Genomic DNA, 1,086,003 nt, shown 5'->3' with positions numbered 1-1,086,003 from the left:
GAGTTTGAGACAATGAAAACATCACTGATCAGCAGAGTTTTGGAACATAAAAAAAGAGATGCACAGTATGGAAGAGCAAATCCTGACTTTAAAAGTAGATAAGGAAAATTCTAAGAAACAGATTCACTCTAGTAAGTGAATTAAAAGAGTCTAAGGAGCAGTCAGTGACCATGGAAGAAAGATTCCAAAAGGAACTGAATGCCCAGGTGAAGTTGTTAATCTTGTATAAAATAGATGAAGAATTATTTTGTGCAGGAGCAACAAGAAGTAGAAAACTTGAGGCCTCAATTCAGAAAGTCAGAAGAAGAGTTCTCTGCTACTTCTACAGCATACCAAATTGAAAGTCAAAGTTCTCACAAAGGAGCATGAAGAGTCTAAGAAACAATTAGCAGGAGCAAAATTACAGAACGTGAGCGTGAAGGATAGCACAGAGAAATTAGCCTCTGCTAAGGAAAAACTGATCAGTGTAGAGAACCAACTTTTACATATGAAAGATGGGTTTGCTAATGAAAACCAAGACCTGATGAGAGCACTGGAGTGTCGCTCACACAAAGTAGAACACTCAAAAGAGGACTTGAAATGCCTGAATGACAAACTTGTAGAAATCAACTCAACAAAGAGAGATCTTCAATTGGAACTTGATGAAATTCAACTATCAGAAGTCTCTATTAAGTATGGTGAGAAATGCCTTGGGCAGGAGAACAAATTGCTGATGAATCAGAACAGTTGGCTGAATGCAGAATTAACAGCCAGAACTGAGGAAATGGTGGAACTTCGATCATGTCTAAAGAACATGACAAAGGAGTTGGAAGAGCAAATCCTGACTTTAAAAGCAGATAAGGAAAATTCTAAGAAACAGATTGAGGATCTAACGAGTTAATTGAAAGAGTCTAAGGAGCAGTCAGTGACCATGGAATAAAGATTCCGAAAGGAACTGAATGCCCAGGTGAAGTTGTTAAGTTTGTATAAGGGTTCCATGGATAAATCTGAAATAAAGACAACTGAACTCACCAGAGTTGCTGCTGAGCTGAATGAAAAGCTTCATAAGCTTGAAAAAAAAATTGTAAAATAAGAGTGTAAACAAATACTTGGGTGAAATTGTGAAACAAGTGAAAATAAAAACTCCATGCTTGAAAGAAAACTTCCAAAAAGAAAAAATGGTGGACTCCACAGAAAAAAGAGAACCCAAGTCCACTCTATTAATGAACGAAGTAAACATTCGCTTCAGAAAGAATGGGACAAACCCAGGGTGCTCGAACAAAGCAAACAGTTTGTCGATGAAGAAAAGTTCAACTCCGTGGAGCACAAAAAGCAAATCAGATGGATCAAGTGCCAGAAACACAGAATACTATGAGATCAACTCCAAGCCAACAAAATTTGCCTAAAGCAACTGAGTCTAGCACCCCTCCTAATGTGACCTTAACAAGATCTGGAAGAATTGCCGAGCCTTCAAACCACCTGAATTTATGAAGTCAGAGACTTGAGGTGGGGGAGAAGGAGTAGCATCTAAAGAAAGATTGTACTGTAATTATGTTGGATAAAGACTTGGGGAGGGAGGCGTAGTATAAGGGTGTTTGGTATGGCAAGGGTTAATGTGGGACTGGAGAACAGTACCACCCCCTGTGCAATGTAAAGATTTACATAGTAAGAGATCGGCACACAGAGCAGACAAGTTAGGACATGGAGCAGACATGATCTAGAGACTTGTGTAGAAGTAAGCATGGGGTTAGTTCCTAGTCTGGGCTATATTTTGTACATGTATGTATATAGGTATGTGTTGCCAATAAACATTTACTGTTCAACCTTACAAGCCTCTGAACCTCTTTGTGAGACCTGCTGAACAACCCCTATAACAACAACTTTATGAGTCAGTGGTGACAGTGCTATTAAATGAGTCACAGCTGACACTCAGGGATCAGGATTTAGAATGCTGAAAATAGGGTGGAAAGTAGTTCCATAAATAATTTTAAAATGGTGTTGGACAGGTACTTGAGGATGACAAGTGAATGGGAGTGGGGGAGAGATCGGTGAACTTGCACAAAAGTTGAAATGTTTCACCAGCAGTAGTTTGCAAAGCAATAGTTTTTTCATTTCAAAAACAGAAATACCTGTAAAAACTCAGCAGGTCTGGCAGCATCGGCGGAGAAGAACAAAGTTGACGTGTCGAGTCCTCCCAGACCTGCTGAGTTTTTCCAGGTATTTCTGTTTTTGTTTTGGATTTCCAGCATCCGCAGTTTTTTGTTTTTATCTCAGTTTTTTCATTTTGTTCACCTTGCTTTTTATTTCTCAGCCATAGTTATCAGCACCATTCCTGCTGTATAAGATTCAAAATTTAGCAGTTTAGATTCAGAGTGACTTGTGGGGAACTATTCTGAGCCATTTGTACAACAACTCTCGAGTAGTCTTTCCAAAAATGACTCTCTTGGCTAAGTATGAAACCAGACATATCCACTACTCTAGATCTTGTGCATGGCTTTTTAAAAAAAAAAAATATTGCAGGATGTGCAGGAGTAAGGTTAGGTTTAAAAAGACTAAGGAGCCTTAGTAGATTCAATAGGTCCAACCTAATGCAGGGTAATTAGAATTTTGAACTGTATAACAAGGACTGTTCAATATAATGATGTCTGGCCATACCAAAATTTGAATATTTTGCCTAATTCTGATCACTGAACTGTAAGAGAGCTGTTCAAGGACTGGAGGCATTGAAGAGATGAATGGTGAGGTTGGTTCCAAGTGTCAGGGGTCTGAGCTATTTGGGAAGGCAAGGGGGGACTTTTTATTAACTTGAAAAATTAGCATCTAAGAACTAATCTTATGGAAGTATGTAAGACCGTAAATGGTATGATAAAGATTAACCTGAAATATTCATTTAAGTTAAATTATGAAAGCAGGACAAAAGGTTACAGATTCAAACCAAGTAAAAGGTATTTTAACACTGATATCACCAAGTTCTTCAGACAGGGAATGTTATTAATACTTGGAATAAACTTCTTGTTGGAATAGTAGAGGTGAAAACCTAGGAATTACAGAAGAAGCAGGAGGTCTCCTGGCTCAGTATATAGCACCTATGTCTCCAGGGCAGAAGCTCTGGGTTCAAATCCTACTCCGGGACTTGTTGCTGTAAAAGGAACATTCATGGCGTGGTTCAATATGTTGATCATCAGCATGATAATCCTTTCAACACTTCCCCCACTATTCCCCAAAAGAATAACCTGTGTGAAGGCACCAAAGAATTAGCTGCAACATTGAGGAGATTGTAGACCGCTTCTGTGTGGCTGACCCATTATGGCCTTCATCATCCATGATGTGCTTGTATAAGTTTGTTCAAAATGTGGGTTTTGCCCCATTTAAGGGTTGGATTTTATCTCCCCCCACCCCCCCCCCCACCCCCCCCACCCCAACGCCGCCACTGATGGTTTTGAAGTTAAATACAGCGGGTGGCCCACCCACCACATACCTGCCTGCCCCTGTCCCCAGTGCAATGTGACCAGCAGTGGGTATCGTGTCAGGCAGACTGCCTGCCAGTGGGCCAACTGTGGACTTAAGTAGACAATCAATGTGACCTAAGGGCCTCCTCCAGCCGCCACTGGAATTTAACTGACAGTGGGTGATGCCCCCCAAGTGGCCGATTCGGTAGGTTTCTCCATGCAGGCTGGTTGGTGGGGTGGGGTGGGCTGGTGGTCAGGTTTCTATCCCCCATGACCTGTCAAACCCCAGCCCCAAGCTCTCCCCACCACCAACCCCTCTCCGTTTGGCACCTGGTCAGACCCCAAAAAACTGACCTAGATCCTGATCTAATGCCACACATCTTTGCCCTGAAATCTGGGTGAGCTCCCTCACTGAATTTTAGCTGTGGGTGGGGAAGGGGTTTGGCAATCTGGCTCCTCATATAGGTCAGCCCTGTGAGTTTATCACTTGTCGAAGGATCACTCTGCCTACCCACTAGATGGAGCTGTCATACCATTAATTCCAAATGACTCAACATTATAAAATCGTTGAAAATATTGTGTGCAGTGTTTCATCTGTCAGTTTCTAATGCTAAATAAATACTTAACTTGTTATTCTTGAAAAACAAATGAAACACATCAATGTAAAATGGGTATCTTCAAGAGTTAATTGGCCAATGGCTGGACAGCTTTGTCATCTGACTCTATTGCCATGTTCATTTATATTTCAAACTGAGCTAACTTAACATGTGGAGCAGATCCATAACCATCACACCAGGCACAGCAGGGTGTTATCATCTTTACTTTGCCTCAGCCACCACCATCAGACAGATCCAGCATAAATTCATATCAAATTTCGTGGGGGTTGCCAGTTTATTTGCACACGCAGAACATTCTAAATGCATAAACCACTTCTCAATGCAGTGAATCATTTTGGGATCTAAAGGCTTTGCCACAGTTTCCGGAATTTAGGTTTTAATTTGTCTGGAGACATGGCAATAGCAACATAGCATGCTGTGAACAAGGTAACAATTCACAGGGGCAGGAGTAGGCTATTCCAAATGGCCTACTCCTGCTCCTATTTCTTATATTCTAACATCCCAGCCAATGTCTGAAAGCCAGACAGTATTTTTCAATGAACGGCAGTAATCATATTTAAATTGATTTGCCTGACAGTGATTAATTGTGGTTCTGGGATCCATTAGAGCCATGAATGACCAATCTCCAGAAATAGAAATGTTTAGATCTACCTCCCCTTGGGAAGATCATGCTGATGTAGGTGAGGGTGTATCCGAAAGAATTTTCAAATGTTGATATGAATGGATCTCACATGGTACTGCTTATCAATAAAAGCTTTTTCTAAATGCAGTTCATAATGTTTTCTTTGTCACTGAAGATAGAGAAATAAACCTGTCCCTCTCATGTACCTCTTATAGGGGGAAATGGTAGTGTAGTGGTAATGCTACTGGACTAGTAATCCAGAGGTCCAGGCTAATATTCTAGGGGCATGGGTTCAATATGCTTTGTTTTGATATTTTAATTTGATAAAAAGTTACCTTCACCATCCTTATAACAGCTTTGTAGATTTTTGTGTGTGAGTACTCAGGCCATTTCCATTAGGGGGTGCATGATTTAAAAATAGTAAATTCTGGCACATTTATCATCAATCGGAAAAAAAATAGTTTGATATGTGCTCCCTCACTTCCAAATGTGGCATTGTTCCTTTGACTCTGAAGAGGCAGCATAAATTGCATTCTGGAGGTTGTGATGTAGTACACCAATAGATTCCAAAAGTGGCACTGTGCCATTTGAGAGTTGTGGGCTCCGATGAGGTTTCTCGCTTCTGCTATTAGAGTGACAGTGATGGAAAGTCTTCTCAACTTAATCTCTGGGTTGCTTTGAGAGGAGCTGGTCTCCCACAAAAAATGTTGCTAAAGACATTTCAAACACACAAAATAGGGAGAGTACAGGCCCAAAATATTCCAGTAAAGACGAAGAGTGGGACCAACAAATCCAGGGCGAATACCGAGGGCTCAAAACAGCGGAAGCCCTAGAGGAGTATAGAATGTGTAGAGGGGATCTTAAAAAGGAAATTAGGAGAGCAAAAAGGGGGCATTGAAAAACATTGGCAGGTAAAATAAAGGAAAATCCAAAGTTATTTTACAAGTACATTAAGAGCAAGAGGATAACTAGAGAAAGAGTAGGGCCCATTAAACACCATAGTGGTAATTTGTGTGTGGAGCCTGAAGACTTAGGTAGGGTTCTAAATGAATACTTTGTGTCGGTGTTCACAAGAGAGGGACAAGGTGGGTATGGAAATCAGGCAGAAGGACTGTGACATAATTAAAGGAATTAGCACAGAAAGGGAGAAGGTTCTTAGCGGTTTGGCAGGCTTAAAAGTAGGTAAATCTCCAGGACCGGATTAAATGTATCCCAGGCTGTTAAGTGAGGCAAGGGAGGAGATAGCAGGGGTGCTGGCAATAATTTTCAATACCTCTCTGGCCACAGGAGAGGTGTCAGAAAACTGGAGGACAGCCACTGTGGTACCGTTATTCAAGAAGGGAGGAAGGGATAAACCAGGGAACAACTGGCCAGTCAGTGGTGGGGAAACTAATGGAAGCAATTCTGAGGGACAGAAATAATCTACACTTGGAGAGGATTAATCAAGGTCAGTCAGCATGGTTTTGTTAAGGGGAGGTCATGTCTGACCAATTTGATTGAATTTTTCAAAGAAGTGACCAGGTGTGTAGATGAGAGCAATGCATTTGACGTAGTCTACTTGGACTTCAGCAAGGCTTTTGATAAGGTTCCACATGGGAGATTGATAACGAAGTTAAGAGCCCATGGGATCCAAGGCAATTTGGCAAATTGGATCCAGAATTGGCTGAGTGGCAGGAAGCAGAGGGTGATGGTCGAGGGGTGATTTTGTAACTGGATGCCTGTGCCCAGTGGGGTTCCACAGGGATCGGTGTTGGGTCCCTTGCTGTTTGTGGTATATATAAATGATTTAGACTTGAATTTAGGAGGGTTGATCAGTAAGTTTGCAAATGACATGAAAATTGGTGGGGTGGTAAATATTGAGGAGGATAGCCTTAGATTACAGGAGGATATAGATGGGCTGGTCAGATGGGCTGATCAGTGGCAAATGGAACTTAATCTGGATAAGTGTGAGGTGATGCACTTGGGCAGGACAAACAAGGCACAAGAAATACACGATGAATGGTGGGACCCTGGGAACTACCGAGGATCAGAGGGACCTTTGTGTAATGTCCACCGGTTGCTTAAGGTAGTGGGACAGGTGGATAAGGTGGTTAAGAAGGCATCCGGGATATTTGCCTTTATTAACCAAGGCATAAAATATAAGAGCAGGGAAGAACTGGAACTGTATAAAACACTGGTTAGGCCACAGCTAGAGTATTGCATGCAGTTCTGAAATCCGCATCATATGAAGGATGTGATTACACTAGAGAGAGTGCAGAGGAGATTTACCAGGATGTTGCCTGGGCTAGAGAGTTTGAGTTATGAGGAGAGATTGGATAGACTGGGGTTACTTTCCGTGGAGCAGAGGAAATTGAGAGGGGATATGATTGAGGTGTATAAAATGATGAGGGGCATAGATAGGGTAGACAGGAAGGAACTTTTCCCCTTGGTGGAGGGATCAATAACCAGGGGCATAGATTTAAGGTAAGGGGCAGGAGGTTTAGAGGGGATGTGAGGAAGAATTTTTTCACCCAGAGGATGGTGGGAATCTGGAACTCACTGCCCGAAAGGGTTGTAGAAGCAGAAACCCTCAAAACATTTAAGAAGTATTTGGATGTGCACTTGCAATGCCATGACATACAAGGCTATGGGTCTAGTGCTGGAAAATGGGATTAGAATAGTTAGGTACTTGTTTGACCAGTGCAGACTCGATGGGCCGAAGGGCCATTTTCTGTGCTGTAGACTTCTATGACTCTATGACAAAACTCAACTCTGTTGGTAAGCTTAATTGTATTTTCTGAATTATCTTTTTACTTGCATTTTTATTAATTAGAAACCTTATTTTAGCACCAATTCCTTAGACAAGTGAGGAAGAAGATGGTGGCAAAAATATTTCTCAAAAAATATTCAGTGCAATTTAATTGGTTCAAATTATGGTTCTTACAATTGGTAGCTATTTGCCAACTGCCAGATTTGTTTGGTAGTTTTTAAAATACTTGACTGATAGTTTTCTGTCCCACAAGCTTTTTACTTATTCTACTTTCAAGACCTGTTCACTTGTGATTTGCGATGTTCTTTGTAAACAATATTGTGATAAACAGGCACAAGTTTGACATTTTCCATTGTGGCAATAGGAGTACAATTTTGAGATGTGATGAACTTGCTCAGCTTAAATTTCACCTCTTGCTGGATGATTGCAAACAAATTTTAGTAAGCTTCTGCATGTCTGCTAAAAGGTCCAGATTTTTCTGGAAAAATAGCAACATGTATGTGGACTGCTTAGAAGACCCTGCGAGTCCCATTCACCCAATAGCCCTCTGCTCACAGAACCGAGATTGGCGCCTTGATTAAGCAACGTGTACCACAAATTTAAAATTCTGATCCTTGTTTCCAAACCGCCCCCCCCACCGCCCCCCCCGCCATCTCTGTAATCTCCTTCAGCCCCACCACCCTCCCGGACATCTGCCCCTCTTAAAATTCTGGCCTCTTGCGCATCCCCAATTTTAATCATTCCGCTATTGAGGGTCATGACTTTAGCTGTCCGGACCCTAACCCTCTGCAATCTCCTTCCTTTACCTCTCCACCTCACTTTCCTTCTTTAAGACGCCCCTGATAGCCCTGCCTCTTTGACCAAGCTTATGTTCGCCGGACTTAATATCTCCTTATGTGGCTTCAGTGTTATATTTTGTTTAGTAACACCCCCTGTGAAACCCCTTGGTGCGTTACAGAAATACACGTTATTGAATTAATCGCAAACGGACTTCAACATCAAGTCCATTATAGCTAAAAAAAATGTAAGATTAATAAACATTACAGCCACTGTAAAAGAAACTTTTTTTTAAAAGAAAAGTTTGACGATCTCCAATGTGACTTTAAACCAGGCTGTAAAGACCCGTTTGCTCGTAAAGCCATGACTGAAACGGAATTTTGCTCCTTTTAATCCGTGAATTTAGGGGACGGTTGGTTAACCTTTTTCTCCCCCCCACCCCCCCCAAAATAAAACCCCTTAGGGACGGGTTTGTCGGACGCATAAAGCAGCTCAAAAAATGTCACTGTTTTTAGTTCTGAGCTTTTGAGCTGAACTTGAAACCCACCGAATGATGATGTGACACACACACACACACACACACACACACATATCACTGCTGACCCGGCCATCCCTGCACAACCCAGGCAAGAACATTGTTCCAGAGGCTGGCTGTGCCTCCTTTTTTAAAATGACTGGGCTTTGTCCTGAAATTCTGTCAGGGTCCCTGCCCCCTGTGGGGGGTGGGTGGGTGGGTGGTGGTGGTAGGTGGAAAGGGGGAAGGGGGGGGGGTGGGGTTTGTGGAAAGGGTTAACAATTTTTTTATATAGACAGACCACCGATTGGTCCTCTGAGCGGAAAACTGTGATTGGTTCTCATCCAGCAGCACAAGGGGGAGCTGATTGGTTCCGGCGGCTGCCTGAGATGCAATTGGGTCGCTCCCTCCAGAGTCTGAAGCAGAAAATTTCATTCAAGTATTTTTTTCTCTCTCTCTCTCTCTCTCTCTCTCTCTCACCCACCCACCCCCATCCACCCACACCTTCCCCACCACCACCACCCCCCCCCCACCACCACCACCCCGCCCTCCCATCCAACCCCAACCCCCGCAAACAACCAACTCTGTATCTCTCTTCGCTGGTGGCTGGGAGTCGAGTTTGTTGACAACTTTTGCTGATCACTTAGGCAAACTCTGGGATCTGTTGACTCGCTTTTGGCACCTTCATCCAATCGTCCTTGGGGGTGGGAGGGTGGGGGTGGTGGCTGGGTTGGGTGGGGGGTGGGTGGGAACAAAAAAGTTAGAAAACAAACATAAAAGTTAAGGAGAAGGAAGGGGCTGGGGGCTGGGGGGCTGGGGGGGGGTGTGGGGGGGTGAGGGGGGTTGGTGTTGGGGGGGGGGGGGAGAGAGGAGGGAAAGAAATTTCGCTCCAAAAAAAAAGTCACAGTCCTATAAGCAGCATGATCTTTATACCTGTGATAATCCTAATTGTTACAGGTAATAAATTCAGCCCAGTTTTAACATGTCAGTTCCCCACGGACTGGAGACCCATGAGTGAAGGTTGCAGGGCTGAGCTGGCTGAGATAATAGTTTATGCCAGAGTACTAGCTATCCACCAGGACATGTACAGTGTGTATAACTACCTGCCGTGGCAATACGAGACCAGCTTGTTCTACTCGGCGGAGATCGAGATGCTGTGTGACCAGGCATGGGGTAGCATGCTGGAAGTACCCGGCGGATCTCGTCTGAACCTCACTGGCCTCGGCTATTTCTCCTGTCAGTCCCACACGGTCATGGAGAACAACAGCTACTTTTTCTTCCTCAGGTAAAGAAAAAAAAATAAATAAGCAAACATAAAAAAAAAAACACACACCAAACAAACAGGAACAGCAATGTAACTGGCCTGAAATTGACTTTTTTTTTAAAAAAAAAAGATGAAAAAAAAATTTCCAACTAAAACGGTGCAACTAAGGAGATTCTTCGACCTTGTGCCAGTTTGATTGGTGGATGTTTTTTTTAAAGTCGAGTGTGTTAATTATATCAAGTTGTGATAGTTCGATGTGACCTGCAATCCCTATTTTGAAAGCTTAAACTGGCGCATGTGTAGATGCATTGTCTTAATCTTATTTACAAAGTTTGCTTATCCTGTGGTTTTCAGTTCTGGTGAGGGGTGCATCTATCGCCCAAGCGTTAGCTTGCTTATCTTTTCTCTTAACAGATGCTAACTGACCAGTTGTTGTGCCAGAATTTACTGTTTTTATTTCTGACTTCCCTCTTTTACAGAGAACGAAGTTAAGATCACTGCATGCAAATGTCAGCATCATCGGCTTAAAACATTCTAAAGTGGTTACCACCCCTGCCTCCCATAGATGCCCTGTTAAACAGATCACCCAGTTTCCTTCTGGGGAGGCATTTCATAGAATGGCACAGCACAGGAGGCCATTCAGCCCATCATACTCACGCTGGCTTTTTGACAGAACTCCCCCTATTCTTTCCCCGTAGCCCTGTGATGTTTTTTTCCCTACAAATAATGAGCCCATTCTCTTTGGAACCTACTTCCACAACCCTTTCAGACAATGCATTCCAGATCACAGCAACTTGCAGCTTATTTTTTTTTCACTCATGTCGTCTCCAGTTCTTTTGCCAATCACCTTAAATCTGTGCCCTCTGGTTACTGACCTTTCTGCCACTGTAAACCGTTTCTCCCTATTTACTCTATTGAAACCATCCACAACTTTGAATAGTTATTCCATCTCCTCTTAATATTCTCTGCTATAGGGAGAGCTCTATTCTCCAATCTCTCCACTACTGAAGTCCCTTATCCCCGATCCCACTCTAGTAAATCTCTTCTGCTCTCTCTCTAAAGTCTTGATGTCCTTCCTAAAGGCTGATGCCCAGAATTGGACACAATACTCCAGCTGGGGCTTAACTAGTGTTTCATAAATGTTGAAAATAATTTCCTTGCTTTTGGATTCTCTTCAAAAAGCTAAGATCCCATATCTTTTTTTAACAGGCTTCTCAACTTGTTCAGCTGCATTATATAGATTTGTGTACATACACCCCTTGTTCTCTGTGTTCTTGCAACCCCTTTTAAAATTGTACCCTTTAGTTTATATGTCTTATTCTTATCCTTACTACAGAACTATATCACATCTCTCTTCTGTGTTCAATGTTATCTGCCAATGTCTGCCCATTTTATTAGTTTGTCTAAGTCCTCTTGAAGTGTGTTATTATCCTACTCATTGTTTACTACATTTCCAAGTATCATGCCACCTGCAAACTTTGAAATTCTGCCCTATATTCTGAAGGGCATTAAACTATATCCAAAAGAGCAAGTATCTTAACACCAACCCCTGGGGAACACCAGTGTGTACTTCCCTGTGGTCTGAAAAACAGCCTTTCACCACCCCTCTCTGCAATCTGTCCCTCAGCTGGTTTTGTATCCATTGTTTTTTTGTAAACATTAGATTCTTAATTTACTCCACAAAACAGTTTTCCTGAATGAAACTTTGTTAAGTTTACCAATTGTAACCACTATTTTAAATAACAGTTATTTAACTAAATTTATTTTTTTCAAATGTTGAAACCTGAATAAATTAACTGGGCCCATATGTTAGGAACTTCTAAACTTTACCTGTCTAGTTCACTCTTTGAAGTTTGAGTAAAACATTGAGTTTTTGGTCAATTTTTACTTTTTTTAATATATATATTTGCAATCAAATAGGTGGCATTTGCCTTTTATACTTATAGTGGCCTGCCTTACATTTTCTCTCAGAATTTATAATTCCTGATTGTCTCATGATTGAGGCATTTGGGGATTGTCAAGGTCTTGTACCATGCTATGTACCATGTCTAAATGGAATGGTTACACTTTGTTCTGTAGAACCTGCTGATGTTGTTATGATTAAAAATCAGCACCAAACATTGCCTAACTTATCATGGCTCCCATCCTGAATTCAAGATGCCAGATAATATAGCAGATGGCGAACAATGAGTTATAAAGCATTCATTCAATCAAAAGGTTTGGGTGACAACCTAATCTGTCCAAAGCATTACCAAAATATTTTATGTATGTTTGTGGATCTGCAGGATCAAATTACATCCTTAAGCTCATTCACTGCCAGCCATTTGTTATTCTTTGTTTAATAGCCTCCTTTTATGTATTATACATAATTGTTCCCCTTATTTCCTAATTGCTTCTTATTCCCTGGTTGCCTTGAGAGCATTAACTGGGCATATGTGAAGGGAGCCGCATATAGTTGAGACCTGGTGAAGATGCTGGGCTCTCTCTCCTGAAGGACATTAATGAAGCACACAGGTTTTTGTGAAATCCAGCATGTTTCAAAGTCACTTTTTGATGTTAAGCCACAAATGACCAGATTTATAGAATTCAGCTTTTCATGGTGGATTTGAACTCATGACCTCTGTCCAGTGCAATAATAACGAGGCTAAAATCTTTAATTTTCATTCCGTCATGAGTAGTAGATACAGTAGTTATTACAAATGAAAGATAATATAATAATAATAATATAGTACCAGGGTCCAAATACTTATGGTAGCATATAAATTATACTTCTGTAAAACCAGCAGAGTGTATTAAGCTATAATTTTGTGGAACAATCTATGTCATTAAAAACCTTGAGTAAGACACGCACTTCCTGTTCACAAACTTCCCATTAACAGAATCTTTCACTGGCTTTTCTGTCATTATTTAGGTTTATGAATTGCTACATCAATATTATGGCAGACCTTGTGGTACAGTGGGTAATGTCCCTGCCTTTGAGCCAGAAGCTCTAGGTTTGAGGACCATCCCAGGATTTGGTGGCCAAGGAAGGAGTGTTCATAATGCAGCCAAATAGGTTGAGTATCAACCTGCAAATCCTTCCAACACACGCCAATGGCAGGGGTTAAGAGTGGGAGAGACAACTGATCATCCATTTGATGGAAAGAAAGCTGGAATTCACTATTCATAGCTCCAGACTACAACATACATTTAAAAGTGCATTTGTAACACACCACCACCACGTCAATGTTCCCCATTCAGTCTGTCAGTGATGAAATGTTGCATTGTTTTTGTAATCACTATGTGGCAATGTGGATCGAATTTCTGAAGTCTCTCTTCCAAACCAATTGCCAACCTACACAGGACATAAAAGCTTACTTACACTCATTAATAGTCAGTAGGCAATGCCGTGCATCACCGTTTTTTCAACAGTTCTGCTACTTTGAAAATTTAAAAAATAAAAAAATAAAAAAATGTATTTTAAATTAGTTCAATTTCATAAAAGAACGAAGGGCAACAAATTTCTCATTGTTTTTTTACCGTGGAGATTGGCATCCTGGAAGCAGTACTGGCTCAGCTTCGGAAATGGGATTTAATTTCGCTCTTCCTTTGTGGGGGAGAATTAAAGGGACTTTCTATGTTTCCCTTGATTCCACCTCTCTGAAGTACCCAGGTGCCATTTTCTATGTCAATGGTGCTATATAAATGCAAGTTTTTGTCCTTAGACGATAATCTTGCATGAAGACAGTGTCTATTTTATCTTCAGATTTATATTTTAAAATATCCTTTGTTGCATTACTATTTCTTCACAGGGTAAAGCATTTATTGCTAGTAGAATATTATGTGATATTAATGTCGATCTCAAGCTATTGTAATATTACTGTTGAAGAAATGCTATTTTGTTTTTTTGCAGGATGGATGACAATTATAACATAATTCCCCATGGAGTTAATTTTCAGGATGCTATTTTTCCAGACACAACTGAGAACATGAAGATGTTTTCCAGTCTCTTCCAGTTCTCTAATTGCACTCAAGGGCAACATCTCCAAACTTACACCACTGACTGGGAAATCCAAGAGGATCACAGGGTAAGGCTGCCATCTGCTGGTCATCTCCATCGAGCATTTAGGCACTATGGATTTTGGTAGTAAAATAAAGTTTTGAAATCATTATTATTGGTTGGAAGCCAAATAATCATATGGTCTTATTTTAGAATTCTCAGCGCTAAATCTAATGAGTACTTATGTATTTTAGTGGAAATACAACCATCTTGATTAAATGTCAAAGGATTTTTAGCAGTTCAAAACAGGATATAATTTATGAGTACAAAAATAAATTGGTTCAGTACGACATTCTTTTCTCTTTCCCAGTCCTGGTTATTTCATTAAGCTGAAGGTAATTTGATTCCATTTAAGAGACAAGTATCTTGTTTACCAAAATTGTGCCTTCTTAAAGAGTCACAGGAACTTCCATCAGTAAGAGTGCTTTTTAATTGCAATAAAGTATAGTAGCTTTTTAATAGATCTCCTGTGACCATTCTCAACTATGAATTAGCAACTGTGTTCCATTCCTTTTGTAAATTGCCTTGGGATGTTTTGAACGTCAAAGATGCTAGACAACTGAATTTTGTTATTGCTTTATTGTGGATGCTCCAAGCTGCATAGCTAGCCTCTGTCCCATTCCCAGCCGAGTCAGGGATCCTTCCTGTCAACCAACAGTTTTTATTTCTCCCTGTTTTCCCACACCACTCCCACTGCCTTCCTAATCTCTCTTTTCCTTCTCCCTTAACTTCCCTCCCACCCCTTCTCTCTGCACCCCTCACACCCCCCACACCGCCACTTCAATAGGAAATCCCTCTTCTATCCGTTCTCCCCGAGAAGGTAACCCTCCTCCCTTTTTCTCACTCTGCTCAAAAGGACGCCACACTCACTCTAAGCTTCACCCAAGCAGGATTATGTCTGTTCCTGTTTTTCTCTCCACCAATACCCAACATCTGGCTGTCTGTCTCTTTCTATCACACCCTTTTCGAGATTGTGAGTCTTTCTGCTTCCCACTTGCACTGCCCCTACCCCCCATTTCCCACCCCCTCCACAAATGGATCTGTCCCTGATTCTTTTCCTCATCCTCCTGAAAATCTTTACCCTATCTTCATTTTTCTTTTCTCTTTGTTTTCTGGGCAGCAGCACAGCTGAACATATATAAAATTGGGATTTTTTTCATTGGATATGGACGTCTCTGCACATACTTATCATTCTGTCTTGCCATTTCCTTCAATTCTTTGCCCCTCTCAGTCCTGCTTTGCTTCTTTTCTATTTAATTTCTTTTCACATTTTCCCCTTTTCTTATTCTTTTGTTTTACCTCCCTATTTCCTGTTTCTTTTTGCAATGCTGCCTGTTCCCTTCCTGTAGCATGGGATGGTTGAGAGAGAGAAGAGCTGGGGAGTGAAATGAAACCACAAAGCAACAGGCAGGAAGGAGCGTTACACTTCTGGGAATTATAGTTCTGGACAGGAGACAGGTCAGTGGACAAAGAAACTGTAACAGAAGAGGATGACTGCTTTGTATCTGTCTAGGAATTAGTCACTTGATAGTACAGAAGTTGAGTATTGCTGAAAAAAGAGACATGCCGTTGAAGCTTTTTGTCTTGCACTCATCAGGATAGATGCAAGAATGCCAAATTTCAAAGGGAGCAACAACTTATACTGCATGAGAAAAGGGTGCTGATTGGTTTGCAAGTTGACTCTGATTGGTCAGGGAATTAACATGGAGAATGTGCCAAGGAACTATTGTCCCCAATGCTTTCGTTTAACTCAAAAAAGGTGCAAATCATGGACATGTTCCTTTTTCCAGCAGAGGACAGGTCCCTGGATTGAATATATGTAGTTTAGAGCAAGTATAAGTGAGCCTAAGTGTTATTCTAGTTCAGAAATTTTAGTAATAAGACATTAATAGGTAAATTCAAGAAGGAAAGAACTTTTATGATCTAAGAAGGGAAATTGCAGGTGGTGATGTTCCCATGCATCTGGTGCCCTTATCCTTCTAGGTGGTAGATGTTGTAGGTTCAGGAGGTGTTCTTGAAGAAGTTTTGGCGAGTTGCTTTAGTGCTTCGTGCAGTTCCAATCACACTCAAGAAGCTTGACACCATCCAGGGCAAAGCAACCCACTTGATTGGCACCCCATTCATAAACATTCACTCCCTTCACCACCGATGCACAGTGGCAGCAGTGTGTACCACACAAGATGCACTGCTAGAATTCACCAAGGCTCCTTAGACAGCACCTTCCAAACCCACAGCCGCTACCATCTAGAAGGACAAGGGCAGCAGATAGATGGAAACACCATCACCTGGAAATTCGCCTGCAAGACACTCACCATCCTGACTTGGAAATATATCGCCGTTCCTTCACTGTCGCTGGGTCAAAATCCTGGAGCTCCCTCCCTAACAGCACTGTGGGTGTACCTACACCTCATGGACTGCAGCGGCTCAAGAACGCAGCTCACCACCACCTTCTCAAGGGCAATTAGGGATGGGCAATAAATGCTGGCCTGGCCAGTGATGCCCACATCCCATGAATGAATAAATGAAAACTACAAACAGTGACCAAAAAAAAAACTGATTAAGACTTTGACAATGAATTAGGAACCTGATTATCACAAATCTGTCATAGTCATCTGATTTCATTGCTTCAAGTGATTTCATAAACAATTCTATTACAGGCACACTCTCTCAAATTAGCTGTCTACATACCAAAGTTTTCTGAAGACCAGAGATTTTTAGAATGTGCCCATGCATCACTTCCTTTTATTATTTTACTGAATTAAAGTAACTTATCTGGACAATTTGCCTACCGGACTTGTTATCCCCTTTGCCACTTGTACTCCGGTCTATTCCTGAGCGACCCTTGATCCCCACCTGACCAGGATTGGCCCAAACCGCCGTTTGTCCCAAGCTCCTGACCCGAAATCTGGCAAAACACAAGATCCGGCATGGTCTGGATCACAAGGCTGCCGGCTTGGAGGGCGTGTACCTGTAATAAAGAAAGCCCTTATGCATGCTTGTTATGAGGCCAGGCTGTACGCTTAAATTATTTATTCTAGAAGCAAAGTTTTACCTCAAATGAAGCGCCTGTCATTCAAAATCACTTTACATTGGTATCCGATCGTTAACACTGCAGAGCGTAAAACACTTTAAATTTGCAGCTATACAGTTATATAATCAGTGCTGTAACTAATTAATTCCTTGATGGGATGTGGACATCGCTGACATGGCCAGCATTTGTTGCCCATCTCTAATTGCCCTTGAACCAAGCAGCTTCCTAGACCATTTCAGAGGGCAGTTAAGAGTCAGCCACACTGCTGTGGGGTCTGGAATCACATGCAGGCCAGACTGGGAAACGATAGACCCAATGGGTTTTTACAACACTCGATGATAGTTTCATGGTCACCATTACTGAGACTAGCTTTCAATTCCAGATTTATTAATTGAATTTAAATTCCGCCAGCTGCCTTGGTGGGTTTTGAACACGTGTCCCCAACGCATTAGCCTGAGCCTTTGGATCACGAGCCCAAAGCCGTCACCATGACGCCAACATTGCCCCCCCCCCCCCAACACAAATTTTTTTTTTGTTTCTGAAAACATTTTGGTGCTCCAGCCTGAATTTACAAGGAGGAAATTTTAGATTGTAAATTGTTTTAGTTGCCCTTGGTCTGCCTCACAATACAGAGCCACAAGCACTCCGTCCCAATGATATGTGATTTACCTTCCCCTCCCCCAACGCAGGCTAACTTCATTTCCAATGCAGACTGCCCAATTTGACTTTTACTGCTTCATACAAATATTACATCAGTCTTTATGTAGATAACTTCAAATATTAAATCACAGCAGCTGAATTAGATAAAATGAGAGCAACTATATATGAAAAAACCATGTTGAAGGATACGATGTGTGGACCTAGAAACACTTGAACTTTCACACGGCTTCTAGAGCCCAGACCATTTCCGAAATGACAGCATCTTTAAGCCAACATCCACAGAACTGATAAGACACAGAGTACCCGAGAGCAGCTTATTCCTGCCCAGCTTTACATTTCTGCAAATGATACCATGACACTAAAGCACTGCAAGATGTCAACACCAGATGATCAGGATGTTTAGAGACCAAATATTTTTGTTTGCAGCGGGAAAATGGGAATGTGGATGGCCTTTAAACTGCTTTATTAACGGTCCCTGTAACTAATCCAGTTAGATCAAAGCAGGACAAACATTGCTAAAGGGATTAACAGATATGCACTAGTCTTTGTAAGGAAAAAGGCTTTGAACACTAGGGGGTCGTAAGTTTATGACCCTTGAACAAATAGGATATAGGTGTGTCCTTATAAAACCTCCTTATATCTCCTGAATGAACTGGCAGCAATTTAGGATTGTGAAATCCTGAATGAACAATCTTATTGAGGTTTCATAAAAGTCTTATACAGAACTTTCTATATGTATTAATATACTGCTTTAGTGTTTCATTTTGTGTGGTGCCAAGTATTTTTGAACCAATGGCAAAGTATTACAGATATAAAATGAGAATAAGTGTGACAAACAATGCTGTTGCATCCCCCTGTGACATGTTGGGCTGGATTTTGGCTACTGAAGCTGGTAGCTGAACTCGCCAGACTTTCTTCAGTAAAATGTACCCCGAGTTGCAAGATTTTGACTCCAAAGACCAGCTGGCCCTAGAAGCATAGCCTAGGTGGTCACGGGGTTGGGGTGGGAGTGCCAAGGTGGACTGGTTAGAAGGCCTGCCGAAGTTCTCTGGAGCTTTGTTCCAGTTGTTTTAATTGTTAGTTCCTCTAGCCCTTACCCTCACACCCTCACTCTGCCCACCCATACCCCATGACCACACATACCTTCCATGCCAACTCAATGCTAACTCATGCCCCCTTACTGACTCCTATGGCCCCTCATAATGGCCCCTCATATCCTCAATACCAACTCCATAGCCAATCACCCAATATCCACCATAGGCAGATCTCAGGAGCCATGTGGAGATGAAATGAAATAACTTCTTAAATTCTAATACAGCTCTCACTATATAGTCTTGAGAATGAAATAACTCCCATTCATGAAAGCATCAAAGCTTTTAAATCTCTTCAAGTGCTTTGTCTCTTATAAAAAAACAAACTTCTGTTCGTACTCCTCATCCTTTAATAACCTCTTTAAGCTATCAATCAAATTGTGAATTCAGAACACCCTGCTGCAATAATTGTAACTTTTGAAACTCTGCCAGATATCCATGGTGAATAGTCCTTGGGGAAATTCTAACAATAAATTCTATTGCAACTGTTTGAACACAAACTAAACCAGCTGGCCTGTTAAGCAAAGCAGTTCAGCAGAAGGTTTTCTTAACAATCACTGACAGCTGCAGCCAGTATTTTTAAAGGTTAAAGAGAGGGGGATTTTAAAAACTTCAGATCATGACAGTTAAGCAGACCTTATCACCCTTCAAGAGTGTTTATGTCTTCTCCATAAATTTGTGACATCTACATAATAGGTTAAGGCCCTTGCAACAGCCAAAATGTGGTCTGTTTGAACTCAGCACTAAGTTCAAATGGCCCTGATAAGTTTGGACTTCTTCCTGTGTGATTCACTCCATACCCACTATCCCTGTTATGACACAGCAATTGGTAAAGGCTAAGTTATTTAAATTCCCAAAGGGAAACTTTAAATAACTGTCATAGCCTATATTTTCAGTTGGTATGTTTGAGGTGCAGCTCTGAATTCAGAAATGAAACCACCAATCCTCCAGAGGTTTTTTTATATCAATTAAATTAAACATTTATTAATTTAACAACAAATTTAAACACATACACGCGTCTACAAATTACTACCATAATAACTTTTAAACAAATCCCCAAATTAATCACTCCCAGATAGTCTTCACCAGGGCAACGACAACCCATAGACTTTAAACAGACACCAGGCAAATCACATTTTATCTCATGAATTCAAAATTAGGTTCCTTTCAATTTGGCTCCTTCGCACAGTTGTAGACTTATAGGCGGCATCCCACTGACTCACACACAAAACTCTTTCCTGTATATACCTAGCCTTCCCTTTGAATGTAAATTCTCATTGTATCACCAGGCCCTTTGAATTTCACCTCTTCTAACAGTAAAACCCCTTTCATAGTACCAATTTCATTAGTAATATAAACATATTGCTTGGTGTCTCCTAGCTAGGTGCAAGATTTTGCCCCCAGTCTTTGAATGGTTTATTCCACAAAATGCAAATGTCCTCTTTACCCTAACTTCCTTACTGTTTAACATCTCAAAACGAGTACACATCAAAGCATCCAGACTAGCTGGCTTTAATCCAATTAAGACACATACACTCACACCCACAGACACAGACCCTACTACGAGTCCAATTGAAAATAATTTCCAATAACATTGTATACATGAATATCTTCATGACAATCCTCTACCAGAAAAAATGGGATCTGTCAGAAATGGGGAGGAGGGGTGGGGGGGGGGGGGTACCTCAGCATCTGGGTCCCACCCACCATTTTTGAAGTTCTGCAGAGCCTTCCTGAATGCACAAAAATCCAACCCCTTATATCATTTGTAGCACCATACCTCAGAATGATTGAACTTTGGTTCAGCACCTCACCACTTTTGACAAATCTTGGTTGCCTCAGACAAAACAACAAAAGACCCTCCGTGCACACGCGGTCACCCATTAGCCGGGTTGTCAAAGCTGCATCCCAAAATTGCAGCATCAAAAATAAAAGACTATTTTACTAGCCGTTGGGGAGGCATCGTGTAGAGCATTTGATTTTATTGTTTCGCTTAAGCATTTTTCCCCAGCGCCGAGAACCAATATCGGTAATTCAGCAAGCCAGAGGGCAGCAAGACTCATCAAAAAGTCATTTCAAAGCAAGCACAAAAATATTTTTATAGCATAAAAGAATTTGAAAAATTCTTTTGAACACTGAGGTAGTATATTCAATTTTTCGTTGTTTATTGAATCTTCCAGTAATCGACAGTGGAACATTTTCTCATTTAAGCTTGCAGTAATGACATTGCAGTAATGACATTGCAGTTGATAACTTTGTCAAGTGGAAGTGAATAAACTCTGCATTAATCAGTTGGATGATCCACAGTCAAACAGTCTTTTTCTTCTCATGCCTTTTTTTTTGTAACGAGTAAACAAAATTGTTTAAAAGAAATTAGAAAGACATGCAATATATTTTCATCCCCCTATGGTTCTTCTCCTGAGTTGCTTACAGTAGAATCCTAGAAAATAGTCTTAAATTCCTGAAGGTTTCAGGGAAATCCTGGAGCGTTAACCTAAATGCATGATGTATACTCAGCTCGGTGCTAAACCAGTTAAGTGCTTAATGCTTTAGCATACATGGCCTGTGCAAAAAGTGATCACATGGTCCTCAGCTTCATAGTTCACTGAACTCCAGGCCCAGGTGTCCTGCATTAGGGGTTGTCGAGATTGAAAACCTAGCTTTACAGCTGTTTGGGGAGGTGGTAGCGTAACAGTAATGTCACTGGACTAGTAATCCAGAGACTCAGGATAATGCTCTGTGCACAAGTCCCACCATGACAGCTGGTGGAATTTAAATCCAGTTAATAAATCTGGAATTGGAAGCTACCTCAGTAATGGTGACCGTGATGCCTATCATTGATTATGGTAAAAAGCAACCTGGTTCACTAATGCCCTTTAGAGAAGGAAATCAGCCATCTTTACCCAGTCTGATCTACATAATACTCCAGGCCCACCGCAATGTGGTTGACTCTGAAATGGTCTAGCAAGCCACTCAGGTGTATCGAACTGCTACGAAGTCTAAAAAGAATAAAACCGGATGGACCACCCGACATCAACCCAGGCACCGGAAACCACATCGGCATTCCCAGCCCTGTCAACCCCTGCACACTCCTCCTTACTAACATCTGGGAGATTGTCCCTAAATTGAGAGAGCTGTCCACAGGGTCAGCCTGACATAGTCATACTCAAGGAATCATACTTTACAGTGTCACAGACATCACCATCACCATCTCTGGATACGTTCTGCCCCTCTGGGGCAGACCACAGTGGTATGCAGTCAGAAGACAATTGCCCTGGGAGTCCTCAACATTGGCTCTGGACCCCATGAAGCCTCATGGCATCAGGTCAAACATGGGCAAGGAAACCTCTTTCTGGTTACCGCCTACTGTGCCCCCTAAGCTGATGAATCAGTATTCCACCAAGTTCAACAGCTCTGAGGGCGACAAGGGCACAGAATGTACTCTGGGTGGGAGATTTCAATGTCCATCACCAAGAGTGGCTCGGCAGCACCACAATTGACTGAGCTGGCCAAGACCTAATAGACATAGCTGCTAGACCAGATCTGCAGCAGGTGGTGAAGGAACCAACAAGAGGGAAAAACCTACCTGACCTCATCGTCACCAATCTACCTGTCACAGATGCATCTGTCCATGACAGTATCAGTAGGAGTGACCACTGTACAGTCATTGTGGAGATGAAGTCCTGTCTTCACATTGAGGATACCCTCCATTGTGCTGTGTGGCATGGACATTGTGCTAAATGGGATGGATTTTGAACAGATCTAGCAACTCAAAACTGGGCATCCATGAGGTGCTGTGGGCCACCAGCAGCTGCAGAATTGTATACAACCAAAAGCTGTAACCTCATGACCCAGCATATTGCCCGCTTTACCATTACCATCAAGCTGGGGGATCAACCCTGGTTCAATGAAGAGTGCAGGAGGGCAGGTCAGGTGCAGCACCAGACGTACCTAAAAAGATGTCAACTTGGTGAAGCTAAAACACAGTACTACTTGTGTGCCAAGCAGCAAGCAATAGGCAGAGCTAAGTGATCCCACAACCAACGGATCAGATCTAAGGCCTGTACTCCTACCCCATCCAGTCATGAATGATGCTGGACAATTAAACAACTAACTGGAGGAGGAGGCCCCACAAATATCCCCACCCTCAATAATGGGGGAGTCCGGCATATTAGTGCAAAAGATAAGGCTGAAGCATTTGCAACAACCATCAGCCAGAAGTGCTGAGTTGATGATCCATCTCGGCCTCCTCCTGAGGTCCACGGCATCACAAACTCCAATCTTCAGCCAATTTGGTTTGCTGCACATGATATCAAGGAACAGCTGAAGGCACTGGATACAGCAAAGGCAATGGGCCCTGACAATATTGTGCCCCAGAACTAGCTGTGCCCCTAGACAAACTGTTACATTCAACTACAACACTGGCATCCACCTAGCAATGTGGAAAATTGCCCAGATATGTCCTGTCCACAAAAAGCAGGACAAATCCAACTTGGCCAATCACCACCCCATCAGTCTACTTTCGATCATCAGCAAAGTGATGGAAAGTGTCATTGACAGTGCTATCAAGCGGCACTTACTCAGCAATAACCTGCTCACTGATGTTCAATTTGGGTTCCGTCAGGGCCACTCAGCTCCTGACCTCATTACATTGATCCAAACATAGTCAAGAGCTGAACTCCAGAGGTGTGTTGAGAGTGATTATGCTTGACATCAAGACAGTATTTGACTGAGTGTGGAATCAAGGAGCCCTAGCAAAACTTAAGCCAATGGGAATCAGGAGGAAAACTCTCCACTGGTTGGAGTCAGACCTAGCACAAAGTAAGATGGTTGTGGTTGTTGGAGGTCAATCATCTCAGTCCTGGGACATTGCTGCAGGTGTGCCTCAGGGTAGTATCCTAGGCCCAACTATCTTCAGCTGCTTCATCAATGACCTTCCCTCCATCATAAGGTCAGAAATGGGGATATTCACGGGTGATTGCACAATGTTCAGCACCATTCGCAACTCCTCAGATACTGAAACAGTCCATGTCCATATGGAGCAAAACCGGGACAATATTCAAATTTTTGCTGATAAGTGACAAGTAACATTTATGCCACACAAGTACCAGGCAATGACCATCTCCAACAAGACAGAATCTAACTATCTTCCCTTTACATTCAATGGCATTACCATTGCTGAATCCTGCACTATCAACATCCTGGGGGTTACTATTGACCTGAAACTGAACAGGACCAACCATATAAATACTGTGGCTACAAAAGCAGGTCAGAGGCTGGGGATTCTGTGGTGAGTAACTCATCTCCTGATTCCCCTAATCTGCCCACCATCTACAAGGCACAAGTCAGGAGTGTGATGGAATACTCTCCACTTACCTGGAGGAACACAGCTCCAATAACACTCTAGAAGCTGGACATCATCCAGGACAAAGCAGCCTGCTTGATTAGTAACCCATCCAATACCTTCAACGTTCACTCCCTCCACCACCAACGCACAGTGGCAGCAGTATGTACCATCTACAAGGTGCATTGCAGCAACTCACCAAGGCTCCTTCAACCTTCCAAACCCACAACCTCTACCACCCAGAAGGACACAGGCAACAGATGTTAGGGAACACCATCACCTGCTCCCCTCCAAGCTACTCACCATCCTAACTTGGAAAAATATCGCTGTTCCTTCACTGTCGCTGGGTCAAAATGCTGGAACTCCCATCCTAACAACACTGTGGGTGTACCTACACCACATGGACTACAGCGGTTCAAGAAAGCAGCTCACCACCACCTTCTCAAGGGCAGTTAGGAATGGGCAATAAATGCTGGCCTCGCCTGTGACGCCCACATCCCATGAACAAATATATTTTAAAAAGTGCGCCTTGGAAACACTAGTAATCCTCAGAACCAGTGTTATGCATAATGTTCATTAAGTCTTAAAAATATGGTGGGAACAAAATTGGTCTTAGTAGTTTTTTATATTCTTTCATGGGATGTGAGCATCGCTGACTAGCTCAGCATTATTGCCCATCCCGAATTACCCTTGAGGTGGTGGTGAGCTGCAGTCCATGTGGTGTCAGATTTTTAAAACAAAGTTGAGTTGTATATCAAATGTTGAAGCCCATTAGCTTCGCTGAGTGGAACACATGAAAAAAAAAGTTTTTAAGCTTCTGCTGATTAAGACTAAATGTGGATGAAGTCATGTGAGGATAGCACACAAATCCTAGGTGCACCCACCGTGCTGTCAGGGAGAGAGTTCCAGGATTTTGACCCAGCAGCAGCAGCGAATGTACGGCGATATATTTCCAAATCAGGGTATGTGGCGTGGAGGGATGTTTTGGGTGCTTTGAGTCACCTCAGAGTCCCAAAATGGTATCCTTGGCCCTCATGCACAATTCAGATGCAAAGTGCGTTGGTCACCGTGTTGGACAAAGGGGTGATTGCGTGTGGAATTAACATCCGCTGGAAGTATGCAGAGCAGGCAGATCATGATGTCAATCAATATGCTAATACTTAAAAAGCATGGGCTAAGACATGTCTATTCATTTGTGTGTCCTGGTAATGAATCCAACTATGGATTTGTGATGAAAGTCTCCTTCTAAATGTTAAATTTGCCCTCATTCAGAAAAGCTGCTATGATCATTGCCGAAGGAAAAATATGTGATCCTGATGTGAGAGAACCTGAAGGAAAATCGAAAAATAAAAGTAGTGGGCGGATAAATTTTAAAATTTTTTAGAGGATTTGTGTGCTATCCTCACATGACTTCATCCACATTTAGTCTTAATCAGCAGAAGCTTAAAAACTGTTTTTTCTCATGTGTTCCACTCAGCAAAGCTAATGGGCTTCAACATTTGATATACAACTCAACTTTGTTTTAACAATCTGACTATAATGCAAAATGAGTACAGTTTTCCTCCTGCCGTATAGACTGAAACCTATATTTAAATAAACTGGAATATTAAACCACAGTGAAGTCGCACACATTCATAATATTCACTGGTTGCACTCTTATGTCAAAAATCAGTGAGACATTTGTTCACCAGAAGTTTTTTTTAATCCTCTATTACTGTTGTATGCTCAATTGGCAGGAAAAACTGTAGCTGAACAATGGGCTACCTTTAAAGAAGAAATCCTTCAGGCACAGTCAAGGTATATTCCCTCAAAAAGGGAAAGGTAGGGCAAACAAATCCAGAGCTCCATAGATGAAAAAGGAGATACAATTTATCTTAATTTCTAACATTTCCAATTTTGCAGATGAGACAAAATTAGGCGGGAGTGTGAATGGTGAGGAGGATGTTAAGAGGCTTCAAGGCAATTTAGACAAGTTGAGTGAGTGGGCAATACATGACAGATGCAGTATAACATGGATAAGTGTGAAGTTATCCACTTTGGTAGGAAAAACAGAATGGCAAAGTATTATTAAAATGGTAATAGATTGGAAAATTTGATGTACAAAGGGACACTGTTGAAGGGTCATGAGGACTCTAAACGTCAACTCTTTTCTTCTCCGCCGATGCTGCCGGACCTGCTGAGTTTTTCCAGGTAGTTCTGTTTTTGTTTTGGATTTCTAGCATCCGCAGTTTTTTGTTTTTATCACTGAAGTAAGCATGCAGGTGCAGCAAGCTGTTGGGAAAGCAAATGGTATGTTGGCCCTCATTGCAAGAGGATTTGAGTACAGGAGCAAAGCTGTCTTTCTGTAGCTGTACAGGGCCTTGATGAGACCATACTTGGAGTATTTTCCATGTATCTATAAAGAAGAAAAAGTGTGCTTATGATAGATGTCGGGTAGAAAATACAACTGAGAATCAAGCTGAATACAAAGGTTCAAAGGAAAGGTGAAAAAGCAAATAAGGGAAGCGAAGAGGGATTATGGGAAAAGACTGGCAGCCAATATAAATGGGAATCCCAAAGTTTTCTATCGGCACACAAAATAGTAAGAGGGTGGTAAAAGGAGGAATAGGGCCGATTAGGAACTAAAAAGGAGATTTACACATGGAGGCAGAGAACATAGTTGAGGTGTTAAATGAACACTTTGCATCTGTCTTTACCAAAGAAGCAGATGTTACCCAAGCCATGGTGACAGAAGAGGAAACTCTGTCACTAGAAGGACTCAAAATTGATAAGGAGGAAGTGTTGGATAAACTGTTGGTATTTAAAGTTGACAAGGCATCGGGACTGGATGAGATGCATCCAAGGATATTGAAGGAAGTGAGAGTGGAAGTTGCAGGGGCACTGGCCATAATCTTTCAGCCTTTCCTAGACTCAGGGAAGGTGCCAGAGGACTGGAGAATTGCAAACATTACGCCTTTTTTCAAAAAAAGGATGTAAAGATAAGCCCAGTAATTATAGACCTGTCAGTTTAACTTCAGTGGCTTCTAGAAACAATTATTCGGATAGAATTAATAGTCACATGGAAAAATGTGGGTTGACTAGGAAGAGCCAGCATGATTTTTTAAGGGAAAATCATGCTTAATTAACTTGCTGGAGTTTTTTGAAGAGGTAACAGAGAGGCTTGATGAGGATAATGCTGTTGATGTGGTGTACATAGACTTCGAAAAGGCATTTGATACAGTGCTGCACAACAGATGTGAGAGAAGTTAGAGCTCATGGAATAACAGCGGCAACGTGGATACAAAATTGGCGAAGTAATAGGAAATAGCGAGTAATGGTTAATGGATATTTTTTGGGCTGGAGGAAGGTCTGTAGTGGAGTTCCCCAGGGTAAGAGTTGGGACCCTTGCTTTTCCTGATATATATTAATGACTAGATCTCAGTGTGCAAGGGATAATTTCAAAGTTTGCAGATGATATAAAACTTGGAAGCATTGTAAACTGTGAAGAAGCCAGCGTAGAACTTCAAAAGGACATAAAGGAGCTGGTGGAGTAAGCAGATAGGGGGCAGATGAAGTTTAATGCAGAGCAGTGTGAGGTGATACATTTTGTAGGAAGAACATGGAGAGACATTATAAAATAAGGGGTACAGGGTGTGCAGGAGCAAAGGGACCTGAGTGTATATGTGCACAGATCATTGAAGGTGGCAGGATAGGCGGAGAGAGCATTATAAAAGTGTTAAGTATCCTGGGCTTTATTAATAGGGGCATAGAATACAAGAGCAAGGGGGTTATGCTGAGTTTATATAAGACACAAGTTAGACCTCAGCTGGAGCACAGTGTACAGTTCTGGGCACCAGCCACACTTTAGGAAGGATGCGAACACATTGGACAGAATGCAGTTTACGAGAATGGTTCCAGGGATGGGAAACTTCAGTTATGAAGATACGTTGGAGAGGCTGGGACTATTCTCCTTGAAGAGGAGAAGGCTAAGAGGAGATTTGATAGAGGTGTGCAAAATCAAATCCTATTTCCCCTTGGGATGGGCAATAAATGCTGGCCTCGCCAATGAAGCCCACATCCTGTGAATGAATTTAAAAAAAGTTTCCTGTCTTTATATATGGATTTTCCATCATTTTAGCTTTGTTATTCATATCCCCTTACCTTCGTATTCTTGGGAACTTTTTATAATAGGTTATTATTAATAGAATATAATTCTTTAATAGCCTTGAGTAATTTTTGGCTCTACAGGTATCATTTACATTTAAGTGGCTGCATCCCCTTAAAATTGAAGGGCTGCATGCTTATGTGATTTAGCCCAAGGAAGGAACCAGTAATGGGTTTATTTAACTGGTATCCGTATGCTGAGCTGTTGATATCCAGCAGGCTCCCATTGTTCTGACATGTACTATGTGATTTCAGCAGCTTTTTGAACCCAGAGCCCAAAATTTGCTCCATGGGATGCAGAGGAAATATTCTTTCCATGTGTGGAACTGTGGGACCACCATCACTGCATATTCTTTCAAGCCTCACTAAATAACCAGGAGGTGTGATTAGAAAATGGGAGTCAAGGGTAAGGAGGGGAGAACAAGACAAGTTAAAACAATTCACTTAATTCAATGCTGAAAGCACTTTCAAGTTAGATTGTCCAAGTTAAATATCAACTTCTGTTTGTTTTAGCATACATAAATAGTAGTGACATATTGAGAAAACGTGTGCTTATTTTATTTGGACTTTGATCAAAACAGGCTTAATTAAACCCCACAGTATAATACTATGTGCCTTGACAGAACTTTTACTTTCTCTGAACCCAGTAAATTGATAAAGATTTTACAGAAAAAAATGACATCAAAATGGTTATAGCGCAACACCATCACAATTACAGCTTAGCCACGAAATGGAACTGGTAACAGGCATCAGCCAGCAGAAGCTGTTCATGCAATGTGACAGGGCAGAAATTAATGGTGAGATATTAAACGCTGTATGTTTTTGCAGCTGTTCTTTTCCTCATTGAAAATTCTAGTGCAGCTCTAATGTGGACCAAATGAAGCCACAGCCAAAATATTTTGGGTGAAAATGGAACCCTGAGCACTACTAGTAAAGTCACTAGGGAGCGTAATTAAATAGGTTTTAAAAATTGTACAAACAAATTATAATTCAGTTTTTTTTCTGGAAGGCTTGCGTTTTAAAACTTTCTAAAATGATTGTATCAGTCTTCTTGAATATATTCTTCAATGTTACAAGTCTGATTGACTCAATGTCAGGGAACCTCTTAAACTTAGTTAAGCAATTCCTCGCGGTCCAGGCTTGAGTGCGTTGTCCAAATGCAAGTTTATTATTCACACACAAAAAATAGGGTAATTATTACGATTATGCAATAAACTCACAGGGCAGAATTTTCCATTTGGCGTGCGGGTGCCGGAACATTAAATAATGTCGGGCGTGCGTCCTGACATCATCGCGAAGCTGTGTGATATTTTATTCGGCGGGCGCGCGCTGTAGTCGGCTGCATACCCGCCGATAATTGATGGGCCTATTAAGGCCATTAACAAAGCAATTAACCTGAATTTTACGCTGCCTGTACAAGCTTGTGGTTGGCGAGCAGGCGAAAAGGCCCAAGAAACCTTTACGTTTTTTAGGAAACCTCATCCCCGAGCGGGATGAGGTTTCCTAAAGCTTTTTACAAATTAAACAAAGACTTTTTTTTGGAAAATAAAAACATGTCCCATCTCATGTGACACAGTCACATGAGGGGACATGTTTCATTAAGTTTTTATTGTATTTATTTATTTTTTTTAAAAAGCGCTTCAATCTCCCTGAGACACAGAGCTGCCGCTCACGATCCATGCAGGGTGGGCCTTAATTGTCCCCCCACCACCCCCACCCGTGTCAAATCGTGGTGCCGAGGTGATCGACTCCATGACCGCTCCCACTGAGCCCGCCCGACGAATGGAAAATACTGACCGTACAACCAGGTTTGCTGCAGACCCAAGCAGATCAGCTTTGACTTCAATGGGTGGTATCCTTTCCACTGTACTGACAGCTTTTCTCAGCAGGTCCCTCACTGTTCTAGGGAAACCCTTAATCTTCCTTCCCACTAATGATCTCCTTTGATGCCAAGCCATGTCACCTGGTGCTTCCTCTGTACAAACCTCCAGACCAGGATAGAATGGCTGTTTCTACGATGCAAAGGGACAGGAGACTTCCTGGCTACTAATCCATTAGGTTTCTGGGTCTGGACTAATGACCTGGAGACGTGAGTTCAAATCCCATCATGGCAGCTGGAGGAATTTAAATTCCGTTAATTAAGAAAATTTGGGATTAAAAAAAATCTAGTTTCATTAATGGTGACCATGAAACTACCAGATTGTCGTAAGGATCTATCTGGTTCACTAATGACCTTTAACTGACGCTCTTACGCGGTCTGGCCTATATATGTCAGACCCTCAGCAATGTGGTTGCCTCTTAACTGCGGCCTAGTTAGTTGTCAGGAAGGCAGCTCACCGCCATCTTGTCAAGGACAGTTAGGGATGAACAATAAATGGTAGCCTTACCAGTGATGCCCACACCCTGTGAATATGAATAAAAAACAACGATCCTAATCTGGCCATAAATCCAAAATCCCAATTAAAACTCAAAATACAATATCTGAATTCAGTTTTCTTCATTTGCCGCATGTTTGCTGATATTTGTTCACATGCTACCAAGTTTATACAATAAAAATAATTGCTTTTTAAACAACCCAAGGCCGGAATCTTCCAGCCCTCCCCCTATGGGGGGCAGAGGGGCCAGCAAGCCGTTGAAACCTCCGTTCACACTGGTGGGACCATAAGGTTCCGCCGGTGTGAGGGACTGGAAAATTCCGGCCCAAGTGTCTGAATATGGATTCAAACACAATTAAATGATTTGGAGCACCGAGGATAGAGGTGATTTATTTTCATGCTTCTAGTTCATCTATAGAATCCTGATCCAAGCATAACATTTCCTGGCTAAGTAGTCCATGTTTTCTATCAGAATTCAACAATGCACTAATACTGGAAAAGCCCAGTAATATGAACTGTTGACATCCTGAATTTGGTCATCGTAGAACCTGTGTCAATATAATTGAAAATTCATGCATAAACAAAGGCTGCAGCTTGCATGATGAACAAGCTTTTTATTGTATTTGATGAGAAGAATGACCTTATTATACAGGAACCCATATCCAAAGCACTTCCAATTTTATCCTAAAATAAACAAATGCAATAGTTTGCCAAAAGTACAAAAGAGTTACTTCTCTTTTTTCATTTCCCTTTGTATATTTGAGCTTTCAGCCAGGCTTGAAAGCCAAAAGTGGCTGATAGTATTTCTAGGATCTTGGGTTCTAGGATATTGGATTTTTTTTCTTGCAAAATAACATTGCCTTCTGGTTAGTATCCTTTAAAAGACCTTTCTGATTGGATAGAAATTAAATGCCCAGTTCTATGTGGAATTCCCATCCACTTTACTAGGCCAGGTCTCTGTTAGCTTAGGTTGTCCCTATCATGTATTGGTTATGGTTCTTTGCTGAAACTGTTGTCATTTCTAATTTGCTTGCGTCAAACTTTGCCAACATCGTCCAATTTGTTTATTTTCTTCCACCTGTGGTCATTTCTCCCAAATAGTTCATCTTTTCTCCTGGTGTGTTTCATCCATCATTCTTCCCTCCTTGTTTATCTGGGCTTATCCAACTCCCCATGTATCCCAGTCAGATCCCTTTGTAGTGTGGTTCTCTGGGCTCCTGTTTGATCTGATAATCCTCCAGATACTGCTAGAAATACTCAGCCTCCCAAAATCACTATATGGCTGAAGGCAGCAGGAAGTGTGTGATGGCATGACAACCACCACTCAACTGGAACAGCCAATCTCCCAATCCTTTCATGTTGCAAAACCATTTCACGTAGAAGGAATTCCGTGAACGTCTCCTGACACTCTGTAATCCATCCAATTTATCTGATGGATCAAATAGCACAGCACTGGGCAGCATGAAGACATGCATGCACTGTTGCACTAGCAGCCTTTCTTATCTGATCTCAGAGCCTCACTGATATCATGCAGGCCAGAAATCCTCACCGTTAAGTCTATATGGTTGGACTCAGTGCTTCATCTGCATGTGGCTAGAAATGATGGCTCTCAGTGATGACAGCCCTTCACAATGCTGTCAACAGCACCTCTAACAGAGGAGGTTTGGAAAAGCCCTTCTTGTGGTATATTGGAGTATGTTAGACTTAGTCCCTTTAAAGGTTAATTGTACCAACCTGTGATGTCATGGAAGAAGTGACATATACTTATGTGATCTGGGACTTGAGGAGAGTAAGCCTGGTCAGAAGCTAGTAAAGGAGTGTCCTTACAACTGTAAATATGTTACAATAAAGTTAGAGTGCTCTGCAGCCAGCAGTCTTTGAGAAGTTATTGAAACTACTCCAATCCAACAACAACAATATACTTCTGAGGTGGTTCTGTGCTTCCCCAGCAGCAGGTGAAGGAGCCACGTTTACCTTGCGCTGTTGTCTTTGATGTCAGAGGTGTCATTTCCAGCAGCAATGTAATATATAAGGTGCCACCAGAGAATGGTATAGGGGCTTTACAATTGAATGGTAAGTTCCTCGTCATCACTCTGATTAACGAGATGACCAGTCAGTGTTACTAGTATCTAATTGCTGTAGCCAAGGTGCTGAATGTCTGAGCCCAGCTTGCCTGCTGTTCAGAGACTTGGGGAGGGATTTGGCCCTTTTGGATGGGGACCCTAATGCTGGGGTCAAATGGGGGTCACAGCTCCGCACTGTGTGGGAAACAGTCTTCTGGCAGTGATGTTTCCCGAATTGACCAATGAGTGGACAGAGGACAGCTAAGGGTGGAGGGTGGTCTCTCAAAGCTGGAGGGTCAGTAGGGGATCCTCCAGCACTGAAGGACCAGCAGTCTGTGGTTCAGGCAAGCAAGGGAGAGGGAGCCTCCACTTTGAGGTGCCCAGCTCTCCAACTTTATTAAACTTTTCAGTTTTAAAGTGTCTTCAGCAGCTGGGAACCCCACTGCAGGGCGGCCTGCAGCTGCAGCTCCGGTCAGCCAGAGGAGGAAGGCCGCAAATCCTGCCTGGAGCACAGGTTTCTGAGTCTGCCACCAGGAAGCTGTCTCCATGGGCAGCTAGTTCCCTCTGCCTCAGGGAGCCTTGGGGGCCAACTGGAAAATTGCAGTCGGCTGTGGCAATAGGCCTTAAGGATAGTAAGCGGAAACTATTCAGTTTGTTCATTGTCATCATTGTACCATAACCTGAAGCACTTGACCTGTTTCCTGATCCTCGAAATCGAAGTAAGATTATCATAGGTCTTAACCTTTACCTTCAGAAGGTGTTAGTGGTCTGATCCAGGCATCATTTACACAATGTAAAATCGAAATACTGTTGTACCCCTAAAATTGCATGAGATACAAGGGCTTGCACTTTTCCAACAACTGAATGAGTCCATCTCTTCTTAGCATGTCTACAGGCTGAGGAGAGAAATACTAATCATTGATGTCATCCTCACACATTCACTGTAGCTCGTCTGCAACTGTTCTGTGGTGTCCGTCTCCAACTACACCCTCTTTCTGTTGCCCTCCACTTTGCTCTCTAGAAGAGATCTCTGTAACTTTTCAGCTCTGATCAAAAGGTAGAAATAGTGACATTGGCTGGAATTTTCCAGTCCCTCACACTGACAGGATCAGCAAAGACAAGCCCAGGAACATCAGGAAGGGATGTCCACTGCACTCCTCAGTTTGGAAGGCACGATGGAGGAGTCCGTCTGCCTTCAGGCTGAGGTGATGGCACCAGCATGCCAACGCACTGAGGTCAAGACTGGTGGGATGGTGGCCGCCATGGAGACCTTGGTCCAGGACATCAGTTCCTGCACTGCTGCGTGGGCTGAACTCCATCGCTGCAGCCATAGTTGACCTCCAACACCTTTGTACACAAGAGGGGTGTGGGGCAGCTCGATCTCACTCCAGTATCCCCTTCTCAAAGAGTCAGCCAGTGTTGGGCTCCCATAGATGGAGGACCAGTAGCTCGACACCTTGGCAGTATCCACCCAGATGACTCCAGGTGTGTCCGGCCCATCCGAATTCCCTTCTCCCATGACACCAGCAGCTCCAGCTCCAGTTCCACAGGCCGAGGTGGGTGTCACTGCCACATATCAGGACCCCGAAAGCAGACGGGTCCTCCAGAGGACGCCCACCAGTGTAGCAGTCAGCAGGCTGCCTCCATCTCCACTGTGGATGTCAGGGGAGCACCAAAAAATAGCACAGGAAGGTTAAGAAGATGTAACTCTTTCTGAGTCAAAACAATTAAACTAAATTAACAAAATTGGGATAAATCAGGCACAGCCCCTAATTCAGGTCAGCTGTAAAACCAAGAACAAAGTTTAACGGAAACTTACAACTTTAAACCAAAATGTGATAAAAGGGGTAGATAAAGCACCCCAGTACCCGCGGTGCCCACCGAGCATGGAAGGCCTCGAGTGTGCCGGCAGACACCGCGTGCTCCCTCTCCAGGGAGTTAAGAAGATGTAACTCTTGTTGAGTTAAAACAATTAAACTAAATTAACAAAATTAGGATAAATCAGGCACAGCCCCTAATTCAGGTCAGCTATAAAACCAAGAACAAAGTTTAAAGGAAACTTGCAACTTTAAACCAAAATTAAGAAGGTGTAACTCTTTCGAGTTAAAACCAATAAAACCAAATTAACAAAATTGGGATAAATCAGGCACAGCCCCTAATTCAGGTCAGCTGTAAAACCAAGAACAAAGTATAAAGGAAACTTACAAACTTTAAACCAAAATTAAGAAGATGTAGTTGCACAATCTGGGCACGGGTGTTAATCACTTGTACATAATGTTCACAATCATAAATATACTCCCAAGAATATCTTCCTGCCTATAGCTTCTTGTTCTGATGAGCAGCGTACGTGTCACTCAGATGTGAAACCTTGGTTCCTGCACAAGATGAAGGAAGGTGTCTCATCCCCGTGCTTTGTGCAGCCTTCAGACCAAAGTGATGGTTCGGCCTCACACTCACGAGACACATTAGTGATCCCTGCAACTCGATGGTGCTTGTCATTGCTGCCCGAATGTAGTGGGCAGGAGTTCCATCATTTTCTCTGTGTGCTCTCAGCACTTTTAAGGAGGGGCTGGCCTCCATCTCTTCAGATTCTGCGACCAGTGATGCTGTGCTCCTGAAGGGGTCAGGTGCTGAAGGCTGACCAAAGATCAAATGCATCCAAAGTTTCATGGCTGCATCTCCATGATATGACCCTGATCACAAAGCGCAAGCGAGCTGCCCTCAGTCAGACAGGAGTTAGACATTTTCAAAGGCTATGTGAAGATTTATGTCGCCATCATCCTCTTGTAATCGAGCGACTGTTAGGGCCTCCCCTGTGTCTCCATGACAGGATTCTTATCACAGAGGGTATGTGTGCTGCCATCAGCCAGACCGGAGTCAAATGTTCACAGATGCAATGTGAGGATCTACGGTGTCACCTCACTGCATGTCGTTATCATCCTCCATAAATCTAGCAGCTATGATGAGGGCCTCCCGAGTGTGCTGGCCTTGTCTAGCCAAGTGCAATGGTCTCATTGCCTTCATCGTCACCTTCAAGGACCTCCTCACCCTCATCCCCGTCAACATTTTCTTCATCGGAGAAGAAGCTCAGCTCCACCATCTCCTCAGCCAGCCCCTCTCCCCTTTGCAGCACCAGGTTATAAAGGGCGCAGCAGGTGACAACGATGCATGACGTCCTCTGTCAATTATATTGCAGGGCTCCACCAGACCGGTCCAGCCAATGGTCTGCTCCCTCAAGTTGCAAGTTGCAGCCTGAGCCTCGATATACGTTTGCTCTGCTGCAGTCTGAGGCTGCCTCACAGGTGTCATCAGCCACGGCCTCTGCCCCTTGTCCCCGAGGAGCCAGCCCTGCAGCCTCTGTGGTCCCTAGAAGATGTCAGGGATCTGAGACCTGACAAGGATTTAAGAGTCGTGGACACTCCCTGGGAATCATGCGCATACCTGTAGGATGTGTTTGTGGTGGTTGCACACCAGCTGAACATTCAGTGAATGGAATCCCTTGCGGTTGACATGGTTGACCGCTTGTTGCCACGGAGATCTGAGCGCCACATGAGTGCAGTTGATGACACCCTGCACCTGTGGGAAACCTGAGGCCTGGGCAGATCCCAGCGCTCTTGCATCCTTGCATACCTGGTCCCGCGCAAAATGTACAAAATTGTGTGTCTTTGTGAAGATGGCATCAGTGACCTCATGGTGCATTTGTGGTTGGAGGCTTACAATATCCCAAGCAGGTCACCTGTGGAGCCCTAAAAAGGAGCCACTGGTGTAAAAATTGGGCACTGCGGTCACTCTCACAGCCACTGGCAGTGAATGCCCTCCATGTTCCTGTGGCGCCAAATCCTGCAGCAGGTGGCAGATGTGACTGACCAGTTTCCTAGACATGCACAGTCTTCAGCGGCACTGGTTCCTGGTCATCTGCAGGAATGATAGGCGGCATCTATAGACCCTGGGTCTAGCGAGGTGCTGACCAACGATGGCTCATTGTGACTCTACAGTGGTGTATGTGGGAGCCCCAGCCGCTCCTTCCTGAGGGTGCTGCTCCTGCCTCTGCCCAGCCAGGCACCTCCATCGCTCTCTTCTCCTTTGTCTCCGCTCTCTGTACACCATGAGGTACACACCAGGCTTCGTGCTTCTGATGTACTCCTCCTGCAGCATGAAAGAGGGAGATGCATGGGGTAGCTTGGGTGCACTGAGAACCTCTCTTGGTTAAGTCTGAGGGCCCCTTAACCCATCTCGGAAAGCACTGGCCACCACTTGGATGACTAGAGTTTAGTGCGCTGCATGACTGCCCGAAACCCCACCCCCGTCTGCCCCACTCCTGCTTTGCCCATTGGACTGCAGGCTGTGCTCTCAGCTCAGGCACAGGCATGCTCCTAACCCGCGCTGCAAGGCTGCACTGTTAGCTTGAACCAAAAAGGACACTGGTCCAAACTTGAATCATGACATTGCAAGGAGCTGTGAGCACCTCCACTAGTGACTGCTCCATGGCCAGATTTAGCAAGGAGATTGAATAATGTGCCCACTCGTCTAACTGTTCTGCAGTCCGCTAAAACACTCAGTAGTTTGCGGTCTGCACCTGAGGGGTGAAAAGTTCAAGAGCATTTGGTGGCACTTTCACGTCTCTGTGTTGCTTGAGTGGGCAGATAAGCTAGAGGCCCAACTCCAAACATGTCAATGTGGCTGTGTCTGAACTGTCTCAGCTGCAGTGGGATGGTCACTTTATACAAGGTTTCCCTAATGCATAACATTGGCTAGGGGTGTGGCAAGTTCTGGAGCACAAGTCTTCAGCACTATTGCCGGAATATCGTCAGGGGCCATAGCCTTTGCTATATCCAGTGACTTTAGCTGTTTCTTAATATCACATGGAGTGAATCAAATTGGCTAAAGGCTGGCATCCGTGATGCTGGTGATCTCTGGAGGAGGCCGAGATGGATCATCCACTTGGCACTTCTAGCTGAAGATTGTTGCAAGTGCTTCAGCCTTATCTTTTGCATTGACATACTGGGCTCCCCCATTATTGAGGATATCTGTGGAGCCCCCTCCTCCAATTAGTTGTTTAATTGTCCATCACCATTCGCGACTGGATGTGGCAGGATTACAGAGTTTAGATCTGATCCATTAATTATGAGATCGCTTAGCTCTGTCTATCACTTGCTGCTTCTGCTGTTGGCCTGCAAGTAGTCCTATGTTGTAGCTTCACCAGGTTGACACCTCATTTGTAGGTATGCCTGGTGCTGCTCCAGGCATGTCCTCCTGCACTTTTCATTGAATCAGAGTTGATCCCCCAGCTTGATGGTAATGGTAGAGTGGGGAATATGCAGGGCCTTGAGGTTACAAATTGTGATTGAGTACAATTCTGCTGCTGCTGATGGCCCACAGTGCCTCATGGATGTCCAGTCTTGAGTTGCTAGATCTGTTCAAAATCTATCCCATTTAGCACGGTGGTAGTGCCACACAACATGATGGAGGGTGTTCTCAATGTGAAGACAGGACTTCGTCTCCACAAGGACTGTGTGGTGGTCACTCCTATCGATACTGTCATGGACAAATGCATCTGTGGCAGGCAGGTTGGTGAGGATGAGATTAATTATGTTTTTCCCACTTGTTGATTCCCTCACCACCTTCCGCAGACCCAGTCTAGCAGCTATGTCCTTTAGGACTTGGTAAGCTTGGTCTTTGGTAAGTTTGAAGTCCCCTACCCAGAGTTCTTTCTACACCCTTGCCACCCTTAGTGCTTACTCCAGCTGATCTACAACATGCAGAAGTACTAATTCATCAGGTGAAGGAGGGTGCGATACATGGTAATCAGCAGGAGGTTTCCTTGCCCATGTTTGACCTGATGCCATGAGACTTCATGGGGTCCGAAATCAATGTTTCGGACTCCCAGGGCAACCACAGCTGCTGGGTCTGTCCTGTCAGTGGGATATGATGGTGGAGTCTGGGACATTATCTGTAAAGTATGCTTCCCTGAGTGTGACTATGTTAGACTGTTGCTTGACCAGTCTGTGAGACAGCGCTCCGAATTTTTGCACAAGCCCCAGATGTCAGTAAGGAGGACTTTCCAGGGCTGAGTTTGTCATTGTTGCTCCTGGTCCCTAGGCCGAGGATGGGTGCTCTGTCCGGTTTCATTCCTTATTTACTTTCTAGCACTTAGATACAACTGAGCGGCTAGGTCATTTCAGAGAGTTTTTAAGAGTCAACCACATTGCTGTGGGTCTGGAGTCACATGTAGGCCAGACCAGGTAAGGATGGCAGATTTCTCTCCCTAAAGGACATTAGTGAACCAGATGGTTTTTTTAAAGAACGACAATTGACATTCGTTTCATGGTCATCATTTGATTTTTAATGCCAGATTTTTATTGACTGAATTCAAATTCCACCATCTGCCTTAGTAGGATTTGAACACTGGTCCCCAGAGCATTACCCTGGGTCTGTGGAGTCTAGTCCAGTGACAACACAAATACGCCACCACCTCCCTGTGTAGGGTAGGAAATCTGTCCTTTAAGGAAGGAAATCTGCCACCCTTACCCGGTCTGGCCTACATGTGACTCCAGTACCACAGCAAAGTGGTTGACTCTTAAATGCCCTCTGAAATGGCCGAGCAATTGTATGCACATGTACTTTAACTGGTTTCTATATTTTCTGGTAAATTAGTAAGACAAAAAGCAGAGTGTGTGTGTTTTTTGATTATTGTGAGTGCTTTACTTCTAATGATTACTGAATGGTGATAGATGTTTATGAAGTAAATATGCATGTGAAGTACATTTACCTGTATTGCCTGTGTGTATGGAAGGTGTTTTCTACCAAAATTAGTGCCCCTGGCTAAAACAGTTTCACCACAGCTATACCTGTGTCCAGTCAGCCATTTCTGATGGACAGCACTGCACCAGTGGGTGGGTGGAATTGGTAGTGGAAATAGAATGGAGATGTCACTCTCAAAAGACAAGAGAGGGGTATGCATTTCTTTAGTACAGGAGACCATTATAGTTATTTCCTGCAATGTTGAAGAGATTTTAATGTAAATTATTGAAGTCTAGTAGATGTGTGAGTGTACATGATGGGAAATGAATGATTTTTTTCATCAATGGTGTTAGACTTGATAGGCGTCCTCTCTTGTGATTCTCAACTCACCTTCTGATAATGATTCATTAACCTGGCCCCAAAGCAAGACTTAGGCAAACAGATTAACCAACACCATTATCTAGATGTAAACATGCTGCTGCAATAATTACCTTTATTTTAACCACCATTCTCTCAGCAATGACCCAGGATGTTGCGAATATTTTAATTGGCTTCCTGAAAAGTTCGAATTGGCTTCCCCTTACCAAACACACACTAGGAGAGTTTGACATCATCTTCCTATATCAGTAAACCATTGATCATATATTCCAAATGTGTTACTTATCATAACTGAGAGAAAACAAGAAAAAAGTGATAGTATTGAAGGATGAAGCACAAATATTCGAAAAAGACAAATTGATCATATCAGATCAGGTTACTATTTTCCAAGACGTACAGCACTACCCAGTTTTATTGTGTCACCAGATTTTAAAGTTTCTTAGCTAGCTTGGTATTTTGTCTTATTGTTGGTTGACAATGTTATAGCTAAGTTTTGTTCAAATCTTGGAATCATGTTAAAGACAGAAGAAAAGAAATGAAATGCGGGTGAAGAAAACATTTGCCCATCAAATATTTTCTTTCTCAAGACCACGTGCGTTATAACCAGTCATGCATTTAACCAGCTTACGGAATCTCACAGAACCACAGAATCATTACAGCGCAGAAGGAGGCCATTCGGCCCATCGAGTCCGCACTGGCTCTCTGAGAGAGCATTTTACCTAGTCCCACTCCCCTGCCTTATCCCCGTAACCTTGTACATTCTCTCTTTTCAGGTAACAATCCAATTCCTTTTTGAACACCTCGATCGAACCTGCCTCTACCACCCTTTCAGAAAGTTTGTTCCGGACTCCAAACACCCTCTGGGTGAAAAAATTCTTCCTCACATCTCTTCTACTCCTTTTGCCCATTTTTTTGAATCTGTGCTCTCTGGTTCTCGATGGACTCTGGAAAAGGAACAGTTTCTCACTATTTACCCTGTCCATACCCCTCAGGATCTTGAATACCTCTGTCAGGTTTTCTCTCAGTCTTCTTTTCTCCAAGGAAAACAGTCCTAACCTCTTCGATCTATCCTTATAGCTGCAGTTGTTTATTCCTACAAGCATTATTCAATTTTCTGATAAAAGCTCTTTATTAATTACCTGATCCTCAAAGATAATCAGGCAGAACTCCAAAATATGATCTCATCTGCATATCTCCAGTATTCAAACCTGGCCTGCTGCCGAACAAGGACAACATTTCCCTCTGCAATCTCTACCCAGGAACATAGCACCATTGTGTTCTGTAGACCAACATTCCCAAGCTGTGGTATGCATATATTTGGGGTATGCAAGACATATTTTGGGGATAGGGGAAGTTTTGTGGGAGAAATTGTCTGTGGTGGGTCCTCTTATGTGCCCCCTCCGCTTCCGGCCTTTCTCGTGGGCTCCCTTGTTCATTTTCTGTAATTTCACTGTAACTTGTTGAGATTTGTGTTACATCAGGACTCTTACTCACTAGCATTGATGGCACTGTGGGCAATTAAATAAAAGAGTATTTGGGGATTGCTGACAGCACTTGATCAGGTTTTATTGTTTTGGTAAATGGAGCTACCGTCTGCTTTGTTAAGATAATTTAAAAATAAAAGAAAGACTTGCAATTAACAATATTACCAAGGTCACACCTGACCAGACATTATAGAAGGGCGATGGAAGCAGGTCACAAACCTACTGGAATAATTCTTGAGCAAGTATGTTCAGCTTTTAAAAATAAATTTCTGCTTGTCGTGGCCCAGGGTTTTCTTCCCCCTTTCTGCTGTTCTTTCCCCTAGCTGCAGGGTGTGAATTTTGGGCAAGATTTCATGGGTGGCAGGGTTTGCCATGCCGCTGCCAAGGAAGTCATCGTGAAACCTGCCCCTGCTTCAGTGAGCTGTCTCACAGCCATTTAACACTCCGAAGAGAAGGTCCTGCCTCCAAGAGCCACCGGCTCGTTTGATTGGCCAGCAGCTCTCTGTGGTCCCAGCAGCGCCACTGGGAGCAGTGGTCACTGCTGGGACTGCATCGAATCCCCGATGAAGAAGAGCCAGGAGACGTCTGACAGATAAGTCTGGGGTGGGGGATGGAATTTCACCGGGGCGAGGCGAGGAATCCCCGGTGGTAGGGAACAAGGAAGGTGGGAAAGGGTGCACAGGCTGTGGTGGGGGGGGGAGGGGGTAGCCAGCAGAGACAGACCTTGGGGGGAGGGGCTTCCGATCGGAAAAGAGGGCCAATGGAGAAGGCATGCCCCTTTTACCTGTCCGAGGTCTAAGAAGGATTACTTGCCGGGCTTGCCACCTCTTCCCATTGGCCAGGCGATTGCAGCCAGGCGGGCAATGGCCCTTGAGGGGCTCAACTGGTGTGAGAGTGAACGGGTGGCCTGAAGTCTTGCCCACTGCCCGTTAAGTTGTGACTAGTTTGGTGGTAGGTGGGTGGGTGATGGGAAAGGCACCCATGGAATTTTATGGGTCCCTCTGCCTGCAAACTCACCCACATGGACCATAAAATTCTACCCTCTGACCTTGTCTTTTGGGAGGAATATAAATTATCTTATGTTTTGAAAATTTATTGAGAACATCTTGAGTCATTTTCACCAACTGCCCAGGTTGATGGATCCAGTCTCTTTGCAAAGTTGTTGATTTCTGTTAAATATGCATTGATTCCAACTTTAATCTGAAACACGTAACTTGGCTACGAGTTCGGCATTAAGATGTGAAATGTTTAATCTAAAACTTTGAGGAAACAAATACTCAAAGCAACCGTGCAAACAATCCTACTTTTCGATGTGTTTGATGTTCCGGTGTACTTGGAAGAAGAGACTTATTGTCCTTTGCAGGAACAATGGTGTAAGATTGAATGAAGCCCAGTGCTGAGAATTGTTTACTAAAGCTGGCATGGGTTAAGTTTGCTTCTGGGGAGAAAGAGGATCCACCACATTCTTGTACTTTGTGGTATCTAAAAATGTTTCTGGGAGATGTCATATAGGAAGGGATGATCAAAATTAGGGTGGATTTAGGTTGAACCTGATGGTTCTGTCATTGTAGATTTAAGTGAAACTGGAAGGGATGGTTCATTCTGTACCCAGTGACAAGCAAACAGTTGGGTCTACTACCCTTTCGCAATTTCTTCTACAGTATCCAGGCTGCAAATTTGCCAGTGAAAGAATGAAAAAACCTCCTGGACCTCTCAACTAACCTCAGACTCATGATTCAGTTCTAACAAAACCCGTTGGCTGAGTTTTGGGTCTAAGTGCGAGCTGGGTTCCCCGAATTGTTAGACAGGGCTGTCAAGGCTTTGATACTGTTTGCTGCAGTTAACCTGTGTAAAAGTGGATTTTCATCACTCACTGGAATGATATCAACATATTGCCAGGGCCTTTGTGTAGAAAACAACTTGCAACTCAAACTATCACTTATCACTCCTGTATTTTGCATCTATCCTCGAACAAACAACCCCATTTGTCACAATAATGGCAAGTAGAACATTTAAGTCATTGTTTAGGTTGTATATGTGTGTTATAATTTGTACATGGTACATAACGGCATTAAAGGGGTTAAAATATTAAACTTCTGTGTTGTGGAGAGTACATGGGCAGCTTGTAGATCAGGAAGGGGGTATATTAGGAATAAAGTTTGGGAACCTCTACTGTGGACCATTTGTTCCAAAAGCTATAAAATTGCCAGTAAGTATTTATAGGTTTGTGGTAAAGTCAGTATTTTGAAATTCCAAATAACACTAAAGGTACACCCATGTCATAACAATGGGATAATTTATTGTAGGAAAATATTAGAGTACTTTCTGTGGTGAAACAGCAGTTAGTGGTTGCTCTTGAGGAAAGTGGGGAAATTCTGAATTTTGGGAATAGTACAAGCCTGCCCAGAAATAGAAACATTGTGGGATCTGACGTTCTGTTCCATTGGGGATAGAGGTTATCGGTTTCCAATGGTTCTTGCCAAGGTTTAAAAAAAAAAGCAGGTTGGTGAAATGCCATTGAAGTGCATGAACTGGCAGGGGAGAGCACATGAATCCAAGTGAAAGGATGATATTGAATAAAAAATCCAGTGAGTGGCTGAGTCATAGAAGCCAAGAACAGGTTTGATGCCAGTTTGTACTGAGTTTGCTAGTCTCAGTCAGAACAACAGTGGGGCACTGCAGGGTTTGTGGGTTAGTGATCCCTGCTGGAAATATATAGCTGAGGACTAGTCTTGTGCTCGGCTGTGATTTCCCTGTGTTTGAATAGTCTCTGTGATATTCACTATCAACAATGGCACTTGATGGTTTACTGGAGATGCCTGTGAGCCAGGGAAATGTATCCCATCAAGGAGTTTACATGTTCACGAGGGAAAAGAAGTAAATCTGATTAGAAGAAGGATGGTGCTTTATTCTTTATTTTTAAGAGCTTGTTACTTACAAATCCAGTACAGAGCTGGCAGTAAAGCTGTTTTAGATTGCAGAATAAAATTATTTCTTCCTTTCATAAATTTTTACTGTTTTTAATATGATTAGACAGTAAGATTGATGTGTTTCAGTGCCTAAGTTTGTGGTGAAGGACATCAAGTGACCTATTAACTAATAAAACTGGGAACTTGTTGCTGTTAAAAGGACAGATAATGTAATTAGCACTTCATAAAAGCAGTTGTGTGTGCATCACTTTCTCTCAGGCTTGCTTTTGGAAGACAGAAAGTTCATTGGAAATAGGGTTATCCAACATTCTCAATGCCAGTGAAATAGACTATACATTTCCTCAATAACTATGGTCTCAAGTTTGCCTGATCCTCAGTGTATTGTGAGAGTGATGTCCAAATTTGGTAGCAACATAAATAGCATGGAAGATGTAGTGGGAAGAGGTCACAAAGTACCAGGGGACTATTGATAGCTAAAAGCAAAATACAGTGGATGCTGGAAATCTGAAACAAAAACAAAAACAAAAATAGCTGGAAAAACTCAGCATCTGTGGAGAGGAGGACAGAGTTAACGTTTCGAGTCCGTATGACTCTTCATCAGAACTGAAGAGAAATAGAAATGAGGTGAAATATAAGCTGTTTAAGGGGGGTGGGACAGGTGGAGCTAGATACAGGGCCAGTGATAGGTGGAGGCAAAGGAGAGATTGCCAAAGATGTCATAGACAAGAGGACAAAGAGGTGTTGACGGTGGTGATATTAGCTAAAGGATGTGCTAATGGTGACATTAAGGGTAGAAAGCAGGATGAGCAACTGACAGATGGCCCGAGTGGGGGTGGGGTGCGGGGAAGGGATCGAAATAGGTTAAAAGGTGGAGATAAAACAACGGACTCGAAACATTAACTCTGTCTTCCTCTCCACAGATGCTATCAGATCTGCTGAGTTTTTCCAGCTATTTTTGTGACTATTGATAGCTGCTGGGAATTGGAGGAGGAGGGTATGAAACAATGACTGGATAGGTGTTAAAGGAGCAGAGATAGGGTCATATGTATTTGGCTTGGATCAAATTACCAGTTACTCATCAGAATCATAGAATAGTACAGCACAGAAGCAGGCCATCCAGCCCATCGAGTTTACTTTTAAAGAACAATCTAGTTAGTTCCACACCTCTGCTCTTTCCCCACATCTCTGGAATTTCTACTCCGTCAAGTATTTGTTCAATTCCCCTTTTGAAGGTTCCTATTAAATCTGTATCCACCAGCCTATCAGGCAGTGTATTCCAAACCCTAATGCTTGATGTGTAAAAATATTTTTTCCATGTTGCCACTGGTTCCTTTGTCAACCACTTTAAATCTGTGCCCTGTGGCAGTATTTTTGGTATTTACCTGAAGCAAGATCTTAATTTGGAGAAGGCGTTCACCTGTGACAAGGATTACTTTTCTTCATACTGGCAACTTTCCACCAATTGCCTTCTAAACACTCGTGAAAATAATGGAAAATCATTTTGTTTATCTTCTACCAATTTTTGCTTTTTAACAATTATCAATTTAAATTCTTTACCATAGAAATCCTGGTTCACACCCTTCCCTCAATAACTCAAAAATATGTTTTCTTCATTTGATGCCTCTTGCTTGATTTTGAACATAAATTATAAATTATGAATGTTCCTAACTTTATTTCTATCTTGACACCTCCACTGTTTCTAATTTGTCACATTGACTGTCTGACATCCAAGAGTGGTTGAGCTGAAATTTCCTTCAACTAAATGTTACGAAGACCAAAGCCAATGACTTTGTCCCCACCACAAACTGTTCTCTAGTAACTGACTCCATGTGGTAACTGTCTGAGGCTGGGTCAGACTATTCTCAAAGTTGATGTCACATTTGACCCTGAGATAAGCTTTGGACCTCATATCCGCTCCATCACAAAGAGCACCTTATTGCATCTCTGTAACAACACCCACCTCTGCTCCTGCCTCAGTTCATATGCTGCTGAAACCCTTTATCTGTACCTTTGTTACCTCTAGTCTTGATTATTCTAATGCTCCCCCGACTGGCCTTCCATCTTCCACCCTCAAACCTGAGCTTATCCAAAACTCTGCTGCCCTTATCTTAACACACCAAGCCCATTCACTCATCATGCCTTTGCTTGCTGACCCCATTGGTTAATGTCAGAAAGTGATTACAGCACAGAAGGAGGCCATTTGACCCATTGAGTCCATGTTGGCTCACTGTAGAGAAATCCAATCAGCCCTGTTACCCCAACTCTACCTCCCTAACCCTAAGTTTGCTTTTCTCAAGTGCCCATCCAATTTCCTTTTGAAATCGATCATCATCCACCACCTTCGTAGACAATGAGTTCCAGGAAATTACCCTCTTTGCATAAAAAGTTCTTCCTCACAACCTCCTGGATCTCTTACCCATAACTTGATGATCTGATAACACTTCAGTTTTAAAATTCTCTTCCTTGTTTTCAAATCCCACCATGGCTTTGCCCCTCGCTATCTCTCTCCTCTGCTCCAGCCTGAAAAACCTTTGCCATCCTCTGCATTCCTTGAATTCTGACCTCCTGCGCATGTCCCACTCTTGATGACTGTGCCTTCAGCCGAGGCCCTAAACGTTCAAACTCCCTCCCTGAACCTCTCCTCCTCTCTACCTCTCTTTCCTCCTTTCAGATGCTCCTTAAAACCTATCTCTTTAAACGAGCCTTTGGTCAACTACACTAATATGGCCGATGCCACATTTTTTTCAAATGTTTGATAATGATCCTATGAAGCGCCTAGGGACCTTTTGCTATGTTAAAGGGGCTATATAAATGCAAGTTTTTGAACATTTTCTTTAGTTGTTGGCACCTATTTGTGTATTTGAGATTTTCCCTTTCCTCTGATTCTTGTTTAAAAATGAAATAAATTACACATCCCTGCAATGCCATATATATATTTTTTTTTTATTCATTCATGGGATGTGGGTGTCGCTGGCTAGGCCAGCATTTATTACCCATCCCTAATTGCCCTTGTTCAGAGGGCATTTAAGAGTCAACCACATTGCTGTGGGTCTGGAGTTACATGTAGGCTAGACCAGGTAAGGACATTAGATTTCTTTCCCTAAAGGACATTGGTGAACCAGATGGGTTTTTATGACATTCGGCAATGGTTTCAATGCCATGATTATACTTTTAATTCCTGATTTTCCCAAGCGATGCTACACTGTGCATTCCTGTGAAAGCTGGGCTCAGAAGACCTCGGTAAAATGCGCTGCAGCCTCAAGTCAGGGTAATTTCCCGGTGCAGGAGGCGGTAGCATATTGGTAATGTCACTGGACTAGTAATCCAGAGGCTCCAGATAATGCCCTGAGGGCCCAGGTTCAAAACCCACCAAAGCAGCTGGTGGAATTTAAATTCAATTAATAAATTTGGAATTAAAAGCTAATCTCAGTGATGGTGACCATAGAACGATTGTTGGAAAAACCCATCTCATTCATTAATGCCCTTTAGGGAAGGAAATCTGCCATCCTTACCTGGTCTGGCCTACATGTGACTCCAGACCTTAAGTGGCCGAGTAAGCCACACAGTTGTATGGCACCGCTACAGAAAATTCGATAAGGAATGAAACCGGACAAACCACCCGCGTCAAACCTAGGCACCGGAAAAGACAAGGGCAAACTCATCCCTGTCAACCCTGCAAAGTCCTCCTTACTAACATCTGGGTGCTTGTCCAAAATTGGGAGAGCTGTCCCACAGGCTGGTCAAGCAACAGCCTGACATAGTCATACTTGCGGAATCATACCTTACAGACAATGTCCCAGACACCACCAGCTCTGGGGGTACATCCTGGTCCCACTGATGGGACAGGCCCACCAGAGGCAGTGGCACAGCGGGAGGGAGTTGCCCTGGGAGTCCTCAATATTGACTCTGGGTCCCATGGCCGGGATTTTCTGTGCACACCGGACCGGGGCGTGTTCAGTGGTGTGAACGGGCAACATGGCTGATCGGTTTCACAACAGGGTGAAACCAGCTCGCGATCGTCCGCTCAGCCCGTCAATGGCGGGCTGCCTCCTCCACCATCGGACATTGGGAACCTCATTGTAATACTTCAGCCTGCCCGCCAGAATTGTCCACCCCCGCTGGATCGTCCGCCCACGACATGGCTCTGCTGCGAATCAGTGCATGGAAGTTGGAAAGTCACCATTGATGCTCACAATGGATGATGGTCGAGGGGGTTGGAGAGGAAGGGGTAGCATCGGCTGGGAGATGTGAGGTGGGGGGCGTGAGGTTGGGAGTGGGGGGGAATGAAGGTGTCCACGGGGAGGTTGTGAGGGGGAGAGGGAGAATGGGGGAGGAGGGGATAATGACGGACAAGACAGCAACTGGGGAGGTAGGGGTAATGGAAGCTGCAAGGGAAGGAGTGCAGAGAGGGGAGGGTGTCCAGAGGGAGGAAGGGTTGTGGAGAAGGGAGGGTGTCCAAGGGGAGGAAGGGGTATGAAGGGGGGAGGAGGTCTGGGGCGATAAAGGGGTATGTAGAGGGGAGGGAGTAAGGGTGGAGAAAGAAGTGAGAGTGAAGGAAGGAGTCAGGAAGGGGGTAGGAGTAAGGCTGGAGGAAGAAGTGAGGCTGGAGGAAAAGGTAAGGGCGGAGGGAGGAGTCAAGAAGGAGCAGGGATTAAGTAAAGGTAGGGTTCAGAGGGGAGTGGGAGGATTAATGGAGGGAAGGGGTTGTGTGGGGTGGAGGGGTGGGGGGAAGAGGTTCGGGGGGGGTGAAGAGGTGTGGAGGGGGTGATGTGCAGGTGAATGTGCGTGGGAGGGGTTGGATAGGTCCATCTCTGCCTCCTGGGGAGCAAGCTGAGGGTGGGCGTGATATGGAGGAAGGGTGAGAATGACCGAGGGCAGAGTGAGGCAGTAGGGTGGGAGGGCGAGGGTTCAATGGTAGCGATAGAAGGGACGGTGAGGGTAGTTGGTGAGGACCCAGAGGCAGACATGGACCCTGGAGGTGGGAAGGAGGAGGTCAGGGAGGTGAATGTGGATGGGGGTGGGATTTTGGGAAGGAAGGGCCAGGCCATCCCTGAAGGAAAAGAGTTGAGTCTGATAGGTAACTGAGGGGAGGTGGAATGTGATGCCAGGAGACGGGGGTGGATCACTTGTGATGGGGGAAAGGAAACGGGTGACTGGGGGAGGGTAAAAGACAGGTGAGCGAAAGTAAAACTGAATTAACACCATGCCGTCTAAATCAAAAGTGAAAGGAGAGTTGTGGCGGGCCAGATCAAGTGCTGCATGGGAGTGTGATCAGCGGGTGGGTGGAGATGGAGGTCAGCTGAGATGGACAATCGATAGCGAACTCCAGGCGGCAGCATTGAAAATGCTCAGGACAGTGAGGTGAGTGTGAAATGTGAAGGATCCACATGCGTGTGAGAGTGCTTGCACAAGGCTCCAAAAGGCCCTGGCACACATACTTAACCCTCTAGAATCACTCGTGGGCCGGCTGCTCCCTCTGTGGTGACGAGTCTTCCAGGCTGCTTATTCCCACCTCTTCACTGGAGGAGCTGTCCTCTTGGCTGGAGATGAGGATGTGGATGGAGCTGAGGGACTGGCTGGCTGAGGGTGTCGGTCACTTGGCAGAGCTCCCTGTGAACCAAAATAGAGATAATTAGTGCATGGCAGCAGAGTCAAAAGCAGGAGAGAGAGACACTCGGTTGCGTTGAGGGAGAGATGAAGGGGTGTAGGATTCTCAGGTGGGTTTTTGCCGCTGACCTCACCGTCACCACAGGCAGGGTCCACATCCTCACCAGTCAGCATGATAGCATGCTCTGCAAAGTGAGTGAGGGGCTGAATGTGGGCCACTCCAGCCCTGGTCTGGGACCTCTCCCTGCTGATCTGTGCATGCTTCTCGTGTATGGGAAGAGATGGAGCGAGTGTGAGCAGGACACATGGCACTGCGTGGAATGTTTGTGTGGTGAGCGGTGCCGTGGACAGGATGAGGAAGCGAGCTCGAGAGGACATGAGCCTGATGGAGATGTGAGGGTGTGTGTGTGAGGGTTAGTGGTGTTGCCCCTTGGGGTGTGAGATCCCTGTGGATGTGTGATGGGTTTGTGAGTGTGTGAGAAATGAGAGTGTTGAGAAGAGTGAGTTAACCTGGCGGAATGGATGAGACCGTTCATCCTGTGGTGGCATTGAGTGGCGGTCCTCTTTTGCAGTGCTGTCACCACCTGCCATATTGGATTGGTGATGCCACCGATCGTCCTGGGCCAGAGCGGGGGTAAAGGACAGGCCTCTATGGCTTCCAAATGGCATTCCAGTGACGTGTCGCTAAACCTGGGGGCTGCAGTCTTTTTTTACCTTTCATGGACACCTTCCTCTCAGCAGTCATGGGCTGGAATCATTGAGATGTGTGCTTGGGGCTGGACTTTAAATATGGCGCTTGGTGTGATGAAGTGGCGAGGTAATGACGGGCGGGCGAATGAGAGCCTGCCCTCACAGAAATGGCACGTTTCCTGGGAATGCATTACTAATGTGACTGACTTGGGACGATATGGTGTGAAAACCCGCTATTGCGGCCCTCGGGTAAAACTTCATTTTACCTGCCAGCTTTTGCACTTAGTGCAAATCTGGGATGATCCTCCCCATGTGTCTCATGGCACCAGGTCAAACATGGGCAGGAAAGCATCCTGCTGATTACCACGTACCCATTAAGCTGATGAATCAGTGCTCCTCCATGTTGAACACCACTTGGAGGAAGCACTGAGGGTGACAAGGGCACAGAATGTACTCTGGGTGGGGGACTTCAATGTCCATCACCAAGAGTTGCTCAGTAGCACCATTTCTGACCAAGATGGCAGGGTCCAAAAAGACATAGCTGCTAGACTGGTTCTGTGGCAGGTGGTGACGAAACCAATAAGAGGGAAAAACTTACTTGACCATGTCCTTACCAATCTACCTGTTGCAGATGCATCTGATCAACTTTGGTTCAATGAAGAGTGCAGGAGGGCAATCCAGGAGCAGCACTAGGCATACCTAAAAATGAGGTGTCAACCTGGTGAAGCTACAACACAGGACTACTTGCATACCAACTAGCATAAGCAGCAAGTGATAGACAGAGCTAAGCAATTCCACAACCAACTGATCATACCTAAGCTCTGCAGTGTTGCCATATCCAGTCATGAATGGTGATGGATAATTAAACAGACCACTGTTTAATTTGTGGAGGAGGAGTCTCTACAAATATCCCCATCCTCAATGATGGGGAGCTCAGAACATCAGTGCAAAAGATGAGGCTGAAGCATTTGCAACAATCTTCAGCCAGAAGTGCCTAGTGGATGATCCATCTCGGCCTCCTTCGGAGGTCCCCAGCGTCTCAGATGCTAGTCTTCAGATAATTTGATTCACTCCACATGATATCAAGACACAGCTCAATGCATTGGATACTGCAAAGGCCATGGGCCCTGACAATATGCAGGCAATAATATCGAAGACTTGTGCTCCAGAATTTGTCCCACCCCTAGCCAAGCTGTTCCAGTAAATCTACAACACTGGCATCTACCCAGCTATGTGGAAAATTGCCCAGGTACGCCCTGTCCACAAGAAGCAGGACAAATCCAACCTGGCCAATTACTGCCCTATCAGTCTAGTCTCAATCATCAGTAAATTGATGGAAAGTATCATTGACAATGCTATCAAGAGGCATTTACACAGCAATAACCTGCTCACTGATGCTCAGTTTAGGTTTCGCCAGGACCACTGAGCTCATGACCTCATTACAGCCTTGATCCAAACATGGACAAAAGAGCTGAACACAAGTGGTGCGGTGAGAGTGACTGCCCTTGACATCAAGGCAGTATTTGACTGAGTGTGGCATCAAGGAGCCCTAACAAAACTGGAGTCAATGGGAATCAGGGGGAAAACTCTTGCCTGTTTGAATTCATATCTAACGCAAAGGAAAATGATTGTGGTTGTTGGAGGTCAGTCATCTCAGCTCCAGCACATCGCTGCAGGAGTTCCTCAGGGTGGTGTCCTCGGCCCAACCATCTTCAGCTGCTTCATCAATGACCTTCCATTCATCATAAGATCAGAAGTGGGGATATTCGCTGATGATTGCACAATGTTCAGCACCATTCATGACTCCTCAGATACTGCAGCAGTCTGTTTCCATATGCAGCAAGACCTGGACAATATCCAGGCTTGGGCTGATAAGTGGCAAGTAAACTTTGCACCACACAAGTGCCAGGCAATGACCATCTCCAACAAGAGAGAACCCAACCATCTCCCTTTGACATTCAATGGCTTTACCATCTTTGAATCCCCCACTATCAACATCCTGGGGATCTACAAGGCTCAAATCAGGAGTATGATGGAATAATCCCCATGTGCCTGGATGAGTGCAGCTTCACCAACACTCAAGAAGCTTTACACCATCCAGGACAAAGCAGCCTGCTTGATTGGCACCCTATCCACCACCTTTTAACATTCATTCCCTTCACCACTGAGGTATCAACAGTGTGTATCATCTACAAGATGCCTTGATAGCCTTCATGTGTCATTTTAAAATTCTTTCATGGGATGTGGTCATCACTGATAAGACCAGCATTTGGTGCCCACCTTTAATTGCCCTTGAACTGAGTGGCTGTGGGTCTGGGGTCAGAGACCCAGCTAGGTGTAGCGAGCAATTAGGAAGGCAAATGGTATGTTGGCTTTTATTGCAAGAGGATTTGAGTACAGGAGTAAAGATGTCTTGCTTCAATTGTATAGAACCTTGGCGAGATCACACCTGGAGTATTGTGTACAGTTTTGGTCTCCTTGTCTAAGAGAAGATATACTTGCCATAGAGGGAATGCATTGGAGTTTCACCAGACTAATTCCTGGGATGGCGGGACTGTCCTCTGAGAAGAGATTGAGGGGACTGGGCCAGTATTCTCCATAGTTTAGAAGAATGAGAGGTGATCTTTTTGAAACTCACTAAATTCTTACAGGGCTTCACAGAGTAGATGAAGAAAGGATGTTTCCCTGGCTGGGGGTGGGGAGGTGTCTAGAACCAGGGGACACAGTCTCAGAATAAGAGGTAGGCCATTTAGGACTGACATGAGGAGGAATTTCTTCACTCAGAGGATATTGAATTTCTGGCATCCTCTAGCTCAGAGGATTGTGGACTAAGTTTGTTCAAGACACAGATTGATAAATTTCTAGATGCCAATGACATCAAGGGATATGGTGATAGTGTGTTAAGAATGGCATTGAGGAAGGTGATCAGCCATTTCTAGTTAAATAGAGGAGCAGGCTTGAGGAGCTGATTGGCCTATTCCTGCACCGATGTTCCTGTGATAAAGCCTAACAGCTGCAAAGTGAAAGAAAGCTAGGAGGTGGGGGTTAGTTGTCTTTTTTGATTATACCAATGTGAACCACTTTGGTTTGCATCTCTACATTAAATGCGCTATATAAATGTAAGCTTTTGTTGCTATTATCCAAGCCAGTGTTTTTCAACCAGGGTTCCCCAAAACCCAAGGGTTCAATGAAGGGTTCCACTCAATTTTCAGGTCAGTTGAAAATTGTACCAAATGTTTCAATTTTCAAGATATATTATTCTGACGTTTAATGAAAAAAAATCATAGTTTTTGGATTTTGATCCATTCATTCAATCGCGTTTTACCTTGTTTTCATTTTTGTTCATTAATGTATATGTTAGGAGAGAAGGAGGGAGAGAGGATTGGGGTTCCACAGAATTTCACAATATATATAAGGTTCATTAACCAAAAAATGGTTGAAAACCACTGATCTCAGCAATGTAAGGTGACAATAAAAGCAGATAGCATGTCAGACTGTGTTACCAAATCTGAGATCCTCAGAGGCCAAGCTGAAGCTGCAGAGTGCATTTGGTGAGGTTGTGCAAGATCAGTAGTTCTCAAACATGTTTGCTTGAAGTTTTCCATTTCAAATAACTAGTAATCACTGACACCCCCCCCCCCGCCTCCACCCATCTAAATTATAATACTTAATACTCATCATCTGAAAGTTCTGCAGTTCTAAAAAGTGTTTGAATTATGCTTTTCTACCTCCTTGAGGAAGATCGACGCCGGGTGGTTTGTTTCATTACGATTACTCACAAGACTCTAGTGTCTCCCGGTTGGTCATGTCGCTAGCCTGGCACAGTCTCCAGGACTGAAGAAAAGCCCATAGCTTGACAAGCCTCCATAACATTTTGAATGAACAATTAAATATTTCCAAGCAGTACATTAAGCTCAAAAGTACCAAGCATGAAGAGTTCCTAACCAACGGCTTCAACTGTAAACACTCCAACGTGCTTCCTTTGCTAACTTTTTTTTTCCGAAAACAATTAAAGACCGGAACAATCTTCCACGAACCTTAATCTCCATGGCCAATAAGGATTCATTTAAGGAAAATCTGTTGAACTTTTAAAGTTAATATGACTGCTGACTCTACTCATTGTGCACCTCCTGTGAAAAGTCCCTGGTGGAAGAATACGGAGGGAAACCTTTACCAGTACCAAGTACCAAGAAAGTGGGGATTTACTTACAGATGTAGCAACCTTGGCGCCGGTCTCAGAGTTAGTCCATGTGCTCTCCCCTTCCTGGTGAGACAGCCAGCCCATTCTGCACTGCATATGTGACAGTTGCACTCTGCTCCCACCTCCAGCTGCCTGGAAAGGCTGACGCCATGCACCCTTCCACATTTGGCAATCTCTTCTTTGCCTCCACCTATCACTGGCCCTCTATCCAACTCTACCTGTCCCACCCCCCTCAACCAGCTTATATTTTTCACTACGTTTCTATATTTCCTTAGTTCTGTTGAAGAGTCATACGGACTCGAAACGTTAACTGTGTTCCTCTCCGCAGATGCTGTCAGACCTGCTGAGTTTTTCCAACTATTTTTGTTTTTGTTTTACCCTTCCATCTTATTGATTTTGCGGACCCCTGGTAAACTTTTAGTAGCCCCAGAAGCCTGAGAACCCCAGTTTGAGAACTACTGGCTTAGAGTCTGTGTATATTTCTGTTCATGACCCCACAAGGGAAGCATTTAGGCACTAAGACAGTCCAGAGGAGAGCTTATCATAGAACTATAGAATAGTTCCGGCACAGCAGGAGGCTATTTGCTCTCCCGTGTCCATCCTCGCCTGCTCTGTGCAAAAGCAACTCACTTAGTCCCATTCTCCCACCTTTATCCCCATTGCCCCGCAATTTTTTCTCTTCAGATCATTATCCCCTCCAAGCCACTCGCCAGCCTGACTTGGAAATATATCGCCGTTCCTTCACTGTCGCTGGGTCAAAATCCTAGAACTCCATCTCTAACAGCACTGTGGGTGTACCTACACCACAGGGACTGCAGCGGTTCAAGAAGGCAGCTCACCACCACCTTCTCAAAGGGCAATTAGGGATGGGCAATTACTGTTGGCCAAGCCAGCAATGCCCACATCCTGTAAATGAATAAAAAAAACATTTAAAATTATAATTATCGATTGAATCTGCCTCCATCACATTCTCAAGCAGTGCATTCCAGATCCTAACCACTTATTATACTGGAGTAATACTGCACAGATGTTACCCATTTAAAATATCCAGGAGGCATTGTTTAAATAACTTCCAAATATTTAGTTCATCAATAATAATCAACCTGATGTTTTATTACTTTAATCCCCCAGAACACATAGTTGTAAATGACAATTAAAATCTGGATGAATTTAAAAAACTCAGCTGAGAAGCAGCACTCAAGAGCTGACAGCACTTAACAGCACTCTGGGTGTACCTACACCACATGGACTGCAGCGGTTCAAGAAGGCAGCTTACCACCACCTTCTCAAGGGGCAGTTGGGGATGGGCAATAAATGCTGGCCTAGCCAGTGACACCCACATCCCATGAATGAATAAAAAAGATATCCAAGCGAAGAGCTATGAGGCACAGTTTGATTAGTTAGGGCGTTTCAACCTCTGAAAGAGATATCTCAGAAGGCAGCTTCTGGAGATGTAAATAACAGGATAGAGAAAGCAAATCTGAAACAATGCTTACAGAGACATCACAACAGCAGGCCAAGTGGCACTGGTTCAGCGTTGTAATGTGCAAATTTAGGACAGATGTCAGGAAGTATTTCTTTGTCCAGGGGGTTATCGACAGCTGGAACTGGTTGCAAGGAAATATGGTGGAAGCAAGGCCCCGGACATATTTAAGAAACAACTTTTTGTGGGAAGGTGGTAAACTGCAAGGATGAAGTCAAATGAACTGAGTGTGTTTTTTCTCATTGCAACCATTGAGTGGAAGTAAATGATTTGAGTGAAAAAAGATTTGAACTGACTTGCGGTTTAAAGGAGATACGGGATAAGCTGTTCTTTCTGATCTTAATTCAGTAAATAAAAAGGGCATTTTCATAAAAGTTCTGCTAATTTCAGGAATCCATTCAATTTTCTAAATATTTTGCTAAGTCATGTTAAATCAAGAAGTCTGTCTCTGAGGGTATGACAATTGCAAAGTAAATCTGCAAAGGGACGTACTTAACTCTTTGATTAACTTTGGAGTTGAAATGCTGTGATAAACATTTTCAATGTGAATAATGTGGCTGATGAGGCCTCACAACGAGTGCGAATTTTATGAAAAGGAAATACCTCCCTATAAGGGAAAGCCTTTGGCACTAAAATGCATTAGGATGAGGAATTCTTCAAGCCTTGAAAACATTCGCTGGAAATATTCAGCGAAAACCTGGTGAAGGACTCTTCTCAGGGGCTCAGCGTCAAACATTCCTGATTTGCAGTGAAATTTGTCTTTTGTAAAATTTCTGATGTGAGACAGCATTGTCTTCAGCTGCCTGGACCTTGAGCTCTGGAATTTCCTTCCTTAACTGCTCCACCTCTCTACCTCGCTTTCCTCCCTTAAGATGCTCATTAAAAAGATACTCCTTGTCCAAGCTTTTTGTCAAGCGACCTAATATCTCCTGATGTGGCTCAGTATCAAATTTTTATCTGATGATCACTCCTGTGAAGCACCTGGGATGTTTTATGACGTTAAGGATGTTATTTGAGAGCTAAAATTGACAAGCTTGAAGAAAGAGAGGTGTCGACTGTTATGTATCAGCCTGTAGGTTACAGTATGACTCAGTATGAGACTGAAGTTTACCAAATTACATAGCCACTAGTGCAATGGCAAAGAATCAGCTGCTCCAGGTGATGGTTTAACTGTAAACTGAAATTAGAAACTAAACAATTGAAAATGGGAAACTACTTTTTCTCTAAACTGCTTGGTGATGATAAGAAAAACACTGCATTCCAAAAACTGAAAGAATTGCATTTTTGCCTAATGTCACTCCTGAATAGATGTTCAATCTGTCCGTGAATTTGAGCAGGCCCTTGGAACAGAAAAAAAATCACTTTAAACATTGTGTCCTTTGTTTTTTAGTTTAGAATACCATTGGAGGCATTTTTCAATTGCCAATTGTTGCCATCAGAAGAAAATCCAGTTTTAATCTTCCATCAATAATTCTTTCAGTAGAGCATTTCTTTTATTCATTCATGGGATGTGGGCATCGCTGGCTAGGCCAGCGTTTATTTCCCTTCACTAGTTGCTCTTGAGAAAGTGGTGGTGAGCTGCCTTCTTGAATCGCTGCTGTTCATGTTGTGTAGGTACACACACAGTGCTGTTAGAGAGGGAGTTCCAGGATTTTGGCTCAGTAATGGTGAAGGAATGGCTGATATATTTCCAAGTCAGGATGATGTGTTGCTTGGAGGGGAACTTCCAGGTGGTGGCGTTCCCATGTGTCTGCTGCCCTTGTCTTTCTAGATGATAGAGGTCAGGGGGTTTGGAAGGTGCTGTCTTAGGAGACTTAATGGGTTTCTGCCGTGCATCTTGTAGATGGTACACACTGCTGCTACTGTGTGTTGGTGGTGGAATGAGTAAATGTTTATGGATAGGGTGCCAATCAAGTGGGCTGCTTTGTTCTGGATGGTGTTGAGCTTCTTGAGTGTTGTTGGAGCTGCACTCACCCAGGCAAGTGGGGAGTATTCTATCACACTTCTGACTTGTGCCAATGTAGATGGTGGACAGGCTTTGGGGAGTCAGCAAGTAAGTTACTCACTGCAGGATTCCTAGCCTCTGACCTGCTCTTGTAGCCACAGTATTTATATGGCTGGTCCAGTTCAGTTTCTGGTCAATGGTAACCCGCCGGATGTTGATAGGGGGATTCAGCAACGGTAATGCCATTGAACGTCAAGAGAGAATGTCAGTGTCACAGTACGTACAGTATTTGTGAAGGTTTAAATGTTTTATCCAGTGTTTTTAAGTCCTGAGGCTTTTGAATAATTAGTTCTGAAGTTTTTCATTAAGAAGATTCTTGGAGCTATAGAATTGTCTATACTTGGGATGGATGCCTCCTTGAAGGATACAATGAAACAAATTATTTGTTTTTCGATAAGATTGGCAGAATGTAGTTAATATCCCATTGTCTAATTTATTTAAGGATGCAATAAAATAAATCAGTGCTTCCTTAAAGGTTCTAGTGTTAATGGAGTATTCTGGCCACCATTAGCCATGGTCAGTTTCCACAGTGATTTATCTTTGTCTTTTGAGCAGTGTGGTACATGTTCACACATGTGTTAATTGCACAGCTTCCTTACTCTTTGATGTCTCAAACTGTTTTAACCCAGCCACAAAGCTTGCTTCACAAGTTGAGAAAGAACGTATCCAGTGTCACCTTTTTATGATTTTAGCCTGGAAATAATAGAAACGCTTTTGATGTTCTACTGATTCAACAAAGCTGTTTTTCTTTGCAATAATGAATGTCGATAGAAGTAATGAATTGTTATTTCCTGATGCAACGTACATATTGAACTATTTTAGCTCACTAGTACTTAACATTTTAATTTTTCTTAAACTACATTCCATTTGCAGTTGTAGGGTCACACGATAAAAACAGATGAGGAAGGCCAATCAGTTCATTTAAATTCATCCATCCAAATGACCCCACAATGCCCCCATTGCAGAATCCATCTGTTTTTCTTAAATTCCAGGGTTTTGTCTCTGTTTCTTCATTCCATCACTCTTTCTTTGAAAAACTTCCTGACAATTGTCCTAACTTTGTCTTTTACAAGTTTGTATCCACTCCCACTTATCGTCTGCTAGCGATTTGGTTTAAAGTAATTTTACAGATATCCCTTTTGTCTACCATTTACTATTTCCATACCTCTCAGTCACTTCCTGTCAAGGCTGAAAAGCTCAAGTTTCTCCTGCCTAAGCTCATATCTCAGGATGGCAGACACTAGTTTTGTAGTTCTTCTCTTCTGAACTGGTTCCCAGTGTTTGAATATCCACATTGTGTTTTGTTAGCCATAATTGGACACTGTGTCAAGGCGTGGGCTGACTGGTGCAGTACACAGTTTGAACTTTGAAGGTGGCAGGGTATATTGAGAGAGCAGTTAGCAAAGCATATATATGGAGGTATTAAGTACAAAAGCTGTGAAGTTCACTGAACCTTTATAAAGCTCTGGTTAGGCCACAACTATAGTATTTATCCAGTTCTGGTCATCACGCTTTAGGAAAGATGCAGGGGTCCTTGAGAGCTTGAGGAGGAGATTTACCAGGATGAATCCAGGAATGAGGGATTTCAGCCATAAGGTTAGATTGGAGAAGCTGAGGTTGTTCTCCTTTCAGAAAAATCAAAACCCTGGAGCTCCCTCCCTAACAACACTGTGGGTGTACACACCACAGGGACTGCATCAGTTCAAGAAGGCAGCTCTCCACCCTCAAGGGCAATTAGGGATGGGCAATAAATGCTGGCCTTGCCAATGACATCCACATTCCATGGATGAATAAAGAAAGAATAAACTCGAGGTTCTTTAAAATAAGGTCACTTCAAGGAAACATAATTTCTCAAGTTTGTGATCACCTCATAAACGTAAATAAAAATTGAATCAAATCAGGTCACAAAAAATATTTGTCCACTTTACAGATGGTAGGGAAAGGCAACAAATATTGGTCTAGCCAGTGAGGCTGTCATCTATGAAAGGAAAAGCAAAAGAGATTGAGGGGAGATTTGACGGAGGTGTACAAGATTATGGCTGGGATATCCTTGCCCTGTCACGGTGGCACCCGTCATGGGAGATTCGTTGGGACTGGACAATCCTGGCAGTGGGTGGGCCCGGGAATGTCCCGCCCTACGATAGGTCTAGGTAAGGCAGACCGGGTAGAACTGTTCCCATTGGCTGATGGTACAAGGACTCAGAGACACCAATTTAAGGTTCCGGGCAAAAGATACGGTGGGGTTTTGGGGGAAGGGCACAGGGTGGGGAATAACATTGTGTGTTAACGTTTGGAACTTGCTGCCTATGAGGGTGGGGGAAGCAGAGATGATCAATGATATCAAAACTAAATTGGTCGAGCACTTGAGGAAAATAAACTTGCAAGGCTATGGGGATAGCATGGAGGTGCAGGACTGACTGGATTGCTATACAGAGAACCAGCATGGACTCAATGGGCCAAAGGGCCTCATTTTATGCCTCTATGAATTTTGCGATTGTTGGGTGGGCCCGGGAGTGGACGGGAAACCATCCCTCGTCCGCGATCGGCCTCTGACCGCAATTTCAAGCTGGCTGGCCACTTGACGGTCAGCCAATGTGAAACATGCCCGGAGGAAGGTTCAGCATTGCCGTTGGGGGTGGGAAGGGGGCAGGTGCAGATGTCACTGCGGGTGCTGGTGAATGCTTCCACTCAGGGAGCTGCAGACCTCCAAATAATATAAGAAAGCACAAAAATACGGCAAAAGATGTCCATGCAGCACAATCAAGCATCTGAAAGCAGACCTCATTAAATAAAACGGCCCCCAGATATTTCTTTTTATTTTAAATCCTAACGGAGATTTCATCCCGCCCTTGGATGAGGTTTCATCAAAAAGGTAAAGCTGACCTGGCCAATTGGCCTGTCCGTCAACTGTAAGGTTGGACAGGCCACACAAACTCACTTACGATTGGGCCGTTAATGAGCTTAATTGACCGCTTAATTATCGCCAGGTGCCCTTCCGACTTTTGTACATACCCACTGAGCGAAGTATAGTGCGAGCGCCAATGATGTTGGGGCACTCGCCTGACATCATCTCGCATAATTCCACATTCGGGTCGGGTTCTCACCTGCCCGTGGGATGTAAAATTCTGGCCTATGACTTGCACTCTTTTGTTTTGGTTCTATAGTTCAGCATTTCTACCGATTGGATTGATTGCTGCTCTGCAATGTTTAGACATGTTGGATGTAATTTTGAATTTGGACAAAAGTGACTTGCGCCATCCACTCCGCCCACTTCACCCCCGGTTAACCTCCCCTCTTCACTTCTGTTTCCATTGACTTGAAAAGAGTCCAAGTGTCTGCATTCTCCGTCTTCACGGGAAACGAAGGTCCAGATTTTCGTCCCGGTGTTGGATGCACAGGGTTGGGACATATCCCGGCCCGCTGAGTCTGACCTTTAAAAAGGTCCGTCCACAGGTTTGTGTGTGAGGGGATTGGGGGGGGGGGGGTGGTGGGTGGGTGGCGGCGGGGGCAGAGGGGGTGTTGGAGAGGTGGGGTGGGGTGCGGTTGGGCACTGAAAAAATAGTCGGGGTGGGTGACCCCAGAATGAATGCATTGGCTGTTTGTTGCGGAAGTGGCCTGGACACCCTGGTACTGTGTTTAAATAGAAGATAATAATAAAACAAAAAACATCTCTCTCAACGTCACCCCTCACCCCCATCATCTCTCACACACTCCCTGTGCCCCATCCAAGCCAAACTATGCCCCAATCATGCCCCCAACCACCCTCAATGCCCCCATACTCCCATGCCAGCTTGGTGCCAATTCATGACACCCATGCCCCCACCCATTGCCCTTTGCCCTTACCCCCTCCATGCCACTCACTTTAGTATGTTTGGACAGTCCCTTGATAGCTGTGACACTTTTTAGATGGCTTTGATAGCTTTAACGCTCCTGGACAGTTTTGACAGCTTTGATACTTCCTGGATATCTTTGACAGGTTTGACAGCAAGACAAAAACAAAAACAGAATTACCTGGAAAAACTCAGCAGGTCTGGCAGCATCGGCGGAGAAGAAAAGAGTTGACGTTTCGAGTCCTCATGACAGAACAAGTTCTGTCGAAGGGTAATGAGGACTCGAAACGTCAACTCTTTTCTTCTCCGCCGATGCTGCCAGACCTGCTGAGTTTTTCCAGGTAATTCTGTTTTTGTTTTTGTTTTGGATTTCCAGCATCCACAGTTTTTTTGTTTTTGACAGCAAGACAGCTCCTTGGCAGTTCCTTGACAGCTGGACAGTTCCTTAAAAGCTAGACAGTTTTTGGACAACTGGACAATTCCTTGATAGCTAGTCAGCTCTTTTCAACAGTTCCTTGACAGCTGGACAACTCCTAGACAGATTGACAATTCCTTAACATTTCCTTATCAGCTAGATGGTTCCTTGACAGCTGGACAGTTTTAACAGTTTTTTGACAGTTCCTTGACAGCAGGACAGCTCTTTGACAGTTTGACAGTTCCAATGGCTTGCGTAAAAAGTGCATAATCATGTTCACTTTTAACAATCCCAAAAGAGTGCCTTCACTCTCCCAAAGGTGTCCTGGGACCCTATCCAAAGGGATACCTTACCACTCCAAAGAGGTGTCCTGGCTATCCAAACACATCCACGCAGTTCAGACCTCTTCTTACCTGCTCTAATCTGCACACTCTGGATTCCACACTCCTGTTCTTCCAAAATGGAGGCAGTTGATGATTTAAATGGCCAGCTTCCTCTGTCAATCGCACATGTGCGAAGCCAGACCTGACTCCAGTCCCGCACCCGTAAAGATGGGAAATGCCAGGTTCAGGGGCGGGACTTGGAAATTTTGGCCATTTCTGGGATTTTTGCCACAACGGAAAGGGGCCTAAGATACATTAATTAGAACTCAACTCTAATGTAATAGATAAAAAAAAATTGCAGTTTAAAATAAGATTATGAATTAATGAGATGAAAAGCAGGTCTTAGAATGCAGAGGGAATAAGTGAAATTTCTGAGTTCCCTGCAGAGTTTCCTCTTTTTTTCACAACTTTTAACTATATCATTGTGAAGCATCAGGCTACGTGAAAGCAAAATACTGCGGATACCGGAAATCTGAAATAAAAACAGAAAATACTGGGAAAACTCAGCAGGTCTGGCAGCATCTGTGGAGAGAGAAACAGAGTTAACATTTCATGTCAGTGACCTTTCATCAGAAGCTCTGTCAGAAGAGTCTCCTGCTGAGTATTTCCAGAATTTTCTGCTTTTTTTCAAGCGTCACTAGGCTTTTTATCAGTAAATGTTAAGAGTCCAGAATTAACGAACTGTGTGTAGCCACTGGGTAGTTTTCACTCATTCCCCAAACAAATAAAGGAAGAGGTACATTTTTCAAGTATAAGGACATCAGTCTTCTTTAGTGCGTGTCTGAGAGGGAGGTCTTTATTGAACCGATCTTAAGATGCCTGCCCCCAGAGGCAGCATGCCTTGTGGCAGTCATGTGACTATGGCAAGCCAGTTAGTCAGTACAGCATTGCATTTCCAAACCTCAAACAGTACTAATCTGAGACTGAGCATTGGAGCACAATCATTTGATACCCTGGAGCAGGAGGCCCTTAGAATTGATTGCCCGAATTCTTTCAAACCAAGTTATGCTGAATGAGAAAATGCTGATCATTCTTCCTTGGGAAGGAAATACAGGCTGTCCCCAGATTTTTGACACAATTGGTTCCTGAAAACTGCATCTTAAGTTGAAGCATCCTAACATGGAACTGATTTTCCCAAAAGGACAATGTTGTAAATGGGACATTGGTTCCTGAACCAAGGCCCGATACCCTATTTTCTTCAAAGTATCCCAGAATTTTGCACTCGATCAATTATAGACGAGCAATATAGCAACATTAATGTATTTATGTTGTAAATAGCAATCATATTGACATTAAAAAAAATCACATAATAAGCCAAAAATACAAAGAGAAATATAGTACAGTCGTGTACTAATGGTGTGGAGCAGCAACTGAGCATCTTGAGTCAGGGAGATAGGTAGCATAATATGTCGATGCGCATGTTTGAACTTGTTCGCTGGAGTGGTGTCGTAAAGTCTAAACCGACGTGGGAAAGTCAAAACAGGGTGTCTATTTATAAACATCGTAAGCGCCGCTCATCGTAACTCAAGTGTCATAAAGCCCAGGACAGCCTGTACAAAGACGTAGTCCAGAATAGATAGGACCTGACACCTATCACCCACTCGGTAAAGGTGGGAGGTCGGGGGAGGGGCATTTTTTAAGAGCTCTGGGTGTAGCTCCATATCTGCCCTCCTGGAGAGATGAATGTCTAGTGCACTGAAGACAATAACTTATTTTAAGAACTAAGTTAAAAATTGGTTTTGAAGAAAAGGATGTTAAGCTTGTATTCACATATATCTTTAGTGGTTTCCACATCATGATGGGATTAAAAGTTGGGAGCCCAAATATCCACAGGCTATTGGTCCTGACGTTAAGTGTTTAGACCTGTCCATTAGAAAGGCCTGTTGTTCACACCAGTTTAAGTAATGCGCCCTCAATGGGGCACCCACTCCACTGTGTGAACATTATGCCGGCAGCCTGGCGGAGTTGGGGATGCATGTAGGGGCACAAGGTCAGAGAAGTGATGCTGATCAGCTGCCTAAAGAATACAACCATGATCTGCCCATTAATCCCATAGGACTGGACCTTCTTTATTTGGCTTTGGTCTATCACCTTGTCAAAGTCTCTAAGAGAACCAAGGTATACAATATTAACAGGACTACCGTCATCGACCAACCTAGTAACTTGCTGAAAATTTCAACCAATTGGGTGAGACTGTACCTTTTTCCGAGCAGTGATGTTGAGTTTCTCTAATAACCTTTTATCTGTCAAAGTGATCATCTGGTGTATCCAGTAACTCACCTACAGCCAAAGTTAAACTCATGGGGAAGAATTTTCCCGTCGGCGAGCAGGGAGCGGGGCCTGCTCGCCGACGTGTAAAGTGATGCACGGTGACGTTGGGCGGGCGTTCTGACATCACTACGCGCCATTTAGGTTGTCAGTTCGGCGGGCGTGCAGCTGATGTGGCTGAGTGCCCGCTGAACTGTCAAAGGCCTATTAAGGCCATTAACAAAGTAAGTTGTTAAGAAAGCTACCCGTCCAACCTCAAGGTTGAGGGCAGGTGAAGAGCCCAGGCGGCCTTCGCGTTTTTCATGAAACCTCGTCCATGGGCAGGATGAGGTCTCATGAAGGGTTTATTATTTAAATAACATTTTTTAAAAAGTTAATGAACATGTCCCAGCTCGTGTGACAGCTTCACATGAGGGGACTTGTCCTTAAATTTTTTTTTCACCTTTATTAAAAATTCCAGAAATGAAACTGATCTCCCTGAGGTACCTCCATGCCTCAGGGAGATTTCTGCGCTCTTTTGTGCGCATGCGGTGTGCGCCATGCTGGGCAGGCCTTAATTGGTGTCACGTGCCCGATCGGGGGTGCCAATCGGGTTTGTCCTGCCCCCGCACAACCCCCTCGACGCTGAGGGGGGGGGGGGATAATTTTTCTCATGGTCCTGTAACTTTCTGGTTCTAACTTATTTCCCTTTTTAAATATCGGCACCACGGGGATCTCTCTGTCGCATAGGACATTGTTCCCAATTACATTCATTACTTTTCAAAGGCAACTCAGTGCTAATGTCAGTCAGTAAACTTTCAGTCCAAGATACCTTGTGTAGATGAAGCTACTGGAAGATTTAGGGTCATGTGGTCATGAGAGGAAAATACAGCATATGAAAGAAGTCAAACCGGGTGAAAAATTCTGCTCCTTTAAGTAGGAATTACAATTACATGGAGCAGTGTTTTTACTCCCGTATGTTAACCCACAGCTTCAATGTAACTGGCTACTCTAATGTGTGTTTTACATGAATCGTTTCCAATTATTCCAAAAGTTTCTGCTGGCGCTGCTTAAGTGAACTGCCACCCATTAAGCAATTGCTTGTTGAAGTATCATTTATTTCAGTTTTGTAACATCTAAACATCGTTATAGCTAAAGCTGAATTGCTGATCAGAATTACTGCTGTTCGCCAAATACAATCTTTGAATGTTGATTCTCTCAGGTGCTGAATAAAGTGACATTAACTCTGAGCCTTTGATACTAAGTACATGACGCTGAACCCAAAGGTTTAACTTCTGGAGAATCTGAATTTTTCTGCGGAAACAGTAATCAAGGGAAATGAACCAGAGTGTTTTACAGAAACCACACCGGATTTTCATAATCTTTTTAGGGAAATTAAAGGGGCACAGCCTTTGTGAAAAATATTTGTATAACGTTCTTTAGTCTGTCTGCAAACATGTGACACATGTACAATGATTGAGTTGTAAGGAATGGGTTAATCAGAGTAGCAACAGAATTCTACTGCTTATGTGAAGTGGCATTGCAGTAATGTTAATTTTTAACCTTTGTTAAGTTGGGCAGAATGCTTCTTATGTAACAGTTTTAAAATAACAAATTGATATTACAATTGTAAAGCTGCACAGCAATTGTAAGATGCTCACCACTGAACTGAGACAGGCCATTACAGCACCCATGCTTTTGATGTGCTTGTGTGAATGAATCACCTGATAGACAATGTGTCTTAATTGTATATGCTAATTGAAGATGATCTAATGCATAGTAAGCGTCATGCTAAACTTGAGATAGCTGTGTTCACTGTGAATTGCAAGGTGCCAAGTTGGTCCTGCAGAAGAGAACAACATCTGTGTAAAAGATTAACTTTTTATCAAAAGTTTATGTAGTGTGACAGCAATAAGGGATGCAGAATCAAACCTTATGGTCATACAGCCAATTAAATGTAACGGAAAAGAAACAATGTGATATGTTAACAAAAATAAGTAGTCATGATGATTTGCTCATTGGAAAAGGAACTTGTTAGTGAGGAGTTCAGTTTGTTGATTCAGGTTTGATCAACCTGAATCTTGAGCCCAAAACTATATTGTGTTTGATTTCTTAACCATCATCCTCCAGTGTGATTGTAAGCATTATATAATTGAATGTATGTTTAAGTGCTATTACCAGTACTAAGTGCCTAATAAATCAATACACACTTGACCGTAACATATCAAGACCCTTACTGAAGACACTGATTTGAGGTGATTGACAAAAGAAACAATGACAACATGAGGAAAAATATTTTTACACAGTGAGTGTTTAGGATCTGGAATGCATTACCTGAGAATGTGGAGGCAAGTTCAATTGTGGCTCTCAAAAGAGAATTGGATCATTATCTGAAGAAGAAAACTTTGCAGGTGTACTGGGAAAGGTGGGGGGAGTGGCTCGAGGTGAATTGCTTTTGCAGTGTCAGTTTAGCAGAGGCAATGGCATTGTGGTATTGTCACTGAACTAGTAATCTAGAGACCTAGGATAAAGCTCTGGGGACCTGGATTCGAATCTTGTCACGGAATTAAAAGTCTAATGATGACTGTGGAACCATTGTCGATTGTTGTAAAAACCCATATGGTTCACTAATAGGGAAGGAAATCTGCTGTCCTTACCTGGTCTGGCCCCCATGTGACTCCAGACCCACAGCAATGTGGTTGACACTTAAATGCCCTCTGAACAAGGGCAATTAGGGATGAGCAATAAATGCTGGCCTAGCCAGTGATGTCCACGTCCAATGAATTTAATTTTTTTTAAAAAAAGCACTGACATGTCAGGCTGAATGGCCTCCTCCTGTACTGTAACCATTCCATGGTTAAGATAAGTAGGTAGAACATGTAATTATAGATAATACATCCTCTAACAGTGTCACCCTGTTACATTTGCTTCCTCTAACACTTCTTTGTCATGCTATTTCCATCAAGCACATCTGTCACACTTAAGCACTTATTGCACGTTTCTCTGATTGGGTCCACCTATTTCTACCTCAACCTACATGAAAGCGCTATCGGTTGGGCATAATCACATGACTGGAACTGGAAAATACCAGCATCGCTCTCATAATACTCCGAATTAAAGTGCAATCTATTTTATTCAATGACTACAGGTCAGTCATTCTAATACCTTCTATGTTACACAGCATTTGTCAAACACTCCCCTGACTCGCTAGGAGCAACATTTTCTACATTTATTGTTATAAGAATGCCATGGTATTGAATTACATTCCATCTTTTTACTGTGTTGCATGACCTGACATTTCACAAACCATTTAACTTTTAGTAAAATGAAAAACTGCTCTGCTTATTATTTTTGCAGAAATCCTGAAATACTTGGTTCTTTTGTGTTGTAAATTACTGCAGTTTGGTTAAAAAAAAAAGGAACCTATTTTCCTTTTGGACATTAAAAACAAAACCACGTGTTGTGTCCTGCACTAGTTTTTTCATGTGAAGAATAATGTAAAAATTACTGAAAAGGTCAATGGAGCAACACTTGTTCACAACCCTTCATGTGGAACCTGTAAACAGCGGGTAACATTATTTCAACATGTATTATGTTCCTGTGGTATTCTGTGAGCCTTTGTAAGCTTTAGTTTGTTCCAAAGCTAAAATGACTTTGGTTTATTTATGTAGCAACGTTCACTGTAAAGGTATCTTGATATCTCTCTCAATCTCATGCCGTTCGTATGCCTGAGACCAGACTCCTGATGCAACTGTTCTACATGGAACTCAGTCCTAGGAGGACAGCAGGAACACTTTAGGGATGCCTTCAAAGTTTCCTTGAGGAAACCTTCCTGCTATACATTTGCACATTGGTTTGCCAGGGATTGCTTATATATATATATATATATATCTATATATATATATAATAAATATATATATATATATATATATAAATATATATACATATATATATCCAGGTACCATTTTTGAGAGAGACGTGTGTCTTCAGAGGTGTTGTCTTTCAAATGAGGAGTTCAAATGAGGCCCCAATCTGCTCAATAATTGAAGCTAAAGTGGCTCAGTTTGTACTTCCAAATTTTAAAAAATATTCAAGCTGTCCATTCGACCATTCTTAATATTGGCCAACTGTCAACATGACAAGCATGAATTATAAAGTTGGCACAAAAAATACTGAACATACACAGTATTTCTTCTGAATTTAATTGATTGTGAATAAGTTGTGGGTCTATCCAGACAGCAACATTTATTTGATTCTCAGTAGCTGTCTGGCATTAGACTGTGTAAATACACAAGATACAATATGTAGCAGTGAATTTTCAGTTAAGTAAGAACCCAGTGATACATTAAATCCTGATCCAAATTGGCCTCTGGGCCCATCTTATGAAATGAATGATACCTTTCATCCTACATCAAATGATACTTAAAAGACACCAAAAAAACCTCTACATCAAAAACACTGCTGGAAACATCTATCTGTAAATTAATTTTCATAAGTAATGGATACCGAGGAGAGATTATAAGGCAGCAATCTTATCAAGCAGTTAATGCGCAATATCTGAAAGGTGAAAAGGCTAAGGTTAAAAAATCTTCCATATTGTGTGTTATTTTAAAATTATAATAATCTGTGGAGCTCTTGCACTAACTTTAACCTTTTCTTTACCAATTGTATTCTATTTTAAATCTAGTTTTCAACATCTTCTGGTATCCTAACACGCTGTGGATTTTTTTTCATTCAAATGTTGGCCCAGCATCTATTGTCAATTACTAATTGCCCTTGAGAAGGTGCCAGTGAGCTGCCTTCTTGAACCGCTGCAGTCCATGTGATGTAGGTACATCCACTGTGCTGTTAGGGAGGGAGTTCCAGGATTTTGACCCAGTGACAGTCATTCCAAGTTAGGAGGAAGCAGATGGGAAAGTGGAGCTGAGGCAGATGATCAGTAGGGTAAAGGGTTAATATCAGAAGCATACTTGATGCTGGTGTAATAATGTTGTCAGATCACATGACTCAGAAGTAAGAGAAGCCTGGAAGGAGGAGAAGCTCCAACCTCATGTAGAGGTCCAAATGTGTAAAGACTGGTTGCAAATAAAGATCAATGGTTTTAAGAAGCTACAGACTCGAGCTGTGTCCTTTCGGAGAATAGATAATCCCCCAAACCCCTGCATAGATCCCTATCACACAATGAAACAATAGTGGAGCAGATTTTCAATGGCTGAATAGTCTCCTCCTGCTGCTATTTCTTATGTTCCTATGTGTATGAATTGGAGGGAAACTTGCAGGTGGATTCCTTGGTTGGAATCTTGCTGAGATGTCAGGGACTTTGCCTGCCAACTAGAGAGCCTGTGAGCAACCTACGCTGCCTATTTTCCAGAAGGCCTGCCGAACCACAAACCAATCAGGCCCCTGGAATCAAGACCCTGTGGACAGAAGTCTTGCCTACAGAGAGCCACCAGCCAATCAGAGGCCTGCAGCTCTTGTGCTCAGCAGCACCACAGGGGAGGCTGTGGCTGCTACCAGAAGGACAGGAACTGGAGTCCCAGGATCGTGGAGTGACCCAGGCCACAGGTGAGTAATGTGTGGTGGGTGGGGTGTTTGCAGGGTGGGGGTCGCGGGAAGCGGGATGCAGGGGCTTTAGCAGCAAGGGCAGGCTCTCATTGGGCCTCCCCCTTCCTGATGTCAAGTCCCTCGATCGGGCACTGCGTGCCTTTGATCGAGGGATCCCCACAGGTGACAAGCAGGCCGCATGGTTTTACCTGTTGTGCATGCCGCATGGTGACAGGCCTGTCTGCAGCTGGGTTAATACCAGCGGGGGCAAGATGAGGCCCTTAAGGCCATTAAGGGCCTCAATTTTTGGCAGGGCAGGAAGGTTGACCATGGGCCCTCCTAGCCAGAACTTAATTCGAGTGGAGGTGGGAAGGTGGCAAGTTTCCGGCATGGAAATTATATGTCCTTCCCACCTCCAAGCTCACCACCAGTGAGAGCAGAAGATTGTGCCCCTTGTGTCAGTTACCCTTGTCCTTTTAGATGGTAGCGGTCGTGGGTTTGGACGATGCTGTTGAAGGAGCCTTGGTGAGTTGCTGCTGTCCATCTTGTAGGTGGTACACACTGCTGCTACTGTGCGTCGGTGGTGGAGGGAGTGAATGTTTAAGGTGTTGGATGGGGTGCTGATCATGTGGTACTGCGATGGTGGCGAGATTCTTGAGTGTTATTGGAGCTGCACTCATACAAACAAGTGGAGCGTATTCCACCACACTCCTGACTTGTGCAGTGTAGATGGTGACTAGGCTATGGGGAGTCAGGAGTTGAGTTAGTCGCTGCAGAATTTCCTACTTCCCAATCTTTGACCTCTTCTGATGGCCACAGTATTTGTGTAGTTGCTACAGTTAAGTTTCTGATCAATTAACCCCCAGGATGTTGATGGTGCAGGATTCATGTTGTTATGCAATGACATCTACATTGGAGAATTATGATTAATATCATCAGTGGAAGCATTTTGAGTGATAATCAACAGTTGTTTACAGAAAGATAATATCATTAGAAGGCAGTAACTCAGTCTTGTTTTTCAGATGATGTTCTTATATCTTGCATGGTTTACGCTGTGATATGAGCTCTTGTATTGAATTACTCCTTCATAATTTATTTAAAGCTGTTTGCCATCTGTAAAGCAGATATATATTTTTGTAACTTGATTTGATTAAATTTTTATATGCGTTTATGAGATGATTAAAAACTTGAGGAATGATGATTATGTGAAGTGATCATATTTTAAAGAAAAACGTAACCCAGAGTTTTTTTTTCATTCATTCATGGAATGTTGATATCACTGGCTGGGCCAGCATTTATTGTCTTTCTAATTGCCCTTGAGAAGGTGGTGGTGAGCCACCTTCTTGAACCGCTGCAGTCCGTGTGATGTAGGTACACCCACAGTGCTGTTAGGGAGGGAGTTTCAGGATTTTGACCCAGCGACAGTGAAGGAACGGCGGTATATTTCCAAGTCAGGAGGGTGAGTGGCTTGGAGGGGAACTTGCAGGTGGTGGTGTTCCCATGTGTCTGCTGCCCTTGTCCTTCTAGGTAGCAGATGTCGTGCATTTGGAAGATGCTGTTGAAGGAGAATTAGCAGGTTACAAAGTGAGGGAATATGTGAGATCCATTGGAATCTGAAAGAAGAAAAGACTGGTCAAAAGTGTGAAAAACTCCTGAGGATGTATTACCACCGGAAATGTTAACTTTTTCTCTCATTACTCATTACAGCCGCGCCAACTGGAAACTTCCAGCATTTTTAGTTTTCTTTCAGAGTACCAGGTTAACAGTTTAAAAAAAAAATCTCTGTGCTCACTTTATGTACAATGACCCAGTGAGAATATTACTTCAGCAAACAGCCTTAGAAATGGTTAGAAATGTCTCTCGATGAATGCCTTTTATCTCTCCGATTTCAGCTACCTTTTGCGACATGATGGTAGACCTGGTTAGGGTTGGAGTAGGCCAGACCTCCCAATGGCCAAGTTACACCGTGGGCTGGATTTTACCAGCCTTTTAGGGATGGGCTGGCAAAATGGCGCTGGAAACTTAAGTGGATGACATGCCTGTTGTCGTGCAGCCACTGTGCCATCTTGACAGCAGCAGGGAGGGTGGTGGACAGCCCGACCACTCGGAGCCCAAACGAGCCACTTAAGTAGCCAATTAAGGGCCTCTTCCCCCCTGCACCAGCAGTTTAACAGTGCTAGAGGGGGCCCACCTGGGTACACTCTGGCAGCCTCTTGGCAGGCTCTGGGGGTGGGAGTGGGCCTTCTTTTTAGGAGCTCCGTAGGTCACCGAGGGGGACCCCACCCCGCCCTGTGGCGGCAATGACGTTGCTACCCTCAGCGACCCCACCTCCCTCCCTAGCTGGGATCTGCCTGACTGCCTCCAGCACCCCCACATCCCACTTACCTAGGCTGTGAGGGTGCAGGGCAGTGCTGGAGGGCAGGCGGCTGTCTTTAAATAGGGTTGGCAGCACTGGCGGTGGGCAGTTAATTTACAGCTGCTGGCTAGATGCGGCCTGAGTCCATCTGACCACCAAAGTGGGTTGGAGTTCCCGCTTTTGGCCCTGATGATGGGACCCCTGCTGCTGCGACCAAATCCAGCCCCATCTTCTTCAGTTATCAAGTCGCGATGGTTCTTGTATGCAGACAGTAAAGGAATCTTTAACATCTACACTCCAAAAAGATGCTGAAACAGCTGCTCTAAAAAAAAGGTCATTAAAAACGGTTTTGAAGTTTATAAGTAATTTGTTTCATCGATCTGCAGAATAACTCCGTTGGAAGGTGATAGTGATCACGAGGCAATCTGTTGCCTGCCAAGCTGAGGGTTCTGATTTCTAGTCTGCAACTCTCAGTAGGTTTGTAAACTGAGTAGAAATTTCCAGAGAGGAGCCAAAGGGTGTGGGGGGAGAAGCAGAGAAATTTAAGGTAATTGGCAAAAGAAGCAATGGAGACACGAGGATAAGCATTTCACGCAGCGAGTGGTTAAGATCTGGAAGGCGCTGCTGGGAATGCAGTGGAGGCAGGTTCAATTGAGGTGTTCAAGAGGGAATTGGATTATTATCAGAAAAGGAAGAATATACAGGGTTTTGGGAGAAGGCAGAGAAATGACACTAGGTGCATTGCTCATTCAAAGAGCTGGTGCAGACACGATGGGCCGAATGGCCTCCTTTTGTGCTGTAACGATTCCGCGATTCTGTGGAATGTTGAATGCAGAAAATAAAAATGCAGAAAAAGCCAGGAAGGTTGGTGTAGATGAGATTTGGGAACTGAAAAAAGGGCAGTTACTGTGCTTTCTTGGCTGTGAAGATCATAAGCAAGTTCCAGTCTCCAGTAATGTTATATTGCCACCTTGACAAACACAGTGGGGTTAATTTTTATCGTAAAAACAAAAAACTGCGGATGCTGGAGATCCAAAACAAAAACAGAATTACCTGGAAAAACTCAGCAGATCTGGCAGCATCGGCGGAGAAGAAAAGAGTTGACGTTTCGAGTCCTCATGACCCTTCAACAGAACTGAGTAAAATTAGGAGAGGGGTGAAATATAAGCTGGTTTAAGGTGGGGAGGCGGGGGGGGGGGGGGGGGTAGTTGGGGGTAGAGAAGTGGGGGGGGTGGTGAGGTGGTGGTTGTAGGGACAAGCAAGCAGTGATAGGAGCAGATAATCAAAAGATGTCACAGACAAAAGAACAAAGAGGTGTTGAAGGTGGTGATATTATCTAAACGAATGTGCTAATTAAGAATGGATGGCAGGACACACAAGGTACAGCTCTAGTGTGGGTGGGGTGGAATAAAACTAACAGGGCATAAAAGGTATAGATTTAAAAATAATGGAAATAGGTGAGAAAAGAAAAATCTATATAAATTATTGGAAAAGGCAAAAGGGAGGGGGAAGAAATGGAAAGGGGGTGGGGATGGAGGAGGGAGTTCAAGATCTAAAGTTGTTGAATTCAATATTCAGTCCGGAAGGCTGTAAGGTGTCTAGTCAGAAGATGAGGTGCTGTTCCTCCAGTTTGCATTGAGCTTCACTGGAACAATGCAGCAGGCCAAGGACAGACATGTGGGCAAGAGAGCAGGCTGGAGTGTTAAAATGGCAAGGGACAGGGAGGTTTGGGTCCTTCTTGCGGACAGACCGCAGGTATTCTGCAAAGCGGTCGCCCATTTTGCGTTTGGTCTCTCCAATGTAGAGGAGACCGCATTGAAGCAGCATTTCACTTGCATTTCCCCCAACTTAGACTACTGCATTCATTACTCCCACAGTAATTAGTAGAAGGATGAGAGGGTAATTGAGAAGTAATTTTTTTCACCCAGAGGATGGCGGAAGTCTGGAACTCAGCCTGAAAAGGTGGTAGAGGCAGAAACCCTATTGTACTTAAAAAAAAACGCTTGGACATGTACTTGAACCGCCATAACTTAAAGGCTATGGACCAAGAGCTGGCCAATAGTTTTAGGTTGGATATTCTTTTTTTGGCCAACATAGACCCAATTGGCTGAATGGCCTCCTTCTGTGCCATAAATATTTATCTGGGTGGAATTTTCTCGTTAGCGTTGGGCGTGTTTGGTAGTGGGAGCGGACAATATGGCGAGGGCCAAGAATCAGTTTCACAACGTCGTGAAGCCAGTTTGCAATCATCTGCTCTGCCTGTCAAGGCGGGCTGTGTTTCCCCCCCGACTTGGAGGTCGGGATCTTCATTGTAATACATCTGCCAATCATTATAAGCCCAGCTCACCAGGATCATCCCCCCCCACGCTGGATCATCTAGCACGTCAACATGTTTCACAACTGTATGTAAGTGATGTGCACCTGGAGGGCTGCACTTCACCCAGGACTTCAAGGTTTGTTTGCCCACCTTGTCTCGGGCACTTGTAGTCATCAGCGCCAGGCTTCACAGACTTTTAGGGGGACACTTGGGCAGCTCTCTACCTACCAGACCACCTGTAAGGCGGGGGCGGCTTTTCAATGGCTGCAGAGCTAGGGCTTGCTTGGGGAAGGGGGACAAGTGGCCTCAGGTAAGGGAAGAGGCTGCAGGATGAGAACTGTACTGGGGAAGGGGGGTATCCTAGGGTGCATGTGGGGACACATGTTTATCTGTGCAAGTGACCTCCAGCTGGTGAGGGCTGAGGAGACAGTCTCCAGAGGAGATGAGGCCAGATGGAGATGTGAGGGTGTGTGTGTGAGAGAGCGAGTGGTGATGTCCCTTGAGCTGGCAGTGAGTGAGATGCCAGTGAATGTGTGATGGGCTTGAGTATGAGAGTTTAGAGTGATGAGATGGTTGTCTTACCCAGGCAGCACGGATGAGATCATTCATCCTCTTTCTGCACTGGATGACCAACCTCTTCTGTGCAGCATTGGCACTGATCAGTACAGCTATCGCCAATCAAGCAGGAGTGGTGAGATTGTTGGACATCCTGCGGCCAGAATGGGGGTAGAGGACATCATGGCGGGCCTCCATGGCTTCCAAAAGATGCTTTAGGGACGCGTCACGGAATTGGGGACTGCAGTCTTCTTGCCTTTAAGGGCCATGTTGTCTGTGCAGCAGTCCTGGGCTGGAAGCACTGAGAGGTTTGGCACCCGGCATGAGGAAGCAGCAAGGCGGGCAAATGAGGGTCCGCCCGCCATCGAAACGGCATGTTTCCCAGGAATGCATGATTAATGAGGTCGGATGGGGATGATATGGTGTAAAGAGCCACCATTGCAGCCAACGGGTATAACATCCTTTTTCCCTTCTGCAACTGCACTTCGTGCAAATCTGGGACAATTCCTTATGTCTCTATTTGCAACATGGCTTTCCAGGATATGATTCTTAAATCAAAGAACTATTCGTTAAAGTACACTGTGGTGTTCGGTAGTTGGACACTTGGTTGTCACTCCAGGTTAATATATTTTCAATTTCTTACTTAAGGATAATATATACCATTACTAGACTGGTCCGATGGACAAGTGACTTGCTCCTTGTGCCTCTGTGCATGACGCTTTTTGAGTTTTGCATTTGCCCTGCTCTAGCCCTCCCTATGACTTGACTGACAGCAAGTTGTGATTGGGGGGTGTGTCCAATCACACTGAATGTGTTTGAAATCAGGATGACAAGCCTGCACCTGCTGTGGTGAAGAAGATCAGAAGTTAAAACTTTTCAAAAATGGCATTTTGATGAAGACTACAGCAGATTGACTGTGTAAGTCCATTGTTACTGGTTGAATCTAAGCAGATCCTGAGGCTTTAAAGTTGGCCAGTTCTCTTCCCTTCCGCAGTAACAGTACGTGGCTCTGCTAAATATATCTTGCTGTTTGCAGTTTGTTACTGATCTTGTCTCACATTAGCAAATGGGGTAGAACAAGTCCAAACTCACTGCACTGAAGGCAGAGTCTGCAAGTTGCCAGTCATCTGGCACCACATTGCTCCCATCAAGAACAGGTCCTTATAATAATTATGAATGAGACATAAGTCTTGTGCGCATGAAACTGGTCATAAATCTGTACTCATGTCCCACAGAGATTTAGAGACGTGAAGCTCTGCCAAACATTTTGATAGATTATTTAACCCTTATATGAGTTCGGAAAAAATAGTCTAACACATTCTCAATGGAAGAAATGGAACTTCCTGAAATTCCTAGGAATTAAGTTAATCCGAACAAAGACAAGACAGTTAGTCTTCAGAGCTGGAAATGATAGTTTGATTTATTTTCAACAAAGCGTCTTTTATTACAAAGCTGCAAGCAAAGCACAGAAACACACAGGGCTAAAAATGGATGTGCACTTGTTTCTGAGCATGGGGTTTATGACTTTCAATCAGCCTGCGTCCAGTCCTGTTGAGGCAGGCCAAACACAAGCATTGTGCTACCTCCTCATTCTCCTGATAGTAATTTGCAGCGAAGCTTGACCATAATGCTGGCTGACTCCGTGGTCAACAGGGGTCCTAGCAGTATGTGGGGCCAGCATGTGCTCCAGCCAGCTTCTAGCTCTTAAAGGCAGTCGGTCCCTCATAAAGGAGAGATGCACTGACAGAAAGGAAGCTGCTGGTGGTAATGCAATTGTCTGCAATTGGAAAGAAAATGGAGCAGCAGGGCAGAGACAGGACACCCACTTTCACAGACATGGCCTTAGTCCTGGAGCTACACAGGACCCATGTTTTTGCAGGAGACCAGGAAGCCATCAAGCATTGCCCTTCTGAAAGGAGTGGGAGCAGGTGGCAAAGGAGGTCAGTGCAAGGAGTATGGTCCCAAGAAGCTGGGAAGAGTGCCACTGGAAGGCAAGGCCATGTGCAGTCTCCTCCAATGAAAATCAGCAGCCTTCCATCAACCATGTTTCTGCCACTGACGTAATACTGTGTAGGAACATTAGACCAGGCAAAGACACCTACAAGGCAGGTGCTAAGGGAATACACTAGGGTGAATAAATCATTTGTTTGTACAAGTGAATGTGTTTTGATAAATATGTTATGGTAAATGTTGTGTTTTATGCTCCAGAGATATGCAGAGATGAGACACTCCAGGTTTTGTGTGTGCAGGAGTTTTATACAATGCTTTAAAGTGTCTGCTCTCATGCTTAGAGCAGCATGACTCAATTTAGTTTCTTTTTCTAAGTCAACACACCCAGGCTTAACCAATCACATACATTAAGCAACAGGCACATAATCAAATACTGAACAAGTGAACAATTAGACACTACAGTAAAGTTATTGTTGGTGGCTTTTATTGCCGGATCATAGCCATGGGGATAATTGAGTCTCTCAGAAACTCTAGGTTCAAGACTCACTCCAGGGTTTTTTGGCTATAGAAGGGGTGTTCATGACATGGTTCAGTAGGTTGATAATCAACCTGCTAATCGTGCCAACACTTCCCCACTATCCCCCAAAGGGGAGAAAAATGTGTGTAAAGATGTGAAGCAAACAGAGTCATTACAATCTAAATTGATCCAAAAAAGAATAGTGTGGATTATTTAATCTTTAAAGGATACTTTAAAAATTAAAATGTCTCTGTGAGTAATTTTAACTTTTAACACAGAAGAGAACCTTGTGATAGTCAGTCGGCCGCCTATTTCACAAATTGCCCCATCTTGTTTCAGAGTTATTTAACAGAAAGGAGACCGAGTGAGTTGTAAAGCAGACTGCCCATTTGGTAGCATCCGTATTGGCTTAATAATGGTAGTTAAAATTAGCCTCTCCATTTTAAGAAAATATAGGACTGGGGTCTTGAACCATTTAAGAGAAGCATATTGACGTTCTGGGATGAATACAAACTCCTGAAGAATGCAAATAAAGAAGTGGGCAAGATTAAATTCTATTCCATCCACAGACCAGACCCAATTTGGTCTATCATTGATCCTATTTAATCCATTTAATCTCCTAGGGACATATTCTCCAACATTTCTCCTTGCCTCATTGAAAGTTAAATGAAGCAAAGCTCCAGAATAGTATATTCAATTTTCCATTGCACACTGTTGCTGAGAAAAGAGACATTTTTGTCGATGCGTATTGTCCTGATGAGTGCAAGATGAGAAGCTTTGACAAAAAAAATGTCTCTTTTTCAGCAATACTCAAGTTCTGCACTTCCAAAAGATGCTACATGTGCTGGATCAGAAATCTTCCCACACACAATTCCTTGGCCCTGTTGGCAACTCAAGAACCCAAAGCATTTGATTATATCTCTGTGGAGGAAGAGGCGATGGTGTGTGACTCAGTGGAGTGTTATCATTTAACTGTGAGGCACTGAAGAGTGACAGCACACGTAGCATCACAAAGGTCGCTTAATGACTTTGAGAAAGCTTATGCAGCCAAGTGGAGTGTTGTAATAACACGAATGTAAGACGTATTAGCAACTGGGAGATTGAACAGAAAGCTATAGCATCGGTAGAACAGTTAAGTGAAAAGGAAAGAGGAATGAGAACTTCTTCTTGTGAAACTGATTAAATTTTCTAATGTGCTGGCTACCTGTGTTACCATGTGTAACTCGTGAAACTTACATTAAGAAAATGACTCAAGCACTGGTGCATCTTGAGGACACCTGAAGTTATTTCAACTCTGCAAAGGATGCGAGTATGGCCATATTTGTCAGGACTACTACTTGGCGGTTGTTGGGGCTGGTTGGGGTGGGGGGAGGAGGTGGCTAGGAGCTCCAGGAACAACACTTTGGGAGGCTGAGAAGGGAGGGGAAGAAACAGAACAGAGAAGTCAGTAGCACCACATTGTGGGGGGGGGAGGGGTTGGTGGTGGGTGGAGTGAGGTGGAGAGAAAATAATGAGAAGCCAGGAGCAGTATTTGGTGTGGGCAAAGCAGACATGCAACTGGAACAGTTTGACCATGACAGACGCGATTTATGAACACAGGAAGTGGAGACCATTCAGCCCCTCCAGCCTGTTACCCCATCCAATGAGATCATGGCTGATCTGTGACCTAACTCCATATACCCACCTTTTCCCCATATCCTTTAATACCTTTGGTTAACAGAAATCTATCGATTTTAGAGTTAAAATTAATATAATGATCTAGCATTAACTACTGTTTGACAAAGAGATTCCACCCGTCTTTGCAGAAGTGTTTCCTGACTTCTGAATTTTTTAGACTATGCCCTTAGCCTTGAACTCCCCAGGATCTCAGGCAAATTTAGCCTCACTCATGATTTCGCAAGAGGGCTTCTCACTGCTTTTCAGCTATTTGCCTGGGGAGTCAGATTGGGACCCGGTTGATAAATCTATGGGCAGGATTTTGCCCTTGGTGGGGGTGCTTGGTGGGGGCGGTTGGGAAGCTGAACGCCGCCCGCGATCGGCTCCTCTCTGCGATTTCATGTGGGTGGGCCAGTTAAGGCAGCCCTGCGTGGATCGTGAGCGGCAGCGTTGAGCTCCAACGGTGCGGGTGATGGTGGGGGGTGGTGGGGGGGGGGGGGGGTGGATTGGGGGAGGGAGAGCTGGGCCTGGCACACAGTTGGCGCATGTGCGAGTAAGAGCGCTTCAAACACCCTGATGCACGCAGCTGCCTCAGGGAGACTGAAGCGCCTTTTAAAAAATTAATAAAGACAGTAAAAATTGAATAAAACATGTCCCCTCCTGTGGCTCTGTCATGAGATGACATCGGGATGCACGCCTGATGTCATCCCGTGTCATTTTACACTCGGACATGTTGGGCACACGCCCGCACACTGAGTGTAATATTCTGCCCCTACGTCTGCTGATTGGCAATTTGGTTACAGGGAGAGCAGCTCGGCAAGAACCTGAAACTGCCCACTGGCTTTTTTTAATAGAAATAAAATTCTTGCATTTATGTAGCACCTTTCACAACCACTGGACATCCTAAAGCACTCTGATCAATTCTGTGCACCTCTTCTACTTTAAAAATAACTCCTTAAAACACTGTTCCTCTGCCGTGCTTTTCATTTCCAACCTACTCTTTATCTTTAAACTTTCTTCTCCTGCTTAACACCCGCTGTTTTGCATTTGTCAGACCGAATTATAAGAGATAAAAGGAGGTAAATAATTTCCATTATTTTTAAATGTATTTAAATTGTTTTATCTCTACCTTTTAGCCTATTTCAATCCCTTCCCCCCATCCCACCCCCACTAGAGCTATCTGTACCTTGCTCGTCCTGCTTTCTACCCTTAATTAGCACATTCCTTAGATAATATCACCACCTTCAACACCTCTTTGTCCTTTTGTCTGTAACATCTTTTGGCTATCTCCACCTATCACTGGCCCTCTATCCAGCTCTACCTGTCCCCTACCCCCCACCCCCCTTAAACCAGCTTATATTTCACCTCTTTTCTATTTTTTCTTAGTTCTGTTGAAGAGTCATGCGGACTCGAAACGTTAACTGTGTTCCTCTCCGCAGATGCTGCCAGACCTGCTGAGTTTTTCCAGGTATTTTCATTTTTGTTTTGAATTACAGGAGGTGCTAGATTCCCTGCCTGCTCCCCCTACTTAGAAAGCCGGTGGGGGAGGTCGCTGAGGGGAACATCGGCTACCTTGCAGCCATTTAATGGTTAACTGGCCACCATCGGACTTGACACAGGATTTCTATCTCTCAGGGACAGGAAGTTCCACTTCAGAGAGCTGCCGGCCAATCAGAGACTGGCAACTCTCCGGCACTCCGAGACATATCAGTTCTTGGGTCAGTGTTTAGGGTCTTGCCAGATTCCAAGCTGGTAGGACGGGTCAATTGTGGGCAGTGTTCCAGGATTTGAGAGGTCATGGGCAGAGGGCAATCTGGGGAGGGTTGGTTACATCTCGGGGGAGGGGGGCGTTGCTGCTGATGTGCCAAGGGGGCTCTTTAATGAAGGAAACCCCCCCCCCGCCCCCTTCCTCTCCAAACACCATCTTGCGCAGGGAAGCCTGCCAGGCTGAGTGCTTAGTTTGGACCCCCTCCCACCACCGGTTAAATTGCGGCATTAATTGTCCACTGAAGGGTATCAATTGGCCCAGTGGAAGTGGGGGTGGGCACAGCCGATGTCACCCCACTGCTGGTATAATTGCAGAGGGGGCAGGGGTGAGCAGGTAAATGAGCCCCCTGTCTTCAAACCCGTCTTCAATGTAAAGCATTTTGATGTATGCCCTTACCTAAGGAGTACCCTAGGATTAAAAGAACAGTGTAATTGCACAGTTCATGAAGTATCTAATATTTTACTTGACCAATTGTTATATTAAATTATTTCAAGATATTGCAATTGAAAATAAAGATTAAAACCGAACACTGAAACTAATAATTGAAATCATTACATTATCTGGGTGGGGAGCATTTATATTGCGATACACAATCGCTGGGCGGTCCTTATCTGTCAATTATTATTCATATGCTTGTATGAACTTAACTGCCACCATTATATTTAAAATAAATTTGGAGGCGGTGATAGTTACTCCACTGTAGATAAATGCATTTGAATGTATTAAACTCAATTGATTTATGGGTGAAAAAATAGAAACCCATGATTTTTGCTCCGATACCAATGGTTAAGAGTTTGCCTCATGATTTATGAGTTGGTGGCGTGGGCATTACTGTGGCCGGGGTTGGGGGGGTGGGGGGGGTGGTGCGGTGGAGGTGGTGGGAGTTGGTACTGCCCCCTAACTATCCTAAAAAATAAATCTATTGCTTTCAGCACTTGTGTTCAGTTTCAGGCTTTCAAGTATTTAAAGTGAAGCTTAAGCACGCAGCTTAATTTGCATGCTCATGTCTCCCTCCACTTTCAGTGGTACTCATTTTCATATGTCATCGGCCTTTATAGAGAGCTATTTTTGAGTTTCCAATTTTTTCAGGGCTCGTTCAGTTTTTTTTTTAAGCCGTTCCTAGTTCCATAGGTTGACATGAATGATGCTGCCAGGAGTATTGCTGAGAAAAGAGACATGTTGAAGCTTTTCGTCTTGCACTCATCAGGACGCTTTGCAAGAATACCGATATAAGGGGAAAACAACAATTTATACTGTACGTAAAGAGAGTGCTGGTTGGTTAGCAAGTGGATTCTGATTGGTAGGGGCATTGCCATGGTGAATGCACCAGTGATGGTGACTGGTAGTTAACTGTCAACCATTGTTTAAAATTTTAAACCAGGCAGCTTGACCCTGACTGGTGAAGGCATTGCTTTATCAATTGCAAACACTTATTTGCTTTCAATCATAGAAACCAACTGACATCATTGGTGTTAAACCCTCAAGCAATATTAGATATTGCGAGGCAAGTAGCAGAACATCCTTTGAAAAAAACGGTTGGTACTGCCTCAATTAATTCCTTCAAAGACCACAAGTTGGTGATTTGTTTGGGAGCTACAATGAGGATACAGAGAGAAATTATTAAATTCTCTGTGGGACCCAGAAACAGAGATGGGAATGTTAGGCAGAGGCGGTAAGAGCAGCAGACATTGGAAATGTGGGGTTGGATAAATATTCAGCATTTTTGACTCATAACCTTTACTGACCACTTCTGTTGCAGGACTGTTCCTCAGGAAATTAAATGGTAAGGATAGAGGTGATGATGGGGATGTGTGGAAATGCTCAGTTTAAGGAGCCAGTTTCCTTTTCTGCTCTTTGCTTTCCTCTGTACCAACAACTATTTATGGTTAAGTAATGAAAAATCACATGACAAAATACTTTGGTACAATATTTACAAACATTTTACACATTGTCTATTTTATGATTAGCTTATGGTTTGCAACTCGAAGCGAAATTTGAACAGTACCATATTTGAATTAATGGACTGCAGCTGTTCAAGGAGGCCGTTCACCACCACCTTCTCAAGGGCATTTAGGGATGGGCAATAAATGTGGCCTAGCCTGTGATGCCCACATCAATGAATGAATAATAGCAATATTTAGTCATTTGATTTAAAATTAAATTAGAAACAGCTCACTCGCCCCTTCTTGAGTCTGCAAACCATTAGAAATGTACCTCATGCAATCGAATGTAAGGAAACTGCTTTTGATTGTTCTCTTTAAACTCCCTCTGCAAGGCATCCATTCAACTCGAACTGTGCCATTGGCTCCCTCTCTTTTCAGATGTTTTTCCATCTCTTCTGCATGTTTCCTGTTCTCTCTTGTTCGCCTAGCTGGGATGCCAATGCACCAGGAGGGAGTCTGGGTCAGAAAACAGGCCACAAATCACCCACTGTCATTGCTCTTTTAATTACCCGATGAACTCACAAAGGTGCTCAGTATTTTTGGCTGGGTCAAATCAGACGCTGTGTGTGAATGATACTTTAGGTCAAAAGCAAATTATGATTATTTTAATAATCCCATCATTTTGTTTGTAAATGTTACTTTACACTGAGCAACGCTCTGGAGAGGCGGCAAAATTGACAGTATCTTATGGAATGGGATTGGCTGATTGAAAGTGGACGAGGGGTTAAAGAATTCTATGGGCACAATTTTGCCCTCGTTGGGCGGGCTCGGCAGAGGGGGTGAGCGGGAGCGATCGGGAAGCCGATTGCCACCTACGATCGGTCCGCGACAGCACTTTCACACTGGTCGGCCAATTAAGGACGCGATCTGCAGCATTGCCTGTGTGGGGGAGAGGAGGGCGAGTGCATAAGTTAGCGCATGTGCGCGGGTGCGCGCAGGTAAAGTTCCCTGAGGCACGGAGCTGCCTCAGGGCGATGAAGATTTTCGAAAATAAAAAAGAAAGATTTTTAAAATGTTAATATCATGTCCCCTCATGTGATTCTGAGGAACGTGGTTAGAAATTAGTTTGAGAAATTTAAAAAAATTTTTTAGTGACTGATCGAAACCTCATCCCGCCCGTGGAGGAGGTTTCACAAAAAAATCCAAAGGCCGCTTGGCCTTTTCGCTTGCCCCGTCAACTGTAAGGTTGGACGGGCAGCAAATAAGTTGTGTTTAACAAGATCTTTAATGGCCTTAATAGGTCTGTTAATGGTCGGCGGGCGCGTGCCAACTCCCGCACGCTCCCACTGACTGAAATATCGCAATGATCTCCTGATATTATTGCTCATCATTTTACACTCATTCAGGTCGGGTGTGTGCCCACCCAATGAGTGCAATATTCCGCCCCATACTGAAAAAACAAATGGAGACATTTGCCACTTCCCGAATGGCTCTTAGTGAGTGGACGTAGTGAGTAGCTGAGTCATACGTGAAATTCCAGGTCTAATTCCCTGTCTGTGGTGGGTTAAATGATCTCACAGGCTGGTGGTAGGGACATGACATTTGACCAATGAGTTAAGAAAGCCAAAATCAGTAGCTCCTGACCCCTAAGTAGTAACCCTCAGTAGAGGCACATGTATGTGGGCATCAGGTGAGGACAGGATATGAATTAGCTGTCATACCCCACTGCATGGTTGAAAAATCCAAAGATATCTATCACTAAGGTTCACACTGAATAATGGCCAGTTGTGGTGAGGTGGTGAGGTGCAAATGGTGATGATGAAACTAGAGAATTGAAATTGCTATTGGTGATGTTATTATTCGAACAGTTAACAAACTTGTGTCAGACTTCCCCTTGATGTTTAACAGTTGTTAACACATTTGAGATACATGGGTTGACGTCACTCCTAAAGTAGCAGTAGAGTTTGATACGAGTGTACCAAGAAGCCATACAATGGCATTCCCAACAGTGATCTCGGTTTTTATACCTCAGCATGGAGTCAATCTCTACAAGCAAGAAGAGGACAAGAGGTGAAAAATTTGAATTGAAAAGGGGAAAGGAACATAGGAACAGGAGGAGGCCATTCAGCCCATCAAGCCTGTTCCACCATTCAATGAGATCATAGCCAATGTGCGAATAACTTTATTTACAATCATTTGCCCAATATCCCTAAATACCTTTGGTTAACAAAAATCTATTGACCTCAGATTCAAAATTAACAATTCAATGTGCATCAACTGCCGTGAACAATAACAATCACATTCGCGGGTGACGTTTCTCAGCCTCATGAAATGGAGAATTTTATGTCTACTTTATACACTGAAAACGTTGACTATTTGTTGAAGCAGAGTTCCATCGGCACTATTTGGTTTCCTACATGCCAAATGAGGTAACCGACCAAAAAGAAAAGACACTAAACTTCTGCTCCTTTTACAGCTCATGTGTTCCACAGTGCAGAAGGCACTTTTTGAAGAGGAAGATAGAGTGAAGAAGTTGATCAACAGGGTGGCCATGCTGGAGAGTCGCAACAAGCAACTGAAGGACAAGGTTAAGAGAGTGAAACGCACCCTGCGGCAGGTGAAGAAGAACAGCCGTCGCGTGGAGCAACTAAACAAAAAACTACTGGAGAAGACATCAAACCCACTTTACACCAAACCAGACTCCAATGTGGCAATTCTGAAAGTGTAACAAACAAGCAGTTGTACCAGGGCACAGAATTTGTTCATGTTACTTTTGCTTGTCTTGTAATTTACCCAATGAGCTATCACAGGAGGTGCTGGGCACTTCAGTTAGCTCAATCACTGTACACATGTCAGTGATGTTCATCGAAGGCCACTAGGCCCCCCAAGCCACTTCTGAATAGTTCTATAATCTCAACACTTTGTTTAAGGAGAGGAATGGAAAATTGGAAAATGTTATTGCGCACGTACAGTATTAATCATTATTTTACTTAGGTCAATATGTGCTAAGTCTCTCTTGCTTTAGCTGCAGTGTTTTCTTTTGAGAATTATCTATGACTATTCTTGTAATTAAGAAGTAATGACACCATAACTAACAGCATAATTGCTGGTATGTAAAGTACAGACAATATCCATTCGTTTAGTGCTTTTCAAAATGGAAACATGTAGTTGTTTTGTGTGGGCAACAATATGGCAATTATAATGCAGAAAGCCTGGTGTTTGTGCACCTATCCTCCAATCCACTATAAACCTCTATGACACATTTACATCGAATATGATTTTTGAAAGCAAACTTATAATTGTAAAGTTACCTTGTATATTACATTACTGAGTCTAGACAATTTCAAAACCATGGTCTGTATCTTTTTCTTAACTATTTGTAGGATGTTTTCTATATATTTCAATAAAAATATATACTTTGCTAATTACTTTGCTTCCATTGGTGGATTATATAAGCTTTTGCTTTCTCATTTCAAGCCAGCAACCCAGCATGTGCAAAGCCTGAAAGGAACAAGCACCGGAAATCTGACAGATTGCAGATAAGATTGGTGAAATATTCTCTTTACACCTTTGTGATTGTAGTTATTTCATTTGTATTTGTGAACTCCAACCTGCTTGATTATTGACAAAGTATTCCAAACATTGCGGGGATTATTTCATCTCTCCTTTGACAGTACAAGTATTGCCAGCTTAACATTGTGCCACTGTATCATGTTTTTGGTTGGAACAAGAGTATTGAAAGTGCAAAGTCTTATACAAATTGCCAGAGAACAAAATGATTAAACTGTTGAAACTATTTGCTTTGACAGCTGCTCAACTTTGATGTTTGGCTGTGTGGTCTAATTGCTTGCCTGGTGTTCTACAACCCATGCTCAAAATTCCTTTACAAACTTCAAAGGGTTCATGTTGTGATAACTTCCCAGTAACAGTTCTCTACAAGCGGAAGGCAAATTGAGGTTGAATTGAGGTTGAAAGATCTGCAGAGGTAATATACCTTTCCTCCACCTTTTCATTTCCAATTTTCCACCTTGTAAAGTGGTGCCTTTGTTGTATTTATTTTAATCAACGAACACTTCTTTCACCATTCAAAAACAAAATGAAGCCTCAGAGACTTGCAATAACATTGCTTCCTCCTTTCAGTGTTATTGATTTCTGTTATTTCTCAAGTCGCCACTATGAAAGCATAACGTATAATGAGAAAGTTGCCTATCGACTCATACAAATTACCTATCAGCTGATACAATGCTAATCTGACCTTAGAGCATTGCGCTGCCCTAATCTACTGTGGTTCTCATGGGGCACAATTTTTCGCTCGGTGTGCGGGTGCGCACCTGACACACTTGACCGTGAAATAGCGCGTGATGATGTCGGGCGAGCGTCCCAACGTCATTGTACACTTGCGCAATACTTCGGTCGCCGGCACGCTCGAGAGTCGGCAGCGCGACCGCCGACGATTAAGAGGCCAGTTAAGGCCATTAACGTTGCAATTACCGGGGATTTTCCGTTGCCCGTCCAACGTTACGGTAGGCGGGCGGGCGAATCGGTCGGGGGCGGCCTTTGCCTTTTTGAGGAAACATCGTCCAAGGGCGGGATGAGGTTTCTGAGATTAATTTTTAAAAAAAAGATAAAAATGTTCGGACAGAAGTTTCAGCATCCATGTGTTTGGGTGACGCATTCTGATGCGTGGACGTTTTTTTGCAGCATTTTAAAATCTTTACTTTGGATTCTTCAGCTCCCTGGAGGCAGCTCTCTGCCTTCATGGAGCTTTCTTTGAACCCTCCCCCATGGCCGTGCTGACTTCAGGGCTCCCCTCCTCCCGCTCCCACCCTGGCAGTGCTGAGCATTTCAGCGCACACTTCATGCTGGCTGGCAGTTACTCGGCCCACCAGTGTGAAATTACAGTTGGGGACCGATTGCGGGTGGCCCATTTCCCGGCCCCGCCAACTGTACCAATACACCCAACTCAAAATCCTGCCCGTGGTTTCTTTCTAGTCTTTGGTCAGTCTAGCTTTATTTAATCCATCCAATATTATTTCCATTATTTCATGCAATTGATTGGATGTTGTGATCACTTGAACCATTGGAAATACTGTTTTCTGATTCACTCTTATTGCATGATGGAACTTTATTAATGCCTGTTGTGCTTTTGAATTGTCCCACAAATGGTTAGAACATAAGAAACAGGAACAAGAGAAGACCATTTGGCCCCCTAAAGCCTGCTCCACCATTTAATCAGAACATGGCCAATTCACAACCTCATCTCCACTTTCCCCATCCCCCATTTTCTCAATACCCCTTGATTCTCTTCATGCCCTGAGTAAGGGAATTTCTCCCCATCTTAGTCCTAAAATGGCTGAATCTGTATCCTGAGACTGTGACCCTGTGTTCTAGACCAAGGGAAACTGTCTACCTGCACCTTATCTGTCAAACCCTCTCAGAATTTAATACATTTCAATGAGATCACTTCTCATTCTACTAAACTCCTGAGAATATAGGCCCATTCCACTTTAAAGGTGATGGAGTATAATGCTGTGACCAAAACCCTTTGTTGATCTTGTTTACACCTTTTTTGTAACAGGGAATATTGTCATTCTATATGAGTTCCAGCCATGAGAGGTCAGCAAGACAACATTAGACAGAGAGCAACTTTACAAGGTGCAGCCTTACATATGAGTCAGTATACACCATTTTAGTAAGAATGCTGACTAAAAGGGAACATTTGTTCCGGCATCGATTCAATCCCTAATCACCTCACTGGAGGGAGTCCATAAACATGAGCTCATCCAAAACTCTGCTGCCCGCATCCTAACTTGCACCAAGTGCCAATCTATGCTGTGCTTGCTGACTCCCTGTATGGTAACATCTCAATTTTAAAATTCTTCTCCTTATTTTCAAACCCCTCCATGACCTTGCACCTGCCTAGGCTCTAATCTCTGAAATTCCCTCCCTAAGCCTCTCTACCTCCCTACCACACTCTCCATCTTTAAGATACCCCTTAAAACCAACTCTTTGTCTAAACTTTTGGCGTTCTTTTCTAATGTCTCCTTAATATCAAATTTTAGAAGCATTATCAAACAAAATTTTACTATATAAAGGTACCAAATAAATGGTGTTTTAGCCACAATTCATGAGCAATTAACAAAAAAATTAGCTTTTAATTAATTCAATTTTCTTACAAGCAAAAATAGAACCTGCTAAACTTTTGAGCAGAGCTTGTCTAACTCTTGTTGTGGATGTAGCATGTAACCAGTCCTGTGCACTTCAGAATTTGCGTTAGTTTTATATTCTTTCATCACTGAGAGAAAGCCTTATGTTAGACACTCATTAATCATATTAATCCTTTGGGGAGTGTGATGAAAAACGTGGTGAAGTGAAATTATTTTACTTGGTAAGGTTAAAAATAATACACAGATAGGACAAACATTTCCATCAGCTAAGGTGGTGATACTTAGAGATGGTTGTTGAAAAATGCAAGGACATCAGAAAATTAATCCGTATTAAGGTAAATAAACATTTCATTTTTGAGCTCTCCCCACAGTTCATCAATGCTGTTTATGATGTAGCAGCAAGTCTACACTTCAGAAAGATCACAGGTTAAATCCTTAGCTTTGTGTTGAGTTAGCTGATCTCGCTTAGGGCAGCAGTGGAGCCCCTGTGTCTTCGACTAGGGGGGATAAAAATGGGTCAAAATTCGAACTCCTGATTGGGAGGTAGTGATACAAGCAGCAAAGTATGCAAATGAGGACACTGCGCTCCACTCTAATGGCGAATAACGAAGAGGTCTGTTGATATTTAGGGTCTACGATCGCTGATGAGACATGGTCACTTTGTTAACTTAAAATAAGATCACTAGGATTCATGAGAACATACCCAAGCCTGAGTTAGATGGACTGCATGAGGAGAAAGTTGGAAATAATTGAAAATATTATTTTCCATATCAAACTTAATGCTGAGTAAAAATAGTTTCCACTCATGTTTATGGAAATGTGACCGATACTTCAGCAAGAACACACTCAACTTAAAAGAAGCCAGCATTTTAAAGCAAAGGAAAAGGTGCTGCAAAAAAGGCTGTTAGTGATGGATCATTTTCAGAAATTGGCTAAACTCTGCCTCCCAGCATTCCACCGGATATTGAAAGCCTGACATGAACACAGTGAGTGACTTTTTCAATATACTAGACAAGAGCCAGCTAACAAAGCCATCAGACCACACAATGGGTTTGTGTTTACAAACTGTAGAACTGTAAATAATACCTACCGATTTGGAGTCGCTACATTTGAATGTGCCTAGGGGGAGGTGGTGGCATAGTGGTATTGTCTCTGGACTATTACTCCAGATACCCAGAGTAATGCTCTGGGGACCTGGGTTCAAGTCCCACTCATAGCAGATGGTGAATCAATTGTCATAAAAATCCATCTGGTTCACTAATGTCCTTTAGGGAAGGAAACCTGGCCTACATGTGACTTCAGACTCACAGCAATGTGGTTGACTCTTAAAATGGCACAGCAAGCCACAAAGGTCTCAAGGGCAATTGAGAATTGGGTCCAATTAGGGATGGGCCCAGCCACCAATGCCCACATCCCATGAAAAAATATTTTAAAAAAATTCCTTGCAAATGCTAATCCCAGAGATGTTTTCGATTAGAGTGAAACAAGTTGATTTGTTAACCAGGATCTTCCCTTTCAACACCACCTTCACATGTTAATCAGCTATTCATGAACTAGAGAACATTTTTTATTCATTTACAGGACGTGAGTATTGCTAGTTAGGCCAGCATTTATTGCCTATCCCTAATTGCCCGTGAGAAGGTGGTGGTGAGCTCCCTTCTTTAACCGTTGCAGTGCATGTGGTGTAGGTACACCCACAGTGCTGTAAGGGAGGAAGTTCCAGGATTTTGAGTCAGCGACAGTGAAGGAACAGTAATATATTTCCAAGTCAGGATGGTGAGTGGTTTGGAGGGGAACTTCCAGGTGGTGGTGTTCCCTTGTATCTCCTGCCCTTGTCCTTCACGATGGTAGTGGTCATGGGTTTGGAAGATGCTGCTTAAGGAGCCTTGGTGAGTTTCTGCAGTGCATCTTGTAGTTGGTACACACTACTGCCACTGTACGTCGGTGGTGTAGGGAGTGAACGTTTGTGCATGGGGTGCCAATCAAGTGGGCTGCTTTGTCGTGGGTGGTGTTGAGCGCTGTTTGAGCTGCACTCATCCAGGCAAGTGGAGAGTATACCATTGCACTCCTGACTTGTGCCTTGTAAATGGTGAACAGGCTTTAAGGAGACAGGAGGTGAATTACTTGCCACAGGATTCCTAGCCTCTGACCTGCTCTTGTAGCCACAGTATTTATATGGCTAGTCCAGTTCTATTTCTGGTCAATAGTAACCCCCAGGATGTTGATAGTGGGGGATTCAGTGATGGTTATGCCATTGAATGTCAAGGGGCGATGGTTAGATTCTCACTTGTTTGAGATGGTCATTGCCTGGCACTTGTGTGGCACCAATGTTACTTGTCAGCCCAAGCCTGGATATTGTCCAGGTCTTGCTGCATTTGGACATGGACTGCTTCAGTATCTGAGGACTCACAAATGGTGCTGAACATTGTGCAATCATCAGCGAACATCCCCATCTCTGATGGAAGGAAGGTCATTGATGAAGCAGCTGAAGATGGTTGGGCCTAGGACACTACCCTGAGGAACTCCCGCAATGATGACCTGGAACTGAGATGATTGACCTCCAACAGCAACAACCATCTTCCAGCAGAGTGCTTTCCCCCTGATTCCCATTGACTTCAGTTTTACTAAGGCTCCTTGATGCCACACTTGGTCGAATGCTGCCTTGATGTCAAGGGCAGTCACTCTCAACTCACCTCTGGAGTTCAGCTCTTTTGTCCATGTTTGAACCGAGGTTGTAATGATTAAAGCAAAACTGACCTGATAACCTGATACAAAAACAGAATTACCTGGGAAAACTCAGCAGGTCTGGCAGCATCGCCGGAGAAGAAAAGAGTTGACGTTTCGAGTCCTCATGACCCTTCGACAGAACTGTCAGTTCTGTCGAAGGGTCATGAGGACTCGAAACGTCAACTCTTTTCTTCTCCGCCGATGCTGCCAGACCTGCTGAGTTTTTCCAGGTAATTCCGTTTTTGTTTTGGATTTCCAGCACCCGCAGTTTTTTGTTTTGATCTCTGATAACCTGATGACCCATCAAAACCGCCTACCTGTGTCAATGGACTATTCATGAAATTGTTGCAATATGTAAGAAGAGACAGATTTCGGGAGGGGCTTTTTGAAACAAGCTTTGTTATGGCTGTGGTTTTTGGGTTCTTAAGAAACGCGTGTGTGAGTAATAAGAGCAATAGTGTTAGTAATAGTGTCAGTAATAAGAGCAATAGCATTAGTAATAGTGTCAGTAATTAGAGCAATAGTGTTAGTAATAGTGTCAGTAATAAGAGCAATAGTGTTAGCCGAAGCAAACAAGAGAAAACACTGCACAGCATGGAGCTCTCGGAAAATAAGTATAAGGGAATTGGATGGACTAAAACATGATGACAAAGCTAACCGAACAGCAAGGACCGAAGCAGCAACGTTTCAGCAGCAGCAGTCTAAAGATTAATCGTATGGGTGCAGCTCAGAAGTCACGGGGACAGTGTTTGTGATACTGATTCAACAAAAGGGGAGTAGGGCATTGACGTTTGTAAGTTTACTGATGTTACAATAAGCTACCAAAAAGAAGAGTTGTGAGCCTTGACCATCTTCACCACTCGGACGGGTTCAGGCTGAACCTTAGAGAGAGGGGTTTCAGAGGGGAGGTGTAGATTCATCTGCCTATAGAAAGTGCAGCTCCTGCTCTCTCACTCGTTATTCCCCAATCTATCATCTAGTTCTCCTTAATTGGTGGAGAAGGATCATCCCAGCCTGCCCATGTTTCATGGATATTATCAACGACATTTCTCGGTTGAGTCAGTTTGGGAAGGGGAAAGAACGGGGCGGGATTTTCCACACTCGGCCGCCTCCAGGATCTTCCGGTCCCGCCGCAAGTCAATGGATTTCTGGTGGGGACACCGCCTCACCCACAGTGGGTCCCACCCCGCGAAGGTCTTCGAAAATTCCGGCCCTGGTCTCACTCTGGTTTTACAACAGACCTGGAGCTAGTTATGACTAATGAACTTCCCTCGAAGAGAATTCTGACTGTGAATTTATCATATCATTTAACCAAGCATATTGTTTATAGGGGCTGTTCTATTTGTCCACATGGAAGAGAGTATGAGATATACTGCAGTCAATAACAAAGCAAAGTGATAAATGCAATTAGGAATAATAATAATTACCCACTGCTTTACTAAAGAACGACAACACCAACAAACTTATTTTTATATAGCGCCTTTAACATATTAAAATGCCCCAAGACATTTCACAGGAGCATTATAAAACAAAGTGACTCCAAGCCATGTGAGGCGATATTAGGACAGATGATCAAACGCTTGGTCATAGAGGCAGCTTTTAAGGATTGTCTTAGAGGAAAGCAAGCTAGAGAGGCATGGCAGTTTAAGGAAGGAATTCCAGAGTTTAGGGCCTAGGCAACTTTAAGGTGTGACCACCAATGGTGTGGTGATTAAAATTGGGGATGCACAAGAGGTTGTGAGGCTGGAGGCAATTACAGAGATAGGGAGGGGCAAAGCCATTGTCATGAAAAGAAGATTACTGCCAAGAATTACTTACGGGAATATTGAACTTTTTAAGGAACACCTGTGTTTTTTAAAGGAAGTACAAGCAAAGACACTGAGCAAAAGATGGCTGATAATGAACAGTGACCACATTCTGGAAAACACTTATGTGGATTATAATTGACTAACTAGTCCTGAAAGGACATGGAATGTCACACCAGAAAGGTGCCATGGCCTTTTTCAAGCAGAGACACTTGAAAGAGAGATAGGAAACATGCTTTGATCTCCTATGGTTGCGGAGACAAATGACTGAGCTGCACACCTCTGCAGTCATCCAAAAATCCATCCCCTATTGATTTATATCTCAGAATGTGTAAAATGGTCTGAGATGAAAGAAAACCAGACTCTGGGCACAAGACATAACTATTCCCCCCTCCAGGAATACACAAGAAAAAATGGGTTAAAAAGCTGGCTGCAAACCAGTGTTCATGAGTGACAGAAACAAGAAGAACCAGTCACCCCTATAGAAGCAGACAGTGTTTTCTCTCCTTCTCTCTTTTGCTGGAGGCAAGGTTTTAGTAGAAACCACAAGCAAAAAGGAAATAAAAAAGCCCCATTCAATTATCCTTCAGCGAGAACCAGGATCCCTTGCCCTGGGACAAGCCAGCAATGTCTCCACCAGACTGCAGACCTGCCAAAGTCAGCTGTACCAAAATCACTCAACTGAATGGCCACAGCGTGCCACCATCTATGCCCCATGGTCAAGCCGAGGACTGATTTGTATATTTTTAAACTTTTATTTGGACTCCTAACTTCTCACGTTTGATCTGTTTGTGTATGTCTGTGTTGCACCTTTTTTTATTACTTTTCCTTGAGTTTTAGTAACTCATAAGACGGAAGAAAGTCTGATTAAATTGGCTCCTTCTAAAAAGTAAATACATTGGACTGGGAAAAGGTATAAAAAGTGAAAGTATTTTTAAATTAACCTTGATGTGACCAACCGAAGGGGTTGAATGAAGAAGAGGAGCCAGCTCATTCCTCCTCACCTGGGATCATAACAAAATTGGGGTCCCGTTCGGGAATTTAACAAATTAGGGGCCTTGTCCAGGGACCGGTTGTAATGCCATGGAGTGATTTGAAAATAAGGATGCGAGTTTTAAAGTCAAGATGTGCTTGACTGGGAGCCAATGTAGGTCAGTGAGCACAGGCCTGTTAGGGGAAGGGCCTTGGAGCAAGTTGATTCAGGCAACAGGGTTTTGTTGGTTCACGACAACACTTCAGGAAGCTTTGATTTCTTCAGTTCATGCAGGTAGGAGTCATAAATGGGAACCAGATGGCATCAGTTATTTTCCTATTCAGCTCACTAACTAAGTCAGACAGCAAGTCTGATGGTAAAGCACACATGGTCCCTTCATAGTGCACTCTGCAGAATTGAGTTACCCATAGAACTAACCACAAGTGCACAAACAAAACATGTTTCAGCTATTGAACAAAACCGGTGACCCTTTTAAACTTAAGAGTGAATAAATGTCTCTGAACAGGAAACAAGGAATAGAACATGTTCCTATACTCTTGGTGATGATAAAACCACAAAATTGTATCAGGTCAGATTTGCAGTCTGGCATCGAGACACGATTGTTGATTCCGCTAGGCCCTGACTCAGGGTTCACCTTGTAACCTGAGTTTCAGTGTGAAGTGAACCTAGTTTTTTTTCCCTATATTCTTTCATGGGATGTGGACGTTGCTGTCAAGGCCAGCATTTGTGGCCCACCCCTAATTGCCCTTGAACTGACCTTCCTAGGTCATTTCAGAGGACATTTAAGAGTCAACCACAGTGCTGTGGGTCTGGAGTCATATGTGGGCCAGGCCAGATAAGGGTGGCCAATTTCCTTCTCTAAGGGTCATTAGTGAACCAGATGGGTTTTTTATGACAATCGATGATAGTTTCATAACCCCAGCACTGGGGTTAACTTTCAATTCCTGATTTATTAATGGAATTTAAATTCCACCAGCTGCCATAGTGGGATTTAAACCCATGTCCCTAGAACATTAAAAAGCTGTTTATGTATTTTGAATGGAATGAAGACATTAGCTAGTATTACATATTTTTTTCTCTTCCTTCTGCCAATTCTCTGTTCTTCATTTTCCTTTTCTGAAGGCATTGGCTCTTTGCTGGATGTCTTCCAATAGCTTGTTCAAGTGCTCTTTCTTTATCAGTGAGTCAGATGAGTGCCAGAAGGCTATTCATTTGCATGAGGTATCACTGTTGAGCCTTAACTTGACCTCACCGAAAGCACACAGATAGGACCAGGAGCCTTGGTTAATTTGCTCCCTGCTAACTCGAGGACACTGTAAAGCACCCCACCATTGCCTCAGCACAAATCAGGGAGTGGGGAGACTAGTGTCCTAGTCTGGATGGTCAGCTACGCATTGTCCTAACTAGCTAAACCAGCTCAGAGGCATTCATATATCTTACTGCATTTCCAACAGCTTCACATTCCAATTCTGTTTCTCTGGCCTAGCCCATAATACCCGCACAGGACCAAACAAACATCTGCCTATACTGTATTGCTGTATGAGGATTTGCATTCCCTGTGGTGACATGTGGACAAATGCAAAACAGAATAAGAAATGAAAAATATCAGTCACACTAGACGGCAGCTATTGGGGCATAGTTTCGAAGACCATGGAGACTTGAATGGATAGGTTCCTAACATCTTAATCGAAAAATGAAGTGCAGCAGTGGCCCTACAATGACTGTTGGTGAGAATGATCTGACTGTACCCATCGCACCAATAGAATCTGCAGTGAGCTGTCTGATTGGTTTTCCTGGAATCAAATCAATAAACACTTTAGCATCACCCACTTTGCCCAATCTCACCTTTGCTCACAACTTTTCACAAACATCACCACAGAAAGTCCACTTGTTGAAGAAGCACATTTATAATAAAATATTAAAGGAAATCAAACTTTTGCTTTATGGACCCCTTGAGGTCGAAGATAAGAATACATTTCCTGTTCCCTCCGACTTGGGTTGGCACTTTGTTTATTTGTGGAGCCCTGGTATAAAAATCGTACATCACAGAACAAACTTTTGATCCACAAAATAATATTTGGGGGAAGAACAGTACAAAGAGAACACATGGCTGCCAGCTGTGGAAAATGATTTTTCTGCCACACGTGAACCTAACTCCTAATTAGGGACCTTGAGATTGATTGATGCATAAAGGTTATGCATATATGATGATATCAATAACAGGTAAGCCTTGATATTAGTGCCTGAGGCACCAGTTTTAAAATTTCTGCAGGAAAGTAAACAAACAGACACACTGCCATATAAGGCAAAAAAATTAGGTCATAATTTAGAGTTAGCATATAAGATTATTTTACAACTCCCAAGCTGCTGATTGCTTCTGATCTCCTTGCTGTCATATTCTGCTCCTGCAGCCATCTCACTTTCTGTTCCCAGTCTCTCTGTTTCTCTCTGTTCCCAGTCTTCCTGTCTCTGTTCCCAGTACCATCTCTCTCTCTCTCTCTCTGTGTTCCTAGTCTCCCTGTCTTTCTCTGTTCCCATCTCTCTGTCTCTTTCTGTTCCCTGTCTCTGTCTCTCTCTCTGTTTCTAGTCTCCCAGTCTTCCTGTCTCTCTCCATTCCCCATCTCCCTGTCTCTCACTGTTCCCTGTTTCCTTCTGCCCTCTTACACTCTGTTCCTAGTCTTCTGCTTTCCAGTTTTTCTGGTGTGAAGTGGTAACCCTTCAAGCAATCAGCATCCATTAAAATCAAAACTTCACACTGTCTATTGAGTTGCCACATAAGCTACTGTGAAAGGGAAGTGTGATTATAATGTGGGCTAAATGTTTCAAGCCCTGAACTGCTTTGCACTAAAATGGTTAGAAATTCAAGACTAGGAGCAGAGAGAGGAGGGACGCAGGAGGTTGGGATCTGACGTTGAGTGGGTAAAGGGGCACTACAAGAGGAAAGGTGAAGAATCAGGTCATGAGCCAACTTTGAGTTTCAATGAGAACTTCTGCAGGATTGTTACTGTTTGATTGCTGGTTTTAGCTGCAAAATGATCTTATAGTCAAGTATATTTGGTACAAACAGCAGGATATGTGTAAATGTTCAGTCCAGTATCCAGTATGGGTGCCCTGTATGAGTCCTTGATCCTTCTGATTCAAGTTTTAAAAAGGTTCCTACGTTAAAAACAAAGAAAGAACAGAAATGAAGCTCATGCACACATTCTCCGTGAGTTCTCAGACTACAGGAAAATATCAATGCGCTTCAAGGTGGATAGAAAAGTGGCAAATGGAATTTGATCCAGAGAAGTATGGAGTCAGTAATGGAGACCAAGCTGCGGGTGATATTACAAGGGGTGAACAAAACTTTGGTCAAAGAGGTAGGTTTTGAGGAGGGTCTTCAAACAGGAGAGATGGTGGAACAAATGGAGGAGATTAGGGAGGGTATTATAGAGCATGGGGCTGAAGGTGTGTGCAGGCCAATTTTCCTTATAATTGGCTGTAACAATGAAAGCTTTGCATGAATGTATTTAAATTTGATCACTGCCCCTTTGAGTATTTTTAACCTAGACAGTTTCTCAGACAAGTCCATATAATATCACTTTGGCCTGTAGTAGCAGTTTGGAGCATAATGCCAGCCCTGCTCTGGCGCAATCTCGCTTACCTGACATCACTCCACTTTTCCTGTACCCCTTTTTCGAGCGATACTAAAACAGGATTCCTAATTTGAAGCCCCTTTTCCATATATGGCAGTGTCACAACTTTTGGCGCAGGCAGCTAAATGGACCAGAAGGTGCCACATCAAAGGTTATCATGGAAAATAAAAGCTCGTGGTGTAGCGGGGCCAGCTGTGTGTGTGTGGGGGGGGGGGGGCGGGTAAGATATTGGCATGGATAGAAGATTGGCTGGCTAACAGGAAGCAGAGAGTAGGCATAAATGGGTCTTTTTCTGGTTGGCAGGATATGATGAATGGTGTGCCATAGAGATGAGCGCTGGGGCCTCAACCTTTTACAATTTATATAAATGACTTGGATGAAGGGACCGAAGGAATGGTAGCTAAATTTGCTGATGATAAAGATAGGTAGGAAAGTAACTTGTGAAGAGGACATAAGGAGGATACAAAGTGACATAGATAGGTTAAGTGAGTGGGCAAAGATCTGACAAATGGGAGTAGAATGTGAGCAAATGTGAAATTCATTTTGGCGGGAAGGATAAAAAAGAAATGATTATCTAAACGGTGAGAGATTGAGGAGCTCTGAGATGCAGAGGGATCTGGGTATCCTAGAGCTTGAATCGCAAAAGGCTAGTATGCAGGTACAGCAAGTAATTCGGAAAGCTAATAGAATGTTATTGTTTATTGTGAAGGGAATTGAATACAAAAGGAGGGAGGTTATGCTTCAGTTGTGCAGAGCACTGGTCAGACCACATCTGAAGTACTGTGTACAATATTAGTCTCCTTATCTAAGGAACAATGTAAATTCATTAGAAGCAGTTCAGAGAAGGTTTGCTAGACTAATACCAGGAATGGGTGGGTTGTCTTATGAAGAAAGATTTAGGCTTGTATCTGCTGGGGTTTAGGAGAGCAATAGATTTGATTGAAACCTTTAAGATCTTGAGGGGCCTTGATAGGGTGGATATGAAGAGGATGTTTCCTCTTGTGGGAGAATCTAGAACTAGGGGTCACTGTTTAAAAATAAGGGGTCACTCATTTAAGACAGAGATAGGGAGAATTTTTTTCTCAGAGCGTCATTCGTCTTTGGAACTCTCTTCCTCAAAAGGCAGTGGAAGTAGAGTCTTTGAATATTTTTAAGGCAGAGCTGGATAGATTATTGATTAACAAGGGGATGAAAGGTTATCAGGAGTAGGCAGGAATGTGGGTTTGAGGCTACATTCGGATCAGCCATGATCTTATTGAATGGCAGAGCAGGTTCAAGGGGAGGAGTCACTCCCTCATGCTCCTAATTTGTATGTTAGTACGTAACTGGGAGAGAAAGCAAATAGGCATTGACACATGATTCTTCAAAACCATCACAGTGACATCTCCTGGACCTTTGAGACTTCATTTGTGGTGGGGGCAGATTCAATCATCGCTTTCAAAATGGAATTGGTAAACACCTGAAGGGAAAAGGTTTGCAGGGATATGGGGAAAGGGCAGGGGAGAGGGACGAGCTAAGTTGCTCTTGCAAAGAGCTGACACAGATATGATGGGCCAAACAGCTTCTTCCTGTACCTAACCATTCAATCATTCTATGACTTATCTTTGGCAGCACTGAATCTAATGCTGGAACTGTCTGGATTGCATTAAGCAATCAACAGCAACACTATCCAATACCAGAACAAGTTCCAACTGCAGACTGTCTCTCAGTGTACTAAAAATAACCAGGATTAGCTCACTCTTATTTCATCGAGGTGTGTCCTCTGTGGCAGTAAAGCTATTGCCTCAATATGTGGAACTGTTACTTTGAAGAGCCACATAAACATTATTGGTAAACCAGCAATAAATCAACCTTTAATGTGCAATTTGGTAAACAAAACCGCATTTAAAACTTCTGCTGCAGCCACAATGGATTGAATTGCCTCTTTCCACACCGTAATTTTTCTACGGGCAGAATCTTGCCCTTGCCAGGTGGGCTGGGTGAGGAGGGTGGGGAGGGGGGGGTGCGAGGCTGGAAGGTGATTTCATGCTGGAGGGGCCAATTAAGGCCCGCCCAGCGTGAAACACGAGCGGAAGTGCTCAGCGCTGCTTGTGCGGGCGGGGGCTGAAGAGGACAAGTGGGACGAGCGAGACCTTCACGCATTCATGTGAGTGAGCGCGTCACAATCTGAGCCCAGAGCTGCCTCAGGGAGATGAAGCATCTTTTAAAAATAGAGAAATAAATAATGCAATAGGACATGTCCCCTCGTGTGACTCTGTCACATGGGCAGGGACATGTTATTAATTCAATTTTAAATTTTTGATTTTATTTTTATTTGCGTCAGGAAACCTCATCCCGCCCCTAGATGAGGTTTTTCTAAAAAGTGCAAAGGCTGCTTGGCCTTTTCGTCTGCCCCACCAACCGCAAGGTTGGACAGTCAGTGAAAAATTTAATTTATTAAACTTGTCAATTGCCTTAACAGGCCTTTTAATTGTCGGCGGGCACACACGAATCATTGGGCGACAGCGCGTTGATGTCAGGACGCTTGCCCGAAGACAACGCATGTCATTTTACACTCGAGCGGGTTGGGCTCTCTGATTCTGAAATGGACAATCAGTTTAACAATACAGTGAATACAGTGTTTTCAGGGACAAGTGATTGGTTTGGTATTTGGATCCATCTTATAGAAACACAACGCAGTCAGACTAGGTTGAAGTTGAGAAGGAGAAAAGAATACATCAATATAAGGCTCTTCACGTTGTTGAACTGTCACAAAGTGCCCTGTGCAGTGAATTATTTCAGGAGCACACTGACGGTTAAAGAGGGCAGCTATTCCAAAAGCAACATTCCACAAACAGCAACAAAGTCGATTGACCTGCTCGTGTGTTTTTCGTCATTTTACTGATTGAGGAATGATGGCTTGGTCAGCAGGAGGTAGCTTTGCTCCTTTTATGAGTCGTACAGGACGATCCAGGTAAACAGGCAGGCATCTCATCTGAAGGGTTTTTGATTGACTCGGAAGTCAAGGGTCATGGGGGACAGAGAGGAAAGTGGAGTGCAGACAACCATCAGATCAGCCATAGTCTCAGAGAATGGTGAAACAGGCTCCAGGGCCAAACGGCCTACTCTTGCTCCTATTTCTTATGTTATTTAGGATTAACAATAACGGTGACAGAGTGCTAGTTGCTCAGGGATTTCTGATCAGTTTATCTCACTGATGTTGAAGAGGTAGTGATGGGAGAATGTGAGGTTCTGAGATGCAGCTATTAAGTGCCATAAAGATTATTTCAAAATCACTCGGAATCAGCTCTGCTGCTCGGGACATGTTGTTTGTACGCCTGACACCTGATTCGCGAAACAACTGCTCTACTTGGAACTCAGTTGCAGTGGGAGTCTCCCGGGTAGATTGCGGAAACGCTTTGAGGATGTCCTCAAAGCACCCCTGAAGAGTTCAAACATCCCTGTCAACACATGGGTAGTTCCTGTTCTGTGGCTGAACAAAATGGAGAAGGCTCATTCAAGAAGGCACCAAACACACGGAGATACCTCGTCGGGAGCACACAGAGGTGAAGTCAAGGTGTGGGAGAGGGCGCACAAACCTCTTAACGACTCGCCTTCCTGACCCCCCTCCCCCCTGGCCCCAAGCACCATCTGCCCGCATATGGCAGAGTCTGCAGATCATGCATTGGACTTAGCAGCCATCTCATAACCCATCGATCTGGAGTGGAAACAAGTCATCCTCGATCCCGAGGGACTGCCTAAGGAGAAGACTTCAGGAACCAAAATTTTCTCACATTTTACTCCTTGCTTAGGCTTCATAGAAAAATAAAAAAATGTGAAAAGTAAAGTAAGATTGGCTCGATCTTATTCCTCCTTTAATGCAATAATAAGGCATTAGTGTATTTCACGACACTAGCTCATTTTGTCATGGTGCAGGTAAGTTGTCTTCTTGCCCTTTCTCATATACTTCAGACAGAGGAAGGAGGAGTTCAAGTCTACATGCATGACCGGAATGCCATTATTAATTCAATTGTACTTGTGTTATTGTGATTTGCTTGTCATGATCATCACAGTGTAAAATGTTCCACTCCTTAGTAAATCTTGAACATTCTTTGATCCGATGATTCAGTCATCCAGTACTGCCAGGATTTATTTCAGTTCATCACAACTTCCTTTATCACAGGAATGAAAGGTTCTGACACTTGATGCTAGGGAATAACAAGCTTTTGTTCCACCCCCACCCCTTATCCACTTCAATACACCAGTGTTAAAGTGTGAAGTAAATACAAAATAATTGTTACACAACAATGTGAAGTGCTGCTTCCTGCTGCTAAATAGAATGGACTAAATAGCATCACAAGGCACTGTAAGGTTTAGCACAATCCCTCTGTAGGATATAAAATTTCTACATGATTGAGCACAGTTGATGTTTGTACAATAAATTGTTGTCCAAAGATTTACCCGAGGATAAGGCCATTATTGAAATTGTTTGGGAAAGTTAAATGGGGGTGGGAACGTGCCTCTTGCTCTTCACTGATGGAGTGGTATGAAGATTTCCATGCCTCACACTGCCCCAATGTCTTGGCTGACAAATGGCAGCAGACAGTTTGGTGGTGTTATACTTGAGGAGGTTGAACAAGTCCCTTACTTTTGCCTGAAGAGGGGAAAGAATTCCTTATCTTCTTCGTCACCATTTGGCACTTGATAACACATGTACACTTAACCCTTGGCTCTGATTTGTAGATCTGTGGTGTAAATCATAAATCAAAGAGAATCAGAGTTTAAACAGAATAGATTTTGTCACTCTTGAATTATCAGGTGGCTATGGATGCGAGAGTTGGACTCTGAAGAAAGAGATGAGAGGAAGATAACAGATTTCGGAATGTGGGTACAGCGGAGGATGCTCAGAATCAGGATGGACAGAAAGACAAATGAGTGGATTAGATCAAGAGAAGGATTTCAGGAATCAAAAAGGTTGTTAAGCACAGAGAGAGAAAGGTTATCAAATATGGACATGCGAAACAAAGATCAGACAGCCCTGTCCTGGCAACAACTGATGGAGAAACTGAGGGTAAAAACAGGAAGAAGAAGAATCAGGAGGCTGGGTAACACTGAGGGAGGATTGAAGAAAACCAGGGAAGAAGCGAGATAACGCCAACAGCCCCACAAAGGCTATGGTGACAATGAACAAATTATCAGAGTTGCTTCAACTGTTAAGTGACAATTATGTACAGTACCAAAGTGGTTATGTTCCTGGGCTAGTAATCCAGAGGCCAGTGCACAGCTCCCAGATTTCTCATTCTGCCGTACTCTCAACATCAGTGAATCCATGTGGGGAAACATTGAGTGAAGCCTAAGTGTTTCCTTGGGTGGTGGGTTGGTGGGGGGCTGTGGGGAGAGGAGAGCAGGAAAAGTAAGACAGAGTACAAAAGACACTCTCAAACCTCATGGTTACACATTGAATCTCCCTGACTCAGATCCAACGGTGTAATTCCTGTAAGGTAGGAAGATTCCAAAGGGGAGTTGTTGTGAAGGTAACGTAATGGAAAATGCAAATGCATTAAAGCTGTTATTTTACCACATTAGTGTTGCACCTACTGATTATCTGGTATCAGGACATAGGCAACATTTAAACTTCATTCTAATTCAGTAATGGAAATAGAACAACACTGCAGCTTGAATTGAGCACGGAGTCTGCCATAAGAACAATGATTGAAGGACCTCTCCATAAGACCATAAGACATAGGAGCAGAAATTAGGCCATTCGGCCCATCGAGTCTGCTCCGCCATTCAATCATGGCTGATAAGTTTCTCAACCCCATTCTCCCGCCTTCTCCCCGTAACCTTTGATCCCCTTACCAATCAAGAACCTATCTATCTCGGTCTTAAATACACTCAATGACCTGGCCTCCACAGCCTTCTGTGGCAATGAATTCCATACATTCACCACTCTCTGGCTAAAGAAGTTTCTCCTCATCTCTGTTCTAAAAGGTCTTCCCTTTACTCTGAGGCTGTGCCTTCAGGTCCTAGTCTCTCCTACTAATGGAAACATCTTCCCCAAGTCCACTCTATCCAGACCTTTCAGTATTCTGTAAGTTTCAATCAGATACCCCCTCATCCTTCTAAACTCCATTGAGTATAGACCCAGAGTCCTCAAACGTTCCTCATATGTTAAGCCTTTCATTCCTGGGATCATTCTCGTGAACCTCCTCTGGACCCTCTCCAGGGCCAGCACATCCTTCCTGAGGTACAGGGCCCAAAATTGCTCACAATATTCTAAATGTGGTCTGACCAGAGCCTTATAAAACCTCAGCAGCACATCCCTGCTTTTATATTCTAGTCCTCAAAAATAAATGCCAACATTGCATTTGCCTTCCTAACTACCGACTCAACCTGCAAGTTAACCTTAAGAGAATCCTGGACTAGGACTTCCAAGTCCCTTTGCACTCCAGATTTCTGAATTCTCTCCCCATTTAGAAAATAGTCTATGCCTCTATTCTTCCTACCAAAGTGCATGACCTCACACGTCCCCACATTGTTTTCCATCTGCTACTTCTTTGCCCATTCTCCTAACCTGTCCAAATCCTTCTGCAGCCTCCCTGCCTCCTCAATACTACCTGTCCCTCCACCTATCTTTGCAGCATCTGCAAACTTAGCCAGGATGCCCTCAGTTCCTTCATCTAGATCATTAATGTATAAAGTGAAACGTTGTGGTCCCAACACTGACCCCTGCGGAACTCCACTAGTCACCGGCCACCATCCTGAGAAGGACCCCCTTATCCCCACTCTCTGCCTCCTGCCAGACAGCCAATCTTCTATCCATGCTAGTACCTTGCCTCTAACACCATGGGCTCTTATCTTACTGAGCAGCCTCCTGTGCGGCACCTTGTCAAAGGCCTTCTGGAAGTCCAAGTAGATAACATCCATTGGCTCTCCTTTGTCTAACCTACTTGTTACCTCCTCAAAGAATTCTAACAGATTTGTCAGGCATGACCTCCCCTTGATGAAACCATGCTGACTTTGCCCTATTTTACCATGCACTTCCAAGTATTCTGAAATCTCATCCTTAATAATGGACTCTAAAATCTTACCAACGACCGAGGTCAGGCTAATCAACCTGTAATTTCCCGTCTTTTGCCTCACTCCCTTCTTAAACAGGGGGGTTACAATAGCGATTTTCCAGTCCTCTGGGACCCTCCCTGACTCCATTGATTCCTGAAAGATCACCACTAACGCCTCTACTATCTCTTCAGCTATCTCCTTCAGAACACTGAGGTGTAATCCATCTGGTCCAGGTGATTTATCCACCTTCAGACCTTTCAGTTTTCCTAGCACCTTCTCCTTGGTAATGGCCACCATACTCACCTCTGAGCCCCGACTCTCTTGAACTTTGGGGATGTCACTCGTGTCTTCCACTGTGAAGACTGATGCAAAGTACCCATTCAGTTCCTCCGCTATTTCTTTGTTCCCCATTACTACTTCTCCAGTGTCATTTTCCAACAGCCCAATGTCCACTTTTGCCTCTCTCTTACTCTTTATATATCTAAAAACACTCTTGCAATTTTCTTTTATATTACTGGCTAGTTTACCCTCATATTTAATCTTCCCACTCCTTATTTCTTTTTTAGTTGTCCTCTGTTGGTCTTTGTAGGCTTCCCAATCCCCTGGTTTCTCACTGCTCTTCGCCACATTGTATGCTTTCTCTTTAGCTTTTATGCTGTCCCTGACGTCCCTTGTCAGCCATGGTTGCCTCGTCTTCCCTTCTTCTTCCTGGGGATGAATTTTTGCTGAGTCTCCCAAATTACTCCCAGAAACTCCTGCCATTACTGTTCCACTGTCTTTCCTGCTAGGCTCATCTCCCAGTCAATTCTGGCCAACTCCTCCCTCATGCCTCTCAGCATTAATGTGCTCTGTGTGCAGCATTACATCTGTTTTTCCTACTTACACTTCCTCTAGAGCCACCTTCTGCTTCGTGTTTCATTATCATCTCCTTTTGCCTTGCAACATCACCCTTTTGACATTTAGGAAGGTATTTAATGGAGGTTACAGGGTTATGTCCACTGGCTGGAGGACTGCAGAGAGTCCCGCATCGCCTCTCTTAAAGAAGTTCTGCTATATTAAATGCCGCTCTGGTACTTAACTGGACAGTGGCAGGTCCTTTCCGGGATCAAGGACCCCAGGGACGGAAAGCCTACCTGCCTCTGATTGGCTGGCAGCTCTACTGAACGTCAGCTCCACCGGAGAACTGGTGGCTGCTGCTGGTATGACACCCACCTGAGGCCTAGTATTATTGCTGGATCCCAGAGCACAGGTGGGCGATGGTGGTTGGGAGTTGGCGGGGGATGGAGAAGGGGAGGTCAGCCGCAAGGGCAGGGGTTGGCTTTCAGCAAACCTCCCGCTTCCCAATGCTGGGTCCCTAGCTCAGGCACTGAGTGCCTTTGAATGGGGGATGGCCTCCACCCCCAGGACCCTGCAAGCAAACTGCTCTACGCCGCATTGTATGCTTTCTCTTTAGCTCTCCACCAGTTCTCCAGTGGAGCTGACGTTCAGTAGAGCTGCCAGCCAATCAGAGGCAGGTAGGCCTTCCGTCCCTGGGGTCCTTGATCCCGGAAAGGACCTGCCACTGTCCAGTTAAGTACCAGAGCGGCATTTAATATAGCAGAACTTCTTTAAGAGAGTTTGCTTGTTGTGCTCTCCGCATGGCGAGACCAGGCCCACTGCTGGGTTGACACCGGTGGTGGTGAGGTGAGGCCCTTACGTGGGCATTTATTGCTTCAGTGGGGCAGATGCAGAGTGGAGGCCCCGCCCACGACCACCTAACCTGATTAAACGCCCCCCCCGCCCCCCCGCCATCAAACTTGTCATGAGGGAGGCATCAAACTTCTGCCTTTAGTTTCTCCTCCCTTCCCGCTATCACAGACCATCCTTTTCTTCTTTCCTCCCGTTCCTGTACCCCGGCTCCTGTTCTTACTTAAAAATCCCGTCGCATCTCCGACAATTTCCAATTCTGATAATTGACCTGAAAAGTTAATTCTGTTTTTTTCTTCCCCCACAGGTGCTGAGTATTTCCAGCATTTTCTGTTTTTGTTTCAGATTTCCTGTGTCCGCAGCATTCTGCTTTAGCATTACTTTAGGATTAAGCGCCAGCAAAGCAAAGATCAAATCATACAGCTTCAGGATTTATAACACATTAAATTGTTAGACCACAGGATATCATATCAGGCCAAAAAAGACATTAATGCAAAATTGCTAACATTTATTATGGCCTGAGTCAGCAAAATCATTAGATCTTTCTGTGAGAAAGGTACTCAAACATTTGTTCAGAGATTTGTAACAGTACACACTGACAGTTTAAAATGTTTTTGTGATTACTATCTGTTTGGTCAAATTCCAGGGCTTGTTTAGTGAGCACATAGGGCAGGATTTTGAGTTGGGCACGCGGGTGTGGTTGGTGGGCCTGGGAGCACCCGAGAAACAGGCTGCCACCCGTGTTCGGACCCGGGCCGCGATTTCACCAATGAACGGCCATAATGAAAGGCTCAGCGCGGCCGGGGTGTGGGGGGGTGGGGGGAGGAGGGTGAGAGCCGAAGTCAGCACAGGCTCGGACGAGCGCTCACAGGTAGCTCCCTGAAGGCGGAGAGCTGCCTCAGGGGGAGCTGAAGAATTCAAAAGCCGTAAATAAAGATTTAGAAATGCCGAAAAGAAATGTCCGCACCATCAGGATCAGTCGCCTGAACATCTGGCTGATGTAAATTCTGTCCAAACATTTTTATCTTTGTTCGAAATTAATATCAGAAATCTCATCCCGCCCTTGGATGAGGTTTCCTCACAAAAAGCAAAGGCCCCCGCCTCCCCCCCCCCGGCTGATTCACCCGCCCGCCAACCATAACGTTGGACGGGCAACGGAAAATCATCACTGATCCCTCCGTTAATGGCCTTGATAGGCCTCTCAATTGTCAGCGGGCGCACCGCCAACTCTCGCACGCGAGACCGGAATATTGCGCAAGTGCGTGATGATGCTCGCCCACCATCATCACGCGCTATATCACGCTCAAGTGGGTCGTGCACGTGCCTGCATCCCAAGTGAGAAATTCTGCCCATATTGGACGTGATTCACTGGAGATGTATGGGAACGCAAGGAAAACAGGGTTGCAAAGTACAATGAAGAACTATCGTACTGTGGATGCGGGAAACCGGAAATAATCTCTCCTGCCTTCCACCAAAACTATCACAGGCATTCCCGTTTGTTCTTTTCTCCTGTTTCCCTCTTTCCCTGCCTCTGTACTTGCTTCGGAGCTGTTTACATCTCTAACTTGTCCCAGTTCTGATGAAAGGTCATCGCCCTGAAACGTTAACTCTCTTCCTCTCTTCACAGATGCCGCCAGACCCACTGAGCATTTCCGGCATTATCTGTTTTCCTTGCAAGATGCTATACTTGCACTGGCATTGTGGGAAACAGAGCATTCTAAAATGTCTAAGAGATATTTCAATGTAAAAATCGATGTTAAGTTTCAGGGCTGCTGGATGAATCTTTTAGTGGCAAAAAATGTTGCCAAGCCTTTAGAACAGAAAAAGCAGCAGTCTGTTAGACAACAGGGTTAAAAAAAACCAATGGAAGATCAACGCTGGAGGAGCCACCATGTTTGGAAGCTACAGAGACTCTGGGGTAATGAAAGGTGAATCAATATCTATTTTCAGCGGTTAAGATTGAAATGTTTTTGGCACCTTTTTGGACTTTTATACCCATGATGTAGAATCACTTCCATTTGAAACAACTCTATAGTAGTCTTGGATGCTGCTGAATGGAGTCCATCCTATTTACCCACAACCGGCAGATATCCAAGTAATTAATGCCAGCTAACAATAGCATTCATGCTATACTATGTATGCTTAAAGGTTATACTGGTCTGGATGTTGCAAGTTAATAATTGCGAGGCTAACAGCATTTATTGTTATAATGCTGAGTAAGTCAGACAGTGATTTCCAATGTCCACACACAGTCATGGAAATAAACATGGAAATCCAGAAGTTGCTTTCAGAGATGCCCTGCTCTTCCACAGGGTACATGGTTACAGCCTTCATCAATAGACATGGCACTGAAACCAATGCAATTGTGTGAAATCAGGGTACTTGCCAACTAGTTCCCCACTAAAAAGGACAGAAAAATGTTACAACAGTGCATTCAGCAGTAAGTGATTTTTTTTAGCAGGATGTAAGTGGTAATTGCTGTCAAAAAAGCTCACAGGACTTGATCATTTAATTTACAAGTGTGGAGTCTCATTTCCCTTTTATTTTCCTGTCTCTTTTATTTCCTTCTGGCAATCTTTATCTCCCAATCTGTATTTCCCAATCTTTATTTCGCTTTCAGTGCATACATGCTTTAATTCTAAATTGTATTTCCTGCGTTATAGGATAGAATTGCCCAGTCCTGTTGATGGTAGGACAATATGGCGAGAAGGTCAAAATCAGTTTCACGCCATTGTGAAATGAATTTGTGGTCGTCCTCTCCGCCCGCCAATGGTGGGTGGCGTCTTCCACTGTTGCTCATCGAAACCTAATTTCAATACTTAAGCATCTCATTATAAGTCCTGTCCGCCAGAATCATGCACCAACGTCAAATTTATTGCCCGTGCTGGCGTGACTTCAGAACAGCATGTTTCACTACTGCCTTCAAAAGGAGTGCACCTGGCAACCTGAACTTCAAGGGGAAACGGAGGTAGGTGCACACAACCATGCGCAGCGCTCACCATCATCGCCCATAGGACATCAAGGAAGAGGAATGCGCATTCAGAAGGGGGCACTGGCAAGTTGCTTTCCCCCAGCAGGCTTTCAGTGTGGTGCTGGGTCAAGGGCTCCAGTGCATGTCAGACCGGGATGCGGGGGTGGAGGAAAAGGCAGCACAGACTGAAGGAAGTACACAAGCACGTGCCGGGGTGGGGGGTGGTTGGGGGACGGTTGGGGGTGAGGGAAATGGCCATACTTTTGGTTAAAAGCAAGCATTCTTCCACAGCTGAGACTGTTCGGCTACAGTTCCATTAATATGCTTGGAGTTGGGCCTCTGAAGCTTTTCTGCCTACTCAAGCAACGCAAAAGGACGAAAGTTCCACCAAATTCTCCAAAACTTTTCACCCCTCGGGCACAAACTACAAATTAATGCGCCTTTTAGGAGGCAGCAGAACAATTGGCCAACTGGACAAGTTGTCCCATCCCCTTGCCAAAGGTAGCCAGGGTGCAGTCATTGGTGGAGGTGCTCACAGCCCCTTGCAATGTCTTTATTAAGGTTTGGACCAGTATCCCTCATGGTTCAAGCTAACAATGCAGCCTCGCAGTGTGGGTTAAGAGAATGCCTGTGCCTGAGCTGAGAGCACAGCCTGCAGTCCAGTGGCCAAAGCTGCTGCCAATCGGTCAGGTGGAGCAGAGTGGAGGTGGGTGGGGTTTTGGACAACCATGAAGCACATTACTCACTGGCCATCCAAGTGGGGGCCAGCACTCTCCTGCATGCGTGAAGGGGCCTTCAGACTTAAGACACATGTGCTAATCCACACATCTCTCTCTTTGATCCTGCAGGAGAAGATCATGAGGATCATGGAGCCTGGTGATTTAATGGTGTGCCTCATGGCTTACAGGGAGCAGAGAAGAAGAAGAAAGCAGTGGAGGCTCCTGGCTCAGCAATGGGAAGAGCACCTCCCTCAAGATGAAGGGGCGGCAGGACCTGCTACCCACGCAGCTGAAGATCGACAGCGAGCCGTCGCTTGTAGGCGCTTCGGTAGACCCAGAGTCAATCCTGCAGAGGACAGAGAACCAGTGTCGCCAAAGACTGCGCATGTCTAGGGAACTGGTCAGTCACATATGCCACCTGCCGTAGGATTTGATGCGACAGGGACATGGAGGGCATCCACTGCCGGTAGCCATGAAAGTGACCTTAGCGCTCAATTTTTTACAACAGTGGCTCCTTCCAGGGCTCCACTGATGACCTGTGCAGGATCTCACAAGCCTCCACACACAACTGTATCCAGCAGGTCACAGACGTCATCTTCATGAAGACACAGGACTTAGTGCATTTCTGCTGGGACCAGGAGAGCCAGGTGTATTGACACGGCAGATGATATGTGCCAGGAGGATCAAAGCCACGAGGGAAACTTGATCACGTAGTCACAATGGTTTTGCAAGTTGCATTTATTTCAAGATGCCTTGAATTCCGTAGTAATAAGTCCACCATGACTTTAGAGATTTTTTTTTGGAAAACTAAATTAAACATTTAATAACAAAGGAAAAGATTTCAAGCACATACATAGGTCTACAAATTACTGCTATAATAACTCCTAAAACTTCCAAAACATCTGGCTTCCAGTTACATCTCCATTAAAGCAACAGTAAAAATAAATAGATTTAAACCAATCCAGGCAAGTTAACACAATACCCTGGACGGCAGAATTCAAAATATCTTTTCCCAGCTTCGGTTTCTGTAGACAGCAGTTTAATGCACAAATACTGGAGGCTTTTCACACTTGTGTTAGATGTTACAATGCCTTCCCTGACACATAGCCCCTTCTCCTTTATATATGTTTCTCCCTTTTAATGTAAATTCTATTGTTCCCATATGTCTTTGGAACTTTACCTTTCTCATTATATAAATCTTTTCATGGTGCTAATATTGTCAGTGACCTTTGGGAAAAATAAACACACTGCTTGGCCTAGCTTCTCTGGCAAGGTATAAACATCCTATCATCTCTTTGAAATTCAAACTACCCTGATTTACCTATAAATGCAAATTCTCCTCACCTCACATTCTAAGATTTCAGCCATGTTTACGTATTTAGTATTTCAAACCTGGCTTCTTTTGATGAGTCAAAGCCTCCAGACCAGCTCTCAGGTTTCCCCCATCGACTGCACTCATGTGGCACTTAGGTGTCCACTGCAACAAGTAGTCAACTACATCAACCACAAGGGCTTCCACTCGCTGAATGTTCAGCTGGTGTGCGACTACCACAAATCCTGCAGGTGTGCGCGTGATTCACAGGAATCGTCCACGACTCCTACATCTTTAGCAGTCTCAGATCCCTGATGCCTTCTAGGGTCCAAAGAGGCTGCAAGGTTGGCTCCTCGGGGACAAGGGTTACCCACAGGTCAGGTGGCTGGTGACACCCGTGTGGAGGCCTCAGACTGCAGCCGAGCGAAGGTATAATGAGGCTCATGCTGCAACTCGCACCTTGGTGGAGCAAACCATTGGGATCCTGAAAATGAGGTTCCGGTGCTTAGACTGGCCTGGTGGAGCCCTGCAATATCGTCCGCAGAGAGTGTCAGGCATTGTTGTTGTCTGCTGCACCCTTTAAAGCTGGCACTGCATCGGGGAGAGGACCCGGCTGAGGAGGAGATGGAAGAGCTGCACGTCCCCTCTGATGAGGAGGACACCGCAGGGGATGATGGTGTTGAAGTCCTCGAAGGCGAGGATGCTGGCAATGAGGCCATCACACTGACCACATGAGGCGGGTGCGCTCGGGATGCCCTCATAGCCGTAAGACTCATGGAGGATGACAAGAAGCAGTGAGGATAGTCCTGACGCCCTCACCTTGCATCTGTGAACATTTGGCTCCTGTGTGAATGATGGCAGCGCACACACACCCTCAGTGCTCAGGCTCATGTCATGGAGACACAGCAGAGGAGGATGATGATGACCTGCACTGAGGACACAGCATAGATATTCACACAGCCTCTGTGAATGTCTGACTCCTGTCTGGCCGAGGGCAACTCGCTTGCGCTCTATTATCAGGGTCACATCATGGAGACTCAGCCATGAAACTTTAAGTGCACCTCATCCTTTTGTCCACCTTCAGCATCTGACCCCCTCAGGAGCCCAGCATCACTGGTCACAGATGCTGACAAGATGGGGGCCAGCTCCACCTCAAAGGTGCTGAGACCTCACAGAGAGAATGAGGGAACTCTGTGACGCCTGCCCACGACATTCTGGCAGCATTGACCAGCACCATTGAGGAGCAGGCATCACTAATGTGTCCAGTGAGTGTGAAGATGGATCATCACTTTGGTCTGGAGATTACACAATGCACAGGGAAGAGGGTTTAAGTGTATTTCCATCCATTGTTTTATCTCTACCTTTTAGCTTATTTCGATCCCTTCGCCCCACCCCACCCCACCCCCACTAGGGCAATCTGTACCTTGCTTGTCTTGCTTTCTACCCTTAATTAGCACATTCCTTTTGATAATATCACTACCTTCAACACCTCTTTGTCCTTTTGTCTGTGACATCTTTTGTTATCTCCACCTATCACTGGCCCTCTATCCAGCTCTACCTGTCTCATCCCCCACTCCCTTAAACCAGCTTATATTTCACCTCTTTTCTATTTTTCTTTAGTTCTGTTGAAGAGTCACGTGGACTCTCTGCAGATGTTGCCAGACCTGCTGAGTTTTTCCAGGTATTTTTGTTTTTGTTTTGGATTTCCAGCATCCACAGTTTTTTGCTTTTATTTTAACACAGGGAAGAGGCCCTGAACTGAGACACCTGCCTTCGTCTTGTGCAGGAACCAAGGTTACACATCTGAGTGACACAAACACTGCTCATCAGAACAAGGAGCCATTGGCAAGGAAATATTCTTAGAAGTTTATTTATAATAGTGAACATTATGTACAAGTGATTAACACCCATGCCCAGGCTGTACAATTACATCTTCTTAACTTTTGGTTTAAAGTTGTAAGTTTCCTTTAAATTTTGTTTTTGGTTTTACAGCTGACCTAAATTAGGGGCTGTGCCTGATTTATCCTTAATTTTGATAATTTAGTTTAATTGTTTTAACTTGAAAAGAGTTACATCTTCTTAACCTTCCTAACACTGCCGCTACGTCTTGGTGTTCCCCGGACACCCACAGCGGAGGTGGAGGCAGCCTGCGGACTGCTACACCCTGTCTGTGGTGATTTCTGTGTGCATCCTCTGGAGGGCCAAGACCTGGAGAGCCCCGGCCTGCTTTGGGTGTCCTGCTGTGGGCCGGCTGCACCCTCCTCGGCCTGTGGCGCTGGAGATGGTGGGGGGGGGGTCACAGGAAGAGGGGACATTCCCAGAGTCCCCTGGGTGGATGGCCCCAGGGCGTTGAGCTGTTGGTCCACCTCTCTCTGGGTGCCCAATGGCCCCAGGCTGACTCCTTGAGGAGGAGGGGAAGCTGCAGTCAGATCGAGTTGTCCCCCACCTCTATGGCATTGACACTGCTGGAGGCCCATTATGGTGTCAGTGATGGCATTCAGCCTACGCAGCAGTGCAGAACTGATATCCTGGACCAAGGTCACCATGGTGGCTGCCATCCTGCCAGTGTTGACCTTGATACGTTGGCATGCCGGCGCTATCACCTCAGACCGAAGGCGGACAGAATCCTCCATTGTCCCTTGCAATCTGAGGAGTGCACCAGACATCCCTTCCTGATGTTCCTGTGGTTGCCTTTACAGCTCCATTGATTGAATACTGGGTACACAGGCTCATCATCTGACTCGGACTCAGCAGATTCCTTGCCTCCAGTCCACCGGGTGCTGGTGACCAATGATGTTTCTGCCTCCGCATGTTGTGGAATAAATTGTGCAGTGCTCACCAGATTGTGAACCCGAGCCCGCTGTGGTGTGTGTCACTGCGCTAGTGGAGGGTGTGAGTGAGCGCCATAATGGGCCTTCAATGACGCTGCCCTCAGGGTCCTCATCCAAGGTGCTCTCAGGGCTGGGGTAGGGGTCACAGTTGCCTGAGGGCGGAGTGTCAGATGTGCCTCGGACAAAAAGTGGAGATTGTTAGTGCTTGGCAGCTGCGTTGAACGCAGAACACCGGACTTGGAGTAGCATTGAGAGGGGGATGATGTGGTGCAGGATCCTCACATGGGTATTCGAAGCTGACCTCATCATCGCCGCAGTAACGGTCAATGTCCTCTCTGGCCAGCTCCAAAGTTCGACTTTAGGATGGAGTGAGGACCTTGATGTCCGGCATTCCACCCCCGGTCTGGGATCTCTCCTGGTGATTGTGTGCGATCTAGTCCTGCATAAAGACAGATGGAGTGAATGTGAGCAAGGCACATGCCAGGCCAAATAAGGAGGATGCCAGGCGTGCATGTGTGCTGAGTGGAGCCATGGATGGGATGGGGAGGCAATCTCCAGAGGAGATGAGGCCAGATGGAGGTGTGAGGGTGTGTGTGTGAGAGAGTGAGTGGTGATGTCCCTTGAGCTGGCAGTGAGTGAGATGCCAGTGAATGTGTGATGGGCTTGTGAGTGTGAGAGTTTAGAGTGATGAGATGGTTGCCTTACCCTGGCAGCACAGATGAGATCATTCATCCATTTTCTGCACTGCATGGCCGACCTCTTGTGTGCAGCTTTGGCGCTGACCACCTCTGCCAACATCTCCCAAGCCGGAGTAGTGAGACTCCTGCAGCCAGAGTGGGGGTAAAGGACTTTGTGATGGGCCTCCATGGCATCCAGAAGGCATCCCGGGGATTGAGTGGGTGGCGGGGGAGAGGGTGGGTGGGGGGGGGGGGTGTTGGGGTGGGGTTTGCTGCAATCTTCCTGGCTTTTGGGGCCCTGTATTCAGTGCAGCAGCCCTGGGCTGTGAGCATTGAGAAGTGTGCGCGGGGCTGCATTTTACATATGGCACCCGGTGTGAGGACGCAGTGAGGTGATGGCGCGGTGGGCCAATCGGAGGCCTGCTGCTAGCGATCCAGTATGTTTCCCGTGATTGCATAATTTATGAGGCAGGAAGGGGACGATACGGCGTGAACAAACGCCATTGTGGTCGGCGGGTAAAACAAATTTTTTTCACGCCTGCTACCGGACTTAGTGTAAATCTGGGACGATTCCGCCTGTGGTTTAGGCGCTGTGCATTGCAGTAAAGATTCTTCAATCTGACTAGTTGAAGGGCCTCGGTGTTGCTTGCTGTGCTCACAGATTTCACAAACCCCCTGTGGAGCGGGATCAGACACCGGATTAGAACAAGGCTCAGTTCAAATTCCCAGAAAATCCTGCAGACAGCTATCACTGAGGTAAACTGTGAGTATTGTTCCTTTCCCACTGACTGCACAATCCAAACCTTTTTTAACCAGCACAAATCTTTCTGAAGGCTGAGGCTCCATTTTAAAACACCTGTGCAAATTTTTTCAAAGTTCCTGTGCCTGGAATTTCATGGTTAAGACTCCACTCAGGTAACCTGCTATGTGCCTACTGTTCCATTAAAGTGATGTTGGATCCAATTTCTAAGGGAAAGCCTAGAGCAGATGTGGCTGAGAGCAGCAGTTCAATATGTGGGATGGCTTTAGTGAGTTTCACATGTTATGATCTATTTAAACTTCATTTTCATTGTTCCGCATTGACTACAAACCTACTTCAGAGAAAATTTCATTCTGCTTCAACTGCTGTGTTCATGGATTAAACCCTGGTACTAAGAAAACCAAGGTCATCAATTCTGCTCTGCATCACAGGAATCATTAAATCCATTTCTTTGGGTCATTATATCAAGCAGCCATAGACTATTTTCTAAATGGGGAGAGAATTCAGAAATCTGGAGTGCAAAGGGACTTGGGAGTCCTAGTCCAGGATTCTCTTAAGGTTAACTTGCAGGTTGAGTCGGTAGTTAGGAAGGCAAATGCAATGTTATCATTTATTTTGAGAGGACTAGAATATAAAAGCAGGGATGTACTGCTGAGGCTTTATAAGGTCTCTGGTCAGACCACATTTAGAATATTGTGAGCAATTTTGGGCCCCGTATCTCAGGAAGGATGTTCTGGCCCTGGAGAAGGTCCAGAGGAGAACGATCCCAGGAATGAAAGGCTTAACATATGAGGAACGTTTGAGGACTCTGGCTCTATACTCGATGGAGTTTAGAAGGATGAGGGGGGATCTGATTGAAACTTACAGAATACTGAAAGGCCTGGATAGAGTGGACGTGGGGAAGATGTTTCCGTTAGTAGGAGAGACTAGGACCCAAGGGCACAGCCTCAGAGTAAAGGGAAGACCTTTTAGAACAGAGATGAGGAGAAACTTCTTTAGCCAGAGAGTGGTGGATCTATGGAATTCATTGCCACAGAAGGCTGTGGAGGTCAGGTCATTGAGTGTATTTAAGACCGAGATAGATAGGTTCTTGATTGGTAAGGGGATCAAAGGTTACGGGGAGAAGGCGGGAGAATGGGGTTGAGAAACTTATCAGCCATGATTGAATGACGGAGCAGACTCGATGGGCTAAATGGCCTAATTTCTGCTCCTATGTCTTATGGTCTTATGGTCTTATGTCCTCTTCTACCACAAGAACATAAGAAATAGGAGCTAGTGTCAGCCATTTTTCCCCTCGAGCCTGCTCTGTTACTCAACAAGGCCATGGCTGACCTTTGACCTCAACTCCACCTTCCCGCACTAACCCTACATCGTTTAGTTCCCTTGGTGTCCAAAAATCTCTCACCTTTTGCCTTAGATGTGCTCAGCAATGGAGGATCCACAGCTTTCTAGGGCAGAGAATGCCAAAGATTCACAACCCTCTGAGCGAACAAACTTCTCCCCACCCCAGTCCTAAATGGGCAACCTGAGTCCTGACCCCGCCTTCTAGACTTCCCAGCCGGGGGGAAACATTTTTTCAGCGATTTCCTGGTCCAGCCTTTCAGGATCTTAGCTGTTTCAATGAGATCACCTCTCATTCTTCTAAACTTCAGGGAGATAGGCCTAGTCTACTCAACCTCTCCTCAGAGGACAATCCCCTCATCCCAGGTACCAGACTCATGAGCATTTGTTCCACTCCTTCTAGGGAAAATATGTCCTTCCCTCAGAATGAGACCTAAACTGCACACAGATCTGCAGGTGTGGCCTTACCTGTGCCTCAAACAGCCAAGTAAAAAAGGGAAAAAAACTCCTGGCAAATTCTGGAAAACTGAATGAAAACCAGAAAATACTGAAAATACACAACAGTTCCATCAATCTCAATAAAGAGAACACATAGATTAATGCTGAAGAAAGAAACTTACTGTTGAAACTTTTTGTCTTGCACTCATCAGGACAGAATTGCAAGAATACCAAATTTTAAAGGGAACAACAATTTATACTGCATGAGAAAAAGGTGCCAATTGGGCGGCAAGTAGACTCTGATTGGGAGAGGCGTCGCCATGAAGAATGCACCAGTGAACAGTTATACCCCAAGCTTTTGTTTAAATTCAAACCACGCAAGTCAACTCTGATTGGTCGAGGTATTGCCATTGGCAATGAACCAAGGAAAAGTTATCCCCAAGCTTTGGTTTAAATTCAAACAAAGCGAGTCTACTCTGTTTGGTTGAGGTGTTACCATGGGGAATGCACTAAACCAATCCTCCAATCTTTTGTCTGGTTGGAAAAGGCACAATTCCTGGACATATTCTTTTTGTTTGCAGAGGACAGGGTCCTATCTATGAATATATGTAGCTTCTAGCATGTGTAAGTGAGCTACGTTGCAAGCCCGACTGAAAATCTTAAATTGATTGTTAGTGTAATCCTTAGCACACTTGGGATTGTTTAGTAATCAGTGTAACAAGCTCCTTTTCCTCAACGTACTAGTTGAGAAATCCTTTTTTTATTCTCTCCTGTGACATGGGCATTGCTGGCTAGACCATCATTTTTACTGCCCATCCCCAATTACCCCTGATATTGGCTAACCACTGTCCACTGCAAGCTGACCTTCACTGGTCAATATACACGTTGGGATCCTTACAGCTTCATGAGCTAGAAAATTGACCTTATTGGCAACCTCATAAATAGGATCTGAGCCATTTGCTCACCGTGCAAGCTTGATGCTGAATAGGGCACACCAAGCTATCCTGCAAGATAAAGGCTACCCTGATCAGATCATTACTCACTGTGTATTGCACAAACTCATGAATGGTCCTAAGGCTGCAACGTTCGGCCCTGAAAAGTGCCCGGCCTACCTCAAATTACCCTTGGATTGAGCAACAGGTGAAGGCAACCGTTTCATGCTGCTACCATGCAGTAGCAACACGAATGGTATTCGCCATCAGCAAGATGCTGCCATTAAATCAAAAACATATTTGGCCTACCACATAAGTGAGTGATGTGGGACGGAATCGTCCCAGATTTGCACTAAGTGCTGTAGCAGGTGGAAAAAGGAATGTTTTACCCGTTGGCTGCAATGGCGGCTTTTCACGCTGTATCGCCCCAATCCCACCTCAGTTATCATGCATTCCTGGGAAACGCACTGTTTCAATGGTGGGTGGGCAGGCACTCATTTGCTCGCCCCGCCCTCATCTCACCACTTCCTCACGCCGGGTGCCATATTTAAACTACAGCCGCATGCCCACCTCTCAGTGCTTCCAGCCCAGGACTGCTGCACAGACGACATGGCCCTGAAAGGCAAGAAGACTGCAGTCCCCCAATTCATAAGTTTGTGCAATACACATTGAGTAATGATCTGATCAGGGTAGCCTTCATCTTGCAGGATAGCTTGGTGTGTCCTATTCAGCATCAAGCTTGCACGGTGAGCAAATGGCTCAGATCCTATTTATGAGGTTGCCAATAAGGTCAATTTTCTAGCGCTTGGAATTGTAAGGATGCTTCCCTGAACGCTGCCTTTCGGTAGGCGATGGCAGTGGTGATCAGAACCAGTGCTGCACAGAGGAGGTTCGCAATCCAATGCAGAACGAGGATGAATGACCTCATCCGTGCAACCAGGGTAAGACAACCATCTCATCACTCTGAACTCACACACTCACAAGCCCATCACACATCCACTGGCATCTCACTCATGCCAGCCCAAGGGACATCACCACTCGCTCTCTCACACACACCCTCACATCTCCATCTGGCTTCAACTCCTCTGGAGACTGCCTCCTCAGCCCTCACCCTCTTGAGGCCAGTTGCACAGATTAACCTGTGTCCCACACACACACCCTGGGATAACCCCCTTCCCAGAACAGCCCTCACCCTGCAGCCATTGAAAAGCCACCTCCGCCTAATGGCTGGTCTGGTAGGTAGAAAGCTGCCCGTGAGCCTCCCAAAAAGTGATGTGGTGCTGCCTGTGAAGCCTGGCGCTGATGACTGTGAGTGCTGCCTGAAGCAAGGTAAGCAAGCAAACCTCAAAGTCCCGAGCGAAATGCAGCTCACCAGGTGTGCAGCTGTGAATCACGCTGACGTGCTCGGATGATCCAGCGTGGGGAGCATGATTGCGGTGATCTGGTCTTATAATGATATGCAGATGTATTACAACGAAGTTCCCAACATCTGACAGTGGGAAACGTGCTCCACTATTGACAGGCAGAACGGACAATTGCAAACTGGTTTCACGATGTTGCGAAACCGATTTTTGACTTTCCCACCATATTGTCTACATGCTCCGCCAACAGGCATGGAAAACTTTGTACCTGGTGTATGAATTTCAGTGCCGATGTGATGCCAGGTACATAGGCCAACATCTGGCAGACTGTATCAAACAGCATACCTCTTCGGTTGTTTGCAACAGGCGTACTGATCATACTCAACCAGCTCTGCTTGCAAAACTCAGATAATGTCTAACATTAGGTGTGATTCCAGGATTAGACAGCACTTACTAAACAATCCCGATTGTGCAAAGAATTGCACTGCGAAGAAATTTAAGATTATCAGCCGGGTTCTTAATGTGGCTCACTTACGTGTGCTAGAAGCTACATATATTCAAACACAGAGCCCTTTCCTTTGCAAACAGAAAGAATATGTCCAGGCATTGCACCTTTTTCAATTATAAACAAAAGCTTGGGGGAGAACTGTTCCCTGCTGCATTTCCCATGGCAATGTTTCAACTAATCAGTCGATTTGACCCAAAAACAAAAAATGCTGGAAAAACTCAGTAGGTCCAGCAGCATCTGTGGGGAGAGAAACAGAGTTAATGTTCCGAGTCTGTATGACCCTTCTTTAGAGCTAAAGAGAAGTAGAAATGTGATGAAATTTATAAATTTTATCTTAGTGTTGATTTGACCAGTTTAAATTCAAACAAATTCTTTGGAGATAACTATTCCCTGGTACATGCTTCATGGCAATCCTCTACCAATCAGAGACCTCTTTCTAACCAATCAGCAGCCTCTTCCCATGCAGTATAAATTGTTGTCCCCTTTGAAATTTGGTATTCTTGCATCTGTCCTGATAAGTGCAAGACGAAAAGCTTTGACGGCATGTCTCTTTTTTCAGCAATGCTCAAGTTCTGTACTGCCAAGCAACTAGCTAGATTAATGTTGCAGGGACTGAACAGAATAAAAAGAGGAGGAGTAAGAGAAGCAGGAAGAAGCAAGAATGTTGACTCCCGCCAGGCAATTAATTTAATGTTAACAAAAATATCTTTGAAACTTCGGAGGAAGTGAAATCCAGTAGAAAACTTACAAAGATTGTCATATTTAAGAAATGAAAAGCCGTTAGAAGAACAAAATGATAAATATAACTTCAGCAATGAAAGACGTGGGAAAGGGTATGGTCACGCACAAAGGTGAGGTAATAAGGGGAAAAGATCTGCAAATGTTGGTCCCAGGTGGATACTGCTTCCACCCCCTCCCAGCATCGGAAATGACCCCTCTCCCCACATATTCTGACGGAACTGCCTTGAATCCCCATTTATCCTCCTGATGACACAGCTGTCTTGTTTCTCTATATTTTCAGAATAGACGACACGCTGTTTGATTCACGTTTTAGGTCATTGCAGAGTGCAGTAGTACTATCCAGTCAGCTTCACTGTAAACAATGTGAGTAATGTTCTGAAAACAGCTTCTGGCATTACAGGGTGGCAGGCTGAAATTTATGTTCAAGAGATTAAGATACAGATTGAGCTATCTCATGCATAAGAAAACTTCCATTGATATAAGAGATAGGAGTCTGACAGTAATCCGTTGAGTTATTGTACCCTTCAAACAATTGCAAGATGGATGTGTCCTACCTACAAATCTAACTTTGTTGTAAACCAGTCTACCTGCCCTATTCACTGACCTGTTTTATACTATCTCTTAGCTGTCAGCGCTCAAATAAAGATGGAAAATTCACATCTTATATTCTTTTGATCAATTTCTATCAGGCATAGTGAGCACATTGCTGCTGATAAGAACATTGAATGTTCTCACCACAGATAAAAACTTTTTTATTCTTTCATGGGATGTGGACATCGTTGCTCTTCCCTAATTCCCTTGAGACGCTGGTGGTGAGATGCCTTCTTGAACCCGCTAATCCACATGATGTAGGTACACCCACAGCACTGTTAGGGAGGAAGTTCCAGGACCTTGACCCAGTGACATTGAAGGAATAGAGATATATTTACCAGTGGGTGTGTGGCTTGAAGGGGAACAGGCAGGTAGTGGTGTTCCCATATGCCTGTTGCCCTTGTCCTACTAAATGGTAGAGGCTGTGGGTTTGGAGGTGCTGTCAAAGGACTCTTGGTGAGTTGCTGCAGTGCACCTTGTAGATGGTACACACACTGCTGCTACTGTGCCTCAGTAGAGTGAATGTTTAAAGTAGTGGTGAGATGTCTATCAATCAGGCTTCTTTGTCCTGGATGGTGCTGCATTTCTTGAGCTGCACTAATCCATGCCAGTGCAGAGAATTCCATCACACTCCTGACTTGTGCCTTATGGATGATAGACCGGTTTGGAGAAGTCAGGAGATGAGTTACTCATGGAAAATTCCCAGCCTCTAATATGCTCTTGTGGCCACAGTATTTATGTGGCTGGTCCGGTTAATTTTCATGTCAATGGTAATGCCAGGATGTTGATAGTGGGGGATTCAATGATGATAATGCCATTGAATGTCAAAGGGAGATGGTTAGATTCTCTTTTGATGGAGATGGTCATTGCCTGGTATTTGTATGACACGAATGTTGCTAATCACTTATCAGCCCATGCAAGCCTAAATATTGTCCAGGTCTTATAGAGTCATGGAGGTCTACAGCACAGGAAACAACCCTTTGGCCCATTGAGTCTGCACCAGTCAAACAAGTACCTAACTATTCTAATCCCATCTTCCAGCACTAGGCCCATAGCCTTGTATGTCAAGGCATTGTAAGTGCATATCCAAATACTTCTTAAATGTTATGAGGGTTTCTGCCTCTACCACCCTTTCAGGCAGCGAGTTCCAGATTCCCACCACCCTCTGGGTGAAAAAATTCTTCCTCACATCCCCTCTAAACCTCCTGCCCCTTACCTTAAATCTATGCCCACTTGATTGATCCCTCCACCAAAGGGAAAAGTTCCTTCCTGTCTGCCCTATCTATGCCCATCATTTTATACACCTCAATCATGTCCCCCCTCAATCTCCTCTAATCCAGGGAAAATAACCTCAGTCTGTCCAATCTCTCCTCATAACTAGAACTCTCCAGCTCAGGTAACATCCTGGTAAATCTTCTCTGCACTCTCTCTAGTGCAATCACATCCTTCCTATGATGCGGATTCCAGAACTGCACACAATACTCTAGCTGTGGCCTAACCAGCATTTTATACAGTTCCAGCATAACCTCCCTGCTCTTATGTGCTATGCCTCGGCTGATAAAGGCAAGTATCCCATACGCCTTCTTAACCACCTTATCTACCTGTCCCACTATCTTAAGGGACCAGTGGACATGCACACCAAGGTCCCTCTGATCCTTGGTACTTCCCAGGGTCCCACCATTTATCGTGTATTCCCATACCATGTTTGTCTTGCCCAAGTGCATCACCTCACACATATCCGGATTAAATTCCATTTGCCACTGATCAGCCCATCTATATCCTCCTGTAATCTAAGGCTATCCTTCTCACTATTTATCATCCCACCAATTTTTGTGTCATCCGCGAACTTACTGATCAACTCTCCTACATTCAAGTCTAAATTGTCTATATATACCATACACAGCAAGGGACCCAACACTGATCCCTGTGGAACCCCACTGGACACAGGCATCCAGTCACAAAAACACCCCTCGACCATCACCCTCTGCTTCCTGCCACTCAGCCAATTCTGGATCCAATTTGCCAAATTGCCTTGGATCCCATGGGTTCTTACCTTCATTATCAGGCTCCCATGCGGGACCTTATAAATAACATTGCTGAAGTCCAAGTAGACTACGTCAAATGCATTGCCCTCATCTACACACCTGGTCACCTCTTCGAAAAATTCAATCAGATTGGTCAGACATGACCTCCCCTTAACAAAACCATGCTGACTGTCCTTGATTAATCCCTGCCTCTTGCTGCATTTGGACATGGAGAGTTGCTGAGGAATCATGAATGGACACAATAAGCTGCCACTTGTGCTGCTTCAATGAAGTCAGTGCTGGTTTATTGCACATTTTGGGGGAATTTCCTCTATATTTGTGCCCAGGGTCCCATTAAATTAAGACATAAGACAAATAGCTGGTGTAAAAGGTGGAGGAAACTTGGGTGCAAGTATGCTATACGCATGAATACCCTATGCCCAAATTTCCTTGCTCCTTTGTGCCTGTCAATGGGTCTTGGTTAATTATAATGGCTCCACCTCCTTAGACTAAAGAACTGTACACACGACTCTCATGAAATTGTACCAGTTCAAAACAAAGTCCAGAATTTTACCTGCAGCAGAAAGCAAAGTCACTGTTCTGGTGTTTCTTGTAATTTTTTGAGTTATTTATTAAAACATGTTCCTACTTGTCATCTGCATTGTATTTTCTGTTCTTTGGATGCCTTTTTATGGCATCACAATAAGTCACATTAAGAACCAAACTTCCATGATTGGATATCTTTGAAAGCGCTGTGCCTAATGTGTATGAATGATAGTTAGATGAATTGAAGCTTTATTTTTTACACTAAAGGAAAAAAAATGAATGGTATGACTTCAGTGCTTTCTTGGGACTTAATTGTTTATGTTGACTTCTGCTGGTCCTTTCACATTCCAGTTTATGGTAATGAGTTTGATTGGAAATTGAGCTTTGAATAAAATAGATTTACAGATGGGTGTAATTTTAGGTATTGATTCTTGATTATACCCTCACAAAAGGTTACACTCCTAGACGTGTTCCATTGAGTTAATCTAAATCTAGGTACTGCCTAACTGTTAAAGTTCATAATTTGAGATAAAATGAGTGAGCATTTTGAAATGCATGGGTTGATTAAGGATAGCCAGCATAGAATGTCAAAAGTTAAACAACTCATGTTAGGCAAATTGAAAAAGTAACCAATTGGATAAATAAAGGACATGTGGTTAAAAAGGAATTTGCAGAATATATTTAATAGGATATTGCTTACATAAGAACACAGTAAATAGGAGCAGGAGTAGGCCAACAGGCCCATTGAGTGCTCCACCATTCAATAAGATCATGACTGATCTGATCTCAGCCTCAAATCCATTTTCCTGTCTGTTCCCCATAACTCTTGACTCCCCAATAGTTCAAAAATCTGCCTATCTCAGCCTTGAATATATTCAATGACTCAGGTTTCACAATTCTTCAGAGTTCCAAAGATTCATGACCCTCTGAGAGAAGAAATTCCTCTTTCTCTCTGTATTAAATGGGAGATGCCTTATTCTGGAACTAGTTCTAGATCCCCCCATGAGGATAAACATCCCCTCCACATCTACCCTGTCAAGCTCCCTCAGAATCTTATGTTTCAGCAAAATTAACCTTCTTTCTTTGAAACTCCAATGAATAAAGGCTTAATCTGCTCAACCTTTTGTCATAAGACAACCACTTCATACCAGAAATCAGCCTCATGAACTTTCTCTGAATTGTCTCCAACGCAAGTATATACTTCCTTAAATAAGGAGACAAAAACTGTAGGCAGTACTCCAAATGTGGTCTCACCAACGTTCTGTACAGTTGTACCAAGACTTTCCTATATTTATACCATCCCCTTTGCAATAAAGTCCAACATTCCATAGCCTCCCTAATAGCTTTCTGTACAAAGGCACCCAGATCCCTCTGTACTGCACCATTCTGTAGTCTATCTCCACTTAAATAGTATTTTGCTTTTCTATTCTTCCTACTTGTAAGAAAAATTCAGTCATATGGCATGAAGAAACACAGCCGCAAATATATACTAAACTGGTTGCTGGACAGGAAACAAAAATTGAGGGTGAGTAGATGTTGCTGAGCCTGGAGAAGGATTGGATGTGGTATACACTGGGGTCGCTCTTGTTCTTTGCATAGATGATTTGAATTTGGGCACTGGGAACACTATCTCAACATTTTGTGATGGCACAAAAGTAGGAGGTTTAACATGCAAACAAGTAAAGGCCTTCAGGATTCCACATTCGGCAAACAACAACCACAGGGTTCTTGGATTGCTGAGGTGGAATCTTTGGTCTTGCAACAAAAATATCAGAGTTATAGCTTACCAAATATTTGTTCTTCCAATCCTGGAGTAAACACGTTGTGTGCAGGATCCTTATGTGGGGAGAGAAATAAATAAGATTGAAGCGATCCAAAGATGTATTACACGATTCTGCACGAATCAGCATGGGAGATACACCAGTGTCACATCCTTCATCCAAGATTCAGAATGGGGATCACTGCAGAAAAGGAGGGAGGAAAATAGACTGACCATTGTCTATAAAGTATGGAATGGTCTGGTAGGAATTGACAGAAGCAAGAACCTGGTGCCCTCCAGCAATGACAAAACACGAGGTAGCTACCCACACAAACTACAAAGACCATTTGTTACCAAGACAGCGTATCAACAATCTTTCTTGCCAATGACAATCCCACAATGGAATAAGCTGCCAAAGGAAATAGTCACAGCCCCATCACTGGAAATCTTCAAGGTCCATCTTTAGATTTTTTCCATTTAAAAGCTTTCATTATCAGGATTACTATCTCAGCAGGCCATGCCTAGTTTAACTAGCGCGACCCGGATAAATACTGGTGCAGCATGAATATTAGTCTGTGATGCCAACACAACTAAAGAAAAAGCAGCAACAGATTAATGGATAGGCAGACAGCTGGCAGATTCAGGTAACATGAATAAGTGTGAGATCATATATTTTGGGACTATATATTTAATGGGAGGACACTGGATAAATAGAGATATAAAGTAGCTTGGATAGAAAATACTCTGAAAGTGCGAGTTAAGCCAGCAAACTCTTAAAAACGCTAATAGAATCTTTCATTTGAAACATAGTGGAATAGAATACTAAAGTAAAGAAATCATGATGAACGTACACAAAATATTTTAGGCCGCATTTAGAGTCCTGTATACAGATTCAGCTGTGGCTCAGTTGGTAATGATCTTGCCTCTGAGTCAGAAGGTTGTGTGTTCAAGTTCCACTCCAAATGCTTGCACATAAAATCTGAGCTGACACTTCAGTGCAGTACTGAGGGAGTTCTGCACTGCTGGAGGGATAAGCTGGTAAAACAAGGGCCCCGTCAGCTCTCTCAGGAAGATGTAAATGATCTTTCTTCAAAGAAGAGCTGGGGAGTTATCCCTGGTTTCCAGTCAATATTTATCGTCCAGTATTTAGTACTTTGCTGTATGTGGGTGCTTGCTGTGTGCAAATTGGCTGCTGTGTTTCCTATCCCACAACAGTGATGACACTTCAAAAGTAATTCATTGGCTGCAAGTTGCTTTAGGATGTCCCATGGTTGCGAAAGGTGCTATACCAATGCAAGTTTTTCTTTTTTTAAGCACTGGTATGCAATGACTCCCTTTCATTCCAAGGTGTACTGAATGGTTGGAATTTGTGTTAACACCAGAGATGGGATTATGTTTTTCTTCAGAATGGACAAATCAGATGATCCTTGTTTGTTTATAATCTTGCTCATCATCGCTACTTTTATAGCAGCTCCGATTAATATCAGAGGGAAAATGGTTTTAATTGCAAATGCCACCAGTCTTAAATATTTCATTTTCAGTCTCATAAGATGCTCCAGCTTGTGCAGTGAGTCTTTTCTGTGTCTTTTTTAATAAATTTCTGTCTACTCCTCACTGAGAATATGTACCGCCTACCAGCTGACTGACTCGAGTTCAATCTGGATTGAAACTGGGGGAGTTATGTGCCTTTCCTGACTGTGTTGGAGTAGGGGGGTGGGAGGAAGAGAATCAGCCGCAAGGGAGAAAGACAGACATTGAAGTACAGCAAAGAAACGAGTTTATGTGTACACTTCAATGCCTGAACAAATTAGGAGCACACCCCATTTATTTCGCAAGTATGTTGCTTCAAGACAGATAAACTGAAAGGATATAAATCTGCATCTGTCAGCAAATCTCAGCGCAGGCTAATATTTCAAGATGGAACCCATCTGGATGTCAGAAATACAGATTTACTCGGTTGCATAATAGGCCAAATGACAAGCCTGACATGAGTGAAAATAACCAGAAAGCAGTAACGTGGCACAGATCATTGGATTTAATTAGATTTAGCAGAAGAGGGGCATCCAGTGCTGCTCAATTACAAACACAAATAGCCCATGTCATATTCGATGGTGTGTGGGGATACAGCCAAGAGCTGAGAAACATAAGAGAAAATCAGGTAGTGATTATAAAATCAGAAAAAAGAGAGATATATGGGGTGACTGGAATAAACGGAAATAAGACAAGGGACTGAGAAAGGGAAAGATTCAAGTTGCATCTGCTTCGAAAGCTTAATATCCATTTATAATTCAGGCTTTCATATCCATGGGATGTCCAATTAATTACTTTTGAAATGCAGGCAAACACCGTCTGTCAGTAGGCCGTGTTTACTTTCAGACTGGCACATACACAGGATCACAATACCAACAGTGTTGAAGTGAAAATGTCCAACTTTAACGCAACCACCAAAACAACAGGACAAAGCATTGAGACAAGATGGCTGCATTAGGGTTGCCAACCCTCCAGGATTGGCCTGCAGTCTCCAGGAGTTGAAGATCAATCTCTGTGTGCAACAGTGAAGCAATATCATAGGGACATTGAAAAAGGATTGTTTCTTTTCATTTTCTTTGAATATTTCTCTTTAACAGATTTACAAATATCAAAAATGGTGGGGGGTGGGGGGGGGGTGGGGGTGTAAATGCTGTTTAGCTGACAGTCAAGCATTATCCAATTGGGTAATGAGTCTTTCTGCTTTCCAATTAGCATAGGAAAGCAGTATGTCACAAGGGTGGATATGTTGGCCGACGATTGGCTGGAGTGTGGGCAAAGTCATAGGATGAAACCTCCAGGAATACAATTAATCATAGCTGGCAAGCCTAGGCTGTGCCCACGAGATAGCCCCGGGCTCCCAGCCTCCAGACAGCAATAACCTATAATGGCGGCCAGTTTGTCTACAGCTCAGTAGATAAATGATCAGGAAACGAGGAGGGTTACTTGCCCTTCTTCCACGGCATCTTTAATGTGCATCTGACAGAGCAGACAGGAGCTTGATTAAATTTCCCATCCAAAAGTCAGACATTCTCACTATGCCATGCTCCAATAACAATGCCCTGAAGTGTTAGTCTGGATCATCTACTTAAATCCTGGAGTGGGGCTTGAATGCACAACCTTTTGACTCAGATTCAGAGGTGGGGTTACCAACCCTCCTGGATTGTCCTGGGGTCTCCAGGAATTATACACCAATCTCCTGGACACTGTTGAGAGCATTGAGGGAGACAAATCATAAGGTAATCAAAACAAGCTGTGTGTTTCTCCTCTGTTTTCACCACATTTATTAGTTACAAAAATATTGAACACAATATTTGGGGGGAGAGGGGAGGTGATAAAAGGCTGTTTGACCAGGTGGAGGGGTTGGAGGTGGGAGGTCAAGTGATGAAACCTCCAGGAATATGACCAATCAGAGTTAGTAACCTACCTCAGACAGTGAGAGTGCTACTTCTGAACCAAACTGACAGTCAAGTTCATCATGAATCTTTGGATTAGTATTTAGCGTGTCTGAGCAAAGATCTTCATTTGCCATTCTTTGTCCTCTTTGTTTCTGTCCATCCTGTGAAGGGGCTTGTCACCTTTCGTTTCAGCCCTAATGATTTTAGAACCTTGTATAAAAAGAACAATAACTCACAACCTACACAACTTCTGTGCTTCTTGACTAAAATTGTAGCAAGTGCAACATTATAAAATGTTGAAATATGAAGATCGTCTTTAGTTCCGCAACTTGTTTGGTTTGGAAGCTCTGAATAATTTGGAATTAGTTGTAATTCCTGACTGACTGACATTCATTCTCAGAAGGTTTTCAGAAGGTAAAATCTTGATTTAAGTTATTAAACTTAAATGCATGCAGCAATTTAAAACATTTTTGTGCATTTTCCTCATCAAGAACATAAAAAGTAAGAATTATTGACTACATTTTTGGATTATTCTATTGTTTGAGACATAGCTCAGATAATCTTATATATTTATAACGCAGACACACGGTGATACCAATATTCCCCCTCTTCTAATCAGCTGACATATTAATGATAAACGCCCTGCATAATTCTCTTTCTAAGTTGAAACATTGGATATTTTATGGAATGTCTGCTCTGGAGAAAAGAACAATAACTCACAACCTATACACCTTCTGTGCTTCTTGACTTGTTCACCTTCTGATAACTCATAACTTACATTTACAAGTTCCAGAAATGCTTTCAGAAAGAAGTGACAGATTGATAGGTCTTTCGTAATTCTGTGGGTGGTGTGGGTGCTCAAGAATGAAATGTTACACTTCATGTTAAACACTTACATATCTCTCAAATGAAGGAGCAGTTAAATTCCGCATTAAGGAAAATGGTGGCATCATTCTGGAATGGGCCAACTTCATCCCAGTCTATCCTCTGTTCTTGACTTATTTTGGGCTCAATTTTAACTCAGTCAAAACTCATTCACTTTCACAGAGTTAAAATCAGAACCAATTAACTCAACCCAAGGTTGGCCCATAATTCAGAAGGATCAGAAAAGCAACATCTCTAGTGTCATAACAGACCAAATGAATAGGAAAACAGGGTTGATACAGAAGGCCTAAGGGGAAATTTAACTGGAAATGGGATTCAAGTGGCTATCAAACCTGTGGAATGGCAGCATGTGGCTGGCTAATTATATTATGATTGACGAGTTGCCTACCGAATTGTATCAGTCTGGTTGACTGCCTGTCCACTTGCTGGCTGAAATTTCTGCCTGGCCTCCTCAGGTCTATTTAAGGGTGAAGGCATCCTTTTAACGTGAGACTTCATTCATATCGGCCAGACTTTTGAATAACGCTGCTGCAAAGAACTGGTTCTTCTACTTGGGTCACAAAGCTTCAAGATTCTGCTGCTTCCCTGGAGATCCTAATATGAACATATGAATAAGGAGCAGGAGTAGGCCCTTTGGCCCCTCAAGCCTGCTCCGCCATTTAATAAGATCATGGCTGATGTGATAGCAACCTCAAATCTGCATCCTGCCTAGCCCCAATAACCGATCACCCCCTTGCTTACCAAGAATCTATCCACCTCTGCCTTAAAAATATTCAAAGACTTTGGTTCCACCAACTTTTCGGGAAGAGTTCCAAAGACCCACGACCCTCTGGCAGAAACATTTTCGCCTCATCTCTATTTTACATGGGCGACCCCTTCCTTTTAAACAGTGGCCCCCAGTTCTAGATTCTCCCACAAGAGGAAACATCCTCTCCACATCCAACCTATCAAGACCCCTCAGGATCTTAAAGGTTTCAATCAATTCACCTCTTACTCTTCTAAACTCCAGGAGATACAAGCCCAGCCCGTCCAACCTTCCCTCATAACACAACCCACCCATTCCAGTTATTAGTCTGGAAGAGGTAAGGGATAGGAGGCGTTCCCAGAAATGGGAAGGAGATTTCAAATTCCTAAATAACGTGGGCCTGGAAAGATGCAGCTGAGCTTGTGTGTTCCAGAATGACCATACACAGGGTCTGCTGCAAGATGTGCCAAGAGCATTTGGTAAGGACACTTTTCTGATATCCTTCTGGATTGATCTGTATCAGTTCTGGTTTCAGACTGCTGTGTTTGATAAGCCATCATAAGTGCTTATTCAGTGGAATGCAGAAAAGAATCAAAAAATTCAAGCTCAGGCACCCTTAGCAAATCCAAATCAAAATAGCGTACAGATCCCTGTGATCAGAGTGCCTGCTGCTGAGTGCCCCCTTAAATCCTGCTTTCAGATCCATTCTGAAACCAATCCCACACTTTTACACAGTGGGATTAGTGCTCGGTAGGACTCCTGCTATTGCCTGTTAAAATTGTACTGGGGACTAAATGATATCATAAGATATTTGGCACATTAGGCACCTGCTTGCAAAAAACGCATGATTAGCATGATGGCGGGTGGGAATCAAGTGGGAATTGGACAAATGTACTCAGAGGCAATTTGAACTGCTAGACACCTGCCTCATTCCTGTTAAAACCTCTCCTCTATTGTCAGAATTACTGAGAATTAAGTACATTGAGGATCTTCTGATGGTTTAACTGGGTTTTCTGAGCCAAACTGATGGTGAAATATTACAGTCGGACATTAACATCCCCAGACGATAGAGAGGTAAAATTAGTCAGGAGTTTACACTGTCAATCTCTATCCATTGCTAGTATGTGCTTGTGTCTGATACTACACACGTGAAAGATAAGCACTAGTTAGCAATTGCAGAATAGCATTCAATGAATCAGAGAATAACAGAAATTTATGACACAGAAGGAGGCCATTTGGCCCAATGTGTCAGTGCTGGCTAGGCCAACATTTATTGTCCACCCCTAATTGCCCTTGAGAAGATGGTGGTGAGCTGCCTTATTGAACTGCTGCAGTCCATGTGGTGTAGCTACACCCACAGCGCTGTTAGGGAGGGAGTTCCGGGATTTTGACCCAGCGAAAGTGAAAGAATGGCCGATATATTTCCAAGTAAGGATGGTGCATGGCTCGGAGGGGATCATGACAAAAAAAAGGTAACATTAAAAGGAAGTGGGAAAAATCCTTCAAAAAATCCTGGTGTTTCCATGCATTTGATGCCCTTGTCTTGTTGGTGGTCACGGGTTTGGAAGGTGCTGTCGAAGGATCCTTGGTGCAGCTGCAGTGCATCTCATAAATTGTACAAACACTGTTGCCATTTTGCGTTGGGGTTTGAGGGAGTGAATATTGAAGGTGGTGGATGGGGTGCCAATCAAGCAGTCTGCTTTGTGCTAGATGGTGTTGAGCTTCTTGAGTGTTGTGGGAGCTGCACTCATCCAAGTAAGTGGAGAGTATTTCATCACACCTCTGACCTGTGTCTTGTAGATGGTGGACAGGCTTTGGGGAAGTCAGAAGGTGAGTTACTTTTTGCAGAATTCCCAGCTTCTGACCTGCTCTTGTAGCCACATTATTTAAATGGCTAGTCCAGTTCAGATTCTGATCAATGATAAACCCCAGGATGTTGATTGTGGGGATTCAATGATGGTAATGTCATTGAACGTCAAGGGGAGATGGTTAGATTCTCTTTTGTTGGAGATGGTCATTATCTGGCATTTGTATGGCGTGACTGTAACTTGTCACGTATCAGTCCAAGATGTTGTCATAGGTCTTGCTGCATGTGGACACGGACTGTTTTAGTGTCTGAGGAAGTGTGAACATTGTGCAATTATCAGTGAACAACCTATTTCCATTATTTTTAAATCTTTTATGCCCTGCTAGCCTTTCCACCCCACCCCCACTAGAGCTGTACCTTGAGTGCTCTACCATCTATTCTTAATTAGCACATTCGTTTAGATAATATCACCACCTTCAACACCTCTGTGTTCTTTTGCTCTTTTGTCTGTGACATCTTTTGATTATCTTCTCTTATCACTGCTTGCTTGTCCCTACAACCACACCACCCCCTACCCCCCCAACTTCTCTCCACCCCCCCACCCCACCTTAAACCAGCTTATATTTCACCTCTCTCCTTATATTCGCTCAGTTCTGTGGAAGGGTCATGAGGACTCGAAACGTCAACTCTTTTCTTCTCCACCGATGCTGCCAGACCTGCTGAGTTTTTCCAGGTAATTCTGTTTTTATTTTGGATTTCCAGCATCCGCAGTTTTTTGTTTTTATCTTTGTGTTTAATTGACTGCCACTCCTCTTCAAGAAATGCCTACCTTGAAGAAGTTTTGATCCTCTCTGCGACATGATTTCCGTATCTCTCTTTTGCCTTGTTCACCTTCCTTGCTTTCCATTTCTCTCCTGGTGTTTGACAAGGTGTTTACTAAAACCCACTTTCACAGCCATATCTCCTTTCTCAGTGGCTGTCTCCGTCTCTGACTTACCCCACGTGGATTTCAACTGAAATTCCACCCCTTATGTTTCGAACCCACCCAGGATTACAGGTATCTCCGGGACATAAAACGTTTCTCGGACTGCTGTTCCCGTCACATGCTGAGATCCACACTCAGTGCCATGCGCCGCCATATGAACACACTCGACCTCTCCCTCCAGCAGCACCGCCGTACCCTTTTTCAAAGCTGCGCGTGCCCCCAGTTTCATTTTATCCTTCGGCTCATCCGACGCCTCAACAAGAAACTTTTTCTCTTTCTCTCAAGTGCTAAGGAACGCAAGCTCCAACAACTCATTGACACCAACACCCATCTAGGACCCTCCACCCCGGCCTGTCCCTCCGTCCCCACCCCATCTTCCAATCCCAGCCCCGGCCGTGTATTCACTATACCCCCTGACCTTCCCCTCTCCGATGCTGAATGATCAGTGCTCAGCAAAGGACTTAGTTTCATACCCTTACACCCTCAATTCAATGAATTTCGGGCTCGGCATGATGCTGGACTCTTCTTGCACCGTCTTTGTCTCCGTGCTCACTTCTTTGGGCAGGAGTCCTCACCGCGTTCAACGGATCCTTTTACCCAATATTCTCCCTCCACCTGGACCCCTCCCTCTGGATTCTTACCTTCTCTTGATCTTTTCATTGAGAACTGTTGGCGTGACATTAGTCATCTCAATTTCTCTGCTCCTCTCACCCATTCTAATCTGTCTCTCTCTGAACTTACTGCACTCCGTTCTCTCAGGTCCAACCCCAACATTGTCATCAAACCCACTGACAAGGGTGGTGCTGTTGTTGTCTGGCGCACTGACCTCTACCTCGCAGAGGCTGAGCATCAACTTGCAGACACTTCCTCCTACCTCTCCCTGGACCATGACCCCACCACTGAACATCAAGCCATTGTTTCCAGGACTGTCACTGACCTCATCTCCTCTGGAGATCTGCCTCCCACAGCTTCCAACCTGATAGTCGCCCAACCTCGGATGGCCTGCTTCTACCTCCTACCCAAAATCCACAAACAGAACTGTCCCAGTAGACCGATCGTGTCAGCCTGTTCCTGCCCCATGGAAGTCATTTCTCGTTATCTTGACTCTCTTCTCTCTCCCCTTGTCCAGTCCCTTCCCACCTACATCCGTGATTCCTCTGACACCTTACGTCACATCAACAATTTTCAGTTCCCTGGCCCCAACCGCTTCCTCTTCACCACGGACATCCAATCCCTCTACACCTCCATCCCCCACCAGGATGGTCTGAGGGCCCTTAGCTTCTACCTCGAACAGAGGCCCGAACAATCCCCATCCACCACTACTCTCCTCCGTCTGGCTGAACTTGTTCTCACGCTGAACAATTTCTCCTTTAACTCCTCTCACTTCCTCCAAATAAAAGGTGTGGCTATGGGTACCCGCATGGGTCCCAGCTATGCCTGTCTCTTTATTGGGTATGTGGAACATTCCTTGTTGCAGTCCTACTCCGGCCCCCTCCCACAACTCTTTCTCCGGAACATTGATGATTACTTCGGTGCTGCTTCATGCTCTCGTCGGGACTTGGAAAAATTTATTAATTTTGCTTCCAATCTCCACCCCTCCATCATTTTCACGTGGTCCATCTCTAATACTTCCCTTCCCTTCCTTGACCTCTCTGTCTCAATCTCTGGTGATAGACTGTCCACTGATATCCATTACAAGCCTACCGACTCCCACAGCTACCTTGACTACAGCTCCTCACACCCCGCTTCCTGTAAGGACTCCATCTCATTCTCTCAGTTACTTCACCTCCGTCGCATCTGTTCCGATGATGCTACCTTCAAAAACAGCTCCTCTGACATGTCCTCCTTCTTCCTTAACCAAGGTTTTCCACCTACTGTCGTTGACAGGGCCCTCAACCATGTCTGGCCCATCTCCCGCGCATCCACCCTCACACCTTCTCCTCCCTCCCAGAGACATGATAGGGTCCCCCTTGTCCTCACTTATCACCCCACCAGCCTCCGCATTCAAAGGATCATCCTCCGCATTTTCACCAACTCCAGCATGATGCCACCACCAAACACATCTTCCCTTCACTCCCCCTATCGGCATTCCGTAGGGATCGTTCCCTCCGGGACAGCCTGATCCACTTCTCCATCACCCCCTACTCCTCAACCTCCACCTATGGCACTTCCCCGTGCCCACGCAAAAGATGCAACACCTGCCCCTTCACTTCTTCTCTCCTCACAGTCCAAGGGCCCAAACACTCCTTTCAAGTGAAGCAGCATTTCACTTGCATTTCCCCCAACTTAGTCTACTGCATTCGTTGCTCCCAATGTGGTCTCCTCTACATTGGAGAGACCAAACGTAAACTGGGCGACCGCTTCGCAGAACACCTGCGGTCTGTCCGCAAGAATGATCCAAACCTCCCTGTCGCTTGCCATTTTAACACTCCACCCTGCTCTCTTGCCCACATGTCTGTCCTTGGCTTGCTGCATTGTTCCAGTGAAGCCCAACGCAAACTGGAGGAACAGCACCTCATCTTCCGACTAGGCACTTTACAGCCTTTTGGACTGAATATTGAATTCAACAACTTTAGATCTTGAACTCCCTCCTCCATCCCCACCCCCTTTCTCTTTCTTCCCCCTTCCTTTTGTTTTTTTCCAATAATTTATATAGATTTTTCTTTTCCCACCTATTTCCATTATTTTTAAATCTTTTATGCCCCCCCATCCCCACTAGAGCTGTACCTTGAGTGCCCTACCATCCATTCTTAATTAGCACATTCGTTTAGATAATATCACCACCTTCTTTTGTCTGACATCTTTTGATTATCTGCTCCTATCACTGCTTGCTTGTCCCTACAACCACACCAACCCCCCCCGCCCCCAACTTCTCTCCACCCCCGCCACCCCACCTTAAACCAGCTTATATTTCACCCCTCTCCTTATATTTGCTCAGTTCTGTGGAAGGATCATGAGGACTCGAAACGTCAACTCTTTTCTTCTCCACCGATGCTGCCAGACCTGCAGAGTTTTTCCAGGTAATTCTGTTTTTGTTTTGGATCCCCACTTCTGATCTTAGGATGGAGGGAAGGGCATTGATAAAGTAGCTGAAGATGGTTGGGTCTAAGACACTACCCTGAGGAACTCCTGCAGCGATCACGGCCTGAGATGATTGACATCCACTAACCACAACCATCTTCCTTTGTGCTAGGTATGACTCCAACCAGCGGAGAGTTTCCCCCTGATTCCCATTGACTCCAGGTTTGCTAGGGCTCCTTGATGTCACCTCTTGAGTTCAGATCTTTTGTCCGTGTTTGGACCAAGGCTGTAACGAAGTCAGGAGCTGAGTGGCCCTGACTATCCAGCCTAATCCCACTTTCCAGTTCTTGGCCTGTAGCCTTGCAAGTTATGACACTCTGAGTGCGTATCCAAGTAAATCATAGTCATCACAATAAAGAATTAAGAGGGAATGTAGAGGAGGAATTCTAATAAAGATAATTATAATGTATAAAAAATAGTATTCAGGAAACAATTCTTTAATCCAAGCCATTTAATGCATTTGCACAGTTTACATTCTTTCAGTAAACAGTTGTGCCCCTAACAGCTGAAATGTTCAACCGTTGTCTATTGTGTTGCCAGGCTTTAACAAGCTGGTCTTACATGATGTCTGGTGTCAAGCTAAAATATTCACTGAGTCAAATTTCTTGCAACCCAAATCTTGATTACAACACTTTAGTAGCTTTCATATCCAAATTCACCATTAATAAGAAACTTGAACCTTAAAATTACTCTCAGCAAATAATAATGGACAAACACTTAATGCATTCAGTATGACATTCCTGCATTTCCTATTGAAAACGCAGGTGTTAATGTATTTATTATATTTGGGCTAATGCCATATTTCTTCAGCCATTCCGATGTTTTGATGTACATAGAGGCTATCGTCATAATCGCTAGACACAGGAATGCCACATAAGCTTATTAAGCATTCATCTGTTGTTATCGCTGACAGTAATTTCATGGTTCAGTTTTTTTCTGCTTCCTTACATTGTGAGTTGGTAATGACATCCAAATCCAAATCCTTGCAGTGTTCAAGTTACCATGAATAAAGGGTTTGGGAATATTACTTTTATTTTGAATGACAGCTCTTTATTAAAATTCTATATTTTGGCAACCCTTTGGTTCGTGAGATCAGAAATCAGAACGTGACAGGAAAAATATATTCTCGTTTCCCTGTCAACAAAAACTATTAAGTTCTCAATGAATGAATGGAGGTAACGATTCAGTTGTGGTAAAGGTTAGCTAAATGCTGCAACCAAGCCTTTCATCTCATTTTGGGAATGGTGTGTGCTGACAGGGGGTCCACAATACATCCCCTAGTTCCGCTTCGAAAACCACCATAAGGAACAGATTATTTGTTATTGTCTGGTTTTAATTGAAAGACTGAGAGGGCAGATATATTTTAGCAAATTAGAATTGCAATTTTATAACCGTGGAGATATTTGTGCGTTTGTGGTCTTGTGATCTTCTATCCATTTGTTATTCTGTTCTCAGCCATGATTTTTGTTCCTCTATTTTCTGCCTTTGTGTCTTCTCACTCTAACTCTAATAGTGAAGTGAAACATAAACCCTACTATTGTCATCTGTGGCTCATTTGGCAGTGTTCTCATCTCTGGATCACAAGGTTCTGGATTCAAACCCCAGCCTGATGTTTGAGGAACAAAGGCTGGCGCCACAGTGCAGTACTGAGGGAGTGCTGCACTGTCGGAGCGTCAGTACTGAGGGAGTGCTGCACTGTCGGAGGGTCAGTACTGAGGGAGTGCTGCACTATTGGAGGGTCAGTACTGAGGGAGTGCTGCACTGTCGGAGGATCAGTACTGAGGGAGTGCTGCACTGTTAGAGGGTCAGTACTGAGGGAGTGCTGCACTGTTGGAGGGTCAGTACTGAGGGAGTGCTGCACTGTCGGAGCGTCAGTACTGAGGGAGTGCTGCACTGTCGGAGGGTCAGTACTGAGGGAGTGCTGCACTATTGGAGGGTCAGTACTGAGGGAGTGCTGCACTGTCGGAGGATCAGTACTGAGGGAGTGCTGCACTGTTAGAGGGTCAGTACTGAGGGAGTGCTGCACTGTTGGAGGGTCAGTACTGAGAGAGTGCTGCACCGTTGGAAGGTCATTACTGAGGGAGTGCTGGACTATCAGAGGGTCAGTACTGAGGGAATGCTGCACTGTTGGAGGGTCAGTACTGAGGGAGTGCTGCACTGTTGGAGGGTCAGTACTGAGAGAGAGCTGCACCGTTGGAAGGTCATTACTGAGGGAGTGCTGGACTATCAGAGGGTCAGTACTGAGGGAATGCTGCACTGTTGGAGGGTCAGTACTGAGGGAATGCTGCACTGCCAGAGGGTCATTACTGAGTGAGTGCTGCACTGTTGGAGGGTCAGTTTTGAGGGAATGCGGCACTGTCAGAGGGCCAGTATTGAGGGAGTGCTGCACTGTTGGAGGTCTTTTGAACAAGATGTTAAAACTATGTCCTGTTTTTTAGGTGGACATAAAAAATTCCATGGCACTATTTTGAAGAAGACCAGGGATGTTCTCCCTGGTGTCCTCCCAAATACTTATCCCTCAATCAACATCACGTAAACAGGAGAACTAGTCATTAGCACTTGCCCTTACTGGGAGCTTGCTGTGCACAAATTGACTGCTGCATCCCAAATTATAACCATGGCCACACTTTAAAAGCTCTGCATTGCTGTAAAGGATTTTGGGATGTCCTGTGCTTGTGAAAGGCGCTATGTAAATGCAATTCTTTCTTTGCTTGCAAACACGCTGACTTTGCAAACTGAATTCCAACTTTAACTAATGCCTCCACTATGATAACATCTTGCTGAAATGTGTTTTTTTAATATGCATTCTATGTCCAGACAGTGTTATTAACGCACTGTCCAAGGCACTATCAAAGCTTAGTTGTATCTGCTTTCTACTGCTTGTTCAAAAGTGTGCACAAGCATTCCCCTGACCCCAGTATTAAGCTGTCTTGACAAATGGTTCAAGACTCAAATGGACCTCAAGCTTCACACTCAGATTGCCTGGATTTGTTAAGTCTTTTGATCTGATACCTAATTGTTTAACTGCAGTCAATTTGGTGAATCTGGATTAAGTCTGATTTAAGGATGCACTTGGTGCTTTGGTGATTTGTTGCAAATTTAAATCAATCTTACCCCTAAATTCATTCCAGAGGTGGCAATTCACAACGTCCTGCCCTTTGATCATTGATTTCAAGTTGTTTGCTTATATGTGGAAGAGACTTAATCAGACAGGATTCATTGATGCAATGTTGTGGACATCATCTCTCCAGGCCCAGATTAGTCTTCCACCCCATGGAGAGGTCAGGAGTAGAATTGGGACAAGGTCTGTGATGTTCAGCACAGGGACAAATTGCATCAACCTATATGTCATGCCAAGGAAGATGCCCTTGGAGTCATGAGACAAACAGGGCAAAGGATACATCTCTGAGCCATATTCCCGTATCAGAACAGTACCCACTCAAAAGGAAAATGAATAAAGAGATGCGAGTCTCAAAAAAGTATTATACCAGCGTCATCGTACTAACACAACATGGAATAGGATTGTATGCAGTATCCCTGATATTGTACCCTACCCCCTCTCCTTCTTTGTTTATCTATCATTACCACTTTCCTTTATGCTGTTTAGATCAGATTTCCGTTTAGAGGAATTTGTGCATTTTCTCTCCTTGCCTCTTTTTATTTTAGTTCAATTCCCCGGTACTGTATTTCCCATTTGTATTGTCAACGACCCACTTTCACCAGGTTATGTTAATATTTTTGCAAACTTGCGTGAAGGGCCGGCAGGTTATAACATTCCAGAAGTGTACCCTCCTCACGCCCGGGATGTTGTAATGTGCCTAGTCCTGTTACAGATGCTGACTGACCTGCTATGGATAGCGATCACTTATTGTTTATGCTTCACATTTCCAACAGTTGCAGCTTTCCTTTTATCTTGCAGCTGCCTCTGATGTATTCACTGCGTTTCCTTAAAATATTTTTTAAAAAAAAGCTCTTTCACCTCTCTAGTTTCTTTTAAAATGGGCTTTCCCCGAAGGACCTTTCCAGCTGTGCCCTCTGATGTTGGAGCTTTGGTGCCAATAAATTCCATTTCTCCCTCAGATGTGATGATCAAGCCACAATTTCTAATTTCAGTTGGGTTATGAATAAACGTATTGTATTGATGTAAATGTGGGAATCATGATCTATAACATGTACAGTATGGCATAGGAAACACATACATTTTAAATTAAAGTTGTGGGTACAGGCTCTACTTTTAAAATTTCCAAGAAATTTATATATAACCATTTTATTTATGTTGTATGATACATTAATAGCATTTGACATTCATGTCTAGTTTACCTACATTACATGTGCTGTATTTAGGGGAGAGCAGAGCTCTGTGTACTTGTACATCTGCTCAGGGTTTCACCTGTTAGTGCAGTGTTTGACCTTGGTGAAGATGAGACTGTCCTGTCAGTGTAATAGCTACCTTCTCAATGAATTCCAGTGCGTAGGTGAAGCATGATAATCTGAAAGCACAGTGCTACCCCTTAGGTTTATCATTCCAACCTTTAGGCATGAACAATGATTTGTATTTTTTAATGGTCAAAGTATAGACTCATGACCACAAAGCCTGATACTGGACCAGTGTAACAGCCAATAGGGAGACTCGATGATAGATGATCAGCCCAGCCTTTTTCCCTTGTGGATGAAATAATAAACAAAGTGAAGTTGGAGCAAATAGGCTGCTTGTTCATTAAGCAGTGCCCTATTAAAGTGATTGCAAAGGTAAAGGAAGCTGCTAGGAGCATAGCAATGCTCTGTGACTTAAACATTCACTACCTCCACCACTGATACACAGTGGTAGCAGTGTGTACCATGTACAAGATGCACTGCAGCAACTCGCCAAGGCTTCTTTGACCGCACCTTCCAAACCCACAACCTCTACCACATGGAAGGACAACAGACACATGGGAATACCAGCTGGAAGTTCCCCTCCAAGTCACACACCATCCTGACTTGGAAATACACCACTGTTTCTTCAATGTTGCTGGATCAAAATCCTGGAACTCCATCCCTAACGGCACTGTGGGTGTATCTACACCACAGGGACTGCAGCAATCAAGAAGGTGGCTCACCACCACCTTCTCAAAGGTAAGGGGGAGGTAGTAGCATAGTGGTAATGTTACTGGACTAGTAATCCCGAGGCCCTGACTAATGCTCTGAGGACAGAGATTCACATTCCAACATGACAGCTGGTGGAATTTGAATTCAATTAATAAAATCTGGAATTGAAAGCTAGACTCAATAATGGTGACCAAGAAACTATCATTGATTACTGTTATCTGGACCCATCTGGTTCACTAATCCCCTCTAGGGAAGGAAATCTGCTGTCCTTACCTGGTCTGGCCTATACGTGACTCCAAACCCACAGCAATGTGGTTGACTCTTAAATGCCCTCTGAAATGACCTAGCAAGCCACTCAGTTCAAGGATGAATAGGGATGGGCAACAAATGCTGGCCTTGCCAGTGATGCCCACATCCTGTGAAAGAATAAAAGAAAATTAGGAATCAGTAATTATTACTGGCCTTGGTGCTCATATCCCTTGAGCCAATAAATAAGTGCATTAAACTCTAACAGTATGCCATCATACCTTTGAGCTTCTTTCAACTTGGACCTTGCCAATATGTTACACAATTCTCCAGGCTTAGGTAAATATCCACCAATATTTTAGTTTGGAGATCTTTAAATACGGTGATAGGCCTCTGTGCAAGCCAAAACAGACAAGTGACCAAAAAAAAGTAGTTAATGTTATTTAAAGTAAATGACATTGAAGTAAACTCATCAACACATGGTAGGAGTTTAATGAATATCCATATTTCAAATTGTTGGCCCATCCAAAATCACAACTGAAGCACAGAATGTGTTTTTTGGTAAACCTTATTTACAATTTATTTATCTTTTGCTCCTTTGACAGTTAAGAGTCAACCACATTGTTGTGGACTGGGAGTCACCTAACTGCCAGGTAAAGGCCCTGAGGGGTCTTCTAGGGGTTCCCAACCGGCATTGATCAATCTCCTAGGAGCCATGAGAAGGTTTCAAGCAATCTGCTAGAATTAACTGGAGGAAGTTTGACATGATAATAGACCAATTCGTAATTGCAGTCAGGGGAGCATCAATCAAGGGAGTGTGAATCAGACCAGGGTCTCTCTGTGTTCACACAAGTTTTGGTTGAAGTATGGAGAGAGAGAGAGAGGAAAAGGCAAGCTGGTTTGTACCTGTACAGGCAGCAGTGTTTGGATACAGCACAGAGAGGGAGATCCTTGAGGGGGAATTAAGATTGCCCAGCAAGCAGCACTGAGAATTGATGCCAGAGAGAGAGAGAGAGAGAGGTCATGACTTAAAACTTCATCTCATTTCCCAGTGATATGATTATATCCACTGTTATAGAGTTGATTTTCCAGACTACTTTTCCTGGTGGAAACATTGAACTTTATTTGCAAGACAACAGCAGCAGCTACATGTGTGCATCTAACTCTGTAACTAAAAAAGAACTCTTCCCGAGAGTATCCCCGCACTGTTAACTCATTGGGTTACACAGATCATGTGATCTTACAGCACAGGATTATTCTTAAAGCTACAGTCCTACGTTTATCAGAACTATAATTACTGCATCCACCAAATCAGTTGGCAAAATTTTCTCCATATTTCCTGCTTCTTTTTCCTTAGCTCCACCAGGGCTTGTGACTTTGCTCTTTCCTTCCCCCCCCCCCCCCCCCACCCACTCCCAACCTCTCCATTTCAATTACTATCTGCTGCACCACTGGGAGTTAGAACTGTGTCCTGCATATATATTTAATAAGAGCACTTAATTAAGGTGCAGAGAACTTGCAAATTGGGAGGATAATTATGTAATTCTTCTCTGGTCAGCCAGAGTGCGGAGAAAAGAGAGAATCTCGTCCCAAGAAGGGGAAGGACTGGAGGATAGCAATCAAGTTGTAAGCCAAACAAAAATGATAATAACTATCTGTTTAATTGTGTAACACGGAGTAGGGCCTTAGACACAAAAACATTGAGAATGTCTGGTCTACACCTTGAGTCTATTCTGCTTCTGCAGGTGTCATGTGTAACACTTGCTCCACACACTGAAGTGGAATACAGCAAGAGCACAAAACTAGGCGGTTGGCAAGACACATCTTACACTCTCACCAGGGGCCGGGACTAGGGAACACATGAAAGTAGCAACATAAAGCATGACTAGGGAAACAAACTAGTTGTGTCTTTTTGGAAAGTAACATACAAACTTATTCTCGGAAAAGACATGTAAATATTGCAGGTGTGGGGTAACAGGGTAGATATGGAGTCAAGGCAGTGGTGTTTAGACTCATGGTATAGTACAGAGATGGCCAAAGGACTGTTATAGCAATGATTTGAAATAAAATTTTTAAGTGCAAATGAGAGAGATAGAAAATAAAATACAATATGTTTTTGAATGAGATTGGCCAGATGGACTATAATGATCTGTTGTGATGTTTTATGTTTCTTTATTCCCATAAGCTGATCTCTATCCTGTATTGCCTAAGGTTAGCCCATAAGAGTAATGTGGTGAAATTTCTCAACAATCCTCACAAACAATTGAACAAAAGACTTCAAGACATCAGCATTTTGCAGGTGACTTTCCTAACAGAAATTGAATCATTTCAAACAGGGGATTGTAAAATTTCCTCAGTAAAATATTTATTTCCAATTAAAATTGTCACTTAGCCATTTACTTAGAATCTATAAACTTGGTGCTGTCCTGGTCTGAATTGTGGTGCCAAGGGACTCCTCACACTCATTTCCCAGAGCTCGACCTCCTGGAGATCAATCTAAAGCTTTTTCATCGTCTGCAAATATACTTAGGGCAGAAATTTGAGTTCGGTCGGCGTGCACGGTGGGTGGGCCCAGAATCAGCCGGGAAATGGGCCATCGCTCATGATTGGCCCCGACCACGATTTCACACTGACGGGCCAATTAAGGCCCACCCAGCGTGAAACATGGCTCCCTACCTACTGGTCAGGAAAGGCCGAGCGGGGCCAGGAGCCTGTCAGCCGCCAGGTCCAATGGTGACCTGGCAGCCGGTTTAAAAATGGCACAGGCAGCCCCTGGAAGGTTGCCACAGAAGCACATCTGTTCTGCGTTAGCAACTCAAGCGATGGAGTCGAGTGCGGCTGGAGACGCCAGTCGGGAGGGCAGATTGGATGGGCACTCAGCCCCCTGCTTCTCAGATGAGTGCCTCGCGGTCCGCCTGGAGGAGATGGCTGCCAGGAGGGACATTCTTGTCCCTGCAGATGGGAAGAGGAGGCCACCGCACCTCACAAAGAGGGCATGGGTGGAGTTGGGCAGTGCTGGTTAGCAGTGGTGTGGCGCACATGGGTGCAGTGCCGGACGCACTTCAATGACCTGCTTCACTCAGGAAGGGGGAGTTGGCATGGATTCGTGTGCAGAAGTGTTAAGGTCTGGCCATCCTCCCATGGAGCTCAGGAGTGTTAGAGTCCGAGTGCCAACTGTCAATGACGCTGGAGCTGGCCAAGGGGGTGAGCCCTGGTTGCTTGGCCTGAGCGCCTTGTGGCTCGAGGGCCACGACTCGGATGTGCCCCGTGAGGTATTCCTCAGCTGAGGTTGGCCAGGCTGCCATGGCGCTGCAGGTAGAGAGTGAGCTAATTAAAGCTCCTCCTTCCTTTCAGGGGAAGACAAGCCATAACCATTCAGAGAGGTCACGTACAGGTGGGGACCGGTCCAATCTGCTGCTGCTGACCAGGTTCAAGAAGGACGCCATTTGGCTGGAGACGGGGCTGCCAGACAAAGGTGAGAGCGCAGCGCATGGAGGTGAGAGTTTCAGGTTGAGCAACCATTCTTGTGTAGTCTCTTCATTGATGGGAGCCTCAAACCTGGAGTCCCCGTTGATCATTGAAAGACGATGGCATCGTGATGCAGATCTCCATGGTCTCACCAGGGTGCCTGGCATGCACAGTAACAGTGTGATGACTTAAACTAATGATATGTCCTTGTTCTTCCTTTTTGATTCGCCAGCGCACACTCGCTCTCTGTACTCTGAAGGGCCACCCCTGGGGCTGGAGGAGCACTGGGCTTCATTTGTACCTGCGTCACACCCGCTCCCTAAACCAGGCACCAGCTCAGCTACCAGCACCTCAGTGGGCATTAGATCGGCGGCTAGAATGTCGGTGCACATTGGTGAGGGCACTTCACACTCGCTTGAGGTGCAGGAGGAGACAGAGAGTTCCTGGGGCGCCGTTAGTCGAAGGACTACTGGAGGCAAGGACGATGAGCTTCTGGAGTCGTCCATTACGCGGCAGGAGCTGGATGTCCAGTGGGATGTGTGGGAGGATCTGGCAGAGATCCATGAGGGTCTGTGTGTCATGGTCTCTGTTGTGGAGGGTCCATGTGGAACATGAGCATTGCTTTGACCCTCATGGATGAGTGCACTGCCTCCTTCATTGAGAGAGTGGTGTCTCTCATGGAGATGCTCCTCTAGGGACAGAATCAGGGGTTTCTGGGGTTGCGCTCGGACCTGCAGCCCTCACACAGGTGATGACCTCAGGTGGTCAGTGTCAGTGTGCGAGATGGATGAGGCACCCAGTATCCCAGCTAGGTGCCCATCCATCAATGGTGAGCAGGGAAGCCCAGGGCGACCTCACATTGGTGCATGAGCTGCTTGTTGTCTCTGTGGGCTCCTCTCAGGGCGCTCTGGGTGATGGTAGCAACTCCTCCACCCCTCCGCCAGTGACCATCGCATCTGATGAGGCTGCAGCGACTGGGGAGATGCCAGCTGTGGCATTGGCCGCTCCCTCCCAGATGGGGCCAGCACAGGCTCCACTGGCCAGAGGACGACCACCAAGATCATCAAGGCTGACAAGACAGCAGAGTCAGCAGCTGTCTCCAATATCGGTGCCAGTAAATGGGGGACACTAGGGACGTAGTACTTGCAAATGTAAGTTAAAGGCACCACGAGCACAAGAGGGACAGTTCATGGGTGATTTTCTGTTAATTTATGTTTGTTTTATATATCTACTGGTGTGGACATCAACACCAGTAATGGTCATGTCATAATGCTTTCAATGTGACAATAACATTAAATTTGCTTTGGTTCTGATGGCCTGAGTATGTTTCACCTTTTCTTTTTCCGGTACAAAGTACGCCAGTCTGTAACGCTGGACGTGAGTGGCTGGATACTTTATTGCACAGGCACTGAGTGGACTTTGGATTCAAATGAAAAGGTCATTTCAGACACCCAGGATGGAGGAGGCTGCTCTGGCATGAGGTGGAAGCAGATCTTTTGTAGCCTGGCTGAAGGAGTGTTGGATCAGGGCATTCTTGCCTCCCTGCAGGTTACCGAGGGCTGTCTCCACGCCCTCAGCATTCTCCTCACTGTGCTCCTCTTCTGACTCACCACTGGATTCACCCTCTGTGGCCTGTGGAGCTGGAAGATCCTCTTCCTGCAGTGGGTCCCCCCTTGCCAGTGCCAGATTGTGGAGAGCACAGCATGCAGCCACTATCAGTGACACCCGCTCTGGGGATATTGTAGTGCATCCCCTGAACAGTCCAGGTGTCAGAAGCACAACTTGAGAACACCTATGGTTCTCTCTCTCTCACTGCCCTTGTGGAGGCATGACTCCTACTATAACGCTGCTTTTCCTCTGGTGGAGAGGCGTCATAAGCCACCTTTTCAAGGGGTAGCCCTTGTCACCCAGCAGCCAGATATCCAGCCGGGCTGGAGCACTGAAAAGCCTCGGCACCTTGGAGGTCTCAGGATGTAAGCATCATGGGAGCTGCCTGGGTATCTTGCACAGACTTGTAGAACCTGCATCCTGTGATCACACACTATCTGCACGTTCATGGAGTGGAAGCCCTTCCTGTTGACGAAGGCACCCGCCTGACCTGCTGGTGCCTTGATGGCCACATGTGTACAGTCTATAGCACCCTGGACGCGGGGGAAGCCAGCAATCACTGCAAAGCCTCTGGCTCACTCAGCCTGACTGGTCTCCTCTGTACTGTAAAAAATTAAGGTCAGTACCCACCTGAACACCGCTTCTGTCACCAGCCACACACAACTGTGGACAGCTGATTGGGAGACTCCACAAAGATCCCCCACTGACCCTGGAAAGAGCTGGAGGTATAGAAATTGAGGGCCGTTGTAACCTTCAGAGCCACTGGCATGAGGCGTCCACCCACACAGTCGGAGCTGACCTCAGGCCCAATCATCGGATAAATGGAGGTCACGGTCTCCCTGGAGAGGCGGAGCCTCCTTCGGCATTGCACCTCAGACATATTGAGGTAGCTGCATCACTGCCTGTAAACACTGGCAGCAGGATAGTGGCGACTTCTGCAGCCCCTTCTGCCTTGAACTTCCTGCTGACCCTGCGCCTCTTGTGCCTGCACCTCTCCTCCCACAGGTCCCTCCCATAGAAGCTGCATAGGGACACCTGCCTCCTCTCCCTTCTGCACCTCTCTTCCTCCCTAGAGGAGGTGCCACCCGCGGAGACCACAATCCCCATTACCAGGATACCTGGAAGGGTCCACATGGTCTGAATCCTCTGGGGGCCTTGGTGAAGCCCCGAATAGAGATGAAGCTGCCAAGTACAAATAAGCAACCAGCAGCAAACTATCTCCAAAACATCTCACTATTGACACTGGCAATGCTGCTGACCCTTTTTACCCCATCCTTGGATGAGGTTTAGCAAATTTTCGGCTGCATGCCTGCCTATTTTGCCCGTGCAACAAGCACAAAATCACACAGGCAACGTAAAATCCAGCTTAGTAGCCTTTTTAACGGCCTTAACTGGCCTCATAATTGATGGTGGGCACGGCTTAGACTCACGCGCACACGCGCCAACCGAAATATAGCTCAAGTACACAGCCACATCGGGATGCTCACCTGAAGTCATCGCGCGCTACGTTATGCTCAAGCGAGTCGGGCGCACACCCACCCGCTCAGTGAAAAACTCTGCCCTTACTGATTATTTTGATGGCGCTCTATAGACTTACCAGTCTTTTCCTTCCAGTGAATGAATTTGGTTTAAGTATAAATGCATTCCAAATTTTAGTCTTTAGCCTGGAATGCACCACAAACTTCTATAAACACATATGTGAAATTTAAGCAATAATAGTATCATAATACTTATGACCATTGTTATTGAGTTGGGTTAATGTCTGTTCGATCTGCTTTGTAAGAGATACCATGTGTAGCTCGTAAAGAACATTACAGCAATCCATAATTTATTGCTACAGTTTTCAAACTAAATACCAATAATGTAGAAACAACCTAAGAATTTAATTGGCTTATTTAGAGAAAAAGACTTGGCTCAAGGATTTTTTTTAAAAAGCTGGACCAATAATCCATGCATCAATATAGTACCAGGGCGGATTATGTTCAACGCATTAGAGAAGGGAACAAATGAGTTTATATTAGTAAGAGGGAATAAATAACATTCTTTAATGCATATTTCTGTATTAATGTGTGACTGGTTAGAAGGATCAGTGGAGATTTATTATTTTGGCACTTGTTAACTAACCAGTGGAAAGTTAGTCAGCAGCCGGTGGAAAGGCATAGATGGATTTAAGGTAGAAATGCTTCTTTGACACTATAAAATGCTTTTGTTTATTATTGAAAAAGTCTAAAGAAGTCATATTTGACTTGAAACTTTAACTCTGTTTCTCTCCCACAGACGCTGCCAGATCTGCTGAGTATTTCCAGCTTTTTCTGTTTTTATTTCAGAGGGTAGTGTGATGACCGAGCAGTTGGTAGAGCTGAGTTATTTTTTAAAAAATCCCAAAGGGAAACTTTAAACAACTGTCATAACCTATAATTTTAAGTGTTACATTTGAGATGCAATTCTAAATTCAGGAATCATACTGCCAATTATTGAGAGGTTTTATATTAAGCTAACTGAAACTTTTTATTACTTTACCCAAGTTAAATATATACGCATGGCTATAAATTACTACGATCATAACTTTCAACAAATTCTCAAGCTAATCTCCATTAAGCCAACAGCAACCCATAGACTTAACCAGACACCAAGCAAAGCATTTTCACCTTACAAATTCAAAATGAGGTTCTTTTCACTTTGGTTCCTGTGGAGACAGTTGGAGACCTACAACTGCTGTTGATCTCACATTGCCTCTGCTCTACACACAAAACTGCTTAAGTTATACCTAGCACAGCCCATTGGGAGTAAATTCTCATTGCATCACCAGCCACTTTGAACTCTACCTTTTAACAATAAAACCCCTTTCATAGTACCAATTTTATTAATGATATAAAAATATTGCTTGGTACCTGCTAACTAAGTAGTTTTTATCCCACTTATTGAAGGCTCTATACAAAAAATGCAAATGCACACTACCTCTCTGTTTACATCTCAAAACTAGTACATATCAAAGCACCCAGACTAGCTGACTTTAATCCAATTAAAACGCACCCGCAGACTAAACCTCTATTTTAAAAGAGAAATATTTTCCAATTAGATTATATACATTAATAGCTTCACGAGATGAGTGTATTTGCTTGTATATCATTTTTGATCGATGTTGAATAGAACCACATATCTAACATCATGGTGCATGAAAGGCTGAATGTTCTCTATGTAATTGTGGAATGAATTTGCCCTTTATGATTAAGGTGCAGTGTGGTGTGTTGGTAGGGGGTTGAAATATTAAACATGAAGTGAGAAACGTAAGAAAAATCATTGAGAGAGAGAGAGAGAGAGAGAGGGAGAGAGATAAACAAAGTGAAAATATAAGCACAAGAGGATGAGTGACCATAGGCAAATAAAACTCAATAATTACAAGAGGAGGATAAGCTAGAATGAAAAGTGGGCAGGTACTCAACACAAAATATATTTGTCTGCTGGACTTCAAGAGCTGATGAATAGCATGGAGGGGGATACTGCAAAGCGTTAAGGAAATATGTTGTCTCTTATTCATTCATGGGATGTGGGTGTCACTGGGTAGGAAGGCCAGCATTTATTGCCCATCTCTAACAGCCCTCGAAAGAGCTGAGTAGCGTAGTTAGGACATTTCAGAGGTTAAGAGTAAACAACATCTCTGTGGGTCTGGAGTCACATAAAGGCCAGACAGGGTAAAGGCGACAGATTTCCTTCCCTGAAGGATATTAATGAACCAGATGGGTTTTTTTAACATAAAGACAAAAAATGCTGGAAATGCTCAGTTGGTCTCGGAGCATGTGTGGAGAAAGAAATGGAACCTAATGTTTCAGGTCTGAGACCTTCCATTGGGGTTCTTATGACAATCTGATGCTAATCTTTTATTCCAGGTTTTATGGAGTTAATTGAATTTAAAGAGTAGAATTGACCCAGGTTTGCACTGAGTGTGGTAGTGGGCAGGTTACCCGCCGGTTGCAATGGTGGGTTTTTGCGCCATGTTGTCCCATTCCCGGGAAACACACCGGATTGCTTTCAGGGTGGCCTCTGATTCGCCTGCCCCACCACCACCTCAGGCCTTCAGTAATCCAGATGCCACACTTAATATTTGTCGCTTCACAGAGCTAGCATGCTAGTGGTTCAGAAGCTGTTGGAAAGTCATGGCTGCTGAAGGGAGAAAACATGCTCCCCCACATTTAGCGGCTCCTCCTTTGGGCGCCTACTAGATGCAGTGGAGGCCCACCATGAAGTTCTCTACCCCAGCTCTGGGCAAAGACCAGCAAGTGAGGTCGCCAATCCAGGATGAGAGGTGGTAGCAGCAGTGGTCAGCACCAACGTCCGGCAAAAGAGGTCAACCAACCAGTGCCAAAGAAGACGAATGATCTCCTACGGTCTTCCAGGGTAAGTCACTCTTCTCATCACTCGCAATTCACACACTCACAAACCTATCACACATCCATAGGGATCTCAGTCACTGCCAGTTCAAGGACATCACCATTCATTCTCTCACACACAACTTCATTGTCCTCATCCCGTCCATGGCACCACTCACCACCCACACATGCCAGGCATCCTTCTTGTCTGACCTGGCAGGTGCCCTTCTCACACTCGTTCCATCTGTATTCATGCAGGACAAGCTGGCACACAACAAAAGGGAGAGGCTGCAGACTGGTGGAGGACTGCCCGACATTAGGATCCTCACAAAGTTTGGAAATAGAGTCATCCAGCTGGCCGGTGATGATGTGGACTGTCCCTCTGCTGATGGTGAGCTCGGCGGTGTTCAACCAAGTGATGATTCAGCAGTGCAATATCCATCAGACAACCATGCTGAGAGTGAGTCCCCCTGTTCCGCAGTCCCTTGCTATGCACCAATTATCTCCCCTTGCTTTCGCAGGCTCATCTGAGAAGCAGCCAAGAGGGTCCATGAGCCAGGTTCATGACCCAAGACCCAAAGACACCTCCGAAAAAGAATCTGATGACACTCTAATTGAAGACCCATCACAGCACTCACCCACACCCTCCACCGGCGCAGAGACAGACACCTCGGTGAGGACCTAGTTCTAGAGTAGTCTTGGGAGTCACAATCTAGTGAACCCATCGCACTGTCTGATCCACAGCTGATGGAGGCAAGGACTTCCCATGTTTCTGGCCTTTGGAGGACTGCTGGAGGCCAGAAACCTGTTGAGTCCAAGTCAGATGAGGAGCCTCTGGACTCGGTCATACCTCAGTTGCTGGAGCTGCAAAGGCAAGCTCAGGAATGTCAGGAAGGGATGTCCGCTGCACTCCTCAGATTGCAAGGCACACTGGAAGAGTCTCACTCCAGTTTCCCCTTCTCCTCAAGGAGTCAGCCAGGGGGCCTTGGGCACCCATAGGGAGGAGGATCAGCAGGTGTGCACCCCAGGGCCATCCACCTAAGGACTCCGGGAGTGCCCGGCCCATCCGAATCCCATCTTCCTGTGACCCCAGGAGCTCTAGCTCCACAGTTTGGGGAAGGTGCAGCTCGGCCACAGCAGGACCCCGAAAGCAGACTGGGGCCCTCCAAGTCTCCGCCCTCCAGAAAATGCCCGACAAGGTCACCACAGGCAGTCAGCAGGCTGCCTCCGCCTCCGCTGTGGATGTCCGGGGAGCACCAAAACATAGCGGCAGTGTTAGGAAAGTTAAGGAGATGTAGTTGCACAGCCTGGGCACGGGTGTTAATCACTTGTACATAATGTTCACTATTGTAAATAAACTCCCAAGAATATCTTCCTGCCTATGGCTCCTTATTATGATGAGCGGTGTTTGTGTCACTCAGATGTGAAACCTTGGTTCCTGCACAAGATAAAGGCAGGTCCTCTTCCCTGTGCTTCGTGTAACCTTCAGACCAAAGTGATGTTCCAGCTTCACACTCCCTGGACACATTAGTGATGCCTGCACCTCGATGGGGCTTGTCATTGCTGCCAGAATGTCGTGGGCAGGCGTCACAGAGTTCCGTCATTCTCTCTGTGTGCTCCCAGCGCCTTTGAGGTGGGGCTGCCCCCATCTCTTCAGCATCTGTGACCGGTGATGGTGTGCTCCTGAAGGGGTCAGGTGCTGAAGATGGACAAAGGATCAGGTGCATTTCAAGTTTCATGGCTGCGTCTCCAGGATATGACCCTGATTGCAGAGCGCAAGTGAGCTGCCCTCAGCCAGACAGGAGTCAGACATTCACAGGGGCAATATGAAGATCTATGGAGTGGCCTCCCTGCATATCGTCAATTATCCTTCTGGAACCTAGAGATTATTAGGGCTGCCCCTTCATCTAGAGGGAGATGCCCCTACCTTCGCCGAACCAGGCACCTTCACCACCTATTCTTCTTCTTCTCTGCTTCCTGTAAGGCATGAGGCACATCGCTAAATCACCAGGCTCCATGATCCTGATGTTCTCCTCCTGCAGGGTAAAAGAGAGAGACACATGGGAGCACTGAGAACCTCTCTTGGTTAATTCTGAAGGCCCTTTCACGCATGCAGGAGAGTGCTGGCCACCACTTGGATGGCCAGTGTGTAGTGTGCTTCATGGCTGTCCGAAACCATCCACCTCTGCCCCACTCCACCTGACCGATTGGCAGCAGCTTTGCCCATTGGGCTGCATGCTGTGGTCACAGCTCAGGCAGACATTCTCCTAACACACACTGCAAGGCTGCTCTGTTAACTTGAACCATGGGGGAGACTGGTCCAAACCTTAATAAAGACATTGCAAGGGGCTCTGAGCACCTTCACTAGCAACTGCACCATGTCCACCTTTCGCAAGGGGATTGGACAACTTGCCCAGTCAGCCAATTGTTCTGCTACCCCCTAAAATGCTCATTAATTTGCAGTCTGTGCCCAAGGGGAGAAAAGTTCTGGAGCATTTGGTTGGGCTTTCATGTTTTGTGTTGCTTGAGTGGGTGGAAAAGCTTCAGAGGCCTGACTCCAGCCATGTCAATGGAGCTGCAGCTGAACTGTCCCAGCTGTGACCATAAGGACATAAGACGTAGGAGCAGAAATAGGCCATTCGTCCCATCGAGTCTGCTCCGCCATTCAATGAGATCATGGCTGATCTGATAATCCTCAACTCCACTTCCCTGCCTTTTCCCATAACCCTTGATTCCCTTACTGATTAAAAATCTGTCTCTCTCAGCCATGAATATACTTAACGACCCAGCCTCTACAGCCCTCTGCGGTAAAGAATTCCACAGATTGACTACCTTCTGAGGGAAGAAATTCCTCATCTCTGTTTTAAAGGGCAGCCCCTTACTCTGAGATTATGCCCTCTGGTCCTAGACTCTCCCACAAGGGGAAACAACCTCTCAGCATCTACCATGTCAACCCCCCAATAATCTTATATGTCTCAATAAGGTCACCTCTCATTCTTCTAAACTCCAACCAGTACAGGCCCAACCTACTCAACCTGTCCTCATAAGAAAATCCCTCCATACCCGGGATCAACCTAGTGAACCTTCTCTGGACTGCCTCCAATGCCAGTACATCTTTCCTTAGATAAGGGGACCAAAACTGTTCACAGTATTCTAGGTGTGGTCTAACTAGTGCCTTATATAGTTTTAGCAAGACTTCCCTATTTTTATGCTCCATTCCCTTTGAAGTAAAGGCCAACATTCTATTTGCCTTCCCTATTACCTGTTGAATTTGTGTGTTAGCTTTTTGGGATTCATGCATGAGGACCTCCAAATCCATCGGTGCTGTAGCTTTCTGCAGTCTTTCTCCATTTAAATAATATTTAGTTAATCTATTCTTCCTGCCAAAGTGCATAACCTCACATTTTCCCACATTATATTCCATCTGCCACGATTTTGCCTACACACTAAACCTGTCTATATCCCTCTGTAGACTCTTAGTATCATCCTTGCCACTGGCCTTCCCATCTATTTTTGTGTCATCCGCAGACTTGGTGATAGTACATTTACTTCCCTCACCTAAGTCATTAATATATATTGTAAATAATTGTGGCCCCAGCACTGATCCCTGTGGCATTCCACTAGTTACAGGCTGCCATCCTGAAAATGCCCCTTTATCCCAACTATCTGTCATCTATTAGTTAGCCAATCCTCTATCCATGCTAACAAACTACCCCCAACACCATGGGCTCTTATCTTATTAGGTTAGTGTGGAAGAATGCTCACTTTTGGGGAGCTCATCCAAGTGCCTGGCTACTTCTCTCATCACCACCCGCGCTTCCCCACCCTCCCCCCATCCCTGGCATATGCTTGTACACTTCTTTCAGTCTGTGCTGCCTTGCCCTCCACCCCAAGCCCTGGCCTAACCCACACTGGAGTCCTCGCCCCAGCACCACACTGAAAGCCAGCCGGGGAAAAAGCGACTTGCCTGCGATGTCCTACGGGCGATGCTCGTGAGCGCTGCGCAAGGTTGTGCGCACTCACTTCTGAGTTCCCCTCGAAGTTCAGGTGAGGTGCAAGCCTTTTTAGAGGCAGCAGTGAAGCTCGCTGTTCTGAGGTAACGCTGACATGGGCGGTAAATTTGACGTGGAGGGATTATTCCGGCGAGCAGGGCTTATAAATCGATGCTAAGGTATTGAAATTAGGTTCCTGACATGGCGAATGGAGCATACAATTGGAAACTGGTTTCACGACGGTGTACAACCAATTTTTGGCCTTCTTGCCATATTGTGACCACCCCCCCCCAACTCCCCCCACCCCCTGGAGTTTAGAAGGATGAGGTGGGGGGATCTGATTGAAACTTACAGAATACTGAAAGGCCTGGATAGAGTGGACGTGGGGGAAGATGTTTCCATTAGTGGGAGAGACTAGGACCCGAGGGCACAGCCTCAGAGTAAAGGGAAGACCTTTTAGAACAGAGATGAGGAGAAACTTCTTTAGCCAGAGAGTGGTGAATCTATGGAATTCATTGCCACAGAAGGCTGCGGAGGCCAGGGCATTGAGTGTATTTAAGACCAAGATAGATAGGTTCTTGATTGGTAACGGGATCAAAGGTTACAGGGAGAAGTCGGGAGAATGGGGTTGAGAAACTTATCAGCCATGATTGAATGGCGGAGCAGACTCGATGGGCCGAATGGCCTAATTTCTGCTCCTATGTCTTATGGTCTTATACATGGCGTGTGGAGCTGTGTGGCAGCAGCCAACATTAGGAAGTACGCAGAACCCACTTTAAGGAATGAACATTGTGCACCCAGACAAAGGTTGGTGGCTGCAAAATTGCCATGCATGCAAGTATAGCCCCAAGGAATATAGTTGAAACAGCCCACGGATTCTTTTAACTTTTTACTTGAATGAAAAAAAAACAGTAAATGGTGCAGAGCGAGCAGCAGAGTGTGGATTGCATTCAATGGGAAAATGGTTTGATTGGCCAGCAGAGCTGTTTCCGTGTTGGACCAGTTCATGATTTCTAAATAGAGTATCAAGTTCAAAAGAAGGACACAGAAAACAGAGCTGAATGATGTAGAGGGAAAGCCGTCCAACTCAAACTTAACTGCACCAATTATAGAACAATGCAACTGTGCAAGACGAAGGTGTCCAACGTATCACTGTAAGAGCAGCCACATAAAGAGATGGAAGTGGTGAAAACTTAGATAGAAAATAAACTCCTAAGCGGGGACCATGTTTATTTCTTCCACGCAGGAATTAGGGCAATTTATTTGATGTTGTACTAACTTAATTCAATTAGAAACTGAAGGGATTGAATTTATTATACAGATCTGGACCCGAGAAGGTTAATTCATCATTGATTGAATTAATTACTAGTCAGAAGCCAATCGTCAATTGATCTTGAAATACTAACTGAGGCGTTTGGCTTTTGTTAAACCAGTATAGAAGGGAAGTTACCAGCCTGAAGGTAAATGACTGACTATGTTAAGACTGAGGTTTTGTAAGAGGGACAGTAGATGAAGCTTCACCTGCATCTAACCTGTGCCATACGCACCCTATAGAAGCTCTTAAAGCTGAGGCATTCAAGAGGAAAACGTTAAATGCCTTAGGTGTGTTGCTCATTTGAAGAGCTGGTGCAGACATGATGGGCCGAATGGCCTCCTTGTGCGCTGTAATAATTCTGTGATTCTGTGATAGCAGATGTGAAAAGTGGCACAGAATTCCCAAAAGGTGACTTTAGTGCCAACCATGTTTTAAAAAATATAACCTGATTCCTTTTTCCAGCAGCCATGTAAATTCATTAGCATCTAATTACAACAAACATGCTCACCACATGTGATCTTCTACTTTATTTATTAGTCAAAGTGATTTTATAGGTGGTACAAATTCCAAATTTTAAAATTGTGCTGGTTCAATAATTCATGCCATTCAGAATGATCCCTGCTCAATTCCTGTCCTGATTCTATCGGTGAATGCAGAACAATTCAGGTTCAAATCAAAACTACGGTACAGCCCTGTTTGGCTTCCTTACCAAGCATCCATTTCTCTCTTTATTGGAGATTTTAAAAAGTATTGCTGTAAAGTTCTTGTCCTCTGGTTGTGTTTGACTCTTTGGGCAGAATTTAGCCCTCGATGATGTGGGTAGCCGATCACTGCCACCGAAACAGGCCCCGCCGCCATTTTGAGTGGGCAGACCAATTAAGGCCCACCCAGCAGGCTGCCCGATGGGAATCGCTATGCGCTCCCTGTGCGGGCTGTGTGGGGGTGGGGGGGGGATTCGCTAAATGCGAGAGACTAAGTGCTGTCTCAGGGAGAGCGCTGACAGTGTTTGAAACTTCAAAAATAGAAAAATAAAAAAAATTATTAACCTGTCCCCCTCATGTGACAATGTCACATGAGATGGGACCTGTTAATAAATATGACAAAAACTTTATTAAACTTTTTTAAAACAGACATGAAACCTCATCCGGCTGGTGGATGAGGTTTCATGTATTATCAGAAGCCCGCCGGAGCTCCTGGCCTTTCCACCAGCCTTAAGGTTGGACGGGCAGGTCCTTTAATTGGGTTAATTACCCTGTCAATGGCCTCAATTGGCCATTGACAGGTCGGTGGGTGGACAACTGATTGCGCTGTCCCCCCGCCTTCCTGAATATTTAAATGGGGTAGATTAGCAGGCCCCGCCCCCAAACTTGCCAACGGAAAAACTCTGCCCTTTATTTGAGACTGGCAACAGTCAAAATATAGCATTTTTTCCCACAGCAACAACTTGGATTCATATAGCGCCTTTAACATCCCACAGGGGCGATATTAAACAAAATTTGACACCTAACCACAAAAGGCGAAATTAGAACAGGTGGCCAAAAGCTTGGTCACAGATGAAGGTTTTAAGGGATGCCTTAAAGGAAGAATGAGAGGTAGGAAGGTGGAGGTTTGGGGAACAGATTCCAGAACTGAGGGCCTTGGCAGCTGCAGGCAGAGCCTGCAATGGTGGAGCAATTAAAATTGGGGACAGGAAGATAGAAACATAGGAGCAGGAGTAGGCCATTCAGCCCCTCAAGCCTACTCTGCCAGTCAACTAGATCATGGTCGATCGTCTACCTCATTATCCCCACTATCCCCATATCCCTTGACGTCATTAGTATCTAGAAATGTATCAATCTCTGTCTTGAACTTGCTCAATGGTTGAGCTTCCACAGGCCTCTGGGGTAGAGGATTCCAGAGATTCACCACCCTCTGAGTGAAGAAATTTCTCCTCAGTCCATCTCAGTCCCAAATGGCTTTCCCCTTATGGATATGCAAGAGGCCAGAATGAGGGGAATGCAGATGCCTTGGAGAGTTGCAGGCTGGAAGGGGGTGGGGTGAGGCCATAGAGAGATTTGAAACTGTGGAAGAGAATTTTAAAATTGAGGTGTCGCTGGAACGGGAATCAAAGTAAATCAGCGAGCACAGGAGCAACTGGGAATTGGTGTCTGTTTGGATAAGGACATACCAAAACTGCGAGAAACACCCAATTGTCTAATTCATTATGTCTTCATAACAACTACAGACAGTAACTTAATAATTGAGCTGGCAGGACATCATCAGTTCAGTAACGATTAATGTTTTATAATGACATTTTGTGTTTAGTAACAATATAAATTTAGTTTCCATCTAATGTTTTATTTCATCCAGTTTGTCCTCAAATTGCGTTTGCCCCTATATGAAGGCGGTTTACAGTGCAGACCCTCCCAAACGTCTGACCTCTCTGTAGGGGTGAGGGGTGAGGTTAAGCAAATAAAACCCCTTTTGATAATAGTTTAAAAACACGAGTGAGGGAATTTAATTGGAATCCTCTTATTACACGTACAACTGCTTGCAAATGTCAGTTGAGCTGGCCGAGTGTTCGCTGCTTTACATCAGTGCAAGACACACAAGCTAGACATATTGATGACTGGGTGACATAAAATGTGTGAGGAGAGAGAGAAAGAGAAATAAGGAAAATTTAGAATTTGAACGAAGGCAACTTGTAATTCCAAGAGCAATGAACCTGAAAAGGAGTGTGTGTGAAAGTAAGAAAACCACATGGACCAAATAGACAGAAAAGCAGTAAATAAATTCCACCCGAGTGTCTTTGTATTTTTTGAGGGAAAGTAATTTAATGTTGTTAAATGTACGCTGCTGTATGCTCTTGGCTTGCTTTCAGCTATTGGTAATTTATTATCTACAAAGCACTAATTAGATTTTCCCTAAATCTTATTGATCAGCACTTTGCATTTCTTCATTAGATGAATATAAATGAGGAAGCCCATTTGTCTAATCTTAGTTCTTCCGTCATTGCTTCATTTAACTGTATTTTTTTGCTTGGGCCCCAGACTTTGCCTCCATTGCCCTACCTGAACATCATGTGAAATGTAAAACAAAAACAGAATTACCTGGAAAAACTCAGCAGGTCTGGCAGCATCGGCGGAGAAGAAAAGAGTTGACGTTTCGAGTCCTCAAGACCCTTCGACAGAACTTGAGTTCGAGTCCAAGAAAGAGTTGAAATATAAGCTGGTTTAAGGTGTGTGGGTGGAGGGGGGAGGGGGGGGGGGTCGCGGAGAGAGAGAGAGAGAGAGAGAAGTGGAGGGGGTTGGTGTGGTTGTAGGGACAAACAAGCAGTGATAGAAGCAGATCATCAAAAGATGTCAACGACAATAGAACAAAAGAACACATAGGTGTTAAAGTTGGTGATATTATCTAAACGAATGTGCTAATTAAGAATGGATGGTAGGGCACTCAAGGTATAGCTCTAGTGGGGGTGGGGAGAGCATAAAAGATTTTAAAATATTTAAAAATAATGGAAATAGGTGGGAAAAGAAAAATCTATATAATTTATTGGGAAAAAAAAGGAAGGGGGAAACAGAAAGGGGGTGGGGATGGGGGAGGGAGCTCAAGACCTAAAGTTGTTGAATTCAATATTCAGTCCGGATGGCTGTAAAGTGCCTAGTTGGAAGATGAGGTGTTGTTCTTCCAGTTTGCTTTGGGCTTCACTGGAACAATGCAGCAAGCAAAGGACAGACATGTGGGCAAGACAGCAGGGTGGAGTGTTAAAATGGCAAGCGACAGGGAGGTTTGGGTCATTCTTGCGGACAGACCGCAGGTGTTCTGCAAAGCGGTCGCCCAGTTTACGTTTGGTCTCTCCAATGTAGAGGAGACCACATTGGGAGCAACGAATGCAGTAGACTAAGTTGGGGTAAATGCAAGTTAAATGCTGCTTCACTTGAAAGGAGTGTTTGGGCCCTTGGACGGTGAGGAGAGAGGAAGTGAAGGAGCAGGTGTTGCATCTTTTGCGTGGGCATGGGGTGGTGCCATAGGAGGGGGTTGAGGAGTAGTAACTGCTTTCCACATGAAGGCATCCTTACAAAAATAGGCATTTCACTTGTCCCATCCCCTTGTGCTGCTGTTTGACTTACCTTGAAGCAGTGCACAGGAATTTATCTAGTCGACAACCCCGGCCCAAAACTTGCTGATCTTCCAGTGCAAAGAGTTGTCCACGACTGAGTATTGCAGACTGGCACATTGCAGGACTGTGTGCTGATCAATGCTGATCATTGGAGCAGTGGCTAAATGTGGAAAGGCCCCCGTCTGAGGTCTTTCAGCCATTGCCAGGAATTCACAAGATACAGACAACGCTGTAAAACACAACTCAACAGAAAGGCCTAGTCACCATCATACACACACAGAGCACTGGCCAGTACTGGACTCCACAAATATCAGGATGATGCCATAATGAGTCGGATGTCACTTTTTAAAATGCCAGCTGCATGAACAGAGCAAGTGTTGCAAGTTCCAATGTCATTCTGCAAAACCTTTATACAAATATTTATTTGTCCATTCCTTCCTCATCAATGCCTTCGTTATCTCTAGACTTGACTATTCCAATGTACTCCTGCTGGCCTCCCACATTCTTAAAATTGAGGTCATCCAAAACTCTGCTGCCCATGTCTTAACTTGCAGCAGGTCCTGTTCCTCCAAAACCCCCTGTGCTCGCTGACCTACATTGGCTTCTGGTCAGTCAACATCTTGATTTAAAATCTCTCATCCATGTTTTCAAATCCTTCTAAATCTTGCCCCTCCCTATCTCTTTAGTCTCCTCCAGTCCCCCAATTCTTTCTGTGCTCCTCTAATTCTGGCTTCTAGTGCATTTCCAGTTATAATTCCTTCATCACTGGTGGCTTTGCTTTCAGTGGCCAGGGCCCCATGGTCTGGAATTCCCTCTCTACACCTCTCTGCCTCTGCGCTTTCCTCCTCTCAGACTCTCCTTAAAACCCACCTCTTTGATCAAGCTCTTGCTCATCTGGCCTAATGCCTCCTTATGTGGTTAGGTGTCATACTTTGATTTATAATGTGCCTGTGAAGCGCCTTGGGATGTTTCATAACGTTAAAGGCACCATATAAATATAAATGGTTGTTTTTGTTGTTACTGCGAGGCAGTCTATACTTTCCACTTCAGTTATGTTTCAGGCAGTTGGGTTTAAATTGCAACGCATTTATCTGCGTGATTTGCAACACACCCTAAGGTCATTTCCACAGATGTGATTAAATGAAATTGCCATAAGGTTTTTGTCAGCCACTGAAGTAGCTGTAGTTCTATTAGAATCAGGTTCCTCTGATGTTGTGCAATTCAGTGTGGCTGGAAGGTTGCAGTAGTTAATTAGCGTCTATACATACTTAACAAGGTGACACAGTTGAAAAATGGAAATCCTTTCTAGTTTGACGCTCCCAGGTCAGGTACTGGATGTATCTAAAGCATGTCAAGCTGCCTCCTGTTCCAAATAAAATGCCTCAACAAAGAAGTAACAACACACATTTTTCATAACCTGATCATTCTCTGAAGTATAACCTCAACTATCGGAAGAAGATTGACGATCTACACTATCCAATAGTGAATATTTTGTATGAGGTTGTATGGAAAAGCATAGGCATAATGAAAAAAATTGTGTTAAATAGTGAATGATTACATCAGGGAAAATCTTTCAACATATGCACATTAGTAATGAGACATATTGATAGAGTAGGACATGCAATGATGATGTTTTGTGGATAAGGTTGCATCTAAATTCTGTTATGAGTGAACATACAGCTTGCTATTGTTACACATCAAGATTCCTATCAAGGTAAGGCAATCTGGCAAATGCAGGGGAAAATGTTGAGATTTGTTGGGGAAATATTGCTACGCTATCTCTGAGGGACTCTTGGAGATGCCTTTCGAACAAATTCCACTAATATCTGAATTCTGTATGATTTGATGTTTGGCCTGAGGTGGGACAAGTAACAAAAGATCTTATGTGCCCCATTACTACTCCATTTGGCCCTGTACCAGGAAACCTCCTGTCCTTTCACCTCTTCACCATCATCACCTTTAGGTGTTGGCCCATCCTTAAACAATGAGACGTGCAAATTCCCCAAATGTTTGTGAGATATCCTTACCTGTGTCCATATTTAATTCGGTATTCATTGGAGACTTGATACTGTCTGAAGTACAAATGTCAAAAGTCACTTGATTTGCAGCAGCCAACTTAAAAACTTAACATGTCCAATTTTTAAAAGTATTGACTGAAAATTAATAATATGCCATTCCTGGACTGGGTATGGCAATATATATCAATATCTTACTCCAAGTTACTATCACAGTCCTTCCTTTTTATTCTTCTTCCTGCCCTCTCCCCTTTCACTTCACTCAAAACTGATTACATTCCTAACTTTTCCAAGTTACAGGTCACAAAGGTTAACTCTATTTCTCTCTCTATAGATACTGCCAGATCTGCTGAGTGTTTCAAGCATTTTCTGCTCTTATTTCAAATTTCCAGTATACACAGTATATTGATTTTGCATTAAGAGTCTTTATAACTGACTTTGGCATAACACCAATCCTGTACCTATTTATTAATTGTCAGCTATGTTAAAGAACTTACAGCAAATCAGAATAAGGTATTGATATATATTGCCATGCCTAGTTCAGGCATGACATATTATGAATTTGCAGTCAATACTTTTAAAAATTGGCCACAAACAAGCTGTTAAGTTGGCGGCTGTAAATCATGTGACTTTGGGCATTTGTGTTTCAGACAGTATCAAGTCTCTGGTGAATACCTAATTAAATATGGATATAGGTGAGGATACCTCACAGCCGTTTATGGAATTCACACATCTCTTTGTTTAAGAATAGGCCAACTCCTAAAGATAATGGAGTTTCCAGACTGCCTGTCTCCTTGTTTTATACTGGACAAAAGGGAAGATTGAAACTCAATGGCCACTATCAACTTCCTTTTGTATCACCATGGCCTCCCCTATCCAAAATAGACTAAGTGGGCCTCAGTAATGTTAACCCAGCAGTCATGTGATCGAAGCTGGTTTCAGGGACTGCACCCTTATTACCCCCCAGGACCCAGCAGATCATCAGAACCATCAGTCATCAGCCAGCCTGAGAACCAGGCTCTGAAACTAACTGCAGGTCATCAAGCAGCCAAAGTAACCAACATGTTCCAGTTTCAAAGTTCACCTGAGAACCAACCTCCTAGACATTCCACTGCTAGAATCCTTGCAACCTTTTGTGAACCCTTAGCTTGAGTAGATCCTCACTTCAACTTTAAATCATCAAATCCTTCAAGAAAGCTGCTGAATTATTTAATTGGAATACGCACGCCTCTTTCCATACCAAACATACTGACTATGACAGTATGAAAGCATTCTGTCCATGGCAATATTGATAAAAATGCTTAACATATGTAAATGAGAGAAAAGCATGAATCATTCTAAAAAATGTACAATGATCAACTATTTCATTGCCTCCATCAATGCCTAACTTTATGTTGCAAACAGCTTGAACAACCTGCTCATTACTTAATCAAGGGGTAGGCTTTCGTATTTACTTAATGTACCAGAAGCTGCAAAGCTAACAAATAGCCAGGAATGTGGGAAAATTACATTAACCAATGCTCTGAAAGTGTTTGTGGTGGACAGCGGTCAGTTAAGGGTCTGTAAATGTAACTAATACAAGTCGAAGGGGCTACACAATGCTTGTAACTATGATTAAACCTTAAAGCTTCGTGGAAAGCTAAAATGTTGTCTATAATCAGAACTGAAAATGGAAGTTTAACCTTCCGTTTGTCTATTTTGTCTGCTTTCCTGGAGCTTATCTTTCTTACTCTGATCTCATGCTCACTTCTTTTGTTTTTCTTTGGTCTGAACTTACATGTTGTTAAATTAATTTCCCCAAAGCCTGATTTTGCCACTTCAGTCCTTAATTTTGTTCAATTTTCTTTCTCTTTTATTTCATGTACTGTGCCTGGTGTTACTAAAAATGTCTTAACCTCCCAAACCCAATCTTTGTACAGCTTTATCTATGAGAAATAAAATAGCTCTAGAGTGCAGGAGAAGAATAAATCACTGTAACATGTCGATCCTGAAATATTAGGACTATGTGAAACCAAGATGATTTAGTACAGTACTAAGGAACAGGAGATCAATTTTACTTGAAATGGCAGGAGAGGTTCTTATAAACACAGTAAGTTGTTTGTCTGGAAGCCTAGAGAGTAGCAGGGCGCCTTGTTCAGAAGCACCACATGAAATCATGCACAGAAAAGGCCCTTTGTAACAGGGATTTTCTGATAAAAATCTAGCTGGAATTCCTGTCAGATATTATATACTTCAGCTTCCATCTAATCTTTTGCCATTAAGGTCAATTACCTTTTTTTTCTGTCCCTGAAGATTTGTGCTGATAAAATCCCCTTGAACTTAAAGAATATTACACCTGCCATCGGACGATTAGTTGCTTGAGAGAGTGCTTTGGCTACAAAGCTTCTGTCATTTCTCAAGGCAACTTACCTCCAATATCAAGTTCAGCAGCACTAACAATTGTTCTCATTACTATATGGTTAATAGCTTAAATCCGAACAGGTGGTAATCACTGTATCATAGACCATCAATACAAAGAATGATGTAGAATATTAGTCATAGAGTCATTACTGTGCAGAAGGAAGCCCATTAAGTCCATGTCAGCTCTCTGTGGGGCCATCCAGTAAATCCTATTTCCCTCCTCTACGCCTGCAAATGTTTTTTCCCTCAAGTGCGTTTCTAATTTCCTTTTGAAAACATTCATCACCACCGCATTCACCACCTCATAATCTTTTCATCTCTCCCACAAAGGCCCTTACATTTAAATATACATCTCTATTGGGTGGGTGGGATGGTCAACTTTTCTACATGAGTAACACTGGTTTGTCAATCTGGCAGAAGATATACTGAACAGAATAGGTCACGGTCCTTATCCTGACTCCATGAATCAAGGAAGACTGAGACAACTTCCTTTAACCCCACAAATCAAGCTGATAGAAAGACTCTGACCATGGCTTCCAAGTCAGTCTGGCATTCTAACACTGTAGGAGAGTGAAATAAGCTTCCATGTAGGATAACGGAGGCATTGAAATTAAAACGCACCCATTGCATGACTGCTCCTGTTTACATGTGCATTCTTTGACTTATAATGTAATGTGTGATCATCGCTCTGGATGAAACCCAATTTGTTTGAGCTACGTTGATTAGGAGATGCAGATGCCAACTGGCCAGGTTTATGTTATTTCAATAATGTAATTCACTATTTTTGTAGATCAGTGCCCGGGTCACCAAGGAAGTTTCTAAAAACTCTCCGTAAGTCCTCTTCCTTGACAAGCAGTCAATTAAATGATTATTTTTATTTAAAAAAATTGCATTTCAAAAGCCACTTACACAATGCCAGGACATCCCTAAATGCTCTACAGCCAATGAAATCTTCTGATGTGCAGTCAGTGTTGCAATGTAGGAAATGGACCTTAAATTTGCATATATCAAAATCCCACAAACAGTCAGTAGGTCATAACTCAGATGATTTGCTTTTTTAATGATGTTGATTGAGGGGCAAATGTTTGAAATGTAATTTGAAATTGTGCAATGGGATATTTTACATCCACATGACACGGCAGATGGGGGACAGGATTTTACAGGCCCCCACTGGCAGGTTTGAAGAGAGGGGCAGTCCGTACAATTCACCAGGTCTCCTCCTCGCTGACTACCCACCCTCCCCCCAATCAGTCAGAAGTTTTATGGAGGATTGGACAGGGCCTACCCACCTGCCCTGGCCCCAGTCGAAGCCCTTTCCTGTGCGGCCCCAATTTGGAGTCCAGTAGGAGGAGGTCAGGGATGGGGCAGGTCGGTCAGCCAACTCAGACCACAGGCGGGAAGTGGGGGGACATTTCCTTTGCTGGCCCACTTTCCTGATCAGGTCCCCCCCACCCCAAAAGACACGCTGCCCAACCCCCAACCCCTCCCCCAAGTGCTACCTCCCCCCTGGCCTTTGCAACATGGCCCCCTCCTTCCCATCTGGTCCTCACTTTGAGGCCCTGATACTTACCTTTGTCCTGGCCTCCTGGCACATAGACTCATGGAACTAGGTGTAGTTCCAGCCGTGGCCACTAGCCCCAGTGGCGCTGGTGGGATTAGGGAATCAGATTGGCTGGCAGCTCTCTGAGGTGGGTCTTCCTCACGAGTGAGAGCCATTAAGTGCTGCGAGGTGGCCGATATCGGCTGAGGTGTGTTCCCCAACGCTTTTCTATGTTGGGTTGGAAACCCCACCATTGAAGAATACCTTGGTTATTGGTGGAATTTTTTAAAGTGAAATCTTACCTCGGTATTTAGAAAAATTACAAACATGAGTCATTTATTAACAAACAGATGTTGCATTTTTCCACTATACAATTGGTAAAATGTTGCTTTTTCCTTTCCTGCTTGTTTGATTAATTTTTGTGGTTCTGGTTAGATATTGCATGAAATGGTCCCAGATTATTGAGATATTGGCTTCTAAAGTGCTCACCATGAAGGATAGGGATATGTGGATAGCACTTTCTTTTGTTTGAAACTGCATAAAGTTGGGAGGACCCAAAATATTGCAGAGAAATTCCTTACAATCTGTACAAAGCACCGAGATGAAGTATATCTGAAATAATATCTTAAATAATCAGATCACAGGCAGGAAGTAATAGACTCACGGAGTTATACAGCACAGAAACAGGCCCTTCAGCCCATCGTGTCCGTGCCGGCCATCAAGCCCCCTATCTACTCTAATCCCATTTTCCAGCACTTGGCCTGTAGCCCTGTATGTTATGGCATTTCAAGTGCTCATCTAAATACTTCTTAAATGTTGTGAGGGCTCCTGTCTCTACCACCCTCCTCAGGCAGTGTGTTCCAGATTCACCCCAGGTGAAAAATCTTTTCCTCAAATCCTCTCTAAACCTTCTGCAACTCACCTTAAATCTAGGCCCACTGGTTATTGACACCTCTGCTAAGGGGAAAAGTTTCTTCCTATCTACCCTATCTCTGCCCCTCATAATTTTATATACTTCTATCAGGTCCCCCATCAGCCTTCTCTGCTCTAAAGAAAACAACCCCAGCCTATCCAGTATCTCTTCAGAGCCGAAATGCTCCAGCCCAGGCAACATTCTGGTGAATCTCCTCTGCACCCTCTCCAGTGCAATCACACCCTTCCTATAGTGTGGCGACCAGAACTGCACACAGTACTCCAGCTAGCGTTTTATACAGCTCCAACAGCTCTTATATTCTATGCCTCGGCTAATACAGGCAAATATATCATATGCCTTCTTAACCACCTTATCTACCTGTGCTGCTGCCTTCAGGGACCTATGGGCATGTACACCAAGGTCCCTCTGATCTTCTGTACTTCCTGGGGTCCTACCATTCATTGTGTATTCTCATGCCGTGTTAGTCCTCCCAAAATGCATCACCTCACATTTCTCAGGATTAAATTCCATTTGCCACTGCTCTGCCCATCTTACCAGCCCATCTATATCCTCCTGTAATCTAAAGCTTTTCTCCTTATTATTTATGACACCACCAATTTTCATGTCATCTGCAAACTTACTGATCATACCTCCTATATTCACATCTAAATTATTAATGTACAGTGCAAACTGCAAGGGCCCCAGCACTGATCCCTGTGGTACATCACTTGTCACGGGCTTCCAATTGCAAAAACAGTGGTCAATCATCACCCTCTGCCTCCTGCTACTAAGCCAATTTTGGATCTAATTTGCCAAATTGCCTTGGATCCCATGGGCTCTTACCTTCTTGACCATTCTCCCTTGTGGGACCTTGTCAAAAGCCTTATTGAAGTCCATGTATACTACATCAACTGCACTACCCTCATCTACACAACTATTCACCGCCTCAGAAAATTCAATCAAATTTGTTAGACATGATCTCCAACTGACAAAGCCATGCTGACTATCGCTGATTAATCCCTGCCTCTCTAAGTGGAGATTAATCCTGTCCCTCAGAAATTTTTCCAATAGTTTCCCTACCAATGACGTTAGACTCCCTGACCTGTAATTATCTGCTTTATCCCTACTACACCTTTTGAATAATGGTACTACATTTGCTGTCCTCCAGTCCTCTGGCACCTCTCCTGTGGCCAGAGAGGATTTGAAAATTAGTGTCAGAGCTCCTGCAATCTTCTGCCTTGCCTCGCACAGCAGCCTGGGATACATCTCATCTGCATCTAGGGATTTATCCACTTTTAAGTCCGCTAAAACCGCTAATACTTCCTCCCTTTCAATGCTAATTTGTTCAAGTATATCACAGTCCCCCTCCCTGATTTCTACACCCACATCGTCCTTCTCCATAGTGAACACAGTTGAAAGGTAATCATTTAAAACCTCACCTACGTCCGCTGGCTCCACGTACAGATTGCCACGTTGGTCCCTAATGGGCCCTACTCTTTCCCTGGTTATCCTCTTGCCCTTAATATATTTATAAAATGTCTTGGGATTTTCCTTTATCTTGCCCGCCAATGCTTTTTCATGCCCCCTCTTCGCTCTCCTAATTATTTTTTAAGTACCTCCTACACTTTTTATACTCGTCTAGGGCTTCCGCTGTTTTCAGCCCTCTCTATCTGCCATGAGCCTCTTTTTTTTCTCCTTATCCAATCCTCTATATCCCCTGACATCCAGGGTTCCCTGGACTTGTTGGACTTGTCACCTTTACGGGAACATGTTGACCCTGAACTCCTTTTTGAATGACTCCCACTGCTCTGATGTAGACTTTCTTACAAGTAGCTGCTCCCAGTCCACTTTGGCCAGGTCCTGTATTATCATATTGAAATCAGCCTTCCCCCAATTCAGGACCTTTATTTCCAGTCCATCTTTGTCCTTTTCCATAACTGCTTTATGAGTTATGGCCACCATCTCCGAAATGCTTCCCACACTTCTACCACTTGCCCGGCTTCACTCCCTAAGATTAGGTCCAGTACTGCCCCTTCTCTTGTAGGACTTTCTATGTGCTGGGTCAAAAACCTCCCCTGGATGCATTATAAGAATTCCGCCCCCTCTAAGCCTTTCATACCAAGACTATCCCAGTTAATATTGGGGAAGTTGAAATCCCCTACTGTTATTACCCTATTATTTTTACACTCCTCTGAGATTTTCCTATATATCTGCTCCTCTATCTCCCCCTGACTGTTTGCCTATAGTACACTCCCAGGAAAGTGATTGCCCTCTTTTTGTTTTTAAGTTTTACCGTTATGGCCTCATTTGAGGAACCTTCTAAGATACCATCCCTCTTTACTGCAGTAATTTACCCCTTGATCAGTAGTGCAATGCTACCTCCTCTTTTATACCACCCCCTTGTCATGCCTGAAGATTCCATACCCTGGAATATTGAGCTGCCAGTCCTGCCCTTCCCTTAACCATGTCTCTATGATAGCAACAATATCATTTTCCCATGTGTTAATCTTAGTTGTCAGACTCTTTGCGTTAAAATAGATACAACCCAGCCTTTCATTATTCCCTTGTGCCTTAACAGGTCTATATTTGCTCTGCCTTCCAGACTGAGTTAGTTTATCTTCTATATTTGGCTGTGCATCACTCTCTACTGTACCTCCACTCTATATACCAGCCCCCTGCCAAATTAATTTAAACTCCTCACAACAGCACTAGCAAACCTCCCTGCAAGGATGTTTGTCCTGTTCCAGTTCAGCAGCAACCCGTCCGACTTGTACAGGTCCCACCTTCACCAGAAATGGACCCAGTGACCCAGGAAACTAAAGCCCTCCCTCCCGCACCATCTCTTCAGCCATACATCCATCCTCTCTATCCTCCTATTCCTATACTCGCTAGCACGTGGCACAGGGAGTAATCCAGAGATTACAACATTTGAGGGCCTGCTTTTCAATCTGCTACCTAGCTCCCTAAATTCTTGTTGCAGGACCTCACCCCTCTTCCTACCTATGTCGTTGGTACCAATGTGAATCAAAACCTCTGACCGTGCACCCTCCCTCTTCAGAATGACCTGTAGCCATTCAGTGACATCCTTGACCCTGGCACCAGGGAGGCAATATACCATCCTGGAGTCACGCAGAAGTGCTTGTCTGCACCCCTCACTATTGAGTCTCCTACCGGTATTGCTCTTGCACCCTTACTCCTCCCCCACCTTGTGCAGCTGAGTCACCCACAGTGCCATGAACTTGGCTCTGGCTGCACCCTCCAGAGGAACCTTCACCCTCATCATTTTCCAACACAGAGAAAAGGTTCTTGAGTGAGATGCACTCGGGGGCTTTCCTGACAATCTCCCTTTTTCTGAGGTCACCCATTCCCCCTCTGACTGCGCTTCCTGAAGCTGCGGAGTGACCACATCCAAAAATGTGTTATCCATGTAACCCTCAGCCTCGCGGATGCTCCGCTGTGTCTCCAGCTGACGCTTAAGCTCTGAAACCTGTTGCTCAAGCTGGTCAAGCTCTTGGCACTTCCTGCAGATGTGGTCATTCAGACTGCCAAGAACGTCTAAGAATTCCCACATACTGCAGGTCGTACAACACAAGGGACTGAGCTCCTTTGCCAAACTTTTTGTTTGTTTTTAATCAAAATGCTATTTACTTAAATTTAAGCCAAATAGGAAACTATTTAGTTTTTCTTAAAAAAAAAGCAAATGCTGAGACTCCTACCTTCTGTAATGTCACTTTAAAATGGGAAAAAAACAACTTACCCACTACCTACCAATCAGCTCTCTCCTTTGTCCTGACATCACTCATTTTGAATTCCTGCACCGCCAAATGTCTGGGGGAGAATCGGCTCCATCACAGGTAAACCCTGCTTCACCCTCTATTACCCTCTATACAGCTGCTCCGCTCCCTCACAGATAAACTCTTCTTCGCCCTCTATCACCCTCTATACAGCTGCTCTGCTCCCTCACAGATAAACTCTTCTTCGCCCTCTATCACCCTCTATACAGCTGCTCTGCTCCCTCACAGGTAAACTCTGCTTCACTCTTTATACAGCCACTTCGCTCCCTCACAGGTAAACTCCCACTCTCCTCTGTGTGCTGCTGACTGCCTGACCCAGGGTCCTCCTCTCACACTGTCCTCTAGGTGCTGCTGACTGCCTGTCACAGGGCCCTCCTCTCACTCTCTCCTCTAGGTGCTGCTGACTGCCTGTCCCAGGGTCCTCCTCTCACACTCCCCTCTAGGTGCTGCTGACTGCCTGACCCAGGGTCCTCCTCTCACATTTCTGTCACTGCCCCACTTTCCTTTATCTTTAAGAGAGTTGGCATTCATTCTCTTGCAAGGGTTTGACAACTTCAAATTATGGATCTGCTGGAACTTTCAGATGGCAATAAGGAGAGGAAAGTGGAAGATGTTTGTGTCAGGAGGGATGTGCTTTACTTACAATGTGGAAAGAAGATGTTCAACAATTTGGCTAAGAAAGTTGGCTGGAGGCGGCAGATCAGGTCAGCATCAGGAGCACCACCTATGAACCTGGACATAATGCCGCATGAGATTTAATGACCTCACAGGGACAGCAAAGGTGATTACACCCACTCTATTTCCCAATTTTTGCATTGCAACTTGTCACAGCACCTCTTCCCCCTCTCTAACATTCTGAGCAGTCACCACTCCTGCATCACTTCCCTCACTACCAATTACAGAGATATAACTGCACCCCTGCACATTGTCACTCCTAACATGCTCACCTGTCACTTGCTGCCTTAACTGTTTTCATTAACAGTGCCTTCTCATCTGCTCTTAATTACACAACCTGCAACTCCTCTCGTGAGCTCCTTTCCGAATTCGCAGTTACTTCTCACTCAATTTACTTTCCATTCTCCTAGCAACTTGCTTCTTCCCTTGTGGACTATATGGGCTGGGGCTGTCAAGGCGCTACTTGTCTCCTGCAGGCCAGCTCATCAGTGGAAGTAATAAGCTGCTGGCCCATTCGAGTAATGGGGGTGCCACAGGACAGGCAGGGTGGGAGCCTATTCTCTTGCCTTCCACTCAACAAATACCAGCTATGGGACCAGAAAACCGGCTGTGCCAGAGTGTAGTCTGAAACCGTGCCCTCACAAACTTGAGCTCCTGGAGCACGCTGGCCGAGATCACCTTAAGGACCCTACCATGATCCAGGCTCTGACCTGCTCTGCTGAAACCAGGGGACAGAATGGCATAGAAGTGATGGGGCGTGTAAACCCTCTTTTGTAAATTGTCATTCTTGGTTGATACCTATTTTTGTATTTGTTCACGGGGTGTGGGAATCACTGGCCAGGTGGGCATTTATTGCCCATCCCTAATTGCCCTTGAGAAGGTGATGGTGAGCCGCCTTCTTGAACCGCTGCAGTCCACGGCCTGAATTTTCCGCTCGCCGGACACGCAAAATCGACAGGCCCGGGGTGGATGGAAATGGGCCCCCAATTAACGGCCAGCCGGTGTGAACCAGGCGCTGAGAAAGGCTCAGCACTGCCAGTGGGGGTGGGAAGAGGCAGGCACCTACGTCCCCGCTGGCGCGTGGGTGTGCGCTTCCATTGAGCTCCCTGAAGGCAGACAGCTGCCCCAGGAAGCTGCAGACCCCTATAGAATAATCAACAAAACAGAAAATGCTGCAAATATGTCCACGTAGCACAATCAAGCGCCTGAAAGCATAACCTCATAAAAAAACAGTCCCCATGGAGATAGCATCCGGCCCTGAGTTGAGGTTTGAGCAAAAAGTGTAAAGGCCTCCTGGTCGAATGGCCTGTCCGCCAATCGTCAATGTGGAATGGGCCACGAAAAATCGCTTTCAGTTGCCTCCTTAATGGGTTTAATCGCCCGCTTAATTTTCAGTGGGCAAGCTTCTGACTGCCACGTGAGATAAGACCATAAGACATAGGAGCAGAAATTAGGCCATTCAGCCCATCGAGTCTGCTCCGCCATTCAATCATGGCTGATAAGTTTCTCAACCCCATTCTCCTGCCTTCTCCACGTAATCTTTGATCCCCTTACCAATCAAGAACCTATCTATCTCGGTCTTAAATACACTCAATGACCTGGCCTCCACAGCCTTCTGTGGCAATGAATTCCATAGATTCACCACTCTCTGGCTAAAGAAGTTTCTCCTCATCTCCATTCTAAAAGGTCTTCCCTTTACTCTGAGGCTGTGCCCTCAGGTCCTAGTCTCTCCTACTAATGGAAACATCTTCCCCAGGTCCACTCTATCCAGGCCTTTCAGAATTCTGATATTGCGGATATTGCCCAATGTCATCTCGTGCTATTTCGTGGCTGGACGAGTCGGGTACACATGCCCGCCCATGGGACATAAAACTCTGGCCCATGTGATGTAGGTACACCCACAGTGCTGTTAGGGAGGGAGTTCCAGGTTGGCTTGATTCATTATCTGAAGCAAATTGGTAGCAGCTTAAAATCGCCATTATTTTTGGCTCTTTTATGGGGGGGCAGACTGAAAAGTGGAATTGAGACCACAACCAGGTCAGCCATGACCTCTTATTGAATGGCAAAGCAGGCTCGAAGGGAAGAATGGCCTACTCTCACTCTGAAGCCCTATGTTCCTATATTTTAGTCTGCACTGTGTTTGTAGAGCAGTTTATGTCATTTTCAGGACATCATGATGCTAAAATGTCAGGATAATTTGAGGATTGGAGGACGGAGGATTAAGAGAATGTCGACTGGGATTTCCAGGGCTGTGAGAGCTGAGGGTTGTGGCTTCAGATATCAGGACAGGCAACTGAAAAATTCAACTGAATTGTGGCGCAATTAATTAATTCCTTGTTTCACTCTGTCTGCAAGTTCTGATGTTGCTGTCCTTCCTCTCAGCTGTACATTCCCTGTCAGATGAAGATTTGTCCTGTCCGTCTGTTTCTTCTGATTGTAATCTCCTCTGCATTGTGGAGGGTGCAGTAGGCCGCAAGTGTGCAAGGGATTCTCTCTGTGCATATTGCAAGGAGTTCAAGATATATCAAAGCATCTAGACCTTTGCTTTAGCCCTAGTGTAAACTCAATTCTGGTTATATCCAAACTGTCCAGTTGTTGTCAGGTTTTGAAGGGGTGTCATGAGCCAGGTTAACAGGGGTGTCCAATGCCTCAAGACAAAAATCATCTGACATTCATTCCTTGGTCAAAAGTAGGGGCATGTTAAACTTCTGGACGCTGCCTGGCATCGGGCACAGACCTGGATGGTTTTCTTAGTGTGATCACATATTAGCTGGTCACTGATAGATTGGTACCCCTTGCAATTAACAACTACCCCTGGCTAATCATGGGTTCCCTGATTGCAACACAAGTGCACTCGATAGCACCCTAGGCTCCAGGGGCAGAATCTTGCCCTTGGCAGACGGGGGCGAGCGAGAAGCTGACCGGTCCGCGATTTCACGCTGGCAAGCCAACTAAGGACCACCCAGCGTGAAACGCAAAGAAGCAGCACTCAGCGAATGAGTGCTTCATAGTCTCCCTGAGGCATGGAGTTGCCTCAGGTAGATGAAGCGTTGTTTAAAAAAGAAAATAAAGAAAATAAAAATGTAATAAAACATGTGCCCTCATGTGACTCTGTCATGGGATGTGGGAGTCACTGGCTAGGTGGGCATTTATTGGATGAGGTTTCCAAAAAAATGCAAAGGCCGCTTGGCCTTTTTGCCTGCAGTGAAACATTTCAGTTAATTGATTATTTAATGGCCTTAATAGGCCTTTTAATTGTTGGTGGGCGCGATTCCGACTCGGGTGCGTGCCCACCAACCGAACTATTGCGTGACTGCACATTGACGTTGGCACATTCGGCCGACATCCACGCACATCTTTTCACGCTCGAGCAGGTCAGGTGTGTGCCGCCAAGCGAAAATCTCTGCCCTGGGGAAACCAGCCATCACTGCCCATCTCAAGAATCTCTCCTGACTGTTTCTGTCAATTGGGAATGAGGTGTAGTCATGCACACTGATAAATGCACTTTTGTCACCTACTTGATGCACTCACAGACCTACTGACTGCGATATGCAAACAATGTTTCCTGGAGCAGCCTGAAAGCATCCTGACATGAAATTTTTGAGACAAAGGTCACCCTCAGAGTCACTAGGTGCAGATCCTAATGCGTGGAGCAGCAAATGTTAAAACTCCCCCCTAACAACTCAGGGTCAACCAATGTGGTCTAATGGATTGCTTGACTCAAACATTAGGCCTTTTGTCTTGCTTGTTTGCTGGAGGCTGCAGGGTTAAAGATCTCCTTTACAGCATAGTGACGTCCAGGGAGTGTAAGCTGTAGGGCATAGGCTCAATGAATTCATTAGAAGATGTCTGTCAGAGGCCTGGTGTGAAGCAACCGAACAGCTGGATCCCTCACAGTGACAGCTTAAAATTACCACTTGGAGGGTTTAGCAGATTGACTGGTGCACTCATTAATCCTGAGTCTCCAATTCTTTTAAAGCTTATTTTTTAAGAGGCTGTTTATGTTTTGCTTCTTTCTCTCATTTATCAATTTCCCAAGGGATCTTGAACTTATTTCAGAAGAACTTTCTGAAACATTGAGGGACCTTGAAGCAAATTACATTGAAGGTACAAAGCAAAAGCATTAAAGTTCATTAGGTCATTCACTCGGGTGGTGGAGTTCTCCCAAGGAGTCTTGATGTCGCATCTGCTTCAGTGAACTTAATCTTATTTTTTTCTAATTCACTGAGTTTTCCAACTTCCTGATCAGGTCACGGTGACTGCAGAGCAATGTCTCTCTCTCTCTCCCTCGAGAAAACAACCCAGATGGATACCACTTACTGGTCAATCATAAAAGGGAACTGTGGATAGTTGTAATAGAAACAGGAAATACTGGAAATGCTCAGCAGGTCACACAGCATCGGTGGAGAGAGAAACAGAGTTAACATTTCAGGCCATTAACTCTGTTTCTCTCTCCTCAGATGCTGTCAGACCTGCTGAGTATTCCCGGCATTCTCCATTTTTGTTTCAGATTTACAGCATCTGCAGTATTTTGTTTTAGAATGACAGTTGTTGCTGTCAGATTGTCCTCGTTTCCCTTTTGGAGGACACAATGTTGTAGTATAACATGGCATGTGTAGGGTTAATGTGGAACTAATTACAGAACTGCCTCCACAATGAAGTAAGAGAGCACATGACCCACATCCAAGGTCAGTCTAGCGTTGGACAGAGCTGTGTGTAAAAGCAAGCATGGAGACAGCTCCTAGTTTGCATCCTTTACTGTATATTTGTAAATAGTTCTAAGAGTCAATAAGGACTTACAGTTAACCTATGTATGACTATGAAGGCTTCTTCAGACCTACTGAACTGTAACAAACACCCTATAACATGGTGGCAGCTTGTGGAAAAGCCCAAAACCTCACAGAAAATGCAGAGAAAAACTAAAATGCTGCAAGACTGAAAGAAAAAATTCAGAAGTCTGACCTCACAAGAAGTTCCAGAAGCAGAGGCACAGAGGGAAAATCAGCAGATAAAAGATCAAAGAAAGGCTTGGAAGCTGAAGGCAGGAATTTAAAATTCCTCACTGCAGCAGGTGATTCCATTGAATGCCTTTTGGAAATCCAGCTTCTAATCCCAGAGCTCAGAGTCAGCAGGCCTAGCAAGGTTGACTCAATATTTTAAAACCCCAGGCTACAGCAAGCCCAGAGAAATCTTTAAATAATTCAGATGTAGGAGCGCAGTTTGAAAAAAACCTGTTGTTAAAACACAATCCCCAAATCGGGACCTGAACACGTGGCATCCAAGCTCACTTTAAAACTGAAAGATTAATTAATTAACTAATGCAGGAGAATTGCAACTACTAGATCAGCTGACAGAAAGTGAAAAACCAGAATTTGACTGTAAAGTAAAACGCTAAGCAAAAGAACTCAGCGGGTAGTTGATCCGGCCAGCCATTGTTGAAAACCATTTTTTCCAAGCTGAACGTGATCACCATTGTAGCAGAGCCTGCCAAAATTGGCAAGTGCGGGATATCCTTTAGTCTCCATGTGAACGGCCACGGCATCTTGAATTTAGAAAACTCTTAGAGCAGGATTTACACTTTAAAAAAGTAACCATGGATCAGAGTTCCACTTATCCAGACTTATCTTAGACTTATCAAAGGGCCAAGCCTGACAGAAAATTGGGTGTCCTGGAGGAGAGAATTTCTAAACTACTGGAGTACATCAGGTCTAAGTATAAAGTCAGAAAAAGTCCAGATTAATACCTTTTTATATTGGTTTGGTGAACTTGTGAATGAAGTAATCCTAAAGCAGTGCATTGATGAATCCTCAGCCAGCTTTGATGAAATATTAAAAACCTTTGATGAATATCTTAATCTTCAAGTTGTAGAGTGCACAGAGCTTAAAAAGAGGATAGAAAACACCCAGTAAAGTTACAAAAGAGAAAAAATAAATTACCCAAGCAAGCCACGCCAGGGCACCAGAGATTGAAGTCCCAAAAATATAGCTTTTTGGAAACCCTGACACATTACCTGAATAGCAATGTGTGGCATGCAGATTGAGCAGCTGACTGTGAATGAAGGAAAGCTATCTGATGAAGTCCAAAATACACAAACCCTGCAAAAGGAAAACGAAATAAGGTTGGAAAATATTCCCCTCAAAGCTGAATTGAATGATTTGAAACACAAAATACAAGCTGAATATATATCTTTGAAAAAGGATGATAAACTAAAGTCTTCAAAAAAACCAAACTGTTTGAGATCTGAGGTGTCATAAAGGTGTCAGGAAGAAATAACAACTCTGAGTTCCATTGTTGGTAAATGGAGTTGGAAGTTGGGAAAACTCAACCAGAACGCTGGCAGCAGGCAGAAAATACACTGAAAGAAGCTGCAGCCTTGAAAGAGCTGGCAGAGAAGGCTCAGAAATATTCTATATTCCAGGAGGAAGTCAAGAGGTACAAGAAAGAGACTACAGAGCTGAAGGTAATGGTTGAGTATTTGGAAGAAAACTTGGGAAAGTATTACATTTCCAAAGATAAAATGAAGAGATGAAAATTAAGAACCCAGAATGGCAAGAGCAAGTAGAACTTCTCACAGAAGAGCAGGAAGAGTCTCAGAAACAATTAACAAATCTGAGCTTGAAGGATAGCACAGAGGAATGATGCTTTGCTAAAGAAAAACAAATCAGCGCAGAGAACCAACTTTCACATGAGAAAGATAAGTTTGCAAAGAAAAACTGAGAACTGATGAGAACATTGGAATGTCACACAGAGGAAGTAGAACATTTGAAAGAGGACTTGAAATGCATAACTGACAAACTTGTTGAAGCAAATTCAATAAAAATAGATTTTTGATTAAAACTTGATGAACTTCAAGCATCAGAATTCTCTAGTGAGCAAAATGACCAGGAACAGGAGATAGAATTGCTGATGCATTAGAACAGTTGCTTGAAAGCAGAATTAACAACCAAAACTGATGAACCTCTTGAACTTCAGTCCAATCTGAACAACATGAAAGCTGAGATACACAGTATGGAAGAACAAATCCAGACATTGAAAGCAGATCAGAGATATTCTACGAAACAGGCTGATGACCTAATGAGTGAATTGGAAGTGTCCACGGGGCTGTCAGTGACCATGGAAGAAAGATTCCCATCAGAACTGAATGCCCAGGTGAAGTTGTCAAACTCATGTGAGAGTTCCACAGGGAACTCTGAAACAAAGACAACTCAACTTACTTGAGTAGCTGCTGAGCTGAATGAAAAGATTCATAAGTTTGAAAAACAACCTGGAAAAAAAGAAAGTACTAAAAAATTTGTGTAAAACTGTGAAACAAATGTGAATGAGTGTTCCATTTTTGAAACGTAAACTCCCACATACGTTGCCATGACCTAGATGACAACTGCGAAGTGAAAGAAGTGACAAGGAGACGAATACTATGTTTGTCTGCCCGCAAGAAACAAGTCAGGGTAGCAACCACCGAATCGGCAACAGCGGGAACTGACCAAATGCAGTTCAACACGAAAGAATGGAAGAAATGGATGGAATCATACCCATCTGCCAGAACGGACTCCAAACCTACAAGAAGAACCAGAGCCTACTGCTCCTCTGACAGCAAATGAGATATGGAAGGTGTCTGAGGTCTCCAGACCACCTAAACCTTTGAATTCAAGGACTTGAAGGAGGCGAGATGGGGCTGCGACAATGTAGTGATGACAGTGTAAAGTATGAGAGTAATAACAATGTAAGACATAAGGTAAATTATAATCATTTAAAATACATTGAATAAAGACTTGGGGGAGGTGCAGTATAAGGGTCTGGCACATATAGGGCTAATGTGAGTCTGACTACAGTACTGCCGACACAGTGATGTAAGAGAGCACATGACCCGCACCCAGGGCCAGTCTAATGCTGGACAGAGCCGTGTGTACCAGCAAGCATGGAAGCAGCTCCCAACTTGTATCCTTTACTTTATATTTGTAAATAGTTCTAAGAGTCAATAAAGGCTGACAATTAACTTACGTATAACCATGAAGACGTCTTCAGACCTACTGAACTGTAACCAACATCCTACAACAAATTTGTCACAACATAGTGGGTGGCGAGCTAAGGGAAACCTAAGACGGGAATAGAAATAAATATCTTAACATAGAACCAAAAGTGTGGAAAAGAACAAAGGGAAAATAAAGAGAGAGAGAAAAGTTAAAATGGATGAAAGCATTGCACAAATAGAATGGAATAAGCTACTAGGTCAGGAGATCAGAGACCAACAGTAGTGTTCTGATAAGTTCTTGTTACCTGTGTCTGGCTATGAAAGGTACAACAGAGCTACCCCACACTATCAGTACAAACATGCTGTAAAAATATGAATCTGACTGACAAAAATCATTGTTAGATGTTGAGCGGGGTCAATATGCACATTATTAATGTGATGACAGATGCACATAGGCAATTTAGTGTATTAACGTTGTCCACGTGTCAAGTTGCAATCCCTGGGGAACCTTGCAGACATTCACAGACGATGAGCTGGCAACGCACACATTAACCATATAAATTTCATTAGTTCATAAGCAGAAAATTACTTAACAACACTTGTAAGGAGCATATCGGAAAAATAATATTCTGAACAGTGTTGTGATGAAGACTGCTTGCTTTTGCTTACTTATTTATGCCCAACTTTTCAAGTGGAAAACAGGTGCCAATTAGACTGATCCTCATCAGTTAATGTAATATCCTGAAGCAGCTGAACATAGACTTGTTACGGACTGTAATCTGTGTATGAAATACAGTCCTGTATTGACAATATTCCGAGATGAGAGCAAAGAACTGCGGATGCTGGAAATCCAAAACAAAAACAGAAATACCTGGAAAAACTCAGCTGGTCTGGCAGCATCGGTGGAGGAGAGCACAATTGACATTTCGAGTCCTCATTACCCTTCAACAGAACTAAGTAAAAATAGGAAAGGGGTGAAATATAAGCTGGTTTAAGGGGTGGGGGGGTGTTGTTGGGACAAGAAAAACCACCTTCAATACCTCTTTGTCCTTTTGTCTGTGACATCTTTTGGTTATCTCCACCTATTACTAGCTTCTTGTCCCAACAACCACCCACCCCCCCCACCCTTAAACCAGCTTATATTTCACCCCTTTCCTATTTTTACTTAGTTCTGTTGAAGGGTCATGAGGACTCGAAACGTCAACTGTGCTCTTCTCCGCCGATGCTGCCAGGCCTGCTGAGTTTTTCCAGGTATTTCTGTTGCTGTTTTTGTTTTGACTTATATTCAGGCTGCATGCTATGTTATCATGCAACCCTGCCTTAATTTTGCCGTTCCATTCTTGCTCTGCTATTCACTAATCCTTGGCAAGAGAGTGGAATGCAAATTGCTTCATGTCTCAACCTGGGTCACTGCTTGTCCATTTGATGTTAGTCCTATTCCTGAAGAGAATAATGGCTTGGCTGCAGAAAGAGGCAATTCACTCTATACGCACACACAGGTACCAATCAATCCAGGGTGCAATGCCAGGTTACAACAAAGAGCTGCACTTCTGTTTTCTGTGAGGGAAGCCCATGTTAATCATAAGTCAATCTAGGGACATTTTGGTAGCGTGCATTGTAAAATATGAATCGGTATTTTGTTGCATCCTGACTCATATATTTGCACCATAAATTTTAATAAAGCTCATTTATCAGCACTGAAACGTTAGATGTCATTTACTTGCCAACTGGCAGATTGCAAAGAGGAACATTGACCACCCACCAGCTTTTTCAGGAGCTACATGCCCATCCTAGATCAGTGGCAATGAGAGACAGGGAGAAAGGGAAGAGGCTATCACAATCCTAGGGAGGTGCAAAACTTTTTTTTAAATTTATTTTTCACATATTTTAAGACATGCATCCAGAAAACCAGAGGGCATGTTTAACCGTGTTGTAACATCAGTGCTTTTTAAGGCCATCTGTGCTCCTTATGTCCAGGCTGCTGATAGTTAAGCATTTCCACAGTAAGACGAGGGTCCAGTGCATTTTCTACACAGTCTGACAGTTTGGATTCAACATGAAACTTAAAACTCCAAGTAAAGCCTGTCATTGCGCCATTCTAAAATTGCTATTCAGTGGTTAGAAAGTAGAAGCGCTAGCACCTAATTCTGAGTAGGTTATTATGGTGAAAATAGAGATCTAACAGTAATACCACGATTGTGTAGGGTACAACTAGATTATAGCACTAAGTTCCGTTATTTTAAACAGAAATGGATCACCTGACTGTTACAACTGGGTTACATAACCAACGAAGATTTACTGAATGAAGGCAAATTATGATGGATGCTGGAAATCTGAAATAAAAACAAAAAATGCTGGAAAACTTAGCAGGTCTGACAGCTCCTAAGAAGTGCCTTATGAACTTGAGATATTTTAACTCTGTTTCTCTCTCCCCCAAACCTGCTGAGTTTTTCCAGCAATTTTTGTTTTTATTAAAGATTTGTTGCATGTCTGAAATTATACTGTCCAGGGCAAGCCAGCGCTAATAAATTGTTCACCTCCAGTTCAGATCACAGAGCTCCCAGTGTTAACCCCTGTGCAGGTACGTGGTAAATGAAATAAAGTAAACCAATTATTTGAATCAATATTTAAGAGAAGCACAAGCTGTGTTCATGAAGAGAAAGCTTTGAAATTTATTGTTCATGTATTGGGAAGCACCATAAATTTGCAAGCCAAGGCAGCAATAACTGATGGCATTGAGAAAGCATTTTAGAGTAAATAAAAACAAAAAGTACTGGAAGAGCTCGGCAGGTCTGACAGCATCTGTAGAGCGAAAGACAGGGGGCAGAATTTTTCCGTCGGCGAGTTGGGGGCAGGGCCTGCTCGCCGACACGGGATAATGTTGGGCAGAATCATCCTGCCCCATTTAAATATTCAGGAAGGTGGGGGGGGACAGCGAGATCAGCTGTCCACTTACCGACCTGTCAATGGCCAATTGAGGCCATTGACAGGATAATTAAGGCAAGTAAAAGTTCTGCCCGTCCAACTTTAAGACTGGCAGGCAGGCCAGGAGCCCCAGTGGGCTTCTGATAATACATGAAACCTCATCCACCAGCGGAATGAGGTTTTGTGGCGGTTTTAAAAAACTCTAATAAATTTTCTGTGATATTTATTAACATGTCCCATCTCGTGTGACATTGTCACATGAGGGGGAACATGTTACTAATTTTTTTTATTTTTCTATTTTTAAAGTTTCGAATGCTGTCAGCGATCTCCCTGAGGCTGCACTTAGCCTCAGGGAGATGCGTGCTCTTTCGAGCACACGCGCAAAAGATCGCACTCTGACAGTTGGGGAATCCCCCCTCCCACACAGGGAGTGCATAGCTCACCCATCAACAGCAAAATTCTGCCCAGAGTTACCGTTTCGAGTCCGTGTGACTCTTCTTCAGAGCTAAAAGTTGCTGAGTACTTCCAGCATTTTCTGTTTTTATTTCAGATTTCCAGCATCTGCAGTATTTTACTTTTATGTAAGCATTTTTGAGCAGCCGGCAATAGATTCTCAGAGCTGCCTTGGATGGAATTCCACAGGAGGAAGAGGTGATATTTGAAGCTTTGCCAGCAGTATTGAAGGCAGACTTTTTCACTGTTGTACAGAACATCTGAGATGCAACTATAACAGCTTCTGTATTGAGGTGATCTTGGAGATCTATCCATTAGAGAGACCGCAGGGGAGATTTATGAGGATGTTTCCAGGGCTGGAAAAATTGCAGCTACGATGAAAGGTTGGATAGAGTGGGGTTGTTCTCCTTGGAACAGAGGAGGCTGAGAGGAAATTTGATGAGACATACAAGATTGTGAGGGTCCTGGATAGAGTGGATGGGAAAGGCCTATTTAACTTAGCAGAGCATTCAGTGACTAGGGGGCATAGATTTAAAGTGATTGGTAGAAGGATTAGAGGGGAAAATCTTTTCACCCAGAGAGTTGGAGGTGTCTGGAACTCACTGCCTGAAAGGGTAGTAGAGGCAGAAACCCTCAGCTCATTTTGAAGGTGTCTGGACATGAAGTGCTGTAGTCTGCAGGGCGATGGACAAAATGCTGGAAAATGGGGTTAGGCTGGTTGGCTCATGTTTTGGCCAGGGCAGCCATGATGGGCCAAGTGGCCTCTTTCTGTGCCATAAACTTCCTATGATTTTGTTTGCATTAAGCTGTGGGAAGTCTTTTGTCCTGCTCTGATCATAATCTTACAATAGCCCACCTTACATCATTCATGCTATTGTACTACGTACCCACTGCCACCAGACAAGTGATAAATAAATCACTGTCGTTAATAAAACAAACCCCTGTTTACAAAAAGATATTGGGCAGGATTTCCTGACCTCACGCGCCATTGGGATAGTCTGGTTCTGCCAAAAGTCACTTTTGGCTGGGCTGCTGAATCTCCTGCAGCGAGTCCCACAGTGACTGGGCCGGAGAATCCCGGCCATTAGCAAACTTACTGGCATAGGCCAGTTGGATCGAGTGTTTCTGTATTGTACAGTCTATTCGATTCTTCAGAATACTTGCGTCCATCATTTGCGTAAATACACATACCCCATGACGCCAACCACTATTTTGCTTTTCTTTTGACGCCAATTACTTTTCATTATCATAAAGTTAGGTTAGGACCAGGTTAGTTCTTAAATTCAAATCAATTTTTGGACTGGATATTGGCAGTGGTTTGCGAATGTGCTGCGTTCCCTGTAATGGTTTAAATGGCGGTGAAGCCAACATGTAGTCATTGGGTCGGAGATACAGAATCAATGCCATGAATGCATGTGGTTGTAATTGGAAGCAGGTTAAAGGGACATTTTTCACCAGAGTCTTTGAAACCTCCAGCTCCACTCCATGGGATTAAGTCTACATTCAAGCACTGGGAGAATAAATGGGACCCTGTTGGGATAAGTGGAGAATATGTTCACATGATGGAAATTAAATACTCTTGACTTATTAAACGACAGAGAAATGACTACAGCTGCACATGATTGATTGATATATAGTGCAGGAGGTATAGATGTATGTGTTTCTGTTGAAAGCAGGTGCAGTGAGATGGTTTCCATGTGTTTGGCTGTCCCTGGAGATGAATTGACTGAGCTTACTAATTGCCAGTTCGAACAATGATTAGCTTAAAATACATACAACTGAAACTATGGAGGTGATTTCTGCTCTCCTCTGCAAATTTCTTACTGAATGCTGCAATACACACAATGCTTGTTACTCTCATCAATGTTTATCTCAAAACCCGTTCATGACAAACCAGAAACCACTGGATTAATGTTGTCTGATTTGCAGTCAGTGATTGATGAGCAGGAAGGCATTGTATCACGCAGCCAGAGTGACTAAAAAGAAATGCATTTTTTTATTTGTTCTTGGGATGTGGGTATCGCTGGCTGGGCCAGCATTTATTGTCCATCCCTAGTTGCCCTTGAGAAGGTGGTGGTGAGCTGCCTTCTTGAACCGCTGCAGTCCGTGTATGGGAAAACCCAAAGTATTTGACTTTTCTGTGATGGTTGTGATTCAACTCAGTGGCTCGCCACACCATTTCAGAGGACTGTCAGGTATCAACCACAAGACTGTGGGTCTGGAGTCATGTGTAAAGCAGCCCATGTCAGGACAGCAGATTTTGTCCCTAAAGTGCATTAGTGAGCCAGATGAGACTTTACAGCAATCCAGCAATTTATTGATCATTATTAAGGAGACTAGCATTTTTATTGCAAATGTATGTATTCATTGAATTGAAATTCCCCCTCTGCCATGGTGGGATTTGAACTCATGTCTCCAGAGAAGTAGTCCAAATGTCTGGATTATTAGTCCAACAAAATCACCACAATGCTACCATCCCTGTTTGACCTCCATTTATATAGTGCCTTTCATAACCTGAGGACATACTGGAGTGCATTACAACTGATGAAGTACTTTTGAAGTACTATTTAATGTAATAGCATTGAAGATCCAATCTTTCCTCATAGCTGCAATTTTCCAGTCCTGGGAACATCCTCGTAAATCTCCCCGTACCCTCTCCAAAGGATAGATCTCCATGATCATCTCAATACAGAATCTGTTATAGTTGCATCTCAGATGTTCTGTACAACAGTGAAAAAGTCTGCCTTCAATACTGCTGGCAAAGCTTCAAATATCACCTCTTCCTTCTGTGGAACTCCATCCAAGGCAGCTCTGAGAGCTTAAAAGATAAAAATAAAAAACTGCGGATGCTGGCAATCCAAACCAAAAACAGAATTACCTGGAAAAACTTAGCAGGTCTGGCAGCATTGGCGGAGAAGATAAAAGTTGATGTTTTGAGTCCTCGTGACCCTACAACAGAACTGAGTAAAATTAGGAGAGGGGTAAAATATAAGCTGGTTTAAGGTGGGGGTGGGGGGGGGTGTGTGGGGGGTGGGGGGAGAGAAGTGGGGGGGCAGTGTGGTTGTAGGGACAAGCAAGCAGTGATAGGAGCAGATAATCAAAAGATGTCACAGACAAAAGAACAAAGAGGTGTTGAAGTTGGTGATATTATCTAAACGAATGTGCTAATTAAGAATGGATGGCAGGACACCAAGGTACAGCTCTAGTGGGGGTGGGGTGGAATAAGACTAAAAGGACATAAAAGGTATAGATTTAAAAATAATGGAAATAGGTGGGAAAAGAAAAATCTATATAAATTATTGGAAAAAACAAAAGGGAGGGGGAAGAAACAGAGATGGGGTGGGGATGGAGGAGGGAGTTCAAGATCTAAAGTTGTTGAATTCAATATTCAGTCCGGAAAGCTGTAAAGTGCCTAGTCAGAAGATGAGGTGCTGTTCCTCCAGTTTGCGTTGAGCTTCACTGGAACAATGCAGCAAGCCAAGGACAGACATGTGGGCAAGACAGCAGGGTGGAGTGTTAAAATGGCAAGCGACAGGGAGGTTTGGGTCATTCTTGAGGACAGACCGCAGGTGTTCTGCAAAGCGGTCGCCCAGTTTGCGTTTGGTCTCTCCAATGTAGAGGAGACCCCATTGGGAGCAACAAATGCAGTAGACTAAGTTGGGGGAAATGCAAGTGAAATGCTGCTTCACTTGAAAGGAGTGTTTGGACCCTTGGATGGTGAGGAGAGAGGAAGTGAAGGGGCAGGTGTTGCATCTTTTGTGTATACATGGGGAGGTGCTGTAGGTGGGGGTTGAGGAGTACGGGGTGAAGGAGGAGTGGACCAGGGTGTCCCGGAGGGAACGATCCCTATGGAATGCCACCAGAGGGGCTGAAGGGAAGATGTGTTTGGGGGGGGGCATCATGCTGGAGTTGGTGAAAATGGTGGAGGATGACCCTTTGAATGCGGAGGCTGGTGGGGTGATAAGTGAGGACAAGGGGGACCCGATCATGTTTCTGGGAGGGAGGAGAAGGCGTGAGGGAGGATGCGCAGGAGATGGGCTGGACACGGTTGAGGGCCCTGTCAACGACCGTGGGTGGAAAACCTCGGTTAAGGAAGAAGGAGGACATGTCAGAGGAACTGTTTTTGAAGGCAGCATCGTCAGAACAAATGCGACGGAGGCGAAGGAACTGAGAGAATGGGATGGAGTCCTTACAGGAAGCGGGGTGTGAGGAGCTGTAGTTGAGGTAGCTGTGGGAGTTGGTAGGCTTGTAATGGATATTGGTGGACAGTCTATCACCAGAAATTGAGACAGAGAGGTCAAGGAAGAGAAGGGAAGTGTCAGAGATGGACCATGTGAAAGTGATGGAGGGGTGGAGATGAGATTTTTCTTTTCCCACCTATTTCCATTATTTTTAAATCTATACTTTTTATGCCCTGTTAGTCTTATTCCACTCCACTCCCCACTAAAGCTGCACCTTGTGAGTCCTGCCATCCATTCTTAATTAGCACATTCGTTTAGATAATATCACCACCTTCAACACATCTTTGTTCTTTTGTCTGTGACATCTTTTGATTATCTGCTCCTATCACTGCTTGCTTGTCCCTACAACCACCCCCCCTCCACTTCTCTCCCCCCACACCCCACCCCCCTCCTTAAACCAGCTTATATTTCACCCCTCTCCTAATTTTACTCAGTTCTGTGGAAGGGTCATGAGGACTCGAAACGTCAACTTTTTATCTTCTCCGCCGATGCTGCCAGACCTGCTGAGTTTTTCCAGGCAATTCTGTTTTGGTTTTAGCTCTGAGAACCTCCTGCTCACTGCTCTAAAATGCTTTCTCAATGCCATTAGTTGTTGAAGCCTGAGCTTGCCCAATGCATGAACAATATATTTCAAAGCTTTTCCTATATGAACACAGCTTGTGCTTCTCTTAAATATTGAGTCAAATATTTGGTTTCACTTTATTTCATTTACCATGTACCTGCACAGGGGTTAACACTGGGAACTGTGTGAGCTAAACTGATGTGAACAAAATTTCCATTGTGATTTGACAATTAGAAAACATGTTGCATTTGATTTTTGACCTTTATATTTGACTTTTTTTTTACAATGTTCTTTCAACAAAAGGTCCTGCAAACTAATTAAAAAATATTTCTGTGCATTATTAGAGGCTTTTAGCTTTGAGTTATATTGATATCCAGTTACAAAATCAAAGATATTTTGTAATATTTACAGGATTGAAGGATGCTTGCTTCTGCTGCTGGAGGAGCTACCCCGCTACAAACACTGATACCTGCCTACCCGATCACAGCAGAGAAATGAATTGTCCCCTGTGGGGGGGCGGGGTTCCTCCAAATTTAAGTGCCCTCTCTTCCTCCTTGCAGCCTCAGCAGTGACCATCTTTCTCTCAGTGGCCCTGCAGAAGCTTCTGAGTTGCCGGCCTCCTGATTGGGCCAGTGACGTGGACAACTAGGCCGAAGTCCTTAATTGGACGGTGGGCCTGATGGAAGTCGATGAAGAGGCTGCCATTGGGAAGATTGCCACTCTGCTGCTAGACCCTGGCCCTGAGGGCTTAGGACCCGCATAGGGTCCCGAAACCCGGACTTAGCCCCTTCCGAGAAAATTCTGGCCATTGAATCAAAAATGCCACTGGATTCACTGAACTTCGTTCACCTCACGTGATCTTCTATATCATCAGCTCTCTACACTCCATTTATTTAATCTCCAGGATTAAAGTTTTTCTTGTGTCCCCTCTGATGCCAAATGATAATATAACAAACTCCAGAAGCCATTTCCACATCTCGTTATTTTGTCCCATCATCGAAAAAGTAAAATTCCAGCCCCCCTGCCCATCCCAGGGTCCCAGTATAGCAGGAACCATCATGTCCTCACAAGTAATTGTTCATTTTTTCAGTCCCAATCCAACTAGTGTTAATTTGAAGCTTAATTCCTAAAGCACATCTCATGGGAACATCGGAACAGGAGAAGGCCATTCAGTCCATCGAGCCTGCTCTGCCATTCAATACGATCATGGCTGATCAAACACTTCAATGCCCTTTACCCACACTATCCCCATAACCCTTTATGTTATTGTTAATCAGAAATCTATCAATCTCTACTTTAAACACTCTCAATGACTGAGCTTCCACGGCCCTCTGGGGTAGAGAATTCCAAAAATTCCCAACCCCCTGAGTAAAGAAATTTCTCCTCATCTCGGTCCTCAGCGGCTTCCCCCTCATTTGGAAATTGTGTCCCCTGGTTCTAGACTCCCCAACAGAGGGAAACATCTTACTGCATCTACCCTGTCTGTTCCTTTAAGTATTTTGTAGGTTTCAATGAGATCACCTTTCATTTTTTGAAACCTTGAGAGATTACAGGCCCAGTTTCCCCGAACTCTCTTCATAAGACAGTCCCACCATCCCCAGAGTAACTCTGGTGAACCTTCACTGCACTCTCTCGATGGCTATAATATCCTTTCTGAGGTAAGGGGACCAAAACTGCACACAGTACTCCAGGTGCGGTCTAACCAAGCTTCTATACAATTGAAGCAAGACTTCACTACTCTTGTACTCAAATCCTCTTGTGATAAAGGCCAACATTCCATTAGTTTTCCTAACAGCTTGCTGCACCTGCATGTTAGCTTTCAGTGACTTATGGACAAGGACACCCAGGACCCTTTGTACATCTACAGTTTCTAATCTCTTACCATTTGGGGAATACTCTGCACATCTGTTCCTTCTACCAAAGTGGATAACCTCATATTTTTCCACATTATGTTCCATCTGCCATGTTCTTGCCCACTCACGTAGCCTGCCCAAGTCCTCCTGTAGCCGCTTTACATCTTCCTCGCAACACACATTCTCGCCTAGCTTTGTATCATCCACAAACTTGGGAATATTACATTTGGTCCTCACATCCAAATCATTGATATAGATTGTGAACAGCTGGGGCCCAAGTACTGATCCAAGTACTACAGTCACAGCCTGCCAACGCAAGAATAGCCTGTTTATTCCTACTCTCTGTTTTCTGCCTGTTAGCCAATCCTTAATCTGTGCCAGTAAATTGCCTCCTATTCCACGTGCTTTTATTTTGCTAATCAACCTCCTGTGGGAGACTTTATCAAAAGCTTTCTGAAAATCCAAGTATACTATGCCCATCGACTCTCCTTTCATCAATTTTGTTAGTAACATTCTCAAAAACTCGAACAAGTTCGTCAAACATGATTTCCCATTTGCAAATCCATGCCAATCAGATCATGATTATCCAAGTATCCATTTATCACATCCTTTATAATAGATTCTAGCATTTTCCCTATTGCTGATGTAAGGCTGACAGGTCTGTAGTTCCCTGTTTTCTCTCTCCTTCCCTTCTTAAATAGTGGGGTGACATTTGCTACTTTCCAATCTTCAGGAACCATTCCAGGATCTATAGAATTTTAGAAAATGGTCACCAATGCATCCACTATCTCTATAGCAACCTTTTTCAACACTCTGAGATGCAGAGAATATCAGGTCCCGGGGACTTAATCAGCTTTCAGCCCCATTCATTTCTCCAATACAACCTTCTTACTTATACTAATTTCCTTCAACTCCTCATTCTCCCTAGTTCCTTGGATCTCTAAATCTGGGAGATTTCCTGCATCTTCCTCAGTGAAAACAGACACAAAGTAATCATTTAGCTTCTCTGCCATTTCTCTATTCCCCATTATAAATTCTCCTGACACCACCTGTAATGGGCCTACATTTGTCTTAACCAAACAATTCCTTTTTACATACCTATAGAAGCTTTTACAGTCCGTTTTTATGTTTTTTAATAGATTGCATAAATGTTCTATTCTCCCTTTCTTTACCAGTTTCTTATCTTCCTTTGCCGTATTCTAAAAACTTTCCAATCCTCAGGTTTACTACTACTTCTGGCAACTTTATAAACCTTTTCTTTTAATCTTATACAAACCTTAACTTCCTTTGTCAGCCATGGTTGATTTTTTGGGGGGTTTTTGCACCTTGAGGGAATGTATAGGTGCTGTAAGCTGTGTAATAGCTCTTTGAAGACTATCCATTGCCTATGTACAGTCATACCTTTTAATGTATTTTCCCAATCTACCTCAGCCAATTTGTCCCTCATGCCTTCATAGTTCCCTTTATTCAACTTTAGCACCCTTGCTTCAGAGTGAACTACCTCTCTTTCAAACATAAAGTAAAATATTGTGGTCACTCATCCCTAAAGGTTACTTTACAGCAAGGTTATTAATTACATAATACTAGATCGAAAATAGCCTGTCCTCTCATCGACGACTCAACATACTGCTCTAGAAAACCATCCCTAACACACTCCATAAACTCGTCTTCCACAGCATTAGTGCTCAGTTGGTTTATCCAGTCTGTATGCAGATTGAAGTCACCCATGATTACTGTAGTACCCATGCTACATTCTTCTCTCATCTCCTGATTAACACCATGCCCCACATTACCATTTCTATTTGTTGGCCGATAAACAACTCTAACCAATGTCTGCTGCCCTTTGCTGTTTCTTAGCTCCACCCAAACAGATTCCACAAATTGTTTTTGCGATCTGAGATCCTCCCTTACTAATGCACTGATCCCATCCCTTATTATCAGTGCAACTCCACCTCCTTTCCCTTCTTGTCTGTCCTTCCCAAACGTCGAATATCCTTGATATTCCCAGTCCCAGTCTTGGTCACCATGCAGCCATGTTTCCGTGATGGCAACTATATCGTACCCGTTTACCTCTATTTGTGCCTTTAAATCATCTACCTTATTGCGAATGCTGTGCGCATTCAGCTAGAGTGCCCTTAATTTTGTCTTTTTGACATCATTCCACATTTGAAGCATACTCGATGCTCTGCTTTGTTACTCCTGCCTTCTAGTCTCACCACTACTTCCTGTTACCAGCTTTACTCCCTTCCAATTTGGGCCACCCCTCAGGTTCCCACCCCCCCTGTCAAGGTAGTTTAAACCCACCCCAACAGCACTAGCAAATCTCCCTACGAGTATATCAGTCCCAGTCCTGTTAAGATGTACCCGTCCAGCTTGTACAGGTCCCAGCTTCCTCAGAACCGGTCCCAATGCCTCAGAAATCTGATACCCTCCTTCCTACATTAGCAGTCCAGCCACGTATTTAATCAATCGATCCTTTGCTCACAAGCATGAAGCGCTGGTAGTAATCCTGAGATTACTACTCTTGAGGTCCTCCTTTTCTATTTCCTTCCTAACTCCCTGAAATCTGCTTTCAGGACCTCATCCCTCTTCCTACTTACGTCATTGGTACCAATGTGGGCCACGACTTCTGGCTGATCCCCCTCCCTCCCGAAGGATGACTTGCAGCCGCATATCAGGCACCTCCAAATATTTGCCTGAAAGGGAAATCACCTACTGGGGAAGAATTTTCGGGTCGGTGAGAGAGGGTCGGGGCCGCTCGCTGACACGTAAAAGGACGCACGGTGACATCGGGCGGGTGTCCTGACATCACCGCGCGTCAGTTAGATTTTCAGGTTGGCGGGCACACAGCCCAGTCAGCTGCGCGCCCGCCAAACTGTCAAAGGCCTATTAAGGCCATTGAGAAAGTAATTTAAGTAGCTAAGGAAGCTGCCCGTCCAACCTTAAGGTTGGTGGGGGATGGGGGAGGGGGTTGCAGGCGAAAAGCTCAGGCGACCTCCACATTTTCCATGAAACCTCATCCACGGGCGGGATGAGGTTTCATGAAGGTTTAATTAATTTCATTAAAAAGTTTGATAAAAATTCATTGAAATGTCCCAGCTCATGTGACACTGTGTGAAAGAGCACAGGCCCCGACTCAGGGAATTCCCCCTCCCCGGCACAGGGAGCGCTCTCCGCTTCTGGGCGTGCGTCACGCTGGGCGGGCCTTAATTGGCCCACCCACGTAAAATGGCAGCGCGGCCCCGATTGGGGGCGCTGATCAGGTTCACGCCCACCCCCACCCCCACCCCGCGATGGTGGTGGTGGGGGGGCTGTTTTCTGCCCTTGATATCTCAGACTGAGAAACTTCGAGAGGGAATTCCAGAGTTTAAGTCCCAGACAGCTGAAGGAAGGCCGCCAGCGGTGGAGTGATTAAAATGAAGATGTGCCAGGGGCCAGAATTAGAGGAGTACTGCGATTTTGTAAGGTTCTATAGAGGTGGAGGAGGCTACAGATCTAATGTTATCTAAAGTGTCAGCTAGGTATTAACAGAGGATTTGTGGAGCAGTGGATAGAGTCACTGTCTCTGAGCTAGAAGCTCCACGTTCATGTCCCACTCCAGGACTTGGCCAAGGAATGTGTGTTTGTAATGCAGCCAATCTAGTTGATTGTAAATTGTTCATATGCACCTATGACAGATAGTAAGAGCAGGGCCATTGTCAGCCATGCTTGATGTGGTGTGGTGCTGCTCAGGAAGAACTACAGAAACAGGCATGAAGCATGTATTTTGTCTGCCTCGTGTGTCAGTAGACGCGGGGAGTTTCTAACTCTAAGTAAATATTAACAGCAGCACAAGATTTCCAATTAAAAACAGAACATGCTGGAAATGCCAACAGGTCAGTCAGTACCTGAAAGAGAAAGTTAAATTGACTTTCTTAGTGACAGTTTTGTCTCTATTGTGTGGTAGGTTAATAGTCTGTAGAATACAATATTTAAATGTTAGTGTAACTATTCTAACAACACTTTTTCTGCACAACAGGATACAAATATTAAAAACTTGTTTGCTTTGAAAAGGGTGGAAAAGAGAAATAGACATTGAACTTGTCTTAATCTGTCAGTTCTACATTCCATAGAGGTATAATAAAATCCATTTAAAAGAGAATAATTAGCCTATGATGGAATGATCAAGCCCAGGCATTGCTACCAATATCAACACAGCAAGAACTTGAAGCTAACCTTTTGCAATGTCGGCAAACTCTTGATTTATTCTGCATCTTTGGCTCTGGATTTGAATTCAGTTGACATACTTTGCTGCCTTATAACTTGAGTTTAAATATTCAATTTATTACATCACCCGGTCCAGTTAGCACATGGAAAAGAATATGGCTGTTCCCCGTTCGACATGCAATCATGCTACTTGTTCTTAGTAAACTCTCGTCGGTTTCTGACTATGGTTTTAATTTAATGGCTAATATTTTGTAATAGTCTTAGAAAAGGCTAGTTATATGAACACGTTCAAAGTTGGTTTCCATCTGGCATTTATACTGTCACCTCTTTATTTTATTGCATAGTTTGTGATTTTGTTTAACTCTGTTTTATTCAGTGATAGATGTAAATTCATTTAAAAATAATGCAAGACTTTCAGCATGTTCCTTCAAATATATAGCACCTTTAACTTTGTGCAACTTCCGAGGAGACAAACGCTGTGCAGGTGTTAGAAGGTGGGCTAGGGGAGATGACTGGCGTGGCCCTGTCGAAAAGATAGGTTTTGAGGTAGTGAGATGGAGAGGTTTACTGAGAGAATTCCAGAGCAGGGCTATGGCAACTGATCATTCCTCCATCAATGACAGAGGCAAAGGGGAAATTAGGGAGGACTCCCAACAAGAGGTGGTAGCAAAGGAGGAGCAGGAGGGTGAGGCTAGTCAAGGTGATGAAAATTTTGATGATGATTTGTTGTTGAGCATTATCTTGTAAAAAATTTAGTCAACCGTTCCACAATTCCCTTTGTTGTCATATTATCTCAAAGGTATCATTTCAGGAAACCTTGTACACACATCCATTATTGTCAGCAAGTACTGATTTCCACTTTTAGTCTTAGGAAGGGGCCCTACACAATCAATCAGGACCCCTCAAATGCTTGGATTGGAATTAAAAGTGCCAGCTTAATCACTGCTTGTGATTTCCCTATCACCTGACATGTGTGACATGTTCTACAAAATTTGACTGCATCTCTATGTAATCCAGGCCAATAAAATGTTTTTGTATTTTCGCCTGCGTCTTTCTAATTCCTAAATGCCTCCCTATTGGAATTTCATGAGCTATTCTCAGTATCTCATTTCTATATCCAGGTGGTATAACAATCTGATGCACTTCCATCCATCTTTCATCTGCTGAAAGTTGATATGATCATCACTTGCTCATTAACACATTACCCTTATATAATATATTCTGGAATACACTCTGCCTCTGTTTCTGAGTAAGCTGTCTGATATAACTGTTTTATTTGTAGATGTTTTGCTGTAACTCCACCAACTGACTTATGCTGAACACTTCCATTCTCTCTTCCTGAACAATCTTATCAAAGACAGTGTCAGCTAATTAAACTTCAACACCTTTTCCCTGCCTTTTAACTTCCTCTTCTTCCTGTTTCAACCTGCGAACTTGCGATCTTGTTACTACACAATCTGGAAACAATCCTGGATGCTCTTTCTGCAATAATCACCAGCTATCTCTGCTGCTTGTCTTAACATTTGAACACTCTGTTCCTCCACATGTGCTCTCATTACTGAAGGAATTGAATCTTTAAATTCTTCCAAAAGAATTACTTCTCTAAGAGATGCATATGTTGTCTCTACCTTTAATGGCCGTGTCCACTGGTCAAAATTACTTTGGTTTACTCTATCAAACTCAATATAAGTTTGACCAGGCTGTTTCCTTGACACTGAAGTCTAAAACTCATGAGCTCTATCCACTAACCTAGACTGTAAAAGTAATGTCCAGTTTTCTTGTGGCCATTTCATCTGTATAGCTATCTTCTCAACTAAAGTAAGAACACCTCTACATCCCTTTCTTTAAACTTTGGAAAAGCTTGCACAAATTTAAACATCTCCTCACTGGGTTTTAGGTTGAAGGTTTTTTCATCATCAGAACCTTCCTCAGCATCTGAGGTCTCTTCTTTTTTTATAAAAGTCCAGCCTTTTAAGTTGGTACTCTCTTTCTCTTTCCTTCTCCCTCTCTTCCATTGCCAACTTTTCCCTCTGGAAGTCAAGTTTTCGCATTTCCATTTCACTTTGAAATACTCACTCCTTTTCCCTTTCTTACTCTGTTGCCTCTAGTTCAGGTTTTTTCATTTCCTTTGCTTGTTCAAATTCAAGCTTCTTCATTTCTAACTGAAGTCTTGCTACCTCCAGCTGTGACTCACTAGTGTCAGGTATCCCTTCCAACTTCAAATGCTGTGCCAGCACTTCAATTCTGTCTGCTTTCTTTGCCCCTACAGGTAACCTCAACTGCAACATATCTGCTAACTCAGTTAACTTCCCCTTAGATATTATTTGTAACCCATTCAGAGTTACATTTTCTACTCCCAGAGAAGTTTTAACTCTGGACAAAGCCATATCTGTAATCTCACCACTTTAAAATTCCTCACATCAACTCCTGAGTTCAAAGTACTTCTTGTACTCATAGCCTTAAAATTTGCCAACTCCAAACCAAATTTCAAATATCCCGCAAAAAGCCCCCAATTTGTTATGCTGTGGCAGGTGATGTGTGCCAGGTGGGCCCAAATCCATGAGGGAAACTTGGCTACACAATCACAACAGTTTTGCAATTTGTATTTATTACAAGACTGAGCATTGAAATCAGAAGTAATGAGCCCACTGAGACCTTTAGAGTTTTACAGTTTAAAATTAAAACATTTATTAACAAAAGAAGTCAAACACATGCGTAAGATTCCAGCAGACTTGTGCAGACATGGCTGGAGGCTTTTCTGAGGTTGTTTCTCAAGCTTCTGCTAGATATCACAGGGCCTCTCTCAACATAGCCCTTCATTCTCCTGTATATACGTTTTGTCTTTTTAATCTGTAAATTCCATTGTCCCATATGTCTTTGAAAATGTATTTTCCCATAAAATAAAACTTTTCATGGTGCTAATATTGTCAGTAACCTTTGGGAAAAATAAGCACACTGCTTGGCCTAGCTTGGCTGGTGTAAACATCCTACTATCTCTTTGAAATTCAAACTGCCCCATTTATCTAAAAATGCAAATTCTCCCCGTACCTTGCATTCTAAGACTTTAGCCATGTTTATGTATTTAGCATTGCAAACCCTCTCTACCTAACTTCCAAATCTTCCAGACCAGCTGTCTCCAATGCAATTAAAACACACACACACACACAAACTATCCAAATCCCACTATTAACCTACTTTTACAATAAATCACATTAATGTTATGAAAATTATTATACCTTCATGACAACGTTAAGGGCACTTTATAAATACTGGTTCTTGTGTATTGCTGAAAAGAGACATGCCGTTGAAGCTTTTCGTCTTGCACTCATCAGAACAGATGCAAGAATGCCAAATTTCTAAGGGAACACAATTTATACTGCATGAGAAAATGGTTGAGGTATTGCCATGGCAAATACACCAGGGAGCTATTGTCCCCCATGCTTTTTGTTTATCCAAAAAAGGTGCAATGTCTGGACATGTTTCTTTTGCCTGCAGAGGACAGGTTCCTGCATGTAAATATATATAGCTTGTAGTAAGCATAAGTGAGCTACACCATAAGCCCGACTGATAATCTTAAATTGGTTGTTAGTGTAATTCTTAGCGCACTCGGGATTGTTCAACAAATGCTGCCCAATTGCTGAATCACATCTAACATTAGATATTATGTTCTGAGTTTTGCAAGCAAGGGTTGGTTGAGTATGGTCGGTACTCTGTCTATTACGAACAGCCAAAGGGATGTCCTTTTTGATACAATTCGTCAGGGGTAGGGACATACGGCCTATGTACCTGGCATCGCACCGGCACTGAAATTTAAAAACCACATTACTCATTTTTGTGAAAGACAGGACATCTTTTTGGCTTGATAGCAACATCCCATTAGTGGAGAATACCACTCGTTTTACCACTGCATAGTAGCAGCGTGAAACGACTTGCACAAATTTTTGAGATACTTTGCCCGTCCAGGGTAATTTGAGGTAGACTGTGCACTCTTCAGGTCTGAAAGTGGTGGCCTTAGGCCCATTTGTGAATATACATGATACACAGTGAGCAATGTTCTGATTGAGGTAACCATTATCCCACAGGATGGATTTGTTACACTCTATTTCAGTGTCAAGCTTGCACATTGAGCAAATGGCGTGTGCTCAATTTACAAGGTTGCCAGTAGGCCAATCTTATAGCGCATGGAACTGTAGTGATCCCAAGGCTTACAGTAGACAGTAGTAGAGAACCATTAGTGGATATATCAACTAGCACATCAAGAAAAGGGAGCTCATTAGGCTGCTCAATCTCGAAGGTGAATTTGAGTGTAGGATGGAGCACATTAAGGTGTGTAAAGAAATTCTTACACACAGCTGCAGACTCAAATAACTCGAGGAATAGAATACAAAGAGATTGGGAGCTATTCTTCAGCTTACAAAGCCCTGGTTAGAACACACCTGGATTAGTGTGAGCAGTTCTAGGCCCCACACCTTAGGAAGGATATATTGACATTGGAAGGAAAGCAGAGTAGTTTACAGGACAATACCTGGACTCCAAGAGTTAAGTTATGAGGAGGGATTAAACAAACTAGGACTGCATTCCGTGGACTTCAGAATGTTAAGGGGTGATTTGTTTAAAATTTTCAGATATTTATGGGGAACAGATAGGATTGATAGAAAGCAACTATTCCTACTAGTTGGGGGAATCTTGAACTAGGGGGCACAGCCTAAAAATTAGAGCCAGACATTTCAGTAGTGAAATTAGGAAACACTTAACACACAAAGGGTGTTACAAATTTGGAACTCTCTTCTGCAATGGCATTTGATGTTAGATCAATTGCTAATTTTAAAACCGAGGTTGATAGGTTTTTGTTAGTCAAAAGTATTAAGGGACGTAGAACAAAGGCTGGTATATGGAGTTAGGTCACAGATCAGCCAGGATCTCATTGAGTGGCAGCTGACATGCTTGACTGGCTAAATGGATGCTTCCTGTTCCTTTCTTCCTTGACCTCTTCCTATTGCTGTGGTAAAGTAGAACTGAGCTGTGTAACACCCTTTGCTATGAAACGGAGCTGGCAATAACAGGTCTCCTTTGTCTGGTCTGTGAATGTTGTGTGTTATCGTTGGGTGTGGTTATTATACTTTGGGAATCAGGTAGGTGCAGAAAGGTGAGAAAGCTCTGCTAATCTCACTATCATTGCTGACAGGTAATCACCTACACAAGTTTCAGGAGATTCCTTCACTCATGGTTATTTTTCTCCGTAGATGGCATCTCACATAGCTGCCTACCTGGCATGCCACAGTCAGTGAGAATTTTGGATTGGCAGAAGAATGGCAGTGAACTCATGTACTCCTTGGCATGCCAACATATGTGGCAGTGGCCAACTGAAGTACACAGTTCAACATAGCTCAGACTTTTTACACTGCTCTATGCAGCCTGTTCTGAAACTCGAATTTACTATAAATGCTTATACAGAGTCACAGAAATGATCACAGTTAATCATAACTTAATAGGAGGCTAGTCTTATTTTACTATTGGTAATCATGTTTGTAACCTAATTGTTTGCTTACAGTAAATATCAAACATTTCTAAATGAAATATCCTAGTCAAAATCTAAGACAGTATCTATCCATCTATGTTTAGCTTTATTAACTTAATTATATTAACTTAAATATAACAGTACAGTTTTGTAATTTAACAAATACTACAAGATATTTAGATGCATTTAACAAGATCTAATAAACTTTAAAGTCAAACTTCTCGAATTCTTTCTTAAATTCTCTGGTATTTTAAACTTTCTTAGTTTCATAAGTTAAGTAGAAGCGTACATGGCAAAAAAACTGCTCAGTGGTAGTGTGGATTCTGTTTGTGTGTGCTGCATGCTAACTGATATCCTGGTTCTACAAAAGCACACATACAACAGAGGCGTCAGCTGCATGTGTTCCTTTGCAGAGCAGTTTCTGTAAGGTCATATTTTATAATTACAGTCCTTAAGTGACATATACAGCTGTCGTTATATGCGGTGTGGGATTTGTGACTATAGGGAGTAAGGCGCTCAGCCGTCAGAAATCACTTGATAAAAATAAACATGGGCTTTGGTATGAAAGCAGCGGGCGCAACACATCATCAAAAGTTAATAAGGAAAGAAAGAACCTCACTTGCATTTATATAGCACCTTTCATGACCAGTGGATTCCCCAAAGCATTTCACAGTCAATTAAGTACTTTTGAGGTGTTGTCATCTTTATAGTGGATAAAAGCAACAGCCAAGTTGTGCACAGCAAGCTCCCACAAACAGCAATTGATAACGGTCAAATAATCTATTTGAACGATATTGGTTGAGGGATAAATATTGGCCAGGAGGCCTGGGAGAACTCCCCTTCAAAATGGTGCCAATGGACGTTTATGTCCATCTGGGAGAGCAGACAGGCTCTCGGTTTAACATCTCATCCAAAAGACAGATCACCTACAATAATTAATACAACAAACAATCACGAGATACTACACCACACAGTTATATCTATGACGATCAAAATTGAATTTATTTGAGGGAAACAATTTATTTCCATTATTCCCAATACATTAGAAATTTAACTTATGTATACATGATTGTCAAAGGCAAAGAACCTGGACAAGTCAGTTGCTATATAGGCCCATTAATCAATCTGTTATACCATTGCCAGAAGTATTAGTGAGGGTGTAAACTTTTGCAATCCATTCATTACATGCACATTACAAGTACATACTGGACAAAATATTGTGGAAAAAAATGTACTGACTGAGAAATTTGCAGTAATATTCGCCACATAGACATTTCCGGGCTTAAGAGTATACTTTGAAGCTTTTAAAACATGCCCACAAACTTGAAAGTCATACAGTTACTAAAGGTGAATGCTTGCAATTAGAATTTCCCTTAGTTAAATTTTTGCATGGTGATGGTTTGGCTATTCGTAAGAACGAGCCATTAAATTGATAAGGAAACCTCCTTTAACCTGCAGCAGATTGTTTCATTGCTCATTCTTATCTTTTTCAAATGCATAGAATTGTACATCCTACAAATTCTTACACAATTTAACAAGATTTTACTGGGAAATTTCTAATGTAAGTTGTTTTAGTTGCTTTTGCCCCCCCACCTTGTGTGTTCATTTGAGCTTCTCATGCCATGGACTGCTATCGCCCAACCAGGATGGCACAGGCCAGCAAATTTGTTGCCAGGCCAGTAATGAAGCAGCTCTATACGTGAGCACTAAGGCATGACCAACAAGTCTTCTTATTGGGAAAACATGGCTTCCACTTGCTGCATTCCCTCTGACAGTCTGAGGTTGGATATTCTTCACACTGTCATTTATCCTCCCACTATCTTTCAGCATGCTCCCGTACCAATGTGCTGCCCCCATTGTTTTACCAACCTGAAAGTTTTGAAAATCCTGCCAGATTATTTGGTGATGGGTTCTGCCCACTCTACTACCAGCTAGTGGTCTTCTTGAAAAAAAAACTCGGGATGCTTCATGTAAACAATTCACAGGCAGCAAGTCAATTGCATGAGAAATATCATTTCTGTAGTTTACAATGTTAACTGTTGTATAGAACTCATCAAACCACCTTCTCAACACTTTGGTCTTGTAACGGGTTTAGAAAAAAGTCATTAGGTTAAGGAAGGGGTAGGTTGCTGATACCCCATCCATTCATGCAATGCAGTGCATCATGCATTTACACACAGGCTTCAATTCACAGTTAAATCTGAATCAGTTCTCAAATTAGATAGCAATTGGGTAATACACTGACAGTGTGCACTGCCTGATTCCAGCCATATCAAATACTATAGGTGGTTGAAATGTAATGGGGAGCCATGTGTCATATCTGTGTTCGAATTCTCTTTTCTATGGAAAAAGCCGGAAGTTGCTTCCTAGGAGATTTTGATAGGACTGTTTACTGGCAACTCCACCGTACTGAGGCTATCCGCAACACAACTAAGAATTAAATGAAAACTTCGGTGGGTGATGATTTACTGTCAGAAATCATCAGGAAAGGTTATTTTAAGGGGAATTGAAAGCGAATTTAACAACAAGGCAGTCACATCACAGTAAATGGTTACTGCGCTAATATGTTAGAACATAAAATTTTTTATGAAGGGTAAGAACCTCAATATGTCTAGATATTTCTCAATCCCACCTACTTAGCTTCTCACCACATCCATCAATTCATTCTCCCTCCAGCAACATGTCAAGTAGTCTCTTGAATCAATTTATATTGTCTGCTTCAATGATCTTCTCTAGTAACTTATTTTGCAAGAACATTACCCTGATGTAAAAACAGTCCCCCCCCCCCGATTTCCCTTTCTACTGCTAACTTCCTATTTTATTAAATTGTACCATCTGGTATTTGAACCTTTCCAGCAAATGATAAGTCAACAATTTGCTTAAAAAGAAGGCCTTTCATGGCCATGAATTTATTACAGACATAAGTTTCCGACATGCATCCATCTAATGTCCCCTCTGTTAATACTGGTAAGTCCATTATGCTGGAAAGATCCCGTTCCTAACCCCATTCGAGGAAACAGCAGCCAATCAGGATTCGGGGCTCAATCTTGTATGACTAACCGCCTTGACTCTTTTGGGGCCTCTTTTCAAGTAGGTTGTAGAATGGCTTCAAAAATGCCATTGATCAGAGTTCTGCATAAATGTTACGATTTAAGATTAAAGGAACAGAGACTCAATAAAACCTGAGGACGGAGAGGAAATTAGCTGAAAAGTAGATAGCAGTGGGTAGTTGTCAAGAGAGAATAGGTCAAGAAGGAGCAAGTAGCAAGTTGGATGTCCCGAGATCAGTGTTGGACCTTCCCTGCTCTTAATTGCTTGATGCAAACCGGTTGAATTCAGAGAGTTACAGAGGATAGCAAACTATAGACAGGTCAGCTGTTTCCGAAGAAGCAACTTGGGAATTATAAACTGAGTTAGACAAAATATGTAGTTTGGCAGAATAATGGCTGTTTGTAATGCAGACAAGTGTGCATACTGCACACAGGAAGAGAAAAAAATGGGCTGATGTTAAGTACTGCTCGAATGATATGAAAATAAGTATGGGGTTGAAAGATGTCGAAGGGTTTTGTTCAATGTTCAAAATACCAAAACACTGGGGAAAAGCAATTAACAAAGTGAATAGAAGGCAGAACTGGCCAAAACAGAATGAGACATCAGAGGAAGTAACATTCAAACTGTGTAGAGATCTGGTCAAACACACTTGAGTGCTGGGTCCGGTCATCAAGAATTGAGGCATTCAATCTCAGGGAAGAGCTATGAGGTTAATCCCCAGTGTCAGAACATTAGGTCATAAGGATCAGAAACTTGGCTTTACATCTTTTAAAGAGAAGCAACTGGGAGCTGAAAACAAGGCAATAAACAGAACATTACCTTAAGCTCAACAGTGAGAGGGGGACAAGGGAACACAAGTTCAACCAATAAGAGGCAAACTTAGGTTTGGTATTGGAGGTTCATCACATAAAAAGTGATAAATAGATGGTATGGACTGTCTTTTTCTCATTATTCACTCACAGGATATTAGCATCGCTGGAAAGGCCAGCATTTATTACCCATCCCTAATTGTCCACAGGAAAGTGGTGGTGAACCACCTTCTTGAATACAACTGAGTGGCTTGTTAGGCCATTTCACAGGGCAAATAAGAGTTAACCATAATGTTGTGCATCTGGAGTCACATCGGGACCAGGCAGGGTAAGGGCAGCCAGCCAATTCCCTCCCTAAAAGACATTAGCTAACCAGTTGTGTTTTTACAACAATACAGGAGTTACATGGCTACCATCACTGACATCAGTTTTTTAAATTCCAGATTTATTTAACTAACTCAATTTAAATTCCCCAGCTACCATGGTGGGATTTGAACTTGGAGAACAAGCCCTGTGACATAACCCTATGCAATATTCCCATACCCTTCTGGATAAAGGAAGCAAAAGTTCTGGAATCATTTATTCACAACATTAGTTGGTACTATGTACTCATGCAGCTTGATGGATGAAATGAGATGGCCTTCCTAGCCTGGATCTTGCAATCTTGCGTTCTCTCTAAGCAGTGACATTGGGCCATTATTGTTGGGATTTGGAAGTGGGCTGGAAGTAATACTGAGTCACCAGCTGAATTTGCCCTCCTGTCTGCCTGCGCGACCTGGGGTAAGGACAAGGCAAAGCAGCAACAAAGCTTCAGCTTTGCCACTGTCCAAAAGCCAAAAAACCCCTCAGCTCTCTCAACTGCCTTGGTGACATCCAGTGCTCATTCCTGCACTGACACATGATCCTAAACACAAAGAAATAGATGTCACACCTTAGTGTGCCCCTGGCAAAATTAAACAGACACCAAAAGAGGTTAAAGTCTGTTCAGTTCACACCAGCTTTACCAGGATCTACCTGGGGTAAATTTACTATGAACCTTCCTGGGGGAAATCTATGACCGGTGCAACAGCAACGTTCTAACCACTGTAAGGACATTCTGAAAAGCCTGATAAATATTGATGTTCTAACATTAAATAGTTAGCCCTTTGGCAATATTAGTGGATGATTTATAGGTTAATGGCTCTAATAAAATTGCAGACAGAGGAATGTCATATAAATGTGTGTACTCTTTATGTTCACCAGGGAAATTTTGAGTCTATATTGTTGAGTACATGCTTTTTAAAATCAAAATTATTAACTGCTTCTCCATGTACCCTTAAGATAAACTGCTTGCAGAAATATGTCGTTTTACGCCTCTGATGTCATCTAATAACCATGTTCAGTGTCAGCCAAAATAAAGCTAAAACAGCTTTTAAAACGTTCCAGACCCACCAGAAGTATAAAAATAAAACTCCATGCCAAAGAATCCTGCCGCATGGTTCAGGGAATGTCCTGGAATTGAAAAGTGTTATTAAAATACTGAAGTAATTTAAACAGATTTAGATTTAACAGGTCTATGCTTTCCTTAGGGGTGCTTTAAACGTATGTATATTTATTTTTTAATGAGGTGTAAAAATTGTTTAGCGAGTTTCTATGACCTTTCTACCTACAAGAAGTCTTTGAGAAAGGCACAACTAAGCCTTGTAGTACCTTACGTTTCAATATATCTATCTATCTAATTACGTTAGGATTCGTCTATCCTGGACAGACTGAGTAGTACTGAATGTTGCTACAAAAACGTCAACCAAAAGCAGAAAAATGTGATTAAAAAGATGTAATTTAACAATGCAATATTAGCAGATAATCTACAAACTCAATTAAAACTGACTTTTTATATATACAGCTAGTGACATTCACTAAAGCCGAAATTAGCAAGGGTGACGTTATATTGTAGCCCTGAATAGTTAAAAGTCCTTGTCCGTTTTAGGACAAAAATGTTTTTAGTATATAACATTTTAAACCCCAATAGGTTAATATCACAGCATTTTTGTTACCGGTTCTCTCAACTTAATGCTGTCTATCACAATGTTGCAGTATAAGGGGCTCTGCACTTTTTGAAAAAGGAAGAAGTACCATGTAAGATAAAGCAATCAACAAGAGCACAATAAATAAGCAATGGATTGTGCAGTCCAGTTAATGTCTCATTCCTTGGAAAATAAACATCCTGGAGAAATGCCACTATTTTGGAGAAACATTTTGCACAATTACTGGCTAAATGATTTCAACTGCTGAGTTTATACAAGGTGAAAGAAAGCATTGCGAGACTCATATGCACAGCACCAGATACTGTTAAATCCATCAGCACATGATTCAATGCAGTTTATGATACATGTATTGTATAAGAGTTACAGTATAAAATATGGCCTTTAAAAATCTTTCCTGGGATCCCTCTAGGCTTCAGTGCACATGGCAGGGTGAAATCACTTGAATTTGGGATGCATCACAGTGATGTTGTTTCCCACTCCTCCTTCTGTTAAAGGGGCTTGTCATTTGCTCCCGGTGTGCACTGTGGTGACTGTGGTGGATCTTGCTCTCCCCTCTGATCCTACCAGTGATATCCCAGAGGGAGAAGACGCTATACTACAGGCGGTAGAAGGAGACACACCTGCAAGAAATCCATCCGGGTGGGAAAGAAAACACTTAGACTAGTTCAGTTACAAACCTCGTGAGAACAGTGATCAACATTTGCACCCTGTTAAAAATTAATATACAAATCAATTCTGATTAACTTTAACAACCTTTAGCTGTTTTGTTTTTAGCCAAACTCTGTCACCTCAGAAACTAAATCACTGATAATTTCTTTTAATGATGCCATTTATAGCAACAAAATGGGAGCAGGAGTAGGCCATTCGGCCCTTCGAGCCTGTTCCACCATTCAGTATGATCATGGCTGTAGGGGGAGTGATGGCATCAGCCAAAATTAAAATGAACCCATTATGAAAATTGATGCAATAATGTAAGCTGCATTCAAATGCATCGCCATAACCCTTGCAGGTGGCATCATGCTTTTAAAAACGTTGTGTGCCCCTCTCCTTCCCTGGCCAATTAAAAATCAAAAAAAACACAAGTTTTATGAAGACAGTGTTCCTTTCACTGGAATGGTGCAGGAAAGTTATTAGGATAGTTTGATAGAAACTTTCTGGCTGTAATACAGAGTGCCGTGCATCAGTGTCAGGTTTTGATTTGGTGAAAGTTGAAAATTTTTGAAAAAAGCAGGATTCTAGTTACCATTTATTTTACCTTCCAAGCCGAAGACAACATGGGATGAAAGACAGAGTTGTGCATGCTCTATGATCAATTGGGAAAACTTCACACAGAGGATGGACCTTGAAAAATTGCACCCTGCAATTCAACATTCTGGGGCACAATAATTCATAATCTGCCACAATATATTGACAGAGCCCTGTCACAGTTTAGCCAGAAAGTAATTAGCAAAGGAACCAGTGAAATAATAAGGACGTGAAGGCTTTGGCGAGGAAACAGAAGAAAGTTACTCGAATAGTTTCAGGGATGAGGGATTACACATTGAGAGGTTGGAAAATCTGCACCTGTTCTCCTTACAGCAGAGAAGGCTAAGAGGAGATTTAATAAGTGTGTTCAAAACCACAAGGGGTTTAGGTGGGGTAAATAGACAGAAATAGTTTCTAATTGATGAAGGGTTCATAACTAGAGGGTATGGGTGTAATGTGGTTGGCAAGAGAACCAGAGGCAACATGAGGAAAGGTTTTTTACACAATGAATGGTACACACTGCCTGATAGGAGGTTCAATAGTGGTCTTCAAATGGGAATTCACTAAGGGGAAAAAATTGCAGAGATATGAGAACAGAGCAGGGAAGAATAGGAGGAGATTTCATACAGGCATTTAGAATCATGAAAGGTTTAGACAGGCTGACTAGCGAGAACTCATTCCCATTGACAGAAGAGTTGAGAACCAGAGGGCAAAGATTTAATATATGGCAAATGAACCAGGCGGCATTAAGTAAAACTTTTTCACACAGCAATTGGTTAGGGACAGAATGCACTGAGTGTGTGCTGGAAGACATGTACAATCGTGGGTTTCAAAAGGAAATTATATAAGCACCTGAAGGGGGAAAAAAAATTGAAGAGTTATGGGAGAATGCAACTAGCTAAATTTGTCTTGCAGAGAGCTGACAGGGGCATGACAGGGCTGAATGATCTCCCTCTGTGTTGTAATCATTTTATAATTCTGTTTTATGATTCAATGGGTGTTGAAGGGACCCAGGATTGTGGCTGAGGCATGTTGCCAAGTCAACACAGAAGGAGTTTTATATGCACACGCAACTTCATCAGTACTACACTAGTCAGTGTAATTACTGACCAGGGCATGCTAGAAGCTATTTTCTGGGCAATTTAAAAAAAATTCCCTATTTCCTTTCCATCAGATGGTTTTCTTACAGTCAGCATTTAGTGGCATCCAAATATCGCTGAGAACATACTACGATAAAGTCCTTAGCTTGACATTATCATGTGAGAATTACAGGATCAAACCCTATGGCACTAACAGGAGCAGAAGGGCTGTAGAGGTTTATAAGGTTAAAAAGTGTCACAAATGTGTAGTTATGATATTATAGATTTTTAAGGACAACTGTTTGAAAAGCATGCTTGCTTAAAAAAAGAGCTTTTAAAAAGCAAATCAAAACCTGACATTGATGCATGGTACTCTGGGAGCAGTTTAAAATTCAGCAAAGGAGGTTGGTTAAGAGGGAAAATAGAGTAGGAGAGTAAACTTGCAAGGAACTTGCAAGTGGACTATAAAAGCTTCTTTGAGTATTTAAAAAGAAAATGATTAGTGAAGGCAAACATAGGTTTCTTGCTGTCTGAAATGGGAGAATTTATAATAGAGAACAGGGAAATGGCAGAGCAATTAAACAACTACTTTATTTCTGTCTTCACAGAGGAAGACACAGAAATTTTGAAATTTCCCAGAAATGCTAGGGAGCCAAGGGTCTAGTGAAAATGAGCAATTGGAGGAAATTAGTATTACTAGAAAAATAGTGCTGGAGAAATTAATGGGACTGAAAGTTATTAAATCTCCAGAGCTTGATAATTTACATCCCAGGGTACTAAAGGAGGTGGCAATAGAAATAGTGGATGTGTTGGTTGTCATCTTCCAAAATTCTGGAGCAGTCTGGCCAGATTGGTGGATGACAAATGTAAATCCACTATTTAAAAAAGGAGGGAGGGAGAAAACAGGGAATTACAGGCAAGTTGGCCTAACATCAGTAATAGGGAAAATGCTAGAGTCGATTATAAAGAATGTGATAACTGACACTTAGAAAATATCAACAGGCTTAGACAAAGCCAACATGGATTTATGAAAGGGAAATCATGTTTGACAAACTTACTGGTGTTTTTTGAGGATATAACTAGCAGAATAGATAAGGGAGAACCAGTGGATGTGATGTATTTGGATTTTCAGAAAGCTTTTAATAAAGTCCCACATAAGAGGTTAGTGTGCAAAATTAAAGCACATGGGATTGGGGGTAATATATTGGCATGGATTGAGAATTTGTTAGCAGACAGGAAACAGAGTAGGAATAAATGGATCTTTTTCAGAATGGTAGGTAGTAACTAGTGGGATACCGCAGGGATCAGTGCTTGGGCCCCAGCTATTCACAATATATGTCAATGATTTGGATGAGGGAACCAAATGTAATATTTCCAAGAATGGCAGAATGTTATTTAAATGGTGATAGATTGGGAAATGTTGATGTACAAAGGGACCTGGGTGTCCTTGTACACCAATCACTGAAAGCAAGCATGCAGGTGCAGCAAGCAGTTAAGAAGGCAAATGGAATGTTGGCCTTCATTGCGAAAGGACTTGAGTACAGGAACAAGGATGTCTTACTGCAGCTGTACGGGGCCTTGGTGAGACCACACCTGAAGTAGTGTGTGCAGTTTAAGTTTCCTTACCCAAAAGAATATACTTGCCATAGAGGGAGTGCAGCAAAGGTTCGTCTGACTGATTCCTGGGATGGCAGGATTATTGTATGAGGAGAGATTGGGCCGACTAGGCCTGTATTCACTGGAGTTTGGAAGAATGAGAGGGGATCTGATTGAAACATATAAACTTTTGACAGGAATGGACAGACTGGATGTAGGGAAGATGTTTCCTCTGGCTGGAGGGTCCAAAACAAGGGGTCGCAGCCTAAGCATAAGGGGTAGGTCATTTAAGACTGAGATGAGGAGAAAATTCTTCACTCAGAGGGTGGTGAACTTGTGGAATTCTCTACCACAGAGGCTGTGGAGACCAAGTCACTGAATATATTTAAGAAGGAAGTGGATAGATTTCTAGACTCTAAAGGCATCAAAGGGTATGGGGAGAGAGCGGGAGTATGGCATTGAGCTAGAGGATCAGCCATAATCATATTGAATTGTGGAGCAGACTTGAAGGGCTGAATGACCTACTCCTGCTCTTATTTTCTATGATATATGGATGCATGATTTGTCATTTTGGGAGCAGACATCTTTGGGTTTCATACAGTAAGAAAAGACTAGAATCTGCCTAAAGGAAGAACCATCTTGCGTTAGTTCCAATGTTGAGGAAGAATGAGTCTGAAGCAAGGTAAAGTCACGGACTCTCCCAGTTCTTCCCAGACACCCAGAGTGATTGATTCCCTAATCCTTCCCCAACTGGGGACAGCTCTGTTTAATTACCAACTTAAAGCATGCATTCTATTGCAGCACAATTTCAACATTAACACCTTGAACATCATGAGAGAGACACCTTGAAACAGAAACTGCTTCTCAACAGGGAGAGACCGAGGAAGGTTTCCATAAGAGCTATTGGACTGCTGTACTAAATCAGGCCACCAAGAGCCATCACCTGCAGTGCTGTAAAAGTAAAAACAGGAGCCTTCACTCACTCCCAGGACCTGTTATGCTTATAGAGTCCATCTGCAAAGACAAACTCCAACTCTTCAGCTACAGAAGCCATCACAGCTGCTAACTGAACATCAGGTTTCGACCCCTTCATTTCGGAAAGATGGAAATTAAGCATCAGGCCTGTATTGATGTCTCACAGGCTGATTTGAAATTTGATCTTTAAGTATCTCTTCTTTATCTGCATTTTAATCTATGTATCTGTATGCTGGTTTATCATTTCTACCTAAATAACTTTCAGCAGCTGATGTTTATCCTGTTTAAGACTAACATGTTTGTCTGCTGGGTTATTTCCCACGCATAAATTAAAAGGGACACACACACACACACACACACACACACACACACACACACACACACACACACACACACACACATTCTTACCTCACAGACCACTTTACAAAAATTCTTTTCACTTGGCTGTGACAAAAGGTTGAAGCCACCAAATATTAGAGGGCTGATTTCCTGACTATCTACCATCAGCAAGGATCCTCGCCTGCCAGATTGCATATTTGGAATTTGGATGTGTGCTGCACGCTGCTCTCTGACCATTTTGTGTACAGCGCGCCCGAATTTCTGATATTTCTGCGTATTCCTGCCCACCTGAGTTTTGGAAAACTGAGACTTGGAAACACAAATTTCACACGAGGAACTGGTCTAGCCGGCGATGCCCTCATCCCGAGAATGAATTGAAAAAAGAAATCCTAATGGAATTCAGCCTAAGCTTTGTAGCATTCGGTATGTCTGGAAAAACTCTCTCCTCTCTCCCCCTTCCTCTCTGATAAATGTAACTCTTTGTTGCAAAGTACTTACAATCTTTACGAGATGGGACATCTGGTAGTGGATTGCTGAGTTTGCGGTTGGTTTGTGCATTCAGATTTGATCCATCCAAACTGCTGCCCAGGTGCAACCTCCTCATGTGTCGTATAACAGCTGTGGCATTAAACGCTTGCTGCAACCGAGAAAAGTTAGTTCCGAAACATGAAGGCAGGAAAACAGTTTAAGTATAATTGCCTGAAACTGTACCTCTTGTTAAGGGGCAGCACACAGAGTAAACGGCAAATGATAGAGACCGAGGAGGGTATGTTCCATTTGGTAATTCATCTTAAAGCAGATGAACAATTGGGAAGATCCACCCGATCTATTGTGCAATAATATTGTTAGAAGGCTCATTGTAAGTGGGTTAATAATTTTGATACACATAGGCCACCACCATAACCATTCATTCCTTCCACCACCCACACATGGTAGCAGCAGTGTGTACCATCTGCAAGATGCACCGCAGCAACTCACTAAGACTCCTTCGACAGTGCCTTCCAAAACCCACGTATTCCTAGCTTCCAAACCTAGCTCTACCAGCTAGAAGGACAAGGGCAGCAGATACATGGGAACACCACCACCTGCAAGTTCCCCTCCAAGCCACTCACCATCCTGACTTGGAAATATATCGCCGTTCCTTCACTGTCGCTGGGTCAAAATCCTGGAAGTCCCTCCCTAACAGCACTGTGGGTGTACCTACACCACATGGACTGCAGCGGTTCAAGAAGGCAGCTCACCACCACCTTCTCCACAGCAATTAGGGATGGGCAATAAAGGCTGGCCCAGCCAGCAAAGCCCACATCCCATGAAAAGAATAAAAATAGCCAATACCAGGTCTGCTGCAGTTAAAAAGAACGGAATTAGCCAAGATTATTCCATTGAGGGAGCAAACCACTGGACCCAGCCCTTCAACAAAGTAATCATTCTCAACCTGAAGCCAGATTTTCAACCTGGAGCCAGAGTTTGTTGCTCTTCAAAAGTGTTGCACATGGCTGCACTGTTTTGGTGCAATTTTGGGGCTGCAAAGTAAAAGTTTGCATGTTTGTTTTTGCTTCCTCATCCAAATTATATATTTCTCCTCTTTCACTGTGCCCAAGCTGTGCCCACACATGAATCTCTGACCAAGCTGAAGGGGACTTGTGAACTGCCCTAAAGTGTTGAGCTGGAAGCCTGAAAGTGAACTGTGTGCCTCACTCGCTGATTTCACTTCTACATCAAGCTCGTTATGAGACTCTGTGCTTGCTGTTGCAAAATAGTCTTGCTCCACTATTGGTGGTCGTGCTGTATCCTATGAAGTGCCTTGAGATGTAGTACTACATTAAAGGTGCTACATAAATGCAAGTTGTTGTTGCTGTGAACCATTTCCATCTTCTGAATAGGCAGAAGGCATATTTGGGCATCCTATACATTCACCAGTAGACACATCACCACTATCAACGCTTCATGGGTAGACCTAGGCTATGGTAACACCAGGCGGCAAACAAGAGAAGATGCATGCTTTAGTCATGAGGTGACACTGACTGTTTTAACCATTATCAAGGTGCTTGCAGGCAAAGAAATGGTGTTGGAGGATCCTGAAGCATGACAGCCACCACTTATTAAAATAAAATGTACATCCTGCACCAAACTGGCCATTCATTTGCTAAATTTTTAACAGGCAGACTAAACTCTGGAAGTTGGGCAGGTATAAAATGGGCCAACGTTCCATGTGTACCCACTGGCTATGATTCATAATTTCTGAACAAAATATTTGCTTCATTACATCCATAGCATTTCTCTGCAGTGTGGAAAAAGGAGCTGCTCACCCTCCATTTGCTTTTTGCAAAGTTCTTCCTGATCTGTGCGCTGACAGATTCGTGAATGTTCTTGTTCAATGCTGTGTCTCCAGCAATCCTGTAAAGAAAAGAGCAACGGATCACTTGTACCAAGTAAAGTTTCTGTGTGTCGTGGGCTTCTGTACTACTCTGGCTAAATTACTTCAGCTATGTGGGTAGATTGGAGAAGTTGGGATTGCTCTCCTTGGAAAAGATGGAGAGGAGATTTGATCGAGGTGTTCAAAATCATGAGGGTGTCTGGTCAGAGTGGATAGAGAGAAACTGTTCTCATTGGTGGAAGGATCGAGAAGGAGAGGGCGCAGGTTTAAGGTAATTGGCAAAAAGAAGCGACGGGCACGTCAAGAGAAACCTTTTCACGCAGCGGGTGGTTAAGATCTGGAATGCGCAGCCTAAGGCTACGGGCCAAGTGCTGGTAAATGGGATTAGGTAGGTAGGTCAGGTGTTTCTCACATGTCGGTGCAGACTCAATGGGCCTCTTCTGCACTGTGTGATTCTGTGATTCTTAGCGTGTGGTGGGAACAGGTTCAGTCAAAGCATTCAAGAAGAAGTTGGACTATTATTCGAAAGGAAGAACATGCAGTGCTACAGGGAGAAGGTGAGGGAATGGCTCTTGAAGCATCGCTGATTCGGAGAGCCGGTGCAGACATGACAGACTGAACGGCCTCCTTGTATGCCATAATAATTCCACGACTCTGCAATAAAGGCAAAGCTGGAAATTACTTTACTCCAGATCTCCTTTCAGGATTGTTTCCTCCCACCCACCTTGTATGCACACTGGAAAGGAAAGTAACTGAATGAATGAGAGAAGCATGAGCTGGTTATCATTGCTTACACTTAAAGCTCAAAATTGTCACTTGTTCTTTGGAAAGTTTTGATGTCTGTTAGCTTCAACAGTGACTGGTCTCCCACAGGATAAATAGTCAAAACAGCTGAAAATGAACCTGCCCTGAATGGGAATAGCAACCACTGTCGTTCGATAAAGGAATAGTCGTCTCATCCAAAGCTCTCCCAGCCTATTTTACAGTCACGTTGTTAGCTTTATGCTATTGGTAGTATTCTAGCTCACAACAGAACATTATCATAATCCAGGCTGAGACTTCAGTACAATAGCAAGGGAGTACACCTATGTCGCAGTGGATCAGCTGCTAAATCAAACGTTTGGTCTACTTGTTCAAGAGGAAATTGAAGATCCCACAGTATTTTAGTGGGGTGTTGGGGGGGGTGGGGGGGAGGTCGCGGAGAGGATGGTAGTATGGTAGTTATGTTACTGAGTTAGTAATACAAATGCCTGGACTAATGATCCAGAGACTTGAATTCAAATCCCACCACGGCAGCTGGAGGAATTTCAATTCAATTAATTAAATAAATCTGGAATTAAAAGCCAGTCTCAGTAATAAAGTCTATGAAACCACCAGATAGTTGTAAAGACACATCTGATTCATTAATGCCCTTCAGGGAAGGAAATCTGCTGTACTTAACTGGCCTGGACACATGTGACTCCAGACCCACAGCAAAGTGGTTGATTCTTAATTGGCCTAGCAAACCATTCAGTTGTATTCAAGAAGGTGGCTCATCACCACCTTCTCAAGGGCAATTGGTGCTAGCCTTGCCAGCGCTGCCCATGTCCTGTGAACACATACATTCGAAGAGGAAACAGGGCGAGCTCACTGGCTCTGGCCAACTTTCATAAACTGGGTTAGTTCACCAAAGTGCAATGTAGTGTTGAGCTTAGACAGCCATTATATGCCAGCCATATTCCAAAAACAGCAACAAAATGAATAAGCAGTTCATCTGTTTTCTGTTATAATGATTGAGACAGGAATGTTGATCACCCTGCCAGTTGGTAACCACCTCAATACTCAGGTGTCAGGCCCAGGTTACAGCACCACACAGAAGGCAACAAAACAGTAAAAATTGTGAAATAAGAGTAACTGGTCCAAACTGTTTTTTTTTTTCCCTTCTGGGCAGCCCTTTCACACTGGCTTGCTGATTAAAATTAAAACACTGAGGACTCCAAGGAGCAAGGAAGCAGATTTTAGATGCTGAGTCACCATTCGTTTTGCAAGTTAAAAGCTATTGTGGACTAGCACGATGCTGAAATGTAACAAGGCTTTTTTTCACAATCATGAAATTAACTCATTTGACTATTTTAAGTGTTTTGTATGATCCAAACTGGAGAAAGAAGCTCCATAAGATAAATGAATGAGGAAACCTTGTTTAGCTGTTAGTTGAAGCCACATTCAAAAGCATCGTATAGTTCCTGCTTGCTCCTTGATTGTATCCAATATTTTACCTCTCCCACTCTACCCAGAGGCTGTTTCCAAGTCACTTAATCTCTCCTGCCTCCAGCCTATCACAGACCTTGCCTTTTGTTCTTTCGTCCTCCCCCGCCTCAGTACTTGATTCAAACCTGTCACATTTCTAACTTTATCCCAGTTCTAACGAAAGGTCATCGAGCTGAAAAAATAACTATTGAGTCTCTCACCACAGAGGCTGACTAAGCTGCTGGGTATTTCCAGCATTTTCTCTTTTTTTATCCTTTCCAAATGTCGATTACACTTTCTGCGTGTGAGAGTGAGTGAGTGTGAGAGGATGTGTGAATGTGAGTGTGAGAGTGAATGTATGTATGAGTGAGTGTGAGAGTGAATGTGTGTGTGAGTGTGAGTGAGTGAGAGTGTGGGTGAGTGTGTGTGTGTGTGTGTGACTGTGAGTGTTTGCAAGTGTGAGAACGAACGAGTGAATGTGAGTGTGTGAGTGAATGTGTGCGTGAGTAAGTGAGTGTGAGTGTGTGAGTGAATGTGTGTGTGTGAGTGAGTGAGAGTGTGGGTGAGTGTGAGTGTGTGTGACTGAGTGTATGAAAGTGAGTATGAACGAGTGAATGTGAGTGTGTGAGTGAGTGTGTGTGAGTTTAAGTGTGAGTGAGTGGGTGTGAGTGAGCTCATGTGTGCATGAGAGAGCATGTAACAAAGTGAGCGCGTGTAAGTTTGTGTGAAAATATGTGTGCGTGCCTAAAAATGTGCATGCAAGTGTATGAGTGTGTGTGTGTGTGCGAGCAAGTTTGAAGAATTGCTGAAAAAAGAGACATGTCAAAGCTTTTCGTCTTGCACTCATCAGGACACTTCACAAGAATACCAATATAAGGGGAAAAACAATTTATACCATATGTGAAGGGAGTGCTGATTGGTTGGTAAGTGGACCCTGATTGGTAGAGGTATTGCAATAGAGAATGCACCAGTCACCAGTGATGGTGACTGACAGTTAACTGCCAAGCATTGTTTGACCAGGAAAAAGTCAGCAAGTTCTTTGCAGACAGGAAGAACATGTACACACATTGCGCCTGTTTCAGCTAAACAAAATAAATGACAAGCATTCGCTCACCCATTCCTCAGGGCAATGTCTTGATCAATCAGGGTCAAGCTGCCTGGCTTAAATTTCAAACAAGACAAAAAGCTTCAACATGTCTCTTTTTTCAGCAATACTCAAGTTCTGTACCACCAAACAAATTTGAAGAAGCGCTTTTTAACTATTGATCCTAGAGTTATAGAATACTTGTTTTAACCTGTATCCCATGTCACACGTTAATTTAAAATAATATTTATTCGTTCTATACTGTTCACTATCTTATAAACCCGAAGGTGAAGTCTTTTCAGGCTTTCCTCATACCCTGACTCCCCACAGCTTTGAGTTTGAGTCTTTCATGAGGGACTTTGCCAACTGTCTTTTCAAAGCCTTGGTGCATTATATCATAGGAATGCCTCCTCCTAGTCCCTCAAAGAAGCTGAGAAAGGAGAAATATAATCTTTCCACTTCAGGGTCAATGCTGCTTACTGTTTACTAGCTTATTATTACACAAATATTCATCAAATTTATTCCTGGAATGGTACAGCACAAAAGGAGGCCATTTGGCCCATCATGCCTATACCAGCTCTTTGAAAGAATTATACAATTAGTCCCACGCCCCTGCTCTTTCTCCATAACCCTTGTAAATATTTCCCCTAGAAATGAAGATGACTTGAATGGGTCTATAATTGCCTATGCCTATACATATATAATGTGCAGTCCCAGTATTTATGATTAAAATCTCTTACAGCTCCATTGAACCCATGTTCATAGTATAATACTATGAAACAATTTTTGCTGTTCTGCCATTTCAGGTTCATAATCTACTCTTCCTGTTCGTGATAATCTGGGATATGTCAAAGAGCAAGCACCAGTATTCGAGAGTTTGCTCACAGGGGAGGTCTCATCACAATGCTAAAGTTTCCAAAAGCCAAGGTTCTAACACATTGAGGAAGTTCAACACCAAGATTTCTGATTTCACCATACCTACCACAGGAACGCACACTGAAAATGTGGTGTCAGAGTAAACAGTTGAATTTCAGGCTGGCAGGTAGTGAGTGCCACAAGGACCAGTACTGCAGCCTCAGCCATTTACAATCTATATAAATGCCTGGTGGCCGTGAAAGGCACTATATAAATGTAAGTCTTTCTTCCTTCTTCCTTAATGACTTAGATGAAGGACTGAGCGTATTATATCCAAGTTTGTCTTGCCAAGTATCCACTTCTGGCTTTGCCAAGCTCTATTGGCTCTCTATGGTTTTAAGGGCCTTGCCTCACTCCACATAAATGATCCCCAGCAACCAAATTACTCTGCAAATAATCCACCAAAACTCCACCGTCTATTTCTTGCACCTCAACCACCTCCAATTCGCTACTGCTCGCTCTCGGCTCACTGCTATTTACTCTGCGAATTCGTTGGCCCTCTGTTTGCTCTTGAAAACCTTCTGAAGCTCACCTCTTTGATTGGCCATACCATTTACTCTCTTCCCTGTTTTCCCTCTTTGTTTAGTGTTCAATGTTCCTCTTGCACTTCTCAACTTTGTGTCTTTTGTGCATGAGCAGCAGTGATGAATAAAGAACCAAACTCCAACATGGTCATGCCTTTTAAAGTTAAACTAACTGGAGCTTGGCAGAAAATAAATCTTAAATATCAGCCAATAAATACAATATCTTAAAGATAACATTTGGATTAGGTCTTCTATTGTTATAATTAATTGTTTTCATATGGTTAAATCTACTCACCCCAAACATATTTCCTTAACACTCTGCTAATGAAAAACTGCAAACTCGGATTCATTCCTTTGGGTAGGATTCAGCTTTGAATGAGTCTACTTAAAAATATTCATCACTGATACTCTTTAAACCTGACTCACACACACACACACACACACACACACACACAATCTGAAACGAAGCCCATTCTCTTCAATGTGAGAACCAGATGAGACGTGTTTTTTTTTGTGTTGCACATTACACATATGTTGGTCAAATACCTGATTTCCCAGAAAATTTCTTCATCAGCCTGTGTGTAAAAAATACTTCCCGGCATCTGTCTTAAACTTGCCCATCACAGCGATAAACAGGTGGCCTCCTGCCCTGTTGCCTTTAATGTATCTGAAAACATTGTTCTGGGTTTGTCACGTCTAGCCCGCTAAGAACTTTAACAGCCTCTATGAAGTCCCCTCCATCAGGGTTCTCTACACAAATACACAGGACCCTATTGGCACACTTTTTGGGAAGATGGGATTCAAGGAGGGAATTGAAGCATATAAAAAAATGATTAAGGCTTAAGCAAATTAATCGAAGTGTCTGCTATCCTGGTACATAGTCAATTAGTTTTCCAGATGCTCTGTTCAAAATAGCCAACTGTATACTGGACTTACTCTTCCACCCATGGGAGTAAAAATCAGTCCCTTCTGACCTTGATCATCCTTGCCGACCAATCCTCACACTATAGTTACAGCCCCCACCAGCTAAAGATAACTTTTCTCCCCCTGTGCAGACCCTAGAGAAATGACTAATACAATTATCAAATTGCTGGTGTGATGATTTAATAGGTAAAAGCACCTGCTGATGTGGGGAGTGAAGCTATGGTAGCTAAATTTGCAGACGACACAAAGATAGGTTGGAAAGTATGTCATGAAGATGCACAAGGAGTTTGCAGATGGATTTAGATAGATTGAGCGAGCGGGCAAAAATCTGGATGATGGAGTATAATGTGGGAAAATGTGAAGTTGTTTACTTTGGCAGGAAGAGTAAAAAAACAGAGTATTACTACAATGGAGAATGACTGCAGAATTCTGAGCTGCAGAGGGATCTAGGTGTTCTCGTGCATGAGTCACAAAAAGTTAGTATGCAGGTACAGCAAGGCTAATGGAATGCTGTCCTTTATCATCAGAGGAATTGAACATAAAAGTAAGGATGTTTTGCTTCAGTTATACATGGGCATTGGTGAGACCACATCTCGAATATTGTGTGCAATTTTGGTCTCCTTATTTAAGGAAGGATGTAAATGCATTGGAGACAGTTCAGAGGAGGTTTACTAGATTGATACCTGGAATGAGTGGGTTGTCTTATGAGGAAAGGTTGGACAGACAGGGCTTGTTTCCGCTGGAGTTTAGAAGAGTGAGGAGTGACTCGACTGAAGTATTTAAGATTCTGAATGGTCTTGACAAGATGGATGTGGAAAGGATATTTCCAGTTGTGGGTGAATCCAGAGCTAGGGGGCACTGTTTTAAAATTAGGGGTCACCCTTATAGGGCAGAGATGAGTAGAAATTTTTTCTCTCAGAGGATTGTGTGACTTTGGAACTCTGTCTCAGAAGGCGATGGAAGCAAGGCCATTGAATATTTTTAAGGTAGAGGTAGATAGATTCTTACGGGCAGATAGGCATTCCAGACCCCAGCTGGCAAACGGCCGGGAGTCTGGACTGAGACAGGGGACTGGCCAAGCCAACAGGAAACTCCGGACCTGCCTGCCTCTGTTCCTGACCCGTCTCACCGTGAAAATCCTGCCCAAGGTTAAGGTCGATGTCCTTTCAGCAGAACTGGGAAAAGTTAGAGATGCAACAGAATTCTAAGGATCTTCTGTTTTCTGCAACTACATGAAGGTGGTTATTGGCCCAGTGCTCAACATAAAATTTCCTATGACAGTCTGTTACACAGCGATGAGCGGAAAGAACTGAAATAAAGTACCAATTAAGTCCTGAGAGGCTGGACAAAAGAAATTCTAGCAGATGCCTGAATGCATTTACTGTAACTTGGAGAAAATTAACAACAGCTGGGATACTAACTGAACCACAAGTGGCTAAATTTTCTCCCTATTCAATTATGTGGTTTCTTAGCCTTAGTAGCTCCAGCTTCTGTAACACTCTCACAGTAGCAGCACCTGAGCATCCCAATCCAAAAGCCAACACAATCCTCCAGTGTCTGATGCCGAGCTAATCACTGGAGTATTTGGTAGCATGAGTGAGGTTAACTATGCAACCAATTTTGCCAACTCGTGCCTCTTCTGATTTCCCAAGTGTTCTATTTGCCTGGAGAGACTGAAATTTTTACTTTCCAAGGCAGAGTATTCAGAGTATCATTAATACTCCAAAGGCCAAGTACTATCAGAGGCCACAGAACTAGCTGCCACCAAATGTAGTTGGCATTGAGTCCATTACATTGAAGCTGTCTGCACACAGCTTGGTGATGTAGGACTTGCTCTCACCCACAGCAAGAACATGAGCATGACCTTTGAGCAACCAAACCTTCTGAATTAAGTATTGTTCTGGTGTTGTGGAACCTGCTCTATATTAATACATAGAGTTAAATGCTCAACCAAGGAGATTGGCTTGCATATAGGATTTAAAAGAAAAATTCAAATAATATATGTTTCAAATACCATTTAACACATTTAATCAAACAGTTTAGAAACTGCTTTTGTGCTTTCAACCCTGTCCAATAAACATTCCTTTCCCCAGCAATGCCCTCAATCTGATAACTTCAGTCAGAGACACATGGGCCAAAGTATATGGAGTAGTCCATATGGAAGTTATATGGGCCACAGACAGACATCAGGAAACCACATCAATTCCTTCACCTGGAGACTCTAAACCCTGGAATGTCTTACAGTTTAGTCTTATACTCGTCTGTGTCAATTATAGAATTCAACCATAATTCTGCAGTTCAGCTGACGGACAATGACCTGCACATTGATGTATCTGCTATGTATATTGGCCTTCCACCCAGCCCTGCATGCTTAAAACCTAAAAAAAGTCAACCCTTCTACCCACATCTTCTCAGTGTTATTTAGTTGCTGCATGGTCAACTCTCAGCAGGTTCAGTGAATGGATTATTACTGCAAGGAATAGAATTCAAAAAATATGTTATAAACAAAGGAAGAAACTCTATGGGGATTTTTTTTCTTCAAAGAGCTCCCACATTTTATAGGAGAACATATGAAGTCTCAGAAAAATTATGGGATAGCGAGGGGGAAATAAATCAACAGCCCTTTTTTTTTGCTCGCTGAATGGCAGTTCCAAGAAGAAATAGTTGAATTTCTACAGCCTCTTTCATGACTACAGAGTGTCCCAAAGCGCTTATCTGCTGATGAAGTACTCTTGGCATGTAGTCATTGTTATATTATAGGAAACATAGCAACCAATGGCAGCAAACTTCCACAACAGCAATGTGATAGTGTCCAGAGAATCTGTTTCTTTTTTTGTAATATTAATTGAGGGATAAATATTGGCCAGGACAATATTTCTCCGCTGCTCTTCTTCAAAATAGTACCAAAGGATTTTTTACACCTGCCTGAAAGGACAAACAGGGTGCCAATTTAACATCTCACTGAAAGAAGACACCTCTGACAGTACAGCACCCCCTCAGTCCTGCACTGGTGCGTCAGCCTTGGTTTTTGCACTCAAGTCCTGGACTCTCACTCTACTGACTCCAAGGCAAGAGTGCTACCAACTGAGCTACAGCTGGTACCTGGGAGATTCCTGTTAAAAGGTGCTATGGGGCCAGGAGAGCATCAGGCTGAGCTATGATGAGGACAATGAGCAGTTGAATGAGGCACTTCAGGATTGAATTGCATGATGATTGACTGAAGGACAGTATGAGTTATGCCACAATGCTATTTTCAAGCATTATGTTACCACATTGCTTTCAATGTGAACCCCAATGGCACCATACTCATATAGATCAATCAGAAGAACCATTTCTAACTCATAACCATAGGCATAAGGTTGGTTTTTGAACCCACTGACTCAAGTATAACAATTTATCTTGCACCCGTTTGACTAGAACAAGATGGTTCATTAAGGGAAACCGGAGAATATTCAAACTATAAGGTTCCCCACATATATCATATTAGATCTTAATTTATACGTTGTGGAGAGGGGTTAAGTTATTGCATAAAATATTAATTTTGTCACATTGCATTAATAGATTGGTTATTTAAAAGGTGATTCCTTGCTGGGGGTTGCAATCAGCTGAAATGCACTCTTATGGCATTTAGCCAGGAAACAGCAGTCAGGAACACATCATTTAAATCCTAGGGTGGTACATCACAACCCACTTTTAGAACAGGAGCAAAGCCTGCTGTCACTTTCAATGACGGACTGTGCTCTTGTCTCAAGTGAGCAAAATTTGCCTTTTAACATGAGATAAAATGATCAGGTCCACTGTAAACATGATGAGTTTGCAAAATCATTAAAACACTGGGCAGGCCTGCTGAAACAGCTGTTGATTAATCAAGTACACTCATAAACCCCTTACTTTAAAGGTTAACTTATGGAGTTCCATTTAAGCACTTTTTTGTGGGGTTGGCTGAAGATCTTGTGAATTATTATGAATGTGTCTACTTCTGTGTTAAGAACATTGACTCAAGAAAGTGGAATGCCACTGAAGAGTCTGTGGAAAATACAAGTTGCACATGGTCATGTTACTCTGCAAAACATGAAAAGCCTTGGGGTTTCACTCCCTTGTTCCAGTACAACAGTACGAACACTAACTACTGACAATGAAGGCAGTGGGAGTGATGAGCTGGCTCATCGTGTGGCACACTGTCTTCAACCTGCATTTAAATCCAGTGCAAATCAATTGGATGACTCTTGTCCTCTCCTGAAGGCAGGAAGAAGCTTATGTGTGAAATTCATTTGGGCTGTGCCAATCCAACCTGTGAGCCTGGGCTCAGGACATAGACCTGCCCAAAACTCAAGGCTGACTCTGGGGCAAAAGGCAATATTCTTCTGGAAGAAAAAATTGAATTCATAAGGTGCCTCTCTAGGCCTGAGAATGTCCCATAGTACTTTACAGCCTATAAAGTACTGTCGCTGTTGTGGAAAGGCAGCAGTCAATTACTGCCAGTTCCACAAACACTAATGTGATAATGATCAGATAATCTGTTTTTGTGATGTTGATTGAGGGATAAATATTGGCCAGGACACCATGGGGAACTCCCCTGCTGTTTCTTCAAAATAATGGCATGGAATCTTTTATGTCCATCTGGGAGAACAGACAGGGATTCAGTTTAACGTTGCACCCAAAAGATGGCACCTCTGACAGGTCAGCACCCCTCAGTACTGCACTGGAGTGTCAGCCTGGATTTTTGTCCTCAAGACTCTGGAGTGCAACTTGAACCCACAACCTTCTGGCCCAGAGGTGAAAGCCACTAAACCACATTCCAATGTTTTTGCTGTAGTTCACTCTGTTACTGTGTGCACTCTTGCACACTCCTGATTACTCCAGTGTTGGTCAATCCGTACATCCGGATAATTTAGCACATTGAAAAAGAATCCAATTTCTCCTTCTTTGGTTAAATTGGGATCCAAGTCTCAGCACCATAATGGTGGTTTGATTGCACAGAGGATTCATTTCAACATCTTTGTACATCTACAGGTCATTCACAATCTTGACCTCATAGTTGACTCTGAAATGAGCTTCTGACCTCATATCTGCAGCATTATTAAGATCACCTATTTCCACCTAAATAGCATTGCTTGATTTCACCCCATCTAAGCTTATGTGCAGAGCACATTGCACATGTGCAGCACAGTGCTTATATGCAGTACAGCATGCATGTGCAGCACAGCGTGCATGTGCAGCATAGTGTGCATGTGCAACACAGTGCTTATATGCAGTACAGCGTGCATGTGCAGCACAGCGCTCATGTGTAGCATAGTGTGCATGTGCAGCACAGTGCTTATATGCAGTACAGCATGCATGTGCAGCACATCGTGCATGTGCAGCAGTGTGCATGTGCAGCACAGTGCTTATATGTAGTACAGCATGCATGTGTAGCACAGCGTGCATGTGCAGCACAGTGCTTATATGCAGTACAGCGTGCATGTGCAGCACAGTGCGTATATACAACACAGTGCTCATGTGCGACACAGTGCTCATGTGCAACACAGTGCTCATGCGCAGCCACCAAACACGATCGGACAGTGGCAAGAAGTTTCCTCCTTCACTGCCCAGAAAAATCCGGGACAACTGGCGTTACAGGAAGTCCACACAGAACATCAAGCCAAATTCCGGGACAGTTCCTGAAAATCCGGGATAGTTGGTCACCCTGCATTCTCCCCTTTTTTTGTACACAACTTTCCATATATAGAATCATCAATTAATTCATGCTAGTTTGCTCCAATTAAGAACAAAACGAGACAGTAAATTTTAAAAGTTTTGAAAATGTTATCACACTGTTACCTTCATCATCATCTGCTCCTTTCAGTAAGATATTCACAAGCTTCTTGCTGGAGTAAGGAACATTATTCCCACCTTATAAACATAATTATTAGACCTATCATCTTTTGTAACTCCATTTTACAAGCTGGGATAATATATTCTAAGAACCAACAGCGTTTGCATCTTGATTCACCTTCTTATTGATGGATTAATACTTTCTGCATTCCATCCCAAGAGGTCTTCACTTCATATTAATAATGGAATTTGACTTCTGTCCTACTTCCTGAGGCTGACTTTGAAAAGTCATGTTACCTTGTGAAGATATTCACACTTTTCCTATTTTTCTTTTATAAACTTTCTGGATGCATTTCAACTCTCAACTGACTGGTTGGTACCTTGGATTGCACAGGCTGGGCCTATGCACATTCAATTTCAGAAGAATGAGAGGTGATCTTTTTGAAACATATAAGATTTTGAGGGGCTGAGGGGACTTGATAGGGTAATTGCTGAGAGGATGTTTCCTCTCATGGGGGAGTCTAGAACTAAGGGACACTGTTTCAAGTAAGGGGTCTCCCATTTAAGATGGAGATGAGGAGGGATTGTTTCTCTCAGATGGTCATTAGTCTTTGGAATTCTCTTCCACAGTGAGCAATGGAGGCTGGGTCATTGAATATATTCAAGGCTGAGTTAGACAGGTTTTTAATCGACTAGGGAATCAACATTATGGAGGGTAGACAGGGAGGTGGAGGTTAAGACTACAATCAGGTCAGCCATGATTTACTTGAATGGTGGGGCAGGATTGAGGGGTCGGATGGCCTACTCCTGGTTTCATTTCTTAAGGTCTTATGATTGTGCCAATAGGAGGCCTACTCTATTCCAATGAGGCCTGGGTCCTGTCACCATGACGTCAGCAAGTTGCTTACCGTGAATGACCATCTCACTGCAGCTTGCAGTCTCCGGGTCTGTGCGATATCAGGCAGCCCAGGGATTGAAGCAACCGACAGAACGGTAGATTGGGATGAGGGAAGACAAGGGTGATACACAGGTGGAGGAACTAATCATGGAAAAGAGGACAGGGCATGGCCCACATTACTCTTGTGGTTCAAATGAGACATTAAACTTAGGCCCCATCTGGTCTCAGGTGATTCCCATGGCACTATTACAAAGAAGAGCAGGGGAGTTCTCCGCTGTATCCTGGCCAATATTTATTCCTCAATCAACATCACTAAACAGATTATCTGGCTATTATCTCATCGCTGTTTATGGGAAATTGCTTCAGTGTCTGATTTACTGCATAGGCCTCAGATCTGTACCGAGTGAAGAGACATCTGCCTGATACAGGCTGATGCCGTGGTTATCCAGGAGAAGACCGCAGTAAATATGGTGGCAGAGCAGGTGCTCCAAGTCAAAACAGACCCCGGTGTTTGTGAAAACCGCAAGTTGATTTGCTGTAGCTCAGCTGGATTGTGTTCCAATCTATCATTTTCAGGCTAGCAGGCTAATGTGAAAAATAGCTCAAGTTTGTATGAAGAACAACGGCATATTCACTCCTCTGACATTCGCAAAAATGTTGGCAGAGTGGTGCTGACTTCTGATGACATTAACCAATGGAAATAAATATACCACATTCCTCTTCTGGTTAGTGTAGTGGAGGAACTGATGCAAGTGGTGGCGTTGTTAACCCATGGATTTTAATAGTTGTGCTGAACAGGCAGGAAGTCTGATTTGATCAGTGGGAAGAGAGCTCAAGGAGGTGTTTGAAGGGAAACAGAGCAGTGGCTGAATGGGGGTTAAGGAGACAGGGTGAGCCCAGCTTCGAGAAAAGGCTAGGAGGACAAAGATTGGGAGCCAATCATGTATTAGGATCAGCTGCTCTAAGTAGGATATAGTGACTGGAATATAGAAATAATTCATTGATGCTTGTGTGTTTTCACATCAGGAGTCCTAATGAAAGGTCATCATTGCCTGAAACATCAACTCTGTTTCTCTCCACAAGTGAGTTCTCTCCTAAGTGAGTATTCTCTCCTAACCTGCTGAGCTTTTCCAGCATTTTTTGGTTTTATTCTTAGACATAATCCAGGATACTAACCCACCCTCACATCTCTACAATTAGCCTTGGCTAGTTGATGACTGATTCCTCTTTGACACCACTAGGGTAACACACTGGTGAACAATATTCCAATCAGCATTGGGCAATACATTTGTTCATTTCACTTTCAATAGCCCTCATCCTAGACCAAAATGGATCACACAGCACTGACCCTGCCAGTCGAACCTCAGTATAACTATCTCATAAAGGTGGGCTTGTCTTACTTCTTATTCCCTATGCTTTCTGCAATAATGTCCATGTTTCTACTCACGTTTAAGATATGCAACTTTCTCCCACACACGTCAATTTTTTATTAGAGTGACAAAGTATCCAGATTGTCATGTAAATCTCAATTCCGTAAAACACGTAAACGCTGTCTGAGATCTGGTTTAATCCAGTTGTGTAGTGAACCAATACCACCATCCTGTGGATGGTCAGTTGGAGGATGTGGTATTTTACTGTCACCCTGATGACATAAGGAAATAAAAATTGCATTTCTATAGCACCATTCAGGATCACAAGCTATCCCAAAGCACTTTACAGTCAGTGAGGTACTCTTGAAGTGTATTCACTGTTGTAATGTAGGAAACGCAGCAGCCAATTTGCACACAGCAAGCTCCCACAGACAGAAGGTGATTCAGGGATAAATATTGGGCAGGACACTGAGGATAACTCCCCTGCTCTTCTTCCCACGTGCCACGGGATCATTCATCTCCATCTGAGAAGACAGATGGAATCTTGGTTTAATGGCTCATGTGATAGTCAGTACCTCCGACAGTGCAGCACTTCCTCAGTACTTTATTGGAGTGTCAGCCTGGATATTTGTGCTCAAATCTCTGGGATGTGACTTGACTGACTCAGAACCTTCAGGTTCAGAGTGCTACTCGCTGAGCCCCGGCTGATTGCCAGTAAATGGGCCTCCCTGTGGTGCATTCCATTTTGCCACCTGCAGCAATATGTGAGATAAGTGCAGAAAATAATGAGTCAAAATAACTGGTTTGAAGAAATAGAATGCTAACTTATGAAGATAATTGAAGAATTAATGTTGTACATCTGCATAAGAAGAGAAAGGAAGGCATCAGGGAAGAATGCGGTGGTCAAGAGGTCAGGGATTGGAGGGTGGGTATTGTGGGGGGGTTGGGGATATAGAGAGGAAGGACATGAGTCCCAAAGTGGTAGACAGAAGGCTTGGCTACTACCACTGGGGCTGCACAATCTGAATAGAGGGGTTAGTATGGCAGATGAGTTGAATGGCAATCAGGCAGCCGCAAATTGTTCAGGTAGGAGGATCAGTAAATGTGAAGCCAAACCTGCAATTGCTGAAGTCTGAGAGAAACAGGCAAGGGAGCAGCCAACCCTCTTGCCTGAAGCTCACAACTGTCGTACAACTGGGCAAAGATAAACTGGACAAGTGCTGTGGAGGGAATGGGGAAGATCCCAAAGGCTCTGAGAAACAGGCAGAACCCTAAAGTCAGGTGTAAAAGACATGAAGACCCTAAAGTCAGGCTCCATAAAGTGCTTAAAATCAGAAAATTGCGCAGAAAGGGAACAACATGCCAGTGAAATCTGAGCAATTCATTGCACAACTGATGATGGGAGCTCTGCCATTACAGTATGACAAGATAATGCATAAGGTTTTCTGTATTTGTAAGGTTTAATGTGTAAGGTTTTCTCTCACAAATGTAGCCAGAGGCTTTTACATTATAATTATTAACACACAAGCACCATTTGAAAATTGTGACACAGAAGCTAAGGGTATAATGTGAACAGAAACTGCTTCCCAAGTGCAAAACCTCTCATACAGTTTAAATATCTGGAGAGATCCTTTAAATTCCAACAGTTACAAGGAACATAATGGCATTTACCAACACTAGTCTGTGCTTTATAGATTGTAATGGTCATGGCTTTTAAGTTATTGCAGCTGATGACATTGACCAGAACAGGAAAGGTCTTCACTCAGTAAACTATCCAGCTGTTTTTGGGACTGCTGGCCCCTTGTTCCGGCAGTGTCATCCTCTGGCACAGTGGTCATTGCACCCTAACAAATAGTTGGGGCATTAAATTCAACCCATCTGGGCACGTTAATGATTCTATGTTTGGGTTCCTTCGACAGGACATCCATTTCTTTCTATAAGCAATTAACCTCACGGGTACTGTGGTTATTTTCTGCCCATCTTACTCAAAGTCATCTTAATCAGAGTAAAAAACTTTTTGAAGACTCTGAAAGTCTCATTGAAAAGAGGGCAAATTGATTGTGGGGGGTTCATAGGAGAAATTCGCTGTGAACCACGCCTGGTGGTGGTGCCTCATCCAACAAGCCGCAGAAACTGACTGCATAAACTCTGGTGCGGTGAAGCAAAAGAAATGGAAGGACTGCTCCAATTAACAGAATCAGAGGGTACTGACTTAAGGTGAATGGCACATGAACCAAAGGGGAGATGAGGAAGAACATTCTTACATCAGAATCCGGAATGCACTGCCCGAGAGTGTGCTGAAGGCAGATTCAATTGTGGCTTTTGAAAGGGAATGAATGACCTCCACAGAAGAAATTTTCAGGGCTACAGGGAAAACACAAGGGAAGTGGTTCTAACTGAGTTGCTCATGCAGAGAGCCAGCACAGACAAAACTGGCCAAATTGTCTCCCACGCTGTAACCATTCTTATGAGGAAAGGTTAGATAGGCTAGGCTCAAATCCACTGGAATTTGGAAGAGTAAGAGGCGGCTTGATTGAAACCTTTAAGATCCTGAGGGGTCTTGACAGGGTGGGTGTGGAGGGGATATTTCCTCTTGTGGGAGAGTCTAGAACTAGGGGTCACTGCTTAAAAATAAGGGGTCGCTCATTTAAGACAGAGATGAGGAGAAATTTTTTCTCTCAGAGGGTTGTGAGTCTTTGGAACTCTCTTCCTCAAAAGGCGGTGAAAGCAGAGTCTTTTAATATTTTTAAGGCAGAGCTAGATAGATTCTTGACTAACAAGGGGGTGAAAGGTTATGTGGGGTTGAGGTTACAATCAGATCAGCCATGATCTTATTGAATGACGAAGCAGACTTGAGGGGCTGAGTGGCCTACTCCTGCTCCTAACTGATATGCTTGTATATTCTATGATTCTATGCGAGAGAGCAGAATCCTAGCTTGAGAACCCTCCATCACCACCGCACCCCCCGCCCCCACAACATCCTCAGGAATATAGGAACATAGGAGCAGGGGTAGGCTATTTGGCCCCTTGAGCCTGCACTGCCACTTAATTAGATCATGACTGATCTTCTACCTCAATGCCTTCCTCCTGCACAGTCCCCCTATCCCTTACTGTCATTGGTATCTAGAAGTCTATCAACCTCAGTTTTGAACATGCTCAATGACTGAAGCTCCACAGCCCTCTGGAATAAGAATTCCTAAGATTCACTACCTTCTTGAGTGAAGAAGTTCCTCTTCATTTCAGCCTAAATGACCTACCCCGTATTCTTGGACTAAGTACCCTGGTTCTAAACTCCTCCAGTCAGGGGAAACATCCTTCCTGCACCTACTCTGTTGAGCCCTGTAAGAGTTTTGTACACTTCTCGTTCTTCTAAACTCAAGAGAATACAGGCTCAGTCTCCTCAATCTTTCCTCATGGGACAATTCCCACCATCCTAGGGATTAGTCTGGTGAAACTTTGTTGCACTCCCTCTACGGCAAGTATATTCCAAAACTGTACGCAATACTCCAGGTGTGTTCTCACCAAGACTCTATACAACTGCAGCAAGACTTCATTATTCCTGTACTCAAATCCCCTTGCAATAAAGGCTAACATTACATTTGCCTTCCTAATTGCTTGTTGCACCTGCATGTTAGCTTTTAGTGACTCGTGAACAAGCAGAGACTGAAGTTCCTTCGAACATCAACACTTCCTAATCTCTCACCATTTAAGAAATAATCTGCACTTCTGTTTTTCCTACCAAAGTGGATAACTTCACATTTTCCACATTATATTCCATCTGCCACGTTCCTGCTCTATCACTTAGCCTGTCTCAATCTCCTTGAAGCCTCTTTGCAGCCGCCTCACAACTCTCATTACCACCAAGTTTTGTGCCATCAGCAAACTTGGAAATACTATATTTGGTCCCACATCCACATCATTGATATAGATTGTGAATAGCCAAGGCCCAAGCACTGATCCTTACGGTCTCCCACTAGTCACAGACTACAACCCTTTATCACTACTCTTTGCTTTCTGTCCGTTAACCAATCCTCAATCCGTGCCAGTGTATCACACCCAATCCCATGAGCTCTAATTATGCTTATTAACCTCCTGTGAGGAACCTTATCGAAAGCCTTAGGAAAATCCAAATACACCACATCCACTGCTTCTCCTTTATCTATTCTGCTAGTAACATCCTCAAAAAACCCCAAAAGGTTTGTCAAACATGATTTCCCTTTCACATATCCATGTTGACTCTGTCCAATTTCACCATTATTTTCTAAATGTCCGATTATCACACGCCCTTAGAATAGATTCCAGCACTTTCCCTACAAGTGATGTCAGGCTAACAGGTCTGTAGTTTCCTGTTTTCTCTCTTCCTCCATTCTTAAATACTGTGGTCACATTTGCTACCTTCCAACCTGCAGATAGCATTCCAGAATGTCAGGGTAACTCCTGTCTGCCCAAAGACCAAGACTCCGGGATTGGTCTGCTCAGTAACCTGAGGCCACACAAAGCAAGAGGCCTGGGAGGCATCGTTCTTGCTTCAGGAGACTGCTGACAATGACTCAAAGTCAGCTACTGCTCCAGTAAAATTCCCTGATAGAGGTTTTTCTCAGTTTGTTTGTCATTGCTTTTCCACCATCCCACAGTTTCTCCTCCACCTTTTCACAGGCTTCTTTGGAAATACTGGATCAACAATGGAAATGATTCTTTCACTGAGGCAGTATTTTGAAAACCGAGCTTATAATTCCCAAACTTGGTTTTGAATAAACTCCTTACTCAATTTTAAATAAAATTCTTCATTGTACTGACTTAAGAATGTATCTCTTTTCAATTATTAATTTTAATGAAAAGTATTTAAATTCTCTGCTTGAAATGTACATTATTTTTGTAATAAAATCAAGAAATTAACGTTTGTAATATTAACACGCAAATGTAAAGCTTTTATAATACCTCCACCCCCTTTTTTAAAGCATGGTTCCAAAGTGATCATTTCAAATGCCTTTGTTCAAAGAGTGATCAGGAATGTCATATGAATAACAATGGTATGCTATTAATGCAAACAGTCATTTCTAGGCCCACAGCCATTAATCACTGAGAAACTGCCTTAAATGGAATTAAAATCTGATACAGTCAAATCCAATAAACTATTTTTCTTTCCAATGCTGGGATGTTCTTACAGCTTGCTTCATAGCACTGCTGGTCTGGTAGCTCAACTGGTAAGAGAGCAGTGCGTTCAAAATTCCAGGGTTGCCTGTCACCGGAATCTGGATGTGTTGTCATTCACCAGAGTAAGGCATTGCATTTCGCAATCAAGCAAAAGAAAAATGAGCCACTCTCTCTGCCTTGTTTCATTTACCAGGTAGACTTTGGGAACCAATGGCGACAAGATGGAAAGGCAGAATTGAAGATGAGGATCGGCCACGGGGCTGAATTTTACCAGCTCTCAGGGGCTGGGAGACGGGTGAGCTTGAAAAAATGGCGGTGGAAGACATCAGGAGGGGATCCTGATGTCTTCCTGCCACCACAGGACATCACCAGCAGCACAAACGTGGGCAGCACTGCCACCTGCCAACTGGAGGTGGGCGGCCAACTGAACTAATTAAGTCGCTAATTATGGGCCACTTCCCATTTCTGTGGCGATTTACTGCTGTCGGGAGGGGCCGCCGCAGCATGAAGAGACGGCTAAGTAAACCTGGTGGCCCCTTCAGAGGGTCCCCCTGGCCGTACCTGTGGCTATGGTGCTGCCGCTGCAGAGTGCAGCCCCCAGACCCCAGGGCCAGTTTTGTCACAACAGTTAGTTCAGGAGCAATCAAGCCTAGCGCTGCAGGGGAGAGGCACTGCAGGAGAACTGACCGGTCAATGGGGCAAATGCAAATGAGAAGCCAAAATGGCAGGGTATGCACCATGGCCAGTCACAAAGGATACCACTGGTGACTTTAACCAGGTGGTCCCAGTTTTTTGGGCAAAACAAAAGTTGGACTGGATGGATTCAAGCAGTGAATGAAGTGAAAAGTGAGAACGATCAGTGACAGGGGTCTGGAGGAGGATGTTTGGGATAAGGTTGTAGTTGGAGAAGCGGGGGCAAGAGTGGGGACTTTGAGGAAGGATTACATGAACAGCCATTGCAGCTTATGATAGATTCATTGAATTCTGTACCAAAAATACTGAATTGTAAAACCATTTCAATTTGCATAAACATTGGACAATTATCATATCGAAAGTCATACCTCATCCACTATGGGTGCATTTCAAAAACATGGCTACACACCTCAAAAGGCCTTCCAAAACCCCTCAATAACTTCACTGAAAATGTATTAGGTACACTGCCCTATTAAACGGTGCTAACAAACCCTCTAGTCACTCTTGGTCCATGTAACCAATGAAACCATGTGAATCCATTTATTGCCCAAAGATTTAAGCACTGTCTACATAAGTCTATAAATTGGAATACTGCTGTTTCATTACTCCCTGGATTCTAAAGTTGGAGAATTAATTAACTGATAGACTAGACTGTGTTGACAAAGTGCAGATAACAATTTAAATGCTTCCAGGCTAGACAGCAGACTGAGAGTCAGACAGCTAAACAGCAGGCTATGGATCACTGTGGACCAGCTTGCCTACAGCTGTCTCTGTAAAATCTTACTCATTTAGTAATCTCATACCCATTGCGTCTGTAAATAATTTGGAATTTCACTGGAATACCATTCATTTAACCCGGGCGTAAGTGAAGAATATAATTAATGCAGCCGTTGCAACTGGTCCATTTTCACATCCGTTGCAAATTCGCAGTAAAACATTGCGAAAATCCTAGATTTTGCAGTGTTAATGTCCTGATTTTAGAACAGAGCGAGAATTCCTCACCAGACTTTCTCTGTTATTCTCAGCAGGTTTCCACATAAACGCCTGATATAAATTTCATATACATTTCTATGGGATGGATAACTGAGGGCAAGTGGCAGACTGGAGACTTACTACAGCTGTCTGGTGCACGTGTAGAGTCAGAACAGTAGTAAGTGTAAACCCCAGGGAAATACACACACAGTTCATTGCAGAATAGATACGAGGAACAGGCTCGTCAACGCCGTGATCATTAACCGTCTAAAAAAGCTAGACTGGTATTTGCTAAGGAATGTGAAAGAAGGGGGTAGAAAGATGATCAAATACTCCATGAACTACAAAGACTTCTGTGCTGCTGCGACCATCAAAATTCCAATTTTTAAAATGCATTAGCCACATTTGAATAATGGTGAAGGCTTTTGCATCATACTTGAACAAAGACCAACATTTATTGCCTATTAGTGTAGATGGAAAGCTGCAGAACTCCATTGGAAATGACGAGTTTGGGTTTCAGGCAGGAAAAGGGATGAGAGAAGCAACTGACAATATAAGATGAATGAGTGAACGCAGTTTAGAGTTTGTACAGGAAGTATCTGTTTGTTTTGTCAATTTTGAAAAAGCATTCTTTTGGGTTGACTGGATTATATTCTTGACAGTGCTGAAAGATATTGGAATAGATTGGAGAGATAGATGACTCGTAAGAAATCTGTACATGGGACAAACATTAATAGTAAGAGGTGAGTCAGAACCATATGTAATTGGAAGAGGAGTTCGATAAAGTGTTGTTTATCACCAGTCCTCTTCAATACCTATGCAGAAGCAATGCTTGAAGAAGCATTTGAAGACTCAGAATCTGGTGTTAAGATTGGGGGGTGAGTGAATGATAACATTAGTTAGATTTGTAGATGACAAAGTACTTGTAATCCTTCCTCAGCGCTCACTGCGAAAACTACTAGATAAACTAGGAACAGCAGGCATGAACTTTGGAATGAAAGTGAACATATACAAAACCAAAGTGATGCATATCTCAAAATCACCAAGAAATATTCATTTACTCATAGAAGGAAAAGAACTAGGACAGGTGCAAGAATTCAAGTATTAAGGAAACATATCTGTGAGTGGGAGATGCAATAAAGAAATAAGAACAAAGACTGCAATAGTGAAGGAGAGATGGTTGCACATTGGAAAGCTGAATAAACAGCTCAAGAAGTGACTTTGTAAAGAAATTGATTTGAAATGTTGTTTTGCATGGATGTGAGACATGGAACTCACGAAAGGAGGAAACCAACTTGCTAAATAGCTTTGAAATGTGGGTTTGGAGGAGAATGGAAGGGATCAGCTGGACAGGGAAAAATAGCAAATGATAAAATGCTGAGGAGAGTGGACGAACAAAGACATTTGCTGAACATAATTAGGAAAAGGCAGAGAGACTGGGCAGGGCACATTTTAATAGGAAGCGGATTTGTAACAGGCATTTTGGAAGAAAGATTTCAAGGAAAAAGAGGATGAAGAAGGGAGAAAATATCAATGTTGGGCGGCTTGAAAATTGGAAGGTGTTATTGCAAAATGAAGACTGACACTGGACAGAGAGACATGGGGAAGACTATGAGCCAAAGACCTGCCTTTGGACAGAGCACTCATGATGATGAGAGCACCTTTAAATATTACTTTGAATGGGTTCAAGAACAGAGTCACAAATTTCACGTTTGTGGACTAGATGTTCTCTTGAGTTCAGCATCACAACAACAACTTATATTTATATAGACCTTTAATGTAATTAAACTTTCCGAGATACTTCACAGGAACATTATAAAACAAAGCGTGCCACCAAAAGCTTGATTGAAGGAGTAGGTTTTCAGGAGGTGTCTTAAAGGAGGAAAGCAAGTTAGAGAGGTGGAGAGTTGTAGGGAAGGAATTCCAGAGCATGGAGTCTAGGCAGCTGAAAGCACAGACACCAATGATGGAGTAATTATAATTGGGAATGCACAAGAGGTCAGAATGAGAGGAGTGCAGATATCTCAGAGGGTTGTGGGGCTGGAGGCGATTACAGGGAGAGGGAGGGGGCGAGGCCACGGAGGGATCTGAAAACAAGGACAAGAATTTTAAAATCAAGACATTGCTTGACTAGGAATCAATGAAGGTCAGCAAGTACAGAGGTTTTAGGGGAGCAGGACTTGCTGAGGTAAGACACATGCAGCACAACTTTGGATGAGCTCAGCTTTATGGAGGATAGAACGTGGGAGACTAACCAGGGGTGCGTTCGAAAAGTCGAGTCTCAAAGTAATGAAGTCATGGATGAGGGTTTCAGCAGCAGGTGAGCTGAGACGAAGTTGAGCAATGTTATGTAGGTGGAAATTGGTGGTCTTAATGATGGTGTGAATATGAGGTTGGAAACTCAGCTCAGGATTAAATACGACATCAAGGCTGTGAACAGATTAGCTTAATCTCAGACTGGTGCCAAGGAGAGAGGTGAAATGGTAGCTGGGGAATGGAGTTTGGAACAGACAACGAAAACAATGGCTTCAGTCTTACCGATATTTAATTGGAGGAAATTTCTGCCTATCCAGTTCTATCTGTCAGATAAGCAGTCTGATAATTTAGCAACAGTGGAGGAGTCAAGAGAAGTGGTGGTGAGGTGGTGAGCTGGGTGTCCTCAGCTTACATTTACGTTCAAAAACTAACACCATGCCTTCAGATTATATCACCAATGGACAGCATGTAGATGAGAAATAGGAAGCAGCTAAGGATGGATCCTTGGGGGACACCAGAGGCAATGGTACAGGAGCAGGAAGAGCAGCCATTGCAAGTGATTCTCTGGCTATGATTAGATAGATAAGAATGGAGTGAGAGCAGTCCCACCCAGCTGGATGACAGTGGAGAGGCGTTGGAGGAGGATGGTTACCCTGAGAAGGACGAAGAGGGATAGTTTACTTCGTCACAGTCACATAGGATGTCGTTTGTGACTTTGATAAGAGCCATTTTGGTGCTGTGGCAGGGGCAGAAGCCTGATTGGAGGGATTCAAATACAAAGTTCCAGGAAACATGGGAACAGATTTGGGAGGTGACAACATGTTTAAGGACTTTGGAGTGGAAAAGGAGGTGGGATATAGGATGGTTGTTTGCAAGAAGGGAGGGGTCAAGGGTTTGTTTTTTTTGAGGAGAGATGGACTACATCTGAAGAGGAGAGAACTGTTTACAATATCTGTTAACGTAGGGGCCAGGAGGAGAAGCTGGGTGACCAGTAGTTCAAAGGCCATAGGATCGAGGGAGTTGGAGGTGGGTCTCATGGACAAAATAATATCAGAGAAGGCAAGAGGGTAGTTTGGAGAGAAACTGGAGAAAGATGTGAGTACCAGTCACCTTGTAGGCGCACCGTGTGTTCCTTATGCTTCAGAATTCAACTTTAACTGACCAGTACCTAGCTCAACAATAGCTTGACCAATGGATAGTAATGCAGGATTCTTAAACTGAAAACTGGCACATATGCACAAATTCTCCTCACCTTATAGAAGGCTCAAGACAGACACAGTTTCAAACTAATCACTGGTTTGTTTCACATAAATTACAATGAACAGATTCAATTTCCTATCCACTTCACTTATGGCAAGGGAACACAGGCACCACTTTGCTATCTCTCTAAGTGCATGGTCACTTTTCTAGATAACCTCTTTCAAGCTAGCTATACAAATGATTTTGAAATGCATGCAATTCTCTGCATGGAGGTCAATCTGTCTCTGTGAGAGGGAAAGTGAGAGAGAGAAAGAGAGAAAGAAAATAGAAATACATTCAATGAAATAGAAATACACTTGTTGAAATCCACAGTAAGATGGTTGGCATCAAGCTAATCTGATAGTGTCACCCAACCTATATTACACAGGAGTTATATACATGTTGCAAATTCCACAGAGGTCTAAAGTATAATTGGTATATACCTGGAGAAGTAGGTGAGAATTTAAACTATTAAATTGAATGTAGTCCTGCTTACCACGGGTGTCTTAATGCTTGCTCACATGTATAACGTTTGTTTGGGTCCTTCTCCATCAAGCGTTTTATAAAATCTTTAGCTGAAAGAAATGATTGATGAGAATGAGTCCTTTGTTCCATACATAAACTTAAAGGGTACAAAATAATCACTTTTCGTAAATGAGGAAAAATAAATATGGATTGAAGTGTCAATAACGAGACCGTAATCACCTTTCCAAGGACATAACGAGAGAAATCAGCCCATTGAGCCTCTTCTATGACACGCAACCATTCACAACTACACCTGATCCAAAATTCCTGAGGGATGGTATTTAAAATGGAAGCTGTTATGGCATATTCGATTACCACCCCCACCAAACTATAGTTAGGCACTTTTGCTACTGACCCTGCAATATTCAAAATTTCCCAAAGCTTGTGAAAGATTATGAGCATTTATGCTTTAAATGTAGTCAGTTTTAGTAACTACTTACCTGAGTGAAAAAGAAAATTGCAGGATGAAAAGAGAGTGAAGAAACTTTTTTAACCCTTTTTGCCAGTTGGTGAATCATAGAATTATAGAATGATATTGCACAGAAGGAGGCTATTCAGTCCATTGTATCTGCGCCAGCTCTCGGGTAGAGTTCTCCAGTTTGTACCACTCCCCTGCTCTGTCCCTATAGCTCAGTAAAATATCTTCCCTTCAAGTCTTTTTCCAATTCTGAAAGTTATCATTGAATCTGCTTCCTTTCAAGCAGAGTATTCCAGATCACAACAACTTGGCATGCTGAGGAGGCCCTCAGAGCAGCCAGATTTTTGGAGGATGATGGCGACATGCAGTGAAGTCACCCCATAGATCCTCACATCGCATCTATGAACTTTTGTCTCCAGTCTGGCTTATGGCCGCGTGAATACCCTCTGTGATAATGCTCCTGTCATGGAAACGCAGTGAAGGCCCTAATAGTTGCAGACGACCTGCAGTGAGGACACTCCATATATCCTCACACAGCTTCTGAGAATGTCTGACTTCTGTCTGGCCAAGGGCAGCTCACTTATGATCTGTGACCAGGATCATATCATAGAGATGCAGCCATGAAACTTTAGAAGTATCTGATCCTTTGTCCACCTTCAGCACCTGAGCCCTTCAGTAGCACAGCGTCACTGGTCACAGATGCTGAAGAGATGGGGGCCAGCCCCTCTTTAAAGGTACTGAGAACACACAGAGAGAATGAGAGAACTCTGTGACACCTGCCCACTACATTCAGGCAGCAATGACCAGCACCACTGAGGTGCAGGCAACAGTAATGTCTCCAGGCAGTGTGATGCTGACCAGTCTGAAGGCTGCACAAATCACAGGGAAGAGGGTCTGGACTGAGACACCTGCCTTTATCTTGTGCAGAAAGGTTTCACATGAGTGACAAGAACACTGTTCATCAGAACAAGGAGGCATAGGCAGAGAGACACTTTATTGACAATAGTGAACATTATCTACATGGGTGATTAACACCCATGTCCAGGCTGTGCAACTAATTCTCCTTAACTTTCCTAACCTTGTCTTGGTGCTCCCCGGACATCCACAGCAGAGTTGGAGGCAGCCTGCTGACTGTGATGCCCTGTCTGTGGTGACCTTGGTGGGCGTCCTCTGGAGCACCAAGACCTGGAGGGCTCCAGCCTGCTTTCAGGGTCCTGAAGTGTGGCAGTGGCACCCTCCATGACCTGTGGAGCTGGAGCTGCTGGAGTCATAAGCACAGGGGATTAGGATGGGCCAGACACTCTTGGAGTCATTTGGATGGGTGGGCCCGGAGTGTGCATCTGCTGATCCTCCTCCCTATGGGTGCCTGGGGGCCACTAGCTGACTCCTTGAGGAGCAGGGCTAGCTGGAGTGAGATTGAGCTGCCCGGCACCCCTCTCATGTATGCCTGTTGGAGGTCAACTATGGCATCAGTGAAGGAGTTTAGCCTGCGCAGCAGTGCAGGAGCAACATCCTGGACCAAGGTCTCCATGGTGGCCGCCATCCTAGCAGTGTTGACCTTGGTGCATTGGCATGCTGGCGCTGTCACCTCAGCCTGAAGACAGATGGACTCCCCCATCGTGCCTTGCAATCTGAGGAGTGCAGTGGACGTTCCTTCCTTATGTTCCTGAGCTTGCCTTCGCAGCTCCAGCAACTGAAGTATGACTGAGTCCAGAGGCTCCTCATCTGACTTGGACTCAGCAAATTTCTGGCCCCCAACAGCTCTCCGAGTGCCGGATACCAGGGAAGTCCCTGCCACCACCTGCAGTGATCAGACAGTGTGATATGCTCACCAGATTGTGATCCCGAGGCTATTCTAAGGCAAGGTTCCACCAAGGTATGCACTAGTGGAGGGTGTGGGTGAGCGCTGTGACAGGACTTCAAGGAGGGTGCCTCCAGATTCCTGTTCAGAGGTGCCTTCAGGGCTTGGTTGGAGGCCCTGGGTCACGGACTCCATTGGCTGTTTCCCAGATGTGCCTGCAGAAGCAAGAGGAGATAATTAGTGCATGGCAGTGGCCTGTGAAACAGGACACATCACGGTTATCTGATGGATGTTGCACAGCTAGACTTATACTTGGCAGAACAGCGCTTATCTCACCATCAGCACAGGACCAGTCCAGATCCTCGCCAGCCAGCTGGATGATTCAGTTTTCAAAGCCCATGAGGACCTTGATTTCGGGTATTCCACCACCGGTCTGTGACCTCTCCCTCCTGTTGTGTGCCAACTTGTCCTGCACGAATAGCAATGGAGAAAGTGTAAGCAGGCACCTGCCAGGTCAGATGCTAATTATGCCTGGGATGTGTGGGTGGTGAATGGTCCCACGGACAGGATGAGGACATTGAAAGTGTGTGTGAGAGAGTGAATGGTGATATCCCTTGAACTGGCAGTGAGTGAGGGCCCTGTGGGTGTGTGATGGGTTTGTGAGTGCGTGAGTTGGGAGTGATAAGAAGAGTGACTCACCCTGGTGGAACGGAGGAGATCATGCATTCTCTTGCGACATTGGGTGGTTGTCCTCTTTTGAAGGGCATTGGCGCTGACCACCGCTGCCACCGCCTCCCAAGCTGGGTTAGTGATATTCCTGCCCATCCTGCGGCCAGAGCGGGGTTAGAGGGCATCCCGATGGGCCTCCACAGCGTCCAACAGGCGCTTGAGGGATGCATCGCTGAACCAGGGGGCTGCTGTCTTCTTCAGTTTCAGGGCCATGTCTTCCATGCAGCAGCGGTGGTCTGGAAGCGCTGAGATATGCGCCCGGGGCTGGACTTTAAATATGGTGCCTGGCGTGATGCAGCGGTGGGGTGATGGTGAATGGCGTGTTTCCCAGGAGGGCTAAAATAATGTGGGAGGTTTGGGATGATACGGCGTGAAAATCTGCCATCATACTCCTTCACCCACAACTATACCTTTTACAAGTTACAAAAGCTATCTTACACTCTAATATCCACCGTTAGTACACAGGCCATGTAAACCTTTGGCACCCTGTGGTCAGACACACCACACTCTGAAACCAAGTGACAGATGCCACCTCAACCAGACGCTATGGATCTCTCCTCAACTCCCCCCAAATGCTTGTCACACTGTGAGCCAACTAATATCACTGAACTCCGTCTTTCACTCGAGGGTTTCCAATCTCTACTATCCAGTCATCGCTTTGGAATCTTCTCCCAAACCGATGCTTTCTATCGGACGCCTTCCACAAGGATTTACCTCCAGGGTTTCAAACTCTCTTTTTGATGTTCCTCTCCCTGGGTCACCACATGTATTCAAGCTGTCTTCCACGTGCCTCTCTCATTAACTCAGCCATCAACAGTACCACTGCTTCGTATGCCCATGGCAAAGAGTTACAGGCCTTCAGTTGTCTCTTTGGACCTTCTTGCCTCTTCTCAACCCTTTATCTCTTTAAGTCTGAAGCTTTAAACTTGGAGCTTAGAGTCTTTCTCTCTGCCCCTCACTCTTAACTTCACTTATCAGAGCCTTTTCCAGGTTCCTGTCCCTCCTTTGACTAGAAGGTACTAAAAGGTAGAGGACTTTCCCCTCTTCTGTTCCCCTGGATTTTTGGGGGTTTTCTTTAGCTTGGGACTGGCTATCTGTCCCCTCTGCTCCAGTCTCTCCTGGCAGCCACTTTCAGCCTGCTGAACTCCAAAAACATCTCAAAACCAAACTGCGGTTTTTTCTCTTCTACGGGTGTCTGTGGGAGGGACCTGCCTCTCTGGATCACTGTTGCTAAGCAACAAGCCCAATTCTTCTACCCTTGTGTTTGCTTAACCTCTTAAGCCGTAAACTCTCATCAGAAATGCAAGCACCTTTTTAAAGTGAAACTAAAACTCCATTTGACCTTTCTTAAAACAGATACAGAAATACAAATCAAACTTAAACTTTAAAGCTAAAATTCATTCCTAACACCTGAAAATACCAATATAACTCACTTAAATCATCTCTATTTCCTAACGCCCCCATAAACCTACTTCACAATAAACCAGAAAAATATTATGGGAATTATTATACTTTTGTCATACTTGGTACCATTCCAGTAAAGTTCTTTTTCTCCCTCTTTATAGCCTTGATATCCTTCCTAAAGTGTGGTGTCCAGAATTGAACACAATACTCCAGTTGGGGCCTGACCAATGTTTTATGAGGGTTTATCATAACTTCCTTGCTTTTGTATTCTGTGCCTCTACTGATAAAGCCAAGGATCCCATTTGCTTATTTAAGTCTTCTCAGCTTCTGCCACCTTTATAGATTTGTGGACATACACCCCACCCCCCCCGGTCTTTCTGTTCCTGCACCCCATCTAAAATTGCACATTTCATTTATATTGTCTTCCCTTATTCTTCCCACCAAAATGTACCATGGTCTGAAAGTGTGATTATTTTTGAGGTGCGCTGGCTGGGAGGTCACACTTTCAGGTTTTGTTTTGTGTACATCCAGACTCTTTTCTCTCTTAGATAATGGAGTGGAGTGTCAGAAGGATTTTGCAGGCAGGCTGACTAACAACCTGCTTTGAGCAGGATGAATGCTCCTTCCTTGGCCAACAAGTGCTGGAGAGGATCCAGAAGTTGAGGATAAGTTGCTGCGGTTGTTCCCATTGCTCGTAGATAACATTGGATCTGCACCATCCGGAATGAACTGAAGAGGTTCCATAGAATTACGAAGACTGCGCCCATAGAACTCGGGTTGGTCGTCCACTGCTGGAGGCTAGGGATCCAGCTACACCCTTGATGGAGACGAGCTCATATTCTTGGTAATGAGGACCATTTTGAAGGACTTTGTGGCTGAGTGGAATGACCTATATGCTGTGCGGGCTGTTGAGATAATTCGTAAGATCTGACAATTCTATCTGCCATTGATTGTGTAATCTATAGTTCATAATTGACTGCAAATTGCCTGTTAAGTAAGTTTAACTTATGCTGTTTCTGGGTTCTAGGATATTGGTCATTAGCTAAGATAGCATTTAGTGCTTGCTTTGTATGACTCTTGTATAGTAAAAATTCTTCCATTTTTAAACCATGGGATCTTGTGACTCATTCTTTTTTGAAGTTACTGGTCTCCACACTAGTTAACATTTGGATCAGCACTGCTCTTTAAATAGTACTTGTGCTCCTAGTGAGCGTTTTACATTCAGAACCTGTTTTCCTCTACTGTGCTGGTTTTAATGGCTTGCATCCATCACCATCATGCTCCAAAAGTAGAAAGGAAGACCAAAAGCTTATCGCATTTCAAGGCACTTTACTTACAGTCAACGTTACCATGGGATTGGCTTTTATTACAATGTTATGTGAGAAAATACAGCAGCAATTTCATGTATAGCAGGTTTCACAAATAGCAATGAGGTGAAAAATAATAATTTTTTGTGATGTTTAGGGCAGAGTATACTCTTAGTATTTCCTACAGCGGACATCCTGTGGACTCACTGAGCTTGCCATTTCGTGCCAAAGTGGGAACAGTTAACTTCAAACTCAATTGAAACTGCACAAATTCATCTTGCGTAAGACGCTTGCAGTCAGAAGAGATTTTTAGCTCACCGATCTTGGCTCAGTTAAGTATGTGACTTTGGACATTAAAGCTGAGGAAGTGAACGTTTGGTAGAGTTTTCTCGGGATGGAAGTGGGGTGGAAGAAAATGATCAGAGAATTGTGACTAAATTACTGTCCTGTGTCACCTGCTGGCTAGCTGAAGAGCGGCATTGATAAAGGTGTGGGAGCAAGTCACTCACTGGGTCTCTTAATCTCAGGAAGTGTACAGATCAATGAATAAAGCAGAATATGGTGGGAAGCTTCCTTACTCTCGAAACACAGTATATTTTCCATTAATGACAACTCAGCTGCTTCCACTTCATCTTCTTCTCTTAAGTATTGGTACTTTTCTCTTTGAAGTGTGCGAGGAACTGCAAAAACTTTCAATTATCATTGGCAAAGCAAAAGAGAATATTATGGAATTTATAAAAACAAAACAGGCCCGTTGCCTGTGAATAAATCTGCCAAACAACTGTTTTGCTTTAATTTCAAGGCTGTATTTATCTTTTTCAAGTATTAACGCATAATTCCACTCCTTGGCAGTCGTAAATTTTGGCAGCAGTTATTAAAGTTTTCTGTATTTTAAAAATAGAAAGATCTCTCAGCAGCTTGGATTTGGAGGCACAGGGCAGAATCTTGCCCCGGGCGTGGGCCGTGATTGGCAGCGCAACGCGATTTTACACGGGCGGGCCAATTAAGACCCGCCCAGCGTGATACGGGATCGGGAGCGCTGCCTGTGCGGGCGGGGGGAGGAGGGCGAGCGGAGCTAGCTCACGGTTCACGCGTGCGGGTGCGAGACCGCTGAACAATCTCCCCGCGGCACGGAGCTGCCTCAGGGAGATGAAGGGTATATTGAACAAATTATTGAGCAGCGGAAAAGTTTAATAAAACACATTCCCTCATGTGACAGAGTCACATGAGCAGGGACATACTTTTAATTAAAAAATAAAAGTTTTACTTTATTTGTATTTTCCTTTGGAAACCTCATCCGGCCCGTGGATGAGGTTTCCAAAGAAATGCAAAGGCCGCTTGGCCTTTTCGCCTGCCCGCCAACCGCTAGGTTGAATGGGCAGTGATAAATTAAACTCAACTGATTACCTAATGGCCTTAATAGGCCTTTTAATTGTCGGAGAGCGCACTGCAGGCTCTGGCGTGCGCCTGCCGACCGAACTATCACATGACTGCGCGTTGAAGTCGGCACGCTCGGCTGATGTCAACTAACGTCATTTCACGCTCAGTCGGGGTAAGCGCGCCCACCGCCCACTGGGCATAATTTTTTGCCCACAAGCTGGGAGTTTGCAGTGGCAAACCCGCAGTAGAAAAACTATCCACCATGACACTGTTTACTGTTTCGTCATGTGTTTGGGGTCTAGATGGGGTTCTGTGGGGTTTGTCTAATCTCCCAAAGTAAGCTGTTTGAGACTGTAGCTTGTTAAAACCATTACTCTTTAATTACAGCAACTATATACATATTGGGACCTCTGTACGAGGTTGCAACTTCTCTTCACTCCGGATCCCTGTTACTCAATCAGGTGGCTGTTACATCATCATTACATCAGCATCATGTGCTTCTGCTGTTAACCCTTTACCATACATCTACCCCCCCCACCCCCCCCCCAAATCTTTATCCCAATTATATGCATCCTCCTACAATCTCCCCACAAGGTCTCAGAGTTCACAGGGTTAGTCTCGAAGGTGCCGTAACCAATCTCCCTGATCTTGTTCTGATCATGTTTGGGGTGGGTACGGAGGTTCAATTTTCCCACAGAAATACAGTGGATCAGGCCAGGGCTCAGGGGATGGGGTGGGGGTGGGTGCAGACGGTGCCAATCACTGGAGCATGGCCATTGGTCCCTAGCATCCTAATCGGCCACTTCCAGGGAGATCTGCCCGACAGGCACACCAGTGCCGGTGCGCCCAACCCACCTCCGCACCTTGGCCAATCCCCCTGCTGTGCGCAGAGCCCACGAGTGGCTCAAATGCAGAGGATGCAGCGCTGTAACCTCCTCGGGCCAACGTTACAATGATGCAGATGGAATGGGTGCATGAAATTTTCACGGTCTCCACCTTGATCAGTAGGGGTGCCAGGCGGTGACAAATCGCGGCACCCAATCTCCCCTCGCCCACTCACTCCCACACTCCAAAGAAAACCACAAAACCCCATTTTTAACCCAATTTGTTGGAGAAGCAAAATTAAAAACATTTGAACAGTCTGAGATTGCTGAAGGGGAGAAAAGTCAGCTTGAATTTCCAAAAAAGTGTAGATTAATTAGATTCCAACGATAGGAAGGAATGAAAAGGAAAGAATTGCTTCAGTGTTTAAAAGTTATTTACAAAGATTTAGCTTGGCACTTCAATTGGAGGTTTTTTTATTACGTTGTGTTATAACAATATTATATTATTATAAAGCTGTAAAATGCTGATGGTTGACACGTTTAAGTAGTATTAACAAAGCGCTGCATAAATTAGGTAAGGAAATGCCCTGAGACTGGGAAACAAACTAACTTAAGCAGGTTCCTGCACAAACCACAGGTGAGGGTAGAAAGATGAGCCACGTTCTTCCCAAAGACTGTTGTTCAATGTTGCAGTTCAGGTAGAATAGTTTCCGACCCGGCCTGGAACAGAGTCCAGCCTGCTCCGCCATTCAATTATCTCCTACGTCTGAGAGAGGAGGAAATCCCAGCCTGAAAGGCAACCCGCTTCCAACCCCCGCTTTCGTCTGAATCCCGCCGATGCCAGCTTGGAGTGTGCACCACCAGAGGTGTACGCAAGGTTGGTGTTGGGTAAACACAACTCCATGGCTTGGCCCAGTCCCTTCCCCCTTCCCTGGTGACCAGGACTTGGGGCCTAGTCTGTCTCTCTCCAGCTCTGCTTCTTAAGCTAAAAAGCAAAAAAATGTTTTATTAGTTAGCTCCGCAGCTTGGCACTTTTTAATGGTCATTTTTATTAATTACTAATTTTTAATAATTATTTATTGCTTTGACATCTATTTTTTTTTTTGCTCAACAAGTTATTTATGCTTCCTTCAGGCCGCATTTTTGAAAATCATATTTAATGTTGTGCCAACTGTTGAACCAGATCTCACGCAGCTGCTGCTGGGTTTCTTGCTGAAGGGGAACGAAAGGCTCACAGGAAGTCTGATTGCTTTTTGGGGGGCTGGAGAAAGGGTTTCATTTTGGTCCAGTAAAAACGGGAAGTGTTGCAAATGCTCAGCACATCTGGCAGCATCTGTGCAGAGAGAAACAGAGGTCAGTGACCCTTCGTCGGAACCAGTGCAGATCGAGGACCTGAAGCATACAAAATAGAATAGGCCATTCGGCCCCTTGAGCCTCCTCTGCCATTCAATAAGATAATGGCTGTTTGTGTTTCAAATTCCACAGATCTCGAATACCTCTATCAAGTCTCCTCTCCAAAGAAAACAGTCCCAACCTCTCCAATCTATCCTCATGGCTAGAGCTCTTCAACCCTAGAATCATTCCTTGGAATCTCCTCTGTATGTAACTCCCATCTCCTCTCTCAATGCCTTCACATCCTTCCTCAAGTATGGTGCCCAGGACTGGATGCAGTATTCCAGGTGAGGCCTAACTAGTGTCTTATACAAGTTCAACATGACTTCCTTACTCTTGTACTCAATGCCCCTATTAATAAAGCCTAAGATACTAAGTGCTTTATCAACTGCTCTCTCAAGACGCCCTGCCATCATCAATGACTTATGTACAAATACACTGAGGTCCCTCTGTTCCTGTACCTCCTTTAGAGTTTCTCCCTTTATTTTATACTGTCTCACCATATTCTTCCTGCCAAAATGAATTACCTCACACTTCTCTGCATTGAACTTCATCTGCCACTTGTCTGCCCAATCCAACATGTCTATGTCCTCTTGAAGCTCAAGACTATCCCCATCACAGTTGACAACATTTCCAATCTTCATATCATCTGCAAATTTTGAAATCATGCCCTGCACACCGCAGTCATTAATATATATCAGGCAGAGCAAGGGATCCAAAACTGATCCCTGGGGACCTTCCTCCAATCTGAAAAACATCCATTAACCACTACTCTTTGTTTTCTGTCACTCAGCCAATTTTTTTATCCAAGTGCCTACTCTCCCTTTCATTCCATGAGTTAGAATTTTGTTCACAAGTCTGTTGTGTGGCTGTGTCAAATGCTTTTTGAAAATCCATATACACCACATCAACGGCATTGTCCTTTTCAATATTCTCTGTTACCTCCTCAAAAAATGTTCATGTGTGGGACTGGAGAAACAGTACCACCCACATGATGATGTAAGAGAGAGGAGAGAGACACATCACTAAGAGTCGAGAAGAGAAAGCTCATGGTTTAGACTGAGTAACACCTGTTGTCTTGTATATCTGTATATGGTCATGTTCATACAATAAAACCAGTTACTGCCCAGACATATCTGTGTCTCACAATCATTCCTTAGCCAGTCACAACCAACATACAATAGGGTAGGGGGTGGAATAATGGGCCCGGAAACAAGAGAAGAACCAGGGCCCATGATTTCCCTCCCTGGTTCGGGGTCAGGTTGGGTTGGATCCTGAGGTTCATGCCAGGGGAGGGTCACCAATCAAGTACTGTTTTTTCATGGATTATGTCGCACATCTTGAGGTTGGAATATCCAGAAAAGTGATGAATATTCCAGCATATTGATGACTATGGGCTTTGTAGATAGTGGAAAGGTGTCAAAAAATGAATCGCTCATCAGAGAGTACCAGCATCTGCTCCCTTATAGCCACAGTGCTGAGTTAGCTGTGACAAGTGGTTGAATGATCATTGGCACTCGATCTCTGGACTTGTGCATGAAGATTTTTTTTCCTTTAAGGTTTGAAGCATTTGTTTCTTTCTACCAGACCACCTGAAAGCCTTGAAATTACAATGTGCAGATTTTTAGCATTAAAACAGTTAACACGTTTATGTGAAACTTCCTTGCTAAAGTATGTAGGCTAACATGCTTCTGTTAAAATAGGAGGAAAAAGAATTTATATGAATGTGCTTAGTGCTAGAAGTGTTTGTGTGCTAATATTCACACAGCGGAGTTTCAAGACGCAGGGTTTTACTGAGTGTGGATGGTGATGCAACTCACACAGCCAGCTAAATCAACACTGCGGCCACAAGAGAGCAGACGCTGGTCCTCTCTGATGAGCGATTCACTTCCTGACAATTTTCCACCATCTACCAGCCCATAGTCAGCAACTTGATGGAATATTCATCGCTTTGCTGGATATTCCAGCCTCAAGAAACTTGACGTCACCCAGGAAAAAGCAGTCTACTTGATTGGTGGCCCTGCCATGAACTTTAGGATGCATCCACCCTGAACCACCTGCACATTGCTTTACTGTCGCTTGCGCTATCCTACGGGATGAACTGCACCAACTCTCCAAGCTTGGCAACATCTCCGAGCTTGAGGGTCTTCAGCACCGAAGAGCACAAGAGCCACAAGGTCATCGTCTGAAAATTGCCCTCCAAACCACACACAGTCCTGACTTGGATATATACTACTATTCCTTCATAGTGCCATTCTTTCACTGTCATTGAGTCAACATCATTGAATTCTCTACCTAACACCTTTCTGGAGGTGCCATTGCCACAATGACAAGTCAAGGAAAAGATCCACCATCATCTTTTCAAGGCAATGTGTGGTAGACAATAAATGCAGCCTTTCCAGCATTGCCCACATTACGAGAGCCAATTTGAAAAAAGATGCCCTGCAACGTACCAGATTCAGAGATGTCATCCCAGTATGGACAGTCAAATTCATATTCTGCCTTTAATATCTGTTCGAACAGTCTGGAGTCATTTTCATCATAGAATGGAGGGTATCCACATAATCTGAAGGGAGAAATATAAACATGTATTAAAACAGTTAATAATAAATGTGTGCGTTTCTTTATCTTTATCAAACTAAATACCTAAATCATGTGAACTATTACAACAACAACAAAAATGGCTGGAAAAACTCAGCAGGTCTGACAGCCTCTACGGAGAGGAATACAGTTAACATTTTGAGTCCATATGACTCTTCATCATTATTTGCTTTACGAAAATAAAATGCAGCGAATCTTTGCAGAGAAAGGTCGTGAAGCTGATTCCTGTTGTTGGGGAGCTGAGTTTATGAGGGAAGAACACTTAAAGGCATCATCAAGAGGAAACCTAACGAGACACACCATCCTGCCTTGGAAATATATCGCCGTTCCTTCACTGTCTCTGGGTCAAAATCCTGGGACTCCCTTCCTAACAGCACTGTGGGTGTACCTACATCACAGGGGCTGCAGCAGTTCAAGAAGGCAACTCACCACCACCTTCTCATGGGCAATTAGGGACGGGCAATAAATGTTGGCCTAGCCACACTCTGTGAAAGAATAAATAAATCAGGGAAAAATACAAGTTGCTAAAGGCAATGGGAGAAGTTAAATCCAAATGACTCTTTCAAGTTAAGCGATGATTGCTGGGCAATAGAACGTCGTTATAAACAGTAAGTTCGGAATTATGTTAAATATTCCTTCCTCTAGATATGGTGAATGGTCTCCCAGATTAGACATTGGGGGTAAAATGTCTGGAATCATCAAGAGGCACCCAGGTACCACAATGGGCAACATAGTTTTCCGTTGAAATTGGTGCCAGTAATTTGTGATTTTTGTAAAACTATACACCTATAAACAGATTTCAATTAAACTCTATTGAAGACAATGGTTACGTCACCTAATTGAGGATGTCTGTTTTCAGGTAGACAGGCTCAGATTCTCCATTCTATTAATAAATTGTCCGTCGCTGCTTCAGACACCATCTGTCTCATAGTAAGGACCTTTGTTTAAATATTTTAATTTACTGCTGGCGGTATTTAGAAATTTAAGACCTGAAGTAAATTTGAAATGCCACTTTACCTGGAACCTTGCCCTGCGAGGAGAGGCTTCCAAATGTTTATCGGCAAATAAAAGAATACAGGGAATTTAAGTACCTGAAGCGTATTTAAGGGGAGGCGGTGGTATAGTGGTATTGTCACTGGACAAGTATCCCAGAGACCCAGGGTAATGCTCTGGAGACCTGGGTTTGAATCCCATCATGGTAGATGGTGAAATTTGAATTCAATAAAAAAAAATCTGGAATTAAAAGTCTAATGATGACCATGTCATTGTTGTAAAAACCCATCTGGTTCACTAATGTCCTTTAGGGAAGGAAATCTGCCAGCCTTACCTGGTCTGGCCTATATGTGACTCTAGACCCACAGCAATGTGGTTGACTCTGAAATGGCCTAGCAAGCCACTCAGTTCTCAAGGGCAATTAGGGATGGGTAATAAATGCTGGCCTAGCTGGTGATGCCCCCATCCCTTGTATGTATTCTCCTTCAACAAAAACAAAAAAAGCTGGAAAAACTCAGCAGGTCTGCGAAAGAGTGCACTCATCTCCCTGAGGCTAAGTACCTCAGGTAGATCGGCGCAGAAATCAAAAACGTTAAATGTAGAAAAATAAAACTTCCCTGACATGTCTCCTCATGTGACACTGTCACACGAGTTGGGACATGCCCATCATTTTTAATTAAACTTTTATTACACTTTTTAAAAACCCTCATGAAACCTCATCCCACCCGTGGATGAGGTTTGATGCTTTTTCTAATTCCCACCGGGGGTCCTGGCCTGTCCGCTGACCTTAAGGTTGGACGGGCAGGTCCTTTAACGAGTTCAGTTACTTTTTAAATGGCCTCAATTGGCCGTTGACAGGTCGGGAGACACACAGCTGATTCGGCCGCACCCCCGCCGACCTGAAAATAGAAATGATGCGGACGTTGGGAGTTCCGCCCGGCATCATCTCATGTCACTTTACGCATCGGCGAGTGGGTCCCGCCTCCCCGCTCGCCAACCTCAATATCCTGCCCCATGTGCTATGGCATTTGAACTCTCCAATAAGATTATGCCACGCAATTAACCACAGACATTCAATGCTCTCTTTTTACATAAATATTATCAACTGAATCAAATAGTCAACCCAAACTCAACTCGACTGCAAACATGAAATATCCCTTTCCATGTTGAATAATCTCAGTTAAAAAAAACCTATGCAGTCTTCATTTCTTCAACAATTCTCTGATTTACTTGAAGTTCTTTTTCCAACTTTGTAGCCTCCCTTTTGGAAGGCGTTGACTTCTGTTAACAATGGACACCAGCATCCTTCACCCCAAGTGAACGCTTCTCTAGTTTCAGCCGGGACAGTGGTCAGTAAGTTGCTTGACCATAGGAATGTAGGAATAGGAGAAGGCCATTTAGTCCTTCTATCCACTTTCTAGCATGGCTCATTGGAAAGTGATGAGGAGCAGAAACCTTGTTGGTCCTTAACGCAGGGCACTGCGAGTCCAATCGTCACCCCCATATTGTTGCTTCATTTGAGATGAGTTGATCAAAGAGCCTGCAGGTTAAATTTGCAACCTATCCTAGTTTCAAAAGCTCATAAGCACACACAAGTAGAAGATTAACCTACTGAGCCATTCAAGCAGTGCAAAAATAATGCATTAAAAAGATTTGAGGGGAGTATGAAGATGCCCATGTTAAAGAGTTTATAAGTAAAGCAGAAAGGACAATGATGTTTTTTCTTGCCTCCTATGCATATAGAGATACCAGGGAAGACAATTTAATGTCATTTCATTGTTCATCAGATCAGTTGAGAGTGAAAAGAATCATTATAATTGGGGCAAATACTTTGCTAAAATTTTCTAGAGATGTCTGAAACTTAAGCTTCAAGTTGAAGGAGATTAAAAGAGAGATTCTCTGGGTGAAAAACAAGATCAGTGGTGCATGCTCACACACGGTTCATCATTAATGTTTTTTTTTGTCTTCCACTTTTGCCTCTAAAGAACTGCACAGTCAAAAAAAGTTGTTTTTAAGAAGACAAATGTCTCATTTCAAATGAGGTTCCAAGAACTAGTATTGCCCAGAGCTGCAAGAGATCAAAGGTAATTGGCCTATATGTAGAATATTATGTTGTGGTTTGAGGCATTAATCCAAGTCTGGAATGTAATAAGATTATTTTTCTCTCGTTAACCTACAATAGTCCATATATAGGAAAAAGAAAAGCAAGACTTTTTCCACCTGGCACTGGAAACAGTGAGTGTATGGCCAACACTTGACTGAGACAATAATTTTACAAATTGTACACATACCAGAAGTATATTTGGATCTAAACCTGCAATTATTGCTCAAGAAAAATATCAAGTAACTAAAGTTAGATAGCTGAGTAATATAATGATATTGATAGAATGGCAAAAACTACGATGTAGAGCTTAGCTAGTTCTAATTTTTAATGTTGATTTACTGCTAATTGTTAGAGGTTTTAGAACACATATATACATATATATTTGGTCTTTAGCCAAAAGTTCTCTCTCAGCCAACAGCACAAGAACAGATTATCTAGTCATGATCACATTGATGTTTGTGGAAGCACAAATTGGCTGCCACATTTTCGACATCACAACAGTAACTACACTTGGCTGTAAAGAACATTGGGACATCCTGAAGACATGAAAGCAGCCATAAAAATGCAAATCTTTCTTTGGGTGAAATTTAATGTCACCCCCATGGCGCGTTTGATGACAAGGGGGGAATTAAATCGGGTTGGAGTGTGCGGAGTGGAGTCTCTTCCGCCATGCTACTTCTGTCCCAATTAAGCCTGGAGTGAGAAGGCTTGTGGACTGAGGCCCTTAAGTGGGAAAATAATACTCTGGCATTAACCCAGCGGCAGGCGGGCCCTGGGGGGGGGGCGGTGGAGGGGGATACTCGCCATGCAGGAAGCCCGAAAAGCAAACCTCCGTGTGTTTGCTCGCAGGCTCCCAGGAGGGGTGGGGCCCCTCATTCAAAGGCGCTCAGTGCCTGATTGAGGGACCCAGCATCAGCTAGGAGGAGACCTACTAAAAGCCTGTGTTTACTGCCCAATCTTCAGTGACCCTCCCTCCTGCCATCACTTACCTGTGGCCTGGGTCCATCGATGATCCTGGGCCTCAGGTAGGTGCATTACCAGCAGCAGCCACCACCTCCCTAGTGACGCCGCTGAGCAATGAAGAGCTGCCTGGCTCTAGTTTAGGGTTGTCAACCCTCCTGGAAAAGCCAGGAGTCTCCTGGAATTGGCATCAATCTCCTGCTGGCCAAAGAAAGCCTTGCATATTCCATTGACATCATTGAGTGAATTTGGTCCACAAGTATCATCAGCCCTCAAACCTGGAAGTAGTGACCCACGGCACTGGCTAGGAAACGTAGGGCAAGACTGTCCACACCCAGCTGCCGCCAGGATCTTCCGGTCCCGCCGCAAGTCAATGGGCTTCTGGCTGGGGCGTCGCCTCAGTCATGGCGGGTCCCACCCATGATAGAGCCGGAAAATCCCGGCCACAGTCTATCTGTGCACGGGGGAGAGTGAGGAACTGAGTAGCGAGCGGACTACAACTCTGAGAGGGCATTGCGGCTGTGGCAGGGGGGGTGTGGGTGTGACTGACTTGTCAAGTGAAACACCAGAAGTTGAGATAAAGGGTGAGAGTAGCTGCTGGATACGGCTGTGACAGAGGGTAGGCAGCACCTCAGTTGAGGTGGAGGTTTCATTGTCACTGATGTTTCCAGTATCTATTCCTCACCTCCCCAAATATTACGCATTGCTGGCTTCCTGTACCATCACTTCTGCTGACGTCTCCCAGAAGGTGCCCAGCCCAAGTTCTCACTTGGCAGCCCACCTCAGTGCTTTTGTTTTTATTAGAGTGATTTACAGCATATTGTAGTTTACTACAAAATCAGTTTATAAAGTCTTGAAATTTGATCCTGCTGTCTTCTAGGCATGTATTCTAGGTATACATGGGCATAGATTGGGGAGGTGGTGGCACAGTGGTATTGCCAGTGACCTGGGGGCCTGGGTTTGAATCCCACCACAGCAGATAGCGGAGTTTGAATTCAATAAATATCTGGAATTAAAATGTCTGATGATGACCATGAAACAATTGTTGTAAAAATCCTTCTTGCTCACTAATGCCCTTCAGGGAAGGAAATCCAGCCTACATGTGACTCCAGATCTGCAGTAATGTAGTTGATTCTTAAAATGTTCTTTGAACAAAGGCAATAAATGCTGGCCCAGCCAGTGATGCCCACATCCAATGAATAAACAAAACTCTCTAAAGCATATTTCAGTGCAGTTGAAGGGTGGTGTTGCTGGGAAGTGTACCACCTTCCTAGTTCATGTAATAAAATGACAATTAGTAATAAAAGCAAAATACTGCAGATGCCGAAAATAAACAGGAAATGCTGGAAAATGCCCAGCAGGTGTGGCAGCATCTGTGGAGAGGGAAACAGAGCTAACGTTTTGAGTTTGTGTGACTCTTCTTCGGAACTGGAGAGAAGTAGAAATGTGATGGGGTTGACAAAGTGGACAGGGGCAGGTGGAGCAAAATCAAAGGTCAGGGATAGTTTAGAAGGGTGGGAGGTGGGGGTGATTAAATGCCAAAAATGTCATGGGACACAGGACAAAGGGATCGGTAATGACAATATTAAAGACATTGGTCCAGGTTAGGTGTTAATAGCAGAATAAATGTCAGCACTGTCTGAAAGCAAAAGCAGAAGACAAGATACAGACTGACAGTTGGGGGAAAAAAATTCAAAATGGAGGACTGAGCCAATCTGCCTGCATGACCCTGGCCTTCTGGTCGCTTGCCATTTCAATTCACCATCTTGATCTCATGGTCACTCTTCTGTGCTTGGCCTGCTACAATGTTCCAGTGAAGCCTAATGCAAGGTGGAGGAACAGCACCTCATCTTCTGATTAGGCACTTTAGAGCCTTCCAGACCCAACATTGAGGTCAACAACTTCAGACCATGAACTCTCTCCTCCATTTTGTTTTTGATAGAAAATGGGAGTCAGTCAGGCCCTGATGCTGGAATCAGGCTGCATTTACTCTCTGAGTGACATTTTCTGAAACTCTGGTTGGCGCCCACATAGGGCGAAATTTAATGTAAGTGATGGAGGTCTTGCCCGCTGGCTGGATAGCTGGTGAGAGTCCCATGTTGTCTTTTTTAGGGAAGGCCCACCCACCGAATTAACTGGGTAGCAGTGGGTCTTCCCCAGGATCAAGGACCCTGGGAGTGGAAACACCACCAACACCAACCCCCCCACCCCCCCCCCCCCCCCCCCCCCCCCCCCCCACACGATCACCACCACCCACAGGAGCTGCAGGCCAGTCAGAGGCTGGCAGCTGTGCATTGCTTGGCAGCGTCACTGGGGAAGCAGCAGCTGTAGCTGGCAATGCACTGACCTGAGGTCCAGGACCCCTAGGGACTCAGGGACAGGTGAGTGACAGCAGCAGGGGAATCGTGGGCAAGGAGGCATGGCAGCAAGGGCAAGGGTTGGCTCTAAGTGGGCCACCCCTTCCCGGTACAGATGTGGAGCCCGGCTTTAATAAAACCATGCGCCCGGAAATGGAATTTTCAGATTTCATCTCTGATCTCAAAAAGGAAAGCTCGGTTTACAGAAAAATACCCCACAATAAAACCCAATGCTCTTGAATGCATCTTCCCTTATATATCCAACCAGCAAAATCATTTTTTCATGAGGTTCTCCATTTGACATCCTCCTTTGGGTAGATTTGAAGTATTCTTTGTATAAACTGTGTACAAAGTTCAATAAATTAAAAATAAAATGCATTAAAGACATTAATGTCAATAAAACCTGAAGGCCAACATTCCATGAACAGTCATCATATGGTGCACATTACATTGTGCAGTGCCATTTTCTACAGAAAATGTACAATATGAAGTAATTTACAATATATCAAGCTTTCAAGAAGAATGAAGGTATTTATTGTAATCCAAAGGCCAGGGAGTACAAGTGTTGCACAATTGCAAACCGATGCCCAGAGTTTCAACTAAATATATCCCATGAATGGGCTAAAAACATTTTAAGGGAATTGTGCTGTTACACAATAATAGGAAAAGATTGCTCCATTTCAGTAGGAAAAACAAGGCAGCATCAGTCATGTATTTGCCAAGCAACTCAGTTAATTAAGGCAAATACCACTGCAACAACTGTCCATTTTCTCCGGTGACGTTTATATCCTTTCAAAAAAAAGGAGCGCATTTTTCAATACTTGCCAATGTTGGCAACAAACTGGCCTTGACTGTCAGGGATGGGAGTACCCTGCTTTCTAATCAAACAAAGTTGTTCATAATTAATAATAAACTAAGGAAAATATACTCAAATGTGACTCGGATGGTTTGAACATAGTGGTTCTTAACTCTATTTTAATGATTACTATTAAAGAAGAATGAATGAAAATCTCAAGTGATAACTTTTGAGAGTATAAATTCCTATTGCTACATTTAGAATAGAATTTCCTAATCAAAACCTCTGATTATACCCATTCTGCCACCACTGGCAGGAGTGTGTCATTACAACATGACAATTTAACATTGACAAGAGGCGGGATTTTCTGGCCCCATCATGGCAGGACCCACCGTGGGAGATTCGGTGGCCCAGCCATTGACCTTCGGCAGTACTGGACGATCCCAGCGGTCAGGAAATCCTGCCCAATCTCTACTATGGACCTGGGCTTGAAGTATAAAATGAATGCAGGAATGAATGAAGCGAATTGATATAGGGAGTGACAAGGTATTGGAGGTGTTGGCAGGCTTAAAAGTGAACAGATCTCCAGGTCCGGATGATTTGTGTCCCAGACTGCTGAGGGAGGCAAGGGAGGAGATCGCAGGGGCTCTGACCCAAATTTTTAATTCCTCTCTGGCCACAGGGGAGGTGCCAGAGGACTGGAGAACAGCTAATGTGGTTCCGCTGTTTAAGAAGGGTTGTAGAGATAAGCCAGGGAACTACAGGCCAGTGAGTCTCACATCAGTGGTAGGGAAACTATTGGAGAAAATTCTGAAGGAGAGAATTTATCTCCAATTGGAGAGGCAAGGTTTGATCAGGGATAGTCAGCATGGCTTTATCAGAGGGAGGTCATGCCTAACAAATTTGATTGAATTTTTTGAGGAGGTGAGCAGGTGTGTAGATGAGGGTAGTGCAGTTGATGTAGTTTATATGGATTTCAGCAAAGCTTTTGACAAGGTCCCACATGGGAGACTTATAAAGAAGGCAAATGCACATGGGATACAGGGTAATTTGAAAAGGTGGATTCAAAATTGGCTTATTTGTAGGAGGCAGAGGGTGATGACAGAAGGATGCTTTAAAGACCGGAAGCCAGTGTCCAGTGGCGTACCACAGGGATCTGTACTCGGTCCCCTATTATTTGTCATTTATATAAATGACATAGATGGCTATGATTATAAGTTTGCAGATGACATAAAGATTGGCCGGGTGGTTAACAGTGAGGTTGAGTTTCTTGGGCTACAGGAAGATATAGATGGGATGGTCAAATGGGCAGAAAAGTGGCAGATGGAATTTAACCCTGAAAAGTGTGAGATGATACACTTTGGAAGGAGTAATTTGACAAGGAAGTATTCAATGAACGGCATGACACTAGGATGTTCCGAGGAACAAAGGGACCTTGGCGTGTGTGTCCATAGATCTCTGTAGGCACGTTAGTGGGGTGGTGAAAAAGGCATATGGGACACTTGCCTTTATCAATCGAGGCATAGATTACAAAAGTAGGGAGGTCATGTTGGAGTTGTATAGAATGTTGGTGAGGCCACAGCTGGAGTACTGTGTGCAGTTCTGGTCACCACATTATAGGAAGGATGTGATTGCACTGGAGGGGGTGCAGACGAGATTCACCAGGATGTTGCCTGGGATGAAACATTTAAGTTATGAAGAGAGGTTGGATAGACTTGGGTTGTTTTCGTTGGAGCAGAGAAGACTGAGGGGCGACCTGATCGAGGTGTACAAGATTATGAGGAGCATGGACAGGGTGGATAGGGAGCAGTTGTTCCCCTTCGATGAAGGGTCAGTCACAAGGGGACATAAGTTCAAGGTGAGGGGCAGGAGGTTTAGGGGGGATGTGAGGAAAATCCTTTTTACCCAGAGGGTGGTGAGGGTCTGGAATGCGCTGCCTGGGAGGGTGGTGGAGGCGGGTTGCCTCACATCCTTTAAAAAGTACCTGGATGAGCACTTGGCACGTCATAACATTCAAGGCTATGGGCCAAGTGCTGGTAAATGGGATTAGGTAGGTAGGTCACGTGTTTCTCACGTGTCAGTGCGGACTCGATGGGCCAAAGGGCCTCTTCTGTGATTCTGTGAAAATGTATGATCTTAAAATGGGTGTTGAATTATACCGAAATGCCTTTGCAAATTTTATCTGCCATTCTCTAGCCCCAGCTTCACCTGAACTCTACACTCGCTGTGACTCCTCATGTGCAGTGTCACAGGGGGTCAGTGAACATATTTAATTATTATTAAGTGAAAAGAACAAAACAATTGTGGAAATAAAACAAAAAATGTTGAAATGTACAGCAGGCTGATCAGCATCTGAGAGAGAAGGGGAGTTTACAAAATGGCATACTGATGGAAGGGTTCCACTTCCTTGCGGCAGTAATCTGCCTCCCAATGTATAACAACTAAGCACTGTTACTGGTCTCACCAAACAGAAATTTGGCCACAGCAGATCAGCTGCTCGTATTCCAGTTGCCCAGAGATCGACCACCAAGTATCCTGAGTGCTTTTTAAAAAAAAAACATTGTCTACTTGCCCTCCTGTTTAATGATTTGTGTATCTTTGTCCTTAACACAGAGTGACTCCTCCCTTCCTATTCCAATTGGGCTGATGCCAATTGTACTTTTTAAAGGATGTGAGGCAACCCACCTCCACCACCCGCCCAGGCAGCGCATTCTAGACCGTCACCACCCTCTGGGTAAAAAGGATTTTCCTCACATCCCCCCTAAACCTCCTGCCTTTTTGCTTATTTAAAAGGTGGACTTTGTTGAACCAAAAGATGGCTGCTACAGGTCACCTGGTTCACAAGTTGGTTACAATTCCTGAAAATTTCCAACAGCAGTTACAGGACCAAAGCTCAATCCTCATCCTTGCGGAATCTCACACCTCTCATTGTGAGGACACAGTATAATCAAGGAAACCAGGGACCGGTGAACGACCATTTGCCCAGCCTGGTCCTACAACAAAGGGAGAGCCATCAAAACTTGTTATGCCTGCAGAGGCACTAATAGCCACCACCAATCTTCTAAGATGAATAATGAATTTTGACTAGAGATGTAGAAACTGCTTGTTAGTCTGCAACTGACTCATTAATGGGAAACATCACGTGACCTAATCTTCTGGCCTTTGGAAAATTTTAATATTACACTTTTAGGCTTGCAACTTAGTCTGCTGTTCAAACTCCAGCCTGCAAACATCAAAGCAGGACTCCAGGCTGACCAAAGCTTGCATCAAGTTAAAAAGGCATGTGGGATCTGCACTTTGTAAATAGAGACATAAAAGCAAAGAAGTTATAAAGAATCTTTACAAAACACTGGCTCGGCCTCAACTGGAGCATTTTCTCCAAGTCTGGGCAACACAGTTTAGAAAGGGTGTGAAGGCTTTAGACAGGATACAGAAAATATTTATGAGAATGGTTCCAGTGGTGAGGGGCTTCAGTTATGTTAACAGGTTTGAGGATCTGGGGTGAGAGAAGAGGAGCTTGAGTGGGGATTTGATAGAGAAGTTCAAAATAATGAGGGATCTAAACAGAGTAGAAAGGGACAAACTGTTCCCATTGGTGGAAGGGTCGAGAACCAGGTGACAACATGTTAAGGTGATTGGCCAAAGAAGTATCAGTGATATGAGGAATTTTTTTTCACGCCATGAGTGTTTGGAATCTGGAATTCACTGCCTGAGAGTGTGGTGGAGGCAGATTCAATTATGGTTTTCAAAAAGGAATTGGATAAACTGCTGAAGGTAAAGAATTGCTGGGCTACAGGAAAAGGGCTAATCTGAGTGGGATTAGCAGAGTTACTCTTGCAGAGAGCTAGCACAGCCCAATGAGCTGAATGGAGGCCATTCAAAAAAAGGAAAACCAGTCTGCAGCAAACAGCTTATATGTTTTGCTATTTCTGCGATTTATTTATTCTTTTGCTCTGGGCAAAGATCCCATTAAAGGCCCATAACCAACAAATCCCTGGAGCACTGACTCACAGAGCACAATAATAGTTTTCAGAACATTATAGAGAACAGCTAAAACTGTGCAACAGGTGAAAATACACATTGTAAAAATACTTCCATCCTCTCCATTCAGTAATACTTGCATACACATTCTCTTTCGAAAGTATTATAAACTATGAGAAGAATAGTGGCATACATCAAAAGGACACAGACAAGCTGGAGGAATGGGTTGATACGTGAGTTATGTTTCTAAGACATGAACGAGATATAAACTGTTTAAATCAAACTTTGCCTTTTTGCTTTTTTGAAAGGTGGACTTTGTTGAACCAAAAGATGGCTGCTACAGGTCACCTGGTTCACAAGTTGGTTACAGTTCCTGGAAGTTTCTTATTTTCTAAAATAAGTATTTCTTTACCCACTTTTGTGCAGATTAATTCACACACAGAGTTGTTTGTGAAGAAGTTATATACTAGAGACCTTTTCGCCTTGAACTTGCGTTGTGCCATATTGCCAAGCTGGAGCAGAGTGGTACCAAAATAGCCGAATTATATTAAAGTTGTCAGGGACTTGATAAGGTATGATCTAGATTGCCTCAATGTCATAGAGTGCAGATTGATGTCTGTAACTTCCTCACAAACAGGATATGCTTCAAACCTTTTCGGACTGCCCCCTCTTCTGATGGGGAATGGTCCACTGTTTGTTGGGAACGTGAATGAAGGATGAAGGAACTTGAAATGCAATGCAAAAAATTCTATTGATATATAGTTTTATTTCTAAAATTAAAGGCAATTAAAACATGTTGGTGGGAGATGTTTTAGAAACATTCTGACATTGAGTGGAGCAGAGCCTAATGTTTGCACTTTCACATAAGTTGGGCTACTGTTTTCGGCTAATGCAAAATATTAAATGCAGTGTGATGAAATCGATAGTTTTTGGGATTTTTTTGCCTATGTGCTTTGGTAAGTTAGCACTTGTGGGAATGATTGGAGATGGTAACAAGGTTGATACATTTTATCCTGCCTAAGAACAGGGGCGGAATCCTGTTGAGAGATATCGCAGGTAACAGGTCAGTTCAAGGGTCAGTGAACAGCAATTTGAGAACTGTTAGTTGGGAGTAGACGGAGAGGGGAATCAGCTCCATGCGGTTGAAGTGTTGCTGAGGGGACTGGGGTTCAGAAGCCCCAGAAGCCTCTGGTAGGTCCATGCTGCTAAGTGTTGGGGTTCAGAGAAACCCACGAGCCGTATTTGCTCAGCTTGGCTGGGGAAATTGGGGCTCAAGGAAGCCCGAGGGCAGTCCTGGTACCAGCGTGGCTGAGAAGCTGGGACAGTGCCTGTATTTAGATGCTAGAGAACGCAGCCTAGCCATCATGGGGGAACGCAGTCTCAGTAGTGTGTCAGCTCAGCTGGAAAAGAAGACCAAGAAAAATGGACCTGGAAGCAGATTTGAGAGAAATTTGCAATAGTGTGCCTTTTGGATTAAGATTGTACCCGTAGAATCCAAGTAGAGTAGAGCCACTGGCAGCTGGGGTTCAGGCTAGCTCTTTCAAGGGGCGGAGCAAAAATTCCTCATGAAGAAGAAAGAACTTTAAATAATTTTTATGACTGCAGTGATGACTGACATCTGGGTAGGTTGATGAGAAATTCATGGTATCTGTCTTGGCTATGTCTACCATTTAATGTGCAGTCTGTGTGTGTTCAACCACTGTTTGCCTGTTAATTCATGTTTACCTCAGTAATTCCGGATGTTTGAGTATAAGATAGATAATATTGACTGTTTGCTTTGTTAACTCGTTTACAGTAAACTTTCTTCTGTTTGTTTAAAACCATGGAATCTTGTGGCTTTATTCTCTTCGCAAGTAACTAGAATTTTAAATTTTGTCTACTTTAACAACTGGATCATGACAAAATTTAGACATCTCATCCAGACAGTATCAAAAATTAGAGGGCTGGTCTGCGATCATAACAGCTTGCATGGCAACTCAACATGAGTACAGATTGACAGCAAAACGTTTTCACAGGGAATTAAGTATTGCCTCCCAAAGAAGAATAATGAAACATCTATTAAGGAATATATATATATTGTGGGGAAAATCTATGTGTGCAAGGGAATTCTTTTCTTGAACAGCAGATGATGGAACTAACAAGCAAAACTAAAGCAAGGGAACAGTTGGGAGACTAGTGATCATAAGGCTGTTAATCATGAGATTACAGTAATAAAATCTATTCACAAAATGAATTTCAAGGGAATAGGTTTGAGTGGATGAAGTGCTGTACAAAAGGAACAAAATCAGAAAATCATTCTAACAGAAGGATGTGGAGGGAAAATGGGACAGCTTTCAGGAGATTTCTTTCTGCATCGCTGAGGTAGACTGTTCCAAAAAAAAAAGGTAATTGTTCAAAAAGGGGGCCAAAGCTAACTTAGCAAAAAAGAGAGGGAATATAACGTCCTAAAATGTGTAGCGAAAGAAGAGGTTTAGGAGAGCTATACAATCAAACAGTGATACCAAAAAACATCTGATGAGTGGCACATAGGGAATACAATAGGAATATATGGATAAAAACATAAATCGCAATCACAACGTGCCCTTTAACTGTTCTAGTTAATCCGCTATAGTTTTGCACATGGGAACTTGAGACCAAGTGTTCATGTGAAGTAGCATTACAGAGTGAGGAATAGGACTTAGATGCAGGAATAGGCCATTCAGCCCTTCGAGCCTACTCTGCCATTCAAGAAGATCAGGGCAATCTGACTGTGGTCTCAACTCTACTTTGCCATCCACCCCCCAGAACCCTTGTCTATCGAAAATCTGTTTAACTTTGTCTTGAAAAAATTCAATAGCTATAAAATGTGATAAACTATATTACAGTGTCTTAGCATGCAAGTTGATACCTGCAATCTGCTCACAAACAGAAGCCTTTCCTGACTGGCCCCTCTTCTATTGGAGCATGGTAGGTAGAATTTAAAACCTATACCTTCTGCCCTTAATTTTGTAATTCTATTATAAATTCTGGTGTAAATGTTTACACTGCAATTCACTCTCCTTCCAATTCAGAGTGCTTCACAGGGGTGTAATCAGCATGAAACTGACACTGAGCCAAAGAAGGTGACATTAGGATATCAGTGACCAAAAGCTTGGTCAAAGAGGTAGGTTTTAAGAGAAAGGGGCAGAGAGACTGTGAGATTTAGGGAGGGTGGAACTATCAGAGCTTAGAGTCTAGATAACTGACGTCACAACTGCCATTGGTCGGGTGAAGGGAATGGTGAATGCGCAAGAGATGAATGCAGAGTCTTTAGAAGGTTGTAGGGTTGGACATGCTTACAGACATAGGGAGGGACAAGGCCATGGAAGGATTTGAATATAAGGATGAGAATTGCAAAGTCAAGATGCGAGTGAATTGGGAGCCAACGTAGGTCAGTGAGCATAGGGACGTTGTGTGAATGATTTGGCATGTAGCTGGCAGAGTCTGGGATGAGCGTAACTTTATAGATAGGAGGCTGGCCAAGAGAGCATTGGAATAGCTGAGTCCAGAGGTAACAAAGCATGGTCGAATGTTTCAGAAGCAGATAAGTTGAGGTAGGAGTGGAAATGGTCAATGTTACAAAGGTGCAAATAGGCAGTCATAGTGGTGGATCGTTGCCACTTAACACCATAATGAGATCTCTATCAGCACACAAACTGTACAGTTCAAGGAAAAGGTCCATCAATATCTAAGAATGGTCTGCAAATGCCACCTGACCATAATGTCCACATTCCAAGAGTAAAACAAATCATTAAACATTATACTGGAGAAATGAAGGCAATGGAATGAGAAGCCAAGGGTGGCAGAAATCTTGATAGAGGCTTGTCACAAGAATGGAGAATGGTGTCAAAGGAAAATGGGATCTGCAGACAATTTTGAATTCAGTAAGAAATATTTAACAGATTACTGGCAAGGATTGTGGAACAGAAACCCATACCATGTTTAAAAAATGGAATGAATTCCTGTTTTCATGCACTAGGGGGAGGTGATGGTGTAGTGGTATTGTCACTGGACTAGTGACCCAGAGACCCAGGGTAATCCTCTGGGGACCTGAGTTTGAATCCCACCTTGGTAGATGATGAAATTTGAATTCAATAAAAATCTGGAATTAAAATGTCTGATGACCATGAAACCATTGTCAATTGTTGTAAAAACCCATCTGGTTCACTAATTCCCTTTCGGGAAGGAAATCTGCCATCCTTACCTAGTCAGGCCTACAAGTGACTCCAGACCCACAGCAATGTGGTTGACCCCTAGATGTGCTCTGAACAAGGGCAAGGGCAATGAATGTGTGTGATGTCCACATTCCATGAACAAATACATTTAAAAAGTCTCATTATCTGTGGTGGATAATCTGGCATAGAAAGCAACTAATACTGCTCTAGTCTCCCTACAACTGTCACTCCTGTGGTTGAGATTGGAAACACAGCACCAGCATCTCATCACTCGGTACTGCCCCCATGGTGGGAGTTGTAACACGCTACTAACCTGTAGTTAGTGAAATGTTCATGTTTAAACAAAAAGATTGCACTCCGCAGCAATAAAAGATATTAACGAACACGAAACAAATTATGCCATAGGTTTCAAGTGACAAAAATACAATTCACAGGGGCTTGCAATAGGTTTTGCCATAGCACTGATGGTGAAACTGTCAGTATTCACCATTATGACTCTGCTGAAACTAACAGCAACCTCTGGATTCCACACATGCAGTTAAATGCAGAAACACAGAAGGTGCTGTCAGTGGTTTTATGCTTCTCGAGAGCAAGCACTGTCGAAGTCCCCACAGAATGCCATCAATTAGAAATCACTGAATTGATGGAAACTTAAACTGTTAGTTTATTAGTCGTGCTTGTTGAATGAGGTCCTGAAAATGTAATTTTATATCTGTTTAATGTCAAATTTCTCCTTCATGATAAAAAATTCCACACATTTTAAAAATATTTCTTTTTAAAATTGATTAGGCTATTTCAGCTTCTAACTTAATCCCATCTCTATGTCTCAATCATTTATTTCACTCTCTGTAACATTTAATTGTTACACTCTCTGTACAATTAAAAGTAAAAAGATTTAGTGGTTTTTACTTCCTGATGTGTAGTCTGTGAGAATACTTCAGTGTAATTGGCTGCTTACCCTAATTAATGACATCATTGCAGCTGGATACCTGGAGAACCCCCTGACTTGGCAGCAGATTCAAACTCAGATCAGGAAAGGGGAAACCCCAAGCCACGGAGATTGCTAGATCGGAGGCTGTTTTCTTTGAGGTCAATGATGAGCGCAGTTGCTTCGTCACTAACTGAGCTAATGAATGAACGCTCACTGCTGACAACCCTGGTAACCCAACTTTATAATGTCATTTTATAGCAGGAAGTGTATTAAAGTTGTTAAAATGCAGATTCCAGTTGTACTCCATATTTTTTATTATGCCCTAGGGCTAAGTTCTTAAATTTGATTGCATAAGAATAAATGGTGGTTATAAACCATCTGCAGTCCATGTTAATTCCACAGGGCGAAAGGATTAATGATGCTTTCCATATTCAACCTGCATTTAGCAAATTGAAACTATGAATATTTTAATCAGTAGACATAAAATTAAAGAGAGTCAGAAATTAGGAGCTGGTCTACTCTCAGTGGTAAATATGATGATTAACTTAGTGCTTCTTCTAAACATACCCTTGGGGACACCAATTGAGTTAATTTTAGTTTGGTGTTTTAGTAAATTTCTTGAGGCCCAAAGGGACTCAATCAACAGCTTGTGGAAGTCCTTATATGTTGCAGCTCCAGATAAGCAGTAGCAAGGAACAAGCACAGTAAAAGCCAGAGCCTCAAGTTTCCCTGCGATGCCAACATCACACTCACCAGTGCTGAAATTTGTACCTAATGAGGGTCCATGCGGCCTGAAAATCCAGTGGCTCCACAGGTTCCTCCACACTCTTGCCGATCCCCATAAAGCTGGGATCAACTCCCTTGGTCAAAGGCCTGATCAAAATCAATTCCTTAAAGAGAATTCAGTTTTTCTCTGCTACTTCACTGGTCCGGATCATGCCAGCTGTGCCCACTTCCATCCACTGGGATCTGGGAGGCTTTAACTCATCTGCCATGCCATCCAGGCAACCAGGAGCTTCCAGTGTGGGGAGACTCATCTCTTGAGTTGGACCTGGTGACATTTGGCCTCTAAGGAGCAGCTGAAACTTCCACCTCTTCTGAGGCAAGTTGGAAACGCCTGGGATTGTTGAAGAGCCAGCACAGCCAGATCACTGCCGTGTGTCGGAGTGTTATGGCAGGAGGATGATGGGATGCCCTTTGAGCTTACCTATTCAATAAGCGCATAGCTGATCTTCCAGCTCAACTTAACCTTTACCCCCTTATCCCCAGATCCCTCAATTCCCTTAGCATCCAAAAATCTATTGGTTAAACATTCACAACCCTCTAGGGCAGAGGATTCCAAAGATTCACAACCCTTTGAGTGAAGAAATTTCTCCTCATCTCAGTCCTAAATGGCTGAACCTTTATACTTGGTTAGGCCCAGGACTCCTCTACAGTGTTCATCAGAAAATCAAGGCAAGGTGCTTGTGATCTATAAACCTTCTCTACACTCATTGCAAATGTGTTAACTACATTTAAATGGGGGTAAATGGGGGATGTGGGAGTCCCCTGTTGGGGGATAATCGGGAGGGGGTGGGGAGTGTTCCGTGGGGGTGCAGTGTCCCATGGAGGAGGGGTGTAGTCAGTGCGGCAGGGGTGGTGAGTCCCATGGAGGTGGATAGTCCTGTGGGGGAGGGTGGGGGAGTCCTGAGGTGGGTGCAGGGAGTTCCCATCGGGAGGGAGTCCCATTGGGGGTTAGTTGGGGGAGTCCCCTGCGGTTTGGTGTTGTTGGGGGGGAGGGGGGTGGTTTGGGGGGGAGGATGGTGGTGGGAGGAGTCTTGTGGGGAAGAATCCCTTTTGGGCGGTAGGAGTCCCACTGAAGGGGGGCAGTCAGAGGGTGGGGTAGCCTTCTGGGGATTCGGATAATAGGAGGAATCCTATAGGGGGCTGGTGTGGATCTGTACAATTGTTACCCAGAAGCTAGAAGCAGTTTCAATTCTTTTAACTTTTGGTCAGAACATCTAATAAAGTTTGCTATTTAAATCACATTTTCAGATGGTTCCCTGTGCAGGACAATTGCCTATTGGAAGTTTGCACTTCCCAGACAATTGCCATGCAATTCTTACCTGGGAACCTCCGGAGGTGGGGAGGGGCTGTGGTCCCCAGCGCATCTTTGGGATACCCCATTCAGTTACACCGCCCTGGAGCTCGGAAGTTACGGCTCAAGATATTGGAGCCTACTTTTCGTGAATGAAACTCCTCCCAGCCAGCCTTGACCACAGAGAGTCCCAGGGCTGGTTCTTATTTTAGTCACCCCCCTATTCAGGACCTCAACATCCCTACCAAGTTCGGGGAGCAAAACTAGCAAAACATTCCAGGTTCTCCCTGGTGTCCTGGCCAATATATATCCTTCAATCAACATAACTAAAACAGATTATCTTGTCATTATCAGGTTGCTGTTTGTGGGAGAACGCTTTGAGCAAACTGATTACCATGTCTCCCACATTACAACTGTGATTACACTTCAAAAGTGCTGCACTTCATCAATGGCACAGTGCTACAGAATGTCCGGAGCTCATAAAGGTAGAAATGTAAGTAGCTCTTTCTTCTATTATTTAGTAGCACAAACCAAAAACTATTTGTCTTCCAAAATAGCCTTGTTGTTTGATTTAGGATTATCTAAGACTCTGATACAAATTGGAAGCAATAATGGTTTTCTGTCAGTAACACTACTTTGGACTAGAAATATTTTGGAGAATTATGGAAATACCAAATAACTAATCCTAGAATCTTAAAATGGTTACAGCACATGTGGCCATTCAGTCAATTGTGTCGGTGCTGGCTCTCTGCACGACCAGCTCACCCAGTTCCTTGTCTTTTCCCTGTAGCCCTGCAAATTTATTCTATTCAGGTAATTACCTAATTCCTTTTGAAAGCCACAATTGAATCTTCCTCCACCACACTCTCAGGTAGTACATTCCAGATCCTAACCACTTGCTGCATAAAAATGTTTTTCCTCATATTGTCTTTGGTTTTTTTTGCCAATCACCTTAAATCAGTGTCCTCTGGTTCTCAATCCTCAACCAATGGGAACAGTTTCTCCCTATCTATTCTGTCCTGACCCCTCATGATTTTGAACGCCTTTGTCAAGTCTCCTCTCAGCTTTCACTTCCCTAAGGAAAACAGACCAACTTTTCCAATCTACCCACACTGAGGACCCTCATCCCTGGAACCATTCTTGTAAAATTTTTCTGCCTCAATTCTTCACATTCATCTGAAAGTGCAATGCCCAGAGTTGGAGACAATACTCCAGTTGAGGCTGAATCAGTGTTTTATAAAGGTTCATCATAACTTGCTTGCTTTTGTACTCCATGCTCCCATTTACAAAGCTCAGGGTCCCGTGTATGCCTTATTAACAACTTCCCAGCCTGGCCAGCCACCTTCAATGATTTATCTGTATATACCCTAGGTCCTTCTTCTCCTGCACCCCATTTAGAATTGAATCCTTTATTTTATACTGTCTCGACTGGATGTTCCTACCAAAATGTATCACTTCACAGTTCTAATGGATCCAATATGCTAAGTTCAGAAATCTTACCAGCAGCTCTTCATAAACTTAATAAACCTGGACTTTAATATCACCTGTCACAGCCTATTTGCAGCACAGAGCACATCAAAAGACGCTGCAGGCAAGTGTGACTGATATCGGCTGTACTGAATTCACATGCAGAACTGTAGGAGAAGCCAAACTCACAGAATATAAGAAATGACTCCAATGGACCAACAGTCAACGGCTTTGCTGTAGGGTTTTTGGGCCAGAACCTCTGGAGCTGGGGGGAAATAAAACAATGAGAATTAATGGTAAGGCAAGGGGCGAGGAAAAGAAGCACAACAGAAGTCAATATTTCCCAATCAACACTCATCGATGACTTAAAGATATCAAATTAGTGCAAAGCATTTCAGAGGCGAATGTCTGCTGTCAGATACATTACAAATAGGCTTTGTCAAAAGCTAAAATGTGCCAGCATTTCACGGCTCGGCACGGTGTGTCTCCCCCCGGTGGATGTTGCGAGCCATTTAAACCTCCATTCAATTTGGCGGGACTGTAATATCTCGCCTGGGTGTGAGGGGCTGTAAAATCCTGGCATTGGTTGTCACTGTGATTTATTCAGAGTGTATGGCTGAGCATCAGAAATCATTTGCTGCTCAATGCAGCAATAATTTAGCATAAAATTGAATATGAACTTCATGTTTTTAATCTAAAAGGTTTCTTAATTCGAAAAGGAAACAGTTTTCAACAGATAATCACATTTCAATTTGAGCGCTAGTGGCAACTTCAGCTTATCTGTTTAAATCTGTTGTTCCCAATGAACTTGAGCAAATTGTTACAACAGAGCAGTTTTGTACCTGCAACATGAGGGTAGTTGAACAACAAAGCAATTGACACAGTTCCATAGAAAGTGGGTGAGTTGACAGTCTGTTAAACAGAGGAAATGGATGTAAACAGCCCTCCTATGGATGAAAGGTTAAATGTTCCCTTATTTTCTATGGTTTCTGCAAATTCATTTGCAAAATGATTGCATCTCACTTGTGATGTAATAATCTCCATGAAATAAGTGTGTCCTTCAAGAATATTGAAATCAATGACAACAGGCAACTCACATTGTGTGACGCTTGTCTGAGGTGGGTAGGTTTTTGGGTATCAAGAGATATGGAACAAAGGCCAGTAAATGGAGATCAACCATGATCTAACTGAATAGTAGAAAAAGTTTGAGGGACAGAATGATCTCCTCCTAGAACAGTCCGTATGTCACATAATTGTGTGCCTGCTTACGTGCGAGTGAGTGAAAGATAGAACAAAATATTGACACCACACGACAATAATTCAGAATTTAGAAAGGCCTGTCGGGTGATCAAAGTCCCAGGAAGCTGCCAAAATGTCCAAATATTTCAAAATTTGAAGATGACCCAAACTTGGAAGTATTGTGAACTGTAAGGAGGACAGTGATAGACTTGAAGAGGAATGAGGGTAGTTGAACAACAAAGCATTAGGGCTGGTGGAATGGAGGGAAAAGTGACAGATGAAATTTAATGCAGAGAAGTGTGAAGTGATGCATTTTGGTAGGAAGGATGAGAAGAGGCAAAATAAAATGAAGAGTGGGATTCTAAAGGGGGTGTAGTAACAGGGAGGCCTGGGAGTAAGTGTGCACAAACTGTGAAGGTGGCAGGGCAGGCTGTGAAAGTAGTTAAAGCTGCATATGGGATCCTGGGGTTTTAAATAGAGCCACAGGCCTAGATTCTCACAACAGTGGAGAGCCTCTCTGTTGTTGAGGAAATGGTGGAAGAGACCAAAACCCGGAAGTCCCATCCCCGAACATGGTAATTACCATTTTTGTGGGGATAGGAAAGAGCCCGGGTTGGAAGCAAACACGTTTCGTGGAGGCAGCTGCGCATACAAAGCAGGAGCTGCCTCCAATCACATCTGCTTTTCATTAGCTAGGAGTGGGAAATACAACGTGTGTAGATTAGGCCTGGTAGGAACAGGCCTAAACTTTGTGGAGTCCTCTGGAGAGGTGGAATATCCTTTTGGAGAGGTAAAGTATCCCTTTGGATATGGTCCTTGGACACCTTTGGGGGTAGTCAGATTCTCTATGGGGGGACATCAGGTGCCCCTTGGGTGAGGCCAGGTGCCCTTTGGGAGAGGTCTGGTACTCCTTGGTAGTGTTAAAAGTAGGCCTGAATGAGTATAAAACATGCATAACCTCACTCAGGCTCATTGGAACTGTCAAACGTGTCAAGATGGGCTGTCAGAAGCCACTGTCAAAAGTATCAAAATGAAATGTCAACCTGTCAAAGGCAATTGTCAAGTTGTCAAGGCTTGCAAAAGTCTCACCTGTATTTTTTTTAAAATGTAAAAAAAATCATTGCTTGCACTCTGTCTGTTGACATAAGCCGGAAGGTTACCATTGATTAGTGCTGCATGACTGATTTCACAACCTTCCATTATCACAGTAGGGTGCCTTACATTTCACAGTCTGACAGCTCTAAATGGTTATAAACTCTTTGAAGTGTAACTATGAATTCCAATCTTTATTTTTATAAGGGATCCAAGCACTTGAATGAAATATAGTTAAAGGAATGTAAATGTAGTGAATGCTTTTTTATGAATGAGATTGATTTTTTAAAATAAAGTCTCCAATAGACACTTAGGACTTTATTTTATTTAATCTCAGCATTAGTCCTGATGTCTGCCCATTGTGGATACTGGGTGAGTTGGCATGGTGGGTGTAAGGGCAAAGGGTGATTGGTGAGGGGGTCATGGGTTGGCATGAATTGGTATCAATTTGTCATAGGGATATAAAGGGCCAAGGTATTGGGTAGACGGTCATAGGCTGGCATGGAGAGCATGAGGGTCCTGATGGGCATAGGTTAGCATACAGCTTATTAAGGACATTGGTGGATGCAGGGGGGGGCATAGGTTGGCATAGAGGGTACAAGGGGCAATGGGGTGGGTGGAGGGGCATAAAGTGGCATGGATGGGGCATGGAGGGAGCGTGTGGGGCGAGGGCTGCGGGGTTTTTTTTTTGTTTTACCGCTTTTTAAAAAAGTCTTGGACCCAGCACCAGAGCACAGAGGGAGGCTTTCCAGATTGTCCACCGCTGCACCAGGAGACTCCACGCTCGCTCCGGGAGCGGAGGAACCAACTCCTAGAGAATTCCAACTTCCAGGGCAACTTTTCCTGGTGGGTTTTGTGGAGCCAGGGATTATTCCGACTGTCGCTCCTGACCTGGGAGTGAAAATTCAGGCCATAGAGTACAAGAGGAAGGAAGTTCTGACGAATCTTTCTAAAATATTGGTTCGACATCAACTGGAGTATTGTGTCCAATTCTGGGCACCAGGCTTTAGGAAGGATGTCGTTCTAATGAACAAGTGTTAAGCAGATACCAGAGTATGTCCACAGTCTGCAGTCTGTCTACGGACCAAGTCCCACACCTCGAGTCCAAGATAGAAGGACCCAATCGCCGAGCAATAAGGTATGGACATTACAGACAGTTCAGTGGAATAACTGAAGTCCATGCAAAACAAAAACGGAAACAGAATTACCTGGAAAAACTCAGCAGGCCTGGCAGCATCGGCGGGGAAGACCTGCTGAGTTTTTCCAGGTAATTCTGTTTCCGTTTTTGTTTTGGACTTCCAGCATCCGCAGTTTTTTTGTTTTTGAAGTCCAGGCAAGTGCTTGGAGGTCAGAACACACTCTCACGTGGCCATTTCACTGTCCCGGGAAGCAATGTGTATTGATGCTAACAAAACTATCCAGCCGCCTCCTGGAAGTGGGTCAGCAATACAGTTGAATGCTCTGCTTGTCAAACAAAACTGCTGTGAAAATCCCAGAACTACGTTTTTCTTCTGTTATAATTGCATCCACTTTTTTTGCTATCAGTGCCAAATGGAGAAATGTACACTCATGGTTGCTGTTGGCTTGATCTTACTCACTTTCCATGTGAGAGATAAGGGTTTCCAATACAAAACATGAACTCAGTGTCAATCCTTCCATTAATTACATTTTTCTCTTGCCCCTTTGACAGTCACCAATTAGTCTTTCAGTTATCCTCCTTGCTAATTATACATGACAGAGGATCTCTCGGCCTCTGTCATTCATAGAGATTTTGTTCCCTACCATGTCAGCTATTCATTCATTAGTCACTAGTTTAAAATTACTGTAGGGCTGGGTTTGTGACTATGTAACATCGACAAACACACACCCTGTGCTTACAATGTTCTCTCTATTTTATTTTGCACAGTTATATGTTGCAGCATCACATTGAAAACATCAATAACATTTTAAAAACTTATTCACTCCAGTTATCAAATTTGGAGGTGCAGTGAAGTCAATGTTAGAGCTATTAGAGCATAGGATGATTCTGAAAGGTAAATGCAAAGTGTTTGTAATGAAGCAGCTTTGAGTGTACTTGGGTTGAAGCTATGCTTGTAGTACATTTCCAGAATATTGAACCTGGTGAAGGTACAACTAACCATAAAATCATCAAAGTTCAAATCTTAACGAGATAAAACAGAATTCCTTTGAAAATGTATGCATGGGACATGGGCATTGTCAGCATTTGTTGCCCATCCCAAATTGTCCTTGAACTCAGTGGCTTGCTAGGCCATTTCAGAGTCAACGATATTTCTGTGGATCTGGAGTCACCTGTAGGTCAGGCTGGGTAAGGATGACAGATTTCCTTCCCTCAAGGACATTAATGAACCAGATGGGTTTTAACAACAATCACCAAGAGTTTCACAGTCACCATTATTGAGACTAGCTTTATAATTGCAGATTTTATTAATCCAATTTAAATCCCACCAACTGCTGTGGTGAGATTTGAACCCATGCCCCCAGAGGATTAGTCTGGGCCTACTAGGTTACTAGTCCATTGACATCACCACAGCACCACCACCTTCCCCAACATTTTAGAGATTTTCATGCAGCTATTAGTCATTGGCATTCATCCATTCTGATGATCAAATTAACAGGTCTGGAAACCATTCTCCAAAGCAACATCAAGCTGAAGTCCAAAACATGCAATTTCCTTGAGGGTCAACTCTACAAGTGAAGCAAGGGATCCATAATATCCAGCTGGAGCTAGAGTTTCCCAACCTTGACATCCCCAGGTGGCTCTGATGCCAGTCCAGAGTGTTGCCTTTTATAGAAATGGATGGAATCATTCCAAAAAGCAAGAAGATCACTCTTTTCAAAAGAACATATCACTCGAGCTGCTGAAACCAGGAGCAAAGATCAAAAATAGCAGGTGTTACGGACAAGATGGGGGTTAATTTAAACAGCCCTGAATTCTCCTCTCACCATGCATCCATCAACAGAAAAGTGTTTGATTTGCTTCCTTCTTTATAAGCGGTGATCTATTACCCAACCCAACAGTTTTGGTGTGACCCAATTTCTATTAATAAACTTGTGATAGGTGAACTCAAACGATTAGTTTATTTGCACGCGATCAAAACAAGGGAGGGCGGTCGTCACTAGCTCCTTGTGCACTCTGACAGTAAAAGAGGGATAGAGAAAAGAAAGATTTACAGGGCAAAGGCCAAAGAGAACAGATTTATTGTTTCAAGTGAGTCCAGAATTCAGAATCAAAGTTCAATGAGGTGTTCCTTCACAGAAGTCGGCAGGTTGAAAGCCGATGCTGTATGTTACACTTTTCCAGTGGAGCTGACTTCACGTGAGAAGATAGGCATGCAGAGATGAATTACTCTTGTAGGTGATGGTGCAGAAGCTCCAGTGGAAACAGTGTAGATGTGACCAGGAATTCAATCTGTGCAGATCCCCTTTTCTGTGCTGCTGCTTGTAAATGTTAAGATGGCAGGCTGAGCTTTGCAGTTCCACAAGACGATATTACTGGTTCCACCAATTAGGGGGTCATGTCATATGATTCCCACTTCTTCACAGTGTCTTTGACAAAGGATATGTATCCCCTGTCTAGGTTCCCTAAATGGTTAAGTGTTTCAACCATTAAGACTTGGAAGGAAGATTGTGGGGTCCTTTGTCCAAGCAGATAGCTAGGCTTTGGTTAGCTAGCTTGGCTTATGAAATGCAGATGGCCTTTGCGTGGTTCTCTTTGAATTTGGTCTCTGCAGCCCATAGGGGGTCACTGGTATCCCTTCAGAGAGAGCGAGGTGTCAGTTTCTTTAAAACTTCCAGAGAGCTCCTTTTGTTTAGAGGTCACGGGCAGACATAGTTTCAGCCATTTCAAAAGGTCTTTGTTCAGTTTTTTAAATTTTAAAAATTAGTCATGAGGATATGTATATATATCTTATAAAAATATTGAGCATGCAGGTTTAATCCCCTGATAAAGGTCTGTATGGGAAGAATGTCCCTGACCAACTATAATAATGATTAGGAAATACCATCTCATTGTTTTTTTAAACGACGGGCGAAAGATCACTTTATACCTCAAATATCCCTAACCTTTCCTACCTGTCTATTGGTATTACTCATTGATATATTGCTGCAGGAGTTCCTCAGAATAGTGTCCTAGGTCCAACCATCTTCAACAGCTTCATCAATGACCTTCCCTCTATCATAACGTCAGATATCCGCTGATGATATTGTGTGTTTGTGAGGGTGTGTGTTTTTGAGGGTGTGTGCTTGTGAGGGTGTGTGCTTGTGAGGGTGTGTGCTTGTGAGGGTGTGTGTTTGTGAGGGTGTGTGTTTGTCGATGTTCATTTCCACTCCACAGATACTGAGGCAGTCCACACCTGCATAAAGTAATACCTGGACAACATTCAGAGTTGCGCTGATGATTGACAAATGGTATACATGCCACACAAGTGCCAGACAATGGCCATCTCCAACAACAGAGAGCCTAACCACCTCCTCTTGACATTCAATAACATTACCATTGCTGAATCCCCCACTATCAACATCCTGGGGGTTATCAATGACCAGAAACTGAATTGGACCAAGCACATAAATGCTGTGTCTGCAAGAGCAGGTCAGAGGCTGGGAATTTTGTGGCGAGTAACTCACCTCCTAACTAACCAAAACCTCTCACCATCTACAAGGCATAAGTCAGGAGTGTGATGAAATACTCCCCACTTGCCTGGATGAGTACAGTTTCAACAACACTCAAGAAGCTCGACACCATCCAGGACAAAGCAGCTCGCTTGATTGGCATCTCATCCATCACCTTAAACACTTACATCCTCCATCACTGATGCACAGTGGCAGCAGTATATACCATCTACAAGATACACTGCAGAAACTCGTTAAGCCTCTTTCGCCAACACCTTCCAAACCTGTGACCTATACCATCCAGGAGGACAAGGGCAGCAGATGCATGGGAATATCACTACCTGCAACTTCCTCTCCAAGTCACACCCCCATCCTGACTTGAAACCGAACTGCTGTTCCCTCATCCTCAAAGTGTTGGGACTCTTTCCCTAACAGCTCTGTGGGTGTACCTACATGACCAGGCCTGCAGCAGTTCAAGAAGGCGGATCAATCTCACCTTCTCAAGGGCAATTGGGAACAGGCAATAAACGCTGGCTTGCTAGTAATGCTCACATCCATGAATGAATAAAGTACAAACATGTATTTAATGAAAGTGATGCATTGTATTGGTTTTGAGTTGCATTTATTCAGGTAATTATACTATTTCTACTGCAACACAAACAATTACCACACAGTACATGATGTTAACAACTTGAGTATTGCTGAGAAAAGAGACATGTTGAAGCCCTCTCTTCTCATGCATAATAAATTGTTGTTTTCCCCTTGTATTGTTATTCTGCAAAGTGTCACAATGAGTGCAAGATGAAAAGCTTTGATGTGTCTCTTTTTTCAGCAAAACTCAAGTCTTGTACTACCAAGAGATTAGATGTTAACAACATTCATGATTGTTAAGGGTAGTGTTGATGCAGTATTCAGGCAGGACCAGTGAGATTGTGCCAAAGCAGAGGCAAAATGAGCAATCTATGTCTACCTTGGCTTCTTTGAGGATTATGTATGTGGCAATACCAGGAATTGAGAAAAATACCTCAAATATTTGAGCCCAAAACACATCTAGTGACATAATGAGATTACCAACTCCATCACTCCAGTCTGCAATCCCATTTAAGTAACTTGTAAGCAATCTCACTTAGAACCATAGAGCCATAGAAAAATTATGGTCAAAAAGAGGCCATTCAGCCCAACATGTCTGCGCCGGCCAAAAAAGTGAAAAGAGAAACTAGCCGCTCATTTTAACCCCACTTTCCAGCACCTGGTCTGTAGCCTTGCAGGTTACAGCGCTTCAGATGCAGGTCCAGGTACCTTTTAAATGAGTTGAGTGTTTCTGCCTCAACCACCAACTTAGTTAGTGAATTCCAGATGCTCACCACCCTCTGGGTGAAGAAACTTTTCCTCATGTCCCCTCTAATCCTTCTACCAATCACCTTAAATCTATGGCCCCAGGTAACTGACCCCTCAGCCAGGGAAACAAGTCTTTCCTGTCTACTCTATCTAGGCCCCTCATAATTTTGGACACCTTAATTAGGTCACCCCTCAGCCTCCTCTGTTCTAAGGAAAACAACCCCAGCCTATCCAATCTTTCCTCATAGCTGCAATTTTCAAGCCCTGGCAACATTCTTGTAAATCTCCTCTGCACTCCCTCCAGAACAATTATGTTTTTCCTGTAACGTGGTGACCAGAACTGCACACAAAATTCCAGCCAACCAGCATTTTATACAGTTCCTTCATTACATCCCTGCTTTTGTATTCAATACCTCACCCAATAAAGGAAAACATTCCAATACGCTTTCTTGACCACCTTGTCCACCTGTCCTGCCACCTTCAAGGACTTTTAGACATACAGTTCAAGGTCTCACTTCCTCAACCCCTCTTAATAACTTTCAGTTTATTGAGTATTCCCTAGCTTTGTTGGCCCTCCCTAAGTGCATTACCTCACACTTCTCCGGATTGAACTTGGATAACTGCATCCTCATAATCAAGCTGTTCGCTAGAATAATATCCAATGATTTGAACATTCAGAATTTATGATGTGTAAAACTGATCTAAGCCAGGCAATCTCAGCTTAAACAGTTATAGCGATAAACAATAACTAAAATGATCAAATACATCATCATTCTTTTGCCATGGAGGGGAACCACATGAGGATGTGTAGAGATTCTGACATTTTGTTCAATTATTCTTCCTTTTAGGTTAAGATAGCTGGAGTTGTATCTACGATATGATAAACTGTGGAAGGGAGGAGCACAGTGGCATATGGAAGCTTTCCTGACACACGCTGTATTACATGCCATTGAAGTTTATTGTTTTAGGACTTCAGATAAGAAAAACTTAGGGGTTCAATGCTTTGAGGGAATCACATTAGGGCCAAGCTCAATAAATCCTGATGCACTTTACTACTGAATTACACAAATCCCATGATATTATCTGAGCCTTGTCCAACTATTCTGATTAAAAAGTTTCAGAACAATTATCCCAATTTGATCTATGGTCAGCTGGATTGAGTCTATTGCCTTCCTTGGGTTGTCATCACTCAGGTCTCAACTACAGGGAGGATTATGATAAACTGAGGTAAACTACTTCCTGCATTTTTACTCTTTACACCATTTGGAGTGTTCACCACAGTAATGAGCCTTAACATAGTAAAAATTAGATCTGACTTAGTACAGTTGCTTTCCATTAACCCGCTGATTATTTGCAGATCTGAAACCTGTTTTTCATCCCCTTGCAACTACCATGAATAAAACTCCTTCAAATAAAATTCTGAATAATGCTTCTCTGTTGAAAGGGTGACAGGATATAAATTGGTCTCAGTTTATATCTTTGTGCTCAAATAATCGTCATGCAAATTTGGTCCACAGTCGTTAAATGTGAAACGAGAAAACGCAAGTGGAGAGTGAGCCTCTCTGCCCTATACACAATTACTGCTTTGTGGTGATTTGATGGGTCTGGTCAAACTATGCACTCAAGGAATGGGTTTGGCCCCCACAACGGCCCCTCATCTGCCCGTCAGGGATACTATTGTCTAGGGAGATGGAGGAAATGTATCCCCTCCCCTGACCACCAGCATCCCGCCCACCAAACCCCACCCCCAACAAGACACCACTGAGCAACTAGTTACATAGCAGCACTGATATAGGGAGTCAAATGCCGACCCTATCAGGCAAGTAATAATGAATGGGGCAAAGAGAATAGAAACAAAGCTGGAAGCTTAAGTGAAAATGGAGGCAAATACTCCTTTTGTTTAAATTACTGGCTAATAAAGACTGAAGAAAATATTAAACAAAAGGAGCACTCCTATTTCCAAAACTTGAAGGTAGAACATTTATAAATGATAATTCCTTCATGATTTTCTCTGCAATTATCTTAACCTCAGAAGTCACAGCATGAGTTTAGGCCGGGTGAGCTTTCCTCTGTGATGCAAATTTAGGGAATTGGTTTAGGTGTTTTCGTGAGATAATTTGAAAACAAATGTTGCCCAGTACTTTTCCAGGAAACCATTTAAACTTCTTTAAACCTTTAAATTCCACTCAATGAACATTCCCTGTCAGGAATTAATTGCAGTTTGGGATTTTTTTTCAAACTCCTCCTGGGTTTTCTCACTCCTGGAAATGTGCACCTTTTCTCCCACATCCGCAGCATCTTCCTCAGTTGAGAGGGAAAGAGTGAGAGGTGGTTATACACAGAGGCGGGTCTGTGCAAATGGATTCTTGAATACAAGTTGCCATGCAGAGAAGGACAAAAGCATTTCATCACATCTCAAAGACAGTCTCAAGCTGCTTTGTGTACAATGAATTACCTTAATACATACAGGCAAACATGGTGGACATTGTGCAGTTAGCAAAGTGAGGAATGTGGGTTGAGAAAGGAACATCAGCTATGGCACTGAGGGAACTCCAATTTTTAACGCCTACTGGAACCAACAAGTGAGAACTTGACTTAACGTGTCACCTGAAGAACATCGCTCTCGCTGGTCAAGCATCCCCTCAGCGTGGTAATGGAGCATCAACCTATATTGTGTGCTCAGGTCTTTTGAGTGAGGCTTAAAACCACAACTCTGATTCAAAGATGGATCATCAATTGAGCTCAACTGACAATGGAATAATATACACTGGCAATGTGATGTCGACATCCTGGAGTTTCTTGATTACCTGGCCAGGGAAAAAAATCAACCTTTTTCAGTTAGAAGTTGGGCAGAATTAACAAAGACAGGAAATTCCAGGTGGTTTATTGGAAGGAGAGGCCACAAGACCAATTCTGATTCTACACCTTCTGTTGGCATTAGACCTACCGAAGCTGCCAGTGACACTTTTAGTCAAGTAATCAGAAGGGGCAATTGAGCTACTGGGGAGAAATTCATCCCTGGCCAGTTTTCCATCCTCCTTCAGTTAACATAGAAAACACAAGTGCAAGTATCTATAAAGTTATGACTTAATTTCTGGTTTCTCATTGAAGAGTCGAATGTTGTACCACAAGGGTTCTGCTCAATTTCTGCGAGAGCTACACATTTTGCTAAAGACTGTTGATTTGTAAAAGTTATCACAGAGAACATACCTTATAGTCTCCCAACCTTGGATGAACCACTTCTATCTCCTACCCAAAATCCACAAACAGGACTGCCCCGGTAGACCAATCATGTCAGCCTGTTCCTGCCCCACGGAATTGATTTCTTGCTATCTTGACTCCATTCTCTCTCCCATTGTCCAGTCTCTTCCCACCTACATCCGCGGTTCCTCTGACACCCTATATCATATCAACAATTTCCAGTTCCCTGGCTCCAACCACCTCATCTTCACCATGGACGTCCAATTCCTCTACACCTCTATCCCCCTCCGGGATGGTCTGATGGCTCTTCGCTTCTTCCTCAAACAGAGTCCCGAACAATCCCCATCCACCACTGCTCTCCTCCGTCTGGCTGAACTTGTTCTCTCACTGAACAATTTCTCCTTAAACTTGTCTCAATTCCTCCAAATAAAAGGTGTGGCTATGGGTACCCGCATGGACTGCAGTTATGCCTGTCTCTCTATGGGGTATGTGGACCATTCCTTGTTCCAGTCCTACTCAGGCCTCTCCCACAACTCTTTCTTCGGTACATCGATGACCGCTTCATGCTCTCGTCTGGACCTGGAAAAATGTATTAATTTTGCTTCCAATTTCCACCCCTCCATCATTTTCACATGGTTCATCTCTGACACTTCTCTTCCCTTCCTTGACCTCTCTTTCTCAATTTCTGGTGATAGACTGTCCACCAATATCCATTACAAGCCTACCAACTCCCACAGCTACCTCGACTACAGCTCCTCACACCCCGCTTCCTGTAAGGACTCCATCCATTCTCTCAGTTCCTTCTCCTCCGTCGCATCTGTTCTGATGATGCTACCTTCAAAAACAGTTCATCTGACATGTCTTCCTTCTTCCTTAACCGAGGTTTTCCACCAATGGTGGTTGACAGGGCCCTCAACCGTGTCCGGCCCATCTCCCGCACATCCGCCCTCACACCTTCCTCTCCCTCCCAAGGCCATGATAGGGTCCCCCTTGTCCTCACTTATCACCCCACCAGCCTCTGCATTCAAAGGATCATCCTCCGCCATTTCTGCCAACTCCAGCATAATGCCACCACCAAACACATCTTCCCTTCACCCCCCCCGGTGGCATTCTGCAAGGATCGTTCCCTCCGGGACACCCTGGTCCACTCCTCCATCACTCCCTACACCTCAATCCCCTCCCACGGCCCTTTCCCATGCAATCACAGAAGGTGCAACACCTGCCCCTTTACTTCACCTCTCCTCACTGTCCAAGGGCCCAAACACTCATTTCAAGTGAAGCAGCACTTCACTTGCACTTCCCTCAATTTAGTCTACTGCATTCGTTGCTCTCAATGCGGTTTCCTCTACATTGGAGAGACCAAACACAGACTGGGTGACCGCTTTGCAGAACACCTTCGGTCTGTCCGCAAGCATGACCCAGACCTCCCTGTTGCTTGCCATTTCAACACTCCACCCTGCTCTCATGCCCACATGTCCGTCCTTGGCCTGCTGCAATGTTCCAGTGAAGCTCAACGCAAACTGGAGGAACAGCACCTCATCTTCCGACTAGGGACTTTACAGCCTTCCGGACTTAACATTGAGTTCAACAACTTCAGATCATGAACAGTCTCCTCCATCCCCACCCCCTTTCCGATCCCCGTTTTTGCAATAATTTATAATTTTTAAAATATATTTCTCTTTTCCCACCTATTTCCATTATTTTTAAATTTATTTCCATCCATTGTTTTATTTCCACCTTTTAGCCTATTTCGATCCCTTCCCCCCACCCCCACTTGCTCTTCCTGCTTTCTACCCTTAATGTCACCATTAGCACATTCTTTAGCTAATATCACCACTGTCAACACCCCTTTGTCCTTTTATCCATGACATCTTTGGCAATCTCTTCTTTGCTTCCACCTATCACAGGCCCTCTATCCAGCTCTACCTGTCCCACCCCCCCCTCAACCAGCTTATATTGCACCTCATTTCTATATTTCCATAGTTCTGTTGAAGAGTCAGACGGACTCGAAACGTTAACTGTGTTCCTCTCCGCAGATCCTGTCAGACCTGCTGAGTTTTTCCAGCTATTTTTGTTTTTGTTTCAGGTTTCCAGCATCTGCAGTATTTTGCTTTTATTTTTGCTTATACCTTAAAGAGTACTTGATATCGAATCATTTTGAGTTGAGTTACAAGGCGTAGACATGAAGCTTAATGAGCTACAGGACTAGGATTGTGAAATGTATTATTATCAACTGAAACCTCATTTTGAATCTTTTCTTTATGTGTGGTTGCTGCCCTAATGTTAATCTCTGCTATGAAAAAACCAATAGGGGATAGGAACTGCTGCAAAACAGACACACTTCTCCAGCTTAACTGGGAAAATCTGAATCGAAAGAAATCTCGTCAACAGTCCAATTTTTATTATAATGGCCCAGTGTTTGTGCTGAGTGATGAAGCAATGGCACTCATTCTCCACCTCAAAGTAAGCCTCGCTGAGAGATTTCAGCTCTATCTCAGAATCACAAAATTGTTGCGACACAGAGAGCGGCCATTCGGTCCATTGTGTCCGCATCTGCTCAAATGCACAAATGTGCATTGTGACCTAGCGCCATTCTCCTGCCTTTTCCCCGTATCCTTGCTCGTCGTTTCTATTCAAATAATCATCTAATGCCCTCTTGAATGCCTCAATTGAACCTGCCTCCACCACACTTCCAGGCAGTGCATTCGGGACTCGAACCACCTGCTGTGTGAAAAGGTTTTTTTTCTCACATCATATTTGCTTCTTTTGCAAATCACTTCAAATCTGCGTCCTCTCATTCTCGATCCTTTTATGAGCGGGAACAGTTTCTTCCTATCTATTCTATCCAGCCCCCCTCATGATTTTCAACACCTCTAAAAAAACTCCTGACAGTCCCAACCTCTCCAATCTATCTTCATAACTGAAGTTCCTCATCCCTGGAACCGTTCTTGTAAATGTCCTCTGCACTCTCTCCAATATGTTCACATCCTTCCTATAATGTGGTGCCCAGGACTGTATATAATACACCAGCTGAGGTCTAACTACTGTCTTACATAAGTTCAGCATAACCTCCTTGCTCTTGTACTCTATGCCCCTATTAATAAAGCCCAGGATACTGTATGCTTTATTAACTGCTCTCTCCACCTGTCCTGCCACCTTTGATGATCTATGCACATATACATCCAGGTCCCTCTGCTCCCTAATTCCCTTAAGAATTGTACCACTTATTTTATATTGTCTCTCCATGTTCTTCCTACCAAAATGCATCACCTTACACTTCTCCACATTGAACTTAATCTGCCACCTATCTGCCCACTCCACCAACTTGTCTATGCCCTTTTGAAGTTCTACACTGTCCTCACAGTTTACAATGCTTCCAAGTTTTGTATCATCTGCAAACTTTGAAATTGTCCCCTGCACACCAAGATCTAGATCATTAATAAAAATCAGGAAAAGCAAGGGTCCCAATACTGACCCCTGGGGAACTCCGCTACAAACCTTCCTCCAGCCTGAAAAATACCCATTGACCATTACTCACTATTTCCTATTACTCAGCCAATTTTGTATCCACATTGCTATTGCCTCTTTTATTCCGTGGGCTATAACTTATCTCACAAGTCTGTTGTGTGGCACTGTATCGAATACCTTTTGAAAGTCCACGTACACCACATTGTTAGGAAATAGAGACAGTTTAAGTAAATTATTTTATATTTGTGGGTGTTAAGGATGATTTTTAGCTTTAAAGTTTAAGTTTGATTTGTATTTCTGTATTTGTGTGTTAAGGTCAAATTGTGTTTGAGTTTCACCTTAAAAGGTGCTTTCATTTCTAATGAGAGTTTTATGACTGTAGGCTAAGTTAAGCAAGCAAGAGTAGAAAAAAACAGTGCTGTTATCTAGCAACAGGAGTCCAGAGAGTAGGTCCCTCCCACAGACACACACAGAAGAGAAACAGCAATTTATTTTGGAAGCTGTTTGAGTTCAGTAGCTGCCAGAGAGAGACTAGAAAAGAGGACAGATAGTCAGTCCCAAACTAAAGAAAGGACCCCAAAATCCAGGGGAGTGGAATAGGAGGAAGTCCCAAGTAGACTTTCTACTCAAAGGAAGGACAGGAACCTGGAAAACATTCTGTTAATGAAGTTAAGAGTGAGGGGCAGAGGGAAAGGCTTCAATTTTCAGATTTAAAGAGAAAAAAGCTGCAGAAAGCAGAGTTAAAGTGAGAACAGCTTGCAAGAGGCAAGAAGGTCCAAAGAGACAACTGAAGGTTTGTAACCCTTTGCAATGGGCATGTGAAGCAGTGGTACTATTGGCAGCTGAGAGAGAGTGTGTGGAAGACAGCTTGAATGTATGTGATGTCCCAGGGGAGAGGAACATCGGAAGGAGAGCTGGAGGTGAACCCTCGCAGAAGGCATCTGAGACAAAGCACTGATTTCAGAGAAGATTCCAAAGCGAGTTCTTAGAGAAAGAAGATTGGAAACCTTCGTGTGAAAGACAGAATTCAGTGAGGCTGGTTGGCTCATGGTGTGACAAGCGTTTGGGGGAAGTTGAGGAGAAATCCATAGCATCTGGTTGAGGTGGCATCTGTCACTTCATTTCAGAGTGTGGTGTGTCTGGCCACAGGGTGTGTACTTACTGTGAACATTAGAGCATAAGATAGCTCTTGTAACTTGTGTTATCCTTACAAATCTGTATATATCTGTAAAGTTATAACTGTCAGTGAAGGAATATGTAATATAGCTCATACTTTCTTGTTGAATCAATGTTTTATTCTTTTTGTTAAAAGTTCATCAGCTGACTCCTGTGACTCTGTTCAGTAGCTACTCTCCATGTATGTAAGCAAAGAAATAAAAAGTTAGGATCTATCAAGTTGCGTTCCACCCTGGGGTTAGGCTTGTTCAGGGTAACCTCAGCTAGGGATCATGACAACATCAACAGCATTACCCTTGTCAACCCTCTCTGTTACCTCTTCAAAAAACTCCAGCAAGTTAATTAAACATGATTTCCCCTTTAGAAATCTGTGCTGTCCTAATCAACCCATGTTTTTCCATGTGACTATTAATTCTATCCTGAATAATTGTTTCTAGAAGCTTCCCCGCTACTTAAGTTAAACTGACTGATCTGTAATTGCTGGGTGTATCCTTACAACCCTTTTTGAACAAGGGCGTAATGTTTGCAAATTCTCCAGCCCTCTGGCACCTCCCCTGAGTCTAGGGAAGACTGAAAGATTATGGCCAGTGCCCCTGCAATTTCCACTCTCACTTAAGCCATTAAGTTGGATGATTCCAGTAGAGATGACTTTGGCAGTTGAGCACTAGGTTTGGACATTCTTGGTTCTGCAGGTTAACTGAAAGAAGTTGTTCTGTTTCCTTTTCGACTGTGGGTTTGCTGATTTGTGGCTTGATCCAGCAATCAGAGAGGGACGTTTTACCTGCAAATGCAGGGATACCTAGTTGGTGTTCTTTAGCTCACTAACACCAGAACAGAATACCAAAACTAGCATACAGAGAACAGGGTTGCAGTTGGTTTTTGACCCATTTTCTTGTGTATTCCTGGAAGGGAAAAGCAAACATGTCCTTCACCCAAAAACTGCTTTCTTTCAACTCAGCTCATGTCCACAGTCTGGGATATAACTCAACAGGAGATGGTTTCTGCTAAGATGGTAACCAGCCTTCATTATCTCTGCAACCACAGGAGATTACAGTTCAGTTTTAGCATTACATCTCCTCCTTTGAAGTGTCTCTGTCTGAAGGAGACTTTGACACCTTTTAGGTGTGACGTCCCATTCTCTCTGGACTAGTTGGTCAAGTGTAATCCACATGGAAATTTTCCAGCAAGTGGTTACTTCACAGTCTCAGCCAGCTTTTACTTGTATGTCCTTTTCTAAAAAATGCATGTCTTACTTAAAAGTTCAGGATGTCCATAAATAATTTGGGGCTATGATCCATGGTCATGACACTTCCTGCAATATTCTTGAATGCACCTCATCTGGTCCCGGAGCCTTGTCAACTTTAAGTACCGAGAATTTATCCAACACTTCCTCCTAATCAATTTTGAACCCTTCTAGTGACAGAGTTTCCTTCTCCATCACCATGGCCAGGGTAGCATCAACTTCCTTGGTAAAGGCAAATGCAAAGTATTCATTTAACACCTCAGCCATACGCCCTGCCTCCATGTGTAGATCCCCTTTTAGGTCCCTAATCGGCCATACTCCTCCTTTTACCACCCTTTTACTATTTACGTACTGATAGCAGACTTTGCGATTACCCTTTGTGTTAGCTGCCAGTATTTTTCCATAATCCTTCTTTGTTTCTCTTATTTGTTTTTTTCACCTCCTTCTGAACCTTCTGTATTCAGTTTGGTTCTCAATTGTTTTTGCTACCTGACACCTGTCATAAGCACATTCTTTCTTCTTTATCTTAATTTCTATGTCCTTTTACATCCAGGGAGCTCTGGATTTGTTTGTCCTACCTTTCCCTTTTGAGGGAATATACCATGACTGTGCCCAAACCATTTCTTTTTTGAAAGTAGCTTATGGCTCAGCTACAGATTTTCCTGCCAACCTTTGGTTCCAGTCTATCAGGCTCAGCTCCGTTCTTGCTCCATTGAAGTCGGCTCTCCCCCAGTTAATTATTCTTACTCTGGATTGCCTATTGTGCTTTTCTACCTTCATCCTAAATCTTACGATACAATGATCACTGTCTCCTAAATGTTCCCCCACTGACACTTGATCTACTTGTCCCAGCACAGCCCCAAGGACCAGGTCCAACAGTGCATCCTTTCTTGTTGGACTGGACACATACTGCTGTAGAAAATTCTCCTGAACATATTATATGAATGCTTGCCCCTCTCTGCCCTTTACACTACCACTGACCCAGTCTACAGTCGAGTAATTCAAGTCCCCCATTATAACTTCTCTATAATGTTCACACCTCTCTGTAATTTCCCTGCAGATTTGTTCCTCTACGTCCTTCCCACTAGTTGGCGGCCTATAGACTACACCAAGCAACATAATTGCACCCTTTTTGTTCCCTAGCTTTAGCCAAACCGATCTGTCCTTGATCCCTCGGGGACATCCTCTTTCTCCAGCTCTGCAATGCTTTCCTTAACTAATACCGGCACCCTTTCTCCTTTTCTTCCTTTGCTGTGTTCTCTGAACATCTTGTAGCCAGGAATATATAACACACAGTCCTGCCTTTCCTTGAGCCAGGTCTCTGTTATTGCCGTGACATTTTAAAAAATTATTCATTCATGAGATGTGGGCTTCGCTGGCTGGGCCAATATTTATTGCCCATCCCTAGTTGCCTTTGAGAAGGTGATGGTGAGCTGCCTTCTCGAACCGCTGCAGTCCATGTGGTGTAGGTACACCCACAGTGCTATTAGGGAGGGAGTTCCAGGATTTTGACCCAGTGACAGTGAAGGAACGGCGATATATTTCCAAGTCAGGAAGGTGAGTGACTTGGAGGGGAACTTCTAGGTGGTGGTGTTCCCATGTGTCTGCTGCCCTTGTCCTTCTAGGTGGTAGTGGTCGTGGGTTTGGAAGGTGCTGTCTAAGGAGCCTTGTTGAATTCTGCAGTGCATCTTATAGGTGGTACACACTGCTGCCAATGTGCATCAGTGGCAGAGGGAGTGAATGTGGATGTGGTGCCAATCAAGCGGGCTGCTTTGTCCTGGATGGTGTCAAGCTTCTTGAGTGTTGTGGGAGCTGCACTCATCCAGGAATGGGGAATATTCCATCACACTTCTGACTTGTGCTTTGTAGATGGTGGGTAGGCTTTGTGGAGTCAGGAGGCGAGTTACTCGGCACACAATTCCTAGCCTCTGACCTGCTCTTGTAGCCACAGTATTTATATGGCTGGTCCAGTTCAATTTCTGGTCAACAGTAACCCCCAGGATATTGATAGTGGGGGATTCAGTGATGGTAATGCCATCGAACATCAAGGGGCGATGGTTAGATTCTCTCTTGTTGGAGATGGTCATTGCCTGGCACTTGTGTGGCGCGAATGTTACTTGCCACTTGTCTGCCCAAGCCTGGATATTATCCAGGTCTTACTGCTTTGGACATGGACTGTTTCAGTATCTGAGGGGTCGCAAATGGTGCTGAACATTGTGCAATCATCAGTGAACATCCTCACTTCTGACCTTATGATGGAAGGAAGGTCATGATGAAGCAGCTGAAGATGGTTAGGCCTAGGACACTACCCTGAAGAACTCTTGCAGTGATATCCTGGAGCTGAGATGATTGACCTCCAACAACCACAACCATCTTTCTTTGTGCTAGCTTTTGCCCCTGATTCCCATTGACTCCAGCTTTTGCTAGGGCTCCTTGATGCCACACTCAGACAAATACAGCTTTGACGTCAGGGGCAGTCACTCTCACCTCACCTCTAGAGTTCAGCTCTTTTGTCCATGTTTGAACCAAGGCTGTATTGAGGTCAGGAGCTGAGTGATCCTGTCGGAACCCAAACTAGATTCCACCAGGGCCATAGTTCCACATGACAATCTGCGCATGCAACTCCCCAATCTTACTTACTGTCCTAAAGCTATTAATGTACATAATGTTATTGAAAATTATTATTTTAAAATAAAGGTTTAATCTGTGAGTGTGTCTATGTGTGTTTTAATTGGATTAAAGCCAGCTAATCTGGGTGCTTTGATGTATAGTAGCCTTGAGATGTAAACATAGAGGTAGAGAACATATGCATTTTGTTGAATAGGGCATTCAAAGTCTGGGGGTGAAATCTTGCACCTAGCTAGGAGAGACCAATTAATGTTTATATTACTAATAGAATTGGAACTATGAAAGGGGCTTTATTGTTAGAAGTGGAATTCAAAGGGCCTGGTGATACAATGAGAATTTACATTCAAAGAGAAGTGCTGGGTATAAGAGAAGGGAGTTTTGTGTGTGGAGGCAGAGGTATGTAATATCAAAGCAGCTGTAAGCCTACAACTGTCTGCAAAGGAACCAAAGTGAAAGGAACCTCATTTTGAATGTGTAAGGTGAAAATGCTTTGCCTGGTGTCTGCTTAAGTTGCCTTAGTGGAGATTAGTTTGGGAATTTGTTAAAAAGTTATGATAGTAGCAACTTGTAGCCATGTGTATATGTTTAACTTGTGTAAATTAACAAATGTCCCATGTAGTTTGATATAAAAACCTCTCGAGAACCGGTGGCCCTATTCCTGAATTTACAGCGGCAACTCAAAACATACCACTTGAAAATATAGGTTATGACAGTTGTTTAAAGTTTCCCTCTGGGATTTTAAATAACAGCCTTTACCAACTGATGTGTCATAACACTTACTATACTCCGTGCATTCACATACATGCACAGTAACCCTAATTTAGACTTCGCGACTTTCTTCCTTGCTCCTACTCCACCTATTAACTTACTATTCTCCATACTAGTGCTATCTGTCTCTCCCAATATTTTGTGCACCTTGGTATTCCTCTCTAATATCCTCTCCTGGTTCACACACCCCTGCCGAGTTAGTTTAAAGGTCTGCCAACAGCACTAGCAAAATGCCCCGCAAGGAACTCAGTCCCAGCTTTGTTTGGGTGCAACCCATATGGCTTCTACAGGTGCCATCTTCCCCCAGAGCCAGCCCCAGTGTCCCAGGAATCTACAGCCCTCCCTCCTGCACCATCTTTCCTGCCACTTATCTCCGTGCACTGCCTCAGCAATGGAATGCAACGTCCTTTCCAGGGGATTCCCACCTTGGATGACATGGGGCGATGACATCCGGCTGTCTAAGCAGCCAATCACATTAACGGATTTTCACAGACATGCAAACAGGAAACAAAAGGCAATGAAATAAAATCACTTTTAATTTGTTTTTACCTCAAGCAAATTAAAGACCGGGACATTCACATAAGATAAAGGTAGAAGCTAAAATATTCAGAAAACAAACTGCATTTTAAAAGCAAATTAAAAATATAGCTTAAAAATCTACTCATTATCTAACAGCAGTCAACAAATATGTTTTTAGGGCCAGTTCTGTCATTTATCAGATTTCATGAATCACATGGCTGTTAAAAATTAATCTTCTCATTGCTCCATTAAGTCCAAAGGACACAGACTAAAGGGATATGGTGGACAATTAGTTTAGTCACAGCACTGCCAGAGCTGGCTGGACTACATAAAGCCCTACTGGGTCCTGCTGTCACCAGCTAAAACTGCTCACTATTCCAGAATCATCCTGGGATGCAAAGGTAACTCCTAGCTTCTTTTCCTTACTTCAAACCGTCTTCTTAAAAGCACTTCTTTGTCTCCTTCACCATCACCTCCAACAATAAATGCGAGGAGCTCACTCTTTGTCACTAAGACCGAGGCAATCGGATCAGTTGCCTTTGTCAGTTCCCTCCCTTCCATTAATCCACTGGGCTAAACTTTCTCTAAGGTTCCTCGCTGCCCGAGCCCTGAACTCATATTTTTCTCTAGTTTTTTTCCCTATCTCCCTTCATGCCCTCTTTGAGCTCACCTTGTCCTTGAGATCTACCTCTGAGCTCCCTCAACCCTATTTCCCCTAAACTGGTGATCAAACAACTTTGCCTTCTGGCCATTAGGTTAGCCAATATTGTAAATGGTTCTCTCTCTTCAGGTTTTGTCCCTCTCTCCTTTAAATCTGCTGTGGCTCCTGCCCTGAAAAAAACCCTTGATGGCTCTGTCCTGACAAACTACTGCTCCATCTCCAACCTCCCTATCGCCAAAGTCCTTGAATGTGCTGTCACCTCCCAAATCCGTTTACATCTTTTCAGGAATTCCATGTTTGAATCCCTCCAATCAGGTTCCTGCACCTGCCACGGGACTGAAACGGCTCTTATCAAACTTACAAGTGACATATGTGACTGCGACAATGGTAAACTTCCCCTCCTTGCTTTTCTTGACCTGTCTGTAGCTTTTGACAAGATTGACCACACCATCCTCCTCCAAGGCCTCTCCACTATCATCCAACTGGGTGGGACTGGTCTCACCTGGTTCGTTCTTATCTATCTAATCCTAACCAGAGAATCACTTGCAATGACTTCTCTTCTCACTCTCTCACCGTTACCTCTGGTGCATCCCAAGGATCTATCCTTGGCTCCCCCACCATTTCTCATGTACATGCTGCCCTTTGGCAACATCACCAAATACACAACATCGTTTTTCACACATACACTGACGACACCCAGTTCCGCCTCAACAGCACCTCTCCCAACTCCCCCTGTCTCTAAGTTGTCAAACACCTTGACTGACATCCAGTACTAGATGACAAGGTATTTCCTCGAACTGAATATTAGGAAGATCCAAAGCCATTTTCTTTGATCCCCACCACAAACTCTGTTCCCTGGTTACCGATTCCAATCCTCTCCCAGGCAATTGCCTGAGGCTAAACTTTGGTGTCGTATTTGACCCGAGATAAGCTTCCAACTGCATACCCACACAGTCAGAAAGACTGGTCAGAATATTCCCGTCGGTAATTTGGGGGCGGGGCCAGCTCGCTGACAGGAAATGACCCGGGGTGACGTTGGCAGGAACCCCCGATGTCATCCCGGTCCCTTTAAATTTTCAGGAAGGTGGGCGGACAGAGAAATCAGCTGTCCACTCGCCGACCTGTCAATGGCCAATTGAGGCCACTGACAGGGTAATTAAGGTAATTAAAGGACCTGCCCGTCCAACCTTAAGGCTGGTGGACAGGCCAGGAGCTCCGGCTGGCTTCTGATAATACATGAAACCTCATCCACTGGCGGGATGAGGTTTCATGTTCCTTTTTAAGAACTTTAATAAATGCGATGTGATATTTATTAACATGTCCCATCTCGTGTGACATTGTCACATGAGGGGGACATGTTAATATTTTTATTTCTCTATTTTGTAACTTTTGTACACTGTCAGTAATCTCCCTGAGACAGCACTTAGTCTCAGGGAGCAGTGCACGAAAGAGCGCACTCTGACAGCGGGGGATTCCCTCCCCCCCCCTTGCACAGGAAGTGCATAGCGTTTCCTGTCGGGAAGGCCGCTGGGTGGGCCTTAATTGGCCCGCCCACTCAAAATGGCGCTGGGCCCTGTTTTGGTGACGGGGGTCGGCTGTCCGCTCACTGCCGAGCCGATGGGGCCCGCCCGCCCACCGAGGGGTCTGTTTCCAACTCTGTAACTCTGCCTGACGTCACCCCGTCTCACTTCAGCTGCTGCTGAAAGTCTCATTCATGCCTTTGACGTTGTTAAACCTAACTATCCCAATGCGCTCCTGCCAGCTTCCCATCTTCCATTTTCTAGAAAACTAAGCTCAACCAAAGCTTTGCTGCCTGTGTCCTAATTTGCACCAAGATCCCATCCATCCATTGGTCCTGTAGTCGCCGACTTACATTGCCTCAGGGTTAAACAATTACTCAATTTTAAAATCTTATAATTGTTTTTAAATCCCTCCATGGCCTTGCTCCGCCTTTTCTTTTTAATCTCCTCCAGCCCTAACACTGTCCAAAATATCTACACTCTACCAATTCTGACCTTTTGGCCGCCCCTGATTTTAAATCACTCCACCATTGGTGGCCGCGCCTTCAGCTGCTGAAGCCCTAAGCTCTGAACGTCCCACCCTGAATCTTTCGGCCTTTCAACCTTTCTTTCCTCATTTAAGATGCTACTTAAAAAGCGACACAAACAACTAATATTTATATAGTGCCTTTCATGTATTAAAACATCACAAGTTGCTTAACAGGAACATTATAAATCAAAATATGACACCGAGACACATCAGGAGATATTAAGTCAGATGACCAAAAGCTTGATCAAAGAGGTAGGTTTTAAGGAGAGTCTTCAAGGAAGAAAGAGTGGTAGAGAGGCAGAGAGATGTATGGAGGGGATTTCAGAGCTTCGGACTTTGACAGCTGAAGCCGTGTCATCAATGGTGGAGTGATTAAAATCGGGATGCTCAAGAGGCCAGAATTATAATACCACAGCTACCTCGAAGGGTTGTGGTACTGGGAGGGATTAGAGAGAAATGATGGGGCAAGGCTATGGAGAGTTTTGAAAACATGGATCAGAATTTTAAAATCAAGATGTTGCTTGACTGGGAATCAATGTAGGTCAACAGGGGTAATAGGGGAATGGTAACTTACTCAGAGTTAAGACATGGGCAGCAGCAGAACTTTGAATGACCTCATGTTTATGGAGGGTAGACTGTGGGAGATCGGCCAGGAGTGTGATGTAATAATTGTTATGATACAGGAGGTGGTATGTGCCAGTCAGACTAAATTCACAAGGGAAACTCGGCCACGCTATTGCAAGAGTTTTGCAATTTGTATTTGTTATGAGAAGATTTATGCACTAGAATCAGAAGTAATGAGTCCACTAACAACTTTAGAGATTTAAAAAATTAAACTAAAACATTTATTAACAAAAGAAAAGAATTTAAACACAACATAAGATTAGTTACTTGATATTATAATAAATCCCAAAATTCCTAATTAATCTGATTCCCAACTACACACCCACTTTAAGGCAACAGTCCAAATAGATTTTAAATTTATAAAAGCAATTCAGCAAGGTTACCACAGCATCCACTCGACAGTGGAATTCTAAAGGCTTTTAATACAACTTTAGTTACTGGATCAGCATTTCTTCAGAATGGCTACGACTTCTTCCAAGTCAGGTTCACGTGGTGCACATTTCCAGATTTTCCATGGTCACACCCCCACATAGCCTTTCTCCCTTCTTTATATATGTTTATCACTTTTTAATGTGTAAAATCCCATTGTTGTACATGTCTTTAGAAATGTATTTTTCCCATAATATTATAATCTTTCATGTTGTCAATATGGCTTTTTCCTTTTGGGAAAAATAAACGTATTGCTTTGCCTCACATATCTTGCCAGTTGTAAACATTACGCCACTCCTTTGAAAATCAAACAACTCTTTCACTTATCAAAAAATGCAAATTTCATTTGCACCGTATCTGTGGAGCCCTCATCCTAGCTTATCCATCTCCATTCCAAAAGTTCGCCTTACTTCTAAATCTTTTGACAATTTCAATCTTGTGGTCTAAGAGTCTCAAGTCTTAATTAAATTAGTCATACAGGCAAAGCCATTCACACTCACATCCATAAGCCTACAACCATATTAAGAAAAATATGATAGTTTCGTGATATAATTGAGTATATAGGTCACAAAGGTAAAAACCGATGGTTTCAACAGCGGATAAGCTGAAATGGGTAAAGTTGGGTGATGTTATGGAAATGAAAATAGCGATGGTGCAACTGTGGTTGGGGGCTCATCTCAGGGTTAAATGTGACACCAACTTTGTGACCAGCCTGGTTTAATCTCAATACTGTTGTCAGGGAGAGGGATGTAGTCGGCAGCTAAGGAATGGATTTGGAGTGGGGACCAAAAATGATGGCTTCAGTCTTCCCAATATTTAATTGGAGGAAATTTCTGCTCATCCAGTACTGGATGGATGTCAGATGAGCAGTCCGATAATCTAGCAGCAGTGGAGGAGGTGAGAGAGGTGGTGGTGAGGTGGAGCTGGGTGTCATCTGCGTACCTGTAAAAGCTAATGTTGCACCTTCCAATGATGTCATTAAGGGGCAGCATGTAAGTGAGGAATAGGAGTGGGGCAAGGATAAATTCTTGAGGGACAGCAGGAGCAGGAACATAAGCCATTGCACTGGCTAAAATTCTAAAAACCTAACTTTTTGACTAAGCTTTTGGTTATTTGCCTTCGTAACCCCTTATGTGGCTCAGTGTCAAATTCTATTTGATAACACTCCAATGAAATTCCTCAGGATTTTTTTACTGCAATAAAGGTACTACATAAGCGCAAGTTGTTGTTATCGTTGTTCTTGCTGCTCTGAAACTGACCAGCACTGGGTGCTCTTAGAGGCCAGTAGTGACCATCTTGCTGATTTTCCAACTCTCGCTGTGGGGAAGTGCCTGATTTCGCATTACCATCTGAGGTGACTCATTGAATGGCTGAACAGGCTTGAGGGGATAAATGGCTCCGATGTTGCTATGAGTCAGTGTAGCACAGGATGAACGTTATGATTTTGGCACATTTTGCGATATGCAAATTTGAAGCATCCACCGTGAGAATGTTCTGAAGGTGGTTGTTATAATGACATAATGGGAGGAGAGCTACAGCAGCACACGAAACCTTCGCTTCATGGTTTCCTGATGTGAAATTAAAGCTGAAGCCTTGTTATTCCAAGTTGTTAAATTGCCCTTTTATCATTAGGAAAACACTGACCAAAACAGTAAATTTCAACAGAGCAGAGGCAGAGTCACTTTGTGGATACCTAAAAACGTGTCTAATCCTTAGAATCAACAGCGATCTAGAGCAAAAACCTCTCAGATTAGAACTTTGCATTAAGATAAAATAATAGTCTACTGATGTGTAAAATGAAATGAAGTGTTTATTATCCCTCTGAAAATGCATTTCTAACGCTTCCAAACAGAACAGTAAAATACCTGCGCTGTACAGAAAGATACTTTCAAAGTGATAGCACAAATATTAACTCAGATTCAGACAATTTTCTCTGGGCAGCAAAATTCTCATGAAGGGCAAATTTATTACAGGGCTATAGGAACAGAGCAGGGATCATTTGAATAGCTCCATCCAAGAGGCAGCATGGGCACAATGGGGTGAATGGCCTCCTCGTGTGTTGTTTCATTCTATAATTCCCATATGTCACATGCATACAAACAAAGAATAAAATAGGAATGCAGTTGATCTTGTGGTGGCTGACATGTTGAATATGGATCTCTCTTGAGCTTTGTGTTGGAACAAGATCAGGCTTGGTTATAAGAAACATTCCAGTAGCTATGTTTTCTCCTTACAGGCTTGTTCATGTATTGAAATTCAATATGAAATCAGATAAAAGCTTTAGCATGCTTAGAGCTTTACCAAACTGCCCATTTCAAGCAAATCACTTACCCACATAGCCTGGGGTACCACATGCTGTAGACATAACATCTCCCGTGCCTTCCATTTTGGACAAGCCAAAATCGCTGATCATAATTTTGGATTCTTCATCAGGGCTGAAGTACAAGAGGTTTTCTGGCTGAGTAAAGATTTGAGAAGAAAAACACACAAGACTATTTTTAATTTTCTTCATTTTGGGGAAAGAGAAACGTTTAACAATTAGAAAATAAAAGTGGTATTATGCATAATTTTCTGTCTGAAGATGAACCAGCTGGTAAGTTGCATAGGGTCTATGGAAGGAATAGGAATGTCTTTTCCTGTTCCAGGATTTATTTGGAACAGGTGAATCCAGTTTCTGGAATGTTCTACAGTGCTGTCAGTTCCACCTAGCTGCCGTCAGGCCAAGCTGAAAGAATCCTACTTTTAAATTAAACAGACTGCAATATTAGAATTTATCGAAAAATGCATTTAGGGAATGAGTTCAATCATTTAAAAACATTGATCACAAAACAGTTAATAACAGCTAATGAAGGGTGCAGTAGCATCATTGTTATGTTGCTGGACTAGCAATCCAGGACCAAAACGCTGGGTTAATGATCTAGTGGAATGAGTTCAAATACGACCATGAGAGCTGAGGAATTTAAATTGAAATAATTAAATCTTGAATAAAAAGCTAATTGGCCATGAAACTAATGTCCTTTTGGGCAGGAAGTCTGCCATCCTCGCCCAGCCTCGCCTGTAGCAGAGTGACGCCAAACCTACAGCAATGTGGTCGACTCTTAACTGCCCTCTGAAGTGGCCGAGCAAGCCCCTCAGTTGTATTCAAGCAGGTAGCTCAGCACCAGCTTCTCATGGACAATCAGTCCTGGGCAGTGACAGCCACATCCCACGAACGACTCTTTAAAAAGCCTAGCTTTAACATTTATCTTCCTTCTGAGTTTGATTGCCAGTGTGGTTTAAATTCTGAGAGCATTAGGGGGCATGGTTGAGTCCATTTACTGAGGCTGGCAGTGTGAACTAGTGAATTAAGCATGCACACTTGAAGTAATATAATGATACTCAATACTAGGCTAATGGTCACATCTACTGATGCCAGCTGTGTTCAGACTATGGAATTTTCCCAAGTCAATTCTCCTCCTGTGATCATAAGCACTCACTGTTATCAGTAAAACAGCCCTAAGAGATGTTCAGCTTTTGGATGGATACTAATGGTGAGACTCTATAGCCACCGCATTTGTGTTACATGAGCAGGAACTAACACCTTAATAGGAAGGTGTTGCTGGCAGAAGGTGCTGCAGGAATTACTGTCTCACTGCTAAAATAATTGGATACTTTCACCTTTGTAACATCAACTATCTCTGCCCCTGTTCAGCCTATCAGCTGCCGAAACCCTCATCCATGCCTTTGTTACCTTCTGAAATGAATATTCCGATGTCCTCCTGGCAAGTCACTCACCTTCCAAAACTTCAGCTCAGTGAAAGCTCTGCTGCTTGTATCCTAGCTCGCACCAATCCCCCATTCATCCATTACCTCTGCACCTGCTGACTTATGTTGGCTCCCGGTTTAGCCACGCCGCAATTTTAAAATGATCATCCTCACTGTCAAATCCCTCCGTGGGCTCCTCGCTCCACTCCATCCCTGAAACCTTCATCATTCCCAATATCCTTCGAAACATTGGCTTTCTTCCAATTCTGGATTCTGCACATCCCCTATTTTAATCGCTACACCACTGGCAGCTTTGCCTTCAGCTGTCTCAGCCCTTGGTTTTGGAACTCTCTCCCTAAACCTCTCCACTTCCCTAGCTTCTCTCCTCCTTTACAACACTCCTTAGAACCTTCCTCTCTCTTACTCTAATATGTCTTTTTGTGGCTTGGTGTCAAATTTTGTTTGCTAACACTGCTGTGAAGTGCTCCTGGACCTTCCACTGTATGAAGGATGTTTTGTAAAAGGGAGTTGTTGTTATACAGATGTAGCTCAGGACTACGGAGTTAACCTATCAGATTCATTTACCATTTTAAGACATATGGGCCTGAGTGAATTCACAAGGATTGGGTGGATTGCTGGAAGCTCATCATGTGAAAGGAGCAACATCCTGAGTTCTGGCAGCTCTCTGACCGCAGTGTGAGATTGCAACATCTAAACAGGAGAATTACATTGATACTGAATCACTGGTACTGCTGGGCTGGCCCACAAAAAATTAGCGGAGACAAAGCAAATTCCTGCTGGGTCAATTTTAAATTTCTTCCATTGTATCAATCATTACAGATTACCTAGGCTCTGGTTAATTTTGAAATTAATCTTAGATGATCTGATCTTTGAGTAATTTTACTTTACAAAGACCTTTTGTAACAGTCATTAGGCTAAAAGATCATATCATCATAGCTGTACAAATATGCTGCATCAAGTTACAACAGGACATTATTCTTGACATACAGGACTAACAAGATACAACAGTGATGCTGATGATTGAAGGTATGTTAGCAACATGATCCAGTGTGGCAGGATTATCACCATATTCAAAAAAATCTTGGCTCAATCTCTTATATTGGAATTGAGTTGAGAAGTGACAGTCTCCATATGCTGGCTGTATCTGATGGAATAACATTTCTTCCACAACTTTATGCATAATTTCTTCCGGAAGTCAGAACAAATCTCACTTCGAACATTTAATGATTAACAAATTTAGAATAAATTTGACAATTTCTTAAGAAAAAAGACTTGCATTTATAATAGCACTTCTAATAATCTGTGGACATTGCAAAGCACTTTACAGCCAATGAAGTATTTTTACAGTGTGGTCATTGTTATAACATAGGGAATGTGGCAGCCAATCTGTACACAGCAAGCTCCCACATTGTGATAATGATAAGATAATCTGTTTTCGTAATATTGATGGAGGAATAATTATTGGCCAGGATACTGGCTCTTCTTCAAGATGCTATGGGATATCTTATATCCACCTGAGAGCCTTGGTTTAATGTCGTTTCTGAAAGGTGGCACCTCTGACAGTACAGCACTCCCTGAGCACGGCACTGGACTGTCGGCCTAGGTTTTTGTGCTCATGTTCTGGAGCACAGCCTTTTGCTCGGAGATGAGGGTGATTCTAGCTGAGCCTTAGCTAATCCTGAGAGTCAAAGGCAAGTTAGCAAGGTGATTCTGACTGATTGCATGTATATGTTAAGTTTTGTGTGTGTTAGCTTTCATGAATCAATATGGATATTTATCAGGTCCCCTTGACCTTTGGAGATGCAGGAAGCTTCTAGAATTGGTGGTGACCCTGCATAAACAAGTTCCACCATTTTCTGGAACATTCTGCTGGTTTCGCAGCAGGGTTACAGTGGAAGCCTGGTTAAGCTCATGAGAAATTTCACAGTTAATGTGTTCATGGAGATGAAAGAAATTAGAAGATGGAAAATACCAAGAGGACTGCTATTTATTGGTTGTAGCTTTTGTACAGGGAAAATCATTAGGAAATATTTAAAAGACATGAACATTAATCCTTCTGTAAAGGTCACTTTAGGTTGTAACCTTCTGCTTATCACGGCTTCTAGCAACGCAAGGCTTTGTTTATCTATTAAACAGGCAAGTCGGAACAGGACATCAAGAACCTACCTTCAAGTCTCGGTGAACAATGCACATTTTATGTAGATACTGCACAGCGTCCAGTACCTGCCGTATCAGAGTGCTGGCATCCTTTTCTGTATAAAACCCTTTCTCCACAATCCTGTCAAACAACTCCCCTCCCGACACCCTGGAAAACAAGCAGAAAAGGAGATGTATGCGAAATACAAAACAAAAGAAAACTTGCTTTTTTATCTAAACATAAACCCTGTTTTTACTGGGATGGGGATTTCGTTTGTTGTGTGACGGGTGCAAATCTTGCTAAAGAGTCTTCAAACCAAACGGCTGGGAAAGCCACGTTAGAATCACCAAATGGTTACAGCACAGAAGGAGGCCATTCGGCCCGAAGAGTGCATGCTGCTCCTCTGCAACAGCAACTCAGCTAGTCCCACTTCACTGCCCTTTTCCTACAGCCTTGAAAATTTCATTTCTTCAGGTACTTAGCTAATTCCCTTTTGAAAATCATGATTGAATCCACCTTCACCATCCTCTCAAGCAGCACAGTCCAGAGCCGAATCACTCACTGCTTAAAAAAAAATGTTCTCATGTCGATTTTGCTTCTTTTGTCAATCTCCCTAAATCTGTGACTTTTGGTTCTCGGCTCCTCCCCCACAGGGAATCGCTTCTATTTACCCTGTCCAGACCCATCATTGATTTTGAACAGCTCTGTTGAATCACCTCTAAACATTCTCTCCTCTGAGGAGAACAGCCCAGCTTCTCCCATCTTTTCACGCAACAGAAATCTCTCATCTCCGGAACATCCCTGCAAAATACTTTCTGCACCCTCTCCAAAGCCTTTGCATCCTTCCTAAAGTGCAGGGTCCAGAATTGGACACAATACTCCAGTTGAGGCTGAGCCAGTGCTTTATAAAGGTTCACCATAACTTCCTTGCTTTTGTACTTAGGTCTCTATTTTGCAACCTGCCCTGCCAACTTCAGTGATTTGTGTAGATATACCCCCAGCTCTCTCTGTTGCCAACGCCTGCTCGTTAAATCAGATTTCTGCTTTCCCGCTACGGTATGCACACCCTCTCCTCACAGGGAATGCCGCTTCAGGCATTGTAGCTCCTCGTGTTTTATAAAGTCAGTAAGCTTCTGGTCACAATGTCCGCACTCTCTGTATTTGTGATTGAAAATCAGCTTGGATATACCCTGCTCAAACATCTCGTTGCTGCGCTAAATTATCCTATCAACCTATGGTGCTCAGAATTAATACAATGCCATTGAACAATCACTTTTATCCCCAATCCTTCCCATTTTTTTAATTCATTCATGGGAAGTGGGCTGGGCCAGCATTTATTACCCATCCCTAGTTCCCCTTGAGAAGGTGGTGGTGAGCTGCCTTCTTGAACCGCTGCAGTCCATGTGGTGTAGGTACACCCACAGTGCTGTTAGGGAGGGAGTTCCAGATGTTCACCCTTCCCAGTTGGTATTATTTTTTAGGGGAGAGCAGAGCCACATAAGAATTGGATTGGGAGGGAGAGTCATTGTTCAGAAGCAACCTATCATAAGATACAGAAATTGAAAAGTAAACTTTTTTTTCGAGAGGTCAGACATTTGGCATCCGAGTTTCATTTTAGAAATGTCCAGAATCACGGCTCAAAAATTGGCCACGTGATAAACTTAATGGTGCTGTATAAGCAGCCTTGAGAGCTTTAAGATGGCTCCGTTCACCTGATCCATCAATCACCCTCAAATATTTATGCTATTGGGACAAGAGAGAAGGAGGGTGCCACAGCTTCATATACTGCCCTAGGCCATGAACAAGAATTCTCTGATTGAAAAGAGGCTGCATTCTACCTCGATGTGGTGCACAGCCACTGGCTCAGCTGGTAGCAATCTTGCCTTTAAGCCACAAAAGTCTGGGCTCAAGTCCCACTCCAGAGCTTGAGCACAAAAATCAAGGCTGACACTCCAGTGCAGGGAGTGAGGGAGTGCTACACTGTCAGCGGCCCTGTCTGTTCTCTCAGGTGGATGTAAAAGATCCCATGACTTTGAAGAAGAGCAGGGGAGTTATCCATCGTGTCCTGGCCAATATTTATCCCTCAATGGGAGTCACAAAAAGAACAGATTATCTGGTTGTTATCACATTGCTTCTTGTGAGAGTTTCCTGTGCACCAATTGGTTGTGGCTTCCTATATTACAACAGTGACTACACTTCAAAAAGTACTTCATTGGCTGCAAAGCACTTTGGGGTGATTGCAAAAATATAAATGCAAGTCTTTTGCAACATCAGAGTAGTAGAAAGAACTTGCATTTATATAGCACCTTTCATGATCTCAGAACAGAGCCAATGAGGTATTTATGAACCGTGTGACTTTTGTACGATGGTACAAGCCAATTTGTGCATAGCATCATCCCACAAACTGCAATGAGATAAATAACCAGACAATATGCTTTATTATGCTGTTTATTGAGCAATTAATGTTGGCCGGGACTGGGAAAATTCTGTTGCTCTACATCCCATATGGTTTTTCATATCCTTGTGAGAAGGCTGACATGGGGCAAGATTTTAACTCAATCAAAACCCGTTCTCTGATACTGAGTCAAAATTAGGCCGTGTGCTCTCCGTTTCACATCTTCTCCAACGATAGCGCCTGTGGCAGTGCCGGACATGCTCAGCACTGTTCTGAAGTAGCAGCGTGGGTCACGTAAACACAAGAAATAGTAGGAGCAGGCCATTTGGCCCGATCAGCCTGCTTTTGTCATTCAATACGATCGTGGCTAATCTGGTTGTGGCCCCTTGTAGCTCAAAACCTGGGGCGAAATTTTACAGCAGGGGGATTTTACACTCTCGCCGAAGCCCATGAGGTTTAGGATGTCTTGCGGTGTTTTACAGCCCCATCCCCGCCGAAACAAGACCTTAAAATTCTGCCCCTGGGGTGGGGATTGAACACGTGGGGCAGTACTTTCCGCCCCGTCGTCGCAGCAGGGGGGTGGGGCCATAAAATGAGGCGGGTCATTCAAAAGTCCCTTGACTTCAGCGGAACCACAAAATCCCACTGGCGTCAAATTCTACCCATGATCTTCTGATCCAGGAGATAGAAGTGCTACCACTCAGCCCAGCCTCAAAAGCATACACTTACGTGTTTATGTCCATGTGGATAAGAAATGATCAGATTTGTTTTTTAACACAGAAAATTCCTGTGTCGATGGTGGCAAATCAGCAGCAACCTGAAGCAATTCACAACAATCTTGTACTGCACGAGGGGATAGTGACCATTGTTGAAGGAAAAATGAACAGAGCTTTCCACCAGAGCTAAAAAAAAAATACATCTAGATCTCATCTGGAAAGCAAGATTATTTTAATTTAAGATTACAGAAATAACCGAGCCCTGGTTCACTTATTCAGGATGTTGCAGTTCCCATTCATCGCAGCTACCACAGAATCTTGAGCGCGAAAGCCTTGGTTTTGCTGTCTAGAGTGTAAAAGTATCTCATTTGTGGCCACTGCAGTTGTGCACTCTGGGGAGAAATAAATCGAGAGAACACAGGGAGAGCCCAAAAACAAAATGCCCAAATTTAGAAAGGGTCTATTTTTAGCTAGATTGTTTCACTGGCTGCTGGTTCGGTGTCTCCAGTCTGGGAATATAAAAATGAAAATAACTTTTCCCTGCCAAAACTGAATTACTAGCCTTTCTTTAATCAGAAAGAAAAGCAGGAAAGGAGAGGAAGATAGTTTACATTTATATCTTCTTTATATAGCAACTTTCACAACGCCAGGACGTCCCAGAGTGCTTTAGAGCCAAGGAGATGTAGCCACATAGCAATAAATAGATCAATAAATTCCACCCAGTTCACTGTTTTATTTATAAAGTCAAGGGGCTAAGGCCAAAAGGTCGATGAACTCAACTTCGCGCACAAGACTCGTGTCGTTAAACAAAAGTATTTTATGCTTAAGACGCAGAAGGAAATAATAATTAGTTGCCTCCAGAAACTGCATCACTAACTGTTTTTCGCTTTTAATTAGGTTGGCCCTTACTCCCCTAAAATTATTGGCTGCACTATTTACCCAAAAACCGAGACAGCTCAACAAGTAATACAAGGTAAAAACAAAAAACTGCGGATGCTGGAAATCCAAAACAACTTCTGTGGAAGGGTCACGAGGACTCGAAACGTCAACTCTTTCCTTCTCCGCCGATGCTGCCAGACCTGCTGAGTTTTTCCAAGTAATACAAGGTAACGGTGAAGGGCGGCAGTAAATCAGGGTGCTCTGACACTTTGGGCAGAATTTTCCCAGCCCCCATGGAGGTGGCTTTGGGGAGGTGGTGGGAGGGCAGGCAGGGGTGGGAGGTGGAGTGCAGTAAGGTGCTGGGGAAATTTCACTAAAAAAGACACAGACCAGCTCCCCAGTGTGTTCCCTGCACCTTGCACCTCGCACTTTGACCTGCAGCTGTGATGCCAACCACCCTGGCAATGTCGGGTACGCAAACAAACTAATCAAGGAGCCACTTAACGATGATGATCGCAGCAGCATTGCAATTCTGCACAGACCGCCCCCCCCCCCCGCCCCCACCAACGTCCTCTCTGCTATATCTGCACCCCCAGGGAGGAGGTAGCTACACAGCCTGGGGTGGAGGCTGAACTACAGCTGATGCAGGTCGAAACATTTCCAGCGGAAAATGGTAAAGCTGCTGTCTTCCAGTCATGGCCTTGCCATTAAGTGAGGATTTCCCGGGGTGGGATGTTCTGCCTGTCGGGCGGGCGGAGCAGGAGCGGGCGCAGCTCCGATCAGCGCCCACGATCGGGTCCGCGTCGCCATTTCCCACGGGCGGGCCAATTATTAAGTGGGAGTGGGCGGGCGGCGGTGGGTCTGCTATGACCACCGGCTCCAATGGCGGCCTGTTTAGAAGTGCTCCTGCAGCCTGACAAAGGCTGTCAATCACGGCCAGGAGAAGGGCTCCCCTCCCCAGGGCGCTGCTGGTGAGCGGGCCAGGCAGGAGGGGAGGGCAGGGGAGGAAGGTGGGGGAACCGTGCCCCTTGTTTCTCAGGCGATTGCCTTGCTGCCCTCCTCGAGGAGGTGGCAGGATGGGGGGAGGTCCTCTTTCCCAGGGGTGGGAGGAGGAGACCCCCCCCCCCATACATGACCAAACGTGCCTGGGAGGAGGTGGCGGAGGTGGTGAGCTCCCACGATGTGGTGCGGCACACCTGGGTCTAGTGTCGCAAGCGTTTCAACGACCTGTCGCACTCAGGAAGGATGAGGACCATGTCGGCACTGGTCACTTAACCCAGCAGGTAGGCTTTCACCCCCTGGTACTCCCACCACCAAGTCTGAGTGTAGGTGCTGCATTGAATCATTGACGCCATGTGTCCTTCGCTGGGTGGGCCAGCAGATATTGCCCATGCCGAGGTCACCCTGAGAGGGTGATGATGAGATGGGTTCTGCCCCTGCAGCATGTGGTACACTGAGACCCACATGACTGTTTTGAGGGTAACCTGGAGGAGCTGCACCTGGGCGCAGAGCTGGAACTCCAGGACACGTCAAAGTCAGAGTGATGAGATGCTGGGAGGGGAGCTTCAAGGTGGCGTTGGCACCAATCGATCTGCTGCCCTCTGCGCTCCATATGCTTGTCCCTTCTCGCTATGGAAGGTTAGACTGTGTGGTGCTTAATGTGATGTAGGCAGCGTTTGGCCAAGGGGGTGGGGGTGGAGGGGGACAGGCCGAGCATCTTTGTGTGAGTGTTCGGCAGCTGTGGGGTGAGGAGACACTGGAGCCCTGTGATGTCCCACTCTGGCTGGGGTGGACTGTCCAAGAAGAGAATCCAGGTACAAGTAGCACTAATCAATGCTCTTCTCTCCTTTTCAAGAGAAGAATATACATAATGCCGCCAAGCGGGTGAGGACTGGCGGAGGGCCGGCCCAGTTGGCCATCGTTACCAGGTTCGAGCAGGAGGCCCTTGATCTGGAGAGGCGTTTTACGCCCAGGTCCACCGGAGTTGGTGAGGCTGGGGTGCCACGGGCAGGTATGTTTGCCCAGCACTGAGGTCACCATTGTTCTCCCAATAGCCATGGCAGTGCTGAATGTTCAGTGATTGAAATTTGCAACATGGCTTGACCATTGTTTATGGAAGGATAAAAGCAGAATGATCCGGGGGACAGGGATGCACATTGACATTGTCTCCACGTTAATTGATCAAATGTCCTTGTTCTTCCTTTCAGCATCAGTGGAGCAGGGCCGGGAGGAGGAGGCACAGGGACCCCCTCTCATACCAGAGGGCCCTGAAGTCTCAGACCCACTAGTGTCTCACCATCTCTGTCAGGCAGGCACCAGCGCAGATACTAATTCAGTGGGAATTAGATCATCGGCTAGTGTCCCGGGGCACAGCGGTGAGGGCACTTTACATTCACTGGAGGAGCTGGCAGAGACAGAGAGTGCCCATAGTGCCAGCGGTCAGAGGACCAGGCACATGCTCAGTCGGTGGCTGATGGTGAACCTCTGGAGTTGTCCATGAGGCAGCAAACACTGCAAGTCTGGCAGGGTGTGTGGGATGATCTGGCGCAGATACATGAGGCTATGCTTGGCTTGGTCTCTGTGGTGGAGGAGTCCTCGCAGACCATCGCCGACGTAATGAGCCTCATGTCCGAGCGCCATGCTTCCTCCATGGAGAGAGTGGTGACTCTCATGGAGAGGATCCTCCAGGAGACCCCTCAGGGCTTCCTGGGGATGCACTCGGACCAGCAAGTACTTCAAATTGGCAATGACCTCAGCTGGTCAATTTCCGAGCTCGGTGCCCATCCATCCACGGTGAGCAGGGTGGTCCGAAGTGACCTCACTTTGACACAGCAGCTGCCTGTCGTCTCTGTGGGCTCCTCTCAGGGGGCAGCAGCTACTCCACCCCTCTGTCAGTGACTGTGGCATCTGATGAGGCTGCAATGACTGGGGAGGTGCCAGCTGTGGAACTGGCAGCTCCCTCCCAGGCGGGCCCAGCACAGGCTCCACAGGCCAGAGGACGACCGCCAAGGTCATCGAGGCCAACAGGACAGCAGAGTCAGCAGCTGTCTCAGATACCCCTCCCAGCGATGGGGCAAGATGTAGCACCCGAAAGCATAAATTTAAGGCACCTTAGGCACATGATGGGTTTCTCACTGATGCTCTTGTGTTGCCCCCGCAATGAGGTCATGATTAGTTGGTGTGGTGTTTAACCTATTAGTCATTTTGTTTCCTTAAGATCATTTTGTTGTATCATTAAATTTAGACATGTGACCATGGCTGAGGGTGCCTCTTTTCCTCTGCAGATAGATGGTTACCCATGATCTTATGAGTGGGTTTTATCACACTGAGCTTTATTGACAAGGCCCTTAGTTAATGTTCCCATCCAGGCAGATTTAACACTCAGGCATCGAGTATGGAGCCTGCAGCACAGGCTTTTGTTGGAGGTCTACCTGTGGTGTTCTAGCCGAAGGATCATTGGATTAAAGCCATCGGGTGCCCCTGCCTCTCTGGAGTATGCCCGGGTCAGTGTCTACCCCCTCAGCATTTCCCTGTGCATTCTCATCCCCGGACTCACTGCTGGACACATTATGCGCAGCCACAGCCACTGTGTCTATATCTTGATCGTCCACTGCGTACCCCCCTTTCCAGCGGAAGATTGTGGAGAGCACAGCATGTAACCACTATCACCGACACACAATCTGGGGGGTACTGGAGTGTGACCCCTGAATGGTCCAGGCATCGGAAGCACATCTTGAGAAGACCGATGGCTCTCTCCACCGCAGCCCTTGTGGTGCTGTGGCTCCTACTGTACCGCTGCTCAGCTTCTGCTCTTGGGTGGCGGAGAGGCATCATGAGCCACCTTCTGAGGGGATAGCCCTTGTCACCCAGCCATCCATCCAGCCGGGCTGGAGCACTGAAGAGCCCCGGCACCTGGGAGTGTCTGAGGATGTAGGTGTTGTGGGAGCTGCCTGGGTACCTTGCACAGACTTGTAGGATCTGCATCCTGTGATCACACACTATCTGCACGTTCATGGAGTGGAAGCCCTTCCTGTTGACGAAGGCACCGGGCTCACCTGCTGGTGCCTTGATGGCCACATGTGTACAGTCTATAGCACCCTGGACACGGGGGAAGCCAGCAATGGCCGTGAAGCCTCTGGCTCACTGTGTCTGACTTGCCTGATCCCAGCGGAAGTGGATGAAGGTCAATGCCCATCTGAACAGAGTGTCTGTGACCTGCTTGACACAAGTGTGGACAGCTGATTGGGAGACTCCACAAAGATCACCCACCGAGCGCTGGAATGAGCCAGAGGCATAGAAGTTGAGGGCAGCTGTGACCTTCAGAGCCATTGGCATGGGGTGTCCATCCACACAGTTAGCGGAGATCTCAGGCCTAATCATCTGACTGTCTCCCTTGAGAGGCGGAGCCTCCTTCGGCACTGCACCTCAGTCATATTGAGGTAGCTGCTTCGCCACCTGTAAACCCTGGCAGCAGGATAGTGGGGTCTTCTGCGGCCCCTTCCGCCTTGGATTACCTCTTGGCCCTGCACCCCTTGTGCCTGAACCTGTACTCCTAAAGGTGGCTCCCCTGGAGGCTGAGTGTGCACTCCTGACCTCCTCCCCCTTCTAGCCTTCCCATCCTCTTCAGAGGAGGTGCCTCCAGTGGAGAGCACAACTCCCATTCCCAGGCTAAGGGAAAGCTTCCTGAAACCTGCAGGCCGAGAAAAAGGATCTTCACTGTCGAGTGCTGACCTGAAGGTTGTGAGTCCTGTCCAAGCAGCTGGGATGAGTTTTGAAGTATTTCTGCTCACAAAGGTAAGTATCAGTAACTTTCCAAATTAAATATCTGACTGATCACATTCGCGACCCCGCTGACCCCTCTTATCCCGCCCGTGGATGAGGTTTATACAAAAGTCTCCTACCCGCCTGCCCGTTGTGCCCGTGCGATGACCTGAAGATCACACGGGCCCCGAAAAATCCCCATCAATTGGTGCCTCCAGGGCCTTAAGTGGCCAGTTAATTAATGGCGGGTGCACATCGGAAATCATCGCGCGCACGTCCACCGAAATATCACGATGGCGCTCGGTGAGGTCAGGACGCTCGCCCAGTGTCACCACGCATCATTTTACATCTCAACGGGAAAATTCTGCCCCTGGGAGATGAATGTCTCCGATCGTCATGGGTTTAACGAGGCCTCGGCCGCTTCCTTGCACCGAAGGTGTCTCCAGTCTCTCCCTGCTGCTCAGGTCTCAGCAGCGTTCCCAATGGTCACACAGTGCGGAGCTGCTGGCCTCTCTTGCAGTGGATCGGATCGTGCTGTTTGCAGCTCCCGCTTCCGGAACCCGTCCATACTCCACCCTTGAATGTTGAACACGAAAGTGACCTTAACAATTAGTCGCCTCCTGTAAAATTCAGTTGGAAGGTGCGCTACCACCCCAAGCAGGTTCACGACTCTGAAATGATCCCGATGTCAAGTTCCCAACGCTCGTGGCAAAACTCAACCCTTTGAATCAGCGCTTTCCACCATATGGTTAACATTAGGAATGGTGGCTCTTTGAAAAAGGACCATCAATTGATGGCTAGAGCCAGGGTCCGTGATTCAGCAAGAGCTTAATGCAAAAAGGAAATGGCACGTTTTCTGTCAGGTAAACCTCATCGGCTCATTGCCTGGCGTAGTACAACCAGAAAACTATTTTCACCTTTCACCTGAATTACTAGTTCTTTCAAAATAGACCACTGAACGCTGGAAAAACAGAGCTGGCCACTCAACCACTGAAGGAGGATGGGGTAGGATAATATTTCAGGTGGACCCACTAGAAATCTTGAACATTTAGACCATAGTTGGAGCACTGTATACAGTTCTGGTTGCCATATTAAACATGAATATAGAGGCACTGGAGAGGGTGCAGAGAAGATTTAGAAGGATGATACCAAACCTGCAACATTGGGAAAGGATGAACAGGCTGGGTCTTCTTTCTCTTGAAAATGGAAGGCTGAGGGGTGAGCTAATAGACATCTTTAAAATGATGAAAGAGTAGACTCAGAGACACTGCTTCCACTTGTGAGGTAGGCCAAAACTAGAGGCCATCTGTGGTAACTATGGTTTTACCTAATGTGTAGTATACGTTTAAGAAGAATGTTATAAGGGAAGATCACATGATCTTGTGTAACCAATAGCGGAATAGTGCGGGCTAACTCAGTAGTTAGTTAGCAGTCATTTGAAAGTCAGTAATCTGCAAGTGAGCAGCAGAAGTACGTAGATAAGAGTTTGGTGCAAAACACACATGTGTAGCTGCTGAGTACCTTGTGTACAAACAGAATGTATTCCACCTAAGAAGCATCTGCAGAACTACGCTCTCAGAAGTATCAACTTGGTCTCCCCGCAACACAGCACCATCCATATAAGATTATCACCAAGAATGCAACTTGCTACCACCAAGGAGTGGTTGAGGCAAATATGATAGCTAAGTGAATGAGGGACAAAGGAATAGAGTGTTATAGATTTCGCTATGGAAGGATGAGAGGACGCATGGGTGGAGCATAAACATCGGCATGGACTGGTTGGGCCAAATGGCCTGATTCTGTGCTGTGTATCCTATGTAATTAATCCCTGTGACGATGTAATTAACACATCTTTCTCTTTAAGATGCTGACTAGCTTACTTTGCATTTCCAGCATTTTCTATTTTATTTCATGTTTCCAGCACTTGTGGTCTTTGTTTAATAGCTCCACTGTTTCTTTTAAAATCAGCTTGTTCATTACTGCCCCAGTACAGTGCATTGGTGCATTGGCCCTAGCACAAAGTACATCAAGACTGATTGTAATTTATCAGAACCCGTAAGACAAAATTGCCAAAAACATTGCCTGGAAACAAAACTTGCAAATCTGTCCCATTTTTTAAGTTAACAAACTGGGGAAGCCAATCCATTAGCCTGCCTCTTGAGTGACTTTCTGGGTACGGTCCAGGTCTTTGAAAATGCCTAAAGGCATCAATAAAGTTGATTTAAGCATGTTATTTAAGTCAAGTGTTAGTCGCAGGATAAAGGGATGGAAATGGAAATTAGTTTGTACCAAGGGAGACTAGAATTGCCTTTCCCACAGAGTAGCAGCTATATGCAATAGTCTCCCACTAAGATTGGTTAATGCCATGTTAATGAGATCCTTCCAGCTGCTCTGATGTCTGACTATTGAAAGGAATTGGAGGGTGTCAAGATAAGAGCCAGAAATAGGAGACCATTTTAACTCTGGTGATTCATAGGAATGTAACAAGCTCATTACTGTGCTTTATTACATTAAATTGATATCCTATATAATGACTAATGCTCTGGAATTCTTTCTTACTTGGCTTTGGAGATTTCTTAATCCTTGATGTTCTATCTGTTAGTGTTTGTCACAGTATCTCAGTGGTATTGTTTCCCCTGGCTGGGAATCTAGAACACGGGATCACAGTCTCAGATCCCTCAGGGGTCGAATGTTTAGGGTTGAAATGAGGAGAAATTTCTTCACTTAAACGCCTGTGAATCTTAGGAATTATTTATCCCAGAGAGCTGTGGATGCTCAGTCATTGAGTATATTCCAGTCAGCTGTTAGATTTTTGCATACAAAAGGAATTAAGGGGCATGGGGCTAGTGCAGGAAGGTGCATTTGAGGTTGAAGATCACCCATGATCTTGTTGAATGGCAGAGATGGCTCGATGGGCTGAATGGCCTACTCATGCTGTTATTTCTGATGTTCATTTATATTTACCCATGAACAAAATTTGTAGTTGCTTTGATACACCCATCCAAAAGACAATCATTTTAATAGGAATAAATTATATTGCTGCCCATTAACACCAGCCTATAGTTATATTCAATCATACAGCCACAACTGAATTTTGATTTGAAAAAAATTCTTCCATCGTAAGATTCTTAAAAAAATGAACGTTATTTTGATAAATTTCAGATCCCGCTTTTGAAAAAATGTCAAGTTGATGTGCAGGGGTTTCAAATGTAGATTGACGTGAAATATGGCGGGCGTAGCACGAACGTTACATCTCAATCTGACAGCTGAGGACAAGTAGGTCAAATAGGGCATGGCATCGACAGGCCATGTCACATTGGTTTGAGTTTGCACCAACCGCAGCCAAGTTCAATATTGCAATTTAACAGTGACAAGATGCTTAGTTGGACTTTCCAAGTCTCTTTAATGAAAAGTGTCCACTTTTTCCTAATGTAAAACATCACTACCAGAAGGAACAAAGCTTCCTGCTTGGTTTGTTGGTGCTGCACCTTGGTGTTCCAATTGGACTGAGACCAGTGTGCAATGCAACAACAATTTGCCAACTGTGCATCGCAAGCAACAAATACCAATAAGCTTGTGCCAAGGTTTATGATTATTGGAAGAATCTTCAGATAATATTACACAATAAACCTGAGGGAGTTAGATAACAGCTAGCTGCATTTGTACCTTAACAAAAACAGAATTACCTGGAAAAACTCAGCTGATCTGGCAGCATCGGCGGAAAAGAAAAGAGTTGACGTTTCGATTCCTCATGACCCTCCAACAGACCCTTCTGTTGAAGTGTCATGAGGGCTCGAAACGTCAACTCTTTTCTTCTCCACCGATGCTGCCAGACCTGCTGAGTTTTTCCAGGTAATTCTGTTTTTGTTTTGGATTTCCAGCATCCGCAGTTTTTTTGTTTTTATTTATGCATTTGTACATTGTTCCTTGCTACGTGGAATTATATAATGTGACAATAAGGGCTTCAAGCTGCTACTCCTTTGAAAAGTCGTACATGGTGTTGTCAAAAGACAACTTTAAACGCTTCAGTGGGTCTCATTAGATAAAGTAATTTTTTTTCCTTCAACAGATTGAGCCAACAATAATCTTTAAAAGTCCTCTTCTCCTGGCCAAGTGCAATTTAATCCTAACGAGTCCTGCTTTGTACACTGGTGACAGGCCAATCCAGCAGGCAGATGGACATTAAAGAAAATAAATTTACTTACTCCCTCTGACTAAATGCAACACCGACTCTCTAATGTCAGAACTTGCCTTTTCACTGGGTTCTACTGCTGACAATCGCTCTTAGGCTTCTCCTTGTCCCTTCTCTACCTCATTGTCAGACGAAGACTCAGGCCGGAATTTCCTGTGCCCACTGGCATTGAGCGTGCTCGGTGGCGTGAGTGGACAATACGGTGAGAAGGCCAAAAATCAGTTTGGGAACCTCATTTTGATACATCAGCATATCATTGTAGGGCTAGCTTGCCGGACTCAACACCCGCCCCCAACCCACTGAATTGTCTGCCCACATCAGCCCGATAACTTGGCAACGTATTTCACAACGGTACATATAAGGTGTGCACTTGGCAGGCTGCAGTTGGCTCAGGACTTCAAGGTTTGTTTGCCTACCTTGCTTCAGTCAGCACTCACAGTCATCAGCACCAGGCTTCACAGACAGCACCACATCACTTTTAGGGGGGCTCATGGACAGGTCTCTACCCACCTGATCAGCCAAATGTGGGTGGCTTTTCAACAGCTGCAGGGCAAGGGCTTGCTCGGGGAAGGGGGAGAAGTGGCCTCAGGAAAGGGAAGGGGCTGCAGGGTGAGCACTGTACTGGGGAAGGTGGGTATCCCAGGGTGTGTGGGGGGGCACATGTTGATCTGTGCAAGTGGCCTCAAGATTGTGAAGGCTGAGGAGGCAGTCTCCAGAGGAGATGAGGCCAGATGGAGATGTGAGGGTGTGTGTGAGCGAGTGAGTGGTGATGTCCCTTGAGCTGGCAGTGAGTGAGATGCCAGTGAATAAGTGATGGGTTTGTGAGTGTGTGAGTTTAGAGTGATGAGATGGTTGCCTCACCCTGGCTGCACGGATGAGATCTTTCATCCTCTGTCTGCATTGGATAGTCAACCTCTTCTGTGCAACACTGGCACTGATCACCACTGCCATCGCCTACCAAGCCGGGGTGGTAATGTTGCTGCCCCTCCTGTGGCCAGAGTGGGAGTGGAGGACATCACAGTGGCCTCCATGGTGTCCAGACGGCGCTCGAGGGCTGCAGTCTTCTTGCCTTTCGGGACGTCTTCTTTGCTGCAGCCCTGGGCTGGAAGCACCGAGTGCGGCTGTACATTAAATGTGGTGCCTGGCGTGTTGAAATGGCGAGGTGTCGGCATGGCTGGCGAATCAGAGCCCGCCCACCATGGAAACAGCATGTATCCCGCTACCACACTTAGTCCAAATCTGGGACGATTCTGCTTTCAGAAGCAACCTGTCTCCATTTTAAACATCAGTTTGACTCAATTGGAAACATTCCTGTCACTGAGTCAGATGGTTGTGCGTTCAATCAAGCCTAGAGATTGCCAACTCTGGTTGGACATATTCCTGGAGGGGTGATCACATGATCTCCTGCTTCCAGCCACCGTGACCCCCCCCCCCCCGCACACAATTGGTCACTAAAGATGTCCAACCTGGTGATGTCCCACCTTCTCTGTGACTCTTCATCATCCGATTGAAGAATTATTTTCTGTTCGCGAGACAGCCTTTATCCTCTTGTCTAACATTTTTATAGCTTAAAAGAAAAAGTGTTCAAACATTTTTTTTTAAAAAAAAGCACAATTTTTTAATGCATTCTATGACTTTTCTCCCAGGATACTCGCAGCAGTGTCCTGGAGATAAATCTTTCATTCCTGGACAATCCTGGAGGGTTGGAAACTGTATTCAAGCTTCACTCTGGAACTTGGACACAAGGTCTAGGCTGACACTTCAGTGCAGCACTGACGGAGTGCTTCACGGTCAAAGGCGCTGCTGTTAATATGAAGTCTTTAGGGTTATTCAGGTGGACAGTGAAGATTCCAGAGTGCCAAAGCACAGTTTCTCAATGTGTGAACATGGTAGATGGCTCCACTCCAGGACTACACGGAGGAAAAAATTGCCCTTTAGCCTTCTCTGAAGCTGTTCATCAGTGTTCTCTGTAAGATCATAGAATTAAAGAAACATACATCAGAGGGGGAAGCCATTTGGCCTGTCATGCCCACGCTAGCTCTTTTAAAAAACAGTCACGCTTAGTTGCACAGCCTCATAGCTTTCCTGATGTCTACACATCATAATCAGGCCTTCATTTCTGTCACAGGCACACAGCTGGAAAATTTGCAGCGATAGAATTTACGTGAAGCTGGTCCTGCTCCTTTGTCGGAACTTCACTAGAAGCCTGCCAGGCTCCCCCTTTTACACGTGTAACGATGGGGACGTTACAGTGGTGGAGCGTGAATGCCTCTGAAGAAATTCCCCACGTGTTCCTATGCAACCAGTTTGAGCAGAATTTCTCATGCTGCTGTTAGCATAAAGGTACCGCAAAAATCACCTTTGTGCTAAAGACACCTTAGAAAACAGACTCCCATTCTGTGCGAGTACCCAAACAGCTTTTCACTTTCATTTACGCTGTTACAAAAATTGCACAATGTAGACTGTCTGCACATATCTAATAACAAGTGCAGCAAAGCAGGGTCATGGAGATTCACAAAACCAAACGTATCTTAATGTCGCAGAAACAAAATGCTGCTGACAAGCCATCAACCTGAAACGTTAACTATTTGTCTCTTCACAGACACTGCTTGACACACTGAATGCTCCTAGTGTTTTCTAATTTTATAACTGAATGTGTGTACACCATAGGTACCTCAAATCTATCAAGAAACCAATTGTGCAATATATTCCACTTTGAGGCAGAAATCTCACTTAAGTCCATAAAGGGTTAAAAGCGTACTTCCCATTATGGCAACGTTCTACATCTCATAAGTCATAATTAACTAAAACTCTTGTGACTTCCACTTCAGACCTTTAGAAGCCCAGACAGATTATAAACATGTTCAGTTAATGAGTGCAGTTTACCTCATAAGCAAATTTTAATGAGTTTTTTTTTAGGGATTATTGCTCGTTTGCTGACCTCTTAATGGCACAATAAACCAGTCAGTCAGGCAGATATGTAAAACTGAACATTGTTGCAATGCAAGTGTGAAGGAATTCTTTTTAGAATGACTAAAGTAAGTGAATTTTGTTGGTGATGTTAGCAACGTATGAAAAGTTTCATTAAAGTCTTGTCTCCCTAGTTCCTAATGTGAGGAGTGACCTTTACAATAGCACCAAATAGCTATAAGTTGGGAAAACCATTTAAGCCCATCTTAATTTGTATAATTCAAAACATTAGCAAAACTTTGCATGAGTTTATAACATGGCCAGAAGATCTGACTGACCCGCTGAGCATTTTATAACCCTGGTTTGACACAGCATGGAGCAAAGTGTTAAGGGTAAGAGGTACATGAGGTCAGTCTTGATGAGTCTGACTGTTATGTGTTACATCAACAATATTATAAAACTGAACCATTTTTATTTGGGAAAAAAACAGCAGCTAAGGAAATGCACTGCATTCTGACACCATGCCAAACCGCCAGAATAACTCAGACAGAACACTCTCTCCTGGGAAACAAACATTTTAATAATTGAAGGATTTGTTGTTTGATAAGCTAACGGATCAAATGTACTGAGACCTTACAAGGGTTATTGCAGCTGCCTGCTGTTTCCCCGTGGGAATATTAGGGCTGCGGATTAAACTTTCACAAGTGCAGAGAGAGCTTTATCTCTTCTCCTTCCCGGTTTAAAAATTTGCAGGAGATCACCTGGCCTCTCATTTATCGGCTGTGTTGCCATTTACAAGGCTTCAGACCTTTATTCCAGTGTACTGTGAAGGTCTTGGCTTGCTTCGTGAGTGGTAAGCACACATTTGGCCATTGGAGATATCTAATGGCACTATCAAATTTCAGGCTGCTTTGGACCACGTATCCACAGAAAAGGATTTGGAAAATTAGAAAAACGAGTTACTTTTAAAATGTTAGTTTGTTTCGCCCAAAGACTTTATATTTGCCCCTTACTGGTAAATACCTCAGACCCAATGAGCTATGAAGCCTCATGCAGGCTATTGTTGCCTCTAGAGTTGACTATTCCAATGCTCTTCTGGCCAGCCTCCCACATCCTACCCTCCACAAACTTGAGGTCATCCAAAACTCTGCTACCCGTATCCTAACTTGCACCAAGTCTCTGAAGAGGGGTTAAAAGGACTTGAAAAGTTAACTCTGCTTCTCTCTCCACAGACGCTGTCAAACCTGCTGAGTTTTTCCAGCACTTTCTGTTTTTATTTCAGATTTCCAGCATCCGCAGTATTTTGCTTTTATATTATTGTGCCAAGTCTCCTTCCCCTATCACCCCAGCTGGCACTGACCCACTCTGGCTCACGGTTAAGCAGCACCTTGATTTTAAAATTCTCATTCTCGTTTTCAAACCCCTTCATAGCCTCACCCCAACATATCTCTGTACCCTCCTGCAAGCTCACAAAATTCTGAGATATCTGCACTCATGTAATTCTGGCCTTTCAATCATTGCTGAGTATAATCATTCCACCATTTGTGGCCTTGCCATCAGATGGAATTCCCTCCCTAAACCTCTCCATTTCTCTACCTCTCTCTAGTCCTTTTAAGACACTTCTTAAAACGTACTTCTTTGGCCAAGTGCTTGACCACCTGCTCTAATGTTGTCTTTTGTGTCTCTGTATCTAAGTTTGATTTTTAATGCTTCCCTGATGTGTCATGCGATGTTTTGTTTAAAAGGCGTCATATAAATGCAAGCTGTTATTGTTGGCATCATCACCTGTCCTGGATGCTCAGCAGGTTATGTCTGAAAGGCCTCTCCTTCCGACAGGGAATTGAAAATAGGGAGACAGGTGGAGGGAAGAGGGTGAGTGATTTTCAGTTTGACTTCAATGGCAAGGTAAATTGATAGGTTTCCGATCTACAACAGTCCATCCATGCCCAAAATGAACACTATCCCCAGCTGTAAAGCTGTGAAGTCTAGTTCTCCACAAGCTCAATGGGAGAGCAATTAGGAATTCCTTTATTTAATTTAAGCAAGATGACCCACAGTTTTGGGGAAGCATGACACGTTCAATATTGTATTATTGAGCGAAGAAAAATTGGACCTGTTTAACTAAATGAGTTGAATGATAACCGTTCCTCTGTACGTTCACCTCTTGGGGAACAAAGCAGATTAAACAATTCATCTCCAGCCTGTTCTGCCAGGTGCTTTCTCAGTGTGCCTTTGACATGAATAAGAGAGGCAACATGAGAGCATGTACAAAAGTCACGAAATATTCTGATCAGATAACAATAGTGCAGGTGGACATTATATTGTGAATCTACTTCAGCACATAAGAAGCATGGGATTAACTTATGGGAGTGGTAAGGTCCATTCCCAGAAAGAAAAACACATCTGCAACCAGATCACATCCTAACCGGAGTAACCGCTATGTACCTGGGGTCACTGGAGCAACCAGAATGGATTTCACCCCGATTTTGTCAGCCAACTTTAGGCTGTATCAGGTTGTGATTTACACAGAGGGGCTTGAACTGAGGGCAGGCTGAAGTCGAGCGTGACCCCTGCCCCTATAGGGCCACACCGGGGACTCTGATGTGTCCCGATACCTCTGATTTAAGTGTGAGTTTTGGACAGCCAAACAGTTATCAGACTCACGTCTATGGGAATGGGAATGGTGTTTAATCTGCAATAGTTCACGGCCTGGAAAAATGCTCATTTCCAAAACGAAAATCCATTTTATGCATGTTCAGTAGTTGCTTCATGAAACCCAAGAGAGCATCCCTAGAAGATATTTGCAACAGGCCACCGTTAGATTCTTGGATGAAGATAACCCATTGGGCCAGTTGAGCACATTTCTCCAGAATATTATTTTGTACCATCTTCTCATTCAAATACGAATTACAATGAATTTATAGTACACAGAAAACAGGCCATCTGGCCCAACTAATCCATGCTGGTGTTCATGCTTCAAACAAGCCTCCTCCTACTGTACTACATCTAATTCTATCAGCATAACGTTCTATTTGTTTCTCCTTCACGTACTTTTCTAGATTCCCCTTAAACACATTTATGTTATTTGCCTCAGCATCTCCATGTGGTCCCTAGTTGCACATACTAACCAGCTGTTCCTTAAATACATAAATTATTCTAGCTTCCAGAAGTAAGACACCCTTTGGGAGAGATAACGAATACTTTGGGGTAGGTCAAGTGCCCTCTGGAGTTCTTAAAAGTAGACATGATGGTGCATTAAAAGGTGCATAAACTCATTGGGACTGTCAAAGTTTCCAAAGAACTGTAAAAACTGTCAAAGAACTGTCAGAATCCATCGGAACTGTCAGAGCTCATTGAAACTATCAAAGCTGTCAATGAATTTAACTCTGCTGGGCCTTAATTTTTTTTTAAATGAAGTTAAAGAAACTGTGCCTGCTATTTCACTCTGTTGATGTAAGCCTGAGGACTATAATTATAGGATTTGTACTACATGACTGAATTTAGAACCTAACATTATCAAAGTGGCGGGCCTGTTAAATGAACAGTTTGATTGACAGCTCCAAGTGGTTATAGAATAGAAATGTTTGTTTCCATAAGAGATTAGTTGAAGGAATTTCAATGTATTGAATGATTTTTTTTAATCCAAGATAATGTTTCTTTCTTAAATAGTGATGTCAGCAATGGACACATAGGGCTGAATGGACACATAGGGCTGAATGAACACATAGGGCTGAAGGGACACAGAGGGCTGCATTTTCTGGCTGATGTGTGGGTGGCGGAGTCCGCACATCAGCGCTTAAAATGTCGTATGATGGTGTCACGCGAGCACCCCGATGTCAGCGCGCGGCATCACGATGTTTAGGTTAGCGGGCACACTATGCAGCACGATGCGCGCCCACAATTAATTAAAGGCCTTGTTAAGGCCCTTAAGTCAGCAATTGATGAGGATTTTGAGGGTAGGTGAATTTTTAACAAACCTCATGCAGTGGCGGGACGAGGTTTGATTTCGGATTTAAAAAAGTTTAATAAAGTTTTTTTGTACTTTATTGACATGTGCCATCTCGTGTGACATGTTCACATGAGGGGGACATGTTCATGATATTTTTATTTTTCCATTTTTCAACTTTCACAACCTTTCAGCGATCTCCCTGAGGCAGCACTTAGCCTCAGGGAGATGCGCGCATGCGCTAAAGAGCGCATTCTGGCAGTTGGGGACATCCCCCCCCACCCCCCCACCGCACATGAAGGGCATAGCGCTTCCCATCTGGCGTCATGTTGGGCGGGCCTTAATTGGCCCGCCCATGTAAAATGGCGGCAGTGATCGGCTGCCCACCCGCCGTTAAGTCGGTCAGGCCCGCCCGCCCGTCAAGGGCAAAATTCAGCCCATAACTTTATTTTAAGTCAGCATGGCTCCTGAGGTTTGCCCCTAGTGGATACCAGGTGAGTTGGCATGGAGGGGGTAAGGGCAAAGGGTGGTGGGTGGCAGGCATGGGTTGGCAAGAGTTGGCATGGGGCTATAAAGGGCATGGGTTGGCATGGGGGTATGAGGGGCCATGGGGGTTGGGATGAGGGGCAAAGGGTGGCATAGGGATTATGAGAACCCATGGAGTGGACAGAGGGGCATAGGGTGGCATGGAGGGTATGAGGGGCCATGGGGGCGGGAGGTGGCGTGAGGTATCATAGGTTGGCGTGGGCGGGTGTAGGGAGTTTGTGAGGTGATGATGATGTTTTTTGTTTTAATCATTTTTAAAATAAATACAACAGTGCCAGAGCATCGAGGCAGGTCTTCCATCCACCCCTCTACACAGCCGGCAGCCTCCACACTCATTCCAGGGGCAAAAGGCCTGACTTCTACCCCAGCAACACCACCCCCCCCCCCCCCCCCCCCCCCCCCCGCCGCACGACCATTCGATTGTGAATTTCCCAGCTGGCTATGCGGGTCCATGTGTAATTAGTTTTTGCCTGAGCCTCAGGACTGTTACAAGCTGATGTTGCCAATGATCACATGATTGGCAGTGGCCACTTTAACAGTCAGGTTTTGTTCAAAGATTTTAAATTATTATCTGAACGTTCGCAATATACTGGAACATGACATTACTGTTGTGATATTTCTGAAAAGCCTACAACTTAAAAATGCGCAGGAACTTATTTACAAAGCTGCTACCAGGAAGTAGTACTCATTTGCATTGATGCAAAGGGCTTTGCATTGACATAAAATATATGGTTTAACATTTAGGGATTGGTAGCCTTACTTGAACCGCTCTCTTATGTTGACTCTTGTTTTATGCAAAACCTTTACATCAACGCGAGTGAAATGTTGGTAAAGCGGTGTGACCTTGACAAAGTTAGACAAGAGTGAGGAAAGCCACTCAACCTGCTAAAATTCATGCATCTAGATAGATGGTGAAATTCCCCCCATTGCAATATCCAATTGATTCTACTCTACCTGGAAATCCATTTCATACTTCTATCATTTTCTGTGTGAATGAGAATTTGCTGTTCCCAGTCCTAAATATATCTGTTATTAGTGTGACCCCTCTCATTCATTTAATTTAATGTAATCCTCTGGATTAACCTTTCCCCTTCCTTTAACTGCCTGGTATGCACCAACTGGATAACTCTTCAGGTGCCTCTTTTCAAAACTGATAAGTCTTTCTTTAATGTTCAGGAATAGAGATTAGTCCTTCATTATATTGCACTTAACTGTCTCTTTCAAGCCTTGCTGATTAGAACTTACTGTTCAAGGTATAATCTGATGAAACACTGCACAGTTGCATCATCACTTCTGGGGAATGATGTTTTACTACAATGGCTACATAATTCAACAATCAATTTCCTTTGCTGGTTGCTACTCTGCATTGTCGGGACATGTTTAGTGCAGGTCTGCTGAATCTTCTGGACTCTTACAGCTTCCTCCTTGGTTATTTCAACACCTTTGGGGTATGTATGTGGCCCATCTTTTCTTCCTTTGCCCAATACTTTACCCTTGTCTCGATTAAATTTCATCTGCCTTTGTTCCGCCTACATATAGGCTTTTCCCTTCTCATTCTGTAATTTATGGTTTGTCTCTTCAGATTCTCGTGCTCCTGCTAGTTTGGTATATCCTCTGCAAATGTTCTCACTTTACATCAACTGCAACACGCACTTCAGTGTGAAGGGGGTTTGAAAAGTTGTTAAGCTTAATTCACCTTAATAATGTTGGTAAAGTGTCCACAATCCTCCAAGCTCTTTGTTAACAAATTAAAGTTTAACTAGCATTTAGACACTTGTGCAGAGCTTTATCTTACCAGGTCAGAGAGCAAATAGTGTTCCAAGACCCTCTAAAAGAGTACTGCTTCCTGTAAACAAACTATACACTCAGCGATTCACAAAAGGTACTCACTGAAAGTTAAAGATCTTGTGTCGGTCTCAAGTAAAAATTCCTTAAAATGGAAACAGTTCAACAACTCAACCTGGTCCAAGTTATAGTTACAGATATTCAATGCACTTTTGTATCGTTATACAATATTACTAGGAATTAACTGAAAACCACTTCTTGACAGTCTCTCAGTGATGAAGTTTCAATCATTAATCCACCAATTGTTGCATCTGAAGAGAATCAGTATTCCCAGGGTCAGTTATTTGTTTTGAGGTGCCAACTCATGTAATGTGGACCTGGAGGAGACTAACCTAATCTATAACATTAGTAATGCTGTTGGGATGTCAGCAGTGGCTTTATTACTGTAATATCAGTGGATATTCTGCGGCATTTCTTTTAGTTTTAAAAAAACTTCTTCTTGGGACGTGGGCATCACTGTCATGTCAGCATTTATTGCCCATCCCTAATTGCCCCTTGAGAAGGAGGTGGTGAGCTGCCTTCTTGAACTGCTGCAGTCCCTGTGGTGTACAAACACCCACAGAGCTGTTAGGGAGGGGAGTTCCTGGATTTTGACCCAGCAAAACTTTTCTGCAGCTATTTGATTGAGCTGAGTAGCTTGCTACACCATTTCAGGGGGCAGCTAAGAGTCAACCACATTATTGTGGGTAGGGAGTCACATGTAGGCCAGACTGGATAAAGGTGGTAGATTTCCTTCCCTAAAGGGCTTAAGTGAACCAGAAGGATTTTTACCAGCATGATCATCATTAATGAGACTAGCATTTTATTCCATATTTATTAATTAATTGAATTAAATTGCCCCAGCTGCCGTGGTAGGATTTGAACTCATGTCTCAGGAGCATGAGTTCAGGCGTCTGGATTACTGTAGTGTACACTGGATGATACCCAGGTTTTAAATTTTTGGCCCCAGAGCAGAAGAAACCTGTACAGAACTGACAATCTTGTTTTTCATTTTGTTTATTCTTGGCTGACTCTGGCAGTGGGCATGAGTCAAGGCAGTGACAGATGGTGCTAATGCTAAAAGATTAGGCTTTGGGAAGCTTGAGATCATTAAGAGTCAGCCACATTGTGTGTGACTGTTTCACGTAGGGAATGGTATTACAGTCATTGAAAAGGCAGATAAGTGCTTTGATGTGAGGGAAAATGCCACGACTCTTTGAAAGGCTGCCTTCATCACTAGTTATCGATGAGATCTTCATGCACTGAAAGTAAGTATTCCTGGCCTGTTATTGAGGCAACATCTTCTCATGGCATTATCCCCTGAAAAACCTGATTGAAAAAGTGGACAGTTGGAATATTTCTTCAGACAGTAATTTTATTTCAGTTGGCTTGGCTTCTCTTCTGGTTTCCTATTCTCTCCTCCTTTATTCACTATCTTAAATTATAATTCCTTGCGAATTTATTTATTTTAACTTTTTTTGAAATTTATTTTGAGTGTAAAATATAAACCTACCATTTTTTGACAGGGATCCACATCTCAATTTTAGTCAATGTCTGGAAGCAAACTAGTTCCAAAGATTAATAATCCACTCAAAATGGCGACATACTCCCACCCCAACCCCCACTCAGTGAAAGAAAAAATCTTTCATTCCAAACAACTGCCCAATTTTTATGTAATGACAAAAACCACCATCAAGTCTCATCAAAAATAATTTGAACAAAATAACTGAGCTTGTGTTGATGACAGTGATGACCAGCTTTTGAGTCATTGAACATCAAGAGATTAAGAAGTGACAGCATTGCAGAGGGATTGATCATTCTACTGCAGCGATTATCTTCCATTCTGAAGGAGACTCGTATTTGACTCAAAATGTTAACTCTTTCTCTCTCCACGGGTGTTGTCAGACCTGTTGAGTATTTCCTGCATGATCCGTTTTTGTAGCTTTATATAAGTGGTGAATGTACAGATCTACATTTAATTTCTACCATCCTAGGTGCCTGTATGCTTACTCTTCACTCTTCTGCATTTCAGTCTGAATATGCACATTACAAACTAGATCTTGTTTTAGACACTGCCTGCAAGCTGTAGAATTATAGATTGATACAGCAGATGGAGGCCATTCAGCCCTTTGTGCTTGTGTTGGCTCTTAGAAAGATCGATGCAATTAGCCCCACTCTTTCACCACCGTCCTGCAACTTTTTTTATTTTTAAGTAGAGATCCAATTCCCTTTAGGAAGTTACAATTGAATCTGCTTTCACCAACCTTTCAGGCAGTGCAGTCAGATCACAACAACTCACTGAGTTAAAACAGCAATTGTCATCCCCCCTGGCTTTTGTGACAATGATTTAAAATTATTTCTGCTTAGAGTTATCGCTGGAAAGTGGTGAGAAACAATACCTTTTAGCAAATGTATTTCCTTAGCAGCTTTCAAAGCATATTTTTGATCAATCAATGTTTGTAGCACATTTCAGTAAAGTTCAGCTTAAAACTTCAGAACATTTCGCCACTTCCTTGAAAACATATAACCTGCTCTGACGAGTTGCTGAGCAAATGCACAACCTGTTGTATGATGCTGTGTGCGCCTGCATGCCATTGTAACATAAAGATTCTCGGCATAACAAGGGTTAATGTAGGACTGGATAATAGCGCTGTCCACGGCATGATGTATAGAGTCACATGGTTATAGACTGAGAGAACAGTCTAGAAAGAACACTCTGGAAGCAGCCTGCATGGAGGTAACAGCATCATGCATGACAGTAACCTGGGATCTGTAAATAGTTAAAGGTTTACAATTAAGGGTTCATGTTTAAATATACAAGTCCAAGATTGAGACATCTTAAGAACCCATATTACAACATGGTTAGCACTGGTGGTTGCTTCTAAGGATCTCACAGCGCTGAAGATAAATTTCTGAAGATGCCAGAACACAAGGCAGAAGACTACTTAAGCAGCAACACCAATGGTAGTGATTCCACTTATCCAGCTCCAGTGCAGACTCCTCAAGGAAACGAAAGTCTTCTTTGAAGAAGAAAAGGGGATGTTGTATGATGCTGTATGTGCCTGCATGCCAGTGTAATGTAAAGGTGCTTGGCAGAGCAAGTGTTAACTTAGGACTGGTGAATAGCACTGCCATGGTATGCTATCTAGAGTCACATGGCAATAGACTGAGAGAACAGTCCAGAAAGAACACTCTGCAACCAGCTACATGGAGATAACAGCAACATGCATGCCTGAAACCTGGGATCGGTATAGTTAAAGGTTAACAATAAAGGGTTCATGTTTAAATATACACATCTCAAGATCTCATCATTGAGGCATCTAAAGAACCCATATTACAACACAACCAGCATGTACTGAGGCATGCAGATCAGAAGATTACCTGTTTCAATTCTCTAACTCGTATCAATTTAGCTGATTTGGGTTTGTTACAATTGGTCTTAACTCTCTAGCTTCTTCATGCTGCTGGTAGGTATTGGGTGAGAGCATCGTTAGGCATAGTCATGATACACTGCATTATTAAACAATTTACCAACAATTACCATCAAGTAACACACCTGAAGGTTTTTCACTTTTGAACAGTTGTTGACCTGTATTCCATCGTCCATTCAGGTAAAAGGATGCTAAGGATGGGACACCACAGAAGAAGAATAAACTATCAAAGGCTTCCCATTGTGTTATTTTGGTAGAACTTTGTTTCCAAAGGTGTTTGAAGCATTTTTAGGGCGCTTAAAAAAGTGAATTTTTGATTTAGGGCAAGTGGAGCTCAATATCCATGCATCTTTCCATCCCATTGCTTCATACTTCACGTCAATCCATAGTGCCTGAAGCAGCCTAGAATTTATCATCGATGGTTCTGTAATTTAGAAAGTTATTAGACTGACTTCCACAAAAACCCAATAGATTTATCAAGGGAGTTAGAAACCTCCTGAGCTCGCACAGCCTATTATTCTTGAGCCATAAAGCATGTCACAGTCCTCAAGGTGATTTAATATCCTTTCAATATTTCAAATAAAAGACTCAGCGGCACAGGTCCTGTGTAACATTCTAAATGCCGGACTGGGAGTATTTGGAGTTTTGGCAGATAGCGAGCGTAAAGGCATCTGTGCAAGTATCCATCCTGAACATTTCCTAGGACAGAGCAGAAAGCTTCACCAGACCTAGGAGTGTTTGATGTAGGCACTTAGCAAAAGTAGAGAAACCTTCCACAGCTCAAGAAGCACAAATATAATCCAAAAAAATGCATATCTCATTTTTTAAAATGAACCTAAACAAGCAACTGCAGCACAAAACATTTCAGGTCAACATATGGCTTTGAATTTTCACTGTTCAGAATGAGTTGACACTGTTACTGATTTCACTCAAGTTAGTCGCATTTTATGGACTGAATTTAACCATGGAGTGATCTACTAATTCCATCTGAAAACTTAAACTACTTTCTACAGCTGCTGAATCTCACCAATGAGTATATATTTAGTTTTTTTTTTATTCATTCATGTAATGTGGGTATCACTGGCAAGGCCAGCATTTATTGCCCATCCCTAAATGCCCTCAAAAAGGTGGTGGTGAGCCGCATTCTTGAACCGGTGCAGTCCACTTGGTTTAGGTACACCCACTGTGCTGTTAGGGATGGAGTTCCAGGGTTTTGACCTAGCAACAGTGAAGGAACGGTGATATATTTCCAAGTCAGGATGGTGTGTGGCTTGGAGGGGAACTTCCAAGTGGTGGTGTTCCCATGTGTCTTTCTAGATGGTAGTGGTCGTGGGTTTGGAAGGTGGTCTCTAAGGAGGCTTGGTGAGTTCCTGCAGTGCATTATGTAGATGGTACACACTGCTGCTACTGTGCAGCGGTGATGGAGGAAGCGAATGTTTGTGGATGGGGTGCCGATCAAGTGGGCTGCTTTGTTCTGGATGGTTGTGGGAGCTGCACTCCTCCAGACAAATGGGGAGTATTCCATTGCACTCCTGATGTGTGCCTTGTAAATGGTACACAGGCTTTGGAAGTCAGGAGTTGAGTTAATCGCCACAGAATTCCCAGCCTTTGACCTGCTCTTGTAGCCACAGCATTTATATGATTAGTCCAGTTCAATTTCTGGACAATGGTAATTCCCAGGATTTTGATAGTTTAGGTTTCAGTGATGGTAATGCCATTGAATGTCAAAGGGCAATGGTTAGATTCTCTCTTGTTGGAGATGGGCATTGTCTGGCACTTGTCTGGCACTAATGCTACTTACTTCTTGTCAGCCCAACTGGGGTGTTGTGCAGATCTTGCTGCATTTGGACATGGACAGCTTCAGTATTTGAGGAGTCGCGAATGTCATAGAGTCATAGAGGTCTACAGCACAGAAAAAGTTCCTTCAGCCCATCGAGTCTATGCCAGTCAAACAAGTACCTAACTATTCTAATCCCATTTTCCAGCACTAAGCCCATAGCCTTGTATGCCATGGAATCACAAGTGCACATCCAAAAATGGTGCTGAACATTGTGCAATCATCAGCGAACATCCCCATTTCTGACCACACAAGGGTAGCAGATAGATGGGAACACCACCACCTGGAAGTTCCCCTCCAAGTCACTCACCGTCCTGACTTGGAAATATATCGCCGTTCCTTCACTGTCTCTGGGTCAAAATCCTGGAACTCCCTCCCTAACAGCACTGTGGGTGTACCCACACCACATGGACTGCAGCGGTTCAAGGAGGCAGCTCACCGCCACCTTCTCAAGGGCAACTAGGGATGGGCAATAAATGCTAGCCCAGCCAGCGAAGCCCACATTCCATTAAGGAATTTTTTAAAAACTATGTAAGGATGGGCTCTGAGTGTGTTTGGATCGAACCCGCAGTGCCTGATAATGCTAAGTGGAATGTGAGGCAGTTTGCTTAAAGACGTATGAATATGTTTATTTTCTTGTTTTGAGTTTATAGACCTGAAGGTCATCTGTGCCAGGAAATGCTAGATTCTTCTGCTTTTTGTATCAAGTGTGAGCATCAAGCACTCCCAAATCAGACACAGCATTGATCCGAATCTCAGGACTATAATGTACCAGTGTACCAGTGGGTTCTCTAACTGTGATAGGTAATTTTAGGGTCAATTATGCTGATCTGTGGTCAGCTTAGTAACTCAAACAAGCCCACTGGTCAGTGGATTGAGTGGCCAAACTCCTTTCACTTAAGACCCATACAGTCAGCTCCAAATCTTGATCTAAAGCTTTAAGAGAACTCAATAATTTTCTTTCATTCCCTACATCATTAATCTTTCCGACAACATTATCTGCTATGCATCAAGGATGTTGGGCACAGATGCAAGAACACGATGACGAGTTCAGTTAGTATGGTCTTCATATCAAGTCATCCTCAAACTGAGGCATTCACTTGGATATCTCATTTCAAGAATACATTTTCTTTCTTTATATTTCAGATCAAGATGAATCGGACATGCATATTTTATGCATCACTGTCAGGATTGTGCGGAGATTGCTCCAATATCACCCTTCAGATGATCATCAACATCTCATTGCTTGAATGGGCTGAGTGATTGGGTCAGATCTTACTGCTGCAGGGTAGCAACCACTTGTCTGCTGTTAATTAGATTCACCCTGACATGTTTAGGTTTTTACGTTTTCTGTGTGGACAGTTCCTGAGCTGAAAGCAGCACAGCAAAGGACAGGGAGCACCCGAGTGAACAGGGCAAGTAACTGTGCATTTCCAAAGCCAATCAGATTGAAGGATGTGAAATTAACAGTGCAAGAATGGAGGAGGAAGTGTAAATTGGAGTTGGCGAATTCAATGTTGATTTTTAAAAGTTCTTTCACAGGATGTGGGCGTCGCTGGCTAGGCCAGTATTTATTGCCCATCCCTAGTTGCCCTTGAGAAGGTGGTGGTGAGCTGCCTTCTTGAACCACTGCGGTCCATGTGGTGTAGGTACCCACAGCGCTGTGAGGGAGGGTTCCCAGATTTTGACCCAGTGACGGTGTAGGAACGGCCGATATATTTCCAGGTCAGAATGGTGAGTGACTTGGAGGGGAACTTGCAGGTGATGATGTTCCCATGCGTCTGCTGCCCTTGTCCTTCTGGGTGGAAGAGGTCGCAGGTTTGGAAGGTGCTGTCGAAGGAGCCTTGTTGAGTTGCTGCAGTGCATCTTGTATTTGTACACACTGCTGGCACTGTGTGTCAGTGGTGGAGGGAGTGAATGTTGAAGGTGATGGATGGAGGGTCAATCAAGTGGGCTGCTTTGTCCTGGATGGTGTCGAACGTCTTGAGTGTTGTTGGAGCTGCATTCATCCAGCCAGTGGAGAGTATTCCATCACAGGCCTGATATACTAAAAAGCCAGTAAAGCAGAAGTACTAATTGACAAAACCCAAACTGGGGAAATGGTTTAAAACGAGGTGAATTCAAAAAATTAACTCAGAATTCAGGCTCACACACAAGTGGAAGGATTATATCAAAAACAGAGATATTGGAATTTTCTGTAAAATTCTCAGTTTATGCAATTACTACGTCATTCTCGATTCACTATTTTATGCAGAACAAACGTTCTAAACCTATTTCCCATCCTATGACGTCAAAGCTCATAGAATTAATACAATTTAGAATTATAGAATGGTTACAGCACAGAAGGCCATTCTGCCCATCGTTTCTGTGCTAGCGATTCACCTAGTGCCACTCCCGTGCCTTTTACCTGTAGCCCTGCAATCTTTTTCTGTTCAGATAATAGTCCAATTCTCTTTTGAAAGGCTCGATTGAACCTGCCGCTACCACACTCTCAGACAGTGCATCCCAGATCCAAACCACTTATGCATAAAAACGATTTTCCTCCTGTCTCCATTGCTTCTTCTGCCAATCACCTTAAACCTGTGTCCTATGTTTCTTGATTCTGTCATCAATAGGAACAGCATCACCCCCATCTACTCAATCCAGACCCCCTCAGGATTATGAACACCCCTATCAAATTTCCTCTCAACCTTCTCTTCTCCAAGGAGAACAGGCCCAGCTCCTCCAACCTATCCACATAACTGAGGTCCGATAGAAAAAAATGAGCCATGGGAAAGCTCAGAAGAAAGGGTGCGCAAATCTGTCGATACATATTAAAAGATCTTTGCTATCACATCATGAGGTGTCGAAAGTGTGTACCAAGGAGAAGGGGAGGCAGTTGATTTCTCCTGACCTGCTAGCTATTTACAGGCATTTCCCCATCTGCAAAATCATCAACAACACGTGACCTCTTCACTGACCTCAGGGCATGTCTGCTTACAGCCAATAGAATTTGTGGCTTTATAGAGGAGGCTAATTAAATTACCGGCAAAATATGAAACGGTCCTTTCAAAGCCCAGCACGTCATCCGACTCGCCAAGCACCCCAGCACAGGAAGTCCACTCGTAACAACAAGAACTTAAGATTTATATAGCACCTTTAATATAATGAAACGTCCCATGGTGTTTCACAGGAACAGAATAAAACAAAGCAAGACACTGAGCTATAGGAGGAGATATTATGTCAGAAGACCAAATGCTTGGTCAAAACATTGAGGAGTGCCTTAAAGACGGACAGTGAGGCAGAGAGACTTAGCGGGGGGAGTTCCAGAGCTCGGAGCCCAGGCAACTAAAGGCGTGGCCGCCAATGGCGAAGCTATGATAATTGGGAATGTGTAAGAGGCCAGGTTTAGAGGAGCGCAGGTGATTTGAAGGACTGGAGATTACAGAGCCAGGGAGGGTGAGAATGTGGAGTAGATAATAAAACTAGCATGAGCAAATTAAAGAGGGTTTGAATAAGGTTTGAAGAAGATTCGGACAGCTGCTCAGGTAGGGTGAGATGAAGTAAAGTGGGGCGAAAATCAGAAACAGAAAATGCTGGAAAAACTCAGCAGGTCTGACAGCATCAATGCAGAGAGAGACCGAGTTGACGTTTCAAAATGTTAACTCTCTTTCTCTCTCCACAGACCTGCTGAGTTTTTCCAGCATTTTCTGTTTTTGTTTCAGATTTCCAGCATCGGCAGTATTTTGCTTTTATTAAAGAGGGAAGAGGTTTGTTGGAGAACAAACACCAGCATTGACCAGTTGGGCCAAATGGCCTACACTGTAAATACTATGAAATAAATGGTCTCTATTCCCACAAAAAAATGGGATATGTCAATTTGGTTTGAGATTCTGGCTATGGAATAGATTAAGCCGGCAAAATTACAGCCTCCACATTTGTGATTGCCATGACTATTGAATAGAAGATTCTTAATGCTCGTAGATCATAGCAACCTTGGTGGAGGGATCAATAACCAGGGGGTATAGATTTAAGGTAAGGGCCAGGAAGTTTAGAGGGGATATGAGGAAGAATTTTTTCATCCAGAGGGTGGTGGGAATCTGGAACTCGCTGCCTGAAAGGGTGGTAGAGGCAGAAACTCTCATAACATTTAAGAAGTATTTGGGTATGCACTTGCAATGCCGTGACATACAAGGCTATGGGCCTAGCGCTGGAAAATGGGATTAGAGTAGTTGGGTATTTGACCGGCGCAGACTCGATGGGCCGAAGGGCCTTTCTCTGCGCTGCAGACCTCTATGACTCTATAACACTGATCGTCATAAGATGATGCTCTAATATTATTTATGGTATTTTGGTTCCAGCATATTCAGGTATTCCTTACGTGAAAAGGTCTCAGGCATTTGGTACCTAGAAACAGTTTAAATTCTGACCAACATTTGCACTGCATTGAAAAATACTGGAAATGTTGATGTAATGTGTTTGATATTATCTAATGACTAAAAGGAACAATTGTGAACCTTGGAAATCTGCCATAAGAACAGAAAATGTAGGAAGTGGTATTATCTAAAATACCAATCCATCTTGCAAGAGATCTGTCATCATCTGAAAGGGAAAGATGGATTCATATTTTAGATAACACGACTCGTCAGAATTAACTGCAAGATTATGTGCAAAGCAACACCCTTTGTCATTCAGACACTCAACTGACTTGTCAGCTTTTATTTCCATTGCACTGACACCCAGTGGATTCTCACACTTTTCTGTGTGAAAGACTCCCCGTGAATACTCCCACAGTACCCCGTCACAGAAATAACACAATCCTACACTAGCTTCTGCAAGTCAGGCAGGCAGAATTTCCTGCCCCCTCACTTACCCCAAGCCCTAGTCAGGAGCAGCCCAATGGAGTTGGAGTGTTCTCGCCCAATATCCAAGCGTTGAATATTGATGGGTCTGCCTCAAGCAGGGCTGAGGCGCTGATGGAAGAACAGGAAATGGAAGCACAGTGGGATGACCCTTCATGCTTGCAGCTGTGTCATGGGGTTTTAAGAACGGGATGAAGATCAGGGGCTGCATTTTACTGGGGTGGGGGACAAGGGTGGGAGCAGGGGGTTAGTTATGAAGATCAGGGGCTGCATTTTAGTCGGGGTGGTGGGGTAAGGGGAGGGGGTTAACAGGAGAAAACAGGCCGCTTGATTAGTGTCCCAACCACCACCTTAAAAATTCACTCCTTCCATTAATGATGCAGATTGCCTGCAGTGTGTACCATCTACAAGATGCACTACAGCTACTCGCCAAGCCTCCTTTGACAGCACTTTCCGAACCAGTGGCTTAGATCTGGAGATACATAGGAACACAGCCACCTGGAAGTTCCCCTTCAAGTCACTCACCATCCTGATTTGGAAATATATCGGCCGTTCCTTCCCTGTCGCTGGGTTAAAATCCTGGAACTCCCTCCCTAACAGCACAGTGGGTGTACCTACAACACATGGACAGCAGCGGCGCAAGGAGGCAGCTCACCACCACCTTTTCCAGGGCATATATGGGCAATAAATGTAGGACTTGCCAACAATGCTTAATCCTATGTACAAATACAAAAACAGCTCCATTCTTATCTATCTTTTCATGTCAATGCAGAAGTGGTTCTGCATGAGCTTCAATACAATAAAGTCATTATGGAGAGATGGTGGTGTAGTGATAATGTCACTGGGCTGGTAATCCAGAGAGCCAGGCTAAGACTCTGGCAAAAAAATAAAAACAAAAAAACTGCGGATGCTGGAAATCCAAAACAAAAACAGAATTACCTGGAAAATCTCAGCAGGTCTGGCAGCATCGGCGGAGAAGAAAAGGGTTGACGTTTCGAGTCCTCGTGACAGAACAAGTTCTGTCGAAGGGTCATGAGGACTCGAAACGTCAACTCTTTTCTTCTCCGCCGATGCTGCCAGACCTGCTGAGTTTTTCCAGGTAATTCTGTTTTTGTGTTTAATACTCTGGCAACATGTGTTCAAATTCCACCTTGCCAGCTGTTGGAATTTGAATTCAATTAATGAATCTGGAATATAAAGCATGACAGCTATTATCAATTGTCGCAAAGACCCATCAGGTTCACTAAAGTCATTTAGGGAAGGAAATCTGCCATCATTCCAGATCCACAGCAATGGGGTTGACTCTTAACTGCCCTCTGAAATGGCCTAGCGAGCCACTCAGCTCAAGGGCAATTAGGGATGGGCAACAAATGCTGGCCCGTCCAGCGACACCCACATCCCATGAAAGAATAAAGAAAAAACGTCATTGGGATCTGAAATTCTACCCCCCCCCCCCCCCCAAAAAGGTGGTGGAAGTTGATTTGGTAAATACTTTGAAAAGGGAATTGCGCAGGTTCATGAGGATGAGGGACTTACAGGATTGGGGACAAAAAGTGAGGGTGTGGGGACAAAGCACGATTGCTCTTTGAAGAGCCAGCAGAGATCTGATAGTGTGAATGGCCTCTTTCTGTGCTGCAAGTTTCTATCATTTTATGAGCAGAGGCAGTATAGCTTTGGAGGGGAGAAAGGAGGAACTGAGGAGAGTAGTGGAAGATAGTAGCAGCTAGTGTGCTAGTTATTTTCACCTGCAAACCTGAACAATGCTCCGAAAATGTTGCAGCCCACAAAGTGTGGTTAGTGGTCATGTACTCTATGCACTCTTCCCATTAAATTGGAGCACTTCTTCAGTCTTTCTTTCAACCCTGTACAGCAGCCCCCTCTACTGAGCAATCATCAGAACTGCTGTACCCAATGTCCTTTCATCAACTTATACAAAGGAAGCCATATAACCCAGGGTGCCAATTTATTTTAAATCAGGGCTATTTTAATTGTAACGCACATTTTAATCATCTGGATTTGGGAGGTCACTTTTACCCCTTGCCAAAGGTCAAGTGCCTGAAAATTGCTTCAGCAGAAACTAAAATCACTAATTGTAACGAAGATGACTTGCAGCTTATGTAACTCCTACTCATGCCCCTTAGAAACATCACTGAGTATGTCAGATACACACTATTACTGCCAATGTACAGTCACTGCTGTCCAGTCTCTACGACTCTGCTTTCTACTTACAGTCTCTTTCCTAACCATAATCTAATCTAGTTGTTTTCAAAGGAGTGAAAATTGACTTTTTTTTTGTTCTTTTCATCCCTCTCTATTAATGGGGCTGGGAAATATATTCCAATTTCTCCCTTTGCAGCCTCAGGTTACTAACTGGCTTCAAAGCCCTGGGTTAGGGAAGGGGCAAGTTTGTGGCCCCGTTCACTATCTAGTGAGCCAGGTGCTTGCACCCTGGACGACAGCTGAGAATAGTACCTAGCTCCCAAACTGCCCAACAGACTGTGGACTCATGCTGTGTGGGCTAACACAGAATCACATACAGCACAGGAGGAGGCCATTCAGACCAGCTATTTGAAAGAGCTGTCCCACCCTATCTGCTCTTTCCCTCATAGCCCTGCAGTTTCTCCCCTTTAAGCACATATCCAATTCCCTTTTGAAAATTATTATTGAATCTGCTACCATCAGCCTTTCAAGCTGCGCATTCCAGATCACAAATCGTTGAGTAAAGAAAAATGACTCCACATCTCCCCCCAGTGCTTGCACAAGTGATCTTAAACCCATGTACTCTGATTGTTAAAAACAAAAAAACTGCGGATGCTGGAAATCCAAAACAAAAACAGAATTACCTGGAAAAACTCAGCAGGTCTGGCAGCATCGGCGGAGAAGAAAAGAGTTGACGTTTCGAGTCCTCATGACCCTTCGACAGAACTTGAGTTCGAGTCCAGGATAGAGCTGAAATATAAGCTGGTTTAAGGTGTGTGTGTGGGGGCGGAGAGATAGAGAGACAGAGAGGTGGAGGGGGTTGTTGTGGTTGTAGGGACAAACAAGCAGTGATAGAAGCAGACATCTTTATATTTCAGCTCTATCCTGGACTCGAACTCAAGTTCTGTCGAAGGGTCATGAGGACTCGAAACGTCAACTCTTTTCTTCTCCGCCGATGCTGCCAGACCTGCTGAGTTTTTCCAGGTAATTCTGTTTTTACTCTGATTGTTGACTATTCCTACTCTATCAGAACCCATCATAATTTTGAACATCTCCAAATCTCCCCTTAGCTTTCTCTGTTTCTCTAATCTCACCATATATATGTCTAACAATGTAATATACATAACATAACTCCAATCATGTAGACTAATGCTGGGAATGCACCCCTTTCAAAGTACAGCAATAACAGAAAGCACAATTCCAAGCACTAATAACACTGAACAACACAATTGATTTAATACATATTTATGTACATTCAGGCCTGTATTTGTCCTTTACATTTCAAAGGGTATTTCTCCAAAGGTTCCTCACATCATCTGTAAAAACTCACTGCGCCCTAATGTTTCATGCTCCAAAGTTGATCATTTGTGGAATAATACTGGGTGCAATTGTGCAGTAAACCTTCCACAACCTTTGGAGTTACCAAGCTGGAATAGGCAATGAGGCTGAGAAACTTTGCAAGGGTAAAGGTGGAGGGGGTCTGAACACTGACTGTACATGGCTAAACAGACCTGTATTTGTACTGCTTCCTGAACCCCTTAAGTTAGGAACATAGGAACAGGACAAGGCCATTTAGCCCCTTGTGTCTATTCTGCCACCATTCAATGAGATCATGGCTGATCTACAACCTAACTCCACTTACCCACCATTGCTCCATATCCTTTAATACCTTTGGTTAATAAAATTCTATCAACCTCAGATTTGGAATGAACCATTGGCTGAGCCTCAGTTGCTGTTTGCAGGCGAGGTTTCCAAACTTTGACCATCCTTGTGCGTGGAGGTGTTTCTGATGAATCATTAGGGGAAATCCTGATTTGGTGTAAAAGTGTAAAATGGGGGCTGGAGAGTCAGCAGCCTGTTAAATATCTCTCGTGTTTGATCTCTGTGATGTCAAATGGAAATAAAAATGGGGGCAGATCAAAGCGGTAATTGCTGGATCACTAGCACCCCCTTCACACAATCACAATCACACACAATCAGTCATGAGTTACCCCACTCAACCTACACATATTCAATCACTGCTTTACGTCTATACTTGCTCTCTCATGTTTAGCTGCTGTTAAAAATAAAAATAGAAAGGGTTTGTCTTTTTGTGTTCAGTTTTGGCACACAAGGCAGGATTGATGAGCCCCACAAGAAATATTAGTTGTTTACTCTCTCGGACACCGATGGAAGCGCCGTGCGTTTCCAGTGTATCTGGTTCTTTGCTTTCTGTGAAGCTTCTTGCATTCATACTACAGCTTGGGGTGAGAGAAGTGGGGGTGGGGCAATACCCTGGCAACTCAACTATCAAGGTATGATTGGCTTCCCGTAAATTATCTGAAAGAATATTATTTTTCCTACAAACGCCAATACAGGACAAACCTGTCAGTACAAAATCGTAAAGTCGACTGTGTGGTTTAAAAACACATCAGAATGTGGAGTTCTCGCTGTTTTGCATGCAGGCATGGAGCTCACTGCGGTTAAGTTGGTTTCCTGCACTAGTTTACTCAGGCTACAGTTAAGCGCTGCCTCAATTCACTTTTTTTCAAAAGCGGTTGTTGGACCAGAAGCTGATTTTACTTAAGAGGCACCAACTCATTGAATAGCTGTCGAGCTAACAGATAATTGCCACAGAGAACCCGATACCTTCAAAGAACTGGAAATGAAAGCAACAACGGGCCAACAAATACAAACCTGCAGCAGCTTGCTGGCTTCGAGAATTGACTGGTGAAGAGGGGGAGGAGGGAAGTTGCAGAACTCAGCCAGAAAAGAAATGAAGTGACACGTGCAAAGAAAGACTTATAAAAATAAAAACTCACTTCAGAAGTTATCCTTCTGAATGGTTCCCTGCTGTTGGTGGACGAGGGCAACAGGATGTTCAGAATATCTCACATAACGTTGCCTTTCCAGCCTTGATCCTACGCCGTCAGGATTCAATTTGAGATTTCCTTAGGGAAATTTACAGCCCTGATTTTCCAATTGGCATTATTTTGGCTGCTTGCTACTGTTTGCCCCTTTTTGTGTTTTTTATTTCTACCCATATGGCCTCATTTGATGAGCTTTCCAAGATATCAGCCCTCCTCACTTCTATAATTGATTCCTCGATCAATATTGCAACCCCCTTCTCCTCTTCTATCTCCCTCTTTGCCTCGTCTGAATACTCTATAACCAAGAATGTTGAGCTGCGAATCCTGCCCTTCTTTTAGCCAAATCTCGGTCATAGCTATGATATCATACTCCCACATGCCTCTATCTGTGCCCTCAGCTCGTCTGTCTTATTCCTCAGGCTCCTTGCATTAAAATATATTCCATTTAGTCTTGCGAAATTCTCTTCTTTCCTATCCAACCTACATTTCCTCTGCCTTTCAGACTCACTTACTCGCGTTTTAACTTCTAATTCCACCTCATCTTCTCTCCCCATTGAACTATTTCTCAGGATCCCATTCCCCCTTTTGGTCCTGTTCCTGTTTGGATGTAACCCGTCCAACTTGTACAGGTCCCACCTTCCCCAGAAACGGTCTCAATGCCCCAGGAATCTAAAGCCCTCCCTCCTGCACCATCTCTCCAGTCATGCATCCATCTGCTCTACCCTTCTGTTCCTATACTCACTACTGCATGGCACTGGGAGTAATCCAGAGATTACTGCTTTTGAAGTCCTGATTTTCAATTTCCTACCTAACTCCCTAAAATTTGCTTACAGGACCGCATTTCTCTCTCTTCCTATGTCATTGGCCCCAACATGGACCACGACCTCTGGCTGTTCACCCTCCCCCTCCAGAATACCCTGCAGCCGTTATTTTACCCTTATTCCTACTTGAGTCTCACTGTTTTAACCTCTCTCTCCCGAAGTCTCGCTGTTTTAACCTCTCTCTCCCGAAGTCTCGCTGTTTTAACCTCTCTCTCCCCATTCCCCAATTATATTCAAAAGCCTTTAAAACTTGCCCATTATTATCCATGTCCAAAAACAACAGTTTAATTTTAAGAGCCACCTTGAAGATCTGCAAAAGAGTCCGACTAGGAATGATGATTAATTGGAGCTGGGGCAGAGTCCAGTTTTCTGGGCCCGTTTCTAGTGCAATGCGTTTAAATTAAACGCTAAAGAGAGCAGAAACTCTATTTGTGCTGCATGTAATCTGTGTCTGAAATTTAGTGATCTTTTGCATTGGTTTGGCTGATTCCAAGCAAATTGCGTCAGAAAAAAACTGCGCAACTGAGCAGAAATTCCATCCCACTGGAACACAAGGTTCATATGGGTAAGGAAAGCAATTCAGCCTGCACAAGCCCATTCCTTCGGTAAGATTCTAGAGACCTGCACTACGAAAAGCCGCTCTTTAAATCATTCTGGCTTTTTTGTCAACAATACTCAGAATTCCTGTCAGCATGTTGATCATTTTGTGTGGAAGATCTTTTAGCCTATTCCGCCCCCTTGACTTACTGTCCAGCTTTTATTTATTGCGCTACTTGGAATTTATCCTCTCCATACTGCTTATGATCTAAAATATCTCTATGAATTTGCCATCCTCCTACCCAATGATCTTCTTTCATAAGAACTTAAGAAATTGGATCAGGAGTAGGCTATTTGGCCCTTCCAGGCTGCAGCCTACTCTGCCATTCATTAAGATCATGACTAATCTTCTACCTCAGCTCCGCCTTCCTGCCCAATCCCCATATCCCTTAATTGTAGAGCCCAACAAAAACAGTCCATCTCAGCCTTGGGTATACTCATCAACTGAGCATCCACAGCCCTCTCTATAAGAATTCCATAGATTCACAACCCTCTGAGTGAAGAAATTTCTCCTCATCTCAGTCCGAAATGGCTGACCTCTTATCCTTTTCACGGTGACCCCCTCATTCTAGGTTCTGCAGGCTTTCGAGACTGAAAAGCCCAGGCTGCTACACTTAATTTTGCCTTTTGAAAGAAGAGCTCAGTCGCACCGTGCTACTCGGAACAGGATGCGATTGTTCCTGTTTCGTCTTGTTGAATTTAATGCGCACATTGCAGCCAAGGTGTGGCTTGACAAGAACAATATACAGCTACTGTCGGACTTGCATTCTGCCCTTCTGGAAGTTCAGCGTTTTGTTTGATTTCTTTTATCGCTACACAAATGTGCTCGATACAAACATGAGATTTCTTTTCACCAAAGAGTGCAGGAAGAATTGTGGCAGCTGCAAGAACAGAAACATGGATTGTGGGTCATAATTGCAAAGTGTGGAACCATTGAGAATTAAAAAAAAGCATGTGAAAACTGAAAAGCATCATTTATATTTCAAAAATAGCGGTAAGTGGAACATTGACTGAAAATAACCTAACAAATAATTGTTTCCTTAGCAACTGCATGCTTCCATATGTCTGGTTAGCAACCACCATTCAGGATTGTGACTCCCTGATGTTTTATCATCTTTAGTGAATGTAACAATTATCTTAAAGGGGGCAAAGATCAAAAAAAAGTAAATGTTGATGTATTTGGTGGTGAAGTAGTACTGAAGAGCAAACCAGGCCCCGCCCCTCACTCTCTTCTCTCTCTCTCTCTCCGGCCCCCACACACACACCTTAAACCAGCTTATATTTCAACTCTTTCTTGGACTCGAACTCAAGTTCTGTTGAAGGGTCATGAGGACTCGAAACGTCAACTCGTTTCTTCTCCGCCGATGCTGCCAGACCTGCTGAGTTTTTCCAGGTAATTCTGTTTTTGTCCAAGATGTGTCAGCCTTTAGTTCACACAATGGGACAGAGCTACCTCCAGCAGCGCATAAGAACATAAAAAATAGGAGCAGGAGTAGGTTATTTGGCCCTGCCTGCTCTGCCTTTCAACAAGATACTGGCTGATCTTCAACCTCAACTCTACCTCTGCACCCCCCTCCACCCCAACCACATCCCCATATCCTTTAATTCCCTTACTACCCAAAAATCTATCCATCGATCTCTGTCTTGAGTACACTCAGCAACTGAGCATCCAAAGTTCTCTAGGGTAGAGAATTCCAAAGATTAACAACCCTCTGAGTGAAGGAATTTTCTCCTCTCAGTCCTAAATAAGCTGATTCCTCATTCTGAGCCTGTGACCTAATGTTTTAGATCCAACAGTCCCAGCCAGGGAAACCATTTTTTCAGGATCAAGCCAGTCAACCCCTTCAGAATTTTACATGTTTCAATGAGAGCATCTCTCGTTCTTCTAAACTCCAGGGAGTATAGGTCTAGTCTACTCAATTTCAAGTCATAGGAGAATTCCCACATCCCAGGAATCAGTCTTGTGAACTTTTGCTTTTTTTGCTATTCATTGGATGTGGGCATCACCCATCCTTGTTCAGGGGGCATTTAAGAATCAACCACATTGCTGTGGGTCTGGAGTTACATGTAGGCCAGACCAGGTAAAGACAGCAGATTTCCTTCCCTAAAGGACATTAGTGAAACAGATGGTTTTTTAACGACAATCAGCAAGGTTTCATGGTCATCATTGGATGATGATCATTAGACTTTTTAATTCTAGATTTTTGTTGAGCTCAGATTTCACCATCTGCCGTGGCAGAATTCAAACCTGGATCCCCAGAGCATGACCCTGGGTCTCTGGGTTATTAGTCCAGTGACAATATCACTAGGCCATCGCCTCCCCTCCAGGGCAAGTATGTCAAGGAGACCAAAACTGCAGGTGGTGTTTCAGGTGTGGCCTCACCAAGACCTTGTATAATTGTAGTAAGAGTTCTTTACTCTTATCCTCCAGTCAGTTTGCAAGAAAAGCTAACGTACCATCTGCCTATGTTAACTACTCTACACTTACAAATGCAAATGGGACATTTAAGGAGGGAGTATTGCATGTATCCTATTCATGTTTACCATTTCTTGCTTTCGACAAATGAAACTAAAATGGCTCCACAGTAACATCATATCTTACTGCAATACAATCAACAACACTTGTATTTATATAATGCCTTTAACACAATAAAATATCCCAAGGCCTTTCACCAAGGCATTATAAAATAAAGTTAGACACTAAGCCACAAGACGATATTAGGGCAGGTGACTAAAAGCTTGGTCAAAAAGATAGGTTTTAATGAGCGTCTTAAAGGAGGAAAGAGAGGTAGGGTGGCAGAGAGGTCTAGGGAAGGGATTCCAGCGCTCGGAGCCTATTGGCAGCTGAAGGCACGGATGCTAACGGTAGAGTAATTAAAATTGGGGATCCTCAAGAGGCAAGCATTAAAGGAGTGCAGATATCTCGGAGGGTTGTAGGCCTGGAGGAGGTTATAGAGGTGGGGAGGGGTGAGGCCATGAGGGAACTTGAAAACAAGGATGAGGATTTCAAAACTGAGATGTTGCTTAACTAGGAGTCAGTGAAGGTCAGCAAGCACAGGGGTTATAGGCAACAGGATTTGTTGCAGGCTACAACATGGGCAACAGAGTTTTGGATGACCTCAAGTTTACACAACACACAAATCACAAGAATTTAAATTAAAAACCTGGACTTCTTTTTCTCAATCCCTTTGCCTTTTCACTTCTTGGGTGTCCTACTGAGACTACACTATTCTCCAAATGTGAGCCCAGTCAGCTGAACAGTTTATCCCTTCCACAGTGTATAACATTGGACAGAAGAAGCCTGTTTCTGCCTCATCCTCCATTTCTCCATCATTACTTGACAGAAACATCTCTTAGCAGATTACCCAAAGATTAGATGCTCTCAAAAAAGGGGAACAATAGAGCAAAACCCAGAATAGGAATATCTTTATAGAAAATAGGTACTTTACATTTTTTGCACTTAGTACAAAGCTAGTTGATTATAGTTAGCACTTGACAGCTCTGTCAAAAGAACATATTGGATTCTTGATTGTTGCAGAAGAGTAATCCTGACTCTCATCAACGTGCAACATTTGTGGAAGACTTTGCAATTTGTATTTTCTTTGTTCATGGGATGTGGGTGTCGCTGGCTGGGCCAGCATTTATTGCCCATCCCTAATTGCCTTTGAGAAGATGGTGATGAGCTGTCTTCTTGAGCTGCTGCAGTCCCTGTGGTGTAGGAACACCCACAGTGCTGTTGGGGAGGGAGTTCCAGGATTTTGACCCAGTGACAGTGAAGTTTATCATTCACGCACCAAGAAATCAATTGAAAAGTACAATTTTCTGTTCACATTTCCATACAGACGGTGTGATGGTAAATACGTGACATTGAAAGTTAATGAGTAGCCGGTTCCGAGCTACATTTTAGCACCTTCTTGACAAGCTGTAAGAAGGTGTGATAACAGTAATTAATTCTACCTGATGATTAATCTGGTACACGACTGAACTCCCACAGACAAATGGAGGTTTAACTTCCACTTGCAGCCTACTCCAGAAACAGATGATTAACAACTTGCATTTCTGAAGGACTCCCCCTTTTAAAGGAACTGTGCTCAAGCATTGTATTAGACAGGAGAAAGATGGGGACTGAGCTGTGGAAGAATAAAGAAGCTAATTTGTTGAGGGGTGTGTTATTTTTTTTCATTTGTTCTTGAAATGTGAGTGCTGCTGGAAGGCCAGCATTCATTGGCTATGAGAAGGTGGTGACAAATGGTCTTAACTCGGCCTGCTGCAGGTCCACCTTGTGTCGGTACCTGCATTGTCTTTTTCTTGAGGAGTGCAGGCAAGCAAGTCCATTTCAGAGGGAAGTTAAGGATCAGCCGCATTGCTGCGGGTCTGGAGTCACATGTAGGCCAAGCTGGGTATAGGTGGCAGATTTCCTTTCCTAAAGGACATTAGAGAACCAGCTCGGCTTTTAAAACGACTGGACATTTTCATGATTGCGATTAACGAGACGAGCGTTTAACTCCAGATTCATTAACCAAATTTCTCCAGCCGCCTTGGTTAGCATTTGAATGCATGTACCTGGAGCATTAGTCTGGGCCTCTAGATTGCCAACCCAGTGACATCACCATTATGCTACCGCCCCCCAACCCCCTGGGTGCCAATAGGAGAGGGAAGGGAAATGATGAGCAAGTTTATGAGAAAGCTTTTTTGAATACATGATGTCCCCCTGAGGAGGGACTGAGTGGAATGGCAATGCTGAGAAACTGATATTATTGCCCGAGAGCCCAGATAATCTTTACACTTGTTGAGATACCTGCGCCCTAGAGAAAGCATTGCTTGATTGACAGGCTCAGGCCTTCTGATCTCTGTGGTCAATTTCACAGTGGGCAGAATTTTTCACTTGGCGTGTGGGCGGGCACCCAACACGCTCGAGTGTAAAATAGTGCATGATGATGTTGGGTGAGCATCCCGATGTCATCGTGCACTGGCACAATATTCCGGTCAGCAGGCGCACGCTAAACTCGGGTTTGGCCTATAGCAGATGGCTGTCACCATAAAGGCTTGTTCAAAACATAACGCCAATGTGTAGCCAGTGCATCTGCCATCTCAAACACACTCAGCTGCCTGGGGAAGCAGATGTGGAGGCGTGGACGACAGATAGCTAGCATTCCTGGGAAGTTTAGATGGGGCTAGCAGCCCAGTTTTGGTTCCGCTGATTTGAATTTGCATCATGACTGGGCCTGAAAATTGGCCCAGAAAGATTCTCCCCCTAATACTCGTACAGTGCGTTGGTGTTTACTAGGGCTGCTCACATCCTAATTTGATGTTGCCTTCTGTCTTTTGATCTCCTTAACCTCCATTAGAGACAGTCCCCACTGGTCAATAATATCACTGTGGAAAGGGATCAAACAGTGGCTGAAATCCAAAGGGATGCTCTCTCCTACGGTTAAAAGGAAAGCTCATTAGCTTCCCACGGAAAAAACAAATGTCCAGAGGTAACAAAAACAGAATTACCTGGAAAAACTCAGCAGGTCTGGCAGCATCGGCGGAGAAGAAAAGAGTCGACGTTTCGAGTCCTCATGACCCTTCAACAGAACTGAGTGAATATTAGGGGAGGGTTGAAATATAAGCAGCTTTAAGGTTGGGGGGGGTGCAGAGAAGTGGGAGGCTGGTGTGGTTGTAGGGGCAAGCAAGCAGTGATAGGAGCAGATAATCAAAAGATGTCACAGACAGAAGAACGAAGAGGTGTTGAAGGTGGTGATATTATCTAAACGAATGTGCTAATTAAGAACGGATGGCAGGACACACAAGGTACAGCTCTAGTGGGGGTGGAGTGGAAAGGCTAACAGGGCATAAAAGATATAGATTTAAAAATAATGGAAATAGGTGGGAAAAGAAAAATCTATATAAATTATTGGAAAAAACAAAAGGAAAGGGGAAGAAACAGAAAGGGGGTGGGGATGGAGGAGAGAGTTCAAGATCTAAAGTTGTTGAATTCAATATTCAGTCCAGAAGGCTGTAAAGTGCCTAGTTGGAAGATGAGGTGCTGTTCCTCCAGTTTGCGTTGGGCTTCACTGGAACGATGCAGCAAGTCAAGGACTTGTGGGCAAGAGAGCAGGGTGGAGTGTTAAAATGGCAAGCGACAGGGAGGTTTGGGTCATTCTTGCGGACAGACCGCAGGTGTTCTGTAAAGCGGTCGCCCAGTTTACGTTTGGTCTCTCCAATGTAGAGGAGACCACATTGGGAGCAACGAATGCAGTAGACTAAGTTGGGGGAAATGCAAATGAAATGCTGCTTCACTTGAAAGGAGTGTTTGGGCCCTTGGACGGTAAGGAGAGAGGAAGTGAAGGGGCAGGTGTTGCATCTTTTGCGTGGGCATGGGGAGGTGCCATAGGAGGGGGTTGAGGAGTAGGGGGTGATGGAGGTGTGGACCAGGGTGTCCCGGAGGAAACGATCCCTACGTAATGACCAGAGGTGACAGACATAAGATAAATTAGACCTTCGAAACATTCACTTCTTCCCGAGCAAGTCAGATGCTGATAAAGCTGAGCCTCATTTTAAAGTATTTAATATTCTCCGATAGAACTAATGTATGAGGGACAGACATTCACACGGTGACCCCTCCCAACAAAGAGCTCACTGGCATGTGGCAGGCCAGGGGAGAGAAGGCAAGATGCTTGGACCTTCCCAGATTTGGAACTGGTGCTTTGGGGGCACTCCGGGGATGGGAAGGGAAATCGCCCCCACTCACAAGACTTCAAATTCTGCTGCGCTCCAAACTCGCCACTTCCAGAGCGGATTTTCACAGCTGAATAAGTAAAATGGAAATCTCAACATTTGCTTTAAAAAAACACATTGCATTTATTTAAATACTCCAAATGCATTGGCAATCAGCTTCTTCTGTAGCACTATAATTCTTTTCTGTTTCAGCTAGACAAGCTGCAATTTCTCTCATCCACCTACTTAAATCAATTTTTCCACTGAACTTTAGGGGATTTCTTTGAGTACTGGGATGTGATATATAATTCATCAATGAAGAATGCTTTCATCCCATCCTGAGCTCAGGAAGTGGAAAGGACTTTGCTGAAGATGTGAGGCTGGTGATTATTTAGCAATTGACCGATAATTATGCCTTCGATTCATGTAATGCTCACTGGTCTGGTCCAAGATTACCAGCAATGCAGGGTAGGTAATGGATTTTCTCCACAATTATGCAACTGAATTATTTCAGGTCTCAATAAACTTGCATGGGATTTAGCTCAACCTTTTCTTAAAAATTTGCACAACAGAAGATAGGATCCAAAAGAATAGGTGGATGTCCCAACATTACATTTCTAATCACCTTTCTCAGACAACCCTGTACAGTGAGATCCATCAAGTTGCCCTTTAGGTTATGTACTTGTACTCATTTACTTATTGGATTCTTCCTCAGTTTGTAACTCCTTTAAAGGTAAGGGGTGGAATCATCCTAGATTTGCGCTAAGTGCGGTAGTGAGTGAATAAAAAGATGTTTTACCCGCCGGCCGCAATGGCAGCTTCTCACGCCGTACCGTCCCAAACCCGCCGCACTAATTACGCATTCCCAGGAACCACACAGTTTCCATGGCGGGCAGGCTCCCACTCGCCCGTCATGCCAACACCTCGCCGCTTCACCGCGCCAGGAACCACGCTTAAAATGCAGCCGTGCGCAAACTTCTCAGCGCTTCCAGCCCAGGACTGCCGCATGGAAGACAAGATAGCCCTGCAAGGCAAAAGGACTGCTCCCCCCCATCCCCTGCTCCCCCCCAACCCCTGCACCCCCAACTCACTACCCCCCCCCCCACCCGCTTCAGTGACGTGTCCCTCGAGTGCCATTTCAACGCTGTGGAGGCCGCCGTGATGTCCTCTACCACTGCACCGGCTGCAGGAGGGGCAGCAACATCACCAATCCAGCATGAGAGGCGGTGATAGCGGCTGTTAGTGCCAACGCCCTGCAAAAGAGGTCAGCCACCCAGCGCCACGAGAGGATGAATGGTCTCATCCATTCCACCAGGTAAGTGAACCACCTCATCACTCTCAACTCACACACTCACAAACCCATCTCACCCACAGGGATCTCACACCTCATGGGACAACACCACTAACTCTCACACACACCCTCACATCTCCATCAGGCTCATTATCCTCTGGCGCTCGTGTCCTCATCCTGTCCACGTCTCCGCTCACCACACAAACATTCCACGCAGTGCCATATGTCCTGCTCACACTCTCTCCACCTGTTTCCATGCAGGAGAAGCTGGCTCACATCAGCAGGGAGAGGTCCCAGATCAGGGGTGGACATTAGGCCCCTCACTCAGTTTCAGGAGTGTGCCATCGCACTGACTGGTGAGGATGTGGATTGCGCCTGTGATGACGGTGAGGTCAGCGGCGAACACCTCTGTGAGGATCCTGCACCCCATCATCCCTCTCTCAACGCAACTGTGAGTGCTCGCTCTCTCCTGCTTTTGACTCTGCTGCCAGGCACTAATTGTCTCCACTCTGGTTCACAGGGAGCTCTGCCAAGCAACCAACACCCTCAGCCAGCCAGTCCCTCAGCTCCATCCAGGTCCTCACCTCCAGCCAAGAGGACACCTCCCCCATTGAAGGGCTGGAAATAAGCAGCCTGGAAGACCCGTCACAGCGCTTACCCACACCCTGCACCAGCGCAGAGACACACACCTCAGTGGGACCTAGATCTAGAGCAGGCTCAGGTTCACAATCTGGTAGTCACCACAAGGACATGTGTCTGTGGCAGCAGGAGGCAGGTTCAGCCGAGCTCCCTGGCACTGGGAGGGCTTCTGGGGAAGAGGCCTCTGTGAGGTCCGAGTTAGGTGACGAGCCTGTGGATTTGGCCTTCCAACTCATCCTGGAGAGACAGCAGAAGGCGGGGGAACATCATGCAGATCTGTTGGAAGCCCTCAGCAGAGTGGCACGCGAGTCGGAGAAGTGCATCTGGCTGCTCTCTGATGAAGTGGTGCCCACGTGTGCGCGTGTGGAGGTCTCCATGGAGAGGAGAACGCCATGGAGACCCTGGTCCAGCAGAACGCAGAGATGTGTGCAGACCTGTACTCCATCACAGGAGTCATGGGTGAGTTCCTGCAGTGGCAACGCGAGAGGGAAACGGGGCACCTCGATGTCCCTCCAGGTGCTCCTTCCACTCAAGCAGTCCCCTTTTGCCTGTGAACCCCTCAGCTCGTCCTTTGTCATCACAGAGGGAGCAGCTGACCAATGAGTGATTCAGGAGGGACAAGTGTGTGTGTGTGTGTGTGGGGCAGGGCCTTTTGGAGTCTCGTGCAAGCACTCTCCCCACGCACACGGATCCTTCCTGCATCACACTCACCTCACTGTCCTGAGCATTTTCAATGCTGCCTGCCGGGGTCCACTATCGATTGTCCATCTGAGCTGACCTGCATCTCCGCCCACCCACTGATCACACTCCCATGCAGCACCTGATCTCGCCCACCACAACTCTCATTTCACTTTCAATTTGGACAGCATGGTCTGCATTCGGTTTTTTGCGCACTCCCCTGTTTTATCCCCTTCCCCCAATCACCCATTTCTTTTCCCCCATCACAGTTGACCCCCCCCCACCGGCAGCACCTAACTCCACTCCGTGACACACCAGCCACAACCCTTTTTTTGGGGGTATGTCCCTTCCTTCCTGAAAATCCCACCCCCATCCACACTCACCTCCCCGACCTCCTCCTTCCCACTCCCAGGGTCCGTGTCTACCTCTGAGTTCCCACCAACCACCCTCGCCATCCCTTCTACCGCTACCATCAAACCCTCCCACCCTACTGCCTCACTTTGCCTTTGGTGATTCCCTTGTACCACGCCCACCCTCAGTTCACTCCCCAGGAGGCACTCATGGACTCATTACAGCCCTTCCTTGCATGTTCACCTGGACATCCCTCCTTTGGACACTTTCCTCCCTCTGGACCCATTCCGGCCTTTGGAACCCCTTCTCCCCCAACTTTGGTCCTCCTCCCCCACCCCCAGACTCCACCCCCACTTAGTCCTTCCTCCTTCTTGACCCCTTCAGACACCCTTATTTCTTCTGGCACCCTTAGTCCTTCCCCTTCCCGACTCCTTCCTCCAACCTTACTTCTTCCTCCAACCTTACATCTTCTTCCACCCTGCCTAGCATTGTTTGAAATTTAAACTAGACAGCTTGATTCTGATTAGTCAAGGCATTGCCCTGAGGAACAAACTAGCCAATGGCTGTCACATATTTAATTTAGCTGAAACAGACGCAATGTGTGTACATGTTCTTTCTGTCTGTAAAGAACTGGGCCCGGTGTACTAATATATGTAGCCTCTGGTACACACAAATGTGCCACAATGCGAGCCTGAATGACAATCTTAAATTGGTTTTCAGTATAATTCTTAGCACGCTGAGGATTATTTAGCAAGTGTTGTGGAGTCACAGAATCACATCTGATGTTGGACATTGTGTTTGAGCTTTGCAAGCACGGGCTGGTTGGGTACGGTCTGTACTTTGCCCTTTGCGAATAATGGAAGGGACATGTTGTTTGATACAATCAACCAGTCTTTGGAACGTACGGCCTACATACCTAGCATCACACGGGCACTGAAATTCATATACCACATTACTCATTTGTGTGATAGGAAGAGCATCTGTCCAGTTAGTGGCAAATGCCACTCATGTTGCTACCTCATAGTAGCAGCATGAATCAGCTAGCTTCACCCGTTACGCAAATTTTTGAGATACCTTGCCCTTCCAGGGTAACCTGAGGTAGACTGGGCACTTTTCAGGGCCAAAATTGATGGCCTTAGGCCTGTTAATGAGTTTGCATGATAAACATCGCAAAATGATCTGATCAGAATAGCCATTATCCTGCAGGATGCCTTTGATGCCCCTATTTCTGCATCAAGCTTGCATGGTGAGCAAACGGCTCAGGCCTTATTTACGATAGGACCAATCTTATGTCATGTGGAACTGTAGGAATCCCAATGCATATATTGACCAGTGAAGGTAGGCTTGCAGTAGTTCATGGTAGAGAATCCCCTGGCAGATTTCTCAACCAGTACGTCAAGAAAGTAGAGTTCAGCAAACTGCTCCATTTCAAACGTGAATTTGAGCACAGGATGAAGTCCATTGAGATATGTAAGGAAATTGTTACATGCTGCTACGGATTTAAATATAGCAAATGAATCGATCACACATTGGAAATATGCAAGGGGTAGGGGGTTTGGTGTCATTCCATCGAAGACGCATTTATCATGGTACCCAACAAAGATGTTAGTGAGAGCTGGGCCTAGAGATCCCATGGCAACACCATCTATTTGGACATACATGGTGTCATTAAAACTGGACTCAACTGCACGAGTTGCCGAGTTCATAAGTTCAATGAATACTGATTCATACAATGATGGTGGGTCTAGATCACCATGGTATAGTGCTGCAGCGCAAATATCTATGGTTTCCTTGAGTGGAACATTGTTAGTCTGACAATGTCAAATGAGCACATGGACACAATATTGCTATCAATACGCAAGGTCTGGTACGGCCTTTGCAAATGTAAAGGAATCCTTCACTGTGTATGTGAAAAACTTGCTAAGAACTGATTGTAGCACTCGCCCAACCATTTGGTGAATTCATGTTGTGCAGAATCATTCATAGGTAAGATGGGGCATGAACGGACATCACTTCTGTCTGTCTTGGGCAGCCCATATATACATGGATGCAGCAAGCCCTGAGGACAAACCTTGTCATATATATCACGCAGCAGTTCACCGCTCTTACACAAGTCCAGCAAGCATTGTTTTTAGCTTCGACAAAATGTCTCTTTTTCAGCTGTACTCAAGACTCTGCATTGTAATGTAGATGTGTTTTTAATGGAGTGGTTCAATATAGGGCTCTGTCCTGCAAAGCAAAGTTAACCATTACATTGACCACCATTGTATAAATGTTGATATGCATTACAGTAAGTGCTCCTTGTCATGTTTGCTACTTGAATTTAAATGTACAAACAACTCTGACGGTGAACAAAAACATCCCTTGCTTTTGAAAGGTTAAAAAAAAAATCCAAGCACCTGCTCCCCTCTATTTATTGACAGGCAATCTGCTTTGAAATGGAGGGGATACCATGTGTTCTTTCAATTTCAGGTTCTTGCAGTTTCAATAATGTTTTGATGACTGTGCCCGTTATGAATGCTTGGCTGGGTTCCAAAAACTATGGAATACTCAGTTCTATTGACACAGCTGTTCGGGGGAAACAATAGCTGTTTTACGAGGCTGTAATGACATCCTTTGCCTTTAATGCAGTTTCAGAGTACATGGTTGTTTGTTTACACAACTTAATGGCCACCTAAAGGATTAACTTTTTTTCAATGAAGAATAGTTTTTTTGCAGTATAAATTACTGACTTTGGAATGAGAGTTTTCTTGCATTGTCACAGGTTTTATTTTTGCACCTGCACTTAAAATAATTCCCACTGAAATTGTACGGTTCCTGAGGACTATACATAGCGGATACTGGGTGAGTGGCTATGGAGGATACATGGGGATTATTGACAATTTGAGGGCATGGAGCATCTGAGGGGCATTGAGGGAGAATGGGGTGGCATGGGGGTGTCTGAGGGGCATGGGAACCTGAGCGGACATGGAGGTGGGATGGAGGATCTGTGGGGCATGGGGGATCTGAGACTGGCACGGAGATCTGAGGGAGCATGGAGTGGGATGGGGGGGTCTGAGGGGTGAGGTTTAAGGTGGTCTTTGAACAGTGTTGAGAGCTGGGCTGCTGTGTCCGAGAACCGAGGCTTCTAACCAGCCTGCCTCTGCACCCGCACTCGATCGCAAACTGCAGTGCGAACCTGCACCCTGTGTAAGAAAACAAAAATCCCAGGCAAAGTCACGCACTCATGGGTCAGGTGTGCAGTGTGGAAGCCGCTGAATTGCGCAAGTTGTCTTTTCTTGGGCCTACATGAAAATCCGGCCCTTGCCCCTAAAGGATTGAGAGTTAGCACTGTTTAAAGAAAGCCATCAGGATGGCAGAGCGTAAAGGATTTGCTGGGGGTAAGAGCATCAAAAATGGAGGGGAGGGAGCAGCTGAGTTATTAACAGCTGCTAAAGTATTAGAATACATGGAAGGCCAAAGGCTGGGCTTTTGAGCGTGAGAAGGTGCAAAGAGCTTGGGGAAATCAAAGTTTCTGATTCTGTGAGGTTTCAAGTGTATGAAGCTTTCAACCACACTGACCTCTTTAAGGGGGGAAACTCAGTTATTGCTGAGGTCATGATGAAAAACCCAAGAAAAAGAGGGAACGCTCAGTTAAATTCCAAGAGTTATAAGCCTATCTCTGATAAAAGTCAGTTGCAAAGCCCTGGCCAAGATGTTGGAGAACATCATTTCAGGGATTAATCAGAAGCGGCAGGTGGATTTATCTGTGTTTATTTTGTTTTATGCTATCAGCCTAAATTGATATGTTCTATGATCTTAGATAGATGTAACCTTGATGTAACACTACAGTTTGCACCGTATCCACTCGAGATTAAAAGCAGGCCATGTGATTTTCAGAACAAACTTTAATTTAATTTCTGGAGGGCAAGTGAGCTATTAACAACAAGTACAGGGTGTTCATCATCGCTCAACTTTCTGAACGCTGGGAGAAGCTGGAACAGAAATCACATCATTCACACACAAGGTTGGATGGTGAGTTCCTTCTTCTCTCTGTGGTCAATGAGGTTTGGTAATGAGGGCTGCTCCTTTCATCTTAAAGGAAGCAGCAAAAAACTCTACTTTCACAGAAAGAGGCCTTCACACCAACACGAATTTACATGACAAATCTTTGCATGTTTCTACCAGCCTTTGGTAGCACTCTCACCTCTGAGTCAAAAGGTTGTGCGTTTAAGTCCCCATCCAGGATTTGAGTACAAAAATCGATGCTGACACTGCATTGCCGTACTGAGGGAGTGCTGCACTGTCAGAAGTGCCGTCTTTCGGATCAGGTATTAAAACCAAGGTCCTATCTGCCCTCTCAGGGGGATGTAAAAGATTGCACTATCTATGTCCAATTCTGGTCACAACACTTTAGGAAGGATGTGAGGGTCCTTGAGAGGGTGCAGATTTACCTGAATGGTTCCAGGGATGGGGCAATGTTAGCTTTAAGGTTAGATTGGAGAAGCGAGGGTTGTTCTCCTTGGAGTAAAGGGGATTAAGTGGAGAATTAGTTGGTGTACAACATTATGACGGGTTTAAAAGACAAGGAAAAACTGTTCCCATTAGCTGATGGTACAAGGACTAGGGGACACAGATTGAAGATCCAGGGCAAGAGATGGAGGTGGAATGTGAAGAAGAGTTTTTCTGATGCGGTGAGTGGTAATAACTTGCACCCCGCCGGCTGTGAGGGTGGTGGACGCAGAGGTGGTGAATGACATCAAAAGAAAATTTGAAGGGAACTTGATGGGCTATTGGGATCGAGTGGGGGATAGGACTAACTGGATTGCTCCATGGAAAGCTGGCATAGACTTGATGGGCTGAACAGCCTTCTGTGCCGTAAATGACTCGGTGACTTTTGAAGACCACCAAGGGAGTTATCCCCATGTCCTGGCCAATATTTAACCCTTAATCAACATAACAAAAACAAGATTATCTGGTCATTTTCACATTGCTGTTTGTGGGAGCTCGCTGTGCTCAAATTGGGTGCTGCACTCCTTACATTCCTACAATGACTACACTTCAAAAGTACTTGATTAGCTGTAAAACACTTTGGAATATCCTTATATATCCTATATAAATGCAAGTCTTTCTTCTTTTTTTATGGTCATGAGTTTTAGCCATTAGCTGCACCTATTTGGATTCTGTTTTACCTGAAAATAACACCAATTTAACGTCATACACAGTTTATTCTCTGGCATACTACAGTTAAAAATAATGCTGTAATACCACAGGTCCTCTCATATAATGTTTTACACCTTCAAGATCTATTTTGCAATCGACACCAGCGCCTTTGAAAAGGATTTTGCTTGTTCACTATTTGTGATGAAATTACTAAGTTGTTCTTTTCAACGCAATTATAATTTTGCTTCAGACAGTGAATAGACAAAATCTTCCTCCCTTCTCTCAAAGTCTTACATAAACCCTCCTACAGACGGTGCCACATACAATGGCAAAACCAGAGCTTTGAGAAGCAGTTATACAGTACAGATTTTACAATATAATAAATGGCAGTGGGCAAATCAAAAGCTGTAATTTAATTGAAAAGATATTCGCAACACAGTCAGAAACCCTCATCTGAATTACTGCCTTGTTCTGCACTCCCAGGTATCTATGAATCAAAACTTTACAGAAATTGGTATTTATCTCCGCTGCAAGAACTTCGGCAAATGGTTCCTAATTGTCGGGGGGAAAAAATTACCAACTAATTAACAGGAAAACAATCTCCAGTTCCGAGGTAGGTTGTTGATAAAGCAAAGGCAGGATATTCAGCTTGGTGTGCGGGCATGCGCCCAACAGGCATGAGTGTGAAACAGAGCACAATGATGTTGGGTGAGCATCCCCATGTCGTCGCGCACTCGTGCGATATTTCAGTTGGCTGGCACGCGCGAGAGTGGGCAGCGCGCCCACCGACAATTAGGAGGGCTATTAGGCCCATTAATCAATTAATTAAATTGAATTTTCCGGCTGTCTGTCCAACCTTACGGTTGTGGGGGGGGTGGTGGTGGGTGAATAGGTCAGGTGGCCTTTGCATTTTTTGCGAAGCCTCATCCACAGGCAGGATGAGGTTTCCAACAGTGACTGGAAAAGCAATAAAGAAATCTTAAATTCATTTTTCACATGTCACTGTTCATGTGACAGGGTCACATGTGGGGGACATGTTTTCTTCATCTTTCGAATCTTTATTTTTCATTTTAAAAATCTTCAGCTCCCTGAGGCGGCTCTGTGCCTTCAGGGCGTTTTCACTGAGCGCTTCCCCCTTGCGCATGCACAAACTTCAGGGCTTGCGCTCCTCCTGCCCCTACCCCAGCAGCGCTGAAGCTCCCAGCGCGCTCTTCACGCTGGCTGGCTGTTAATTGAAACTTGGTGAAACTTCTGAATCATTTTTCACGATCAGCCACATTTCAATTCTACTTGTACATCAGCACATTTTCCCTCTCACATTTCATAACACAAAACCATATTTCCAACATGTACACTGATGCAGAAGGGATTTCTCTCTTCGGTTACCTGCTTCTTGTATTACTATACTACAGCAACAACAGCTCATATTTAAATGGCATCTGTAATGTAATATAACCCATCTCACGATGCTTCACAGGAATGTTATATATGGCACTGAGCCGCATATGGTGAAACTAGGTCAGATAACCAAAACCTTGGTCAAAGAGGTAGGTTTTAAGGAGGTAGAGGGTGGAGATGTCTAGAGAGGGAATTCGAGCTGAGGGTCTAGGCAACGGAAGGCCCAGCCACCAATAGCGGAGCAATTAAAATTTGGGATGCACAAGAGGCCAGAATTAAATGAGAGCAGATATTTCAGAGGGTTGTGGGGCTGGAAGAGATTACAGAGATAAGGCAGGATGAGGCCATGGAGGGATTCGAAAACAAGAATGAGAATTTTAAAACCAAGGCGTTGTGTGACCGAGAGCTGAAGCAGGCCTGTGAGCACAGGAATGATAGGGTAAATGAGGCTTGGTGTGAGTTAGGACGTGATCAGCAGAGGTTTGGATGACCTCAAGTTTCTTTTCATTTTTTGCACAGGACATGGGAGTCGCTGGCTAGGTCAGCATTTATGTCCCATCCCTAATCGCCCTTGAGAAGGTGGTGGTGAGCTGCCTTCTTGAACCGCTGCAGTCCATGTGGTGTAGGTACACCCACAGTGCTGTTAGGGAGGGAGTTCCAGGATTTTGACCCAGTGACAGTGAAGGAACGGCGATATATTTCCAAGTCAGGATGGTGCATGGCTTGGAGGGGAGCTTGCAGGTGGTGGTGTTCCCATGTGTCTGCTGCCCTTGTCCTTCTAGATGATAGTGGTCGTGGGTTTGGAAGGTGCTGCCTAAAGAGCTTTAGTAAGTTTCGGCAGTGCATCTTGTAGTTGGTACACACTGCTACCATTGTTCGTTGGCAGTGGAGTGAATGAATGTTTTGTGGAATGTTTTGTGGTGCCAATCAAATGGGCTGCCTTGTCCTGGTTGTGTGAAACTTCATGAGTGTTGTTGGCTGCACTCATCCAGTCAAGTGGGAAGTGTTCCATCACATTCCTGACTTGTGCCTTGTAGAAGGTGAACAAGCTTTGGGGAGTCAGGAGGTGAGTTACTCATTGCAGATTTCCTCACCTCTGACCTGCTCTTATAGCCACAGTATGTATATGGCTAGTCCAGTTTAGGTCCTGGTCAATGGTTTCCCCCAGGATGTTGATAGTGGGGGATTCAGTGAGGGTAATGCCATTGAATGTCAAGGGGCAATGGCTAGATTCTTTCTTGTTGGAGATGGTTATAGCCTGGCACTTGTATGGTGCGAATGTTGCTTGTCACTTGTCAGCCCAAGCCTGGATATTGTTCAGGTCTTGTTGTATTTAGGCATGGACTGCTTCAGTGTCTGAGGAGTTGCGAATGGTGCTGAACATTGTGCAATGAAAAGCGAACACCCTTATTTCTAACCTTATTATGGAAGGAAGGTCATTGATGAAGATGGTTGGGACATCTTCATCAATGACCTTCAGGACACTACCCTGAGGAACTCCTGCAGTGATGTCCTGGAGCTGAGATGACTGACCTCCAACAACCACAACCATTTTCCTTTGTGCTAGGTATGATACCAACCAGCGGAGAGTTTTCCACCTGATTCTCATTGACTCCAGTTTTGCTAGGGCTCCTTGATGCCACACTCATCAAATGCTGCCTTGATGTCAAGGGCGGTCACTCTCACCTCACCTCGGGAGTTCAGCTCTTTTGTCCATGTTTGAACTAAGGCTGTAATGAGGTCAGGAGCTGAGAGGTCCCGGTGGAACCAAAACTGAGCATCACTCAAAAGGTTATTTCTAAGAAGTGCCACTTGATAGCACTGTTGATGATCTCTTCCATTACTTTACTGATGATCGAGAGTAGACTGCTGGGGTGGTAATTGGCCAGGTTGGTTTTGTCCTGCTTTTTGTGTACAGGACATACCTGGGCAATTTTCCACATAGCCAGGTGGATGCCAGTGTTGTAGCTGTACTGGAACAGCTTGCCTAGGAGCGCGGCAAGTTCTGGAGCACAAATGTTCAGTACTATTGCTGAAATGCTACCAGGGCCCATAGCCTTTGCAGTATCCAGTGCCTTCAGCCATTTCTTGATATCATGTGGAGTGAATCAAATTGGCTGAAGACTGGCATCTGTGATGCTGGGGACCTCAGGAGGAGGTTGAGATGGATCATCCACTCGGCACTTCTGGCTGAAGATTTTAGCAAATGCTTCAGCCTTAACTTTTGCACTGATGTGCTGGGCTCCTCCATCATTGAGGATAGGGATATTTGTGGAGTCTCCTCCTCCAGTGCGTTGTTTAATTTTCCACCACCGTTCATGACTGGATGTTGCAGGACTGCAGAGCTTAGAACTGATCCGATAGTTGTGGAATTGCTTAGCTCTGTCTATCACTTGCTGTGTTGTAGCTTCACCAGGTTGACACCTCATTTTTAGGTATGCCTGGTGCTGCTCCTTCATTGACCCAAGTTTGGTGGTAATGGTAAGGTGGGGGATATACCGGGCAATGAGGTTACAGATTGTGTTCGAGTACAATTCTGCTGCTGCTGATGGCCCATAGTGCCTCATGGTTGCCCAGTCTTGAGTTGCTATATCTGTTCAAAATCTATCCCATTTAGCATGGTGGTAGTGCCACACAACACGATGGGGAATATCCTTAATGTGAAGACAGGACTTTGTCTCCACAAGGACTGTGAGGTGGTTACTTGTACCGATACTGTCATGGATAGATGCATCTGCAGCAGGCAGGTTGGTGAGGATAGGTATGTTTTTCCCTCTTGTTGGTTCCCTCACCACTTGCCACAGACCCAGTCTAGCAGTTATATCCTTTAGGACTCGACCAGCTCAGTCTGTAGTGATGGACATTGAAGTCCCCCACCCAGAGCACCCTTGCTTCCTCCGAGTGGCATTCAACATTCATCAGCTGAGGGAGGGCGGTACGTGGTAATCAGCAGGTGCTTTCCTTGCCTATGTTTGACCTGATGCCATGAGACTTCATGGGGTCTGGAGTCAATGTTGAGGACTCCCAGGGCAACTCTCTCCCAACCATACACCAGTTTGCCACCACCTCTGCTGGGTTTGTCCTGCTGGTGTGACAGGACATACCTGGGGATGGTGATGTTGGTGTCTGGCATTATCTGTAAAGTATGATTCTGTGACCATGTCAGGCTCTTGTTTGGCTAGTGAGGCAGCACTCCCAATTTTGGCACCGGCCCCCACCAGTTTGCCGTTATTATTTCCGGTACCATGTGGTCCATCTGGTTTCATTCCTTTTAGTGGTTTAATATAACTGAGTGGCTTGCTAGGCTATTTCAGAGGGCATTTAAGAGTCAACCACACTGCTGTGTGTTTGGAGTCACATGTAGGCCAGACCAGGTAGGGACAGCAGATTTCCTTCCCTATATTGGTGAACCAGATGGCCTTTTACAACAACAGTTTCATGGTCGTCATTGGACTTTTAATTCCAGATTTTTATCGGATTCAAATGTCACCATCTGCCCTGGTGGGATTCGAACCCAGGTCCCCAGGACATTGAGATCAGAAACCCCTAGATCACTAGTCCAGTGATAATATCACTACGCCATCAGCAATGTTATGGAAGTGGAATTAGGCAGTCTTATGTGGCTATGTGGTGGGAAGCTCATGTTGAGGTCAAGTATGACACGGAGGTTGTGAACAGTCCGGTTTATTCTCAGACAGTTGTCAGGGAGAGGGATGGAGTCGGTAGCTGGGGAACAGAGTTTGGAGCAGGAACTGAAAACAATGGTTTCAGTGTTCCCAGTATTTAATGGGAGGATATTTTTTGTTCATTGAATATTGAATGTCAGGTAAACAACTTAGCAACATCAGAGGAGTCAATAGAGGTTGTGGTTGTGGAAGGTACAGCTGAGTGGATAGGGGATGGAGGAAATGGAGAAACTTGAGAAAGATTTGAGTTCAGGGATAGAGCAGGGGAATCTTTACAGGAAATTCGGCCTGGTAGTCGATGGAGGGACACAACAGAGTCAGCGGATTGCATGGCTTCGATCTTATTAAAAAAGAAATCCATGAGCTTCTTGCACTTATTTGTTGGAGGTGAGGGTGAAGGAGTCAGGGGAGAGGGGTTTAAGAGGACAGTTTTTCATCAGGAATATAATCCAGGGTTATCTTTGCAATTCAGGGCGATGTGGGTTTAGAATTCTAGACATTCCTTTTCAGAGCTGAAAATGACAACATGTTTACCTTTCCACGTTTCCACCTACAACCTGTTCAGCTATCAAAGTCGTGATCCTAGGGACTGGCTGATAAAGAGCTAGAATGTCACTCTCTCACATTTTTTTTAGCTCACTTTGAAGGAAGAGCGAGCAGTTTTAGCAGGCGGGAGCAAGGCCGATTAGTGCTTTATGTGGGTCCAGCCAGATTTGGGGTAAATAGCTCAATCTGTTGTCTACCATGCCCTTTCAAGTGCAAGCCTCCTGTCAAGATGAGAGCCATAACAGGTGGGATATCAAGCGTGAGAGATGGTAATGGTTTTATTGGCAGTTAGCATGTTGATGGTGGAGGTTGAGAAAATCAGTAGCTGCAGAAAAGTTGTGATGAGGGTCAAAGGCTACACAGTTAGGATTTTGAGAGTGCAGTTGTAAGTGAATTAGGGGATAGTTTTTCCAGCGACAGGTAGAGAAGGAGGTGAGGTTGGGGCGTGGAAAGGGGTGCGTAGGTGGAGAGTGATACAAGGAAGTGATCAGAGATGGCCTTGTCTGTTATTGATACAATGGAACTAGCAAGATCCCGTGAGATGGCAAAGTCAGCCACCTCTGCAGCTATGCCAATCGCTCTGCCCCAATATCAATTGCTAACAGCCAAAAAAATTTGCTTTTTCTTCCAGTGTATCTTTTAATAGTCACAGTGGCAACATGGTGAGGTCTCAAGACAACCTGTATCAGCTTGACTGGCATGAAATGTAGGTTTTTTGAAAGCATACATTCAGATCACTCCAGATTCAGTGGATATGTCACGGTTAACTGTTAAAGCTTGATCCCTGTGGATTTAGAATTCTAGACATTCCTTTTCAGAATTGAAAATGACAAGGCGTTAACCTTTCCACATTTCTATCTGCAACCTATTCAAGTATCAAAGCCTTGATCCGAGGGAGCAGCCGATAAAGAGCTAGAGCATCATCCTTTCACTATTTTTTTAGTTCATTTAGGGGATGTAAGCATTTGGTGCCAAGGTCAACGTTTACTGCCCATCCCCTAACTGCTCCTTGAGAAAGTGGTGGTGAGCCACCTTCTTGAACTGCTACAGTCTATCCCCAGTGTAGGTATATCCACAGTGCTGTTACCATGCCCACGGAGTGCGGAGCGATCTGAATGTCTGTTTTGAAAAAAATGTGCATTTCATGCAAATCATTCAGATACAGACTGTCCTAACACTTTATCATGCTGTCACCAGGCAAAATTCTCATGTGTTAAATATGATGGAACAAGGCCCTCCAGGACACTGTTTCAAGCTAAGCCAAGAATTAGGGATAAGGGACATGGACCCATTTAAAATACAGCTACGTTCCTGTGATAGATTGTAGGCTTCTTGTCACTAGGTAACTAAAATGAGTTAAGTGATTTTCCTCACCTGTATTTATCACTTGGTTGTGTGTGTATTATGCAAGGATAAACCCACATTAAGATCTTTCAATTTTCTTAAGAACTAAATCCCAAACTAATCTGATAATAAAACAAATATCAAACATCTTGAAGGCTTTCTGTTGATGGCCGGAAGTTGACAGTGGCAATATTGTGGGAAAACATCAAGTAAGCATTAAAGAATGAATTCAGGTATGTTTTCTTTTGGAAATTTAGTAATATTTTACAAAATATTAAATACACAAGGTTTCCTTTGTAAAATTTCACCACGTTTTGGTCTCTCACACTTGCTTTCACCCCTTCTCAAATATTTAACTGATTATTTCAGTCAGATTTTAGGAACACTTGCTTAAGGATCTCGTTATGCTACAAGTACCAATTTGTCTCAAAAGGCTCAGGAGCGGGAAGGGCATAATTACTTTGTCTATTCCTGTGTTATTCTCTACCCATAGGAACATAGGACTTAGGAGCAGCTGCCGCTATTCAGCCCTTCAATCCTGCTCCACCATTCGATAAGATCACGTCTGACCTGATTTTTGGCTCAATCTTGTGGCACTCAGGAACAACAGCATTGGAATGCAAAATAAATTTCAAAGTTAGCAAAGAATAGGAGCATTTATTGGCTCCATAAGGTTAAACAGTAACATTTTAAACTCATTTTTGTACCAGGTTGCAGATGTGGTGTCACACTTCTTGCTGTAATGTGAATCAAATTACTGACCTCACTTCCAAATACACTCTGGCTATATATGGGCAGAAGGAGGCCATTCAGCCCTTCATACCAGTTCTTTAAAAGAGCTATCCAATTAGTTTCCGGTCCCTGCTATTTCCACATAGTCCTTCAAATGTTTTCTTTTCAAGTATTTATCCAATTCCCTTTTGAAAGTTACAATGAATCCGCTTCCACGACTTCAGGCAATGTAGTGCTAAATCTACTTCATATTGGTTCAAAACCGATGTATTAATGGAGTTGTATAGCATTGTTACAGTGTAGTGCCACTTTAAAACTCGTGCAGATTTCAATACTTGGGTATTCTTGTCCTTTTTCTAGTCCATTTCGAATGATGCAGATGTTTACAAAGCTTCTCCTAAGCAATATCCTTGCATTCTGAAAAGGTGCAATATAGAGAATTTATGAAAAGAAATGTAATGCTATGTAATGTTTGTCCCTACAACCACACCCCCCCCTCCACCCCTCTCTCTCCCTCTCTCTCCGCCCCCCACACACACACCTTAAACCAGCTTATATTTCAACTCTTTCTTGGACTCGAACTCAAGTTCTGTCGAAGGGTCATGAGGACTCGAAACGTCAACTCTTTTCTTCTCCGCTGATGCTGCCAGACCTGCTGAGTTTTTCCAGGTAATTCTGTTTTTGTTTTTGTTTTGGATTTCCAGCATCCGCAGTTTTTTTGTTTTTATCAATGTAATGCCATGATTCAACAGTTTTCCATATTCAAGTAGACTACAAAGCAAACTATTAAACTATCTAGGCAATTATCCTTAGCAGTGTTTATTTAAATTACTTTGAACTTTGCAAATAGGCTTGGCTCATTATCAGAGAATGTCAACTAGGGTTTTTTTTTTAAATGGTTTTAAATTTTTAATTTGTATACATAAGGAGTATACTCGAGATATAATTGTTATCCATCTGTAGTACTGCACAATTTAATCACTTGACGTTTTGCAGTAAGTACATAGTTAGTTGGTCAATGTAGAAATTACACATCCTGGATGGACACATACAGAAAATTATTGTCGGACCACGTCAAGAGTTGGAATTGGGGAGACGATGGCTTGGCGGTATTGTTGCTGGACTACTAATTCAGCGACCAAGGGTGATGCTCTGGGGACGCGAGTTCAAATCCCACCACGGCAGATGGTGGAATTTGAATTCCAATAAAAATCTAGAATTAAAAGTCCAGTGATAACCATGAAATGATTGTTGTAAAAAAAAGACATTTGGTTCACTAATGTCCTTGGAAGGAAATCTGCCATCCTTACCCAGTCTGGACTAACTGTGACTCATGTGGTTGACTCTTAAATGGCCTAGCAAACCGCTCATTAAATATCAAACCACTGCAGAGTCCCAAAAACAGAATGCAACTGGATGGACCACCTGGCATCAACTTAGGCACTGGAAATGGCAACAGCAATCTCAGCCCTGTTGACCCTGCAAAGTCTCTGTTACTAACATCAGGGGATTTGTACCAAAATTGGGAGAGGTGTCTCACAGACTAGTGAAGCAACAGCCTGACAGAGTCATCCTCACAGAATCATACCTTACAGACAATGTCCCAGGTACTGCCATCACCATCTGTGGGTATGTCCTGACACACCCAGCAGAAGTGACAGCACAGTGGTATACAGTCAGGAGGGAGGTGCCCTTGGAGTCCTCAACATCGACTCTGGACCCCATGAAGCCTCAGGCATCAGGTCAAACATGGGCAAGGAAACTTTCTGCTGATTACCGCCTACTGCCCTCTCTCAGTTGATGGATCACTGCTCCTCCATGCTGAACGCCACTTGGAGGAAGCACTGAGGGTAGCAAGGGCGCTGAATGTACTCTAGGTGGGGGGAACTTCAATGTCCATCACCTAAAGTGGCTCAGTAGCACCACTACTGACCGAGCTGGCCGAGTCCTAAAGGACATAGCTCCTAGACTGGGTCTGCTGCAGGTGGTGAGGGAAAAACATACTTGCCCTCATCCTCACCAACCTGCCTGCCGCAGATGCATCTGTCTGTTACAGTATCAGTAGGAGTGACCACTGCACAGTAGTTGCGTAGACGAAGTCCCATCTTCACATTGAGGATACCCTCCAATGTGCTGTGTGGCACTAGGATAGGTTTTGGACAGACCTAGCAACTCAAGATTGGCATCCAAGAGGTGCTGTGGGCCATCATCAGCAGCAGAATTGTACTCGAACACAACTGTAACCTCATGGCCTGGCATATCCCCCACTCTACCATTATCATCAAGACAGGGGATCAACCCTGGGTCAATGAAGAGTGCAGGAGGGCATGCCAGGAGCAGCACCAGGCATACCTAAAAATGAGGTGTCAACCTGGTGAAGCTATAACACAGGACTACTTGTGTGCCAAAAAGCATAAGCAGCAATTGATAAACAGAGCTAAATGATCCCACAACGGATCAGATCTAAGCTCTGCGGTCCTGCCGCATCCAGTCGTGAATGGTGGTGGACAATTAAACAACTCACTGGAGGAGGAGGCTCCACAAATATCCCATCCTCAATGACGGAGGAGCCCAGCACATCAGTGCAAAAGATAAGGACGTTCTGTCCATCATGAGGTCAGAAGTGGGGATGTTTGCTGATGATTGCACGATGTTCAGCACCATTCACGACTCCTCAGATACTAAAGCAGTCCATCTCCAAATGCAGCAATATTCAGGCTTGGGCTGACAAGTGGCAAGTAACATTTGCGCCACACAAGTGTCAGACAATGATCATCTCCGACAAGAGGAAATCTAACATCACCCCTTGACATTCAATCGAATTAGCATCACTGAATCCCCCACTAACAACATCCTGGGGGTTACCATTGACCAGAAACTGAATTGGACTAGCCATATAAATACTTTGGCTACAAGAGCAGGTCAGAGGCTAGGAATCCTGCGACGAGTAACTCACCTTCTGACTTCCCAAAGTCTGTCCACCATCTACAAGGCATAAGTCAGGAGTGTGATGGAATACTCCCCACTGCCTGGATAAATGCAGCTCCCACAACACAGAAGAAGCTGGACACTGTCCAGGACAAAGCAGCCTGCTTGATTGGCACCACATCCACAAATATTCACTCCTTCCATCACCGACGCACAGTAGCAGCAGTGTGTACCATCTACAAGATGCACTGCAGGAATTCACCAAGGCTCCTTAGACAGCACCTTCCAAACTCATGACCAGTACCATCTAGAAGGACAAGGGCAGCAGATAGATGGGAACACCACCACCTGGAAGTTCCTCTCCAAGTCACTCAACATCCTGACTTGGAAATATATCGGCCGTTCCTTCACTGTCGCTGGGTCAAAATCCTGGAACTCCCTCCCTAACAGCACTGTGGGCGTACCTACACCACGTGGGCTGCAGCAGTTCAAGGAGGCAGCTCACCACCACCTTCTCAAGGGCAACTAGGAATGGGCAATAAATGCTGGCCCAGCCAGTGACGCCCACATCCCATGAATGAATTTTAAAAAGTGTCAATTTTGAGGCACAACATGCAATGGTTGGAACTTTACACTCCCCCCACCAACCCCGCAACCCCACGCCGCAGGAATGACCTGGTGGGTGATGGGAAGGGGCCCCCCACTTTATGACACACCCTTAGCCTCCAGGTCACCGTACCCCACCTCTCCAAAGGCCCTGTTTGGCTCCGTTGAACCCGCCCTACTGAGCTGCTTCTCCAGCCTGAAGAGCTCTGAAGAAGAGTCATACGGATTTGAAACGTTAACTTATATTTATGTGCTGCTTTCAACGTAGTAAAACGTCCCAAAGTGCTTAATAGGAGCGTTATCAAATAATAGTTGACACCGAGCAGCATAAGGAGATAGTAGGGCAGGTGATCAAAAGCTTGGTCAAAGAGGTAGCTCTTTAGGAGCATCTTAAAAAGGAAAGCGAGGCAGAGAAGCGGAGAGGTTTATGGAGGGAATTCCAGAGTTTATGGCCATTGCAGCTAAAGGCACAGCTGCCAATGACGGAGCGATTAAAACTGGGAATGCACAAGTGGCCAGAATAGTATGTCATAAATGATTTGCTGTCCTTTTTTACTAACAGGCAGCTTGATGTTCATTCTTGATCATGCACAACTTAAAATGATCAGAAAGCAAAGTATGATTTTCCTCCAGAGATATTGGAGGGCTGTGAGGCTGGAGGAAATTACAAAGATAGAGAGGGGCGAGGCCATAATGTCACTTGCGTTGCCATAGCCTCCAGGGCTATGGGCCAAGTGCTGGAAAATGGGATTAGTGTGGTCAGATCTTTGTTGACCGGCGCAGGCACGATGGGCTGAATGGCCTCCTTCCGTGCTGTAGACGTCAATGAGTTCATGAGTCTATGAGGCCATGGAAAACAAGATCAAGAATTTTAAAATTGAGGCATTGCTTAACCAGGAGCCAACTTAGGTCAGTGAGCAGGTTAGGATATGGGCAGCAGAGCTTTGGTTGACCTCAAGTTTACGGAGAGTAAAATGTCAGAGACCAGCCAGCAGCTCATTGGAATAGTCAAGTCTGGACATAACAGAGACATAAATGAGGGTTTCAGCAGCAGATGAGCTGAGGTGGGATAGAGTGGGACAATGTTACAGAAGTGGAAATAGGTGGGCTTTGTGATGGTGTGAATATGTGTTTGGAGGCTAATCTCGAGGTTAACTAGGCACCAAGGTTGTGAACTGTCTAGTTCAGCCTCACAGTTACCAAGGAGCGGGGTGAAGCTGATGGCCTTGGAACTAAATATGTGGCAGAGATTGAATACAATTGTTTCAACTGTCCCAATATTTCAATCAGCAAAATTTCTTCTTGCCCAGTGCGGAATGTCAGACAGTTTGATGGTTTAGAGAGAGTGGAGGTATCAGGAGAGGTGGCGGTGAGGTAGAGCTGAGTGTCATCAGTATGCATGTGGAAACTATCGCTGTGTTTTTGGATCATGTCACCAAGGGCAGCATGCAGATGAGAAATAGGAGAGGGTCAAGGACAGATCCTGGACAGTCACCAGAGGTAAAGGTGTGCAAGTGGGAAGAGAAGCCATTGCAGGTGACTGTCTGGTTATGACAGGATAGATCAGAATGGAACAAGACAAATGCAGTCCCACCCAGGTGGACTGTTTGGGCTGCCCATCTATTATTATTCTTGACCCTGTGCCAGCTGTTGATCTTTGCGAAAATTAAATAATTGAGTTCCTAATATTGAACTTTCCTCCCATTCACTAAGAACGAGCTGTGATGGAGCCCTGGAGAAATAAGTGTTCATTAACTGTGCAGTGGTCTGAATAAGATGTGCAATTATATAAGTAATGTGAAATAATATTATAGCAGTTATTTCTTAACACAGTTAGAATAAAGAAAATCATTTATATTCTGGGCAAACACATATACTTAAAGCAAAGCTGTCATAATTCTAAAGCATAAATTGTGGTTCCTGGCTCCAATCACCAGGGTTTCTCTCAGCCTTCCAAAGGATTGAACACAATCCCTCCAAAGCTACTGTTAAATTTTACCATCCTTTTTCCTGTACATTTCTTTCATAGAGACATCATATCCTGTTCCTAACAAGAAACAGACTGAGCATGTATTGTATTGGAGGAGCTCATTATTGAGAATGCGACACTGTTGTATGGAGAATGAGAACATGAGAAGCTCATTTATATATGACAGGCCCCACAGGGTTTGGATGAAGAAAATACAGGTTAATATTTTCAGTCAAGACCCTTTATTGGAGCTGAAATTGACAACTGGGACAAGATTTTTATTAAACCATCTAGCTGAATCTTTTAAAAGTTTGGCAGCATTTCTATACTCTTGTCCTTTATACAGTCTAGTCACTGGTCGGAATTTATGTGTTCATTTTTATTGCACATATCAATATGTTCGTATGCAAAAAGGTGTGTGCGTTTTCTTGCCCTCAGAGCAATTGTCCCAATTTGACTAACTCCAGCAGCAAGCTTTTTTAAGTTTTAAAAATAAAGGTTATTTATTATCACATGCTTATACCGAATGTTTAAAACATGACGACTCACTCACTTGATTTGCACACAATCACACTCACAAAGACTAGATACAGATGAAAGTGAAGCAATTCAATTACAATTTAGGATTTAAATTCAGTTATTAATAAATCTGGAATAAAATACTAGCTTCTTTAATAATAATCATGAAACTACCGAATTGTCATAAAAACCCATCTGGTTCACTAATGCCCTTCAGTGAATTGGGAAATCTGACATCCTTACCTGGTCTGGCTAACATGTGGCCCCAGACCCAAAGCTAGTGTGGTTGCTTCTTAACTGTTCTCTGAAATGGCCCAGCCAGCCATTCAGTTCAAGAGCAATCAAGAGCAGTGAACGATGGCCTTACCACTGACACTTGCAACACAAGAATGAATGTTAAACAGCTAATAATCCAGACTATGGCAACTGGTGGAATTTAAACAGAATTAATAAATCTGGAATATAAAGCTAGCCTCAGTAATGGTGACCATGAAACTATCATTAGTTGTTGTAAAAACCCATCTGGTTCACTAATGTCCTCGAGGGAAGGAAATCTGCTGTCCTTACCTGGTCTGGCCTACATGTGACTCCAGACCCACAGCAATGTGGTTGGTTCTTAACCACCCTCTGAAATTGCCTAGCAAGCTCCTCAGTTGAAGAGCAATTAGGGATGGGCAACAAATATTGGTCCTCCCAGCAACATCCACATCCCCTGAAAGAATAAAGAGGAAAAAAAACTCACCTGTGGTCTGGGATTCAGTGATGATCCTAGGCCCTGGGCAGGTGTCCTGTTGGGAGTAGCCACTGTCTCCCTGGCGGTACTGCCATTCAATAGAGCTGCCAGCTCTGATTGCCCAGCACCTCCCGGCTGGCAGGACTTATGCCCTCAGCGTCCTTGATCCCGGGGAAGGCCCGCTGCTGGCCTGTTAAGTGCCCGACTGGACTTAATTCAGCAGGCCTTTCTGGAAAGAGGTGACGCGGGTCTCTCCAGCCGGCAGCTGAGACTCCGGCCACCTGTGTTAAATACTGCCCTGAGAAACTAACGGATTATTCTAAAATCCCAACTGGTTCATTAGTGGTCTTTAGGGAAGAAAGCCTGCTGACCTTTTTCAGTCTGGCATATATGTGACTCCAGACTCACGGCAATGTGGTTGATCCTTAACTGCCCTCTGAAGTGGCCTAGAAAAGCACTCAGTTGCATTCTAGAAGGCGGCTCACCGCCACCTTCCCAAGGACATTTCGGGATGAACAATAAAAGCTGGCCTTGCCGGTAATACCTGTATCCGATGAATACATTTTAAAAAAGGATTGTTTGCCAGGTGCTGCAGGTTTCTGTCAGGATAAATTTCTTTAAAGCCGCCTTCTTATACATCAGATATTGGGCTAATTAACCCCCGGGGAATGACAGGTTTCTGTCAAGAGTGATCTTTGTACAAGCAGATTTCCCTCGTTAAATTGAACTTAAGAAAGATAAGAGATAGGAGCTACGGGTCGGCCATTTGACCCTTTGAACCTGCTCCGCCCTTCGACAAGATCATAGCTGATCTTCTACCTCAATTTCAACCTCCTGCCTTACCCTCGTGGTCCCTAATTCCCTTAGTACCCAAAAACTTGTCTTTAAACAGGAATCAGCTGCTACATTGGATTTACATGTCCATTTTGCCTTAACGTAGGTTTTGCAGCTTTTAACACTAGCAAGCAGCATGTAAACAATAATGTTTTTTTTTAGTCAGTAAATTTTGAACAAGTTACACTATGTCCAACCGTACAGCCAAATGGTGCAGTACATAGTCCGCAATGAAACCTTCCTAGACTTTCCACGAGAGAAATTTTGTATAATTCTAGGCAATTAATTGTACTTTCAGCATTTATGGCTTTGCGAATCTCGTTGAATCTATGCTCTGCAGGTATTTGTGAATTATGTATTCTAGTCATCAGCCATGACTCAATGGTGCAGCCAATAGCCACCTACATAATTTGCCATCTCTGTTGTAAATCCTGAGCAGATGCTAGTTAGGCAGAATGTATGAGTCATGTTTAGAGCTGGGTGGTTTTGTGATACATCTGTAATGATGTTTTCTGCCTTATAAGCCAACCCCATATGCATCAAATAAAATCGTATCCATTAGTATCAGCCGTACCTCAGTTGTTAGCACTCGCGCTTCCATGTCAGAAGGTTGTGGGTTCAGGTCCCACCCCAGAGATTAACACACCAAAGTCTACACACTCCAGTGCAGTGAGGGAGCGCTGTGCTGTCTTTTGGATGAGATGGTAAACGGAGGCCCCATCTGCCCTTTCAAGTGGAAGTAAAAGACTTCATGGCACTATTGCACTACTTCAAAGAATATTTTGAACATAAGAAATGGGTGCAGGAGTAGATCACACGGCCCCTTAATCTGCTCTGCCATTCAGTAAGACCATGGCTTATCTTCTGCCTCAACTCAACTTCCCTGCCCACTCCCCATATCCCTTGCTTCTCTCAGAGATCAACAATCTGTCTGTCACAACGTTGAGTATATTCATAAACAGTCTGCTTAAGAACTCAAAAGATTCTAACCCTCTGAGTGAAGAAATTTCTCAACTTGGTCCTAAATGATTGATGATATATCCTGAACACAGGCGCTCTGGTTAAGAAATTTGCAATGAAACAAAAAGGCCTTGTGGTTGATAGTGATGAAGAAAGCTGTAGGCCGCAGTAAGATATCCATAGACTGGTCAGATCTGGGAAAAGTGTCCAGGAATCGAGAATTTTAACCAAGAGGAACAGTTGGATGGGCTGAGGTTGTTTTCTTTGGAAGAGAGGAGGCTGATGGAGGAGTTAATTGGGGTATATAAAATTATGACGGGGGTACTAGGTGGAGTGAATGAGGATGACACTATTTCAGTTAGCAGAGAGGTCAATAACCAGGGAGCAAGGTTTAAGGTAATTGGGTGAAGGAATAGAGGGGAGTTGAGGAGAATTCTTTTCACTCAGAGGGTAGTGGATGTCTGGAACTCACTGTCTGAAAAGGTGGTAGCCTTTAAAAAATTTTGGACGTGCACTTGAATTGTCGTAACCTACAGAGTTAAGGACCAAGAGCTGGAAAGTGGGGTTAGACTGGATATTTCTGTTTCAGCTGCACTGACACAATGGCCCGAATGGCCTTGTGCTAAATTTCTGTGGGCAGAATTTTGCCCTTGGCAGGGGTGCTGGGCAGGGGTGGTCAGGAACGCACGGCGCTTTCACGCTGATGGGCCAATTAAGGCCCGCCTAGCATGAAACTCAAGCGGCAGCGCTGAGCGCTGTCTGTACGGGGTGGGGGGAGGAGGGCAAGCGGGGTGAGTGGGGAACTTCACGCATGCGCGTGCGAGTGAGCGCTGCATAATCTCCCTGAGGCCCAGAGCTGCCTCAGGGAGAGGAAGAGATATTTTTTTAAAAATTTAAAAGATAAAAATATAATAAAACGTGTCCCCTCGTGTGACTGTCGCATGAGCAGGGACATGTTACTAATTCAATTGTAAAACTTTTATTTTATTTTTGTTTGCTTTTGGAAACCTCATCCGGCCCGTGGATGAGGTTTCCATAGAAATGTAAAGGCCGCTTGGCCTTTTCGCCTGCCCGCCAACCGCTAGGTTGAACAGGCAGTGAAAGATTTAATTTAATTGATCGCATAATGGCCTTAACAGGCCTTTCAATTGTAGCCGGGCATGTTGCCATCTCTACCGTATGCCCGCCAAACAAACTATCGCGCGACTCCGTGTTGATGTTGGCACGCTCGGCCGATGTCAACGTGCGTCATTTCATGCTCGAGCGAAAATTTTTGCCCCGTGATTCCAAGAGCAGGGGGGTTTTCCCCTTTCAATATCTAATCCTCAATCAACATCACTAAAACAGATTATCACAGTTTGTGGGAGACTGCTGTGTGTAAATTGACCACCATATTTTCTACATTACAACAGTGACTACACTTCAAAAATATTTCATGGGGCTATAAAGTGCTTTGGGATGTCCTGAGGCCATGAAAGGCACTATATAAATGCACGTCTTTATTTCTGTTAAGCGAAGGCACTTGACTGTGTTTACCCCAGGAAAATCCAACTATGGCACCCCAGGTCTGGCTGTGTAATTATCGGCTTCTCCGCCGCTTTTGGGAAAGAAACTGCTCATCAACAGTGCGTCCATACTGCTGGACCTATGGCCCTTCACAATCAGTGTATAATAGCTGCCTCAAGCTTGGTACAAACAAGTTGGTGGCAAAAAGAAGTTTATTTTACCGATGACCTTCAAATTTACAAGCAGTGCAATTTAATCACAGTGAGTGATACTTGGCCCTTGTGCTCCTTGCATGTATCATGAAGTACAAAAACGAGACAGGCATTGATTGTTGCTCTGTTTAAGCCAAGTGCTTAGCTCTTTGCCAGTAAATGGTTCATTGTCTTGCTCCCTTTCCTTTCTGCTGTAGGGCCGCTGCCACTGCTAATGAAGTGAATGTGCCACTTCCATGAGGCATTGTCAGTCCAAAATAAACTGGATGGAAGACTTTGGGCTGCGCCTTCTGTTTGGCGAGCGAGGGGGCGGGGCCCACTCACCGACATGTAAAATGACGCAGGGTGACGTGAGGCGTGTGTCCCGACATCACTCCGCATCATTTAGATTTCCAGTTTGGCGGGCACGCGGCCGAATCGACTGAGCGCCCGCCGAACTGTCAAAGGCCCATTAAGGACATTAAAAGAATCATTTGAATGATTAATGGATCTGCCCGTCCAACCTTAAGGCTGGCAAAGATTGGCAAAGAGCCCAGGCAGCCTTCAGGATAAACATGAAGCCTCATCCACGGGCGGGATGACGTTTCGTGAGGGGTTTAAAATTTGTATGAAATGTTTTACTAAAGGAAATTGACATGTCCCAGCTCATGTTCACACGAGGGGACGTCAGGAATATTTTTCTCCGCCTTGGATGAAACTTTGAATCTTGAGCCGATCTCCCTGTGGCAGCACTTTGCCTCAGGGAGATCTGTGCGCATGCGCAAAAGAGTGCCACTCCCGGCTCAGGGAATCTCCCCTCACCACCCCCCCACCCCCACCCCCTGCCCACACAGGAGCGCACAGCACTTCCTGCCGCACGTCACATTGGGTGGGCCTTAATTAGCCCATTTACATAAAATGGCACCGCACCCCCAATGAGGGGGTGGTGGGGGGGGCAGATTGGGAACCCGCCCTCTCACACCCACTCCCGCACATCCCTCCCCAAAGGGAGGAAAATGCTGCCCTTTGGGTTGCAATTCCTCTGTATTTTGCCCTTGTTATCTTGCGTCCATTGTAAGAATGCACCACTTTGGCATGGTCACACCCTGTAACAGCTGATATAAAGCAGCTTGGGTTGTGTGAAAGGTGCTCGTCATTGTTGCAATTAGGACTGTTTCTAATTATTAGGCAGAAATGGTGTTTTACTCCCAAGGTTAATGTAAAATTCAGTGCCTGGGTGGTTCATTGAGTTTATTTCGTTACTATCTGAGCCACAGGGGTCTGGGGTCGGGGGTGGGGGGGGTCTCAGATTGATCTTCAGTCTGTGCAGAGACAACAGATCTTAGTTGGCTCAGTAGTAGGTATATTACAATTCAATTTAGAGTCCCTGCACTAGGGAGATGGACAATCAGACAGTTACTGATTGCTTTCCAGTGACTCTTGTTGCAAGTGTGTCAGTGTCAGATAGGAAGGGAATCAGAATTGGCTGTCACCATCTCTTGTGATTCAGCAGCTTGCTGAAGCTCAGTCAAAGGTCAGATGAACGATGATGACTTGGGAAATGACAAAAAAATGTGCGCAGCAAGTCAAAACCTTCTAGAGAGGAGGTCAGGGAGCAAAATAGGCACGAGAAGCAATGCACAAAATATGGACCTTGTTGGGGCTCAGTTGGTAGCACTCTCACCAGCTGTCAGAAGGTGCGGCCTTCTGGTCCCATTCCAGGACTTGAGCACAGAACTCAAGGCTGAAATTCCAGTGCAGTACATTGCAAATCTTAAGCACATGCTGTGTGAAAAAAAATGTTTTCTTCACATCACAATTGCTTCTTTTGCCAATCACCCCAAAATTGGTGCCCTCTGTTCCCGATCCTTCCACCAACGGGGACAGTTTTTTCCCCCTCCACCCTAACCAGACTCCACATGATTTTAAATACTTCTGTCAAATCTCCGCTCAACCTTCTCTTCTCCAAGGAGAAGAGTCCCAACTTCTCCAATCTTTCAAGTAACTGAAGTTACTGAACTGAATTTAAGCGGAAACAGGTCTATAAAGAAAGGCAATTGATACCAAGCACTGCTGACTGAACTGCTTTTCTAGGGGGAGATTGAGACAGAGTTGGATACCAGTTTTTCAAGGGACGGTCCAAATAATTCAGTCCGAATCAATAGTTTGCTTGACTTGAATTAAAAGCAGGATTTTGTCCAAATAGGAGCATTGCCAGAGCTTTACAGGCCATTCTCAGAGAGTAAAAGAGAATAAGAAACAAGCACTGCTATGTCTAGCTGCACGGCAGGACTCTTCTGTGCATGATACTGTTCTCCTGATGCGAGCCATTAGAAAACTTGCTCACAGTGTTTGGCTTGTTACTTATACAATAATGTGCGTTTATTTAAAAAGCAAACTAATTAAATTATCAGCAGGCAATGACTTTTCAGTAAATAAAATATAGGAATTGCCTGCTCTCAAGTCAGCATTAGTATTCCCACTGCCCCCTGTGGCTGTTGCCAAGGGAGTGGGAAATGTAGAATGTTAAATCATTTAATTCCATTATCGAGGAGGAGCTACTGATTTTACTCAGGAGCTTCTGCTGAGAAGAGGGACACACAAGCAAAGCTTTCTGTCTTGCACTCATCAGGATAGCTCACAATAAATCTCCAACTATAATGGGGAAAACAACACTCTATACTGCATGAGAAGGCAGTGCTGATTGGTTGGCAAATGGGCTCTGATTGGTGGAGGCGTTGCCATGGAGAATGTAGCATGGAACAGTTAACCGCCCAGCTTTGTTCAAATTCCAACCGGGCAGGTCGACTCTAATTGGTCAAGAATTGCCCCAGGGCATGAACGATGGAATTACTGTTCCCTAAGCATTTGTTTAGTTGAAAAAGGGGCAAAGTGTGGACATGTCCCTTCTGTCTGCAAAGGACAGGGCTCTGTGTGTGAATATATGCGGCCCTGTGTGTGAATATATGCGGTTTCTAGCACATGTAAGTGAGCTACACTGCGAGCACAACTGACAATTTTAAATTGGTTTTCAGTGTAACTCATAGCACAATCAGGATTGTTAAGCAGACATTCTCTAATCGTGGAAACACATTTAATATTGGACACTATGTTTAGAGTTTTGTAAGCGCAGGCTGGTTGGGTATGGTTGTGAGAGTCCGCAGGGACGTGGTGTTAGATACAATCTGCCAGTCATAGGGATTTTTTGGACTATATATCTGGCATCACACTGGCACTGAAATTCACATACCACATTGCTCATTTGTGTGATAGGCAGAACAGCTTTATAAGCTCTGAATAAGTGTCATATGGACTCGAAATGTTAACTTTGTTTTTCTCTCTCCACAGATGCTGTCAGACCTGCGAGTTTTTCCAGCATTTTCTGTTTTTGTTTCAGAACATCTTTCTGGCTTGATGGCAGCATCCTGTTAGTGGAGAATGCCACTCGTGTTGCTCGTGAAGCTAGCTTCACCTGTTGCTCAATTTGTGAGAGCCCTTACCCTTCTATGGTAACCTGAGGTAGACTGGGTACTTTTCAGAATTGCACATGGCGGCCTTAGGCCCATTCAGGATATGCATGCGATATATCGCAAGCAATGATCTGATCAGGGTAGCCATTATCCCACAGGATGGGTTTGGTACATACAAACACCTCCACCAATTAGAGTCAACCAATCAGCCCTCTCTTCTCATGGAGTATAAACTGTTGCTCTACCCTTACAGTTGGTCATTTCTTGCGAGCCAACCTGATAGGTGCAAAACAAAAAGTTTCAATAGCATGTCTCTTTTTTCAGCCATACTCAAGTTTTGAACTACTAAATGACTATGAGGATCTTTTATTCAAGTGGGTTTAAAAAAAATTACATTCTTGCTCCAATTTTTCTCCTCTTTTAAATTGTGAAGCATCAACAACTTGCATCAAATGAGTTGACATTAATCTGTGTCTGCATAATTTTTAAAAATTCATTCATGGGATGTGGGCTTTGCTGGCTGGGCCCTCTAGTTGCCCTTGAGAAGATGGTGGTGAGCTGCCTTCTTGAACCGCTGTAGTCCATGTGGTGTAGGTACACCCACAGTGCTGTTAGGAAGGGAGTTCCAGGATTTGGACCCAGCGACAGTGAAGGAAAGGCCGATATATTTCCAAGTCAGGATGGTGAGTGACTTGGAGGGGAACTTCCAGGTGGTGGTGTTCCCATTTATCTGCTGCCCTTAACCTTCAAGGTGGTAGTGGTCGTGTGTTTGGAAGGTACTGTCTAAGGAGCCTTGGTGAATCCCTGCAGTACATCTTGTAGATGGTACACACTGCTGCTACTGTGCGTCGGTGGTGGAGGGAGTGAACGTTTGTGGATGTGGTGCCAATCAAGTGGGCTGCTTTGTCCTGGACGGTGTCCAGCTTCTTCAGCACGTCTTAGCACATCTACTAACCTAGTTAGAATAAAACATTAATGCCTGCATAATGCAGTCGGGAATTTGATACAAGAGGGTTATAGAAAAAAAGGAAAGACTTGTATTTCAAAGGCGTCTTGACAACCTCGGTGCATTCCAAAGCATTTTACATCCTGTTAAGATGAAGAAAAAAACGAGCAGAGAGAACAGGAATAAAAAATAAAAATATAAAATTGGGAATGGATGGGAAAATGGAGTTAAGGTTAATGATCAGCCATAATTGTACTAAACGGTGCAGCAGGTTCGAGAGAGCCAATGGCCTGAGCTGCTCCTATTTCTTGTGTTCTTAACAGCATTGAGAAGCCCATCCAATGACAGCTGTGCAGAGGACTGACAAAGAAACACTAAAGCAAAGAACGGCAAATTGCTACCAACACTGGCTAAGACTTGTTTGTTCTTCCGGCTCTATTGCCAAGGTTTATCCAATATTTCCTGCTTCGTTGAAGGATTCCTGCACGGTCCTTGATATCCAGTGCATAAACCAGACCTAGAAGCACTTAATAAAAATGCTCCCAGTTTTAAATGCCATTTCACCCCACCAGTTTCATACCACTGTCATCTTGATTCAAACATGAACTGTATCCAAAAACTCAATAGATTCATCTGGCAATGAGAAATCTTGGTCTACAGTTATCCCTTCAGCTTCCAGAACATTACCTCTGTCTGTCAAAACTTTAGACAAAAATTTTAAGTAATTCAAGTAATTCAAGTAATTTTAATACGTTGTGCGTGGCGCATGCCTGAAGTTCTGATAATGAAAAATGAAAAATCTGGTCCTTGTTTTTAACCACATATGGACTAGAAATCCCATCAAATTTCATTGGATAAGAATCCCAAAATTTCCTTCGTTACAATGGTGACTACGCTTCAAAAAGTACTTCACTGACTGTAGTGCACTTTGGGGCACCCTGTGGCCATGAAAAGTGGTATAGAAATACCAGTTTTTCCTAATCTAATGTCCAGAAATCACTGGTAGAATCCTAGCTATGCAACCTGAACAGATTGCTTTCTATCCGGAAAGGTCAACATGCAATTGGAGAAACTTCAAAGGAAAGCAACAAGAATGACTCTGTGCCCGAGTTTGTTTCGTTATAAGGGGATCCTTGCAGAATTTAACATGGTTTCATTGCATGAAAGAGGTTGAAAGAGCCATAGATGATGTGGGCGAGGGAAGGCTAAGACATTTTACCTTTGTGGGCTGCCTTTAGATGTGTAACATGAAGGCATGGATAAAATATAAATCAATGTTCCCACTAATTTGCATGACTCAAGTGGTGCATATTAACAGACCTTAGTATTCTGATTTAGGAATTGCCAATAATGAGGCAACAGTGCTGAACAGCATTTTCCAAACCTCCAGGTCCCCCATGATATTCAAACAGGATAAACCAATGAATAAAGCATATAAATGCTAATAGAATGGAGTTGCTTGGACTTTTTCAGCCTCACTGTCAGCACTGTCAGCCGAATGTGACCCATGGATCAATAATGAATATGTGAGCAAATTATTGTTAAAGCATTAGTTGAGAACAGGCCTAAGACTAACAAGTCTCAAATGAGACTAGGAATTAGAAGAAACTTTTTCACCCCAAAGAATGGCAGGTTTGTAAAACTGGCTCCCAACAATAGGAGCTGATATTCTGCTTATTAATTCCTTCAAAAAAAAAAAGTGGATAAATATTTGGTTAGGATCAGGGCTGGAATATAATGATAGGCTGACACGGAAGTGATCCAATATTTTAACAGGCGCAAGAAGAGGTTTGCACAGGGATGAATATTCTGGAGTGTTTGCTTACGGAAACAAGAAAGGCAGGCTTGCATTCAAGTGACACCTTATCCCATCTCTCAGAAATGTCTCACAGCATTTCAGTTAGAATTTTCTTTTTGTGTGAAGCGATGTAGGCAACTGCAGCAGCCATTTTGTTCACAGCAAGATCCCATGGGCGGAGATGAGAAGAATGGCCAGTGAACCTGCTTACGGTGGTATTGCTTGACAGGGGAATGTTGACCGTTACACCGGGTGAACTTCTAGCTACTGCTCAGTTAGTGTAACCTGGGATCCTTAACATTCATCTACTGCCCATTGTTGGAGGTAGGGGTGTAATTATGTACAGGCTGCTCTCAGCATAAGACTTAAGGAATGCTGTGGGATAGATCGTTCGTTGCCCATTAAAAGTTAACTTGATGGGTCTTTGCTCATTCCATGTCATCTTATTTCTTGACCTCAGAAAATCGAGGCAATATTTGCATTATGGTGAAGAAACCGGCTCTAAGCTGTGGCCAAATTAACTCTGAAATCATGGTTCAGATTTGCAAGCTGCAAATAGGATTTGCATCTGTAGCTCCTCTCCATCTGCTAAAAAGATTCCAAAGTTCAAAAATAAACCAAACTATAACCGAAGGTGTGTTTGTCTAGCACACTGGCTCAATGTTGCAAATTATTTACCAGCTGCTAAAACTTTGTTTACAATCTCATAAATATACTATCTGTTGGCTTCCCAGGAAGATACCTGACAAAAATAGTAAACTACTACTAATATCGAGAAAAACTAACAACATTATTTTAAAATACTCCTATAAACAGTCAATAATTTTGCGACATACTAAGACTTGCTTGTTAACCATGGCATTGACTGGATAAATTGAACTCTGTTGATGTGTGTAAGTTGGCTCAAACTCTTAAGGCCAGAGTTTTCCAGTTGTTGGGTGGGCTTGACGGGGGCAAGTGGGTGTGGCCGTGAATTGGACCGCTGCCCGCGATCAGGCCAATTAACGGCCAGCCAGTGTGAATCGCCCACTGCAGTGCTGCCTGTGTAAGGGGGGGGGGGGGGCGGCAGAGGGCGAATGCGGAAGTTTGCACATGCACGTGGGTAGGTGCAGTAAATGCTCCCTGAGGTACGGAGCTGCCACAGGGAGCTGAAGCTTCCTGAACATTAAGAATAAGGAATTTTCAAATGTTCATAGCATGTCCCCCTCATGTGACTCTGGCAAACGAGCAGGGACATGAACACAGAATTTTTTTTTTTTTCAAATCACTGATCGAAACCTCATCCCGCCCGTGGATGAGGTTTTGCAAAAAATCCAAAGGCCGCTTGGCGCCTTTTCGCCCGCCAACTGTAAGGTTGGACGGGCGGCGAAAAATTTCATTTCATTGGGACTTTAATGGCCTTAATGGGCCTGTTAATTGTCGGCGGGCGCGCTGCCGACTCCGAAATATCGCACGAGTGCGCGATAACGTCGGGACGCTCACCCAATGTCGTCCTGCATCATTTTGCGCTCGTTCGCGTCGGGCGCACACCCCACCCAACGAGCGCAATATTCTGTCCCATGGCGGGAAGACAGTCTCAAGCTTAGCGGAGAAGGAACCACTTTACCAGAGACCATGGTGACCGTTGAGGCTGCACCACTCACATAGGCTGTGTGTGGAAAATTTTGTGCGATGATTGAAAAGATCATTGAAGGAAAAGCCAATCAAGTGGTTTTAATATTTGGGACCGCGGAGCTTTTTTTGGGACTGTATTTCCAAATATTCTGGAATTAAACTTTAGGTCGGATGATGTGGCATAACTCTTATCACCTAAATCTGAAAATCCTTGGTTTGCTGTTTGGGAAAAGCTTTAAACCCTTTTTAAATGTAACAGTTTATCACCTCCCTGGAATGGCAAGTAATAGATTTTCACACAAACCTATTAGCCTCTGTTATTCTACAGAACAATTTTGTGATCAATTCTTGTAAGCAGATCAGAATAACTGGGAGCCACAGCTTCCCTCTTGCTTCCTGTTTTCAGCAAGTATAATGTGAGAGAAAACACTCTAAAATTCAACAGCCAGATGGTCTGTAGAGAAAGGAAGAGAAAATCAGAAAAAGGGAGGTATAGATTAGCAAAAGAGAGGGATAAACTGACAAGAGGATTGATATGATGGAGACAGCTTGCTAATTTTGATCGTGCTTGTTTTTTTGGTACAGGAAACATCTCAGGCATGTAGCTTATAACTGAATAACTTACAGCAAGGATCTATCCAATGCCAGAAACTTAGATGAGTTCAGGACTTCAGTACATGACTTCAATGGAAATGAGAGATAGAGAGAGAGAGAGAGAGATGTATAATGTATGGCTAACTTGTTATTGCATTAGATCATCAAAGTTAAAATTACTGCCCACACATTTCTTTTCCAGCTGAACAGAAGACAAAGGTTTGACCTGTGACCCTCGCTAATTTCTTCATTGCCCTGGGATTGGTCAGCTGAGCTGCCAATCAAACCAACCGCTGCCTTTTCTCGGGGTGGTGGGCAGGGGTGGGTTCTCATCAGCCAGCCCTCGCTGAGTCTGCAAGACCGCAGTCATTGCAACACATCACTTATTCATGTTTACTGCAGAGCATGGAATATGTGCACAGTCTCACCTCTGTCTCAAATTGAGACATCAAATAGATTCAATGGCTGGCCTCCTTTTGACAGAATTCATTAATAAACCTAGTTTGTCTCAGCAGTTTCAGCCTTCTCACTCTATCAAGATTGTCTTATTTTTTGCAAAATGCTAAATCTCAAAGAGTTAATCCTTAGAATCCTGAATTGAGTTCATTTTTAAAAGCGTGTTATGGTTTAAATCAATAGCCCCTTCTAGGCAGAATAGTCCAAATCCCACTAGAGAGATAGATCTTTGAAGGTGCGATGGTGCTGTCAGGAAGAGATGATGAGGTACAGATGTAAGTGGACATTCCAGCTGGGGATGGGATTTAATAGCCTTAGAGATGCACTGCAGTTTAAATCTCGGCTCAGAGCTAAAGAGAATGCAGCACCAATTTCAACCTGACCAGGATGATATGGAGGTTGACAGGAGTTGACACCAGTGGCTCAATTTTGTTGACATATGGCAGGTAAGACACTTTGATCATGTGATCACGGTTGCTTACAATTGGGTGAGAGAAAGATGAGGGAGGGATAGGCGAATGGAGGAAAAATAAACCTAGTGAGGGTACTGACGAATATGGCATACATTACGCATAGTCCTTGGGTCTCCTGTAATGTCCCCAAATCATAAGAAGTGGAATTCATTGTGTCCACTTCAGAAGAATGAGTTGAAGTTGCTACCATTCAAATCCAGGTCAGGGTTGCCAACTTTGGATGGGTGTATTCCTGGAGGTTTCATCTCATGACTTCTCCATCCACTACTTGGCCCAGTTAAACAGCCTTCCCCTACCACCATCTACAATATGTTATCTAATTAACAAAGCTGTTTGAAGGACATTTTATTAACAAAGAACATTTTTGTTAATAACCCACAATCTTTCTCTCTGGTTGCTCACAGCAATGTCCAGAAGATTAATCTTCAATTCTTGGAGACTCCAGGGCAATCCTGGAGGGTTGGCAACACTAATACTGGCTCTTCAAGTCTTGTGTGAGGTGATTAACAAGAGCTATCCATCAAATCCAACAAGAATTACCAGAAAGAACACATATCAGGACTTTGCCCATACATAAAGGGAGAGCCTCTAAAGGAGGTGCAGGAACAGAGGGACCTTAGTGTATATGTACATAGGTCATTGAAGATGGCAGGGTGTGTTGAGAGAGCAGCTAATAAATCAGAGAGTACCTTAGTCTTTATTAATAAGGCCATTGATTACAAGAGTAAGGAGATCATGTTGAACTTGCATAAGACACTAGTTAGGCCTCATCTGGAGTGCTGCATCCAGTTCTGGCCACCATACTTGAGGAAGGATGTGAAGGAATTGGAGACAGTACAGAGGAGATTCACAAGAATGATTCCCAGGATGAAGAACTGTAACTAAGAGAATAGATTGAAGAGATTGAGATTGTTTTCCTTGGAGAAAGGAGGGCTGAGAGGAGACTTGGTGAAGGTATTCAAGATCCTGGAGGGTATGGACAGGGTAAATAGTGAGAAACGGTTTCCACTCAAGAGAACATCAAGAATTAGAGGGCACAGATTCAAAATAATTGGCAAAAGGAGTAAATGTGATGTGAGGAAACATTTTTTCACCCAGAGGGTGGTTGGAGTCTGGAACAAACATCCTGAAATTGTGGTGGAGGCAGGTTCGATCGAGGTGTTCAAAAGGGAATTGGATTGTTACCTGAAAAGAGAGAATGTGCAAGGTTACGGGAATAAGGCAGGGGAATGGGACTAGGTGGATAGCTCTTTCAGAGAGCCAGTGCAGACTCGATGGTCCAAATGCACTGTAAAGATACTGTGGTACTGTGTGATATGTCTTGTTATGAATTATATGCTGTATCTCCGGATAGCCAAACAAGGAATTGATGGCTAATTTGGTATATGCATTGTCCGGTGTGTAACTGGAAAAGCCCCAGGTTTAAACCAGGCTTGGAGTGAGTTAGCGGATTTAAGTGTTGGTAGCAGTTGGTGTGCTGTAATTGGCCTCACGTGTCGCTAAGGCTCAGGTGTGGGAAGACCAAACTGGTTCTCACCACTACCCATTATTCCTGCTATAGAAAATAAGCACATATGGGCGATGGGTGAGGACTGACTGATTGGTAAGGGGATCAAAGGTTACGGGGAGAAGTTGGGAGAATGGGGTTGAGAAACTTATCAGCCATGATTGAATGGCGGAGCAGACTCGATGGGCCGAATGCCTAATTTCTGCTCCTATATATTATGGTCTTATGGACTGGAGATCGGCTGCTGTGTCCATGACAAAGCCTGCTGTCAAACATTAGGCATTCACGTGAAGAATGAGCATTTAGGTAAGGACAGTTGTCAACATTGATAGAATTATAGCCCAGCTCATGTCAGTGCCTTCGACAGAAGAGGCTATTACGAATGCTATCAACTCCGTTATAAGGTATGTCCACTTCCTAAAACAACACCATCAGTACCATACAAATGGAATGGAACAAAGTCCACATTTTTTCCAGTGAAAAATAGGATGGACTTACAATTGATTACAGGAGAGCACCTTGTTTTTCCATTTCTCTGTTGCTGGCAAACAGGCATATGAAAAATTATAATAATGATCGTTTTTTAATTCATGCTCATTTTTATAAAGTATATTACACTTGCATTAAGAATACAACAGATTTTCTTTAAAAGAGACATTATTTTGACTGTTTTCTTACTTCTGCACCAATACTGTAATTATTCAGCTGTCAAGTTATGGTTTAGACAGAGATTGCAGAGTAGAGAAGTGGTTCAATCCACCGAAACTATGATTTCGATTTTTTTTAAAACATGGGATGAATTTTTTTTTAATCTTATCCTTTTGTTCTGACCTGCAGTCAGAAATTTATGGATGACAACAACAACAACTCATATTTATATAGCACCTTTGACATAATAAAACGCCCTAGGGCACTTAACAGGGCCTGTTAATCCTAAAAACCAAGTCTGACATTGAGCCACATGAACTATTGGGGCAGATGACCAAATATTTGGTCAAAGAGGTAGGTTTTTAGGATGGGTTTAAATGAGGAAAGTGAGGTAAAGAGGTGGAGCAGTTTAGGGAGGGAGTTCCAGAGCTTAGGGCCTAGACAACTGAAGGCACAGCCACCAATGATGGAGCGATTAAAATAGGGGAAGCTAAACAATACAACTGTGCTCTAGTGAACAGATTACTTGGGAGAAATTCCATGTAATACCATTTTAATATGCAACGATGGGAACAATTGGGCCTGTTTTCATATTCTAATCTTGATGTAATTATATGTAAAACCCATTCCTCTGCTCAGTCATGAGCACTTCTTCCCAGGAGATGTCAGCTCGCTATTAGGAATAGAATCCCTGGCTGATTTTTCACTGCATAACTCAGGGATTATCAGGGCCCTAAAAGTGCCCTGCCTGGGGCCTGTTAATACAACAACAGCAAAATACAAAACGGTCAAAATAATGTCTCTTTTAAAGAAAACCTGTCGTATTCTAAATGCAAGTACAGGTCATTCTGATCTGTCAGGTTCAGTTTCACCAGTAAGTAAGCCAGTGCCAAGATTTTTGGTGTTGACATTTTTTAAAAAAGGAGAAATTGGTATTTCTTATACCACCTTTCACAACCCCAGGCTGTCCCAAAGTACTTTACAGCCAATGAAGTGCGTTTGAAGTGTAGTCAAATTAGGAAATCTGGCAGTCAGTTTGTGCAAAAGCAGAATACTGCGGAAGCTGGAAAGAAAGACAAAAGTGCTGGAAGCTGTCAGCAGGCCTGGCAGCATCTGTGGGGAGAGACAGAGTTAACGTCTCAGGTCGATGACCTTTCATCAGAACTGGAGGAAGGTAGAAATGTTAAGAGTTTTGAAGTCAGTGGAAAGGGGGGTGGGGCAGGGAGAACAAAGAAGAAGGTCTGCTGATAGGGTGGAGGGCACAAAACATCTCATAATGCAACAGCCAAGGAGAATGGTAATGGATATAGTAAAGGAACAAAGTTTGTGTCCAAATGATGTGCGGATGGCTGCATAAAAAAAAAACATTTGAATGCAACATGAAGGGATAAAGAAAGAAACAAAACAAGACCAACCCAGCAACACAAAAAAAACCACAAGGATTTTTTGCCCGACCCCCTCGAGCATAAAATGATGTGTGATGACATCAGGCGAGCGTCCCGACACCATCGTGAACTCGCGCAATATTTCAGTTGGCAGACGCAGGCAGGAATCGGCAGTGCGTCCACCGACAATCAGAAGGCCTATTAAGGCCATTAACAATGTAACTGGTTTAAATTTTTCGCTGACCGTCCAACTTTATGCCTGTCGGGCAGGTGAAAAGGCCGAGCGGCCTCTGCATTTTTTGCGAAATCTCATCCAGGGGGCCGGATGAAGTCTCAATCCGTCATCAGAAAGAAAATTTCATCCTAATTTCCAACATGGCCCTGCACACATGTGACAGAGCCACATGAGGGGACATGTTTTTCAAGATTTCAAAAACCTTTCTTCTTTAATTGTCAAACCTAAACCTATTCATCTCTCCAAGGCAGCTCCATGCCTCAGGGAGCTTTTCCAGTGCGCACCCATGCGCATGCGTGAACTTGCGCTCTTGCACTCCTCCGGCCCCACCCCCCACCCCCCACCACACAGGCTGCACTGGGCTCGCGTAGTCCGGCCCCGATCACGGTCAGCTTCCCAACCGCTCCTGCCTACCCCAGCCGAGCCCGCTCGACAAAGGGAAAAAGCCTGGGCCGTGAAACAAGATGGAGGCAGAGATTATTCTCTGAAGTTGTTAAATTCAACGTTAAGCCCAATAGGCTGTTGAGTGTCGAGTTGAAAGATAAGGTGCTGTTCCTCAAGCTTGCGCTGAGTTTCGTTGTAGCACTGCAGCAGGCCAAGGACAGAGAGGTCAGTGCGGGAGCAAGATGGACAATTAAAATGACAGGCGAGCGGAAGTTCAGGGGTTTGCTTATGGACTGAATGGGGGTGTTCCGCAAAGCGGCCACCCAATCTGGTGCCACCCAGACAATTTGTAACCATGAATTTGTGTTCATGCAGAGCACCAAGGGGACAGAGGAATAAAGTCAGGGTGCAGGTAAACAATTTGGTTGCGAATGTGGAAGGCAACTAGAATTCCCACATTCACTGACCTGTGACTGGTCGAACAGGCCACTGGGTTAGAAGTTTAAGAATGTTTACATCTGAACATATGGAATAGTAATTCAGATTGCCCTATCACTTAGTGAAAGGTAAAAGCAAAGTTTACTGCATGGGCAAAGCTAATTGCTCCTAACACTGTAACTGTCACTAAACTAATAGCAAAATTAGAACATGCTGCCTCTGTAATGTTTAGATGAACATACGTATTTATCCACCCAGATGAAAAGAGTTTTTTTTAATTCATTCATGGGATGTAATTTATTGCCCATCCCTAATTACTCTTGGGAAGATGATGGTGAGCCATCGTCTTGAGTGGTTTGCCAGGCTCTCTCAGTTAAGACTCAACCATGTTGCTATCAGTGTGGAGTCAGATATAGGCCAGACCAGGTTATCGGGGTTGGACGGGAACGTGGAAATTGAAACACAAGAAGACCAGCCATGATCTTATTGAATGGCGGAGCAGGCTCGAAGGGCCAAATGGTCTACTCCTGTTCCTATTTCTTATCTTATGTTCTATCACACACAAGCACAAAATGGTCACTAGGCGGCGATACCCAGACAGGAAATGCATTTTTACAGACCAACAGGGACAATTAATAAAAACCTATGAAAATACAGTCACTATCTAACACGACACATTGCTGTCATTAAATAGAGCACAATGCTATTAAACATCCCAAATATCTTCATGAGATTTACAATCCTTTCATTTCTTCATTAAGCCTTTAAAAACCGTCACTGCCTTCCTTTGATTTTAATATGGGCTGCATGCTATGTTGCGCAACGAGTGATGTTTTATGCATTTATCTTGCTTGCAGAAAAGCCTCACAGCTCACAATGTCTGGAAATGAAGAGCCTTTCATGAACAAAACGCCCAACAAAATGCAATGATGCCAGTACAATATCCTCCATTTGCAGTGCGATCTGCTGTGGGCAAAGCAGCAATTTGTGTCGTGCTGACAGCAGAAGCAATTTACTAATGTTTGTTTACAAAGCAGTCCTGAAATTGTCCTGTTCAGCTTAACACTAAGACTCTACTTACAATTTTTAAAAATCTAGCGGAGCTGTGAGTGGTGCAGTGCATTAGATCACAATGATTTCCTGGGAATTTGATACATAAACCCTGTAAGAACAGGGCAATAATTCATATAATTGCAGCGCCAATACGTTCATAACCTTTCAAAATAAATTGCAAAATAAAATTCACTTAAAGACATTGAAAAGAAATGTCCAAGGCGGAATGTTACAACAGAGGATATAGGAGCAATACATTGACTTAGTGGTAACATTCCTGCTTTGGAGTCACAGGTAGTGGGATAGTGCCAAATTTTGAGGTACAGGAGCTCTGAGAAAATATGGTGGCCGTATCATTTCCAAATTTATGATTATGTTGTTTTCTTATATTTTAATCATTTGCGTCCCCCGATGTGAGTAAAACGATGCTTCTTTAAGTGAAAAATGTTAGCGCGGGTAGGCATTTTATTTTGAATCATCTGGTACTTTGAGTCATTAGTCTTTAGCATAGCCAGAATTTCATTATGCAACAGTTTAATGATTTAATTCAAAGCTATTAAAACATGAATTACCGAAAGTTTTACTTACTTCAGTCTGGGGGATGGTATATAGAGGGGCTAATGCTTTTCTTGATTTATATTGATAACCTAGACCTGGGTGTACAGAGCACAATTTCAAAAATCTGAAGATGACGCATGACTTGGAAGTGTTGTGAACTATGAGGAGGATAATGACAGACTTCAAGAGAATATAGACAGGCTGGTGGAATGGGCAGACACGCGACAGGTGAAACTTAACGTAGAGAAATCTTAAGTGTTACATTTTGGTCAGAAGAACAAGGAGAGATGACATTAAGTAAAGGGTACAATGATAAAGGAAATGCAGGAGCAGAGGGACCTGGGTGTTTATGTGCATAAATTATTGAAGGTGGCAGGGCGGGTTGAGAAAGCACTTAATAAATTATACTGAATCCTGGGTTTTATAAATAGGGGCACAGAGCACAAAAACAAGTTATGAACCTTCATAAGACACTGGTTCAGCTCAACAGGAAGGATGCGCAGGTTTTAGAAAGGGAGCAGAAAAGATTTTGAGAATGGTTCCGGGGATGAGAGACTTCAGTTATGTGGATAGATTGATGAAGCTGGGGCTCTTTTCCTTGGAGAAGGCTGAGAGGAGATTTGTTAGACACGTTCAAAATCTTGAAGGGTCTGGATTGCGTAAATGGGGAGGAACTGTTCCCATTTGGCAGAAGGTCCAGAACCCTAAGGTGATTTGCAAAAGAACCAGAGATGACATGAGGAAATGTTTTTTTTAATCCTTTCACAGGATGGCGGCGTCACTAGCTGGGCCAGCATTTATTGCCCATCCCTAGTTGCCCTTGAGAAGGTGGTGGTGAGCTGCCTTCTTGAACCGCTGCAGTCCATGTGGTGTAGGTACACCCACAGTGCTGTTAGGAAACGAGTTCCAGGATTTTGACCCAGTGACGGTGAAGGAACGGCAATATATTTCCAAGTCAGGATGGTGAGTGGCTTGGAGGGGAACTTCCAGGTGGTGATGTTCCCATGTATCTGTTGCCCTTGTCCTTCTAGATGGTGGTGATCATGGGTTTGTAAGTTGCTGTCTAAGGAGACTTGGTGAATTCCTGCAGTGCATCTTGTAGATGGTACACACTGCTGCTACTGTGCGACGGTAGTGGAGGGAGTGAGTGTTTGTGGATAGGGTGCCGATCAAGTGGGCTGCTTTGTCCTGGATGGTGTCAAGCTTCTTGAGCATTGTGACAGCTGCACTTATCCAGGCAAGTGGAGAGTTTTCCCCCTTGTTCCCACTGACTCCAGTTTTGACAGGTCTGCTTCATGTCACACTTGGTCAAATGCTGCCTTGATGTCAAGGGCAGTCACTCTCACCTCACCTCAGGAGTTCAGCTCTTTTGTTCATGTTTGAACCAAGGCTGTAATGAGGTCAGGAACTGAGTGGCCCTGGCAGAACCCAATCTGGGTGTCAGTGAGCAGGTTATCACTAAGCAAGTGCTACTTGATAGCACTGTTGATGACCCCTTACATTACTTTACTGATGATGGAGAGTAGACTGATGGGGCGGTAATTGACCCGGTAGGATTTGTCCTGCTTTTTGTATACAGGACATACCTGGGCAATTTTCCACATAGCCGGGTAGATGCCAGTGTTGTAGCTGTACTGGAACATCTTGGCTAGGGACATGGCAAGTTCTGGAACACAAGCCTTCAGTACCATTGTCGTAATATTGTCAAGGGCCTTAGCCCTTGCCCTATCCAGTGCCCTGAACCGTTTCTTAATATCACGTGGAGTGAATTGAATTGGCTGAAGACTGACATCTGTGATGCTGGGGACCTCCGGAGGAGGCCGAGATGGATCATCCACTCGGCACTTCTGGCTGAAGCTTGTAGCAAATGCTTCAACCTTATCTTTACACTGATGTACTGGGTTCCCCATCATTGAGGACAGGGATATTTGTGGGTCTCCTGCTGCAGTGAGTTGTTTAATTGTCCACCACCATTCACAGCTAGATGTGGCAGGACTGCAGAACTTAGATCTGATCCGATGGCTGTGGGATCGCTTAGCTCTGTCTATCACTTTCTGCTTATGCTGTTTGGCATGCAAGTAGTCCTGTGTTATTGCTTCACCAGGTTGACACCTCATTTTTAGGTATGCCTGGTGCTGCTCCTGACATGCCCTCCTGCACTCTTCATTGAACCAGGGTTGATCTCCTGGCTTGGTGGTAATGGTAGAGTGGGGGATATGTTGGGCCGTGAGGTTACAGATTGCAGTTGAATACAACTCTGCTGCTGCTGATGGCCCACAGCATCTCATGGATGCCCAGTCTTGAGTTGCTAAATCTGTTTGAAATCTATCCCATTTAGCACGGTGGTAGTGCCACACAACACGATGGAGGGTATTCTCAATGTGAAGATGAGGCTTCGTCTCCACAATGACTGTGCAGTGGTCGCTCCTGCCGATACTGTCATGGACAGATGCATCTGAGGGAGGCAGGTTGGTGAGGATGAGGTCAGGTATGTCTTTTCCTCTTGTTGGTTCCCTCACCACCTGCCGCAGACCCAGTCTAGCAGCTATGTACTTTAGGACTCGGCCAGCTCGGTCTACAGTGGTTCTACTGAGCCACTCTTGGTGATGGATATTGAAGTCCCCCACCCAGAGTACATTCTGTGCCCTTGCCACTCTCAGTGCTTCCTCCAGGTGGTGTTCAACATGGAGGAGCACTGATTCATCAGCTGAGGGAGGGCAGTACGTGGTAATCAACAGGAGGTTTCCTTGCCCATGTTTGACCTGATGCCATGAGACTTCATGGGGTCCAGAGTCGATGTTGAGGACTCCCAGGGCAACTCCCCCCTGACTGTACACCACAGTGCTGTCACCTCTGCTGGGTCTGTCCTGTCAGTGGGACAGGACATACTCAGGGATGGTGATGGTGGTGTCTGGGACATTATCTGTAAGATATGATTCTGTGAGGATGACTATGTCAGGCTGTCGCTTGACTGGTCTGTGAGACAGCTCTCCCAATTTTGGCACTAGCTCCCAGGTGTTGGTAAGGAGGGCTTTGCAGTGTCGACAGGGCTGAGTTTGCCATTGTCATTTCCAATGCCTCGGTCGATGCCAGTTTCATTCCTTTGAGGCATTTTAGCTGTTTGATACAAATGAGCGGCTTGCCAGGCCATTTCAGAGGGCAGTTAAGAGTCAACCACATTGCTGTGGGTTTGGAGTCACATGTAGGCCAGACCAGGTAAGGACGGCAGATTTCCTACCATAAAGCACAACACTGCCAAACGGAGCGTGAGGCCTGTATGACAACTAGAAAATTACAATCGATATTGGGAGAGTGGCCTTAATAGGCCCTTTAATTGGTTTAAATGGCTACCTGCCGCTCGCAGGTTCCAAAATGGCCTTGAGGCAGGAACATGCCGGCGAACCAGCACAGTAGCAGGAAAGTCCCGACCAGACCATACCCAGTCCCGTCCACAACCGAATGAAAATTCAGCCCATTGTCTTTAAACACTGGGTTAACAACAGAGCAGCCAAAGGGGTGAAGGAACGGCAGAAGACGGTCAATAAAATCTGCAGCCTGTCACTTCTCAGTACAGATTATAATGGGGCACCTACAAACTGCTCTAAGTCACAAAACAGACATTTTATTTTAAAAACAAACTTCAGAAAACTAGTGCAGGCGGCTTAAGTTTTTAAGCAAATATTCTATTCCAATATATTAGAAACTAGGTTTGATTCTGTATGACTAAGGCATGGCTCAAAATTGCGCTTCTAAATACTTTGTTATTAAATTTAATTGCTTTGCGTGTCACTGATCTTATTTATTGGACAGAAAACCAGACTGATCTGTGAAACGGAACAGCGATTAAACATGCGTCTATGGGAAGTCATCATTAAATCGCCTAATCACCTTGGCCTGGAGTTCAGCACGAGGAGGAATGGTACTGGTAACTCTGTGATTCACAACAGTGTGCGTGGGTGGGGTTGGGGGGGTGGAGGCAAACTGTAATGTAGATCTTTCGTTCTGCTGCTGACCTCTTCCTTGTCACCTCTACAAAGCCACACTCGTCCGTTCAGAAAAACAGCTCTCACACACTAACCAATTGTTAAAGGCGAAGTTGAGAATTAGAGAGAAAAGTGCTGTTCAAAGAGGATTGTCACACAGATGCAATTATAGGGAGATTTTCCTGGATCTGTATGGGTCAGGGTGCAGAGAATAGCAGAAAATCGACTCAAGTCCAATCACCTGCCTGTAAAGGAATTTTTCTACCATTTAAACTTACAAGTGAAATCAGGCATCTGGGCATTTGGCCTGACCCACCTGATATTTCATCAAATTTGGGGGGGGAGTGGGGGGGGAAGCAAAATGGAATGTAGTTATAGTATGGGACAGTATAGTTAGGGGTATAGTTAATGTTCTCTGCGGCTGGGAGCATGAGTATTATGTTGCCTGCACGGTGCCAGGATTAATGACATCTCCTCGAGGCTGGAGAGGAACTTGGAGTGGGAAGGCAAGGATCCAGCTGACATGATCCACGTGGGTACCAACATTATAGGTAGGACTATGAAAGAGGTTCTGCTGAGGGAGTATGAGCAGCTAGGAACTAATTTAATAATCAGAACCATAAAGGTAATAATCTCTGGATTATTACCTGAGCCAGGAGTATATTGGCATAAGGTAATTGCGATCAGAGGGTTGAATGCATGGATCAAAGATGGGGTGGGAGAAATAGGGCACTGGCACCAATACTGGGGAAAGAGAGAGCTGTATCACTGTGATGGCCTTTCACCTGAGCCAAGCTGGGACCAGTGTACTGGTGAATTGTACAACTAGGGCTGTAGAGAGAGCTTTAAACTAAATAGTGGGGAGGGGTGGGGGGTAGGGCTCAACATAAGGGGAGATTTGGAAAGTTAAAGTGAAAGAACAAGGTAATAGTGCAGGGTAGCAACGTGTATAGTAATAATTAAAGTTTAACAGGAAGGGACAGAGCGTACAAACATAACAGTGCACCAGCAATTAAAATCACAGCAGGGAAAATGGTAAAAAGACAGTCAAAGGCTTTTTACTTGAATGCATGCAGCATTCATAACAAGATGGATGGACTGATAGCATAAATAGAAATAAGTGAGTATGATGAGAGCCATTCCAGAGACAAGGATGCAAAGTGACCAAGGCTATTCAAGAGTATTTGACATTTTGGAAGGACAGGAAGAAAGGAAAAGGAGGTGGGGTAGTTGTGTTAATCAAGAATGTGATCAGAACAGTATTGAGAAATCATCTTGGTTTGCAGAATCAAATGTAGAATCAGTTTGAGTGGAAGTGAGTAATAGCAAAGGGAATAAGTCACTGATGGGAGTAGTTTATAGGTCCCCTGACAGTAGCTGCACTGTAGGACAGAAAAGAAATCAAGAAATAATGGGGCATATAAGAAAGGTATAGCAATAATTGTGGGGGATCTTAATCTTCATATAGATTGGCAAATCAAATTGGCAAAGGTAGCCTGGAGGATGAGACCATAGAGCGTATTCGGGCAAGTTTCTCAGAACAATACAATCTGGAGCGGAACAAGCTACTTTAGACTTGGTAAAGTTCAAATGGACAAGATTAATAAATGACCTCATAGTAAAGGATCGTCTAGGTAAGAGTGATCATAACATGATAGAATTTCACATTCAGTTTGAGGGTGAGAAATTTGGGCCTGAAACTGGTATCTTAAACTTAAATAAAGGCAATTACAAGGGTATGAAGGCAGAGTTGGCTAAAGTGGAATGGAAAAATACATTAAAAGGTAAGACAGTAGAGAATAGTGGGAGACATTTAAGGAGATATTTCACACCTCTCAACAAAGGTGTATTCCATTTAGAATGAAAAACTTTATGATAAGGATGCACCATCTGTAGCTAACTAAGGAAGTTAAGATGGAATCAAATTGAAAAAAAGGCATACAATGCTGCAAAGATTAACAGTAGGCCAGAAGATTGGGAAAATTTTAGAAACCAGCAAAGCATGACTAAAATAAAATAAAGAGGGAGAAATTGGTGTATGAGAGAAAACTAACAAGAAATATAAAAACAGACATTAAAATCTTCTACAAGTATATAAAAAAGAAAAGAGTAGCAATAGTGAGCATTGGTCCCTTAGAGGGTGAGACTGGGGCATTAATAATGGAAAACAAGGAAATGACAGAGATTTTGAATCTGTCTTACAGTAGAAGGCACAAAAAACATCCCAAGAATAGTGAAAAAGCAGGGAGGTAAAGGAAGGGAGGAACTTAAAACAATCACAATCACTAGAGAAAAACTACTGGGGAAACTAATGAAACTAAAGATTGAGAAGTCTCCTGGACCTGATGGACTGCATCCTACGATCTTAAAGGAAGTGGCTGCAGAGATAGTGGATGGATTGGTTGTCATCTTCCAAAATTCCCTAGATTCTAGAGAAGTCCCAGCGAATTAGAAAGCCACAAATGGAATATCTCTATTCAAGAAAGGAAGGAGACAGAAAGCAGGGGAAGAATTTTCCCCCCGTCAGGGAGGAGGTGCAGGAGTGGGTGCGGGCAGGCGCGCCTCTGGTTGACGCCCCCAATTGGGGGTGTGCCGCCATTTTACATGGGCGAGCCAATTAAGGCCCGCCCAGTGTGACATTCGCCAGGAAGCGCTGTGCACTCCCTGAGCGGGGGGTTCCCTTAGCCGAGAGTGCGCTCCTTCATGCATGCACACGAAAGAGCGCACTCATCTCCCTGAGGCTAAGCGCTGCCTCAGGGAGATCAGCATCAAATTTAAAAATTGTAAAGGGGCATAAACAAAATTTCCCTGACATGTCCCCTCATGTGACACTGTCACATGAGTTGGGACATGTCCATCACTTTAAATCAAACATTTATTCAATTTTTAAAAACCCTCATGAAACCTCATCCCGCCCGTGGATGGAGTTTGATGCTTTTTCTGAAGCCCGCCAGGGCTCCCAGCCTGCCCTTCAACTTTAAGGTTGGATGGGCTGGTCCATTAATTATGTTAAGTACTTTTTAAATGGCCTCAATAGGCTGTTGACAGGTCGGCGGGCACACAGCTGATTCGGCTGCTCCCCCGCTGACCTGAAAATTGAAATGAGGCGGGGTGACGTCGGGAGTTCCGCCTGATGTCACCCTACGTCATTTTACGCGTTGGTGAGTGGGCCTCACCTCCCGCTCACTGACCTAAAGATCCTGGCCCAGGAAGCTATAGGCCATTTAGACTAACATCTGTCATTGGGAAAATGCTAGAATCCATTATTAAAGAGATAGTAGCCGGACATTTAGAAAATCATAATACAACCAGGTAGAGCCGACATGTTTTTGAGAAAGGGAAATTGTGTTTGACAAATTTATTAGAGTTCTTTGAGGATGCAACAAGCAGGGTGGATAAAGGGGAGCCAGTAGATGTAGTATATTTGGATTTCCAAAAGGTATTGGATAAAGTGCATCATAAAAGGTTACTGGGAGAGCTCATGGTGTTGGGAGTGATATTTTACCATGGATAAAGGCTAACCAACAGGAAACAGAGAGTGGGCATAAATGAGTCATTTTCAGGTTGGAAAACTGTAACTAGTGGAATGCCACAGGGATCAGTGCCGGGGCCTCAACTATTTACTGACTATATTAGTGCTTGGATGAAGGGGCCCAACTGTGTCATAGTCAAATTTGATCTCATTGAACAGCAGAACATGCTCAATGGGCCAAACGGCCTTCTCCTGTTCCTATTTCTGGTGATCATGCTCGGATACTCCAAAAGGCCTGAGCAAAACCCAGGAAAATCTCCCATCATGGCTTCACAGCTCTCCTGTCACAAGCAGTTTACCAGTTTACTACAGCAGAACCAAATGAACAGATTGCCTGTACTCCAATTGTAAAATAGTAAAAATGCAACTTGAATGTTACTGCTTCATGCATATGTACATATATATATATATATATAATATATATATATACATACGCACACATATATAATACAGATGAAATGTCTTCTAACCAGAACATGCAGAGTTTAACACAGTGAAGAGAGGGATACAGGTGAACAACTAGTACACTCAGTCAAGTATTGTCAAACAGTGAAAGTGGCCCCACATGTCTCATGAGGTTGAAAGGGACGTTGGTGAATATGATCTCAGCTCCATGAATCAATTCACCTTCACTGAAATGAGATTTGCTAAATTTACATAGATTTGCTAAAGCAATATATTTGGAAATATCTGATACAGTAGCAGTCAGTTAGTAGGACACAAGATTGATAACTTTGTCAGTTGGATGTTTTGTGATCAGGCCCCTGTTGCATTAATATGGTCTCACATCAGAGTCTGTATTCAGCGAAATTCCTGAGGCTTCATAAAGTCTTTTCTGGTTCGCTATTGTTATGATCTGTCTGATTCAGTGGGTTGCTAACACTGCATTAAGAAATAAGAAAAGTGCATTCAGGAGGTATTCACAAGCTGCTCCATCTATTTTAGTCGTGTTGTAGTGTCGCTTGCTGCCACTGTATGGATGGCAAGAGCAGAGGTCATTAGGGTCTTGGACTGTGATCCCCATGAGGTACTGGGCAGTTTACTGAGGGGGTTGTTGCAGGTTAGTGAGGGTTCTGTCAAGGATGGCAACTAAATAAACAGGGTGAGGACTGTCCTTCAGTCTCTGTCCAACCAGGGCGTGCATCTCAACTCAATGACATCACAGGTACTCTTTGATCAACTCACCCCCACCCCTGGCTCCCAGTCCTGAACAACATTGCTGCCCCCGCACCACCAACACCCCCCCCCCCCACCCCAACAACACCAGGGGGGAATTGCAACAGGTAAGCTACTGGAGAAAGTCTACTCCATCCCAAGCCTGCCCCGATTCAATGACTCCCCCAACCCACCAGCAGTACACCTTCCCTCCCACCACCCCGTTTGGTTAAAGCCACTACACTGAGGAGTAACAGCTAAGGACCTGTGGCAGGAGGACTGACAGGAGAAACATCCACCAGAAACCACTCTCTTATCGTAGACCCCACTGCTCGTCCACCTGGATTTGATCTCCCACGGCGACGGTGGGCCCTTTTAAAACCATTTCGGACCGGCCAAGGCCTCTGTGCAGCCATCATGGTCGCCAAGACCACCCAGGCTGCAGCAATGATGCAGTCCCAACAATGACTCACGTTGGCGAGGGCTGTCCACTGACCAAACTTGGAGGCGGGCTTAAAGAACTCCATCTAACCACCAACAAGGCTATTGCTTGGCTCTGTAACATGGTAAATAAAATAAATAAGTTATCTAAAAACCCCCCCACCCACTAAACTGACTCACTCACTACTGCTCACCACTTTGGGGAGACCTACTTATTGCATTAGTCTGCATTCACTTTAAGGTGATCTTTGCATACGAGACTCTTGAAGCACAGGAAACACCAACAAGATATAAAAATCTCAATTCATTTGGTTGAAGTGCTGCAGCTGGAACAGCCACACAAAAAAATACAGCTCACGGATGTGTCAGCACTGAACCATAGCAGATTGGGAACACTCCTTGCATTGACTCCAGCTCTAAAAGGATTGGTGCTAGGTTAAAAGAGTATCATCCACTGTAATTACATCAATATCACTGTTACCCTCTAAGAATGTTTCTCACTGCATTTCAATCAGCTGTGAAAATCACTGAGTATTCAAGCTGTGCTTGAGTTTAGGAAAATTCCAGGGTGAGTTGCACAGCGAGAGACAGAATCTCAACAGTAGCAGTGAAGACAGGTCTCCTGCACATTTCTCCATGCCTCTCGGTCTTGTGCTTTCCTCTTCATTGCTTATAGCAGCCTCCCATTTTCCAACATCATCATCATTCTCTTTCTCCCTATTGGTCAACGTCCCTCTAATATTTCTTCACTCACCTCCTGCAGCAAGTTCTCATAATTTAGAATATGGCCAATCCAACCTTGTTGACTTTTCTTGATGATATTCACTACCGATTTTTCCTCCTCCACCTCCCTGAGAACTTCCTCATTGCTCTTGTGTCCTCTCCAACTTACCCATTCTATCCTTCTCCAGAACCTCATGTCACAACTTTCTAGTCTTTGGGTGTCTGCTTTTCATCAGTTCCACGTATCAGCCCCGTAAAAGGGGATATATCTCCATTAAAACGATTTCAATTGCCACTCCCAAACTGAACTGTAGCCCGGTACTTACTGTGTGCACATGTTTTGTGACACAATCCAAATACAAAGTTGTATTTTTTGTTTTGCTGCCTATACGGGGACATGTTGCCTTTGTTGTGCTTGTATTTCAGACTCATTATGAAGGGATTTCTCCGTAAATGTGACCCCCTTATCTAGAGTACCTTGGAGCCTCTAACAGTCACAGCCAAAGCTTTGAATGACGCTCCATATTTAGACCATCTTTATAGGAAAATCCGTCCGCAGTGAAAATCAGCTAGTGAGCACAAAGACAGTAAATGTTAGCACCCATCGGGTGCAATGCAGCATTAATACAAGCTGCAATCTTTGAAAATAAGCCATTTAGAAAACTGGGCACTTTCTTGGATGAGTGGAGCTTCAAAGAAAAACCCTCAAGTAGCTTGGCACCATCCAGGACAAAGCAGCTCGCTTGTTCGGCACCCCATCCATCACCCTAAACATCCACCCACACCCTGTGGCTGCGGCATGTACTATATACACGACAGTAGATATCTCCAACCCGTGGCCTGGGGCCAGATGTAACTCGCAAAGACCCCCAATGTCGCCCCCAGAGGTAGTTTTCAAAATGACGGTCAGTGCAGTGGAAGATTCTGAAATAAACTGCTCCTCCAATCACAGGCCATTCCTCTCCCACATTTGCTGCTGATAGGCTCACAAGTGTATGAGAGAGTAAGTGAGTGTGGGTTAGAGAGAGAGAAAGAGAGAGAGAGAGATGGAGTGAGTGAGTGGGAGACAGAGTGAGAGAGTGGGAGAGAGCGTGAGTGTGGGGGACACTGACTGAGTGAGTGAGAGAGAGAAAGTGAGTGAGTGTGGGAGAGAAAGTGATTGAGTGTGGGACAGAGAGTGGCAGTAATTTGTATGAAAGCATGTTTCTTCCTCTTCCAACATAACTGGAGCACCAAAGAAATGTTGAGGTGAGCTGCTCCTTTGGTACAATGTGAGGTCAGGTCACTTGTGTACAGGTGCATGCAGGAGCCAAGGGGCAGTGGTCCCAGAGGTCTGTGCCATGGCTAGACTGCATTATCAAACCTTATGTGTAGGTAGGTAATTAGCCATAGTCCATGAGGGACCACAGGTATCTATCTCTATTCAGAGAGACAATTGGTTTCCTAACTTGAGGGGCACCACTCTACATTCACAGACAGGTAAGGAGACAGATCCCAAGTGTACCTCAGCCAGAGCAGGAATGGGACCCATGCCATCGTTGCTCTGAACCACACTCTAGGCATCTGAGCTAACCAGCTCCCTATCCTAGATGTCTTTCAAAAGTTAACAGCACCATTTCCCGCCTCAATTGACATTGTCATCCCAGTTCATTTAGGAAATCATCAATGAGGAGGAGCGAGTGGCACTTTGGATCTTTCATTTTAATGGATTTTCAAATTCAGACCAGCCTAGAAAGCGTTTCTGGAAAACCTGCCACCAAGAGTTGTGAAAATAGAAGATAAAGGGGTTTCCAATAAATTCGTTAAGCATTTTGAATGCGAATCTCACACTGTAATTACATCCCAACTATGTTTTTTATTTCACAGTAAAGACAACTGCGATTCTTGAAAACAGGGATATCAATCAATTGTTCATTCCAAAATTCACCCAGACCCATTTCTTGGTAATCTCATTCCCAAAGGTAGGATTGCCAGTCCTCTGGGATTATCCTGGAGTCTCCAGGATTTAAACATTAACCTCCAGGACACTGCTATGAGCAACCCAAGAGAAACATCACAGGGACATTTTAAAAAAAACCACACAAAATATTTTTCATTTTCATTGACCACTCTCAATTATTAATGATAGAAATATTGGAGATGAGATAAATAAACTGTTTGACAGAAAGTCAGTCATCACCTAATCAGTAACTAAGCCTCTTTGCTTTCCAGTTGGTGTCAGAAGGTGGGAACCATGAGGTTGGACATGTCATAGAATGGTTACAGTGCAGAAGGAGGCCATATGAGCTGTTGTGCCAATGCCAGCTGTCTGCAAAAGCAACTCAGTTAGTCCCACTACCACACCCTTTCCCCAAAGACCTGCAATTTTTTTTCTTTTCATGTACTTATCCAATTCCCTTTTGAAAGCCTCGATTGAATCTGCCTCCACCATACTCTCCAGTAGTGCATCCCAGATCCTAACCACTCACTGCATAAGAAAGGTTTTCCTCATGCTGCCTATAGTTCTTTTGCCAATTACCTTGAATCTGTGCCTTCTGATTCTCAACCCTTCCGCCAATGCCAACAGTTTCATTCTATCTTCTCTGTTTAGACTCTTGACAATTTTGGACACCTCTATCAAACCTCCTCTCAACCTTCGCTTCGCTCTAAAAAAAAACAGTTTCTCCAATCTGTCCACATAACTAAAGGCCCTCAGAGGACCAATGGCAGAATTGTGGTGGTGGGACACTTGGGAGTCCAGAGACCAGGTGATGAAACCTCCTGGGAATGTGTCCAACCAGAGTTGATAATGAAACCCAATGGCTTCTAGTATTTCTGATATTTCATTGATATGGTCTCTCCAGTCAATGCTGCAATTTTACTGTAAGTTAATCAATAGATTTGCCAATCTTTGCCCATTTTACCTGCAAAGTGGTTAACTTTTCAATTATTCTCATTGTTTAATTAACTGGGAGATCTAGAATTGCATTTAAAAAGGCAGCTGCTGTGTGCTTCATTGTAAAAACAGGTTTTATCGTTGTGAACTGTCTGCTCTTCCAAACAGTCCAAGCTCCAGAAAACATTTACACTGTCTCATACTCACAGCTGCATCACAAGATACAAATGGTTTGGACTCTCATAGATGTCCTCCAGGGCCACGATGTTTTCGTGCTTTATTCTGGAAACAAGAAGACAGCACTGTAAATGTTCAGGTCCGATTCAGAGAACAAAGAGTTTACATACGAACATACGAACCAGGAGCAGGAGTAGGCCACTTGGCCCTTCAAGCCTGCTCCGCCATTCAATAAGATCATAGCTGATCTGATTATAACCTCCTGCCTACCCCCGATAACATTTCACCCCTTTGTTAATCAAGAATCTATACAGCTCTGCCTTAAAAATATTCAAAGACCCTCTGTTTCTGCTGTCTTTTGAGTTCCAACGACTCACAATCCTCAGAGAGAAAAGAAGTTTTCCTCATCTCTGTCTTAAACGAGCAACCCCTTATTTTTAAATTTTAATTTGAGCCGGCTTCTGATCTACCAGCCTTGGCACCTTTAATCCAGTTATATCTTCTTATTCCATTCATGCTTGTCACAGATATTGGGCAAATAACGCTAACCATTTACCATCATCATAGGAGTCAATTACAAAGGTGGTATGTGTGTGTGTGTATATTTATATATGTGTATTAAGCTCATCAGCTATTTTGGGCACACTTTGTCATGTTGTTTTGCTCTCTTGCTCTGGCACGTCAGTTCATTCCTGATCTGTCCAATAGATGGTCCCTTCCACACAGTGAAATAATTCTCTTCAGGTAGAACTTGAATGGCACTCTTGGACCTATAGTCCCCCCTCTGCTCCCCATGGGACCTTTGCTAATGGCTCATCACCACCAACCCCCACTTCGCAATAAAGTTCTGGAGAACGAGGATGGGAAGACAGATAGCATGATCCAAGATTTCCCCCCTCCTCCTCAGAAAATATACCTTCCGGACTTCATCCACCTTCCGGTGTTTTGGCTTTTTTCTCCCTCCAGTACAAATAAAGGAACATTAGTTGTACCTACAGTTTATGTTAATAGCCTATGTGCGTTGCACTGCCAGTGGAACTACTTGTTGTTACATGTCACAGTTGGACCATGATTGAGTTAACAGCCATTTGGAAGATTTGCAAATCTTCTTGAAATTGCTCTTTAGTTTTTTTTTGCTGCTTTTCCAGGTTGGTATGTATGAAAAGAAACATTTTGAGTACATTCAGTAATGTAAGATGCCAACCATATTACAGTTTTGTTCGCACATTACACAACATTTTATCACTGATTGATTGACACCTGACAGATTCAGAAGATGAAAGACCAGAATCTTTGCCACAGACTTTAGAAATTGAAAGTAACCATCACAGAGAATGAGAGAGACATTTAAGGTGAGGCATTTGAAGCAAAAGATAGTTGCTGATTATAAGCTTCAAGCAAGGAATGCCTGATGACAGGATGATGGAGCATTGTGTTTTATTTAAGTGAATTTTCAATACCGGTAAATTTTAAAAATGCTTTTATACATAATGAAAGAAGAAATATAGTTTGCTTTAAATTTTATCTAATCACACAGCTTAAACAATACTCATAGAATTAATGTTCAAACTTCAAAGGAGCCTCCACTGGGTTATCCTTATCCATCAGCAGTGGCACTTAAACTATCTCCTCAATCTCATTAGTCTGACCTTCGTCCCAAGGAGAACGACATAGAGAAGCGTCGCCGACAGCACTTCAGTGTAGTGAACAGATTGACTTTTGAGGCTAACTAGGTCCACTCCTGTTAAGTAGTGCAATGTAAATTGACAATGTCAGTCTGCAGTTGCTATAATACCAATATGCCCAGTATCATTCACTATCCCTGGGTCCTGGGAACCCTCTTTGTCTTCATCTATCTTTGATTTGCAGAACGGAGGTTCATCTGCTGACAGCTGTGGCTAATATTTTCCTTCCTGTATTGCAATATAAGGGGAGCCTTCAGGTATTCAAAACTCTCTGAAGATGAGATTTTCAGCCAAGCTTCCATCTAGTCTATGATATGAAGGGGAACTGCAATTGGAAAAACTGAAGTCAGCAGTCTGCCAGGCAGCTTGCTTATTACAACCCACTGCCACAGGCAGTAATGCCATTTATCCTCCATACTATCCTTAGGGTGCTGGCACAGGCATGCCTGTGAATGCCCTCTGGTATTTCATCACACTGCATTTGCTCACCAGATTATCTAGGAGGCCGTAGGGAATACCATATTGAAGCATCAAATATAAAAGCAGCATCATTACATGGAATTGTACTCCGAGAGTCTGCTAATATGCACACAGCAGCTTTTGGGACTTTACACTGCTCCAATAGAAGTGTAAGCAATGTTACTTATTCTTTATTGCTATTAGCGAGCATTTCCACCAACAGCTTCCCATCACAATCTGTGAATCATACCAGCTCGAAGTCCAGGTAAAACAGGTGAATTACATCAATATAAACTGTGGGAAACTAAAGTCTAAAAAAAGTTTATATTTTTGCAGATTGAGTAATCTGATTGAACAAGACCCAAAGTACAGGACAGAACCAAAAATACGAATTAGGAGCAGGAGGAGGCCATTCAACCCCTTGAGCCTGCTCCACCATTCAATAAAATCATGACTGATCAGATTGTGGCCTGAACTCCACACTCCTTTCCACTCCCTATACCCTTTGACCCCCTTGTTAATCAAGAATCTATTCAACTTAACCTTAAAAATATTCAATGACCCAGCCTCCACTGCTCTCTGGGGAAGAGAAGTCCACAGACTTACAACCCTGAAGGAACGAAAGCTCTCATCTCAGTCGTAAATGAGAGGCTCCTTATTTTTAAACTGTGTCCCTTAGTTCGTGCCTCTCCCACAAGGGGAAACAAAGAGAAAGGCGTAACTGGACCAAAAGTGGTATTGAAGGGTTTCCAAATCTGTGTTTGAAATTGTGTAGGAGGCAGGGCATAACGGTGCCTGGTCTAAAAGCTGAGTCGAACACAATGCACTGCAATCACTCAGGAAGTCTCAGTGAATACCTATCCAAAGAAATCAAACATAATTTACAAAATGTAAAGGTGTGGGGAGAAAAAAATGACAGTATTAATGGCAGAAGCAAAATAGGAAACAGCACAGGGAGACTGTTCAACATCCCACATCCTGACATGCGACAACCTTTGAAGCATTATGTATTATTAACATTCTCTGTGAACCACAGCTTCGAATAAAAGTTGCTGCCAATGTCTTTTTTGAATAGCGGAGCCAGATGAAAGGATGTCTTTCTATGACTGATCCCCTCAATACAATCAGTCACGATTTCTCACACATTTTCCAAAGTGGCTGGGTGATTGTAGTCAAACCATTCAGTTTAAAAACATTAATTGTGGAAGAAAGGAAAATCCAATGAAAGAAAGATAAATAAATGCAAAAAGGGAGAAGCGATCTGTTGAAACCTGGAAATTAATGTTTAAACACAATGGGGAGCTTGCACCAAAAATGCTTTATATTTCTGGACAAATCGATGTTTCACCCATCAGGGATGACTAGACAACCTGCAACTCTTTTATTCAGAAACGAGAAGGCTGAGGGGTAAACTGGTGAGGTCTATAGGATTATGAGAAGGTTTGATAGGGTAGAAACAGAGAAAATGTTTTCACTTGCTGGTGGGGGGAAGACCCGGGCTAGGGATCCTAAATATAAAATAGGCACTAACAAATCTAACATGCGATTCAGGTACAAAAACAAAAATACCTGGAAAAACTCTGACAGCATCTGCGGAGAGGAACACAGTTAACGTTTCGAGTCCGTATGACTCTTCAACAGAACTGAAGAGTTCTGTTGCCTCACTCTTTTCCTCCACCTTGTCTCTCTCTGTGTCCCCCTTTGTCCCGTTGTTCTCCCAAGGCACCCAGAGAGAACAACGGGACAAAGGGGGACACGGAGAGAGACAAGGTGGAGGAAAAGAGCGAGGCAACAAAATTGCCTCAATCAACAGCACTGCCCCCTGAACCTCCCACTCCTCAGGAGAGCAAATCAATGGAGGAGGAGAAGGCAGCAGTGGAATAGCAGCGGGGGAGTGGCAGATGGTGAAGAGAGCCAAAAGGAAGAAGGGGCTAAGAAGGAACCAAGCCATTTCCCAGACAAGTGGCAAGAGGCGTCTCCCATCCGACACGGATGACAAGGGCAGCAGCTCTTCGGACGAAGATGTGCCAGGGCAGCACCGACAGAAGAAGCGGCAAAACGCTAGGGAGTTGGAGGACGAAACACCCGAGCTCCAGAACATTGGAGACAATGAGGAGACCAGCGCACCCCAACTTGGCCTACAACCCGAAGAAGCCAGTGCACCCCGACCTCAGGAATCTGGGAACAGTGAGGCGCTCAGCACACCCCAGCTCCGGGAAGCCGGGAGCAGCAACGCCCCAGAGGGGGAGAGGATTGGAGAAGCTTCTCCAACAGAGGACATTTCAAACCCCGCTCTCTGCACAGACCCCCAGATGCCACCCGAGCAGAACACCGCCAATGGGGATTTCCTCAGCCCATCCAAAGTGAGGCAATTTGAGCACACTGCGGGTATGAAGGAGCAGACTAAAGGTCTGGGACTCTCAGAGACAACAGGTTTGGTAAGCGACTAACTGCTTTAAAATGGGTTTAAAGATTGTATCCATAAATGTGCGTAGCATTAAATCTACTACCCGATGTGTTGCGACCTTGGACTACCTTGCCAAGGTCAAAGCTGACCTGTTGTTTCTGCAGGAGTGTGCGATACCGCACCTCAGCTCCTACAGGCAATGGTCACCACGGTGGGTCCCATGGGCCATCGATCTGGTCGGGAGGAAACGATTCTCGTTCCTCCGGCCTGGGGATTCTGCTGCGGGGAGGCAACTTCACCGTCTCCCAGGTTAAGGAGGTGGTGGGCGGGCGCCTCCTCGTAGCAGACGTAATGTACAAGAATGCTCCACTCCGGTTAATTAACGTCTACGCCCTGTCACAAGGGGCTGAGCGGCTGGAGGTTTTTCAGCAGCTCCCACTGCTGCTGGTGACCTCCAGGTCAGTCATTCTGGGCGGTGACCTCAACTGCATCATCGATGCGGCTGGACGATCCGACAGGGCCGACAGCAGATTGGACGCTACGTCCAGATCCCTGGTGGAAACAGTAAAGGATGCCAAGCTGTACAACGTCTTCAGCAACCCTACAACACCTGGTCGCGGCCAGACAGGTCCATCCATTCCAGGATAGACTTCCTGTTTGTGTCCCGTGCATTCGCAGTCAGATCCACCGACGTCAAGCCGGTGTTCTTCTCTGACCACTGCCTCCTACTGGCTGACTGCTGCTTAGAGAAGGACCAGAGGGTGGGCAGGGGGGCATGGAAGCTAAACGTGCAACTGCTGACCCCAGAGAACATTGAGGAGCTCAAGAGGGATTACAAAGGTTGGAGAACAGTGAAACCCCTCTTTGAGTCCCTGACACACTGGTGGGAAGTGATCAAGGGAAACATCAAGAAGTTTTTCATTCTCAAAGGCACCCAGAAAGCTAGAACAGAGGGAAATGTCCCGACTCCAGAAAAACATGCAGAATCTGCTTTGGCTGCAGTTGATGGGGGTCAATGTCAAGGAGGAACTTCAAGAGGTGAAGAGCCAGCAAGCCTCGCTCTTTGCCTTGGAGGCCTCCAAGATCATCTTCCGTTCCAGAGTCCGCTCCGTGGAACAGGGTGAGACGTGCTCACGTTTCTTCTTCCAAAAGGTACACAGAGAGAGCTCTGTGATCAGCAGCCTGAAGGAAGAAGACAGCTCAGTAAAGTCATCGCAGTCCAACATTTTGAGGATCAGTAAATCCTTTTATGCCGGATTGTATGATGTGAAGCCCACAGACAGCACGGCCTCCCAGTCCTTCCTGTCCTCTATCACGGAGGTCTTAGATGACAGTACACGGGAGAGCCTGGACAAACCGCTAATTCCTGACGAACTGACTAAGGCCCTTGAGTCCTTTGAGAAGAGTAAAACTCCTGGAATCGATGGCTTACCAGCAGAGTTCTATTCGGCTCTGTGGGACTGGATCAGCCCAGACCTGCTAGAAGTGTACGAGAGTATGCTCCTGGCTGGCAGTATGTCAGAATCCATGAGGAAAGGCATTATCACCCTCATCTACAAGCACAAGGGGGGAAGGGAGGAAATTAGAAATTGGCGACACATTTCACTGTTGAATGTGGACTATAAGATGCTGTCCAAGGTCATCGCCAATCGGGTCAAATCGGCTCTGGAATTGGTGATCCACCCTGACCAGACCTGCACTGTGCCGGGCAGGAAGATCTCTGACAGCCTCGTGCTGCTCAGGGATACGATTGCCTATGTACAGGACAGGGGTGTGGATACCTGCCTCATCAGCCTGGAACAGGAGAAGGCCTTTGACAGAATATCGCACACCTACATGGTGGATGTGCTCTCCAAAATGGGGTTTGGGGATGGAATTCGCAATTGGATCCAACTGCTCTACACTAACATCAGTGGTGCAGTCTCAGTCAATGGGTGGGAATCAGATAGCTTTCCGATTAAATCTGGAGTCAGGTATGGCTGTCCTCTCTCACCTGTTTTTTTTTGTGTCATAGAACCCTTTGCTGAGTCCATCAGGAAGGATCCGGGCATAAAAGGAGTGACGATCCCAGGCAGCGGAGGCTCTCGGGTCAAAGCCCCCCTCTACATGTGATGTCGCCATCTTCTGCTCAGATCCCCTGTCGGTGCACAGACTGATCCACATTTGCGACCAGTTCGAACTGGCCTCGGGAGCCAAGGTAAATCGTGGGAAGAGCGAGGCCATGTTCTTCGGGAACTGGGCTGACCGATCCTTTGTCCCTTTCACTGTCAGGGCTGACGGCCTGAAGGTGCTGGGGATATGGTTCGGAGGGACCAGGGCACGCGTTAGAAACTAGAAGGAGCGAGTGTCTATGGTGAAAAGAAAACTGGGCATGTGGGAGCGAAGCTCCCTCTCCATTGCGGGTAAGAACTTAGTCATCAGGTGTGAGGCACTCTCGCTGTTGCTGTACATGGCGCAGGTCTGGCCCATTCCAGACTCCTGCATGATGGCGATCACCCGCTTTATCTGGAGGTCGAAAATGGATCCTGTCAGCAGGGACGAGATGTACAAGCCTCTAGATAAAGGGGGAAAAAACGTGCCCAACATCGCCCTCATACTGATGGCCACCTTTGTGTGCGGCTGCATCAAGCTGTGCATAGACCCTCAGTATGCAAACACCAAGTGTCACTACATGCTGAGGTTCTACCTGTCCCTGGTGTTGTGAAGGATGGGTCTGGTCACGCTGCCGTGGAACGCTCCAAGTAGTTGGACCGTGCCGTACCACCTGTCCCACATGGAAAAATTTATGTAGAGAAACACCTTTGACCACAAGTCCATCAGGCAGTGGTCAGCACGTAACATCTTAAAGGCCCTGAGGGAAAAGGAGAGGGTGGATCCTGTGGGATGGTTCCCCGAGCAGACTGACAAAGTCAGTTGGCAGAATGCCTCATCGCCAGAACTTTCCAACAAGCACCAAGACGTAGCTTGGCTGGTGGTGAGAAAGGCCCTCCCTGTAAGATCCTTCCAACACGCCAGGCATCTCACCCCCTCAGCACATTGCCCTTGAGGTGGCTGTGATGGGGTCGAGACCATTGTTCACCTCCTTGTAGATTGTGCCTTTGCAAAGAAGGTCTGGAGAGAGATGCAGTGGTTTCTGTTGAGGTTCATCCGAGCAGTTCTATGACACAGGACTCTGTGCTCTCCGGCTGTTCCCAGGGACACACACCGAGACAAACATCAACTGCAGCTGGAGGATCATCAACTCGGTGAAAGACGCTCTTTGGTCTGGCCGAAACTTGTTGGTCTTCCAGCGCAAAGAGTTGTCCCCGACCGAGTATTGCAGACTGGCACATTCCAAAGTCCAGGACTACGTGCTGAGGGACGCACCAAAGCTTGGGGAATTGCAAAGGCGCAATGGGGAAGGGTCGCTGTCTAAGACCTTTCTGCCACAGTGCACTGAGGGACTGGGAACTGTGTAGAGCCCCTCGGGCTGTACAGCTCAAAATGAATGTCTGCCAATGATTGTAATATTCATTGTTTGTACTGATACACCTTGTGATTCATGTTGTAAAAGTTGAACCTGATTGTACTTTTGTAATGGTGATTTTGAAATGGTTTGGAATGTTGTTGAAGATATTTTATGAATAAAGTATATTTTTGCAAAAAAAAACTTTACAATACTCTGTACCATGTGACGTGTCTAAAATGTACTGGAAGCATCTAAGCCAGGATTTTACAACCCCTCCCGCCCGGCGGGATATTAAGGTCCTGCTGAGCTGAATGGAGATTTAAATGGCTCACCGCATCCTCACCGAAGCAGGGGGAGGTGGGTGGGTGGGGGGGGGGGGGGGGGGGGGGGGGGGGGGGGGGGGGGGGTGGTGGAGAGAGAGAGAGATAGAGAAAGAGACACACCACAGCCGTGCAGTAAAATGCTGGCCCTAATGAAGCTGTGCCTATCCTTACCACCCACCACCACCCCATTTCCTTCTCTCTGTCTTTTGTTCTATATAATTCCTATTAGTATTCTGATCGTCTTGGAAGGTGAACTGTTACTCAGCACTTCTGTGCACTGAGGTGTCTGCCTTGTCCTGGCAAATGGCTTCATCTGCAATTTCATGTCAATGGCAATCACAACTATATTCTAATTAAATAATGCAGATACTTATCCAACATAATGATAAAAACAAAAAAACTGCGGATGCTGGAAATCCAAAACAAAAACAGAATTACCTGGAAAAACTCAGCAGGTCTGGCAGCATCCCTCCTATGGCACAACCCCTTGCCCACGCAAAAGATGCAACACCTGCCCCTTCACTTCCTCTCTCCTCACCGTCCAAGGACCCAAACACTCCTTTCAAGTGAAGCAGCATTTCACTTGCATTTCCCCCAACTTAGTCTACTGCATTCGTTGCTCCCAATGTGGTCTCCTCTACATTGGAGAGACCAAACGTAAACTGGGCGACTGCTTTGCAGAACACCTGCGGTCTGTCCGCAAGAATGACCCAAACCTCCCTGTCGCTTGCCATTTTAACACTCCACCCTGCTCTCTTGCCCACATGTCTGTCCTTGGCTTGCTGCATTGTTCCAGTGAAGCCCAACGCAAACTGGAGGAACAACACCTCATCTTCCGACTAGGGACTTTACAGCCTTCCGGACTGAATATTGAATTCAACAACTTTAGGTCGTGAGTCCCCTCCCCCATCCCCACCCCCTTTCTGTTTCCCCCTTCTTTTTTTTCCCAATAAATTATAAAGATTTTCCTTTTCCCACCTATTTCCATTATATAAAATAAAAAAAAAAACCCACTAGAGCTATACCTTGAGTGCCCTACCATCCATTCTTAATTAGCACATTCGTTTAGATAATATCACCAACTTTAACTTTAACACCTATGTGTTCTATTGTACTATTGTTGTTGACATCTTTTGATGATCTGCTTCTATCACTGCTTGTTTGTCGCTACAACCACACCAACCCCCTCCACCTCTCTGTCTCTCTATCTCTCCGCCCCCCACACACACACCTTAAACCAGCTTATATTTCAGCTCTTTCCTGGACTCGAACTCAAGTTCTGTCGAAGGGTCATGAGGACTCGAAACGTCAACTCTTTTCTTCTCCGCCGATGCTGCCAGACCTGCTGAGTTTTTCCAGGTAATTCTGTTTTCGTTTTGTCCAACATAATGCTTCTACTTTCCGACTACTTTAGTTTATCAACCTTTGAACTATGACTCATGTCACGCAGTCTAGTCATTTTGTGATAAATTCTGAAAGCTGCATCATTATACTTCAAAACTAGAGCAGTGAAGCTTGGAATTTGATCTTAATGTTAGGGTTCCAGCTCTTGTAAGAGTCAGTAATCCATGAAAAAGAAATTCAGCAGGTGTTCTTTTCTACTGTTGGACTTGGGCAAGGTTACAATGGTAGCAATCAGTAACCAGCCCGAGGAACACCTAACGATGCCACTGGTCAATTAGACGAGAGCTGTAAATAAAGTGTTCGTCTGCTACAGACAGGCTGCTAGGACAATAGCCCAATCAGCATAACTACAAAGAGGCAACATCCTCTTGGACCCAACTAGATCTGAAAAACCAAATGTAAATCGCTTCAATGCTCAACAACATCTTTCAGTTAAATGGCGCCTGCTTCACAGGTGCATTAGCAAACAAAATTTGACACCGAGCTACTAAGGAGGTATTAAGACTAAAGCTTTCTCAAAGTGATAGGTTTTAAGAAGCAACTTAAAATGAAGAGGGAGACAGAGAGGTGGAGGAGATAGGGAGGGAGTTCTAGAGCTTAGATTTTTAAAATTCTTTCACGGGATGCGGGCGTCGCTGGCTGGGCCAACATTTTGATTGCCCATCTCTGGTTGCCTTTGAGAAGATGGTTTTGAGCTGCTTCTTGAACCGCTGCAGTCCATGTGGTGTAGTACACCCACAGTACTGTTAGGGAGGGTGTTCCAGGATTTTGACCCAGCGACAGTGAAGTAAATATATTTCCAAGTCAGGATGGTGTGTGGCTAGGTGGGGAACTTCCAGGTGGTGGTGTTCCCATGTGTCTGCTGCCCTTATGATTCTAAGTGGTAGATGTGCCCTATTTCAGAATCAATGATACCCTGCAGGACAGTGACTACCCTGATCAGATTGTTTCACGCTGTATATTGCACAAGCTCATGAATGGGCTTAAGGCCATCACTTTTGACCCATAAAAGTGCCCAGTCTACCTCAGATTACCCTGGTAGGGTAAGGTATCTCAAAAATTTGAGCAACAGGGAAGCTAGCCTTTTCAAACTGATACTATGCAGTAACAACACGAGTGGTATTCGCCACTAACAGGATGTGGCCCTCAAGCCAAAAAGGCATTCTGCCTATATCGCAAATGAGTAATGTGGTATATGAATTTCAGTGCCAGTGTGATGCTAGGTATTTAGCCCATACATCCCAAAGACTGGTGGATCATATCAAACAGCAAGTCCCAGCCGCTGTTCACAATGGGCAGGGTACAAACCGTACCCAATCAGCCCGTGCTTGCAAGAATCGAAACAGTGTCCAACATTAGATATGATTCCACGATTGGACAACATTTGCTAAATAATCCTCAGTGTGCTAAAAATTACCCTGACAACCAATTTAAGATTGTCAGTCAGGCTTGCAATGTGGCGCATTTGCACGTACTGGAAGCTACATATATTAATACACAAAGCCCTGTTATTTGCAGACAGAAAGAACCTGTACACAAAATAAGTGATAGCCATTCGCTGGTTCATTCCTCAGGGCAATGTCATGACCAATCAATGTCAAGCTGCCTGGTTTAAATTTCAAACAATGCATAGCAGTTAACCAGTTGCCCATCAATATTCACTGGTGGATTCTCCATGGAAACGCCTCTACTTGCCAACCAATCGGTACTCTCTTCTCATACAGTATAAAGTTGTTGCTTCCCCTGACAGTGGTATTCTTGTGATTGTCCTGATGAGTGCAAAACAAAAAGCTTTGACAAAATGTCTTTTTTCAGCAATAATAAAAGATTATACATGTACAGAGTCCTCATGAAGTGTCCTTAAAACATTACAATGCTCTAAATGTAATAAGAGCAAAGGAAAAGTTGCACAAATTGAAGCTTACATTAAACAAGGTGAGAAGGTCTGCAGTAAATACAATGTATTATGTTAAGTGTTAAGTATTCCAGTACTATTCAGTGCTAACTGTTATGATTCTAAAATGTAATGAGTTCTCATCATGCATAAAGCTTAACTCTTTGCAATACATTAAAAAGGTGATTGCTTTGCTCTGGTACCTAGGCAGCCAATCTGCATAATTGTCCTTGTGTTTTTGTTACCTTTTCAGGTTTCAGCATTGCCCAGAATCTCACCAGTTTCAGTGCTGAACTCCAGCATCTCTTTCATCCCTGTGCAACGCGTGTTACTTGATTTAGGTAATAAAACCTAATAGAGCACCTGTTTGCACTGTCAGGCACATGGAGCATTGCAATGTCATGAACAGGTACAGAAAATAATCAAAACGGCTAATGGAATGTTGGCCTTCATACTTGGAGGACTAGAATACAAGGTGGGTTAGAAGTCATTCTTCAGCCCTGGTTAGACACACCTGGAGTCACTGTGAGTAGTTCTGGGCACCACACCTTGGGAAGGTTATATTAACCTTGGAGGGAGTGCAGCACAGGTTTACCAGGATGATTGCTGGACTCCAAGAGTTAAATTACAACGAAAAATTACACAATCCAAGCTTGTATTCCCTGGAATTTAGAAGATTGAGGAAGATTTGATCAAAATTTTCAAGATATTAAGGGCAACAGATCGGAATAAACTATTTGTGCTAGTTGGGGATTGTAGGGCTAAGGGACATAGTTAAAAAAAGACCTTTCAAGAGTGAAATTAGGAAACACTTCTTTATGCAAAGGGTAGGAGAAGTTTAGAGGTCTCTTTCGCAAATGGCAATTAGTGCTGGATCAATAGTTAATTTTAAACCTGAATTTGGCTGACTTTTTCTTTTCAAAGGTATTAAGGGATGTGAGGCAAAGGTAGACACATGGAGTTAAGTCACAGATCAACTACCTTGAACAGTGGAACAAACTCAAGGGGAAAAATGGCCTCCTCCTGTTCCTATGTTCCATACCAGAATTCCGGAGGTGCACAGCATTCTGTGGTAGGTATGCAAATCCATAAAATCTATGCTTAGTCTCATACATGTTAAAAGATAATTAATTTTCCATGCCTGCCACATCAGACATGTTTGGTGGCGTGAGCAGACAATATAGCACAATTGGTTTCACAAAAGCCGCATTCTCCGCCCACAGACATCAGGAACCTCGTTGTAATACATCAGCATATTATTATTAGGCCTCCCTGCCAGAGTCGTCCACTCCCCCAACAACCCCCCCCCACCCCTCAAAACCCCCTCCCCCCAACACTATCCCCTCCCTAACTGGATTGTCTGCCCACAGCGGCTGGAAAGCAGGCTGACATGTTTCTCAAGAGCACATAAGCGACGTGTGCCTGGCAGGCTGCACTTCACTCGGGACTTCGAGGTTTGTTTGCCTACCTTGCTTCGAGCAGCGCTCGCAGTCATCAGCGCCAGGCTTCACTGACAGCACCACATCACTTTTACGGGGGCTGACGGGCAGCTCTCTACCTACCTGACCAGCCATGTGTGGATGGCTTTTCAACAGCTGCAGGGCTAAGGCTTGCTTGGGGAAAGGGGAGAAGTGGCCTCAGGCAAGGGAAGAGGCTGCAGGGCGAGGGCTGCACTGGGGAAGGAGGGTATCTCAGGGTGTGTGTGGAAGCACATAGTGATCTGTGCAAGTAGCCTCAAGGTGGTGAGGGCTGAGGAGGGCAGTATCCAGAGGAGATGAGGCCAGGTGGAGATGTGAGGGTGTGTGTGTGAGAGAGTGAGTGGTGATGTCCCTTGAGCTGGCAGTGAGTGAGATGCCAGTGAATGTGTGATGGGTTTGTGAGTGTGTGAGTTTAGAGTGATGAGATGGTTGCCTTACCCTGGCAGTCCACAGATGAGATCATTCATCCTCTGTCTGCATTGGATGGCCAACCTCTTCTGTGCAGCATTTGCACTGACCACCACTGCCATCACCTACCAAGTCTGGTTGGTCACGCCGCTGTCCATGGGGGCTGTAGTCTTTTTGCCTTTCATGGGCATCTACACTGCAGTAGTAGTAGGCTGGGAGAATTGAGATGTGTACACGTGGCTGGACTTTAAATATGGCGCCCTGCTTGATGAAGTGGCAAGGTGATGGCGTGGCGGGCGAATGACAGCCCACCCGCCATCGAACCGACGTGTTTCCCGGGAATGCATATGTAATGCAGCGGGTTTGGGGTGATATGGTGTGAAAACCCACCACCGGGTAAAATAATCACACTTAGCGCAAATCTGGGACGATTCTGCCCAATGATTTCTTCTGTAATTTTTTTTCAAATTAAAGCAGTCTCAGGACACTCCATCATTTTAAAAGCCAAAAATAAGCGCCATCAGCAATGTTGCATTTTGGCGTCTGTTACAGGGAATCACACAAATTCACTGACTTTTATTCAGCTGCCAATAGGATACTCTATTCAGACGAAGGGTCAATGATTTATACAATATTTGAACATAAGCCAGAGAGGCTTTCTATTTCCTTTTAAAATAAATATCGCTGCCCATCTATAGAAAACTTTAATCATGTAAAATCTGAATAGCCTGGAAAGAAAATCACCATTACGTAAGTTACTAAAATCTTTGGTGACACTACCATTACTGTAAAATATTAAATTCCCCTACTAACAACCATTTCACAGGGAGATTTACAGGAGATATACATTAAGAAAAACAACAAGGATTGTTTAATTTGACAAATCAATTTGTATACGCTCATAATCAAGAAGGGAGAAATCCCACTGTTGCCAGTGATGTTATGCTGCAGTAACCTGATCCTGCTGCATTAGTCTGTCAACAAATCACAAGTACAACCATAACTCACAAAGCTGTGTGAATCGCTGGGAGAGCGAAGAGGCCAACCTCAAATCTTGTACACTCATTTTGTCTTATTCCCCAAGTACTTATACATCTGTCCTGGCACTGTCGGACTTATGGCTCTTGCTGTTATGGATTCAAGTCCTGCTGAGCAGAAAAATTAAGACCGACACCCCGGTGCAGGACTGAGGGAGTGCTGCACTGCCAAAGGTGCCATCTTTCCAATGAGGTGTTAAGCCGAGGCCCCGTCCTTTTCAGGTGAACGTGAAAGGTCCCATGGCACTGTTTTGATGAAGAGCAGGGGAGTTATCCCCGGTGTCCTGCCAATATTTATCAATCAATCAACTTCAACAAAAAAACAGCTTATCTGGTCATTATTATTACATTGCTGTCTGTGGGAGCTTGCTGTGTGCAAATTGGCTGCTGAGTTTCCTACATTACAACAGTGACAACACTTCAGAAAGTACTTTATTAGCCATCAAACAATGTGATGACCTTTGACCCAGAAACAGTAAAGTATGGAAAATTTGTAATTTCTTTATAATGTCTAGGGAATCTGTAAGAATGTTTGAAAAGGACTTCTTAAGAGTTTGCGTCAGTTACAAAGGGATCAATTGTAATTTTCTTGGATAACAAGAAATACTGGTCTATGTGCCCTGGTGACCCTTGATTGGAAGCAATGCCAACAGCAAGGAAGTTGAGAGAGAAGCCATGTGGCCACATACAAAGGAGAGCTGGAGAGTGAAGGCGTTCTAGCGCACAGATGCAGGCACAAAGAGAAAGAGGAACGCCTGGAATTCTGATGAGGAGAAAAAGCAAATTTCTCTCAGGAAGAGGCTGGTTTCTCTGCTTGGCAGGAAAGGTGGCAGGAGTTCCTGGAGGCAATGTGCAAGCTGGCTAAAACAAAAAAGGTCTAAAGTCTGGAAAGCTGTGTGAATAGCTGGGAGAACGAAAGAGGCGAGTGTTTTCCCAGGTGTGGCCAAACCATGAGTTGGAGTGCTATTGATTGGTCGGTTAAAAGGGAACTCTGGAAAGCTACAGGACTGCTGTGTCCCAAGGGAGAGAGGGTTGGTAGAAGTGCGCCTTGCTGATGACAATGGTACCTGTGAAACTCAAAAGTGAAAGCTGTTGTCAGATAAGACTCCCTACCTACCCTGTGTGAATAAAAAACAGCATATTGTGGAACTGTGTAACCACCATGTGCCACATGTCTGTGGGAAGTGATCCATGTGCTAGTGGTTGTGTAAGATGTATCTTTATTGACTCGATTATTTAAAGGGAAATTTACCTTTTTATTTGAAGCATCCTTTGCCTGTTCATTCACGTTTAATTTGCTTTGTTTCTAATTCGCGTTAAAGTAAAAGTTACAACAAATGAAATCTTATTGGTAATTTCTTCATTTGGGGGTTTTTGGTAAATTTGGTGATTTTGGTTTATGGTTCCCCCATGGGATCATAACAAGCACTTTGAAACTTCTGGTGGTTGGGAAAGACACTATATAAACGCAAGCTTTTTTTATCCAATTCATTCAACAAGAGCATCTCGCCCAGTCTCAGTAAACATTATTGAGCACAGTGACATGGCATAAAACACAGCATATAATTAAGTAAGAAAAATAGTATTGAATCTCTCTTTTAGAGAAGCTGCAAAACTGGCTGGTACATCGGGACTGGAGTAGGCCATTCATCCCCTCGAGCTTGTTACGCCATACAGTGAGAACACAGCATATCTATATCTTAACTCTATCCATCTGTCTTGGCTCCATATCCTTTTATACCCTTGTCTAGTAAGAATCCATCAATGCCAGATTTAAAATCATTAATTGAATTGGCATCGACAGCTGTCTGTGGGAAAGAGTTCTACATTTCTACGACGGACTATTTCCTAACTTCTCTCCTGAATGGCCTGCCTCTGATGTTAAAATGTCCTCTTGCCTAAACTTCCTTATTGTGAAAGCATTTCCCTCTATCTAACCTATCAATTCTTTCTGAAGTTGTAAAAAGCAGATGATGTTTATTTGAGGCTGACCTATAGTTTATTCAAAACAGATTACGTATTGTTCTGCATCTGCTCCTTCCTACAGCACGGACTTCAAGGTGTTTGATGCCAAAATCGGGCCCAGAATATGGGAAAACGTTTCGTTTCCTAAAAGAAGGTACAGCCAAAGAAAGGTTAAAAAGAAATGATTTCAAAAGTTCTTGAGGTAAATTAAAATCAAGTGACAGGAGCGAATAAAGTCAATTGAGGTTAAGTAATTTGAATTAGGCACAGTAAGAGTGCTACAGGAAAGGTGGATGACTGCAGCAACTTGTAAGGCTGTCTATGAAGCAGGTAGCACGTAAAAGGCCAAATGTGCCTTTCGGACTACGACAGGTAGAAATTATGAAGCATCAAGAAATAGCAGAAACTTCAAGTTCATGAGAAACATATCATTAACAAAATCCAGATTCAGTCAAATTGTTTGAGGAATCTATACTATTTATAAAAATGCAGAAATGTTACTGCAGGAGATGACTATTTGGCCCTTATTGCTTAAGCTGAATTTAGATCCTTTTGGGAACTGATGGGCAACATAAAGCATGGATTCTAAAGAAACTCAAATTTACAGCTAAATGTTATGATTTGATGCTTGCCCACCACAGCGCTTTGCACATCTGGAGCATGCATCTTCATTTTGGCCCAGGTCTTTGTGAACCCAAGGAAACCCAAGGGTTTTCCCTTCCACCCTTGACACCCACTTGCGTCACCAGAAGTTCCATGGTGGGAGCGCTAGCCTGTAAACTGTATCCTTAACGTATAGGATATCTGGATCAAGATGATAAAGAAAATACACCTAGAGACCTCACTGCAGTACACTATGAAATAGCCAAATCCCTGGTATTTTGCAGTGATCCAATAAACATGGATCCAATAAATGAAGGCGAGGCCACTTTATTCTGCATCCAACAAAAAGAATGAGACATGAACTAACAGGAAGCTTTTACTGCTTATCGAAAAAGTGCAGAGGCTATAAGGAGCACATTCTGCAGTATAATTACAGGCCATTTGGTGAACATATTCAGTGAATGTGCAGTGTTCAGATGCATCTCAAGAACATTTGATTATAAGTCAGGAAGCGAGACTCACAAAGGAATTTTATTTATAACTGGAGAGAAGATCAAGATGGAACATCATCCAGTTCTTGAAACATTGAGAGGCCCTGAGTGACAAACTAATGGGGAGACGATGGTGTAGTGGTATTGTCGCTGGACGAGTAATCCAGAAACCCAGGAGGTCTCCAGGGACCAGGGTTCGAATCACACCTGATGGAATCCCAAATGATGGAAATTGAATTCAATTTAAAAAAAAATCTGGAATTAAAAGTCTAATGATGACAATAGAACCAATGTCAATTGTTGTAAAAACCCATTTGGTTCACTAATGCCCTTTAGAAAGGATATCTGTCATCCTTACCTGGTCTGGCTTACATGACTCCAGACCCACAGCAATGTGGTTGACTCTTAAATGCCCTCTGAAATAGCCTAGCAAGCCACTCAGTTGTTACAAAGTCACAAAAAAGGAATGAAACCGGACAGACCACCTGGCATCAACCTAGGCACCAGAAACAACAACGGCAATCTCAGCCCTGTCAGCCCTGCAAAGTCCTCCCCACTAACATCTGGGGGCTAGTGCTGAAATTGGGAGAACTGTCTCACAGACTAGTCAAGCAAACACGGAATCATACCTTAAAAGAAAATGTTCCAGACACCACCATCATCATCCCTGGGTATGTCCTGTCCCACTGACAGGACAGAGCCAGCAGAGGTAACAGCACAGTGGTATACAGTCGGGAGGGAGTTGCCCTGGGAGTCCTCAACATAGACTCCGGACCCCATGAAGTCTCATGGCATCAGGTCATCCCTTGGAGGAAGTCTCATGGCATCAGGACATCACTTGGAGGAAGCACTGAAGGTGGCAAAGGTGCAGAATGTACTCTGGGTGGGGACTTCAATGTCCATCACCAAGAGTGGCTCAGTAGCACCACTATTGACCGAGCTGGCTAAATCCTAAATGACATAGCTGCTAGACTGGGTCTGCGGCAGGTGGTGAGGGAACCAACAAGAGGGAAAAACAAACTTGACCTCATCCTCAACAACCTCCTGCCACAGATGCATCTGTCTATGATAGTATTGGTGGTAGTAACCACCACACAGTCATTATAGAGACTAAGTCCCGCCTCCACATTGAGGATACCCTCCATTGTGTTGTGTGGCACTACCACTGTGCTAAATGGGATAGATTTCTAACAGATCTAGCAACTCAAGACTGGGCATCCATGAGGCACTGTGGGCCATCAGCAGCAGCAGAATTGTACTTTAACACAATCTTGGACACAAAGGCCCGGCATATCCCCCACTCTACCATTACCATCAAGACAGGGGGTCAACCCTGGTTCAATGAAGAGTGCAGGAGGGCATGCCAGGAGCAGCACCAGGCATACCTAAAAATGAGGTGTCAACCTGGTGAAGCTATAACACAGGACTTGTTGCATGCCAAACAGCATAAGCAGCAAGTGATAAGCAGTTAAGCGATCCCACAACAACTGGTCAGATCTAAGCCCTGCAGTCCTGCCACATCCAGTCGCGAATGGTGGTGGACAATTAAACAACTCACTGGAGGAGGGGGGCTCCACAAATATCCCCATCCTCAATGATGGAGGAGCCCAGCACAAAAGGTAAGGCTGGGCATTCGTTACAATCTTCAGCCAGAAGTGCCAAGTGGATGATCCATCTCGGCCCCCTCCGGAGGTCCCCAACATCACAGATGCCTCTCTTCAGCCAATTCAATTCACTCCACGTGATATCAAGAAACGGCTGAAGGCACTGGATACTGCAAAGGCTATGGGCCCTGACAACATTCTGGCAATAGTACTGAAGATTTGTGCTCCAGAACTTGCCGTGTCCCTAGCCAAGCAGTTCCAGTACAGTTACAGCACTGGCATCTACTCGGCTATGTGGAAAATTCCCCAGGTATGTCCTGTACACAAAAAGTAGAAAAAATAGACTTTCCCATCAGTCTACTCTCGATCATCAGTAAATAAAGAAGGAGTCATCAACAGTGCTATCGTGCCGCACTTGCTTAGTAATAACCTGCTCACTAACAACCGGTTTAGGTTTTGCTGGGGCCACTCAGCTCCTGACCTCATTACAGCCTTTGTTCAAACATGGACAAAAGAGCTGAACTCCCAAGGTGAGGTGAGAGTGACTGCCCTTGACATCAAGGCCGCATTTGACTGAGTGTGGCATCAAGGATCCTTAGCAAAACTGTAGTCAATGGGAAACAGGGGGAAAAGTCTCCGCTGGTTGGAGTCATACCTAGCACAAAGAAAGGTGGTTGTGGTTGTTGGAGGTCAGTCATCTCAGCTCCAGCACATCACTGCAGGAGTTCCTCAGGGTAGTGTCCTAGGCCCAACCATCTTCAGCTGCTTCATCAATGACCTTCCTTCCATCATTAGGTCAGAAGTGGGGATGCTCGCTGATGATTGCACAATGTTCAGCACCATTCGGGACTCCCCAAATACTGAAGCAGTCCATGTCCAAACGCAGCAAGACCTAAACAATATCCAGGCTTGGGCTGACAAGTGGCAAGTAATATTTGCACCACACAAGTGCCAGGCAATGACCATCTCCAACAAGAGAGAATCCAACCATCTCCCCTTGACGTTCAATGGTATTACCATCACAGAATCCCCCACTATCTGCAACCTGGGGGTTACCATTGACCAGAAAGTGAACTGGACTAGCCTTATAAATACAAGAGCAGGTCAGAGGCTAGGAGTCATGCAATGAGTAACTCACCTCCTGACTCCCCAAAGCCTGAGCACCATCTACAAGGCACAGATCAGGAATGTTTTGGAATACTCTCCACTTGCCTGGACGAGTGCAGCTCCCACAACTCTCAAGAAGCTTGACACCGTCCAGGACAAAGCAGCCCGCTAGATTGGCACCCCACCCACAAACATTCACTCCCTCCACCACCGACGCACAGTAGCAGCAGTGTATACCATCTACAAGATGCAGTGCACGAATTCACCATGGCTCCTTCAAAAGCATCTTCCAAACCCACGGCCACTACCATCTAGAAGGACAAAGACAACAGATAGATGAGAACACCACCACCTGAAAATTCCCCTCCAAATCACTCACCATCTTGACTTGGAAATATATCACCATTCCTTTGCTGTCGCTGGGTCAAAATTCTGGGACTCCCTCCCTAACAGCTCTGTGGGTGTACTTACACCACATGGACTGTAGCGGTTCAAGAAGGCAGCTCAGCACCACCTTCTCAAGGGCAACTAGGGATGGGCAATAAATGCTGGCCCAGCCAGTGAAGCCCACATCCCGTGGATGAATAATTTAAAAAACCTAAGTAGAAAGTTAGCCAGTAATTAGAGAATTACAGGAGATGAATACAAAACTAAACAAGCCTCAAGAAGGACCAGCAGTTTGAAGAATTTCCTCTCTAAATTATTTGTTTAAGCGGAAAAAGAAGCAGAATAACTATCTGGTGAAGAATGGGAGTGAAGCATGAAGAATATCGAAATAGATGAGAAATTACATTATGGTGCATAATGGGCCCTTATGTTCAACTGGGATGGATATGGATTCTGTTCTGAATAGTGTTGGCTACAAACATAGATTGACATCCTGGAGTTTTGCAAGTTATTTTTACGAGTCAGGAAGACATTTCAGAGAGCTTTGCCTTCTTAGAAGTTTAAGCTCTTACCAGGTGCTTCCTTTAATACTCTGAATTGAACAGAATCCATCATGGGGAACATTAAACCAAACAGTCCAAAAGGCACTTTTTTCCATACTGCCTTAATTACTTCAGCAGAGAACTTTTATCCCATCAATCTGGATTCAAACCCAGTTATAGAAATGAAAGTACACTATTCCTGCTGGATATCATCAGCCAATCTCATTTGCTGTACTCCAGCTTTAAGTCCTCCTGAATGAGGAACAATTCTCCAGCTGAGAGTTGATGAGCAGCCTACTTTGCAGGCCTGTCTGTCTCAGTCAGGGTGACTGAATCTGAGCTGCATCCCTGCAATTCCTGTGCTGCATTCAACTATTATAGCTTCCTCATTTCACAGATACAGGAAGCATAGCAACTGAGTTAATTGAATAAATGATAATAACATAAAGTCATTATGACGAGAGACTTCGCTGCAAGATAAAATCTCGTAGGATTAGCAGTAATTCAATGTCATAGCATGAAACTGACTGAATGCCAATTGGCAGAAAGTTGTGCTTGTTGGATTTGGATCTGTGTTGAAACTGGTTACTAGCGATGCTGCACTGGGGACCCGTGTTAGGAACTTTACTATTTTTATTAGAAGAGATTTAGATGTAGGTGCTAAGGGGGTGATAAGCGAGTTTGCGAACAATACCAAGATATGTGCAAGTGTTAGGACTGTTGAGGATGCTCAACAAGCCAACTCCATTGTGCTGGAAGAATTGGCTTGTGTCTGTGAAATAATGGTTAGTTTAGGAAGGTGTGGTGGTATGCAAATGGGGAGATCAAATGCTGAATATAGTTACACCCCACAGGGAATAAAATTAAATCCAATCCTGAATGGAAGTAATCTGAGTTTTACAGTAATTTGATCTCTAACAGACATAACCATAGCAGTTACAGTTGTATAAAAGACACACCATTTTGTCTCTGCATCAGTTAGAATACTGGGTCCAGTTTTTTGTCTTCTCCTGCTATGGAGGATGTTGTGTCTTTGGAAAAGGTTCAGCAGCGAGCTAGAAGGCTGATTCCCAAATTAAAGCACCTCTGCTACCCAGGTAGGCTCAAAGAGCTGGGTCTCAATACTTTAGCAGCGATTAGGCTCAGGGGAGATTTGTTTTAACTACTTTGTGGTCATGTGTGCTAATTATTTCAACTGGATTGGTTAAGGAGAATCAGGGATCATGCTGAGAAATATGTAGAATTAAGTTGGATGTTAGGTAGTCTTTTTCCAGAGAATAGTGGACGTGTAGAACCGATTGCCATCTTGTGTGATTCGCTGGATTCCATCAAGAAAGTTTGGGCCTGTTTCTAGCTAGGTGAAGATCACTCGTAGAAGAGTTGGTATCCTGTAATCTAAACCAAGGACCTTGTGATCTCCTGGACCAGCTATGACTGTATTAAACAGTCAGAGAGGAATCTTAAATCCTAAGTGGGCAGGTTTTTAATTTCCTTTTGCCCCCTTTTGAGATTGTTTGAGATTACAGGACTCCGAGAGGGATGGGACATATCTGGATTGTAATACACTAGGCATTGCAGCAAAACGGACAGGCGCAATGCACCAAGATATGCAAATAGTTGTTTGGTAGTACAGAAGCAAGTATTGTTGAAAAAAGAAACATGTCACAGCTTTTCATCTTGCACTCATCAGGACACTCACAAAACTGGAGTCAATGGGAATCAGGGGGAAATCTCTCCACAGATTGGAGTCATACCTAGTACAAAGGAAGGTGGTTGTGCTTGTTGGAGGTCAGTCATTTCAGTTCCAGGACATCACTGCAGGAGTTCCTCAGGGTAGTGTCCGAGGCCCAACCATCTTCAGCTGCTTCATCAATGACCCTGCTTCCATCATAAGGTCAGAAGTGGGGATGTTTGCTGATGATTGCACAATGTTCAGCACCATTCACGACTCCTCAGATACCGAAGCAGTCCATGTCCAAATGCGGCAAGACCTGGACAATATCCAGGTTTGGGCTGACAAGTGGCAAGTAACATTCGTGCCACACAAGTGCCAGGCAATGACCATCTCCAACAAGAGAAAATCTAAACATCCCTTGAAGTTCAATGGCATTACCATCACTGAACCCCCCACTATCAACATCCTGGGGTTACCATTGATCAGAAACTGAATTGGACTACAAGAGCAGGTCAGAGGGTAGGAACTGTGCAACGAGTAACTCACCTCCTGACTCCCCAAAGCCTGTCCACCATCTACAAGGCACAAGTCAGAAGTGTAATGGAATACTCCCCACTTGCCTGGATAAGTACAGCTCCAACAACACTCAAGACATTTGACACCATCCAGGACAAAGCAACCTGCTTGATTGGCACCACATCCGTAAACATCCATTCCCTCCACCACCGACGCACACTGGCAGCAGTGTGTACCACCTGCAAGATGCACTTCAGGAATTCACCAAGGCTCCTTAGACAGCACCTTCCAAACCCATGACCACTACCATCCAGAAGGACAAGGGCAGGAGATAGATGGGAACACCACCACCTGGAAGTTCCTCTCCAAGTCACTCACCTTCCTGACTTGGAAATATATCGCTGTTCCTTCACTGTCACTGGGTCAAAATCCTGGAACTCCCTCCCTAACAGCACTGTGTGTGTACCTAGACCACATGGACTGCAGCAGTTCAAGAAGGCAGCTCACCACCACCTTCTCAAGGGCAACTAGAGATGGGCAATAAATGCTGACCCAGCCAGCGAAGCCCACGTCCCAGAAATGAATAAATAAAAATACCAATATAAGGGGAAAAGAACATTGGTTTCTCCTTATATTGGTATTCTTGTGAGTATCCTGATGAGTGCAAGATGAAAAGCTTTGACATGTCTCTTTTTTCAGGACCAAGGTACCTTTTCCTGCCCATCATTTTTGTATGTTCATAGGCAAAACAAACTAAAGTGCAATGAATAATAATCACTGATGGGCTGAAATTACCACAAGAAAACTGTAATTTCCAGTGACATTAAAAACCTTTCACCAGCATAAACATATTTGCAATTCAGATGAAACCAATTCAGCTGAAGATACAGTGCACTGTTAAACAGATGCATATTTTGACATACGGGAATAAAGCAGTCTGTCTCTATGGAGAAATGAACATTGATTCCTCTCACAAGAACTGTATGGTAACAAGTGGTACTGAATCATTAAATGTGCATGAACATTGCATTCTCAAAATCCTTGGTGTATTTCTTAATGTTTCCATTGAAAGCTTACATCTTGACAACTCTAATAGCAAAATTCAAGCTTTTTTTTTACCTAATGTATAGTTTGCAGCTTACCGTTAAAAAAGAAATGCCATTTAGAGTCTACAAAATACCGATTTCCACTTTATAATGAATAGGTATTTTATTATGAAAATGTTTACTAAGAAAACTCCATCTATCACCCTGCTGGAAGGTTAAACAACTCCTTCTTATCTGGCTTATTCCCCACGGTGTTAGCATAATACTTCAGTCAGAACATCCACAAAGACAACCCGGGGAAACTCATGAATTTCAGAGGCGATTTATTCTTTTGGCGTGTCTGATGCTTAGGAGACACGAACGTTCACAGATATAAAACTATAACAATGGAACGCAGCTTAACTAACAACAAAAGCCATCCCTGATAGCTTACCCCTAGCGTGCAATGCAGACTTCTTTGGGGCCGTGCTGTTTGAGTAATTCAGTTTGTAAGTTGCCATCTGCATCTTTTGTGCGTTCTGCAACTTACAGCTTTCCAGTGAAGCTGAACACAATGGTGCAGTGTTCCAGACGCCTGAGGAGAAGCTTCATGTTTTCTGAACGCAGTCAGATATAGTGGGGGAAGCTATACTAACAAGCTGATTGCACATGTGGTAAAGGGCATTACAACGTACAGGGAAACCCTTTGCGCCATTAAACTGAACCCTGATGGCTAAGTTGGTCGAATTTACTGGCCGATATGATATTGAGTTATGGGAACCAGCATAGTCCCTGCTTAGGATCATAAAAAGACACAATGGAGGGGGTAGAAAGGTGAAAGCTTTAAAACAAGAGAGGGGGATGAGGAGAAATGTTTTTACTCAGAATGTTGTCGGGATCTAGAACGCTTGACCTGAAAAGGCGGTGGAAGCTGATCCCATTAATAATTTTAAAAGGATAGGTACCCGATGACAAGGAAATTACAGATTTCGGCGATGTGGGACTAAGCACAACTGCTCTTTCAAAGAGCCAGCAGAGCCACGATGGGCTGAATGGCCTCCTTCTGGGCTGTAAGTTAAGTTTCTATGGGCAGAATCTTTGGGTGCCATTTAGATTTTCAGGTCAGCGGGCACGCACCAGAGTAGGCTGGGCACCCGCCGAACTGTCAAAGGCCTTGTAAGGCCATTTAAATTCCAATTGAAATAATTAACTGAGCTGCCCGTCCAACCCTAAGGTTGGCCGGGGGGCTGGGGGGGGTGGTGGGCAGGCGAAGAGCCCAAGCGGCCTTCGCATTTATCATGAAACCTCATCCACGGGCGGGGTGAGGGTTTCACGATGCTTTTAAAACATAAACAGAAATTTTTAATAAGATTCGTAGACATGTCCCAGCTCATGTGACACTGTCACATGAGGGGACCCGTCTTTAATTTTTGTTTTCTTTTCCTTTATTAAAAATCGAAGTAATCTGCCTCAGGGAGATTTCTATGCTCTTTGGCACGCACGTGGGAAAGAGTGGCCAGCCTACTCCCCCCGCCCGCACTGGGAGCGCTCAGCGCGTCCGGGTCCGCGTCACACTGGACGGGCCTTAATTGGCCCTCCCACGTAAAATGGCTGCGCGGGGCGGCAATCGGCTGGGCATCCGCCCACACCCGCTCCCTGCCAAACCCCCACCCCCCTCCCCACCTCCGACAGGGAGAAAACTCTCCCCTATGATTCTAAGCTCTGATTCTAAGCTAATAAATTGGATAACAACGAAGCTAAATAGGGAAATCCAGAGAGCAGGGCTAATGACACCACTTCTAATTAGACAGTTGTGTCCAGCAGAGTGTTTGATTATCTCTCACCCTTAAATATACTGTTCAGTTTTTACAGAATGTCCCGTTGTGGTTCATACTCCATTAAACCAGCCAACAGAATAAACAGCCTTGGGAATCCATGAATTTTCCTTTGAGGTCTGTGTGGAAGCTCTAGTTAGATGATTAAATTGTTTCTTTTGCATTGTAAAAAAATGTGCCAGCTGGGTGGGTAGGTATAAAGGAATTAACCAGTGATCAGTCCCAGGACATCTGCTTTTAATAATATTTTTTAAATGATCTTCTTGAAGGTATTAAAGATTATTAGATAATACCAAATGCTGTGAGGAGGAAGCAAGATCGCGGGAGGGGAAGAATGAAGTTCAGAGCTTGAAATAGAATTAGCAACAGGGATGTATCTCGAGCAGCATTAAATATCGAGAATCTCAAGTTGATGCATGCAACGAATTTAATTACAAAGTGAAGGATACATCATTCAGTAATTCAAGCCAAAATAAACCCCCAGGTAATACTTCATTTCATAGGGAAAGTGACATCAGTATGTGCAGCAATTGTGGAGGTTAATGAAATAGCTGTGCCAATATAGATCCAAGTAGATCCCAGAATACAAGTCCAAGGAAGTGATGTCAAACCATTTATATATGAGCCCACAGGGAATTATGGCCAGCAATTTTCATCTCACCCTTGGTAAAATGCGAAAACGATTACTGTAGGGTAATAAAGATTATCCCAGGTTTAGCTCACTGAGATATGTAGCAAGGATAAAGATATTACTGTGAATCTTTGCTGATTAGAAAACAATGGTGCCGAACCAACAGTGAGGCAAAAATGTACCTTTTGCCTGTTATGATGCCAGACCAGATCCCAAGTTTTTGGTAAGATGTGGTTAGGGACCAATAACATTTTGTTTAAGGTAGATGAAGTTTTGAGATTCAAGGCACTTGCAAAGAGAATAAAGCCACAAGATTCCACGAGTTTTGAACAAACAAAAATAAATGTTACTATACAAGATCAGAAAGATAAAACAACTTACAATATCTATCCTGTATTCTAACATTCAGGGCTAATTTGAGGTACATGTGACTTAACAAGCAAATTGTGGTTGAACGCACCACACTTCATAATAAATGACAGATGCAACCAAGACAGAGTCCATGGATTTCTCAGCAACCCACCCAGATATCAGTAAACACTGTGAATCAACCATTCTCACTGGAACTCTGTCTCTCTCACGAGGGATTCCAGTCTTCACCTTCAAAAGGTCTAACCTGGGAATTCTCTCCAAAGATCTATCCAACTCAGATGGTATCAACAACGGCCCACCTTGCAATCTCATCTCCTGAGATTCCATTCTCCTGGACGCCCAGATCTGCTCTCAAGCATCAACTCAAGCACAACTTCAACTCTTCGGCTGTGCCTCAAGGGGTAGCTTTGCCTCAACGGCCCACAGCACAGAGTCGCCAACCTTCTTGGATCTCCAGGGCTTCTGAGCCCTCTTCGATTGCCAAGGCTTCTCCTTCTCCTCTTCACTTAAAGTTTGCTATCCGCAGCACTTTCTCTAATTACAGCCTCTTTCTCTGCTCCTCTGTTTTCTTAGACCATAAGACATAGGAGCAGAAATTAGGCCAATCGGCCCATCGAGTCTGCTCCGCCATTCAATCATGGCTGATAAATTTCTCAAACCCATTCTCCCGCCTTCTCCCCGTAACCTTTGATCCCCTTACCAATCAAGAACCTATCTATCTTGGTCTTAAATACACTCAATAACCTGGCCTCCACAGCCTTCTGTGGCAATGAATTCCATAGATTCACCACTCTCTGGCTAAAGAAGTTTCTCCTCATCTCTGTTCTAAAAGGTCTTCCCTTTACCCTGAGGCTGTGCCCTCAGAGTAAAGGGAAGACCTTTTAGAACAGAGCTTCTTTTCTTAACTTAACTTGGACTGTCTCTGTTCCCTGTCTGGCGCTTTTCTTCTGAGGTCCCTCTCTCTTTTGGACCTCTCCCTGTCCCCTCACCCTGTCCCCTATCTTCAATGGCGCTCCGCTCCCAGTCACATGACACGGGTTTTTGCACTGTTTTTCCTTACGCACAGGTGCGCTGGGTTGAAAGAACTGTAAGATGAAGCCCACACCCAGTCTGCAGGCACGTATAAGCTCTTGAAGTTCCCGAACTCCACTCTCGATGTTAAGGTAAGCTGACTTTCATAATAACCACAAAATGGGAAATGTGTTTCACTCCAATGTGCTGTTTATTTTGCAACAATCCACAACAGGAGAAATTTTGAGCCCCTGATGACATTCGCTATGTTGCTATTTGCATCCTCTCAATTGAAATGGACAGTAGGTTTGTGAAGCTCTGATTCTCCAAGTGAATGAGGTACATTCACAAACTAATCACATACCCATATTTCAAAATCAAAATAGTTGTTTCTTTGAGATTCCTGATGTCAAGTTGAGTTTTTACGGAGTAAACGTTGACCTGGATTTTCCCCTCGGTGACGAAGGAATGGCCCTCGCTTCCCACAAGTATTTCCCTGGTCTCTGGGGTTGAGTTGCACTAATCCAGCATTCAATTCAGCGCGGTGCTTCCTATGGTGGATCTGTGACATTTGTGAGCAGGTCAAGGAGTAGCAAGACTCTTTCTTTAATCAATCAGATTGAGGAACCCTCACTGAAGCAGGCAGGGCGGAACTTTGCCAATTTGGGCAGATGGACGACATTAGCCGGAAAGATGGGTCAGCGGCAGGCATGGGTGGCCGGGGTGGGACTTCCCCTCCAATTTTACAGGTGGCAGCAAATCGAGAGGGCTGGCAGCTCGAGTACAGCAAGTTGCAGTTATTTCACTGGCTCGTCTCTCGGTGCAGACGATAACAGAGCACCCTGTGGAAGAGCAGGGTATCTCTGACAGCAGCTTCCAGGTTTAACCGCACGGGGTGGATGCCAGAGGCCGCTGTGTGTCTTTTCCTGCCACGATGGCAACTACTGACAGCCTTTCGGCACAGGAGTCCCGATCTGTACAGGGCGCGATTTCCAAGGGGGAAGGAGTTTCCAAGTGGGAAGGGGGAATTCTAGTTGGGGCGTCTGAGGACGGGATTTTCCACCCCTGCCCACCACTGGGGATCGTTCAGTCCCACCCGCGGCTAATGGGCTTTTGGCTGGGGCACGGAATCTCCCACGGTGAGTGCCAACACGACAGGGCAGAAAAATCCTTGCCCGAGTTTCTGGGGTTTTGACAGAACGACTTCTCGGGTTGGGGGTGATTATGGAGGATTCGAGACAGGCAGTCAGGGTCAGGGTTAGGGTTCTTGCTGGTAGACTTTCGAGTTTTGTGACATGAGAGGGGCACTGACTGGTCCTGAGCACCTAAGATCAACCTCAACGCACACTCATTTCAATATCAACTAAAGGCAAGATTTTGTGTTTTGGGTCAGGACCCCATTGTTGGGGGTTGAGTGCAGGTCCCAACTCTGCAGTTTGTTGGGAACAGTCCCTTGACATCGCTTTTGCCTGTTTTGGCCAATGGCCAGAGGGCACGCTCATCGTCCAGTTAAGAATGTTGGGTGGGCTCTCGAAGACAGGGGGGCCAATAGCGGCCCTCCAGGATGGAAGGCACTCCAGCCTGCCATTGCAGGTGAGGGAGAGGGAGGGTGCACCTACCTTGAGACGCTCTCTCAGCTCTTTTAAAGGTTTTCAAGTAAAGAATGATCACAGCTGCCAGGCCACTATTGTGACCACATAGCTGTAGCATGCTGGGCAAGAGGACTATAGCCTCATAGTCCTCTTGGAGCACAAATTCCCTACCCACCCAGCCCCGCCGTAGTCTGCTCCAGGCATCTGCGGTTCTCCCAATGCTGCAGGAGGTCTGCAGGCTGACTGTAAAACTCCAGTCGATCTCTAATCAATGGTCTTAATTGGATGCTTAATGACATTTACAAGCTACTCGCCTCTTGTGGGTGCGTAACTGTTCTGCCCCCCACCCCCAATCCAGCTTCCAGGAAAATGGCTGGAGGGCACAATGGTGCCCGCAAGCCGACATGTAAGCCGATGGCATGAAATTATGAGCCCGCCTGCCCCCATTCCTGCCCCCATAACAGAGTGAAAGTCCTGCCCCACATTTCAAAAGTACTTCATTGGCTCTAAGGTGCTTTGGGACGTTTGGTGGACATGAAAGGTGCTATGTAAATGCAACTCTTCCTTTTTTTAAAAAAAAGAATGATGCAGTGAGTCAACCAATAAAACCCAGAAGCTCCTCACCCACAATGTGGATCAACATTCTATCTCTTGAAGCAGTTGTACCATCAGGTCGGAACTGGGACCAGCAGGAAGGGATGAGTTAGCACATTTGGCAGTGACATATTTTTCATGTATTCCACAGTAAAAACACAGCCAAGATGTCCCAGTGGCCCTGCATCTTATCTCATTTCATCTTGCTCATTTTCAATCTAGTCGGTGCTCTGTACTATAGATGTTGCCCTTGTTCTTAAATTGGTTAGATTTTCATTTCAAAAAGTCAACAAACATAACTGTTCACACCTCCACTGTGTCAAAAGGTAAAAGGAGGCAAACAGGCTGTCAAATTTTTGATGGTAAAATGTGTGCGGACCTGAAGGGATCTGTATTCAATTAATTAGCATGTCAGCTTGGCAAACTTAAACAATTAAACTTGCAACGTATTGCAGCAGATGCCTGTGTAGCTGCAGACACACTGTAAGACTCTCTGTTGAGGCGGCTCTACCCTAACCATTAAAACAAATGGGAAGAGTGTTTCCACTTGTGGCGAAGAGCAAAACTTGACACCATCAATAAGGGAAAGGCACCAAGAAATCAAACAGGGAATGCCAAAACAAACTTCTTTACCCAGGAGAGTGGTGGGAATGTGGAACTTGCAACCAGAATGCGTGGTTGAGGTGAATAGTATAGATGCACTTAAGGGGAGTTTAGATAGTTATATGAAGGAGAAGGGATTAAAGGGATCTGATGATAGAGTTAGATGAGGAAGGATGGGGGGCAGCTTGAGGGGGTCATAAACACCGGCACTGTCTTGTGCCAAATGGCCTGTTTCTGCAGCATTCGTGCTATATCAATCTATGTCAAGGTTTATCTTGTCTGAGCTCATTAAGCTTCAGATTAATTCTTGAAATAGCATAGTGGCAATGTCACCTAATGTAGAAGTCTGGGCTATTGATCTGGAGAAATGAGTTCAAATCCCACCACAGCAAAGGCAATTTAAACACAGTTAATAAATACATTTTGAATAAAAAGCTAGTTTCAGTAATTGTGACCATGTAACTAGCAGATTTTAAGAAAACAAGGGGCAGGTGTGGCCATATGTCCTCTTGAACTTACTCCACCATTCATTAAGACCATGGCTATCTTTGACCTCAACTCCACTTTCCCACCTGGTCCCCATATTGCTCGAGTCCAAAAATCTATCACTCTCTGTCCTAAGTACACTCGATATCTGAGCATCCGCAGCTCTGGGGTAGACAATTCCAAAGATGTACAACCTTCTAAATGAAGAAATGTCTCCTCATCTTAGTCCTATACGGTCAGCTCCTTATTCTGAGACAATGCCCCCTAGTTGTAAACTTTCCAGCCAGCAGGAACAGCCTCTCGGCATCTCCCCTATCAAGCTCCCTCACAATCTTATGTTTCAATGAGATCACATCGCATTTTTCTAAACTCCAGAGAATATTGCCCCAATCTACTGAATTTCTCATCATAGTACCATAGAAAAGTTACAGCACAGAAGGAGACCATTCGGCCCAGGTGTCCTTTCTAATCCCACCTGCCAGCACCCGGCCCATAGCACTGCAGCTTACAGCACTTTAGGTACTTTTTAAAAGAGTTTAGAGTTTCTGCCTCTACCACCAACTTGGGCAGCGAATTCCAGACACCCACTACCCTCTGCGTAAAAAAGTTCTTCCTCATGTCCCCCCTGCACCTTTTGCCACTATTCTTGAATCCATGTCCCCTGGTTCTAAAATTCTCTATCATGGGAAACAATTTTATCCTGTCCACTCTATCTATTCCCCTCATAATTTTGTACACCTCAATCAAGTCACCTCTCAGCCTTCTGTGTTCTAAGGAAAATAACCCCAACCTATCCAATCTCTCTTCGTACCTACACTTTTCTAATCCTGGCAACATTCTTGTAAACTTCCCCTGCACTCTCTCCAGAGCTATTACGTCCTTCCTGTGATGTGGTGACCAGAACTGCACACAATACTCCAGTTGTGGCCTCACCAGTGTTTTATACAATTCCAACATTATATCCTTACTTTTATATTCTATACCTCTGCCAATGAAGGAGAGCATTCCATATGTCTTCTTTACAATCTTGTCTACTTGAACTGCTGCCTTCAGGGACCTGTGTACTTGTACGCCAAGATCTCTCACTTCATCTACCCCTCTTAGTATATTCCCATTTATTGTGTAATCCCTGTAACTGTTTGACCTCCCTAAATGTATGACCTCACACTTCTCTATGTTAAAATCCATCTGCCACTTTACCACCCACTCCACCAACCCATCTATATCGTTTTGGAGATTATGGCTATCCTCTACACTATCCACTACTCGGCCAATCTTTATGTCATCTGCAAATTTCCCAATCATGCCCCCCACATTCACGTCCAAATCATTAATATATAGCACAAACAGCAAGGGTCCCAACACCGAGCCCTGTGGAACACCACTTGAGACAACTTTCCATTCGCAAGGGCATCCATCGACCATTACCCTTTGTTTCCTGTTACAAAGCCAACCTTTTATCCAGTTTGCCACATTACCCTGAATCCCATGGGCTTTTACTTTCCTGACCAATCTGCCATGTGGGACCTTGTCAAATGCCTCGCTAAAATCCATGTACACAACATCCACTGCACTACCCTCATCAACCCTTCTTGTCACTTCCTCAAAGAATTCAATCAAATTTGTGAGGCAAGACCTTCCTTTAACAAATCCATGCTGACCATCCCTAACTAGTCCATGCCTTTCCACATGACAGTTAATCCTATCTCTCAGGATTGATTCTACTAATTCGCTCACCACCGATGTAAGACTAACTGGCCTATAATTGTATGGCATTTCCTTTGATCCCTTTTTAAGCAATGAAACAATAGGACAACCTTCCCTTCCTAGGTTCTGTTGAAGGGTCATGAGGACTCGAAACGTCAACTCTTTTCTTCTCCGCCGATGCTGCCAGACCTGCTGAGTTTTTCCAGGTAATTCTGTTTTTGTTTTCCCTTCCTAGGAGTCAATCCAGTAAATTTAAAGAAATTTAGGAGACGACTAAAAGTACTTCAAAGAAACAAGAGCAAGACAAGAAAGTTTTTGTCTCTGTCTTTATGTGGTAATAATCGCTTAGGACAATCCTGTAAATTGGCATGAGCCAGCTATGTCTCTGGGAGGTATATACAGAAGCAAATCTGTGTGTGGTTCATCCACACGACTGGCCTCAATGCAAATAAGGAGCAATTTTGTATGATAAAGCTCCTAGAAATCCACAGAATCAGCCCTCTGGGACAATTAGTGCTATCTTCCAGCCTTACATGTAGCCTTTGGCGTAGTTAGATTGATCCAATAGCCTGGGCCAGTAATCAATAGAATTCTTCAAGCTGTTATCTTATCAATCCATGACCTGCACAGAGTCCATCCTAAATGATTTGTTGCTGGTTTGTATTCATCTCTGACATATCCAAACAAAAATAGCACATTGTTACTGGGTAATGTTGTAAACACTCTATGTGAATTCATCCATGAAATGGTAGTCATGTTGTTGCATGACTAGTCTAGTTAAAGTACAGCAACAATAGCCTTTACTCTCTTTGGTCCTTTGAATCACAATCCATCGAATCATAGAATGGTTATATCACAGAAAGAGGTAATTCTGTGTCTATGTCGTCTCTCTGTAACAGCTACTCAGCTAGTCCCATTCCCCCTCCACCTTTTCCCCCATTGCCCTGCATATATTTTCTCTTCTCAATCAAAGTTCCTCCCATCTCTGGTTTCTCCCTTGTGAATCTCTCCCTCGACTTCTGGTTTCCCATCTCCCCGCCCCCTGCTCTTCAGCACCTAGCTCTCAGAATTTCTTTCACAACACTTGCTGGCAAAAAAAAAATCATGAGCGAAGATAAAAGGACTCAGCCTCTACAAAGTAAATAAAATAACATTTGCAACCAACTGAACCACAACTGACACTCACACGCGTCGATGAGCCTATATAATAGCTTAATCGTGGTGTCCACCGGTACACATGAGGCCTTTCACAACCAGTGGCTGCCACAGGGGCTGGAGTGCATTTTCCCCCTCCGAAATATTATTTTAATTTCAATAACTTTCCATCAAAAGTTTTGATTTTTTGTTACAGTGCCCTTTACGGGGCTGTAGGTTAATGTGTTTATTGGTTCATCAGTTTATTTGGTGTACTCAAAAGAGTATAACAGCTTAATAAGGCTTTAGTTGGAATATTGGCTGGAATTTTACGCCCCCTGGAGTGGGTTGGTTGGGGGTTTGTAAAATTGGGAGACATGGGTAAGTGACCTTGTGCCTGTCACTTAACCCACCCCACCTGCAATTTTACCAGCAGCAGGGGAGGTGTCAGTGGCCCACTCACCTGCAGGCCATTGAGACACATCAGTGGCCAATTAATGGCCAAATAAGGGCCTCCATCCACTGTCACTAGGATTTTACCTGGAGCTGGTGCCAAGTGTCCAGGTAAAACCTGGCAGACAGTGGCCAGTCAGGGTGAGGGACGCCTTTTTGGGCCCTCTGTGTCCATCGGAATTCCCGCTCAAAAGTGCATCTCCCCCTTCTCAGGTTTCACCTCCCCCTACCCTGCCGATCCCAGCCCCCCACCCACCTGGCCAGGATCAGCCAACCCGGCCCTGGCGAGGACCCTGGACTCCGTAGGCTCCTCTTTGTTGGGGGATGGCTTGCAGTCCCAGGAATGGCCACTGCTGCCAGTGTCGCTGCTGGGGCAGGAGAGCTGCCAGCCGTTTAATTGGCCAGCAGCTCTCAGAGGTGGGGCTTCCTCTCTGATGGGCATTTCGATGGCTGTGGGGTGAGCCGAGCAAGCAAGTCGGGCTCACCCCCTGACATCTGTGTCGGGGGAGGGTGCAGAGACCCCATCCCTGCCCTGGTGCAGAATTCAGCCCATTGCAGTTTAGGGCTCCACACTATATGGTAGATATTCGAGCTTTGGAGAGAGAGTAGAACAATGGTTGCCAACACCCTTGGATTGTCTGGGACTATCACGATTCATCTCTCTGGCACAGAAAGCAGTAGAATCGACCATGTGCACTATCATCACACCACTGCAGGGAATTCTACCCCAATGTTTCAAACTATGTTTCCCTCCCCATGTCATGTGGATCTTCACGCTATCTCTTTCCGGTCCCAAAGGAAGAAACTGATGTCTTCTCCAAATGGCTGACGCATCAGATTCCAAAGCCAAACTTCACAGGCATGGGATGCCAGAAAACCCATGTGCTGTGTGTTAATCATATAAAATAGCACTTGAGTTGGGATTTGTTAAAGGCTGTAACACAATCACATAGCTCTGACAATCACATAAATCACACAAGCTTTGCTCTCCAAGTTTTAACTGTCAGTCAAATCTTTTGTAATGTTTCAGCACAAATATTATTTGAAATTGACGGTTTGAACCTTGCTTAGAAAAGCCACCAGTGTGTACTGACCATCTGCTGATAGGTGCAGCAATAAAAACTGCCCAGAATACCCTGAAGCAGGCATTTCACGAGATATGTTTTCTCTCACTCTTTAGCTGAAATTGCTTTGCTTGCAAATGGCTGGAAATATCGAGCTGACAATGTTGTGGCAAGGGCAACAGGGTATCTGGGAGACTGGTGAACGATGGCACCAACTCTCGAGCTCCTTAACCCACAAGATTTAAAGATGGGGAAAGAAAGAGGAATGTTGGACAAGCTTGGAATAGAGTCAAATCAGGAACAGAAAGAGAAATAGAGAGAGAGAGAGAAATGTGATATGAAGGAAAAGTTGAGAGCGTACAGTCCGCTCTCTGGATCTGAGAGATTAATTGGCAAAGCAGGCACATAAATCTCGTCATTAATTGCCAACTAAATTTGCATAAGTACCCTTTTAAAGTACAAAGGCAGCAACTACATGAAACACATGAGAAGATTGATGGTGAGCCACTGTTTTCGTGATGCAAGCTCAATCATGACATTCAGGAGGGAATTGGGTTATTACCCAAAAAGGAAGTATGTGCGGGGCTACGGGGGAGGGGGGGGTGGGTGGCGGCGGCACTCAGCGATTTGCTCCTTCGGGGAGCCAGCACAGATACAGCGGGCCAAACAGCCTCCTTCTGTGTTGAAAACATTCTGCAATTCTATAACAACGGAAGACACAATAGTCCACAATATGTGGCAATCCACAATCCATGGGGTAGTTTTCCCTCACAATAAGGGGAGGCAGTGGCATAGTGGTATTGTCACTAGACTAGTATTGCAGAGACCCCAGGGTAGTGCTCTGGGGACCTGGGTTCAGATCCCACCACGGCAGATGGTGAAACTTGAATTCAATAAAAATCTGGAATTAAAAGTTTGATGGTAACCAGGAAACCATGGCTGACTGACATAAAAACCCATCTGTTTCACTAATACCCTTCAGATCTAGCCTGCATGTGACTCCAGACCCATGGCAATGTGGTTGACTCTTAAATTCCCTCCAATCAGGGATGGGCAACAAATGCTGGCCTAGCCAGTGATGCCCACATCCCATGAACAAATAAAAAAAAGTAGCTGGATGATTTTATACAGTAATAACACCAAAACTCACCATTATTTGGCAACAAGTTCTGTCCTCAATTAAGGAAAATCAGAAACACAAGTTTGGCCAAACAAACCCTCCTGACTTGGGGGTGGAAATACTGCCAGTGTTTCATAGGACATGAGTCCTCCACTGGCTGCCAAATGAATATATAGTGCAGGCTCAAAACTTTCACCTTTTGGCTCAGGGAGGAATGCAAACTCATTGCACATCTAATTCTATTTTCAATAATCCCAATATCTTTGGCTCGTTTGATAAAATATTCCAAATGGCTCTTTCAGTAAAGAGACTTTTGTATACATTACTGTAACACTGCCCTCAGTAACGCAGAAGAATTTATAGCAACTTGCAACTTTTGTAACATGTACATAAGAAAAGTCTACTTTTGAATCCTCTCCAAAATAAAAACTAGGCAGTTTCCTTTGAAATGAAATATTAAGCAGGTTGGTGGTTTGGGTTTGACTTTATTCAAGGTCAGTGAATGCACATTGGATTTGATCTCAGGTACTGTATGCTGAATAATCTGCTCTTGCTCAATAATATAATTTATGTATCCTATAAAACATTGATTTTGTGTACCATTAATGAACTATGATCATTACGTACTGTGATAATGTAGTGTTAGAGGATCACATATTGCATGGGATATGGATGGTTCAGAGAGGTTATGAACTGTCCTGCATAGGCAGGACACTGTTACATTACATTTGGCAAATAATAGTAGCTCTTAGATCACTGTTGCCTCTCTTGATTGTGGAGAAAATCGTGTATATTCATTATAAGTGGTCCCACTAAATTAGCAACCAGGCCACCTCAGATCAGTCTTAAGTCAAGGACAAATGAAAAGCAATTGTGCTCAGCCAGCAAGGTGCTTTGGAGATATGGCAGATGGCCAGTCATCTTTAGGCTTAATACTAATCTGCCATTTCTAGCACTGAATCAACAGCCTCGCAATCCATGTACAAAACTTTAGCTTCAATTATGGATCATGACAGTAACTGGGAAAGGGCAAAGCACTCTGTATTCAACTATTGATGCTGTTTGCAGGCAATAAACCCGCATTGATCACTGTTGAGCCATTGATTAAAACAACTGGGAAAAGTACTTGATCGCTCTAAGGCCAGACTCTAATATCTTACATAACATGTTATTCAAAGCTGATCAGTGGAAGGCAAGAACATTCAATTACTAGAAACTGGTATTAGAAATATGGGGAGAAAAAGATCAACTTTTCAAGAGATGATACATTTACACAAAATTGCAACTTGGAACATAGTAAAGAGAAATTTTTTCCACTGAATAGTCTGAAGTATTGGTCAAAAAATAAATGTTATCCCTCACCTTTGTCACTTACACATTGATTGGGGCACAACTACTCTGTGTTCAAATATAATAGGCCAAAATGTCACAGCTGAAACCAAAGCAGGTACACAGAGAGGTTACCAGGGCAGGTACACTGAAGGGTTATCAGAGTAGGTACACTGGAGGGGTTGGTTACCAGGGCAGGTACACCGAGGGGTTACCAGGGCAGGTACACCGAGGGGTTACCAGGGCAGGGATATGAGGAGTTACTATGGTAATGTACAGTGAACGGCTCTCAGGCGAGAAGCAGATAACGACCTTCCAATAAAGGAAATGAGTGGCTTTGCTAATATTTCACTCAGCTTTTTTTAACATGCCATTTAAGGCACATAAATCTTGTCATTAAAAATGTACTTACGCAAATTTAGTTAGCAATTAACGTGCAAAGGCAACAACCACATTGAAGCACATGGAGAGGTTGATGGTTTTTGTGAGGCGGGTTGAATCAAGGCATTCGAGGGGGAATTGGATTAATATCTGAAAAGGAAGAATGTGCAGCGTTATGGGGAGAAAGCAGAGAAGGGGTACCAGGTGAATTGCTCCTTCAAAGAGCCAGCACAAACAAGACGGGGATCAAATCAAGAACAGAAAGAGAAGTAACGAGAGAGAAAAAATGATATAAGAGGGAGAGAGAGAGAAAAGAGAAGGAAGAAAAAGTAAAATTTAACTTTAAAAAATTAAATTGCCTGTAGGAACAAGACTCCACAGTTCCCACTGATCACTTTCTGGGCCAGAGAGATTAGGTTTGATATTGATAGTGTAGGCTCAAACCCCTCACCACCTCAGGCAGGAATGCAAGCCCATTGCTTGAATTCTCTTAAATATTTGAAAACCAGTAGCTGCTAAATTCATATCACATTGCAGTTTCTCAAACAGCTGAATCATTTCTTAATTTTAAAATAGTGATCAACAGATTTTTGTTAGCCAAGGGTATTTAGGAATGAGCCAAAGACGAGTACATAGGCATAGGCCATAGATCAGCCACAATCTTACTGAATGGTGGAACTGGCTGAAAGGGCTAAGTTGTCTTCTCTTGTTCCTGTGTTCCTGTAGGCTTCAAAAGAAGTTCCCTGATTCGCTAACAGTTGAGATAATTTATTGACATTTACAACCTAACAACCATTAGCCATCAGATTAACTTAAATATTACCAAACTTTCAATTACTACAAGTGCTAATTGCTGTATGCAAACAGCATGTACTGATAGAAAATAAATGGTATAATACTCAAATAATACCTCAATCATAGACAACTCAACCATTCATCTTAAAAAAATGGCGGCTTGTTATAAAAAAGAGGAGGCAAAACTTAGTTAAAACTTTGTCTAATGGTAACGGGAAGGATATCAAATCAACATTTTGCCTGCATTATCTCGCTGTCTCAACCTATGCATTGCTGCTTTTGCCAATCAGTCTTCTGACAGTAAGACATTTAGTTCAGCAATACACTATAAATTTGTAGAATGAGATAGTTTTCAAGAACTATTTGCAGCTTTTTCCTTGTCTTAACTGCAGCTTTTACTCTTCTATTCCTTCAGACAGTGCAGTGCCAGTGAATCAACTGCTGTAAATTGAACTCATATGGAATGTTTCATAACTCTTTCTCCTATCTGAAGGTATCCTCCAGCTGGAGAAATGCTACCTAAAGTCCACTGCTTGAGGCACCCTAAGCCAACAATATCTCTTTATTAAGCCCACTATTACAGTTGATAAGCTTGCATTTATTGAAAAGAAGCATCACCAGCTGGTTTGTCTGCCCTCCTTTCACTAAAGCGTTCTCTTCAAATTTCTCCAGAAATGCCTCGTGACCTCTTTGACATCTTAAAAGGTCAGCAACCGGCTTTTCTAAATCAAAGGCTGATCACCCTGGTTCACCTTTCTCTTGTAGCCTAGTCCTGAAGAGCACGGCAAAGAACCTCCACTGATTCGTTTTGTTCCATCACTAAGATTGATATCTATGTCAGCAACGTCTTTCCCTCTGGATTAAAGACCGGTCTTGAGATGTGGTGGAACCTATCCTGGGTTTCTTCAAGATATGAGCATCCAAAGTTTTCCAAGTTCTGTGCCACCCTTACTGTCTCTCCAACACCCAAACTACTTTTCCTTCCCATGGGATATTTTCTTCTATCCATACTCTTATGTAAAAAGTATTCCCTCTTCAAATACTAACTATTGCCCTTAGGTTAGCATCTTCTAAAGCTGTGAATGCTGCTGTTAAGTCTTTATCCATCCACGTGAAAGTTGTGGAATAAGCAATGACCACCGTTATAATTTTTGACACATCCGTCTCACTAGTCAACCCTTTATTAAAAATTGGATGCCCCAAATATTGAAGTACTTTTGAAATGTGGTCAGTGTTGTAGTGTAGGAAAAATGGCAGCCAATTTGCACACAAGAACAGAATAACACAAGAAATAGGAGCAGCAGGAGACCACATAGCCCATCAAGCCTGCTCTGCCATTCAATATGATCATGGCTGATCTTGGGCTTCAACTCTGGGGCTTGGGCTTGTGTACAGCAAGGTCCCACAAACATAACTTTGATAATGGCCAGGTAATCTGTTTGAGTGATGCTGATTGAGGGATAAATATTGACCAAGACACTGGAGGTATCTCTGCTGCTCTTCGGAATAGTGCCACAGGATCCTTTACATCCACCTGAGAAGGCAGAGAGGGCCCTTTATTTAATTCATCGTCTGGCAGATAACAGCTTAGACTGTGCAGCATTCCCTCAGTTCTGTCCTAATCTGTCAGCCTAGACATCTGTGCTCAAGTCTCTGGCATGGGACCTATATGCACAACTCTCTGACTCAGTGACAGAGCTGCTACATGTGGAGTCACAGCACATTAAACATCTCTGGAGCTCTACTCCTGGACACAGGTGACTCAACGGTCATTGCTGGCAGTGAGTAAGATGCCAGTGGATGTGTGATGGGCTCTTGAATGTGAAGTAGCTGCCATACCCTGGCAGCACGGCTGAGATCACCTATCCTCTTTCTGCACTGAATGCGGCATTGGCACTGACCACCTCTGCCAGCGCCTCTCAAGCCGGAGTGGTGAGACTGATGGGCTCCTGCATCCCGAGTGGGGGTACAGGACCTCCACGGCATCCAGAAGACGCCCCAGGGATGCATCGCTGAATCGGGGGGCTGCAATCTTCTTGGCTTTTGGGGCCATGTCTTCACTGGTGCCCTCTTGGGCTGCAAGGATTGTGGAGTACGCGAGCGCGTGGTTTTGGCGCCCTGTGGGAGGAAGCGGCGAGGTAATGGTGTGGCGGGCAGATCAGAGGCCATCAGCCAGCCGAACGGCGTGTTTCATGTGGCTGCATAATTAATGAGACAAGAATGGGACAATATGGCGCGAAAAGCCGCCATTGCGGCCGGCCAGTGAAACGTCCTTTTTCCCGCCCACTACCCCACTTTGTGCAAATCTGAGACAAATCTGCCCTTAGGGTTTTAGAGTACCCGCCAATTGTATTAGAGGGCAGGATATTCAGCATTCCCCTCCCTGCCCTTCCACCTGCGACCACATCCCCCCCACCACCATAGTCGATTAAATACCACCATTTCCTTAGTCATCAGGAACTTCAGATGCACCTCCATACAACCAAGGGCCTGCTGTTGTAGGTACTTTTCCTGTCTGTAAGAACTTTGGCAGGATCAGTGGTGGAGGTCTGCAGCAAGTACTATGCCAATGCAACAGCAATGTTCTCCCCCCACAGATCTTTGGGCTATCTCTCCCTCTCAATGGCGACTACTTTTAATACCTGTTATATTTCCACAAGCAGGTATTGCTTGACACCTAACACTGTGGGACACATTTAAACTACTTATGTGAGTCATATCAGCTTTATCCTTTGGAATGCAAAAACCAAAACATATCAATCAGGAGCTGGGAACAAGTCAACAATGCAGCACACTGCAACGGTGAGAAATCAAAATGGTTTCAAGTTCTTCATTAAACTTAATCACATTCCCCATCAATATTCCCAAAGGTCTCCCTGGTCCTGCATATTAGTAAGGTTGTGGAGTGACAAGCTTTTTACTTCATGACATTTGGCGGTGTCCCAGAATGTTATTTCTTGGATTCGGTCAGACTTGGAATTAAACAATTAATCAAGACAGACGTACCAGGCAGTTAAAGGATCTGTTTCCTTGGCAATTCCTCTCCAACTTCATCCCCCCGCCACTTCACTCAGACTGGTTCACTGTACAGAAGTGAAGCTACCAGTGACCCACCATATACATCATTTACCTGAGTGATGCTGATATACCACCAACATTTCAAATTTACTTTGTGAATTCCTCCACAGGAGAAGATGAGAACGTAACTGATTTCGTTCATCAGGAAGGCTATAAACGTGGACCTCCACAGCCAACTCGCTGCAAGCCAGGCAAAACAGGAAGGTACATTTTCTGATATCTGAAACCAGTCATCTTTCTCTCTTAGAAGCTGAGCAACCTTCTGCCGGATTCTATTTTTATTTCAAATTTCCCATATTTGCCTTGTATTTTTTGCTATTCACACATTCTGCTTTCTTGCCTTTATGCCACTATCAGCACCTCCTTTAGCCCTTACCACTATCATTAACACTCCCTTTGTCTTTTTATCCATGACATCTTTGTCAATCTCTCCTTAGCCCCAACCTATCGCTGACCTCCTATCCAGCTTCACCCTCTCCAACCTCTCTTAAACAGTATAAATTCCATTGCATTTCTACTTCTCTTTAGCTCTGAAGAAGGGTCATACAGACTCGAAACTTTAACTCTTGTTTCTCTCTCCACAGCCAGACACACAGATTCCCAGTTTGCTATTTATCCAGCTGACTGTTGGGAAGTCTGGATGGATGGATATTTAGGAGGTGGATTCTTCCCCAGAGAGCACCGGAACATACAAATTAGGAGTAGGAGGAGGCCATTCGGCCCTTCGAGCCTGCTCCGCCATTCAATAAGATCATGGCTGATCTGATTTTAACCTCAACTCCACATTCCTGCCCACCCCCGATAACCTTTCACCCCCTTGTTAATCAAGAATCTATCTAGCTCTGCCTTAAGACTATTCAAAAGCCGGGATTTTACAGCCCCTCCTGCCCGGCAGGATATTACAGTCCCACCGAACCGAATGGTGATGTAAATGGCTTACTGAATCCACCGGGGCAAGACATGCCATGGCAGGACCATAAAATCCTGGCCAAAGACTCTGCTTCCACCACTTTTTGAGGAAGAGAGTTCCAAAGATTCACAAACCTCTGAGGGAAAAAAATTCTCATTTCCGTCTTAAATGAGCGGCCCCTTATTTTTAAACAGTGACTCCTAGTTCTAGATTCTCCCACAAGAGGAAACATCCTTTTTACATCCACCCTGTCAAGATCCCTCAGGATCTTAAAGGTGGAGGCTGGGTCATTGAATTTACTCAAAGCAGAATTAGATAGATTAGCACATTCGTTTAGATAATATCACCAACTTTAACACCTATGTGTTCTTTTGTTCTGTTGTTTGTGACATCTTTTGATGATCTGCTTCTATTACTGCTTGTTTATCCCCAAAACCACACCAACCCCCTCCACTTCTCTCTCTCTCCCCCCGCCAACATCCCCCCCCCAACCCCCCCACACCACACACACACCTTAAACCAGCTTATATTTCACCCCTTTCCTGGACTCACTCAAGTTCTGTCGAAGGGTCATGAGGACTCGAAACGTCAACTCTTTTCTTCTCCGCCGATGCTGCCAGACCTGCTGAGTTTTTCCAGGTAATTCTGTTTTTGTTTATTATTATTATTATTATTATTATTATAGAATTAGATAGATTTTTGACAGACGAGGGAGTCAAGAGTTATGGGGGGGCATGGGGGCAGAAGGCAAAATGGAGTTGAGACCACAACCCAAGAGTCATGATCTTATTGAATGGCAGATCAGGCTCGAGGGGCTTATTGGCCCGACTGCTGCTCCTATGATCCTATGGATTGCACACAGCTTTGGCAACTCCTAACACTTTCAAGGCTCGCTCAAGAAGATTGACTCTGATGCAGCGCTATCGGTGCCTGTGGAATTGTATTCCACCAGCTGACATTGCTTTCTGTGAAGAATTTTGAAAAAGGAAAACTGGGGAGAAAGTCAGACCCTAATAAAATTGCAGAAATTGTTCTAATCATATGGCAAAAAAATAGATGGTAAACACAAGACAGGAAGTGTTAGCTTATCCAAACTCATAAATAGGAAAAACATGACAGAACTGAACGAGACAAGGCCATTCAATCCAATGAGACTATTCTTCTAACACACCAGGTACAATCTGCACTATTATGGATTCTGTCCAGCCGAATCTGTTGAGGCAAACGAACAACTACAGGCAAAACCTCCAAGAGCAGAATCTGTCACTGACACTCCAAGCTAATCAATCAAAAACTCCAGGATATCAGTTCCACATTTACAGCAGACATCAATTATTCAACAGTGATTAGCTATGTTCTGCAGCTAATGCTCATATATGCTCAGTCGGATAGGAATGCCAAGGCTACTTAGAATATTTGATCATTTTTAAGGACTAAAGGAAGATGTGCTCTTGTATAATGCCTTACCATATCTCCCATAAGTGTTCCAAATGACTCCATTTATAATGAGTTGCCGTTAATTGCAGTGTAGTATAAGTAGATCAAGCATCCGTCTAATGCATAAACAATGGCCATTAATCAGGTGCCATCAAACTGAAGGAGGAATGGTGACTGAAACACTCAGAAGACTATCTGCTATTCTTCATATCACAATATCCCCCTGAAGTCACCCAAACAGACCGGACCTCGATTTAATATCTTATCCTAAGTAGTGCACCCAGTGTCAGTCTAATTCATGGGCTCATGTCCTGTAGTGAGGCTTTAACCCAAAATCCTTTTCATTGGAAGTACTACCACATTAGTGAAGCTGATGGAAAGATTATAAGAAGGAGGTGGTTGCACTGGAGGGGGTGCAGAGGAGATTCACCAGGATGTTGCCTGGGATGAAACATTTAAGTTATGAAGAGAGGTTGGATAGACTTGGGTTGTTTTCGTTGGAGCAGAGAAGACTGAGGGGGCGACCTGATCGAGATGTACAGGATTATGAGGGGCATGGACAGGGTGGATAGGGAGCAGCTGTTCCCCTTAGTTGAAGGGTCAGTTACAAGGGGACATAAGTTCAAGGTGAGGGGCAGGAGGTTTAGGGGGGAGGTGGACATTTTGAGCGACCATTTTGTTGTAGTGTTTCTAGTATTGTCTGGGAATGCAGTTTCAAATCTTTAAAATAATCAGAGACTTCTTGTTTGTCAGAGGGTGGTGACGGTCTGGAATGCACTGCCTGGGAGGGTGGTGGAGGCGGGTTGCCTCACATCCTTTAAAAAGTACCTGGATGAGCACTTGGCACATCATAACATTCAAGGCTATGGGCCAAGTGCTGGTAGATGGGATTAGGCAGGTAGGTCAGGTGTTTCTCATGTGTCGGTGCAGACTCGATGGGCCGAAGGGCCTCTTCTACACTGTGTGATTCTGTGATTCGGATTCTGATAAGCTATACTTATCCATGTAAATGTCAACCTTGTTCCTCAACAGATATTATGCAGGTTTCTGATTTGCAGCATCCGCAGTATTGTACTTTGCTTTTGTGTTGAGATATTAGTCAGGCTCCCTTTTAAAGCAGATAATTGCTTTTTGATGGCAGTATACAATTCTTCTAATTTCTAGTCTTGATGAAGGCTTCCTATTCTTGTCCTTATCTTCTCTTACACTGTAATTACAATTTCAATTATATACTCTATGTGTACATTTACATTAGTTGTACCTGCCAACATGTTAAAGACCTCTCTCAATAGATTGCCCTCCAGTGTTACCCATTATTGGGATGAGAAGTATCACTGACAAGGTCAGCATTTTTTTGCCCATCCTGTTTCCTTTGAGAAGCGAATGGTGATCCACCTTATTAAAATGGTCCAGATTTTCGCTATAATAGAGATCCATGTGTCTCTGCTACTCTCCTCGCGCTCTTTTATCCTGTGTCTCCGCTCTCCTTGCGCTCTTTTATCCTGTGTCTCCGCTCTCCTCGTGCTCTTTTATTCTGTGTCTCCGCTCTCCTCACGCTCTTTTATCCTGTGTCTCTGCTCTCCTCACACTCTTTTATCCTGTGTCTCCGCTCTCCTCACGCTCTTTTATCCTGTGTCTCTGCTCTCCTCGCGCTCTTTTATCCTGTGTCTCCGCTCTCCTCACGCTCTTTTATCCTGTGTCTCTGCTCTCCTCGCGCTCTTTTATCCTGTGTCTCCGCTCTCCTCACACTTTTTTATCCTGTGTCTCTGCTCTCCTCACGATCTTTTATCCTGTGTTTGAGATAGTTTTAAGATAGTTTGTCCTAGAACACGGTTCTGAAGATCTTTGCAGAGATTTCCCATTAAGTTTAAAGGAGGCAGCTTTTAATGCCACACACTCGGTCCAATGTTGCCTTGATGTCAAGGACAGTCACTTCTATCTCACCTCTGGAATTCAGCTTTTGTGTTCATGTTTAGGCTGTAATGAGATGTGGAGTCAAATAGTCCTCAAAGGAACCGAACTGTGGTATCAGTGAGCAAGTTATTGGTGAGTATCACATGATAGTATTATTGATGACTCCTCTTTGTTACTGCCCTGCTCTTTGTGCACTGGGAAAAACTGGGCAATTTTCCACCCTGTTGGGTAGATGCCAATGCTGAAGCTGTAGTTGAACAACTTGGTCAAGTATAAAAGCAAAAAAACTGCGGATGCTGGAAATCCAAAACAAAAACAAAAATACCTGGAAAACCTCAGCAGGTCTGACAGCATCTGCGGAGAGGAACCCAGTTAACGTTTCGAGTCCGTATGACTCTTCAACAGAACTGTTCTGCTGAAGAATCATACGGACTCGAAAAGTTAACTGTGTTCCTCTCCGCAGATGCTGTCAGACCTGCTGAGTTTTTCCAGGTATTTTTGTTTTTGTTCTGGTCAAGTATAATCTCCAGTTAAAACAAGTTCAATAATGTGAATCATCACATAGAACTTCAGTTGTAAAATCACCACTGTTGCTTTGAGCTGAACCTTCAGCATTTCATCAATGTCATTTTGATGGCATGATGTTGAACACTGTACCTGATGACCCAAGGTGCCAGCATACTAATGAGTTATATAAGGTTAAAATGACCTCCTTCAACTTTTCATCTTAAGGCATGAAGCCACATGCCAGTACATGGTTAGATGTGCAATTAATAACCTCACACTGCCTGAATGCTATCAGTGAATGTTCAATAATTACATCCAAGTCTTTTGCTTTATGCCAGTAGACACCCATCCATCAGAGAGACCAAATTTCCTGTTACAATCAGCAGTTTATCTACAGCTGTCACTACCACACCAGGCACTCAGCTGCAAAAAAGCAAACAAGTCTCCTGTGGACCATCACTCATATTTCATTAAAGGACTGAGCAGAAATAATAATTTCCAAAACTAGAAAACTGCTATGAGAATATAAAATCTGCTTGCTCTCAGGACAATGATAGCCAGAACTGAAAATAAAGCGGCTATCCTCCTTGCAGCAGAGTCCCTGATGACTGGAGAACAGCCAGAGAACATGGAAATACACTCTGCTCCTTCTGCAGCAACATTGTTTGGTGAGGTTCAGTCTGGCCTTCCTTACACAGGCTCATGGAATTAGGGCTCATAAGAAACGGTGGGACAGAAAGGGGGGGACAGTTGGTTCAGCTGTCCTGAGTTAATTCTATCACAGATCGTACATCAATCTGAGGAAGGCATGTGCCCAGTCAGACCATATGTTTATAAAAGCCTTGGATCAATAGTTTAACTGCAACTGACGACACAAGGAGAACCCCAACAGCCCCCTCACCCCAAGCACAGGGAGGAAATCATGTCACTTAGCAAAGGTAAAACACAAAGCAGAGTGACAGCGCTAGTGAACACCAGCTCTCTACCTCCCTAGAAGGGTTTCATCAACTAGGTATTGAAAATATCAAAAATAATCTCATTTTCAGACCAGCAGTCCAGTGGAAGAGAAGCAATTATCTTTTTTTGCCTTGGGTCTTTATAGAGATGTACCTATTACAAAATGAGCAGCTATGAAGCTTTCGCTATTCTGTTTAACTCGAGATCACACATGTGTGTACATGTATACATGTGTGTGTGCATGTGTGTGTATACGTGTGTACGTATACATGTGTGTGTGTGCATGCGTGTATGTGGGTGTGTATATATACATTTGTGTGTGTGTATATACATGTGTGCATGTGTGTATACGTGTGTCTGTGTATATGTGTGTGCACACGCATGTGTGTATACATGTGTGTGCGTGTGTGCATGTGCCATATGTGTGTATACATGTGTGTGTGTATGTGTGTATGTGTGTATACATGTGTGTATACATATGCATCCGTGTGCACGCGTGTGTGTGTGTGTGTGTGTGTGTATACGCGTGTGGGTGTGTATATGTGAGTGTACATGTGTACGCGTATGTGGGTACGTCTGTGTTTGTGTATATGTCTGCGTGTGTGTGTGTGTGTGTGTACATGTATGTGTGTGTATATACCTGAGCGTGTGCATGTGTGCATATGTACGTATGTATGTGTGTGTTTGTGTGTGTGTGTGTGTGTATACATGTGTGTGTGCATGTGTACGTGTGTGTGGGTCCATGTGTGTTTGTGTATATGTCTGAGTGTGTGTGTGTGTGTGTGTACATGTACGTGTGTGCGTATATACCTGAGTGTGTGCATGTGCGCGTATGCATGTGTGAGTGTGCGTAGATGCATGAGTGCATGTGTACGGGTACATGTGTGTGGGTATGTGTGTGTGTGCGTGTGTATATACATGAGTGTGTGTGCCCGTGTGCATGTATGTGTGTGTATGTGTGTGTGTGTGTGTGTGTGTGTGTGTGCGTACGTATGCATGTGTGTATATATGTGATTGTGTGTGTACGGGTACGTGTGTGTGTACACGTGTGTGCGGGTGTGTGTGTGTGTGTGTATATATATACACGTGAGTGTGTGTGTGTGTATGTGTGTGTGTGTGCGTGTGTGCGCGACTAAGGTCAAGCCTGAAGGAAAAAGATTTTTTTAAATTCTTTCATGGGATGTGAGCATCTCTGGCAAGGCCAGCATTTGTTGCCCATCCCTAATTGCCCTTGAACAGAACTTGCTAGGCCATTTCAGAGGGCAGTTAAGAGCCAACCACATTGCTGTGGATCTGGAGTCACATGTAGGCCAGACCAGGTAATGATGGCAGATTTCCTTCCCTAAAGGATGTTAGTGAACCAGATGGGTTTTTAGGACAATTGATGGTAGTTTCATCATCACTATTACTGAGACTAGCTTTATATTCCAGACTTATTAACTGAATTCAAATTCCAATAGCTGCCATGGTGGGATTTGAGCCCTTGTTCCCAGGGCATTAGCCCAGGTCTCAGAATTCCTAGTCCAGCAAGATGAGCACTACGCCACCACCTCCCCCAGGATATTGGAGAAGGGGGCATTTAGCAGTTATGGGAATAACTGATCCTGACAAGCAATGGCAGAAGGGATATTCTTTACAAAGTCTCCACTAATAATTTTGAGCATTGAGGTCAAAGCAGGAGATGGAACTTTAAGTCATTATCTGTTTCCAATGTTAATTATTTAAAAGTATTTATCTTACATTCTCCAATTGGTATTATTTTACCCTATTTATTTTAAATGGGCTAAAACTAGGTTTAAAAGAATTGATTGAAGAATCTGAGCTAAGTACTTCTAAAGAAGGAACAGAGAGAGACATATAAATACTGTGGCTAAAAAAGCAGGACAAAGGCTATGGATCCTGTGGTGAGTAACTCGCCTCCTGACTCCCCAAAGCCTGTCCACCATCTACAAGGCAAAAGTCAGGACTGTGATGGAATACTCTCCACTTGCCTGGTTGGGTGCAGCTCCCATAGCACTCAAGAAGCTCAACACCATCCAAAACAAAGCAGCCCGCTTGATTGGCGCTATATCCACAAACATTCACTCCCTCCACCACCAACTCACAGTGGCAGCAGTGTGTACCATCTACAAGATGCACTGCAGGAATTCACCAAGACTCCTTAGACAGCACCTTCCAAACCCATAACCACTACCATCTAGAAGGACAAGGGTAGCAAAAGATGGGAACACCACCACCTGGAAGTTCTCCTCCAAGTCACTCACCATCCCAACTTGGAAATATATCACCTTTCCTTCACTGTCACTGGGTCAAAATCCTGGAGCTCCCTCCCTAACAGCACTGTGGGCGTACCTACACCACATGGACTGCAGCGGCTCAAGTAGGCAGCTCACCACCACCTTCTCAAGGGCAATTAGAGATGGGCAATAAATGCTGGCCCAGCCAGCGACACCCACATCACATAAATGAATTTTAAAAAAGACTGCATCACAATCAGGACCACACCCCGGTTGTGTTTTCTTGATACTGCAGCTCATGTTCTTAGAAGGATGGAAAGTCCTAGGAGAATTTTTTTCATTTCAACGTAACCTCTCATCCCCCCATCCCTTCAATCTCTCCAGGAAAAGATAGAATTTACCAAAACGCAATTACCCTTCACTGAAATATTGTTGATTTTGTGGTTTTCAAGAAGCCTCCATTTTGGATCCCCCTTCCTCTTTCATATGCAAATGCATCTTTAGCAGGTTTGGACTACATGCAGTTAAAAAAAATCTTAGCCACTTACTTTTCTCCTGACTTTAGTCAATAAAAATGTTTCATTAGCTTTACACAGCAACAACTATAACCTTCCTCACAATTTCATTTTTAGGCTTTATGTATCTACCTGGTTACTGATGGCTCTTTAGCCTGCAAACCACATGTTGCAGCTTTCTCAGCATTTAAACACCTTAAATTATCAGTCTATAATTTCAAGCATGGCCCTCACTGTATCCATCGCCAGCTTAATTGTGCGTTAATCTCCGGTGACTCATTACAAGAGCATTTAATCTTTTGCTCTCTGAAGGGAACGCACAATTATGCATTAAAGGCATGATGCTATGGTGCACAATTTATATTACGTTAGACAACTCCTTCATTAGCTCAGTTTCTAAGCACACTGCCCAATATGGAATAAAGCCAACACAGACCTGGAAGTATCCAGGTTTACTCACCCATCTGAGCTGGGATGGAACAGCAGTGCTATAATTAGCATCAGAGAGCTCAACCACTCCTTGACTACTCCCAGAAGGTCTGTATGTGTGTGGACTGCATTGCATCATGAGCTAATAATACCACGGGACGTAACCAACGTTGCAGCTCATGTACCTGGAGAGAGTAGAAAGCAGTGTACTTCCAGAACAGTCACTTGAACAAAGTGACCCAACAGAATTAGATCCTCAGGGTATACTTTATTATCTGTAAAGTGCTCTGGGGTGTCTTCAGGTTGTGAAAGGTGCTATATAAATGCAATTCTTTCTTTGGCTTTTTCTGTATCTAAATTTTCCCTTTTTTGCCACCAAGACCATTTTTCACTCACCACTTGTGTGGTGGCACCTTCTCCCTGACCTCCACCAGTTCTGCTCAGAGCTGATTGCCCACAGATTTCTCTTGCTGCTTAGAAGCTCATGCCCTTCATCCAGTGCCTCTCCTCTCAACCTTGAGAAGCTATAACCAAGAGAGAACTATAAGGGCACAAACTGATCAATTCTGTGGCACATCAGCTCGAACGCCAGTGTTGCTTTGGAAGGTTTATGATTGTTCAGCCAGCTTCAAGCCAATGAGTAAACCCTGTCTCGGGTGAGGTCCCCCAGTTTGTTAACTTTCCGAACGAGACCCCAATTTTGTCACACTCCCAGGTGAGGAGGAATGAGTTGGCTCCCCTTCTTTATCCCCACCTTGGTTGGTCGCAACAAGGTTTTTTTAAAAGGGATCTCTCTCTCTCTCTCTCTCTCTCTCACTCCCCACCCCAAACCAATGTATGCCTTATCCCAGTCCAAATGTACTTATGTTTCAGGAGGAGCCAATTTAACCAGGCTTTCTTGAGTCAAAGAAAGAGTAAGTTTATTAGTTACTAAAAACCCAAGAAAAAATTAATAAAAATGTGAAACACATACACACAGATCAGAAATGAGAAGGTGAGTGCAAATAAAAGTAAAAAAAAAATATGAATCAGTCTTTGGCTTTGTCCTCGAGGTTTGGATGGTGATACGTTACTGCCATTAAGTTGGGTGATTCTGGTACAGCTGACTTTGGCAGTTTAGCGGTTGGTATGGAGACACTTGGTTCCGCAGGTTGGCTGAAGAAGCTGCCCTATTTCCTTTCTGATTGTGCCTTTGCTGACTTGTTTTCTGCATCGGAGAGTGGCCTGAGGGGGTTTGCCTGTAACCACAGGGGTGACTAGTTGAGTTGCTATTCCTGTGCTGTCACTCTCACAGCACTCTAGCACACACTGATCATGTCTGCAGCTAAGCTTTTTAACCCTTTTTTTGTGTATTCTTGGGAGGGAAAAAACAAACACGTCTTTTGCCTAGGGTCCATTTTCTTTCAGACCATTTTCACGTTCTGAGATATAAATCAACAGGAAATCGGATTTTGGATTCTGGTGAGATGTGGCAATCAGTCTCCACTGACTCCGCAACCACAGGAGATTAAAGTTCAGTCTTTTGCATATCGTCTCTTCCTTTCAAGTGTCCCTCTCTGAAGTAGGCCTTGGCATCTTTTTAGGTATGACATTCCATGTTCTCTCAGGGCTAGTTGGTCAAATGTAATCCACGTAGGAATTTTCCAGAAACTGGTTACTTTCTCAGCCATCTTTTGCTCAGTCCCTTTGCTTGTATGTATGTTTTTTTAAAAAACAAATGATACTCACTGCAGGAGTTCCTCAGGGTAGTGTCCTCGGCCCAACCATCTTCAGCTGCTTCATCAATGACCTTCCTTCCATCATAAGGTCAGGCGTGGGGATGTTCGCTGATGAATGCACAACTTTCAGCACCATTTGTGACTCCTCAGATACTGAAGCAGTCCAAATTCAGCAAGACCTGGACAATATCCAGGCTTGGGCTGACAAGTGGCAAGTAACATTCGTGCCACACAAGTACCAGGCAATGACCAGCTCCAACAAGAAATAAGCTAACCATCGATACTTGACATTCAATGGCAATACCATCATTGAATCCCCCACTATCAATATCCTGGGGGTTACCACTGATCAGAAACTGAACTGGACTAGCCATATAAATACTGTGGCTACAAGAGCAGGTCAGAGGATAGGAATCCTGCGATGAGTAACTCACCTCCTGACTCCCTAAAGCCTGTCCACCATCTATAAGGCACAAGTCAGGAGTGTGATGGAATACTCCCCACTTACCTGGATGAGTGCAGCTCCCACAACACTCAAGAAGCTTGACACCATCCAGGACAAAACAGCCTGCTTGATTGGCACCACATCCACAAATATTCACTCCCCCCACCACCAATGCACAGTAGCAGCAGTGTATACCATTTACAAGATGCACTGTAGGAATTCACCAATGCTTCTTAGACAGCGCCTTCCAAACCCATGACTACTATCATGTAGAAAGACAAGGGCTGCAAGTAGATGGGAACACCACCAACGGACGTTCCCCTCCAAGCCACTCACTATCCTGACTTGGAAATATATCACTGTTCCTTCACTGTGGCTGGGTCAAAATCCTGGAACTCCCTCCCTAACAGCACAGTGGGTGGACTGCACCGGTTCAAGAAGGCAGCTCACCACCACCTTCTCAAGGGCAACTAGAGGTGGGCAATAAATGCTGACACAGCCAGTGAAGCCCAAGGAATAAAAAGGAACCTTCCAACTCAGACCGGGCAAGATCAGTGCAGTGCAGGGCATTCCCAAGGTCGTGCGTCGAGGGCGGGCTGAGTCGGGGGTAAGGAAGACATGCCCCCTTTTTTTTTTTTTTACAGTGCTTGCTGTCATAAAGCAGGTATGCTTAAAGTTCCAGCTACCTAGAGAAGCCAGGGAGAATGTACATTTGTAAGGTAAGTAGTAGGATTGGGTGTGTATGGGGGGGGGGGGGGGGCTTGGGTAGTCAGTGGTCATGGGGGGGGTGAGGTGGTTGGGTGACCAGTGGTGGGGTGGGGGGTCAGGTGCTAGGGCAGATCAGGTGGTCAGTGGGTAAGGTTGGGTGGTCAGGGTTGGGCGAGGGTCAGGTGGTCAATGGGGGAAGGGCAGGTGGTGGGGGGTGGTGGCCAGCAGGGGTGGGTCAGGTGGTCAGTGGGGGTCAGGTAGTCAGGGGGGTGGTCAGTGGAAGAGGTGGAGAGGGTAGTCTGGGGGAGGGAGGGGAGGAGAGGTTGGGCGAGTCCCTTGGGAGGTTGGAGGGGCGTAGTCGGGAGAGCTGGAGGGTTAGTGGTGGGCATTTGGGGGGTCCTGTGCGGGTCAGGGTATGAGAGATTCCCATAGGTGGTCAGGGGGTAGTCTGGGCATCCCATGGGGGGTTCCTGGGTGTGTGTGTAGTCCCATGGGCGTTTGGGAGTTAGTGGTGGGGGTGGGTGGGGGGTCGTAAACGGAGGGGGGTTCCTGTGGGAGGTTGGGGTGGCGGGGAAGGTGGTGTCAGTGCTATAGTTACCCAGAAGTTAGAAGCGGTTTTAATTCTTCCAAGCTTTTCTGGGTAACTGTTACTGTAACACAGTCGGAACCATCCAAAATTTGCAATTTACATTGTAGTTTTGACTGGCTCCCAGTGCGGGGCAATTGCCCAATTGAAGTCTGAACTTCCCAGGCAATTGCTGTGTAATCCTTACCTGGGGACCTCCAGGGTTGGGGGTTTCCTCACGCGCATCTTTGGGGCACCCCCAGTTACGATGTCCCCGAGCTCGGAAGTCAGAGAGCTTTGTTTATCTCTCTCCATCGATGCTGCCAGACCTGAGTATTTCCAGCACTTTCTGGTTTCAATTTCAGTTTTACAGCATTTTGCCTTTGGGTGATGTAATTATTTAGATGAAGCCACGATTGGAAGCAAGGTTGGATCTCCATGACACTGCATCATTCAAAGAGATTTCCTTTGCTTACCTTGTGTGTATTTGTCACAATTTCCTCCTGTCGCCTGTTTCCAGTGAAATCATTAAATTTCTTTTCAGGTTTCACTGGAAATAGCAAACATAGGAAAAGCTTTGTGTCGTGTTTACAATATCCCTCACCTGTGGAGATCAATGGAATCTTGGCTTGAGGTCAGATTTACAATGGGAAGCGTGTCACTGAGTCAGACGATTACCATCGTAAGAACTGTTGAAACTATCAAAGTGTACTTGGTGGTTTTAAGTGTCAACACAGTCATAAGAACCTAAGAACATAAGAAATAGGAGGAGTAGGCCACTTAGCAATTCAAGCCTGCTCCACCAGTCAATAAGGTCATGGCTGATCTGATTGTGGCCTTAACTCTACTTGCCTGTCTGCCTCCACATAACCCTTGACTCGCTTGTTGATCAAAATCTACCTAACACAGCCTTGAAGATATTCAATGACCCAGCCTCTACTGCTCACTGGGGAAGAAAGTTCCAAACACTAATGACCCTTTGAGAGCAGAAATTCCACCTCATCTCCATCTTAAATGGGAGACCCTTATTTTGAAACTGTGCCCCTCAGTTCTATATTTGCCCCATGAGTTGAAACATCCTCTCAGCATCTACCCTGTCAGGTGTCAAATGGATCCAAGTCAGATGGTGAAGCACAAAACAAGACACAGCTCTTTTCTTTGATAGTAGGTTTATTCACAGGGTGCAGCCTTACAGGCCTCTGCCTCCAAACTACTACCCCAGTGTCGGAACTGACTCTCTTTATATGTAAATCCTTAATCCCAAACCTTAATCAAACAATGTCCATCATCTGTATATCTTTAACAAGATATTAACAAACTATTAACATCAGGGCTCCTCAGAATCTTATATGTTTCAATCAGGTCGCCTCTCATTCTTCTAAACACCAATGAGTGTAGGCCCAACCTGCTCAACCTATCCTCATATGACAAACCTTGGAACTTAGATTCATGTGAGGCATTTACAAATTGTCAGTAAAAAGAAATGTGTAATTTTTAAAAATATAATTTTCTTTAATGCATTGAATGTCTCTGTAAACATTCGTGAATAGTTTGCTAAGGTAGGTGCTAAGGCAATGGCTCCTGTCTTTCCAGTGTTTAATTAAAGGAGTTCATCCAAGGCTGGGTGTCAGACAAGCAAACTAACAGTGTCTCAGAAGAGGTCAAGAAAGGCAGCAGAGACGTTGAGCTGGGAGCCATCAGTGTAGGCTGAAAATATTGTGCTGTGTTTCTTGGATGACAGTAACCGAAGTTAATTACAAAGTCGGGCAATTGATAGAAGGGTTTGAAGTGTTGATCTGGTGACGCTGTATTTCCTGTATGCCCCATTTGTGTCTGGAAATCTTGTAATGGCAGTGAACAAACACACAGGGAAGTTTTCTTTTAACCCTCTCCTTGCTTCAACCAATTTCAATAACCTGGAATTTGTAGTTGTGGTGTGTGAGAAACTCTGGTCTTTCACCGTCGTTACAACTGTGAAACTGATAGCAACTTCTGCCGTCTGCTGATGAGTAGTTAAACATGGAACTCCAGAAGTTGCTGTCAGTGATTGCCGCTTCCTCCACAGGGTGTGCTGTTGGAAGTCCCACAGATGGAAATTATTGGAAATCACTTAATTTGGTGTAAACGTCCATTTTTACACTATAAGAGTAGCTGGAAAACCTTTGACAAAATTGTTGAATGGAGCATAACAGCATTTTTAATGGTATACTAGTTTTAAATTACAACTAAACAACCTCTCTGGCCCTGAAAACACCTAACTTTACATTTGTAGAAAGTCAAATTTCACCATTACGATAAAAAAATTCTGTGGATTTTTAAAATAATAATTTTGCAAAAGTTTGTGATGTTTCAGCTTCTACCTTAATTCCATGTGTGTGTATCAATCATATCTTTCACCCTCTGTAAAATGAGTAATAAGTGAAGGATGGTTAATGCTTCTTGCTTCCTGGTTTGCTATTGGTGAGAATTCTTCAACACAATTGGCCGTTTACTCTGCTTGATGGCATCACAGTTGCTGGACCATGGAGATTCCCTTGGGTGGAAGATAACAACAGGAAAGGGGAAATCCATGCCACAGAGATGGTTAGATCCTTCTGGGCAGTTTTGCTCAAAATCAGCACCGAGTGTAATTGCTTTGCTACTGACCCAAGTCATTATACGGGATAAATAAACAAAAAGTACCAAATAGTATTGCGGTATATTCTTTACCTGCCATGATGTATGCAGCAAGTGAGAATTTCTGTGTTGACATCTTTCAAGTGGTTTTGAATTGGAACAATTTGTGAAATACGCACCAGGAAACAGACATCTTTAATCATCCTCACAGTAAGCAGGGAATTAAAAGACAGGATGGTTCTCTAAAGAATAATTAGAGAGGCACCTAATCACGGAGGACCAGGAAATGACTGAATCCACAAACTAAGTGCTCGTGTTAATTTTCTGCAGACAACTTTGTGGGAGATTTCCTGTCTCCGAATGAGAGAGTTGAGATGTCAAGGGGACCGATAATGAACACAAATGTCTTTTCAAAAAGTTATTCCAATACACAAGAAACTGAAGGTCAGTTAGTTAAATATGATCAAAAGGATCCATGGATTTTACAGGAAGGGAAATCAAATGGAATGGAAATGCTTTGCCAATCTTTCTAAACTGGGAATACATTACAGGATTGGAAATAATATTTTTTTAGCAAAATAGCAGCAGTGTGACTATCAGAATTGATGGGCAAAAGGCTGGACTCCGGTGGCCTAGAAAATGCGAAGAGATGCAACTAAATAGCCAAATAAGAAACTATACCATATTTAATTACCAATATGATCTGCGATTAGAGACAAATCCTCTCAATAATAGTTCACTTCTCTGAGAAGGTAACTACACAACAACAACAATTTATTTTTATATATACACAACTATAATTTAAGTGAGAAACAAATGCAACACATGCTTAGAAACAAAAACACGCTGTAAAAATTCAGCAGGTCAGGCAGCATCTGTGGACAGAAACAGGGTTAATGTTTCAGGTCAAGTGACTCTTCATCAGCTGATGAAAGATCACTTGACCTGAAACGTGAATTCTGTTACTCTCCACAGATGCTGCCTGACCTGCTGAATTTTTACAGCGTTTTTTGTTGTTTTGTTTCAGGTTTCTGACACCCACAGTATTTTGCTTTTGTATCAGTAGCAAAGAACTTATTGGCAACTCTGCCTTTCCCCTGCCAACCATTAGAATCTCACCAGGTTTACCTTTTTTTTTTGACTGGCTCCATCCTTTCATTAATAATTTTCCACATTCACTCATGCACCACCACCACACCCCCCACCCCCCACCCCCCCACCCCACCCCACCCCACCCCACCTACCCCCACCACCCACCCCCATCCCTCCCAAATATGCTTAGGAAAAGCCTTTGCTGTTTTCCTTTAAGTTGGCTGCGAGTTTTTAATCCTTCCTACTCTTTATCTCTCTTTGCATTTTCATTTGCACATTCCAATATTTCTCACAACTCGCTTGTACAACACTAGTCTTAGATTTGATATTTCCATAGCTTTTAGCCTGACTTTCGGACTAGTCTGAATTTTCATCCATGGAGTCTCTTATCATCATCGTGGGTCCTTGATGAGCTTGTCCAAGGTCCAGATTTATAGATATCGCTGGAGGCAAGGCTGTTGGTAACTTTATCCTTTATTAAACGTTACACTAACTACGTACGGTACAAGGCTTAGGATGAGGCATACTCCGTTGTCCTGTGATCTTACATCATCAATTATGTAGACTATCTATTTACAGATTTTACATGAACCCTTTATATGACAGCGTCACGAAACCAGATGCCATCACTTGTTACCCCATTGGAATTTTCCTGTGCTAATCTCAAGCTTGAATACTGCAGCTCTACTGCTTTACTTCACTAACTAACTATTTTCTAATTTATCCAGAGATGGTCCTCCATTCATCCTTTAGCAGTTGCCCTTCTTCTATCAATTTTGGGTTTTTTTTTTAAACCATTTCCTCTACGTTTTAACATTAAAGTTATGATCGTTAAACTCAATTTTTCTCATACCTGCTCTGGTTCATTACCGGTATTGCACTTGTTCTATATGGTTTTTTTTACAAACTGGCTTATCAAAACTATCTTGAATGTGTTCTAGAACTGCCTCCCTATTCAAATCCTCTCAAGTGAGTTTTCTCAGTCTAGACCTGAATAGTTAACATCCCTCAATATTACTGCAGCTAAGATTTCTGCATGCCTGTCCAGGGATTTCTCCCTTCAATTCCTTTCAAATAATTTGGCGGCACCCAGTGAGGTAGCTAGCCCACTTTCATTTTTTCATCACCTGGAGACAGGGCGATCAACTCTTATGGAACAAAAGAAGGGACATTTCGACTTTGGGACTAGAAAGCTGGTGGGGTTGGGGGGGGGGGGGTGGCGGGGAGGTGGTGGTGCTGTTGCTGGTGATTCTAAGACCCGTAGAAGGCGGGGTGGCAGGGTTAAGATAACCAAAGCTTACAACTTATCTTGTGGAGTCACAATGTCTTTGCTGGCCAGACTCACACAGACTTGCAGTCCTGCTCAAACCACTCAACTGAGACTCCCAGGCTCAGTCTCCCACAGGCTGCCCTCGAAATACAGGACAAAAGGTATCTTTTAAAGCAGGAAAAACTGTCAAAGTAAGGAACAATCCCTTAAAATCTGGGACAGTTGGTCATCCTGCCTGCAAGGGTTCTAAATGTAGCTGTTATTGCAAGATGTTTTCCTACTCATGGTGAAGCTACTTCCTGAATAACTATTACAATCTCCTGATCTTTCTGTTTTCCCAATCTCATCCAGAAATATTCACAGTCATTCCCCTAATTGAAGTCAAATTTTAGAGGAAATTGTGACATATTTTTCTACTGGAATTGTGGCTTCCAGCTCTTCAATTTTACTCTTTCTGCTTCAGACTTCAAGTACAAACACGTTTTAACTGTTTTCCATTTTTGCCATTAGTAACACTCATTCCTTCGACATTTTGTGACTTTTGCTACTGAACCTTTTTGCTTCTTTGCCCCCTCTGATTAGGTTTCTTATTCCCCCCCACCTCACCTCTTACTTCTCTATTATTATTCACGCCTCCCCTTTTACTGTTCTTGAAATTTCCTACAAGTAACATTTTGGGAGCCTCAGCAGACACTTTCCTCGACTTTGATCTGCTTTGCCTGGTCCTTTTGGTTACCTTACAAGGATAGATCTTCCCTCACTATCCAATTTTTTTTGCAAAACAACGTGAGGCAGTGCATGCAAGTGTTGAATAGTTCTTTTCCTGTGAACAGCCTGTTTGTTGCACTACATGGCACATTGCAGGTTACTGCAGCCTAATGGAAAAATTGAATGTGACCATAATTAACAATGACGCAAGTCACATCGATGACAGTCTTTTCAATGCATGGGGCTGAATTTTCCCAGGCCCACACTGTGGCAGTTTTGGAGGTGGCGGCGTGAAGAAATTGGGGAAGGTAAATGTCGGGGCAGCTTCCCAACATGTCTTCGCTTCTGAACACTTTTCCCAGAGGTGGACCAGTGGGTTCGGTCGCAAGCTGCCCAGCGAGGGCAACAATCCCATGAAGGATGGTGTTTAGCTGCTTATTGTTAACTTTCCCGGCCGCAAGGGATTTCCCCGGGGCACACAAGCCCCCACTGTGTCAGGGGCCTAAAAACGGAGGTTCGAACAGTGACTCACTCAAGGGTTTAAATTTATTTGTGGTACTAATTCACAAAGCAGGTCAATCTGAAGGCAGCTGGCATGTGTGCCCTTGCAGCCACTTCATGGGGACTGATGTCTCCACTAGTGACTATCCTGCTACAATGACAGCGACTTCCCTTCCACTGAAGGTATCTCCTCGGCACCACTGCTAATAGTTAAGCATTGCCCACAATGCAAAGGCAGCTGGGGGCCCAGTCCACGGGCTGTGATGATTGAACCTCCCAACCCTGGAGCCCGACTGCCATCACCAATCGGGCGGGGCTTCCCAAGGCCGCTTCTTAATTGGCCACCTCCAGTTAAGGTTTCATCTGTCATCCCGCCACCTGCCACATCTGGTTCTGCAACCCACCCAGGACAATTTACCCCATAGTTTCTGTAGATGTAAACAGCAGGGAAAATGTTTAAGGCCTGTTCCATCAACATGATTTGCAAATGCCAGTAAAGTTAAAGTACAATGGAGAAATAAGTTGGTCAGTATGTCGGAGCGCTCCACAGGCTTCTAATCTAGTCAAGATTGTCAAGAAGGAATCTTCCATTTCTTGCAATTATAAAAGTCTCAATTCAGACTGTATCAATGTAAGGGGCTTAAGGTACCAAGATAAGGGAACTGACTTTACTTTTATTTCAAATGGTGCAGGATGCTTTTTAATTTACAACCCAGTGCACAAGGCCTAAAGAAAATTAACTTGGAATGATTTATTGCAATGGTGTGTAGTATGTGGGGCATAGGGCAAAGGCAGCATTGGGATTTCCATGTCAGATTTTTCACCAGCATGAATGTTTGAAGAATCTGCGACACGGTGGAATATAATATACAACACAGATTGCAGCAGGACTTTTTTTTGGCATCAGTCCATTCTAGGAGATGATGGACTGCGTCCAGGGTTACATCACTTCTGGGTTGAACAGCGTCTGCTGTGTCTGTAAAGGCCGATTCATGAGTGGCAGTCCCTTCCACAGCTGGCACAGATGGACAGCGTTGGCCTAAGGTTGACTGATGTTTTTTTTTCTTCCGGCAGACTCTCTTTTCCGCCATCTGGTCATTTCTTTATCCCTCTGCTTTTCCCACACTCTTCCTGACCGCTTGTCGCCAGGAACTCTGGTCAGCAGCGAGGGCTTCCCAAGCATCGACTCTAATCCCGGTCAACTTTAAGTTTCGCTGGTAGACATCCCTGTATCGCAGAATGCGGGTGACTTGTTGGTCATGTGCCATTAGCAAGCTCACCACAGAGCACGTCTTTGGGGATGCAGCCATCATCCATTTGGCTCACACGTCCAAGCCAATGGATTCGCCACTGACTCAAGAGCAAACATGCTGGGGATCCTTGTCTATTGACGCACTTCCATATTCGGCACTCTGTCTTGCCAGGAGGTGCCCAATATTCGTCTGAGGCAGCCAAGGTGGAAACTGTTCGGTCACGTTGGCTTGTGTAAGCTGCCCATGCCTTGTTACTGTAACAGAGGAGAATGAGAACACAAGCCTGGTACACACGGAGCTTTGTGTTTTCGGTTAGTTTGTTGCCGGTCCACACGCAGCCTCTCAACATTTGACGTGACAGCTGTGGCCTTGGCAATAATCCTGGTGCTGATTTTGGCATCAAGGTTGCTGGTAATTGTTGATCTAAGTTATGCCAAGCTGTCGACAACCACCGGAGTGAGGCTGTCAGTGTTGACGGAAGATGGAGTTTCTATGTCCTGGCTCTTAACTTTGGTCTTCCTGACGTTGCTTGTCAGTGTGAACTCCTTGAAACCCCAGGAGAACGATCCACAACACATTGCAAGTGAATTTCAGTATGGGATCCCAACAGGGCCCCGTCAGCAAAGGGCAGCTCACAAATCAGGACATTAAGCCCTTCGGTCTTGTTGGGCATTCTTGCCAAGTTGAACGGCTTGCCATCGGCTCTGACCTGCAGGTAAACATCCTCGTATGAGCCACCAAAAGCATACAATAGCAGCATGGAGAAAAAGATGCCAAAGAGAGCTGGCGCCAGGACTCAGCAGTGCCTTGTTCTCAAGGAAAGAAGAAATGGCACCCAGGAGCCCAGGCGGGCGGGCCTATTTTTCGCAGCAGTTCAAAGAGTCCACCTCTGCTGACAAGGTCGAAGGCCTTGCCGGGGTCTACGAAGACAATGTAGAGCGGTCTGCATCGTTCGTGGAGCTTCTCCTGGAGCTGTCAAAGTGAGAAGATCATGTCAACTGTCGATCTGCTGTCTCTGACGCTGCCCTGAGACCCAGGGGGAGATGTGCGATGCCAGGGTCTGCCATCTGCTCAGAGCAACACGAGCAAAGACCTTCCCCATTATACTTCACTAGGAGACGCTCAGTAATTGTTGTGGTCACTGCAATCCCCTTCCTGTTTGCACAAGGTGACTATTTTGGCATCAGGCATGTCTTGCGGCACAAATCAGTCCTGCCAGCGGAGACAGGCAAAATACGATGGAGGTGCCACAGCACAGCTGGTTTCACAGTTTTTGATGATTTCAGGTGGAATGCCATCGTTTCCTGGGGCTTTACCACTGGCAAGACAGTCAATGGCCTCTAATGACCTCACTGTCCAGCTCCTCCATGTCAGGAAAGTCTGGAATGGCTCTGAGAGTTTCTCAGCAGCACTGCCACTGTGGATTAAGATTGTAAATATCTCGAACGTGTAGGGTGTAGTTCTCTGAATGACTCACTTTTGTAGAGCTGCAGCACATCGAACCATCTCCTAACGAACAGCATTGAAAATTCACCTAGTTCTGTCGAAGGGTCATGAGGACTCGAAACGTAAACTCTTTTCTTCTCCGACGATGCTGCCAGACCTGCTGAGTTTTTCCAGGTAATTCTGTTTTTGTTTTGGATTTCCAGCATCCGCAGTTTTTTGTTTTTCTAGCATTGAAAATTGACGGTTTCTGAGCAAGGTAAATAAAACCTCTAGCCTACAGCATGTATCAATTTGTACAGGCAGCGCTCTGGAAAACTAAATCACTATCATTTGGTTCCATTCTAAGCATGCTGGTTTTTTTTTTTGCAATGTTTTGCTGCAAAAGAGGCATCAGGGGCCAGAATTTCTCCCTCGTCGGGCGGGCTCGGCAGGAGCAGGTGGGGGCATTGGGGCAGCCCATCGCCGCCCGCAGTCCCCCCCCCCCCACCACCCCCACGCCGGGCCGTGATTTTACCTCGTGGAGGCGGGCGCGCCTCCGTCTTCATCGCTTGCCCGCCCAGCAAGACGATCGCGAGGGTGGCGCGATGACGTTGGAACGCACCCCACGCCCTCGCGCGTCACGCTACGCTCGGGGAAGTCAGGCGCGCGCCCGCACGCCAAAAGGTAAAACTCTGGCCTATGGCGCACAGAAACTCGATCCAGCAACTTTTGGCAAGAGTCAGGACACCCATGGTTCCCTCTAACTTTTCTTTGCCGGGCCCGGCCAGTTTATTGTGCCAAGTGGCGGTTCCGAAACTGCCCCAGCTTAGAGGGAATAATAAGCCAACTGGCACAAGCTTGTAAATTGACGGCAAGAATTGGCCCTGCCCGAAATAAATATTACAACCGTGTCGCACACCTATGTCAAAGGAGGACCTTGACTGCACCTTGAGTAAAAATATATTCAGGTTCAAGGTTTCTTTTATAGCCAGAAGCAGTTTGTTCCTTATCAATGTGAGATCTGACAGCCAGCTTCACACATGTTGCATAGAAGATATGCTTTGAAATATAATTATGGCAGTAAACCAGGTGCATTAGAAACCTTGTTGTTCTCTATCTGTTATCTTCCTCCACATTCTGTGGCTGTTAGATTAGGCTGTTCTGGCCAGGAAGCCACTGTAAACAGGCTTTTAAAGGTAATGAATAATTAAAAACGGAAATTGCTGCAAATGTTCAGCAGGTTCTGAGTTCTGGTAAAAGGTCATTGACTGGAAATATTAACTCAGTTTTGCTCTCTCCACAGATGCTGCCTGACCTGCCCAGTGTTTCCAGCGTTTCCGGTTTATATTTCAGATTTGCATCCTCTGCTGTGTTTTGCTCTGGGTTCAATGTTCAGTTCACTTCCACCTCCCTTCCAGGAATGTCCACCTTAAAGAAGTTCTGCCTTTCTCTCTGACATGATTTCTGGTCGTCTCTTTTGCCTTGCTCACCTTCACTGCTTTTCGCTTCCAATCTCACGTTTGATCAGGTACCGACAAGAACTCGCTTTCACAGTCACATCTGCTTCGAGCTCTGATGAAAGGTCATCCAACTGAAACATTGAGCCGGAGTTTCACTACCAAAGTGGGCAGCTCAAGTCAGGCAATTTCCTGACTCAGTAGATCCACCCCAGTGCAAAGTGCCCCTTTAGAGCAAATTTTCACTTTGGGTGAGGCAGGGACAGGGTAGATTTGGGCCCGCCGCTTTGAGATGCAAATTGGAGGCAGTCTCAGAGTCTGCCAAGTGCCAAGGCAGGCTGTTTAAAAAACTTGCCTCAGTTCCTTGAGGCTCCACCCAGTTATTTAGTTAAATATTCTAGCCCTCACCCCTCACACCCCATTACCCCCACCCATGCCACTTCCACGCCCGCATACCAATTTAATGACAACCACCCATCCCCCATGGCCCCTTACAACCCCATGCCAACTTAATACCAACTCATGCCAACCCATCCATCCTCCTTGGCCCTTATACCCTCCATGCCAATTCACCCAGCACCCAGAATGGGCAGACCTCAGGAGCAATGTTGAGATGAAATAAAATAAAGGTTTAAATATCTAGTACAGCCTTCACTATATTAAAAAAAACCACTCCCATTAATGAAAGCCTATTAAAAACTTTTAAATCTCAAATGCTTAATCACTTGTAAAAAACATTAACCCACATCAAAGACAGCTAATCCTTTAATAACCCCTTTGAGCTGTCAACATGAACTATAAACTCCCCTGCTGGGATAATTATTGTTTGTGAAAAGCAACCTTTGGGGCAATGTGAACAAACAGCTATTGTAACTGCTAGAACAGAGATTTTTCAACCTTCACTGACACAAGCAGCCTTTTTTAATTTTTTCAAAGGCTGGGGGTTTAAATGACAGTTCTATAGACTTTATCTGCCGTTCAAGAGCATTTAGGTCAACTCTAAAAATTTGTGACTCCCACACTGGGGGTTAAGGCTCTTGCTGCAGTGGAAACCGGGTCTGTTTGAACTCAGGGTCGAGTTCAAATAGCCCTACTGAGTTTGGTTTCCCTTATGTGTGAATCAAGCCCCAACCTCCTTTCCCCAACAGATGAAAATGGGATCTGTCAGAAATGGAGGCGAAACATCTGTATCCAGGTCCTCGCCCAGCATTCTGCATCTTCCCGACAATGCGAAAACCTGGGCCCTTAACTCTCTTTCTGAAGGGGCTGCCAGACCTGTTGAGTATTTCCAACATTTTCGGTATTTATTTCAGATTCCCGTCATCTACAGTAATGTTAAGGGAGGTTCTGCTTAACTATCTTCTGGAGCTTTACAACATTTCACTTTCTAAGGTTTTTTTTTAAATTGGCGTTTCTCTTGCAATTTTCCTTTTTCTGTTTTGTTTTAAATATGCTGGGAAGGCAGTCAATTTTTATTTTCCCTTGGCTCTAGCTCCCTATATTTTTGTGTTCCAAACCCTGTCAAGTATCCATTGTTTCTTTCGATCCATCATTTTTGTCCCTCGCTTTCCTCAGATGATGTGACCTTTGCCACGCTGCGGAACAAGACTAGAGATTGGCTTCAAGGTCTTTATGCAAGAGCGATATTTGTATCCAACACAAATGCATTTAAGTCCCTGCTGAATACAAATTTGTTCCCCGAGACTTGACTCGTTTATGGTGATGTACACAGTCCTTTAGAATTCACTTCCCTTCCCACACTGCAACATAGAGGGAGAGGCAATCACCGTTGGACTGCCACTCTGCTCCTTTTTATACTTAGCTTGGATTGGAGTTGCACGTTTCTCGCCCAGGCTTCCGACCTGGGCCTGGTTGAGGAATGTGAAGCATGCCACGTTCCGGGCTCCTGGTTCCAGGCTCCTTCCAGTGCAGGGCAAGCAGCATCGGGGGGATGTGAAGCCACGCCCCCTTTGTACAGGGCTACCTGCCGTAAACCAATAAGATTAAAGCTCCCTTCGTTTAAGTGCCGCTTTGGGAAACCAGGGAGAAGATGAGCGCATAAAGTAATTGGAGAGGTGGTTGGCTCTGGTCGGGGGGGGGGATGCAGTCAGAGGTGGTCATAGGGGTCGCTGGGTCAGTTGGGGGTGGGGTGGGGTAGTCAAGAGTTGGGGAGGGTCGGCTGGTCGGTTAAGTAGGGAGGGCGGTTCCAAGGTGGACAGTCGAAGGTGGGGGTGTCGGGGAGTGGGGGGGTTGGTCGAGGGCGGGGGGGGTGGGGTGGGTTGGGGGATCGGGCGTTCGGAGAACCTGGGTGTTTCAGGTGGTTAGGTTGGGGTAGTCAGGGTGTACGAGGGCTTGAGGTGAGCACTGCCCAGGATGGGGGGGGGGGTGTTGGGTGCTCGGGGGTGTAGGAGGGGGGGCTAAGGGGGGTTGGGTGTTCGAGAGATAGACAAGGGATGGGGGTGAGCACTGACTGATACTGGGGTGGGGTGGGGGGAGGTGCTGAACATTGCTGTGGGTTCTGAAGTGCATTGAACATTCCAGCCAATTTTACATGGATGGGCCAATTAAGGCTCGCCCAGCGTGACGTGCACCCAGAAGCGCTCAGCGCTACCTGTGCGGGCAGGGGGAGGAGGGAGAGTCGGGGGGCCTGCGCTCTTTCACACGTGTGCAAAACAGCGCAGAAATCTCCCTGAGCCTCAGGGAGACTAATTTGATTATGAAAACTTGAAAAAAAACAAATCAAAAAAATCATTCAGACATGTCCCCCTGACAGTGTCACATGAGCTGGGACATGTCAATGAATTTTAATAGAAATTTTTATTAAAGTTATAAAACCTTCATCAAATCTCAGCCCACCCGCGGACGAGGTTCCATGAGAAGTGCAAAGGCCGCCTGGGCTCTTTGCCTGCCGCTCACCCCCGAGCCCCCCCCCCTCGCCAACCTTAAGATTTGACGGGCAGCGCTGACAACTACTTCAATTAGGTAATTGATGGCCTTAATAGGCCTTTGACAGTTCGGTGGGCCCAAAGCTGACTCCGGTGCGTGCCTGCCGAACTGAAGATCGGAATGGTGCTCGGTGACATCGGGACGCCATGTTACACGTCAGCATGCGGGGCCTACTCCTGCACGCCGACCAGAAGATTCTGCCCTTAAGAGTTTGACAGGTTTTATACCTGCTATGAATAGCTCCAAATAAATCCGGGTAAAAAACCGGGTAAATATAGGACAAACAGCCCAAGACTGCATGGTTCTGGCCAACCACGGAGCAATTCGGGCTGGGGAAATTGGCAATCAGAAGTCTAAACTTCCCGCATTAATAACCGGGGAATGTGCTTACGTCAGGACTTCCGATGGGTCTCCAGCCTATCTTTCGGAGTACCTCAAGTCTCCAACTCTCCAGAGGCCGGAAAATCTGGGCCAATAAGTACAACACGGTTCTGTTTGAGGATACGAATATGCAGCATATTTGAAAACCAAAGTTAAATGCTTCTGAGTATGATTGAAACAATAGCCAAGGAGAGGCAGGTGCTGCTGACCAGGAAAGAGGCAGAAAACAGGAGATAGTCTGTATACTCCCTTTTTATACATTCATGGGATGTCGGTATCGCTGGCTGGGCCAGCATTTATTGCCCATCCCTAGTTGCTGTTGAGAAGGTGGTGGTGAGCTGCCTACTTGAACCGCTGCAATCCATGTGGTGTAGGTACACCCACAGTGCCGTTAGGGAGTTCCAGGATTTTGACCCAGCAACAGTGAAGGAACGGCGATATACTTCCAAGTCAGGATGGCGTGTGGCTTGGAGGGGAGCTTGCAGGTGGTGGTGTTCCCATGTGTCTGCTGCCCTTGCCCTTCTAGATGGTAGTGGTCGTGGCTTTGGAAGGTGCTGTCTAGGGAGCCTTAGTGAGTTCCTACAGTGCATTTTGTAAATGGTACACACTGTAGCTACTGTCCTTTGGTGGTGGAGGGGCTGAATGTTTGTGGAAGAGGGCCAATCATGCAGGCTGCTTTATCCTGGATTGTGTTGAGCTCATTGAGTGTTGTGGGAGCTGCACTCATCCAGGCAAGTGGAGAGTATTCCATCACACTCCTGCCTTGTGCTTTGTAGATGGTGGATAGACTTTGGGGAGTCAGGGGGTGAGCTACTCTCTGCAGGATTCCAAGCCTCTGACCTTCTCTTGTAACCACAGTATTTATACGTTCAGTTTCTGGTCAATGGTAGCACCCAGGATGTCGATAGTGGCGGATTCAGTGATGGTAATGCCATTGAACATTAAGGGGCGATGGTTGGATTCTCTCTTGCTGGAAATGGTCATTGCCTGACACTTCTGTGGCGCAAATGTTACTTGCCAGTTGTCAGCCCAAGCCTGGATATTGTCCAGGTCTTGTTGCATTTGGACATGAACTGCTTCAGTATCTGAGGAGTCGCAAATGGTGCTGAACATTGTGCAATCATCAGCGAACATCCCCACTTCTGACCTTATGAAGGTCATTGATGAAGCAGCTGAAGATGGTTGGGCCGAGGACACTACCCTGAGGAACTCCTGCAGTGATGTCCTGGAGCTGAGATGGCTGACCTCCAACAACCACAACCATTTTACTTTGTGCTAGGTATGACTCCAACCCAGCGGAGAGTTTTCCCCCTGATTCCCATTGACCTCAGTGTTGCTAGAACTCCTTGATGCCACAATTGGTCAAATGCTGCCTTGATGTCAAGGAAAGTCACTCTCACCTCACCTCTGGGGTTCAGCTCTTTTGTCCATGTTTGAACCAAGGCTGTAATGAGGTCAGGAACTGAGTGACCCCGGCGGAACCCAAACTGAGTGTCAGTGAGCAGGTTATTGCTAAGCAAGTGCCGCTTGATAGCACTGTTGACAACCCCTTCCATCACTTTACTGATGGAGAATAGACTGATAGGGCAGTAATTGGCCAGGTTGGATTTGTTCTGCTTTTTGTGTACAGGACATACCTGGGCAATTTTCCACATAGCTGGGTAGATGCCAGTGTTGTAGCTGTACTGGAACAGCTTGGCCACGGTTGCTGCAAGTTATGGAACACAAGTGTTCAGTGCTATTGCCAGAATATTGTCAGGGCCCATAGCCTTTGCAGTATCCAGTGCCCTCAGTCATTTATTGATATCGCATGGAGTGAATCGAATTGGCTGAAGACTGGCATCTGTGATGCTGGGGACCTCCAGAGGAGGCCAAGATGGATCATCCACTTGGCACTTCTGGCTGATGATTGTAGCAAGTGCGGCAGCCTTATCTTGTGCACTGATGTGCTGGGTTCCCCCATCATTGAGGATGAGGATATTTGTGGAGCCTCCTCCTCCAGTGAGGTGTTTAATTGTCCACCCCATTCACAACTGGATGTGGCAAGTCTGCAGAGCTTAGATCTGATCCGCTGGTTGTGGGATTGCTTAGCTTTGCTGATCATTTGCTGCTTTCACTGTGACACGCAAGTAGTTCTGTGTTATAGCTTCACCAGGTTGACATCTTATTTTTAAGTATACCTGGTGCTGCTCCTGCATGCCCCTCCTGCTCTCCTCATTGAACTAGGATTGATTTCTGCTTTGGTGGTAATGGTAGAGTGGGGGATATACTGGACCATGAGGTTATAGATTGCAGTTGAGTACAATTCTGCTGCTGCTGATGGCCCACAGCTCCTCATGGACACCAAGTCTTGAGTTGTTAGATCTGTTCACAATCTATCCAGTTTAGCACGGTGGTGATGCCACACAACACGACTGAGGAAGGGCGGTACGTGGTAATGAACAGGAGGTTTCCTTGCCCATGTTTGACCTGACACCATGAGGCTTCATGGGGTCCAGAGTCAATGTTGAGGACTCCCAGGGCAACTCCCTCCTGACTGTATACCACTGTGCTGCCACCTCTGCTGTGTCCATCCTGCCAGTGAGACAGGACATACCCAGGGATGGAGATGGTGGAGTCTGGGACAGTATCTTTAAGGTATGATTCTGTGAGGGTGACATTGTCAGGCTGTTGCCTGTCTAGTCTGTGGGACAGCTCTCCCAATTTTGGCACTAGCCCCCAGCGGTTAATAAGGAGGACTTTGCAGGGTCGACAGGGCTGAGTTTGCTGTTGATGTTTCCGTTGTAGGTTGGTGCCGGGTGATCCATCCAGTTTCATTCCTTTTAGAATTTTTAGCAGTTTGATACAACTAAGTGGCTTGCTGGGCCATTTCAGAGGGCATTTAAGAATCAACCACATTGCTGTGGGTCTGGTGTCACATGTAGGCCAGACCAGGTAAGGATGACAGATTTCCTTCTCTAAAGGACAGTCATGAACCAGATTGTCTATTCTCATGCATCTATTAAAACAACAAGAACTTGCATTTATATAGCACTTGTAATGTAAAACTTCCCAAAGCACTTCACAGGAGTGTCATCAAGCAAAATTTGCCAACGAGCCGTGTAAGGAGATATGAAGGCAGATGACCAAAAACTTACTTAAGAACATAAGAAATGGGAGTAAGCCATTCGGCCCCTCAAGCTTGCTCTGTGAGTGAATAAAATCATGGCTGAGCTTTGACCTCAATTTCACCTTATCACATCTTCCACATATTCTTTGTTTTGCTTCATGTTCAAAGATCTATCCACATCCACGTCAAATATAATCAACCACTGAGCATCCACAGCTGTCTGGGATAGAGAATTCCAAAGAAGTGTTTTAAAAGGAGAAAAGTGATGCCAAGAGGTGAAGAGGGAGCTAATCCCAGAATTCAAATAAACAGTTGAAGGCACAGCTGCCAATGGCAGAGCAATTAAAATCGAGTATGTGCGAGAGACTGGAATTAGAGGTGAGTTTGTTGTTAATTATTGAGTAGAAGCCTAGATACACCATTACTGTCGTCCATTGGTCTAACATGCTGCAGTGTACAGGGACCAGGAGAAAGGGAAAATATAAATATCTTAAAAAGCAAGTTTTACTTCCAAGCAAAATAAAGCCCCATTGTATTAGCTTCTTTAAACTAAACTTTTCAAGCTGGTAATCCCCACCTGGCCATGTCTCAAGAATTGGCACAATATTGCGATGCCCTACTGAGTGCCATAGTTGCCAAAAGAAAAATAAACACAAGGCAGTAAATAATGGAAGTCTGAAACCAAACAAAAACATGGAAAATGCTGAAAGTACAAAGCCCTTCAGTATCTCTGAAGAGAAAGGCAGGTTAGCATTACAGCCGTAGATACCACAGGGGAAATTTGAACCCAGCTTGCTGGGTGGGAAACATACTGGATCATGTGGAACACTGATCTTACACATCGCCTAAATGAGGCAAACTTAACCCGAGGCGGCAGCTGGGAAGCTGATGGGATTGATGCAACATTGGTTTCCCACTGCGCCCATTTCTATTCTCCACTGAAGTTAATGAGTAATATGGAGTGGGTGTAAAATCAGTGTTCCACTTAGGTCTACACCCAGTGAATTAGTTCAAAATTGCCTCTTTCATCTAAACTTGACTGCTGACAAGTAATCATCTAGTGAAAGGGTTGCTTATTACTTCTGAAGAGTAGGAGTCAGGCACTTCCACCATATAACAACTGTAGCTAGTGAAATGCCACAGGTGGTGGCATCCCATCCCATAAATGAAAAAAAACTATACATCATATCTATATATACACATACATGATACACTTTATCAACGTTTCAATGCTTCTAATTACTTAGTAATTATGTAATTGTGATTTGATTCAACTTTGTGCTATTTTTACAATCTCAGAATATCATTCCCACGCCTACATCAGGGAATGTAAAACATTTTGCACACCTCCCTGTGCAACAATGAATTCAGTAATTGCGTCTTTCTCACAACCTGGCAAACATGGTTCTTACATTAATTCTCAACTCCTTACCTTCTGAGGACTGCAATTTCATTTTCAATACTGCTTTCCTTGCCTTTTAATGCCTTCTTTGGGATGCATTTAATTGCAAACATTTTCCCAGTGTTTTTTTCTTTCGCCATGACGACTTCAGAAAAGGCGCCACTAAAAAAAGGGAAAGAGAGAGGAGACATTAGGCCCTGTGAGATAAGGGCTGCCTTCAGTACTATGTGTAACAAAATTGGAAACACGCCCTGCCAAATGTCAAACAATCGCAACAATCTGTATGATGGGAGAAAAGGGCGTTGACTTGCCAACCAATCAGCATCCTCTTCATCTGTAGTATAAGTTGTTGTGATCCTTTGAAATTTGGCATTCTTGCCTTTGTCCTGGTGAGCACAAGATGCTAGTGCTTCAGCAACATGTCTCTTTTATCGACAATAACTCTTAAAATATATTTCACTCAGGTGAATGAGCATTCAAGGAATGAAAGGCTTGCATTTATATAGCATCTTTCATAACTACTGGATATTCCAAAGGGCTTTTCAGCCAACTAAGTACTTTTGAGCTGTAGTGTTGTTGGTGATGTAGGAGACATGGCAGCCAATTTTCACACAGCAAGCTCCCACTAATGGCAATGTCATACTGACCAAATAATCTGTTTTTGTGGTGTTGATTGAGGGATAAATATTGGCCAGGACACTGGTGCTCTTCTTTGGAATAGTGCCCTGGGGGTTGTTACATCCACTCAAGGGGTAATTCTGAGCCCTTGGTTTAACATTCATCTGAATGACTACATGTCCAGCAGTGTAGCACTTCCCCAGTACTGCACTAGAGTATCAGCCTAGATTTATGCACTCAAATGGGACTTGAACCCACAATCTTCCAACTGAGAGGAGGGTGTACCACCAAGTGAGTCACAAGTCACTTAAGACTTAAGTACAATACAATGCTAGACGGCAGACAGTCATGCAGGAGGTTTTGGATTTCTTGATAGCTGTTCAGGTGTTGATATGCTCACATTACTTTTGGAAATTGGCTATTTTCCTGGCACAAGAACAAAGAGGTGTTAGCCACATCTTGAAAAAGGGTCAAACTTTCAATGTTTGTCATTGTGAGTGAAATATTAAGCTTTCTAAAATAAATCTTTGAAGGTTCTTTCACCTGAGTTATGTTTCTTGAACAACTGTTAAACTGGCAATGGTGGTCAGTGTTAATAATTTCACTGGAAATAGCGAGCGGAGTTAGTCTTCCTGACCTGTTTAAAATGTTGCTGACACAAAGCAACTTAAGGAAATTATCCTTCTAGGTCAGTTTTGAAGTGAGTTTTGATAGGTAGCCAGGAAATATTTGTTTTCTCACATTTATTCACATGCTGTGGGTATTGTTGGTAAGACCAGCATTTACTGCCCATCCCTAAATGCCTTTTAGCTGAATGGCTTGCTAGGCCATTTCAGAGGGCAGTTAAATGTTAACCATATTGTGGGCTTGGAGTCACACATAGACCAGACCCAGGAAGGTCAGTGAATTTCCTTCCCTAAAGGATAGTGGTAAACCAGGTGGATTTATGACAATCTAGCAGTTTTATGATCACCATTACTGATGCTAGTTTTTTAATCATCAATTTATGCATTAATCAAATTTGAAATCCTCAGCTGTCACTGGAGGGATTTGAAATCACACCCCTTGGCTACAAATCCACTAACCGAACCAGTGTGCTACCATACCCATGGCACCTTGATACACCAAATCGTAATGCATACCATGTAGGGCAAGGGCTCTCACCCAAGATGCCCAGGGCAGTACCATGAATAGGTGAAGTTCTGTCTCAGGAGCAAAGGAAAAACAACGAACAACAGAAAGGCTCTGTAATGTATCCCTGTATCTCCCACCTAACGGATCAAAAATGCTCTGAAGAAGAGTCATACAGACTCAAAACGTTAGCTCTGCTCCTCTCTCCACAGATACTGCCAGATATGCTGAGTTTCTCCAGAATTTTCTGTTTTTGTTTCAGATTTCCAGCATCTGCAGTATTTTGCTTTTATCAAAAATTATATATTGGCAGAACTGTGGGAGTAAACGTTGTCCGCATCATAGCACAAACAGAGAGAAAAACACAAAGACAGCCGTATATAAAAAAGAGGTTTGACAACATGCAACGGCACATATTGTCAGAAGGTGAATAACGCACTGCACTGGTATTACAAAATTAAACTGTGCCCTTGTACTGCAATGCTCTCTGATACTTTCCATAAATCACAGCCTTACTGTCCCCATTCAGTCAACCTGCCAGTTCCATAGCCAGCCGGAACCTGTTGATAAGATTGTCCTTTCCAGACTTCCTCATGCTCTAATAAACTCGGCCCTCCTGTTAAACTTATGGTACTCATTTACACCAACCATATAATACAACATTCTGAAGGGTGCTGCGTTTACCTCCAACTTATCTTGTCCTCCTCCTTCGTATGATTGGAAGCAGAGAACCCACTTATACACATGAAAGTTCAGTAGCACACCATCAGTGTATCAAATGAACAACTAACATCACCAAGCATGGGTTAACTATTAAACAGTATAAATTTCATCACATTCCTGCTTCTACGTAACTCTGAAGGAGGGTCATACGGACTCAAAATGTCAACTCTGTTTCTCTCTCCACAGGTGCTGTCAGACTTACTGAGTTTTTCCAGCATTTACTGTTTTTGTTATGGGCTATCTATAGATTGATTCTGCCAACAGTTTGTGTTTCTTTTGATGTGACCCACAATGGTTTTACACAGGGAATAAAGTGAGATAGAGAGTCACAGTGGTTTGGGGGGGGGGAGGGAATTCCAGAGCTTAAGGCCTAAACAACTGAACGTCATTGGAGTGATTAAACTCTGGGAACTTCTCAGAAGGGCAAAATTAGAGGAGGACAGGCACCTTGGAGAGTCGTGGGGGTTACAGGATGAAAATAGGGGTGGCTGAGGCCATGGAGGGATTTAAAAACAAGGAAGAGAGTTTTAAAATCAAGACATTGGGAGCCAATGTAGGTCAGTGAAAGGTGAACAAGGCTTGCAGCAAGCAAGGACACCAGCAGCAGAGTTTTGGTTGACTTCTGGTTTACGGAGTGTAGAATGTAGGAGCTCAGCCAGGATGAGGTGGAATAGTCAAGTGTAGAGGCAACAAAGAAACAATGACATTGACCCAGATTTTGCAGCCAGTGATGAACGAATGGCTTGGGCTGTTCATTACATTCACATTTACCCACCTACTTCCTCAGGGCTTTTACACTGGAACTTGCAATGATTAGAACCCCAAAACAGTGCAGCACCCTCCTAAGGAGATCTGGGGCCTGTCTGAACAGGGCAAGCAATTGTGTATCTCCTTAACCGATCAGACTGAAGAAATTTTACTGAGCAGCGTAGAGTCTGAACCAGCAAGTTTCAGTTCAAAATTAGTTCAATGCCAAATAATGTACCAAAAGCAAAATAAAGAGAGGGAAAGAAAGATGATATTAAGAGAGAGATAAAAGAGACATAAAGAAAAACTTAAAACACATTGTATTTATATTTTTTACATCTCCCAGAACAACTAAACCTGAAGGAATGAGACTCCACACTTATAAAAATTAATTTTCAGTGCCAGAGAATGTGTTTGGCAGTTATTTTAAAGCTTATCAAATATAAATTATATTTGAATAGACAGTTGATACATTTTATGACAAATTTAGTGGATATCTAACACATATGGACAGTACCTACACCTGTTCCATGAGTTTCAATATTGAGTATCTCAGGGAAATACCAGCATTGTGAAGTTTCTGGAGGAGTAACTTTCTGATTTCCGTGTTTAACTGTGTGTGTATGGTTGCCAGATATTGCTGAACAATTAACTCCTTGATAACAATGAGTGCTGATAGCCTCATTGCCATTCCTGCCACAAAATGTGGACCAATGTCACATGTTGTCATGTTAGAAAACAGATCATATAGCCTTGTGAGAACATATGGCTTTTCACAGAGATGTTGGTCTGTGCAACCTGAGGTTAAAAGCACACATCTTCAAAAATATTTAATCTAGATGTATTAATGTTTGGTCACTAGTGCTGCATTCTACACTGCTCTAATGTTTGTGTGTCAAGAACAGAGGCAATGCCAGATAAATATTTGCAGCAGATCAGTAAATATTCTCTCGCTTCTAATTGACAAGGTGGGCAGGTCTTCTTCCAAGGTCTGGGTGTTTTTATTTCCTCCCTCCCCATTTGCCATTGCCTGAGGATACAGTATGTTTGCCCATTTCCCTGCCAAGTCCAGCCTCTCAAATATGGCAGTCCAGTTCAACTGAATGCGTTCCAGAACAAAATACTTACAAGAGTAGCCATAACCCTTTTATCACACATTAGACGACTTTAAAAATAAAGTCTGCATCACTTAATCACAGAAAGGTCAAGTAATGACATGTTTGGTTCTGATCACTGATAAGAGTTTGATGTCAAGCTTGTAGATTTAATTCTATCGCTTTCATTACAGCCAACAGAAAAAAGACATTTTAAGTTTTGACTTATTCTAGGAGTTAAAACTTAGTTACATAAACTAAAAGATTCAAATACAGACCAGATCGGCTGGTTTAGAAACATTGTTTATAACACCGATACCACAAGTGTTTAACAAATAACATTACTGATCTGGGAAAACTCAGCAGGTCTGGCAGCATCTGCAGAGAAGAACACAGTTAACGTTTCGAGTCCATATGACTCTTCATCAAAACTGTTCTGCTGAAGAGTCATACAAACTCAAAACGTTAACTGTGTCCCTCTCCACAGATGCTGCCAGACCTGCTGAGTTTTTCCAGGTATTTTTATTTTTGTTTTGGATTTCCAGCATCCGCAGTTTTTTCACTTTTAACATTACTGATCTAACGGATATGGAATGCAGCCAACTGGTGCCATATCTTATGTCAGGGTATAATGTCAATGCAAAATGTAAGCTTATTCTGGTATAAGCACATTCTACTCTGGGACTTTAGCACGCAATTTAAGACAGCACTTCAGTGTAGTGCTGAGGGACTGTGGCGTTGTTAGAGGTGTCATTCTTCAGGTAAACCGAGGCCTCAATCCGGTGGCTGTGAAAGAAGGGTCGTGTGGCACTACTGAAAGAGCAGGACGTTCTCCTGGTCTTCTGGTCAATGTTTCTCTCTCAATCAAGATCCCCACACCCAGCTCAAGACAGATTAACTGCTCACTTTATCTCATCACTGGGATCTGGACACAAAGCAACTGCAATATTACAACTGCACGAACACGGAGAGTCATTTGTGTGCGACACTGTGAGCTATCCTGCCACAGATGTGATAAGGTGCTAGAGCTAGGCAAGTCTTTCATTCTCTGACTGGTAGCTGAGAGAATATAATGAAAATATAAAATGCTGCAATAATATACAAAGAATAACCCGTCTAAAAGGGCTGCAGTATTTTCCCCCCTTGTCCTAGAGTAAAACATGGGGCTGGATTTTCAGGGTCCCGAACCAGAGCAAAATGTAGGCGGGGCTGGGAAAGGTGGCAGCCAGGTCACTGATCCAGAAATCCTGTCTCCATTCCTGGTGCCGGCTAATTTCACTGGCAGGGGCAAGGATGGGGGGAGGGGTGGGTTGTGACCCCCAGCTGCCGGCTGTTTACAGTTGTCGGCACCGTTTTAAAGATGGCCACTTCGGATGCCCATGATTTTCACGAAGGTGGTCACAATTGGGAAGGCCTCCCCATTTTTGTCGGATAAGTGAGGCTGTGACCTGCGAGCTGGAGTGTTTCCTGCTTTACAGTTCATCAGGAAATGCTGCAATCTGAGCCGTCTCCGTGTCACCCATAGTCAGAGCTGGCAGGGGGAGTGTTTCTTTCCCGGCGACTTATTCGGCTAACGTTTTTGTTATTCTGACAGTTCCTTGGGAATCTGAAGGGATTGCAATGTATTATTGTAGGGTCAAAAGTGAACACTTAGGAGAGCACATGACAGGGGTGAGGGGGTGGAAGGGGTGTGTGAGGGTGGGTATAGGGGGTCAGGGGGTAAGGGAATTGAGGGTGGATATGAGGGTGGGGTGAAGAGGTGGGGTTGGGGGAGCCATAAAACTGATCTGGATTGATTTATTTATTGTCCTGAGCTGCCAATGTTCTCATCCACGAAGAATTGCCTTGAAACCAGGCTGCAAGACCATTGGCCCACCTCTGTCTCTGGGCCCGTTTCTGCCTCTGGAAGTGGTGGGCCCACCTCCAGCCCATATCCACTTCCCTGTATGAAAATAGGGCAAGCGGGCTCCTCCAGATGGAAACGGGGTCAGAAAAATTCCCATCTACCGACGCCTGTCTCAACCATGAAAATCTGGGCGATGAAGCCTCATTGAGTGATGTTACATTTAACGTCTCAATCCAATCAGAGAGCAGGTAAGTAAGAAGCTGGAGTATTGGGTCCAAATCCAAGCACTGCACTTTTGGAATCCCAATGGATTTGCTGTATGTCTATCATCTTATGTAGGTGCAAGGATGCTGACAACAATGTCACATTAGGTAGGATGTGAAGGCTTTAGCAGGGTTCAGAAAAGATTTACGAGAATAGTTCCAGGGATGAGGGATTTCAGTTAAGTGATAGTTTGGAGAAGCTGAGGTTGAAGGCTGGGAGGAGATTTGATAGTGTTCAAAATCAGGAGGAATCTGGACAGAGTAAGTAAGGAGAAACTGTTCCCATTGGCAGAAGGGTTGAGAACCAAAGGACAGAAGTTTGATTGACAAAGGAACCAATGGCAACATGAGGAAAAACTTTTTTAGGCAGTGAGTGGAAAGGATTTCAAATGCACTGCCTGAGATTGTGATAGAGGGAGAGTCAACCTCGGCTTTCAAAAAGTAATTGGATAAGCACCTGAAGGGGATAGAAAAATGCAAGGCTCCCGGGAAAGGGCATTAGAATAGGACTGACTGAGTTGCTCTTACATTGGCATGATGTACCGTATGGGCTCCTTCTGTGCTATAACCATTCTATGATTCTGTCTGTTGTCACAATGACGTGGCGTGTGTATGTGTGATATTAATCTTTAATTTCATTGGTTAATCAAACATAAGTTAAGCTGCTTTAAAAGGATTTTTAAAAAGCAAGCACAGACACCAGTTTAAGATGGCTGCCACAGGTCATCTGGTATTACAAGTTGATCAGTTTCTGGAAATTTCCAAGGTGAATTACAATTAAGACATGCTAAGACAACCTCCTATGGAATTTCACACTTGCTGGTGTCAATAATTACTTCAATGATTTACTGAAACTGTGCTGGGTCTCACCATTTGCATTTCTATACCTTTCAAGAGGAGACAGAAAGTCTAATGGAACAATGGTTATATGTGTGTCCTTCCTATCTCATCATGACGGAGGATGGCTCATTCAGGAGTTAATGGCTGGGACGTTAAAGAAATTAATCACCAAGACCATAACAATAACCAAGATCTACCCAGACATGAGCTAATCAATTACCTTCTGAAATCATTATGGGTAGACAGGTCATGTGACCAGAATAACTATTTTTGAAATGTCTTTTGGTACAACTCCCAAGCTGCTAAAAACAGGAGTCGGAAAGAAATCTGCCAAGGGAGTAGTGACACCAGCTTTCTCTCCTCTCTCGCTCAAGTTCAAGACCCTATCTCTTTAAAGTTTGAAGTTCATCTCAGAGATAGAGAATTTTTAAACAAAAGGAACATCAGGTACAAAAATCATCGATTTTTGGAAAAGACAGATTACATTTAAAAAAGAGACAGTATCCAAAAATTGTAGTTTACACTGGCTTCAACTCCACTGGAGTTTCAAGACCACGATGGAAAAATGATGCTTCAGCTATGGGCACTAGTGAAGGACTCATAAACAGTGAGCCCTCTATTTTTTGCCTTTTATCATTAAATTTTAATTTGGCCAAAAAGTTACCTCCTACTGTACAAGTTGTTATTTCACATGCTTTTGTGTGTGTGTGTGTGTGTGCATGTGTGTGTGTTGCAAAGCTCAGGATGTGGGTTTACCCTTTTTACTATCTTTAAATCTTTACCTGGGTAAGTTTTTAGCTCAATAAAAACTACACCCTTTGTGTTTAAACTCAAGAAATCCTGTCAGGCTGGTTTGTTTGCAATCGACGTGTAAATGGTTAAGCATGGACACTGAATTAATATCTCATCCTTATCAATTAAAACGCTGTTATGATTAATCAAGGAGAGGGAAAGAAAGGGCAGTCCTGACAACAGTCCTAACACAGTTTGGGTCCACAATCCTCAGTTTAAAGCTCCAAGATAATCTATATATGATGTGAATACTACAACTTTCTTATGACAGGAAAGGTTTATAATGGGATGGCTGGTTTGACCATCCATAGAATGGCCTCCCAAGATGCCAGTGGAGAGATGAGGTGCCTTCCCCCAACAGCTCTTAGTGGGCAGGTTGGTATGTTGTGTTCCATGGACTGGGAATCGTGTTCACAATTGGACTTTGAATTGTCCCTCATCTTCCACCTATGGAACACGTGGTCCCTTTGTATGTGTTAGTTCATTGAGAATTTGTTAACGTCATCATGAAGCACCTGAAATTGACCATCTGGCTTGAAAAGCATGAAAGCGCCAAATACCCGATGTGGCAGTAGGAGTGATGTACACCTTTATTCAGGGCAGTAGGCAAAACTGAGCCCAGTGTAATTGAAGTGTTGAGGAAAATCATTGCATTCATGATATTATTGTTATATACACTTCTAAAATAATTTTACTGGAGGCGCTCAGTTTCACAAAGGCAGCCTGGTTCCTGACAGTTCAGCAATGTGCTCACAGCAAGCGGTGCATTTTTCTGCCAATGTTCTTCGTGTTCCACAGAGAGCATCATGCTGAGTGCAAGCAGTTTCACTGTAGAAAGGTTATGCAGACTGTAAAAAAATACTTGGGACACATCTCCATCTTAACTCGGAGGTTCATTACTTCTATCGTTGTTATTGTAAAGTGTAAAAAGTGATACGAAATCCGAACAGGGTTGAGAGAAGACACATGGTCCGAACTCACTCATCTTTTATAATCCAGTCCCAGCCAGGCTGAGTCAGCCTCTTCTGATCACTGCCCATCCACCGACCAACATCACTAACATAAGTTAACTGGTTATTTAAGAACATGGGAACAGGAAGAGGCCAATTAGCCATTTGAGCCTGTTCCACCTTTCAATAAGACTATGGCTGATCTGCGGCCCACTTTTTCCCCTTAACACCTTTGATAGAGTTTGTTAACCAATCTCAGGTTTAAAAATACCAATTGATCTAGCATCAATTACTACTGGTACAATAGATTATAAAAGCAAAAAAAAGTCTTGCACCTTTCATAACCACAAGAGGTTTGAAAGCCTTACAGTCAATGCAGTACTTTTTGAAGTGTACTGACTGTCGTAATGTAGGAAACACAGCAGCCAATTTGCACACAGCAAACTCCTGTGAAAAGAACATGACAATGACCAGATAATCTGCTTTTGTGATGTTGCTATAGGAATAAATATGGGCCAAAACAGCTACTCTTCTTCAAAATAGCATCATGGGGTCTTTCACATTCCTCTGAGACAGAAGACAGGGCCTCAGTTTAACATCTCATCCGAAAGACAGCAGCTCCAACAGTGCAACACTCCCTCAGCACTGCACTAGGGCATCAGCCTTGATTTTTGAGCTCAAGTACCTTGAGTGGGACTTGAACCCACAACTCTCTAATACAGAGGCAAGAATGCTACCAACTGAGCCATGGCACCTGACCAACACAATTTCCTACGTAATAAAGCAACAGCATTTCAAAAGTAATTCATGACTGTGACATGCATTGGACATTCTGAGGACAGGAAAGGTGCTATACAAATATAAAAAACTTTTCTTAATGTGCTGTGAGAGATTTAGAGTCGATAGATGAAGTGTGACTTACTTTATTATTTATTGGCAATTATACACATGCAGCTTTGATGGATAGCAGTTGACTGTGGACAGTTGACATTGGCATTTCCTAATAACAGGCAAGGGAGTTAGAAAGCAGCAGGACTGAATTTTACATATTGGTTTGGGCTTGCAGAGTTACATCTATCTGATGAAACATTGTGGGGAGTCGGGGGGGAGGGGACGGGGTTTTGACAAGAATTTGGACCTCTGCAGACCTGATTATCGCTGAGCTTTTTCCCATTTCACACAAGAACTGTATAATTAATGTTTTTAATGCTTGAGAGAATGTTTGAAATATGCTTTTGTTTCCAGACAGATCTTTGTATTTAATATTGCCTGGGTATGAGAAGCTGACAGGAGAAATCACCACAGCTGCTCTTCATTTTTCAAAGCTGATTCTGTTTTTGCTGGGGTTTGCAATTTGCTTATTATTGTTTGAGCTGATTTCCTCATCATTCAAAGTTCATTCATGTTATATCTTATTGTAACGTATAATTAAATTATAATCCTTCATGGGACAAAATCATCCTGAAGGGTATTAGTGCAACAAATGATTTTGTGCATTTCTACAAACTTCCTTTGTCTGCTATTTTAAAAAGGACTATTAACCTGCCTAACATAAGATAAAAGACTTTCATGCAAAGGTGTTAAGCCTTTGCAAGCTTTTCTTCCGAGTTAAGTTCACAAGTTCTTGAAACACATGCTTTTCATCGCCAGATTACTGCATCTTAATTGACCTCATCCTCTCCCCTGCTCTTTTCAACATTGTACAAGAGACCCAGCCTGGTGCTATTCCAAATTGTGGGTTGGAAGTTTATACTCTCTCAGACAACGCCACAATTCTAAAATTCTCACCCTTGTTTTCAAATTCCTCAACGCCCCCCACCCCTCACCACTTCCTATCTCTAAAACCTCCTTTACTCCTACAACTCCCTGAGGCCTGTGCACTCTTCTCATTCTGTCCTCTGGACTGCTCCTAACTTTAATCGCTCCACCACTGGTAGTTGTGCCTCCAGCTACCTGGATTTCCTCTTTAAACCTCTCCATCTCTCTCTCCTCTTTTAAGATGCTCCTTCAAACATATCTTCTTGGTCATATTGCTCCTATGTAGTGCATTGGGGCATTTTACAACAACAATAACATATTTAGATAGCACCTTTAACAATAAAATGTCCCAAGGTCTTTTATATAAATATTATAACACAAAATATGACACTGAACCACATAAGGAGATATTAAGTCAGATGACCAAAAACATGGTCACAGAGATAGGTTTTAAGGAGTGTCTTAAAGGAGAAAAAAGAAATGGAGGGGCGGAGAGGTGTAGGGAGGGAATTCCAGAGCTTAGGGCCTAGGCAACTGAAGGCACGTTTGGCAATGCTCAAGAGGCCAGAATTGGACAAACAGGCAAAAATCTCAAAATATCAGTGCCCTTTCCCACCTTTTATGTAATTTCGAAGAACAATTAAATAGTTGTCTGTTTCCAATTTAACATAGATTAAAAATGTGTGTTGCTGCAATATTGCAGTTGTGACATGGCAAACCTGAACCTGAACCTGTCGATCCAAAGTCCAGTAATTTGTCCCCCTCTCGGAGATCTGCTTTTTGCTTTGCTCTTTCACATTTCGGTTTCTCTTCTTTTCTGTAAATTGTTTTACATTATTTCATTTTGTGGTGCCTCTTCCATTGCACATCTTCTCCAGTCCATTACATGGCCTCAGGCAGCCACATCCACTAATGCTGCTCTGCAGCTTCTAAAATATGCTGGCTGGTGGCCTTGGTTAAATGGGATAGACACAGTTGTCCACAGCCGAAAGTGTGAGTCCAGACAGCCATGTTGCCTGCCCAGTGCCAGGGATCAGGACATCCGCTCAGGGCTGGAGAGGAACTTGCAATGGGAGGGGGAAGATCCAGTTGTCATGGCCCACGTAGGTATCAACAACCTGATAAGACTAGGAAAGAGGTTCTGCTGAGGTAGTATGAGCAGCTAGGGGCTAAAAGGTAATAATCTCTGTATTACTAACTGAGCCACGAGCCATTGGTGTAGGGTAAATAAGATTAGAGCATTAAGTGCATGGCTGAAGGATTGGTGTGGGAGAAATAGGTTTCGATTCATGGAGGCACTGGCACCAGTACTAGGGAAAGTGATAGCTGTACCACTGGGATGGTCTTCACCTGAACCGTGCTGGGACCAGTGTTCTGGCGAGACACGTAACTAGGGTGGCAGAGAGGGCTTTAAACTAAATAGTGGGGGGGCAAGGTATTAGATGAGGGGCGATATGGTAAAATTAAAGAGAAGGGAAAAGGCAACAGAGCAGGGTAGCGACATGGGTAGTGATAACCAGAGTGTAAGAGAAAGGGACAGAGCATATACATTTTCAGTGCACCAGTAGATAAAGCCAGAGTTCGCAAAAATGGTAAAAAGACAGAATTAAAGGCTCTGTATCTGAACGCACACAGCATTTATAAAAAATTGGATGCATTGATAGCACATTTGAAATAAATATGTATGATCTGATTGTCATTTCAGAGGTGTGGTTGCAAGGCGAGCAAGGCTGGGACCTAAATATTCAAGGGTATCTGACATTTTGGAAGGACAGCAAGTTAGGAAAAGGTGGAGCATTAGCTTTATTAACTAAGGATGACACTAGTGCAGCAGGTGGACATGACCTTAGTTCAGAAGATCAAAAAGTAGAATCAGTTTGGGTAGAGATAAAAAATAACAAATGCAAGAAGTCACTTGTGGGAATATTTTATAGTTCCCCCACCACCCCCCTCCCAACCCTCCCCCCCACTCCCGGCCCCCAAGAGGAGCTACATTGTTGCACAGAGTAGACAGGAAGAAATATGGAGGCTTGTAAGAAAGGCACTGCAACAATCATGGTTGATTTTAATCCTCATATAGATTGGGTGAATCAGATTGACCAAGGTAGCCTGGAAGATGAGTTCATAGAGTGTATTTGGGACAATTTCTTAGTGCCAATCAGGAACAGGCTACTTTAGGCCTGGTAATGTGCAACAAAACAGGATTAATTAATATCTCATAGCAAGAGGCAACAGGAATCATAGCGTGATAGAATTCCACATTTAGTTTGAGGATGTGAAGTATGATCTTAAGACTAGTGTCTTAAACTTAAACAGAGGCAGTTACAAGAGTACGAGGACAAAGTTGGCTAAAAAGTACTGAGAAAATTGGTTAAAAATGTAGGACAATAGAGAATCAGTGGCAGACATTTAAGGAGATATTTCATAACTCTCAGCAAAGATATATTCTATTGAAAAAGAAAGACTCTGGAGAAGGATGCACCATCTGAGGCTAACTAAGGAAGTTGTGGATAGCATTAAATTGAAAGAAAAAGCATACAATACTGCAAAGATTAGTGGTAGGTAGGCCAGAACATTTGACAGATTTTAAAAGACAGCCAAAAATTACTTAAAAATAACGAGGGAAAAATTAGAGTAGTAAACTAGCCGGAAATATAAAAACAGATAGCAAGTGTTTCTACAAGCATTTAAAAAGGAAAAGAGTAACTAAAGTGAGTGTTCCTTTAGAGGGTGAGACTGGGGAATTAATAACGGGAAACAAGGAAATAGCAGAAAAATGGAACAGAAATTTTGAGTCTGTCTTCACTGTAGAAAAACATCCCAAATATACTTGAAAATTAAGGGTTAAAAGCAGGAGAAGGAACTTAAAACAATCACTAAGGAAAAGATACTGGGAAAATTATTAGAACCAAAGGCTGACAAGTCCCCTGGACCTGATGGCCTGCATCCTAGGGTCTTAAAAGAAGTGGCTGCAGAGATAGTAGATGCATTGGTCTAATCTTCCAAAATTCCCTAGGTTCTATTAAGGTCCCAGCAGATTGGATAACTGCCAATGTAACGCGTCTATTCAAGAAAGGGAGGAGACAGAGAACAAAATGGAAACTATAGGCCAGTTAGTCTAACATCTGTCACAGGGAAAATGCTAGAATCCATGATTGTGGAGATAATAGCAGGATATTTAGAAATTCATAATACAATCAGGCAGAGTCAACATGATTTTGTGAAAGGAAAATTGTGTTTGACCAATTTGTTAACATTCTTTGAGGGAGTAACAAACAATATAAATAAAGGGGAACGTGTGGATGTGATGTACTTGGATTTCCAAAAGGCATTCAGTAAGGTGTCCCATCAAAAGTTACTACAGAAAATAAGAGCACTTGGTTTAGGGATATGCATAGAGGACTGGTTAGCTAACAGGAAACAGAGAGCAGGGGTAAATGGGTCATTTTCAGGTTGACAAGCTGTAACTTAGCAAGAGTGCCACAAAAATCAGTGCTGGGGCCCCAACTATTTACAATCTATATCAATGACTTGGATGAAGGGACCAAATGTATGGTTGCTAAATTTGCTGATGACACAAAGATAGGTAGGAAAGTAAGTTGTCAAGAGGACATAAAGACTCTGCAAAGGGTTTTAGATAGGTTAAGCGAGTGGGCAAGAATTTGGCAAATGGAGTGTAATGTGGGAAAATGTGAACTTGTTCACTTTGGCAGGAAAAACAGAAAATTATTTAAATGGAGAGAGACTGCAGAACTCTACAGTACAGAGCGATCTGGGTATCCTGGTGCATGTATCACACAAAATGAGTGTGCAGGTGCAGCAAGTGATTAGGAAGACAAATGGAATGTTGGTGTTTATTGCGAGGGGAATAGAGTATAAAATTAGGGAAGTGTTGCCGTGGCTGTACAAGGCCTTAGACCACATCTGGAGTACTATGTACAGTTTTGGTCTCCTTACTTAAGAAAGAATATAATTGCTTTAGAGGCAGTTCAGAGAAGGTTCACTCGATTAATTTCTGGGATGAAAGGGTTATCTTATGAGGAAAGGTTAAGAATTTGGACCTGTGCCCATTAGAGTTCAGAAGGGTGAGCGGTGATCTTATGAAACATATAAGGTCCTGAGGGTGGATGCTGAGAGGATGTTTCCCTTTGTGGGGGAGTCTAGAACTAAGGGTCTACCATTTATGACTGAGATGAGATTTTATTTCTCTCAGAGGGTCATTAGCCTGTGGAATTCTCTATCCCAGAGAGCAGTGGAGGCTGGGGCATTTAATTTATTCAAGGCAGAGTTTTTTGATAAACTAGGGGTCAAGAGTTACAGGGGAGCAGACGGCAAAGTGGAGCTGAGGCCACAATCAGATCAGCCATGACCTTACCTATTACTGGAGCAGGCTCGAGGGGCCTACTCTTGCTCCTAATTCTTGTGTTCCCAGATCTTTCTGTGCTGTGTGCAAGGTTGTATTGGGCTGCTTTATATATTAAGTGAGGTATTACCTCATTGAAAATAGCAACCAAAAAAATCATTGCGAGTATTGAGAAAATTCAACAACAACTTGTATTTATATAGAGCCTTAAGTATGGTAAAAGATCCCCAAGGCACTTCACAGGAGCATTATCGAACAAAGTTTGACACTAAGCCACAAAGGTGATATTAGGTCAGGTGACCTAAAGCTTGGTCAAAGAGGCAGGTTCTAAGAAACGTCTTATGGGAAGAAAGACTGGTAGAGAGATTTAGGAAGGGAATCCCTGAGCCAAGGGCCTTGGCAGTTGAAGGCACGGCTGTCAATTGTAGAACGATTAAAATCAGGGATGGTTAAGAGGCCACAAAGTGAGGGGTACAGAGATCTTGGAGGGTTGTAGACCCGTACACCCCCTACAGATAGACACACAAGCACAATCACCTCCGGGTGTCCATAATAGAATGAATCAATGGATTTCCACATTGGTGAGTGAAAAGGTTTTAAATGATTAAAAAGTAAAATGGTGTCATGAAAATATCATAATTTTCATAATATTATTGTGATTTATTGTAAAGGTAGGTTAATAGTGGGGTTTGGATTAGTTTCTCTGTGTGGATGTGTGTGTGTGGGGGGGATTTAATTGAATTGGGGGAAGCTGATCTGGAGCTTTTGAGTTATCAAAAGGAAGCTAGGTTTGAAATGCTAAATATGTAAACATGGCTGAAGGTATGAGGAACATTTGCATTTTTAGATAAATTACACTAGTTTGAATTTCAAAGAGATGGTAAGATGTTACATCTAGCCATAAGAAACTAAGCCAAACCGTGTGTTTATTTTTCCCAAAGGTTACTTGTAACATGAGTACTATGAAAGGTTTATACTATGAGAAAAGTAAAGTTGCAGAGACATATTGAAACAATGCAATTTACATTAAAAAGGGAGAAACATGTCTAAAAGAGATGAGGTTATATGTAAGGGGGAAGGCATTCTAAGATGTAAGTGTGAAACGCTTCCAGCCCCTACGCATCAAGCTGCTGTTTACAGGAACTGAAGCTAAGAAAACTCACTGTGAATATCAATGTCCAGGGTATTGTGTGCTTTGCTTGGGTCTGTCGAAATTAATTTGTTTTTACTGTTGCCTTAACGGAGGTGTGACTGGGAGCCAGATTAATTAGAGGAGTTAGGGTTTATTATCATAGTAATTTTGAAGACCTATGTATGGGCTAGATTTCTAATGTACTGCCTGGGGGTTAATCTGGCAATCCGGATTTGTGGCCCAATTTTCAATCCCATTGATTCAGTTGTTTCAGTAATGAGTGGCCCAATCAACAAACTCTTACATCTGGAGAGTCAGAAATTTCCACCTGTGTTTTGGTGATGGGTTTGCCTAAAAATTCATACATTTACCGGGTCAGCTGCATGCTTACAGCATTTCCTGTTTTTACTTCAGATTTCTAAAGTTTGTAGAACTTATTAAATTTCTAGCTGAATGCTCTCAAAAAGAGAAAGGTCTGCATTTATATAGCACCTTTCACAACCTCAGGACACCTCACAGTGCTGTGCAGCCAATGAAATACTTTTAAAGCGGAGTCACTGTTATAATGTGGGCAACACGGCAGCCAATTTGCATACAGGAAGGTGATGATGGGCAGGTAATCTGTTTTAGTGGTCAAGGGATACCTACTGGCCAGGACAGCAGGAAGAACTCCCCTGCCCTTCTTCAAAACAGTGCCATGAGTTCTTTAATATGCATCCATGAGAGTAGATGGGACCTCATTTAAACATCCCATCCAAAATACAGCATCCGAACAGTGCTGCATTTTCTCAGTGCTACACTGTCAGCCTTGACGCTGGTGCTCAAGTCACTGGAGTTGGACTTGAAACCATGGCCTGCTATCTATAAGATAAGACCATGACCCACTGAACCACAGAGACTTGGGTGGAGGCTAGGGGTAATTGTAGATGCATTTTTTATTCATTCATGGCATATGGGCTTCGCTGGCTGGCCAGCATTTATTGTCCATCCCTAGTTGCTAGTTGAGAAGGTGGTGGTGAACTGCCTTCTTGAACCACTGAAGTCCATGTGCTGTAGGTACATCAACAGTGCTGTTAGGCAGGGATTTCCAGGATTTTGACCCAGTGACAGTGAGGGAACCGGTGATATATTGCTCCAAGTCAGGATGATGAGTGGCTTGGAGGGGAACTTGCAGGTGGTGGTATTCTTATCTATCTGCTGCCCATGTCCTTCTAGGCGGTAGTGGTTGTGGGTTTGGGAGGTGATGTCTAAGGAGCCTTGTGAATTCCTGCAGTGCATCTTGTTGATGGTACACACTGCCACTTCTGTCCATTGGTGGTGGAGGGAGTGAATGTTTGTGGATGTGGTTTCAATCAAGCGGGCTGCTTTGTCCTGGACAGTGTCAAGCTTCTTGAGTGTTGTGGGAGCTGAACTCATCCAGGCAAGTGGGGAGTATTCCATCACACTCCTGATTTGTGCCTTGTAGATGGTGGACAGGCTTTGGGGAGTCAGGAGGTGAGTCAGTCGTCACAGGATTCCTAGCCTCTGACCCGCTATACAAAGTGTGAACAAGCTACTGCAATACTGAGCTCCAGTCAAGCAGCGTAACATCACAGCTTTGTGGCAGTGGCTCCCCCACAGATTAAGTTCCTGATAACATAGGTTTTGATCAGGAAGACACGTTGACTGATTTGACCTCAAGTACGAAAGCTGCTACTCTTTACAGTATAACTTCTGACATTAGTCTTTGCACCACAAAGATGGAGGCCAGTCAGTTTGCCACATGACAGCGAAAAAAGGGGACACCTCACACTTTCTGGGGAAACTGGTGGAGGCTAACAACAACATAACTTCCATTTATAAAACACATTAAATGTAGTGAAATGTCACACAAGACGCATAAGAAAAGCAAAATCAATCAAAACACCAGCCAGAGAAGGATATATCAGGACTGTCAACCAAATGCTTAACCAAAGACGCAGATTTAAGGAGCATCTTAAAGAGAGATGGAGAGACAGAGAGGTTTCTAATATATATTTATAAAATATATATAACATAATCCCAGAGTATGTGCAGTGTGTTGGTTTCTGGAAAATTTTATACATGTATTTCTTACAAAACAGAGGTTACTAGGATTTAATCAAAATTTTAACAACTCTTAAGTGTTACAAACCATGTCCGGAATCTTAATCCACTTTGAAAAAATATTTTAATTAAAGCAAGGCCCACATTAATGCAGATTTTATTTCAATTTAAAATGTTAATTAAATGTTAAACTAAAGGTGTTAAAAATGATCTAAAAGTCCCTCACTAATACCATGTTTTACTCCACCTTGAGCCTGCTTCTTTAGTATTTTAATCATTTCAGTCACCAATTCCTCAGCAGGAGGGTGTTTCAAGCTAGCTCTCAGGCTGCGTACAGCACAAACCTTTCCAAAGAATTATTTATGTTAACTAGTCCACTCGATCACTTACATCCTGCTGAATCTTTAATCCAGCTTCGGCACTTTGCTGATTCCTTCAGCTGCCTCGACCCCAAGCCAGAGCTTCCCAAACTCTTTCCCCCACCGTCACCTCATTTTAATGCTGCAAGCTTAGTGTGACTCCAGAATGAGGGTGGCACACAGGGGCTGGAAGCTGTGAGAGTGAGGTGGTCGGGTGTGGGTGGGGGGGGGGGGAATGGAGTGAGCTCTGAGAGTAGGGAGAGGGTAGTTGGAGAACATGCTGCAATGTTTTCTCCCCCCCTACCGTTTGACAGGCTGGGTTGGAGGCAACAATCGAGCCACAGCTCATTTCCTTAGGTCAGGCCTACTGAACCATGGCAAGAAAATAATCCTCCATGGGGCCTATTGCTGCCTTAAAGGGGAAGGATCTTGTGACCCCAGTTGCTGGCACCGTGACCCCACTGGGGTTGTGACCCACAGTTTGGGAACTCCAGCCCTATGCTCTGAAATTTTCTCCCTAAGCCTCTCTACCACACCAACTCACTTTCCTGCATTAAGATGCTCCTTATCCTCTTCATCAATCTTTTAGTCCTCTACACTAACATCTCCTCCTGTGGCTCGCTGTCAAATTTTGAGAATGTTCCTGTGGACATGGGAACACTGCCTCTATAAAAATCCTGGGAACTCCTACCCTAACAGCACTGGGGTGTACCTACGCCACATGGACTGCAGCGGTTCAAGAAGGTGGCTCACCACCACCTTCTCAAGGGCAATTAGGGAAGGGCAATAAATGCAACACTCACATTCTACAAATAAACAAAAACGTAGACAATTTAGCTTGTTCCACAATTCAGTAAGAAAAAAATAAAATAACTTTACAAAGCTTTATTCTAGAACAAGGGGAAAACAATGCAGCCAATTTTAACAAGGTACTGTTTGTATAGCCACAGAATCAATGCCTGTTAATTCAGGTCCATTCTATAAACTAGATATTGTGGACCTTTCCACAGCTAAAATGGACCTGCTATTTTTATTAGACATTTAATAACACATCCTCATTTGTAATACTGACTTAAGAATATTAATGTTGGCGACTTTATTATCAACTGGTCCAAATTAAGGCGATGGACTTGTTTACATTTGAGTACCAGAACTGCTAGAAATTCCATACGCTGAAATACATTGATAAAGCTGAGACATATTGTTCATGGGCTTTCAATATAGTCACAGTGGCAACGTGATTTCTCCATGTTGTCTCCATGACAATTTCACACAACAGTGTTATTGCAAACACATTACACACTCACTTTACCCTGTTGGAAATGTATGATCGTGTAGCAAGGGAGGGGGGGGGGTGAACAATAACAATAGCATTCTTCTCATAAGAATATCAGGACTACACAAAACAATCGGTGATGCAGAGTTTCACATCTTTTCAAATTACTCCACCAAACCTCCTACTTGCTACAATTTCAGATATGCAATGGTTTGGTCAACCCATCTCCTCCATGTTGAATTATAAAATGGGGGAAAAGACTTTCATTTATATAGCCACATTTCATTTTCACAACCACAGGATGTCTCAAGGTGTTTTAAAGTCCACAAAACACTTTGGAAGTGTCACCGCTGTTGTAAAGTGGGAAACACAGCAAGCTCCCACAAACAGCAATGTGATAGTGACCAGGTGGTCTGTTTTAATGATGTGGGTTGGGGGATAAATATTGGCCAGGACACCAGGGAGAATTCCCCTGCTCTCCTTCAAAATGGTGCTACTGTTGGGGTGGGGGTGCAGACTGGGCCTTTTATCCCAAAGATAGCATGTCTGGCAGTGCAGCACTCCCTCAGTGCTGTACTTGAGTTCCTTTCTGTTCTCACAGGCACGCTACTCACAGCAGTAACAAACAAACATGAGAGAAAACGCTAGACAAAATTTCACTATCTTAGCCCATGTATGTTAAGGCCACTTTTTGCTATACATTAGCAAGGGGAAGGTATTGAACCTGGGAACATTGTGGTGTATTTGGCTCAGTTGACCTACATGCTGTATTTACCACTGAATCATTGGAACCTCAACACAACCTGTTCGCATTATAACTGGTCTTAAATTATACAAACAAATCACTAAGTGCCAAATAATGGTGATTCATTACAATTCTAAAGTCTAGTTTAACCTTTACTTTTTCCTCTTAACCAAGTAAAGCCACACTTTATTGATGCCTATCCAAACAGGTCAGTCTGTAGCACGATTTGTGATAGAAAAATGTTTCCAGGATTTCTGTTAAAATGTTGAAATGATTGAGAGGTGAGGCAGGGTACTCCACAAATTGAGCCATCAAATGGAATGTAAACTTGAATTATTAGTTCCCACATCTTGACCAAGTTTGGCCAAAGCAGCTAGTGGCAATTTAATATTTACCTATAAAAAGGAAGGGGCAAAATCATTAAAAGGGCAGCTCAACTTGTCCTGTTCTCATAGAGTTCATTGTGACCAAATTAGTCAGGAAGTGGTATATGTCATGGAGAGGCAAAAGAAAAAGAAGGGAGCGTTGAAGCACCAAGAACTATTTGAAGAAGGGCAGGAGAGTTCCCTCATCTCCAGGCCAATATTTAACCCTCAACCAACATCAGTAAAACCAATTAAATGGACATTATTTCACTGCTGTTTGTGGGATCTTGCCATGCATAAACTGGCTGCCCATTTCCTACATTACAATAGCAACTACACTGCAAAGGTACTTTAATGGCTGCATGAAAGGTACTATATAAATGCAAGTTGTTTTCCTTCTTTGATGACCCCATAGTGACCCCAATGGTGAAAGTCATACAAAGCAGATCCTCATTATTACCAAATTCCCCAAAGTCTCAAAAGTTTCATTGCTGTGGTGAGGCTACAGGTAGAGCCTCGAATGAAGACACCTGTTGCATGTTTTGCTGACCTTGGGCAGTATGTGGCAGAGAGGCAGTTAAAGGCAAAAAAACAAGGAAACCTACTCTCCTGTTTTAATTGAAGTAGAAAGATAGAAGAACGACCTTTGAGTATCAACGTCCTGAACTGCGCGATAATAAGCTGTTAGCATACACCCATAATTCCCCCAGAAGAAGAGGCGCTGATTGGAAGCTTGGGAACAATCAGTGTTCACTAACTCCAGAGCTTGTTCCCCAAGGACTTCAGCAGAAACTTGGAAACCATTAGCCTGCCTTTCACCTTGGGTAGGGTAAACGACATGGACATTTTAAAATGTCACAAAATGCATAAAAGGACAGAAAGTTGACAAAAATTCCTGACAATACAAAACATCAGAAACATAAGAACTAGAGCGGCAGTAGAATATATTGACTCTTGAGCCTGCTCTGCCATTCAGTAAGACCATGGCTGATCCTCGATCTCTATTCCACTTTTAAGCCTGATCCCCACATCCCTTGATTTCCCTATCAATCTCAGCCTTGAATATATTCAATGACAGAGTGTCCACGGCTATCCAAAGCAAACAATTCCAATGACTCACAATTCTCTGGGCGAAGACATTTCTTCTCATCTCAGTCTGAAATGGCCACCTACTACTCCCAAGACTGACCCCTAATTCCAGACTCTCCAGCCAGGGGAAACAGTCTCTCAGCATCTACCCTGACAATCCCTCTCAGCACTTTACATGCTCCAATGAGATTACCTCTCATTCTTAAAATCTCCAAAGAGTATAGGTCCAATCTACTCAATTTTTCCTCATAGGACAGCCGTCTCATCCCAGGAATCAATCTGGTGAACATTCGCTGCACCCCATCAAAGGCAAATGTATTCTTCCTTAGGTATGAGACCAAAATTGCACACGTTACTTTAGGTGTGCTCTCATCAAAGCCATGTACAACTGCTGCACTCTTGGGCACCAAACCCCCCAACCCCCTTTGTAATGCAGGCCAACATGCACCCACTACACGGCAGTTCAGTGTTATATCACCATGACACAGGAAGCAGCTCTTTCCTCTTCTGTTTGATTAAAACCTTTGTCCAGACATATCGTAAATTAATAAAATCTTATTTTCACTGGAGACCCGTTAACCAGCCCTGAAAAATAATTACATGAAAGCTGTGTTCTAGCCTGAAAAAAAAAATAATCTTGCAGCACAATTTATAAAGGAAAATATAGTTACCTAAACAAAAGGGAATTAATTAAACCATTCGTGGCCAGGTGTGGTACAGATTAAATGAAATATGAGCTTTTTAAATTTATTATCTGTTTTGTTACATAATATCACAGCAGTGTCGAAGATGTACTTCCAAAAGGTTCTATTTTGCAATAATACTAAAGCAAAAATGTTGGGTTTCACACAACAAAGAGACAAAAATAATTACAACACTAGTCACGCTATAGTAAATGCTTGACTGCAGGAGATTGAACTCTGGTGCTGGAAGACATTTGCTTACAATTAGTTGCATGTGACGTATCCATTAGTCAGGTGTACCAAAAAACAGTGTACACCTTGCCTCCAATTTCCTGTTATGCGGTGCCACCATGCCAACTGGATCAACTTGGAAAATTGTCCATTCTGCAGGCAAATTCTTTAGGAATCACGAGGGTTACTAAGCTGATAATGGATCAAATGGCAGGCTCTGGAGTGTATGGGTGAATGATGTGATGGAGTGTGGGCAGACACCCCTTTGGGGCTAATACACCTGTACAGAGTCCGAAAAACATGGGGTGTGCCGGTCACCAAGTAGCAGAGAGGGTGGCATGCAGAGAGAGATAAAGTCACATCTCATCCTTCAAGCATGACACATGAATAGCTTTCATTCAAAACTCCACAGGAGAAACCTGCTCTCCAACACTCTGTTACCCATATTCTGCTATACACTGTTTATCCCCAAGCCAACCCACCAGCCATAACAGAGTGGCAGCACCATCATCAGAGGCACTAAGTCACTCAGTGATTTTTCTGCTTACCTCCAGAGTCAAAGTCAGTGGCAACAATGAATGCCTGCCACTAGTCGCCAGATCCATCATTTTGCGTTTGGCCAGAGCTCCAAGTCTTCGATGTGTTTGTACAGGCCAGTAGGGTGATTTGGTCATTACTGGATACTCTACAAAGGTGGTCCCAGTCAGACTGTTAAGCTCACACATGCGACTCTGTAGTAAATCCCAATTATTAACAACATGCTTGCAAATGTGGGATGGGAAGAAGATCAGAGCACTCCATCTTAAATGACCATAGACTTAGGCTAGATTTCTTGTTAGTATTGATTGATGTTAATGGGCACATGTTAATGATGTGAAGTAGGCTCTATCACACTCGAGGTAGAAATTAGGGATGTTACTGTAGGAATGCATAATGTGTTTGTGTCAAATCCCCCTATCAGCTACATTAAGGGTGACATCAACCTATTTATTTCTTTTGTACAAGCACATTAAGTATCTCTGTGATAATGTCACTGGCAGTAATTTCTACTCTTATGTTCAGTACAAGTTGCCAAATAGTGCTTTACATTTTAGCAATCAGTGTGAAAGCACCTGGAGGGGGTAGTGTCACATCACTCTGGTATCACGCAGGGCTGAAGCTCATGTGAAGCCAAATTTTAAAGAAACTGCAAATGTTAGTAAAAGGCCAACTTTCAAACCCGGTGAGTGGAGCATACACACACAGAATCTGACTTCCCTTGAGAAGAAAGCAACATGTGGCATTAGCTTGAATAGAATGCGGATTCACCAGCTTCACATTTCACTGAGCCGTTCTGCATAAATAAATATTCATGGTTACTGCATTTGCAAAGAAACAGAATGCAGAATCCTTATATGTTGCTTGGTTAAACAACGTACACCCTAAATGGTTGCAGCATCAATCAGAAAGCTCTGTGAAGTAGTGTCAAAGAGTCAGTTCGTAGTACAGAACTCGAGTATTGCTGAAAAAAAGAGACATGTTGAAGCTTTTCGTACTGAAGGCTGCTGCACAATCACGTGTTTCTCGAATTCTTTTTGATTGCACTTTAACCACTTTCCTGCCAGGTTTTTACTGTTTTCAGTTTTTGTCAAAATTTAGGAATCCCTGGTGTCCTGGCTAATATTTATCCTTCAGTGGAACTCTACAAAACATTAGTTAGGCCACAACTTGAGCACTGTGTGCAGTTCTGGTCACCTCATTACAGAAAGGATGTAATTGCATTCGAGAGGGTACAGAGGAGACTTACAAGGATGTTGCCTGGATTGGAAAATTGCAGCTATGAGGAAAGGTTGGATAGGCTGGGATTGTTCTCCTTGGAACAGAGGAGGCTGAGGGGAGATTTGAGTGAGATGTACAGAATTGTGGAGGGCCTGGATAGAGTGGATGGGAAGGGCCTATTCACTTTAGCAGAGAGGTCAGTGACTAGGGGTCATAGATTTAAAGTGATTGGCAGAAATATTAGAGAGGGTGAGGAAAAAATGTGTTCACCCAGAGGGTTCTGAAGGTCTGAAACTCGCTGCCTGCAAGGGGAGTAGAGGCAGAAACCCTCAACTCATTTAAAAGGTGTCTGGATATGTGAAGTAATCTGAAGTGCTGTAGCATGCAGGGCTATGGACCAAATGATGGAAGGTGGGATTAGGCTGGGTGGCTTGTTTTTTGGCCATCGCAGACACAATGGGCCAAATGGCCTCTTTCTGTGCTGTAAACTTTCTATGATTCTATGAAATCAACATCACAAAAGCAAATTATCTGTGCATTATCACGTTGCTATTTATGGGAGTTTGTTGTGCTTTCTATAGTACAAAAGTGACTACTTCAAAAGTAGTGATTACTTCAAAAAATACTACATTGGTTATAAAGTGCTTCGGGAGGTCATGAAAAGTATATAAATGCAATTTTTTGCAACACCACAGCAACAAAACATACTTGCACGAACTTTTTGTCTAGTCTATTGCATAGTTTAAGGGAAGCCAATGACCTGTTGCACTTTAAGTGTGGCTGCTTGTTTTATCAACCAAAATACACTAAATAAGGTGTCAAAAACCTAAATTTTGTGGAGGTGGGGAACAGCTGGTCCTAAATCATCACTACAAATTAAATCTGTGCCTTCAACAATTCTCTCTCTTCAGGTTTTCATGTCTATTGTATTGTTCTGTGCTAAGGAAGTAAAGGTATGTTACAGCAATGCCCCACTGTACTCTCAATGTACAGTGCATGCTTAAGATTTGGCATAAAATAGAGATAAAAACAAAAAAACTGCAGATGCTGGAAATCCAAAACAAAAACAGAATGACCTGGAAAAACTCAGCAGGTCTGGCAGCATCGGCGGAGAAGAAAAGAGTTGACGTTTCGAGTCCTCATGACCTGTGGAAAGGTCATGATGTCTCGAAACGCCAACACTTTTCTTCTCCGCCGATGCTGCCAGACCTGCTGAGTTTTTCCAGGTAATTCTGTTTTTGTTTTGGCATAAAATAGAGTTGTTTAACAATTTGCATTAAGCAGCACAAGTACAACATAGCAAAGTGGGAATCCAGTGTTAAAAATCAGTATCAGATCATTTGAATTAGGCATTAAGAATAAACTGTGTCAACACATGAAATAGGCTTAAAATCAGCTGTTTTAAAACAATCATCCTTTGGGTATTTGTGTCACCCATTTGCTCATTTTCTCCTGTGCAAGGGTGAAAGACTTCAGTTTATGTTTAGCTCAGTGATTTGTTGTAGAAACAGTCTCATTCTCACTCTGACCTGCTCTGAAACCTGGGGCTGAATCTTCGGCTTGGCGAGTGGGGGCAGGGCCTGCTTGCCGAGGCGTGAAATGACGTGGGGTAACGTTGGGCGTGTGTCCTGGTGTCACCGCACGTCACTTAGGTTTTCAGTTCAGCGGGTGCGCAGCCGAGTCGGCTGCCGAACTGTCAGAGGCCCTGTTAAGGACATTAATGAACTAATTAAGCCTATTGAGAAAGCTGCTTGTCCAACCTTAAGGCTGGGGGGGGGGGGAGGGGGGGGGGCAGGCAAAGAGCCCTGGCGGCCTTTGCATTTCTCATGGAACCTCATCCGCGGGCGGGATGAGGTTTCATGAAGGGTTTATAAATTAAATAAATTTTTTTCATTAAAGTTCATTGACAAGTCCCAGCTCATGTGACACTGTCAAATGAAGGGACATGTCTTAAAATTTTTTTTTTCTTCTTTATTAAAAGTTTTGGAACTTAAACTAATCTCCCTGAGGCAGCGCCGTGCCTGAGGGAGATTTCTGCCCTCTTTCACACGCATATGCAAAAGAGCACAGGCCCCAACTCAGGGAAACCCTCTTCCTCCCCCCCCCCCAGCCCACACAGGGAGCGACTCAACACTTCCGGGCGCGCGTCACGCTGGGCGGGCCTTCATTGGTCCCGCCCACGTAAAATGGCAGCACGGACCCTATTGGACCCGTCCCTGCACAACCCCCCGACGACCGGAAAACTCTACCCCTGCACTTCACGACCGCAGGACTTTTTAATGTAGCACTGTGCGCTGAAACAGTAAAACACACCGCACATGGCAAATGTGTAAACTCATTGGTCATTGCGCTGCTTCAAATCACTTTTCCATTCGGTGCAGATCCCCAGCAAAGTGTGAAGAGAACAGAGCAGAGGCCAACTTAAATCAAAGGTTCATGGCCATAGGATGTTGTGCCAGCGCTTAAATAAACAGTGGTTTGGAGTTGTTCAATATACTTTTACCACAGTCGGGTGTGTGCTAGCTGTGGATTTGATTTTTCCTATCAGACCATGTGCATTGCTAAAACGTGCTTACCAAAGCTCACACACCAGAAATATACCAATCCTCAAAGTATGGTTCAAGATAAGTGTTGCAAAAGCCACAATTAGTCTTCCTAGTAACGTGAACTGTAACCTCCATACAACACCGCTTACCTTTCCAGGCTGAGACGAACTGAGCAATAGACTATCACTTTGGAGAAAGGATCTGCAGCTATGTTTTTCAGGCACAACGTAGCCAACCACATTACCTTGGAACACCACTGCTCACCCAGGGAGTTTTCTTGAACAAGTTGAAAATTTTCCTAGAAAATTATTCAGCAGATATCCTGATTCCACAGGGAAATGCATTGCAGGTGTAGCACACTGAGCCATCCAAACCAAAATTATTCCAAGTTCAATCTTGTGCTCAATTAGATGAATTCAGTCAAGATTGTGTTGCTGGCCTCATTGACCCAGAGCTCAGACAGGATAAAATCAGCCAGGGCTCCTATTCCTGCTGGAAAGTGCATTCATCTGATCAACAATAACACAACTTGCATTTATATAGCAACTTTAACATAATAAATCATCCCATAGCGCTTAGCAATAAGCACTATAAAAAAAAATTAACACTGAGCCACATAAGCAGATATCCAGACAAGTGAACAAAAGCTTCATCAAAGAGTTGGGCATCAAGGAGCCTCTGAAAGGAGAAGCGGGAGGTAGAGAGGCAGAGAAGTTTAGGGAAGGAATTCCAAAGCCTCAGGCCAAAGCAGCTCAAAGCAAAACAAAAACAGAATTACCTGGAAAAACTCAGCAGGTCTGGCAGCATCGGCGGAGAAGAAAAGAGTTGACGTTTCGAGTCCTCAAGACCCTGCGACAGAACTTGAGTTCGAGTCCAAGAAAGAGTTGAAATATGCAGGATTTTATCTCTGTTTTTATCAGCTCAAAGCAAGGCTGCCAATGGCGGATTGTTCAAAATCAGGGATGTACATAAGACCAGAATTGGAGGAATGTAGCTATCTCAGAGGGCTGTAAGGCTGGAAAGGATTACAGAATTAATCTGAGACGATTAGATTCTGCAATGATGCCCACCCCTTCCCCCGCCCCACATCAACTCCTAATGTTTAGCAAAGAAAGAGACAAAAGGGGGTGCAGGTATTTAATGGGAATATGTTCAGATCAAACCCTTGCTAAACTGAAAGGGCACTCCAATAGATTTTTGATAGTCCTTCGTTGTTGCAAAAAAAAGTGCTTGATTAATTTATCCACTCAATTGTTTTGAATTGGGAAAACTAAACTGCACAGCACCAGTAACACTGAAAGCAGCAGAATGAAAGATCAGGTAAATCATGGCGTGTGATGCCAAGTTGTAGATTGTCGGACAGAGGGAAAGTCTGAGCGAGGCAAAGGATGCCGCACTTTACAGATCCAGGGAAAGAAACAATTCTGTGATTCCGAGGGAGGTAAATGCAATAAACTTTCAGTTGAACACATTGACAATGCAAAGAAAAGGAAGTGTCTAAAGGACAAAATATTTGAAGTTGGAAGGAACAAAGGAAGGAAGTTCAGAGGAGCAATAGAATTGAAAAAGTTGAGACATAAAGAAAATTGAATTGGGCAACTTTTACAGTAGCTTCCCTCTGAGGACCCACCAGCAGTATGCTAATAAAGAATTAGCTGTCTTGCTTTATTACCAGTACCTAAAGTCCACTGTACAAAATTTCCACTCTTCCACATACCCTCAAGAGGCCATTGCAATCTCCTTAGTCCTGATTTAGTCTAATTGGGAGCCTCTGATACTGAATAATGGACAGACCACTTGGTTCTGCTGTGGTGCAAACTTTCACTCCTGCTCTTCTTCAACAAAACCACTGAATGGTGAGCAGGTGCTAATCTGAGTTGATTCCTTAAGGACATGAGAGAAATCTGAGTAATTTAAAGCAGCTGGCACTTTTAATACTTTTGCCAATGAACTACATATACTATTTCAATGAACACGTCAGTTACACCATCACTGGGCCTTGGTAAAAGAAACAATAAAGATGTCATATTGTATCTTGAAGTTATTTTTTGTCAAAAGGCCTGGGGTGCATGAATTCTCTGAAATGAACATATTACAGTGCAGAGCAATAATCAGTAATTCAAAACTTGGATTTGTTTTGACAATGCACTGTGGATGTTCCTACACCGCATGGACTGCAGCCGTTCAAGAAGGCAGCTCACCACCACCTTCTCAAGGGCAATTAGGGATGGGCAATAAATGCTGGCCTAGCTGTGAATGAACAAAAAGAAAAAAATCCTGCCAGTAGCAACAGACTAGCAGGAGTCTGGTGAAAATGAGATTTCTTACGTTGACAGCAATGGAGTGCCTGCAGATTAACTCTTGCAAACCACATTTGTTCATTGAAGGACAATGAAAGGTGTTTGATCTTTGCCTCTCATTTCAGAGCTTTATTCAGTGCGGATATCTGGGAGGGGCAAGGGGAAGACCTGAAGAGGTAATTATGAGACAATATAAGACTTCAGAAAGATCTCAGTGAGCATACTGAGTCAAATTTTCGGCCCTACATTTAGTGGCAGGATATTGAAGCTTTGAAGAGAGTAGAGCACAGATTTGTTGCATGCTACTTGATATGACCAAGTACAGATACAAGAGATATAGCTAATCAAGATAATTACAAGCCAGTTAGCTTAACATCTGTGGTAAGCATAATTGTAATAGCCTCTAATTCAGGATAGAGTTACCATATATCTAGATAAAGAGAAAATGGTTAGAGGCTCCGTGGATTTCAAAAGGAATGATCACACTTGACAACCCCCATAGAAATCTTTGAGAAAGTGGTTCAGTAGTTGAGGAAAATGCAGTGCAAGTGGTATACATAAACATTAGAAAAATCTTAGGGAAAGCGCCACATAGGAGAAAAAAAGTAAGGGAACAGAAATAGCAAAAGGATAGGAAACTAGGTTAAAAATTGGTTACAAGAGCTAAAACAGAAATGAGGAATAAAGGACAGTTTTTTAGAATGATTGGAAGTGGTGGTGAGATCCCTTTAGGCTTCTGTTCTGGGGTCAGTTCTGTTTTTTTTTATTTGTCCATTGGATGTGGGCATTGCTGGCTAGGCCAGCATTTATTCCCCCTTCCTAATTGCCCTTGTTCAGAAGGCATTTAAGAGTCAAACGCACTGCTATTTATTGCCCATCCCGAATTGCCCTTGAGAAGGTGGTGGTGAGCTGCCTTCTTGAATCGCTGCAGTCCATGTGGTGTAGGTACACCCACAGTGCTGTCAGGGAGGAAGCTCCAGGATTTTGACCCAGCGACAGTGAAGGAACAACGATATAGTTTCAAGTCAGGATGGTGAGTGTCTTGGAAGGGAACTTCCAGGTGGTGGTGTTCCCGTGCATCTGTTGCCCTTGTCCTTCTAGGTGATAGAGGTTGTGGGTTTGGAAGGTGCTGTATAAGGAACCCTGGTGAATTGCTGCAGTGCATTTTGTAGATGGTACACACTGCTGCTACTATGTGTTAGTGGTGGAGGAAATTAATGTTTAAGATGGTGGATAGAGTGCCAATCAAGCGGCTGCTTTGTCCTGAATGGTGTTAAGCTTCTTGAGTGTTGTTGGAGCTGCACTCATCCAGGAAAGTGGAGAGTATTCCATCACACTTCACACTCCTGACTTGTGCCTTGTAGATGGTGGACAGGCTTTGGGGAGTCAGGGGGTAAGTTACTTAGTGCAGAATTCCTAGCCTCTGACCTGCTCTTGTAACCACAATATTTATCAGGGTAGTCCAGTTCAGTTTCTGGCCAATGGTAACCCCCAGGATGTTGATAGTGGGTGAGTCAGTGATGGTAATGCCAAGATTCTCTCTTGTTCACTGGACAGGTCAATGATTTAGATATAGGCCTACAGGGGGTGGTGTCAGGATTTGCAGATGACACCAAAATAGAAGGAATGCCTAGATATTTAGTAGAGCAAAGGGTTGGTGATTGAGGCAGAAACAATGTCAGCATTCAAGAATGTGCTAGCTGTGGTTCAATTGGCATCACACTAGCCTCTGAGTCACGGTTTTCTGGGTTGCCTCTCCAGGCTTGAGCACAAAAATCAAAGCTGACACTCCAGTGCAGTACTGAGGAGTGTTGCACTGTCGGAGGTGCCATCTTTTGGATGAGACATTAAACTGAGGCCCCAACTGCCTGTTTGAGTGAATATAAAAGATCCCATGGCACTATTTCACAGAAGGGCATGGGATTTCTCCATGGTTCCCTGGTCAATACCAATCCCTCAATGGAGATCACAAAAAATAGATAATCTGGTCATTGGGAGTTTGTTGCATGCAAATTGGCTGCTCTGTTTCCTACATAAAAACAATGAGTGCGCTTCAAAAATACTTCATTGTCTATAAAGAGCTTTGAGACATCTGCTGGTCATGAAAAGCGCTATATAAATGCAAGTCTTTCTTACTTAGATTAGAGAATGAAAAGGGGACAAAGGAGTTTGGGAACAGGAGCAGTAAATGTGGTTAGAATCTTTTGCTCTTATGGAGGGCAATTGAAGACATGGGCTTGTTGGGCTGAATGTCCTGTTTGTGTTATGACCTATACGCATTTATGATTGTTACAACCAGGTGAACAAGGGGCTAATAGTTCCCCTCTTCTCTCTATCCTCATTTGACCACAACTGGTTTTTTTTGTTTGGAAAAGGGTATACTTGCCAATTTAGTGAGTAGTTAACTGTTTACATGCTGTGATCATAAAAGAACCAATCGGACAAGTTTCCTTAAGTTTAACAAAGGGAGGGGTTAGCTTTATTATACTTAAACCGATCTAAATAAAATAATGAAATACACACTGACTTTTACACACACGCACACACACACACACACTCACACATACGCACACCAATACAGATTACAGAGTGGGGAAGAATAGGTTAGCCAAATTAAAGTGCATAAGAAGCAAAAAGGCTGTACAGTCTGTAGTTTGGTGACTTGGCTGACTTCAGGCTGAATTCTGTGATCTCAATGTTCCCTATTTAAAGATGCATTGGTTGTTCTTCAAGATCCTCATCATGCCCCTGATGCCAAGGGATATCCACCACCCACCCTTTATGACCCCTCATGCCACCTATGCCAACCAAGGCACTTCATGCCTATTCATCCAATACACACAGTATAGAACCAATGAATGCCATAGTGATGGTAGGGTGTGTAAAGAAGAACTTTTAAAAAAATTATTCATTGATAACTTGCCATTTTCTTTGAAAAAAATCCTTTTTACTACAGGTCAATAAAAGTGTCAATCATCCAGACCCTTTAAAGTATCAATAGCAGAAGCTGCAAGCTCCTGAAACCTATTTGTGTAAATAAACATTGTGAAACTGACAGAAGAGATCAGAGAGCCAAGTTGTCAATCAGGCAATGTTTTTCCTGGGGCACAGGTATTGCAACAGGCTAATGGATTTTTGGACTCTCAGTGAAGCCTCATTAAGTATTCTTGGCTGAGAGCCCAGCCATCCATTAGAGCACCAAACATGGGGGGCAAAACTTGACATGGGGGTGAGGTGCCACAGGGGTGGATGGTGGAATACATGGGCATGGGGAGTGGGCATGGTGGGTGGGAGGGAGTGGATAAGGTGGTATGGATGAGGCATAGAGAGTGTGTGGGGTGAGGGGAGTGACGGCTTCCCTTTTCCATCTACAAGATGCACTGCAGGGATTCACCAAGACTCTTTAGACAGCACCTTCTAAACCCATGACCACTACCGTCCAGAAGGACAAGGGCAGCAAGTAGAAGGGAACACCACCAGCTGGAAGTTACCCTCCAAGTCACTCACCATCCTGACTTGGAAATATATCGTCGTTCCTTCATTGTTGCTGGGTCAAAATCCTGGAACTCCCTTCCTAACAGCTCTGTGGGTGTTACTACACCACATGGGCTCCAGCGGCTCAAGAAGGAAGCTCACCACCACCTCCTCAAGGGCGACTAGAGATGGGCAATAAAGGCTGGCCCAGCCAGTGAAGCCCACATCCCGTGAATGAACTAAAAAAATTATAACTAGAACAAGGTTCCACAGCACTGAGGCAGGTCTTTTAAGCAGCACACCTCTCAGCACCTGGCAATGCTGTGGCTGCCTCCAAAGTCTTTCCCGGGTCAGCTAGCTTGACTCCAGCCTGCACCCACTTCCTGCTTCCACCCAACCCCCAACGCAACCCCCACCCCGCACACAATGAAAATCTGTCTTTTGCGGGCATTTCTCTCGAGGTGGACAAGCCGAGCCAGGAAATTTCCTGACTCCCAGCACCTTCCCTGAGGATGAAAATCCAGCCAACTATCTCCACTCCAATGAATTGAAATGTGGAATGTGTAGTAATGCTAATTGGGATTAGCCGTCTTGGGTTGTGAGTTCAAATCACATTAGTCTGTTTTTAAAAATTCGATTCAGGTTTCCAGCCTATGGATTACAACTCATTATTTGACATAAAGCATATTTTCATGACAATAGTAGATCAATCAACTGAACTACTGCAATCTGTGAGACTTGTGTACAGAATGACCTTACAAACTTGCAACTTATTTCCTTGAACATGGAAATTTGAGATAAACTGTCCATAATTCAACACTGACTGTTACTGATGCAATCACTGCTTGGCCCAATATGCTGGCACTGACTTTGTGCCAAAATAATTAACAAAACCTCTAGAGATGAATAGATATCTGTCTCGGTGCAAGGCAGTGCAAGGAGGTAGCATTGTCTGTCATTAACTTCAGGTGCCCATCGTTCTCAACATGAAGTGGATGTCATACAAAGCACTTCTACCCATCACCATGGCCCCTCATACCCACATCCTCATGTCAATGTATTCCCCAACCCACCCACTATGGCACTTCATCCCCCCGACATGATAAAAATACATATATAAAAGTAAAACTTGTTTAAAAAATAATTGAAGGCATATAAATGCTGCGTGGGTGACTACTCATCATTGACATTATTTATTAGCAAAGCTATAGCCAAAGCGAGGAATTCAGTGGAGAAGAAGGTTCCAGAGGGGTATGAGGAGAGACCAAGATGTGATTTGGTGATAGGGGGAGAGCATGTGCTAGAACGAAAGAGTGAGAGAAAAGAGAAAAGAGAATGAAATGAAGCAAACTTATTTGTAGCAAATGGACACAATACGTGATGCCTAGGTCTGATACGCCAGATATTTTTTTAAAAATTCCTTTAAATTACTGATGGCATTATGCAAAGGGGATTCTCATCACCTCATCAACTTCCCCAATTTTAATCATTCCACTATTGGTGGCTGCACCTTCAGCTGTCTAGGCCCTAAGCTCTGGAAATCCCTCCATAAACCTCTCCACCTCTCTACCTCACTTTCCGCCTTTAAGATGCTTCTTAAAAGTACCTCTTTGACCAACTTTTGGCCATCTGACGTAATATCTCCTTAAGTGGCTCAGTGTCATATTTTGTTATATAATGCTCCTGTGAAGCACCTTTGGGATGTTTTATAACATTAAAAGCACCATATAAATATAGGCTGTTGTTGTTGTAGACAAGAGTCTTTCCCACTTTAAACAAAAGGAGGGCATCAAGATTTCAGTTCAATACCTACTGATGTCTTTAAATGTGTCTTTAGGGGGAGGATGATGCCCTTAGAGGTGGTGATGTAGTGGTATTGTCACTGGACTAGTAATCCAGGGTAACGCCCTGGGGACTTGGGTTCATATCCCGACACAGCAGATGGTGAAATCTGAATTCAATAAAAATCCGGATGACATAAAACCATTGTTGATTTTTGTTAAAAACCCATCTGGTTCACTAATGTCCTTTAGGGAAGGGATCACGTAGGGAACCATCCTTACCTGGTCTGGCCTACATGTGACTCCAGACCCACAGCAATGTGGTTGACTCTTAAATGCCCTCTGAACAAGGGCAGTTAGGGGTGGGCAATAAATGCTGGCCTAGCCAGTGATGCCCACATCCCATGAACAAATTTTTAAAAATATTTTATTGTGTAAATAGTGTTCTCAGATGACATCAGGGGAAATTGGCCCAGCAACACTAGGTAACCAAATTAATGTGAACAAACCATTTTTCCAATGCAGTGAGAATATCCCCCAACTAACATTCTTCAAATGTCTGACTTCAGCAATTTTATGTGATTCACATTACTGACAGGTTTGCTAAAACACTCGATATAGAGTGATTAAAGAAGTATCTTCTTCAATAAAGCATATTTAGTTGACAATCGCTGGGCATCTTGACACAAAATTCTTTACCCAGACCTACTTAAGCTCAATTGTAGATCCTACAGTGGCATGGCTGAGCTAACACAGTACAACCAAGAGAATGAAACTGGAACCTTGCCTAAACTAATCATCATCCATATGAGCCTGTTATGTGCTAGGGACGCAAAATAATACATCCAGGGTTTCCATTCCTGTTTGCTATCCAGTTGGAATCCACATGTACAGACATCAAGCAGGATAGGAATGGGATAGGTTATAAAACTCTCCTGTTCAAAAGGCCCTCACTATTGAGGCTTCAACATAAAGAATGGCAGCTTTGCATAAGCTCATATTCCAGCAGAGCCAGCATCTTCAGGAGGGAAGGCGGTAAAAACTGGATGGGAAGGGAATATCTCAGGGAGGGCACAAGGGAGAACTGGAAGGTGCAGGACTAAAGGATTAGCGAATGAACTTAGTAAATAAGGTGCATTGATGCCATTTTACAGATTCTGCAGTTTAACAATTGGAAGATATTTGTCAAGGCGAATGAGTATAATCCTGGCCCTCGTATAGACACTGAGGTGAGCCATGTTAGACCAGGCTTGCAAGAGAAGCCCATAATTTCCATGGACTTGCCACTTCCTAGCTGTGTAACCTCTCCAGTCCCACAACCCTACTATCTGCATTTCTCCAATCCTAACCAATTTTAATTGCTCCACCATTGTTAGCCATGCCTTCAGCTGCCTAGGCCCTTTAGCTCTCAAAATCCCTCCCTAAACCTCTCTGCCTTTCTATCTTTCCTCCTTTAAGATGCTCCTTAAATCCTACCATTCTGACCAAGCTTTTGGCCACCTGCCTTAATAACTCCAATATGGCTCGGTGTCAGATTTTGCTCGGCAATGCTCCTGTGGCAGCCTCTTGCAATATTTTTCTATGTTCACGGTGCAAGATAGATGCAAGCTGTGGTCGTTGGTTCTGGTAGGAAAGGTGTGAGAAGTTCCTACTCTCAGCAAAATGCAGGCACAGTTTGTGCAGCGCATTCCTATGCTGTGGCTACCAGCTTTTAACTTGTCCACCTTTAATATTGCACACATCCTTTGGCAGTCATGAGTCACCATGGAAGTGACAGCTCACACTGAGTGTGGGTCAAGTTGAGCAAATAGGAAAAAACAGGTGAAAAAAATCACCAGCTAATGTTCACCAGATCAATGAACCATCAAAACTCCATTACAGCTTGACATTCATATTTATCAATTTACATTGTGGCGTTGCTGTCATCCGAGTGAGTGAATCAAAAGATTACTGTGTTTTCTTCAACGAGATGCTGATATGCAGGACAAGTGGCAGAAATAGTGTTCGACAATAAAGTAAGTAAAGCTGCAGTCAACTGAAGGACATTGTACCGTAAGATAGATTCCTGTCTCCTTTCAAACATCAGATGGAAAATGTAATTGAAAAGCTACACCATTGATGTGAGGTCCTTCTGAGCTATTAATCCTATCTTATTGAACATAATGCATTTTTAATATGTCGCATCAGCAACGCGCAACACTTTTCAACATTACGCAGGTTGTCGACTTGATTCTATCTGTCACCAAATATAAAGAAATATTGACTGGCGCTGCCAGCTCAGCAAAGGAACACATGCTGGGATCGACACAGATGTTAATTCCGACTGGAACAACAACTTACATTTATAGAGTGACTTTAATGTAATAAAACACCCCGAGGTACTTCACAGGAGTGTCATAAAGCAAATTGAAACAGTGAGCCACAGAAGGTGATGTTAGGGCTACATTAAAGAGGTGGGTTTTAAGAAGTGTCTTAAAGGAGGTTGGAGAGATAGTGAGTCAGAAAAGTTTAGGGAGGGAATGCCAAAGCTCAGAGCCTAGGCAACTGAAGGCAAGGCCACCAATGGTGGCGCAATTAAAATTGGATTTGAAAACAAGGAAAAGGATTTTAAAATCAAGTGGTTGCTTGATCAGGAGCCAAGGCAGGTCAGTGAGCACAGGAGTTGTGGTTGACGGGGACTTGCTGTGGGTAAAGACATGGTCAGCAAAGTTTTGGATGACTTCAAATTTATGGAGGATAGAATGTGGAAGACCAGCCAAGCATGCAGTGGAATAGTCAAGTCTAGAGGTAACAAAGGCATGAATGAGGGTTTCAGCAGAAGATGAGCCGAGACAGGGGTGAAGTCGGCCGATGTTGCCGGTTTGGAAATAGGCTGTGTTAGTGATGGCGCAGATATGTGGTAGGGAGCTAACCTCGAGGTCAAATCTGACAGCAAGGTTGCAAACAGTCTGGCTTAGTCTCAGACAGACGCCAGGAAGAGGGATGGAGTTGGTATCCAGAATGGAATGTAGTAAACTGACAACCGATTTTATCAGAATTGGAGAAATAGGTTTCCTATCTGAACCATCTCCTATCTTACATCATGTGGCCTCGAAAACCTGATTTCGCCCAGTGGTTCTAATGAAATTCTTTAAATTTGGGTGCGGCTTGGATTGGAAGCACATCCAAAAGCAGTTCATGCTGACAGTAGCTTTTATTCATTTGTTCATGGGGTGGGGGAATCACTGGCTAGGCCAGCAATTATTGCTCACCCCTACTTGCCCTTGAGAGTTGAGAGGCTTGCTAGGCCATTTCAGAGTCAACCATCTTGCTGTGGGTCTGGAGTCACATGTAGGCCTGGCCAGGTAAGGACAGCAGATTTCCTTCCCCAAAGGACATTAGTGAACTAGATGGGTTTTCACAACAATTGACGATGAGTTCATGGTCATCATTAGATTTTATTATTGAATTCAAATTCCGCCATTTACCATGGTGGGATTTGAACCCAGGGCCCCAAGAGCAATACCCTGGGTGTCTGGATTACTAGTCTGGTGATAATACCACTTATGCCACCACCTCCCCCTTATATCAAATTCTGATGGACAATTCTAAAAGGCAGAATAAGATACAATTAGCTGACATATTTGGCTGAATATTTCACCCAATAAGGGAACTGTATTCCACTGTCTGCTGAACAAAATGGCCACTTCCGTAGGGTTTTCACAAAGCTTGCAATAGGAACCTGCATCTGATGAGACACATCACTGAAATACAGAGAAAAGTAAACAGGATTTAGTTTACATTTTCCAGGAAGATACTGGGAAAAGGTGGCATTGAGTAAGAGATCATTTATGTCAGTTATGTAAAATGGAAGGCAACTATTTGTTCACACATACACAGGTACTTGGATAGCTGTTGAATCTTTAGGTAGCATAGCTTCAAGCAGGCTTGAGATCATTTTGTAATGTGCAGCCCAAGATTATTCAGCCTAGAAGGCAGAGGTCACATAAGAACATAAGAACTAGGAGCAGGGGTAAGCCACACTGCTGCTGAGCAGAATTAATGTTCAGGTCAATGGCCTTTCATCAAACTCCAGCCAGGTCTCAAATCCCTTGTGTCTTTTAATGCCCAAAGATCTACCAACCTCTTGAAAATACTCAATAAGTGACTAGCCACAGCCCTTTGTAGTGGAGAATTACAATGATTCACAACTTTCTGAGTGAAGAAATGTCTCCTTTTCTCAGTCCTAAATGGCCACCCTCTTAGCCTAAGACTATGGCACCTAGTTCTAGACTCGCAACCATGGGAAACAGACTCTCAGTATCAATTCTGTCAAGCCCTGTCACGTTTTACTGAGATCACCTCTCAATCTTCAAAACTCCAGGGAGCATAGGACCATTCCACTCAATCGCTCCTCATGGGAAAATCCTGCTGTCCCAGGAATTAATCTAGGCAAATGGAGCTTGCTGACATGTTCGGGCGGGTAGTAGGGGACTGGTTAATTTTGAGCCGTAGGAGCTGCTGAATAACCGGGAAGGCTCGGGCCAGAACGATGAAATGAGTTTGCAGTAGGGGTGATGTACATTTTGAAGATTTCCCAGATTAATGTGCAGCTTCTATGTTACTCACTGAGACAGGCATAAATCCCACAGATGTTTTACGCGTGTTTGTAGTGGGAAGGATTGAATCAGTTGCTTCTCACTGGCAATAAAACGTGGGGCCAAATCTGGCTGGAGAAGGGCAGCTCACAACGCATGCCTTTAGTTAGGCTTTTCCCTCCGTCCCTCAGCTTGAAGTTGTTTTGTGCCCTAACTCACCAGCAGCGCGGACTGGTCATTATGCATTGAGGGCAATAGGACATCTGGGGCCTCAGTGATCAGTAGGACCAACAGTGTCTCCTTAATCAATGAGATTTAAGGATTGAGAGAGAAACAGAGGAACAACAAAGAAGGGAGTATGGAGAAAGACATAAAGACAAGGAAAGAAAATTTGAATCATGAGAAAGAGGAAAAAAGACAGAAAGGAAAAGATGAATTAATTTTAAGTTTGAAGTTTTTAAATCTAACAACAATTTACTACCTGCAGGAATGAGATAGGACAGTTTAAACTTTTCCCTTTTTGGACTAGAGCAATTTATTGGTGTTGCATTAAGGGTTGTCACATTGTTAACAAAGGTACATATGCTGTTAAGTTTCAGCCCTAGATTTCTGCAATTCATGTGCAAACCCAGCAACTTCTTAAAGGGTGAGATAGTGATGACGTGAAGTAAAAAACAGAGCAATGTAAATCGATCTGTACCTGTATCCCTTAATCCTCTGAATTTGTGGCTGATTGTAAATTGATAATCATTAACATGCTGTGATTGTTCCAGCAAGATTTGTTCCATTAACTAAATAAATGAAATCATGGCAATGATGTTCAACAAAGAAGGTCATCAATCTTTCAGTACTTTAACCTTCCTATTCTCGAGTCATCATTACTGCTACATTTCATCAATATCTTTAAGTAATTCTTTATTGCATTCATTCACTGGGAGTTCTTTGCCAGAAAACGTGACAGGAAATCACGTTTTCATAAGAAACACCAGGAGAAGCAAGAAACCAGCCGCAGCATGGATAGGAAAAAGAATTTTGAACACTTTGCCAATGGAGGGATAAAGACATATCCAATGCCCTATGCCCTCCTTAAATCTATCACTTCATTCTTTCCCTTAACCCTAGAATTAATCATTTGAAGTTTCATTTGAAATCAGACATCCTATTCACTCAAAGTCCTGAAGGGGTAAATAGAATATGTGTGCAAGCTAGGTTGCACTGGATGTTCACTGTCAATGCTCTGACTTAAACTTGATATGGGCATGTCATCACATGTGTGGTGATGTTCCAGGTTTCAGTAGAAGTTGGACTCCTCAGTCTGCACAGTCAGGGTGCCTACTGTGTACAGCCAGTAGAGCCTGCATACGTTTACCTCTTAGCTGTTAACCTGTTCATTGTGACTGGAGTGTTCTTGTTAATGCACTTCACTCCGTTTGGCAATGAAGTATCAAACAGGCACTGCAGTGACAGATAGTTCCACAACAATTCCATTCACTAAACATTTACTGAGAAAATCTGAAGGTGAGCAAACATACTGAGAGAGATATTTGTGCGACGGACAATCAATGCCAATAACCATTTGTGTCCACCTGCTTTGCTGGCAATTAGTTAATGTACTGCGAGGCAGGAAGGAGAATTTCACCTCCTTCAAAGTGGGGAGACAGTGACGTAATCATAATGTCGCTGGACTAAAGACTCAGGGTAAGTGCAGCCAGTGGAATTTGAATTCAAGTAATAAATCTGGAATATAAAGCTAGTCTCAGTATTGGTGACCATGACAACCATCTTCGATTGTCATTTAAAAACCCATCTGCTTCACTTTTGTGGAGGAAATCTGCCACCCTTACCCAGTCTGGCCTACATGTGGCTCCAGACCAACAGCAATGTGGCTGACTCTGAACTGCCCTCTGAAATGGCTTAAGAAGCCACTAAGTTCAAGGGCAATTAGGGATGGGCAGCAAGTGCTGGCCTTGCCAGCGACGCCCACATCCCACGAAAGAATAAAGAGAAACAAAAGTGAGATCGATAGATTTTTGTTAACCAAAGGTAATTAAGGAATTTGGGGCAAAGGCAGGGTTATGGAGTTAGGTCACAGATCATTGAATGGTGAAACAGACATGAGGGGCTAAATGGCCTACCTCCTGTTCCTATGTACAAGATATTATGTTGAAATGCTGTATAATTGATTAAAAGCACTGATAACAAGTAAACTTAAATGCATTTTGCTGTTAGAGGTTTCTATGCAACCACTAGACGGAATTATGTAGTGACCATTTTGGGCTACAAGTGGACAAGATGGATGGATTTTATTATCTACCTGAGTAAACTCATTCCATTTCTCAGCAAAAATCCTGAAGCTTATTATGTGCCATGTTTTAAAGTGGACTATGCAGCGCAGAATGCACAGGGCCTTGTAAACCCATTGACCAATTTAAACTCTGCAGTATTCGGTAGTTTGGTCTAAATGAACAAGAAAATTAGCTCATAAAAAGGAAATTCTAGGTTCAAATTTTTGTAATGAATTGTAAGATAGCTCTAAGCTATTTTAACAAAAAGGGAATGACTGAGTTTATTGTAATTTGGAATGGTTATTTTTCTCTGTGTAACATACTAATAAAGAAAAACATTGGCATAATCCCAGTAGCAGAAATAATGATTTGTATTATTTAAGAATGATTTTCCTAATTTACTTTCATGCAGATTATTATAAATGGGAGAAAACAAAATGAAGGGAGAATATTTTAACCGGCACACAAAGCTAAATAAGAATTCCAGCACTAAACTGTCGTTACACACCAAGTTTAGTGAAGAATTTTTCTTTGCACAAAGGCAAGATTTATCCCAACGAATGCGTGGTCCCAACAAAGACAGGAAACTCTGGAGACACTGAGCTGGTCAGGCAGGGTCTTTCGAGAAAGTAGGTCAGCTAACAGCTCAGCAATAGCAACAATTTACATTTATGTGACGCCCCTAACATAATGAGATGTCTGTTTCATAGGAGCCTTATGAAGCAAAATTTGACTCCAGGCCACATAAGGAGATATTAGGATGGGTGACTAAAAGCTTTGCCAAAGAGGTGGGTTTTAAGGAGCACCTTAAAGAAGGAAAGAGAGGGAGCAAGGTGGAGAGGTTTAGGGAGGGGAATTCCAGAGCTTAGGGACTTAGCATGTCTTCCAATGGCAGAGTGAATAAAATCAGGGGTACGAAAGAGGCCAGAATCAGAGGAGTGCAGATGTCTTAGAGAGTTACAGGGCTGGAGGTGATTATGGAACTAGGCAGGGGTGAGGACATGGAGGGATTTGAAAACAAGATTGAGGATTTTCAAACTGAGGGGCTGCTTAACCAAGTGTAAGTCCTTTCTCTTCCAGACAAACCCTAGCCTTCCTTACTAAGCTTGTGTTTACACATTTACCGAGCATCAGAATAAGGAAGGAAACAGGAATCACATTTCCACCAATTTTTCATAGTTAGGGAATCAATTGTGACTTAAAAATCAGCTCACCTCAACAGTCTTCTGTTCAATTTCTGATCAAAAGGCATGCTCCAGACACAGTGCTACCCATTAAAAATATCATCAGCTCACACTGGGCGAAACTGATGCAGTCCTATCTTCAGGCTTTGTAAAGAGGCAGCCTGCTCTCAAACCACGGGAGAAGATGTGTGATCAATTACTGCACAAGGCCAGCACTAACTTTGCAACTAATCTATAGGTGAGGATGAGTGAGTCATCCTGGAGGGCCACAGCATATAGAACCTCTGAGAATATATATTGAAGGAAGTAAGTGGTGGTTGGAATTAAAGCATCCCAAATCATGGCATCAAAACAGCTTGCACTTAAAACAATTGCTGGATATAAAGTGCAGAATCCAAAAACAGTAGAATTGCTCAACAGGCAACCAAAGCCTAGCTTAATCCTAATAATAGACACAGAAAATGCTCAGCAGGTCTGGCAGCATCTGTGGAGAGAGGGGCGGAGTTCCTTCAGATCTGTAACCTTTCATCAATATCTTATTAATCCTAATAACACTGCTGTCCGTTATCAAGTTGCTCACAAAACTTTCTTGATTCTATCTTTGATACCCTCATTCGCATTAAGTCATTCACAGCCTCCCTTCTTCTTAGTAAAAGTCTCACCTTCAGCCCCTCAAGTCTCATGGCTGCGCAATTAATGCCTTACTAGCTCATTGTCCATCACCACATCTGGACTGATCACCTCACGCAATACTGCATCTCCCTCTCTGTACACAAAAGGATTATTCTCAAAGGTAAGGTTAATCCCCGACTCCACCCTCCTCAATGATAAGCCACCTCTTCTGACCCCTTTCCTCACCCTCTTTGTTCTCATCTCTAGCTTGGTTCAAAAAGTTTACAGTTATTTTGTCTCAATGACTGTCCAAACATCTGGCTCACCTGAAAACCCACCTCTTCACCCCATCCCTGACTCCCCTCAAACCCTTTCCTCACTCTATCACTGACCCCCTATTTTACAGTATTTTCTCTCCCATTCATCTGCAGGTTTCTCTCTTTAATAAGAACATAAGAACTAGGAGCAGGAGCAGGCAATTCAGCCCCTCGAGCCTGCCCCGCCATTCAATACGATCATGGCTGACCTCATTTTGGCCTCACCTCCAATTTCCCGCCCTCTCTCCATAACCTTTCAACCTGTTACTAATTAAAAATCTGTCTACCCCTTCCTTAAATTTATTCAGCGTCCCGGCATCCACTGCACTGAGGTAGTGAATTCCATAGATTCACGACCCTTTGAGAAAAGTAATTCCTCCTCATCTCTGATTTAAATCTACCACCCATTAGCCTAAGACTATGGCCTCTCATTCTAGAATGCCCCACAAGGGGAAATATCTGCTCCACGTCTACTTTGTCTATCCCCTTTAGCATCTTATATACCTCAATTAGATCTCCTCTCATCCTTCTAAACTCTAGTGAGTATAGGCCTAAACTGCTCAATCTCTCCTCATAAGACAAGCCCCGCATCTCTGGAATCAATCTAGTGAATCTCCTCTGAACTGCCTCCAATGCAACTACATCCTTCCTCAAGTAAGGGGACCAAAACTGTGCACAGTACTCGAGGTGCGATCTCACCAATGCCTTGTACAGTTACAACAACACTTCCCTATTTTTATACGCTATTCCTTTAGCAATAAATGCCAAAATTCCATTTGCCTTCCTTATTACCTGCTGTGCCTGCAAACTAGATTTCAGCGATTCATGCACGAGGACACCCAGATCCCTCTGCACTGAAGCATTCTGAAGTTTCTCTCCATTTAAATAATAAGTCGCCTTTTTATTCTTCCGACCAAAATGGATAACCTCACACTTATCCACGTTAAACTCCATCTGCCAAATTTTGGCCCATTCACCTAACCTGTCCATATCCATTTGTAAATTTCTTGCAAATTACTTTCCCACCTATTTTGGTGTCATCTGCAAATCTAGCTATAGTACCTTCCATCCCTGAATCCAAGTCATTAATATAGATTGTAAATATTTGGGGCCCAAGGACCGAACCTTGTGGCACCCCACTAGTTACAGCTTGCCATCCAGAAAAAAGACCCATTTATCCCGACTCTCTGCTTTCTGTTGGTTAGCCAATCCTCTATCCAAGCTAACATGTTACGCCTAACTCCATGTGATCTTATCTTGTGTATTAATCTTTTGTGCGGCACTTTATCAAAGGCCTTCTGGAAGTCCAGATATACTACATCTACAGGATCCCCATTATCCACTTTGCTTGTCACATCTTCAAAGCACTCTAGCAAATTAGTCAAATTTCATGAGATTTACTTCTCTCTGATAACCACCTCCCCACTAACTCAAGACCAATGAGCCATTTTGCTCTGGCTTCTTTGTCCTCCTTTCGAACCTGCTGTCAATACGCTTTGTCCTTCTAAACAAGCCACTCATAGCCCCCCACACTCTCAACTATAGTCCCATGCACTAATCTCCCTTTCCTCTCTATCATCTTTGAATGTGTTGTTATTGCATAGCGTCATGCTCACCCTTCCCCTAACTCCCTGCTTGAAATGACGCCGGTTTGATTTCCGTTTTGCTCACTGTGCCAAGTCCACCAGAGTCAATGTCCTCACCGGTCTCCTAAAACTCAAACCCGCCTAGAACTTTGCAGTCTACACACTGTTGAGCACAAAGCCTTGCTCACCCATCATTCCCATTTTCGTTAAGCGCCATTGGCTCGCTGTTCTTATCTAAAAATCCCTCAGACCTCACTTCACGCAACCTTCTTTAGCCTTTTATCAAGCCCCATGTAGTTAGCTCCTCCACCTCCAGCCTCCTGTGGTCCTTCTGAACCCTCCATCACAATTGCTTTATTCACCTAGAAGACCCACAGAGCTACCTCTCCACACTTATAAAAACCTCCTCAAGACCAATCTTTTTAACTGTGCTTTTGTTCAACTCTCCTAAACCTTGTACTGATGCTCTGAATCTGTATTTACTCCATGAAGTGCCCCGGGATATTTTAAACATTAATGACACGACATAAGTGATTGATGTTACTCGTGATATTCAATTCAAAATGAATCCAGATAACATGGAAGGATAATTGTATATGGATAGATTATCAATGTCCAGACAGAATGAGTAAGTAGGAGGCAGCAGACCTAATTCACAGCCAGCATCATTGGAGAAGTTGCCAATTAGCCAGAAAATACAATGCACACAAAAGACAAATGAAATCCTTTTATGATTGAAGGCGCTAGTTTCTATTGATCTGCAAAGTGTGTCCCACTCCTGCTTCAGAATGAAGGGTTAGCAGGCACATTTTCACTGTAATTAAAACCTAACAGGAATATTACAACATTCAACAAAATGACAACTTAATTGCAATACCACAATTTTTAATGATATAAGTGGAATTCATTATATCTGGGTGCGATATGAAATTCTGCTGGTAAAATGCACTTATATTTTTCCACATTTACTTAAAGAAGACAGCACCCTTGCAAAAGCCTTTCACCCAACTCCAACTTCAGGGTTACACTAGAAATGTGACATCTTTCTGGTGGCTTCTAAGTAAATCTGGCAGCAAGTTGATACTGTCACTGGGTCAAAATCTTGGAAATCCCTTCCTAACAGCACTGTGGGCATACCTACACCACATGGACTGCAGCAGTTCAAGGAGGCAGCTCACCACCACCTTCTCAAGGGCAATTAGGAATGGGCAATATATGCTGGCCCAGCCTATGATGCCCACACCCCATGAATGAATAAAACAAAACTTATTAAGATATATATATAAATATTATGGAGCTTAATTACAAGCCCTTCTCATGGTAGGGTGCCTCACCAGCTGGGAGTACTTACCAGTGGACACGCCTTACAGCTTTATGATATGTGCTCTGAGTGAGCGAGGCTCCCCATTGGGATCCATAGCATTACCCTCGTCCGTTCATCAATCCAGCAATAAATAAATGTGATTTTTAAATAAATAAATATGTTTTTCAAATGAATTATTTATTTAATAATGTGTTTTATTAATAATAAATACATTATCCAACAAATTCATTTTTTCAATGCTGTGTAATTTATTATATCTGAGTTTGGTGCGGCGTGTTTCTTGTAAAATGCATTCACATTTTTCTCCAAAAGGGCAGCAGTTTTTGTAAATGCCTTTCATCCCACTTCGTTTTCTGTTGCCGTTGTACTAGAATTGTAACAATTCTGAGGATTCATGGTATTACCCTTATACGTTAATCAATCCTGTAAGAGAACATCCCACAAGTATCCTCACAGCTTCACTGATAGCAGCTTAGGATTTATATTCCTGTGGGTTTTGGGACCCTAAGACCAGGACCAAATGAGGGTCCCGAGCTGCACATGCTGACAGCAAGACCGACTCAGCAATGCTCCGGGGGTGGGTGGGGGGGCCTCCTAATCGGCCACCTCCAGGTTCGCCATCTTATTAGGCTGGGCTCTCAATGCTGTTGGATCTTTCAGAGGGCCGACAGCTCTGCAGCAGCCCCACTGGGAAAGGTGGGCGCTGCAGAGGCAGGTCGGAACAGGGTAGGGGGGGGTCTCAACATGGAAGTCCCCTCAACAGCATAAATTTATATTAATAAATCAGGAGGGAGGGAGGGAGGCAGCAGATCATTCAGAGTGGAAACCCCTCCAGCTGGATCACTCAGGCTGTGAAGGCTGCCTTTCGTGCCCAAAAGCCATCCAGCTCGTACAGCTGCAAAGAGACTGCTCACATTGAACCGGCAGCCTCTGCGCACGGCGTTGGGGGACGGGAGGCACTCTGCCAGGAGCCAAATGCCAGTGAGGTCACAAAATCGTTCCTAACTGGGGCCTTGACGATGGAAATTAGCTGCCCACATCAATGGTGGAGGCAGCCAATCCGGGTTCCTTCCTGCCCCTGGGAAGGTTCCCCAGTAGCGGGAAGGCAATCGGGGGGGGGGCGGAATCCTATCGTGGCTCCCCCTGATTTTCCCAGCCATCCCACTCCACACTCGCCGCCTTGAGGCTGGGAAAATTCAGCTCCTCGACTCCCGCACACTACCGTGCTTCACCTGAAAGGACATTCAATATTTCCCACGGTTGGAAGAGGAAGTTCCGGGGAAGAATTTTTAACCTGTTATGTGTCAGAAATGAGATGAAAACAGAAAACTGTGGCTAAACAGCAACCTCAAGCACAATCAACTGTGTTTTTTTTTATTCATTCATGGGATGTGGGCATCACTGGCTGGGCCAGCATTTATTGCCTATCCCTAATTGTCCTTGAGAAGGTGGTGGTGAGCTGCCTTCTTGAACCGCTGCAGTCCATGTGGTGTAGGTACACCCACAGTGCTGTTAGGGAGAGAGTTCCAGGATTTTGACGCAGTGACAGTGAAGGAACGGCGATATATTTCCAAGTCAGGATGGTGAGTGGTTTGGAGGGGAACTTCCGGGTGGTGGTGTCCCCATGCATCTGCTACCCTTGTCCTTCTAGGTGATAGAGGTCATGGGTTTGGCAGGTGCTGTCTAAAGAGGCTTGGTGAGTTCCTGCTGTGCTTCTTGTAGATGGTACACACTGCTGCTACTGTGCGTCGGTGATGGAGTGGGTGAATGTTTGTGGGTGGGATGCCGATCAAGCAGGCTGCTTTGTCCTAGATGGTGTCAAGCTTCTTGAGTGTTGTTGGGCCTGCACTCATCCAGACAAGTGGAGAATATTCCATCACTCCTGACTTGTGCCTTGGCAAGGGTGGACAGGCTTTGGGGAGTCAGGAGGTGAGTTACTCGGTGCAGGATTCCTAGCCACTGACCAATGTTTATATGGCTAGTCCAGTTCAGTTCATGGTCAATGGTAGACCCCAGGATGGTGACAGCCTACACCCATATGCCTATCCCTTTATGTTCTTCTATTTTCTGAGCGTAAACTGATTTGAAGTGTAGCCTGAGGGGTGAAGGTTTCCCGTGGTGTCTATTTGTTAGTGACTTCATAAACATAGTGGTGAGATTTCCTGGAAAATCTTTTTAATATGTTCCTTTGAAATGTTCTTACAACATTGGCAGGAGTTGTTCCTGCTGTGTTTCTGGTGTCATTGGCATATGGTGGCCAAACAGAATCTTTTCCCCAATTAGATTGGTTGAATTCAGTAAGGAGAAGTGTTTTCACTGGTCAAGTATACATACAGGAAGATTAACTTGCCTACTCCTAGAGTTTCATCGTTTTCAAGCAACAAAATGTAATCTGATTGGGATTGATAAACTGGGCATTTTCTGTTGACCGACACATGTTTTCTTGTCAGCTACTCATAAAACTGACCAATTAGTGACAAAAAGAAATCAGGCCAAAACTGTTTATTCCTCTCAAGACACAGTACCATTTACATAGCATTTCACTAGCTATTCTATAGTGCATGATCTTCTCAATATCTACAGCAGCATTGTATTCGTGATGAACTTTATGTTAAAGCTGATATTATGTAAAAATGTGAAACGTGAAATTCGCCATTTTCAAATAATTTATCTCTTTACACATGACTGACTTTATTTAACATGTGGATCAACCCAGTGCACAGTACACCCATGTCACAAAATTGACTCAGAAAAAATGTGCTGGAAAGCTGAAATAAACACAGAAAATGCTGGAAATACTCAGCAGGTCTGACTGGATGTACGGAGACAGAAACCGAGTTAATGGGCTGAATTTTCCTGACTTTGTTTTTTTTTTTGCTGGTTGCCTGGACTATTTTTAGGTGGTGAATCCGATTGCTGAGCAAGGGCCTTCCAGCTGCTCCTGGCCGCTCCCTGCCAGAGCAAAGCAATTAAGGCAAAAGTGCTGGAATTCTGAAATAAAAACAGAAACACTGTTGATGCTCAGCAGGTCAGGCGGCATCCATGGAGAGAGACACAGTTCTGAATAAAAGATCGTGGACCTGAAACGTTAACTCTGTTTCTCTCTCCACACATGGTGCCCGACCTGCTGAGTATTTCCAACACAAAAACAAAAACAGAATTACCTGGAAAAACTCAGCAGGTCTGGCAGCATCGGCGGAGAAGAAAAGAGTTGACGTTTTGAGTCCTCATGACCCTTCGACAGAACTTGAGTTCGAATCCAAGGAAGAGTTGAAATATAAGCTGGTTTAAGGTGTGTGTGTGGGGGGCGGAGAGAGAGAGAGAGAGTATTTCCAACCTTTTGTTTCTTTTCAAACCAGTTAAGAATCTGCCTCAGGGCTTCCTGGCCAATTAGAGAGGGTTGGTGGGGTAATGTGGCATTTTGACGGAGGAAGGGTTTCTTATTAAGGGGACCATGGCAGCTTTCGGGTAAGCTCGCCAGGACTGAGATTCTTTATAGGCCGCAGCACTCGCCGGAAGGTGAGGAGACCTGGGAAGGCTCCCCCATCCTCCGGGTCTCCCACTCTCACTGGAGTTTCAGGTGAGGGAGTATGAGGGGCTACAGCAAGGTGAGCTGCCCTAAGAGCAGGAGGCAGAGGGCATCTTCCTTCATCGTGCAAGCATGTTTTGAAGTGGCTGAGGAAGCGTGCAGCAATGTCACAGCTGCTCGAACCTGGAGGTAGTGAACCAGGAGGATCCAGGGCCTAAGGAGGGCATGACAGGTGAGTGAACCTGTGAGGCACCAAACCCCACATTCTGACTTGCCTAGCATTCTCCTGCACACCAAGCCTCAGGGCAACACAACGTGCACTCCACGTATTCACTACAGGCATCTCACATCCCCATCTGAACAACCAACACTCACACTCACCTTCAGCCTATTGCTCTCTCACACCCATTCCTCTCAGTCACTGTTTAAAAATGTTGTCCTTCACTCCTCTGAACATGAGCCACTCCTAAGACTCCCACTTCCCTGTTTTCTGTCGCACAGGGGAAGACGTCACACACATTGGTAAGAGTCAGTGAAGCAGGAGGCAGGTTTGGTTGCACCTCCAGAGACAGGCATCTTGTCGGCCATTGGCAATGTGTGCCCACCTGGTCCACTGAGAAGGCTGTCTTGTACCATGAGGATGAGGATGTCAGTAGTGACCTGCCCTGACAGCCCGAACCTCCTGAGGCACTCGTGCTCACAAATGTGGAGACAGCTGGTCCTCTGCCTGTAACCCATCTTGTAGGGGTCTTGCCCTTCAGCTGCTTCGTGGTGTCCATCCCCTCTGCCCTGTGGAGCAGCATCTGGTTATAGCAAAGGCGGCTGGTGCTGCTATTGTTGTTGGTGCTGCAGCTGGAGCATGTAGCAGCAGTAAGCCCCCTGTCCTAGACCCTCAGCAGAGGTGGAGCTGCATAAACTGCCCACTTGCCACTCTGAATGCTGGCAGCAGGGATGGGTGAGTGAAGGGCTGGTCAGGAGAAGTGCCGTCCAGGCAATTGGCACTCATCTGTCACTCAGTGACTGCACTCTCTGACAGCAGGAGTGCTTTGCAAGGAAGCATCACAGCTTGGCCAATTCTGATCAGTAAGGGCTTTTCAATGTAATTGATCAAAACCTTCCCAGCCTGTCAGTTTCACTGACGCGGTCTCTCCCAGTGTGTTCTCACCTTCTCCAACGTGCCTGTTCGGAGACACAGCCTAAGACTAGGCTCCCCACTAGAAAATCCCTCATTAATGGGTTCAATTACCTTCATGTCTGAACCACTAGCCCACTCCTGGCAAAAGCGAGAACATGCCAGCAAGCCAGACTGACATTTTTTGTTCCATTTTTCCCATTTCCCTCCCACCTCCAAATCCATCTCCAAGGGCCCAGGGAAATTTGCCCCAATGTTTATTCAAGGATATGCAACATTCAACTCCACCTCCTTTTCCTTTTTGTCTGTCCTTCCTAGAGGTGGAGCTGCGCTGATAATAAGGGATGGGATTAGTGCATTAGTAAGGGAGGATCTCAGGTGAGAAGAACAATGTGTGGAATCAGTTTGGGTGGAGCTAAGAAACAGCAAAGGGCAGCAGACATTGGTTGCAGTTTATAGGCCACCAAACAGTAATGGTAACGTGGGGCATGGTGTTAATCAGGAGATGAGAGAAGAATGTAGCATGGGCAATACAGTAAACATGGATGACTTCAATCTGCATATAGACTGGATAAACCAAATGAGCACTAATGCTGTGGAAGACGAGTTTCTGGAGTGTGTTAGGCTTGGTTTTCTAGAGCAGTATGCTGAGTATCCGAATAGAGGGCAGGTTATTTTAGATCTAGTATTATGTAATGAAAAAGGGCTAATTAATAACCCTGCTGTAAAAGAACCTTTAGGAATGAATGAACACAATATGCTGGAACTTTATGTTTGAAAGAGAGGTAGTTCATTCTGAAGCAATGATGCTAAAGTTGAATAAAGGGAATTATGAAGGCAGGAGGGACAAATTGGCTGAGGTAGACTGGGAAAATACATTAAAAGGTATGACTGTACATAGGCAATGGATAGTCTTCAAAGAGCTATTACACAGCTTACAGCACCTATACATTACTTCAAGGTGCAAAACCCCCCAAAAAAGTCAATCAACCGTGGCTGACAAAGGAAGTTAAGGTTTATATAAGATTAAAAGAAAAGGTTTATAAAGTTGCCAGAAGTAGTAGTAAACCCGAGGATTGGGAGGTTTTTAGGAACAGCAAAGGAAGATCAACAAACTGGTAAAGGGAGAATAGGATATCAATGCAATCTAGCAAAAAGCATAAAAATGGACTGTAAAAGCTTCAATGGGTGTGTAAAAAGAAAGCGTTTGGCCAAGAGAAATGTGGGTAAGCCAAAGGCAGAGTCAGGAGAATTCATTATGCGGAATAGAGAAATGGTAGAGAAGCTACTTTGTGTCTGTTTTCACTGAGGAACATACAGGAAATCTCCCAGATTTAGAGATCCAGGGGACTAGGGAGAATGAGGAGTTGAAGGAAATTAGTACAAGTAAGAAGATTGTATTGGAGAAATGAATGGGATGAAAGTTGCTAAGTTCCCAGAACCTGATATTTTGCATCTCAGAGTGTTGAAAGAGGTTGCTATAGAGATAGTGGATGCATTGGTGATCATTTTCCAAAATTCTATGGATGCTGGAATGGTTCCTGAAGATTGGAAAGTAGCAAATGTCACCCCACTATTTAAGAAGGGAGAGAGAGAGAAAACAGGGAACTACAGAACTGTTATATCATTAGTAGGGAAAATGCTAGAAGCTAATGTAAAGGATGTGATAAATGGATACTTAGATAATCATAATCTGATTGGACATATTCAGCATGGATTTGCGAATGGGAAATCATGTTTGATGAACTTGTTGGAGTTTTTGAGGATGTTACTAACAAAATTGATGAAAGGAGAGTCGATGGGCATAGTATACTTGGATTTTCAGAAAGCTTTTGATAAAGTCTCCCACAGGAGGTTGATTAGCAAAATAAAAGCACGTGGAATAGGAGGCAATTTACTGGCACAGATTAAGGATTGGCTAATAGGCAGAAAACAGAGTAGGAATAAATGAGTCATTCTCACGTTGACAGGCTGTGACTAGTGCGGTACTGCAAAGTTCAGGGCTTGGGCCCCAGCTGTTCACAATATATATGCGGGACCAAATGTAATATTTCCAAAGCTAGGCGAGAATGTGTGTTGCGAGGAAGATGTAAAGCAGCTACAGGAGGACTTGGGCAAAATTAGTGAGTGGGCAAGAAAATGGCAGATGGAATATAATGTGGAAAAATGTGAGGCTATCCACTTTGGTAGAAGGAACAGATGTGCAAAGTATTTCCTAAATGGTAAGAGATTAGAAACTGTAGATGCACAGAAGGAGCTGGGTGTCTTTGTCCATAAGTCACTGAAAGCTAACATGCAGGTGCAGTGGAAGGCTAATGGAATGTTAGCCTTTATCGCAAGAGGATTTGAGTACAAGGGTAGTGAAGTCTTGCTTCAATTGTATAGAAGCTTGGTTAGACCGCACCTGGAGTACTGTGTGCAGTTTTGGTCCCCTTACTTCAGAAAGGATATTATTGCCATAGAGGGAGTGCAGTGAAGGTTCACCAAACTTACTCCGGGGAAGATGGGACTGTCTTATGAAGAGAGATTGGGGAAACTGGGCATGTGTTCTTTAGATTTTTGAAGAATGAGAGGTGATCTCATTGAAACCTACAAAATACTTAAAGGAACTCACAGGGTAGATGCAGGTAAGATGTCTCCCCTGGCTAGGAGTCTAGAACGAGGGGACACAATCTCAAATAAGGGGGAAGCCACTTAGGGCCGAGATGAGGAGAAATTTCTTTACTCAGGGGATTGTGAATCTTTGGAATTCTCTTCCCCAGAGAGCCATGGAAGCTCAGTCATTGAGAGTGTTTAAGGTATGTTTAACCTATCAAGAGATTGATAGGTTTCTGATTAACAATAATGTAAAGGGTAATGAGGATAGTGTGGGTAAAAGACATTGAAGTGTTCAATCAGCCATGATCATATTGAATGGTAGAGCAGGTTCAACGGGCTGAATGGCCTTCTCCTGGTCCTATTTTCCCATGTTTCAGGTCAATGACCTTCAGACAGAAATTGATTGTTGATTTGTTATGATCTGGACTGGTGGAAATGATGTGGAAACAAATTGAACGAGAACTTTCAGAAGGGCTGATAGGTTGAATGATGGGCTGAGATATCTGCATTCCTCTAATCATGGCCTCTAGAGCATCCCCGATTTCAATCAACCCATCGTTGGAGGTTGTGCCTCCAGCTGCCAAGGCGCTCAGCTCTGGAATTCCCTCCCTAAACCTCTCCCTCTCTCTACTCCTCTCTCCTCCATTAAGACATTCCTTAAAACCTGACTCTTTGACCAAGCATTTGGTTATCCACCCTAATATCTTCTTGCCTGGCTCAGTGTCAAATCTTGTTCCATAATGCTTTTTTGAAGCAGTGTGGGATATTTTTAACGCAGTAATAGTGCTTTATTAGTTCAAAGTGTTGCACAATTCACTGATAATCGGCATGACTATCTTGAATCTTAGTTTCCTTAGGCAGACTTATTCTATTTACAAAGCTGCCTCTAAACGTGGAGCAATACCTCCAGATTTCAAAAGGTTCATGCACATATTTTGCAGCCAGGATGATGTCACTGCTGAATGACTAAGTGGCTTGTACAGGCTCAAATCATTGTATTCCTGTAAGCAAAGACATGATCTAGATGTAGAACTCTTTGATGTTGCACATGAGTGGCTGACTGATATTACAAGGCAAAAAGGAAACACTTCACTCAAAGACACGCTACCATTTCCCAGCTTGAGAGCAAGCAGGTGTGTCAGTCTGCCCTTGCTGCTAGTTTCAGATTTTTTTCTTCAATTCTGTGAACAATTGCCTCTTGAAAAATCACTGGCAGCTAACAAGGGCACAGCCACAATATGCTGTTCTGATCTAAGAGGATCCACGTGACAGCCTTTCTGTGTCTTATCAATTTGCTTTGTGTCTTTGTTCCAAATCCTGAGTTTTATGGTGCATTTCAAGCACTTTTTAAATGGGCCCAATTTCCACTTCAAAAAGAACCGTTTGTCACTGTGATCTCATTTTAATTTTTAATACCTCTGGAAAGTGATATATGATCACCCTTTGTAAGGTCTGTTTCACTGTGTAATATTGAATGATGGCTGCATTGTCAGACTGCACTGCAAGCGAGTTCCTAGGAATCCACAAAAGCTCAAAGGAAAAGCTCAGCAATTTCTGCAGTTGCCAGAGTCAACTTTAACTTTAGAGTAACAACCCCAGCCTGTATGCTCAAATTTTCTCCTTTGTGCCTTTTGTGGCCTCAGGACTTGACAAAGCGCTTTACAGTGCTTGAAAGATAATCACTGTTAAAATGCATGATGGTGGCTTTTCTGACCCATCCCCAGTGACCAATGGAGTTAAATGGGGCTGCGTGACAGTACCAACCCTCTTCAACATGTTTCTCTCCACCAAGCTCTCCCATGCCTGCCATGATGGTGATCCTGGAATCGAAATCAAATATCCAAAATCTATAATTAGGAAGCTGCTCAATCTGAGATGACTCCAGGCACAGACTGAGGTCTTTAAGGGCATACATGGATGAGTAAGGACATGAGGGAACAGCTGAGGTTGAAGAAAGCAGAAAGCAGTGGAGGCTGGCTCACTGAATTTATTCAAGGCAGAGTTAGATAGATTTTTGATAGACAAGGGAATCCAGGGTTAAAGTAGGTAGGTGGGAGGGGCAGACGGGAAAGTGGAGCTGAAACCACTACTAGTTGAGCCATGATCTTATCGAATGCAGAAGCAGGCTTGATGGGCTGAATGGCCTACTGCAGCCCCTAAGTCCTATGTTCCTAGCTTGCACGCAAGGTTCCACAGACAGCAATGTGACAATGGCCAAGACACCAGAAAGAACTCACCCCCCCACTCTTAACTTTACATCCACATGAGAGGGCAGGCACAGACTCAGTTTAACACCTCATCCAAAATATGGCACCTCTGGCAGTGCAGTACTGCTTGTGGAACATCAAACCTAGATCTTACACTCATCTCTCTAGAGTGGAACCTGAACCCATGACCATTGGACTCAGAGGCAAGAGTTCTACCCACTGAGTCATCACTGGTATCAAACACACTGTAGTATAAAGTCTATCTGAGGAGGTGGAAGAGGCTGACTCCATAATTAATTTTACAAGGAAGTCGGACAGGTCCTGAATGATAATGTTGGGAATGTTGTGACAATTAAGTGTTTGCTCTAGTTGCGATTAAGAGTAGCTGATACAAAATAGGGGAAGGTCAGGGCATATATATTAGAACCTGTGTGTGGGGGGCTATGTGGAAGGGAAAAGCAGTTTGCGCCTAAGTCATACCAAGTTTTGTGAATAAACTTCTCTGAAAGGCAGACTGGCTGCAGCTTCTTCCTTTGCCAGGTGGATGCTCATTGACGTAACACTTGAAAATGAGGGACTGACAGAGTTATAGGTGAAAAGCAGGGATATGGGACGAGCCATGGCTGCTCTTTCATAGGCTCCACAGACCAAATGGCCTCCGTCAGTGCTGTAAGGTTCTATGATTTTATGAGAGTCCAGGGTTACTGATGAAAAATTTCTGAGGCCCACAATCCCAAATTTTCCCCCTTCCAAGAAATGTATAGTTTACCAGAGCTGAACAAACAGACTGTGTAGGAGACTCGGAAACAAAGGAACACTTGTGGGTCATAGGTCATAGTTGAGAGAGAAGTGGGCCACAAACGAGAGAAATATTAGTTCCACTGTGTGGAGTACTAATGTACAGTGACTGAACGCCTGAAGAAACATACCTGTTGTCTCATGGGACCCTGACCTGTGACTGACCAAAATGGAGAAGGCTCATTCGGGAAGGCACTGAACACATCGAGGTTCAATGTGTTCAAATGCAAAGTCGAGGGAGCACCTAAACCTCGAAACAACCCATCTACACAACCCTTCAAGCACCACCTGCCCCCGAACTGGCAGAGTCTGCAGATCATGCATTGGACTTATCAGCCATCTCAGACCCCATCTTGGAAACAAGTCATCCTTATCCTGAGGGACTGCCTAAGAGAAGAAGAATCAATGGCTAATACATAAATGGTTTAGCGAGATACATAATGGGCAACATTCCACCAACCCCCCCCCAACACCGTTGGTGGGGAAGTATGTGAGCGGGCGCGCTTCCGATCGGCACCCCCAATCGGGGGCACACCACCATTTTACATGGGTGGGCCTCGCCCCCACTCGCCGACCAGAAGGTGCAGGCCAATGTTTGGAGTAAAATTAGCTGCAGACGAAAGACAATTATTACATTTGATTGGGCAACATGTTCCCCTCTTGTGTAAGTGCTGACTCTCTCTGGGATATGCCAGTATTCTGCTGCACCATACACAAATGGACACCTTACATCAGCATACTATTCTTGCTTGGCACCCACACATACACATTAGACTGGATGGCGACCAGGTTCGGGACACTTTCTCTTTCCCGAGCCCAAAGATACTCTGGAATCCCCTGCCACCAGCAGCAGAGGGTGGAATCATCCCAGATTTGCACCAAGTGCACTAACAGGTGGGGAAACGGATGTTTTACCCGTTGGCCGCAATGGCGGCTTTTCATGCCCTATCACCCGCTTCCCGCCTCATTAATTATACAGCCACAGGAAACACGCCGTCTCGCTGACGGGTGGACTCTGAAATGCCCGCCATGCTGTTACCCCATGCTGTTTCCTCACTCCGAGTGTCATATCTAAACTGCAGCCCCACACACAGTTCTCAATGCTTTGCAGCCCAGCACTGCTCCAGTGAAGACATGGCCCTGAAAGCCAAGAAGAGTTCAGTGACCCATCACTGGAATGGCTTTTTGGAGGCCCACAGAGATGTCCTCCACCCCAGCTCTGGCTGCAGAATGTCCAGCAATCTCACCACTGAGATTGCTTGGTAGGCGATGGCAGTGGTGGTCAGTGCCAATGCTGCACAGAAGAGGTTGGCCATCCAGTGGAGAAAGAGGATGAATGATCTCATCTGTGCGGCCAGGGTATGGCAACCATCTCATCACTCTAAACTCACACACTCACGAGCCCATCACACATTCACTGGCATCTCACTCACTGCCAGCTCAAGGGACATCACCAACTCACTCTCTCACACACACACCCTCACATCTCCATCTGGCCTCATCTCCTCTGGAGACTGCCCTCCTCAGCCCTCACCATCGTGAGGCCGCTTGCACAGACCCTGGGATACCCCCCCTTCCCCAGTACAGCCCTCACCCTGCAGCCTCTGCCCTTGCCTGAGGCCACTTCTACTCCTTCACCAAACAAGCCCTCGACCTGAAGCCTTATGGCTGATCCCGTAGTTAGAGAGATGCCCGTGAGCCCCCCTAAAAGTGATGTGGTGCTGCCTGTGAGGCCTGGCGCTGATAACTGCGAGTGCTGCCTGAAGCAAGGTAGGCAAACACTCCTCAAAGTCCTGAGCGAAGTGCAGCTCGCCAAGTGCATGTCACTTAGGTACAGTTGTGAAACACGTCGGCATGCAATCACGCCAATGTGCCCAGATGATCCGGCGTTGGGGCGATGATTCTGGAGAGCTTGGATTATAATGATGTGCAGATGTATTAGAATGAAGATCCTGACATGCGGCAATGGGAAACCTGGCGCACCATTGCCAGACGGAGCAGGCAATTGCAAACTGGTTTCACGACGTTGTGAAACCAATATTTGGCCTTCCTGCCATATCATTCCCTGACACCTACCATGATGCCATAAGCCAGCGAGCACAGAAAATTCCACCCGTGGGCTCCGACTGACAAGATCTCCCTCGCTGAAATGTCTCAGTATCAATATTATGAAGTGCCTAATACTGAGTCATCCAGGAAACACTTGGATGTGTTTTGACAAATAATTCATGCCTTTGTGGCACCGAAAATAATGCTGTTGTTGAAGTTACCAGGAGCAAAAACAAATAATAGTAACTGACCTTTCAAACACTATGGGTAGAATTGTTCACTGAGCAGCGGGCATGCACCCAACCCGCTCGAGCATGAAACAGCACATGATGACTTCGGGCGAGCATCCCGACATCATCGCGTGGTATTCCGGTCGATGGATGCGCGCTAAACTCAGAAGTGCGCCCACCGACAATTAAGAGGGCAATGAATCCAATTAACGGCGCAATTCACAGGGATTTTCCGTTGCCCGTCCAACGTTATGGCCGGCAGTGGGAGGGTGGGTGAATCGACCAGGCCGGCCTTTGCATTTTTCAGGAAACCTCCATCCACGGGCGGGATGAGGTTCCTGTGATCAATTAAAATAAAAATAAATTTCTGTGGACAGCGTTTTCATCACCTACGTTTTCAGAAGACTGATTATGAAACTTTCCGGTTTCTGTGACCTTTATTCCAGGTTCAGCTCCAGGAGGCAGCTCTCTGCCTTCAGGCAGCTGTGAGCGCTCACCCACACCCACACCCGCGCTGACTCCAGCGCTGGCCCTCCTCCCGCCCCCACCCCCTCCCCACCTCACCACCCTGGCAGCGCTGGGCCTTTTAGCACGCGCGGGCTTCACACTGGCTGTTTGTTAATTGGCCGGCCAGCGTGAATTCGCAGTCAGGGGTCAATCGCAGTCGGGGGTCCATTCCCCAGCCAACCCTGGACCCACCCACCGCGCCCACCCGCCAATCTGAAAATTCTACCTTATGTGTCTAAAAATAGGTAATCCTTTACAAAGCTCATCACGTCACCAGCTAAAGATAGTAAAATAGTCTTTGCAAATTAGAGATTTACTCATTTAAGCTTAATATTATCTGTACTGATATGATTAGATGAGGAAATCCATGTGTCTGTTCAGTGACAGTCAGCACATCCATCAGTTTAATGTGTGCCCGTTTTACTTATGCTCGGGACACCACGGTATCTCACTTCCTTCTCCGTAATTACTTCTATCCTTACTTTTCTCTGATCTCACAAACCCACCAGCTGAGAGAGAGAAAGAGAGAGAGAGGGAGGGAGAGGGAGATCAAGAAATTAAAGCCTTTGCTGGGTCCATTCTGGACGGGGGTTTGGTGAAAGAGCTAGCCTTTCTCATTTCCTTTACAGGCTCCTGGCAGAGAACTCACTGCATAGAGGTGATAGCTATAAACTCGTTGTCCAAGGTGCAGCATATTTGTACTCTGATTCTCTTTAAAATGGGCTACTTAAATCACAGCTGGCAGTGAGTGAGTATGCATCTGTTATTTCTATATGCAAACAGCTACATTAATCAATGCGATACCAGCAAGCAGTCACTCCTGACTGTACACCTGCAAAATTCAAATACACTGCAATCTTTTAAGAAATAAAACTTCTTTTTCTCTGAAGGACTTTTTAGACTGTGGGTAAAATGCACCCAGGCCCTGCAAACAAACAGTTACATTGTTACCTGAATATTGGGTGGTATCAAAGGTTTAACATTTTGGGAAATGACAGGCTACAGTTAATGAAACCCGGCCTCAAATAACCAGTTGGAGTTTTTATTTTTTTTCTTCAGCTCCCTGCCCAAAGGCAAGTCTAGCCCACAGTACCACAACCTCCAACATGGGTATGGCGAGGAGGCAGGTCCCAAATCCACTCCAGCCAGAACAGGGATCGAATCCTGTGCTATTGGCACCACAATAGCCGTCCAACCAACTGAGCCAACTGACCCCCACTAGAAGGCCAACTTGCTAGGTCAATATACGCTTTTGCGGTCTCCTCTACATTGGAGAGACCAAACATAAACTGGGCGACCGCTTTGCAGAACACCTGCGGTCTGTCCGCAAGAAAGACCCAAACTTCCCTGTCGCTTGCCATTTAACACTCCACCCTGCTCTCTTGCCCACATGTCTGTCCTTGGTCTGCTGCATTGTTCCAGTGAAGCTCAACGCAAACTGGAGGAACAGCACCTCATCTTCCGACTAGGCACTTTACAGCCTTCCGGACTGAATATTGAATTCAACAACTTTAGATCTTGAACTCCCTCCTCCATCCCCACCCCTTTTCCGTTTCTTCCCCCTTCCTTTTGTTTTTTTGAATAATTTATATAGATTTTTCTTTTCCCACCTATTTCCATTATTTTTAAATCTTGTATGCCCTGCTAGTCTTTCTACTCCACCCCCACTAGAGCCTTGAGTGTCCTGCCATCCAATCTTAATTAGCACATTCGTTTAGATAATATCACCACCTTCAACACCTCTTTGTTCCTTTGTCTGTGACATGTTTTGATTATCTGCTCCTATCACTGCTTGCTTGTCCCTACAACCACCACCCCCACCCCCACTTCTCCCACACCTCCCCCCCCCCCCCCCCCCCCACCCACCAACCACCACCTTAATCCAGCTTATATTTCACCCCTCTCCTAATATTCACTCAGTTCTGTTGAAGGGTCATGAGGACTCGAAACGTCAACTCTTTTCTTCTCCGCCGATGCTGCCGGACCTGCTGAGTTTTTCCAGGTAATTCTGTTTTTGTTTACGCTTTTACATGCATGTTTGTAGTAATTGGTTTAGTTGTCCCTCCCTCCTGTCAATCAACCGTAGATCCAATCCCTTGAAGATGCCCCATCACACTGTAATGTGACAGAGCTTAAGTCATTCCTAGGGATGATAACTGATTATAGCCACTTCTTACCTAACCTATCCACTGTGCTTGCACTGCTTCACCTGTCGCTGAGGAAGAATCACCGCTGGTCATGGGGTTCATGGCAAGAAAAAGCCTTTGCAGCAGCAAAGAAACTACTTCATTCATCATGCTTGGTGGTACATTATGACCCAGACAAAGAGCTGGTGTTGACGTGCAATGCTTCTCCTTGTAGCATAGGAGCCGTATTGTCACATCAAATGGAGGACAGGTCAGAAAGACCCATCGGCTACGTTTCAGGAAGACTCTCCTGGGCTGAAAAGGGCAACTCCCAGCTGGAGAAAGGAGGACTGTCAGTTGTGTTTGGTGTCAAGTGGTTTCACCAATACCTGCACGGGCGACATTTCGCAATGGTGTCTGACCATAAGCCGCTGACGGGTTTGTTCAGTGAAGACAAAGCGATTCAACCCATAGCTTCAGCAAGAATCCAGCATTGGGCCCTGATGTTAGCAGCTTATGAGTACACCATATAGTCAATGCAGTCATCTTCCATTACCGGGCAGTCATCCCAACACAGCCATTCCACAAGAATTAGTGTTGTTGTTAAATTTCTTGGATTCATCACCCTATATGTGCTAAACAGATCAAGATTTGGACAAGCAGAGACCCAGTACTGTCAAAAGTTAAAGACTTTGCTTTACAAGGCTGGCCAAGTACCCATGTGTCTGATGACCTGCGCCCCTTTTATTCCAGAAGCACTGAACTGAGTTGCCAGGATGGAACCTTGCTGTGGGGTTCCAGAGTCATGGTCCCTTCCCAGGGCAGAGAGTCACCCTTGGCAGAGTTCCACAGCGCACACCCAGGCACGTCAAGGATGATGAAGTTGGCACGTAGTTATGTCTAGTGGCCAGGAATAGATAGTGATATCGAGAGTATGGTTAAACACTGTTCCCTTTGCCAGCAACACAAGTAGCTACCTGCCTCAGCTCCTCTTCACCGATGCGATTGGCCTGGCTGCCCTTGATTCAGACCGCATATTGACTATGTGGGACCTTTTCTGGGCACCATCCTCCTGTTACTCATCAGTGCACATTCGAAGTGGCTTGATGTCTTGATGTCTACAGGGTAAAAATGCCAACTTCAGCCACAACAACTGAGAAGCTGTGTCACTCCTTTCGTACACATGGTTTGCCTGAGATTATCATCTCTGACAATGAAACAGCTTTCTCCAGCGTTGAATTTCAGGGGTTCTCAGACCTGAATGGCATCTGGCTCATAAAGACTGCTCCCTGGCATCCTTCATCAAATGGTCTCGCCGAAAGAGCTGTCCAGACTTTTAAAGCCAGTATGAAGAAGTTGTCTGGAGGTAGTTTGGAGTCTCATCTTTCCAGATTCCTTCTGAGGTACCGCACAATGTCACAGACTACTACGGGTTCCACACCGTCAGAGCTGCCGATGAAGCACCGCTTGTGCATGTACCTGGATTTGGTGTTTCCCAATTTGGAAGGGAAGGTGAGACAGTAACAAACCACTCAGAAACTGAACCATGATCTACACAGCGGTGCTCGTACATTCAAAGCAGGCGACCCTGTGTACATGTGTAACTTTGAAAGTGGGCCATGCTGGACTCCAGCAGCCATCATTTCGGCAGCAGGTTCATTGCCATTTTGAGTTCAAGTTGAGAACAGAGTAGCGCACAAACATCTGGATCACATTCGAGCAGGAGAAACAGCTCAACGAATGCAAGATCAACCCATGATTGATGTTTTGCTGCCAACCTCTTAAGTGTGTGTTCACCCTACAGCTGCTATTCCTAACACACCCAACGAGCTGTTGAATACAGAACCACCCAGTTCCAGTGACGCACCTTTTTGTGCAGCTCAAGAGCCCACTGTTCCTGTTCCGGAACATCCCTCAGAAGAGCTGACATCCCCGCAGAGTACCTCAGAGCCTTAATTTGTCGTCGTAGCCTACAGGTGATTGTCAAGAACACTAAGGGGCAGAATAATCCCTGAGCAATCACTTGCAGTTTGGGCAGCGCACTGTTCTTTGCTTACAAGGGAAGTTAAAGACAAGAGACATTACAAATGTTTTATTAGTTTTCAGACATGTTGTAGTAAACATAAGGAACTTAAAGGGGGAAGAAATGTAGTAATTGGATTAGTTGTCCCTCCCTCCTGTCAATCAACCATAGGTCAACACGATGGGAGGGGCTTCCAGTAGGGAGATGGCACCAAGTGTGTAAGCATTTAACATGTGTCCTCAACAAACATAAAGTTTATCTGCACTAAACCTGCTCCTCCTTCAAGTCCTGACAATGTTGTAGTCCAGAACTATTAATAGTGATGGTAAAGGCTCCAATTTTCTTTCCATCACATGGCTGACCAGTAATTTCTCCTGCTCTTACCGCTTGCCACTGGAGCATGTTAGAAGAATTTACAGGTTGATACTCAACCTGTTTGTCCATGTTATGAATGCACCTTCCTTGGTGATCAAGGCCGGAAGTGGGACTTGAGCCCATCTTCTGGCTCACAGGCAGGGACAGTACCACAAGACCTCCCCAGGGAGCTTTTATTTCTCCAGTGATAAATCTCTGCCACTGCATTGAAACATCATCAGCAAACACGGAGCATTGATACTCCCACAAAAGAGCATTCTTGCCAGTGAGAATACAATTTGACCATAGATGGGAGCAATACATTCGAAGTTTAAAATATCTATGACAAATCTATGAAATCATTGAATCTTCTGAGATCACGCATCTCCCTACTAATGATGTGCAGTTTACTGTTTGAGCCTTTTGGTAGCAAAAACATGAACACAAACATTTGTTTGCAACCTGTTGAATTAGAAAAATCTGCTCTGAATCTCTGCACCAACTTATTAGTTACAAGAGGAGCGAAGTTGTATCCATGTCATTCACCCTGAGACATGCTAAATGTCAAAACTGCCTGCATTAAGCAAGCAACATCATGGGTATAAGTCATTGTTTGAAACGCAAGGAAATCCTGTGAATGCTGGAAAACACAGATTTAGCTGAAAAATTTCACTTCATCACATTTCAATCTGCAGTAAACCTCATTATTGTTTATAGCAGAAAGCAATTATCCCTCGACATTTGATGGAGATTAAAATATGATGATGAAGTATCTCTTTTATACCCTTCATATGAGAGCTTAGTTGTTTGCATTTAAAAAGCTTCTTTGCCACTTACTTTGCATAGTAGAGCAAGGAGGAGACATTGGTGAATATTTTATATTGAAGCTTACGCTGTTGTATGATACAAATTGGTTTCCAATACAATACTAGTGCAAAGATTACATTTTCAAATGTCAAAAGATATACCTTCTTAAGAAGTCTTGTTCCTCCATCCCAACAAAGGGCATACACTGAAGGAAATTTATTAAACTGGGTATAAGCAAGGAATTTCTAATTAATAGAGAGCATTTCAAGGTTTAGAAAGGGATAATATATAATCTGTTCCCTCAGCTGTGCACTGAAAACATAAAAAAAACTCAAGTGTTTGAACTCATTAAAACATAGCAGCGTTACCCTGCATCTCAAGAGGCACAGTATGAGAAAGATGGCCTCACAAAGAAAACTTCAAAACTGAACACATTGCAACAAAGCTGAAGAAAGCATATGAATAATTGTACAGAAGGATAATCGATGCGACAGGATCATTGGGTTTGGAAACTCCACCACTGCACATTAAGAACAGGAGAGTCTGCACATTTTTTTTTATATTTCAATAAGGATTATAATTTTTACTTGTATTAGTTGTTTGGTCATACAGAACTTGAGTACTGCTGGAAAAAAAATGAACGTTGAAGCTTTCCAACTTGCACACCTCAGGACACTTCGCAAGAACACCAATTTAAGGGGAAAACAGCAATTTATACTGCATGTGAAGAGAGTGCTGGTTGGTTGGCGAGTGGACTCTGACTGGTGGAGGCGTTGCTATGGAGGATGCCTGAATATGCCGGAATAAGAATACCTACACTTCTGTTTAATATTCCAAACCCCAGGTACTGACAATTCACTTCATGTCCACGCATCACTTTCTACAATGTTATTTTTCTGATTGGCACTGAATGGGTTTAGCCTAGCTGTCTGAGTTGAGCTACATATTGTTAGGTGATCACTTTTCTGCTTCTTAAGTAGGACATTTTTTTTTATAGCTTTAGTGCCTCACCAATCTTTGCAGAATTGAAACAGCTCCCCTAAATTAATTTGTCAAATAATTCATATCTACTGCATGTCCAATATCAAAGTACAAAGTATTGATAATGCCATGAAAATTAGCAGGTTTTTTTTCTTCATTCACTGGTTGTGGGCTTCGCTGGCTGGGCCGGCATTTATTGCCCATCCCTAGTTGCCCCTTGAGAAGGTGGTGGTGAGCTGCCTTCTTGAGCCGCTGCAGTCCCTGTGGTGTAGGTATACCCACAGTGCAGTTAGGGAGGGAATTTCCAGACTGGAATGAGGCCGGAAAATCCACCTACAGATTCTGAAGCCAATGTTGAGGTCGTTTATACTGGACACCCAGTTAAGAAATCAGGTTCTGCTGACGCTTGCGCTCAGATTTCCAACAGAGGCAAATTTTCACAGGTGGTAAGTGAAATACCCAGGGCAAGGAGGAAAGTCTGGGTGAAAGGGAGTTGTCCTCCAGAGCATTCGAAGTTCCTGGTGACCCACCCAAAGAGGGTCGCTGGAGGTATCCCTGGGCGGAATCTTCCGTTTTCGGTAGCTGTCTCCCGCGCTGACTCTTAAGATCCCACCATATCTCCTGCCTGACATGCACTTGAAAGGACAGTGGTGGGCTTATCTCTCAACTGAAGGGCCTGGAATATGGCGAGCCACCTGCCTAGAGCTGCCGGCCTCTCTTGCGCTTAGCAGCGCCACAGAGAAAGCCATGACTGCTGCCGGAGCAACACCCGTCCCCCCAGAGTCTCAGGATCAGGGGGCAACCCAGGAAAAATGTAGCTGCTGCTGGGGAGAGTCTCGCGGGGTGGGGGTCTTGGGGAGAGGGGGGGCCATGAGAGTCAGCAGCATTGGCAGGGAAGTGGCTGTCAGCGAGCGCCCCCCCCACCCCCTCCAACCCCGTGTCCACGCCCTTGATCATGCACAGGTGAATGTAGATCAAGGGAACCATCCCCTCTCCCTGCATCTGACATACAGTCCGCACCGTTTAACCAGTTGTGCTGGCTGCATGTCAGCAGGCTCACCTGGAGCTGGGAAAATTGCAGCGGAGGTGGGAAGAGGCTCTTAACTGGTCATTAATTAGCCACTTAAGGGTCTGGAGTGGAGGTGGGGCAGTAAGGTCGACCATGGGCCTTCCCGCCCAGAACTTACTACGGGCGGAGGTGGGGAAGGCGTGGGTATCAGTCCCGACACCAACGCACCTGATTTTCAGTCCCTCCCACCTCCTTCTTCACCTCCTGCAGGGGGCAGAAGATTTCGCCCGTCATAAATTGGCTTATTCAGTTATCAATCCAGAGAGGCCAAATCAACGAGCAAGCGATTGTCCCAAAGTGAAAACAGTGATACCATAATGAACTTGTATCGAAGGAAACTACAGGAATGTGAGGTGCCCTGTATCTGGGCAAACTGTTCGTTTGGGCAACAGAATCAAACATTTGCAGCTGAGGAGAAAATGAAAGAGATTAAGATCTAGCTGATTCCCTTAAAGGTTAAATTGACAATTGACAAGAGCAGAATAAAAGGTCACTGTAAGTTTGTTTTAACTCACCTCCTGACTCCCCAAAGCCTTTCTACCATCTGCAAGGAGTGTCAGCAGTGTGATGGAACGTTCTCCACTTTCCTGGATGAGTGCAGCTCCTACAACACCAAAGAGGCTCGGCACCGTCCAGACAAAGCTTCCCACTTGACTGGGACCCCATCCACTATCTTAAACATTCATTCCCTCCACCACCAATGCACAGTAGCAGCAGTATGTACCATTTGCAAGGTGCACTGCAGAAACTCACCAAGACTCCTTAGACAGCGTCTCCCAAACCCATAGCCACTACCATTGAGAAGGACAAGGGCAGCAGACGTAAGGGAACACCCCCACTTGCAAGTTCTCCTCCAAGTCCTGACTTGGAAATACATCACTGTTCCTTCACTGTCGCTTGAGTCAAAATCCTGAAACTCCCTCCCTAACAGCACGGTGGGTGTACCTACACCACAGGGACTGTTGTGGTTCAAGGTGGCAGCTCACCACCACCTTCTCAAGGGGCAATTAGGGATGGGCAATAAATGCTGCTGCAGCCAGCGATATCTGCATCCCGTAAATGCATAAAAACACAAAGCTGGGATAATAGAGATATATTTGGCATGTGGAGGACAGGGAAAATTTTAATTTACAATATCAAGGCTGATGTTGAATTTAAAAAAGCATCTAGGGAATTGCTGAAAAAAGAGACATGTTGAAGCGTCTCATCTTACACTCATCAGGTCACTTCACAAGGTGAAGGGCAGAATCGTCCACTCCCAATTGCAGCAGGTGTCATAGTGACAGGAGGGGAAAATATCAGGAGATCGCAAAAATCGGTTTCACATTGGCGTGAAACCAGTTTGCGATCGTCCGCTCCACCGACCAATGGCGGGCTGCACTTCCCTACATCACCCGTTGAGAGCATAATTTCAATACTTTAGCATCTCATTGTAAGCCCTGATCGTCGGAATCACCCCCCACCCCCCCCACCCAACGCTGGATCATCTGGGCATGTTGGCGTGTTTTACAACTGTACATAAACAATGTGCGCCTGGCAAGCTGCACTTTGCACAGGACATCGAGGTTTGTTTGTCTACCTTGCTTCAGGCAGCACTCATAGTCACCAACGCCGGGCTTCACAGGCAGCACGACAACACTTTTAGGGAGGCTCACGGGCAGGTCTCTACCTACCAGACCAGCCGTAAGGTGGGGATGGCTTTTCAACAGCTGCAGGGCGAGGGCTTGCTTGGGGAAGGGGGCGAAGTGGCCTTAAGCAAGGGAAGAGGCTGCAGGGTGGGGGCTGTACTGGGGAAGGGGGGTAATCCAGGGTGGGTGTGGGGCACATGTTGATCTGTGAAAGTGGCCTCACGATGGTGAGGGCTGAGGAGGGCAGTCTCCAGAGGAGATGAGGCCAGATGGAGGTGTGAGGGTGTGTGTGAGAGAGTGAGTGGTGATGTCCCTTGAGCTGGTAGTGAGTGAGATGCCAGTGAATGTGTGATGGGCTTGTGAGTGTGTGAGTTTAGAGTGATGAGATGGTTGCCTTACCCTGGCAGCACGGATGAGATCATTCATCCTCTTTCTGCACAGGATCACCAACATTTTCTAGGCAGCATTGGCACTGATTACCACTGCCATCACCTACCAAGCCAGGGTGGTGAGATGCTGGACCTCCTTAGGACAGAGCGGGGCTGGAGGACATCACTGCGGGCCTCCAAAAGCCATTCTAGTGATGGGTCACTAAACTCTACTTGACTTTCAGGGCCACGTCTTCACTGGAGCAGTGCTGGGCTGCAAGCATTGAGAACTGTATGCGCGGCGCAACCCGGAGTGAGGAAACAGTGAGGTGGTGGCGAGGCGGGCGATTCAGAGGGCGCCTTCCAGCAAGATGGCATGTTTCCTCTGGCTGCATAATTAATGAGGCAGGAAGCGGACGATATGGCACGAGAACCCGCCATTGCGGCCAGTGGGTAAAAGGTTGCTTTTTACTCCCACTACAGCACTTAGTGCAATTCTGGGACGATTCCATCCACAGTGTCCTGATGAATGCAAGATGAAAGGCTTCAACATGTCCCTTTTTTCAGCGATACTGAAGTTCTGTACTACCAACCAATGCTGCACAGTCCTTGTCCCTGAAGCTGAGTTTGTCACTGTCATTGCTGCCAACCTCTGCATTGTTCCTTTGCTCATATGAGCTGCAGAGTATTGGATCCCCAGCCCATGTATATGATTATTTGCTTTAACAGTCCACAACCCAAGAAAGACTCTCCTTTGTTTACAGAGAGTCAGCTATTCATTCGATTTTCTAGACCAGGCATTAGCAGTTTCAGCAGCTTTTGTTCAACCAGTTACAAAGCTCATTAAAAACTTTAATATTCTCTTCACAGTTTGATGATTATTGTTTGAAGAGGTCTCCTTGCATGGGTGACTGGAATATTGTGTTAACACAAAGCTCTTGAGCTTATTTCCTAAATGAGTTCTTCATCTGACTCTTAATTTTTATGATGAATCACGTACATTATTGGATTGTCTACAATCATTTGCCTTGGGTTTGGCCTATTCCAGTTCATGCCGGACAACAAAGAGAGGGTGAAACAAAAACAGGAAATGCTGGAAAAACTCAGCAGGTCCAGCTGCATCTATGGTGAGAGAAACAGATTTAACGTTCCAAGTCCGGATTCTTTAGCTGAAACATTAATTCTGTTTTGCTCTCCACAGAGGCTGTCAGACCTGCTGAGCTTTTCCCTCATTTTCTGTTTTTGTTTCAGATTTCCAGCATCCGCAGTATTTTGCTTTTATTTTAACGAAAGGCTGGTCATCTGTTGTATCGCCTGCTCAGGAATGGCAATGCATGGTCTTTTTAGTACGCTGTGACTGCATCTATTCTAACACTATTTATATATTCTGCTGCTTATGACTTTACTCACACTATGTTTGACCACCACCCCTGTATTCACTGACCTACATTGGCTCCTGAGCAAGCAACACCTTGATTTTAAAATTCTCATCCTGATCTATGGCCCTCTGTTTCTCAATGTACATCCTCAAGACGCTTGTTGTCAAGCAGTTGTCAGTTTCTCTAAATGCACTGTTTCAACATTCCGTTTCAGAGCTAGTGGTAACCAGGAGATGGTTACTGCCATAAAGAAATCAGAATAGCAATGGCAAAGAATGTATTCTCCAAACATAAAGAATTGCTCAGTATAGAATGAGTAGAAATCTTAAGGAAGGGATTATCCAGACTGTGATTTGGAGTGTCATATTGTATGGGGCTGAAACGTGGATCTGAAGAAAAGCAGACACCCAAAGACTAGAAAGTTGTGAAATGAGGTTCGGGAGAAGGATAGAATGGATAAGTTGGAGAGAACACAAGAGCAATGAAGAAGTTCTCAGGAAGATGGAGGAGGAAAGATTGTTAGTGAATATCATCAAGAAAAGACAACAAGGTTGGATTGGCCATACTCTAAAATATGAGAACTTGCTGCAGGAGGTGAGTGAAGGAATATTAGTGGGGTGTAGACCAATAGGGAGAAAGAGAATGATGATGATGTTAGACAGCTTGAAATTGAAAATGGGAGGCTCTTAGATGCAACTAAAGAGGAAAGTGCAAGACCAGAAGGCATGGAAAAATTAGCTAAGAGTCTGCTCTACTAAGAGACCACAACAATATTGTACCAATATCAGGTTTCACACTTGGAAAAGTTGCTTTTGCTCAACCGAAGAAAATCAGCTGTGTTATCTTCAAGAGAAGGATCAATTTGTCCAGAAAAGGAGCAAATACTACACCATCTGGAGATCCTTATTTCTTAACATGGAGACCAGCAACTGATTGTAGTTCAGACAAGAGTGCAGCATTTGTATTATCACAACTCATTGTAATAAAACAGCATTGCTAAGTCACGGCCAGTCAAAGAATAACCTGGCAGCCTCAACAGTGAGGTACTTTTGGACCCGCCTGCATACTACTGCCACTGTGAAGTATATGCATAGCAGTTTCAACGGTCTAGGGCACAACAGCCTTACTGCTAATTTTCTGAGGCATGGCAGATCTTCAACATTTTTCCTTGTAAGCCAATCCGCCAAGCAAGGTGGCTTGCGGTGAGGTTTCATGAGCTTTCTAGTGACTTTACTGTACATCACTATGTCAAGCCCAAAAGTGGGCAAAGAAATTTCAGTGCTCACTTTCAAAAAAACTTGGGAAGGAAAGAACATGTCTAAGCTGGATGAAAGCAGTGGTTTGTACTAGTGATGTGTTTTGGCAGATTGCCTGCTGCAGATGTTGGAAACAGATTTGAATTCTCAATGCTATTTCATGCCAAATGCTCTGCCCAGTCGTTCAGGATGGAACACAAACTTATGAGTCAGTATTCCTGGCTTACTTATCATCTTGAATATCAAAATCCATAAATTCCACCAAAGCATATTCCATGTACCTTAACTCATTCGATGCACTGAACGTACTAGGCTACGCTGAGTCCATTTGAAGCACCTTTGTATGGTAAGCTTCGAGGTATGGACAATGGTGCAAATCCTCTTAATATTAGCATTGGTTGCATAATGTAAAGTATTCTCAACAAACTAGCCACTGATTTTTTTTTGGTAAATAAAGTGGAGCCAGCCAGTCAGACCTGGGATACTCCATTTCCCTACCCTTCTCATAGATATGTGCGAAAGGTCAGAAAATTTTCTAGGATGGTTCAGAAAGTAAATGTCACAGGGCACCAGCACAATTTTTTGAGCTCAACATTTTATTTTGAAAAGGTGATCTGTTTTTTGATGCTGAAGAAAAAAGAATGACTTGCATTTATGTTGCATCTTACATGATCACAGGATGCCCTAAAGTGCTCTACAGCCGAAGTCTTGTATTGCAAAATGTAATCGCTGTCGTAGGAAATGCTGCAGTCAATTGAACAGCAAGCTCCCACCGACACCAACGTGATAACGATCGCTTTCAGAGAAGGGATTTGGATGGAAAGCAATTCTAACAAGGCTTTGATCAAGAAAATACCCACAAGAGTCTGTGCAGTGAAAGAAATGCTCTTTCTCAGCTTCGCATTGAAATCGTGATCCATTGTAACATCTCTTGTTCCGAAGGATTACTTTCCCAGGACATCAACATTATAGGGTTCTTTCCCTTTCTTAATCTGCCCTTCTTCCTGACATGCATGTTTTTGAAATTCAAACCTAGCACCACTTCATCACTAGCTCTTGATTTATTTTGCCTTCTCTCCTACTCCCTTCTATGGTAGGTGGTATCTGCACTACAGGGATTGGTAAAAGAGCCACTTTTTTTTCAATTCTAAGATCAGACTTCTCAGCTGTTTCTCAATTTTAAGATTATCTATTTCATTATTACCCAGACAAGCTGAACTTGAGAATTTCAATGGCCATTTGCTGACATTAAATAATTCCAACATTTCTTGTTTTAATTAATTCTTACACTGAATTATTACCAACTGCATCCACTATTACAGGTTACCATGGTTCCTGAATGAAACACGTAAGCAATTTTTGCTTTGCTTAGCTCCAACACGTCATTTTTAACAAAAGGTTAAAACATGCTATTGCTGTATTAAAGCAAAAGCTCTTCAAAAAACCTTCTGTAACACATTTTATTTAAAAAGGTAAAAGATCACAAGTATTTTATACTTCTTGCGTTCTAAGATAAGTCTACAATTTTTCATGTGGCCTTTTAACAACCGTTCAAACATGAGAGCTTTTAATTTCAGTCTTCTCCCTTTAACAATACAAATGAAATAGGATTGTGTACCTAACTGAACATAAACAACCTCAGCCGGAGAAACTGCAGATATGTTTAAGCTGACAAACTAGAATTAGCATTGGAATTTTTTTTTTATTCATTCATAGGATGCAGGCATTGCTGGCAAGGCCAGTATTAATCGGCCAATGCTACCTTCACTTGAGAATGTGGTGATGAGCTGCCTTCTGCAGCCCATCAGCTGAATCAAGAGTTAACCACGTTGCTGTAGAACTGGAGTCACATGTAAGCTCCTAACTCACCACTCCGTAAATATCAGGCCAAAGCTTTTTTTCAAATAAAATCATGTTTCTTTAAAAAGTGCCACTTTTAGGGAACCAGGGAGCAAGGCAATGAACCAAAGTGACTGCAGACAGGAAGTGGAGACAGTATTGGCATTAATAGAGCTGTCGCTTTTAATTTAACAGAACAAACTCTATAATTAAATAGTCACTGCTTAGTGGTAAAGACAGAAAGTTTACAAAACCAAAGCTTCAATTAAAGAGCAAAGCTCAAGCAACTCAACTTCTGTTTTTCAAACTGCCATGGCTTGTTTTGTTGCATTAAATGAGTGTTTGTAGACTTGACTCAAGATCAAAGAAGTGTGTGGTCCCAGAGGTCTCTATTTAAAACAAAAACAAAAATACCTGGAAAAACTCAACAGGTCTGACAGCATCTCCGGAGAGGAACACAGTTAACGTTTCGAGTCTGTATGACTCTTCATCAGAACTAAGGAAAAATAGAAAAGAGGTGAAATATAAGCTGGTTTAAGGGGGATGGGACAGGTAGAGCTGGATAGAAGGCCAGTGATAGGTGGAGATAACCAAAAGATGTCATAGACAAAAGGACAAAGAGCTGTTGAAGGTGGTGATATTATCTAAGGAATGTGATAATAGGTGACATTAAGGGCAGAAAGCAGGAAGAGCAAGGTACAGATAGCCCTAGTGGGGGTGGGGTGGGGGGAAGGGATCAAAATAAGCTAAAAGGTAGAGATAAAACAATAGATGGAAATACATTTAAAAATAATGGAAATAGGTGGGAAAAGAAAAATCTATATAAATTATTGGAAAAAAGGGGGATCGGAAAGGGGGTGGGGATGGAGGAGAGAGTTCATGATCTAAACTTGTTGAACTCAATATTCAGTCCGGAAGGCTGTAAAGTGCCTAGTCGGAAGATGAGGTGCTGTTCCTCCAGTTTGTGTTGAGCTTCACTGGAACATTGCAGCAGGCCAAGGACGGACATGTGGGCATGAGAGCAGGGTGGAATGTTAAAATAGCAAGCGACAGGGAGGTTTGGGTCATTCTTGCAGACAGACCAAAAGTGTCTGCATTTGGTCTCTCCAATGTAGAGGAAACAGCATTGGGAGCAACGAATGTAGTAGACTAAACTGAGGGAAGAGCAAATGAAATGCTGTTTCACTTGAAAAGGAGTGTTTGGGCCCTTGGACGGTGAGGAGAGAGGAAGTGAAGGGGCAGGTGTTGCATCTTTTGCGTGGGCATGGGGTGGTGCCATAGGAGGGGGTTGAGGAGTAGGGGGTGATGGAGGAGTGGACCAGGGTGTCACGGAGGGAACGATCCATACGGAATGCCGATGGGGGGGTGAAGGGAAGATGTGTTTGGTGGTGGCATCATGCTGGAGTTGGCGGAAATGGTAGAGGATGATCCTTTGAATGCAGAGGCTGGTGGGGTGATAAGTGAGGACAAGGGGGACCCTATCATGTTTCTGGGAGGGAGGAGAAGGCATGAGGGCGGATGCGCGGGAGATGGGCCGGACACGGTTGAGGGCCCTGTCAACGACCGTGGGTGGAAAACCTCAGTTAAGGAAGAAGGAGCACATGTCAGAGGAACTGTTTTTGAAGGTAGCATCATCAGAACAAATGCAACGGAGGTGAAGGAACTGAGAGAATGGGATGGATCCTTACAGGAAGCGGGGTGTGTGGAGCTGTAGTCGAGGTAGCTGTGGGAGTCGGTAGGCTTGTAATGGATATCGGTGGACAGTCTATCACCAGAAATTGAGACAGAGAGGTCAAGGAAGGGAAGGGAAGTGACAGAGATGGACCATGTGAAAATGATGGAGGGGTGGAGATTGGAAGCAAAATTAATAAATTTTTCCAGGTCCCGACGAGAGCATGAAGCAGCACCGAAGTGAAGCTCAACGCAAACTGGAGGAACAGCACCTCATCTTCCGACTAGGCACTTTACAGCCTTCCGGACTGAATATTGAGTTCAACAATTTTAGATCATGAACTCTCTCCTCCATCCCCACCCCCTTTCCAATAATCCCCCTTTTTTCCAATAATTTATATAGATTTTTCTTTTCCCACCTATTTCCATTATTTTTAAATGTATTTACATTATTGATTTATCTCTGCCTTTTAGCCTATTTCAATCCCTTGCCCCCACCCCATCCCCACTAGGGCTATCTGTACCTTTATTATCACATTCCTTAGATAATATCACCAGCTTCCACACCTCTTTGTCCTTTTGTCTGTGACATCTTTTGGTTATCCCCATCTATCACTGGCCCTCTATCCAGCTCTACTTGTCCCACCCTCCCTTAAACCAGCTTATATTTCACCTCTTTTCTATTTTTCCTTAGTTCTGTTGAAGAGTCATACGGACTCGAAACGTTAACTGTGTTCCTCTCTGCAGATCTGCCAGACCTGCTGAGTTTTTCCAGGCATTTTTGTTTTTGTTTTGGATTTCCGGCATCCGCAGTTTTTTGCTTTTCGCATATTTGAGTGCTGACACATTCACAAATATGTGGCAATACTCTTGCTGGAATGCACTATTGCCACTTCATTACACAGCAAGCTTGCTGGTGTCTCTCAAAGTATACGAAGGAAGAGACTGTAAGCACCACACAGTGACTTTTTTTTTTGCAAATATGAACTGATTGTAAAGTGAAATGGTGACTGCAATTAATCATTCAACTGATTTCCTGTCTAACATTAAGGACAGTGAATCGAATTGAAAAGAGTCGAAGGAGATGAGCCAGGAGTTGCAAAAAGACTCTCAAGTGATCAGATTGAAATAATGAGAGAACAAAGGTGCAAGTTCAGTATTGTTAACTCCATATATTTATGAAAGCAAACAAAAAATCCTAAAGTGTTTTCAATGTACACTGATTGTACCTGCTCCACTTAAATAAATCATTTTACTTCTGCCCAGGATGAATTTTTCCCTGGATTACAAACATCACATTGCCAGATAAACTGAAAATCTATCTGTTGCATGACTTGTGTTAATGTAAGGCAGAATCGCTGCCTCCAAAAGATATCAGGAAATAGCTTCAGCTTTGATTGGAAGCTTACAACACAATAATATCAGTCATATTGTGAAACTGTGTTTTCCAACATAAAAAAACATAATTTCATCGCCTCTCTTCTCTCTCCAACACAGCAACAATCCTCCTTCAGCAATCTACCTAATGACTGTAATTTCAAAGTAATAACAGAATGAAATGCTTTACATTTCAGGCAATCTGCCACTAGAGCTGAAAGCGTACAACATAAAAGGTATCACAAATCCATGGACCACTTGTTCAGGATGTCACCACTTGATGTCAAATCAAGGGGAACTCGACACAACCTAAAAGGGGTACCAGCTGTTCCTCAACTGCATCCAACTGAATTTAAAGCTTCAAGCATGGAAACAAGTGATAAGAGACACTGATGAACATGTGGATATCTGCCCTTTCTAATAATCAAGATAAGCTAAACAAAACAATTACCTTCTCCATTAATGTTACTCTATTTTTCCAATTGGCTTCCACATCAATTGTTCTGTGAAATGTTTTGATTCCTGTCTAATTGTGAAAATATGGAAAAGACTATCGGCTGTGACAGCATATGTGCCTTAAACTGGAGTGAGATACTAAGAAGACATCAATCAAAGAGGGCCCAAAAAGTGACCTTTTTTTTTAAACCTAAAAATAGTAATATTACCTTCTTTGCACAGTGCCGTACAATTCATCTTGCCTTGATCCCAAAAGACACAGAACAGCTTTCTGGGCTGTGAAAGACCAAGGCATATTTTCTTTTATTACTTAGACTTCGAAAAATTCAATCATTTATATCCAAGGAAGGGAAAAGAGTTTGTACCATGTTCATTAACCTTTCTTGTGAGTTTGTCGATATGAACAAAATAATTGCATCCATACAGGACCTATCGTGGTCTCAGGGTGTCACAAGCCACTTTGCCATGTGGTCATTTTGAAGTGCAATCAACGTAATACATGAAATGTGGCAACCAATTTGCACACAGCAAGCTCTCACAAACAGCAATGTGATAATAACCAAGTAATCCGTTTTTACTGATGCTGACTGAGGGACCAATTTTGGCTGGGGTACCAGGGATAACTCCCCTGCAGTCCTTTGATGTACTTGTGTAAACAGAGTCATTTATGTCACTGGAGGCATCCCATTTAGCCCATCAGGCGAAATTTAATGCTTGCAGTGGTGGGCCCCAATCCAAGTTGGTAAGAAGGTGACTACACCTCTGTGGCAACTCCACGCACCCACCACTACCCCCACCCCCCAGCTCAATTTAGTGCCAAGCAGGCACTAAACTGGTCAGAGGCAGTGTTCCCCTGGTCTGCAGATATCCCGCCTCCAGGAGCTGCTGGCCAATCAGAGGCCAGCAGCTCTCCAATACTGGCAGCAGCACTGGAAGCAGTGGCCACTGCTGATTCTGCAGCAGGCCTAGCCTGCAGGTTTGTTGCTGGAGCCTGGAATGAGGGTAGGTAAGACGGGCTCACCAGTGCCAGTTGGGGAAGGCCCAGGAAGGAGGGTGAGGGGGGGGTTAGTATTTGGAGTCGGCAGGGATCTTCACTTGTGGGTGGCCCATGCCTCTGGTGGGTCTCCTTTAGGTATTGGCTACCCAAATAGGAGGGACCTCCCTCACAAGGCCATGGGCATGCCCACCAAGGTTTTGTTGCTGGGGTTGCCCAAATGGTGTTGGCCCCCGGCCACTGCTGGTTGAATACAGCAGTGGAAGGATGAGGCCTTTCTATGTCCAAATGCAGCAAGACCTGGACAGTACCCAGGCTTGAGCTGACAAATGGCAGGGAACATTCACGCCACACAAGTGCCAGGCAATGACCATCTCCAACAAGAGAGAATCTAACCATCGCCCCTTGACACTCAATGGCAATACCTTTGCTGAATCCGCCACTGTCAACATCCTGGGGGTCACCATTGACCCGAAACTGAACTGGGCAAGCCATATAAAAATTGTGGCTACAAGAGCAGGTCAGAGGCTAGGAATCCTGCGGCGAGTAACTCACCTGACTCCCCTAAGCTTGTCCGCTATCTACAAGACACAAGTCAGGAGTGTGATGGAATACTCTCCACTTGCCTGGATGAGTGCAGCTCCAGAAACACTCAAGAAGCTTGACACCATCCAGAACAAAGCAGCCCACTTGATCAGCAACCCATCCACAAACATTCACTCCCCCACCACCAATGAACAGTGGCAGCAGTGTGTACCATCTACAAGATGCGCTGCAGGAATTCACCAAGACTCCGTAGATAGCATCTTCCAAATCCATGTCCACTACCATCTAGGAGGACAAGGACAGCAAACACACGGGAACACCACCACCTGGTAATTCCCCCTCCAAGTCACTCACCATCCTGACTTGGAAATATATCGCCGTTCCTTCAGTCTCGCTGGGTAAAAATCCTGGAACTCCCTCCCTAACAGCACTATGGGTGTACCTACACCACATGGACTGCAGCGATTCAAGAAGGCAGCTCACCACCACCTTCTCAAGGGTAATTAGGATGGGCAATAAATGCTGGCCTAGTCAACAATGCCCACTTCCCAAAACTGAATAATTTTTTTTTAAATAGCCCTTACGTGCCCACTTAAAGGTCTCAATTGGCATCTGTCCTGAAGCCTTTCCACCCTTGACTTAGACAGGAGAATCAGAAAGGCAATAGTGCCTCCACCCTGTACCTTCCTGCTCAATGAAACAGGCCTCTCCACCTCCCATCCTGCCTCCAGGGTGAGAATAAATCTCCACCAGCAGACCATTCTGGCCATCCAAATGCTATGCTGGCCCTCTGCAGAGAAATCCAGTCAAGCCCACTCCTCCACTAGATCCCCATAGACCTGCAAATTATTTTCTTCCAGTACCCATCCAATTTCCTTTTGAAATCATTCATTGTCTCCGCTTCCATGACCATTGTGGGCAGCGAGGTCCAGGTCATTACCACTTGCTGCATAAAAAATTCTTCCTCACGTCCTCCCTGCAACTCTTGCCCAAAACCTTAAATCTGTATCCCCCCGACTCCATCTACCATCAGCCAATAAGAACAGCTTTTCCTTATCTACCTTATCTAAACCTGCCATAATCTTGCACGCCTCTATCAAATCTCCTTTCAATCTCCTTTGCTCCAAGGAGAACAACCCCAGCTTTTTCAATCTAACTCCATCCATGCTGCACCTCACTCCCCACTTCATGATGTTCCATCCACCTAGCGCCCACCTTCCATCTCGATGCCCCATATGGAGCACCCTTCCTGAGCAAGGTCTACCAGCAGACATCTTTTGGATCAAGGAATGGGAAACACAAGAAGTCACCAACAAGTTCCTTACGCAAACCCCATTTGTCCAATGGCAGACTTTTAACTACCACAGCGAGAGTGGTCCTTGCTAAACGGGTTCAGGGCAGGCAATGCCTCTGTGTAGCCAACCTCCACTGCTGGGCCCACAGTACAATAAACAGCCAACTTGCCAACTGGGGGGGGCGGTAGTGACACAGTGTTATGTCACTGGGCTAGTAGTCCAGGCTAATTCTCTGGGGGGCAGGTGTTCAAATCCCACTGCAGCTGGTGGAATTTAAATTCAATTCTTGGTAAGCAAGGGGGTCAAAGGTTATTGAGGTTAGGTGGGATTGTGGGGTTGAGGTCACAATCAGATCAGCCTTGCCTGTAGTGGGCTCTCTATGACTAATGATTATTTAGCTGTTTATTCCTTTGCCCAATCTACAACCACTCTGATTTATAATATTGATGGATGATTAACTCAATAATCAAAACTTGTGGTGAGACTAAAAACAGATAAAAGAGGCCCAACCACTATCCATGTCTGTATGAATCATCACTTTGAATAGGAAGGTTGGGTAGGGGGTACGGTGGATTGGGGGGTGGGGTATGGGGGAAAATGTGATGGGACAAATTCTGTTGGAACATGGGAATATAAGTACAGGAGAAGGTCGGTCAGCCCATTGGGTCTATTCTGCCATTCAGTGAGATTACAGTTGTTCTGCAATCTAACTCCATATACCTACCTTTGTTCCATATCTCTTAATAGCTTTGGTTAGCAAAAGCCTATCAATCTAAGACCGAGAACTAACAACTAACCTGCATCAGTTGCCATTTGTGGTAGCAAAATCCAAACTTCTACCACCCTTTAACGTGTAGAGATGTTTCCTGATTTCACTCCTGAGAACTCTGGCCCCCTGTGGCCCCTGGTCCCAGACTCTCCAATAAGTGGAAATCGTTTCTCTCCACCTACCCTCTCTGTTCCCATTAATACCTTGAAAATTACAATCAACTCACCTCTAAATCTTCTAAATTCCAGGGAGTGCACCCTAGCTGTTGTGATCTCACTCATAGCTTAACCCTTGGAGTTCAGGTATCAGCAATTCTATCTTCAATTTACTGGTTCCTCCATTAATCCCTATTTATGTTTGTAACTGGAGATCGGGTTTGAAATTCATCTTCCTTTTCACGGTGCCTATTCAGTGAGTTTTGAAGGCAAATTAGTGATAGCTTCAAGCTGGAACATTGATCAATTCTGGGAGCTTTCAATCTAAATGCCAGATGAATCCATAAAGGGTTGTTCCCCAATTTACCAGTCAGGTAATGAATGAGTAGGTGTTTTTGTTGGGGTGGGAGGGCGGGGGGGGCGGTGCTGGGGGAGAGAAATGGACGGAATGTTTCCACTTGCAGCTTCTGAAGTCTGTATGAGGAGGGGAGGGGTGGGGGAGGGGGAAGCAAATCTGTCGATTGTGTTAGCAATGGAAACCAGGCAGCTTCACTCAATCCACCAGTGTGGTTCACCTGCTGAGCCTGGATTAAAGCACAAAGGCTCAGTATAAGCACACCTCTTCATCTTTCCTACCTGCTCCGCAACAATTTTAAATTCTTTTTCAGTGCTTAACCTTAATTCCTTGCTAAATATCACCCCTTCAGTTTTCACTTTAAATTTCTTTGTGCAATACTTTGCTTTAATTATGTTTGTAAGCCCCCTTATTCTTGTTGGCCTAACATCAGAAGCCTACATGGAAAACTAAGTACAATCATTTGACATTCATTCTGCATTCCTAAAGTGGTGACACATAAAAGACTGTTACAAATTTCAATACTTTTTAAATTCAGCTTATCTTCTCCAGTTCATTTTGTGAATAAAATCCATTAAAACATTTTTGTCTGTTTCTTGTGTGTTTGGTGATGGTCCAAATTCCATTCATAAGAGCATAAAAAATAGGAGCTGGTGTAGACCATTTGGCCCTTTGACCTTCCCCACCATTCAATGTGATCATGGCTGATCTTCATCTCACTTTTCCACCTTACTCGTATAACCTCTGATTCCCTTGGTGTCCAAAAATCCACCAATCTCTGACATGAATACACTCAATTACTTTGTTTTAATTCATTCATGGGATGTGGGCTTTGTTGGCTGGGCCAGCATTTATTGCCCATCCCTAGTTGCTCTTGAGAAGGTGGTAGTGAGCTGCCTTCTTGAACCGCTGCAGTCCACGTGGTGTAGGTACACCCACAGTGCTGTTAGGGAGGGAGTTCCAGGGTTTGACCCAGTGACAGTGAAGGAACGGCGATATATTTCCAAGTCAGTGACTTGGAGAGGAACTCCATCTGGTTCCTGAAGGATCAGGTGCTTTTAAAGTTTCACAGCTGCGTCTCTGTGACTTGACCTTGATCACAGAGCGCAAGCGAGCTGTCCTCAGCCAGACAGGAGTCAGACATTCACAGAGGCTACGTGAAGATCTATGGAGTGTCCTCACTGTATTTTGTCACCAGCTGCCTGGAATCTAGTGATAATTCAGGCCTCTGCTGTGTCTCCATGACATGAGCACTGAGGGTATGTGCACTGCCATTAGCCACACAGGAGTCAAATGTTCACCAGATGTAAGGTAAGGATGTCAGGACTGTCCTCACTGCATCTCGTCATCATCCTCCATGAATCTTGTAGCTATTAGACCTCCCAAGCGCGCCTGCCTCATCTGGCCTCATCGCCAGCAACCTCGCCTTCGAGGACCTCATCATCGTCAACCCCTTCAACGTCCTCCTCATTCGAGGATACATGCAGTCCATCTATTTCCTCCTCAGCCAGGTCCTCGTTGCCGCGCCAGGTTGCAGAGCACGCAGCAAGATACAAAGATGCGCGACACCCTCTGGTGTGCTCCATCGGAACTGTCGAGGCACCGGAACCTCATTTGCTCCATCAAAGTCCAGGTCGCGGCATGAGCCTCATTAGACCTTCGCTCTGCTGCAGTCTGAGGCTGCCATGCCGACATCATTAGCCACATCCTCTGTGGGTGACCCTTGTTCCCGAGGAGCCAACCCTGCAGCCTCTGTGGACGCTGGAAGATGTCAGGGATCTGAGACCTACTAAGAAAGTAGGAGTCATGGACTCTCCCTGGGAATCGTGCACAGACCTGTGGGATATGTTAGTGGTGGTCGCACACCAGCTTCAGCTAGTGGAAGCCCTTGCAGTTGACATAGTTGACTGCTTGTTGCCATGGAGATCTAAGTGCCATGTGAGCGCAGTCGATGGCACCCTGCAATTATGGAAAACCAGGGATCTGCACAAATCCCAACGCTCTTGCTTCCTGGCTTTCCTGATCTCCGGGCGAACTGCGCAAAGTTCTGTGCCTTTGTGAAGATGGCGTCAGTGACCTCCTGGATACACTTGTGTGTGGAGGCTTGCAAGATCCCACAGAGGTCGTCTGTGGAGTCCTGGAAGGAGCCACTGGGAAAAATTTGAGCACTGCATCACATTCCCAGCCGCTGGCAGTGGATGCCCTCCATGTCTCTGTGGTGCCATATCCTGCAGCAGGTGGCAAATGTGACTGACCAGTTCCCTGCACAGTCTTTGGTGACACTGGTTCTCAATCAACTACAGGAAAACAAGCATCGTCAGTAGACCCTGGGTCTAGCAAGGCTCCTACAAGTGACGGCTCGCTGTGGATCTTCAGCTGTGTACACAGCAGGCCCTGCCACCACTTTATCTTGAGGGGGGTGCCCCTCCCTTTGCTGAGTCAGGCACCTCTGCTGCTTTTTTCTTCTTCTTCTCTGCTCCCTGTAAGCCATGAGGCATTTCACTAAATCACCAGGCTCCATGATCCTGATGTTCTCTTCCTGCAGAATCAAAAAGAGAGACCCGTGGGTATACTGAGAACCTCAGTTAAGTCTGAAGGCTCCTTCACGCATGCAGGAGAGTGCTGGCCCCCACTTGGACGGCCAGTTTGTAGAGCGTTCATTGGGTGTCCAAAACCCCACCCACCTCCGCCCCACTCCACAATGCTGAGGAACTCCAGCAGTGACGTTCTGGAGCTGAGATGACTGACCTCCAACAACCACAACCATCTTCCTTTGTGCTAGGTATGACTCCAACCAGCGGAAAGTTTTCCACCTGATTCCCATTGATGCCAGTTTTGCTCGATTGGCAGCAGCTTTGCCCATTGGACTGCATGCTGTGCTCTCAGCTCAGGCACAGGCATTCTCCTAACACACACTAAAATACTGCGCTGTTCGCTTGAACCATGGGGGAGACTGGTCCAAATCTTAATAAAGACATTGCAAGGGGCTCTGAGCACCTCCACCAGTGACTGTGCCATGGCCGCCTTTCACAAGGGGATTCTACAACTTATCCAGTCGGCCAATTGTTCTGCTGCCCCCTAAAATGCACATTAATTTGCAGTCTGTGCCCAAGGGGTGAAAGGTTCTGGAGCATCTGGTGGTACTTTCATGTTTTGCGTTGCTTGAGTGGGCAGAAAAGCTTCAGAGGCCTGACTCCAGGCATGTCAATGGAGCTGCAGCTGAACTGTCCCAGCTGTTGAAGGATGCTCACTTTTGAGAAGCTTTTCCAAGCGCCTGGCCACTTTCCTCACCACCCCCCCCCACCCCCACACACACACACACACACACACTCCCCCAACCCCCAGGCATGTGCTTGAGTATTTCCTTCAGTCTGTGTTGCCTTGCCTCCCAACCCTACCCACCTCCCCTGGCCTGGCCCACACTGGAGCCCTCGCCCTGGCACCGCACCGAAAGTCAGCCGGGAAAAAGCAGCTTGCCTGCGGACACCCCCCCCCCCCCCCAAACGCCTCTTCCTTGACGTCCGACAGGCGACGCTCGTGAGCACTGCGCAAGGTTGTGCGCACTCACCTCCGAGTTCCCCTCGAAGTTCAGCTCGCCGGGTGCACGCTTTTTAAAGGCAGTCGTTAAGCTCGCCGTTCTGCAGTCGCGGCGATGTGGGCGGTAAATTTGATGTGGTGGGGGGGGGAAGATTCCAGCGAGCAGGGCTTATAATTAGATGCAAATGTATTAAAATGACGTTCCCGACCTGCGGCAGTGGGAAACGCAGCCCACCATTGACAGGTGGAGCGGGCGATCGCAAACTGACTCAATGGCGGCGTAGAACCGATCTTTGCCCTTCTCGCAATATTGTCCCCTCCCCCCACTAATGCCATGACGCTCAACACTAACGGGGCCAGAAATTTCTGGCCATAAACTCTGTCCGTGACACTAGGTTGTACCACACATGTGCAAGGCCAACATTTGGGGACGTTCAGTGGGCCTGAATTTAATTCTGAGTAAGTGAATGGGTTTTGATTTGTTAGAATCTTGTCCAATTATCCACCAATGTCATAGAGTCATAGAGGTCTCCAGCACAGAAAAAGGCCCTTCAGCCCATCAAGCCTGCGCCGGTCAAACAAGTACCTAACTACTCTAATTCCATTTTCCAGCACTAGGCCCATAGCGTTGCATGCCATGGCATCGCAAGTGCACATCCAAATACTTCTTAAATGTTATGAGGGTTTCTGCCTCCACCACCCTTTCAGGCAATGAGTTCCAGATTCCCACCACCCTCTGGGTGAAAAAATTCTTCCTCACATCCCCTCTAAACCTCCTGCCCCTGGTTATTGATCCCTCCACCAAGGGGAAAAGTTCTTTCCTGTCCACCCTATCTATGCCCCTCAATTTTATATACCTCAATCATGTCCCCCCTCAATCTCCTCTGCTCCAGTGAAAATAACCCCTGTCTATCCGATCTCTCCTCATAACTAAAATTCTCCAGCCCAGGCAACATCCTGGTAAATCTCCTCTGCACTCTCTCTAGTGCAATCACATCCTTCCTATGATGCGGATTCCAGAACTGCACGCAGTACTCTGGCTGTGGCCTAACCAGCGTTTTATACAGTTCCAGCATAACCTCCCTGCTCTTATATTCTATGCCTCAGCTAATAAAGGTAAGTATCCCTTACGACTTCTTAACCACCTTGTCTACCTGTCCCGCTACTTTAAGGGACCAGTGGACATGCACATCAAGGTCCCTCTGATCTTCGGTACTTCCCAGGGTCCCACCATTCATCGTGTATTCCTGTTCCCATGGCTTGTGTCCATTATTTTCCTTTGTGTAACATGGAAATGCTTTACTTCCATTGGAACAGTTTGCCAAGGTCTGTGCTGAACATTTTTTTATTGTTAAACTCTTTTTTTGAATTTATATTTAGTTGATGCTCCGATGCTTACTAGATGTGACAGGATTCTTCCTCGATAATTAATGAAACTAGAAGTTACCAGTTAGAAACCCACAGCTTACTTCACAAAATATAAAATCTGCATGATTTCCCCAATTGCTAGTCCTTTGGTTTAAGAATCAATCTCCCTCAAAATGAAGCAATGTGCTGACAACTGGAATGAAAGCTCCATAGAAAATGTTAACCATCCAACATCAAAGCGATGGAAATCCATTCAGATAATGCACAGTTTACATTAAATACACAATCACCAGCAGCTGATTTCAAGTTCATAAGGTAGTTCCAGCATTAATGCAACAGTTACCTTGAGCTTCACAACTTCCCCCCATCACAACCTTTCCCTTTATTTTATCAGTAACGCCAAAGTTAGCAAGCCTCTGGACTACCTTCCCACTTTCTCCTGCAACAGAAAAGTGCCTCACTGTGGCTTCACCATGTGGAAAACAAGGTTAATCACAGCCTTCTAGCCCAGCTTAATCTTCCTCAAGACTTCAAAACTGTGAGGCTCTTTACTTCCAACAGAACGACCTCTCCCACCTGCAACCTACAAGCTTTTAAAACCCACGTTCGTCATTGGCTGAGTCAGAGAAGAAAATCAAGAGAAGCACTCGCATTTCTAAAGCATCTTTCATGTCCACAGGGCATCCCAAAGCACTTTGCAATCAACGAATTACTTTTGAAGTGTAGTCACTGCAGTAACACAGGAAACACAACAGCTAATTCATGCAGAGCAAGATCCCACAAACAGCAATGTGGTAATAATCAGATAATATGTTTCAGTGATGTTGATTGCAGGATAAATATTAGGTGCAAATGTATTAAAATAACATTCCCGACGTGTGGCAGTGGGAAACGCAGCCCGCCATTGAGACCGGGAATAAATCTCCCACTTTTCTTGAAATTGGTGCCATGGGAGCTCCTGGAACAGACAGGGCCTGGCTTTAACATCGCACACGAAAGGCAGCACCTCCGACAGTGCAGCGCCTCCTTCAGTACTGCACTGGAATGTCAGCCCAGGTTTCTGTGCTCAGGTCCTGGAGTGGGACTTGAACCCACAACTTTCTGAGTCAAAGGGAAGAGCGGGTGCTACCAACTGAACACTGCTGACACTAGCTCATCTTCACTTCCATTCTTTTCAATTGCTACTGGGATCCTACACAAGGGGCTGTTCTTTCAGACCAAGATCTCTCAATTACAAATAACACTGGCTTGGAATTACATCTGTCCCCAGTGACCATTATCCTCGATATAATGATGACGTCCATCTGCCTCGGGAGACGATGGACTGCACTTAGGGTTACATCAATTCTGGGTTGAACAGCGTCTGTTGCGTCTGTAGTGGCTGGTTTGTGAGAGGTGGTCCCTTCCACAGCCGGCACAGCTGAATTGTGCTGGCCTGAGGCCAACTTATGATTTCTTCCTTCCGGAGGGCTCTCTTTTCTGCTATCTGGTCATTTACTTCGTCCTCTGCTTTTTCCACGCCCTCAAATGAGGCTGTCTACCTGCATGCCAGAGCTGATGGCAAGCTGTTCAACTTGGTAAGACTGTGCATCAAGACCAAGTACATAACATCTGCTTTGTGAGTTGCCCCTTGCTGATAGCACGGCACTGGCATTCCATAGTGGAGTTCGCTTACAACTACTTGTAGATCGGTTCCTCCCAGGGCCTGCAAGGAGTTTGCACCGGCAATCGGCGTCAGAAAGGCCAAAGATATGAGCCAGGACGTCACTCTGGAAGTCACGACAGCTGCACATACCTTCATCAATCCTGAAATCAGCACCAGGGTTGCCAAGGCCGCAGCTTCATGTCAAAAAGTTGAGAGGCTGCGTGTGGACCGGCAACAAACTAACCGAAAACACAAAGCTCCGTGTGTACCAGGCTTGTGTTCTCATTCTCCTCTGTTACTTCATTGCCACAGAAGGCTGTGGAGGCCAGGTCATTGAGTGTATTTAAGAGCGAGATAGATAGGTTCTTGATTGGTAAGGGGATCAAAGGTTACGGGGAGAAGGCGGGAGAATGGGGTTGAGAGACTTATCAGCCATGATTGAATGGCGGAGCAGACTCGATGGGCCGAATGGCCTAATTTCTGCTTCCTATGTCTTATGGTCTTATGGTTACAGTAACGAGGTTCGGGCAACTTAAGCAAGGCCAAGGGATGTCACTGAACAGCTTCCACTTTGGCTGCCTCAGACGAATATTGGGCACCTGCTGACAAGACAGAGTGCCGATTATGGAAGTGCGTCAATGGGCAGGTATCCCCGGCACGTTTGCTCTCTCGAGTCAGCGGCGAATCCATCGGCTTGGCATGTGAGCCAAATGGATGGCGGCTGCATCCCCAAAGACATGCTCTGTGCTGAGCTTGTGAGCGACACGGAACCAACAGGGGCACCCACAGGGATGTCCGTAAGTTAGACCTCAAGTTGACTGGGATTGGAGTTGATGAGCGGGGAATCCTCACTGCTGGCCATAGTGCCTGGCGACAACCAGTCAAGGAAGGGTGTTGGAAAAGCAGAGGGGGAAAAGAAATTCTCTACATAACACTAAAATCAATGGGATATTTATTAAGAAATCACAATAGGATTGATCAAACATGACAGTTAGACAACAGAATCCAACAAACAAATACATACGCAAAATTCAGACTGCTAACCTAGTATTGGGCCCTGCTGTCACAGAACCAGTGAAACAATTTCTCATTGTCAGTCAGTCGCTCGCAGTGTCTCAATTTACATTTGAGTTAAGGTGTGAAGTTACCATCTACCAGACACAGTTCACATTACAGACGGTGCAAGTTTTATTGAAAAATAAAGGTAGCTCTGCTGAAATGTCAACCAGCTGGAATTCAATTAAACAGACACAAAAACTACAATCTTATCAGGAAAAGGGAAGAGGCATATCATAATCACCTGAAGCCTGAAAATACACAAAATAAATCCACAGAGTGAGAGCACTGCCGACCTTCCAATCACAAAACAGGCACAGGAGTGGCAATCTATTTAAGGCTGAGATAGGCAGACTTTTGGTCTCAGAGGGGATCAAGGGGAGCAAGCCAGGCAGCAGAGTGGAGTGGAGATCAGCCATGATCTTATTGAATGGTGCAACAGGCTCAAGGGGCCGAATGGTCTCCTCCTGCTCCTATTTCTGATGTTCTTAATCGTAATGGTTTCGGCGTGTAAGAATAAAAAGACGACAAAGGTGGGATATCTGAAACTACGAAATGTTGGCAGTAAGCAAGCAGCCATTCAGCACCTAACATTTCAAGTGTAACGATTTTAAATTGCAACCTTTCTGACGATACCTGAAAAGTTCTCTCCAGAGATGCTGACTGACCTGTTGAGTGTTTACAGCATCTTTATTTTTGTATCATATTTCCAGCATCTGGAAGTATTTTGCTTTCTATAATCCTAGGATCAGGTATACCATCGTCCTGAATACTCTTTGACACTGCTTTTGTTCTTGTATAATCCTCTGTTTGCTGTATACTAACACTGTATACTGCAATCACTGCTTTCTCTTTGGTGATGATGCAGTTAGCCTGCAGGTGCACTAAACAATTAGATAGGCAAATGATATGTTATCCTCCACCAAAAAGGAATAGGAGCTTAAGAGTAAGGAAGTCTTGCTGCAATGATATAGGGTTTTAGTGAGACCACGCCCAGGATATCGTATACAATTCTGGTCTCCTTACCAAAGGGCCTTGGCAGGAAGAGGGAGGGGGTAAAATAAAGGTTTACTAGATTGATTCCTGGGCTGAGAGGGCAATGAGCAGAGAGAGATTGGGCCTATATGCCCTGGAGTTTTAAAAAATGTGAGAGGTGATCTCAATGAAACATATAAAATTCTCAGTAGGCTTCACAGGATAGATGCTGAGAGACGCTCTCACTGACTGGAGAGTCTAAAACTAGGGGTTATAGTCTCCGGATAAGGTGTTGGTCTTTTAGAACTGAGATGAGGAGAAATTTCTTCACTCAGGGGGTTGTGGATCTTTGGAATTCTCTACTCCAGAGAGATATGGGCGCTTACTCATTTATACACGACAGATCAATAGATTTTTGGGCACTAAGGGGATCATGGGATAAAGGGATAGGGCAGGTAAGTGGAGATGAGGAAGAAGATCAGCCATGAACTTACTGAATAGTGGAGCAGTCTCGATGAGCCGCATGGTTTACTCCTGCTCCTAATTCATATGTTCTTAAGAGGGGGATTTCTCAGGAGTTTGTCAACATTTCCCCGCATGCCCCTCCTTTGAGCACTATTTCAATGGGGAAAAGAATAGCTCACTACTTCAGTTAAAATAGCAAGCAGACGACATGGATACACATCCAGTAAGCCTCCAGCATATTCACAGAATTAAAGGTCTTAATTTTGTATATAATCAGGTGGATAGATCTCGGTGCTAAGTATCCATAAGCTTTTGCATGTCAAATAATTCCTCCATAAGTAGTATTGAAAGCTTAAAAAGCAGCTGGTGCTTCAACTGCTAACAGGCTAAAGTAATTTAAGCAAGTAGTTGAACAATATGGATGGCAGGCAACAAAAAAAATGACCTCATTTGAGTGTCAGGCTCTCCTCCTGAATCTGCAGTATTCCTACTCAATTTCATTCCTAATTTCACACAGAGATGGCCATGGCTCAATTCGATCCCACCTGCCCCCAAACATAGAGCAAGAAGATTCCCACAGGCAACAAGCACTGGGGAGGTGGTGGCATAGTGGTATTGTCACTGGACTAGTATTCCAGGGACCCAGGTTAATCCCCTGGGGGACCTAGGCTTGAATCCCACCAAGGCAGATGGTGAAACTTGAATCCAATAAAAATCTGGGATTAAAGGCCTGATGATGACCATTGTTGATTTTTTTTTTAAAAACCATCTGGTTCACTAATGTCCTCTAGCGAAGGAAATCTGCTGTCCTTACCTGGTCTGGCCTACATGTGACTCCAGGTCAATAGGGCAATGTAGCTGACTCTTAAATGCCTCCCTGAACGAGGGCAATTGGGGATGGACATTAAATGCTGGCCGAGCCAGTGACACCCACATCCCATGAACGAATAATTAAAAAAAAGACTTGCAGTGAAGAAGTCAGCAAATTGTCAGTCACACTCAGCTACCAAAACCGATCGCAGCTGTTGGCAAATAGTTGAACAACATGGGCAGCAGGCAACAAAATTTAATGTCAGCACAATTGATGGGGGGGGGTTAATTTCCATTGATGATACAATGAGACAGCCACTGTCTTCGAGCAGCACAAAAAGGATTTGTTAACGCAAGCAGTGCACAGCTGGAGGAAATTGCACAGAAGTGTCTCAATGTCACAGGCACAATCTAGAACACATTGTAGTAGATCTTTGCTGCTTCTCGAACATGAAATGAAAAGCAAATGAGTTAAGATCTGGTTTTGAAGCAGTAGTGCTGACAATCAAAACGGAATTAAAATAACAAGATAATTCTTAAAATGTTGTGAGAAGCCTGGGGTAGTCTGTAATAGTGAAACACTGTCACAGTTGGATATCATAGAGTGGAATCATAGGATCGTTAAGCCGCAGAAGGCGGTCATTCGGCCCATCATATCCATACTGGCTCCCCTGAGGAGGCAATTCACATACTGCCACTGTCCCTCCCTCTCCCCACATCCCTGCACAATCCTCCTTTTCAGATATTTAGAAAATAGAGAAAAATTTACAGCACAGAAGGAGGCCATTCTGTCCACTGTGTCTGCGCTAGCCAAAAGACAAGCCCTCCACCACCCACCCAGCCCAATCCCACTTTCCATCACTTGGTCCACAGTCCTGTAGATTACGGCACCTCAGGTGCACATCCAACCACCCTTTAAATGAGTTGAGGGTTTCTGCCTCTACCACCCTTTCAGGCAGTGAGTTCCAGACCCCCACAACCCTCTGAGTGATTATAGTTTTCCTCATCTCCCCTCTAATCCTTCAGCCAATTACTTTAAATCTATGCCCCCTAGTCACTGACCTCTCTGCTAAAGTGAATAGGCCCTTCCCATCCACTCTATCCAGACTCCTCACAATTCTGTACATCTCGATCAAGTCTCCCCTCAGCCTCCTCTGTTCCAAAGAGAACAACCCCAGCCTCTCCAATCTTTCCTCATAGCTGCAATTTTCCAGTCCTAGCAACATCCTCATAAATCTCTTCTGCACCCTCTCTAATGCAATCACACCCTTCTTGTAATGAGGTGACCAGAACTGTATGCAGTGCTCAAGTTGTGGCCTAACTAGTGTTTTATATAGTTCCAGCATAACCTCCCTGCTCTTAGATTCTATACCTCGGCTAATAAAGGAAAGGACTCCTTATACCTTCTTAACCACCCTATCAAACTGTCCTGTTACCTTCAGGAATCCAAGGACATTCACTCCAAGGTCCCTCGCTTCCTCTACACCCCTCAGTATTCTCCCATTTACTGTGTAATCCTTCACCCTGTTGGACATCCCCAAATGCATCACCTCACACTTCTCCGGGTTGAATTCCGTTTGCCACTTTTCTGCCCACCGGACATTATCATTAACGTTAAGGTATAAATGAGATGGCTGTTTTTGTTAGAATGATTTTATAGAGGTATTTAAAATTATGAAGGGAAGAGTTAGAAGTGGATTGCTTCCACGAGTTGAGGGATCTAGAACAAGGGGGCAATTAACGGCCAGTGATTTAGGACAAATACTGTTGTAGCTGAGGGCAACTAAATCAGCAGAGGTCAGTTGAACCTGTGGATCTGCAAATAATTTTACTGTTAATGTTATTTCTACCAGTTCACGGGGAAGCATGTTGTAATGTGAGTGACAAAATACTTCCAACACTTGATGGTTCTGATCTTTAAGGGACTCCCTGAAAGGATAGTTGGAAACAGATTCAATACTACCTTTCAAAAGGGAACTAGATAAATATTTAAGTGGAGAAAATTGCAAGACTATTGGGAGAGAGTAGGGGGCTGGAACTTATTGGATAGCAAGAGGCACAATGGGCTAAATGGTCTCCTTCTGTGCTGCAAGATAAGAACAGGAGAAACTGTTTGCACAGAGGGTTGTGGGGTTGTCAAAGGCACCAAGAGTGTTAGTGGACAAGAATGCATTTGACTTCAATGTCACAATCAAACAGCCCATCAGCAATCAAATCCTGAGCTCACACAAAGGATGGTCATTTAGATGAGATACTGGTCAAAACACAATGGAGCATGGATTAAGAGATAAGTTTTAATTGTGTAAATGAAAGTTGTGTCTACAGGTGGGGAGCACTCATTGGATAATGAGCAAAATACACCGGATGCTGGAAATCTGAAACAAAAACAGAAAATGCTGGAAAAACTCAGCAGGTCTGAGTAGCTCTGAAAAAGGGTCATATGGACTCGAAACGTCAATTCTGTTTCTCTCTTCACGGATGCTGTCAGATCTGCTGAGTTTTTCCAGCATTTTCTGCTTTTGTTGCATTGGATAATGATGTGCACTTATTGGCACTAGTGCTGGGTTGTAGAGTTAGGAGTTAGACATTTATAATGTCTCACTTTGCAAACAAATCTAAAACTGAGCAAAGATTGACTTCTGGTCTCCTCCTTCAACTGGCTGGAAGATGTTTAACAATGAAGAGGGAAAATTGGTGGAAATTACATCACTATTGCAGACCTCAAACTGTGTGTGAATAAATAAAAATGTATCTTTGATTAAAAACTGGGAATACAGAGCATTAAAGTAAGACAATAAGAACATAAGAAATGGGACCAGGAGAAGGCGACATGACTCCACCATTCAATAAGATGATGGCTGAACTCCTACATCAACTTCACTGTCCTGCCCTATCCCTTGATTCTATTAGTGGCCAAAAATCTATTGGTCTTTGCTTTGAATATACTTAATGTTGGAGCATCCACACCTCTTGGAGATAGGGAATTCCAACAATTTACAGCCCTCTGAGTGAAGAAATTTTTCAGTTCCCCTTATCATGAGACTACACCTCCATGGGTAGGTTCCCCACCCGTTTTATACTCCACAGGGTATCGGCCCATTCTATTCAGGCAAACCCTCTCATCCCAGCAATCAATTCATTCTTTGGCGACTCTAGTGGGTAAGTGTACTATTGACTTGGAGGTGAAAGCCTGCAATTCAAACCCAATTGTCTGCATCTGTGAAAAGCATTGGGAATGAGCAGGATCATGGGATTAAGGAAGATGGCTATGATGGTGATGTTCCGAGCTGCAGTCTCTAGGAAATACAAGCAGTCTAACATCTGGACACCTGAACGCCTGGATGAGAGCAGCTCCAACAACACTTGAGAAGCTTGACACCATCCAGGACAAAGCAACCCATTTGATTGGCACCCCATCCACAAACACTTGCTCCCTGCATCACAATACAGAGTGGCAGCAGTGTGTACCATCCACAAGATGCACTGTAGGAACTCACCAAGGCGCCTTAGATAGCACTTTCCAAACCCACATCTATCATCTAAAAGGACAAGGGCAGCAGACAGATGGGAACACCACCACCTGGAAATTCCACTCCAAGCCACACCATCCTGAAACTTGGAACTATAACACCGTTCCTTCACTGTCACTGGGTCAAAATTCTAGAATTCCCTTCCTAACAGCACTGTGGGTGTACCTATACCACAGAGACTGCAGCAATTCAAGAAGGCAGCTCACCACCACCTTCTCAAGGGCAATTAGGGCTGGGCAACAAATGCTGACCCAGCCAGCGACGCCCACAAATGAATTTTTTTAAAAATCACTAAGTCAGTTCAGGCTAATGTAAAATGCAATGCACTGAAATTCTCTCTGAAGATCAATCAATGTATTTGTCCAACTTTATAGAAAGACACGTTCCTCGAAGAAGCCTAAAGTTAAATTGTCCTCATTAAACACAGATGACAAACCTCTAACTTCGGACACACTTAGTGGGAAATTACTGTCAAAGTAAAGGGATTTCCAGAACTATAACGGCTGTCATCACAATAAAGGAAAATGAGAAAATGACACGACTCAACGAAACAAATTTGCAGTTTGACTCTAAAACCTGACAAGGTTTTAAGGAGGAAATAAAATGCTTCTGGCTGAGAACAGCTTCACAACATTAAATGCCACCTGCTCTCACTTCCCCTAAACCCCAAGACATCAGCTGGCATTTATGTTCAGTGTCAGATTGAGCAGCAGTTCTCAAGAGAGCTTTTAAGTACTAACTCTGACAAATTATGGGCCAGTTAAAATGCAGCATCTGCACTAAAGTGATGCAGTTTAAGTGTCACATCAATGCATAAAACACATTATAATTGTGGTTTGTTGCTAGCAATATCTGGATGGACATTTCTATTTGTGTGTGTGTATTTATATGGACAAGCTTCAAGAAATCATTTTTCAAATTTGTTGTAAATGAATAGAAAGGAACATGCTCCTTGCAGACATCAGAGAATTTCAACAAGTGGTGCAAGAGCACTTTGTGTAATCTTATGCCAGTTGAAGTTTAACTTCCTGTGTTCACACTGCTCGCTGAATGTCAAGCAAAATGCAATAAAACCAGTGCAGATTTTATAAACAAAATAATTCTGCATGCACCAGTGTCACTGTTAAAGATCAGCATGCACAAATTTATATAGGCTGAACTTAATGAACTCAATTTAAATGCATAAGCTTCTTCAAGAAGCTTAGGCCTAGATATTTAGTTATTCGTTAACATTAACTCAAAATGCCACTGGCGTTCTGACTCTCTGCAGTTAGTGTGGGGTCTACTCTGTCCGAGGAAAGCAAGGCACAGCCACCAGTATAACTCTGTGCTCGAAGCTCTAAAATAGTCACGATCGTCAAATAGTTATGTGACTCTGTTGGTCGCACACTCACAATTGAATCCGAAGGTTGTGGGGTTAAGCCTCATTCCAGAGGCTGAGCAGAATAAAAAATGATATTCCAGTGCAGAGACAATGCTGCACTGCTGGAGGTGCCATAGTTTAGATGCAATACCAACCCAATGCACTGTTTATCCTCTCAGGTGAATGTTAAGGCTCCCAGGGCACTATATCAAAGAAGAGCAGGGGAGTATCCTGGCCAATATTTGTCTCTCAATCAATATTACAAAAACAGGTTACCTTTTTTTTTCACTTATTCACGGGATGTGGGCTTTGCTGGCTGGGCCAGCATTTATAGCCCATCCTTACTTGCCCTTACGAACATGGTGGTGAGCTGCCTTCTTGAACCGCTGCAGTCCATGTGGTGTAGGTACACCCACAGTGCTGTTAGGGAGGGAATTCTAGGATTTTGACCCAGCGACAGAGAAGGAACGGCGATTTATTTCCAAGTCAGGATGGTGAGTGACTTGGAGGGGAACTTCCAGATGGTGGTGTTCCCATCTATCTGCTGCCCTTGTCTTTCTAGATGGTAGCGGTCATGGATTTGGGAGACACTGTCCAAGGAGCCTTGGTGAATTCCGGAAGTGCATCCTGTAGATGGTACACACTGCTGCTACTATGTGTCAGTGGTGGAGGGAGTGAATGTTTGTGGATGCATTGCCGATCAGGCTGACTGCTTTGTCCTGGACGGTGTCCAGTTTCTTCAGTGTTGTGGGAGCTGCACTCATCCAGGCAAGTGGGGAGTATTCCATCACCCTCCTGACTTGTGACTTGTGACTTGTAGGTGGTGGACAGGCTTTGGAGAGTAAGGATGAGAGTTACTCCTCTCATGATTCTTAGCCTCTGACCTGCTCTTTTTAACCACAGTATTTAAATGGCTAGTGCAGTTCAGTTTCTGGTCAATGGTAACCCCCAGGATGTTGATAGTGGGAGATTCAGTGATGGTAATGTCATTGAAAATCATGGGGTGACGGTTGGATTCTCCCTTGTTGGAGATTGTCTGTGCCTGGCACTTGTGTGGCGTGAATGTTATTTGCCACTTGTCAGCCCAAGCCTGGATATTGTTCAGGTCTTGCTGCATTTGGACATGGACTGCTTCAGTATCTGAGGAGTCGTGAATAATGCTGAACATTGTGCAATCATCAGCGAACATCCCCACTTCTGATCTTATGATGGAGGAAGCTCATTGATGAAGCAGCTGAAGATGGTTGGGCCTAGGACACTACCCTGAGGAACTCCTGCAGTGATGTCCTGGAGCTGAGATGACTGACTTCCAACAGCCACAACGATCTTCCTTTGTGCTAGGTATGACTCCAACCAGCAGAGAGTTTTCCCCTTGATTCCCATTGACTACAGTTTTGCTAGGGCTACTTGATGCCACACTCAGACAAATGTGGCCCTGATGTCAAGGACAGTCACTCTCACTTCACCTCGGGAGTTTAGCTCTTTTGTCCATGTTTGAACCAAGGCTGTAATGAGGTCAGGAGCTGAGTGGCCCTGGTGGAACCAAAATTGGGAGTCAGTGAGCAGGTTACTGCTAAGCAAGTGCCGCTTGATATCACTGTTGATGATCCCTTCCATTACTTTACTGATAATCGAGAGTAGACCAATGGGGCGGCAATTGGCCAGGTCGAATTTGTCCTGCTTTTTGTGTACAGGACATACCAGGGCAATTTTGCACATTGCCGGGTAGATGCCAGTGTTGTAGCTGTTCAGGGACAGCTTGGCTAGGGGCGCAGCAAGTTCTGGAGCAAAGTCTTCAGTACGATTGCCAGAATATTGGCAGGACCCATAGCCTTTGCAGCATCCTGTGCCTTCAGCCATTTCTTGATATCACATGGAGTGAATCGAATTGGCTGAAGGCTGGCATCTGTGATGTTGGGGACCTCCGAAGGAGGCCGAGATGGATCATCCACTCAGCATTTCTAGCTGAAAATTGTTGCAAATGCTTCAGCCTTATCTTTTGCACTGATGTGCTGGGCTCCTCCATCATTGAGGATGGGGATATTTGTGGAGCCTCCTCCTCCAATGAGTTGTCTAATTGTCCATCACCATTCACGACTGGATGTGGCAGGACTGCAGAGCTCAGATCTGATCCATTGATTGTGGGATCGCTTAGCTCTGTCTATCACTTTCTGCTTATGCTGTTTAGCACACAAGTAGTCCTCTGTTATAGCTTCATCAGGTTGACACCTCATTTTTAGGCATGCCTGGTGCTGCTCCTGGCATGTCCTCCTGCACTCTTCATTAAAGCAGGGTTGATCCCCTGGCTTGATGGTAATGGTAGAGTGGGGGATATGCTGGGCCATGAGCTTGCAGATTGTGTTCGAGTACAATTCTGCTGCTGCTGATGGCCCACAGCACCTCATGGGTGCCCAGTCTAGACATTGTGAGTTTGCTGCTCACAATTTGACTGCCATATTTCTTACATTGCAATAGTGGCAATGCTTCAAAACAGAAGTACTTCTTGGCTGTAAAGTGCTTTGGTACAACTGATGGTCATGAAAGGTGCTATATAAATGCCAAGTCTTTCTTCTTTTTAAACCATTACCTGCAGTATATGTTCTCAGCCTTCGGTCTGAAGAAAAAAACAGGCAGTGGTTTAGATTTTTTTGTTATTACCACACTCATCGATTTAAATGCACAATGGGCAACTACGCTTGAGGTACTGAGATATACGGACCAGGTTTTCAGGTTATACCACAACTCTGTGTTCAGTTGGTTGATCACAGTTCAAGCTGTGGCATGGTTATTACAACTGGCCTTCAGAAAGGCCCAGAGAGGTCACATAGATTACTGGCGTTCAAGTAACAGGTTCACACAAGGAAGAATGGAAGCTTTGATAAGGTTCCTAACAGCACTGTAGGTGCACCTACACCAGATGGATGGTAGCCGTTCAAGAGAGCAGCTCAACAGTACCTTCTCAAGGGCAATTAGAGAAGGGCAATAAATGCTGGTCTAGCCAGCGCCTCCCACATTGCGTGAATGAATAAATTAAAAAATACAAAGTCACGGAGTCATTTGTAGCACAGATGGAAGTCCTTTGGCCCATCTAGTCCATGCCAGCTCCTTGCAGAGCAGTCCAGTCCGTCTCATTCCGCCGCTCTGTCCCCGTAGCTCTGAAAGTTTATTTCTTTCAAGTGCCCATCCAATTTTCTTTTGAAATCGTTCATCGTCTCTGCTTCCACCGCCAGCAAGTTCCAGCTCATTACCATTCACCGCATTAAAAAAAATGGTTTTCCTCACACTCCCCCTTGCATCTCTTGCCCAAAATCTTAAATCCACGTCCCCTGGTCCTTGTACCATCAGCAAATGGGAAGAGTTTTTCCTTGTCTATCTTATTTAAACCTGTCATGATCTTGTGCTCCTCAAACAAATTTCTCCTTAATCTCCTTTGCTCCAAGGAAAACAACCCCAGCCTTTCCAACATAACCTTGTAACTAAACCACCACCCCCCCCCACCCAAACACTCCCCCCCCTCCACCCCCCCCCCCATCCCTGGAACCATTCAGGTAACACCCTCCGCACCCTTTCAAGGATCTTCACATCTTTCCTCAATAGTGGTGACCAAAACTGGATGCAATACTCTACTTGGGATCTAACCAGAGCTTTATAAAGGTTCAGCATACGTTCACAGCTTTTGTACCCAATGCCCCTATTCATGAAGCCCAACATCCGATATGCTTTGCTAATCACTCATGATCCTAATATGTCCTGTTACCTTCAAAGATCAATACCTGCACCCCAAGATACCTCTGTTCCTGCACACTTTTGTGCTATTAAGTCTATATTATCTCTCCTTATCCCTTCTGCCAAAATGTATCACCTCATACTCGTCCGTATTAAATTCCATCTGCTGGTAGAAAATGAGCAGACAGAACATCATGTCATGCCATGGATCGAGCATGCTGACCCATCGGCTCGAAACATATCCTGCCCCAAGCTTGCTCAATGATAAAAATTTACCCCACCATACAAACAAAGTAAGTTATGTCCAGGGGGGAAATATAACTCACCAATTGCAGTGGTGCTTTCCCTTGGCTTCTGGTAAATCTCCTTCCCCCAGAGCTGGAGATAACCCATGGTCAGAGGGAAAGCTCTGAGGAAGAAAGGGATAGAAGGATATGCTGACCGGGTTAGATGAAGAAAGGTGAGAGGAAGCTCATGCAGAGTATGAACACCAGCACAGGCCAGTTGGGCTGAATAGCCTGTTTCTGTACTGTAAATCCTACAGAATTCTAAGTAATGGCAAAGTGACATTTTTAAACCTAATGTTCCCATCAGTCTCCATACACTTGGTCATGTCAACAAGGTGAGTTCAAAAAACAAGCAACAGTATTAATTAGAAGCACCAGTAAGGCTGATCAATACTGTCTGGGGCATTTGGTTCCAATCCAGTTGGAACTGTGGGAATACTGTCTGTGGAAAGCACCAGTTCTGGACTGAATGTATATTATAACCTTATACTGATCGCTCTGGAGTTGCTCAGTTGCATTTGGCTTTCGCTTTGTTGTCAGTTTTACCTAACTTTATTCATTTTGCTTAGAGGATGCCAAAGAAAATCAAGGGTAGTGCAAGTTATACATGCAATAGAAGTACAGCTTGCCTCAAAGTCAAATTTTAAAAGTTCCCAAGAGATTTGTTGGAGTGGCTGGGGATTTTTGAAGTTTATTTTTAACCACTTTAAAAAGTGAAAAGAGAGCAACTGATCTGTTACCAATAAAAAAACACGTAAACTGGTATTTGAACACCCATGAGGGGAGCTCTGTGATAAAAACAGGCTATGTTGGAAATACTCAGCAGGTCTGGCAGCATCTGTGGCGACAGAAACAAAGTTAGTCTTTCGAGTTAAATATGACTTTTTCAGAACTGAAGGGAGGTAGAAATGTGGGATGATTTTATGATGTTGAAAGGGGGGAGGGGGAGGAAGGAAAAAAGGGAAAGTCTGGAACAGGGTAGGGGGTGGGAAAGATTGAATGACAAAGATGTCATGGAACAAAAGGCAAAGGGAGTAGTAATGGTTGTAGTAAAGAGGCAAAGCAGTTGTCCAGAGTGTGTGTAAATGCCAGAATAATGATCAGCTCTGTGTACAAGCAAATAAACATGCAAAACAAAGTTACAGGCCAGCACATGGCATAAAACACAGAATCGAAATGGAGGGCAGAGTTCATGGTCCGAACATTGAGCCCAGAAGGGCGTGGGTACCTTTTCCTCTGGTAGTATAAACTGCTGTGATCATTAGAAATTTGGCATTCTTGCATTTGTCCTGATGAGTGCAAGATGAAAAGCTTCAGCAACATCCCCCTTCTCAGCAATATTTTAACCTTATTTATTTTTTACATTTCACAATGATTCATTTTGCTGTGAATTGTTACCTCACTCACGGTGCTAATTTAAAGCCCTGTTTTAGGAAGGTGTTGCTTCTCTTTGCCAAAGGTCTGACAGGCTTGAGAATATTCACATCGTGCCACTGATCTGGTTTTAGGTTTTAACTGCTTGTCCCTTTCCTACATTACTGGGTTCTGGATCTTCGTATTTGTTCCACTTTCTTGCAGTTTTCCCAAGTTAATGGAAACACACAAGTTGCACTCCGCAATGCAAGGCAGTTTTGGATATCAGACTACGCTCTAAGATTACGGCTTTTAATTAGAATGATGATAATCATAAACTGTAATTCAAAACTCAAGCTTCCCAAGGAAACTTTCGAGTGAGACGTCAGACCAAAGCCCCGTCTGCCCTCTCGGGTTGGCGTAAAAGATCCAAACAAATCCGAAGATTAAAAGAATAGCAGGGGTCCTTCTACCTAGTGTCCTGGTCAATATTCCTCCTTCCACCAATCTCCCCAATCCAGATTAAGCGACCATTTAATAAATTCCTGCTTTTGTACAAATTGCCTACTGCTTTTCCCTACATCGCAACTGTGACTAACACTTCAAAACTATTTCATTGAGTGCAAAGCACTTTGTGATGCCCTGAAATCATGAAAGGAGCTATATAAATGCAGAGTTCTTTCTTTCGACAACTGAGATTTGCGTGTGGGCTTTCCACATGTCAGGTTGGTAACAGCTCCCCATTCCCTCCATTTCTTGCAAATTACAGCATCCTTTCCGGCATCTGGATCAAATGATATTCTTTCCAACGTGTGTGTGTGTAGCTGTGGGAAGGTGTGTATGTGTGTTGGTGGGGGGGTGGGAATTGTCTGGACATATTGGCCCAAACCTTCCGAGGAGAGGGAATGGCTGTTGGATTGCCACTCCAGTCCTACTTTTCCGCATCACATCGGAGCCCCACATTTCTGGCTGGGACCTCCAATCCCAGCTTCTTCAGAAACACGCAGCGTACCTGGAATGGAATCCTGCTTCCTCATTGCGCTGGGGTGTCCACACTTCTTTATGGCACCAGCTGCTGTACTCTGGTAAGTGTTCACAAACACACCGACAAGCCTTGGGACATTTAAACAGCTTGGTGAAGGAGTGTTATGAGGGAATGGGTGATTGTGTAGGTCTGTAAGGTCTGTAGTGGTGGCAGGTGGGTTAGGGGTAGTAGAGTTGGATCAGGAGGCGTTGCCAGGTCAGGTTGGTTGGGGGGGGGGGTGCGGTGGAATCAGGTGGTGGGGGCTAGTTAGGTCAGATTGGGTGGTGGGGGGGGGGATTGGGTGGGGGAAGAACAGTGGGGAGAGTTGTGGCATCAAGGGGGGAGTCGAGGGAATCAGTTGTATAGTTACCCAGAAGTTAGACGAGGGACAGAAGCATCCCAGATTTGGACTAGGTGCAGTAGTGAGCATGAAAAGGTTTTACCCACCAGCCACAATAGCGGGTTTTCACGCTGTATCACCCCCTTCCCAGCCTCATTAATAATACACGGGAAACACGGCGATCACTGGCAGGCCAGGCTCGGATTCGCCCACCACACCATGATCTCAGCGCTTCCTCACTCCAGACACCATATGTAAAGGGCACCAGAGCGCAGCCTACTTCATGTCCTCAGGCCAGGACTGCTCCAGATGACAGGTGGCCCCCAAAAAGCCAGGAAGCCCCCAGGTTTAGTGACGCCTCTTCGGGGCACCTGCTGGATGCAGTGGAAGACCACTGTGATGCCCTCTATACCCGCTCTGGCTGCAGGAGGTCCACTAGAGTCAGCAATCCGGCCTGGGAGGCAGTGGCAGTGGCTGTCAGCACCACCGGAGAACAGGGGAGGTCAGCCATCCAGCGCAGGAAGAGGATGAATGGTCTCTTCCGTTCCACCAGGGTAAGTCAACCACCTCATCACTCTCAACTCACACACTCACAAACCCATCACACATCCACAGGGATCTCACCCCTCAAGGGACAACACCACTAACACACCCTCACATCTCCATCAGGCTCATATCCTCTCGAGCTCGCTTCCTCATCCTGTCCACGTCTCCGCTCTCCACACAAACAGTCCACACAGTGCCATGTGTCCTGCTCATACTCTCTCCTTCTGTTTTCATGCTGGAGAAGCTGGCTCATGTCAGCAGGGAAAGGTCCCAGACCAGGGGTGGACATTAGGCCCCTCACTCACCATGAGTAGTGTGCCATTGTGCTGACTGGTGAGGATGTGGACCCTGTCTGGGCGAACACCCACGTGACAATGCTGCATCACATCAACGCAACTGTGAGTGCTCTCTCTCCTGTTTTTGACTCTGCTGCCATGCACTAATTATCTCTACTTTGGTTCACAGGGAGCTCTGCCAAGTGACCAACACCCTCAGACAGCCAGTCCCTCAGCTCCATCCAGGTCCTCACCTCCAGCCAAGAGGACACCTCCTCCATTGAAGAGCTGGAAATAAGCAGCCTGGAAGACCCGTCACAGCGCTTACCCACACCCTGCACCAGCGCAGAGACACACACCTCAGGGGGACCTAGATCTAGAGCAGGCTCGGGTTCACAGTCTGGTGGTCACCACACAGACTTGTGTCTGCAGCAGGAGGAGGCAGATTCAGCCAAGCTCCCTGGCACTGGGAGGACAGCTGGAGAAGAGGCATCTGTGAGGTTTGAGTCAGGTGACGAGCCTGTGGATTTGGCCTTCCAACTCCTCCTGGAGAGTTAGCAGAAGGTGGGAACATCATGGAGAGCTGTTGGAAGCCCTCGACAGAGTGGCACGCAAGTCGGATGGGTGCGTCCGCCTGCTCTCTGATGAAGTGGTGACACAAATACCCGTAAGAAGGTCGCCATGGCGAGGATGGCAGATGTCATGGAGATCCTGGTCCAACAGAACATGGAGATGTGCACAGACCTGCACTCCATTGCGGCAGCCATGGGTGGATTCCTGCAGTGGTGACAATGCAAGAGGAAAATGGGGCAACAACTCGATGTCCCTCCAGATGCTCCTTCCCCTCAAGGAGTCAGACCGGGGCCCTCAGGCACCCAAAGGGGAGAAGCAGCAGCTGGACACCCCTGGATCATCCACTCAGGAATCTCAGAGGCTGTCCGCTCCCTCTGAGTCCCCTTTGCCTGTGACCACTGCCCCCCCACCACCACCACCCCCCCCAACTCCACCCACCCTGATTCTTTTTAAGCACAGAGGAGCAGTTGGCTACAGGAGGACAGCCAAAGTAAGCCAGAGCCCTCAAGGCCTTGGTTCTCCAGAGGATGCACACAGGAGTCATCAGAGGCAACAGGGTTAACCACTGCACAAGCTGTCTCCACCCTTGCTGCGGATGTCAGGGCAGCACCTAGAAGAAGTGGTACGCCTAGAAAATTTAAGAAATTCTGATCACAAGTGGTTACATGGGTGAACACTTTACGATCTGAAAATATATTCACTTTCACTGAATAATGTGTAATGTTGCCTTTCAGCTTCATTGACAGGCTTTGTGAGTCCTCCCCCTGCATCCCACCCACAACTAGCAGTTCAGCTGCACAGAGCCGGACCACGAGTGATTCTGGAGGGAGAAGTGTGTGTGCGGCAGGGTCTTTCAGAGCCTCGTGCAAGCCTCTCACACACACACATGGAGTCTTCCTCCATCACACCCATCTCAATGTCCCAGTGCTTTCACTGCTGCCTGCTGGGGTTCTCTTATAGTTGTCCATCTGTATCTCCTCCCACCCACTGATCGCACTCCCATGCAGAGCGGGAGCCCATCCAACACAAGGCTCCGCTCATATTTAATTTGACAAACATGGTAGTCGTCAAGTTTCTGATCAGTTCTCCCAAACACCTTTCCCCCTCCAAACTCCCTCCTCCTCCAAGATACTTCCCCCCTTCAAACTCTCTCCTCCTCCCAGATACTTCTCCGCCCCAACTCCCTCCTCCCCCTGGACACCTTCTCCACCCCACCCCCACCACCTCGCCTAGACACCTTCCCCCCTCCAAACTCCCTCCTCCTGCCCCGGACACAAACCCCCCTCAACTCCCTCCTCCCCCCGGACACCTTCTCCCCTTGACTCCCTCCTCCCCCCACTCCAGGCACCTTTCCCCCCTCAACTCCCTCCTCCCCCCCAGATACCTTCCCCTCTCTGAACTTCCTCCTCCCCCGGAAAACCTCCCCCACACCGTAATCCCCCCCCCCAACCCCCTCCTCCCCCTGGACACCTTCCCCTCTCTGAACTCCCTCCTTCCCTTTCACCCTCAAAACTCCTTCCTCCCTCCATTCACCTACCCACCCCCCCAAACTCCCTCCTCCCCCCAGGTCACATTCCCCTCTTCAAACTCCCTCCCTTACACCTACATCCTCACTTGCAGCATTTCTCCCTGTTACACTCCCCTCCTCCCCTCCCCATGACATCTTCATCCCCTCCCCCTGCCAACCTCACCATCTCAGTACGCTTTCCTCTCCCACTCACACCTACACCTTCCTCTCCCGCCCACCCCCCCAACCGTTCCACCGATCATCCATAGCAGCTCATGGCCAAAACCGTGATGACCCCGAAGCAGATCCAAGACATCAACGGAGACCTCCCACCTTCCGAAAGCTGCCTCGCGGCGGAGACATGTGCAGGAGGACCCGCCCGACATGTGACACATGTGCTCCTCCAGGGTCCGGCCGCTGTCGGGTTCCAGCATCGTCTTCTTCCCCTCAGATGCCCGCGATCTGAGCGAGGCCCTAAAGCTAAGTCCCGACTCCTGCACGTCACACTTGTCCAGGCGTGTTCTGGGCCGGCGTGTTTCTCTACAGGCCTAACGGTAAATCGGCGTGTGGGTACAATTCCGATCGGGCCTTACTTTGCATCCCACTGGAGGGATGCAAACCGTGTTCACGCCGGCCTCCAGCGGGATTCGGGATCCATCATGGCATTCACCACCGGATGACCCTGCTGTAATTTCACACCAAAGTCAAAACGATTTCTGCCCCTCATGCGAATTCTCCCCCCTCCATCCACCATGACGCCAACTACCAATGGCCGGATAATTCCACCCTAGGACTTTTCTTTCTAACATTTCCTGGGTAACTATCCCAGGACCATTATTATCCAGGTAAGTAAGTTGGAACTGTTCGAAGCCTCTGACTCTAAAGTCCACGCAGGGAAATTTCCGCTGCTCAATATTTCTTCCTGAAAACACTTACAATTTGACAGCCAACACCAGCCAGAGGAAACCCAGGCTGTCTTTGTGCATAGCAGTCAGAATAAATCTGTTCTCTAAGACAAACTGCTTCCCAATGTGAAAATACTTTCACAAGAACGTTGTTTTGGACAATGACAACAGCACAGAAATGAAACCTATTCCACAGGAAATAAAGGAGACGTTTGCAAAACAGGAAGTCGAAAGATCTGTGTAGCTGATTCGATTGATGCAAAACCCTTGTGTAACCAAGTGAAATAAAGACACTGACTCTTCAATAAAGGATCTGGTTCACTGCACATTCAAAGCGTTTAGCTCTTTTATTACAGGGTTTTATCTATCCCTGAAAGTAGCTGGTACCCATTAACCTCGCTCTTATCAGCTGACAGCTACTACACACTCAGCCGAATGGAGCAAAACAGTAGCAAATACAATTTTGATTTCACGGTTGCTATACAATGCAAAAACAAAAGCGTTTTTACAAGAAGGAAACTGAGACCTGCTCAACACAGGAGGCCAGGACAAGCCTGTATTGCACGCACTGAGGGGACCATTAGTATCTAATTATATAGAGCAAATTGTCCTGGCAACGTAGTCACACTGTTTTTTTAATCAAATTAACTGTGAATAAATGCTGAGTGGATGGATTCTGGCCACTATCTATTCTTTATTTAATTTCTACCTGGTCACAAGGACGGGTATACTTGTCTTAGAAGGAGGGCAGTGAAGGGTCACCGGAAATGATTGTTGGGATGAGGGGATTGACCTCCTGAGGAGGGATTAAATAAACTAAGGCCAGGATTTTTACCTCGTCGGGCGGGCACAGAGGGCCGGCCCAGGAGCGGTCACGAGGCTGACCGCCGCCCGCGATCAGGCCCCGGCTGGCCAATCAACGGTTAGCCAGCGTGAACCACGCGCTGCAGGGGTGGGGACAGGAGGAGGGCGAGTGTGGAAGTGCAAGGAAAGCTCCCTGAGGCACGGAACTGCCTCAGGGAGCTGAAGATTTATAAACTGAGAAATAAAAAAGTTAGCAACGTCCCCCACCAACCACCCCCCCCACCCCCCCAAGCCTCCATTTGACTCTGTCACATGAGCAGGGACACATGATGGATGCAATTTTAAATTTTTTAATTTAATTTTTAGTCGCAGTTGCAAACCCCATCCCGCCCGAGGATGAGGTTTCCTAGAAAAATCCAAAGGCCGCTTGGCCCTTCCACCTGCCCCGTCAAGCGTAAGGTTAGGCCGGCAGCGAAAAATTTCAGTCGATTATTACTTTAATGGCCTTAATAATGGGCCTGTTAATTGTCGGCGGGCGCGCTGCCGACTCCCGTGAGCGCCCACCAACCTAAATATCGTGTGAGTCCGCGGTGATCCATGTTCCCAGAAGTTTAGAAGAATGAGAGGTGACTTCATTGAAACATAAAATTCTTCAGGGGCTTGTAGACTAAATGATGTGATAATGTTTTCCCCTGGCTGGGGAATCTAGAGCACGAGGGCAGAGTCTCAGAATAAAAGGCCAGCCGTTTGGGACTGAGATAAGGAGACATTTTCTTCTCTCAGAGCCTCACGAATCTTTAGAATTCTCGAGCCCAGAGGGCTGTGGATGCTCAGTTGTTGTGTAAATTCATCATTGATAGGGTCCTTATGCTGTGAAGTACCAGCCCTAACATTCTGTGGCGAGTTTAATTAACTCGCAAATAATTAGCATCTTGAAATTTGTGGGGCAAACTGCTAATGGTGGGGAGTAGCAAATCGTTCAGCAACTTGGAGCGATTCACAATTGACAAATTATGTCTTTCTCACTGCATTGTGATGGCCCACATGCTTCTGGGAGAAAAAAAATATCTTATGTCGGAGTGATGATCCCTTTTAAGAACTAAGTTTTTTTGGATGATGAATTCTTGTAAAAAGCAACTTGTTCCAGGAATTAATCAGGTGACCAAGTTGCTTTGGAGATAAACAATAGAAAAGCAAAGGGTAAACAACAAGTTTATTGCAGGAACGTCTCTTTCAGTTTAGTTTAGAGCGAGCTGGCTGCAGGGAATATCTCTTTCAGGAGGACTCAACTAAAATTCTGCTGACTTAAAGGGTAAAACCTTTGATAACTGAAGGACTTTTTTAACAGTGAGTGGGACTTCTGGGATAACCCAAGCTAAGGAGGGAGAGAAAGTTCCTATAGACAACACTCCAGAGCTAAAAAAAACATTGGAACCAGCAGAGTTCTGATCTGTAATCTCTCTGCTTAAGATGCTTGCGAAGCCTGTTTTGAACTGGGAGTCTACAACTGTGGGACAGACATTGGAGGAGGTTTGAAGGGAAAACCTTGTTAGAAGTAAGCAGAGGGCCCAAGAAAACTCAGCCCTGATACAAATCTTTGGAACAGTGCTCAGACCAATCTTCCAATTTCTGATAATTATCTGACTGGAGTTTTTCTGTAGATGTAAGTCAAGTGGGTGTGGAAGGAAATTTGAGTTAAGTTCAGTTTAGAGTATAAGTAACTGTGTTCACCGTGCTTTAAAAGTCTTTAATGTAACTGACTATTTAAGATAGAGTGTAATTACTATTATTCATGTTCTTTGATTTTAGGGCAGTAAAATTCTTTGGTTTTAACAGTGAATCTCGCACCTTCATTCTTTTACTAAAAACCTGTGTTTTTGGGTTTTAAAAAAAATGTTATTGGTTTTGTACCGAGATCATATCAGCATCGATAATGGTGCACATCATTTCACTGGCTGTTATTTTCTCAGCAAATTCTGGCTCTGTAAGTGGGAAACACCTAGCTTGAAACATACCATGTGACTGAATTAGTTCAAACCAGACATCGACTCGATGTGTTAAAATGCCAGCTTCGATGCCACAACGACTCTATTCTAAGTCATCTCTAGGTTACATCCTCAAGCTGATCAGGCTTCAGGCCATTGCAAAGAAAACTACGTCAACCTCTTGGAAATAAAAATGTTGCCATTTTTATTTTTAAATGAGGCAGTGGTCAACATTGTTCTGATCTCCCTGGTGTGAGAGGACTGTTGAGCCAGTGCTATAACTCAATGTTGCTGACTCATAATGCTTAATAAAATGTATCTCTGTCTTTTGATTTTAAGTCTTTCATGGGATGTAGGCATCACTGACAAGGCCAGCATTTGTTGCCCATCCCTAATTGCCCTTGAACTGAGTGGCTTGCTCGGCCATTTCAGAGTCAACCACACTACTGGGCCTGGAGTCACATGTCAGCCAGACCAGGTACAGATGACAGATTTCCTTCCTGAAAGGATATGAGTGAACCAGATGAGTTTTTACAACAATTGACAATGGTTTCATGGTCACCATTAGCTTTATGACATTTTAGGACTAGCCTTATATTCCAAAGTTATTAACTGAATTCAAATTCCACCAACTGCCATTTCCCCAAAGCATTAGCCTAGGCCTCTGGATTACTAGTCCAGTGACATTACCACTAGGTCACCATCTCCCCTGTATAGTCTTGCTATTGACAGCAGCCCTCAGCCCAATCACCTTCAGCTGCTTCATCAATGATGCTCCTGCCATCATAATGTCAGAAGTGGGGGAGGTTCATTGATGATGGTACGATGTTCAACACCATTCACGACTCCTCAGATACTGAAGCAGCCCATGTTCAAATGCAGCCCATGTCCAAATACAGCAAGACCTGAACAATATCCAGGCTTGGGCTGGCAAGTGGCAAGTAACATTTCCTGCACACAAGTATCAGGCAATGACCATCTCCAACAAGAAAGAATCTAACCATCACCCCTCAACATTCAATGGCATTATCATCACTGAATCTCCCACTATCAACATCCTCGGGGTTACCATTAACTAGGAACTGAACTGGACTAGCCATATAAATACTGTGGCTACAAGAGCAGGTCAGCGGCTAGGAATCCTGTAACGAGTAACTCACATCCTGGCACCACATCCACAACCACATCCACAAACATTCACTCCCTCCACCACTGACACACAGTAACAGCAGTGTGTACCATCTACAAGATGCACTGTAGGAATTCACCAAGGCTCCTTAGGCAGCACCTTCCAAACACACGACCACTATCACCTAGAAGGACAAGGGCAGCAGATAGATGGGAACACCACCACCTGGAAGTTCCCCTCCAAGTTACTCACCATCCTGACTTGGAAATATATCGCCGTTCCTTCACTGTCACTGGGTCAAAATCCTGGAACTCCCTCCCTAACAGCACTGTGGGTGTACCTACACCACATGGATGCAGTGGTTCGAGTAGACAGCTCACCACCACCTTCTCAAGGGCAACTAGGGATGGGCAATAAGTGCTGGCCTACCCAGCAATGCCCACATCCCCGTAAATGAATTAAAATAAGCAGCAGGCATCGCTTCCCCTGTCTACAAGAACCAAATAACAAGAAACAAGAAATAGAACAAAAAAATTGCATTTACATGTCATCGCCTCAAATGTCCCTCACTTACAACCCCCGTCCATTTTGAAATGTAGTCACTGATGTAGACAAACGCATAGCCAGGGCACCACAAACAATACTGACATCAGTAGCCAGTTTAATGCTTTAGTTAGGTTAGTGGAGAGGAATGTCAGTCAGGTCTCTTTTGGTTTGCATTCTTTAGAAAGGGCCACCTGTATTTCAGGTCAGGGAAAGGAAAGCCAGCCACTGTGTTTAGATCACTAAAACTGGCTTTCTCATCCCAAAAGTAGAACCACAGACCCATATCTCCATAACTACGTGGGGAACTTGAAGGCAGGTTAGTACACTGATATCACTTTCCTGCAACAAAAAATTCACAATATAAGTGTGTGTAAATAGTGCTTGGGGTCCTTAACTTGAATCAGCACAACATGCAAACAGAACCCTGAGTGCATATCTCTCCCAAAGGATGTCAATGAAACAATCTCCACTGAAATATCTGCCCAGAGCATGTGTCCTGGACGCCTATAGAATGTACAGGGTTCTGACTCAGAGGTGCAAATGTTACCCACCAAGTCAAGCTGACATGAATATTAAAGCAGTGCAGATATGGCTTCCTTTAAACTGTGTAACTGTTCCCAGGCAGCAGCAATTGCATGACAGACTTTGAACTCAAAAACAATCATCCATGTGAAATTCAACCAACCCTAAAATTCCTTTTAGACTCGTTTCAATGTCTGACTGTTTGCACAGCTTTCCCCTAAATCTATCAAACAGAAAAGTAGCTTCTGAATAAAAACAAAGCAGAAGATTGTTAAAGGATCTTTATGTTTTGACAGCATTTGATAGCTACAAAGCCCAACATTTGATATGATGGTAGACCCATCAAAACAAAAGTCATGAGATTGTGATATTTCATTAAAATACAAACCTGGGGGAAATGCAGAACTTGAAAGTAACTGAATACATAAAATAGTTTCTTTACAGTCGATTCATCATGTCTGTCATCACTGATTGTGAGAAAGTTTGAGTTGTTAATTGTCTTCATTTACAGGAGTGAAAGTGGAAAGCAGTTAGTTGGGCTTATCACAGTCCATAGCTGCATCTTTGCTCAATCAACTGTGGGGGTTAGCACTTAATCTTCATACAAAACCTATAGCTGTGACTGACTGAGGGAACCTCCCATCAAACCACCTGCCCTTTATAGCACAAGAATGTGTAGGCAGACCATTTTTCTTTAATTTTCATTCTTGGGATGTGACAAGGTCAACATTTATTGCCCATCCCTAATTACCTCAGAGAAGGTGATGGTGAGCCACCTTCTTGAGTCCATCCAGTGGGGGTATACCCACAGTACTGTTAGTGTTAGAGTTCCAGGATTTTGATCCAGTGACAGTGAAGGAATTACGATATATTTTCAAGTCAGAATGGTGAACGGCTTGGAGGGGAACTTCCAGGTGGTGGTGTTCCCATGTGTCTGCAGCTCTTGTCCTTCTAGGTTGGTAGAGGTCACGAGTTTGCAAAATGCTGTCGAAGGAGCCTTGGTGAGTTGCTGCAGTGCATCTTGTAGGTGGTACATACACTGCTGCTACTGTGCGTTGGTGGTGGAGGAACTGAATGTTTAAGGTATTAGGGCTAACCCACTCAACCTGGACAAAATCTGTTCCTATATGAAGGTTCTGCACTGCTTCAATATCATCAATTCCTTCCCTCCCCTTCCCCTTCCCCCATATCCCCAGATTCTTGCAAGGGGTCCTCTCTCAGGTCGTTTCCACAAACTGATTCAGGGCCTTTTGTGAGAAGGTGTCACTGAACGAGTCTAATTCTCTCACAGATTCCAAACCATATCATCCATCGGCAGATTTCACCCAGAGCTGCCAACCATCCCTCTCTGGAATGGGCACTACCAGCAAACAGTTGGCATCAGCTTTGACTGGGGCAGTGTTTTAGTTTCAGAGAGAGACATGACATGCAACATGTACAACTCCAAACTTGCAGCATCAGACTCGATAACAAGTCAAGGAGATATTCACACATCACTTGTCTTTCATGCCAGCTACGGCACCAATGAACTGGCAGTTAGTGTTACATCAGTTACATCCACTTCTCACATATCTTATTAAGAAAGGGAGCTAAGGTTCTCGGATTAAGTACAGGCGATGCACCATCACATATTCTGAGCCTGATGGTTTTTATGCTGCTGAAGACATTTCTTAAAGGTTTATGTTCCTGCAAATTGCTTTCAGATATTTTGTTTGTGGGTTTCCCTGTGGCCAAATTAATTAAATTTGTGGGTTTCCCAATGGCCAAATGAATTAAAGCATCACCCACTGATTTTAACTTCAGTTGTCATGAAGGCAGCTCAGAACCACGTTCTCAAGGGCAATTCTGAATAGGCAATAAATGCTAGTCACACATGTCCTCTGAATGAATATAAAAAGTTGTAGTTTGTCATTAAAATCAATGGGTCATGGGCACCAACCTACACAATATCCTGAAATGGCTCTGTATTATTACTTGTGCATACAAAGCTACAGTTAATTCATTGCACCATGGGCTTAAAGATAAACACCTATCAGTTGTCTCCGAAGTATTTCTTTTACCTTCCAAGTTTCAAGCAATGTACAACTTTTTATATTCATTCACAGGATGTGTGTCACTAGCATTTATTGCCCATCCAGAATTGCCCTTGAGAACGTGGTTGTGAGCTGCCTTCTTGACAACTGAAGTTAAAATCAATGGGCGATGCTTTAATTCATTTGGCCATTGGGAAACCCACAAACAAAATTTCTGAAAGCAATTGGCTCGCTTGGCCATTTCAGAGGGCAGTTAGGAGCCAACCACACTGCTGTGGGTCTGGAGTCACATGCAGGCCAGACCAGGTGAAGGTGGCAGATTTCCTTCCCTAAAGGACATTAATGAACCAGATGGGTTTTTACAACAATTGGTAGTTTCACATTTACCATTACTGAGACTAGATTTTGATTCCAGATTTATTTAATTAACTGAATTTAAATTACTTAGCAGCCATGGTGTGATTTGAATTTATATGCCCAGATCAATCATTCAGCCCTCAAGATTGCTAATTCAGTACCATAACCAAAATGCTACTGCTTCTGGGAATTCAGTGTGGAGAATAGCTAGCTCAAAGGGAGGTCATTTATCTCTGATAAGTTATTGGCTATAAACAACGCGTTATGAGGTCAAGATTTTCTGCCAACGTCTACAATATTTGAAGGGATAATTTTGAGAGGGAATAGAGCTTGTTTTTATGTGACTGTCAGAACTAGTAAAGAGTTGTCATTCTGGACAAGGCTTCCAAAGATTTTGTTTCACAGCTATTCACATAAACACTCTCCACGGGAGGTGATTGGTCTTCTGTCCACATCCTCATCTTCTCAGATGGCAGAAATAATAATTACGATAACTCTTGGAAAAAGAATCCGGGGCTTCTTTAAGGAAAGGGGCCTCCATTTTACAGGAATTGAGGGCTACGTGTGGGAAGTACCCAGGATGTTTTGTTCACTCAATTCAACCTCGTCCATTCTTCCGGCCTTCATAAACTTAAGCTCATCCAAAGCTCTGCTGCCCGAGTTCTAAATCACACCAAGTCCCTCTCACCCATCAGCCCTGTGCTCTCTGACCTACAATGGCTCCTGGTTAAGCAACAGCCCAATCTTAAAATTCTCATCCTTGTTTTCAATCTTTCGATGACCTCACCCCCTCCCTATCTCTGTAATCTCCTCCAGCCCCACCACCTCTGAGATATCTGCACTCCTCTAATTTTGGCCTCTTGAGCGTCCCTGATTTCAACTGCTCCAATATCGGAGATCGTGCCTTCAGCTGCCTAAGTGCAAAGCTCTGGAATTCCCTCCCTACACCTCTCCACCCGATGTACATCCAGAACTCTGTGGGGTAAAGCCAAGCACCCAAGTAAAAGGTCACCAAAGGACAGTATAAAGATCCCAAAATCAAAGAACTCGGACTTTGAAATACTTTGGTATTTTGAAGCCAGGAAACCAACAAATTATGTATTACAATCCTAGCCACTTATCGCCAACCAGTTTATGTTGACATTTCAGTTATTTTGACAAAAAAAAATTCTCTATGTTAATACCAAAACCTAAAAACATCAACACCAACTCTGGCAGACTTAACTCGACAATAGTTTTAAGTCCCTGTCATTATTAAACGTCTCTTGTTATTATTATTAATGTCAACAGGCCCTTATTTTAAATTCATTCATGGGATGCGAGTGTCAGTGGCAAGAGCAGCATTTATTGCCCAATTCTAATTGTCCCAACGCAGGGGTGGGGAACCTTTATCTTATCATGGGCCATTCACACATAGACAAAATCAGCCACGGGCCACACACATAAAAATCATCTCAATCTAGCTTTCTGTGGGAGAATACAGAAACGCTCAACTCAACCACTGTATTAATGCAATGGCTGAAATTGAATATTATGTTGTTAAATGTTATTATAGTAATTTAGCTGACACTTTTATCCAAAGCAAATTCATATATTTCCAAGGCAGGATTTAAAGGGGAACTTGCAGAAGTTGTATTCTCATACCTCCATGCTGCTGAAACAAGGAAGAGGAAAAATACAGAGTGCCACTCTGCGTGTGGTAGTGTCACTTTAAATGTGGGCCATTTGCATTCGGTCATTCCTTAAGAAGAGGCAGGTGCTGGTAGCTTCTCACAACTCCCAGAAATCTGCTGGATCCTGGCTAATTATTTGGGCCTGTGGCTTGTCTTGTCTACCACTGACTCAATGTGTCGGGTTAAGCCTACGTAAACTGTATATCTTTTGTAGGAGTAACAGGTTTGACAAAATTACCTTTTCACATTCCTCATTTTCTTATTTTTTATTCAATAGCCCAAAGTCTGTTCAACATAGAGATTTTAAAACACAAAAACAGACACTTTTCTGCTCAGCTGTAATTTTTAAAAGGAGCTTCCACAACAGCCCAAGGAGCTTCTGGCAGCTGCACCAGCGATATTGCAGTAGATACAAATAATGCCGACACGTTAAGGCAAATAAAGAATAAATACAACCAGCAAATAGACAGTTACGGTGTTTTAAGTTACTAAGTAAAGCACAAGTGGTGTTAACCAATTCTGTAATGTCCACAGCAACTGTCCTTATCAATTAGCATTAGCTGAGTCACTTTAATAAACACTGTAGGGCCACAATGGCATTAGTGTTATGTAAGAATACAAAAATAATTCAGCCTGTGGTTTCATGGCACACACTTTGTTTTAAACAGAGCAGATTAGCTGAGTGGAAGAGGTCTTGTGGTGCAGTGGATGGTGTCCCTGTCTCTATGGCCAAAAACTCTTCAGGACCTGCTGGCCAAGGAAGGTGTGTTCATAATGTGGCCAAACAAGTTGTGTGTTAATCTGCAATACTTTCCAATATGGCAGGCAGTAAGAGAGGGGGAGATTCATGGTCAACCATATGATGGAAAGAAAATCGGAGCCTCTACCATTGCTATCCATAGCTCCAGGCTATGACGTACACATACAAGTGCAACCCAGACTCCCTGAGCGAATGTAACATATCACCCAGATTGTCTGAGTGCAAGGGAAAAAAATATGCTTGTTAAAATAAGCAATTCCCTTCATTAACGAGCTAATAGGCTGCTTATGGTTGAGAAGAGAGCACAGATACTGAATGCATATCTCAAAAGAAAAGACATTAACACACAGCAAGTCTGTCAGAAAAAAGATAGGGCACCATTTCAGTTGAGACTTTTTTCTGTTAGAACTGACCCAGTTCTGATGAACGGTCCCTCTATCTGGGACATTAATCTATCTTTTCAAATGCTGGCAAATCAGTGATGCATTTCCAGTGTTTTCTGGCCTTTGTTGACTGTTTATGGCAGTTGAATCCAGACGGTGTCAACTGAAATTCTGTACCAGCGGCAAAAACAAATCAGCATTAAAATCACAAAGATTTGTAATAAAATATTCAATGGTTGTCAGAGGTAATCCTGAGCAGCAGGTGATTTATGATAGAGATGGCAACAGTTAAAATTTGAACATTTCAAACATTAGATAAGATTGGCAGGCTAAACTCTTTTTAATGCTTTATGGAAAAGCTAGTTTGCTATACTTTAAAAGAAAACAGCTTCATGAAGTGAATATGTGAAGGCTGTTCATTTAATCTATGTTTTATATTATTAACATATGTACACATTATCCTGCCTTTTGAAAATGGAGTTCGAGGCCTTATTTTCATCGATCCTTGCGACCATATAAGATGGTGAATGGGTGCAGCATTTCTTTTTAATTTGCTGGTTTTTGTACAATGCTATTTCATTAGCGGGAATGACAAAAAGAGGAAAATCACATTCATAGTATTGATACAGCAACGTTACTCAAGATGCTAAAGACGCACATCACCGATATATATGACAAAATGATTAGGGGAGCCTTCAAAATTTATGTAAAGTATGATGATGGGATCTGCCCGGAGCATCACAAACAAACATCAAAGTGTGGCAAATGCTGCACATGAAATGGTAAAGTTCTCTTAGCAGAACACAGAGATCCAGAGGTGCAGATAGGGAGGTCTTTGAAAGGTGGAGGTGCTGACAGGTAAGAGCATAGCACGTCAATCAGGACGGTGACTTTTATAGGTGATGGTGTAGTGGTATTGTTGCTGGACTAATGACCCAGAATAATGCTGGGGGCTGGGGCTTGAATCCAATAAAATTTGAATTCAATAAAATTCTGGAATTAAAAGTTTAATGGCGACCATGAAACCATTGTCGATTGTTGTATAAACCCATCACTAATGTGCTTTCGGGTGACTCCAGACCCACAATAACGTGGTTGACAGTTAAATGCCCTCTGAACAAGGGATGGGCAATAAATGCTGGCCTAGCCAGCAATGTCCGCATCCAATTAAAAAAGTACATGGGACGCTGGATATAAAAGAAAGTAAGTGATGTTGAACACTTGTATAAGACATTTATCAAGCTATTGCTAGTTTATTAAATCCCTCCATGTAAGGAAGATGTTAAAGCCATAGAGAGGAGACAGCAAATTCATCACAACAACCTGGCAGTGAGAGGACACTATGGACGGAATTGTCCCAGGTTTGCACTAAGTAGTGAGCAGGCTGCAATGGCAGCTTTTCACGCTGTATCATCCCAATCCCACCTCATTAATATTGCATTCCCGGGAAATACGCCGTTTCACTAGTGGGCAGCCTCCGATTTGCCAAACACCCCATCACCTCGCTGCTTCTTCATACCGGGTGTCAGACTTAAAGTGCAGCCGCGCGTGCACCTTCAAGTGCTTCCAGCCCAGGGCTGCTTCACAGAAGACATGGCCCCGAAAGGCAAGGAGACTACAGCTCCCCGATTCAGTGACGCATCCCTGGGACGCCTTCTGGACATTGTTGGAGCACACAGCGATATCCTCTACCCCCGTTCTGGCCACAGGAGGCCCATCAATGTCACTACTCCGGCTTGGGAGGTGGTGGCAATGGTGGTCAGTGCCAATACTGCACACAAGACGTTGGCCATCCAGTGCAGAAAGAGGATGAATGATCTCTTCTGTGCTGCCAGGGTAAGGCAACCATCTCATCACTCTAAACTCACATACTCACAAGCCCATCACACATTCACTGGCATCTCACTCACTGACAGCTCAAGGGACATCACCATCCATTCTCACACACACACACCCTCACATCTCCATTTGGCCTCATCTCCTCTGGAGACTGCCTCCTCAGCCCTCACCCTCTTGAGGCCACTTGCACAGGTCAACATATCCCCACACGCACCCTGGGATACCCCCCTTCCCCAGTATTGCCCTAGTCCTGCAGCTTTTGACAAGCCACTCCACAGTACAGCTGGTCTGGTAAGTAGAGACCTGCCCGTGAGCCTCCCTAAAAGTGATGTGGGGCTGCCTGTGAAGCCTGGCGCTGATGACTGAGAGTGCTGCCTGAAGCAAGGTGGGCAAACAGACCTCAAAAGTCCCGAGTGAAGTGCAGCTCACCAGGTGCATATTGCTTAGGTTCAGCTGTGAAACATGTTGTCATGCCCAGATGATCCAGTGTGGGTGGGGGGAATGATTCTGGCAGGCAGGGCTTATAATGATAGGCAGATATATCAAAATGAAGTTCCCAACATGCAATGGTGGGAAACACCGCCCACCATTGATGGGCACAGCGGACAATTGTAAACCAGTTTTACGCTGTCGTGAAACCAATTTTTGGCCTTCCCACCATATTGCCCACTTACGCCCGCCATAACATCCGACAGCAATGGGCATGGAAAATTCTGCCCTATGCTGATAAGAATCTTCAAATAAAAAGCACATGGATGGTTTATATTAAATTTTCATTTTAAAATACTGAAATTAAGCGAACGGTATATTTGCTACACATTCAGGCCTACCAAGGACACCCTTACGGGTTTAACGGTGTCAGTCATTTCTGTAAGAAAGTACACAGGGTGGGATTCTATCTGCTTCTGTCCAGCCCTGTCATGCAAAAAATGCAAACTCCACATTAGAACAAGCTGTTTACATGTTTATCCCATACTGAGTGACTCATAAGGTGCTGGATAATTTGGAAGAGATTGTAGTTGCAGATCTGAGACCAAACAGTCATCAGCAAAATTCCCAAGCTTCACCCCTTGACTGTTTGTTTGTTTGTTTGGATTGTGGGCATTGCTGGCAAGCCCAGCATTTATTGGCTATTGGGAAGGTGGTGGTGAGCTGATTTAGCTTCCTAGGCCATTTCAGAGTCAAGCACATTGCTGTGGATCTGAAGTTACGCGTTGGCCAGACCAGGTAAGGATGACAAGTTTCCTTTCCTAAAGGACATTAGGTGAAGTAGTTGGATTTTTATGGCAATCCAATTGCTTCATGGTCACCATCACTGATACTAGCTTTTTATTCCAAATTTATTAAATAATCTCAATTCACTTCACAAACCGCCATGGTGGGATTTGAGCCCAAATCACCAGATTACTGGTCCAAACCTGACTACTAGGTCAATCACATAACCACTACATTATCATAGCAGGTTAGGTGAGCTCAGCTGAAGCAGAAGGCAAAGCCGGCAGGCAGAAGAAAGGAGCATATTAGCCAAGAGATCCACTCAAATTATCAATTGACCTCTGCCTGAAAGTGTGTGTGTTTGGAGGTCAGATGAGAGTAGCATTACATAGAATGTACAGCACAGAAACAGGCCATTTAGTCCACTGCTCCATGCTGGTGTTTATGTTTCACAGAGGCTTCTCACGCTCATTTTCATCTCACCCTATTAGATATCCTCCTCCTCTTTTCTCCCTCTGGTGTTTACCTACCTTCCCCTTAAAGGTATCTATACTTTCTACCTCAACTACTCCCTGTGGTAGTGATTTCCAAATTCTCACTACTCTCCAGATAAATAAGTTTCTCACTAAGTCCGTATGGGGTTTATTAGTGACTATTTTGGAATTCTGGTCTCTCCCATGAGTTGAAATATCTTCTCTACGTCTACCCCATCAAACCTTCTCATTATCTCAAAAGCCTCTGCCAGGTCACTCCCTCAGCCTAGGCCTCAGTCTACCCTTCAGCCTACCCCTCAGTCCGCTCTTGATGCCTTTCATGATCCAACAGCCAGCTGATAATCACAGCCTAGGTTCACATGGAAAATGGGCACTTGGATGTGTTATGATCCCCGTAGAGACAGATAACTTTTAAAAAGAGATATGAATTTCCCAGTAACCTACACAATCACATGACAATGTTTAATATTTTAAGAATTTTACTGCAACAAATCAACTAAAATCAACTTTGACTAAACATTACTTAGTAGGCAACAAATACATTAAATTACAGAAAAGATATTCCTTATTAACCACTTAACAGAACCAAAAATCCCACCCCACATTTAAACATTACACCACACTCTCCAAGGAAACATAGTCTTGTTTAAAGTCCAAAGCTCCTTTCAGCTTTAAAAGCATCTTCTCTCCCTGCCCCATCAGGGGGATTCTTCCAATGTCCTTTTAAACAAAGTGCAAAGTCCCCTTCACCCAATCCTCTGATCATAATCGAATGGGCTTCCAGTATCAAGGCACCCACTGGTGGCTCCTTGGTCTTTAACTCCCCACAATCCTTATTTCCCCAAAAAGGGGTTCTGTCCTCACAAGCACTCCACTTGGAGGTTAACCCAAAAGCAGTCCTTTTCTTCTGCCTGGCATAGAAGCACCTGCTTTTGGTCTTCTCCCCCAAATCTTTCTGTCTGCCTGCCCCTGAGAATTTGAATGCAACAAGGCCGGCTGCTTTCTCCTTTGTGTCGGCGTTAAAGCTTGCCCCTGAGTTTGAATAAGTTTCCATTTGAATTTCTGCCCCCATAACAAGAAGGTCACATGGGTTTGTCTCTGGGCAGCCTCGGGTATGAGGTCACATGGACTTGTCACCAAACTACTCCATTTTACCTTGAATTAAAGGAGACAATTTAAAACATAACCATTTTATAAAGTCCTACATTCCTAACAGTTGAAGTACATTAAGGCTGTTGGTAGCTATGAAAGGAGGTTAAAAAAATACTATATTCACTTTTTAAAAATTTGCACTGCATGTATAATTTATACAGTAATGGGAACTTAATGGGACTTTAACACGCTAATCTAATCTTGGGGCTCAAATAGAGAACACAAGCAACTTAAGCTGCACTGCCTGACTGCCCATGTTGCTGCACATCAACCCATCCAACCGCTGCAGCGCAACAGCTCTCTGGGATCGCCAGTGAATCCAGGAAAACAAGTATCTCCCCATCCATCAGGGCCTCAATTACATTCCTCAACGCTTGAAATCACGCAGGCCCTTTTGGACACACATGCTTAATGTTCAACAATGTGACTTCTACCCTGACGAAGCTCGGGAAGAAGCCAAATGGAGTTCACAAGCAGTCACAAACAATCACCTTGTGAAAGACTGATGCAGAAGAAGCCCCTTGGCCTTGATGTGCCGCAAAACTCATAGGAAACCCTAAACTGCACCCGCACAAAGCATGTCAGATATGGATACTTAATGCGTAAATGGAAAATGGAAAATGGAAAATGGAAAATGGAAATCTCTCCAGTGTGCGAATGTGGTCACCCAGAACTGACCACAGAACATCTAACGACTCAATGTCTGATTCACAAAAGTGAAGTGGGCATGCCAGCAATATACTCCAATACTTCTCATGTAATTGTCGGGTTTAACCACCTGAATGTAAAATTATAGCTGTTGCTCTAACATTTACATCAGCCATAAGAAATAAATATTATTCAGGACAGCGTCTGATTTTTTTTTGATAATCTGCTGAGATATATCCTTTAACAGTGCTAACCTCAGGCACTGCCTGACTGCCCTAACTATCTGTCCTCTTAGCTCCTTCCCGAGACACTGAAGTGCAGGAGACACTGTCGGCAAATTCAGCAGGTCAGGTAATGTAGCAGTACTCAAGAGGGACTAGGTGAACACGCAACAGCGAAATGGTCTGACCGACGCATGGGACAGCAGCGGTTCAAGAAGGTAACTCACCACCACCTTCTCAGGAGCAATTGGGGATGAATAATAAATGCTGGCCCAGCCAGCGATACCCACTTCCCATGAATGAATAAACAAAAAGCATGAGAGACACTTATACTGCTTTTTTGAATTTTGTGGGAGGCAGAGTAGCACTAGTCTTAATGTATTGCAATTGAAGCACAAGATTTTGATCAAGGATATTAATGAAATACCTTCTACCAGCTTTGCAAATTCCAAAATATCTTCAACAGTGGGAGTTTTTAAAAAATAAAGAGTTTTCAGAAGACTTGTACAGGATAAAGAATAATGCACCAGTAGGAACAACTGGATCCACAGCAAATTCAGTACTAAATCACCATTGTCCAAGAACATGTTAACAAGGGAGAACCAGTGAAGTAGGAATCTTAGGCACTAGCAAAAGAGTAAAACAAACAGAAGAAATGGAGAGGAAAGGATTGAGGGTTACAGTGATGCTTAACAACAATGCCCCATTACTGTATCCAGAGGTTAGCAAAGCGAATTAATATGGCCAAAGAGAGGGAATCAGCAGGTAATTATTGAATAATCAAACATGTTTGGACAAGATGGATCTGGTGGGTTCGTTGGCTTCTATTACCTCTGGATTTTCTTTCTCTACTATTGGAATGTTTGGCAGCACTACCAACAGGCAGAGACTATACAACATCAGCAGGCAAAAATACATCTCTGTCTGCCCTCCTCCCAGACTTGGCGTTCAGAAGACATATATAGTAGTTAACTTGTACCAAGATTCCTCCATACGTTTTAACAATTTAAAACAATAAAACATCTACCAGTGCATCCCTCCAATCCCCCACACCACCCCACCAACCCCCACCCACACCCCAACCCCCTGCCCCGCCCCCCCCCCACCCCCCAAAGCCCTGGGAGATGTACCTGTGTAGAAAAACATTTAATCTATTTTTTACAAAGTACAAATGGATTTTAGTTAAATTTCTAATTGCACGGAACCCAAAACAACCCTCAGTAGCTCAAAGCCAAGAATATGGGACCAGCTGTGGGGCAGTAATATACTAATATCGGTTCAGTACAGAAATGCTGCTTTGTAGGACACGATTTAATTACAACTCTAGCCAAGATAATTGGAATTGTTGCCATGTGGAGAACAGATTTAAAAAGGTACATATAAATTAATTATTTTCTCTTTTTTAACTCAATCTATCTACGCTCCTTGTGAAGGTACAGATTCTTTTCAGGAGGAAGGTGTTTTAGTTAGATTTGATTCCCCCTGATTACACCAGTCTTGCTACTCTTCAAGGTGTTTCAGGAAAGAGCTGGACTGACAGCTGCAGCAAAGAGTAACACCATGCAATGCTGTCCTTGCGGGCTGCAGCTTTACCCCTGTCTCAAAGCCTAAGTACTCGTGATGGTGCAGCTACCTTTTCTCAGCTATTACTGATTTCCAAATAAAAGAAGGAAAATTTTGTGTATTTCTCTACATTATGACAGAGTAACAGACTGTGTGCGTGTGCTTTAAACCAGAAACAGATCAACGGTCAAGTAATGGCAATAATGTACTTCAGCTTCATTACTGTCGTTCATGATGCTATTTCAATCATCTGATGTTTTGCAGCCTTGCATTACACAGGAGATGATGCATTATTCTATTTATATTGCCCGTGCATCATTGTGTGACAAATGTAGAGGGTGAAGTTGGTTTTGTACAATCTCCTTCAATTACTGGGGCCTGGATTCAAATGCAGATGACTAATGTGATGACAATCTCCAATCCATATCATCCCTGGAAGCTCTATCTGAAATAGGTTAGGCAGTTGAAACTCTGAGTGAGTATAAACTCAATTTTTGTTTTACTATTCATTCATGGAATGTGGGTGCCACTGGCTGGGCCAGCATTTATTGCCCATCCCTAATTGCCCTTGAGAACTGAGTGGCTTGCTAGGCTATTTCAGAGGGCATTTAAGAGTCAACCATATTGCTGTGGGACTGGAATGTTGGCCAGACCAGGTAAGGAGGACAGATTAGTGAACCAGATGGGTTTTTACAACAATCGACAATGGTTTTTTATTGAAATCAAATTTCACCATCTGCTGTGAACCCAAGTCCCGGAGATCCTGGGTCGCTGGATTACTAGCCCAGTGACAATACCACTACACCACCACTTCCCACTTACTATTCAGAGACCTGGGGCAGGATCTTCCCCCCATCGGGGGCGAAGTTGAAGGGTGGGCACGCACAGGCGCGCTTCCAATTGGCGCAGCGACATTTTACATGGGCGGGCCAATTAAGGCCTGCCCAGCGTGACATCCGCCGGGAAGCGCTATGTGCTCCCTGTGCGGGCAGGGTGGGGGGATTCCCAAAATCGAGAGTGCGCTCTTCCGCGCACGCGCTTGAAAGAGCGCACTCATCTTCCTGAGGCTAAGCGCTGCCTCAGGTAGATCAGCTCTAAATGTAAAAAAGCTAAAAATAGAAAAATAAAATTTCCCTAACACGTCCCCTCATGTGACACTGTCACAAGAGTTTGGACATGTCCATAATTTTTACAAAAACTTCATTAAAATTTTTAAATCCCTACATGAAACCTCATCCCGCCCATGGATGAGGTTTCATGCTTTTTCTAATTCCCACTGGGCCTCCTTAAGGTTGGACGGACAGGTCCATTAATTAGTTTAATGACTCTGCCAATGGTCTCAATTGGCTATTGACAGGTCGGCGGGCGTGCAGCTGATTTTGCTGAGCCCCCGCCTACCGGAAAGTTTAAATGGGGCGGGGTGATGTCGGGAATTCCGCCCAACGTCACCGCGCGTCATTTTACACGTCAGCGAGCGTGGGGTGGGGCCTGCTCGCCGACGGGAAAATCCAGCCCCCGCAGTGTAAATTGAACATGTAGATTGGTGTAGTTGGGGAAAGGTTTGTTCTTTTAAGATTAAGGTGGAGGTTAAGACTCATTGGTGCAGCAAAGTAGGAGTTTAACTCATGTCTATATTATATTATATATCCATAATATATCTGATCTGAAAATGCTTAACATTGGTACTGAGTTTCAAGAAGTGGGACAGTATTTTCCACAGAAATGATAAACCATAATAAATATACCAAATGATCATTGTAACTCACCTGGACATAATGAAAAATAGAAATTAAAACCAACTGAAGGAGACAATTTAGTGGGTACTATATATCTTTCGTTGTTGTTTCAGGCCAGTACTCACTGAGCATGATTAAGAAACCTAGATAATAAATTGCTGCTAGTATTTCATTCTTGAAAATGTGTTTATTTATGAGTGTAGTTATGGCTCCTCAATCGATAAAGTGATGTTGTTTATCTTTAAATTGCTGCATCACCTAAATTAAACCTTGCCCTCAAGTATGCCCCCCCCCGCCACCATCTACTTTCCCAAACTGCTACAAATTAGGGCGCTACTGAATGGCAAATATCGACACAATTTTGGTGCAAAAGGGGTTGTAGCCCACCACTGTAGAAAAGTTTTCACTTTACTCATCAGGTGATCTTTTCTCTTCTCAATCGCAGCATCTTGAAGGGTAAGCTGGTCCCCAACCTCCAAGGAGGGAGAGCAAGAAGAAAAGGAAGTAGCCAGAATAGAGGAAGGGAGGGAGGGCAGAAAGGAAGGAGAGGAGGAAGAGAGGGAGTGAGGAAAGCAGGGAAGGAGGAGAAGTACTATGGAGTTGAAGCTCATGGAATTGGAGGCGAATTATTGACCTGATTAGGAAATTGGCTGAAGCCAGTGTCTATGGATAATGGACAGGTACTCTAACTGGCAGAATGTGACTAGTGGTGTCCCACAAGGATGTGTGTTTGGGCCTCAATGATTCACCTTACTTATTAATGACTTAGTTGATGGGATAGAAAACCACATATCCAAGTCTGTCGATGGCACCAAGATGAGTGGCATTCTGAGCAGTATAGATGGAAGTATAAAATGACAAAGAGCTATCAAGAGATTAAGCAAATGGGGAAAAACTGTGACAAATGGATTTCAAAGAAGGCAAATGTGAGGTAATTGACTTTGGATTTAAAAGGACAGAACAGCGTACTTACTAAATGGTGAAAGGCTAGAAACAGTGGCGACCAAAGAGACTTGGGGTTCCAGGTACACAGATCATTACAATGTCATGGACAGATACAGAAAGTAATCAAAAAGGTTAATGGAATGCTGACTTCTTTATCAAGAGGACTAGAATAAAAGAAGGTAGAAGTCATGCTACAGCTTTACAAAGCCTTGGTAAAAGCACACCTGGAGTACTGTGAGCACTCTGGGCACCACAACTTAGGAAGGATAAACTGACCTTGGAGGGAGTGCAGCATTGATTTACCAGAATGATATCTGGACTCCAAGGGTTAAATTACAAGCAGAGATTCCACAAACTAGGGTTGTGTTCCCTGGAGTTCAGAAGGCGTGATATGACCAAAGTTTCCAAGATATTAAAGGGAAACGGATAAGGTAGATAAAAACAATTTCTGCTGGTTGGGGAGTTGAGGATTGATCGTCTAAAGTTAAAGCCGGCCTTTCAGGAGTGGATTTCGGACTCACTTCCACAAGCAAAGAGTGGTAGCAGTTAGGACTCTCTTCCACAATGGCAACTGATGCCTTATCAACTGTTAATTTTAAAACTCAGAATGATAGATTTTTGTTAACCAAAAGTATTAAGGGATATGGGGCAAAGGTGGTTATATGGAATTAAGTTGCAGATAAGCCATGATCTTACTGAACAGCAACATCAGCTCCTCCTGTCCCTATATTCCTAGGAAGACGCGGATAAGTGGCGAGGTTAAAAAATAAACCACAGTTGCTGTATTGTGATGTGCCACAATAAGGGAATTGTAACAGCTGCAAAAAGTGGTTTGTCAGCAGTTTGGCACAGAGATTCTGTAAGTTTGATAGGTGTTTTCCTCTCCTCAGCTATGAAAATGTGGTGAAACTTTAGGGAATTGAAAGCAATGAGAAAGAACCCTTTCAAAAAGTGTTTGACTATCGTGATAGCAGTGTGGCAGACAAACAGTCTGCTTCTCACAGTAAACCATACTGTCTTGTATTTCATTGAGCTGACTGAAGGCTTGTTACATCTTTGGAACCAGAGAGTCAACTACAGTGTGACTCTTAAATAACGTGCCTAAATACCTTGGGAAATACATTTAAAAATAGACATATTTTTCATAGGAAGGACATATTTCCCTCAGCAGAGAGGTCAAAAGCCTTGGATTAGCGGGGGATGGGGTGGAAATAGATTTTAGAGTAATTGGTAGAAGGATCAGAGGGGAAACGTTTTCACCTAGAGGTTGCTGAGGTTCTGGAATTCATCCCCTGAATGGGTGATAGAGGCAGAAACTCTCATCGCATTTAAAAAATACTCAGATATACCTGCAAGGCTACAGAGCAACAGCTGGAAAGCGGGATTAGGCTGGACTGCTCTTTTCCGGCCAGCACAGACACAATGGGCTGAATGGCCTCCTTCTGTGCTGCAAATTTTCTATGTTTCCAGAAAAGAAATGCAGAAATATCCTAACAAACTCGAGGCAGTGGGGGAAGGAATTCTCCAAGGATTGATAAAATTATAACAGCAAAATACTGTAGATGCTGGAAATCTGAAATAAAAACAGAAAATGTTGGAAAAGCTCAGCAGGTCTAGTGTGGAGAAAGAAACAGAATTAACGTAGCAAGTGCATGTAACTCTTCTACAGAGCTTTGAAGGAGAGTCACATGGACTCAAAACGTGAACTCTGTTCCTCTCTCCACAGATTCTGCGAGAACTGCTGAGCTTTTCCAGCATTTTCTGTTGATGGACGTATAACCCAGTTGCCACCATGACTTAAAATTAAAAGTCAGGTGGAAATTTGGATCTTAGTTACCAACCGGAATCATCCCTTTCATGTCAAACTGACAGAACCAATCTAATCAGGAGTCAGCACATTTGACTCCCTCAAATAAAGCTTTTGCCAAGTATCGAATTTAAACCAGACCAGCATGGATTGAAAAACCACACTGCCTGTGAGGCAGAATTGGAAAACATTTCTCAAACAGCATTACCTATATACTTTCAACCTCCAGACTCACATTTATATTAACCAATGGCTGATAGTTGCAGCTGGGGGTTCAAATATGATAATGTAAACCATCCCATGATACCCGTTATGGAGAAAGAACATCTTATCGAACATGCGTTGTGAAATTTATTAAGAGAAATAGCGTAGTTTCCAGGAATTGAAGATCAATCTCCAGGACGCTGCTGTGCGCAACCCTGGAGAAAAATCATCGGGGCATTAAAAAAGACTTTTGTTTATCATTTTCTTTGAACATTTCTCTCTACCCAGATATAAAAATACTAGAAATGGGGAATAAAAAAGGCTGTTTGACTATCAGTCAAGCATCATCCAATTGGGTAAGGAGTATTTTTGCTTTGCAATTGGCGTAGGAAGGCAGTGCATCACAAGGATGGATATGTTGGCCGACTAATGCCCAAAGCTGGGGGCAAGTCATGTAATGAAACCTCCAGGAATACACTTAGTCACAGTTGGCAGCCCTGCAACAGTGACTGCACTTCAGAAGGATTTCATTGGCTGCAGAGGACTTTGGAACATTGTGTGATCATGAAAAGCGCTACGTAAATGCTTGTTTTTTTTTAATTTCCTTTCTTTCTTCCCAAAATCTTTTTTGCCGACAAGCTGAGAGTGCTCACATTAAGCTGCCAGAAAAATTGTGGCAGCTTCAATGATTAATATTATTTCTGGGGAGAGAATCAATCAAAGGGAACATGATCATCCTTGTCTAAAAGAGATGGGTTAGTCTGACTCTAATTTCTGTTCCTAAAACGAATTGCAATAATTTTTTTTCGCTGATGAGATATGGGATTTGGTGGTAAGGCCAGCATTTATTGCCCTTCCCAAGTATGTAACTGATAGCCAGATGATATGTTAAGAGAGGATCAGATGATTCAATAGTCATAATTTGGAAAGCGCTGTGAAATACAAAGTAAAATCAAAATCATTGTCAGACAATGCGATGCAAGGTAACAAAGGTTTTGATTAAATATGATGTTTTTTTCAAACAGTTATTAAACAAGGAGCAGGAGTAGGCCATTCAGCCCCTCAAGCCTGCTCCGTCATTTAATAAAATCATGGCTGATCTGATAGTAACCTCAAATCTGCATCCCACCTACCCCCAATAACCAATCACCCCCTTGCTTACCAAGAATCTATCTACCTCTGCCTTAAAAATATTCAAAGACTCTGCTTCCACTGCCTTTTCAGGAAGAGAGTTCCAAAGACTCACGACCCTCTGAGAGAAAACATTTCACCTTATCTCCCTTTTAAATGAGTGACCCCTTATTTTTAAACAGTGCCCCTTAATTCTAGATTCTCCCACAAGAGGAAACATCCTGTCCACATCCAGCCTGTCAAGACCACTCAGGATCTTTTACATTTCAATCAAATACCCGCTTACTCTTCTAAACTCCAACAGATACAAGCCTAGTCTGGTCAACCTTCTCTGAACTGCTTCCAATGCATTTACATCCTTCCTTAAATAAGGTGACCAATACTATGCACAGTACGCCAGATGTTCTCTCACGAATGCTCTGAATAACTGTATAACTCTGTATACCTGAAGCATATAGTAAATGAAAAATATCACTACTGAACTGTTAACCTTAAAACACCAATGGAGATTCACAAAAAACAATTAAATACTATTACGTCAAAGCATTTTACAATCAAAGACCAAAAATGAAAGTCTAAAAGGCAAGAATGAAACAAGCAGATAATTGATAGGAACGTAAATCAGTTTCAAACTCAGAGCACATTTCATATATTTCAAAGTTTCACATCAATCTCCAAGCAACATCAGGAGGAGTCGACAGTTGATGGATCCTCCATATCAGCTGCCTCAAAATAAGCTGCACATCAGCTATAGTCTTACCGAAACATTCTCAAGAGCTCTGCTAGTTGCTGCAAAGGGGCTCTGAGCGGTAATGTGCTGGGGGGGTGGGAAAGGAGATCTGGACAAGTCCCATCATTACAATGAAGCTGGCGCCGTGGTGGTAGTGGGGCGGGGGGGGTGCTGCTGGAAGCGCTGAAGACAAAGACAATGTAGCGAATGTCACATGGACAACTGGCTCTAGTGTGTACAAGCAGCTGGTTAAAAAACATGAACCAGAAAAGGCAATGTCCTGTGACAATGAAGCCTGGTAATGCAGAACATTTTTTTTTCCCCAAAGTACCTATGTCCTATTAATATGGTTGCAATGGCCATTTTTGGCCTCTGATAAAAGACACAAAGCACTCTTCTGTGGAAATTGTTGCGGGGAGGGAGCAAGAAGACATAGTAGCCCTGGATCCTGGTCAATATACCCTCTTGCTTATGTTAATCGTGTGGGGCTATCATGTTTTTTAAACCAGCTGCTTGTACACACTAGGGCCTGTTGTCTACGTGGACTTCCCTGCATCGTCTTTGTCTTCATACCTTCCTCACCCACACCAGCTTCATTGTAATGTAAGGAATCTTCCTCCTTAGAGATCATAGCAGCTTAACATTATTCTGATCTGGTGGGCATTTAACTGGAGGAATTATCTGTGAAGATAGAAATACAAGACTTTTGCTTAACTTTTGAACTAAACTGGAAGCTGACATAACAAGAAAAACTTGCCCAAGGTTTTAACATTGAAAGAATTTATCCAAAAGTAAGTAATATGAACAAGAACGTTTACATATGAGTAAAAGAGTTTGCATATATTGTTGCAATGCTCAAGAGCAATGCTAAGTAAGTCTGATAAAGAAAAGCCAAGCTCAACAGAATCACTGGAGTTAGAAGTGGCAGCTGGTCCATTTTGGATTGTAGTTCTTTCGTTGTTTTTTTCTGAGCATTTTTTTTTCTGATTCCATGAAGTCCTCTGTGGCGCAATTGTCCTCTACAAGATGTGTTGGCTTTTGTTCAACCAATGTTTCCAACCACGCCATCTCAATAAAGGGTAGCTTGTATTTGCTCGGTAACATATTGCTAATTTACACACATATGCAAAGTCAACTTATGCTGCTGCTCTGGATAAGCTGTGGACAATATTGGCTGCATTCTGTGCCCTCACTCCCAACTAAATAGGAGCACTAGCATCGTGAGAACGCTGAGGAATGATCTAACATGCCATTCCTGCAGCCTCAAGTCAAGTGCAGGGACTCCATTTAAAATTGTCATGAAGATATATTAATGCCTATAATGTTATTGGAAATTATTTTTAAAATGGAATTGTAGTGGGGTCTGTGTCCATGTGTTTGACTGTGTGTGTCTTAAAGACAGCTGGTCTGGGTGTTTTGTTGTATAATAGTTTTTAGGTGTTAATTAGATAAACGTAAGGAGGTTGGGAGGTAAAGCATAAATTTGCATTTGTTGAATTAAGCATTCATGATGCTTAATTGGGAGTAAAATCTTGCACCTAGCTAGAAGACGCCAAGCAATGTGCTAATTTTTTTTCAGCTTGCTAATAAAATTGGTGGAATGAAAGGATATTATTGTTCGGAGATGTAATATTAAAAGCCCGGTGATACAATGGAAAATTTACATTCAAAGGAAAAGCTAGGTATAAACAGAAAGGTGTTTGTGTGTGTAAGGAAAAGGCATTTAAGATCTAAGCAGCCTGTAAACCTAAAACTGTGTCTGCAAAGGAACCAAACTGCAAGGATCCTCATTTTGAATTTGTAAAGTCAAATATGCTTTGCCTGGTGTCTGTTTAAAGTCTATGGGTTATTGTTGCCTTGGTGAAGTGATTAATTTGGGGATTTGTTTAAAAGTTATGGTAGTAATTTGTAGACATGTGTGTGTTTAATTTGTCGTTAAATTAATAAATGTTTAATTTTGTTTTATATAAAAAAACCTCAAGGCTTGGTGATCTTATTACAGCATCTCAAACATACCAGTTGAAAATATAGGTTATGACAGTTGTTCAAGTCTCCCTCCGGATTTAAACAACTCAGCCTTTACCCACGGCTGTGTCACGACAATGTGAAAATCAGAGTTCTATCATGTAGATTGGACACCAATTATCTTCTTAGGGGTGAACGAGCTGCAACATGTGACATCCACACTTTTCACCAGTGTCAGAGCTGCACAGGTCCTGGAAAGCTATGTCTCGCATTGGTTCTTGGGAGGTCAAGAGGAATGGATGTGTTCCAGCCCGATCAGCCAAAACATTGCAGACTTAGGTCAACCCTCCTGCTCCACCCCAGCCCTTGGGACTCACTTACCTCTCCGCCCTGCAACTACCTGAGATTGTCATCAGTGACCAAGCTGGCCAACATTCCTATAGTCTAAAACCAGCCAGCTGCCTCAGGACAATCATTTGTCGCCTGCAGTTCGTCAGTCAGATACAGCAGAAGCCCTGGCTTCAACATCACAGGGGTGGTGGGGGGTCCTCCTTGCCACTGGTTGGTAGGACAGTTTGCCACCCTATATCACCCCTATATCCTTCTACTTGTCACCTGGGCAAGTAGAGTGTGACAGGGGACAGAAAAACTCAAATTGCATCCAAGGGCCATTCTTCCAATTTCTAGGGTGATAACTTTTGAGCTCTCATTGTTAAATTCTGAATGGACCTATTGGCCTTGAATTTTACAAGGTTTAGGGGCAGAGTGCTGGGGGGGGGCAGCTGGTGATGACTCAAGCAATGTCAGTGATGTGAAGGCCCTGTCAGCCATACCCTATCCTAGAACCTGGCCAGATTGGGTACCTAGCTGGTAAGCGAGAGCGGGAATGTAGCAACAGGAGGCCGCTGCCAGGGACCCATGGGAACAGGGGCATTGTGGGGGAGAAGGACGAACGGTGGTTACCACGGGAATGGTCCCCGGCAGTCTGCTGGGCTGATCTTTGGTGCATGAGTGGAGAGCGCGGGCTGAGCTTTGAGCCAGCGGAGCTGCTTAGAATTAGGTTAACCCGGAAAAGCTGGTAAAGATGACAGGCTGGAGAGATGTTGTGGCGGCAGTCAGGAGGTGCTAGCCCAGAACAGAGGAGACCCAAGGCTTTCTTGTGAAACTGGGTGGAGTACTTGCACACCCCCGACCCAAAAGAAGGCAAAGCTTTAAAACTGACTTGGTCTCTTTAAGAGCCCATGGTGTTAGAGGCAAGGTACTAGCATGGAGAGAAGATTGGCTGTCTGGCAGGAGGCAGAGAGTGGGGATAAGGGGGTCCTTCTCAGGATGGCAGCTGGTGACTAGTGGAGTTCCACAGGGGTCAGTGTTGGGACCACAACTTTTCACTTTATACATTAATGATCTAGATGAAGGAACTGAGGGCATCCTGGCTAAATTTGCAGATGATACAAGGATAGGTAGAAGGACAGGTAGTATTGAAGAGGCGGGCAGGCTGCAGAAGGATTTGGACAGATTAGGAGAATGGGCAAAGAAGTGGCAGATGGAATACAACATGAGGAAGTGTGAGGTCATGCACTTTGGTAGGAAGAATAGAGGCATAGACTATTTTCTAAATGGAGAGAGAATTCAGAAATCTGGAGTGCAAAGGGACTTGGGAGTCCTAGTCCAGGATTCTCTTAAGGTTAACTTGCAGATTGAGTCGGTAGTTAGGAAGGCAAATGCAATGCTGGCATTTATTCCGAGAGGACTAGAATATAAAAGCAGGGACGTGCTGCTGAGGCTTTATAAGGCTCTGGTTAGACCACATTTAGAATATTGTGAGCAATTTTGGGCCCTCAGGAAGGATGTTCTGGCCCTGGAGAGGGTCCAGAGGAGGTTCACAAGAATGATCCCAGGAATGAAAGGCTTAACATATGAGGAACGTTTGAGGACTCTGGGTCTATACTTGATATAGTTTAGATGGATGAGGGGGGATCTGTTTGAAACTTACAGAATACTGAAAGGCCTGGATAGAGTGGACATGAGGAAGATGTTTCCATTAGTAGGAGAGACTAGGACTCGAGGGCACAGCCTCAGAGTAAAGGGAAGACCTTTTAGAACAGAGATGAGGAGAAACTTCTTTAGCCAGAGAGTGGTGAATCTATGGAATTCATTGCCACAGAAGGCAGTGGAGGCCAGGTCATTGAGTGTATTTAAGACCGAGATAGATAGGTTCTTGATTGGTAAGGGATCAAAGGTTACGGGGAGAAGTTGGGAGAATGGGGTTGAGAAACTTATCAGCCATGATTGAATGGCGGAGCAGACTCGATGGGCAGAATGGCCTAATTTCTGTGTCTTATGGTCTTATGGTCTTTTGATTGCTCCTGATGTGTTGCTGCTGATGGGAAGCAAAATGCAAAACCCCCACTATGTTGAATTCAGGATTACATCACAGCACTGACATGCTGGTTCATGACTTTTAAACCTTAATCATTTAGTGGGAGCCTGAAGCAGGGCCTGAATCGCTGGGAAGGCAGCAACCTGGAGGCAGGACTTACAGCTTTAAGATTTTAACTCCTCCCCGTCTGGTGGGAGGAATGGGGGGGGGTGGACGGGGCTTGAAATCGAGACCATTAGTTTTTTATCCTCCAGAAACCTTTAGCAGAGATCGTTGGGTGGTAAACAAGTAGAAAATCTGCCCAAAGCCCCCCAGGAACCCAAATCCTCACCCCTGCCAGTGCTCAATATATTTAATTTTTGCTCTAAAAAGGTAAGTTTCTTTCTGCTTTCTGTGTTGTTAGCCAATTGAAGGGTATTGGGAGCAGATCCTCCCATTGAAACGAATGCAGTCAGCAACATACAATGTCCGCTATCCCCTCTCCCCCATCCAAAGACCAGCTGAAAGCAAAACATTACAAGGCCAAAAACAACTAAAGCAAAGATAAACTATGAGCCGATTGCAAAATAAGAAAATCCAAGGTGGGAAAAGGCCAACGTGTGGATTATTCTACCGTGGACATCTCTCCTCCATTACAAAAAATACCTAGGGCAGAAAAATCAAGATGAGCCATCATTACCAATTAATTCTGAAACTCAAGTTATTCTTTCATGACCACATAGACTGGGAGGGTTAAAAAAAAAAGCAGATTATTGCACGGCTGTGGGTCTGCAGCACTTTCAGAGACTAGGACCACTGGCAGGAAATCACAACAGTTAAGAGTAAAAGGTGAAACACTTGCCTCGCTTTCACACACATTTTTCTGGCAACTATAAATTCATGTATAAATACTAAATAAGCAGACATTCACAGGTGTTCTGCAATGCAAGAACTTAAGAAATAGGAGCAAGAATAGACCATTCGGCCCCTCAAGCCTGCTGTGACATTCAGTAAGATCACAGCTGATCTTCTACTCCACCTTCCTGCACCAATCCCTCCTTTCCTATGGAGTCCAAAACATTACTGATCTTAGCCTGAAACATATGAATGATGGTCCATACCCTCTTGGGTAGAGAATTCCAGGGATTCACAATCCTCGGAGTGAAGAAATCGCTCTTCATCGCAGTCCTAAATGGCTGATCAAGCCCTTATCCCGCAGCTACAGGCAGAATCTTGTGGAGGCAATGGGGGTCTCAGCCACTGGTTGGAGAGCCAGCGAGACCCATGCATTGCCTCTTTTCAGGTAGGCCCACTGCATCTTGTGCCACTCAAGCACTTGACAGGCCAGTGGTGGGCCTTGCCCCAGGATCAAGGGCCCAAGGTGCGGAAGTCCCACTCACCAAGAGCTGCTGGTCTCTTCTGCACTCAGCAGTGCCACCTGGGAGGCGGTGGCTCCTGCCAGTACTACACCCACCGAGGCCTCAGATCGAGGAGGGACTCAGGCACAGGTACATGATGGTGGGAAGGGGGTTGCAGGGAGGGAGGGGTTGAGCAGCAAGGACAGGGAGGTGACTCTCAGCAGGCACCCCACTTCTCGATGCCGGATCCCTCACTCAGGCACTGAGTGTCTTTGAGCGAGAGACCCACCCCCCCCCCCCCCACCCCCACTGCCCCCGGAGCCTGCAAACGCGTCAGCATTTGCTGGTGATGCTACCTGCTTGGTGAGACCCCGCCCACCATCCGGTTAATATCAGTGATGATGGGATGAGGCCCTTACATGGATACTGATTGCCCATATAAGGGCCTCAGTTGGCATTAGGGCAGGAATTCTGTCTACAAGCCTTCGCACCACTTACATAATCGAGGTAGAGGCAGGGAGGGTGGCACCTGCCACCTGTTCTCCCCCCAATTAAATGACCACCCCCACCACCATACACATCACAGGTGAGGGCACAAGATTCCAACCTACGACCCCTAATTCTGGCTGGAGAGCCAGAGGAAACTGTCTCTTAGCATCTACCCAGTGAAACCCTTTCGGAATCTTATACACTTCAATATAAATATACATCACCTGCTCCAAAGCCTACAGTAAGACTTAAAAAAACAGAAAAAACTGCATGTGGTGGGAATTTTAAACAAGGATGGAAAACACTGGAAATACTGGCCAACCAATGACTAAAAGTGAAAAGACAAGTTAACTTCTTAGGTGGGATCCTTTATCGGGATGAAGAATAAAACCTCAAGCCTGGAACATATCTTTCCCTTTTAGATGCTGATTGATGTCTCATGAGTTATCAGCACTTCCCGTTTTTATTTCAAATGTCCATGTTAGCCAGCCAAAGATTCCAACAGGAATCTATTACAAAGAAAATAATATTTTACTTAGCGAATCTGACATAATAGATGTCACATATGGAAAGGTAATACTCATTGCTGTTCCTAGGCAACTCATAGCTAGGGGCCTGATACAGAAGCTTTGAAAGAACATTTCTCCGTCGTGAACAACAAACTCATTTCAGGTGAGAAAACTTTATTTGAAGAATGTTTGGAAAACACTGTAGCATAATCAGAGAGAAACTTGATTATATATTTAGATCCAGTGTTGACATCACTGTGTTCCAAGTGAATGGCCATTATTGAGAACATCAAACATAAAAACTTTACTTGGTAAAATGAAGAATATAAATGATGCATAGAAATTGAATTTCTCTTCAATTTATACCTCGTAACAATGTTTTTTGCAGCCCATGTGCTGACTGATGGAAATGTTATAAAACTATAGATCCTTAATGAAATGGCGAACTCCCTTGCAGATAATATTGGTGATTCGCCACACTCTCAATCCTTTAACACTTCCGCGCTATTCCAGTGATTGTGAGCAGCAGCTTGCCCTACCTCTTTCCCAGTTAGCACCATATCATGTTATTTGTTGTCTTTTGTGTAAAAAGTAGAGACCACACAAAGAGAAATACTGTAGATGTTGGTGTATAAGTTGACCTTTGAAGCCTCAAAAAAACACCTTCAAAAGCAGGGGTAAACTTATACACCAAATAGAAAAGTGAAATGCTGGCTTTGGTGTGAGTGGTTGCCATTTTGAAATGTCATCCGCTTCCAACGCAAAGGCTGGGCGTGTCTTAAACTCTTCACCTTTGCAACACAGCCCGTCTCGCCTGCTCGATCCCTTACACCCAGTTATAAGGTACCGGTAGATAAAACATGCATTTGTGGGGAGAAAAATTGAGGCTGACGACTAATGTCGGTGTAGCATGTCGTGGCTGAAAAGGGGATCAACTTATATGCCGAATATATGCAAAAATATGATTATTGGGGCCAGTAAAATGGGATCGTTTTATACGCAGATCAACTTATAAGCACAATTTATGTGCGTGATTTTATACAAGAGAAAGAGTTTATAAGGCACTGTTAGGCTACAGGTATCAATTTGCAAATATTTACAACAGCACAAAGCCAACTAATCTGAGCTGTGTTACCAAACTCGCATTGTCCTTTGGTCAATGATAAATGAGGTTTGGGTGCCCACATCAGCATATTTATCCAGAACTCCTCTCACAGGAATGGACATATCAGTTACATTTCAATATAAATAATAAGCTAGTAGGAACTTCATAAATTTTGCATTCATACCTCAGTTAGCAAACTGCCAAAGTGGTTTAAGAGGTCCTCTGGAGCTAGTACCTGGCTAAATTAGCACAAAAACAAAATTCTGCAGATACTGGAAATCTGCACTGGAAAGCTCAGCAGATCAGGCAGCATCTGTGGAGGGAGAAACAGGGTTAACATTTCAGGTCAAAGCCCATCATCAGAAGAGTTCCGATGAAAGGTTATCTGCATGAAACATTAACTAGTTTCTTTCTCCACAGATGCTCTCTGACCTGCTGGGTATTTCCAGAATTTTCCGTTTCTATTCCTCTCCAAATTAGATTTGAATAACTTTGACCAGGAACTTTACCACCCAATTTGCATTAAAAACCAAAGCCATTTTACAACAATGCAAACGACATGGTTCAAAAGTCGAGCAATGTCAGGAGACCATTAACCAAGCTCAGTGACTAAGACCAAGCTTATCTGGATTTTCTGTAGGCTGTGTTTCATTCGCATATTTGATCTTTCAACAGCTTCATTTGGTATTAGGACCAAACTTAAACCAGAACTAAATGGGGTTTTCACTTCAAACAATGCAACATTGGTCAGCAAGGAGAAATCCACTGCCTTGTGTTTGCACAGTAACGGGATCGCAGGTCAGTCTTATAGGGCAAGTGAAAGGAAGATTTTGCACTTATTAGGCACTTTTCACATCCTCAGGATGTCCCAACCCACTTTACAGCCAATGTAGTGAAGTGTAGTCACTGTTGTAATGTAGGAAACACCGTATGCCTTGTAACAAAAACCAAAAATTGCTGGCAAAACTCAGCAGGTCTGACAGCATCGGTGGAGAGGAAGACAGAGTTAATGTTTCGAGTCCGTATGACTCTTCATCAGAACGTTGCTGACTTGAAGCCAAATGTGTGTATGCACGCTCGCCTCACATTCTACCCACCTGTGCAGCCACAGTTTCCCCCATTGGTTGGGCATGTCGTATTACACAGGCCCTGTAGCCACCTCCAAATGCCAGGCTGGTGCCACTGGAAGCGCCTGGTGTTGCTGGTTGTGGTTCTCGGGCCACCGGAACTGGGAGGTTGCGGCTCGGGGTGTAGCTGAGCCGCTGGTTCCACAGGCAGGTCTTCAGTGCCGACTCGATACAGGCATCGGGAGATCTAAGATCGGGAGCCTGGTGTGAGAGGGTCTGTGGGGTGGTGGGGGAGGGGTCTGTCTGCCACACCCTCCCTTGGTCTGTGTGAAAGGGAGCAGCAGTGGCTCTAGGTTCAGTGTAGGTGGCCCCGAGGCAAAGGTGGCTGAGTTCCTGGTCACAGCCTCGCAAGTCCAGGTTCCCTGCGCTCAGGATCTGAACTGCTGCTTTTTCAGCCAATCCTTATTGAGGATCCAAACATGATCTAAAGGCTGATTAGTGATTAAACATAGTAATGTAATGAGGATGTAGAAAGACTATCAGAGATTAAGCAGAGTATGTAGTATATTATATATTAAAGGTATGTGGGCTATATCATTAATACAGGAACTGCAACTGCACACGGGCAGAAAGTGAGCCATCTGCAGTTACAGCATCAACAATAAAGCTACACAGGAAACCCAGTCAATTTGCACACAGCAAGCTCCCACAAACAACAACATGATAATGACCAGATTATTTGCCTTCTAGTGATACTGACTGAGGGATAATTATTAGCTAGGACAACCTGTTCTTCTTGGAATTTGTACCATGGGATGTTTTACATCCACCTGAAAGAACAAACACAGTCTCAATTTAACATCTCATTTGCATCACTGGTTAACATCATTTGCTTTAGAGTGACAGCCCAGGTTTTTGTGCTCAAGTCTCTGGAGAGGGACTTGAACCCACAACTCAGAAGCAGAGTACTACCCACTCAGCCACGGCTGGCAGTAAAGAGCTCAGTGCAGCCAGGGAGCAGAGGGGTGTTCAACTCTCAACATTTAGAATAGGTTGGTTAATCCCTTTGTCAAATAGTGGGCATAAGAACTGTTGTAGCTCATTTGCCACCAATATCCATACAACAGGATTTTGACAAATATATACATCAACGTTTTTTTTAAATGTCATTTTTAAAAATCACAACTCCTGCTTTGTTCTCAGCCAAAGAAAGGACAATGCTGAAAATCTGTAATCAGACAAAAGCACCTTTCTCTTAATTTAAATGTTTGTTTGATAAAGATGTAGGGTCTCAACTCTATGCAACCTCCACATTCCCAATTACAATAACACCGTGATTAATGTGGTTTCTTCTGACACAAACCATGTTGCTGCTAAGGTGAAAATGTTTTTCAGAAATATGATTACCTTGTGACCAAGATTAGTCAATAGATGACAAATGGTTCACACCACAAAACAAATAGTTTGGATGCCTTAATTCACTCGGTCCTGCCAATTGGACAAACAAAAATGCTTACATACCAAACAGTTCGCTATTAGGATCTGAGTCTTTTAGGAATACACCGCTGCTTAATCATTTTTTGACAAGGAGAATAAATAATGCAGTAGATTACAACACAACCCTTTCATTTCTAGGACCCAAGCCTCAATCCACATCTTGTCCCGCATCTGGTTGTAATGGTGCTACGTGAAATGGTGGCAGGCAAACTCAATCTATCTTATCATTTTTGCAGAGTTATGCTACAATGAAGTTGTAGGAATGAAAAGATTACACTGGGGCGATAAGAGTGTGTCTCCTCAGAGTCCTGGGTATGCTGGGGAATGTATTGGAGAAACTGAGTATCTGAAGAACTGGAGAAAAGCCCTAGAAGGCAGGGGGGTGAAGACCAATAGATCAAAGATCCAATTTATGGACTAACAGTTTGAACCTAGGGAACAGGATCAGAGTGAAGGTGTAAAGATTATGGATGAGTACTTGGAAAAAATGAGTAGTTTCAAGTACTAAGGTCTGTGGTGGAAGAAGGTAGAAGTATAAAAAAGGAAATTTTGCAATGGATTAGCTCTGGTTGGAGGAATTGAAAGAAGTGCAGTGGAGTGTTAACGTGATATAAAGTATCACTGAAACTGAGAAGAAGAATCAGCATTCTGTAATTGTTGTTTTTGATCTGGTATGTAGTAGTCGTGATCCTGGACTCACAGATAAGGCTGAACATGATACTGTTAGCAAACTCTATCTCTTATTCAACATGCTAACTATTTACAAGGTAGTGTCTACACGATGCTCTACATAGAACTTTCTCTCCATGCTCTGTTATCCTGTCATCTTACGTCACTTTACATATTCAATATCCACGCTTTACGCTACATATAAAACAGTTGTGATACCTGCTTTGTTACATCGTGTGGAGAGTTAGCAACATCAAGAAGAAAGGAACAACGACTGTATATTAATGAGATGTGGATACAGAGATGGATGTGAAAAGCGTCGAGAAAGGACAATATTCGGAACCAGTACATCAGGGGGTCGGTGAAGATTGTGACAGCATTGAAGAAAGTGGCCGGGAAGAGATTGAAATGGTATGGTCATCTATTGCGGAGAGAGAGAGAGAGAGAGAGAGAGGAAATGTGGTGAGGCAAGTGATGGAGATGGGACTGCCAGGAAGAAGGAGAAGAGGAAGGTCTAAGACCAGATGGGAAGATGCGGAGAGATTAAAACACAGCAGGGTTGAAAAAGGATTGAGTGACTGACAGGAGGAGATGGAGAACGGTGATCAACCAGCGTTGTGGCCGTCGACCCCTAGTAACGTGGGAAAAGCCAAAAGAAGGTTAAAATAGAAGAAGAATGGAGAAACTGGAGACAAGTAGTTCGGATCTGAAATGCATTGCCTAAGAGTGTGGTGGAGGCAGATTCAATCATGGCTTTCAAAAGGGGCTGGGATAAACCCCTGAAAGGCAAAAAATTGCAGGGTCAGATGGAGAGGGGGAAGCGGAACGAGCAAAATTGCTCTTGTAGAGAGCCAGCATGAGCTCAATGGGCTGAATGGCCTCTTTCTATGTTGTAAATATTATATGATTCTATTCAAATAGCATAAAAGGAGGTTTTTCTCTGAATTAGTGTCTGACTTAGAAGTACTGGATGCTGACACTGGCATGGAGACTCTTCACCATGATCAGTTCAAAAATACTCAACACAAAGCAAGATTTGAACAAAAACAAATAATGCTGGAAAAACTCAGCAGGTCTGTGCAGAGAAAGACAAAGTTAACATTTCGAGTCCGTATGACTCTTCTTCAGAGCCTTCAGAAACATTAACCCTGTCTTCCTCTCTGTGGAGACTGTCGGACCAGCTGAGTTTTCCCAGCATTTTTTGTTTTTGTTTCAGATTTCCAGCATCTGCAGTATTTTGCTTTTAACAAAGCAAGATTTGCCTGTGTGTATTTATTCAATTTGTTTTGTGCCTTGCACCTTAAATAGAATAATCATCCAACAGGTTAAAAATCTTACATCTCCACAGCTCATGCCAACCTATTTCGTTTTGCAAATTTCAACATTTATAACAGAGCCTATGCAATTTGTCCTGATGTAATTACTCTCCCACTCGTGGTGGCACTGTAGCACCTCTACTGGGGGAGAATGGAATTACAGCATAATAAGTTTATATAGGGAATGCCCATCGTGAATGAGGACAGAGGTAAATGTAATGGAAATGTGAAAACCTGGATAGAATTTAAGACTTTAAAACAGGGGTTACATTTTATCAGGATACCCTCGTTCAATTATACATTGTCAAATCTCCTTTCACTTTGTAAACCAGTTTCCTTGGCCAAACCCTTTTCACCTATAAACCAATCCCCCTTTTCTGCGAAACCATTCCCTTCACCTATAAACCATGTGGATTATCCCTCCCCATTATGGCAGGTGCTAAAACGTATGCTCAAAATTCCATTTCAGACCATAAGACAAATGGAGGGGTGCTTGAAATTGCAAGGGCAGAAAGATCTCTAAAAAGTAATATCCAGAAAAGAAAACGTCGGTATTTCAGCCACTTGATCAGAGCTGAAAAGCTACAGAGGCCTCCTCTAGACGACAAAGTGGAGGGCAGTAGAAAGAGGTGTTAGGACCAGGTCAATTGGAGTAAACTGACTCACACCTCTCCTAGTCCCACTCCTGGACGGGTTATAACAAGAGCTTGAATTTAAAAAGGTGATATTGCCAATTCAATATATAGACTTAGACATGTGTAGGTCAGTGTAAGAAATAAGCCAGCCAGGTTCCTTAAGTTAACAAGTGAAGAGTTAGTGTTATTGCTAAAACTCACTCAAGCAAAAATGCAGAAATTATTAACGAAAGGTTTAAAATATACAAATATGTCCAGCTACCCACTAATACAAAAACACCAGGCACACAACCCCCTCCACACCCCCACCCCCACAAACACATGAAAAAAAGAAGCAAAACCCTGCAGAGTATCTGATCTTAAAACTTGGCCAAGTAAAAATGAAAGTCAGAAAAAAAATATTCACAGCTTGTTTACAGCTTGAGGGTCACTTTCACTAACAGTAGCTGCTGACACTTAGGTTTGTCACTGGAGTAGTCGTTCTGCAGTCATAACTGATTGATTCTCTTTTCTCTTGGAGGGACTGTTGATTCGGAATACCTCCTCTGAGAATGCTCAGTTTGCAGCAATTAGGTCTTCTGGTGGGTTTCCAACATCTCAGATTTGGTGAGACAGTTTTCAGAGAAAGAGAGAGGGGGTAAGGCTGATGTCCCTGCCGCAGTCTCTCTCTGACTGTTAGTTCAAACCAGTGTATTTTACACCCTGGAGCTGGGTCACATGACCTCTCTTTTGAGCCTCAATCTGGGCTTATCTTAGCCACTATCTCTGAGAGCTCCACAGACTCTGTGTGTCCATAAAGCAGCTTGTGCCCATCGCAAATGCAACACAGAAGCTGTTGTAGGCCAGGGTCCTTTGTTTAGCAAAAAGTTTCCTATTCAAAAAGTTCAATACATATATCTGCCCAGCCAACAATATTGTAAAGTAATTTCCTATATATACACATCTTTGTAACAGAGGATGTTACAGAACGGTTGCAAGTGAACTACAGCGCATGTCTGAGGATGGCGTAAGACAGACGAGAGTGACATGCAATGGCAGCAGGTCTCATGGTAGGAGTAGCTACAAGGAGTAGCAGGGCAGATAAATGAGGTTCCACTCTCCCATGTGAAATCCAGGACCAACCAGTTTAAAAATTAGTAACCCTTTTATGTTTCTATTCTTCGAGGCAAGTGAACAAATAAGAATAGATACCATACACACAGTTACACTGAACTTGTTTATCATTTGTGGTTCCTTTTGAAAAATTCTCTCAGCAGAATTCTTAAAAGCATTCCATCATATTCCATGTAAACAATGGTACAAAGCAGCTGCTACTTACAGACGTTAATTATGTCACAGTTTTCAATACGAAGTAAAAACTAAAGACACACAGTTGGACACAATACAGTCAAGTAGAAAATCACATAGAATAGATTCATGGAATTTGAGAGCACAGCAAAGCAAATATACGGGGAGGTAGAATTCTCAGGTCACAGATGGGAAAGAGCTGAGTCATTCTCAATGCACTCGACTGCATAAGTGAGGTTTTAACTCATGTAAAAACCTAATTACACACACACAGTTAAAATTGGGCCCTATATGTGTTTTCAGATTCCAGGAACCCAGAAGGGTCTAAGGTAGCACGGATCAAACTTGTCAACAAAAGAATAACAGCATTACTATAGCTGAGTTTAATATTTATAGAAGAGAGTTAAGCCTAAAACCATGTCCCATGTGAAACCTGATACCATTCTGACCCAGATTCATTCATTCTGCCAAAGAAGTAACTGGATTTTCTGTAGTTAGAAAGATCAATAAGACCACTGTAACAAACAAGAAACAAAGCTGCCACTATCTATCGAACTCTTCCAGTATCTCACCTGGAATTTCACCTCATATGTGCAGGTGTTTAAATTCAGAGTCAGTCAATTTCTGAAGCCAGTTTCAAGGGTACACATTAAGCCAAGGGAAATATCTGGTTTGCCTCTCTAATTTCTTCTGATCAAATAACCTTGTTATAAATAAAAGGCCTTACTCCTGAAGTAAAATTAATTTGCATGTCTCAAATGTGTGATTAATTATAGCTGTTGCCCCAGCATCCTCTGAAATTGGCAGCACCACTGCCCTGCTTAGATACATCACTAATTAAAACAATCTCAGCTCAATAAATAAAAAGATTTGCATTTCTATAGCACCTTTCAAAATCACAGGACATTCCAACATGCTTCACAGTCATTGGAGTGTAGTCACTCTAGTAATGCAGCAGCCAATTTGCACACAGCAAGCTCCCACAAACAGCAACATGGTAATAACCAGAAAATCTAACTGAGGGATAAATATTTGGCAGGACATCAGGCATAACTCTTTTCTCTTCCTTGAGATAGTGTCCTGATATATTTTACATCCACCAGGGCAGGTGAAGCCTCTGCTTAACATTACACCTGAAAGATGGTACCTCCAACACCGCAGCACTCCCTCTGTACTGCACTGGAGTGTCGGCCTAGATTTTTTGTGCTGAAGTCCTGGAGTGGGGCTTAAACTTTTGGACTCAGGGACAAGAGTGCTACCAACTCAGTCACAGCTGATACATGATAAGTAGAAGGAAGCACAAAAATGAGAATTGAGGGGGGTAAGATTAATAATAGCAAAGTAATAGGACCTGCCAGCACCTTCTTCTTGACCATCAGCACCTCAATGAAGCTATTCTCAACTGAAGATGATATCAGTAAATATTTTGAGGTTGAAGCTCTCCAAATAAAGGAGGAAATTAGGGAAATATATCTAGAAACACAGACGTCCTTGAAATCAATATCACGCAAATAGTAGCCTGTGGAAGTGTGATGATGCCTGAGGATTAGAAAGTAACCAACACGACGTCAGTGGTAAAAAGGGTCCTATAAGTAACAGAAGGCGTCCAAGCAGAGGGGATGATAGAAATGGTAAGGAATCAGTATGGATTTATAAGAAGGAAGTCTTGCATAACTAATTTACTGGAGTATTCCAAGGAAACAAGGTTTTACTGAATGTAGAAATTTATTGGATGGATATACCGTTTAGATTTTAGCAAGTATTTAATACTATGCAACAGTGCACTTGGTTGTCAAGGTGGGAAGGCACTGAATAGGAAAGAAGTCTCTGAAATCACACAGTGCAGAAGAGGCCCTTCGGCCCATCAAGTCTGCACCGACAAGTGAGAAACACCTGACCTACCTACCCAATCCCGTTTACCAGCACTTGGCCAATAGCCTTGAATGTTATGACGTGCCAAGTGCTCACCCAGGTACTTTTTAAAGGATGTGAGGCAACCCAGCTCCACCACCCTCCCAGGCAGCGCATTCCAGACCGTCACCACCCTCTGGGTAAAAAAGTTTTTCCTCACATCCCCACTAAACCTCCTGCCCCTCATCTTGAGCTTATGTCCCCTCGTGACTGACTCTTCAACTAAGGGGAACAGCTGCTCCCTATCCACCCTGCCCATGCCCCTCATAATCCTGTACACCTCAATCAGGTCGCCCCCTCAAGTCTTCTCTGCTCCAACGAAAACGACCCAAGTCTATCCAACCTCTCTTCGTAATAGATTAGAGATTGGCAAAACCAAAGAAAGCAAAGGATGTCTGTCAATGCAGTTACGTCTGCATAGCAGGGACCACCAACAGATTCCACAGTGTTCAGTACAAAAACAGAATTACCTGGAAAAACTCAGCAGGTCTGGCAGCATCGGCGGAGAAGAAAAGAGTTGACGTTTCGAGTCCTCATGACCCTTCGACAGAAGGGTCATGAGGACTCGAAACGTCAACTCTTTTCTTCTCCGCCGATGCTGCCAGACCTGCTGAGTTTTTCCAGGTAATTCTGTTTTTGTTTTGGATTTCCAGCATCCGCAGTTTTTTTGTTTTGTTCACAGTGTTCAGTGTTGTATGCAGTTTAATCAGTGATTTGCAGCTGGGGTCAGAAACAAGTTTGCAGACAACACCAAATTAGGGGTGATTTCAAATGGCAGCACAAGTGGCACAGTAAATAGTACCGATGTGGATAGGTTAGAAAGGTGGATTGTAGAGTACCAAACCATACTTAAAGTGGACAAATGCAAGGTAATAAGACTAGTGATGTAGAATGCAGAGTGAGAAGGCTCCAAAGCACAGGACATAACACAGGAGGGGTACGTACACTTACAGCTGGATAGCTTATTGAAACCAGCAGTGCACTATGTGACGACAATAAATGAATCTCTTAATCAGAGTTTAAGATGAAAATGAATCCCCACGAGGTACTGGTATGGCCATGCTTAGAGTGTTTGCTGTTATAATACAACACAGAAGGGAGCATAGACAAGAGAAACCAACTAGCTTATAGCATTTGATCTAAGAGGAATGATGGAAGAGTTTGTGAGTGTTTATTCTGAAGCGAAGGCTCAGGGAGATATTGTTCACATACCGAAGTATCAAAACACCCAGAGAATATCACAATTTAATACCAGTAATACATCGGAGGTTGCCACAAACCATGGAAACAGGGTGGAATTCAGAAGAGGGAAGTTGCGTGAACATCTGATATAAACAATTATGCAGAGGATGGTGAACACATGGAGTGAATCTTTTAGGGAGTGAGTGGAGGAAGATTTATGGGAAATATCTGTATGGATATTCGAGGGAGGGACATTAGCTTTTGGTACTGAATGGTACTTCTTTATTTATGTATGTGCTGCACAACCCAAATGGTAGGAGGCAGTTTAACCTAACCTGCCAAGGATTGGGGATCAAAGGGATCAGATTGGCCAGCCATTTTACATCCTCTCAGTGCCACTCAACTCTCTAAAGTGAGACCTAAACACACAACGTGGTTGACTCTTAACTGCCCTCTGAAATAGCCTAGTAAGCCACTCAGCTAAGGACAATTAGGGATAGGCAATAAATGCTGGCCTTGCCAATGGCACCTACATCCCATGAATGATTTTAAAAAACCCTTCTGATTTAGAGGAAAGAGCACCACTAACACAGCTGAGGGGTAAATGTTTGCCAGGATACTGAATGAGATGAATGCTGTACATCTTCAAACTGTACAATAGAAACTTTATCAACCTGAGCAGGGAGACAAAGCCTCATTTGAGCATCTCATGAAAAAGAAAATGCACCTCCAACAATGCTTCACTCGTCCGACAAGGCAGTGGAGTGTCAGCCTAGATGCTGTACTGAGATCTTGAAGTGCAGATTGACCCCACGTGTTAGTAATGGCGCCACATTGAATTTTAAATTCTAAGGCAGTTTGTTAATTTATGCATTGAAATATGGTTAAAGCTTGTAATGAAATAATCAGGTTTTGTGTGACATTACAATATTCCCTTGGGCAGTCTTCTAAATAAATGACAATCCCTGTTATTTCTCAATATATGTTGCAGGGTCAACTGCTGGCAGCAGTTTAATTAATAAATCATGTCCCCACTTGAATATAGCAGAGACTCATGACATGGAATTGAAAAAGTTAAAAACTGTGGCCTTTGGTAGAGTAGCTGGAAAATTAAATCTTAGCCTCTGACTCCCACTATAACAAGCTTAATGAACAATTTAATTTGCTGCATGATTTTTGTTTAATCTTTAGTAGGCAGCATGGAAATTTGGATGTATGTAGGAGGTGGACAGAACAGTGTCCTTTTGGGGTGTACTATCCATATGCAAAATGCAGAATTTTGCATAAGTGTCTTTGTCTGCATTGACTTCTGGAGAAGTGTTTATGTCAGAACATTTTTCAAAGATAACTTTAAGTAAAAATCCTGCTTCCAGCCACAATGCCTCAATATATAATGATGCTACTTTATAACAACAGTCAAAAAATTGCAATATCTAACAAATAAATATAAATGATCACAAATGCAGTTTGTATTTTCTTGAAGGCAACTCCCTGAATTTATACTTTTTAAAGACTCCATCTCGATATCTTTCATGGACAGGAATGCTTTCAAACAGCAAATTATACTGCTCTTTAGTTTTGACTTCAATCTTGCAAACAACTGAATTCTTTCTTCCAGCAACAATACTTAAACAATTCCCCACTTTTAATTGTTTAAGTCTAACAATAGGGTTTCAGGAAAGATGGAAGTTATTGAGGTTCCTTTCTTGATAGCTGTAAGGCATCCATTATTCACAGACAGAGAATAAGGTACATTGATTTTCACACCTGGGAGACACTAGCTGATAACAGGGGGGAAATGCCCATCAGGACAATCAGTGGCTATAGTGATTTGACAACAGCTTTTTAAAATTATTCTTTTACAGAATGTGGGTTTCACTGGGTAGGCCAGCATTTATTGCTCATCCCCAACTGCCTTTGAGAAGGTGATGGTGAGCTACTTTCTTGAACCGCTGCAATCCATCTGGTGTAGGTGCACCGATAGTGCTGTTAGAGACAGAGTTCCAGGATTTTGACCCAGCAACAGTGAAGGAACGGTGATATATTTCCAAGGCAGGATGGTGAGTGGCTTGGAGGGGAACTTCTAGCTGGTGGTGTTCCCATGTGTCTGCTGCCCTTGTCCTTCTAGATGGTAGTGGTCATAGATTTGGAAGGTGCTGTCTAAGGAGCCTTGGTGAGTTCCTGCAGTGCATCTTGTAGATGGTACACACTGCTGCTGCTGTGCATCAGTGGTGCAGGAAGTGAATGTTTGTGATGTGGTGCCAATCAAACGAGCTGCTTTGTGCTGGATGGTGTCAAGCTTCTTGGGTGTTCTGGGAGCTGAACTCATCCAGGCAAGTGGGGAGTATTCCATCATACTCCTGACTTGTGCCATATAGATGGTGGGCAGGCTTTGGGGAGTCAGGAGGTGAGTTAGTCGCCACAGAATTCCTAGCCTCTGACCTGGTCTTGTAGACACGTTCTTTAATTATTTATATATTTATTTAATTCATGGGATGTGGGCTTCTTTGGCTGGGTCAGCATTTATTGCTTATCCCTAGGTGCCCTTGAGAAGGTGGTGGTAAGCTGCCTTCTTGAACCTCTGCAGCCCATGTGGAGTAGGTACACCCAAGGTGCTGTTAGAGAGGGAGTTCCAGGATTTTGACCAAGAGACAGTGAAGGAACGGCGATATATTTCCAAGTCAGGATGGTGGGTGGCTTGGAGGGGAATTTGCAGGTGGTGATGTTCCCATGTATCTGCTGCCCTTGCCCTTCTAGTTGGTAGTGGTCATGGGTTTGGAAGGTGCTAGCAAAGGAGCCTTGGTGAATTTATATGGCTCGTCCAGTTCTGTTTCTTGTCAATGGTAAACCCAGGATATTGACAGTGGGAGATTCAGTGATGTTAATGCCATTGAATGATACGGGGTGATGGTTAGATTGTCTCTTGTTGGAGATGGTCATTGCCTGGCAATTGTGTGACATGGATGTTACTTGCCACTTGTCAGTCCAAACCAGGATATTGCCCAGGTCTTGCTGCATTTGGACATGGACTGCTTGTGCCAAAATGGAAAACAACATCCCACAAAGACACTTGATATCAACTTCATGTGTGGCACTTGTTGAAGAACCTCTCACAGATTGGTCTCTTCAGCCATCAGCAAAAGAGCACCATATAAAGCTACCCTCATCCCCAAAGGATTTGATTTGCTGCATGCCTAACATTTTACACAGATATTGACGATGAGGTTTTCAGGTTAGATTCCCTGTCTCTGCTGAATCAGCCAGTGGAGCCGGTGGGTGCCTGAGCACTCCAGGTCCTGCAGGTGGGAGGGTTTGGGAAATCAGTTAATGTCTCTACAGGTAACGACTACCCAGTGCTTCCTTGTGAAAAGTGCATGCTTATGAATTTTGGGTGAGCGGAGGACAAGCTGTGGCCAGTGATGCATCTGCAAGAGCCTATGTACACTCTATCCAGCTCAGAAAAGAAAACTGACCACATAGACAATGAGCTGGAAAGTAGCCAGTATCCTGGGAACTGTCTGCTAGCAAGAGGTGGTGCATTTATAGGGTAGAGAAAATCAAAAGAAAAGAAAAAAAATTATATTTAATTTATGCAAATATAATCTCAAGAGACATTCCACTGAGCAATCAGCCTAAACCATCGTCCCAATTATCAAATCAGCTTGTTTGGGCGGAATCACTCTTAAAAACATAATTATGGGTTTTGCCAGAAACAATGTTAAGGGATTAAGCTTGCAAGTTAGCTAGGGAAATATTTGTTTGTTTTTTTAAAAAAAACATAAGATTTTATTTTTTTAAAAAGTGAAAAAAAATGCAGATTTTCTCAGATATTAAAATACAGGGAAGTCTTTTTTTGTGCCTAACTTATCTGGGATTCCCTCAGGAGGAGGAGTGCGACTCAGTTTTCCAAGACCATGTACTCCTTATCCGTCTCTCTCTCTCTCTGTGATGATGACCCTTTGCCCACGGTACCTGGTGAGTGAGCTCCTTGACAGGAGGCAGCCTCTCTGACGCAGAAGTGTTGGGCACTTAGAAACTCGGGTGACATTTTCAAACTCAAAGCCTATGAGGGCAAAACAAGATGAAGTGTGTGGTGTGGTGGTGGTGGTGATGGGGGTGGGGGGGGGGGGGGGTGCTGAACTACAATGTGCTCCACACTTTCATTCTACATTTCGAGATACAATAGCGGCGCCCATCTGAAGTCACCTTGCTCCACATCGCCCATTCTGATGACAACTTCAGAAATTCAGCTGAAGAATGGCACTTCTTTCAAAACCTCCAGACAACTTTGTAACTAAAAGAACTGTTGGCAGGACAATTCAGAAAGAAAATTAAAGCTAAAGCTGCTCGTTTATATTATTTCCTCAAGTCTCGGGTGTCACACTTAAAGAACACAATCGGCTAAGTCATTTATTAAGACGACCCACTTCAGATCACCTTGTTCCTTTCTGGTGGGGGGAACAGACATGAAACATACAACTCAAGTTTGGCGGATACAGTTACTTTTCCTGTGCTTGTTCACTGCGGTCGGCCCGGTACAACAGACGGTGTCGTAACCTTAGAAAAACTGCTACACCTCCTTGTTGCAATCAACATTTAGACACAGCAGCTTCATTTCCAACCGCCCACCCCACCCCGTTAACAGGACTCGCTTCAGGCGGCCAGTTCTGTATTTCCCCCGCCCGCCGTGTGTGTTGGGGGGGGCTGTCAGATCAAGATCATCTTTGCTCATCCTCCTAAACCCACATTTACACCAAGACCAACATCAACCGCGGAACATGCGGTGAGACCCACGAGATAATGTTAAAACAAAAAGGGAATACGATCCCCGCGCAAGTTAAACAAAATTAAACCCAAGTACAACTCGAGCTCGGGGTGGGGTTGCAATTGCTACGTTTTCCTGGGAAGGTCATTCGAATCGCAGTGACCGTAGCGCAATAGGCAAAACTTTCTGTGCCCCCCCCCCCCAAAAAAAAAGAGAATAATCACAATTTCCTGAAGGCGGTGAGGCGCAACTCACAATTGTCAGTGTTTCCCGTTTAACCCAGAGTTACGCGTGAGTTTAACGCTGGAAGCTGGGGATTTAAACACGTTTTCATTCGCTGCATACAGGAGGCGGACAGCGAGGGTTTGGAGGGGGGAGGAGAAGGCCAAAAAAAAAACCACATTTGTCACAAATACTCTCTCCAATGCGTTGCTGTTGGAATGACCGCGATGAAAGTAGCCAGTCTGCTGAGCAGAGCTGCTAATTCTGCAGCTCTCTCTCTCTCTCTCTGTTTCTGCAGCTCTGTGTGTGTGTGTGTGTGTGTTTCTGCAGCTCTGTGTGTGTTTCTGCAGCTGTGTGTGTGTGTGTGTTTCTGCAGCTCTCTCTGTGTGTGTGTGTGTGTGTCTGTGTGCTAATTCTGCAGCTCTGTGTGTGTCTGTGTGTGTGTTTCTGCAGCGTTCTCTCTCTGTCTGTCTCTGTGTGTGTGTGTGTGTGTGTGTGAGTGCGGTACTTACGTGCCCAGGATCTCTTTGAATTCGAAGATCTTCTTAATGTCGTCCGCTTGCTTTTTCCAGGAGAGTCTGCTTTCTTCATTCTCCCGAGCCATTGCAGCCCTCCCCACCGCCGGTCCCTCCCCACGGCCGCCCCCCCCCCCCCCCTCCTCCAAAAAAAAAACTAAAAAAATTGAATCAGAAATAGGAAGTCTTGTTTTTCCACCTCCTTTGATGCTTTTCTCTCTCTCTCTCTCTTTTGCACAGACACACTTCCTGGTGTCCGTAAACCGGGCAGGGATGTCACTGGGAAGCCTCCTGATTGTATTTGTCTCTTTATTTGTTCTTTCTCTCCCAGTCGCCGCCCACCCCCCCCCCCCACCCCCACCCAACCCCCACCTCTACCCACCCACCACCACCACCACCTCCACCACCTCTCTCTTCAACTCGAGAGGGTTTCGAGATTCTGAAGGATGTGCGCCCGCCTCAACACCCGGCTGCAAAACTGGGAGGGGAGGAGGGTGAAACGAGGGTGGAGGTGGTGGTGGTGGTGGTGGAGGAGGAGAGAGGGGAGGGTGAGAATGTGTCTCGGTGCAGCAGCAGCAGCAGCAGCAGCAGCTCCGCGGGTTAACAAAAAAAAAAGCTACATCCCGGAGCGTGGGGAGACTGCGGCAGCCGGAGGGCGGTGGGATGGGGCTGGTCCTGGGGGTTGAGCAGAGGTGAATTCTCCGCTCTGACAGCGCACCCCTGACTGACTGACTGACTGACTGGACGCTAATTCGCATTGCGCCAAAGCATTGGGAATCCACCGACCGCACCAGGTCGCTCCATTGCAACATGGATGTGAGGGCTGGGGAGGTAATAAAAGACCTCTCCCTTCCCCATCCACAACCGCAACTACATTGCGCCGGGTGTCACTGGACCCCACACTCGCTCGCCTGTAACCTGCTCACAGGCTTCCCCTGACTCCCCTGAACGGTGCTGCTTCAGACGGGGACTTAAATCAAAAACTCGTACTCAAGTTCAAATGTATTGCCATTGTTTCTGTTTTATTTTGTCCAGTGACCCGAGGTCAACAAGAACTTTTATTTTTATTTTGAACTTCCCGAAGCGATCCATCTCTGTTCACCACTAACCACCCCCCACACGCCCCTGTTTCCGCCCTTTCGTGATGAATATCTCTCCCCACCAACCCCCCACCCCTCCCATCCCCTTTACTGGGTTCAATGCTTTGAATGACCTGACCTTTGAAAACCACAACATAACAGGCGGAAGAGCCAGACTAAAAATTGCATTCAGCCTAGGCTATGAGGCAAGGTTTATTTGCCTAAGCACACTTGCGCTGGAGAGCGAAACCTGCAGAAGGACATGATCGAGCTCCTTAAAAACAAAGGGAATATTGATTTAAGCAAGCCATTTGACTTGGACAATGATCCCCGCAGCAGCAACTTGTACAGCAACCCCTAACACCACAAAACACCCCCAAGCCTTCACGGGAACTTGGTCAAAGAACTTGGTCCCAAGAAGTAGGTTTTAAGGAGCATCTTAAAGACTGGATTGAAAGGTAGAGGGACGAGAGAGGTTTGGGGAGAGGGTTCCGTAGCTTAAAGGCCTAGGCAGGTTAAATATGGAGCAATTCAAGTTGGGAAATGCTCAAGAGATCAGGATTAGAGGGATGCACATCTCTGAGAGGGCAGAAGGAGATTATAGAGATTGGGAAGAATGAAGCCAATGAGAGATTCGAAAATAATGATGAGAATTTTAAAATGGAGGCGTTGCTTAACCTGGAGTCAGGGTAGGTCAGTGAGCACAGGGGCAATATGTGAATGAATTTGGTGTTGCAGAGTTTTGGATACCTTCAAGTTTACAGAGGGTAGAACATGGGAGACTGGTCAGAGCCATGAGCAGATGACTGCATGTCTCTTACTGGCTTTTGGTCTTAGCCTAATCGTTAACGGGGAGAGCAGAACTGAAGGTTAAATCTTTCGTGTAGAAATATTAAGGCAACGTTTTCTGTTTGTATATCTCCTAGTGATCAATTACCAAGTGGTCTAAGAGCACATTGCTGTCTGGTTTCCATTGCAGGAAACATTGTTAGGAGAGGGAGCATAAAAATAGTAGTTTTGTTCAGATTGAATCACATATTTTACAAAGACAGGACCTTATAACCATACTTCTGAAATGTGTTCATTGTTTTGTTATATGCTTTCGAGCATTCCTAAACATCAGAACTATTTTCAATAGCACTGATTCACTGCTTTTACAGAAAAATGGACAGAGATTTTTGAAATACCGATCCCTAGAACAGTGCATAACATTGGAATCTGATTTTTTTTCAGTTATTGGCCTTGATTATCTAATACAAACATCAGATGATATGAGTAAGGAAACAACATTCAGCCCAGTCAATTCATCCTGCCAAAAGCTGAAAGCTGATTAGACATGAGGCTTCAAAGAAAACTGCCAGCATAACAATGTCTTCTCCATGTGGTTTCACACCACCTACCTAAAGTTAACTCAGGAAACTTCATTGTAGTAGAAGACTAAATGGTGTAGCTGCTGAATGTGTGATATAAATTCATTATATTGAAATTTCCTTAGATTATAATCATGTCTTCTCTTATACTAGCCTAATACAAAGACCTTTGTCACATCTGTTATGCTAATAATCCCCCTTTACCCCCACCCCCTCAATCGAATAGATGTAACCTCCTGGATCCATTTTGCAGTCTCTGAGCATAAAATGGTGCAAAGGATTCCATTCAGAAATAATATGAATTGAGTCCAAAGTTATTTTGTAAGTTGTCACCCTGCCAGTAATGCTCACATCCCTTCAAATAATTACATTTAAAAAAAGACCATTCTCAGGCCATAAGCTTCCGGGTTCAAGCCCCCCTCCAGAGACTTGAGCAGAAAAAATCTAGGCTGACAGTCCAGTGCAGTACAGAGAGAGTGCTGCACAGTCCCATCTTTTGGATGAGGCATTAAATCACAGCCATGTCTGCTCTCTCAGGTGGATGTAAAGGATCCCAAGGAAGTATTTCAAAGAAGAGCAGGAAAGTTACCTGGATGTCCTGAATAATATTTATCGCTCAATCAACATCACAAAAAAAAACTTCATATGTGGTTATTATCTTATTACAGTTTGTGGGAGATGGTGTGGCAATTATTTTTTATTCATTCACGGGATGTGGGCTTCACTGGCTGGGCCAGCATTTATTGCCCATCCCTAGTTGCCCTTGAGAAGGTGGTAGTGAGCTGCCTTCTTAAACAGCTGCAGTCCATGTGGTACAGGTGCACTCACAGTGTTGTTAAAGGAGGAATTTCTAGGATTTTAACCCAGTGACAGTGAAGGAACGGTGATATAGTTCCAGGTCAGGATGGTGAGTGACTTGGAGGGCAACTTCCTGGTGGTGTTCCCATCTATCTGCTGCCCTTGTCCTTCTAGATGGTAGTGGTCATGGGTTTGGACAGTGCTGTCTAAGGAGACTTGGTGAGTTCCTTTGTTTCACCTTGCAGGTGGTACACACTGCTGCTATTGTACGTCGGTGATGGAGAAAGTGAATGTTTGTGGATGTGGTGCCAATCAAATGGGCTGCTTTGTCCTGGACGGTGTCAAGCTTCTTGAGTATTGTGGGAGCTGCACTCATCCAGGCAAGTGGGGAGTATTCCATCACACTCCTGACTTGTGCCTTATTGATGGTGGACAGGGTTTGGAGAGTCAGGAGGTGAGTTACTAGTCGCAGGATTCCTAGCCTCTGACTTGCTCTTGTAGCCACAGTATTTATATGGCTAGTACAGTTCCGTTTCTGGTCAATGGTAACCCCCAGGATGTTGATAGTGGAGGATTCAGTGATGGTAATGCCATTGAACATCAAGGGTGATGGTTAGATTCTCTCTTGTTGGGGATGGTCATTGCCTGACACTTGTGCAGCACAAATGTTACTTGCCACTTGTGAACCCAAGCCTGGATATTGTCCAGGTCTTGCTGCATTTGGACATGGACTGCTTCAGTATCTAAGAAGTCACGAATGATGCTGAACATTGTGCAATCATCAGCGAACATCCCCACGTCTGACCTTATGTTGGAAGGAAGGTCATTGATGAAGCAGCTGAAGATGGTTGGGCCTCGGACACTACCCTGAGGAACTCCTGCAGTGATGTCCTGGAACTGAGATGACTGACCTCCAACAACCACAGCCATCTTCCTTTGTGCTAGGTATGATTCCAATCAGTGGAGAGTTTCCCCCAGATTTCCAGTGACTCCAGTTTTGCTAGGGCTCCTTGATGTCACACTCAGTCAAATGCAGCCTTGATGTCAAGGACAGTCACTCTCACTTCACCTTGGGAGTTCAGCTCTTCTATCCATGTTTGGACCAAACATGGCTTGGTTGCTGCATTTCATACAAGACAACAGTAACTGCACTTCAAAATGACTATATTGGCTGTAAAGCACTTTGCGATGCCTGGTGGTCATGAAAGGCGATATGTGAATGCAAATCTTTATTTTACACTTCTGTACTCTCTGTACCAATAGTTGCAATTGCTACAATCCCTGTAGAAACCGATAACTTTAAAAAAAGTACAAACTTCCAGCGGTTGATAACTGAAAGGATGACATGACACGATTTCACATTTTAAGACTTTTACTGTAACAGACTAAAGGCACTATTGACTAAACATTTTTTGGAGGCAACTTACACTTTAAACTACAGAACAGAACTTTCCCCTTTTACTTTTTACACAACCAAGTACACACTTCACAGGTATATTTTACATTGTCCCTTAAGTAGTCATTCCATTTTCCTGGGCTTTCGCAGTCTGAAGTGATTCTTAGCTCCCAGGGGTTAAAAATTAGCAAGCTGGGGCAGGAAAGCAATGGAAGTAAATGCCATAACTGTATTTTATGGTGAGGGTTTCTCTTGGCAATTCTCCCTCTATCGCAAGCTCAGCGAATCTTCCAGCCTTGTTTCAAATCCTCACAAATGTGGTCTTTTCTATCCAAACATGAGCTCCCACTGGTATTCCTGCACGTTGAGCCATAGAAACTTTCAGCCTCTCACTGCTCCCTCTCTCCCAGATCCTGGCAGACTAACTTTGTCTGTGATATTCAGTGATATTTGAGGAAAGTCTGTAATCCAGTCTGACAATGGCTTCCCCTGCACATTTCCCCTCTCAAAACCCATCTCCATGGCAACGTGAATTACATGGGCCTTGTTTCCAGGTAAAAATGCTGATTAGCTATTTTTACACCACCCCAACTCTCTCAGTCTTGGAAGTAAATTGACAGCTTAAAGCATAACTGTTTACAGCTCAACATTCTCAACGCATTGCTAGTATGTTGGAGACTAGCAGTCTAACCACTGTGAACACAGATGTTGCTGCCTTTGTCTCCAAGTGTGAATGAAGAATGAAGTCTACACCTTCTTCCCAGCAAGGAGCCCTTTTAACCTTTAACAGCCACACCACCCAGGCCTGCTATTCGGCAGACTTCAGAACAGGTCACATGACCCCATTTATTTTACCCTAAATTAGAGACACAGTTTCAAAACATAATAATCTCAAAAATTTTATAATTGTAACAAAATACTTACAAATTATTCAACTAGCTCACAAACATACTTAACATTATTTAACTGAAGGTATAGTATGTACCGAACATGGATCACAATAGATGGGTTACTCACATAAACTGCAAATCATGACATGTAGACAACTTATCCCAAAGCAATGTTCATAGACTCAGAGACATTTACAGCATGGAAGGGAATCATTCGGATCACCGTGTCCAGGCTGGTCAACAAAAATCTGACTATACTAATCCCATTTTCCAGCACTTGGCCCATAGCCCTGGAGGCTATGGCAATGCAAGTGAACATCCAAATACCTTTTAAATGTTATGAGAGTTTCTGACTCAACCACCCTTCCATGCAGTGAGTTCCAGATTCCCACCACCCTCTGGGTGAAAAAAATTCTCAACTCCCCTCTTAGCCTTCTACCTCTTACGTTAAAACTATGCCCCCTGGTTATTGACCCCTCTATTAATGGAAAAAAGTGCCTTCTTATCCACCCTATCTATGCCCCTCATAAGCCTATACACATGTTACTAGGTGTGGCCACACAACAATCTGGAATGTACCTCATAGTGCAAATAACAGGTTACACACAATGAAAAAAAAGACTGGAGGGAATTTTATTCCATAATGAGGCTGCCAAGCTCCCCTATTCTCAGAGGTGACAAATAGCTTTAATTTGGAACTGACAGAATCACTTAAGCCTCTATCCATTTTGCAGAAATAGGCACTATATGACAGCTACTGAAACATGAAAATTGGATGTTTATTCCAAAATTAAAAATTTTTAAAAGGGACAAAAAAAACTGTTATTTTTGATTACAGCAAATCAGTCAAAGCATGTAAAGGAAAAGCTTGTGTTTATATAGCACCGTTCATGACCTCAGGATGTCACAAAAGCACTTTACAACCAATGAAATACTTTTTGGGGTGTAGTCACATGGCAGCCAATTTTGTGCACAGCAAGCTTCCACAAACAGCAATATGATAATGACCAGATCACCTGTTTTAGTGATGTTGGTTCGGGGATGAATGTTGGCCAGGACTAAACCTAATATATATTTTTAATTACATTACAAAGCAACTTTTGAAAATTAGGCAATTCTATTTTTCCTTAAATAGCTTCAGTTGTACGTGCATTATTTTTTGTCATATGTGACTGTGAGGAATAGCCAATCTAGAAATGAAACGTTTTTCTAATTTTTTGAAATCTGTCAACATCTGTCTTTTTTAGGATGGATATAACTTGCTATAGGTGTAGATTAAAGCCGTGTCTACAATGTTCCAATAATTCATCTTAACCAATCTCAAAAGTACCAGCGCTGCATGAGATTGACAACTTAATTTTTTTACCTGTCATCCCTATGGCCTTTCTGAAGAAGGTGGCCAATTATTGCCAAATGATGGCCCATTTTGTGCGGTTGAATCATGCATGTGATAAACAGAGAGTGGTCTTGTAAATTTATTGCTTTTCAAAAATAGGTCAATTTTTCTTCATTAATGGCTGCTTGCTTACCTGTGTGACTGCATAGGGTGATGCAACCTAGCTGTTTAAGAAAAATAAACTCTTAAAAAACAGCTTCTGCTGTGATTTTACTGAAGGGCAGGGAGAGGAAGCTGGCCCCAATGCTATCTCAGCTGGAACAGGAATTGAACCCCATCGATCTAGCCAACTGAGCTAACCAGCCACACAGCCACCCCCCACCCCCAAGTCTTACTTATTTTAGAAAATACAGGCACACAAACCCCCCCGTTTTAGGCATTGCAAAATCTAATCCCTTACTTTTCACCCCTCAAGTATGCATAAAAAGGTCACAGTTTGTTGGAAGAAATGCTGAAAAGCAGTAATATTTCAATTCAGCTCAATTAAAATATTGCTGAATTACAATGATTTGTTTGAAATTTGATTTAGATGCTCATTTATATGATACATGGAAATTTCATTCGCCCTGACTTACTTTTACTGACTTGAAACATTAACTCTGTTTCTTTCTCCATAGGTGCTGCCTGGTCTTCTGAATATTTCCAGAATCTTTTGTTTTTAAATCAATAATACACACTTGGAGCTTACCCTGGTTTGAAACTAAGTTCCTTTAATCATTGTGGTATTGATTTCTTTATGATTACAAGTATAGAAAACGCAATTACTTTGTTCCTACAACCTTTGACATCCATTTCTTCAAAACATATGAGAGATACTGGTACATTTACCATGACATTATTAAAAGCTGCATCTTTTGAGATAACCTTCTTTATTTCTCTGTTAAACAAAATGTACAAGTAATCACAGTTAGTGATTTGCAATGATAGTGCTTTAATGTTGGCTGCATTTGTTGCTCCGAAAGTCAATCAAAGGCAAATATTTCAGCTCCAGAGTCAGGGAAAAGTGGTTAGCCCACTGAGTTAACAGATGTGGAGAGGCAGAGTGTTAAAATTAAGACTAGAGTTACAAAAGAGGATGAGAGAGATTGTTACTGTAAGTTATTGAACAACATTGAGATAAGGGTGGTTCTTTAAGCAAAGAAAAATGTAAAAGCCCAGGAGTGCTGTAATCCTTAGCTTAGAGTCATTGTCACATTGTTGGCATTCTTTCATCTGAGTAAGATGTTGGACATGCAGCAAATCAAATCCATTGAGGTTGGGGTCGTTTCATGTGGTGCACTTCTGCTGATGGCTGAAAAGACCAATCCATGAATGGCAGGTTCTGTCACAAGTGCCACATATGAAGTGGTTATCGGGTGCCATTGTGGCTTGTTGCTATTGGTGTTGCCGCTTGTTGCCAAGCCGTTGTATTCACTGATCGTCATAGTGGTGCGTTTTGCTCATCATTTTGCTTTGTTGTCAAGTTAGTGTCTCCTGATGTGAGAACCAATATGTTTGGGGCCTTCATGTCATACTTGCATGCACCCTTGAAGCAGAGGTTTGGGTGTCATCTGGCTCCAGCTACCTCACCATACAGAAAACCCTTGGGTATACATTTGTCTTCCATGCTGTGAACATGCTAGAGCCAGTGACGTTGTCTCTGCTTGGTGAGTGCCAACATTTGCCTTTCTGATTTGCGAAGACTGTGGCATTCATGGTTTTATTCTTCTGTGATATGTCCAGGATGCTCTGCAAACAGTGAAGGTGAAAGTTGTTGAGTTTCCTTTCTTGATAAGCTGTAAGTCACCCATTTTTCACAGTGATACAGCAAGGTGCTGCGAACACAGACCTCATAAACCCACATCTTGGTCCAAAGTGTCATTTCGATGTTATTCCATGCACGTTTCGTGATTCGGTCAAAGGTGGTAGCAGCTTTCCAAATGCGAGTATCGAGTTCTGCATCAAGAGACTGATCATCCCTGTGGTCACTGTGGACCCAAGAAAGCAGAATTTGCCAACCACTTCCAGCAGGATGTTATTTAGGGTGGCCAAGGGTAGAGATGTGACACCCTGTCCCATGACCAGTTTTCTTGACACTTATATTCAGGGAGAACAAGTTACAGGCAAGGGAGAAATAATCTATGAGCCAGAGTAACTGGCCCTTAGAGTGACTTGGCCAAATATGTTACTATTTATTTTTACTCTTTCATTGCTGACTAGGCCAGCATTTATTACCCATTTCTATTTGCCCCTGAGAGGGTGGTGGTGAGCTGCCTTCTTGAACCGTTGCAGTCCTTGTGGTGTAGGTACACCCACAGTGTTTTTAAGGAGTCCCAGGATTTTGACTCAGCAACGGTGAATGAACAGTGATGTAGTTCCAAGCCAGGATGGTGTGTGACTTAGAGGGAAAATTACAGGTTGTGGTGTTCCCAAGCCTCTGATGCTCTTATCCTTCTAGGTTGGAAGGGTCTTGAGCTTAGAAGATGCTGTCGAAGAAATTTTGGAGAGCTATGGCAGAGCATCTTGTAGATGGTGCACATTGTAGCTATGATGGGCCAGTGGTGGAGGGAGTGAATGTTTGAGATGTTGAATGGGGTGCCAATCAAGTGGGTTACTTTGTCCTGGATGGTGTTGAGCACCTTGACTATTATTGAAGCTGTACTCATTCAGGCAAGTGGGGATTATTCCATCACAACCCTGACCTGTGCCGTGTACCTGCTGGGATAACGTCGGGTAGTCAGGGGGTGGGATACTCACTGCAGAATTCTGACCTACTGTTATAGTCATAGTATTTACGCAGTTGATCCAGTTCAGTTTCTGGTCAATGGTAACCCTCAGGATGTTGATAGTGGGGGATTCAACAAGGGTAACACAAATGAATGTCAAGGGGAGATGATTAGATTCTCTCTTGTTGGAGATGGTCATTGCCTGGCTCTTGTGTGGCATGAATATTACTTATCACTTATCAGCCCAAGCCTGAATGTTGCCCAGCTCTTGCTGCATGTTGGCAAAGACTGCTTCATAATCTGAGGAGTTGTGAATGGTTCTGAATATTATGTAATCACCAGTGAGCATCCAAACTTCTAACCTTATGATGGAGGGAAGGTCATTGATAAAGCAGTTAAAGATGATTGGACATTACCCTGAGGATTTCTTGCAGTGGCATCCTGGGACTAAGATGCTGGGCCTCCAACAACCATAACCTTCTTCCTTTGTGCTGGGTATGACTCTTTCTGCAAGAAATAATCACCAACAAGCAATAATATATTTGTTTTCCGAACTCAGTGTTCAATAATTTATCACTTTCACCATTCAGGTCTCTTTTAATTATTCCTGTCCAGAGGTCCAAAATTAAGTTCAAAATGTTTTACTCATTACAATGACAAGGAAGACTTAAGGAAGCATAAATTACAAATTTCCTCTTTTCCCAAATGAAAGGATAATTTCCCTTATACTGGAGGAAAGATCAAACTCAAATCAAAGATAGGTGATGCAGAGAAATCTGGTTTCCATACAATCCAAATCTAATAATAGAAGTAGAAAAGCCAGAAATGATGCATCTGTAATATGATGCTATTGAACTTCTCAGTCTGCTTAATTGCCTCTTAATTGCATAAATGACAAATATACTATTCATCCAACCACTAAGTGTGCAAAGTGTTTTCTTAATGAAAGAATAATTACCCACAACATCCTTGAGTGGGGAAAATGGATATATATTCAAATTGCATGGAAGTAACTAAGTGTTGTCCCACTAGGACCCCTGCTAGGGCTTCAGCTATTCACTATATTTATTAACAACTTAACTAATACAATAGAAAGCCATTTATCCAAGTTTGCTGATGGTGCAAAGATTGGTGGTATAGTAAGCAGTGTGGACTGGAGATACATTGATTGATTAAGTGAGTGGGTAAAATTGTGGCAGACTGGGATACAAAAGGATTCGGAGCAAAGGTAGATGGATAGAGTTAAGATACAGATCAACCTGGTCTCATTGAAAGGTGGGACAGGTTCAAAGGTCTGATCTACTCCTGTTCCTCTGTTCCCTCTAAAAAAGTAACAAGTCTTCAACGTTCTTAATAAAGTCCATTTTCTTCTGTATTGGGGGTTCTTATGACCTTTCATTTGTGAATACATCATAACATTGTTAGGAAACTCAAAATATACTTATCAGATTTCTGGAGGACAGGGACTACAGTTGGCCTTGGACCTCCTGTGCATGCAATGGTCGGGAGATGGCTGCATGTGCGCAGTTTGTCCATTTCCACATCTTCAGGCCGGGAACCGGCCCTGCGCACACGCAGAGAAGCAAAAAAGAAGAAAAGAGAAAAGGCATGAAACCACAGGTCAGGTGACCTGAACAGCAGTCTCATTAAAGAGAAGGTGCCCCATGGAGCAGGACACAGGGAAGGGGACAGGAAGAAAGTCCCAGGCAGGGACAAAGACAAGGATCAGAAACAAATCCCAGAAGACGGTCCAAGGTAAAGGACCAGGACAGGGATCAGAAATAGATCCTGTTGTACAAAGTTAAGAGAAAGGAGTAGAGCAATTGGTGCCAAGTTAAAGAGAAAGCTATGGGGAACAGACTTGAAGCAAAGTGGACTTGAGAGAAGCCAGAAGATCCAAGGAGGCAACCGAAGGTTGGTGACTCCTTACTGTGGGCATTTGGACCAGTGGTATTCTGTTTGGCATGGCTGAGTATCTGAAAGTGTGCTTGGAAGGTGAAGCTTGAGAGTATGCAGAGATCTAGGTGAAAAGAGCATTGGAAGGTGAGGTTCAAACCCTGGATATGGATCCTTGTTGAAGATGTCCAAGTGGGAGCGATGTTTGGGAGAGATTTCCATGGCGAGTCATTCGAGCATGGAGATTGTAAGCCTTCATGAGAAAGACAGAGTTTCAGTGAGACTGGTTGGATCACGGCGTAACAAGCGCCTTGGGGGGGCGGGGGGGGGCAAGGGGTCAAGGGGCAGTGGCAGGAGCACCGTGGGGTTGATGAGAAATCCATGAACTCTGCTTCGGTGGCACCTGTAACTCATTTGGGGTGCGGTGTGTCCAACTACAGTTATCCTATTAGTTCACATATGTACATACCCTGAATGTTAGAGTATAAGATAGATATTGTAAATTGTGAATTTGTATGTATCTGTAAAGGTACGGGTGGGGTAATAGTGTGATTTGGATAATTTACTGGAGTTTGTATTGAAATTTTTCCAACCATTTTGTCTGGTCTAATATGGTTCATTTCTCTTGTTTAATAAATGCTTTTTTTTTGTTAAAAGTTCATCGGCAGACTCCTGTGAATTTGTTCAGTAACTTTTGTCTATGGTTTCTGAAAAGAAAATAAGTTGGGATCTATCAAGCCAGGTTTCACCCTAGGACCTGACTTGTTCAGTAGTAACATCAGCTGGGATCGTAAAAACATGGTTGCTAGAATCCAAATTTTCAGGTATAATTTAACATGTTACAGACATTAAATATGTATTTCATGTTTTTAAAATGTCTTATTTTGTGCATATTGAAATGGCCAACTATAAGTACAGAAGTATAAGAATATTATTCAGGCTGACAGCATATCACACTCCCCCTCACCCCTCCAATATAGATCAAGGATTGTGCAGTCTAAATTATACTGTGTGAATATTTCATGTGTTCACATTAAATTTCGGCTTGGTAATCATGTTGTCACTGAAGAGAAATCAGGAGAAATTACTCAAGATCTGGTCACAATTTTGAGACCACTGTCAACAGATACTCACTCAATCTACATCTTCCCCTCCCATCGCTATAATAGGCATAATGTGAAAAGAATATCTTCCAGTCAAAGGAAGTTCACAAATGTTGTGGGAAGGAAATTACCATATAACCTACATAGCAATGTCTTGGAAACTCTCTCCTCTTCACCTTAGTAAATAGACACGCCCTGAAAGTAATGTCTAACAGCCTAGTCCAGACATGCACAAAGTGCGAAACAATGCCATCTGAGATGGATATCACTAACTATTGCCCAATATACACAACATGATCACATTACAGAGGCCTGAATTTTTACTTCTGAGTCAGAAAATTCCCGACTCCGCAAATCTGACTCAGGAGAAGGTATCCCAGATGGTCAGGTTTTCACTCTGGGTGTGGGGGTGTTAACAGGAGTCAGGCCTGTTGCCCCTGGAAACAGTACAGAGGTAGCCAAAGAGACTGCCAGGTGCAGAGGCAGGCTAGGCAAGAGGCCCACTTTGCTACTCTGGGACTAGTAAGGAAAATAATAAAACAAAAAACAGCCCTCTAGCCCTTGCCCCTCACATGCCCTCACCTCCCACACACTCCCCATGCCCCATCCATGCTAACTCATATCACCTCATGCCCCCCCACCCACTCCTCATGGCCACTCATATCATCTCATGCCCCCCCCCCACCCACTCCTCATGGCCACTCATACTCCCTAAGCCAACCTATAGGTGATATACCCACCTCCACATTCGTTCATACCTTCCATGCCAACCTACACCTATATAACCACACCCATGAACCCTCAGCCTCCATGCCAACTTATGCCCATATATTCATCCCCAATAGTCCCTCATACCCTCCATGCCAACCTATCCCCCTTTACAGCCCCTATGCCAACTTGGTGTCAGCTTATGCCAACCCATGCCTCCCGCCCATTCCCTTTGCTCTTGCACCCTCCATGCCAACTCACCCAGTATCCACCATTGTCAGACCTCAGGACCAATGCTGACATTAAATTTAATACAGTTCTAATTGTTTATTGATGACTTCACTATTTAAGAAAAACAGCCTCATTGATAAAAACCCATTCACTACATTTAAATTCCTTCAACAGCTTAAACCCTTATAAAAACACTGGTTCACTTTTTATTCATTCATGGTGTCAAGAAAAATCGATTTTGGCCACAAATTACTTACGGGCAAATTGAACTTTTTAAGGAAGATGTGTGTTTTTAAAGAAATACAAGAAAAGACACTGAGCAAAAGATGGCTGATAATGTAAAATGACCACTTTCAGGAAAATTCCTATGTGGATTATACTGATAGACCTGTCCTGAGAGAACATGGAATGTCGCACTATAAAAGTGTCATGGCCTTCTTCAAGCAGAGATACTTAAACAGGAGTTAGGAAAGATGCAAAAGACTGATTACCATAACTCAGCAGTTATCTAAAATCAATCTCCTGTTGATTGGTATGTCAGAATGTGTAAAATGGTCGGAGATCAAAGAAAGCAGACTCTGGGCACAAGACATCATTTCTTCTCTTATAAGAATACACAGAGAAAAATGAGCTAAAAAGCTAGCTGCAGGGCAGTGCTAGTGTGCTGTGTGTGTGATAGCAACAAGAAGATAAACTAGTCACCCCTGCAGTTGCAGGCAAAGTCTCTCTCTCTCTCTATTGTTGGAGGCAAGTCAGCAGAAACCACAATCAAAAAGGAAATAGGGCAGCTTTTTTGGCCAACCTGCAGAACCAAGTGTCTCCTATTATGAAGCTGCCAAAGTCAGCTGTACCGGAATCATCTAACAACGCTGTAACATTTCACCATCTACACCTCATGGACAAGCCAAATACTGATTCACATATCTTTTTAAACTTTTATTTGGACTCTTAACTTCTCAGTTCTGATCTGTGTGTATGTGTATTGCCTTTTGATTATTTTTCTCAGATTTTTAGTAACTAATAAACTTACTCTTTCTTTGACTCAAGAAATCCCTGTTAAATTGGCTACTTCTAAAAAATATACATTCGGACTGGGAAAAGTTATCAACGAGGAAGGGATCCTTTTTAAGTTAACCTTGTTGCAACCAACCAAGGGGAGTTAAATAAAGAAGGGGAGCCAGCTCACCACTCCTTACCTGCATAACAAAATTGGGGTCCTGTTTGGGAAGTTAACAAATTGGGGGACCTCACCTGGGATGTGGGCTTCGCTGGCTGGACCAGCATTTATTGCCCATCCCTAGTTGCCCTTGAGAAGGTGATGGTGAGTTGCCTTCTTGAACCACTGCAGTTCATGTGGTGTAGATACACCACATGTGCTGTTAGGGAGAGGGTTCCAAGATTTTGACCCAGTGATGTTGAAGGAACGGTGGTATATTTCAAAGTCAGGATGGTGAGTGGCTTGGAGGGTAGCTTGCAGGTGGTGGTGTTCCCATGTATCTGCTGCTCTTGTCCTTCTAGATGATAGTGTTTGTGGGTTTAGAAGGTGCTGTCTAAGGAGGCTTGGTGAGTTCCTGCAGTGCATCTTGTAGATGGTACAGACTAATGGTACACACACAGCCTCACATTAAAGATTTTAACACTACTTGGAGCTGTCCCTGCTAAGCACTTCCGTGCCGCTCCTATCTGTCAGTTTTGACTGACACTTGTTTCAACTGGCCAAGCTGCAGTACATCATGCATATTTAACTTCATAACAAACCTAAGAGTTTGAATACAATATTAAATGCTATAGGATTGAACTTTGTTGCAGTGCCTGTAGCTTTGTTATTTCAGTACCCTGGACAGTAACAATGCACTTGGGAAAGCTCCTCCTCTACCAGACATTTTTCTTCCAAATCATTTTGATCTTTTAAACTGACACACGTACAAACTAAAAGTTAAATTGAGGGAAAATAAACTTTCCAAGGGGCCATTTATCCTACAAGTGAAACTGGGAGCAGCTGCCCTTGAAATACCAACTTTAATCATAAACTGGTGAGGAAAAGGAGCAAAGAATCGACACAAAATCTACAACCATGTAAAATAGCCATTGAGGAATTCTCAATAAGAAGCTTCTGATTTCAGCCTATGTTTAGGTGTTACATCAGAAACAATCATTCAGTTCTGTAAAAAAAATTAATAAAAACACATTTATTGTGTGGCCTTACTGTAAACAGGAGCGACATTTGCTTCCTAGCACAAAATTAATAAGTTTGTTCAACTCATTTGATAAAAGTCACTCGGGTGAAGACTGGTCTTGGGTAGGGCAAGTTATTTTGGGCAACTAATTACAGCAGATTCCATATTTACGGCATGATTAAAATGTTAATGTATTGCAATTTTGTTTAAAATCTTGGAGAAGGGGAAAATGCCAGTTTCAGAGTAGAATGGAACGCCAACTAAAACTCCCTAAAAACAGGGTCACGTGACCATTGTCCCTTCCCAACTCCCTCCCCCCAAAGTAGCTTTAGCATTCATTAGTGTGTTGAAAGGATTTTTTAAAGCAAATTCAAACCAAAGTGTTATAGCAGACATGTTATACATCCGATATAAAAACAAAAAACTGTGGATGCTGGAAATCCAAAACAAAAACAGAATTACCTGGAAAAAGTCAGCAGGTCTGGCAGCATCGGCGGAGAAGAGTTGACGTTCCGAGTCCTCATGACCCTTCAACAGAACTGAGTAGAAATAGTAGAAATCCTATTTCTACTTAGTTCTGTCAAAGGGTCATGAGGACTCGAAACGTCAACTCTTCTCCGCCGATGCTGCCAGACCTGCTGACTTTTTCCAGGTAATTCTGTTTATGTTATACATCTGCATGCTTCTGATTGAACATATTCATAAAGTGTTGATTCCAAATTTTCAGCACTCACCCCCTACATTCATTTCACTTTCTGTGGCCTTGTTCAAATGCTTAGTTGACAAGATAGTAAGTGAAGTGCTTTTTTCTCATATTATTCTGTAAATACCTATGTAAATACAAGAGAATGGCATTGGGGTTGCTTTCAGGTTTGTCCTCTTTCTCTTATCCTTCAGTTGATGAGCCAGCCAAGACCTTATGTAAAGAAACATGGGGTGGGGCTGAAACCATGTCCTATTTTGCTTTAGTGCAATAATGTACTGCCTGGACAAGTATCATTAGCTGGAACTTATATGTTTTTTCAAGCACAAGTTATTTGTAATTGATTGGCCAAGACCTAGAATATAAGAGCAGGAAAGCTATGCAAGAGCTGTACTGAAAAAAAAACTAGTTATACTGCAGCTAGGATATTGTATACAATTCTGGTCACTGCATTATAGGAAGGGTGTGATTGTACTGGAAAGGGTACAGAGGAGATTTACAGGGATGTTGCCAGAACTGGAGAATTTTAGTTATTAGGAAATATTGGATAGACTGGGGTTGCTTTAGGTGGAACAGAGGGGACTGAAGGGAGGTTTAATTGAGATGCAAAAATTGTGAGGGGCATATATAGATGGCATAGGAAGGACTTACATTTGTTAGGACAGGTCAATAACCAGGGGACGTAGATTTAAAATAATTAGTAGAAGGGTTAGAAGGGGGTTTGAGGAGTAATTTTTTCACCAAGAAAGTAGTGGGGGTCTGGAATTCACTGCTTGAAAGGATAGTAATGGCAGAAACCCTCAACACATTTAAAAAACCATTTGGATATGCATCTGAGGTGCCATAACCTTCAGGACTATGGACCAGGAGCTGGGAGGTGAAATTAGGCTGGATAACCATTTTTTTACTGACAAGATCGGCTGAACGGCCTCCTCTTGTGTGTAAATCTTTCTTTGCTTCCCACTTTTCATCACGCCAAATAATGGCAATGCAAGCTATTCAGTGCACTCAATATGTAAAAGAGGAGCTGTAGGTAAATGCGGAGTTTTGAAAACATGCACAGCAATATATAGTTTTTAAGATCAGTCCTGTTCTTTAGATGATGAATTAATAAGCCATTAAGAACTTCCACAGACTATATCTGCATATTGCTATTTGAATTATAATATGCCATTTGACATTTTTCTTTTAAAAATTGTAAACATATGTACACTTTGCTTTCCCAGTCTTGTCCAGAAGAAATGTAAATAGTAAATGCAAATTTCTATTCGTAGAAAGGAAACACGATGAGTTCTATGTCTCTTGTTGCAAATAGAAATTAACATCAGGCTGTAAGGTGAAGACTGAAGTTATACTGAAGTCTGAGCTCCCCCAAGTGGATGAAGCTGATGTTGAATTTCATGTGCTCACATATCCAAGCATTGAGTGAAGCACTTCTAAAAGTATCAATATTTAAATTTCCTGTTTTGAGATAAACAGTTCAAAGTGCATAAAGCTATCACAATTTCTAGAATTTCCCAATAAATTAGAGAAAACCAGATATTAGCTAGAGAGGATTATTGTAATTTATGAATACCTTTAAACCAAATATAGATTCAATTTGCACACGTTAGCATCAACTTAGCAGAAAATAACTATTTTTGGTAAAACGTCTTTCACAATATTTGGGGAACATCTGCTATTTGATTTTAAATAGTTGTCAAAATGAGTCCCCATTTCTCCAAGTTACAGATCACAGGAGTCTCAATATTTCAGTCAACATAGATGACAAGAGTAATGTGAGCATTTGACATCAGTCTTTATTGCAAGTTCCAAACCAACATTTTAAACCATCTACTGTATTTGAATGTACTGTATATGATGATGAGGATGCATTTTGAAAAACAGGGCTATGAAGCTTGTTACTTGAGTTTTTAGCTCTGGAATCAGACCCAAAAAAACAAGGAAATACAATCAAGGACAAACAAACCTTGCTCTTGCTAGCTTCATTGATACAATGCGATAACATGGTTCAAATCTGTTGGAGTCATTCTACTTTTTCCCGCACACATCCTGAAAGGGTGCATCATGCATTTCATTCTATAAAATGCATCTAGCAGCAAGATGAAGCAGTGAATAATACCGAGTACAAACAGGAACAATAACGAATTTGAAAACCTGTATGGGGCAGTTTAACTGCAGTCGTCAAACATTTTAAATTCATACATTGTTTATGGAACTTTTTCATTTAAAATTGTGGGGAAAAAGCAGCCCTCAGGTTATAATCACTGTAGAAAAAATAATTGAAATCTATAATGAGGGATTAAATTATGTGTCCCAACCCTACAATGAATACATGTAAATTTCAGAAATTATCTAAGGGGTTGAGCAAGCAGAGGACAAGAAAGAGGACATTTGGCTTCTCAAGCTTCGTCCTTGCCTGTACAATATAATGCACCATGGGCACCAGCTTGCCTCCCAATCTCCTGCCTGAAAACTCTCCACAAATATTTTGAGCCCCCAAAGGAAATTAAGCAAAACTGCAGAATGTTTAATCATCCCTCCCTTATCCAGGAACTGAGACTCTCTGCCACCCATTGAACAGGCTGCAGTTTTTCTTCTCCTTACATTTGACTTCTCTGCTCATTGCGGAACCACAATTGGAAGGGGTTCCATGGCCCTAACTGAATTACCTTTTACTGCAAAGTATTCACTTGTCTATGGCATTTGTGCACAGAAAACAAGATATGCTGGGGATATTGAAAGGCTAAAACAAATGATAAATCAAAAGCAAAACTGATTAGGACACACAACACTGAAAATGGGTCTATAATGTTCAGAAGTCTTTTTGGTCCAGATATTGTCTATGATTATCCTAATAATTAAACATTAAGTGGTCATTTTCGTAGGGTTGAAGTATTCCAAAATAGAAAAGCTGGAGACTGAAGAGGACTGTAAACAATGTACAAAATATTTTGAAATCATACACATCTATAGTTCTTGCTTTTAATATAGACATTAAATAAACTACTTTAAAGTGCAGAACATTTTTGTGTTAATGACTCTTAAGTTGTAAACATTAGCAAAAATTAATGGCATGTTAAATCACCAAAACTATGGTTTAAGGTTAAAAACGTAAGTACTGAAACGCTTCGTCTTCCAGAATTAACCTTTACTAACAAAAGCTTATGAACAAATCATGTATGGATTCCAACCTTTTGAATTTTATTTTTTACTTGGTATGTGATTATGCAGAAGAAAATAGAGTATTATGAAAGCATTGCAGAAAAAAAGACATGCTGTCGAAGCTTTTTGTCTTGCACTCATCAGGTTAGATTTACAAGATTACCAACTCTGAAGGGAAAAACAATTTATACTGCATGAGAAGAGAGTGCTGATTGGTTGGCAAGTGGACTTTGATTGGTAGAGGCATTGTCATGGGGAATGCACCAGGGAATAGTTAACTGCCAAGCTTTTGTTTAAATTTAAACCAGGCAGGTCAACTCTGATTGGCCAAGGCATTACCACGGGGAATGAACCAGTGAATGGCTGTTCTCCAAGCCTTTGTTTAGTTGAAAAAGGTGAAGTGTGTGCACATGCTCTTTCTGTTTACAAAGAGCAGGGTCCTGCGTGTAAATATATGTAGCTTCTAGCACATGCAAGTAAGCCACATTGTGAGCCCCGACTTCTTAAATTGACTGTCAGTGTAATTCTTAACACAATCAGAATTTTTTCCAATCACAGAATCACATCTAATTTTGGACACTATATTTATGTTTTTAAGTGCAGGCTGATTGGGTACGGTCAGTACTTTTCCTATTGCAAACAGCTGAAGGAGCGTGCTGCTTGATGCAATCCACCAGTCATTGGGATGTACAGCCTTCATACCTGGCACCACACCGGCACTGAAATTCGTATACAACAGGACAGAAAATAGCAACCTTAGACCCATTCTTGAGTTTGCGTGATATTCAGCGAGCAATCAGGGTAGCCAGGATAGTTTTGATGCGCCTTATTTCAGCATCAGGTTTACACGCTGGGCAAATGTCTTGGGCTCTATTTATGAGGTTGCCGATAACACCAATCTTACAGCAAGTGGAACTGTAGGAATCACAGCACATATATTGACCAGTGAATGTAGGAGGTTAACAGTAGTAGAGAACCTATTGACAGATTTCTCAATTAGCACAAGGAAAGGGAGTTCATTTGACTTCTCTATCGCAAAGGTGAATTTTGGCATGGGTTTGGAGCCCATTAAGATATGTAAGGAAATTCTTCCATGCAGCTGCAGATTCAAATATAACAGATGTATCACCTACATATCAGAAATATGCAAAGGGTAGGGTGTAAGCAAAGAAAAGTTAGTGAAAAACAAACTGCGGTGTTCCACATGGAAATTGCAGGCCTGCTGCAAATTATATCTTTCTCCTGGTCTATTTAGCAAATGTCAAGTGCACCAATTTATTATGACAAAATAACAGTTACAACTGAATTCATTTCAAGATATAAAAATTTATTTTACAGAAATTTACCATATTCATCGGTACATAGACTTTTTCAATAACACATGGTTATCATTTAGAGCTATTCTACATTTTGTTCAATTTACTTCATGATCTTTACAATAATGTTACATCAGCCTCCTTTGCTACATAAAACTAGGCAACTTTTCAAACTTTCTCAGCCAATATAAAGCTTTGCAAAGGTGAGTATCAAGGGATACCAGATGAACTTCACATCAAGGTCTTTCATTTGCTTTGCATTTTCCCATGAAGACTGTTGCCGTAAAACTGTTATCCCTCATCATCTGAACTTTCTGGTTCTTGACTTCTTGTCTTATGTTGGAGGGAGAAAAATTGTAACTATAAGCAACTATTAAAAGGATTAATTTTTTTTTTTTTACATATTTTATTTTTCTCCCGTGTCTCTTAGGTCTGTCCACAATATTAACTCACTGAGAGGAGCGATAAATATCTGGTTACCGAGTCATAAACAACTTTTGAACTACTACCTGGAGGTTTAACCATAAGGCCTCGGGTAACATTCCAGTTTTTCTCCTCCTTTCTTGCTGGCTGGCTGAGTGTTTGGCCTTAGCTCCCATGGTCCCTATAGACTAAAACTTCTCTGTACAGGGACTATAAGCAAAAGAATCTATCATGGCCTGACAACTGCAGGAATTTCTTTAAGCTGAAAGTCTAGATTACATGCTCACAATCGGCCAATTAGCTTTGATGAAATTTCAGGAACATAGTATGATTTGTAGCACATTCATTGTACTATCAGCAAATGTGACCCAAGAAAATTCATTGTTTTTCTTCTGCATCTGAATGCAAAAACTATCATTTGCTACAGGGAACTGCAACAAACATGTTTCTGTGATGGCAATGTCAGTCCAGAATTCACTGCTTAGATTTGATACTGATGGGGGAAACATGTAGAAAGATGCAGGCCTACCCCTTTTCCCTTTTTCTTTAACTCCTCACCATCTGATTGGAAATAAGACAGTCATACTGGAGCTATGCCACTCCCCTACACAAAATAACACAATTTACCTTGCCTTATAACTTTTTTTTATGATCTAAAGTACAACCTGGGTCTCAGTTATTCGGCAGAACGCCTTCTCCTTTGTCAATATAACTGCTTCTAATGAACAGTTTATTCCAATATCTGTACTCGATCCTCAATCACAAATTTCTAAACAACATGTGAAGGAAAAGAATAATTTCAACTTTCCCATTTACTAGAAACTTACACGTTTAACATTTCACATGATCATCAATATAAATCTCTAGGCAAAGCATGCTGGTACACTAAAATGCCCAATTTGGACACTAAGTTATATTTGATTATAATTCATATCTCCGAGTGCAAAGAAGGTAAAGTAGCTTGTGGATAGGTATAGTTATAACAGATGATACATTAGCACTCACTCATCTAGCTATTATATAGTTCTGTTCATCATGTTTGTTTCTACTTATTATGTACAATGGACTATTCTAGCGTCACAGAAGCACTGGAGTCCATTACTGAAGAATGAACTTGAATATTTTTGTTACTTTAAAGGAAACAGCAACTCAAGTAGCAGACATTGTGTATCTTGCCACTTTCTATTTTAAAAGAATTCACTGCTGGATTTGAGAGAGTTTCATCTGGTTAAATAATTATCAGATGCATCTTGAATGTGATGTTTCTGTTGCTCTTAGGCCTTTTTAAGTTTAGCTGCAGCCCAACGCATGATGTGTGCATTTGACCCTGGCTGCAGATCCTTTTGTTTTTTGTGGAATTCTGAAAACTGGTTTAAAAATTTAAGCTTTTTGCTTCCATATTTCCTGCCCTACTTGGGAAATACTACAATAAGCTGTTATGATCAGAAACTATCAAAAGGAACTGTGCAGATACTAAATGCCTAATGCCCTTATTGCGATAAATTATTGCTATAAATACACTTGGTTGATTGTTCTATTAGTTTTTGATATTTTCCATTACCCAATACACTGAAATGTAGTGGGAATCACTAATGGGGGGGCGGGGGTGGGGAGTTATTGTGAATAAAAAGGGCTTCAAGTGATCAGTTGACTGTAACAAATCCTGAAACAATGAAGGAAGGGCCATAAAAACAAAAAACTGCGGATGCTGGAAATCCAAAACAAAAACAGAATTACCTGGAAAAACTCAGCAGGTCTGGCAGCATCGGCGGAGAAGAAAAGAGTTGACGTTTCGAGTCCTCGAAACGTCAACTCTTTTCTTCTCCGCCGATGCTGCCAGACCTGCTGAGTCTTTTCAAGGAAGGGCCATAGTTTAACCGGACTTCTATCTGGCAGCATTTTGCTTGAAGCAATTATAAAATAAGTACTTAAGTAAACTTTGTCAGACTGGAAATCACTGTAAATTGAACTCACTAAAAACCACAGCAAAAAACCTTGGTTTCTAATTCTTAATAAAGGAAAAATTTACCAAAAAAATCCGAGACTTTAATCATTGCTCATGCACCTCACAAATGAACGAATTTTCTATTCTGTGTCTGTTCTGAACTTCTCACCTACTAATGCTAGATTTTCAGATCAAATGACAGGCTTCATTGTTGTGCAAATTACTGGCAGCTCTTACAAGCTGAAAATTTGGAGACCGCTATGCAAAATAAGGTCTTAAATAGAAATAAATAGAATTCTAAAGGAATGAGACTCAACAACAAACAGGTGGTGATTTTACATTATTACTTTCTTCTCGATTTACTAACTTCCCCAGTTGTCTGTGTTGATGTTCTTTTGGCCATGACAGTGGAATGATTTGCATCAATAATATTGCCTCAGTTCCCCTCAATGCTATTGTGTTTGGTTGGGCACTTCTGGAGGCCAAACCAAATAGTTTAAACATCTCCCTGAAGGTATAATCCAATGTTACACATTGCTGCATCTAGCAGCATTACTGAGATCTGACAACATTTTTGGAAAGTGCTCATGTTCAAAAGATGCTCAGGGCTGAAATGTAAATTCATACCCTTCTGATTATGAATATTTATCTCTTACCCCTAAAGTGACAACAAGCCAGTTTTCTGGTCCATTAATTTCACACAAGAAGGATTTAACTACTGTTAGAAATAAGATCTGATTCTGACCGCAGGAATTTAAGTGGGATCTTGCTGGTTTTTTAACCTATAGTTTTAGTCTTTTAGCTAGAAGAAAAGCATTTAAACAGTTATAAATTTAGCTTACCAATTTAAGAAAATCAATTAGTTTACGTGCATCTTCTCCTCGCGACAAATCCACAAAGTCCTTTGGCAACCGGTAGCTTAAATAGGGACTGGGCTGTACGGTCATTTCACTTGTTATATAGCGGAAAGCTGGAGAATCCTAGAAGTAATAATAAACCACTGAATCAAATCAGGAAGGCCACAGATAAGATGCAGTACACAAAAGGAGCCAAACTAACCCAAGAAATGTTCTCCTCCTTCCCAAAATCTGAACAGAAACAAAAATGGTTCAGCAGCTAAAAGATGTTGAAAGCAAGTGACTGATGGCAGTAATCAGGTTAATGAGCAGAAGTCAATGATACTCGATGGAATGCAAAACTATTTCAGAAGCAACACATATGAATAGAATGCTCCTTGGGTGGGGTAATATTCCAGAGAGGTTCATGGAACAGTGGAGAGGATGAAGAAGAATGATAATTGTTATGTGAGGTTTGACCATCTCTGTTTAAGTTTAAATGAGTCTATCCCTTGAATTTTCCCCCTAATGCGTCAGCCATGGCTCAGTTGGTAGCACTGTCATTTCTGAGTCACATGGCTGAGACTTCACTGCAGGGAGTGAGGGAGTGCTGCACTGTGAGAGATGCCACCTGAAAGAGAGAGAGAGAGGAGGGAGGGAGGGGCGGATGGACACACAGCTGCCACACTTGTCCCCTCACTGGTGACTGTTCTTAATTCAAAAGTTTCATCTTTATGTTTAAACTCCTTAATGGCTTTGACCCTCCCTATCTGTGGAACCTGCTCCAGTGCTACTATCCCTTAAGCTTAACATTCATTTTTCTCACTTTACGCTACTGAAGTGTCTTGGGAATTTTTTATGTTAAACTTTCCAGATAAATGCAAGTTGTTGGAAATGAAAACAAAAGCTAAACAATTGGTCAATATGGAAAGCACAAAGAAAACTACTTGGGCTATGCATAGTTTTACAGGAAAAGCTAAGCAGTGAGCGATTTAAAAATGATCAATATAAAAAACATCTAAGCTTTAGGATTAGTCAACTGAAAAACTGATGGGACAGAAAGAACCCCTCTTTGCCAGTGATTGAGAAAAGACCAATTACTTGTAATCCTAGGCTCAACAAACTGTCAGTAGCTAGATTGATTTTATTTTAATAAATAATTACTTATATTTTGACAATCTTTCTAATTGGAATCTTGATTTTTAAATTTCAGTGTATTCCTTCCGTCAAAGTCTTGTTCATTCCTTTATTGCTTAATATTTCAATTCTCTTTCACAACACTAGTTTCTTCAACTTTTTACATGCTCATTCTTCTCCTCCACTGGTTTATTTTCTACAATCTACTACGTTTCTTAATTCTTGTTGAGTAGTTCCAATTTTTAAAAATCTAGGTATTCATTGATTCTGTGGTCCTGGAACCAATGATATGTACATCCTCTATTGGATAAGCTTAAAAATCATCAGATTGTGGAGCAATAGGAATTCATGTCAAATTGTACATCATTGGATTCAGTGATGCTCTATCTCAAATAGACCTTTGGAAAGGAAATCACATTAGAGAAGGACTGAACATCAAGTTGGTTTGGAAGAATACAAAAACAAAGTATTGTGAATGCGGGAATTCTGAAAATGCTTGAAATACTCAGCAGGTCTGGCGGTATCTGTGGAGAGAGAAACAAAGTTAAAGCCTCAGGGCGATGATCTCTCAATAGAATGTGAAAAAGTTAGAGATGTAACAGATTTTTAGCAATTATACAGAGGCAGGGAGAGGGAGGAAGGCAGGGGAAAAAGAGCAAAAGGCAAGGTTTGTGACTGGGGAAGGGCAGGAGAAATTAAAGTGACAAAAGGGATGACAGTGCAAAGCAAAAGGAGACGGTAATGGGACAAGCAAAGAAGCAAAAAGGTGGATCTCGAGGAGGTGTAAATATGAATAGCAGAATAGGGATAATGTCCGTTTACATCTGCGAGCGAAGTATTCTGAGGTTGGGGCTCAGTAAAGGGTGCTTTACTTTTCACCAAACTATGGTCCACCTACCTTGGAATGCTTAATTGCTAGTACTGGGATGCCCAAAAGGAAATATGTTCCATTTGTAACTGCAAATTTTTTAGCTTTGAGGAGCAGAAATGTGCCACGAAATAAAAACAGGAGAAAAGATCTCAAGAGGAGAGGTTAGCTTCAGCACACCAGTGAAGTTAGGATGTATGGAGCTGTAAGTAAGAGCACAACAGTCTCACAGAAATATGCTAATCGGTTAGCAAATATTCCCCAAGCCGCTCTTAACTCTTACCGGATCTCTAAGGTCTCCTTTACTGATGGTCTGGCCAGATGTAAGCTCCTCCCAGCTGAAAAGCAAGGAGTTGGTCACTTCTCCAAACGGGTTAAAATCTATAAGCCACACTTTGCCCTATGAAAGAGATTGCAGGAGAAATTTTTAAATGTTAATTATAACAAAAATTTGTTATTTGGCTAAAAAAATTGTTTATGAAATAGGTTGAAAAGAAGCCAAAATGAATGGCACAATGGAAATGAATAAACTAACTATCCCTTCGTAGCTGAAACCTTATTCCAGAAAAAGCTGACAGAATAGAAGTTTCTTCCCTCCCCTAACTCTAATAGTCCTTTATGAACTGAGTATGGACACACTTGAAGCAGCTCATGCTGGACAAAAGCCCAAAATATATCACCACACGATTTAGTCAGGCTATTAATAAGATATGGGTAACAGCCAAATTCATGCTGGCACAGTGAGGCAGCAATGTCCAAGCTGCAGCTCTAGAGTCATGTGATCCCAAAAACTTACAATATGGCCCTCAAACTCTCTATTTGCACATATTGTTATAAGTGTGGAGTTTTCTAAGATGGTTATGTTTTAAATTGTCTTCTTTTAATTCAAGGTAAAATGGAGCAAGTGACCTCCTACTAGTTCTGTCCTCGATGAGCCTATGCGGCCTGGTTGCCAAGGCAATTCCTATCAAAATCCAAGAGCCAGCTTTCATGCCTGGACACAAAGAAAAGGAGCAGCTAGATTTACTGACTCAGGGACCCTGGGCAGAGAGGAAGAAGGAGACAGAGAGAGGGAGTCTCAAGGGGAGAGGCTGCCTCAAGGGGAGAGGGTGACAGAAACAGCAGCTGCTGCGAACAGGGGAATAGGTTGTCCTCTCTTTGCTACAGGCAAAATACAGGTGACAGCACGTTCTCAGGTTAAAGAGACAGAACCTGTGGAAACTTAAGGGCACTGGAAGATTCACCCTGGGGTGGCTGGGAGGAGCCATCGCTGGAGAGGCCTTGCTGCTGGAAGTCAGTTCAGGGGTTCTCAGAAGACTGAGGGAAATGACTTTCGATAGACACTGGACGTTATGACTCTGTGAAACAGGGAGAAGTGAGCCTGTTGAAAGCTGGAATTAACTTTTGACTGGATCCTGTAAAGACTACAATTCTGCAGAGAGCACTGTATAATGTAAAAATGCTATGTAGGGTTGTTGGTTGTGTTAGGAAGTTAAGGGGGATGTCTTTTGTGCAGTTTAATGTATTAGTTGCTGAGTATGTAACATTTATTCAATGTTGCTTTTAGTGTATTTTTTTTTTACAGTAAAAGCCTTAAAATGCGAAATCTTGTCATGTGGTCCTTTGAGTTGGTCACTGGGAATTCAAATCTCTTTTTCAGTTATCTGTCTCTATTGTGTGATTATTTATTCTGCTTGAATTTTATAGACCTGAGGCTTTTTTAAATGTTACTAGTACACTGGCATTACATCCTAAAGATTTGTTATTTTTAGCAACTTGAGATACCAATGAGAACATGGTTTTACATTTTACCTGACCCATTCAGTCCACTAACACAGAAACATGAATATTCCTGCAGTACAGGATATCCTCCTCCGGTCAAGATCAAGAACATTTATGAGGGCAGATATAGGAACTTATACTCTCTATCTAACTATAATCGCAATGGACAGTAACATTTCTGTGACATTGCTGAGTTAGGTCTTTAAAGTTGAGAAGCAAGATACAGATGTGTTCTTTATGCTCCTGATGAAGTCAGTTGGAGAATTCATCAGGTCCTTAGTCAATTTCAGCTGCTTTCTTTGTTGTCTGGGAAATAGGAAATGGACATTTCATCAACTGATGCTTTTCAAGGTGCATCTTCTGGTGATTGACTGCAGGTTTGGGAGACTGGCCTCTATGTAAGCTCAAAGGCTCTTGGCAACATAAAGTAATGCCAGTTGGAGATTTTGTAATTATCTTGTGGGTAAATTTATCAATTCCTATAAACCAGAAAGTCCTAGGTTCAATTCTCCACCTGCGCTGAGTTAACTGGCCTCAGGCAAAGCAGGATTTGGGAAATGGCCTATCCCTGTGTTGGGGGAGGATGTGGAACCAGACAGAATCCCTGCTCCGTTTGCAATCCAGTGGTCCCTGTTGGAAAGTTGTCCTCATAATACAACAGCCTGCTGAACCTCACTGTTCCAATTCAGTTCGAGAAAAATAGTGACTTGGATGATGCAAAGAGCTGATACTGCCAGGTAGAAACGTAACCCTGCATTATTCAGGGCAAGGAGCTGAATAGGGATAAAGGAAATTAGCAAAAGAAAAACATGTTGCATATCAAAACCTTAAATAAACACCTTTCCAATTACGTCTCAGCTACACAACTGGTGCCGGGTACATTGCCACTTGGCAGTTTCTGCAATCTTTGTGATTATTGTACTCATTTCTACCAGTCATATGCAGACAACAACAAGATTTTTAAAACAGTTCTGGCTAACATTTCCTGTTATATAGGCAAATCAATTTAAGAGAGAAAATCTGTCTAATGGCAACAGGTAGCAATAGGCGCAAAACTGACCCTGATGAGTCTCGACTGTAGCATCTTCCTCCAATCTTATATTTTTGCATGCTCACTCTCTATCTCTCAAAACTCAACATCTTTCCTCCAGTTTCCTCCATGCCAGAGATACCCGACTACAGAGTAGCCCATCCCCAAGATCACCTTGTTGCCCCACGCTGTCTCTCCAAGATTAAGTCTGCATTCTTCCCTTCACCCAAAGTCTTTTGGCCTTTCTGAGACCATCTCAGTCTCTATGGCTCCCAATGATTCTCTTTCTGTTTCTTTAGCAAGCCTCTATATCTTCAGTGACAAGTTTCAAAGCAATATTGTGGGGAAGGGATGCCTGCAAATAGCTCTTCAGCACTTAACCAGATTTGGTCAAGGGTATACAGGAAAGGGCCAAAATATTATTACAAGGGTATGTTATTTTCAAAAGTAAAAACAATAAAAACATTATATTGTTACCATTTTAGACGAGATTACGTACCTGACTGTCTCTGTATACATCAAACACAACTGTAAACAGAAAATTATAGTCATGGATAAGGTTTCTGAAGCACCCAAAAAAAGCATTTGTGAGAATATAACAAACCTAGATAAAAAAGGTTAAGGTTGCCTTCCAGAGTGGATACGCATCTAAGTCAGATAGTGGTGGATTATTTTACTGTTAGAGAATAAGTCAATGAGCTATGTATCTAAACTTGTCATGTGGCAGTTATGCCTCACCTTCCAGCACCTCAATTTCACAACACCCCAGCTCCTCAGCTTGCATTGCAGAAAAATGCCTATGCTCCAACCAACTCTACCTCTCTGCTTCCCAACCTGCCTTCTGCTTTGCTATTCAACTGGAACTAATAAGAATATTATGTATACATTTAAAAACAGGATTGAATTCAGTCTGTCCTAGTACAATTATCTCCTGACCTTCAAACTTGCTATCCTTGAAAGACTGCACCTGGTCTTGTTTCCCTGAATGTAATGTCATACTAAGTGTATAAAATCGCTATACTTTTTATTCTTTCATGTAGTGTGAGGGTCGCTGGCAAGGCCATTATTTGTTGCCATTCCTAACTCCCCTTGAGAAGGTGGTGGTCAGTCATCTCACCACTCAGTACCTGATTCTGAATTGGGTAAGATCATAATATATCCTCAGAATATCCTATACTCTAGGGCACAGCCTGTGAATTGGAAGGTTGCAAACATAACCCCATGATTCAAGAAAGGAGGGAGAACGGAAATAGGATTAGCTTGATATCAGCAGTAGGGAAAATGCTGGAATTGATGATTGGGAACATGAAAACAGGGCACTTAGAAAATCATAAGATGATCAGGCAGAGTCAACATGGAATTATGAAAGGGAAATTGTGTTTGACAAATCTTAGGAGTTGTTGAGGATGTAACTGGTAAGATGTAATCTTATGTAATCACATCAGGGAGGGGGAGAGTTACCTGGACAGTTTGCTCCAGGAGGCGGTCACGTCCCTCAGATTAGGTCATGAAAATTTGGCCTGTGATCAGGGACAGGAGGGTGTGACTGCAGGTGAGGCAGGTATGGGGACCCAGGAGGTAGCGTTTGAGGAACCTCGACCCCTGTAATTGTCCAACAATTACGAGGTCCTTGCAAGCTGTGTGGACGAGAGTTGGGACTGCAAAGAGGAAGAATGAACTGACTACGGTACCGTGGTACAAGGAGTCATTCAGGTGGGAGGAGGAAATAGGAACCTGGTAGTGGGAGGGGACGGTATAATTAGGGGATTGATACTGTTCTCTGCAACCGTGAGCATGAGCCCCGAAGGCTGTGTTGCCTGCCCAGTGCCAGGGTTAAGGGCATCTCCTCGGGGCTGGAGAGGAACTTGCAGTGGGAGGGGAGGGTTCCAGTTGTCATCAGCCGCATTGGTACCAACGACATTGATAGGACTAGAAAGGAGGTTCTGCTGAAAGAATTTGAACAGTTAGGAGCTAAATTAAAAAGCAGAATCTCCAAGATAATAATCTTGAGATTACTATCAGAGTCACGGGCAAACTGGCATAGGGTAAATAAAGTCAAAGAGTTAAAAAATTGGTGTGAGAGGAATGGGTTTCAGTTCATGGGGACACTTGCACCAGTACTGGGGTAAAAAGGAGCTGTTCCTGTGGGAAGGGCTTCACTTGAACCATGTTGGGACCAGTGACCTGGCGAATCAAATAACCAGGACTGTATTGAGGGCTTTAAACTAAACAGAGGAGGGGGGGGTTTCTGGAGAGGGGATACGTAGGCTTACAAAGCAAAAGGATATGGCAGCATTGCACAGAATCACAGAGTGCAGAAGAGGCCCTTTGGCCCATCGAGTCTGCACTGACACGTGAGAAACACCTGACCTACCTACCTAATCCTATTTACCAGTACTTGGCCCATAGCCTTGAATGTTATAACGTGCCAAGTGCTCATCCAGGTACTTTTTAAAGGATGTGAGGCAACCCTCCATTGCAGGGCAGCTATTTATTTACAAAGAGCGTGACAGGAAGGGACAGAGTGTACAAACATTAAAAAAAAGCAGCAAATAGGGTCAAAGGGGGAAAAAAATGGTAAAAAGGCAAAATTACTAGCTTTTTACTTAAATGCACGTAGTATTCGGAACAAAATAAATGAATTAACGGCACAAATAAAGGTTAGTGATCTCATAGCCATTATGGAGACATGTTTACAAGATCAAAGCTGGAAACTAAATATTCAGAGGTATGTGACTTTTCGAAAGGACAGGCTGGAAGGATAGAGTGGTGGGGTAGCTTTGTTAGTGCGAGATGCGATAAGTACGATAGCAAGAAATGATTTTGGATTGGAAGATGTGGAATCCATATGGGTGGAGGTAAGAAATAGCAAGGTGAATAGGGTAAATAAAGTCAAAGAGTTAAAAAATTGGTGTGAGAGGAATGGGTTTCAGTTCATGGGGACACTAGCACCAGTACTGGGGTAAAAAGGAGCTGTTCCTGTGGGAAGGGCTTCACTTGAACCATGTTGGGACCAGTGACGCTGGTGGGAGTAGCCTATAGGCCCCCTAATAGTAGCTATATTGCAGGACAAAGAATAAATCAGGAGATAATGAGGGCATGTAAAAAAGGCAGCACGTTAATCATTGGTGGTTTTAATTTTTATATAGATTAGGAAAATCAAATTGGTAGAGGTAACCATGAGCAAGAATTCATAGAGTGTATTTGGGACAGTTTCAGAGAACAGTATGTTGTGGATCCAACTAGGGATCAGGCTGTTCTGGATCTGGTAATGTGTAACGTGGCAGGGGTTTAATTAATGATCTCAGAGTAAAAGATCCCCTAGGCAACAGTGACCATAACATGGTAGAATTCAGCATTCAGCTTGAGAGTGAGAAACTTGGGTCGGAAACAACTGTGCTAAACCTAAATGAGGGTAATTACAAAGGAATGAGGGCAGAGTTGGCTGGAAAAGGAGTTTAGCAGAAAAGACAGTGAGGCACAATTGCAGGTGTTTAAGAAACTAGTTCATGACTCACAACAAAGATATATCTCAGTGAGGAAGGAGGATTCTAAGAAGGGGGATAAACCAACCATGAAAGTTAAGCATAGTATCAAGTTGAAAGAACAAACATGCAACGTGGCAAAGATTAGTGGTAAGCCAGAGGATTAGGAAAGTTTTAAAAAACAACAAAAGATGACCAAAAAAAATGAGGGAGAAAGTAAACTTTGAGGGTAAACTAGCAAGTAATATAAAAGCGGACAGCAAGAGCTTCTTCAAATAATTAAAAAGGAAGAGAGAGGCCAAAGTGAACATAGGCCCCTTGGAGAATGAGGCTGGGGAAATAGTAATGAGGAACCAGGAAATGGCAGAGGAGTTGAATAAATACTTTGCATCAGTCTTCACGGTAGGAGACACTAATAGCATTCCAAAAATGCTAAAAAAATTCAAGGGGGAAAAAGGGGGTGGGGGGAGGAAATAAATACAATAACAATCATCAGAGAAAAAGTATTAGGGAAACTAATGGGGCTAAAGACTGATAAGTCCCCTGGGCCTGATGGGTTGCATCCTAAGCTATTAAAGGAAGTAGCCACAGAGATAGTGGAAGCATCTTCCAAGAACCCTTAGGTTCTGGAAAAGTTCCAGAGGATTGGAAAACTGCCAATGTAACACCCTTATTCAATAAGGGAGGGAGGCAAAAACCAGGTAACTATAGGCCAGTTAGTTTAACATCCATCATTGGGAAAATGTTAGAGCCTATTATAAAGGATGTAATAGCAGAGCATTTAGAAATGCATAATATAATCAAGCAGAGTCAGCATGGCTTCATGAAGGGGAAATCATACCTGACAAATTTATTAGAGTTCTTTGAGAAGGTAACAAGCTGGATAGGTAAAGGGTAACCAGCAGATGTAACATATTTGGATTTCCAAAAGGTATTCAATAAGGTACTGGACATAAGGCTACTTACTAAGAGCCCATGGTGTTGGGAATAGTAAATTAGCATGGATAGAGGATTGGCTAACTAATAAAAGACAGTTGGAATAAGGGGGAGCATATTCAGGATGGCAGCCTGTAACTAGTGGAGTGCCACAGAGTTCAGTGCTGGGGCCACAATTATTTGTAATGTATATTAATGATTTGGATGAAGGAAATGAATATACTATTGCCAAGTTTGCAGATCACACAAAAAAGGTGGGAAGGTAAGTGGTGTGAATGACACAAAGAGCCTACAGAGGGATATAGACAGCTTAAGTGAGTGGACAAACACTTGGCAGATGGAATATCATGTGGGAAAATGTGAGGTTACGCACTTTGGCAGGAAGAATAGAGGAGCTGAATACTATTTAAATGGAGAAAGACTGAAGAAAGCTGCAGCACAGAGGGATTTGGCAGTCCTCGTACATGAATCACAAAAAGCTAACATACAAGTTCAGCAGGTAATATGGAAGGCAAATGGAATATTGGTGTTTATTTCAAAGGGAATGGAGTATAAAAATAGGGAAGTCTCGCTAAAACTATACAAGGCACTAGTTAGACCATAACAAAAACAGAATTACCTGGAAAAACTCAGCAGGTCTGGCAGCATCAGCGGAGAAGAAAAGTGTTGACGTTTCGCGTCCTCATGACCCTTCAGCAGAACCTGTTCTGTTGAAGGGTCATGAGGACTCGAAACGTCAACTCTTTTCTTCTACGCCGATGCTGCCAGACCTGCTGAGTTTTTCCAGGTAATTCTATTTTTGTTTTGGATTTCCAGCATCCGCAGTTTTTTGTTTTTATCACTAATTAGACCATACCTAGAATACTGTGAACAGTTTTGGTCCCCTTATCTAAGGAAAGATATACTGGCATTGGAGGCGGTCCAGAGAAGGTTCAATAGGTTGATTCCGAGTATGGAGGGATTTTCTTAAGAGGAGAGGTTGAGTAGGTAGGGCCTGTACTCAGTGGAGTTTAGAAGAATGAGAGGTGACCTTATTGAAACATGTAAGATTCTTAAGGGGCTTGGCAGGGTAGATGCTGAGAGGTTGTTTCCCCTTGTGGGACAGACTAGGACGAGAGGTCATAATCTCAGAGTAAGAGGTCACCCATTTAAGACAGAGGTGAGGAGGAATTTCTTCTCTCAGAGGGCAGTCAATCTGTGGAATTCTTTACCACACAGGGCTGGAGAGACTGGGTCGTTAAGTATATTCAAGGCTGAGATAGACCAATTTTTAATCAGTAAGGGAATCAAGGGTTATGGGGAAAAGGCAGGAAAGTAGAGTTGAGTATTATCAGATCAGCCATGATCTCATTGAATGGTGGAGCAGAATTGATAGGCTGAATGGCCTACTTCTGCTCCTTCGTTTTATGATGGGTAAGGGGGGTGTATTGTATTTGGATATTCAAAAAAAAACATTTAATAAGGTGTCACACGAGGGCATTACACAAAATTAGGATTCATGGGATCTGGGGTAATATATTAGGATGGATGGTTGATTGGTTAACAATAAAAAAGGAATAGGGATAAATGGATCATTTTTAAAATTTTTATTTGTTCATGGGATGTGGGCATCACTGGCTGGGCCAGCATTTATTGCCCATCCCTAATTGCCCTTGAGAAGGTGGTGGTGAGCTACCTTCTTGAACCACTGCAGTCCATGCAGTGTAGGTACACCCAGAGGGCTGTTAGGGAGGAGATATCAGGATTTTGACAGGTGTTTTCAGGTTGGCAGGCTGTAACTAGTGATGTACTGCAAGCATCAGTGCTTGGGCCTCAGCTATTTACAATCTATATCAATGACTTAAATGAGGAGAATAAGTGCAATGTTTTCTAGTTTGCTTATGGTAAAAAGTTAGGTGGAAAAGAAAGCTGTGAGGAGGATATAAGGAGGCTACAAAAGTACTTGGATGGGACAAGTAATTGGGTGAGATGGAGTGAGATTGGGTTGTAGATGGAATATAATGTGCAGAAGTGTGAAGTCATCTACCTTGATAGGAAAAATAGAAAAACAATATTTTTTAAATGGTATATCTAATCTAATAACTGATTTAAATAGTGATAGATGAAGAAACATTGATGCTCAGATGAAGCAGGGTGTACTTGCACACAGGTTAGAGGAACATATCATGCAGGTACAGCAAGGAATTAGGAAAGCAAATGCAATGTGAGCCTTTATTACGAAGAAGTTAGGGCATAGGAGTAAAGAACCTGACTACAATTATATAGGGCCTTGGTGATAATACACCTAGTGTATGTGTACAGTTTTGGTCTCCCTACTCAGGAAAAGATATACCTGCCTTCAAGAAAGCACAATATAGGATTAATAGATTGATTCCTGAGATGAGGGGTTTGTCTAATGAAGGGAGATTGTGTAGACTAAACCCCAATCCTTTGGAATTTGGGCATTCATGCTGATATCATGCTTCTCATTCTCCATTTCTAAACAGTTTTATTCTCTCATTCTGCAATGCTGGATGAGCTGCCAACTCTGCAGCTTTACTGTGAACATTCAGAGCACATTAGCTTGTATACCACCAGGCAATCATTTGACTGCAATAAGATTTCTGTTATTCTACATAGGCAAGCTATTTATTACCATTATATTAAACAAAATCAAATTACAAAGAATAATACTTTTACACTTTCCAATTATTACACTGGAATCAAACAATGTGAAGAACGTATCAGTTAAACATTCAGATCAGATTAAAATTGCAAGATAAACACATCTTCCTTCCTGCACTTCAAAACATACTTTTCCGTTAAACATTCTCAGTTCTACATGTTATAAAGGAGTTGGTAGCTTTTGATAAATTGCTTGAGCTTCGGTTCCATGGGAAGCTTGGTAACCATACATCAGAATTTCAGTGATTACACTGGATTAATAATTGCGAGGAGTCTGTTGCTGACAAAAGTCTTATCTGTACATATCTAGCATGATTATTGCTTCATAGGCAGCATGTTTGAGAAAGAACAAAATCACATTCAAAGCTTAACTTGGTTCTGTAAGAACAAATTGAAATTTTAAAAAATATATATAATGGTAGTGGCAGCAGTTCTAGACTAAGTGATCCCAGAAATGCTGTGGGACATAATGAGGCGTACAGTATATGTAAATAGTCCTTACAAGCTTGATAATTTTTAAAAAGATACTTACAATCCTCATCCAAGAACTTGTACTGTATTTGATTTCTAAAGAAATCTAGAATGGAGCTAAGAATATTGGCTGCTTGGTTACAGACGTGATCATAGTACTGTGTGTGGTCTCTTTGTGCAACCCCTGCCAGAAACAAAAGCCAGAAAATTGAAGTCAGTTTCTTATATATCGGCTATTACTTAAACAGTTGATTTTTTTTAGGACAGTACCTATCAGTTTATTTTCTTTGACAAAGCATCTGAACTCCCCTCCAGGAATTAATTCACACCATTTCCTGAGAACAAGCTAAAGAGAAATCCTGATTTTAGTCATGTCAACTTGATAACATTGGCAAATAAACACGTTGTTATCTAGTCACTTAAGAGTACACATGAGAGCAAGAAGCAAAACAAAGGTTTTTATGATAGAGCATCAAATATTGGATCTTACATGATGTATAAAAATACCTACATTATATTAAACAACTGACAACCAAATTTACTTTGTATCTTCTCAACTAAAAAAAAATCTTATTTTGAACCTGAGCATCTGTACATCAGAAAGCCTAGAGTCCTGATTCCAATTAGTAGGTCGATCAATAATTCCAATATATTTAATTAAACCCAGGGCAGCATAGTTTTGCTGTCCTGAGTAAACTGTTCAATTCACTGTGAATTTTAATAAATCAGTTTTAATTACCATAAAAATCCACTTCATCTGGTGTAAAAGTTGAATTTGTAACTTATACAAATAATTAGCCAATGAAAGCTCAACACATTGTCAGATATAATAACACGACTGCACAACACAAAAATGTTAGACATGGTGGAAAAGAAAAAGCAGCAATTATGCACTAGGGTTTACAGAAAGCAGGACATATTGAGAGAGTAACTAGCAAAGTGTATGGGACTTTGGGATTCATAATTAGAGATTGAGAAGACAAATGCAAGGAAGTTATGCTGGGAAATGCAGGCAGCAACTTCTTAATTTCCGCACTGTGGGTGCCAGAAATTGCTGTCCTATTTATTTATTTTTTTTAGGAAACATGAGCAGCTGATAACCTTGCCATTATTTTTAATCGCAAAATCCGGGCCAAAACTATCATTTTCAAAAGGGCGAGTCATATTAAACAATTATTTAGACAGTGGAATCAATTCAGAAATCTGATATTTAATCGCTATACGAATCATGGTCACCCTTACATTTACCCAAGAGGTCTGAAGCTGCAAACTGACTTACTTGAGGATCTACTTTGGGATCTGGTGAGTCATCGGTACAGTGAAGAAATCTGGGTGAAAAGAATCAAACGTTAAACAGATTTCTGATAAGCTGCATAAACGATCTGGGTAACAAGAAGTTGAAGAAGCAAGTTGCACACGGCTACAGCTGTTATTCTGAGAGGTGGCCATAATGTGAAACTAATTTGTTGAAAATGCCTTTTTACTTGCCTAAACTGCCCCATAAATATAAATGATTGAGAAAAGTAATATGGGCTGAACTTTGTTTACAGTCAGTATAGTTCAAAAATAGCAATGATTTCAGAGGGTTTTCTTTGGCAGAATGTCAGAGTTTTTGTTCTCCAAATCAGCATTGTGGCCCAAAATATCAGTGGAGTCCAAAACATTGAAACAAACAAGAAATTTAAGAGCAGTAACAACTTTCGCAACTAACGAGAAAGGGTTCTAAAAGGATGAACTGTGAGGGCAGAACAACCGTGAACACTGCTGCAACAGGCATTTGTGCTAATTAATCATAAAAAAACATTATTCTCCCCACACTTAATCATAAAAAGAATATATTAAATACTCCAATTAATTTGGAATACTTGCTTACAATGTACAAATTACATGAAGTGGTACTAAGATCCACTTGAAGGGGTGGTGTCCCAGGATTACAGTAACATAGTGGTTATGCTGCTGGACGGGTAACCCAGAAGCCTGGATTAATGGTTCGGAGACATGACATCAAATCTCACCATGGCTGCTTGGGAATTTAAATTCAACCAATTAAATAAGTCTGGAACAAAAAAGCTAGTATCAGTAATGATGCCCCATGAAAGCTGCTGGAACCTAGTGCCCTTTGGGGAGGAAATTTGCTGTCCTTACCTAGTCTGGACTATATCTGACTCCAGACACAAAGCAATGTGATTAGCTCTGAACTGACCTCTTTCAGATGTATTCAAGAGGTGGCTCACCATCAACTTCTCAAGTGTAATTAGGGATGAGCAATAAATACTGACTTTGTCTGTCTACATCCTGTGGGTCCATAAAACAAAAGACTCTGCACTTCCTGATGGTTGTTATAAATATTGCTGCTGGTGACAGAGCCTGCCATGTTTTTTGACTTCTTATGATCATGAGTCAGTGATAAATTGGGCTTGACAGTGATGCTCTTGCATTCAAGTCACTTTTGCAACATACTGCTCAAGATTGCATATTAATAACCTTTGCTTTGGCAAGGTATCAGAATGCAAGAGGTAATGCTTCCAGGAGAGGAGACAAGGGGGAAAAGATTGGCCTGGAAAGAAGGAAATGCGTTTGAATGATACAATCAAACAAAAAAGGAAAACCTCTGAAGGTATAAATATTAACAATTCAAGTACATACGGCTGAGTCAGGTCATGAGTGACAAAATCAGAACTCTTCAAGAGCAGAAAGATGTCACTGAGATTATTGCACTTGAGCGAGCTGTTCATCGCAATCCACTGAGCATCCTAGGGTAGGGAAAAAAACAATAAAAAAACATATATCAATCACTGGGAATGGGCCATATAGTTATTCTGAGGATGACTGGCATTTCCTCTGTAAGATACTGTGTTAAATCAGCGAAGAATCTTGAATGTTTTAAAAAAACAATACATCACATGCAAGAGTGAGAACTTTTATGACAACCATAAATGACCTAACAAAATACCTAGACCTAGACAAACAGGAGTAAACAAACTCATTAACATAACTTCTCACTCACACTGGATACTTGGTATATAAGAGCTGAGAGTCACAGATGTGCATTGGACAGGAGAAATACGTTAAAAATCCGATAGAGAATAAACTTGAGAATATGTAATGTTTAAGAGCTTTGTGCATTCATAATCAATAGCCAGAAAATTTAGCCTCATACATTTAATATAAGATTGAAAAGACTGCCTATTTAAATTCACCAGCTAGGACAAATCTTCTGTAACCTTTTATTGTAAAACAAATCATCAAGCTATTGTGAGCTGGCAGGAAAAGCAGTGAGCAGCTGAGCCACAAAGACTAGGAAAGCCAAGGTTTGATTCCTGGTCGATGCTGAGTTCTCATCTATTATGATGGCATAACTTGGGAACAGGAAGAGGCCATTCAGCCCCTTGAGCTGGTTCGCCTATTCAATGAGATCATGATTGATCTCCATCCGTCTGTCTTGGTTCTATATCCTTTTATACCCTTGTTAGCAAAAATCTATTGATCTCCGATTTAAAATTATTAATTGAGCTAGCATCTTCTGTTTTTTAAGACATTACAATTGGTATCAGTATTCCTACTGGATTAGCCACTCTTCACACAACTGATTGCTACATTGTGTGTTTGGATATGGGTAAAGGTAACATTAGGTTCAGTTCAATACATGATCTCCTCTTGCAGTTCAATAATTTTTCAACACACAACCCTGAAAGAAAGCCATATGGACAAGACAGGGCGAGGGCGGTGACACAATCGTTGCCTATGGACTCATACCTGAACGCACCTGCACAAAAGTGGAAAGAGGAATAAAAACTAGCGCTGAATTAGTTTAAGAAGGATTTTCAATTTCATTCATGCAAGATCAATTCAATTCTTGTTGAACAGACCTGCCACCTAATGGAAGAAATCAAGTATGACAGTTCATTATTTCACAGGCAATGGTATGATGGTTTGTTGTTGGGCTAGTAATCCAGAGACCCAGGAGTAGTGCTCCGGGGACTCGGGTTTGAACCCTGCCACGGCAGATGGTGGAATTTGAAATCAATAAAAATCTGGAATTAGAAGTCTAATGATGACCATGTAACCATTGCTGATTGTTGTAAAAATCCATATGGTTCACTAATTAGGGAAGGAAATCTCATGCCCTGACCTGGTCTGGCCTACATGTGACTCCAGACCCACAGCAATGTAGTTGACTCTTAAATGTCCTCTGAAATGGCCCAGCAAGCCACAAAGGCTATGGGTCCTGACAATATTCCGGCAATAGTATCGAAGACTTGTGCTCCATAACTTGTTGTAACAAACTGCTACAAAGACACAAAAAAAGAATGAAAACGGATGGACCACCCGGCATCAACCTAGGCACCGGAAACAACAACGGCAAGCTCAGTCGATCTTGCAAAGTCCTCCTTATTAACATCTGGGGGCTTGTGCCAAAATTAGGAGAGCTGTCTCACAGACTAGACAGGCAACAGCCTGACATAGCCATTCTCACAGAATAATATCTTACGGATAATGTCCCAGACACCACCATTACCACCCATGGGTATGTCCTGTCCCACCGGCAGGGCAGACCCAGCACGGTGGCATACAGTCGTGAGGGAGTTGCCCTGGGAGTCCTCAACAAGAGCCCCATGAAGTCTCATGGCAACACATAGGCTAGGAAACTTCCTGCTGATTGCCATGTATTGCCCTACCGCAGTTGATGAATCAGTGCTCCTCCATGCTGAATACCACTTGGAGAGAGCACTGAGGTAACAAGGGCACAGAATGTACTCTGGGTGGGGGACTTCACTGTCCATCACCAAGAGTGGCTCAGAAGCACCACTAATAACCAAGCCCTAAATGACATAGCTGCTAGACTGGGTCTGCGGCAGTTGGTGAGGGAGCCAACAAGAGGGAAAAACATACTTGACCTCATCCTCACTAACCTGCCTGCCGCAGATTCACCTGTCCATGACAATATCAGTAGGAGCAACCACCGCACAGTCCTTGTGGAGACAAAGTCCTGCCTTCACATTAAAGCTCTACCACTATGCTAAATGGGATAGATTTCAAACAGACCTAGCAACTCGAGATTGGGCATCCATGAGGCGCTGTGGGTCATCAGCAGCAGCAGAATTGTATTCAAACACAATCTGTAACCTCATGGCCCAACATATCCCCCACTCTACCATTACCATCAAGACAGGGAACCACCTCATTTCAATGAGTGCAGGAAGGCACGCCAAGAGCAGCACCAAGCATACCTAAAAATGAGGTGTCAACCTGGTGAAGCAATAACACAGGACTAGTTGCATGCCAAACAGCATAAGCAGCAAGTGACAGACAGAGCTAAGCGATTCCACAACCAACGGATCAGATCTAAGCTCTGCAGTCCTGCCACATCCAGTCGTGAATGGTGGTGGACAATTAGACAACTGACTGGAGGAGGAGGCTCCACAAATATTCCCATCCTCAATGATGGAGGAGCCCAAAACATCAGTGCAAAAGATAGGGTTGAAGCATGTTACAAGCTTCAGCCAGAAATGCCAAGTGGATGATCATCTTGGCCTCCTCCGGAGGTCCCCAGTATCTCAGATGCTGGCCTTCAGTCAATTCAATTCACTCCACGTGATATCTAGAAATGGCTGAAGGCACTGGAAAATGCAAAGGCTATGGGTCCTGACAATATTCGGGCAATTGTATTGAAGACTTGTGCTCCATAACTTGCCGTACCCATAGCCAAGCTGTTTCGGTACAGCTACATCTATCCAGCTATGTGGAAAATTGCACAGGTATGTCTTGTACACGAAAAGCAGGACAAATCCAAATTACTGCATCATCAGTCTACTCTCGATCATCAGTAAAGTAATGGAAGGGGTCATCAACAGTGCTATCAAACGGCACTTGCTTAGCAATAACCTGCTCACTGATGTCCAGTTTGGGTTCCGCCAGGGCCACTCAGCTCCTAACCTCATTACAGCCTTGGTTCAAACAAGGACAATAGAGCTGAACTCCCAAGGTGAGGTGAGATTGACTGCCCTTGACATTAAGGCTGCATTTGACCAAGTGTGGCATCAAAGAGCCCCAGCATAACTAGAGTCAATGGGAATCAGCAGGAAAACTCTTCACTGGTTGGAGTCATTCCTAGCACAAAGGATGATTGTTATGGTTGTTGGAGGTCACTCATCTGAGCTCCAGGACATCATTGCAGGATTCCACAGGGTAGTGTCTTAGGCTCAGCAATCTTCAGCTGCTTCATCAATGATCATCTTCCATCATAAGGTCAGAAATGGGGATGTTCACTGATGATTCCACAATGCTCAGCACCATTTGCGACTCCCCAGACACTGAAGCAGTCCATGTCCAAATGCAGCAAGACCTGGACGATATCCAGACTTGGGCTGACAAGTGGCAAGTAACATTCACGCCTCACAAGTGCCAGGCAATGACCATCCCCAACAAGAGAATATCTAACCATCACCCCTTGACGTTCAATGGCATTACAATCGCTGAAGCCCCCATTATAAACATCCTGGGGTTACCATTTAACTGAAACTGAACTGGACTAGCCATATAAATACTGTGGCTACAAGAGGGGTCAGAGGCTAGGAATCCTGCAATGAGTAACTCACCTCCTGACTCCCCAAAGCCTGTCCACCATCTACAAGGCACAAGTCAGAAGTGTGATTGAATACTCCCCACTTACCTGGATGAGTGCAGCTCTAACAACACTCAAGAAGCTAGACATCGTTCAGGACAAAGCAGTCCACTTGATTGGCATCCCATCCACAAACATTCACTCCCTCCACCGTGAAGGAACAGTAGCAGCAGTGTGTGCTATCTATAAGATGCGCTGCAGGTATTCAAGGCTCCTTAGACAGCATCTTCCAAACCCACAGCCACTACCATCTATAAGGACAAGGACAGCAGATAGATGGGAACACCATCACCTGGAAGTTGCCTCCAAGTCACTCATCATTCTGAGCTGGAAATATATCGCCGTTCCTTCGCTGTCGCTGGGTCAAAATCCTGGAACTCACTTCCTAACAACACTGTCGGTATATCTACACAACATGGACTGTAGTGGTCCAAGAAGGCAGTTCACCACCACTTTCTCAAGGGCAACTAGGGATGGGTAATAAGTGCTGGCACAGCCAGCGAAGCCCACAGCCCGTGAATTAATTTTTAAAAAATAATTATTTTCCTCTCAAGTTCATTCAATCATTTTTGTCAGTAGGTAAGGAAAGGAAAGTGACATTTCATTAGCCAATGACAACAGTGGGAGGGAAAAGAGACCAAATGCAAAGCTGAAAGATTCTTCGAAGATTTTAAAAAGCACAGAAGATAGAAGGGGAAAGTGGTTTTGGGAGATGGATTAACAGTATGCATTGCCAACTTCTTAAAACTTTTACTTAGTCACAAATTATCCCAAAGTACATCCTGCTTTCATCAAACCCATTGTGAAAATTATCCATGAGCCTCCCTACATTCAGCATCTCCTTACAGGAAGGTGGTTGAAATGCAGACACAGCAGAGGTGAAATCAAACATGTTTTCACTCTTTTCTGCTGTCATGGTGCACCAATGCATTTTTCTATTATTTTCTTCCATATTCTTAATTTTGTTTTAAGTCAGGTTGTTTTCCCTAACAGAAACTATTCAACCTGCCTCCAGACTTGTCCCATTACTGTCCTATATCACACCTTTAAAAAGGAACAAAAAAGATGGCGTAAATTCACTCCTTTTCAATTTGCACTCCTTCCATTCAGTCCATCCCCAGTCAAGATTGAAACTCATCATATTGGTTTCAAACAACAGGCATCCCATTGTTTCGATTATGCACTTTACAGCTTGTCTGGGCTCAACATTGAATTCAATAATTTCAAATCGTAACCTCTGCTCCCAATTGTTTGTTGCTTTGTTTTGGATGTCAGCTACGGTGAAGGTTCTGCTTTACCCATTTAGACCTCCTCAAGACCCATCTTTTGTTTCTTTACTTGTCCTATTACCATCTCCATTTCGCCTTGCACCATCATCCATTTTGTCATTTAATCTCTCCTGCCTTCCACCTAATTACTGCCTCCCTCTCTTTCCCAGCCTCAGTACCTCCTTAAAAACTGTTACATCTCTAACATTTTCCAGCTCTGATGAAATGCCATCGACCTGAACTGTTAACTGTTTCTCCTTCTACAGATGCTGCCAGACCCGAGTATTTCCAATGCTATGTATCACAGCATGACGCGTTGACAAGTTGCATCGCCCACCACCACTGACTACTCTTAGTTCTGATCAGATCCACACAAGTCAGTCAAGGCTAACAAAATCCCTCACTCAGGTTTAATTTCTCAAATTCCCAATGGTTCTGTTGGTTGCTTTAAGTTTTAAATAAGACCTGACCCAACTTCAGAAAGTAAGAAGTCTTACCCTTTTGGCAATGTGATTGTAATATTTTGATAAAGATCAGTGAAGCTATTCAAGCCTTACTTGGTTGCTCCTCTTTGGCAATGACAGAGTATGATAACCAACTATAATTAGTCTGCATCTATAAGAAACTTAAGATTGATTCACAAGCAAATTCGTAAGCCAGTACAGAATTTGCTTTATTATTTGAACAATCCATCACAACATAAATTTATCTTTGAAAGATCTACAATAGGCCAACATTGTTTGATACACTCATACCCAACTTGAACGGCAAACATAGATTCAAACCAGATATAAGTTTGCTTTTCATTTGTCAAAGTTTTCCTTGTGGGTGATTGAAGCTGAATACTATAAAACTAACTGTAACATGCTGGCACCAAACATTTCCAAACAAGTGGTAGTTCTTCCCCAGCTTTCTTACCCTTGGGGAGGTCCAATTAAGCTTTGGAAAAACACTGCCTCCAAGAGTGTTTATAGCTTCCTGTACCTTTGCAGCAAAATCTGGGAATTCTGGAGCCTGCAGTTTAAAGACAAATGCACAAAGATCAAATTCAAGTGTTAAAGAAACAAAAATGCTTATAATTCCAAACCAATGAATTGCTCTAATTCAGCAAAGCTTTCAATTTTAAAATTGTTCATTTTCAAAGTGCAGTATAATAGTTGACTTGATTCTACAAACTGGATTAGTACAATATCCTTAATTTTATATTTAAGTACATGAGAAATCACAAAACCTTTACAGTGCAGAAGTGGGCTGTTCAGCCCATCAAGTCTGCACTGGCTCTCTGAAAGAGCAATCCACCTAGTCCCACTCCCCTGCCTTATCCCCAGGCTTAGTGGTATTGTCGCTGGACGAGTAATCCAGAGACCCAGGGTAATTCTCTGGGGACCTGGGTTCGAATCCCACCACGGCAGATGGTGGAATTTGAATTCAATAAAAAATCTGGAATTAAGAGTCCAATAATGACCATGGAACCATTGTCGATTATTGTAAAAACCCATCTGGTTCACAAAGGTCCTTTAGGGAAGGAAATCTGTCATCCTTACCTGGTCTGACCTACATGTGACTCCACACCCACAGCAATGTGGTTGACTCTTAAATGCCCTCTGAAATGGCCTCCCAAGCCACTCAGTTGTAACAAAGACACAAAAAAGTAATGAAACCGGACAGGCCACCCAGCATTGACTTAGGCACCGGAAATGAAAACGGCAATCTCAGCCCTGTCGACCCTGCAAAGTCCTCCTCACTAACATCTGGGGGCTAGTGCTGAAATTGGGATTGCTGTCTCACAAACTAGTCAAGCAACAGCATGACATAGTCATGGAATTCCTCATGGAATCATACCTCACAGATACTCTCCCAGACTCCACCATCACCATCCCTGGGCATGCCCTGTCCCACAGGCAGGGCAGACACAGCAGAGGTGGCGGCATAGTGGTATACAGTCAGGAGGGAGTTGCCCTGGGAGTCCTCAACATTGACTCCGGACCCCATGGAGTCTAATGGCATCAGGTCAAACATGGGCAAGGAAACCTCATGCTGATTACCACCGACCGCCCTGCCTCAGCTGATGAATCAGTGCTCCTCCACGTTGAACATCACTTGCAGGAAGCACTGAGGCCGGCAAGGGCACAGAATGTACTTTGGGTGGGGGACTTCTGCGGTAGCACTACTACTGACCGAGCTGGCTGAGTCCTAAATGACATAGCTGCTAGACTTGGTCTGCAGCAGGTGGGGAGGGAACCAACAAGAGGGAAAAACATACCTGACCTCATACCCACCAATCTGCCTGCCGCAGATGCATCTGTCCATGACAGTATCGGTAGGAATGACCACCGCACAGTCATTGTGGAGACAAAGTCCCGTCTTTCCATTAAGGATACCCACCATCATGTTGTGTGGCACTACCACCGTGCTAAATGGGATAGATTTCGAACATATTTAGCAACTCAAGACTGAGCATCCATAAGGCACTGTGGGCCATCAGCAGCAGAATTGTACTCGAACACAATCTGTAGCCTCATGACACAGCATATGCCCCGCTCTACCATTACCATCAAGCCAGAGTTCAATGAAGGGTGCAGGAGGGCATGCCAGGAGCAGCACCAGGCATACCTAAAAATGAGGTGTCAGCCTGGTGAAGCTATAACACAGGACTACTTGTGTGCTAAACAGCATAAGCAGCAAGTGATAGACAGAGCTAAGCGATCCCACAACCAACGGATCAGATCTAAGCTGTGCAGTCCTGCCACATCCAGTTGTGAATGGTGATGGAAAATTAAACAAATCACTGGAGGAGAAGGCTCCACAAACATCCCCCATCCTCAATGACGGCGGAGCCCACCGCAGCAGTGCAAAAGATAAGGCTGAAACATTCGAAACAATCCTCAGCCAGAAATGCCGAGAGGGTCATCCACCTCTGCCTTCTCTGGAGGTCCCCAGCATCATAGATGCCAATTCGATTCACTCCACAAGATATCAAGCTGAAGGCACTGGATACTGCAAAGGCTATGGGCCCCGACTATATTCCGGCTCCAGAACTTGCCGTGCCCCTAGCCAAGCTGTCCCAGTACAGCTACAACACTGGCATCTACCTGGCTATGTGGAAAATTGCCCAGGTGTGTACTGTACACAAAAAGCAGGACAAATCCAACCCGGCCAATTACCGCCTCAATCTACTCTCGATCATCAGTGAAGTAATGGAAGGTATCATCAACAGTGTTATCAAGTGGCACTTGCTTAGCAATAACCTGCTCACTGATGCCCAGTTTGGGTTCCACCAGGACCTCTCAGCTCCTGACCTCATTACAGCCTTGGTTCAAACATGGACAAAAGAGCTGAACTCCCGAGGTGAGGTGAGAGTGACTGCCCTTAACATCAAGGCAGCATTTGACCGAGTGTGGCATCAAGGAGCCTTAGCAAAACAAGAGTCAATGGGAATCAGGGGGAAAACTCTCCGCTGGTTGGAGTCATACCTAGCACAAGGAACATGGTTTTGGATGTTGGTGGTCAGTCATCTCAGCTCCAGGACATCACTTCAGGGTAGTGTCCTCGGCTCAACCATCTTCAGCTGCTTCATCAATGACGTTCCTTCCATCATAAGATCAGAAGTGTTCATTGATGATTGCACAATGTTCAGCATCATTCGCGACTCCTCAGGTACTGAAGCAGTCCATGTGCAAATGCAGCAAGACCTGGACAATATCCAGGCTTGGGCTGATATGTGGCAAGTAACATTCGTGCCACACAAGTGTCAGGCAATGACCACCTTCAACAAGAGAGAATCTAACCATCGCCCCTTGATGTTCAATGGCATTACCATTATTGAATCCCCCACTATCAACATCCTGGGGATTACCATTGACCAGAAACTGAACTGGACCAGTCATATAAATACTGTGGCTACAAGAACAGGTCAGAGGCTAGGAATCCTGTGACAAGTAACTCACCTCCTGATTCCCCAAAGCCTGTCCACCATCTACAAAGCACAAGTCAAGAATATGCTGGAATACTCCCCACTTGCCTGGATGAGTGCAGCTCCTACAATACTGAAAAAGCTGGACACCATTCAGGTCAAAGCAGTCTGCTTGATTGGCACTACATCCATAAACATTCCCTCCCTCCACCACTGAGGCACAATAGCAGCAGTGTGTACCATCTACAAGATGCACTGCAGGAATTCACCAAGGCTCCTTAGACAGCACCTTCCAAACCCACAACCACTACCACCTGAAGGACAAGGGCAGCAGATAAATGGGAACACCATCACCTGGAAGTTCCCCTCCAAGTCACTCACCATCCTGACTTGGAAATATATCGCCATTCCTTCACTGTCGCTGGGTCAAAACCTGGAACTTTCTTCCTAACAGCACTATGGGTGTACCTACACCACATGGACTGCAGCAGTTCAAGAAGGCAGCTCATCACCACCTTCTCAAGGGCAACTAGGGATGGGCAATGAATGCTGGCCCAGCCAGCGCAGCCCACAGCCCATGAATGAATAACAAAAAAAAAACTTGCGCATTCTCTCTTTTCAGAAAGCAATCCTTTCCCCTTTTGAATACCCAGGTCGAACATGCCTCCACCAACCTCTCAGGAAGTTCGTTCCAGGCTCCCACTACCCTCTGGGTGAAATTTTTTTCCCCTCACATCACTATTACTCCTTTTGCTAATTATTTTGAATTTGTGCCCTCTAGTTCTCGATGCTCTCTTCTCACTGTTTACCCTGTCCATACCCCTCAAGATCATGAATACCTCTACCAACTCTTCTCTCAGCCTTCTTTTCTCCAAGGAATGCAATGCCAACCCCTCCAACCTATCCTCATAGCTACAGTTCCTTATCACTGGAATCATTCTTGTGAATCTCCTCTGTACTCTCTCCAATGCCTTCACGTCCTATTCCAGATTGGTCTAACTACTGTCTTATACAAGTCTAACATGCCCTCCTTACTCCTGTACTCAATGCCCCTATTAATAAAGCTTAAGATATTATATGCTTTATTAAGGTGCCCTGCCATCTTCAATGACATATATACATGTACACCAAGGTCCTTCTGTTCCTGCACCTCCTTTAGAGTTTCTCCCTTTACTTTATATTGACCCTCCATAGTCTTCCTGTCAAAATGAATCACCTCACACTTCTTTGCATTGAACTTCACCTGCCACTTGTCTGTACAATCCACCAACATGTCTATATCCTTTCGAAGTTCAGGACTATCTTCATCACAGTTGTTTCCAATCTTTGCACCATCTGCAAATTTGGAAATCATGCCCTGAACACCACAGTCTATGTCATTAATATATATCAGGAAGAGCAAGAGTCCCAAAAGACCCCTGGAGAATTCCATAATATGAGTAGGAGTGGGCCACAGAGCCTTTCAAACTGCTCTATCACGTAGTTAATTGAGGTAGAATGTCACCCTTCCTGTCCTTTAGTATCCAAAAATCTAATCCATCTCTCTCTTGAATATGCTCAATATCTGAGTGTCCACAGCTGTCTTTGGTAGAGAATTCCAAAGATCCACAAACCTTTGAGTGAAGAAATTTCTTCTCAAATCATTCCTAAATGGCTGTTCCCTTATTCTGAGACTACGAAAGGCATTTATATTTAATTACGCAAACTTGACAAACTAAAACATAGAAAATTGTTAATGAAAATTATACAATGCAGACCTTGCCATCTCTATGTTAGGGAAAGACCATTACTAAAATTAAGCACAGCAATAAAAACTACAATCCCATTGCCTTTCATCTAATTAACCTTCTATGCTGTATCCTAAAATAAAAACTTATTGATAAACTATAAATGATTTTCAGCAGTAAACTAGTCATGTTAAAATAATATCACAGCTACATGTGTGCAAGTGCATCTCTTACCGTAAGAGTTGTCACGTTCTCATCATCTGACCACTACATAAAAGAAACACAAAAGGTTACCTAGCAAACATTCTCATATCATGAACTATTGTATCAGATCATTAAACATAAATATACAGTGTTAATATGGAAACAAATATTGTTCATTAGGATAGTAGACAACAATTGCCAACACTTACCTGTATATCCTGTTCTTCATCACTGCCATCATCTGCGTGTGAACAACTTGGGGCTTCATTTCTAAAACAATTGAAACAAGCTCTTATGAAAGAAAAATCAGGAACGTGGGTTCAAGGAACATTGGAAATGGTGGAATGAAAGGAACGCTTAACCACTCAGGATAACATGGAACAATTAAAACATAACAACAACATTTTTTGAGTGATTTGGATTTTATTTCATCAAATGGAATTGAGTGGCACATCCTAAACTGTAGTAATTGTATTAGTGGCAAATTACACTATCAATAACACCAGAAAGACAATGGCCCAACAGGAAGATTTGCGCTTCATCTGTGCATTTGACACCCAATGGCTGTAATCACCCAATGGCTGTAAGATAGAGCCACTTAAAGCATAACTTATTTAAAACAAACTTGTGATTCAAAAATAATTGTTGATGCAAAACCTTTAAGCCTGCAAAGTTGTTCCGCTCTTTACTGCCCATTAATGATCAGCAGAATATAGAATGTGAATGCTCTCCATTATCATGTTTGACTAGTATGCTCTGGGCTGCTGTAGTATGGACATTATTTAAACTGTACAAATCCTGCAATTCCCTATAAAAAGTATTTGGAAAAGTGAAATTCTTCCTGTTAATAGTTTTAGTGATAAACTGGCTAGAATTTCTGATTTTGTGCTCAGTGACTTCCTCAGGTTTTAACCAAAAGAGCAAAGTTTTCAGTTTAAGTTGAAATAAAATTGTGCCTATTTTTGTAAGGTTCCACTTTGAATTACTGAAAAAACTTTGTTCAAGTTTTCTATGGATCAAGCCAATTGATCATACTAATTAATTAACAAATAAATTCTGTTTCATCAGAAAAATATATAATCTGGCTATTGCATTTAGATGGATTAGTGATATCAAGTAATTTTTTGAAAATTAGTAAACAAATGCCATATTTTGGAATGTCTTTTCTACTATACTGCAATACCCACTCCACAAAGAAAAGAAAAACTGATACAAATACACAAAGTTTGATACTCACCTTCCAGAAACCACAAGCGTCCCATCATCCAATAAATAGTCAATTACATTTTGCGGCAATGGAAGGATAATACTGTAAAACGAGAAACATATGTAAACAACTTAAAGGTCACATGTCTACATAGATCATTCAATAAAGGAAAAGGTTTTAGATTCTTAAATACTCTTACACTCTCCAAAGCATGTTTAATTTCAAGGACAGTAGCAGAAATAAATTAATTTCATTGCACAGGTCCTGTTTTTCCCTTTGCCTCTATTGCTCTGCCCTGCTATTTTACAAAAAACATTCTTGGAATACTGCTTTGTAATCCAGTTCTACCTTTAGTGAAATGGTTTGAATGCTCCATTAAATCCATATGCCCAACAGCCTGATTAAATCCAAATGGGTGCTTATTTTGCCATGAGCAGTTTAAAATAAATAATATGTTTTAATGCTTTAGTCATAAATAAGCAACATTCCCAACTCTCTGCCAGGAAATTACGGGATGTAGTGAACTCTTTTTCTTGCATTTGTCTAGTTACTTTTGTACACAGAATTTCTGCAAGAGTAATAATCCATGCAGAACACACTATACTGGGTTATAAAACATGTAGCACATTAATAAATTACCAATGAAACATAATATTTAATAAATACTTGTGTAATGCAGCATAAAGGATTTTTAATTAAATAATAATGCGTGTTGTTGTTAAGAAACAGGAAATGTTGCTATCTATATCAGGGAAATAAATGGTTTAGCAATCTGAATCAGCATAGATTTCAGGATCTATCTGAGACATACATAGTGCCTTGGTGAAATGTGCTTTTTCCCCCCAATGAGGGTTTGCTCTGATGTCCTTTTTCTCCTGTAAGTCAGCAGGTGAGCACTTCCAGTTTAAGACTAGTACAGATCAGAATAAGCTGCTATAATCTCCCCCAACATGTTCAGCTTCAACTCCAGAACAGTCCCTATGTGAATGTTCTAGTTCCTGCATCAGGTCTCAGAGAGGTAACTTGTTCCAATTGGTGCCATGAATCCAGCCTGTGAAAAAATGGTTTAAGGCTTCTCAAGTGACCTTCATCCCATCAATCTGAGCTAGATTTAAACCCAGGTTCTACAGGTAAAAGGACTATCCCATTGTCAAATCCAGTGCACTATTCAAATTGTCATGGAAAATTATTAGGTCTGTGCAGAGCCCCAGTATGTTTGGCACACTTGTACACTGTGCAATATAATGGCAGGATGGAATTCTACTGTCACATACAGTAGGCAATACCACAAACAAAGTTTATCTCAACAAGTCTAGGCAAGGGAAAATTGACAAGTTCCCCCTGTCCACTGGCTCATCTTCAAACTGCAGCATCAAGAAAAGCAAGATATTTATTTGAATAAGAGATGGTAGGTTAAATGATGAGAAACAAACCTAAAATAAAAATGAGATAATGTTTTACAAATAAGCCAGTTAGATATTGGAAATCAGAATAGACTGGGGTTGTGGGGTTGGCTACATCAAAAATCATAAGTGACAACATTTTACTAGAATTTTGAAATTATTCCCAGTGATAACACATATGCATGGAACACTCTAACAGAGTGCATGTAGTCAAAACATAGCAACAGGAGAAGGCCATTTAGCCCCTCAAGCCTGTTGCACATTCAACAAGATTGAGGCAGATCTGCAACCCAATTCCTTGCATATGCCTTTGCCCCATTAAAAAGCACTTTCTCTTTAGAAAGCCTTCTCTGGTAATTACCTGAGAACCAATTCACTCTGGTCCAATATCACATATGAAACACACATCTTTTTGTGCAAAACAATACTATACAGTAAAAAAAAACTCATGAGTTGTAACCATGGATGCAAATCCTGAATGGCAAAACTGAAATATATAACTTCAAAAAGGTGAAGCATTACACCATGAAAGATCTATAACAGTGATCTTCACTCGAACTCGGAGATGAGAATCTGAATGTCTGCAAACTACAATTGTTATTATAAACTTATGACATCCACTTCAATGCTTTGAAACATGCTTCCAGTAACCCATTACTTTCTTATCAGGGAATAAAAAGGTATTGTGCGTCAAGAATAGGTTATTCAGCCTAGCATGCCTGCTTTCTTCTAACAGACTACAGGTATTCTGATGGGCTTTCCCTAATACATTTAATCTTTTGGGCAGCGACCCAACTTAAACATCCATTGTTTTCAACTTCCCCAACAATTCCAGTACAGCCAGAAGGTTCACCTGTCTTTTCTCTTCAGATCTGCTGTGTATTTCCAACATTTTCTATTACAGTTTTCAAATTTCTGACAGTGATTGTTTCCTTTTTGTCTAATATTTTTCAATAAATAACCTCACAGTATTACTTTTCTAATTGTGATGCTAATAGGTTATGTAGCCTTCGTATTAAATATTCCACTTACGTTACAAAGGAATGAACGCAGATCTCTCCTATAATCTTAGGGTTGCTGCATTAATCTTTTATAAAAGCTAGGCAAATGTCGAGTCAAATAGGATTGAGTATTATCATAACAAGAGACAATTATGCACCAGTGTTTTCTGTTGTTCAACCTGCTAGCATCATGGAAGTATCATTATTGGGAAAAGCGGCTAGTCAAGGTTACAAGATTTGATATTATCATAAAAGTTTGTACAAATTAATTCTTTGAGGGTTACAGGAAAGAGGAGAGGCTTTGCAGAATCCTTGATGAAGCAATCAAAATGGTTAGGTGTAGTTCATGATAAAATGGACTGTACTTGGTCTGTGGAAGGAAATGAGTAGACAGCTTTGACTTGTCTCCGTTTACTTAAATATTTTAAACACTTTCTGGCTATCACCAAAGCACAATTCCCTTCTCAAGTTCACAAATATGACATGCTATTTTCTTAGAAACAACAAAAATTTTCACATGCCATAAAACACCCCATCGCCCATTCTTTAACCAACAGCAGTTTTCCTGTGTTATTAATAAATTTAATTTCAGCTCCGAATTTTGTACATAATCACAAAGCTGCTGCAGTCAGGTTATTGTTTCTTTACCTCATTCATTCACAGGCCTGCTAACCAGAGTGGTCTCTAGAATAGTAGAATGCTGACAACAGAGCCCATACTGACTCTCTGCGGCAGCAATTTAGCTAGCCCCACTCCCCAGCCCTTTCCCCATAGCCCTGCAAATTAGTTTCCCTTCATGTATTTATCCAATCCCATTTTGAAAGCCATAATTGAATTTACCTACACCACACTCTCAGGCAGTGTATTCCAGATCCTAACAACTCCCTGTGCAAAAAGGTTTTTCATGCTGCCTTTCATTCTTTTGCCAATCATTTCAAATCTGTGTCCCCTGGTTCTCAACCCTTCTGTCAAAGGGAACAGTTTATCTCAAAATACTCTGCCTCGATCCTTCATGATTTTGAACACCTCTATCGAATCTCCTCTCAACCTTCTCTTCTGCAAGGAGAACACCACACAGTTTCTCAAATTCAACCTTGAAAATTATGTCCCTCATCCCTTAGGGCCTAGAAAGCTGAAGGCAGAACTAGCATTGAGGGAGCAAAGGAGTTTTGGAACATTGAAGTACTTTAACTACTTTAACTCTCCCCTGATGCCAACAGATGGTAGTGGAAATAACTACAGTTTATCTTTGAGCACAAATCCTGCTAGATATAAAGGTGCAGTACTTGCCAAAAGTCCACGTTAACTCTGCAACACCAAATGCCCAACTCCACAATTGCCTCAGCTTATATCCTGTTGAAACCCTTAGCCCTCCTTTCTTAACTCTAGACTTGACTACTTCAATACACTTCTAGCCGAGATCCCACATTCTATCCTCTGTAAACTTTAACTCATCCAAACCGCTGCTGCCCTTACCCTAACTTGCACCAATTCCATTCACCTCATCACCCCGTGCTCACAGGCCTACATTGACTCCCAGTTAAGCAACACCTTGATTTTAAAATTCTCAGCTTTGTTTTGAAATCCCTCCAAGGCCACATTCCACCCTATATCTAGCTGGAATCTCTTCCAACTCTGAGATATATGCATTCCTCTATTTCTGATCTCTTGTACACTCCCAGTTTTAATCACTCCATCATTGGTTGCTGTGCCTTCAGCTGCCAAAAAAGAAAAACTTGCATTTATTGAGCACTCTTCACAACTGCTGGATGTGTCAAAGTGCTTTACAGCCAATGAAGCAATTTCTGATGTGTAGTCACTGTTGTAATGCAGGAAACACAACACCAATTTGCACACAGCAAAACTGTCACAAACAGCAACGTGACAGCGACCAGATCATTTGTTTTCTGTGGCGTTGATTGAGGAATAAACATTGGCCAGAACACCCAAGGATAACTCCCCTGCTCTTCAAAATAATGGCTGTAGGAACTCTGAGGAGGGTAACCAACACTTCAGGATAAAATTAAAGGGCACTTTGGCGTGGGGGACCATATCAGCAGGTGAATCTGGGACAGTTGGGGGGGTGGGGAGGAAGTATGCTGGTGAACCTGTGAAAGCAAAGGTTGGGGGGGGGGGGGAAATTAGTCTTGGCAGACCTGTGCAGGCAGCCGGGAGACAAGCAGAATTTAAGGGGCTAAAATACAGTGAAAAACAGTGTCCTGGAAACCGACCCAGGGCAATCGTCTCAATCACAGGGCGATCCTGTGAAATCTGGGACGACGGGTCACCTTGCTGCTGAGAGGGACTTCCGCTTAACATTGCATCTGAAGGCGCCTCTAACAGTGCTGCACTCCCTCAGTGGCGCACTGGAGAAAGCCTTGGCATTTTCGTTCACAAGTCCTGCCCCCCCCCCACCCACCCACCCACCCAGCTCCTGGAATTCCCCATCCTGAATCTCCCCCCCCCCCCCCCCACGGAATTCCCCTTCCTGAATCCCCTCCCTCCCCCCCCCACCCCTTCTCTAAGACGCCCCATCAAAAGAGCTTTCGCTCACTGCGGAGGGAGGGGGGGGGAAGGGTGGTGGTGCCTGGCTGCCTGAAAGGCGCTATATAAATGCCAGCCGCCGAGTGTTGCATCTGCTTGAAGCGCGCAGCGAGGCTGCCTTGCCACCCACCTCCTGATGGTGAGCTTCTTGAAGAGCGGGTACCAGGCCGAAAGCTGACAGCTGAGCACCTGCTCCTTCTTCATCGTCGCCCCTGGCAACCGCACTTCCGCTTCCGCCGGAAAAGCGTGCGCGCCGCCCAAACCGTTCCGCCGCCCCGCGCGTTTCCGCCCGCTCCCAGGGCGAGGTCTCAGCGCCACAGGAAGGTTCCGGGGGTGGGGGTGGGGGTGGGGGGGGGGAAGGGGTTACCGACGCGCACGCACACGCTGGTCTTATAAATTCATCCTTTCTGGATCATTCTCCGCTGCATCCTCTCGGTTGTTGGTACAACAGCGGATTATACTGCCTTTCCCTTCCTCCCCCCCCCCCCCTCCCCCTCCCTCAAACTGTTGAGTCGCTTAATTAATGATAATTCAGGTAATTTTATGGTTGATTTAACGCTCGGTCAGTATTGGTAGAAGAAGCGCCAGTTGTCAGGTATTGCAGCCTGTGTGAAATCTTAACCCTCAACCTTTAAACATCTAATCCTTTAAGTGTTCACGGGCTCTAGTTTCTCTTTCTCCTCGTTTAAATTTTTACGGGAATCTCCTCTTTCCCACCAGTTCCTTTAAGGTTTGGTTGGGTTTTAAGAGCAAGCTTTAGGGGAGAATTGATGTCTTCCTCAACCTGAACAGCTTGAGGCAACTTAAACTTGGTTAAATTTTCTTCACCTCGTCCATTTCATTCTTGCCACTGCAAACGTTAGCTTTTAAAAATGCGTTCAGCTAAAATGACACACGCCCTTAGTTCCTAACAGGAGGAGGATGAGGAGGAGGAAGTCTTATCCTTGAGTGTGTACAATTATGCGATTGCGGCTGGCTTGCCTTTTTGTTAAAATGGCTCTAATGACATTAACTTCTTTTTCACACCCGCACTCCATTTAATCTCTTTAATTTTAAACTTAATTGTTTTAAAGCCTCTCATTTTTGGGGGGGCTTAGTTCTGTTTAACAATACTTGCATTCCTTTTGCTTATTATTAATATATTTTGTTCTGGTGGGGGGTGATAATTGTTTGAGGGAAGAGTGTTGGCCAGGAATGTGGCAGAAGAAGTGACCTGCCCTTTTCCCTGTGAGCCTAGACATTCATCAGGACAGGTAGAGGGGATTTTGATGCTGTGTTTCATTGGCATTGCAAATTTGTGACAGGCTCATTTCTGAACTGAAACCTCATTGTAGGGCCAAAACCTATAATCTTCTGATTAAGAATCAGTTAAGATGGCTCCTCACTACTAGTACAACAGCAATTTGTATTTACGTAACAACACTTTTTTTAATATAATAAAATATCCACGGTGCTTCATGGTGAGGGTGGTGGAGGCAGCATTGTAAAATGAAAAAACAAAAACAGAATTACCTGGAAAAACTCAGCAGGTCTGGCAGCATCGGCGGAGAAGAAAAGAGTTGACGTTTCGAGTCCTCATGACCCTTCAACAGAACTAGGTTCTAGTTCTGTTGAAGGGTCATGAGGACTCGAAACGTCAACTCTTCTCTGCCGATGCTGCCAGACCTGCTGAGTTTTTCCAGGTAATTGTAAAATGAAATATGTATTGGGGCAGATGACCAATATCTTGGTCAATGAGATAGGTCTTAATGAGCATGTTAAAAGAGGAAAGCAGGTTAGACAGATTTAGAGTGGGAATTCCAGAGCTTGGGGCCTAGGCCTTTGAAGGTGTGGCTGCCAATGATGAAGAGGCCAGAATTTGAGAAGCACAGATATTTCAGAGAGTTGTGTCTGGAGATTACTGAGATAGGGAGGTGTGAGGCCACGGAGAGATTTTAAAGTCCAAGGCATTGCTTGACTGGAAGCCAGTGTTGATCAGCGAGCATAAAGGTGATAGTGGAACGGGATTAGGCTTTTTTAATTCTCCCTCAGCTGGTACACTCATGTCAGCCTGTCTACTTCAACCTTCCACATTTAACTACTCATCTAGGACGCCACAATCCATTTCCTCATCCACAGAAAGTCACACTGCGTTCAACCATTGGCTCAGTATACCCTAGCAAATTCAGGTTCAAGATATAAGTCCTTAAAGATTTTTAATTCTCTCATGACATGTACCCTACGGGCTTGTTTCTTGGCAATGTTCTCTAGCCTCTCTTGCATGCACCTTTTACTTTTGGTTCCCTACTCCACCATTGATGGGCTCTCTTTCAGCTACTATGCTCCTGTTCCTTGAGAATTCCCACCCCATATGGCATCACCTTCTTAAAATCTTTGCATTTTAGTATGCCTTTACATTTAGTACAGAAATCAGTATCTGCCGAGTAGGAGAAATAGGGAAAATGGAGGATAAAGTGTGTCCTGTGTGTGTGTGAGAGAGAGAGCGCCATAGAATTGCACAGTGTTTTTGGAGTATGCAAGCAATCTAGCATTGAAAGTTTAAAAACAGAAAGTGCTGGGAAAACTCAGGTTTTGAAGAAGAATCATGTTGAACTCGAAACTTTAACTCTGTTACTTTCTCCACAGATGCTGCCAGACCTGCTAAGTTTTTCCCGCACTTTTTGTTTTTATTTCAGATCTTCAATGTTCACAGTATTTTACTTTTATTTTGGCATTGAAAGATTTCATCACATGTAAATAACTGTTTCATCTTCTTACCTCTCTCCATTTTGTAGCTTGATAAGCCACTATTTTTTTCTTGTTGATTAAAGCTGTTTCATGGTTTTTGGACCATCCTTCTTACAACATTTCTCTTCACCTCAAAGAGTCCAGATATGTGTCAACAGGCTAATCAACTGAGTGAGACATCACAGATAAGGCTAAACCTGCCTTTGCCTGGTGGCCAGAGGTGGAAACTTTCTAGTGGGTCCAGAAGGATAAATTCCTCATTTCCGTTGGGGGATACTTGTAGATTCTCATTGTTGCTTTGGCTGAGATCAGCTAAATCGGCAGAGAGCTTCCTTCTCCTGATAGCTAGCATGACTTCTGCTGAAAGGGTGAGTTTGTGGACATGAATTCAAACCTCCTGACTCTCAAATCCTAAGCTCTCATCTAAAGCCTAGCCTTGGGGAACCATAACCCTACCTTCAGGTAAAAGGAACACCTTGTTGATTTAATCAATTGGTGTGGGGGGTAAACATCGGCACCCATGGGTTGGGCCAAATGGTGGGTTTCTGTAATTTTATGTAAAGAGTCGTCCTATTGTGCTCAGTCTCTTAAGGCAAAAACAAGGCCCAATTTCTCAAAATATTAACAGGAGTGAGAATGTAAAATCATCTGTGAGAAATAAAAAGAAAAGCTATTTCACTTACTGAGGGAATCTTTATGACTTTATCATTAGAAATGTAAAGAAAATGTGGGTTTAGTATGTGCATCATATCTTAATGGTATATTAGGTTTGAGTCTTTTGGTATCAAGTGTGACTATTAACTGCAACAGTGGTGCTTGAGTTTACTTGAACTTACTGCTTCATCTTGGATAAGTTGGGTTTTTTTGGGTTGTGAGGTGATTCGTCCATTAGCAACACAGTTTTCTGTTATTTTTGGAGAAAGTTTGAATTTCTTTATGTCCAGGCCGGTCAGTGCCATGTGAGTTGCGTTGCTGATTGTGTAGATTTATATTAATGCCTTTGATAAGTCCCACAGCTCTGACTATGCAGCTTTCTGAGCTGCAGGAGTTTTAAGAGGAGAGACAGTGGTACAGAAATACCTTTTATTGTTTACTTTCTGTGACAGTTGTGAATTATTTTATGCTGGTGATGTTTTAGCAAATATTTGGCTGTACCAAATCTTACTGCTTTCTGTTTGCTTTGTAGATTGAGAGAATTTTGGGGAGAGAGCAGAGCAACCTGGCCAGAACTCGGTAAAAGGAACAATAGATCACTAGCTCTGAGTCCAAGGGTCCATTTTAATTTGCTATCGTTCTGCAAATAGAAAAGTTAAATATCAACTTCAGGAACCATCAACAAACATGGCAACAAATAATCCTATTAAACAATCAATCATCAAAGAAGAGGTAAGAATGTGTTAAAATTACATTGTACTCTGATCTCATACATGATACTCAATTGTATGGTCATCACACTCTACGACTGATTCTATCTTCAGCTGGCATTCATAGTCATGCATTTCCAGCCTGAACACTCCCCCTCCCGCTACTTAACCGTGCAATACTGAAGCCATTTTTAGCAGTTCATTCACTGTGCAAGGTGAAATCAGCTAGCTACATAGACCAGGGATCAGTCTGGTATCTTCCTGGTCTGTACTCGCAGGATAAAGCCAGTGGAACCAAACTAATTCTGCTCTGTTGAATGTGCTGTTAATTCATTCCCTAGGTAGTGGCAAAAGGCAAATGGGCTCAACTCTTACAGACAACTTACATTGATCCTACTGGCAAAACCAGGTAGGTGGAAAAAACCATTTCCTTGAGCTATTCTGCCACCACTTGATAAAGAATTTCTCATCGTGCAAGATCTGGAACTTGAAGAGAGGGTTAAAATCAAGGTGGCTGGGAAGAAGATGTAGCTAAATTTTGTAGTTGAAATACATGCTGGAAAACCTGCTCATAGTCAAGTAGTTCATAAGATGAGAAGAATAGCTGTGCACTCCTATTGCTGCATTACTCAGAACAATAGGTGATTAACCTGTGAAATCAAAGTGGTGTGACTAATGACGCTTGCTTGGGTCTCAACTATTTACAATCTTCTAGGCTGAAGGGACAAGCTGTATTGTAGCCAAATTTTCCTGATGATACAAAGATAGGTAGGAAAGCAGTTTGTGAGGTGGATGAAGGAGCCAGCAAAGAAGTTACATCAGTGGGCAAAAAAATTGGCAGTTGGAGTATGAGGTGTGGGGAAAATGTGAGGTTGTCCACTTTAGCAGGAAGAACAGAAAAGCAGAATATTATTTAAGTGGAGGGACACTGCAGAATGCTGTGGTACAGAGAGATCTGGGTGTCCTTGCAGATGAATCACAAAAAGTTAGTATCCAAGGACAGCAAGTAATTAGGAAGGCAAGTGGAATGTTGGCCTTTTTGCAAGGTGGGTGGAGTTTAAAAGTAGGGAAGCTCTGTGGGAATTGGTGAGACCACACCTGGAGTGCTGTGCAGAGTTTTTGTCTCCTTATTTAAGGAGGGATATCCTTGCATTGAAACAGCTCAGAGAAGGTTGATTCCTGGGATGAAGAGTTTAGCTTTATGAGGAAAGGCTGAGCAGGTTGGGCCTATATCATTGGAGTTTAGAAGAATGATAGATGATATTGAAACATGCAAGATTCTGAGGGAACCTGACAGCATGTTTCCTCTCGGAAAATCTAAAATTAGGGGGCACAGTTTTAAATTAACGGGTCTCCCGTTTAAGATGGAGATGAGGAATTTCTTCTGAGGCCCATTAATTTCTTGTTATGATCCTGGACCAGACCCCCAGGTTTTTGGTACAATCTGGTCAGAGATCAGTAACTTTTTTTATTTAAAGTAGACAACGTTTTATATCTCGGGTACTTACTAAGGGAATAAAGCCACAGGATTCCACAGTTTTGGAACAAACAAAATAAACTTTACTATACTAAAGTCAGAAAAGTAAAAAGATTAACAATATCTATGTCATACTTAATAACATTCAGGATTAACATGAAGTAAATGTGGATTAACAGGCAAATTGTGTCTAATACCCGCACTACACATTAAATAGCAAACAGAAGCAAAATAGATCCCACAGATTTCTCAGCAACCTACCCAGATGTCGGCATTCACTGTCAGTTACACAATCTTGTTAAAATTCTGCCTCCCATATGAGGGATTGCAAGTTTTCACTCTTCCCCTTTCAAAGATCTAGCCTTGGAATTCCCACCAAACGTCACTGTGACTCAGTCACTCCTTGCCTCCCAGGGTTTCAATCTTGTCTCCAGAGGTGACGTTCTTCTAGATTCCTGAGTCTTCACTCCAGCACCAATTAATAGGCACAATTTCAGATCTTCAGTCAAGTGCCATTCGGAGCAGAACAGCACTTTTCCAAAGGGTTACCTTTGTCTCTACAGCCTGCAGCACGGAGTCAGCAACCTTCCACTACCTTTTCAGCTCTCCAGCTTCTCCTCACTACCTGGAGCCTGCCAACTGCAACACCTTTACTACTTGGAGCCTCTTTCTTTTGCTCCTCTCCCGAGTCTCTCTCTCTCTCTCCCCTCACTCTCTTCCATTTTCCCGATTTGCACGTGGTGCAGAAGCTCCCAGTGCGCATCGGGGCTTGTAGTTCCTGACCCCCCCACTTGGAAATCAGGTAAGTGCCTATTTCTTCACACTTCGGAATTTTCTTCTCCAGAGAGCAGTGGAAGCTGGGTCATTGAATCGATTTAATGCTGAGTTGGACAGATTTTTGATCGACAAAGGAGTTAAGTGGGGGCAGGCAGGAAACTGCAGTCAAAGGTCACAATCAGATCAGCCATCATACTGAATGGTGGGCAGGCTCCATGGACCAGCCTTCTCCTTCTCATGTCTCTTAGACTAAGGTCTAAGTCCCATGGATGTAATTCATAGAAGGATTCTTGAATGTATTCCTTTTTATTTCCTAACTGTAATCTATTCCAATGCTACACCTTTTCTTCAAACAACTGTGTATTCCGCTGTCTCTGGCCTCAAGTATCCCTCTCCTTTTCCCATTATTGGCGGCTGTGCTTTCAACCACTTGGCCTGGAATCCCCTCACTAAAGCCCCTTTGTCTCCACCAGAATCTTCTCCTTCAAAACCCCCTTAAAGCCTACCTCTTACCTCTCCTAATATCTGGCTTAACATTCTTTATTTGTCTGATTTACACCTTGAAGAAGAACCTTGGGACGTTTTTCTAAGTTAAAGACATCAACTGTTATTTTAGGATTTTTATATATATATTTTTTTTAAATTTCGGCATAACAGGGTTTGGGAAACAGTGAAACGAACAACCAGAAAACCTAACAGTAATTCTGATGGTAAGTTATCAAGTAAAATTCTCAACAGTTTATTGCTCATATCTATTTTCCTCCCTGTTGGTATGTTCCCTGCATGAATACTGTTTAGTTATAGCTAGGAATGTTTTGCTCAGTGATCAGTTTGACTTGAAGAGTTAGAGGTAGAAAGGCTTGAAGTGAAGTACAAATTGCTGTCTCATTTCACTTTGTTACGGTGTCAGGTTGCATTTGCACTATACAATTAATTATGATAGCATTGCCTCTAAAGTTGCTACACCCAGAAAAAATCTTATGCGACAAGCATTTCCATGGGAAATTTGACATATATCTAGGCCTGACTATACCTGTATATAACTAGTGTAACACTAGTTACAATATTGGACTGCCATTCCAGCCATCCAATTGTTCAGTTCTGATGTCTGGCTACTTGAATTTAGCTACGGTGCTGTGGGTGAGTTTTATTGGTTCTCAGCCACACCACCCAGTTCAATAACTCGCTGATAAAATCCGATCGAAAATATAAAGGTTACCTGAAACCCTATCTCATTTCGCTCAATCATTTTTTGTCCCCATGGGAAAATTATGGATTACTGTTGGTTGAAGGAGATTGTATGAGATGTATTTGCAACAAAAAAAACTTAACACTAAGTTAAGAATCGAACTTCCTGGCTATATTATTCCAAAAACTATTACCCACTACATCAACACTCCAAGATTAACCATTCAGAAACTTGATTTTCTGAGACTGATTTGATGTTCTATTAAGTACTGAGAAAAGCAACAGCTGCTGTTGTATTTATCCTCATCCCTTTCTGCTCCCATGCTCAGACTGCAATTTTAGAGCTAACAGCAGATGAACACTTGGCTGTTGCCACTTTCCTCTCTTCTGTTTAAGAACAATGTGCTCTTAAAAAAAAAAAAAGTAATTGCCTGCGCAGCCACCAGTCTTTTGTCATGACTGATCTCAGGGAGGTAAAATTCTACATTAAATCAATGCCACACTCCATTATGAAGAGTTGATGTCTGAAACAAATGTTAAAGGTCTATTAGCTTGAGAAAATGGATGCCTGAAGTTAGCTTAAAAGGCACTGGATTGACCACATATTAGTGCATCTGCATTGTTCTTAATACATTAACGTCCAGGTTTGAGTAGATTGGGCCTATACTGTCTCCTGTTTAGAAGAATAGGAGGTGATCTCATTGAGATATGTAACATTCTGTAAGGGTTTGACAGGGGACATGCTGAGATGTTGTTTCTGCTGACAGAAGGGTCTAGCACTAGGGCTCACAGACCAAGAATGAGGGACAGCCATTTTTAAGATTGAGGTGAGGAGAAATATCTTCACTGAGGTTTGTGAATCTTTGGAATTCTGTATCCCAGAGAGCTGTGGATGTTTAATCATTTGACTACGTCTAAGACCGTGATGGATAGATTCTTGGAATCCAGGTGATATGGGGATCAGGATGGAAAGGAGTTGATGTAGAATTTCAGCCAGGACCTGGCTGTATAAAGGTAAAGTACTGTGGATGCTGGAAATCTGAAACACAAACAGAAGATGCTGGAAAAACTCAGCAGGCCTGACAGCATCTGTGGAGGGGAAGACAGAGTTAATGTTTCGAGTCCTGACCTTTATTGTTTGGCAGAGAAGGCTTGAGGGGCCATATGGACTATTGCTTCTATCCTTTAAGTTCTTATCAGTTTGAAAGCTTAAGTTGTGACACTCCATTGTTTTCTCCAATATTTAGGAGTAGCTGTACTGGCTGTGCTGAAAAAAACTCTGCATTATGACTGTTTGATTATGGTGAAACAGTTCAGGCCGCCAATGGGATGCTACTGCCTGGAACTACCAGCAGGTGATGTAATATGTGTTTACTTGAATACATTCAGATAATTTTAATTTAACAACAATGGATGTGAGAAGACTGTGGGGAAAAATGATTCAAAAAGTCACAAATGTCCTCATATCTTTCTGAAATGTCAGATTTTATTGTCCTTCCAGTAATGACCTGAAGGTTTTTTTTTGTTTTTTTTTTGTTCTTGTATTCTACATTTTATTTCCAAGTTTCGTTGACTCCTTTTCTAGCATGGATAATGAGTGAATGCCACATAGTTCCCAAAAGTGTCAGCTGTGGCTCAGTTGGTAGCACTCCCACCTCTAAGTCAGAAGGTGACTCCAGGCTTTGTGCAAAAAAAAAACCCTAGGCTGACAGTCCAATGCAGTACTGAAGGAATGCTGCACTGTTGGAAATGCTGTTTTTCAGATGAGATGTTAAACCTGTTTGCTTTCTCAGGTAGATCTAAAAGACCTATTTTGAAGAAGAACAGGGAGTTGTCCCTGGTGCCCTGGGTCATGACATATTCCTCAATTAACATTGCAAAAAGATTATACTGGCCATTATCACATTGTTGTTTGTTAGCTCTTGCTGTGTGCAAATTGGCTGCCATGTTTCCTACATTACAAAAGTGATTACATTCCAAAAGTACTTCATTGGAAGTGTTCCTCAAGAGCACTGACAATTGTCACCTTGAATGCTAAGAAGGGTTTTTTTTAAAAGTCACGTGAAGGACTTGGAGAGCCTGATTTTCTTTACTCTTTTTGTACTGTTTCAAAAGATTGTGAGAGAGATGGAGCAGTATCACTAAATTCTTCACAAAGGACCAGTTTTGTATTAATTGGCACAAGAGGACTCCGAGTGAAACCATAAAAGCTTTCTTAATTTTAGTTTTAAAAAATCTCATAAGTAAGTCTTTGTAAATGGTACACCACATCAGTATGATGCATTTGATCAAATATATAACATTTCATTGTGAATTAAAAGATTTGGTAATGTTACAGTATCATGATTGCACTGTGTTTAGGTTCACTACTGTTCAGTGGTATAATTGTGTTCATATGCTTTATTCTCAGGTCTCATAGATGATGGTGAAACTGCAGAGGTCGCTGCTTTACGAGAGCTTTTGGAAGAAACTGGATACAGAGGAGAGATCATGGAAACATCGCCAGGTTTGAATTTTTTATTTTTATTCATTCACAGGATGTGGGTGTCATTAGTTAGGCCAGCATTTTTTTGCCCATCCCTAATTGCCCTTGAGAAGGTGGTGGTGAGCTGCCACCTTGAACCGCTGCAGTCCGTGTGGTGTGGGTACACCCACAGTGCTGTTAGGGAGGGAGTTCCAGGATTTTGACTCAGCGACAGCAAAGGAACAGCGATATATTTCCAAGTCAGGATGGTGAGTGACTTGGAGGGGAACTTCCAGGTGGTGGTGTTCCCATGCGTCTGCTGCCCTAGTCCATCTAGGTGGTAGAGGTTGTGGAGAAATTGGGAAAGACTTTTAGATGTACACTGAATTTAATCGTTCCCATTCTTGCCTGTTTTGCATTGTAGCCCTGTTGTACATTTTGAAGCAGAATAAAAAATAGGTGAAAGTTAGCTTTCATCAAACCTTTCCCAACGGCTGTTACATTTTAAGTATATTAGAAAAATAATCTTTCTAAGTATAATAGAGAGGAAGTAAATAAATCCTCTTAAAGGGAATGTGGCAAGTTCCTAAGAAGGTGATGCTTTCCAATTGTTGGTGTGTTTCTCCTTAACTGTGATTAAGTGTAATTATGAGTTCCTAACCAACTCCTGATGCCTGCTTGATTGTCTTAGGGCAGGCTTGTCCAACCCGTGGACCATGGGCCAGATCTATCGGAGATACATATATTTATTGAAGCCCATCTATCGTGGTCCGTGGAGCCTGTTTTCAAAATGCCGCTAAGGCAAGGAAGCTGAGTGGAAGATTCTGCAAGGGGCTGCTCCTCCAGTCACAGGCTGTTTCTCTCCCACGTTTGCTGCTGATTGGCTCACTAGCCTGATTGGAGGAGCAGCAAACACTGATGACAGTGAGTGTGCTCAGGAAAAAGAGAGGGTTTCAGTGGGGATGGGTGGGAACAGAGAGAGAGACGCACACTCTGACCCTCTCACACTCTAATGTTCATCTTTATTAATGACTCTTTTTTAAATGATCAATTTATTGCTTTGACACTGCTTTAACTTTGCTCAGAAAGCTACTGCTTTTCTTCATGTTTAATGTCGTGCCAAACCTTGTCTTTCCAAACTTTGCTCACTGGCCCTTTAGGTGAGAAAAAAATGGAAATGTGTCCCCACTCCCCTCCACCCCCCCCCCCCCCCCCCCCCCCCCCCCCCCAACCACCACCCCAACCACCAGCCCCACAACCACCATGCGAAAAGGTTGGACAAGCCTGTCTTAGAGTCAGAGGAATTTTCCAAATTTATCCTTTAAATTGGCCACTTTTGTTTTCCTCTTTGAGCTTCATGGTTGCACCACATTTAGATAGAACAGGATTAATGAACCTGATTGCCTTTTCTCTCCCTTTTTTTATAAATACATGAGCACTGTTTGTGGGGTGGGTAGGGTTGTGGGGGAAGTGTCTGTCACCTGTTTCTTTGCTTTCCCTGATCCAACGTTGTGTTCCATGAATCCGTCGGGAGAGTGAGAAGTCTCCTGTGTAGCCTGCACAATCCAAAGACAATATGCAGCGTATTCAGATTGTACCTGTAAAAGTATTTTGCACTGTTGTACCAAGTTAGGAAATTCCTCTTGAATTTAAGCAATTTTTAACCTATCTTGAATCCTCTTTTTTAGCTTTGTGTCTGGATCCTGGATTGACCAACTGTACAATGAACTATGTAACTGTTAATATTAATGGAGATGATTCAGAAAACCTCAGACCGAAACAGAGGCTGGGTAAGTAGATAATGTGACAGTTATGTTTTAGTACAGCGACGAATTAGCCTAGGTTAGATGCTCAGCTCTTGATGTGGGACTCGAACTCACAACCATCTGGCTCAGACAAGATGCTGGAAACATAAGCTTGGTTATTGTTGATTGTGCTTTTAAAGCAGCCCAAGTGAAGAAATAAATATCTACAAGAAATGTAACCAATGCACAAACACTAAAACCTCGAGTCTAGGTTATTTGATGTAGAATGTCCGATAATGCTTAAAATGATTTTGTAGCTGTTTAGATTCTGTTGCGCCGGTATTACAGATTTACTAACTGCGTGGTTTGTGTAGTAATGTGAATCTAGTGATTTCCAGATGGATTACATAGAGCTCTTTTCACCTTTCAGATGATGGAGGTATGTTTTCATTCACATTTACATAACCTGGAGGCCTGGCTTGGTTAAGTATGGTTATGGACTATCTCATTCTTAAGTATGGTTATGGACTTATCTCATAAAGTCATAGAATCATAGACAGTTAATGCAAAGGAGGAGGCCATTCGGCCTGTCAAGTCTGTGCCAGCCGGAAAAAGGGCGATCCAGCTTAATTCCATTTTCCAACTCTTGGTCTGTAGCGGTTACAGAACTTCAAGTGCATATCCATGTTTTTAATCTGGGGAGGGTTTCTGCCTCTACCACCCTATATTTTCAGACAGTGAACTATGACACCCACCATCCTCTTGGTGAAAAAAATTCTCAACTTCCCACTATTCCTGCTATCAACTACTTCAAATTTATGTCCCTAGTCATTGATCTCTCTTCCAAGGGAGATGGGTCCTTCCTCCCCTGTTTACCAAGGACCCTCTTAATTTTACGCACCTCGATTAAACCCCCCCTCAGCCACTTCTGTTCCAGAGAAAACTGCCTCACCCTACCCTGTCTTTCAATACAGCTAAAATTCTCCAGTCCTGCTGATGTCCTTTTAGATCACCTCCTACCCTCTCTCTAGCGCAAATAAATGGCATAATGCTTCAATTATGGTTTATGAATAAAATTGTTGCAGTGTGTTATCTTCTGATTGAGACTTTTTATCTTCTCAGAGTTTATTGAGGTTATTTTAATTCCTGTGAATGAACTCCGTAAGAAACTTGATGGTAAGACCAGTTTTCTCTTGTTCCTGAAATGTTTAAATTAGAAGTTTTGGTTTGAAACAAAATGAACACCGTGATCTGGTTGGTTTCTAAAATTTTGTTTTCCATAAGTTATTCCCATAACTTAGTGTAATAGTAAGTGCTGTTTTGAAGGCTGGTAAATGCTATTGTCGTGTGATTTTTGAACACGATCATGCTATTGCAATAAGTGAGAACCATTCAGTGCAACCACCATGTTGCTATTTTCTCCCCCAGTATTTGAAAGAAATAATAAAAACGTGTAATGTCATCACCATACTCTTACGGAGCCCACAGTTCTTGTATTGGAATACTTAGCAAATTTGAATGATTACGTTTAAAGTTGAGGGGATATGGGGAATGGGTGGTGGTGATTCCTTTGTGCGGTGAGTTTGGCTTCAGACCTTTGTGATAATCAGAAGTCTAATGATGCTTCAGATCCCATTGTGAGTATTGAAATCTCAGCAAGGATATATTGATCATAGATAAAAGCAAAGTTCTGGAAAAAAACCTTAGCAGGTCTGGCAGCATCTGCGGAGAGAAACTGAGTTAACGTTTCGAGTCAAATGTCTCTTCAGAACTGATGGGAGGGATACTTCTATTATATTGATCTTGGAGTGGGTACAGCACAAGTTCACTAGATTTATACCAGAAATCAATGGGTTAAATCATGACAACAGATCGCACAAACGAGGATTGTATTCATTGGGTTGAGACGGCAATCTGATTGAAGACCTTAAAGTGATTTGTTAAATAATTTGGTGGGGAAATGTAGAGAAACTATTTCCTTCGGTGGAGGTAATCCAGAACAAGGGGGAATGATCTTAAAATCAGATGCGGGCCATTTAGGAGTGAGAAACACCTTTTTTGACACAAAGGGTAGTGGAAATCAGCATCTCTTTCCCCCAGAATGCTGTGGATGCTGAACCAGTTGAAAAATTCAAGACAGATTTGGTAGATTATTATTAGGTAAGGTTCTCAAGGTGCATGGAACAAAGGCAGGTAGAGGAGTTGGGATGAAGATCAGCTATTACTTAATTGAATAGTGGATAAGGTTCCAAGTACAGAATAGCCTCATGTTCCTATATTCCTATTGTGCTATGATCTATCTTCTGGGAGGGAAAAAGTTATCTTTTAGTGGCTTGTAATAATGGGGCTATGGCAGAAGTTTGGAATTGGGTGGTTTATGGGTCGGGAAGGGTAAAAATGTATCCGAGAGAAAAAAAATGCCTCCTGCATGTGAAAATATGAAGGTTAGCAAATGCCACTTCTCATGCAGACTTATGAATTGGTGTTGGATCCTATGGCTCTTGACTGGTAGAGAACCAGTGCCCCAAAACTAATGCAGCAACATATTAGAATCTTTAGCTATTTAACACAAAAGTCTCTATAGTTGAAATGGTATTTTAATACTGCTTCTTTGGTCATTGTTACTACAATGTTGGGCACATTTATTCTGTAAAAGTGCAAGTAACATTTCTGTCTCAAAAATCTGTAATTTTTAGCTAGTGTGTTGGAGCAAGGATCTTTATTTTAGGCATATAAAAAATAGTGATGGAAAATATGCCGGCTGCGTCTTTCATAGATACTCTCTTGATAAATTTTGAATAGTGAGAACCAGTGTAAATTTTCAAATCTTCTGCTTAGAAGAACAAGGGCAGCAGACACATGGGAACGCTGCCCCCTGCAGCTTCCCTTTTAAGTCACACACCGTCCTGACCTGGAAATATATCATTGTTCCTTCATTATATGAAGTCAAAATCCTGGAACCCTCTCCCTAACAGCACTGTGGGGGTGTACCTGCACCACATGGACTGCAGCGGTTCAAGAAGGCAGCTCACCACCACCTTCTCAAGGGCAATTGGGGATGGGCAATAAATGCCGGACTTGCCAGTGACACCATATTCCAAGACAATTTTTTTTTAAAGTTACCAACTGCAAAAAATGTTTGCTGAAACATACCGACGACAATCAATAAAAATCACAGCATAGGATTTGGTTATAAACAGCCATTCATATTTCATCATTGGCATAAAAACCTTTTTCACAAATGTGCACTGATGTTTATTTTGCAGAAATGCTCCAGAAGGAAAATATTGTCGTGGATGCTCGAGTTTATGTCTTTGCAATGGGTCTGATGTACGCCTCTTCAAAGCCCAACATGTTGCCTGTTTTGAAAGCTTGAAGGTGTAAAGGTCCCCTCATCTGCAATTGATGCTCAACACAAGGAAATATTTAACCCAAATTTTGTATTCTGCCCTTGTAATAAGGAATGATGGACCTTTTTTTTCTAGAATGTAATAACATTGATATAATTATCTAGATTTAAGAAGCCAGGTTTGCTGAACTGTCTTATTCACAAAACAAACATATCCACAATATGCTGCTGACATCACAACATCATTTCAACCTTTCCCCTGAGCACTTGTAAAATCCAGAAGGATAAATGTGCATGGACTTAGTAATTAAATTATATATTTTTTTAAACATACTCAACTTTCAAATTTTTTTGCCTCTGGTGCAGAAAGTTGCTTGTGGGTCTGATGACCAGGGCCAGTGCAGATCAGAGTGAGATGGTCAAGTGATAGTTGAAACTCCTTTTGAAAATTATTGGTAAGACTTTTTTGGTTTGACAGAAATGTGGAATGTGATCTGAACATTGAGAAGACTCTGGAATCCCATGTAATGGAATTTGACTTATGCAGCCGCCTTAAACCAGTGGCCTTAACAAAACTCTGAAATATCAGCGTTAAGAAGAGTTAATTTTGGTCAGCTGTTTATCTGACACAAGAAGAAACTCATTACCATTTTCACCTCCAAATCAAGAGACAGGGTATTCAGAAATCCGCAGGGTTTCCTATTTGCCCAGTCTGGAGTGTACTTTCTATTCAGACTTATTCAAGTTTCCCATTGTTGTACAGTCAAAATCACTGCCATTAAGATATTGGCTTGAGGGTTAGCTGGAGTCAGTTTGTGGGGATCATAGCCTTCCAGGCCCGACTCACCCTACCCCTCCAGGGCTCCATTAATAAGTTAGAATGGAGGTTCAGTGCCCTCAAGTATATTGTACAGCCAGTCTCAAATATTGGATTACTGATTCTGATGCAGAGAGCAGACTTGGTTCAAACTTTAGTTGCCCCATGTATCTCATCTCCGCCTCAAAGGTACCTTCCTTGTCTCCCTAACACCACCTCTCTTCCCCACCCACCAAGAGTAGTCACCAGTTCGTTATCAGGGAACAAGGGAGTATGGGTTTCAGCCCTCACCAGGTGGACGGCTGGTATAAGGACTTTCTCAGGTGGCATGGTGAACATAACTCTCCGTAAAATGTGAGCATTCTGTCAAGATCACCTAACAACTGCACAGATGCACAACATTCCTCCATCAAATGATTCATTACACCATTTTTGACATGAGCTGCTTTAATGTTGTTTTGTTTGCCTATCATTAACTGACTCTCAGTAGGTACGAAATCCTGGATATAATGTCAGGAACAGGACATACTTCCTTCACATTCGTTAGTTGATTTTTGTTGTTCTTAAATGAGAATATTTCATTTGGATTGCTAGTGCTGCTTTTATATACTGATGGGGTCCACAAAACATTGCTTTGCACCATGCAACTAACTTTAACAGGTTAGAAAAGTAATGCATTGAACAAAAAACATGCTGTAGATACTGTTGCAGTGTTTTAGAATAGAACAGACTGCCATAGCATTTGATTTGATAATTAATTCCAGCTTTATTGACTAGTCTTTTTGTTAAAGATATCAATTTTTTACAGATTCAGTGCAGGTTAATGCCATACTTTTACCTTACTTTTACTATTATGTATATATCTGCTGTAAATGTCTGAGGGAATGATTAAAGTTGTTTAGAATGGAGTTATTGCCTAAGGGTGCTCTTTCAGATTTAATGATTTAAGAGCTATGACTAACAGCAGGACACATATAACATAGGAAATAGGAGTACCACTAGTCAATCTAATGGTTTACGTCAACTAGAATGCTCTTCTGTTCCTCAGTGTGTGTGATCTGTAAACTCACTGAAGAATGCTCCACATTAAATGTTCAATTTCTCAAGGTCACATGATTCCTTCAGCCAGTTTTTAGTGCTGTGGTTTCAACAAGATAATAGATTTCATGACTGATGTCAAGGGAGTGTTAGCAATGAGTTTGGTATCTTGGGAAAGAGGGATTTGTCGTCTGTGTTCATCCAAATGTACACATTGGGTTTGGCTTCATGATATACAATGTAACTTTGCAGAAGAATAGACATCTTGAAATCAAAGCATTGCAGCAATATGCATAAAATCTTGAGGCTCTGTAGATCTACAGATATATTTACCCTAAGTGTACCTTTGATCCAAGAGATTTAAATCAACTAATATTCAGAATTGTGGTAGATGCTGATCCTTCCCTACAAAGCAAATTGCTGGTCATAATCTTGGGATTTCTTTTGTCTGAAGCATCTGACAGATTACTTTGCTTTAAATCTGTTTTCCATAAAGGGTGCCAGCCTGGATATGCTGCACCATTTTAAACAAAGGAATGTATTGCTTCCTAACAGAATTTTTGATAGCATTTGTGAGTTCCTAGCTTGTACTTTACCCAGGAAACTTAAGCTTCTATATGTCTCTTAGGATAGAACTACCACTGATATGGGCAGGGGCTTTGGCATTACATTTAACTGCAATTACTTATTTTGGTGAAAGCAGAACAGATTAGTGACATTCCCAGATATAAATCAGGGCCAACTTGAGTCAATTGATACCATTCTTGCTGGACCCAAAAAGTTGTAGGGTCAAGCCAATTTCAGCATAAAATGTAGGATGATACTCTAAAGTACTGAGGAAGTCTTGCACTGTCAGAATGCTCCTCTTGGGATCAAACATTACAAGAAGGGCCTGTTTATCTGTGTGCAAGATGGTTTCCACATTTGTCCAAAAAAATTATGAACCATCTGGAAAAGCTTTGGAGAATCTTGCTACATAAGGGAGTTAGCAACCTCTACTTTCTCTGGCCAACCCCAGTCTACTCTGTCTTGTAAGCATTAAGAGCCAAACAATCTAGAATGGATAATAAACAGTCACCATCAGCTGTTCCTTGAGTCAAGAATGACATCGAATCAGGGTCATGTGTTTCTGCCATGGGTCCTCATGTGACAAAACAGGCCTATTCTCACCCCTTGGATCTTTGGCCACAAAGGGCAGGACATTCCACAAGGTAGTTGGATTCAAAGAATTATAGTACAATAGAACATTTACGCCAGAGAAAGAGACCACTTGGCCATCATGGCTGCACTAGCTGAAAAATGAGCCACCTGGCCTAATCCGAATTTCTAGCATCTTTTTTTAAAAATTCATTTACTGGATGTGGGTGTTGCTGGCTAGGACAGCATTTTTTTTCACCCATCCCTAATTACCCTTGAGAAGATGATGATGACCTGCCTTCCTGAACTGCTGCAGTCCCTGTGTAGGTATACCCATAGTGCTGTTAGGGAGGGAGTTCCAGGATTTTGACCCAGTGATAGTGAAGGAATGGTGACATCCTTCCAAGCCAGGATGGCGAATAGCTTGGAGGGGAACTTACAGGTGGTGGTGTTCCCATATATCTGCTCCATTTGTCCTTCTAGATGGTAGTTGTCATGGGTTTGGAAGGTGTTGCCTAAGGAGCCTTGGTGAATTTCTGCATTGCATCTCGCAGATTGCTGCCACTGTGTGTCGGTGGTGGAGAGAGTGAATGTTTGTGGATGTGGTGCCAATCAAGCAGGGGCTACTTTGTCCTGGATAGGGTTGTTGGAGCTGCACTCATCCAGGCAAGTGGAGAGTGGTCCATCACACTCTTGTGCCTTATAGATGGTGGCCAGGCTTTGAAGAGTCAGGAGGTGAGTTACACAGTACAGGATTCCTAGCCTCTGACTTGCTTTTGTAGCCACAGTATTTATATGGATAGTTCAGTTTCTGGTCAATGGTAAACCCCAGGATTTTAATTGTGGGGGATTCAGCGATGGTAATTCCATTGAATGTCAAGAGGCGATGGTTCAATTCTTTCATTGGAGATGGTCATTGCCTGACACAAATGTTACTTGCCACTTGTCAGCCCAAGCCTGGCTAACGTCCAGGTCTTGCTGCAGTTGGACATGGACTGCTTCAGTATGAGGAGTTGCAAATCGTAAACGTTGCAATCATCAGCGGACATACCCACTTCTGCCCTGATGATGGAAGGAAGGTCATTGATGAAGCAGATGAAGATGGTTAGTCCTAGGACACTACCCTGAGGAACTCCTGCAGTGATGTCCTGGAACTGAGATGATTGACTTCCAACAACCACAACCATCTTCCTTTGTGCTAGGTATGACTCCAACCAGCTGAGAGTTTCCCCCCGATTCCCATTGATTCCAGTTTTGCTCAGGCTCCTTGATCCCTGCAGATTACAGCACTTCAGGTGCATAGCCAGACGCCTTTTAAATGAGCTGAGGGTATCTGCCTCTACCACCCTTTCAGGCAGAGTTCCACATCCCTCTGGGTGATTTCATTTTTTTCCCCTCATCTCCCCTCTAATCTTTTTACCAATCATTTTCAATCTATTGTCCCTAGTCACAGAGTGCTCTGCTAAATAGGCCCTTCTCATCCACTCTATCTGGACCCCTCACAATTTTGTACATCTCAATCAAATCTCCCCTCAGGCCCCTCTGTCCCAAGGAGAGCAACCCCAGCCTATCCAACCTTTCCTCACAGCTACAATTTTCTAGTCCTGGCAAAATCCTCGTAAGTCTCCTCTGTACCCTTTCTAATTTAGAGTGCAGGATTTGCTTCCTTTTCTTTCCTTCTGTCACTGCTCTGCCTCATCGTTGAGGTGTTTGGACTCAAAGCATGATGCAGCTTGATGGACAAGTTATACCATTTTGACTGGTAGCCAGCTTCTTCCAATCATTAATGTGAATGCTGCCATGCTTCAAGAAGAGCTTCAGAGTGTCTTTGAAGCATTTACAATGTCCTCTCCTGGAACACTGGCCATTTGAGATGGCCACTGTTTCTAGGTGACCAAAAGGCAACTCCTCCGCCACCTTAAATAGACAACCCTAATAGCATAACCCACAGCCCAGAAACAAATAGAAAAATATTTGTGTCAAGATTAGGATCTCACCACGTTGGAAGTCTGGGGGTGGGGGACAGGGAAGAGGAAAAAAAGTCAAGCACCATATGGATCAGAAAATCCAAGGTCCAATCCCTGTTGTGTTGAGCCAACTGCTCCAGCCAGCTTCAAGTGGGTGACCGGACAGGGTTCAGAGGGGGATCTAGCTACCTAGCTAGTGACCCTTGGAAAGTGGATGTTAGGGTAAGCTGAAGATTATCCTCCGTGAATGATCTCTTGCTGGCATTCACTGTCCAGGCTCGCATGAAAAATAACCACATTATGACTTGTAATATTAGCACCCACAGTACTGCAGCCCAGCCAAACACAGGAGGAGGAAGCAAATTAGAATACAATAAAATTTGATGATTCTAGCACACCATATGTAGGAATGCTTCATTTTAAGTAACGACCAGAGGTAGTGTAATACAGAAACATATTTATTAAACTTTTTCTAACTCAAAAGGTTGTCTCCAACTTTGCTGAGATGATTTAAAGCACCAACTTACAATATCATAACACTCTCAACATCCCATAGCGCACACTTTTTAACATAAGTTCTGTCTGTTCAGGCACCAACACATTTATTTAATGAATGACTTTTCACTTTACATTAATACATAATAAATAAAATGAACTGTAGTGTATATGTCTTCATACAAACCCACATTCGTAGGGACTACTGCCCGTATGAATGAATTTGGCACAGATTGGTTGCCAGATACAGACAGCTGATTTGGACCTGTAATCTAGGCATAAGATATTAGGCAGTTTCAGAATGCCACTCAAGTGTATGTCTGGATTGTAGTGTAGAATTTTAAAACATATGATGTGCTAGTATAAAAAGTGTCACTTTTACATGTAAAACACATTAAGCTTCAATTATGTCAAATAGCAGTTTGAAATTAATAATTTAATTCACCCAAGTTTTTCCTGTTAATTATACTTAAGTGAAGAGACTTCGAACATAAAATGGAACAGGTATGCTTGTTGAACACATTTGTGAAGCAGGTACTGTGGTGATCATAATGCCTCAAAGCACTACTTCTTGGTACTGATTAAATAGCACTGAAGATTGATAAGGGTTGAAAGAGGCTAGGAGTATGCTGCACACACAGACAGACTTGGTGCCTAATATGAGGCGGCGGCGGCGGTGGGGGGGTGGGGGGGGAGGCGGTGCAGGGAGTGGATAAGCAAAACAAAAAACTCCCTTTACACAGAAATGGTGTACAATGTAAAAAATATTTCCCTTTTCCATAAATAAACCCTTTGGAGTTTGACAACTTAAAAGAATAATGCACCCATGCCTCCAACTTCAGCCTGTTCTTTCACAAAGATTTCGAAGTATTGATAGATGATAGTAACAGCAAGGAGGATCCCAGTTCCAGATCCAATGGCTCCTAGAAAATCTGCCAGGACTGAAAGTGCTCCAATACAAAGTCCACCAAAAGCAGCTGCTGTAGGAATATACCTTGGGGTAAATTAAAACATACTAATTACATTTAACCACAAATAACAGCTATGTTAGGATTTAAATAATTCACTAGTAGACAAGGCATTTTATTAATATTTTAAAAAAGTGACTACACTTCAGAAGTACTTCATTGGCTGTAAAGCACTTTGGGATGTCTGAAGTTATGAAAGGTGCTATATAAATGCAATTTCTTTCTTGATGACACTAGGTCTAAACATTAAGATTTAAGCAAAAGTACACCTTATTGATTTTGTAAAAGTAAAACATTGCAGATGCTGGAAATCTAAAATAAACACAGAAAATGCTGGAGATATTCCATTGTCTGACAGCATTTATGGACAAAAAAAAGTTAACTTTTCAGGTCAATGACCTTTTATCAGAACCTGTTCATTAGTTCTGCTGAAAGGTTACAGGCCTGAAACATTAACTGTTTCTCCACAGATACTGACTTACTGATTTTGTGCAGCTTAGAATAGTTGACTAAAAATAGAACAGTTTCTTTCATTCTCAGGGTTTCAGACTCTAAGCTGAATTATCTACACTAAATATAGAAAATGCACCAGCCAATTAACAAACTCTGGATAGCTTAGTCTAACAGCTAGCATAGCTAAGACTCTAGCAATATTTTTTTGGGCATGTAGCACTGGACTACTTCACAAAGCAAAATACCATTAAGGAAGGTACAAGGGTTGCAGTGTACAGTCACTTGCTGATACAGAAAATGACTATTGCTGCAAAAAGGCATGTTGTCATAGCTTTTCATCTTGCACTTAACGGGACAGAATCGCAAGAATACCAAATCTCAAAAGGAACATCAATTTATACTGCATGAGAAGAGTGTTGCTGGTTAGTTGGAAAGTCAGCTCTGATTGGTCGAGACATTGCCATGGCTAATGCACCAGGGAGCTATTGTCCCCCATCATTTTGTTTATTCAAAAAAAAGGTGCAATGTCTGGACATATTCCTTTTTGCCTGCAGAGGACAGGCCCCTGCATGTGGATATATGTAGCTTCTAGCAAGCATAAGTGAGCTACACTGTGAGCCCAACTAACAATCTTAAATTGTTTGTTAGTGTAATTCTTAGCGCACTCAGGATTGTTCAGTACATGCTGCCCAATTGTGGAATCACATCTAACATTAAACATTACATTCTGAGTTTTGCAAGTACTCCGCCCTTTGCGAACAGTCGCAGGGACGTACAGTTTGTCCAGTCGTTGGAACTTACAGCCTATGTACCTGGCATTGCACCAGCACTGAAATACATCTACCATATTACTGGAGTGGGAGGCAGAGCATCTTTTTGGCTTGACGTCAGCATCCTCGTTGGTGGTAAACACGTGTTGTTACTGCACAGTAGCAGCGTGAAACGGCAAGCTTCACCTGTTGCTTAAATTTTTGAGATACTTTACCCTTCCAGGGTAATTTGAGGTAGACTGGACACTTTTCAGGTCCGATAGTAGCAGCCTTGGATCCATTCGTTTTTGTAATACGTGGTGAGCAATGATCCTGTCCTGATCAGTGCAAGATAAAAGCTTCGACAGCATGTCTTTTTCAGTGATTACAGTGTACTTGTATATAAAATACAAATAGATTCCCGTCCATTTAGTCTTCCTAATAAGAGTATCATTGGGCTTCTTTACCTCCATCCCCTCAGAACCCTACGCAATATTTGTTTTTAAATGAACTGCACACTTCATTGATGCTGGGTGATGGGGTTACATCTGAAACATTGATACTGTGGAATGGTGAAAATGGGTTGCATCTTGTTTGCCACGCCAATGTCAAGCCATCTACCCCCATTCCCATGTTTTCCCCCAACTGAATATTTTCTAAAAACAAAGCACTTCTATTGTTCCAGAATGTTTGATACTTGTTTATTTGTACAAGTACACTAATACACCGCCAAACTGACTGATAGAGACAGCAACGATACTTAACCTGAGAGAGAGCAGATGACGAAGGATGTGCTGTTGCAGCAGCAGGCACAGACCTGTATTTCTTTACTGCTGTTGCCAGAGGTGAGCACACCAGCCCAAAGCCCTCCTGGAATCGTGGTTTAATGCCAGACGACTCTAGCTTTTGTGAGACGCAATTTAAGAATGAGTTGCAACTAACTACAAAAGCTATGTTAGTATTTGATAAATGGATATTAATAGTACTTAAATTAATAGGTGCTGGATGTCCAAATAACATCTCCGAAGACAGGAGAAGACACAGGTATATAACTATTTCTGGTACTTCAGTGTTATTGCAATACTGCATTGTAATCTCTGAGGTTATTAATGAGCTAATAGATTCTGCACACAAAAGTGGGTCCCTGATTACAAATACATGGTTTTCCAAGATATATATAAAAAAGGCTTTTTTGCTCAAGGTGGAGAATAACAAAACTAATGCCAAGGACAACATCAGTCATGATACAGTAGCTCCTGCAGTTCTCCAAGAAAATACACTACCCTGATGACATGTTTAAACTTCAGCTGCTATCATTTAGTCGTAACTTCACAAATTCAGAAGATTTCTATCCTGGTCACAGCATTTTGAACTGCACAATTGTGCAACACAAACCAAAAAAGGTGAAAACTGACCTATTGAGTTCGTGGACCATGGAGGTTTCCCTGTGGCCTCTCATTACCATCTGCTGCTCCTTAAGCTGTTTAGCAACCTGAAAAAAAAAGGATAAGTCCTGTAACAAATATCTCTACGAGGCAGCAATAGCTGTTCCATTTTGTAGTTTAAAGTAAAAGTTGCCTACAAAAATGGTGTTTAGTCATATGTGCTTTTAGTCTGTTTGTTACAGTAAACATCTTAAAACATGACATTTCAATGTGTCATTCTTTCGGTTATTAAGTGGAAGTTTGAATTTCTTTTAAAAGTTATTGTTCCCCACAGGGAACATAACACTCTCCACCCACACACCAGACACATCACATTGACCGGTTGGACACACTAGTTGGTAGATAAAGATTAAAATAGTAGCCGTCAAGAAAGAATTTGATAAATACTTGGGAAAAAATTGCAGGGATATGGGAAAACATCAGGGGGGTAGAACTAACTGGATTGCTCCTTGAAAGAATAATACATTACACTGGCTCCATGATTTATAAACAGGTTTTTTTCTTTCCCACATTCGTAGCAATAGAAGCTTAGACATTGAGATAATGCAGACCAAGCAGATTTGATTTCCTCCAAGTGTTTCCTTTGGTGAAGTTAGGACTTGGGTGTTCTCCGTTACCCTTCCTAATTTCTTACACACCACCCTCCGCCTACAGGCTTGGTGTGCTCGTATCGTTCCCAATCCTGGCTTCAAGATGCCTTTTAGGTGACACGAGCATACCGTCTCTCTCTCTCCTTGTGCAGGAACAAACTGCCTAGTTTCTTCCTGATGGTGTACATCATTGGAGCTGGGGTACGTGAGAGCAAGAGCAACAAAATATAAACAAGCACAAAATACCAAGAATCTTAGATATTTTTGTACTGCCTCAAAGTCTGAAATTTAATACTGTACAACTACACAATACTTTTGCTAAAAATCACTATTACAATGAACTTAACACTAACATTAATCCACTAGATCCTGACAAAGGCTAGTGGAAGCAAAATTGAACATTCCCAAAAGAACGTTTAATATGGGAAGGATCTTGTAGATAATCCTAGTAAAGTCTACAGAATACAAAGAAAAACAATACAATTTTGGTTCCATAAGGAAATTAACAGCTATTTGGAAGCACACAGTCCATTTGGTCTGAACCTTCCAGAATTACATTCCTCATTCTTTCCATTACAGATTTTTCATGTCCATTTGAACAGGGCAGATAGGTTCTCTATCTCATAAAAATGATGGTATTTCAGATAATGCAGCACTCCCTCAATAATGCACCAGAGTATTAGCCTAGATTGTATTCAGGTCCTGCAACAAGTCTATTCCCATAACCTTCTAACCCAGAGTGCTACCAACCAAGGCAAGTGGTAACATAATTCAACGCTACTTACATCCTTAGCAGAGGAACCAGAAACGTCAATCCAAGTCTTGGAGAAGAAAGCACATGATCCAAGCATGAAGATGATGTAAACAGTGACATGAATGGGATCATCAAACACAGCACTGATAGACTCTGGAGGGGAAAGGTAATAGCAGAGTCCACCAACTGGGTATGAGCGAGCTGGCCCACCTCCACTCACATCCTGGAAGTGACAGTCAAATCAGTGAAGTGAAGAGCTTCAAAACTACAAGAACGGGTATGATAAAAGCAAATTCCTTTTAATCTTAAAACACGTCACTTTAAAAAAAAAATCAAGTTTGATTTTGTAAACATGACAGTAATAAAGAGACGAGGGAGGTGTTAACAGAGTTGCTGTGCAAGTGTTGATGTGTATAATAGAGTCTTAAGCAATGCTGAAGATACCTGGAACTGGGGGCAGACATTCACCATTTTAAGGAATTGCAATAAAGCAGGGCGGAGATGGCAGAGAGAGACTGATTATTTAGCGATTGCCAAGGTAAGTAGTTTAGAGAAGCACAACATCAGGTTGGCTACTGCAATTTTGCAACAGACTTTCAGAATCAATGAAAACATTTAAGCAATATAAAAAAAAATCACTAATCACAGTGATTGCAAAACTGTCACCAAAATTCATTTTGTAATAACTTTAATCCATGATGCTTTAATGATGTGTATCGTTAAAGCAGTAGAACACTGACCTCCTGAGGTTGTTAAAGGCACTTATGTGAATGCAAGTTTGCTTTTTCAGTGACCTTACCAGTAACATTAAGCCAGTCTTGTAATGTGGTAAGTCTTGGCCATAGATGTGACTCCAGGATGATATGTTGCCTCCCTGGTGTCAGGTCAAGGATGACACAGAGCGGATGCAGGACATTCTTCTGGGGGGAGGGTGAACAGCCAGAGGTCATGGTCCATGTAACTATCAATGACTTAGGTAGGAAAGGGGATGAGATCCTGAAAGCAGAATTCAGGGAGCTAGGAAGGAGATTGAAAAGCAGGACCTCTAAAGCAGTAATCTCAGGATTACTTCCAGTCCCATGCTAGTGAGCACTGAAATAGAAGATGACAGATTGACATGTGGCTGGGGAACTGGTGTAGGAGGGAAGGCATCAGATTTCTGAGGCATTGGGACCGGTTCTGGGGCAGGTGGGACCTGTACAAGATGAACGGGCTGCATCTTAGCAGGCCTGGACTAACATCCTCACAAGGAGATTCGCTAGTGCTGCTGGGAAGGATTTAAACTAGATTGGCAGGGGGATGGGAACATCAGAGGGAGCTCAGATTCAAGAGGAGCAAAACTGATAAAGTAGAAAAGTTGAAAGCAGAAATAGAAGACATATGAAGCATAGGCAAGCATCAAATAGGATCAGAATGGAGAATAAAGTTCAAAAAGCAGAGTTAAAGGCACTCTACCTGAACGTTCATAGCGTTCGCAAAAAGGTTGATGAGCTGAATGCACAAATTGAGGCAAATGAGTATGTTTAATTGCTGTTACCAAGATGTGGCTACAGTTCAGCATTTAGGAGGGATAGGCAAAAAGGGAAAAAAAATGAGGTGGGATAGCTCTCTTAATAAGGAATGAGATCAGTACCTCGGTAAGGGAGGATCTTGGGTCGGAGGACCAAGCTATAGAATCAGCTTGGGTGAAGTTCAGAAAAAGTAAGGGACAGAAAACATTGGTGGGAGTTGTTTATAGGTCGCCAGACTGTAGTGGTAATATTGGGCATGGTATAAATCAGGAAATTAGAGATGCGTGTAACGTGAGTAATACAGTAATAATGGGCTTCTTCAGTTTACACATGGACTAGGTTAACCAAATCAGCACTAATGGTGCAGAGGATGAATTCCTGGAGAATGAGACGGGTTTCTGGAGCAGGACATTGAGGAGGCAACTAGGGAATGGGTTATTTTGGATCTAGTGTTGTGCAATGAGGATGAATTAATTAATAACCTGGCTGTAAAGGAGCCTTTGGGAAATAGTGACCATAATTTGTTAGAATTTTGCACTAAGTTTGAATGCAATATATTTCATACTGAAACTGGGGTCTTAAATCTGAAGAAAGGAAATTAGGAAGGTGAGGGGTAAGTTGGCTATGGTGGACTGGGAAAATATATGAAGATTTAACGGTAGACAGGAAGTGGCGAGTATTTAAAGAAATACCACACAGTCTACAACAGATATACATTCCTCTAAGGTATAATCACCCAAAGGGAAAGGTAAATTAATCACTGTTAACAAAAAAAGTTAAAGATTGCATTAAATCAAAGGAAGTGGCTCATAAGGATGCCAGAAAAAGTGGTAAGTCTGAGGATTGGGAGCAATTTAGAACCCAATTAGTTAGTTAGGCCACATCTGGAGTAGTGTGTGCAGTTTTGGTTGCCGCACTATAGGAAGGATGTGATTGCACTGGAGAGGCTGCAGAGGAGATTCACCAGGATGTTGTCTGGGCTGGTGCATTTCAGCTATGAAGAGAGATTGGATAAGCTGGTGTTGTTTTCCTTGGAGCAGAGAAGGTTGAGGGGGGAACCTGATTGAGGTGTACAAAATTGAGGGGTATGGATAGGATAAATAGGAAGAAACTTATTGGAGGGATCAATAGCCAGGGAGCATAGATTTAAGGTAAGGAGCAGGAGGTTTAGAGGAGAATTGAGGAAATTATTTTCACCCAGAGCGCGGGGTGTATCTGAAACTTATTACTTGAAAGGGTGGTAGAGGCAGGAACCCTCACAACATTTAAGAAGTAATTAGATGAACATTTAAAACGCCATAGCATACAAGGCTACAGGCCAAGTGCTGGAAAATGGGAAGAGAGTAGATAGGGGCTTGATGACTGGCATGGACATGATGCGTTGAAGGGCCTCTTTTCATACTGTAAACTCTATGACAATGACTAACCCAGCAAAGGAGGACCAAGAAACTGATTAAGAAAGGGACAAGAGAATAAGAATGCAAACTAGCGAGGAACATAAAGGCAGACAGTAAAAGTTTTTTTTTAGGTAAGTGAAAGGGGAAATATCAGCTAGGACAAATGTGGGCCTATTACAGATGGGGACAGGAGAATTTATAATGGAGAACAGAGAAATGGCAGTTACTTTGCATCTGTCTTCACAGAAGATGATTTAAAAAATCTCAAATACCAGACAACCATGGGATTAGCGAAACTGAGGAGCTAAAATAAATTAGTATTAATAAAGAGGTAGTACTTTGTTGATAGATCCCCTGGACCAGATGAGCTTCATCTCAGAGTGTTGGAGGAGGTGGCTTGAGAGATAGTGGATACATTGGTGCTTATCTTTCAAAATTCTATAGACTCTGGGAATGTTCCTGCGGACTGGAAAGTAGCAAATGTAACCCCATTATTTAAGAGAGGGGGAAGAGGGAAAATGGAGAACTATAGACCTGTTAGTCTGACGTCAGTAGTAGGGAAAATGTTAGAATCTGTTATAAAAGATATGATAACTGGACATTTAGAAAAGAATAGTAAAACTGGGAAGAGTCAACATAGATTTATGAAAAGGGAATCATGTTTGACAAACCTGTGGAGTATTTTGAGGATATTACTTGCAGCATAGATAAAGGAGAACAAGTGGATGTGGTGTATTTGGATTTTCAGAAGGCAGGAGGATTAGCAAACAAAATTAGAGCATATGGGATTGGTTGGGGGGGGGGGGTGGGAAATATACTAGTATAGATCAAGACTGTGTTACAGACAGAAAGAAGTGAGTAGGAATAAACGGATCATTCTCAAGATGGGAGGCTGTTACTAGTGGGGTACTGCAAGGATCAGTACTAGGTCCACAGTTGTTCACAATCTATATAAATGATTTGGATGAGGGGACCAATTGTAACATTTCTAAACTTTCTGATGACACCAAACTGAGTGGGAGTGCGAGCTGTGAGGAGGATACAAGAAAGCTTCAAGAGGAATTGGACGGGCTAATTGAACAGGGTAGAACATGGCAGAAAGAATATAATGTGAATAAGTCTGACGTTACTCACTTTGGCAGGGGAAACAGAAAAGGCAGAATATTTCTTAAATGGTGAGATGTTGGGAAGCGCAGGTGTCCAAAGGCACCTGGGTGTCCTTGTCCATGAGTCACTAAAAGCTAACATGCAGGTGCAGCAAGCAATGAGGAAGGCAAATGGTATGTTGGCCTTCATCATGAGGCGATTTGAGTGCATGAGTAAAGATGTCATATAGGGTCTTGGTGAAACCGCACCTGGACTATTGTGCACAGTTTTGCTCTCCTTATTTAAGGAGGGATATACTTCCCATTGAGGGAGTGCAACAGAGATTCACCAGATTAATCCCTGAGATGGCGGGATTATTTTATGAGGAGAGATTGAGGAGATTAGATTATTTTTCCCTAGAATTTTGAAGAACAAGAGGTGACCTAATTGAAGCTTAAAAAATTCTAACAAGACGTGATAGGGTGGATGTAGATGTTTACCCTGGCTGGTGAGTCTAAAGCCAGGGGACATATTCTCAGGATAAGGGGAAGGCCATTTAAGACTGAGATGAGGAAGAATTTCTTCATTCAGAAGGTGATGAATCTCTGGAATTCTCTACCCCAGAAGGTTGTGGAAGCTCAATCATTCAGCATGTTCAAGACAGAAATTGATAGATTTCTGGAGTCTAATGACATCAAGGGATATGGAGATAGTGTGGGAAAATGGCATCGAGGTAGAGGATCAATCATGATCTAACTGAATGGTGGAGGAGGCTTGACAGGCCGAATGACCTACTTCTGTTCCTATGTGAACACTTTTTAAAAGAACAAAGCAGCTGTTTGGTAGGGGGAAGCAAAGAGTTGCTTTGTTTAAGAGCTAATTATTTAAGTATATCCTTTTCAAAATGAATATATTGACGTATTTTTAAAAAAATAACTGTGCTAAAGATGAACTCAGAACTGTAAGACTAATCTTCACAGCAATACTACAACCAAACATACATAACAAATGAGTGCAACTTTATACTTACAGCCCATTGGCCCAGCAGGTTGACTAGGAAGTTCCCACTGAATCGAACAGACAACATCTGGGAGATAACATACAAGTTGGACACAAGAGCAGACTGAAGAATGATGGGGATGTTAGACGTATAGAACAGCTTAATGGGATAGCTGCTGTATTGTCCACGATAACGTGCAGACTTGATGGGCAGATCCACACGAAATCCCTGTCAAAAAAAAAAAAATAGCAGCTATTTATGGATATTTAAGCAAATAATAATGCCCCATCACCCCTCTATCATTTGGGGCACTTACTCCATGTCTATTACAATCCATATGACTTTCTGTGCCATCAAATGAATGTTTACTCACAGTTAAGAACACACTGCTGGGAACATATGGCAAACAATGACACTTGGGGATGAAAACATTTCAAAGACAATAACAAATTAAGAAAACTATACAACACTGAAGTGTAAGATAAAATGTTATGGGTGTTATGCTGAAAGTACATAATATCATTTCATTAAAATATACATTGTGTGCTGCATTTTTGACAATCTGTTCAATCACAAAACAACATTAATAATACCAAGTGTACGTAAACAAAATCATCACTGTGTTAAGAGACAGCAGACATTCTTGCCATTAATGGAATTTAAAATACTGGGAAGAAACTTATTTAATAAACATTAAATACATGCATGGTGAAGAACAGTCCCAATTAGCTAATGATTACAGTGCTTGTACCACAAGACCAACACAGAAACTTCATTCACAAATTATTTGATCCACTGCTCCCTCATCATGTTCATGGGCTAAACTCAAGGGCACAGTACCTCTTAGCATACAAAACATGCTGCCTATCATCAGGTCAGGGTATTTTCAGATAAAGAATCAGATCAGAATGGCTAATTCAGATAGATTTTACCGAGGTACCCACACTCACTGCCTGCCATTCTGCCCACTCTTTTCACCCCCGTTCCCTGATAGTTTGCAATGTCCTTGAATTTCTGAACGCTTTCATTTCAATTCAATATATTTTAGGATGGGAGGTTCAAGATTATAATCCAAATCAAGAGATTTGACAATAAACCACAGAAAGATTTACAAAGGTTATCTAAACTAATCTAAATGGGAATTTTTAAAAAATTAAACCATTATTTATGGTGACAGATGAGCTAGCTAAATGAATAACATTCACAAGAGCATTACACTTTTGATATCACAAATGTGATTTGATGGCAGTTTTGCTTTTTTTTTTAAAAGCAAATGTGTAGCCAGATCTGAATCAGGCAATATGCGGATTTGACTTCTTTTGAACTTCATAATATAGATGAGTAGGATTCAAAAATGACTCTCCTCTTCCAGACATAACCTTACCTGAAAGTAGATAACAACGGCAAACACGAATATAGTGGCAATGAGGTTCATGAGATTAGGCAGATTCTGTCGGTAGAAAGCTTCCCGCAAAGCTCGAACCTTATCTTGTCGAGTCGCCAGCAGGTGGAACAAAGCAATCACTGCACCTTCAAACTCAGTGCCTGGACAGAGCCATAATGATGAATTGAGTCACGTGCTTTATCTTTGCAGTGCTTCAGCTATAAATACATAGATTTCTTTTCTTTAAATGTTATGCTATAACAGGGAGGAAGCAGCAAAATACAAGGCCACAGCTTACCCCTGCCTGTATTGATGGTGGTAGGGCTAAAAGCTTTCCACACGATGGTTTCACAGATATTTGTGGCAATGAAGAGGGAAATACCAGATCCCAGACCATAACCCTTTTGCAACAGCTCATCCAGCAGGAGGACTATCAGCCCAGCAACAAACAGCTGAAAGATATACCAAAAACATGCTCACCAAACATGTCTTGACACCAAGTTAATGGTGTATTTTGATCAGAAGACGCATTTCTCATCTAATTATCCCATTTTCATGGAAAATATCCTTATGTAAATTAACATTTAACAACCACAAATTATTTCATATACAACTTATTCAAATAAATTTTGCAAAATTTAACATGGAGCCAAAACACTTAAAGCAAACAATAGAGAAAAAGATGAACTGGAGCAATCACTTAAAAAAAAATTCATTCATGGGATGTGGGCTTCGCTGGCTGGGCCAGCATTTATTGCCCATCTTCAGCTGCCCTTGAGAAGGTGGTGGTGAGCTGCCTCCTTGAACCGCTGCAGTCCATGTGGTGTAGGTACATACATAGTTAAGGAGGGAGTTCCAGGATTTTGACCCAGCAACAGTGAAGGAACAGCGATATATTTCCAAGTCAGGGTGGTGACTTGGAGCTTCCAGGTGGTGGTGTTCCCATCTATCTGCTGCCCTTGTCCTTCTAGATGGTAGTGGTTGCAGGTTTGGAAGGTGCTGTCTGAGGAGCCTTGGTGAATTCCTGCAACGCATCTTGTAGAAGGTACACACTGCTGCTACTGTGTGTCGGTGGTGGAGGGACTAAACGTTTGTGGATGTGATGCCAATCAAGCAGGGCTGCTTTGTCCTGGATGGTATCAAGCTTCTTGAGTGTTGTGGGAGCTGCACTCATCCAGGCAAGTGGGGAGTATTCCAACACACCCCTGACTTGTGCCTTGTAGATGGTGGACAGGCTTTGGAGAGTCAGGAGGTGAGTTTCTTGTCGCAGGATTTCTAGTCCCTGACCTCCTCTTGTAGCCACAATATTTATATGGCTAGTCCAGTTCAGTTTCTGGTCAATGGCAATTCCTAGGATGTTGATAGTGGGGGATTCAGAGATGGTAATGCCATGGGACATCAAAGGGTGATGGTTAGATTCTGTCTTGTTAGAGATGGTCATTGCCTGGCACTTGTGTGGTGGGAACGTTACTTGCCACTTATCAGCCCAAGCTGGGATATTGTCCAGGTCTTGCTGCATTTGGACATGAGCTGCTTCAGTATCTGAGGAGTCGTAAATGGTGCTGAACATTGTGTTATCATCAGTGAACATCCCCAATTCTGACCTTATGATGGAAAGAAGGTCATTGATGACGCAGCTAAAGATGGTTGGGCCAAGGGCACTACCCAAAGGAACTCCTACAGTGATGTCCTGGAGCAGAGATGACTGACCTCCAACAACTACAACCATCTTCCTTGTGCAAGGCATGAATCCAACCAGTGGTGAGTTTTCCCCCTGGTTCCCATCAACTCCAGTTTTGCTAGGGCTCCTTGATGCCACACTCTGTCAAATGTGGCCTTGATGTCAAGGGCAGTCACTCTCACCTCATCTCGGGACTTCAGCTCTTTTGACCAAGTTTGAACCAAAGCTGTAATGAGGTCAGAGCCGAGTGGTGCTGGCGGAACCCAAACTGGACATCAGTGAGCAGGTTATTGCTAAGCAAGTGCCGCTTGACAGCACTATTGATGACCCCTTCCATCACTTTACTGATGATCGAGAGTGGACTGATGGGGCGGTAATTAGCCAAGTTGGATTTGTCCTTTTTGTGTACAGGACATACCTGGGCAATTTTCCACACAGCCAGGTAGATGCCAGTGTTGTAGCTGCAATGGAACAACTTCGCTATTGGCACAGCAGGTTCAGGAGCACAAGTCTTCTGTACTATTGCCAGAATATTGTTAGGGCCCATAGCCTTTGCACTATCCAGTGCCTTCAGCTGTTTCTTGATATCACGTGGAGTGAATTGAATTGGCTAAAGACTGGCATCTGTGATACTGGGGACAATACTGGTCATCACCAATCTCATTACAACATGATAGAAAGCTCCTGAGTATTCATACAGGTGAAAACAAGATAAAAGTTGTCTTATTAGGACAAACAGTAAAATCTGAAAAAATACATTGTTTTACAAGTCATATGGAGCACTTTGGAGATATTTCTCAGTCCCACCTTGTATTACATTTGAAATATTCAAATGAAATTTATTTTGGTTCCACATTTTCACACACATTCACATCCATGCTTTATCATAATAAATTAGACAAGTCTATGAGTTTTTCCATAAATGTACCACAGTGCTTAGAAACAAAGTAAAAAATCGTATCTTAAAGCACAATTTTGTGAAAATAGATTATTATATCAGATAAAAGCAAAATACTGAGGATGCTGGAAATCTGAAATGAAAACAGAAAATGCTAGAAAAACTCAGTAGGTCTCTGAAGAAGAGTCATATAGACTTGAAACATTAACTCTGTTTCTCTCTCTACAGATGTTGTCAGACCCGAGTTTTTCCAGCATTTTGTGTTTTTATTTCTTATATCAGATGTCAATTTTGTTAGCATTTTGTTCTCTACTAGACAGGCACCAGTTGTAAAACTATATATTTCTCAATACACACTACTTTTGTTTAAAAGGATCCTCCCCTCTGCATGTTTGACAGAAGGCACTGTGAAATTACAAAGAACACGGATTGTTCTTTCACAAGGAAAAAGAAAGCAGCAGGAATAAACAGCTTGTGTTTAATTATACAAAACAATGCATCATAAAGTCAAGAGTGAAAATTCCTGTTGATTAAAATGGCGCTGAGTAATATCACTGGACTAGTATTCCAGAGACCCCAGGGTAGTGCTCTGGGGACCCAGGTTTGAATCCCACCACAACAGATGGTGAAATTTGAATTCAATAAAAATCTGGAATTAAGAGTCTAATGATGACCATGAAACCATTGTCGATTGTTGTAAAAACCCATCTGTTTAACTAATGCCCTTTAGGGAAGGAAATCTGCCGTCCTTACCTGGTCTGGCCTACATGTGACTCCAGACCCACAGCAATTTGGTTGACGCTTAAATGCCCTCTGAACAAGGGCAATTAGGGATGGGCAACAAATACTGGCCCAGCCAGCGAAGTCCACATCCCATGAATGATTAAAAAAATATATATTTTCACTAAATAAACAGGCTGGTGCCTGTCTTAAATAATTTCATGAGAATGCATTTGTTACTGCTTGCTCCAGATGGGAAAGGCAATGCTCTAAATCCAATACAGGCTACATTGATAGTTAGGTAGCTGAAGACTACCTGTTCTACAAGTGCCGCCTGTCAGATATGTAACATTTGTCAACTTTGAATTCCCTCTTCAACTCATTGCAAATTAACATTTAGCAAATTGTGCTGGTCTCAAATGGCCTTGTGTTTTTGTGCCCACGAGGAGGAAAGGTCAGACAACGAAATCTAGAGCTCCATGGATGACGAGAGACAAAGAGAGAGAGAGAGAAAGATAAGCAGAAATGACAGATGTCAGGTTGATAACACAAGTGAGAAACAGACTGAACATAGAATATTCAGAAGGGAAGTGAAAAAGAAAATCAAAGGCAAAGAGAGATTATGACAAGAGTCTGACAGCTAATAAAAAAGGGAATCCAAAAGTTTTCTATAAGCATATAAAGGGTGAAAAAGCAGTCAGAGAAGGGGTGAGGCTGATTAGGGACCAAAAAGGGAGTTGTGCACGGAGGCAGACGGCATAGCCAAGATTATAAATGACTACTTTGCATCTCTTTTCACAAGGAAGAAAGATGCTGCATAAGTCATAATGAAAGAGGAGGTAGTTGAGATGCTGGATGGCTAAGAATTGATAAAGAGGTGGTATCAGAAAGTCTGACTGTAATTAAAGTTGACAAGTATCAGGACTGGATGAGATGTATCTGAAGACGCTGAGGGAAGTAAGGGTAGAAGCTGCAGAGACACTGGCCATAATTTTCCAAACTTCCTTAGATATAGGAGCGGTGCCAGGGTACTGAGAATTGCAAGGGTTACACTCTTGTTCAAAATAGGGTGTAAAAATAAGCCCAGCAACTACAGACCTGTCAGTTTAACCTCGGTGTGGGGAAGCTTTTAGAAACAGTAATCCGAGACAAAATCAAAAGTCACTTGGACAAATGCTGGTTAATTAAGGGAAGCCAGCACAGATTTGTTAAGGGAAAATCAAATTCAACTAACTTGGCATTTTTTTTTTAAATGAGGGAACAGAAGGAAGAATTGATTTTTTAATGCAGTAAGTGGTTAGGTCTGGGATGCAGTGCCTGACTGTGTTGGAAGCAGACACGTTCAGGGCTTTCATATCGGATTGGAAAAGCACCTGAAGTCAAAATATTTGCAGGGCTACAGGGGAAAAGGTGGGAGAGTAGGATTAGGTGAGTGGCTCTTGCAGAAAGCTACACAGATACGATGGGCCAAATGGCCTCCTACTGTGCCATAGCCATTCTGTGTTATGTTTAGAATCAAATGCGTGATTGCAGTGACACATCAAAAGGCTTTGGGTCTAAAGCTGTCCCAATGTTGTCATAAGCTGGTGGCAGTGGAGTAGCAGAAGGGGACAGTATGCATCAGGTTTGTGGTCTCACAGTAGGTGGAATCTCAGTTTCATCAAGCAGCTCACCAAAGCTATCTGTGCCTCCTTCAGTCGGCTGATAACGGCTTCAGGTAAATCAGCCAGGTCAGCAAGTGAAAAAAAGCATAAGGGGTTAGTTGGGATGAGGCATGCAGTTTGTTCCCTCAGACTCGGAGTTCTTAGGTCAACAAACTACATTGTTGATAGGAACCAAAATTTATTAAAGGGTTTTAATTCTTTCATGGGATGTGGGCATTGCCTGAGGACAGCATTTGTTGCCCACCCCTAATTATCCTTGAATTGAGTGGCCTGCTAGGCATTTCACAGGGCTCTTAAGAGTCAACCACATTGCTGTGGGTCTGGAGACCAAGCAAGGCACAGCAGATTTTCTTCCCTAAAGGACATTAGTGAACCAGACGGGTTTTTATATCAAAGATAATCTCAGTAATGGTGACCATGAAACTAGCTTTTATTTATTAATTTAAATTCTGCCAGCTGCCATGGTGGGATTTGAACCCATGTTTCCAGAGCATTAGCTGGACCTCTGGATTACTAGCCCAGTGACACTGCCATCATGCCACCATCTTCCTGTCCACAACAGGTTAGAGCAACAAACACACACATTACACAAGTCTCCCTCCCTCACAAATAAGTAATAAAGATGTTTATGAGGTCACAGTGCTGACTGGCTGTCTTGTCCACTAACAGTGGATACCAAAAACTGGACACACACCACGCTGCATGATTTTCCTGTCAGTGGGCGATGCTCACTACCAGCTGTGCAACCCCATAACAAAAACTGATTGAGGAATTTTATGCGCAGCCTGAAGCACTGACCTGTATAATGATGAGTAGACAAATGCCAGCCCCCATCTCTGCTGGATCTCCATACATGCCAGTCATTACGTATACTATAGCCTGACCAATGGTGATAATCATCCCAAACACTGCAGAGAAAGTACAAATATTCAAAATCAACTCCTCCAAAGCTACTCTCTGATGCCCAATATAAAAGAAAACCATTAACTTTAAGTGGAAAGAGATTGAGGGAAAAAAGGAAAGAAAATCTAGCTTAGTAATCTAAAAGCAACAACAAACTTTATATTGGCACTTTAAATACTTTCAGCAATTTTTCAAAATCAATCATATATGGTAGATTTTGCTTTCAGATTCTTTGAAAACTCAACATATTAAAGTTTCTTTAAATGATGTCCTGAATTTCAACCTCAGGCCAGCCAAAAAACACAAAAAAGTGCTTTACTTAAAATTATTCCAAGAAACTCATAACTCTAAACTCTCGCAAAACAGCTTATATACTACTTTTCATGTAGAAATCAGGTCTAAAGACGTAATGAAAATTAAACACTGAGCCCAAGAAGATATTGGGAGAGATGACTGAAAGCTGGGTCAGAGGTATCATTTAAATAGGGACTTCAGAGGAGGGGAGTGAAGAGGTTTAGGAAATGAAACCCAGAGTTTAGGAGCAAGGCAGCTGACGTATGGCTGCCAAGGGTGGGTGGGATGAAGGGATGCTCAAGAGGGCGAGTAAAGAAAAAGTTGAGGGGTGTGGTAGAGCTAAAAGAGATTACAAAGATAGGGAGGGCGCAAGGTCATTAAGGGATGAAGGTTGATGATTTTAAATTTGATGCATGGTGGCCCAAGAATGGAGGTTGGGAGAGCATTGAAGTACATGATTCTGAAGGTGGCAAAGACATGGATTATGGTTACAACAGCAGGCAGACTGAGGAGGGGTGATGTCGTGCCACATTATGGACATGAAAGCTGAGAGTCTAATGGAGAGGTGATGGATTTGGAAACTCAACTCAGGATCGAATAGGATGCCAAGCCTGAAACCAGTCTGGTTCGGCCTAAGATGGAAATAAGCATCCAATTCTTTAAAGGCAATCAACGCCAGAATTCTGAGACTTACATTTTTGAGCTCCATTGAAGAGCGCTCGATCTTTCGGTGTGTCACCAACCTCGATGATTTTTGCTCCAGCAAGCAGCTGCATAATTAGACCAGAAGTTACAATTGGAGAGATACCCAGTTCCATTAAGGTACCTGTAAACACCATCAGTTCAGTGAGAAATATCAGAAATCACAGTGAAAACCAGTTTTTACATCAACGCAAACCAATTTTGTCGAAGTAATCCATCACAAGAACAAGAATTAGAAAGAGTAGCCATTTGGCCCCTCAAGCTTGCTCTGCCATACAATAAGTTCATGGCTGATCTATTGTGGCCTCAGTTCCACTTTTATGTCTGCCCCCCCCACCCCCCATAACCCTCAACATCCTTGTCAATCCAAAATCTATCAATCTGCACAGTATGATCAATTATTTATAATTAAATCCAGAGATACAAACATCAAATGATTCAATTCCATCTATTCACAACACAGGGCCTCCACTAACTTGGTCCTCCACTTACAAATTCTGATGCAGTTCGCTTAACCAACACAACCAAGAATAGATTAACTAGTCACTTTCTCAACACTGTTATTGGGATCTTTAGTGCTCAGAAGTGTATGTTTAAGAGATGTAATAAGGGACTAGATAAAGCAAGTTCTTTTGTTTAACAAAATTCCCCAAGAAAAGGTGAGTTTAATTTAATTTCATAGCCAATACTTCTCACGACATAAAGGAAGGCACAGAGCATAATTTGCAAACTTTCTCCAAGGTATTCCTTCAACCGGAATTTGAATAGTTTAAATAGCTTGTTACAAGTTGTACATTAAACCCATTTCATTAAAACCTACCTCTGTTTGATGCCAATATAACTCTCATCCAATAGAATGGATCGGCAGAGTCTGATGACATGATGCCGAACAATGGTATCTATAAGCAACAATGAGATGTTAGCATGTTTCAAATATCACTCGTAACTGAAGCAGCTACTTAAATTTCTAAAAAGATTGCACTCACCTGACAGCATACTAAGAAAATGAAGAGTGTGATAGCTGTCCATAATACTTTTTCCCTGAATTGGATCTATGGAATAAAGGATATATTCAAAATAAATAATCTTGAAAAAATCTAATTAAAAACAGGCAGTTCTCCATAAATGCACATTTTGTACTTTCATACAGCATGTACTCAAACTGGGTAGGAAAGTAAGGTCACAGTTGGCAGTGGAGAAAATAATCTGGGAGTTATCAATTGCCTTTCAGGATAATCCTGGGGTAGTCAGCAGATTTGGCAGAAGAGAGCAGGACCCGATAATGCTGATGTTGTCCAGCCAGATCTGGCAACGTATGGCTAAACCAATTGTGTGTATATATGTTCAAGTCTGTGGCCCTTGGGCTTAAGGAAGCAAAGATGGGGATCATGCCATGGGGAATAGCCAGAATGTGTCAGCTTTGGCTCAGTCAGTAGCACTCTGGCCTCTGAGTCATAAGGTTCTGGGTTCAAGTCCTTCCCTAGGGGTGAGCACAAAAATCAAAGCTGACACTCCAGTTCAGTATTGAGGGAATGTTACATTTTTGGAGGTGCTTCAATAGGACTTAATTGCTTGTAAAGCACTTTGAGGCATCCAGTGGTAGTGAAAAAGTCCTATATAAATGCAAGTTTTTCTTTTATTAAAAAGTGGGAGAGTGAGGATTTTACAGACCCCATATAATGCACAATATTATTCAGTTAAATTTGCACCTGTGTGCAACGTTATATCACATTGTCACTCATAACACACCAATGCAGAGGATTTTTTTGTATTTATATTTTTGAACTGGATTTACTTTTTCAGCAATATGTACCACTCCCAATTTAAAAACACTAGACACCTAACCAATTTCTAAAACTGATGTTGTTACTTTCCTAAACTACAGGCTGGCTCAGTATCCTCCCCAAAGCCTTGTACAAGATGAGATGCCTCTTGTGAATCACAAGGCAAAGTGCCAGTTTTTTTTGTAATAAAAATGATTTAATGCTGTCTTGCACATCACACCCTAAAGGCTGCTCCTTACTACCTTAAACCAATTGGCAAATGTTTTTACAACTTATTTTGTGCTCAAACGCACAGTAGAAAGAGACAGATGAGAAAAAAGTGTGTCACACCCATTTGGAAATAGAACATTCCTTGAAAATGATGGTTTGATACTGAGAAATCAACAGCATAAATCAGGTGAAAGCGGATTGGAACACACAGTAAACTGCAACAAATTAGCGTGAGTAAGATGTAAAAATCAAAAGAACATGAATTTGAATTACATTTACCTTTCTTTCTGGTTTCTGGATTTCAGGAAGAACAGCACAAAACGGCTTGATGACTTCTAAAAATTTGACTGCAATGAACAACAATATTAAATTTCAAACAACCTAAAACAAATCTGTATCCCACAGGGCTCCTTTAGCTTCTAAATAATACTGTTTTTAAGACAATTCTGCAACAAAAATGTCACTTCTCCTGCTACTATTTTGTCAATAGATCAAGAGGAAATCTGGGCAGCAGTAGACAAAAAAAAATGCCAGGGACAGTGCCAGCTTTTCGGTTCTTTATCCTTAGAACGTTGCAGAAGGAATTACTTAGAAAATTCCATTGAAAAAAAAATTGGGAGAAAACACTAGGGCTGCATAAAAAAAATGATTCTGTCCCTCTGTGTAACTTGGATTGCGCATTAAGAAAATCTTGCACTGAATCGTGAGGGAGAGCACAGGCTTCAGCTGTGCCACACTCTACCAAGTATCTACATTTACAGAAATGCGTCTATGGACAGGAGCTATTCCTGAACTCAAGAGGTGGCGTTAAACCCTAATCCTCAGATCAACATTGTCCACAGTGAAAAGAATACAATCCCTTAAAGCTGCAGAGTACGTATCTTACATTGCTATTTTAAAAATTAGCACAAAGCACTAATGGTTTTAATGTGTGCAGCAGCCCTTTAGCAAGCCACTCCTCAGGATTGGCCCCTCAATCAAAAGCAAGTGAGTAATGAAGAAAATAGAACTCTGGAAATTCACAACAGGTCAGGCAGCATCTGTGAAGAGAAAAACAGAATTATGCTTTCAGGTCAATGATGACCCAGCATCTGCAGCATTTTCCTTCTCTAAAATTCAATAAGTACCCGATTAAGACTACATGTTCCAATTAATTTCATTTTTTACAGTATTACCCTACAGGTCTGATAAGTTTCTACCTATTGCAATGAATACATAAAGAAGAGACTTTGACTGCATTTTTACAAAATGATCACTTTGATCACAATAAGTAATTCATTGGCAGTAAAACAGTCTGAGACATCCTGAGAATGTTAAAGCCATTCCATAATTTCCTCACATGTGCGAACACATTATCAATAACTAAAACAGAATTAAGTAAAATAAGATTTAGGTAGACTCCTTTATTCAAAATCACGACTAAAAGTTGGCAAAGAAACAGTGTTATTTACACAGTATGGATTCACAATTGCTGGGTGGGTGTTAAGAGGCTAACTCAGGCTTTGTCCAATTAGAACAGATTAAAGTCAGTGTTCTGATGATCAAACTGAAATGTTAACTCTATTTCTCTCTCTGCAAATGCTGCCTGGCTTGCTGAGTATTTCCAGCGTTGATTTTTTAAAATTTCATATCTCCAATACCTGCAGTATTTACTCCCAGATGAGAGTCAGCTTGGAGTGAATGCAACGAGGGCTGACACTATATGAAAGACATAGAATATCCCTGGATAACAACTGTGAGAGAGTAATGGTCAATGAGTGTCTCTCTCCCTCTGTCTCACTGGCCAGGATTATACCCAATCCCCAGGGCCGGTCCTGTAGACACCCCACCTTTGGGTCCAGGTCGGGTTGGGTTCACCCCCCCCCAACCTTGCAGGTCGGTTCATGCCAACACCCCTCCCCCCGTGCTGAGTATATTACACTCACTTCCCCACCCCCCCCACCACTTTACACTCACTCTCTCCCCCACCCCCCCACTTTACACTCACTCTCTCCCCACCCCCCACCTTTACACTCACTCTCCCCACCCCACACCTTTACACTCACTCAACTGCCCCCCACTCCCCACCCCCCCCACTCCGCACGCCCCCCCCAGTTTACAACCCCCCCCACCGCCCCAAGTTTATAGCGCCCCATCCCCCCCACTCCCCACCCCCCCAGTTTACAACCCCCCCACCAACCCCAGTTTACACAACCCCACTCCCCTCCCCCAGTTTACACAAGCCCACTCCCCTCCCCCAGTTTACAACCCCCCCACTCACCCCCAGTTTACACTCACCCCCCTCCCCACGCACCCACCAGTTAACACCCCCTACACCGCCCCTCCCCCCCAGTTTACACCCCCCCAAACCCCACGCCCTCTGACTCCCCCCACCACATCCCCCCTCCCCCCAGTTTACACCCCCCCACATCCCCCCTACCCCCAGTTTACACCCCCCCACCCCCCCTCACTCCCCCCAGTTTACACACCCCCCCACGTTTACAACACCCCCACTCCCCCCCCCAGTTTACACCCCCAACTCCCCCAACAGTTTACAGCCCCCCCACACCCCACGCCCCCCTCTCCCCACGCCCCCCAGTTTACACCCCTCCCACCCCTCACACTCCCCCCCAGTTTACACACCCCCCACGCCTCACACTCCCCTCCCCCCAGTTTACACCCCCCAACCCCTCACACTACCCCCCCAGTTTACACCCCCCCAAGCCCTCACACTCCCCTCCCCCCAGTTTACACCTCCCCCAACCCCCCCACTCTAACCCCACCAGTTTACACACCCCCCCCAAACTCGGCCCCCCCCCCCCCCGAGTTTACACACCCCCCGCCAACTCTCTCCCCCCCCCAACCCCCCCACCAGTTCCACCACATCCCCACCCCCTGGGTTTATACCACCACCACCAACGCCCCCACCCCCCGGGTTTATACCCCCACCACCCTCCCCCCCCAACCCCCGGGTTTATACCACCACCACTACCCCCACCACTCCCCATGACCCCCCAGTTTACAACAACCCCACCAACCCCAGTTTACACAATCCCACTCCCTTCCCCCAGTTTACACAATCCCACTCCCCTCCCCCAGTTTACACCCCCTCCACTCCCCCCCAGTTTACACACCCTCCCCCCCAGTTTACAACTCCCACACTCCCCACGCAGCACCCCCCACTCCCCACGCCAACCCTCCCCATCCCCCAGTTTACATCCGCCCCAGTTTACACCCCCCAACCCAAACACTCTACCCCCAAGTTTACACACCTCCACGCTCCCCCCCCACCCCAGTTTACACCCTCCACCCACTCCCCTCCCCCAGTTTACACCCCCCCAACTCCCCTCCCCCAGTTTACACCCCCCCCACTCCCCTCCCCCAGTTTACACCCCCACCACACCACACCCCTCCTCCCCCCCAGGTTACACCCCCCCCAACTCCCTACGCCCCCCTGACACTCCCCCCCAAGGTTACACCCCCCCAACCCCCCCCACACACACCGAGTTTACACCCCCCACCCACTCTCCCCCCCCCGAGTTTACACACCCCACCCACTCTACCCCCCCCCCCCCCCCGAGTTTAGACCCCCCACCCACTCTCCCCCCCCACCGAGTTTACACCCCCCACCCACTCTCCCCCCCACCGAGTTTACACCCCCCACCCACTCTCCCCCCTCCAGTTTACACCCTCCCCAGTTTACACAGCCCCCACCCACTCTCCCCCCCAGTTTACACAGCACCCCCCCACTCTCCCCGCCCCCCCAGCTTACACCCCCCCACTCCCCCCCAGCTTACACCCCCCCATTCCCCCCCCAGTTTACACCCCCCAACTCCTCCCCCACTCCCCCCTCAGTTTACACCCGTCCACTCCCCACGCTCCCCGACTCCCCCCCACTTTACAACCCCCCACTCCCCCCCAGTTTACACCCCCCCACTCGAAACCCTCCCCATCCCCCAGTTTACATCCACCCCAGTTTACACCCCCCAACCCAAACACTCTACCCAAGTTTACACACCTCCACACTTCCCCCCCACCCCAGTTTACACCACCCACCCACTCCGCCCCACAGTTTACACCACCCACACCCCACCTCGCCCCCCAGTTTATACCCCCCACCCACTCCCCTCCCCCAGTTTACACCCCCCACTCCCCTTCTCCAGTTTACACCCCCCCTACTCCCCTCCCCCAGTTTACACCCCCCCCACTCCCATCCCCCAGTTTACACCCCCCCCACTCCCATCCCCCAGTTTACACCCCCACCACACCACACCCCTCCTCCCCCCCAGATTACACCACCCACTCCCCACGCCCCCCCGACACTCCCCCCCAGGTTACACCCCCCCACTCCCGCCCAGTTACACCCCCCACCCTCCCCATGCTCCCCCACTCCCCCCCCCAGTTTACACCCCCCCCCCACTCTCCCCCCCCCCCCCCCCCGAGTTTACACCCCCCCCACCCACTCTCCCCCACTCCCCCCCCCCCGAGTTTACACCCCCCCCACCCACTCTCCCCCACTCCCCCCCCCCGAGTTTACACCCCCCACCCACTCTCCCTCCCCCCCCCCGAGTTTACACCCCCCACCCACTCTCCCCCCCCCGAGTTTACACCCCCCCACCCACTCTCCCACACTCCCCCCCCCCCGAGTTTACACCCCCCACCCACACTCCCTCCCCCAGTTTACACCCCGTACCCACTCTCCCCCACAGTTTACCAACCACCCCCACTCTCCCCACCTCGCCCACAGTTTACACACCAGCCCCACTCTCCCCCCTCCCCCACAGTTTACACACCACCCCCACTCTCCCCCCTCCCCCACAGTTTACACACCACCCCCACTCTCCCCACCTCGCCCACAGTTTACACACCACCCCCACTCTCCCCACCTCGCCCACAGTTTACACACCACCCCCACTCTCCCCCCCTCCCCCACAGTTTACACACCACCCCCACTCTCCCCCCCTCCCCCACAGTTTACACACCACCCCCACTGTCCCCCCCAGTTTACCCACCACCCCCACTCTCCCCACCTCGCCCACAGTTTACACACCACCCCCACCCTCCCCCCCTCCCCCACAGTTTACCCACCACCCCCACTCTCCCCCCCTCCCCCACAGTTTACCCACCACCCCCACTCTCCCCCCCTCCCCCACAGTTTACACACCCCCCCACTCTCCCCCCTCCCCCACAGTTTACACACCCCCCCACTCTCCCCCCCTCCCCCCAGTTACACCCCCCCCCCACTCTCCCCCTCCCCCCCAGTTTACACACCCCCCCACTCTCCCCCTCCCCCCCAGTTTACACACCCCCCCACTCTCCCCCACCCCACAGTTTACACACCCCCCCACTCTCCCCCCTCCCCCACAGTTTACACACCCCCCCACTCTCCCCCCCCCCACAGTTTCCACACCCCCCCACTCTCCCCCCCCCCACAGTTTACACACCCCCCCACTCTCTCCCCCCCCAGTTTACACACCCCCCACTCTCTCCCCCCCCCCAGTTTACACACCCCCCCACTCTCTCCCCCCCCAGTTTACACACCCCCCCCACTCTCTCTCCCCCCCCCAGTTTACACACCCCCCCCACTCGCCCCCCTCCCCCCCAGTTTACACACCCCCCCACTCTCCCCCCTCCCCCCCAGTTTACACACCCCCCCCACTCTCCCCCCCCCCCCACAGTTTACACACCCCCCACTCTCCCCCCTCCCCCCCAGTTTACACACCCCCCCACTCTCCCCACCTCGCCCACAGTTTACACACCCCCCCACTCTCCCCCCCTGCCCCACAGTTTACACACCCCCCCACTCTCCCCACCTCGCCCACAGTTTACACACCCCTCCACTCTCCCCCCTCCCCCCCAGTTTACACACCCCCCCACTCTCCCCCCTCCCCCACAGTTTACACACCACCCCCAGTCTCCCCCCCTCCCCCACAGTTTACACACCACCCCCACTCTCCCCCCCAAGTTTACACACCCTCCACTCTCCCCCCTCCCCCCCAGTTTACACACCCCCCCACTCTCCCCCACTCCCCCACAGTTTACACCCCCCCCCACTCTCCCCCCTCCCCCCCAGTTTACACACCCCCCACTCTCCCCCCTCCCCCACAGTTTACACACCCCCCCCACTCTCCCCCCCTCCCCCACAGTTTACACACCCCCCCACTCTCCCCCTCCCCCACAGTTTACACACCCCCCCACTCTCTCCCCCCCCCAGTTTACACAACCCACCCTCTCTCCCCCCCCCACAGTTTACACACCCCCCCCACTCTCCCCCTCCCCCACAGTTTACACACCCCCCCCACTCTCTCCCCCCCCCAGTTTACACAACCCACCCACTCTCCCCGCCCCGCACATACCCCCCCCACTCTCCACCCCCATTTACACAAACCCCCTACTCTGCCCCCCCCCCCAACTCTCCCCCGGTTTACACCCCCCCGGGTTTATACATCCACCACCCCCCTCCCCCAACACCCCGGCTTTATACCACCACCACCCCCACCCCCCGGGTTTATACCACCACCACCCCCTTCCCCCAACATCCCGGGTTTATACCACTACCCCCCCCCGACCCCCAACAACCCGAGTTTATACCACCCCCGCACCCCCCCCCAACATCCCGGGTTTATACCACTACCCCCCCCCCCCCGACCCCCAACAACCAGGGTATATACCACCCCCGCCCCCCCCACCCACCCCCCGGGTTTATGCCACCCCCGCCCCCCACCAGCTTTATACCGCCCCCCAACCCACCCGTAGCTTTATACCACACCCACCCACCCACCCCCAGCTTTATACCACCCCCACCCAGCCACCCCCAGCTTTATACCACCCCCGCACCCCCCACCCACCCACCCCCAGCTTTATACCGCCCCCCAACCCACCCGTAGCTTTATACCACCCCCACCCACCCACCCCCAGCTTTATACCACCCCCACCCAGCCACCCCCAGCTTTATACCACCCCCGCACCCCCCACCCACCCACCCCCAGCTTTATACCACCCCCCGCCCCCCCCACCCACCCCCAGCTTTATCCCACGCCCACCCCCCAGCTTTATACCACGCCCGCCCCCCCCACCCCCAGCTTTATACCACCCCCGCCCCCCCACCCACCCCCAGTTTTATACCACCCCCAGCTTTATACCACCCCCGCCCCCCCCACCCACCCACCCCCAGCTTTATACCACCCCCGCCCCCCCCACCCACCCCCAGCTTTATACCACGCCCGCCCCCCCCACCCACCCCCAGCTTTATACCACCCCCGCCCCCCCACCCACCCACTGCTTCATAACGCGCCACACCCACCCCCCCCACCCCCACCCCCAGCTTTATACCACCCCCGCCCCCCCACCCACCCGCTGCTTCATAACGCGCCACGCCCACCCCCCCCACCCCCAGCTTTATACCACCCCCGCCCCCCCACCCACCCGCTGCTTCATAACGCGCCACGCCCACCCCCCCACCCCCAGGTTTATACCGCCCCTCCCCCACCCCACCCACCCCCCCACCCCCAGGTTTATACCACCCCCACCCCCAGGTTTATACCACCCCCACCCCCAGGGTTATACCACCCCCACCCCCACCCCCAGGTTTATACCACAAACACCCCCCCCCCCGGGTTTATACTCACTCCCCATGGCTCCTCTGTTCCTCCAGCTGTTTCCTCCCGGACTCACGTGATCTCCCAATTTGGACAAGTAACAGCCGCCGCCCCTGAAACAAAAGGCGGGAGAGACAGTTAGTGATCAGAGCCCAGCACCCTCCCTAGCCAGTCACTAACCGGCTGCATCCATGTTATTCACATTAAATTCCCCTCCATACCGTCTGTCACCGCCTTCACAGAGCCGCACTGACCCGGCGACTAACGTCAACACGCTCTGTCGTCACTTCCCTTCTGCGCCACTCAATGACGTAACCGCAGCTGGAGGTGCCAGGCATGGTACTGAACAGGGGGCGGGGCTGAGGGCGCGGCTGAGGGCGGATGGAGGGCAGGGGGCGGGGCTGAGGGCAGGGGGCCGGTGCTGAGGGCAGGGGGCGGGGCTGAGGGCAGGGGGCGGGAGCTGAGGGCAGGGGGCGGATGCAGTGATGGCAGAGGGCGAGGCTGAGTGCGGGGGGCGGGTGCTGAGGGTAGGGGGCGGGGCTGAGTTCAGGGAGCGGGTGATTTGAGGGCAAGGGGCGGGGCTGAATGCAGGGGGCGGTGATGTGAGCGCAAGGGGCGGGGCTGAATGCCGGGGCGAGTGAAGTGAGCCTAAGGGGCGGGACTGAATGCAGGGGACGGGTGATTTGAGCGCAAGGGGCACGGCTGAGTGCAGAGAGCGGATGATGTGAGGGCAAGGGGCGGGTAATGTGAGCGCAAGGGGCGGGGCTGAATGCAGGGGGCGGTGATGTGAGCGCAAGGGGCGGGGCTGAATGCAGGGGGCGGTGATGTGAGCGCAAGGGGCGGGGCTGAATGCCGGGGCGGGTGAAGTGAGCGTAAGGGGCGGGGCTGAATGCAGGGGACGGGTGATGTGAGCTCAAGGGGCATGGCTGAGTGCAGAGAGAGGGTGATGTGAGGGCAAGGGGCGGGGCTGAATGCAGGGGGCGGGTCATGTGAGCGCAGGGGGCGGTGTTGTGAGCGCAAGGGGCGGGGCTGAGTGCAGGGGGCGGGTGCTGTGAGGGCAAGGGGCGGGGCTGAATGCAGGGGGCGGTGATGTGAGGGCAAGGGGCGGGGCTGGGTGCAAGGGGCGGGGCTGAGTGCAAGGGGCGGGGTGTATTCACTCGTCCAGGAACCCAGAGGCCGAGGCGACTGCTGGGGGTAACGAGTTCAAATCCCAGCATGGGAACTAAGGCTCGCTTTAAAATCCAGATTTATTAATGCAATTCAAACTCCTATGTAGTTGTTAATCACTAACAAGGACAGTATCAGTAGAAGCCGCGGGATCAAACTTTGTTTACAAACAACAGACCATCAATAGCCTCAGATTCACTCATGGTCGATGCTCCTCCAGAGATGAAAGATTAAACCATCCTCATCGTGGGACTGCAGAGCTTCTAATCAGACCCAGGGCCACGTGTAGTACTTGTTAAAGGTACAACATTATTGGCAATCCAGAGGTTTAAAGATGATGCCACTCATGGCCAGAAATACTTGGCAGGCATCAGTGTCTCAACAACAAGGTGTGAGGCTTATTTAAAACAAAACAATTAAAAGTTTATTGCTGAGCTAGTTTCCCAAGTCTGCTCTAAGAGTACTTAGACACACCGCATCACCAATTGTGGCATGTCTCACGAGTTAATATAACTATTAACAAATTGTCTGGGTTGAGTTTCTGATCTCCCTTGTGCCATTGGTGAGGACGATCGCCAAACACTGGAAAAAAAAAACTTGTTAATTATTCCCAAAATACTTAACCTTCTGTAAACTCTGGTTGCTTCAAGGTTCAATTGCACGGACCAGGACTTGCCCATTAAACTGGCTACGCCTCCCCAGGTCGAAATTGAGAATTTCCACTGGTCATACTGGTTAGAGTAAAGTCTTCAAACCGCATTCATTTTCTAGGGCACATGGGCACCAGCAGACAAGCTTTTATCACATCCAAAAAAAAACCCCTCAATAAATAGTAAATGGTTCAATGGCTTTTTTTTTTGTAAGAAGTACTTTTTGGCAATTTTTAAATCTGGTTACGCACCAGGTGGAGGAGTGCACACTTAACTAAAAATGCTTATTTTTTTGACAATAAACCCATTTTCAGTTGCATTAATAAAACTGCACCAATTTACTGTTCTTAAATTCATTAATGAAAACTTTATGGGGAAAAACATTTACATTCCGATACACAACTGACTGCACTGATTCAGGGATAATTTGTTTGCTTATAAAAAATTTTAGCACCAATTTGAACTGTAATCTAACCAGCACATTTATGGGTGCAATTTCTCCCATTGCATCCAAAGGCAGAAACTCTATCCTGTTTTTTCAATCGACTGCCTGTGCATTTTACAACGGATGCGTCAAATGTGGGAATGCCAGGGGGTCCGATTTACTTTGTAAAGAAAAAATAAGGACAAACACATATGAAGATGTTAGTATTGGAAAATTTAATGACATTCAACATGAGCATCCAACATTTCCAGGATTTCAAGTGTACATCATGGATCTCTACAGAGAAAGATTCCTTTTACTCATTACAACTCATAGCATAAGTATAACACACCCGCAGGGCTACTGGGAAAAGGTAGGGGAGTGGGACTAGTTGAGTAGCTCATAGTGAGCTGGCACAGACAAGATGAACTGAATGGCCTTCTTCTGTGCTGGTACCATTCTATGATTCTAGGACCACCATCGCTTTTCAATCTCCCATAGCAACCTATAGTTCCCTTTAGACCAATGCTTGTCCCCTTCAATGTTTCAGCCATTGCATTCCTTATTATATGGAACCCAGCTTCTTACCCCCTCAATCAGGCTTCAATCATCTCCCAAAATAAACTAGCTTTTTGATTTTGGCTTATTCCTCAAATTCCTTTACTTCGGATTAGCCATTCGCCTCTTCCACTCAAAGCTCTTAGGTCATCCTTTACATTAGGAATGCTACATAAATGCAAATTGTTGTACTGCTGTATAAGCATGTTGGGCAGCAGTCTGGAGGCAGACAAAAGGGTAAATAGCTTATTTCATACCAAGGATAGTATTTGTGCAGACAGAGTGAACTGGGCTGTTACAGACTGTATTCACTTGCAGCAGAATCGGTGATCCCAGAAATCCTTTCATTCATCTTCCTGAAATCTTACAACATGACAAAAGCATTTACATTCACTCAGTTTAAACAGAAGGTGATCTGCACTGAGAAAATGGGGACTGTACATTCCCAGGATATAAATAATGTGCATTCCCTCAGTGATCAGTTTCACCAACTGCTACCACTCCAGATATAATCTACCACCCAAAAAGGAGGCTGGTAGTAAGATACAAGTTAAATAGTTAGAGATGATAGAATAAAGTGAACAAATTGTTAAGAACGACTATTACAATCTTTAACAAAAACAAAAATACAAAAATACCTGGAAAAACTCAGCAGGTCTGGCAGCATCTTTGGAAGGGAGCACAGTTAATGTTAAGTCCACAAGACTCTTCAACAGAACTAAGGAAAAATAGAAAAGGGGTGAAATATAAGCTGGTTTAAGGGGGGGGGGTGGTGGGGTTAGGACAAGAGAGCTGGATAGAGGGTCAGTGATAGGTAGAGATAACCAAAAGATGTCACTGACAAAAGGACAAAGAGGTGTTGAAGGTGGTGATATTATCTAAAGGAATGTGCTAATTAAGGGTAGAAAGCAGGACAAACAAGGTACAGATAGTCCTAGTGGGGGTGGGGTAGGGTGAAGGAATCGAAAAAGGCTAAAAGGTAGAGATAAAACAATGGATGGAAATACATTTAAAAATAATGGAAATAGGTGGGAAAAGAAAAATCTATATAAATTAATGGAAAACACAAAAAGGAGGGGGAAAATCAGAAAGGGGGATGGAGGAGAGGGTTCATGATCTAAAATTGTTGAACTCAATATTCAGTCTGGAAGGCTGTAAAGTGCCTAGTCGGAAGATGAGGTGCTGTTCCTCCAGTTTGCGTTGAGCTTCACTGGAATAATGCAGCAAGCCAAGGACGGACATGTGGGCATGAGAGCAGGGTGGAGTGTTGAAATGGCAAGCGACAGGGAGGTCTGGGTAATGCTTGTGGACAGAACGAAGGTGTTCTGAAAAGCGGTCACCCAGTCTGCGTTTGGTCTCTCCAATGTAGAGGAAACCACATTGGAAGCAGCGAATGCAGTAGACTAAATTGAGGGAAGTACAGGTAAAATGCTGCTTCACTTGAAAGGAGTGTTTGGGCCCTTGGACGGTGAGGAGAGGGGAAATAAAGGGGCAGGTGTTGCATCTTCCGTGGTTGCATGGGAAGGTGTTGTGGGAGAGGGTTGAGGTGTAGGGGGTGATGGAGGAGTGGACCAGGGTGTCATGGAGGGAACGATCCCTAAGGAATGCCGCCAGGGGGGTTGAAGGGAAGATGTGTTTGGTGGTGTCATCATGCTGGAGTTGGCGGAAATGGCGGAGGATGATCCTTTGAATGCGGAGGCTGGTGGGGTGATAAGTGAGGACAAGGGGGACCCTATCATGTTTCTGGGAGGGAGAAGAAGGCGTGAGGGCGGATGCGTGGGAGATGGGCCGGACACGGTTGAGGGCCCTGTCAACGACCGTGGGTGGGAGTGAGAGGAGTTTAAGGAGAAATTGTTCAGTGTGAGAACAAGTTCAGCCAGACGGAGGAGAGTAGTGGTGGATGGGGATTGTTCGGGTTTACAGCCTTTCGGACTGAATATTGAGTTCAAGAATTTTAGATCATGAACCCTCTCCTCCATCCCCCTTTCTGATTTTTCCCCCTCCTTTTTGTTTTTTCCATTAATTTATATAGATTTTTCTTTTCCCACCTATTTTCATTATTTTTAAATGCATTTCCATCCATTGTTTTATCTCTACCTTTTAGACTTTTTCGATTCCTTCACCCTACCCCACCCCCACTAGGGCTATCTGTACCTTAACAAAAACAGAATTACCTGGAAAAACTCAGCAGGTCTGGCAGCATCGACGGAGAAGAAAAGAGTTGACGTTTAGAGTCCTCATGACCCTTCGACAGAACTTGAGTTCTCGAACTCAAGTTCTGTCGAAGGGTCATGAGGACTCGAAACGTCAACTCTTTTCTTCTCCGCCGATGCTGCCAGACCTGCTGAGTTTTTCCAGGTAATTCTGTTTTTGTTTTGGATTTCCAGCATCCGCAGTTTTTTTGTTTTTATCTATCTGTACCTCACTTGTCCTGCTTTCTACTTAATTAGCACATTCCTTTAGATAATATCACCACCTTCAACATCTCTTTGTCCTTTTGTCAGTGACATCTCTTGGTTATCTCCATCTATCCACTGGCCCTCTATCCAGCTCTACTTGCCCCACCCACCCCCCCCCCCCCCCTTAAACCAGCTTATATTTCACCCCTTTTCTATTTTTCCTTAGTTCTGTTGAAGAGTCATGCGGACTCAAAATATTATCTGTGCTCCTTTCCACAGATGCTGCCAGACCTGCTGAGTTTTTCCAGGTACTTTTGTTTTTGTTTTCGATTTCCAGCATCCACAGTTTTTTGCTTTTATCTTATTACAATCTTTACTTTGTTAACCTCACCTCCACACTTTTGTCATCAATAAAAGTAACTAAATCCATGCGGGGGCAAAAGGACATCAAATATAATGAGCTTACTTGTTACTCACAGCATTTCACAATTGGCAACACCAAAAAACAATGTAGTTGTATAAAGTAGCACCCAAACATATCGAATATAAAAATGATTGTGAATTACAACCGCATCACATGTTCTAAACAAGATTTACAGACTTTTTTCCCCCAGTTGTAGACATACATCTCCCTTATTATTAGATTGGTGATAATTAAGGGACAATAAGAGAGAGGTTATTGTTACTGGACTAGTAATCCAGAGGCCTAGACCAATGATTTGGTGATTTCCTGCCACAGTAGCTGCAGAATTTAAACAGAGTTAATTAAATCTTGAATAAAAACTCCTTAGAAACCAGAAATTGTAGAGCAGCTATAGACAGTCTGAAGATAAACAAACTTGCTTTTGGAACTTGAGAATAATGTATATAATATGCCTCAGATATTTGCTTACAAAAGTCCAGTTCATTTTACATTCCTAGCTGTCAAGTAACTCAGGGTTTTAATTCTTATTTTAACTACATTAGGTTGGAATACTTTGCATGATTTGAGCTAAATCAAAGTCCCTTTTTTTAAAAAAAGCAACATTTGTTTGAAAAACAGTTTTGCTCAATGGAAGCCTCACAACTATATTAAAATGTTGCAGGTCCTCTCCAAGAATCAGGCACAGTTGAACACATCTAGGCTTTTCCAAATTTCTTTCAGAAGAAGGTTCTGGTGAGAATGTCTTGGTTTTGCTCCTGATGTAAAGTCCCGATTCCAACAGCAGGTGCTGGAAGAGGTGGTCGGCTAACCAACTTCAACTAGAGACAAATAATTAAAATTGCAAGAGTTACCTTTTTTTGTGAAATTAATTAGGAACAGCAAACGGTAAGATGAACAAATATTTATTGTGAGCAAATGACCAAGTGGACAGGCCTATAAGAATGGTAGCAGGTTTAAGTGGCCAAAATAGCAGCTGCATCTAAACTACATAAAGCAATTGTCATCACTAGCAACAAAATATTTTGGCTTGGTAATTGCGTCACAATTGAAGCCTAACTTTTTCTGTCCTGCCGTGGAATAAAAATGTCAATTATCTATATTTTTGACATCATGGCCATTAATAAAAGTTTCATCGTTGGCTTCCACTTGTTCCCCATCAACATTTTGCTCCCTATATAGACATGGATCAGTTTCCAGGTCTGTACAGAGAACACCTCGTTATATAATTCACTGTCTTCATTATCTCAGATCCATGATTTGACGCGAGCTTTCGGACTGCTTATCTGGCATTAAAATCATGGATTAGCCAGAACTTATCCTAACTTAACATCTACCCTGTACGAAAATGAAATAATGTGGATGCTGGAAATCTGAAATAAAAACAGAAAATGCTCAGCAGCATATGTGGGGGGAGAAACAGGGTTAAATGGATGGATTTTACCGTAGGCATTGGGACCCTGACGTTGGGACCAAATGGGGGTTCTGAGCCTGCACTTGCTGGATGTGCACCCGCTGGCTCAATCTTCCCCAAGTTGCTTCCTAATTAGCCTTTCTGCTCGCAGTCCTACTAAGGGCAATGAGTGAGTTCTCAGTGCTGCAAGTTTCAGCAGCTCCAACATGAAATGGGCACCGCTGGGGGAGGTCAGGAGCTTGCAAACTCCTCCAACTCATGTGCCAACACATATCCATGGCTGCTGTTGCCTCCTTTGAATTCTGCCCTTCCTCTGCACCTCTTTTGTTTGCAGAGGTTTCAGCCATCTTAGTCCCACACAAACTCACTCTTTCCACCTCTTCATCCTGCTACTTCTCACCTCCAGAAACACCTTTAAAACTTATCTCTTACACCTTGCCTTTGGTCACCCAACCCTTTTCTTTTACTGCTCAGCATTAATTTTTGACACTGAAGTTATTAGAGGCATTCAATACATGTAAGTTGTAGGTGAATGAGAACCTCATTCTTCCCATACATCATATCATGGACTATACCTCTACCATTTAATCTTCAGCAAGGACACTCCCAGATTTCCAAGGGTTGACAAGCAACAGTATCCATACTTACACATCTTCACCATCCAACCCACTTTTTCTGTCCTCCAAAAACATCCCTTCCCTGTATCCTTCATAATTTATAACCAAGGTCACTTGAACTTTTGGATCAGCTGTTGTCACACTATACTGCAACATGACTATTCAATGTTAACTAAGGTGACTATTCAAATTTGATTAAGAAACTACTTAGCAGGTCCATTCCTACATTACAATAGTGACTACACCTTGTAAAGTATTTCATTGGCTGAAAAGTGCTTTGTGAAAGACACTTTGTAAATGCAAGTTGGAATGATGCAATTCTGGAAAGGGTCAATGGAAGCGGAATGCAATGATGGTAGGGGTCATAAACAGTGCTATCAAGCGGCACTTGCTTAACAATAACCTGTTCACTGACGCTCAGTTTGGGCTCTGCCAGGGTCACTCAGCTCTTGACCTCATTACAGCCTTAGTTCAAACATGGACAAAAGAGCTGGACTCCAGAGGTGAGATGAGAATGACTGCCCTTGACATCAAGGCCGCATTTGACTGATTGTGGCATCAGGGAGTCTTAGCAAAACTGGGGTCAATGGGAATCAGGGGGAAACCTCTCCACTAGCTGGAGTCAGACCTACCACAAAGGAAAATGGTTGTGGTTGTTGGAAGTCAATTATCTCAGTTCTAGGACATCACTGCAGGAGTTCCTCAGGGTAGTGTCTTAGGCCCAAGAATCTTCAGCTGCTTCATCAATGACCTTCTTTCTATCAAAAGGTCAGAAGCAGAGAGGTTCGCTGATGATTGTACAATGTTCAGCATTGTTCGCAACTCCTCAGATACTGAAGCAGTCCATATCTAAATGCAGCAAGCCCAGGACAATATCCAGGCTTGGGCTGACGATGGCAAATGGCATGCCACACAAGTGCCAGGCAATGACCATCTCCAATAAGAGATAATCTAACCGTTGCCCCTTGACATTCAATGGCATTACCCTCTTTGAATCTCCCACTAACACCATTGACCAGAAACTGAGCTGGATTAGCCATATAAATACTGTGGCCACAAGAGCAGGTCAGAGACTAGGAATCCTGCAGCGAGTGACTCACCTCCTGACTCTCCAAAGCCTGTCCACCATCTAAAAGGCACAAGTCAGGAGTGTGATGGAATACTCCCCACTTGCCTGGATGACTGCAGCTCCCTCAACATTCAAGAAGCTTGACACCACATAGGACAAAGCGCACTGCTTGATTGGCACCCCATCCACAAACATTCACCCCTTCCACCACTGGCGCACAGTGGCAACAGTGTGCACTATCTACATGATGCACTGCAGGAACTCACTGAGGCTCCTTAGAAAGCACCTTCCAAACCCACAACCACTACCATCGAGAAGGACAAGGGCAGCAGACAAATGGGAACATCACCACCTGGAAGGTCCCCTTCAAGCCACTCACCATCCTGCCTCGGAAATATATCGCCGTTCCTTCACTGTCACTGGGTCAAGATCCTGGAACTCCCTTCCTAATAGCATTGTGGGTGTACCTACACCACATGGACCGCAGCGGTTCAAGAAGGCAGCTCACCACCACCTTCTCAAGGGCAACTAGGGATGGGCAATAATTACTGGCCTAACCCCCATGAATGAATAAAAAAAAAGTTTAGTTTCTTTAGAAGTAGCATACCAATTATAAATAACTGGATCCACATCTACATGAATTAAGTTACAATGCTGTCGCTCCAACAAGACTTTAAAACATCACATTTTGATCAAATGGAGTATTAACATTTGAACATTACTTGGATGTATGTTGGCTTACCTTGCATGCTAACTGTTTTTCAAACCTCGGGGATACAAAAAACCATGGGCCCATATTCTGTGGTTCCTCTTGACTCCATAAAAAGTCTGAAAAATGACTATCTAATTTAGTATTTATAACATGTAAAGGCTGCCCTCAAGTCAGTTTCGCTGTTGTGTTTGCTAACATGTTACTGTGTTCTTAAAAGTAATTCATTGTACATTAAATGCTTTAAGATATGATATGGTGCTAAGCAAATACAATTGTTTCTCAGTTCCTCAATACTTTGACCAATGTGGAACTTGGATTAGAAAATTCTTAAATCTGAGCTGCATGAGGAGCTCTCAGCGATGCCATTAATAGCAGCACTAAATTGGTCCTCAACATCACTATCTTAGGGGGAAGTGAAAACAAAAATGAAAAAAAAAATCCAGGGTTCATTCTTCAGACTGTTACCTTGCATTTCTTGCTGCAAAGTGTAAATAGGAGCTGATTCAGTAGTGCTGCCTCCACAGGTTGTGTGCTGGCATTTACTGTCAAGGTTTTGAAATGCAGCCTTAACGTTTTGGGTGAGATCTGAAGGACAGCTAGTGCTGATGGAACAATGCCCTACGTGAAGCAGTGTGGGCGCGAAATCCAGTTTTAAAGTACACGTATATTCAGCACATACTACAACATTAGAATGAAGTTAAAAACTTACGAGGTAGGTTTTCAAAAATACATTTAGCAATGTTTCAGGGAATGTGCATTTATACAACACACAACATCCTTCATAGGAGCATAATTAGACAAAAAATGTTTAATGAATAAATGTTGCTAATACTCAAAATTGCATTCATATATCAGTGCAGTTAATAGGGGTTATGTTCCTAGATGGCAGATGCCTCCTCCACAGGCAAGTAGTTTACCAACTCATTGTCAGGATTACATGTCTTCTGGTCAAATTGACAAGGCAATTAATGTCTGTGTCAATATTTTCAGTTAAAAAAAATTGTACTAATAAGGCAACACCAACCAAAAAAAGGAATTGAGGTCCCACACACAAGGAACATTTTTACCCAAGTTTTCTGAAGGTGTCTGATTGGCACTACATATTCAAGGCTAGCATAACATTTGCTAAGCAAGTCTAAGCAAGTCTGACCTTTTGCATTTTTATATTTATCCATTTGTTGCTGAAGTGCTTCCAGTGGGAAAGGACAGAGCTCTTCTACCCTGATGAGTGCTGTGTTCTGTCCTGCTTCACCTATAGATTCTCTGTGTTTAAGCAGAGTGTAATAGTGTTTTCCAGAACATACTACCACTCGACTCACACTGAAATAAAAAAGGAATTCACAAAAAAAACAATTAAAAGACTGTTGTAGGAATATGGTGCTACTGCACCATAAAAATATACAGTTGTCTGTAAAACAAATTATCAATGTATTAAATAATGAAACTGAAGATGTTTTTAGACAAATAGTAAAACTACTGATCTTCAATAAGTTCAAGATTCTGTAATTGATGTTGGAAACATAAAAAAACTTTCAATTATGACGTCAAATCTTACTTTAACCTGTAAAATTACAGAGAGCTGCTGTTGCACCAAGATTATAGCATTCTGTTCATTAAAGCTCCCCCCCCACAACACTGCTGGAGGGATCATTCGGGTTTGTAAAAATGTGCACGGTAGACATTCCTACTGAACAAATTGAATATACAAGGACCACATGCGCTTTAAGGCAATGAAGAATATATTTCTATGGTTACTGAGTTAGCAGCACAGTTATTCAAATTGTTTAATTTCCAACCCCTTCCCCCCATTTCCAAGGTAATATGTTCTGTGGATGACCCAGGCCTCTGCTGATCCAGTTGTGAGCTACTTACACAAAATAAAAGGTAGACTACACCAGCCTTGCTAATATGCTATCGTCAGATCTTCCCTTTAATCCTGGGAATTTTCTGGATAAATCTAGACATGAGAATTGCAAAGTAGCATGTGTTGGAAAGAGGAAATTAACCTTGGTTGTGATGTACATATTTGATGCAAATATGCTATGCTATACATAGACCACACAAACTGCTAAATACTTATTTGCAAGAGCCAAGAACCAGTCTGAGTTTTAGATTTTTCTCCGTATAAACCAAAAGGCCATATTTTAATATTTTTCCTAATGAAGTCAATAAGCCTGGCTAATTAATGCATTCGCCTGAATTATCACATTGTCCCAAATATTTTAAAAAAGGAAAAACCATGCCTTAACAGAATTCCTTACTGCATTGGAAATTACTTCATAAACAGTGAATTTTCTCCTACAGTGATTCAGCCATTTCATGCATAGCAAGACCCCCAAAGGCAGCAATGACTTAAGTGTTTTTTTCGGTGTTAGTAATGGCAAGAAGGTTGGTCAGGAAACACTGGTTTCCTGCTTGCTGAATAATGCAATAAGTATTACATGTCCACCTGAACAGTCCGAAAACAATTTGTCTTGGCATCACATCTAAAGTAAGGCAATTTGAACAATGCATTTTGTAAAGGAAAAGATCTGTTTAATAATGTGCAAGATTATAGGGATAAGGCAGGGGATTGGGACTAGGTGAAATGCTCTTTCAGAGAGCTAGTGCAGACTCGATGGGCCGAATGGCCTCTTCCTGCACTGTAATGATTCTGTGATTCTGTACAGATGCCGCAGTCTACAGTTACATTTCACAGAGGCAGGGATCTTTCACATCATGAATGGAATATAGGACTATGGACAGGAATCCCAAATCATGGTGCTAACGGATTGGGACTTCATTGTGGCACCAAAACAGAGAGATTCAAAAATATCTGCGCTCAGGCCATTTTTATTATTCACAAATTGAGAATGGTCAAAGCTGACATGCTGGACAACTAGCAAGGTTGGAAAAAGGAGGGTGGAGTTTTAAAATTGTGTAGATTGTGGAAAAATTGGAGTGGGGCAAGGGGTTATGTAGTTTTCATAACCTGGAAAGGATGTTCATGTGAAACAGTGGCAGTGAGACTTGATTTCAAGTGTTTTTAAAGCATAATAGGCTGGAAACAAAAGAAATAGAATAGTGATGTGCCAGCATTGATCCTTATTTATTATGTGGCAATTCAGGTGAATACACACCTCCTTGAAAGTGAAGTACTGTAACAGATATTTATGCTATGCCTTTATATGTAGGTGCAAACATGGATACAAGTTCACATGTATTTGAATTTAAAAATCTATGCAATATCTTTAGCCATTTATATTATTAAATACAAATGGCAAACACAATTAAAAAGTAGAAACATTCTGGACATTGTCCTAATAGTCAATTCATTCACAGGAAAGGTCCCTGATTTACTTCAAGAAAAAGAGCTCTTGTGATCATTTCGGAAAGAGAAATAATTACGTTTTAGGATCCACCGATGAATCCCCGATCACAGGTTTAAAAGTAGTTCCTGGAGCCATCTCATCTAAACTGGAAACTGCAGCCTTCAGAAAGAAAAGATACCATTTCAGGAAATAATTCTATATTACATTCATAATAGATTGGCAACAGGATAAGTCAAGACACATGAAAGAACTATTAAAATTATCATATTAATTCTTGACTAAATATAAAATGTGTTAAGCATTCATATATTTTCATTGCTTCAATACAAGGCAATGGTGCCAAGTATAAATTTATCTGTATGTAGTAAAGTAACCCCATCATTGTCTGGGACATTTTTTTTTCATATTCATAATTGGGTATTTTCACAAGAGGAAACAAAACTACTTCAAGATAACTTTGAAATAACTAACTTTGGAATAACTTTGCATTTATAGTGCCTTTCATGACCACTGGACATCTAAAAATGCTTTACAGTCAGTGAAGTACTTTTGAAGTGTAGTCACTGTTGTAATGTAGGAAATGCGGCACTCAAGTTGCACACAGCAAGCTCCCACAAGCACCAATGACCAGATATCTATTTTTGTGCTATTCATTGAGGGATAAAAATTGACCAGGACACCAGGTAAAACTCCGAGATAAAAACAAAAAAACTGCGGATGCTGGAAATCCAAAACAAAAACAGAATTACCTGGAAAAACTCAGCAGGTCTGGCAGCATCGGCGGAGAAGAAAAGAGTTGACGTTTCGAGTCCTGTCCAGAACAGTTCTGTCGAAGGGTCACGAGGACTCGAAACGTCAACTCTTTTCTTCTCCGCCGATGCTGCCAGACCTGCTGAGTTTTTCCAGGTAATTCTGTTTTTGACCAGGTAAAACTCCCCTGATTTCCATCAAAATAGCACCATCAACAGTATAGCATGACCTCAGTACTACACCAAGTGTCAGCTTTGATGTTGTGCTCAAGCTCTGAGGCAAGACTTGACCTGGAACCTCATGACTCAGGCAAGATTGTGACCACTGAGCCCATGAATGACAATACAATAGAGAACATATGAAAGCTTTAACTAAGGTTACAAGATAGTGAAGCAAAGGATAGAGTCCTTAAAATTGGGAGATAGCAACTGTTGGTGAGACAGGCACAAGACACAAAGGGATATTGGCTTTGAAGCATTGGAAGAAAGCAAATTCTCTCACCAAGAGTCATAGAGAGGATCGAGTTGCAGCAACTGAGCTATTGCAATGCATGGGACTAGAAACTTTGAACACAAGAGTTTTTGATTTGTGTTGATAATGTGACTGGAATAATCAGCTAAAAGTGAATATGACCAGATAATGAACGGAGGTGCACAATATGAAACAGAACAGGCTTGCAGTGCTCTGAGAGATCCTCTTTCTCCCTATCCTATATTTTCCTCTAATCTCACTCTTGTCTCTCCTCCCACTGCCCTTTCTCCTTCTCAGCCTTCTTCCTCACTCCTACCTTTCCCTTCCTTTTCCCCTTAGAATCAGATAGAAACATAGAAAACAAAAGAAGGGGACATTCGGACAAATGCGCAAGAACAGCTGTGCCATATTTCTGCTTCTTGCCCAGAATCCTGCATGTTCCTCATCCGGAAGGACCTGTCCAAATCTCTTTTCAAATGATTTATGAAATCAGTTTCCTCCACCTTTTCAGGTAGAGTGTTTCATATCCCAACAACCCTCCAAGTGAAAAAAATTTATCCTCATCTCCTCTCTTGATCTTTGGGCCAATGATTTTGAAACCATATCCTCTAGTTATTGAGCCACTCGCCAAATGGAATAATTTTTCTCTGTCTATTCTATCAAACTTCTGATCATCTTGAAAACCCCTCTTGCGTCCCCTCTCAAATTTCTTTGTTCCAAGGAAAACAGTCCCAACTTTCCAGCCTCTCCTCGTAACTGAAGTCCCTCATCCCTGGTAAATCTTCTCTGTACCCTACATGTGGCCTTTACGCCTTTCCTGAAGTGTGGCACCCTTTATCCATTTCCCTCCCTACAAGTGACATCAGAATTTTGAAAGAAAACTGCCAATGATTTCAATTCTTAACCCAAGTCGGTGTCCAGTCCCATTGGACATTCACATAACTGAGGACAATATGGCACAGCCCATCATCGACTCATGTGAAGAATTATTACTTGCTCAACTAGAAACCATATTCCAGCAAAGAATCAATGCTTTCAGGTGAGGAAAAGGAGAAAACAAGTGAGGAAAGTGGCACTGAATACTTTTTTTGCTCCTAAGATGTTGAAAATCCTGGATATCCGGCTCAGAGTATTTTAGTCCCAATGATTTTTCCAGACCTATGTCTTCCTTGGTTCCCCACCACACCGGGAATGTTGTTTCTGTCTACATGAAGGCAGATATAAAGTATTTGTTTAATGTCTCTGCCATTTCCTTATTCTTCAATATAATTTCTCCCTTCTCTGCCTCTAAGAGACCCATGTTTAATTTTGCTAATCTTTTTCTATTTACGTATCTATAGGGGAGAATTTTTGGTTCGGCGAGCGGGGGTGGGGCCTGCTCACCAAGGCATAAAATGAAGCAGGGTGACGTCAGGTGTGTAGCCTGACTTCATCCCGTGTCATTTAGATTTTCAGTTCAGCGGGAATGCAGCCAAGTTGGCTGCGCGTCTGCTGAATTGTCAAATGGCCTGCTTAGGCAATTAATTAACTAATTAAGGCTATTGAGAAAGCTGCCCATCCAACCATAAGGTTGGGGGGGCAGGCGAAGAGCCCAGGCGGCCTTCGCATTTTTCATGGAACCTCATCCATGGGCGGGAGGAGGTTTCATGAAGGGTTTATAATTAAATAAATTTTCTCATTAAAGTCCATTGACATGTCCCAGCTCATTTGACAACCGGGCACGCATCACACTAGGAGGGCCTTATTTGGCCCGCCCACATAAAATGGCGGCGTGGACCAGATCAAGGGCGCCAATCGGGTACGCGCCTGCCCCCCCACAATCCCCCCGACAGGGGGAATATTCCCTCCATAGAAGTGTTTACAATTTTTAATGTTTTTTGCTCATTTACTCTCATATTCTCTTTTCTGTTAGTGTATGATCATCTTTTGCCTTTTCAATTGTTTGCTGCACCTACATGCTAGCTTTTAGTGACTCATGAACAAGGACACCCAGGTCCCTATGAACATCCACACTTCCCAAATTCTCACCGTCTAAGAAGCATTCTGCCTGGTTTTTCTACCAAAGTGAATAATTTCACATTTATTCGCATGATATTCCACCTGCCACGTTCTAGTCCATTCATTTAGCCTGTGCAAGTCCTCTTGAAGATTCCTTGCATCCTCCTCACAACTTGCATTCTCAGTCAGTTTGGTGTCATCAGCAAATCTGGAAATATTACAATTTATACCCAATCTAACCTAATAATAATAATAATCTAATACTATCTTTGACTTCTCTTGTTAGCTACAGCTGGATCACTGGTCCTGTGTGGTTTCTATTCCTTAAGGGGAATGCATACTTGTTGGCAATTATGAATTAATTCTTGAAACGTTTCCCCATATTGACATATTTCAGAAAAATAACTTGTAATTATATAACGTCTTTCATGCCCTCAGGGTGTTATCAAATGCTTCATCACCAATGATTTTTTCCAAGTGTCGTCATTTGCTTTGTAAGGAAACATGGCAGCTATCTTATGCACAACAAGACCTCACAAACAGCAAATTAGACAAACGTTTTTGTACTGTTGATTGAAGGATGCATATTGTCCTGAACATTAGAATTCCCTTGTGAAACAGTCAATCCAAAGAAGAAAAGCGAACCTTTAATATTTTGTTCAAAAGACGAGGGCACCTCTTGTCAATGCAACACTCGTTTAACGCTGCACTGAAGTGCAAGCCTGGATCATTCGCTCAAAATCCTGCAGTAGGGCTTGAACACACAACAGGATGTGGTGATACCAACAAAAGCTTCAGCCCTAATCTAGCCTCATGGGTAAACTGGGCCAAAGGGGAAATTATAAATACGTTGCAATATTGTGTATGTCCAAATACATCTCAGTTACAGAGTTTTTGTTCCGCTTCCCATTTATTTAACAAAGTTCACTGCAAATGAGGTCAAAGATAATATTTACAGAATGAGCTTCATAAACATGCAGGACTAATACTACCAAGTACATTTGTGGTCATATTAGAAGTGTAACATGTACTCACTGGGAGACGCAGCAGCATTTTTGGAGAAGCTACAATCAGGGGTTTACGAAAGTTTCTAATCATCTGCCGGCGCAATAAGTGAAAGTACTGTGCTGGGGTAGTCGGATGTACAATGAACATATTTACATTATCTCCATCAACACCTTCTTCCTTGCTGTCACACATCTGTGGAGAAGAGGAAGCAGCTTATGGTGAGAAGTTATATGTTGTGTTGGTTCTCTGCCATTCTGCTTTTTTGAAGCTGTATACCAAGCTCTAGTGAAAAGAAAGCCTGCCTGTTTGCTGAAAAAGGGAAAGACCTTGGATTGTAACAGCACCTTTCATGACTTCAGGATGCCCCAATGCACTTTACAGCAAATTAATCACTTTTGAAGTGTTGTCACTGTCGTAATGCACAAAATGGAGCAACCAATTTAAATTTTCATTTTGGGCACCGGCCATCAAGAAGAATACATCATGCAATACAGACTTACAAGAATGGTATGGGGGTTAGAAGGTTAGGTTATGAACACAAGTTGCATAATCTTGGCATGTATTATCTTGATTATAGAAGATTGAGGGGTGATTCAATGTTAATAGGATTTGATGGTCTCACTGTAGTTACTCCATCTCCTCTGGTGGGGAAAATTAAGCACAAGTCATTCAGGATTGAAATTAGGAGCAACTTTTCACACAAAATCTGGAGAAATCTGAAACACTTTTCCCCTGGAAGTCTATGGATGCTAGGATAATTGGATTTTTCAAAACAGAGATGGGTTTTTGATAAGGGTATCAAAGGATATTTTGCAAAGGCAGGTAAATGGAGTTGAGATGCAGAACTAACCAAATAGCTTAGCAGGCTATACGCTGAATAGCCAGATGAGCTGAATTAGCCCCTTCCTGTTCCTGTTGTGAATCAACTATTTTATCCCCTCTATAAAGTCAATTAATGAGTGGAGTCTCTATTCTATCTGGCTGGAAGTCAGGCATTTTGGGCAGTTCAATGCCAGATTTGGGAGTTAATTTTAGCAGGGCTTCCAGCTTTTCATCTTTGAGTTAGATAAAATGAGTACCAGGCCTTACAATGTGGGTAGGAGATAGGCTGCAATTGGACAGTCATCAGTATTTGTTATACTGTTGCCATACCTCATAAGGTCATAAGAAACAGCAGGATAAGCCATTCAACCCATCCAGCTTGCTCCGTCATTCAATAAGATCATGGCTAATCTAACTGTGCTTAATGCTACTTTCTTGCCTATCCACATAACTTTTGACAGCCTTGTCAATCAATAATCTAACTTAGCCTTGACTATATTCAATGACCATGCCTCCACTCTTCTCTGTGGAAGAGAATTTCAAAGACTAAACATCCTCAAAGAAAATTCCCCCTAATCTCAGTCTGAAATGGTATACCCTTATTTTGAATTTGTGCCCTCAGTTCTAAATTACCTCACAAGAAAGAACGTCCTCTTGGCATCTACCCTGTCAAGCCCACTCACAATCTTATGCTTCAAAAAGATCACCTCTCATTCTTCTAAACTCCAATTAGTGTAGGCCCAACCTGCTCAACCTTTCCTCATAGGACAATCACTTCATCCCAGGAATCAGCCTAGTGAACCTTCTCTGAAACACTTCCCAAACGAGTATATCCTATCTTAACCTCTTGGATGCTCAGCAATTGAACAGTTCATGCCTAATGGAGACAAATCTTCATGGGTCATCTCTTGCAATACTTGGATAACACACCTAAATGAAAATGAGTGCTAGGGACATGGATTGATTTACATCCTATTTTAATAGCCTTTTTGAGTAGTAGTTAGGACACATTCCGGCACGGGTGAAAATGTGGCTTACCTGCAGGAAACGCTCCAAACGACAGGAGGAGTGTTCGGGGCCTGCACCATCATAGCCATGAGGTAGGAGAATAACCATTCCACTCTGTAGCAGCCACTTCGCCTCACCTGCCAAACATACAGTATTTAGTGGAGACAAAATCTCAGACTCTGTTTCAATAGATTTTCAACAAGTGTAAGAATGTGTACTCTTGCAAGTGACACAAATGGAGCAAGTTTCACATATTCACTCATTAAACTGGTCAACTGAACATAAAGGGAATAAGTAGTATCTTAATAGATGGTTTGTTATTTTTTTCTGATCTAGACAGCCTGACTCTTTCCCCCACGGAACAGCTAGGAATTTGCAAACAACTAGCAAACTAAAAGCAAAACTCCACCAGCAATTAAGTCTCTAAATCTTTCATGTGAACCTTCCAGAGAACTCTGGGTTATGCCACCAATCCAAATAAAATAAATTAACAAAAAAAGGGACACTTTCTCAAAAGAAATCCAAATCATACAGAGGAAAGAAAACTGTAGCAATTATAGTTTTGGGAAATGTAGGACTGTGGCTTTAAGAATAATCCTGTGTTGTTAGATCACATGATCTATGCAAACCAAAGAGTTAGCAGCGCAGGGAACCTCTGCAGGAGAGTTCTTCTTTGGCTATGGAGTTTGATGCACACGTGTAGTTGTTGCTGCTGTACTGTAAATAAAATTAAATGTTTCCACTAAGAAAAGTTGTTTGAAGATCAACTCTATAACAGAAACTTAACTTAATATTATTTACACAGTATTGACTGTGCACTTAGTGCCTGCCGGTTGTGTAAAAGCGCACACTATGCTGCTTCTTCAGGGCCAGGCCATGAAAGAAGTGGACAGCCAGAGTGACTAGCCTCATAAGCCAGGCCCAATCTGGGCCTGCAAATGGCTGTCGTGACCAGGCCCAGGAGCAGAGCCATGAGGAGGTCCTCCAAAATGCCAACTCCCTTCCACACTGGATGGTCAAAGATGAGCTCGATGGAATTGCAGCCAGTAACTGAGGAGCAGTCCCTTCAAATAATGAAACAGGGGAATAATTAGTCTCCAATATTCTCAGATTTGTTCCAGTTACAACAATTAGACTTTGTGGAATTAAGGAAGGACAGGCTTGATTAAAATAGTGCTCCTTTTTCGTAGGAAGCAACTTTCCTTGAGGGAGTCACTGATCAAGAAAGGACCATTAAGATGTAAAACAGCTTACAGGGTGCAATATATTACATTATTACATGATATTGCTATAACCCTTCTTTCATTATACTAAAGTAAAGCCATTGGAGATATGCAAATATATATTGATCACACAAGTGTTACCTCAAAAAATATTGCAATGATCTCTACAACTGTTATTCCTCACTCTAATTAATGTTTCTCTTCCTCCGAGTCCCTTCTTCCTCCCCTCTTGGACTCTCTCTGTTTATTTCCAATTGCTTCTTGATCTCTTTCCCTGTTTCTGAAAGTCTCTTCTTCCACTGCCTCCTCTCTCTTCTGCTCATCTCCCAATTTTTCAGTATGCGTCTGGCACGTGATCTAGTATTGATTAGTCAATTAGTACTCAAGATGGCAGCTAGCACGTACTAGATCAAACATGGGAACTGGAACTGGATAGCGCACGGCAAACAGCAGATTAACAAAGGGCATTCGAGAACTATTGCAACACAGAGAAAAAAACAAAAAAACTGCGGATGCTGGAAATCCAAAACAAAAACAGAATTACCTGGAAAAACTCAGCAGGTCTGGCAGCATCGGCGGAGAAGAAAAGAGTTGACGTTTCGAGTCCTCATGACCCTTCGACAGAACTTGAGTTCGAGTCCAGGAAAGAGCTGAAATATAAGCTGGTTTGAGGTGTGTGTGTGGGGGGCGGAGAGATAGAGAGACAGAGAGGTGGAGGGGGTTGGTGTGGTTGTAGCGACAAACAAGCAGTGATAGAAGCAGATCATCAAAAGATGTCAACAACAATAGTACAATAGAACACATAGGTGTTAAAGTTAAAGTTGGTGATATTATCTAAACGAATGTGCTAATTAAGAATGGATGGTAGGGCACTCAAGGTATAGCTCTAGTGGGTTTTTTTTTTATTTTATATAATGGAAATAGGTGGGAAAAGGAAAATCTTTATAATTTATTGGGAAAAAAAAAAGGGGGGAAACAGAAAGGGGGTGGGGATGGGGGAGGGGACTCACGACCTAAAGTTGTTGAATTCAATATTCAGTCCGGAAGGCTGTAAAGTCCCTAGTCGGAAGATGAGGTGTTGTTCCTCCAGTTTGCGTTGGGCTTCACTGGAACAATGCAGCAAGCCAAGGACAGACATGTGGGCAAGAGAGCAGGGTGGAGTGTTAAAATGGCAAGCGACAGGGAGGTTTGGGTCATTCTTGCGGACAGACCGCAGGTGTTCTGCAAAGCGGTCGCCCAGTTTACGTTTGGTCTCTCCAATGTAGAGGAGACCGCATTGGGAGCAACGAATGCAGTAGACTAAGTTGGGGGAAATGCAAGTGAAATGCTGCTTCACTTGAAAGGAGTGTTTGGGTCCTTGGACGGTGAGGAGAGAGGAAGTGAAGGGGCAGGTGTTGCATCTTTTGCGTGGGCAAGGGGTTGTGCCATAGGAGGGGGTTGAGGAGTAGGGGGTGATGGAGGAGTGGACCAGGGTGTCCCGGAGGGAGCGATCCCTACGGAATGCCGATAAGGGGGGTGAAGGGAAGATGTGTTTGGTAGTGGCATCATGCTGGAGTTGGCGGAAATGGCGGAGGATGATCCTTTGAATGCGGAGGCTGGTGGGGTGATAAGTGAGGACAAGGGGGACCCTATCATGTTTCTGGGAGGGAGGAGAAGGAGTGAGGGCGGATGCGCGGGAGATGGGCCGGACACGGTTGAGGGCCCTGTCAACGACCGTGGGTGGAAAACCTCGGTTAAGGAAGAAGGAGGACATGTCAGAGGAACTGTTTTTGAATGTAGCATCATCGGAACAGATGCGACGGAGGCGAAGGAACTGAGAGAATGGGATGGAGTCCTTACAGGAAGTGGGGTGTGAGGAGCTGTAGTCGAGATAGCTGTGGGTGTCGGTGGGTTTGTAATGGATATTGGTGGACAGTCTATCACCAGAGATTGAGACAGAGAGGTCAAGGAAGGGAAGGGAAGTGTCAGAGATGGACCACGTGAAAATGATGGAGGGGTGGAGATTGGAAGCAAAATTAATAAATTTTTCCAAGTCCTGACGAGAGCATGAAGCAGCACCAAAGTAATCATCGATGTACCGGAGAAAGAGTTGTGGAAGGGGGCCGGAGTAGGACTGCAACAAGGAATGTTCCACATACCCCATAAAGAGACAGGCATAGCTGGGGCCCATGCGGGTACCCATAGCCACACCTTTTATTTGGAGGAAGTGAGAGGAGTTGAAGGAGAAATTGTTCAGCGTGAGAACAAGTTCAGCCAGACGGAGGAGAGTAGTGGTGGATGGGGATTGTTCGGGCCTCTGTTCGAGGAAGAAGCTAAGGGCCCTCAGACCATCCTGGTGGGGGATGGAGGTGTAGAGGGATTGGACGTCCATGGTGAAGAGGAAGCGGTAGGGGCCAGGGAACTGGAAATTGTTGATGTGACGTAAGGTGTCAGAGGAATCACGGATGTAGGTGGGAAGGGACTGGACAAGGGGAGAGAGAAGGGAGTCAAGATAACGAGAAATGAGTTCTGTGGGGCAGGAGCAAGCTGAGACGATCGGTCTACCGGGGCAGTTCTGTTTGTGGATTTTGGGTAGGAGATAGAAGCGGGCCGTCCGAGGTTAGGCAACTATCAGGTTGGAAGCTGTGGGAGGGAGATCCCCAGAGGAGATGAGGTCAGTGACAGTCCTGGAAACAGTGGCTTGATGTTCAGTGGTGGGGTCATGGTCCAGGGAGAGGTAGGAGGAAGTGTCTGCGAGTTGACGCTCAGCCTCCGCGTGGTAGAGGTCAGTGCGCCAGACAACAACAGCACCACCCTTGTCAGCGGGTTTGATGACAATGTCAGGGTTGGACCTGAGAGAATGGCGTGCAGTAAGTTCAGAGAGAGACAGGTTAGAATGGGTGAGAGGAGCAGAGAAATTGAGACGACTAATGTCGCGCCGACAGTTCTCAATGAAAAGATCGAGAGAAGGTAAGAATCCAGAGGGAGGGGTCCAGGTGGAGGGAGAATATTGAAGATGGGTAAAAGGATCCGTTGAACTGGGAGAGGACTCCTGCCCAAAGAAGTGAGCCCGGAGACGAAGACGGCGGAAGAAGAGTTCAGTATCATGCCGAGCCCGAAATTCATTGAGGTGAGGGCGTAAGGGTATGAAACTAAGTCCTTTGCTGAGCACTGAACGTTCAGCATCGGAGAGGGGAAGGTCAGGGGGTATAGTGAATACACGGCTGGGGTTGGGATTGGAAGATGGGGTGGGGACGGAGGGACAGGCAGGGGTGGAGGGTCCTAGATGGGTGTTGGTGTCAATGAGTTGTTGGAGCTTGCGTTCCTTAGCACTTGAGAGAAAGAGAAAAAGTTTCTTGTTGAGGCGTCGGATGAGCCGAAGGATAAAATGAAACTGGGGGCACGCGCAGCTTTGAAAAAGGGTACGGCGGTGCTGCTGGAGGGAGAGGTCGAGTGTGTTCATATGGCGGCGCATGGCACTGAGTGTGGATCTCAGCATGTGACGGGAACAGCAGTCCGAGAAACGTTTTATGTCCCGGAGATACCTGTAATCCTGGGTGGGTTCGAAACATGAGGGGTGGAATTTCAGTTGAAATCCATGTGGGGTAAGTCGGAGACGGAGACAGTCACTGAGAAAGGAGATATGGCTGTGAAAGCGGGTTTTAGTAAACACCTTGTCAAACACTAGGAGAGAAATGGAAAGCAATGAAGGTGAACAAGGCAACAGAGAAATCCGGAAATCTTGTCGCAGAGAGGAACAGAACTTCTTCAAGGAGGTAGGCATTTCTTGAAGAGCAGTGGCAGTCAATTAAACACAGACATTATTGCAACACATGTGGATGAAAGAGACTTGACTGAAACTGGGAAATCCCCTTTCCATAGCATTCCATATATAAATATCCTTACAATTTGACTAATCTGCCCAGCAGGATACTTTGTTTAAAGCCTCACCTCCAGAGATAAATGTGTCAAACATAATTTGAGCACCGTTGAAAAAGTCCCCAAATTGGGCTTCCCAAATTAGAAGTAGCTTCGGGCTTTCAATACTCATCCCATACTCAAAGCCGAGCACTGCCTCTTCTGACAACGGACTGTTGCAGACCTGATGCAAAGAAGATATAGCGTGTTAATTTTTTTCATACATATTACAACAGACTTTTATTTAAATGATTTGATCTTAAAAATTTTATTAAGTTAAGATGTATTTTCTCCACTAATGCGATTTTAAAAACTTTCAGCTTAACATTAAAGTTACTGGGGTGTATGAGTACACGAATGGAGAGTGCTGCAGGATGCAGGTTCAGAGTTACAGTTTTCACCATAATGGATTCCTGATCTTAGTAGGATGTGTGGAGGTGATTTCTTTCAGAGAATGAGGTAGGAAGAGAATGGACACAGCGCAGGTCAATTCTTCTATATCGTCTAATGATTTAAGATTGTTGTCTGTGTAAGCAGCCTTTCTTTCAAACAATTTTTTTTTCCCTTATTCTTTCATGGGATGTGAACATCACTGGCCAGGCCAGCACTTACTGCCCTTTCCTAATTGCTCTCAAGAAGATGGTGGTGAGCTGCTTTCTGGAACAGCTGCAGTCCATCTGGTGTCAGTACAGCACACCCAGAGTTCTGTTGGGGAGGGAAATGCAGGTTTTTGGCCCGGTGACGATGAAGGAAAGCAGTTATTGTTCCAAGTCAGGATGGTGTGTGGCTTGAAATAAAGAAGTTTTTCCCCCACCTTTTGAAGTAGTCACCCCCCACCTCCCCCCACCCGCCACCTCTACATTTTACTCTTAGCCATGCCAAGTGCGCAACAGTGACTGGGGAAGACTAAACTGTGAACCTTCCCTTGAGGAAATCCACTTAGCACCACTCTGAAGGTACAACAAAAATTAGCATTACAACGATTTGGGAATAAACACCAACTGGTTGATGATGGGGACTTGGGAGATGTAAACCTTGGGGCTAACAATAGACCTTCTCGTTTGGTAGTAAAGAACTTGAGCAGTGCTGAAGAAAAAAGAGACATAGTGTCTAAGCTTTTAGTCTTGCACTTGTTATGCTATGGCAGGTGGTGTTTGCCGGGCTGACCAAATCCCAAAGGGAAACTTGGTCAGGCTATCACAACGATTTTGCAATCTGTACATATTACGAGAAGGTATGTGTACTGAAGTCAGAAGTAAAGGTTCCATTACCACTTTTGGAGATTTTGAATATTAAATTAAAACATCAACAAAAGAAAAATAACCTTAAACACACAAAATTACCGTTACAGGGTTAAATGTAGTCTTATAACATTTCCCAAAAGCTAGACTTGCAAATAAATGCCCTTTTCCAGGCAACAGTCCTTATAGGCTCTTAATCAGTAATGTTACCGCAAGGGACCCACTGTTGCTATAAGGGAGCTATTTCACAAGCTTCTTGCTCCCTCTCACTCGACAATAGAAATCCAAGGCTTGTCACAAAACCTTGCTTTCTAGAACAACCAGACACTTCCCTGGGATGGCTAGAAACTGCTTCCTTCACAAGTATCCCACAGTAATATTGGGAAAAAATGATATTTTCTTTACACTCTCATCAGGACATTGCAAGATTACCAACAGTAAAGGGAACAACAATTTATACTGCATGAGATGAAAGTGCTGATTGGCTGGCAATTGGACTCCAATTGGCAGAGGCATTGCCATGGAGAATGTAGAAGGGGACAGTTAACTGCTATGCTTTTGTCCAAATTCAAACCAGGCAGCTCAACTCTGCCAACAAGCGCTTTTTTTTTAAACTTGCTTTCGAGTTGGTCTGTCCGGTCATGCTTCGCAGCAGGTCCAATGGGTATGAATTTGGGCCCGTCATTAAGAATGACATACATTTTGTTGTTATAGTCACACTTGTTAAGGGTGACTATACCAGTCCCTTTGACGGGTTTACAAATTTGTATGTCTGGGTTGGCCTTGAGGCCTCGCAACACTACCAGACATACACATTGCATGTGAAAATCAGCGAAGTTGTTCAGAATGCCACAATATGCAAGTGCTAGATCAGCTGGGTGCACTCTCAAAGATTCAGCATCTTCAGTGGACACTAGTTTGTGGCAGGATACCTGGATGTAGAGGAGTTTAAACTGGACAAATACCTCTTCTGTTTGATGTGGGATGAAAGACACCAAAATTGAAACCAGGCGCAACAACAAACTCCTCACTTTCAGAGAGTTCATGGCCAGAGATTTACAACATGTTTGGCGACGTCATTAATTGTGCTGCCAAACTGCTTCCACTTAAGTGAGTTTATCATGTGGGTGTTTTAAGCGGGCATTGTTTATGACGTGATCATCTATCGAGGCAATTTAGCAGCACAAGCTAACTTACGCCATGCCCTGCACCGCACTTGGCCTGAGGTGCGCAAATTTCTTTAATTTTTTGATTTCATTCGCTTGTACCACTTGCTGGCCACTACAGTAGCTCCAGGGAATGATGACTACATTATTTGCAAAAGACAGAATCCTCTTACCTCTTGGCATCTGCCATCATTTTTAAGCAAATGGCTGGAATTCTTTAGAGCACCTTACTGAAATAAAACACTTTGTCAACAATGTATTAGCTGGCTCAACAACAAAAAAAAAGCTTAAGAGTCTGCATCTTTTACCTCAAAAAATCCTTTTTGTTCTGAATTCATATGGTTGAGCGGGATGCAAGTGTCACTTGTTTCCTGGCAAACGACCATTGCATGTCGTTGACTGAAGGTGCCCCGACCAACATCCTGTCCACTTATGCGGACATTAAAATCTTCAAAAAAAAAATCCACAATTTACACATTAAATGCCTGGTGGAAATCTTTAACAGTAGTAACTTGCTATTAAAAGGAACAGTTAAATTAAAAGTAAATTGGTTTAAAAATTACAAGCCCCAGTTGTCAATAACACTTTTAAACCTTTTATTTTCCCCCCAATATTTTCCTTCGATTTGTGGAATTCCCTGACTCTTGTGGATTATAATTCCATGGATACCTGCAGCCTTACTGTACCTGGAACAAGATGCTATTCTTCTGTGTGAACCCAGATAGCAACAATGTCAGCAGAAAGTGGAATGCATTGTAGCCATCCCAAGTAGTGTTTTCACCTGACATTCAGATACTTTCCAAGTAACATTCATGCCACACAAGTGCCGGGCAATGACCATCTCCAATAAGAGATAATCTAACCACCACTCCCTTGATATTCAATGGCATTACCATCATTGAATCCCCCACTATCAACATGCTGGGGGTTACCATTGACCAGAAACTGAACTGGACTAACCATATAAATACTGTGGATACAAGAGCAGGTCAGAGGCTAGGAATCCTGCGACGAGTAACTCACCTCCTGACTCCCCAAATGCTGTCCACCATCAACAAGGCACAAGTCAGGAGTGTGTTGGAATACTCCCCACTTGCCTGGATGAGTGCGGCTCCAACAACATTCAAGAAGCTTGACACCATCCAGGACAAAGCAGCCCATTTGATTCCTATCCCTTCCACAAACATTCCCTCCCTCCACCACCAACACACAGTGGCAGCTGTGTGTACCATTTACACGATGCACTGCAGGAACTCACCAAGGCTCCTTAGACAGCACCTTCCAAACCCACAACCACTACCATCTAGAAGGATGAGGGCAACAGATGCATGAGAACACCATCATCTGCAAGTTCCCCTTCATGCTACTCACCATCCTGACTTGGAAATATGTTGGCCGTTCCTTCACTGTGGCTGGGTCAAAATCCTGAAACTCCCTCCCTAACAGCACTGTGGGTGTACCTACACCACATGGGACTGCAGTGGTTCAAGAAGGCAGCTCACCACCACCTTCTCAAGGGAAATTAGGGATGGGCAATAAATGCTGGCCTAGCCAACGACATGAATTTTTAAAAAGTTATTTGTCAGCAGCAATCCAGATAAGGAACCCTGGCTGTCTCCCTCTGTAGTTCAAGGGCAGAGGCCAATTTTAGCACCTGTAATAACTGAGCATAACCAAAAACATTTGCTGATAGGTTTCAGACTCACTTTCATGCACCATTTACGTCATGTTCCATAAAAACCCCCTCAAATTGCAACCATTTACTTTTCTAGTTTGTATTGCGAGAGCTGTTGGCCCAGAACTGATAACCGAAGCAAGCTTAAGAGTCAATGGAGCCCATCTGAAATTTATTCACCACCATGATGCAATCATTATAACTAGACATTTCAGTGCCAATTAATCTCCTTCAAAATCATTACCTTGACAAAGTAACGTTCCAATAGCCAGTGCTTCTGCTGTAGACCAGTCCAACTTTGTGCCCTCTTCCAGTTTTTGCAATCTAGCCTAAACAGATATTAAGAGGAATAAGCAGGCTACATTTATTAATGGATTGTTTCACCACCTCAGGTTCTGAACCCTGCAACTCAGATTATTTAACCAGTATTGAGGTATGTTCTGCAGAGAAAACAACTTGGAAAAAAAAAGCCTGACATGGATACTTTCCCTAGGCGTCTTTCTTTTCTGAAATGGATTTGGTCTTAGCTCAGTGGAAGCGTCCTTTCCACTGAGTCAAATGAAAGTAGGCTCAAGTTCCATCCAAGAGACTTCAGCACATAATTTAGGTTGAAACTTCGATGCAATACTGAAGGGGTTTGGCACTGTTGGAGATTCAGTGTTTCAGATGAGGTTAAATTGAGGTCCCATCCAAACCAACAACAGCCACTTATATATCACATTTAACATAGCAAAACATCCCAAAGTGCTTAACAAGAGTGATATGAATAAAAACATGGACAATTTTTGATACCGATCCACGTAACAAAAAATCAGGACAGATGACCAAAAGCTGAATCAAAGAGGTAGGTTTGAAGAAGCATCTTAAAAGAGGAGAGGTAGAGTGTTTAGGGAGGGAATTCCAGAGCTTAAGGGCCTAGACAGCTGAAAGCTGACCACTGACGCTGGAGAGATTAAAATCGGAATGCTCAAGAGTCCAGATTTGCAGGAGTGCAGATAGCTTGGAGAGATTGAGGGTTCGATGAAGTTACATGGATAGGGAGGGGAGAGGCCATAGAGGGATTTGAAAATCAGGATAAGGATCTTAAAATCGAGGCGTGGTCTGGTGAGGAACAAGTGAAGGTCAGTGAACACAGGGGTGATTGAGATTTGGAGTGAGTTAAAATATGGAAAGCAGGATTTTGGATGAGCACAGCTTAAAAAAAGGGTGGAAGATGGTCAGGAGAGCATTGGAATAGTCAATTCTAGAGCTAACAGGTACAGATAAGGATTTATTCAACAAAGTGAGAGAGTAAGATTTTATGGGAAGAACAGGATGAAATTATTAAATCTAAAATTCTGTTCTCTCTTTGTCCAAGATACTGCTCATTTGCAGTCAAACAAGGTACTAGGTTCCAATAGCAAAGGTAGAACTTCTAAATTAAAAAAGGAACTTATGTTACACAAGGCATTGTACAATCCCCAACCTGGATAACTGTGCGCAGTCCTGGTCAAGGAACCACAGGGAGGATATGTGCTCTCTGAAGAGCAACAAGAGAAGGAGAGATGATCGGCCATTAAGTCATGCAAGTTACATAAGTTCCACTTATTAAAGTGGAGACTTTGATCTAATTGACATTTCCATACTAAAAGGGAAATGCTATGGTAACGAGTTCAAAAGTTAAAAATTTGGAAATTTAAAGCACAAAAACTGAAAATATGATGGAACATTTTCATCCTAAAGGTGGAAAAGTTGAATTATTACAGAATTACCACAAATCCACAGCACAGAATCTTAATGGCGCAGGAGGCGGCCATTCGGCCCATCATCTCTGCACCAGCTCTCCATAAGAGCATTAGGACCTAGTGCCATTGCCCTGGCTTTTCTCTGTACTCTTGCACATTGTTTCTATTCAAATAATCATCTAATGATAGAAAATCATCTAATAATCACATAAAATAGCATGCATGCTACTGGAGGGTGCATAATGTTACAGCTATTTTCTTAACCAAGTGTGTACAGGAATATTGGGGAGAAGGATCAGGCAATTTTTCCAACAGGGGCTCCCAACAATCCAATATCAGACCAGAACCTGCTGAAACCGAGCATAACAAGATAAATATACCAGTAATACAGTATAAATGGACTGTGACAATTGAATTTTAGGCCAAGCAAAAGAAAATGCATTCTCATAAAAATGAGTAATGAATACTATATTGTTTTTGACAAGGCGTCTTAGCTGGTCATCCACCAGCTTAGAATCAATGCACGCCTTAGTAACTGAAGTACGATACTTTTTCCCCTTCTGAAACCTACCTGTACGTGTGTCTTCATCAGGTGACTATGCATGGTTATTTCCTGGGGAACATCCACAGACTTGGCTCCCACATACTTGAGCAGGTCAACGGGCATTCCAGTGTCCCATGTACTGATCCTGCTTGAAGGCTCCACCAAGCCACTCCAGTGAGCCTGGAGGTTTGGAGCCGTCGGGCAAAATGAAGTCATGTTTGTTAAATGGTCATTTAGTTTAGAATAATAAGAGGTTTTAATGTTGGAAACTTCCTCCTCAGTCAAGAGGCCATCTGCCACTAATTGCTCCACGTACAAGTCTGGAATACTTCTACGGGATCTGTGGAAGCCAGAAGGAAAAAATGAATTTAGACAACATAGAGCATTCCGAAGAAATGTACAAACTTAGATATCTTGTGTTAGATGATGATAGAATAGGGATTAGAGTCAAAAAAAAAAACCAGACATGGAGTCTTCTTGATATTAGCTGTGCCGTGCTTGCTTCCCAGAAAGGAATGGATTGGGAAAGACTGACAGAGAGTCATACTTGCCTGTTATTATCTGTTTCCTATTAGTGTGTCAGAGAAGAGTATTGCCATAATAATGAAAACAAAAAAACTGCGGATGCTGGAAATCCAAAACAAAAACAGAATTACCTGGAAAAACTCAGCAGGTCTGGCAGCATCGGCGGTGAAGAAAAGAGTTGACGTTTCGAGTCCTCATGACCCTTCGACAGAACTAGGCCAGTTCTGTCGAAGGGTCATGAGGACTCGAAACGTCAACTCTTTTCTTCACCGCTGATGCTGCCAGACCTGCTGAGTTTTTCCAGGTAATTCTGTTTTTGTTGAAGAGTATTGCCATGCCTGGCCTCTAGATTCTCTGGGTTTAATTAAGGGTGGTACTTTTCTATAAAGAGATGGTGTGTAGACAAACAGGGCAGCCAAATAGAATTCTGCTTGTGTGTATTTCTCAGTAATTTCATTTGGACACTTGGTGGCGGGTTTCTGGATGTGTCAGGTAAGTGACACTGTTTATGATGTGGCTTCATCTGCATTGGGGAACAAATTCAGATCGGTTGACTGCTTTGCTGAACACCTCTGTCCAGTCCACAAGCAGGACCCTGAGCTTCCAGTCACTGGTCATATTAATGCTCCGTCCCACATCAACAGTGACCTCAGTCGTCAGCCCCTTACATTGTTCCAGTGATTTCAAGGGAAGTTTGAGAAATATTTCATCTTTTGATTAGGCATTTTACAGCTTTCTGGATTCAACATGGAGTTCAACAATTTCAGATTGTAGAACTATTCCCACTTTTACAGATAGCACGTGCTCATATGATTCTGCTAGTCACTTACACCACCTCTAAATCCATCTTTTGTTTCTTTACTGTCCCATTATCATCTCTTCTGTGCAATGTCCAATCATCTCATCATTTAATCTTTCCTGCCTTCCACCCAATCATAGACCTTCCCTTTTGGTCTTTCCTCTCTAATTTTCCTATTTTTCTCACTAGCTGTGTTATAAATTGTTAAATCTCTAACTGCTTCCAGTTCTGATGAAAAGTCATTGATCTGAAACATGAACCGTTTCTCCCTCCACAGATGCCTGACCCGTCTTGTAGTACTGTGGAAAGTGTCTCTACCGCTGGGCCAGAAGCTCTGGGTTCAAGTCCCACTTCAGGACTTGAAGGCCATGGAAGATGCAAGCATTATGTGGCCAAACAGGTTGATTATTAGCCTGTTAAATCCTTCCAATATGTCTGATGGCAGGCAGTAAAGAGTGGGAGAGTTTCCATGTCAGCCATACTGCAGAAGACAATAGCAAATCACTGTGAAACTTTGCCAAGCATAATCATGGATCAATCCAATGGAAGCCCATGGGCACCAAGGCCCTCTTAGGGCATGATATCTGAAGGAGGAGGAGGAGGAGGAGCAGGTTTTAATGTTCTAGCACCTTCTTTACCGTGGGAAAAATTACCATAGATATAAGTTTGTTAAAATTCTACATCTAAAATCAATTGCTAGCAAGCACCCGTCAAAATGGAGCAGAAATAAAGCTTGCCAACTAGTTCTATGTACATCCATTATTTGGTCTTCTCCATAAATATTCAATACGACCTTATGTAGCTTGATGTTCTACGGGAAAGTGACAGAAGTGTTAACAATTTCAAGGATAAATCTATTTCTTCGACCCATGTCGAGCAAGACACATTTCAGTCAGCTCATTATTCAGGTTTTGTGAAAGGGAAATTGTGTTTAACCAATTTATTGAAATTCCATGAGGAAGTAACAAGCAAGGCAGATAAAGGGGAACCTGTAGATACGGGTGTACTTGATAAAATTCCACATCAAAGGTTACTACACAAGATAACAGCTCAGATAAAGGACTAGTTAACTGACAGGAAGCAGAGAGCGGGTTGGCAAGCTGTAACTGGAAGACTGCCATAGGGATCGGTGTTGGGGCCTCAACTAATTACAATCTATATCAATGACTTGGATAAAGGGACAGAATGTATGGTAACTAAATTTGCCAATGACACCAAGATAGCTAGGAAAGTAAGTTGTCAAGTGAAGGTAAAGAAATATAGATAGACTAAGTGAGTGGGCAAAAATTTGGCAAATGGAGTATAATTCGGGAAAATGTAAACTTGTCCACTTCAGCAGAAAAGCAGTAAATTATTTAAATGAAGAGAGCTTGCAGAATGCTGCAGTACAGAGAGATCTGGGTGTCTTTGGTAGATGAATCACAAAAATTTAGTATGGAGGTACAGTAAGTGATTAGGAAATCAAATAGAACTTTGGTGTTTATTGCAAGGCGGAATGCAATTTAAAAATAGGCATGTTTTACCTCACCTGTACAAGGCCTTAGTGAGGCCACATCTGGAATCCTGTGTATAGTTTTGGTCTCATTTGAAAAAGGATATAATTGCATTAGATGCAATTCAGAGAAGGTTCACTTGACTCATTCCTGGGATGAAGGACTTACCTTATGAAGAAAGGTTGAACAGGTTGGAACCTTACCCACTGGAGTTTAGAAGAATGAGAGGTGATCTAATTGAAACGAATAGAGACCCTGAAGACACTTGATAAGGTGGATACCAGGAAGATGTTTCCGCTTGTGGGGGAGACTAGAACTAGGGGACACAGTTTAAAAATAAGAGGTTTCCCTTTTAAGGAAGGGACAAGGAGAAATTTACCCAGAAAATAGTGGAGGGTTACATATGGACATACATACAAATTAGAAGCAGGGGTAGGCCACATGGCCTTTTGAACCTGCTCCACCATTCAATAAAATCATAGCTGATCCGATTGTAACCTCAACTCCACATTCCCATTGACCCCCAATAACCTTTCACTCCCTTGCTCATCAAGAATCTATCTAGCTCTGAAAGGATCTAGCTCCAATTGATTTTTTGTAAACTATGCACCCTACAGTCTTGGATTCCCAAACCAACCGAAATAGTTTCTACCTCCCTATCTGCTCTCCTTAGTATCTTGAAAACTTTTGATCAAATTACTCTTCAACCTTCAATTCAAGCAAATACAAGCCTAGTTTGTGTAATTGCTCCTTGGAATTTAACCCTTGGAGCCCAGGTATCATTATGGTAAATCTGCGCTGTACTCCCTCCAAGGTCAATATGTCCTTCCCAAGATGCCCAGAATTGCTCACAGTATGTTAGATGTAATCCAATCAGCGATTCCAACAAAACTACAGTCTGAGCATAGCAATATCACTATGAGGGTACCATATTGCCACCTACTAGCTGATTATCTGAGTTATTTCCTAGAGTGCAGGTCAGTGATTGGGATAACAGTAGGATTTCTTTTACAGCATTTGTACTGGTGTTACAGGCAAGCTTCACAATTACTGTGGACATACTAACACTATAGCTTAGTCAGAATATTTACATGGGATTATTGAATGGAATTCATGACTTGTGCATTGGTTTTAATATATATGATTATAATTAACAAATAGAAGCACAGCAAATAAAAAGGTCAGTCTTGCTACTTATGATGAAAGATCCCACAACATTAACCTCTCTCTATCATTTGTGAACTGACCTGCTGTGTTTTTCCAATATTTTCTATACTCATTTCAGTTTTGACAATTTTTCTTTTGATATGTTGATAAATACAATGTCCATTATTACATTATTGACATGGATTTGTGTTCAAGAGCTCAGCAAGACATAAGTATTGAGAAGGGCTATCTGACTCCTTTCTTTACTGCACCTGATAATTTTGTACATGGTGGGATTTGTGAAGGTTGGGTCATCCAGTTCATTGTGGCCCCACTGCCTGTAGCAGAGTAAGTCTACAATTACATCCTTTCGGAAATGTCGCTGATAGTCAACAGCAAGTCTTGTGGCTCGGATCACTTCTTCTGCATCATCACCATTCACGTGAATCACTGCACAATGAACCATCTTACCTGGAGTTAAAAAAATAAGAATGCTGTTTTCAAACTAACCATTTCTGACAGAAAGGAACCACTTTCCAGCTGTACATGATGGTGATCAGCTGAACTGTCCTCTCAGTCACAAAGAGGATCCCAAGTAAAATGCATTCTCCACACAAAGCTGCATTTATTATATCAATCTCATTGCAAGGGAATGCAAAGTTAGCTGTTTTGGAAAGCAGGAGTTGCTACACTGACGTAGAATGGATGTTACCCCACAGTGTTCTGGCCAATATTTATCCCTCAAACAACATTACAAAACAGATTATCTGATAATTATCACTATTGTTTGTGGTATCTTGGTGTGTGTAAATTGGCTGCCATGTTTCCTACAATACAACAGTGGCTACACCTTAGCAATAATTCATTGGCTCTAAAGCACTTTGGGACATGCTGAGGTCATAAAAGATGCCATAGAAATGCATGTCTTTCCTTCTTGGCATCCAACAAAATTTCACCAAGGACCAAGTCAGAGAATTCTCTAGAAGAGGTTCACATTTGTGAATCATGTCCTAAACCTGACCAACCTGTAGATGCCTCTGCATATGGATTAGCAACAGGCCTTCGCTTAAAGCAACTGTCTCATCAGTTTTGTCTCCAGGTTAAAGGTTAACATCTTCCTCCTTTCATTGATGCCCAACCTCCAGAGTGTGTATGGATAAGCTTACCAACATCACTGTTGTATAGTGAGGATTTGGCTCTCTCAGAGGGAGTGGTGTAGCCCAGCTGATTGTTGACAATCAGATGAATGCTTCCGCCAACTCTGTAATGGGGGAGATTCGCGAGAGTGAAGGTTTCAGCAACAACACCTTGTCCTGGGAAAGAAGCGTCACCGTGCACCTGTGAAAAATGGGGAAGGGCAAAGGGAGAGAAAGCTCATCACTTTCAAAACAGCTACACAAGTAAGAGGTGTTATTTATTTAGCTTTAAAGTATCAATATTTCAGAATTTATATTTCTGGATGATCTCTGAACTAAGCGTGGAATCTCTGTACAAAATGTACTTTTTCAAGTTTTAAGATGGGGCAATGGATTGCTTCAAAATCTTTTGGATAGGACATTGAACCCTGTACACCTGTTCAAGTAGGCTTTAGAATCCACACAATAATTTAAATAGCAGCAGGGGCTTTCCTCAGTGTCCTGCCCAACATGTCCCTGAAAACAGAATAGCATTGATAATAAGGTGCATGTGTAATCTGTGGAGCTTGCGACTGTAGAGTCGTTATTACATTGACGTATTTTGGTTGTTACACTTCAACAGCAATTCATTGTCTGAAGTGTTTGGAGGTGTCTATGCAATAATCCATTGCACAATTGTAAGGTTTTTTTTGGTTAAAAACATGATTTTCTCTTCCTTCTGCAGACCTTACAGTGATTGTGTCAATGAAGTCAGCTATTCAGCTTCTTTAAAAAATACAAAAAGCTAACATGCAGCACTTCCTGGGAGTTTATCCCATAGGCATGTGTAAATACGGCACACATCCATTCCTGACCTGTACACAAATGGCTTTGTCTCCTGGCTGCGCTGCGCCACTTGGTGAATAATCCCCATCCTGCCGAGACTGCTGCCTTCCACGTGTTTTCCCGACAGCGACTGGGTTAATGGCCTCCAGGTGGGAAGGGTTAGGCAGCATGGTGACATGCAGTGGCCGGTCACAACCAAAGTCCAGGTCCAGAGAGGATGTGAGGTGAGACAAGACGTCTCCAATGCTCGGGGAATTTTCAGGGAACTCGCTTAATCCACGCATTTTACGGAACATCACCTAGAAGCAAATTCAAAAATAATTTTTCAGCACTCAACAACACAGCAGGCATTTTGTCAACTGAATTTTACCCAAATTTAATGTAATGCCACATTTAGAGACATGGAGTTTAGAAGACAAAACAGGAAAATTTACTATTGTAAATACAATAGTAAGCATCATATTAGTAGCCTCTCAACCAGCAATAAATAAAAACATTGTTATAATGGTGGAAGGCAGCCAGAGGTGACCGTAACAAGGGATATTATAGCCAACTGTTTTAGAGCAGGCATGTCCAATGTGGTTCTCAAGCCACATGCAACTCTCATAGCCCAGCAATGCAGTCCCAGGGAACTATCTATTTGTGCTTATTCACTGGTTTATCCAGTTTGAATTTTATGAATCTAAATGTGAGAGAGCAACTGTGAGCATTGATTGTTGCTTCATTTGTGGACATGTCCTAAATTAGAACCTCAAGATGTATTAGTGTTAGCAACTGAAGATATCTGCAAATTCATTCAAAACATGGTCTGACATGGTCTATCACACATGCACGTGGTGCATGAGGACGCACCCCTGCCTTAGTGGATGTTTTATCAATCTGTTTCAGCCTGAACTTTAGAAAGTTTTGTACTCAGTCAATACCTGAGCTTCAGTTCAGCATCTCATCCTGTTCCAGTGGATAGTGAGGACCCAGTCAAAGTCATACAAACTACTGATTTTTCAAAAATAAATAGGGTGTGTGCCTAGCAGAATTTAAGGCAGAGGTAAATGAATGTAGATGCATTCGGACATTTTTAAAAACATCATTCACACATAGTTCAGTTACAGCCTTGAAACCCATTTTCCATTGCTGTCCACATGCACACAAGCGCACACAAAGGCACAATGTAAAACTTTAACAGGTTTGAAAAGGCAGCGAAAACCAAGATGACTTTTTTCTATTCATTTACAAGATGTGGGCATCACTAGCTAGGCCAGCATTTATTACCCATCCCTAATTTCTCTCGAGGTGGTGGTGGTGAGCTGCCTTCTTGAACAACTGCGGTCCCTGTGGTGTAGGTACACCCACAGTGCTGTTAGGGAGAGAGTTCCAGGGTTTTGATCCAGCAACAGTGAAGGAGTAGCGATATATTTCCAAGTCAGGATAGTGAGTGGATTGGAGGGGAACTTCCAGGTGGTGGTGTTCCCATGAACTTCATTAAGGTGAAGGACTACACTTGATTGTAACTAAAATGGAACATTTCCTACTAATGGCAATAAAACTCAAACATATAAGGCCATAGTCAACATGAATCTACTTGTCCTAAAGCTCTATTGCTGGCTATCATAATGCACATAATTCTTAAATCAGTAACACCAAAGCAGAAAAATAAAAGAAAAATACTGTGGATGCTTGAAATCTGAAATAAAAACCAGAAAATGCTGGAAAAACTCAGCAGACCTGGCAGTATCTGTGCAGGCAGAAACAAAGTTAACGTTCAGAGTCAATATGACTCCTCTCCGAATAGAGTCTTATTAGACTCAAAATGTTAACTCAGTTTTTCACTCCACAGATGCTGAATTTTTCCAGTGCTTTCTGGTTTTATTACTAAACCAGGGAAACCTGCCCTTGTGTTTTGCTGAACTCGAGACATTTTCTAATGCGAGCCTCTTTCATAACTTAATCCTTTTTAAAAGAAAACACTCATTATCCCAAGCGATTCTTTTTTAAAAAGTATGCCCCATTCTATCTATATATATATATTATATATATATATATATATATATATCAGAAATCAACCAAGAGTTAATCTTGACAAATGTTACTAGCTAGAAATGTTACATGCATTCTGAAACCTCCAAAACCACATACTACTTAGCTGATTAAATGTACCAACAAAACCCCACCCTGAACTCAGCAAGCTTATCCAGCAAGTAAAAAATCTAGAAGATCACAGGTTTGATTGCTGTGTGCCAAACTACCTGATCTTAGTTTGACAGCATTAGGCTCACTCTGATTGGCTTCAATCCCCTAAGTTTAGGGAAAGGACAAATCAACTGAAGTTCTTGCTCCTGATCATATCCATTGGCCCAGATTTTGCAATCAGTGGTGAAGGAATAATGCTTATTATGCTAACAGCTGCCCAGACTTTTCATGGGTATTTACACAAGCAATTGAGTAGGATGGCTGATCTTTTACCTTAACCCCATCTCCCTGCACTATCCCTATTTCCCTTGGGATCCAAAAATCTATCAATCTCACCCTTGAATATACTCAACGGCAGAGCATCCACAGCTCTCTGGGTGGGGCAAAGGTTACAAAGATCCACAATCCTTTGAGCGCCAATCTATAGTTCTTAGGGATCATTTCCAATGTAGCACCCTCCATGGGGAATCTGTAGGTGTCAGCGAAGGTACAAGAAACAGCAAGGTTCTTATCCAGAGTGGCCTCTTGAGCACCCCTGATTTTAATGACTCCACTATTAGTGGCAGTGCCTTCAGCTGCCCAGGTCCTGAACTCAGAAATTCCCTCCTTCAACCCTCTCTATCCCTCTTTTTACCTTTAAGATACTCCTTAAAACCTACCTCTTTGACCAAGCTTTTAGTAATCTGCCCTAATATCTCCTTGTGCAGCTTGGTGTGAATTTTGCTCGATAAGGCTCCTGCGAAATGCTTTGGGACATTTTATTACATTAAAGGCATTATAGAGTTCAAGTTCTTGTTGTTGATGTCGAGTCTTATTCTGATTTTATAGATTCTAAATCTAGACATTTTTCTCAATCCTATTTCACACATTTTAATCATATTGTTGGGAATTTTTTCAATTATTATCCAACCTCAGGAGGAAATTGCAGGAGTCCAGTCAATAGGTTGAGTCGCCCTCGATGAGGCATTCCCAGCACCACGTCAGTTACCCCATTGAATGCTGCCATTCGGAACAATTCATGGAAGAATCCCATCATACTTTCTGCACCCTCACCACCATAACGTTTCACGGTGGAAAACTTAGTGGCCAAAAAGTGATCAAATTCCTGGTGAATAAACACAAGTCATTAGTGAGGCTATTTACTGTATTTTCATGTTCCAGGTTTAGGATAGGGTGGTCATTTGAGACCGCAGGATGTGGATGATCCAGCCCTGTTGCAAGTTGCCCCAGGCCCAGGTAAGGGTCCCATATTCAGGTTTACAAGCCATGGCCAACAACAGAGCCAGCGAGTTTTTGGTGGGGATGGTGGAATAGCTAGAACTTTGAGGGACAAGGACTGCTTACAGGTGGGGGATCATTCAAGAAGAGGACTTATGTTTCCTTTAAGCACTTGAGGACAGCAACAGGAAACCAGCTCATGGAATCTTTTCCCTGGTCATATTGCTTGTCGAAATTGAAAATGGGAGGCTCTTACAAGCAACTGAAGAGGAAAGTGCAATACTGCAAGGCGTGGAGAAATAAGCAGAGTATCTTGGGCTGATCACCATTACACATATCCCACCCACAAGGAGATGTACAACACAACAGATGTGTTCATTTATTAAAACAAATAGAACGTAACCAGGAAACTAAACAAGAACCAATTTGCGAGGCATTAGCAAAAGGATGACATGGCAAACTGCTTTTTGGTGAAGCTGCAAAAGAAGCCTCTTCATTGCAGCAAACATCAATTCAGGATAATTCCTCCAGTAGATCATTTACAACTTGTATCGTCATGGACTCGGCCCAACTAACATTGGGGAAGGTAAATAATCACATGGAAAACTTCAAAGATAAACTTCACTCTGCTAAAAAGATAAACAACTTAGAAACTCCATTTTAACAGTATGATACATTGAACCCTAACTGTTCAAAGATGATATTTCCACAGTCCCAACATGTGCTCTAAGAAACATGTAATTAAATGGATCCAAAGGGCTTTTGATGACTCTATTATCACACATCTATCTCTGTGTTCATGCAAGAATGTGGAAGATCCACTAATCCAACTCCAGGTTTAGCAATTTTATACTTCTACACTCCAGCCCCAGGTCACAGCCTAAAAAGTCAGTGGAGACTTGAAAGGTACAGCGAATTAGCTCATTATCCTTTCACAATCGTAACTGGGTTCAACCTGTTGGCTCAAGATCTCACTCTGGCTGCTCTAAATATCCCATCTGAAATGAGTCTCTAGCCAGTCCAGTGGATTTGGGCCAGATGCATGAAATTGCCTAATTGTGGCTAATTTACTCAGAGAGGTTGTAGACGTGGTTGACGTAGAAGATTAGAAAGATTTGCAATGGTGCAGTTTGGGCGCCCTTCTGACATTGGGCAAATTTACTCTGCACCTTACCCAGGCATACTCAGTATGAAGATTGAGCACTCAAGTAGAAAAGATACATTCATTCCCCAAAGGAGTCACTTACCTTGACAAGCACTGCTGAAAAGGAAATGGGGCAATTGCAGCTTGCCCAACATTATGCATTAATATTAATGCACAAAGAGCTCTCACTGAAGTAATTTACAAAAAAATAGGAGCAGAGAAAAGTAACAAGCTTAATAAATTTAGAAAAAGAACAACCTACAACGTTTATTTTCAAACAAACTAAGTTTATTTTCTGCCCTGTAACTCAGGTGAAGCAGTATGTAGTCAACCCATTTCCACTTGTAATAAATGTAAATTACCTTTCGCTACTGGAGGTGTTAATGATCCTTTGTGGCTTGTGCCAGCACAAATACCGTGAGTAGGGAACTCAGAGGGGATGGCAACTCTACTTACAGGTGCATTGAAAAATTAAACCGGGATTGTGCCAAAATATATACATATATAATACTTACAATGCATTCAAGAGCCCAGGTTTTAGCCACTGTCCCCCACAATATTTCTCAGCGGCACCCTCACCTCCACCTTTGATGTTCTAGTCCCCAATAAAACTATTACTCTCTCACACTCCGGCCTTTCGCCCAGTACAGCCCTCATCTCTGCTCCTTTAAGTCCAAGGGACACAGACTTGAAAGGATATGGTTGAGAAGTGGTTTCGCTGTCTGCTGCCAAATCTGGCCAGACCACAAAGCACCATCAGGTGCTCTTGTCTTCTAAATCCGTTCATTACTCCAGCATTACCCCGAATTGTAAAAATAATCCTGGCTTCTTTCCTCTCCTGCAAACAGCCTTCTTAAACCTGTCTCCTCTCCACCCTCACCAACAATGTGCAAGATGCTCTTAACTTCCTTTGTCACTAAGATCAATATCATCCAATCAGCTGTCTCTGCCATTTCCCTCCCTTCCACTAGTCCACAGGTCAAACTTCCTCTAATACTCTCCCACCCTAGCCCTGAATTCAATTCTCTCTAGTTTCTCTCCCACATACCTCATGCCCTCTCTCAGCTCATCTTTTTCATGAGATCTACCTCCTGTTCCCTCAATCCTATTCCCACTAAAATGCTGACCATCCAACTTCCCCTCCTGACCCCCACATTAGTCGATATTGTTAATGGTCCTCTCTCTTCTCCTTTACATCAGCCATAATCACCCCTCTCCTCAAAAAACCCTTGACCTCAGCTTCCTTGCAAATTACTGCCCCATCTCCACCCTGACTTCCCTCACCAAAGTCCTTGAATGTGTTGCTGCCTTTCAAATCTGTGCCCATCTTTTCTGGAACAACTTCTTTGAATGCCTCTAATCAGGTTTCCACACCTGCCACAGTGCAAAACACTTATCATCAAAGTCTCAAATGACATCCTATGTGAGTGTGATAAAGGGAAACTATCCGTTCTTGTCCTTCTTGACCTGTCTACAATCTCTAACATGGTTGATCACACAATCCTCCTCTAACCCCTCTCCACTGCATTGTGATCCAGCTGGGTGGGACTGCTCTCACCTGGTTCCGTTCTTAATTGACCACAGCCAAAAAAAAAAAAATCACTTGCGATGGGCTCTCTTCCCACTCACACACGGTTACCTTCGGTATCCCCCAGGAATCTATCCTTGGCCTCCTCCTATTTCTCATCTACGTGCTGCCCCTCAACAACATCATCCGAAGCAAGCGTTAGTTTTCACATGCATGCTGATGACACCCAGCTCTACCTCACCATCACCTCTCTCAACTCATCCATTGTTGCTAAATTATCCGACATCTAGTACTGGATGAGCAGAAATTTCCTCCAATTAAATACTGGGAAGACTGAAGCCATTATTTTTGGTCCCTGCTCCAAACTCTTGTCCCTGGCTTCATTCCTCTCCCTGCCAATTCTCTGAGACTAAACAAGTCTGTCTCCAACCTCGGTGTCATATTTGACCACAGTTTGAGATCCTGAGCACATATTTGTGACATCACTAAGACCCACATCTCAGCTCACCTTCTTCTGAAGTCCTCATTCGTGCCTTCGTTACCTCTAGATTCAACTATTCCAATGCTTTCCTGGCTGGTCTCCCACATTTACCCTCCGTAAACTTGAGGTCATCCAAAATTCTGCTGCCTGTGTCCTAACTCTAAAAGTCCCACTCACCTATCATTCCTGTACTCACTGATCTAATTAGCTCCTGTTTAAGCAATGCTTCAATTTTAAAACGCTCATCCCTGTCTTCAAATCCCTTCATGGCCTCACCCCTCCGTATTTCTTGTAATCTCCTGCAGCCCCACAGCCCTCCAAGATAGCTGCGCTCATCCAATTTTGGCATCTTGAGTATTCCACATTTTAATCGCTCCACCATTGGTAACCTTGCCTTCAACTGCCAAGGCTCTAAGTTTTTGAAAACACTCACTAAACCTCTCCAGTCCTCTACCTTGCTTTCCTCCTTTAAGACACTCCTTAAAACCTACCTCTTTAACCAAACTTTGGGTCATCTGACCGAATATCTCCTTGTGTAGCTCAGTGTCATATTGTTTTATAAATGCTCTTGAAGCACCTTGGGATGTTTTAATATATTTGTATAGCACCTCTTAATGTATGTTGTTGCTTTCAAAACCTTTTCAGCTGGACAATGGATTTGATCAAAGACTGTATAGTGGGGAGGGGGAGGAGATATGGCTAGGAAGAGGATATCTTTCTGCAAGGCAATTACAAACATAACAGTTTTATGATCTTGGTGCAAACATTGAAGAAGAAAGCTTCTTGCAGAATTGTTACCAAACTGTTTTATTCCACTGTACTTGCGCTGTTCAAATTAAAGATTTCAATTCTTTTGGAAACTTTTACAATATCAATTTTCAAAAGATGTTTTGTGATAACCCACTGGAGTGAACCCTAATGGATTTTATCAATCCATGTTCCCAACTGGAAATACCAGGTAAGTGTGGATGGCCTTGAGAAAATAAGATCCAAATCAATCTGCCACATGACTGGCAGAAATCACTTGGAATATTCAATCATTATTTTATTTAATCTTGCTAGCTTTCATTCCCAACAGCAACAAATCCTCTTATCCCATTCCCCATTCAGTTAGAACATATCTATTACCTGAGACTCCAGCATCAGTTTTGCTAAATGTCTTTTCTCTTCTGGAGTTAATGTTTCTTGCTTTGCTTGCTCAAATCTTTGAGCAAACCATTCCCTCTCTACAATGGTCTCCAGTTGGGCGATCTCAACTGATATGCGCCCACAATAAGTCTGCTCCAAATAGGCCAACACCTCTTCTAAGGTGGCTTCCTCCTTCCAGAAGTTCAACATTCCTGGAACATAATATATATTATGAAATATATTACTTATGTAATAATATATATAGGGAGGAGTAAAACCATGGACGGATTTAAAAACAAGGATGAAAATTTCAAAATCAACACATTTCTTGACTAGGAGCCAGTGCAGATCAGTGAGCAATACTTGGTGCTATAGTATAAGGGTATCTGCGTAGCAAGGGTTAACACGGGATTGGGTACAGTACACACGACCCGACGCTAGAGTGTGTTGTGGACTGGACAGAGACCTTTGTAGAAGCAAGCATGGAGTTAGCTCCTAGCTTGGAATATACCCTGTATATACGCAGATAGTTATGTATTATCAATAAACACAATGTTTAACCATACAAGATTCAGGACCTCTTCGTGAGAGATTACTGAACATACAATAGGAGCGAGTTAAAACACGTGGTCAATCAAATTCTGATACCTAAGTTTATGGAGGGTAGAATGTGGGATACCAACCAGGAGTGTGATGGAATAGTCAAACCTAGAGGTAATGAAGGCACGAATGGGGATTTCAGCAGATGAGCTGGGATGGAACAAAGTCTCATGGGTTGAAACAGGCATTCTTATTGATGGCACAAGTATGCACTCAGAACCTCATCCCAGGTTCAGATGTGACACCAAGGTTACAAATAGACTGGCTTAATCTCAGACTGTTGCTAGAGACAGGGATGGAGTCAGTAACCAGAGAATGACAAAGAAGCAGACAGAGGAGAAATTCTCTCCATGCTTACTGATGTATTCATGTAAATATGTATAGCAGAGTGTAGAACTTCAGACTTTACTGATGTCAAGATAGTTACATGAATACAACTGCATTAGAGTCAGTCACTTTTATAATTAACCCTGCACACAGACAGTTTCTTTGTTGCCTGCTCAATGGGAAAAGTGGCATGACCACAAATCAAAAGCTAAGTAAATATTTCATGTTTTCCTCTTTCCTTTGCAAATTTCAAAACAGGAATCATTGAGGATTCACTTCCTCAGCTGCCATTTTGTGTTCTCCTCTCAAGATGATGGAAAGTTCTTGAGATGTTCTCTCCCCTCTCCTCATAACGTTGACTTATTTTTTCAAAACTGATCCACAAATGCAACCTCAGCCAATGTCCTTACATGTGTACTTCAAGCAGAGGGTTGGGTAGCAGTCATGAACATGGATCTTTCAACCCCAAGGGTGCTAAATTAATAGCAGCACTCACATTGGCTGAGTTCAATTCGTGTCACACAGATCAAGAGTTGAACCTGGGATCTTCTTTGACTGTCCTAAACACAGAATAAAGCTGCCCGCGAGTTTGTGGGCATTTATGCCTCAGTGCCCACAAATTATTTGCAATTGAAGGGATAGAAAATCAACTTGCCTTCACCATAGCCCTGTAATCCAACTAGCTGCCAGGATGTGGTGTACGACAGCAGCATGGTTGATGCTGGATGGACGCAGAAAATCAGTTATCTGCAAGTTTGCATTTTGGTGTGACAACACTTTGCCACAGTCGGCATGGTTACAGATTCAAAGAGAATGAGATGGATTATAATTGGTTCAGGCCACAAGTAATGCTTTTGCACACACCTGGTATTGGGTAGTAATAGAATCGGTAGTAAAAACTTCCATTAGGCCAAAAAGGGTGTAGCTTCTCAGATACCTGCCCTGAATCTTTACTCCATAACATTGCAGCCTATGGATCACTTTAGGCTGGTTTAGTCTTATATTGTTTTCTACCCTTTGTCTTAAAAGCCCATTGTTCTCTAATCAGCAATGGAGGATGATGAACCTGTTCGAGTCTGAGAATGAGCTGTACATGGAATAAGAACAGGAGAAAAAAAATGAAAAAGGCCATTCAGCTCATCAAACACATCCCCAATTTCCCCAGTGTAGGATCCAAATAATGAAAATAACTTCACTACCTTACCTAATAAATTATTCAAAATATTTAGGCTCTTTGCACAAAGAATGTTTTGATTGCCTTCTAAGATTGGTGGTACAAAATTAATACCAATCTAAACTTTATATCCTTTGTCCTGATTCACCTTGAAGTAATATTTTAGGTTAATTTTGTCTATACTATTTAATACTTTAAAGGAGTTCACTAAGGCAGACCCATTTTTTGACTGTATAGCTTAAGCTCTTCTAATCTTTCTTCATAACTCATTTACTTTGAAGAGTGCTTTCTTGATTCTCTTGAAGCCACACATTCTCCAACCCATGTATTACCTTTGAGAGGTGCAATCCCAATTGTATACAGAGGTCCAATCACATACACTTTCAGGGAATCATGAACTACGTGCCTGTTAGACATTACATTCAATAGTTATGTCCAGTTTTAGAGGAAATATGTAAAATATCATGCTTTTGTAATCTCGGCTCTATTCAGGTAGAGAGAGAGTGAGAAATGTTTTAATCCTAATTTCTTCTAACAAAAATAGACAGCCCATTTACTTACCTTTTGTGTTGAACAGGTCGTGACCCTGAAGCGCTTCAGTTAAAACCTGGATTTCAGGAATCATTTCTATGACACCTTGATTCAATGGGTCGATTTTAGCAGCTTTGTGGCCATGTTCACGATATGCTGTTACCAGCCGTACTAAACCATGGTCAACTACAGAAAGAAAGAAATCACATGATGACTAATAATTAATGCAAGTTGTTGTCGTTGTGTCCTACACATCTTTGCTTTGCCCCCACCCCCCCGCCCCGCACAAACTGGACACGGTTCCAGGTAGGCCAGTGTCATGAAGCTATTAATGTATATAATATTTTGGAAAATATTTTTCTTTAAAATAGAAGTTTAGTTTGCGGTTATGTCTTAATTGGATTAAAGCCAGCCAGTCTGGGTGCTTAGATGTACTAGTTTGAGATGTAAACAGGGAGATAGGATGCATTTGCATTTTTTGAATAGAGCATTCAAGAAGTGGGCTGAAAACTTGACACCTAACAGCTATCAAGCAATATGTTTATATTACTAATAAAATTGGTACTATGAAAGGGGTTTCATTGTTAAAAGGTGAAGTTCAAAGAGGTTATTGATACAATGAGAATTAACATTCAAGGGGGCTGGTAGGTATAACTTCAGTAGTTTTTGGGTGTGCAGAGCAGAGGCAATGTGAGATCAAAAGGGAGCTGCAAGCCTCCAACTGGCTCCACAGTGGAAAGAACATCATTTTGAATTTGTAAGGTGAAAATGCTTCGCCTGTTTTGGTTAAGTCTATAGCTTGTTGTTGCCTTAATGGAGATTAGTTTGGGAACCTGTTAAAAGTTATGATAGTCGTCATGTGTAGCCATGTGTACATATATTTTAACCAGTGTAAATTAATAAAATGTTTCAATTAGTTAATGTAAAGCCACGAGAACTAGTGATAAAAACAAAAAACTGCGGATGCTGGAAATCCAAAACAAAAACAGAATTACCTGGAAAAACTCAGCAGGTCTGGCAGCATCGGCGGAGAAGAAAAGAGTTGACGTTTCGAGTCCTCGTGACCCTTCAACAGAACTGATTTTTCTTTACAAGGAGAGTGGTGAAATATAAGTGGTTTAAAGTTGGGGGTGGGGGGGGGTGGGGGGGTAGTGGAGGTGGGGTGTTGTTGTAGGGACAAGCAGTCAGTGATAGGAGCAGGTCATCAAAAGATGTCACAGACAGAAGAACAGAAGAACACAGAGGTGTTGAAGTTGGTGATATTATCTAAACGAATGTGCTAATTAAGAATGGATGGTAGGACACTCAAGGTATAGCTCTAGTGGGGGTGAGGGGGGCATAAAAGATTTAAAAATAATGGAAATAGGTGGGAAAAGAAAAATCCATATAAATTATTGGAAAAAAAACAAAAGGAAGGGGGAAGAAACAGAAAGGGGGTGGGGTGGAGGAGGGAGCTCAAGACCTAAAGTTGTTGAATTCAGTATTCAGTCCGGAAGGCTGTAAAGTGCCTAGTTGGAAGATGAGGTGCTGTTCCTCCAGTTTGCGTTGAGCTTCACTGGAACAATGCAGCAGGCCAAGGATAGACATGTGGGCAAGAGAGCAGGGTGGAGTGTTAAAATGGCAAGCGACAGGGAGGTCTGGGTCATTCTTGTGGACAAACCGCAGGTGTTCTGCAAAGCGGTCACCCAGTTTATGTTTGGTCTCTCCAATGTAGAGGAGACCGCATTGGGAGCAACGATTACAACAGATTAAGTTGGGGGAAATGCAAGTGAAATGCTGCTTCACTTGAAAAGAGTGTTTGGGCCCTTGGACGGTGGGGAGAGAGGAAGTGAAGGGGCAGGTGTTACATCTTTTGCGTATGCATGGGGAGGTGCCATAGGTGGGGGTTGAGGAGTAGGGGGTGATGGAGGAGTGGACCAGGGTGTCCCGGAGGGAACGATCCCTACGGAATGCCGACGGGGGCGGGGGGGGGGGGGGGGGGGGGGGGGTTGAAGGGAAGATGTGTTTGGTGGTGGCATCATGCTGGAGTTGGCGGAAATGGCGGAGGATGATCCTTTGAATGTGGAGGCTGGTGGGGTGATAAGTGAGGACAAGGGGGACCCTATCATGTTTCTGGAAGGGAGGAGAAGGCGTGAGGGCGGATGCGTGGGAGATGGGCTGGACACGGTTGAGGGCCCTGTCAACGACCGTGGGTGGAAAACCTCGGTTATGGAAGAAGGACATGTCAGAGGAACTGCTTTTGAAGGTAGCATCATCGGAACAGATGCGACGGAGTCGAAGGAACTGAGAATGGGATGGAGTCCTTACAGGAAGCGGGGAGTGAGGAGCTGTAGTCGAGGTAGCTGTGGGAGTCGGTAGGCTTGTAATGGATATTGGTGGACAGTCTATCACCAGAGATTGAGACAGAGAGGTCTTGGAAGGGAAGGGAAGTGTCAGAGATGGACCACGTGAAAATGATGGAGGGGTGGAGATTGGAAGCAAAATTAATAAATTTTTCCCTCTGTTTCTTCTCCCTTCCTTTTGTTTTTTTCCAATAATTTATATAGATTTTTCTTTTCCCACCTATTTCCATTATTTTTAAATCTTTAACAAAAACAGAATTACCTGGAAAAACTCAGCAGGTCTGGCAGCATCAGCGGAGAAGAAAAGAGTTGACGTTTCGAGCCCTCATGACCCTTCGACAGAACTTGAGTGAATCCATTATTTTTAAATCTTTTATGCCCCCCCCCAACCCCCACTAGAGCTATACCTTGAGTACCCTACCATCCATTCTTAATTAGCACATTCGTTTAGACAATATCACCAACTTCAACACCTCGGTGTTCTTTTGTCTGTGACATCTTTTGATGATCTGCTCCAATCACTGCTTGCTTGTCCCTACGAGAACTAATGGTCTGATTCCTGACTACTGAGTCGCATCTCAAACATAACACTTAAAATTATTGATTATGACAGTTGTTTAAAGTTTCCTTCTGGGATTTTTAAATAACTCCACTTTACCAACTGCATCGGTCATAACAGCCAGCTGTACTTGGTACAATGACGATTTTCATACATGACCCTAGGGCACAGGGCATCACAACCATATCCAGTCTTGTCCTTGCCCCACATGTACATGAACCAGCATAGGTAAGTGGATAATAAAACAACAATAATAAAAACAAAAAACTGCGGATGCTGGAAATCCAACAAAAAAACAGAATTACCTGGAAAAACTCAGCAGGTCTGGCAGCATCGGTGGAGAAGAAAAGAGTTGACGTTTCGAGTCCTCTTGACCCTTCGACAGAACTTGAGTTCGAGTCCAGGAAAGAGCTGAAATATAAGCTGGTTTAAGGTGTGTGTGTGGGGGGCGGAGAGATAGAGAGACAGAGAGGTGGAGGGGGGGTGCTGTGGTTGTAGGGACAAACAAGCAGTGATAGAAGCAGATCATCAAAAGATGTCAACGACAATAGTACAATAGAACACATAGGTGTTAAAGTTAAAGTTGGTGATATTATCTAAACGAATGTGCTACTAGAATGTACTACTTCCCCACTAGAGCTATACCTTGAGTGCCCTACCATCCATTCTTAATTAGCACATTCGTTTAGATAATATCACCAACTTTAACACCTATGTGTTCTATTGTACTACTGTCGTTGACATTTTTTGATGATCTGCTTCTATCACTGCTTGTTTGTCCCTACAACCACACCCCCCCCCTCCACCTCTCTGTCTCTCCGCCCCCCACACACACACCTTAAACCAGCTTATATTTCAACTCTTTCTTGGACTCGAACTCAAGTTCTGTCGAAGGGTCATGAGGACTCGAAACGTCAACTCTTTTCTTCTCCGCCGATGCTGCCAGACCTGCTGAGTTTTTTCAGGTAATTCTGTTTTTGAATAAAACAACAAAATGGGTTAATTTCTCTCCTCCCTGATATAGGCATGAAGAAGTGCAGTAGTAGGGCCACAATGCTGATACAAAAGCAAAATACTGCAGGTGCTGGAAACTAGATATAAAACAGGAATCGCTGGAAATACTCAACAGCCCAGGCTGCATCTGTGGAAAGAGAGAAACCGAGAGTTAACATTTCAAGTCAATAATCTTTTGTCAGAATGTTCTGAATGAGCAAAGCCCTGAAGGAAGGTCTGAATGAACAGAGCTCTGAAGGAAGGTCATCGACCTGAAATATTAACTCCATTTCTCTCTACACAGATGCTACTGGACTGGCTGGGAATTTGCAGTATTTTCTACTTTTGTGCCATGATGCTGTCCTAACGGAAATCAAGCAAAGATCGAGGGATCAAAGATCGAACCATTTATTCTGCTGAGCTTTAGGGAGAAACCCGTAACTGAGTTACTTTTAAGTAAGCACACATATTGGTCTTTTGTGTGTATTATTTCTAGGCAGCTGGCAACTTTGATGGCATTTTCCCTGTGGAGCTCATGGTGAGGTAGTTGTGTCAGAGCCCATGAGTATCTCAGGAGAAGTTTGAGGATGAAAGATCATTAATAAGGAGAAGGCTAAAATGGTCCATGCCTACATAGTGATAACTAGACAAGGTGCGTTATGACACTGACAACGGGGCAGAGTGAACAGTGTCATCAAAGCAAGGCTTTAAACTAGCAGCCTGGTGATATAACTCAGGACAAGCTTTATTTAAGCTGTGAGAAGAAACAATTCTGTGTAGTGCGGAGGGCAGATAATTCCACACTATGTAATGCAAAATGTTTCAATGGCAGTTATCCCATTGGTATTAAGTAGTGCCAAATTCTGAACTGTTTTTTTTAAATCAAGATAATGTCCTTTTAATATCAAGGATGCAATGAGCCCAAATTTTAGAATTCTGATAAAAAAAAAGTTGTAGATATTAAACACCTTGCACCCAGACACACTCACAAAACTACAGTACGGTATTAGTGTCACATATCATTTAGACCCTGTGGGCAGCACCCAAGACGCTAATTTACAATACCAATCATGCACTTTCTGCTTCTGACATTTTGCCAGCGCGACCGTATTAAAAATGGCACCAGCCCAAATTCCAGCGTGTGACGTTTTGGAAGGAACACGAACAAGCTGACACACACACACACACACACACACAAAGCAGATACAGGCTGCAGGAAGACACAAACGACCCTTAACACCCAATGTAGGTAACGAGAACAACAACAACAACAACCACAACAAAAAAAAACTTTTTTAAATAAGCAACTCGAAACATTTTAAGCTGAGATGCAAGGAGGCACGAGTTTTACGCTCAGGCTCTAAGCCGGCAAAAATCCTTGAGTTCTGGAGGGGCAGCCATTTGCAACAGAAAGAGGATTCAGTCAGTATCCGAGCGTTGTGACAAGGTAACCGGAGCGACTTCGTGAACTGTCACTTTGTTTCCCCAAGGTTCCAGAGCTTACAATTAGTTTCGCGGACTTGACACAATAAGAAGTTTTACAACTTCTTGCTATTAGGCTGAAAATGTTAACAGTCCAATTCCACCCCTCCCAAAAAAAAAACCAAACAAATCTTATAATCTCGGGTTTTAAGATGCACGCAACTGACCTTGAGTTGGGACTTCTCTTGTTAATTTAAAACCACTGTCATTCCGGGCAGGCTTGTAGCCATAAACTCCCCGTTCGCTGCGGTATAGGCGCCTCGGGCTGAAAAGCCAGCACACCCCCCGCCCTGGCCTCCGAACGCAACCGTTTAATGCTGAACTCAAGACAGATGCCGACATCATTCCTTTCCCACCACCTTGTCAAACAAAAGGAAGCTGTCCCCAAGCCTGGGTTATTAAGCCAGGGTCCCGGACAGACATGTGCGAATGGATTACAAAACGACGTCACAGTGCAAACAGACACCACCTCTTAACCGTGATAGGTTGCAGTTTATGGGAATGCTGGCAAAAAAAAAGTTGGCTCTGCTGGTCAGGCAGCTCTGGGGACTGCAGACAGATTTTGGCCAGTTAGTCAAGGATTTTTTTTTTTAAAATGGAACAGATCAACAGCAATGTTGATTTGAGAGTAATTTTGTTTCAGTACTTTTGTTCAGTTTTTCAAACATGATAAATGCTACTTCTATAACAGCAGATCATTTACTCTTCACCAATTAATTTTTAAAAATGATCCTTTAGCTTGACCTTTCTGTCTATTTCTGGTGATAGACTGTCCACTAATATTCATTACAAGCCTACCAACTCCCACAGCTACCTCGACTACAGCCCCGCTTCCTGTAAGGACTCCATCCCATTCTCTCAGTTCCTTCGCCTCCGTCGCATCTGTTCTGATGATGCCACTTTCAAAAACAGTTCCTCTGACATGTCCCCCTTCTTCCTTAACCGAGGTTTTCCACACCCGTGTCTGGCCCATCTCCCACGCATCCGCCCTCACACCTTCCTCTCCCTCCCAGAAACATGATAGGGTCCCCCTTGTCCTCAAATATCACCCCACTAGCCTCCGCATTCAAAGAATCATTCTCCGCCATTTCCGCCAACTCCAGCATGATGTCACCACCAAACACATCTTCCCTTCACCCCCCCCCCCGGCGGCATCCCTCAGGGATCGTTCCCTCAGAGACACCCTGCTCCTCTCCTCCATCACCCCCTACACCTCAACCCCCTCCCACGGCACCTTCCCATGCAACCGCAGAAGGTGCAACACCTGCCCCTTTACTTCCCCTCTCCTCACTGTCCAAGGGCCCAAACACTCCTTTCAAATGAAGCAGCATTTCACTTGCACTTCCCTCAAGTTAGTCTACTGCATTCGCTGCTTCCAATGCGGTTTCCTCTACTTGGAGAGACCAAACGCAGACTGGGTTACCGCTTTGCAGAACACTTTCGGTCTGTCCGCAAGCATGACCCAGACCTCCCTGTCGCTTGCCATTTCAACACTCCACCCTGCTCTCATGCCCACATTTCCGTCCTTGGCCTGCTGCATTGTTCCAGTGAAGCTCAATGCAAACTGGAGGAACAGCACCTCATCTTCCGACTAGGCACTTTACAGCCTTCCAGACTGAATATTGAGTTCAACAATTTTAGATCATAAACTCTCTCCTCCATCCCCACCCCTTTTTCCGATCCCCCTTTTTTCCAATAATTTATATAGATTTTTCTTTTCCCACCAATTCCATTATTTTTAAATGTATTTCCATCCATTGTTTTATCTCTACCTTTTAGCCTATTTCGATACCTTCCTCCCACCCCCACTAGGGCTATCTGTACCTTGCTCGTCCTGCTTTCTACCCTTAATGTCACCTATTAGCACATTCCTTAGATAATATCACCACCTTCAACATCTCTTTGTCCTTTTGTCTATGACATCTTTTGGTTATCTCCACCTATCACTGGCCCTCTATCCAGCTCTACTTGTCCCACCTCCCCCCCCCCCTTAAACCAGCTTATATTTCACCTCTTTTCTATTTTTCCTTAGTTCTGTTGAAGAGTCATACGGACTCGAAACGTTAACTGTGTTCCTCTCTGCAGATGCTGACAGACCTGCTGAGTTTTTTCAGGTATTTTTACTTTTGCTGCTCCTGTTTGGCATGGCACCAAATTGGTTACGAATTTGTGTCTGCTGTGAGTAACCAATCTCAGCCTCATCTGAGGGCACTACAATTACTCCCAATGTTCTCCACTGATCATCCGGCTGAAAAGGACTTGCCTGGGAAAGGTATAGTGAGTCCCGGACTGTGACTGTAGATGTAATTCAGAATTGATAGGTTTTATCATTTATGAAAACATGTACAGGCAAAATCAATTATTACAATCATAACGACTTGCACTTATTGATGCTTTTAATATCACAAAATAACCCAAGGCACACAGGAACATTATCAAACAAAACTTGACTTGAAGCTACATAATGAGCTATTAGGGCAGGTGGCCAAAAGCTTCATCAAGGAATTAGGTTTTAAGCAGTGTCTTAAAGGAGGAAAGAGAGGTGGGAACAGGGGTGAAAGTGACTTAAATTTCTTACTGGTACAGTCATACAAGGAATTCCAAATTTGACTAATTATAATTTAATGTGTGGAAGGTCATTTCTTTGACCGGAAACCACAGTTTTTTTATTGAACTTGTGGTTTCCGTGTTCAAAGCACTTTGATTATCAATCCATTGCCCCCAAGGCATGTTTGAACAAAATAAAAAATTCGCACCATGACTGGCATCAAAGAACAGGTCAGATTGATACAGCCAATAATCCGCAAACAACAATACAGGCACACTCCCTAAACCTTTGACAATCAAAGTGATTCACAACAAGCCATCCACTGTCAGAAAAGGAAAATATGAAAACCTCACGATTCCTCACAGTGTGAATATTCTAATTTACAATGGGTCGGCTTGAAAAGGTGGCACTGCACTTTTGAAAATATCACTTATCGATCTTATGAACATAGCAATCACTTAACCACTGAAGTCTCTGAGATCAGGTAACATTGGTGGTGGAAGTTGTCAAACCATTACAATCAGCTATAATGAATGAGTTTAGTGTTTGTTCATATTTCAAATGATAAGATGAAACCACATCAAAGAAATGTGCTGCATTTCAAATTCCAACTGTACAAGACACGTGGGAAGAAGTGCCCATTATTTGCTCAAAAAATAAAAAAAATCCACCACTAATCCTCACATAAGGTCAGTTAATTGATCTGTTTTAATAGTGGTCATTATGCTTAAAAGACACAAAACAATGATATGGAAATCAAGAGAAATTGTCGCCATACCCCACACTGAAACATAATTAACTACAAACAAGTGACTTCCATTCTCATTTCCATTTTCCCCGCTCATTCAGTCCTTAACCACAATTCGATGGGTTAACCACTCGATTTCTTAACTACAACTGGAAAGTTACCTCTCCGCGGGTACCACTTGTCATTTTCACTCCCCACGTCTCTGCATTCCTATTTCCTCAGGGGAGGCGATGGCATAATGGTATTGTCACTGCATTAGTAATCCAGAGACCCAGGGTAATGCTCTGGGGACCTGGGCTTCAAATCCTGCCTCAGCAGATAGTGGAATTTGAATTCAATAAAAATCTGGAATTAAAAGTCTAATGATGACCATGAAATGTTAAAAACCCAACTGGTTCAATAATGCCCTTTAGGGAAGGAAATCTGCTCTCCTTGCCTGGTCTGACCTACATGTGACTCCAGGCCAGGCCACAGCAATGTGTTTGACTCTAAAATGCCCTCTGAACAAGGGCAATTAGGGATGGGTAATAAATGCTGGCTGAATAAAAAAAAACTTTCTTACCAGTATGCCAGACCGTTACTTTCACCTTTGGGTGGAGAGGTTTATGGAGAGAATTCCAGAGCTTAGCCAGGTGAAGACAGCCACCTATTGGAGAGTGATTAAAATCAGTAATATTCAAGAAGCCAGAATTGGAGGATCACAGAGGGTTGTAGTACTGGAGGAACTTTCAGAGATAGGGTGAGGCCATGGAGGGATTTGAAAATAAGGATGAGAATTTTAAAATTGAGGCATTGCTGGACTGAAAGCCAAGTCAGTGAGTTAGGATATAGGCACAAATACCAAAGTAAAATACTGAGGATGCTGGAAAGGTAACTTGACTCTGTTTCTCTCCACAGATGCTGCCAGACTTTCTGAGTATTTCCAGCACTTTCTGTTTTTATTTATGATTCAGACCAATCAGGAGAGCATTGGATTTGTCAAATCTAGGGGTAACAAAAACATGGATGACGGTTTCACCAGCAGATGAGCTTAGGGAGAACAGAATCTGTACAATGCATATAGTGCCCTTTAAATCAGTCCTGTGCCAGAAGTAAGATTTTAGGCAGGTACGTTTTAGGGTAGGACAATTGAATTGTGATGATAGACTCTGTATATGGTTGCAATCATGTCATGGCCATGGTCAGAAAACTATTGTTCAATGCAATTTAGGAAGTAGTTGCAGAAATAGTAAAAGTTTTGTTTATGGGTCAGTTTTATGTCAAGTGAGTCTTCCTTTTTATACTGCTGAAGGCCATCAATGTTTCGAGATAGTTACTATGAGGGAATTGGCATGGTTACAATGACTGAAAGTGAAAGCACAAAGAGCTTATCTATAAAAGTAAACTGATTAGGAGAGACTAGGACCCGAGGGCACAGCCTCAGAGGAAAGGGAAGACCTTTTAGAACAGAGATGAGGAGAAACTTCTTTAGCCAGAGAGTGGTGAATCTATGGAATTCATTGCCACAGAAGGCTGTGGAGGCCAGGTCATTGAGTATATTTAAGTCCGAGATAGATAGGTTCTTGATTGGTAAGGGGATCAAAGGTTACGGGGAGAAGGCGGGAGAATGGGGTTGAGAAACCTATCAGCCATGATTGAATGGCAGAGCAGACTCGATGGGCCAAATGACCTAATTTCTGCTGCTATGTCTTATGGTCTTATATATTGGAAAGACAGTTCTTAACATATGCATGTCCAATTAATTTTATATTCGTCTATATGAACACTTTAGGAAGGATGTGAAGGTATTAGAGAGGGTGCAGAAAAGATTTACAAGAATGTTTCCAGGGATGAGGGACTTCAGTTATGTGGATAGATTGGCAAATCTGGGGCTGTTCTCCTTAAAGAAGAGAAAGTTGAATGAAGATTTGATGGAGGTGTTCAAAATCATGAGAGGTCAGAACAGATAGAAAGAAACTGTTCCCATTGGTACCAGCGGGTACCAATTTAAGGTGAATGGTGAATGCAAAAGAACTCTAGGCAACATGAGGAAAATCTTTTTTAAACACAGAACATGGTTTGTATCTAGAATGCACCTCTACAGGTGATTTCGGAAGAGAATTGGAAAGCACCTGTAGAGAAAGAAAAAGCTGCATTTAAGGGGGAAGGAGGTAGAGGGGATGTGGGGGGAAAGCAGGTTTAGCTGATTTGCATTTGCAGAGCTGGTCTGGTCCTGATGGGCTGAATGGCCTCCTTCTATGCTATAAACATAGTTTATGATTCTTTGCTTCACGCATTTATCTAATTTTCTTTTAAAAGATGCAATGTTCTGCCTTAACTTAAGATTCATGAACAGGAAGGTTGCAACAGTAACACTGCTATTCAAGGAAGGAGGAAGAGAGAAAACAAGGGACTGCAGGCCAGTCAGCATAACATCAGTATTAGGAAAAATGTTAGAATCTATTATTAGGGATGAGATTGCAGGGCACTAGGAAAATCAAAGTATTATTGGGCAGAGTCAACATGGTTTTATGAAAGGATAATCATGTTTTTTGAAGGTGTAAATAGCAGGTTAGGTAAAATGAAAGGAAAGCTTGCATTTTTATAGGGCTTTTCACAACCACCACACATCTCAAAGCACTTTACAGCCAATGAAGTACATTTGAAGTGTTGTCACTGCTGTAATTTAAGCAATGCAGCAGCCAATTTGCATACAGCAAGGACCCACAAACAGCAATGTGATAATGACCAGATAATCTGCTTTTTGTGATGTTTATTGAGATAAATATTGACCTGGATGTTAGTGATAAACCCCCTGCTCTTCTTCAAAATAGTGCCATTTGGGACCTTTTACATCCATTTGAGAGGGCAGGTGAGGCCTCTGCTTAAACTCTCATCTGATCACTCCGCCATTGCAGCAGTGGAGTGTAAGCCTTGATTTTTGTGTTCAATAAGGGGAAAATGGTGGATATAGTATATATGGATTCTCAAAAGGCATTTGATAAGGTGCCATGCAAGTGGTTATTACACAAGATTAGGGCTCATGGAAATGTAGGGGTAGTTTGGATTGAGGATTGGATGAAAGACAGAAAACAGGAAATAGGAATAAATGGGTTATTTTCAGGTTGGCAAGCTGTAACTAGCTGCTGCAAAGATCAGTGCTTGGGCCTCAACTTTTACAATCTATATCAATGATTTAGTTGGAGGGATCGAGTGTAATGTGTCTAATTTTGCTGATGATATATAGGTAGATGTTACGTTAACCTTTCTTGAAAGTGGGTAAAAGAGTAAAAAAGTCTTGTTGCAATTACATAGAACTTTGATGAAACCTCGGATACTGTATAGTTTTCATCTCCTTACCTACAGAAGGATATACTCATCTTAGAGGAGGCACAACAAATGTTCACTGGATTGTTTTTAATCGCTCCACCATTGGTGGCTGTGCCTTTTGTCTAGGCCCCAAGCTCTCTACCTCATTTTTCTCCTTTAAGAAACTCTTTAAAACCTACCTCTTTGACCAAGTTTGGTCATTTGACCTAATATCCCCTTATGTGGCTTGGTGTCAAGCTTTGTTTTATAATGCTCCTGTGTTCCACTTGGAATATTTATTATGTTAAAGACACTATAATCTAAGTTGTGCTTCTTAGAATGAGAGTGATTGGGTAGAATAGGCATATATTTTCTGGAGTTTAGAAGAATGAGAGGTGATCTCATTGAAATTCTTAAAGAGATTGACAGGGTAGACTCTGAGAGGCTAGTTTTCCCTGGCTAGAGAATCAAAAACTAAGGGGCATAGTCTCAGGATAAGTGGTCCACTATTTAGGACTGACATAAGGAGAAATTTCTTCACACAGATGGTTGTGAATACTTGGAATTCTTTACCCCGGAGGGCTGCAGATGTTCGATCGATGAGTATTTTCAAGGCTTAGATCAATAGATTTTTGGACACCAAAGGAATCAAAGGATATGGGAACAGGGCAGGAAAGTGGAGCAAGGTTGAGGTTCAGTCATGGTCTTATGGAATGACCAAGAAGGCTCGACGGACCATTTAGTCTATTCCTGCTCCTGTTGCTTATGTTAATTACTGTCTTAGCTTGGGGTCCAACAAACCAAAATATCAATTTTACAATCCCTGCAACTCCATATTCCCCAACACTCCATAAAAAATTTCTAACTTTCCCTTTACTCTCTTGGTGGCAATTTAAAATTGATAACCCCCCTCAGTGATTCCCTAATCAGGCAAAATACCGTTATAATCTTAAAAACCTTTATTAAATCTCCTCTTAGTTTTTCTGCTTGTGTGGAAACAATCTCAGGATCTCAATTTTCTCTCTATTACCATGTCTGGTGAGTTCAGACTGTACTATGAGGAGGAAGGGTGGGGTGGATGGGGAGGAAAGACAGAATTAGGAAAAGCAATAAAAGTGTTAACACAAGTAAAATACTGCAGATGGTGGTCATTTATACATACTTCAATGCCTATAATGTGGGAATGGTGTATTGGTTTGTAATTTTAATGTAATTCACTTCTTTTAACGTTTCGTCCACCACTTCCCTGTTACCTGCTGAACTTGTTTGTCTATTTTTGTTACATCATGATTGTTACGTTTTTAACCTGATTACTTAGCCTTCATATGAATTTCTCGATGTAAGTTGCATTGCAATTCAGCCTTTAGTCTGTGAATACAGTACCATTATTATTAAATCTATGGGGAGAGAAACAGGGTTAACATTTCAGCTTGATGACAAAAGTATTAACAAAGGAGACATAACGAGTGAGACTTAATATTACTATTGAAATGGCGACTGTTTGGCAACAATATTTTAAAAAGTGCTTATGCCTCAAGAGTGAAATTTAGCTACCTTTGAAACCCAAAACATGAGTAATATTTAAAAAGGCAAAATACTGCAGATGTTGGCAATCTGAAATATAAAATAGGGAAACATGGTGTAAATGCTCAGCAAGTCAGGTAGCAATTGTGGGAGAAATAAATGATTTGCATTTCCATGAATCTTTCATGATGACCCAAAGCGATCTGAAGTGTATTCACAGTTGTAGTGTCGGGCACACAGCAGACTTCTACAAAGAGCAATTTGGTAATGGCCAGATAATTTTTTTAAAATGATGTTGATTGAGGGATAAAGTTTGGTCGGGTCACCAGAGGTAACAAAAACAAAAATACCTGGAAAAACTCAGCAGGTCTGACAGCATCTGCGGAGAGGACCAAAGTTAACGTTTCGAGTCCATATGACTCTTCAACAGGAGTCATATGGACTCGAAACGTTAACTGTGTTCCTCTCCGCAGATGCTGTCAGACCTGCTGAGTTTTTCCAGGTATTTTTATTTTTGTTTTGGATTTCCAGCATCCGCAGGTTTTTTTTTGGCTTTTACCACCAGAGATAACAACCGTTCCTCATCTGAAACTGGCACCACTGACAGTGTAGCACTCCTTCAGTACTGCATGGCGGCGTCAGCTGGATATCTGGACTCGGCTCTCTTGAACCTACAACCTTCGGAGCCGGAGGCAAGAGTGGCCACAGCTGACACAGAGAAAACAAAGAATATTCACTCGAGAGATCGAATTATAACTTGAGGAGAAGGAGCCGCTGGGGTGGCCCTCGCCTTGGTGACCCTGCCACTCGCTCTCCTGCAGAGACCATCAAACACCGAGCTTCAGCTTCAAAGCCTGGGCATCGTAAAATGGTCCTTGTCACCACCCCCCCCCCCCCCCCCCCCCCAGCCGACAATGGCCCAGTCCCGCGGAACAACTACCTAATCCCCCGCCATGTCCCACCATCAATGTCCAACCAGCCCCCTCCCATTTCCACCCTGGTCTTCCCCGCTAGCAACCGCCCAGTCGCCCTGACAACCGCCCAATGAGACGAAGGGGGCGGAGTCTGGGGGGGGGGGGGGGGGGGCCTCACTGCCGCAGCGGCCTGACCGAGCGCCTGTCACTTACGGAGAAGGGAAAAATAAACGCCCCCTCAGAAGAAAAAGAGCACTGGATGTTAAAAAGAAATCGCATTTTTTTGCTGTTTGATATCACCCCCTCCCGCCGCCGTGAGTTCCTTTTGTGATTTGAGAAGTTTGTTTATGGCTGTGATCAGGCGGCGTTTGGGTCAGTCGGGTTGGTGGGGTCCTGGCGCTCAGGGCCTCTATCTCTCTCTCTCTCTCAGTTTCTGTGTCCGAGCGTCTCCGGATTCAAACACAGCCGTGCCTGGCCTGGCCTGGCCGCGCCGCCTCCACAGCACCCGGGACACCTCCAGGAGCCGGTAACTGTGCCTTTGCGGGGGCTATCGGGCTGTCTTCATACCCCTTTCTGCCCTCCTGTCTCGGTTCCTGAGGCCCCGGTCAGGGCCCTGGACTCTGGCCCTGGGTGATTCACCGTCCCTAAAACCGATAGTAACTGGGGCTTTGAGAGATTCACCGTCCCTAAAACCGATAGTAACTGGGGCTTTGAGAGATTCACCATCCTTAACACCTACAATAACTGGGGCTTTGAGAGATTCACCATCCCTAAAACCGATAGTAACTGGGGCTTTGAGAGATTCACCATCCTTAACACCTACAATAACTGGGGCTTTGAGAGATTCACCATCCCTAAAACCGATAGTAACTGGGGCTTTGAGAGATTCACCATCCCTAAAACCGATAGTAACTGGGGCTTTGAGAGATTCACCATCCCTAAAACCGATAGTAACTGGGGCTTTGAGAGATTCACCATCCCTAAAACCGATTGTACCTGGGGTTTTGAGACATTCACCATCCCTAAAACCGATAGTAACTGGGGCTTTGAGAGATTCACCATCCCTAAAACCGATAGTACCTGGGGTTTTGAGACATTCACCATCCCTAAAACCGATAGTAACTGGGGCTTTGAGAGATTCACCATCCTTAGCACCGACAGTAACTGGGGCTTTGAGAGATTCACCATCCTTAACACCGACAGTAACTGGGGCTTTGAGAGATTCACCATCCCTAACACTGATAGTAACGGGTTTTGAGAGATTCACCATCCCTAAAACCGATAGTAACCGGAGCTTTGAGAGATTCACCATCCCTAACACCGATAGTAACTGGGGCTTTGAGAGATTCACCATCCTTAACACCGACAGTAACTGGGGCTTTGAGAGATTCACCGTCCCTAACACCGACAGTAACTGGGGCTTTGAGAGATTCACCGTCCCTAAAACCGACAGTAACTGGGGCTTTGAGAGATTCACCGTCCCTAAAACCGATAGTAACTGGGGCTTTGAGAGATTCACCGTCCCTAAAACCGATAGTAACTGGGGCTTTGAGAGATTCACCGTCCCTAAAACCGATAGTAACTGGGGCTTTGAGAGATTCACCGTCCCTAAAACCGATAGTAACTGGGGCTTTGAGAGGTTCACCATCCTTAACACTGACAGTAACTGGGGCTTTGAGAGATTCACCATCCTTAACACCTACAATAACTGGGGCTTTGAGAGATTCACCGTCCCTAAAACCGATAGTAACTGGGGCTTTGAGAGATTCACCGTCCCTAACACCGATAGTAACTGGGGCTTTGAGAGATTCACCGTCCCTAACACCGATAGTAACTGGGGCTTTGAGAGATTCACCGTCCCTAACTCCGACAGTAACTGGGGCTTTGAGAGATTCACCGTCCCTAACACCGACAGTAACTGGGGCTTTGAGAGATTCACCGTCCCTAACACTGATAGTAACTGGGGCTTTGAGAGATTCACCGTCCCTAAAACCGATAGTAACTGGGGCTTTGAGAGATTCACCATCCCTAAAACCGATAGTAACTGGGGCTTTGAGAGATTCACCATCCTTAACACTGACAGTAACTGGGGCTTTGAGAGATTCACCATCCTTAACACCTACAATAACTGGGGCTTTGAGAGATTCACCGTCCCTAAAACCGATAGTAACTGGGGCTTTGAGAGATTCACCGTCCCTAACACCGATAGTAACTGGGGCTTTGAGAGATTCACCGTCCCTAACACCGATAGTAACTGGGGCTTTGAGAGATTCACCGTCCCTAACTCCGACAGTAACTGGGGCTTTGAGAGATTCACCGTCCCTAACACCGACAGTAACTGGGGCTTTGAGAGATTCACCGTCCCTAACACTGATAGTAACTGGGGCTTTGAGAGATTCACCGTCCCTAACACCGACAGTAACTGGGGCTTTGAGAGATTCACCATCCTTAACACCAACAGTAACTGGGGCTTTGAGAGATTCACCATCCCTAACACCGACAGTAACTGGGGCTTTGAGAGATACACCATCCTTAATACCGACAGTAACTGGGGCTTTGAGAGATTCACCGTCCCTAACACCGACAGTAACTGGGGCTTTGAGAGATTCACCATCCTTAACACCGACAGTAACTGGGGCTTTGAGAGATTCACCGTCCCTAACACCGACAGTAACTGGGGCTTTGAGAGATTCACCGTCCCTAACACTGATAGTAACTGGGGCTTTGAGAGATTCACCGTCCCTAACACCGACAGTAACTGGGGCTTTGAGAGATTCACCATCCTTAACACCGACAGTAACTGGGGCTTTGAGAGATTCACCGTCCCTAACACCGATAGTAACTGGGGCTTTGAGAGATTCACCATCCTTAACACCGACAGTAACTGGGGCTTTGAGAGATTCACTATCCCTAACACCGATAGTAACTGGGGCTTTGAGAGATTCACCATCCTTAACACCTACAATAACTAGGGCTTTGAGAGATTCACCATCCCTAAAACCGATAGTAACTGGGGCTTTGAGAGATCCACCATCCCTAAAGCCGATAGTAATTGGGGCTTTGAGAGATTCACCATCCCTAACACTGATAGTAACTGGGGCTTTGAGAGATTCACCATCCTTAACACCGATAGTAACTGGGGCTTTGAGAGATTCACCATCCCTAACACCAACTGTAACTGGGGCTTTGAGAGATTCACCATCCCTCACACCGACAGTAACTGGGGCTTTGAGAGATTCACCATCCCTAACACCGATACTAACTGGGGCTTTGAGAGATTCACGATCCCTAAAGCCGATAGTAACTGGGGCTTTGAGAGATTCACCATCCCTAAAATTGACAGCAACTGGGGCTTTGAGAAATTCACCATCCCTAACACCAACAGTAACTGGGACCTCCTATTATTATTTACATTCAGAACAACCTCTGAAAGATCTCATTTCGCCATTATTTTTCATATCCCCATTATCATTTTCAGCTTTATTGTTTTTTACATATTGACGAATCACTCTTGGCTCTTCTAGGGGAATACCAACACCATTTGTTCATCTGCAGGAATATTAGTCAATATTGTGGTTTATATACTACAATAAAAACATTCAGGAAAAGAGTGTAGTGTTTTATGATCATGAACCCTGTGCCCCTCAGTCTCCAAACAGAAACTTGCCTTTTCTCAGTCCATTGATATTGAAGCTTGCATTTTGTGTATCCTGTTTATGTTATGTTCCAAATAAATATTTAGGCAATAAACTCACTTTATGTTTCTAATGACATTTCCTTGTATAATGTTGGAGTGAAGTGAAATGTATAGAACTATAAATATTGTTTGCTGTCTGTAGTTTTCATGTAGTGTTATGACTGATTTGGGATTTTACAATAAAACAATAAAATTAAGTGAATTAGCTTTAATTTTGAAGTGTGGGGTATAACTCAAAATTTGGTTGAAGAAACGATGCATACATGCAGCTTGATAAAGATACATGTGGAACTATGTATGTTGTTCCTTTAACCAATTTTTCTGTTTTATATATGTACAAATTTAGCATTTAATTTAAAATGAATAGTTTATATTCAAAAGCTGAGTTGGGCAAACCTTGAATTAAATGTTTCTAATTTTGCAATATTAACCTATTTTACAAGAGTAATTTCAGAACATGAATTTCTGGAGATTAAAAAGTACCATAATTTCCCCTCCTTACAGAACTGTGGTGAGCTACACTGAGAGCCATTTTAGCCCTATCCTGTTGAGTTTCCCCCAAGGCTAATCTTGCATTTTACTAGATTTGGCTGTCTCAGGTAAGAATTTGATGCCATGATAGTTGGTGAGAGGAAAAAAGTGTGTTGAACTGGAATTGACGCTGTTGAATTCATGTTATTGTAATTCTGTGGCTTGTGTTGTTCACATGCAACGTCACTTGGTTGGCAAAAATGTGAAGTGTCCCATTTAATTTTTGCTGGTGCTGCTTTGTAGCTACTCCTATCAGAAAGTCTGCTCACATGGTCTGTCACACTCATCTGTCTTGTGCCATCCTTGCACATCCCCTGTAGCCCGTGTGCAACTGCTTTGTGAAGCCCGTAATCCAACTATGCTCCTTTTTGCTGCCCTCCACTTTTCCCTTGAAGAGATCTCTGTAGCTTTTCAGCTCTGATCAAGTGGCTGATATACTGATGCCTTCTTTTCTGGATGTCACTTTTTAAAGTTCCTTTTGTTGCAGTTTCAAGCACCCCTTCATTGGTCTTATATGGACTTTTTAGCATACGTCCTAGCATCCACATTTCAAAGGCCTCCATTTTTTCCACAGATCTTTATTTATTGTCCAGGTTTATATTTTTATTTCGTCTTGGAATCATACAAGTTTATATTTTTATTTATTTCATTTTAGAATCAGAGAATTTTACTGTGCAGAGAAAGGCTATTCAGCCTGTTGTGCCTGTGCTGCTCTGTAAGAGCTCGCCACGTAAGCCCCATTTCTCTGCTTGCCCTTAAACGTTTATTCCCTTCTCTTTCAAAAGCTATTGTGGATCTAGATTCCACACTGTTCTGGTCGGGCATTCCATTTCCTTACAGCCTTCTGCCTAAAACATTTCTCCCTACCTCTTCCTTCAATTTTGTTGCGATGACCTTTAATTGATGCCCTCTTGTTTCCAACTCACTAATCAGTGGAAATAGTCCCACCCCACCCACCCACACACACACACACACACACACACACACACACACACACACATATATACACCTCAACCCCACCTTTTACCTTAAGACATTTTTGAATTCTACCTGTTTCTTTTTTCTGTGAGTTAACATCCTCTGATTATAGCCATCCCTGATCTTTGAGACACTTTTTTACTAATGCATTATTAGGATTTGGTTTATCAGTTTAAAAAATACATTTACACTGCACGGCAAGAACTGGAATGATTTCAAAATTTGGTTCTTTCCCTACCATCACCACTTTAAACAATTTTGCTAAATTAGAACAATGGGAACCAACAGTCCTTGCTGCCTTTGATCTCTTTGTTCTGAAACCAGCTGCTGTGTACCCAAAATGATTTCTGTTAAAGTTTGTGCATTTTAATGATTTCATAATGCATTTCAGTGTGATATTACTCATCTCCATATATGGTGACAATGAGTTGACATACATATTGAAATTATAACTGGTCAGAACTACTAAACTGTGTTTTATAATTCTAGAGTGAAACTGGACTCCCTTGGATTTTGCAGCAGGCAATAGGGTGCCAGATGAAGTGTACCTAGTTTACTGGAATGTGAACATTCAAATTGAACATTTGAAGCCTTGCACCTTCTCCTGGTAAGTTACCCTCCAGATTCAAATTATAGGATGAATTCACAAGTGTGATTGAAAAATTAGTGCTAACAGTGGCGTGATTTGACTTCCACACATGTCTGGCACAATTAAAATGATTTTCAAGGGACCTAATTGAAAGCTGCTTCCTTCGTGCATAGTTGGAAATGTAATTTTTTAAAAATTGGAAATAATTGCCTTAAATAAGGCTATGCCGCACCAGGGTGATATGTCATGTGAAAGCAATTTTGTCATATTTGCATCTAGAACAGGTAGCTGGGTGATCCAACATTATGAAATTGAGAAGTAAGGAAATTCACCGAGTCAGCCTTTGTTCCTTCTCTGTTGCCTAAATTCTCAATATTCCAACGGTAAACCAATGCCAATCTCCTCAAACCACCACCTTGCAATGGATTTATATCCTGCATTCCACCGTTAACAACTATCTGGTCAGTAAAGTTAATGAACCAACATTATTGTTGCTGGCATTGAGAGATCACAACTGCTGCATCAATAACACATTACTATTTCACATAGAATGCTATCTCTGCAGTGGCAAGAATTTGCCAAACAGTTATCAACATCTAGCTTACTTTGCCTACACCAAAATGTTGCTTCTATTAGTTATTTAATGCACTTGTTATCCAATGCTATTGCAGAAACAGGGATATAGAGATGGATTTGACAGCTTAGTGAGGCCTCATTAAAAAATGATCCAGTGAAAACGTGAGAAAACAGGATGAGTGAAAGGGAGAGAAAAGGCAAAAGGTAAGCAAGTGGTAGAAAATTACAGGAGGAACAAACTAATCTAAAGATAGCACTTTAGCTACATGATTAGGCCATTTGAGATAGCATATGTTGGAACCTTTATCCACATTTCAACTCTTTTTTAAAATTCATTGACGGGATAAGGGTATCGCTGGCTAGACCAGCATTTATTGCCCATGCCTAATTGCCCTTGAGAAGGTGGTGGTGAGTATTAGCATTCTTTGTCTCATTTTCTTTACCATCCCCCAGAGCTAAAGTTATACAAAAAAGATTAGCACTTAGTAAATGACAAAGAACATGCAGGACTTTAGGAAATCTGCAGGTGTGGATTTTCTTTGAAAGTGCAGTTGATCTGCATTTCTATTTCTTGTGACAATTTAAGAAAAACCAATACAAATCAAATATCTTATGGTGGGATGATAGTATTGAGGATACCCTCCGTCATGTTGTGAGGCATGACCACCGTGCTAAATGGGATAGATTTCGAACATATCGAGCAAGACTGGGCATCCATGAGGCTCTGTGAGCTATCAGCAGCAGCAGAGTTGTACATAAACACAATCTGTAACTTAATGGTCCTGCATATCCCCCAACCTACTATGACCATTAAGCTGGGTGATCAACCCTGGTTTAATGAAGAGTGTAGGAGGGGATACCAGGAGCAGCACCAGGCATACCTAAAAGTGAGATGTCAAACTGGTGAAGCTACAACACAGGACCACTTGCTTGCCAAACAGCAAAAACAGCATGTGATAGACAGAGCAAAGCAATCCCACAACCAACGGATCAGGTCTAAGGTCCTGCCACATCCGGTCGTGAATGGTGGTGGACAATTAAACAACTAACTGGCGGAGGAGGCTCCACAAATATCCCCATCCTCAATTATGGGGGAGCCCAGCACATCAGTGCAAAAGACAATGCTGAAGCATTTGCTACAACCTTCAGCCAAAATTGCTGAGTGCATGATCTATTTCGGCCTCCTACCTAAGGTCCCCAGCATCACAGAAGCCAGCCTTCAGTCAATTCAATTCACTCCACAAGAAACAGCTGAAGGCACTGGATGCTTCCAAGGCTGTGGGCCCTGACAACATTCCAACAATAGTACTGAATGAAGACTTGTGCTCCAGAGCTAGGTGTGCTATTAGCCAAGTTGTTCCAGTGCAGCTACAACACTGGTATCTACCCAGCAATGAGGAAAACTGCCCAGGTATGTCCTTGTCCACAAAAAGCAGGACAAATCCAACCCGGCCATCAGTTTACTCTTGATCATCAGCCAAGTGATGGAAAGTGTCGTCGACAGAGCTATCAAGAGGCACTTACTTAGCGATAACATAAGAATTAGGAATAGGCCACTTGGCCCCTTGAGCCTACTTTGCCATTTGATAAGATGATGCCTGATCTGATTATAACCTCAACTCCACATTCCCGTCCACCCCCGATAACCTTTCATCCCCATGCTTATCAAGAATCTATCTATCTCTACCTTAAAAGTGTTCAAAACCTCTGCTTCCATCACCTTTTGAGAGAGTTTAAAAGACTCACGACCCTCTGGGAGTAAAGAATTCTCCTCATCTCTGTCTTAAATGGGTGACCCCTTATTTTTAAACTGTGAATCCCTAGTTCTAGATTTTCCATTAACCTGCTCACTAGCACTCAGCTTGGTTTCTGCCAGGGCCACTCAGCTCCTGACCTTACTCCAGCCTTAGTCCAAACATGGATAAAAGAGCTGAACTCAGGAGGTGAGATAAGAGTGACTGCCCTTGATATCAAGGCAGCATTTAACAGGGTGCGATATCAAGGAGCCCTAGCAAAATGAGTCAGTGAGAATTGGTTGGAGTCATACTTCGCATAAAGGAAAATGGTTGTGGTTGTTGGAGATGAATTAGCTCAGTCTTAGGACATCACTGCAGGAGTTCCCCTGGGTAGTGCCCGAGGCCCAACCATCTTCTGCTGCTTTGTCAATGACCATCCCTCCATCACAATGTCACAAGTGGGGATGTTCATTGATGATTGCAGAAGGTCAGAAGTGAGGATGTTTGCTGCTGATTGCACAATGTTCAGCATCATTTACAACTTCTCAGATACCGAAGCGATCCATGCCCATATGTAGCAAAGTATGGACAATGTTCAGTTTTGGGCTGATAAGTGGCAAGTAACATTTGTGCCACACAAGTGCCAGGCAATGACCGTCTCTAACAAGAGAGAATCCACCCAATTCCCCATGACATTCAATGGCATTATCATCCCACTGTCAACATCCTGGGGGTTACCATTAATTAGAAATTGAACTGGACCAGCCATATAAATACTGTGACTACAAGTGCAGGCCAGAGGCTGGGAATTCTGTGCCGAGTAACTCACTTTCTGACTCTCCAAAACCTGTTCACCATCAACAAGGCACAAGTCAGGAGTATAATGGAATACTCTCCACTTGCCAGGATGAGTGCAGCTCCAACAACGTTCAAGAAGCTCGACACCATCCAGGACAAAGCAACCCACTTGACTGGCACCCCATCCACCACCTTCAACATCCTTCCCTCCACCACTGATGCGCTGCAACTCTCCAAGGTTCCTTCGACAGCAACTTCTAAACCCATGACCTCTGCCACATGGAACGACAAGGGCAGCACATGCATGGGAATACCATCACCTGCAAATTCCCCTCCAAGCCACATACCATCCTGATTTGAAACCAAATTGCTGTTCCTTCACTGTTACTGGGTCAAAATCCTGGAACTCCCTCCCTAACAGCACTGTGGGTGTACCTACACCACATGGACTGCAGTGGTTCAAGAAGGCAGCTCAACATCACCTCAGGAGCAAAATGCTGGCCTAGCCAGCGATGTCTACATCCTGTGCAAGAATGAAAAGATATGGAAGAAATATCTGCTGTTGTGTTCCTTGTGAAGAAAACATACGAAAACAGAAGGCCATCTGGTTAATCAAGCCCATCCCGTAAAAGATTGAACCTACATACGCATTCATTTTCTCCTCACTCTTACTACCGTGGCGGAGTAGTTGTATTGCCGCTGGACTGGTAATCCAGAGACACAGGGTAATGCTTCGAATCCTGCCATGGGAGATGGTGGAATTTGAATTCAATTAAAAAAAATCTGGAATTCTTTCCAGAATGATTGTTGTAAAAACCCATCTGGTTCACTAGGAAGGAAATCTGCAGTCCTCACATTCAGACCCACAGCAATGTGGTTGACTCTTAAATACCCACTGAAATGGCCTAGCAAGACGTTCAGTTCAAGGGCAGTTAGGGATGGGCAATATCCAACGAATAAAAACCTCCCGTACTTCTGGGGAAGGCTAATTTCCACCCACGGTCGTTGACGGGGCCCTCAACTGTGTCCGGCCCATCTCCCGCGCATCCGCCCTCCGCCTTCTCCTCCCTCCCAGAAACATGATAGAGTCCCCCTTGTCCTCACTTATCACCCCACCAGCCTCCGCATTCAAAGGATCATCCTCCACCATTTCCGCCAACTCCAGCATGATGCCACCACCAAACACATCTTCCCCTCACCTCCTCCCGGCGGCATTCCGTAGGGATCATTCCCTCCGGGACACCCTGGTCCACTCCTCCGTCACCCTCTACTCCTCAACCCCCACCTGTGGCACCTCCCCATTCCCACGCAAAAGATGCAACACCTGCCCCTTCACTTCCTCTCTCCTCACTGTCCAAGGGCCCAAACACTCCTTTCAAGTGAAGCAGCATTTCACTTGTATTTCCCCAACTTAGTCTACTGCATTCGTTGCTCCCAATGCGGTCTACTCTACATTGGAGAGACCAAACGTAAACTGGGTGACTGCTTTGCAGAACACCTGCAGTCTGTCCGCAAGAATGACCCAACCCTCCCTGTCGCTTGCCATTTTAACACTCCACCCTGCTCTTTCTTGCCCACATGTCTGTCTTTGGCTTGCTGCATTGTTCCAGTGAAGCCCAACGCAAACTGGAGGAACAGCACCTCATCTTCCAAATAGGCACTTTACAGCCTTCCGGACTGAATATTGAATTCAACAACTTTAGATCTTGTACTCCCTCCTCCATCCCCATCTGTTTCTTCCCCCTTCCTTTTGTTTTTTTCCAATAATTTATACAGATTTTTCTTTTCCCACCTATTTCTATTATTTTTAAATCTTTTATGCGCCCCCCCCCTCCCCCCCACACCATACATACACACACACACCCATCCACCTTAAACCAGCTTATATTTCACCCCTCTCCTTGGATTCACCCAGTTCTGTTGAAGGGTCATGAGGACTCGAAACGTCAACTCTTTTCTTCTCCGCCGATGCTGCCAGACCTGCTGAGTTTTTCCAGGCAATTCTGTTTTTGTTTTGGATTTCCAGCATCCGCCGTTTTTTGTTTTTATCTTTTTAAAGCTCTGATGGCTTCATCTCAATGCCAAAGGCAACCAAGTAAGCTCCAGAAAACTGCAGCAACACAAGCAGCCCTAATCCCGCATACTCTATGTAACTCAAGACATTCTGTTCCCTTTTGAAGGTTCACATGTTTTTGTAATCAAACTCTGTGAAAAGAAATACTTCCAGGAAGCTAACCGAACTCATGACTTTTGTATTTTATCCTCCAGATCTCTCATTCTGCTACTCCTGTAACTAATTTACTAGGATTGAGCCTTATTTCCTTTATCATTTTGAAAGCCGCAAGCATAATTAAAGTTTCTTCAATTAAAAAAAAATCATATTTCTTGAGGATGCCCTGACAACTGAAAGAAATGCAATTGGATGTCATTTTGGAATCCAGCTATACTTCGTACTGTACCTGCAATTAGAAAATGAAAATTTATATTAGTGTAGTGAGGTACTGAACATCATTATGATGGGATCAGATCAACCCAGATACACTCCCAAGTTAGTATTTGTGATGCTGTGGCTGGAACTCACTCTGTGGTCAGATGCAGTATGGAAAGTTCAGTGTTCATCCTGCATCTGGACCGTTAACTTATTGCCCCATGCTTACTGGTGTCTGGCCCACTGCAGTTTTGGTGTTGGATGGGAAATGGGAACCAGTGGTCCCTTTTGGAAAATGAGCATTTGCTCAGTTGAATCCTTAGATATTTGTATTATATGCTTGCTACGGAATCATGATCCCCCCCTTGCCCTCCAGAATTTTTTAAAACTGCCTTGCAAAGCATATTCAATCAGAAAATGTTTTAATTGAGCGTGGCCTCAAAATTCCTGTAAAAATAAAATCTCGGTTATCTCCTTGCCACAGAAATTCAAATAGATTTACCTGTGTAAATTCCATGCTGCGTTCTTTGTTTCATGCATTTGAGGCTTGATGCTGTAGGCTAGTGAGAACTTGGGCATGATCAGCTGTATGGGATAGAAAATCCGCGAGTTGGAGAAAGTGAGAGAAGAGCTGAAGCAAAATTGGATTAATAATGTGGAGGAGAAAGTTAGAATTGCCAGAGAAAAGTGAACTGACAGTTTTAGAGCCTGAGGAATTTACAAAGCCCGAAAGGGTTTGGTTTATCAGATCCCAGCCTAAGCCTGCTTCACTTTAATTCTTGAATTTGATATGGAACTGGGGAATGAGTCGAATCAACCCGCAATGTTTGGTTTGAAATTAATGGGACATCTCATTTAGGGCAGTAAAAAGTGTTGATGTTTAATTGATATAATTTAGCTTCACTTCTCAAATGATCTATCTCAAAGCTTGTGAGCTTCAATTCTTATTCTGCTGACCCTGATGGTGCTTTTGTAATCCACTGGTTTTCAAATACTGGCCTCTGAACAGTTAGGGCCATCAGATTTCTGTGATTGTAGCACAAGTTTATTTTAATTTATTCATGTTGGGCTTTTTACAATCAAGACAGCTCAGAGTTGACACATCTGCATGTGGAAGTTTGTAGCCAAGTCAGGCTTCTCTAATGCCACATCTGAACCATGTACTCCTCAGTACTCCAAGATACTATTGATTGACCAGGTAGCCTGTCCAACTTAATTGCAGGGATAATTCTGCAACATTTAGCCCCATTAACACTCAGTTTTGGCTTGTTGGTCTCCAGCAATACCCCTGGACACACTTGGGGTCCGCTTGTAATGAAAGGTCATTTATTTCAAGCATTGATTCTGTTTCTTTCTCCACAGATGCTGCCTGACATGCCGAGTATTTTAAGCATTTTCTGCTTTTATTTCAGATTTCCAGCATCCGCAGAATTTTGCTTTTGTAATCCTAAGTTCTGTATGTGTACGTTATTCAGTAGCTTAGTTTAGAGACTAAAAATATGGATAGATTTCCATGCATGTCAGACATGAAATAATTGTTTCTGTATATGACACTTTCTTTTGTAAATTAGAATAAGGGCAGCCCTGGGAGCATGTCCATTTGCAAAGGGACCCCCCACATAGAAGAGTTTGAAGGTCATTATAAGCTCCTTCTCATTCTCTTCAGCTTCTGCAGATTTGCACAAGCAACTTTCAAATTCTCAGTAGATGAATTGCTGAATCTTTGGATCATTCAGTGCCTAAAACAAAACATTAATTAAAGATCGGTATTACTCTTTAATTAGGATTTTAAATAAAATTTGGTTTAAACAAATTAAGTACACATAAATTGCCTCAAAATTAAGGTATATTAAGCAATGTGATATAATTGGAAGCCTATGATAGATCTGTAAGAGAGAATGTCAACAGCAATAATCGCACAAGGATTTGGCCTTTGTTTGCAGAGGATAAAAAGGTGGAAATGAGTTATAAATGCTGCGTATTTGAAGGCTTAAACCCCACAACTGTTGTACTGAAGATGCACAGTTTTTGTTCTTGTAATGCTGCACTTGTTCAGTTGGGTGTCAAATGGAAAGTTGCATGCAATCTAAGCTATTTAGGTGATTGATCCCTCTCCCTATTCACCCAACAATTTTTTTTGAGAGTCTCATGTCTGTGTCATTTTGAGGGTGCTGCTATATTTTATCGACCAGGTCAGTGGGAAATGTAACAGTTACCCAATCAATAGGGCCGAGATTCATAAGGTTTTGTTTTTGCAAGCTGGCAAATTTGTGGGTCTGCGCATGTGCAATAACATCACAATACGTGAGAAGATCTGTGTGTGATGACATTGGGAGGATCATGTGGAGATATGGGTTCATCCCATGGAGGCATGTGATGACATTGCAGCCATGCTGACATCGACGTGCATGAATTGATCCTGAGAAGTTGGCAAATTTGACTTTTGAGGTCAGTGATCGCTATGTGTCTACACGGAGTTCGTGCATGCACAGAATGCACTTGGCTGCATTGGCAAGACACAATCCATTTATTTTTTCACAGGAATAATGACAACTTGAAGTCTTCAGCTTCAATACAAACCTATCACTTACCCTACTATCCTAGATAACCAATGAACAACATCTCCAGTAACGTACTAAATAAGTAATTTAACTCTCCTTGTTTCACTCCTTCCAGGTGAAACAACAATTTATTTGTACTACTTTCAATTTAGTATTTGCCATTCATGGCACAGTCTCTTCCAAGTTGGAGATCAAATGCAGATTGGGTGATCGCTTTGCTGAATGCCTTCATTCAGTCTGCAAGCATGACCCTGAACTGTTGGCACTTCCCATTTAATTCTTTGTGCCACCCTGACCCCTTTTTCATTGGTCTCCCATACTGTTCCACTGAAGCATGAGGAGCAATACCTGTTTGGATTACGCACTTGACAACTTGCTGGGTGCAATATTAAGTTCAGCAATTTTTCGATCATAACTGCTGCTCCCGTTTCTTTTCAGACAGCTAGTGATGGTAATGATTCTGCTGTTGCAATTTATAATTCCTCTAGACCCATATTTTATTTCACCACTCGTCCTGTTAGCACTCCCTTTTGTCTTGTATGTTCATCCCTTTTGTCCTTTGATCTCTCCTGCCTTCCACCCTATCACAGACCATGTCCCCCACCCCCCCCAAATTCCCTGGCTTTATGCTTGCTTAAAACCTGTTACATTTCTATCTTTTCCAGTTCTGATGAAAAGACTTTTTCTTTGTTTCCCATGCCACAGATACTGCCACATCTGCTGACTATTTCCACCTAGTTTTCTAACTTGTTTGTTTTTGACAGAACATCAGGAGAGCATAAGAAGTCTGTGAACATGGAAGATAAGGATGCTGCCGTTTTCAGCAATGAGAACAGAAGCAGTAAAGACAAGGAAGTTACAGAGAGGAGGCCCACCTCGAGTCGGGAAAAAGGAAGGGATGATCTAAAAGCTGGCAGCAGAAGGGAAACCGTAAAGGCAGTCGAGGAGAAAAAAAAGAGGCAAGAGGATGAAAAACGCAAAAAGAAGGAAGAAGAAAAGTTAAAAGCGGAGGAAGAACAAAGAAAGAAGGAAGAGGAAGAAAAGAAGAAACTAGAGGAGGAGGAAAGGAAAAAACAGGAGGAGGAGGAAAAAAGGCAGAGAGAAGAAGAAGCAGCAAGGCAGAGGTAAGATCTTATGTTCAAAGATTTTAAAGATTTTGGATAAATGTAGTGTTAACTTGTGCTTTGGATCTATTTTTTCTTCATTAGGTAATTACTTTTCCTACTGCTTTATATAACTTCATTGTGTTAACCAAGTTTTCTCATTATGGATCCTGGGTGCTCTTGGGGCTGAACTAAAACTTGGACTAACATCAATCATGCACACCAGAACACATACAGAATGTCATTGCAACCTTTTTGGGCACGCGATGGTGCTTAAGATTCAGGTACAGCCAGAATATGCAATGTTATCAGGGCAAATCTACTTTCTACCCTTGTTAATTTGGAAGATTGGATTTGTGCTATGTACCATGGTGGCATTGATCTGCATCATGAAATAAAAAGAACTTGGGGAAAAAAGGAACTTGCATTTATATAGGACCTTTTACTAGTTCAGAATGTCCCAAAGTACTTTACAGCCAGCTGTGAACTTTAGAAATCATCGTTTTGGGGTTCCAAGCATGTGTCATTGGTAACTTCTGAACAAGGAGCTTATGAGTTCAAACATGAAGTACTGGGTGATTGTCCATGGAACTGTTGTGCACAATCTAGGTTGACACTTCAGTGCAGTGCAAAGTGAGTGTTACACGATCAAATGGGCCATTTTGCAGATGAGATGTTAAACCAAGCTGCCTTCTCATGTGGACATAAAAGATCCCATGGAAATATTCTAGAAAAAGATCAGGGGCTTTCTGCCCCAATGTCCTCGCCAACATTTATCCCTCAACCAATACCTAATCTGGAAATACTCAGTAGGTCTGGCAGTATCTGTGGAGAGAGAAACAAAGTTAACATTTCAGATTGATAATCTTTCATCAGAATTGAGAAAGGGTATAAATGTAATAGATTTTGAGCATGGCATGGGTGGGAAAAAGGACAAAAGGCAGGTCTGATAGGGTGAAAGGCAGGACCAATTAAATGACACAAGCATTAGTCTTACAGGGTCAGAGGGATTGGTGATGGGGCATACAATGCATTATGGTCATTATCTCGTTACTGTTTGTGGGAACTTGCTGTATGTAAACCTGCTGCTGTACGTTACAAATGATTACACTTGAAAGTATTTCACTGGCGTTGAAGTATTCTACCTTTCAGAACTTCAGGATGTCCCACTGTATAGAATCATAGAATGGTTACAGCATAAAAGGAAGCCATTCAGTCCGTTGTGTCCGTGCTGGGTCTCTGCAAGAGCAATTCACCAAGTGCCTTTTCCCTTTTTGTAGGATGCATTCTTTTAAGTGGAATTTAAAAAAAAAATAACCTGGAGCACATTGTAATTCAAATTCTAACTCTAAAGCAAGATGGTCAAATGTACAAACTGTTGAAAGGCATGTTCAGTACTGATTTGGGGAGCTTTGCATCAAGAAGCCCCAGCAAAACTGGAGTCAATGGGAATCATGGGGTAAACTCTCCACTGGTTGGAGTCATTCCTGGCACAAAGGAAGATGGTTTTGGATGTTGGAAATCAATCATCTCAGTTCCAGGACATCACTGCAGGAGTTCCTCAGGATAGTGTCCTAGGCCCTACCATCTTCACCTGCTCCATCAGTGACCTTCCTTCCATCATAAGGTCAGAAGTGGAATGTTAGCTGATGTTGGCACAATGCCCAGTGCCATTCGTGACACCTCAGATACTGAAGCAGTCCATGTCCAAATGCAGCAAGTCCTGGACAATATCCAGGCTTGGGCTGACAAGTGGCAAAAAATATTCACGTCATACAAGTGCCAAGTAATGACTACCTCCAACGAGAAAGAATTAACCGCCGCCCCATAACATTCAATAGCATTACCCTCTCTGAATCCCCCACTATCAACATCCTGGGTGTTACCATTGACCAGAAATTGAACTGGTCTAGCCATATAAATACTGTGGCTACAAGGGCAGGTCAGCGGCTAGGAATCCTGCAGCAGGTAACTCACCTCCTGACTCCCCAAAGCATGTCCATTTATAAGGCACAGGTCAGGAGTGTGATGAAATACTGGCTGAGTGCAGCTCCCACAACACTCAAAAAGCTTGACACCTTCAGGACAAAGCAATCTGCTTGATTGGCACCCCACTCCACAAGCAATTACTCCCTCCACCACCAGCAAACAGTAACAGCAGTGAGCACCATCTACAAGATGCACTGCAGGAACTTGCCAAGACTCCTTAGACAGCACCTTCCAAACCCACAACCACCACTAGAAGGGCAAGGGCAGGAGATGCATGGGAACACCACCACCTGGAAGTTCCCCTCCAAGCCACTCATCATCCTGACTTGGAAATATATCGCTTTCCTCCGATGTCGCTGGGTCAAAATCCTGGAACTCTCTCCCTAAAAAGACTGCACACTCTCCCTAAAAGGACTGTGGGTATACCTACACAACATGGACTGCAGCAGTTAAAAAGGCAACACACCACCTCCTTCTCAAGGGCAATTAGGGATGGGCAATAAATGCTGGCCTAGCTAGCAACGCCCACATCCCATGAATGAATAAAAAAAAAGCTCTTCTTCATACAACCGATTAATTCCCAAGAATAGTCTGATGGATATGGAAGGGAAATTATTCAAGAGGCATTTAGAAGCTGTTATAGAGGACTAGATTTCTGTGGAAGGATGAAATAGATAGGCTGAATGGCCTTTCTCATCTGTAGTTAGCTTCATGATCTTCAGGAACCCTCTGGTTGCACAGGAAGTCTGTCTATGGTGTAGATGGTTGTCACATGTTCAAAAATGCAGTTGAGAGAGAAATGTTTTTGTGCATAGTGCTTATTTAAATTCCTAGTGTTGCAAGATTGTGTACCTTTCTGAAAGATATGAGTTCTGAGAAAAGATTGAATTATAATTAGAATAGGATTCAGAGTTCAGAGGAGGTTCACTTGACTCATCCCTGGGATGAGGGGCTTACCTTATGAAGGAACGTTGAACGGATTGGGCTTATACCCATCGGAGTTTAGACGAATGAGAGGTGATCTTATTGAAACATATAAGATCCTGACTTGATGGAGTAGATAATGGGAGGATGTTTCCACTTTAGAGAGAGACTAGAACCAGGAGACATAGTTTTAGAATAAGACATTTACCGTTTAAGACAGATGAGAAATTTTTTCTCTCAAAGGATTGTTAGTCTGTGGAATTCTCTTCTTCAGAAAGCAATGGTGGCTGGGCCATTGAATTTATTCAAGGCAGAATTAGACGGATTTTTGATAGACAAGGGAGTCAAGGGTATCGGGGACAGATGGCAAAGTGAAGTTGAGACCACAACCAGATCAGCCATGATCTTATTGAATGGTGGAGCAAGCTGGATGGATTGAATGGCCTACTCCTCCTAAATCCTATGTTCCTGTGTTCCTATTGGAAAAACTTGGCCTTTTCAGCCTGAAAAGGAGGTATCTGGGGGCTGCTCATACTGTGTATAAGTTAAGGATATATAAACAGTAACCAGAATATTACTTCAAATTAAACTGTGAAGATAGATTTACAGGACATGGGTTTGAGCCAAAGAATATTTTACAAAGGTGTTTCAGGACATTCTTATTGTAAAGAATGATCAACATGTGGAAAGTCTGTATGTCTGTTGTGTTCTACCTTAGAATAGCTCCTAACTCAGTCTCATACCTGAGGTTTTTGTACTGGGGAAAGAGTGGCTGAATGGTTTACAGTTGCCTTTCCCATGGTTTTTATATTTGGAGAAGTTAGGTGGGTTCCAACCAAGGCTAACGAGTCCCAATTTTTACAGTTTGGGAAAATGGGGCACCCACACCCACCCAGCAAGAGCTGTGTACACTCTGAATCCAGTATTTAGAGGCAGTTCTCCAATTTCAGCTTGCCTGGGATGAGCCTCAAACACACTGCCTTCTGGCTCCAAGACAGAAGTGCTACCACTAAGCCAAGGTTCACTGCTGATGTAGGGCAGTGGAGGCGAAACCCCTGGTAGCCTTGAAGAAGCAATTGATTCCTAAAACAGGGTAATGGTGTGTTTGGATGTCTCTGAATTGATGAATCAAATACTGGAGAAGCTTCCTCATCCTGATCTTGTGAACCTTTTTATTTGTATGTGAGGTCTTTAATCAGGACCAATATCTATATATTATTGTAATAACATTCTTCAGTATTTCTTCTGGTGTTGAATGAAGAAGTGCTGTAAGCATTAAGGCAACAACCATTGACAGGACTCAGATGAATCTTTTCATCTATGTTGCAGCTTATGAACTAAGAATTACAATTTTCTAGAACCATAGAAAAGTTACAGCACAGGAAGAGGCCATTCAGCCCATCATGTCTGCGCTGGCCAGAAAAAGAAACTAGCCACTCATTTTAATCCCACTTTCCAGCACCTGGTCCGTAGTCATGCAGGTTACAGCACTTCAGATGCAATCCAAGTATCTATTAAATGAGTTGAGTGCTTCAGCCTCAACCAATTTAGGCAGTGAATTCCAAATGCCAACCACCCTCTGGGTGAAAAAGTTTTTCCTCATGTCCCCTCTAATCCTTCTACCAATTACCTTAAATCTATGCCCCCTGGTAATTGACCTCTCAGCCTGGAGAAACAAGTCTTTACTGTCTACCCTATCTAGGCCCCTCATAATGACCTTCTAGATTTTAGTGTTTAAAAATAGTAAGAAATATACATCTTTGAAATGCTGGAACTCAGTTTCAGAGTCTTACTGTTCTTCTCATTCTGTAGAGAGATGGAGGAAGCGTATCAGTTGCACCAAGAGGCTTGGGAGCGTCATCAAACAAGGTTAGAACTCCGCAGTAAGAATCAGATTGCACATGAGAACCGTCCAGAAGAGAGTTTCTTTACCAGGCTGGACTCGAGCCTAAAGAAAAATACTGCGTTTGTCAAGAAGCTCAGAACTATTACTGAGCAGCAAAGAGACTCCCTCTCAAGTGATTTCAATATGCTTAACTTGAGCAAGTACATTGCAGAAGCTGTTGCATCCATTGTAGAAGCTAAATTGAAATTATCTGATGTGAATTGTGCTGTTCACCTTTGCTGCCTGTTTCACCTGCGGTATGCTGACTTTTCACCATTGCTTCTACAAGGCTGGAGAAAGCACTTTGAAGCCAGGAAGGAGGAAAAAACTCCAAACATTAGCAAACTGAGGACTGATATGCGCTTCATTGCAGAACTAACAATTTGTGGGATCTTCACTGACAAAGAAGGCCTGTCACTCATATATGAGCAACTCAAGAACATCATTTATGCTGATCGTGACACTCACACTCATGTCTCTGTGATTATCAGTTTTTGCCGGCATTGTGGAGATGATGTTGCCAGTCTGGTGACCAGAAAAATGAAGTTTGCCTCCGAGAAATACAACCTCAGTTTCCCTCCCAGTGAGATAATCAGCTCTGAGAAACAGCAGCCCTTCATGAACCTGTTGAGGGAATACTTTACCTCGCTGACCAAACACCTTAAAAAAGACCACCGAGAATTACAGAATCTGGAGAGACAGAACAGGTGATTCCATTACATGTGTTTATTTTCAGAAGTGTTAATGTTGCTGATGGATTTTTGCTGTGTTATGTGAACTTATTAATGAAGTTGACAACCCTATTGATCTTGATGCACCATCTTCTAATGATGAACTGTTAAAAATGTGATTTAACAAATCTTGCCTAATCGAATGGAATTAAGTATGTATGAATTTGGCAGCATACACAAGCTATAGAAAAGTGAGAAACTGAAGAAACCGAGTTGGATTTCAGTGTCAAAATGTTGTTACTTCCTTTTGCTTGGCAGTGGTAATTTTCTTATAACAGGAACAGAAATTGATATATACTCCTCACTTGAATATATTTTGCTATTTCTGATGCAAATAATGTTACTTAAAACACTAAATTATTACAGTGACAGAATCACTGTACACACAAAGCACTCTGAACCATTCTTGACATGAGGATTGATGCAAGACCTTGCTATTAAAATATTGTAGCCTTAATAGTCTTATTGAAGGTCACAATCTGGGGTCATCAATATGATCAAATATGGTGGTAAATAACTACTTATCTTGCATGTCACCGGATGTGCTGGTTAATGATAAGGGTAGACAATCGGCAGCTCTGGAGCTGCATGTGCCTCTCCTGCATCTCAATTGTGGTTGTTTGAATGCTTTATTTAGCTGCCATGCCAACAAACACAGTTCTAATTCCAACAATACAAAATTACAAAGCATAAAAGCACAACCTATATCAAAACAGGCAGCCTCCCTTCCATTCAAAAAACAAAATACTGTGGATGCTGGAGATCTGAGATAAATTCAGAAAATGCTGAGTATTTCCAGCTTTCTCTGTTTTTGTTTTTGCCAGCCTTCTATTTTGGCCCATTAATTAATTTGGAATGTTCTTATTTTTAAAAAGCTTGTGCTCATTGCACTATTTTAGCCTCAAATTCCACCAGTCATTTTTGCATGCCAGTGGTTCATAAATATCCTTTGAGGAATTAATCTTGCCACCCTTTCCTGGTGTGCCCTAGATGTAAGTAACTTCAGTTCCACAAATTGTGCTTTACTGTCAAAGCCCTTGGAAATGGCTTAGCAAGCCACTCAGTTGTAAATGCCGTCGACAGAACAGAATCATGAGAGAAAATTTAGACCTGTTGGTAATTGGTGCAAACTACTGGGATCCCATTTCCTCACTTTTTCCCTGTATCCATATTTTTTTTTCAAATACTAATTCAGTTCCTTCTTAAACGTGTTCTAGTCTTAGCTTCGGTAACTATTTTTAACAAAATATTGCATGTTCTAATAGCCCTATATGGAAGCAAAATTTTTCTAACTGATCTCTTCGTTTTTTAGTGTTGGATTTGAATACGTGCACCTTTATTGCAGATTGGCCCTAGTAGAAACAATATTTCACGATAACACTGGCCTGGTGTATGTGGTCAGTGGCAAAGCAAGGGTGCTTGCTGTTGACCTTGTAGTAAGCCTTGCCGGGAGATCAGGTGATCTCTTTGAGAATTTCAGCTCTGTCTCCATGCAGTGCCACAGCAAATGATTACAGTGTTCTTTACTGGGGATTCCCAGTGTGGTGCTGCAGTAATGTGATCATTCTGTCCAAGCAGCCACGTTAAAGAATTTTCACGGACCATCAACAGAAAACAAAGCAGTAGTGAAATCACTTTCCAACAATTTTACATAGAGCAAATTAAAGGTTGGGGGACACGTGGGGTGATGATAGAAGTTAAAATATTCTGAAACAACTGTTATTTTTAAACTAAAAATTGAAAAAGAATCTACTAGTTAAGCATACACCACTCAGCAGATATAATTTTTTCAGTGCTAGTTTCATTATTCATCAAATTTTATTATCAGGTTATTGTTAAAAACTGGTACTTCTGACTAAACAAGGTGTAATTTTTTAAGCGTTTTCAAATGGTGATGTGGGAGTAGAAAAGTTCATTGATTTCCATGATTGCAGGCTTTGGGAGGAATATACTGTAACCTATGTCGGAGTCTTCCTGAGTGACAGCCTGCAACTTCAGGATCTCCGCACTAATGTGTACATGCCCAACATCCAGAAGCTGCAGTCAGTTGCGGAGGGTTAATCACTGACAACACTGAGGATTCAAATCCGGGCCAATAAGTTTGCAAATCTCCGCTTGATGTTCGCTGTTTTAAGTAAACAGCCCCATTTTTCATGCTTTCTTCATTGCTGTGGCCCTGATTCCTGAAACCTTTCTGCTGAACCTTTACTGTATGCTTTCTATGCCTTTGCTATCCATGTTTGTGATCAGTTGTCCAGAATTCCATGTAAAATTTCAACTGTGACCTAACCAATGTTTTGTTCAAATTCAACATGAATCTTACTCTTTTGCAATATATTTGTTCCATCTAGTTGTTGAATATGTTTTGTCATCTTATTCAGTTCCTATAGTAGCAAGAACTGAACCATTTGAGAAGTAATATTTCATTGTAATTTTCATCAGATGTGGCATGATTCTTGCTTATTCCCATTATGAGTGCAGCAGTTTTTAAAATCTGGTCTCCCCCAATCATGTCATAAGAATTTTGGCCGTGCATCATTTTGGCATGTAAAATTTGAGTTTTTGTACTGTTTTCGTGGAAGGTTAATAACCAGCAATACAATTATTGATTTCGCACTTGCAGTTTGGGGTTGTTCCTGGCCTGACTATTTTGAACTGTGTAACACTATGGTGAAGCACTCCTGGTAAGAGTAATCTGGCATGATGAATTAATGTATCACATTGCAAGCATAATGCTGGTCTTCTTTTCTCCCACTGTTCTGGTATTAATGCACTAAATACGGCCTAAAGACTGCACTGGGGAGTGTAAAGGAATTTATATCCCCTCCCTGGCCTTTTCTGTGATGAAAGTGGATTGATGGTCAGATTAAGAAGTTCTTCGTTCTTGTAATAATGAAAATTAAGAGTATTTTGTAATCTAATATGGTGATGCAAGTGTTAATAGTAAATTTGCAAACCCAACGCCAATTCATTCACTTTCGTGGGCCACAAACAAGAGTAAATGGAGACCAATTTGGCCCATCTTTCCAAACATGTCAGCTTTGGTTCAGTTGGTAGCACCCATTTCTGAGTCAGATGGTTATGGAATGAAGTTTGACTTCAGTGACTTGAGCACGTCACCTAGGCTGACCCTTCTGTACGTTGCTGAGGAGGTGCCGTCCTTCAGATTAAATGTTTACCTGAGGCTCCATCTGCCTTTTTGGGTGGACATTAAAGATCCCATGGCACTAAGAAGAGGGGAATTCCCCCTGGTTTCCTGGCCCATGTTTATCCCTCAATAAATACCACTAAAACAGATTACCTGGTCATTGTCACTTTGCAGTCTGCCAGACCAAATTATTTGCTACATTTTCCTACATTAAAACAATGGAAATCACTTTGGAACATCTTGTAGAATCATAGAGTGATACAGCTCTTCATCCCTCTGGTTTTTTTGCAATTACCTTTAAATCTGTGCCCTCTGGTTACTGACCGTCCTGCCACTGGAAACAGTTTCTCCTTATTTACTCTATCAAAACCCCTCCTGATGTTATGACAGGTGTTATATTAATGTAAGACTTTCTTTAATCTACTAAGGAACTGTCCAGAATGTGTTTTATAAATTATTCCCATTTTGACTGTCATTCTTGGGGTTTGTCTTGTCTACCTTTAGTTAGTTATTAGAGACTGCCTGGAACAGATAGGTGTTTCTGTGGCCATAGACCTGACTCCAGGACGGTATGTTGCCTGCCTGGTGCCAGGATCAAGGATATCATTGAACGGCTGCAAGGCATTCTAAAGGGGGAGGGCAAACAGAAAGAGATTGTGGTATATATTGGCACCAATGACATAGGTAGAAAGATGAATGAGATCCTGCAAGCAGAATTTAGGGAGCTAGGAAACAGATTAAAAAACAGGACCTCAAAGGTAGTAATCTCTGGATTACTTCTGGTGCCACGCACTAGTGAATATAGAAATAAGAGGTTAGTCCAGATGAATGTGTGGCTGGAGAGATGGTGCAGGAGGGAGGTCTTTAGATTTCTGGGACATTGGGACCGTTTCTGGGGGCAGTGGGACCTGTACAAGGCGGGCGGGTTGAACCTGAACTGGAATGGGACCAGAATCCTTGCGGGTAGGTTTACTAGTGCTATCGGGGAGGGTTTAAACTAACTTGGCAGGGGGTTGGGATCCAGAGAGGAGGTTCAGCAGGGGCAGATGCACAGCCAAAATTAGGAGAGAGAGCAAGTGAGTCTGGAAGGCATAGAAATTATAGGCCAGTTAAGGTTCAAGGGGGTTTGACAAGGTTGGATGGTATTTATTTTAATGCAAGGAATCTGATGAAAAAGGCAGATGAGTTGATGGCAAAAATTAACACATGGAAGTATGATGTCATTGCTGTCACAGAGACATGGCTGAGAGAGGGGCAGGATTGGCAGCTCAGTATCAGGATATAGTGTCTTCAGACGAGACAGGCAAGGAAGTAAAAGAGGAGGTGGTATCGCAATATTGATCAAAGAATCAATTACAACTGTAAGGAGAGATGACGTCTTAGAAGGCTCCTCAAATGAAGCCATATCAGTAGAACTTAAAAACAAAAAAAGAGCGATCACATTGCTAGGAGTGTACTCTAGGCTCCCAAACAGTCAGAGAGAAATAGAAGAGCAGATATGTAGGCAAGTTTCAGAGAAGTGTAAATACAATAGGGTAGTAATAGTTGAGGATTTCAACTTCCCCAACATTAACTGGGTTAGTCATGGTGTGATAGCTTTAGAGGGAGTGGAATTCTTAAAATGCATCCAGGAGAGCTTTTTAAGCCAGTACGTAAAAGGTCTTACAAGAGAGGGGGCAGTCCTGGACTTAATTTTAGGGAATGAAGCCGGGCAAGTGGTAGAGGTATCAATGGGGAAGCTTTTTGCAGATAGTGATCATAACTCCGTTAGATTCCAGGTTGTTATAGAAAAGGACAAGGATGGACCAGAAATCAGACTTCTAAATTTAGGGAAAGGCCGATTTTAATAAGATCAGATATGATCTGGCCAGAGTGGACTGGGAGCAGCTACTTTTAGGTAAATTTGCGTGAGAGCAGTAGGACTCATTCAAGAGTGAAATAGGGAGAGCACAGGGCCAACATATTCCAGCAAAGATAAAGGGTGGGACCAACAAATCCAGAGAACCCTGGATGTAGAGGGGTGTACAGGATTGGATAAAGAGAAAAAGGGAGGCGTATGGCAGATATCGAGGGCTCAAAACTGAGGAAGCCCTAGAGGAGTATAGAATGTGTAGGGGGAATCTTAAAAAGGAAATTAGGAGAGTAAAAAGGGGGCTTGAAGAAACATTGGCAGGTAAATTAAAGGAAAATCCAAAGTTATTTTACAAGTACGTTAAGAGTAAGAGGATAACTAGCAAAAGAGTAGGGCCCATTAAGGACTGTAGTGGTAATTTGTGTGTGGAGCCGGAAGACGTAGGTAGGGTTCTAAATGAATACTTTGTGTTGGTGTTCACAAGCGGGAGGTACGGCGTGGGTCTGGAAGTCAGGCAGAAGGACTGTTATATAATTAAAAGAATTAGCATAGAAAGAGAGGAGGTTCTAAGTGGCCTGGCAGGCTTAAAAGTAGATAAATCTCCAGGCCTGGATTAAATATATCCTAGGCTATTGAATGAGGCAAGGGAGGAGATAGCGGAGATACTGGCAATAATTTTCAATATCTCTCTGGCCACAGGAGAGGTGCCAGAGGTGGATTTTCCTTTATTTTACCTGCCGATGTTCTTTCATGTCTCCTTTTTGCTCTCCTAATTGCCTTTTTAAGGTCGCCCCTACACATTCTGTACTCTAGGCCTTCTGCTATTTTAAGCCCTCGGTATTTGCCATAAGCCTCCCTTTTCCTCTTTATCCAACCCTATATATCCCTCTACATTCAGACTTCCCTGGATTTGTTGGTCCCACCCTTTGTCTTTACTGGAATATTTTGGCCCTGTGCTCTCCCTATTTCTTTCCTGTATGAGTCCCACTGCTCTGATGCAGATTTACCTAAAAGTAGTTGCTCCTAGTCCACTCTGTTCAAATCATATCTGATCTTATTAAAATTGGCCTTCACCCAATTTAGAACTCTGGAGAACAGCCAGTGTGGTACCATTATTCAAGAAGGGAGGAAGGGATAAACCAGGTAACTACAGGCCAGTCAGTCTAACCTCAGTGGTGGGGAAACTATTGGAAGCAATTCTGAGGGACAGAATTAATCTACACTTGGAAAGGCAGGGATTAATTAAAGACAGTCAGCATGGTTTTGTCAAGGGGAGGTCATGTCTGCTAATTTGATTGAATTTTTCAAAGAGGTGACCATGTGTGTAGATGAGGGCAATGCATTTGACATAGTCAACTTGGACTTCAGCAAGGCTTTTGATAAAGTCCCGCATGGGAGACTGATAACGAAGGTAAGAGCTCATGGGATCCAAGTCAATTTGGCAAATTGTATCCAGAATTGGCTAAGTGGCAGGAAGCAGAGGGTGATGGTCGAGGGGTGTTTTTGTGACTGGATGCCTGTGTCCAGTGGGGCTCCACAGGGATCGGTGTTGGGTCCCTTGCTGTTTGTGGTATATTTAAATGATTTAGACTTGAATGTAGGAGGATTGATCAGTAAGTTCGTGGATGACACAAAAATTGGTGGGGTGGTAAATCGTGAGGAGGATAGCCTTAGATTACAGGAGTATATAAAGGGCTGATCAGTGGCAAATGGAATTTAATCCGGTTAAGTTTGAGATGATGCACTTGGGCAGAACAAACATGGCACGGGAATACACGATGAATGTTGGGACCCTGGGAAGAACCAAGGATCAGAGGGATCTTGTGTGCATGTCCAGCGGTCCCTTAAGGTAGCGGGACAGGTAGGTAAGCTGGGAAGGCATATGGGATACTTACCTTTATAAGCTGAGGCATAGAATATAAGAGCAAGAAGGTTATACTGGAACTGTATAAAACGCTGGTTAGGCCATAGCTAGAGTATTGCGTGCAGTTCAGGAATCCGCATTATAGGAAGGATGTGATTGCACTAGAGAGAGTGCAGAGGAGATTTACCAGGATGTTGCCTGGGCTGGAGAGTTTTAGTTATGAGGAGAGATTGGACAGACTAGGGTTATTTTCCCTGGAGCAGAGGAGATTGAGGGGGGACATGATTGAGGTGTATAAAATGAGAGGCGTAGATAGGGTAGCCAGGAAGGAACTTTTCCCCTTGGTGGAGGGATCAATAATCAGGGGACATAGATTTAAGGTAAGGGGCAGGAGATTTAGAGGGGATGTGAGGAAGAATTTTTTCACCCAGAGGATGGTGGGAATCGGGACCTCACTGCCTGAAAGAGTGGTAGAGGCAGAAATCCTCATAACATTTAAGAAGTATTCGGATGTGCACTTGCATTGCCATGGGCCTAGTGCTGGAAAATGGGATTAGAATTGGTACTTGTTTGACCTGCCCAGAATCGATGGGCCTTTTTCTGTGCTGTAGACCTCTGTGACTCTATTTTCTAAAATAAAATAAATTTTTCTTGTTTGCTTATTTTTCCACTAGTAAACATTCTATAACAGAAGCCCATTCTTGTTGGATAGCTCTTATTTCTTAGTTCAATCAAGAAGAACATCACCTTCATTCAGGGAGAGTAGTGATAAATGGTTGTTTTTCAGATTGGGGGAAGGTTTGTAGTGGAGTTCCTCAGGGGTCAGTGTTGAGACCCTTGCTCTTCCTGATATATATTAATGACCTAGACTGTGGTGTTCAAGTCATGATTTCAAAATTTGCAGGTGATATGAAGATTGGAAATGTTGTCAACTGCGATGGGGGTAGTCTTGTACTTCAAAAGGACAAAGACACATGTGGTGGATTGGGCAGACAAGTAGCAGATGAAGTTCAATGCAGAGAAATGTGAGGTGATTCGTTTTGGCAGGAAAGGTATGGTGAGACAGTATAAAATAAAGGGAGAGCCTCTAAAGGAGGTGCAGGAACAGAGGGACCTCAGTACATAGGTCATTGAAGATGGCAGGGCATGTTGAGAGACCAGCTAATAAAGCATTTTGTATCTTAGGCTTTATTAATAAGGGCATTGAATACGAGAGTAAGGAGGTCATGTTGATCTTGTATAAGACACCAGTTAGGCCTCATCTGGAATCCTGCGTCCAGTTCTGGACACCATACTTGAGGAAGGATGTGAAGGCATTGGAGAGAGTACAGAAGAGATTCACAAGAATGATTCCTGGGCTGAAGAACTCTAGCTATCAGGATAGATTGGAGAGGTTGGGACTCTTTTCCTTGGAGATAAGAAGGCTGAGAGGAGACTTGATATCCAAGATCCTGAGGGGTATGGTCAGGGTAAACGGTGAGAAACTGTTCCCACTCAAGAGAGCAGTCAAGAATTAGAGGGCACAGATTCAAAATAACTGGCAAGAGGAGTAAAAGTGATGTGAGGAAATTTTTTTTTTTCACCCAGAGGGTGGTTGGAGTCTGGAACAAACTTCCTGAAAGGGTAGTGGAGACAGGTTTGATCGAGGTATTCAAAAGGGAATTAGATTGTTACCTGAAAAGAGAGAATGTGCAAGGTTACGCGAGTAAGGTGGGACCAGGTGGATAGCTCTTTCAGAGAGCCTGTGCAGACTCGATGGACTGAATGGCCTCCATCTGCACTGTAAAGATACAATGTGATATGTGTGACTGAATTTTCTTTCTAATGTGTATTATGTAATAGATTTTTGTAGTGTAGAATATTTGTTGGTTAAAATTTGTACACTTCGGTTACACGCTATGATAGCTTTTGGTGAATTAATCATGACCCAGTAAATCTCAGCCCTCTTTCTAAGAATCCTTCTGTATAGTTATCAAATACTTCATGCATTAAAGTTGACAGTCAGAAATTTGATCTCTTGCAGTTTAGCTCTCCAGTTATTGTTCTTGAAAAAGCCTCTTTTGCCTTCTGTTCTCCCAGTTGACTGGGAAGGCCTCAAGTAGACATATTTGGTGTCGCATTTTGAATTATCAGTTTCTTTCTGACTGAAATTCAACTTGAAGTTGCTTTCTTTATTTGGTTTGGAAGTTTTGTAATAGCTGTCAACTTTTTGTGAAGTTGTTGTGGGAATTCAATCAGACCACTTTATTTAGCTATATACTAGTTATATACTAGTTATATACTAGTCTAGGATAGAAGGTGCCAGTTATAGTAATATATTTTGTTGCCAAACTCACTGTAGTAAAAGGTTTAAGTGATTTTTAGTTAATCAATTCACGACTATCCCAGTCAAGAGAGAATTAATTAAACCTATATGAGATCTACTTTAGAACTGCTAAAATCTGTTCCATTTAAAATAATTTAGAGTGAAACCTGATTGCTTTATCAGCAAGGTCTATATGTCACTATTCGCAGTGCTCCTTATTCCCATTAGTTTCACCCATTCATTATGTACTGTCAATAGAAATTTTGGCTTTTGATTAATGGCTGATTAAAATGAGTTAGTACTTGCTACCTATTTGGAAATTGATGTTTTGGTAAAATGTGGGTATACAAATTTGGTTCCTCAATTGATTTTCAAAGTTCATAATTTTTCAATTATTTGAAGACTGGTATTAACTAGCCAGCAGAATTGAACTCAATGCCAAGACTTCCTTTAACTTCTGTTTTTGTGGGTTTTTTTCTGTTAGGAGAATCTTGCATTCAAAAGGAGAGCTGAGTGAAGATCGGCACAAGCAGTATGAGGAATTTGCCACCTCTTACCAGAAGCTGTTAGCGAACACACAGAGCCTAGCTGATTTGTTGGATGAGAATATGCCTGAACTTCCCCAAGATAAATCTGCACAGGAAGGTAAATTATCCATCTGACCGTTGTTGTTTCAGCAGCAGAGGTTAAGGTGTGAACACCTAATTATTTCACAGCATCCCAATTCCATTGACAGTTTATATCCTTTCGTATTTGGATAAGCAGGAAAAAAAATGCAGGTCAAGTCATTGGAAGATATTCTGTTAGTGAAAGCGCCCTTCTAGTGTTAAGCAGCTTCATCAAAAACATACAACTGGCATCAAAGAATGTGACTTTAAACCTTTTTGTCTTGGATTTTCAGTCAGCTCCATGAATTTATTTACTAGATTTATATAAGCAGCCACTAGGTGTCACTAAATGACAGTTGTTTCATATATGACAATGAAGTTTTGTAATTTTATTTAATAGAACATGGCACTGGCATTGACATCTTCACACCTGGGAAGCCTGGAGAATATGACCTTGATGGAGGAATCTGGGAGGATGAAGATGCACGCAATTTCTATGAAAACCTAATTGACCTGAAAGCATTTGTACCTGCCATATTGTTCAAAGATAATGAAAAGAACTCGCAGAACAAAGATGCCAGCAAAGAAGATTCAAAAGGTAATGTGGTGTGTAGGTATAAGTGGAAACTTATGTAATTTATATATAGATATTATAATATATTTAGTATTTGAGTAGAATTGGAAAGTGGCACCAGTGGATTTGTTTGAAGTCTGAATTGTGTTGCTTAGTCTGAGAAATCAGCTTGCAGTTGCATTTCAGAATTTGAGAAAGTGAAATATACTTTTGGAAACATGGAATATAACTTCAGCAGAAAGGTGCAAATCGTCAGCAACTTGCAGTGGTTCACAATTCATGGGGTGGCTTTTTGCTTCAAGTTGCTGACTGATTTACACGTTAGTAACTGTGACATTCTGGGGCCATTACTTTTTCAGCTAGATCTGGCCCATTGACAAGACTCCATCACATTGGTGAATGATGCACCTCAAGGACAAATGGACTCATAGTTATTAGATTGTAATGAATCTCAATAGGGTGTAAGTAGGCTATCAAATTATTGTGTGATGCATGTGGGGAAAACTACGGTGTGCTGTTCTATCTTGAAGACAATCTGCTGCTCTAATTACAAGTTCCAAGCCTGTTTGCTTAATGGCAACAGGATGGGTGACATATATCCTTATCACTGAGATTTACATGTATTGAAATAAAACAAGCAAAATTCACCTTTTTAAAGCTATGGTGCAATCTAGAATTATTTAGTTATTACACTCTGAGTTTCATGAATTTGATATAGTTTAGGGACTGAATCTTCGCCTGGGCTTGGGAAAACCTGACCTGTGCATTATTGCGGCTTATAGCCTGCGCACCTGACCCCTGTGTGACTTCACACACCGTTTTTGTTTTTTCACACCGGGGCCGGGTTCACAGTGCAGTTTGTGAGCCATGACCCAATGCAAGAGGAGTATGGGTACGGGAGGCAGGCTGGTTAGAAGGTTCGCCTTGGTCTCCAACACAGTATCACAGTTCCCAAAAGAGTTTAAAACATCCACTAAACCTCGTACCTCACCCCCCCTCCCCCCACCTATCCTGCCCTCAGATCGCCCATGCCACCTCTATGCCCCTATGTATCCTCTATACCCTCAGATTCCCTGATGCCACCTGTTAGAATCATATCTCTCAAGACTAATTTTTTCTTTTAGAAAATGGAAGGGTATGGCATGATCTGGACATTTGGATGTTAACCTGGGATTTTTTTTTAAAAGGTCCTAAGCTCACCTTGGAACTGTCAGCAAGCAGGCCTCTTTCAAGAAATCACTTGACCTTTATGGTACTTGAGGAAGATCTGGTTGTTTGTTTTAAAATTCAGTTATTTTAATTGATGGAGGGAAAAAAAACTGAAAATGAAGGTTGATAACTTGCTGGAAATCACATGGGAGAGGGGGGAAAAATTTAAGTTGTGAACCTGCTTGTTTTGAAGGCAGCCTTGTTGGAGAACAAGCTGAGGGAAAAAAAAAGCTCCCTCTCTCTACCTTGCTTAAAGTTGTGCATGGCTGTCCACCTGAGTGGAACTGGTCTGCATTTGGACCTGCAAAGCTGGGCATTTGGTGGGAAATTCCAGTCAGCTGCCGGAACCAGCGGCCTGCCTACACACAAGAGAACTTCAAGTCAACAGCGCCGTGACCCTGCGGACTTTATCCTTTATTTTATAATGCCCATCCTCGAAAGCCCATCTCTGCAGAGAGACTTTATCTGTTTGTCCATTGTTTGTCTGTGTGTGTGCTGGGGGAGCTCTTTAGGAAGAGATAGATAGTTATACGTCAACGTCAACTCGAAACGTTAACTCTTTTCTTCTCCGCCGATGCTGCCAGACCTGCTGAGTTTTTCCAGGTAATTCTGTTTTTGTTTTGGATTTCCAGCATCCGCAGTTTTTTGTTTTTATTTTTGTTTTTATCTAGATAGTTATACTTCCTGATTACAATTGTGTGTTGCCCAGTACTCGCAAGTCATTAAAAGAAGTTTTGTTTTAAAAATAAGTTAATCATTCTGAGTTTTTGGAAGAAGCCTGGTCAAGAGTCTCTTTTCTTCTGGGTACTGGAGGTATGGGTATGCAGTTGACCATTTTGTTAAGAAAATTAAACATTTAAGTTAATGGTATGGCTTGTGGAGTAGTGGGACTTGATAATTGGATTTAATCATCCAGGGCAGGAGATATAAGCCTTGATCCCTGATTTATTCTTAGTTTGATGAGGTCATATGCGGACATGCAAACAAGGAGCAGGAGTAGGCCATTCAGCCTCTTAAGCCTGACCCATCATTTAATAAGATCATGCCTGATTTGGCAGTAACCTGAAATCTGCATCCCACCTACCCCCGATAACCAATCACCCCCTTGCTTACCAAGAATCTAACCACCTCTGCCTTAAAAATATTCAAAAACTCTGCTTCCACCACCTTTTCAGGAAGAGAGTTCCAAAGACTCATGACCCTCTGAGTGAAAAAATTTCACCTCATCTCAGTTTTAAATGAGCGACCCCTTATTTTTAAACAGTGACCCCTCGTTCTAGATTCTCCCACAAGAAGAAACAACCTCTCCATGTCCACCCTGTCAAGACCCCTCAGGATTTTATATGTTTCAATCAAGCCGCATCTTACTCTCCTAAACTCCAGCGGATACAAGCCCAGCCTGTCCAACCTTTCTTCATAAGACAACCCACCCATTCCAGGTATTAGTGTGGTAAACCTTCGCTGAACTGCTTGAAAGGCATTTACACCCTTCCTTAAATAAGGTGACTAATACTGTACACAGTACTCCAAATGTGGTCTCGCTAGTGCCCTTTATAACTGAAGCATGATCTCCCTACTTTTGTATTCAATTTGCCTTGCAATAAATGATAAAATTCTATTAGCTTTCCTAATTACTTGCTGTGCCTGCATACTAGCCTTTTGTGTTTCATGCACTAGGACACGCAGACCCCTCTGCACCTCAGAGCTCTGCAATCTCTCACCATTTAGATAATGGATAATATGCTTCTCTTTTATTCTCCCTGCCAAAATGGACAATTTCACATTTTCCCACATTATACTCCCATTTGCCAGATCTTTGCCCACTCACTTAACCTTTCTATGTCTTTTTGGAGCCTCCTTACATCCTCTTCACAACTTAGTTTCCTCCCTACCTTTGTGCCATCAGCAAATTTGCCAACCATCTCTTCATCCAAGTCATTTGTATAAATTGTGAACAGTTGAGGCCCTAGCACTGATCCCTGTGGCACACCACTCATTACATCTTGCCAACTGAAAAAGACCCATTTATGCCTACTCTCTGTTTCCTGTTAGCCAACCAATCTTCTATCCATGCCAATATGTTACCCCCTCTACCATGAGCTTTTTTTTCCTGCAATAATCTTTGATGTGGCACTTTATCAAATGCCTTCTGAAAATCTAAGTACAGTACATCCATCAGTTCCCCTTTATCTGCAGCACATGTTACTTCCTCAAAGAACTCCAATAAATTGATCAAACATGATTTCCCTTTCACAAAACCATGTTGATTCTGCCTGATTACCTTGAGCTTATCCATGTGCCTTGCTATAACTTCTTTAATAACAGCTTCTAACATTTTCCCTACGACAAATGTTAAGCTACCTGGCCTGCAGTTTCCCACTTTCTGCCTCCCTCCCTTTTTGAATATGGAGTTACATTTGCTATCTTCCAATCTAACGGATCCTTCCCCGAATCTAGGGAGTTTTGGAAAATTAAAACCAATGCATCAACTATCTCACCAGACATTTCTTTTAAGACCCCAGGCTGAAGTCCATCAGGACCTGGGCTCTTGTCAGCCCACAGCTCCAACAATTTACTCAATGCCACTTCCCTGGTGACTGTAATTTTCCTGACTTCCTCCCCGGCTTCCATTTCCTGGTTTATAGCTGCTTCTGGGATGTTACCTGTGTCCTCTATCGTGAAAACTGATGCAAAATACCTGTTCAATTCACCTGCTGTCTCCTTGTTTTCCATTACCAATTCTCCATACTCACTTTCTATAGCACCAATGCTCACTTTGTTAACTCATTTCTTTTTAAAATATTTATAAAAACTTTTATTATGTTTTTATATTTCAGGCTAGATTTCTCTCATACTGTAATTTTTCGCTCCTTATTTGTCTTTTAGTCATTCTTTTCTGTTCCTTATATTCTGTCTAATCTTCTGACCTGTCACCTGTCTTTGCACAATTATATGCTTTTTGGCTAAATTTGCTGCTATCTTTAACCTTTCTAGTTAACCACTGATGGTGTGTCCGTCAAGGACTTTTTCTTACTCGTTGGAATGTATCTATTCTGAAATATCGCCTTAAATATTAGCCACTGCACCTCTATTGACCTAATTTGCCAATTCACTTTAACTAGCTCAGCTTGCTTGCTCTCATAATTGCCCTTAGTTAAGATTAAAAACATTATCTCAGACCCACTCTCTCTCTCAAACTGAATGTAAAATTCAATTATTTTGTGGTCGCTGCTACCTAGGGACACCTTCACTATGCGATCATTAATTACTCCCATCTCATTGCGCAATACCAGGCCTAGGATAACCTGCTCTCTGGTTGGCTCCAGAACATGCTGTTCTAAGAAATTATCCTGAAAACATTTAATGTATTCCTCTTCTAGGCTAGCTTTGCCCATCTGACTTTTCCAGTCTATATGTAAATTAAAATCTCCCATGATTATCGCTGTGCCTTTCTGACAAACTCCAAATGTTTCATCCGTTATGCTCCACCCTACCATGTGGTTACTATTTGGGGCCTGTACACAACTCCCACAAGTGACTTCTTTCCTTTACCATTTTCTTATCTCCACCCAAACCGTTTCCACATCCTGAACTTCGGTCATCCCTTCTTATTGGGCTAATACCATCATTAACTAACAGAGCCACCGCTCCATCTTTTCCTTGCTTCCTGTCCTTCCCAAATACCCTGTACCCTTTAATATTCAGGTCCCAATCCATGATCCCCTGCAGCCATGTCTCTATAACGGCTATCAAATCATAATTATTTATTCCTATGTGTGCTGTCAGTTCATCTGTTTTGTTTCAAATTCTACATGCATTCAGATACAGAGCTTTTTGTTTTATCCTTTTATTCTTTTTATAACCTCTAGTTTCATCTGTTGATTTATTGTTAGATTTGTACTCCCCATCCCTTCCTGTCACGGTCTGTTTTTCATTTCCCGTTATAAAACCTTTTTCCTTTGCCTTGTCTCTGCTCATTGATTTACCACATCTTTCCAAATTTGATCCCTTGCCCCTTTATTTAGCTTGAAACCCCCTCTACTTCCTTAATTATGCAGCTTGCAAGAACACCGGTGCCAGCACGTTCTGGGTGTAGACCATCCCAACGATACAGATCCCACTTTCCCCAATACTGGTGCCAGTGCCCCACAAACCAGAACCCACCTCTCCCACACCAGTCTTTGAGCCACACATTGATCTCCCTAATCTGATTTTTCTAGGCCAATTTGCACATGGCTCAGGTAATAATCCAGAGATTATGACCTTTGAGATTCTGCTTCTTAATTTGGTAGCTAGGTCCTCTTTCTGACTATGCAGAATCTCCTTCTTTGTCTTGCCTATGCCGTTAGTACCTACATGGACCATGATGACTCGGCCGTCCCCCTCCCACTGCAAGTTCCTCTCCAGCCCCATGCAGATATCTCGAACTCTGGCACCAGGCAGGCAACATAGCCATCTGGACTCATGCTCTTCGCTGCAGAGAATCTGACTATACTATCCCCAACCACCACTATATTCCTTTTTGCTCCCCCGATTTGAATGGCTTCCTGTAACCATGGTGCATTGGCCAGTTAGCTCATCCAATTTGCAGTTCCCCCCTCTCATCCAAGCAAACAGAAAAAACCTCAAAACTGTTGGACAATTGCAAAGGCCGAGGCTCCTGCATTCCTGTCCCCGAATCCCCTTACCTGCCTCACTCGCAGTCACACACTCCTGTCCCTGACCACTGACCAAATCAGAAGACCCTGTCCTAAGAGGTGTGACTGCCCCCTGGTACAAAGAATCCAGGTAACTTTCTCCCTCCCTGATGCATCGCAGTGTTTGTAATTCAGCCTACAGCTCATAAACTCTGAGCTGAAGCAGCTCAAACTTCACACACTTAAACTGCAGATGTGTTTGCCCTGGATCAAGCTGGCGTCCAGGAGATCCACATGCTGCAGTTGTGACACATCATCTGTCCTGACATCCTTAATATGTTCTACTTAACTATTTAATTATTTTATTCAATTATATATTTTACTTTTGCTTTTCTATATTTTATTAACTTTACCACCAGTTGCTAGACTATTTTGAACCTTAGGAATAGAATAAACCTTAGTCACTTACCAGATACTCACCAAATAATAGCTTCTTCCCCTGTAGGAGAGTACGACCACTTGCTGAAGGCTGAGAAAGTTAGAAAGCAAAAGAGCACCTCTTTCCCTCCCTTCCCTAACTCTCTTAATTACCCAATTCCCAGCACTCTATTCTAAGTTGCACTTCTTGCAGTAAACCTTACCTCTTTTCCCTAAGCACTGAATTCCCACTTTAAACCGAATTCCCACTTTAAACCAAATTCCCAAATATACTCACTCGGTCTCTACCTCACTCAGACCGACGTCTCCCCTCGATGATCGTGCACCTCTGCAGTTGGCACCCATATTCCAGGATTGGGCAAGGGGGGGAAATGAATCATGTTTTCTATACCTGACAGGTGTCCAGTACCCCTTCAGATACATGCAGGTAGATCCACATGCATCTTGGACTTGGCTCACTTGCAACACTCTCCAGATAAACAACCTGTTCATAGGTGAAGGACAGGTAAAGTTATAAAGGATTGTTGGTTGGTCTGCAGCTTGAGATGTCATCTTGAGGAAGAGGGAGAAGATGATGATTTGTTTCTTTGTGAGAAGTAGTTGGTGTTTTGGAAAAGAAAAGCCAGAATGTTAGCAGTATCTGAGTGTAGTTTTCATTGTTTGAGTATCTTTTCCATTTTATGCTGTAAATAATAACGTTTTTTTTTAAAAAGTGGGCTATTTTTAATGCCCAGTTTTCGAATTGTATTACTACAAATGGTTTATGTTAAAAGTTTGCAAAATCCACCACATAGATCATTATTTACAGTAATTCACCTGTTTGTAACAGATTCCAAAGATGGGAAAGAGCCCAAGGATGGAAAAGATTCCAAAGAATTAGTTGCTACAGAGGAGCTGGAGTTGGAGCTGGAGAATCTGGATATTAATGATGACATTTTAGAGGAAGAAGGAACAGAAGAAACAGAAGACCTTAGTCAAAAACTTCTGGAGGAGCATGGTAACTCATTTTTTTTAACTACTGTAACTAAACTGTGGGGCCTGCTACTCCCAATATGTGGCTGAGCTGCAGCCAACCCCTACAAAATACTGAGACTGCCTTTTGCACTTTCATATTTTCCTTATTTGTAGAATGAAATATTGTTTAGAAACAGGGAAATACCATTGGGCCCAACAATCCAGTTCCTTTAGAATTATCTGTCTAGACAGCATAGGGTTGCTAGCCGTTGATTGTTCCTTCACCATACCTTACCCGTGAGTTTTAATACTTGGTGCTTTGACATTTGTCTACACACTTGCTCAAAGAAATTCTAAATTTTGATCAGACAGAATGTATTTTTTTTGTCATTGGAAATTATGAAGTCATGCATGGTGGTGCTGATTACTAAAACACAAGCCACATCAGGGAACATTGGAGAACATGATGGCTGGGGTTTTGTTTGAAACTACTTTTCTTTCAATCTACCTTTGCTCCCTGCCTGTGTTGGATTTTAAATGGGAAACAGGGGTTCAGAAACTCCACTGAAACTAATTTAACTAGCCTTTCAAAAAGCAGGCCCTGTGAAAATGGATGAGCTGGTATTTGGCAATGCCTTTGTGATCCAGAGAAATATGATATATTGTGTGCCACTACCTATCTAGCCCAGAATAAAGTGATAACCTAGAAATGTCATGAAAATTAACAACTTTCTGTAAAAGTTACAGCCTACTTGTTAATATTCTTGACATAATAATGACCCCATTTGGTTAGGATATGGAATGTTTCAGTAAGGTAGTTTTTGGTTTTGGTTCTTTTTATATACTTAAAATATTTTACCCTTGCCCCTTCTCTATGAATAGAGTTTGAAAATATTAATGTAATATTAGGTTTTCACTGTTGATTGTATTGTAAATGTTTAGCAAGATATCAGCAACCTGGTTTCTTCCAGATGCTAGGTTCTGATGAAGCCTCTGTGTATCAAAATCCCATTATAACATTGTGGACGGATGCTGCTATGTGTTTTCTGCTATTCCGAAGTTATCTAAAGCTCCACAACCTGGGTCATTTTTCTAATTCATTTTATCCCAGCTCAAACTATTCTGATGAAAGGTCATCGAAGTGAAATGTTAACTCTTTCTTTCCCCACAGATGCTACCTCACCTGTTGAGTGCTTCCAGAATTTTGTTTTTATCTTAAAACTAAATATTTTGGTAATCGGGCAGCAAGTCTGCGCACAGCCTGATAATGATTTTAAGCATTGCCCTTTTTAAAAAAAAATGTTGAATAAAATATTTGTGACCTAAACACAGTGCTATTAATTCGCAAACCCCCATCTGTTCAGGAATTGCACCTATCATGAGTGGCTGCACATATGTTCTACATTGTTCAGAACAAGATAAACAAGTACAGTCAGGATAGGAAATCAAGCCATGACCAGTCAGTCATTGTAAAGTGTGTATCAGCCCCATTTGGTGCCTCAGAAACCCTGGTACAGCACAGTGCTGACGACTCTATAAGGTTAGATTAGTGAGTGTCAGGGTGGAGTTTCTTTGCTGTCAGAATGGTTTGTGCCCTCTACGCCATATGCCTGTAGGGTACAGTAAGCATAAATGCTCATGTAACAGAATAAAACTGCATGCACAAATGTGAGATAAATGTGGGTTTCTGACAAAAGAGGGTCGTGGTTGCTCCAAGCCTACACTGACTAGTTGAGCACTCTGAACCAGTGAGTGCAGTTCTTTGCTATAGCTCTTCACCTGGAGTTGGTAATCAGTAATCATGGTACATGACATTGAATGTCAAAACTGTCAATGCCTTGCAGAGAAACTCTGTCTTGGAATGACAGCTGTATTGTGACTGTGTTGAAAAGGGACAATCAGTTGCTTTGGGGTCTTGCCTGTCCTGTTGGTGGAACTCACATTTGTTGGTGTATACAGTATGTCTTTGTTGTAGTCAGGAGAATAAAAGTAATACAATTCCACGTTTAATGGCGAGTTCTGATGCTATCCCCACCCTTTCCCTGCATGCTGCTGTTGGTGGTTCTTGCTATCTGCTGAGAGCTTTAGCTTGTCTATTGACTGTTCTTCTTCTGGAGCAGGCTGAGCAAAAGTGAGGTGTTCCTTTGGGGTTGAGGTGACTCTGGGATGATGCATCTGGATTGGAGTGAAGCCTTTCCTTTGTGACAGACTCTACAAATTTATATTTGTGCCAGGTTGTCTGGCTTACTAATTGCAGCTGGGGCTGTAGAACTGGTACTGTGAGCTAGAATTCCTTCCATTTCACCCTCGGTAACCAGGCAAGCCAGTGTCTTAATAGGTAGTTTGGTCTTGTTTGGATGAGTACCCTGAGAACTTGCATATATGCTTTGAAGACTTATCCATCATGACTTGGGTTGTAGATAGGATTTTAAACCAATTAGTGAGGGGGAGAGTTCAATTGAAGGGAAATTTAAAAAATCAAAAAGAAACGAGAGAGCAGAGGTGCAGGGTAGTGAAGAGGTGAACGATAATCAAAGTGTGACAGGAAGGAGCAGAAAATATAAGCAGAAGGGTGCAGCGGAAATTAGAACCTGAATGAGTAATAATGGTCAAATGTCAAAGCTTAAGGCTCTTAATCTGAATGCAAGCAACACACTTTAAAGCAATATTTTGCATCGGTCTTCACGGTGGAGGACACTATAAACACCCCAAAGATATCACACAAAACAAGGAGCTAATGGGAGGAAGGATCTTGTAACAATCTCTAACACAAGGGGCAAAGTATTTGACAAACTAATAAGGCTAAAGGCAAACAAGTCACCAGGACCTGATGGCCTGCATCCAAGGGTTTTAAAGGAAGTGGCTGCAGAGGTAGTGGAGGCATTGGCTGAAATATTCCAGAACTCACTGGATTCCGGGAGAGTCCCATTTGATTCGAAAACCACTAATGTGATGCCCCTGTTCAGAAGGGAGGGTGACAAAAAGCAGGCAACTCTAGGCCAGTCAGCCTAACATCTATCCATTACGCTGCAGCCTATTAAGGAAGAAACAGGACATTTAGAAAAGCTTAACACAATCAAACAGTCAGCATGGTTTTGTGAAAGGGAAATCACGTTCGACAAATTTGCTAGAATTCTTTGAGGATATAACAAGCAGAGTTGATAAAGGGAAAATGGTAAATGTAGTGCATTTGGATTTCCAGAAGACATTCGATAAGGCGCCACATACAAAATAGGAGCTCATGGCATTGGGTGTAATGTATTAGCATGGATTGAGGATTGATTTACACACACAAGACAGGGAGTCCAGATTAATGGGTCTTTTTCAAGTTGGAAAGACGTAACTAGTGGAGTGCCACAAGGATCTAGGTCCTCAATTATTTACTATCTATATTAATGACTTGGAGGAGGGGGCAGAGTGTAATGTATTCAAATTTGCTGATGATACAAAAATAGGTGGGAGGCCATGTTGTGATGAGGACATAAGGAATCTGCAAGGGAATATAGGTAGCTTGCATGAATGGGCAAAAACTTGGCAGTTTTTGTAGGAAAGTGTGAGGTCATGCACTTTGGTAGGAAGAATCAAAAGGCAGACTATTATTTAAATGGAGAGACTCCAAAGAAAATGCAGCACAGAGGGATCTGGGTGTTCTTGTGCATGAAACACAAACAAAAGATTAACATGCAGGTGCAGCAAGTAATTAAAAAGGCAGATGGAATTTTGGCCTGTATTGCTAGGGGGTTGGAGTTTAAAAATAGGGAAGTCTTGTTATAACTGTACAGGGTGTTGGTGAGGTCGTACCTGGAGTACTGTGTACAGTTTTGGTCCCCGTATTTAAGAAAGGATATACTGGCATTGGAGGCAGCTCAAAAGAGATTCACTAGGCTGACTCCTGGGATGAAGGAGTTGACTTATCAAGAACGGATAAACATTCATTAGAGTTTAGAAGAATGAGGGTTGATCTTATTGAAACATATAAGATTTTGAGGGGGCTTGACAAGGTAAATGTTGGGAAGTTGTTTCCACAAGTGGGGCAATCTCGAACTAGGGGACATAGTTACAGAATAAGGGGACCATTCATTTAAAACTCAGAATCACAGTGCAGAAGGGGCCTTTCGGTCCATGGAATCTGCACTGACACGTGAGAAACACCTGACCTACCTACCTAATCCCATTTACCAACACCTGGCCCATAGCCTTGAATGTTATGACGTGCCAAGTGCTCATCCAGGTACTTTTTAAAGGATGTGAGGCAACCCGCCTCCACCACCCTCCCAGCAGTGCATTCCAGACCGTCACCACCCTCTGGGTAAAAAGGTTTTTCTTCACATCCGCCCGCTAAACCTCCTGCTCCTTACTTTGAACTTATGTCCCCTTGTGACTGACCCTTCAACTAAGGGGAACAGCTGCTCCCCATCCACTCTGTCCATGCCCGTCATAATCTTGTACACCTCGATCAGGTCACCCCTCAGTCTTCTCTGCTCCAATGAAAACAACCCAAGTCTATCCAACCTTTCTTCATAATTTAAATGTTTCATCCCAGGCAACATCCTGGTGAATCTCCTCTGCACCCCATCCAGTGCAATCACCTCCTTCCTATAATGTGGCGATCAGAACTGCACACAGTAATCCAGCTGCGGCCTCACCAAGGTTCTATACAACTCCAACATGACCTTCCACCCTTTTATAATCTATGCCTCGACTGATAAAGGCAAATGCCCCATGTGCCTTTTTCACCACCCCACTAACATGCCCCTCTGCCTTCAGAGATCTAGGGACACACACTTCAAGGTCCCTTTGTACCTCAGAACTTCCTAGTGTCATGCCGTTCATTGAATACTTCCTTGTCAAATTACTCCTACCAAAGTGTATCACCTGACACTTTTCAGGGTTAAATTCCATCTGCCCATTTGACCATCCCGTCTCTATCTTCCTGTAGCCCAAGACACTCAACCCCACCTGGCCAATCTTTGTGTCATCCGCAAACTTACTAATCCTATTTCACACACAGTCATCTATGTTGTTTATATAAATGACAAATAATAGGGGACCCAGCACTGATCCCTGTGGTACTCCACTGGACACTGGCTTCCAGTCACTAAAGCATCCTTCTGTCATCACCCTCTGGCTCCTACAACTAAGCCAATTTTGAATCCACCTTATCAAATTACCCTGTATCCCATGTCCCTTTGCCTTCTTTAAAAGTCTCCCATGTGGGACCTTGTCAAAGGCTTCGCTGAAATCCATATAAACTACATCAACTGCACTGCCCTCATCTACACACCTGCTCACCTCCTCAAAAAATTCAGTCAAATTTGTTAGACGTGACCTCCCTCTGACAAAGCCATGCTGACCATCCCTAATCAAACCTTGCCTCTCCAAGTGGAGATAGATTCTCTCCTTCAGAATTTTCTCCAATAGTTTCCCTACTACTAACATGAGACTCACTGGCCTGTAGTTTCCTGGCTGATCTCTACAACCCTTCTTAAATAGCAGAACCACATTAGCTGTTCTCCAGCCCTCTGGCACCTCCCCCGTGGCCAGAGAGAAATTAAAAATTCGGGCCAGAGCCCCTGCGACCTCCTCCCTTGCCTCTCTCAGCAGCCTGGGACACAAATCATCCAGACCTGGAGATTTATCCACTTTTAAGCCTGGCAATGTGCAAAGATGCAAAGGAATTTCTTCTCTCATAGTGAATGTCTGGAATTCTCTATCCCAGAGAGTTGTGGAGGCTAGATCATTGAAAGTATTTAAAGAGGAGGTAGATAGATTTTTGAAATATCGGGGAGTTGAGGGCTATGAGGAGCTGGCACGAAAGAGTTGAACCCTGGGACAGATCAGCCATGATCTTATTGAATGGTGGGGCAGGCTTGAAGGGCCGAATGGCCTACTCCTCCTATTTCTTAAGTTCTTTTGTGATGGAGTTCCACATATGTCAAAATACTTAGCTCGCTAAAAGTAGTATTTCCTGGGCACGGAATTGTGCTGACAGGTGTTCAGCATTGTCTGACTGGCCAAGACTGGATATTCTTGGGCTGACTGTATTTTCCTGTCTTGTTCTGAAGGATACAGGAAACTCATGCAGCCACTACTTACTAAAGCAGTTTGTGAGCTGACAGATTGAATCTACCAATATTCTTACGTTCTTGATCCAGCCTCTGCTTTAATTGCTTCTTTTCCAGTCAACAGCACAAATTTGCTTCCCAGTCTCTGCTAATGCTGAGTGGAAAGGAATTGGATGGGACTAATTTACATTGACTGATAGTCTGTTATTCTGCATCCATAAAGAAGCATTCTCTCTAACTCCTTGAGCCATGTAGCCAAGATTGGAAACAATCGGATAATCTTGAGCATGAAGCCATGTCCTGCTACCCAATGATCCTTCCCACGACCTGCAAAAGGAACAACTTTTGTTTAATGGTGCAGTAGTGCAATGTTATGGAACAGATAAATTTAATCTCATAGTGAAGCAAAACTGTGAGGCTGACTGATCATCCAACACTGAGTTGTCAGTCTCAAATGAACTGCTATGGAGTTACGTTGAGAAGATGCAATTTGACCTGTGGCCATGGATATCTTGGCTGGGTCAGAGACATTTTTGTAGAGGACTGGAGTAGATTGTCTGCTTGTGCTCTTAGTTGGAAGTAACTGGAGTAGAAGTTTTATTTATAACTTCAAGAAAAAAAAGCAAAATATTGAAATGTGCTTTCCTAATATATAGCTGATACTGCCTCAATAATTCTTTTTGTCATGTCTTCCCCAGTCCCATTTTTAAGTGTGAAAATGCGTTTATCCCCTAGCTGATCTATGGTATTTATATTGCAGAACAAGATGAAGAGGAAGCCAGCACTGGTTCTCATCTGAAATTGATAGTGGATGCTTTTCTACAGCAGCTACCTAACTGTGTCAATCGTGACCTGATAGACAAGGTACATTTAGAGTCCTGTTTCAGATTGAAATTTCTGTGAAATTTGTGTAGCTACCTTTCCTGTGTGCATGACTTCAGTTAACTGCTGTTAACCATATGGAAATTGTAGAATTTCCTTCGCAGCTCGAGGAATCCAAAATTAACCTCGAGTCCGTATGACTCTTCATCAGAGTTCTGATGAAGAGTCATACAAACTCGAAACATTAACTCTGTCTTCCTCTGCACAGATGCTGTCAGACCTGCTGAGTTTTTCCAGCTATTTTTGTTTTTGTTTCTGATTTCCAGCATCTGTAGTATTTTGCTTTTACCAAAATTAATCTCTCTGTCCTGCTGCAGTCCTGTGTGTTGCTCTGCTTCAAATCTTTGTTAAATTTTTCTCTCAAAGATGCAATTGTCACTGCATCAGCCACTCTCTGAGGCAAGGCATGCGAGTGACTGTGTTGAAGAAATTTCTCCTCGCTCTCTTAATAGTTTTAAATTTATGATTCCTCTAAACTATCCCTATTCTCTGTTTTTTGGAAGGAGCCTCAGTATTTCATTTCTTTGCTCAGTTATCTGCAATCTGTAAATACTGAAAATGAAAATGGACCTAGTTCTGATCACTGGGGTACATGACTTGTAGTCATTCTTCAGGTAACCTCATTGATCTTAATTCTTTGTTCTCTGTCCATTAACCAATTTTCTAAGTATTTATTTTAATGCCATGCAACTGAATTTTGTAGGACCCCTTAACAAATTCCTTTTGAAAATCCATTTTGCCCTTATTTGTCCAATAGATCATTTTCTCAAAATTATCAAACATGATTCTTAACTAACATGAAATTATAAACATTTACTAATTGCATCTCAAATGATGGGTTATGAGTTTATGCACAACTGATGGGCCTAAACCAATTTGCCGAGAGTTACCCTGTTCATCTTCATCTTTTTCTACCTTTTTGGACAAAGTGTTACATCATCATCTTGCTAGTGTGAAGTTGCAAGTGCCACTTTCTGCAGTTGAGTCACTTCCCATTGTCACAGAGTGTCTTTGTAGTAAGGGGAAGCCTTGCTTGCACCGTCCAGCAGCTACAAACAAGTTTTAAGATGCAAGCACATTGCACCCCTGGGGTGCTGGAGATTTCTCTATGCACTCAGTGCAGCATAATACTCCCACTTCGAGAGCATGTTATTTCTGTTTCTCAAACCAGAAATTATTTCAACCCTACATCTTGCCTTGCCTTTAAAGTGAGTCTGCTCAGTAGTGTATGTGGAATAGCAATTTGCTGCAAAAGGAAGCCCAAAGTCTTTTTTGAAGTCCCAAATGTACTCAGATCCTATTTTACTGTTGTCTTTACAATCCATCTGTGCTGCTGTGGTTTTTCTGTCATCAGAATTTGCTGAGTTTATGACTGTTCACTTGGAATTGTTGCTTTCGTATCTCACTGTTGGCATTCCTGCGTGTTGCCCAAAAAACTGATTTTTCGATAGTTCCTTAAGCCTATTTGTTAAGAATTGGAAAGAAGTGTACAAAGAATTATGTAGCTTTCCATTGTTTGCTGAGTTTGCTTAATTAATGGGAGAAAAAAATGTACCAATTTCAAATACTACCATTGGCTCCTAAAGGATTCATCTATAATCTGCATTCTGTTCTTAACAATTCTTGATGATTAAGCACAGAACAGTTATAAAACTTTTATTGTGGTCCAGTAAATAATATTGTGGGTGAAATTCCTCTTGATGTTAATGAAAGAGTGAGGCCGGTAATGAAGCAGTTTTTTTTTTGGACAATAGGGAGTTTTCGAAAAGTGTAAACTTTTTAAATCGTTATTGGTCTGAGAGACTAATGATACAGCCGTCAATAGATACAAGCCTTCACAAGTTACCTGGACTATGAAACTTTATAAATAATCCATTTGATCTTTGGGTAACAGCTCAACTCTTTCTTATAAATATCCAGCAGGTTTTACATTCATTTTATGGACAGTTTACATGTATGAAGATAGTCCGATCTTTTGATACAAAGGCCCCATTGCTTTAAAAGAAAATCTAAGTCTCAAAATTTTGCGCTTAAATTATAAGTGGAGACCATCCAAAGCTGATGATTTTGACAGCTGAATTGAAAAACTTTCAAATCAATAATTTTTAAAAATTTCTTTTTACTCAGGCTGCAATGGATTTCTGCATGAACATGAACACAAAAGCTAATCGTAGAAAATTGGTCCGAGCGCTCTTCACTGTACCCAGGCAGAGGTTGGTGTATTATTGTTGTAGCTCTTTTTAATTGATTTAAGTAGGGAGAGTTTTGTGCACTTTTGTTGTAGCCTTTTTCTTGGTCTCGGGATGTGGGCGATACTGGCAGGGCCATATTTAATGGCCAACCTTAGTTGTCTTGAGAGGGCAGATGCAAATTCTCCATGCACTGCGGCAGTTCTTGTGCTGATGATATTCCCACAATGATATTTGGTAGGGATCTCTAGGATATTGTCCAGTGGCATTTAACGAATGATCATTATATATCCAAGTCAGGAAGGTGTGCGACTTGGAAGGGAACTCAGAGGTGGTGGTGTTCGCTGTGACACTGCTGTTCCTTAACTTCTTGGCGGTGGATGTTTGTGTGCTTTTTTTTAAAGATGAATACAGCTATTAAAGTGTACTTTAAATTGCTCTAACTGTTTTCAATTATGGATAATTACTGAGGGAGTGCTGCATTGTTAGAGGTCGTGTGTTTCAGATGAGACATTAAACTAAGGTCTGTAGTGGACGTGAAAGATCCAATGGCACTATTTCAAGGAATAGGAAGGGAGTTATCCATGGTATTCTGGCCAGCATTTATCCCTCAACCAACATCATTAAAACAGATGATCTGGTCATTATCACATTGCTATTTGTGGGGCCTTGCTGTATGCAACTTAGCTACTATATTTCCTGCCTTAGACCAATGACTACACTTCAAAAAAAAAAGTACTTAATTGATCGTAAACCCCTCTGGGATGCTCTGACGTCATGAAAGGCACTATATAAATGCAAGACTTTCGCTCTTCATAATAATTGAATAATAGTACTTATTACTGCTGTGGGCTCCTCATACATTACCGATAGATGCAAAATTATTCTCCCAGCAACTTGGAAATGTGAGAAGTTACGAGTGACTTCAGCCTCATTTTAAGAGATGCACCCTTGCTTTAAAGAGACCTTTGGCTGTCACATCAGAAATTATGCCCCAGAAGTGGACGAGTTTTCTTTTGAGCCAGTCAATTCAGTGCAATTATAATGAGGTCTCAGTGTTAAAACAGTCTTTAGCAGAAAGAGGTGATTTTAAAACTAAATCAAGACTTACCTGCTGCAAACTGGCCACTGATTTATCTATAATCATCTCTGAGTTAAGCTCTAGTTTGTTCTAAAATGTTCTAGACAGTAAATTATATGGTATTGTATTTATAGTTTGCCACCAGCCTTGAAATATGTCTAAATTTATTTGCAATCTGTTACATTTTGCAGTAGAGAGCACAAAGGCCATCTTTTGCAATGAATCTTTCTGCCTACATACTGTATGTTACCTTTCATCAGAATTTATATATAGAATCATAGAATGAAATCCTTCTGTATTATAACAATTCAGCCTGTTGTCAGTTCTTTATACATAATCTATCTTTCCAGTGTTCTGTCCACAATTCAACACCTAGTTTACTAAAAATATATAGAAATTGAACTGTATGCCCTATTTATAATACAATATTTTAGGATTTATCAAACTTTTTATGTTGTACTTTAATTGGAGAATGAGAGTTCCATCTCAGTCTAACAATACAACTATTAATATATGATATCCTGATATCTGAGTGACCAAAGATAAAAAAAGGTGAGATTGTATCACAGACCCCTTGACAGTGGGAGGAGAGATGATTAACAATAACAATGGCACTGCTGTAGATTTTAATTACCCATTTATTGGATAGGCCAGTGAGGAACTGATAGAAAATAGGAAATGGGATTCCTGAAATATCAGCTGGATTTATTCCTCAAGCAATATGCATAAGGGGGAGAAGAGCAAATCATGTAGGTGAGTTCAGTGTGGGTCAACCTATTTTGAATAGTGATTAGGCTTAAGGTCCAAATGGAAAAGGAAAAAGTTAGTCTGAAATACTAGTTTAACATAGAACTGAACTTAAAAAAAAATTGGTTAGCTTGATGATCTGAAGTGGAAAGTGCGATTAGCATATAGGATTGTGAATCAACAATGGAATGCTTTATGGAGATTGGAAAGATGAGAATTTAAAAAAGCCATTTTAAAAAGTGAATTCTGGCTTCATGTTACTGTGGATAAATAGAGATTAGAAAACAAAAATGGAAAGAAGAGACAGGTCTGTAGTTATTCCAGAGAGAAAAATAAAAGAGAATATGGGAAAATGATGGAAAGGAGGGAGTATAATAGATTTTCAAAATATATTAAAAGGAACATTGAAGTATTCTACAAATGTATCAATGAAGAAAATTGTTAAATGTGAAGTAGGACCAGTGAGATGACAGGGTAGTGCATTTGTGGATGATTCAGAATTGACAGGGATATCTAATAGCACTTGGAATAGTGCCTACAGAGGAGAAAGCTATTGGAGAGGAAGCAATTCCTGCATTATTTAAAAGCTCAATGTGCAATATTTTAAAAAGGGAAATTGAAACACTTACTTAGGCTAAAGGAAGGAAGGGTGCCTGAATCGTTCCGAATACTTCCAAGGATCCTGAGAGAATGAAATACTCTCCAAGATAAATTTCAGGGTTATAATTTTATAGGACCAGAAAAAGGCCAAAGTAACACCCGTTTGCAAAAAACGAACACAGCTAATCTGGACATTTTTTTTATTCGTTCATGGGATGTGGGATGTGGGCATCCACTGGCTAGGCCAGCATTTATTGCCCATCTCTAGTTGCCCTTGTTCAGAGGGCAGTTAAGAGTCAACCACATTGCTGTGGGCCTGGAGTCACATGTAGGCCAGGCCAGGTAAGAACAGCAGAAACAGCAGATTTCCTTCCCTTCAGTGAACCATTCCTTCCCATTAGTGAACCAGATGGGTTTTTACGACAATGGTTTTGTGGTTATCATCAGACTTTTAATTCCATATTTTTATAGAATTCAAATCTGCTATGGTGGAATTCGAACCCAGGTCACCAGAGCATTACCCTAGGTCCCTGGAAGACTAGTCCAATGACAATACCACTACGCCATCTCCTCCCCCCAATTCAGGCCAGTTACTTTGACATCTGTGATGAGAAAAACTTTTGCAATGTTTAAAGAATAAATTACTAAATATCTAGATGAATAGAAAATAATTAGATAAAAGCAAAATACTGCGGATGCTGGAAATCTGAAACAAAAACAAAAATTGCTGGAAAAACTCAACAGGTCTGACAGCATCTGCGGAGAGGAAGACAGAGTTAACATTTCGAGTTAGTATGACGCTTCACCAGAACTAAAGAGGAATAAAAAATGTGGTGAAATATAAGGTTATTGGGACATGTAGAGCCGGATAGAGGGCCAGTGATAGATAACCAAACAGTGGAGATAACCAAAAGATGTTACAGACAAAAGGAAAAAGAATTGTTGAGGATGGTGATATTAGCTAAAGGATGTGCTAATGGTGACATTAAGGGTAGAAAGCAGGATGAGCAAGTGACAGCACTAGTGGGGGTAGGGTGGGGGGCAAGGGATCGAAATAGGCTAAAAGGTGGAGATCAAACAATGGATGGAAATAAATTTTAAAAATAATAATAGAAATAGGTGGGAAAAGAAATATATAAAAATTATATAATTATTTTAAAAAAGGGGATCAAAAAGGTGGTGAAGATGGAGGAAAGAGTTCATGATCTGAAGTTGTTGAACTCACTGTTGAGTCTGGAAGGCAGTAAAGTGCCTAATCGGAAGATGAGGTGCTGTTCCTCCAGTTTGCATTGAGCTTCACTGGAGCATTGCAGCAGGCCAAGGACGGACATGTGGGCATGAGAACAGGGCGGTGTGTTGAAATGGCAAACTACATGAAGGCCTGGGTCATGCTTGCAGACAGACCGAAGGTGTTCCGCAAAGCGGTCACCCAGTCTGCGTTTGGCCTCTCCAATGTGGAGGAGACTGCATTGGGAGCAGCAAATGCAGTAGATTAAATTGAGCGAAGTGCAAGTGAAGTGCTGCTTCACTTGAAAGGAGTGTTTGGGCCCTTGGACGGTGAGGAGAGGGGAAATAAAAGGGGCAGGTGTTGCACCTTCTGCGGTTGCATGGGAAGGTGCCGTGGGAGGGGGTTGAGGTATAGGGGGTGATGAAGGAGTGGTCCAGGGTGCCCTGGAGGGAACGGTCCTTACGGAATATAATTAGAAGCTGCCAACAAGGATTTCTGAAAGGAAGGTTGGCAAGGTGGCTGCTAGGGTTTACGTGGCAAATGTTGTAGATGTCTCCTACATGGACATTCAAGAATCCTTTGACAAAATATCAAAGGAGATTATTGGAGAAGAATAAAGGGTGTAAATTAGTGGAAGGGTAACAAATTAGATTGTAAGCTGTTGGAAGGAGGAAAGAGCGAGTTGGAGTTGTGGGCAGTTTCTCAGATTCAGAAGTGGTGCCCCAGATGGTTCTATTCCAGCACTATTTCTGGTCACTATGTATGTCAATAATTTGGATATAAGACTTCAAGGGAGTGACAAGAAGTGTAAAATATAAAAGCTGAGATGCAGTGGTGAATCAGTGTAAACCCTTGGTAAGACTGCAGTGGAGTACTGTGTGTACTGTGCAGCTTTGGGCTCCACAATATAAGAAACTTTTTGAGGAAATCACATTCATTCCAATGCACTTGGTATGAGGAACTACCAAATATGAAGGGGGTGGCTGGGTGTGTCAGGGGGTTGGGTGGGAGGGTAGTAGGTTTGTGGGTAGGGTGTAGTCAGGAGGGCGTAGTTGGGCGGGGTTAGTCAGAGGAGTGGGTGGGAGGGAGTCGGGAGGCGGGGGTGGTGGTGGTAGTCATGGTCAGTACTACAGTTACCCAGGAGTTAGAACTGGTTTTACTCCTTCTAGCTTTTCTTGGGTAACTATTCTGCTAAGAGAGTTGGACCATCTGAGGTTGCTGACTTTAAATTGGACTTTCGGAGGGTTCCAGGTGCAGGTTAATAATGCAATAAAAGTTGAAACTTCCTGGACAGGACTTCTGTGGGGTCCCCCAGTGAATCCTCTGGGATACCTCCACGTGAATGGAAGATTTGGGCGATAGCCTTTACTTATATAAAAGCAAAAAACTGCGGATGCTGGAACTCCAGAACAAAAACAAAAATACCTGGAAAAACTCAGCAGGTTTGGCAGCATCTGTGGAGAGGAATACAGTTAGCTTTTCGAGTGCGAATGACCCTTCAACAGAACTAAGTAAAAATAAAATAGAGGTGAAATATATGCTGGTTTGGGGGGGGGGGGTGTCACAAGTAGAGCTGGATCGAGGGCCAGTGATAGGTGGAAATAACCAAAAGCTGTCACAGACAAAAGGACAGAGAGGTGTTGAAGGTAGTGGTATTATCTGAGGTATGTGCTAATTAAGGGTAGAAAGCAAGACAAGCAAGGTACAGATAGCACTAGTGGAGGTGGGGTGGGGTGAAGGAATCAAAAAAGGCTAAAAGGTAGAGATAAAACAATGGATGGAAATACATTTAAAAATAATGGAAGTAGGTGGGAAAAGAAAAATCTATATAAATTATTGGGGAAAAAAGTGGGGGGAATCGGAAAGGGGGTGGGGATGGAAGAGAGAGTTCATGATCTAAAATTGTTGAACTCAATGTTCAGTCCAGAAGGCTGTAAAGTGCCTGGTCGGAAGATGAGGTGTTGTTCCTCCAGTTTGCGTTGAGCTTCACTGGAACAATGCAGCAAGCCAAGGATGGACATGTGGACATGAGAGCAGGATGGAGTGTTGAAATGACAGCGACAGGGAGGTCTGGGTCATGCTTGCGGACAGACTGAAGCTGTTCTGCAAAACGGTCACTCAGTCTGCGTTTGGTCTCTCCAATGTAGAGGAAACCGCATTGGGAACAACGAATGCAGTAGACTAAATTGAGGGAAGTACAAGTGAAATGCTGCTTCACTTGAAAGGAGTGTTTGGGCCCCTGGACAGTGAGGGCCCTGTCAACCACCGTGGGTGGAAAATCTTGGTTAAGGAAGAAGGAAGACATGTCAGAGGACTGTTTTTGAAAGTGGCATCATCAGAACAGATGCGACGGAGGCGAAGGAACTGAGAGAATGGGATGGAGTCCTTACAGGAAGTGGGGTGTGAGGCTTTCAAAAACAGTTCCTCTGACATGTCCTCCTTCTTCCTTAACCGAGGTTTTCCACCCAGGGTGGTTGACAGGGCCTTAACCGTGTCCGGCCCATCTCCCACGCATCCGCCCTCACCCTTCTCCCTCCGAGAAACATGATAGGGTCCCCCTTGTCCTCACTTATCACCCCACCAGCCTCCACATTCAAAGGATCATCCTCCGCCATTTCCGCCTACTCCAGCATGATGCCACCACCAAACACATCTTCCCTTCACCCCCCTGGTGGCAATCTGCAGGGATCGTCCCCTCCGGTACACTCTGGTCCACTCCTCCATCACCCCCTACACCTCAACCCCCTACCATGGCATCTTCCCATGCAATCACAGAAGGTGCAACACCTGCCCCTTTACTTCCTCTCTCCTCACCGTCCAGGGGCCCAAACACTCCTTTCAAGTGAAGCAGCATTTCACTTGCACTTCCCTCAATTTAGTCTACTGCATTCGTTGCTCTCAATGTGGTTTCCTCTACATTGGAGAGACCAAACGCAGACTGTTTGATCGCTTTGCAGAACAGCTTTAGTCTGTCCGCAATCATTACTCAGACCTCCCTGTCGCTTGCCATTTTAACACTCCATCCTGCTCTCATGCCCACATGTCCGTCCTTGGCTTGCTGCATTGTTCCAGTGAAGCTCAACTCAAACTGGAGGAACAGCACCTCATCTTCCGACCAGGCACTTTACAGCCTTCCGGTCTGAACATTGAGTTCAACAATTTTAGATCGTGAACTCTCTCCTCCATCCCCACCCCCTTTCCGATTCCCCCCCCCCTTTTTTTTCTCAATAATTTATATAGATTTTTCTTTTCCCACCTACTTCCATTATTTTTAAATGTATTTCCATCCGTTGTTTTATCTATACCTTTTAGTCTTTTTTGATTCCCTCACCCCACCCCACCCCCACTAGGGCTATCTGTATCTTGCTTTCTACCCTTAATTAGCACATACCTCAGATAATATCACTACCTTCAACACCTCTTTGTCCTTTTGTCTGTGACATCGTTTGGTTATCTCCACCTATCACTGGCCCTCTATCCAGCTCTACTTGTCCCACCCCCCTTAAACTAGCTTATATTTCACCTCTATTCTATTTTTACTTAGATCTGTTGAAGGGTCATTCGGACTCAAAACATTAACTGTGCTCCTCTCTGCAGATGCTGACAGACCTGCTGAGCCTTTACTTATGTCTGGCTTGTAATAGTTTATTGTTTCTTTTACAATTTCTATATGGAATGGATTTTACATATTCAATCCCAGGAGTTGGGGATGTGGATAAATTAAGATTGTTGGTTTTGAAAGATGGCAAAGTGAAGGTTGTTGTAGCGATCCGCCTGGGTTATAATAGATTGATGATTAACTACATAAAATGAGTGAAACCCTTGATTTTTTTAATATATTTTCTTGGGTATGTTATACCGTTAACTAATTTTTAGAATTAGTATTTTTAGAGGAGGGAAGAAGACTTGGACAGTACAGGCACAAATCATTTATTTATAACAAAAACAGAAAATGCTGGAAAGACAAAGTTAACGTTTCGGGTCCGTATGACTCTTCAGAGCTCTGAAGAAGAGTCATATGGACTCGAAACGTTAGCTCTTTTTTCTTTCTCTCCACAGATGCTGCCAGACCTGCTGAGTTTTTCCAGCATTTTCTGTCTTTGTTTCAGATTTCCTGTGTCTGCCGTATTTTGCTTTTATCATTTATTGGTAAACTTGATAGGTTGGTACTGTTTTGCCACTAGGGATTGAAGTGTCCTTAAAATGTCTTGGTCATCTGACTAGCCTGGTAACTATAAATTTGAAATTGTCTGGTTGTGAGAGTTGGTCAAAAGACCCTTTAACAACAAAAGTTAACTTGTGGTGCCAAAGTGGCTGTGAAAACTGCCAAACTTGTGTTCGTGACTGTCAAACTCAGCTCATTAGCAGGAGTAATGCTTTATGAGCACAGAGGGAAAACTGTTTAAAAATTGCAACACCAATATGTGGAGTTCAATTGTGTTCAGCAGAACTCAAAGCAGTGTGTTTGTACAACCCTCGTCATTTATACTGCCTTTTTTGGTCCAGGAAAACTGCCTACATTGGGAAAAGGCAGTAACCATTTACCATTACCATAGAAATTCGGTTACAAAGGCTGGTTAATTTGGACACCTCAGAAGTCATTTTATTCTGTCCATCCCAACCCACTGTCATTCACCCTGCAATACTGTTTTAATGTATTTGAATCACCCCAATACTAAATGTTAATTTCTAAAAAGACAGTCAAAAATTCAGTAGCAGTGATTCAGGAACTTGGAAATTGACCACAGCAGTTTCTGGCAGTTCTGAACAACATTCACAATCACATAGTTTGGACTTGTCAAGAAAAACAAAAATGCTTGAATTTTAATCCCAACCAAGATTATTTTTTTGAATTGTTATAAAAGCTTTTTTTCTGATGGTTGAAATTTATTTTTTTATGTTTGCAAGCACTTAGCAGTGACTTTTGAGTCAATATTGCTTACAAGTATCATGGTCTCCCTAAAATTTGGCAATATTCTTATACAATACCAGCATGTTGCAGAAATGAGCGGTACCGGTTAATCAAAAATGCTGGTTAACGAGGAGTTACCTTATTCCGGACACACAAGGTGCTGTTTTGTCTTTGAGGGGTTGAGAGCAGAGGGGAAGCAGTTGGACAGTCAAGGGCCCCAGCATAGCAGGACTTCACAGTAAAACCACCACAACTGAAGACCAAGCTGACACCATGACCTTCAGATGGCCTTTGCTCTGAACAGTATACCTTTGTTCAGGCATTATAACCAAAAATTTAATAATTTCATTGTAAAAATTAAGAGCAATTTCAGCAGATTTAGAATCTGCTGCTATTATTATTATTAGTATTTATTTTAAAGAATGCATTATCAGAACACAAAGTGGTTAGCTTTAAGAAAAAAAATCACACTGTCAGAAATTCCAGTTATGAAAGAATTGTGGTTGTCACAGTGCTGGATAACATACAGTTTACTGTAATTGCAATAAAACCTGATCTAAAATGATAACACTGGCATTAGTTGAAGCTCGCCTGGGAGCTAAACAAATGTTCCAGCCATTGCATATAGTGGGAAAATCACGTTCACGTATACACTCCTGCTTTATGCAGTACAACTGTAAAACTGCTTTTGACATTTGAAAGCTCCATATCTATAGACTTTCTATTCATCAATAGTGAAAATAAACTGGTTTCAAAGCAAAGCCGTAAACACATTTTTTGAATGTTCTGTATGTTTTGCTGCGTTGCTGTCAATAACCTGACTGCATATACGTGCCATGAACAACATTACTGGATAAGTTACCAGCAATTATTTGCAACACAAACTTCAAAGGTATAATAAAAGGAAAATTAGGTCCCTTTGAGCTAAGGGTGCTTGACTGGAGTAGATACATTTTGAGTTGCATCTGATGTGAACATACTTTTCGCCATAAGTCAACATTAATTATTTTATCTCCCATTGTTGACATCCCTTTTGAATTCACCCCAAAAAGGATTTAAATTTATATTAAAGGGACAAGCTAGAATTAACTGTTTTGTGATGGAGTTCGAACTAATAATTTAGGCGAGTGAATTTTTTATTGCCTTATTTGTTAAATCAATAACAATATGTTTTGCAGTCTATGTAATGTAATGATTAGGTCAATCTGGTTTCACTCTGGTGTAATAGTGCTCTGAATTTTTATTCTTGTGTTTTGCTGAAATTACATATTTAAAATAATGATTAAAGAGCGAGAATTGTATTTTATTGAAGTAATGTGTTTAATATTAATACAGAATAGCCTGTACCTGGTGTATAAAATGCTTCATGTGAGTTAATTATTTATTTAAAAACTTTCTTTAGGTTGGACCTGCTTCCATTTTATGCCCGTTTGGTTGGCACTTTATATCCATGTATGACTGATGTGGCAGAGGACCTATGTGCCATGTTAAAAGGAGACTTCCGATTCCATGTATGTTTTAGTTTCTTTTTGAGAGGATACTGCTGTGATTTCTTTTTGATGCAAGAGACCATTGTTACAAATTTATTTTGCTGTTGAAACCAAAGCAAGTTTGTGGTACTAGAATACAGTATATATGAACTTTAGCATAATGTACTGAATATTGTCGGTACCAGAAGACAATATATACATTTTGATACAAACATTCAAGTTGCTTGGGTGATTAGTATCCATATAAAGCTTGAATACATGTTGCATTGTATACTTCAGGTCAGGAAGAAGGACCAGATCAATATTGAAACTAAAAACAAAACTGTGCGGTTCATTGGGGAACTAACAAAGTTTAAAATGTTTTTGAAGAACGATTCACTTCATTGTCTAAAGGTCAGTTTGCAATGTGTTTTATCCTTATATATTTAGCCTTAAGCAGACCTGCGCGTGTTCTTCGATTGAACTGAAATCTTGTAGGATTATACATTTTCTGAGCATATCAACTTGTTTATGTAATGATGCCAATTTAGATCTATTATCTTAAGCTTACTTTGTCCTTGGACTGACACAGGTAGTAGGGGCAAAATTTGTGACATTCCTTAGGAAGTGTCAAACCCTGTACGATGTAAAGGTATGAAGGTGGAGCGATCAAGAAGTTTGCAGATGACACAAAAATTGGTCATGCCATAGATAGCGAGGAGGTTAGTTGGAGACTAAAAGGAGACTTCCGATTCCATGTATGTTTTAGTTTCTTTTTGAGAGGATACTGCTGTGATTTCTTTTTGATGCAGGAAGATATCAGTGGACTGGTCAGGTGGCAGAAAAGCGGCAAATGGAATTCAACCCAGAGAAGTGTGAGGTGATGCATTTGGGGAGGTCAAACAAGGCAAAGCATTACACGATGAATGGGAAGATACTGAGAGATGTAGAGGAAGTGAGAGACCTTGGTGTGAATACCCATAGATCCCTGAAAGTAGCAGGACAGGTTGATAAGGTGGTTAAGAAGGCATATGGAATCCTTTCTTTTATTAGCTGATGCATAGAATGTTAGAGCAGGGAGGTTATATAAAATATTAGTTAGGCCACAACTTGAGTACTGTATGCAGTTCTGGTCACCTTCTTACAGAAAGGATGTAATTGCACTAGAGAGGGTCCAGAGGAGATTTACCAGGATGTTACCAGGACTGGAAAATTGCAGCTATGAGGAAAGATTGAATAGGCTGGAGCTGTTCACTTTGGAACAGAGGAGGCTGAGGGGAGATTTGATTGAGATGTACAAAATTGTGAGGGGTCTGGGTAGAGTGGGTGGGAAGCTCCATTTTACTTTAGCAGAGAGGTCAGTGAGTAGGGGGCATAAATTTAAAGTGATTGGTAGAAAGATTAGCAGGGAGATGAGGAAAAAATGTTTTCACCCAGAGGGCAGTAGGGGTCTGGAACTCACTGCCTGAAAGGATTGAAAAGGCAGAAATCTCCAGCTCATTTAAGGGGTGTCTGGATATGCACCTCAAGTGCCGTAACCTACAGGCCCACCGACAAAATGCTGGAAAGTGGGATTAGGCTGGGCATTGGTGTGGACACGATGGGCAAAGTGACCTCTTTCTGTGCTGTAACTTTCTATGATTCTAAACCAGCTGCTCTGGCATTGCTATGGTCAAGGATCTTAAATAAAGGAACATGGATCATAGTTGACCCAAAATTCATATACCCCCATTTGCCCTTGATCTTTGGTTAACAAAAGTCTATCAAGCTCAGATTTAAAATTAACAATTAGTTGCATTTTGCAGAAGTGTGTTCTAAACATCTACCATCTTTTGTGTATAGAAGAGCTTCCTAATTTCACTCCTGAAAGGCCTGGCTCTAATTTTTAGACCATGCCCCCAAGTCCTAGACTTCTCAACCTGTGGAATTACTTTTTCTCTATCTACCCTACCTATTCCCTCAACATCTTGAAAACTTCAATCAAAATTGCCCCTTAAGCTTCTAACTTCCAGGGAATGCAACCTTGTTTTGTGTAATCTCTCCTAGCAACTTAACCATGGCTTTCAAATATCATTCTGGTGAAGCTATGCTATACTCCCTCTAAGACCAATAAATTCTTCCTAAGATGTGGTGCCCAGAGCTGTGCTCAGTACCCCAGGTGTTAACTAACCAGAGTATTGCATAACTGTAGCATAACTTCTACCTCCTTGTATTCTAGTCATCCAGATATAAATCCAGCATTCTATTAGACTTTTAAATTATTTTCTGTACTTGTTCATGGCCCTGGACCCCCCCCCCCGCCCCGTCTCTTTTCATCTCCAATATTTTGAGCTTTTCATCATTTCGAAGTACCTCTTTTAGATCGAAGTAAATGACCTCATATTTGCCTATGCTGGAACCCGTTTGCCACAGTCCTGTGCATTCATTTAACTGTAATTTTATGCTTCCAGCTCCATTGCTTATAATGCCACCTGTCCTTATGTCATCAGCAAACTTGGATATATGGTTTTCTATCCCATCATCTAAACCATTAACAAATAAAGTGCACAGCTGAGGTCCCAACATAGATACTTGTGGGGCACCATTAGTCATAGAGTACCTGTCCATTATCCCTATTCTCTTTCTCCTGCTGCTCAGCCTATTTCCTAACCAGGTGCGTAAGTTGCATTCAGTTCTGTGGGTTTCAACTTTAGCTGACAAGGTTGTAAGAGGGACTTTATCAAATGTCTTCTGGCTGTCCATATAAATAACATCCTTAGACATCCTTTGCCTGCTACTTTAATTATCTCTTCAAAACATTCAGTCAAGCTCGTGAGGCACAACTTATTCATTACAAATCCTTGCTGCTTCTCTGATCAGCTGAAAACTTTCATGGTGTTCATTCAATCTATCCTTAATTATAAACTCTCATAATTTCCTGACACTAGATGTTAGGCTAACTGGTCTATAGCTCCCTGCTTACCCCATCACCTTTCTTATCTAATTGTTTTGTAGTGATCATGTCGTAAATGTAACAGCTTTACATATAAAAAAAACAAAAATCAAAGACTTTTACTTGATGGGGAAAAAAGACCTATTTTTAATTCTCCCCTGTGAACAGATGCTCTTGGCTGACTTCTCTCACCACCATATTGAAATGGCCTGCACACTCCTGGAGACAACTGGCCGTTTTCTTTTCCGGTCACCTGAATCCCATTTGAGGACGAGTGTTCTTTTGGTAAGATTTGTACACTGAGAATGGACAAACCTGGAAAGTCATTTTTTAATTTGCTTTTGCTTACTCTTTCACTTGTTGTGGAAGGCACAGGTTGTATTTTCCTCTGATTTTTTTAGGTCTGGCGTTGAGCTGTTTCGAGTATGTGGTTAGGTGACCTGCAGCTATGGTGCTTTTGTAACTGGTTGTGCTGATGATGTTGGGTGGGTATATGGGGTGTTTTTTTTTTCTCTCTGCTTTCTAGATACTAAACTAAATTATTTTTAAATGTCCTAAACAACTCACAAGTTTAAGAAAGTGGCTTATGGCGAGATGTGCTGGATGACTTAAAATCCATTGTGTGTTCTTTGTGGTGTTGACCATAAGGATTGGAAATTCCAAAACACCAAATGAAGTCAGCAGTCTGGATAGCTAAGACTATTAGCCTGCTCAAGCAAATTCTCAAAATACTGATATTGACTGCCAACATGAGGGTGTTTTGAAATAAAATGGTAAATTCTACTTTTTTAGATTCTTGTCAGTGGTTAACCATAATGGAGCAATGACAGTGCGCAGATAAGTTCAGGGTAGGCACTAGTCTTAGTATGTGGCTTGGTAGCTTAATCTTATGTCTGATTACGTTTGATAATATAATGGTTTTTTTTTACATGTTTTTAACTAGAGATCAGCAATGTTTGAATTAGAAATAAAATGTTCTCCCAGTTCTTGTACCCAGTGTTACCATCAAGCGTGGCTAACGTGCAGAGAAATTATGTTTCTACTCTGCCCCAAAGAAGTGGCTCATTCTTACCATTCAAAAAGTGAATTTTGAGTTTTTTGTACCAACCATCTTCATGGTGGCTGATTCAGTGTTGTAGACTTATTCTTGCTCTGGCCTGGGTTCAACATGCACAATTTCTCGATTTTGGATGATCTATTTGGCAGTTATACGACTTCTGCTTCATTGCTATAAAATGTATTTGTTCCCAAAATCCAGAGATGGAAGGATAGCCCCAGTCATTCAATACAAGATTGTCGAGGGACTTGACATGGCAGACACGGAGAGGTTGCTTCTGCTGGCTGGGGAATCTCAAACATGGCATGGTCTCAGGATAAGAGGTTGATCATTTAGGACTGAGATGAGGAGAATATTTGGAATTCCCTACCCCCAGAGAGTTGTTGATGCTCCAGCGTTGACTATATTTAAGACTAGCTAGTCAGATTTTGGGTGTCTCAGGGGATCGAGGGATATGGAGAGCGGGTGGGTAAGTGGAGCTGAAGCCCAAGGTCAGCTATGATCATATTGAATGATCTTCGGGCCATATGATGGCCTCCTGCTTCTATTTCTTATGTTCTTGTGAATATATGATGTATGTGCCAATAACGCTGACCAACTTCGATGCCCTCTTTTTAGGAGCAAATGATGCGTAAAAAGCAGGCAATGCACTTAGATGCTCGTTATGTTACAATGGTGGAAAATGCATACTATTACTGTAACCCACCACCTGTTGAGAAAACAGTGAGGAAGAAGCGCCCTCCCCTTCAGGAATATATCCGCAAACTTCTCTACAAGGACTTGTCCAAGGTCACAACTGAAAAGGTAAGTGCTCGTTAATTAAATTAATCATTCACTCCAGTAAAAGTATTCTTTTCCCAAAAGCAGGTTTACAAAAACTGCATACCGAGCACAAAGAAAGATGGTTATGATTGTTGAAGGCCAATTCTTTCAGCCCAAGGGCAACGCTGCAGGAGTTCTTTGGGCTAGTGTCATAGGCCCAGTTATCTTTAGCTGCTTCATCATAAGGTCAGAAGTGGGAATGTTTGCTGATGATTCCACAGTGTTCAGTTCCATTCGCAATTCATCAGATAATGCAGTAGCCTGTGCCGCATGCAGCAAGACCTGGACAACAGCCAGGCTTGTACTTATAACAGGCAAGTTACATTTGTACCACACAAAACACGAGACAATAACCTTCTTCAACAAGAAAGAAGAGAGAGAATCTGAGCACCTCTTCCTAACATTCAGTGGCACTACCATCGTCAAATCCCCCATTATCAACATCCTGGGGGATCAACATTGACTAGAAACTCAACTGTGCCACATAAATGCTGTAGCTGCAAGACCAGGACAGAGGATGAGAATTCAGTGTGAGTGGCTTGCCAAAGTCTGTCCACCACCCACAAGGCATAAGTCATGAGTATGAGGAATATCTCCACTTGCCTGGATGAGTTCAGCTCTAACAACACTCGAAGCACAACACCAACCAGGGCAAAGCAACCTGCTTGGTCAGTACCCTATCCACCACTGGGTGCACCATGGCTACAGTGTGTATCAACTACAAGTTGCGCTGCAACAACTTGCCAAAGCTCCTTTGACAGCACTTCCCAACCCTGCAAACTCTTATCACTTAGAAGAGCAATGGCATAAGGGAACAGCACCACCTTCACATTAACCTCCAAATCACACCATTCTGACCTGGGTACATACCACCATTCATTCGTTGTCGCTGGGTCCAAATCCCAGAACTCCCGACCGCACAGCCTGTGGAAGTACCTTCATTTCGCCTCCTGCAGCAATTCAAGCAGGCAGCTCACCACCACCTTTTCAAGGGCAATTAGGGATGGCAATAAACACTGACCTTGATTGAATCCTAAGAATGAACAAGTAATTTTTATTAAAAATGAAAACGTATTCTGTGTTGTTTCTACCAACATACCTGACATTACATTTATGTTGTTCGCTGGATTCTGTTATTTCAAAGACCAAGCTCCAATATTCCACCCTTAATGAGATTGATCTTATCCCAAACATGCTGCACGTATCCTAATTTGCAGAAATCCCTTTCACTAAACACCTCTATGCTCGTTGACATACATGGGCTCATGTTTTATCAAGCTTGATTTTAAAATTCTCATCTGCATGTTGAAATCTCTTCATAGCCTCACCCATTCCAATCTGCACCCCAGGGTGCGAGTGCTGTGAGTTCTGTGAACTTGGCAATGTGAACACTGTACATTCTCTGAACCTGGCTAACTAAACAGTGGTCACTCTGATAATGGGATCAGATCACTGTTGAATCTGCTAATTAGAAGCGCTATGCTTTGTCCTTTTGTTTTTGCATAACTGAACAGTGACACCATATTTAAGCTAGTGTGCTGTCTACAAATACACAGGCTAACTCTCAAAATACATTACATTTCACTTGTTATAACAGCATGAGTAGTACGAAATTAAAATCTGCTGCAGAAAGTTTTTTTCTGTCTTTTTTCCTACCTTTTCCCCCACCATCCCCTTATAATTTTCTTTTTTGAAAGGAATGTTTCTTAGATTTTATGTGCAGCCCCCGTAGACATCTCTCATGTGCAGCCCCCATAGACATCTCTCATGTGCTCATTCTTCATTTGTTAACAGACAGTGAATATCAGCAAGCCGACTACAGAAGGCTGAGCCTGATTGTGAGCTCAAATAAAGTGTACATGTCTGTCTCTCTCTGACCTAACTTACTTGCTTGTTCCAGGCTGAGCAAGTGCGACTGCCAGTTTGTCGAGCTCAGCAAGTTTTTTTTGATTGGACTGAACCTCTTGCACATACTTTAGTTTTTAAATAGGATGACCTAGTTAATGATAAGGATTGGGACCTTCCCATCCCTGACCTAGGGCTGCTGAGGCCAACTGCAGTGCTTCCATTGCTGCTCTAACTGAGATGTCCTATTTCCGTACATGTTGGGTATTGAACCTCGTTGACCTGTATGACAGATTCCAGGCCAGGCAGTGCATTTACCAACTGACCCTGTTAGAGAACATTGAAGAAATGTGTTTGTAAACTGAGTGCCAGAAATATTTCAAATATTTTCTCAACATTGTGATTGCTCCAGACTTTACACTTTATTAAATAGAGTGGCAAAAAGAAGCCATTAGTTTAATGCTAACTGCTTCTGAACTGCAGCTGATTTTCATAGTTTCTTCAACAAATAGCAACCGAGTCCTGATTACCCTGAAGCTGTAATATAGATATAAAACAGGCTCTCTCTTCAAATAAAAAAGGACAGTAATTTAGTGCTGGGTGTCTCAAAGTTGGAGCCTCACCAAAAATTATTGATTGTTTGAAGTTCTGTTACATTATAGCCATTAAATTTTATGACGTTAAAGGGAAGCAGCCAAATGTTCTTAGCATCAGAAATTTACACTGTGCATAACCTGATTTAATACTCCTGTTCTTATTTGACCTACTGTGAGCAATGCCAGGACAAGCCACTAGATGTATAATATGCCTCTAGTGTGCACCACCAAGACATCTTCTGTTGCCAAAAATGCAAAGCAATTTATTTTAAAAGATAACATATTTTAACTGGAATTGTTCTCCTTAGAGTAAAGGAAGTTAAAGTGAGATATAATAAGAGATTTCAGTAGAAAAGGGTGGTGAAAGCAGATTCAATAATAGTTTTCAGAAAGGAATTGACTCTACTTGAAAAATAAATATTTGCAGTATTATGAGGAAAGAGCAGGGGAGTGGGACTAACTGCTAGTTTTCTCTGACAGTTGGAACAGACACAATGGACTGAGTAGTCTCCTGTGCTTCTATGATAAGCCATTAAATATGGTATGCTTCTGACCTACAACTTGAAATTTAGAAACATTTTACATTGCACAATATTACCTGGCCAATCAGCCATGATCTATACCTCTGTTTATGTACCAAAATGTGCCAGTTTGACTTTTTCAAACTGCTGCTCCCTGCATGTTTGGTACTAATACTCTGTGGTGATTTGTTGTGTCATGTTTTCAAACTTAAAAAAAACACCTGGCTGAGAGGTACAGCATAATGATGCCATGTGTCATTGAACAGTGGGATTTAGTTTTGCCTGTTTATGCCCACATGGTGCATTCCTGATTTCAGTCTCTGTTGTGGCAAAGAGAGTGCCGCTGTTCCAAGACTATCTGCTTTTGCTGGTGACATAGGGAAAAATCCATAAGAGTTGAGTCATTTCCTTTCTCAAATAATTCTCTTGTAACACCTAATTGTTATCCTGAGTTGGAAGATCTTAGAAACAGGTTAATGTCATCCCAATTAGTGTCGGGTGATCTAATGCCATAGAAAATATATGCTAAGAAGTGGAGAAAGAGACAAGTGCAGGCCCAGTATGATATGTTCAATGTTTACACTTGTCTACCAGCAACACTATAAGACAAGGAAAAAGCAGTTTTAAATCTACAAATAAACAGTGACTTCTCTTTGCATATCAATTGTCATCATTGAAACTGAGGTGTGGAATAGAAGCAGACTGTGCATTGTACATTTAAAAAATACCTAACAATACCTCCATGTTGTAGGTGTTGAGACAGATGAGAAAGTTGGCATGGCATGATCCAGAGGTGAAGGAATATGTTATTAACTGCATGATCAACATCTGGAATGTCAAATACAACAGTATTCACTGTGTTGCAAATCTGTTGGCGGGATTAGTGCCATACCAAGAAGATGTGGGAATACATGTTGTAGATGGAGTGCTAGAAGACATCCGTCTGGGAATGGAGGTGATGAAATTTTACCTAAATTTTAAACAGTATAAAAAAGATTTTAAACAAATCTCTGTCTCTAAAATTAATGTTTGCAGAAACTGCTGCTATCTACATTTCCTAAAAAGCATAAGGTTTATCACAATTAAATGCAATTACAATAGGAACTTTTTTAAGGGGTGCAGATGATAATATTCCTTTTCTCTCCAAAATGTGCTGATTAATACTGGAATATGCTCCTACAACGTCCCTTTCATACATTGAGCAAGCAGCATTTCTTTATGTTGTGTCTACATTGGATGTTGGCAGGACATTTGATCACAGAAGGAAATTATAGCTGAGCCCAACCCTATCCACTAATGCAGTTACTAATAAGGAGCACATGATATCAGTCAAGAGCAAGAAACCTGTTTTTTGGTGGGGGGAGGCATGACACCATAAAAAGGAGCAGGAATAGACCTTAGGGCTTTTCGAACCTGCTCGATTATTCTATAAGATCATGACTGATTTGATCTTGACCTCGACTCTACTTCCTGCCTACTTGCCACAACTCTTGACTCCCCTATAGTTCAAAAATCTGTTCACTCAGCCTTGAATATATTCAATGTCTCAGCCTCTACAGCTCTCTGGAGCAGAGAATTCCAAAGATTCCCACAAGGACACCCAAGGCTCTCTATACTGCAGCATTCTGTAGCCTCTCCCTTTAATTAATATTTTGCTTTTTCTATTTTTCCTACCAAAGTGGATAACCTCATGTTTGCCCACATTATTCTCCAACTGCCAAATTTTTGCCTACTCACTTGATCTATCTATGTGCCTTTACAGACTCTTTGTGTTCTCAGAATTAGATTTCCCACCTCTCTCTGTATCATCAGCAAATTTGGTTGCGATACACTCGGTCCCTTCATCCAAGTCATTGACATAGATTGTAAATAGTTGAGGCCCCAGCACTGATTCCTGTGGCACCCCACTAGTTACAGTTTATCAACTTGGAAACGACCCATTTGTCCTGACTCCCTGCTTTCCGTTAGTTAGCCAATCCTCTATCCACGCTAATATATAACACCACAAGCTCTTACCTTGTGCAATAACTTTTTATGTAGCACCTCATCACCTTGCCTTTTGGAAATCCAAATACATTATATCTACTGGTTCCCCTTTGTCCATCCTTCTTGTTACATCCTCAAAGAATTCGAATGGGGTTTTCAACTTTGTAACCCAGTGGTGCTAATCAAATTGTAGCTTTGACTGAGAGCAAGTAACTCAGCACTGATAGGGGACCAAACCAAAGTTCAAAATATCCCCTTCCCTTAATTCTAGCAGTCACTGTTGCTTCTACCCATGGATTTTACAAATGTATACTTATAGTGATAAGCTGCCTTTGCTTTTCAGGTCAATCAACCTAAATTCAATCAGAGGCGCATCAGCAGTGTTAAGTTCCTTGGAGAATTGTACAATTATAGAATGGTGGAGTCTGCAGTCATCTTCCGAATTTTGTATTCCTTTATTACATTTGGTATAAGTGCTGATGGCAGTGCAACACCTCTGGACCCACCAGAACATTTATTTCGTATCCGACTGGTTTGCACGCTGCTGGACACTTGTGGGCAGTACTTTGACAGAGGCTCCAGCAAACGGAAGTTGGATTGTTTCCTTGTATATTTTCAGGTATTTTTTAAAAATGATTTTAAAGCAGTCCTTTCACAAGTTTGCTTAAAACTAGCAATAGAGTACATACATCTGGACGTATAATAACTTTTGAGTTAGTTATGCTGTCAAATTCCCACTTAATTGAGATCACTGAATTACATTGATTTGCTGTGGGGATAGTACCATGAAAACTCTTACGCTTGTTGCAAAAATACAATTTCCTCTAACTGTCAGCGAAATCATGGTAAATTCAACAATATATTTTGATTGTCTCAGCAATGCATATAGGAATGAGGGCAAAAAAATCAAACACCTGGTTACCCCAAAAACTCCAGGTGTGCAAGAATTTTGTGTGAATTGCACAAGTCTTTATAATGGTTACCTATTAAATGTCAGTTGAAATTTAAACAATTGAAGGGGAAGTTAAGTATATGTATTATAAAAGCTGGCTTTTGTATTCCTCCACACTGCATTAAGAATGCAAATATAAAATTCTTGTCGGGCAGGGGATAACTTTAGTTCATTTTATTCTCCAATTTCTAATAATCTATATTTTTAAACTTTTTCATGAAGAATATTTCTATCTCTGTTAAGGGTAAGCACCCAGTTGAATAAAGTTCAAAGAAAGACTCGACAAACATTTTTAAAACTGCATGTACTGGAAGACTGAGAACCAAGCCGCTACTTTGGTGAAATGGCCAAGTCAGATTGAAAGAAAATAGAGATCTGGTTTCTTACTGAAGTTTTGTTTGTATGTATAAAGATGGTGTTGTTAAAAATGAATGGGATTGTCAAGTTAACTGTGGCTGTATACCTTAACACTAAAAGCATGAATAGGAAGTGTCAGGCCATTTATACTTAAAAGTTAGAAATTGTAAAGGTGGCTGTTTTGGAGCATTTTTTTGGAGATGGCAGAGAAGTGTGCCTTGCCAAAGAAAGACTCAAAATCCTTGCTTTGATATAGCCACCTGACCATATCACAGAAGCATCTGTGTTTTGCACGCAAGAAATTTTGCAATTTCTATTGCGTAAGTAAGTACCTCTGCATAACAAGATTCCACAAATAGCAATGAGATAATTATCTTTAAACCTGCTTTTGGTTTTAGTAGTTGGAGGAGCTTTAGCTGAGACTCAGAACTGTCTGTTCTTCTAATGGTACCATGGGATCTCAATCTTGATTTGGTGGTGACACTCTTGACTCTGAGTCACAAGATCATGGGTTAAATTATCCCTCCACAGACATAAATAAAAGCATAAGAAGTAGGAGCAGGAGAAGCCATTCGGCCCATCGAGCGTTTTCCACCCATTCAATATAATCGTGGCTGATCTGATTATGGCCTTAACTCCATTTTCCTTCCTGTTTCCATAACCCTTGACTCCCTTATCAATCAAAAATCTGTCCAACTCTGAATATAGTCAATGACCCAGCCACCAGTGTTCTCTGTGGAAGAGAATCCCAAAGATTAACAACCCTCTGAAAGAAGAAATTCCTCCTCATTTCTGTTTTAACAGGAGAGCCCTTATTCTGAAACTGTCCCCCCGCCAAGTTCTGGATTCCCCACAAGAGGAAACAACCTCGCAGCATCCATTCTGTCAAGCCCTCTCAGAATCCCATAAATCCTTGAAGGGGATTAAACAAAGAACTTCATGAATGGGGTCTTTCTGAAATATCTTATTACAATAAGATATAAACAAGTATATAGTTGGAGTACTTTTTGTCAGCCATAGTTGTTGTCAGCCATAGTTGTTATCTAACGCCGAACACATTTTAGTCATCACAGCTGTTCATTCTTGAACATTTAACAGCAAAAATATTTCAAGCATGCTGCAGCTCCTACACCTTGAATTTGACATTTTGCAATCAGTTAAGTGAGGGAGAATTATTGAGAGGATAGTGATTACATAATCTAGACAGACTCCTAATTGCAATACTGAGTGAGTGCTACACTGTTGGAGATGTCATGTTTCAGATGAGATGTCAAACCAAAGCCATGTTTGTCCCCTCAGTTAGACATACAAGTTTCCATATCAGTATATGAAGAAGAGCAAGTGAGTTCTCCCTGTTTCCTGGCCAATATTATCCCTTAACCAACATCACTAAAAGTAGATTATCTGGCCAGCTATCTCATGCTGTTTCTGGAAGCTCCCTGAGTGTAATTGGCTACCTGTACTTTGTTTTCCTTACATTACAACAGTGACTACAATTCAAAAATACTTCAGTGCCTGTGAAGCTTTGGGATGTCTGAGCTCATGCTGGGTGCTACACAAATGCACATTATTTCTTTAATATCAATCTGAATCGGCAGACTGGAGATTATGTGCTCACGTTCAGAGTTATGTTTAAACCCACAACTTTCTGACACAGGCAGAAGTGCTAAACACTGAACCGAACCCTGCTAACTGAACACTTAGACGCTGATGCCTGAACAAATAAATGTCATAAGTACGCAGAGTAACAAAAGGGTGTTTTAAGCAACCAGATGGCAAAAGTGGAGGCTAAAAAGCATGGCAGTTGTCAGTCTGACTGATCAAAGTTGCCCTGCTCTCTGGTCCCTGTAGGACAGCAATTCTATTTGCACTTACATGCACTTCCTTCTTGATGTCTGCTAAAATTGGAAAGGATAGGGATAGGGGTATGTGCTGTTTAGTTATACTGATGGCAGATAAGTTTTTCAGCTGCTTCAAGGTATCACTGTTTTTGAATGTGATCAGAAAAGGAGTTAGTTGCATCTTTCAATAAAAAGGTGGATTTCCAAAAAGCCTGCAAAGTGGCACCATTTATGGAGACAGATAGGTTACTATGACTGGATAATGTGTTTGTATATAGTTTGTATGAATAACAGTGTAAGTCACCTAGTGAACGGCTCCAATCTCTCATTTAATCCCTTCCCAGTAATTTTGCAACACTTGTTTTGTTCTCTGCAGCACATTTACACCTTGTCCAATTTATTACATCTTTTTTTCCTGATATTCTAATTAATATAGTATGGTTAACTTTATTAATTTCAATACCTTAACAAAAGGTATTGGGATAATTGAGTGTAATCTCAATGGGATTCCATTATTTATTTCATGTAGCTACTGTTAGTTTCTTTTTTAACAATAAGGCCTTTTATTTCATATTTATTGGAATTATGATCACTTAATTTCTGTATATACTAACAAACTAGAGCCTTCTGTTTATGCATCTGTAGCGTTATATCTGGTGGAAGAAGAGTTTAGATGTGTGGACGAAAGATCACCCATTCCCTATTGATGTCGACTACATGATTAGTGACATACTTGAGCTTCTTCGACCAAAGATGAAATTCTGTGGCTCCCTTGAAGAGGCCATCAAACAAGTTCAGGAACTCGAGCGCGAGTTCTTAATTAAGCTAGGTGAGGAATGGCTCAATTTATATGTGATGGTTTAGCAACGTATATTCGTTTTTTCACTGCATTTCAACCATTAGTATACCGTAAAGCAAATGTTGTGTTGACTGCTAATCAAAGCTATAAACACGAAATAAAGAAGCAAATATTCTACTAGAATATCAACTAGTTTCTGGTGAAATAGTTTTGGTTTCTTGTGCATCCTCTGCATATCATTGAAGTAAAGCCTGTACTCTGGTTAGAAAAGAAACCACAAGGACAAGTCCCTTTGGAACATTTATCAAGTGGGAACAGTCCCCGTTTATCTGCAACAACTATAGAAGGTGCATGAAAGAAAAGCAGGTGCAAGTGAATGACCTGGAAAGACTCTTTTCCCCCATTTGCCCTACTGCTTTCTGTGGAGGCATTGGTTGTCTGAGATATTGGGGTTATTCTCCTTGGAGTAAAGAAAGCTAAGAGGAAATTTGATAGAGCTGTTTAAAATGACGAGTTTAGGCAGAGTTTTATCACACTGTCTGTTGCCAAAGCATTTAACCTTTTAAGTTGAAATTAAGTGATGGTGCAAAAAAAATTGTAATTGGTGATTTGCTTTTGCACTATACTTGTATGTTCAAAATGGCGTATGACTCATATACTCTATGTAATGCTAAGCTACTTGAGCAGAAAAATATGTATACTCTTTCCATGTTTCAAACTTGTCAATCTGAAATAAAGAGACAAATTATTTCCTGTTGCTGAAGGGTCAGTAAACAGAGGAAATCGATTTAGGGTGATTGGCAGACATGTGGAAAAGCGTTATCGTGCAACAAGTGATTAAGGTTTGGAATGCACTGTTTGTGACAGGGTGATACAGATTCAATAGTGGCCTTCAAAAAGGAATTTAATAAAGCCTTGAAGGAGAAGAAAATTGCAGTAATATGGGAAAAAAGCAGAGGAGTGGGACTCTCTGGATTGCTCTTCGAAAGAGCTAATGGAGACGTGATGGGGCAAATAGCTACCTTCTGTGTAGGATTCACAGTTCCTTCATTTCACTTCCCTGTACCTCTGCCCCAAAACTTTCCACTGTATTAATCTGGAAGATAAATGCATTTCAAGAATGTTTTTGGACCCTCTGGCTTTCCTTAAACTTGTATTTTCTGTTCATTCTAGACTTAACTATTGCACCATACTTGTGGCTGCCCTCCCATCTTCTTTCCTCCATAAATGTAAGCTTATTTAAAATTCTGTTGCAGCCATGTTCTTGCCTGCATCAAGTGCTGTTCACCCATAACCACCGTGCTCAAAAACCTGCGTTGGTTCCCCATCTGGCAACAATTCAGTTTTAAAATTTGCATCCTTGTTCTCAAATCCCCCCATGGTCTGCTGCTCCCGATCTCCATAATCTCCTCCAGCCCTACAACCCTTTGAAATTTTTGTAGTTCCCCCATTCTAGTTTCTTGCACATCCCCAATTTTAATTGCTCCACAATCTGCAGCCGTGCTTTCTGCTGCCAAGGCCCTTAGCTCTGGAATACTTGCCCAGACCTCTCAGCTGTCTACCTTTCTTTTCTCCTTTAAAGCACTCCTTAAAACCTACCCCATCTGCTTTGATATTTCCTTTCATTGCTCGGTGTCAAATTTTGTTTGGCAACACTTCTCTGAAGCAGCTTGGGACGTTTTATTATAATAATGGTACTATGTAAATGCCATTGTTCTCTTAATGTCCACACGTTCAGCTAGATTTATGGAAGGAACCGTGGCTGATTTTTCTCCACAGTATCCCATGGGCGTTGAGGTTGCTTAAAGAGTGCCCCTGGAACTGCTATCTTAACATCTATTGGGGAATAACCGTGGAATCTTATGACACCTAAGGCTCAGATAATCACTGTCTTAACAAGATGAATCATTGGCAAAACCCATATTTTCTTAAATAATAAACCAGATGATAGGCTGAGTTGCAGTAATGCTTTGGCCTGAATGTCTTCTGTAGGAGGAAGAAAAATATCTATATTCCAGTGGATACCAGGTGGAAGTTTATTTTAGTGGATAAAACTTGTGCTAAATATTCTGGCGTGGGTGGATATGCGTCAGTATTTAGTGGGAGAAATTTATTTGCATAGTGCTGTGAATAAATTTCTCCCACTTAAGAGTTTAACAAACTGGAATGATGCTGAATGATCTGGTAGTAATGTGCTTGTACGTCATTGTTAATTTTGACACTTTGTAAATGCTAAGAGCTTAGTTTTCAAAGGGCTTTTGTTCTTTGTCTCATGGATTTAGGAAGGAGGGGTAGAATTGTCCCAGATAACAATTACTGCAATGTTCCAGTGAAGCTCAACGCAAACTGGAGGAACAGCACCTCATCTTCCGACTAGGCACTTCAGCCTTCTGGACTGAATATTGAGTTCAACAACTTTATATCATGAACTCTCTCCTCCATCCCCATCCCCTTTCCGATCCCCCTTTTTTCCAATAATTTATGTAGATTTTTCTTTTCCCACCTATTTGCATTATTTTTAAATGTATTTCCATCTATTGTTTTATCTCTACCTTTTAGCCTATTTCGATCCCTTCCCCCCACCCTACCCCCACTAGGGCTATCTGTACCTTGCTCGTCCTGCTTTCTACCCTTAATGTCACCGATTAGCACATTTCTTAGCTAATATCACCACCGTCAACACCTCTTTGTCCTTTTGTCTATGACATCTTTTGGCAATCTCCACCTATCACTGACTCTCTATTCAGCTCTACATGTCCCATCCCCCCCTAAAACCAGCTTATATTTCACCTCTCTTCTATTTTTCCTTAGTTCTGTTGAAGAGTCATACGGACTCGAAACGTTAACTGTAATCCTCTCCGCAGATGCTGTCAGACCTGCTGAGTTTTTCTAAGTATTTTTATTTTTGTTTTTGTCTTCAGTTACAATGATTGACAAGCCTATCACTAACTGATACTATATCCAAGATATTGCATTTATGGTATAGCAAGAAGTGAGTTAAATACTTGGAATTTTTGCCACACCAGACTATATTTTGGATAGTTTATAGTTGGATGTCTTAATTTGCTGAGAGGTCATTTGACTTTTTTTTCCTATTTGCCTTGGAATTAGCTCCTTTCGTTATTAATTTTAAAATAAAGGGACAATTACTTCCTTTAAAAAAAACAAATTTGGGAACTAATTGGCTGTTACTTTTCATATCAGTAACAATTTCCTAAAGAAAACCTTTGCATTCCAAGCATTTTTAAGTGTAGGAAATTTGTTCCCTTCAGCAAACAGACATTGGTAAACTATATGAGTATCCTTTGGGAATTTTTTAAATATAAAACAGTTCTTCCTTCCGACCTTACCCTTCCTCTTTCCTGCATATCACCATTCCTAACTAAAATTAGACCAGAAATAGTATAAATCTCAATTATTAGTCATGTATTGAAATAGCTAAATTCAAGTTATTTCTGAACTCCAAGATTAAGTTATCCTGCTGGAATAATTTTTCTTAATGTGTACATTTTATTCAATGTGATACAGGGCTGTATTTAGGGTAATAAATTTAGCTAATAGTTTGCCAAATATTGAACCAGTTTATCCGATGTCCTAATGTTTTTCAGTTAACTTTTGAATAAACTCCTTTTAATTTCCAAGCATGGTGAAGAGACATTAACTCCCAAAGCCACTCGTTTTGGGAACTTGTGCCCTAAAATAATTTGACACAGATAACTGGGAAATTTTACATCCATATTTGTCAATTGACCTTCAGGTTCCTTGACACTTACTCCCTTTAATACCTCCTGTAAGGTTTGATTTTAATTTTTTGGCTTTGAATTTAGAGTTTAGTGAATATAATTCCTGATATGTTCATGAAAACTTAACGATTACAGCTGAAGAATCTATGTTCTTGTTTTTGAATCAGCAAATTCATATTAATTGTTAAATTTAGATGTATAAGTACAGCAGGATAAGTACACCAGATCACCCAGAATGCACATTAATTAAATGTTTAGAAGATGACCACTTCAAAGTTGGTATTACTAAGTTGCTGCTGCTATAGGTCACTGAAATGTGACAACTGACCATCTGTTTTTTTGGATGAGACAATAAATTGAGGCCCTGCCTGCCTGAGATCCCATGGCTCTATTTTGAAGATAATCATTGGAGTTATAGCCAGTGTTGTGGCCAATATCTATCCAATATTTATCAATCCTTCATATATCACACTAAGTGGATTATATGGCTATTATCATGTTGCTGTTTGGGGAGCTTGCTGTGTTCAAATTGATTGTCGGGTTTCCTGCAATACAACAATGACAACACTTCAGAGGTACTTCATTAGCTGTAAGGTGCTTTGTCCTGAGGTCATGAAAGGCCCTATTAAAAAAAAGCAAGCTATTTTTTATCTTTTGTAGCCTACAGTTGTTTTAACAAGAATCGTAAGTCTTCAGACTTTTACATGTGATAAGCTATTACTTGATTATATTGATAAAGCAATTTCTTTTTCTCCTGTAATGAATATTATTACAGGTTTAACCAAATTGTACACTTGCACTGCTGTTCAAATCTTGTGTCTTGATTTTGGGGCTCTGAGTCTTCACTGTGATGGACACAAGGAAAAAAACCGTGTTATGGCACAGCTAATGTAAATGCTGAGTTGTTCGAATCCCAGAGGGAAACTTGAGACAACTATTTTTCCAATTTGTATGTTTCGAGATGTGGCTTTGAATTCAGTACTAATAAGACCACCAAGCCTTACAGGTTTTACAAAATTAGATTACACATTTATTAATAAGAGAAATGATTTTTAGGAACATACATGTGTCTACAAATTACTACTATAATAACTTCTAAATCCCCTAATTAGCCTGACTTCTAGCTACACTTCCGACAAGGCAACACTAAGACACACAAATTTTAAGAGACCAGGCAAAGAAACATGATAAAAGCAAAATACTGCACATGCTAGAAATCTGAAACAAAAACAAAAATACCTGGAAAGACTCAGCAGGTCTGACAGCATCTGCGGAGAGGAATACAGTTGATGTTTCGAGTCCGAATGACTCTTCATCAGAACTAAGGAAATAGAGAAATGAGGTGAAATATAAGCTGGTAGAGGGGGAGTGGGACAGGTGGATAGGGGGCCAGTGTTAGGTGGAGACAAAGAAGAGATTGCCAAAGATGTCATAGACAAAAGGACAAAGGGGTGTTGATGGTGGTGATATTATCTAAGGAATGTGCTAATGGGGACATTAAGGGTAGCAAGCAGGACAAGCTAGTGGCAGATGGCCCTAGTGGAGGTGGGGTGGGGGTAAGGGATTGAAATAGGCTACAAGATGGAGATAAATCAATAGATTGAAATAAATTGAAAAATAAGTGGGAAAAGAAATATATATTTTTTTAAAATTATAAATTATTGGAAAAGGGGGGATCGGAAAGGGGTGGGGATGGAGGAGAGAGTTCATGATGTAAAATTGTTGAACTCAATATTAAGTCCGGAAGGCTGTAAAGTGCCTAGTCGGAAGATGAGGTGCTGTTCCTCCAACCTGCGTTGAGCTTCACTGGAACATTGCAGCAGGCCAAGGACGGACATGTGGGCAAGAGAGCAGGGTGGTGCGTTGAAATGGCAGGCAACATAGGTCTGAGTCATGCCTGCGGACAGACCGAAGGTGTTCGGCAAAGCGGTCATCCAGTCTGTGTTTGGTCTCTCCAATGTAAAGGAGACTACATTGGGAGCAGCGAATGTAATAGACTAAAGGGAAGTGCAAGTGAAGCGCTGATTCACTTGAAAGGAGTGTTTGGGCTCTTGGACAGTGAGGAGGGGGGGGAAGTAAAGGGGCAGGTGTTCCACCTTCTGCAGTTGCTTGGGAAGATGCCATAGGAGGGGGTTGAGGTGTAGGGGGTGATGGAGGAGTGGAGCAGGGTTTCCCAAAGGGAACGATTCCTGCGGAAAGCCGGCGGGGGTGGGGGGGCGGGGGGATGGAAGATGTGTATGGTACCCTGAACAATCCAAAGTGAGATTTCTTAACTTCAGTTTGTTGTAGACAACAGCTTGAGATGTAGATGCTGAAGGCTTTTCACACTTATTAGATCTTAAAATGCCTAAACCTTATACACAGTCTTTGCTCCTCTGTACTTATTTTCCCCTTTGAATGCACGTCCCATTGTTTCACTATGTCTTTGGACCTCCCTGATCTTAAAAATCTCTCATAGTACTAATTTTACCAGTAATCTTTGGGAAAAATAAACACATTGCTTCTGAACTTCACCTGGCTAGGTGACACATTTCACCCCTCCTTTGAAAACAATCTAGTCTAGTTTATTTTTAATTCCTCTCTGGCCACGGGGGAGGTGCCAGAGGACTGGAAAACAGCTAATGTGGCTCCGCTATTTTAGAACGGTTGTAGAGATAAGGCAGTGAACTACAGACCAGTGAGTCTCACGTCAGTGGTAGGGAAACTATTGGAGAAATTTCTGAAGAGGCAAGGTTTGATCAGGGATAGTCAGCATGGCTTTGTCAGAGGGAGGTCATGCCTAACAAATTTGATTGAATTTTTTGAGGAGGTGACCAGGTTGATGTAGTTTATATGGATTTCAGCGAAGCCTTTGACAAGGTCCCATACAGGAGACTTTTAAAGAAGGCAAAGGGACACGGGATACAGGGTAATTTGATAAAGTGGATTCAAAATTGGCTTAGTTGTAGGAGACAGAGGGTGATGACAGCTGGATGCTTTAGTGACTGGAAGCCAGTGTCCAGTGGCATACCACAGGGATCTGTACTCGGTCCCCTATTATTTGTCATTTATATAAATGACATAGATGACTCTGTGGGGGGTAGGATTAGTAAGTTTGCGGATGACACAAAGATTGGCCGGGTGATTAACAGTGAGGTTGAGTGTCTTGGGCTACAGGAAGATATAGATGGGATGGTCAAATGGGCAGATAAGTGGCAGATGGAATTTAACCCTGTAAAGTATGAAGTGATACACTTTGGAAGGAGTAATTTGACAAGGAAGTATTCAATGAACGTCATGGCACTAGGAAGTTCTGAGGAACAAAGGGACCTTGGAGTGTGTGTCCATTGATCTCTGAAGGTGGAGGAGCATGTTAGTGGGGTGGTGAAAAAGGCATATGGGACACTTACCTTTATCAATCAAGGTACAAATTGCAAAAGTAAGGAGGTCATGTTGGAGTTGTATAGAACATTGGTGAGGCCACAGCTGGAGTACTGTGTGCAGTTCTGGTCGCCACATTATAGGAAGGGTGTGATTGCATTGGAGAGGGTGCAGAGGAGATTCACCAAGATGTTGCCTGGGATAAAACATTTAAGTTATGAAGAGAGGTTGGATAGACTTTGGTTGTTTTCACTGGAGTAGAGAAGACTGAGGGGTGACCTGCTCGAGGTGTACAAGATTATGAGAGGCATGGACAGGGCTGTTCCCCTTAGTTGAAGGGTCAGTCACGAGGGGGCATAAGTTCAAGGTGAGGGGCAGGAGGTTTAGGGGGGATGTGAGGAAAACCTTTTTACCCAGAGGGTGGTGACGGTCTGGAATGCGCTGCCTGGGAGGGTGGTGGAGGCGGGTTGCCTCACATCCTTTAAAAAGTACCTGGATGAGCACTTGGCACGACATAACATTCAAGGCAATGGGCCAAGTGCTGGTAAATGCGATTAGGTAGGTAAGTCAGGTGTTTTTCATGTGTTGGTGCAGACTCAATGGGCCAAAGGGCCTCTTCTGCACTGTAATTCTGTGATTCAAAAATGCAAACATCCTTTTACACCTTACGTTCTAAACTTCCCCCACGTTTACATACTTAACATTTCAAACCCAGCTTATCTCCTAAAACCTAAAACATCAAAGCCTTCAGACCACATGTCTTTAACCTAAGATAAAAACAAAAAACTGGGGATGCTGGAAATCCAAAACAAAAACAGAAATACCTGGAAAAACTCAGCATGTCTGGCAGCATCGGCAGAGAAGAGCAAAGCTGACGTTTCGAGTCCTCATGACCCTTCAACAGAACTAAGTAGGAATAGGAAAGGGGTGAAATATAAGCTGGTTTAAGGGGGTGGGGGTTGTGTTGGGACAAGCAAGCAGTGATAGGAGCAGATAACCAAAACATGTCACAGACAAAAGAACAAAGAGTTGTTGAACGTGGTGATATTATCTAAAAGAATGGGCTAATTAAGAATGGAGAGCAGGACAAGCAAGGTAGCTCTAGTGGGGGTGGGGTGAAATAAACCATGGGTGGAAGACCTGTAGGACATGAAATGGGAGGGCAGTTGGAGAGGTTCAGAGGGCTTTGCTAAATTCCTGACACTTCACACGCACCATAGATGCTAACTGACTCCTTTCCTATGTGGTGTGCTCAAATGACGTAACATTCACTTTTCATTTTGAAGGTTAAGATCTGAAATCTATTTAAATCTATGTTCTAACAACCAAATTCATTGACTCCGTAAACTCTTAATGTATGGATGTGAATTCTATCCTGACTAAATCCAGGTCAGGTGTAAGTTTCACTTTCAGAACAAGTCAGAGGTATTCACAACATTAAGGTTATGAATGACTGACAGTTGCATTTTTTGCCCTCTTGTGGATAACAAGGGCCATTTTCTGTAGTATAAAGTGTTGTCACCAGCCAGTGGGACAAGGTACGAGCCAAAAGCCTAACACTATGATCCTATCCTCCTCCACGCAATTACACATGATAGCGTAGGTTCTTCCGGTTGTCTGGGAGGCAATGGAGCAGCCCTCAGACCAACCTGGTCACCCTATCTAAATCTCCAGTTGTTAGATGCCTGAGATTTTGTTGGGCCGATGGTGGTCTCATCCACGGGCCAATGAACCAGCAGGGAACAGTGCCCCTTCGGGCACTTAATTGGCCGCCTTTGGGTTTCCCCACAATTGTGGTCCAAGTGTTAGCCAATCAGATGCTGGCAATGTCTCGTTCCACCCCCTCCAGTGGGATTGGTGGCTGCTGGTGGTACTGAATCCACCTGAGGGCCAGGATCACAAAAGGACTGACAGGCTTTTTTCTGAGCGGCCTTCTGAGGGCGCGGGGGACCTGTGCGGCTTCCATTTAATCCCTGAGCTGCCACGAAATTGCAGTTTGCTCAGGGATAATGGGTGTAAATTGGCTCATTAATGAACTTAATTGACAATCTACTGCTGGCAGCTAAGAATCCTGCATCAGTCTCTTCTAACTTAATTGGAGGAGGTGGGGGAGGCCTTTAAGCAACCAGTACAATTAACACACCACAGTTAAGCATGGCACAGCGAGAGACAGATCTGAATAGGAACAGATGGAAACATGTTTGTACTCAAAAGAGTTACAACTCCCTCTACTTTACCCTGATATGGTGCCTCAGCCCCAATTTTTGAATAGTATTGTCGTGCTGCATCAGTTGACATTTTTTTCTATTTATAGTAACAACCAATCTGCGTCCTCTCTGAAATTGCTAATTGCAGCCAAATTAGTAATTCCAGTTAGTGAAAATTTTATGTTTTCAGCCCATGCCATTAGGAATTCATATCATCATAGAATCTTATGACACAGGCTTCTGAAATGCATAAAGTACTCCCTCAGTCGCTGAGCATCAGCATGGTGTTGTTCTTAAGGTCTGGAGCAAGGCTTGAACGGAGGATGGTTCTCTGACTCGGAATGCTGCCGCTGAGCGAAGACTTGATCTGGTGATTTCCTTATTTTTCCATCGTTTGTTATTGCTCACTAGTGACCTGCATAAAGGAGTGTTGGAAAGAAAGTTGGTAAAATATAATTAATTGAGTCATGGACAAGTTCACATTGTCATCATTTTTTGTGATGGAAATATCCCGCCAATCTTTTGACTGATTTCACTATTGTTTATTCTTGCATTTTTTTTAATAATCACCCTCAGAATGTTGTATTTTCATGAGAGTTGCTACATATGTAATTAATGATTTAACAATTTTTGTAGTTGTACAGTATCTAATTTATCCCCATTAGCAGAACTTGCTATTTCAATAGGCCGATATGTTTTCTAAATATTCCTTTTCAACCTATCCAGTATAGCTTTATTTTGAAATAGAAAAAAAACTGCTGCCCTTCAGAGCTCTTTGAAACTTGAACTTCAAAGATTAAGGCGTGTTTCATTCCAATTCCATGTTTTTTTAAACAAGATATACATGAGAGTTTGACAATTTCAGCCTTGGCCATGTGGAATGATAAACAAACCCCATTTAACAATTTTTATCTCTGTATTTTTCCTCCTTTATCTAAAGGGTTACTGTGCAATGAACAATGTGTTATTTCGAGCAAATCGGTTGATGGGTTTTATTATTTTGTTCTTGTTGTCCAGACAGACTCAAGATCTGGTTACAGTCCCAAGTCTCATTCCAAAGTTGTGTGTGATTTAGACATTTAACATTGTCTCGGGTTCTTTTTAGCAGAATGATAAATTAAGCGTTTAAACCAGGGTACGCAATAACAACAGAAAACTATGGCAAAGTACGGGAGATCAGCCAAAAAAGAGAAAGATAATTAATGGTTGAGGGTTAATTCATTCAGAATTCTGATATGCTGTAGTTTTACTTCAGATTACCAGCACTATTGCATTTTCTTTTTAACCTGCACAGCAAATATTCCCTCCTCCCCTGTCTTTATCTAACTCTCTCAATTTCAGGTAACAACTCTCTGATGAAGAACATTAAAATGTTTTTGAGATTAATTGTTGCTTTGTATTGAGGGGATTTACCAATCTTCTGAATAATTCTCCCCTCCTTATCTGATTGAATTTGGCATTTTGCAAGGTGTGACAATGTCCTTGAACTTTTCCCGAGTCTAGTGTAGGAGCTGCAGCATGCTTGAAATAATTTTGCTATTAAATGGTGAAGGATGAACAGCTGTGATGACTAAAATGTGTTAGGTGCAATGAGTTCAAGCAAAGTTGACAAAATCTACTCCAACGCTATACCTGTATAATTCTTATTGTAATAAGATATTTCAGAAAGATCCCATCCAAGAAATTCCTTGTTTAATCCCTGTCAAAGATCTATGAGATTTTGAGGGGGCATGACAGGGTGGATGCTAAGAGGATGTTTCCTCTTGTGGGGGCATCTAGAACTAAGAGGGCACAGTTTCAGAATAAGGACTCTTCCCATTTAAGACAGAAATGAGGAGGACCTTCATTTTTCAGAGGGTTGTCAATCTTTCGAATTCTCTTCCATAGGGAGCAGTGGTGGCTGGGTCAATGCACATATTGAAGATGGAATTGGACAGATTTTTGATCGACAAGGGAGCCAAGGGTTAAGGTGGACAGGCAGGAAAGTGGAGCTAAGGCCACAATCAGATTGGCCAAGATCTTATTGAGTAGCGGAGTTGACTCGATGGGCTGAAAGGCCTCCTATTTCTTTTGTTCTTATCTGCACAGACCATTTGACCCTCCTTCAGCTGTGCTGTTGTCTCATTTTCTCTTGAGTTCATCCTTTAAATGGTTTGCCCCATTGGTGCTGAGTGGCCCCTCTAAAAAGGGCTGGGAGGTAGCATAAGTAACTTGAATGTTGCAGTTCTGAAAAGTGGAACTAGTGGCAGTAATGAACTTGAAGTCATGCATATTTATCTAAGTCTTGAGTGTGAAGATTGTAGGTTCAAGCTTTACACGTGTACATAGGTATGAAATGTAAACTGACATTTCAGTGCAGACCGAGAGGGTGCTGTCATTTACCTAGGATAAGTAACTCTGTCCGTTCATATGGTATCCAGTTCCACATCGTCACAGAATAAGCATTAATTTAAGTGTGCATGTAGCATGGTAAAACATCACCCATAGTTTTTGTTTACCCACACTTTGTGTGTGTATTGTAAGTTTTGTGTAGACACATGATTTACTAATAATGAATTGCAGATGTCAGCTTTTTTGTAAATGGAAGTGCTGAGTGGAGTCCAGGATGTTATTATGATTCATTATGTCACAGAAAATTGCCAAATGAACCAGTTTCCACTGAAGTAGTGGTTAATTGGAGGAATTGGAATTGGCAGAGCACTTACTTGGTCCTTTCACCACTGAATTAGGGGCACGTGTGAGGATCTAGGAATGAAAAGCAAAACTGAACTAATGACAGTTCCTTAAATTCCTTCCAGTAGATTATTTTGGCAAAGTAATTGCGCTTGTATTTACTCTAAGGAAATTTCATATGGTCCTTGGTAAATGTTAACCAGATATCTGGTTTTGTAAGACTTAAAAAGTCAGTTTCTAAATTTTTTTAAACATTGAATTTGGTATATTTTCGTAGGCCTTGTTATTGATGGGAAAGATTCCAAGTCAGATAAGCTGTCTGGTCTGGGAGAAGGAGAAGAAAACCAGGACGATGATGATGACGATGAGGAAGAAGAGGGCGGAGCAGAAACAGAGGAACAGTCTGGGAATGAAAGTGAAATGAATGAACATGAAGAAGAGGTACGATATCTATTGATCGTCAAAACGGGTTGTCTTAAATGGATGGTAGACTGGAATGAATGATTGATGGTGGATTTCCACTGTCAAATTGGTTTTGCCAAGCATCACGTTGTTTTAATGCTGACACATTGCGCATTAGTTTAAAAAGAAATAATAAGCAGTTATTAAATCATCCTCAATATTGTGACTTTTTTTTTACTTAATAAAAAGATGTTGGAAGGTGACATATCAGTTGCCCCTTCCAGTTAAAACAGAACCTCCTGGATAATAATCTCGGGATTACTACCTGAGCCATAGGAAAAGTGGCGTAGGGTAAATAACGTCAAGGAGTTAAATGTGTAGCTCAAAGATTGGTGCGGGAGGAATGGGTTTCAGTTCATGGGGCAATGGCACCAGTACTGGGGTAGAAGGGAGCTGTTTTGGTGGGACGGGCTTCGCTTGAATCATGCTGGGACCAATGTCCTGGCGAATCGAATAACTAGGGCTGTAGAGTGGCTTTAAGATTAAATGGGGGTGGATGGGTTCTGGAGAGGGGATATGTAGGCATAAAAAGCAAAGGATATGGCAGCATTGCAGGGCAGCTATTTAGGTAATGATGCCAAGAGTTTGATAGGAAGGGACAGAGTGTACAAACATTAAAAAAAAGCAGCAAATAGGGTCAAGAGAGGGGAAAGTATGGTATAAAGGCAAACTGAATGGCTCTTTACTTAAATGCACACAGTATTCGTAACAAGGTAAATGAATTAATGGCACAAATAGAGCTTCATGGGTTCGATCTTATACCATTATGGAGACATGGTTACAAGGAGATCAAAACTGGGAACTAAATATTCAGGGGTATGTGACTTTTCAAAAGGACAGACAGGAAGGAAAGGGTGGTGGGGTAGCTTTGTTAGTATGAGATTGAATAAGTACAATAGCAAGAAATGATCTTGGATCTGAAGATGTAGAATCCATATGGGTGGAGGTAAGAAATAACAAGGGGAAGAAGACACAGATGGGAGTAGTCTATAGGCCCCCTAACAGTATCTATAGTGTAGTGCAGAGAATAAATCAGGAGATAATGAGGGCATGTAAAAAAGGCTGTACATTATTCATGGGTGACTTTAATCTTCATGTAGATTGGGAAAATCAAATTGGCAGAGACAGCCACAAGCAAACAAGGACAAACAAGGCACGGGAATACACGATGAATGGTAGGACCCTGGGAAGTACCGAGGATCAGAGGGACCTTGGTGTGCACGCCCATCGGCCCCTAAAGGTAGTGGGACAGGTAGACAAGGTGGTTAAGAAGGCATATGGGATACTTGCCTTTATTATCCAAGGCATGGAATATAAGAGCAGGGAGGTTATGCTGGAACTGTATAAAATGCTGGTTAGGCCACAGCTAGAGCATTGCGTGCAGTTCTGGAATCCGCATTATAGGAAGGATGTGATTGCACTAGAGAGAATGCAGAGGAGATTTACTAGGATGTTGCCTGGGTTGGAGAGTTTTAGTTATGAGGAGAGATTGGATAGACAGGGGTTATTTTCCCTGGAGCAGAGGAGATTGAGGGGGGACATGACTGAGGTGTATAAAATGATGAGGGGCATAGATAGAAGTTTAGCAGAAAAGACAGTTGAAGAACAATGGCAGACGCTTAAGAAAATAGTTCATGACTCACAACAAAGATATATCCCAGTGAGGAAGAAGAATTCTATGGAGGGGATAAACCAACCATGGTTAACCAAGGATGTTAAGGATAGTATCAGTTAAAAAAAAACAATGTGTCAAAGATTAGTGGCAAGCCAGAGGATTGGGAAAGTTTTAAAAACCAACAAAAGATGACCAAAAAAAATAAAGAGGGAGTAAATAAACTTTGAGGGCAAGCTAGCAATAATATAAAAATGGACAGTAAGAGCTTCTTTAAATATATAAAAAGGAAGAGACAGGCCAAAGTGAACATAGACCCCTTAGAGAATGAGGCTGGGGAAATGATGATGGGGAACCAGGAAATGGCAGAGGAGTTGAATAAATACTTTGCATCAGTCTTCACAGGCCTGATGAGTTGCACCCTAGGATATTAAAGGAAGCAGCTATGGAGATTGTGGGTGCACTGGTAGTAATCTTCCAAGAATCATTTGATTCTGGAAAAGTCCCAGAGGATTGCAAAACTGCCAATGTACACTCTTATTCAAAAAGGGAGGCAAACAAAAAAAACAGGTAATTATAGGCCAGTTAGCTTAACATCTGTCATTAGGAAAATGTTACCGTCTATTATAAAAGTAGCAGAGCATTTAAAAATGCATAATATAATCAAGTAGAGTCAGTATGGCTTCATGAAGGGAAAATCATGCTTGACAAACTTATTAGAATTCTTTGAGGAAGTAACAAGCACGATAGATAAAGGGGAACCAGTAGCTGTAATATATTTGGATTTCCAAAAGGAGTTTGATAAGGTACTGCACATAAAGCTACTTAATAAGATAAGAGCTTATGGTGTTGGGGCTAGTATATTAGCCTGGGTAGTGGATTGGCTAATTAATAGAAGACAGAGAGTTGTGCTAAAGGGGGCATTTTCAGGATGGCAACCTGTAACTAGTGGAGTGCCACAAGGATAAGTGCTGGGGCACAATTTGAAAGCATGGTGTCCTGCCAGTATTCCTTAACCAAATCGATCAAAAATAGGTTAATTGACCATTGATCTCATTAGTGTATGAGAACTTGCAACATTTGTCGATAAAACAATTTAGTGTGCTTATGAAATTAATTAACGTGAAGTACTTTAGATGTTTGAGAGGTATTAAGATGATGTAGCCTATTGCTCTGAATTCAAACTTGCTGAAAAAAAGAAAGACTGCATTTATAAAGCACTTTTCATAATCACCGAACATCATAACAGCTTTACAGTCAATTAGTTTTAAAGAGTAGTCACTAGTAATTTGAAAACACAGCAGCCAGTTTGTGCACAGCAAACTCCCACAAACAGTCTTGTGATAATGACCAGATAATTTATTTATGTGATGTTAGTTGAGGGATAAATATTGACCAGGCCACTGGGGAGAACTCCCCTACTCCTCTTCAAAATACTGCCATGGGATCTTTTACATCCACCTGAGAGGGCAGACTGGACCTCTATTTAATGTCTCATCTGAAAGATGGCACCTCTGACAGTGCAGGCTCCCTCAGTACTGCATTGGAGTGTCTGTCGGCCTTGACTTTTGTGCTCAGGTCCTGGAGTGGGATTGAACCCACAACCTTCTGCCTCATAGTTGACAGTGCCACCAACTGAAGCACCCATTAATTCAAATGAAAATCATTTTTAGCACAAAGTTCCCTGTCACCGGATTATTTACATAGTTAACTTAAAGCTCAAACACATTTTTTTGTTTTATTTTGTGCAACCTATGGAAATGTAAACCAGACATGTTAAACCTTGAGCCCAGCTCGCTAATGTGATGTCTTATTGAGCAGCAGTGTTACTTGCTTGGCTCTTTTAAAAATCTGGCAGCTGTTGACACAACCCCAGATGAGTTTTGAGCCTCAACTGGCTTGCTGAAACAGTGGCCTTTTTGAAGCTGCTTTAATGTAATCTGTGCCAGTTTTGGGTGCTGTGCAGGCCGCTTGCAGAATGGCTAGCCTTGAGGAGTTCAGGAACAAATCATATGTAAGCTTGAAAAGTACGATAAGCACCACACACATGCTGATGTTTTCTCCATGTGGGAGCAAGATGTTTTGTTTAAAATAAGTTGTGGACAAAATTACAGGCTATGCAGTAGTAGCATGATCCAGAGATCTGTTGAGCCTCTGATCTTGTCCTGTTTTCAGGACTTACTAAATGACTTTCTTTCGTGTTGCTTAGAATGCCGATTTTGTTATTTAGTGCTGTGTTAATTAGCGCCCTTTTTATAAATATATTGGATTATATCTGTTTTGGAACTGGGATAAGGGCTAACTGGGATCAAATATTATGGAAAGTGATGGTTTCTGAGCTGCAACCTTGGAAATAGCCTTTTAAAGGAAGGCAATTAATTTACAATGTGTCATGTAGGATGTAAGATTAGTTGAGTAATTTTTTGGCAGGGGGAAATACTGCAGAAGAAACTTGACAATACCTTTATAAAGCTCTGGTTAGGCCAAACTAGAGTATTGCAACTGGTCCTGGTCACCACTTTAGGAAGAGTGAGTGAGTGCAGAGGAGATTTACCAAAATAGTCCCAGAGAGAGGGGACTTTAGCTACAAGGTTGTAGAAATTGGGCTTGTTCTCGTGGAGCAGAGAAGATTAAGGGGAGATTGAGATGCAGAAGATTGTGACAAGTTTTTGGATTTAGACAAGAGATGCAGGGGGGAATGTTGGGAAGAATTTGTTTATGCAGCAATCTCTGCCAACGATGGTGGTGGGCGCAGAGATGATGAATGATTTCAAAAGAAAGTTGGATGGGCACTTGAAGGTAATAAACTTGCAGGCTACTGGGATAGAGCAGGGGAATGGGACTGCCTGGAAAGCCGTACGGAGAGCTGGCATAGACATGATGGGCCAAAGACCACCTCCTGCACCATAAATGACTCCATGACTCTATGGTCTTTACCTCTGGAGAATAAGTGAATAGGGTCTTGAATAAGCATGTTTCATCCAAAGAAAAATAGCCTGAATTAACTGTTTTCTTATCATCTTGTGTAATTATTTATTTGAACACGTAGCTATAAATCATCCAATAGAAGAGAAGTTTCTTTTTTTTTCTCCAGCATGCTTGTGTATGAAATAGAGATGATGCTAGGTTAAACTAGCCAAAATGTTTGATCTATTTTTATTAAAAGAAACAACCCTTTAAATTCCCATAATCTAGTTATGGCAGCTAGTTGAGACAACCCTTTGACAATTTTTTTTTGAGCAAAGTATGTTTTTTATTTTAGGATGCTTCTGAGAATGAAGAAGATGATGAAGAGGAGGAGGAAAACACAGATTACCTGACAGACTCCAATAAGGAAAATGAAACTGATGAGGATAACAATGTAAGTGTAATTAGTGAACCCAGTTAGAACAGTCTGAAATACTTGCTCTTTCTTTCCCAAGCTGCTACAACTGTGACCCCTTTCACCAAAAGCAACTGATTTAATTTTGGTTGCTTGAATACACGGAGGATATGCAGCACATGTAGGCTGGAATTTTCTGCCCCTGTTGGCGGCAGGCGAGGGGGCACCACATGGTGGTAAGGCCAAAAATTGGTTTCACCTCATTGTGAAACCAGCTAGCCATTGTCTGCTCCGCCCGTCAATGGCAGGCTTCCGTTCCTGCCATCCAATATCGGGAACATGATTTCAATGCATTTGCATCTCATCATCTCGCCTGCCTGCCAGAATCATCCCGCCACATCAAATTTACCTCCCTTGTTGGCGTGACCTCAGAAAAATGTGATTCATAACAGCATTTGAAAGGCGTGCACCTTGCGAGCTGAACTTTGAGGGGAACTCAGGTGAGTGCATACTAACGTTGCGCAGCGCTCGCGAGGGTCCCCCATTCAACTTCAAGGAAGAGGCTGCGCACATTCAGGCAAGGGCACAGGCAGGTTGCTTTTTCCTGGCTGGGGCAAGGGCTGCACTGCGGTCGGGACAAGGTGGAGAGGGTGATGGGGGCAATGCAGCACAGTCTGATGGTAATGCACAAGCACATGTTAGTGGGGCAGAGTGCGGGAGCAGCCACACATTAGGGAAATCTTGTATAAAGTGAGCATTCTTCCACATCTGAGACAGTTCTGGCGAAGCTACGTTGACATGCTTGGAGTCAGGCCTCTAGCTTATCTGCCCACTCAAGTGACGCAGAGGCATGAAAGTGCCACTAAATGCTGCTGAACCTTTTACTCCTTGGGTACAGACTGCAAATTAATGAGTGTTTTAGGGGGCTGCAGAATAATTGGACAACTGGGCAATTTTTACGCCAGTGGCTCCTTCCAGAGCTCCACAGGTGACCTCCGCAGGATCTCGCAAGCCTCCACACACAAGTACGTCCAGGAGGGCACGGGTGCCGTATTCGCAAGGCATACAGCTTTGTGCATTTTGACTAGGTCAGGCAAGCCAGAAAGCTAGAGCACAGGGATTTGCACAGATCTCTGATTTTCCACATGTGCAGGGTACCATCGACCACAATCACGTGGTTCTTAGATCCCAGTGGCAACAAGCAGCGCAGTTATGTGAACCACAAGGGCTTCCACTTGCTGAATGTTCAGCTGGTCAGCATCCACAGAAAACGCATCCTACAGGCCTGTGCACGATTCTCAGGGAGTGCCCACGACTTCTACATTGTCAGTAGGTCTCAGTTCCCTTACGTCTTCCAGGGTCCACAGGGGCTGCAGCGTTGGCTCCCCGGGGACAAGGGCTACCCTCAGAGTATGTGGCTGATGATGCCCATGCTGCAGCCTCAGAATGCAGTAGAGAGAAGGTACAAGAAGGCTCAAGCTGCAACTCATACTTCGGTGGAGCAAACCATTGGGTTGTTGAAAATGAGGCTCCGGTCCCTGGACCGATCTGCGGAGCCCTGCAATATAGTCCACAGAGGGTGTCACGCACCATCGTCGCCTGCTGCGCCCTACACAACTTGGCACTGCAACAGAGGGAGGAGCTGCCTGAGGAGGAGATGGAGGAGCTGCCCGTCTCCCATGAGGAGGACGGAGATGAGGGTGATGAGGTCCTCGAAGGCGAGGATAATGACGATGAAGCCATCACGTTGTCCAGACGAGGCAGGTATGCCCGGGAGGCCCCTCTTAGCCGCTGGATTCATGGATAATGATGATGACATGCAGTGAAGACACTTCACAGATCCTCACATTGCAACTGCGAACGTTTGATTCCTGTCTGGCTGACTGCAGTGCACATACCCTCTGTGGTAAGGCTCCAATCATGGAGACGCAGCGAATGCCCACTGTCCCTACAACCCAGGAGGATGATGACATGTAGTGGGGACACTCCATTGATCTTCACATAGCTTATGTGAATGTCTGACTCCTGTCTGGCTGATGGCAGCTCACTTGTGTTCTGTGAGCAGGATCATCATGGAGATGCAGCGGCGAAACTTTTAACTTCTCCTGGTCCTATGGAATCCTTCGTGAGCTGAACCCTTCAGGGCCACACTGTCACCAGACACAGATGCTGATGGGATGGAGGGCCAGCCGCATCTCAAAGGTGCCGAGAGCGCGCGCACACAAAATGATGGAACTCTGGCCCAGGTCACTCTGGCAGCAATGATAAGCCCCATCAGGGTGCAGGCATGACTGATGAGTCCAGTGACTGTGAAGGCACACCATCAGTTTGCTGGGAAGGTTGCATAAAGCAAAGGGAGGAAACCCAAGACTGCGACACCTGCCTTTATCTTGTGCAGGAACCAGGCTTCCACTTCAGACTGACATGAACACTGCTCATCATAACAAGGAGCCATAGACGGTGACGTTGTTGGGAGTTTATTTACAATAGCCGACATTATGTACAAGTGATTAATGCCGGTGCCCATGTGAGACCACACTTAACGTTCCTAACCCTGCTGCTACGTTTTGGTGCCCCCTCGACATCCACAGCAGAGGTGGAGGCAGCCTGCTGACTACTATGCCCTTTCTGTAATGACCTTGGTGGGCCTCCTCTGGAGGTCAAAGACCTGGAGGGCCCTGGCCTGCCTTCAGGGTCCTGTTGTATGGCAGTGGCACCTCCTTAGCCTGTGGAGCTGGAGCTGTTGGGGTCACAAGATGAGGGGGTTCCGATGGATCGGAAACTCCCAGAGTCACCTGGGTGGATGGCCCCAGGATGTGCACCTGCTGATCTTCCTCCCTAAGGTAGCCCGAGGGCCCCTGGCCGACTCCTTGAGGAGAAGGGGAAGCTGGAGTGAGATCAAGCTGCCCCGCACCCCTCTTGCATACACACTGTTGGAGGCCAATTATGGCATCAGCGATGGAGTTCAGCTTGTGCAGCAGTGCAGGACCAATGTCCTGGACCAAGGTCTCCATGGCAGCCACCATCCTACCAGTGTTGACCTCGGTTCATTGGCATGCTGGCGCTATCACCTCCGACTGAAGGCGACAGACTATTCCATCATGCCTTGCCATCTGAGATGTGCTGCAGACATCCCTTCCTGACGCTCCTGAGCTTGCCTTTGCAGTGCCAGCAACTGAAGTATGACCAAGTCCAGAGGCTCGTCAACTGACTCGGACCCAGCAGATTTCTGGCCTCCAACAGTCCTCCAAGTGCTGGAAAAATGGGAAGTCCCTGCCTCCGCCTGCTGTGGATCAGACAGTGCGATGTGCTCACCAGATTGTGATCCCCGAGGCTATTCTGGAACGAGATCGTGCCGAGTGGCTTTCTGTGCTGGTGAAAAGTGTGGGTGAGGTCTGTGATGGGTCTTCACTTAGGGTGTCATCGGATTCTTCTTCTGAGATGCTTTTGGGTCTTGAGTCGAGGACCTGGCTCATGGACATCCCCTCCCACCCCCCGGCTGCTTCCCAGATGTGACTGTGAAAGCAAGAAGCGATAATTGGTACATGGCAGGGGACTGCGGAACAGGGAGACTCACTCACAGCATGGTTGTCTGATGGATGTTGCACTGCTGAATCATCACTTTGTTGAGCACTGCCGACCTCACCATCAGCAGAGGGACAGTCCAGATTGTCACCGGCCAGCTGGATGACTCTATTTTCAAAGCCTGTGAGGACCTTGATATTAGGCATTCCTCCACCAATCTGCAACCTCTCCCTTTTATTGTGTGCCAGCTTGTCCTGCAGGAAGACAGATGGAGAGAGTGTAAGCAGGACACCTGCAAGGCCAGATGATAAGGATGCCTGGCATATTTGAGTGATGAGTGGTGCCATGGACGGGATGAGGACACGATCCACAGGGCAGGTGAAAGTGCGTGGGAGAGAGTGAATGGTGATGCCCCATGGCAATGAGTGAGATACCTGTGGATGTGTGATAGCCTTGTAAGTGTGTGAGTTGAGAGTGATAAGAAGAGCGACTTATCCTGACAGAATGGAGGAGATCATTCATCCTCTTTCGGCATTGGGTGGCTGTCTGCTTTTGCAGGGCTTTGGCACTGACCACCGCTGCCACCACCTCCCATGCTAGATGTGTCACCATGCTTGCTGGCCTTTTCCCATAGTGGGGTAGAGGACGTCACAGGGGGTCTCTACAGCATCCAGCAGGTGCCCGAGGGAGGCATCACTAAATTTGGGGGGCAGTGTTTCCTCCCTTCGGCAGCCATGACTTTCCAGCAGCATCCAATGCCTTGGAGAGAACTAGCTCTGTGCAGGGGCGGACTTTAAATAGGGCACCCGGATTACTGAAAGCCTGAGATGACAGTGGGGTGGTGAATCAGAGGTCACCCCCGCCAGCGACCTGGTGTGTTTCCCGGGAATGCATTATTAATGAGGCAGACGTGCCGGGAATAGGACGTTATAATGCAGAAAATCGCCATTGTGGCCGGTGGGTAAAATGCCCCATTTCCTGCCCGCAACTGCACTTTGTGCAAATCTGGGACAATTCTACTGTACTGCATAAGGACTTGTAGAAAACATTTGGTACAGTGTTGAAGAGGAGGCCTGCTGCAAAAATTCAAGCCTATGGTAATCTGGCACCTTAGCTTTGTTAACAGGCAGGGAGCAAAAGGTAAGGCTTGATGGTGTTGCTTGGATTGGAGAAGGGTTGAATGTGTTGTATTCCAGAATTGGTCCTGGGTCCAGTTTGTTCTCTGTATGTGTATGGCATAGCCAACTTCAACTTGGGCACATGATGTTGAAATTTGCTAACTATACACAAGTAAAATTATCAGCCATGGCTCAGTTGGTAGCTCTCACACCTTCTGACTCAAGTTTCTGGGTTCAAGTCCCACTCTAGGGCTTGAGCACAATCTTCAAGGCTGACACTCCATTGCAGTACTGAGGGAATGCTGCACTGTTAGAGGTGCCATCTTTCAGATGAGACATTAAACCATGGCCCCTTCTGCCTGCTCTGGATGTAAAAGATCGCATGGCACTATTTTCAAAGATGAGCAAGGGAGTTACCTCCAGTGTTTCGGACAATATTTATCTTTCAGTCAACATCGCAGAAGTTATCTGGTCTTTATTGCATTGCTGTTTGTTGGACTTTGCTGTGTGCAAATTGGCTGCAGCATTTCAACGGTGACTGCATTTCAAAACGTACTTCATTTCTGTAAAGTGCTTTGAGATGTCTGGAAGTGAAAAGTGCTATAAAAACGAAAGTCTAGATTTGCAGAATGAACAGCAAGGTAGAATTTAAGGTGGAGAAGGGTAATTTGATACATTTTCAGAGGAAAAACAAGGAATGGGAGGATACAATCATTCAACACTGAAAGGTGTGGATAAGCTGAGTGACTTACGAATTCAAATACATGGTTGCTTGAACGTTTAAAGAAGAGGCAGCTATTCCTAAGAGTTTTGGGTTTTCTGATAGCACATCACAGAATGATGCAGCACAGAAAAAGAAATCCAGCACTTCATGCTTGTGCTGGTTTTGTCCTCTACGGTTTATAAGAATAAAAAGGTAATGATATTGTATTTGTGCCAACTCCAGAATTCTCATCAATCTGACACAATTTTTTATTTTATTATTAGAACATTCGTTGCAATTTGTGTTGTTTCTGACCAGAGAAGGGCTTAATAATTAAGAGCAGGAGTAGGCCATTCAGCCTCCCAAGACTGTTCTGCCATTCGATAAGATCAGGACTGATGTAATTGTGGCCTCAACTGCACTTTCCTGTCTACCCCCTATACTCTTCGAGTCACTTGTCAATCAATATCAATATCAACATATTCCATGACCCAACCTCCACTTGTCTCCCTATTCACTTGCTGCACCTTCATGCTGATTTTTTGTGATGCAGGCACCAGGACACCCAGATCCCTCTGTGCTATAGAGTTCTGCGGTCTCTCTCCATTCAAATATACTGTATTCTTTATACTGTTTTTCTATTCTTCCTGACAAAATGGGCAAGTTCGCACTCCATCTGCCAAATTTTTTCCCACTCACTTAACCTAAGTGAATCCCTCTGTAGACCTATGCCCTCTTGATAACTTACTTACCTACCTTTCTTTATGTCATCAGCAAATTTAGCTATCATACATTCAGTCCCTTCATCCAAGTCATTAATATAGATTGTAAATAGTTGAGACCCCAGCACTGATCTCTGTTTCATTCCGCTAGTAACAGCTTGTCAACTTGAAAATGGCCCATTTATCCACACTCTCTGCTTCCTGTTAGCTAACCAATCCTGTATCCACGCTAGGATAAAAACAAAATACTGCGGATGTTGGAAATCTGAAATAATGGACTCGAAACGTTAACTCTGTTTCTCTATCCTCAGATGCTGCCAGACCTGCTGAGTTTTCCCAGTGTTTTCTGTTTTTATCTCTACCCATTCTCATATGTTACCACCTACACCTGAGTTCTTATTTTGTGAAGTAACCTTTGAATGTCACAAATGCATGTTTAGAAACTAGTTAGGGACCTCCTGACTTCCCAAAGCCTGTCCACCATGTACAAGGCACAAGTTGGGAGTGTGATGGAATACTCTCCACTTACCTGGATGGCTGCAATTCCAACAACACTCAAGAAGCTTGACACATCCAGGACAAAGCAGCCCACTTGATTAGCACCCCATCCACAAACATTTATTTCTTCTACCGTAGCAGCAGTGTGTACCATCTACAAAATGCACTGCAGGAACTCACCAAGGTTCCTTCAACAGCACCTTCCAAACCCACTATCATCTAGAAGAACAAGGGCAGCAGACACATGGGAACACCACCACCTGGAATTTCCCCTCCAAGCCATTCATACACCCTGACTTGGAAATATATCGCCGTTCCTTCACTGTCGCTGGGTCAAAATCCTTGGAACTCCCCTCCTAACAGCACTGTGAGTGTACCTACACCACATGGACTGCAGCGGTTCAAGAAGGCAGCTCACCACCATCTCAAGGGCAATTAGCGATGGGCAGTAAATGCTGGCTTAGCCAGCGATGCCCACATCCCATGAATGAATAAAAAAAACTGCTCAGTCACCCATTATCTAAAAACAAGAGAGGAAATTTTCGGGCAAAGGCTGCTTCTAGGTGACAGTAATGGGGAGGTTGACTGCTTACGTATGCAGCTTGAGATTGGTTAGCTGGAAAGATACCAGGATCAGCTGGGCAGAGAGACTAAATTGGGCAGAATAGAGGGTTTGATTGGAAGGGCCAAGAAGTACAATTACACCTAGAGGCTGATCAGACTTGGTATTTAGCATATGGTCACAATTAGACTACAGCAAAGATTTGTATCCAACAGCACCTAAGTCAGAACCTAACCATGATCTGAAGCTTGAGTAATAGACCATGTAAATAAGAGTAGAAAAATATAACCCTCCTTTGTCATCGTGGGGATTTGATTCATCCAAGATGCCATGTAATTGACATGGAAAGACAAGCGGATACATAGACGTATATATTTACAGTTGTGTATATTTACCAATGAAATCTAAGTAATTGGGGCCAATACACCTGAAGACTGCACCATTTAACAAATACAAAATGTGCACTTTCATCCCAGCTGTACAGTATAAAAGCAGTGGTGAGGGTGTGACATTTTTAATCATTCCACCCTATCATTCTTTATATATAGTTTTTTCTTTGTAGTGCTTAATACTGGTACAGAAAATGATCCCAAGGAAAGTTTGTGTGTATTCCACCATTTTTTTTCCCCTTTAATGTGATAAATTTGTGACATTGCACTGAGACGGTTTTTAGGGCAGTGAGATTTAGTGGAAAAATAGTTAGGGCCAGTTGGGAAATTGGAAGATTTTAATCAGGTCACAAGTAGAACTTAAAAAATGCTTAGATTCACTGCCATTTATTTCTTCAAAATGATATCTTGTCATGTAAAATACAAAATTGATTATGAAAGATTACTAGTAACAGTAAAACCATATAAACACCACATCTTACATTTATTTTGACAGTGATGGGCAGAAGCTATCAGATTTCTCCTGTCCTTTCTTTCAAATCCCCCAGCCTATGACCCCTCCCACTGATCCCCATCCCATCCTCACTCAGCTGTAGCTAGGTACCTTGCTGACCCTGGGCATCTGGTGGGTACATTGTTGGCAGCTACCATCGCTACACCTGGCTTCATGGCAGGCCTTCCAAAAAGCTGGCAATGCAGGGCCCTCAGTGGCTCTCCAGCAAGTATGAACCCCTCCCACCACCACTGTGTGGATTCAATTTTTTCCCCTCTCTTCCTGCCTGCAGGAGAGGTGGCCTGAGGCCTGCATAGTGAATACCACTGCTTTAGGGTTTTGATACAATCTACTGTAAGATTGACGTGAATCTTTAGTTAAATTGCTGGTTTAGCTATCCTTTGCCAGAATTAGCTCAATCCCGTCAAGCTCTCTTGCTCTCCTTTGCCAAACCTGTCCACTAGTTTTTTTTAAAAGTAATATAATCCCAGGCTGTGTCCCTTTGCCTGCAACTGCCTTGTTAAACACTTCGTCCTCTCCCAACCATACTCTCCTCCAACAACTGTGAAGAGCTTGTGGATTTCTGAGTGACCAATTTAGATGTCACCTGTTTAGCTGTTTTTTCTGTCTTTCCCCAACACCCATTCCCATAGTCCTCAATCTCTATAAAACTCTAGTTTCTCTCCAGTCTCCCTTCATGCCTTCTATGAACTGAACCTGCTGCTCTCTTGAGCCCTTCCTTACCAAACCACTAATCACCAACTTGCCTTCCTGGCCCCGTTACATATATACCCATTAGGAGGCAGGAGTAGGCCACTCAGCCCCTTGAGCCTGCTCAGCCATTTAAGATCATAGCTGGTCTGATTGTAACCTTAACTCCACATTCCTACTCACCACTTATAACCTTCCACTCCTTTGCTTATCAAGAATCTATCTACCTCTGCCTTAAAAATATTCAAAGACTCTGCTTCCAACGCCTTTGAGGAAGAGTTCCAAAGACTCACGACCCTCTGAGAGAAAAAATTTCACCTCATCTCTATCCTAAATGGGTGACCCCTTATTTTAAATAATGACCCCTATTTCTAGATTCTGTCACAAGAGTAAACATCCTTTTCACATCCGCCTTGTCAAGATCCCTCAGGATCTTTTATGTTTCAATCAAGTTGCCCCTTACTCTTCTAAACTCCAGTGGATACAAGCCTAGCCTGTCTAACCATTCCTTATAAGACAACTTGTCCATTCCAGGTATTAGTTAAGTAAACCTTCTCTGAACTGCTTCCAGTGCATTTACATCCGTCCTTAAATAAGGGCACCAATACTGTACACAGTACTCCAGCTGTGGTCTCACCAATGCCTCATATGAATGAAGCATAACCTCCCTACTTTTGTATTTAATTCCCTTTGCAACATACAATAACATTCTATTAACTTTCCTAATTACTTGCTGTACCTGCCTACTAACCTTTTGTGATTCATGCTCAAGGACACCTAGAACCCTCTGGATCTCAGAGCTCTGCAATCTCTCACCATTTAGATAATAGGCATCATTTTTAATTTTCTGCCAAAATGGACAATTTCACCTTTTCCCATGTTATACTCCATTTACCAGATCTTTGCCCATTTACTTAACCTATCTATGTCCATTTGTAACCTCCTTATGTCCTCTTCACAATTTACTTTCCCGCTCATCTTTGTGTCATCAGCAAATTTAGCAACCATACCTTCAGTTCCTTCATCCAAGTCATTTATGTAAATTGTAAATAGTTGAGGCCCCAGCACTGTTCCCTGAGACACACCACTCGTTACATCTTGCCAACCAGAAAAAGACCCTTTTATGCCTACTCTTTGTTTCGTGTTAGGTTGCCAAGCTTCTATCTATGCCAATATGTTATCCCCTACACCATGAGCTTTTATTTTTCATAACCTTTGATGTAGCATTTATCAAATGCCTTCTGGAAATCTAAGTACAGCACATCCACTAGTTCCCCTTTATCCACAGCATATGTTACTTCCTCAAAGAACTCCAATTAGTTGGTGAAACATGATTTCCCTTTCACAAAAACCATGTTGACCTGGTCTGATTACCTTGAATTTTTCTAAGTGCCCTGCTATAATGTCTTTAATAATAACTTCTAACATTTTCCCTTTGATAGTTGTTAAGCTAACTAGCCTGTAGTTTCCTGCTTTCTATCTCCCTTTTTGAATAAAGGAGTTACAGGTGATATTTTCCAATCTAATGGAACCTTCCCCAAATCTAGGGAATTTTTGAAAATTAAAACCAACACATTAGCTATTTCCCTAGCCACTTCTTTTAAAACTACAGGATGAAGTCCATCAGGACCCAGGGACTTGTCAGCTGGTGGCTCCAGCTATTGCTAGCTGACATATAAACAAACCCATTTCTTTAAGCACTTCCCCTGTCCTTTCAAAACTGACATCGTTAGACCCTCCACAAAAAAACATGCCATTGGCTCCGGTGCATTCACTATTTTCCTGTTCAAGATCCTTAAATATGTTTCGTTTTTCCAGATCTGTACCTGTGTCTCTGAAACTCCTTGCTTGAATCCCTCTAACCCATTCCCAAAGCACTGAAACTGCCCTAACCAGAGTTACATATGGCACTTTCTGTTATTATGGCCATGATACATTATTCTTTGATGTTCTCCTCTATTTCTCTGGAGCTTTTGATTGGCGTGATCACACCTTCCCTTCTGAATGCCTTTGCCTTTCCAGCATTGTACAGCTTAATGGAATTGCCCTTGCTTAGCTCTATTCTTACTTATATGATTGAAGTCAGAGCATCTCTAACAATTACTTCTCTTCCCATCACTGCTCCGACCATTGAACCTTCCATCCTTGACTCCTCTCTTCATTATTCATTCTGTCCCTTGGCAACAACATCCACGGATATAGGATCAGCTTCCACAGGTACAGGCAGCATCTGGCTGCAGCTTCTGTTATCTTTCTCAGTCCTCCCACTGCTCTCTTCAACTGAAGTCCTTGTCCATTAACTTTCTCCAGCTGAACTTTGAGAAGATTGAGACCACCAACTTCAGCCCCCAGTAAAATTGTATTCCTTTGCCTGCTGTATAGTCAGTCTGATGAACCAGACTGTTCACAGCTCAGCATCCTGTTTGACCACTAGCTGAGTTTTCCATATCCTCCACATTGCAAAGATCGCTTAGTTCCACCCCTAACATCTCTGCCTCTGCCTCGGCTCATCTGCCATTGAAACCCTCATGTTTTTTGCCATCTCTAGGCTTGATTACTCCAGTGCTTTCCTGGATGACTTCCCATCCTTAAACCCTCTCATATACTTCAGATCATCCAAATCTCTGCTACAATATTTTATTCCGCACCAAGTCTGACTCATCCAGTATCCTCATATTCTTGTTCAAATAAATTGGCTTCTGCTCCCCCAACAGCTCATACTCAAAATTGTCATTCTTGTGTTTAGATTTCTGTATGGTATCACCCTATCTCTGTATCCACCTTCAGCCCTACAGCCCAGCCGCTGACTATCAGGTTTCCTTTTCGCCCCCGTGAAACATCTTGGGGTATTTCTCAATGCTAAAGGCACTACGTAAATACAGCTTCCTCTTGTTTCGGTCTCTGTGTTGAGCTTTGTAATTGTAATGCATCACTCAGTTCAGCAAAGAGGCAGTGTTTTGGGGAATAATTTAGATTTCCCAGTGTTTAGGGTTGTGAAAATGGGCCTATAAAGGTTTTATGGTAGAACATCAGAATCTGAGGAAGTACAGGAGGAGAAATAAACTTCTGAAGGACCAGATTAGGGCCAATATTTCTTTATGTATCATGTTTGTGAAGCAGGAGAAACCTCTGACAAATTTGCAGGTTCAAGCCACTCGCCATCCTGGTGGAAATATATCGCTGTCCCTTCACTGTCGCTGGGTCAAAATCCTGGAACTCCTTCCCTAACAGCACTGTGGGTGTACCTACACCACATGGACTGCAGCAGTTCAAGAAGGCAGCTCACCACCACCTTCTCAAGGGCAATTAGGGATGGGCAATAAAGGCTGGCCTAACTAGTGACACCCACATCCCATAAATGAATTTTTAAAAATTGCTGAAGATGGACTGAGTATGCTTTGATAGTTTTAGAAAGGACTTTTTAAACTTAGGTACTTTTGCTAAAAGGCTGAAAAGTATGTATTTTCAGCAAATTCTACATTAGATTTCTAGCATGTTTATACAAATTTGGGATAGGATTTTTTGATGTCTGTTATTAGATGCCAGAATTAATAAAAATACTCAAGTCAGCGGTATTTATATTTTTGTTATGCAGGAGGTGATGATCAAGGGTGGAGGCTTAAAACACCTTCCCTGTGCAGAAGATGAAGAATTCATTCAAGCTTTGGATAAAATGATGCTCGAGAATCTGCAGGTACTTCATGCACATAAATTACAATCTGTCATGTAAACATTCAGATCATATCAACTTGATGAGTCCCTGAAAGTATACACTGAAAATTTTAACCAACATTTTTAAGAAGTTCTGTTTTAAGCTAACAACAGCAGAAAATGCTGAAAATTCATATGTCCATTTGTATCAGAGAGAGGTCTTTAACATTTTGTGTTGAATTGGGGAGAAGGGGAAGTAGTTGTCACATGTTGATGGCTACTAGATAAAATTCCTGACAATGGGAGACACTAACAGTCTCCAAGGCAGACTCAGTAGTCTGTTGTTTGAGCCAAATGGGTCTGCAGTGTTCCAGAGGATTAGCCAACCAGCCTCACTCATTAATGGTACATGGAGAGACAACTGGGCTATTGGATGCTAAACTTTTCTCATCCTGCTCCAAATAACATTGCAAGCTAAAACAAGCCCTAAAGAAATGTCCAAGCTATGGGCTTTCAGCCATATACAGTTACAGTCCTTAGCCAGCTGATTATTAGCTCTTCTGAAATCAGTTAGTGAAATTCAGTAAATTTAAATTGTGGCTTAATTTGGGAGAGCTTTTATGCACATTCCTTGAACTCACTGTAATAAATTACGGATTCCGAATGGACCTGATAGTATACAACTCTGGCCCAAAAAGACAAAAGTTTGGGTAGTCTTGCCTTAATCAATAAGATGATACAAGCTGCACAGACTTTGAGTAGTTTGCATGTTGTAGTGGTTAAAGTCCCTTGTATATATGCAAATAATTATGGCCCCGAACTAAGCCTTTGCAATTGCCAACCTGTGCCAAGCGTTCTGGAGTTGGGCAAGATGGGTTTTCTGTAGCCCAGTTTGGAGAATCTTAAGTATAACAATAGGTTTCTATGCATGTCAGATGGCCAGCTGCTCAGAAAAATCATTGGGTTATTGGACTGACACTAGGCTGAAATTAGAAGAGAAATGAAATGTAATTGTGGAAGCTGGCTGGCAAGAAGTGAGAACTTTATTATACTAGATACCAGCCTTGTAACTTTGATCCTCATCTTTTCCAAGTATCACGGATTTTTGGATAAGGGCTGTCTTGTATGTGATTACCTTTTAAATAAGTATCCACAGTAGTCCATTCCGTGGCTAAAACTAACTTCTTTTTAAGCTGGACTTACAATGCCCTTATTTCACAGACGAAGAATTCAAATGATCCAAGCTATGCAATGGATGTGTGAATCAGCCCTTGTTTCAATTTTTGAAGATGAATTACTGAATTAGCATTATTGTTAATGTAACACTCGGCAATAAGAGTTCCCCTATTATTTTCTGGTATTTTGGATCAGACTTGTTTGCAGTTTGGGAGAATGCCAAGCGACGTTTGTCAGAGGGCCTCAGTTCTCTGTTACTTTTAAACACAGCCCTATGAAGTTTTAGTGCAATGTAATTATATATACCTTACCCTGATCTGTCACAATTTCTGAGATCTGTTGGCAGTGAAAAATACTGTTGTGCCTGTTGCTTTTCATTGTCCTGTAGTGCAGCTGTCTACAATAACCAGCTCATACTCAAATGTCAGACTGTCACACATAAGTAGCAACTACTTGGGCAAGGCAATGTTTTTATTCTTTCGCATGTTGTAGGCGAGACTGGCTAGGCCAACATTTTTATTGCCCATCCCTAATTGCCCTTGAGAAGGGGATAGTGAGTCACCATCTCAAACCGCTGCAGTCCATGTGGTGTTAGGGAGGGAGTTCCAGGACGGTGAAGGAATTGTGATATATTTCCAAGTTAGGATGATGTGTGGCTTAGAAGGGAACTTGCAGGTGGTGGTGTTCCCATGCATCTGCTGCCCTCCCCTATCTGGGTAGTAGAGATCGTTGATTTGGAAGGTGCTGGCAAAGGAACCTTGGTGAGTTGTTGCAATGCATCTTGTAGATGGTACATACTGCTGCAACCGTGGTTGGTAGTGGAAGAAGTGGGTGGTGATGATGTTGAATGGCGTGCCGGTCAAGTGGGCTGCTTTGCCATGGATGGTGTAGAGCTTCTTGAGTGTTGTTGGAGCTGCACGCATTCAGGCAAGTGGGGAGTATTCCATCACACTCCTGACTTTTGCCTTCAGATGGTGGGCAGGCTTTGGGGAGTCAGGAGGTGAGTTACTCTCCGCAGAATTCCCAGCCGCTGACCTGCTCTTGTAGTCACAGTATTTATATGGATGGTTCAATTCAGTTTCTAATCAATGGTAACCCCCCTGGATGTTGATAGTGGGGGGATTCAGTGATGGTAATGCCATTGAATGTCAAGAGATGGTTGGATTCTCTTTTTGGGGATGGTCATTGTCTGGCACTTTTGTGGCAGTAATGTTACTTGCCATTTATTAGCCCAAACTTGATTACTGTCAAGGTTTCACAGTATCTTTACAGTGCAGAAGGAGGCCACTCAGCCCATCAAGTCTGCACTGGCCCTCTGGAAGAGCATTCCACCTAGTCCCACTCCCCTGCCTTATCCCTGTAACCTTGCACATTCTCTCTTTTCAGGTCTCCTGCACCCTTTCAGAAAGTTTGTTCTAGACTCCAACCACTCCCTAGGTGAAAAACTTTTTCCTCACACCGCATTTACTCCTTTTTCCAATTATTTTGAATCTGTGCCCTCTAGTTCTTGATGTCCTCTTGAGTGGGAACAGTGTCTCACTATTAACCCTGTCCATACCCCGCAGGATCTTGAATACCTCTAACAAGTCTCCTCTCAGCCTTCTTTTCTCCAAGGAAAACACCACAGCAGATGATGAAATTTGAATTCAATAAAAAAAAAATTCTGGAGTTAGAAGCCTGATGATGACCACAAAACCATTGCCAATTGTTGTTAAAAACCTATCTGGTTCACTAATGTCCTATAGAGAAGGATATCTGCAGCTCTTACCTGATCTGGCCTTCATGTGACTCCAGACCCACAATGTGGCTGACTCTTTAATGCCCTCTAAACAGGGCAATTAGGGGTGGGCAATAAATGCTGGCCTAGCCAGCGACGCCCACGTCCCATGAATGAATAAAAAAAAAGACCCAGCTTCTACTGCTCTCTGTGGAAGAGAATTCCAAAGACTGACGACTCTCTTATAAGAAATTCCCCTTCACCTATGTCTTAAATGGGAATGGCCCCGTAGTTCTAGATTCCTAATAGAGGAAGATAGATTTTGAGTAAGTTACTTAATGGGTAGAAGAACAAATGGCAAAGTAAGGGGTTCAGGGATGGACTAAAAGTGACTACAAAGTTTGACACTATGGAGGAGAGGCCTGGAGGAGAGAGCTGGATGCACAGGAAGCTAAAACCTGAGCACCATAGCGTTGGAGGAGATTGTGGAGGCAGAGGAGGGCAAGACCATGAAGATATGCTGAGGGACCCAGAACTGGTTGGAGAGAACAGGGGTGTGTTGGCTGAGCAGAATTTTGATTTGTTGGAGTTTGTAGTGTGGAATTCAGGAGACCAACAACAGGGTGTTAGAGAAATTGAGCCTTGAGGTAACAAAGGCATTGTAAATGAATCAGCAGTGATGATGGCGAGGTTAAGGCAATGTTGGGAAGGTCAAAATATGTGGTCTTCATGGATTTTGAGACTCGGTCCCCTCTCGATTCGGACATTGAGTGAGCAGCTGACAAGGCGAGTGGAGTTGGGGCCAAAGACTTTGTTGGCACAAAGAAGTTAATTCTGTTTCCCATTAAGTTGAATAAGCTCTGGTTCATGCATAATTTGATGGCACATTGACAGTCTGACAAAACAGGGATAGCCCTGGGACTAAAGGTGGGAGAGGAATAGTGAAACTGCGTGTTATTAGCATTCATATGAAAACTGTCCCCATGACAGTGTAATTTTAATTTTCCTATGCAGAAACCAGATGAGCGTAACATGGACCAAGGATGGTAACTTCGGTATTCCAGATAATTCCAAAAATATGACGTCTTCCAATTATTAAATATGTAGTGTAATGCAACTTTTTCTGTTGAAGAAAAGAATACTGTAAACTTTTGTTAACTGTAAACTTTTATAATTGATTCTGTAAAATTTTATGATTAGACTTGGTGACCCATATACAAGTAATCCTGGCATCAGTCTGCGCCTCAAATGCTGCATCCAATTCTAGACACTGAGACAACAAGATGACACGAGAACACTAAATGTAGTGCAGAGAAGAGACAGGCATAGGGCTGATCCTGAATGTCAAAGCATTGAGCTATGAGGGAAAAACTTAACAAACCTAAACTTTTCGGCCTGTAAAGGAGTTGTTCAAGGGGTATGTATAGAAGTTAAGGGAATCGGAAAGCTTAAAGTGGAACATTACTTGAAATTACACTATAAGATAGAATAATGTACATAGGCTCGAGTTAGTAAATAGTATACTTAGGACTGATAGCTGGAAAATTTTCTCCATATGAAGTGCAATCAAGACATGGAGTATATTACAAGAAGCGTTGTGATGGAAAAGAAGCTCTAGGATCCTTTTAAGGAGTTAGATGCTGATATTGCTTCTAATAAGATCCCCCTGCATTAATGAGTTAAAATCATTTCTCGTCTTGTGATCTTAGTGAATAATACATGATCTCTTTGCTCTTTATCCTTATCCAATGCATCTGGTGAAAAAAGAGTGTGTGTGTCTATATTGAGTGATGCCAGATTGGACTTGACTGTTTTATCTCCAAAGACCAAATGGTATAATAACAATCTCTGGGTTTTCCTTTAACAAACGAGCCTTTCAGCACAATCTGGAAGATTGATGATATCTTAAATTGTATAGTACCATGAGTCAGCATCCTCAGGTTGGAGGGACAATTGAGGACTTCAACATGCAAAAGTTGATTTTGCTGAAAGATGATACTATATATTCATTAGAGTTTGGGGGGCAAATTCTTGATCTTCAATTTCATTTCAGACTTGTTAATGCAAAGCCTGTGACCGCCAGTCCTGCACTCAGTCATAGGCTGTATTAACACTGCAATAGTAACATTGGTGCAAAGTATTTTCACTTCACACCAATGCTGAAAATTTGTTGTGTAAACCTGGAATTAGGTTCAGGCCCTAATTCTTTCCTCCAGAATATCACACTTATTCACTCTGGAGTCAAGTTGAGCCTAATATTTGTGTGAAGCGGAACTGTTTAAGATCCCAAGATTGTAATAGCGCCATAAACTGTAAGCTTTCAGGGAATCGACAATCACATCCAGTTTATAAGCTATGCTAATGAACAACGCTTTAGCATGAACTTATCTTTTATGTTCCCTATTCTACTGTGCGTTATTTTGTATTTGGAGCTGCATTAAACTTGAACTGCCATTTCTTAATCTATTTGCTTAATTGACCCAGATTGCTTTCTGTGTTAGTCCATCTTTTATTTGAACTTTACCATTATTGTTTGTTGAGCATAACCTCTAACTTCTCTGCTTTGAATGAGATTTGAATATTTGTTAAGGGCGTTAAGTAAACATGAATGTATAGCATTGCCATCATTGCCTGGTATGAAGTTTATGCTGAAGTTTTAACTTGCAGTACTGCCAAATTATTTCTAAGCAACAAAGCTTAAAGTTGCTTTTTAATTTTAAAAAGTGCTTGCACCAAAATTATTTCTTATGCTTTTCTTCTGCAGCAGCGAACTGGCGAGTCTGTCAAAGTACACCAATTAGATGTGGCTATTCCACTCCAGCTAAAAAGTCAGCTGAAGAAAGGACCTCCACCCCAAGGAGGAGGAGAAGGGGACTCTGAAAATTCAGAAACAATGCAATTTGTGATGCTTACCAGAAGGGGGAACAAGCAACAGGTACTGTATGACCACAAGTTGAGAATAATTGTCCTGCAGCATCCTCGTTGGGTACCACAATGGTACCCACATTGCAGATTAAGACTGAACCAGACTGTTCACAGACTTGGTATTCCATTTGACCCCAAGTTCAGTTTCTGACTCTATTTAGTGACTGGTGAGGCTTTTCAAGGCCACACTATGTCTTCAAGGTTACAGTATGATGCCAGGGTCTGTCAGTTTGGTATTTCTACTCCTTTTCTAGCAAAGGTTTAGCTCTGCATTGAATTCTATCTTAGATGCAAGTTTGGGTTTCGGTGAAATGGACTATCGAACCTGGAAAAAGCAGGTCTACATTCATCCCTCAACAAACATCAATGAAAATGGATTATCTGGCCATTATTGCAAAAAATAAAAGCTCACGGTGTAGGGGATAACATATTAGCATGGATAGAAGATTGGCTAGCTAGCAAGAAGCAGAGGGTAGGCATAAATGGGTGTTTTTCTGGTTGGCAAGATGGACCGAGTGATGTGCCACAAGCCTCAACTTTTTACAATTTATATAAAATGACTTGGATGAGGGGACCGGTTGCTAAATTTGCTGATGATGCAAAGATAGGTGGGAAAGTAAGTTGTGAAGAGGATATAAGTAGGCTACAAATGGATATAGATAGGTTAAGTGAGTGGGCAAACATCTGGCAAATGGAATTTAGTGTGGGAGAAAGTAAAATTGTCCATTTTGGCAGGAAAAATTTAAAAAAAGCTTATTATCTAAATGGTGAGAGATTGCAGAGCGAACTCGATGTCCTAGTGCAGGAATCACAAAAGGTTAGCATGCAGATACAAGTAATTAGGAAGGCTGATAGAATATTATCATTTATTGCAAGGGGAATTGAATACGAAAGGTTATGCTTCAGTTATACAGGCATTGGTGAGACCACATCTGGAGTACTGTGTACAGTATTAGTCTCCTTATTTAAGGAAGGATGTGAATGCATTGGAAGCAGTTCAGAGAATGTTTACCAGGCTAATGAAGAAGAGTCTGAAGAAGAGTCATACGGACTCGAAACATTAGCTATGCTTTTCTCTCTACAGATGCTGTTAGACCTGCTGATGAGTTCTTCCAGCATTTTCTATTTTTACCAGACTAATACCTGGAATGGGCGAGTTGCCTTATGAGTAAAGATTAGACAGGCTAGGCTTGTATCCACTGGAGTTTGGAAGAGTGAGAGGTGACTTGATTGAAACATATAAGATCCTGAGGGGCCTTGACAAGGTGGATGTGAAGAGGATGTTTCCTTTTGTGGGAGAATCTAGAACTAGAGGTCACTGTTTTAAAATAAGGGGTTGCTGATTTAAGACAGAGATTAGGAGAAATTTTTTCTCAGAGTTGAGAGTCTTTGGAACTCACTTCCTCAAAAGGTGGTGGAAGCAGAGCCTTTGAATATTTTTAAGGCAGGGGTAGATAGATTCTTGATAAGGAGGTGAAAGGTTTTAGGGGGTAGGTGGGAATGTGGAGTTGAGGTTACAGTCAGATCAGCCATGATCTTATTAAATGATGGAGCAGGCTCGAGGAGCTGAGTGGCCTACTCCTGCTACTAATTTGTATGTTCATATTATTTCATTGCTGTTTATGGGACCCTGCTGCATTCAAACTGACTGCCCAGCCTCCATCTCCACAGCAGTAACCACACCTCAAATGCACCTCATTAGCTGCAAAGTGCTTCAGAATCTGAGGTCAGGAAATGTGCTGCAGAAATGCATACTTTTTTTTATAAAGTTTCAATTTACTATAAAATAATGGTACTGTATCACTGAATAAAGAGACATGCTGTTGAAGCCCTCCGTCCTGCACCCATCAGGACAGATGCAAAAACGCCAAACTCCAAAAGGAACAAGAATCCACACTGCACAAGAAAATGTGCCCGGGTCACCCAGCAAGTCAGCTCTCACCAGCTAAGGATTAAATATTGATTGCCCCATGGCTTGACAGTGCTAGTAAAATCTTTGAGTTGTTGGTTATGAATTGTAGAAAACGTGATAGCATTTTTGTCTGAGGATACCTGACTTCTAAGTATCTGGACAGCAGCCACTGGGTTTAGTTCCTCTGAGCAGCGCTTGTGTTATGTGATAATGCTAATTTTAGTTTAAGATCATAGTGTTAGTTGCTGATTTGTCTTTGATTTCGCTCCTCTGTCCTTCCCACCGGTTGCTTTTATTTTCTACATTTTAAATTCATCTAGAAAAACAAATTTAAAGATTTAGTGTGAGATATTCATTATACAATATAATATTGCCCAGTTGCAGCTGAAGACTGAATTACCTGAATGACATATACGGATGATGATCTAATTATATTGAAATAAATCCTCCCATTAATAAATTCAAAAGCATTTCTGAAATCACAAGATGATTCAGATAATGTAAACCATTCGATCCACCTCGGCTCATGCCTCTGGAAGGATCCTAAAAGCCCCTTCATGGCAGTATCTGATTCACTCTCAAATGATTCCAGGGTTGTTACTTCCACTAATCTTTCTGGGAGCCCATTCCATGTGTTGAAGGACTTCTGATAGCAGCCCTGTTTAATCCTGTGGCCTGCTGTTTCACTGTCACAGTTTAAAGTAACTTTTCAGATTTTCTTCTTCCATACTGTTTAGTGTTTTACATCTCCATAAAATCGTCTCTCAGATGCCTCTTTTTACAGTTCTCTGAAATGCTTTAGGATTTTTATTTTTACCTTTTAACAGTGCTATACAAATGTATGTTTCCTTTCTAAAAGAGAAATGACAAAGACCCAAAGTTTCTCCATTCTTTCCACAGAACTGTGCAGTTCTGGTCACCACATTATAGGAAGGATGTGATTGCACTGGAGGGGGTGCAGAGGAGATTCACCAGGATGTTGCCTGGGATGAAACATTTAAGTTATGAAGAGAGGTCGGATAGACTTGGATTGTTTTCATTGGAGCAGAGAAGGCTGAGGGGCAACCTGATCAAGGTGTACAAGGTTATGAGGGGCATGGACAGGGTGGATAAGGGGCAGCTGTTCCCCTTAGTTGAAGGGTCAGTCACGAGGGGGCATAAGTTCAAGGTGAGGGGCAGGAGGTTTAGGGGGGATGTGAGGAAAAACTTTTTTACCCAGAGGGTGGTGACGGTCTGGAATGCACTGTCTAGGAGGTTGCCTCACATCTTTTAAAAAGTACCTGGATGAGCACTTGGCACGTCATAACATTCAAAGCTGTGGGCCAAGTGCTGGTAAATGGGATTAGGTAGGCAGGTCAGGTGTTTCTCACGTGTCGGTGCAGACTCGGTGGGCCGAAGGTCCTCTTCTCTGCTGTGAACTTCTGTGATTCTGTGATAACTGAGACCCATAAAATTGGAGATCAACATAGTTACTATTCTCTGCACTATCACCAGTCTTCCTTCTTCCCTCTTGTGCCTTTGTGACCAGAATTGGCACAATACTAGAGATGTGTTCTGACCAGAACACATGGAAAGGGACTCCCAGAAAGGTTAGTGGAAGTAAAAACCCTGGAATTATTTAAGAGTGAACTAGATACTGCCCTGAAGGGGCTTTTAGGATCCTTCTGGAGGCATGGGCTGAGATGGGTTGAATGGTTTACATTGTCAGAATCATCTTGTTTGATTGTGACTTCCTCTAACCCGTAATTTACTGTTTTGACTATAAAAATGTACGTTTGTTCATTCATTCTGACTCTCTATTACCTTTGTGATTGACACCCTGCAATGGTTGAATATTTTACTAATCTACTAAGATTCTTGGTTCTCAATTTCAAAATGTAGGTTACACAAAATCTAATTTTGAAAGAGCTTGTCATTTTGGAACAAAATCGGTGTGTAATTCCTGTTCCCTGATCTGAAACTACCATTTGATAATACAGATTGTGACAGGTTACATTAGAAGCTGGTTAGTTACATAATGACTGAAATAATTGGGAAATGCAGTGTTTACAGCAGATTAAAAATTAACCCACAATTACATATGACGAAAGAAAAGTCTGATTATTATAGTAGACCTGATTGATGAGGACTACTTTTCAGTTTCTCTTCATGATCAGCATCAGCATAATTTGCTACATTGGAGAATCGCTCCGTGGGCTGCAAGATTTGTGCATGTTGCTGTTAGGAACTAAGAGTAGCATTGGTCAAGAAAAATCTGTAAATTCATGAGTGAAACTTAAGGACTTTTGCTCTTTTATTTAAACATTTTAAAAACAGCGAGCAGACTGTTCATCTGAAACCAAAATGGTGTTTTGAAGCCTGTTGTAGGTTGAATTGTAACAAAAATACATGCTTTGGGTTTGTGGTATTGGAGTAATGAAGCTGTCCTTTGTTCTGAAGGAGTTTTCACTGTTTTCTGAAAGGGTGGGTTCTTGCTGGCAGTAATGAGTAAATTCCTGTTAAAATATAGATTCTTCTGGTTTGACAGATTCCAAAGCATTGAACAGCATAGACTGTGTATTAAATTATGTTTTAACTAGACAAAAACAAGGCTGTTTTGTCAACCAAAGAGCAAGCTCTGAGAGGGTACTTCTCTTTCTATACACTTCAGGAAAATATGGTTTAGGGCTGTCTCTCTAGCTTTACTGTGGAAATTTCAGTATAAAATAACACCTGGCATACTGGAATAGCGGTTGGTTTGCATGCTTTGCATGCCTACATCTCTGTGTTAAATGGAAATTCCTATTTAATCCAATAATCTATGAAGTACAAGGGCAGAGATGCATGGGAACATCATCACTTTCAAATTCCTCTCTAAACCACACACCATCCTGACTGGAAACCATATCGCCATTCCTTCACCGGCGCTGGGTCAAAATCCTGGAGCTCCCTCTCTAACAATCCTGTGGGTGTACCTACACCACATGGACTTAAGTGATTCAAGAAGGCAGCTCGCCATCATCTTCTCAAGGACAGTTAGGGATCGACAATAAATGCTGGCCTTGCCAGAGACACCCACATCCCAAAAACAAATTTAAAGATTAACAGAAAAGGTAATACTGAAAAGACCACTCAACTGTTGACACCCTGACTCTAGATTGGCACACTTTCCCTATACTGCATCACCTTGCTGCATATTTCCTCACCTTCAAAAACCTTGTTAAAACTCAACGATTCAATTGCAATTTCAGTGACTTCTTGAACTCCCTCTAGTTTCTGTTCGAATCTGCTGACCAACTGTGAAGCACCTTTGAGATATTTTGATACATTAAAGGAAGTATATAAATGCACATTGTTCCTTCAGGGCAATAAGTTTTGCAAGCGGTAAACAAGTTCTTGCAAAGTCATTGTGGTATTAAGGAAATGTCAGTAATGTTTGCTATCAAATACCAAACAGTGTACCAAAAGATCAGGTTAAAGGACTAATGAATAGAAAATGATTCCAATATTTCTGGACAGTTAAAGTGTCCCGCCTCAAGTGTAGCCACTTGTCTGTACCAAATCATGTGTTGCAGGTATGTGGGTTTGCATTAAGTAGCTGGGAGTGCTGCTAAAAGCAGAAATCATACAACTAAGTAACTAGGCAGGGAACTTCTTTTAAATACCATACAATTCTCTGATGAAAAATGGTACAGAAACCAACAAAGGAAATCATAGGCCACTAGATTTCATCAGCCCTCTGTTCTTTGTGATTGACTGAATCATTTTTCAAAACTTTGACCCAGTGTCTTGGTACTATAAAGGGACAGGCAAACTCTGTTGATGCCAGACAGGGCAGCTGCTGATTAGTGTATACAGCACTCCCTTTTGAGTTATTCACTTTTCCCTCTCTCTTCACCTTCGTCAGTGTCATCTTACACTTTTGTAATAATCTTTTTCATCTTTCGGATGTGTCATTGCAGTGTATAAGTTTATAGCAACAAACTCTGAGATAGTGCTGCTATCGCGATGTTACAACAGCAGTTGTGCTCCTATCACTAATACGTATTTTACTTAATCCCACAGTCTTCTGACTATGGTTTTAGTTTGTATTTATAGTTACAAGATCTGAATGATATAGATCAGGAAGTTCTGTGTTCACTTAGTTCATCTCATCTCCAGGACAACAGTGGGTAAAGAACAGTTGGCTGTGACACTACTTGGCTATGTGTGTGTGTATATGCCAAAGTGAGGCTTGGATGATACCCCTTTGCTTAAACAGACTATAAAATTCACTGTCAAGCTTCAGTAATTACAAATTATCAGAGGGCACCCAAAACCATGAAATTGTATCTCAGTTTCAGAAACGGAGGAGAAAAAACTGTGCTTGGGGCACAGAAGAAAGAAAGTGCTAGAAGCTGCTTGATGCACCACTCCAACTCTTTGGGAGTAAATAATTAAAGCTATGAAATAAAGGAAGCTAGTCATAAAACAAATCTGTTCTTTGCAAATCAGACATATCAAACATTAATGCCAAACCTGTTAATTCTTAATCTGACTTGTCACACACTGCAAGGAGATATCTGAGGAATGTAATTAAAACTGATTCTGGTCAGCAGGGTAGGAGAAAAGGGGCATGTTGCTTTTGGTTTCTCTCAGTCCTGAAATTTTGATTCTCTTAATAGCTGCTCGTTGTATACATAATAGCTTCTTGCAAGGACGCTGCAAGATGTTTGTAAATGTGTACAATTGTAATGTATTTTGTTTAAATAGCTCAGTCCACAAGTGTGCCATGCTGTATGTCTCTCTGCTTTCATTCCTGGTGTCAGTATTTGGCAGATTTTCTCTCTTTCTTCCACTTTACAGACAGGCAGAGTGACCTGCTATCCACGGAACAGTGAATGGGATCTATTAAAATGATAGGGATCGAAGCTGGCCTGTATATCCCAATAGCTCCCCCCATGGTACTTTAGCTCAATGAGTTATATACAATTTTGTATCAATGTTTATAACTGCAATGGCAGATTAGTTAACTGCATTCTTTTCATTAAGACTTTGAAATGAATGGTTAGGTGATGGTATTGGAAAATCCATTTGGCTAAGCTTTAAACTGTCATTTGCCCGAAATCTGTCCTTTATCTGTTATGAAAGAAAATTGTAGAAGTGCTCACAATAAACAGAAAATGCATTCTAATAGGCAGATGTTTTTAAGGGAATCATGTGAATGGACATTTCTCATCCGAGCTGTTTGTGTGCACACAGAATGTAAGTCATAAATACTTGTTAAAACAGCTGTATTGAATCTGAACAAGCATTTGCATGCACCTACCTTTACAATAATTTTTCACCCCTTTCCCATTAACCAAACCATAGCAGTTGATCAAGAAAAATTGAGACAATTTCAGATGTATCACCTGTCTTGTTAGATCCTCCTAAAAGACCTAATGCATCTGCTTCCTGGAAATCATTTTCAGTGATTGAATTGGGAATGTAGAATAACTATTGAAGTTTTAATTAAAGTGGAAAAGCATATGTCACAAAGTAATTTAAATGAATTACCAAACAACATAATCAAATTCATTAAACAATGTGCTTTGTTTGTGACAATTTTTCAACTGTAGTTTCCCATAGCTTTCAATAACTGCCAACACCAGTTCTTTTCTTCAGGCAGCCCCTCGGTATCAAGGATGACTTGCGTTCACTCTGGTTACATGGGTTCTGAGATGGCTGATAAGTCCAATGCATGATCTGCAGACTCTGCCACATGCTGGGCAGGTGCTGTTTGGCAGGTCGGGCAACTGAGTTGTTGGGAGGGTTGTGTGCTCTCTCCCATGCCTTGGCTTCGCCTCTGTGTGCTCCCAACAAAGTCTCTCCATGTGCCTTCCTTAATAACCTTTTTCTATTTTGGTCAGTTAGAAGCCAGGGACTCCCATGAGTCGGTGGGATTTTTGACCTCTTCAGGGATGCTGTGAGGACCTCCCTATAGCATTTCAGTTGTCCTCTTGGGAGTCTCCTGCTACGGCTGAGTTCCAAGTAGAGCCGTTGCTTAGGGAGTCAGTGTCAGGCGTACGAACGACATGCCCTGCCCAGCAGAACATGAGTGATTTTGAGCGATTAGTGCCTCAGTGCTGGGCGTGTTGGCTTGGGAAAGATACTATCTGCCGTAGGGAAGATCATTGCAAGGATCCTCCTCAATCACTACCTCCCAAGGCAGAAGAGCTCCTTCCAGAGTGGCGGTGTGGTTTTCGGCCATTCAGCGGTATCAGAGACATGATCTTCACTGCACAGCAAATCCAAGGAGCAGTACCAACAGCTCTACATGGCCTTTTTCAACCTCATGACAGCCTTTGACTCTGCTGACCGTGAAGGCTTTTGTAATATCCTCAATTTTGGTTGCCGTCAGAAATTGTCACTACTCCATGATGGCATCCAGTCCGTGATCCTCACCAACGCAACTACCACAAACCCTATCACAATGAAGACTGGGGTCAAACAATTCTGTGTCATTGCACCGTCTCTCTTCTCCACCTTCCTCGCTGCAATACTGCACTTCACCTCCAGCAAATTATCCACAGGCGTGGAAATAATTTGCACAACAGATAATTTACAGAAACTGTTCAATGCCGTCTTCAACCCAAAAACAAAATCACTCCAACTTCAGTAATTGAGCTGTAGTATGCAAAATTAGTAAAGCTCTATGAGGCACCAGTATTACGTTTTCTCTAATTCTCACCAGCTAGCTCTTTGGCTTACTTGAATTTGTCAAATCCAAGCTAAAGCCTGACAGAAACTGTGTTGAGACTTCCCCAGATGAATTTAATGTTAAAGCCTTGGCTGAGAAGGAAGATTAATTAAAATTGGTTTATGTTGGTTTTCAACCTAGATTGAGTTCGTTTTGTAGCAAAGGTCTTGGGGATGAAAAGACTGTTTATCAAGACACTGTACTAGTCATTTCATTTCATAGCTCAGGAGTGCAGGCTATATTTTTGCAGAACAAAATGCTGAAGCTTAATTATCTCATTAACCGTTGGTGCAAAATCCATTTCTCATGATTTCTGTTCTTTTTATCCAGTTTAAAATACTGAATGTGCCAATGAATTCACAGCTTGCTGCAAATCACTGGAATCAGCAGCAGGCGGAACAGGAAGAAAGAATGCGTATGAAGAAGCTGACGCTTGACATTAATGAACGGCAGGAACAGGAAGACTACCAAGGTAAGAAACGGGAAAAGAAAACTTGCAATAATTGTGGAGTGTTATGATTAATCTAGAATAGCAACCTGAGCATTTTTTCTGGTATTAAAAGGACCTTTTTTTGTTTACGTCCCTATGTATTTATTGGTGCATCCATTATGCATACATTGCACTGTCTGCTGACCTAAGATTTGGTAATAATCTATTTCCAATCTATGGTGGAGAATTCTAGTACCTATTGGACCCTTTCTTAGCTTCATGTGTTCGAGCTAATATAATCAGGGCCGTTTTAACCTAACCAGCGAAAAACTGGCAATCAGATTGGCCAGCAAGTTTACATGCTGCCCAACATTGCTTTGCATTGAACTGCTCTCAGACTGTTAGGATGTTGATTGTCTAAGAATTAGGAAAATGCTGGGGGTTACTGTATTCTAGCCTTATAATACATGGCTAGCCATGCAACTTTGAATTCCAACTCTTGTTCTGAGGCACAATGAACTTCCAAAGGAAAAACTTGGCATAGTCGAGAAACTGCTATGCTTCACTGGAAGACAGTGATGACTTACAATTAACAACTTTACAGGCCTCAGATGTGAACCTCAATTGTGTCGGACCTGCAGCTGGAGACTGTCGGCGTAGGCTGGAGATGCTGTTAAGAATCTGGGGGAAGATTGTAATTCAAAATATTGCTTTCAAGTCCAAAGATTTTGGCTTGTGCCTTGTATAATCGCACTGGCTTGGAATGCAGATTTCTCAGACTGTGCCGTGGTTTCCTGCAGTCAGGCAGCTCTGGGAGCACATTTGAACTGGTTTGAAGTCACTCCCCACTGTATGAAATGGATGTGGGGTGCACAGAGACATTTCCTGCAGCTGATGCCACTGGAGGGGCCTAGCAAAATGGGTAGACCTTACCCCACACTGGTAAATGAAATAGAAGTCTGTCAAGTTCCCATTAAAATGGAGAGACCTTTGCACAAAGTCTGCTTTCCTTAGTCTTTTATCCTCAAAGTATATTAGAGCAGTTAGGCTAATGCACTTAAATCTTCATAAAATTGGAGCAAAATTTAGTGCAAGATTTGTTTAAGGAACCAGTATGTTTCAGGTTCTGTAAATACCTTTTGTTAAAATTTTGAATGTAATTTGAGTTCCTCTTTTTTTTGATTGTGCTGTGTTTGCCATGTGATGAATATGATCCATTTGTATTCTTAATAGCTTCTGTTTGTCATTAGACTGCAAGAACGTAGCATTTAATGTAAATGTAATTATTTTTATAATATGAAAATAGATGTAATATTTGAAGCAGCAATATTTTTGAAAAATTTAGGGAAATGTTAGTAGTTGCATTATTGTATAGAAATTCATCTACAGTATACAAGGAACTGTATTTATCCAAACAAGTGAGCTCAGATTATTACTTGTATCATTCCTGGGATGTGACTATTGCTGCAAAGGCTTACGTTTATTGCCCATCCCTGATTGCCCTTAAGAAGGTGGTGGTTAGCCACTTCTTAAACTGCTGCAGCCAGTTGGTGTAGCTGCTGTTTGGGAGGGAGTTCCAGGATTTTGACACAGTGACAGTGAAGGAGCGGCAATATATTTCCAAGTTAGGATAGTGTGTGACTTGGAACCTGCAAATGGTGGTGATTCCATTCATCTGCTGCCCTTGCCCTTCCAGGTGGTAGAGGTCACAGGTTTGGAAGGCGCTGTCAAAGGATCCTTGGTGAGTCGCTGCAGTGCACCTTATAGATGGGCTACACTGAGCTGGCGGTAGAGGGAGTGAATGTTTAATGTGGTGGATGGAGTGCTGATTAAGCAGGTTGAATGGTGCCAAACTTTTTCAGTGTTATTGGAGCTGTACTCATCCATTCAAGTGGAAAGTATTTAATCCCACTCCTGACTTCTGCCTTGTAGAGGGTGGGCAGGCTTTGGGGAGTCGGGAGGTAAGTTACTTGCCATAGGGCAAGATTTTTAGCTCAGCGGGTGGAAAGGTGCCCGACCCGACCAAGCGTGAAATGACGCGTGATGGCGTTGGCCGAGCGTGCCGCAGTCAACACGCAGTCATGCGATAGTTCAGTCGGCGGACTATGAAATAAAATGAAATAAATTAAATAAAAACTTCAATATTTAATTAAAACCATGTCCCTGCTCATGTGACGGAGTCGCAGGAGCATGGACGTGTTTCATAAATTTTTTCTGCTCCTTAATTTTTTCAATACATTCTTCATCTCCCTGAGGCAGCTCTGTGAGATTATTCAGCGATCTTTCGCGAAGTTCATGCTAGGCTTCCCCCCCACCCTCCTCCCCCACCCAGCCGCCCTTGCTTAATTGGCCCGTCCGCGTAAAATTGCGCAGCACTGCCGATTGCGGGCGGCAGTTGGCTTCCCGACTGCCCGCCCCCATTGATCCTTCACGCCAAGGGCAAAATTGTGCCCATAGGGTTCCAAGTCTCTGACCTCTTGTAGCCATGGGTTTTTTTTTTATCACTGGTCCAGTTAAGTTTCTGGTCAATGGTAAACCCCAGGATGTTGATAGTGAAGGATTCAGTCATAGTGATGGCATTGATTGTTAAGGGGAAATAGTAAGATTCTCTCTTGTTGGAGATGGTCATTGGCAAATGTTACTTGCCACTTGTCATCCCAAGCCTGCATATTGTCCAGGTCTTGCTGTATTTGGACATGGACCGCTTCAGTGTCTGAAGAGTTGCGAATGGTGCTGAACATTCTGCAATCATCAGAGATTGTTACTTGCCACTTATCAACCCATGCTTGAATATTGTCCCGGTCTTGCTGCATATGGGCATGGACTGCTTTGGTATCTGAGGTGTTGCAAATCATTCTGAACACAAATCATCAGTGAGCATCCCCACATCTAAGCTTGTTTTGGAGGGAAGGTTGTTGATGAAGAAGCTGAAGATGTTTGGGCCTAGGATACTACCCTAAGGAACTCCTGCAAAAGCATCCTGTGGCTGAGATGATTGGCGTCCTTCCTTGCTTCCTTTCCATTCTAATGTGAGATGATTGGAATGCTACATTGAATTTTTTTATCTGATTTCATAAGCCAGAAGAAGTAAGTAAGTTTTGGCTGTATTGCTGCCTCCTCTTCGCTCTCCCACTCCACACACTGTTGAGGCTTACACATGGGTAATGGACAATAGGCCACAACTTCCAAGCTCCCCAGCAGTGGCATATTTGGGGTTACCTCAGAGTTGCACTGGGGAGTGCCCATCAGAAATTCTCTGGTAAGGTTTGCATGGCAACTGCCCAGAAGTGCAAACTTCACCTGGACAATTGCACTACAGCAGAACCATCTGAAAATGCAATTTAAATTGCGAACTTCGGCTGGTTCCTATTGGGTTGCACAAATAGTTACCCAGAAAAAGATAGAACGATTAAAACCACTTCTAACTTCTGGGTGACTATTGTACAGACCCAGACCGACCTACCCCCATGGGACACACCCCCTAGGGGATTCATCCCATCTTCCACTAACCTCCCGCCCGCCACCCAGAGCACACCACACACATTGGACTCTGCACCTAGGGGACTCACCATAGTCCCAGACTACAGACTACCCACTCCCATGGGGACACACACACACACACACACACACACCCCCCCCCCCCCCCCCCCCCCCAACAACTTGGCCCGACCCGAGACCTGACACCTGACTCCCACTACCCGGATCTCTCACGGCCTGAGTCAAAAGATCGGGCAAGATAGCATTGGAAAAAAATTGATGTAAGACACTGGGCATGGAGTGGCAATCTGATGCTGATTGCCACTCTGAGGAGGTTATAGCCAATGAGTAATGACACCATCATCCATTGATGATTCTAATGGATTCAAGAGGCGAAAAGGGAAAACAATATATGTGTATCACTGCCCTAACCTAAAGGCGAGTGACAACAGAAAAATTCCTATATTTACATTATAGATAAGAGGGTTCGGGGAGGTTGTGAGAGGTTGGAGGTTGTGGGTGGGGAAGGGAAAGGGAAGTGGGAGTTTGGGGAGGGGGTGTTGGGGAGGGGAAAGGGGAGGGAAGGTTGGGGGAAGGCAAATGGTAGAAGACACTAATAGCAAACCAAAAATACTAAATACTCAAGGGGCAAAAGGGGGAGAGGAAATAAATACAATAACTATGACCAGAATTTTTCTGTTGGCAAGTTGGGGGTGGAGCCCACTCGCCGACGCGGGATGAAGTTGGGAGGAACCCCTGACGTTATCCCTCCCCATTTAAATATTCAGGAAGGCGGGGGGGGGGGGACAGCGCGATCAGTTGTCCGCCCACCAACCTGTCAATGGCCAATTGAGGCTATTGACAGGATAATTAACCCAATTAAAGACCCTGCCCGTCCAACCTTAAGGCTGGCGGGCAGGCCAGGATCCCCAGCGGGCTTCTGATAATACATGAAACCTTATCCACCGGCGGGATGAGGTTTCATGTCTGGTTTTTAAAAACTTTAATAAACTTTATGTAATATTTATTAACATGTCCCATCTCGTGTGATATTGTCACATGAGGGGGACATGTTAATTATTTTTTTATTTTGCTATTTTTTAGATTTATTAAACTTTCAGCACTCTCCCTGAGACAGCACTTGGTCTCAGGGAGCAGTGCGCTCTTTCCTGCTCATGCGCAAAAGAGCGCACTTTGGCAGTTGGGGAATCCCTCCCCCCACCCCCTGCACAGGGAGCGCATAACACTTCCCGTCGGTCAGCCCACTGGGCGGGCCTTAATTGGCCTGCCCACCAAATAGCGGCAGAGTTTGGCTGCCCGCCTGCCGCTGAGCCAGTGGGGCCCAGCCGCCCATCAAGGGCTAAATTCTGCCCTATCACTAGAGAAAACGTTTGAGGGCAACTAATGGGGCTAAGGGCCAATTAGTCTCCTGGACTTGTTGGAGTGCATCCCAGGATATTAAAGGAAGTAGCTACAAAGATAGTGGATGCATTGGTGGTAATCTTCCAAGAATCCTCAGATTCTGGAAAAGCCCCAGAGCATTGGAAATCTGCCAACGTGACACCCTTATTCAAAAAGGGAGGGAGCCAAAAAAACAGGTAACTGTAGGCCAGTTAGCTTAACACCAATCATTGGGAAAATGTTTGAGTCTATTATAAAGGATGAAATAGCAGAGTATTTAGAAATGCATAATGTAATCAAGCAGAGTCAGCATAGCTTCATGAAGGAGAAATCATGCCTGACAAATTTATTAGAATTCTTTGAGGATGTAACAAGCAGAATAGATACAAGGGAACTGGTAGATGTAATATATTTGTATTTCCAAAACACTTTCGATAAGGTACTGCACATAAGGCTACTTAATAAGAAAGGAGCCCATGATTTAGGGGATAGTACATTCACATGGATAAAGGATTGGCTAACTAATAGAAGACAGAGAGTTGGGATAAGGGGGGCATTTTCAGGATGGCAGCCCGTAGCTAGTGGAATGCCACAGGGATCAATGCTGAGGCCACAATTATTTACAATATATATTAATGACTTAGATGAGGGAAGTAAATGTACTATTGCCGAGTTTGTGGATGACACAAAAATAGGTGGCAAGGCAAGCAGTGAGGATGACACAAGGAATCTACAGAGGGATATAGACAGGTTAAGTAAGTGGGCAAAAACTCAACAGATGGAATATAATATGGGAAAATGTGAGGTTATGCACTTTGGCAGGAAGAATAGAGGAGCTGAATATTATTTAAATGGAGAAAGACTGAAGAAAGCTGCAGCACTGAAGGATTTGGGGGTCCTCGTGGATGAATCACAAAAAGCTAGCATACAAGTTCAGCAGGTAATAGGGAAGGCAAATAGAATGTCAACCTTTATGTCAAAGGGAATGGAGTATAAAAATAGGGAAGTCTCGCTAAAACTATACAAGGCCCTAGTTAGACCACACTGAAAATACTGGAAACAGTAAAGGTATACTGGCATTGGAGGCAGTCCAGAGAAGTATCACTAGGTTGACCCCAGGGATGGAGTGATTTTCTTATGAGGATAGGTTGAGTAGGTTGGGCCTGTACTCATCGGAGTTTAGAAGAATGAGAGGTGACCTTATTGAAACATATAAGATTCTTAGGGGGCTTGACAGGATAGATGCTGAGAAGTTGTTTCGCCTTGTGGGAGAGTCTAGGACCAGAGGGCATCGCCCATTTAAGACCAATATGAGGAGGAATTTCTTCACTCAGAGGCTAGTAAATCTGTGGAATTCTTTACCGCAGAGGGCAGTAAAGGCTGGGTCGTTAAGCATGTTCAAGGCTGAGATAGACAGATTTTTAATCAGTCAGGTAATCAAGAATTATGGGGAAAAGGCAGGAAAGTGGAGTTGAAGATCATCAGATCTGCCATGATCTCATTGAATGACAAAGCGGGCTCAATGGGACAAATGGCCTGCTTCTGTTCCTACGTCTTATGGTCTTATATTTACCTTTCCATCTTGATGGTGGTGAGTTGTTTTTAATTTGAGAGCTGATTGTATGATGTGCAGTAACATAGAACCATAGAAAAGTTACAGCACAGAAGGAGGCCATTCGACCCATCATGTCCATGCCAGCCTGAGGACACCCAGGTGCCCTTTCTAATCTCACCTTCCTGCACCCAGCCCATAGCCCTGCAGCTTACAGTACTTTAGGTGCAGATCCAGGTACATTTTAAAAGAGTTTAAAATTTCTGCCTCTACCACCAACTTGGGCAGCAAATTCCAGACACCCACTACCCTCTGCGTAAAAAAGTTCTTCCTTATGTCCCCCCTGCACCTTGTGCCACTTATCTTGAATCTATGTCCCCTGGTTCTAGAATTCTCCATCAAGTGAAACAATTTTATCCTGTCCACTATATCTATTCCCCTCATAATTTTGTACTCTTCAATCAAGTCACCTCTCAGCCTTCTTTGTTCTAAGGAAAATAACCCCAACCTGTCCAATCTCTCCTCGTAGCTACTCTTTTCTAACCCTGGCAACATTCTCGTAAACCTTCTCTGCACTCTCTCCAGAGCTATTACGTCCTTCCTGTAATGTGGTGACCAGAACTGCACACACTACTCCAGTTGTGGCCTCACTAGTGTTTTATACAATTCCAACATTCCTTACTTTTATATTCTATACCTCTGCCAATGAAGGAGAGCATTCCATATGCCTTCTTTACAACCTTGTCTACTTGAACTGCTGCCTTCAGGGACCTGTGTACTTGTATGCCAAGATCTCTCACTTCATCTATCCCTTTTAGTATATTCCATGTAGAGTCATGTCGTGCTTCTCCTGATATATTGAGTATTCCCTATACTGCATTCCACCATAGGACTTACTGTCCCATCGTTGCACATTATTCATATTGTTTGGAGTGTTATGACAGGTTGGATGGGGTGAGACCCATTCTGACTGAAGAAGGGTTTACTCAACCTACTCCATCAGACTAAAACTGTTAATTTATAGAGTTGATAATCCCACACTCAAATATGGGTAAAATCATTCAATCAGTTGCATAAAATAAAGCCACTTGGGAAAGATGCCAGAAGCTGATACCACTTTCACCTCAAGGAGTTTAGTCAAGGCTGACACTCTGAAACAAAATGAGCATACTTCAAGGTTCTGTTGAAGGGTCATGAGGACTCGAAACGTCAACTCTTTTCTTCTCCACCGATGCTGCCAGACCTGCTGAGTTTTTCCAGGTAATTCTGTTTTTGTTTTTACTTCAAGGAGAGTAGGTGAGACAAAAAACAGAAGAGGAGAAAAAAGTAATGAAATACATGCAAATTTGGGTGATATATTTAAATAAGAACCAAAAAGTAAATTTAAAAAGTCAAGCATTGAAGGAAATAATGTGAATGTAGGGTCAGCATTATATACATGGGCAAAGGCACACTTGTCTAGTGAATTAACTGGAATCATTCTAGTCAGAACCCTGTTACAATAATTTAAAACTTGTGCCATTGAGCACAGAAGTTCAAATTGGAGGCGGAAGTGCTTCAGCTCTGATGCTTTGACGAACTCTTGTGTCATTAAAATTTTTCCATGTTGGACTTGGTGAAGGTGCAAGATCTTATTTAAATATGTTGAGATCTTAATTAAGTTTTGGCAAGAAATGTAAGAAACATTACTAAGCTGAAAAGGACAATACCTCCGTGGTCCAGTTTAAGGATTTTATGAGCATGTCACACCTTGTGAACATAGCACGTTACCCGCCTTACCTTTAAGATAATTTCACTAAAACGAAATACAATTAACTAGGTAAGTGCATATTTCCAAGGATTCAAACCACTCTTTCACTCCTTCCTGTTCAGCATTCCTGGTTGGTAATGTTATAGTCATTCTTCCGTATTTGTTCTACAAAACACAAATAGAGTTCAGTGTTATCTGGAGGAGTGGGGAGGTGCAAAGAATGAAGAGAACAGCACTGAAGAAATATGCGGCCTTGAAGAACCAGTTTAGTCAGCTGTCTTTTCCTCACTCTGCATTGTAGGTCCTTATTTCATACCACACCCGTAGTTTCTTTGTTCCCTTCATCTACAGCATTCTGAATCTTAACTGTTGGTTGTGTAGCAGGAGACATTTCTACATTAAAATATTGCCATTTGTAGCATTCAGTTTTCTTATTTCCCTTGCTGAATGTTAGATCAATGAAACTTTTTCCAGTTTGCAAAAGCCACAACTTGGATGCCGCTTCACAGCTCCCAGATCTCATCCTTCTCTCAGCTTCCAGCATTCCATTCCTCTTGACTGAGCATGGTTGGAGAGTGTTGTCAGGCTATTCCAAGTCTTTTCCAGACCTCAGTTTTTTTTAAAAAGGCCTTGTATTCTCAATACCCTGTGAGATTTGGATTAGCCCACGCTTATGCATAAATGAACCGCCCAAATTAATAGAATGACAGTGCAGGTGTCCGTGCTATTTATGGATTGTTGCACCCTTCCCAAAATTACTTTTTATGGACCAGTCTAATGTAATGCAGACCAGAAACTCTTAACTGCAAAATACAGAAGCTTCTGCTTTTGCAAGCCATAGAAAAGTGTCACTTGTGTTACTTCATAGCCCCCTAAAACAAAAGGAGTTCCTCAACCCTGACTGAGCATGAACTCCTTTACATTGAAGGAAAAGTTCAAAGTTACATTATTATAAGTAATGTACTGGTTAATGTAGGTTTGAGAACAGCTTTGCTGGTTCCAGTTGCAGACCTCATGCCTACATTGATTTGGTCCAAACCTGTGTAAGCCTGAAATATCAACCGGAAAGAAGTGTTCATGTAACCTGAGAGATTGACACCTCTGCTGTTCCAAAAATAAGTATTTGTTTTTGCATGAATGCAAGATTAAAGTCACATTTTCAAACAATTCTTTTAGTGTGTGAACCATTCACTTCTAGGTCTTGCCATTGGTTTTGACTTTCTCTGCACGGCAATAATATTGTAGCCACTGATCCCAATTATCAATAGATACCCCATCACTTATTGCAGACTGAAAGAAAATTTTCAAGCTCCCTGGGGGCCTAGTGGATAAAGTCACTGCTTGATATCATGTCAAGCAATGGCTCCTACTGGAATGTATATGAATGTCATTGGGGAGAAACAAGGATGTGGCTTGGATATGACTCCCACTCTATATTGTTGAGTAACTTGCGTAATGAAAATGGCCATTTGGAGCGAGGTAAATGAGAGCTGCTTGTGCTTGTTAGATCTTTGATCTACAAGGGAGTTGAGGGATATGGGGACAGGCAGGAAATTGGAGCTAAGGCCAGAGTCAGATAAGCCATAACCTTATTGAGTGGCTCGAGGGCCTACTGCTGCCCCTATTTTATATGTTATGTTCTCGTCTAATCATAGGCTAACAAGTGTCTGTACCTTCAGGAGATGAGGGTAAAAACAAAATGAATGTTGCACATAACTGTTAATGCAGTTTCTTCTGATTCACCAAGAGTAATTTATTTGATCGTATGCTGAAAATCATCATTAGTATATTGCATAAGGGCCTGTATGGTTTATAAAAGGGTTACAACAAGAAAAACTTTTATTTGGCTGCTTTATGTACTGAGTAATTATTTTTGTTACCATAACTTTCTTGGTCACTTGTTTTCTGCTAAAAGCAACGGTTGAAAGTAAAGCATTAAAAATGAGTGTAAAACATTAAGTTGCAATTTCTCTACTAATGATTTTAAATGATCGTTGCAGAGATGTTGCAGTCCCTGGCACAGCGTCCAGCTCCAGCAAACACCAATCGAGAGCGGCGACCACGGTATCAGCACCCTAAAGGAGCACCAAATGCTGATCTTATCTTCAAGACAGGGGGGAGGTAAGGGTTTTACAACCCTCCAAGAACTCTGCGTTCCTCCCACTCTGGCCTCTTGTGCATCTCCCACTCCCTTTACCCCGTCGTTGGCTGCCGTGCCTTCAGCTGTCTGGGCCCTACGCTCTGGAATTTCCTTCCTAGACCTCTCCACTTCCCTCTCTGCCTTTAAGATCCTCCTTAAAACCCAACTCTTTGACCAAGCTTTTACTCACCCCTCCAAATATCTCCTTCAGCTGAACATCATTTTTTTTCCTGGTTACACATCAATGAAGGGCTTTGGGACATTTTGACGTGTTGAAAGCGCTATAAAAATACAAGTTGTTGTTGTTGGCTATCATTATATTAAAATGCGCATGCTACTCAACAGGTTACTCAGCATATTTTCACCGTTGCATGGAGAGACCCTTGGGATGAATGACTTTTTAAAAAAATAAATAAATTATTAGGGAGGTGCTGCAAAGGAATATTGGATCATCCAGACTGGTTCATTGAAAAGAGCAGATAAATTATATTCATATTCCTTCATAAAATTACACATCAAGTAACTATTATGATTTGTGCAAAAGCAGTCTAAATGCCCCTCCAATTTTCCTTCTCTCTGCAGGCAAATACTTTTTATTTCTTTTCATTTCTACCAATATGGAACTAGGCTTGTCAAATTGTAGTCCCTGGAGAACCAGCACTCCTTACGGAGAGCTTTTTAAATCTCATTCCCATACAAAAGGAGTGCACAGTGCATCTTGATCAAACAAGGCAAAGAAAAATTGGCATTTTTTAAAAGTTACCTTCTTTCTAATTATGGTTAAGTTGCCTATTTTAGACTATTATGCAGAGGCAATGGAAAGCATAAGTCTTTGAAAATAGGAAGCTCTTTATTGTTTGGTTAATATAAATGCAAGCGCCACAAAATTAGTGGCTTGGCACTTTAGGTTATGTCCACCTTTGCTTACCCACTTTTAGTGCACTTGTTTCATTGGTTAAATAGTAACATGCCTATATTTTAATTAAGGATTATGTTTGTGAAGTCTACTCCAGGGTCCATTCTATTTTCTGTTTGAAGTATTTTCAATCCCACTTGATCTATTATGGGGTGCAGAGATGCTTGGGTGCTTATGTTCATTTTGCTGCCACATTACATTTAAGCTGTACAAAAAAAAACTTGTGTCTGAATTCCAAACTTTCGTTCTAGTCAGAGGAAAATGATTAGAGCAGGTGATGGGAACTTAACTCTCCATGTCTGCAATGATCTGTAAAGAATGCTCAAGCATTGATATTGCCCCAGTTGAAAAGAGAAAACTTTCCAGAGACATAATGGAAGTTTTGAAAATTATGAAACGTCTGTAAAGTTGATCCTGATAACTTGTTACAATGGCACTGGCTTAAAAATTAAAGAACATCATATACAAAATTATGATATAGGAACTCAGGCAGACCTATTTCACATGAAGTGTAATAAATGAGGTCTCAGTTTTCAGTGACATCCATTATGTGAATAGGACAAAACAGGCTCAAGAGGCAACTAGACGTGTTTCATATGTGCAGCAGCCAAATAGAATTATTTGGGCATGGTACTGGAGGGTATTCGGCACTGACGAACACTATTCCAGCATGAGGGGGGAAGAGAACCTAGGGAGAGAAAAATTAGGATTTCAAGGTGGGTGCAATTACTTTGATGATACCATGCATTGGTTTATTAGAGCATTGTACGACATAGTTTGGAGTGTAGGTTTATCCTTGTAGCCCTGTGTGCAAATATAGTTTAATCAGGGGAAGCAGACATTCTGGAGAATGTCCTTTCTCACTTCGGTGCAATCAACTACAGAGTAGTTGTGTCAAAGATTATCTAGCAAGCTATTTGCCCAATCTTTCAGGGGAAAATTTAAGATAGCGGAAGGTAAAAAGACTTTGAAGATGTTGATTGGGTGGATGGTTATGGCCGAGGTGGGGCGTGGGTGTGGTTATGATGTTGTGAACAAGGATCATGTGGCTTCAATTAATTTTTGAGGGGATAGTGTACGGCTGAATTGTATGGAGGAGTGCTTTAGAAGATGATTATTCTAGTGAAAACTTTGCATTGTCCCATGAGAACAAAAAGACTCCAGTTGATAAAAGTAGTGGGGAACACAGACTATAGTTTGCAGGCAAAAGTCATGCAAGTAAAAGTATATGACAGTATTTGATTCACTGTATTAAGTAATTCTAAGTATTAATTAAATCATGTATTTTAAGAAATAAAAATGACTTTGCATTTTGTACTATTATTGTTTCAAGTTGTGTTGCATTGTCCCTCCGAATCTAATTTTCACTACCTTGATCAGGATATTAGCCTAACTTAATGGAAAAATAATCTATTAAGCAGTGGCCATTATGAAAATATAGGAGTTGTGCTAAACAATTGGACTATAACAGATACATATGTGTTTATTTTTAAAATAGGGAAGAGGATAAGATATAAAATTATTTTTGGCTTAGCTATAGATGAGTTTCTAGAATACATAGAACAGGATGAAATTAGTGAATAGTTAGAAAGTCATGACAATCAGAAATTTTTAGCATTGATTTGTGAAAGGCAAGTTGCATTTGACTAATTTGAGGAAATCAAATCATTTAGCTAGATACAACACTGATCATTAAAGAGACTTGGAAATTAAGTACATATTAAAGGGAATGTAACTGAAGTAAAAATGATGACCAGGGAGCAGAAAGAAAAAAGTAAAGGTAAGCTAATTTTCAGACTGACGGAATGTCGGTACTGGGATGTTGCGGAGATCTATTCAGAACCTTTCCATTTATATAAATTGTTTGACCTTGGACATGAGACTGAAGTATTAAATTGGGGAGCTTGGCAAAATGATGAAGAATAAAAGAAGAAAATGAAATTCTGCTTTATTTATAGAGGCATTGAAAATAAAACCAAGAAGTAATGTTGAATTTATGCAAGGCATTGATTAGGCCACAGTATAGGTATTGAATGCTGCTGTGAGCAGCAAGGAGGGTTTTAAAACCATGGGAAGATCATAGAAAAATTCACCAGAACGGTAAACAGGTGTAAGAGGTTGAAAATTGAAACAGACATGGTTATGTGGGACTCTTATAGACATGTTAAAAACTGAAAAGATTTTAAGTGGATAAATAATGAAGTATTGTTCTACAAGACTTTGAATCGGTAACAAAGGGGCAGCAGCTCGATCTTAGTAGGAGAGTAACATAATCAATGCACAACATATATCTGTTATTCTAGAATTAGTCCAGGAGATGATCCTTTAGTGTCAGATTATCTTTGCATTATCTAGAATTTGGTTTGTAGATTGACATGAACTTTGAATCAGAAACATTGAATGCAGATTTACTCAGGATGTACAAGTCCATAATAAACTCGAGCAAATTTCCCCTGTTTCTCTGCTCTTTCTTTCCTTTTGATAATGGCACAAAGTATTAGGTTTGCATTGATTGATTCACAGGTTTGTGCTTTTCTCGAATGTTGGGGGATTATGATGAGCAGGAGGGAAACTCAAATCCTCATATTTGAACATCAACTAACAGAGGCCTGTTTGCTGTGCTTTTTCTTGAAATAGTGTTTAGAGGAATTAGCCCATGACATGCATATGCAGTTACAATGAGTTTCAATTATAACAAAATCTAAAACAACTGAAATAGCATTTTTATGTTTTCTCAGAAATGGTTTTCAGGGATTTTGCTTCCATGTAGAAAACTAGATTTATATTACATTTCAAAACTATAGAATTATAGAAATTTACAGCACAGAAGGAAACCATTCGGCCTATCATGTCGGTGTTGGCAAAACCTATCCATCCAGCTCACCAGTAGAAATCTGCAACAAAAATTGCAGAATAAGTGCCTTCACTCTTTACTGCTGTTTTATGATTCTGATGGGTACATTTCCAAACCACTAACTTGTATTTTCTAAAAAAGAAACATTGCTGATAGGCCTGCTGTGTACTTCCACTGTTTTCTGCTTATAGGTCTACTGTGAAACAGGTGGTGCTCTGCATTAAGAGTGATCACCCCAATGGGGAAACTCTTCTGGCTGGTACAGAGATAGGTTGCTACTATTATAAAAACAAAATCAACTGATTTGCTCAGCCTTTGCATCCAAATTGCAACCAGTTTCACTTTGTTGTTTTTAACTTAAAAGCAAAGGATTTTATGCTATTTACAAAATGTACTTTTAACCTTTATTCAAACTATACCTGAATTTGAAAACTCTCACATTGATAGGTATACAAAATAGCTTATTAACACAGCCATTTGACTCCTTCCAAAGTATAAGCTGGCCAGCTTTTAAAATTAAACCATTGATAATGGACAGAAAATTGTTTTGTTTAAGATGCTCACTTAGAAGTTTGTGAATTTAATTTATGTAGTATTTTTGTTTCAGATTCTTGCTGTGAAATGCTGCAAAATTCAATCCCACTGTGTTTAGTGCAGCCTTTAAGATAAAAATATAGTTCCAACAAAATATTTTGATGGAGGGAATTGTGTCTTACAATTCTCCCCTGACCAATTAAAAAGATTGAACGTGTCCTAAATACAGTAGATGTCACTTTATATTTTAAAAAAAGTAGGTGGGGGATAGTGATACAGGGCAAGAAGGGTTGTTTCCCCCTTGTGTCGTTGTCATCTTTGTGTTTTTATTTCGGCATGAAGTTCAGCCTTGCAATTAAGTCATCTGACTATTTGAACTCAAAATTAAATCTCATCAACTTCAAACCTGGTTCCATGAATGAATTACCACCCAAATGTTTTGATTGATTCTAGCAAAATTGAATATTGCAAAAACACTGTTTACGTTGTGAAATTTTGTATGTTTGGATTACAATATAAAAGCAGGAGATGTTCTTTCTCGTCTCTCTTATCTGCCTTCCACAAAAATAAGCAGTTGTTTTCATTTTTTAATGTTTTATTTCATATCCAATTATTTATGAGCTGTATGTGTTGAAAAAGTACTTTCCTGGACAAAGTTTCTAAAAACAGTTTCACGGTTGCTGTGAAAGCAATACAAATCTTTGAAATTTAGGCAATGCGAAAGAATAAAGTGAGCAAATGGAAGCATGCAGGCTGTATGCCTATATTTACTGAACTGACCTTTGCACATTCTTTTCTGTCAAATTTAAGTCTGGTTAGTATTATAGAAGAAAATTGCTGCAGTAAAGTGGCATGGTATCTGTTTTAGCATATTTCTGTCTTAAAACTGAAAAGCCACGGGTTGGCTTATATTGATTGCTGAAATGGAACTTTATGTAGTTTCCTTTCAAAATAATGCTTGCATTATGCCAGTATTCGGATCCTAATATTCTAAGAAATGTGTAACATCATGATTGACTTTAATATGCTTAAAATTCAGAAGAAAGCATGCTGTTGGTCCAGTTTTTGAAACTCTCATGATGGGTTTTACAGGAGGTTTTTTTTTTGTAAATTGAATAGGCCAATTGACAAGCCATTCTTTCAATAAGCTGCTTCCAGTCTGTGTGATGAAATGGGAATCTTATTGATTTACGATGCTGAATTTTTGCAAAGGTTGTATTCATCAATTGCATCGAGGATGCTGTAAATGGTGCCAGAAACGGCAAGATGCAGGATATATATGCATTCTGGTTTTAAAAAAGCATTCACATGACAACCTTTAACAATCCAATGAAAAGCATGGGGAAAGATTCAGTAGGTATGAATAAAATCTTGATTCGATTTGTGTTGCATGTTAGAATAGTTTTCTTTCTTGCTACCCCTTTCAAACAAAAATGGTATTTTTAATGACTGTAACTGCGCACTTAGACCATGTAATGAGTTGGCCTTTCATTTTGATACTCATTATTTTATGATTTTTTTGAAAAAAGAATCAGTTGAGACTGGTGTTTCTTCAATAAATCAGATTTTTACAGAGCTTCACTTTAGTTATTTTAACAAGCTAACAAATCCTTTTTCATTAAAATCTTGATGCTGTATATCTCCCACAGTTGAACAGCAGATCCTCTTGGTCTGCATGGCTAGATGGACTAACGATAATAAAATGGGTGTCAACACTATCAGCCTCCATGATGAACCTTGTGGGACAGTTAGGTCTTGCAGATGTTATATTTCAGGTTCAGTTACAAGGAAAAGCTTATTCTAGAGATAAAAAATGGCCAATTTCATTGAATTCCCATTGGGCTCTAATTTAATTTTTTTTTTAATGCAATAACCATTTCTTGCAGCAGTGCTTTGCAGAGACAAGTAAATACATATTTCAGGAAGTTTTATGGATAAATATGGTTTGGTAATGGTAGTCAGGAGCAACTGCATGTGCAGGATAGAGTTCTTGTTTTGTTGCTTGTATCCTGAATAGTTTCTGGGACATTTAATAAATGATCTGCTTTTACTAAACAAAAATAAAAAGACTGCAGCTTCTGGAAATACACAGCAGGGTCTATTAAGCAGAAAGATTAATGTTTCAATTTTGATCCTTTATCTGTCTTTAAAAGACTGATGGACTTCCGTCCATGGATATATCACAAAATGTTACGGTACAGAAGGAGGCCATTCAGCCTGTTGTGTCTGCACCGGCTCTCCGAATGAGCATTATGACTTAGTGCCATTCTTCTGCCTTTTCCCCATGCCCTTGCACATTGTTCCTATTCAAATAATCATCTAATGCCCTCTTGAATGCTTCGATTGAACCCGCCTCCACCACACTTCCAGGCAGTGCATTCCAGAGTCGAACCACTCGCTGTGTGAAAAAGCTTTTTCTCACATCACATTTGCCTCTTGCAAATCACTTTAAATCTGTGTCCTCTCATTCTCGATCCTTTTATGAGCATCACCTCACACTTCTCTGCATTGAACTTCATCTGCCCCCTATCTGCTCACTCCACCAACTTGCCTATGTCCTTTTGAAGTTCTGTACTGTCCTCCTCACAGTTTACAATGCTTCCAAGTTTTGTATCACCTGCAAACTTTGAAATTGCCCCCTGCACACCTAGATCTAGGTCATTAATATACATCAGGAAAAGCAAGGGCTTCAATACCGACCTCTGGGGAACTCCACTAGAGACCTTCCTCCAGCCCAAAAAATATCCATTGACCATTACCTCTGATTCCAGTTACTCAGCCAATTTTGTATCCACGTTGTTACTATCCCTTTTTATTCCTTGAGCTATAACTTGTCTCACAGGTCTGTAGTGTGGCACTGTATTGAATGGCTTTTGAAAGTCCATGTACACAACATCCACGCCATTACCTTCATCAAACCTCTCTGTTACCTTTTCAAAAAAACTCCAAGTTAAGCACAATTTCCCCTTTTAGAAGCCCATGTTGTCTCTCCCTAATCAACCTACAGTTTTCCATGTGACTATTAATTCTATCCCGAATGATTGTTTCAAGAAGCTTCCCCACCACTGAAGTTAAACTGACTGGTCTGTAATTGCTGGGCTTAACCTTACAACCTTTTTTGAACAAGGGTGTAATGTTTGCAATTCTCCAGTCCTTTGGCATCTCCCCTGAGTCTAAGGAAGGCTGAAAGGTTATGACCAGTGCCCCTGCAATTTCCCCTCTTTCTTCTTTCAATGTCTTTGGATGTGTTTTATCTGTTCCCAGTAACTTGTCAACTTTAGGTACTGACAGTTTATCTAACACTTCCTCCTCATCAATTTTGAACCCTTCTAGTGACAGTGTTTCCTCCTCTGTCACCGTGGCCTCAGTAACATCTGCTTCCTTGGTAAAGACAGATGCAAAGTATTCATTTAATACCTCAACTATGTCCCCTGCCTCCATGTGTAAATGCCCTTTTTGGTCCCTAATCGGCCCTTCTCCTCCTTTTACCACCCTCTTACTATTTGTGTGCTGATAGAAGATTTTGGGATTCCTCTTTATGTTGGCTGCCAGTCTTTTCTCATAACCCCTCTTTGCTTCTGTTATTTGCTTTTTCACCTCCCCTCTGAACTTTTTGTATTCTGTTTGGCTCTCAATTGTATTTTCTACCTGACGCCTATCATAAGCACACTTTTTCTTCTTTATCATAATTTCTATCTCATTTTTCATTCAGGCAGCTCTGGATTTGTTTGTCCTACCTTTCCCTTTTGAGGGAATATACTTTACTGTGCCCGAACCATTTCTCCTTTGAAGGTAGCCCATTGTTCAGCAACAGTTCTTCCTCCCAACCTTTGGTTCCAGCCTATCTGGCCTAACTCTGTTTTTGCCCTGTTGAAGTCAGCTCTCCCCTAGTTAATTATTCTTGCTCTAGACTGCACATTGTCCTTTTATGTATGACAAATAAAACTAAGTTTATAGGTGCTTGGAGGACCTCTGGATACAAAGGTTATTATTTAAAGATAAAGCTAGCAAAAACAAATGGAAATTCAGATCTGTTGGAAGTAACTTGAGCAACACAATAATTGCATCTCTCAAACTATTTTTCTAGCACAGTTAGGCGTCTGAGTTAGTTATTAATATTGATTGATTCAAGCACTTGGATGCAGAGAGCAGTCACCAGTGGAACCTGCCTTTAATTACTTTGCTTATTAAGATGATTTCCTCTAGCTTCTTGCTACCAACAACTGGAAAAATGTTTGAACTTTATTCTACAAATTATTTTTATAAATATGAATGGATAATTTTGCAATCATGTGGGGAGTATAACAGCATGACTGCATCAAAGTTATTAATTTGAGTTTGACTGTATACGTTAATTCTTGGGGATTAAAAATGAAGACTTGATCATTTTATTTCAATTCAATGGAATAACCAACAGTTATAAAAGTGTGGTTTTTGCCTTCAGTTTTAGCAACCAAGAGTGTTCGGCATTGTTCATAAATACTAATTTGCCCATTATTGACTGATCTCTGCTTCCAGGATCTTGGAGCCAATCTTTCCATGAATAAGTAGCTCCACCTTCAGAGCACATGTTCAAAACGTGTGAAAGGCATAATTTCTATCATCAAGAAATTAAATCACTACAGCTCTAAAGAAGGGTCATACAGACTCGAAATGTTAACTCTGTTTCTTTCTCCACAGATGCTGTCAGACCTGCTGAGTTTTTCCTCATTTTCCATTTTTATTTCAGATTTCCAGCATCTGCAGTATTTTGCTTTTATATTAAAAATCTATAATATTCTCAAGATCCTTATTTTTGGTCAGCTTTAAGGTGCTGTGCAAGTGCAACACTTAGAGGCCATTATTAAGTAAAAACCTTGACTTAAATATTACAATTTATAGGACTTAGTTGAAACGAAACAGATCTATGACGTGAAAAGGATGCACTTTGAGTGCACAATTGCTATAATTAAGTGAAACATCTATCGAGAGAACAGATGAGTTAATATATCAGATGCGGTCTCTTTATCAGACTTGGAAGGTTCCACAGCTAAAATGTTTGTTCACTCTCCACAGACACTAACTGCTGAGTGTTTCCAATTTTTTGCTTCAGATTTCAAGCATGTTTGGCTTGTTTTCTTTTTGTGACCATGTTTATACACGTGTATTGATAATTGCCATGCTTCATGCTTCTAAAGAACATATATTTAGAATCTGTACTGGAGTATTCTGGCTCAGTAAAACAAACAGTCTCCTATTTGTGAAGACCACTCATTTTATTTTCCTGTCAAAACCCCAGAACTAAAATTATAACTTGCCACCGTTTAGTTATGTGATATGCTAAATGATTAGCAGTAGCTGATACAAATAGGTGACAATGCACGGGTATTACTTCAGTGAGAAAGCTTTATAGCAGTAGATACTCTTGGAACATGTTGGCACAAGAAGTGCCACAGATGAGAAGATCACATGAAAGGCTTAGATAGTGGGACGTTGTACAAGTTAATGTAAATGGAAAGTGAGAATAGGGAGAGATCTGCAGGAGCTTCTAGTGATGAGAATTTTATTCCAAAATCTTAGTTTTAGGTATAGCTGAACTGGTTAATCGGTGTAGTGGGATAAAACTATATTTTTAGCTGTATTTTTTTCAACAGCTGGCTTGATGTGTGTTTTATTCAAGGGTGTAGCAGGATTTTGGGGTTTGGTTAGTTAATAACTACTCCTGCTTTCCCTATCATATTACAGTGTAAACCCATCCAGCCATTCTGTCAATAATATGCACGTTTTTATGCTTATTATTTCACAGGTAATTACAATCTAACTTCTGTTGTACCTTTGAAACCACCAGCTTTGCACACCAATTGTTCTTTATGAATGTGGAGTCAAAGCCAGGCAGCTCACTCCCTTGATAAATCTGTGGGTTTTTAAACTGAGTCAGGAAGATTTTAGGATTGGTCCTCAGTTTTTACAATTGTTATCTAGGATAACAACTGCAACCCACAGCTGGATTCAGCACCCAAAGAGAGAGAAAAGCAACCAGGATCCCCATTTCTGACCATGTCCAGCAACTCACGTCGAAAATGTACATCAGTTTCTGGTGGGGACAGGATCAAACTTTGCCGTGTGATCAAGTGGCCTGTCAATTTTTCCTTTTGAGGCTCTCCTGTTAATAATACCTACTAGATTGATGTACCAGAGGGTGGCTGTCACCCTTGGAAATGTAACCCAAAGGCTTTCAAATGCAAGTTTTGGCATATTCCCAAGAACCATTGATCTTGACTTCTTCTTTGAAAAATAATGTTTTGTTAGCAAACAGCAGCAAAAGTAGATACTAATAGGCCGACAAATAAAGCAGCCTGATGAACTGAAATGTTAGGGTCTTGTGGGGTCTGGGCTCCCCGATTTGGAAGCATATGCAGCACCGCAGGAAACGTGTTGATGCCTTTTGGATGCAGAGGAAAATTGTTAACAAAGAAAAAGGGCCCAATAGGTTAATGTTTGCATGGTGTAAGCATTTTGTAAGTGTGTGACTTGTTTTTCATTTCCCCCCTCATTTTACTTCAGCATTCCCTACTCAACGCAGCTAGAAGAGTGGATTGGTCTCTGCCTATAGCCTGCACTGTGAGCTTCAAAATTAAGAACTGGAAGTACTTTGTCCCTTGCCCTCGCTGACTGACCTGTGCAGCCACCTGGTATATCAACCAATGGCGCACATCAGTTAAAAGTGTGCATTTTAGATGCAGGATGAGTGTAAGTTCAGATTCTGATAGCCCGAACAGTGGCATAGCTCACTGATGCTTGTCATCCAGCCTTGTGCATTAAGAATGGTAATTTGTGTGAGAAAATAGAAGACCAGCAACTGTGAAACTACCTCAGATATTATTACTTAGAAGAGAAGGTGTTGGGAGGTGGTGGGGAGAGGAGGAAATTAGAAGAGAATACAAATATTAGCATTTTGTAATTGTTTCAAGGAATACATTTTTTGAATTTTACCAAATCAGTACTTTATTGATCTTTTTTATCATTTACAGGCGACGTTGATGTTAGTGACAGGTGGCACTTTGACTTGCCCTCTGTATCTCTGATATCAAAGGTATCTGAGTCCTCCCATCGAGAGCAGTGGACACACCTCACCATGGCTGTCTAGAGATCAACATACGTGCCTGGTACGAGCCAGGCCTTGGGCAGACATTGCAGCCTCCGACAATAGTGCAAAGTGGCTGGCAGGCTAAACAAAACAAGAGAATTGATAATGCATCTACAAGAACACTTCTAAGTGTTAATTCTTATACATCTTTGGCACCTTTTAGAATGAGAGTGAAATTGTGAGGTGGCCTATGTGTCAGTAAGTAGTAAAACAAAAACAGATCCATTTAATTAAGGATGGGGATTACTTCTTGAGTCGAAGATGTTTTGACTTTGTTCATCAGTATCTTCTGGTTTCAGAGTTTTTAAATTTGTGTGAATGTAAACATTCTTCATATAAAAATATTGAAATTTGATAATGAAATGGCAGAAGAAAGGGAAGAGAGATCATTTTTTTTTTGTTGAATGGAAAGTGTGATTCGGAAGAGGATAAGCAACAGTAATCCTTCCCTGAGAATGGTGTGGCGGGGCAATGGGGGAAAATATTTTTCCCAGAGAAACAAATCGGTTGGCACTTTTAGTGAGGACTTGGCTGTACTTCTGGATAATGGGACAACAACATTGAGCTGAAATTCCCAGATCCCTTTTTGCTCCTGCTTCTGGGTGGTACTTAAGATCAGTAATTTTGCTGTCACAGCTTAGAAGAGGTTTGAGTTTTAAACATAAAAAAGTGTAAAGCCCCAGATTTGCAGAAAAGTATAAGCCTACCTTACAATTTGCCATCAACTAGAACATCTTGGCAGCAGAAACTGGTATTAGAGGGCATAGAAGCATCTAATTCTGTTTTGTTTTTGCATTCAGTTTTTGGAATTCTTTCAGATATTTGTAAACTTATAAAACCTTTTTTTTTCAATATTTTGGCACAGATGAACACGTAAATGAGGGCTTGCGTGGGTTTGAATTTTTTTTTTGCACCAAAATTGCCATCTGGTTGTTAGTGCAACTGCAGTTGTCAGTGAACCCATTTGCTTAAATGTTTTTGAAGGTATGGCTATGTGCATCAAGAAGATGTCACTTTAGCAAATTATTTGTAATAGCACTGTCATTTCAGTTTAAAGCTCGCCATTGTTTGTTTCTTCTGTTTGAAGTATCTGCTTGTACAATACTTAGTGGAAGCTAAGTGTAGAAGTATATGTTTGGCTTAACAACACTGCATGGTCTAATTCATGAGTTGCTAAACCTTTGGCTGTTGCCAATCTTGCAGTAAAAAAAGAACATTGTTGACCTCATTAAGTTTCTGCTCAGACTTCTTGTGCACGCAGGCACTCTTCATGTATGTTAAAAGACACAGAATAAGGAGAATTGGTGCAGTGTGAGTAAGTGTTAAAAGTTCTTTTCATAAATTTGATTTTTGTTCTAAATCATACTAGCCTCTGGCTGTTGGTTGCCATCTGTAAAATGGTTTCTGATGGATTTGAATTCACTTCCTTTGTGAATGAAATTATGTGTGTAAAGTAATCACACCCAGACTGTGCAAATTACGTTTGCTAAAATATATATAATGCAGATTCAAGCACTTCAATGCACTAACTGCTTAAGTCCCAATTTACTGCTTAAGGGGGTGGGTGGGTGGGTGGGTTGGGGGGGTTGGGTGGGGGGGTGGCGGGGGGGGGGTGGTGGCTGGGGGCAGGGCGGGCGGATGATAAATGAAAATATTAAATCATTGTTTATACCTGTATATCACATGACCGGCTTCAGCATGGCCCATTCATTTCTAACCATGAATTTCAAAGGGTTTTGGGAACTTGAGGGGTTATTATGTGCTGTAAAACCCTTGGGTTTAAAGTACAATTACCCGTGGAGCTCTTTGAGAGCCCACACACTGGTATTTCAAATTTGGAACCAAACGCAGCCCATCCTGTTGGAATAAAAGTCCTCTTTGTCCATTTTTGGCCAACCTCATGTCTGCTACGTATGGAAACCCTCCAGTATACTGAAAATTTTCCAAAACAAACCATTGAGAAATCCAGACTGGTAAAGTTTTCTTGCCTGATATTGTATCTACACGCCCTGCCCCCTCGTGGGGACACATCCCACACTTACATCAACTGAGTTTGAACATAGAATGGCAAGAGTCTAGCTGTAGAATTCCTTAAATGCCCATGGGCATTGCTGGAATGTAATATTAAAATTCTACAGCTTAAAGACAGTGGCAAGCTTCCTGTTGCTTGCCCAGCCAGGACCAACCAACCTGATGTAAAAAGATTACCTGGAGCTGAAAGGGCAGACTCCCAGGTAGATCCATTTCTCTAGGGCTCATTAATAACCAGGCTGGCCAGCCTATGGTATTAATAGTCCTTCGGATACTGCTGACCTTCTCAGCTTTGGTAACTGATTACCAAGCCTACCACACTAAATTCTAGTTTTCTATCATTTGGCACCGTTCACTTTGATCCCCCCCCAACAGCCCACCCTCTCTTCCCACCACCCTCCACACACACCTCCCCCCCCCCCCCCCACCGCCCTCCCTCCCCCCTCCCCAGCAAAATGGTCACTGGACATTGACAGGCATGGGTTTTAGCCTGTGTTATGAAGATTGCAAGCACCAGGAGCACATGAATTGCACGGTGAATAGCCAAACTTAGCATTAAATAGCTGTTTGATTTAAGGTTTAAGGATTCTTTGTGAAATGGGTTTCAGCTTTTTTTCTTTGTGGGCACTAAAGCACAGCAGAAATGGCTCCTAATTTGGCCTAAAATTGGCAATCACGGGGCGGCTGCTGTGGAAAATGAGAGATGGATCCAGTAGTTAGTGTTCCTCTGAAGTAAGGAATCAGGTATATCATGAGACAGAGTGGAAGAAAGTTCTAGTCTATATCTAAATATATTTTACCTGACCCTGAGAGAATTTGCTGCTGATCCTGGGTACCTTAAATGGGGAAATTATTCAATCTCTCATCTTTCCAAGTGCAGAAAATTCACCCCTCAAAGATTACCCCAGTCAGTATTAGCCTGCTCCTGCTCACTTTTTAGTGATGTTTACTGAAAGCTGCACATACAGGTATGTGGATGCCAGGTAAGTAGAGGATTTGGTTTGGCTGTGGCAACAGCCCTGATCCAATCACCTTACTTGACACTCCCAAGGCTCAAAAAAGAAGACTAGCGTTTGGATGCAGTAATCGACCGATACAGGCATCCGTGGATCTGTACCTCAAAAGGAGCCGGCACTTTCAGGAGAGGAACAGAAAAAGTATAATATTATCCATCATGCTCTGTATTAATTGTGATTTTTCACTGTACAATGAGAAGCAGGGATGCTGATGGCTAAGCCTGTGGCAATCTTTTGTACATGTTCTTGTATAGTAGCTCCTTGTATTACAACAGAAATTGTACTTCACAAATACTTAATTGGCTGCGAAGTGCTTTAGGGTGAACTGAGGTCATGAAAAGATCCTGTATAAATGCAACTCTTTAATTGTATAATATTGAATTATTCCCTTCTGCTTTCTTAGCTTGTGAATCACAAACTGCTAACAGCTTAAGTGTTTTAAATCTTAAAAGCTAATGGTTTACTTTAATAAAGTTTTGCTATTTAGTGATATGTTGTCAAATTCATATTTTGGGGTTTAACCAATCCCCAGATTGAATCTCAGCTGCCTGATTGTGTGTTCAACACAATGCCTGATCTAATGGAACAGTTTATTCAAATTGGGACCCATATAATGCTAGTGACATGAAACTACCAATTAATTAGTACTTCCTTATTGCGTTCCAGTATGATCTATTTGCTGTTACTTACAAAGAATAAAGTTAAAGTTTTTAAGTTTTAGTGACATCTAATTGAACAGAATGGTAGTAATTATTAATCGGGGGGGAGAGAGAGGTGATGAGTTCTTAATTGTTTCAATGCATAATAATTAGAGTGAATAATTTCATATGAGCTAATGTAACAGAATACACCTTTGTCAGATAGTTCCATATGCACTGCAAAATGAGATAACAATTCATATAGTTATCTTTTAGGCTACTTTTGAGGACTATTTCAAATTTTGATTAAAACTGTGACATGGCGCAAAATTAAGCCTTAAAAGTCAGCAGGCCCCATTTTTGTTTTATTCATTCACGAGATGTGGATGTCGCTGGCAAAGCCAGCATTTATTGCCATCCCAGATTTCCCTTGAGAAGGTGGTGGTGAACTGCCTTCCTGAACTGCTGCAGTCCATGTGGTATAGGCACACCGACAGTGCTGTTGGGGAGAGGGTTCCAGGATTTAGACACCGCGACAGTGAAGGAACGGTGATTTATTTCCAAGTCAGGATGGTGAGTGGCTTGGAGGGGAACTTCCAGGTGGTCGTGTTCCCATCTATCTGCTCCACTTGTTCTTCTAGGTGGTAAAGTTTGCAGGTTTGAAAGGTGCAGTCAAAGGAGCCTTGGCAAGTTGCTGCAGTGCATCTTGCAGATGATACACACTGCTGCCACTCTGCGTCAGCAGTGGATGCAGTGACTGTTTTAAGGTGACATATAGGATGGCGATCAAGCCAACTGCTTTGTCCTGAATGGTATCTAGCTTCTTGAATGTTGTTGGAGCTGCACTCATTCAGGCACGTAGAGAGTATTCAATTACACTTCTGACTTCTTGTAGATGATGGACAGGCTTTGGGGAGTCGAGAGGTGAATTGCTAGCCTGACCTGCTTATGTAGCCATTTGTGTGATTGGTCCAGTTAAGTTTATGGTCAATGGTATTCCCTAGTATGTTGATGGTGGAGGATTCAGCGATGGTGATGTCATTGAATGTCAGGGGAAGATGGTTAGATTCTCTCTTGTTGGAGATGGTCATCGCTTGGCACTTGTGTGGCGCAAATGTCACTTGCCACTAAATGCCCAAGCCTGCATGTTGTCCAGGTTTTTCTACATGGGGGCATGGGACTGCCTCAGTATCTGAGGAGTTATAAATGGGACTGAGTACTACAATCATCAGCAAACATTCCCTGTTCTGACCTTATAATAGAGGGAATGTGATTGATGATACTCCACTTGATGTGAGATTGCAAGTCTACCCCGTATCAGGACACCAGCTACAGATCATCTTTATAGACTGTTAGAACACAAAAACATCAGGAAGAATTTAATGTAGGCAATGGGGTCTCACCTGCTGGCTAGAAAGCCAGCAAGAGCACTGCATCACATACTTTTAGGAGGGCCTGTCAAATTAAGTACCACTTAACTGGGCAGTGGCAGGCTTTCTCTGGGATCAAGGGCTCTGGTGTGGAAATCCTATCGAGAGCTGCCGGCCAATCTGAGGCTGGCAGCTGGGCGTTGCTCAGCGGCAGCACCACCAGGGAGGCTTTGGCTGCAGCCAGTAATGTACCCACTCAAGGCCCCAGATTGCCAAAGAACCCAGGCCACAGGTGAGAGAGCTGGGGAGCCATTGTGGGGGAGGGGAGTTGACAGAAAGGGCCCCTTCCCAATGCTGGGCCTCCCAATCAGCCACTAAGCACTGACAACGACGGACCGCCCCCCCCCCCCCCCCCCCCACCTTTCTGGAAGCCCACAAGCAATCCCGACAGGGTTTGCTTTTCAGGTTCCCTGCATTGGAGACCCATCTATTTCTCATCTACCTGCTACCCCCTTGATGACATCATCTGAAAACACAGCGTTAGTTTTCATACGTACACTGATGACACCCAGGTGTGTCTCAACAACATATCCCTTGACTCCACCACTGTTGCTAAATTGTCAGATTGTTCATCCGACATATTCGGTGCTGGATGAGCAGCAATTTCCTCCAATTAGATATTGGGAAGACTGAAGCCATTGTTTTAGGTCCCCACTCCAAACTCTGTTGATTAGCTGCCAACTCCATCCCCCTCACTGACGACAGTCTGATACTAAACCAGACTTTTTTTGCAATCTTGGTGCCATACTTGAGCCTGAGATGAGCTTCCAACCACGTAGTTGTACTATCACTAAGACTGCCTATTGCCACCTGCATTACATTGCCTGACCACCCTGTCTTAGCTCATCTGCTGAAACCTTCATTCATGCCTTCATTATCTCTAAAATTGACTATTCCAACATATTCCTAGCTGGGGTCTCACATTCTATCCTCTAAACTTGAGATCATCCAAAACTCTGCTGCCCTCTGTCTTAACTCGCACCAACTCCCATTCCCCTATCATCTCTGTGCTCACTGACCTACATTGGCTCCTGGTCAAGCAGTGTCTTGATTTTAAAATTCTCATCCTTGTTTTCAAAAGCCCCCATGGTCTAAACCACACCTTCTCCCCCCCCCCCAACCCCCACCCCCAACCCAATCTCTGAAATATCTGTGCTCTTCTAATTCTGGTTTCTTGAGCATCCCCAATTTTAATTGCTCCACCATTGCTTAGGTCTGAACCTCTGGAATACCCTCCCTACACTTGTCTTCCTCTCCCTTTCCTCCTTTAAGATACTCCTTAAAACCTACCTCTGGTCAAGCTTTGGTTCATTGGACCTAATATCTTTGGCTCAGTGTCATATTTTATTTGATAATGCTCCTGTGAAGTGCCTTGGGGCATTTTATTACATTAAAAGCGCTACGTAAATATAAGTTGATGATGTACATTCAACAAATTCTCCAGGATGCTCTTAACATGACCTGCCCTTAGAAATCTGTGCCAACCTGCCTGTTTTAACTCATACCTGTTAAAAGCTGCCTTAAAGTATAACAACAAGGATATGCTGGAATCGATTATAGATTTACAGATAACAGCCCAAATTTTGTGGTTGCAATGATGATGAAACTGTCGGCATTTGCTGTCATTACTGTGAAACTGTCAGCAAATTCCACACATGCGCAGCTAAACGTGGAAATCCAGAAGTTGCAATCAGTGATTCCAGTTCCTTCAGAAGGAAATGTTAAAGCCCTCACAGATGGGAATTTTAGCAATCACTTCAATTAATGTGCACTTACACATTTTTATGTTACTAGTCTCACTGTAAAGGTTATTGTCTTGTTGAATGTAGTGTAACTGGATTCATAAATGGCGAACTTATTCATAATTACTGCTGAACAACCCTCTGGCCCTGAAAACTTAATTGTACATTTGTGGAATGTGAAATTTCTCCATTTAGTACAATTCTAGATTTTTAAAATGTCTTTTTTAAGTTTAGCTATGAAATTTCAGGCCCTACCTTAGTCCCATGTGTATGTCCCAATCTTTATTTTACTTTGTACAAAACTTATAAAAACTGGTTATCAATGGTTTTTATTTCCTCGCTTGGTGTGTGAGAATTTTTCAACATGATAGGCTGCTTAACCTGTTTGATAACATCACTGTTGCTGGACATTGGAGATCCCTATTGTTGGTGCCTGAATTAAATTAAATGTTAGGAATGGTGAAATCTACATCACAGAGATTGTTATGGGCAGCTTTCTTTAGGTCAGTGGTCAGCACAAATTCCAGGACAGCGTGTTTTGTATTACATAATTCTGATAGATAACGCATCCTCTTTCTACGTGATATTTTTGTAATGTGTAATGCAGAGGTATGACACCCAACATTCCCCCACTCCTCTACCTGTGAAACTATGATGTTCTTTAACCGCAAACATCAATTAGCTCGTTGTCTGGCATGAGGTTAAATATTAAACGACTTCAGCAATGACGTATTAGACCTAGATCTTATTCAAACTTTGCTCTACTACTTGGCCAGATAGCTTATCACAAAACAGTTAATAGAACTTAAGCAAAGAAATACTTGCATTCATTTAATGCCTTGAATATCTCATAATCATCAAACACTGCAGGGCCTATTAGATTGACAAACAAAGCAGCCAATTTGTGGGGGGGGGATGAAATTGGCCAGAAATATTTGAAGTTACTTTGTTAATCAGATTTGGACAGCCGTTGGGTTCAGTACTTAGTTGCCAACGTAAACTAATCTATCAACCTCAATTTTATGTGCATGTTATTATCATTTTCACTTACTTTTAGCCATCTGCCTTCAATTAGGCATCTGCAAAATGTAATTTTGTGACAGGCTGCTTAGCTAATGAAATGCTTGTTTGTTTGCTCATTTGAGATTATCTGATTTATGATTGGGATTATAGCATTAAGAATATTACAACAATTTGTATTAATATAGTGCCTTTAATGTTGAAAGTGCTTCACAGGCATGTGAAAAAATAATGGAGGCTCGAACCAAAGGAGAAGAGATCAGAAAGATTGACCAAAAACTGTTAAAAGGTTGGCCTTAGGAGAGCCATAAGGAAGGTGGGGTGGCTGAAAGGTTTAAGGAGAGAATTACAGACCTTCAAGCTTGGGTGGCTTGCAGTTGTTAAAAGCAGTAAAGGCCAAGTGAGAAATGACAAGACCATGAAGGGATTTAAGCAGGAGGATAATGATATTCAATTTTGAGGTGTTGAAAGACCAGGAGGTGGCAGTAGGCAGTCTTTATGTTGTCACTATGGTCATAAGCTTAACTTGAAGTTTAATAGAATGGAAAAGTTGTGAACAGTCTGTAACAGCGACATGGAGGGAGTCGGTGATGAGAGCACAAGGTTTATGCAGTAGCTGCTACTATTCATAGACTGAATAAGGCAGGTCTTAGACGTCTAATATTGAAGCAGGTGTAATTAAATATTTTAACCAGTACCTCCAGCAGCATTAGTTCAAAAGGAAAAGTGACGATGCCAACCTACCAACAGCCACAATATTCCCTCAGTCTTCCTATCCTTTCCCTGTAAGCCTCTCACTCTAGGATATACGTTCACTGATACTAGCAGCCCTCAGGTATCCCAGCAGCCTTTCTTCACTCCATGTCAGCTGAAATCTGCTAACTCAGTACTAACTGGGATATGAAACTTGGGATTTCTGTTTGTGTTGTAACCCAGTATGTTTACCCGTTAAACTATCAGGAAAACCTTCAAGTAGGAAATTTCACATTCTGCTTCTGGTCTGAGGTGTTGCACACAAACAGAGATATGCCAAATTATTACAGAAGAGCAGAAGTTAGCTTCTGCCAATGCCCACATCTTCAAGCCTGTTTCGAATGCTGCAGTGATGAGAACGTTATTTTGACTTGAGTTAGGTGGCCAAGGCACTCTGAGGAGTGCAAATGTGCAAGGCACCTCTGAGCTGCTTTGTAAATGGGCTTAAGGCATGTACTTTCAGCAATATGCAAGTAAATGCACATCCCTCCAATTTGTTTAGTGACCACAGCCCTTTTCTTAAACAAATCTGTCAATTGATGTGATTTATTTCCTCTGAGAGCCAGTTCATCTAGGTAAAAATGAAAAATACTAGATATAAACAAATCAGCCAACATCTGATTTTCAATGTACACTTTCCTTCGAAAGAGAAATTAAGGAAGGTTGAGAGAAGATTTGACAGAGATATTCAAAATCATGAGAGGTCTGGACAGAGTAGATGGGGAGAAATTGTTCCCATTGGTGGAAGGATCAGAGAAAACCAATTTAAAGTGATTGGTAAAAGTTGCAAGCGTGATATGAGGAAAATCTCTTTCACCTGACCAGTAGTTAGGACCTTGAATGCAGTGCCTGAGAGTGTGTTAGAAGCAGATTCAATTGTGGCTTTCAAATGAGAACAGTATCATCTGAAGAGGACAAATCTGCAAGGCTACAGGAAAGGGTGAGAAAGTGGCATTGGGTGAATTGCTCTTGTAGAGCTGGCACAGACACGGGCTGAATGCCTTTATGTTGTAACCATTCTGTGAAAGCTGAGTAATATTTATTTTAATTTTAAGTAATGAGGTGGCAGAAAAATAGCAGTGATTTCCTATTATGAGTAAAATGTAGGGAGCCATTTGTCAAAAATAATGGACACAGCCTGAATGCTACACTTCCCATGTGCCAAACCACCAACACAAGGCATTTGTAATTGCTCCGTGCCAACACAAGGATTAATAAAGGAACACATTTTGAATTAAAGAAACTTGAGTTTACAGGAAACCTTCAAAGGATTTTAATGTTAGCGTGCCAGGGCCAATCAGCTCCTGACTTCATTACAGCCTTAATCCAAACATGGATAAAAGAACTCCAGCGGTGAGGTGAGAGTGACTGCCCTGTCATTAAAGCAGCATTTGACCAAGTGTGGCATCAAGGAGTCCTAACAAAATGGCAGTCAATGGGAATCGAGGGTGGGGGGGGGGGGGGGGAAACTCACCACTGGTTGGAGTCATACCTACCACAAAGGAAGATGGTTGTGGTTGTTGGAGATTGATCACCTTAGCTCCAGGACATCACTGCAACAGTTCCTTAGCGTAGTGCCCTAGGCCCAACCATCTTCAGCTGCTTCATCAATAAGTTTCCTCCCATCATAAGATCAGAAGTGAGGATGTTGTCTGATGATTGTACAATGTTCAGCACCTTTCTTGGCTCCTCAGATACTGAAGCAGAAAATGTCCAAAAGCAGCAAGACCTGGATAATATCCAGGCTTGGGCTGACAAGTGGCAAATAACATTCACACCACACGAGTGTCAGGCAATGACCATCTCCAACAAGAGAGAATCTAACCATCGACCCTTGAAGTTCAATGGCATTACCATCACTGAATCCCCCACTATCAACACCCTGGGGGATTCCATTGCCCAGAAACTGAACTGGACTAGCCATATAAATACTGTGGTTACAAGAACAGGCCAGAGGCTAGGAACCCTGTGCAGAGTATCACCTCCTGACTCCCCAAAGCCCGTCCACAATCAACAAGGCACAAGTCAGAAGTGTGCTGGAATACTCTCCGCTTGCCTGGATGTGCAGTTCCAACAACACTCAAGAAGCTTGACACTGTCCAGGACAAAACGGTCTGCTTGATTGGTACCCCATCCACAAACGTTCACTTCCTCCACCACCAACGCAAAGTAGCAACAGGAATTTGCCAAGGCAGCCCTTACTAAGCACATGACCACTGCCATCGAGAAGGACAAGGGCAGCAGACACATAGGAACACCACCACCTGGAAGTTCCCCTCCAAGCCACTCACCATCCTACCTTGGAAACATATCGCCTTGCCTTCACTGTCACTGGTCAAACTCCTGGAACTCTCTCCCTAACAGCTCTGTGGGTGTACCTACACATGGACTGCTGTGGTCAAGCTCATCACCTTCTCAAGGGCAATTAGGGATGGGCAATAAATGCTGGCCTAGCCAGCGATGCCCACATCCCATGAACACATTAAAAAAATCCAATCACAGAAAACCTTCAAATAATACTAATGCTAAGAACCAAACGTAAGAATCAAGTAGAAGTTTTCTGATTGTACCCTGATTCAAGAAAACAATTAAAAGTTGTCAAAGGGGTATTCCCCAATTCTATTCCCAACATGAAGGTGACTGGCAGCAATATTCAAGCTTAGCTTTTTAACCTCCACTTGCCAGCATTGACAGCTATGACAAGATTGCTGGCACAAGTGGTCTTGATGTTGTGTTTGCCTTTAGTGCTTTAAATTTTCAAAGCAGATGCCCTTCAGAAGCTGGTTTTCAACATAGCCTAACAGAAGTCATGCTATTTTAAGCCAAAACAAAAACAGAATTACCTGGAAAAACTCAGCAGGTCTGGCAGCATGGGCGGAGAAGAAAAGAGTTGACGTTTCGAGTCCTCATGACCCTTCAACAGAACAGACAGTTCTGTCGAAGGGTCATGAGGACTCGAAACGTCAACTCTTTTCTTCTCCGCCCATGCTGCCAGACCTGCTGAGTTTTTCCAGGTAATTCTGTTTTTGTTTTGGATTTCCAGCATCAGCAGTTTTTTGTTTTTATCTCTATTTTAAGCCAGCTCTCCTTGGAGTGAAATTATTTGAACACTGAGGTTTGCTTCACCAGGACTGACCACCCATCCAAACTCTAAGAAGCACCCAGTAAAGTCTGGTTAAAAGAATCAGAAATTAAAATGTTATGCAAGATGGGTAAGTGTGATTCCCCGGTCTGTGCTATTAGCTGGTCTTAGCCAGTACTGCAGTTGTTTCAGCATCTGTCAGCAGTGAGGGACAAATATCGGCGTTTTTCAGTGATCTCTGTTGTAAACGCATGCATGGATATTGGTTCATGGCAAGATCAGGCTCAGATATATCCCCTGCAAGCACACAAGAGATAGGAACAAGAGTAGAACCTGTTTAACCTGCTTCACAAAAAGACACCCATATCGGTGAAGCCTGCCGCAACAATAAATTAGGTGAAATTTGTTCCTATAAGGCATCTTGAAGGAATACCCTAAGATTCCGATCCAAGAATTTTCGTCTTCCCTTTCCAATTGTTATATTGTTAAAAGCAATTTTATGTGAGATATATTAACTTAACTTGCTACCTTTTCATAAGCTACTGACCAGAACTATAAATTCTACTTATCATAACTAAGGTTATAAGAATGTTTTGTAGGTTCACACCTTGATGAATGATTTGTAATCCTTTGAGGAATAAAGAAGTTCATTGTGTAGAGAAAGAATTTATTGGCCAATACTTTTGACTACAATTATCTACCGAATATAGTTATTCATACCTGGTGACCTAATGGAGCATTGTATTCACTGCATACCAGTGATGATCTGTACCTTACCTAGGAGACAATTTTCCCCCCATTGGGGGCGGGGCTGCGCCGCCATTTTACAGGGACGGGCCCGCCCAGCGTGACACACGCCCGGAAGCACAGTGTGCTCCCTGTGCAAGCGGGGGGGTGGGGGTGGTTCCCTGAGTTAGGAGTGCGCTCTTTCACGCATGCGTGAGAAAGAGCGCAGAAATCTCCCTGAGGCACCTTAAGTTTTCAAAATTTTAGAGTCATATGAACTAGGACATTGAACTCTAATGAAAAAATGTATTTAATCATCCCGCCCGTGGATGAGGTTCCATGAAAAATACAAAGGCCGCCCAGGCTCTTTGCCTGCCCGCCAACCTTAAGGTTGGACGGGCAGCTTTCTCAATAGCCTTAACTAGTTAATTAATGGCCTTAAAAGGCCTTTGGCACCCGCTCGGCTGCACGCCCACCGAACTGAAGATCTAAATGATGCACGGTGATGTCAAGATGTATGCTCGACTTCACCCGCGTCAGTTTACGTCGCGGTGAGCAGGCCCTACCCCCCACTCACCAAGCCGAAAATTCTCTCCCTAGTTTCAGTCTCCTACTTCGTATATTGTCTTTGATTTTAACCACAATTGTTTTGGAGATATAGGACTCAAAATCATGTGTCCTTTCTCCGAATATTCCAACTGACCTGAGGTATATCTGCAAACTTATCCCATCTGTTGTCTGTTTTAAATTTTTATAAGAGATTAAAATTTGCCCAACTGGAAGGAATGATAATTTCACAATTAATATTGCTTTTAGAATAATTCTATTCATTCTCTGAATTCCACAGCTGGCTTTTTGGCTGAATCTTGATTGTTCAGAAGAATGTGTTTGTGTTTGTTGCAATTTTTATAGGTTTAAAAACTGGATGAAAGCATTTCCTATTCATTTTATTTGGCCTGCTTTGGAGAATTCCAGTGAATATTGAGATTTTTGTTTATCATTTTCTCCTGTAGGTTAAAGGAGAGCGGTATCTGGTTGAATGGCTGGACAGGGGTGGTGATAGCTGTCTCATGGTTGCAGGGGTGATGGGATGGTGGAAATTGGAGGTTTACAAATGGCTCCGGCACCCAATGCAAATGAAGATTAGCCAGCGTTCATCACTATCCACCATTCCACCCTGCATATGCAGATGTGGAAATCGGGTGGGAAGGGGAGGGGAGGGGAAAAAATTAGAAGGACATACTTGCCTTGGAAGGAAGTACAACAAAGATTCGCTAGATGGATTCCTGGGGTGAGAAGATTCTCCGATGAGGAGAGATTGAGAAAACCAGGCCGATATTCCCCAGAGTTTAGAAGAATGAACAATGATCTAATTGAAATTTATAAAATTCTTAAGGAGCTTGACAGGCTAGATGCTGAGAAGGTACCTCCTCAGGCTGGAGAGTCTACAACACGGGATTACAATTTCAGAATAAGGGGTCAGCACTTTTAGGACTGAGACGCGAACTTTCTTCACTCAAAGGGTTGTGAATCTTTGGAATTCTCTACTCCAGGAAGCTGTAAATGCTCAGTCACTGAGTATATTCAAAACAGAGGTCAATAGATTTTTGAGTAGTAAGGAAATTGAGGGATATGGGGATAGTGGGAGAAGGTATTGAAGTAAAAGATCAGCCATGATCTTGTTGAATGGTGGAACAGGCTCGAAGGGCCCACTTATGCACAAAAGGACAAATAAAATGTTGTTTTCAGGGGTAATGTGACTGAATAGAGTGCAACCCTCAGGTTTGTATTTGTTATAGATTTTATTGCTCCAGTAGCACTTTGTGATCTTACTTAAGATGGCATTTTGCATGCAAGTTTGTCAACAATGTGTTTGATTGTCTGGAGGAGCACTGCACTGAAAGATGGCTAAACTCATGCATGTACTTCCAAGCAGAGGTCTTGAAAAATAATCCAGAAGCCTGGGCTTAGTGCGGTGTTCCAATCACCATCTCGGCTGGCATCAGTTAATTGGCAGGCAGATCATGCTTATGTTTTAGCATTTGCTCAACACAGTGTATTTACCAACTGGATCATTTGGTGCTGGGATTTTTGTGGTTTCTTCTAGGTATGAGGGTGAGCAGCATGAATTTCCATAAAGTTTTTATTTGCCATGAAATTAGCAACATGGCAAAGTCAAAATCTCAGCTGTGCCATTAAACATAGATATCACAGGAAGGAAGAGAGAGGAAACAGGAGGGACCATAACCACCAAGCCATTGTCATCCAGCTGTAACTGGAGAGGCTGAGGAGTGAAATAAGCAGAGTCTTGTTAATGAGTTACCTGCTGGAGAAAAATCTCAGAGACATTTAATCTTCTCCACCCCACCCAGCTTTTGTAAAAGTGCTGTTTAACTATGGATTTAGTGAGACCAAAGAGTAACTGAAATTCCACCCCCTTTACTGGTGAATTGAACTTTCATACACTTCTTTTCCCTGTTCTCCATTCCTGATATGTGCTGCCATGGTATACCATCGTAGCTGGCTGCCCTGCAGTGCCTCATTTAACCAGTCATTCTTATTGTGTTTCGGCTCCAATGTATGTGACAATTGGATGTTAACTGCTGGGACATCACAAGAGTTTGAACCTGTTCTTTCTCAGCATTCACATGCACGCCTTGCAGCAGGGATCAATGGATAGTGATGACCAGAAACCTGGGGTATTTTACTCTCCCTGATCTAGAGGTACTGAGTTAAAAGGTAGAATTGTTTCTGCTACTCCAGTGGGGATAGGCCATGACAACATCATCTTGAGTATCAGACCTCCTGCCCTATTGTTCAGCTGCTCCCTGCTTTAATCAGCTCAAGCGTGAAGGGAGCTTCCTATATATTTTGCAAGCCAGGACGAACAATGTAATATTGAATTGTAAGGAATTAACATTTTTCAAATTCAAGACTTGTCAGTACTGGAACTTCTTTTCCTGTCTCCTAAAGACCTTGACTCTTCCTGGAGCCCTAACCTCTGGAATTCCCTCTCTAAATGTGTCTGCTTCCCTGCCCCTATCTCTGTCTCGAAGCTGCCCCTGCAAAGCTACTTCTGTAAACAGGTTTTTGATCACCTGCCCTAATATCTCTTTATGTGGCTCAATGTCAAATTTTGTCTGACGCTCCTACAATTAAAGGCCCTATATCAATGCAATAATTATATTTGTATGGTTTCATGGCAATGGTTGCTTTCTTGGTAACCTCCCTAAGTAGACATTCATTACCTGTGAGCCTAGACAGTAAGTGTTTGCAAACTTTTTGACCCACCCTATTGTCACAGTTGTCAACAAGTGTCGCCTGTTTACCTTTGGTACAGTTATACCTCTGACAATACCCTGTTCATCATCCCTTTTGAGAACTGTGTGACTTTGCAAAATGATAGTCATGAGCTGACTAAGATGGATATTATGCCATGCTCTCCAATTATATTTGCTTTCCCAGGAGACTATTTAGAAAGCAAGTTTATCAGGCAGATCGGACTGAGATCATTTTTCACCTTCATGGAGTATTTAGAACAGTTAAACAGCAGCTGCCTTTCCCTGTCTCTACATGAATGAGCTTTTCTGGTATACCAGAACCTTTTCAAAGTGCTTTGTACCTTGGACCTAGCTGGCTTGACACGATAGACACTGAGAGGCTGTTTCCCCTGGCTGGGGAGTTTATAACTAGGGTAAGGAGTAGGCCATTTAGGGATCAACTTTGTTGTTTAATTCTGTGGCCTAATGCCTGAATTACCTCCTGTGTCATGAAGACGAGAACAGTATGAAGTGTCAACTGTGTGGCCTGATCTGTGCAATACAGTGATCTCACAGACATTCCAGTGCACAATGTTTAACAGAAAATGAATTCAGCTGGTAACGTTTACAGCACAGATGGGAGCCATTCAGCCCATCATGTATGCCAGCCAAAAAGGAGCCATCCAGCCTGAAACCATTTTCCAGCTCTTGGTTGTAGCCCTGTATGTTACGTCACTTCAGAAGCATGTTCAAGTATTTTTTAGATGTGATGAGGGTTTCTGCCTCTACTTTCCTTTCAGGTAGTGTGTTATAAACCAGCAATACCCTCTAATCCTTCTTACTAACTACTGTAATCCCCTGGTTATTGACCTCTCTGTAAAGGGAATTAGATCCTTCATATTCACTCTACCCAGGCCCCTCATAGTTTTATACTTCAATTAAATCCCCCCACAGCCTCCTCAGTTCCAAAGAAAACAAACCCGGTCTATCCACGCTTTCCTCATCGCTGAAGTTCTCCATTCCTGGCAGCATCCTCGTTAATCTCCTCTGTAGTTTCTCTAGTCTAATCACATATCTGTGATGTGGCGACCAAACCTGTACACAGTACTCTAGTTGTGCCCTAACTTATGTTTTATACAGTTTCAGCATAACCTTCCGTTCTTAAATTCTATGCCTCAGCTAATAAAGAAAAATGTTTCTCATGCCTTCTTAACATCCTTATCTACCTCTCATGCTACCTTCAACGATCTGTGGACAGGCACTTTAAAAGGTCTCTCTGTTCCTCTCCACTTCCATGTATTGTACTCCCTTGCCTTGCTTACCTCCCCAAATGCATTATCTTTCTTTACTCAGAGGGTTGCGCATTGTTAGAATTCTCTAGCCCAGAGGGCTGTGAATGCTCAGTCGTTGAATATATTCTTGACCAGGATCAATAGACATTTGGACATTAAAGGAATCAAAGGATAGAGGGTTAGGGCAGGAAAGCGGAACTGATGTAGAAGATCAACTATGATCTTACTTAATGCAGGAACAAAGTTGTAGTTTGCTAACACTGCTGCTCCCATCAGCTACTTTTGAAATATGATATACACATCAAGATTATAAAGAAAGACTTGTCTTTATAAAGTACATTTCATGAACACAGGACATTCCGATGCTTTACACCGATGAAGTGTGGTCACTGTTGTGATGTGATAACGACCCGATTTTTTTTTTTGTGTGATGCTGATTGAGGGGTGAGTATTGGCCAGAACATTGGGGATAACTCCCCTGCTCTTTGAAATAGCGCCTTGGGATCTTTTATGTCCACTTGAGAGTTTCATCTGAAAGACAGCATCTCTGACAGTGTAGTAATCCCACAGCACCGTACTGGAATGACAGCCTAGATATTTAGTAGTTCACACATCTGAAGAGTTAAACACATTAGGAAAACATTGTACACATACATCCCAAGAAGCTCAGATTACCGCACATCCATAACCACTGAAAGAATATCGCTATGGTTCTGGGCGTTTAAGTAATTTTTCTTTGAAGGGTTGCACAGAACTTCTCACAGGTGAGTGATACTCTTTGTGATCTCATGGTATATGTTGCCATCGCCCATGATTTACAGTTAATGTATTAAGAATAATAAATAAAAACAAAATGCTGGAAAATCTCAGCAGGTCTGGCAGCATCTGTGGAGAGAGAAACAGAGTTAATGTTTTGAATCCAATATGACTCTTTTTCAGAGCTTGATTTTATTTAAATTAGTGTATTAACTTCACTTGTGGTTCTCCCTCATCTCCTAACTTTCAGGGGAGGCAAAAACCATTGATTTCATTTTCACATTAATACTGGGCACTGGATTCTCTCAGGTCACCACAATGCTCTGATCAAACCACATTTTCAATACTTTGTACCCTTCTCATCATTGTGACACGGGACACAGGCCTTAGAGACATTACACAGTTAAATGACAAAACTGATCTCCAGTGTCAGAGGAAAGAGATTTGAATAATGAGCCACAGGTACGTAAGATACTTAACTATAGGCTTGGGATGAGACAATAAACAAAGGTCTCATAGGCTTGTTCAATTGGTTCCAATGCAACTAAATATTCCATGGAATTTTTTGAGGAAAAGCAGTAAGTTCAACCTTCCTCAGCAAAGTAGGACAAAAAAAATTAACATGTTATTGATCTTAGATTTGTAGGACATTGCAATACAGGAAACAGCTGTTGTGTTAACCTACTCAGCCACAGGCACTTCACCTCAAAGTAGTTTATTGAACGTGAAGATTTTGGAACATTTCTGAAAGATCTGATAAAATATAGATAAGTTTTTCTTTGTTTTCTTAATGCGTTGGACAGTCCTTCCTGTTCTCTATCATGGAGGTCTTAGACTACAGTACTCTGGAGAGTCTGGACAAACCGGTAACTCCTGATGAACTGACTAAGGGCCTTGAGTCCTTAGAGAAGGGCAAAACTCACAGGTTACCAGCTGAGTTGTATTCAGCTCTGTGGGACTGGATCAGCCCAGACTTGCTAGAAGTGTCTGAGAATGTGCTTCTGGCTGGCAGCATGTCAGAATCCATGAGGAAAGGCATCATCACCCTTATCTATAAGCAGAAAGGGGAAAGGGAGGAAATTAGAAATTGGCGACTCATTTCACTGTTGAATGTGGACTGTAAGATTCTGTCCAAGGTCATTGCCAATCGGGTCAGGTCTGTTCTGGAGTTGGTGATCCACCCTGACCAGACCTGCGTTATTCCCAGCAGGAATATCTCTGACAGCCTCGCGCTACTCAGGGATACGATTGCCTATGTGCAGGACAAGGGTGTGGACACCTGCCTCATTAGCCTGGAAGGAGAAGGCCTTTGATGGAGTATCACACACTGACACAGTGGGTGTGCTCCCCAAAATGGATCCAACTGCTCTATACAAATGTCAGTAGCGCAGTTTCAATCAATGGGTGGGAATCAGAAAGCTTTCCAATTAAATCTGGAGTCAGGCAGGGTTGCTGTCTCTCCCCTGTCTGTTTGTGTGTTGCATTGAACACTTTGCTGAGTGCATCAGGAAGGATTCGGGCATGAGAAGAGTGACGATCCCAGGCAGTGGAGGCACTCAGGTCAAAGCCTCCCTGTACATGGACGATGTCACTGTCTTCTGCTCGGATCCCCTGTCAGTGCGCAGACTGATCCACATCTGCGACCAGTTTGAACTGGCCTCAGGAGCCAAGGTAAATTGTGGCAAGGGCAAGGCCATGTTCTTTGGGAACTGGGCTGACCGATCCTTTATCCCCTTCACTGTCAGGTCAGACTACCTGAAGGTGCTGGGGATGTGGTTCGGAGGGACCAGGGCACGCGTTAGAAACTGGAAGTAGCGAGTGGCTATGGTGAAAAGAAAACTGGGCATGGGACGCTCCCTCTCCATTGCGGGTAAGAACCTGGTCATCAGGTGTGAGGCACTCTTGCTGTTGCTGTACTTAGTGCAAGACCGGCCCATTCCAGACTCCTGTGCGATGGCGATCACCCAAACCATCTTTCGCTTTGAAGGTCGAAAATGGATCATGTTCAAAGGGACGCGATGTACAAGCCTCTAGATAAAGGCAGAAAAAATGTGCCCAACATCGCCCTCATACTGATGGCCACCTTTGTGTGCGGCTGCATCAAGCGGTGCGTAGACCCTCAGTACGCAAACACCAAGTGTCACTACATGCTGAGGTTCTACCTGTCCCCAGTGTTGTGAAGGATGGGTCTGGCCACGCTCCGTGGAACGCTCCAAGTAGTTGGACCGTGCCGTACCACCTGTCCCACATGGAAAAATTTATGCAGAGAAACACCTTTGACCACAAGTCCATCAGGCAATGGTTGGCACGTAACATCTTAGAGGCCCTGAGGGAAAAGGAGAGGGTGGATCCTGTGGGATGGTTCCCCGAGCAGACTGTCAAAGTCATTTGGCAGAATGTCTCATCGCCAGAACTTTCCAACAAGCATCAAGATGTAGCTTGGCTGGTGGTGAGAAAGGCCCTCCCTGTCAGATCCTTCCTACATGCTAGGGGTCTCAACCCCTCTGCACGTTACCCTCGAGGTGGCTGTGGTGGGGAAGAGACCATGCACGGGAAGAGACAGATTGAAGAGACGTTGTTCACCTCCTTGTGGAATGTACTTTTGCAAAGAAAGCCTGGTGAGATACAGTGGTTTTTGTCGAGGTTCATCCCGAGCAGCTCTGTAATGCAGGACTCTGTGCTCTATGGGCTGTTCCCAGGGATGCACACTGAGACAAACGTCAACTGCCACTGGAGGATCATCATCTTGGTGAAAGACGCTCTTTGGTCTGCCTGAAACTTGTTGATCTTCCAATGTAAAGAATTTCCATGATTGAGTGTTGCAGACTGGCAAATTCCAAGGTCCAGGTCAACGTGCTGAGGGACGCATTAAAGCTTGGGGCAGCCACCACAAAGGCCCAATGGGAAAAGGTCGCTGTCTAAGACCTTTCTGCCATAGTGCACAGAGGGGCTGGGAATTGTATAGACCCCTCGGGCTGTATGACTCACAATTAATGTATGCAGTGAATACTAAATGTATCATAATTGTATTGAAGCACCTCAGAGTGCACCATGATCCATGTCGATAACTTGAATACCATTGCACTGTCTGACTGTCTGTAATGACCATATTGAAATGCCTGTAATATTCATTGATTGTATTGAACCACCTCATGATCTATGTGGAAAACTTGAATATGATCCTGCTTTTTGTGCTGGCCATTTGGAAATGTTTTGTAATGTCCTTTCTGGTATTTTATGAATAAAGTATATTTTTCCAATAAAAAATGTGATAGATGGAGCAAGCCATGGACAATGCTTTTGGTCACAACAACATTGGAGGGTGTGAGGGCTCAGATTCATGGTTTATGAAAGGCAAGTTCAGGACAGATGGCAGAAGCCTTTATACAGAAGTGGTCACCCAGCTTGAACATGTTACCATGAAGGACGGTGAGACAAAGAAACAGCTGGATGTTGTAATGAGAAAATTGGAGCATTTGATATTTGGGAAAGGTAAAAAGATGCAGCATTTTGTAAACTGCCTTCGAGCTCACTGTCAATTTTTTTTAAAAAATTCCAATCAGTGGTTTGATGTAGGTAATCGGTGTCTGTTTCATTCTTTTGAAGTCAGAAGGTTGTGCATTAATAATCCATTCCAAGACTTGGACACGTAATCTAGGCAGGCCTGATGGTGCACTGCTGAGAGATTGCTGCATCGCCATTGGTGATGGCCTTCAGATGATCAACTGTAGCAAAGCATCCCATAGCCCCGTCCAAAAAAGAACAGGTTCCTCCTAACTGCCCCCTGCCCACCCCCCTCACCCACCACCAAAAACTGAAGTGCTTTCTTTTTCCTGTAACCAATTTACAGAAGCAGAAAGAATGGGCATAAAAGATTTATTAACAAAAACACAGATTTTCGATTTACTCTCTTCAAACTTTAGGTTTTTCTTCAACTAAAAGCAACAATGAGCAACATTATTCTTCCCCTTTTTTGCTCCTGCACATTTCTTGACTCTGGATCCAGTTGGCTGTGTTCCAACGAAGACATCTGCAGGTTCCCTTTCTTACCACAGAATCTGAACGATATTTATATCATCATTAACTTTGAAAAGTGAAGCAAACAGAATTTTAACTATCTTAACAACTCAACAGGGTGATGTTTTGTACAGCATTCACATACCCTGTATGAGGTTTTATCCAAAGCAGAAAGCAGATTAATTTTTTTTCTGCATTATACCAGGGTGCGTGCATGTGAAACACTCTTAAGTAGCTCCCATGAACACTACTGGGAGGACAAACGCATTGTTTGGAATTCACTTGCTGACAATTGTATAATTTAAAGTACACAATCTAATTCATCTACAGATTAGAAATACACCAACTAATTCATAAGCAGATTAGAAGAGTTCTGATGAAGCCTCTCTGAGTGGCCATTCTGGATCTGTAACAAAGTGAATGGAATCAATTTTCGATCTATATTACTGCAGCTTTCAGGTAATACAAACTGAACTTGGATAAATTCCTTATGTGGCCCGGTGTCAAATTTTCCTTACAATGCTCCTGTGAAGCACTTTGGGAGATTTTATTAAAGACAGCATATAAATGCAAGTTGTTGTGCTTGTAATGTGAGTCATAGCCTCAGGAGAGGAGCACAGAAAAGAAAACACAATGTTACCAAAACATGTTGCGCACTGTTGATGTGGGACATTTTATGGGTCGTAAGATTTGAAATCACTGCATAAATAACAGGGTGATGGTGGCATAATGGTAATGTCACTGGACCAGTAATCCAGGGGCCCAGGCAATTCTCTGACAACATGGTTTCAATTCATTAATCTGGAATATAGCTAGTCTCAGTAATGGTGACCGTGAAACTACCATTGATTGTTGTTAAAAATACATCCGATGCCCTTTAGGGAAGGAAATCTGCCATCTCTCACCCAGTCTGGCCCACATGTGCCCTCGGAAATGGCATAGCTAGCCACTCATTTCATGGGGCAATTGAGGGTAGGCAACAAATAGCAGCCTTGCCAGCAATGCCCACATCCCATGAAAGAATAAAAACAAATTCAACAACAAAAACACACACAAAGGAAAGTAAGAGGACAGGAATGGGGATGGTAGAGACTGGGCATTATGTAGAGACTGGCACTTCAGTGCGGTACTGAGGGAATGCTACATTGTTAGAGGTGTCATGTCTTGGATGAGACATTGAACTGAGATTTCATCTGCCCACTCATGAACATAAGAGATGCATTTTTCGAAGATAAGCAGTGAACTGTTCCATTGTCCGAGCAAGAACACCTTCCACAGACAGCACCAAAACCATATTATCTAATGAGTTAGCAATTTGCTGTTTGTGGGACTTGTTTGCAAATCGGGGAGTTTGTCTCCTGGTCACAATCCAGTGGCTCCTGGTGAAATTATGCGGCTCTTGTGTCTGGCTAGATTTGGACCTGGCTGTGAAAACTCCTTCAGTCAAATTGTGGTACCTTGAGTAAGATACCAGAAGGCATTCTTTTCTAGGAACCGCACATCAGCAAGGAGCCAGTGCCTTCAGGGAAGGGAGGAAAACAAGGAGGAAAAAATTAAATCTTTTGAATTGCAACCAATGTCTGGAAAATACTCTTGGCAATTCCAGCTAATGAATGCTCAAATACTTGTATCACATTCCTCTGATATTTCAGTGGAGGTATTAAACCACTCAAATAAGCATAGTGGCATTGTCACTGGATGAGTAATCCAGAGGCCCAAGGTAATGCTCTGGGGACCGGGGTTCGAATCCCACCACAGCAGGTGCTGGAATTTGAATTCAATAAAAATCTGGAATTAAAAACCTAATGATGACCATAAAAACATTGTTGATTGTTGTAAAAACCACCTGGTTCACTAATGTCCTTTAGGGAAGAAAATCTGCCATCCTTGCCTGGTCTGTCTACCTACTCCAGACCCACAGCAATGGTTGACTTTTAAATGCCTCTCTGAAATGGCCGAGCAAGACACTCAGTTGAATCAAACTGCAACAAGGTCTCAATAAAAGGAACGAAACTGGACAGACCACCCGGCATCGACCTAGGCACCGGAAACAACAACAGCAAACTCAGCCCTGTTGACCCTGCAAAGTTCTCCTTATTAACATCTGGGGGCTAGTGCCAAAACTGGGAGAACTTTCACACAGATCATTCAAGCAACAGCCTGACATAGTCATACTCACAGAATCATATCTTATAGATAATGTCCCAGACACCACCATCACCGTCCCTGGGTATGTCCTGTCCCACCGGCAGGACAGACCCAGCAGAGGTGACAGCACAGTGGTATACATTCAGGAAGGAGTTGCTCTGGGAGTCTTCAACATTGATTCTGGACCCCATGAAGTCTCATGGTATCAGGTCAAACATGGGCAAGGAAACTTCTTGCTGATTACCACATACTGCCCTCCCTCAGCTGATGTCCTCCATGTTGAACACCACTTGGAGGAAGCACTGAGGGTGGCAAGGGCACAGAATTTACTCTGGGTGGGGGACTTCAATGTCCATCACCATGAGTGACTCAATAGCACCACTATTGACTGAGCTGGCTGAGTCCTAAGTGACATAGCTGCTAGACTGGGTCTGTGGCAGGTGGTGAGGGAACCAACAAGAGGGAAAAGCATACTTGACCTCATCCTCACCAACCTGCCTGCCGCAGATGCATCTGTCTATGATAGTATCGGTAGGAGTGACCACCGCTTAGTCATTGTGGAGATGAAGTCCCGCCTTCTCATTGAGGATACCCTCTATCATGTAGTGTGGCACTACCACCGCGCTAAATGGGATAGATTTCAAACAGCTCTAGCATCTCAAGACTGGGTGATCATGAGATGCTGTGGGCCATCAGCAGCAGCAGAATTTTACTCAAACACAACCTGTAACCTCATAGCCCCGCATATTCCCCACTCTACTCATTACCATCAAGCCAGGGGATCAACCCTGGTTCAATGAAGAGTGCAGGAGGGCATGCCAGGAGCAGCACCAGGCATACCTAAAAATGAGGTGTCAACCTGGAGAAGCTACAACACAGGACTACTTGCATGCCAAATAGCATAAGCAGCAAGTGATAGACAGAGCTAAGCGATCCCATAACCAGCGAATCAGATCTAAGCTCTGCAGTCCTGTCACATCCAGTCATGAATGTGGTGCAGAATTAAACAACTCACTGGAGGAGCTGGGGGAGCCCAGCACATCCATGCAAAAGATAAGGCTGAAGCATTTGCTACAAGCTTCAGCCAGAAGTGCCGAGTGGATGATCCTTCTCGGCCTCCTCCGGAGGTACCCAACATCACAGATGCCAGTCTTCAGCCCATTCACTCCACGTGATATCAAGAAACGGCTGAAGGCACTGGAAACTGCAAAGGCTATGGGCCCTGTCAATATCCCGGAAATAATACTGATGACTTGTACTCCTGAACTTGCTGTACCCTTAGCCAAGCTGTTCCAGTACAGCTACAACACTGGCATCTACCCGGCTATGTGGAAAATTGTTCAGGTATGTCCTATACACAAAAAGCAGGACAAATCCAACACTGCCAATTACCGCCCCAACAGTCTACTCTCCATCATCAGTAAAATAATGGAAGGGGTCATCAACAGTGCTATCAAACGGCACTTGCTTAGCAATAACCTGCTCACTGATGCCCAGTTTGGGTTCCGGCAGGGCCACTCAGCTCCTGACCTCATTACAGCCTTGGTTCAAACATGGACAAAAGAGCTGGACTCCCGAGATGAGGTGAGAGTGACTGCCCTTGACATCAAGGCAGCATTTGACTGATTGTGGCATCAAGGAGCCCTAGCAAAACTGGAGTCAATAGGAATCAGGGTGGGGGAACTGCCTATGGTTGGAGTCATACCTAGCACAAAGGTTGTGGTTTTTGGGGGTCAGTCATCTCAGCTCCAGGACATCACTGCAGGAGTTCCTCAGGGTAGTGTCCTCGGCCCAACCATCTTCAGCTGCTTTGTCAATGACCTTCCCTCCATCATAAGCTCAGAAGTGGGGATGTTCACTGGTAATTGCACAATGTTCAGCACCATTTGCGACTCCTCAGATACTGAAGTCATCCATGTCCAAATGGAGCAAGACCTGGATAATATCCAGGCTTGGGCTGACAAGTGGCAAGTAACATTCGTGCCACAGAAGTGTCAGACAATGACCATCTCCAACAAAAAAGAATCTAACCATCATCCCTTGATATTCAATGGCATTACCATCACTGAATCCCTCCACTATTATCATCCTGGGGGTTACCATTGACCAGAAACTGAACTGGACTAGTCAAATAAATACTGTGGCTACAAGAGCAGGTCAGAAGCTACGAACCCTGCAGCGAGTAACTCATCTCCTTACTCCCCAAAACCTGTTCACCAACTACAAGGCACAAGTCAGGAGTGTGATGGAATAATCCCCACTTGACTGAATGAGTGCAGCTCCCACAACACTCAAGAAGCTTGACACTGTCCAGGACAAAGCCACTTGATTGGCACCACATCCACAAACATCCACTCCCTCCACCACCGTAACACAGTGGCAGCAGTATGTGCCATCTACAAGATGCACTGCAGGAATTCATCAAGGCTCCTTAGACAGCCCCCACCAAGCACATGACCACTACCATCTAGAAATACAAGGGCAGCAGACGCATGGGAACCCCACAACCTGGAAGTTCCCATCCAGGTTATTCACCATCCTGACTTGGAAATATATCACCGTTCCTTCACTGTCGCTGGGTCAAAATCCTGGAGCCTCCTCCCTAACAGCACTGTGGGTGTACCTACATCACATGGACTGCAGCGATTCAAGGAGGCAGCTCACCACCACCTTCTCAAAGGCAACTAGGGATGGGTAATAAATACTGGCCTAGCCAGGAAAGCCCACATCCCGTGAATGAATTTTAAAAAATGACAGGAATGTTACTCCGGAGTATTAAACACTCATGGGCTAATATCGCCATGAGTAACTCAGCTCAGAAAAGAAACTGCAAATTTGGAATTAAAGCACAAAATGCTGGAAAAACTCAGCAGATCTGGCAGCATCTGTGAAGAGAGAATCAGAGTTAACGTTTCGAGCCCATATGAGCCTTCTTTAGAGCTGACAGCTCAGGAGAGTCATATGGACTTGAAACGTTGACTATTTCTCTCTCCACAGATGCTGCCAGACCTGCTGAGTTTTTTCCAGCATTTTCTGATTTTATTTCAGATTCCCAGCTTCTGCAGTATTTTGCTTTTATTTCAGGAAATGTGGAGGCAGGGTACTTATCAATTTGTAGATGGAACCCATCAGAGCCAATAAGTAGAAGGACTTATATTTCCATAGTGCCTTTCACAACTATAGGATGTCCCAAACCATTCTACAGCCAATGAAATACTTACTTTTTGTTGTAAGGTAGGAAACGCAGCAGCCAATTTGCACATAGCAAGCTCCCCACAAACAGCAATATGATAGTAACTAGATAATTTTTTTTAGTGATATTGCTTGAGGGTTAAATATTGACCTGGACACAAGGGATAGCTGCCCTTCTCTTCTTCAAAAGAGTGCCAAGGGCTCTTTTTACATCCACCTGAGAGGATAGATGGCACAACCAACAGTACAGCACTCCCTCGCTACTGCATTAGAGCGTCAGTCTAGATTTTTGAGCTTAAGTCCTGGAGTGGGACTTGCCTCTGAGTCAGAAGTTTGTAGGTTCAAGAATACTACCAACTGAGTCCTGGCTGGCACTATATACTAGAGGAATTTAGAATATGCTGGCTTATACAAATGGTAATTATCTAAATGTACATTATTTACAATAACAAGGACATTAACCAGTCGATTATTCTTGGCAACTTTGTTCTCATTACTTGTAGTGTACAAAAATATTTTGTTTTCACCAAGAGCTGACCCTTTCAAGCTTAGATCAGTGTTCAAATCTGCATTGACAGGCTAGATCTAATTCTCATTCTCTGACCTTGAGCCTTAAATGTTCTTGCAAAATGGCTTGTCTTTCTCTGATTGATGTGCGCTGTGGGGAAACTAGAAAAAAAGCAAGAAATTACTAACAAAAGTGATCATCCTCGCATTAAATATAGCGGTTATTTAAAAACTTCTATTTAGAAATTTAAATTGGGCGGCACTGGTTTAAAGATCTTCTCTTTGGATGCATAATTATCTGAAACTATGGCTGTGTGGTGCTAATGGGGGAAGATTAGAAAGCCTTGCAAAAAGGGTTGAAGTGTCTAAGTGTGTCACTGGCATAATTCGAAGCCTGTAGTGACATAGGCCTGTGATGGTGATGAAGTTTATCGGAATTTGTTTTGTCTGTAAAATAAATCCAGTTATTGTGCTGCAGAAAATGTAAGGTTCATTATTTAACAAGGTATCCAAATGAACATATCCGCTTCGTACTGCTTTATGGTCGTGTCTGCAGCATCAAATACTCTGATTTTAATACTTAGAAAGGTTCATAATCCAACCTCTGAATGTGTGTACATGGTTATGTTATTTGGACACACCCCTGCTGGCCTAGGTGGTTATTGCAATGAGAAGGCTGACTTTGGAAGGTCGTTGGTGATCATTCTGCAATGTGACTCCCTCCCAAGTGGGTCCTGGCAGGAAATTTACCATCCAAGATGCTCCATTTAACGCCAGTGAGCAAAATTCAGGATTGACAGTGACATAAAAGGTAAGGTGGCACTCAGCAAGTGTGTTGTGCTATCGGCAACAACTTGCATTTATATAGAGCCTTTAAAAATAGTAAAACATCCCAAGGTGCTGCATAGGAGCATTCTTGAACAAAATTTGACATTAAGCCACATAAGACAGCAGGTGACCAAAAGGTTACGAACATACAAATTAGGAGCAGCAGGAGGCCATTTGGCCCCTCAAGCCTGCTCCACTAATCAATAAGATCATGGCTGATCTGATGGTAACCCCCTCCTCCCTGATAATCTTTCACCCCCTTGTTTATCAAGAATCTATCTAGCTCTGCTTTAAAAATATTCAAAGACTCTGCTTCCACTGCCTTTTGAGGTGGGGGGTGGGTGGGGGGGTGGGGGGGTGGTGTGGTGTGGGGTGAGGGCAGTTCCAAAGACTCTCAACCCTCTGAGAGAATTTTTTTTCTCATCTCTGTCTTAAATGGGCAAATCTTTATTTTTAAACAGTGGCCCCTAGTTCTAGGTCCTCCCACAGGAGGAAACATCCACTCCACTTCCACCCTGTCCAGAGCCCTCAAGACCTTAAAGGTTTCAATCAAATCAGCTCTCACTCTTCTAAACTCCAGCGGATACAAGCCCAGCCTGTCCGACCTTTCCTCATAAGACAACCCATCCATTCCTGATATTAGTCTAGTAAACATTCTCTGAACTCCTTCCTTAAATAATTTGCCTTCCTGCTTTTGCTACCAAAATGGATAACCTCACATTTATCCACATTATGTTGCATCTGCCATGCATTTGCCCGCTCACTCAGCTTGTCCAAATCACACTGAAGCATCTCTGCATCCTCCTCACAGCTCACCCTCCCACCCAGCTTTGTGTCATCTGCAAATTTGGAGATATTACGTTTAGTTCCCTCATCTAAATCATTAATATACATTGTAAATAGGTGGGGTCCCAGCACCGATCCCTGTGGTACCCCACTAGTCACTGCCTGCCACTCGGAAAAAGACCCATTTATTCCTACTCTTTGTTTCCTGTCTGCCAACCAGTTTTCTATCCATCTCAATACGCTACCCCCAATCCCATGCACTTTAATATTACACACTAATCTCTTATGTGGGACTTTGTCGAAAGCCTCCTGAAAGTCCAAATAAACCATTGGCTCCCCTTCATCAACTCTACTAGTTACAAGGTCTGCTACATCTGCACTGGAGCGCTGCTTTGGGCTGCAGTAGAGTGCTTAAGTTGGAGTTTGGTGACTGAGGGAATTTGAGGGTAATTTCTATCTAAAGTCTAGTCTTTCTTTAATTTAGTAATTAACTAAAAGTTGCTGTTTGGGTTGGAAGAAGGTGAGTTTTAGGCCAGCTTTAAGACAGGGTTTATGCAGGCTCTGCTTGCAGCTACAACTAGTTAATTAGATAACTGGCTTAAACAGATTTTCAGAGACTAGATTCGAGAGTATAAAAGCAAGCCATCTTACAGTGCTGACTTTGTCTGCACTGGAGTGCTGATTTGGACTGCAGTAGTGGTGAATGAGAGACTTCGATGAGGAGGGAACAAGATGATCCTTTGAGTACAGTGAGTACGGTCAGGTAAGTATTTACTACTTATATTGCCTATAGTTTTTAAGGTCTTATTTTGTGGTTCATCATTTGTAAAGGTTATATCCTGTAACAAGGTGGAGCAGGGAAGAAGGGCCCTAGAGTAATTGATATTATTTGATATTAAGTATCTTCCAAAAGATTTAATTTAAAGGGATAAGTCATGGCAGGAGAGCTCAAAGCTGTGGTATGCTCCTCCTGCTCTATGTGGGAAGTTGGGAACATTTCCAGTGCCCGGGGCCAGCATGTGTGCAGGAAGTGTCTCCAACTGCAGCTCCTGGAAGCCTGGGTTTCTGAGCTGGAGCAGCAGCTGGGGACACTGTGGAGCATCCGCGAGGCGGAGAGTATTGTGGATTGCACATATAGAGAGGTAGTCACACCACAAGCTAAGAGTCCACAGGCAGGAAGGGAATGGGTGACCACCAGACAGAGCAAGAGGACTAGGCAGGTGGTGCAGGAATCACCTGTGGCTATTCCCCTGCAAAACAGATACACCGCTTTGGATACTGTTTATGGGAATGGCCTCTCAGGGGAAAGCAGTGACAGCCAAATTCATTGCACCATGGTTGGCTCTGTTGCACACTAGGGGGAGTAAAAAGTGAGGGAATGCAATAGTTGTAGGGGATTCAATTGTAATGGGAATAGATAGGCATTTCTGTGGCCACAAAGGACACTCCAGGATGGTATGTTGCCTCCCTGTGCTAGGGTCAAGGATGTCTCAGAGCAGCTACAGAACATTCTGAAGGGGGAGGGTGAACAGCCAGTGGTCCTGGTACACATTCGTACAAACAACATAGGCAAAAAAAAGGGATGAGGTCCTAAAAGCAGAATATAGGGAGTTAGGAAGTAAGTTGAAAAGTAGGTCCTCAAAGGTAGTGATCTCAGGATTACCACCAGTGCCATGTGCCAGTCAGAGTAGAAATAGCAGGATATATCGGATGAATATGTGGCGAAGAGATGGTGTGAGGGGGAAGGTTTCAGATTCCTGGGACATTGAGACCAGTTCTGGGGGAGGTGGGACCAGGGCAAACTGGACGGGTTACACCTGGGCAGGACCGGGACTGATGTCCTAGGGGGAATATTTGCTAGAGTGGTTGGGGGAGAGGTTTAAACTAAAATAGCAGGGGGATGGGAACCTATGCAAGGAATCAGAGGAGGGGGAATCAAGGGCAAGAACAAAAGACAGAAAGGGGAATAAGAAAAGTGATAGGCAGAGAAATCAAGGGCAAGTATCAAACAGGGTCTCAGTGAAAAATAGTGGGAATGGGACAAGTAATGTTAAAAAGACAAGCCTTAAGGCTTTGTGCCTGAACGCGAGGAGCATTCACAATAAAGTGGATGAATTAACCGTGCAAATAGATGTAAACAGGTATGATATAGTCAGGATTACAGAGACATGGCTGCAGGGTGACCAGGAATGGGAACTGAACATCCAGGGTATTTAGGAAGGACAGACAGAAAGGAAAAGGCGGTGGAGTTGTATTGCTGGTTAAAGAGGATATTAACACAATAATGAGGAAAGATATTAGTTCCGACATTGTGGAATCTGTATGGGTAGAGCTGAGAAACACTAGGAGGCAGAAAAAGGTTAGTAGGGGTTGTATATAGATGCCCAAACTGTAGTGGTGATGTTGGAAATGGCATTAAACAGGAAATTAGAGATGCGTGCAATAAAGGAACATCTGTAATTATGGGTGACTTTAATCTGCATATAGATTGGGCAAATCAAATTAGTCACAATACCATAGAGGAGGAATTCCTGGAGTGTATATGGGATGGTTTTCTGGACCAATATGTTGAGGGACCAACTAGAGAACAGGCCTAGTCTGGGTATTGTGTAATGAGAGAGGAATAATTGGCAATCTAGTTGTGCAAGGCACCTTGAGGATGAGTGACCATAATATGATAGAATTCTTCATCAAGATGGAGAGTGACGTAGTTGATTCTGAGACTAGGGTCCTGAACCTTAGTAAAGGAAACTACGAAGATATGAGGTGAGAGTTGGCTATGATGGACTGGGAAACGTTACTTAAAGGGAGGATGGTGGATAGGCAATGGCAAACATTCAAAGAGCGCATGGGTGAACTGCAACAATTGTTTATTCCTGTCTGGCACAAAAGTAAAACAGGAAAGGTGGCCAAACCATGGCTTACAAGGGAAATTAGAGATAGTATTAGATCCAAGGAAGAGGCATACAAATTGGCTAGAAAAAACAACAGACCTGAGGATTGGGAACAGTTTAGAATTCAGCAAAGGAGGAGCAAGGGATTGATTAAGAAGGGGAAAATAGAGTAAGCTTGCAGGGAACATAAAAACTGACTGTAAAAGTTTCTATAGGTATGTAAAGAGTAAAAGATTGGTGAAGACAAATGTAGGTCCTTTCCAGTCAGAAACAGGGTAATTTATAATGGGGAACAAAGAAATGGCTGACCAACTAAATACATATTTTGGTTCTGTCTTCACAAAGGAGGACACAAAATAACATACCAGAATTGTTGGGAACACAGGGTTTAGTTAGAGGGAGGAACTGAAAGAAATCAGTATTAGTAGGGAAATGGTGTTGGGGAAATTGATGGGATTGAAGGCCAATAAATCCCGAGGGCCTGATAATCTACATCCCAGAGTACTTAAGGAAGTGGTCTTAGAAATAGTGGATGCATTGGTGGTCATCTTCCGAGATTCTATAGACTCTGGAACATTTCCTACAGATTGGAGGATCGCTAATGTAACCCCACAATTTAAAAAGGGAAGTAGAGAGAAAACAGGGAATTATAGTCCAGTCAGCCTGATGTCAGTAGTGGGGAAAATTCTAGAGTCCATTATATAAGATTTAATAGCTGAGCACTTGGAAAACAGTGGCAGAATTGGACAGAATCAGCATGGATTTACGAAAAGTGAATCATGCTTGACAAATCTGGGACAATTGGGACAATTGTCCCAAAGCCTCCCCAAAGCCTGTCCACCATCTACAAGGCACAAGTCAGGAGTGTGATGGAATACTTTCCACTTGCCTGGATCAGTGCAGCTCCAACAACACTCAAGAAGTTTGACACCATCCAGGACAAAGCAGCCCGCTTGATTGGCATCCCATCCACAAACACTCACTCCCTCCACTACCGATGCACATTGGCAGCAGTGTGTGCCATCTACAAGATGCACTGCAGAAACTCACCAAGGCTCCTTAGACAACACCTTCCAAACCCATGACCACTACCATCTAGAAGGACAAGGGCAGCAGACACATTGGAAGACCACCACCTGGAAGTTCCCCTCCAAGCCACTCACCATCCTAACTTGGAAATATATTGCCATTCCTTCACTGTCGCTGGGTCAAAATCCTGGAACTTCCTCCCTAACAGCACTGTGGGACTGCGATGGTTCAAGAAGGCAGCTCACCACCACCTTCTCAAGGGCAATTAGGGATAGGCTATAAATGCTGGCCTCGCCAGCAAAGCCCACATCCCTCGAATGAATAAAAAAAAAATCCTTGTACTGGGCTGGCAAAACAGCCGACTGGCTCCTCGCTCTTTGCTGCAGAGAACAGTGTCAAAAACCCGCATTGTACTGCCCCCTACTACCAGTATATTCCATTTTGCTCCCCCCACTTGAATGGCTTCCTGTACCACAGTGCCGTGGTCAATCAACTCATCCATTCTGTAGCCCCCATTCTCATCCAAACAAGCTGAAAGAACCCCAAACCTTTTGGACAAAAGCAAAGTCGGAGCTCCTGTCCTCTGGGTCCCCTTACCTGCCTCACTCGCAGTCACATTCTCCTGTCCCTGACCACTGACCAAATCAGAAGGCCCTGTCCTAAGAGGTGTGACTGCCTCCTGGTACAAAATTTCCAAGTAACCTTCCCCCTCCCTGATGTGGAGCTTGGACAAAAAGATAGGTTTAAAGAGCACCTAAAAAGAGGAGGGGCAGATTTAGGAAGGGAATTCCAGAACTTACGGCTTTGGCAGCTGAAGGAGTGGTTGCCAAAGATCAAGCAATTAAAACCAAGTCAGAATTGGAAGAGTGCAGACTTTTAAAAATTTATTCTTTCATGGAATGTGGACATTGCTGGTAGGGCCTTCATTTGTAAGCCCCTCCCTTATTGGTGAGCAACCTTCTTCCTGCAGTCCATGTGGTGTAGGTACACCCACAGTGCTGTTAGGAAGAGAGTTCCAGAGTTTTGACTCAGTGACAGTGAAGGAACTACAATATGGTTCCAAGTCAGGATGCTGAGTGGCTTGGAGGGCAACTTCCAGCTGATGGTGTTCCCATGCATCAGCTGCCCTTGTCCCTCCAGGTGTTGAGGTCTCAGGCTTGAAAGGTACTGTTGAAGGAGGCGTGATGACTTGCTGCAGTGTATCCTGTGGATGCTGCCACTGTGCCTAGGTGGTGGAGGGAGTGAATGTTTAAGATGGCGGATGGGGTGTCAATCAAGTGAGCTAATTTGACCTGGATGGTGTCGAGCTTTTTGAATGTTATTGGAGCTGCACTCATCCAGGCAAGTGAGGCAAAGTCAAAAGAGAAAAAAAATTGTATTTCTATAGCGCCTTTCACAACCTCAGGGTGTCGCAATGTGCTTTTCAGTCAATGAAGTACTTTTGAAGTGTAGTCACTGTTGTGATTTAGGAAACATAGAATTGTACTATTGCATGTTCTATTGTTTAGATGAGATGGTAAACTGAGGCCTTGCTTTCTCATTGGATGTTAAAGATACCATGGTACTTTTTTAACAGAGCAGAGATGTTTCCTGGCAAGAGTTTCCTACTGAGCCAAGCTGAATTAAACTTTACGTTGACAATGTATTTTTTTTTATTCTTACTGTATGCATCAGTCACATTCACAATTCAGACATTTCGACCCCAGCCCCTGTTGTCTGCATCTGTCTAGTAGAACACGTGAACCTGTTGCAGGATGAATTTCCAATTTTTTTCCTCAATGTCTGTGAGCATCTCTCCTCCACTTGGCAGTTCCACAGGGTGGCATGGTTCAAACCAAGGGTATAGTGCTAGTCCTGGCAGTCTATGATGCATGGCACAGGATCTCTTCTTTAAATTTAATTTTCTTGCATTTTTCTTTATACCTTGATTCAAGGCTTCGGGGATGCCAGGAGCTATCCAGTATCGCAACGAAATGGCTTTCCTTCATGTGTGAGGATAGACAGGGCGATTTAATCATGGAAGACATCACAGGCGAGCCAGATACATCCTCACCCAATGTGCAGATCACACACACACACATATACATACATACACACACACACACACACACACTCAGTTTTCAGCAGGGGTAACAGTGAAACCCTGGAAATCCTGGCTGATATTCTACCTTCCTTGCTGTGTTAATGTTAATTGTAACACCCCCCAGTTACTGCCCAACAGACAGCAGCCAATCAGCGCAAGCATTTTACTAAAACAAGTTTTCTTTAATTCATTCACAGGATGTGTGCATCACTGGCATTTATTGCTCGTCCCTTATTTGCCATTAACAGAGTGCCTCTGCCCTTCAACAGGGCAGTTAAGATTCAATCAAATTGCTGAGGGCCTGGAGTCACATGTAGACCAGACCTGGTAAGTATGGCAAATTGCCTTCCCTAAAGGACATTAATGAACCAGATGGGTTTTTATGGTCTGTCCAGTAGTTTCGTGGTCACCATTACTGAGGCTGGCTTTTTAATTCTAAACTTATTTCATTAATTTAGTTTTAAGTTCTCCAGCTGTTGTGGTGGGATTTGAACTCATGCCTCAGGATCATTAGTCCAGGCCTCTGTGTTACTAGTCCAGTAACAAAACCGCTATGCTACAGTACCCTGTAAAAAATTTTTAAAAACTTAAAAGTGAACTGGCAAGTAGGAATAAAAGAAGCCATTATATCCTGGTTTAGATTGCTTTGTAAGCAATATAAACTTTGCTGTGTCCTTGTCAAAACCAGCAACTGAGATCTCAAATGAACTGAGATTAAAAAAAGACCATTGTGGTTGGAGATTTCAGTGTGACAATGGAATCTTTGTGCAATGGGCTTTGCTAATACTGTGGGGATGGGGGAAAAGATGCCTGATTCTGTGTCACCCTGTTTCACTATTCAGAACAGGCAAATTCTCAAAAGCCGTTTGCATTAGAATTGCTGAGATAAAATGCTTCTGATGTGACAGCTTGCGATGAATTATGTTACTGGGCACACACAAACCTATTGAGACCACACAATATTTAATTCATGCTTCATTTAGGGCATTCTATTAGGAAGGTGCTATGTTGGAAATAAGACATCACCAGGAAGTTTTGTTTAATTTTTACTTTGAAGCTTTTGCCTCGCCCACTAAACCTTCATCACCTGCGTGTGAAAATGGTCACCGTGTCAGTTCACAGGACTAAGTGCAAACGTTTTTTTCCTCTTTGGCAAAAAATGGAATCCAACTGCTTTGTATACTTGTACAGCATTGGGAACTTGTGCAGCAATAATAGTTCTTTCCCACAGACGCTGGTTTTTGTTGAAGCACAGTTTCATGGTTACCTTATCCATTGCCATTCACTCTTCTTGTGTCAACATTAATACATATTATTGTTTCTCTCTACAGCAAAAACTTGCATTTATATAGCACAAGCGACAGTGGGGTAAATGGACTGTGGCTGGTACAGATAAGTTGACACATCCGTGTTTTGCTGCATTGATGCTATTGAGATTCCACTTTCAGATCTCTCCTTATTCATATTTGTGAGCTGGTGGGTTGTGTCTTTGTCCATTTTTAATTATACAGTTAATTTGGAATTGAATTAAAAGCAGAAATTAGATGTGTTTGCAGGGGATACAGAGCGTTGCTAAAGGAGGATTGACTTCTGGAATCTTGCTTTTGTGAAACAGTCCATCTTCATAATCCATCTTGATAATGCCTTGCTTGATTTAGACTTGAATCACTTTATCTGCTTATAGACATAACATTGCCACAGTAATCTTGGTGAGCAGCTGCATTACACCCTGTAGATAGCATATATAACAGACATATGAGATGCTGCTGGAGGAGTGGATATTAAATATTGTCAGCCCAAGCCAGAATGGGTGGGTATCAGCAAAATCCAGCATTCAGTAGTTGGCAAGGGCTGCTCCATTATTGCAGGGGTTACGAATAGCACTAACCATTTGCGAATCATCATTGAGCAGCTCCAATCCTTCCCTTATAATCGAAGGAAGGTCATTGAAGATGACGATAATTGAATCAGGACCGCTTTCCTGAGCAACTCTGGCAGAATACTTAGATGTTGTGATGATTAACCTCTGACAATTGCAACTATCTTGTGACTGATATAACTGCAGTCTCTAGGGGTTTTCTCATGGATTCCCCACTTTGTCAGGATCCTTGGTACCATATTCAGTTGATAAGGATTCAAATGCTACCAAGGCAGCTTGTGGAATTTAAATTCAATGAATAATCTAGAACATGAAGCTCCTGATGGTGCACGATATTATCATCGATTGTTGATTCTGGTTCACTAATGTCCTTTAGGGAAGGAAATCTGCTGTCCTTACCTGGTCTGGCTGACATGTGACTCCAGACCCACAGCAGTGTGGTTGACTCTTAACTGCCATCAGTTCAAAGGATGGGTAACAAATCCCAATCAGGGATGGGTAACAAATGCTGGCCTTGCCAATGACACCCACATCCCATATGAATGTAAGAATTAGGAGCAAGAGTAAGCCATTCGGCCCCTCGAGCTTGCTCCATCATTCAATAAGATCATGGCTGACCCAATTGTGACCTCAACTCCAAATTCTGCCTACCCTTGATAACCTTTAACTCCATTGTAAGCCAAAAATCTATCTACATCTGCCTTAAAAATATTCAATGACCCTGCCTCACCGCTCTCTGTGGAAGAGAGTTCCAAAGATTCACGACCCTCTGAAAGAAAAGAAGGTTCTTCCCATCTCCATCGTAAATGGGAGGCCCTTATTTTTAAACTGTGTCCCCTAGTTCTAGTCTCTCCCACAAGGGGAAACATCCTTTCAGCATCCACCCTGTCAAGTCTCCTCAGGATCTTATATGTTTCAATAAGATCACCTCTCAATCTTCTAAAGTCCAATGGATACAGGCCCAGCCTGTCCAACCCTTCCTCAAAGATCACCCCCCCTCCCTTTGATCCCAGGTAACAATTGAGTGAACCTCCTCTGAACTACTTCTAACACATTTATATCCTTTCTCAAATAAGGAGACCAAAACTGCACACAGTACCCCAGATGTAGCCTCAGCAAAGCTCTGTGCAACTGTAACAAAACATACCTCCTTTTATTCCATTCCCCTTGCAATGAACAACAACATTCCATCTGCCTCTCTGATCACTTGCTGTATCTGCATGCTAACTTTTCCTGCTTGAAGTGCAGAGGGATCTAGGTGTCCTGGTACATGAGAGTTCTACAATCTCTCTCCATTTCAATAATTTGCTGCTTTTCTTTTCTTCCTGCCAAAGTGAACAAGTTCACATTTTCCCACAATATATTCCATCTGCCAAAGTTTTGCCCACTCACTTAACCTAACCATGTCCCTTTGCAGACTCCTTATGTCCTCTCCACAACTCACTTTCCTACCTACCTTTGTGTCATCAGCAGAGTTACCTACTATAAATTCCATGAAAGAATAAAATAAAAATAAGCACAGGGGCTACACCTCAAGAGTACTCCATTGGCTGTAAAGTGCTTTGGGAGGTCACAAAAGGCTGTATATAAATGCAAGTCTTTTTATTTTATTTCTTATTCAGAGTTTGAATCCATTATCCTGAATAATTCTGAAAGCTAATATAATTTGAGATGAATTTTGTTCAACAATGTGACAGGTTGACCTGATTCTGGTGATATAATAGACGGCTTGTTTTATGAATGTATCAATTTACCAGGTACCTACTTCACTCTATTGGTAGATTTTAGTTACACTTCATGGTGAACAGGGTTATTGTTGATTCAATCACAAGAGATGCATTATACTGGGAAAGTACTAACACACATGTCTAACTAAAGACTCTGAAGAAGCCTCTTTCAGATATAAATAAACCCCAAGGCCAAGCAATAAGCAGAACTTACATGAACAAGTACCAGGTTAACCGTTCAGGTGAAAATATTAAATATTTCAGATTTCCAATTGTTTCATTCACAAACCAGGTGCTCTACAAAATTAGAAAGTGCTGGAAATATTTAGCAGGTTTGGCAACATTTGTGGAGAAAGAAAAACAGAGTTAACGTTTCGAGTTGAATATGACTCTTCTGTTCCAGTACTTGCAGGTTTTATTTTGGATTTCCAGCATCTGCAGCTTTTTGCTTTTATTTTGTTCCATAGAATTATACCCCCTCATTCATTACACCAAGTAACCCAGCTTGGTTCACACAACGGATTCCTCAAGACTGCGATGATAGCGGTTTACAAACCGCTAGCAAGAATGATAAAATAATTACACTGACTGGGTCAGTTCAATTCAAGTATTGTCAGCTGAGGCTGAAACTCCAACCCATCTCCCGCTGAAACCTTCATCCATGCCTTTGTTATTTCTAGTCTATTCAATGCACACCTGGCTGGCTTTCCACATTCTGCCCACCATCAACATAAGCTCATCCAAAACCCATTCAAACTCGCGCCAAGCCCCATTCACCCACCCTGCGCTCACTGACTTACACTGGCTCCAAGTTAAGCAACGCCCCCATTTTAAAATTCTCATCCTTGTTTTCAGATTCCTCCTTGGCCTTGTGTTGTCCCCATCACTGCAATCTCCTCCAACCCTCTGAGATCTCTGCGTTCCTCTCATTCTGGCCGCCTGGCCATGCCTGGTTTTAATCGCCGCACCATCGGTGGTTGTGTCTTCCGTACTGAGGCCTTAAGCCCTGGAAATTCCCTCCCTAAAACTCCTCGCCTCTCATTTCTTCTTTATGGAATTACCTAAAACCTACCTCTTTGACCAAGCTTTTGGTCGTCTGCCCTAAATCCCCCTTAGGTGCCCGAGTGCCAGATTTTGTTGGTTAATGCTTTTGTGAAGTGCCTTGGGACTATGTTAAAGGTTCTATATAAATGCAGTGTGGCTATTTGAGCAAGTAAGGGCAGGTGCATATGGAAGATTGCTCCTTGACATTTCAGTCGTTCAAAGGTTCCTCTTTAAACAATATGTTCCCGGATTCTCGTCAGTGAGTTGGGTGCACAGAGTCAGGGGGATTCCCGGCCCTGTGAACCTGACTTCTAAAAATGGCTGCCTGGACGTCAGATTTTCATCCGGTGGAGGTGGACTAGGTTAGAAGCCGGGACAGACGACCCTGGAAGCCAGGTGTGGGGGTGGGCCGGGAGGTAGATCTGCCTCGTGGTTCCAGCACTGTTTTCAAAAATTTAAAAAAAAAGAATAAAATGTGAAACACCACTCCAGCCCCCCCACCACCCCCCCCCACTCCCCAACACATTTCCCAGCCCCAACCATGCCACCTCAGGCCCCCTACCCATGCCCCATTGTCACCATACCTTCCATGCCAACCTATGCCCTTCACCCATCCCCCATGGCATTTTATAGCCCCTATGTCAGCTTAATGCCAACCCATGCTCCCCACTCACCATCCTTTCCCCTTACACCTACCATGCCAACTCACCCAGTATCTACCATGGGCAGACCTCAATATCCATGCAGAGATGAGATGAAATAAAGTTCTGTGTCTATTGCAGACTTCACTATATTAATTAAAAAAAAACTCTCATTCATAAAAACCTATTTACTACATTTACATTCCTTCAATTACATAAAACATTATGATGAGCAACATTTCATTCAAGTGCACAATCCCTTATAACAACAAGCATTGGAATTCATCGTCCCACTTCAAAGAGTATATAACCACTTGTAGCTGTCAAATAAACTATGAAATGGCAGGCACTCTACTGTGATAATGGGTGGTTGTGAAATCAGTCATGCAGCACTGATCCAATAATGAAAGCCCTCAGGTTTAAATCAACAGACAGAGTGAAATAGCAAGTAATTACTTTTTTTTCCAAACACTCCAGACATTTTTTTTTCAAAGATTTAATGAATAGGACTTTTAACTGTTTTGACAGCTACCTTTGACAGATGCTTTTGTTAGTTCCTCTTGACACTATTTCCAGGTCCTCTTAACAGTGGATTTGGATAGATCTGTTAACAGTTCCAATGAGCTTGATGGTTAAATATTTTATGCACTTTTTACACACATTTATGCCTAATGTTTACAATTCTAACAGGCACCATACATCCCCCAAAGCGTACCTTACCTCCATCAAAGCACACCTTGCCTCCACCAAAGGTGTCCCGGGGCCCGGTCCAAAGGGGTACCTTACCTCCCCAAACAGGTACCCTGCTCTCCAGCCAAATTCACAATGTTCAGACCTGTTCTGATCAGGTCTAATCTGCACACTTCAGGTCTCACAATCCTGGACTGCCAAAGCTCCACCTCTGGGGAGGCAGCTGATGATTTAAATGGCCGTCTGCCTCCATGAAACACGCATTGATGAAACGTGAACCAGACTCATTCCTGCCCCCCCACTGAAAATCAGAATTAAAAGTTTGATGATGACCATGAAACGATTGCCGATCATCATAAAAACCCATCTGCTTCACTAATGCCCTTTAGGGAAGGAAATCTGCTGTCATTACCTGGTCTGGCCTACATGTGACTCCAGACCCACAGCAATGTGGTTGGCTCTTAACTGCCTTCTGAATAAGGGCAATTAGGGCTGGAAAACTGCTGGCCTAGCCAGTGATGCCCACATCCCATAAAAACAATTTTAAACAGTAGATATATTTCCAAGTCAGGATGGCGAGTGGCTTGGAGGGGAACTTCCAGGTGGTGGTGTTCCCATGTGTCTGCTGCCCTTGTCTTTCTCGATGGTAGCGCTTGTGGGTTTGGCAGGTGCTGCCAAAGGAGCCTTGGTAAGTTTCTGCAGTGTATCTTGTAGATGGTACACACTGCTGCCACAGTGCGTCGACGGTGGAGGGAGTGAATGTTTGCGGATAGGGTTCCAATCAAGCGGGTTGCTTTGTCCTGGGTGGTGTCAAGCACTTTGAGTGTTTTTTGAGTAGGAATTTGGGGGTGCGACTTATGATTTTCTGGCACTTGTGCCATTTTCACCACAACAGTGAGGCTTTCAGGCCATTGATTTCATGACACTCGGTAATATCTAGACACTCAGACGAAGGTTTGTAACCACATTTCATAACATTACAATTTGGTTGGATCTACTAGGATTGCCAACGTAAGAAGGAGCTCTCTGTTAATGTGTAAAATCGAGCTTTAAATCTTTAACTAACTCTGGTGTCAATTCAAAGGAGAAATAATTGAAGAGCATTATATACACTGCCCCTAATAGAGTGCTGGAGCAGTTGTGTAGTACATGGAAAGTGATGCCAAGCAGGTAACTTTGCAATCCAGAAATTAATATCTTGTCATTTGTTAAGATTATTTGTTTCTTGATAGCTAGAGCAATTTATGAATGCTTAAAGGTTACTTCTCAGCATGAACGAGCATTCCTAATGAAGTCTGTCAAGCCACAGGTGCCAAGTTTCCAGTTTCAGCTGAGCTATAATGAAAGAGGTGCCAAGCAGAGTGTTGCTTTTGCTTTACAGGAAGGGAAAACTGAAAGAATCAGTCACTTTGGGCCAGGATTTCACACCACCCAATGGTTAGTGATAGTGCAGATTTGGCATTAAGCCTGGGAGCTGGCAAAGTGACCTCTCTCTCTCTCATAGCAGGAATAATGCAGGTGTTGCAGGGAAGATCTCAAAATTGTTGCAAAGGAACAGATTTGATAATTCTACACTTATGCATTGGTCTATTGGACGTCAATGACATTCAATGGCATTACCATCACTGAATCCCTCACTAGCAACATCCAGGGGGTTACCAGAACTGGACTAGCCAGATAAATGCCGTGGCTACAAGAACAGGTCCTGTGGCAAGTAACTTGTCTTCTGACTCCCCAAAGCCTGTCCACCATCTACAAGGCAGAAGTCGGGAGTGTGATGGACTACTCCCCGCTTGCCTAAATGAGTGCAGCACCCACAACACTCAAAATGCCTGACATCACCCAGGACAAAGTAGCCCACTTGGTTGGAACGCCATCCACAAACATTCACTCCCAGCACCTTCCAAACCCACGAGCACTACCATCAAGAAGAACAAGGGCAGCAGACATATGGGAACATCACCACCTGAAAGTTCCCCTCCAAGCCACTGGCCATCCTGACTTGGAAATATATCTACTTATTAAAATTGCTTTTATGGGATGTGGGCATCATTGGCTAGGCCAGCAGTTTGCCAGCCCTAACTGCTTTATTCAGGAGGCAGTTAAGAGTCCACCACATTGCTGTGGACCAGGAGTCACAGGTAACAACAGGTAATAACAACAGATTTCCTTCCCTAAAGGGCATTAGTGAAGCAGATGGGTTTTTATGACAATCAGCAATGGTTTCGTCGTTATCATCAGACTTTTAATTCCAGATTTTTTTTAAAAATTGAATTCAAATTTCAACCATCTGCTATAGTGGGATTTGAGACTAGATACCCCAGCCCATTACCAAGAGTGTCTGGAATACTTGTCCAGTGACAATACCACTATGCCACCACCTCCCCAATATATCATTGTTCCTTCACTGTCGCTGGGTCAATATCCTGGAACTCCCTCCCTAACAGCACTGTGGGTGTACCTGCACCACATGGACCGCAGCGGTTCAAGAAGGCAACTCACCACTATCATCTCAAGGGCAATTAGGAATGGGCAATAAATGCTGGCCCAGCCAGTGACACCCACATCCCATAAATGAATAAAAAAAATTAAATTGCACTATTCCTTTTCAAGGGAGGTTTTTTTTTTTACACTTGGTGTATTTACGGCCAATGTTTGCAATCCAAAGAAGCCAATCAACAGTTCAAGGAATTGTTATATTTGAAGGTATGTTCTAACTCAAATGAAATCCTACAAACTTCTTACTGAGCTCCTCTAATGGACTGGGTAGCATCCCTGCCTCTGAACCAGAATCTCTGGGTTCAAGTTCCACTCCAGGGCTTGATGGCCAAGGAAGGTAGATTCATGAGGCAGCTAAACAGGTCAAGTATCAACTTGTAAATCCTTCCAGCACATGCCAATGGCAGGCGAGAAGAGGGGGAAAAGATTCTTGGTCAGCCATGTGATGGAAAGAAAGTTGGAGCCTCTACCATCACTATCTATAGCTCCAGACTACAACATGCATGTCAAAGTACACGTTGCCACAGCAACCCCGATCCCTGAGTGAACTGTAACCACCAGACATTTGACAGCAGTTTGTGAAAATGTGTCTCTCTCTGTTATTGTTTGATATTCAGAGTTCATCTAGTGTTGCAGCAATGTTGGAAGAACTTCTGATTTGCTGTTGTCAATGCACCTTAAAGATGTACTTTTAATCTGCAACACATTAATTGCAGCTAAACATAACTGCTAACAGCACATAAATACAATGAAACAAAACTTCACAGCTATGCTAGGCATATTGAGGGGTGATGATGGCAAAGTGGTAATGTCACTGGGCTAGTAATCCAGAGATCCAGGCTAATGATCTGGGGACCTGGGTTCAAATCCTCCCCTGATAGTTGGTGGGATTTGAATTCAATTAACTTTTTTAAAAAATTGTGAATTTCAAACTAGTTTGATTGATGGTGACCATGACACTATCAATTGTTGTAAATCCGATCTGGTTCACTAATGCCCTTTAGGGAAGGAAATCTGCCTTCCTTACCTGGTCTGGCCTACATGTGACTACAGGATTGCTGTTGACTCTTAACTACCCTCTGAAAAAGCCACTTACTCAGTTAAAGGGAGGCAAATAGGGATGGCCAACAAATGCTGGCCTTGCCAGTGATGCAACCATTTCATGTGAGAATAAATGAAATAGAAATCTGTTGTTCTGTTAAGAGGTAGGCCATTTAGGACTGAGATGAGGAGAAATTTCTTCACTCAGAGGGTTGTGAGTCTATGGAATTCTTTACCCCAGAGGGTTGTGGATGCTCAGTTATTGAGTATGCTCAAGGCTGAGACTGGCAGATTTTTGGACTCTGAATGGAGTTGAGGTAAAGGATCAGCCCTGACCTTATTGAATGATGGAGCAGGCTTGAGGGGCTATATGGGGTACCCCACTCCTATTTCTTATGCTAAGTCCAGAGCTGTTAAGCAGCAATTTTTCAGCATAATGTTAAACCCTAAAATCACCCAACCCTACCTTTGTGATCTCCTCGTGGTTCAAGTCTATTCACATATCCTCTGCACATCCAGCACCATATCCCTCAGCCATTGTCCCTTCCAATCAATATTGTTCTTTGGAATTCCCTCCCTACTACCATTCACTTTGGTTGCTTCATCTCTGCTTTCTCACACCCACGTGACTGCTTTTGTTTTCACATTTTATTCTATTTTTCTCTTTCCACTCCAGTCCTTTTTGGAATCCACTGCAACCTTTTCCTTCTTACATGATATCTTCTGCAAATTGCTGAACATAAAAAAAAACATGGAATTAAGAAAGGATATAATTGTATTGGAGGTACAGCAAAGGTTCACCAAATTGGTCCCTGGGACAAGGGGATTGTCCTATGTCAAAAGACCAAGAAAATTGTACCTATATTGTCTGGAATTTAGAAGATTGAGAGGTGATGTTATTGAAGCATACAGGATTCTGAGGGGACTTGATAGGGTAGACACAGATTGTTTCCACTGTTTGGGGAAACCTAGAAAACTGGGGGTGGTGGGTGTTGGGGGGCACAGTCTCAGGTTAAGGGGCCAATCATTTAGGATTGAGACGTGGAAAAATTCTTTTACTATAAAGGGTTGTGAATCTTTGGAATTCTGTACCACAGAGGGTTGTGGATGCTCCATTGTTGAATACATTTAAAGATGGGGTAGACATTTTTGGTGACTCAGGAAAGTAAGGGTGGGAAAATGGAGTTGAAGCCCAAGATCAGCCATGATTGTATTAACTGGGCAGAGCAGGTATGACAGGCCGTGTGGTCTACCCCAATCCTATTTCTTGTGGTTGAATTTGAAAGTGTTGTACTTCCGTACAAAATACTGAGTCCACTCGTTCGTTGTTGGATGAACTTTTAAATGGAAGCGGTTTGAAACTACTGTACAACAAATGCTGAACTTCCAAAATATTTGAAAAATCAGATAAACTGAATTATGTGGACCAAAAGTTGAAGCAATTGCTTAAATGTTGGGAAATGTGCAGAAATTAGCTCAGTGGGTTTATACTCTCAACAACCGAGCTAAACAGACTAAAAGGATCCTATTGTTTGATCCCTGGTCTGTGTTCTGTTACCTGATATTGGTAGGGGCTCAGACCTCTAGTTCAGGGGAGGGGAAACAATAGCTTGTGTTCAGATAGCACCGTGAGCATCTCAAGGTACTTCACAGAAGTGTTACAAAGCAAAATTAGATGCTGAGCCAAATAAGGAGACAAAGGGCAGATGACCAGAAGCATGGTCCAAGAGGTAAGTTTTAAGGAGCATCTTCAAGGAGGTAAGCAAGGTAGTGAGGTGAAGGGGTTTAGGACCAAATTCCAGAGCTTAGGGCCTTGACAGCTGAAGGCACGGCCAGCAATAATCTTTTAAGTGAAACCAGTTAAACCAAATCAACAAAATTGGGATAAATCAGGCACAGCCCCTAATTCAGGTCAGTTGTAAAACCAAGAACAAAGTTTAAAGGAACCTTACAAAATTTAAATCAAAATGTGATTAAAGGGGTCAACAAAACACCGCAGTCCCCCTGGTGCCCACCGGGCACGGAAGGCCTCGAGAGTGCCAGCAGACACCGCGTGGTCCCTCTCCAGGGACATCTGGCCGTGAACGTAGCTGCGGAAGAGGGACAAAATCAGGCGGGGCTTCCCCCTCGATCGCCCGCTGCCTGGACCTGTTAATGGCTGGCCAGCAATAGTGCAGTGATTAAAATCAGGAACACTCAAGTGGCCAGAACAAGAGGACTGTAGAGATCTTTGAAGGTTGTAGGGCCGGAGGAAATTTACAGAGATAGGGAGAGGTGTTGCTTGACAGTCAATGTGGGTGAGTGAGAAGAGGGGTAATTAGGGAATGCAACTTGATGTGGAAGAGGAAACATCCAGAATTCCTCCCTTGATCTTGACCAATAGCCCTTGGTGAGAGCATGATAGCCCCAGTGGTGAATATACTTACCGCAATGATATGATGGCCTTTATTGCAGGAGGATTGGAGTAAAGGAGTGTTGCTGCAACTGTGCAGAGCCTTGGTGAGATTGCACCTAAAAGTATTGTGGACAGTACAGTTTTGGTTTCCTCACCCAAGGAAGGATATACTTACCAAAGAAGGTTCAACTAGATTGATCCCTGGGACGGCGGGAGAGATTGATGAGACTGGGCGTAAATACTCTAGGGTTCAGAAGAATGAAAGGTGATCTCATTGAAGCATACCAAATTCTTCAAGCTCATCAGTGTGGATGCAGGAAGGATGTTTCCCCTCGCTGGGTGGTCTGGAACCAGGGGGCACAGCCTCAGAATAAAGGGCAGGCCACTTAGAACTGAGATGAGGAGGAATTTCTTCACTCAGAGGGTGGTGAACCTTTGGAATTCTCTACCCCAGAAGAGACGCTCAGTCATTGAATACAGAGGTCGATAGACATCGAGATATTAAAGATATCAAGGGATTATGTGGATAGTGCGTGAAAATGGCATTGAGGTAGAAGATCAGGCATGATCTAGTTGAAAGGCAGAGCAGGCTCGAGGGGCTGAATGGCCTTCTTCTGTTCTTATTTCCTACGTTCCTAACACACAGTGAAGGCTCATGCCTCATCTAAGCAGCCAATTTTGCTGTAATAGATGTCACCCATGGATTTGTATGCCTTCAGGAGAAGCCTTTTATTCCCTGCCTCCTTAGCTTGAGGGCAGCGAGGCTGAGAATAGTTCTGTCGTGGCGAATGTTGCTACAATGGAACCAAATGGCTAAAAATAGTACCTTTCTGATGGTCACTCACTGCTTGGCTTGACCATCAGTAGGATATGTTGAGCTCTGCCATATATCTGCATTGGAAGAGAAACAAAACTTTATAACAAGCATATGCTACCATTCGTTTGTCATCATGTTTGGTGGCATTACTGTGGCGTAATAACCCGGAGATGTTTCTCACTTTGCACCCAGTTACCTGTCAACACGTACTGGCACACAGACAGTGGCAGCCATCTACGGCTCTGGTAGCAACAACCAAGATTTTAGTAATGGGAAGATGTAAGGCAATAAAAAAGAAAAAAAGTCTTGCGCTTAATATACCACCCAATGCACTTCACATTCGATGAAGTACTGTCGTGCTCTTGGAAATTTGGCAGCCAATTTGCACATAGCAAGCTCCCACAAACAATGTTATAACCACCAAATAACCTGTTTTTGTGATGTTGATTGAGGGATAAATATTGGCCAGGATAAAATCGGGGTGAACTCACCTGCTCATCTTCACGATATTGCTGTATCATCTATTACATCTACCCGAGGGGGCAGACGGGGCCTCGGTTTAATGTCACACCACAGACACATTGGGCTGAATTTTACCTGGCGGGTTGAAGGGGTGGTAGGGTGGGAAGTTTGTATTGCTCGCTCAGGAGGAAAAGTCAAACACCAGCTGACCCATGTTAAACAAGGCCGCCCTACAGCAAGGGCCCAGGTTAAACAAGGCCGCCCTACAGCAAGGGCCCAGGTTAAACAAGGCCGCCCTACAGCAAGGGCCCAGGTTAAACAAGGCCGCCCTACAGCAAGGGCCCAGGTTAAACAAGGCCGCCCTACAGCAAGGGCCCAGGTTAAACAAGGCCGCCCTACAGCAAGGGCCCAGGTTAAACAAGGCCGCCCTACAGCAAGGGCCCAGGTTAAACAAGGCCGCCCTACAGCAAGGGCCCAGGTTAAACAAGGCCGCCCTACAGCAAGGGCCCAGGTTAAACAAGGCCGCCCTACAGCAAGGGCCCAGGTTAAACAAGGCCGCCCTACAGCAAGGGCCCAGGTTAAACAAGGCCGCCCTACAGCAGCAGCTCTAGTTGTCCCAGGATTCAGTAATGTGCACGGCAAGCAGGTCCCGGGGTGAAGAGGACATGGCCACCAGAAAGAGAGAGGCAAGTCTGTGGTTTTGGATGCGGAGGGATGGGGGAATGAGAGAAGTGGGGGTGTGGTGGTCTTGTAGGCTGGGCAGGGAGGAACAAACATGGGGGGGTGGCCTCTGACGCACACAGGACACCAACGCACCACCCTCCCCAACCTCAAGCAGTTAGCTTATATAAAAAAAAGCAGCCTGCCCACCCCTACCCACATTAAATGTATAAAATGACACGGGCAGTGTATTATCTGGATCGATTGGCTTGGTAACCAGCTCAATTGACCATTAAATTTATTTATTTAAAAATGGCAGGCTGCTAATTTCAGTGCCCACTCAGCTACAGTACTATGGGGCATGGCTCAGGTGTGGGCAGGAAGATGGTGGGCTGGGCATCCCTTGTATTTTACATGCCCCACTTCTCTCCACCGCTCCACCCCACCCCCACTAAAACCAGCCCTCATTATCTAGGAGCGGGGAGTAGATTTTCAATGTTCTTCCTGCCCTATATCAAGCTGGGGGCATGCACTAAACTGAAATTACTGTCCGCAGTGCTAACAATCCCCTGTAAAAATGTGTTACCTCTGTCTGTCTGTCAGTCAATCAGTCAAAATACTTAGTTCTCTTAGATTCCTTCTTGGTTACCACCTATCACACCTTGCAAATATGACGGTATATTTTGCGCAAAATCCACTGTCAAATTAGCAAATGGGTCCTCATTTTGGTCTTGGTGGGAAATGTAACTTCCTCAAGGGCTCTAGCAAGTAGCTAGACCATGGATAGACCAGAATGTCCCCAGGTTCAAGTCACTAATCCCATGCTGAGTTAGCTAGTGTGGTGGTAACAACAAGTCAAGGGTTTTGGGTGCGAACAGGATCTGGGTTGATACCCGGACCCAATCCCAAAATGGCAAGGAATTTGCTTTTCACAATTTCACCCATGAAGAATTGGCCACATGGAGAGGGTAGGTCAGTGCCCAGGGGTGAAACTTTGAAGAAAATGGCAATGTTTTCAGGTGACAGGACAAAAATAGTTGTTTCTCCACTTTTTAATTATGAGCAAGATATCCATTACCAATAACTGACATTTTGCTAACAGACTTGGTTTGTACATTAATGATCTTCCTAGAATAACACCAATATCCAATAGGTTATTTTCAAATCACTGAAACATCAATGCTGGAATTTTTTAAATATATGTAGCCTTTTAATGTTTACAACAAATACATTACATCTTCCACCAAAATAATGCAACTGTTCCAGAACCTTCAGTGTTTTTCAAAACAAATATTGTCAATATGTTGTTTCATAATTACACTCAGGACAGAGTATACCTTTATATGATTTATCAATCGAAGGCAAGTAATTAATAAAGTAATTTTTGAATTATATATGCATTGTGTGTAAATACATTTTAAAATCATCAGTTGAAAAGATAGAAAACATGAAAATTGTGCATAAATATAAAAACTAATAAGTATTAAATTCAGGAACTCATCTGTATAGCTTTTTGGTATCATGAGCTGAATATTAATAAGCACTTCACATTATGAAACTAGTGACCAGCTCGCTCTGTTCTGGAGTGGCCATTCCACCCCAAGGACAGCATGGGATAAACTTGCAGCTTTGCATACCTACTGCAAAACCTTTAACCAGTCATGCCGCCTCGAGAGAAAACAAGAGAAATGGACCATAACTTCAACGAGCGTCAGGAAATGCTGGCACGCAGGAGTATGAAGAAATACCTACACACTTACCATTGAATTACGTCGACACTTCCGTTCGCCGGAGCTGCTTGCGGCCTGCATTGAGAGACTCCTCGCGGGCCCCAGTGAAGCGCAACTCTGGCAGATTCAAGGAGGCCATGCACCCCTGCCCCCCACAAACCCTTTTTTTAAAAAAAAACAGCACTTGCTGCTGTAAAGCAGGTAAGTTTAAAGGGCCTGGGAGAAGGTAAGTGTCGAAGATAAGTGGATAGGATTTTGAGGGGGATGGAGGTCCCCGAGGTCAGGGGTGGAGGTTGGTCAGAGGTCGGGGGGTGGGGGGGGGGGTGGGGTCGGAAGGGTTGGTGGGAGTCCTATCAGGGCTTCGTCTGGGTCGTCACAAGAGTTACCCAGAAGTTAGAAGAGTTTTTAATTCTTCTAACTTTTTCTGGGTAACCAGTGGTTCTGGCCCCAGCGGAACCATCTGGTGTTTGTGACTTTAGCCGCATTTTGGGATGGTTTCTCAGCGCGGATTGTCCAGGGGAAGTGTGAGCTTCTGGGAGACTCTTACATGGGAACCTCCAAGAGGGATTCCCAGTGCATCTTTGGGGTAACCTCCTCCACCACCACCCACCCCCCACCACCCCCCCCCCCCAACCCCCCCCAAATCTGACGCTGGGGAGCTCAGAGGTTACGGCCCATGGACTTTCTAACAAAAAAAAAGGAATTGATGAATAAATGGATGAGCACGTTGGTGCTTAAAAAGAGACTATTTTGCAAAGCAAAACCACAAGAAGAGGTCTTGTATTATTAACTTTGTCTGCCCACAGTCCAAACCCAGTAAATCGTTTGGAAGGCCTCTCTCAGAAACACTGCAACCGTCAGTGGGATACAGGGCCATGCTTTGCAAAACTGAACTCTGAATTTCAATCACGTTCTCAACGGTTCTGAAACAGACAGCTCTCAAATGGGGTGAGGCATTTCCCTACAGAATGAGGGGCTCAAACAAAAAAACCTCTGGGCTATTTAAATATTTCTATTAACAATCTCAAAAGTAAGGCAGACAGTGAACGAAAGCCCAGGAGGAGCTGGAGAGACAAGTTTACCGAGGCTCACAGATAGCTACAAATAGACACTGGGGTGTGTTAGCTTTACTATTGACTGGGAAAGAGATAGTGGAGTTTTAAACATGTGGAGTAATGTTCTGTTGTGCAAGAAAAAAAAAAACATCTTAAGGAGACAGATGGGCAGGCGTGTGTGAAAAGTGTGGTTTGAAGCCAAAAATTACAGCAATTGTGAACTGGTCAGCATGGTGTATAGAAATGGCACTGAATAAAGATATTTGACCTGAATCAGTGCAGATTATATAAAATATCTTGTTACAATGCGGTTCATACATACTTACACAAAATGATCAATAACTGCATCCCATTTGTACAGAACCTACTACTGAAGTAATCGAAAAGGAAGGAAAGTCTAAGATGAAAAAATAAGGGTCTTACTGGAAATATGTTTTGACAATTTTTTTTTTTAAGAGAATGGCAATTATTGTCACCTTGGCAACTCTTCAGGTAGGCTCTCCCTCTGTGAAATTCTATCTCATGGTGCCAATTCCAAAGGCTGCCCCTGTGGGTCCAACATCCAGGAGCAACTCCATTCAAAATGCCTGAACAGAGGAGCACAGCGTCAGGCTGCTCTGAAGCCACCCAAGTCCTGGGAAACCGGGCTACAAACTCAACGCTGGAACCGGGGAGACAGTGGCAACATCGTTGGACTAGCAATCCAGAGGCCCACAGGCTAATGCTCCAGGGACGTGGGTTAAATCCCACCACAGTAGCTGGTGGAATTTGGATTCAATTAATAAATCTGGAATATAGAGCTGGTCAAGTAATGGTGACCGGTGAAGCTATCATCGTAAAGACTCATCTGGTTCACTAATGTCCTTTAGGGGAGGAAATCAGGTGTCCTTACCCAGCCTAGTCTGCATGTGACTCCAGGCCCCCAGCAATGTGATTGACTCACTGCACCCTGCAGTGGCCTAACAAGCCGCTCATTTCAAGGGCAATTAGGGATGGGCAACAAATGCTGGCCTGGCCAGTGATGTCCACATTCCATGAAAGAAGAAAAAAAACAGGAGGAGGCTCTTTGGCCCCTCAAGCTATACTATTCGATCATGGTTGATCTGTACTTCAGCTCCATTTATCTGCCTTGGTTTCATATCGCTCGATATCCTTACCAAACAAAAATGGTAGATCTCAGTGCTGAAAATTTCAATTGATACCTGTCCCCCCACCCGCCCCTTCCCCAAACAGCCTTATGGGGAAAGAGAATTCCAAAAGTGATGCTTGTCTGTATCTTCTAACTGAAGAGATACTTTACCTATATTTCTTCCCTGTCACTACACTTTTCGATAAACGCTAAAGTTCTGCTACAAAAAAAGTCAAACTAGCAAAGGAGTGCCATTATTTCATTTGATATGAGAATTGACTCCCGAGTTGCTCTTAGAGAGCCAGCATAGACACGACAAACCGAATGGCCTCCTTTTGTACTGTAACTATTCTAATGTTAATCCAATGAGTGGCTGACTACAGGCTGCCAACTCGCCTTCTTCGTGAATTAAAGATTAATCTCTTGGACATCGTTGTGAACTAACAACATTGGCACTTAAAAAAAGTGTTGAATGATGTCACCGAGGGGCAGGCAGCATGGAGTTGAGAAAGGGACCCCTAGCATAGCCCTGAGATTGTGGCTTTAGAGGTAGAAATGATTGCCAGAGAAACTTCACATAATCATGGGTAAGAGTAGAATCAAACTGAGGCAGTTCACTGAACTGGACAATGGAAAATCATTGGTTGAACACCCAATCTTGCTCCAAAAAGTTGAAGGGTGGGTGGTTGAGTAGGACAAGATGACTAAAGGTGACAGTCACACAGGATGCCTCTTTTGTCCTTGGTTAGGGTTGTATCAGTGCTGAGAGATGGGTGGATGGATTCAAACAGAATTCTGGAACAGATGAGCACAGGCCTCGGAGGGAACAGCCCATTCAAACGTGCCGTTGGAGCTGAGGCAGGTGTCAATAAAGACAGAGCAGTCAATGACAGGATCTTTGATGGAGGTTTTGAAAGGGAGGGGCACAGTGCCCAGAGTGAATGAACTATTTACAATGTCAGTGTGACTTCCTGCAGTCAAACAGCTTGAAAAAAGTCACACTCTCTTGATTTGCAACCAGATTGTTCAAAGGCCCACCCCAGAATTGTCACCTGAAAGATCAATCAAGCTGCGAGGGAGATCCTACTCTATGTCAGTAATACCAATTTTTAAAGAAGGATTTGTTGGTAAGAATTGCATTTTCATCTACATAATAAACTTTGAACAAAGGACATCCCACACTTTCCTTCCCCTTAATGCAATTTAAAAACTGTATTTTGTTCATAAATTTAATGTTTTAGATTACAACAGCTTTATGAACAGAATTACATTCTCCAACAGATAATAAAACTTGATGTATTACTTAACATGAGAGAAAGTGTCCTCTTTACGATACTTAGTCATACTTTAAAAATGCAATACAAATTAAAAACATCAAGCTAAATTCCATCTTTGAACTTTGATTTGCAGTGTAATAAATCCTCTCCTATTGTTCTGATACATAACAGGAAGGTTCATCCACTCCTTTTAATAGTGACTGACACTATTTTGTTGAGGGATTAGTTTGTTTCCAATGCTTTGACAGCATTTTTTCCCCCACATGTAACCTAGAAGTTGGCTTTTGGTGGAGCCTTTTAATGGAGGAACAAAACGTCTCTCCAAATTGGCATTTTTAGTTTGTAGTTTGGCCAGGTACAATCTAACAGTTCAGGTCCAAGCCACCCGCTTTAAAACAAAAAAGGTCAACAAACGTACATATTCCACCAGATGTGGGTACAAGCTTTGTGGAGTATTTCACTTTGCTTCATGTAAACAGGGCACTTTAGCGACTTCTCAGGCTGAAGCTGTGACAGTTGTTGAGCGAATGGTGAAAGTTGAGAAACGACTGTTAGTCATTTACACTCATCATGATTTATTGAGTTACATCTTTGTGGCGATGTTCGTGACACTGAAGCTAGACAATAACTTAGGTAACTAACCTTCCAACAGACTTGGTAACCCAAGATTCACCAAATTTGTTTCACTTACTCTAGTCAATAACGTCATCTCCATTTGTTTTCCTTGGTCCCATCTAACAAAACAAAAGATCAGTGAAGATATGCTCAAGTTTGCAGGGTTCTTGGTAAATGTGCCATTAATCCACTGAACGTAAAGCTGGCTGTCATTCATCAACTTAGCATTTTAAAGAAATCCTTTTGGTTTTATCTAAAGGCAGCATATAAAAGTAGGATCGTGTTCCTTATTTTGAACAAAAGGCATAATAAACATTCCCGATGGGAATTCACCAGGTTTTCATTGAACTTCATTGGCCCTCAGCAGGCCCAATTTCCGTAATGCTTCCTTACGTGATTCATCTGTCGAGCCACGGCCTGAGAACTGGACCGTTATGCCTTGAGGCCGAAATCCCGATGGTTTTTGAATGGACCGTGACCTGCGTATTTCTGAAATATTTAACGATGCACTCTGATGAGGAATCTCTTTAGTTTCAGGCTTGGGAATGGGAGCTTTCATAGGTAGGATAACAGGACTAGCCATGAGTGCGCCATTGGACACAGGCTGCACCTTCATTGACTGAGCTGAAGCAGAATTTCTGACCTTTGCTTTGAAGCCACTGGGAACATCCGAATCAATCTCATCTGATTCTTTGACCAGCCCAAGTTTTGACGGAGCCTCACTCCTAGTTTGGCTGGACACTGCTTCTTTGAAAGACAAGCTTCTTCTTGGACCATTGAGTTTACCTTTCTGTTGCCTGTCATCTGATTCAGCAACAATAAGGCTTGCACCGCCCAGATTGGCCAACACTTGTGCTTTGCGCTCTTGAACTTTGACAGCTGCTTTGGTGATGGTATTGTTGTACTCCTTGTTTGCCACAGAAATGCTAATGTTGGATGGAAACTTCTGGAGCTTTGCATTTTTGTAATGAAACTCTCGACCCTCAGTAGGAGAGGTTGAATTTGTTTGATCGTTCTCGTAAGTGAAACGTTTGCTTTCTGTTGGAGACGCGGGCGAAGTCATTCCATTCCCAACTTTTCTCTCTGCAATCTTCTGTGCTATAACCATTGGAGTTGGCACTGATCCAGGTGGCTTTGTCTGGCTGAAGTATGCTCTGGCTGGCTCGATTTCAGACTCAAGAGAAGTTCTCTCAAAGCTTCTTTGTTTTTTAAACGATGCTGCATTCGTAGTGAGAAGTGGGTTCTCTGGTTGTTTCAGCGGAGGCTGCTCTTGATCTGTCTGAACCTCCTCTTTCTGAAGTACGCCAACTAAAAGAAAAGAAAAATGTTTTTGAAGTGTTGGGAGATGCCTTTTTTTTTTTAAAAAAAAAACAATTTAATGCAGTCAGAACCTGTAATTCCCACATGGGCAATGATAGTGACTTCAATTGTTTTCAATTAGGGTAGGAAATAAGTTATTCGGGGAGGTGATGGCATAGTGGTATTGTCACTGGGCTAATAATCCAGAGACACAGGGTACTGCTTTGGGGACCAGGGTTCACCATGGTGGAACTGGAATTCGATAAACAACAAATCTGTTATTAAAAGTCTAATGACGACCATGAAACCATTGTCGATTGTTGTAAAAACCCATCTGGTTCACGAACATCCCTTAGGGAAGAAAATCTGCTGTCCTTACCTGGTCTGACCTACATGCGATTCCAGATACACAGCAACGTGGCTGACTCAAATACTCTCCGAAATGGCCTAGCAAGACACCCAATTTCTCAAGGGCAATTAGGGAAGGGCAATGTACCAGGCATTAACCCCATTGGAGCCTGGCGGGAAGGGAGGAGAGAACCAGGTTAGTAATTGTAGGGGGAAAAGTAGGGGCTGCTGATCTACCTGCAGCACCTCTCTTCCCCATGCCAATGAAAATTCTGGCCCCCAGTAGCCCTTGGTGGAGGGGGCCTCCCCAACAATTGCACTATTACAAATAGACCAGAGCTGTGGGCAGTAATCTTGTTGCATTTCCAAATAAAATATTTTTTTTTATTTTTAATTCTTGGAGCACAGGACCTCACCAGTGGTGCCCATGCCTGTCCTTGTGGAAACAGGTACACATCACTTCACTGGGCCCAGTGGTCAGCACACCTGCCTTCTCCCAGCTTAGGGAGACCCGGCCCTCTTCCCATATAAAAGGGCAGCTGAAATTCCACCAGGCAGCCCCGGTAAGATTGAGAACTGAAGCGATAAAAGGGATTAAACCTGTATCGCAGCAGTTAGCGCTGCTTCATTGTGTTGTAACACCAGATTGCATACACAACTATTTTTGATGTAAATGAAAAATAGTGCATTTACATTCATTTAAAAGCCTGGTTGAAGAGCCAAGTCTGATAGCAGGGGATGGCAGCATGGTTTAAAGAGTGGGAAAGAATATAGAAGGTAAATCAGGAATGGTTAGCTGACATTGATCTGTTTTTTTTTAAATACATTCATGGGACATGAGCATCGCTGGGCAGGTCAACATTTATTGCCCATCCCTAAATTGCCCTTTCTTTTGTTTCAGAGGGTATGTAGGCCAGACCAGGTAACAACAATAGAATTCCTTCCCTAAAGGAAATTAGTGAACCAGATGGAGTTCTTACAACATCATGGAGACTTTTAATTCCAGATTTTTATTGAATTCAAAATTTCACTACCTACTGTGGTGGGATCTGAACCCTGGTCCCCAGAGCATTACCAGTCCAATGAAAATACCACTATGTCACAGCCTCCCCCTATAGTCTTCTCACATTTGAAAGACTGATAGTGAGCTCCACAGCTTCGAAACAGAGTTAACGTAGAAGGGCAATGGATTGAGTCTTGATTTGAATTCAAGTGAAGGTGCAGGGAAAAGGAAGAAATTCTAGCCTTTTAACATACCTGGAAGCACATTGTCATAATTAGATATACGTCCCGTTGCCAGAGATCGGGTTGCCACTAAGTCAATGATTTCCTCATGGCCTGAGTTAACCTGCGTTGGTGTGGCTGGATCTTCACCATTTACACTGCAAATAGAACTACTTTCCTCAAAATCATCCCTCAGGGAATCCAGGGTTGTCTCAAAAAACAGAATACACTCCTTTTCCTCATGGGACATATAATTCATGAAGTCATCATCCTACAGATAACAAAGTCCAATGATTAGGCTATAAAGAGAAACTACAAACACAAGTAGTCAAAGAAAAACTTAAAGTGCTTAAAAAAGAAAATAAATCACAGCAGATGATACAGTTTTTGAAAGACCAAGACCAGCCAATGTTTCAAATGTGATCCTTCATCAGAACTGGTCAGATTAACGCGGGTTCCATGGATATATCTCTCTTTGTACATTACAATAGGGACTTCATTAGCTGTGAGGTACTTTGGGACATCCTGTGGCTGTGAAAGGTGCTATACAAATGCAAGTCTTTCCTCCTATCAGATCCTGACCAGGCCACTTGTTTGTTCTCAGAGTTTTCTGTTCCGATAGTAATGATTAGGCTACCAACACTTGGCTGCGCACCCCTAATCGTCCACGTGGCCTACATTCTGCTATTGTAACACTGACAATTACCAGGTGGTTAAATGGATTTTAATTAGAAAACCTAAACCTGTCCCTTTAACTCAAACAAAAAGTAAAATATTGCAGATGTTGGAAATCCGAAATAAAAAAATGAAAATGCTAGAAATATTCAGGTCAGGCAGCATCTGGAAACACGGTTAATGTTTCAAGTTGATGTGCTTTCATGAGAACACATGAATAGCTTAACTCAAAAAGATTCCTCTATAAATCGCAATGTTTATTTAAAAGACTGAGGCAGGATCCTGATCGGCATTTACTAGAATATAGAAATCAACACCAGATAAAAATAAACAATGTGCTAGAAACGCTTATTCTACAATTGTGTTTTTATGAGATTCAGGGTTTTCTATATTCTGAAGGTAAAACTAAGTAAACTATCTTAAGACACACATTTAATGACACTTTGCAGGTGATTCTGCAATCCTGTGCTCAGTGGGGAAATCACACTTGCAGAGTCAAGCTAAAAAGCTATCTCCTTGATTCCATGATTCAGGGTTACTTGTCAGTGCCGCTCCCCTTCCTTCTTCAACCTGTACAGGACAGTCTGGCCAATTCTCCCTGCGCTAAGATGGAACAATGCTCTTCTTGCATAAAATTTTCAAGGAAAATCTGCTTCTCTGTAAACTTAACCACCAGATTTAATTGGCTCCTTTAAGATCCTCAGTGCATAGAGAAGTAATTCTCTCTCTAAAGTATCAACTTCATTGCACTGTATTTTAATAAAATTGTTTACATGTAAATTAATTATGCCATTAAAAGCACTATAAAGTACACATTGATGTAAATAAATTGGTTGTTGCATCCCCTACATTACAACAGTGACACTTCAAAGTGCTTCATAAGCTGCAAAGTGCATTGGCATGCCCAGAAGTCACGAAAAGTGCTATACAAATGCAAGTCTTCAGTCTTTTTAGATGAGGAAAGGATGGGACTTTGATGCTACTCGATATATGTTTTTTATTTAAATTCATTTATGGGATGTCAGGCCAGCATTTATTGCCCATGTCTAATTGCCCTCAAGAAGGTGGTGGCAAACCATTTTCTTGAGCTGCTGCTGTCCATGTGGTGTAGATGCATCCACAGTGCTCCTAGGGAGGGAGTTTGACCCAGCTAGTCCTATAAAGGATTGCCTTGGAGGGGAACTTATCAGTTGGATGAGTGGTTGACACTCTGTTGAATCGTATCCAACCATGAATCATTGGCGCTGTAGCTACCACACTACGCTGTCAAGTAGGATAGGCAAGATCGAGTAGTTTTCACTGAGCTTTACCAAGGAATACATTTAACAGTCTCTGAAGTCCTGGAGAAGGAAACTTCCTTTCCTGTAGTTGCCAAAATAAACCAGGTAGTAGGTTCACTGCAGAGAACCAATGAAAGTATCAGTAAACTAGACTGTCCTTCTCTCTGACTGGAGAGGATTCACTGATAGGTGCCGCTTACAGCGAAGAACCAAGATTTTGTTTTTAAGAAAAGCAGGAAATTATTAATTAAAAGACATTAAATGTGACATTGTTTTGTCCTTTGCGATGCTCGAGTTTCCAAGGTTACAGCATTTTGTTGCTGTGACCCACATTTTAAATGCAAGCAAGCTGAATTTGGCAGATTTTGCTTCTTGAGTCTGACAAGATGACAGAGAAAAGACATTAAAAATCCCCTTCCTTTAAAAAATGTGCATTCACAGAAACTGCCACCTAACAGCAGGTATAAAATTGCAGCTCACTAACTGTAATAGCACAGCTCTGAACACTGACTTTTGCATTCTTTATTCCAGCTACCAGTAGCATCTGTCCACTGCATTTCATTTACAATCAAAGTCATTTTCTCTCTCAATGTTTGAAGCTTCTCTTTTAAAGAAGAATTGCATAGCTTCCTTTATCTTTTGTAAATTTAGCAACATTCACCCCCTTTCATCTCAGATGTTGGCTGATTGTAATATTTGCAGCCTGAAAAATAAATCACTGTAGTTATCTGAAGGACATGAAGCATGAGCTTGAGAGGTTTGAGTGATTTGGTAAGAGGTCACTTAAACTTAACTCTTTCCTTCAAAATGTGCTCAAGTGAACCCACAGCCTTTAAACAAGCACTACCTACTGAACCAAGGCTGGTGTAAATAGTCCCATAGTGAAAATGAGGCAGTCAAACTGCTTAAGAGTTTGAACCTTTGGTTTGTCATTGGCCTAGGGACTGTTACAGACAACAACACTTACCAAATTGGAGTACTTGGACCTAGATCCAAATCCACTGTCATCACTTCCCATTCTCTCAATGCCGTGCAGCTTGGTCCTAGGCGATACGTTATAGTCCATCTCGGAATAATTCGACTCAACTGGCATTTCAGGTCAAATCCAGCCACAGAAAGAAATTTAAAATGGATTATCATCAACGTGTATCCCTACTGTTCATTCCAAACTGATGGCTTCTTCCTGTGGGGTAGGGTTTGTGAAAAATAAAAGATTAGAAAGTTAAAATCCTCAGTTCCTAAGACAATTATGAAGATGCATTTTAAAGATAAGTTTCTAAGCTAGTTCCCTCTCTTTTTTTTTTAAAACATTCATTCACGGGGATGTGAGTTTCTCTGCCTGGGCCAGTATTATTGCCCATCCCTAATTGCCCTTGAGAAGATGGTGGTGAGCTGCCTTCTTGAACTGCTGCAGTCCATGTGGTGTAGGTACACCCACAGTGCTGTTAGGGAGCGAGTTCCAGGATTTTGACCCAGTGAGAGTGAAGGAACGGCGATATATTTCCTAGCCCGGGTGGTGAATGAATTGGAGGGGAACTTCCGGGTGGTGGTGTTCCCATCTATCTGCTGCCCTTGTTCTTCTAGATGGTAGTGGTTGTGGGTTTGGAAGGAGCTGTCTAAGGAGCTTTGGTGAATTCCTGCAGTGCATCTTGTAGATGGTACATACCACTGCCACCGTGTGTCGGTGGAGGAGGAAGTGAATGTTTGTGGAACTGGTGCCAACCAAGCAGTGTGCTTTGTCCTTTTGCTGATACTCTGGTGGGTACAGAGATTGACTGCTGCAATATCGCACTCCCAGTATGAGAGAGAGATCAGAAGATTCTATGGAACAGAGGAGGCAGAGGTAACATTTTATTGAAGTGTGTAAAATTATGAGGTGGATAGGAAGTATTTCCCTTAGTGAAGGGGTCAATGACCTGCAGGCATAGATTTGAAGCAATTAGTAGAAAAATTAGAAACGAGTTGGAATATTTTTTTTCCACCCAGTGCGTGGCGGGGGTCTAGAACTTTCTGCCTGAAAAGGGTGGTAGAGGCAGAAACCATCACCATATTTACAAAAAAATACCTGGTTATACAATAACCCTAAAGGACTGCAGACCAGGAACTGGAAGCTGGGTTAGGCTGGATAGCTTTTTCCTCGCCCATCATGGACACCATGGACTGAATGGCCTCCTTCTGGGCGTAAATATTTCTCGGTTTCTATCCCTAGGTTCACTTCCTGGTTTATGCGGAGTTAATCGTTCTCATACCGTGTTAGCTGCTGGGAGCTGATGATGGACTCGATGGAGGTCGTGGGGGCACAGTAAATGAGAGTTTGTAGTAGGGTGGGTTTGACATGGGAAAAAAAATCGGTCCGGAGAGGTTGTAAGATGGAGGGATATTTAGGAGCTGGTTGGATTTTTATGTTGTAATATGTTTGCACTGTTTTTGTATCTCTGGTTGGAATCCTCCTCTGGCTTGCAAATCTCATCTACTTTGCAATGTTTACTTTTTAAATCAATTACATCATTTTCATATGAAGCCAGCCAAAATAAAAACCCACACAAGCTCAAATCTGAAGCATCACTTTGTACTCTCAGAATGGAGCAACAGGACATATTTATAACATTGCAGTACAAGCTGAAGTGACCACAAACATTTTGATAATGTGGCGTTTCGTCTGGCCCAGCTGCTCTGTTGAAGCTTGCTTCTAACCCTGTGCTTGAATGTTAAACTTTAAAATGGGATGGAAAGCTCCATTTTACATAGGAGAAACACGAGGTGGGGGTGGAGGAAAGGACATCAGTGCACAATGGCTGGAATTTTCCGGCCCCGCTATGGCGGGTTCCCTCAACGAGGCCGGCGAGCCATCTCCATTCACATCGGCGGAGATGGAGATCCCTCCAGCGTGAGGGGGTGGAAAATTAGGGCCTATGTTTCTATAATAGCAGATTACGCAGCTCGTATATCAATCGCATTTGACTCCCCATTCTGTGGGACAGGTGTTTGCACTGCGAATTCTGGCTCACTTGTCCTCCTGGTAGACAAGTGGACCATTTCTTGTGGCTCTGCAGAGTAACAGGGTGGAAATGCCAGGAGCCTGCTCATGGAATCCAAACTAAGAAACAGTTCTCAGCTATGGTGCAGCCTGTAGCAATCTCGCCTTTCGAGTCAGAAGGTTCTGGGTTCAAGTCCCGCTCCGGACACTTGAGCAAAAAAAAAAAATCAAGGCTGACACTGCAGTGCAGTATTGAGGGAGTGCTGCACTGTCAGAGGTACATTCTTTCAGATGAGACTGTTAACGCTGAGCCAGTGAAGGAATAAACCAGAGCCAATCTTTACTTGGTATAGTAGATTTATTCAGAGTGAATCATTACAGGTATATACACCTCCTAGCTTGACTCTCACCCTGGCTGAATTCAATACCCTCCCCTGGAGGCATGTTTACTGGGTTGGGGGGGGGGGGGGGGTGGGGCATTTAATAAATCAGGAGGGGTGGGTGGGTAGGGACCCTGCCACAAATTAAATTCTGGGATGGGAAAGCTGGTGAACCACCTTTCTGCCCTGCTGCCAATTGAAGCCCATAAGTGGGCAATTAATGCCCAGTTAAGGGCTTCATCCCACTGCTGCCCAGTTAAGTGGCTAAACAGCACTTAATTTGTGGGGCATCCCTGAAAAAGGAGGCAACATAGGGATCTCGCTGGCTCTCCAGGCAATGGCTGAGACCTCTGTTGCCTACATTAAGATGACACAGGAGGTGGAATTTAGTGTCCCTTTATACTCTCTCAAGTAAATGATAAACAAACGAGCAAATTAAAACCACCTTAAAAAGGGCTACTGCAACTAAAACAAAAACTATAAAATGAAATTTATCAAATTAAAATAATGCTCCCAGCGCTGATGATGCACTTCAGCCCCTGCAGCACCCACCTCAAGTGTATTGGCAGACAGAACGTGCACCCTCGCCAAGGTGACCTGGGCACAGACCTAACCACAGAACAGGAGCAGGCAGTTGGGTCAAACAATCCCCTCAAGTGCCCACTACCTGGACCACTTTGGCCAGACCCAGGAGCAGGCGAATGAGGATACAGTGTCTCAGTGTGTGTGTTCCAGTAACCACTTATTGTCCTCCAGCTGTATATACTTATTGTCAATTATATCAACTGAAGTTAAGAAATCACCTGGCTAATTTAGAGTTCTTCACTTCAGCCAATTTTCTCCTTTCCTGAAGGTGCTGACCGCAGAATAGTTCGACAGGCCATTGGTATCTGTCTTGATTCAAGTTCACGCCTTGAAGATATATGGGGCCTTTAATGAGGCAATCTGCCATGATTGGGCTATGTTTCCTGTACGAGCCTAGATGCTGATTGCTGGCAAGATAAATAACTGCCGACAACTAAAATCGGTGTCTCTACGTTTATATACATGCACTTTCCAGCAGGAGAGCCTGGACATCAGGAGTCGGGTCCAATATCTTCCTATCTACTCTAATCCTCTGGCTAACATACTACCAACTAAAATTCAACCCAGAGCATTCTGATTTGTATCACTCAGTCAGAAATTGTTCTTAGCAAATGAGCCATTATGAGACTGCCTTTTAAGTATTTGTTTCAAACAAATATTCAGTGATCTTGCTTCTGTCTTGTTCTGCATCACTGGGGATACTGCCGTCAGCAGGAACTGACTTTGGAGAGTCACTGAGTTTAATGTTGATGACGATCAGTTGGGACATGGTCCAAGATGCTCCGACGATGTGTCACGCCAGCTCTGGTCATCCAATTCCTGTAAACAATTACTGCAAACCGGAGACACAGACCCTGAGATCTACTCGCAACTGGTGTAGCATGTGCAAACATTCATACCCAGGGGTACATGTTTCCCAGACTGATTCCAGGATACAACTGCATGGATGTGTTTTACATTTTTCAACAGGCTTCCCACCCGACAGCCAGCCTGATTGACAGGTCCCATATCTTAGTGAGGAGAATTGGTTGATCCTAGTGTCTGATCACATACAGGTAAGCTTGTTGAGCTTGGAAGAAAATACTGCTAATCCTCCTGACTCTCAGTGCTATAAAACGGACTCACCACATGGATCCAGCCCTTCCCAACTCCTTTTACATTCCTCGATTCCCGAGCACCAGAAACCCAGCCTCCACCAATTAAGAGCAAAACAGAATCCTGTTAAAATGGAGGCACGCAGGCTGCATAAAAGATTTCAGGTGACCAACTCATCCCTTAAGAGCAGATTGGCCAAACTCTGTTAAAACCAGAAGTAGGCAGCTTGTGGTCAGGTTGAAACAACCTCCCCAGTGGCCTCCATCCCATCCATCACTGGCATCAAATCTCCCCCATAATCCAAAGTCAGTCTTCAGATCAGTGTTAAGAGTAGTCAAGCTGCCTCCTTCTTACCGGTGATTGGTTCAAATACATATCAAGTAGAAGTGCGGTCTCCTCCACATTGGAGAGACCAAATGCAGACTAGGCAACTGCTTTGTAGAACACCTTCGGTCTGTCTGCAAGCATGACCCAGACCTCCCTGTCGCTTACCCTTTTAACACTCCACTATGCTCTCTTGCCCACATTTCTGTCCTTGGCCTGCTGCATTGTTCTAGTGAAGCCCAAAGCAAACTGGAGGAACAGCACCTCATCTTCTGACTAGGCACTTCACAGCCTTCCGGACTGAATATTGAGTTCAACAATTTTAGATCTTGAACTCCCTCCTCCATCCCCACCCCCTTTCTGTTTCTTACCCCTCCCTTTTGTTTTTTCCAATAATTTATATATATTTTTCTTTTCCCACCTATTTTCATTATTTTTAAATCTATACCTTTTATGCCCTTTTAGTCTTATTTCACCCCACCCCGACTAGAGCTATCTGTACCTTGCATGTCCTGCCATTCTTTCTTAATTAGCACATTCTTTTAGATAATATCACCACCTTCAACACCTCTTTGTTCTTTTGTCTGTGACATATTTTGGTTATCTGCTCCTATCACTGCTTGCTTGTCCCTACAACCACCACCACTCCCCACTTCTCTCCCCCAACCCCGCCCCCCCCCCATCTTAAACCAGCTTATATTTCACCCCTCTCCTATTTTTACTCAGTTCTGTTGAAGGGTCATGAGGACTCAAAACGTCAACTTTGTTCTTTTCCACCGATGCTGCCAGACCTGCTGAGTTTTTCCAGGTAATTCTGTTTTTGTTTTGGATTTCCAGCATCTGCAGTTTTTTGTTTTTATCAAGTAGAAAATATTTGAGCTAATCATGTAAAAGCAGTGTTTTTATATGTATACTTATGGAAGGTGTACGTTGTGTGCCCAACTCATTAGATGCTGGCTAAATATACAAAATAAATTTACAATGAGTTGATTATGGTATGGGGCAGTAAAGGATTCGTTTTAATGCACATCCTGAAGTGTTTTGAAGTGTGGTCACCACAAATGGTGCAGACAAACACAGGGAAATCCCAAAACCAATGAATAATATGCACAAGAGGTTTAAGTGGTTTGTTTTTTTGGTGTTGGTTGTGGGAAGGATGTTGTCCAGGACAATGGAAGAACTGCCTGCTCTTCTTTGAAGAGTTCCAGACCTTTTGAATCTACTGCAACAAGCAGTTTAATGCCTCATCTGAAAATGACACCTCTGACACTAGATTATGTGCTGAAGTCCTGGTGTAGGGTTCAAATCTGCAACCTTCAGACTCTCAACCAACATTACTGTGGGGTTGCGAGGAGTGGAAGGAGTACAGTACTGAACCAACTCATACCAACAATTCTTTCCCTCAGATGTTTCAGTACTGATCATGGTGAGGTTAGGGATGTCAGTCAGTCAGTCTTGGGCAATTCCAGATATCCAGTGTCAGCATCAAACACTCCTCAGCTGAGTGCTTATAACAGAGTTCTACTGTTCAAGAAATAGTTCTAGAAAAAGTAGAAACCTGTTCTACTGGTTTTCAATTCCCTCCATATCCTCCCTGCTCCCCATCTCTAATCTCCTCCAGCCACAAACTGAAGATATCTGTTTTCCTCCAACTCTGGTCTCTTACACACCCCGAGTTTTAAAATCGCTCCACCATTGGTGGCCACACCTTCAGCTACCTGGGTCCTAAGCTCTGGAGCTCCCTCCCTGACCCTCTTCATCAAGATGCTCCTTAAAACCCTTGACCAAACATTTGGTCATCTGCCCTAATATCTCCTTATTTTGCTCGGTGTCAGGTTTTGTTTTATAAACATCCCTACGAAGTGCATTGGGATGTTTTACAATGTTAAAGATGCTACATAAATGCAAGTTGTTGTTTCTCATTCCTAACCTCCGAGCTGTACAATTTTTCCCATTCATAATAATATAACTTTGAGCAATAAGAGGATTAGGCCATTCGGCCCCATGAGTCTGCTCTGCCATTCAACTGAGATTATGGCTAATCTTCTACCCCTACCCCAAGTCCACCTTCCTGCACCATCCACCTGTCCCTTAATTTCCTTAACCCCCAAAATCTATTGATTTGCATCTTGAATGTAGTCAACGACTCCGCTCTCTGTGATGAGGAATTCCAGAGATTCACAGCTCCAAGTGAAGAAATTCCTTCTCATCCCGTGTGTTAAGGCCGACCCCTTATCCTAAGGCTGTGACCCTATGTTCTAGGCTCTCCAGCCAAGGGAATCATCCACTCAGCATCCCAGACTTGGGCACAAAAATCAAAAGCTGATGGGACAGTGCTGCTAGGTGGTGTGTTTTGGATGAGGCATTAAACCAAGGCCCTGTCTGCCCTCTCAGGTGGATCCTGTCAGCACTATTTGGAAGATGATCTCGGGGGTTATCCTGGCTGATAATTATCCCTCAGTCAACATCGCCTAATTATCTGCTTGTTACCACCATGCTATTTGAGAGAGCTTCCTGTGCGCAAATTGACTGCCGCATTCCCCTACATTACAACAGCGTCCACACTTTAAAAGCACTTTACAGTAAAGTGCTTTGGGACCCACGAAAGGTGCTACACAAATGCAAGTCTTTCTTTTCTTTCCGATCACAAAGTTCAGAACTTCACCTTCTGCTAGTTTGAACCTGGTGTGCCTCCTTGCCCACTGGTCACACTTTCACTTGAAGTTGAGTGTTGCAGGTTAGTGTACTCCGCACTTTTTAAACCAACAAACTCCCTTCAAATACAGTGAAAAGAAGGAAGGATGAGGTTAATTGAACACAATGGCCTTTTCCTGATCTGGAAAAATGTTGACGTTCAGCAAGTTAATAGTTGTAAATGCAGTTAACAGACCACCTACATGGTCCTTCGGGTGTTTTTAAAAAAAAAAACAGACAAGGCCACATTTTCCAGAATCCTTTCTTCTCTTCAATTTGCCAGGGGCAAAATGCATTCCTTCCCCCACCCCTCCCCCCCAACCCCCCACCCCTACTATCATGGCACTCCCTCGTTCACGCCCTTAAACAGTGCAACGAGTAAAAACATTACAGCCTGTTGTGAGGTTTTACATTTCCTGGATGTAAAAACAATGATTTATGGCCCAGCAAGATCAACAAAACATAATAATGCAAACGAATGGACTTACAAATGTTGCAATGGGAGCTGAATGAACACGAGAGAGAAGGGAACAGAACAGCATGCAATGAAGAGGGATGGTTATGAGGTTAATGTGGAGCATTAACACTGGCATGGACCAGGTGAATGGCCTGTGTCTGTACAGTCTATCCATGGTGGTCCCATGCAAAAACGAAAAAGGTGTTAGACGGCAACTGGAAGCTTCAGTCTTAATTTCTGGAACTTCTCTACTTCAGGAAGGTCATGAGCTGCAGTACAGTGCCTAATTGTCCGTGTCAATTTGCAAGAACTCCTGGCTGTTCTCCTGATTCCAGTGGACATTTCCCTTTCAATTGGTGTTATTGTACTTCGCATTTTGCTGCCTATTCTGGTCAAAGTGAGAGAGGTGTTGGTGAAGGGAACACTTGCCCATTTGTGAATCCAGTATTTGCACCGACAGTACCCCCACCCCCAGATCAGGTACAGTAATTGCAAACTGGAAAGTAAGATCCTTCTTAGTCTATACCCAAGATGCCAGGGATTGTACCAATTTGATAGGGTTTTTTCCCCCTTTCCCATACCCAATCATCCTGTAGCTTTTCTGAAAGAAAGAGACAATTCAAATTTAGTTTCAACAATATCCATTGAGGAACAGTTTTGCTTTGTGGGCAGATGCCCATTTGCAACCGGATTCAGAGGTAATCCTACCATAATTACAGTCAGAATATAAAGAAAACGGAACTATCTTTATGCACAGAGTTACAGATACATTGGCAGATTATGGAGTTTTGTACAAGATATTGGGCATCAAACACATGATCATTCAGCAAAAAAACGTGAACTCAAGACTGCATCGGGTAATAAATACAGGATGTTTATATAAGTTCTTTAGCAAATTTAAACTTCAATAACTGTAGGTGTGCACATGTTAGAAGGAAATTGTAAGCTGAATAATGAAAGCATAATTCAAGGCCGAGATAGGTAGATTTTTGACAGACAAGGGAGTCGATAGTTATGGGGGGCAGACAAGGAAAGTAGAGTTGATACCACAACCAGATCAGCTGTGATCTTATTGAACGGTGGAGCAGGCTCGAGCGGCCTACTCCTGCTCCTAAGTCCTATGTTCCTGTGTAATTGATAAAGTTTTAATACAACACAGTTCAAATTTCTAGGCTTCAACACAACCACCAATTTTTAGTGATGCATTCTTTCATTTGATTTTTCAACTCATCCAATAAATTGTCCAATTACTGCCCCGTGATTTAATGCTGAATTTGTTAATGTTCATGCAAACATCTTCATGAAGTATACATTCATGTGCTATTTATAGTTTGTTTCTATCATATGTACATCCAGAAATTATCAAAGTTTGAAATCACACAAGGACTTTATAAGCACCCTGTGATGACTCAATGGAGCAGACAGGATTCATGAAGGAACAGTTAACTTCGTAACAGAGAGATTCATAAGTGCATCCAAGCTTGACCAGGACCCTCGTCAGGAAGTTTCCATCTCCCCAAGATTGCCCGCGCTAAAAGCTCACTGGTTGGAGCCCCCCGCAGTACATCACGTGACCCCCCCAATTACCACACACCCTGTATACATAATGTGGATAGTTCTGATTTGAATGCAAAGATGCAGAAGGTGAAGAACAATGTAGTTTGGGTATCATTGACCCCGAAATAGCTGTGAAGGAAAATACGATTGTAAAGGCACCTCATTCTAGGAAGGATATTTACTTGGGTCCCGCTATCACATGGTCTGCTATAGCTTGGAATCATTATAACCCAGGTCCATCATGGATGACAAAATTTTCATGCTGCAAATGTGGCCACAGATCTTCCCCCACTACAAACACAGCCACCCATTTTTTTTTTTTAAAAACAAACATTTAAAAGCAACCATTAAATTATTTGAAACAAAAATTGCTGGAAAAACTCAACAAGTCTGTCAGCATCTGTGGACAGTTAACGTTTCAAGTCCGTATGACTCTTCAGAACTATTATTTGGTTGCTTTTACACAGCACCTGCTTTATTCATTTTTTCTGGAGCATATGGACTGGGAACTGTATGGGGATGCACACAATACTGATCCTGATGATGCAGGGATCCAGCTCAAAGCACTATGACATAATGCAGTACAGAGATCTGCACCCCATGCACCATGTCATTGTGGAGTCCCAGTGTAAAAGTATACCAAAGGTGCAGCATAGATTCACCGGGATGTTATGATCAGTTTTAGTAATGAGGCGAAATTGCCGATAAGTGGCAGATAAGTTGCCTGTTCCTGGTGACATAGCTGCCCAGGAAGGCGAATTCACTGGGTTATCTAAACAGGGATTGAGTTGCACTTTAAAAAATGAATGAAGCTTATTCACTCTTGACATAATCTTTCTCAGTTATATCCAATGGAGACAATGGAAGGCTGATAATGGTACAAGAATTCTGGGTGATGCACTGAGGTTGCTAAGGAATGAAAATAAACAATCCACAATATCAAGTCTTCATTCCGCAATAGTTCTGCATTATTTATTTGTATTGTTTCTCTCATTGTAACAATCCATACCTGTGAATTACTCAAATACTGTTTTTGTTGCTGTATGCCAGGAAAAGGGCAGGAAGCTCACTGAATAACAATCTGAAGCAAGAAATGGGTTTTACTTATCCTTTTCCTAGTGTAGGGACACTGAAGACAGTTTCACTGCTCACACCAACATCAGTGCATCATAGAATAGAGGCCATTCAGTCTCATGTTTGTGCTGGCTCTCTGCAAGAGCAATTCACCTAGTCCTACTCCCCGACTTTTGCCCTGTAGCCCTGCAAGTTTTTCCTCTTCAGGTAATTATCCAATTTCTAATTGAAAGACAATAGAACCTGCCTCCACCACACACTCAGGCACTGCATTCCTATCCTAACCATTTGCTGTGAAAAAAATTTTCCACATGTCACCATTGATTCGTTTACCAATTGGTGTCCTCTGGTTCTGGGCCTTTTCACCAATGAGAACAGTTGCTCTCTCTCTACTTTGTCCTGACCCCTCATGATTTTGAGTACCTCTATCAAATATCCTCTCAAATGTTCTCTTCTCCAAGTAGAACTGTAGTATAAGGGCCTGGCACGTATATATTAACATGGGACCGAGTACAGCACCGCCCACACAGTGATGTAAGGGACCATGTGACCCACCCCTAGGGGGTCAGCCTAGTGTTAGACAGAGCTGTGTGCACAAGCAAGCATGGAGACAGCTCCTATGTGTACATGAGGGGAGGTGATGGCATAGTGGTATTGCTGCTGGACTAGTAATCCAGAGACCCTGGGTAATGTTTTGGGGACCTGGGTTCACAGCAGATGGTAGAATTTGAATTCAATAAAAATCTGGAATTAAAAGTCTAATGATGACCATGAAAACACTGTTGACTGTTGTAAAAACCCATCTGGTTCATTAATGCCCTTTAGGGAAGGAAATCTGCCATCCTTACCTGGTCTGGCATATGTGACTCCAGACTCTCAGCAATGTGGTTGACTCTCAAATGCCCTCTGAACAAGGGCAATTAGGGATGGGCAATAAATGCTGGCCTAGGGAGCGATGCCCACATTCAATGAATAAAAAAAAGTTATAGTTAATAGTAGTTTTGAATATAGAACTACATTCAACTATAGAACTATATAGTGAAAAAACTAAGAAAAGCAAGGAGACAGCATGAAGAGACTGGCAGCGAACATAAAAAGGGAATCCTAGGGTCTTCCATAAGCATGTAAATAATAGAAGGGTGGTAAAAGAAAAAGTAGAGCTGATTAGGGACTAAATAAAAGGGACTTGCGCACAGAAGCAGGAGAAATAGCGGAAGTATTAAATAAGTACTTTGCAACTGTCTTTACAAAGGAAGATGCTACTCAAGCCAAGGTAAGAGAGAGGAGGTAACTGATACACAATGAGAATTTAAAATTGAGAAGGAGGGGGTGTTAAAAAGGCTACCTTTGCTCAACTTGATAAGGTAACAGGACCGGATGAGATGCATCCAAGGATACTGAGGGAAGTGGTAGTGGAAATTACAGAGGCACTAGTGATAATCTTCCAGTCTTCCTTCGACACAGGGATGGTGCCAGAGGACTGGAGAATTGTGAACATTACACCCTGTTCAAAAAGGGGTGCAGGATAAAGCCGGCAACTACAGACCAATAGTCTGACTTCAATGGTAGGGAAACTTCTGGAAACTATAGTTTGGGTCAAAATCAATAATCACTTAGGCACGTTTTTAAAAAATTATTCATTCACGGGATGTGGGCTTCGTTGGCTGGGCCAGCATTTATTGCCTATCCATAATTGCCCTTGAGAAGGTGGTGGTGAGTTGCCTTCTTGAACCGCTGCAGTCCATGTGGTGTAGGTACCCACAGTGCTGTTAGGGAGGGAATTCCAGGATTTTGGCCTAGTGACAGTGAAGGAACGGCAATATATTTCTAAGTCAGGATGGTGAGTGACTTGGAGGGGAACTTCCAGGTGGTGGTGTTCCCATCTATCTGCTGCCCTTGTCCTTCTAGGTGGTAGTGGTTGTGGGTTTGGAAGGTGCTGTCGAAGGAGCCTTGGTGAATTCCAGCAGTGCATCTTGTAGATGGCACACACTGCTGCTACTGTGCGTCGGTGGTGGAGGGAGTGAATGTTTGTGGATGGGATGCCAATCAAATGGGCTGCTTTGTCCTGGACGGTGTCAAGCTTCTTGAGTGTTGTTGGAGCTGTATTCATCCAGGCAAGTGGGGAGTATTCCATCACACTCCTGACTTGCGCCTTGTAGATGGTGGACAGGCTTTGGGGAGTCAGGTGAGTTACTCCTAGCCTCTGACCTGCTCTTGTAGCCACAGTATTTATATGGCTAGTCCAGTTCAGTTTCTGGTCAATGGTAACTCCCAGGATGTTGATAGTGGGGGAACTCCTGCATTAAATCCTAGGGCGGAGATGACTGACCTCCAATTAGCACAACCATCTTCCTTTGTGCTAGGTATGACTCCAACCAGCAGAGCGAGTTATCCCCCTGATTCCCATTGACTCCAAAAGAACATAAGAAATAGGAGCAGGGATAGGCCATTCAGCTCCTCAAGCCTGCCCCACCATTTAATAAGATCATGGCTGATCTGCCCAGGCCTCAACTCCTCTTTCATGCCATCTCCTCATAGCCCTCAACTCCCCGATATTTCAAAAATCTATCTATCTCTTCTTTAAATACTTTGTGATCTAGCCTCCACAACTCTCTAGGGTAGAGAATTCCAGACATTCCCTACCCTCAGAAGAAATTCATTCACATCTCAGATTTAAATGAGTGTCCCCTTATTCTGTAATTATGTCCCCTAGTTTGAGATTCTTCCACTAATGGAAACATCTACCCTGTCAAGCCCCCTCAGAATCTTGTACGTTTCAATAAGATCACCCCTCATTCTTCTAAATTCTGATGAATAAAGGACTAACCTGTTTAGCCGTTCTTGATAAGTCAACCCCTTCGTCCCGGGAATCAGTCTAGTGAATCTCTTTTGAACTGCCTCCAATGCCAGTATATCCTTTCTTAAATACAGGGACCAAAACTGTACACAGTACTCCGGGTGCGGCCTCACCAACATTCTGTACAGTTGTAACAAGACTTCCCTATTTTTAAACTCCAACCCCCTAGCAATGCAGGCAAAAATTCAATTTGCCTTCTTAATTACTTGCTGCACCTGCATGCTAACTTTTTGTGTTTCACTCACAAGAACACCCAGATCCCTCTGTGCTGCACTTTTTTGGAGTCTCTCTCCATTTAAATAATAGTCTGCCTTTTGATTCTTCTTCCCAAAGTACATGACCTCACACTTTCCTACATTAAACTCCATCTGCCAAGTTTTTGGCCACTCACTCAACCTGTCTGTATCCCCTTGCAGGTTCCTTACGTTTGTATCATCAGCAAATTTGGATACATTAGTAATGACTTTGAGGAGGGGGCAGTGTATAGATAGTAAATGATTGTGGCCCTAGGACTGATCCTTGTGGCACTCCATTAGTTACGTCTTTCTAACCTGAAAAAGACCCATTAATCCTGACTGTCTTCTGTGTGTTAATCAATCCTCAATCCATGCTAATACATTACCCCCAATACTGTGAGCTGTTATCTTGTGTAATAACATTTTATGTATCACCTTATCGAATGCCTTCTGGAAATCCAAATACACTACATCTACCGGTTCCTCTTTATCAACTCTGCTTGTTATCTTGTTTTGCTAGGGCTCCTTGATGCCACACTTGGTCAAATGCGGCCTTGATGTCAAGGGCAGTCACTCGCAACTCACTTCAGGAGTTCAGCTCTTCTGTCCATGTTTGAACCAAGGCTGTAATGAGTCAGGAGCTGAGTGGCCCCCGCAGAACCCAAACCGGGCCTCAGTGAGCAAGTTATTGCTAAGCAAGTGCCGCTTGATAGCACTGTTGATGACCGCTTTCCATTACTTCACTGATGATCAAGAGTGGACTGATGGGGCGATAATTGGCCGGGTTGGATTTGTCCTTTTTGTGGACAGAATATTCCTGGGCAATTTTCCACATGGCTGGGTAGATGCCAGTCTTGTAGCTGTACTGGAACTGCTTGGCTAGGGGTGCAGCAAGTTCTGCAGCACAAATCTTAGTATTATTGCTGGAATATTGTCAGGACCCATAGCCTTTACTGTATCCAGAGCTTTCAGGCGTTTCTTGAAATCACAGAGTGAATTGAACTGGCTGAAGACTGGCATCTTTAATTTAAAAAAATAATTAACTCATGGGATGTGGGCTTTGCTGGCTGGGCCAGATTTACTGCCTTGAGAAGGTGGTGGTGAGCTGCCTTCTTGAACCCTTGCCACCTTCAGTGCTTTCTCCAAGAGGTGTTCAACATAGAGGAGCACTGAATCATCAGCTGAGGTAGGGTAGTACATGGTAATCAGCAGGAGATGTCCTTGCCCATGTTGGACACGATGGAGTCTGGTGTCGATGTTGAAGACTCCCAGGGCAACTCCCTCTCAACTGTGTACCAACTGTGCCATCACCTCTGCTGGGGGTGCCCAGCCAGTGGGACAGGACATGTCCAGGGATGGTGATGGCAGCGTCTGGGACATTGTCTGTAAGGTATGATTCCTTGACTAGCCTATGAGACAGCTCTTCCAATTTTGGCACTAGCCCCCAAGTGTTATTAAGGAAGACTTTGCAGGGTCATCAGGGCTGAGATTGCTGTTGTCATTTCCAGTGCCTAGGGTGGTCTGTCCTGTTTCATTCCTTTTTTGTGACTTTGTAGTGGTTTGATATAACTGAATGGCTTCCTAGGCCATTTCAGAGGGCATTTAAGAGTCACATTGTTGTGGGTGGGTCTGGAATCATGTATGCCAGACCAGATAAGGATGGCAGCTTTCCTTCCTAAAGGAAATTAGTGAACCAGATGGGTTTTTACAACAATTGATGCTGTTTGGTTTCATGGTCATCACTCTACTTTTAAATCCAGATTCTTATTGGATTTAAACCACTAGTGGTGGATCCCCAGAGGATTTCCCTGGGTCACTGGATTACCAGTCCAGCAACAATACCACTATGTCATCGCCTCCTCTACAGGATAATTAAGGAAAGCCAGCGCGGATTCATTAAAGGGAAAAATCACGTGTAACTAACTTGCTCAAGTTTTTTGAGGAGGTAACAGAGAAGGCTGATAAGTGCTGTTGGTGTGGTGAATATGGATTTTCAAAAGGTATTTGATACTGTGCCACACAACAGACTTATGACCAAATTCTAGCTCATGGAATAAAAAAGGGAAGTAGGCACTTGGATAAGAAATTGGCTGAGTGACAAGAAACAGAGAGTGGTGATAAATGTTTGTTCTTCAGACTGGAGGAAGGTTTGTAGTGGAGTTCCCCAGGGGTCAGTGTTGGAACCCATGCTCTTCCTGATATATATTAATGACCTAGACTATAGTGTTCGGGGCATGATTTCAAAATTTGCAGATGATACGAAGATTGGAAACGTCAACTGTGATGAGGATAGTCTTGAACTTCAAAAGGACATAGACACATTGCAGGATTGGACAAACAAGTGGCAGATGAAGTTCGATGCAGAGAAGTGTGAGGTGATTAATAAATACATAGTTAACCTACTTAAGACTATGAAGACTTCATTAAGACCTGCTGAATGATATTAACACCCTACAAGAACAATGCCAGCTTCTTCAATCTATCCACATAACTGAGGTTGCTCATCCTTGACACCATTCTTGTGAATCTTTTCTGCTGCCTCTCTAACACCTTCACATCTCTCCTAAAGTGCCGTGCCCAGAATTGGACGCATTACTCCAGCTGAGACTGAAATCAGCAATCTCAGCCCGAACTGGAAATTATACCTGTAAGGTTTAATGCAGCAACACATTTACTCATTAAGGGGTGACCCACAGCCACCTTTTGTACTGAACACAGATCCATCTTTCCTGCTCGGTTGAAAATGGCTGTTTATTTGCTCACTTCAGACCACTTCAAAACTAAGTCAATCCTTTAAAACCTTAGCTACAATCTGAACATCTGCTACAATGTTTGATTTGCAATTCAGGGTTGAAATTAGTTAAACAAAAATGAAACGTCAGACCGAAACACAAACTTAAAAAAAAAGGGACGTGATGAAAAGCACCCGAAACCTAGGAGGCAGGATATCTTGTCATGTTTCCAAATTCGCAGAAAGATTTCTCCCCCTGCAATGATCAGATCAAAGGGGGGTTTTTACTCAGGAGGGTTCACAGGGTCTGTTTAACCAACTCACTGGGAGTAAATTTGCTCTTGGGCACTAAATGGGAAGCTGATTTAAATATCAGCTACTTTGTACCAGTGCCAAAGACCAATTCCAGTCCCCGTCGTGTCGGTTTTCTAACTCAGCCCACTTGCTGATGAAGGGTTTAAAAGTCTTGAAAAGCCCAGAGAGATGGGAAGTCTCATTCCACCCCTCTCCATTCTTGGCCCCATAAAACAGGGCAGACAACATGGAGCCTGCATCAAAACTTAAAGATAAGGAGGCCAGAATTGCTTTTGGGCAGCGAGTGTGAGAATCAGCCATAGTGAATCCACTGGGCATTAGACACCATGACTTGAGTTCACTTCCGTTGCCTTTAACATGGGTTTAAAAGTGGAGGCGGATTTGCTATTGCCCAATTTGAGAGACTGTCTGAGACCATTTGCTATCTCAAGAGGATAGATTTTTGGATCGATGTTAAAAATTGTCCAATTTGCACCTTTGACTATTACCAGGCTTTCATCCCCAAAAACTGGACAGTGTATTTCAAGCTCTGGTAGACGGTCACTCTGCCAATATTAGGTAGTGGATCCACCCACTGTGACTGCAGGAGTCTGACTGGGTTTAAAAGCTGTTGTAGGACAAGCTTGAATTTTGAAACAGATCCAGTTTAATGACACACTTCCATTGTAAGCAGCTGTTCAAAAAAAAGACAGACAGACTCTGGGCGTGTCCCAAGACAGTCTAATAATAACCACCGTCAAACATTCACATTCTAAATTCAAGTTGTGGTTCCTGCTTTTCTTCTCAAATTCTCCAAAAGCACAAGAAGCAGGTCATCCCTTATTGCATCTAATTCCAACATAATACAGCTCCCCCATCAATAAGTCGCCTCTAGTCAAGGATTTTCCGGCCTTGTCATGGTGGGACCTGCCGCAGGGGATTCAGCGGTCCAGCCAAAAAAGTACATGGGCTTTTCAGTGTGGCCAGGTGATCCTGGCAGCAGGCAAGGCTGGAAAATCCCGCCCCATGGGGTTGATGTGGCCTGCATCCCCCACTCATGTCCAATCAGAATGAGCTTTTCTGTCAGTTTTATGGCACGCCCAATATTCACTTCTATTGCATCAATGGAACTGAATACTGGGCAGGTGTACAATGGGCAACCCGATGCAATCTCAGCTGTGCTGTGTTCCAGATATGTCTGTTTTCACCCCCATAGACTCTGCAGGATAAGGTTCAATATTACATTGATAAAAAACAAAAAACTGCAGATGCTGGAAATCCAAAACAAAAACAGAAATACCTGGAAAAACTCAGCAGGTCTGGCAGCATCGGCGGAGAAGAACAAAGTTGATGTTTCGAGTCCTCATGACCCTTCAACAGAACTGAGTAGAAATAGGAAAGGGGTGAAATATAAGCTGGTTTACGGGGGAGGGGGGAGGGGAAGAAGTTGGGGGTGGTTGTTGGGACAAGCAGTGATAGGAGCAGATAACCAAAAGATGTCACAGACTTCTTCCCCCTCCCTTTTGTTTTTTTCCAATAATTTATATAGATTTTTCTTCTCCCACCTATTTCCATTATTTTTAAATGTATTCCACCCATGGTTTATTTCACCCCACCCCCACTAGAGCTACCTTGCTTGTCCTGCTCTCCAATCTTAATTAGCACATTCTTTTAGATAATATCACCACCTTCAACACCTCTTTGTTCTTTTGTCTGTGACATCTTTTGGTTATCTGCTCCTATCACTGCTTGCTTGTCCCTACAACCACCCCCCCCGGCCTTCCCCCCCCCCGTAAACCAGCTTATATTTCACCCCTTTCCTATTTCTACTTAGTTCTATTGAAGGGTCACGAGGACTCAAAACATCGACTTTGTTCTTCTCCGCCGATACTGCCAGACCTGCTGAGTTTTTCCAGGTATTTCTGTTTTTGTTTTCAATATTACATTGTCCATGCAGTGAGTCAGAGATAAACATTGATTTTCTGATGGGATCTGGTTCCAAGGGCACCATCACCGAATGGTTGCTCTTCATGTGTGTGAGTGCTAGATGGAGCATGCTGGCTGGCTGCAGGGAAGGTAGAGGGAGCACAGCCAGCCCCTATCCTCATCCTATGTTCACAAACCAGGCATGACTATCAAAAGTGACCTGATCGTAATCAGGAGTGGGAAATCTGGCCAATTCTCCCTTCCCCAAGACGGATAACTTAATGTCTCCATTGCTACTCCAATTGTGACCATCTAACTACATATGGACTAGGGAACCCACTAAGGATGTTCTGGTCTGTATAGCTTGGTGATTCATTGCCTTAACCAGCAGAACTGCTGAACAGGCCGGAGTTTATCATCTATATCGGCCTGGATTTTGGGGTGGTGATTGAGAGCAAAACTATCAGTGATCATTATTATCATTGGCAGCAACTTCTGGAGCTCAATCTTAACTTTAAGTGCTGAGTTTTAAATGGATTGGAATAATAAATAAAATCGAGCCCCTGGAATCAGCACATAGGCAGCTTTTTTTCCTTTATGCCTTCACGGAATGTGGGCATTGCTGGCAAGATCGACGTTTGTTGCCCATCCCTAATTGCCCTTGAATCAAGTGGCTTGCTAGGTCATTTAAAACACTGAAATAGAGGTTGTCGTCAGTCATTCTAGAGGGTTCGTGTTTGAGGTCCCCCAAGACTGCAATCAATTAGAAATTATTTAACTGACAAGAACTTCCAATCTTATGCTGTGGTCTTGTTGTAAAAACCAAAGAAAAGGCAATTAAAGTTACTCCTTATTGAATGGCAGGCAACTGATTTTAAAAAAAAAAAAACAGCATATTGACTTAATAATTACTGCTATACACCCTCATTGGCCCTAAAAATGAATTTTGTATTTGTTGAATGTCAAATTTCTCCATTATAATTTAAAAAATCCACATTTTTAAAAAATGTTAAAAGTTTATGATACTTTCGCTTCTACTTTAAGCCCATGTCTATGTCCCAATCATTTTTTAAAAAAATCAAAAGTAAAAGGATTTAGTGGTTGTTATTTCTTGGTTTGCTGTCTGTGGGAATACTTTAAAATGATTGGCTACTTACCCACCTTGCTGACATCACTGCCTGCTACACACCTGGGGAGGTCCCTTTGACTTGGCGTCAGATTCAAACTGACTTTGAGAAAAGGGGAAATCTATGTCACAGCAATCGCCAAATCCTTTTGGGCAGCTTTGAGGTCAGTGGTGAGCACAGTTGCTTCACTGCTGACTCTGAAATCTAGGCTGTTATATAGGTGGATAGAGGTGGGTCTGACAGCAGTTTTTAACCAATGAGTCTCTTGTTGGCAAGTAATAGGTATCCTTTTATATTTAGTGAATATTTTTGTTTTGAAGGATTAGCTGTACATATAATGGGGCTTGACGATATTTAAAATTTCCCCAAATTGTCCCTTTATTTATTAGCAAACCAAGAAATAGCTCATTTAACGTAGCAAATAAATAGGAAAAATAATTAAAAGATTTACAAAAAAAATTCTTGTTTTATCTGGAAAGATAAACAATTCTTTTCAATGATTCCCTGGAGACATGACTGAAGTTGTGTAACACGATGCCAGTGTTGAAATGTTATGGCATTTCATGAACTTTAGGGTGTCAGTAAGACGGCTTTAAGCAGTGACAGGAGTGCGAGTTATACTTAAGAAAAAAACTAGTCATTGCTCCTTGGAATGTTGTAGATATGTCAGAGGTGTCACTCTGCCAACTTCACGCAGGCATCAATAGAAGCTCTGTTGATGTTAAAGGGTAGCATTGAGGCTTGGTTTGTTTGAATATACCCTGAAGTCCTTAAAGGAACTTCCTTGTTATTTTTACATAAAACTGCGTTTTTCATTTGTACACAATATGAACTTGTAGTGATACAGCACCTTTAACACAATAAAGCTAAGTCACTGAAAGTATTTAAAAAGAGGAGGTAGATAGATTTTTGAAATATCGGGGAGTTGAGGGCTACGAGGAGCTGGCACGAAAGAGGAGTTGAGGCCTGGAGAAGATCAGCCATGATCTTATTGAATGGCAGGGCAGGCTTGAAGGGCCGAATGGCCTACTCCTGCTCCTATTTCTCATGTTATGTTCTTATGATGCTTCATGGAGCATTATTAAACAAAATTTGACACCAAGCCACGTAAGGAGATATTAGGTGAGCAAAAGCTTGGTCAAAAAGGCAGGTTTGAGCATTATAAAAAGGAAGAGCCAGAGACACACAGGAGTTTTCGGAAGGACATTCCACAGTTTAGGGCCACAGTAGCTGAAGGCCCAGTCAGTGCTGATGGAGCAATTAAAACCAGGGATGCTAAAAGAATAGGAAGAGTGCAGATATCTCACAGGATCGAGAGGCTGGAGGACATTACAGAGATAGGGACGGGTGAGGGGCCAATCGTTTAGGACTGAGATAAGGAGAAATTGCTTCACTCAAAGGATTGTGAACCTTCGGAATTCCTTACCCCAGAGGGTTGTGGATGCACCATCAATGAATACATTTAAGGCTGGGATTTGAAAACAAGAATGAAAATTTTGAAGTCAAGATGCTTTCAACTGGCCACTGTAGATCAGCAAGCACAGGGGTGATAGGGAAACAGGACTTGGTGAGAGTTTGGATACCAGCAGCAAGCTTTGGATGACCTCAAATTTATGGGTATATAGGCGAGCAATATCCCAATGTTGTTACCGATGCAACTTTATCAGCACTCTGGGTAAAAACAGGGATCTACTCACAAAGTTAACCTGCCAAAATACTCCTAGTACATCACACAGCCTCTAACACAGACAACAAACCCCCGGTGAAGTTCCTCTCAATATCCTCGGTGTCACATACAGCTTCCGTACAGCACACAATACCCTACTGACAGCCTAACATCATGATGTACGATCCATACAACAGTATCCCACCATGAAGCATAATGATGGCTGTCAGATTTTCATAATGCATTCATTTGAACTGTAAAAAAAAACACCCAGCAGTGATTCACATTACAGGTGGATGCTGCTGCCCAGTTATGGGACTCCTTCTATGCTCCACTTCAAGTGGCTCAGTACATTCACTGCTCCTGCCGTCATGCCATAAACTGCATCCTTAATTTGTAACTTTGGGCCTTTCCAGATGGCTGCAGAAAAGTTGTAAAGGGGCAGGCAGTGAACAGAGAATTGCAATGGCAACCTGCACAAGAGCCAGATAGAATGGCAACAGGTGATGGTGACACTGTAGTCGCAGGAAATATCATCTTATGAGCTTCTCCAGAAGGAGTAAGACTGCCCCATTTATATCACAGTTGGAAATGCAATGTAAGGATAACATTAGATGCAAATATGTATCAGGACAGATTTCACATTGGAATAGAGCTTAGATTAGATCAGGATGCATTGCCTTAGTTCCGTTTCACACACCACAGCTGTTCTATTGTCAAGGCCCAAAAATATTGTTCCATGTAAATATTGATTTTTTTCTTTTCAATATTAAGAAATTTCTCCTGAATTTTCCACCTTCCATCTCTTTCCAGTGTAGAATTCTTACAGAACTGCCTCAAGGTGGTGACAATGAACTTTCTGGGGCGTTTTATATTGGACTCGGAGGGGACACAGTGCTAAGCTGAGCATTTTCCTGCCCTTATACTGATGTAATCAGCATGACATCACTAGCAGGGAAATGTGTCATGTGATCTAGTCTTAGTTTCAAGCAGAGTGCACAAAGCTCTGAAGCCTTCAAGTGTCAGACCTATGCATAACTGTTTTCATGTGCCTAGTATTAATAAATGAACCCACATGTTTACCCAATCCTCAAATAATTGCTGCCTCATGTCTTATACAGTAAATAAGCCAAAGGCATTATTATAATAACACATGTACAAGTGTAGTATACCACATTGCACATCATCATTAGCGGATCATGGGCATCTAGGAATATGGACTTTAATCGGGCAATAGTTGCTGCTCTCTCAGCCAATCCACATCTGCCTAAAAATTCTACCAGTGATACTCTTTATACGAGCTTCCTTATGCAAGTGGGTGATGGGGCAAGAGGTGGAGGTGCAGGGAGAGGGGAACAGAGGAAACCTATGGAAACTGGGGAGGAAATCATCAACCTGCACTTACATATTTGCTGGCGGCCAACTGAAGAGTTACATTGGTACCAGCCTTGTGTGGGCTTTGATGAGACCACATCTGGAATAGTGTGCAGTATTGTTGTTTATGTTTAAGGAAAGATATATTTGCATTGGAGGCAGTACAGTGAAGGCTCACTAAATTGGTCCCTGGAAGGAGAGGTTATCCTATGATGAGAGGCTGAGTACATTGGCCTTATATTCTCTGGAATTTAGAAAAATTAGGTAACCTCATTGAAATATGAGATTCTGAGGGGGCTTGATAGGGTAGACGCTGAGAGATTTTTCCTGCTGGTTGGGGAATCTAAAACATGGCGGCACAGTTTCAGGATAAGGGGCCAATCGTTTAGGACTGAGATGAGGAGAAATTGCTTCACTCAAAGGGTTGTGAATCTTTGGAATTCTCTACCCCAGAGGGCTGTGGATGCTCCATTATTGAAGGCTGGGATGGACAGGTTTTAGTTCTGTCAGAGAATTAAAAGGGATATGGGAAGGGGGAAAGAAAGTGGGGTTGAAGCCCAAACAGCCATCATTGTACTGAGTGTCAGAGCAGGCTCCACAGGCCGTGTGGCCTACCCCGATCCTGTTTCTTGTGTTTCTTGTTCCTGGAGCTATCACACATTTTACCAAACTGAAATGCTGAGGGAGTTTGGAGCTAAATTTTCCACAAAAAACATTGGCTTACCCAAAACAAAATAAGCAAATCTGCAAATACTAAAATGGGAATATATAGATAATAGAATGATACAACACAGAAGGAGACCATTTGACCCATTGTGAAGGGCACATAGGATGATACATGGTTACAAGAATGGAGGTGGTCATGTACAAGTTGTAAGTCTATCACATTCAGTCTATTTTGATGGTTACATATTTTGTTTCTGATGGGTGTTAATTTATCTCAGATGGCACATAAAAATGCCACTGGGACCATGTGATGTTACTATGGTAATGCATATAGGTGGGCATGGGTGCTGAGCACGCTCTTCAGATTACAAACATAAATCAGGAGGAAAAAAATAGTTTACAAAAATGCTCATAGGGCCTATGGCGTAAGATAGAGAACAGAACTATGTTCAACATTGAAAGCATTATTGGGGTTGTGCACAGCAATCTCTTACTCCATCCACCGTGTCACTTGTGAGCTTTCTGTAAAAGAGGTGGTTTTCCTCTCACGTAGGCATAAATGACCCGGTGGCACCTTTTTGAAGGAGAGCAGGAGAGTTCTCTCCAGTGTCCAGGAGTCAGTACTTATCCCTCCATCAACATCACAAAAACTGTTCTTTAATCATGTTTGTGGGATCTTGCTGTGCACAAATTGGCTGCTGCTTTTCCTACAATACAAGAGTACTTTGTTGGCTGTCCAGCGCTTTGGGATGCCGAGAGGTCATGAAAAGGTGCTATATAAATGCGAACTTTTCTTTTTCTTTCAGAGATTTGTAGTGGCAGGATTGGAACACCTGGTGGCAAATTTTAAAGGATTTAGGACTATCTGACTAGGACCACCCCACCCCTCTCCCCTTCTCTCCCTTGTCAAACATAGGCCCATGCATATTAATATTGGTTAAAGTACAGTTTCCATCTATGGTCACTTGAGAGGTCATCCCACCTGTGTATACATCATAAATAGTGACCCAGTACCAGCAGTACAAACTGCTTAGATATGTTGCCATGAGCAATAGTCTCAGGAAACAGGCTGGGCGTGAAAGCAGACAAGTGAGGGCATTGGAGAACATCTTTTATTTCCGAATACCAGCAACTTACAATTTTGATTTTTTAGAAAAACCACCTCCCCAAAGCCCCTCGCTGGGGAGAAACCTTAATAACCAGCTGGAAACTACTTAATATGAGGACACTGAATGAGCTACAGGACTGTGATTCGTTCACTGGAGGTGAAATGCAAGGTCAGGCCATATATTAACTATATCCTGTGTTTAATTAAGTACGAAGAGTGTCTGTTTACACACGTGAGCTGTGTAGTTGGACCTGACAACAACCACGTTTACCACCAAAGAAGCCAGGGTGATCAAGAGCATTAGAACATTCATAAATCAGTAACATACCACAAGATTTTGTTTTGAACCTTTCTGCCCTCTAGTAGTAAACAATCTCCCATCATTTACCAGGGTGGCATTTGAAACTGTGCAAAGCCATGCAGCAAGCAGAGGGTTCATAGAGGAGAATAATTCAAAAGATGTAGAGTGGGAACATCTGAGACCAAAAACATTCAGCATGCTTACCTTTGAATGTTAAATGAACTGGAAACTTCGCTCGGGAGTACATTGCATACTGGCATGCAATGAAACACAAAACCACCAATCAATTAATAGCTGTTGGGGATGCTGTAACCCATAATATCATAATTATATCTCCGAGGGAAGAAAATGGCTTAACAAACTGAGATCGCATGGAGACTTTATATAGCATTACACTGCAAACTATACACACGTGCTTCCAGTCTGAAAGCCATATCATATGATCTACCATGCCGTTGGTCCAATACCTACTTTTCCTGATTGCTTGCTGTATCATTTTATGGACTTGCTGAAATTTGAAACAATAAAATGTGTAAAGTCAAGGAACATGCAATTGATTTATTTTCTTTAACAATAGATAAATGAAGTTTGCCTTTTGTTTTTGGAAGCTTAAAGTTCTTTTAGAAAACGGTTGGAGTAAATTCCACATGAGATGAGCCAAAATCAGTGACTAGTCTGATAAAGGGGAGGTGGTGGCATAGTGGTATTGTCTCCAGTGACCCAGGGTAATGCCCTGAGGACCAGGGTTTGAATCCCACCATGGCAGATGGTGAAACTTGAATTCAATAAAAATCTGGAGTTAAAAAGTCCGTTGATGACTATGAAACCATTGTCAATTGTCGAAAAAACCCATCTTGTTCACTAATACCCTTCAGGGAAGGAAATCTGCCATCCTCACTTGGTCTGGCCTACATGTGACTCCAGACCCACTCTAAATGCCTTCTGAACAAGGGCAATTAGGGATAGGCAATAAACACAGGCTAGCCCACATCCCATGAACAAATGTTTTTAAAATGTCAAGATGTAGGACCAAGAGAGAGCAGAAGAGTTCTCTTTTGGATCTATTCTTATTTCTCCAATCATAGTCAGTATCTCCAGTAATGGGGTATCTTCCTGCCCTTTCACCACCTCAAGTTCCCTGCGAATATGGACCCCTCCTCTTCCTTATCTACATGCTGCACCTTGGAGACATCATCTGAAGGCATGAGTATGTTGACACCCAGCTCCACTTTTCCAGAGCATCAGTGGCCAGACCAATCCAATGCAGATCAAAAGAGGGATCAAGCAAGGTGTCCCACTCTCCCCTATACTGTTCAGTATCGCTATGGACCCATTGACACATCACATTTCGACTTCTCTTCAGCTCTGAAGTAGTGTTATATGGACTTGAAATGTTAACTGTTTTCTCTCTCCACAGATGCTGCCAGACCTGCTGGGCATTTTCCAGCGTTTTCTGTTCTTATTTCGGATTTCCAGCATCCCCAGTATTTGGCTTTGATCTGCTTTTCCACCGCCCCTCTTCACCAGTCCACTATCTCTGCAGTGTCCTGGATGAGCCACGATTTCTCTAGTTAAATATCTTCAGCCCTCAATCACAAACACCGTACTCTCATCACTGAGTCCAAACCCACCCCCCTCCCTGTCCAGACACTGTACCGGGTTGAATCAGACTGTTTGCAATCTTGGGATCCAATTGAACCCTGAAAGGTGCTGAGCCCATATCCACTCCATCACAAAGGACACTTCTTGCCACCTTCGTAACATTGGGACTCAGCCCTTCAGCTCATCCACTACTGAAACCCTCATTCATGCCTTTGGCACCTCAAGATTGTACTCATGCTCTCCACCCTCCAGGAACTATTTTAGAAATGTTAAATGCACTGTGCAATTACAAGTTGTTCTTTGAGGTAAAGCTAACGTTGCTGTTTGAATTGAGCGTGTTATTGGTTCTATATCAGATTCACATGCTCATTATTTTGCTTCATGCCCCACAGGGTCCCACATGCCAGCCTACATGTGAAAATCACAAAGCGATCATTAACATGGGATACATTCCCCCAAAAAGGGTTTATGACAATAGTGAAATGCAATTCCTGCTGTGTTTTTATAGAGGGGATTCTGGATTAGCAATGGCTGTAGATAAGTAGTAAAGGGCCAGTGGGGTTTAATGAAAGAGTGAATTGTTGGAACCTTTTGAGGACATATCTGGACGGAGGAAAGGCAAGAGTGTGAAGTAGACTGCCTTACTTAATATTTCCAGTATTGTGCAAGGCTGATGTGAAGATGAACGAATAAGTTAATACAGAAATGTTATTTTTGCTTTCATGGGATATGGGCATCGCTGGCAAGGCCAGCATTTGTTGCCAGTCAGCCACATTGCTTTCTGGAGTCACATGTAAGCCAGACCAAGTAGAGATAGATTTCCTTCAGATGGGGTTTTAAGACACTTGATGATAGTTTCACGTTCACCATTACTGCTTTCAGTTCCAGATTTTTATCTTTATTTTAAATTAATTGAACTTTAAATTCCACTAGCCTGAGCCTTGGGATTACTTGTCCAGTGACATTACCACTGCCTCCCCCCTATGATGTGCCCTTCTCCAATGGGTATCTGAGCTTCACAAACTAGGGAAGTTCCAGCTACGATCCACATTGTGCTGATCTAAAATTAAAATACTTCACAGCTCCTTCCACAATTCCCGGACAAAAACGTCAGTTTGAGCATACCAAGCTACTGCCAAGCACCTGATCTTGGGGTACGGGCAAGTGCCCAGTGTCACATTTATATACTCCCCAGTACATAGCACTGGTTAGTGACCAGAATAAGAAACCCTTGCTGATTGTCCATATCCCAGGGTGCTGAGATCAGTTACAGCGCCACTAGGGCAGTCAATCAGTTCAATACAATTGGGACAGATACCAAGTTCCCTTTGACAGACGTTTCTGTAACTCTCCACGAAATGTTTATTTGTGCAACTGAAGCTGATCTAAAGAAGCTCAGCAATGCAATCGTGATGCATGGACAACAGCAGTCAGGTCATAAAGTTCCCTTATAAAGGAATCTAAGTGACCTTTACAGTGAGGTTATATAATGAGGAAGGAATGAGTTACAAATGCTTCAGCCTGTTTTCCAGCAAGGTCTCAAATAATTCACACATGAAAGGAATTACCCTGCACAGTTGTTATTTAGGCAAATGTGTTTCAACAGAGTAATAGTTATTATTAGAAGATAGGAAGGATTCTGTCTCCTACTTCAGGCTACCACAGTGGCATTGAGTGCAGCACCAAAGAGCATCAGATTGACAAGCCCCTCACACTGGCGGCATCTTCCGGTCCTGCCAATGATGGCCCCACCGTGGGGAGGCTGGAACATTCCAGCTACAGTTTCTACTTGAGCTCCTGATCTTAACACTTTGCTAAGTGGGAGCTAGTGTTTCCTGGGAAGTTTGAAAGAAAGAAAGGATTATCTCATTTCTCCACTAGTCCCAATGGTACACACAGCTGTGTAGCAACAACAATTTATATTTACATAGCTCCTTTAACATAAAAAAAGGGAGGTCCCCAAGACGCTTCACAGGAGCATTATAAAACAAAATATGACACCGAGCCACATAAGGAGATATTAGGTCAGATGACCAAAAGCTTTCATCAAAGAGTTAGTCTTTAAGGAGTAGATTAAAGAAGGAGAGCAAGGTAGAGAGGCAGAGAGATGCAAGGAGGGAATTTCACAGCTTAGGGCCTGACAGCTGAAGGGTGACCACCAATGGTGGAGCAATTAAAATGGGGGGTGCTCAAGAGACTGGATTTGGATGGATGCAAATATTCCAAGAGGATTGCGGAGATTACAGAGATATGGAGGGGCGAGGCCTTGAAATCAAACATGAAAATTTAAAAATCAATGAACCACAACTTCTTCAAAATCACATTTTGTTAGGACAATTTTTGGAGTCCAAATGCACTCAATCTCCCGCCGGAGCCTTGAACACAAAATTCAAGGAAAGGTGCGGATCCTCATTTCAAACCAGTGTTTCGCCTTCTAACCATTGTGAGGAATATAACACAGGTACCATTTTTAAACAGCGCTAGGGAAACTTGCTGAATCTTTAATGGAGAAGGCAGGGAGACCATTAATAAGAGGGAAGATGAGATAAGCTAGGGGTAATTAGGCAACACCAAGCCCAGATTTTCAAAGCCTGAACCCTCAGAGGCCAAGGTAGGACTGTTAGAAGTTGAGAGTTTCATAGTATTGAGGTTTTAGAAAAGTATATGTTAGAGTAAGTGGGGGAGGGGGGGCTGCAGTGAATCATAACTTCAACACACTATGAATGTAATGAGGGGGAAATGTGAACAGGATAGGGTATCTGGTATTTTTGAGGGAATGAGAGAGGAAAGATCAGAGTAGCCCTGACCAAAACAGCATTGATAAAAGTAGCAAAAAAAAAAGGAAGCGGGTGCTCCAGGGAGAATGCGATTGAGAGGGGTTGGGCAGTAACTGTGATTTTAGTACCGAGATGTGATCACAATATTCTGCAAACCTTTGCGAAAAGAACACATCCACATAGATCTCGAAAAAGATCAGAACATCTGTTTGAAATGGTTCAAAACCACTGATATTATGAAAATATCAGTTTACTTCAAGGAACTGTACTCATTGAACTTTTGTTTAACTGTTTGTATTTATATCACAAGGCAATTGGAAATCAACTCCTATAAAAGAAAGGGAAAAAAAAGCAGCAGAACAGTATCTATGTGTTGAAAAATCTGGGTGAAGGAGTTTTGGTGAATATCAAGGTTGAAAATGGTGGGAGAGGGGTTGGGATAAGAAAAATAACAATGCTTAGGTTAAAAGAATAACGTACATGGGTTTTAAAACCCTTTTAGATTGCATTGGAAGGAAAGGCTGACAATGGTAAAGACTTGCAATTTTGAAGTCTTGGAATAATCTAGTACATTGATATTGTAGTGTCAGTGTTGGTCTGCAGTATTCTTATTGCTGCTAGCATACCATAAGCATACAAAAAAGGAGACTTCTCTGCCTCTAATAAGATAGTCTCTCAGAGATCTCTTATGCTCCTCCAATTTTGGCCTCTTGCAATCTTTTCATCATTTTCATCATGCTGCCAGGATCCTATGGCTCTGGGTCTTCTTGTGTGGCTCAGTGTCAAATGATTTGATAATGTTCCTCAAGTGACTTAAAATGTTAAAAGGGGCCATATAAAATGGACAATGTTGTTGCACCTACGGTTGCCAACCCTCCAGAATTGGCATGGAGTCTCCAGGAATTGAAGGTCAATCTCCAAGACACTGCTGTGCACAACCCTGGAGAAAAATCATTGGGACATAAGATTGTTTTTGTTTTGTCATTTTCTTTGAACGTTTCTCTTTACCAGATATAAAAATACTGAAAATGGAGGGGGTCAGGTGGTGGTGGTGGGGAGTAAAGGAATGGCTGTTTGGCTGACAGTCAAGCATCATCCTACACCCATGGACTGCAGCGGTTCAAGGCGGCAGCTCACCTCCACCTTCTCCAGGGCAACTAGGGATGGACAATAAATGCTGGCCCAGCCAATGAAGCCCACATCCCGTGAATGAATAAAAAAAAAATCATCTAGTTGGGTAATGGTACACACTGCTGCTGCCAAGCACTGGTGATGGAGGGGACGAATATTAATTAAGTACATAAGGGAGACAGAAATGGAAGGATGTACTGAAAGAAAGAGCTTTTTTGCTTTCCAATTAGCATAGGAAGGCAGTACATCACAAGGATAGATGTGTTGGCTGGAGCTGGGGGCAAGTCATGGGAATGAAACCTCCAGGAACATATTTAGTCATAGTTGGCAACCCTAGTTATGCCTACTTTATAGAACGAGATGTCAGAGGCAGGAAAAACAAGGGCCCCGCTTCCCATTACCCTTCGAACAGAGACTGGCAGCACATTGGTGCATTAAAAGGGGGAACTGTGTTCCCAGGTTTCCAGCACTATTATAGTGAAGTACCTTTTGATTTGGAGAGAGGGTGTGCTGTGGCTTGCTTTCAAATAGGGAAGAGTCTGTAGAACTAATGCCTTGCATGAGTTGTGTAAAAAGAGATGTTAGGGATGATAACCAAAAGCTTGGATAAAGAGGCAGGTTTCAGGGAGCAGCTTAAAAGGAGAAAAGAGAGGTGGAGAAGGAATTCTAGAGCTTTGGCCACTGGTAGCTGCATGGCCACCAGGATGAAGAGATTAAAATTGTGCAAGAGACCAGAATTGGAGGAATACAGGGATCTCAGTTGTAGGGCTGAAGGAGATTATAGAGATAGGGAAGGGGCAAGGCTAGGGGAGGGATTTTAAAGGTTCTTTAGATTGTCACTCATTCTGTTCAGATTCTGGCAGCATTTGCATGATTACATCCATCTCCATTATGCTGGTAGCAAAATTGCTGTTCTCATATTTAGTTTGGATTAAAAAAAACAGTAAGAGCCAGTGGGAAAAGTTGCTTAGATCATGAGGAACAAGTGCAGAAAGTAAAGAGAAAGATGATAAATCCATCTGTAATGCCATATGGCAACTGGGGAGCTGGTTATTCCTGGATCTGAACATGGAATCTGAAGTTCATAGCAGTGAGGCTAATTACATAGAAAAGTATCGGTGCCAAACAGTAGGTTCTGACTAACTGACATACACTGGTGTTTATGCTCCCCACTAGCTTCCTCCCACCCTACTTCATCCCTTTCTATCAGTACATCCTTCTACTCCTTTTTCCCCTTATGTACTTAATTAATATTCACCTCCTCCACCACCAGTGCATGGCAGTAGCAGTGTGTACCATCTACAAGATGCACTGCAGCAAGTCGCCAAGATTCCTTTGACAGCACCTTGCAAACCTGCAATGTCTACCACCTAGAAGGACAAAGATGCACGAGAACACCACCCCTCCAAGCTACTCATTATCCTGGCTTGGAAATATATCATCGTTCCTTCATCGTCACTGGGTCAAAATCTTCGAACTCCCTCCCTAACATGCAATATGAGCATGAGCATGCCTACGCCATTTGGACTGCAGCCATTTGAGAAGGTAGCTCACTACCAGCCTTCTCAAGGGCTGGTAGGCATGGGAAATAAATGCTGGCCCAGCCAGTGACGCACATATCACAAGGACAAATTGGGGGGAAAAAACTTTCTGCTTCAGCACATTCAAATAGAAACTGACTCCAAAACGAGAGATTTTGAATGTATTGCTAGATAAAAGGAGGCAGCTTCAATAAACACAGGGCCTCTGGATGCTCTGTAAAAAAAAGGGTGGAATCAAGGCAAATTACCTTCGAAAATAAAATGACCTCCCTCAAGCCTGCAAACTCCAGTAGGGCCAATGCTGGATGGCACCACTGGGTGTAATCCCAGTGGTTATGCTGGAATCACAACTGAGGAAATTTGGGATGTGAGAGGCCCCAAAGAATTGATCCACCATATTTCCACCGATACCAGGAATGCAAACCCAGTTGCTGTAAGTATATCGTTTCCCCTCTTCATATTGAAGAAGTAACTGACTGAACTGTAATAAGATGGGGTAGGGGTGGATAACAGCAATTTTAAAAATTCGTTCATTTGAGGTGAGCCTCGCTGGCTAGACCAGCATTTATTGCCCATCCATAATTGCCCTTGGAGGTGGTGTAGGGGAGCTGCCTTCTTGAACTGCTACGGTTCATGTGGTGTAGGTGCACCCACAGCGCTGTCAGGGATTGAGTTACAGGGTTTTGACCCATTTAGAGGGGACCCTCTTCACTGGGGAGCCAAACAACCAAATGGCACAAAGATAAACTGGATTTTTTTCCCCCCCCCACAGATTCCAAGTTTAAAATATCTCTACTCAATCTGTAATCTATTGGAACCAGTTGGGGTGGGGCAGTTCATTCACCTGTCCCCACAGGCACGACAGACGCTGCACGAAAGACAATAATGTGCATTCAAACAAAGCATTGTTATTTACAACTTGTCACTGGAGCTGGCTCACTGTTAGAAATGGCAGCAGTTACATATCACTGTTTGTCCCCTTCATTCCATTGTGCCGTTTTAAATGGCCATTCAGCCACTTTGTAAACGCGCTTTCAACTGTTTACTTGACAGGTGTATCCTCTGGATTAACGTCTTTTGATAAGCAAGGCAGCCAGAATTGGGTCAAAAGCTGCCTTGATCTATGAAGGGTTAAGGCTTTGTGTTAAAGGCAAATAGACTACCCTCGCCTCAGATAAAAGCTATCCTCGCTATGCGCGATTCCTTCACAAACTGGGGTTTCTGGCTTCTGAACGAACGTTTCAGGTTACTATTGGTACTGAACATAGCAGAACAAATGGTTGTTAATAGTCTTTGATCAGCTACTGCAGCACTGGGGAAACACTCTTATATACAATAAATCAGAAATGAATAAAGTGTTTGATTTTGAGAATGGCTCTAAATTCATTGTTTTGATCCCGGCTGGTAAGATGACTCCACTTTCTTTAATGCTTTTTATTCCTCTCTCTCTCTCTCCCCCCCTCCCTTCGCCCCCGCCCCAGCTGCATTTCAGAGCAACAGAGCTGAGGAAATTGCAGCATTTCTGGATGAGGGAGAAGGGCTGCTAGAGGCTACGATTAGACCACTAACTCATTCTTCTTGCCACGTTGTTCTGATAAATTCTTCTTATCGAGATCTCTGCCCCAAGGCAGGTGTTTGGCGATTATTCAATGCAAAACAAGCTAAATGCTGTGTTTTGTTTTAAAAAAAAAAACCTTAGGTAAGACAAGGAAAGCAGTCCCCGTTCGGCGGAGGTTGACTTGGGGATCGAACCCTGTGCCCTCTTGGTGTTAACTTGATCCACACGCGAGCCAACGGAGCTAACCACGTCCCCCACTTCCCCCCCACCCCCCCCCCCCCAAATAAATAAAGAATGCATTTATAATCTTATTGCGATGGAATGTCTCAGTGTTTCACAATGATTGAAGTGCTGTGTTTGTAATGTAGGCGAACTTAGGTTTCCCTTTAACGAATGTCGTTTCTACCTTTCACCAAGTTTCTACCAGTAAATGGGTCTCTAAGCCTGACTCCCATTGACAATTACAAAGCAGGTTAAGGACTGAAAGAGGGTGGACACCATGCCCGCTAGGTCCAAACTGTCAGAATAAGCTCATATGCTTTCATTAGAAAAAGATAGCTTAGCCATAAAACATGTCTCTGTACAAAAGGAATTACCAAACTGTGTTTCTTATGACAACAGATTGTCTTAAAGGGAATTTGTCACTGCAGGTAGGGAAAAAGCCCAGAGCAAATACTGTTTAAATACACACATTCAGACTTCCCTCCCAATCCACATGCTTTAGTTTTAAAAAGCAAAGCTGATCAATGATGACTCTACATAGGATCTTCTTACAGCTTCCTCATTTTTAGGGATCTTCAGTCCCATTCCCAACTATAGATTGCAAATACATAGGGGCCATTGCAACAGATATATTCAAATACCGAAGTGTTGTCCAGGCATCAGCTGTAGAAAGATTAGGATTTTTTAAAAAACTAATGAATTGTAGATAAAAGCAAAAAAACTGCGGATGCTAGAAATCCAAAACAAAAACAAAAATACCTGGAAAAACTCAGCAGGTCTGGCAGCATCTGCAGAGAGGGACACAGTTAATGTTTCGAGTCTGAATGACCCTTCAACAGAACTAAGTAAAAATAGAAAAGAGGTGAAATATAAGTATTTCCTACCGAAAGCTTTTCTACCGTTGTTCTGTTGAAGGGTCATTCGGACTCGAAACGTTAACTGTGCTCCTCTCCGCAGATACTGCCAGACCTGCAGAGTTTTTCCAGGTATTTTTGTTTTTGTAATGATTTATAGATCCTGATGTAAAGCATTGATGTCATTTAGAAGCCTGTACAACGGTAGGGTAACACAGCCAGTAAAGGATTGGGTGGGGGTGAATATTCCACTGGCAACTTCAAACACAGGAACATAGAAACATTACAAAAACAAAAAATGCTGGAAAACTCAGCAGGTCTGACAGCATCTGTGGAGAGTTAACATTTTGAGTCCATAAGACTCTTCTTCAGAGCTAAAGGGAAGAAGAAATGTGGTGAAATACATACTGTTTAAAGTGCTTAATTGGGGGAAGGAACAATATTAGGCAGGAACTGAGGAATCTAGACTGGAGGCGGATGTTTGAGGGCAAATCAACAACTGACATGTCGGGGGCTTTCAAACATCAGTTGATAAGAACTCAGGACTGGCATGTTCCTGCTAGGATGAAGGATAAGCATGGCAAGTTTCAGGAACCTTGGATAACGAAGGATATTGTGAGATTAGTCAAAAAGAAAAGGGAAGCATTCGTAAGGGCTAGAAGGCTGGGAACAGATGAAGCCTGTGGAGAATACAAAGAAAGTAGGAAGAAACTTAAGCAAGGAGTCAGGAGGGCTAAAAGGGGTCATGAAAAGTCACTGGCAACTAGGATTAAGGAAAATCCCAAGGCCTTTTATACATATGTAAAAAGCAAGAGGGTAGCCAGGGAAAGGGTAGCCCACTCAGGGACAGAGGTGGGAATCTGTGTGTGGAGCCAGAAGAAATGGGAGAGATACTAAATGAATACTTCTCATCAGTATTCACCAAAGAGAAGGACTTAGCGGTCGATTTGTCTCGGGAAGTGTGTAGATAGCCTGGATCATGTTGAGATCAAAAAAGGTGTTAGGCGTCTTGAAGAATATTAAGGTGGATAAGTCCCCAGGGCCAGATAGGATCTACCCCAGAGTACTGAGGGAGGCAAGGGAGGAGATTGCTGGGGCCTTGACAGAAATCTTTGTATCCTCACTGGCTACAGGTGAGGTCCCAGAGGACTGGAGAATGGCCAATGTTGTTCCATTGTTTAAGGAGGGTGGCAGGAATAATCCAAGAAATTACAGGCCGGTGAGCCTTATGTCAGTGGTAGGGAAATTATTGGAGAAGATTCTTCGTGACAGTATTTACTACCAGTTGGAAACAAATGGGCGTATTAGTGAGAGGCAGCATGGTTTTGTGAAGGGGAGGTCATGTCTCACTAAGTTGAAATTCAGTTTTTCGAGGAAGTGACAAAGATGATCCATGATGGAAGGGCAGTGGATGTTATATGCATGGATTTCAGTAAGGCCTTTGACAAGGTCCCTCATGGCAGACTGGTACAGAAGGTAAAGTCGCATGGGATCAGAGGTGAGCTGGCAAGATAGATACAGAATTGGCTTGGTCATAGAAGACAGAGGGTAGCAGTGGAAGGGTGCTTTTCTAAATGGAGAGCTGTGACTAGTGGAGTTCCACAGGGATCAGTGCTGGGACCTTTGCTGTTTGTAGTATACATAAATGATTTGGAGGAAAATGTAACTGGGCTAATTAGTAAGTTTGCAGACGACATTAAGGTTGCAGGAGTTGCAGATAGTGAAGAGGATTGTCAAAGGATAGAACAGGTTGGAGACTTGGGCGGAGAAATGGCAGATGGAGTTTAATCTGGACAAATGCGAGGTAATGCATTTTGGAAGGTCTAATATGGGCAGGAATTATACAATAAATGGCAGAACCCTTAAATGCATTGATGGGCAGAGGGATCTGGGTGTACAGGTCCACTGGTCACTGAAAGTGGCAACGCAGTTAAGTAAGGTAGTCAGGAAGGCATATGGCATGCTTGCCTTCATTGGTAGGGGTATTGAATATAAGAGCTGGGAAGTCATGCTGCAGCTGTATAGAACCTTGCTTAGGCCACACTTGGAATATTGCGTGCAGTTCTGATCGACACATTACCAGGAGGATAAGGAGGCATTGGAGAGGGTGCAGAGGAGGTTTACCAGGATGCTGCCTGGTCTGGAGGTTATTAGCTATGAGGGGAGGTTGGAGAAACTCGGATTATTCTCACTAGAGCGACGGAGATTGAGGGGCGACTTGATAGAAGTTTACAAAATTATGAGTGACATGGACAAAGTAGATAGTCAGAAGCTTTTTCCCAGGGTGGAAGAGTCAATTACTAGGGGACATAGATTTAAGATGAGAGGAGAAAACTTTAGAGGAGATATGTGGGGCAAGTTTTTTTTTTTACGCAGAGGGTAGTGAGTTTCTGGAATGCGCTGCCAGAGGAGGTGGTGGAAGCAGGTATGATAGCGGTGTTTAAGAGGCAGCTTGACAAATACATGAATAGGATGGGAATAGAGGGATACGGACCCCGGAAGTGCAAAATGTTTTGGTTGACGGGCAATATGATCGGTGCAGGCTTGGAGGGCCGAAAGGCCTGTTCCTGTGCTGTACTTTTCTTTGTTCTTAAGAGAGGTGGAACAGGTGAAGCTGGATAGTCTCCTCTCAGCCTTCTTTTCTCCAAGGAAAACTGTCCCAACCTCTCCAATCTATTCTCATAGCTAGAGCTCTTCATCCTGGGAAACATTCTCATGAATCTCCTCTATTCTCTCCAATGCCTTCACATCCTTCCTCAAGTATGGCACCCAGAACTCCAGATGAGATCTAACTAGTGTCTTAGATAAATTCAAGATGATCTCCTTACTCTTGTACTCAATGCCATTAATAAAGCCTAATATACTGTATGCTTTATTAAGGTTCTCTCAACATGCCCTACCATTTTCAATGACCTACTTACATATACACCGAGCTCCCTCTATTCCTGCACCTCCTTTAGAGATTCTCCCTTTATTTTATACTGTGTCTCCATATCTTTCCTGTCAAAACAAACCACCTCACACTTCCCCGCAGTGAACTTCATCTGCCGATTGTCTGCCCAATCCACCACACCTTTGTGCTTTTGAAGTTCAAGACTATCTCCATCACATATAAGACACTGGTTAGGCCTCATCCGGAATACAGCATGCAGTTCTGAGCGCCATACTTGAGGAAGGATGTGAAGGCATTGGAGAGAGTACAGAGGAGATTCACAAAAATGATTCCATGGATAAAGAACTGTAGCTATGAGGATAGATTGGAGAGGTTGGGTGGGTTTTCCTTGGAGAAAAGAAGGCTGAGAGGAGACTTGATTGAGATATTCAAGATCCTGAGGTGTATGGACAGGGTAAATAGTGAGAAACTGTTCCCACTCAAGAGAACATCAAGAACTAGGAGGGCACAGATTCAAAATAATTGGCAAAAGGAGTAAATGTGATGCGAGGAAACATTTTTTCACCCAGAGGGTGGTTGGAGTCTGGAACGAACTTTGAGGGGGTGTTGGAGGAAGGTTCGATTGAGGTATTCAAAAGGGAATTAGATTGTTACCTGAAAAGAAAGAATGTGTAAGGTTACGGGGATAAGGCAGGGGAGTGGGACTAGGTGGAAAGCTCTTTCAGAGAGCCAATGCAGACTCGATGGGCCGAAAGGACTCCTTCTGCACTGTAAAGATTCTGTGATACTGTGTTGGAGAAGGAAGGATTGAACAAAGGGAAGATGATTCATCGAGAGAGAGAATGACATTGGAAGTTTATTCCCTTTTCCGCTTCTCTGTTGGCTAATTATATGTGGTGCAGGCAAATCTAAAAAGAGCAGTGTAATGGAAATGAACTATTTTTGTAATCTTACATTACTAACTTAAATTCCTTTGGCTCATTTCCTACTCCAGAGCTTAAAAGATAAATTAGACTGACACTTCAATACAGTACTGAGAGGGAGTGATGCCTTGTTGCAGTTGGCATATTTCAGAGGGACATGTTCATGTATGCATGTTCATTAAAGGGATGGTGGTGGCATAATGGTATAGTCACTAGAGTAATATTCCACCTACCCACGGTAATGCTCTGGAGATCTGAGTTCAAATCCCACCATGGCATATGGTGAAATTTGAATTCAATAAAAATCTGGAATTAAAAGGTCTGATGATGACCATGAAAAATCCATCTGATTCACTTAATGTCCTTTGAGGAAGGAAATCTGGTCTATATGTGACATGTGGTTGATTCTGAACAAAGGTAATTGGGGATGGGCAATAAATGCTGGCCTAGCCAGTGATACCCACATCCCATGAATGAATAAGGAAAAAAAAAGATAACTTTTTTTTTCTAAGATCAGGGAATTCTTCTGGTGAACTGGCTAACCCCAGCCAATACCATTAAAACTGGTTAATGAACAGAATCTTAGAACAGTTACAGCTGTCATGGACAGAATATATCCATTTTCTTACTGTCCGTGATCAATATGTTTTATATGAAAAGAGATGTGTGTTTTCTTACCCTTTTGAATGAGTGTTCCAATTACATAGTTTCAGCAGCAAACTTTTGAGAGTTTAAATTAGAGATTATTTATTCTCACATATTTACCCTGAACATTACGAATATAACCTGACACACACAAATTTTGGATCCAAGTGAAGGTATTACAGGTTATTAGCACTGTCTCTGATTTATGATCTCCAGTGTCCCATGAGACAGCCAGTTTTTTTTTCTGGATGGTTTCAATGTTTTACAAAACCCTCCCTTCAACTTTAAAGTGAAGGTTCACAGAATGTTATGAGGTTTCTTGTCAAAAAAGTTGGTTCTCAGGTGAAATTTAAACTAGAACATGTTGGGGTGGGGGTGGGGGTGGGGGGGTGATGGTGGCACAAGTGTCCTTGCCTTTGTTAGGATCTCCCACTTTCAAGGTATTGCTGTTAATTACCTTGGCTACTTGATGACTGGCCGCTAGATCATGGTCTGACTTTCTGAACTATTGATGTCTTATAACTAACTGCAAGCAGCTCTTAGCTGATTTTAAAAGCAGACAAAAACATGGCTACCCCATGTGACCGAGGGATAGTGTTTATGTTGATATCACATCCTGTGTTGTGGGTTTCAGTCTTCCCTTTCACTCAGTATGAGAGAGAGAGAGAGAGAGAGAGAGAGAGGGGCAGTCCGGTAATTCCATAGTCTTTTTTGTTGGCCCATCCTTAAAGATGTGTGAGAGTTCCCTAGATATCTATGAATGTCCGTATTTTAATTAGATATTTGACTGTGACTTGCTATTGCCTGTAGCCCAAATGCCAACGCTCACATGATTTGTTGCAGCCATTTTAAAAACTGGACACAAACAATTAAAAATATATGACTGAACGTTCATAATATACTGCGCTTGACATGCAGAAAGAGGCCTTTCAGCCCATTGAGTCTGAGCTGGCTCCCTGCAAGAGCAACACACATAGTCCCACGTCCCCGCCCTTTCCCTATAACCCTGCAATTTTTAAAAAACCTTCAACTGTTCATTGAATTCCCTTTTGAAAGCCACAATTGAATCTGCCTCCAGCACGTTCTCAGCTAGTGCATTCCAGATCCTAACCACTCTGTGTCAACAACATTTTCTCAATCACCTTTAGTTAAAGGGGATTGGCAAAAGAGCCAAAAGATATAACGATTAAAATGAAGCAGAAAAAAGGAGGCTGATCACGAATGTGAAGGTCATAATACATGAAAGAACCAAGATCTAAAAAAGTGGAATGAGGGGCGTAAACAGAGTGTGAGAATTAATTAGGGGCTAAGATAAAAAAGAACCCAAAAGTCTTTTATAAACATGCGCATGATAAAAAGGTAATCAAAAAAAAAGAGTGGGGCGAATTAGGGAGAAAAAAGGTCTTGTGAAGGCAAAACAGTATAGCTGAAGTACTAAGGAACTTGTCAGAAATCACTGCATTCCTCTAACTCTGGATTCTTGAGTGTCGCACTATTAGTGGCTCCACCATCGAAGCCTTCAGCTGTCCAGGCCTTAACCTCAGAGATCCCTCCCTAAAATGTCTCCAGCTCTCTTTCCTCCTTTAAAGATGCTCCACAAGAGCTATTTCTCTGCCCCAATATCCCCTTATGTGGCTCAGGGTAACTGTACCTCAAAAGTATAACACTCCTGTTTTACAATGTTTGGAGGTGCTATGCAAATACTGGTTGTTGTTATCGATTTGTCGAAGAGAGTTCCATCACCTCCCAAAGATAAGCAGAAATGTGTACCTCCCAATAATGCTGGCACAGAATGACAAAGGCTCCCCACTTCCTGGGCCTTGCTATATTTATCCAGATACTGGGCAGGTAGAGGCACATCGCAGTTCGTAGGGGGTTGAAAGGTTTATTTTTCAGCAAAGGTTTGTAATGCTGAACCCGAATAGAATACTTAGTGTCAAATTCAAGCAGAACAAAATACTTTCATATCAGGGAAAGCAAACACACAAAGAAAACATTGCAATTGCGGAGTGAAAATAATTGCTTGGCCATTTTTTGAATGGAACTGTGTGGATATTAATATTTTTGGTGGAGGCATTTTTTTTTCCCCCCAAAATCAAAGAAATGCCAGTGCTGCAGAAATGAACATTTTTTTTCTGTCAGCACTAATCACTCCCACAGCAGATGGGTTAGAGGCAGGGAGCATAACACTGTCTTTAAGTTTTCAAACTGTCCAAGCATTGTGCCTTTAAACAAATATAACTTCAGATTCTCCTTCTTCCCCTCTAACCTCCCTTACTCTCCACCTCCCCTCCAGGCTATCACAGTGTTTCCTCTTTTGCCACCTGCAGATTCAGTATTGTTTCTCTGATTACAGTGTAATGTGACTGGGTGCGTGTTTCCCTGCTGAACTGTTTAAAACGCCAAGCTGCACAGTTCTGCATTTTATTCTTTCCAGCTTGGGTTTTACGTAGAACTGCACAACTTCAGGATTAAAATCTGTGGGTTACAGATCTTCCAATATCCCTGGGAATTATTTGACACTAGAAGTGTAACAAAGTGAAAATGTCCTAAAATGCCAAAGTAACAATTTTGCTAACTTGCTTCATTTCCAAGTTCACCATTCAGGTCAATGCTCAGATGGTCCTCTTCCTTTGTGATTACTGACCCTGTCATCTTAGAATTTAATCACAATCAAATTTCCAAAGTAGCTCGGCTTATCTTCGAGTAGCCCTTGAAAGCTCTTTTAGTAATTTCGGCAATAAGAGGCATCAAATTAATGGGCCTTCCGTTGTTTATCAACTTTCCAATGATCTTGAACCCAGCGGCCAAGTCATCAGGTTGCCTTGAATAGGAGTATATTTTATAAAGACTGTGATAGAACACATTATTGTCTTACTTTAATAACACATTGTTCTAATTGTCAACTTTTATTGCTGTTGCCCATGAAAAACTACTCAAATATTAATTTATATGCCTGTACTTGAAATTAATATGATCCATAGAACCACGTAGAACCATAGAACACTACAGCACAGAAAACAGGCCATTCGGCCCTTCTAGTCTGTGCCAAAATATTATTCCGCTAGTCCCATTGACCTACACCCAGTCCATAACCCTCCAGACCTCTCCCATCCATGTATCTATCCACATTAATTTTGTGTGGTATAGCATACAATTCTTTTGTAATTTCCTAAAAAAGGAATAAAAAGGAACATTATGCAGAAACTCCTCTATATTGATTGTTGCATTCCACTTGCACAGTAAGTTCAAGGTGAGGGGCAGGAAGTTTAGGGGGGGAATGTGAGAAAAACTTTTTTACCCAGAGGGTGGTGACGGTCTGGAATGCGCTGCCTGGGAGGGTGGTGGAGGCGGGTTGCCTCACATCCTTTAAAAAAAGTACCTGGATAAGTACTTGGCACGTCATAACATTCAAGGCTATGGGCCAAGTACAGGTAAATGGGATTAGGTAAGTAGGTCAGGTGTTTCTCACATGTCGGTGCAGACTCGATGGACCGAAGGGCCTCTTCTGCACTGAGATTCTGTAATAGACGTCATCTCCTACAAATTTCAGTTTATAATCTCTGGCTTTGTTTCAATCATATTTATAAATATTAACTTGCAAATTTACTGGGCTAACTGCAAATGTAATTATGGAGCTGTCCGTGCATTCCACTTGCGCAGTATGCATAATGTTCCTTTTTATTCCTTTTTTAGGAAATTACAAAAGAATTGTGTGCTATAACTCACAAAATTAATGTGGATAGATACGTGGATGGGAGCTGTCCTTGCTTCAGGTAACAATTCTGGCAAAAGTACCTTAAGATATTGGACTTTATTTTGGTTTACTGGATGGTAGAGTGGAGAAGAATGAGCAGCGTGTTTGCAATTCTTGCTGATGGTTTTCCCTGTTCTCCTCTTATCCTGCTCCAAAGCTTGGAATTTCCCCTGGTGTCCCCCAACTCTCTTTGTAGGTGCAACTGAACGCATATCTAACATGTACAAGTACAATTCAGTTTGTTGACTACTTCTTCCGCATGTTTTTACCTATAAAGACTTGAGGGTGAAATTTTTATAGCCTAGAAACACGAAAGGGCTCATAGCAAAACTTCACCCTGCTTCACACTGTGTTCCATTCCCTTTTCCAATGGGTAAGAAAGTTAGTCGCTTTGTGGAACAGGCTGCTAATTCGCAATGAGTCCATCACGTGCTCCTGACATTAACCAAATCCATGTTTGCCTGTTGTCCCACTGGCATCAGGTGCCTTCTGTTATGTCAACAACCTAGTCATTCCTTGTCTGTGTCTCTAGGTGGGGAATGCCAGCAACGTATTCAAATTTGCGGAGGAGTGAAGGGCAGTCATCAGAACTGAGCCACTCATACTGCACTGACGTCAACCTCTGGAAGCAATCCAGTGGAGGATCCCAGAGTGATTTTACTCTCTTTAAAAATGGGATTCGTTCCATTCCAAAAACTAAAAGCAGTGAACATGCCAACCACATTGTTCCCCTCAAGCTAAGACAATAATTGGTCCCACCTCATTAAGTTTTTATCAGAAATGTTTTATAAAAAAATCTCTTTTACAAGAAAACATACATCGGATATTTTCCAATGACCAATTTATCAATCCTAATCAGACTATATTTTGTTGCTTGAAAACGATTAAACTCTCAGAGTAGGCAAGTTAATCTTCATGTATACTTGACCAGTGAAAACACTTCTCCTTACTGAATTCAACCAATCTAATTGGGGAAAAGATTCTGTTTGGCCACCATATGCCAATGACACCAGAAACACAGCAGGAACAACTCCTGCCAATGTTGTAAGAACATTTCAAAGGAACATATTAAAAAGATTTTCCAGGAAATCTCACCACTATGTTTATGAAGTCACTAACAAATAGACACCACAGGAAACCTTCACCCCTCAGGTTAAACTTCAAATCAGTTTATACTCGGAAAATAAAAGCACATAAAGGGATAGGCATACGGTGTATGCTAACATCTTGGGGTTACCATTGAAACTGAACTGGACCAGCCATATAAATACTGTGGCTACAAGAGCAGGTCAGAGGCTAGGAATCCTGCAGCGAGTAATTCACCTCCTGACACCCCAAAGCCTGTCCACCATCAACAAGGCATAGGTCAGGAGTCTGATGAAATACTCCCCACTTGCCTGGATGAGTGCAGCTCCCACAACACTCAACCATCTGGGACAAAGCAGCCCGCTTGATTGTAGATGGGGTGCCATTCACTCCCTCCACCACCAATGCACAGCGGCAGTGTATGCCATCTACAAGATGCATGACAGGAATTCACTAAACCTCCTTAGACAGCACCTTCCAAACTCACAACTGCTATCATCTAGGAGGATAAGGGCAACAGACACATGAAAACACCACTACCTGGAAGTTCCCCTCCATCTGCTGCCCTTGTCCTTCTAGATGGTAATGATTGTGGGTTTGGAAGGTGCTGTCTAAGGAGCCTTAGTGAAATTCTGCGGTGCATCTTGCAGATGGTACACACTGCTGCTATGCGGTCGGTGGTGAGGGAGTGAATGTTTGCGGGTGCGGTGCTAATCAAGTGGGCTGCTTTTCCTGGATGGTGTCAAGCTTCTAGTGTTGTGGGAGCTGGACTCATCCGGAAGTGGGGAATATTCCATCACACTCCTGAGTTGCCCCTTATAGATGGTGGACAGGCTTTGGGGAGTCAGGTGGTGAGTTCCTCATCGCACGATTCCTAGCCTCTGACTTGCTCTTGTAGCCACAGTATTTATATGACGACTCCAGTTCAATTTCTGATCAATGGTAACCCCCAGAATGTTGATAGTGGGGGACTCAGTGATGGTAATGGAAATGAACATCAAGGGACTTCCAGAAGTGGTAGAGATGGATCATCTACTCAGCACTTCTGGCAGAAGACTGTAGCAAATGCTTCAGCCTTACCTTTTGCACTGATGTGCTGGGCTCCTCCATCATTGAGGTTGGGGATATTTGTGGAGCATCCTCCTCCAGTGAGATGTTTAATTGTCCACCACCATTCATGACTGGATGTGGCAGGACTGCAGAGCTTAGATCTGATCCATTGGTTGTGGGATCGCTTAGCTCTATCACTTGCCGATTATGCTGTTTGGCACACAAGTAGTCCTGTTTTTTTTAAAACTATAGCTTCACCAGGTTGACACCTCATTTTTAGGTATGCCTGGTGCTGCTCCTGGCATGCCCTCCTGCACTCTTCATTGAACCAGGGTTGATCCCCTGTCGAAGGGTCATGAGGACTCGAAACGTCAACTCTTTTCTTCTCCGCCGATGCTGCCAGACCTGCTGAGTTTTTCCAGGTAATTCTGTTTTTGTTTTTGATCCCCTGGCTTGATGGTTATGGTAAAGTGAGGGATATGCTGGGCCATGAAGTTACAGATTGTGTTCGAGTACAATTCTGCTGCTGCTGATGGCCCACAGCGCCTCATGGATGCCCAGTCTTGAGTTGCTAGATCTGTTCAAAATCTATCCCATTTAGCACCAACATGATGGAGGGTATTCTCAATGTGAAGGGGACTTTGTCTCCACAAAGACTGGGCGGTGGTCACTCCTTCCGATACTGTCATGACCAGGTGCATCTGTAGCAAGCAGATTGATGAGGATGAGGTCAAGTATGTTTTTTCCTCTTGTTGGTTCCCTCACCACCTGCCATAGACCCAGATTAGCAGCTATGTCCTTTAGCTTTCAGCCAGCTCGGTCAGTAGTGGTGCTACTGAGCCACTCTTGGTGATGGACATTGAAGTCCCCCACCCAGAGTACATTCTGGACACTTGCCACCTTCAGCACTTCCTCCAAGTGGTGTTCAACGTGGAGGAGCACTGATTCATCAGCTGAAGGAGGGCGGTACATGGTAATCAGCAGGAAGTTTCCTTGCCCATGTTTGACCTGATGCCACGAGACTTCATGGGGTCTGGAGTCAATGTTGAGGACTCCCAGGGCAACTCCCTCCCGACTTCCGGTGGGACAGGACATACCCAGGGATGGTGATGTCTGGGACATTGTCTGTAATGTCTGATTCCGTGTGGATGTCTATGTCAGGCTGTTGCTTGACTAGCCTGAGACAGCCTTCGCAATTTTGGCACAAGCCCCCAAATGTTAATAGGGAAGACTTTGTAGGGTTGACAGGACTGCGATTTCCATTGTCGTTTCCAGTGCTTAGGTCAATGCCGGGTGGTCCGTTTGGTTTCATTTCTTTTTGGTGGCTTTGTAGCAGGTTATTACAACATCAGAGGGCGTTTAAGAGTCAACCACATTGCTGCAGGTCTGGAGTCACATGTAGGCCAGACCAGATAAGGATGACAGATTTCTTTCCCTAAAAGGACATTAGTGAACCAGATGGGGTTTTTACAACAATTGACAATGGTTTCCTGGTCATCATTAGACCTTTAATTCCAGATTTTTATTGAATTCATCTTCCGTACTGGGATTTGAACCCAGGTCCCCAGAGCATTACCCTGGTTCTCTGGATTACTGGACCAGGGACAATTCCACTATGCCATTTCCTCCCCCATTAGTCTGCCATGTATACTGTAGAGGGGACACTCCTCCCTAACGTGCAGCATCATTTTTCTCTCTCCACAAATACATTAGGGGTTTGTACTGAGGGCCCAGCAGCGGAGGTTGGCTGCACAGGGGCCTTGCCTGTCCTGAACCTGTTTAGCAAGGACCACTCGCACCGTGGTGGTTCAAAGCCTGCCACTGGACAGGTGGGGGTTTGTCACCTGTTTCCTGTTCCTTGATGTCTGTATATTCTTTGTACCTTTTCTGCTTTTTCCTCACCCAGGGCAGTGAGTCAAACTGAGGTTTTGTTCTGGCAGCTCCGCTCCACCCCACCCAAATAAACACTATTTTATGTCTGAATCCAGACAGTGAATGCTGGAAGATTATTGCCTCAGCATCAAGCCTGATCCTGCCCTCATTCCACAACCAGATGTTTGCACCTTCCAGCAAGGATTCCAATCGGATGATCAGCCGCAGGAACCTTGGCTGGTTTTCTCTCTTCCCTAGGCCAGGAATGCAGAGGCCCATCACCATCACGGCTGATAGGAGATAACTCAACACAGGCAGCACATTGAGTTCGGCCCCACATCTGGAGAATATAACCATCAGGGGAGCTTGTGAATACAACAGCCCTCCCCAGTGAGGCATAGTTTCAGATTTTGGATGGGTGGATTTATAATGAGTCATTTATAGCGATAAGGCATACGGTTAATGCACACTAAATACATACTGACGAGATCTGTTAACAGAACACACCTTAAAAAAGGTATACCAATAAATCAGGCAAATCAACATGGGCCAACATGGCACACTGACATGGTCAGCAATACCTGTGAAAGTTACAATAGGTAGAACAAGTCACCCTAATACATGATAAAATGTACCAAAATACTTTGACATGGAAAAATGTAAACTAAAATGGCACACTGACACATACATAGCACCGACATGAAACAATACAACCTCAAGGGTAAACAACTCAATAATGGTACACCAACATGGGTACAGCTGGTAGGCTAAACCCAACCCCAGGCCCACTCCACTGGACAAGCTCTCCTGTCCTGGGAAAGACCATATCAATGTTCCAGCTTGAGTGGCTTTTGTGCCAGCCATGGCTCAGTTGGTAGCACACTCATCCCGAGTCAGGAAGGTCGTGGATTCAAGCCCCACATCAGGAATTGAGCGCACGCAAAATACGCTGACACCCCTGTGCGATACTGCTGGAGTGCTGCACTGTCAGAAGTGCTATCTTTCACGCAAGGCATTAAACCGAGGCCCCGTCTGCCCTCAGGTCGATATTAAAAAAAAAATCCCAAAACACTATGTCGATTGGGAAGGGGGAATTATCCCCATAAGTGTCCTGGGGCCAATATTTACCCCTCAAACAACACCACAAAAACAGATTATCTGGTCATTATCACTTTGTGCAAACGCTGGCTGTCACATTTGCTACATTAAAGCAGTAGCACTTCAAATAAAATACTTCATTAGCTGTAAAGTGCTTTGAAACAGCCTGCGGTCATGATAGGCGCTATATAAATTCAAGTCTTTCTCTAAAGTTTTCGTCTGATGATGTTTAATTATTAATTCACCATCATATGGGACTTCATATTCCGTATCAAAGGGTGATAATTGACATAATGTACTGACAGTATCTATCACAATCTGTACCGATTAGGGATTAACACCGTGTAAAGTATCTCACGGATCTTCGGAGAGAGCAGAAAGCTTAAAAATGCACAGCTCCGTGGCCCTATGAGACAGGTTTGACTAAAGGAGGCAGAACAAGCGGCAAAGCAGCAACATCGAGATGATTTTTGTTTAGCTGCCTGCATTTACTGCACCAACAAATGCTAAGTAACATCAGCCAGAAGTCTGTCGTTGGTTTAGAGTAAAAAAAAAGATCTAGCGAAAAAAGCAGCAAACACCCCAGAACCCACACCCCGTGGCCGTGATTTACCTGAACAAACAGTACCGTACTGGCAGTCAGCAAGAAGCAGGGGGTCCCCGTATCTCTGCCAGTTCCTGAATTCTCGTCCACTTTCCTCTCACTCGCTTGTGTCTCGATGTCCGCCTGCTGGTTCCCTCCTTGAGCTTTGAGTTCAGAGCCTCTGGCAGGCGAGTTACTGATTAATTCGCGATTTAAAGAGCTCCCATTCCCAGGCAACTGCCCGGACGCAACAACTCCTCCCTGTCAAATGAACCCAAGCAGGCAGCGTGATTGAGGGCGTTCTGTTTCAAAGGGGCGAGGACTAGTCAGGAGCAAATCTTGTCACGTCTGTATTTTGCCACGCCTACATGCACCCCTGCTGTATCCCTGTTTTTTTTTGGGGGGGGGGGGGGGGGTGGTGGTGGAATTGGGGATTATTTCCTTTTAAATGCGCTGGAGAATGTGGAGGCAACCTGATTACATACTGATTGTAAATGACATCATGGCTGGACACTTTCCCTTTGCAGTTTGACACTGGGTCAGAATAGGATGTGTGGGGAAGATCTCAATGGACAGCCTGTGTCCGCTCATGTTCCCTTCCAGCCCCCTCTTCTTCATCGGCGCTGTGAAATATTAATAATTTCATCTCGTTTTCCATATGGGTTTTAAAAACAAAATCGGTTTCTTACCTGATTGCGGGAAACGAACTGGAACATCGCCGCCTGCTGGCTCTGGCTGCCCAGATTTAGGTGCCTTTATATTAGAATTAAGGCCAGCATTTGTTGCCCATCCCTAATTGCCCCGAACTGAGTGGCTTGCTCGGCCATCTCAGAGGGCAGTTAAGAGTCGACCACATTCCTGTGGGTCTGGAGTCACATGTATGCCAGACCAGGTAACTCTTTCAAGTTAAAACAATTAAACTAAATTAACAAAATTAAGATAAATCAAGCACAGCTCCTAATTCTAAAAACTAAGAACAAAGTTTAAAGGAAACTTACAAACTTTAAATCAAAATGTGATTAAAGGGGTCAATAAAGCACCCCAGTCCCCACAAGGCCAGACCAGGTAAGGACAGCAGATTTCCTTCCCTAATTAGTGAACCAGATGGGTTTTTTTTTACAACATTCAATGATGCTTTCATGGTTACCATTCATGAGACAGATAGCTTTCAATTCCAGGTTTTATTAATTGGCTTTAAATTTCTACCAGCTGCTGTGGTGGGATTTGAACCTATGACCCCAGAGCATTAACCTAGGCACCTAGATTAATAAGCCAGTGACATTACCAATACATCACCATCTCTCCAACTGTTATTTTTGGTGGGGGCGGGGCGGGGCTGGCACCCAAATGGACAAATTGGTTCAATTAATACATTGGAGCCAAATATCGGGTGGGACCTATAACAGACAATCTTGAGGAATAGGAGCAGGAGAGAACACATGGGTGTTCAAACCTGCTTCGCCATTCATTGCAACCATGGCCGATCTTCTACCTCAACACCACTTTCCCACCCTATCATCTTAATCCCTCATGTCCAAAACTCTACTGATCGCTGTCATGAACATGCTCAAACTCTGAGCATCCACCGCTCTCTGGAACTGACATTGTAGATGCGAAGAGGTTGCTTCTTTTGCTTAGAGAGTCTAAAACTGGGCGGGGCGGGTGGGGGGGAGGTGGTCAGTGGAATAGTCTCAGGATAAAGGGTCAGCCATTGAAGATTGACATGAAAAATCCCTTCAGTCAGAGGGTTGTGAATCTTTGGAGTTCTCTAGCTTGAAGACACTTATGCCATTTAGAATGTGATGATTACAAACAGCTAACTTAGTGCAGATGGGGAATTAAACCTGAGATTTCTCTGTAGTCTATTCCAGCCTCTGGGGTCTCTGCACCCCTCTAATCCTGGCCTCTTGCCTGCCCTGATTTTAATCGCACCACCACTTGTGGCCGTGCCTTCAGTTATGTGGGTCCTAAGCTCTGAAATTCCCTCCCTAAACTTCTCCGCTTCCCAAGCTTACTTTCCTCTTTTAAGACACTCTTTAAAACCTATCTCTTTGACCAAGCTTTTGGCCAAGTAATTAGGAAAGCTAATAGAATGTTATCATTTATTGCAAGCGGAGTTGATTACAAAAGTAGGGAAGTTTTGCTTCAATTGTACAGGGCACTGGTGAGAATGCATCTGGAGTACTGTGCACAGTATTGGTCTCCTTATTTAAGGAAATATGTAAATGCATTAGAAGCAGTTCAGAGAAGGTTGACTAGTCTAATACCAGGAATGGGCGATTTGACTTATGAGGAAAGGTTGGACAGGTTAGACTTGTATCCACTGGAGTTTAGAAGAGTAAGAGGTGACTTGTTTGAAACCTTTAAGATACAGAGGGGTATTGACAGGGTGGATGAGGAGAAGATATGAGAGAACCTAGAACAAGTGGTCACAGCTTAAAAATAAGGGGTCACCCATTTAAGACAGAGATGAAGAGAAGTTTTATCTATCAGAGTGTTGTGAGTCTTTGGAACTCTCTGTCTCAAAAGGCAGTGGAAGCAGAGTCTTTGAATGTTTTTAAGGCAGAGCTAGACAGATTCTTGATTAACAAGGGGGTGAAAGGTTATCGGGGGTAGGCAGGAATGTGGGGTTGAGGTTACAGTCAGATCAGCCATGATCCTATTATGGCAGAGCAGGCTCGAGGGGCCGGGTGGCCTACTCCTGCTCCTAATTTGTATGTTTGTATCTGCCATGATACCCCCTTATGTAGCTCGGTGTGAAATTTAATTTGCTAACCCTCCTGTGAAGCTCCTTGAGAAATTTCACCACGTTAAAGGGGCTATATCAATGCAAGATGTTATTGTGATGCAGGTTGACTGCAGGTGTCTTTGCTGCAGAGTGGCAAAGCTCTGAAAATAGCTGCCTGCTGACCTTGGGGATTGCACACCCAGTGTCCCAGGTCATTGGCCGGGTAGGTGTGCCAAGACCTTCAGGTACTGTTGGCGCATAATGGCAGGTGTGGCCAATGCAGCTTAAGTGCTTGCCGATCGCTCTAGATGGCCTTCTTTCATCATGTGGCGCTCCAGCTGTGAAATACTGTACTTGGGCTACTTCCAAACCAACTCCCATGTTGAACGTTACCTTCGTTTATTATAGACCAGAAACTGCAGCTTGGAACCACATTCCGTGTGGCTTCCTGATGTCCTGTGGAAGTTGATATTGGAAGAACTTTTCTTACCCATTCCTATCCTGCTGATGCAGTGTAAATGATTCACTGACAGTCAGAATTCTGAAGAAGTTGCTGAGTGATAATGGACTTTTTTTCTTTGTAAATGTTAAAAACCAAAATTACCATTGTGACTAAATAAAAATTGTTCCTCACAAAATAATGCTGCAAATTCAGATTAATAAATATGTCAGAAGTATTGAGGCTTGGCATCAACTGAAAGTTTCAAAAGACCATAAGACCATAAGACATAGGAGCAGAAATTAGGCCATTCGGCCTATCGAGTCTGCCCCGCCATTCAATCATGACTGATAAATTTCTCAACCCCATTCTCCCTGCGATTGATAGACTGTTGTCTATCTGCGATTGATAGACTGTTGTCAATCTGCAATTGATAGACTGTTGTGAGGCAAGGATATTATTGCCAAAGAACCAAAACTGCGATTGATAGATTGTTGTGAGGCAAGGATATTATTGCCAAAGAACCAATGCGGGTAGACAGAGTTAAGATACAGATCAGACATTAATGATGGTACAGGCTCAACGGGTTGAATGCCTCTACCTGTTGCTATGCTCCTAACATGGTGAACATCATATTTTGTGTTTTGGCATAAAGAGTGGGCCAAAGGGCAGCTGCGTGCTTGTCAGTATTGACTTCCCTATGATGGAGAGGTTAAGAGATTAAAATCCCACCAAAAAAACTTTATCTTGTTTGGCTGTACTCGGTCCCTCGGGTCCCTCAGTTCCGTTTAGCATGTGCGGAGACTAATTCACTGCCTGCTTTGCTGAAGTTCAATTCTTCAAGATATGTTACTAAACCCAAAGTTCAATCAAAACTTGTGCTTTATTGAATGCAGGGGCGGTATTTTGTTGTGTTTAGTTCCTTGCATTAGTTTATTTTACAGTGGAGGATGACTTTCTTTTGTAGTTTATCATCACTTGCCGCACCATATTGCTGCAGCAAAGGAACTGCATCAAACAAAGTGCTTAGGATAGTGTTGTATATTTTATATATCTGGGACTTATGCAGAGATGACACGTCAGCTTGTGTGTGTGATTCACATTGCTTACTCCATGCTTCTAGCTTTCAACTCTTTCTATAGCTTTGTTTAATTTTCCTGGGTCCACACCCAGTCTTAACCAATCAAGCACAGTGAGCATCAATAGTAAACAGACACACATAATCAATCACAGGACATTCCATTTGGGGTTCCTCCTATGCTCCACTAATCAGAGAGAGAACAATTTTGCAGCAGAACACCATAGCAGCTCCAACAACACCTGATCTGTTGTTTGCCCTGTTGCTATTCCAGGGCCTGCATTTACACATCCATTCATATCTGGGCATTGCCAGATGAGTCCTGACATCACTGAAACGGTCTCACACAAGAGGCTATTCACTTAGCAGTGCAACCTGTTTGAGATGGATATGCAGACAAGTTCCTAAAACATGATAGCCTTTTCCACAACTGCGAAGGTTAGCACTGAACTATAGCATTACGGGAGACACCTACCAGGTCAGCCAGCCTGCAGTCCGGAGATACTCTACATGATGACAGATACTGTGTTTTTAGGGGGTGACATGGTGAGCATCAGGACACTTCACAGCAACCCCATGGCCTACTTTAACAAAAAGGCTTCCATTCAATTAGTGAGTAGGGATTGTCTGACTATGGTCCATCCTAATGCAAGTCAATGCTCAACATCAGGAATACCTGCAGCTGCCTAGGCCCTAAACTCTGGAATTTACTTAACCTCTCTCCCTTACTTTATTCCTTATGCTACCATGTTATAATGCACTACTCATTCATTGAGTAAAGGAGTCTGGAGCCAGTCTTTCATTAACATATGTTTATTCACAAAACCCAGAAGGTACAGGCTCTCTTTTTTTCTCCCAGGTGGAAACTGGTTCTTATATATACTTAAGAATGATGCCCTAACCTTTCCCCAATTAGTGACAGCTGCTCTCACTTACAACTAGAGCTTGCACTTCATTGTGACAGGTTTGTGACATTAACACCTTGCCTCCTTTAAGACATTCCTTAAAACCTACCTCTTTTGACCAAACTTTTAGTCACCTGCCCTACCATCTCCTCCTTTGGTTCAATGTCAATTTTTGTCTGATTATGCTGCGGCAAGCTACTCTTGCTGTTATTATGTGGAAGTTGATGGTTTCTGCACTATTTGAAAGCTCATAGATTGGATTGGATGGATTGATGGCTGGTGGCTGCTGCAAGACCAGGTTACACTCTACAATCTTGATTGATAACCCCATTGAAAAACTCACAAGCAGCAGTGGAATGTAAACACAATGAAGCATCTGTCTGAAACCAGAATCAACAGGAGCTCACCATTCGTACATTCAAGCAAAAATTTCAATTAGTCGGGTGTTATAGAGTTGATTTTCCAGGCAACTTTTCTTGGTGGAAACATTGAACTTTATTTACAAGACACATGCAGCAGCTACACGTGTGCATCTAACTCCATAACTAAAGAAGAACTCTTCCCTAGAGGTTCCCTGTGCTGCTAACTCATTGGTTTACACAGATCATGTGATCTTACAACACAGGACTATTCTTAAAGCCACAGTCCTATTTTTATCAGAACTATAATTACTACATCAGGCAAGGCACTTCTCTACAGGCCTGCAAAGGCACTGCGTCCAATTCTGCAAGAAAGATTTACAATCATGGTCCTGGAGTTGAGAGACTTCAGTTCTGCGGATAGATTGGAAAAGCTGGGACAGTACACCTAAGAGAAGAGAAGGCTAAGAGCAGATTAGATTCGAGGATTAGATTAATTCAAAATCATGAGGGGTCTGGACAGGGTAGATAGAGAGAACCTGTTCCTGTTGGCAGAAGGCTTGAAAACCAGAGGACACCGGTTTAAGGTGATTGACAAAAGAGCCAGAAATTTCATGAGGAAAATCTACTTTACGCAGTGGCTGACTAGGATCTAGAATGCACATCTATTCATGTAACTGAAGTCTCTCATCCTCAGAACCATGGTTATAAATCTTTTCTGTATCCTTTCTAATGCCTTCACATCCTTCTTAAAGTGTGGTGCCCAGTACTGGACACAATACTTTTGCAGGGCTGCAGAGAAACACCTTACCTGAATAGACTAAACACTGGAATTTTTGCTTGAATGTAAGAATGGGGGTAGTGGAGACTGGTTCTGTTGTGGCATTCAAAAGGCTATTGGATAACTGTCTGAAGAGAAAATATTTGCAGGGGAAAAGGCTGGAGAATGGGATTAACTGAGTAGGTTTTACAGACAGCTGGCACAGACATGACAGGCTGAATGGCCTCCTCCTGTGCTGTAACCATTTTACGACTCTATGAAATGTCTATACCTGCTGCATGTTGCATAGCTTTGCAATTGAGAAGAGAAGTCATTATGCAGTAGACCAGAGAAGAGCCCACAGACAATTCCAGGTTCATTCATGCAATTTGGAACCTTTTCCTTTCAGGCCATGCAACTATGAAGGAGTATGGTTGACACAGAAACTCTGCCTTTGTGTAAAGCAAATGAGCAGAGAGATGTGGTACAAATGAAGAGAGGCTACATTGTTGTTCTATAAAGAAAGACTCACAATGATGTTATAACTTGTCATGAGTTATTTTTAAGACTGCGCACATCATGTTTTCTGCATGAGACATGTTAAGATTAAAGTTCGTTCTCACAAAACAACTTATTCTTTATAAACCTAGTGACATGTCAGTAAGACATGAAAGAAATCGAAACTGTGTACAGCAAACTTTGTTTTGCTATTTTAAAATGGACCTTTGCTGAACCAAAAGATGGCTGCTACAGGTCAGAAGACTCTATCCTGGAAGTTTCCAACAGGTGTTACAAGAACAAAAGAGTTACCCTCTCATATTTGTGGAATCTCACACCCATTGGAAGGACATTGTAATTACAAAACCAGGGGACAAGCAGAGATTGAAACTCACTATTCCTACAGAGGTGTTGACAGACCTATTTCATACCTGGGACTGTCCAGGTCCATTTCAAAAGGGGGCCATGAGGGGAAAATGGATGTCATTTGTATCTTGATAAGCTTACCCCTCTAGTGGAGTCACAGAGGAGGAGTGGCAGACAGATGTACCCACGTTAAACTTACTGGGAACCAGCCATCAACGCAGATACAAGCACATCGGTGGGCATTAGTCCGTCAGCTCCAATGGTGGTGCACAGTCGGGAGGGCATGGTGCACTCACATGAGGAGCTGGTGGAGGCAGAGAGGGCCCAGGGCGCCAGCAGTCGGAGACCAAATCAGTGCTGAGTCTGAGGCAGATGATGAGACTCTGTAGTGGTCCATCAGGTGGCAGATGCTGGATGTCCAGTGGGATGCATGGGAAGATGTGGCAAAGATCCCTGAGGGTCTGGGTGGTCTCTGTCATGGAGGAGTCCAGGCAGAGCGTGAGCACTGTGTTGACCCTGAACGCTGAGCGCACTGCCTCCTCCATTGAGAGAGTGGCAACTCTTATGGAGAGGCAGCTCCAGGGACTGAATCAGGGGTTCTTGGGGTTGCGCTCAGACCTGCAAGCCCTCTCACAGACACTGACCTCAGGTAGTCAGTGTCAGTGTGAAAATTGGATGAGGCAACTAGTCTCTCTACCAGGTACCCGTCCATCATTAGCAAGCAGGGAGGTCCAAACTGACCTGGCGCCAGTGGACGAGCTTCGTGCTGTCTCTGTGGGCTCCTCTCAGAGTGCTCTGGATGATGGCAGCAGCTCCTCCGACCCACTGCCAGTGACTGTGGCATCTGATGAGTCCATGACAACAGAGGAGTGCTCAGTCATGGCGCTGGATGCTCCCTCCCAGGTGGTGGCCACTCAGGCTCTGCCAGCCAGAGGACGATCGCCAAGGTCATCAGGGCCAATAGGAGAACAGAGTCAGCCCGCTGCTGCCAATGGTGCTGCCAGCGAGGGGAGAGGGGGCACATCAAGATGCACCGCTCACAATTGTAAGTTTAAGGCAGCACGAGCACGAGAGGAGTTTTTCACAGGTGAGATTATTTCATTTCATCAGTGTTATGTATTCTTTTAGTGCGAATGTTGAGACCACATTATGTTATTTTCCTTTCTTGCAACTCTGGAGAAGAGATAATTATTGATTTTGTTTTAACGGCCTGAGAATGCTTGATGATGCTAATAGGTGCAGGGCACGTCAGTGGCTTATGATGGACTGCAGAGGCTGGAAACCTATTACCGAGGATCTGAATCGACTTCGGGTTGATTGTTTTGGCTCATCGCAAATGTCTGGTAAGGAGACGGTGGCCTTGGCATGAGCTGGAAGTGATACCTTGGCAGCCTATCTGAACAAGGCTTCTCTGAAGTTTCCTCATGTCTACCTCCACATTCTCACCCTGTGCCTCCCTGGGCTCCTCATCAGATCCATCGCTTGATCCCTCCTCTGCAGCCTGTGGAGCTGCCTCGCTATTTTCATCCTCCAGTGGATCCCCCTTTGCCAGACCCAGATTGTGCAGACGATAGCACGCAATGACTATAATGATGATATTGCTGTGCTCCCCCTAATCGGTCCAGGCACCTGTACCACATCTTCAGCAGCCCGATGGTCCTCTCGATAATGGCCCTTGTGGAGGCATTGTACCTCTCCTCTGCCTCTGTCCTTAGGTGCTGGAGTGGCATCATCTGCCACCTTTTCAAGGGATATCCTTTGTCGCCCAGCAACCAACCATCCAGCCGAGCTGGAGCCATGAACAGCCTTGGCACCTTGGAGTGTCGCAGGATGTATGCATCATGGGAGCTGCCAGGGTGCCTTCCACAGACTTGCAGAATCTGCATCTTGTGATCGCAGACTAGCTGCATGTTCATGGAGCGGAAGCCCTTTCTGCTCATGAAGGCACCCAGGTCACCCGCTGGCGCCTTGGGGAGTACAGTCGATGTCACCCTGGATGCAGGGAAACCCAGCAATTGCCGTGAATTCTCTGGCTCGCTCATCCTGGCTGGCTTCATCTGTCCAGTAATGAACAAATGCCACAGCCCACCTGAAGAGAACGGCAGTGACCAGCTTGAGGTAACTGTGGCAGCAGATTGGGACACACCATACTTATCCCCCACTGATCCCTGGAAAGAACCGGTGTAGAAGTGGAGGGCCACTGGCATAGGGTGCCCACCCACACAGTGGAGGCGATCTCTGGCCCTATCATCTGGCATATGGAGATGACAGTCTCCCTAGAGAGCTGAAGCCTCCTATGGCACTGGACCTCAGACATGTTGAGGTAGCTGGAGCGCTGACTGTAGACTCTGGCTGCAGGATAGCGGTGCCTTCTGCAGACACTTCTGTCTTACACTTCCTGCTGGCCCTACATCTCCTTTGCCTGCACCTCTCATCTCACAGGTTGCTGCTTGGGACGCTACCTGTGGACAACTGGCTTCCTCTCCCTTCTGGCTCTCTCTTTCTCTTCCAAGGAGGTCCCTCCAGCGGAGTATACAATCCCCATTAGCAGAGATACAGAAGGCACAAATCATCCAAGAAAGCTATAATAGCAACTGAGTCCTCAAAAAAAAAAGCTACCAATGCAAAGAATGCAGCAAACATCACAGAGAAAGCTCTCAAATCTCAGAAACAAACTGACAGCAAACTCTCACCTAAACTCCTGGCTACCCACACTGCCAATGCTCTGGATCCATTTTATCCCACCCTTGAATGAGAAATGCTTCAAAATGGCACAGCTGCCTGCCCATGTTGCCTGTGCACTGACCACAAAATCGCACAGGCAATGTAAAATTCTACATAATTGTCTTTTTAATAGGCTTAATGGCCCCGTTAATTGTCAGCGGACGCGCTTCCGACTCCCGCACGCGCCCACTGACTAACATTGCTCGAGTGTGATGTCTTCTCGTAGGATTTCATGTGAGTTCGGGTCGGGCGCGTGCCCGCAATAGCAATGTAAAACTCTGGCCCATAGTTGTAAAGCTCCCTCTTCTCTATTCCCCCCTTACTGTGTGTGTGTGTGTGTGTGTGTGTGTGTGTGTGTGTGTGTGTGTGTGTGTGTGTGTATGTGTGTGTGTGTGAACATCACCACCACCACACCCCCGACACCATCCTGGGTTTGAATGTGAAATAAACCAACCTTCTGAGTTGACCATAAAGAGAGTTTACTTTTAAACTTGGACCATGAAAACTGAGAGTTTGGTGGAACCCGCCTCAGCCTAGTTTTAAAACAATTAAAAACACCACTGCTCAAGGACAGAAGGTGAGAGGACCAAGATGTTCAGTTTGTCTCTATCTTCTGTCCAAAACATTAGTGACATGAAAATAAAAAAGCTAAAAAGTGCAAATGGTGGAAATTTAAAACAGAAACAGAACAAATTGGAAACACTCAGCAGCTCAGACAGGGTCTGTGGGGACAGACTAGTCAATATCAATGTGCCAGCACTGATAAGTATTAAATAATCATTTTTTATTATTTTTATTATAAAGCACAATTCCAGATTAAGAATAAAATGCTGTTTGTGGGAGCTTACTGCGTGCTAATTGGTTACTGTGTTTCCTACATTACAACAGTGACTACACTTCAAAAGTACTTCATTGGGTGTAAAGCACGTTGAGATGTCTCTAGGTCACAAAAGGCGCTATATAAATTCAAGTCTTCCTTTTACTTAGGCCCATCCTTGAACTGTGAGCTGCCTTGAGACATGCTGTTTAAGTTTTTACGGCTGTAATAGTTTCAGCTATGCAAGGGCAGATGCATAAGATCATTACTATTATGACATTGCTGCTCTTTCATTTCACCACCCTACATAATACAATGGTTTCACATAGCAAGGTTAAGGCTGTATAGAGATCTATTCCTGGAGTTAACTTGCTAAAATTGTGAAGTTTTTCTTTAAGAATCGCAACACGGCTCCGAAGAACTGGCTGGTGCTGCACAAGGTGAGGCAAATTCCAAATACTGATGTTAACAGACACACAACTGTCCTTGTGCAATTCCTCTCTGTTGGCAGACCTCCAACCAGCAACAATGGGGTTCCTCACAGATAGAGACAGCATTTACATTTGACCAGCCATTTCTGGAAGAGCAGGAGAAAACCTGTTTACACAGGCTCTCAGAAATTCTGGCACCACCTGATTCTATTTACAAAGCTGATACTGGAAGTTGAGGTGGATACTGCCAGTCCAGGCATAAATGGCTCTTGCGCATTTCTTCCCTCTGGATGCTTTCCTCGATGATTAAGAACTGACGATCTGCTTTCATCCTAGTTCAATTTCCATTTAAGGTTCGGAATCAGATGTCTCATCAAATCAGCTGTTTACAAGCCATTGACAGTCTTGTGTAAGATGTGCCACTAAGGCTACAGGAACAGACTGAGCAGCACCAATCTCACAGCTGGTTCACCTGCTGGGGCTCCTGAAATCCAAATTAAAAGAAGAATATGGCCCAGATTTTGTGGTCAGTGGCTCCAGCCATTCATTACACTTACTCTTAACTTGAGGATTTTTTTAATGGGCTTTTGCACAAGAACTTGTGGTGATTGGAAATCCTGAACTGTACTGCCCCCTCAATATGAGATCTGGGACCTCAGTGAACAGGCCAAGCAACACATTCCTAACCACACATTGAAGGATCCTTACCCAGACACACAGGCACTGGTCTTTACTATGATTGGATAGCCAAGGCCTGGGGTTTGATGGGAGATGTATGTGTGTGAGGGTAAAGTACTGGCTGGGAAACCTAATTACCCCCAACACTGTGGAAGTTTAACTGGTTGACAGGCTTGGCAGTGGAAGCAAGTCTTTGACTATTTTGAAGGCAGATTCCTGATGAGTAAGGGGGTGAAAGGTTAGGGGGGTAGGCGGAAATGTGGAGAAATCAGATCAGCCATGATCTTATTGGATGGTGGGGCAGGCTCGAGGGGCCGAGTGGCCTACTCCTGCTCCTAATTCGTATGCTCGCATGTGCCAGATGAGGAATGCTGCAAAATTAGCCACAGGCTAGGAGCAGACAAATTTGTGTTACTAAGGCAGAGATCGCGAAGGGTTGGTGGTGCAGGCCACTGTGGCTTGGATGCTCCGTGGGCATTTGCAGGGGATAGGAGACAGAGCGGGGGCAGAAATGAGGGACCAAGGGTCGGGGTGGGGGAGGTGGTGTGATTGTAGGGAATGAGGCTCCAATTGTGTGCGGGTTCCAACTGCATGGTGTGGAAAATGGGTTAGCTTGGGGGATAGGGGCCTAATTTCCATGTTCATCTGTGTATGTACAGAGTCCAGAAATTGCTGTCCTATTTACCCCTTAATAAGGATGTGTGCTGATAATCTCACAGCTACGCCTACTGCAAAATACGGGCCGATTGGGCAAACCTGCCGGCACCTGTTACTCGTTTTGTTTCTCTTTGCTGTTTCCTTATTTCTTCATGCATTTGCACAAAGAATTCTCCTGCGTCTTTTCATCCTTAGCATTCGTTCGATTGCCTGAGTAAGTCAGGGAGAAATTTTCCAGAATATTTTTTTTCCTTTCATGGCCCAGGGTTTTTACTCTGATTTTATTTTTTGCCTCTCCAGGAGGTTGCTTGTCCGCAGCGGTGGGGGTGGGGGAGGGATGTTGTGGGGAGGTGTCGAGTGATAATGGTCCAGCCATCATGGTGTGTGGGGCAGGCTTGACCAACTGGTCTTTTGCTGTCCGTCAATTCCATATGCTTCTATGTCTCCCATTAATTTCCAGCTCTATGATGACATTTTTACCAGGCACTCATTTGCCCAGAGCCCTGTGTAGTGGGTGTAGTGAGGTTAAATAAATGCCCTGAAGAGCTGGGCTAGAAAGGCAAGATTTAGGGATTCTGAAGCACAGTGAAATCAGTGTTGATATCTGGTTGATGACATTTGGACATTTATAATGGAAAACAAGCACCGTTGGCACCTGCGCAAGACTATTGTCAACTTGAAAGATCATATTTCCAATGAGACTTAGGGGCAACAATAGCAGTAATTAAGTGCAGAAGACTAAAATTGTTGGTTATTCATTCAGAGCAAAAGAGGAACTGTTTTCAGAATTATTCTTCTTCTTCAGTTTAAAAATAAGAGGAATCCCTTTTACGACAGAGATGAGGAGAATTTTTTTTCTCTCAGAGGGTCATTAATATGTGGAATTTTCTTCCCCCGGGAGCAGTGGAGTCTGTGTTATTTAATTTATTCAAGGCTGTGTTAGACAGATTTTTGATAGACAGGGGAGTCAAGGGTTATGGGGACCACTTGGGAAAGTGGAGTTGAGACCGTAATCAGATCAGTCATGATCTTATCCAATGGCAAAGCAGGCTTAAAGGGCCAACTGGCACTCATCTGTTCTTGAGTCTTATGTTGAGTTCTCTGTCTGAAGGCCAGTCTGACCTACAGCATCATGAACCGCCCCCCCCACCCCCACCCCCACCATGGGAAGGGTAAGGTGGCAGGTCCTGAATCCACTCTGGCTTGAACAGGGATTGAACCCTGTGATGTTAGCATCATACTGATCCACACCAGCCATCCAACAAGCTGAGCCAACTGGTCCCCCAAGGAGTCCAAGTTGTTGCGACAGCATACACTTTTACAGGCATGCTGTGGTCTGGAGCTACGGTAGTGATGGTAGAGACTCCAATTTCTTTCCATCACATGGCTGACCAGGAATCTCTCCCACTCCTACCGCCTGTCTTTGGTGTACGTTGGAAGTATTTACAATTTGATACTCAACCTGCTCGGCCACATTATGAACGCACCTTCCTTGGCCATCAATTCCTAGAGTGGGACTTGAACCTGGGGTTTCTGTCTCAGAGACAGGGACACGACCTAAGGCGTCACAAGACCTCCGCAGCTATTATTCTAGGAACATGGGGACAAAAAGCGGGGTTGAATTAGAATTAAATACAATAAACTTGTACAGGAGCAAGAATTGCCAAAGAAGAGTTGCCATTGTGCAGGATGAGGCCATTCAGCTCCTCCAACCTGTTCCACTATTAAATTAGATCATGCCTGATCTGTATCTGAACTCCATATACGTGTTTCGGTTCCCTTAATACCCTTACCAAGAAAAAAAATCTACCAATCTCTGTTTTAACTTTTTCATTTGAACCACCCCCAGCCAAATTCCCAGGTTTCCATGACCCTTTCTGTGATGAACTCTTCCTGGCATCAGTCTTGAATGAACCAGCTCTAACTTTAAAGCTATAGCCCTTGTTCTGGACAGACCTTTCAAAGGAAAGGTTTCTCTGCATTAACTCAGTCAGATCCTGTCATCATCTTAAACAATTCATCTAGATCACCTCCTAATCTACTTTGTAAACATTCAGTTATCCATAATCTTTATTTTACAATTAACTGATGCCTTGAAGCTTTGACCATTAATTATCAGAATGATTATCAGTATTTGAGTGATCTTATAGCGAGTTCACTTGCAGGTTTCTCCGTGAATAGATCTTTCTGCGTGTTGAATAGTTTGAACTGTCACTTGGTGCTACAGAACTTGACTATTGCTGAAAAGAGAGACATGTTGCCAAAGTTTTTCATCTTACACTTATCTGGACAAATGCAAGAATGCCAAATTTCAAACGTTCAGGACAAATTATACTACAGGAGGAAAGGGTGCTGATTGTTTGGCAAGAAAATTCTGATTGACTGAGGCGTTGACACAGAGAAGGCAATGGGAAACCATAGGCGTCCCCAGCTCCAGGGTAATTCAACAATGCGTAAGGCTTGAACATTAACTTGTTCTCCATGTATTTGCAAGTAACAGGTCCCTGTGTATGAATGTATGTCTTTTCTAGCAAGCGTAAATGAGCCATGTTATGAGTTCTACTGATTAACTGAAATTGGCCGTTAGTGCACTCAGGATTGCTCAGTAAGTGCTGTCCAATCAAGGAATCACATCTAACAATAGGCGTTTTGTTTTGGGTTTTGCAAGCATGGGCTGGTTGAATACAGCCTGCACTCTGCCTATTACGAACAACTGGAGGAACATGCTGTTTGATTTGATCAGCCAATCGCTGGCAAGTACGGCCTAAGTACCTGGCATTATACCAGCAGTGAAATTCATACATGGCATTGCTCAATTGTGTTAAATTATTAATTCATTTAAAACCCATGCACTTGCACAGAGTTAAAATCGGGCCCATTGTATCTTTTAATGAGTTACAATTACTTTCTTTCAATATGACATATATAATCTTTAAAATGAAGTCAGGGAAGTGAGTAGGTTTGGGATCAGACAGTAGTCTGCTTTGAACTAAAAATAATCTGTAACTGCTGCAAATTCACATCTGGATATTCAAAGATAAAATACAAATTATTTTTTAGGGTAATGGTCCTTCACCCCCCCCACCCCCCCCAAAAAATGGGAAAATGGGAGTTCAGTGTTTCCCTCAATGGAAGGATGTCCAACCCCGAGCTGCATAACAATCAATGAGTGAGTCAGATTTCAGAAATTTAAGCTCCTGGATGGGTCAACGCTAGCCCCAACAAAATGTGTCTGACACCCTCCCAAACACATAAGAAGCAAGCCCCCTGCCACATTGGCCTGGATTTCATAGCCATGGTAATGAGCCATGGTTGGAAAGCCAATGGCTACCCGCCAAGGCCATTTCAGAGAGCCCTGATGAGTTTCAGTGTAGATCACAGTCTATTCCTTCATTGTGGCTCCTACTTTTGATCTCTTTTTGTCCATTCCCTCTTTTCCCTTGCTTGGCATCACAGAACATTCAATTTTTGCACTTCCACTTTGGTTCTGAAATTTTCCAGCTTTGGTCCCCAGAAAACCAGGATTGACTTTTACATGAGGTACCTGTGTATGAAAAATTTACGTTTTTTGGCCAAAAATCAGGGGGTCGACATTTACATGAGACCGACTTTTACACAGGTATATATGGTACTCCCATAGGCATAATTTAGGTATGCTGATTGCCAAATGAATCAAGCTCCCTGCAGTAAAGCTTTGGGAGAGCTAAGAATATCTTTGTCAATGCTGCACCGGTGAGTGTAACGTAACTTTCTCTGTTGGAAAATAACTTGTCTTCTGTTTAGGCCCACCATTCTGAATAACCTCCTTCATGAAGGGATTAAATCTCAATCAAGCATTTAATTGCCTGTTGTTGGGGTTTCTGGGCCCTCCAGAACAAATGTCCTGCCTCCAAGAGCTGCTGGCCAGTTAGAGGTGAGAAGGTCTTCAGTCCCAGCAATGACACTGGGAGTGATGGCCACAGCTGGGGATGTAGGTGGCTCGGGACAATGAACAGTGCTGGAGGCCCTGGAACGCAGTTGAATGATGGGGAGGGGGTTCCTTGTTGGGACCAGTCAGGCAGGCCCTGGCAAGGGGGGTGGAGGGGAGGGGCCAGTTTGAAAGTCAGGGAGGAGGTGGGGGTGGCCCTTGATGCCAACAGGGTATTCCATTGGCTACAGGGTGCCCAAGCAGGGGGGCAGCCTCCAGTCTGTGAGGGTAAACCTGGCAGCTTGCCCATGTTTTGTGGTCCTCCAGCAGCTGGTACCAGTGGTGGAGGACTGGGGCCCTTCCGGCCCTTAATTGCGGTTTCCCACATAAATAGCTCCCCCATCTCTCAGCCCACTCCTGGGGGTGAGGAAGGGATTAAATTCCACCCATAAATTCTGAAAGTCCATACATAAATAATTAGAGACCCCATGTAAACCAAAACAAGGAGAACAAGGGCAGCAGACAAATGGGAAATCCACCAGCTACAAGTTCCCTTCCAAATGACACGCCTTCCTAACTTAGAAATATATTGGCCGTTCCTGCACTGTCGATGGGTCAAAATCCTGGAACTCCCTTCCTAACAGCACTGTAGGTGTATCTACACCACTTGGACTGCAGCAGTTCAAGAAGGGAGCTCACCACCACTTTCTCAATTAAACATGGGTGATAAATGTTGGCCTCACCATTGACATCCACATCCCGATAATGATTAATAAAAATGCAAAAAAAACCCAAATTACATCCTGAAGAAGTCATGTTGGATCTGAAACATTTACTCTGTTTCCCGCTCCACAGATGCTGTCAAACCTGCTGAGTTTTTCCAGCACTTTGCATTTTCATTTCAGATTTCCAGCACCTGCAGTATTTTGCTTTTATATTATTGACTTGCAATTTGGACAACAGTTGGTAATGTGAAAATGGAGGTTGAGGGTGAGCCCTGGCATTATAAAGAGGATGCAGTGGGTGGAGGTGCAAATATTGATGTCAAGAGAGGGAAAAGAGGGAATGGACAAAGAGAGATCAAAAGTAGGAGCCACAATGAAGGAATAGAATGTGATCTACACTGAAACTCGATTGGAGAGACAGGGCAACAGATGTAATAATAAGTTCTTGCTGTTAAACTTAGAGACTGAGAACTTGCATGTTGCAGAGAATGCCCCTTGATATTCAATGGCATTACCATCACGGATCCCCTACTATCAACATCCTGGGGGTTACCATTGACCAGAAACTGAACTGGACAAACCATATAAATCCTGTGGCTGCAAGAGCAGGTCAGAGGCTAGGAATCCTACGGCAAGTAACTCACCCCCTGACTCCCCAAAGCCTGTCCACCATCTACAAGACACAAGTCAGGAGTGTGATAGAATACTCCCCACTTGCCTGGATGAGTGCAGCTCCAACAACAGTCAAGAAGCTTGGCGTTATTCAGGACAAAGCAGCCTGTTTGATTGGCACCACATCCAGAAACATTCACTCCCTCCACCACCGACGGACAGTGGCAGCAGTGTGCAGCAGGTGGGGATGGGCAGTGAATGCTGGCCTGGCCAGTGACACCCATATTACATGAATGAATAAAAAAAACATGCAGTTTGTCACAATGGAATAAAATAAAAACCAACAACACTAAAAAAAAAAATTATGTTAATTATCATTCATAATCTGATCATTTTAATCATTTGAATAAGTAAATACAAAACTTAATGCTATCAACATTTTAACCATTTACTTACCAGTATACATTTTCAATTGAATCATTAACATCTCCAGGATTATACTTTGGTTCTGAAATTTTTGATCTTTAATCCATAGGAAACTAGACTGAGACCCTTACATGAGGTACCTGTGTATCAAAAATTACGTTTTTAGGCCAAAAATCATGGGGTCGACATTTACAAGAGACCGACTTTTACACAGGTATATATGATCCTCCCATAGGCATAATTTAGGTATGCTGATTGCCAAATGAATCAAGCTCCCTGCAGTAAAGCCTTGGGAGAGCTAAGAATATCTTTGTCAATGCTGCACAGATGATTGTAACGTAACTTTCTCTGCTGGAATATAGTTTGTCTTCTGTTTAGGACCATCATCCTGAATAACCCAAAGAAGCGGAACGCTCTATCACTGATCATGTTAGAATCTCTGCGCAGTGACCTCCTCCATGAAGCAGAAAGCAAAAACCTCTGAGTTATCGTGATTTCAGGTAATTCCAGCCTGGTTTCAGGATTTAATAAACAACCAATAATTTAAGAACAACCAATTAAAGATAAAGCTCATAATGTGGCTCATTTATGCTTGTTAGAAGTGACGTACATTCATACACAGGGATCTGTTCTCTGCAAACAAAAGGAATATATTTCAGCCTTGCATATTTTTTGAATTATCCGGGAGCTTGGAGAGCCTATAGTTCCCTGTTGCTTTCTCCATGGCAACACCTTGGCCAATCAGAGTCGACTTGCCAACCTATCAACTAGGTAGAATGCTCTTTCAAAGAGCCAGTGCCGACTTGATGGCCAAATGGCCTCCTTCTGCACTGTAAAGATTCTCTGATTCAGTCAGCACCATCCACAAGATCCACTGCAGGAACTCACCAAGCCTCCTTAGACAGCACCTTCCAAACTCACAACAACTACCATCTAGAAGGCAGGAACAGCAGATAGATGGGAACACCACCACCTGAAAGTTCCCCTCCAAGCCACCCACCATCCTGACCTGGAAATACATCGTCGTTCCTTCCCTATCACTGGGTGAAAATCCTGGAACTCCCTCTCTAACTGCACTGTGGATGTACCTACACGACATGGACTGCAGTGGTTCAAGCAGGCAGCTCACTACCACCTTCTCAAGGGGCAATTAGGGATGGGCAATAAATGCTGATCCAGCCGGCAACGCCCACTTCCCGTGAATGAAGAAAAAAAAGATTAGTGAATGTTTACACAGCTTTAACCTTTCCTTAATGCTGCCAGCGATGTTCCCACTTGCTTGTTTAGTTGTGTAATAGAGATTAATTGACACCTTGCTTATTTACCATTGTTCTTTATAATACACGAGCTGATCAGATCTTTGGCTGCTGCTAAAAGACCACATAACTTCTTTAAAACCAATGAGTATTAAGCAGGTAGAAACCAGATTAACCCAAGGGCATTGTATCCAATGAGGCATTTACTGCTTTGTTTGGTCAGATTGGGCTGTACTTGTGCTTTATTGATGTTGCTATGGATGCTACAACGTCTATAAAATAATTAGACAACCACAAAATATTTTCCAATATTTCTTATCGGATGGGTCCATCTTTATTACAATAATATAGATTGGTAAGGCTTGTGTGTGGGTGATAGCAATATGATAAACTTTCATATTGGGGATATTTTTAGTAATATGACAAATGCATGAACCATGTGCTCAAAGGTGTGGCGATCAAGATCCATTGGACCCTGTTTACAATGATGGGGTGGAAAATAATACCTGGGGTCTCTGTGGGAGTTGGAGAGCTTGTAATAGATAATAATGGGAAGTCCGTCACCAGAGATAGAGATGGAAGGGAAGAGTCAAAGGTGGGCCTCTTAAAGACAAGAGATGGGTAGAAGCTAGAAATAAAATGAACATGATATCTGAGATCAGGGTGAGAACAGAAACCTGGACTGACTTCTTTGATCAAGCTTTTGGTCATCCATCCTAATATCTCCTTGTGTGGCCCAGCGTCAAATTTTCCATTTCTCTTTATGCCCCTGTGAAATGCCTTGGGCTTTTTAACTATGTTAAGGATGCCATATAAATACATGTTTTTGATTTTAACACACTAGACTTAACCAATCCTCTTCTTTACCTGGCTGAACTTGTTCTCACATTGAACAACATCTCCTTTAACTCCACTCGCTCCCTCCAAATAAAATGTATTGCTATGGGAACCCATATGGATTCTATCTAGGCTTGCCTTGCTTGTGAGATTTGTGGAGCATTCCTTGTTCCGGTCCGAGTCAGGTTCTCCATCTCTGCTCTTTTTCTGGCACACTGATGAATGTATCGGTGCCATTTCCTGCTCTCATCCATAACTGGAAAATTTAATCAACTTTGCTTCCAATTTCCACTCTTCCTTCACTTTCACACCTTCCATCTTCAACTCTTCCTTTCTCTCCCTTGACTTCTCTGTCTCCATTTCTGGGGACAGGTTAATCCACTACAAGCCTACAGAATCCCTTATCTGCATTGACTATACTTCCTAACATCCTGCTTCCTGTAAGGACTCTACTCCATTCTCTCATTTTCTCTGTCTCCATCTCATCTGTTCTGATGATGCATCCAACCATACTAGTGCTTCCAATTTGCTTTCCTTTATTCTCCACCAAGAAACTCCCCCCACCATGGTTGACAGGACCCTCGACCTTGTCCGTTCTGTTGCCTGCACTTCTGGTCTCATCCTTTCACCCCCTCCATGATAGGGTTCACTTTGTCCCCACTTTCCACCCACCAGCCTCCACATTAAACGTTCCCCTATTTCCACCACCTCCAGCATGATGCCACCACCAAACAAATCTTTCCCTCCCCTCCCCTCTCAGCGTTCTGAAGGGACCATTTCCTCCATGACACTCAGGTCCACTCTCTCAATTGCACCAACACCCTCTCCACTTCTCACGGCACCTTCCTGTACAGGATCAGGGGATGCAGCACCTTCCCTTTTACTACCCTCTCCAGGGAAATTAGGGATGGGCAATAAATGCTGGCCTATCCAGCGATGCCCGCATCTCATCAATGAATAAAAAACAAACCTCCTCCCTTCTCACTATCCAAGGTCCAAACACTCTTTCCAGGTGAAGCAGCAATTCACTTTTAATTTCACATTGGTTGTAAACGTGGTGTGTTAAAAATAACTGGCATTACTGTCAAGGCCTGATGGGGATACCTCCTTAGATGAATGGAGGACAGTGGGGTAGGCTGGGGCCTTATTTTATTGCCACCTCAATTTTTTTTTCTTGTCCCCTGTTAATAAAACTGAACGCAGCATAAATAGGGCAGATTTACCTAATAGCAGAGCAAACCAGTTTTAAGAATCACTTCCTGAGACGTGCAACTGTACCATAAACAAGTGTGGGCTGCAGAGATGAAAATATAATTGCCATCTAAGAATTCTGAAGTGGGATACTCCTCCACCTGAGGCCTGTTTCAAATCAACACTCTGGTTGCAATCATTCCAGTTCACAGATTGAGTTAATATGTTTCTCATGACAAAAATGTATTTGACATACTGTTTTCATCTATTTATAACTACAAGTACAAGATTTATGAGTAAAATGATTATTGCTGAAAAAAGCAATGGCATTGGTATTTTCCTGCGAATTGTCCGAATTGCGAATGAGTGCAAGATGAAAAGTTTTGACTAAACATCTTTTCCCAGCAATACCCAAGTTCTGTACTACCAAGCAACTATTTAATACGATTGTGAAGAAATTGGTACACCCCAAACAAAAAAAATTGCAAAACACTTAATGCGTTCTCTTTTAATCAAGTGTAAGAAAATTAATTGTTACTTCCTAAGCAAATATCACAATAAAATATATCACTAAATCTATTAGCTGAGAAAGTACGTATGAAACAATTGGCACCCACAGGCTTCCCCATCCCATCAATATAAGGAGAGATGGCAGTGTAGTGATATTGTCACGAGACTAGTAATCCAGAGGCCTGACTAATGCTTTGGGGACATGGGTTCAAATCCCACCAAGGCAGCTGCTGGAATTTAAGTTCAAATAGTAAATCTGGAATTGAAAGCTAGTCTCAAGAATGGTGACCATGAAACTATCATTGACTGTCTGGTTCACTAATGTCCCTTTGGGGAAGGAAATCTGCCATCCTTACCTGGTCTGGTCTACATGTAACTCTTAAATGGCCTGGCAAGCCACTCAGTTCAAGGGCAATTAGGGATGGGCAACAAATTTTGGCCTGTCCAGTGACGCCCCCATCCCATGAAAGAATAAGTAAAAGTACCACAACACAGGCAAAGATCCACATTCTTAGAATGTCATGTGTGATTAAGTTCAAGAAAGGTGAAAAACTAACAAATATTGAAGACCTGAATAAAAACTCAAAGTGTTGGAAATATACAGAAAACTGATTAACATTTTATTAGAGGTATGGGCTAACTTTCGGGTGGAGACCCTTTGTCAGAACTCATTGCGCTGAGTTCGTTGAACGGTCAGGTTGATTTCTGACAATGTGTTTCCACTCAGAAGATGAACCTGGAAGTTCAGCGCAGTACTGAGGGAGTGCTGCATTGTTGGAAATGCTACTCTTTAGATGAAATGGTAAACCGGGACTCTGTCTGCCCAATCAGGTGGATACCAAAGATCCTATGACACTATTTGAAGAAGAGCAGGGTGTTGAGGCCAATATTCTTCCTACAACCAGCAGCACAAAAGCAGATTAACTGATAATTTATCACATTGCCATCTGGGGGAAGTAGCTGCTGTATTAATAGAATCACAGAATGGTTGCAGCACAGGAGGAATCCATTCGGCCTGTCAGGCCTGTGCCAGATCTCTGCAAGAGCAATTCAAATAGCCCCGCTCCCCCATCCCTTTCCCTTTAGCCCCGCTAAATATTTCTCCCCTGGTGCCTCTCTGGTTTCCTTTCGATAGCTATGATTGGACCTGCCTCCACCTCACTCTCAGACAGTACATTCCGGGCCCTAACCACTCACTGAGGAAAATGCTTTTTCTCATGTCGCTGTTGGTTCTTTTGTCCTTCATGTTACATCGGAGTCCTCTGATTCTCGACCCTTCCACCAGTGGGAATAGTCTGTATCTATCTTCTCTGGCTTGACCCCTTTGTGACTTTGAAAACTTCTTCCTAACCTTCACTTCTCTCAGGAGAACAACCCCAGCAACTCCAACCTATTCAGGTAACTGAAGTCTTTCGTCATGGAAACCATTCTCGGAAATCTTTTCAGCACCCTTAAAGCCTTCACATCCTTTCTGAAGTGCAGTGTCCAGAATTGGACACAATGGCCAGAATCTTTCTGCCCCCTCACTGTGGCAGAACCTGTCGGGGGAGGGAGGAGGGGTGGAAAATTCCAGCCAATGAAGCTGAACCAATTTTCAGGCGGGTTCATCATAATGTCCTTGCTTTTGTACTCTTATTTTCTTGTTTCTATTTAAAAAGCCCAAGGTCCTGTATTTGTACCTAACGAGACTGTATTTCAAAAGTCTGAAGTAGTTCGAGTTGGGAAAATGATGTACGTTAATGGAAATTTTTTAATGCATTGATTCAGGCACAATCATTGTAGAGTGAGAACGTTCCAGACAGTACCCTGAATGTGATATTGAGATCATATCATTCACGGGCAATGTCTAAAGCATGCTATGTCATGTGACCATAGCTGGTTATCAACTTCGATTTCTGCAGAGAATTCCATACTAATTACTGTACAGTACAATTTGTACTTTAACTCATTGTGCAACCCATATCAATACTTTGTTTGGTTATTGTAGAACGTATAATTCCTCACATACATGCTCATTCAGAATATAGAATGATGTCAGCAATTTATTTCCGGCCCCTGCGTATAGAAACTACCCATAACTGAGGAGTTGAGACTGTACATTCCACATACTATTGCAGAATCTTATAAATGGTCATTGCGGAATCGGTTTCTGATTTTAGTACAAATAGTGCATGGAAAAATAAATCTCTCCTCCCCACCCTGGGGTTGGTAACTCGAGTAAACTCAGTTCCCTTTCCTTTGCACAGCGGCACCAAATCTAATTGCAGTGTCTCCACCGGCACTCTAGCTGAGGTCAGTTAACCCGGGAACAGCTGAGGATTCAACCTGGGTTTTGTTGGTAGCAATTTTGCCTCTAAACCTCAAGGTTGTAGATTCTAGTCCCATTCCAGAAACTTGAGCACAAACCTCAAGGCTGACATTCCAGAGCGGTACTGAGGCAGTGCTGTACTGTTGGAGGTGCTGTCTTTTCTTTTTAAATTAATTGGCTGTGGCTGTTGCTGGCTAGACCAGCATTTATTGCCCATCCCTAATTGCCCTTGAGAAGGTGGTGGTGAGCTGCCTAGTTGAACCGCTGCAGTCCATGTGGTGTAGATACACCCACAATGCTGTTAGGGAGGGAGTTCCAGGATTTTGATCCAGCAACAGTGAAGGAACGGCGATATATTTCCAAGTCAGGATGGTGTGTGACTTGGAGGTGAACTTCCAGGTGGTGGTGTTCCCATGTATCTGCTGCCCTTGTCCTTCTAGATGGTGGCAGTTGTGGGTTTGGAAGGTGCTGTCTAAGGAGCCTTGGTGAATTCCAACAGTGCATCTTGTAGATGGTGCACACTGCTGCTACTGTGCCTCAGTCATGGAGGGGGTGAATGTTTGTGAATGTGGTGCCAATCAAGCAGACTGCTTTGTCCTGGACAGCGTCCAGCTTCTTGAGTGTTGTGGGAACTGCACTCATCCGGGCAAGTGGGGAGTATTCCATCACACTCCTGAATTGTGCCTTGTAGATGGTGGTCAGGCTTTGGGGGGGGGGGGGGCGTGAAGAGGTGAGTTATCTGCTGCAGGATTCCCAGCCTCTGACCTGCTCTTGTAGCCACAGTATTTATATGGCTAGTCCAGTTCAGTTTCTGGCCAATGGTAAGCCCTAGGATGTTGATAGTGAGGGATTCAGTGATGGTAATGCAATTGAACATCAAGGGGCGATGGTTGGATTCTCTCTTGTTGGAGATGGTCATTGCCTGACACATGTGTGGCACGAATGTTATTTGCCACTTGTCAGCCCAAACCTGGATATTGTCCAGGTCTTGCTGTATTTGGACATGCTCAGTCTTGAGTTGCTAGATTTGTTCAAAATCTATCCCATTTAGCACGGTGGTAGTGTCACACGGTATGATGGAGGGCATCTTCAATGTTAGATTGTCTCTTGTTGGAGATGATCGTTACCTGGCACTTGTATGGCACAAATGTTACTTGCCATTTGTCAGCCTAAACTTGGATATTGTCCAAGTCTTGCTGCATTTGGACAAGGATGAGACTTTAAACCGGGTGGACATAAAAGATCCCATGGCACGACTTCAAAGAAGAGCAGGGGAGATATCCCCTGTGTCCAGCCAATATTTACCCCTTAATCTACATCACAAAAATAGATTATCTAGTCATTATCACGTTGCAGTTTGTGGGAGCTTGCTGTGCACAAATTGGCTGCATTACATCAGTGGCTACACTTCAAAAGTACTTCACTGGGGACATCCTGTGGTTCTGGAAAGCACTATATAAATGCAAATCTTTCTTTTCTTTACCTGGATAGATGAGAATCAGAGTTGACAGTGCATTTACTCATGAAACCATTGGGGCACTGCAAATGCCTGAAGATTGAATAATTTCAATTCTGAGATTGGGCTGTGGGCAATAATTAACTTACGGGTGTGCAGAAATTGTGGCCAATCATTGGCATGATAAAAATCCAACCATGTGCAAACATTTTCAAGTTGATTACTTCTTGATGTTCTTGGAACGAAATGAAGTGAAAAGCATATCAAAGAGAAACAAAATCCCAGGAGTCAGCTCCATAAACAATGGTGCATTGGACATTTTTGGCCCAAAGCACCCAGGCCAATTGCAAAGCTTCTGCTAGCGTGCCAGCTGAGATCAGATAACTCGCAACACAGCCAGGAATGAACCTGGAACCTTCCTCTGCCCAGATTGCTCAGTATCACAGTCCATTCACCCATCGAGGTGTATGAATGGGGACATTATCATGGGTTGATGTTGGTTGAAAGGGGCACTTAACTGATGACGTCTCAGCTTTACACAACTGTCTCAATACATCCCCAGTCTATGCCAAGGGAGCTGATCTCAGCCATGGGTACTCGGGGGATAACTGTGACTTTCAAAAGGGAATTAGACAAGTAATTGAGGTGAAAAAAATTAGCGGGGCCATGCGGAAAAGGTGGACGCGGGGGTTGAGACTACCGGATTGCTTTTGCAGAGAGCTGGCATGGACTATCGAGGCTGAATGGCCTCCTTCTGTGCTGTGACAGCTCTAAGATCCTATGAGGTAAAACATACGCAAGACTTTCTTTCGATAAGAGACACTAATATTAATAGGGGTACGAGAGGCAAAAGAAGATTTAATCTGCCACTTAAAGACCAAATAGAGGCTCCTCATTCTATTGCTGTTTTATATTTTTTAATATTAAGCAAAGTTTTGCGCTTGATTACTTTATGCAATTGTTAAAATATTGATCTAAGTTCACAACCTGCTATTTCAAAATGTAAATGTGTGTGTATGACGCAAACCTATGTTTAACTAAGATATTAAAAAATAGAATAATAGGGTTATGCAATTTGTAAAGCATGCATTATTGAAAAGGTATGACTTGTACACTGCAGCTTGTAAGGTTTGTTTATAGGAACCTCTGTGAAAGCTTTGAGAGAGTAATCAATGTGATAAAAATCTAAATTGTAACAACCCCCACACTGGAATAAAGCATCTCACGCCTTTGCAGAATTCTATCACAAACTACATACAATCCCTTGAAAATATTTTTTTCTCTAACTTTGATGTCTTCTAGCTTCTTTCCTTGAAGGCTGCTTTAGTTCGGTGGATAGGTTTGAAATCTACTGCCATCTCCAGGTTGAATAGAGCTATAAAGCTCCCTTGCGATCTAGAGGTGGAAACCTGAGGCAACCTTGAGAGCAGAAGAACATAAGAAATAGGAGCAGGAGCCATTTGGCCCTTCAAGTCTGTTTGACCATTCAATGGGATCATGGCTGACCTGATCTTGGCCTCAACTCCATTTTCTCGCCTGTTCCCTATCACCTTTGACTCCCTTGTCAACCAAAGATCTGTCCAACTCAGCCTTTAATATATTCAATGATTCAGCCTCCCCAGTTCTCTGTGGTATAGAATTCCAAAAATTCACAACCCTCTGAGAGAAGAAATTTCTCCTCACCTCTGCCTTAATTTGGCCACCTCTTATTTCAAAAACATCCGTATTTCTAGATTCCACCACACCTCCCTCTGAAGGGGAAACATTCTCTTTTCCCGCTCTTGGCTGAAAGGATTGGCTCCATGATGGGATATGCTTCCAAAGGCACTGGTCCTGTACCCCACCCCAAGTGACCATTATTCCTTTGGGAATGTTGACAGTGAGTTTTGGCAGACTGTATGACCACAGATTGGAGTCACGCTGGGACTGGTCACATCCTCACCTTACATCCAGACACCCATCACTCACAAAGTGTAGCTTAATAAGCAATCAGCAGTAGAGACCCCAGCTCATCTGTAACCCACTAATACTGAAGCCTCTTATGGTACCATCACCTCCAGCTAAGACTAGTTAATTCAGATCACAGCGAGGAATAAGTCTGGCTTTTCCTCATCCATATAGTCGACCTACGATATACACATTGGTTAAATTCACTGAGCTATCAAGGAACTCAGAATCATCTTTCAAGTCTTAGCAGAACAATAATGAATAATCTAATGGTTAACACTGGCAAGAGGGCCAGTAACCAGATGACACAGATTTGTGGTAACTGGCAAAGGAACCAGAGGCAAAAGAAAGAGAATTTTTATACGCATGACATGAGTTGATGTAATCTGGAATACATTTTCTGAAAGGGCAAAGGAAATAGATTCAACAGTAACTTTTAAAAGGGGAGCTGGATAAATACTTGAAAGGGGAAAAATTAAGGGCAATGGGTTAGCTCTTTCAATGAACCGGCACTGATGTGATGGGCTGAATGGACTCCTTCTGTGCGACATCATTCTGTAATCCAAAGTTGTGTTTCATCATAAAATGTCTTTGTAGTTTGAAAATAATTCTACAGCAAATATATTTTATTTTATTTACAATAATGTCCATTTTCTACTTACAATTCATTCCACGTCGGTAGAGAGCATATTCACTGAAGTGAATTGAATCTTAAAATTGGGGAATTTACAGAAATTGATAATTGGATTTCATGGTGGTTCTCTTTTTGGAATAACTTATCAAATCACTGCGCACACCGAAAAAACAAAGATTGTTATTTGCGTGCCTTCTCTGTGGAATGTGTCCAAACAGGTTTCCTCTTCTGAACAAAGGACTGGATTCCCTCCTGACCGTCCTTCAGTGCCAGGTTGTCCACCATGGCCTGTGCAGCAATTTGATATGCCTCGTTTCGCTTCTGCACCATTTGTTTGTAAAATGTGGCTTTCCCCAGCGCGACAACAGATCGGCTTGTTTCACAGATCTTGCTGGCAATTTTCATGGTCACTTCGTCCAGCTTGTCTTCAGGCACCACTCTGCTAACCAGCCCGTGCAGCAGCGCATCGTGCGCAGAAATAGGCTCTCCAGTAAACAGCATTTCTAAAGTAACCTGTTACAAATAGAATTTATTCAAATCTCCTGCCTTTGCGTAAAAGAAACTGAGCAAGAAGGTACTTTTCTGCCACGATTCTTTGCTCTCTTTTTTCTCACCTTTCCTGATAGCGTTGACACTGGCTGAAGTACCTTCTTAACTTCCTCTCTTGGGTTGGGAAAGATCAGGGAGCACGGAGACTACAACAGGGAATCACTTTTCATAGGGAAAGAAAGATCAACGTGAAAGAGGAAAGTGTGGGTTCATGTCCCACTCCAGGACTTGAGCCCAAAAATCAAGGTTGACACTTCAGGGCAGTACTGAGGGAGTGCTGCACTGTCAGAGATGCCATGTTTTGGATGAGACATTAAACCACGGACCGGTCTGCTCTGTCAGGTGGACATAAAAGATCCCATGGCACCATTTTGCAGAAGGACAAGGAGTATCCCCAGTAGGCTGACCCATATTTATTCCTCAATGAACATTATTAAAAGAAAGGGTTGTAGAGATAAGCCAGGGAACTACGGGCCAGTGAGTCTCATGTCAGTGGTAGGGAAACTATTGGAGAAAATTCTGAGGAGAGAATCTGTCTCCACTTGGAGAGGCAAGGTTTGATCAGGGATAGTCAGCATGGCTTTATCAGAGGGAGGTCATGCCTAACAAATTTGATTGAATTTTTTGAGGTGATCAGGTGTGTAGATGAGGGTAGTGTAGTTGATGTAATTTACATGGATTTCAGCAAAGCCTTTGACAAGGTCCCACATGGGAGACTTATAAAGAAAGCAAATGCACATGGGATACAGGGTAATTTGATAAGGTAGATTCAAAATTGGCTTAGTTGTAGGAGACAGAGGGTAATGACAGAAAGATGCTTTAGTGACTGGAAGCCAGTGTCCAGTGGCGTACCACAGGGATCTGTGCTGGGTCCCCTATTATTTGTCATTTATATAAACGACATAGATGACTATGACGGGGGTAGGATTAGTAAGTTTGTGGATGACACAAAGATTGGCCGGGTGGTTAACAGTGAGGTTGAGTGTCTTGGGCTACAGGAAGATATAGACGGGATGGTCAAATAGGCAGATAAGTGGCAGATGGAATTTAACCCTGAAAAGTGTGAGGTGATACACTTTGGAAAGAGTAATTTGACAAGGAGGTATTCGATGAACGGCATGACACTAGGAAGTTCTGAGGAACAAAGGGATCTTGGAGTGTGTGTCCATAGATCTCTGAAGGTGGAGGGGCATGTTACTGGGGTGGTGAAAAAGGCATATGGGATACTTGCCTTCATCAATTGAGGCATAGATTACAAAAGTAGGGTGGTCATGTTGGAGTTGTATAGAATGTTGGTGAGGCCACAGCTGGAGTACTGTGTGCAGTTCTAGTTGCCACATTATAGGAGGGATGTGATTGCACTGGAGGGGGTGCAGAGGAGATTCACCAGGATGTTGCCTGGGATGAAACATTTAAGTTATGAAGAGAGGTTGGATAGACTTGGATTGTTTTTGTTGGAGCAGAGAAGAGTGAGGAGTGACCTGATCGAGGTGTACAAGATTATGAGGGGCATGGACAGGGTGGATAGGGAGCAGTTGTTCCCCTTAGTTGAATGGTCAGTGACAAGGGGACATAAGTTCAAGGTGAGGGGCAGGAGGTTTAGGGGGGGAATGTGAGAAAAACTTTTTTACCCAGAGGGTGGTGAGGGTCTGGAATGCACTGCCTGGGAGGGTGGTGGAGGCGGGTTGCCTCACATCCTTTAAAAAGTACCTGGATGAGCACTGGACACATCATAACATTCAAGGCTATGGGCCAAGTGCTGGTAAATGGGATTAGGTAGGTAGGTCAGGTGTTTCTCATGTATCGGTGCAGACTAGTTGGGCCAAAGGGCCTCTTCTGCACTGTGTGATTCTGTGAAAGCAGACTCTCTGGTCATTAGCACATTGCTGTCTGTAGGAGCTTTCTGTGTGCAAATTGGTTGCTGTGTTTCTCACATTTCAAAAGTACTTCATTAGTTGTAAAATGCTTTTGGACATCCCGAGGTCATGAAAGGCGCTATATAAATACAAGCTCTTTCCTTTTCTTTCAATGGTTCAGCAGATTATCGCAACTTCATAAACTAATGGTTTATGGTTCTTTGCGGAAGTCAATTACATTTTTATTAAATAAGATTCCAAAACTGTTACCAGTAATGGGATTTGCATTCTTTGATTCCGCCCGATTATTTTATGAAAACCTTAAACCAGTAGTCCTGGTTGTATGTCTCTAAGAACTTTCAAAAAACAGATTTGCAGCGTTTGCGGGTTTTTTTTATAATTCGTGATTGAAAGCACTGAGCAAGCCGTAGGGAGCACTTTTGTAACTTAACGCTATATTCCGACTGCAGCACACATTCCAGTCAAATTTAAAACCAGTTAAAATGCAGCAGTGAGGTACCTTTTGAGGAAGACATCGCCCCACTGCAACAGCCGGTGTGGAACAGAACAGCCCAACGTTGACTCCCGGAGTGGCAAACCTTGACTTGTCCGACACCACCGCAATGTCGCAACTGGCAACGAGCTGGCAGCCAGCAGCTGTGGCTAAACCATTAACTTTCGCGATAACTGGCACCGGAATATCCTGAAGCAGAGTCATAACCTACAAGTTATAAAAGGTGTGATGAGCAGATCTAGCCTGGTGATTTTTAAATTTTACTGCAGTCCTGCTCCTGATTATTCCAGGTCATTTAGGACACAGGAGGATGGGGCTTAGGAGCAGGAGTAGGCCATTCGGCCCTTCGAGCCTGCTCTGTCACTCGAGAAGATCATGGCTGATCTGGTTGTGGTCTCAACTCCATTTTCCTGTCTTAATCCTTGACTCCCTTTCCTATCAAAACCTAACTCAGCCTTGAATAAATTCAATGACCTAGCCTCCACTGCTTTCTGGAGAAGAGAATTCCACATAATAATGACCCTCTGAGAGAAAAAAAATCTCCTCAACTCTGTGTTAAAAGGAGGGACCTCTTATTCTTAAATCGTGTCGCCTAGTTCTAGTCTCTCCCACAAGAGGAAATATCCTTCTGGAATTCACTCTGCCAAGTCCGCTCAGGATCTTATATGGTTCAATTAGGTCCCCTCCCATCCTTCTAAACTCTTAATGGTTTTAGGCCCAACCTGTTCAACCTTTCTTCATAAGATAAGCCCTTCATCCCAGGAATGAGTTGAGTGAACCTTCTCTGAGCTGCTTCTAACACAATTACATCCTTTTTCACATAAGGAGACCAAAACTGTTCACAGTATTCCAGATGTGGTCTCAAGTCCCTGTACAGCTGCAGTAAAGCTTCCCTACTTTTATATTCCATTCCCCTTGCAGTCAACACCAAAGTTCCATTTGCCTTCCTAATCACTTGCTGTACCTGCATGCATACCAACGTTTTGAGATTCATGCACCAGGACACCCAGATCCCTCCATACCGCAGAGTTTCTGCGGTCTTTCTCCATTTAAATAATATACTGCTTTTCTATTCTCTAACTCCTTACCCCTTCCTAAGCTCCTCCAACAACTTTCTCCCATCCTGAATGTCCTGCCTCCTGAAGGGACACTGCCTGATCCACAGGCACTCCTTGTCCTCTCGTATCTCTCCAAAGTGACCATTTTTCATTTGCGTGTCTAGACAGAGAATGCCAGCAGGTAATTTGACCATGAAGGCGTCACAGTATTCTTGAAACAGAGAAGATCCTGAGAGGAATTGACAGGGCGGATGCTGAAAGGATGTTTCCCCTTGTGGGAGAGACTAGAACTAGAGGATACAGTTTGAAAGGGGTCTCCCATTTAAGACAGAGATGGGGAGAAATATTTTCTCTCAGAGGGTTATTGGTTTGTGGAATTCTCTTCCACAGAGAGCAGTGGAGGCTGGGTCATTGAATATTTTGAAGGCTGAGTTAGATAGATTCTTGATTGACAAGGGTGTCAAGGGAGTTAAGGGTAGACAGAAAAGTGGAGTTGAGACCATGACCAGATCAGCCATGATCTTTTGAATAGCGGAGCAGGCTTGTAGGGCTGAACAGCCTACTCCTGCTCCTAATTCACATGCCCGTATGTACAGTTAAGTCTGATCCTTCCCGCTCTACTCCTTCAATTGAAGAGGTCTGTATGGTTCAACTCCTCATCGCCTTACAGCACCAAGCCAATTCATAAGACAATGAAAGGTTGAGCCACATATTGTGTGTTGTTTATTGCAAGGCAAGCACACAGTAAGTTGAAATCTTATTAACAAACCACAAAAAAACTTCATGCTCATAGTTCTGGCCATTGTGTCAATCACTTCAGGATATTACTGCCTTGTCATATCCTGCTGATTACATTTCCCCAATCATAATCAAGTCACCATTGGTTGCTCTGCCATTGGCTGCTGGGTGCAGGAGTCCTGAATTCCCTCCCTAAGTCTCTCCGCCTCTTTCTCCTTTCTTTCAACACTGTTTAAAACCCACCTCAGTATCTCCTTATGTGGCCCGTATTAGATTTAGTTGGATAATCATGCCTGTGTAGTGCCTTTGTTTTATAAAGGCGCTATATAAATGCAAATAAACATTGTTATTCATTACATTAAATATACATAGATCAACTTACTTCAGTGCAGACTGCAAAGACCTCAGCATGGTGATCCCATCCTTTAGCAGAGGTTAGTTCCTTGAGATCATGGCCAGATGAAAATACAGGCCCTTCAGCTACACACACAAATCGCACAGTATTAGCCACTAATAATGCATTTAGAATAAATAAAAACACTTCTAGCAATGGCTCTTATTAACACATTCTTTTGCTAAGTGTCACGACCCTAGCAGATGCTATTCATTGAGTATGCCAGATCGCAGAGGGAAACCTGTCTTACTGATCATAATCCTTTTTTTGTATTTTGAAAACGAGGAGGAAAAGCTACTGACCTCAAAAGCATAGAACTCCAGTAACACCTTTAGGATTTTAAACATTAAAAGGTTTATTAAAAAGAAAAAAAAAACTTAAGCACATAGGATTAAAGTTACACAGTTAAAACAGTCTTACAGAGCAAATCCCCAAAAATCCACTTGGCCAAAACACACAAGTAAACTACCTTCATGGCAATAACTCCCTTACAGATTTTAACTCTAAAAATCCAGTAATATTACCCAAGGCAAAAAGCTGTTGTCACTTTAACAAAGGCACACCGCACGACTCCTCAAACACTTCTACTCCACTCGACAGGTGGAAATGCAAAAGAAAAGTTCAGAAACAGATGGCTTTCTGAAAACAAAGGCTTTTCTGGCTTGAAACTGGATGGCTGCTTCAAATTCACAGCTTTCGCATATCCTGAGCACACAGATCTGTCTCAGGACTTCCCCCCCACACAGCCACCCACTAGCTAAACATCATTCCTTGAATACGTTCTTCCCTCTTTCATCTCAAGTTCCATTTTCCTTAAAACCTCTTTGAACTCAACTTCTCCAAATATAAAAATCTATTATGATCGCCTACGGTCTCTACATTCGGGTCGATAAAATTTAATATACCTTCCCCTGTTTAGCTATGAAACCTTTGTAAGTCGTAAAAGTTCCTTGTCACTTCTAACCTTCCCTTTCAAATTCAACAGCTGAAAAACCAAGTCTCCACTTATCTCATAATGCAAAATTTTAAATCAACCTATTTACTTGTAAATCCAACCTCACATAATCTTCACATGAACCTAACACCTTTACCCTTTCATCTCTCAGTTCTCACAGACAGACTGTCTTTATTAACCTCCCCACCAGTTTAATCATGGACACACATACACACACACACACACACACACACACACACACACACACACACACGCGCACCTTCTTTACAAAATACCACCATATTCCAAAAAATTTTTTTTTAAAAATCCATGATCACATAAGCAAGGATTTATTGTTTTCTTCCTTTTCGCAATCTTAGCTGCGAGGATGGAGAGATAGAGAAAGCCTACTCCCAGGCCTCCTACAGATATGTAAAGATGAGGGAGGCCATTCAGTCCATCAAGCTCATCCTTCCAATCAAAAACATAAGCAGGCTCAGTAGCATCATGCCTAACTTACAGGTCTAGTAATCTGGAGACATTGGGCAGAATTTTTCTCACGTCAAGGCTATGGAGAAGTTGCTGGGGATCGCTTCCCAGGGATTCCCAGCAGCCATTTAACAGCCTGAGGAATACTGATAGATTGGAGATGAGATTTCCACCCCTCGCTCAGAATGATTGGCCAGCAGTGCCACCAGGAGTGGTGGCCAGGGCTGGGACTACAAGCACTCACCAGAGTCAAAGTGCTGGAGTCCCAGGGCACAGGGAATTCTGGGGTCTTGTGGCGAGGAGGGAAAGGGAGGCTTGCGGGATGGAAGAGACAGGCAGGGAGGAAGTAACTGGGGGGCCCAGACCTTGGGGATTGGGCACATGGTCTTGAAAGGGGGCCAGTAATAGATGCACCCGCCCCCAGCCCACCTCCCCCCCCCCAACTACCCCCACCACCACCAGAGGCCCGAGTAAGGTAGCCTGCCAGTCCTCCCCTGTCCCTCCCACGCTACCCTGAACCCCTCCTGCCAGCCTCGAAGTTAAGATCAGGATGGGAAAGGATCCTTAAATGGTCATTAATTGGGCCATGGGAAGGCCACATAGGGAATTTTCAGCCCCACCTACACCCCCCACCCCCTTATCCGCAAACCTACCGGCAGCGGCCCTTAAAATTCTGCTTATGAGTTCAAATTCCACCAAGACAGTCGGGAAGTTTAATTTCAAATCATGAAATAAAATCTGGGGTAGAATTTCACCCATGTCGGGCAGGCTCGACGGGGTTGGTCGGGAAGCCGACTGCTGCCCGCGATCGGGGCCGGAGGGTGATTTCCCGCTGGCGGGGCCAGTGAAGGCCTGCTCAGTGTGAAACGCGAGCGCCAGCGCTGGCTGTGCGGGGGGGGAGGAGGGCAGATGGGGGCGAGGGACCTGCACGCGTGCGCATGAGTGAGCGCCGCGTCATAAATGAGGAGTTATAAAAAAAAAGGAAATAAAAATGAAAGGAAACATGTCCCCTGCTCGTGTGACTCTGCCACACGGGCAGGGACATGTTATTAATTAAGCTTTAACGTTTTTATTTTTATTTGCTTTAGGAAACCTTATCCTGCAAAAAGGCCGCTTGGCCTGTCCGCCAACTGTGAGGTGAGACGGGCAGAGAAAAATTCAACTCAGTTGATAAGATCATGGCCTTAACGGGCCTTTTGATTGTTGGCGGGTGCGCTGCTGACTCCGGCATGTGCCCACCGAGCGAAATATCGCGCGGCTCTGTGCGTTGACATCGGGACGCTTACCCACCTGTCCGGCTAAACATTTTCCTCCTGGACTCTGAACTGAGAGCAGGGAGTAACTTTTCTGTACCGCAAACTAATATCAGTAATGATGACAATGAAACTACCCGACTGCTGTGTAAACTCGCCTGGCTCACTAATGTCCTTCAGGGAAGGAAATCTCTCGTCCTCCCCCGGTCTGGCCTACATGTGACTCCACAGCCACGGAAATGTGGATTTCTTAACTGCCCTCTGAAACGGCTAATAAGCCATTCAGTTGTATTCAAGAAGGCGGCTCATCACCACGATCTCAAGGGCAATTAGGGATGGGCAACAAATGCTGGTCTGGGCAGCAACACCCACATCCTATGAATCATTAAAACATTCTCCCCTTCACAGCATCTGACCGCTTCATGAATAACTCTGGAGGTTGTTTGCCTTCCCCTCTTAATCTGGAAGACTGTCCCATCTATTAATTCGTTATGCGAAGAATACTGTCTTTTACCAATTTGTATCTGTGTAGATTGCCTTGTTTGCCAGGTGGTGATTTAACATGAAGCAGTGCTCAGGATTAACCAGTTCCATTCCACTTTGCATCTTCCGTACCTCTATTTAAGTGCCACCCTCTTTTTTTTCCTTTCAAGACTAACTTCTCATTACTCAATTCTCCGCCCTCTTTTCCATCTCTCCTCTCCCAAGGAGCTGACACCTTCCTGGGAAGTTCCATCAGCACCATCCATCTTATGTATCCACAAGCTGCATCCCAGCCTGACCCTGACCTTACCTGAACTCTCGCAGTTCAGCGGGAGAAACCAAGAAACCAGGAGTAGGAGCACTCGCTGATTTTCCACTCTATAACCAGGGGCTAATCACAGCACTTTAGTTGGTGCTCTAGATGGGACCACCTAATTCAGCACAAAGCAGGTATTGAATCTCGTTTCATTCTGGTCTCTCTGGCCATGTTTCACAGTTTACCACAGGAGCCTCACTTGATTTAAGTAGATCCATTGGACCTCATTAGACAGTTGGTTGGTAGTACAAAAGTTAAACATTACTGAAAAGAGAGACATGTTGCTGAAGCTTTTCATCTTACACTCATCAGAACAAATGCAAGGGTGCCAAATTTCAAACAATCACGACAATTTATACTACAGGAGAAAAGGGTGCTGATTGAACCACAGAATCTTTACAGTGCAGGAGGCCATTTGGCCCATCAAGTCAGTACTGGCTCTCTGAAAGAGCATTCTATCTAGTTGATTGTTTGGCTCTGATTGGGTGAGGTGTTGCCATGGAGAAAGCAACAGAGAACCATAGGCTCTCCAAGCTCTTGGATAATTCAAAAAAGATGAAAGGCTGAAATATATTCCTTTTGTTTGCAGAGAACAGATCCCTGTGTATGAATGTACGTCACTTCTAACAAGTGTAAATGAGCTACATTACGAGCTTGACTGATTATCTTAAATTGGTTGTTCTTAAATTATTGGTTATTAAATCCTGAAACCAGGCTGGAATTACCTGAAATCACGATAACTCGGAGGTCATTGCTTTCTGTTTCATGGAGGAGGTCACTGCGCAGAGATTCTAACATGGTCAGTGATAGAGCGTTTCGCTTCTTTGGGTTATTCAGGATGATGGTCCTAAACAGAAGACAAACTATATTCCAGCAGAGATAGTTATGTTACAATCATCTGTGCAGCATTGACAAAGATATTCTTAGTTCTCCCAAAGCTTTACTGCAGGGAGCTTGATTAATTTGGCAATCAATTTACCTAAGTTACGCCTATGGGAGTACCATATATACCTGTGTAAAAGTCGGTCTCATGTACATGTCGACCCCCTGATTTTTGGCCAAAAAGCGTAAATTTTTCATACTCAGGTACTTCATGTAAAAGTCAATCCTAGTTTTCCAGGGATTAAAGATCAATAATTTCAGAACCAAAGTATAATCCTGGAGATGTTAATGATTCAATTGAAAATGTATGCTGGTAAGTAAATGTTTAAAATGCTTATAGGTTTAAGTTTTGTATTTATTTATTCAAATGATTAAAGTGATCAGATTATGAATGATAATTAACAATTTTTTTTAGTGTTGTTGGTTTTTATTCCATTGTGACAGGCTGCATGGTTTCTTTTATTCATGTAATGTGGGCAGCGCTGGCTGGGCCAGCATTTATTGACCATCCCTAATTACCCTTGAGAAGGTGGTGGTGAGCTGCCTTCCTGAACCTCTGCAGTCCATGTGGTGTAGGTACACCCACAGTGCTGGTAGGGAGGGAGTTCCAGTATTTTGACCCAGCGACAGTGAAGGAACGGCGATATATTTCTAAGTCAGGATGGTGAGTGGCTTGGAGGGGAACTTGCAGATGGAGGTGTTCCCGTGCATCTACTGCCTTTGTCCTTCTAGATGGTAGCAGTCATAGGTTTGGAAGGTGCTGTCGACAGCGCGTTGGTGAGTTGCTGCAGTGAACTTAGCAGATGGTACATACTGCTGCTACTGTGCGTCGGTGGTGGAGGGAGTGAATATTTGTGGATGGGGTGCCAATCAAGTGGGCTGCTTTGTCCTGGATGATGTCAAGAAACTTGAGTGTTGTTGGAGCTGAACTCATCCAGGCAAGTGGGGAGTATTCCATCACACTCCTGACTTGTGCCTTGCAGATGGTGGACAGGCTTTGGGGAGTCAAGAGGTGAGTTACTCACCACAGGATTCCTTGTCTCTGACCTGCTCTTAAAGCCACAGAATTTATATGGCTAGTCCAGTTCAGTTTCTGGTCAATGGTAACCCCCAGGATGTTGATAGTGGGGGATTCAGTAATGGTAGTGCCATTGAATGTCAAAGAGTGATAATTGGATTCTCTCTTGTTGGAGATGGTCATTATTGTCCAGGTCTTGCTGCATTTGGACATGGACTGCTTCAGTATCTGAGGAGGCGCGAATGGTGCTGAACATTGCGCAATCATCAGCGAACATCCCCACTTCTAACCTTATGATGGAAGGAATATCACTGATGAAGCAGCTGAAGATGGTTCAGCTGAGGACACTACCCTGAGGAACTCCTGCGGTGATGTCCTGGAGCTGAGATGATTGACCTCCAACAACCCCAACCAGCTTCCTTTGTGCTAGGTTATGACTCCAACTAGCAGAAAGTTTTCTCCCTGATTCCCATTGACTCCAGTTTTGCTAGGGATCCTTGACGCCAGACTCGGTCAAACACGGCCTTGATGTCAAGGGCAGTCACTCTCACTTCACCTCGGGTATTCAGCTCTTTTGTTCATGTTTGAACCAAGGCTGTAATGAGGTCAGAAGCTGAGTGATCCTAGTGGAACCCAAACTGAGTGTCAGTGAACAGGTTATTGCTAAGCAAATGCCTCTTGACAGCACTCTTGATGACCCTTTCCATTACCTTACTGATGATTGAGAGTGGACTGATGGGGCAGTAATTGACCGGGTTGCATTCGTCCTGCTTTTTGTGCACAGGACATACCTGGGCAATTTCCCTCATAGCCAAGTAGATGCCAGTGTTGTAGCTGTGCTGGAACAGCTAGGGGTGCTACAAGGTAAATTCCTCAAAGACATTACCCGTGTAAAAGTTGCCCCCATGATCTTCGGCCTCAAAAATTTTCCTTTTACACGAGTCTATCGTGTAATTTTCAAACTCACCACCTGTTATATAACCCACTGATTTTCACCTTATTGCTTTAACAATCAGGCAGGTTCTACAGCGGGAAGGTGCTGTCCTGGGCTAGGTACTACTGGATGGCGAGGTTTAAAATGAACTCCAATGTGTTTAACATTACCCTCGAAATTATTAATCCAGGACCTAATACCGTTGGTCTGAAATTGCACTGTCCATGATTACTTCCTCTTCATCATCCTTCAGATACCAGCTCTAAGGGGGAGTTGGTAACAATGGACTCCCATTGGATTGGTCCATGACTGTGCTTGGCAAAGTACTGCAGTGGTCTGCAGTATTGCTGACCACTCTTACTGCACCTCCCCCCCCACCCCCCCCTTCCCCACACCCCCCCCCCCCCCCCCCCCTCCCCCCCCATCAGGAGTATTGGAAGGATTTACAGGCTGATAACCACAAAACCACAGAATTTTAATGGCTCCGAAGGAGACCATTCAACCTATTGCGTCCGACTCTCCAAATGAGCATTATGACCTAGTGCCATTGCCCTGCCTTTTCCCCGTTGTTTCTATTCAAATAATCATCGAATGTCCTCTTGAGTTCCTCGATTGAACCCGCCTCCACCACACTTCCAGGCAGCGCATTCCAGACCCAAACCACTGGCTGTGTGAAAAAGTTTTTTCACACATCACATTTGCTTCTTTTGCAAATCACTTTAAATCTGTGGCCTCTCGTTCTTGATCCTTTTACGAGCGGGAACATCTTCTCCTAATCTACCCTGTCCAGCCCCCTCATGATTTTGAACATCTCTATCAAATCCCCTCTTACCCACCTTCTCTCCAGGGAGACCAGACCCAGAGGGGGAGGTGATGGTATAGTGATATTGTCACTGGACTAGTAATCCAGAGACCCAGAGTAATGCTCCGAGGGCCTGGGTTTGAATCTGACCACAGTAGATGGTGGAACTTGAATTCAGTAAAAGTCTCAGATTAAAAGTCTAATGGTGACCATGAAGCCATTGTCGATTCTTGTAAAAGCCCATCTGGTTCACTAATATCCTTTAGGGAAGGAAATCTGCTGTCCTTACCTGGTCTGGTCTATATGTGACTCCAGGCCCACAGCAATGTGGTTAATTCTTAAATGCCCTCTGAAATAGCCAAGCAGGCCACTCAGTTGTATCAAATCGCTAAAATAGTCAATAAGGAATGAACCTACTGCAGCGGTTCAAGAAGGCGGCTTATCACTACCTTCTTGAGGGCAATGATGGGCAATAAATGCTGGCCTAGCATTTTAAATTTTAAAAAACCTCTCCAATCTATCTTCGTAACTGATCCCTGCCCTGGAATGAAGAGTAAATTAAGCTATCAGATTGTCATAGAATCCCAACTGGTTCACTGGTGTCCTTTAGGGAAGGAAACCTACCATGACAAAGGCACACCACTTGGGGGATTTGTGCCAGAATTGGGAGGGAGACCCGTCCCACAGATTAATCAAACTGGGTCAAAATGCTGGAACTCCCTCCCTAACAGCACTGTGGGGGTGTACCTACACCACATGGACTGCAGCGGTTCAAGAAGGCAGCTCACCACCACCTTCTCGAGGGGCAATTGGGAATGGGCAATAACTGCCGGTCTTTTGCAGCAACAACCCACATCCTGTGAATAAATAATAAGTGGCGATGTATCGGGTGAAACGGAAGGTGCAGTCGCCCTCCAGACTTTCTCGTTAAGAATCAATGGCATTCTATACTTCCTGTTTGATTTAGCAAATTGTTTTAATAGCAGTGTTGGTAATTTGTACCATTATCTGAAAACTGTAGTTCGTATGGGACATTAGAGTATGGGATGAGGAGGGGGGTGTGGATATTGCAGTTAGATAATAAATGCAAGTCTTTCTTTATAACAGATCCAGGATAAAACCACCCATTATCCTGCCGTGTTGTAACCAGGAGCCTCTAATGCAGGAAGAGTGGAACCGACTTCTGCAGGTTGAAATCCAGTACTCCAATACATTTATTTTCATAAAAATCATGGAGGTATAATTTTAGTTGGTACAAATACTGCCAAACTTTCTGAATCACAGCATAATAGCTTCGAAATTATTTTTTCAAAAATCTCTCCACAGCCTCTCTGCTCCTTCCACATGGGAGTCTTTTCCAACCCTATTGTTTTGACCTCCAATCACAAACGCTCCCTCTTAAATCTCTATATTTTGCTAACCCTTGGCCCGTTTACAAAACCTGCTTCTTTGATCTTATTTTGTCGGTCACCTCCCCAAATTCTTTCTCAATTCCCGCCGCAGTCCCTCAACCTCCATTCGTCCCATATTTTGCAGAAGGCACGATAAAAGGTCGCGGAGTCATTATCCCCCCCACCCCCACCCCCACCTCACCCCACCCCACCCCACCCCATCAACCGATCCAAATTCACCCAAAGTGGACCTGGGGACAGCCTCATTCTCTGCAGTTTACAGTTTGCAGTCAATTCAGAGTGAGCCAGTTCTGGGTCAACACCCACCTGATCCCATCCTTCTGAGTTCTGACAGTCAGTTTATCACATTTGGCCCCAGTCACGTCACTGGCCAAGCGAGTCTGGGTATAATAAACAAGGGGCACGTCTTTCACTGTCAGCCCTCCCTGCGGAAGCTGAACCGCGGGTCTTGCAAAGTCTCTGATTTTCCTGAAACACCTTCCAGCTGCAGTCACACACCCCATGGTGCTCCTGGATACTTCTGTTCATACGATACACCGGCCCCAACACAACCCTAGGCTCGGATTTAAAGTTCCGCCCGGGCTGCCGTCCAGCGATAGGGTTGCTTGCTCTTTACTTACTTTTTTTCCCCTTTGAACTATTGTTTGACTGTAAGTTACCACCTTTTTCCATTTTTAACTCTTTCGAGTACAAACCCGTTTCCATCTGTTTCAGATGAAGTTACATTGCTTTGCCATTGTGAGATTTGAACTCTTGATAATCTTTTAAATCTTTTAAATTTGAACTCTTGATCTTGGGGGGGTTACAAACCCAGCACCGTAACCACTTGGCTATTTAGGCCAAGCCTCTTTTTCCATTTCTAAGCTGCTCTAACTCTATAAAAAAAAACGGACTTCCACTTTACAATTTTTCAGCATGAGGAGGTCTCACTTCTCTTTTTTTTTTCTGAAAAACATACTTTATTCATAAAATTTCTAAATCGCCATCACAAAAAGTGCAACCAGGTTCAACTTTTACAGGTGGATCACGAGGCGCTTCGACGCAACCACTTGTTCTATAAGTTTTAAGAATAAATCGGACAGATACACGGATGGGAGAGGTCCGGAGGGTTATGGACTGGGGTGCAGGTCAATGGGACTAGCGGAATACTATTTCGGCACAGACCAGAAGGGCCGAATAGTGTGAAAGAAATTATTCAGTGACCGCGGCTGGTATTTAGTCATGTGGACAAAAGCAGCACAAATCAGCAGGAGCCAGTTCCCCACGGAGAAGGGGGAACAGAGAGGAAAGTCAATATATTCAGAACGTAAAACGAGGGCCGAGTGGCCTGTTTTCTGCGCTGTAGTGTTCTATGGTTCTAACCCACGAACATGACAATCGTTTCAATGCGGCTCCCTTCTCGCACCCGCCGCAAATGATATTTAAAAATTTTACTATGCTGAACCGCGCCGATCGGCTCCTCGTCGGGGCACAGTTAGCCCACCGCCGCCGGGGCTTCGCTCTCGCCTCGGCCTCAGAAAGTTGGTGGGATGGGGGCGGGGCGGGGGGCTTGAACACAACCAGGTGACACTCCAATGCGGTGCCCCGGAGGGAGTGCCGCACTGCCACAGGCGCCAACGCTCGGATGCGACGTTGGACCCAGTCCTGTTTTCCCTCTCAGGTGCAGGCATGGCACGGCTTAAAGGAAGAGCGGGGGATAGTTCTCCGGCTCGTAGTTATTCCTCCAGCAGCAGCACTAGGGCAGACTCTCTGGCCCATTTGTGGGAGCTTGCTGTGCACACATTTGCTGCAAGTTTCCTGCATCACAGCAGAGGCTGTGCTCATGTTTTTTTTTTTAAAAAAAAAAAACATGTACTTGATGTAAAAACTGCTTTGGGGGTCTCCTGAGTTCACACAAAGGTTTCTTCAGCTTGGGGAGGTGGGGAGGTGGGGAGGGGAGGAGGAGGGGGGACGGATTCGGCGCGGGGGCCGGGCGGCCGGATCCAGGTTTCCCCCCGGAGCCCTGAGGTGGTCGGACCGGCTTCCGGTTTCCGGTGATCGGCGCCGCGCTCGGGGCCTCGCGGAGCGGAAAACACCGGGAGAGAGAGAGAGAGAGAGAGAGAGAGACCCGGGGAGGGGGAGGGGGAGGAGGAGGAGGAGGAGGAGGAGGGGGAGGAGGTGAGACACCCGGGGTCCCGCGGCACTCGGGGTAATTCAGCCCCGGGCTGTAGGCCTCAGCCCGGAGTTTGTGCTCATTCAGGGGTCCGGAGCCCCTCAAAAAGCAGAATCTCCCCCCCCCCCCGTATCCCCCCCACCTCCCCCCGTATCCCCCCCACCTCCCCCGTATCCCCCCCCTCCCCCCGTATCCCCCCCCTCCCCCCGTATCCCCCCCACCTCCCCCCGTATCCCCCCCCCTCCCCCCGTATCCCCCCCACCTCCCCCCGTATCCTCCCCCCTCCCCGTATCCCCCTCCTCCCCCCTCCTCCCCCGTATCCCCCCTCCTCCCCCCGTATCCCCCCCACCTCCCCCCGTATCCCCCCTCCTCCCCCCGTATCCCCCCCACCTCCCCCGTATCCCCCCCACCTCCCCCCGTATCCCCCCCCCCCTCCCCCCGTATCCCCCCCACCTCCCCCCGTATCCTCCCCCCTCCCCGTATCCCCCCTCCTCCCCCCCACCTCCCCCGTATCCCCCTCCTCCCCCCGTATCCTCCCCCCTCCCCGTATCCCCCCTCCTCCCCCCCCACCTCCCCCCGTATCCCCCTCCTCCCCCCGTATCCCCCCTCCTCCCCGTATCCTCCCTCCTCCCCGTATCCCCCCTCCTCCCCGTATCCCCCCTCCTCCCCGTATCCTCCCTCCTCCCCGTATCCCCCCTCCTCCCCGTATCCCCCCTCCTCCCCGTATCCCCCCTCCTCCCCCCGTATCCCCACCTCCCCCCGTATCCCCCCTCCTCCCCCCGTATCCCCCCCTCCTCCCCCCGTATCCCCCCCCACCTCCCCCCGTATCCTCCCTCCTCCCCCCGTATCCCCCCCTCCTCCCCCCGTATCCCCCCTCCTCCCCCCGTATCCCCCCCACCTCCCCCCGTATCCCCCCTCCTCCCCGTATCCTCCCTCCTCCCCGTATCCCCCTCCTCCCTGTATCCCCCGTATCCCCCCTCCTCCCTCCGTATCCCCCCTCCTCCCTCCGTATCCCCCCTCCTCCCTCCGTATCCCCCCTCCTCCCTGTATCCCCCCTCCTCCCCGTATCCTCCCTCCCCGTATCCCCCCTCCCCCCCTCCCCGTATCCCCCCTCCTCCTCCCTCCTCCCCGTATCTCCCCTCCTCCCCCCGTATCGCCCCTCCCCCCTCCCCGTATCCCCCCCTCCCCGTATCCCCCTCTCCGCCCCCCTCCCCGTATCCCCCTCCTCCCCCCCTCCCCGTATCCCCCCTCCTCCCCCCCTCCCCGTATCCCCCCTCCTCCCCCCCTCCCCGTATCCCCCCTCCTCCCCCCCTCCCCGTATTCCCCCTCCTCCCCCCCTCCCCGTATCCCCCCTCCCCCCCTCCCCGTATCCCCCCCTCCCCCCCTCCCCGTATCCCCCCCTCCCCCCCTCCCCGTATCCCCCCCTCCCCGTATCCCCCCCCCTCCCCCCCTCCCCGTATCCCGCCCCTCCCCCCCTCCCCGTATCCCCCCCTCCCCGTATCCCCCCCCTCCCCCCCTCCCCGTATCCCCCTCCTCCCCCCCTCCCCGTATCCCCCCTCCCCCTCCTCCCCCTCCTCCCCTCCCCCTCCTCCCCTCCCCCTCCTCCCTGTATCCCCCCTCCCCCTCCTCCCTGTATCCCCCCTCCCCCTCCTCTCTGTATCCCCCCTC

At 43.4% G+C, this 1,086,003-nt stretch overlaps 9 protein-coding genes across 13 annotated transcripts; 3 read left to right on the top strand and 6 right to left on the bottom strand.

Moving 5' to 3' along the window:
• The first annotated feature begins 9,574 nt into the window (after positions 1-9,574).
• ccdc3a (coiled-coil domain containing 3a) lies at positions 9,575-87,085 on the top strand. Its single transcript, XM_041203023.1, has 3 exons — positions 9,575-9,992; positions 13,864-14,038; positions 86,134-87,085. Exons 1-3 carry the CDS (start codon positions 9,628-9,630, stop codon positions 86,383-86,385), a joined length of 792 nt encoding a protein of 263 aa, XP_041058957.1. The 5' UTR covers positions 9,575-9,627; the 3' UTR covers positions 86,386-87,085.
• Positions 87,086-202,377: 115,292 nt separating this feature from the next.
• Positions 202,378-628,670, bottom strand: camk1da (calcium/calmodulin-dependent protein kinase 1Da). The gene is made up of 11 exons (XM_041203439.1): positions 628,579-628,670; positions 475,288-475,419; positions 402,143-402,217; positions 302,198-302,336; positions 298,598-298,724; positions 271,392-271,467; positions 251,196-251,308; positions 239,459-239,537; positions 214,826-214,913; positions 213,015-213,153; positions 202,378-207,902 (listed from the first exon to the last, which is right to left on the bottom strand). The coding sequence occupies exons 1-11, from the start codon at positions 628,668-628,670 to the stop codon at positions 207,784-207,786; spliced, it is 1,179 nt and encodes a 392-aa protein (XP_041059373.1). The 3' UTR covers positions 202,378-207,783.
• A 20,834-nt stretch (positions 628,671-649,504) lies between these two features.
• On the bottom strand, positions 649,505-685,248 carry cdc123 (cell division cycle 123 homolog (S. cerevisiae)). Its single transcript, XM_041203491.1, has 13 exons — positions 685,114-685,248; positions 680,066-680,137; positions 679,038-679,098; positions 678,859-678,891; positions 673,903-673,998; positions 667,738-667,844; positions 666,371-666,419; positions 665,362-665,437; positions 665,153-665,275; positions 658,035-658,063; positions 655,007-655,123; positions 652,725-652,862; positions 649,505-649,847 (listed from the first exon to the last, which is right to left on the bottom strand). Exons 1-13 carry the CDS (start codon positions 685,185-685,187, stop codon positions 649,806-649,808), a joined length of 1,017 nt encoding a protein of 338 aa, XP_041059425.1. The 5' UTR covers positions 685,188-685,248; the 3' UTR covers positions 649,505-649,805.
• A 98-nt stretch (positions 685,249-685,346) lies between these two features.
• nudt5 (nudix (nucleoside diphosphate linked moiety X)-type motif 5) lies at positions 685,347-701,799 on the top strand. The gene is made up of 10 exons (XM_041203492.1): positions 685,347-685,518; positions 688,897-689,096; positions 689,416-689,483; positions 691,986-692,038; positions 693,764-693,871; positions 694,927-695,022; positions 696,669-696,770; positions 697,156-697,164; positions 697,848-697,901; positions 699,992-701,799. Exons 2-10 carry the CDS (start codon positions 689,052-689,054, stop codon positions 700,099-700,101), a joined length of 645 nt encoding a protein of 214 aa, XP_041059426.1. The 5' UTR covers positions 685,347-685,518; positions 688,897-689,051; the 3' UTR covers positions 700,102-701,799.
• Positions 701,800-706,213: 4,414 nt separating this feature from the next.
• Positions 706,214-733,562, bottom strand: LOC121286386 (protein transport protein Sec61 subunit alpha). Its single transcript, XM_041203478.1, has 13 exons — positions 733,520-733,562; positions 733,329-733,411; positions 726,001-726,068; positions 724,714-724,779; positions 724,548-724,626; positions 723,720-723,851; positions 722,627-722,736; positions 717,164-717,317; positions 716,866-717,026; positions 715,512-715,709; positions 710,519-710,710; positions 709,114-709,190; positions 706,214-706,522 (listed from the first exon to the last, which is right to left on the bottom strand). Exons 2-13 carry the CDS (start codon positions 733,333-733,335, stop codon positions 706,336-706,338), a joined length of 1,431 nt encoding a protein of 476 aa, XP_041059412.1. The 5' UTR covers positions 733,336-733,411; positions 733,520-733,562; the 3' UTR covers positions 706,214-706,335.
• A 5,244-nt stretch (positions 733,563-738,806) lies between these two features.
• dhtkd1 (dehydrogenase E1 and transketolase domain containing 1) lies at positions 738,807-785,649 on the bottom strand. The gene is made up of 17 exons (XM_041202156.1): positions 785,353-785,649; positions 779,840-779,995; positions 777,178-777,389; positions 772,589-772,783; positions 769,521-769,790; positions 768,697-768,868; positions 767,803-768,001; positions 763,595-763,907; positions 761,544-761,628; positions 759,933-760,072; positions 757,251-757,401; positions 752,128-752,234; positions 750,295-750,459; positions 746,117-746,199; positions 743,880-744,049; positions 742,760-742,845; positions 738,807-739,738 (listed from the first exon to the last, which is right to left on the bottom strand). Exons 1-17 carry the CDS (start codon positions 785,528-785,530, stop codon positions 739,637-739,639), a joined length of 2,784 nt encoding a protein of 927 aa, XP_041058090.1. The 5' UTR covers positions 785,531-785,649; the 3' UTR covers positions 738,807-739,636.
• On the top strand, positions 784,972-932,792 carry upf2 (UPF2 regulator of nonsense mediated mRNA decay). Of its 4 annotated transcripts, none has more exons than XM_041202154.1 (24): positions 784,972-785,150; positions 798,409-798,503; positions 799,903-800,020; positions 808,866-809,225; positions 813,930-814,709; positions 824,387-824,547; positions 824,911-825,108; positions 832,198-832,365; positions 839,148-839,251; positions 841,397-841,482; positions 851,429-851,537; positions 851,796-851,909; positions 854,596-854,712; positions 856,103-856,288; positions 860,020-860,223; positions 861,598-861,873; positions 865,050-865,233; positions 877,464-877,627; positions 882,523-882,621; positions 894,899-894,997; positions 900,612-900,782; positions 909,715-909,856; positions 919,995-920,115; positions 931,449-932,792. In XM_041202154.1, exons 4-24 carry the CDS (start codon positions 808,897-808,899, stop codon positions 931,456-931,458), a joined length of 3,822 nt encoding a protein of 1,273 aa, XP_041058088.1. In that variant the 5' UTR covers positions 784,972-785,150; positions 798,409-798,503; positions 799,903-800,020; positions 808,866-808,896; the 3' UTR covers positions 931,459-932,792. The 4 variants fall into 4 exon arrangements, with proteins under 4 accessions (XP_041058088.1, XP_041058087.1, XP_041058086.1 ...); XM_041202153.1 differs by lacking the exon at positions 784,972-785,150 and adding an exon at positions 794,394-794,521; XM_041202152.1 differs by lacking the exon at positions 784,972-785,150 and adding an exon at positions 794,603-794,733.
• Positions 932,793-985,778: 52,986 nt separating this feature from the next.
• LOC121286476 (proline and serine-rich protein 2-like) lies at positions 985,779-1,040,558 on the bottom strand. Its single transcript, XM_041203607.1, has 4 exons — positions 1,040,333-1,040,558; positions 992,249-992,464; positions 989,360-989,597; positions 985,779-987,763 (listed from the first exon to the last, which is right to left on the bottom strand). Exons 2-4 carry the CDS (start codon positions 992,372-992,374, stop codon positions 986,796-986,798), a joined length of 1,332 nt encoding a protein of 443 aa, XP_041059541.1. The 5' UTR covers positions 992,375-992,464; positions 1,040,333-1,040,558; the 3' UTR covers positions 985,779-986,795.
• Positions 1,040,559-1,058,442: 17,884 nt separating this feature from the next.
• Positions 1,058,443-1,082,719, bottom strand: echdc3 (enoyl CoA hydratase domain containing 3). 2 transcript variants are annotated; one of them, XM_041202999.1, is made up of 6 exons: positions 1,082,490-1,082,719; positions 1,077,861-1,077,982; positions 1,073,649-1,073,746; positions 1,071,477-1,071,677; positions 1,068,744-1,069,064; positions 1,058,443-1,058,552 (listed from the first exon to the last, which is right to left on the bottom strand). In XM_041202999.1, exons 1-6 carry the CDS (start codon positions 1,082,684-1,082,686, stop codon positions 1,058,526-1,058,528), a joined length of 966 nt encoding a protein of 321 aa, XP_041058933.1. In that variant the 5' UTR covers positions 1,082,687-1,082,719; the 3' UTR covers positions 1,058,443-1,058,525. The 2 variants fall into 2 exon arrangements, with proteins under 2 accessions (XP_041058933.1, XP_041058934.1); XM_041203000.1 differs by having other exon boundaries at positions 1,077,861-1,077,998; positions 1,082,490-1,082,685.
• Positions 1,082,720-1,086,003: the final 3,284 nt, after the last annotated feature.

This window comes from Carcharodon carcharias, chromosome 13, assembly GCF_017639515.1.
Source record: "Carcharodon carcharias isolate sCarCar2 chromosome 13, sCarCar2.pri, whole genome shotgun sequence".
Taxonomy (NCBI): domain Eukaryota; kingdom Metazoa; phylum Chordata; class Chondrichthyes; order Lamniformes; family Lamnidae; genus Carcharodon; species Carcharodon carcharias.
This window is presented reverse-complemented; position numbering and strand designations above follow the sequence as displayed.

Bases quoted from the DNA above. Each gene is read 5' to 3' on its own strand.
- ccdc3a (XM_041203023.1), top strand. From the start codon at position 9,628: ATGATCTTTATACCTGTGATAATCCTAATTGTTACAGGTAATAAATTC. The intron at 9,993-13,863 runs GTAAAGAAAAAA...GTTTTTTTGCAG, and splicing joins AGCTACTTTTTCTTCCTCAG to GATGGATGACAATTATAACA. The intron at 14,039-86,133 runs GTAAGGCTGCCA...CTCCTTTTACAG, and splicing joins AAATCCAAGAGGATCACAGG to CTCATGTGTTCCACAGTGCA.
- camk1da (XM_041203439.1), bottom strand. From the start codon at position 628,670: ATGGCTCGGGAGAATGAAGAAAGCAGACTCTCCTGGAAAAAGCAAGCG. The intron at 239,538-251,195 runs GTACGTTGCAGG...CATTTCTTTCAG, and splicing joins GGATGACATCTCTGAATCTG to CTAAAGATTTTATAAAACGC. The intron at 213,154-214,825 runs GTGAGCAGCTCC...TCTCGGTTGCAG, and splicing joins TTGCAAAAAGCAAATGGAGG to CAAGCGTTTAATGCCACAGC.
- cdc123 (XM_041203491.1), bottom strand. From the start codon at position 685,187: ATGAAGAAGGAGCAGGTGCTCAGCTGTCAGCTTTCGGCCTGGTACCCG. The intron at 666,420-667,737 runs GTATGTACTTGA...CTTTTCACCCAG, and splicing joins ACTCATGACCTGACTCAGCC to ATTTCTTCACTGTACCGATG. The intron at 652,863-655,006 runs GTAAGAGTTAAG...TATTACTTCTAG, and splicing joins AAGGAGACCTTAGAGATCCG to GATTCTCCAGCTTTCCGCTA.
- nudt5 (XM_041203492.1), top strand. From the start codon at position 689,052: ATGGCAACAAATAATCCTATTAAACAATCAATCATCAAAGAAGAG. The intron at 693,872-694,926 runs GTGATGTAATAT...CTTTATTCTCAG, and splicing joins CTGCCTGGAACTACCAGCAG to GTCTCATAGATGATGGTGAA. The intron at 695,023-696,668 runs GTTTGAATTTTT...CCTCTTTTTTAG, and splicing joins GATCATGGAAACATCGCCAG to CTTTGTGTCTGGATCCTGGA.
- LOC121286386 (XM_041203478.1), bottom strand. The intron at 723,852-724,547 runs GTAGGTTTTAAT...TGGTGTTTACAG, and splicing joins TATATTGGCATCAAACAGAG to GTACCTTAATGGAACTGGGT. The intron at 715,710-716,865 runs GTAAGGTTATGT...TTTTTTTGACAG, and splicing joins CCGTTGTTATCTACTTTCAG to GGATTTCGTGTGGATCTGCC.
- dhtkd1 (XM_041202156.1), bottom strand. From the start codon at position 785,530: ATGATGTCGGCATCTGTCTTGAGTTCAGCATTAAACGGTTGCGTTCGG. The intron at 761,629-763,594 runs GTAGGTTTCAGA...ATATCTGTTTAG, and splicing joins TGATGAAGACACACGTACAG to GCTAGATTGCAAAAACTGGA. The intron at 739,739-742,759 runs GTAAGCCAACAT...ATTTGTCTCTAG, and splicing joins AAAAACAGTTAGCATGCAAG to TTGAAGTTGGTTAGCCGACC.
- upf2 (XM_041202154.1), top strand. From the start codon at position 808,897: ATGGAAGATAAGGATGCTGCCGTTTTCAGCAATGAGAACAGAAGCAGT. The intron at 825,109-832,197 runs GTAATGTGGTGT...TGTTTGTAACAG, and splicing joins CAGCAAAGAAGATTCAAAAG to ATTCCAAAGATGGGAAAGAG. The intron at 882,622-894,898 runs GTAAGTGTAATT...TTTGTTATGCAG, and splicing joins AAACTGATGAGGATAACAAT to GAGGTGATGATCAAGGGTGG.
- LOC121286476 (XM_041203607.1), bottom strand. From the start codon at position 992,374: ATGCCAGTTGAGTCGAATTATTCCGAGATGGACTATAACGTATCGCCT. The intron at 989,598-992,248 runs GTAAGTGTTGTT...TGTTATCTGTAG, and splicing joins GGTCCAAGTACTCCAATTTG to GATGATGACTTCATGAATTA. The intron at 987,764-989,359 runs GTATGTTAAAAG...CTTTTCTTTTAG, and splicing joins TTATGACAATGTGCTTCCAG to TTGGCGTACTTCAGAAAGAG.
- echdc3 (XM_041202999.1), bottom strand. From the start codon at position 1,082,686: ATGGGGTGTGTGACTGCAGCTGGAAGGTGTTTCAGGAAAATCAGAGAC. The intron at 1,077,983-1,082,489 runs GTGGGTGTTGAC...TCTTCTGTTTAG, and splicing joins ACTCAGAAGGATGGGATCAG to GACCATCATCCTGAATAACC. The intron at 1,073,747-1,077,860 runs GTAATTCCAGCC...TTGTGTGTGTAG, and splicing joins CCGAGTTATCGTGATTTCAG to CTGAAGGGCCTGTATTTTCA.